A 1,153,433-nucleotide genomic window follows, 5' to 3' on the forward strand; every position below is an offset into this window, starting at 1 on the left:
CAGTGTGAGCGACGCAGAACACGGGTGATTTCTGCATTTCCATCTGAGGTACTGGGTTCATCTCACTAGGGAGTGCCAGACAGTGGGCGCAGGACAGTGCATACAGCGCACCATGCGCAAGCCGAAGGAGGGCGAGGCATTGCCTCACTCAGGAAGCGCAAGAGGTCAGGGAGTTCCCTTTCCTAGTCAAAGAAAGGGGTGACAGATGGCACCTGGAAAATCGGGTCACTCCCACCCGAATACTGCGCTTTTCCAACGGGCTTAAAAAACGGAGCGCCAGGAGGTTATAGCCCGCACCTGGCTCAGAGGGTCCTACGCCCACAGAGTCTCGCTGATTGCTAGCACAGCAGTCTGAGATCAAACTGCAAGGCGGCAGTGAGGCTGGGGGAGGGGTGCCCGCCAATGCCCAGCCTTGCTTAGGTAAACAAAGCAGCTGGGAAGCTCAAACTGGGTGGAGCCCACCACAGCTCAAGGAGGCCTGCCTGCCTCTGTAGGCTCCACCTCTGGGGGCAGGGCACAGACAAACAAAAAGATAGCAGTAACCTCTGCAGACTTAAATTTCCCTGTCTGACAGCTTTGAAAAGAGCAGTGGTTCTCCCAGCACGCAGCTTGAGATCTGAGAATGGTCAGACTGCCTCCTCAAGTGGGTCCCTGACCCCTGACCCCCGAGCAGCCTAACTGGGAGGCACCACCCAGTAGGGGCAGACTGACACCTCACACGGCCGGGTACTCCTCTGAGACAAAACGTCCAGAGGAACGATCAGACAACAGCATTCGCGGTTCATGAATATCTGCTGTTCTGCAGCCACCGCTGCTGATACCCAGGCAAACAGGGTCTGGAGTGGACCTCTAGCAAACTCCAACAGACCTGCAGCTGAGGGTCCTGTCTGTTAGAAGGAAAACTAACAGACAGAAAGGACATCCACACCAAAAACCCATCTGTACATCACCATCATCAAAGACCAAAAGTAGGTAAAACCACAAAGGTGGGGAAAAAACAGAGCAGAAAAACTGGAAACTCTAAAAAGCGCCTCTCCTCCTCCAAAGGAACACAGTTCCTCACCAGCAACAGAACAAAGCTGGATGGAGAATGACTTTGACGAGTTGAGAGAAGAAGGCTTCAGATGATCAAACTACTCCGAGCTACAGGAGGAAATTCAAACCAAAGGCAAAGGAGTTAAAAACTTTGAAAAAAATTTAGACGAATGTATAACTAGAATAACCAATAGAGAGAAATGCTTAAAGGAGCTGATGGAGCTGAAAGCCAAGGCTCGAGAACTATATGAAGAATGCAGAAGCCTCAGGAGCCGATGGGATCAACTGGAAGACAGGGTATCAGTGATGGAAGATGAAATGAATGAAATGAAGTGAGAAGGGAAGTTTAGAGAAAAAAGAATAAAAAGAAACCAACAAAGCCTCCAAGAAATATGGGACTATGTGAAAAGACTAAATCTACATCTGATTGGTGTACCTGAAAGTGACGAGGAGAATGGAACCAAGTTGGAAAACACTGTGCAGGATATTATCCAGGAGAACTTCCCCAATCTAGCAAGGCAGGCCGACATTCAGATTCAGGAATTACAGAGAACGCCACAAAGATACTCCTCGAGAAGAGCAACTCCAAGACACATAATTGTCAGATTCACCAAAGTTGAAATGAAGGAAAAAATGTTAAGGGCAGCCAGAGAGAAAGGTCGGGTTACCCACAAAGGGAAGCCCATCAGACTAACAGCGGATCTCTCGGCAGAAACTCTACAAGCCAGAAGAGAGTGGGGACCAGTATTCAACATTCTTAAAGAAAAGAATTTTCAACCCAGAATTTCACATCCAGCCAAACTAAGCTCCATAAGTGAAGGAGAAATAAAATCCTTTACAGAGAAGCAAATGCTGAGAGATTTTGTCACCACTAGGCCTGCCCTAAAAGAGCTCCTGAAGGAAGCACTAAACATGGAAAGGAACAACTGGTACCAGCCGCTGCAAAATCATGCCAAATTGTAAAGACCATTGAGGCTAGGAAGAAACTGCATCAACTAATGAGCAAAATAACCAGCTAACATCATAATGACAGGTTCAAATTCACATATAACAATATTAACTTTAAATGTAAATGGACTAAATGCTCCAATTAAAAGACACAGACTGGCAAATTGCTTAAAGAGTCAAGACCCATCAGTGTGCTATATTCAGGAAACCCATCTCACATGCAGAGACACACATAGGCTCAAAATAAAAGGATGGAGGAAGATCTACTAAGCAAATGGAATACAAAAAAAGGCAGGGGTTGCAATCCTAGTCTCTGATAAAACAGACTTTAAACCAACAAAGATCAAAAGAGACAAAGAAGGCCATTACATAATGGTAAAGGGATCAATTCAACAAGAAGAGCTAACTATCCTAAATATATATGCACCCAATACAGGAGCACCCAGATTCATAAAGCAAGTCCTGAGTGACCTACAAAGAGACTTAGACTCCCACACAATAATCATGGGAGACTTTAACATCCCACTGTCAACATTAGACAGATCAATGAGACAGAAAGTTAACAAGGATACCAGGAATTGAACTCAGCTCTGCACCAAGCGGACCTAATAGACATCTACAGAACTCTCCATCCCAAATAACAGAATATACATTCTTTTCAGCACCACACCACACCTATTCCAAAATTGACCACATAGTTGGAAGTAAAGCTCTCCTCAGCAAATGTAAAACAACAGAAATTATAACAAACTGTCTCTCAGACCACAGTGCAATCAAACTAGAACTCAGGATTAAGAAACTCAATCAAAACTGCTTAACTACATGGAAACCGAACAACCTTCTCCTGAATGACTACTGGGTACATAATGAAATGAAGGCAGAAATAAAGATGTTCTTTGAAACCAACGAGAACAAAGACACAACATACCAGAATCTCTGGGACACATTCAAAGCAGTGTGTAGAGGGAAATTTATAGCACTAAATGCCCACAAGAGAAAGCAGGAAAGATCCAAAATTGACACCCTAACATCACAATTAAAAGAACTACAAAAGCAAGAGCAAACACTTTCAAAAGCTAGCAGAAGGCAAGAAATAACTAAAATCAGAGCAGAACTGAAGGAAATAGAGACACAAAAAACCCTTCAAAAAATTAATGAATCCAGGAGCTGGTTTTTTGAAAGGATCAACAAAATCGATAGACCACTAGCAAGACTAATAAAGAAGAAAAGAGAGAAGAATCAAATAGACACAATAAAAAATGATAAAGGGGATATCACCACCGATCCCACAGAAATACAAACTACCATCAGAGAATACTACAAACACCTCTACGCAAATAAACTAGAAAATCTAGAAGAAATGGATAAATTCCTCAACACATACACCCTCCCAAGACTAAACCAGGAAGAAGTTGAATCTCTGAATAGACCAATAACAGGCTCTGAAATTGTGGCAATAATCAATAGCTTACCAACCAAAAAGAGTCCAGGACCAGATGGATTCACAGCCGAATCCTACCAGAGGTACAAGGAGGAACTGGTACCATTCCTTCTGAAACTATTCCAATCAATAGAAAAAGAGGGAATCCTCCCTAACTCATTTTATGAGGCCAGCATCATCCTGATACCAAAGCCTGGAGGAGACACAACCAAAAAAGAGAATTTTAGACCAATATCCTTGATGAACATTGATGCAAAAATCCTCAATAAAATACTGGCAAACAGAAACCAGCAGCACATCAAAAAGCTTATCCACCATGATCAAGTGGGCTTCATCCCTGGGATGCAAGGCTGGTTCAATATACACAAATCAATAAATGTCATCCGGCATATAAACAGAACCAAAGACAAAAACCACATGATTATCTCAATAGATGCAGAAAAGGCCTTTGACAAAATTCAACAACCTTCATGCTAAAAACTCTCAATAAATTAGGTATTGATGGGATGCATCTCAAAATAATAAGAGCTATCTATGACAAACCCACAGCCAATATCATACTGAATGGGCAAAAACTGGAAGCATTCCCTTTGAAAATGGGCACAAGACAGGGATGCCCTCTCTCACCACTCCTATTCAACATAGTGTTGGAAGTTCTGGCCAGGGCAATTAGGCAGGAGAAGGAAATAAAGGGTATTCAATTAGGAAAAGAGGAAGTCAAATTGTCCCTGTTTGCAGATGACATGATTGTATATCTAGAAAACCCCATTGTCTCAGCCCCAAATCTCCTTAAGCTGATAAGCAACTTCAGCAAAGTCTCAGGATACAAAATCAATGTACAAAAATCACAAGCATTCTTATACACCAATAACAGACAAACAGAGAGCCAAATCATGAGTGAACTCCCATTCACAATTGCTTCAAAGCAAATAAAATACCTAGGAATCCAACTTACAAGGGATGTGAAGGACCTCTTCAAGGAGAACTACAAACCACTGCTCAAGGAAATAAAAGAGGATACAAACAAATGGAAGAACATTCCATGCTCATGGGTAGGAAGAATCAATATCATGAAAATGGCCATACTGCCCAAGGTAATTTATAGATTGAATGCCATCCCCATCAAGCTACCAATGACTTTCTTTACAGAATTGGAAAAAACTACTTTAAAGTTCATATGGAACCAAAAAAGAGCCCACATCGCCAAGTCAATCCTAAGCCAAAAGAACAAAGCTGGAGGCATCACGCTACCTGACTTCAAACTATACTACAAGGCTACAGTAACCAAAACAGCATGGTACTGGTACCAAAACAGAGATATAGATCAATGGAACAGAACAGAGCCCTCAGAAATAACGCCACATATCTACAACTATCTGATCTTTGACAAACCTGAGAAAAACAAACAATGGGGAAAGGATTCCCTATTTAATAAATGGTGCTGGGAAAACTGGCTAGCCATATGTAGAAAGCTGAAACTGGATCCCTTCCTTACACCTTATACAAAAATTAACTCAAGATGGATTAAAGACTTAAACATTAGACCTAAAACCATAAAAACCCTTTAAGAAAACCTAGGCATTACCATTCAGGACATAGGCATAGGCAAGGACTTCGTGTCTAAAACACCAAAAGCAATGGCAACAAAAGCCAAAATTGACAAATGGGATCTAATTAAACTAAAGAGCTTCTGCACAGCAAAAGAAACTACCATCAGAGTGAACAGGAAACCTACAGAATGGGAGAAAATTTTCACAACCTACTCATCTGACAAAGGGCTAATATCCAGAATCTACAATGAACTCAAACAAATTTACAAGAAAAAAACAACCCCATCAAAAAGTGGGCAAAGGATATGAACAGACACTTCTCAAAAGAAGACATTTATGCAGCCAAAAAACACATGAAAAAATGCTCACCACCACTGGCCATCAGAGAAATGCAAATCAAAACCACAACGAGATACCATCTCACACCAGTGAGAATGGCAATCATTAAAAAATCAGGAAACAACAGGTGCTGGAGAGGATGTGGAGAAATAGGAACACTTTTACACTGTTGGTGGGACTGTAAACTAGTTCAACCATTGTGGAAGTCAGTGTGGCGATTCCTCAGGGATCTAGAACTAGAAATACCATTTGACCCAGCCATCCCATTACTGGGTATATACCCAAAGGACTATAAATCATGCTGCTATAAAGACACATGCACACGTATGTTTATTGCGGCACTATTCACAATAGCAAAGACTTGGAACCAACCCAAATGTCCATCAATGATAGACTGGATTAAGAAAATGTGGCACATATACACCATGGAATACTATGCAGCCACATAAAAGGATGAGTTCGCGTCCTTTGTAGGGACATGGATGAAATTGGAAATCATCATTCTCAGCAAACTATCACAAGGACAAAAAAACCAAACACTGCATGTTCTCACTCATAGGTAGGAATTGAACATTGAGAACACATGGACACAGGAAGGGGAACATCACACTCTGGGGACTGTTGTGGTGTGGGGGGAGGGGGGAGGGATAGCATTAGGAGATATACCTAATGCTAAATGACTAGTTAATGGGTGCAGCACACCAGCATGGCACATGTATACATATGTAACTAACCTGCACATTGTGCACATGTAACCTAAAACTTAAAGTATAATAATAATAAAATAAAAAAAGAATTGTAAAAATAAATAAATAAAAATAAAAAGCAAAAACATAAACAAGGTACACAAGCAACAAATAGCATGATGAATGGAATGGTACCTCACATCTCAATACTAACACTGAATATAAATGGCCTAAATGCTCCGCTTAAAAGATACAGAACTGCAGGATGGATAAGAACTCACCAACCAACCATCTGGTGACTTCAGGAGACTCACCTAACACATAAGGACTTACATAAAGTAAAGGGGTGGAAAAAGGCATTTCATGCAAATGGACACCAAAAGTGAGCAGACGTAGCTGTTCTTATGTCAGACAAAACAAACTAAAGCAACAGCAGTTAAAAGAGACAAAGAGGGACATTATATAACAGTAAAAGGCCTTGTGCAATAAGAAAATATCACAATCCTAAACATATCTGCACCTAACACTGGAGCTCCCAAATTTACAAAACAATTACCAATAGACCTAAGAAATGAGATCGACAGCAACACAATAACAGTGAGGGACTTCAGTATTCCACTGAAAGCACTAGCCAGGTCATCAAGATAGAAAGTCAACAAAGAGCAATGGATTTAAACCATACCTTGGAACAAAGGGACTTAACAGATATATACAGAACATTTCATCCAATAAGCACAGAATACACATTCTATTCAACAGCTCATGGAACTTTTTCCAAGATAGAGGCCATAAAACGAGCCTCAATAAATTTAAGAAAATTGAAATGTTGTCAATCACTCTCTCAGACCACAGTGGAATAAAACTGGAAATCAAATCCAAAAGGAACCTTCAAAAACATGCAAATACATGGAAATTAAATAAACTGCTTCTGAATAATTATTGGGTCAAAAACGAAGTCAAGATGGAAATTTAAAAATTCTTCAAACCGAACGACAATAATGACACAACCTATCAAATCCTCTGGGATACAGCAAAGGCGGTGCTAAGAGGAAAGTCCATGGCCCTAAATGCCTACATCAAAAAGACTGAAAGAGCACAAACTGACATTCTAAGATCACACCTCAAGGAACTAGAGAAACAAGAACAAATCAAACCCAAACCCAGCAGAAGAAAGGAAATAACCAAGATCAGATCAGAGCTAAATGAAATTGAAACAAAAAACAATACAAAACATAACTGAAATAAAAAGCTGGTTCTTTGAAAAGATACATAAAATTGAAAGACTATTAGCAAGATTAACCAAGAAAACAAGAGAAAATCCTAATAACCTCATTAAGAAACAAATCAGGAGATATTACAACTGACACCATTGAAATACAGAAGATTATTCAAGGCTACTATGAACAGCTTTATGCACATAAACTAGAAAACCTAGAAGAGATGTATAAATTCCTGGAAAAATACAACCGTCCTAGCTTAAATCGGGAAGAATTAGATACCCTGAGCAGACCAATAACAAGCAGTGAGATTGAAATGGTAATTTTAAAATTACCAACTAAAAAAATCCAGGACCAGATGGATTCACAGCAAAATTCTATCAGACATTCAAATAATTGGTACCTATCCTTTTCTCACTATTCCACAAGATAGAGAAAGAGGGAATCCTCCCTAATTCACTCTGTGAAGCCAGTGTCACCCAAATACCAAAACCAGGAAAGGACATAACCAAAAAAGAAAACTACAGACAAATATCCCTGATGAACATAGATGCCAAAATTCTTAACAAAATACTAGCTAACTAGATCCAACAACATATCAAAAAGATAATCCACTCTGATCAAGTGAGTTTCATACCAAGGATGCAGGGATGGTTTAACATATTCAGGTCAATAAATGCAAAAATTTAAACATGTAAACAGAATTAAAAACAAAAATCACATGATCATCTCAATAGATGCAGAAAAACCATTAGACAGAATCCAGCATCCCTTTATGATTAAAACTCAGCAAAATCTGCATACAGGGGACATACCTCAATGTAATAGAAACCATTTGCGACAAACCCACAGCCAACATAATACTGCATAGGGAGAAGTTGAAAGCATTCCCTCCGAGAACTGGAACAAGACAAGGATGCCTAGTCTCACCACTCCTCTTCAATATAGTACTGGAAGTCCTAGCCAGAGCAGTCAGACAAGAGAAAAAAGAAAGGGCATCCAAATCAGTAAAGAGGAAGTCAAACTGTCACTGTTGCTGACAATATGATTGCTTACCTTGAAAACACTAAAGACTCCTCCAGAAAGCTCCTAGAACTGAGGAAAGAACTCAGCAAAGTTTCCAGATACAAGATTAATGTACACAAATTACTAGCTCTTCTGTACACCAACAGTGACGAAGCAGAGAATCAAATAAAGAACTGAACCCCTTTTGCAATAGCTGCAAAAAAAAAAAAAGCATACTTAGGAATATGCCTAACCAAGGAGGCAAAAGACCTCTACAAGGAAAACTACAAAACACTGTAGAAAGAAATCATAGATGACAGAAATAAATGGAAACACATCCCATGCTCATGGATGGGTAGAATCGATATTGTGAAAATGACCATACTGCCAAAAGCAATCTACAAATTCAATGCAATCCCCATCAAAATACCACAATCATTCTTCACAGAATTAGAAAAAACAATTCTAAAATTCATATGGAACCGAAAAAGAGCTTGCATACCCAAAGCAAGACTAAGCAAAAAGAACAAATCTGGAGGCATCACACTATCTGATTTCAAACTATGCTATAAGGCCATAGTCACCAAAATGGCATGGTATGGGTATAAAAACAGGCACATAGACCAATGGAACAGAATAGAAGACCCAGAAGTAAACCCAAATACTTATAGCCAACTGATCTTTGACAAAGTAAACAAAAACATAAAGTGGGGAAAGGACACCCTTTTCAACAAATGGTCCTGGGACAATTGGCTAGCCACATGTAGGTAAATTAAACTGGATCTTCATCTCTTACCTTATACAAAAATCAACTCAAGATGGAGTAAGGACTTTAAGACCTGAAACTATAAAAACTCTAGAAGATAACATTGGAAAAACCCTTCTAGACATTGGCTTAGGCAAGGATTTCATGACCAAGAACCTAAAAGCAAATGCAATAAAAACAAAGTAAATAGTTGGGACCTAATTAAACTAAAGAGCTTTTGGATGGCAAAAGGAACAGTCAGCAGAGTAAACAGACAACCCACAGACTGGGAGAAAACCTTCACAATCTCTACAACTGACAAAGGACTAGTATCCAGAATCTACAACTAACTCAAACAAATCAGTAAGAAAAAAAACAATCCCATCAAAAAGTGGGCTAAGGATATGAATAGGCAGTTCTCAAAAGAAGATATACAAATGGCCAACAAACATATGAAAAAATGCTCAACATCATTAGTGATCAGGAAAATGCAAATCAAAACCACAATGCGATACCACCTTACTCCTGCAAGAATGGCCATGATCAAAAAAGCAAAAAACGGTAGATGTTGTCATGGGTGCAGCGATCAGGAAACACTTCTACACTGCTAGTGGGAATGTAAACTAGTACAGCCACTATGGAAAACAGTGTGGAGATTGCTTAAAGAACTAAAAGTAGAACTACCATTTGATCCAGTAATCCCGCTACTGGGTGTCTACCCAGAGGAAAAGAAGTCCTTATACAAAAAAGATACTTGCACACACATGTTTATAACAGCACAATTTGCAATTGCAAAATTGTGGAACCAGCCCAAATGCCCATCAATCAATGAGTGGATAAAGAAACTGTAGTATATATACATGATGGGATACTACTCAGCCATAAAAAGGAATGAATTAACAGCATCCATAGCAACCTGGATGAGATTGGAGACTATTATTCTACATGAAGTAACTCAGGAATAGAAAGCCAAATGTCATATGTTCTCAGTGATATGTGGGAGCTAAGCTATGAGGACGCAAAGGCATAAGAATGATACAATGTCCTCTGGAAGAAAAAAAAGGTGAATGGATGAACAGTTTGCTACTATACAATAGAATACTTCTCAGCAATAAAATGGAATGGAGTTATTGATACAATAACATAAATGATTCTTAAAATAGTAATGCTGAATGAAAGAGGCAGACAGAAAAGAGTACAACTTGTATAATTCCATTTATATACAGTTCTAGAAAATGCAAACTTAACTACTTGACAAAGTAGATCAGTGGTTACCTGGAGACAGATGCTGGGAGAGAAAGGAAAGAGAAAACTTTTGAAAGTGATAGAAATGTTCACTAACTTGATTCTGGTAAGGTTTCACAGGTGTATACATAGGGGAAAGTTCACCAAATTGTAGACTTTAAATATGTGCAACTTATGCATCAGTTATACTTCAATAAATCTGTTAAAAAGTGATGTATTAATATATTGCTTTCTGATATTTGATTTAGTTAAACCTTTTTGAGTGCCTGAAATGTCACAATTTTCATATGTGGTTATTTTCAAATCCCTTTTTCAAAGCCTTTTTTAATTAAAAAATACCTTATTCAAACTAGATGAGCATCCTCTCGTTCTAGAGGAGCTGGTTTGAGTGACTTCTGACATTTGACTTCAGGTTGAAACTTGAAGTATAATCAATTAAGTTATTTGCTTTCTTTTCTTACTTTGCCACATCCTAGGAACAGCAAATTGTTTTCACATTTGAAACTTTTTAAATAATTGGGCTTAAAGTTTCCATAGAGTATAGTGATGCTAGAACTTGATTATAGACCACTTTTTAATCAGAAACTCTGATTTATATAACATTTAAACCCAATCTTCAGTTTAAAGTTTCTAAAAGTGCTCTATAAACCTTGTTAAACTCTAATTTTGGATGACCTATCTAAATATTGATGTGCCATACTTTCAGCTTATTAATGGAAAAATAGCCTACTTTTTTCTCCATGAATGTTAGGTTGCTAACAACAGATAACTTGGTTAATAGAAAAAGGATTTTTAATAGAAAATCATGTTCTTTAATTTTAAAAAAGACAAAAAGTGGCTGTGCATTTAAAGATTTTTTAAAACTACTTTCCTGATGTTTATTCTTTTTAATCTTTTATAGATATTTTAAGTTGCATAGTTGTAACTTTTTGTTTCAGCTCATTCGCACCCTATGACTTTGGTAATTTTTATACTGCAAATTAGTTTAGGCCTGTATGATAACATCAGTTATCTCTTAAAAATTAAACATATCAAGCAACTTTTATTCTTATTATTTAATTTGCAAAATAAGATAGGAACAATAAATTAGCTTCAACTATATCTATTTCAGCCATTTACAAAACATTTTGAAGAGTATGGGTGTTGCAGCTGTTGAACTGTTGTTTAAACATTATTTCTCACACTGTGCCTAATGGATTTAATTATGGTTCACACAGTTGTTTCTTCAGATGAAGAACTATACAGATACATTGTAAACCACCATGAGAACATGTTATTAGGCTGTCTCTGCTGATGAAGATATTTTCAAATTATATTGTAAAAGTCCCTTGCAAATCAATTCCGTTAAGCACTGGATTTCTCTTATAGTTCACTAAGCATTGTTACATACCTAGTTTAAGTACAACAGAAAGCCAACATATTCAAACTAAAAGGCTTTATTGTGACTCAACCCAAAGGTTTGCAATAGTGACTAGTCCAAAATACATTTATATTGAGAAGAACCAATCAAAACTATTTATTCAACTCTTAGCCAACCTATACTTGCCCCTAGGGAGCTCATACTTTAATTGAGGACACTCAACTATCACAAATAAAGTAAGTTTTAATAAGAGCCAGAATCCAACTTTTAGTATATTACTTGTTTTAAGGAAATGGATTGGAGAAATAAGATCTAGAATCAGGTGTGAAGAATAGATGGTTGAATATGTTAAAATAATATGAGCAAAGAAATGAGAGGATAGGAGTGGACTGAAATGATATACATGGGGAAACCAGTCTACCTAAGAGACACGGTTTCATATTTGAAAGTAACAGGTAATAGGATGGAAAAATAGGACTAATCAGACTGAATAGCATAAATAACATGAAGTGCAGTTTGACCTTGATACAATGGACAGTCATAAGATTTTTTAAAATGTTTTTTATTTATAATGCATACCTTTCAAACTTCCAGACAAAATTTAAAATGTACAGAAAGGGATTTCATGAAAAGTAATTCTCCCTTTTAATAGAGCCTAACAAACTGATTTAAACATTTATGTGATGAGCAAAGGTCCAAGAATAGCTGAGAAACTCCAGAAGGGGAAGGAGGGGGAGAGGGAGCATTCCCTATCAGGTAACAAAGACTTACTATAAACCTGTAATTATTAAGACAGTTTGATGTTGATACAGGAGAGTCCAGAAATGATCTATGCATATTTGAATACTTGACTTATGACAAAATGGGGATTGAAGATCCTGAGGAAACAGTGCCCAGATAGTTGGTTATCCAAGGGGGAAAAATGGAACCCTACTTCATGCCATACAAAAAAAAATCAATTTTTATGGCAAAATTATAAAATTTAGAAGAAAGTATAGGACTTGTCTGACTTTGGGAAGGAAGAATCTCAAGATACAAAAAGTGCTAATCATAAAAGGTTGATAAATTCGTCTACATTACAATTAATATCTCTTCAGTAAAATACATCATATAATCACGAACTGGGAGGACATTTGAAGTGCCTATAACCATCAAAGAGCTGGTCATTTGGAATAATTTGAGAACTCCTACAAATCAATAAAGAAAAAGGTATAATATAACTTAATTGAAAACTGAGCAATAGAAACAAACAGGCATTTCACAGAAGAGAAAACATGAATGGCCAATAAATGTAAGAAAAGAAGCCAATCCTAGTACTAATCAGGAAAATGCAAATCAAAAGCAACGAGGTACCATTTTACACTCACTAAATTGTAAAAATTATGAAGTCTGAAAACGTGTTAGAAGCAATGTGTTTTAGACATAGCTAAAAGGAGTAGTAAAGTGGCACAGTCATTTTGGGGAACACTTTGTTATAATATTCAAGTCACATAACTTACTGTATTTCTGGGTATTTCCTGGAAAATTTCTTGCACATGTGTCCCAGAAGACATATATAAGAATGTTCATAGTGATACTGTTCAGAGTAGCAAAAACCTGCAAATAACCCATTTGTCTGGTGCCATGGTTAGAATGTTTTTGTCCCCTTAAAATTCATATGCTGAAATCCTAACCCCCAAGGTGATAGTATCAGGAGGTGGGGACTTTTGAGAGGTGTTTAGGTCAAAATAACGGAGCTCTCATGATTGGTATCAGTGCCCTTATGAAAGGAACCCCAGAGAGCTAGCTAATCCCTCGTTTCTACCACGTGAAGTTATAGTGAAAGACAGCCATCTGTGAAGTGGCCCTCACCAGACACTGTAATCTTGGACTTCCCAGCCTCCAGAACTTTGAGAAATAAATTTCTGTTATTTATAAACTACCCAGTCTGTGGTATCTGTTCGGGTAGCAGCCGAACAGACTGAGACATCGGGTGACAGTAGAACGGATAAATTCATTGTAGTGTAGTCACACAGAATATTATACAGCCAGTGATAATGAACTACAGCTCTTTTTAAAAATTGATGAATCTTAGAAATATGATGCGTGAAAATTGCATGTTTCAGAAGACCATTTTATAAAGCTCAAAAATAAGAAAAGCCACCTAATATATGGGTTAGCCATGTATATGTGATAAAAAAATTTTTTTAAACCTATGGGAATGACAAATATTAAAATCAGATAACAGTTACTTCTAGGGCATGAGACAGGGGCATGGGCTGGAAAGGAACACAAGGGTAGATATGGTGTTGGTAAACTAGACTTTTTTTAAGTTGGGAGGGTAGGTGGGAGTCGTGGGTATTGTTTGTTTTTTAACTCACTTGTATGTATTCTTTTGTATGTATGAAATGTAACAAAAATATCATTTGGAGAAATATGTACACCCTCCTCATTCAACCACCCATTTCCCTTCTGCAGAGGCTTGTTATTTATTAATTATGGAGCATACATACAGTGGAGTATAATGCAGTTATTAAAAAACAATGAACAGCTTCCAACATTCTGAAATGGAATGATCACTGGGTTACATATTGTTAAGAGAAAAAAATGTGTGTGGAATGCTACCATTTACATTAAAACATGTACATACACATATATTTGTGTGTGCATACATCAGCTGTCTCTGTAAGGTTACCAAGAAACCGGCAGTCATAAGTTCTTGACTCTGAGTATGAATTATAGAAACCATATGTAGGAAATGAGGTGGTACCTGCAAGGTGGTGGGGTCGGGGTGGGCCAAAGGAGGATTGTTCAGTAACAAAACCAGGAAGAACCGCTAGTAAATCATCACAGGATTCAGCTCTGAGGGAACAAGGATCTGAGAAAGGGTGATGGCTGTGGGACTGCAAGGTAGAGCATACGGAAGTTAAATATATATTTTAATGCCTTAATACATAATTACATAATATAAAGCCACATATCTAATCTATTAAATGCAACTTTTTTTTATTAATGATCTGTTCAAGGTGTAGTCATAATGTCTTCAAAAGGGCTTGTGGAATCTCCGTTTGTATTAAAACCAGGAGAAATCTCTTCAAAATCTGAAATTCTTCCAGATTTACTCCACATAAACTACTTTTTGACCTTTCATCTTGAGAAAAGCATAATTTATGTCTTTGGTGGGATTATAAAAGTGTTTGCCTCCTAATGTTCCCGAAGTAGCAATGCCAAAAAATACCCTTCTAACTGGATATTTTAAGTAAAAGTACTTTTAAGGCAGAAAGTAGGTATTATAAGATTTATTCTCTTGTCATCTATAATTAAGTTTAATGAAAATACTATATTTTAGTTCATTCAGGCTGCTATAACAAAATACTATAGACTGGGTAATTTATAAACAACAGAAATTTCCTTCTCACAGTTCTGGAGGCTGAGAAGTCCAAGATCAGGGTGCCAGCAGATTTAGCGTCTGCTGAGGGTTTATTTTCTCTGCTTCAAGATGGTGTCTTCTTGCGGCATCCCTACATGGTAGAAGGCGAAGGGGGTGACCGAGCTTCCTCTGGCCTCTTTTATGAAGGCACTAATCTCATTTATGAGGGTGGAGCTCTCACGACCTAATCATCTCCCTAAGGCCCCTCCTCTTAATACCACATTGGAGTGTTAATCTTGGGAGGACACATTCAGACTGTTTCATGCTATAAACTTTTTCTTCTTCCCAGTTACATTATGCTGTGAATTTTTACATACGTATAGTATTGGATTGGCGACTTTCCTAAGCTGTGCCATCAATATTGACATGCCCATGTGGTTACTAATTTTCAGTAGAAACTGCTGGCACTCTAACATGAGTCCTATCCACCTTTTCTTCTTTCCCACCCCCATCCCTCCTTTCTTCAGCACTTTTTGCTGTCACTCTTCTTGCAGTTGTTCTTTTTGCCAAAATAAGGGCAGGAGCTAGTTGTATGGAGACATATTGATTGTAGCGTGTGTGGCTGTCTGCTGTCCTGTTTCCACGAGCCTAGGAGGGAGTCGTCACTCTCACCGGTACAAATTGATTACTTCTTGTTGGAGTACTGAGCCTTTGAACATCTGTTTTTCTTTACGTCATTTATGGGACTCAGAGATCCACTTGAAGTTTTTTTCTGTCATCCCACAGGGATTTTCTAAAACTTGTGTTATTTCCTGTGGCCCAGAGATTGTTTCATTTTCCTGCAAGAGAGGGGAAAAGGATCTAAATGCTTCCTGTGATTGCATAAAGTTTATTTTAGGAACTAAAATCTGCATTTTTTTTTTTCCTATTGTACACTGTTTTGCTTGCTGAAGAATTTCTGGGGAATATTGGGCGATGTTTACTTCTTGCACCAAGGCAGTGTTTCCCTTACTGACTAGAAAGTTTTACAGTCAATATTCTGTGGCCCTCGAGTTGGAAGTCCAGGTTTGATGTGTTTTGTGGAGGAGGGACAAAACATTTCTCTGAATTTCTCTCCTTTGTCGAGTTGCTAGCATTCAAGATTGTTGCCTGAAACAGCATTATTTAGTCTCCCTCTACACTAACCAGTTTTTATAAATACTGTATATAAAGTCACCAATAAACAAAAGTATGAAAACCTTATATTAGCTTATGTATCTTTTTATGGGGAGGAAAGCTTTTACTGTCTTGAATTAGCAAGTATAGTAATTGTATTCTGTTGAATCTGAAAGATTTCTTGTCTTTCGTGGTGAGGAATTTTCATAGAAACAATCTTTTTGTGTCTGTCTGAGGCTTCTGATTAATAACGGTTTACAGTGAATTATCAAAATGAAGATTCATAATAACCATTTATTATTAGAAAAGGGTTGGACACAGGAACTCTTTAGTCAAATTTCTTTTTATAAAGTGAGTATTGAAAGGATGGGAAAATATGCCATGTAAACATTTAGGCTGGAACCTGTATAATCCACTTTTGTTTCTGAATGACGGATTTATTGCCATGCTTTTTAGAATGCTTTAGTGTCTTCAGCTTTTAGAAAGAAGTGTGTATGTGACTTGGTTGTGCATTTTCTTTCTTCTTTTTTTTGAGACAAGGTCTCCCTGCAACCTCTGCCTCCCAGGCTCAAGCTATTCTCCCACCTCAGCCTCCCTAGTAGCTGGAACTATAGGCATGTACTACCATACTTGGCTAATTTTTGTATTTTTTGTAGAGACTGGGTTTCACCATGTTGCCCAGGCTGGTCTCGAACTCGTGAGTTCAAGCAATGGGCCCCCCCATAGCCTCCCAAAGTGCTGGGATTATAGATGTGAGCCACTGCCCCTTGCCGCTTGTGCATTTTCTAATAGCATCTTTTCCAAATGCAAAATAGATGCTGCCACTTCAGTTTTGGTTTCACTGAACAACTCTGTTAATAAAGATCCTTATTGCAAACCAATTTTACTTAACAGTTCATAGCCACTCTAGCATGCTGTTATTTAAGCAGTAAATGAAGGAGTTATCAGTCCCCATGTAAATAAGATTAGTCACCATCTCCAAAATTGGTTTGAGAAAGGGGAGGGGATTGATTTCCTGATGATATGAGAGAACAAATTGTGGGAATAATTTCCTCTTTGTGTAGTTAATTTATTTGTGCTTGGAAGTACTTTACCAACATGAACTTCTTTCCCCATATTTTTTAATATACTGGTAAGTCGAAAGGCCCCATTTTTTTCAGGTGGAACAAACAGGTTTGGAAACTTCAATACATTTCCCTAGGTAAGACCATCAAAGGAAAACACATTCAGGAAGTCAGGACAAGCCTTTATTAGCTGGAAGAGCCCACAGTATTAAGTGGATATCAATTGATGTGGGGAAGATTCTATACTCATTGCCCTACATTATCCATCAAAATTTCTTTGCTTTACTTTCTGGAGTACTAGATATGAATTTGAAAGGACATTTTAATTCACACAAGTATTCCAGATAAATTAGAATGAATTTGAGTAGCATTCTTGTTGAATTAAATAAACATTAATCAAGAATATAATTTTGACTTATTTTATTTATTTAGCATTTCTCTCATTTGGAAGATTTGTTTTATTTTATAGCTTTAAAGAACATTCACAATAGCAAAGACTTGGAACCGACCCAAATGTCCAACAATGATAGACTGGATTAAGAAAACGTGGCACATATACACCATGGAATACTATGCAGCCATAAAAAATGATGAGTTCATGTCCTTTGTAGGGACATGGATGAAATTGGAAATCATCATTCTCAGTAAACTATCACAAGAACAAAAAACCAGACACCGCATATTCTCACTCATAGGTGGGAAGTGAACAATGAGAACACATGGACACAGGAAGGGAACATCACACTCTGGGGACTGTTGTGGGGTGGGGGGAGGGGGGAGGGATAGCATTGGGAGATATACCTAATGCTAGATGACGAGTTAGTGGGTGCAGCGCACCAGCATGGCACATGTATACATATGTAACTAACCTGTACATTGTGCACATGTACCCTAAAACTTAAAGTATAATAATAATAAATAAATAAATAAATAAGAAATATTTAGGCCAGGCACAGTGGCTCACGCCTGTAATCTCAACCCTTTGGGAGGCCGAGGCAGGAGGATCACGAGGTCAGGAGATTGAGACCATCCTGGCTAACACGGTGAAACTCTGTCTCTACTAAAAATACAAAAAATTGGCCGGATGTGGTGGCACGCACCTGTAGTCCCAGCTACTCCAGAGGCTGAGGCAGGAGAATCGCTTGAACCCAGGAGGCAGAGCTTGCAGTGAGCTGAGATCGCTCCACTGCACTCCAGCCTGAGCGACAGAGCGAGAATCCGTCTCAAAAAAAAAAAAAAAAGAAATATTTTCTTTCTTCAACTTCATTGCTCATGTATATCTGGCTTTTATAATAGTGGTTGGGGGAAGTTCACAAGAGAGGTTGGCATCTGGAAGAAATGAGAAATTTGCTTCTTGATTTCCCCACCATGGATGGAGGGTGGTAGAGAGGAAGTGTGGAGTGCTTGAAGTGATTAAATTTGCTGGGCCATCTGGTCATCAGGAAAAGGCTGTGTTTTCAATTTCACAGTGAATGAGAAGTTTATTAAGGAAGGAAGAAGAAAGCCGAATTTAGTTTAAGGAAGAAAACAATTAGTTTAAGGAAGAAAATAATCATACTTTTCATAATCATAAAAGAAATCATATTTCTGCCATGAAGAACTTCAGCTTGCTTAATTGTAAAAAGAAAGGTCACCTGTTGAAGACTGTCCACAGGTGGAACTGTGTAATGATGCTCTCTGTATCACTAGGGAGAACTTGGAGACAGTGGTTTGGGAAGATGAACAAACATGTGAGGGTAGCCTCTTGCCGTGGAGTTGCTCCAGTCCCCTAATGTCTCTCCCCATCCCCATACAATTATTATGGGGGAAGAAAATGAGTCCAAGGGGTAAATTTTTCTCAGGCCAAGGAAAAAATGTATTTATGTAATGCCTCATTCCTTGAATTTTGTTGCCAAAGTCTCTGATCTTGTTATCAGTTGGAAAGCCATGAATCAATGTAATTGATGAGCATCTATCTCCTCATCTGTCTATTGAACTGCCTCATACTATAAACGTTAAAACCAGGCTCATATATTATTTACCAATTTTAAAATCACATACTAAGTTCAAGAAAGGCTATAGGAAGAAAATCAAGACTAGTACAAGAAGTCAGTGCAAAAAGCATATATTTGCACTAAACATTGAAACTGGAAATCTGGCAGAGAGATGGCAATGGACACAGGTATGCAAAAAATGAAGAGCTTGGAGGTGAGTCCACTCATTGTCACCTGCTACAGGTTTATCATCATCTCTGCAAGTAATTAATACAATTATCTTATGCTACCTGTATTGAATCCAGAATGCTCAAATACTGGGATGTGATTGAGATTGAGTAGCCTGAAACTTTTTAAAGAATTTGTAGAAACTACAATTCCAAGAAAAGTGAAGGTTGCTTTATTTAAGGAACAACTAATTACTAAGGATAGGATGAACTTTTCCTAACCTTTAGGAGACAATTACCCAGATGGCCTTTGGTATATTAGGAATGTTCATCAAATTGAGAATTATTTTTGGGTTTATTTGAAGCCTTCAGTATATAGAGGGTTGGGGCCAGGAGCAGAATGCCAGGCAAGAAGAATGGAATGTGCAGAAATTGAATGATGAGAGCTTCCAGACCACAGACAAGGTCAGCGTGGCTAATGACTGGGGGGTCTGGACTGAGAAAAGTTGAGCTGGAAGGTACAAAGGGCCAGGTTATGCAGAGCACTCATGCCATGCAAAGGAGTTAGACATTTGCTACAGATGATATCGAAGAATTTTACCAGGCAGCCCTCCCTGTCTGCTGACATCCTGGCTTGCAATCTTTTCTCTTCTCTCTCCGTTTCAAACTCATGCTCAAGCCTGATGCACTGCTTTCATGTGCATGTGGACAGCCCATCCAACGCCTGAGTCTCAAAGGCCTGTTCAGTTTCCAAGTTCTCTACCTCTACAACCTGGTTTTGTTCTCATTCAAATCCACTCTTCATCTGAAATCTGAAACTCTCCTAACAGTGAGTTTAGTAATTTTCGTCCTTCCCACATTCCATTACCTTCACTGAATGTGCCATTCAGGACTCTGGTGCCTTGATGTCCCTTCACCTTGTCCTTCTCCTCTCTCCGTAGTTACCTTCTGTTTTAGTCAGGGTTCTCTAGAGACACAGAATCAATAGGATGTGTATAGAAATAAAAGAGAAATTTATTTTCAGGAATTGGCTCACATGATTACCAAGGCTGAGAGGTCCAAAATATGCAAGATGAGCTGGCAGGATGGAGACTAAGGGAGGATCCAGTGTTGTGGTTCAAATATAAAGACTGTCTGTTGGCAGAATTCCTTCTTGTTTAGGGGAGTTCAATCTTTATTCAGGCCTTCAGCTGGTTGGATGAGGCCCACTCACATCATGGGGTACAGTTTGTTTTCCTAAAAGTCCACTGATTTAAATATTCATCTCATCTAAAAGCACTCTCACAAAAATATCCAGAATTGTTTCACCACATACCTAACACTGTGGCCCAGCTGAGTTGACACACAAAATTAACAATCATACCTTCCTTTCTTTTCCAACCTAGACGTACCCAGTGAATGATTTCATTTGCTTCTCCCTTACTCCCTTACCTTGTTGTGTAACCACTACATTTGCTTTGTTAATGCCAAAGCTTATATCACTCCTGCAATCTGCTGCTGATTCTAAAACTGCTCAACACAAGAAAACCACAAACTCAGGTGTAATGGTGCTACAACAAATGTGTGGTCTCCAGCTTCAAAGGGGCCCACAGGGTTGCTAGGAAGTGCTTGTGTGTCCTCGGTGAGCTCCCTCTCCACTCCCACAGAGGTTGTCTCAGACCTAAACAGTTCTATGAGTCCCTGACCCATACCTGTCCCTGTCTCTGTCTCTGCCTCTCTCTCTCTCTCTCACACACACTTGCTTTCTCTCTCAGCAGTTGAACTTACCTGTTACTCTGCAGTGAAAATTGTGATCTCAGGCATGAACCACCTTCAATTTGCTGCTTTTCATCCCTGTCCTAACCATTTGAATAATCTTGGCTTGCCCACATCAGAGAATGTTAGGAGCAGATAAAAAGCCCATAGACATTTATACTTAGTCTTCAGAATCCATCCAGAGCAACTCTGCCTCTTCTTGGTTTTGACTTTCCTGGTGCCTTGATTCCTTGCCCCATTTTCCCATTTTCTGCCTTCCATTTGCCACCTTGTTTCTTTAATTTGTGCCTCAATTTGAACTTAGCATGCTGGCTTTGACCTTCGTACTCCTCAAGGTCACATGTTCTGGTGGCTACTCTCCTCAGGGTGGAAGACGGTGGCAGTGGCTGGAGAGGCCTGCATTCAATTCCTGTATCTGTGGCTTGGGTGGATAACATGGCTTGTTCAGAACTGTAGAGTTCCTAAGGACTTTGGTGCCCTGTGTCTAACATGACACCTTGCAGTTCTCACTGCTAGCCTCTCAGCAGCCAGCCAATGCTCGTAGCAATTACAAATCTCCAAGAGGACTTCCTGATACCCTCTGGTGTACCAAGAAGCTGTACAAAATCATTTCAGTCAGCTGTCGTCTCTGTGGAGTGGGAGGCCAGCTTGGATCTCCTCCAGACATACATCGTCCACCCATATAGGCCAGAAATGCTTAGCTCACTACTGGAGTCTCTTTGAAGGGCAGAGTTCATTACCAGTTCCTGCCTCCTAACTCCACCTGCCCCCTCCATGGTAGGCTGTTCCATCTTTCAACTTGCCTCACCCGCTAAATATCCACTTTCAACTACTACATCTGACCCCAAAACTCAGGCTAGGAAACCTAAGTAGGATTTAGAAAAGGCAGGACATCTGGATGTGGTTGGGCAGATGGTACCAGTCATGGAGAGGTGGGAATAGGAAAAGTAGCAGGACGTTTGAAGAGGAAGATGATAAGTGACTGTGGCCGTGTTAAATCTCAGAATTAGAGAACTCAGTGAATGAATGAATGAGTCAGTAAATTCTCCTTGAGAGTGAGTTAAATTATTGGGAAGGTCCCTTATCTTCCTCAGCCTACCTACAAATTAATGGAGCAATGTGTAATCATTGTGACCTCCTGAGGGGCTTCTATTATGCATAGGTTGTACAGTCTGACTTACTTGCTGTATTCCCTCCCCTCCAGATCATGAGGGTTCCCTTCTCATCATATAAGTTGTTAAAACAAAAGGAGCAGTGCTAATCACCTTAATCCCAGTCATTTAAACAAAAGGGATTTGTTATATGTAACTGAAAAGTTCCCACTCAAATTGTCTTGTTATAGCAGGAATACCATACACACTCATCAGAGATAAGTCCTAACTCGTGGTAGCTTTAGCAGTCTGTCAGTCTCTTTGTACTATAATATCTTCCCATCTTTGCCTAACTGTTGATGGTCTGACGTGCATCACAAACAAGGAGACTCAGAAGCTGGTGAACTAAAAAGAGGAGAAAATACCTCTAAGGTCACCAACCAACCAGTTTTATTATTTAGGTCAAGTATATAGTTTCTACAGAACTGTTACCCAAGGTTCCTCAAAAAAACCTCTGTCTGTTTATTCATCAGTTAATCTAAATATGTAGCATCATTGCTCCTTTAAATGATAGTCAACAAGGAGAGAGAATAATGAGAACAGAACCTAACTGTTCTGCAGGCATCTAGGAGGGTCTGGAATTGTCAGTTGCCATTTGCAACATTGGTTAGCATCAGAAACAAGCATGGAAGAAAACATGTGCTGAGACACCTCCCAAGTATATCTCTGGACTGAGAACTTGGCTCACTTCTCACACAAAGGCCCACTCTTAAATGCCATTTTATGAATTAATGATGGCAAACGGCAAGCATGCGTGTGTGTGTGTGTGTGTGTACATGCACACACTTGAATGCTGAGCATTTGAAGCCTTGCAGACCTCTATACCATTAGAGTAACAGTGTGAGAAAACCAGCTCCTTATCCAGCCTGGAGCTCAGAACAGAGGCTGGGCTGCAGATAGAGCTCTGGGAGTCATTGGTATGCTGGTGGAATTTGAAGCGTCTTAGGTATCTTTTGTATGTTTCAGCTTCCAAATTTCTTAATTTCAAAGATTCAGCAGACAATGTTGACTCTTTAAGGCGTATTGCAATTTCTTCCATTATCACGTGGTTGTGAACACCACTGCTATAAAGTATAAATAACCTTTTTAATGGAAAAATAAAGAATGAAAACATTGTGAAATTTAAAAAGAGGAACTTTTTAAAGCTATTTTTAATAATTTTATGAAGGTTGGAGAGTGAACAGAGATCCTCTAAGTGTCTTACAAGAACGAAATCCTTGAAGAGTTTGCAGTCACTGAAAAAAAGTCAATAGAATACATAGAAAAGTGGATAAGTCAATTGTCCTGCTTTTGAAATACTAAAGTACATCTAAAGGTACACCTAACTACAAAATTAAAGAGAACTCAATGAATGAATATGTGAATGAATGCATGAGTCAGTGATTTCTCCTTGAGAGTGAGTTAAGCTCTTAGGAATGTCCTAAGAGCTACTTATAAATTAATGCCCTGGTACTTGATATGCTTTGGCTCTTTACCCCCATCAAAATTTCACCTTGAATTGTAATAATCCCCACGTGTCAAGGGCGGGGCCAGGTGGAGGTGCTTGAATCATGAGGGCGGCTTCCCCCATGTTTTTCTCCTGATAGTACGTTTTCACGAGATCTGATGGTTTTAGAAGCACCTGGCATTTCCCCTGCTGGCACTCATTCTCTCTCCTGTTGCCCTGTGAAGAGGAGCCTTCTGCCATGATTGTAAGTTTTCTGAGGCCTCCCCAGCTGTGCAGAACTGTGAGTCAATTAAACCTCTTTTTTTAAATAAATTATCCAGTCTTGGCTATTTCCTCATAGCAGCGTGAGAACAGACTAATACAGTGCTCCTTAAGCGCCTGAGGGTCTCTTGTTATTCCTAAGCCAAAAATAAAAAATGAAGGCTCTAACTTCCCTATTAATTCATTAATTAACTCTACATTATTTTATCAAGTGCCACCCTGGAACCACTGTCAGTCATTCAGTTTTCTTTTTTCTTTTTATCTAATGTATAGAGCTGTTCTAGATAACATGTTTTTCATTCATGCTGTGTGTCAGCTCTCTAAGAGAGGTGAAGTCCCCAGGCCAGGAGACCAGACGCTCAAGATCTATTGGTGGCAATAGATCTTATACTGATGAAACCAAATATGCTTTGCTGAGAATATTGATAAACCAGTTCAGTTTTACTGAGGGCTGTTTGCACCGATAGGTGGTCAAATACAAGAAGGAAGATAAATATGGATGATCCTGGCATCTGTGCCACTGACATTCTTTTTATTTCTTTAATATTTTTCTGTGCAGTGTATAAGTGAGGATGGGTGCCAGACTGTATTTAATTTTCCTAAGTCTCCTGGAATTGCAATTGTTAGCTTTATGTACTAATTCTTAAAAGAAAAGATACTTTTCTCTATGATGATGTGATGCTTCTACTTGGTAATTTGATTCCTGCTTTCTAAACATGTAACAGTTAAACTTTAATTAACGGGGATACATGTTTAATGAAATATATGGATTAACTGAAATATAGAATTATTGAAATCTTCCTTCCTAAAACAAAATTTTTATGTCTTCCTGCCTTAATAAATTATGTCCAGTATAGTCTATTTATCTTCGTTTGATTAATCTGGATTTTGTCATTCTTCAGGATAAAAGCAATAATTTATGCTTCTACTATAATATATATGTACACATGGAGAAAGTAATTTCACTCTTTATTTCCAACATCTAGCCTCAGAATTGGAGTTACAGCAATAACTACAATCCTTTATTCCCATTTGTTTTCTTTTGGTTGCCTCTTTAACCTCAGGGCTGACAATACTGGCCCAAATTCAATTTCACTGGGGATTTAGTTATTTGAGGTTTTAAAAATCACTGTTAATCTTTTTTTCTATTTCAATTGGAAGTCATACATTTTAATAAAATATATTTAAGTTGCTGACTAAACCAAAGAAATGAATGTCCTCTAAGTTCTAGAAAGCATGTATTTTTTAAACCAAATTCGGAATTAGATTCCCTTAGATGTGCATTTATCTGCTGGTTGAATGGTGTAATTGTCTCTAGCTTTCTACTAACTCTTCATTCATTGTTCAGTCAATGAATATTTATCAAGTGTCTACAATCTGTCAGACAGTGTATGAGATACTGGGGAACACATAGGCGGCAAACCACAATCTCTGCCCTCAGTTTACTTATAAGGCTAGTGGGGGTCATCAGGCAGGAATTCTGTCTTCAGCATCACTGGCTGAAAAATTAAGGCTAGATTTCAAGTTCATTATTTTTCAGTCAATAAAAAAGCAGAATTTTAGCAGCCTTCCTGGAAAACTCAAGGTTGCCTCTGGCTGCTGAAGTTTGCAAGAGGCTTCAACATATGATTTTTCTGTATCAGTGGTTCGTAAACTCTAATATGCCTAGAATGACTGGAGAGCTTGTTAAAACAGATTGTGGGGCCTTACCCCAGAGGTTCTGATTCAGTAGGTCTAGGGTTGGAAGGTGAGGAGGTAGATTTGCATTTCTAAGTCCACAGATGCTGCTGGTTTGGGGACCACACTTTGAGAACTGCTGGTTTAAATGATCATGTTCCTTAACAGACCCTCCTTCCAGTGACGACAATGATGTTAATAATGATGACAAGAATGGGTCACATGTAGTGGCTTCTTGTTGAGTGTCAGGTATTTTGCCCTTTACATATAAAGTACAGCCAATCTTCACAACAACCTGATGAAATAGGTGTGATGACTTTCCTTATTCTACACATGAATAAATGAACATTTGAAGAGGTTAATTAATTTGCCCACAGTCGCAGAGCTAGTAAGCAACAAAGGCCAGGATTTGAATTTAAATCTTTCCGATACATGTCTGCTCCAGCCACCATGCTCTCCTGCCTTCCTGTGATGGCCAGCACCCCTGGGCAGTGATGGAACAGGGCAATCATGATCTCCTTGGGAGACACCATAGGCATCTCTTTGACCTGTCGTCATGTGCACCTGCACCTTAGAGGATTCTGAATACATGATTCTTGGGGCTCTTGTGACAGAACTTCCTTTAGTAATCTATTCTAGAGGTTAATACTTTTTTTGATGGGAAGTTTTCTTTTTAATTAGATAAAATATTTCTGTTTTATAGATTTTTTAAAGCTATCAAATCATCAAGATTTAGCTAACTGTAGCACAGTACCCCGGTTAAATTGACCACAGCTCTAGATGAAACAAGATTTGAGAGTGAGGACTGGAACATGTCTGTGTTTTTTTGGAAGGTCATACACCCCCTTTCCATTCCTCATCCTTTTACAACTCTTTTCAAAAGGTGTCTGCAAAATTATCTTGAGTTTTCCTGACCTGTCTCAGTTAAAGTAGTTTTTGCACTATTTCCTGACATAAAAACAGTAATTACCCAGTATATTAATTAATACTTCCCTCAGGAGGGTTTGATAATCTTCCTTCCCCTCAGGGAAATCAAAGAATGTGCTGGCGGTCCATCAGCTTCCTGGGAAATTCATCTGGCTTTCTGGTTAGACATCACAGTCTTTGGTGGAGAATTGTTCCCATCTCCTGACCCTGCACCAGACTCTGCTTCTACCTAGAAAGATGAGAACGCCTCCCTTCCTTCCTTCTTTCTTTCCTTCTTTCTTTCTTTCTTCCCTTCCTTCTTTCCTTCCTTCTTTCCTTCCTTCTTTCTTTCCTTCCTTCTTTCTTTCCTTCCTTGCTTCCTCCCTCCCTTTCTCTCTCTCTCTTTCTCTTTCTCTCCTTCTTTCTTCTCTTTTTTTCTTTCTCTTTCTTTGCCTCTTTCTGTTTCTTTTTCTTTCTGTCTTTCTTCTTTTTATTTCTTTGTTTTTTTCTTTTTCTCTTTTTCTCTCCTTTCTCTTTTTCTTTCTTTCTCTTTTTCTCTTTCTTTTCCTTTCTTTCTTTTCTTTTCTCTTTCTTTTCTTTCTTTCATAAAGGAATAAAAGAGTGGCTACTGCATAGGCAGAGCAGCTGGTAAGCCCTTTCAGGTAGGAGCTCAGAGGTCCATCCTGTCACCAAATTTGATCTTTATTCTGTTCTTCTCTTTTTTCCTTCCTCTTTTTAATCCCCCTTTTTTATTTTCTCATAGAAGATCACTAACCCCTAACCCATTGAACAGGCAATTATGTTATTTCCTTTACTCAGTGATTGATGAGAAAATGGAATGTTCCATTGTATTCCTTGTCTCAGAATCTTGTTTATATGTCTCAGTTGTTTTTAATGGAAATTGACGGGCCTCAGCTTTTACTGTTTATTTGCCAGATGTCAAACTTTAAAAGTTAACTCTCAACCTAGAGGCCTTTTTGCCAGCTAGTGAGACCAATCTACTTTATTTAAGCTTTAGTGAGCTGTTCTTCTTCCTTCTTTCTTTTCTTCTTCCTTCTTCTTTTCTCCTCCTCCTTCATCATCATCGTAATCATCGTCATCAAATAAAGCACAGATACTTAAAATAACACAAAACAAGCATATGGCACAATAAATATTTTAAGGTAAACATTCTTGAAATCATAGCCCAGTCAAGAAGTAGAACTTTGTTATCCATTCAGAAGGCCCTTCCATGTACCTCATTCCAATCACAGGTCCCTCCTTCCCCACAAAAGTAACTATATACTGACTTTATCATAATCATTTGATGCATTTTTATAATGTTATCCTGCATTTGTGTGTCTTTAGCACTATTGTTTAGTCGTGATCATTTTTAACATCTGATATGCCTTTAAGTCTCTTTTAATTTACAGATATGCTCTTCATCCCTTTTGCTTTCTTAAAATTTATGTGGAAGAATCCAGGCTATTTGACCTTTAGAGTTTCCCAGAGTCTGGGTCTTGCTGCCTGCAGTCTCTTGGTGCAGTACAACATGTTCCCCTTTCCTCTGTATTTCCTGGAAATTGGCAACTGGATCCAGACACTGGATCAGATTCCTGTTTACCCCTTTGGCAAGATTCTAGGTAGTATTTGGCAAGATCATAGGAGGCACAGGATATCTGGTTGTCTCTCTTTTTGTGGTAGGAACAGTTGTTATGCTTCATGTCTACATCTATTAATTCATTTGGGTTGCAAAATGATGCCATTCTATTTCCATTATGTCTTTCCCATTTATTAGTTGGAATATATTTATACAGAGATAATTCCTTTACTATCAATACATCAATGGCATAGTTCACATAGGAAAAGAAGGCTGAATGCTTGATTCTTTCCCTTTATTTACTTATTCTCAATATAATGAATTACAGTTGGTCCTCCATATCTGTGGGTTCCACATCTCTGGATTCAACCAACCACAGACCAAAAAATATTTGGAAAAAAAATGGGACGGTTGCATATGTAATGAACATGTACAGACCTTTTTCTTGTCATTATTCCCTAAACAGTATAGTGTGACAACTATTTATATAGCATTTACATTGTATTAGGTATTACATATAATCTAGAGTTGGTTTAAAGTCTACGGGAGGATGTGTATAGATTTTATACAAATACTACATCATTTTATATAAGGGACTTGAACACTGTGGATTTTGGTATCCTTGGGCAGTCCTGGAACCAGTTTCCTGTGGATATTGAAGAGCTACTATGGTTCTGTCACATTTCAAAGGTAACCAATTCCTTTTTTAAAAAATCATTTAAGAACCCATGGATTTAAACCTATTTAATATGTCTTAATACATTGCATTTATTATCATTATGAAGCTCAATTTATCACATCTTGGGCCAGTGGAAGCCTCTTCAAAGTGTCTCCTAGGTCCTTATAATCAAGCAGTCTTTGATTGCTTCCTTGCTTTCTTTTTTATTTATTTTTATTTATTTATTTATTTATGTTTTTGAGACAGAGTCTCTCTCTGTCACCCAGGCTGGAGTGAAGTGGCATGATCTCGGCTCACTGCAACCTCCACCTCCCGGGTTCAAGTGATTCTCCTGCCTCAGCCTCCTGAGTAGCTGGGGGTACATGTGCATGCCACCATACCCGGGTAATTTTTTTTATTTTTAGTAGAGATGGGGTTTTGCCATGTTGGCCAGGCTGGTCTCGAACTCCTGACCTCAGGTGATCCGCCTGCCTTGGCCTCCCAAAGTGCTGGGATTACAGGTGTGAGCCACCATGCCTGGCCTTCCTTGCTTTCTTGTATGATGAAATGTTCTCGGCTTATCTTGGAAACTTCCTGTGTCACACCTGGAATCCACCATTTCTCTAATAAGCCCCAGGTTCTTTTAGTGAAAAGTTGTACTTTAAAGCCATATCTGGTGTAGGGATGCACTTTACTACTGGATCAGCCTTTGTTTCCTGGCCTTTTCAGTGGACAGAGCTAGGAAAGGTATACGTGCGTAGACACACACATACATACATACATACATACATACATACATACATACATGCATATAATTTGAATCTGCCCTTTCCACTGTTTTTCAATAGTTGAACTTTGTGTTGTTTTTAGCCTTCTCATAGTCATAGTTCCATAAAGTATAAAGCAATCCTTAGCCAATGTCAGCCATTTTCAATGTCAATGTCAGCCACTTTGGTTGTCTAGTCATTTGTCGTAGTCATTTTGGCTTATTCCTCAAGAAAGGTTCTTGGGGATGGTATTCCCTGAGCCCTTGCATGCAAATTGATAAGTTTGTACCATTTATACTTGAAAGTGAGTTTTGCTTGATATAAGATTATTGGCTCATTCTTTCTTTGAATATCTTAAATATATCATTCCATTTCCTTCTGGCAAGAAACATTGTTGTGGGAAAAACGAATGGCAATTTAATTTCTTCCCTTATAATTCATATGTTCTTTTCCTAGGTGCTCAGAGGATCTCTCCTCTCCTCCCCTCTGCCCCCTTTCCCTCTTTCTTCCTGTTTGTTGTTTTTTCTTAACAGTGTATTTTACTAGAATGTGGTTTGCTATTGGTCATTGTGGGATGATATTCTGAGGTACATGGTGTGTTTTCTTCAGTGTGTACTTTTAAGTCTTTTCTTTTTTAAATTTAGAAGAGTTTTCGTGAATTATAGTTTTCAGTATTTGTTCTGTTCCCTCACATTGGCTTTGCTTATGCTGCAAGGGACTCTTATTATCAGTACACTGGAGTTCCTTTGCATATCTTTAATTTTTCTCATTTTCTCTTGAATCCTTTTTTGTTTTTTGAAATTTCTTTTTGATTTTTAAAATGTTTCTCTTTTGCATATTTGTCTTTCTCAACGCATTATCTGTTGTGTATTTGTGCTATTGTGTTTCTTCTAGTTTATTCTTTATTTCTGAAATATTTTTAATTTTTGAGTTTTGTTGCCTCATTTCTGAGTCTTTCTAGTTTTGATTTTTCATTCAGGTTTTCTATCATTTTTAAAATGTCGTCCAACTCATTTTGAAGTGTGAGTTGACAATTTTGTTGTTCTGTGGGCGTGCCTTTCCAGCATGCTTTCTTTGCCTGTAGAATGCTATTCAGCTCATATTCTTTCCCCTTGTAATAACTTTGTGTAGTATCTTGTGTGATACTTTTCTATAGCTCATTTTTAGTAAGAGTAGTTTTTCTAAACTTCAGAATGAGAAGGGGTTCAGAACAGCTTTTCTTACTTCACTCAGCTCCTTTTGTTGTTTTTGTGTAGTGTCCAAATATGGCAGCTTGCTTTCTGAGCTTTCTTGGCTCTGCTCCTCTCCCTCACTTTGGTCTGAACTCTCCATTTCCTTTGTCTCTCTTGTCCTTATTCTGCTCCATTTTCATTGCACTCCAGCAGCTTCCCCGCAGCATGGCCCCTGTCCTAGAAGGGGGCCTGATCGGTTTGGAGAGTTCCTAGAGACCCCTTCTCACTGCAGGCCACTTGCATTCGCTTGTTACTGGAGAGGGCAGCACCTCCCAGTTTCAACTGCTCTTCTCACATTGGTCCTCTGTTTTCCAGTGAATACCTGTTGTGGTTTTTCTGTTCTCAGGTTCATAAGTCACAGTCCCCATTGCTTCCCTCTTTTTCCTCCTGCACTGATAGGCCCCATGCAGGTTTAGGGATTTCTGGTAGTTTGTTTCTACTCACTTATATTTGGGGGCTCAGAGGGATACCCCTTCATCTCATTTTGTTACAAGTGTTGTCCATGGGTTTTGGGTTTTGCTATCTTGTTTTCCTATTTTTATGTGGGGACTTGGAGAGATTGAAAAACTATGCTTGCCACTACTGCTGTCTTCCCAGAATCTTCCCCTAGCAGGGAGCTCTTGATAAATCTGCCCCCCACCACCCCACCCCACCAGTTTCCTTCTCGCTTAGAACAGGAAGAACTATTTTGGATTCCATGGTGGAAACCTTGAAAAGTGTTTCTGTTGGGGAACTCTCTGCTCCTTTTTTTCCCTCCCTTTATTTTGCCAGGTAGATTTGAGGATGGAGGGGTTAGCGGTGTGACAGGATGGTGTGTCCATTTTCTGTCTTGTTCTACGTAGGACTAAACCAAAAGAGGAGTGAGAGTGGAATGGTTCAGAGATAAAAGCTGTCTCTGCCTCACCTAAAGCTTGAGTTACTTATTCTTAAGTCAGAGGAAATATTTAAGATACAGGTTTTTTTGAGGCTTACATTACACTTCCAGGAGGAGGCAGGTGCCACAAGGGGAAACCAGCACTGTGACCTGAGAAACATTTTTAATGCTATGTTCACATGGGGAAAATTGGAGAGGTCTAGGATTTAACCCTGTCATAAAGATTAGTCGTGTGCATATAAAAACACAGCAGCCCTCACAAGGTGGGGTTTCCTCCTCACTCTTGCCTCTGGAGGAAGCCTGCCATATGACTGAAGTCAGCACTCCTTCCTCCCTGGCTAGCAGGCCCTGTGTCCTCCCCAGGTCAGGGACAGACTGTCAAATCACCAGACTCTGCACTTTTTCTGTGCAGGTGCCAGGCATCCTCAGAAATCTGAGTGCTCTCCTGCTTGCAGCTCTCACTGGCAGCCAGGGCTGCATTTCAGTTGGGAGCAGGCGGGAAGGCCCCCTTTGATTGGCATTTCCTTTATTAGCTGGGAGCCTACAAACAATCAACCCTTCCAGCATGCCAGCATTCAGTGTTTGGCCCGCGAGTGTCTCTTGGTGACCTTTATTTGCATTGGCCTGCAGATAATAGTTTCCTTAGTGAGGAGGAGGCGGGAGGAGGTAAACAGCATACATGAAGCCTAAGTATTAACTGTGAGGACTTAAGTATAGGATGTGTGGCTAGGTCTGGCAACCTCAGTTCCGCTGTCCTTTGTGAAGGGGACAGGGACTGTATCATTAGCCACCCTGGCCAAGCACCACTGCAGGGGCACTTACAGGTTCAAAGATTTTAGAGAGTAAATAGCCAGTGACCTTCAGAGGTCTCTAAACCAGGAGGCCACACCTGATAACTATGGAAGGAACCAAAGTCAGCAATCTAGGAGAGGTTGCCAACCGGTGGCCTGCAGATGAGTTTCATTCAACTTCAGAAAGTTTGAAAAAAAAAAAAGTAATTAGTTGTCAACATATCTCCTGCTAAATATCAGGAGACTTCGTGCTTAAAAACAAACAAACAAAACAAAACAAAACAAAAAAACACCAATTTCTGACTTCTCTTGAGAAACCAGAGGACTGTAAACCATTGGCTGGAGCTGAATGGCAGCTGCCCCCTAATTCAGGGAACTCTGTTCTTCTCCTTGCCATAGTCCTCCCTCTCCTCTACCGTTAGTTTTGCTCTTTTTCCTGGATTATTCCCGTCAGCATACAAACCTACTGTTAGTTCTCCTTTCTTAAAAAAGTCAACCTTTCCTTGACTTTACTTCCCCTACCAGCTGCTCCCCACTTTCTTTCTCTCCTTTGCAGCAAAAACTCTTTAAAAGAGTTGTTCACACTCAGTGTCTGTTTCTCTCTCCCATTCTCTTTGCAGTCAAGCTTTGGCCCCCATGGCTCCACCCAGTGCCGTGTGATGTATGTCACAGTGTGATAACATTTGTGATCAGCCTCGTGGCTTTAAAAAGCCTGTGAGTCCCAAATGCATCTCCAGCTCAGGCCTTCCTCTGGAACTGCAGTCATAGATCCAGCTGCCCACCTGATGCCTCTTCTTGGTGACTAATTGACCTCACGTATCTGGCACATCCAAACTGAACTCTTGGCCTTCCCATTTTTACCAGCCAGCTTCCATGTACCTCTCAGTATCCACTCTCCACCTTCCCCAACCTCCCTCACTTTCGGCCCTGGGAGAATGACTTGTATGTGCCCTTCTACTCTCTGGCTTCTGGTTGTCAGATCCGAAGGGAGAGGAGAGCAAGGTCAGAGTGTTGATTCCTCAGAGTAGTCCAGGGCTGACTGCATCCCTCCATCAAAGGCAAGTCAACACAGCCATCTCCGCAGGATCCTTTCCTTTCTGAGCAGTTAGGCCTGCAGCTGGTCACTGCCCGCTGTTTACCAGCCTTGGGGTATTGTGCTCTCACTTGTGGTTTCGCTAGCCCCTGCCCAAACCTTTGTAAATAGCCTCTTCATGAAACCCTCCATGAATTAACCTAATTTGAGTGTGCCATCTGTTTCCTGCTAGGACCTTGATTGTACCCCATATTGTCACCCTTTTTATTTGAAGAGGATATTTTGGAGAGTGACCACCCCTTTCATGAGGACGGTTAGAAAGGCGAACATGTGCCCATCATTTTAATGTTACACTTTGATGGAAGCTGGAGGGAAAGCAGAGCCACACAATCATTCCAATAAATACCTGTAACTAGACCTTCACCCAAGGGGACAGATAACAATTTGGAAGTAAATGCAAATGAGATGAAAGAGCATTTGCCTTAGATAATAACTCTTTTGTACAAGTCGCAGACTCATGTGATTCACTCCAGCTGTGGGAATGTAAAATTGTGATTCATAGAAACCTCCAAAGAAGGCTGTGAACTGCATTCCTATGCATTTGCAGCCATTTTTGCCAAGATACATGTAATAGGGGAATATTGCCTCTCCCTACTCTGAAGAGTTGACATTGTGTTAGCTGCCAGAGACAGAGAAAACCATTATTAATTTATCTGCAGACACTGACCCAAGCCACTCAGTAAACAGGATGATCAATGCAAGGATTATGTTTCATTGATGCCATTGTTTACTCTTGTTAATGCTATTTATATGCTCAGCAAAAACTCCCACAAGATCCCAGTGCTTCACAGTTTTTTAAAATCTGATTGATTATAAATGGAAGAAATATGGTAGCTCATCTACCGGGGATGGTTGGGACAGCAGAAGGGGAGACTTCCCCTCAGTGTGGAATTTTGAGGTATGCAGAGATTTTATTTCAATTTCACGTCCACTTTCTGTTCCTCTCCACTCCTCACTCCTCCAGAATTCCTTTTACTTCTGGTTTCTAGGATTTACATACAGCTTTGTTTTTCCTTTCTGCAAATCAAACAATCTGATAAATGCATTAACAGGAAGTCTTCAGAGAAAAGAGCTATAGACTTTTCCAAGAGCATTTTTGTTCTTAAAACAACAACAAAAGAAACAGTAAAGAAGCATATAAAACATACATCAAGATGAAATAATAATTAGTTATTGTATCATTTAGAGAAGTCAAAAATTCTTTTAAAAGTTCTGTTTTGAAGAAGCCCAGAAAAAGGAAAATGAAAGCAGAAAGGACAAATAATTAGAGGCAAAGATTTATGTACCAAGAGGTTTATTCTAGAATTATGCATTCTGGTAGAAGTAACAAAAATATCCTTCAATAAAGGAATAATTAAGTAAATTGTGATATATCCATATAATAGTTAAATAAGTTGTTTTACATCCACAAGCACTCATCAAATATCTTTTGTTTAATTTTATAGAAAAAATTACGTGCTCTATGTAAGTTAATGGGTCATCATCAAATATCTTTTTAAAGTATATTTGAACACATAGGAATCTGTTCAAGGCAAAATGTTAGGTGAAAAAAGTAATACATAATATGTATACTTAATGATAGCAGAAATAATAAAAAATTGGGATGACATATTTCAAAATGCTAGCAGTGATTATCTTTGGATGATACGATTATAGATGATCAATATTTGATTCTTTTTTTTTTTTTTAAGACAGAGTCTTGCCCTGTCACCCAGGATGGATGCAGTGGTGTGATCTTGGCTCACTGCAACCTCCACCTCCCGGGTTCAAGCGATTCTCCTGCCTCAGCCTCCTGAGTAGCTGGGATTATAGGTGCATGCCACCACACCTGGCTAATTTTTGTGTTTTCAGTAGAGACAGGGTTTCACCATGTTGGCCAGGCTGGTCTCGAACTCTTGACCTTGTGACCAGCCCACCTCAGCCTCCCACAGTGCTGGGATTACAGGTGTGAGCCACTGCACCCAGCCTGAGTCTAAGTTTTCTATTTTATAAATTTTTTGCAATAAACATATAAACACATGAATTTTATAATTAAATGTGGAAGTTACTCTTTAAAGGAAAAGGCATTGATTTACATAAAGGAATGGTGGAATTTCAGGCTGCAAGGAGTGGGCTTTTTTTTCTCTCTCTCTTTTTAGACAGGGTTGCACTCTGCTGTCCAGGTTGGAGTGTAGTGACACAATCATACTTATTGCAGCCTTCAACTCCTGGGCTCAAGCAATCTTCCTGCCTCAGCCTTCCAAACAGCCAGGACTACAGGCAAGCACCACTATGCCCAGCTAATTTTTTGTTTTTTAATAGTAGAGATGGGATCTCAATATGTTGCCCAGACTGGTCTTGAATTCCTCCTGCTTCAGCCTCCCAGAGTATTGGGATTACAGGCGTGAGCCACTGTGCCCAGCCAGTATGGGCATTTTAATGTATATGAGAGCCTTCTATTATATTGCACATAATAGGCAACGGTAATTAACAACAGGTTTCATAGAATAATAAGTAATGAACCTTTATTGTATACTTACCATTTGCTGGGCACAATGCATTAGCACACTTTATATTCATTGTTTCTCTTTCAGTCTTCTTAACAGCACTATGTACTAGAATTATCTGAAGAGGCAAGTGAAGTTTAGAGAAGTATGTTGATTAGGTTAAAACAAACTGTTCTAACACAAACCTGAAATCTCACAAAAGGGAAGATTATTTCTTCATCATGTAAAGGTTATTTTGTAATAGTGTAAAATTCTATTGGCAGCACCAGTGGGGGTGGGGGTTTTCCATTTCAGGCACTGATGGAGGCCCTGCTGTCTTTAACACATGGCTTCCAGGGTTGCCCTGGACATTCCTATCAAGCCAGCAGCCAGCACAATTGAGAGACTGGAGGCCTGTGCAGTTTCTACGGACCAGCCCTGGTACTGGTAAAATTTCCAGTCACATTTCAGTGGCAAGAGCACAATCATGTGGTCACTCCTCACTGCAAGAAGGCTAGGAAAGAGAGTCTAGTTGTATCCTCAGAAGAAAAGAGAAAAGGATTTGGTAAACAGCTCACTAATTTCTGCCGTGTGAGGTATCTTATTAGAGATCACACACCCAGCAAGTGACAGAGCCAGGATTTGAATACAATCAGTCCTGTTCTAAAGCTGACCATCTTAACCACAGGGCTATGCCTCCACATTGCAGAAGACCAAAAGTTTAAAAACTGACTCCCTTAGTTATTGGCTTATAGAGCAGCAGATTCCTTGTCTTTGGAAATGAGATATTCAATCTTTTGCTTTTACTTACTTTTAAAAAGGAAATTTTAACATTCTCCGCCAGATTGATAAATTCATTTTAATTGATAAGCCCTCACTGACATATCATATCCACCCAAAGTCCACAGTTTACATTAGAGTTTATTCTTGGGGTTGTTCATTATGAGTTTGGACAAATGTATAATGACATGTATCTATCATTATAGTAACTTCTGTGTTCCATCTATTCCTCTTCCCCCCAACTTGATAATGGGGAGGCTATGCATGTGTGGGGGCAGGAGGTACACAAGAAATCTCTATCTTCCTCCCAATTTTGCTATGAACCTAAAACTTCTCCAGAAATATAAAGTATTTCTTTAAAAATAATCCCAAGGAAATTTGTCATTCTCAAGACTTACAAAAACTAAAATTTTGATAGAAGTTATCTACTATTATATTTGCTGATTTCCTCCTGCTTCAGCCTCCCCAAGTATTGGGATTGCAGTATTTAGAATTTTCTATCCATTGTTCAATAACTTCAAGTTTGAAGAATACTGCTGATAGATCCTACTGATACATACTTATTTACATTTATTAAATACCATATGTGTAACTTTTTTAAAAAAGGTTTTACTTTATTTTTTTAAAGTCAGATTCAAAATGAAAGGAGAGGTTGAGGTATGGCCAAAGCTAAATACTCAAATGTGGGACAAACATTCAAGAATTATAGCTAGGATGAGCTATGAGGGAAAAAAATGCTTTCAATTGTAATATGATAGATTTTTAAATCGTGTATGCAAGATCAGTAGGCTATAAACTGATGACAAAGAAAAGTTAACACATGTTCTATCAAGAATAGTATTCAAATGAGAAATAGCAGAACAAACATAATTAAGAGGGAACTGGAAGTAAGTGAGATGCAAAACAACTGAGTGTCCAGTTCCTTGTTTGATAGAGTGAGTCACAGGACATCTGCTTCATGAAGATGGACTGGGTGCACACATTTATCTTCCATTACTCCCAAGATCCAACTGAAATAAAAAGTACCAGAAGAAATAAACCTATAACAGGGAAGAGAATGGAATTGGGGTTTACAAAAGAATGAGACATTTTAATAAGTATCTGGAAGAAGAAAAGTAGTTTAGAGTGAGTTGACAGATGAGAGGCAAGGAAAAACAATAGTCTAGCATGAGTTTCAGGGGATGAGGGAGCCACCTGCCCAGTGGAGGAAACTGAGTTGAGAGTCAACAGGTCCTATGGAAGGCAGATCTGAGTAGGAGAACCAAAAATGGGGACAGAGGAATGTGGGGAGGCAGGTACATATATTGAAAGTTCATCTGTTGACAAATTTATCAATGTTTAGCTGGGCATGGTGGCAGGTACCTATAGTCCCAGCTACTCAGGAGGCTGAGGCACGAGAATTATTTGAACTCGGGAGACAGAGGTTGCAGAGAGCTGATATCGCGCCACTGCACCCCAGCTTGGGAGACAGAGCGAGACTCTGCCTTTAAAAAAAAAAAAAAAAAAAAAAGGTCAATATTAAAGTCAAAATGGACCTGACACAAGGTGGGATATAGAAGGAAGGAGGAAAAATGGGGAGTCAAAACGGGATGTCAAATTTTGTGTAAAATGAAATAGAGATTTAAATGTTATTTAATGTTATAGTGGTTATCAATAAAAAAACTTAAAAAATTAAAACATTAAGAAGAGGAGAGAGGAATAAGGTAGTATAAACAAAATCCTTGTCTTTCATATTAGGGAGTCTATTAAAATTGCTTTCATTGATAAATTAAGAAACAGCAATGTTTCTTAATTTTATCCAACAAATTATCCAGAGGAGACAACTTCCAGAAGAATAAAAATAAAAATATTAAAAGAGTTTGCCATGGATATTCCATTTACCCTGATGTGATTATTATGCACTGTATATGTATATGTATGTATCACATAGATGTGTATTATAATATCTCAGGTATCCCATAAATATATATACCCTAAAAATAAAAACACCCAGTTACCTCTGCACAAATCGAAGTTGGGTTCAGTTCACACTGGACCCTCTTTCCTACTGCAATAGTTTAACCAGACATGAGTATTTTTGTTAAGCTTCGATTAAAATCTATTCTTACTACTTTAAAGGAATAAAAATAAGGAAGGTACAAGCTCTAAGCTATAATTGCCATTCTCTTAGCATGGAAGGGGGAAAAGGAGTTAAAAACAGAAACCCAAAAAGCAAAACACTGTGAAAGAAATTCAGTAATAAAAGCCTTTAATCTGGGGGAAAAAAAGAGTTCACCTTTGGGTAATGCCACTAGTACTGGTACTAGTAATGCCATCATGTATTATCTTGATTAGAAGTCAGTCAGTTCAACTCTCTAGATTCTCTTACTTCATAGTACATAATATTTTCTCAGTGAGCCTATAAGAATGTGGATTTCTGGCCCTATTTCCAGATATTATAATTTGGCATGGATTACATGTGGTCCATGGGCCATGCATTAGGAACCATGGTTCTAGGCTGTGAGAAATTACATCCATGTCACTGCCAACATCATAGATGTGAGAGCATCCTCTCCTCTCACTCTCACAGTTTTTTGAAATGTGGTTTTCAAGGCTGGCTACTCACTTCCTGGAGTTAGAAGGGTCTTCAGGGAAAGGTCTGATGACCTGTGTGCAGAGATGAGCCTGAGAAGATGACTCCACCTCAGGGCCTTCAGTTATAAGTCCAGAGACAGTCTTGTCTGTGCCCGTAGAGAGCTGCTCCACTGCACATGACCACAGTCACTTTCCTCATTTAGAATGAGAAGGTGACTGCCACTTGGAGTAGACATTTGGATTGCCCTGACACATACTCTCATCTTCTGACAAAACCATTTAGAGAACCAAAATAAATCTAGAAATGAGCTTTGTAGATGTAGAGTTAGAGTTTATTGGATGAAGAAAGTGTTTCCAAGAGTATCACTCTGCTGGCCCACCCATCTCCACGGCATAGATATGCCTAGTAGACCAGCACTGCCCAACTTGAGCTGCACGTCACATTCACAAAAGGAGCTTTTCAAAAGTACCAGCATGGGTTCCCCTTTAGCTTAATAGAATCAGAATCTCTAAAGATGGGGCCCAGGCATGGGCATTTTTGTGAAGCTTCCCAGGACAGCATAACATCCAGCCAGAGTGAGGATCGTGGTGTGTAGGAGTCATAGGGAATGCTCACTGGGTTGTCTAGGCCTCCTTTTCCCCTAAACCGCATGGGAGATAAACTAATATGTATTCCAGGGAAAGGCCTAAATGCCTGTGGCACCACTTTGGTGTTTAGTTCCTTAATATAACAGGTCCAAAAACTCAATGTTGTCTGTCATAGAAGTAAAACCTTGCTTCGTATACATAAATTCAGTTAATAATCATAGCAACCCTATGAGATAGGTACTATTATTATCTGTATTTCATAGATGTGGAGGCTGAGAAAACAGAGATGCTAAATAACGTGTCCAAGGTCACACAATTCTCAAGTAGGAGAGCTGTAATATGAATTCAGGTGGCCACAGTCTGGACTCTCAAACATTCTGTTCTATTTCTTTACAATCACTGACTCTGACAATTCCCTGCTTCTCATTTCGGCAGATGGCCTTTATTCTTACTTCTTGAGAAAACCAAGGCAATCATAAAGGAACTCCCTGATTCCACAACCACATATACCAGCCTACTGCATCCCTGACTCTATCTTCTATTTGTACACTAGATCTCATCTCCTCTTGCCAACTCAGGGATGCTGTTCAAGCACTTAAACCGCCTCTCCTCACATCAGTTATTTCCTCAATTGGCTCTTTCTCACTAGCTGTACACATATTAGCTATTACACATTTGTTGTAACATCTTTCATGGAGAGAAATCCCTCCCTTGATTGCACATCTCTCTCTAGCTGCCACCCCATTTTTCTTTTCTCCTATACAGCATAGTTCCTCCAAAAGAGTGGTCTGTACTTCACTTCTTCTCCCATTCTACTCCAATCAGACTTTAGAGTTGCCCTCCCCCACTGTACACAGGCTCATTAAAACAGTGCTTATCCAGTGTTCCCCTCTGAGTCATTCTCTCCACCTACCAGCAGCATGAGTCAGTGTTAATACCCTCACCTGGAAACTCTGGGGCTCTCTCTCAGTTGTCTCCTCCTACCTACCTGGCCATTTACTCTTCCTCAGTTTCATTGCCAGTTCCCTTCACCCCTTTGTTTTCTAAGCATTGGCATGCCCTGGACCTAAGTCCTAGATTTCTTCTTTTTCTATAGTCATTCCATAGGTTTTCTTATCCAGAAAGCTGACAATACTCAAATTTATATTTTTGCATATCTTCATGACCACAGGGTAGGAAAAGATTTCTTAAACAGAACATAAAATGTACTAACCTTAAAGGGAAAGAAAAAAAGAAAGTCAAACTGCATTAAAATTTAGACTATAAATCAAGAGACACTCTTCACAGTGAAAAGGTAAGCCACAGAGTAGGGGATATTTATAATGCATATATCTGACAAAAGACCTGTATCTATATAATATAAACAACTCCCACAGATAATAAGAAAAAGGTAAACAAAGCAATAGAAAAATGGACAAAGGGCTGGAACAGCCCAGATCTCCTCCCCAAACTCCAGACTTGAATGTACAACTGCATATTCGTGATCTCCATTGAGTAGTCATCTTATATTTAACCCACCCAAAACAATTCCTGCTTCCTCTTCTCCGTCTCAACCTGCTCCTTCTCCAGTAAATAGCAACTCCAGGTGCCAGTTACACAGGCCAAAACCTGTGGCGTCATCCTCAACTATTCTCTCTTATATCCAACCTGTATTAATTATCTATTGCAACAAATATCACACTTCAGTTTCTGTGGGTCAGGAATGTGGGCATGGCTTAGCTGGATCTCAGGCTCAGGGTCTCATTTAGACTATAAATCTACAATCCCGGCATTGGCCAGGGCTAGTCACCTCAAGGTTTGATTAGGGAGGATCACTTCCAAGCTGACACACGTGGCTGTTGGCAGACCTCCGGTCCTTGCTGGCTGTTAGCTGGAGACAACAGTTCCTTGCCACATGGGCCTCTCCAAATGCAGATCACAGTATGGCATCTGGTCTCCCCCAGAGAGTGTGTGAAGGAGGGCAGCTAGACGGAAGTCACATTTTGTAACCTAACTCACAATTGATATACTATCACTTTTGCCATATTCCTTTCATTGGAAGTGACTCACTAGGTCAAAGCTACATGCAGGGGGAGGTACAGATCACTGTGGGCCATCATAAAGGCTGCCAGTCACACAATCTAACAGCACATTGCGTCATTTCTACTTGCAAAATAATAAGCAGAATCTAAGTACTTCTCACCACTTCCATTTCTAAGCACCCTGATCTAAGCCTCTGTCTTCTTCCACTTGGATTCTTGCAATAGCTTCTTAAATGGCGTCCTTCCTCCCTAACTCCTACTTCACACACACTGTTTGCCATACAATAGTGAGAATAAGCCTTTTAAAATAAGAGTGAAATCATGCTAATGATTTGCAAAAAAAATTCTCCAGTGTTCTAGAAGGCCCTGCATGCTCTGCTTGTGTCCTGATCTTTACTCCTGCTGTTCTTCCCTTCACTCATTCTGCTCCAACATCTGGCCTTCCTGATGTTCCCTGAACACACCGAGCACTCACCTACCTTAAACCTTAGACCCTTTTCATGTTCATATCTTCTCTTCGATATCTGCAAGGCTGGGAAAATGTCACCCTTCAGTGAGGTCTTCCCAGAATGTCCCTTATAAAATAGCAATACGTACACCCTCCCCTCTCCTTTACTCCTTATTCCCTTAACTAGCTTTATTTTTACCTGTAACAATTACCACCTTCCTTGTTTTTCTTACTTGTTTATTTTCTGTTTCCCGAGTACCATTTATTGGCATATAATATGAGCTCAATCAATATTTATTAAATATAGAAACATCCTTGATTGGGTTATACAAAGTTTTTGTTCTTTCTGTGGCTGATATGGGAAGACATTGTGTATGTATGACACCTTTTGCACGTGATTGATCTCATCTGGATTGTGTTGAATTCATCATTTAACCCTAGATAAATTCATCATTTAACTCTATCATGAGTGAGGGAGTGGAGTTGTGAAAGAGGCGGCGGGGAAGGAATTGGCTGGTTTGTCCCCAGTCCCCCCACAGCCCCTTCTAAACCACTGGTTCTTCATCCTCTTGCAAAAACCCTTCCTCCTCTGAGCCTCATGGTACCTGTCAAGAAGCTGCCTTCTTGCTGTCATTTCTAGACCCCACATTCACCCAGGGTCTTACCCAAACACCCTTCAATTCAGACCCATCGTGTGGTACGTTGGTGGTATGGTGGTAAGCATAGCTGCCTTCAGACTCATGGCCCCTGCTCTAGCTCTGAAATCCTAAACTATGGAATACCACTCTTTGACCCCAACCTTCTATTCTTTCAGTTTATTCCCCTTCAAGGCAGGGCAAATACCTTGAAACACATCAAGACCTCCACCTGAGTCTCCTCCATTTTTCTAGCAGACAATCATCCCCTTTTGGCTTTATGTCCTCCTCTATCTGCCCTAAATACCTGATTCATTACCTCATTTTATATAGAAAAAATGTGCTGCAGTGATGGAAAGCAAAGGCTTTACAGACCCAAACACAGGTTCATAGTCTGGCTGTACCACTTGTTAAATCATGTGATCTTGGGCAAATTAATTAATCTGTCTGAACCCCACTTTCCTTGAGTATAAAATGAGAATAACAGCTTCATTATAGGGAGGTTGTGAGGACTGCATGTGATTTAGAAAAGCATGAAGTTCATAGACAGCAATAAATGTAAATGACTATTAATTATACAAATTTTTAAATAAATTTTATTGTATATATTTAAGGTATACAAATGATGTTATAAGATGCATATAGATAGTAAAAGGGTTACCATAGTGCAACAAATGGACATATCTGTCATCTCACATAATTACTCTTTTTTTTGTTTTTGTAGCAAGAGCAGCTAAAATTAACTCAGCATGAATTCTATATATAGTACAATTGTATTACATCTAGTCCTCATAGGGTACATTAGATCTCTAGACTTGTTCATCCTACACATCTGATGCTTTGTATCCTCTTGAACTATGTCTTCCCGTTTTCTCTCCCCAGTGCCCCATCCCTGACAACCACTGTTTTGTTCTCTCTGTATAGTTGAAATTTTTTATGTTCCACATATTAATGAGATAATGCAAAATTTTTCTTTATGTGTCTGGCTTATTTCATTTAGCATAATGTCCTCTAGGCTCACCCATGCTGTGGCATATGACAAGATCTCATTCTTTTTTAGGGATGAATAATATTCAGTGTTATTGTATCTACCACAATTTCTTTATCCTTTCATCTGTCAACAGACACTTAGGTTGTTCCATATCTTGGCTATTGTGAATAATGCTGCAATAAACATGAGAGTGCAGATATCTTTGTGAGGTGGTAATTTTATTTCCTTTTAGTATATGCCCAGAAGAGGGATTGCTAGGTCACATGGTACTTCTAATTTTGATTTCTTTAGAAGCCTCCATACTATTCTTTATAATGGCTCTGCCAATCGACATTTCCACCAGCAATGTACAAGAGTTCCCTTTTCTCCACGTCCTTGCCAACACTTGTTATCTTTGGCCTTTTTATTAATAACCATCCTAACAGGGTGAGGTGGTATCTTATAGCAGTTTTGATTTGCATTTCCCTGATGATTAATGATGAAGAACACCTGTTCCTATACCTGTTGGCCATTTTTATGTCTTTGGAGAAATGTCTGTTCAAGTCTTTTGCCTATTTTTTAATCGGTTTACAGATGCTCCTTGACTTAGGTTGTGTTTGAATAAGCCCATTGTAAATTGAAAATACGCTAAATCAAAAGTGCATTTTCCACTTACAGTATTGGAACACGATCATAAGTGGAGAAGCTTACTGAATGTGTATTATACTCCTACCAACCTAAAGTTGAAAAATTGTAAGTTAAACCACTGTATCTGTTTTTCTACTACTGAGTTGTATGAGCTTTTTATAAAATTTGGATATTATCACCTTATTAGATATATGGTTTGCAAATTTTTTTTCTAAATTCTTAGGATACCATTTTATTTTGTTCATTGCTTCCTTTGCTCTGCAGAAGCTTTTAAGTTTGATGTACAGCTGACCCTTGAACAACACAGGTTTGAATTTCATTTCTTCTTCTTCTGCCACCCCTGAGACAGTAAGCCCTCCTCTTCTTCCTCCTCCTAAGCCTACTCTATGTGAAGACAACGAGGATGAAGATCTTCATGATGGATCCACTCTCAATTAATGTTAAATATATTTTCTCTTCCTTATGATTTTCTTAATAATATTTTCTTTCCTCTAGCTTACTTTGTTGTAAGAATACAGTATATAATACATATAACATACAAAATATGTGTTAGTCAACTGTTTATGTTATCAATAAGGCTTCTGGTCAACAGTAGACTATTAATTTTTTTGAAAGTCAGAAGTTACATGTAGATTTTTGACTGTGCAGGGGTTAGCATTTCTAACATCCATGTTGTTCAAGGGTGAACTGTAGTTCCATTTATATATTTTTGCTTTTGTGGCCTGAGCTTTTTAGAAAAATATTTAAATTTTATTTTAGATTCAGGGAGTGTATGTGTAGGTTTGTTGCATGGGTATATTGCATGATGCTGAGGTTTGGGGTATGATTGATCCTGTCACCCAGATAGTGAGCATAGTTCCCAATAGGTAGTTTTTTAGCCCATGCCTCATTCCCTCCTCTAGTATTCCCCAGTGTCTGTAGTTCCCATATTTATGTCCATGTGTACTCAGTGTTTAGCTCTCACTTGTAAGAACCTGTGGTATTTGGTTTTCAGTTTCTGTGTTAATTTGCTTAGGATAATGGCCTGCAGCTGCATCCACGTTGCTGCAAAGGACATGATTTCATTCTTTTCATGATTTTCATTCTTTTTATGGCTGCATAGTATTCCATGGTATATATGTACTACATTTTCTTTATACAGTCCACAGTTGATGGGCACCTAGGTTGAATCCATGTCTTTACTATTGTGAATAGCACTGCAATGAACATACAAACATATCTACCAAAAAGATAGAATGATTTGTTTTCCTTTGGGTATGTAACAGTAATGGGATCACTGGGTCAAATGGTAGTTCTATTTTTAGTTCTTTGAGAAATCTCCAAACTGCTTTACAGTAGCTGAACAAATAATTTACCTTCCCACGAAAGTGTATAAGCATTCCCTTTTCTCTGCAGCCTCGCCAACATCTGTTATTTTTGATTTTTTGATAATAGCTATTCTGACTGATGTGAGATGTTTTCTCATTGTGGTTTTGATTTGCATTTCTCTTATAAAGAGTGAAGTTGAACATTTTTTCATATGTTTGTTGGCTGCTTGTATGTCTTTTGTGAAGTGTCTGTTAATATTCTTTGCCCACTTTTTAACAGGATTATTATTTTTTTGCTTGTTGAATTATTTAAGTTCTCTATAGATTCTGGGTATTAGATCTTTGTTGGATGCATAGTTTTGTGAATATATTCTCCCATTGTGTAGGTTGTCTGTTTACTCTGTTGATAGTTTACTCTGTTGATAGTTTATTTTGATGTGCAGAAGCTCTTTAGTTTAATTAAGTCCCACTGTCAATTTTTGTTTTTGTTACAATTGTTTTTGAGGACTTAGTCATAAATTCTTTGCCAAGGTCAGTGTTCAGAAGCATATTTCCTAGATTTTCTTCTAGGTTTTTTTTTTGTTTTTTGTTTTTTTGTTTTTCTGAGATGGAGTCTCACTCTGTCACCCAAGCTGGAGTGCAATGGCATGGTCTCGGCTCACTGCAACCTCTGCCTCTTGGGCTCAAGTGATTCTCATGCCTCACTTGAGAACATGGGGCAAATCTCCTGGACACTGGCCTTGGCATGGCTTTTTGGGTATTACACAAAAAGCTTAGGCCACAATACCATTCTGCCCAAAGCAATCTACAGATTTAATGTTATTCCTATCAAAACACCAATGTCATTTTTCACAGAATTAAAAAAACGATTACAAAATTCATACAGAACCAAAAAAGAGCCCAAACAGCCAAAACAATCTCTCCCGAGTAGCTGAGATTACAGGCTTCCGCCACCACACCTGGCTAATTTTCGTATTTTTAGTAGAAATGGAGTTTCACCATGTTGACCAGGCTGGTCTTGAATTCCTGACCTCAGGTGATCCGCCTGCCTTGGCCTCCCAAAGTGCTGGGATTACAGGTGTGAGCCACTGCACCTGGCCCTAGGTTTTTTTATAGTTAGAAGTCTTTAAGTCTTTAATGTATCTTGAGTTAATTTTTGTATATGGTGAAAGGTAGGGATCCAATTCCATTCCTCTGTATATGGATAGCCAGTTATCCTAGCACCATTTACTGAATAGGGAGTCCTTTCCCCATTGCATATTTTCATTGACTTTGTCAAAGCTCAGTTGGTTGTAGGTGTGTAGCTTCATTTCTGGATTCTCTATATTTTGTTCCATTGGTCTATGTGTCTGTTTTTGTGCCAGTACCATGATGTGGCCGTTTTGGTTACTGTAACCTTATAGTATAGCTTGAAGTCAGGTAATGTGAGGCTTCCAGCTTTGTTCTTTTTCCTTAGGATTGTTTGGGCTGTTTGGGCTCTTTTTTGGTTCTGTATGAATTTTAGAATAGTTTTTTTTAATTCTGTGAAAAATGACATTGGTGTTTTGATAGGAATAGCATTAAATCTGTAGATTGCTTTGGGCAGAATGGTATTGTGGCCTAAGCTTTTTGTGTAATACCCAAAAAGCCATTGCCCCATTTTGTCCTTTGGCACCATTAGTTGACCATATATGTTTTGATTTATTTCTGGGTTCTCCATTCTGTTCCACTGGTTTGTGTGTCTGTTTTTATGCCAGTGCCACACTGTTTTAGCTTTGTAGTATAATTTTAAATCAGGAAGTGTCATGTCTTTAACTTTGTTTTCCTTTCTCAGAATTGTTTTGGCTATTTAGTCTTTTATGTTTTCATGCAAATTTTAGGACTTTTTTCTATTTCTGTGAAGAATGTCATTGGGATTTTGATAGGGATTGTATTGAATCTGTATATTGCCTGGATAGTATGGACATTTTAACAATATTAATTATTTTAATCCATAAGCACAGGATATCTTCCCATTTATTTATTTGTCTTCTTCAACAATTTCCTTCATCCATGTTTTATAATATCCAGTGTACATATCTTTCACTTCCTTGGTTAAATTTACCCTAGGTATTTTATTTTGTTTGTTGCTTTGGTAATGGAATTTCTTTCTTTTTCAGTTAAGAATTAAAAAATTCTTATACATGTTATTCATGTATAAAAATGCTACTGATTTTTGTATGTTGATTTTGTGTCCTGTAAGTTTACTGAATTCGTAGTCAATTTTACTTTTTCCTTTCTGATTTGGGTGCTCAGTCTTTTTTCTTTTTTTTCTTTCTTTTCTTGGTCTGATATGCTTTATCAGATATAAAAATAATTATCCCTGCTCTCTTTTGGTTACCATTTGCATAGAATATCTTCTTTTATCCCTTCTCTTTCAGCCTGTGTGTGTCATTAAAGCTTAAGTGAGTCTCTTATTTTTTAGGCAGTATAGTTGGATCTTATTTTTTTTAATCCATTCATATACTGTTATGTATTTTGATTAGATAATTTAATCAATTTACCTTCAAGGTTATTATTGATGGGTAAGAACTTACTACTGACATTTTCTTATTTGTTTTCTGGTTGTTTTATAGCTCCTCAGTTCCTTTCTTCCTCTCTTGTTGTCTACCTTTGTGAATTGATAATTTTCTGTAGTACTAAGCTTTGATATCTTTCTTTTTATGGTTTATCTCCTGTAGTTTTTTTGTTGTTTGTTTTTTGGTTACTATGAAGCTTACAGAAAACATCTTATAATCTACCACTTTAAACTGATAATTTCTGTCACATACAAAAAATTCTAGACTTTTGCTCTCCATCATCATTTATGTTTTTGATGTGTCAAGAAAAAGAATCAGACTCTGTAAAGTATTTGAAGAGATTTATTCTAAGCCAAATATGCGTGACCAGTGGCTCATGACACAGCCCTCAGGAGATCCTGAAAACATGTGCCCAAGGTGGCTGGGATCCAGCTTGATTTATGCATTTTAGGGAGACATAAGACATCAATCAATATGTATAAGATGTACATTGGTTTGATCTGGAAAGGCAGGACAGCTCTAAGCAGGGGGCTTCCAGGTCATAGGTGGATTCAAAGATTTTCTGACTGGCAATTGCTTGAAAAAGTTATTATCTAAAGACATGGAATCAATAGAAAGGAATGTCTAGATTAAGAGAAGGGGTTGTGGAGACCAAAGTTTTATCATGCAAGTGAAACCTCCTGGTAGCAGGCTTCAGAGCTCTTATCAGACCTAAAAAAGGTGCCAGACTCAGTTAATTCTCTCCTGGATCAGGGAAAAGACATGGAAAGAAATGAGGATTGTCTACATAAAGTATATTTTCCTCACAAGAGACAGGTTTGCAAGACCATTTCAAAATATATCAAAGAAATATAATTTGGGGCAAAATCTTTTGATTTCTTTTAGGGTCTGCTATCTGTCATGTGATGCTATACTAGAGTCAGGCTGGAATTTGATGTCTTATTGCTATAAATAGTCTGCTTTGTCAGTCTTAACATCTGTTTTAATGTTAATGCTAGTCAGCTGTGCCCGAATTCCAAAAGGGAGAAGGGAATAATAAGGCATGGCCCACTCTGCTTCCTATCATGGCCTGAACTAGTTTTTCAGGTTAACTTTGGAATGCCTTTGGCCAAGAGGAGGGTCCTTCAGTTGGTTGGGGGCTTTGAATTTTATTTTTGGTTTACAAATGTCACAACTTACATCTTTTATATTGTGTATCCCTTAATGACTATCATAGTAATTTTTTACTGTTTCAACTTTTAACCTCCATACTAGAGGTATGTATGATTTAAACACTACCATTACAGCATTTGAATATTCTGAATATGACTATGTGTTTACCTCTACTAGTGAGTTGTATACTTTCATGTGTATTCATGATAGTAATTATCATCCTTTTAGTTCTGCTTAAAGAACTCTCTTGAGCATTTCTTATAAGGCAGGTATAATGGCAGTTAATTTCCCCAGCTTTTTCTCATCTGTGAAAGTCTTTATTTCTCCCTCATTTCTGAAATACAGCTTTGCTGGGTATAGTATTCTTGGCTAGCAAGTTTTTTTTTTCTTTTTATTTGATTTTTCTCTCAGAATTTTGAATATATCATCCATTCTCTACTGGATTGTAAACTTACCACTGTGAAATCCACTGATAGTCTGATGGGGAGTCACTTATATGTGACCTGACACTTTTTTCTTGCTGCTTTAAAAATTATCTCTTTGTTTTGACTTTGATAGTTTGATTATAATGTACCTCAGAAAGGACTTCTTTGAGTTGAATCTACTCGGGGACCTTTGAGCTTCATGAATCTGGATGTTCATATCTCTCCCAAGACTTGAGATGTCTTGAGATGTTTTCAGCAATTATTTCATTAAATAACCTGTCTGTCCCTTTCTCTGTCTCTTTTCCTTCTGAAACTCCCATAATGCAAAATTTATTTAATGGTATCCCATAAGTTCCACAGGCCATCTTCACTCTTTTTCATTCTCTGTTTTCTCCTGAGTCGTTTCAAAAAAATCTGTCTTTAAGTTTACAGATTCTTTCTCCTCTGCTTGATCTAGTTTGCTGCTGAAGCTCTCTATTGTATTTTTCATCTCACTGATTAAATTCTTCAGCTCTAAGATTTCTGTTTGGTTCTTTTGTATGATATTGGTATTGTTTGGATGTGTATCCCTGCCCAAATCTCTTAATATCCAATATTGGAGGTAGTTCCTGGTTGAAGGTGTTTGGATCATGAAGACGGATTTCTCATAAATGGTTTAGCACTATCCCCCTTGGTACTGTCTTCATGATAGTGAGTGAGTTCTCATGAGATTTGGTCATTTAACAGTGTGTAGCACCTCTCCCCTCATTCCCTTGCCTCTGCTTTCACCATATGATGTGTCTCTTCCCCCTTCATCTTCTGCAATGATTGTAAGCTTCCTGAGGTCTCCCCAGAAGCAGATGCTGCTGTGTTTCCTATACAGCCTGCAGAACCATGAACCAGTTAAGCCTCTTTTATTTGTAAGTTACCCAGTCTTGGGTATTTCTTTATAGCAATGCGAGAACAGATGAATACAGATATCTATCTCTTAGTTGAATTTTTCATTCAGATCATGTGTTGTTTTCCTGATTTAATTGAATTGTCTGTGTTCTCTTGTATCTCATTGAGTATCTTTAAGATTATTATTTTGAATTCCTTTTCAGGCGTTGTGTAAATTTCCTGGGGTCAGTTACTGGAGAATTATTGTGTTCTTTTGGTGGTGTCATGTTTCCTTGTTTCTTGTGTCCCTGCATTGATGTCTGCTCATCTAGTGGTGCAGTTACCTATTCCAGACTTAACAGAGTGGCTTTTGTAAGGAAAGACTTTTACCTCCAGAGGGCCTAAGGGTGTCACTTGGGCAGGGTGTGGTGGTTCTGGCTTTGTGTGGGTTAGTGGTGTAGTTTCTTTGTAGCTTCTTCAGTTGTTATTTATGTTAACAATGACTGTGAGTGCCTCAGATGGCCTAGGCTGCAGGAGTTTGTGGCAGTGATCATGGCTGAGTAGGTTATTAGGGAAAGGGCTTTAGGGGTCCTTTAGTCTAGTCTTCCTCGCAGTAGGAAATCTTAGCTGAGGGGATCTCTTGATATTGGGTCTGGAAGACTCATAGGAAGTCTTCATAGGATTGCAGCACTGCAATCCAGGGTATAGGTGCTCCGAGTGACTGTGGAGCTGGGTTCTTGGTGTCAAGGTCTTGTGAAGCTACTGTTTCACCTGGAACTTGCCATGCAGGTTCACTCTCCAAGGCACGAGCTGATGCTGTTCTTTCACTAAGCCAAGGTCTGTTGCTCTGAGCCACACCCCAGCAGCTTGGGCCCAGAAGCCTGAGATGTAGCTGTAGTTCTGACATGGGGAGCCAGGGCATAGCACTGACACAGCTCTGGGGAAGAAGGTACACTCTGGAGGCTTGGGCCCTGAAGAGCAGGGAACAGTTTCAGTTTGGAACCTGGAACCAACAAGGCACAGGGGCAGCTTGGGATCTGAGAAATGAAGTACTATGTAGTGGTGACTCTGAGCCCTGGGATGGTGGGACACAGCATTAGCCCAGGCTCTGTGAGACCAGGTACAGCAGCAGCAAGGACCCAAGAATGGCAAGATGTTGCTGTGTCTTGGGCCCCAGAGGGAGGTGAGCACTACAGCAATGACCACTCCCTGGAGAGGTGGGGTACCTCATTAGCTGGGACTGTGGTGGGGCTAATCTAGTTCCATACAGGTGGGGTACTTTGGCTGAAGCCTGTAGAGCAGGGTGGTATAGCCCAGCCAAGTCTCTGATTTCCTGAGATGTGAAACACTGCATCTTCTCAGTCCCAGAAAGCACAGCTATGTGGCTCAGCAGTACTTCCTTTTGTGCTGGGAAGTACAACTATTCCACTATGCAGGATGCCTGAAGTCCCTGAGGGTGGGGCACTGCTCCAACTGTAGCACCAGGTCGGAGGTGTGGCTGCTCCAGTAGTTCAATGTTCCAGGTCCCCAGGGATGGGGCAACACTGCAGCTTGGCTGTAAGGGGAGGATGTACCAATGACTGGGTTGGGTGGAATGGAGCAGGTCTGTAGTAGCTTGGCCCTAGCGGGTAGGAGATTGCACCAGCTCAACTTTGGGATGGTGAGCTATTGGTTGGGCATGGTTCAGTGGTAGTTGAGCCTCAGGGATGGAGGGGTGCAATGGCTGCTTGCCTCCAGAGCAGGACACACCATAGCAGTGGATCTGGTTCCAAGATGGCACAGAGCAGTGGCAGCATGGGCCACAGTGGGGCAGGACACAGTGTTGGCTCTTTCTCTGGAGGTAGCTAAGTGTGTGGACTCCAGGGAGGCCCCGCAGCTGGTCTCTGATCCTATGAGGACTACTGGAGTCTCCAGAAGTGAAGACTGCAGGTGTTCACAGTGGTGATGGGGGCTGCTGGGGTCCTCTTGCTTAACCTCTTCCCTGAAAGGAGTCCTTCCTACTTCTGAGCTGATTCCACGTGGGGAGATGGGGTGGCAGAGGCAAGGTGTTTCCTTCCCTTCTCTATGTGGCCATCCTGGGATTCCGTGCTTTACATTATTTCTCTGCTTCTTTGCTGTTCTCTGGAGCTCTCCTTTAGTTATTTTGGTCAAAATGTCGTTTTTTTATTGTTTTGGAGGGTTTTTGTTGAGTAGGGGAGAGAGATAAGAGTTTCTAGTTGGCCATCTCACTGACATCCCAATGATAATTTTTAAAGGAGTTAATATTTAGAAATGTTTAGAACAATGCCTGGCATATAGTAATTACCATTTAGTGTTTGTTAAATTAATATTATGATTTATTTCTGATATGTTGTTTTGTTTTTGTTTTTGTTTTTGTTTGAGACGGAGTTTTGCTCTTGTTGCCCAGGCTGGAGTGCAATGGCGCGATCTCAGCTCACCACAACCTCCGCCTCCCAGGTTCAAGCAATTCTCCCGCCTCAGCCTCCTGAGTAGCTGGGATTACAGGCATGTGCCATCACGCCTGGCTAATTTTTTTTGTATTTTTAGTAGAGACGGGGTTTCTCCATGTTGGTCAGGCTGGTCTGGAACTTCTGACCTCAGGTGATCCACCCACCTCGGCCTCCCAAAGTGCTGGGATTACAAGCGTGAGCCACCACGCCCAACCTTTTGTTTTTGTTTTGAGACGGAGTCTCACTCTGTCGCCCAGGCTGGAGTGCAGGGGTGCGATCTCGGCTCACTGCAACTTCCACCTCCTGGGTTCGAGTGATTCTCCTGCCTCAGCCTCTTGAGTAGCTGGGCTACAGATGCCCGCCACCATGCCCGGCTAACTTTTTGTATTTTTAGTAGAGATGGAGTTTCACCGTGTTAGCCAGGATGGTCTCGATTTCCTAACCTCGTGATCCACCTGCCTTGGCCTCCCAAAGTGCTGGGATTATAGGCGTGAGCCACCGCGCCCAGCCCCTCCAATATGTTAATTTTCTTAACTTTCCCTCACTTTGAAAAACTCCCAGTTTCTGTCGCCCCAAAAGTTCTGTTCAGTAAAATCACCCATCAGGCGAGTGAGGGCAGTGAAAACTCATGAGCTCCAGCCTCAGCTGAGACCCTATGCACATCATCAGTTCTTTAGTTGTCTCTCAGTAATGCCTGCTGTTGTCCTGTGCCCAGCAGTTACCTCAGCCCTTCACTGCTCATGTCAAGGGCTTTACTTCACCATGTCCTCTCTCACTGAGTAGATGTTCTTACCTCTTACTGGACAGAAAAAAAGGAGGTCTAGTGTATACAAATCTACTTTTAGACCCCTGCAGCTACAACTTTTTTCATTTGTATTCATTCTCACTATTTTCTTCCTCCTAAGGACTCTGTCTTATCTAGGCTCCTTGCAAATACCTCACTCTCCAGCATCTTCAACCTTTTCCTCTCTTCTGCTTTTTCTGCTCATCCTGTAGGTGTGAGAAGCAGTAAAGCCCAAGACTATGCAGGTACCCCCGTATCCTGATTTTTTGGGTATGGGCCTTGGCATTGCTGCTTCCTAACTCTGTGACCTTGGACAGATTACTTTGTTTAATAACTTCACTGTTGCTCACCTTCCTCTTCTGTAAAATGGGGAGAACAGTGTACCTATCTCATAGGGTGGTTGGGAGGATTGTATGAATTAATGTAAAACACATGGAACAGTGCCTGGCATGCAGCAAGTTCTCAATAATTGCACATTATTGTGAGACACTCCAATTAAAAAAAACTTTCATACATGTCTTCTCTTAGCAACTCCCTTATCTCTCTTCCCTTCACATTTAAGTTTCTTGAAAAAAATAAGCAGCCTTTGATATTTTTGCCTTGCTCTAGTACTTACTTTTTCCTCTTTGTCAAATGCATTTCTCAACTCTCCCATTAAGCTACTTTTGCTTATAGCTTATAAAAACCAATTTCTGTGTGTGTGTGTGCACGTGTGCATATGCTTATATTGACCATTCTGGGGTATCTGACATTAAACCACTTCTTCATTCCTCAAGTCTGTCCCATGGCCTTCCAAGATACCATTTTCTTTTCTCTCTCTTATCTTTCTGGCCCAATCTTCCTGTCTTTTTCTATGCTTCTCTGATATGGTTGTTATTCTCAGGGCTGTCATTAGCCCTGCCTTCTTTTTATTATTTTTTTTATTTGTGTAAATTTGTGGGGTACGTGTGTAATTTGGTACATGCATAGATTGTGTAGTGGTGAAGTCAGGGCTTTTAGGGTATCTATCACCCAAATAATGTCCAGTGTACCCATTAAGAAGTCTCTCACCATCCACCCGCCTCCTACTTCCTCACCCTTCTGAGCCTCACTGTCTTATCACTGGACACTACATCCATGTGAACCCTGCCTTCTTTTCAGGGTACCCATTGTCCTATAATCTTACCCACATCGTCATTGTCCACTTATATGAGAGGACTATCAAACTGAACTCTGAATTCCAAACTCATCTATTCCAAGGCCTACTTACAGTTTTACTTAGTTGTGTCCCAGGCTCCTTAAAATTTCTCATATCCAAACTTAAACTATTCATCTTCCCCACTGAACATACTCCCCCTTCTTTATTCCATATACAAATAAATAGCACCACCATCCACCTGTTGCCAAGCCAGAAAATGGAGTGCCATCCTCCACAATGCCTTACTCACACTACCTTGATACCTAGCTGGTCTTAAAGTCTTAAAGATTCTGCTTCCTTATTACTTCTAAAATCTGTTCCCACCACTCTACTTCTACTCTACACTCTAGTTCTCACAATATTCAATATTTCTTGCCAGGATTATTGCAGTTCCCTCCTGTTAAGTCTCCCCACTTAAACTCCAGCTGCAGCAATCTACACTTTACAATTCTGCAGAGATGTCTTTTTAACATGCAAATATGCTTATATTATTTCTTTGCTTACACATTCCAATAACTCCTCTAAATAAAACTCTTAAGTTGCTTAGACTGACACAAGGCTCTCATGAATATGTCCCTGCCTGCCCTTCTGCCTCTACCTTCTAGCATTCGCCTTTGTAAATCCTATGCACTTCTCTGAACACATCATTTTCTGTCTTTCCTTTTTTTCTTTTTCTTTGAGATGAGGTCTTTCAACATTGCCCAGGCTGGTCTCAAACTCCTGGGCTCAAGCAATCCTCTCGCCTCAGCCTCCTGAGTAGCTGGGACTACAGGCATGCACCACCATACCCTGTGATTCTCTCTCGTCTTACCTTCCTGGCTTTGCCTGGAATGTCTTTTTCTGGTTCTCCGATTGAATTTTACTCACCCCTAAGATTTATCCAAGCATTATCTTCTCCTGGTAGCCTTCCCTGGCCACCTCTAGCCTGTGTTAAATATCCCTTTGATTCAGTTAGAAATTAGTTGCAGCTAACAATCTATTTAGCTAGCCTAAAAAAAAAAAAAAAAAAAGGCAGGGAGTCGGGAGGGTTAGGTGCTTATAAAATTATTGGAAGGGTTAGAGGAGCAGACTATAGGCTGGGTTTCCAGGAGTGACTCTCAGATTAACACTGCAGAACTGGCTCACCAAGGGATCGCTGCCTCTGCCATGATCAGGAAGCCAGAAAAGAAGGAAGGTACCACCACTATTCTTAGCTCTAGGTCCATACTGCCTCTGCTGAGATCCATGTCAGCATAGCGTCTAGGAAGCCAGGGGCCAAACACTGGCACCACTGTCACTGAAAAATCAAAAACCTCCACAGCCATGCATGTCAGTCTAAACAATGGCAGCAGTAATAGATGGTCTCTCCCTCGTGGTAGCCACACACATGTTCCACGTCTTTCAGTCTTTGCTTCTGTTTGGCAGAGGCTAGGTCCATGAGGGGAAATGGAGCTGCAAGGAAACTATGAAGTGTAGTCTTTAGTTTTCCAGTCCCAAAGAAGCAGAAAGGCATGCTAGAAGGAGGTTGGAATAAAGTACAGGGAGCCAGTACATGTATCTGCCTCCCACTTCTTTATGCTCTCATACCATCATGTACACCTTCCACAATATTGCCTACCACTCATGTTCTACTACCTGCCTCGTTATCTGTCCCTCTCATTTAACTAGACTGTAGCCTGTTTGACAGCAAAAGCTATTCTTATTCATCTCTAAATTGTACCTGGCACATACTAGGTTCTCAGCAGATGCCCATTAAATGAATGAATGAATAAGAAATTTTGCCATTATCTTAGAATTCTACTTTAATCCAACAACCAGCAACTCTTATTAATTCCGTCCCCGAAACAGCCTGCCAACAAGCTTGCATCATCTCACCTATTGCAATAATCTCCTTATAAACTTCTATAATTTTGTTCCATTCTGTGGTATAAACTCTGTATCACCAAATGCCACCGATTTTAGGGAGGTTTTCTCTGTTACCTGCTTTTTATACCATTGCCCCCTCCCCATCACTTTACATCTGACCAGCTGTTACTTTCACCCTCCTCTCAAGTTTTAGAGCAGTGCTTGTTACACTGTGTTGCACGGGTCCCTGGGGTTCCATGGGATGTTTCTAGGGCCTCTAAATGGAATAGAGGGAGGCTGAGCAGGTGAGGTTCTGAGCCCCTTCATCCCCCTTCAACCAGAGCAGCTCTACTTCAGTCTGATTTGTGTATTGTGTTCCCATAAGATTGTGAAAAAGTTTACATTGCTATGGGAAAAAATTTAAAAACACTTTAAAAAGCAGTTTCTAATGGACTTTGTATGTGGATATAGCAGCAATCTTCTTGTATTAAGTTTAATTATGTATGTCTGCTACATAGGGGATTTTTGAACCCCCTATGTTTAACCTGATAGAGGTAGCCAATAAGCATTTGTTCTTTTGGATTGAAGAGCTAAGGCTTAAAGAAGACTTTATGGTAGGCATCAACTTCATGCAGAGCTCTAAGGGAGAAGCAGGCTAGACTTTTTCTATTTCCCAAGAAAAACGAAAAGTGAGACCCAAAGGGTGCGTTACGGGGATGAATGTTGTAGATCCATTTGAACAACTGTCAGTTTGACCCAAGCAGCCATGGACTGCCTTGCAAAAGCCTCCCTGACAGTGGAATCATTTGCCAGGAATAACATAGAAGTGATCTCTGTGGGGTTGGCTGTCCCCTCAGAAGACCCTTTTACTTGTGCACCTCCTGATCTGTTTTCATTGCAAGCAGTCCACACTGAGACTCCGGATGGCTCAGTATCTGAATTTTTTGAGACTGTAGTGTCAGCAGTATCTTTTTTAACCTGGAAAATGAATTGCTTTGATGCTTTTATTTTATTGAATTGGTTGTTGTGTGCTTCTAACTAAAGAAAGTCCCCTAAGACTATTTTAGAAAGGCAGTCCCAGAACTGGAGTGCTGTCAGATGGGGGAGCCAAGGCTGTTGCCAAAGCAGTGTTGGCGTCTTCTGGTCACAGATTTGCTAGGGCAGCACATTTATAGGAAAATTTATAGCTTCTACTCCTTAGGAATAAAAGGGAATTCACTTGACTGAGGTAATGAATTGTGGGGGCTTCTGTAATTGTCTCTGGCTGGTCAGCAGCTACTTGTCAGCAGCATTAGAAGTCAAGGGTTTACTTTGCTGCCTATTTTACCTTACGCTTTTACTGCCCTTTGATTGAGTTTTCCCACTTGGAGTTTGGGTAAAAGTACATTTTATTCCCAGAACAACTAACTTTTTAGTAGAAACCAAAAGATTGCTTATTTATTTCCCTGTCTTGGGATCTTTTGTATGGTGTGTTTTCGAATGTACTGGCAGGGGAAACTAACAATGACCCTGGAGTTGCCATGGTTCTCAGAGAATTTTGACACAATATACTTAGAAATGTTGAAAGAATTTACTCACTACTGAATCAAGTACCCATCTTTCCTGGAAATGTTTTATAAGATTGAAAAGTACCAGATGTAGCTTGATAATTCTGTTTCATTAATATTATTCTAAGTAATTCCAGAAGACCTGGCTAATGTCCTCGGGGAAGAATAGTTAGCACAATTAATTGTATTTCTGTTTACCTTTCTATTTCCAGAGGTGGTGGTTTAATTAAAGGCTTGTGGCATAATATTTTTCTTTATAGGGAAAACTGTTTGATTTTATGAATCTCATATATTACACTAAGGAAACATACTCAACAAATAAACTTTGAAGAACATATCTTCATATTAAGACAGGATATCCTCTTCATCCTCAATTAGCCTTGGAATAGAAACCTAAACAAAAGTACAATGTATGAATTATATTATAGATATTAGCTAACCTGCACATTCATAATAAATACATGACTTGTGTACAGCACCATATAATTTGTGATAGTCAGAATATTTTATGCTTTCGCTTAGTCTGTCCTGTATCGCTTAGCATCTCAGACGTATATGCACACATACTGTGTCTCCTGCCCAATCCTGTTATGTCACCCTGTTACTTATTTGCAACACCAGCTCCTGGAATGGGTATTCTTTCTGATTAAACCATTGTCATGTAGCTAAAGATCCACCGTTAAATTCTGGTAAAATCATTAGATGTCTCATTTTCTTAAATGTGATGCTTCATTAGCAAGATAGTTTAGTTATTCAGCATTTACAACACAATGAATAAGAAAGGAGTTTATTTAATTGTCCGTGGCTTAAGCTAACAGGATTAAAAACCCAGATAGTATGTGTTATAAGCATATGGCTCCTTTTCATGACTAATCACTTGAGATATGTAAATGGTGTCACCATAGAAGCAGCAGAAGGAAATATAAAAATATGTGATATAATTATATTTCAGAGGAGGAATAACCAATTATAGTATACAGGATCAGCTCTAAAAGAATCAAGAAATGTCTTGTATGTGGCTAAGGATCAAACAGTGCTTTATTTTGTATGGTCACACAAATAAGTTCCAAAACCAAAGTCCAGGATTAAAAGGACTGTCATGAGGGATACAAAATGCTTAGTACAGACACAATCTTTGATGCAAATGTCACAGTTCTAAAAATCACTTGGTAGCACTGGGCAGCCTTTGAAATTTGGTTCATATGTCGTGCTTGTCAGTACGCTACCCGTTCTGCCACAGGCTTAAAATTGGTCCTTTCTTGGTTCATTTGGGGTGTAGGGGGAGGGAATGAAAAATGTGTTGCTCATTCATTATATGTACATGGCAACATCTGTTCCCTGCTAATGTTTCGGCTGCGGTTCTGCCATTAGAGTATGTTAAGTAACCAAAGAAATGAACTTTCTGGTTGAAATTACTAAGGTAAAGGTGAAAATAGGTAGGCACATTACTTGGGCTAATGTTCAGCTGGGATGCACCAGCTGCTGAAACACTACACGTTTTCATGTTGTTCGGTAAATAGTTATGATCCTGACGCCTCCAAGTGCAATCTGCCCTGGCTGCCCCAGCTCCTCCCTTGGGACCCTCTAGATTTTACTATAATCCAGCCACTAAAGGGATGATGCCTGGTACAGCAAGGGCTCCAGAACCCTGCTGGAGCATTATGTTCAATATTTTGAATAGCACCCCTACATATTGCCAAACTTTCTGGAAAGGAGACTTCCAATAAAAAACTGGAATGTTTCTACCCCTCAATATTGAGCAGTATAGAATTATCCATTCAAGTTCCTAACAGGAAAGGGACGCACACTGAAATTAAGATAATTTGATCAGAGTCTATTTATAAGGGAACTATTTACAAGATGTTCATGAGCAGGTGGGTGTGTGGGTGGGGCAGGGGGAACCACAGGGGGTAGTGCAGTAACCCAGGGCTAAGAGCAGCAAAGCTGCCCTCACCCTGGGCCCCAGTGCATGGAGGAGGGGTGGCTATAATCTAGAGAAGGCTGCCTTGAGAGAAGTGACCTTAAATCAAGGACAGTCAACCTGAAGCAACTCTAAAGGCAGGGATAGCGATTAGCCGTGGACAATGCGGAGGCCTATTTCCTTTAAGATCCCCATTGGCAGAACCCAATGGGAAGCTAGGAAATATGATAGCCCATTGACATGGTCTATAGGTTGTGGCTCCTGGGGCAGTGCTCAGAGTGGAGAGGGTGGAGAATGGACCTGGATGGCCAAAGGGAAGACACTCAGCCCACCATCCATTCATTGCCCTTCTCCTGTGGAATTTTTAAAAATAGTTCATATCCCACATGAAGTGCTCTACATTTCACAAGGATGAAATATTAAAATTTAGCTCGTTTCTTTAGGTGTATCACATTGGACTAGGAAATGTGTATCTTTTTGTTTTGTTAACTAAGTTCATTCTCCATATTATATTTAATACCAAACCAAACGTATTTCTCTCAAATTGATTTTCACAATCAGATTTACACAAAGTTTCAATATTAACATGCTCAAGAACAAACAGGTATGCAATTGTTCAGCAGAGATTCCTGAAAATAAAGTCACAGAAACTGACAGATGTAATTACTCCTGAGGTAGGGCAGTGTAATTATTTATTCTCCATAAGATTGAGTCCTTGTGATGTCTGCAAGTGTGAAAATCCATCTCTGTGAGTAAAAACACACTATTTGTCTTGGAAAGCTCACAATTATTTCTGACCATACTAACTCACATTTCTTCCCCATACAAGAACAGATGCTTACTATTTACATATTGAAAGACCAAGAGATAGATTATAGGCCAAAGAGAAACTGTGCTTCTTTTTGCCTTTGTTCCTTTCTAGCCTCACCTTCAAAATGTTGAGCATCCAGCAGCCTTGGTCAGAGTAGATTTGTGCTGCCTGCTACTTGCCTCCAGGTTCCAATTATCTATTGCCATGTACACTCCTTTGGCACCTTCAGACTTTGAGGAAACGACAAGGTAGTGGAGCACATGTGTGGCTAGCCAGCAGCAGGAGAAATGGCTTTCAAGATGTGGGACAGAAAAAATCCTATTGCCACAGTGACATAGTTAATTTGGGAATATTGCCACTCCCTTAATCCATGAGGGACCCTTGGCCACAGTAGCGGGTTTGGACCAGTTATTCCCAGGGGTAACTTTTTTTTTTTTTTTTTTTGAGATAGAGTCTTGCTCTGTCAACCAGTCACCCAGGCTGGAGTGCAATGGCGCGATCTCAGCTCACTGCAATCTCTGCCTCCTGGGTTCAAGCAATTCCCCTGCCTCAGCCTCCCGAGTATCTGAGACTAGAGGGGTACACCACCACACCTGGCTAATTTTTGTATTTTTAGTAGAGGCGGGGTTTCACCATGTTGGCCAAGCTGGCCTTGAGCTCCTGACCTCATGATCCATCTGCCTCAACCTCCCAAAGTGCTGAGATTACAGGCATGAGCCACCACCCCCGGCCTCCCAGGAGTAACATTCTTATCCCCACTGTTGGTGACAGGGGAGAGCTGAGTTCTAGATTCCAGTTAGGCAAATCACGTAACTTCTTGCAAGATGGCTATCATATTTGACTTAAGAAGAGTTTTGTGAGGACTGCTCAGCACTCTGGTGGCCTGCCCTGGCCAGAGAGACACTTTCCTTTTAGCCAAGATCCTGGAATGCCATTTCTACTCCTTTGTCAACTACAGCTTTTTCACTCAGGGTGCTGTCAGCTCTCCTTGTACTGTACTAAGGAGATTATAATGTCCTCGCTCCTAGGATAAAACCTAGTGCAAATATATACAGCTTTGGATTTGGAGAAGTGTTTCATCCCAATGGAAGAGGAAAGGAAATGAGTTTTAAAATTCTCTGAACATTGAGTTGTTGTTTAACTCTATGCTTCAATTGGGTAGAAAGAAACTTGGATAATGAAAAAGTTACAGATAATTGTAAGTCACCAAACATTAGTTAAGGGCCTACTGAGTGCCCAGCACTATACCAGGTACTAAAACATGATAGAATGTGATGTCTACCTTGGCCTCAAGAAGCCTGTGGTCTGATAGGAGAGCACATTTAGACTTAGAAGTACCAGGAGTACAGAGTAGGGAGTGTTTACCTGTTAGAAGGAGAGTGAAAACAGGGAAGACACCGCTTTTTAGAAGAGGTGACACCTGAGCTGGACTTTGACGGATAAATTCTTAGCAGAGGAAACAACCTAGGCAAAGGTATGGAGTATGAAAAACAGCATGGTCGGTTCAGAGAAGGCATGATTGAGGCAGATGGGTCTGGAGAGGAGCAGAGATTGTCATGGAGAGCCTGGTGCTAGGAGTTTGGACTTTATCCATTATGGAATGGGGAGGTCATTGTAAGGTCTTAAACCAGACAGGGACATGGTCAGTTGGACATGAACCATCAGCCTCATGTGCAGGAGATTAACTAAATATTCCTATTCCAAACATTTGTATTGGACCTTAGCGTACACTAAACAGCTTTCCAATGTGCTTTAATTTAAATAACAGTGAAATTAATTATATGTCAGTCAACAGACAGAAACCACATCGATTATTTTAACAGAGAGAATTTAATATAAAGAATTGTTAACTAGGTGTGGAGGAACTGAAAAGACAAAGAGTACATTACAGTATTCGTGTTGGTAGTAACTGAAGGACAGCCCTAGAACTAGAGGGACATGGGAAGAGGTCAGAATTATTAAAACTTAAAAAGCTTTGGGGGATGGGCAGGATGGTGGTGGGGGTTGTACACTATGAGGTTTGTGAATATTGGAGAAACTGCAAACTAGAATCACCTGTTGCTGCCAAATGAACTGCCTCTGCCAAGGTGAAGAAGTAGACTGCAGAGGCAGTGACAAATAGGAAGCAACCAGAAAGCAAACAGAAAAAGGCAGGTTCCTTCTTCCTTTTCCAGCCTTACTGTCTCTGTCTAGCACTCCTTGACAGAGCCTACTCTGGAGCCAGCAGGCAAGAGAGTCCCATCCCAAAGCCACAAGTCAGAGCATAGAAGTTTAGAGCTGAGAGATTATAGTTTCGTAACTAGCACAATTGCCATTCCCAGAGTGGATATCAGTGGATTACAAAAAACAGGACAGGCATCCTAGGAACTAAAGATTTCCTAAAACATTAACAGGTAATCAATCACATTTTAGACTTATATTCATCATTATCTATGGATGCTACAGCTGTCTTTGTGACCTCTAATTCTCATTTTCTTTAATGTGTGAAGACTTACTGCATAGGACTTTTTCACATCTCACCCTGCAAGACTGTTGGCTTGTAGACGATGGAATTTTAGGTGTAAGAAATGAATGGGCCTAGCACGTCAAAAAGTGAGCAGTGTCATCTTGGGCCTACAACATTGCGCCTCTCTTCTCAGTCATCTTGGATTATCTGAGGCATATATGTCATTGATAGAAAAATCTTTACCTCCTTTCGTTCTTCTACTCCATTAATGTCCCTGCAAGTACTCTGCTTAAAGCCTAGCTTTTTGTAGGCCTTTGTACTTATTTGTAGAATTAAACCCAGGTTTCTTGGAGTCATGTGGATTAAACATTTGGTTACGTGCTGCTTGTGTTTTTCTCCAGTTGATTTCTATACCTAAGTCTTGTCATACCCACTAGGTGGCAGTCTTCTTGACGGCAGGTCTGTGTGGTGGGAAAGCACAGATTTAGAATCAACAGCACAAAGTTCAAATCCCAGTTCTGACACTTACTAAATTAGTAAGTGTTACTTAACTAAAGTTAGCAAGTGACATAATCTAAGTCTTAATCCCTCATCTGCAAAATGGTGGACAGTATCTATTTTCATTAGGTGTGCTGGTGAAGTGAAATGATATCATAACATAGATAGTGAAATGATATGATCACATTTAACCTGGTGGAAATGACAAGCTTACCTTTTCCTTTCTTTATTTTCTATCTCTGTAACATATCTTTTCATACCAGGAATGCAGTAATATTGGCAACCTGACTTACCAAATAGAGTAGCTGCGGAATCCTTTTAGGAGAGAAACTGAAATATCTTTATACAATGCCCCTTCTCCCCAGGCACCTAGAACACTGGGTACACCAATAACACTTTAAAATATATATATAATGATTGGAACTGTTTCTAAAGAGGAAGGTCATCTTCAGTGTATGTAGACATGAGCTGCCGGATATTCTGTCAGAACAATAGCTATTCATTGTGTTAGTTTCAAAGCTGGCTCCGACAAGCTAGTATTTCAGTGTTATTCCCACACAAACAAATCTTGAACAAAATTTCCATGACCCAATAGATTGATGTAAACAACTCACTGCAAGAACTTTTTACATGTAAACCCATGTCATTCATTCAAATGTTCAGTGCTTTCAGGGAGTTTTGTAAGTGCAGCCTAAGAATTAATGATTTTTAAAAAAACAAAAACAAAAAACAAATGCTCATCAACCCCTACCCTCAGGATTGTATTTTGTTGCAGAGTATATGTGGTAAATAGCTCAGTTCCTTCCACCATAGCTGTAGATGGGAGATACAGCCATCAGATAACATAGTCTGATGGGGAAGTCCTTTAAAGGCACTGAAACATTAACAGGCTGGCCGAGGCGTGCAGGCTGCCAGAGGTCCTGACTCCTGGGCCAAAGAATAATGACAGGCTTTCTATTTTTAAATAATAGTTAGCATTTGATAGCACTTAATATTTGCAGTGACCTTTACAGCTATTGTTATTAGTTATTCCTCCCAGCAGCTCTTTGAAAAAAATGGCACAACTATTTTTACTCAACTCCCCCAACTCCTTCTCCTTCCACTGCACTCAGAGGATCAGTGGGGTTCTCAGCACATCGTGATGACATTTGCTTAGATGTAAGCTACATTTCCTCATGAGCAGTGATCTCAGTGATAAAGAATCTTTTCAAGTCAAAACAATATTAAATACGGTGTGTTTTCATATATACCATGTGAGTCAGATCATGTCACTTCTCTGCTGAAAACCCTGCAATGCTTCCCCATCTCACTCAGTGTAAAGCAAGGGTCTTTACAGTGGCCTGGAAGACTTGTATAATCAACCCCTCCTTCACTGCTTGCACCGACCTCCCACTCCTCACCCCCTCCCCATTTCTGCCCTAGTCACATGGGCCTCCCTGTAGCAACTCCAGCCGCACAGGCTCTTGTCTTAGGCCTTTGCACTGGATATTTCTTCTGCCTGAAATGTTCTTCCTTCACACGTGGCTGCCTCTGACACCTTCAGCTTTTGCTTAGATGTCACCTTTTCAATGAGGTCTCCCCTGCCAACCTAATTTAAAACTGCAGCTGTGATCAAGTACTTATTGCCTCCTAATGTACTATATTATTTACTCAGTTACTATGTTTACTGTTTATTTTCTCTCCTCCACAAGACTGTAAAATCCACAAAAGCAGAAATCTTTGTCCATTTAGTTCACTGCTGTAAACCAAGCACCTAGAACAATACATGTGGAAGGCATGTAATAAATATTTGTTGGATAAACAAATGCTGTTTCTCTAAAGGTTGTTGTAATACGTTTGACCTGTAGACTTAGAATGCATCTCAATATGTGGTTTATCTTTATATTCCTTAGCAGTAGTTCCGAAGCTTGTTTTCCAACCATAGCAAACAGTTCATTTTGATAGTAATTCGTAGAGCTAAATGAAGCACACAAATTCTTCAGGTTGGAAGGAAGTGCTGCAGCAAAGAAATGGATTTTGTAGGTGTTATACTCCAACCACCCATCTATTCTAATCCCATCAACTGCATCCCCATGGGGCATTGCATCTCTCCATCTTTACAGAAAGGGAGAAGAGGACAGAGGTAAAAGAATAGGTTCTGTGATCAGGAGGCCCTATCATGTAATTCTTGTTCCACCCATGTCTACTGTGTGACCTTGAACAAGATACTTTAGCCTCTTTCTGCCTCAGTTTCCTCGTCTGTAAAATGGTGATAGAAACAACTGCTACCTCATAGCCGTTTTTTTCCCTAACATTTTTTTTTTAACTGTGGTAAAATACATATAAAATGTACCATCTTACTCAATTTTAAGAGAACAGTCTAGTAATATTAAATATATTCATAATGTTCTGCAATCATTACCACCATCCATTTCCATAACTCTTTTCATCTTGTAACATGGAAACTCTATACCTCTTAAACAATAACTCCCATTTCTACCTCCTCCCAGCCACTGGGAATCACCATTCTACTTTCTGTCTTTATGATTTTTTTATACTCTAAGTGCCTTATATACATGGAAAATATAGTCTTTTTGTGACTGGCTCATTTCACTTAGCATAATGTCTTCCAAGTTTATCTATTTTGTAGCCTATGTCAGAATTTCCCTCCTCTTTGAGGTTGAATAGTATTCCTTTACATATATATATATATGCCATATTTTGTTTATCCATTTATCCATCCATGTACCATTGTGTTGCTTTTACATTCATAGGGTTTTGTGATGATGAATGAGCTAAGGGAGGTAGAATTTGGCATATAGTAAGCACCAAATAAATACTAGCTGCTATTATTATTATTAATTCTGATTTTTAGAAAGTCCTTAACATTAAGCTTATTTCAGTTTTATTAAGTTATATACAACTGATATAACCCATGATATAACCCACTTTAATGACCTGGGGAGTGCAAATAATAGATATATCTTTTATTCTCCTATTAGTTGACAGAACATCTTCCTGATAATACTAATAGGAAGCCCAGTATCTCTCTCTTAAGGCCCTACCACCTCTCACCTCTTCTAAACATCCAAGATTGCCAAGAACACTCTGGTCTTAATTTATTCCAAAAGGACCAGTCCCAGTTCTAAAAGCAAGCAGAGAAAAAACTGAGGAGTCCAAGTGGTCTGCCAATATTTCTGCTTCTTCCTGTGGGGTAATATTGAAAACTGGCTCTACACAGGCCAGCAGCCACTTCCCCACTGCTGCAGGGATTCTCTCACTGACCTAGGTCTTCTTCATGGACCTAGGACTTGGACTTCAAGATTACAGCTCTTTTAGTTCATAGTGCTCAGTCATTGTTCTCAAATCACACCCACAACCAGAAGAGTTTCTAGTCTCAGCCACGGGATACATGGGACCAGCCTTCTCACACCTCTGTACCCTTAATCCTGCTGGTAACACTGGATCATCAGTCTGGACTGTCCCTTTTCTCATGGTGAGTTTCCCCTTTGGAGTTTTTGATGTCCTTTTCTCCTCCGGGCTTCTTGTGGGGTCTATCCTAACCCATCAGGAAGGTTCTAATAATGTCTCCCCCTAGGAGGCTCCTCGACCTCCCTGCAATAGTTCAACCTTTCATCAGAGACCAGCTCCGCATAACAGGGGTATTGGAGGGGCAGGCTTTGTCAGGCCACATATAACTTCTACTAGACTGTCCTCTCCAGGGCAACAGAATGTTAAATATCTCACAGCATCATAAGTAAGAGTGGCCACTTATGACTCTTTGCCAAATGGGGAAGATCGGTGTCCACTTAGACAGAAAAGTAACTGTCATTACCCTGCTATTTAATTTCAGGTTGCTTCCTACCAGATACCCTGTTACACTTCTGTTTACTGGGTCTGGTTCTACTTTTTTTTTTAGACTGGGGTCTTGCTGTGTTGCCCAGGCTAGAGTACAGTGGTGAGAGCATAGCTCACTGCAGCCTCTAATTCCTGGGCTCAGGTGATCCTCCTGCCTCTGCCTTCCAAGTAGCTAAGGCTTGGAAGGTGCATGCCATGATGTTGGAAGGTGCATGCCACGATGTCTGGCTAATTTAATTTTTTTTCTTTTTAAAAGAAGAGGTCTCTCTATGTTGCCCAGGCTGGTCTCAAACTCCTGGCCTCAAGTGATTCTCTCACCTTGACCTCCCAAATTGTTGGGATTGCAGGCATGAACCAACTCACCCAGCCTGGTTCTACTTCCTGATGTCAGTAGGAACTTCTTTCCTATGACAAAACTTCACCAAATGAATCCCCAGGGGCCTCAGCTTGTTTTGTTCTCCACTGGCTCCCCAGCTTACTCATTGGGTAATCTTAGTCACATTTTTAACAATCACAGTTGATGTTTATTGACCTTACTATTTGCCCAGTACTGTGCTAAGTGCTGTAATATATTAACAAATTTAGTCTTTAAACAACCCCATCTACAAAAAGGTCACCTTTTTGTAGATGAGGTAACTGAGACTTAGGAAGGCTTAGTAGTAAGGCTAAGGTCACATATCTGTTAGAATTTGAACACAGCCTCTTTGGCTCCAGAGCCCACAGCGATGCAATACCGTATCGCTAACTCAAATTTATAGAACAGAGATGCTTGTCTCAGAGTGTTGTGGTGAGGATTAGATGCAATAAAGTATGACAAGTGATTAGCACTGGCTCTGTAAGTGTTCAGAAAATGTTCATTTGCCACCCTTTTCCTTCCATTCAAATGAGCATCTCATATCTTAAATACTGCACATTTTTTAAGTGCCTGACACAGAGTGGGTGCTCAGTGGGTAGTAACTACCCCCATTATTACAGTGCGTGCTTTGAAGTCCCCTCCCAGCCCTGACTGTTCTCCTCTAGTTCAGTTGGATTCTTCCTTTCTTTCTTTCTTTCTTTTTTTTTTTTTTTTTTTGAGATGGAGTCTCGCTCTGTGGCCTAGGCTGGAGTGCTGTGGTGCGATCTCGGCTCACTGCAAGCTCCGCCTCCTGGGTTCATGCCATTCTCCTGCCTCAGCCTCCTGAGTAGCTGGGACTACAGGAGCCCGCCACTATGCCCGGCTAATTTTTTGTATTTTTTAGTAGAGACGGGGTTTCACCGTGTTAGCCAGGATGGTCTCGATCTCGTGGCCTCGTGATCCACCCGCCTCGGCCTCCCAAAGTGCTGGGATTACAGGCGTGAGCCACCGCGCCAGGCCTCTTTTCCTTCCCTCCCCTCCCCTCCCCCCTCCCTCCCCCCTCTCTCCTTCTCTCCTTCTCTCCTTCTCTCTCTCTCTCTCTTTCTCTCTTTCTTTCTTTCTGACAGGTTCTCACTCTGCCACCCAGGCTGGAGTGCAGTGGTGCATTGATGGCTCACTAAGGTCTCAAACTCCTGGGCTCAAAGAATCCTCCCACCTCAGCCTCTAAAGTAGCCACCATGCCCAGCTTTTTTTTTTTTTTTTTTTTTATTCTTTGTAGAAACAGGGTCTCACTATGTTGGCCAAGCTGGTCCTGAACTCCTGTGATCCTTCTGCCTCAAGTGATCCTTCTGCCTCAGCATCCCAAAATGCTGGGATCTAAGATCCAATCTAAGATCCAGCTGAGGCACGAGCCACCACACCCAGCCTCAATCGGATCTTAGATTTTGGTGCCAGAAGTGTACATGCTACACCAGGTGGGCTTGAACAAAGCAGAGTAGAAGGGGACAATCACCTCCCTCCCCAGAGTGCACGATATCCTATTACCTACTGTCTTAGGAGACATTACTATTTCTGCTAGTCATTTACACTGTCAGTATTGAAATTGTGGTCAGTCAGATCCTTGACATCTCTTTACTTAGGCTGTTGCTCATCCACACCTCACTTGGCCTGCCTTTAATTTTTCCTTTTAGAAAAAAAAAAGATACCTTTTCCAAAAATATCTTCTTTTTTTTCTGATTAAATACTACAAGTTTGTTGTGGAAACTTTGAAAATGCAGAAACGTACAAAGAAGGAAATCAAAGTTACCATGACCAGCATGATCCAGAGATAACCTCTGTTAATATCTGCATATATATATTTCCAATATGTGTATATGTTTCTTTTTTATAAAATTAGGATCATGCTGTTTGCCATTCAAAATATATCCTGAGTCTGACACTTTTCACCATTTTTTTCCCAACATAAGCCACCTCTATCTTTTTCTTAAACTATTGTAAAACTACTAAACTACTATCCCCTAAAATTGGTTTCCCTGCTTCCATTCTTACTCCCCTACACTCTATTCCCCCAAAAATAACCATTGTGATCCTTTAAAATCCTGACTCTCTCCTGCTCAGAGTCATCCAGTGGCTTCCCATATCACATAAAATGAAACCCCAATCGCTCCTTACTCTGGCCTGCAGGGGCCTGTGTGATGGGCCTTCTCCAGCTTCGTTCTTCGTTTCCTTCTGTTCTCCCCTTTGCTTACCTACTCCATCTCCAGGGCTTCTTTCCAGTTCAAGCCCTTTCCTGCTGAGAGCCTTTGCTTTTCCCAGCGCTACATGGCTCAGTCCATTTCAGCCCCTGATCCCATACCCTCTCTCAGGGACCACCTTGCCCAAACAGTACCTCTGCCTCCATCATTCTCTTTTCCCTTTCCCTGATTCATTTTCCTTATTAGAGTAATTAAATAGTCTTCTGTAACATGACTGTATTTTTATTTATGTACATATTTATTTGCTTGTTTATTTGTACCCTGTGATGTACATCTTCCTATTCTCCCACCCCTGGCCACTGGTAATGACTGTTCTACTCTCTGCTTCTATGTATTTGATTTTTCTTTTTTTTTTTTTGAGTCGGAGTCTCATTGTGTCACCTAGGCTGGAGTGCAGTGGCACGATCTCGGCTCACTGCAACCTCCGCCTCCTGGGTTCAAGCGATTCTCCTGCCTCAGCCTCCCAAGTAGGTGGGACTACAGACACCCACCACCAAGCCTGGCTAATTTTTGTATTTTTAGTAGAGACAGGGTTTCACCATATTGGCCAGGCTGGTCTTGAACTCCTGACCTTGTGATCTGCCCACCTTGGCCTCTCAAAGTGCTAGGATTACAGGCGTGAGCCAGCACGCCCGGTGTATTTGATTTTTTTAAGATTCCACATATAAGTGAGATAATATAATATTTTCTCTGTGTCTAGCTTATTTCACTTAGCATAATGTCCTTTTTATGTTGTCACAAATGGCCGGATCTCCTTTTTTAAGGGTGACTAATATCCCATTGTGTATATATATCTATAGATATATAGATATATATACAACACAATTTCTGTTTTCATTCATTTGTTGAAGGACAACTTTAGTTGTTCCATATCTTGGCTATTGTGAATAATGCAGTGAACATAAGAGCACAGTTATCTTTACGAGGCGGTGATTTCATTTCCTTTGGGTATATACCCAGAAGAGGATGCCAGGTCATATTACAGTTCTATTTTTAGTTTATTTAGGAACCTCCCTACTGTTTTCCACAATGGCTGCACCAATCTACATTCCCACCACATTGCAAAGGGGTTCCTTTTCTCCATCCCTTTGTCAACACTGATCTCTTTGCCTTTTTATGATAGCCAACCTAACAGGTGTGAGATGATATCTCATTGTGATTTTGATTTGCATTTCCCTGATGATTAGTGATGTTGAGTACCTTTTCATATACCTGTTGGCCATTTTTATACTTTCTTTGGAGAAATGTCTATTCAGGTCCTTTACCTATATTTCAATCTGGTTATTCATTTTTTTGCTTTTGAGTTGTGTGTTTTCCTTATATATTTTAGATATTAACACCTTATCAAATATATTGTTTGCAAATATTTTCTCCCAGCCTGTAGGTTGCCTTTTCATTTCGATTGTTTCCTTTGCTGTGCAGAAGCTTTTTAATTTGATATAGTCCCACTTGTTTATTTTTGCTTTTGTTGCCTGCTACACGATTTTAATGGCTGTAATATTCTATCATATGTATGTACTATAAGTCTCCTATTGTTAGACTTTTAGGTTGTTTTCCTTCTGGGGTAGTAGAAGTTATAGTCAATATCTTATTTTTATAGCTTTCATCTTGTGAGATTCCATCACTTCCTGACAGAAGTGATTGGGATCCTATTTATAATGATAATTTCTATAATCAGGTACTGTTCTAAATGCTTTACATACTAATTTAATCTACCTCATATAGTGAGGTATATACAATCATTATCTCCATTTTCCAGATAGGGAAATTGAGTCCGAGAGTGTAAGTAACTTCTTTAACATCACACAATTAGTAAGTGGTAGAGCTGGAATTCCAACAGGTCTCTACTTCCGCAGCCTGAGCTCTCAACCCCTCCTCCACCTTACCAGCTGCCTCCTGATCTTTCTCCCAGCAGATGTCAGCAAACTTCCTTTGTCTTGCAGGTCATTACTGTTTTTGTATAGAGAGGCACTGAAGACCGAGTCATGTGCCAATTCACATCTTTGTAGAGAATAATATTATCCTGTTCTCCAGTCCTTTTAGGGGATTATAGTTGAGCTCCTCTGAATGTTCCTTATTTTACTATCATGGAGCTTGTATTTCTCTACCTTGTCCACAAAGAAAGTGTGCTGACTTGTTTGTCACCATTTGCTAACTAGACATTTGAACAGTTACTACCTGAGGAACCCTGTCAGAGAGGAGATGAGGTTAGTCTGACCAGCACTGATCTTCCTGGGTCAACACAAGGTGTCTAAGCTACGTTAGAATTTTGCTAAAAGTCCCTGTTAATAAAACTGAGACATTTGCGCCTCTGCAAGCTTCTGTAAGTTCTACCATGCTTCATAAAGTCTCATATATTATAATATTTCCATTTTTTTCAGATGTCAGATATTGTAAATGAATTCCTGTTATTTTAGGGTCCTAGAGCTGCTTATTTTACTGTTCCTGTTGCCGTGAGTATTGGGGTGCCTGTATAGACGGTGCTGAGATGTAACTCATCTGAGCCTGGAGACTTAAATGCAGCAGCCAGGTGCTCTCCTCCTATCTCCTCACTATCACAGACTTTAATTTCCTCTTGGCCATGTTTTTGTTCTTCTTTCCGGTTCGAAGGTCATTCCTGATAAAGAAGATGGAAGCAAACTAGGAGTTGAGTAATTCTGTTTTCACTGTATCATCTCTAAATTAACTGTGTCGTCTGCCCCAAGCAGGAGGCCAACTCTTCTCTTGTTCTTTCTCTTGTTCTGAACCCACCCCAGTGGCTCTTATTGTATTTTATGTGTGCATTCTCCTGTGCCCCAGCCTTCTACTTCTGTGACTTGATTCTTTCTTTTTATGCCACTCCTTTGTATCTGCTGTTGGCTGCAAATTCCTCCTTCCTGCCTTTGTGAGTGTCCTTGTAAAATATAAGCTCATTGGAGACAGTAATTTTTTGGATAGTTCCCTCTCTTCCTCCTCTCCAGAGTAGAGTCAGAATTAAATTAGGAGGAGCCTCCAGTCTTTCTAGAACCAAGTTCTACATGATTAGAGTCTCTGACCATGGAATCAAAGAGCATTTAGCCTTGTGCCTTACATATAGGAAGTCTGCAATAATGGTAACAATAATAACAACAATAATAACCTTTATTGAGTGTTCCCCATAATAGTAAACCATACTAGGGGCTTTATATATGTGATCGCATTTAATTCTCACTGTTGACATATAAGGTAGGTCTTATTATTCACGATTACAGATGAGGATATTGAGATACAGAGAGGTGACATTTGCACAGCCAGCCATAAGGACAGCGCCAAGAGCCTGACTCAGGTCTGTCCAGATTCCTGAGCATGTACTTTAACCTCCACATTCTGCTGCCCTCTGAGATTTAATCCACTGAATCACCTTCTTTTCTCTGGACTTATAGAGTTCTTCATTCTTGCAGTATCAGGAACATAGACGGCTCGCATTCACTTCCTTGGCTCTTGAGAATCATATAGTGACAAGGTCCTTTTCTGTCTAAGTGCCAGTCACTTCCATTGTGTTATCCACCTAGTTCACCTTTAATGGCCAAAATTAGATCCAAGCAGTAGCTCTCTTACAACATCCTTGTCCCTCTGTGACATGAAGTTGTCAGTAGAGCAAGGCCTGAGTGAATTGGTCGCTCTGCTTCTGACAGAGTGGGGCTCCTAACAGACCTCTGGATTGTTCTTCCATCATCCCTCAGCCTGCAGAGAACAGAGCCTGATGGTGGGAGTGACAGGTACACCTAATGGGTGGACCCAAGGGCAACCAGCCTCTCCTTGCCCCCTCCTTACTGAACTTTCTGTGCTCTGGGAATATTATGCTGGCTTGAAGGTTTTTCTTCAACTATGATTTACATGCCACCTATTCTCAAAAAGAATGTGAAGTAATTTACAATAAAACATGTCTAAAACAAGACAATTAAAACATAGTTTTAAAAGAGAGGCAGATGGAGAGAGGTCAGAAATCACTTGGTTTGAATCCCTGACAAGAAGTTATAGCACATGAATGCATTTTGATCAATTCCCGATACAAATGTCTGGGTGTGTAGGAATGGGGAAAAAACTCTGCAGAGTGGGGAACCTCGAACCTCATGGGCCCCATCCTACACCTGGAGTCAAAATCAAGTGACATCATGCCTAGCAATGCCTGTGAAAATATTAATTCATACTATCTGTCTCAGGAAGCCTCGGGGAATGCAGCAGAGGAACCACCGCATGTGTTAACTCTAAGTTTAGTGTAGCCAGTTTGCCCAAGGATCAGAGCCAAGATAATTCATCATTGTCACAGACAAAAGGCCTCCATAAATTTGTCTTTAAATTTTAATACCTAAATCACATATTATACAGACAGAACTCACACAACCCATCTATTGCTGTGTTATAATTCTTAAGGACAAAAATGGTATAAATCATAACAGGACTTTTAAAATTATCACACTTGTTTCAAGAGATGCTATACTATAGCTTTTCTGTTAGACAAGATTCCAGTAGGAAATGGATGACTGAAGAATGAATGAATGAATGAATGAGTGAGTGCCCACATGGTCCCATGACACCAATGAATCAGTTTCATACTAGCTGTGACAAACAGTTCATTCAATAGAGCTGAGCATGACTTCTGGCAGCACTTCCTGTCATGATGTAGGCTGATACTATGGGAGCTCTGAGTCAGAACTGCAGCCAGCAACATGACTCAGGGCATTGAGGTTAGGGCAGGGGAGCTCAGGCACTCCTCTGACCCCTGTCTAGGTGTGCACCTACAACTCCCTTGATAGGTTTATGTATGACCAACTTCATTTGATAGACAGAAAAATAGAGAAGGAACGTTGGTGATGGAGGGTTGGCTTATGAATTTCTATATCGTTAGAGATGTAACAAACACTCACAGTGACCAGATGAATCAGAAGGAAGATTCCTTAAGGTCCCTGGTAGGGATATTTCCTCTTACCTTCAATTCTATGGGGCATTTCTGTAGTTTGTTGAATGGAATCAAAGTGTTAAGGCAACCTAGAAACTAAGTACTAGCCAGGTTCAGTTAAAGGCAAACGAAAACTATTCTCTTAATCCTTCTTTTTTTTTTTTTTTTTTTTGGGACAGTCTTGCTGTGTCACCCAGGCTGGAGTGCAGTGGTGTGATCTCAGCTCACTGTAACCTCCGCCTCCCGGGTTCAAGCAATTCTCCTACCTCAGCCTCCCGAGTAGCTGGGACTACAGGCTCCCACCACCATGCCCAGCTAATTTTTTGTATCTTTAGTAGAGACGGGGTTTCATCATGTTAGCCAGAATGGTCTCGATCTCCTGACCTAGTGATCACCCGCCTCAGCCTCCCAAAGTGCTGGGATTACAGGCGTGAGCCACTATGCCCGGCCTCCTTTCTGTTTTCTTAATGCGAAGGTTTTAAGTATGTAGGTATTCATGGGAGAAGTAGTAGTTATTTGTTGTAGGCAAATACTGATATTCTCTCAGCTATAGGAAGTCATTAAAGATGGGAATGATTAGGAGAGGGAAATGGCATTGGTGAGTCTGGGTGTGGCTATTTTTTTGTTAGCTTGATAGAATTTGATAGGCAATGATTTTTAAACTTTCTTGTAAGGCTGCATTAAAATATATAATTTAAAATCTTTGGAGTGATATTATAGTAAAACCCAGTCTCCACAAGTGATTGTGTAAATTTACTCAATGCATCAAGTATTTGTTGATCACCTGATTGTTAACCATCCATCCATCCATTCATCTATCCATCTATTCATCCATCCATCCATCCATCCACCATTTATGCATACACTACTTACTCAGCATATGTTATAGGCTGAATTGTCCCCCCATCACCCCAAATTCATATGTTGAAGTCCTAACCCTCAGTACCTCAGAATGTGACTATATTTGGAGATATGTCTATAAAGAGGTAATTAAAGTGAGGGTGGGCCCTAATCCAATTTTACTAGTATCCTTATAAGAAGGGGAAATTTGGACAGGTGTGTATAGAGAGGAGACTACGAGAAGACACAGACAGAAGATGGCCTTTTACAAGCCAAGGAGAGAGGCCTTAGAAGAAACTAACCCTGCTGACACCTTGATCTCAGGCTTCTAGCCTCCAAACTTGTAAGAAAATAAATCTCCGTTGTTTAAACCACTCAGTCTGCAGTATTTGGTTATGGTAGCCCTAGCAAACTAATGTACTTCCAATATACCAGTGCACTATGCTAGATATGATATGCTAGATAATACTATGCTATACCAGTGCACTATGCTAGATATGAATGAAGTATCATCTCTGCCTTCAAACAGCTTCCAGCCTGCTAGGTACAAAACACTGCTAAGTGTCAAGGAAACTATAAAGCTACAGTGATGAATCAAACCCTTAGTTTCATGAGCGCTTAACATTCTATAAAAGCAGCCCTTGCCCCCATTGGTTTGTATGGGGTTACAATTGGCATGTGCCCCTATTTTATTTTGAATTCTGACCCCAAAAAATGTTTTTGGGTATGTCAGTTGGGAGTTAAGTGAAATTTATATCAGCCACAAGAAACTAAAACCTGAAGAAGTATGAGAGGTTGTGTTTTACTTTTTAATTCATATAGCACGATTTAGGTATAAAACAGCCTTCAGAGTATTTTTGCTGCTTTAAACTCATCAGAAACCTCATTTTCGCAGTAAAATCCTATCTTCATGGCAGATCTATTTATTCTCGGATCACACAGCTTCAGCTGATCTCCAGAGTAAGCAGAAGATACAGTAGTGACAGCTGGCAGCCTCGCTCACTTAGATTCTGTTTGTGCAACTGCTGTTAACATGGAGCCGCTAACCTAGGAAACAAATCATGGCTTGAACCAAGGTGGAGGACATGGAGCAGGGCCCTGTGGCTTTTGGAGTAGAAGTGGTCACACACGTTAACAAACAGCATGAACCAAAACTATAAAAACATAGAATTTTGAGAGCTCTGAGGAAATTTGGATGTTATCTGGTCAAAGCCCTCATTTTGTAGATTTGGAGCCAGACACACAGGTTAAATGTTAAGTGGATTGCCTACGGTAAAAAGACTAGCTAGTAACAGAAATAGGATGAAGATGTGTCTCTTGCTCTGAGTACAGCTGTCTTTTCTGCCACTGTAGGTTTGGGTTTGGGAAATTAGTAGCCCAGAGCTGATTCCCACACAAACACCGTGTCTGTAATTCACGTGTGTTGCTGCTGAATAGAGAGTGTTGTCTATTCTTAGTGTTGGTCTGAACTGCTGGGCTTCCTATCTGTATTGGAAACTGAGTCAAGCAAGTATAGCCCTCTTTTTCCACCCAGAAATAGAGCTGTTTATCCCTCACCCCCTCCCACCCTCCTGCTCAGGTGATGGGTACACCAAAATCTCAGAAATCATTACTAAAGAACTTATTCTTGTAAGCAAACACCACCTGTTCCCCAGAAACCTATTTAAATTAAAAAAATAGAGCTGTTTAATATAACAAATGTAGAATGAATGCAAAGAGAAAATGAATGCCTCTTGGGTACCAGCTGTGTGGCAGGCACTGTGCTGGCCCTTCACAGCAACTATGAGGAAACTGAGGTTGAAGATATTGTATCTCTTGTTTAAGATCTCACAGTACCAATTGACAGTTCTAGGATTTGTTCTATTCCAGAGCCTACAAGTCTTCCACCAATCTATGTTCCCTCCCTCAGCATAATTAATAATTGTTATACTATAAGGCTAAACTAAACTTATATCAAGATGTCCCAGACAGTTATATCTTATTTGTTAACCATTAACTTTTCCCAATCAGAACTTAATGCAGCACTAGTTCCATCTTAAGGCTAGAACAGAACACCGTGGATGATGATTTTGAAGCTTTTTTGGCCAGAAATGTGCCCAGAGTTCTAAACCTTGGACAGCTTTGCATCAAGACCTTTGGAAGCAGCTTTCACTTCCCCATATACATGATTCACCATCTCCATGGGGCCCTCTTTTCTTGATTACCAGGTCTGACTTTATTTACAGCTGAAATGTGATTCCCTTTTATGAAGATCATTTTTTATTCCAGAAAAGACGTTGGGTATTATGTCCTGTTCTCATGGTCAGAAATCTGAATGCTTCGATATACTGCATTTTGCTTTTCTTTCATGGCCAAATAAAAGAGACCACAGTTCTACATAGTGTGTCAGTCTGGCTCACTCAGATTATGTTTGTGAAATTCCTTTTTCTATAGAGCTAATCTTTACTCAGCACTGATGTCCCAGGCACCATATGGTATCCCAGGGACCATACTAAGCCCTTTCTATGGATGGTCTCTCTTAAGACTCAGAATAACCTTTTGTTTATAAACTGTCACCTAGGAGGGTCAAACAACTCAGCCTGGTTCATACTGCCATCAAAAAGCAAAGCTGAGCTTCGAACCCAGGCTGTCTGTGCAAACCCCTGAGCTTTCAAACCACTGTGCATGCTGCCTCCCAACTCTTTGGTTTTTTGTGCCTTTCTCTAGCCAGGAGGTTTTTCTCCACCTGCCCATTTATCTTCCATAATTCTTGCTCTTGGGACAGATGATTTCCAAGGTCCCTTCAAGTATTGAAATTCCATGACTGATTAAAAATTGTAATGTATGCAGTTTGATTAATTTGCACTAATGCCCGAGTTCATTCACAATGTTAATTTCTTTACAAGGTTCCAACAGTGTTTTAACTTACAGAGCTCCTTCTGATGTTAAAGGAATCATGCTGCTTTTCCTATAATAATATTTAAGTCCCCATTTTAAAAACACAAGGTTTAAAAATATATCTGAAAGGATTTTACCATGCATGCAACACACCAATTTTCCATATGGACCAAAATAGTCTTTTTAAGACCCTGTTCTCTCAGTTGTCTTTCCCAAGTCTCACAGATGCAGTGCTAATTGCATGCGGCTTCAGGTCCTTTATAACATGAGGTAACAATTTCAGTGTCTTGGGCTTGAATGCTGCATTTGTTAGACATGCCAGGCCTGGAATTGGTGTCAGCTCATCAGGATGCTGAATCCACATGGAGAGCAACTCATCTTAACGTTGGGAAGCTTCCTGGAGAAACTCCTGTTGTGCTCCTCTCAGGCATGGCATGAGAGCCAGTGGTGTGACTGGTTCCTTAGCTAGGATGCCTCTTGGTCAGATTTGGCAGCACTGGGTGATGGCTCTTTGGGACCAGTGCAGGTATTTGAGTCTTTCTAGTCAAGCTGTACTTGTTGAAGAATGATTCCAGAAGTGACGTTTATTCACAGACCTACTACTTGGGCTACTTGGGCTAGCTCCAAGTGTCTGAGTGGCTCGGCAGCTGAAGGCAGACTGCACTTGGGACACATCTAAAATTCATTCTGACTGGATTGGGAAAACAAGGAGACCAAAAAGAAAAGAAGTGGCAGGATTCTGCAATCACATCTGTAACTGAGGAGCTACGGGATACAACTTTGGAGAATATCTTGACCTGATCTTGCTTTGCAGCTTGTCTGTAGTTCTAGTCTTCAGAGTCGCGGAAGCCTGAGTTCCCACCAAGCTCTGCTCTTAATGGCTGTGTGATAATGAAGATGTCACTTGATCTTCCTGAGCCTCAGTTTCTTCATCTGTAAATTGGGATGATATACCTCCCTCGTGGGTCTGTTGTGAGGACAACATGTGATGATCCTGCCAAAGCTCTCTAGGCACTCTGTGCTTAGCTGTGTGGCCAATGCACAGTCAGCAGCGACACAATGCTATTTTTACTGTCTTCTTTCCCGCCTTCCCCAACAGGACACACTCCTCTAGAAAAGTAAGGTTCATGCAAACCTGCACTTTAAGAGCACTTATACAGATGTGCACGATGCAGTGCATGTGTCTTGATGGGGCTTTGTTAAATTGAATTTTAAAATTGTGTTTTAAATATACTTAGGGAAGTACAGAAAGGTACCCCAGAACAGAATTATTGTTGTTTTATAAAGACAACAATAATTTCTGAATTATTTTCACTTCAGCTTTTTATATACTGTGCATTCACAAAATGAGAGACCCTCCCCCACTCACCGCACCCTCACAGCTCCCCAGAGGAACAAGAGCCATGAGCAAACAGTGCTTGCCTCCTGACCTTCGGGTGTTTCTCCTAAAGGCTAGCTCATTTAAGGGCGGCAGTCAGGGGCTTGCCACTCTTTGCAGCCCTGTTTCTTTTCTTGTGATGAGAAGAAACAAGCCCAGGCTGACAGCTGGCCAAGACTTGAACTAGAATGTTGAAGTTGAAAAGTCAAAATGGGTCTGTGTCAAAGGAATAGCAGAGGGGAAGGGACTGTCCTCCGGGGAGCTGAGGAGTGAGGGTGGTCCTCACCTCGCTCCAGCGATCAAATTCACCAAGTAAATCCATGTAAAGCATGAACTGTAGCCAGCACTTGTTAAGCAAGGAATGTTAAAAATCATTGTCATTACTGCTACTATTATTGTTACAGGCTTGTTCCAAGACTCTGGGTTTTGGCTCAGCTTGTCTAAATGGTCCTCCCTCTTATGGAATCAAGGGGTAGATTTTGGAACCACTAGTTCCATAGCCAAACAAGGAGCAATCCAGCAACATAGGCATTGATTCCGCAAGCCGTCCCAGAGCCTCTGTGTAGTCCTTACTTTCCCTAAATTGCCATGACTAGCTGGCTCAAGTTAGGCCTTTCTAATTTACCTGGACTGTTGCTGTCGCCTGTGCACGGCTGCGGGGATGAGCACCTTGTTGTGTGTTCCTCCGCTGGGCTGACGGAAATGGTTTGCAGCCAGACTGCTACGTCACACGGTCAGGCATTTAGTCCTCAGAAATCTGTTTTAGAGAACGTATACATTGCATCACAATCTAGATTTCAGAGGAAAGTTTTGGATAGAATAACCCAGACCCAAGTCTGGGTAATTTAAAGCCTGGGTGAAATGGAGCAGAAACAGCCCAGAATATACAGGTCTGAATCTTGGCTGGGGTGATGTGGAAGACTGGAGGCGCCAGACGGCTGGCCTCCCTCCAAGTGTTTACCATGCTGGTGCCATGGGGCTGGGGCTGGGCAGTCCATGTGCTCATTCTCTCCCTTCTCTCCTCCTCCTCCTCCCCCTCCATCTCTTCCCCTCCTCCTCATGTTTTCTATAGGCTAGAGAAACTCAGAACTACTGACCCACAGGGAAGGCAAGCGGGGATATGAGACAGAGGAATCAAACGCTGCCCTGGTGGAGGACGCTGTGGGTTTACAGTGGATGATTCCCTCTGCCTATGAGATAAAAGGGCTGGCTGTGTACTTTGAACCCCAGCCTCACCCACCTCTGCCTGGGTGTGGCCCTTACTCTCTGGAAGCCTTACTCGGGAGAGCACAGGACAGTGTGAGGCCTGAATCTCCAGGAAATAGAGTCTGTGGGCAGCCATTGACTCCAAGTCAATGAGAACAGGGTGTGCTATTTCCTCTGTGCTGTGTCTTCCCTGCCCCACTCCCCGCCCCTTTGTCCTATGGTGCCCAGGCTGCCTGCACTGCTCAGATGCCACAGGCCTTGCCAGGGGCCTCCTGAGAGGTTTCTGAGGCTTGCAGCTGGTGGTCCCGTTAGTCTGCACGTCTTCGAGTTCCCCTCCCAGAGGAGAAAGCATATGCTGCTGGGACCGACTGCAGCTCCTCATGGATGCACCTGCCACCAGGAAATTGTTGTTCAGTCTGGGATTGCTTTCTCTTCCCAAAGCACAATCTCACATGCAGTCATGAGCCCGGTCCAGCCTCTGGGACAGAAGATTTCGTGCTATTATAAACCAACAGCACTGCAGGTGCTGCACAAGGTAAGTGTCTCCCTTATTTCTTTCCCTCCCTGGAAGCCTGTGTATCAAACTAGGAGTTACCTCAATAGGGTAAAAGGAGGGTGTGGCTGTTTCACTTCCTGTTGTCAGCAACCAAGTGTGCCTGAGGACAGAGGGTGGTGGGCAGGCACCCATTGTGTGTAGGGAGGCAGGTATTGTACTGCCCTGGAACACACTGGTGTTGGGGGTGGGGGAGGTGCTCTGGCTTCCCTGAGACCTTCCTGGGCAGGCTGCCGCAAGGCACCCAGATGTCAGTCGTCTTCCCACAACCTAATCATTCACAGCTGCTCCAGGGCCACACTTAGGATCTCTTTCCAGCGGTCCTCTTAGTCTGCCCCAGGGGCATGGCAAAGGAAGGCCTTTCATCCAGGGATCTCACACTCACAGAGACTTCACATTTGGATTTTTAAAAATTTATCTCTGAAGATATGCTAGTAAGACTGAAAAGATGGAAATGATCATCAGCTTTAAACTTATGCCTGATTTTGGTACCAGGCCCATGAATTTTTAAAATTAATCCTGCCATTATCCTGTGAACAGGATGGTTATATTACCCTGTGCTTTTTTTTTTTTAAGCTTACACGTGTTAAAGCTTTAATTTATTAAATGTAAACTTCTAAAATATAGCATATCACAATTTTTGAAACCCTATTTGGGCATTTCTTCATTTTAATATACCTGAAGCCTCAGATAATGGGCGTGTCCCTGGTCTTTGTCCTCCAAGCGGCCCATTGGCCACTCCCCTCTTGATGGATTGTGGAGAGAAGCTGTCCCCTTTCCACGCTGTCATTCCAACTTCAGAAAAATCTCAGGTGCAATTGCCTGTTTCATTACAGCAGCTAGCCTATAATGAAAGAGGCCTTCCAAGCTTAGGCATGCCCAGTTCGGCCCCTTTCTTCATTTTACACACTGTTTTCTCCTCCCACAGGAAGGCTTCTCTCTGCTGGGCCCAAAGCTACAGGCTCTCCACCATAGGGGAAATGGCCGACTAATATTCTTGAGTTGTTTACCCTTAGGCAATGGGGCTCAACTGTGACTGCACATTGGAATCAGGGGAGAGTTTTCCAAAAATCCGATGCCTGGGTTCTACCCCCACAGAACCTGATTTACTTGACCTGGGGTGTGGCCTGGGCATTGGAATTTTTTAAAGCACCCCACATGATTTTAATACGCTACAAAGTTTCAGAAACAGTGCCCTAAGACCCTGGTTCTCAAACATTAGAATTCATCAGAATAATCTCCTTGTCGGGAGGGGCTTGTTAAAGCGTAGATTGCTGGGCACAGTTTCTGATTCAGAGTTTCTGGATGGTACCTGGTAATCTGCATTTCTAATGAGTTCCCAGGTGATGTGATGCTGCTGTTCTGGGGATCATGTATTTAGAACAGTTGTGCTAAAAGAAAGACAGAGAGGTGGGCTGGGAGGAGAAATGTGAGTGAATGCATGAAAATGTAGTTATTTCTTATTCTCAACCTCTGCAGTTGGCTTCAGAGTCAGGGACACCCCTAAATTACAGCAGTTACAGAGTATATTGGTCACCAAAGCTGCCACTGTGCAGAGACCCAAGCTAGGATAGAGCTGAGCTCCAGCAGCTGGACCCTGGTTGGTGGGGTAAGGCATGGTCTGAAACAGTCTGGGGCTACACATCAGCTCTGTCCAGTGAGAATATAATACAGGGCACAAGTGTGAGTCACTTATGTAACTTCATATATTATAACCACATTGAAAAAACTAGAAACAGGTGAGATTAATTTTAATAATCTATATTATTTATCTTAACCACCCAAAATCTTATTTTAACAGTCATCAACATAAACAATGATTAAGGAGATATTTGGCACTCCTTTTTCATGCTAAGTCTTTGGAATCATACATGTGTTTTACACTTACAGCACATCTCAATTCACACCAGCCACATTTCAATGGCCGCACATGGACAGTGCCAGCCTGGATAGCCCTAAGTACTGGGGCCGTCTGCCCCTGAAGTAGGATTGATCACAAAGGTCCTCACTTCTCCCAGCAGCACACGGCCCCTCCTTCCACACCTCTCAGAGCTCCTGTAATCTGTTCTCAGCATCTGAGAATCCCTCTGGTGTTCTTTACTATGGGTGCTTTGGACAGCACAAAAGGTTAACTGGGTTTAATCAGGTCTGCAGGGCTTGTTCCCTCATGTCGGTGCATCTGAGGTCAGAATCTGAGAGGTTTTCATAGCCACTCCCACTCTCTTTCCTGACTTCACCATGTGTAGAGATGAGTTGGGTGCCGGGTTTTTGTTGGAGAGAAATGGGTGTCTGGAATGGATTGCGGAAGACAGTGAGGGGAAGCTGTAGTTGGGCCGAACAGTAGAACCAGGATGGAGTTTCTTTCGAATGCTGCAAGCAAGAATGACGCTGGTACTTCTGGTGCCTACCCCTGCCAAAGGACTCCAGAGCACTGTGAGGTTTGTGACAGGACCAGGGCGACAGTCATTGTGCTCTTCCAGCAGCATGCTGACCTCTCTCCAATTAAACTCATTAAACATACAAGTATTGAATGCCTACTGTGTTCTCAAGTATTGAATGCCTACTATGTTCTCAAGTATACTGATAAGGCAGTGGGCTATAATTATTGGAACTACACATTTTGCAATCAGTCAAGCCTGAGTTGAAATCCCCACTTTTGCAATATGATCTTAAGCAAGTTACTTAATCTCTAAGCTGTGGTTTCTTCATTTGCAAAATGTGGGTAATACCTGAATAGTAAACTCCTGTGAAGATATATGAAGTGATATATGTCCTTTCTTAGCACAGTGCCTGACGCACTCAGTGAAGGCATTCAATGAATGGTAGCAGGCTGGGTCTAGGTGAGGTGAGCAAAGTGCCTAGGGTGCAAAATTTAGGGAGGTACCCACTCTCATGGTTGTGCAGGTGACGCTGCGTGGTGCTGTCAGCACCATCATCATTGTTGCAGTTGTGTAATTACACTGTAGTGTCACGGGCATTCCTGAGCTACATAAGGCATGGCCTTTTCTCTCAAGGAACACAGGGTCCCTGAGGGGAGAGAAGACATGTATGTATACAAGCAAGCCAGGACTGGGAGATGTGATGATTGCCTTGAGAGAGGGAGGAGACGTCGCTTCCACCAAGGGATTCAGAGACTACATCCTTGAAGAATGGACAAGATATCTGCAGGCATAGATTGGAAGGAATGACAATTTATAGAGGGAATGGCTTAAAGCTGTGCAGGCAAAAAACTGCTCAGGGAACATGGAATGGTTGCTATACTGGTGCATAGAGGCAGCTAAAAGGGAATGCTAACAGTCTGGTTGCAACCCAGTTGTATATGGCTTTAAATACCAGGCTAAGGAGTTTAGACTATATTTGGTTTAAAAAAAATGCTGGGGGGAGTCATAGATAGCATCCCCAGAAAGAGGGACCAGAAAATGAGGAATACCTTTTCCTTTTGAGACAGAGAGGTTTTTGAGAGTCAGAATTTATTGCCATTGTCCTATCAAACACAAAGTTTCATGTCTTGAGGTACATGAAACTTGTAAATTGTGTCATCCATTACCACCTCTTCTTGATCCTACTCCCCTAGAGTAACCCCTATTACTGTTGTCATATATATTATTTCAGACTTCCCTCTATACGTAGACAATATATAGATTCAAAATTTTTAACCAAAATTGAATCATGCTATATTTACTCTTCTGTCATTTACTTTTTTAAGTGTCATAAAATATAGATAACATAAAATTTAGCATTTTAACCATCTTTAAGAGTATAGTTCAGTGGCATTAAGTACATTTCCAATGTTGTGCAACCATCACCACCATCCATCTCCACAACTTTTTTCATCTTCCCAAACTGAAACCCTGTACCCATTAAAACACCAATTCCACATTCTCCTCTCCCTCTAGACCATGGCAATCACCATTCACTTTCTGTTTCTATGGATTTCACGACTTTAAGTACCTCATATATGGAATCACAAAGTATTTGTATGTAACTGGCTTACTTAGCATAACGTCTTCAAGGTTCATCCATGCTGTAGGATGTGTCAGAATTTCCTTTCTTTTCATGGTTGAGTAATATTCCATTGTATGTATATATCACATTTAGTTTACCTATGTATCCATCATCAGAGTTGCTTCTGCCTTTTGGCAATTGTCTGCTATTTACTTTCAAATAGTATATCATGGACATCTTTCCATGTGAGTTCCTGTAGATCACCTCATTCTTCTTAATGGCTGACTAATAGTTTGCTGTATGACAGTGACTAGTGTAGAAACACAACACCAGCTAGTGGGGCAGCAGGGATTTGAATCCAGTTTTTTTCTGGCTCCAAAAGTTGAGTGTTTTTCACCGTTCCAGGGGACATGAGGGATGTGTACATTTTGAACCATCACATGGCTGGCATGGTGTTATGCAAGTATAAAATAATGTGCTACAATTTGATTAGGTTTTGAGAGGCTTCTGATAAATGAAGTGATGAGTGTGTGTGAGACCAGGTCTAGCTTTGATTTTGGAGTCCCTACTCTGTGTACTCCCACAACACAGTGATCACCAGCTTTTAGTTACTGCTGACCTGGCCACCTCTCAGGGTAGCTCTGAAAGAGTATTGAATAGTAGCATCTTTAGGAAAGAAAGGACCACAAAGTTCATCTGGCTCAACCCTTTGTTTTAGGGAAGGAGGAAACTGGAGCCTCAGAGATGAGCCCCAAGGCTACCTGTGAGTTTCCCTCTGCCTCCACTGAGAGGGTGTGGCTGCTAAGTCCTATCAGAAGATGCCCCACACTGTTTTCATTCCAGTTTTACTGACTCATAGTACTCTGTTTATGCTGGAAACTCATTTCCCCAAGTGCATTGTTTTTATTGTTTATTTCTCTTGTATACATGTATTCTTCCAGCAGCCTGCCTGGGTTTATTAAAAGATATTTATGTTTTCTGATCACTTCTACTTCCTTCTCTTCCTCCCAGGAATGGAAAATCAATCTGAGTGTCATTAAGAGCATATTCCCTGAAGAAGATTGCTGATGACAGTGGATTTGTCACCCAACTCAGTATCTTTTCCTGAGCAATAGGAATTTCTTCCATGGGGAATGAAACCTAGTGTTGTTTCCCTGCGTGAATCCAGGCCTTTCACTGACCTGCCAAGTTTTCATTCCATTGTCTCACCGTCATTGGCTGATCTGATCTCTACGTTGATTAATTAGTTTCAAGCCCCTTCATACTGATCTAATAAAATTGGCTTGTTTAATTTGTGTCAGGAAATTTCTGAGAATGTTTCATTTAGACTCTGATAAGGTACATTTTTTTTTAATGTCCTGCCGGAGACATCCCTTAGGAGGGAGAGCTTGTCCTTCCTGCCATCTCTTGAATTACGCAGAGCAAACACCGAAAGGATGGCGGGATTTCCTGCTGCCAGGGTCAAATGCTTCCACAACAAGCAGATCTGCCTTTCAGGGGGCAGTTTTTTATGTCCTCTCACCAGAAACACATGAGAATGCCATCTGTCCACCTCTAGAGGTTGTCTGAGCTGCTGGTAAGCGTCAAAACATAGCCATCGAGAGCCAGGACAGAGCCACGGCCGCTTCACCAGCTCCAGTCTCATGCCACTTGATTTATAAATGCCTTTTTTTAATGGGCTGTCATCCCCTCAGGAGAAGTTGGAGTAAAAGTCTCAAAGTTGAGTGTTTGCTCTTCTGTCACAAAGAGAAATGGTTGGGAAGAACAATACAAATGGCCTACAGGCGAGCAGGGGACTCCACAGAGCCAAGCCCCATCCCAGCCTGATTCAGGCGCTCAGTAAGCCTGAATGGGGCGCGGTTACCCACTGGCTGGGATGAGAATTCTCATAACTACTTTCCCAGTCGGCAACTGCCAGGATGCAGGGAGCTTGTTTAGTTAACACTATGAGACCACTGGATCCAACTAATCTCTATTTGCATGTGTCCCCTAAGATAACTTTCATAAAAATGTGTAAACATGCTCTGAGAGTCTTCTGAAAATTCCCTCAAAGCCCCCTGACCGCCTGCCCCCTAGCTGGGGCTGTGGAGGCGGTGGCTGAGGGGCCCCCCTCCGTGGGAGGCTCCTCATACATCTCTGTCAGGAAAGGCAAGAGCCGCAGCCAGAAACGAGCTCCCCCCGCAAAGCAGCCTCCCTGCGTGCTGCTGTGCAAGCTGCAGCATTTGGCTGATTCATTTGTCTTCATTAATGTTGCTTATAGCGGAGGCCTTTGTCACATATATGATTATGTGAGATTCGATTCTCTCGAATGTGTAAACACAGAGCTCTAGTGCGAGGCTCCAAGCAGGCAGCAGCCTGAAGCAGCTTTTCTGGCTGTTGGGGGGCCGGCTTATGTGATCAGCCCCTAGGGATGGGGCCATACTGTTAGGGACTGGTTCTTGCAGTGACAAGGGAAGAGCTTCCTGGCTCTTCCGCCCCAGGCCTCAGGGCTTGCCTCTCCCTCCAGTCCCCTCATAGAGTATATCCTCCCCCACGCCTCCTTCCCCTCCACACCACATGCCCCAGGCTCCCTGAACATTACCACCTTAATGTCTCCTAGCTTCGTTTCTTCCTGCCTCCCCTTCCAGGTCCCACCTTCATCTCAGGATGTCATCATCCCACGGCTGGATTCCTGCAACAGCTTCTTAATCATACTCCCTCCCTCCGGTCTTGTTTCCTTCTAACCTGTTCGACACCCTGCTGATATCTTAATCTCTAAAATGTATATCAGTTTGGGTTGTTCCCCTTCTCTAGGAAAAGGTCAAACTGTTTAATAGAATGGTCTAGGAGGCTCTTTAGGACTAGGCTCCCAAAACCATTTCAAGCATCAGCCCACCAATGTGCTCATTCTCCTACCCCTCTCTTCCTCCCTGTTTTGGAGTTATACTTTGTCATAGGGTTCCAGAACAATTCTAATTCGTGCCTGATATCTTAGGGCTTTTAGATAAAGCCATTTTTAAGATTTTGAATTTACCCACTCCACTATTTCTCAGATTAAAATGAGAACTTGGGAGGCCGGACCAAGTGAAATGTCCATGTCACTGCTTTACTAGGCATCATTCTGCAGGTTTCTTTTTGAGCTGTCATACTCAGGCCACTTTAGTGCAAGAAAAAGAAGTCATTACCAGAGGAAAGAAAGAAGGAGCACTTCTTAAAGGATGTGCACGTGTGGAACCTAGAGAAGTCTGGCTTCAGGAAGGGCGAAACCAGGGCAATACTAGAGCCCGGCTTCACCCCGTGGCCTCTTTGCCTCTTTCTGTCCTCTTTGCTTTCTCATGACCGGCATCCTCTGTTTGCTCATCTTGTACACAACCCAGAATAGCAGCCACACGCCAGGGTCTACATGAACTTCTAAATTAGCACCTACCACCCACTACAGCTTCCTATTGTCTAAGAATGTAATGGTGCCGAGTCATCTCTCTGTGGATTGGTTGTCGTTGGCTCAGAACTCCTTCCCACTCTCTTCCCCCATAGCTTGGACCCAAGCTGGGGGCCACAAGGGTCTCCTGCCTTCTTATTAGGCTGGGAGTGGGGCAGCTTCTCAGTGAGAGGCTACAGTGGTTTGCCAGGGCTGATGTAACAAAGTACCACACACTAGGTGGCTTGAACAGCAGAAATGTATTGTCTCAGTTCTGGAGGTTAGAAGTCCAGCAGGAATGCAGTCTTTCTGTTTTGTAAGACTTGTAGGGAAAGATCATTTATACCAAGGATTGGTCTATAACCCTGAAAGCAAATGTGAATGTGGTCAATGATAACTACACTGGGCAGATCATACTGTACACCACTGTCGTGCATCGTCAAAACATTTTCACATACATTATTTTATTTGATCCTAGCAATAACTGTGTGAAATAGGAAAAGTAGATTTTTGCTGTATTCTCTATGCCTCCATTTCTTCATCTGTGAAAAGAGGATAGTAATGATACCCACTCAGAGGATTGTTGCATGAGTCAAATACATTAATACTGTAAAGCACTGGCACCCAGACCCACCGCAGAGCTGGGACTGGCCCTCACAGCTCAGGGGCAGGCAGACCAAATGTGAAGCCAGAAAGGAGGTACCTCTCCATTCCTGTCCCCTAGTCCTGTCTTAATATCCTAAAGTTACTTGGCTAAAGGCTCATATAATGCTATTTCTTTAAACTGTGTTTTCACTTATTTTATTTCCTGTCAAAGCTACAGGCATACCTTGTCTTAACTGCCCTTTAATTCATTGCCCTACGCAGATATTGCTCGCTTTCTCTCTCTCTCTCTTTCCTTCCTTCTTTCTTTCTCTTTCTCTTTTTCTCTCTCTTCTTTCTTTCTCTTCTTTCTTTTCTTTCTTTGTCTTCTTTCTTTATCTCTCTCTTCTTTCTTTCCTTTCTTTTTTTTTCTTTCTTTCTCTTCTCTCTCTCTGTCTCTCTCTCTCTCTGTTTCTAACAAATCGAAGGTTTGTGGCAACCCTGCATTGAGCAAGTCTATTTGTGCCGTTTTTCCAACAGCATGTGCTTACCTGGTGTCTCTGTGTTACATTTTGGTAATTCTTGCAGTATTTTGAACTTTTTCATTATTATTATATATATTAGAGTGATGAGTGGTCTTTGATGCTACTATTGTCATTGTTTTGTGGCACCATGAATTGCATCCATATAAGATGGTGAATTATTTGAGAAATGTGCGTGTTCTGACTGTTCTACCCATCAGCCATTCCCCCAACTCTCTGCTTCTCCTCAGGCCTCCCTATTCCCTGAGACACAACAATATTGAAATTAGGCCAATGAATAACCCTACAGTGGCCTCTAAATGTTCAAGTGAAAGGAAGAGTTGCAAGTTCTCACTTTAAATCAAAAGCTAGAAATAATTAAGCTTAGTGAGGAAGGCATGTCAAAAGCCCAGAAAGACCAAAAGCTAGGCCTCTTGTGCCAACCAGCTAGCCAAGTTGTAAATATAAAGGAAAAGCTCTTGAAGGAAATTAAACGTGAATGCATGAATGATAAGAAAGAAAAACAGCCTTATTGCTGATATGGAGAGAGTTTTAGTTGTCTAGATAGAAGATTAAACCAGCCACAACATTCTCTTAACCCAAAGCCTAATCCAGAGCAAGACCCTAACTCTCTTCAATTCTATGAAGACTGAGAGAGAGGAGAAAGCTGTGGAAAAGTTGGAAACTAACAAAGGTTGGCTTATGAGGTTTAAGGAAAGAAGCCATCTTCATAACATGAAAGTGCAAGGTGAAGCAGCAAGTGCTGATATAGAAGCTGCAGCAAGTTATCCAGAAGATCTAGGTAAAATGACTGATGAAGGTGGCTACACGAAACAAGAGATTTTCAATGTAGATGAAACAGCCATCTATTGAAATCAGAAGATGGCATCTAGGATATTCATAGCTAGAGGAAGTAACTGCAGATGTGGAGCCTGAAGATGGGACTGAATTGCTACAAACTTGAACGGATAAGAGTGGATTCTTCTTCTTTTTTTTTTTTTTTTTAGATGGAGTCTCACTGTGTCCACCCAGGCTGGAATGCAGTGGCACAATCTCTGCTCACTAACTTCTGCCCCCTGGGTTCAAGCAATTCCCCTGCCTCAGGCTCCTGAGTAGCTGGGACTGCAGGCGTGCACCACCACCCTGACTAATTTTTGTATTTTTAGTAGAAACAGGGTTTCACCATGTTGGCCAGGCTGGCCACAAACTCCTGACCTCAGGTGATCTGCCTGCCTCGGCCTCCTAAAGTGCTGGGATTATAGGTGTGAGCTACAACGCCTAGCCAAGAGTGGCTTCTTATGGATGAGCAAAGAAAGCGGTTTCTTGAGATGAAAACTACTCCTGGTGAAGATGCTGTGATCATTGTTGAAATGACAACAAAGTATTTAGAATATTACATAAACCTAGTTGATAAAGCAGTGACAAGGTTTGAGAGGATTTACTCCAATTTTGAAAGAAGTTCTATTGTGAGTAAATGCTATCAAACAGCATCACATACTACAGAGAAATCTTTCCTGAAAGGAAGAGTCAGTTGATGTGGCAAACTTCATCATTGTCTTATTTTAAGAAATTTCCACAGCCATCCCATCCTTTAGTAACCACCACCCTGATGAGTCAGCAGCCGTCAACATAGAGGCAAGACTCTCCACCAGCAAAAAGATTATGGTTCACTGAAGGCTCAGATGATTGTTAACATGTTTTAGCAATAAGGTATTTTTAAATTTAAGGTATGTACATTTTTTAGATATAATGCTATTACATTGAATAGACTACATTATAGTGTAAAGATAACTTTTATATGCACTGGGAAACCAGAAAATTTGCTTTTTAGCAATATTTGCTTTACTGTGGTTACTGGAAGCAAACCCACAATGTCTCTGAGGTATGCCTGTATTTGTTTTTTACCAAAATTAGGAAAGTATAAAGAATATATGTTTTAGAATAAAATAATATGCAACTCTTCAGTTATGCCTGTATCTGAAGGGCATGCAATGCAGTCCTTTACCAGAGAGAGGGAAAAACATATACCCACATGTGAGTGTATGCACACACAGCTTCTTCTTAGAAGACACAAGGGATCTGGAAGATGGTACAAAATGTTTCTTTAGTTGTCCATCAAGGCTTCTTTCAGTCCATATGTCAAGCCCTTCGCTCTCATTTTCCTCCTACATCTCCTGTCCTACCACCTCTTGGAGATTCTTCTCTTTTCCGTCCCTGCAACCTCTTAGCTCCGTTCTAGAGTGTCTTGTTCTTCAGAGGCTGCCTCTGAGAAAAGGAATCACGTGAAAGTGATTTATTAGGAAGCATTTCCAGGAAAATTTGGTGGTGGAGTGGGATCAGGAGGGGAAGTATAGAGAGGTATCAAGCAAAGTCCCACAGAGGCACTCTTGGAGACAGAGAAGATCACACATCAGAGTCATCATCATTGGGAAGGGGTGAACAAAGAGCTGAAGTCATTCACACCCCTGCAACCAACAGTCATTTGTTGTTTAGGCATGACTCCTATCTTCCTCCCCCAGATGGCAATTCCCAGACACTTCAGCTCTCTGTGCAGGCCTGAAGGTGGTCCTTTAACAGGAGAACACGAGCTGCCTGTTGGGAGAGAAAGCACAGCCAAAGCTGGTGTGTGAGGGGAAGGAGATCTGCTCCACTGGGTGTGTGATGAATCCCAAAGATTCTGGTTCTTAAAAAAAAAAAAAAAAAAAAAAAAAAAAAAGATTCTGGTTCTTGATGCCGCCCAGTAAGGGATGGCATAAAGTCTCTCCTGGGCAAGGCTGAGGGAGTATTTAGATTCTTAGACTGGAGAATCTACAAAACAAACATGCCTTTCTACTACTCATGTGTGTGTCCTGTTTCTCCTGGCAAATCTTTGATGTGTTTTGGCTAAAGAGGGTCTGTTTTTAAATTTGTTTTAGAAAACTCAGAGGAGGGAAAGAAATGACAAAAGTGAAGATGAGAGAAAGCCCCACCAGTCCACAAACATGAGCATATTTTAGTTCCACCTTCTCGATTGTTACATAAAATCAAGGATTGATGAGCCTAATTTTCATGCCAATTAGAAACATGTCTCTAGTCCATGAGCTGATAGTCTCTGCCCTGCTTGGAACAGTTCCTGATTCAGCATGCAGTGCCCACCCCCTCACCGTGTCCTAAGATTCTCACCCCACGTCTTGGTTTTTCTTTTACTCTTTCATTGTTTCCTCTCTGTCCACAATTGTTCTTAATTTATTTATTTCCTTGTTTTTTCTTCTTTGAAAGACATGGGTTGAATAATCAGGAAGAGATGCTGAGAGAGGAAGCTCAAACACTAAGTCTGGATCATTTTGGAAACCAGGGTTTTATGTGAGGCAACAAGAGACATAGTGAGGTAACATTCAATGGCAGGAATTTTAAAATATGCAAGTGAATGAAAGCAGGGGTCCTCAAGCCCAAGGCCATGGTACCAGTTCCATGGCCTGTCTGGAACTGGGCTGCACAGCAGGAGGTGAGTGGCAGATGAGTGAGCATTCCTGCCTGGGCTTTGCCTCCTGTCAGATCAGCGGTGGTATTAGACTCTCATAGGAGCACGAACCCTATTGTGAGCTGAGCATATGAGGGAGCTGGGTTTTATTCTTCTTATGAGAATCTAATGCCTGATGATCTGAGGTGAAACAGTTTCATCCCCAAACCATTCCCCACTCCCCACTGCCCCCACTCCCTGTCTGTGGAAAATCTGTCTTACAGTCCCTGGTGCCAAATGGTTGGGGCTCACTGAATGAAAGGGAATGGGGAGGTACGGAAAGAGTCTGCTCTTTAGGCCCAGCATGTCAGGGTGATTTCTGAAGAAAAGACATATTCTCCCTAAAGAGGAAGATGGGGTTTTGGCCTCTAGAAGACAGAGTGGTGGAGAGGGAAGTGATTAGCAGGGAGGAGGCTGCTGGCAGCCAGCACCTGTGGTAGGGAATTGGGCCACTCATCTTCGGTGCCCCTTGGCAGAAAGGCAAGGTACTTCCTCATGGAGACTGATGAAGCCGGAACTCAGAGAGATAATGAACTGAAACAGGATTCCTCTCTGAACTGAAAGTCAGGGCTGGCGATAATGAATGCAGTTGTCTCTACTGAGCCCAGAAGCTCCACTATGCATGGGACTTTGTGAAACGAGGCCTTCCTTGTAGAACAACAGATTGTAAGGAGAGGAATCTATGTTTAAATTGCTGTTAAACTGAGCTAAGAAAAGTCAAGCAATAGCCTTCCAACTCAACAGATTAATCCTGCAAGCTAGGTGCTTGGAAAACTCTAAGAGGCTTGAAGGCTTCTCAAATCTTCTGGCAACCTCTGAAAGGGAACAGGTGCAAAATTCCTTCTGTCACGAAGGAGATTAAGCATCTCAAGGGCAACTGACAACTCCAAGGTTGTTTTTCTGAATGGAGGGACATCCTTAAATTGGAAGCTTGTGAGATTATGGGGCAAACAAAAGGAGGCAGAATTTCAGGCATAAGCACTTCGGTGAGAATCTAGAGAGATGTTTTCTGGTCTGGGGTAGTATCAACAAAATATCCCAGACTTTGAGGCACATTAAAAAAGGGACTGAACGAATGTTTATCTTTTTTTTTTTTTTTTTTTTTTGAGATGGTGTCTTGTTCTGTTGCCCAGAATGGAACACAGTGGCAGAATCTCGGCTCACTGTAGCCTCCCCCTCCCAGGTTCAAGCGATTCTTCCACCTCAGCCTCCTGAGTAGCTGGGATTACAGTTATTCACCACCATGCCCAGCCAATTTTTGTATTTTTAATAGAGATGGGGTTTTGCCATGTTGGCCAGGCTGGTCTTGAACTCCTGACCTCAGGTGATCCACCCACCTTGGCCTCCCAAAGTGCTGGGATTATAGGTGTGAGCCACCACGCCCGGCCAGGGATGTTTATCTTCTGACAAGGTCAGATAACAAATCTATGATCCTGGACTCCCAGTATAACTCCCAACATCACTAACATTTCTACTCTGCAAAACAAGAGAAGTGTGGTCTGGACTGGAGAGATTTGCTTTACAGAAAGGATATTTCATTGATTTTTTTTTTTTTTTTTGAGACGGAGTCTCACCCTGTCACCCAGGCTGGAGTGCAGTGGCGCGATCTCGGCTCACTGCAAGCTCTGCCTCCCAGGTTCACGCCATTCTCCTGCCTCTGCCTCCTGAGTAGCTTGGACTACAGGCGTCTGCCACCATACCTGGCTAATTTTTTTGTATTTTTAGTAGAGATGGGGTTTCACCGTGTTATCCAGGATGGTCTCGATCTCCTGACCTCGTGATCCGCCTGCCTCGGCCTCCCAAAGTGCTGAGATGATAGGCGTAAGCCACTGTGCCCAGCCTCATTGATTTTTAAAATTGATATTTGTCTGTATATCTTTTTTTTTTTTTTTTTTTGAGATAGTCTTGCTCTGTCACCCAGGCTGGAGTGCCATGGTGCAATCTTGGCTCACTGCAACCTCCTTCTCCCAGGTTCAAGTGATTCTCTGTCTCAGCCTCCCTAGTAGCTGGGACTGTAGGCATGCGCCATCATGCCTGGCTAATTTTTGTCTTTTTTTTTTTTTGTAGAAACAGGGTTTTGCCATGCTGGCCAGGCTGGTCACGAACTCCTGGCTTAGAGTGGCCTCCCAGAGTGCTGGGATTACAGGTGTGAGCCACTGCTCCCAGCCTGTGTAGCATTTGATATTTGCATTGTCATTCACTAAATTTCTAACTCCTGCCTTGCATGAATGCCAGTAATATGTATAGTTTGTGCTTTAGAAAATTTTGTGTACACTGAACTTTTGTAAGTCAATCATAATTTTAATGACTAAAGGGTAGTAGTAATACCATACATTTATAAATTACTTCCAAAATTTACGAAACATTGTAGTATATAGGATCTCAGTTTTCATAGTGTCTTTGTGAAGAGGTATTGTCATCTCTATTTACCAAACAAGGAAACTAAGACTCACAAGGATTGAGTAATGTGCTCAACCAGCTGCTGCTTCCTGGCTTGTGGAAATCAGTTCTCCTGACTGTAAATCTTATTTTTTTGTTTATTCTGTACTCAGTTAAATTAATTCCTTCATAGAGTAAATGGTCATTCTGCCAAGTTAATTTTTCTATTGTATGTGTGTGTATGTAATGTCAACAGTTATTTATTTTTATTTACCAAGTTGTTGTAAGGTGGCATACACCCATAATGTATCGCATAATGGGTCAATATTCAATGTCAACTAAGACTAAAATAAGGATTATCATCCTCATATTGTGGGTAAAAAAAAAAGAAAAAAGTGAAAGAATCGTGAGGTTAAGTGGATTTCCTAAATGCCTGGTAAAATGTTGGTATCAGCACTGGGTATTTTAAGCCTCCTGTTTAGCCCATAAAGTACCCCTAGATTTTCATGTCTTGCTTTGATAGGCTGGTTATCATAATGCCCATAAGAACTGCTCCTGTAGAGTTCAGTGTTTGAACTTACACAAGAGTCAGGGACAGATCCAGGTTACACAGTTTGGCAGACCAATTTTAAGAAAAATAATACAAAACTCATGAAGATTCTGAAGGTTAAACTTCCTTAGCTTCACGGTAAATCCACTTCTGCCAAAACCTGGCAGGACTCTCCAGCAGCCCTCTTTCTAGCAATCACCACATACCACATCCCAGAATCACAGTGTCTCAATGGGCAGGAATGAATTGACTTTTGTTTCCCTTCATCAGTGGGGACACACCCTGAAGAGGTGGAGTGAAGCCCCAATTGAGGGCAAAGATATAGGGAGCAGCTAGCCATTTGAAATGCATTCAAGTCTCTAAGATCAGATAAATTTACTTTCCAGAGAACCAAAACAATTTAAAGATATGAGTGAGGAACTGCTTTTAACAGTCTTTGAACAAGTTGCCAAAGAATCAATATCCACAGATCAGAGGGAAATTGTTACCTCACATTTCAAAGGTAGATTCTGGAAATTACAGGCTGATAATCTTCACATTAGCTACCAGCAAATTTCTAGAATGGATTATCAAACAAATAGTTTATTAAAATATGTGAAAAGGGGAGACATGATTATTACGTTCTAATATGCATTCACCAAAAATAAATGATCACAAATTAACTTCATTTTTACTTTTCATTGAAATTTTGTGTTAGTTTGTTTGCATTGCTATAAAGGAATACCTGAGGTTGGGTAATTTATAAAGAAAAGAGGTCTATTTTGGCTCACGCTTCTGCAAACTGTACAAGAAGTGTGATGCTGACATATGCTTCTGGTGAGGCCTCAGGAAGCTTCCAGTCATGGCAGAAGATGAAGAGCATGTCACATGGTGAGAGAGGGAGCAAGGAGTGGGGGAAGGCGCCATACTCCTTTTTTGAGATGGAGTCTCACTTTGTCACCCAGGCTGGAGTGCAGTGGCATGATGTCGACTCACTGCACCCTCCGCCTTTTGGGTTCAAGCGATTCTCCTGCCTCAGCCTCCTGAGTAGCTGGGACTACAGGCGTGTGCCACCATGCCGCCATGCTCAGCTAATTTTTGTATTTTTAGTAGAGAGGGGGTTTCACCATGTTGGCCAGGCTGGTCTTGAACTCCTGACCTCAAGTGATCTGCCCACCTCGGCCTCCCAAAGTGCTGGGATTACAGGCGTGAGCCACTGCGCCCAGCCACTTACTCTTTTTTTTTTTTTTTTTTTTGAGACAGAGTCTCGCTCTGTTGCCCAGGCTGAAGTGCAGTGGCGCAATCTCGGCTCACTGCAACCTCTGCCTCCCTGGTTCAAGCGATTCTTCTGCCTCAGCCTCCCAAGTAGCTGAGACTACAGGCACATGCCACCATGCCTGACTAATTTTTTGTATTTTTAGCTTACTCTTTTAAACAACCGGATGGCATGTGAAGTTGTAGAGCGAGACAAACTGTTTACTGTGTGGAGGGCACCAAGCCATTCATGAGGGATCTGCCCCCATGACCGAAACACCTCCCACTAGGCCCCACCTCCAACACTGAGGTCACATTTCAACATGAGATTTGGAGGGGACACACGTCCAAACCATATTAGATATTAAACCCAAAGATCAGGGGGATACATTTGGGTTAAAGGAGGCTATCAGACAGAATCTTTTATGATGTGTTTACAGACAAGTCGGAGAAATGTATATTGAATTATGGAATGGGTAAGTAGATTGATTTGGCCGACTGATAGAGTGAGGTGGATTAGTGCTGAAGTAGAAAGAAGAATTGCTCGTTGCTTTTCAGCATTTGTCAGGGACAATGGAGATAGCAAAGATGAATAAGACAGGGCTCCTGCCTTCAGGAGTTCAGCAGAGAAAAAATACGTATAAACAACTAGTTATGATGATCATGGAGAGAGCTGCACCAGGGATATGTGAGGAATATGAGATGACAGAAAGGAGAGCCACTGGGTGAGGGATGGGAGACCTGTATGGTAATTAGTGATGTCCAACTGTTGCAGACTCGCTTATCAAACAGTGAGGATTTCAAGTAGAGATGAGATTACTGTCTGTCAGGGAAGAATATTGAACCAGATGGACCTTTCAAATGCTTAGGCCTGAATTTGCTCATGGTTAAGCCACAACAGCTGGTCTCGGCATACCCATGCCTGCTCAGAGCTCTGAGCATAGGAATCCACAGCCGGATTGGCGGAACTGAATGGTAGATAATGGAGTCTGCTTTTGAAGATCACAACCACATCAAGATTAGAGAGGGACTGAAAGCTTGTTAGCTTGTTCAGATTATTGGGATCCTCATAAAAGGGAATATATTTGGCTATTGAAAAAATTACAAGCTAAAGGGTCCCAGGAATTAAGGGAGCTTCCGGTCTGGCAAATGAAAGCTGACAAAATGGGCGGGAGGCTCCCCATTCAGAGGGATTATATTTATGTCTGAAGAGTGCTAAAATTCTCCATACTCTCCTCAATTCAAGGCTTTTTCTAGCCATTGAAAAGATTGATTCTGCCTTTCTAAAGAACAATGTGAGTTATTTAGCATTTATAAGAAATATTTCTTTAATGCCACCTCAGGGTTTGAAAATAACCTGGATGAGGCACATATTAAATCTGAAAATCCTAATAATGTCAACCTTGCTTCCTGTGCAGAGCATGGTTTAAAATGAAATATTAAGTCGTTGAGTCATTTAAGTACCTGGAAACAATTCACGTTGGACTGGGAAGAATTTATTAGAAAAACACATCTCAATCCCTCAACATAGGAGCCTGTATCTCACTGTGCACGGTGGTCACCAGCAGAATTCTATGAGTCTATCACCTGCAAGCGGCATGGCCTAAATTCTGACTAGGAATCTTTTCCCCGCCCCAAATTCACTGTAACAAAATAGTCACACATCTTCAAAATTCTTTATAAATGGATATCCCTAGGGGCTCACCCTTTCTCAGATTGGCACCCTCCTCTGAGGACAAAAACTGGGCATGTGGTGTGAGCAAAGCCCTTTTCATGAGGCCAGCTCCTAATTACGCACAGCCTTTCTCCAGTGTTCTCAGCCTCAAAGCCCGGCAAGCACAATTAACTCATGTTGCAGGGCTCTGGATAATGCTGGTCATTTAATGTGGTTGAATATCACAGCCAGGGCCTTCCTGTTTCCAAACCAGTCAATAGAGTTGTGGGCCCTTGAGTGTGTTTCACAGCCTTTTGCCATCCCCATGGAAAACAAAGACGAGTTTGATGTGTGTGCCCTGAATAAAGATGCTGAAGTCTAGCCGTTTACTCTGCACGGGAATGGAAGGTTGTGGTTTTTAGACAAATTAGGGTATAGCTCAGTTTGCTAGGCAGCACCATGCCTCTGTATTCACAGGTCTCAACGTGACTAGAAGGATCTTTAGTCACAAAATATTATCTGTTCTCCTGCATAAACACACAGGCATCATACTTCAGTTCCTTCAGAAACTTAAAAATATTTTTTGAAATTAACCATCCATTTTTGTACCTTGGCGTTTCATGTTTTATTTGTAAAACCACTTGTGTTCTCTAAAATTTAATGGAACAATATTAAATAAATAATCCAGAAGCAGCATAATAAAACACTAGTTATCCAGACTGTGTCTCCATGCTCTGAGGAATGGGTGATGTATAAAAACCCAGCTGGGATAGGCCTTAGCCCCTTGGCTCTCAGTAACAGAAGGGAATACTGATTTGTACATAGGGAGCCTCTTCATTTTATCCGCAATAGCTTGGCAGTCAGATTATTCCTACGTTTTGGTTGAAAAAGAAATACTATGAATAGCAGTAGAGCATGTGGAACCAGTGGACGGGAGTGTACTGTGAGTGAGCATCCAATCCATTCCTCTCTCCTCCCTCTTCCTCCCCACCCTCCATTTGTAAGCAACATGATCTCAAACATCATAGGCAGGCAGGAATCAAAACTTACAGAGATCTTACAAAAGATGCCTCCTCACACACTTACCCAGGTTACGCCTAGCAAGTACACGGCATTTCGTGGCATACACTTAGCTAATTCACCTCCCTCTGTCTCCATTCCACACTCCAACCCTTATTCCATCTAACACATTTTCTCTACTGGCTTCTAGTTAAGCATCTTTAAGTCAGCTTATATCCCTTTTGGAACAAGGTACAGAATAGATGAATGGATGGATAGATAAATCGTTAGAGACAGATAATTACATTATCATTTACTAACTATTTATGGCATAGAGGTATTTTAAATAAATAGAAACCAAGGTGACATTCCTACCAAATGATCAAGCCACACTAAATCTTTCAGTTCTTTTAAGCTACTCTTCTCTCATTCTCCCTAGACTCCCTAACCAGCTAACTCATCAAAGTCTTATTTTAAGAAACACCAACTCTGGGAAACCTTTCATTGTCTCCCAGGACTATGTTAGTTGCCCTCATTATGTGCTCCCATGGCATGCTGTCCCCCACCACAGCATCCTCATACCAGTCTGTACTGGAAGTGCTTGTGTACATACTGGTGCTCAAAAGAGGGATGCTTCAAGAAGAAAGAGATGCTGCAGATGGCTGTGCCCAGTGTCGTGGCAACTTCTGTATTCAGCACAGACATCCTCTGGACCACAGCTGCAGACATGGGAGCCGCCCCACCATCAAAGCTGGCTGAGAAGAGACTCTCAGCTGTGATGACGCTGGCTTAGAACAGGCAGTAACATAAGTAGAACCTGAAGTCCAGGTGCTTAGCAGGGTACAGCAGACTGTACCAGTGGTTGCTGAGGAAGAATTATTTTTTTTAAATATACTAGCCTTTGACCGCCTACTCTAAGGTTTCATGGTCCTGTTTTCACACTTTCTTCCCGTGGTGTTTCACTGTGGTCTTAACAACCTTGACATCGACACCTTACTTTAAAAGAGAAGGAGCCACTCTTCAAGTATGTGCTGAGGGAGACTAACCATTTCCTGGGCACCATCACTCCCAGCTAAGCTTTTGGTCTGGAGAACTTGGGGCCTCCTTGCCGTGATTTATCATTCTGGTGTCATTCCCGGACAGCCTGCCTGCTCCCCCCGTTCAGCTTTTCATCCTCATTTTGAGGCTGTTTGCAGCCTTTGCTATAGCTGTTGCAATTGTGTTTTGGATCTTACCTCCTGGCATGCTGTAGGACTTGGCTGAGGAAGCTGCCAGAGGCTGAGCCCAGCAGAGGGGCGCTCCCAGAGCTCATGAGGAAGGGGAGGAAGTTGGGAAGGGACTCTGAAACACACTTGTGCTTTCTGAGCCAGGAAGAGGATTCATGAAGCAAACAGCTTAGAATGTCTTTTGGAGCAGTCCCAGTGACGAGGGTCACCAACGTGGTATGGCTTCCTGCCAGGCTCTCCTTAATTCTTCCTGCTCCCTCAGACTCTCATGGTGTTGTCACCTCCCAACAAAATGATTGTAATTCTCTCCAAATTGTGCATCATTTGAAGTGACCCCCAAAGCGGCCCTGAAGGCAGGGCGCAGCTGGTGGCTGGGCCTTCCGATTCTCAAGGCTCTGGCTTCGTTTAGGGCCTTGGGAGTCGGAAGGCCCATCAGCCTGCTGAGTTCTGCCTCCACCTGCTTCCCCTACCCCCGTCCTGAGCCTGCGGGAAGCTGAGACAGCAGAGACATCAAGAAGAGGAAAGGGCTTTGGCTTGGACATCTAGAAACCCAGGAGTCCAGAATTGGCTCTTACACTGACTTCTCCTGTGTTGCCTACTTCATAGGAACAGAGCCACCAGCCTCCATCTTTGCCTAGGATGGATAGATTTAGCATTATTGATTATGTTTGATATGTTAAGCTATTTACATATACTGTTAATTCTTAGGACAACACTTAAGTAATAGTATCCCAAATTTACAGTTGCCCAGAAACTGTATTTTAAGTGATTTACAGTTGCTCAGAAAGTGAAAGTAAGCACCTAAGGCTGCACAGCTAGTAAGTGCTAAAGCTGGAATTGAGGTCTTCTTATCTTCAAACCCAGACTTTTTTTCTTCTGACTGGATCTCAGATCCAGCCCTAGGGCTCTTCCTTGAGTGCAGCTGAAATTGCCCTGAACATACCCAACAACCTGCATAGAAAGCTGGAGCCAACCTGATGATCTCAGTCAGCCCAGCAGGCTCCTCCCAGGTCCCCTCCTCATCGTGCCTAGATGAGCTGTCACTGGCCTTGTCCTTCCTACACCCCGGCTCAGCCACAGCTAACACTAGGTTACACTGTGTGTATCAACACCAACTACCCAGTAGTGACCACATGAAATACAGCATTGACAAGGAGTCCAAGTTTAGCCTCAGTTTGGCGGGAGAGAGTAGCCTAGACTTGATTAGCAGTGTCCTCACAGCCTTGGGAGGGAGACAGCCTACATGCACGAAGGGAATTTGCTGTCTCTGCACTAGCAGTAAGCTTGTTTCCTTGGCCTTATGTCAAGCTTTCAGTGTTTTTTTTTTGTTTTGTTTTTAATCTTTATTCAGCTCACATACTTTCCCTTTGGATGTGCAGTATCATTTTTCCCCTGATAAGAGTAGCGTATTTGAAAGTACACATTTACATTTTATCATAATTATCCTCCTCAATATAGCAATTTTTGGAAGAAGGGTACTCTTTTTGCCACGGAGTTCTGTGGAAATCTTGGAAACAGGGCCCAGGAACATATTCACTCACTAAGTCTTTATTGAGTGGTTATTATGTGCCAGGCACTTTTAGGCACTGGGGATACAAAAATGAAAATGACATTGACTCTCCTCGCAAGAAGTCCATGTTCTAGTCTGGAAAAACCACATTTAACCACCAACTATAGACATGACATGAAGCTTCGCCACTTTCTCTAAGGGAAGCCTCCATGATGTTCGTGGAACTGGAGAATGCTTCTTACCAACTTTCATTTTCTGAAGAGGCTAAGCTGTTGAAGGAAGAACTGCTTCCTCCAGATTATTATCCTGTCAGTGATTTTTAGTTCCTAGTGTCAAAGATCCCATAGTGCCTTTAAAATGCTCTCAGGCAAAAACTGCCAAACTGGGCTAATAAATCTGACTGGGGTAGCAATAGGCTATTTGGCAACAATTCTCAGAACAATCCTGTTCACCCTGTTCAGCCTCCACAGATTCTAGTGCTCAGTACTTGGCTGCCACCATGGATCCTGGACCACCTCTGCCCTGGGCTTGAGACCTTCAGGCTATGCCCCCTATTCCGAGGGCAACCTCACCCCCCGGGCTTCAGATTGGGAACTTCCTCCCAAAACAGTGCTTGGGGCTTTTTCATGTGAATTCCACAGTTAATGCTGCTGCCACCACCTCAATGCTGCCCTCTGAGGCCAAGCTTGACATGCTGTTATTGACCTGGCATGCCCAAATTTCATTTCTGGTAAGAGCCATTGCACCAGAATGGGTCACCCATGCAGTTGCTAAATAGTGCCAGAGCGTGGGGAAATGCCTGAATTACTTTGGCGATGTCCAGGTATTTCACATTTGCTTTCATTGTGATTCTGGGCTGAATTTCAGTGCTCATCAACATGTTTGGCAATACAGAGACACAGCCTTGGCCTAGAGAAGGCTTAAGCCATCTGTTCTCTTAAGTGATAGAAAGGATGAGACAGAATTAGCTAGAACCAGGAAAATACAAGCAATGCTTTCTGAAGAGCATGACCCTGGTAGAAATTTTGCATTGTGTGCTCATACAGAGATCCATAAAACTGTTGAATGTAACGGTCAGAAATCTGTGGTCAGAGACACAATGTAGGTTAGTGTTTACCAAAGTCTGGGGGAAGGGGAGGATGAGTACAGAGTTTTTTAGAGGAGGTGAGGAAACTGTTCTAAAATTAGATAGTGGTAATGGCTGTACAACTCTGTGAATATACTAAAAACCACTGAATTGAACACTTTAAAAGGGTAAATTTTATGATATGTGAAGTATATCTCAATAAAGTCATTATTTTCAAAAAGAAATCTATGATCTATAGCAAAAAAGAAAAAAAAATCCCTAATTCACATTTAACAAATACTTGTTCAGCATCTACTATGCACCAGGCTTTGTCTGAGGCATGAGAGGCATTCAGAAATAAAGCAAACAAGAAGTTTCTAGCTCAGAGATGCACCAAAATTCCTCCTTGCCCACATCTAAGGCTTATCTGGAATTGTGTCAGTTTAGAGCCAGATGTGGGCACAGTTACTGCCTTTGGACTTCCTAGCAGAGAGATACTGCCTGTCTTTGGCAACCCTGAAGCCCTTGCATCTCCAGGGAGTGTTTCACTGATGAGCTGGCTAATCTCAGTGGTTACTTGATAATCACAGAAACAGAGCTGGCTGCAATGAATCTTCTTGTGGGAACTATCCAAGCTTTTCTCTGGAGCTCCATAATGCAGAAATTCAGTAGAGAGAGCTCTAAAATGAGACGTCCTCCTGAGTGGATAGCACTCCTGCGAGGTGGAATTGCCTGGCAGTTTCAAGCTCCTTAGTCATTGGACCTAATTTTCATCCTCACCTTGAGGGGTTAAGTCCACTTGAGTAGCAGTCATGACCTGGACACAATGAGGCCCTACTTTCACTTCCTCTCTGGGAGACAGGATCTGCCTTTGCAGGCGCAATGTGTTATTTGCATGAAATTGTTTCAGCCACAGGACCTGAGCACACCTCCATCATGACCAAAATTAAAAGAGCTTGGAAGAATCCTGCCCTCCACAGGTTAATACTTTCTAGCTTCCAGAAATGTCCAACATCTGTTCTTCAACCTTCCCTCCAACCAGAGCAAGGCCAGGCCCTGAATGACCCCACTAAATATAACCCAGTTGTTCAACACCCACCTCTCTCCTGAGGAAAAAAATCAATTGCAACCAGATGAGAATTTCCATGTGCCAAATTGAGCCCCCAGGCAGGAGAACAAAGAGACAGTGTTGAAAAGATGTCACCCAGTAGGGAGACAGGCAGGAGCCCACATCCTGGGGGCCCACTAGTGTAAACCGTTCTGAGATGTGTGTGTGTTCTCCAGGGAAGAAAAAGCTGTACAGGCAAGCGCAGTCCTAGTGTTGTATTTGGGAACTCCAGGAGAAGTGAGGACGGGCCAGAGGAAGGATAGGAGTACGTAGGGCATCTAGAAACCAGACACTTCCAATTTGAAAGCTATCTGAGGAGCTGGATGGGGACTTGTGATGCCTTCTATAAAGACTTGGGCTAAGTGGAGAAGTTTGCTTGGCTGAAGCAATACAAAAAGGATAGTTCATTTTTATTTTGGATAAAGTGAAACTTCAGCTTTAAAAAAAAGCTGTTGTAACCAGAGCCCATCTCACAGATAAACACAGAAAAGCACTGTTGGCTGTAGCCATCCACCCTCAGGAATTGTGCCTTGGAAGTCACAATAAGTGGCAGTTTGAAGGTCATGAACAGGTTCTGTCCAGCTGTCTAACAGGAGGAGAAAACAGGTGAGCAGAAGGGGAAGCGTTTAAAATAACAAGGGGACTCTTTAAATAGAGCTATAAAACTGGGTGGCAAACCTAGTCCAAGGGTTAAAAACAAGCTTTTCTTCCAAAGTTTCTATGGCAACTAGATAACATCTACAGCAAGAGTGTAGTTAATGAAATATTTCTTCTAGACCAACATGTAGCAGTAAGTAATGAAAGCTGACTTTGTGCAAGCTCCAGTACAGGTTACATTTTTAGCTGCTGCTTTTTTTTTTTTTTTTTTCCTTGGCCAGAACTGGGAATGGAGTTTGGTGAGACTCCATTTACTATAGGCCCTGATTTCTCTTTCTCATAGCATAGAGTCTTTAAGGCTGGGGCAGAAAGTCTGGTCTTGATCCAAATCACTTGGGATGGAGAGAAACCTTCTCCCTCCCTCTTCCCCCGCCCCCAGCAACAGTTTGGATTCATTTGACATAACTTGCAGTGTTAATTTGGACATTTAGAATAAATGCTCAGGACTAACTAATTTTATCTGTACACAAAGAATAAACACAATCTGGTGAGGTTAGTGGGAGCTATTCATGTTGTACATGACTAAGAAGCAATGGGAATGCTTGATGTAGAGGCCTTAGAGATATTTAACTCAGCCAGTTACAAGCAATGGGACTTGGGGCAAATTATTTAAGCTTTCTGTGTCTCAGATTCCCATAAAATGAGCCTGCAGGTGGAACTCAACTAAAATTTATTTAAGGATTAAAAGAGATTAAAATTTTAAAGGAGAATAAAATGTGCCTAGCTCTGTCTGGTATAGAGTAGGTATTCAATAAATATGTACTGAATCTGATTAAATTTCTTTGGCTACAAACTACTTTAGGATTCTAGAGAAGTTTCACTATATTTCTCACCAAGAAGATTGAACCCCAAGTCTTTTCTATTAGAGTGGCTTATCAGAGAACAATTTCAAAATATTAGATCATTCTACATGTGGAACATAAAATTAGAGAAATAATAAAAGTAGCAGTGCTTTTTGGCACTTATTTTGTATCAGACAATGTTCTAAGCACTTTATATGCATATGCTTATAATCCTCATAAAACCCTCTGAGGCAAGCAATATTATTGTCACTGTTTAACACATAAGGAAATTAAGACATAGAGAGGTGAAAACTCTGGATAAAGTCCTGGATTGTTTAAGTTACCACCACCACTACCACCGTCATTATCGGCACTAACATTTCATGAGCCTGTCATGGTGGCTAAGCACGTTATGTGGGTTATTTCATTTCATGCTCATAATTTGGTATCACCATTTTACAGTTGAGGACAAGAAAGCTTGTTACACCAAGTAATTAGCCCAAGATCAAAAAGCTAGTAAATGGTAGAGTCATGATTCAACATAAACAATTATGCCACAAATTCATAATATGAAATAAAGACAGTTTTACTTTTTTTTTCAGATCCTTATGCCTTTTATTTCTTTTCTTGCATTATTGCACTGGTTACAATCTCTATGTTCAATGATGCCTAGAAATGATAAGAATGGACATTCTTGCCTGGTTCCTGTTCTCTAGGGGAAAGCAGCCAGTATTTCACTACTCAGTATAATGTTTGTTACAGTAGGTTTTTACAATGTTCTTTATCGCACTCAGCAAAGTTTCCTTCTAGTTCTCATTTGCTGAAAATTTTTGCCACATAAGGATGCAAAATTTGTCAAGTGCTTTTGCTGTTTTATTGAGACAATGATATGGCTTTTCTCTTTTATTCTGTTAAAGTGATGAATTTCAGTGATTGATTTTCATATATTGCACCAATTTTAATTCTGGAATCAACCTACTTGACCTTGATGTATTACCTTTTCTATATTGCCGCATTTGGTGTGCTAACACTTTATTATGAATTTTTATGTTTATATTCATGAGAGATGTTGGTCTGAAATTTTCTTTTCCTCTATATTTTTGTTGCATATTGGTTTCATGGTTTTCTGGTCTCATAAGAGGAGCTGGGAGTGTCAATCAGAGTTCCACCAGAGAAAGAACCATAGGACATATGTATGTATGTATAATATATGTATATCCAAGTATGTATGTGTGTGTGTGTGTGTGTGTGTGTGTGTGTGTAGCTAGGCAGGTGGACAGACAGAAAGATAGGTAGACTATAAGGAATTGGTTTATCCAATTGTGAATGTTGGCTAGTCAAGTCAAAAATTTGTAGGGGAGCCCATCAGGAAGGGCAGGCTGGAAACTCTCAGGCAGGAGCTAAAGCTTCAGTCCACTGGCAGAGTTTTTTTGTCCTCAGAGGAACCTCAGTTCTGCTTTTAGGGTCTTTTGACTGATTAGGTTAGGTCCACTCAGATTATTGAGAATAATCTCCTTAAAGGCAGTTGGCTGTAGATGTTAAATCTACAAAATATCTTCAGAGCAACACTTAGATTAGTGTTTGATTGAATAATTGGGAACTATTATTTAGTAGAGTTGACACATAAAACACCATCACAGTCTACCCCTTGTCAGCTTAGCTCCCATAACGACTTAAACCATACTCAGTTTCCAAATAAAGAAAACAGCAAAGCCATACTTCCATCTAACATTATACAACTATCCTGTATATATATATCCGATAATGCACAGATCTTTCCTCCAGTGAAGATGTGAAGGCATTGGGTGATGTTCACTCTTCTCTATGATATCCAATAACTTAAATACTGTGGTGTAATGTTAACTATTACTAATACATGTTATGTTAGATGATCTAGGGCTAAGACAAGGAAGAAAACAAAAATATTTAAAATGTATATTAAATTAGATATATACATGCACATTTATTATGACAAAATAAGAGATATAACTATTACAATCCTTGTTTCTACAACTTGTCATATAGTCATAGCTGTTATTTATAACTACCTTCTTCCATGACCATTTCCATATTACTTTTACCTGTAGCAAGCACTTCAGCTGGTTGTAGTCTTTGCCTGGTGAAGTGACCCAAACTCTCATTCCTGAAGGAACTGGGGCATTAGCAGTCCTGCTTGAGTTGGGTTGTTGTGGTTTCCCACTGACTTCAGTCTTAGGAAATGGTAGTTGTCTTAGCTGAGGCTGCTAAATCAAAATACCATAAACTGGATAGCTTAAAGAATAGAAATTTATTTCTCACATTTCTGGAGGCTGAGAAGTCCAAGATCAAGGGATTGGCTGATTTGGTTCCTGTTGAGGATCTTGCCCTGGTTTGCAGATAGATACCTTGCTGTACCTTCACATGGCAGAGAGAGATCGATCATCTCTCTTGTGTCTCTTCTTATAAAGGCTCTAATCCCATTTATGAGGGCTCCACCTTCATGACCTAATTGCCTACCAAAAATGTCCACCTCCAAATACCACCACCTTGGGGATTATGGACATTTGAATTTTAGGGGGATACAAACATTTAGTCTATAGCAGTAGTACTAAGAGGCATCCTAAAGGATCTCCTTTATTCTAGACATGCTGTTCTTTACCTCAATAGTGTAGTATCAGTCCAATTTTTCCTTGATAGTCCGGACCAGTAACCCCAGTCAGTACAGTAATCTTCTTCTTTGCCTGTTGACTCAGAGTTATGAGGTGCCCAAAGTGGCCAGATGACAGTCATAACTTCCAGTTCCATTAAATCACTCTTGTGTTTCCTGGTAGAAACATTTCTACCTTTGAAAACAAGATTTCTAGACAAGCAGACCACAGGGTCACAAGAATGGGAAGCAAAAGTCTTGCAAGTAGAGCTGTAGAGGTAATAGTGACTGGTGCTTTTTCCTCCCATTGATCCCTGGACCTATGACTTTTTACTGTGGGAGAAGAAACACCACACATTGCGTGCTGATTAAAAGCATATACAGCCTCCTGGAGGACATTACCACAGTCCTGCAAGGTATTGCCACCTGGCTGGCACCATAACTGAGTTTTCAACTGGCAATTCTGCCATTCTATCCAGCCAGGTGCTTCAGAATGGTGGAGAACATAGTAATACCCCTGAATTCCATAAGCATAGGCCCATTGCTGTCACAGGATATATAGGGTGTCACTCTGCCAGCCGGAAACCTCTGTGGCCAGTGGCGTCTCTACTTGGGTTTTGCTCATCCCCCCTGGGCTCGTTCTGCCCACTTGGCTTGGCAGGCTGCAGTGGCTTGCACTACTGGCCCAGATCCCATGCCTGCCAAGGGTGAGCCAGGCATGGAACGACGAGAGGTGTGTAAGCGAGCAAGCACGGGATCCAGCCACTGTGCACAGCCAGGCATGATGGCTGAGGGAGGGTGGACAGCTCCAGGCACCAGCACAGGTGCCCATCTCTGAGCAAGGCTGTGGCTAGACCAGGCATACCGCAAGCGGCTTCTGCTACAGGCACCTGGGAATGTGGTGGCACCTAAAAGCTCAGAGATGCCAGGAACCTCAGAACCCCAAAGAGGGTGTTACAGTATGTCACATCCCAGACTCAGGGACCCCTGAGATCTGAGCCCCCAGAAAGGGCTGCAGCTCTTCTCTCCTTCTTGCTGTCTGCAGCATGGCGAGCAGTGCAGGGGTGTGTTTGTGGGGGGGCATGTTTCAGCCCGTTTTTGTTACAGCTCCTTCAGTCCTGCTGCCCCGCTCCAGCCTGCAGCTCCTGGACTGGCCTGGCCCCACCACTGCTCCCTGTCATGTGGGGTGGCCACCCAGCACTGGCCGAGGGCAGGAGGGCTATAGTGTTACAGCAGCTCTGGCTTGGGGAACCCTGAGGTCTGGGCCCCGGAAGGGTTGCCACTCTTCACTCCTGTAGTCTGGGAGGATGTCACTGCCTGCAGCTCAGCAAGCCAGCCAGGAATGTGTCACAGCCACTTTTGCTCCTGCCATTCAGTGGGTCCCAAGCTCTTGTCCCATGTCCAGGAAGAATAAGGTTATGCAGACAACTGGAGGGTGAGCAAGGTGGAAAGGAGCTTTATTGAGCGACAGAACAGCTCTCAGGAGACCCGAAGTGGGTAGCACCTTCCCAAAGGCAGGTCATCCCTAGGAGTGTCTGAGTCTGGCTGAGATTTAATATGCTCAGAATGGAGTAAGGGCGTGCTGATCGGTCCATGGGCAGCCATAGGAAGGCCTGGAAAAAGCACTATTCAATTGGCCTAAAGGAATCGATTAAATTCTCACCTGGGTGGTGGACTCCAGCAGGAACTGGCAGCCTGGCCCCCATGCTTTAGGCAGTCCCTAGCTTGAAGGTGGGGTTTTACCAGGGACCTGCCCCTTCCCACCTAAGAATCTGTCTCTGCCTCCCACCGCCAATAACATGCCATCTGCAGTGCCCAGGCTGTCTGTGCTGAGGGGCACTTGCAGTCCCTTGACGAGCTGCCCTCAGCACCCCCCACCTCCCTCGCTGAGCTCGTCAGTGCCCAAAGTTTCAGAAGGAGCTAAGGCAGTGGGTGGGGGTGCTGGCGTGTCAGTGCCACCCAAGTGTACGCACACCCAGCTGGGTCATGATAGTGCCCGGGCTCAGCTACAACCATGCTCTGCACCAGAAAAGGCGCCCAGAGTGGGGAGAGGCCAGGGAGCAGGAGCAGGCACTTTTGGACCTGCAGGGGGAGGGAGCTTCCTGGGCCTCCAAGAGCTCATGGATGCCTGGGTCATGAGCTGCAGCTGGGCAGGGGCAGCTGCAGCTGCACCCAGGAGCATGAGCTCCTGCTCCACCAACTCGGTAGGGTGTGGGGCTCCTGGTGGGACCATCTGTTCCTGGACCCTGCTGGCTCCACAGAGTTACAGCCCTGGCCCGCGCCTCTCCCACTGTAGCTGGCATCTCCACAGCAGCCCCTCTAGATGAGCCACCACACTTTATTTGTTGTGAAGTGAGTTTCTTGGTCAGAAGCAATGCTGTGTAGAATACCATGATGGTGGATATGTCGTTTTTGTAAGACCATGGATGATAGTTTTGGCAGAATCACTGTACACAAGGAAAGCAAATCCATATCCAGATTATTTATTCTGGTAAGAAGAAATCACTGCTCCTTCCATGGTGGAAGTGGTCCAATGTAGTCAACTTGTCACCAAGTAGCTGGTTGCTCACCCCAGGGAATGGTGCCATATCAAGGACTCTGCTGCTGGCCAGTTGAGTACTCAGCAGTAACTGTATCCAGATTAGCCTTGGTGAATAGAAATGCATGTTGCTGATTCCATACATAACCTCTTTCTATGCTACCATGGCCACTTTGTTCATGAACCCTTTGAGCAATGGCATGAGTGGCTGGGAAAAGAGACCGACTTGCATCCACAGAAAGGGTCATTCTATGTTGTTAATTATTAAAATCTTCCTCTGCTGAGGTCATCCTTCAGTGAGCATTCATATGGGACACACATGTCTTCACCTTCTCTGCCCATTCAGAGAAGACTACTCCCATACCTCTTCCTCAGACTTTTCTCGTCACCAATTTTCCATTCATGTTACTTGTAAGTCCCTTCCCATCCAGCCAGATCATTTGCCATAGCTCATGAATCAGTATAGACTCATATCTCTGGCCATTTCTTCTTCTAAGCAAAATGAACAACCAGGTGCAGTGTTCAAAGTTCTTCCCACTGGGAGAATTTCTCTTCACCACTGTTTTTCAGGAATGTCACAGAGGGGGCCTATAGTGCTGCAGCTGTCCACTCTCAGGTGGTGGCTGCATTTCATGCAGAACAATCTGTAAACCAGTCCTGAGGTTTCCCTTCCTCAGTCAACTTATTGTAGGGAACTCCCCATGAGGTCATAGAGGTGGGATGGGAGAGACAAGGTAGTATAGCAGGAGTTGGGGCCATAGGCATTTGCACCACTTCTTCACATAACTTACTTGTGCCTTACTCAAGCCTGATCTCATATATACCACTTCCATTTGATGACGGAGTGCTGCTGAGGATACCCAACTTCATGGCTTGGTGGGTCAGATAACTCCTAGTTCATATTGGGAAGCTCAGGCTTTGCACAGATAGTAACTTGGTGGCCCATGGTTAAGCATTCAGTCTCTACTAAGGCCCAGTAGTAGGCCAAAAACTGTTTCTCAAAGAGAGAATAATTATCTACAGGAGATGGCAAGACTTTCCCAAAGTTTTAAGAGTCTGTTGTGATTCACCTATACAGGCCTGTCAGAGGCTCCAAACAGCACCTCTATCAGCCATTGACACTTCAAGCGTCATCGGATCTGCTAGATCATAAGGCCTAAGTGGCAGAGCAGCTTTCACAGTGACCTGGACTACTACAGAGCCTTCTTTTGTTCTGGTCCCACTCAAAACTAGCTGCTCTTCAGTTTCTGTTGGTAAATGGGTCAAAGTAGTGCACTGAAGTGAGGAATATATTGCCTGCATGATCCAAAGAGACCCACTAGGTATTAGCCTTTGTTGCCGTTGTGGGAGGGGCTAGATGCAACAAATTATCCTTCACCTTACATGGCGAAGGATACCCCACACCATTGGACCCGTAGACATTTCAGTGAGGTGGAAGGTCCCTGAATTTTTGTCAGATTTATTTCCACCTTCTGGCACTCGAATGTCTTACCAATAAGTCTAGAGTAGTTGCTACTTCTTGCTCAATAGATCCAGTGAGCATAATATCATCAGTGTAATGAACTAGTGTGATATGTTTTGGAAGGGAAAGATAATCACATTACCCATGTACTAAATTATGACATAGAGCTGGAGAATTGATATATCCCTGAGGTAGGACAGTGAAGGTATATTGTTTACCATGCCAGCTGAGAGCAAGCTGCTTCTAGTTGTCCTTATTGACAGGAATAGAGGAAAAGGCATTTGCCAGCTCAATAGCTGCATACCAGGTACCAGTGGATGTATTAATTTGCTCAAACAATGAAACTACAACTGGAACAGCAGCTGCAATTAGAATCACCGTCTGGTTAAGATTACGGTAATCGAGTGTCATTATCCAAGATCCATCTGATGTCTGTACAGTCAAATAGGAAAGTTGAGTGGGGATGTGGTAGGAATCACTACTCTGCATCTTTAAAGTCCTTGATGGTTGTAAGATTGTTTTCTTAAATGTTTAAGAGAAATTTTTGTAAAAAATTTCAGGCCCTACCTGGGCCTGAAGTTACCTTTGTGGAAGTTTTAAATTACAAATTCAATTTCTTTAATAGGCACAGGACTAGTAAAATTTTTCTCTTTATTTTTGTTTTTCTTTTGGCAATTGGAGTTTTTTAAAGAAATTTTTCCAGTACTTCTAAATTGCCAAATTTATTAGCATGAAAATTTTGTCATACTGCCTTATTCTCTTTAAATGTCTGTAAAATCCACAGTGCCATCCTCTCTTTCATTCTTTTGTTGTTGTTACTTTTTTTTTTTTAGACAGGGTCTTGCTCTGTCTCCCAGACTGGAGTACAGTGGTGTGATCTCGGCTCACTGCAACCTCCGCCTCCTGGGTTCAAGAGATTCTCCTGCCTCAGCCTCCCGAGTAGCTGGGATTAAGGGTGCCCACCACCACACCCGGATAATTTTTTTGTATTTTCAGTAGAGATGGAGTTTCCCCATGTTGGCCAGGCTGCTTTCAAACTCCTGACCTCAAGTGATCTGCCCATCTCAGCCTCCCAAAGTGCTAGGATTACAGGTGTGAGCCACCTTGCCTGGCTGTTGTTGTTACTTCTTTTTGTTTCTTTTTTTCTCTCTCTTTCATTCCTAATATGAATTATTTTGTATTTTCTCATTTTTTTCTTGATCAATCATATTGGGTATTATCGTATTAGGGTATTATCACTTTTACTAATCTTTTCTAAGAACCAATTTTGGCTATGTTAATTTTATTGTTTCTTTGCTTTCTATTTCATTGATAGGTTATTTCTTGTTTCTTTGTTTCAAATTACTTTAGTTTAGTTTGCTCCTTTTTTCTATCTTTAAACGGTAAAAACAGATTTTTGAATTTAAATCATTCTTATTTTCTAGTATAAGCTAAATTTAAGGCTATAATTTCCTTCTATGCACTCTTTTAGCTGCATCACACAAATTTTGATGTGCTGTATACCATAATCATTCACTTTGGAACATTTTTAAATGTTCCTTGTGACTTTTCCTTTGACTCTATGAGTTATTTTAAAATGCATTGTTTCATTTCAAAATATTTAGGCATTTTTCCAGATAACAGTCTTCTAAAAGCATCTAATTGAATTCCATTATAGTTCCAGAACATGCTCTGTAAGATAGATTTCAATCTTTTGTATTTATTGAGACTTATTTTATGGCCCATCATATGGTCTTTCAAAGTGAACATTATGTGTGCTCTTGAGAAAATATGTATTTTCAGTTGTTGAGTGGACTGTTTTCTCGATTGCAATTGGGTTAAGTTAGTTTTGTTCAAATTATTTTTATCCACTCTGATTTCTGTATCTCGTTGCTCTACAATTACTGAGAGAAGGGTGTTAAAATCTCCAACCATGATCGCTTATTTCTATCTTTAGTTCTGCTTATTGTTGCTTCAAGTATTTTGAAGCTCTGTAATTAGATAAATACACATTTAGAATTGTTATGTCTTTCTGATCAGAACAACACTTTTATCATGAAGAAATGTCCCGGGCTGAGCACGGTGGCTCACGCCTATAATCCCAGCACTTTGGGAGGCCAAGGTGGGCAGATCATGAGGTCAGGAGTTTGAGACCAGCCTAGCCAACATGGTGAAAACCCATCTCTGCTAAAGATACAAAAAATTAGCCAGGCATGGTGGCGAGCACCTGTAGTCCCAGCTACTTGTGAGGCTGAGGCAGGAGAATCACTTGAACCCGGGAGCCGGAGGTTGCAGTGAGCTGAGATTGTGCCATTGCACTCCAGCCTGGGCAACAGGGTGAGACTCTGTCTCAAAAAAAAAAAAAAAAAAAAAAAAAAGAAATGTCCTTTTTTATCTCCTTGCCTTTCCTGATGTTAATAAACCACAATTGTTTTCTTGTGCTTACTGTTTACATATCTATCTTCTCTATCCTTTCACTTTTAGCCTATCTCTGTCTTTATATTTCAGGTTGATCTCTTATGGATAGTATATAGCTGGGTCTCACTTTTTTTTTCAACTTTTATTTCGGATTCAAAGGATACATGTGTAGGTGTGTTACATAGGTATATCACATGATGCTGAGGTTTGGGGTGCAGATGATCCCATCGCCCAGGTAGTGAGTATAGTATCCAGTAGCTAGTTTTCAGCCCGTACCCAACTCCTTCCCCTCTCTAGTGTCCCTAGTGTCTATTGTTCCCATCTTTACATCTATGTGTACTCAATGTTTAGCTCCTACTTATAAGTAAGAACATGCAGTATTTGGTTTTCTGCTCCTACATTATTTCACTTAGGATAATGGCCTCCAGCTGCATCTATGTTGCTGCAAAGGACATGACTTCATTTTTTATTTTTATTTTTATTTTTATTTTTTTATTTATCTTTTTTTTTTTTTTTGAGACGGAGTCTTGCTCTGTCACCCAGGCTGGAGTGCAGTGGCTCCATCTCGGCTCACTGCAAGCTCTACCTCCTGGGTTCACACCATTCTCCTGCCTCCTGAGTAGCTGGGACTACAGGTGCCCGCCACCATACCTGGCTAATTTTTTGTATTTTTAGTAGAGACAGAGTTTCACCGTGTTAGCCAGGATGGCCTCGATCTCCTGACCTCGTGATCTGCCCACCTCGGCCTCCCAAAGTGCTAGGATTACAGGCATGAGCCACCGCGCCCGGCCGATTTCATTGTTTTTTATGTCTGTGTAGTATTCCATGATGTGTATGTGCCACATTTTCTTTATCCAATTCACCATTGATGGGTACTGAGGTTGATACCATGTTTTTGCTATTGTGAATAGCACTGCAATGAACGTATGAGTGCATGTGTCTTTTTGGTAGAATGATTTGTTTTCCTTTGTGTATATACCCAGTAATGTGCTGGGTCAAATGGTAGCTCTGTTTTAAGTTCTCCGAGAAATCTCCAAACACGGTGGAATGTTGGCCTGTAGTTTTCTTTTTTTGTTGTGCCTCTGCCAGATTTTGGTATCAGGATGATGCTGGCTTCATAGAATGAGCTAGAGAGGAGCCTCTTCTCCATTTTTTGGTATAGTTTCGGTAGGATTGGTACGAGTGCTTGTTTGTACATCTGGTAGAATTTGGCTGTGAACCCATCTGGTCCAGTGCTTTTTTTGGTTGGTAGGTTTTTTAAATTACGGATTCAGTTTTGAAATTTGTTATTGCTCTGTTCAGGTTTTCACTTTCTTCCTGGTTCAATCTTGGAAGGTTGTGTGTTTCCAGGAATGTATCCATTTCCTCTACATTTTCTTTTTTTTTTTTTTTGAGACGGAGTCTTGCCCTGTCGCCCATGCTGGAGTGCAGTGGCGCGATCTCGGCTCACTGCAAGCTCCGCCCGCTGGGTTCACACCATTCTCCTGCCTCAGCCTCTAAGGCTGGGCAGTAGCTGGGAATACAAGCGCCCACCACTAAGCCCGGCTACATTTTTGTATATTTAGTAGAGACGGAGTTTCACCGTGTTAGCTAGGATGGTCTGGATCTCCTGACCTCGTGATCCACCCGCCTCGGCCTCCCAAAGTGCTGGGATTACAGGCATGAGCCACCGCGCCCGGCCTCCTCTACATTTTCTAATTTGTGTGTATAGAGGTGTTCATAATAGTCTCTGGGGATCTTTTGTATTTCTGTGGGATCAGTTGTAATGTCATCATTGTTCTATCTTATTGCACTTATTTGGGTCTTCTCTTTTTCTTTTTTTGTTAATCTAGCTAGTGGTCTAAATCTTGTTTATTCTTTCAAGAACAAATTTTTGGTTTCATTGATCTTTTATATGGATATTTGCGTCTCAATTTCATTCAGTTCTTATCTGATTTTAGTTATTTATTTTCTTCTGGTAGCTTTAGAGTTGTTTTTTTTCTAGTTCTTCTAGGTGCAATGTTAGATTATTAATTTGAGATCTTTCTAACTTCTTGATGATGGCATTTAGCACCATAAACTTTCCTCTTAACACTGCTTCAGCTGCATCCCAAAGATTTTGGTAAGTTGTGACTCTATTTTCATTAATATCAAAGAATTTTTTTATTTCTGCCTAAATTTAAATTTTCACCCATGAGTTATTCAGGAGCAAGTTGTTTAATTTCCATGTTTTTGTGTAGTTTTGAGAGATCTTCTTGGTATTGATTCTTGGTATTTATTACACTGTGATTTGAGAGTATGCTTGGTATGATTTCAGTATTTTTTAATTTATTGAGACTTGCTTTATGACTGAGCACGTGGTCAATCTTCGAATATGTTCTGCATGCAGATGAGAAGAATGTATGTTTTGTGGTTGTTGGGTAGTATTCTGTAGATATCTATTAGGTCTGATATGGTTTGGCTGTGTCCCTACCCAAATCTCATCATTAATTATAGTTCCGATAATCGCCGCATGTCATGGGAGGGACCAGGTGGAGACAATTGAATTATGGGGGTAGTTTGCCCCATACTGTGCTCATGATAGTTACTCAGTTCTTAGGAGATCTGATGGTTTTATAAGGAGCTTCCCCCTTCACTCAGCTCTCTTCTCTCTCCTGCTGCCCTGTGAAGAGGTGCCTTCTGCCATGATTGTTTCCTGAGGCCTCCCCAGGTTGTGGAACTGTGAGTCATTTAAACTTCTTTTCTTTATAAATTACTCAGTCTCAGGTGTGTCTTCATAGCAGCATGAGAACAGACTAATACAGTAAATTGGTACTGCAGAGAATGGGGTGCTGCTATAAAGATGCCCAAAAATGTGAAAGCAACTTTGGAACTGGGTAACAGGCAGAGGTTGGAACAGTTTGGAGGACTCAGAAGAAGACAGGAAAATATGGGAAAGTTTGGAACATTTCTAGAGACTTGTTGAATGGTTTTGACCAAAAGGCTGATAGTGATATGGACAATGAAGTCCAGGCTAAGGTGGTCTTATATGGAGATGAGGAACTTGTTGAGAACTGGAGTAAAGGTGACTCTTGCTATGATTTAGCAAAGAGACTGGTGGCATTTTGCCCCTGCTCTAGAGATCTGTGGAACTGAACTTTAGAGAGATGATTTAGGGTAACTGGCAGAAGAAATTTCTAAGCAGCAAAGCATTCACAAGGAAGCAGAGCACGAAAGTTTAAAAAATTTGCAACCTGATGATGCAATAGAAAAGAAAAATCCATTTTCTGGGGAGAAATTCAAGCCTGCTGCAGAAATTTGCATAAGAAACAAGATATGTGAGATGTGTGATATGTGAGATTTGATCCTGTCATCATGTTGTCAACTGGTTGTTTTGTAGATTTTATTGTATATTGCTTTATATTGTCTGTAGGCTATGTGCTTAAGTGTGTTTTTGTTGTAGCAGGTATCAATCTTTCACTTACATGTTTAATACTCTCTTAAGGACAGCTTGTAAGACTGGTCTGCTGATAATGAATTCCCATTGTGTTTGCTTGTCTGAGAAGGATCGTATTTCTCCTTCTCTTATGAAGCTTAATTTGGTGGAATATGAAATTCTTGGTTGAAATTGCTTTTCTTTGAAGATGCTGAAAACAGGTCCCCAATCTCTTCTGCGTGTAAGGTTTCTGCTGAGAGATCTGCTGCTAGCCTGATGGGGTTCTCTAGGTAAGTAATCTGACCTTTTCCTCAGGCTGCCTTTAAGGTTTTTTTCTTTTGTGTTCACCTGGTGAATCTCATGACCTATGCCTTAGTGATGGTTGTTTTGTATATTATCTCACAGGGGTTCTCTGCATTTCTTGAATTTGCATATCAACCTCTCTAGCAAGATTGGTAAATTTTTCATGGACTTTATCTTCAAAAATGTTTTCCAAATTGCCTACTCTCTCTCTTCTTCCTCTCAAGAATGTCGGTGTGTCATAGATTTGTGCACTTTACATAATCTCATATTTCTCAGAGGTTTTGTTCATTTTTTAAAAATTCTTTTTTCTTTATTTTTGTCTGACTGAGTTGATTCAAAGACCCAGTCTTCAATCTCTGAGATTCCTTCCTTAGCTTAGTCGATTCTATTGTTAATGCTTCTGACTGTATTATGAAATTCTTATAGTGAATTTTTCATTTCCAAAAGTTTAGTTTAGTTCTTTCTTAAAATGGCTACTTCACCTTTCGTTTCTTGGATTGTTTTTACTGTATTCTTTGGATTCTATGTATTGGGTCTCAACTTTCTTCTGGATCTCAGTGAGCTTCCTTGCCATTTAGATTCTGAATTCTATATCTGACACGTCATTTCTTTTTTTTTTTTTTTTTTTTTTTTGAGACGTAGTCTAGCTCTGTCACCCAGGCTGGAGTGCAATGGCATGGTCTCAGCTCACTGCAACCTCCACCTCCCAGGTTCAAGCAATTCTTCTGCCTCAGCCTCCCAAGTAGCTGGGACTACAGGCGTGTGCCACCACACCTGGCTAATTTTTGTGTTTTTAGTAGAAACAGGGTTTCACTATGTTGGCCAGACTGATCTCAAACTCCTGACCTCAGGTGATCTGCCCATCTTGGCCTCTCAAAGTGCTGGGATTACAGGCGTGAGCCACTGGTCATTTCAATCTGGTTAAGAACAATTGCTGGGGTGCTGGGGTGCTGGGGTGCTAGGATGCTCATTTGGTGATAAGGGGACAGCCTGGCTTTTTTAATTACCAGAGTTCTTGTACTGGTTCTTTCTCATCTGAGAGGGCTCTTGTTCCTTTAACTGTGGTGTAAGTTGAGTATAGTTAGTTGGCTTCATTTCTGGTTGCTTTCAGAGGGCCAAGGCTCTGTATAGGATCTTTATTTGTGGCTGGATTCTTGTCTTAGGTTCACAGGTGCTGTATACTGGCAAAATATTTTTGATGTTTTAATTAGGGCTGTGATCCAGTACAGTAAATGGCACTTAAGAGTGATGGCTAGCAGATAGGCCCTTAGCCATGTGGCTCTTTTGTATTTTAGCACATTTGCTGTAGTGCTCTGTGGTGGAGCAGAGGAGAGAGATGACTCCCTCACTGGGTTCACTCTTGGGTCTTGGATTAGCCCCCTCCAATCACTGGAGCCACCCCTGTGTTTCCTTTGTTAGATTTTCTGGGCCACAGGGCTCCCTTGGGGAAAGGCCATGGCTGACAGACAGCCTACCTGCTTCCTGGGCTGGCCCTGCCGAGGAAGGCATGCCCTGCTCCTGCACCAGCCCACGAACACAAGCATCTAACCTCTCTCAGTGTTCTGAAAGTGGGGGCTCTTTCCTGACTTGGGTACCACCAAGCCAGTGGGTCTTCCCTGGCTAGGAGTAGTGGGGGACAGGATGCACAGTCTGCCATCCAGGCAGCTCCCTGGGGAACACAGAGCTATGCCCATCCATAGGATTGAGGTTGGGGTGGAACTCCCTGAACCCACACTGGAAGCCCAAGCCAGCAAGACTTGCCTGACTAGGCACAGTGGGGGCAGGGGGAGTCACAAGATCTGCCACCAGTGTGTTTCCCAAGGGAGCACAGAGCTGTGCCCACCCACAGAATTCAAGCAGGGGGCACAGTTGCTGTGCTGGAAGCTGAAGGGAGCCTTCTCTGGCAAGGAGGAGTGGGGCAGTCAGACTGCCTCCCAGCACCATGACTGTAGCCTCTATTGGCATTATGGCAGCTGGTACTGGGCTGCTCAGGGATTCAGGGACTGTGGGGCTCCCTGTGGTCTTGAGGGGTGCCTCTGCAAAAACTCCAGGTGGCTGGCTGTGTCAGTCAAGAGACTGAGAGGAGGGTGTCAAAGGGCTTCTCTCATTCCTAGGATTGCAAAGGTTCCAATGGGAAGTGTGGATCCCTCAGGAACTCTTATTGTATCACTCTTTCCATGTGTTAGGGAGCTTCTCCTGGCTCCCCACTAGTCCCAGGTGGGTGGCTGCTCAGAATATTTAGTTCATTTACACGTAACATAATTACTGGTTTTAAGTATACTGTCTCATTATTTTTTTGTTTAGTTGTAGCATCTGTTTTCTGTTCCTGTTTCTCCTTTTCTGACTTCTTTTAAGTTAATGGAATGCTTTTTAGTATTCCATTTCAATTCTCCTACTAATTTTTTTAAAGCTATACGTGTGTGTGTGTGTGTGTGTGTGTGTGTTGTTGTTGTTGTTGTTTGGTTTAGTGATTGCTCCGGGAATTACAATATGAATTCCTAATTTTCACAGTCTCTTTGGAGTAATATTGTACAACTTAATGTAAAATGTGAGAATCTTATCACAGTAAAGTTCCACTTTTCATGCCCTTATCCTTTGTACTATTCTTGTCATATATTTTGTATCTATCTAGGATACAAACTCTATGATAAAGTTATATAATTTTTGCTTTAAACAGTCTGCGGCCTTTCAAAGAAGTTAAAGGAAAGTGTTAAAAGATGATGTTTTTTATTTATCCACATATTTATGGCTACTAGTGCTCTTGATTCCTTCCTGCAGATTTGAATTTCCATTTGGTGTCATTTCTCTTTAGCCTGAAAAACTTTCTTTAGCCTTTTTTATTAGTGCATATTTGCTGGTGTTCATTTCTTTCCATTTTTATTTATAAAAGTTATTTCAGTCTTATTTATGGGGGATATTTTTGCTTGGTATAAAATTCTGAGTTGATAGTGTTTCTTTTATTAAGTACTCTAAGGATGCCATTCAATTGTCTGCCAGCCTCTAATATTTTTTATGAGAAATTGGTAATCAATGTGTAATTTACCCCCATATGTAATTGTCTTAGCCAGTTTAGGCTGCTATAACAAATTCCCATAGACTGGATGGCTTAAACAACAGACATTTATTTCACATAGTTCTGGAGGCTAGGAAGTCTAAGATCAAGGCTCTGGCAAATCTGGTATCTAGTGAGGGCTCACTTCTTGGTTGCAGGTGCTAACTTCTCATTGTATCCTCACATGGCAGAAAGAGAGCAAGCTAGCTCTCTGGCTTCTTCTTATAAAGACACTAATCCTCTCCATCAGGGCTCCACCCTCATGTCCAATGATCTCCCAAAACCCCATGTCCAAATACCATCAAGTTGGAGATTAGATTTTAACCTATGAATTTTGGAGGAGACACAAACATCCCATCTCTACTAGTAATGTATCTCTTTTTTTCTTGGCTGCTTTTAATATTGTCTCTTTATCTTTGGATTTTAGATTTTGATTGTGATGTTCCCAGATGTAGTTCTCTTTGTATTCATCCTTCTTGGAGTTTACTGAGTTTCTTGGATCTGTAGTTTGATGCTTTTCATCAGATTTGGAGAAATTTTGACTATTATTTCTTCAAATGTTTTTCCTCCTCCATTATTTCTATCATTTTTCCATGGAACTCCAGTTGTATGTATATTAGATGAGATTGTCCCATAGACCACTGAGGTCTGTTCATTTTTTAAGCCTATCCTTTATCTTCAGAGTGGATGATTTCTATTTATCTCTCTTCAAGTGTATTTGTCATTTAATCTGAAGTCTCTAATCTGCTGCTAAACTCATCTGGTAAAATTTTCATTTCATATATGTACTTTCAGTTTTTGAATTTCCATTTACTTATTTTCTGTTTTTCCTGTTTCCCTGCTCAGATTCCACATCTGTATACTCATTTTGACTATCTTTTACTTTAAGTCTTTGATCCTATTTGTAGTAGCTGCTTTAAAGTCATAGTCTAATAATTCCAACATCTGGATAATCTTGGATTCTTTTCTTATTTTTTTCTTTATTTCTTTAGTTTGGGTACAGTTTTCTGTTTCTTTGTGTGTCTAGTAAAATTTTATTGTAGCCTGAACATTACAGATGATACATTATAGGAATGCTAGGCTATGTGTTGAATATTGAGTTTTATTGTGGCTTGTTAAATCACTGGTAGATCTTTTTTGGTTCTGTCTGGCTCACTTTTGTTCTATGTTAGGGAAGGTCTATTTTGGTTTTGATTTAGTCCTAGGTATGCTCTTTCTCTGTGATACAGTCCTTATTCCTAAGGTTCCTATTTCTAAGTAGAGACTTTGTTCCTAAGTCACCGTTTTTCTGCAATGTTGACTGAATTCTAGACTGGGAAACTCCAGTATCTCCCAGCACCACACAACCTCTAGTATTACCATTCACCTTTCAACCTTGCGGCAATCGATCTGTGCTAGGCCTCATGAAGATTTGACCTGTGCAAGGATCCATGGTGCCTTCTCACTCAGACTTTTGAGACTTACCCTCTGCACAGTTACTTCTCTAGCACCCAGGATCACAAATTCCAACTGTTTTAGCAGCCTGGAATCTCTGCCTCACCTTGTCACTCTGCTTTCATTTCATTTCCCAATGCTGTGGCAAGAATATGTCCCAGGCAGAGAGCGGGGGAAATTGTGGGGCTTACCTCATGTTTCCTTTCTGTCAGGAATTACGGTCCTATGATGCTGATATGGTTTAGACCTGTGTCCTCAGCAAATCTCATGTGAAATGTAATCCCCAGTGTTGGAGGTGGGGCCTGGTGGGAGGTATTTGGATCATGGGGGCAGATCCCTCATGAATGGCTTAGCTTCATTCCTTTGGTGATGAATGAGTTCACATGAGATCTGGTTGTTTAAAAGTGTGTGGCATCTTCCACTCTCTCTTTCTCTTACTCCCACTCAAACCATGTGAGCTGCCTGCTCCCCCTTCACCTTCTGTCATGATTGTAAGCTTCCTGAGGCCTCCCCAGAAGCAAATGCTGGTGCTGTGCTTCCTGTACAGCCTACAAAACTGTGAGTCAGTTAAACCTCTTTTTTTTAAATAAATTATCCAGTCTCAGGTATTTCTTTATAGCAACACAAGAGTGGTCTACACAGAAAAGTGGTACTAAGGAATGGAGTGTTGCTATGAAGATACCTAAAAATGTGGAAGCAGCTTTAGAACTGGGTAATGAGCAGAGATTAGAAGAGTTTGGAGGGCTCAGCAGAAGAAGGGAAAATAAGGGAGAGTTTGCAACTTCTTAGTGACTGGTTAAATGATTGTGACCAAAATGCTGGCCTTCATGGACAATGAAGGCCAGACGGATGAGGTCCCAGATGGAAATGAGGAACTTATTTGTGAACTAGAGCAAAGGTCATGTGTGTTAGGCCTCAGCAAAGTGCTTGGCTGCATTCTATTCATGCTCCAGGGATCTGTGGGAGTTTGAACTTAAGAGTGATGATTTAGGGTATCCAGCAGTGGAAATTTTTAAGCAGCCTGCAGAACTGTGAGCCAATTAAACCTCTTTTCTTATAAATTATTCAGTCTCTGTATTTCTTTATAGCAATGCAAGAACAGCCTAATACAGATGCCTATTTTTCTTTTTCCAAAAACAATGGCCTCATATATTTTGTTCATTGTTATAGTTTATTTTAGTGGGAAGGAAAGTCAGGTATCAGTTATTCTGACATTGTGGGACGCTAAAGTCTTTGAACACATTATCTTAAAACCATTTTTGAAATATGGTTAAACACACACACACACACACACACACACACACACACACATACTTGCTTGTATGTGATGTTTGCCAATGAGAAGACAAAACTTCTATAAAGAAAAATATGGTTATCTGTGATCTTCTTTAATAAATATTTTTAAAATATTGCAATTGAAAATGTAACACCATTAATTCACTCATCAAATAGCTAAGTAGAGTCTACATTTTGCATTTGTTAAAGATAAAATCAGTTCCACAAATATTCTTGATAACCCATTTTTAAGGCTCTGAAAGTGGCATAAAGAAAATAAGGCAGGGCCTGAGATCAAGAGGCTTTTGTTGTATCAGGAAAGACAGGTCACACATACAAAATGAGTTAAATATGAAGGCAAAGCAGAATATGATTATGTGCTAAGCCTGGTTGGAACAAATAGATGAGGCAAGCCTGGCTTAACTTCCCCTTCTAGCTGGAGGGGCATCTCTGCATCAAACACGATTCCCCATACACACCCAAGTCACAGGAGCTGGACTAAAATCGGATGCCTAACCCAAAGGGTACCAACCTGTAGATAGGGTTTAACCAGTGAGATTTCCCACTAAGGATTTGAATTAACAGGCTCAGAGATTGCAGTCAGTTGGTAGTAGATGTTTGGCCAGTAAGATCATGTCGAGTTGGCAATGGAATGGGCACTAGGTCAAGCCAAAGTCATGGCCAAGTTGTGGCTATGAAGGAGTAAGAACCATAGGTGAGCAGTCTTCAGAGAGACTAGGGTAGATACACCAAGAGAAATAGCAATATTCCAGAGGCAGAGGGAAAACTATAGAATTCTACCTGAGAATTTTCCAGTTCAGTCTTCTTTGTGCTTCTAATATTAAATTCCTATAATAGTCTACAGTATCCTTTCATTAACTCTCTTTTTACTTGAGATGGTTTTAGTGTTTGGTTTTCCTCCCATATAGTGAAATACACTCTAACTAGAATCACAGTTTAGGTGAAAAGCACTGTAGGAATTAAGCCAAGATAGAAATTACTGCAGGCTATAGAAGTCAAAGAAGGCTTCATGGAGGAGATCAAACCGAAGGTTCGTCTAAAAAAAAAAAGCTAGTTCGAAGGAACTAGTGTGTGGGTGACCTTTGCATTCCTCAAAAATGCCCTTTGTAGTCCATATTATACAAGCTTTAAAAATAAACCACTGACTTAAATTTTGTACTATGTTCCCATCAGTCATTGACGGTTTCTCCTTTATTTGCTTCCTATGTAAAAGGGTGAACCATCTAGTTCTTTGAGAGGTGTCAAGGTTTCAGTATGCTCTGTTTTACTCTCTTTTGGTTTTGTATGTTACACTTCAGGCAAAGAGCTGCAGTCAAAAGTTACAGAAAAGCTATTAAAACTCCGTGGAATTATTTTTATTTTCACTTCATCCTGGCTGATCCTGCTTATATTTATTTATTTATTACCTGCTTATAAAATGTAGAATCATTTTGGGTAGCACTAGCACTAAATGAGCATTAGAACGCTAGGCTTTAATTCCAGCTTGGATAATTGCTTTGCTGCTTCCCAGAATTTTGACTCACTTTCCCCATCTGTAAAGAGAGTGAGTATTGAAGTTCTTAGACCTTGCTTCATGTCAGAATAATGTGTCATTATGGGAAATAATGAGATCATGTTCATAAGAGGATTTGTTTTCTTCATTGTGGTGAAACATCAGAGATGGAAATCCACCCAGCAATTGTTGTCATAATAATTACAGTAAGCAATTAAAAAACGTACAACAGTGGTGGTTTTCTACTTTTTCTCTAATTATAAAGAAGATTAGGAAGGGAGAAGGAAAGGGTTGAGAAATGAAAACCAGACTTGCTTTGAATGAGATAGCATCTGACTTTTCCCTGGAGGTAGAAGCAGATAAACAGTCTCCGAAGGAATAATTTCCTAATCCTTTACTCTGCATCACCACAACCTTCTCACTGTCTCCGTTGAGAGGGGACCAATGAAAACAGCTCTGTCCTTCACGAATGCTTTCCTATTTGTTGGGATAAATGGTGACATTTGGTGTAATGGTATTGCAGGTCAGTTTGAACAATTGCTTGCTGTGAAGAGATCCTGAAGCAGAAGACAGAAACTGTAAGCAACACCAGATAGGAACAGTATGAAATTTGTAATGCCCAAAGAAATAAGGGCTTCATTTTGCAGGTTTTGGATGGTCTGTGTTTATTATGTACAGAGAGCATTCTGATATGTGTTGGGAGAAATACCAGGCAAGGCTGCATGAGTGATAATGTTCCCGGAAGAGAAAAACGAGGAACTAGAAGGCAACCAACTATCATAAAAGTAATTAATTGTTTTACTTTGTAATGGTCTGGCAAGATTGCCTTTTTAAAAAAATGAATCATACAAATGGGACCGTGATGTCAGACAGACTGTCCATTGAGACTTAAGAGACTAGTTCCTGCTATAAATTACTATAATGAGTTCATTTCTAAAATGTTTTATGAGGTTGAGAAGTGTGGTGTCAAATTATTTTTCTTAAATCTCTCATTGCTTTAAATGGCTTTCACAGTACGTTTCAGGGTAACATTTCCTTTCAGAAATTCCTTCCAAGTTTAGTGGCTGTTGTTTCACCAATCAGGTCTTTCTCCAAGGATGGTTTTAGTGCACGATTTTTCATGACTCAGCTTAAAATGAACAAGACCTCATTGTTGGCTTTCTTGTTTTCGCACCAGCATTATTGACAAGATCTGCATAACTCTTGGAAAAAGGTCTGTTGTCTAACCAAGCTACTATGGAAACCTGATCCAGGCCATTTAGAAGCCTGATGCCTTTTCCTCTTGAATTTGTGAAGAAGTTTGAGACTGGTCAAAGTTCCCTTAGAAAATATTCATCAAGGCAGAGGAACACAGCTTGTTCACTGCATTTCACTTTTCATCTTAAATAAGCTTTGCAAATAGACTCACTGGCCCAGGGTGAAGTGGGCACTGCCGAGAGGGCATTATAAAGCATGAAGATTTCACTTATTTTGTTCCTTATGTTCTGACTAGGAAGGAGCAGAGAGGAGCAACAGCTTGGCTTCTTTTTTTCTTTTTCTTTTTTTTTTTTTAAGCACGCTCACAAAAGTGATGGTTGGAAAAATATTGTAGATGCCTGCTCTACATCAGTAAATAATTCTATATTCATTAGAAGCATTCAAGCTTTACCTCAAACCTGCAGGTTCTAAAGAGAAGCCCAGAAATGCAGTCTACACTCTGCTCTCCCTTAAGAATCTCCCTTCCCCCGCCCCTTTCCTTAAATACCAAATTGAAAAAGAACAGAACACTTGGGGAAGATGAAGAAGGAGTCCATGCATCACCTTGGGAGCCTACTCTGCCTTATATAGAGAGAAGCACTAGGAATGCCCTAAGCTGTGTCTAGTCAAGGGCTTTGCTCAATAAATTCTTCAGGCCACTTCCTTTCTTTGTTTATTGCCAAGTATTCTGAGGTCTTAAAAGGGTAGAGGGAGACTTCACTTCCAGTATCTTTAGGCATAAATCTTATCCCAGTAAAACAAGGCTTGCACAATTTATAATGTGGCTATTCATCACTATTTATGATTCATATGTACTTAACACTTTATGATGACTCTGACCACAGCCGTCTTTCATGGAATATATGCCAGAGGAGTAGAGCCTTGGGGATGTCTCCTGTTAACATTGACAGGATTCCTTACTGCATGACAACTGGGAACTGAGTGTCTGTGAGTGAGCGATGGCCTCCTTCTTGAGATTGATGTGCATGATGTGCCTGTGGTGTGCTTGGTAGGGTACAGAACCTGAGGAGATCACAGTTTTCTTTCATCCTTCCTAGAGGTGATGATAATATGACCCCACCATTATCTGGGGTAAATGGGATAACTCACAGACTCTACCCCTAATTCTTGTCAATATTTCAAACTCTTTTTCCTGCCAGATCTTTTATGCAAGATGGAAAATCACTGCTATTGAGGTTTGTCTTTCTCCAGTCCTTTGCTCAAGTTATGCAGATCTTGTCAATAATACTGGCGCAAAAACAAAGCAAGTGAAAGAGTTTGAATAGTCTGATGCTGGATTATCCTCCTTCAGTGAGCAGGAACCGCGGTCATTTCTGTACCAGAGGGTACAGCTGTCGCTGGGGTGCAGTTTGGGCTTTCTCAGATTTCTCTGAGGAGGAGGAAGTTTTCCCCACAGTTTCCTTTATAGACTCTAAGCCATTGGTTCAAAGGTTTCGAGAAGGTGGTCAGATTCCTGGCAGACTCAATGAGAGGCAGATTCTGGGTCTGGGGGAAAAACTATTGTATTATAAAATATTAGATCATTAACTATCAATCACCAAATTTTATTGGGTACCTACCAGGCACTGTTTTAGATGCTTGGGATACATCACTGAACATAAGAGTCAAAAATTCCTGCCCTCATGGCACTTTCATTTGAATGGGAACAAACAATAAAAACAAAATAAATAAGTAAGTAATAAGGCAAGGGATATTGGAATGTTGGAAGGGTACAGTTCTGATTGTAAGCAGCGCTGATTAACCAGGGTGGCCAAGATAGATCTCATCAAAGAGTGAAATTTGAGGAAAGAGTTGAAGGAGGTGAGAGAGTTAGCCTCAGAGATATCTGGAGGGAGAGCATCCAGATGGAAGGCACAGACAAGACAAAGGCCTTAGACAAGAGACTGCTGGTCCATTTGAGGACAGCAAAGAGGCCCTGTAGCTGGAGCACAGTGAGTAATGGGGAGAGTAACAGAGGAGGTCAAAGGCAGTGGGGTGGGACACAGCAGGTAGAGAGTTGTGAGCCGTCATAAGAACCTCAGCTTTTACTCTGCATGAGATGGTCAGCCGCTGGACAGTTTGAGCAGAGGAGTGACACGACCTGACCTTTTTAAAGGGTCATTCTAGCTGCTGTACTAAGAATAGGCTCTGGGAGAATGAGGGCAGAAGCAGAGAGACCAGTTAGAAGGGTGAGGCAATAATCAAGGTGAGAGATGATAGGGTGCCTCAGAGCAGAGTGGTAGGAATGGCAGAGGAGAGAGAAAGGGAGGACTCTGGATATGTTTTTAAAGGTAAATCCAAAAGAATTTCCTGATGGGTGGGTGGGTGGGTGAGTGAGTGAGTGAGTGAGTAAATGTCCTCTAGTTCCAGACAGTACTATGACAAGCCTGAGCGGGAGAAAAAAATTTCAGTGTCCAGTGATAGCCACCCCCATGCCTCAGTTGGCTCTGGGGAGCAAGAGTAGAAACAGCAACAGATCCATGACTGGTCTGGCTCTGCTTGGTCCTGACCTGTCCTGCACCTCTGGCTTGTCTCGCTGACTATTCGGCCCCAGACACCTTCAGAATGATACGTCAAAATAATACTAACTTTACAATGTACTGTTTATTTATCATATATATATATATATATATATATATATATATATATATATATGGCACCTGTTTTGTGCCAGCTGCCGATCTGGAAGCTGAGGATAATAGACGTGGAATCACGCATTGGTTTATTCAGCCATGCTGGCATCTCTGCTTAGTGCTTCATGATGATCTCATTCAATTTCTCCCGACAACTCTTTGAGATGCGGACTGTTTTCATCCATTTTACAGGTGAGGAAACTGGGGCTTAGAAAAGTTAAATAGTTTTCCAAGGTCACACAGGTAGGAAGGGGTATATGATTTGAATCTAGGTGTGGGTGACCCAGGCTGCATGCTCAAAAACAGAAGTTGGCAACCTCTTTCTGTAAAGTGACAGAAAATGTGTTTAGGCTTTGTGGCCCATGTAGTCTCTGTCCCAGCTACTCTGTCATTGTGCTAAAGCAGGCATAGGCAATATATAACCACCAATAAGAATGGCCGTATTCCAGTAAAACACTTAATTTACAGACACTGAAATTAAAATTTCATATAATTTTTGTGTCATGAAATATTATTATTCTTTTGATTCGTTCCAACTATTTAAAAGTGTAAACACCCTTCTTAGATTGTAGCTCATGAAAAAACAGGCAGTGAGCTGGACTTGGCCCTGGACCATAGTTGTCAATCCCTGCTCTAAAAGATAAAGTCCCTTACCTGATAAGCTTAAAACCTGGAATTTTCCACACACCATGTGTCACCTAGATTTTGATCCTGATAACACTGAGATTTAGAGATAAGGAAGCTGAGGCGCAAAGCGGCTATCATTTGTGAAAGCCACAGAGTAGGAGTGACTGGCTGATCTGCTGAATGCACCTGTGGGCTTCCCGGGGCCATCGCCACATTTCTCGTTGTTGCTTGCTTTCTGCAGAGCACTGAGGGCAACAGCCAGGAACATCATCAGGGTCCATGCTGGCCTTCAATGTGCTTAGCTCAGGATCCCCCACTATACACTCTTGAGACCAGAAAGGAAAACAAAGCCTGGGCTTGAGAGGAAACTTAAAGAGGACATGTAAGGGATTAATCACACACCTTTCAAGAGACTTAGATCCCAGCTTCTGAGCCGCACAAAATAATTGTCTGCTGCCAGGCTCTTTGCTTTAAATATAGCTATCTCCGTGTATTCCTTCTCCCAAGCTCAGACAGTCCTCCTAACTGGGAAGACAAGCATGCCTCCTACATATGGCATTTTTGGCCAATTGTGTCTGTGACAGTCTCTCAGCCCAGGAGTGGTGCAGGACCTGCCACATCAACTGTACTTGTCAGATTCCTTCGAGAATCTGCCTGTGAAGCCACAGACAAAAAGAGCGCTCATGTGATATTTGGTTCCACGTTAACTGTAAGTCTTTAAACTAACACATATTATAATTTTTAAAGCACTTTTGAGCAAAACTGATTTAAAACATCAGTCAAACAAATGTAAAAAGTGCAGCAAGACTCCTACAGCCTTTAAAGGGGAATGTAGGAGTTAAAAGAGCATCCCAGAGAAGGAGGAGGATGGTGTGTGGGAGGTCAATGGCCTGCTCCTTTTAGAAGTTGTCCCTCGAGTGACCTCTGAATGAGGAGCAGACCACATGCTGCCTGCGCCACAGCACAGGCGAGTGGACCCAGGGAGGGTAGCTGCCCATCAGGTGAGAAGTTAGAGACTAGGAGCCGCCGGCCTGCAGAGATGATCTGAGACCATTGGTTCCTCTTTTGATAAACCGAGACTGAGAGAGCCAATAGAGAGGTGATGAGGCAAACTCAGAGCTGGGGCTGTCATGTGGCATGGTACAAGCCGAAGTTCAAGGAAACAGGGAGCCGACGAGAGGAGAAGGTGTGCAATGTGGTAATGGCACAGTGCTGGAAGCGAGACCTTCCCTGCCCTGGCAGCTCTCTCTAGTTTGCCTCCAGGATGCCTGGCCCTACCAAGGAGGCTGTCAACATTCCCTTTGTTTTGCTTTGTTTTTGTTTTTGTTTTGTTTCTGTGTGTGTGTGTGTGTGTTTGTTTGTTTCTTTTGAGATGGAGTCTTACTCTGTGGCCCAGGTAGGAGTGCAGTGGCACCCTCTCAGCTCACTGCAACCTCTGCCTCCTGGGTTCAAGCGATTCTGCCTCAGCCTCAGCAGCTGGGATTACAGGTGCGCATCACCATGCCCAGCTAATTTTTGTATTTTTAGTAGAGACAGGGTTTCACCATGTTGGCCGGGGTGGTCTTGAACTTCTAACTTCAAGTAATCCGCCCGCCTCCGCCTCCCAAAGTGCTGGGATTACAGGCATCAGCCACCGCGCCCGGCCTCTTTGTGGTTTTTTTTTTCAGACAGAGTCTGGCTCTATCACCCAGCCTGGAGTACAGTGGCACAATCTCAGCGCACTGCAACCTCTGCTTCCGGGTTCAAACGATTCTCCTGCCTCAGCTTCCTGAGTAACTGGGATTACAGGTGCCTGCCACCATGCCCGGCTAATTTTTTTATATTAAAGACCATGTTGGCCAGGCTGGTCTTGAATTCGTGACCTCAAGTGACCCACCTACTTTGGTCTCCCAAAGTGTTGGGATTACAGGCGTGAGCCACCATGCCCAGCTGATATTCCTATTCTTAGATTTCTGTAAGATTCTTCCTATTAAGTTGAATCCCCTTTACCTGAGCTTGCTTGAGTGAGTGTTGCTATCGACCAGACAAATCATGACTAAAACATCCATTCAATCATTTTTTCACTCACTCAGTCAATATTTGTTTCTAAGCTCTGGGAATCCAGCAATGAACAAGACAAAGTCGCTGCTCCTATGGAGCTCACATTCTAGTGGGAAGATGAAGATATTAAATAAACAGGTGAATATATACTATATCAGTCGCTGGTGAGTATGATGAAAGAATGTGGAGAATCAGGGAGGAGTGAAGGAAATGACCAAGTTCTCACTGATGAGGTGAGATTTCAACAGAGACCTTAGGAAGTAGAGGAGCCAATCCCACAAATACATGGGGGAAACATTCCAGGCCCAAAGCACGGTGAATGCAAAAGGAGACACATGCTTTCATGTGTGTGAGGATCAGCCAGGGCACCCATGTGGCTGGGATGGGCTGACTGAGTGAGGGTAAAAGCAGTGGAAGATACATCAGAGAGGCTGTAGAAGGTTTTAGATTATTATTATTCATTCAACAACCTTTACTGAACCCTACTATGTGCCAGGTATCCTGACAGTTCCTGGAGTTGGGAATTAGGCTACAAGTACCTTCTGTCTTCAAAGGCTCTAAATAAATTTCATTCCAGCCATGTGACACTAAAATAATCTGCAGCTTGTACCTTGGTACTTGGAAAAGGAAACAAGTGCATTAGGAGAGAGAAAGCAATTGAGTGATTCACTTACTTACTGGGGCCAGTATGTCACATGGAAAAAAAAATACAGAATTGCAGAATTGAAATGGGATGTTAAAGTTTGTTTTGTTTTGTTTTGTTTTGTTTTTTGAGATGGAGTCTTACTCTGTCACCCTGGCTGGAGTGCAGTGGCACGATCTCGGCTCACTGTAAGCTCCGCCTCCCGGGTTCACGCCATTCTGCCTCAGCCTCCCAAGTAGCTGGGACTACAGGCGCCTGCCACCGCGCCCGGCTGATTTTTTGTATTTTTAGTAGAGACAGGGTTTCACCGTGTTAGCCAGGATGGTCTCCATCTCCTGACCTCGTGATCCACCCACCTCGGCCTCCCAAAGTGCTGGGATTACAGGCATGAGCCACCGTGCCCCGCCTAAAGTTTTCTTTATCTACTTCAGCCCCTGCCTCTGTGAAGGAGTGTCCTCAAGTTGCCCCAGAAGTGCGGCCCTCTCTCCTTTGCTTTGAGAAGATCCAAATGAGGAATTTCCTTAGCTTTCTCTGGAAGTGCCTTGCATAAACCCAACACATTGAACGTGTGCAATTCTGCGTGAAAACATAAAGGCTTTCTCCCACAATGCTCTGCTACTACCAAAAATGTCACCAGGTGACCCAGTTCCTTCATTCAGATGTTATTTTTAGTGAATGTCAGATACAGGAAGAGTATCATTATGAAGCCGAGAACAAATCCCCTGCGTGTGCCTCCTCTTTTCATCGGCACCATCCGTGGCAGAAAAGACTGACACTTGGCCAGTCTCGCACAAGAAGATGATATCCGACTAGAACCCAAAATACTTGTGCTTCAGCCAAAGGATGACTCTGTCTTTTCTCTTCCAAAGAAAATCAAAACTGTCCCCAAATTAAGTTCCTAAATGCATAACAACTCTGCTAAGTAATGGACTTGAATGTAATTTATCTTTCCCCAGAGACAGAAATACCACTAATAACTATAATCTGGATACAACTGCTTCTCAGATTTACAATCAGTCTAACAGATTGTATTTGTTTCTGTGTCTTCTATGAAAAGTCTAAACTTTGACCTGTGATCCTATAAAGAAAATGCATGAAAATGGAATTTTACCAAATCTCCCACTGTGTTCTTGTGATAGACAAATCACTGGTCACTCTTGTCTGCTGTTCTGCTACTGGGGGCTGTGTGTGTGTGTGTGTGTGTGTGTGCACGCGCGCGCATATCAAGGCATGTGAGTGTATTTGTGTGGTGCATGTGCCTGTGTGTTTGTGTGTGTGAGACAGACTCTGTGTATATGTAGGATTTGAAGCATCTACGTTAGAAATCTGCCTTCTACTCATCCTAGTGAATTTCCATTTTCTATTCCTTTGCTCTTGCAAGCTAAGAAAGGCAAAAAGAAAGTTTGCTCAATTGTCAGAAACACGGATTTTTGCCATCTGTTTGCCAGGGTACAAAAAATGAAACTGCTCAAGTTAACACTTAGGATTTGACGAAGGCAATTCATTCCTTTGGATAAAGTACATGGTTAATTCGATCAGAGCACAGGTTCAATCCTTTATGTGCCACCTAAAGTCAGAGATGAAACCAGCTTAACAGTCAGTATTTTTACCACCTGAACTTCAACTAGCTGTCCTCGAAGTGTTTGTTGTTGGCCACATTTAGGAAGCCACATTGAGTTTGGCTCCATGAAAATTATGAGGAAATCAATCCAAGGTCTGGCCTTGCCAATGTGAAATGTTGTCTATATGACATACCAATTAAGTGACATAAGAATGCCAACACCAGTGTTTATGTAAATATAAGGAACTCCACATCTGTACCCAAATGTCTAATTTTCAGTATGATTATTTTTATACCCAGCAGAGCCTAGTGGTTAAGATCTTGAGCTTCAGAGTCAGATAATTTTTAATTCAGAATCCTTCCTCACTTTTTACTGGCTGTGGTCACCTTGGACAAATTAATAAGCCTCTCTAAGCCTCAACTTTCTATCTGTTAAATAGAGGTTTCGTAAGACTCAGTGCATTATTATATGGATTATATGAAATGATGCATTTAAAGCTCTTGCCATAATACCCCCTCACGATAAGCATTCAATAAATATTGGCTGTTGTCCTCCAGTATTATTGGCATCTGTGGATAGTAATATGCCCACTGCATCAGGTTGTTGTGAGCTTTAAATGAGATAATCCTAGCAAAGTGCCTAACTCATAGAAAGAGCTCATTAGTTGCTGGCCATGATGGAAGTGATGATGATGACAGTGACCAGAGAGGCAAAGTAACTATCCCAAATTCACACAGCTGGCTAGTGGATGAGCAGGAAATAGAATCTGAGTATAATGTCACTTCTGCTATAGTATCCCTCTGTGTTAAAGTTTCAGCTAAGGACCGAAAGTGAAAATGATTCTACCTGAATCTTAATTTTTTAAGCTCAGAACCAGCAGACAACTTCTTTTTTGTTATTTTTATTTTTAATTTTTATGGGTACATAATAGTGGTACATATTTATGGAATATGTGATGTTTTGAGAAAAGCATATGATGTATAATGTTTAAATCAGGGTAATTGGGATATCCATCATCTCAAGCGTTTATCATTTCTTTGTGTTAGGAACATTCCAGTTCTAATGGGAATGTTAGAAATACTCCATTTATTCTAGGTATTTTGAAATACACCATAAATTACTGTTATCTATAGTCACCCTATTGTGCTACTAGTTATTATTCCTTCTACCTAACTGTGTTTTTGTACCCATTAACCAACTTATCTTTATCCACCCTCTTCTCCACTTCCCTTCCCAGCCTCTGATAGCCACCATTCTATTCACCATCTCCATGAGATCAATTTTTTTTAGCTTTCACATATGAGGAAGAACATGCAACATTGTCTTTTTGTGCCTGGCTTATTTTATTTAACATCATGTCCTCCAGTCCCATCTATGCTGTTGCAAATGACAAGACTTCTTTTTTTGTTGTTGTTTAGTTTTGTTTTTTTTTTCTTTTTTTTAATTGTACTTTAGGTTTTAGGGTACGTGTGTGCAATGTGCAGGTTAGTTACATATGTATACATGTGCCATGCTGGTGTGCTGCACCCACTAACTTGTCATCTAGCATTAGGTATATCTCCCAGTGCTATCCCTCCCCCCTCCCCCCACCCCACAACAGTCCCCAGAGTGTGATGTTCCCCTTCCTGTGTCCATGTGTTCTCATTGTTCAATTCCCACCTATGAGTGAGAATATGCGGTGTTTGGTTTTTTGTTCTTGTGATAGTTTACTGAGAATGATGATTTCCAATTTCATCCATGTCCCTACAAAGGACGTGAACTCATCATTTTTTATGGCTGCATAGTATTCCATGGTGTATATGTGCCACGTTTTCTTAATCCAGTCTATCATTGTTGGACATTTGGGTTGGTTCCAAGTCTTTGCTGTTGTGAATAATGCCGCAATAAACATACGTGTGTATGTGTCTTTATAGCAGCATGATTTATAGTCCTTTGGGTATATACCCAGTAATGGGATGGCTGGGTCAAATGGTATTTCTAGTTCTGGATCCCTGAGGAATCGCCACACTGACTTCCACAGTGGTTGAACTAGTTTACAGTCCCACCAACAGTGTAAAAGTGTTCCTATTTCTCCACATCCTCTCCAGCACCTGTTGTTTCCTGACTTTTTAATGATTGCCATTCTGACTGGTGTGAGATGGTATCTCATTGTGGTTTTGATTTGCATTTCTCTGATGGCCAGTGATGGTGAGCATTTTTTCATGTGTTTTTTGGCTGCGTAAATGTCTTCTTTTGAGAAGTGTCTGTTCATGTCCTTTGCCCACTTTTTGATGGGGTTGTTTGTTTTTTTCTTGTAAATTTGTTTGTGTTCATTGTAGATTCTGGATATTAGCCCTTTGTCAGATGAGTAGGTTGTGAAAATTTTCTCCCATTTTGTAGGTTGCCTGTTCACTCTGATGGTAGTTTCTTTTGTTGTGCAGAAGCTCTTGAGTTTAATTAGATCCCATTTGTCAATTTTGGCTTTTGTTGCCATTGCTTTTGGTGTTTTAGACATGAAGTCCTTGCCCATGCCTATGTCCTGAATGGTAATGCCTAGGTTTTCTTCTAGGGTTTTTATGGTTTTAGGTCTAATGTTTAAGTCTTTAATCCATCTTGAATTGATTTTTGTATAAGGTGTAAGGAAGGGATCCAGTTTCAGCTTTCTACATATGGCTGCTAGCCAGTTTTCCCAGCACCATTTATTAAATAGGGAATCCTTTCCCCATTTCTTGTTTTTGTCAGGTTTGTCAAAGATCAGATAGCTGTAGATATGCGGCGTTATTTCTGAGGGCTCTGTTCTGTTCCATTGATCTGTATCTCTGTTTTGGTCCCAGTACCATGCTGTTTTGGTTACTATAGCCTTATAGTATAGTTTGAAGTCAGGTAGTGTGATGCCTCCAGCTTTGTTCTTTTGGCTTAGGATTGACTTGGCGATGCGGGCTCTTTTTTGGTTCCATATGAACTTGAAAGTAGTTTTTTCCAATTCTGTGAAGAAAGTCATTGGTAGCTTGATGGGGATGGCATTGAATCTGTAAATTGCCTTGGGCAATATGGCCATTTTCATGATATTGATTCTTCCTACCCATGAGCATGGAATGTTCTTCCATTTGTTTGTATCCTCTTTTATTTCCTTGAGCAGTGGTTTGTAGTTCTCCTTGAAGAGGTCCTTCACATCCCTTGTAAGTTGGATTCCTAGGTATTTTATTCTCTTTGAAGCAATTGTGAATGGGAGTTCACTCATGATTTGGCTCTCTGTTTGTCTGTTGTTGGTGTACAAGAATGCTTGTGATTTGTGTACATTGATTTTGTATCCTGAGACTTTGCTGAAGTTGCTTATCAGCTTAAGGAGATTTTGGGCTGAGACAATGGGGTTTTCTAGATATACAATCATATGACAAGACTTCTTTCTTTTTGTGGTGGAATAACATTCCATCGTGTATGTATACCACATTTTCTTTATCCATTCATCCATTGATGGATGTATAGGTTCTTGGCTATTGTGAATAGTGCTGCAATAAACGTGGGAGTGCAGATATCTCTTCAGTAGACTGATTTTCTTTCTTTGGGATGTGCACCTAGCATTGGGATTGCTAGATCATGTAGTAGTTCTATTTTTAGTTTTTTGAGGGACCTTCATGCTGTTTTCCATAGTGGCTGTACTAATTTACAGTCCCATCAACATCATACCAAAAATGTTTTCCTTCACATCGTCGGTAGCATTTGTTATTTTCTGTCTTTTTGATAATAGTCATTTTAACTGGAGTGAGATGATATCACGCTGTGGTTTTGATTTGCATTTCCCAGATGATTCATGATGTTGAGCATTTTTTCATATACCTGTTGGCCATTTGTCTGTCCTCTTTTGAGAAATGCAGACAACTTCTTAATATTTGAAGTGATTGTTTCTCTTTACTTTGGGGAATCCAGGTTTTTCTAGAACCACATTTCCAATGATAGTCTGTTTCTTGTACCTTCCTTCACACCATGACTTAACCACCTTTTCAATTTTCAAGAAAGTTTATCATTTCTAGAAAGTTATTGAGTAGCAGAGCAGTAGAGAACAACAGAGCCACATTAAGATGAGGTTCAAAATGACAAATTTGTCTCTATCGTAGAACTCACAAGTAGCAGAAATTGTAAAGTATGCCACTGTTAAATCCTCAAATGCCAGAGGTCTCCTCTCCCTGTTTATTTTCCATAATATTGTCCTGAGAAAAACCTTTGGAGAATTTGGAGAAAAGCCTGAAATAATTTTTAACAACATTATCTTTAAACTGTCTCTTGGTATTCAAGTTTCCCATAAGTTCAAATTTAATCAAATTCATTTTTAAAGGTTTCAATAAAGAGATATGATAAAGGACACCTATTATCATAGTCAATGGTGGAGAGAGAGTTACTGTTTTAATCACAGTAATCCATGATAGTGGTTGAGGTGACTGGAGATGGAAAAGCATGTTTCCTCAGTGATCTGAAAGATTTTTTTTTATTGAACAAAACTCATTTGAAGTTTTAGATATTGTCATAACTTCTTATCATATTTGTTTACACCAATTAATTATTACTTTGGATTCAAGATAAGCCCTTTTCAAAAGCCATTCTAACCTATATTAAACTGGGTCTTACAAAAGACAATAATAGATTTCATAAGTGACAATCCTGGGCCTAACTGTCTCAGAGATTTTGGGAATAATTACACAGATTTCTCATCTTGTTGTTTTTCTCTTCCTAGTGCAACCTTTCGTTTTTCATAATAGTGAAAATTATTGAAGACATTGTAAACAATGGGAGAGGAGGATAGTGAGAAGGGTTGAAAGAAAAAAAAACAAGTTTCTCTCTTTTTTTTTTTTTTGAATTTTAAGTTCCAGGATACATGTGCAGGATGTGCAGGTTTGTTACATAGTTAAACGTGTGCCATGGTGGTTTGCTGCACAGATCAACCTGTCACCTAGTATTAAGCCCAGCATACATTAGCTTAGCTATTTTTTCCTGATGCTGTCCCTCCCTCTGACCACCCCTCAAATAAAAAACAAGTCTTGAGCAATATCAGACACCAATGAAGTAGGTCGTTCCTTACCATGATTAGATGCCAGTGGGATCAAATGAAACCCATCCCTCATGTGCAGGGTGTAATCCATGCTAACCAAACGTTCCTGGAACTGGGGAAAAGGGAAAGGAGGAGGTGGTATCTCTCGCTCTTGTTTCCTGCTTCAAGCAAAACAGTTTATGGATCATCTAACCATCATGTGTACAGCCCTTTCTCATTGGGTGTTTCCCACAATGAAACTCAGCACCTCTCACTGCTTGCCACTAAGCAAATAAAGCAACGGAGAGCCCTCACTTGAGACCTTTGCGTGTATGGCAGACTTTATATAAATATGGGAAAATGGAGGTATTTTATGCCCCCTGAAACATAAACAACTTAAAACTGATTTCAGTGCGTACCTGAGTTTAAATATCCATTCCTGCCTCCTTAAGTGTTGTTTAGCCTTCTCACTCTTCCTTTTATCTTCTCTCATAAGGACCAGTTTCCTTCCATTTTCTTTTTTCTTTTTTTTTTTTTTTTGAGATGGAGTCTCACTCTGTCACCCAGACTGCAGTGCAGTGGCACAATCTCAACTCACTGCAACCTCCTCCTCCTGGGTTCAAGCGACTCCCCTGCCTCAGCCTCCCAAGTACCTGGGACTACAGGCACCCACTATCACACCCGGCTAATTTTTGTATTTTTATTAGAGATGGAGTTTCACCATGTTGGCCAGGCTGATCTTGAACTCCTGACCTCAAGTGAGGCCTCCCAAAATGCTGGGATTACAGGCGTGAGCCACCGCATCCAGACCCTTCCATTTTCTTATGCGTAACCATTTAGCTTTTCCTTTGTTCTGCTGTCTCCTTCCAGATGCTGCATTTGGTCTATCCAAATGGACCATTGATATGTTTTTTATGCATTCATTTCTTTCAACAAGTATTTATTGAGCACCTACTATGCGCCAATGCTGAGCTAGGCACTGGGTATTGAAAGAGGTCCCTACCTTTATGGAACTTAGCAGTTAGTTCTCTTCACCAAAGGAGTTCTAGTAGCAAGAGTTATTATAGTAATTCTTCTTAAAGCTCACTACATTATAAATTGGCATCTGAACTTCCTAATTCATCATGGCATCTAATATTCTGTTATAGTCACAATTTTTAAATGTGTTAAGCCCTCATGGGAATATGGCAGTGGGCTATTCGTGTCCCAAGTAAGTTTCTTTACTTTAAAACCAACAATGGGAGAACCAGATCCAGAATAGATATTTAAGATGCTAAACCCAGAGATTATTGCAAACCCTCATTGAAGACCTGGTCGCAGGCATAGCTGACCTCAAGGCCATCATGATGAAGGAGAAGGTGAAAGAGCCCAGTCATCACTACTTAGCCTCCTTCTTTGGAAAAAAAAAATATAAGGGAAGTACCCACCATGTTCCTAGGAGTATAGGTCAGAATAAACAGTGCATTGTGGAGGCATGAAAACAGCATTCTTTAAACATGTTTAGGCTTTAAATTAGAGATTCCCGAGACACACAAGAGTGGAACAAGTGTGAGGGCCAGAAGTTTGAATTAGCTCAATGGGAGCCCTTTCTCTTCTCTTGCAAGTACCATGCAGGTGCAACTGAAAGGGATTCAATTGGGGACAGCTAGCGACATGCAAAATTAGAGTCTAAGCCAGGAGACTCTGGTACTTGGGACTGGAAAAGAAGGTCAGCAGTCAATGGGCAGATTGTGCTGGCTTCTTATCAGGGCTCACAAGCTAAATAGTGCAGGACTTGTCCAATATGCAGATGGGGTAAGAGCAGATTCTTGTTTTCTACTAATGGCCTCATAACTACTGTCAAGTGAGAAGCAATAGCAACAGACAGACAGTGGGCATCTATTTAGAGCAGGAAGAGTGGAATGGCTCATTTTGGCCCAATGTCGTGCGACTAGCTCTTCAGTCGCATGCATGGGTCAGGCCTGTCCACCAGAAGGCCAGCTGCTGAGCAGCCTCAGAACACTTACATGTGAGGTACTCTTTGTTACGTGGAGCAGGATATGCTTCTCAGGTGTTTCTGCCCAAGTACCCCACCTGAAAGAGCAAGGAAATGCAACTCCCTGGAAGCCTGGCACTTAGCAGAAGAGTTACTTCAGTGGGAAAATCTGGGTACACTCTCCCCCTCCGCCATTTTTTTTTTTGAGACAGAGTCTTGCCCTGTCACCCAGGCTGGAGTACAGTGGTACGATCTCAGCTCACTGCAACGTCCGCCTCCCAGGTTCAAGCAATTCTCCTGTCTCAGCTTCCTGAGTAGCTGGGACTACAGGTGTGCCCCACCATGCTCAGATAATTTTTATATTTTTAGTAGAGATGGAGTTTCACCATATTGGTCAGGTTGGTCTGGAACTCCTGACCTCAGGTGATCCACCTGCCTCAGCCTCCCAAAGTGCTGGGATTACAGGCGTGAGTCACCACGCCTGGCCCACTCTCCCCTTTTGTGTTAAAAATACATTAGCATGCTATACTTTACTCCATAATATATTATTTTTAAATAGAAAATTATTTAAATCAGCAATTAAGTCACTTTATATATCTCAACCCCCATATCTTTGAGGAAAAAGTTGTATTGCAGGAAAATGGGCTTGTTTGTCCCTTGGCTACCAGTACCTGACACATAACTATGCATTGTCAAGGGGGCAGTGCTGTGCTTTGGTTTGAGAAACAGAATATCATGGAAATGAGTAGTGATTCCAACAGAAATGTGGTCTTGTGTCTGTGGGGAGAAGGATGCAATCGTCTAATGAGTCATCACTTTATTGCTGCCACCACCACTGCTCCTCCTTTCCATCCTGTGCGCTCATATTGGTATCATTTGAATGGCAGTACCTGCCAGTTCTCAGTCATTTAGGTATGATAAACAACCACGTCTACCCCCTTAATAGATTGAAAAGCTGCGCATTATTGAAACCCACTTGTCTCAGTTTTTCCCAGACAGAATTGACACAGCCTCTGTCCTCTCTGGATAGAACTATGCAGAATGTTCTGAGACAGAGAAGGTCAAAAGCATTTGGTCGCCAACTTCTTCCTTTTTCATTTTGGAGTGGAAATAATGAGCATAAAAGAAGACGGGGAGTTTCCATCTTTCCTTAAGTAGGATAAAAACTGAGAAAAAAGTAAAGTAATTCAAGCAAGAAGCTAATCCCTTCTCAACTTCGTAATATGACCAGCTTGGTTCAGGTAATCCATGTGAGATAGACCTGGAAGACTCCACTTGTTTCTAAAAAGCCATGTCTTCAAAGTAAAACAGAATCTAGAGACAGGTATCAGGTGAAATTCTAGTCTGTTTCCTAAATTAACCTAGATGACTCAGACACAGGTGAGATTTTGCCCAAATGGCCCAGATTACCCAATTTCCCATGTCAACTGAGATGACCAAAGAGAGCTTGCCCCAAATGAAGAATGTGAATGCAACTGTTTGAAACATACCATGGCCAGAAGAATAATTGGCCAGTTCCTTGAAAAACTTAATTATGAATGTGCTTCTCATTCCATTACTTTTCTCCTCTCTAGTTGGAAATGTCACTTGAACCACCTAGCAAATTCTAGGAGGCATTCCACCACAAGGCTGAGGATACATTTTCTTGCGGGAATGTCCCAGGAAAGGGAGGACACTTGAGAGGAAATCATAACACCCCCCAAAGCTGAAGACAAATGGCTATGATTTAACCTAGAGGTTCGCCTGCAGGCTGATTCCTGGAAGACTTGCTCTTTTAAATGAAGCAAGAGACATCATGGCTCAGAAGGGGATTGCCTCCGTCTGAAATGCTCACCAGCAGGGGTAAGGGCTAGCAGGTGAAAACACTGTCAGGCACGCTGGCTTGCCAAAATCCATAGAAAATGAAAACTCAGCAATCAAACTTGAAATCAGTTCTGAAATTCCAGCCTTAAAATCAAGAAGAGAGTTCACATGCCATGTTTTGGAAGTTGTCAATTGGACACTATATTATCAGGAATATGAAGCATAAAGGAGGCTTCCAGCCCATGCAGCCTGTTCAGACTAAGTGGGCAGGGCTAACACTTCACTGGGCAAGTAGATCCTACTCACCCAAGCTGGGCAGGTATCAATTTTCCTTTTTTTTTTTTTTTCTCTTTAATCTTTTTCCTTTTGCAAAGCTAAGCCTCAAAGGGTAAATCTCAGAGAGAATTGCCAAGGTATCAAAGTTGATTCTATCGACCTAACTTGACATCGTACCCAGGGAAAGCCCATACTGAAAACCTAGGGCCACAGATCAAGATTGTGAGGGGTGCATTCTGAGAGCAGAACTATTCTGAGTGTGTGTATAAATGATGTGCCAGTCTAACAGGCCAGTGAGGAGAAACTAGTCACGGAGTCTTAGAAACCATTGACTGCCTGGACCAAGGAGAGAGACCTGGATGCCTTCTCCCACTTCTTCCATAGCTCCAGTTTATATCCTCTTACTTGGGGCTTGGGCAACACTGCTGATGGAAAAGCCCACCTTTATGCCCCCCCACCTTTCTTTCCCCATGTCCAGCAGCCTGGGCACCTGGGAGCACCTCCTCCCTCTGCCCACCCCCTTCCAGAGGGAGTGATCTGATCAGCAAATTCCCATTGGCTTGTTAATGATTCACTGTGTGGTTTGTTCCAGAAGATGAAAGGCAAAGAATCTCTAATGATGGCATTTCACAGGTGCTGCTGAGCCTGGGAAGCGGTGTTGGTTGGGGATAGGGCCTTTTCATCTCCCCGCAGTCTCTACCACCTTCTCTGACTAGGAGACGATCTGCTCACACTCCCACACTCAGCTTCACACTTTCTGTTCTGACGTGGGTTTGGACATCTGCTTCCCTGACCCAGAGGAAGCCAGTCTTGCCTGGTGGGTTTCTGTCTAGTATGAGGGAGGAGGAATGGAGTGCCTTTTCTGTAGGCACCTGCACATCTTGGGAGCTTAGAGAGTCTGTGCAAAGGTAAACAGCTACATAAGGAAAAAAAGACTTACTTTAGTCCTGGGTCTTGTGTGGGGCCTGCGGTAGCACGTGGAATATTAAAAAATAATGTGGGGATTACCGCCATCTCTTCCCTATTTGTTCTTCTGAGTCATGCTCTAGTTTAAGCAGCAAGAAAGACGATGACCTTTCTCTTCAGTTTACCTTAAAGAGCAGCTGGTGCTTAATGGAAAATTTTGAGAAAGTTGTCCTTATGAACCAGTTCAGTGGCTGGAGCATTTCCTGCAAAGGCTCTTTTCTGGAGAAAGAGGATTTCAGGGTGAGAAAGCTGGTATGACAGGAGGATGAGTCGGGAGGTGGAGAGAAGAGTTAGAATGGCCAAGAGAGCGGGAACAAGCTGCCTGTTGTGGCTGTGGCTCTCAGATTTTCCTTGAGATTTTTTTCTGGACTTTTAACTTGAAGACATGCCCATTTTGAAAGAGATTTTTTCTTTCTGAAGGATATTTTGGGCTGTAGGCAGGGCAAGAAAGTTCAAGCCCAGACACTGGGAGTTTCTCCTGGCTGTGCTGATAACCTGCTAGGGAAAGGAACAGTTCTATTTTCTTCCCTCTTGTGGAGGTGATAATTCCTGCCTGGATCAGTCTTATAAAAATGTTTGGAAGATTATGTGGTTAATGTTTGGGTGATAATCTATACCAAATGCTTAAGAAATATGCAGTTAATTCTTAATCAGAAAATTTCTTTGTTGTGATTCTCTTCTCCATGGCAGATCTGTAATACTGAGTATTAGGATGTGTTCGAAAAAGGCAGCAGGAACAGGTCTCATTATCTATTTAGTTATTTTTCAAAGCTTTCCTTGGGGGAGAAGGCTAATGAATGAGTAAAGACTGTGAAGGAATATACTGTACAGAAGATAGACACTAATTAATCTCCTCTGATGAGGCTGGAGAGGAAAAAAAGAAACTTGTATTAAAGCAAGAGAGATATAGGTTAGACATAATGAAGAACTTGCCTATTGTGAGCATTTTAAGTTGCTGAGCAGGGCAGGCAAAACCATAATTCTGGTGGTGGCCAGTATACAAAGCAATGATACCAGCCAAATTTCATGGAAGGAAAGAGTCTATATTATCTGAATAAGTTAGGTCTGCTTTCTGGCATAAGCAAACTTTATTTCCCCACAACCAGCGCTCTAACCTGTGGGTGTGGCAATTATTTTAGAGTCTCTCTCTAGAAAAGTCCCTTTTGGAAACTAGGGCCTTTCTCATCACTGTGTAAGTGAACTCCCTGACAGTTCTAGGAAGACTATAGATTTTTTAAGCTGAGACAGTTTTTTTTCTCTCTCTCTTTCTTTCTTTTAACCTTTTTATTTAGTCTGTTAAACCACCAGAGACACAGATTCCTCCCAAGGGGCTATTTCTGCTTTTCATTTATTGAGACTACCAGGTCATATCACTTGTTTTTGATGAACTCAGAGCTATTTAAAGCTGCTCTTAGGCCTTTAACTGCTTTACTAGATGCCTGCTCTCCCAAGTCACCCTCCTCTTTTCAGCCTGCCCGCCCCACTGCTCTTCTTTCCTCTTATATTCTCCCCGTCCCTCCTGACTGTCTGCAACCCCTTTTATTTTTTCCTGTCCCTTATCTTCTCCTAATAGCTCTCTTTTCTTTCTCTCTCTCTCTCTCTCTTTTTTGAGACAGGATCTCGCTTTGTCACCCAGGCTGGAATACAGTGGCATGATCATGGCTCACTGCAGCCTCCAACTCCTGGGCTCAAGTGATCCTCCTACCTCAGTCTCCTGAGTAGCTAGGACTATAAGCACACACCACCACACCAGCTAATTTTTTAATTCATTTTTATTTTTATAGAGACACGGTTTCGCTATGTTGCCCAGGCTGGTCTCGAACTCATGGCCTCAAGCAGTCCTCGTGCCTCAGCCTCCCAAAGTGCTGGGATTACAAGCATGAGCCAATATGCCAAGTCTCTCTCTCTCTCTTTCTTTTCTTTTCTTTCCTTCCTTCCTCCCTCCCTCCCTCCTTCCCTCCCTCTCTCTCTCTCTTTCTCTCTTCCTTCCTTTCTCTCTTTCTCTCTTCCTTCCTTCCTCCCTTCCCCTTCCTTTCTTCTTCTCTTCCCTTCCCTTCCATTCCATTCCCTTCCCTTCCTCCCTACCTCCTTCCCTCTCTCCCTCCATCCCTTTCTCCCTCCATTCCTTTTTTCCTTTCTTTCTCTCTGTCTCATTCTCTCTCCCTTTCTTTCTTTCTTTTTCCCTTATAAACCATGTTCTCTGCACCTTCCAGAGCCATGGTTGGAAAAATTAGGTTGCTTCTTGGAATCTACAGTAGAATGTCTGGTTGAAAATCACTTCTGGGAAAGCCGGGATAGCCAGAACAGGCCTTCAGATTTGTTTATTCATTCAACATATGTTTATTGAGCAGCTATTTATGTGCAGACCCCTGAGATTAAAGTTATTGGCAACCTATAAGCCAGAAGAGAGATAGTTTTACCCATGTGACATATAGGCTTAATTGAAGATTAAGGGTTGTCCTAAACAACCTTGTTTTATTCCCTGGTCCTATGTTCATAATCACTAATTATTGCTACAAAACAAAGTGCCCCCAGAGAACTTTTACAAATATTATAAACATCCTAATGGTCATACTGGTTTGCCTTGGATGTCACTAGATTGTGAATGGTAATTAGTTTTCTTTTTCCAGCTGAGGGCCCCTTAGGCATTGCCATGTCTGGCCCTTTCAAATTCTTTCTGAGCAATTGGTTTCTAGATAATTGTAATCAATCGTTTCCTATGGGCAAACCCTTCTCAATAATGAGCTCATCATCCCATCGGGTGAAAATGCAGCAGCACAATTAATATTTTGGGGATGAAAACAAATTACTGTTTGCTGAATAATGAGCCCTGAGTCCTGTTTTAGAGCTGAATATGCAGTGCAAGACCAAAATTTAATTCTTTTCATGAGAACTGACAGACTTTACTTCAAACCAACTACACTTCATTAAAACTGTGATAACAGTCTGCAAAGCAGCATAGAAATATTGCAGCTGTGGGCTCTCAGAGAGAAGGAAAGAATCCTTATATTGTTCAAGTATGATACAATGCGTTTGTAATGGAGTCACTCTATCCCAGATATATTCGGATTCAATGCATTGATTCTCCTCCCCTGCCACTCGGGTTCACTTAATGGTGAAAGGGAGGCGGCAGCCAAAGCAGCCAATTCTTTTACTTGCTTTAGACTGTACAGAAATTGAGCCACCCAAGTTGGGGGTGCAAGGGTGCAGAAGGATAAGAAGGGTAAATCCCACTGAAGAAGAATCTGGTACCAGGACCAACAGCGATTTGGGCAGGTCATGTCCAGCCAAGATGTGGAAGAGGAAAATGTGGGTGGAGACTCAGTGGTCTTCGTGGAGGTAGAGGTGATGACCACCCTTTGTGACTGCATGAGTCACTCTGCCTTTGGATTAGGGATTGGGGCCTGAGGCCACTCAGAGAACATCTCCTCCAGGAAGCCTTTTCTAACTCCCCGGACTGTGAGATGGCCTCTCTGTGCTCCCAAGGTGCCTTGAACACACTCCTCTACGGTTCTTACCACCTGCTGAAATTGTCTGCTTTTTCACAGTGGTTGGCACCATGGTCTTTGGAGAAAGGTAGTATGGCTTTGTCACTAATTAGCTGTGTGACCTTAGGCAAGTCACATAACCTCTCTGAGCCTCAGCTTCCTTACAAATAATATTTAATAGGGTGGATGTGGGAATTAAAATGAGTTAGTAAAAGGCCTGGCCATATACTAATCATTATTACCATCATCATTAATGATATCATCTTTTCTACTTCATCATAAGTTTCTCAGATACAGGGTTCACATTATTTATCTTCATCTACTAAGAGTTCAGCACACAGATGCTCTCAATAAAGGTCTATTCAATAGATTTCACATCAGCAGCTGCTAGATCATAGTAAGAGGACAGATGTGCCTTTCTTGGGGAGATGATTGCCCTGGAGGAAGCTAACAGCCCACAGTGACTCAGAGATAGTCACCTCCTCCCCTGCGTGTTCACAGTGGTCAGTGAGAAGTGATAGCAATGACCTTTCCTGTGAGAGGTTAGAATAGGAAAGATTTCTTGATAAGAAGATGGTATGACAAATTCGAAGAATCTTTCACCAGAAACAAGCTCTGAGCCAGTGTGACTGTTCAGGCATGTCTCCCAGGAAAAGCTTCCTGATAGAGCCCGGCATTATGTGTGTAGAAAACGTAGCTGTGGGTTAACTTTTTACCCCTCTCCATCTGCACAGCCTTTAGTGGGCTTCCAGTGGTGGGGGTTGGGGGCGTTCTCTGGTTGCCCACACTGTGCCTGTGTGTGCTGTGCACTCACACGGGCCTCACTCCTAGTGAGAGTTATTAGAAGCCAAAGGCGCTTCTGAGGGAGGATTTCTCTGTGCAAACAGCCAAATTTGCTCGTATCTGAGATGTACAGGTGTGGTCAGGTCTAAGGGGAACAACATGGATAATTTTCCAGGCTCCTTTTTACACCTTTGAAGGCAGGAAATAATTGGGGTTTGTGTGTTTGTATGTGTGTGATGAGAGAGAGAGAGAAAAAAATAAGAAGGTAAGAAGAAGAGAAGGAAAACTCATGGCATTTCTAACCAAATTGTTTCCACAATAATGTTGCCCCTCTTAAAATTAGCATAGTTCGTGAAATGAAGAGCTGTGTTGTGACTCAGAAATATTTCAGACAGCAGTGTTTCCACCAGTTCATCAGAGATGTTATTAAGCCGGAGAATGACTAAAATCTGGTGATATAAGGTGAAATAAAAACTGCTTTCAGCAGCCTTTCTGAAGGAGTGAGACTGGCTCGCCTCTGGCACAGTGGACTTCGAAATTAAAGGGGGAGACATTTGTGTGACATGGTAGCAAAAATACAGCTAAGGAGAAAGCCTCATTATGAGCAAGCAATAGAGGGGAAAATGCCAGTAGGCATTGAGACGTCTGAACTGTGGTCCAGAATCTGCTACTAACTAATGTGTGACCTTGGGCAAGTCACTTCATTTCTTTACACCTCAGTTTTTGCATCTGGCAAATCTCCTCCAGCTCTGATATTGTAACTTATTAAAGCATAGAAGTACATCCAAATGAAATGATAAATAAGACATAGCTATATTATTTCACTGTCTTTGTATATTGGAATTGTGACTGTGTGTTAGTCCATGTTTATCAATGTCTAGACAATATTGAAATGGGCTCTATATCAATTCTCTTTCCAATGTTTCCTACAATGAAAATTTCTGTATCATTAAAAAAATGAAAAGATCCCCAAATCGTGGCATCTAATTTAAGAGATGATTTCTATCACTACTTCTTTCATCCAGTTCTTTAATAAGCATGTTTAATACCAACTGTGTTTCCAGTGCTGTTGAAAGGAAGATGGCAATAAGACTGCATTTAAGAAACCACCACATAAGCATGGCCTAATAAAACAATATTAGCAGCATCTTGGCATCTGTCCCAGGATCTGACCTGCACATACATTTTGAAGTGAGCATTTACATGAGTATTTTAGCTGAAGGCAGCTAAAATTCCAGGGCACACCTACCTGCAGCATCATATAAAACGCTTTCTTCAATAGTGTGTCAGCCAGGTCTGTATTGACTAAATTTGAATCATGGCTGACATAAAATTCCATTTCCTTTGTCCAGGGGACAACAGAAATGCAAAGGGGAAGTTCCCACCCAAAGTCTAAAAAGATAGGGCCTGAGATCCATGATAACTTTGCAGGGGATAATAAGCATCTCCTTTGTGTTGGGACCATCCATTGGGTTCCATCTCCTAAGAGGTGGTGACGGATGATGACTGGCACCTGGGCATGGAGGATATCCATTGCACATTTTCCTGTAGACCTTTCTCTGCTTTCCTGGTCTCTGTGTATCACAAAGACCCAAATATTTTAACTTGAGTGGTACCAAAAACCAATGAGGGAGTGATTATCAAAGTGGGAACAGTGGGAAAGGATGCCGTGCAAATACAAAAGTTTTGTAAACATTTAATAGGAGTTCTTAAAACATGGCTTCCAATTTAAACCTTTAAGTCACTAACCTGCTAGTGAGAGAGTGTGTGTGTGTAAGAGATATTTTCTCTGTTCTCCTTTCCTAAGAATTAGGAAGCTCTAGGGTGGGGCCAGAACCGAGGGTCAGATATGATTGGTGGGAGGAATTAAGGCAGTAGTGTGTCCATAAAAGAGTCATTGACTGGTGTACATGGCAAGTCAATACTCAGAGACACCCAGTTGCAGCAGAGAAAGAGGTTTAACTGTAGGGTCACTGAATGAAGAGATGGTAGAAAGCCTCAAGTCCATCTCCCCAAGGAATTTGGGGTTCGAGTTTTTAGGAGTTTGGGAGTAGGCTGAAATGTGGAGATCATTGACTGGTCGAAGAGTGCAGAGTGGCATCATGGAACGGAGATGAAGAAGCCATGTTCCCATGCTGATCCCATTCCTGGCGGTTCCTGAGGACTCAAACCAGGACTACTAAGGGCCAGGTGCTGCTGATACTGCCCCCACAGGGTTGACAAGAATTGCATGCTTACAGAAATATAGTAAGACCCTGTGGGGGTCTTCAAACTGGTTGCTGGAATTCAGGTCTAAAAAAACTCTTAAGTGATCCTTCAACAAAAACCTTACGAGTCTAATGTTAGAGATCCTGTCTGTGGGAACAATGGGGATGCAAATCAATTTTTAAACAGTCTTATGACCGTAATGTCAGAAATCCTATCTATAGAAACAATGGGAATGCAAATGGTCAGTATCTAGTGACTTTTACTGGAAGTGGCCACAGTACAGCCTGATTGATGTTTAATTATAACTATATTTCTGTCCAGAACCTAGCATGCAATTCTTGTCAACCCTATGGGGGCAGTTTCAGTGGCACCCCATCCCTCAGTAGTTCTGGTTTATAAGAGTCCTCAGGAACCTCTTGGATAAAGAATTTGTATGTCTGGGCATGGTGGCTCATGCCTGTAATCCCAGCACTTTGGGAGGCTGAGGTGGGTGGATTACCTGAGGTCAGGAGTTCGAGACCAGCCTGGCCAACATGGTGAAACCTCATCTCTACTAAAAATACGAAAATTAGCTGGGCGTGCTGGCACATGCCTATCATCCCAGCTACTTGGGAGGCTGAGGCAGGAGAATTGTTTGAGCCCAGGAGACGGGGGTTGCAGTGAGTTGAGATTGTGCCACTGCACTCCAGCCTGGCCGACAGAACAAGAAAAAAGAAAACTGTACAAAGTCATCTAGCAAACTGGAGGAGATCGGAGGGAGAAAGATGCATCAAATACTACATTGTAAGAGCTGTGCAATTCCTAGGAGAAAATTTATCCTGGGGGAAGAAAAATTCTGGCACAGCAAGCTGGGCTTAGCAATAGGACTTAAGGATCAAAAGGAGTAATGACCCTTGGTTCAGCACAAAAGCTGTTATTTGAATCCACCCTGGCCCAATTATCTTTGTGTTGTATGCTAGCCCTGGAGAGAAGAAAAAAAATAAAACTGGCAATGCTGTGTCACCAAAGTCTGTAACACCATGGAGCCCAAAGGATTCCACTGCAGGAGTAGGCCTCTCCCCTGACATAGCATGATGCAAGAGAGAACACCATTTTCTTTCTTTGTAGATGTAAGCTACGTGGCCAAGGCACTTAACAAGGCTGGCCTCTAGAACAGAGCACCGGCAGTAGCAGGGGATCATGCTGGAGGGGCCAAGGCTGGCAGTGTAGGAAACAGGATGCATACAGAGGCATTGTCACTGTAAGCACAGGCCCAGAAGGAATCTCAAACACTTTTGAGACATCCTCTGAGGCTCCCAAGATTGCCTACGGAGTGAGGGGCTGTGGAGGGGGAGTCATGCAGATGGAGTCCGTATTAAGAATGGACTCCATATTAAGAATGAAATTGCTTCATTGATTTCTATATCCTGGAGACAGCTGGGTCACACTTCTTTGGAAGTGTGCTTTTGAGAGGTATATCCAACACTTATGTTTCACTTCAGATATTCTCAGCCTCACTTGTCTTGTTCCAGCTGCTACACCAATGACCAGCTCTGCATAGTTTAACACTGTCTAGCCTCATAACTGCACTGTAAACCCTTTACCTTCTTCCTGCAGCTTCCCTGTTGACACAAAGACATAGGACCCCACTTGGTGTCCATGTATGGACAAGAGAATTAACAATCTTGTGGGTTAAACTTTTGACCAGTGGGAAACAAGAGCTGGTGGAGCAATTTTTCCTCTTTTTTTCCCCCCCATTCCAAGACACCAGACCGTCCTTGAGATGTAATTTATATTGTTGTTAGACGCTGGTCCCCCAGATGGAGCAAGAAGATATGGAGAAGAGACATATTGCTTGGCCTATAGGACTGGAGGCAAATTGTGCAGATCTTTGTGTGTAATATTAAAGATTACTAAAGAGTATCCACCACAGAGGAGGATTTCAACAATCGGGGGCACAGATGACTGATCCGGTGAAGATAAGCAAGGGTCTGTCCTCAACCACCCCAGCATTTGTGCAGCAACCTCATAAACAGAGTGACCAAGATAGCAAGGTTGGAGCCTATCCATGAGCCCAAAAGTATGGGCTGCTTCTTATCAAGGCTGCTGATACTGTCCCCATTGTCACTGCCAGAAGTAGAGACTGACATTGATTCCTTGATATGATGCCATTCTTCAGTGAGACCAGCCAGCCATTTCATGGCCAGACGGCTATGTTTTACTCCTTCTATCCTAATGGGGCAGCAATTCATCTTTACTGGAATTGCTGCCTATTTTACATATTGGTTGTTTGTTTTTCCTTCCCATCATGTCTCCACCAGCATAATCATCTAAGGCCTTTCACAATGCCTGATAAATATAGCTATGGTAGCCTTCAACAGCATTACCTATGAACAGGGGACCCATTTTACAGCAACAGCAAAAGAGTGGTGACAATAGGCACATAACTACAGCATCTACCATGGACCTCACCATCCAGAAGCAGCCAGTCTGCTAGAATGGTGGAATGGGCTATTGAAAGCTCAGCTAAGACTCCATCCAGCTCAAGGAAAATAGGCCACAAAGTTGGAGCACTCTCCTTTGGGCATGCAATATATGTGTAGAACTAACAGCTAATATATGGGCCCCAGTAGTTAGAATACATGGGTCTGGGAAAAAGGCATGGCTTTGGCCATCATTACTCCCAGTGACCTTCTTATGGAATTTGTGTTTTCCATTTGTACAAACTTAGAATTTTCCAGATTTAGAAGCGCATGTTCCCAGAGATCAATAAGGTTTATGCTGCACTTAAAACTGCAACTGCCACAGGGTTACTTTGAACTCATACTGGTGGATCAGCAAGCAAAGAGAGTTCCTGTCCTGAGCACCACGAGGAGCCATGGTTACTCTGCACAATGTGAGCAGGGGAGACTATGTCTGGAATCCACCTGATTCACAAGGATGTGTTTTGTTGTATCCATAAAAAATAGGTAATTGTTGCAATTACAGACCAAGGACAAAGCAATACAGACCTCAGGCCTCTTGCTGATGTAGGTCTTGATCGTATTACTGGGCAAGCAGTGCAGATCAATGGCAAAGTGCTGACCAAGGGTGATAGAAATCTAAAATGGGAGGTAAAGGTGGGGGATGGCAGATGTCAATTATGGCCTTAGGATCAGCTATAATGGAGGGACTGCATCTTGCTTCACTAGTCTTCTTGCCTTGGACCTTTTTGGAAATGCAACTACCACCATCTTGAAGGAGACTCTGTGACAGATTATACTCATACCTCCTTCATCAGGGAAAAAAGGCTATTTTGTTCTCAGAATAATAGAGGCTCCAGAGTGTATCAAGTGAAATAGATAATGGAGGGCACCAGCAGGCTGCGTGGTGTGAGGGGTGGGCTCATTAGACTGTTCTCACTCAACACTTTAGACCTCTCAGCTTCACTCGTCTCTTGTTCCAACTGTCACCTCAGCAAGCAGCTTCCTGAAGGCACAACCAGATGGCACTTTGCCCACGCCCACCCCATGCACTCTCACCTGTTACTCTGAGGTTTCTCTGTTTGATAACAAGGCATAGAAATTCACAGCAACCCTCACACCTGTACAATCTGGGAGTGCAGGAGAATGGACCCATTAGAATGAGCCTTTGACCAATAAGATATGGGAGCAGGGGATAAATTCTTCCCCTTTTCTCACCCAAAGAGACATTCCTGAGACATTTTTTACATGGCTTCATTGAAGATAACTCTGTGATATCAAACAATCCGTTATCCTTAGTGGTAGCCAGTTGAATACACTTCCTCGTACCTGTATTGGTTTTATCTCCTTTTCTGTCTCACGTTATTTATCCTTCTCTCCTGGTCCTTAATGTATGCTCCCTAATAAAATCGTGGCACATAAACCCTTGCCTCAGACTCTACTTTCTGAAGAAACCAGCTAAGGAGAAAGTGTCTCTAAAGAAAGAAAAATAGAGTAATGTAAAAAACGAAAATATGGGCCAGGCGCAGTGGCTAACACCTGTAATCCCAGCACTTTGGGAGGCCAAGACAGGAGGATTGCTGGAGCCTAGGAGATCGAGACCAGCCTAGGCAATATAGTGAGACCCCACCTCTACAGTAAATTAAAAAATCAACCAGGTGTACTGGCACATGCCTGTAGTCCCAGCTACTCAGGAGGCTGAAGCTGCAGGTTTGCTTAAGCCAGGGAAATCAAGGCTACAGGGAGCTGTGCTCACAGCATTGCTCTCCAGCCTGGGCAACAGGGCAAGACTCTGTCTCAAAAAAAAAAAAAAAAACCAGAGAGAGAAAAGAAAAGAAAATATTCCCCTCCATAGAGGGAAAGTAAGTCAAAGTTTAAACCTAACCATAGATGAACAGCCCATGGTCCACAGCATCCCCTGTGGAGTAAGATTTGGGCTTGAGTCCTTAGTATCAAGCAGCAAGAACTACCAAAAGGCAGTTCAACAGCCTTCTTAAAGTGCCATAGGACACCTTCATTGGAGCTTCAGAAATTCTAAATATAGAATTCAAGAACAGCAAACACTAATATCAGGATTTAGTTTGGCCCAGAGTAACCCTGTAAAGAAGGTGAAGTTGATCTTTAATGCCTCTACAGATCATCTTTCAGAATCTCCCTTTCCTCCCCTAAGACATTTGGTGCTTATGTTCTCTTTTTCCCTCTCCTTTATTCCAGACCTTTTAGCTCTGTATTACTTTGAAGTGATCACTTAAATTGATTTGCAGTTGAGTATTAATGACTAATTGAATTTAATCTGGTAGTTCTCCAAGAATTCCAAGAGGTTTTTACAGAATAAGCCCTTAGCTCAAAAGACTGTTTCTAATAGTGGAATACCTAGCATCAACAGTTGGCTAGTAGAGATAGATTTGAGGATTCTTTAAACAAATAACACACACAATTATTACTTTTCATTTATGTCTAGGACTTAGTCCAAGCTGTTTTATTTATGTGTCCTTTCAGATAATGATTTTTAACTATTACAAGAAAGAGCAACACAAAGAAAACCCTGATTCAGTTTTTTCCCACCATAGTATTATGACATTTTTTGTAGTAAATTTGGAAATTAAAATAATTTTACATGCATAGCCTTATATGTATCATTAATATGTTACTATACTTGCTTTGTCACATATCTACATATCTATCCATCCCTTTACCCAATAATCCATCTTTTTATCGATTTCAAAGCAAATTGCAGGTATCAGCATTTTTCTCTAAATACTTCCCTGACTTGATTTTCCTCTTAGATTGTCTGCATGTCAGGACAAAGCAAAGAAGAATTCAGCAACTGCTGCTTAAAAACTCATTCACTACACTTTAGAAATCAAGACAAAGTGAAAGACATGGATGGAATGAATTCAGCCCCTCCTCCTATTGTTTCTCTAGCAATCAGGTGACCAAAGCTATAAATGTTTGTTTCCTGAAAACTAAAGTCCTGACTTGTCGTCTTCATAGTGAAAAGAACCTCAAACGTATTAGTTCTTATGAACCCACATGCCTCAAACGTATTAGTTCTTATGAACCCACATGCTATAGTTAAACCAGCTCTCAATTGTTTATTTTAAATACTCAAATTGTTTTGTTGGTGTCTTTGTGTTTGTAGGTAAGTGTTTGAAGCTATAAATCATATCTTGAACTAAGTACAAAGTTTGAGTCAAACCAACGCAAGTTGTCTGATTGCATTCCTGACCCACATGGATATCCTTTGTGTATAAAACAAGTTGCCCCATCTTGATCCTTTCTAATTAGTGATCTCCCTGACAGGACACCAGCCATGGGGGTTGTGACTTCTCCACAAACCATCTCTTGACAAGTTCAGTCCCAGTGGTCTCTCATGGCCACCTGGCATAACTCTACTTACAGCCACACAGTCAAACATTTAATTGTTTAATTATTTTGCACAGAATGATCCTGTCTGTCTCCCAGAATCTAAGCTCTAGGAGAGAGTGAGGAGGGTAGGAAGCATGTCTTCTGAGTTTTCTTCTACATTCAGTGCTCGAGGGCTGGGCACAGTACGAGGCACACACCTAAGACTTTACAGGTCTTAAAGTCTTTTTACAGAAATGTTCTCACTTAAACTTGATGTATAGTAGACTGCTTGGCCTACTTGCTTCCAAAAAGCTGGCTCTGGGTTCTTTGAAAGTGTTTCTCCCGGGATACGTGATTGTGGCAGTTAATATCAGCCAGAATACTTTTCTGACAAGTCCCCAGGCAATCATCACGAGCAGGGACTTAGAGACAGGGCTTTTCTGTGTCAGAGCCAGAATTCAGAAATGCTCTGCTTTTCTTGGTTAAAAGAGAGCCAGGATTTTTTTCTTTTCAGCACCCGTTTGCGCTGACCTCTTTTTCTGGCTTCTCAGTAAAAGGAATAAGGACTCAGGAAGCACTGGGGGAAGACGAGTTGTTTAGCTGGAGAGAGGGCTTAGGCAAGGCTAACACCGTGGGCTGGAAAAGCCACCAACGAGCTTCCATTTTTCTTTCTTATTGTTCTAAAAACCCAGGTTACTGTCCAGCCCTGAGTCATCTCATAGTACATGCAAATATATCTATTAAATACATTGAGTTAAACTGTTCTCTCAAGGAAGCCCTGCCAGGGAGTTAGCAGGGACATAGGGTGCCAAAACATTGGGACAATTCATTAACCAGCACCCTAATAACCTCAATTATTCATGTCAGCTTGGACCCCAGAAGGGTCCATTCTCTTCTGAGAATGGGGCCCATGGCAATGTGCTGATCCTTATATGTGACATCATGTGGGTGTTTAGCTAAATAATAAATACATTGATATGCTTAAAAAATAAAAACTGTTTCAGGCAATAGATGAATATATCTTTCTTTCTTCTAAATTTCTCTAGATAAACTTCCATGTCATTCTGAATTTTATATGATAGAAAACCATCTACAGGTCTACATTGGAAATACTGAAAATAATTTTATTGAAGTCTGATAATGGGTGAAAACTACTGGATCTCATGGCTCATTCCTGACCTGAGCTGGATTTAATTCCAGAACCGAGGAAGGCTATGAAGTGATCCTCTTTTCATTATCCTTATTTTTTACTGTAATTTTATAGTGGTTTCAGTGAGGAACAGAACGACAGAAATCCTTAGGGGCTTATCATCTAAGTTGGATATAGAAACAGAAAAGTAAGGCACCCAACAAGAAGCCAATTGTCTAAAGAAAAGGGAGTCCCAGAGTTTCTACTTTTATAATTCTTCCTTCCTCTGTCATTCCACAAGATCATTGTCTTCAACATTTTTCAGAACAGTCTGCCCAGGTATGATCTGGAAAACAAAGAAGTGTGGAGAACAGACTTTGCCAGAAGAAACAGAAGTGCACTGGGGGGCACAAGTGGAGCAGCTTTGCTGTGATCTTGGCAAGAAAGCACTTGGGGTCCTTAGGGGCCACTCAATCCTCCCCTCCATACCCTCACATGGGGGCCTTGGATTCCCAGCAAAGCCTCTGTGCTATGGCACCTGGAGGTTGAAGATGTTATAGTCTCGCCAATGCACAACAATGTAGCAGTCTCTCATTGTGAGGTATCACCCGGAGTTCTTTGTCTCACAACCAAGAGAATTAAGGAGCTTGGACACAAAGGGTGAGGTTGGAGTGAGAGTTTCCTAAGTGAAAGAAGAAAGCTCTCCGCCACAGAGATAGAGCCCGGAAGAAGGTTGCTGCTTTTACAGTTGAATGTAAAGGCTTTTACAAGAAACTGTTGAGGGCTGGGTGTCTCATTTGCATAAGGCACGGATTTCTGGTAGCTCCACCCTGTCATTCTAGTGTGCATGTGGGCCCTTAGCTTGAGTTACTCCATACTGCTTTGTTCCCTTTACTGAGCATGTGCTAGGGGACAGGATTTTCCATTGTGGGCATGTCTGGGCAAGTCACCTGTGTAGCCTTTCTTATCTGTGCAGCTGTGGGTATGTCTTAGGTAAGCCCCCCGCCCTGTGCAAGTTCCCTTATCTGTGCCTGCAGCTTGAGTTTTCAGGCTGTTCTTTTGTTTGAAAGAATTCAACTGAGGACTCACCCTAACTCCCTTCTTGACCAGTTTCTTTCTTTCTCCTCTCTCAAAGAGATCCCAGTAGCAGCCAGATTGGGACCCCTGCCTCCCATAAGATGTTTACATACTGCAGCCAGCCCTATGGGAGCCAGGAAGGCCTGCAGAACTAGATCCTGCTCAGTTGAAGTAGGACGAGGGCTTAATTACACACCCTCCCCCCATTAAGTCCTGATTTCCACACATGAGGCTGCTATTAGGCCTACAGTCTATTTAAGAATGCTCCCAGGGCAGATTAAAGAAAATCAGTCTAAGCCTCTTAGGAGGGAGCATCTCATCTCTACTAGTGGAGGAAGCAGTACATGGTGAACAAAGCCAACAGAGCAGCTAGAACCAGAGAAGGCAGGGCTTAAACCCTGGCTTAATAATGACAAGATGGCTGAGTGCAGTGGCTCACGCCTATTACCCCAGCACTTTAGGAGGCTGAGGCAGAAGGCTCACATGAGTCCAGGAGTTTGAGACTAGCCTGGGCAACATAGTGAGACCTCATCTCTACAAAAAGTAAAAATTAGCTGGGCATGGTGGCTCACACTGTAGTCCCAGCTACTTGGGAGGCTGAGGTGGAGGATCACCTGAGCCCAGGAGGTGGAGACTGCAGTGAGCTGTGAGCATGCTGCCATACCCTATCTTGGGTGACAGAATGAGACCTTGTCTCACAAAAAAATATATATATATTTTTTTCATACATATGTATATATATGTGTATATATACATATATATGTGTATATGTACATATATATGTATACATATGTGTATATGTACATATATATGTGTATATGTACATATATATGTGTATATGTGTATATACACATATATATGTATACACATATACACATATATATGTATACACATATACACATATACACATATATGTATACAAATATACACATATACACATATATGTATACACATATACACATATATATGTATACACATATACACATATATATGTATACACATATACACATATATACGTATACACATATACACATATATACGTATACACATATATATGAAAGAAGGCATGTGATGAGCATTCTGCTTCCTGCTTCTATATAATTTTTTTATGTGTGTGTGTGTATATATATATATATATATATATATATATATATATATATATAAAAGATGGGATTGTTCTGCAGCTAGTAACAGAAAATCCACTATATCTGTAGTTAGTTTACTTAAGAAAATCTTGAGTTAGGCAGTCCCAGGGCTGGGCCGGCCTCTCTGCCAATGCAAGGACACTGAGAGTCGTTGCGATTCTCTTGCTTTTCCCCTTTTGGTCACAAAATGGTTGCCATAACTCCAGGCATCCTAGCCTCACAAAGCCATTTCCAAAAGCAGGAAGCAGAATGCTCATCACATGCCTTCTTTTTTTTTTTATTAATTATAATAGTAACTAACATTTTCTCAGCATTTACTGTATGTCAGGTGCTATCCTGAGCACTTTGTAGGTTTTAATTCTACAGCCGATTAAAAAAAACAAAGCACAAAAAGCAGAATTAACCTTCTCAGTATGACACAGGCAAGAAGTGATAGAACTGGGACTTAAACTCTGGCAGTTCAGCTCCAGAGCCCTTACGGTGTCAAACCACCTCTCCATTAGGGAAGAAGAGGTTTCCCAGAAGCACCTCAATACACCTTACCTTATATGTCATTGTTTAGACCTGGGTCACATGACTGCCTGGCAGCAAGGGAGGCTGAGAGAATACAAGTAACTGCCTATTTCAACCTTAAGGAAGATGGGGGCTGTGAAGGTCAGTTGAATAGCCAACCAATAGCATCCACCACGGTTACAAAAGTAGCAATGGGCTTTGTTACAGGGGAAAGGTCTGGTGCACTAAGGACCCTTAGGTGAAAGGCCAAGGTCACTGGGCTATTTGGCTCACTGCCATTGAGAGAAAAGCCAAGATTCCACTGACAACCAGCTAGAAGTGGTGAAAATGCCAGCAGCCTCACAGTCTTATCTTCCATGCAGTCACTGGAGTATCTGTGCATAAGCAGTTTTTACTAAATTATTCATCCTGATTTAATGGGGAAGAAAGCAGATGCAACAGGTATGGTTCTTTGTGCTTGTTGAACGGCTTTAAAACAAGCTTTCAGATACTGGTTGCCACAGGGGAAGGCAGCAGGAGGACAAATCAGCTGTATTTTAAGCTAATTACCAAAATGTTGCAATACCTGTCAAATAGGGACATTTTGTTTCAGTGTCAGTGTTTGTGGAATAAAACACTGGGAAGGAAGGAGGAGTATTACATAGGCAATTTGTCCTACATACGCTCAAAAAAAGCCTCTCAGATACCTGACACAGTTACATTCCAAGTGTTATTGTACCTGCTTATAAACTTGGTTAGAATCTCATTTTATAAGCTTGAAGAGACTTCCAAATTGCTACATTTAGACCCAAAGCTCATTAAACTTGAAGCCTATTGCTATAATATACTAAAACATACTGTATTGTTTCCTGGGTTTAAAATTCCTTGCACGAAGCAAATGTTAGGTGTACAATTCATTTGCAAATGACATGTTGGGGGTTGGAGGAAGAGGTGGGCACCAAGGGATGTGCTTGGCTTGTTCCAACATATTAAAGCCAGAGAAAGTAAATGATGCTGCATCCTTTTGCAATGACTGTATTTCACTGCAACACGATATTTTAATAAAATATGACACATTTTTCAAATGTTAGGTGGTTATGTCAGAGGCATGTGAACCAGAGCAACTCCATCTTAAACAGGAAGTGGGTAAAATGAGGCTGAAATCTACTGGGCTGCATTCCCAGATGGTTGAGGCATTCTAAGTCACAGGATGAGATAGGAAGTCAGCACAAAATACAGGTCATAAAGACCTTGTTGATAAAATAGGTTGCAATAAAGGAGCCAGCCAAAACCCACCAAAACACAAATGGCAACGAGGATGACCTCTGGTCATCCTCACTGCTACACTCCCACCAGTGCCACGACAGTTTACAAATGCCATGGCAACATCAAGAAGTTACCCTATATGGTCCAAAAAGGGGAGGCATGAATAACCCTCCCCTTGCTTAGCAGATCTTCAAGAAATAGTCGTAAAAATGGGCAACCAGCAGCCCTCAGGGCTGCTCTGTCTAGGAGTAGCCATTCTTTCATTCCTTTACTTTCTTAATAAACTTGCCTTCACTTTGCACTGTGGACTTACCCTGAATTCCTTCTTGTGCAAGATCCAAGAACCCTCTCTTGGGGTCTGGACTGGGACCCCTTTCCTGTAACAGTTATGTTTTGCAGTTTTATAAATCGCAAAGTTGTTCATTTTTGCCCCAATTTTTCTTTCTCTTTTTTGGTCATTATAATAGTACTAACAGCTAAGGAATGCTATAAAATGAGCAGGGTTTTGAACTGCCATTGTCTATTCAGAAAATAATTAAAGGTACACTGAAGACAGTTTGTAACGAGAAGACACTGAGAACTCACAAAGCAAACCTATCCAGCTCTGTTTTCTCTCCTGGGCCCTAGTGAGCTATCACCTCCACTGTCACTAATTTCCCTGAGCCTCAGTTTTCTCATCTACAAAATAGGAATCCATGATCCTATGGACTCCATGATCTCTGAAGCTTGTGATCTCCAGGACCTTTGAAGTTCTGAAGTTCTAATGTTCAATGATGCTACACACTCTGAGTCAGGATTTACCAAAATTTCCAAATTTTACTGACATGCTTTTCTGTATGCTGCTAAGAATGTTTAACAAAGAGATAAAACACTATATAATAAGAAAAATATCTTCATTCAAAAAATAGACTATGAAAAGGATAAACGCTTTGTGTGACCAGGACCTTTTTTCTTCATGCTGTTTCCTGTATCCTCACTGACAAATAATGCTAATATGTGAAACCCTCTCAAGGCATGGAAACAGCCTTGTTCAGTTGGATGTTAAAATGGCATTTTCCGTACATTATGCATTATCAATGGAAGGTTAATGAAATTGTGCATGTCTCAGTTTTCACTCTGCAGGTTATTTTGTAATAGGGATGAGACTGTCCTACCTTTCATTTCGTGTTTTATTAAATTAAATGCATTTCAAAGAAAGGGCCATTTTATTCCACTGTTCTGTCTTTTTTCACTAGCAAGATGGCATGCTAAATGCTTTTTCCTGTTGATTCTTTTAAAAATCTCTGGTTTCCAGTGGATTTGATATAAGCACACACTTTTGACATAGAAGAAATAACTATGAATTTATTTGAGTCAGAAGTCCTTAAACTGAGACAGGAGCTTCCATTTGGACTTTAAACATATCCCTTAACTCAATAGTTCTCACCTAGAGGGCTGTTCCCACTGGGTGGGACAACATTTGGTCTGTATGATGGTCCCATGCATTGTATGATGTGAGCATCCCTGGCTCCCACCCACTAAATAATTACGACAACCATCATTGTGACAACCATCCCAGTTCCGCACACATTTCCAAATGCCAGCTTCTCTGAAAGAGTCCAAATTGGGAGAGTCCCTCTGGAGAAAAGAGGCCCAAGAATAAGAATTTGGTTTTCAAAAGCCTGAAGAGACTCTGTGTGTATGTGGAGAAATGTGGCTTCAAACATTCCAGCCCATGTCTCCAATTAATGCATCTTCACGACGTCATTGCTCCCTGGATGATGACACTTACATGAAGAGAAAAATCATAAGAGAGGACATTTGAGAATCACCTGGTTTATAGCAAATCAAACGCTTCTTCTAGACCTAGGAATGGGACCTCTTGTCATGTTACTTTATGGAAAATGTAGACTAGTTTCTCTTTCGTAGTCTGTACAATAGATTAAGTGTGGTTGACTATAAAATGATTCTTTGGAAGTAAAGATCCTGCATAGGAAACACACAGGAGAATGAGTGGATTTTGTTTTCATATTCCAGATCCCTCTGTGGCAGCAGGGTTTTGAATTCCAATAAAATTAACATCCAGGTATTGGGGGCTAAAGAAGACAGATGTGCTCTTGGGCCCTGGCAGTGTAAAGGATGAATAAGTCATGTTCTCTGCCTTTGAGGCTCACAGTTGTGCCTGAGATGGACACTTGGATAACCAGGATATAAAATAATCAACACCACAAATGGGGTCTGTTTATGGGGTATGGGGATCTGGTGAAGGGACATGTGATTTCACCCAGCCATAGGGGTGTGTTGGGGGAGGGAGAGGCGGAGACTGGCAGATCCAGGGAAAGCTTCTGAGAGAAGATATCCATTGAGTTGGGTGTTAAAGGATAGATGGGCATTTACCAAGGGGTGATGGAGTAGGGAATAGCATTCCAACCAGAGAACAGCATATGTGTGATCACAAAAGTGTGAAAGAGAATGGAGAAAATTCAGTGCGGTGGGACATTGGTGGAAGGGTAGTGCAGAGAAGGGTAGAAAATGAGTAAGGGCAGCAGGCTCAGAAGTCAGGGCTTTATATTATACCTAGAAGGGAACCAATTCAGAGTTTTAAGCAAGAAAGTAAAATAACCAGATTTACATGGGGATAAGAACTCTGGTAGAAGTGTGGAAGTTGGGTAGATGCAAACAAACTTTTTTTTTTTTTTTTTTTTTTTTTGAGACAGAGTATCACTCTGTAGCCCAGGCTGGAGTGCAGTGGCGCGATCTTGGCTCACTGCAACCTCCACCTCCCGGGTTCAAGTGATTCTCCTGCCTCAGCCTCCCAAGTAGCTGGGATTACAGGCACATGCCATCTTGCCCAGCTAATTTTTTTATTTTTAGTAGAGATGGAGTTTCACCATATTGGTCAGGCTGGTCTCGAACTCCTGACCTCATGATCTGCCCGCCTCAGCCTCTCAAAGTGCTGGGATTACAGGCATGAGCCACCGTGCCCAGCCCGATGCAGACAAACTTTAGCCAGGGATACCAGTTAAGTGACAGTGACTTGCATACTTCACTTTTTTTCTTTTTTCAGATGGGGTAAGAAGGTATATACTTCACTTTTAAGCACTCATCCTAAGAAGATTTAGGAAACCAAGCAAATCCATGGCAAATTGAAGGCAGATAATAAATTTGAAGATTTTCACCAGTGAAATGTTTAATGATTTACTTTGTTATTCATATTGTGAATGTTGGCTCTAAGCACTGTTCCTTTCTCAACAAGGAGGCACTGAAGCATTTTCTTACACCACGTCACGATGTTTGTATGCTATATCCCCACTATGGTAGTCACAGCTTGTTGAGTCAGATTTACACCCGGAAGAAAAGTAACTATTGATATCCTGGGTGGACTGGCTCTGGGTTCTGACCAACGACAGGTGCCCTTTATTGTATAAGGTCTGTCTAACAAATCCTTTCACAGTGTCTGAGCATAAGACAGCAACAGAGACTCGCAGAAAACACAATGGCAAAGAAGCCAAGATGCACAAAGAGAAAAGCTCATAGAAGCTGTGAATGAGAAGAAACCTGGAGATGCTGAGAAAAGCAGAGACGCCAGTCAGAAGCAGCAGGAAAGAAAGATGCTGAGCCAGAGAAGAGCTGAGTCCTGTGGGTGGGGCAGCCAATGTCCTCTGGACAGGTGCTCCTGAGCTTCCAGGACTATTGTCCCACAATTAGAGCTCTTCATGTCACCTATGCAGTGTTCTGATGCCAATAAGCTGGCTGTTTGGCTGCTTAGATTTTTTTTTCCTGCTTTTATTTTCTGTGTCTCTAAAAATTCAAATTAACTGAGATAACTTGTGTAGTCTCTTGCAAACCGAAGGAAACTGACACATCTCACCGAGTGAGAGAGCAGCATTGCTTCATAGTTAATAATGAAAACAGACCAAGCACATTATCTCATGCCTATAATCCTAGCACTTTGGGAGGCCAAGGCGGGAGGATCACTTGAGGCCAGGAGTTCAAGACCAGTCTGGGCAACATAGCAAGACCCCCTTCTCTACAAAAAAATTTTTTAAAAAATTAGCCAGATGTGGTGGTGTGTGTCTATAGTCCCAGTTTCTTAGGTGGTGAGGCAGGAGGATCACTTGAGCCCAGGAGTTCATGGATGCAGTGAGCTATGATTACCCCATTGCACTCCAGCCTGGGTGACAGAGTGAGACCTCATCTCTAATAATAATAATAAACAGCTACCATTTACTGAGTGCTCATTATGTGCCAGGTACTGTGACAAGAGTCGTATGTACACGATCTCATTTAAACCCCATGACAACATTGTGAGACAGATTCTTCCATTATCATCATTTTACATATGAGGAGAGGGGGTCAGAGAAGTGAAATAATGTGCCCACATTCACAGGGCTAGTCAATGGCATACTGGGGTCTGAATCCAGGTCCACCGGGCTCTAGAACTGGCATTCCTGACAAATGTACCTGGCAGAGATGGCTAGATGCTCCCCTGCAGTGGTGCTTCACCTTCCACATAACACAGTTGTTGCTGGGAAGTCTCTGCCTAGCTGGTCACTACATTTCCCAACTCTCCTTGCTTCCAGGGGGAGCCATGTGACTAGTTTTTGCCAGTGGGATATGCGTTTTGGTTTTGAGTGTCACCTGTGGGCTGAAAATGCTTGCTCCACAATTTCCTCTTTTGCCAGCTCAATGCCGAGACCACAAGGCTCCAGGGAACAACAGAAGCACATTGTGGAAAAGCCCAGGTCTCTGAGTCACAACAGAAGAAAACTGCTAAACAAGAGCACCTGATTGTATTATCACACGAGCTAGAAATAAACTGGAATTTGGGGGTCTATTTGTTTCCGCAGCTTAACTAATACAGCTACACTGCCTCCCTTTCTTGCCTTGGGGGCTGAGAGCAGTAAAACAGGCTTACAGCTCAAAGCTCTGGGGCTCTGGTAGGTTACTCAATGAGTTGCTGAAACATTGTGGAAACTACCTCAGCTTGCACTGTTTTCCCAAACCAAGAGTAGCTCCCTGTTTTTATTCAGCATAACACAAAAACCAGGCGTCATAAACGCAGAGTATGTTTGTAAACACATTTATACTCATGCCTTCCCCAAATCCTTGAAAACTCAGGAGAAAAAAATCAACAGAGCACTGAGCCTCGTAGCACCTCTCATCTGTTAGAAGCCTCCTCCATTCTAGTCCGATTTATATTTAGATGTTATTTCCCATTTTACACCCCCGCCTGCCGAATCGCAGCCACCTTTGGTGTGAAACGTGGCACCTGTTTAATGGGCGCACAAGAGATGACACAGCTGTTTTCAATAGTAAGCGAAAGAGTAACACACCTGGGAAAAGGCAGAATGACTGGAAAGCAGAAAAGCTGGGAATTTGGAAAGTTTGCCTATACTGCCATGTTGCTCAGTTGTGGCCTGTGTCAATGATGTGGGCAACTGGGATTGATCCTACCAGGACTCTCAAAGGACACAGAATGCATCTCAGAGTTATCTGCCTGCAGAAGAAGAGAAAGCATTTACCCATTAACTTTCATCCTCTTTTGGCCAAGGGTTGCCCCATAGGGTGTTAAGACCCTTCTGCTTCCAGATTGCACATTCCTGAAGGCCGGCCAGTAGGTATATTATGCTCAGGTGTCAAAGAGGCCCCCATTAACCAAAAAAAGGATATGAGGTGGGTCAGCAGTAGTGTCTGATACAGGCCTCAATGCTGGAAAATGCAGGTGAGATTTAAATTACCTTCTAATGCTGACATACAATGTCACTGCCCACACACCACTCCTCACCTGGCTGGGTAAAGACACAGGCTCGGGAAATGGGAGCTTTGCCTCTGGTTTTGGAATTTCTGCTGCTGGTTACTTGACTTAAGCAAACCATTTAATATCTAGGCCTCTTACTTCTAAAATAGGGACATTAGGCTAATTCATTATTTCCCAAAATGTGTTCAATGGTACACTAATGTTACAGAATGTTAATTAATTAACAGGTATACCTGGGAAGAAGGGGTTTTGTGGCCAAATAACATGGGTATATGGAGTTAAAATAAGTTTTACCAATTTCTTCCCTGAAGGATATCTCAGTCTTCTTAATGTATAACTGCGCAAAATCCTTTATTTGAGAAACATCTCACAGAAGTAGGTTGTTTTTTATGTTAATATTTATTGAGCACATACTATTTGCCAGGCATCATGCTAAGAACATTTCATATACTAGTTTTTTCATTTATGTATTTTAAAAATATTTGTTAAACTCTGCTATGTACACCGCATTGTTCCTGGCACTGGAGATACCTCCACGAAAAAGATAAAATTCCTGATTTTTACCTTGAGGGTGAGGTAGAGGGAAGACAGACAATAAACAAGTAAACAAATACTTAAACAAAAAATTGGCATACATTATCTTATTCTCACAACAACTAGCAAGACAGGGACTGTTTTATCATGCTTATTTATAAATAATGAAACTAAGGATTAGAGAGGGTACCTTATTTAAAAATCAGGGAGGTGGAAATGCCAGAGCTAGGACAATAGCTGCATTAAAGTCTACTTCACAAATGTTTTTGACATCATCTTCATGGAACTGGATTAATCGGTATCCTGAGTCCATTGCATACCTTGTCATTGATCCATCTAAATCTCATGCCCATAACCAATATGGTTTCAATCACTCTGATCTATGTCTCTTCCACCATCCTGAAGGCTAGTACTCTGCATAACACCAATTTGAGAAACAATGCCCCAGAGAGTCTGGAGAAAGGACCTCTGGCTCTAATAGGACAAGCAGTCGCAAAAGATTTCAATCATACACAGGGTGCACAATCGGAACTCAAATGATTGAGAGGTGATGGAGTTTCAAAGTACTGCATAATGTCTTGTAAATTATGCCTGTCAACAATTCTGAATAGTCTTACATTATTATTGTCTTCTTACCATAATAATTAAATTTTTTCTATAAACAGTAAATGATGTTTGTGGAAGTTCTTGCAACTTTAATAGTCTAAAGAGTGACTTGTCAGTGATAAGCTGATTTTAAAAGTGTATACTTTATCTTGATGTCTCCCTTTGAAGAATATAAAAAATCGAGGGCCCGATTTTGATGATCCTTTAGTCTGTGTTATCACTATCAGAAATAATAAAGTAGGGAAAGGAGGATTATACTTTCTGCATATGGCCTATTGAAATGGTCAGGATTGTTGAATGTTAGAAAGAACAAAATATCCTTTGAAGGTATAAACCATTTGTATGTAGATATGCTTTCATAAATGCTTTGTTATATTTTAGCATTGAAAGACTCCTCTTAAAACTTAATCTAGATCTAATTTGACTTTAAAACTTCCCAACCAGAAGGAACTTGGGAGTGTTATAGTTTATGTAATATTCCCACAGAAGAGAGAAACATTACACACACACACACACACACACATACACACACACACATCATTATTTTTCTTCCACTTCCACTGACTGACTTTCGGCTGGGTCATATTCTTTAGGCATGCATTAGAGAAACGAATGGGAAATGAAAAAAAAAAAGAGCAAGAGAGTCAATGTATTGATCATCCACCATAGACCATGTGTTTTTAAATATATCATCTTGTTTAATAGAGCTGAGGCAGGAATCACGTATCTATGATTTCTGACTGAGACACAGTGAAGCTGACTTAGAATGTGTTAGAGGCCTTGCTGAGAGAATGTCAAAAGTCAACATTTTTATGACTTGCTACTAGCCCCTAATGCAAGCCTCAAAAACTAGTTCCCTTCTTCCCTACAAGAAAATATTGAAATCTGTGTCCACTTATTTTTTAAAAACATAGGTTCCATCAAACACAGAGTAAGTATACAATATTCAAGTAGACGATCAATGGAAATGCATCCCCTGTTCTAAATAGAGCATAACAGAAAGCTAATTGCCGATTATTGCAAAAAGAAAATAGCAAGGTATATGGATAGTGAAACAGAAAAACACATTATAAAGCAAAGGCCATCTCATTTAGTCTTTGAAATTATTGATTCAGGATTTCCAGGCCCTGGTTAAGAGGGAGTAAGCATCAATATCTTAGTTCTCATCTGAAACAAGGAGAAGACCATTTGCTACCTCTACAAAAATTCTTTGGATACTCACCAAAGCCAGAAAGAAGGGGACAAACGCTTGCAAAGGAAACATTTATCCTACTAGAATAAAATCAGAATTAGTCCCAGCACATTGAGAGACCAAGACAGGAGGATCATTTGAGACCAAGAGTTTAATACTAGCCTGGGAAACAGAGCAAGACCCCACCTCTACAAAAAAAAAAAAAAAAAAAAAAATTAAAAATTAACCAGGTGTGGTGGCACATGCCCAGAGTCCTAGCTACTTGGAAGGCTGAGGCAGAAGGATCACTTGAGCCCAGGTTTGAGGCTGCAGTGAACTATGATCATGCCACTGCACGCTAGCCTGGGTGACATAGCGAGACCCTGTCTCTAAAACAACAGTGACAACAACAACAACAAACAAGCAAATAAATAATAAAATCAGAAGGAGAACCATTTTCCAGCCATGACTGGGATAATAGAGATCTGATATTCTGTTTTAAAGGAGATTTTGTCTAACTAGGCCTCCTAGGCTTTGATCCTTTCTACCTCATTGTCACTAAGCTTAGACCTCCCCAGGGTAAGACACCTACTTCTAGTCTGAAACAACCAACATTTTCATCAGGATAACACAAACATTACACTTCCCACTCTAAAAGTCTCCCTTGTTCATTAAAAGGAACTAAAGGAACTACCTGTGATAGTTACAGGTGGCTAATTTTTCCCTTCATTAATTCATCAAACATATATTGAGTAGCTGCCATGTCCCTGCTAGGCCTTCCTTGGGAATACCAAAGTGAATTAATCCTTATCCTCATAGAGTTTCAGTTTAGTGTGAGCAATAGATACAATCATAGGAAACCAGAGCCTGGTAGTTAATGGGGAGAAGTCTGGGAACCCAGAGGGGGAGATGCCTAAGAAGACCTTAGGAAGTCGGTGATAGCTACTGCAAGTTACCAAGCAACAATGAGTTGTGAAAAGACGATTCGGAATGGAGTAAAATTATCCCCTTTATGCATGTTGTTCCCTTGGTGTCCAAGTGCACAGAAACCCCTTTTAGAAGCCTACCAGATTTTTTTCCCTGAATACCACCACCCTGTCCTGTGGTGAGCTGGATGGCTCTAGCCCGAGGACCTGTTGGTGGCCCCTTGCTTACCTTCACTTAGTCTTACAGGTCACATTGGTGGCATGCTGCTCTGACTCCTTTTCCAGGCTTGTTACAAAGCAGTGCTGGGCACAGGTCCAGTTGAAAAGCATGGCCTTCATTGTTGTCTTTTAACCAAAACACATCAGCTTTGTCTCTTTTATTATGCCAGGAGCCTGCACTAATCAAATATAACATTTTTGTCCTTCCTTTCATTTTCCAGTGCTGTCATTCTTTTGCTATTTGGTTACCTACTTATTCAGAAGAAACAGTTTTTATCCATGATGGCAGGAGTGGTGGTATAAAATAAGCTGATTGCAAAAGATGTATCTAAGAGAGTCATATAAAAGCATTTAATATTAATGCAACAAAAATTGAGTCTATTATGTGCCAAGTATAGGCAATTTAAATTTGGGATACATAATTTAACATATATGCAAATAAATGAATGGATGGGTGGATGAAAGAACAGTCAGATAAGGTAAGTGCCTCAGCCCTCTAGAATCTCACCAAAAGGAAAATAATTCCCACCCCTCATGGGATATATGCCATGACTACAGTTGCCATGTTGTCTAAATCAAGACTGCCAAGTACTGGCATGCTTATGTGGATGAGCTGACAGGATATTTGAAACTGAAGTTGCCAGAGAGCTAGGTCTGAAGTTCATTCTATCTATAACACAAGACCAAACAAAATCTTAAAAGAACAAATTAATTCTGACCAGGAAAAGAGTGATGTCTTTACAAAGGAGTTGCTGCTATGTGGGTTGTCTCTGAAGAGTGAGCAGGATTATTCCATCGAACCAAGAAGGGCAGAGCATTGAGACAAACACTGAGCAAGGGCATGGAGCTCAAAACACCTGTTACGCAGTGGACTGGAGGTTGTGGGGGTGTGCCTGAGGCACTGGGAGCCAAAGCTCAAGAAAGGGATTAGGGCTGTTCTGAAGGAGTTTTTGCTCTGTGGAAAATGAGGAGCCATAGGTGAAATGGTGCTTTAGACCTAAATGGGAAGGACGGTGAGGAAGCTTAACAATGCATGTTGAGCTCCAGAAGGCCAAAAACCAGGTCTTCTAGTTCAATTGCGGAAGCGAACATTAGAGCTGCAAGGAAGCCTAGATGTGATCTAGTGTCGAGTCCAGTGCCCCTCATCTCCAAATGAGAAAACTTAATAATTTAAGTGACTCACCTAACTACTTAAATGACCTACATATTACTCAGTGATAAAACCATATTCCTGCCTTTGCCACTCACTATCTCTGTGGCTTTAGGCAAATCACTTAACCTCTCCAAGTCTTAGTTTTCTCATCCATGAGATGAAAGGCTATTTTGATAATTCTGTGATAATGTATGTAAAGTGCTTAGTCTGACAAATGTCTGACAGATATCTGCAAATGTCTGACAGAAAGAAAACTAATATTAACAAATACTATTAACAGCAAAAATAATAACTACAATATTATTGAAGTTCCTTGATTCTGTCCAATGGTCTTTTATGTATACTGGTAGTACCCAAACCTAGCTGAACGTCTGAGTCATGCGGAATGTTATACATTTCCTGGCCTATCCCAGACCAACTGAATCTGAATCTTGACATGGTTGGGGAATCTGAACTTTTAGAAAGCTCCCTAGATGGTCCTAACAGTAAGAACAATAATTAGAAACAACTTGTCCATAGTTACTACTGTTCAAACTTTATTTTCTTAGTCTTTGAATGAAAACATGAAATTGATCCAGTGGTTAGTCCTTTAAATGTAGATGTAGGTACAGCAGTGGAGGGTGGAGGGAGAGGTATTTTACATAATGCTGCCATCCCAGGAGGTTAGAAACACACATGTCTATGCTCAAAAGAAAGGGAGAATTGGATGGCAATATTGGGAAATGGGATATTTATCATTGGTAGAAGTGATTAATTATGCCCAATTATATGTAGTTTTCCACATAAATTTGCATGCTTCTTAATATAACATATGCAAATACATCTCTAATAGCATGACTTGTTTGCCAATGTTGAGTGCTAACTGTAAATAATTTCTATTTTCCGTAGTGTTTAGGAAACTTCAATATGGCACTTGCTGGCAGACAGTTCCTGTCTTCTGGATTTAGCAACATATTAAATAATCATTACAAAAATATTTTTCACTTACCACTAACAAAAGCAGTCTAGACAACAATCTGTGCTTGCCTATAGAAACAGAGGATAGGTAAGACAGAAAAAAATTTAAGTCTATGGAAATTTTTTAAAACATTGCCTTCGGTTTCCATCTTATTTTCCCCTATGAATTTTTGGCTAATGCAGAGTAAAACAGATCATTAGAAGTTTCACTCCTCACTTTTTTTTTTTTTTTTTTTTTTGAGACAGAGCCTTGCTCTGTCGCCCAGGCTGGAGTGCAGTGGTGTCATCTCAGCTCACTGCAATCTCCGCCTCCCAGGTTCAAATAATTCTCCTGACTCAGCCTCTTGAGTAGCTGGGATTACAGACACGCACCACCATGCTCGGCTAATTTTTGTATTTTTAGTAGAGACGGGGTTTCACCATGTTGGCCAGGCTGGTCTCGAACTCCTGACCTCAAGTGATCTACCTACCTCAGCCTCCCACAAGTGATCCATCCACTTCAACCTTCCAACATGCTGAGATTACAGGCATGAGCCACCGCGCCTGGCCTCACCCCTTCTTTTAAAATTCTCTTTACCTTTTCTGGTGATGTCATCAACAGCCAAAAAAAAAAAAAAAGACAGTAGAAGGTCTAAGACAGAGAAAATAACTAGGGACCCAAGTAGACAGTGCCTGGAAATACTGAGCTCTGAATATCCACCTGTTGATGTCATTTGTTCTCTCTCAATCTGTAAAAGAATGTAAAAAACTCTTCTTTGACATGCAGATTCCTAGGCTCCACTTAGGAACCTCTAGAGAGTTTCTGATACAGTATATCTAGGGGTGGACCAAGGAATCTGCACTAATAACGATCCCCTTCACTCCCCCAAACAACCATATGATTTTTTTATAAATGGCCTTCAGGATATACTTTGAGAAACACTCCCTGGTTAATGTAGAGCCTTGAAACTCAGTGTGGTTCCTGGGTCAGCAGCATCAATATCAACATCACCTGAGAGTTTTGTTAGGACTGTAGAATTTCAGCACCCAACCCAGGCCTGTCAATCAGAATCTGCATTCATAGGCACCTTCAACTTTAAAAAGTGCTGGTCTAGAGGAGGCATCTTCTTCCCTCTTTGCATCCTTGAACATATCAGTTTTCCCCACAGCATTCTCCTCTTAAATAGCCCAGGATTGCTTAGGTCAACGGTTCTCAAGGTGGTCCCCAGATCTACTGGGTCAGAAACTCTTGGGGGAGGACCCAGCAATGTATGTTCTAGCAAGCCCTCCAGTCCAGGTGATTCTGATGAATGCTCAAGTGTGAGAACCACGGACACAATAAATACTATTGGTCTGCATTTAAAAATGAAGTCCACCAGGATACTCAGTATATTCTGGTGTGAATAACAAATAGGCCAATGTCCCCAGATGTAAAACAAATCACACAAACTCTTGCTTCATATTGTCAACCCCCCAGAATCAGTTGATCCTACAATATCTCTATCTACTGCTTCACTGAAGAGGATGCCTTGTCAAATGAAAGCGTAAGAGGCAATCATCTCTTGTAGTAATTAATGAAATGCCAGGATCTGAGAGCAACCGGGCATATGTGCTACATAATTGTGTCAGGGATGAGTAGCTCAGGCTGTTGAGTTTTCAAATGAAAAATAACTTCCTGATCCAAATATCTGTGAGGTTATAAGTTAGTATTCTTCACTCACTGGAGACTGACCTGACTGGAACATCAAGAGTGAAAACTCCAAGGTTGGATGCTGCTGCTCAGAAGAGAGACCCTGAGCATGAACAGAAGGCACAATGAAATGTCGGGGAAAATATAACTGGACCTCTGAGCAAATCAATTTCAGCTGAGTACATCCATCTTCTTTTCACCGTTTCTTGGATTTCGCAATAGAATATTACACTCAACTCCCAACCTAACACTAACTAGCTCTACATTAGAAGTTTTAATTATCTCTCTGCACCTCTTTCCACATCATCTGTCTTGGGCTCTCTCTGCTTCTCTATCTCTCCCCCTTGTCTCTGTGTCTATTTCTCTCTCTATCTCTTCATCACAGTCTACATCCTCTGAATCGATTTCTTCCTCCCTCCCTATTCCAATCTCTTTAATGAAAAGATGCAACATACCTCCCAGGGGTTGGGGGTGGTCAGGAGGATTTCAAAAGGGACAAAAGCCAAGAGGCTGCCAGTAAGTTTTTGTTGGTACTGCTGATTGTTTTTTCTGATGCTGGAGAATTCTGTGTTATCCAGCTATTTGTCTCTTTTTTAAAATTTGCGCGTTTGCCGTAGATTATTATCATGCTATTTCTCGATGGAACTGGAGTACTAGTTTGTCAAAATGTCAGCATAAAGACCAAAAGTCAAGCAAATTTGCTGCAATAAAGAAAGACTATAAATTTGCTGTCAGTTAAGAAATCCCCTCTAATTCAAAGAGCAAGCCCAGCTGAAAGCATTTTTTAGTAATTGTGACGGAATGAGTGTGAAGTTAGCTCAGTGTGTGTGCACTTTGATCTTGGGCCTTGTTAAATTTCTCAGTTTTAATAATTGGGGCCATTATTTATGCCATGATTCCAGAAGCTATCAGGGAATACCTAAAATATTAAATCAGGTTCACATTGCTAATTTCATTTGTTGAAACTCACATCTATCCCCCTTTTATTCTTTTGGAATGTAAATAATGATGTACCCTGGAATAATTTTCTTCTTCAAGTCTTAATTATAGTTTGGTTGAAAAACTCAACCATTTAACATTGAAAATATTTGGCAAATAAGCTTAAGAAAAATTTTATGAAAATTCTCATCATAATGTCTTGGATATAAGCACAAAGAGATGACGCACATGGAGAAAGACCTCTACCTCCTTAGAATGTTAAGTCTTTTTGCAATACATACAACAATGGAATCACAGAAGAAAAAAAAAGATTTCCTCAAATCTAATTATCAAAAAGCAATTTATCTTGCTTAAGTATCTCAATCAACGTATCCCTGAAGCCACTTTCTCACTTCACCCTCCTGTCTGGTATATGGATTTTTTGTATGTGTTATCATTTGGTGAAACCTCTTTGCATATGGTGGGGGAAAAATGCTGTTTTGCTAATTTTATGTTTTATATTTTAATGACCTACTTATCTGCAGCAGCTTTAGTGGAGTGCTTTAAGCTTGGTCTGATTTTTTTTTTTTTTTTTTTTTTTGTGAGTCCTTTACTCGGTGGCAGTGACTCAGCTGGGATACAGCCAAGATGTTTACATGATGGGGTGGGGGGGTGGGGGGTATGCATCAGCCTCAGCTTTTGCTGCTTTTGCAGAGAGCTTACAAATTGTAGACACTCAGAATAAGTGGTATCATTAGTGGGCGTAAAATGCCCTAAGGGTATGGGAGTGATTTAGAACTCTGGGATTCAGCAAAGAGGGAAGCTAGGGGCTCAGGTGTCAGAGGGAACTGGATCCAGAAGTAGCACTGAAATGTGACCTTGGGTAAATCACTTGACCTTGATTCTTCACCTCTAAAATAAGGTGAATATATTTTATTGAAATGCTGCAAGTTATCAGGGCAGTATTTGCCAAGCACATGGAAATCTTTTCACTTTAAGAGAATTATTTTAGGTTAGGTTTTGCAAAAGATTATTTAACATAGGTAGCTTCCCATCTAAAATTCTGTATGCATTGTGTGTGTCATAGAGGACTTCAGCTCCTAACTGAAGGGGTCATTGACAGGATAATTATTGCATTATCCTAAAAAGGAAAGATGGGCTTGCCTTTTTGGAAATTTGATCCTTCAAGACCAAAGTTAAAATTGGGTGAATGATTTAATTAATCAGTAACTTGTAGCCTAGGTCAAAAGATCATGCCCACATTAGGTTTTCCATCAAATGTGAAACCCCTTGGTCAATCAATAAAACAAAACACAAGTACTCAACAAAGTTCCTCCTATGTAATCACTGGGTTGTGCACTGCTGGGTTTCCAGAGCTTTAGCTATAGTTCTTGCCCTTGTTTACATTTTAGACAAGCACTCAATAGAACTTTCTATAGTGAAGGAAATGCTTAATAGTGGTGCTATCCAATAGCTGACACCAGCCGTGGGAGCACTTGAACTGTGGCTAGCGTAACTGAGAAAGTGATTTGTTTGTTTGGTTTTGTTTTTTTTTAGATGGAGCCTTGCTCTGTCACCTAGGCTGGAGTGCAGTGGTGCCATGTCAGCTCACTGCAACCTCTGTCTCCCAAATTCAAGCGATTCTCCTGCCTCAGCCTCCTGAGTAGCTAGGATTACAGGTGCCCACCCCATGCCTGCCTAATTTTTGTATTTATAGTAGAGCCGGGGTTTCACCATGTTGGCCAGGCTGACCTCAGGTGATCTGCCCACCTCGGCCTCCCAAAGTACTGGGATGAGCCACCGTGCACAGCAAGAAAGTACATTTTTAATTTCATTTCATTTTAATCAATTTAAGTTTAAATAACTACATGAGGCTACAAACTACTTTATTGGATGACCATTTTAATCAAAGACGAAATTAATGCCGATGAAACTATTTGTGACCGCTTAGAAAGAAGTATATGAAGCAATGTTGTTTTGGATGGAGGAGAACTTGAACTGAGCCTTTTAGGCTAGGGTAAGACAGAAGGTGAAAAAGAGAAGGGAGGATGTTCTGGGCTGAGGGAATAATATACCAGTGATCCTGAAGCAAGAAGAGCCTGGTGCTGTTACTGAACAGTTAAGAAATCACCTTGATGGAAGCTGAAGGTTCTTGCTACACCCGAAGAAGAAGACTTGGGGCTGAGGTGTGGGATTAACGACAACACTTAGTATGTATCAGGCACTTCACATGTATAATATAATTTAATCCTCCTAACCAACTGATGAAGTGGTTACTACTATTATCCTTATCTTATTCTCAGGAAACAGACTCAGAGAAGTTAAGTAATTTCCCCAAGACCCCACAACTAAAGAGAGCCAAGCTTTAGAATCCAGGCAGCTTTCCTCCAGATGCTGTGCTCCTTAACCACCTCACTTCACTACAGCGGTTGAGAATTTAGACTCTGAAATTATCCAACTTCTGTCTCTATTAGCTTGTGACCATGGGCATCTATAAATTGAGGGTAGAAAAAGTACAACATTTAAGGTTGCTGTGTTAGAGATGCATAAGATATTGCACGTAGAACACCTAGCAGTGCCTAGCACATATAAGGGCTCAATAAATCTTTGCCTAATCTTATTACTATGTCAGAAATAGACTCAAATGGCAGCAAAGAAATTAGGGGTTGCTTGAAAAGGCATTTGGCAACAGTTGCAGCTTCTTGAACTGACGGACTGATATGTTGAAACCATTATAAAGGATAAAGGACAGGAGAGAAAAAGGGGAGGGAAACTGGTATCCAAGAGTCTCCAAGAGGCAGTTGCCATCTTCACTAGGTCTGGAGGCTCACATTCAATATATGAAAGGAATGCAACTTTCTTTTCCCCATAGAAACAAAAATAATACCTATTGATTGGGAATCATTTTAAAATTCCAGAAAAGGACAAGGAAGAAAATTAAAATCATGAGTAACACCATCTCTAAGAGATAATCACCATCAGTATTTTGATATATATCCTTTTATGTTTGTGTCTGTGTGTGCTAATTCACTTTTTAAGTTTACTGTATTTACTTACAGTAAAATTCACACTTTTGGGGTACCATTCTATGAGTTAGGCAAACACATATATGCTGTCATATAAGCACCAGCACAATCAAGATACAGAACAGTTCTGTCACCCTTAAAACATTCCTTTTGCTGCCTTTATAGTCAAGCCCTGCTGTTATTCCTACTTTCAGCACCCTGATGACCAACCAGTCTATTTTCTGTTCCTAAAACTTTGCCTTTTCTGGGATGTCACACAAGTGGAATTATACAGAATGTAGTCCTTTGAGTCTGGCTTATTTCACTTAGCATAAGGCATTTGAGATCCATCCATGTTATTGCACATATGAGTAGTTCATTTCTTTTTATTGCTGAGTAATATTTCATTGTATACATGTTCCACAGCTTGTTTCCATTTGCCAGTTGAAGAACATTTGCGTTGTCTCCAGTATTTAGCAATTGTGAATAAAGCCACTACAACAATCAAGTAAAGGTTTTGTGTGGAAATAAGTTTTCATTTCTCTTGAGTAATAGGAATGTGATTGCTGGATCATATGTTAAGTACATGTTTAATGTCAAACTGTTTTTCAGAGTAGCTGTACCATTTATATCCCACCAACAAGTATAGAGTTTCAGTTGTTCCACATGCTGACCAGCACTCAGTATGATCATTTTTTAAAAAACAATTCTAATAGGTATGAGGGAATATAATATGGTAGTTTTAATTGCATTTCCCCCAATAACTAATATCATTGAACATCTTTAGATGTGTTCATTTATCTTCAGAGAAAACTGTATTATTTCCAATCTATATGCATTTTTTTTCTTACCTTATTGAATTGGCTAGGACCTTCAGTATAATGTTGAATAGAAGTGGTGAGACTCTTTATCTGGTTTCTGTTCTTGGGGGAAAAGCATTTAGTCTTTTACCATTCAATATGATGTTAGCTGTAGGGTTTTTTGTAAACACCCTTTATTAACCAATAAAGGTTAAGTAATTTCCCTTTGTTTTCTAGTTTGCTGAGAGTATCATGAATGGATGTAGAATTTTCTCAAATGCTTTTGTATGAATATTGAGATGATCATGTGATTTTTCTTCTTTAGTCTGTTGATATGGCAAATTATATTAATTAATTTTTCAGTGTTAAACCAGGCTTGCATTCCCAGGATAAATCCTACTTAGCCACGATATATTATCCTTCTATATGTTACTGTGTTTGACTTGTATATACGTGTATTTTTTCAAACCAAAAACAGAATGGTACTATATATACTGATTTGTAATCTCTTTTTGAAAAATCATATTTTTTAATCTAAAAGAAATTCATAGTTGTAAGAAAAGTTCTTTCTGATTATGCCAGTAGATTTATTTCTTCCCTGTGCTTTCTTATAATAGGGGAGAAGATAGTTACTATGCATATTTTGGTTCAAGTTCATTAAATTCAAAAACTGGGATGAGAAATTTTCAACCCCCACACACCAACTCTTCTAATTAGCTGACAAACTCTGAAATAAATTATTTGTATCTTTGAAAAAATGTGAAGAGGAAACTGCTCTGAGTTTTGAAGGTCATTACAAATGCTAACAGGAAAGGGGTGAGCACCAATCTTCGAAATCCAGGCACTCACTCATCAGATGTCTAGTGAGTCCAAAATCTCTGTCTTATGATGATAACCTTAAGTAACAAACTTAAATATGCATCAGATAGCTCTGATATTTGTAAAGAAAGTTTTCTTTCTTCCATTAAAAAATACTGTATAGATAGATATAAATGTGTGTGTATACACACACACTCACACACACACACATATGGAGAGACAGCGTTAACAATCTTTTGAAAACTTTTATTTTGAAACATTTTTTGTTGTGAGGTGTTTCTTCCCTGGACAAGTACTTCTTTTCTTTTCTTTTCTTTTTATATAGATACATGAGTTTTCCCTACTCCAGAAACACGCATTCAAGATTGATTCTCTCTAGGTACCCACTTAAGGCTTATTTTTAGAATTCCAGTAATCTAATTTTTTTTTACCTCCAACTTTTATTTTAGAAAAGGCAATCTACTTACTCTTCACATCCTCATAAGGAAATGGACATTGCTTTATTTTATATGTGAGCCAGAGCTCGAGATAATGATAAACTTGCCAGAGGCCTCAAGGATACTAAGCACGAACTCTGGGAAAAAATTTTTTGTTTGTTTTGTTTTTAGAGGGTGTCCCTCATTCCCAGCCTTGGGTTAAGATGATTCTGGGTTTCTCAAAATGTTTGTACGAGAGGATGAACTTCAACGTTTGCATCATTTCCCCTGTTTTATACTCTCCTCGCATAGACCACAGCTGAGAGTTTTAGAGAAAAGGCGCTTTCGGCAAGTGCAAAGTGGTATTGTCATGTTGCTACTGGAGCTGTCTGTGAGAGCCAAGAAAATAGGACAGAATCAAAAGGAAGTAAAATAAGTCATAGTGAAACCTTCTCCCTTAGAGGAAGGAAAGCAAACATTGAAATATTGCTTTTTTTTCCTGGCTACTTATTAAAGGGGAAATTTGCCTACTGTGCTGGAAGAGTCTTTTATTCATCGTTTTGTTGATGGGAGGTATCCAACTTGAGGTTTGTTTTTGTCTGTGTAATCCATTCTGTTTTTAAAGGTGAACTCTACTGAGATATGTTGATTTGCTATGATCATTCAATAATTTATACTAGACCCAATTTCCCGAAACAGTTCAATTTAAGTGTTTGCTGCAAATCAATTCACATTTCTGAAATATCTGAAGTTATTATTTATATGAGAGTCTTATTTTACTTCTAATATGGCTCAGTTTGTTTGCAACAAGATGCTATTTGGATCTTTTGTGGAACTTACATTGTTTGGTCACTTTCAGAAATGTTTAGGTTCAGGGTATTGTAAATTAATCAACAAATATACAAACCTAGAGTTTATAGGTATAGAATTATAGTGCAACATTGTGCAGTTAAATACCCCACATCCTATTTTCATAAGTCCAAGGTCATTGGTCTAAATTACAATTATATGATTTCTGTTATGATTGTTAGTGATTGCTATAATTTGACTAATTATTGCCTAAACAGTGAAAGTTGGCTGGGACCCAAATTGCAACAAATGCTTTTTTATGTGAGGAGAACAAGGAAACTAAATGCTTTTTTCTTTCGTCATTCATTCATAGGGGCTGCAATTAATCGTAAATATTGCACGGGACCAGGGCATGGAGAGTAGAAAGCTTCCTTTATTTTCCAGGATTATCTTTCTTGAATGGGATGGAAGGCAACCCTCCAGAGAAAAATAAATGATCTTGTTTAGAGAAACATCATTTTGACTAATTGGAAGGATAGTGGAAAAATCCCACAGGAAATGGTCCGGAGCCTGTGACTTTTATAGTCAATACTCTTCTTAGGCAGAGCAAACATTGTATTTAAATTGAAGGTACCATCTGCCCAACCTTCTAATCTGACCACAGGTTCAAGAAAAATCATTGCCAGATAAGGAAATAATAACATGTTTCATGAAATATAGGCTGAACTTGTGTCTAGACAATAAGAACGTGATTACAAACAAGGATGCTATCTTTTGAAAAGGCACATGCACTTTTAGGCAATTTAATATATTACATAATTTCTAAAACCTTCTTAAGCTTTCCAGCTTTTTTCAGTAATTTCTTTGTCTGTTTGACCACAAGCTTTAAATGAATGGATCATAAGAGAAATTGGTCATTGTCACTTTTCGAAGCTTGAGATCTGTGTGATTGCAGATAACACAAAACCCCAAAATTCAGAATAGAAAGGTTATGGAAGAAAATAGTGTGCACTGTTTAGCTGTGCCCCTAAGATGTTAGGAATTGCACAGGGTTCCTGGGATTCCTTAGCATCTCTGCTCGGGCTGAGAAACACTGGTCCTTAAAGGTGAGAGGTGGACTGTAAGGGTCCCACTGCTGAAGGAGTGCTGTTGGGATATCCCAAGCTCCCTAGTCAGAGTTGGCAAGAAATTTCTTCTAGGCACCTCCAGGCAGTGAGATTTTCCCAGTCAGAGTCATATGAATGAGAATTCTATTTGTCTTATGGCCAATTCCCCCACATTTTAGATAGAGAGTTGCCCTGTCTTCCCCACCCCTTCACAAGGAGCTTTACAACTTGAAATGTGTTCACAGAGGCTGTAATTCCATGCCCCAAAATTTTGAACCTCAGTGCTAGAGAAATATCTATCAAAAAGAGTAACAGATTGAATAGGGCAAGTAAGGAATCCCAGGATTCCTTAGCTAATTTCACATTCCAAAATTAATAGTATGGCTTCTGAAGTACTGAATGAAATAAATTGCTTTTAGTAAAGCACAATGTAGCATAAACTAAAAATATAAGTTTCTTATTTAAATTTCATTTGAACATTTTATGATGCTTACCTTGGAGATTGTCTCATTACTTTGGCAACTAATGATGTGTAGGCAGAGATAAGCTAACTGTTGTAGAGCTGGGCTTATGGAAACAGAAGAGGAATTTCCTTTCTATTCTTCACTTCTGGAAGGTAGTATGTCATACTTTTTAAACATATCAGATCTGGAACCCAGCTGCCTGGGTTAAATTCTGATTCTGGGCTGAGTGCGGTGGCTCATGCCTATAATCCCAGCACTTTGGGAGGCTAAGAAGGAAGGATCGCTTGAGCTCAGGAGTTTGAGACCAGCCTGGGTAACATAGGGAGATCCCTGTCTCTACAAAAAAAATTAAAAATTAGCTGGGTGTGGTGGCAAGCACCTGTAGTCCCAGCTACTTGTGCGGCTGAGGCAGGAGGTTCACTTGAACCCAGAGAGTTGAGGCTGCAGTGAGCCAAGATCATGCCTCTGCATTTCAGCCTGGGTGGCAGAGCAGGACCTTTTCTCAAAAAAAAAAAAAAAAAAAAAAATAGCTGATTCTGCTATTACCCGATGTGAATCCTTAGACAAGCTGCTTAACTTCTTTGAGCCTCAGTTTCCTTCTCTGTAAAACAGAATATATACTTATCCTTAGCTCAAAGGATTACCATTAGGATTAACCAAGATCATTAATGTCAAACATTTGATAAATTTTAGCTGCCATTATAATTAATACATTTTGTCTACTTTGATAGTCCTTCTTCCTTCTTCTGGCCTTTCAGACACCAGAGTTATTCAGAATTATTCTTCAGAATTACTTCATCTACCAATTTACAAAATAGACACATTACCAACTGAGGCCTGTCTCTCTGTTTCCCTCAACATTGATAGGATATCCTTAGACCATAATTATATCCAAAATTGTTTAAGTGGACCAGAGTCTCTAAGAAATTAGGTAATTAAATGCAAATTTTGCAGGCCAAGTTGTATTCCAATGATTTCTGAAAGTCATAATTATAGAAGTCCTTGGTCCACTGGGGGCATACTCATCTAATTTGTCTTGGTAAAGAGAGCTCTGCAGTTCCACCAGCCCCTTTCAGGCTCACAGAACTGTTTTCTCACTTTAGAAGATGCAGAAAAATGTGAAGGAGGAAGGTGCTTAAGCATCTACAGAGCCTGGTGCCTCGCTGGCCTTTGATGGCTTGTCAGTGGTTTGGTTCTGATGTTTCGTATTTTAGGTTGTGTGTGAATTAGAGGTTATTGGCTGAAATTTTTTTAAGTCAGAAAAACACCCAGTTCCTTTGGATTTTTAAGGCATAGAATTCATGGATGTTATTAAAGATTAGTATACATATTTTAAAAATTGTTTTCTTAGAATTTTTGACCTAAAACAGTAACGTTTTCATTTTAACTTCTGAGCTTACCTTTCAAGCAAATAGACTGTAGCAATATTATCCTCCTTAGCTGCAGCAGAAAACATTTTATCTTTCTTGGATGCTGCAAAATCATAAACTGAAGAAGTCAAAGTCAATTTATGAACTCTCCAAGATCTTGCTAAAGAAATAGCTAGAAAATACATTAAAAAAGTATATTTATCCCTGTGATACATGCAAAATAATCTCAGTACACTTCCCTAAATGACTCTACTATGCTATACAGGCTATGTAAGATTATGAATGCATTGAGTTTACTTAATAGAATGCTTTTGGGAATGTGGTATAATTGAAAGCTTTGGAGATAAAACTGGCATTGATTGAGTTGAGAAGTTCCTTTTTAAATAAGAGCTGTTAAATTATACTGCAAAATGTTGGAGGAAATATTATACACTATCTAAATGCGAAATTAATGTTTTTCTCAACATTGCTGTAAGTAACGCATCTTAACTTAGTTCATAATTGAGTGAATTTTTTCTTTTGTTTCTAGTGATTCAGATTTCCTATGTAGTAATACATTTTTTTATTGTCTCTTTCTGCAACCAAATTCTGCTGTCAAATTAGTGTGTTTGAAGAAGCAAATTAGTGGCTCCTGGGAAGGTATTAATAAGTCACAGAGCAAAGAGGAATATTTCAAGGGAGGTAAATATATAAACAATTTTCCGATGGTACAACAAGTTCACTTTGTGGTTTTCCTCATTGATTTAGAACTACGTATTTTTTGCATCAGTGGCCTTCCTTCGCGTTTATAACTTGTGACTTCATTTGTGTGACTCATTTCATTAAGTTTGTCTCCATGAACACTAACCACCCAATATGCCATACTGTGAGCATTTTTCTCTAAGATATAAATCAGCAATTCTTAACCTGTGCTTTTAACATCCAGTGGTGTATTAATATAAATCAAGGGGTATCTTTAGTTTTTTAAAAACAAGCTCAAAATAGCTTTAAACTTCAAGATACTATTGAAAATTAGAATGAATGATTATGCAAAAACTTGATTTATTTTTGCCTTTTAAATTTTTTTTTATTTCATGCAGGATTTTATTTTTTGTTTCTTAAGATGAACAAAAACTTGATTTTTAAGACTGGAAATACCATATACTTGAAACATTCTTAATTACAGGTGCAACTACCCGATTGAGGAAATCCATTGCTAAGCAAACAACGGAATTGCCTTAATGATATAATTTAAGTTATATCTGCTTCCATCTTTGAATTCCCATTTCCTTCTCCCAAATCCATGATATTTGGAAGCACTTTGTTGATATTACAAATTTATAAATAAAGTAGACTTTGCTTCTTACATGTCACCATTGAGATGTTTAGGCTTTGTTATTTAAAAATTTGGCTTACTTCAGCCATAGGTGTATGAAATGCTTAATTTTACATGTGAGGAAATTATTTGCAAGAAATTCAAATAAATTCAAAGAAATTATTTGAGTTTTCCCAACTTGTTAGCAACAGAGTTTTACCTAGAACCCTAGGCTTCTTTATGCCAGTGTTGTATTTTTTTCAGCTACACTAGACTATCTCATTGACAAAGCTTCATATACATTAGAATGAAGTGGTTGAGGCAAAGGAATGGTAAATTGAGAATTCACAATTTGGGGTAAGGTCAAAGTATGATCTGAGGATCGCCTCTGTTAATCACATGGATGCTTTCTGAAAATGTAGATTCCTAGACTCTTCCTAGGTTCCCAGACAGATTGAATCTCAATGGGTGGGACCCATGAATATGCCATTTAAACAAGCTCTCTAGATAACTTTTATGTACACTAAGGTTTACATTCCATAGGCTAATGATATCCTATATATTCCTCTAGAATGTTATTTAATATGTTTTAAACTGATGTGTTAACATTTTCCCATTTGGGGAATTTGTACGGTTTTGCACTAGATTCTAAGGACTGGTACAGAGGAGACCTATGGTGAAAGTGAAGGGCATTGAATCTGGGTTCCAATCCAGGCTAACCTTGCTATGTGGACCTGGGCAACTTACTTACTGAGCACTCTAAGTCTTCAATTTTTCTTCTTCAAGATAACTATAATGCCAACCTTGCACAACTGCTGAGAGATCATAGAAATAAAATACTGTGCAGGCACTGGGCCTGGCCTATTAAAAGCATGCAACTACTAATTACTGTCATTACCTAAGCTAATATAACTATTATTTTCCTCTTCCCTTACCTTGTAAAGTGGAAATACAGAGAATTCCTCATTGTTTCAGACCTAGCAACTATTTGTGGATTATTCCTATCGTTCGCTCCTCCTCCTCACCTCTGTGGCTTCCTGCCTACCTCTTCGCCATTTCATTGTTCATTAGTCACCTCCACCAGAAGGAGGAAAGAGGAAATAAGAAATGCAACTCAAAACATCCATTTTCTTCATATGTTATTACTCTTAGTAAAAGATTTGATTTGAAGTGATGAAGCTGAATCACTGTGTTTTCTAAGAGTTTAATTTACCTATTTTTTAGTCAGTTTCCATTCTGGCTCTTATAATGAAATATCCTTGCTTAAAAACAGTGATTTTAATCAACACTGCATAAGAAAAGGATATACTAAGTGAATCATTTTGAATCTCGTTTCCTTCCTTAATTTTTAGGGGAACTGAGAAGATTTGTTGAACAAAGCTCATTAAGATCCTACAGAGATGGAATCTGAGTATGAAGTAGGTCAAATTCAGTCTCCCTGGTAGTGCCCTTCAGGCATTGCTGACGTGGGCTTCTCACTCAGCAGAGGTGGGTTGTGTGTGGAAGGATTCCTAGACTGCAGCATGGGCTCTAACCTAATGAGAAGGTGCCTGCACAGGGCCTGCAGCCAGAAGTCCTGATTTTCATGAAAAACGCCCTCAGTTCCTTCAAATCTTCAGATTTTTCCTCAGGTAAAGCTTTGTATCCTAGGTACTTGGTATTAGGCATCTGCTGGTTGGAAAGTAAGAGAGCCACATCCGCAACTGCAAGAGTTGGGAGACTCCAGCGGCAGTAACAACCCAGGGCATCACACAAAGGTGAGTGTGACAAGAGGGGAAATTTTTTACCCCTCTGGCAACCTGGTGCGGCAGGAGGGTGCAGGTAGGGACTGGGGGCTGTCTAGAGGCCTGGTCTTTTCTCCTCCCCACTCTTTACCTGTTGCCAGTCCTAGGTCCTGGAAGAATGTCTGACACGCACCCTCAGGTTGACTGACAATCTGATGTGTGGCATGACCAATGCAATAGAATAGCAGCTTCCTGAGGGCAGGTGTTTTTGTCTGCTTTATTCACTGCATTTGGAACTGGGTCTGGCCTGGAGTAGGTACCCAGTAAATATTTACTGAATAAATAGATGAAGTAAACATCAGGGTTAAAAGATACTCATTGAAAGAAAGAAAGAAGAGGGGAAAAATTGAAAGAGGGAAATCAAATCATGGAATGATAATTGGCTTGATTGAGCCAATCTGATTATCTGAAGAAAATGCTCTTTTCAGATAAAAGAAGATACTTCTTTGGGCAAAGGCGTATGAGATTCCTGCTATGGCTACACCCTCCAAACAAGGTGTTAGGGTCTACCCCTGGTAGTATTAATGCTGGTCTATTTGAAAAGTAATGATAACGATAATGATGGTGAGTAACAAAAATAGCAACAGGAGCAACTAACAGTTACATGGCACTTACACCATGTGGATTATCTTCCCCAATCCATTTGTGAAACTTAATGAATGATAATAGAAGTGTAATGGCACTTTGCCGCAGCAATGTGAAACTTGATATACTGTGGTATCAAGGGCATTCAGTCACAGGAATATGTTCTTGCAAACAGATCTTAAGGGCAGTGGGCTAGTATGGTTTCCCTAAACAGACACTGTGTGTATGTGCACATGCAAATGCTTTTGTGTGTGTGTATATACATATACAGATAAATGCAAAAGCCTATTCAAAATCATTTTGGTAATAACTTTGATTCTGGGAGCTGGGTGCTAGGTAAAGCTAAGTGTAATTTTTGCCCCAATGCCACATCCTTTTATTCAAATCATAGTTTTCTGGGAAGTTTCCAAAACTGCTAATGCAAATGACATATTCATCTGTAGAAATTTCCCTTTTAGGAGGATGGCAATATGCCAACAAAGGTGAAATATAAAGCATATTTTTAAAAAGAGCTTTAACTAGTCCTGAATTTTATAGATCTGCTTTGTGACCCTTATTTTATCATGTCCATTTGCTGCTTTAGTACTTTGACTCTTGAAGGCAATTTATTTAAATTCAGTGAAGGCAAACTGGAATGAATGGAACCATTAAATTGTAGTGTCCTTGAACATGTTCTCTGTGGGAAGGCCATGGACTTTGGAGGAAGACAGACTTGGGTGGTTTAGATTTCAGCTCAGCTAGTGATCACATATATGACCACAGATCACTTTCTTAACAATCAGATTTCTCCTCTTCAAAATAGAGAAATAAATAACTTCTTGGGGTTGTTGTGAGGATCAACTGAAATGATATATGTATAAATGCTTAGCACAATAACATGGCATGATAAGCTGTGAACATAAACAAAACTTCCCTTATTACCTAGTTTTATTTGCCCTCTTAGCATCTAGTTCTAGTCCCCAGAACTAGAATCTCAGGTAGGCTATGGGTAAACTTTGTAGGCTAGCCGGCATTCTACATTGCTGTAACCATTATTTACACGTGTGTGCACACTCACACACACACACACACACAAATATACACATACACACTTTTAAAAAATTAATTTAATTTAATTTTAAATTCCAGGATACATGTATGTGCAGGACATGCAGGTTTGTTACATAAGTAAACAAACGTGTGCCATGGTGGTTTGCTACACCTATCAACCCATCACCTACGTATTAAGCCCCACGCGCATTAGTTGTTTATTCTGATGCTCTCCTTCCCCCACCACACCAACAGGCCCCAGTGTGTGTTGTTCCTTTCCCTATGTTCATGTGTTCTCATTATTCAGCTCCCACTTATAAGCACACACACACACACACACTTTTTATTCTACCTGCTTAGTTTTTTGCAGCCTAGAAGATAAAGGCCAAGCTCCTTGTTGAAGCATGCAAATCTTCCACATCCAGCTTTTGGTGTATTGATTTCTTACAGATCCTGAACTGTTTCTTCAACCTTGCCATGCCCTTCTACACCTCTGTGCCTTAGCATATCTTTTTTTGACAGCCTGGAATGCTCTTCCACTCTTCTCCACCCAGTGAATATCCTCTATTTCTTCTTTCAAGGTAGAGCTCAAATGTGGTCTCCTCTGTAAAGCATCTCTGGACTGCCTGGAAGCCAAGTCCCCTTTAGCCCTTTCTGGCTCCCACAGCTGTTTGTCTATATCGCTATTACAGCAGCATCCTGTAGTAATTAAAATACAAACACACTTAGCAATGCCACTCTCTGGATGTGTGATCTTGGGCAAGTACCTAACCTCTGTTGGCTTTATTGTCCTCATTCGTAAGATGGAGACAATGTTAGTATCTACCTAAACAGAGTTGTTTTATGTATTAAGTAAAATAATCCATGTAAAGCACGTAGTACAGTGTCTAGAACATGGTAACTGTGCTGACTGCTCAATAGTACCTCTACTATCATATAATAATCTCTTTGTAGGCCTATCTTTGTTAGACTCTGAGCTATTTCATTTTTGTACACACAGTATCTAGCACAAAGCCCGGAACACAATAGGTGTTTAATATATGTTTGTTGTAAGGAAAGAAGGAAGCAGACAAAGTACCTTTCATCTATATTTAAAAAGAAGAGAAAATGTTAAACTATATTATAGTTAGGAGGAAGGTTCATTAACTGTCCTTTCTTTCACCTTTTAGTTAATACTCTTAGCTCTTCACTTTTACCAGCTATAAAATGCCAGCCCCAACTCCCAAAAAAGCTTATAAGATATAATATGCAAAAAATTACAGGGCCTTAAGGCCTCTGGATACTTCTTGGCTATAGAAACTATACCAATACTGCTCCCCAAAAAGGAAGAAAAATTATCTCCCATTATAAGGATGCATATAAACTGTGAAGTTAAAGAATGTTGGTAAAATGGAGATCAGATAAGCCATTTGTGTTAGTCTGTTTTGCATTGCTATAAAGGAATACCTGAGACCGCATAATTTATAAAGAAAGGTTTATTTGGCTCATGATTCTGCAGCCTGTACAGGAAGCATGGCACTAGCATCTGCTCAGCTTCTAGTGAGGCTCCAGGAAGCTTTTACTCATGATGGAAGGCAAGGAAGGCTAGCATGTCATACAGTGAGAAAGGGAGCAAGAGAGAGGAAAGAGGGAGGTCTCAGAATCTTTAACAATCAGATCTTACATTAACTAATAGAACGAGAACTCACTTATTACAGCAGTGAGAGCACTATGCCATTCAGGAGGGATCCTCCCCCATGACCAAAACACCTCCCACTCAGCCCCACCTCCAACACTGGGGATCACATTACAACATGAGATCTGGAGAGGACAAATACCCAAACTATATCGTCATTCAATAGCATTTCTAGAGTCCTCTATTTTCCATATAGAGTACAGTGCTTTTGTTTTCAGGAAAATTTAGTTACCCAATTATCAATACATTCCTATTCTGAATTAATTGTTGATAAAATGATACTATTGTCTTCTTATACTTGAAGTACAAAATAAAATGATTAAAACAAATACTGTATTTCCTTGTAATGAACTATAGCAGCCTCTTTCTGTCTGTCTAAAAGTGAGCTTTGACAATGTGTTCTAGTTCAGGAGCAAGTGTTGACAAGCCAATTAATCCAGCCAAGTTTATAGTTTACCATCCTAATAGTACTGCTGATTATTTCTTAGATGCTTTGAAATTTTGTTCACACAATTTAATATTTTTGCAATTCAAGTTCCTCTTTTGCAAAAAGAAGGTAAAAATACTTATGTGAAGGTATGAAAGTTAAGTGTGAGGTTAAGTGAATAATGTACATAAAACATCTTAGGTTTAGAGCGACTGGTGCTATTAACAATAAAAAAACTAACATGGTGTGTGGCATGCCCGATTAATATTATTCTCTTTCTCATCAAGATTTTGTTTATGACACCATGTTTTATTCAGATTCACCTGTTTACATATGTGGCTACCCCACTGCAATGTAAACTCATCCAAGGAAGGGATTATGTCATATTTATCTGCGGATTCCCAGTATCCAGCATACTACTTGCTGCATAATAGGTATTTAATACATATTTATGGAAAGCAGGAAGGCAGGAAGAAAGGATAGGATGTGATATGGTTTGGCTGTGTCCCCACCCAAATCTCATCTTGAATTGTTAACTCCCACAATTCCCATGTGTCATGGGAGGAACCTAGTGGGAGGTGATTGAATGATGGGGGCAGGTCTTTCCTGCTGTTCTCGTGATAGTGAATGAGCCTCATGAGATCTGATGGTTTTAAAAACAGGAGTTTCCTTGGACATTCTCTCCCTCTGCCTGCTGCCATCCATGTAAGATGTGACTTGCTCCTCCTTGCCTTCCACTATCATTGTGAGGCCTCTCCAGCCATGTGGAACTGCAAATTCTCCATTAAACCTCTTTCTTTTTCTTCCTAGTCGCAAGTATGTTTTTACCAGCAGAGTGAAAACAGACTAATACAGGAGGGGAAAAAAAAGAAAAAAAGGGAGGAAATGAGGGAATTAAGTACTAGGTACAACTGAGTACGATGGAACAAAAATCCCTACATAAAATGTTATTATAGTTTAGTTATTTATGTATTATCATATTAATTCCATTAGTTCTAAGAAATGACCAGCATTATACAATATATAGTTGAATACTCCTTTACAATTATGTATAAAAAAACTGTTATATGTCTCCTTTTGTTTTATGCAAGTATACATGAACAAGCATTACTGAATGAAAATTGCTTGTCAAAAATGTAACAAATGTGAGATGGGGCCATGATTTTGATGGTATGTGTCATTTATGTCAGCAAAATAAGAGAAGTGTCACTAAGTTTCAGGGCTCTTACATGGCGCTTAGAAAACTCTGCAGTATGCAATCTACTTCTTCTGTGACCTAGTCAAGGTGATTTATCACAGGTAAAATGCATGTGTTTTATGACTTTTCAGTGACATACTTGACACATAGTACAAAATGATGCAATCTGTATAGTATAAAGTTGCAATGCATACCAAATCAGAGATGTTATGCTTTTGGGTTACCTAATTCAGCGTTTGAAAGTACCTTATCTGATAGCAAGAAAAGAACAAGAAGCTGCTACAACGATAGTTTTCAACTTTTTCCAATAGACTTCTAGTACACCTGCCCTAATGTATGCTATGGACCCTAACTTTCTTTATTTTAGGCTTTTTGTTACTGTTGTTCTGTTTTGTTTTATTATTATTTTTTTTAAATAGAGACAGTGTCTCACAATGTTGTCCAGGCTGGTGTTGAACTCTTGGCTTCAAGTGATCCTCCCACCTTGGCCTCCCAAAGTGCTGGGGCCAGTTTGGTTTTTTTTGAACAGATTTTAGGGCAGAGCTCTGGTCTATACCCTGATGTGTCATTGAGTCTAAGCTAGACTCTATTCATTCATTTCCATTTATCAGTTGGCTATTGATTTTTTTTTTTTTTTTTGAGATGGAATCTTGCTCTGTCACCCAGGCTGGAGTGCAGTGGCACAATCTCAGCTAACTGCATCCTCTGCCTCCCAAGTTCAAGCAATTCTCCTGCTTTAGCCTCCTGAGTAGCTGGGACTATAGGTGACAGGTGCCTGCCATCACACCCGGCTACTTTCTGTATTTTTATTAGAGATGGGGTTTCACCATGTTGGCCAGGCTGGTCTTGAACTCCTGACCTCAGATGATCCGCCTGCCTTGGCCTCCCAAAGTGCTGGGATTACAGGCGTGAGCCACCTCACCCAGCCTGATTTTTTTTTGAGACAGGGTCTCACTCTGTCACCCAAGCTGGAGTGCAGTGGTAGCCTCTACCTCCCAGGCTCGAGTAATCCTCCTGTCTCAGTCTCCAGAGTAGCTGGGACTACAGACGCAAGCCACCATATCCGCTAATGTTCTTCTTTTCTCTTGATTAATAATTGATGCATACTGGTTTGGTATGTTTTGTTTTTTCTTTCTTTCTTTTTTTTTTTTGAGATAGGGTCTTGCTATGTTGCTGAGGCTGGAGTGCAGTGGTGCAATCATGACTCCCAGCCTTGGTTGTTTTTGTTTTATGTTTTTAAATTTTAAACAAGCTTTAATAATAAAAATTTAAACAGCATAAAAGCCTAAGTTACAAATTCCTCTTTGCCATCTCCTTACCCCTTTTCCTTGCACTCTATCCACTTTTCTCTGCAAGTGTGCATCTATCCAAACCTTTTCCCGTATATTAAATTTATAGATATATGTACATATACATATACTTACTCACATAAATGGTTAAAGGACATACCAATTTTTTGAGTGCCACTTTGAACTGTCTATTGCAACACTTAATAATAATAGCCCTTTGTTTTGTTATTCTTCCCTGTTTAATAGGAGGTTGGAATTCTACCGTGGTTTAACTGATCCCTCAGATACGTTCAGATGTCATCTTAAAGAAGCTTTAGCTTCATAAAGAAGGAAGACAAAGGAAAAATTGTGCCACTTCTGTTAATTTAATCAGAAAGTTTTAATGATGTCTTATTACTTGGGTTTTTATCATAATGATTTGTTTTAATGCTGAGTTCAGTTTCAGTTTTATATTTGTTCTATCTTGTGCAACATCCAAGGATAATTTAACTATTCAAATGAAGTAGTCCCTTAAAAAATTATCCCATAGCATGGATTTGAAGAGGCAGGCAAAAATGGAATAAAGTACTTTTCAGTATATTAGACAATTGCAGTGCAGTTCTACTGAAGCCCCACGACATGATTGCTGCTAAATTTAATTTCTGTTTTTTTGTTTGTTTGGTTGGTTGGTTGGTTTTTGTTTTTGAGACAGTCTTGCTCTCTTGCCCAGGCTGGAGTGCGATGGCGCAATCTCAGCTCACTGCAACCTCCACCTCCCAGGTTCAAGCGATCCTCCTGCCTCAGCCTCCTGAGTAACTGGGATTACCAGCGCATGTCATCATGCCAGGCTAGTCTTTTGTATTTTATTAAAGATGAGCTGGTCTCAAACTCCCAAAATTAGGCAATCCACCTGCCTTGGCCTCCCAAAGTGCTGGGATTACAGGTGTGAGCCGCCGTGCCCAGCTTGGGGTTTAAAAAAAAAATGCTTCCATGATTTCACTTCTAATGGATAAAGAGAGACATCTAAGAAGTCTGAAGTTTAAAGTGTTGAAAAAATGAGACATTCAGGCTACAACTGTAGTGGTCATGTTTTGAATTGTGTTTTTAAATGGGCATGGAGTTTTCTAAGAATGAGGATGTATTGCAACCTCTCACATGGAAAGTTATAAATAATGTTCAAGGGGGATTGAGGAACCAGGGCCATAGAGTTTTGGAAAAATATTGGAAGATGACTTAACTGTGGGCCATTTGACCATGCTTCCCGGACTTCCTCCTGTATTATCCCTGCACCCTCTCCTACCTAACCTGTCTGCTATCGTCACAAATGCAAGTTAATCTTCTTTATCACTTTTATCGTTAGGCCTGTTCTACAGCTTCAAAAATCAGAAAATTTTAAAGTGGAGAAGGGGTCTTTGGAGACTACTGACTCCTTTCCCTGGCCTGAAGCAATAAAACTATGAGCTGAAGTTCAGTGCAGTCACAGTTCATCTTTCCAAATGCTTCCTACTAAGTTTATTTCTTTTAATTTTTTTTTTCATTAAAAAGGATGGTAATGAGAACAGAATGAAATTAAATCAAAACTAAATACTGCCCCCTCCCTATACCCTCTGGACAAGTGCCTGTCCCTTGGCTCTTCCCTACTCTGTTCACCGTGATGGCTCTTTCTCCTCCTTCAGACTCTGGCTAGTCTTCATCTCCTCAGGGAAGCCTTCCTCAGTGCATCTTCACACCCAGTGAAAAGTGTTCTAGCATGATTAACACTATAGTTTGATGTTCTTCTGTTTGCCTCTCACATTAAACAACGAGGATAGGGGATTTGTCTCTATCTTAATATCTTCAGCACCAAGCACAATATCCAACACTCAGTAAATATTGGTTAAATGAATGGATGAATGAACAATTGATTGAGTAAACTAATTGGACAAATAGTTCTTTCTCAGATGTCATACGTGTGTTTCAACCTAGAGGAAGAAGAATGGTTTAGAGGTCCCTGTCTGAATCCATATTAAAGCTATAGTCATTTTATTTATACCTTTTTAAGACTTTGTGTAGAGGGAAATAACCATTACTTTGGAAAATGACTTCTGCATGATCTAGTGATTGCTGATGGGCCAAAAGGCACCATGACAGCAATTGTCCATCCATCATTTGGTTATTTGTCGGATTCCCCCTCAGCCCATAGAAGTGATTCCAGAGGCTTATTGCAGGGTCCTCTGATCAATTGGACTGGGCCAAACTGAGGTATAAAATTTTTCTGGGGCATCTGTGCCAAGAAGCATTTCAAAATTTGTGTGCAATTGCGTTTAGGTTTGATTGCCCTTTTTATTTGTTAGGATGATTATAAGAATGATAAGATCTGTATCAGAACTAAATATGTTGTGAAAACTGCTAAACAGTGACATTTGGAAAACATGGTTAAGTGTGTGTGCTTTTGTAAAAGTGATTAAAGTAAAACAGGATTAGCAAAAATTTGGGGTTCAATATTAGCATAGAAATTAATTTCTGAACAAGCAAGTTGTCTTGTTTCATTTAATTGCTTCCTGTGTGATTATATAAAGCTGAAGTTAAATTCTGAACTTTCTTTCTTTTAGTCTTTAAAACTATAGTAGTGTTTCTCAACTAAAGAATTGAGAAGTTTTATTTGTGTCTATGTCTAGAATCCTGTTTGGCTCCTCTTCATCGTGCAGTGGCCAATCAACACCTATTTATACCCTTGTGAGTTTCTAATGAGTTGCTTCTGACCCTAATCATCTCATGCAGCACTTTCCAGTTTGTATCTCAACCATTCCTTACTCAGTGTATTTCTGAAGAAAATCCTCTTCTGCTGATTCCGCCAAGTAATCCTGGGAAAGCTTCTCGAAGAGACTGCTCAGCAGCTTTAAATCTGCAAGTGCTTAATCAGTATGCAAAGCTTGCTCCTCTGGTTTGAAGAGTCAAGTTTCCATAAATGCATCTATCTCCACATAGCAGGGTGACTGTGAAGGGGGCTGACCCCTTATAGGGCCTACAATGTGGTCCAGTCTTTCTACTTCATTCAGAAATGAGACAAGGTAAAAAGAAGGGCAGGCTGAGGTGACGGATGTCTCAGTGCCATACTCGCTGGCTTTGTGGAATTGTTCTAGGTTTAAGTTCCTCATTTCTTAGGCTCTATTTTTCTCCTTGCCATGGCCAGCTAAACCCCTGGACCTTTGTCATGCTTATCTTAGCTTGACATGACTTCTTAGCTTCGTAATGCAATGTTTTATACCTGGGTGAAATATAAACACACTAAGCCCTTGTTAAACTGGTACTGGTTTATTCTGGACAGTAGTTCCATTGCTCCAAATTGAAAGTTACTCTTCTCCCTGGTACAGTGAGTGCTCAGGTGCTTTTAAAACACTGTCTCTCCCAAATTTCTGAGTAGAAATCTCTTCATTTCTAGACTCCCAGTATTTTAAGACAAACATGTTTTCCTGTAATTAGGTTTTACAATGATACAGTAAATTTATTCCTATAGCTACCTGAATATCTACTGAGAGTACAAAATGATCAAGAAAAAGAAGAAATCTGTACATGGCATTTAGATATTAAATATGTGTGTTTGTGTATAAAGTCATGTTGGTTTTGTATACAAACACACTTTAGGAAAAACATGGTCAAACGGATAAAATAAATGCTAATGATAACTCTGGAATCATATTACTGAAGGAAAGTAAACATATCAAATAGCTCTATAAACATTAGAATTAAATGCGACTTGATATTTTTAAATTAAAAAGTATAATAATTTGTTGAAATTTACTGAGAAAGCACTTATTAGAATTTTATGAACTCATTTACTCCCAAAATTTTCTTGCAAATGCTATTTACATAAGTAATAATAATATTAAATCAATATTTTAAGGTATAGTTCAACCTCAATGTTTAAAAAACATAGACAAACCTTGATATAGCAATTATAATATTTCAATCAATTATAATCAAATAGCATAAACTAGGAAAACACTGCATTAATAGTAATCAGTAATTATGAAAGTGTTAATTTTAGAGAAGAAAATTACCAATTATTATTTCAATAATTTATTACTATGAAGAGAGCATAAACAGATTATTTTAGCATTCTTTGCAGAAATTACTTCCTAATGGGAGCACTGTTATGATTTCTGTCACTGACTTCCTGTGTAATCTTTTGGACCGACTTCAATGTTTCCGTATAAAATATAATGATAAAAATGTTGAAACCTAATTTAAAGATGTACTGACTGCTCTGGTCTGATGTTTGTGTCCCCTCAAAATTCACATGTAGAATTAAGTAGTGGGTCGTTTTGGAGGTGACTAGTTCATGAGGGTGGAATCCTTATGAATGGGATTAATCCCCTTATAAAAGAGGCCCAAGGGAGCTTGTTTGCCCCTTCTGCCATGTAAGGACACAGTGAGAAGGCGCCATCTATGAGGAATGAGCCCTTATCAGACACCAAATCTGCTGGCATCCTGATCTTGGACTCCCCAGCCTCTAGAATTGTAAAAAATAATCTGTTAATAATTATCCAGTCAGTGGTATTTTTGTTATATTAGCCCAAATAGACTAAGACGCTGCCTAAATGAAATATAAAATATAAAACATTGTTTAGGAATAGTCATTCTTGGCCAGGCAAGGTGGCTCACGTGTGTAATCCCAGCACTTTCAGAGGCCAAAGCAGGCAGATCACTTGAGGTCAGGAGTTCAAGACAAGCCTGGCCAACGTGGTGAAACCCCATCTCTACTAAAAATACAAAAATTAGCTAGGCATGGTGGTGCACACCTGTCATCCCACCTACTCGGGAGGCTGAGGCAGGAGAATCTCCTGAACGTTGGAGGCAGAAGTTGCAGTAACATGAGATAGTGCCACTGCACTCCAGCCTGGGCGACAGAGCAGACTCCATTTCAAAAAAACAAAATAGAACAAAACAGCAACAAAAAAGGATAGTCATGCTTAATATTTATAATGGGTTCACTAAACATTAATGTATAGGAATATTGATAGATTTTTAATAAGAACAATTTCCCTAGCATGAAAAACATTAATATTGACACATATTGACATTTACATCCACTTATGACATTTAAATTCACTGTGTGTGGTTGCCAAATAAAGAGCTTGATATAATCAAAGAAATTTTAGAACTCAAAGGATTCTGAAAGAGCAGCTAGTCCATTCAATCTCCTTATTTTATGGATGAGAAAATTAAGATTCAGAGAGAAGATACGTTCATATGTGTTCAGGGAGTTACTGCAGATCCAGGTCTCCTCAGCTCTGGGTGTTATTTTGAACCTGTTAATCCAGATCCCTGAGACTTTTGCTAAGAATCCTTATATATGCATACCGAGCATTGTCTGGAGACCTCACATACAGTGTCCCACAGGCACTATTTTTCAAATGTGCCTAAATGCCACTAGAATGAACAAAATCTGCTCATTTTAAAATGATAAGAAATTTGTGGGGTTTTTTTTGTCATTTTGTATTTGTCCCATATTTTGTCAAAACACGAAATACCACAAGGAAACTACTGAAATTTCTGGAAGTGAATATGAAGTTTCATAGGCATGGCACAGCATCCCTTCTCCTGCCTATTTATTAAACTTTGGATGATTCAAAATGTCACAAATATATTGTTACCTGAGCAGGTGTAGGTTTTTTAAAAAAGTTACAAATACAGAATGGAATGATGACTTAATCCTTCATTTATTATTATTATTTATCATTATTATTATTAACTATGGGAATAGAGGACCTGTAGTACTGTTGCAAAGATTAGTCTGAGACCAAAGACTCAGACAAATAACCCAATGAAATGTTATAATATGACAAGTACTTTGATATCGGTATGTACAATGTGCCACTAGAGCACTATTTACCATGAGCTCATACCAAGTGAAACGTAATCTCCTTGTTTTATAGGCATGTTAAGATACATTGAACATTTGGTTTTAATGGCATTTTTCACTTAAGTATCTATCATAGGAACATATACCGTCTTTTATCCTGACTTACCAGCAGCACACCTGACTTTCTCTGATTTTTTTTAAACACCTCTAGAGAAGCCTACAAAACCCTATGGAGTCTAATTTTTATACTTAGCACTGTCAGGACATTCTTTTTTTCTTTTTAACTTTATGGAAGTGTAAGCCCATTTTCTTTTGTTCATCACAGCATCCTTTATATGCTTAAAAATAGTCTTCTTTTTCTCAAGCAAAAGAATTCAAGTTACTCCAGTTCTTACAGAGCATACTTCCCATAATTTAGTGTACTCAGAAGTATTTGTACTAAATTGTGTTCAAGTCTGGGTGCGATGGCTCACATCTGTAATCTCAGCACTTGGGAGACCGAGGGTCAAGGATCACTTGAACTCAGGAGTTCAAGGGCAGCCTCAACAACATAGTGAGACCCTCATCTCTACAAAAAAATTAAAAATTAGTTGTGGTGGTATGCACCTGTGGTCCCAACTATTTGGAAGGCTGACGTGGGAGAACCACTTGAGCCCAGGAGATCCAGACTGCAGTGAGCTATAATTGTGCCACTGCACTCCAGACTGGGCAACAGAGCAAGACTGTGTCTCAAAAATAATAAAAATAGTGTTCAGTGAAGAGACAGTGAGCAGCAGCATATCACCACAACAAAACATCCTGCCATGAGCCTGCACAAACACAGAACTGGAAAAAACATGCCAAGGCTTTTTCCCAGATGAAACAAGGACCAGAATAAAACACTTATTACCATTCAGCAAACCAACTAGACAGTCACAATCAGAATGTTCTCAGTGTCTCCTCTGCTATTATATTCTGTGGATTCTATGCTCGCCTTGATGTATGTGCCTCATAACCATTAATTTTCATGAGTTTAACTAGCACATCAGAAGAGACTGGCTCCCGTATGGGGAGCTGCCATTAGCGAAATTTCTCAGGAAACAAGATGCCGCGGGAGTAATGTTACATTGAAATATAGCCAGAGTTTTCTTTTTTCTTAATTAAAAAATATTTTTTTAAGTGACAAGGTCTCACTCTATTGCCCAGGCTGAAGCTCAGTGGTGTAATCATAGCTCACTGCAGCCTTGAAACATGTGGGGTCAAGAGATCCTCCTACCTCAGCCTCCTGAGTAGCTGGGGCTACAGGCATACACCACAGCACCCAGATAACTTTATTTATTTATTTTATAGAGATGAGGGGGTCTCACTTTGTTGCCCAGGTTGGTCTCAAACTCCTGGCCTCAAGCGATCCTCCCACTTTGGTCTCCCAAAGTGCCAGAATTATAGGTATGACCCACCACACCAAGCCAAGGCCTTCTTTAAGGCTTTCTCTCCATAGCAGAATTTGTCCCTCAGTTTCTCTTTGCGTTGATTGAGACAGAGTCTCACTCAGTCACCCAGGTGGGAATGCAGTGGCACTATCACGGCTCACTGCAGCCTCGACCTCCCTGGGCTCAGGTGATTCTCCTGCTTCAGCCTGCCAAGTAGCTAGGACTACAGGTGTGCACCACCACACCTGACTAATTTTTGAATGTTTTGTACAGACAGGGTTTCACCATGTTGCTCAGGCTGGTCTTGAACTCCTGGGGTCAAAAGATTCTCCCACCTAGGCCTCCCAAAGTGCTGGAATTATAGGTGTGAGCCACTGCACCTGGCCTCTCCTTGCATTTAAAATGTTTAGAGTGCAGATAAATTTTTGCACTTAAAAGAAAAACAGGCCGGGTGCTGTGGCTCACACCTGTAATCCCAGCACTTTGGGAGGCCGAGATGGGCAGATCACCTGAGGTCAGGAGTTCGAGACCAGCCTGGCCAACATGGTGAAGCCCTGTCTCTACTAAAAATACAAAAATTAGCTGGGCGTGGTGGTGTGCGCCTGTAATCCCAACTACTCGGGAGGCTGAGGCAGGAAAATCGCTTGAACCCGGGAGGTGGAGGTTGCAGTGAGCTGAGATCACATCACTGCACTCTAGCCTGGGCAACAGAGTGAGACTGTCACACACACACACATACACACACACACAAAGAAAAGGAAAGAAAAACAGATTTTTTAGGCTAAAAATTGGGGAACATAGAAGAAGAGTTTTTCTTTAAACTGTTTGAGAAATAGCACATATTACTGAAGAATTATGACTATTACTTGTATTAAATCAACCAATACATGTACAAGTGTTGATATTTTTAATTCTGGAATTTCCTAAAGTCATTTAAAAGGGTTGATGTTTTAAATGTTTGACTATATTATGATTTTTATTTTCTATACTACTATTACCACTGATTCTGCTGCTACTGTTAATACTGTTAATACCACTAGGAGGACTTGTGGACGAATTCTGTGTTTTGCTTGTCTTAAAACACCTCCCTTCATAACTTTTCTTGGAATGTCCTGCTAAAAATTTAGTTACATTGAAAGAAATGGAAACAGTATATGAAGGAGGGATGGCTGTTAGGAAATGGAATTTGTGGAATGCTCTCATTTTGGATGAGTTGCAGACTTTCAAATTCCACAGAAACCCAAATAAAAACAGTTATATGCCAGTTAAAACAATATTTCGCTCAGTCTCAGAATAGCCTGTATGTCATTTGGTGGCATGGCACTAACCTTAACAACTACAAAAAACAAAACCATGAGTCTACAAATCTGACAGTAGAAAAGAAAAACAACAGAGTTGATTCAAAGTGCTTCTAACATTCAGAATGTGAGTTTTGAAAACACACTAATCACATAAGTAATTTGAGCAAGTTAGTTGGTCAGTTTGATAAAGTATTATTTTCTGTTCAAATTTGTCACTCTCCAAGACTCTATTATCTATCTATCTATCTATCTATCTAATCTATCATCTCTTTTTATCTTGCTTGTCATGTTTAAAATGAGAAATTGTAAATGATGAAGCTATTATACTGTAACAGAAATGTAATCTATGGGCCAATTTCTCAGTTAAGATCCAATCCTAGAACATGAAAATGAGCTTGTTGCGGGCAGGCATCATGCCTTTCACCTTTATGTATCTGGCTGGAGCATTGTCTTTGGCACACAGTGGGTGCAAATTGATGGTTGTTGAATGAGAGAATGTCTCAAAGTAGTACTCTAAAGAGAAAGTCTACGTAGGATTCCTAACTCATGTTGATTGTATTCTACCAATCATTGTAATTGTAAGGAATGTTTTAAATGAGAAGACATGATTAACATGTGCAGCATTAAAAAAATCCTCTTTTTTAAATTCTAAAAAAGTATAAAGATGTATAAGAACATATATATAAGAAGGTAAAATGAATATATAAGACAATATATAAGGTGAATATATTTTAAAGAAAATTACCCAGAGATAGCCACTGTTAATATTTTGATATATTTCTTTCCAGGCTATTTAATTTTTTTTTTTTTTTTTTTTTTTTTGAGACAGGGTCTCACTCCCATAATCCAGGCTGGAATGCAGTGGTGTGATCTCGGCTCACTGTAGCCTCAACCTCCTGGCTCAAGTGATCCTCTTACCTCAGCTTCCTGAGTAGCTGGGAGTACAGGCATGCACCACCACTCCTGACTAATTTTTATATTTTTTTGTGGAGATGGGATTTCGCCATGTTGCCCAGGCCATACTTGTTTTTAATATTTGTATAAATTTGGGACCATATGGAATTTCCAGAATATATAAAACCACATGTAGATCTCATATATAAAATAACGCAGAATAAACTAAAATGAATCACCCTGTTACCAGCTTATACTTAACACATACCACTTTAAAACAAGAGCTCTCAACAAAATTAAAGTAAAAACTAAAACTAAGTAAGATCTGGATCAATGTAATAGGACTAAGGGGACTGAGGAGTGTTCCTGGAGCTCTAGATTGTCAGTATTCCCAAAGTGTTGCTACTTTGTAGGAAGACTCCACTTTCAAATGAGGACATTTCCTCTTAGTAACTTACGGAGTATTTATTCTCTGAGTTTTAGGAGAGTTTGATAGACAAGAGTTTTTAGTAAGTTGCAGGTGTACATAATGGCAGCCGACCAAAAAATACCTTTGCAAATATCTATTGCGATGATTTAGCTAAAAATCTGAATGGTGGATTGCAACAGTTGATTATACTGAGTTAACTGATGAGGTGACTAGTGGAGAAGTGGGGTATGGTGAGGAGTTTTACCCTCAGGTAAATTCAAAGAATTGTCAGCAGCCTGTTCCATTACAAAGCAAACATACAGAATACTGTCAACACCAGAGCTCTTTTATTAGAAGTAGGATGACACTTGGGATGCTAACCACAATAATATGAACCTGCGGGCCACACTGCAGATGCACACACAGTAAATCAGAAGTGAGTATCCAAACTGCAGTAACCTCTTTTCTTTCTAATTCCTAAATCACTGTGGCATATGATTTCTTTGGGGCCAAGAAGTTGCCTTGCACCGCAAAATATTAAAAGGCATGGCGTTATTTTGAGTCAAATGAAAAGATCACTTTGAACTACTACTAAATTTGTATTCTGTTGGCTTAAAAGAGTTAACTCACTTTCAGAGACATTTACTAACTGAAAATGAATTAGGCACCAAGGAAAAGAAGGTTATTGGTAGTCACTCAGTTTTGATTGATATGTCTAAAAAGTCCTGCTCAAGGCTCATGTTATTGAGATGGAGAATCCAATTGTAAGTGGATCAGGTAGCATATTGCTCACTGTTTAATAGTTCTTCACCTAGATTTTCTGATAGAATGAATACACTGCTTCTACAACAAAATCAAATAGGATAACTGGCATGAAGCTATCCTGTTTGAGGACGGAAGAATAAGGGAAGGTCTAAACAACCACATGTTACCAGTGAAGTAGAATGACTGTAAGAATGCCCTCAAAGAGAGTATTTTACTCAATGGCATTGTATCTTTAATAACTTTTTGCAGTTTGGGAAAAAGAAGTACTGCTAATGCAAGAAAATGATTCTTGGGAAGTGGTATAGGGAAAATATTAAAACAAAGTCATCTGCCGGGCGCAGCGGCTCACGCCTGTAATCCCAGCACTTTTGGAGGCTGAGGCGGGCAGATCACTTAGGGTCAGGAGTTTCAGACCAGTCTGGTCAACATGGTGAAACCCCGTCTCTACTAAAAATACAAAAATTAGCCAGGCATGGTGGTGTGAGCCTGTAGTCCCAGCTACTCCGGAGGCTGAGGCAGGAAAATCGCTTGAACCTGGGAGATGGAGGTTGCAGTGAGCCAAGATCACGCCACTGCACTCCAGCCTGGGCAACAGAGCGAGACTCCATCTCAAAAAATTAAAAAAAAAATTTTTTTTAAAAGTCATCACTGCATTAAGAAAAACATTTTAAGGATTTGTTTTAAAAATTCAATCAAAGAATTTGCAATTCAAGGAAGCCCAGCTCAATTATAAGACTGACTTCCCAATTTTAAAATGGGCAAAAGATTTGAATGGATAACTTATCAAAAAAGAGATACCAATGGCTAATAGTCACATAAAAAGATGCCAAACCTCATTTGTCATATAGGGAAATATGAATTAAAACTACAATGAGAGGCTGGATGCTGTGGCTCACACCTGTCGTCCTGGTACTTCAAAAGGCTGAGGTGGGAGGATCACTTGAGGCCAAGAGGTGGAGACCAGCTTGGGCAACATAAGCGAGACCCTGTCTCTACAAAAAAAAAATTTTTTTTAATTAGCCAGTTGTGGCAGCACATGCTTGTAGTCCTAGCTAATTGAGAGGCCAAGGTGGGAAGATCACCTGAGCCCAGGAGTTTGAGGCTGCAGTGAGCTATGATCATGCCACTGCACTCCAGCCTGGGCAACAGAGGGAGACCCTGTCTCTAGATAGAGAGACAGATAGATAGATAGATAGATAGATAGATAGATAGATAGATAGATAAAACTACAATGAGATACCACTTCATATCCACTAGAATGGCTATCATAAAAAAGATAGACAAGTGTTGGCCATACTATATCATAGATTACAGAGAAACTAGACCCCTTATACATTGCTGATGGTAATATAAAATGATACAGCAGTTTTGAAAAAATGTTTGGTATTTTCTTATAGGGTTAAACATAAATTGACTATAGGATCCATCAATTCTACCTGTAAGTATCTACTCAAGAGAAATTAAAACATATGTACACAAATATTTGGTTGCTCAGAGCAACATTATCCATAATTGCCAAAAAGTGGAAACAAGCTAAACATCAGTTAAGTGGTGAATGGATAAACAAATTCTACATATCCATGCAATGGAATACTACTCAGCAATGAAAAGGAAGGAACCACTGAAGCATCCTAAAACATTTATGAACCTCAAACACATTATGCTAAGTAAAATAAGCCAGATCCATAAGATCACATATTGTATGATTCAGTTGATACAAAATGTCCAGAATAGGTACATTTCTCAAGACAGAAAGTAGAGTAGTGGTTGCCTGGGGCTAAGGATGAAAATGGGACTAGCTATAAACGTGCATAAGGGACAAAAAGTACGGCCTGAATAGATTACTAAACAGGGTTATATAGGGGGCCCAGGATGGGCTGTTGGATGCTCTGGATTGTACTGCTGGGGCGGGGTGAGGGGGCAAAGTGATGAATAAATTTAGAAAATTTAAGGAACCATGGGCTTAGACAGTACAAGGCAACCTTTTGGCAAGCAGGGTCCAGAATCACTGGCTTTATAACACGAATGGGACAGGTTTATTGTGGGAAATCTGGAGATCCAAATCAAATGAAATAGACTTTAGGTATGGGATTTGGATGAATATCAATTTACTTGGTTTCATGCATATGGCGATAAAAAATTATCTTTGTGGAGGGGGATGGGGTAAGGGCCACGGACAAAACCAAAGGTGGAGCAAAAGGTAACAGCTTTGTTCCAGGTGTGGTGGTGGGTATAGGTGGGTGTTAAATTTAGGGTAAACCAGGAAGAAGGGAAGCCTGGTCTTTGGGCAAAATCACTTCAAACTAAATAATGTTAGAACAGCAAAGGGACCATTTTGTGGATGAGGAAACCAGCTCAGGGAGATTCAGTGACTTCTGAAGATCACACAGTATTTGCATTTGAAGAAAATGCAGAAATGTGAATTGGCAAAACAAGTTATTTACCATCTATTGTAGCTTAAAATAATAGGGAAAACGAACAGAGACTTAACTGTGAAGTGATTAGCCACCTAGCCACCACTATCTCAGGTTTCAGAACCTGAGATAAAATTCAGGTTTCTTGACTCCCCAGTTCAGTGGTCTTTCTACTACAGACTACTGTGTACATAATAATTCCTTTGCACGGTAGTCAGACAGTTTTACCTTTTCTTTAAGCTGGTAATTGATTGTTCTCTGCTAAGGAGAATGTAGTAGCTAGAGGAGGAGCCCTACTAAAGAAATGCCGCAACTTGAAAAAGCAACCATTAGTTACTGATGTGGTGGAATTCGAAGGTAACTCAAGTGTCAACAAATCCAGATGGGACACATTTTATTACAAACCTTGTGGTCCAAAAAGGAAAGACTAAAGCAGGTGGAAAGATCAGCTCAGCTTTATCAGTACTGGAGAAAACTACCTATTGTCTATATCTGAAAACTTTTCAACACAGTTGCAGTGAGACCACCTACAATATAGGCAATGCTACTGATTGGCACATTTACATAATTAAAAATAAAAGGATAATAAAATGTATGTTCTTTGCTTGGTATGTTTTGCTCTAAAAGAACTTTTTAAAGGGTCATTAAAGTCAATACAATCCAGTGGCAGCAAGAAGATGTTTGCATAGACCATTTCATTCCAGGCAATATCACAGATTGCCACAAACGGAACCAGGCAATACCTAATGTGGCCTGTAAGAGGCCCAAGAGATAATTAAGAGAGAAGGAAAAGAAGACAGAGAATTAAAAAATAAAAGGAAAGGAAAAAGGAAAAACACCTAAAGTAAGAGTAGGAGGGGGTAAAAAAAGAGAGAAGAAAAGAGACGGGTAAAAGAGAAAACAGAGACATATATGGTAGGCAGCCAGTTGCTTCAAGACAATTTACCTTATCCTGCCTTATACAGTGTCTCTTTGTCTTTCTCAATTTTCAACCCCACTATAATTCGAATTTTTATTGTACAAGAAATACTATGTTCATTGTAGAAAATTAGAAAACACAGAAAAAAATAAACATTAGCTATAATCTCACCATCTAGTTAAAATCTCTAATAACATGTTGGTCAATAATATTGTCATCTTATTTTCAGACATTTTCTTTTTATAAGAATCATACAGCTTTTAAGGCCATGCGCGGTGGCTCACGCCTGTAATCCCAGCACATTGGGAGGCCGAGGCAGCCGGATCACGAGGCCAGGAGATCAAGACCATCCTGGCTAAAATGGTGAAACCCTGTCTCTACTAAAAATACAAAATTAGCCGGGCGTGGTGGCAGGCGCCTGTAGTCCCAGCTACTTGGGAGGCTAAGGCAGGAGAATGGCGTGAACCCATTGGGAGGCAGAGCTTGCAGTGAGCTGAGATCAAGATTGAGTCACTGCACTCCAGCCTGGGCAACAGAGTGAGACTCCATCTCAAACAACAACAACAACAACAACAACAACAACAAAAACATACAGCTTTTATTGCTTTGTACCATTTTTTTCCACATAAAGTATTATGACTATTTTTCTACCTCAATAAATACATGCTTCTAAAATATCATTTTAAATAATTGCTTCCTTTTAAATTTAATTCTGTAAGAATTTAATTTATAGGATACATATAGCTCTTTATATGCTTTTGCTACATCACTTTTACATTATTGTCATGTTTGTAAAATCTCAGAATAACTAATATAAATATTTTGTGGCATAGCATAAAAACTGTTATTTAATGTCTATTCCTATAAGAATTAGAATCAGAAACAAATGATGTATGTGATATAGGCCTGTCCTGGGCTGTGCTGAAGAGGAGTAAGAAGCCTAGTTGGAGAAAGAAGGTGAGTATTCTTATTCCTCACTGTATAACAGATGTATATGAAAGAAGCTATGTGTTCATCAAAAGAATCACATTGTAATTTCAGACATACAGAAGTACAGATGTACCTCAACTTATGATGGGGTTACTTCCCAATAAACACATCATAAATTGTAAATACTGTAAAGTCAAAAATGCATTTAATACACCTAACCTACCAAACATCATAACTTAGCCTAGCCTAACTTAAACATGCTCAGAACACTTACATTAGCCTACAGTCGGGCAAAATCATCTAACACAAAGCCTATTTTATAATAAAATGTTGAATATTTCATGTAATGTATGGAATACTGTTCTGAAAGTGAAAAAAAAAAATGGTTGTATGGGTGCTTAAAGTATAGTTTGTACCGAATGCTGTCACTATTGCTTTCGTACCATCATAAAGACAAAAAACCTTAAGTTGGACCATCGTAAGTCAGGGGCCTTCTGTATTTAGAAGTATGTATATATTTATTGAACTAGAAAAACAGTTGTATTTTTGCCTTTTTGAAGAAAATGCAACATGTGAATTGGCAAAATAAGTATTTACCATCTATTTTAGTTTAAAATAATAGGGAAAACTGACAGAGACTTAATTGAGAAGTGATTAGCCACTTTATTGTTGGTTTCAGAAACTATACTGCACCAGTTCTTTAGAATGTTTCCAGATGTTTCAGACCTATAGTTATTTGTTGTTAGTAACTCACATTTACCTACTAGAGAGATGTTATGTGGAGATATGTCGATTGTACTTGAGGAAGGACATCTAACTGAACTTTCACAGGTGAATTCAGCGATTCTTTAAATGATTTGTATTTTCCAAAGTGATTATCTCAGCTGGCACTTCAAAATATAATCTAAAGCCTTCTGTTAGCCACAAATCCACAGAAATCCATAAAACCTAGAGTGTTTCATGTTATTATTATCATCAAACACTTATTCAACTTTCTGCTAATGATCTTCTAGTTATTATATAGAGCCAAACATTCATTTTGTTATTCCTACGTAGAGAGACTCACAATCTAAATTTGGTCTAAAGAGAGTGGGAAATTCACAAAAATTATGTTCATGAGGTTAAATAGTCAAGCAATACAAGTTCCTGTTTCCCATTGTAATGATTTACAAATGACAGTGGTAACAATGTCAAACAGAGAATTCAAATCCTTCAGTTAGCAACCCTTGCAATTATTTTTTAGCTTTATGGGGTTAACTTTATTGGGGTTGATTAAATTCAAGCTGTGATCTTTCATAAAAACTCAATAGAGAGTCCAGATGGCCCAACAATACCTCCTTTTGTGAGAGGAAATAACTTGAAGATTTTTGTCTAATTAAAGTATTTGTGCTGGTGGGATCTGAATGAATTGTTTTTCCTTTAAAAGGAGTCTGCATTACAAATAATCTTTACAAAATACTAATTATTTAAAAATAGTGTGCTGCTTTCAGTATTTCAGTTATGTCCTAGGACTAGAGTTGCATGAGCATGACATTTTGAAGCTAGACTCTGATGCCATCTTTGGGATTTCAGTCTGAAAATACAGTTCTGGAATATCAACAGAACAAAGCTCTGTGGAACAAAATGCCAAGAAGGTCAATGCACTACTTTCCTCCTGTTCCAGTCCCATGCTCACAATTACCTTAACTCTTGTCAAAATATTTTCTACAGTAACAGCCAAGACATAATTAGCACCTTTTCTTCATGTTGAAAATATCATTGGTACCCATAAAACAAATTTCGGGAAAGCCCTTAAGCACCTTAATGCAGCAAATGGCTACTGTGGATTGATACACCATTATTTGCCTAGCTGAAGGATTAACATCCCATCTTATCCTGCCTTCTTCCTCCCCTCAAGTAGGCCTAATTGTATGAGATAGAGAGAAAAAGAGAAGTCTAGGCAGGAGATGGGGATAAGGTAAAGAGTGGAAATACAGTTGGAAATTAAGCAAATATCTTATAAGTGTTTTGGCTATTTAGTTATTTACATCATTATTCTCCATCCTCTTTGTGTATTTTGTCTGTAATCAAGGTGATATTCTGAGATAGGTTGTTCTCCAAAAGCCTGTCTTGTATCAGACAGGCTAAAGTATTGGTCAATTCTGTCATGAGTGGTAAGGCCCTTTATTTGGCTTTTCATATGTTCTTGATTGAGACTACAGAAGCCAAAGTTGTTATGATCAAAGATTTCCAGCAGGGGGTGTAGCTGCCTCTATAGGGTAAGTTCTTTTGAAGGCACAACATATGAAACATTTGAATATTGCAGTATTACCACTAATGGTAGAAGCTGGAATTATGATAACTTTTTTTTATGACTGTCGTGTCTTTTGATCTCAAAAAGACCATGCATATTAATACTTTATTAGGATGTGATGAAGAACTAGAGATTTATGAAGAAAATTTAAATTAAAAACCGAAAATGCCTGACAAATCTTATTCTAATTTTTTCAAAGTAAATGAGGAACAAAGAGTCCAGTTATTTTAATTATCCAGTACAGCAGAAGAGAGGCTTAACTTTTTTATTCTAGATAAGAAGAGTAGTTGATTTGAGAGGGCTTGTTAATATTTATTCCATTTCCATTTCTCTCCCATATTTGTGCACGCGCGTGTGTGTGTGTAAATAAGTTACTTATTTTCTTAAAAACTCTCCTTTTGAGTAGGGAGGGTGGGTGTTTTAAAGCTTTTTCTCTGAAGTCTTGGCTCCTGATCAATTTTTAAAGATGCCATCTTACATATTTTTCCTCTTGCTCTTTAATGCCTTTTATTTATGGATATATAAGCATTATTAGCCACAGAATTGTGGCCCCCATTTCAGATTTTTATTGATACAGAAAACTCTATTTTTTGAGAAGAGCAAATTACATACAATAACTTATTTGTACTGGTAAACACCTTTAGACTATTAGTATTAATAAGAAACAAAGTCCTAAATTTCCAGGCTCCCTAAATCAAGATAAAGAACTAAAAATAATGTTGACTATGAAAATCATTGTTTGAACATCGTGATTTTTTTTTTTAACGTCTTCTGGTGTCTTCATTATAAGAAAATAAATGAGATTTCAAGTCTTCCCTGCCTCCAGTATCATGTCCTATAACTGAACATTACACCTTTTTAATGTTTTCTTTAGAAGCCCTGATTTATTTGGCTTTGGTTTATGTTGATACATGTCCATGCTTATTAAAATTTCTGATTATTTAGGACATAATTTTTAAGGTATCTTTAGGGTGTACACTCTATAGTACTTAACATCTTATTCAGGTTATGACTTTGAACTGCATCATTATAACACTAAAAAGCAACCTTGGCTAACTTTAGTACCTTACATAAGAAATAAAGAATAACTTGAACTTAAAATACTTTTTATATGTTTACTTCAGGTATTTTTAAGGGCTTTTAGTACAAAGATAAAAACATGCGTTGGAATGCATTAACATTCCAACTTACATAAGTGGTGTAGATACCTATGGCATTAGTACCACATTTTGATGGTTGGACCACCCACCAAATTCCCTTCTCTCCTTTTTTACTTCTTTTTCTTTCTGTTTACTTTCATTGCAAGTTTCCTTCCGCATCCTTCTTTCCCACCTACAATTTGTAACTGAAAGAAAGAAGTAGCTACAGACCTTACCTAACCTACTCTTAACCTACTTGGTAGGTAGCATTCAGATGCAAGGGAGTGGCTCGAATAAAGGATTTTAGTTATGCCTGTTAGAAATTAGGGAGCAAGAGATATATAGAAAAATTAGAAATGTCTCTTCTACCTTTATCTATTAAGTTTACCTTTGAGAAATATGAAGAAGGGCAGGAAGACGGAAAAACGAACAGAACTTCTGCTGGAATATTGTGACAGATTTACTGACAAATATTTTCTAACAGATTTTTACCAACAGGCAGTTTTTGTTTTCTTTACTGACAGACCGTAAATGTACTTCTGGTTGGCAGCAGCTGCATCATTATAACACTAAAAAGCAACCTTGGCTAACTTCAGTACCTTATGCAACATAAGAAATAAAGAATAACTTGAATTTAAAATACTTTTTATATGTTTACTAACAATAAACTATTTTCAATGCAGGAAATAAATATTTCCCCAAAGAGGAATCCCCCCTCAATTACTTTCTTTCAGACTTAATAAATTGGAGTAGATGTGGTTTTGCTCATTCTTTTATCTGCTGGCAACTATTTTAAGTCTCCTGTGCAAGGCAGATTCCGATGACCTCAGGAAAGTCACAGGACCTCAGTTTCTTCAATGGTAAAAGCAAAGGCAGTGGTTTCTACCGTCCTTTCTCACTGCACCATTCAGCGTCAGTGCCCTCATGAGAAACACACCCAAAGCCCAGTGTGCTCTACCCCAAAACTTGTGAAATTTATAGAGTCTCAAAAAAGTGAATATGTTTAAGGCAGTATAATAAAAGCCAGGTGGCCGACAGTTCCTAAAGTTAGGCTGGTAGTGGCGTGAACAGGGGTCTTTTGGACCACCCTGAGACCCGCCCCACGGGACTTCTCGATCCACGTCTTGGCTTCTCGCTCCACTTCCACAGAACGTACTGAATCAGGGGCCTGCATCCCCGTGCCGTGCCGAGCCGACGGAGAAAGGGACTCCTCTTCTCGCTCCTGTGGAGTTTCGTCTTCTGGGTGAGTGTGGCACCGGGTCCTGGGCGGGTGATATCTGTAGTTGGCGAGCGATCCTCAGCCAGAAAACTGGCTGCGCACACAGGCGCAGACACGCGAACATGTTCCTGCGAACGAGCTTGGGCGCATGTTTTCCTCCCTTGCTTTCTTTAATGCTCAGAGACCATAAGGGGATTTATCGAGAAGCATTCGGTGCCCATGCCCGGTTTGGAACCGCGAGCACAATATCTGGTTCCTTTGCAGTACGGTGGTTTGCTCTTGAGTTACGACCAGAAACCGGAACAGAAGGAAAGGGAGAAAGCAGGGGAGGTTCGGGGACGACGGCGCTCCGGGCAGCAAGGCAGCAGCTTCCAAAGCGTGGAGGATGGGACTGAGAAGGAGCAGAATACGGAGAAAGAGGGAAGCTGAGGAAAAATACTCACGCCAATGGGTAAAAGGGAAAAGGTGAGAAGGAATGGAGTAGGGGAGGGAACCAATGGTGGGAGAGGCGGAGGAAGAAGGGGGAGGGGTAGAAGCCAATGGGGGAGTGGAGGAGAGGGAGAAGCAGAGGGGAGGAGGGAGCGGGGACGCGAGCGAGGACGCGGCCCCGCGTGCTCATCCCCCTCCCTCCGACTGGATCGCTCGCGCCTTCCCAGGCTCCCGGGAGACGAGGGCAGGGGCGGGGCCGTGCCGGGCGCGCGGCGCGGGAGGCGTCGCGAGGTGAGGGGGCGGGGGCGGGGGATTGTGGGGAGGGCAGCGCGGGTGCGCGCGCGCGCGCGTCCCGTCCAGTCTGCGCCGCCGCTCCGCCCCCGGTCGGGTGTGTGGCTGCGCGCGCCGGGAGAGATGCTGAGGTAAAGTTCGGGAGAGAGGGAGAGAAATCCGTCAGCGCGAGGGAGCCCGAGTGGCCGCCATTACTGAGCCCGGCGCGGCGGCGGGCGCTGGGGAAGGGGGGAGGGACGGGCCGCTGCTGGTGGCGGGGAGGGAGGGAGGGTGGGTGAGCTGGCTGCGGGAGCCGTGGGGCTCAGGGTTTCGGGGCGTGTGTGTCGGGGAGGGCGGGGGGAGGTGGCTGAAGGGACGCGCCGCTCGGTGAGCGCGCCGGGGAAGAGAGGCGAGCAGAGAGTGGAGGAGGAGGCGGCGGCGGCGGGAGCGCTCCCCAGGAATGTCGCTGCCGCCGCCACCGCCACCGCCGGGGCCGCTGCCGTTGAGGAGGAGACGGAGGAGACCGACGTTGTTAGGTAGGACCTTGCGGCCCCCGCTCCTCCAAGCCTGCCTGCCCCCTCCCGGACGGGGACCCTCCTGCGGCTAGCTGCCCCGCTCGGTCGCCGCTGCCGGTTGTAACCAGTTGAAGGGGCTGGGGCCCCGCGGCCGCCGAGGGGAGCCTGGCGCTGCGCTCGGTTTTCGCAGGCCGGGCGGGCAGCAGCTGCAGCGTTAGGGATACGGTCGGCGTGAAGGGCAGAGAGGCCGGGGGAGGGGGTGCTTTCTCCACAGGTGACGGGGCCAGGGTCGGCGGAGGCCTGGTGCTGGCTGGGGATCGCCGGCCCCGCCAGGCGTCCGCTCTCGCCCGCCGCCTCACTTGCTCGAGTCTCGAGTGGTCCGTCTAGAGGGGAGGTGGCGGTGTCCGTTGGCCGGGTTGCTGCTGTTAACGAGTTCCACCTGGAGAGGGTACACGGGGCGGGTGCAGATTCGCGGAAACACAGTCTCGGTTGCAAACTTAAACGCCTTGTAGGGGGATCGGCCCTTTCACTTTCCCTCATCTCCCCGACTCCTCCCTGGGTTCTCTTCACCAATTTTCCATCTGCTTTGAAGCTTGGAGTAAGATATGAGAAGTTGCACTGCGCATCCAGAGCCCAGAGTCCTATGGGCTGACTGCGACTGGGTTGAGGCTTTGATACTGAGTTTTCGCTAGAATAACCTACAGATTCTTCCTCTCTTTCCACTAAAGAAAAGTATCGGGGTGGGGGTGGGGAGCCGCGCGGGAGCGCGCGCGCACTTATCCACATAGAAATACTCCGTCTCACCCTCCCTCTACAGCGTTATTAGAAATGCAAGAGAGCTGGAGGCTCGGGGTGTAGCTGAGGTTGAAAGGTGCACGGAAGTAAGGGCAAACTGATATTAGGACGTTTAGTAAAATCCCGAAAAAGTTGTAGGGGAGACGCTTACACTTCTACCATGTGATAGAAATTCGGATTTGGCCATCGCTTAATAAATGGGAATTCAAATATTTTGAGATAGAGCAAGATAGGCATATAGATGGGTTTGTGCTCACGTTTTAAGTTTAAATTCTCATCGATCATTTACTTTTTCCTTTGTGATAGGTAGGAAACTGAATTTTTTTTAAATGTTCAGGTGTAAAACAGCAAAATGCTTCGCTGTATTTACTAGTACTTGCTTATGTTGCTTTCTACAGGTGGGGGCGGGGGGCGAGTTTGTCAATTCCACTTAAATCCAGAACCAGTATTCAGTTAGAACAGAATGTTAGGTGGTGTTTATCCGCATGAAGGATCTCGTTCACTTCATGGGAGCTTGCTCTACATTTCCACTTAAAATGGTTGTCCTAACAAAAATTTCATCTAGATGCAGCGATTAGACATTTGGAATAATGTTTGGTTTAAAAATACGTTAATGAAACCTTTTGCTGTCAATTTTAGTTTATTTGTACTGTAATACGATAAAACGGTATTCTTATTCAGTGTTTGTAGATAAGTATACTAACCGTCTAGGTAACCTACTAGATAGTTTCTTGAGTAAGATTTTGCTTTCATTTTAAATTCCTTTCTCATTTTTTGCTTTCATCTATCCTTTGTATACTAATTGACCTCCATTACCTTTGTCTATAGTACAAAGAGCGGTAAGTATGTGTCACCAAAAACTTGCAAAGACACTGGAGCAATTTATGACTAAACGCACTGGAGTGAAAGGCTGTGCATACCTATGCTTGTAACTTTCAAGAAATAGCACTATTGATCTAATTGACTTAAAGCAGAATCAGACGGTACAGATGATTAAATAACTATTGATTTGGTTGTCTTGTGTAGGCTGTGTTTTTAAACCCAGATCAACATGTCTTATTTTGCCATTCTTTGTACATTAATTATTAAGAGTACTGGGGAGTGAGGTGGGTTACACTTTGATGTAAGAATTGCGGCAGAATTCTGTTATCTTTATGAGTTTTGTAGTGTCCCTCCCCATTTAAACGACCTTAGCAATTTTTAAAATGTGTTGCAAAATTATTACCTTAATTCTGTCACAAGATACTTATCCTAAATGTTTTGAAAACCGTCTCCCCTTCTTATTTGTGTTTGAAGAGCATATTAGCACAGTCATTTTTTTGGAGAGTTATTTTGACCTTGAAAGTTAAGATTATTTAAGGAATGAATATTATATTTGCATTCCTTTTTTGGATTTGAAGTAGCGATAATAAGTTTTCTAACTCACTTTTTTTAATTGAAGAAAAAGTTAGGTCTGGTAAAGACTTCACTAAACTTTTCCAACATTAGCAGGATGTAAGATGAGTGTTGGCCTTTAGTGGTCACTTCTTAAATATGAAGTGGCATAATAGAGATTTTCTTGGTAGCTACAGAATAAGTTTTGTCACAACTGTAGTTTCCATAGATACGATTTTAAGAACTATTTATTTGGGTTGTATGGTCCACAGTTTTCTTTGCGTACCAAGAAGGTGTGCGGTAATATAATTGGCTGAAGAAGCATTGTTGTACAGTGTTCTGTTTTAGTGATATCTGTGTTCCTAAAAGATACTTGTATTATATATTTAAAGTACACCAAGGGAATTTAAAAGAACTGTGAAGAAACATCAGTAGATTCATCATTCAGTAATTTGAGTAATCAGGCTCTTGTTTTAAGTGCAGGCTTTTGTCGATCATTTTATTGAAGTAGAAAAAACCATATTAGAAATTAAGAAAAATGCTTCAATGCTAAGAATTTTAAGTATGAACTTTAATTGGTTTTCAAACTCTGTTCCTTGGATTCCTGTGGGTTTTTTCCTAGATGCCTTGAGACTTCCTATGACAACCCACTCTCCCAAACCAGGACAGCTTCTATTTTTATGTATTAAATGTATTGTATTTAAATATAAGAATATTCAACTTAATTAAATATAAGAAAAATATTTATTATTTAAATATAAGAAAAATAACTAATGGGTACTAGGCTTAATACCTGGGTAACAACAAACGCCCTTGACATGAGTTTACCTTTAAAACAAACCTGCACATCTACCCCTGAACTTAAAAGTTAAAAAAAAAAATGCCCCTCAAAAAAAAACTCATCTGCATTAATTTTTTTTTAAGTCTCTGATTTGTTATTCATTTGTTCAGATTACTTTTATTTAGCACTTACTATGTGCCTAGCCCTGGAAATACCAAGATAAATTAGATATAGGTATAATAGCTCAAGCTGTATAAAGGAGTAAATAGTTAAAAGTATTAAGAGGTGCAGAAAAGAGAATGCCTGTTTTCCTCAGGACCTCTGGGAATCCTTCACAGAAGAAGAAACATTTTGAGTTTTAATTGCAAGTAGGAGTTTAGATGTAAGAGAGACCAAAAAGGATAATCTTTTTTTTTTTTTTTCTCCCACTGTGTTTTGGAAGCTGTCTACCGTACTTTAGATTTGCAGGGAAATGAAACAGATTGTTGATGTTTGGTCATATCTGTGTTTTACTTCATAGAATTATTACTTGGGAAAAAGAGCATAACCTTGTAATTTCGTGGTTAAAATATGACTAGTGTGTCACTTGCTTAGAGTCTCAAGCTTTTCATCATGAAGAGTTAATGGTAAAAATGGATTATTCGTTTTTTCTAGTGTTAGATTGGATTTAGCCTATTTTATTATCCCTGACCAATATTTTATTGAGCAGGTAGGCACTGAGTGATACAAAAAGTATAAAATATTGCTCCCTTCAAAGATCTTTTAACTTTTGTGGAGAGACAGCAAGCATGACACTTTTAAGAATTTGAGGTATATTTAGGGAAGTACATACTGATTTAAAAGTTAGTAGAAAGGAATTTAGCTACAGGAAGTGTTACTTGGATTACATACTGATAGTAGAAAGTTATTTAGCTAAAGGAAGTATTACTTGGAAGTAGCATACAATTGGGATAATGAAGGGGGAAAAAGACATTTAGGGAAGTTAATGACAGTGTGGACTGAAAGCACAGGTAAGTAGAGGACGGATTAGCAGATGGGAAGAAAATATAAAAATGTGTAGACCCAGCTACTCGGGAGGCTGAGGCAGGAGAATGGCGTCAACCCAGGAGGGGGAGCTTGCAGTGAGCCGAGATCGCGCCACTGCACTCCAGCCTGGGCGACAGAGCGAGACCCCTTCTCAAAAAAAAAAAAAAAAAAAGATAAAAATGTAAGAGCATCAGTTTTGTACCTTATGAGCCAGAGTGAAAGATTTGGAGAAGGTATTAATGCAAGAGTGATAGAAGGGGTGATGTAGAAATAAACACGTAACGTTGGCATAACTGTTTGTCTAGTTACTATATTTGGCTTGTCAAGCAGCCTTGGAAAAACTCTCACCTTGGCTTCTGATATGGCATAACTTGTTCATTTTCTTTCTGTTGATTATGTTCTTTTACTGATTCAAAATTGTTTCTTTTTATACTTACCTTTTCAGAGCCAAGGTAATACCTCTTTTAGAGAATTAGTAAAAAATTAACATTACTATAATCTAGAACAGCGATCCTTTTTGGTACCAGGGACTGGTTTTGTGGAAGACAGTTTTTTCACGGAACTGGGGGCATGGTTTTGGGATGAAACTGTTCCCCCTCAGATCATCAGGCATTAATTAGTTAGATTCACAAAGGGAGCAAGCAACCTACAGTTCTTGCTCCTCTGAGAATCTATTGCTGCTGTGGAGGCGGAGCTCAGGTGGTAATGCCCACTTTCCAGGCCACCCCTCACCTCCTGCTGTGCAGCCCAGTTCCTAGTAAGCCACAAATGGTTACCAGACAGGGGTTGGGGACCCCTGATCTAGAGAATTTAAGATCTAGATTTCTACTCTTCTGTATTAACCAAGTATCTAATTCTTCATATGTTTTCTTTAGAAAATAAGAGTATTACACCAAATGGTCTCATAGGTAATTTTCTGAAGTTTATGATGCTGAAATTTATGTTAATAATCCTGAACTTACCTTGTTTCATTACCGAAGTTTCATTTGTCTTTGGAAATAACACCTGAAAGTGAAATGAACCACCATCTATTACTGAAACTGATTAGTTTTTCATTAAGAAACACTGGCTTAGTGTGTTGCCTTGTATTTCTTATGTCTAGTAGCCAGTTACCAAGCTCTCTTTGTCTTGCATTGCTCTTTTATTGATTAATTAATTTTTTTTTTTTGAGATGAGGTCTTGCTCTGTCACCCAGGCTGGAGTGCAGTGGCGCTCAGCTCACTGCAGTCCGCCTCCTGGGTTCAAGCTATTCTCCTGCCTCATCTTACTGAGTAGCTGGGATTACAGGCACACGCCATCACGCCTGGCTAATTTTTGTATTTTTAGTAGAGATGGGGTTTCACCATGTTGGCCGGGCTAGTCTCGACCTCCTGACCTCAAGTGATCTGCTGGCCTCGGCCTCCCCAAGTATTGAGATTACAGGCATGAGCCAGCGCACCCGGCTGGATTGCTCTTTTAAATTCTGTGATAGTTCAGGTGCATTTAGCCTGTAGTATTTGTCTATGTCTTGGGCTCTGTGCCCAATCTTGTATTCCTCCTGTAGACTAATCTGTAGTGGCTTCTCTATTGCTTATGACAAAGTCTAACTCTTGTTTTCCCTTGAGACCTAGGGTCATAACTTATATGTTCAAAACAGTATTTCTTTCCATCATGGGTACTGTGCTCAGCCATTCTACCCTAATTGTACACCTGGAGAGATGACTTGACAATCCAAATCTCGTCTATTTTTTAAGGTTCACTCAAATCCTTCCTCTTCTTTGAAACCATTCATCTGTTTCAGGGGTCTGCAAACTATGGCCTCTGGGCCAAATCTTGCCTACTCTCTATTTTTGTAAAATGGCTTTCTACATTTTGAAATGGTTGGGGGGCAAATTAAAAGAATATTTTGTGATATGTGAAAATTATATGAAATTCAAATTTTCCTAAGTAAAGTTTACTGTAACATAACCATAATCATTCATTTAAGTACAGTCTATGACTGCTTTTGCAGTATGACAGCAGAGTTGAGTAGCGTGACAGACACTGTGCAGCATGCAAAGCCTAAAATATTTACTGCCTGGCCCTTTACAGAAAAAGTTGTCCAAACCCTGAGTTATTTCAGCTTGCACTTTCATTTCTTTGAATTCCTGTTGCATTTATTAGTACCATGGTATAGCACATTGCCTTTATCTCCTCAGCTATGGTACTGTTTATTACTATGCTTTTTAATATAGTGTGGAAAGTGCTTTTCAGTCTTTTTTTTTTTCTTAATCCATACTTCCTTTAAAGCTTACACCTCTTGTTGATACTCTTATTCAATCAGTTGCTCTCATTTTGAAAATTGTTAAGCCTTACCTAAAGTTGTTTGTATGATAAAAATGACGGTTCCTCTACTATATGGCATTGTAATATTACGTATCAAATTATGCCCTTCTCCCCACTTCTTGGTTCTCCAAGGTGGAGAGAAAAGGACTCAGACACTAGAAGGGAGGTGAACTACCAAGCCATAGTTACTGGCTTGGTAGACTTTCCTATATGTACCTTTATACATTCAAAATCTCTGACAAAGTTAAACTGATAGTAGCTAAGCACAGTAAATAAATACTTTACACTTGTTCACCTAGGTTGGTGAACATGGGATGACCTTTGGTCCTTCTGTTTCCCATACAGAAATGAAAGAATTTAGAATGACTTGCACACCAAGGCCTCAGGGAAATAACATGTTATCAGAGTAGGGTGTACATTAAATAATAGGGTGGAAGTTAATATGTTTGGGAATAGTTTTGGTCATTGGTTTTTCACATATTTTCAGCAGTGAAGTTTTTTTCAAACAAATTGAAATATCAAAAGATAAAAATGCTTAAAAGCAGAATTACCTTTGCTGCGTGGGTTTGTGGAGCTCCCAGAGTACTGGCTACTTGGACCCTCCTTGAAGTACTACACACCTTTAGACTTACTGTTTGTATACCCCATTGTGTATTAAAGATCACATTATAGTCCTGGGGGAAAAAACTGAATTTTTTATGTTAGTATATTTTGCTGTACTAGATGTAATGGGCCCAAAGCAGTACGTAATTTTTGTTAATTGTGTTTGCAAGTGTGACTTCAGGATTATCCAGTGGTTTGGAAGCTGATTATTCTTAGTCTGGAGATTGAGTCATTTATTCATCAAATATTTACTGAACCCTCACTGTGTATCAGGCACTGTTGCTGGAGATATGATTCCAAAACAAAATCCCAATGCTTCTAGGTTATTTAGTCACCACATAAATTGTTCAAATTTTTAATAGGTTGATTCTCTCTTCATTTGCCTGATTATATTCTTGTTTCAAGACTAATTTACAGGAATAATGACTTTTTAGGGCTCATTTCAACATACAAATTGTATGCTTTCTGGTATAAACTGTGGTTCAAAGATGAAGTATTATTTCGAGTCCAGGACTTTGAGACCACAACATAGTGAGACTCTCTACAAAAAAGTTTAAAAATTACCTATGTGTGGTGGAGCACATCTGTAGTCGCAGCTGCTTAGAAGGCTGAGGAAGGAGGATCATTTGAGCCCAGGCGTTTGAGGCTGCAGTAAGCTATGATCCTGCCACTGTACTCCAGACTGGGTGACAGTGACACCCTATTTAAAAAAAGAGAGAGATTATGGGATATGAGTTACTCTCCTACAGGTATTACATTGTTGAATTACTTAGCTATTTTATATGTGTTAGAATGACTTTTTGATTTCTTCTCACTTTTCACAGCATTGATAAATTTACCAGAAATAGCAACATTAAGAAAAGGCAGGCTGGGAGGTGGCTCACGTCTGTAATCCCCATACCTTGGGAGGCTGATGGAAGAGGATTGCTTGAGCCCAGGACTTTGAGACCAGCCTGGGGAACATAAGGAGAACCCCTCTCTACAAAAATAATTTTTAAATATTAGCTGGGTGTGGTGGTGCATGCCTAATTAGAGTCCCAACTAGACAGGAGGCTGAGATGAGAGGATCACCTGAGTGCAGGAGTTCAAGGCTGCAGTGAGCTATGATCATGCCACTGCATTCCAGCCTAGATGACAGATTAAGAGACCTATCTCAAAAACAAACAAAAAACAGAAAAGTAATGCATCAGTACTACACTCTGTTCATCTTTTTGTTGTTGTTTTCTATTGCTGCTGAACAAATATCTTTTAGTGTGCAGTTGTTTTTTTATTCTTCAGCTGCTTGCGAAAAGTTTGCTTAAGATTGTAGAATATATGATAATCTTTGGGCTTTGTTCTTGTTTCTTTTGAATATTTGTTTACATAAGGGATAGTTATTTGATTTAAAGAAGATACAGCATGTAATTACAAAGTTCCCTTTGTGTAATTAGGTCTTGGAATGTAATTTCTTATCATAAATTTTGTGATTTTACTAAAGTCTTTTAAACAGCCAAAAATTTTGAGTTAACTATATTTGGGGTTGTACTCAACTTCACTTTTGAAAAAAAATTTTTTTAAGATGTCATAAATTAAAATTAGATTGTTATGCTGGCTAAGTACATTATTATAGATTATAGTTAGCTTTCATTCTCATGGTTTCATTTTTGACTAAATATTTGAATTTAAATTAGGATTTATGCATTTAATTAGTAGCTGTTATATGGGAGGCATTGTTGTAGGCTTTTGATATACTGGTGAAATAAAGATTTGTGCCTTGTGACTCTTTTATTAAGAGTGGGATGCGGAGAGGGATAGAGTTAATGACATAAATAAGATGTATAGTAAATTAGGAAGGTAAAGAGTTAGCAGTGGGGATCTTTGGGGATATTGTGAAAAGTTAAGTGCAAAGAACATGCCTTAGCATGTTGTCTACCTCTAGTGTGATTGAAGCAGAATGAGAAGGGTAGAATAGTATTAGGGGAGGCCAGAGAGGTGAGAGAGGGTTGGAGAAGATCTTGTAGTAGTAAGCCATTGAAAGGACTTGCTTTTTATTTTTAGCAGTACTTGAGAGTTTTAAACAAAAGAATGGGAAGCTCTGATTTATGTTTTAAAAGGAGCACTCTGGCTGCTCTGATGTGAATAGACTGGGAAAAGGGAGCAGGAGTGAAGCAGAGGAGTTAGTTTAGAAGACTTTGGAGTAACCTTAGGCCAGAGATATTGATGGGTGAGAGCAGTAAAAGTAGAAAAAACTGAAAAGTTAAGGATATATTTTAAAGATAGGACCATTAGGAATTTCCTGACATGGTATAATAATTTAAAAGCATAAAATATTTTTAAATATGTACCTTTTATTAATGAGTGCATCAGTTTTGTGAAAAGGTACATGTTTTAGTTTGTTCTGATTTATTGAGATTTTATTTTTTTACATTCCTTGTAGAACTTTTTTCTTGATTTGCAAAGGAGGATGCAGTGTTTGAATGGTCTAGTAAAATATCTTAGAAAACTTAGTTGTGAAGATAGTTTTGTTTTGACACAATTTTAATTTCTATAAGGATATAGATAATTTCTATAAGATTATCCTAAAGATAATCTTAAAGGCAGAATGAGAGACTGCATTGCAAGCTATTAAAAGCAGCACTATTGCTTAAAAAACTAAAAGATTGGGAATGAAGAGATTTTCCTTCTAACCTTATAATTTCTAGTAGGTTATTGCTACTTTTGTCTTGGTTTCTTCATCACTAAAAATAAACATGATGCTAGATATCATAAGAACAAGTTGCATGAAAGTAAGCCTACGTCAAAAATAGATGTGCATGATTGACATAGATATTAAGACTGAAAGGAATTTTTAAGTTAACTCAAACAGCCTTCATATCATTGAAGACACTGGGCATTAGTTTATTAGTGGGAGCATGAAAAAAAACAATAAATTTTTTTTTGTTCTTAGCACTGAAAAAAAATTGCTTGGCTAATAGAGGACAGTTTTGATCTAGTTGTAAGGGGCCAATGGATAATTTGTATATATATATGAACTATCTCAGTGTTTGAAATGAAATTCCCTTAAAACCTGTTACAGCCAACTTCATGAGATCTTTTGTCCGTTGAGGTGGTAATACCATACTCATCCAAACAAATAGCCAAACCCTTTTGAGGGCAAGGTGACACAATTTTTTTTTTTTTCTATTTTGGGGTTTCTCAAACTATTCCCCCGCCCCCCCCCCTTTTTTTTTTTTTCAAACCAAAGCCTCTTGAATTAAGTAAACCTATAAATCAGATAAGGAAGGCACTCTGGTGAGAGTTGGAAGGATTCTTCCAACACCCTTCCCACATCTAGGTGGAAGAATTTTTCTGTCACAGTTTGAAAATCACTATATGGTGACTCATGACATAAGCTCTGGAGTTGATTTCAAAATACCAGCAAGTGGTCTGCCTAATAGCCTTGTTAGAAGGATAAGGATGTTCCTCCCTGTATCTAATGAGCATTTTACTGTGAATTGTTATGGAAACCATAGAAGTCATGTGAAATTACCTTATTTTTAATTTAAACTTGAACATTTAAGATTCATATTGCCACTGTCAAATTAATTAGGATGTGTTGAAGCCTTAGTATTAAATTTTAGCCTCATTATAGTTTTATTTCTGTCAAATAAAAAGCTTTCCAGTTTTCAGTGACCAATGAAAGAGTCATGACTTAATGCCTCCACTCTTCATTTAAGACCCTTTTGTTTCTGAAACCTTAAAAATACATTTTATGATAGAGTGTTTTCATTCCTACTTTACCTTTCTATCTTAACATATAGAGTATATCTCAGTATTTTGGGGTTTATGCTATTGGAGAGCAGAAGTGAGTCTTAATGAGTAATAGTATTCAGAATTATATTAATTGGGTAAGCATATATGACTGGAAGACAAGGGACGGTTTTACTTTCATACGTCTTTGAATTACTGTTGGTTTTCAGAATAGATGTTTGTTTAATAAAGAGTTACATTTCATTATGTAACTGTAGTGTTTTTACTGTACTGTAAAAATTCCCCAAAGTAATCACCAGATAAGTCTTCTTATGATGTACATTTTAAAGTATATCATCTGCAGGTTTTGCTTTTCTAATAAAAAAGAATAGATCTTGTATTCTCTTGTGTTTTCAATATTTTCCTTAATTGTTAGATATGGAATCATTGTGCTGTTTTCCATACTAAGTTCCATTTCTATCACTGTATATATAACTTTGTTGTCCAGAATATACTATGTTTTCTTCTCTGTAAATATCCATAAATAAAGTGTTCACTTGTTCTTTTACACAGTTCAGGTAAAGAACGTTAAAGCTGATGCTAGGTACAAATTTTCAATTTGGCCAGATTAAGATTTGTAAACATTTTACTTAATGAAAAAAGTTAATAGCATTGAATGGGACTGCCCTAGTTTCCTTTATTACATGTATACACTGCTGCCACATAAATATTTGTAAGTCACAAGTCTCATCACATTATTTTTCATAAATCTTAAGCAGCTTCCCATGGTTCCAAGAATCAAAGAACTGGAACTAATATTTATTAAGCCCCTTCGCTAGGCACTTCACATTTTAAAAAATGATTTATAGATACAGCCCTGTTTTATAGATGAAGGAACTATGTCTTAAGAGGTGTAGGGCTTTACTGTTGTCATCAACTAGTAAATGATAGGAGTCGGATTTTGAAATTAGTTGTATTTACACGTGGTTTCTACTTCCTTGTATTGCCACTTCAATATAGTAATATTTATTACAAAAGTGAACCTAATATATATTTTGTTTGTCAGATGGCTGACTATTAAAGTTAATATTTAGTTGAGGTTGATGGAATAAACTTCTAATATATGAGAATAAATCTGAAATTTTATTTTTAAAAATTATAATTTTATCAGAAATATTAGTCAAGATTTTAAATTATGAACACAGTTTATCTTCACCATTAGTGTAACATATGTTCAGTGTAATTGAAATAGATGTTTACTTGCAACAGAGGTCAGTGGACAAGCAGGTATTTGTGGGAGAGGGGAGGAAGTGGTCTTTTCTTACTTTTCTTACTTTTTTTGTTCTTTATTTTGTCTGGATTGAGGATACTTTTCATATGTGCTGATGTACATTGCTAGTGATTTTTTCCTATCTTATGAAATTTGGAGGTGGTGGAAATGATGTAGTTCTTTTAATTTGGCCTCAAAAGAATGTGAAAAATCTTTAAAAACTTTTTTAAAAGACCAATTTATTACCTACATGAAAACAAGTAATCAAAATTAAATTTTACACAATTCTTAAAAGTTATCTTGTGTTGTTAGTATATCAAATAATTCTAAAAGATTGTCTGAGATATATCATTTTAAAATTATTTAGCAGGGTGCTACTCAAAATGTGTTCTTTGTGCCCTTTGTAACTATTATGAGAGGAAATATATCCAGAAATTAAGAGCATTTAGGAACAGTTTGGCAGTTTTAAGTTTCTTGAATCTAATAAAAAATCAAGGCTTCGATGTAAAAATAAATTTTGTTATATTTTGCAGTTGATCTTATAGGTTTGAAATAAAATTTGGTCCCTAGTTTAAGAAGCAGTGATCTATGTAAATGCTATCATTATTCGTATTAAGTGTTCACTTATTTCTATTTTGTCTGTTTAAGTATTTAAATATTCTTAATTTTTGGGGGGCATAACATTTGGTAGATTTTTTAAAAAAGACTTGAAATTTATTGCAAAAATTTGTATATTCTAAAATCTTACCAAATTCTTATGAAATTCTGTTTTAAGGAATGAGTTTTAAGGAACCCTATAATGTAAAAAGCAGGTTGTTTTGTATTTTTAAGTTGTGAGGGAGTTGCAAGGCAACTAGTACATTTTAGTTATCACCAGCATTGCCTCCAGTGACAGAAGGCAGGAAAATTAAGGGAGTGGAAAGGACTAGCTGTTTCTTCAAACTCATAGGAAGGGGTAATTACAGGCAAAATGCACATTTGGTTTAATAGAGGTTTATTTTAAAGTTTGTGAGACATTACGTTAGATTTTGTATTTTGTTAGGTTTGCCTTAAATTTTGAGGTCATCTTGTATTTATAACAGTAAATCATAAACTGTTTATGTAGTTACCTCTTAAAATACATGTATCATTATTATTAACTTGTATGGTGCTTTGTTGTAAACATCTTTATTGTAATTCAGTGTATGTAATTAGTGATTAAGATTTGTTCTTTTTCTCCCCTCTCTATAGGAAGATGATCCCTATGATCTTGAAGATGTTTCTGCACAGAAATGAGGGAGATACAAAGAACCAAATACAGTTCTGAAATTTGGGATCTGTATTTTGAGATGATTTTATTTTCAGAATGAGAAGCATATCTTGTTACCTTTATGAATGTAGAGACATGAGAAGAGAGATATGATGGCAAAAAACAAAGAGCCTCGTCCCCCATCCTATACCATCAGTGTAGTTGGACTCTCTGGGACTGAAAAAGATAAAGGTAACTGTGGAGTTGGAAAGTCTTGTTTGTGCAATAGATTTGTACGCTCAAAAGCAGATGAATATTATCCAGAGCATACTTCTGTGCTTAGCACCATTGACTTTGGAGGGCGAGTAGTAAACAATGATCACTTTTTGTACTGGGGTGACATAATACAAAATGGTGAAGATGGAGTAGAATGTAAAATTCATGTCATTGAACAAACGGAGTTCATTGATGACCAGACTTTCTTGCCTCATCGGAGTACGAATTTGCAACCATATATAAAACGTGCAGCTGCATCTAAATTGCAGTCAGCAGAAAAACTAATGTACATTTGCACTGATCAACTAGGCTTAGAACAAGACTTTGAACAGAAGCAAATGCCTGAAGGGAAGCTCAACGTAGATGGATTTTTATTATGCATTGATGTAAGTCAGGGATGCAATAGGAAGTTTGATGATCAACTTAAATTTGTGAATAACCTTTTTGTCCAGTTATCAAAATCAAAAAAACCTGTAATAATAGCAGCAACTAAATGTGATGAATGCGTGGATCATTATCTTAGAGAAGTTCAGGCATTTGCTTCAAACAAAAAGAACCTTCTTGTAGTGGAAACATCAGCACGATTTAATGTCAACATTGAAACATGTTTCACTGCACTGGTACAAATGTTGGATAAAACTCGTAGCAAGCCTAAAATTATTCCCTATTTGGATGCTTATAAAACACAGAGACAACTTGTTGTCACAGCAACAGATAAGTTTGAAAAACTTGTGCAGACTGTGAGAGATTATCATGCAACTTGGAAAACTGTTAGTAATAAATTAAAAAATCATCCTGATTATGAAGAATACATCAACTTAGAGGGAACAAGAAAGGCCAGAAATACATTCTCAAAACATATAGAACAACTTAAACAGGAACATATAAGAAAAAGGAGAGAAGAGTATATAAATACTTTACCAAGAGCTTTTAACACTCTTTTGCCAAATCTAGAAGAGATTGAACATTTGAATTGGTCAGAAGCTTTGAAGTTAATGGAAAAGAGAGCAGATTTCCAGTTATGTTTTGTGGTGCTAGAAAAAACTCCTTGGGATGAAACTGACCATATAGACAAAATTAATGATAGGCGGATTCCATTTGACCTCCTGAGCACTTTAGAAGCTGAAAAAGTCTATCAGAACCATGTACAGCATCTAATATCCGAGAAGAGGAGGGTGGAAATGAAGGAAAAATTCAAAAAGACTTTGGAAAAAATTCAATTCATTTCACCGGGGCAGCCGTGGGAGGAAGTTATGTGCTTTGTTATGGAGGATGAAGCCTTCAAATATATCACTGAGACTGATAGCAAAGAGGTATATGGTAGGCATCAGCGAGAAATAGTTGAAAAAGCCAAAGAAGAGTTTCAAGAAATGCTTTTTGAGCATTCTGAACTTTTTTATGATTTAGATCTTAATGCAACACCTAGTTCAGATAAAATGAGTGAAATTCATACAGTTCTGAGTGAAGAACCTAGATATAAAGCTTTACAGAAACTTGCACCTGATAGGGAATCTCTTCTACTTAAGCATATAGGATTTGTTTATCATCCCACTAAAGAAACATGTCTTAGTGGCCAAAATTGTACAGACATTAAAGTGGAGCAGTTACTTGCTAGTAGTCTTTTACAGTTGGATCATGGCCGCTTAAGATTATATCATGATAGTACCAATATAGATAAAGTTAACCTTTTTATTTTAGGGAAAGATGGCCTTGCCCAAGAACTAGCAAATGAGATAAGGACACAATCCACTGATGATGAGTATGCCTTAGATGGAAAAATTTATGAACTTGATCTTCGGCCGGTTGATGCCAAATCGCCTTACTTTTTGAGTCAGTTATGGACTGCCGCCTTTAAACCACATGGGTGCTTCTGTGTATTTAATTCCATTGAGTCATTGAGTTTTATTGGGGAATTTATTGGGAAAATAAGAACTGAAGCTTCTCAGATCAGAAAAGATAAATACATGGCTAATCTTCCATTTACATTAATTCTGGCTAATCAGAGAGATTCCATTAGTAAGAATCTACCAATTCTCAGGCACCAAGGGCAGCAGTTGGCAAACAAGTTACAATGTCCTTTTGTAGATGTACCTTCTGGTACATATCCTCGTAAATTTAATGAAACCCAAATAAAGCAAGCTCTCAGAGGAGTATTGGAATCAGTTAAACACAATTTGGATGTGGTGAGCCCAGTTCCTGCCAATAAGGACATATCAGAAGCTGACTTGAGAATTGTCATGTGCGCCATGTGTGGAGATCCATTTAGTGTGGATCTTATTCTTTCACCCTTCCTTGATTCTCATTCTTGCAGTGCTGCTCAAGCTGGACAGAATAATTCCCTAATGCTTGATAAAATCATTGGTGAAAAAAGGAGGCGAATACAGATCACAATATTATCATACCACTCTTCAATTGGAGTAAGAAAAGATGAACTAGTTCATGGGTATATATTAGTTTACTCTGCAAAACGGAAAGCTTCAATGGGAATGCTTCGAGCATTTCTATCAGAAGTTCAAGACACCATTCCTGTACAGCTGGTGGCAGTTACTGACAGCCAAGCAGATTTTTTTGAAAATGAGGCTATCAAAGAGTTAATGACTGAAGGAGAACACATTGCAACTGAGATCACTGCTAAATTTACAGCACTGTATTCTTTATCTCAGTATCATCGGCAAACTGAGGTCTTTACTCTGTTTTTTAGTGATGTTCTAGAGAAAAAAAATATGATAGAAAATTCTTATTTGTCTGATAATACAAGGGAATCAACCCATCAAAGTGAAGATGTTTTTCTACCATCTCCCAGAGACTGTTTTCCCTATAATAACTACCCTGATTCAGATGATGACACAGAAGCACCACCTCCTTATAGTCCAATTGGGGATGATGTACAGTTGCTTCCAACACCTAGTGACCGTTCCAGATATAGATTAGATTTGGAAGGAAATGAGTATCCTATTCATAGTACCCCAAACTGTCATGACCATGAACGCAACCATAAAGTGCCTCCACCTATTAAACCTAAACCAGTTGTACCTAAGACAAATGTGAAAAAACTGGATCCAAACCTTTTAAAAACAATTGAAGCTGGTATTGGTAAAAATCCAAGAAAGCAGACTTCCCGGGTGCCTTTGGCACATCCTGAAGATATGGATCCTTCAGATAACTATGCGGAACCCATTGATACAATTTTCAAACAGAAGGGCTATTCTGATGAGATTTATGTTGTCCCAGATGATAGTCAAAATCGCATTAAAATTCGAAACTCATTTGTAAATAATACCCAAGGAGATGAAGAAAATGGATTTTCTGATAGAACCTCCAAAAGTCATGGGGAACGGAGGCCTTCAAAATACAAATATAAATCTAAAACCTTGTTTAGTAAAGCCAAGTCATACTATAGAAGAACACATTCAGATGCCAGTGATGATGAGGCTTTCACCACTTCTAAAACAAAAAGAAAAGGAAGACATCGTGGAAGTGAAGAAGATCCACTTCTTTCTCCTGTTGAAACTTGGAAAGGTGGTATTGATAATCCTGCAATCACTTCTGACCAGGAGTTAGATGATAAGAAGATGAAGAAGAAAACCCACAAAGTGAAAGAAGATAAAAAGGTAAGGTTAACTTAAGGTCAGTGATGTTTATAAAAATGCTTGTTGTTGCTTTTTTAAAATACTGACATCAGTCTTAGAATTTAGTCTCATTCATTCCATACATATAATTAATAGCCCTTTTTAATTTTCTGAGTATTTTGTGGGGATAAGTGATTTTTTGTTATTTTTGTGCTTTATTGGGGTAGAGTTTGATTTCATATTCTTCAGCATAAAAATTCTGGGTGAATGTGTTTTTTCTTTTTACAGAAACCCAGATATGAAGTGATTTTGTTCTTAATTTTTCCATTTGTAATCATCCTATTTTTCTGTTTTTCCCTTCCGCCCTACCAGTTTTGCAGTATTAATTTGACATACCTGTCTCACTCAAGGATATTAATAATACAATAAAATTGTAACAGTTTATAGTCTTGGATATTTATTAACTTTTCCAGGAAGCTTCTTTGCAGATGGTGGTATACTACCTGAAGGTATACAGAAAGGTTTCTGAAATTTGAATTGCAGAATTCTAAACAAATAGCAAGCATTCTTTCATCTTTTACATTTTCAGTAGGTATTAATCCATCTAATGGTATTAGGCATTTGAAACCTAAATATGAATGCTGTTAAAGTTGTATTTAATAATTTTGACTTTTATTAGATATTTTTCACAGTGGTATGTTAGCAACTTCACTTCTAATACTGTTTGACACTTAATTGCAAACAAACTTTTATTTAAGGATTTTATGGTCTTAAGATAGCATTCAGTAGGCTTTTATGCTAATGTGTTGGTAATTTCTTCATAGGTTAAGTCCATGATCTTGTAAATTATCAGTACTTATTTTCTACAGCTGACTGCTGTTTAGCAGACCCAATTAAAGGTGTCGATATTTTGAGTAAGCTTATTCTAGGTAATTTTCCTAAATATAGTAACTGCCCATTATAGTTGAATAGACTCTGCTTTATTTTCTAAGTTTAAGTTAAAGTATTACCATTTTTTGTCATTAGCAAATTTTCTGGAGAAGGCATATAAACTTTGTTTTTGTTTTTGTTTTTGTTTTGAGAGGGAGTTTCGCTCTTGTTTCCCAGGCTGGAGCGCAGTGGTGCAATCTTGGCTTACCGCAGCCTCTGCCTCCCGGGTTCAAGCGATTCTTCTGCCTCAGCCTTCCTGAGTAGCTGGGATTACAAGCATGTGCCACCACGCCTGGCTAATTTTGTATTTTTAGTAGAGACGGGGTTTCTCCATGTTTTGTCAGACTGGTCTTGAACTCCTGACCTCAGATGATCCGAGGCCCGCCTTGGCCTCACAAAGTGCTGGGATTACAGGCGTGAGCCACCGCGCCCAGCTGTAAACTTTTAAAATAATACTGATCTAGACTTACAGTACATACTCAACTCATAACATGCTACTCTCTGGCATCTCTTCACACTTAACCTATTATCACTAGTACCATTTTATCACTGACAAAAACTTTAATATTTTTCTCTTTATTGGTTTATATTACTAAAACTACTTAATGTTTATTAAGAAAAGTAAAACACAGCCTTTCCATTTTTAAATTGCTTTTATTTTTGTGGGTTTTTTTCCATTTTTGTTCACAAGCCTAATTGCTTTGGTAACCTTTTATTTTGATGTAATTTCAATGAAAGTTGGAGGAATAGTAAAAGGGGAATCCATATACCTTTACCCATATTTGCCAATTATCTACATTTTGCCCCACTTGATGGAGCTGTGTGTGTGCACGCGCACGTGTGTGTGTGTGTTTTCGTGTCTATTGGTTTTATTTTTTTAAGCCCTTTGAGATTAAGTTGGAGATAGTGGACTCTTTTTGCTGTTAAATATTTCATTGTGTATTTCCTAAGAACAGAAACATTCTCTTTAATAGCAGTAGTACAGTCATGTTTTTCCATACTGCTGCATAGTCTTTCTAATTACAGTATTAGTATAATTTTGTATACTTTTAGTCAGGAGGCAGATGTAGGCATTCAGTTGTAAAGTGGTAGAGTTACAGAGACCATATGAAAAATAAAGGCTAAAAGCTGATTATTTGAAAAGACTAAACAGAATAGACAAACCTCTGGTAATAGTGATGTGAGAAAAAAGGAGAAGGCATAAATAAGCACTGAATAAAAAGGAGAACATAATTACAGATAGATCAGATTAAAAGATAATAGAGAATACTATCAACAATTCCATGCCACAAGTTTGAAAGTTTAAACAAAATGAACAAAGTCCTGGAAAAAATGTAATTTACCTAAATAAATATGCTTCAAATAATCCTGTAAGTATTAAATAAATTGTGAAGTAGTAGTTAAATTTCCTACCGAGGAAATACTAGTCCCAGACAATTTTGCAGATTTTTCAAAAACAGATCATTCCAATGTTACATAAATTGTTTCCGAGAATAGAAGACAAGGGAATACATTCTTAGGTTTATTCTCTAAGTCATCTATCTTTAATTCTAAAACCAGACAAGAATGGCTTAAAAAAGGAAAATTATAGTTCCATTTTGCTTATGAGTATACATGCCAAAGTCTTAAATACAGGTCTACAGACCCTTAACCTCAATTTTGAAATCGACTAACCTCTGAAAACCAAAGATTTAAGAACTTAGCAGCACAACCTGATTTGGCCTATTCTCATTGATGACAAAACCTGACTTGAATGGATGTAAGTCTGCTTACGATCATTGTTTAGAGTGAGTATCTGTACAGTTCACTGTGAAAACATGAATGTGTTTGAATACTGGATACTGACACTCAGTTTGCTAAGGTTGTTAAAAAATATACAGTTTTTGCACCATGCATTATTACTAGTGACCAGAAATGTTTGATTTCTGAAACATAGCTTATTCCAAGGGTTTTAAATAAGGGATTTTGGGGGATTTAATAGCAGAAAAACCTTGAACAGTGTGTAAAAGGAAAATCATATCCATGTTGGATTTATATCAGATGTACAAAGGGTGGCTTTTAATAGAAAAATCTGTACATGTAGTTTACCTCATCAACAAACTAAATGAGAAAAAATACTATAATGACAATAGATGCAGAAGAAGCACTTGATAAAATTGAACAATTCTTGGGAAAACTGCTAAATTAGGAACAGGTAAGAACTTTCTTGAAAACGTGTACACAGACAAGCAAAATTTATAATAAACATCATCTGTCATCCTAAATGGGGAAATACATTCCCTTTTTAATCAAAAAGAAGACAAAAACGTCACTTCTATTCAGTGTTATATGGAGATCCTACTCAGAGCAAAAGATAAGAAAAACAAAAGCATGAGTGTTGGAAAAGAAGAAACAAAATTGTCATTATTAGCTCGTAATAATGATTATCAATGTAAAAGCCAAAAAGGATTAGTATTACTAAAGTAGTATTTACTGATAAATTATTAGAGTTAACAAAAGAGTTTAAGATCAGTAATCAAAAATAAGTTGCATTTCTATACATTACCAACAGAAAAATAGAGAAAGTAATTACAGAAGACACCATTTATAAAAACATGGCAGATTATCAAGTCCCCAGGAATAATTAATGTGTAACCTCTGTATTGGAAAAGTACAAAATGTTATTGAAAGACATTAAAAAGACCTAAATAAATGACAGAGCTATTGCCTTCCTGTCCATGAATATGGCATATCATAGAGAAGTCACTGTTCTTCAGACTGAGCTCTAGATTCACTGTTGTTTCATTGGAAGTTTCAAAAGTTTTTAAGAAATTTCACATGCTGATTTGATAAATGGAAGAGTAAAGGGCTTATTAATAGAATAGCATGGACACTTCTGAAGAAGAAAGGCAGGGTGGAATGGTGGTAGTGTGTATGCTCATTCTATCATGTAAGACTTCAAGACGGTGTGTTACTGGCACAGAGATAGGCATATCGACCAATATAATAGAGTCTGGAAACAAACAGACCTCTAGTTTACTGCTGTCTTTCAAACATGTTAGCCACATGGGGCTATTGGACACTTGAAATGTGGCTAGTTTGGATTAGGATGCGCTAATCTAAATGGTGAGGAAAGGCCGTCTTGAAAAGTCATTTCTAGTCAGATCTGATAGCTAAATTGTTAACTGGGGGTTGGTGACATAGAATGGAGAGTATTTAATGCTGAATACATAGGATGTACATGTGGTGGGAGAGGAACATAGTATGTTCTTAAAGGAGGTCAGTGTGTTCAGTCATTGATCTAGGGCAGACATTGATAAACTTTCTGTAAAGGGCCTGATAGTAAATGTTTTAGGCTTTGAGGGTCATATAGTCTTTTGTACCTGGTCATATCTGTTATATTGTGAAAGCAGCCATAGACCGATGTAAACCGATGTAAAACCGATGTAAACCGATGTAAAACTATGTTCATGTAAACCGATGAACATAGCCGTGTTCTAATAAACCATTTTCAAAAAAGGTGGCAGGCTGGATTTGGCCCCCAGGCCGTATAATTTGCTGACTCTCTAGGGGAGAGAGTAGTATAAGGAGAGACGAGAATGCAAACCAGACTGTGAGACTTGTTACCAATGTTAGAGATTTTTGTTATTTAGCCTAAGAGTAATTTGAACATAGAGAGTGAGTAGATTTGTTTCTTGTGATCACTCGGTTACAGTGTGATGAATGGGTTGAGTGAGGGCTAGAGAGGCTGTGGAAGACCGTTTAGAATATTACAGTAATCTGAGCGAACCATGATGAAAACTTGGAGCAGTTGGAGTTGGGAGGGAGAGTGTTGGCGATGGAGAATGGAATGGATACGAGAGATACCCAAAATGCATAGGATGTGTTGCATATGGGGAGGTGAGGATAATGAATGAGATGGGAAAAATATCTCCTAGGTTTCTAGCTTGTTCAGCTTCATCAGTAATGGTGCTGTTCTTGAGACAGAACATTAGAAATTTGCCAAGTTTGGAGTTGAGGAGTGGAAATTATAACAATTATAACTTCGGTTTTATAGTTCAAGTGGAGATGTCAATCAGGTAGGAAGTTATGGGTCTTCAGCAGAAGTCTGAGTTGTAGATACATAGGAGACAGTGAACTAGAAATGGTAATAGATGAAATCTCCTAGGGAGTGAATACAGACGATTGCTTAACACAGACCTTTGAGGATCTGTCAATGTGGAACGGCCAAATATCAGAGATGGTCCTTAAAAACAGTAGACAGAAAGAATAAACCACTTACCTTTCTTAGCTGGTTCCCTCACCTATAAATTAGGAATTATAATACTTCCCTTGGAGTTGTGTAGAAATTAGAAATAAGTGTTTCAAGTGTCTGACAGAGCAGTGCTCAATAAATAGTATAATGTGCCTGAAATACCTCAATATACTCAGTCTGTATCTCAGAACAGTCCTTTGCCCTGTTTGCTGGATTAGTTTTCTTGACTCATTTTTAAGTTAAATACTCCTATAATTTTTCATTTTAAGTTTATGTGCTTTGCTTGAGCCATAGTGTAGGAATGTTTTCTCAGATTCCTTGATACCTGGAAAACCATAGCTTTTGGGCATTAATGGCATCTAAGAAAGATTCAGATATGTTTTTCTTAAACTGAGCTTCGTTGTCATTCTTACCAATCAGAAGCCTTTAGGTTTCGTTATCTTTTGTTTTATACCCAAATGAAGTTAGTGTTAGTTATGGTAACAAAACCTCTAAGATGTTTTTGATTGTAACTGGCAATGAGAATTATTTTTTAAAATCATGACCCATTATATACACAAATATTTCTACATAATTGAAATGCAGTTTCACAAAACAATACTTAACTTTATTGTACATTGTGCCCTCTGTATCCATGAGTTTCACATCCACAGATTCCACAAACTGCAGATTGAAAATATTCAGGAAAAAAACTACCAAAAATAACAATACAATAACAAAAATGGATATTTATTTATGAGATGTAATCTTGCTGTGTTGCCCAGGCTGGAGTGCAGTGGTACCATCAGAGCTCACTGCAGTCTCAGACCCCTGGGCTCAAGTGATCTTCCCGCCTCAGCCTCCTGAGTAGCCAGGACTACAGGTATTAGCTACCATGCCTAGCTAATTTTTTGTTGTCGTAGAGATGGGGGTCTCACTATGTTGCCCAGGCTGATCTCAAACTCCTGGCCTCAAGCCATCCTTGGCCTCCTAAAGTAGTAGGACTACGTGTGTGTGCCACCATGCCTGGCTTGATAATACAAATTTAAAAAACAGTGTAGCAACTGTTTACACAGCATTTACACTGTTTTAGGTTATTATAAGTAATGTAGAGATGATTTAGGTATATGGAAGGATATGCATAGATTATATGCAAATACTATACCATTTTATATAAGGGACTTGAGTGTCCTCGGATTTTAGCGTCCACAGAGGTCTTGAAAGCAATCCCCTTCAGATGCTGTGGGACAACTGTATATGTTATTTTGATTTTCTAGTCTATTACAGTGAAAAAAGAAGTACTTTTTTACTTCTTAAAATCTGAATTAATTTAGTAACCTACTAGTGTTTGAAAAGCAGCCCTTTAAGAGAACTGCTTGAAATTTCCTGAGAAAATTTGAGTTGTATTATTATTAATAAAATTGCCAGTTTTGAACACATTCAAGGAATATGTTAAACACCTGTGTTTAAGTTGGTTTGATTTTTCTTCAGTATCAATTTTGTCTATTTTATTTTTAGCTTGATTCAGATAAATAGTAAAATACTTGGTGAATTTTATGGTGTATTAGTATAAGCTGGTATTCAGATGATTTTTTATTTTTAACCTCTTTTTAAATTGTTTTCCTGTCTTATTCCAGGCCCTGAATATTTTCCTCCTCTTTATATTAGCAATTACCAACTTGTATTCCTTCTAATCAGTGTTTTTTCTTTGTATTTTACTGCTCCCGTCTTATCTAAATCCACCATCAATTAGTGTCTTAAAAGATTTTGCTGCTTTAGGCACTGTAATGGGGTTTGGAGACTGGCAGAAGAATAAAACCAAAATAAGTATGTTTTAGGTAAATGTTAATATGTATATATTGAGTCACAAGGTATTAATCTGATATTAAGAAATCATGACTTCATACCATGCCATTATATTAATATAGTAAATCTTAGGTTTAGCATTAACTTCTGATTTCTAGAACCTCACTCTATCTGTAAATTGTTCATTCCAGATATAAAAGTAATGAAGTATATGAAAATGTTTCTGTTGTCATTTGTCTATATCAGAATGCATAAGTTATGAGAAAAGCATGCTTTTTGTTTTTTAGTGTGTATCATTTAACTTCTTGACAGTCATTAGGTTGACAGTTAGTGTTCACATCTGAGAGAACCTGATTTAGGTTCTTGAAAGAATTTTGTGAAGGCCGAAAAAAAACTGGATGTAAAAAGCTTACTATATAGAAAGAGCAAGCAGGATGTAGTGGCTCACACCTGTAATTCCAGCACTTTGGGAGGGCAAGGCAGGCAGATCACTTGAGGTCAGGAGTTCAAGACCAGCCTGGCCAACATGGTGAAAACCCATCTGTACTGAAAATATAAAAATTAGCCAGGCTGGTGGTGTGTACCTGTAATCCCAGCTACTCAGGAGGCTGAGGCAGGAGAATCGCCTGAACCCAGAAGGTGGAGGTTGCAGTGAGCCAGGATCGTGCCACTGCACTCCAGCCTGGGCGACAGAGCGAGATTCCAAAAAAAAAAAGCTTACTATAGGAAGGCAGTACTTACAGATCTGATGGGATAGGCTTACACTTTGTTGAATGAGCAAAGATTCTTTATTCAACAAAGTCTTGAAGTGCTTGAAAGTTTCAAATTTTCTTTTTTTGTACCTATTTTCTCTACCTTGCTTAATTTCTTCAGAGTTGATATGGAATATTCATTATATCCATTGTTACCTTGAAAACATCCCCTTAGGGGAGAAAGTGAAAATCACCTTTGTACAGGAAGTGTGTTTAAAAGAATGAGAAAGGTTCTTTTCTAGACCCTTCAACCAGCATCTTTTCTAGCCTGCCTTGAGTTAGGTCCTGCACCTGTTCCTAACCAATACAGTCTGTCCAGGGGAGTAGAATCATCCAACTGAATTTAGGTCTGACCAGCCTGGGCAACATAGTGAGATACCATCCCTACAAAAATGTACAATCTCAGCTGGGCATAGTGATGAGCCCCGAAGGATCACTTGAACCCAAGAGTTTGAGATTGCAGTGAACTGTGACTGCACCACTGCATTCTAGCCTGTGCAACAGAGCGAGACGCTGTCTCGAAAAAAAAGAAAAACGAGTTTAGGTTTTAGTCTTTATCCTGAGAGCTCTGAGTGAAATTGGCTTTCTGTGAAATTAAGGTAATTTCTAAGATATGAAAACCACAACGTCTACTGCAGGCAAGATTTGTATCTTGTTTATAGTTGATCTCCATGGCCTAGCACAGTACTCCGTGTCATAGTGTGATCAGTTGAAGTCAGCATAAATGTATGGCCTTTGTTTTTGTAAAAGAACTGTTCATGTGTTTAATTACCATTTATTTTGTCTCAGGAAAACTCATTTTATTCAACAAGCATTTTGGTAAATGCCTACTGTGCCTGAACACTGTTAGAAACTAATATGGGCATGACTTGGTCATTCATTGGATCTGCTTTCAAGAAATTCAGTCTAATAAAATTGATTTTGCTGAAAATTAAATATGTTTTATATTTTCAACAAATTTAGCCAGACTTCTGGTTCTTTCTCATATTTTATCTCATCTGGAAATAATTTACTTAGGCTTTCTTCAGTACCATTTCTGTTGCTTTCTTCCTGGGTAACTGGCTAAATTGGTCTACCTGGTTAACTAGATGTATGGTGTTTGTATAATTTCTCATAAAGTTAAAATTTGTTTCTTCAGCATTTTTGGTGCTGGCTACACCAATTTATGATAACATAAGTGTGGATATGTAGTGCAAGTATTTCTGGCAGTATTTTACTATTTGCCATTTCTTTGAATTCTGTGTTGTCCATTTGATCATGATTTATTGCTTTTCAAATTCAGATTGAAATGTAATTAGATGGTTAATTTTTAAAGTATATTTCTGATTTATATATTTTGTTGAGACTTAATTTGAAAGATTATGTCAGTGGCATACATTTTCGCTAATTTAAATTTGGCTTTCTATACAAACTTTTTCTTAGTGTTTATAGCAGCATACTGAATATTTTGTAAAAGCATAGTACAGATTATTGAAGTTACTCATTTCTTCAGCAGATTAATAGTAAATGTTAAGTATGTGTCAAGGAGGCACTTCTATAACATAGGTAATTGTGTTCTTACGTTAATGGACAGTTGTTAGTATTGCAAGACTATAGGTAAATTTATAGGTTTGCCAATTTATGTACACCACAATTTTGTATACAAAAAATTGTGTCAATCCTAGGAGAGATTTTTTACAGTAGATGCAGTGTTATGATTTCTTGCTCTGTAATGTTTTCCTGTCATCTCAGCTAACGTGTGGATGGAGTACTCAAGTAAATAGGGCTTAATCTGTGACTTTTAAAAAAGAGAAACCCCAGAGCATAGGAGGGTTGCTTTTTAAAAATCGTAGTAATTTTTGATGTTTAGAATCCTTACAACAAAATATAAGGATATGACAAAAGAGATCTTATGATTGTATCTTAGTCAAAACAAAGGGTACAACTTGCATACATTGTATAACATAATTATTTTGAACTTTTTGAAAATTGTCCTTAGCCTTTGAAAATCTGAGTAAAGGTTTGGGTATTTTCCCTAGAAAAATGCACATGCACAAAATTTTACTGGAGTTTTAACGGTTTCAAATACTTTCTAAAGGCCTGTGGATCCCAGTTTAAGAAACTCCTTTTATAAGATGAGAGGGAGGAGGAAGACACTGAAATTTGGGGAAGCTGGGTAGAAATCCACTCATTCACTTGAATAGTTAGTTGCTTTGCTAGAACTTTCTCCAAGTGACTCCAGGTTTATTTTTTGTTAAGTTGTTAATGGCATTAATAAAATATCTGCCACATATATAATATATGTTGAAGTGCTTTTTAGGAAGATGTTATCTTAGAGAGTAAAGGTTCCTGAGTCAAGGTTAAAATTAGTTTGCCTGATAAGTATGTACAAAAACCTAGACCACATTTATTTATTTACTCTCTGTTGTTTTTTATTTCCTCTTTTCACCTAGTGTTAGCATAAAGGGTGTGAGAGAGTCTTCACAGTGTAAGTTTTCTGAAGTGTGTTTGGACTTTCGGCCAGCAGTTACAGCTTTTATAGGCTTCAAAAGGGGATTAAATAAACCTTCAGAGTGCTGGGTCCCCTGAAGGCTTCTTTCTTACACCAGTGTGTGAAACTATAATGTAATGCTGCTTCTCACTGCCTGATCACTTTATATTGTAGTTTAATTTTGTTTTTCTATGTTATATTATAACCTTTCTGAGGGCAGTTATGGTTATCATTCAACTTTGTATAACCTGAAGTATTGTTTCTCAGTCTTGAGTCATGTGTGGACCTTTTTTAAAGTTAATATTCTCAGGCTTTTCAGAAATATATCTGTAGCTATTTCCCAAACTTGAGTTATTGGTCTTTGTTTTTACTAGTCTAGCACAGTGGCTATCAACCAGGGTCAGTTTGGCCCTCCAGGAACCATATGGCAATGTCTAGAGACATTTTTGGGTGTCACAACTGGAAGTAGGAGGTTGCTACTGGCATCTAGTGGGTAGAAGCCAGGGTTACTGCTAAACATTGCAGAATTCACAGGCCATCTTCCACAACAAAGGATTATACAGCCCAAAGTGCCAATAATCTTGAAGTTGAGAAACCCTGGTGTAGGAGACTATGTCTTGAAGAAAATGTCTATGAAGTTCTAGAAGTCAGTCATACAAGGCATGTTTGTATCTGTTCAATAAGAAAGGTAGGGTTTTCCATATAGGTCATAGCTTTTTCTTCCCCAGCCTCACCGTGATTGGGTAAGAATATATTTTCAGGATTATGTTAACTGTGGGCCAGAGCTACATGCTGTTGTCATTTATCATACTTGACTGTTTATCATTCATTATTCTGCTATAAAATGTGTTGCTTCCATTCCATTTTCATACTAGTTGAGGTTGTCATTATTTCTTACCTGCATTATCACAAATGCCTTTTTTAAAGAAATAAAGATTCTATTTTGAGCTAATCGTTGATTCACATGCTATTGTTTAAAAAAAAAAAAAGAAAAAGACCCCATGTGCTCTTTGCCCATTTTCCCACAATGGTAATATCCTGCAAAACTGTAGTACAATATCACAGCCAGGGTGTTGACATTAATATGATCTACAGATCTTATTCAGATTTCCCCAGTTTTACTTGTACTAATTTGTACATGTGTATATTTTTTCTTAGCAGTTTTTCATGTGTATAGGTTTGTGTGTCCCTCCCATAGTCAAGATGTAAAACAGTTCCATCCACTAGCAAATTACTTGTTTTGTCTTTTTATAACTACATGCTTTTCCTTCTCCTCACCCATCCCTAACCACTGACAGCCACTACTTTGTTTTTCATTTCTGTAATTTTGTCATTTCAAGAATGTAATATAAATGGAATCACAGGGCATATAACTTTCTGGGATTGACTTTCATTTAGCATAATGCCCTTGAGATTCAGCCAAGTTGTTGCATGCATCAACAGTTTGTTCTTTTTATTGCTGAATAATATTCCATAATATGGGTACATCAGTGTTTTAACCTGTTGAAGGACATCAGGTCGTTCCAGTTTTTGTCCATCTTGAATAAAGTTGTCATGAACATTCGAATACAGGATAAGAAACTGCCAAACTGTTTTCCAGAGTGGGTATACTATTTTATTTATTTATTTATTTATTGAGATGGAGTCTCACTCTGTTGCCCAGGCTATAGTGCAGTGGCGCGATCTCAGCTCACTGCAGCCTCTGCCTCCCAGGTTCAAATAATTCTCTGCCTCAGCCTCCTGAATATGTGGGATTACAGGTGCCCACCCCCACACCCGACTAATTTTTGTATTTTTAGTAGAGACAGGGTTTCACCATCTTGGCCAGGCTGGTCTTGAACTCCTGACCTCGTGATCCATCCGCCTCAGCCTCCCAAAGTGCTGGGATTACAGGCATGGGCCGCTGCACTCGGCCTGGGTATACTATTTTAAATCCCTACTGGCAATGTATGATGGATCCAGTTTCTCCACATCCTCACCAATATTTGTGGTGCAGCAACTTTTTAAATTAGGTTTCCGTGTTCTATTCATCATTTTTTTCAAACTGTTATTTATGTTGCTTTCTGGGGGGCAGTGCTAAAATAGAAGTTCCTGATCCCTGTCCGTACAAAGTGTATTTGTAACCTCTGTATAAAGTTCCAAATACCTGAGTTAGGCATCTAAAGCCATTTGCAGTATGGCCCTTGCTGACCTTTTAACCTTATTCATTCCCACACATACTCTTAAGCTCCAGGTACATCAAAATAGATGGAAAATAGTAGCTGGCTCAGAGCTGTTGTGAAGATTAAGATTATGCACATAGTACTAACAAGTGCCTAACAGATAGTAAGCAGTAAATAAATGGCAGTTTCTGGTGATTTCATAGTCTTCATCCCGACATATAGTAGGCACCCAAATGTTTAGATGAGTAAATGACTTACGCACTAGATCCTTTCTAACTTCCAAAAATCTCCCTGGCCTCATCCATTCCTATATAAGTTCTACCCTTTGAATCCAGATTTCAGTCTTACATTTAGTTATTTTGACATTTAATCACATATTATTTTGTATGTGCTATTAATGACTGGTAGCGAGGTGTTTTTTCATTATAACAGATTATATGTTTCTCAAGGGCATTAAATTCCACTGATTTTTAATATCCTTTACAGCAAACTAACATGCTATGCACATAGTATAGTAATTTCTTCAGTTCTTACAGACTGTTGAAAGTACACCACCTTTTTTTCCAAGTGAATTCACATACAGTTGGCTATTCTTCCTGTAACTTGATGATGTGAGTAATCATTATTTCATATGAATCCTGATTAGGTTAGGATGCTTAAGCTTAGACATACCTGTCTAGTAACTCCTATAGGAATAAAGAATTAGGTAAATGAAACTGTTACCATAAATGGTATATAAGCCAATAGTACTTTGTATATTAACAGAAATCTTACGTGGTGAAGGCTTTCATCTGGTGCCTGTTTTTAGTTGTTTGCTTCTGTCAATGTTTACTGAGTACCTACCATGTGCTATATATATTGTGCCAGTTACAGGAACCAAAAGGAAATGTGACCAGATTTTAAATAGTATTTTGGAAGTTGTACCAAATAGGGCTTGTGATATGTTTGCTGTGGAGAGTAAAGGAAAAGAGAAAACCAAGATTGACTCCTAGGTTTATGGTTTGAGCAGTTGGGTAGATTTACTAAGATAGCAAAGACTAAGGGTGAAAGGATTCAGACTAGAAAGAATAAAGACAACTGCTTTTTATGTTTAAAATATCTGTGTTGACAAATGAGTAGAAGTGTCAAAGTCTAAAAATTAGATGTATGAGTCTGGTACTCCAAGGAAGTGTTATCAGGATGTATAAAGGATTTAAAGTTTTGGGATTAGATAAATTCACATAAGGGCAGAGTACAGCTAGAGAAGAAGGGAGAACTCACAACTGAGTTTGAGTAGAAGAGTTTTTGGTAGATTAAACTGAAAGGAAATCCTTAGTGGGAAAAGAGAAAAGCTAGTGAAGAGGATGATATGGGAGCCAACAGATCAAGTGTTTAAGGAGGAAGTTCAGGAAAGAATGTTGCTGAGAGATCAAGGATGAAGAAAAAAGTTTCTTATTCATTTGATAGTATCTGGTCTTGACAAGCGGTTTAAGGGAATGGTAGGGAAAGCCAGATGGAAGTGGGTTGAAGACTTACTGGAATGGAAAAAGTAGAGACAATGGATGTAGATGACATATTCAAGAAGTTTTGCTGTGAAAGGGAGGAAGAATTGGGGCAGTAACTAGAAGGCAATGTGGGATCAAAGGAGGGTTTTTGTGTTAAAAGATGAGAGAGATTGGAGAGTATTTATATGTTCATAAGAATGACCCAGGAGAGGGACAAATTGATGCTATAGGAGAAAAGTAATGGGGAATGGGAGTGATGCTGAAGGAGAAGAAAGAGGAAGGAGAATCAGGATTTAGGTACTGCAGTTATTATAGAGGGAAAAGATGAAATAGAGTAGGGTTATAGTTAGATTGGTCCTGGCGGTAATAAGAGGGAGTTCCTATTTTTTCTGCTTTCTCAATTAAATGTGATTTCAGGCCATTAGGAAGGGAGAGGAAGATAGGTAGTGCCTGTATTACTTGGGTTTTTTAAATTTCAGAATATGCTGTGATATGTGGAGAGTCTCAAGTATGAGACAGTATATAGGGACCAGAGGAAACTCAGATTGAAAGTCATTGGAGTAAATTATGATTTCAGATCTTTTTCCTTTTTGGAAAGAGAAGTATTAAAATTTATATAATTTTTGCTATGCTTACATGAATATAAATGATGTTATAGAAATGGGATTATACTGTTTATAAGACTTAAAATTTATCTGGTATATGTGTGAATCTATTAAAATCAACGTTCAGTGCTTATTCTTAATTTGGGCGTACTTGACCTGACAAAGTAAAGGAGATCCCTTAAAATTGCTGACTCTTTGTTTCCATAGACGTTTAATTATTTCTGCTATAATTTGTTGCTGCTTGATAGATTGAATTCTAGATCATTGTCAAGTGAGTTTGCTTGTATGGTTAAAGGCTTTTTGCCTTAACAACTCCAGTATTAATACTGCTCTTTTAAAATATACGTATATATTACTTAACTCTTTGGAGTCCTTTCTTTAAATGGCATGTGGTTGATTGGGTTTACTTTTACACTAAGCCCGAGAATCTTTTTGTTATAGTTGATCCTGTTGCATTTATATTTATTTTATAAGTTTTGGCTTCCTTTTTTCTTGTTTTCTAGTTTTTATTCTTCATTAGCAAAGAAAAAAGAGAAAAAGGAAGGAGCTATTAATTTATGTACTTCATATTTTTATCTTTAAATATATTGAACTCCTATTACAGTTTACCATCTTTATTCCACCTCCCAAATAGTATATTATTGTACCTGTTGTGCACTGGTGGAATTATATTATCTCTCATATCTCATCCCTCATCTCCCTTTATATAGGGTAGGTTGAGGCTTTTAGTTCTGGCCTGTTATCAGGTTATTTTTACATTTTATAGCTTTACCTACAAAATTATAAATTATATTTATAGCCATACCACTGTTAATTAGAATTAGTTTTACAATATTCAGTGTTCACTCTTACATTTTTCATATCATAAATTCTCCAGTGTAAGTTTTTTTTAGTTGATTTTGTATCATGTTGTTAAGATTTTTCAGGAGTTTGAAACTATTATAATTTAAATATAATTATTACATATTTGCAAACTTTTTAAAAAAATGTATAAGTTGCGAGTTATACATGCCTAAATGACATATTGGCTAAGAATTCTTGACACATGTTTCCCATGAACATTCCTGTAGATGAGTCTTCAGGCTTCCAGTTTTCCGGAGAACTCTGAGGCTGTCCTGCTTTTTTTTTCCCCCACTGTTGGTCATTTGTTTCTTCTGCCTGGATGCTTTTAAGATTCTTTGTAGCTTACCAAGTTCAGCATGATATGCCCTTAACTTGTTGATTCACTCTTATTTGTTGTTTATTTTTCCTGGTACATAGTAAGGTCGTTTAATCTACAAATTAAGCTCATTATTTTAGAAGAGACCTCAAGTATCTCTTTCTGGACCATTTGTACTAATTTATTTCATAGTGTTCCAGATGTTTGAGGTATGTTTATGAACAAAGCAGATGAAAATTCCTGCCCTTGTATAGAGCTTAAATTGTAGCGGAGGAGACCAAAAAAAAAAAAAAAAAGATACATGAGTAGTTACATAGTGTTGTGGAGAGAAAAGGCAGGGTAAGAGGAACAGAGTACTGGGGGGAAGGGGCTGGGAAAGACAGCAGTAGGATTGCTTTTGCTTTTTTTTTTAAGAGATGGGATCTTGCTGTGTTGCCCAGGCTGGAATTTAAACTCCTAAGCTCAAGCTATCCTTCCATCTCAGCCTCCCAAGTAGCTGGGATTGGATTACAATTTTTAATAGGTTGGTCAGTGTAGGCCTCATTGAGAAGGTAAAGGGAACGGCCACTACAAAAGTGCTAAGGCAGGAGCATTCCTGGCATATTAAAATAGCAAGGAAACCATGTGACTTGAGGAAGGCATAAATGATGAGGGAAATTAGGTCAAAATGTAAAGGAGCGGAGTCCAAGGCATGCAGATTGTACATGTCTATTCAAGGAGCCAACATTCTAGCTCTCTAGAGAATGGCCTGTAGGGAATTATGGTAGAAGCAGGGGATATTAAGCAGGTGATGCAGTAATCCATATATGTGAAATGATGATAGCTTTATGGGCCAGGGAGTTAACAATGAAGATGGTAAAAAGTAAGTAGATTCTGTATCTATCCATTTGCTTAACAGTTGGAAGTAGGGTATGAGAGAAAAAGGAGATCGAGGATGACTCCAAGATTTGTATTCCAAGCAACTGAAAGGATAGAATTCTCAAAAACTGAGATGGAGAAGGCTGCAGATAGATTACATTTTAAGGAAAGCATGAGAGGTTTTTCTTAGACTTTAAACTGATGTTGTTAGGGTGTTTTACATTAGTTTAGGCTTCAGGAGAAAGAGCTACGCTGGAAGTAATAATTTAGCTTATCAGCATATAGATGATGTTACCAAGAGGGTGAGTATAGATGGAAAAAAGAAGACAATCAGAGCCTGGGGCTGTGGCTCAACCTGTAATTCCAGCACTTTGGGGGACCAAGGCAGGAGAATTAAGGCCAAGGTGTTCAGGGCTACAGTGAGCTATAATTGTGCCACTGCACTACAGCTTGAGTACAGAGCAAGATGCTGTCTCAAATAACAGCAGCAAAAGACAGTCAGAGACTGATTAGGATATTCACAACATTACAGTGTTGATGAGGAGGGACCAGAAAAGGAGACTAAAATGGGGAGAGCGAGTAAGATAACAGGGGTGGTCCCTTTAGAAGTCCAGTGAAGAGACTGACTGCTGAAAAGTCAAGATGAGAACTGAGAACTAATTATGGAAGACAGTCTTTGGTGACCTTAATAAGAGCAGATTGATTTAGTGGAGTTTTGAGGGTGATAACTAATTTGAGTGCATTTAGGAATGAATGGAAGGAGAGGAATTGGCGACATCTTGTATAGATTACTTGTATATAGTTTGTCTGCAAAAGGGAGTAGAAGATTGAGACTTCTTTTTTAAATGAGAGCAAAACCCAGTGTTTTGTGGTGTGTATAATAAGAATGATATAGCAGGAAAAGGAACTCTCTGATGGTCTTTTCCATTTTATTTTGATCTTTTCAATTATATTGAATCTTTTATTTGCTACTTCTAAGCAGGTTTTTGTTTCTGTGATGAGTTTTTTCTTTTAGTTTCTTTACATTTCATCTCCTGTTGTCATGACGGAGTCTCACTCTATCACTAGGCTGGAGTGCAGTGGCACGATCTCAGCTCACTGTAACCTCCCGGGTTCAAGCGATTCTCCTGCCTCAGACTACAGGCTCACGCCACCATGCCCAGCTGATTTTTGTATTTTTAGTAGAGGTGGTGTTTCACCATGTTGGCCAGGATGGTCTCGATCTCCCGACATTGTGATCCACCCGTTTTGGCCTCCCAAAGTTCTGGGATTACAGGCGTGAGCCACCACGCCTGGCCTCTTTGATTTTTTTAATTTCAAGAATCACATGTAAGAAAATAGACATCCAGTTTTCTTGTTTCCACAACTGGTTCTTTGAGAGCCTAGTCAACTGCATTTCGCTGCTCAAGTTTTGTTCAATTTTTGGTTACTGGTGAAGCATTTGAGGTGTTTGGTTTTTTAAAAATGTTACTGTAGTATTTATTTGAAGATGTTGCTTAGGTGACCCCTTGTGTTGCTGATATTACTAAAGTAGAAAGAGCAGTTTCTGGAAAGGGCTGTTTTCTTCTTCCTAGTCATGTTTACGTATACAAATGAGAGTTTTTAATATGTTGGACACTTAAAGAGATGTAATTGCTGAATGGAATGTTTGTTTTACTATGATGTGCTTTTGCAGATAAGAAATTCGCTTAAGTGGCTAGAAAAAAGACTGGGCATTTGCATTTAAGTAGAAGTTCAGATATGAATGAATGTAGTAATGAATCAAAAACTGGATTTTCAGTCGGGCGTGGTGGCTCACGCCTATAATCCCAGCACTTTGGGAGGCTGAGGCGGGCAGATTACAAGGTCAGGAGATCAAGACCATCCTGGCTAACGTGGTGAAACCCTGTCTCTACTAAGAATACAAAAAATTAGCCGGGCATGGTGGTGGGCGCTTGTAGTCCCAGCTACTCAGGAGGCTGAGGCAGGAGAGTGGTGTGAACCCGGGAGGCGGAGCTTGCAGTGAGCTGAGATGGCGCCACTGCACTCCAGCCTGGGCAATAGAACCTCAAAAAAAAAAAAAATTGGGTTTTCATACTTCAGAATTTGTTTTCCACCGGCCCAATTATTTTATTGGCGGTACCATTTCTAACTAAAGGTTTATCAAAAACTAGATATAAACAATACCATGCTACTAATTTTTCTCTTACATTTCAGAACTTCGATGGCATTTTATAGCAATTGTAATCATCTAGTCTTAGTTTATGAAATAGGTTTCTAGTTACATATATCATTTTGAGTTACAAGTTTATAGCTACAGATCAGGAACTCTTCAACCAAAGGGTGCTTATCAGAATTTTGTGGAGAATTTTTCAAAAGTCACATGTTTTAAAAGAGCACCTTGAAGTGTAAATGATTAAGAACTATCACTTACAGAAAAAAGGAATCGTATACATTTTTGTTCATCACAAAAGCTACCATAGGAGTGTCTAATCCAAAACTGTATTTTTCTGCATAGAATTTTCCTTCGTAGCTGTGTCATTAATTAGTGGAAAAATTAGAAGTCACATAGGCTCCCCTCCCCTTGTTATATGTATGGATTATAATTTGACTGTCAGAGCAGTTCTTTATTTCTAAAGTATCCCTTTTGAGTTGGCCAGAAATTCCTTGCTGTAAGCTACTTAGCCTTTCATTACATTAGATTGCTAGCTCTGAATCTTGGTGTAACTGCAGATTTAAATAATTTGCCCTTATAACTTTATGGACCTTGGGACGTATTTACTGGCATAAGCCAGAGAATCTATAATTTTGCTTTCCTGTCACAACCCCCCAATTTTTAATTAAGTATTCAGGGCTGTCTGGATAAGGTTGAGACTTCACTTTTTCCTCTTTCCTGTGACCCCACAGATAGGGACAGAATTATTTCAGAATCATCGGAAAGTTTAAATTGACTCCTAAATGCTAGTACTAAGAAAAGGAGTTAAGAGGTGATTGGAACATTTAGAGTTGGCTAGCTAGTTTGTTTTTCTTAAAACTTTATATTCCTCAGATGGTATTACAGACTGTTAAGATCCCTTCCTTCCTGCTGTTCCCACCATAGTCTAGGCATTGCCATTTTCATTAATCTACCTAAGTGTAGGCCAGGCGCAGTGGCTCACGCCTGTAATCCCAGTACTTTGGGAGGCCGAGGCGGGCAGATCACGAGGTCAGGAGATTGAGACCATCCTGGCTAACACGGTGAAACCCTCATGTCTAGTAAAAATACAAAAAATTAGCCAGGCGTGGTGGCACACGCCTGTAGTCCCAGCTACTCGGGAGGCTGAGGCAGGAGAATGGCGTGAACCCAGGAGGCAGAGCTTGCAGTGAGCTGAGATCACGCCACTGCACTCCAGCCTGGGCCACAGAGCTAGACTCCGTCTCAAAAAAAAAAAAAAATCTACCTAAGTGTAAGCTCTTTTACCACTGCATTTATCTCCAAACAGAAAACATCTGCTTCAGTTTTCATTTTTCTAATCAAATGATAATATAGCTAATAGTTGGTAGGCTGCAATGCACCTTTGTGTTCCTGAGAAAGAAAAGAACTCAGCCACCGTACTCCTGCCTCAACTTTGAGGTTATAGTCTCTTCATTTCCACTTCCTTGCACATTGTTCTGTATTGGTGGTGGTTGAAGTGGAGGGATCATTTAAGGAATAAGGATCCACACCACTTCACTTGCACTTGTCTTGCTGAGTTAGGTCTTGAGCCAGAAACAAACACTCCAATGCCCCCTTGATAACATTCCAGACACCTAGTTGTGTTTGGTTTAATCTGCACTTAACAGAGTTGCATATAATCTGCATCACCAGAGAATGATGGTATAAGAGGATTTAGAAGTTAGATTTCATGAGCTCTGAGAATTTGCTGGATGGAGTGACCTGAAATTGAAAGGATTTAATTAAGTATTTAAGATATTTAAGATATTCAGAGACTCAGAAGAATACGTTGAAGTATGCATTCAAAAGACAGACTTCCAGAAATAATGAGAAACTAAGATGAAGACCATTGTTTTCAGGCATTGAAAGCCCTGCCTGTGCGCCTTCCCCTGCCCACACATATACATTTTTCTGATTAAAAATGATACATTTTTGTCCAACTTGAAAACCAGTACGACAAATATGACAAATATTAATAGATTTGTGATTTATGCCAGAGAAAATAAAAATTTGCAGATTAAACTGAAAAACAAGGGCTGTCAATAAAAGTGGCCTAATATCCTCTGAATTTCTGAAAACTTGCCCATCTTTGTATACTTCAGAAACTCTCAGTGGGATGTGCACAGTAGAGTCATCTGTAGGAATCCTTGCTATACTCTACTCTAGAGAGTGAATCAGAATCTCTTCAGTAGTTTGATTCCCAAAAATACTTCCTTAAGTTTTTGAGATGTTCATTCTTTGGTTAAGAATCATTTTCCCTCTAATGCTACATTGAAGTTAAACTGAAAATTCTTACTTAATTTTGCCTTTTTACTATACTGAAAATGTTTTGTACATTACTTATGAATGTTACCCTAACATTTAAGAAAGTATCGGAGCGGGAGCGGTGGCTCACGCCTGTAATACCAGCACTTTGGGAGGCCAAGGCGGGTGGATCACGAGGTCAGGAGATCCAGACTATCCTGGCCAACACGGTGAAACCGCGTCTCTACTAAAAAAAATACAAAAAAATTTGCCGGGCTTGGTGGCGGGCACCCGTAGTCCCAGCTACTCAGGAGGCTGAGGCAGGAGAGTGGTGTGAACCCGGGAGGCGGAGCTTGCAGTGAGCCGAGATTGCGCCACTGCACTCCAGCCTGGGTGGCAGCCAGACTCCGTCTCAAAAAAAAAAAAAAAAAGCATCGGCTGGGTGCTGTGGCTCATGCATGTAGTCCCAGCACTTGGCGAGGCTGAGGCAGGTGAATCATGAGGTCAGGAGTTCGAAACCAGCCTGGTCAACATGGTGAAACCCCATCTCTACTAAAAATACAAAAAAAAAAAAAATTAGCTGGGCTTGGTGGTGCGTGCCTGTAATCCCAGCTACTCGGAAGGCTGAGGCAGGAGACTTGCTTGAACCCGGGAGGCGGAGGTTGCAGTGAGCTGAGGTTGCACCACTGCTCTCCAAGCTGGGTGACAGAGCGAGACTCCGTCTAAAAAAAATAAAAATAAGCTACTGGGCGCGGTAGCTCACGCCTGTAATCCCAGCACTTTGGGAGGCCGAGGTGGGTGGACCACAAGGTCAGAAGATTGAGACCATCCTGGCTGATACGGTGAAACCCCCGTCTCTACTAAAAATACAAAAATTATCTGGGCGTGGTGGCGGGCGCCTGTAGTCCCAGCTACTCTGGAGGCTGAGGCAGGAGAATGACATGAACCCGGGAGGCGGAGCTTGCAGTGAGCCTAGACCCTGCGCCACTGCACTCCAGCCTGGGTGACAGAGCAAGACTCCGTCTCAAAAAATAAATAAATAAAAAAAATAAGGCTGGGGTCAGTGGCTCACACCTGTAATCCCACCACTTTGGGAGGCCGAGGCGGGCGGATCACGAGGTCAGGAGATGGAGACCATCCTGGTTAACACGGTGAAACCCGTCTCTACTAAAAATACAAAAAAAAATTAGCCGGGCGTAGTGGTGGGCACCTGTAGTCCCAGCTACTTGGGAGGCTGAGGCAGGAGAATGGCGTGAACCCAGGAAGAGGAGCTTGCAGTGAGCCGAGATCGCGTCACTGCACTCCAGTCTGGGCGACAGAGCGAGACTCCATCTCAAAAAAAAATAAAAATAAAAAGCGTCAGTAGGTAGGAAGAAAATGGAAAAATAAGGGACAAATGATGGAACTAACGGTTCATGGAGTTATATAGCATCATTATACAATCAATAATTAGAGCTCTTACGTTCTTACAAATATAGATAGACACAGAAAACTCACTCGGACTTGCCTCAAGAGACCAAATGAAATTAATATATCACACCTAAACTGAATCAGGTATTGCTTGCCCCTAGTTTGTCCCTTGTGTTGGCATTGAAAAGTGATATTTTCTGTTCTCTCCTGACCTATCAAGTCTGTTATTTTCCAAAGAGAACATTTTCTTCCAATAAGCCATTTTTTTCTGTTCACTTATGTCTCCAATCAAGTTGCTACTTCTGGCAAAATTTATTTAGCGAGTCATATTGGTGGACATTTAGGTTGGATGTGGCTATAAAATTTTTCTTTTGATCCGAACTGTGTATTTACATTGCTTATTACTCTTATTCTGAAATTAATTTTAATAGTGTTAACTTAAATATGTTTTCTTATAGCAGAAAAAGAAAACTAAGAACTTCAATCCACCAACACGTAGAAATTGGGAAAGTAATTACTTTGGGATGCCCCTCCAGGATCTGGTTACAGCTGAGAAGTCCATACCACTATTTGTTGAGAAATGTGTGGAATTTATTGAAGATACAGGTAGGATAGAAGAATCATTGCAAGAGATTTGATTTTAAATTTCACTTTTGATACACCAACAGTTTGTCAAATGTTTGTGATTTGTTAATATAGTTCTCATTATTAGGACTGTTTTGTATTAACTCCATCTGATCAGGTAACCATCTGATATTTGAAAGAAGTTTTTGTTGTTGACCAATAATGCTTTTATTGGACTTCTCTTAAAGTAATAAATGGCTAAGTTGAATACTAAAATGTTAAACTTACCTTATTCTGGAATTTAGAATAACTTTAGTTACGCTATTTAATGAAGAGATATAGTTATGGTTTGAATAGTGTGGTGGAAGTTTTTCATACTTTTAAGTCCAATACTGTTTACTTGCATTACCCATTTTACACATGGATTTTTCTTTTAAAACTTACAGCAATAGTTGTAAATGCGTAAAAGGCAGCTTGTTCTATTTGTGATGCTACTATTTATTCAGTTCTAGCTTGACATGATTTATATGATTTGAGTTGTATTTTTAAAGAATGCATAGATATCCTCATTTTAAAAACAAGCCTGCTCTTATGTTTACTTTGCCTAATGTAATCTCAAAACTAAACAAAATAGGCAAGTTAAAGGTGGAAAATAGGGACAGAAGATTGTTGTTTTTGAGTGTATTTAAAATGAACACGAGTTAACCATGAAACCTTAGTGACTGAATGTACTACACATTTTAATGGCTTGAAAACATGAGCTAAGTCAGTTTTAGCTTTGTTACTAATGAACCCTTGATAGATAAGCATTGTTTAAAAAAAAAAGTAGGATACTCTTGTTCTCGCTAAAAAATCATGCTCATTTTTACTCACATGTACACCTTGCCCGTCGGTTTATCAGCTTAAGTTGTATATATATTGAGTTATCTATTTGGTAAGGAATGTTGACACTTTCAGTTTTAATGAGAGGGTAGAATGTGCAGTGGCTTATGACTGTAATCCCAGCACTTTGGGAGGCCGAGGCAGGCGGATCACAAGGTCAGGAGATCGAGACCATCCTGGCCAACATGGTGAAACCCTATCTCTACTAAAAACACAAAAATTATCTGGGCATTGTGGTTTGTGCCTGTAGTCCCAGCTACTTGGGAGGCTGAGGCAGAAGAATTGCTCGAACCCAGGAGGTGAAGGTTGCAGTGAGCCGAGATCATGCCACTGCACTCCAGCCTGGTGACAGAGTGAGACTCCATCTCAAAAAAAAAAAAAAAAAGAAGAAATTCCATTATCCACTAGTTTTGTAGTTGAAATGGCATGTGTCTTCTGCCTTCAGTTAATAAGTATTAATTTATAGAGGCTACATTTGAATATGCTCTTTATCATTTATTTTTCCCTTCAGCAAATACTTGAGAAGTGTTATTAGACAAATTTCTTGTCTATATTTCTGTCCACCTTTAATGTAGCAGAAATGCAAAGGTTCTTAAAATATTAGCTTCCTGCTTTGGATTTAAAGAATTCTCATTTTCTCTAGTATTATAATTAAGCTTATGGATACAACTGAACAATTAGAAAATACTTTCCTTTAGTGATTGAAAAGCAATAATAAAATTATAGATTAGCGTTTTGTACATTTATTATTTAAAATTTCTATTTCTTGAATATTTCATAGTAGTTGAGTGATTCGGTTTGAGGAAAATAAATGAATTCCAAATATAGGATAAAATGCGGGTCTAGTCCAATTCTTAAAACAACTTGAATTAGTTTAGGTCAACTCTCAGGCAATTTATATATTTAAGTGCTTTGGTAGAAAGATAACATAGACCGTAGAATAGGATAAAAGATTAAACTAGTTCTTTTGTTGTCGTTGTAGTATATTGTTTGATTTTATTACCGATTTTAAAACTACTAAGCGGTTTTAGCAGAAATTCCTAATTGCCTATGAGATTGTGTCTTTTGAGAAATTCGTTCATTTCATCTAAATTTCATCAATTTACAGCTCTCAAAATGGACTGTAGCATAACCTTCTTATATTTAAGGTTCAACTTGTAAATATATTGCAGATACCCATTACTTAAAAATTGTGATATTTTGCTGTTTATAGATCCTTAGATGTAGTGATATAAATGATCAGTAATTGTGTTGTTATAATCAGTCCTCTTCTTTAAAAGACTAACCTTTCTTGAACAACCCTGAAGAAAATATTGACAGTTTTAAGAATCAGCTTTATTGATATAATTTACATACAACAAAATTTGCTAGTTTGAATCGTACAGTATGAATTTTTATAATCTGTAGTCATATAACTGCCACCACAATCAAGATTTATTTTCATCACCCCCAAAAGCGTCTGGTGTTTTATTATTTTATTAAGTATAATGTTAGCTGTTGGATTTTTGTAGATGAACTTTATCTGGTTGAAAAAGTACTCTAACATTCCTAGTTTGCTGAGTTTTTATACAAAATAGGTGTTGATTTTGTCACGTGGTTTTCTGCATCTGTTGAGGTTATCTTATGATTGTTTTTTTGCTGTGGATGGTGAATTATATTGATTTTTCACATGTTAAACTAACCTTACATCCCTGGGATAAATACCACTTGGTCATGTTTTATCCTTTTTATGTATTGCTGGATTCATTTTCTAAAATGTTAAGGATTTTTGCATCCTGAAGGATTTTAGTCTGTAGTTTTCTTTTCTTGCAATGTCTTTGTCTGGTTGGTATCAGAGTGAAAAGCTGGCACCATAGATTAAGTTTATTTTCTGGAAGAGTTTATGTAGAATTGGTAATATTTCTTTCTTTAATTTTAGTAGAATTCATCAGTGAAATGATTTTGACCTGGAATTTGTTTGTGAGGAGGTTTTTAATTTAAGTTTCTTTAGTAGGTATAGGGCTATTCAGATTTTTTATTTCTTCTGGAGTAAGCATTGGTTGTTTGTGTGTTTTGAGGAATTCATTCATTTCATCTAAATTGACAAGGTTTTTATTAAAATTCCTTATTATCCTTTTAGTGCCTTCTAGCATCTGTAGTGACGCCTTTCTTCCCTGATATTACTAAATTGTGTCTTTTTTGTTGTGGTTGAGGTTTATCAATTTTATTGATCACTTCAAAGGACCAGCTTTTGCTTTTACTAATTTTCCTTTTTTTTTTCCCATTTTTTAATTTATTGAATTCTACTTGTTTCTTTCTTCTTTGGTTTCTCTGAAGTTTCTTAAAATAGAAATCTAAATTACTGTGTTAGACCAGTTTTCTTTTCTACTGTAAATATCTAATGGTCCAGATTTTCCTCTAAGCATTGTTTTAGCTGTATTCCATATAGATATGTTGTGTTCCATTTTTGTTTAATTCAAAATACTTTGTAATTTCCATTTTTTTTTTAAAAATTAACTCATCGGTTATTAGATTTCTAAATATTTGGTGGTTTTCCACATCTTTTTTGTTCATTTCTAGTTTAATTATTTTGCATTTGAAAAACAAGGAGTTTGATTCCAGGATAAGTTTATTGAAGAGTTTAATGAGACCTTGAACTGAATGTTTATTATAGTGTGAAGGGTTCTATAAATGTCGGATCAAATTCTTTGAGTGTGTTGGTCAAGTCCTGTATGTCCTATTTTATATCCTATTTTTCTTGTTTAACTTTTGTAAAATTAAAGAATACTGTTGAAATCTGCAATCATGATTGTAGATTGTGTGTTTCTCCTTTCAGTTCTATTAGATTTTACATCATGTATTTTGAAGATCTTTTAATTTCACACACATTTAGGATTATGTCTTTTTTTTTTTTTTTTTTTGAGACAGGGTTCTCTCTCTAACACCCAGGCTGAAGTGCGGAGGTGTAACCTCGGCTAGTTGCAACCTCCGCCTCCCCGGCTCAGGCAATCCTCCCACCTCAGCCTCCCGAATAGCTGGGACTGTCACCACACCCAGCCACCTTTTTTGGTTTTAGTAGAAACAGAGTTTTGCCATTTTCCCCAGCCTGGTCTCAAACTCCTGAGCTCAAGCAGTCTTCCCACCTAAGTCCCCCAAAGTGCTGGGATTATAGGTGTGAGCCACCGTGCTTGGCCAGGATTGTCTTACGAACTGACGTATTATCATTATAAAGCATTTCTTTTTATGCTTTGTCATATTCTTTGTTCTGAAGTCTACTTTGCCTACTATTAATATAGCCAATGTTTTTTCCTTTGAGTAGTGTTTGTGATATATCTTTTTCTTTACTTATGCTTTTATGTATCTTCATTTCTAATGTGGTATACATCTTTATAGTTTACCTTCGAGTGATATACCACTTTAATGTGTTTTATAAGAATCTTAGAACAGTATACTTCCCTCATGCCTTGTTCTGTTGTTATATATTTTAAATCTATAATGTTTTAAAATCACCATACATGTTTATAATTTTTGCTTTAAACAGATTGTTGTCCTTGTTTTTGAAAGATACTTTCTTAGATTAGAATTCTCTTTAATGTAATAGCTTTATTGAAATATAATTCACTTTATACAGTACACCCATTTAAAGCGTACAGTTTATTCACAGAGTTGTACCAGCATCAGCACAATCAATTTTAGAACATTTTCATCATCCCAAGAAGAAGTACTATACTGATTAAGCAATCACTTTCTATTCCCTACTCTCACCTCCCCCCATCAACTTTCTGCCTTTACAGGCTTGCCTATTCCTGGATATTTCATATAAATTGAATAATATATAATGTGGTCTTTTGTGATTGGCTTCTTTCATTTAACAGTTTTCAAGTTATTCATGTTGTATCATCTATCAGTACTTAATTTCTTTTTATTGCTGAATAATTTTACATTGATGGACACTTGGTTTGTTTCTACTTTTTAACTCTTGTGAAGAGTGCTGCTGTGAACATTACTGTCAGAGTTTGTGTGTGGACATATGTTTTCACCTCTTGGGTATATACTTAGAGTGGAATTGTTGGATCTGTGTTTAGCCTTTTAAGGAACTACCAGACTCTTTCAAAGAGGTGGCACCACTTGACATTCCCATCAGCAATGTGAGTTCCAATTTCTCCACATTTTGCCAATGTTTATTTTTCTTTTTGATTATAGTCATATAAGTGGTAATGTGAAATGTATCTCATATGATTTTGATTTGCATTTCCCTGATGACTAATGATGCAGAACATCTTTTTAAGTGCTTTATTGGCTTTTTGTACACATCTTTGAAGAAATATCTATTCAGATCCTTTGCCCACTTTTTAGTTGGATTGTTTGTCTTACTGTTGAGTTTAAGGGCGCTTTGTGTATTTTGGATACAAATTGTTTTCAAATATGATTTGCTAAAATATTCCCCATTCTGTGGATCATTTTTTAGAACTTCTTGATGATATGCTTTCAAGCATAAAGTTTTCAATTTTGATGACGTGCATTTTGTCTGTTTCTAAAATTTTGTCACTGTGTGCATGGTGTCATGTCTAAGAAGGTTTTTGCCTAATCCAAGGTCACAAAGATTTATTCTATTTATCTTCCAAGAGTTTTACGGTTTTAGCACATACATTTAGGTCTGTGATCCATTTTGACTTAATTTTTGTGTGTGGTTTAAGGAAAGGTTCCAGCTTGATTCTTTTGCATGTGGATATCCATTATATAAGCACTATTTACTAAAAAGACTATTCTACTGAATTGCCTTGGCACAGTTGTTCAAAATCAGTTGACCATAAATGTGAAGGTTTATTTCTGGACTCACTTATATTCTATTGATCTGTATGTCTGTCCATACATGATATTATCTGTCTGTTTTCATTATTGTTTTGTTGTAAGTTTTGAAATCAAGAAGTGTGACTGTTTCAACTTTGTTCTTCTGGGTATAGAGTTTTAGGCTGATGGGTTTTTTTCCTTTTCATTCATCTCTTTAAAGACTGCTTGTTATGACATCTCATACCTAATGAGATTTCTGCTGTCATTCTTATCTGTGTTCTTCTGAATGGGATGTATTCTCTTTTCTCCCTCAACCCCCAACTACTGATGAGTCGTATCTCAAAATAATAAGAGCTATTTATGACAAACCTACAGCCAATATCATACTGAATGGGCAAAAACTGGAAGCATTCCCTTTGAAAACTGGCACAAGACAGGGATGCCCTCTCTCACCACTTCTATTCAACATAGTGTTGGAAGTTCTGGCCAGGGCAATTAGGCAAGAGAAGGAAATCAAGGGTATTCAATTAGGAAAAGAGGAAGTCAAATTGTCCCTGTTTGCAGATGACATGATAGTATATCTAGAAAACCCCATTGTCTCAGCCCAAAATCTCCTTAAGCTGATAAGCAACTTCAGCAAAGTCTCAGGATACAAAATCAATGTACAAAAATCACAAGCATTCTTATACATCAATAACAGACAAACAGAGAGCCAAATCATGAGTGAACTCCCATTCACAATTGCTTCAAAGAGAATAAAATACCTAGGAATCCAACTTACAAGGGATGTGAAGGACCTCTTCAAGGAGAACTACAAACCACTGCTCAAGGAAATAAAAGAGGATACAAACAAATGGAAGAACATTCCATGCTCATGGGTAGGATGAATCAATATCATGAAAATGGCCATCCTTCCCAAGGTAATTTACAGATTCAATGCCATCCCCATCAAGTTACCAATGACTTTCTTCACAGAATTGGAAAAAACTACTTTAAAGTTCATATGGAACCAAAAAAGAGCCCGCATCACCAAGTTAATCCTAAGCCAAAAGAACAAAGCTGGAGGCATCACACTACCTGACTTCAAACTATACTACAAGCCTACAGTAACCAAAACAGCATGGTACTGGTACCAAAACAGAGATATAGATCAATGGAACAGAACAGAGCCGTCAGAAATAATGCCACATATCTACAACCATCTGATCTTTGACAAACCTGACAAAAACAAGAAATGGGGAAAGGATTCCCTATTTAATAAATGGTGCTGGGAAAACTGGCTAGCCGTATGTAGAAAGCTGAAACTGGATCCCTTCCTTACACCTTATACAAAAATCAGTTCAAGATGGATTAAAGACTTAAATGTTAGACCTAAAACCATAAAAACCCTAGAAGAAAACCTAGGCATTACCATTCAGGACATAGGCATGGGCAAGGACTTCATGTCTAAAACACCAAAAGCAATGGCAACAAAAGCCAAAATTGAGAAATGGGATCTAATTAAACTCAAGAGCTTCTGCACAGCAAAAGAAACTACCATCAGAGTGAACAGGCAACCTACAAAATGGGAGAAAATTTTCGCAACCTACTCATCTGACAAAGGGCTAATATCCAGAATCTACAATGAACTCCAACAAATTTACAAGAAAAAAACAAACAACCCCATCAAAAAGTGGGCGAAGGACATGAACAGACACTTCTCAAAAGAAGACATTTATGCAGCCAAAAAACACATGAAAAAATGCTCACCATCACTGGCCATCAGAGAAATGCAAATCAAAACCACAATGAGATACCATCTCACACCAGTTAGAATGGCAGTCATTAAAAAGTCAGGAAACAACAGGTGCTGGAGAGGATGTGGAGAAATAGGAACACTTTTACACTGTTGGTGGGACGGTAAACTAGTTCAACCCTTGTGGAAGTCAGTGTGGCGATTCCTCAGGGATCTAGAACTAGAAATTCCATTTGACCCAGCCATCCCATTACTGGGTATATACCCAAAGGACTATAAATCGTGCTGCTATAAAGACACATGCACACGTATGTTTATTGCGGCATTATTCACAATAGCAAAGACTTGGAACCAACCCAAATGTCCAACAATGATAGACTGGATTAAGAAAATGTGGCCCATATACACCATGGAATACTATGCAGCCATAAAAAATGATGAGTTCACATCCTTTGTAGGGACATGGATGAAATTGGAAATCATCATTCTCAGTAAACTATCGCAAGAATAAAAAACCAAACACCGCATATTCTCACTCATAGGTGGCAATAGAACAATGAGAACACATGGACACAGGAAGGGGAACATCACACTTCGGGGACTGTTGTGGGGTAGGGGGAGGGGGGAGGGATAGCATTGGGAGATATACCTAATGCTAGATGACGAGTTGGTGGGTGCAGCGCACCAGCATGGCACATGTATACATATGTAACTAACCTGCACGTTGCGCCCATGTACCATAGAGTCTAAAGTATAATAATAATAATATAATAATAATAATAATAAATAATAAATAAAATAAATAAAAAGATTATTCTCTCTAGTTTTCAGAAATTTTATTAAAAATAATAAAATTATCACATAATTTTAATAATCTTAGTATGTGTGTTTTAAAAACGACATCTGCTTGAGGTTTCTGGAGCGTCTTAGCTCTCTTAGTTTATAATTTTCGAATTTGGAAAATTTGGGGCCATTATTTCTTGAAGTATTTTTGTCTCTTCTTCCATTTCCCACTCCTTATTCGTGTGTTAGACCTCTAGGAATTGTTTAAAACTTTTTTTTTCTGTATGGCCAAATGTAGAAATGCCATTTAAGTCTTTCTTTTTATGTATTCATTTCTATACCCATTATATTGATGTTTTCCTGTGTATATATGTCTTTGGGCATATAAAATTTATAATAGCTATTTTAAGATTTTTGGTTTACTAATTCTGTTCTATATCATTTCTGGGCCTCTTTCTGTTGTTTTTGTTGTTTTCTGGGTTATATTTTTCTGCTTCTTGTTTTGATAGTTTTGATGTCAGAATTCTGAATTTTACATTATTTAGTCTTCTGAATTTTTATTGGATGATGTTATTAGTGTTTCTTTAAAGAATGTTAGATTTGCTCGGTGCTTCTCCTTGGCTGGTGGAGAAAAAGAAAAAAAAAAAGAAAGTTTGATTTGTTTTTTCATGTGTTAAGTACCTTGTGAAATCAGTTTGGTCCTTTCTAAGATGGATTGTAAGTTTGTATGGCAGATCTAGAGCAGCCTTTATTCTGATACTTGTTTATACCTACAGTAAAATGAGATTTGACCCTGTGCCCCATTTATTAAAAGGTCTTCTGAGAATAAAACTTGAACCATTCTCAGCTCTTGGCCTCAAGAAATTTTCTCTCATATGTGTGCAGTGTTCAACCAAAGAACCCAGAGACTCTTCTGCATATCCAATACTCTTTCTCTGTGTATTTCTTCATCTTTTTGGTATTCTATCCCACAAATTCTAGCCTTCTCAGTCTTTCTGAACTCTCATCTCTCTTCAGCTCTCATAGACCATTGTGATTCCACCTCCCATCACTACCTACCACGTCAAGACTCTCCAGACACTACGTTGAGGCATTCAGACAGCTTGCCTCATTTGCTGCTTTTTCCCTCATGGATCATGGTTTTGAACTGTGATTAATGTTCATGTTCAGTGATCAGCGTTCAGTGTCTGAAAACTGGTGTTTCATATAATTTTTCGAGTCTTTAGTTTTTTACTGTGGGAGGGCAATTTCCACAGCAGTTAATCAGGGCATCATGGTGGAAGCAGATGTCCCTATTTTTATAATAGTACTATCTTAATAAGTTGTGCTAGGTTCCAGTTGGGAAGTGACCCTTGAAATATTAATATAAGTTTACAGTAGACAAAAAGGGATAGTGCAGAAGAGAGTAACTGAAGAGAAAGGGAATAATAGGTCTTTTCGAGGAGTTAATAAGGATGATAAACCTGATAGATATTGGGTTGAAGGAGGGCTCAGAAGTACCTCTCAGATTGCTCTGTTAGGGTGACTGTAGATGGCATTCTATTAATGAAAATAGAAGTTGTAATAAGAAATGGCAGTTTCATAGTACATTCGTGTTTGGACATGTTAAATCTTCCGAGGTGCCTGTGGGACATATAAAAGCCTGAGACACAGTGGTATGTATGGCTATGGATCTCTGGAAAGTGGTTTGGTCTTTAGATATGATTTTGGTAATTGTCAGTGTCTAGATATTAATGTAAACTATATGTTGATATAATTCAGGGTAGACATCTAGGGTGGTAGGAAGAAAAGTTCACAGTGCAAACAGGCTATACAAGAGTGGAGCCCTAAAACACTAGGGAGAAGAAAAATTTTACTAAGAGAGAAGCATGATTATCGACATTTGAATGAGAATGATTTTTTTACATTGCTTTTTCTGAGGTGCAATTCATAAATAACATAAAACTAACCATTTTGAAATGTACAATTCAGTGGCAGGTAGTATATTCACAGTGTTGGATAACCACCACCTCATCTAGTTCCAGAACATTTTCATTTACCCCGAAGAAAACCCTGTACACATTAGGCAGTTACTTCTTATTTCCCCCCTACTCCAGTCCCTGGCAGTAACCAATCTGCTTTATGTCTCTCTGAATTTACTAATTCTGGATATTTCGTATCAGTAGAATCACACAATGTATGACCTTTTCTTCTGCTTCTTAGCATTATTGTTTTGAGGCTCATCTGTGTTGTAACATGTATCATTGTGTGTATATACATACATACATGCACACACATTTTGCTTATTCAATCGTTGTTTGGTGGACATTTGGGTTGTTTTCACCTTTTGGCTATTGTGAACAGTCTGCTGTGAACATTCATGTGTACAACTATTCGTTCAAGTACCTGTTTTCAATTATTTTGGGTACCTAGGAGTAGAATACTAGATCATATGGTAATTCTGTGTTTAACTTTTTGAGGAACTGTCAAATTGTTTCCACAGTGGATGCACCGTTTTACTTCCCACCAACAATGTGTAAGGGTTCAAATTTCTCCATGTTGTTGCCAACACTTATATGTGTTCTGTATGTGTATTAATTCTAGCTGTCTTATCCCTTTTGATAAGGATTCCATTTAGTCACTAAGTAGGTTACTTTGTCAGTATTGTGATTTTAGCAATATTAAGTCTTCGAATCCATGAATGTTTGATGTCTTTTTTATTTGTCTTTAATTTCTTTCAGTACTGTTTTGTAGTTTTCGGTGTTCAAGTCTTGCCTTGGTTAAATTTATTCCTAGGTATTTTATTGGAATGTTATTGTAAATGGAATTTAATTTAATTTTCATGTTTATGGTGGTGTGTAGAACTGATTTTTGTGTGTTGATCTTGTATCCTGAAATTTTGCCGAATTATTAGCTCTATTTTTTGTGTGCATTTGGGGGTTTTTATATATGTTTGTCTTCTGTGAATAGGGATACCTTTACTTTCAAATCTGAATGCTATTTCTTTGTCTTGCCGAATTGCTGTGGCTTGAACTTCCAGTGCAATGTTGAATAGCAGTTGTGAAAGGAGCACACCCTTGTCTTGTTCATTATCTCAGGGGAAGCTTTTATTCTTTCATCATGGAGTATATCAGCCGTGGGTGTGTGTGTGTTTGTTTGTTTGTTTGTTTTGAGACAGAGTCTCACAGTTCTGAAAGTTAGAAGTCTGAAAGCAAGGTGTCAGCAGGGCCATGTTCCCTCTGAGACTCTAGGTAAACCTTCCTTGCCTCTTTCTTGCTTCTGGTGGTGGCTTTCAATCCCTGGTGTTCCATGGTTGGCAGCTGTATTACTACAATCTCTGCCTTTGGCATTCTCCATGTGCGCGCGTGGGTGTGTTTTCTCTTCTTTTCATAAGGACATCAGTCGTATTGGGTTAAGGACCTCACCCTACTCCAATAGTGACCACATCTTACCTTAACTAACTACATCTGCAATGATCCTATTCCCAATAAGGTCACCTTCTAAGGTATTGGGGGTTAAGACTTCAGCATATCTTTTTGGGATACAAAATTCAACTCATAATACCTTTCATTCCCAGTTTGTTGAGTGATGACAATGATTATTATTATGAAAGGGCATTGGATTTTATTGGATTATTTTTCTGTGTCAGTTGAGATAATCATGTTATTTTTCTTTTCTTTCATTTATTGATGTATTACATGGATTGATTTTTCTTATATTAAACCCCCTTGCATTCCTGGAATAAATGCTTTTGGGATTATGGTATATAATCCCTTTAATATGCTGTTAGATTCTATTTGCTAGTATTTTGTTGAAGACTTTTGCATCTATATTCATAAAAGATACTGGTCTGTTTTGTTTTCTTGTGGTGTTTTTGTCTGGCTTTAATGTCAGGATGCTACTGACCTCATAGAAGTTAGGAAGTGTTTCTACTTTTAGAATGGTATATTTAAGGACTGTGTTCCCTGGTTTTAAAAGTGCACTGTCTTCAGAATCTATTGAGGCATTCCTGTGTTAGAGACTTATGCTTTCTAAATTTTTTTCTGCATTTTTAGTTTTTCAGCCTCCTGCTTTATTGTCAGTATACCTCCTGCTGCTGTGTATCTCATTTTTGCTTTTCCAGTTTGCAACTTCTAATCTCCTGTGAGTCAGGAAAACATATGGCAGAGTTAAATTGTGCTTTTGGTTAGGTTAGATAGAATCTGTGGAAAAACCCAAGGTGTTTCTCTTATAAGTGAAATAATATATTTTAGTGGAAAGGCTTTGTGACATTCTTATTGGCTGTTCGTAGTCCTTTTTGTTCCCATTTTTTTTTTTCACTTATGCTAGAGTAGGTGATCAGGTGACCAAATTCCAGATAGGTGAGGTATTACTCTATTTGCCAGAATTTTTATTTGCATGTGGTTGCAGTTAATCTGGAACGCCCCACTATGACAAATGAATTATAAAGAAATAGAGACTATCTTTAAAGCATAGCAGTTATATTTTTTGTAAAAATTGATTAGAAGGATAAACATTAATAGCATTCTCTGTATATTGGTCTAAAACTTGTGTGTTGTTTCACCACCCCAATATGGGATGAAAATGGATGAATGAATCTTTGTGTTATTGCTAAAGTAAATACAACTTCCTTAAGTAAAACCTTCTTGTTTAAACTTCAGCTTTCCCACTTGATGCTTTCAAGAACTCCCACTTTTTTTTTTTTTAATCACTACAACACTTTTTCACTAAATATCAATCCCTTGTTTCTCCTGCCCTACCTTGTCTGGATATTTCTCAATCCATTTTTATGTTCACTCCCTTGCATACTTCCTCAAAACTTCCACCATTTTATTCACTTGGCAAAACCTCAACTTTGGTTAAACCTCTGGTTACTCTGTGTTTGAACCAGAACAGGGGATCGTGGCTATAGAAAAACAAACCATGCAGTTCACTTTGACTGTATGACCACACTTCCAGGCACAGTGGCTCACACCTGTAATACCAATACTTTTGGGAAGCCAAGAAAGGATTGCGTGATCCCGGGAATTCGAGGTTGCAGTGAGCCATGATCACAGTACTGCATTCCAGCCTGGGTAACAGAGTGAGACTCTGCCTCTGAAGTGAATACATATATATGTAATAAAATATATATGACCACATATCTTAAGCAGCTTAAGTGATCATCTTATATTTCCAATTTACCTAGTAAATTTGTTTGTTGAATCCCTTGCATTCATAAGGAATTTTTTTTTTTTTTTTTTGAGATGGAGTCTCACTGTGTCCCCCAGGCTGGAGTGTAGTGGCATGATCTCGGCTCACTGCAACCTCTACCTCCCAGGTTCAAGTGATTCTCGTGCCTCAGCCTCCTGAGTAGCTGGGATTACAGGTGCCTGCTATCACACCAGGCTAATTTTTTGGGTTTTTTTTTTTTTTTTTTAATAGAGAAGGGGTTTCATCATGTTGCCAGGCTGGTCTCGAACTCCTGACCTCAAGTCATCCTTCCACCTCGGCCTCCTAAGGTGCTGGGATTACAGGTGTGAGCCACCACGCGCAGCCTGGGATTGATTTATTTATTTATTTTGAGATGGAGTCTCACTCTGTCGCCCAGTCTGGAGTGCAGTGGCGTGATCTCAGCTCACTGCAACCTCCGCCTCCTGGGTTCAAACGATTCTCCTGCCTCAGCCTCCCGAGTAGCTGAGACTACAGGCACGTGCCACCACACCCCGCTAATTTTTGTATTTTTAGTAGAGATGGGATTTCACCATATTGGCCAGGCTGGTCTCAAACTCCTGGCCTTCTGATCCACCTGTCTCGGCCTCCCAAAGTGCTGGGATTATAGGCATGAGTCACCGCACCCAGCCTGTTTTCATTTTCTCACATTTTTCAAAATTTTGGGACCTTTAGAAATGTTACAAGAATAGTATTATTGAGCATTTGTTTACCCTTATCTAGATTCACTGAGTAAACTTTTTACCACAGTTCTCCAGCTTTTTGGGAGGCTGGTGGGAGGTGCTGAACAATGTGAAATTCAGTTAAAAATGGCATGACACTTCAGCTCCAAGTCATTTAGCATAGATTTCCCCACTAACAAGAACATTCTCTTCACATAACTGCAAAATAAATACTATGTTTAAGAAATTTAATATTGATACAATTCTATTGTCTAATATAATGTCTGTATTCAAATTCTCCCAATTGTCTCAACGGTGTCCTCTTAGAGCTTTTTTGTTGTATCAATCCAAGGTCCCAGCAAGGATCATGTATTACTTTTCTTGTCATACTTCTTTTTTTTTTTTTAGGTTTATTTTTATTTTATTTTATTTTTGCATTTCTAAGATTTGTTTTAATTGTGTTCATTTTGTTAAAATCAATTTATACTTGTATTAAAAGATACGTAACATAAAATATATCATGTTACTGTTTTGTGTTTTTTTTTCACATTTTATTTTTTATTTTTTACTTTTATTTTTTACTTTTTTAAATTTTATTATTATTATATTTTAAGTTTTAGGGTACACGTGCACAATGTGCAGGTTAGTTATATATGTATACATGTGCCATGCTAGTGTGCTGCACTCATTAACTCGTCATTTAGCATTAGGTGTATCTCCTAATGCTATCCCTCCGCACTCTCCCTACCCCACAACAGTCCCCAGACTGTGATGTTCCCCTTCCTGTGTCCATGTGTTCTCATTGTTCAATTCCCATCTATGAGTGACAACATGCGGTGTTTGGTTTTTTGTCTTTGCGATAGTTTACTGAGAATGATGATTTCCAATTTCATCCATGTCCCTACAAAGGACGTGAACTCATCATTTTTTATGGCTGCATATTATTCCGTGGTGTATATATGCCACATTTTCTTAATCCGGTCTATCATTGTTGGACATTTGGGTTGGTTCCAAGTCTTTGCTATTGTGAATAGTGCCACAATAAACATATGTGTGCATGTGTCTTTATAGCGGCATGATTTACAGTCCTTTGGGTATATACCCAGTAATGGGATGGCTGGGTCAAATGGTATTTCTAGTTCTAGATCCCTGAGGAATCGCCACACTGACTTCCACAATGGTTGAACCAGTTTACAATCCCACCAACACTGTAAAAGTGTTCCTATTTCTCCACATCCTCTCCAGCACCTGTTTTTTCCTGACTTTTTAATGATTGCCATTCTAACTGGTGTGAGATGGTATCTCATTGTGGTTTTGATTTGCATTTCTCTGATGGCCAGTGATGGTGAGCATTTTTTCATGTGTTTTTTGGCTGCATAAATGTCTTCTTTTGAGAAGTGTCTGTTCATGTCCTTCGCCCACTTTTTGATGGGGTTGTTTGTTTTTTTCTTGTAAATTTGTTTGAGTTCATTGTAGATTCTGGATATTAGCCCTTTGTCAGATGAGTAGGTTGCGAAAATTTTCTCCCATTTTGTTGCCTGTTCACTCTGGTGGTAGTTTCTTTTGCTGTGCAGAAGCTCTTGAGTTTAATTAGATCCCATTTCTCAATTTTGGCTTTTGTTGCCATTGCTTTCGGTGTTTTAGACATGAAGTCCTTGCCCATGCCTGTGTCCTGAATGGTAATGCCTAGGTTTTCTTCTAGGGTTTTTATGGTTTTAGGTCTAACGTTTAAGTCTTTAATCCATCTTGAATTAATTTTTGTATAAGCTGTAAGGAAGGGATCCAGTTTCAGCTTTCTACATACGGCTAGCCAGTTTTCCCAGCACCATTTATTAAATAGGGAATCCTTTCCCCATTTCTTGTTTTTGTCAGGTTTGTCAAAGATCAGATAGTTGTAGATAAGTAGCGTTATTTCTGAGGGCTGTGTTCTGTTCCATTGATCTATATCTCTGTTTTGGTATCAGTACCATGCTGTTTTGGTTACTGTAGCCTTGTAGTATAGTTTGAAGTCAGGTAGCGTGATGCCTCCAGCTTTGTTCTTTTGGCTTAGGATTGACTTGGCGATGCGGGCTCTATTTGGTTCCATATGAACTTTAAAGTAGTTTTTTCCAATTCTGTGAAGAAAGTCATTGGTAGCTTGATGGGGATGGCATTGAATCTATAAATTACCTTGGGCAGTATGACCATTTTCACGATATTGATTCTTCCTACCCATGAGCATGGAATGTTCTTCCATTTGTTTGTATCCTCTTTTATTTCCTTGAGCAGTGGTTTGTAGTTCTCCTTGAAGAGGTCCTTCACATCCCTTGTAAGTTGGATTCCTAGGTATTTTATTCTCTTTGAAGCAATTGTGAATGGGAGTTCACTCACGATTTGGCTCTCTGTTTGTCTGTTATTGGTGTATAAGAATGCTTGTGATTTTTGTACATTGATTTTGTATCCTGAGACTTTGAAGTTGCTTATCAGCTTGAGGAGATTTTGGGCTGAGACAATGGGGTTTTCTAGATATACTATCATGTCATCTGCAAACAGGGACAATTTGACTTCCTCTTTTCCTAATTGAATACCCTTTATTTCCTTCTCCTGCCTGATTGCCCTGGCCAGAACTTCCAACACTATGTTGAATAGGAGTGGTGAGAGAGGGCATCCCTGTCTTGTGCCAGTTTTCAAAGGGAATGCTTCCAGTTTTTGCCCATTCAGTATGATATTGGCTGTGGGTTTGTCATAGATAGCTCTTATTATTTTGAGATACGTCCCATCAATACCTAACTTATTGAGAGTTTTTAGCATGAAGGTTGTTGAATTTTGTCAAAGGCCTTTTCTGCATCTATCGAGATAATCATGTGGTTTTTGTCTTTGGTTCTGTTTATGTGTTGGATTACATTTATTGATTTGCGTATATTGAACCAGCCTTGCATCCCAGAGATGAAGCCCACTTGATCATGGTGGATAAGCTTTTCGATGTGTTGCTGGATTCTGTTTGCCAGTATTTTATTGAGGATTTTTGCATCAATGTTCATCAGGGATATTGGTCTAAAATTCTCTTTTTTGGTTGTGTCTCTGCCCGGCTTTGGTATCAGGATGATGCTGGCCTCATAAAATGAGTTAGGGAGGATTCCCTCTTTTTCTATTGATTGGAATAGTTTCAGAAGGAATGGTACCAGCTCCTCTTTGTATCTCTGGTAGAATTCGGCTGTGAATCCATCTGGTCCTGGACTCTTTTTGGTTGGTAAGCTATTGATTATTGCCACAATTTCAGAGCCTATTATTGGTCTATTCAGAGATTCAACTTCTTCCTGGTTTAGTCTTGGGAGGGTGTATGTGTCCAGGAATTTATCCATTTCTTCTAGATTTTCTAGTTTATTTGTGTAGAGTTGTTTGTAGTATTCTCTGATGGTAGTTTGTATTTCTGTGGGATCGGTGGTGATATCCCCTTTATCATTTTTTATTGTATCTATTTGATTCTTCTCTCTTTTCTTCTTTATTAGTCTTGCTAGCGGTCTATCAATTTTGTTGATCCTTTCAAAAAACCAGCTCCTGGATTCATTAATTTTTTGAAGGGTTTTTTGTGTCTCTATTTCCTTCAGTTCTGCTCTGATTTTAGTTATTTCTTGCCTTCTGCTAGCTTTTGATGTGTTTGCTCTTGCTTCTGTAGTTCTTTTAATTGTGATGTTAGGGTGTCAATTTTGGATCTTTCCTGCTTTCTCTTGTGGGCATTTAGTGCTATAAATTTCCCTCTACACACTGCTTTGAATGTGTCCCAGAGATTCTGGTATGTTGTCTTTGTTCTTGTTGGTCTCAAAGAACATCTTTATTTCTGCCTTCATTTTGTTATGTACCCAGTAGTCATTCAGGAGCAGGTTGTTCAGTTGCCATGTAGTTGAGTGGTTTTGAGTGAGTTTCTTAATCCTGAGTTCTAGTTTGTTTGCACTGTGGTCTGAGAGACACTTTGTTATAATTTCTGATCTTTTACATTTGCTGAGGAGAGCTTTACTTCCAAGTATGTGGTCAATTTTGGAATAGGTGTGGTGTGGTGCTGAAAAAAATGTATATTCTGTTGATTTGGGGTGGAGAGTTCTGTAGATGTCTATTAGGTCCACTTGGTGCAGAGCTGAGTTCAATTCCTGGGTATCCTTGTTAACTTTCTGTCTCGCTGATCTGTCTAATGTTGACAGTGGGGTGTTAAAGTCTCCCATGATTATTGTGTGGGAGTCTAAGTCTCTTTGTAGGTCTCTAAGGACTTGCTTTATGAATCTGGGTGCTCCTGTTTTGGGTGCATATATATTTAGGACAGTTAGCTCTTCTTGTTGAATTGATCCCTTTACCATTCTATAATGGCCTTCTTTGTCTCTTTTGATCTTTGTTGGTTTAAAGTCTGTTTTATCAGAGACTAGGATTGCAACCCCTGCCTTTTTTTGTTTTCCATTTGCTTGGTAGATCTTCCTCCATCCTTTTATTTTGAGCCTATGTGTGTCTCTGCACGTGAGATGGGTTTCCTGAATACAGCACACTGATGGTTGCGAAAATTTTCTCCCATTTTGTAGGTTGCCTGTTCACTCTGATGGTAGTTTCTTTTGCTGTGCAGAAGCTCTTGAGTTTAATTAGATCCCATTTGTCAATTTTGGCTTTTGTTGCCATTGCTTTTGGTGTTTTAGACATGAAGTCCTTGCCCATGCCTGTGTCCTGAATGGTAATGCCTAGGTTTTCTTCTAGGGTTTTTGTGGTTTTAGGTCTAACGTTTAAGTCTTTAATCCATCTTGAATTGATTTTTGTATAAGCTGTAAGGAAGGGATCCAGTTTCAGCTTTCTACATACGGCTAGCCAGTTTTCCCAGCACCATTTATTAAATAGGGAATCCTTTCCCCATTTCTTGTTTTTGTCAGGTTTGTCAAAGATCAGATAGGTGTAGATAAGTAGTGTTATTTCTGAGGGCTCTGTTCTGTTCCATTGATCTATATCTCTGTTTTGGTACCAGTACCATGCTGTTTTGGTTACTGTAGCCTTGTAGTAGAGTTTGAAGTCAGGTAGTGTGATGCCTCCAGCTTTGTTCTTTTGGCATAGGATTGACTTGGCGATGCGGGCTCTTTTTTGGTTCCGTATGAACTTTAAAGTAGTTTTTTCCAATTCTGTGAAGAAAGTCATTGGTAGCTTGATGGGGATGGCATTGAATCTATAAATTACCTTGGGCAGTATGGCCATTTTCACGATATTGATTCTTCCTACCCATGAGCATGGAATGTTCTTCCATTTGTTTGTATCCTCTTTTATTTCCTTGAGCAGTGGTTTGTAGTTCTCCTTGAAGAGGTCCTTCACATCCCTTGTAAGTTGGATTCCTAGGTATTTTATTCTCTTTGAAGCAATTGTGAATGGGAGTTCACTCATGATTTGGCTCTCTGTTTGTCTGTTATTGGTGTATAAGAATGCTTGTGATTTTTGTACATTGATTTTGTATCCTGAGACTTTACTGAAGTTGCTTATCAGCTTGAGGAGATTTTGGGCTGAGATGATGGGGTTTTCTAGATATGCAATCATGTCATCTGCAAACAGGGACAATTTGACTTCCTCTTTTTCCTAATTGAATACCCTTTATTTCCTTCTCCTGCCTGATTGCCCTGGCCAGAACTTCCAACACTATGTTGAATAGGAGTGGTGAGAGAGGGCATCCCTGTCTTGTGCCCGTTTTCAAAGGGAATGCTTCCAGTTTTTGCCCATTCAGTATGATATTGGCTGTGGGTTTGTCATAGACAGCTGTTATTATTTTGAGATACGTCCCATCAATACCTAATTTATTGAGAGTTTTTAGCATGAAGGGTTGTTGAATTTTGTCAAAGGCCTTTTCTGCATCTATTGAGATAATCACGTGGTTTTTGTCTTTGGTTCTGTTTATGTGTTGGATTACATTTATTGATTTGCGTATGTTGAACCAGCCTTGCATCCCAGGGATGTCCAATCAATAGAAAAAGAGGGGATCCTCCCTAACTCATTTTATGAGGCCAGCATCATCCTGATACCAAAGCCGGGCAGAGACATAACCAAAAAAGACAATTTTAGACCAATATGCTTAATGCACATTGATGCAAAAATCCTCAGTAAAATACTGGCAAACCAAATTCAGCAGCACATGAAAAAGCTTATCCGCCATGATCAAGTGGACTTGTCATACTTCTTCAGTCTTCTTTAATCTGGAATAGTTTTCTAATCTTGTGCATATGTTTTCAGGTCATGAATTTTTTCATGAAAAAATTCAAAGCCTTTTTTTGCAGAATATTCCTAAATTTTATTTGGCTAGAAAGTAGTGACACATTTTAGTTCAGTAAACTGAACTTATAATAATATATTTATCCCCCTCCCCACATGGGATTTTAAGAAACTCGTTTTTGAGAAATTGAGAAAAGAAAATACTGCCTTTTGTCTTATTCCTGTGATGGCATTGTGCCTGAAATGTCAAGTATCACTGCAAAAAACTCTTGCTCTATTGATGTTACTTCATCCCTATCAGCTTTTTAGCATGTGAAAAATCTCTCTTCACTTAGCTTAAGTGAAGCCCCATTAGTAATGCATCATTAAAAACAGCATGAACACATTTACTTCAGCTGTTGTTTCAAAACTCAAAATAGCGGGCCTATTGAACTTTACAATATCAGGGACAGTATATTTTATGTCTTGTATCACATATATGTACTTTAAACACAGCACATAGTGGGCATTTAAGGAACATTAAATGTTGTTTGAAATCAAAATGTCATCACAATGTCTCATCATAGTATGTCTTCATGTGTTTATCTTTTGCTTCTCCTAAGTGCATCTTTAAGTAGTTTGAGTAATTTATAGCCATTCCATTTACTGTTGATGTCATTTATGCATATCTGATTTACATTTGTTATTGGGCCTGAGCCATCACATTTACAAGAATGACTCCCAGATCTTTATCTCTCACATTCCAGAGTGTTCTTATATTTCATTCTTATATTTAATTCTCCCAGTTGTCCAGGCCTCAGGTATCTCATTAATCTGTGTTTTTCACCCATTGTGCCCACATACCATTAATTGCCCATGCTTGTCCATTCCCAGCAATATTTGTCTTAACATCTGTTTTACAGGGAAGACTCAGTATATAGCATTTATTTTGTTCCTTCCAATCCAGTTGTCTCATCACTCCCAAATATTTTTCCTATTAAAAAGTATTGAGTGCCTAGAAAGAAAAAAGACCAAACTTTCATTGCCGAGGAATTGAGGCTTTTTTGGTTTAAATTATTTTAGTTGCTAGTCAGCAAACACTAATGCAAAAAATACATTTAACTGGAATGAGGGTAACTTAGAGAAGCTGAAAGCAACTCATCTGTTGGGCCAGAACCAGGCAGTGTTCTCTTTTCATTTCTCTTCTTTTTTATGTCTAGACTCACCTGGTCTGTTCACAGATCCTAGAATTTTAGGTCTTAGTTGTTTTTTTGTTTGTTTGAGGTGTAGTCTTGCTCTGTTGCCCAGGCTGGAGCACAGTGGCGTGATATAGCCTCACTGCAACCTCTGCCTCCCAGGTTCAAGCAGTTCTCCTTCCTCAGCCTCCTGAGTAGCTGGGATTACAGGCACATGCCACCACACCCAGCTAATTTTTGTATTTTTAGTAGAGACGGGGTTTCACCATGTTGGCCAGGCTGGTCTCAAACTCCTGGCCTCAGATGATCCACCCACCTTGGCCTCCCAAAGTGCTGGGATTACAGGTGCAAGCCACCACTCCTGGCCGATTTTTAGGTCTAAGTTTTAACCACATGCTAAGCCTAACCACATATCTTTGAATTCGAATTCCAAATTTCCAGAAGAGATAATCTGATGAGTACAGTATAGTGAGCATAGTGCCTAGTTAATTTTTAATTTTACATTACCAAATGATCAAATAATTATTTAATTTTTTGATAACTGATGAATGTAGGATATGTTTTACTGTGTTAAAATGCATATTGCATTGTGCAGTTTTCTTGAAATAATGATTTTTACCATTTACTCATGGACCTCCTTCTGTAGTTTTTATACTTAATCAAACATAAGAATGTACTTTTAACTCAGTGGGAGCTAGGTTCAATAAGTTTATATACTACTACTAGTTTTTGTTTTGTTTTTTTTCTTCCCAGCATGGGCTTTTAGAATTTTTTTGAGGTAAAATTTATATAACATAAGGTTAACCGTTTTAAAGTATATAATTCAAAGGCATTTAGTATATTCACAATGTTGTGCAACCATCACCTCTGGTTGTAAAATATTTTAATTGCTCCAAAAGGAGATCCTGTGCCCATTAAAGTCATTCCTCAATTCACTCCTCTCACAGCGCTTACAACCAGTCTGCTTTCTCTATAAGTTGCCCATTCTAGGAATTTCATGTACTGAAATCAAAAAATGAGACCTTTTGTGTATGGCTCTTTCATTTAGCATATTATTTAGACTTATCCTCGTTATAGCATGTATCAGTACATTATTTCTTTTTATGATTTATAAATTCCATTATATAGCTATACCACATGTATCCGTTTATTCTTTGACAAGTATTTGGATTGTTTTCATTCTTTTGGCTATTGTGAATAGTGCTGCTGTGAACGTTTGTGTGTAAGTATTTGTTTTAGTACCTGTTTTGAGTTCTTGAGGGTATGCCTAGGAGTGGAATTGCTGGATCATACGGTAATTCTATGTTTAACTTAGTAGAGAAGCACCACATTATTTTCTACAGCAGCTACACTATTTTACATTCTCATCAGCAGTGTACAGGTGTTTCAGTTTCTCCACATCCTCACTAATACTTGCTGTTTTCCATTTTTAAATTATATGAAGTAATACCTCATTGTGATTTTGATTTCCATTTCCTGTTGACTAGTGATGTTGAGCATCTTTTCATGTGCTTCTTGGCCATTTGTATACCTTCTTTGGAGAAATTTTTTTTTTTTTTTAAGTCTTTGGCCTTTTTAAATTGGGTTATCTTTTGTTAAGTTGTTAAGTTGATTCCTAGTACTGGACTTTTATCAGGTAAGTGATTTGCAAGTATTTTCTCCCATTCTGTAGGTTGTCTTTCTTGATGATATCTGTTAATGTATAAAAGTTAAATGTTAATGAAATCCAATTTATTTTTAAATAAATTGGATGTATATTGTTGCTCATGCTGTTGGTATCATAAATAAGAATTTACTGGCAAAATCAAGGTCATGAAGATTTATCACTTTTTCCTTTATCCCTAGGTTTTATAGGGTTTGCTCTTACATTTAGGTCTTTAATATATTTTTATATATAGTATGAGGTAGAGATCTAAATTCATTCTTAAGCATGTGGATATTCGCCTGTCTCTGCACTATTTATTGCAAAGAGTATCCTTTTCTCATTAAATGGTCTTGACACCCTTGTTGAAATCAGTTGGCCATAGATATATGGGTTTATTTCTGGACTCTCAGTTCTATTCCATTGATCTGTATATTATACTTTTGCTAGTACCACACTGTTTTGGTTACTGTAATTTTGTAGTAAGTTTTGAAATCAGAAAGCATAGAGTTCTTCAGTTTTTTCTCCTTTTTCAAGATTCCTTTAGCTACGGAGTTTCCTGCAATTGAATGTGAATTTGAGGATTTTCCTTTCCATTTCTGCAAAAACAACTAATTAGATTTTGATAAAAATTACATTGAATCTGTAGATCAATTTGGGTAGAAGTTGCCATTTTAAAAATATTTAGCCTTCCAGGCCAGACGGGGTGGCTCACACCTGTAATCCCAGCAATCTGGGAGGCCGAGGTGGGCAGATCACCTGCGGTCAGGAGTTCGAGACCAGCCTGGCCAACATGATGAAACCCCGTCTCTACTAAAAATACAAAAATTAGCCAGACGTGGTGGCAGGCACCTGTAATCCCAGCTACTCAGGAGGCTGAGGCAGGAGAGTCCCTTGAACCCAGGAGGGGGAGGTTGCAGTGAGCCAAGATCATGCCATTGCACTCCAGCCTGGGGACAAGAGTGAGACTTTGTCTCAAAAAAAAAAAAAATTTCGCCTTCCAATCCACAAACACAGGATATCTTTTATTTAGATCTTGATCTTTAGTTTCTGTTAACACTATTTTGTCATTTTCATTGTACAAGTGTTGTACCTTCTTGGTCAAATTTATTCCTAGGTATTTTATTCTTTAGGATGCTGTTGTAAATAGAATTGTTTTCTTGATTTCATTTTCAGATTGCTCATTGCTAGAGTATAAAAATACAACTAACTTTTATGGGTTGATCTTGTAACCTGCAACTTTGCTGAATTTTGTATTAACTTCTACTAGTTTTTATTTGTTTGTGGTTTGTTTTGTTTTTAGAGGCGGAGTCTCACTGTGTTGCCCAGGCTGGAGTGCAGCAGTGCAATCTCTGCTCCCTGCAACCTCCACTCCTGGGTTCAAGCGATTCTCCTGCCTCAGCTTCCCGAGTAGCTGGGATTACAGGTGGATGCCACTGCACCTAGCTAGTTTTTATATTTTTAGTAGTGATGAGGTTTCACCATGTTGGCCAGACAGGTCTCGGACTCCTGAGCTCAAGTGATCTGTCCACCTCAGCCTCCCAAAGTGCTGGGATTACAGGCGTGAGCCACTGCGCCTGGCCAACTCTTACTAGTTTTTTTTTTGCGGATTCTTTAGGATTTTCTGCATGTAAGTCATGTCATCTCTAAATAGGGATAATTTTACTTCATTTTTTTCCAACGTGGATATTATTTATTTATTTTTCCTTGCCTAAAACTCCAGTGTAATGTTAAACGAAAGTGGCAAAAACACACATATTCGTTTTGTTCTTGATCTTAGGGGAAAACTGATTATTTCACCATATTTCATCACAGCTAATAAGTATATTAGCTGTGGATTTTTCATAAATGTCCTTGATCATGTTGAAGAAGATACCTTCTATTCCTAGTTGAAGTGACTTTATCATGAAAGGGTGATGAATTTTGTCAAATGCTTTTTCTACATCAATTGAGATGATCATATGGTTCCCCCCACCCCCTGCTGATTTATTCTATTAATGTGGCCCATCAGACTAATTGTTTTCCATATTTCATACTACCCTTGCTTTCTTTGGATAAATCCTACTTGGTCATGATGTATAATCTTAATATTCTATTCTTAATATTCAATTAATATTGATTTGGTTTGGTAGTATTTTGTTGAAGATTTTAAAAATCTGTATATGTAGGGGATGTTGGCCTATAGTTTTCACTTTGTATTTTTAATTTGGCTATGGGGCATTAGGGTAATCACAGCTTCATAGGAAGTGTTTCTCTTCATTTTTTAGAAGAGTTTGAGATCAATTATTGTTAATACTTTTTTAAGGGTTTGGCATATTTCATCAGTGAAAACATCTTGTATTGGGCTTTTTGGTTTTTGTGAGCTTTTGATTACTAGATCAAGCTTATGTGTTTATAGAGCTGTTGAGATTTTCTGTTTCTTCTTGAATCAGTTTTGGTAGTTGGTGTATTTCTAAAAAAGTTTATTTCATTTAACTTACCTAATTTGATGGCATACAGTTGTTCATAGTATTCTCTTGTAACCCTTTTTATCTGTATATTTCAGTAGTGATGTGTCTACTTTCATTTCTGATTTTAGTAATTGGAGTCTTCTCTTTTGTTTCCTTGGTAAATCTAGCTAAAGGTTTGTCAATTTAATCAATCTTTTCAGAGAACCAACTTTTGGTTTTGTTTGATTCTCCCTATTGTTTTTCTACTTTCTATTTTGTCTCTATATTAATTTTTATTATTTCTTTCATTCTGCTAGCTTTAGGTTTAGCTTTGTCTTCTTTTTCTAGTTCCTTAAAGTTGGAACTTTTTAAATCAAGGTTTTTACAGATGCAGGTTTCCGTCTGAAAATCTTTTGGCTGCATCCCATAGGTTTTGGTATATTGTTCTTTTTGTTCATGTCAAAGTATTTTCTAATTTTATTTGTAATTTCTTCTTTGTTCCATTGGCTGTTGAAGAATGTGTTGTTTGGCCAAGCGCAGTGGCCCACGCCTGTAATCCCAGCACTTTGGGAGGCCAAGGCGGGCGGATCACAAGGTCAGGAGATCAAGACCATCCTGGCTAACACGGTGAAACCCCGTCTCGACTAAAAATACAAAAAAAAAAAAAAAATTAGGCGGGTGTGTTGGCGGGCGCCTACTGTAGTCCTAACTACTCGGGAGGCTGAGGCAGGAGAATGGTGTGAACCCAGGAGGCGGAGCTTGCAGTGAGCCGAGATCACACCACTGCCTGGGCGACAGAGTGAGACTTCGTCTCAAAAAAAAAAACAATGTTGTTTAATTTTCACATATTTATTTATTTTTCTTTTGTTACTTACATCTGTTTTCATTCCCTTGTGATCAGAGAACATACTCTCTATTATTTCAGGCCTTTAAAATTTATTTAAACTTGTTTTGTGGCCTAATATATGGTGTTTCCTCCAGAATGTTACATGTGCATTTAAAGAGAATGTATATTGTGCTGTTGTTAGATAGAGTGTTCTGTATGTCTCTTTGGTCTAGTCGGTTTATAGTGTTCAAAGTCTCTGTTTTCCTTGGTTATCTGTCTAGTTCTGTTCATTATTATAGTGGACTATTATCGTCTCCAAGTTTTATAGTTGAAATGTTTATTTCTCCCTTCAATTCTGTCAGTTTTTGCTTCATATATTTTGGACTCTTGTTAGGTGCATTTATGTTTATAATTATATCTTACTGATGGAGTCTCCCTGTTACTGATGTATAATGTCCTTCTATGCTCTTGTAACAGTTTTTGTCTTGAAGTCTATTTTTTTTGATACTAGGATAGTTACTCCCACTGTCTTATTAATTACTATTTATATGGAATGTACTTTTCTATCCTTTTACATTCAACATATTGTGTCTTTGGTACTGTAGTGACTGTCTTATAGACTGTGTATAGTTGGATGCTGTTTTTCTCTTTTATCCATTCTACCAATCTCTGTCTTAATAGGAGATTTCAAATTATTTTCTTAGTCATTACCCTGCAGATTACAATTAACATATTTATAACAGTCATGTTTTAATTGAAAGCACCTTAGTTTCAAAGTGTACAAAAACCACTCCTTTACAGCTTCGTTTCCCATCCTTGTTATTGTCAGAAATTACATCTTTATACATTTTATGCCCATTAACATAGACTTGCAATTATTGTTTTATGTACTTTTAAAATCATACCAGGACAAAAAGGAGTTATAAATCAAAAATGAAATACTGCTGGCTTATATGCTTGCCTATCTAGCTGCCATAACCTTCGTTATTTATTTTTTTGTATGGCTTCAAGTTACTGTCTAGTGCCCTTTCATTTCAGCTTAGAGAACTTCTTAACTCTCTTTACCATATCTTGTAGGACATGTATACTAGTGATAAACTTTCTCAACTTTCGTTTATCTGAGAGTGTCTTAGTTTCTCCTTCATTTTTGAAACATAGTTTTACCAGACACAGAATTTTTGGTTTGCAGGGTTTTTTTTTTTTTCTTTAAGCACTTTAAATATATCATTCTACTGTCTTCTAACCTCCATGGTTTCTGAAGATCAAATAGGCTGTTAATGTTATTGAATATACCTTATATGTGACAGTTGCTTCTTTCTTGTTTTTTCATTCATTCCTCTTTTCTCCTCAGACTGGATAATCTCAACCAGTCTTTAAAAATTCACTGATTACTCCTTCTGACTGCTCATGTCTGCTGTTAACCTCTCAACCCCTCTGGTGAAGTTTTCTTTTCATTTATTGTACTTTTCAATTGCAGAATTTCTTCTTAGGGTCTTTTTATAATTTCTGTGTATGTATTGATATTCAGTTCGTTGAGTCATCATTCTCCTGGTTTCCTTTAGTTCTTTGTTCATGGTTTCCTTTAGATCTTTGTGATTTTTTAAAAGAACTTTTGATTTTAGGTCTTTGTCTAGTAAATGCAATGACGGCTTCATTGTGGACAGTTTCTCTAAATTTCTTTTTTTCCAGTAATAAACTCTACTTTCTTGTTTCTTTGTATGCCTCTTTTGTTGAAAATAAAGACATTTAAAAGATTATAATATGGCAACCTTGGAAATGAAATTCTTTCCCCTCACCAGGATTTGCTTTTGCTGTGTGTTGTTTATGTTGTTTGCTTGTTTAGAGACTTCTGTAAACTATTTTTGTGAAGTCTGTATTTTTTGCCATTTGCTGCCACTGAAGTCTGTTCTATTCACTTTGCGGTGATTTGTTAGTTTCTTTAAATATCTGGAGCCAAGGGAAAAACAACACTTTCCAAGTCTTGTGGGTGAAACAAAGGCAAGCCCTTGTGCCTTCCCTTCAGAGAGCCAACAGACAGGTTGAAATCCATGACCAGTTCTTTCAGAATAAGGTTGGTATTGCTCTCCGGCACTTGTGTAACCTACACCCACAGTGCAGGCTACTGTCCTCATGATTGTCACTAATCTGGGGTATAGGGGATGGCAGGTAATTTAAAGCTTTCTTCACCAAGACAACTACTGGTTGTTGTAATTTTTTAATAGATTACAGAGTTCTGCAAACGTTGATTCTGACCCTTCTGGCAGCTCATTAGTCGCTTTTGTTGGGGGACTGAGCCCTGGAATTCTCTTCTCCACCACTTTTGGTGACATCACTCCCCATGGACACATTTATCAAATTTATGGATTATTTATACACCTTGCATCTCTGTTACCCTTTGTAATCTATTTTATGACTTAAATAATTATGTCACCCTGAAGGTGTAGGGGAACAGGCAGTGAAACCCTAGTTTTGTATCTGTTAGCAACTCAAATAAAACTTAGGCCATTCTAAAACTTCAGATATCAGTAATAACCTGGGTTACTTAAGGGGTAGTGACCTTTTCTAATGAAAAGGAAAAAAGGTACTCAATTAAAAGGCAACATTATTTTATTTATTATTATTATTATTATTATTATTATTATCAGAGACAAAGACTTGCTCTTTTGCCCAGGCTGGAGTGCAGTGGCGTGATCTCGGCTCACTGCAACCTCCACCTCCCGGTTCAAGCAATTCTCCTGCCTCAGCTTCCAAAGTAGCTGGGACTACAGGCGCCCACCACCACGCCCGGCTAATTTTTTTTGTATTTTTAGTAGAGACGGGGTTTCACCCTGTTAGCCAGGATGGTCTCAATCTCCTGACCTCGTGATCCACCCGCCTCGGCCTCCCAAAGTGCTGGGATTACAGGCATGAGCCACCGTGCCCAGCCAAAAGGCAATATTATTTTAAATTACTAAAATTTTACATTTAGTTTGGGAATGTTGGGATAGGTTTCTAATCCCTTTATTGCTTGGAGGTCCAGGATGGATACTTTGGGTGATTTAAGGCCACATAAAACTTGGATAATTCACAGCTGGATAATTTAGTCTATGTTTTTGTTTTTTGAAATCACTGTTAATAGTGAGTAAAGGGCAAGATTTTAGTGTGGATAGTTAAGAGCCTTATAATATCCATTTAACAAATAATAATAAATGTTTATCACTGTGGAAGGGGTTTCCCAACTTCAGCATTATTGACATTTGAGGCTATTTAATTCTTTGTTGTTAGAGGCTGTCCTGTGCATTCTAGGATGTTTAACAGCATTCCTGGCCTCTGCCTGTTAGATAGCCTTCCTCCAGTTTTGACAACCAGAAATATCTCTAGGCATTACCAAGTGTTCCTTGAGGTGCATTATGCCCCCAGCTGAGAACCACTGCACTGTGTGAAGAACCCTGGGGATGGAAAGGTACTGCTATGACTTTTACTGAGTAGTAATAGAGCTATAGATAAAGTACTACAGGAGTTCAAAGGAAGAAAAAATTGCGTCTAATTGGAGATAGCAGGGAACATGTCAATGAGGAAGAAATGTTTCAACTGGGATATATAGATATACGTGGAATAATAAGAATTCTGTAAAAGAATACATTCACAAAGTCAGGATAAATGTTATCTAGAGAACAATGAAGTATAGTTATTTTGAGGTAAGATTACAGGTGTGAGAGCTACTATGCCTGGCTTTAAATTGGGTAATTTTTATTGATTTATCTTCAAGTTCAGTTATTATTATTATTATTATTTTGGTCATCTTTATCTTGCTATTGAGCCCACTTGGTGAGTTGTTTCTGTCACTGTATTTCTTCATTATAAAATTTCTATTCATTTATTTATATTTATATTTATTTATTTATTTTTGAGGAGGAGTCTCGCTCTGTCGCCTAGGCTGGAGTGCAATGGTGTGATCTTGGCTCACTGCAACCTCTGCCTCCTGGGTTCAAGTGATTCTCCTGCCTTAGCCTCCCAAGTAACTGAGATTACAAGCGCCCACCACCATGCCTAGCTAATTTTTGTATTTTTCGTAGAGGTGGGTTTTCAACATGTTGGCCAGGCTTGTCTCAAACTCCTGACCTCAAGTGATCCACCCACCTCAGCTTCCCAAAGTGCTGGGATTACAGGCGGGAGCCACCACTCCTGGCCTAAAATTTCCATTTAGTTATTCCTTGTATATTCTGTTTCTTTGCTGAAACTTCCTATTTTTCATGTTTCAAGTGTGTTTGTAATTGCACATTGTATAATAACTGCTTTAAAGTCCTGTTCAATAATTCCATAACTGCCACCATTGTGTTGGTGTCTGTTAAATGTCATTTATCATTCAAGTTGACATTTTTCTTGGTTTTTGATATGAGGGACTTTTGTTTTATTATTGTATCATAGACACTTTGGATATCATGTTCAGAGACTTTGGAATATTACTCAAATCTATTTTAGCAGGCCTCCTCTGACGTTGCACCAGCAGGGGAGGAGGGCTGCAAGGTGGGAGTGGAAGTTCAGACTCCCTGTTGGCTTCCATTGGCTTTCACTGATAATAGCATGGTGGGGTAGGTAGGGCATCTCTTACCTAGGATTGGTGGTGGAAGTTTAGGCTCTCGACTCAGCCTCTGCTGACACTCCAGAAAGGGTAAAGAACTCCTTGTTACTGATTGGCAGCGGTAGAAGTCTAGGCTTCCAAGTTGGCCTCCACTGACAAGAGTGAGGAGGGATTCCATGCTCTGTGGCTTGAGTAGGGCAATTATAGTCAAAAAGGTTTTGTTTTGCTAGGCTGTACCTCTTCTAATCCTTTCTCTAGGGAAAGCAGACTTCTTGTTGCTGTTGTTGTTGGGTTTTATCTTTTGTTTTTGTTAGTTTTGGGTGTGGTGGTGGTGGTGTTTTTGCCTTTGCTCATTAGTATTTCTGGGTTGCAGGCCTCTCCAACGCCAGGTCACGATATGAGCCTCTCCCTGCCCCCTCAAAAATCAGGGAACTTATGGTCATGTCGTCCTTCAAGTTTCTAAGTCATTACCCAGTTCGCCTTCTTCTCTCCACCATTCAGAGACTACTTATGTTTGGTTTTTTTACATGTTAGGTTCAGGTTTTTTAGCTGTATTTAGTTGGAGAGTAGGGAGAAATAAGTCTATTCATTTTGTCAGGAGCTGAATGTCCTAAATCGTTTAAAATAGAAAGTAGTCCACTAAGAACTTACTTTTTTAAAATGCTCAAAAAATATTTTATTCTTACAAATATTTTACCACTATAAATTTGTAACTAAATTGTACATAAGATTAAGTACATTTATTGTTATAGATATATATTGGTTTTTTGTTTGGTTGGTTGAGGTTTTTTTTGGGAGACAGGGTCTTGCTCTTGCTCTGTTGCCTTGACCTCCCAGGCTCAGGTGGGGAGCCTGAGCCTCAGCCTCCTGAGTAGCTGGGGCTACAGGTGCATGCCACCATGCCCAGCTAAGTTTTTCTTTATTATTTGTAGAGACAGAGTCTCCCTGTGTTGCCCAGGCTGGGCTCAAACTCCTGGGCCAAGCAGTTCTCCCACCTTGGCCTCCCAGAGTGCTGGGATTACAAACATGAGCCACTGTGCCCAGCCTTGTGGATATATATGTGTTTATTAAAGTATGTATATTTCTTTATTCTCTTAGGGTTATGTACCGAAGGACTTTACCGTGTCAGCGGAAACAAAACTGACCAAGACAATATTCAAAAGCAGTTTGATCAAGGTAAGAAGATAATTATGTGAAATAAAAATTGTTGTTTTATGTTTTCCTTGTTAGAATTCATGGTGAGAAGATTGATTTTCATTTGAAAACTTCCTAAGGATATGGATGTTGAGGAGAGAGGGTTTCAAAGTGAGATTAGAAGCACTAAATAGAATAGATACCATGGTAAAGGTACAAAACAGCTAGGGAAAGTCTATTTTCTTTACATTAGCAAGGAAGTCACTGATTACTTCTAGAGCCTTTGAATTAAGGGGCCTTGGTACTAGGGATTTATAAGAGGAAATAGATGATAAGAAACTTTTAAAATACAATTGCAATAGAAGAAAAGATTGAAAACGAGGCAGTTGAGTCAAGAAAATACAGTATTGTATAAATTTTTAATGTAAGTATGAAGACAGAAGAGGATTTGGTAAATAAGAGTAAATAAGAAAGGAGGTACTAGAAAAGCAGGCATTCAGTATTGAAGCAAAGTCCATCAGGCCTGGAAGGAATGGAATGCAGTAGAATAAATTTTGTTTTTGAAATAACCAGAAACTATCTCTTACCCTAAGACTGAAGGGAATACTATACAATATTTTGATGTCAGATTAGATATTTTATGGCGCATATACTCTGAGTTTCTTCCCAAATTTCATATTCCTAATACATTAAACTATCTCACAAATAAAAGACTTGACTGAACCTATATAAATCCATCACCAGATTTAGAAAAGCAATAATTTGACTTATGATTGATCGACATCTTAGCCATTAGGAGTAAAAAAAGCCGAATTTTCTACTCATATTCAGTAAATTCTATATGCGATTAAAGATTTAAACATAAAAAATGAAAACCATAAGTACTAGGGAGAAAAATGAGTGAATATTTTTATAGTCTTAAAGAAAAGCCTAAACTTGATATGAAACCTAGAAAGCATGAACACAAGTTGATAGACTGGACTATGTACATGCTAAAATTTTACAAAAATGTAAAAATTCTGTATGACATGTGGCTAAAACAGGGTGTGACATACCTAGCTTAAGTAATTCGCATCAGAAGAGAGCAACCAATAAATACATGAAAATATGCTTAGCCTCTGTTAACGATAAAAATTAAAGGATTATATTTGTTTTATTTGAATGAAAAGAATTGTTAGTAGAGCGTAAGTAAACATGTATCTTGTACACTGTTGGTTGGTTGTACGTGCCTTTTGAGAGGCAGTTTGTGAATATCAGGATTCAGATAGCTTTGCTAGAGAAATTCCACTTCTAGGAATTTGTTACAGAAGTCTTTGCAATAAGCATGCCAAGATATACTTACAAGGCTCTTCCTTGCAGTATTGTAAGTTTTTTTCAAAAGGAGTGTTGGGGGGATACCACTCGGGTCTAATAAGTAGAATGAATACTAAGAAGCCATGTAAAATAAAGATTTTATGCCTGTTGAAATGGCAAAACATCAGTTGAGTGGTGTGTGTGTGTGTGTGACTGTGTGTATACAAAAACACACCTTGTTGCCAAAGAGTATCGTATAGTCTAGTATCCCATTTTTAAAAAATATTGGCCAATCACAGTGGCTCATGCCTGTAATCCTAGCACTTTGGGAGGCCAAGGTGGGCGAATTGCCTGAGCTCAGGAGTTCGAGCCCAGCCTGGGCAACACAGTGAAACCCCATCTGTACTAAAATGCAAAAAATTAGCCGGACATGGTGGTGCACACCTGTAATCCCAGCTACTTGGGAGGCTGAGACGGGAGCATCACTTGGACCCAGGAGCGGGAGGTTGCAGTGAGCTGAGATTGTACCACCGCACTCCAGCCTGGGTGACAGAGCGAGACTGCATCTCAAAAAAAAGAAAGAAATCTATGTATGTGTGTGTGTGTATATATATATATATATATATAGTGTTTAAAAAACTGTTTAGACAATGATATTAAATTGGTAGAATTTCATTTCCAGTAATGAATGCATGGTTATAGTTAATACCAAGGCTCTTGAGTTTGACTTTCTTGTTTTGTTTTCTCGTCCTGCCACCACTGCCACTATTTTTGTGCCTCTGGCAAGTTAATCTTTCTAAATCTTAATTTCTTCATGTCTAGTATGGGAGTGATGAGAGTAACTATAAGGATAATGGGATAATGCATATGAAGAGTTTTCTGTCCGAGCACCATATTAAATGTTCATTGGGTAGCTATTACTACAAAGAACGTAGCCTAAGGAAATAAGCTTCTATGTATTAAAGCATAGCATCATATCATTTTCATGTTATTGTAATATATTTAAATGAAATCTAAATGTTCAATAATAGAATATTATGTAAATTGTATAATCTAAGGAAATATTTCACAGCCATTAAAATTGTTTATGTAGGGCAAAATGTTAGCAATTGATTTGGCAGTTTTTTTAATGAGCAGAGAAAAGCTGAAAGGAAACATGCTAAACTGTAAACAATGCTTCTCTCTAGGTGATGGGGAAATTTTTTTCTTTTTGCTGGCCTATTTTTTATATTAAAGTGATTTACTGATAGCAGATTAACCTTATGATACACCTTTAGTATGTTCCATTCTTGATTTTTTTAGTCAGAACTTCACCAACTACTTAAATTTAAACCATTTTACATAAAATTTTGAACTGTAAGCTTAAAAGGTCCAAATTAGAATTTATACAAATTGAGTATCCCTTATTCAAAATTCTTGGGGCCCAGAAGTATTTTGGATTTCAGATTTTTTTCAAATTTTGGAGTATGTGGATTTTACTTAGCAGTTATCCCAGATAGGAAATGTTCCAGTGAACAAGTTTCAGATCAACCTGTATGCATATTTATTTTTTCTTTCTAGTTACTTATGGCCTCTTTTTTTTTTTTTTTCCTCCTCCAAAGAAACAGGGTCTATGTTGCCCAGGCTGGACTTAAACTCCTGGGCTCAAGTGATCCTCTCACCTTAGTTTCCTGAGTAGCTGGGACTACAGGTACGCACCACCTCACCTGCCTCTTGTGGCCTCTTTTAAATAGCTGTATAAACAAAAAAAAAAAGATAGGTATTAGTAAAGTTCCTCAATATACTAATAAGCCTAACAGCATTTTTTTATTATAATAGAAAAGGCTTATTGCTTGGTTGTCTTTTCCCTGATCTATGTAGTTTGTAAGCCTAAAAAGAAAAGTGGGGCTGGGCGCCGTGGCTCACACCTGTAATTTCAGTACTTTGGGAGGCTGAGGCAGGTGGATCACCTGAGGTCAGGAGTTCGAGACCAGCCTGGCCAACAGGGTGAAACCCCATGTCTACTAAAAATACAAAAAATTAGCCGGGCGTGGTGACAGTCGCCTGTAATCCCAGCTACTCGGGAGGCTGAGGCAGGAGAATTGCTTGAACCCGGGAGGTGGAGGTTGCAGTGAGGTGAGATTGTGCCACTGTACTCTAGCTGGGGCAACAAAAGTGAAACTCAGTCTCAAAAAAAAAAAGAAAAAGAAAAGTGGCCCAAGACTTAAAGTTATCATTTGATCTAAAAGTAACTATTTAGCTTGCTTCTATAATAAAGTTTTATTATATAATTTAAAATGTTAATTTTTGTCTTGTAGATCATAATATCAATCTAGTGTCAATGGAAGTAACAGTAAATGCTGTAGCTGGAGCCCTTAAAGCTTTCTTTGCAGATCTGCCAGATCCTTTAATTCCATATTCTCTTCATCCAGAACTATTGGAAGCAGCAAGTAAGTATAAACCTCCTTTTTATGAGAGGGATGATAATGGCAGTTTTTGGATATCGATTGCTAAGTGTTAAAATCATCATGTACTAGAGTATGTAGCTAATAAAAATTAACTAGAATTCTATTTCTTAAAGGTATTTTCCTCCAAATTAAAATCAGAATCCCTGGAGATGGCCTCCAGGAATATTCTGTTTTAGCTAGCCCCATAGGTGACTTAAATGCTCCTAGAAATTAGAAGATCATTGTACTAGAAGTTTGAGGTTTGTGTTTTTAATTCAAACTTAAGGGCATTGTAAGAAAATTAAATAAATTCTTCAAATTGTAGGTCAAAGAAATTTACTTTGGCCTTGTCTTACCTGTTTTATGTTGCTATAACAGAATACTACAGACTGCATAATTTATAAAGTAATTTATTTCTTACAGTTCTAGAGGCTGGTAAGTTCAGGGTCAAGGAGGCCTCATTGGGTGAGGGCCTTTTTGCAAAGTCATTCCATGCCCGAAGGTGGAAGGGCAAGAGAGCACACTCAGAGAGTAAGAGACAGGAAGGGGGCTGAACTTACTCTTTTATCAGGAACTCATTCCCAAAATAGCTAACTCACTTCAGAGATAACAGCATTAATCTGTTCATGAGGACAAAACCCTCATGATATAGTCACCTCTTAAAGATTCCACCTCTCAACACTGTTGCCTTGGGGATTAAGTTTCCCACACAAGAACTTTGGGGGAAACATTCAAACCATAGCAGACCATGTGTTGTAAGTCATTTTGGGAAAGAACATGATATTTATTTAGTATTTATTCCTACTTTGGCATCTTTCATTCAGATGTTTCCACTAAACAGATATTCATTTATCTGGAAAATGAGAACTAAAGTCTGTTTGGGCATCAGTTTCATCCACATGATTTCTCAGTGACAAAAATTTAGCATAGTTGCTAAATACTTCTCTCTACTGTTTCCTTTTGGTTGCAAGTCTTCAAGTTATTTTAGGTGAGACTACTTTGTATTGTTCTAAGTTCTCAGTGATTTTTTTTTTTAATTCAGTATATTGTCACAAGGTATAGTTGCCTTATACATACTCTCAGGTAAAGTGGGAAAATGGTTTAATTGATAGCTTAGATGTTCTTATCTATTGACCATTAATAGGAACCTCAGAACTTTCCTACTTAGGAAATTTTTGAGGACTGATTTAGAAGTAATGTGTAACAAATGAAATTTTGTTAGTAATTGGTTGTGGTACCATAATGATGTGGTGTGCACACTGGTCTCCAAAATAAGGAAGAGGTGGAAAGCACCCTTTATCTCATTTATTTCAGGGCCACATTTTAGTTACTCTGTTTCATAATTGCATAGATTTGGAGAGTAAGTTAAATACTTAAACTGCCTGTGAAGGAAAATCTTTGATAAGCAAAATGGATTACAAGTAATTGTAGTATAGGCGAAGCTATAGCCTGAGGGCCGTATTTAGGCTATCGCCAGTTTTTGGCAGACTTTTAAGCTGAGAGTCGTTTTTACATCAAGAGAAAAGAAAATTTCATGACACATTAAAATTACATGAAATTCAAATATCAGAAGTTTTATCGGAGTATAGCCACTCCCGTTTGTTACATGTTGTCTGTTACTGCTTTTGTGCTACAACACAGGGTTGAGTAAGTGTGCCCACAAAGCCTAAAATAGTTACTCTGTAGCATAAATGTTAAGAGCCTAACACATTTATAAGTAATTAGTTAATTATAAATCAGTATCTAGTTACATAAATTGCTAATGTACCATTTCCCATTTTGTCAATGCTGGGTCACTTTGGTCTTCAGTGATTAGCTTTCCTTATAAAAAGGCTATAGTAATAAATGATAACATTAATAGAAATAGATAATGTTAGTTGAAGTGATTTCTTAATTTACATAATTCAGCAGGTTCTTTTGAACAGGGCTCTCCAACCCCTAGGCCACACAGCCTGGCTTGTTAGGAACCAGGCTGCACAGCAGAAGGTGAGCAGTTGGATAAGGGATGCTGAGATCCACCTTCTGTCAGATCAGGTGCGGCATTAGATTCTCCTAGGAGTGGGAACCCTATTGTGAACTGCGCATGCGGCGGATCTAGGTTGTGCATGTCTTAGGAGAATCTAATGATAAATGTAATGCACTTGAATCATCCTGAAACCTTCCCCCACCCGTCTGTGGAAAAACTATCTTCCGCAAAACTGGTCCCTGGTGCCAAAAAGGCTAGGGACTGCTGCTTTAGAACATTTTCTTTGATTTTGTTTACCTATCCTAATATGCTTTAAACACATTCTTGATTGTTATAGTAAATATAGCAGGAAGCTTTATCAAATATTTTTGAATGTGTAAGTTTTACGCAAATTCTTCACTGTTTTAATTTTACAGAAATCCCGGATAAAACAGAACGTCTTCATGCCTTGAAAGAAATTGTTAAGAAATTTCATCCTGTAAACTATGATGTATTCAGATACGTGATAACACATCTAAACAGGTATTTTTATTTTTTTAGGGTTTTTTGGCAAATAAAATGCACTACACATTTCAAACATGTAAATTTTATAAATTGGATAATTATCAGATAGAAAAGGGGACTCAGACTAAACATACAGTTGAATTTTGGTTTTCTAATTTATATCTAAAAAGATATGTGATTAGTTTTGTAATGTAATTATTATATAAATAGTAAGTGTGGTAAGTATATTTTCTTTTTTACCACATTCTCTGTAAAATCTTAGAATTTTAGCTATGAAATGACACTCAGATAACTAACCAGATTGACGTATTTGGAGTTGGAACAGGGTTTGGTTTGAAAAATTACTAGTTCTGTGACCTTGGGTAAATAACTTATTCTTGCTAAGTCTTGATTGTCTCAACTATAAACATGAAAATAACAACACTTCACAAAGTTCTGAGGACTGAATGGAACTATTAGTGTATGTGTACTAGTTTTTTGAAAAGTCTCCTTGTAATATTTTCTACTGGCATTTTAATGAACTGTATGTTTTTTTTTTTGTTTTTTTTTTTAAACTAATAGTATCAACACCCAAACCAAGTACATTTCAGCTGGTACCTCCTAAAAGAGGATTAACTGACGTTTAAAGCTTACTTTCTACTAGCAACGTGGTATAAAATTGTATTAACATTTCTTATAACCTTTCCCTGAGGAAATACCATGGAAACATGGTGAAACCCCATCTCCACTAAAAATACAAAAATTAGCTGGGCGTGGTGTGAGCATCTGTAATCCTAGCTACTCAGGAGACTCGGGGCGGGAGAATTGCTTGAGCCCAGGAGGCGGAGGTTGCAATGAGCCGAGATCATGCCATTGCACTCCAGCCTGGCCAACAGAGCAAGACTCTGTCTCAAAAAAAAAAAAGATTGTTTTATGGAATGCTAGCAGCCAGGTTTTTTGTTTTTTTTTTTTGTTTTTTGTTTTTTGTTTTTGAGATAGAGTCTCGCTCTGTCACCAGGCTGGAGTTCAGTGGCACGATCTCAGCTCACTGCAACCTCCACCTCCTGGGTTCAAGCAATTCTCTTGCCTCAGCCTCCCGCGTAGCTGGGATTACAGATGCACACCACCACACCCAGCTAAATTTAGTATTTTTAGTAGAGACAGGGTTTCACCGTGTTGGCCAGGATAGTCTTGATCTCTTGACCTTGTGATCCACCCACCTCGGCCTCCCAAACTGCTGGGGTTACAGGCGTGAGCTACCGCACCTGCTACAACCAGGTTTTTTGAAAGTTAAAAATTCTCAGCCAGATGTGGTGGCTCAACACTTTGGGAGGCTGGAGGATCACTTGAGGCCAGGAGTTTGAGACCAGTCTGAGCAACATAGTGAGACTTGATTCTCAAAAAAAAAAGAAAGAAAGGAGAGAGAAAAAAGAGAGGAACGGAGGAAGGAAGGGAAAATTAGCCTGATATTAGTGTCAAACGCCTATGGTAGTAATTTTTCCAAAGCTAGTTGAGAGAGAGAGCATACTCTGGTTTATCTTTTCATCTCTCACAGTAGTCAAAGAAGTTACATATACAATTAGAATTTGTTGTTTCTGTTGCCAGAAACTCAATACAATTTGTCACATCAGGAAAGGTTTTTTGTTGTTATTGTTGTTGTTTTTGAGACGGAGTTTCACTTCACTCTTGTTGCCCAGGCTGGAGTGCAATGGCACGATCTCAGCTCACCACAACCCCCGCCTCCCAGGTTCAAGCGATTCTCCTGCCTCAGCCTCCCAAGTAGCTGGAATTACAGGCTTTGTCACTACGCCTGGCTAATTTTGTATTTTTAGTAGAGATGAGGTTTCTCCATGTTGGTCCTGCTGGTCTCGAACTCCCGACCTCAGGTGATCCGCCTGCCTCAGCCTCCCAAAGTGCTGAGGTTACAGGCGTGAGCCACTGCACCTGGCCCAGGAAAAGTTTTTTACATACGAATTAAAGACGCTTCTTTATGCAAATTTTTAAACCCCAGGTTTGAAGTAGGATAAAAGGTAACATTAAATCTGAGATCATTTCTAGCTCTGGAATTCTGTGATTGTAATGAGTTTTGATTTCTAAATGTTTTTTCCTTTCATAATTTCAGGGTTAGTCAGCAACATAAAATCAACCTAATGACAGCAGACAACTTATCCATCTGTTTTTGGCCAACCTTGATGAGACCTGATTTTGAAAATCGAGAGTTTCTGTCTACTACTAAGATTCATCAATCTGTTGTTGAAACATTCATTCAGCAGTGTCAGTTTTTCTTTTACAATGGAGAAATTGTAGAAACGACAAACATTGTGGCTCCTCCACCACCTTCAAACCCAGGACAGCTGGTGGAACCAATGGTACCACTTCAGTTGCCACCACCATTGCAACCTCAGCTGATACAACCACAATTACAAACGGATCCTCTTGGTATTATATGAGTAGGAAGTGATTGCAAACAGGCTGGATTTGTACAAAAAGCAAATCTAGACATGCATGTTTCAGGGTTCAGTAGTATACTTCATGTTTCATACAGATAATTCACATTCAAAATTACATTTTCTCTTTGAACTAGATGGTATTCCTTATTCACTTACATTACAAATCTAAGACCATGTGATAAGCATGACTGGAGAGGTTTAATTTTTATAAACAAAAATAGCTATAAAGTACAAAGCTGCTGCTGCATGCAACCTTATTGCAATCAGTATATCATTCCTGTGGCAATTTCTGTCACATTATATTGTGAATAAAATTTTTCTATAGAAATTAAATGATTTAAAAACTCACCTATATGAAACATTTAATGCTTTTCAGCCTGCTTTCTGGCTGATTTTGTTATTTGATGTGCTAATTTGGGCAACTTAATTTACATTCTGGCAGTCGGTGTAGATAACTAAAAGCCCAGTTAAGTATTTTATAATTTCAGGCTACTGAGGCCATGCTTGGGATGTTGTTTGAAAGAAAGAAAAAATACACTTGACATATTTCACATTTCTGTACCTTCATCTTTACTTCCAAGTAAACCGTGGATGATTTGATGAGGGATAAATGAACCTATTTCTTTTACACACATACCAAGGACATGCTTGTGGCTACAGTGAGTTGATAATGTTGTGCAAAGGATAGTTGTCACCAACTCATTTCTTTATGGTCCATAATGAAATAAAAACTTTGTATACTGTTAATTCTGTAAACAGATGCATGTTCAAAAGATCTATGATGGTCTTGTAATCTTAATCTAATATATTTTAGATATTTTAATTTTTCCCTCTTGGGGAACACATTTAGTATAGTGTAGAAAATACTTCATGACATTTTCATATAAGGTTATATAACTTTTCATACATAAACATGAAATTTGTTGAAGAAAATTCTTTAAACCAAACATTTAAATCTAGGACTTCAATTTAATTTGTTCCTTGAATCTATTTTTATGTGGCCCTTAAAAAATATCCAAAAAACCCATTGCTAATATAGCAATAAAAATACTTTGGGTACTGACAGACTCTTTGGAGTGTTTATATTACAAATTTGTATTCATATTCTTTTCTGTGATGTGTTGTACTAAAATCCAAAATGGCTTTTGCACCATTTTTAAGCCAATTTTTTCCTTTGATGTTGGTACCAGAATTACTATAAGTGACTGCTGCTTTTGGGGGTAAACATTTTGTTCGTGAAGATAAAACCAGAACACTAAATTATGGATAAAATTTTCAGAATAGGTGGCACAGGTAAATTTCACTAGGTTATATTTTGTGTAGTAAAGAAATTCTTTGGTCAATGTTATCTTAATTCATACTACAATTTTAAGATTATCTTATGTGTATTATAGTAAATAGATGATTTTCAGATTCAAGGCTCCTAAGAGTTTGATTTGCTCCGTTTTTTCCTAAAATAAATATTATCTCTCCCAACTGTTAAGTTCTAGGTATTGTACTTCCAATTTTAACTTCAGAACCAAGATGTTGGCATGAACCAGGCTGCTGTTGAAGTACATGTATATTATAAATTATCTTATTTGTGTTATACTCCTACATGTTATCTTTTCTAAGAAAACAAAGTCCCTATTATTCCTATTGCAAAGCACACAGGAATTAAGAAAGTACAGTAATTTTTAAAAAAAAATCCGGTAAATGTAGTATTCTTAACCTGTTCTATATTACTTATACCTATTGTCTATATAGCTTTAATTTATAGTTGTCAGTTTAACTATTGGCATGTCTGGCAAAGAAAATTAAACTTTAAGAGTTTTATAAACTGTTTCTAGGTTGCTAAAGAATTTATTTTTCTACTATATATGGTATAGACAAAGCATCAAACTATGTACAGGAAAAAAGCCTGACTATTTCTATTGGAAGTAGGCTGAAAAGAGAATTTTCAAAACTGTTCGTGTCTTCAGTTCATTCTGTCATAACTTTGCTATTGTAATATGTGAATACCAGTTTATTTAAGCTGTTCTCTTTTATACTGTATTAATTTAATGTTCATCTGCGTTTAGTACCATTTTTGTTATTAAAACTGGCATTTACCGTTTTTCACATTAACCCACCTTGCACCTTCCCCCAAACTTATCTCCACTTTTCTATGCATTCTATCATTGATTTGACACACTTCATAGTGAGTCATTTAAATACTCTACATTTGGTTCAATTAACCAGTAGGTTACAGTTATTGAAAATTAAAGTACAGTTTAAAGCTCAGTCTGTTACACTGAATTGATTGTGTTTGTTTTTGCCAAGGGTTTAGATATGTTTTTAAATATTAGAAACATCTAAGAACAGAATAACATAATTAAACTTTTTTCTGGTAAGTTACTGGAAGGTTTCACTGTTGAGGGACCTATCATATGAGACTTCTTAAAGGAGTAAAAGAATAGGATAGTCTCATAATTGTGAGTAAACATCAAGGCATTATATTTTACAATACTAAATAAAATTTCATCTACACACATGTTGCCATTGTTTCATTTAAGGTTCAGTGCTTATAGTTAACTACAATATTGGACCTAACAGGATCTAGATTAGCAATATAAAGAAGCATAGTGGTACTCTGTTTCACACTTTCAGTAGATTTATTAGAAGTGAAATTCTATTCAACAGACACTTATTAGGATATACAACTAATTTAAGAATAAAATTCCAGGCACAATATATTTTTTTTTAAATGGTATTTGTTAGTAGTGCTTCTTCCCCTTAAGATTTACAGTGTAAATACTGCAGGTAACCGCAATCTAAGTTAGGCAAAAAGCAGCTTTTTTCCCCATACTGTATGTAAATAATGTAGACCTGGGTTTTTTTGTTTGTTTGGGTTTTTTTTTTTTTTTTTTTTTTTTGAGGTACTGGAATCTAATTAATATCTCTTAGGTATCAACAAAAGGGAACAATTGGAATGAGAATTTAGGCCTTAGCTTCCATGGTGATTTTTAGTTTTTTATACAGTAATAATTGTGATGCTATTTGTCAACTGGATATAAATATACATATAATTTTAAAAAGTCAAAAGTGCTTTTGTTTCTTTGTTTAATGTAATTTTTGTGCTTCACCCACAGGATGCTGCAGTAAATTAAATATCAGTGAAGCTTCTGATGTATAAAGAATGCTATGAATAAAACATTAAGAAGCTGTGTAATTTTAAGTTATAGTTGCCTCTATTTTTACCATTTCATTGGTAAAAATTAGCTGATTTTTTTCAAGTGAAATATGAAAAATAAAAATATAAATTTATCAATATGATGGAAATTTTATTAAGGAGATGTATTATTGAGTTTTCACTGTACCTGGAAAGGAGATTCAAAATTTTTTCTGGGGATGTATATAGATGAAAATTTGATTTTTTAAATTATCAGGAAAACAAGATAATGCACAGATTTCTAAGACTTAAGATCTTACCTGGATGTGATTTTTGAGCTGTGGCTAGACAGTCTTTAGAGCCACTGGAAATATTTTGAAAACTATTCTAGTTATAGCAGAGCTGCTAATATTAACGAATATATTTATGTCTTCATGGTTTGTGACTATTAGGCCAAATTTTGTGGTATATGTTGTCAGTCTGGATCTGGTGAGGTTTGTTCGACATGAATCTTTGTGTTATCTTGAATTTAGTAGTTTCAACATACTTAAATCCTTAGGCTTAACAGTTTCTAATTTGTCTCAATACATATGGGACATGGTTGTTTTTTACTGTATTAGAACTCTTGGAAGTTCTTAGCCTTTTCAGATTATCAAATACCTGAAAGTAAAATTTTCTAAGATTTAATAAGGGAAGATACTATTCAAATCATTTTCTTAGGATAGCATCTTTACATACAATGAGAGGATTGTACAAGCATTAATCTCATATTCCAACATCCAGTTACTTGATGTGATCCAAGTACCCTGGTCTTTTTAAAGCAGTTAAAATCTAATTAATTAACTTTGGGAGTCTTCACTATTCATTTGATCCTCATCATTGTCCTATTTGCATGACTCCATTTTTTCCTCCACTATATGAGTTTTCTTTGTCAGGGGGAGAGGAGTGGGGAGAGTCACAGAATCTCATATTCACATCTTAATTGTGTGAAATTAGTCTTTTGTGGAAATTCTGTAGGCAGTGAGAATGATTTTGAAAAGCTAACCAATGATAATTAGCATTTTAGTTAATACTAAATGCATAAAATTATAACCCTTGAAATTAATTTGGTGCTGGCAGTTCTGGTTTAGTCATTTTTACCAGTAGTTAGTAGTATTAAGACCTGCAGTATATGCACTTTTTGAGTAGCTGTCAAAGAATTGTAGTTGAGAAACAACTTGTTTATTCTCACAGTTCAGATTTTCTATTCAGTTTTGTCTCAAATAGTAAAAGCTATTGTGAACAATTTAATAATGGCCCTCCTGTTCTAGTTTGCCTAATATTTTAGTTAAGATTTAGTGTTTTAACCTTTTTTCAAGTTTATTTTTTGTATTAGATTTTATTTGAACAAGTTATGTGGGTTTAGTAATTGAATTATTTATTCATTGCTTCACTAATTCATCCAGATTAGTTTTAAGTGTGTATATGTATTTGCTCACCAGATCATTTTCTTGGGACCTTGAACTGTGAATGTTTTGTCCTAACCATTTAATATTTTCTAGGTACTTGCTGCAAGTTCTTGAACTATTTTACCAGCTTTAACTTTGGGGCTCTTAGTTTCTTTTCTCCAGATTCTTGTTATTTTGTTTTATCCAAATAAATATTTAGGTGTTCTAAGAAGTAGACTTCTGTTTAATTCCCTAAAATAAGTAAAATCAGAAGCTGTACACACTATCATATTGTTATTATTTGGGATTATTTATAAATGTAGGTGAAAGGATAAAAAAAAAACCTATCTGAGAGAATACAGTCTTTAGATACCCTTCTTGGAAATTTGACTTCGAGATTTTTCATTTGTTGGCAGTCACAGGCATAGCTGCTGAATGTCTTTTGGTCTGTAATATTTGAAGTGAGAGAAACATTACCAGCAATGTACTTTTAAAATATAAACTAAAGCCAGGCATGGTGGCTCATGCCTGTAGTCCCAGCACTTTGGAAGGCTGAGGCAGGCACATCGCTTGAGGTCAGGAGTTCGAGACCAGTCTGCCAATATGGCCAAACCATATCTACTAAAAATACAAAATTTAGCCTGGCATGGTGGTAGGCGCCTGTAGCCCCAGCTACTCAGGAGGCTGAGGCATGAGAATTGCTTGAACCTCGGGGGGCGGAGGTTGCAGTGAACCACAGTCAAGCCACTGCATTCCAGCCTGGGAGACAAAGGGAGACCCTGCTCTAAAAACGTAAATACAAACTAAAATGTTATATCTAGTACTTTAATTTAAAAATGACTGTTGTGTACCTTAGAATCCACTTAGATTATTTTTCTGGAGTTAGCAAACTTTTTGGGGAAAGGACAGTTAGTGTCTTTGGCTTTGCAGGCCATATGGTCTCTGTGGCACTTCTCTGCTATAGTGCACAAATAGCCATAATGCAGAAATGAAAGGAATATAACTGTGTTCCAATAAAATTGTGTCTGTAAAAAACTAGCAGCAGACCAGATTTGGCCCACAGGTATTATTGGCTGGTCCCTGGCATAGATTGTTAATAAAATTAGCTCCTCCAACTTTATGTGGAATATTTTATGATAGATAATTCAAAATAATATCGATTGGAGTACAATTTTACACAGGATAATTACCCTCTGTTTCTGTTGCCATTGTTTCCAAAGGAAATTCTCTATTTTCATTTACTTAGTAATAAGTAAATAAGGAGAGCTATGTGAAACGGTTATTTTAAAAGCTCTTAGTAACATTAAAAACTGCATCTGGAAGGTAGGACTGGTGATACAGTTGTACACATCAGAACTGATTGTTTTCAACAGCCTTATTAAGGATAACAAAGATTTTTCAGGGCAGTAATTACATCTCCACATTCTGTACATTAATCATGACCACATAATATTTCAATAAATTGTGGCATAGATTAATGAAGTTATTAACACTTAACAAAATCATGTCCATAATCGATTTAAAAGTATGTGATTATTATTTAATTGGTGGTCTCTCCAAGGTGTAGGCATCACTAACCAGTCTACTTAGGTGCCTTTGGAGAATGCATATAGAAGGGAAACTATATGTGTACCGATTGTTGGCAGGCCTTTATTCAGAGGATAAATTTGATTGAAGGTCACAGAATTCATAATGTAGAGAAACATAAATGTAGTAATTGTGGGAAGTTCTTCCAAGTAACACCTCAATCGATGTCGGCAAACATCCCGGAGAGAAATTTTATAATGGTCCCGACTTCGACTGGTTTGACTCAAGATTTTTCAACTTTACAGTGGTGCGAAAACCATACACATTCAGCGCACTCCTTGACTTACAATTGGTTTATCAGAACTTGGTCCCATTGTAGAGCAAGGAATACATATGTGTTAAGTATTGCGGGGGGAAAGGTCAACAGAAGATTACATATCTCTATGCCATAATGCTCAGGCTGGAAAGACCTATGAATGTATTGAAAGGGCCTTCACCTAAAAATTGGTCTGACTGCATATCAGAGCATTCACTCTGGCCAGAAGTCACAACTCAGTGTACACCATAATGTCATACTGAAGGCAGACTTAACACATACTGAGTGTGGAAAAGCTGTCAACCACAAACTAAACTTGCTTATTGAATGGTAGCCAGCCTCCATGATGGCCCCCAATGATCCTAGCTCCTGGTTAACTTCTTGCATAGTCCCCTAACTTCAGTGTACCAAAATTGGTCTGTGTGACCTCAAACATTTTTTGTGAATACTCAAATGGAATTTAAAAGAAGCCAAATTTGTTTATACATTTTTTTAACCACAGCTTCCAGATATTTACAGCTGTCTCATACCACCTTTACTTGGAGAAAGCCAAATTCCCATATAGTTAGAATATAAGTGACTTACAGCAACAAGAAGGAATTTCCACTTATAGTAATGTAAGATGATTTGGACCAACCCTCCAACTGAGGGCATCTAGACAAAATGGAGAAAACTTTAAAAAAAAAAAAATCAATTTGAAGGCCATTAGAAAGCCAGTAAGCACAAAATTACAACCAGAAGTTGGGAGAGAAAATAACACCCAAGTAGGTGAGCCTGTTTTGGGGGCCACTTTCTCCTTGAGTTTTTTGGCGAATTCTGGAGGAGGTGTCCAAGAGGATGACAATATATGTGATGGTGTCCTACAGGCATAGGTGAACAGGAATTGGAATTAAAGACCTTTTAAAGCTTTAAAGTATTTCTGTAGTTTTGCAAACTTGGTGTTTACCACAAAATAACAAGGCATGTGTGGAGACGACAATATGAATCAAAGACAGCACAGATTTTAAAATATGCTTACTCAGTCCAAGGAGATAAAAGTCAAGATGAAGAATTTAGCAGATATCTGGAAAATTACAGAAAAATTTCCAATGTTATATAGCCAAACATAATATTAGCTGCAATCAAGAACTCAGTGTTCTTGTGGCAGGTTACTCACAGCTGAAGATAGAATTCGTGAACTGAAAGACTGGTGAGAAGAAAATAGAATAAAACAAGAACAGAAAATATAGAAGATAAGAAATGTTTGTCAAATTTAACACCCCAGGAAAACAGCAGAGAGATGCAAAAGCAATATATTAATAGATAATTACTGAGATCTTTCCATAGCTGTCAAGATAAGCAACTGATTTGGGGAAGCTCCTGAATCAATCTCAAGCAAGAAAGAAAAATTCATACCTAAGCGTATTATAATAAAACTGAAAACCAAAGAGAAAAAAATCTTAAAAGCAACCAGAGAGAAAAAAATTACCTTCAAAATTCTACCACTTCACTAAAAGCTACTTAATCAAAACAGAAACCAAAATATAGTGAAGTGGTATCTTTACCTAGAATTTAATGTCTAACAAAAATAACCTTTAAAAATGTCAAAGTTGTTTTCAGGCCGGGCGCGGTGGCTCACGCCTGTAATCCCAGCACTTTGGGAGGCCGAGGCGGGTGGATCATGAGGTCAGGAGATCGAGACCATCCTGGCTAACATGGGGAAACCCCGTCTCTACTAAAAGTACAAAAAATTAGCCGGGCGCAGTGGCGGGCGCCTGCAGTCCCAGCTACTGGGGAGGCTGAGGCAGGAGAATGGCGCGAACCCGGGAGGCGGAGCTTGCAGTGAGCCGAGATTGCGCCACTGCACTCCAGCCTGGGCGACAGAGTGAGACTCCAACTCAAAAAAAAAAAAAAAAAAAAAAAAGTCAAAGTTGTTTTCAAGAAAAGTAGAAAATTCTCCTACAATGAAATACTGAATTATACTTTTATAAATCCAAGGGTTTATTAGGAATAATACTGAAAAGAGATTTTCAGGCAAGAGAACTATCCCCAGGTGGAATGTTGATATATAAGAATGAATAAAAAGCAACAGAAATGGCAAATATGTGGTTAAATCTAAGTGCTAATATGAAAACAAAACAAAAATGTATTATGGATTTAAATACATAATGAACTAAAATAAGGTATCTAAACTGGAAGAGATGCGACTAGAGTTCATGTTGGAAATTCCTTGCTTCTCCCAGAGGAGGGTAATACCAATTAATGTTAGATTTTGATATGTCAGGGATGCATGTAATTTCTGTTGTAACCACTAAAATAACAGTAAAAAGAATATAACATTCAAACCAGTAAGAATGAAAAAATGGAATACCAGAAAATGTTTAAAGGGGAGAAAATAAAAGAAAACAGAACAGACAAATAGAACAAAAATATAATACTGTACATTTAAACCCAAACATTGCATCAAATTAAAAAATAAATGTTTGAATGGGACATTAGATGAGTCAAAAAAAAAAAAAAACACAACAAAAGTACAGGCTATTCACAAAGGCCATACCAAAATTATAAGGATACAGAGAGGTTAAGAGGAAAAAGATGGTATTATAAACAATGCTAATATATTTGAATTGTTACTACCCTCTTGGACAAGCAAGAACTTTCCAATGTGAACTCTGAGGGAAATAGGAAAATTCCCCCAAAAGCACAACCTATCAAAACTTACATAAAAAGAGTAGAATACACAAATAATCTGATACCTATTAAACTGAATTTGTAATTTCATAGTTCGCTTACACAGGCCCACATGACTTTGCAAGTGGATTTTACTAATTAAGGAATAACACAAATCCTTTATAAAGGTTTCAGTAGAACAACAACAAAAAAAGAAAAAATACTCTAATTCATTTTATGAGGCCAACATAATCTTGATAATCACATTTCTTTCCTAATTGAAATGTATTCTCTTACCTGAAAAACAGCTCCTGGTATGTTCCTGGACCCTAGTAGAGAAAAGAACATTGGCCATGTGTCTGGAGTGGCCCATAATGAGTGGGTTTTGTTAGACCCATCAATTCATAAAGATGGGCAGGCCCAGCAGCAATCCATTGTAAGACGGAAATCGGACTACCCAGCATGAGTAAGCTATTTAGGTTGGTGCAAAAGTAATTGCAGTTTTCGCCATTCCTTTTTTTTTTTTTTTTTTTTGAGGCAGTCTTGCTCTGTTGCCCAGGCTGGACTGCAGTGGCATGATCTTGGCTCATTGCAACCTCCGCCTCCCGAATTTAAGCAATTCTCCTGCCTCAGCCTCCAGAGTAACTGGGATTACAGGCGCACACCACCACGCCTGGCTAATTTATTTTCGTATTTTTAGTAGAGACAGGGTTTCACCATGTTGGCCAGGCTAGTCTTGAACTCCTGACCTCGTGATCCACCTGCCTTGGCCTCCCAAAGTGCTGGGATTACAGGTGTGAGCCACTGTGCCTGGCCTTCGCCATTAGTTTTAATGGTGAAAATTGCAATTACTTTTGCCTCAACCTAATACATAAGCAGGCAGATCGCCCACCACCACTACTCATGTTTACCTCCCTCAGTTCACCCCTATGGTTGTATGAGGGACCTCCTATGATGAGATAAAGGAGGAGAAAAAACCCAATCTTGATTTACAAGATGGGAACATATCTTTGACACACAAACTAACCAATCCAGAGCCATACCTCCTCTATCCTGCCCATACTCCCCAGGAAACAATATTCCCCGTCTTAATCATTCAAGAGCCAGGTACCGGACACCTAGGGACCACTCCAATAGCTTAGAGTCCACCCAAATTATTGAAACTAGCCAGTGCTCAACTGTACACCCTGCCCTGCCTTGCCATTCGTGCAGAAACCCCAATAAAGCTTCTGACCTAATGCTTTCCCCTCGCGTCTGTTTTTTGCCTTCTGGCTATACTGGCATCTTTCCCATGTGGCCCTGCATAGCATGCCATGCCTCCTGTCTCTAGGACCTGTGAGTACAATGAACTTTATTTTCCTGAGCCTCTCCTGTGTTTCCTCTTGCAGCCACACCTGACTGACCATTACATAAAAGAAAAGGAAATAGACACTGTTAGGAGTGGCTTTGAATGACGATGGTGACGGAAAATGTTCTCAATGGGCAGAGCTATGAGTGGTACTCCTGGCCATCCATCTTGTGTAGAGGAGAAGTAGCCTGAGGTGAGAACATCTATGGATTTATAGGCAGTAGCAAATAGCCTAACTGGCTGGTCAGGGCCTGGAAGAGAAAGGGCTTGAAGATCCGTGACGAGGAGGTCTGGGGTATAGGAATATAGATGGCCATATGGGAATGAGCATGAAGTATAAATTTTGGAGGGTATATTACATAGTAATGCTTACCAGAAAGCATAAACTATGGTCAAGACACTGACTAACCAAATAGACAACATGACTCAGCCAGTTGACATTAGCCAGCTTTTGTCATTAGTTACCCCTGTGGCACAATGTGCTCATGAGCAGAGTGGCCACTGAGGCAGTGGCGGAGGCTATATATGGGCCTAATAGCGTAACTTTCACTGAACAAGCCTGTCCTAGTTACTGAATCAGGCTGGTTCAGCTTTTCTGGATATCCAATCTACCAGCAAGAGAGACCAAAGGTGAGTCTCCAATATGGAACTGTTCTTGAGGAGACCAACCAGCCACTTACTGACATTTTGATTACATTTGGTCTCTTCTGTCCTGGAAGGGTCAGGATTCATTTGCCCAAGAATAAACATTAATTCCAGGTATAAATTTGTCTTTTCCTATCCCCTGAACCTCAGCAGCGCCACTATCTGAGGACTTAATGGAATGCTAGGTCAATAAACATGCAATCCCACATAACATAGCATCCAGTGAAAGAAGTGCAGGAATGCACCCATGACCACGGGACCCTCTGGTTGTATCAGTTATCACATCATCCAGAAGCTACCGGCCTAACAGGCTTTCCCTGCCTACCCTTGCCCCCACTTCTCTTTATCTTTCACGAGAGTTACCCTCAGTAAATACCTTGCATTTCCAACTCTGTCTTGGTGTCCACTTCCCAGAGACCTCACACTAACATAGGCTGCTTAGGGAGGACCCACATAACCAGATGATGGAAGAGAAAAAAAAACCTAGGCTCATTTCATAAGTGGATTGTCTTTGTACATAGGTACAAACCAAAAGTGAACTGAAACTTCCTTTCAGCTTTGCTTAGGAGTGGTATTAATAGGTAGCAGTGAGAGGAAATCCTCTTGGTGGGCAGAGGTTCAGGTGGTTTACCTGGTTATCCATTTTCATAAAAAAAGAAGTGGCTCAAGTTCAGCATATATACAGACCCATGGGCAATGACAAATGATCAAGGATTGAAATATTAGGAACACAGATGCCTAGGGCAGAGACATGTGGATGGACTTATTGAAGTGGATGCAAAATGTAAAGATCTTTGTATTGGGTGCTGATATCCATCAGAGTGCATGTGCCATGGAAGAGCCACTAAACAACCAATTACACAGAATGACTTGACTGGTTAACATCAGCCAGGCTCTGACATTGGCCACTCCAGTGCTGGCACAATGGATACACAAATTGCCATGATGGCAGGGCTGGAGGCTATTCATGGGCCTAACCACACACGATCCCAATTGCCAAGTTTGATCTAACTACCACTGCTTCCAAATCTCCAACCTGTCCAGTCTTCTAGCAACAGAGTCCACAGTCCCATTTTTCAAGGAGATAATCTTTCAAAAAGACCAATCAACTACTTGGTAGCATATTGATTATTTTGTACCACTCTGAAAGGGGTAGTGACTCATTTTGATTGGAAAAGACACATGTTCTCAGTATGGATTCACTGAGTGATACAGAGTGTTTGATTCACCAATAATAGGTAGAATGCATGAGTTCAGAAACCTCAGGGTTGCTCCTAGTGATCATCTTGGGGAGTTTGTGCTTCCTGTTCCTATAACTTTGGGCTCCATGAATTTAGAGGTTGTGTTTCCCAAAGGGGGAATGCTTACACTGTTGAAATGTAAGCTACAGCTACCACCAGTGACTTAAGGCTTCAATGCCAAGTGATCCAGCACACAAGAAGAATAATCACCATCCTGACAGGGGTAATTAATCTTAATCATCAGGGGGAAGCAGAACTGCTGTTATACAGTGGGGCCAGGAAGGAATATGTTTGGCACTCAAGTGATCTACCTGAGTGTCTCTTGGTACTCCTTTTTTAGTACCACCTGAATACTAGTACTACCTGAGGTGCTAGCTCAGGGTGAGGGCAATCTGCAATGGAATGTAGAGGAGAAAGACTATGACGATCATTTGTGGCTTCAAGAATGGCTGTGGTTTCTATAGACACTAGAGTCCCACTGCTAATCTTCTTATAAGTTTTCCCCCAGAAAAAGAAGCCCACTACAAAGGAAGAATAGATGCTCCTAGAACTTATAAGGAAATGTGATCTGAGCTGTGAAAGGGTGGGCTGTGGAGGATGCCATGCCACACTGCCCACATTCCCACTGTAGCAATGAAAAAACTCAGTTCTCTAACCTCTGAGAGTGATGCCTGGTAACAAGACTTCACCTTCACCCCAACTTGGGATAATACTGAAGGGCCATATTGGTTTCAGACCTCCTGGTGCAGTTGGCTGAGGCCTGTGTTGTGATTGCCTCATAGCCCACCTTCTCCCTCTGTTCAATCCTGCTTTCTTCTTTTTCATCATTGGCAAGGGTATGCTGGAGCTGGTTTGTACTGCATTATGGGAGCCAATTGTTAAATTTGCAGGGATTTTGCAAGCTGATTGATGTCAAGTTGGCAGCTTAAAATCAGTCATGGTATTTATACCACAGACATCAGCAAGCCCCGCAAATCAGCAAAACCAATGTGCCACTGCCCACAGGTGTTATCACAAGAGCACTCCATAATAAAATTCCTATATGCTAATCTGTGTCTGAGTCAGCTTCCCAGGGAACCTGATTTCTGACACATGTATTCAGGCGGTAATAGATCTTTGTATCAACAACCTCCTACACAGCAATGAGGCACAAGAAGAGGTCCTTGAATGAAGGCACAAATTCAAATCAGAACTTAGTAAGAAGACAAACTGGCTTGCTGAATCAGCATGACAAACTCATTCTGGTTTGCCCAAGACTTTCTTGGATTTAGCATGGGAAGTCCCACATTCCAGGAAAGTCCTACATCCTTGCAGTCCCAGGTAAACTGGGACTGTTGGTCACCTTAGTATGCAAGTAGGAACCTGGAGCAAGGAAAGCAAAGCCTCAGGTGTGGGACTGCCTGCTGATTAGGGCAGGTGTTTTGAGGTGGCACTGGAAAGATGCATTTGGAGAGACTAGGGATGGCTGTAAGTAGTAGTCTGATCAAGCTGGCCTAGACCTCTAAGAAGAATGCATGCTGCCATGGGGCTCGGTTCAAGGTCAGGGCTCTAGTACCCCAGAGTATTAGCAAGGGTAAGATGAGGGCCAAGTGATGGAATAGTAGAGCAGGAAACAAAAAAATAATGACACAAGGTGGCCTTTTAGATACTGGAACTAGAATTCAGGCAACGGCTTAATCACAAGGAACTACATGTGAGTCTAATGTCTACAAGCTATGGATAGTTTGAGGTAGGACCATTTCCTAGACTGGGTTGATTCAGGGCTGCTATATGTTAGTTCAGGGATTCCTTAATTAATTCACCCATCCTTGAATGTGAGGCAAAGCTGAGCCTGTAGGAGAAAGCTAAGTGACCCTGGCTTTAGATTTTAGATAGCTTCGGTGACTGCAAATAATGAGTATTAAAGTTCCTTTCTTTTCTTTTTTTTTTTTTTTGAGATGGAATTTTTGCTCTTGTCACCCGGGCTGGAGTGTAGTGGCACGATCTCGGCTTACTGCAACCTCCACCTCCCAGGTTCAAGTGAGTCTCCTGCCTCAGCCTCCTGAGTAGCTGGGATTACAGGTGCCCACCACCATACCCGGCTACATTTTTTTTGTATTTTTAGTAGAGACAGGGTTTCACCATGTTGGCCAGGCTGGTCTTGATCTTCTGATCTCAGATGATCCACCCACCTCGGCCTCCCAAAGTGCTGAGATTACAGGCTGTGAGCCACCGCGCTTGGTCTTGAAGTTCTTTTTCACAATGTCCAGAGATCTAATTGTACCTATTCTATGAGAGTGGAAACTGAGACCCTGTCTTAGGTAATAAATTCCAGAGTCTGGGACTCAAGTTTGTACAGAGCACAATTCATGTCAAAAATCCAAATGCATCATCTATCACAGTGAGGCCATGGCCAAATCAGAATGAATTCTCAATCTTGTAATCAACCACAAAGAGTACTATCTCTTTACGACCATCTGCTCTCCAACAGGAAATACCAGCCAGGCTGGAGGCTTGGCAGACATTTCCTTCATCTTCTTTGTTCTTATTCTCCCTTTTTAAGCTTTCTCAACTCCTTGCTAACAGAACATTTCAAATTTTGATACCTGGCGTTTTAATTTTCATTTTCCCAGTCTAGAATGTTAACTCTAGTCAAATGCAAGTATCAATATTCAAAAGCATTTTATAATATTATGGCTAAATTGATGATTCTCTATATTGGACAATAGTCTCTTGAGTCAGAAATGTATTTTATCTTTGTAGTAAGAAAACTCAGGATTGTTCTGGGATAGCAAAGAGTGAAGAGAACCAACCAATGAGAGTAGATGTAGAAAGTGGCTCATAACTAATGCATTAACTTTGTGTTCTTCCCTCCACCCACACACCCGACTCCACTGTGGAGAGGAAGGCTGCACAGTAAGATGTTGGACTCTCATATTATATAGAGAGAAGAAACACTAAAAATCTCCAACATTTCACCCCAAGACAGCTGAGTTCAGAGACAGAACTGCTTTAGGCAGTTGTCAATAGCTTAGTGAGTCTCTCACTTCCTAAATTGAAAATGATTGCATTGTCCCTATGGAACACTGTCGCACACAGTTCTTGGGGTGTTTAGTACTATTGTGGCAGCACATTTTAATTTAAAGAGGCTTTTGTGGGCTGGTTCGATAAGACTTTCTGTTTCATAATGTATTCTGAGCACCCCCAAACTCCCCTACAAACCAGTTTGAACACTGGGAACTGCCTACTGTATGTGTGGGTATGTGTGTGAGGTATGTGTTGCGGGCTCTCAGCCACAGGAGAAAATCTTACCCCCTGGCCCATATACTGGGCAAGAAATCCAAATCTTTCTATCAGTTCACACGAAGCTGCAGCTTTCATTTCAAATGATCAAGATCCAAAAGTTCAAAAAGTAATACCTTTGACATTATGACCCAGTATGCATATGTGCGCACACACCTATACACTCACACATATAACGCAGATGTGAAAGTTTTCCTAAACAATACCTTCCCTTACTATATATTTTGCTCTCTAATATTTTTTCTGTATGTTTTTAGTATTGATATAACGAACTAATTGTCGTTGCAATCCTCTTCAGCAGATTGTCACTTCACAACCCAGTAACAGGTTAGGTTCCACAGTTAAAAAAAAACACCAACGTTGAGAGTTACAGGTCTAGAAATTCTAGACTCTAAGTATAACTTGATATCAATATGTACTCAAAGATTAGCTTGTCAGATATGAACTATTTCTTGAAAGTCAGTTGTTTAGACTGGGAATACATTTCCCATAAGGGGGGAATATATTTTTAAAGATATAAAGCAGACCAGTCCCACAAAAGTGTCTTTCCATATATATTTATTGACATAAAAAGAATACCACAGGGGCAGCTTTGGCAGGGCGCGGTGGCTCGCGCCTGTAATCCCAGCACTTTGGGAGGCCGAGGCGGATGGATCATCTGAGGTCAGGAGTTCAAGACTAGCCTGACTGACATGGTAAAACCCTGTCTCTACTAAAAATACAAAAAAATTAGCTGGGCATGGTGGTGGGCGCCTGTAATCCCAGCTACTCGGGAAGCTGAGGCAGGAGAGTCGCTTGAACCCGGGAGGCAGAGGTTGCAGTGAGCCGAGATTACGCCATTGCACTCCAGCCTGGGCGACAAGAGCAAAGCTCTGTCTCAAAACAAACAAACAAACACACACATGCACACACACACACACGCACACACACACACGCACACACACAAAACCATAGGGGCAGCCTCTTGGTCATAAGCAGCCAGCCACTTCACTGATGCTCCTGTGTCTTCTTCCACAGCCACTTAGCACGATATTCTCTTTTATACTAACCAGACTAAAATGTTAACCAGCCTCCTGGGAAGCGTGATAAACTAAAAATGCAAAATTTCTGGAAACTGAACCTTGTGTCCAAACAATAGGATTACTAAATATGTGATGCATAGAATTTCCTAGGCAAGATCCTATGGGAAGCATCCATTTAGAAACATGTTCTAAATATGCACCAACACTGAGAAGGGGCAGGGACAAGAACTTATTATAGAGCATCTACAGGCTAAACACTTTCTGTACTGGGTCTAGTAATCCTATTAACAATGCTATATTCACACAACCATGCAAAATATATGGTGGGTTTGAACCCTGGTTCTTCTGACTTCAAAACCCATGTCTTGCACAGCCTCATCCACTTCTCCAATCATTTGATTTGTTAATTGGGTAGAGCTGTTTCTCCCGAAACAGTCATGTGATAACGTCCACAATGCTATGAATTCTTACCGCATCAGGAAGTGACAGGTAAGACTGCCAGGCTGATATTGCTTCAGTTTTGATGAAATTGGAAAAATCCAACTCTAAAATTAAGGCTGAAACTTTTGAATTTCTGAGGTTGCACAAAATAATGAAAAGAAGATGAGCAGTGGGGTATTCTTTCACTAAGAACACCAATAGAATTCTTGTGTTGCTTTTCATGGTTGACGGGGTGGGTGCTGATGTTTAGTCCTTTCCCACCTCACTCCTACCCTCAGATAGTAAATTTGTCTTTCCACACACTAAGAGAGGCTTAGCATGAAACCTGAGAATTCTGTCAATCCTTCTTTTTCTGGTCAGGAAGTATTCAAACAATCTTGGAGGATCATCTAAATGATAACTGAAGGTGATCCCTTCTTTGGTGTGAGCCTGAATATTCCTAGTGAATTTCCAATTTACACCATTCTGTAATCATATCAATCTGATAGGATTAAGAATATTTTTCCTGAATTTATGTCCTTCATCTAAGTTTACAAATTTATTCGCACAAAGTTTTTCATAATTTCTATTATTGCTAAATCTATAATGTCCCCCCTTATATTATAAACATAATTATTTGTGGCCGGGCATGGTGGCTCACTTCTGTAATCCCAGCACTTTGGGAGGCAACGAGGGTGCATCACCTGAGGTCAGGAGATCGAGACCAGCTTTGCCAACATGGTGAAACTCCATCTCTACTAAATATACAAAAATTAGCCGGGCATGGTGGTGGGCGCCTGTAATCCCAACTACTCGGGAGGCTGAGGCAGGAGAATTGCTTGAATCCGAGAGGCGGAGGTTGCAGTGAGCTGAGATCGCGCCACTGCACTCCAGCCTGGGGTGGCAGAGTGAGACTCCGTCTCAAAAAAAGAAAAAATAATAATTATTTGTACGCATTCTCTTTTGTCTCACCAAAAGTGTGCTGATGTTATTAACGTTTCTATTTATTCATTTTTAGAGATGGGGTCATTTTCTGATGCTCAGGCTGGAGTACAGAGACTCAAACTCCTGACTTCAAGTGATACTCCCACCTAGGCCTCCCAAAGTTCTTGGATTATAGGTGTGAGCCACCTTGCCCGGCCTACTGGTGTTTTTAAAAACTTACCCCTTCACTTTGTTGGTTCTTCCTACTGTGTCTTTGTTTTCATTTAATTATTTTCTGCTTTTATCTTTATCATTTCCCTCCTACTTTCTTTGGGGTTGTCATGTTATTTTTCTAATTCCTCAAGTTGTTTGCTGAGACAATTTTTAGTTCTTCTATTCTCTTTAATATGCACTTACAGTAAGTTTTCCTGTGGGTAGCACATTAGCTGTATCTCATAAATGTTGATATGTTTTTAATCATTGTTTATTTTGAAATATTTTCTAATTTTTTATGTTCGTTGGAAGCATTTTAATATTTTATGTACAGAAGATTTGTAGTTACATTTTTTATGGTTTCTAGTTTAATTTTTTAGAGATCATAGTCTTTCTAATATCAGTTCTTTGAAATTAGTTGAGATATATTTTACATATGTGGTCACCTTTCTTTCCACAGGCACTTGGAAAGATATGAGGTGTCTAATTCTTGGATGCAGTGGCCTATACATGTTCATTATACTAAGTTCATTCAATTGTGGTATCCTTCAACCTTTGATACTTTTATAGAATTTTTTTGTCTATTGTTATCAATTACTAAGATAAGTTTGCTAAATTTTTCCATGTGATTACAGAACTGGAGTTTGCCAGTTGCTCCTTAAGTTTTGTCGTTCTTTACATAATTTGACATCCTTTTATTAGGTACATAAAAACTCATAATTGTTAAAACTTCTTGGTAGATAATATTATTATCCTATAATACCTCTCCATAGCCCTGTTTCTCCCTTTTGACATAAAATCTGTTTTGTTCATTATTAAGTTCTGCTGCTTTCTTTTGGTTAACATTTGCTGGGTATGTCTTTTTTTACCCTTCAGTTTCAACCATAGTGTGTCCTCAAATTTTAGATGCTGCTTGTGTAAATGGCATTGAGATGAAGTTTTGTTTAACCCAGGGTAACAGTTTCTTTGTATTTGGATTAAAGAGTCCTGTTTATATGTCTTGTAATCATTTATCTGCTTGAATTCATATTTACCATTTCGTTTTATGCTTTCCACTTGTTCCATGTTCTCTCCCTCCCTCTGTCTTTCTTCTTTTCTTGCCTTCTTTTGGCTTTGACTGAATTTTTTTTCTCCTCTACTAATTGTAAATTTGTATACTCTGTGTCTATTTTTTTGTGTTATTCTTGAAATTTTAACATTTTCTTAACAAATTCCAAAGTTAGTCAATACATGTATCTTTATCTTGATCATTATAAGAGCTTAAAATAATCTATAACTGTGATCAACCCCATCCCCACATATATGTTATTGTTTTCCAGTATTTTAGCTTTAAGTTATAATCTTATAAGGTAATCAACATTATTATTGTAACATTTGTTTTTATTTACTCACATATTTATCTTCTTGGCTCACCATTCTTTTTTTCACCTCAGATCTTCCTTCTGGATTCATTTTTATTCTTCCTGGAATATATTCTTTTGAATTTCTCTTAGAAGTAATTTTTAAGTTTTAGTTTGTCATATCTCATTTTGATCTTAATTTGCATTTCTCTGATGATTAGTGATGTTGAACATTTTTTCATATGCTTGTTGGCAATTTTTATGTCTTCTTTTGAAAAATGTCTGTTCATGTCCTTTGCCCACTTTTTAATGGGGTTATTTTGTTGTTGGGCTGCTTGAATTCCTTGTGGATTCTGGATATCAGTTCTTTGTTTGATGAACAGTTTGCAAATATTTGCTACCATTCTTAAGATTTTCTGTTCACTCCATTGATTATTTCTTTTTCTGCGCAGAAGCTTTTTAATTTAATTAAGTCCCATTCATCTACTTTTGTTTTTGTTGCATTTGCCTTTGAGGTCTCACTCGTGATTTCTTTGCCTTAGGCCAGTGTCCAGAAGAGTTTTTCCTAGGTTTTCTTCAAATATTTTTATAGTTTCAGGTCTTAAGTTAATTTTTGTATAAGGTGAGAGATAGGGGTCCAGTTTCATTCTTCTATATATGGCAGTTCAGTTTTCCCAGCACCACTTATTGAATAGGGTGTCCTTTTCCCAGTGCATGTTTTTGTCTACTATGTCAAAGACCAGTTGGCTGTAGGCATGTGGCTTTATTTCTGGGTTCTCTGTTCTGTTCTGTTAATCTGTATGTCTATTTTTATATCAGCACCATGCTGTTTTGGTTACTATGGCCCTGTAGTATAATTTGAAGTCAGGTAATGTGAGGCCTCCAGCTTTGTTCTTTTTGCTTAGGATTGTTTTGGGTATTTGGGCTCTTTTTTGGTTCCATATGAATTGTAGGATTGTTTTTCTAATTCTGTAAAAAATGACATTGGTATTTTGATAGGAATTGCATTGAATTTGTAGATTGCTTTGGGCAGTATGGTCATTTTAACAAAATTGACTCTTGTTATTCATAAGCATGAAATGTTTTTCCATTTGTTTGTGTCTCTTTAGTGTTTTGTAATTTTCCTTGTAGAGATCGTTCACCTCCTTGGTTAAATATATTCCTAGGTGGGATTTTAATTTTTTTTGGTAGCTATTATAAATGGGATTGACCTCTTGATTTGGTTCTCAGCTTGTTTGTTATTGGTGTATAGATATGCTACTGATTTTTGTGCCTTGACTATGTATCCTGAAACTGTACTGAATTCATTTATCAAATCTAGGAGTCTTTTGGAGGACTCTTTAGGGGTTTCTAGGTATAAGATTACATAATGAGCAAACAGATAATTTGACTTCCTCTTTTCCAATTTGCATGCCTTTTATTTCTTTATCTTGCCTGATTGCTCTGGCTAAAACTTCCAATAATATATTGAATAGGAGTGGTGAAAGTGGGCATTCTTATCTTGTTTTGGCTCTTAGGGGGAATGCTTCCAAGCTGTGCCCGTTCCGTATGATGCTGGCTGTGAGTCTGTCATAGATGGCTTTTATTATTTTTGAGGTATATTCCTTCTATACCTTATTTGTTGAGGGCTTTTTATCATGAAGAGATACTGAACTTTTTCCGATGCTTTTTTATGCATCAATTGGGATAGATTTTGTTTTTAATTACGTTTAGGTGGTGAATCACATTTATTGATTTGCAAATGTTGAACCATCCTTTAATCCCTAGAATAAGACCCACTTGATTGTGGTGGATTATCTTTTTGATGTGCTGTTGGATTCAGTTTGCTAGTATTTTGTTCAGGACTTTTGCATCTTTCTTCATAAGGGATATTAGTCTCTAGTTTTCTTTTTTTGTTGTGTCCTTGTCTGGCTTTGGCATTGGGGTGATGCTGGCTTTGTAGAATTAGTTAGGGAGAATTTCTTCCTCCTCAAGTTTTTGGAAGAGTTTCAGGAGGACTGGTACCGGGACTTTTTTTATAGGATAGAATTCAGCTGTGAGTCCATTTCATCCTGGGATTTTTGTTGTTGTTGGGAGATTTTTTATTACTGATTCAGTCTCACTACTCATTATTAGTCTGTTCAGGATTTCTATTTGTTCCTGGTTCAATCTTGGGAGGTTGTATGTTTGCAAGAATTTATCAATTTACCCTATGTTTTCTAGTTTGTTGGTGTATAGTTGTTCTTAGCAGTCTCTGAAGCTCTTTTATATTTCTGTGGTATCAATCGTAATGTCTCCTTTTTCATTGCTGATTATGTTTATTTAGATCTTCTCTCTTCTGGTTAGTTTAGCTAGCCTATCAATTCTATCACTTCAAAGAACCAACTTTTTGTTTCATTGATCTTTTGTATTCTTTTGTTCTCAATTTCATTTAGTTCTGCTCTGATCTTTGTTAGTTCTTGTCTTCTGCTAGCTTTGGGTTTGGTTTGTTCTTGTTTTTCTAGCTCCTTGAGGTGAGATGTTAGGTTGTTAATCTGTGAACTTTCTATTCTTTTGGTTTAGGCATTTAACACTATAAACTTCCCTCTTAGCACTGCTTTTGCTGTATCCCAGAGGTTTTGGTATGTTGTGTCTCCGTTTTCACTTGTTGCAAGAAAAATATTTAAATTTTCATCTTAATTTTGTCATTTGTCCAAAAATCATTCAGGAATAGTTTGCTTAATTTCCACGTATTTATATAATTTTGATTTTGAGAGCTCCTCTTGGAATTGACTTCTAGTTTTATTCCACTGTGGTCTCAGAAAATATTCGGTATGATTTTGATGTTTTGAAAATTTGCTGAGACTTGTTTTTTGACCTAATATACAGTCTATCTTGGAGACTGTTCCATGTGCTGATGAGAACTATGCATATTCTGCTGTTGTTGGATAGAATGTTTTGTAAATGTCTGTTAGGTCCTAAAATTTAGGCCCGGTGTTTCTTTGTTGATTTTCTGGCTCAGTGATCTGTCCAGTGCTGTCAGTGGAATGTTGAGGCTCTCCCACCACTGTGATTGTATTGCTGTCTATGTCTTTATTTAGGTCAAGTAATGTTTGTTTTGTGAATCTGGGTGCACCAGTGAGTGGTTGGGTACATACTTGCTTAGAATTGACAAATCTTCTTGTTGAATTGATCCCTTTCTCATTATATAATGACTTTACCTTTTTTTTTTTTTTTTTACTGCTATTGGTTTAGAGTATGTTTTATCTGATATAACTACTCCTGCTCAATTTTGCTTTCTGTTTGTGTGCAGTATCTTTTTCCGCCCCTTTACCTTCAGTCTGTGTCTTCACCAATAAGATGAGTTCTTGTAAGCAGCATATAGTTGATTCATTTTTTAAAAAGTTTTTTGTGGGCACATAGTAGGTATACATATTTATGGGTTCATGAGATGTTTTGATACAGGCATGCAATGTGTAACAATCACATCAGAGTAAATGGAGTATCAATCACCTCAAGCATTTATCCTTTGTGTTACAAATAATCCAATTATACTCTTTAAGTTATTTTTAAACATACAATAAAATTATTTTTGTCTATAGTCAGTCATCCTGTTGTGCTAACAAATACTAGGTCTTATTCATTCTTTCTAATTATTTTGTGTACCCATTAACCCCACTTCTTATTCACCCTTCCCAGCATTACCCTTCTCAGCCTTTGGTAACCATCCTTCTATACTCTATTTCCATGAGTTCAATTGTTTTAAATGTTAGCTCCCCCAAAGAGTGAAAACATGTAGTTTGTCTTTCTGTGCAAGTATTATTTCACTTAACATAATGACCTCTGGTTCCATCCATGTTGTTGCAAATGACAAGATCTCATTTTTTATGGCTGAATAGTACTCCATTTTGTATATGTACCATATTTTGTTTATCTATTTATCTTTTGATGGACACTTAGCCTACTGAATAGTACTCCATTGTGTATATGTACCATATTTTGTTTATCCATTCATCTGTTGATGGACATTTAGCCTACTTCCAAATCTTGGCTATAATGAAGTGCTGCAATAAACATGGGAGTGCAGATATCTCTTTGATATACTGATTTCCTTTCTTTTGGGTATGTATACTAGGAGTGGGATTGCTGGGTTGTATGGTAGCTCTATTTTTAGTTTTTTTGGGAACCTTCAAACTGTTCTCCATAGTGGCTGTATGAATTTACATTCCCACCAACAGGGTACAAGAGTTCCCTTTTCTCCACATCCTCACCAGCATGTATTATTGCCTGTCTTTCGGATATAAGCCATTTTAACTGGGGTAAAATGATATCTCATTGTAGTTTTCATTTGCATTTCCCTGATGATCAATGATGTTGAGCACTTTTTTATATATCTGTTTGCCATTTGTATATCTTCTTTTGAGAAATGTCTATTCAGGTCTTTTGCTCATTTTTAGTTGGATTATTAGATGTTTTTTCCTGTAAAGTTCTTTGAGCTCCTTATATATTCTGGTTATTAATTCCTTGTCACATGGATAGTTTGCAATTATCTTTTCTCATTCTGTGGATTGTCTCTTCACATTGTTGATTGCTTCCTTTGCTGTGAAGAAGCTTTTTAACTTGATGTGATCCCATTTGTCAATTTTTTCTTTAGCTGCCTGTGCTTGTGGGGCACAAGCCCCATTCAAGAAACCTTTGTCTAGTTCAATGTCCTGGGGAGTGTTCCTGATGTTTTTTTGTAGTCGTTTCATAGTTTGAGGTCTTAGATTTAAGCCTTCAATACATTTGGGTGTGATTTTTGTATATGGTGAGAAATAGGGGTAAGTTTTATTCATTTACATGTGGATATCCAGTTTTCCCAGCACCATTTATTGAAGAGACTGTCCTTTCCCCAATGTATGTTTTTGGCACCTTTGTCAAAAATAAATTCACTGTAGATGTATGAATTTTTCTCTGGTTCTCTATTCTGTTCCACTGATCTGTCTGTTTTTATGCCAGTTCCATGATGTTTTGGTGATGATAGCTCTGTAGTATAATTTAAAGTCAGGTAATATGAATTCTCCAGGTTTATTGTTTTTGCTTTAGCTATTCTGAGTTTTTTTTTTTTTTGAGTGGTTTCGTATACATTTTAGGATTCTTTTTCTATTTCTGCAAAGAATGTCATTGGCATTTTGATACAGACTGCATTAGATCTGTAGATTGCTTTTGGTAGTGTGACCATTTTAACAATATTGATTTTTTCAATTCATGAACATGGAATATCTTTCCAATTTTGTGTTTCCTTGTTCAATTTCTTGCATCTGTGTTTTATAGTTTTCATTGTAGAGCTCTTTCACTTTTTTTCGTTAATTTAATTCTTAGCTCTTCTGTTTTATTTATAGCTATTGTAAATGAGATTACTTTCTTGATTTCTTTTTCAGATTATTTGCTGTCGGCATATAGAAATGCTACTGATTTTGCATGTTGATTTTGTGTCCTGCAACTTTACTGAATTTATTGATCAGTTCTAATAGTTTTTTTTTGGTGGAGTCTTTAGGTTTTTCCAAATATAAGATCATCTCATCCACAAAGAAGGATAATTTGACTTCTTCCTTCCCAATTTTGATCCCCTTTATTTCTTTCTCTTGTCTGATTACTCTAGCTAGGACTTTTAGTATTATGTTGAATTATAGTGGTGAAAATGGGCATATTTGTCAGTTCTAGATCTTTGAGGAAAGGATTTTAATTTCTCCCCATTCAGTATGATACTAACTGTGGGTCTGTCATATATGGCTCTTTTTGCTGGGGCATATTTCTTCTATATCCAGGGGTTTTTTAGGGTTTTCATCATAAAGGGATGTTGAATTTTATCAAATGCTTTTGCAGTATCAATTGAAATGATCACATGGTTTTTGTCCTTCATTCTGTTGTTATGAAGTATCACATTAATTGATTTGCATATGTTGAAGCATCCTTGCATCACAGGGATAAATCCCACTTGGTCATGATGAATGATCTTTGTAATGTGTTGTTGAATTCAGTTTGCTAGTGTTTTGTTGAGAATTTTTGCATCAATATTTATCATTGATATTGGCTACAGTTTTCTTTTTTTGATGTGTCTTTGTCTGGTTTTGGTATCAGTGTAATACTGGCTTTGGAGATTCAAATTTTGAAGTTCTTTTAGTCCATTCTGCCGATCTATATCTTTGAAGTGGAGCATTTAATCAACTTATGTTCAAGGTTAATATTTATATGTAAACTTTTGTTCCTGTCATAATGTTATTATCTAGTTGCTTCCAAGAATCTTTGTTTCTCCCTTTTTTTTTTTCTGTTTGTCTTTGTGGTTTGATGGAGTCCTCTTCTGTTGGCATATGATTTGTTTCTCATCCTTCTTTGTGAAATTGTTTTATAAGACCTGTGAGTTTTATACTTTAATGTTTTTTTTTTATTAGAGTCAAGAGTTTAACTCTGTCACCCAGGCTGGAGTGCAACTGCGAGATCCTAATTCACTGCAGCCTTGAAATCCTGGGCTTAAGGGATCCTCCTACTTTAGCCTCAGGACTAACTAAGACCACAGGCACAAACTATCATGCTCAGCTAAATTTTTTCTTTTTTCTTTCTTTTTTTTTTTTTTCTTTTTGGAGAGATGGAGTCTCACTGTGTTGCCCAGGCTGGTCTTGAACTCCTGGGTTTAAGCAATCCTTCCACCTCGGACTCCCAAAGTGTTGGTATTTCAGGCATGAGCCACGACAACCAAGCTTCACTTTTTTTTTTTTTTTTATGGCAGTGAATTTTGAAGATACTATCCCATTATCTTTTACTTCCATTGAAACTGATGAGAAGTTGGCTGTAGTAATAATGCTTCCTTTGTCGATAATCTGTCTTCATTATTTGTCCTTAATCTTATTTTCGTCTTTGGTATTCTATTGTTTCAGTATGATGTGTCAAAGCAAGTATTTCTTTTCATTTATACTACTTTAGGTTTTTTATGTTTGTTGAACATCAGTTTTAAAAGTTTTCAATTATGTCTTTAAATATTGTCTTTTTTCCTGTTCTATCTAGTTTTGCCTATTGTTATGGACTGAATTTCATCCCATCGAAATTCATATGTTAAAGCCCTAACCCCCGGTGTGACTGTATTTGGTAACACGGCTTTTAGGGAGGTATAATAACTAAGGTTAAATGAAGTTGTAAGAGTGGGACCTCATCCAATAGCACGGGTGTCCTTATAAGACGAAGAAGAGAGACCAAAGTATGCTTGTGCTCACTCTCCCCGCAATCCCTCCACACGAACAGAGGAAAGGCTATGTGAGGGCACAATGAAAAGGCAGCTGTCTACACTCTAGAGAGGCCTCGCCAGAAACCAACCTCCTTGACAGCACCTTGATCTTGGACTTCTAGCCTCTGGAACTGGGAGAACATTTCTGTTGTTTAAGTCGCCCAGTCTGTGGTATTTTGTTATAGCAGTCCTAGCAAACTAATATACCTATATTCTAAAAATGTATTTTGAACTTCTCACTTTATTCTCCAGGTTGTGTAACTTCTCCTTTATATAAGTTTTAATATCTTTATGCTACATTCTGTGTACTTTTTTTCATTCTAATTTCTATTTCAGTAACTCTCTTTTTAATTATGGACAATTTGATATTTTAATCTAATCATTGAGTTTCTGATCTTAGTTTCACATCTCATTTCTAGATGTTGTCTTTAATTTTTTTCACTAGATCTATCTACTTGATAATTTTTTATTGTCTGTTGTTCCTTGGGTATACCCTCGATACCCTCTTTTTTTTTAAACATAGTCACTGTCAACCTGGCAGCCCTTTACACTAAAATTTCGGTTTACCTAATATGAATTCAGTCCTGGAACCCATACTCAGGAGAACATTTTTTCCCATTCTATTTATAAATAAGGCTGAGATTGGCATGTTCCCTAATTATCATCTTCTATATGGTGAGAGTTTCCCTCAAGTTCATCCTTCCACTAAAATGATGCCTTTCAGAGTCTCAGCTTATGTCGAGGTCTTATTTTGACTTCCTACATTCTACAAACCTTCAGTTTTGTCTCCTGACTCTTGCATGCAGTTAGTTAAAACCAAAATCTTCATGCCACCAGAGACTGTCAGATGCTTCAGGCATATATCATCTCCAATGTTCGTTATTTATCTGGGGGTAGCTTTCTTGCCAGATCAGCTCTGCATTCATAGACATTTTAAAATAATACTTATGTATTATTTAAAATCTTTTCCCCCTGCTGTTCTGTTCCAAGAGAATTCCTCAGGGTATCTGGCTCTCATATGCCAGAAACAGAAGTCTAATTTTATGTGATTAGCAGTCAATACCCTTTCATGTTCTGCTTCCAAGATGTTCAGTTTAATTCTACTATTAAACACCTCACTACAAATTCAGAATTGTGAGTTAATAGTTAGTCTCCAGGCATGGCTAAATATTAACAATGGAGCCTTGTTTAAGTTCGGAATGTGACAGATGAAGTCTGCAGTTAATACTTTCATTCAAATATGTAATTCTAGTAAATGCCAACTTTGTTCCAAATATGATGCTAGAAATTAGAGATATATTTTTTTAAAAGACGTGATCTCCAAGGTCCTCATAATCTAGAGGGGGAGATGGGCCAATAAAGAGAAAATTACAGTTCAGTGTTATTGCCCTGGGGGGTGTGAGAGCTCAGAAAAGGTCACCTAATCCAGACTCCAGTAAAAGTGGGAGGACTCTCTTAGAAAGCAAGGTTGCACAAAAAAGTTGCTGTCAGCAATATAGTTAACAAAACCTGATTTGGTCAATTGATTAGGATATGATTTGAGGCCAACTTCATATATTCCTTTCTACAGAAGCTTCTTATTTTACTTTTTTTTTTTTTTTGGTTTTGTTTTGTGTATCCCTAAGCAACATGTTACAGAAGCTTCTTATCTTAGCCATGGTCTGTGGTCACAAATGGTATACTTAACTTACATCAGACTTCCTGCAAACACATGCAACATATGATAACCATGGGCCTTGAAAAGAGAGAGATGGATGGATCCATCACATTTTCACTCTTACTAGAAGAAATAGCTTAGAGCAGATGGCCTTGTGGTGCAGTGTGGATAGGAGCATTTTTTAAATGAAGAATAAAAGATATTTATTCTAGTGAACAGACAGCTTGGCTTCTCAGTAGAGCTTTTAGATACATATTTAATATTCTGACAATTAAAAATTATTTTGCTGCTGTCCCTGACTTCTGTATATGGACAAATTATACCCATAGATCATATACCCACCAGTCCAGGACCCAGAAAAAAATTTGCAACACTTAGAGAAACTTTTTCAAAATAGTTATGTTCCAAAGCAACAGTAATAGATTGTTTAGTGTTTGTGGATGTTCATCTTATGTTAGGACATTATAAAGGAGAGGATCAGTTGGTGAAGAAGGATGAATCAGTAGTAATTGTTTGATGACATGTTTGCTGAAAACTTCCCAGAGAGAGTTCTAATATATCGTTTAAAGTTTCAATTCAGTAAATATTTATTAAACACCTACTGTGTGCAAAGACCCTCAGAAAACCAAAAGACAAGTAGCACTCAGCCTCTAATCTCATACTTCCAATTAGAAGAACAAGATTAATAGAGAAATGACTAGATATGTACATAAGGTAAGTAGAAAAGTACAAAATGTTTATGTGGATGACACTGTTTATGACAGAATAATAGCTTTAATTTTTCACAATGAACATTTTAATCAAAGTTTAACACATATATAGAAAAGTGCACAAATTAGAATTATATACCTTGATGAATTATTGAAGAATAAACACACCAGTATAACTACCACACAGTTAAATAGATTGAATATCACAATTCCAGAAGCCCACCATATGCCTAGTCATTTTCTATACTCCTTATTAAAAGATAATGGCTATTCTGATTCCAACACAGTAGACTAGTTTTGCCTAGTTTTGCACAGTAGACTAGTTTTGGAACTTCATAAAAATGAAGCAGAGTAGATTGTTTTGTGTTTGGCTTCTTTCACTCAACGTTATGTTTGTGTGATTCATCTATGTTGTTGTGGCACTGAATACATATTTCTTAATTTATTATCTTGTTGAAGACAAGACATTTGGGTTTTTAGGAACAATGCTTCTATGCATAATCATGTGTAGATACACATGTGGGTTGCTGGATCACAGAGTATGTGTACGTTCAGCTTTAACAGATACTGACAAATAGTTTTCAAAATGGTTGCATGAATTTATACTCTCACTGGAATTGTATGAAAATTAGAATACTCCACATGTCTGCCAACCCTTGGTGCCAGTCTTTTAAGATAGTTTTAATATGCATTTCACTGATGACCAATAACAATGAGACTTTTTCATATATGTATTGGCCATTTGGATATCTTCTTCTGTAAAGTGCCTGTTCAGGTGTTTTGCCCATTTTTCAGTTGTCTTTTTCTTATTGATTTGCTGGAATTCTTTCTATATGAGCCCTTTGTTGGTTACATGTATTGCAAATATCTTCTACTCATGAGCTTATCTTTTCATTTTCTTAATGGTGATTTTTTTGGGATGAACATAAATCCCCAATTTTAGTGTAGCTAATCTTTTCCTTATCAATAGTTAATACTTTTTGCTTCCAGTCTAAGAAAACCTTCTTTACTTCAAAGTCACTAACATACTTTCTTATGTTATTATTCTCTAGAAGCTTTATTATCTTACCTTTTATATTAGATACACATTCTATCTGGAAATAATTTTCAAGTATGGCATGAGGTAGAAATTAAGATTTCTGCAAACAGATTCAGTTGAGTCAATATTGTTTATTGTTTGTTTGGTTGTTTGTTTTGAGATGGAGTCTTGCTCTGTCATGCAGGCTGGAGTGCAGTGGCCCAATCTTGGCTCACTGCAACCTCTGCCTCCTGGGTTCAAGTGATTCTCCTGCCTCAGCCTCCCGAGTAGCTAGGATTACAGTGGTTTTTGTATTTTTAGTAGAAACGGGGTTTCACCATGTTGGCCGGGCTGGTCTTGAACTCCTGACCTCAGGCAATCTGTCTGCCTTGTCCTCCCATAGTGCTGGGATTATAGGCATGAGCCACCATGTCCGGCTGCCAATATTGTTTACTGAAGAGATTGCCCTTTCCCCATTGCCCTTCAGTGCTACCTTGTCATAAATCAGGTGCCCTTTTGGTTCTATTAATCTATTTGTCTATCTTTTGTGCCAATACCAGATAGTCTTAATAAATAATGTATAGCTTTTTGACAGGCTAAGGAAAGAGGGAGAGGTAGCCCAGGGAGGTGTAACTACAGCAAGAGAAAGAGTAGATTTCCCCTGCCATCCAATCTCCATCCCACCTCCTTGGCCTCCTCAGGAACCTGCCTCCATCAGTGATCTCCCCTCATCTCTGAATCTTCACTCTCTGCTCTACTCTTTGCCATCAGCATATAAACATGCTCAAGTTTCTCTAATAAAAAAACAAAAAAAGTCTCTTTTACTTTATATCTGCTTCTGCAGCTTTCATTTCCTTTATGGCCAAGCTTATTGAAAGAATGATTTCATTTTCACTTCCTGTCTCCCATTAACTTAACATCTCACCTCTATGATTTGCACCTGCAGCTTATACTTCCACCCACTCCCCCAATCAAGGTCATCAGTATATATTTTTTTTAGTTATTATCTTGTTTTCTCACTCTTGCAATACTGGCTCCTTTGCTGGCTAGAATTACTCCATGCTCTGGTGGCACAGGTAGGAGTTGAAGTTAGTAACTGTCCTCTATTCATCTTGACCTAGGTAGTTAGATAAGTGCTTGTTATCACTTCACAAATGTTTTAGAAGAAAACATAAAGGATTATCTTTATGGCATTAGAATACAACAATACAATTTTTCTTTGAATTTTATAGAGGCGAGGCTTCACCATGTTGGCCAGGCTGGTCTAAAACTCCTGACCTCAGGTGATCCTACTTCCCAAAGTGCTGGGATTACAGGCATGAATCACCGTGCCTGGCCTTTTTTTTTTTTTTTTTTTTTTTTTTTGAGAGGGAGTCTCGTTCTGATGCTCAGGCTGGAGTGCAGCAGCACAATCCCGGTTCACTGCAAGCTCCGCAGCTTCAACCTCCTGAGTAGCTGACTACAGGCATGTGCACCAGGCCTGGCTAATTTTTTGTATCATTACTAGAGACAGGGTTTCACCATGTTGGCCAGGCTGGTTTCCCGACCTCAAGCAATCCACCTTCCTTGACCTCCTATAGTGCTGCATTACAGGTGTGAGCCACCGTGCCTGGCCAGGAATAATGTTTAGATAAGAAAAAATATTGGCCGGATGCGGTGGCTCACCCCTGTAATCCCAGCACTTTGGGAGGCCAAGGTGAGTGTATTACTTGAGCTCAGGAGTTCGAGACCAGCCTGGCCTATATGGTGAAACCTCGTCTCTACTAAAAATACAAAAATTGGCTGGGTGTGGTGGAGCATGCCCGTAATCTCAGCCACTTGGGAGGCTGAAGTGGGAGAATCACTTGAACCCGAGAAGTGGAGGTTGCAGTGAGCCGAGATCATACCACTGCCCTCCAGCCTGGGTGACAGAGTGAGACTCCATCTCAAAAAATAAAAAGAAAAAAAAAAAGAAGAAAAGAAAAAGAAAAAAATGCTATACAATCCATAAAGAAAACTAACAAATTTGACTATATTCAAATATATATTTGTACACAAGATACCACAAACAAGGTTAAAAGATGAGACTCAAAAACATAGGGAGAAGATATTAGTAACCAACATAACCTAGAAAGAATTAGTATTACAGAATACATAAATAATTCTTGAAAATCAATAAGAAAATGATAATCAAAACGGAAAATTACAAAAGTTTATGAAAAGGCAATTAACAGTAAATCTGTGGAAAAAATGGTTGTTCTCCTAAGTAATCATGGAAATGCAAATAAAAATCATAATGTAATACTGTTTCATACCAATCAGACTGGCACAAACTTAAGAATATGATAACATTAAGGATTACCAAGTAAATCAACAGGCATTCTCATATATTGCTTGTGGTCGTGTGAACTGGAATAATTATCTGGAAACCAATTAGACTGCATCAGGTAAGGCTGAAGATTCTAGTACCTGAAGACCCAATAATTCAGCTTCTGGAAATGTATCCTAGAGAAGCTCTCACATATATACATTAAGAGACCTCTATAATAGGGGTCAGTAAACTTCTTCTGTAAAGGGCTGGGTGGCAAATATTTTAGGCTTTATGGACTGCATGATCTCTAGCACAACTACTCAGCTCTGCTGTGAATGTTTTAGATAATATGTAAATAAATAGGCATTGCCGTGTTCCAAGTAAAGTTTATCAGCACTGGGATTTGATTTTCATATAACTTTCATGTGTTACAAAATGTTATTCTTCTTTTGAATTTTTTCAACCATTTAAAAATGTGAAAACCAGTCAGGTGCAGTGGCTCACAGCTCTAATCCCAGCACATTGGGAGGCCGAGGCAGGTGGATCACTTGACCTCAGGAGTTCAAGAACAGCCTGGGCAACACGGTGAGACCCCACCTTTACAAAAACACAAAAAATTAGCCAGGCATGGTGGCACAAACCTGTAGTCCCAGCTACTCGGGTGGCTAAGGTGGGAGGATGGCTTGAACCCAGGAGGTCGAGACTGCAGTGAGCCGAGATTTGGCCACTGTACTCCAGCCTGGGTGACAGGGCAATACCGTGTCTCAAAAAAAAGTGGAAACCATTCTTAGCTCATGGACCACAGCACACAAAAATAGGTGGCAGGCTAGATTTGGTCCACTGGTTGTAATTTTCCAACCCCTCTTCTATAAGAATGTTTTCATCAGTCTTGTTTGGTAGCAAAATAATAGATACAACCTAAATCTTCTTTCTGTGAGTGAATAAATTTTTTTATTTTTTTGAGACAGAGTCTTGCTCTGTTGCCAGGCTAGAGTGCAGTGGCATGATCTCAGCTTACTGCAACCTCTGCCTCCCATGTTCAAGCGATTCCCCTACCTCAGCCTCCCGAATAGCTGGGACAACAGGTGCGTGCCACCACGCCCGGCTAATTTTTTGCGTTTTAGTAGAGATGGGGGTTTCACCATGTTGGCCAGGCTGGTCTTGAACTCCTGACCTCGTGATCCGCCCATCTCGGCCTCCCAAACTGCTGGGATTACAGGCATGAGTCACCACGCCTGGCCGAGTGAATAAATTTTAAAATGATGCTATAGGCTGGGCGCGGTGGCTCATGCCTGTAATCCCAGCACTTTGGGAGGCCGAGGCAGGCGGATCATGAGGTCAGGAGATCGAGACCATCCTGGCTAACAAGGTGAAACCCCGTCTCTACTAAAAATACAAAAAATTAGCAGGGCATGGTGGCGGGCACCTGTAGTCCCAACTCCTCGGGAGGCTGAGGCAGGAGAATGACGTGAACCTGGGAGGCGGAGCTTGCAGTGAGCAGAGATCATGTCACTGCACTCTAACCTGGGCGACAGCAAGACTCCATCTCAAAAAAAAAGAAATGATGTTATATTCAGGCAGGGAATACTATCTAGCAGTTACATGAATTAGCATGGTAAATAGAAAAAATATAATTTTGAGTCAAAACTAACAAAAACCATAAAGTTGCAGGAGAATATTATAATTGTAATATGACACAATTTAAATAAAATTTTAAACCCTGGGAAAGAATATTGTGCATTGTTTATGGATATATACGTATGTGGAAAATTATTTTTTAAACTCACAGAAACTGAAATTTGTGGAGAAAGGAAGCCAGGAGAGGTACACAGAGTCTAAGATATGTGTACAATGTTATTATTTTTTCAAAGTTTGAGGCAAATTGGGTAAGTAAATAAGATTATGTGGTTTTCCTTATAGTCTCTATACTTGCTTATATGTTTGAAATATTTCATAATTTTAAAATTATTTAAGATATTAGTTTGCATAATATTAACATGGTACAAAGTGCACATCTTGGTTTGGAAGAAAGTTTGGAGAAGTAAACAGAACTCTAAACTTAGGACATCTTTGTCCTAAACCCCAGGCTCTATCAGGAACTAGCAGAATGTAACCTCAGATACTTCTTTTAACATCTTTATATCAAATAGAGGAAGTCCTATTTGATTCACAGTGTATCACCTGTTTGAAAGCCTTCTGAGAAGCATAAAACACTCTAAAAATCCAAGAAGGTATTCTTTTTTTTCAAAACACACACACACACACACACACACACACACACACACCCCTCATTTTAAATCTTTTTCATTGTGAAATATGGCCCACATACAGCAAAGTACATAAAACATTGACATTATCACAAAGTGAAACCATGTGGCCACAACCCAGATCTAGAATACTGCCAGCTCCTAGAAATCCCGAGTGCCCCCACCAAACTTGGCAATCACTTCCTTGCTTTTTTCCCCCAAGGTGGTATCTTTTTTTTTTTTTTTAATTAAGATGGAGTCTTAACCTGTCACCCAGGGTGGAGTGCAATGGCACAATCTCGGCTCATGGCAACCTCCGCCTCCCAGGTTCAAGCGATTCTCCTGCCTCAGCCTCCTGAGTAGCTGCGATTACAGGTGCGCGTCACCACACCTGGCTAATTTTTGTATTTTTAGTAGAGACAGGGTTTCACTATGTTGGTTAGGCTGGCCTCAAACTCCTGACTTCAATTGATTCGCCCTCCTTGGCCTCCCAAAGTGCTGGGATTACAGGCATGAGCCACCGCGCCCGGCAAAGGTGGTGTTTTTGTTTGTAGCCCTTAGAAATTCCCTGAGTGCCCTCACCAACCTTGGCAATCCCTTCTTTGCTTTTCTCCCCTCAAGACGGTATCTTTGTTTGTTTGTTTGTTTCAAGGTAATATTCTTGCTAACTTTTGCTGGGACCAGAATTCTTACACTATGTCAACACAAAGATATTTGGAATGTCTGTGGGCTCAGGGAGAAGGGATTGGGAAGTTCCTGGCTTGATTTTTGCTGAGCACTTCCTTTTTGGTTTTTTTTCACTAAAAGGAAGTCCCAGGCTTATGGTGCGCCATAAATAGCAGTACAGCCTGCCACACACTTGAGTTTGTAATGTGTAGTAGGCACTGTGTTGGGGATTGTGTAAACTTATCTCATTTAATCCCTAAAACAGCCCTGTGAGATAAGAAAATGGAGGTTTTCTAAGGTCAAAGAGCCAAAGGGAAAGGTAAAGGAAAGAAAAGTTGTACTTAATTCATAAATATTCAAGTCTAATGTATTTAAATTTTTTCAAGGTAAAATGCACAAAGCATAGCTCAGTGTGACTGATTTTTTCATTTCATTTTGCCTCTTTGAAGTATTTATAGAATTGCCATTTATTTTACCTCTGTAGAACTTAAACGTTTTTTTCTTGGATCAAAGAATTTTGGACACATTTATGTTTCCCTAAAATATATTTTATATATAAAAGACTATACAAATTCTATGTATATGTTTTATTTGCATACATATAGTCATATGTAGAGTCATGTATATAGTCAGCCATGCTAGAAATCTGCCAGTGTAGGTAATGAATGTTCAGTTGACAAAAGGTGGGATAATTCGGCTGCTTTACCCTTTGGGCTCATCTAAACATGCATGTCACAAACTCAGGATAAAAGCAAAGCCTCATCTGAATTGTGAAAATAGATAGTCCAATCTAACCTGAGAAGATTGCTTGCCTGCAGTAAATGGCCATCAGTCTAAGTGAATGCTCAGAAAGACCCTTCTAAAAATAAAAGCAGCTGACCTAATGGAGAAAAGAGACATCACTGGACATTTTGGCTATGGTTTTATTTCACTAAATTGCTGAGAATATGCTGAGTTAGAAAAAATAACATTCACTATATAGTTTCCAAGTGCCCACTCTGTCTAAGGCACTATGTGGTGGAGGTCCAGGGGACACAAAAATGAGTGAGCTGTCATCCCAACCATTAGGGAGGTTATAGTCTAGTGAGGGGTAAAGATAAAACATAACACAGATAACTACTTATATGAGGCAATGTGTGATAAGAATTACGAGAAAGAAGCAGATTGGAAATGAGCCAATAGTTATTTGAGTACTTTTCATGAGCCAGGTATGTTTCAAATGTCATCTTATTTCAATCTTACAATAATGTGAGGAGGTAGGTCTTACATCCAATTCAAGGAACTGGGGAAGCACAAAGAACTTACCCAGGACCACATTAGTAAATGGCACACTGAGATTCAAATCCAGATATGTCCTGCCCAAAAGCATTGTTTCTAACAACTCCAAAGGTTTAAGGGCCATATGATTTAGCAAAAGGGGGTATCTTTACTGACCATGTATCTCAGAATGATGAGAAAGGACCAAAGAGGATAAAACATTCTACGATGAGTTCAGACATCATCATGTGTGCCAGCCAAGGAAGGCGACCTGGAGTTATTTTCTCAGTCTAGAATACGACACATTTCTGCTGGAAAACGTGAAGCAAGATCTGATAAACAGGCATTTTCCTGCATCTGCCATCAGCTTCAAACTCTGCTTTAAAAGGACACGAGTGATTGTTTTTCATGTGATTACGAACACGCTGAATATGTTTTCATAAAATAGAATGGAAAAACCCAACTCAGCCTTCCTGTATAAATTGTAGGGGTCCATTTTCATTTTCATTCTTATGTAAGTGGTCATTTTTATTATTAATTTTCTTTTTGTTCAGGTGATTGTGCGGCCTGAGTGTCCTTCTCTGTTTAATTGCTTGCCTCCACTTGAATACCTGTTCTAGGTTTATTGAGAGCTACCAACACTGTCATCATTATTTTGCAAGGCAAATGAACATAAATATAGATTTTCATCATGTATAGAATCAACTAACAATCAGCAAAAGTTATATGAGTTGTGTGGTATAGAAGGGATGCCAGAAGATTAGCCCAGAAAGGACAACTCAGCACTCTGGTGTAACTTCAGTTCTGCCAGTAAGCCACTAGGCTGACTGTGTTGCCTCCTGGAAGCGTCTCTGTTTCCAAGCAGGCAATGACTAATGATGCTTGTCACCTGTTGTCTTCCATGAAGTGCTAATAGAGCTTAATGAAAGATAACACCATTTCTCAAAATGGTATAAACCATAGTAGAAATTAAAATAATAGGAAATAATCTCACCCATGTTTTGCCTTGCACAGATTTGCTTGGCTTTGAGAAAGCTGGCTTTATGACAAGATTCGAGATTTTAGTCAAGATTACTACAATTTGAGCTTTCAATGATGTTAAACATAGCTAAAATTCTAATGTCTGGTATCTCTGTTTCTATTTTGATGAGAAGCAATATAAACATTAAAAGATCAAAAGCAACAATACTGTTGAGTGGTAACAGATGCATAGGCTGGTGAAATAGTGTGGGACAGCTGTATGTCTCTCAAACAATTCCAATGTACTAGGTGCTAATAAGACTTCCACAGTCTGAAACCTTTACTCTCTATACTATGCATGATATAATGGATGAGGGGTTGGTATGTAGTCTGATTTTCATGAGTTATCTCAAGCCAGTAGGTTTTAAAAATCTCTAGTCACTTACAAGTATAACTCTCTAAATACTTGAGCCCTGAGGAAAAAGTGAGAGTTCCCAGTGAAACTGAGGGACCATAGTGGATTTTAACAGTGTGGTGTGCTTTGGTTAAACACACGGTCTATATGCTCTTAATTTGTGTGTAATGATCTGGTGAATTGTCAATCTGTCCTTTTTAAAGGAGCATGTAAGAAAATAAGATGTACATAAATGTGCACTGGTAAAATATGGCCTCGTTCTCATTTTGAAACTGTTTTCACTGCACAGTGAGAATAAAAGTATGTGAGAGTTGATCTTTGAAGTCAATGGCAGTAAGTATAATATGACAAGCAAATATGTGATTCACACACCCTTCCTCAGAAATGAGTAAAATGTGATCAAATGTTTCATTTTCTAAATATTTCATTTTCTTCAATGTATTTTTCACCATCTGAAATTACCTCATTTATTTATTTGTATCCTTTTTTTTTTTTTTTTTTTTTTTTTTTTTAGATGGAGTCTGACTCTATTGCCCAGGCTGGAGTGCAGTGGTGCGATCTTGGCTTGCTGTAGCCTCCGCCTCCCGGGTTCAAGCTATTCTTGTGCCTCAGCCTCCCGAGTTCAAGCTATTCTTGTGCCTCAGCTGGGATTACAGGTGCGCGCCACCACGTCCACCTAATTTTTGTATTTTTAACAGAGATGGGGTTTCACCATGTTGGCCAGGCTGGTCTCGAACTCCTGACCTCAGGTGATCCGCTCTCCTCGGCCTCCCAAAGTGTTGGGATTATAGGCGTGAGCCACCGCACGGGGCCTATTTGTATACTTTTAAATTATCTATCTCTTCCATAGTCAAATGAAACTCCCATGAGGCAAGGGGTGCAGTGTCATGGTCACTGCTGAACCTCTGGTGCCTAGAACATTGCCTGGCATATAAATAAGGGCTCAGTAAATACTTATTAAATAAAGGAATTAATATAAGTTAAAAGCATTCAGTGAACTACTTTAGAAGTATATTTATATGTTTCTTGACTCAACTTGACTGACGCCTCCACAGACACAATGTCTTCCAGCTTAGCTTAATACCTTGTAATGATGGGATCAATACATGTTTAGTGACGGGGTACAGGTAGGGTACAAAGTTCCAAAAACCATGGTACACTGGTTAGAAACAGTAAATCCTTTGGCATTAGACTTCAGCAACAGATTTGTCTTTTGTTTTTGATGTTCTCTTCTTTTTATTTAAGCATGCTTTTTTTATTGTGATATAATTCATAATGGTGAGATGCACAGATCTCAAGTATATACTTGATGTGCTTTGACAAATGAATATACCCAACACCCACATGTTACTTACATGCTGATCAAGATATAGAGCTTTAAATCATTTCAGAAAGTTCCTCTGTACCATTTTCTAGTCAATTCACATTCCCCCTTGCCTTTAAGCAATTGCTGTTCTGTTTTCCATCACTACTAAAGTAGCTTTGCTTGTTCTTAAACTTTATATTAATAGAAGCACACAATATATATTCTTTCATTTTTGGCTTCTTTTGTGAAATATGTCTGTGAAATTCATCCATGTGGTGCATACCACTACTGTGTTTCTTCTTATTGCTGAGTAATATTCCCTTCTATCAATATATCACAATTTATTCATTCTCCTGTTGATGGACATTTTGATTGTTTCCAGATTGAGACTGTTACAAATAAAGCAATTGTAAATGTTCATATATGAATCTTTGTGGACATATGTCTTAATTTCTGCTGGACAAATGTATAGGAGCAGGATTGCTGGGTCACAGTTTAAGTAAGTGTATGTTTATCTTTTCTTCGTTTTTTTTTGAGACAGAGTCTCGCTCTGTTGCCCAGGCTGCAGTGCAGTGGTGTGATCTCGGCTCACTGCAAGCTCTGCCTCCTGGGTTCACACCATTCTCCTGCCTCAGCCTCCCGAGTAGCTGTGACTACAGGCGCCCGCCACCACACCCGGCTAATTTTTTTGTATTTTTAGTAGAGACGGGGTTTCACTGTGTTAGCCAGGATGGTCTCGAGCTCCTGAACTTGTGGTCTGCCCGCCTCGTCCTCCCAAAGTTCTGGGATTATAGGCGTGAGCCACTGCACCCAGTCGTGTACGTTTATCTTTATAAAAATGTGCCAAATAGTTCTTCAAAAGAAGTACTATTTTACACTCCAACCAACAATGTATGAGAGTTCTAGTTATTCCATATAATTGCCAGTATTTGGTATTATCAGTCTTTTAAATTTTAGCCATTCTAATAGGTGTTGTATTCATTGCACTAACAGTTTCCTGATGATTAATGACGTTATCTTTTCATTTTCTTACTAACTATTTGTATATTTTTTGATGAAGTGTCTGTTTAAGACTTTTGCCCATATTTTCTTCGGGTTCTTCTTTTTATTGTTGAGTTATGAGAGTTTCTGATTTATTCTTGATACAGTTCCTTTTTCTGATATTTGATTATGATTGTTTTCTCCAAGTCTCTGCCTTGCCTTTTTTTTTTTTTTTTTTTTTTTTTTTTTAATGAGCAGAGTTTGAAATTTTGGTGAAGTCCAATTTATTAACTTTTTAATGGTTTCTGCCTTCTGTGTCTTGTCTTAGAAATCTTTGCTAAGCCCAAGGTTGCAAAATTATTTTCCTATGTTTTCTTTTAGAATTTCCATCCCAAATTAATTTTTGTGTACTTACAAAAAAGATAACTGCTTTATCTACCTTTGTAGAAGCTCTCAGAAATGCTGGGACTCTATGTAACTCTCCTGGGATCCTGTAATGAAAACTATTTTATTAAAACAAAAGTTTATTGCCTAAAATAAAGGTGATTTTGATTGATGAAACATGCATTTAAATAATTAAATTATTATTTAGTCACTTTATTCGAAAACTGAACACTAAGACAATTCTGAATCATTTCTATTAATGGAGACTAACATGGGCACAGATGATGTGTCTTGGATAATTTCATTATTGTTGTTTATAGTTGCAGGCTTTTTCCTTTGTTTTTATTTCTATGACAATTATATTACCTTTCATTTCATGTGTAAGCATCAGTAGTTTAAAGAACGTAGCCCGGAAACATTTTGGAAGGTGGTCTGATATTGAATTATTTTCCTTCATAATCTAGAACACATAGACCTGACTGAAGATTTTCCTTTTATTATGTCCTATGTATTGATTGAATTTCAAATCAGTCCATAAAAATTTTCCTTGTTAAAGCTATACAGTATTTGGTTATCTTTAATGTTAAATTAAATGACAGAATAATAGAAAAAGGTTGAGATTAGGATTCTGAGGATCCTTAGTTTGAATGTTGTCTTTCCCCTAACCTGCTTTTATTAACAGTATGCATTTAAGCAAGGTACATAATTCTTCTTTTTTTTTTTTGACACGGAGTCTCGCTCTGTCGCGCAGGCTTGAATGCAGTGGCACAATCTTGGCTCACTGCAAGCTCTGCCTCCCGGGTTCTGGCCATTCTCCTGCCTCAGCCTCCCGAGTAGCTGGGACTACAAGTGCCCGCCACCACACCCAGCTAATTGTTTTGTATTTTTAGTAGAGATGGGGTTTCACCGTGTTAGCCAGGATGTTCTCCATCTCCTGACCTCGTGATCCGCCCGCCTCGTCCCCCCAAAGTGCTGGGATTACAGGAATGAGCCACCAGGCCCGGCCGCAAGGTACATAATTCTTTTGAGCATCAGTTTCCTCAGCTGTAGAATGGGTAATAGCTATGTCGGAATTATTGCAAATACTAAATGCAATCTTGTATGTAAAAAAATACCTGTCAAGTATTTGTTGATTAATAAATATTACACCCTTCCACCACATTTTCTAACTCTTGAGTTGTTACCTCTAGGAAAGAATAAATATAATGATACACAAATTCCAGGAATTGAATTTTTCTGTATCAGCCTATACAGTGTTCCTGAGACTAGGATCTAGAACCTCTTGGAGTCTTCAGACAGATTCTTAAGGGTTAGAAGATTCTCTAGAGGATTTTTAGAAATAAATTGTTTTTTATTGGGATGATCATCTTAAAATATTAAAATAGGCAGGGTCTAAAACATCTGAATATTCACCTTATAACTAAATATTGTCATGAGATTTCAATATGAATCTTCATTGTTTGCCATGCCATCTAACTTAGCTAACGGACTGTCAGTGTGACAGTATTTGTAACTGGCTGCTATTAGGCGGGCATGTCCTGCTATCTAAATGACAGCAATGGCTAGTGTCTGCCACCATGCTTATGTTGAATTACTTGTTAATGAAGTCAAAATTTCTTTTTCTCAGTGATAATACATACAAGAATAACATTTCTGATTACCAAGACTTTAGTTTCTTATGGTTTTAATAAATCAATACTTTGATTTCACATAATGAAAATAACACGATTGACTAATGTACTACTTTGTAGGGGCTAATAAGAAATGAACAGGGACAGATTGAATAATATAAGTGATATATTTGTACCAGGCAAAAGCCAAATGCTTTCAGACATGTTGTACCAATAAAAGTTAACAGTAATTTGAATATTCTAAAAAGAAAACAGGATGGAAAAATAATAAAATTCAACTTATGATTAACTTTGAAATGGTGTAAATGAGTGACTTTTGGTATCTACTAATCACCTTCTGAAATTCTGCCTCTCAAGCCTCATTCATATGGCAGACATGGTGCTAAGCCTGTTTGAAAAACCACAAGCTGTGTGATGCCTGTGTCAGAATTGTTTCACTACAGAAACCTGTCTGCCCTGTTTTGAGAGTGAGAGAGAATTTTTGAGGACACAGACTATCTCCATTAATCTTTTTCTTTTTTGCCAACAATTGTTGCAATATTTGCCAAATAGAGTCCCACACAGATATAAATAAAAACACAGTGAGAAGCCTTGTTTCTTCTTTATCTTCAGTGGTCTAACTACAAATTCAAGACTGAAACTTTAAAAATAGCTTTAAAATAGTCTTAATAATTAAAACTAACTTCAGGTAATCTTTCCTATTCCAAATTTCAGCAAAATCTGATTGGATGTATATTTAGTGGTGATTTAAATTATACTGTTATACTAACTCCATGCTGCATTAAATGATACAGCTTTAGGCCGGGCGTGGTGGCTCACACCTGTAATCCCAATGATACAGCTTTAGGCAGGGCGCGGTGGCTCACACCTGTAATCCCAATGATACAGCTTTAGGCCGGGCGCGGTGGCTCACACCTGTAATCCCAATGATACAGCTTTAGGCCGGGCGCGGTGGCTCACACCTGTAATCCCAATGATACAGCTTTAGGCAGGGCGCGGTGGCTCACACCTGTAATCCCAATGATACAGCTTTAGGCCGGGCGCGGTGGCTCACACCTGTAATCCCAATGATACAGCTTTAGGCCGGGCGCGGTGGCTCACACCTGTAATCCCAATGATACAGCTTTAGGCCGGGCGCGGTGGCTCACACCTGTAATCCCAATGATACAGCTTTAGGCCGGGCGCGGTGGCTCACACCTGTAATCCCAATGATACAGCTTTAGGCCGGGCGCGGTGGCTCACACCTGTAATCCCAATGATACAGCTTTAGGCCGGGCGCGGTGGCTCACACCTGTAATCCCAATGATACAGCTTTAGGCAGGGCGCGGTGGCTCACACCTGTAATCCCAATGATACAGCTTTAGGCCGGGCGCGGTGGCTCACACCTGTAATCCCAATGATACAGCTTTAGGCCGGGCGCGGTGGCTCACACCTGTAATCCCAATGATACAGCTTTAGGCAGGGCGCGGTGGCTCACACCTGTAATCCCAATGATACAGCTTTAGGCCGGGCGCGGTGGCTCACACCTGTAATCCCAGCACTTTGGGAAGCCAAGGCAGGCAGATCACTTGAGACCAGGAGTTTGAGATCAGTGTGGCCAACATGGTGAAACCCCGTCTCTACTAAAAGTACAAAAATCAGCTGGGTGTGGAGGTGCATGCCTGTAATCCTGGCTACCCAGGAGGGTGAGGCATGAGAATTGCTGGAGGCTGGGAGGCGGAGGTTGTGGTGAGCCTGGGCGACACAGCAAGACTCTGTCTCAAAAAAAAAAAAAGATATGGCTAATATGTTGGCAAACTCAAACTGCATTATGTTCTGCAATACATTAATACATTAATGCTGTTAATTTGAATTTTATTGATTTGTACCTTCATGTCGAATTTGCAAATCTGCTTTTGTTTTAGAGCTGTGTAACAGCTATAGGAGAAAGGAGTTTATGCTGTTTTGTGTCTATATTTATTTAAAGAACAATAGAGGAAATTTAAGTAACAATGGTGATCTTGGGAGAATTTTGTGCTTTAAAAGAGGACATACATAAATCACCTGTGAGAAATTCTGTTTTAGCTCTTTTAACATTACATTGTTCAGTAACGCCATAACTCTAAAATTAAGTTTTCTTAGTATTTCTGTACACATCTGAGCATTTAAAACAACTTACTTTATTTTTATTTTTATTTTTATTGGCAGGGTTCTCACTCTGTCACCCAGGCTGGAGTGTAGCAGTTTGATCATAGTTCACTGCAGTGTTTAATTCCTGGGCTAAAGCTATCCTCAGCCTCACAAATAGCTAGGACTATGGGAGCATGCCACTGGGCCGAGTGTGTATGTGTATATATATATATATACATATACACGCAGTATACAGAGTCCCACACAGATATAAATAAAACATAATGAGAAGCCTTGTTTCTTCTTTATCTCCAATGGTCTAACTATAAATTCAAGACTGAAAGTTTAAAAATAGCTTAAAAATCATCTTAATAATTAAACTAACTTCAGGTAATGTTCAGGTATATATACCCAGTATATACCTCTATATAAATATGTAGATATACTGGGTGTATATTTATATATATAGAGAGAGATATATACTGGGTGTATATACCTGAAGATATATATATCTAGATATAAATATAGATATATCTAGATATATATTTTATAGATATATCTAGATATATATTTTATAGATATATCTATATTTATATCTAGATATATATAATATATATTTTATATATCTGAATATAATATATATCTAGCTATAAATATATAATATATATCTAGCTATAAATATATAATCTAGATATATCTATATAATATATAGATTATGTATATAATATATAATCTATATATCTATATAATATATATCTAGATTATATATATATAAATATATCTATGTAAATATATAATATATATTTAAATTTCTATCTATCTATATATAGATAGATATAGATATAGCTATATATAGAGGGAGATAGGGAGGCTGGGGTCTCACTAAGTTTCCCAGTTGGTTTTGAACACTTGGTCTCAAGGGATCCTCCCACCTTGGCCTCACAAAACTCTGGGACCTCACCAGGCCTACAACCGTTTATAAAGATTTTTTTCCCCTAATGGATTTATCTCCTGCCAACCTTCAAACATTTCTTTTTCTTGTATGTGCTAAGTCTTCTCCCTCTTTTCAGAATGGAAAGAGTTTATAAGTCGTCATCTGGGAATGCAGCCTAACTCTGAAGGCGCATATAGCTTGCAGACATCAAGTTCATGACCCTGTAACTCTGATCGTCCTTCTATAGATTCTTCTAACCATGTATCCTTTAATAAACTGATTAGTTGTAAGGTTTTTAAGAGAGAACATGAAAGAATTTTGATATACTTCTTCAATCATAAAATTGAACATCAATTTACTGCTTCCTAGCTTTGAAGTCACAAAGCAGAAATAGCTTATTGGAAAGACAGGGCGTTAGAAGAAATATATCAAAGCACATTTTATTTGTAATTGGACAATTTAACTCAACAGGAAAGTCATTTTTGCCTAATTTCTTTGAGGGGAGAAAGAACATAATGTTTCTATTACTTTTCAAAAGCTGTGAAAGAAAAGAATTATAACCACAAACACAGAAAAGGATAGGTTTAGTAATAATTCCTGTGGGCTTAACTTTCTGTTCCTTTTTCTGTTTTTGGCTCAGCAATACCAGAAACTCGTATATGATTTCACACTATTTTCTTTTGGTACGTCAGAAAATTGGATACCAATTAAAATTGTTCTCAATTACTGATTTTTAGTAGGTTTTTACTTCAAAATATTGTTATAGGAAGGGGTAAAACGACCACAGGAAGGAAAAAAAGCATAACCCCAGTTATTGGTAAATGTGCCATATTCCTCATTCAACGTGCCGTTTTAACGCAACACAGGCAAACATTTGCCCTTTACTTACTTCAATGTATGAAATACTGTAACCAAATAAATAACAAAGGCTTTGATCTTTGGCTCTCATCTCACAACGCTCAGAGATATGACTTGAACAGTACGATTTTCGCTGTAGTTAAAAATCAGAATATTTAACTCTTAACAGTATTTCTTGCGGGTAGGTCTGTCCTGTACGTTTGTATCCTAACACGGTTAGGATGAGAGTGCAGGGAGGTATAAGGACGTACAAGAATGCTTCTCCAGTTCAACTCTAAGTGAACGATGTAATTCCTCAAATCCACCTCTCAGCCTGTTTTTTAGCGTTCCTGTGTTTGTCTGCCAGGGGCGAAAGTAGCGGTCGAGGGAAGACACCTGTGAAGGGGCGTGGCTACTCGCCCGGGCTCCTCCGTCCGTGACCCCAGAAGCGCCTGCGCAGAATGCACAGAGGAGCTGCTGTATGAGAGGGGTATGGCCGCCCTGTCCAAGGTCCTCACTCCCCGACCCGACGGGGGCCTATTCACACCGGCCGGAGATAGTCACGCAGATGCCAGTGGAGTCCACGGCAACTTAGAATGTGGTGCCCACCGCTCCAGAACTGAGTGATCGAATCGTTGCAGTGACTCTCCCGGAAAGTTGAACTCTGGGTTCACTTCAGCAAAGTCTGTTGGCACAAGGCCCCCATGTCACCGGCGAAATAGCGGTAAAAACTTCCATGTTTTGGGGAAGATCCCTACTCGACCTAGTGACTTAGCGGGCCCACCGCCTCCCCAGCTCTGAGAGAGGCTTCGGAGAGACGCCAAACGCTCCAGGTCAGCCCTATCCTCCGCGCTCCACTGCTGCCGCACGGACTGCCAGACTCCCGGCATGCTCCGCGGGCTGAAGTCCGCGGCACGAGAACTCAAAGCCCCGGGCCTGGGTCCCACGCGGGGCCCCTTACCCAGGGTGCCCCGGGCACTCATTTGCATGTCCCACCCAACAGGTAAACCTGACAGGTCAGTCGCGGTCAGGTACGGCCTGGCGGTCAGAGCACCAAAAGTACGAGCCTTGTGATGAGTTCCATTGCATGAAGTTCTCCTAAAGGCTCCAAGATGGACAGGAAAGCGCGCAGTTCGGTCACCGTAACTAAAACAGGTGAAAGACTCCCGTGCCTTATAAGGCTTGTGGACAGAGCTAGTTTCGTGCTTGCTTCGGCAGCACATATACTAAAATTGGAACGATACAGAGAAGATTAGCATGGCCCCTGCGCAAGGATGACACGCAAATTCGTGAAGCGTTCCATATTTTGCGCAGTCTGTCAAGATTATTTCAGTATCTGCTAATTAGCACTAAGGAAATAGTGTGAATCTAAGCCAAAACAGGTAGTACCCAATGACGAAATTGTGGTTTTCATTAAAAAAAAATGTGTGAAATTTATGAAGTGGGAACGGAGCAGAGTCACCCGTAGAATGTTGTGTGCGAATAGATCGTTAATACGCATTTTGGAAATGGAGAAAGGTCACCTTGTGCCTTCTTCATTGATTCTGTGATGGGAAATTTGATTGGGAGGAATGTTCATTGCCCAGCCTGAAAGCATATTTTAATCAATGAAAACAAGTATTTGGACGCAGATACAAGGATCACCTAGGTAACTTAATAGTAACGTGACTAGGCGCCTTGAAGATGGAGGCTGTCGAGAAAGTGAGCCCACTGGGCGACAGGACTGGTGGGAAGGCCCAAACAGCATCGTAGGTGTCCAGTGGGCCAAGTTCGCCAGCAGGAAAACAGACCCAGAGAGATCCTGACCAACCTCTACGAGCACCACCATATCCTGTCCAACAACCTTCGTTGAACCGCGCAAGATATGGAACGCTTCACGAATTTGCGTGTCATCCTTGCGCAGGGGCCATGCTAATCTTCTCTGTATCGTTCCAATTTTAGTATATGTGCTGCCGAAGCAAGCACAAAACAAACTCTGTCCACAAGCCTTATAAAGCACGGGAGTCTTTCACCTGTTTTAGTTACGGTGACCGAACTGCGCGCTTTCCTGTCCATCTTGGAGCCTTTAGGAGAATTTCATGCAACGGAACTCATCACAAGGCTCGTACTTTTGGTGCTCTGACCGCCAGGCCTTACCTGGCCGCGACGACCTGTCAGGTTTACCTGTTGGGTGGGACATGCAAATGAGCGCCCGGGGCACCTTGGGTAAGGAGCCCCGCGTGGGACCCAGGCCCGGGGCTTTGAGTTCTCGTGCCGCGGAGCTCAGCCCGCGGAGCATGCTGGGAGCCACCAATGCTGCGGCAGCTTCTGAGCGCGCGGCGGGGTCCAGCGCCCAGGCGAGCTGGAGACACCCTGATAACGAGGCTGCTGCGGCACCGAGAGGGCCGGCCCGGGGTCGGCGCGACACCTTTAGAACAGGTCGTTTCACCGTTAACTTCCTCTGATGAGTAATTTTTTAAAAAAAGTAATTAACCGACCATTATCACACCTAGAAAAGTTAAGGTAATTCCTTCATAGCACCTAATATTCAGTCTACTTCAAATTTCCTTATTTCAGAAATTCCTTATTACAGTCGAATTGTAGAGATCCAAACAAGGTCCCACGTCGTATTCGGTTGTTACGACCCTGGGTCTCTGTTGTCCTCTAATTGCCCTCGCCTCGTTTTTCTTCATGTCATTCATATACTGAGGGATATTTGCCGTGTGGAATTTCGCAGATCTTGGGATTTGGCCCATTACTTACTGATGGTGTCGTTTGTTTCTCTAGCCTCCGTGTTTCTTGAAAATTTATAGTTAGGGGTAATGGACTCATTAACTCTGGTTCAGTTGTGTTGTGTTTTGTTTTGAAGCCCGCACGGCTTCAAACACAGTGGTAGGGTGCGTGCTTACTGCACCTCAGCAAGAGTCGTGTATCCGCTCGCTGTCCCGGTGTGAGTGATGCCTACCCCTGACCTGTGGGTGCAGGTGGGGTCAGCCGTCTGACCCCTCACACTATAAAGTCTCCCAGAAATCTTTCCTTTAATGATTTTAGGATACACCCATGAACAATCCAAATAGAATGTCTGGTCTGGTGGTTTGCTTGCTTTTTGTTTTGTTTTGAGGACACGTTGTAATTGTACATATTTATGGGGTGCAGTTTGATGTTTTGATACATATCTATGTTGTATAATGATCCAATCAAGGTAGTGTATCCACCATCTCATGCATTTATCCTTTCTTTGTGGTGAGAACATTCAGTAACCTCTCTTCTAGTTATTTTGTGGTATACAAAATTTTACTGTTAACCATTTTCACCCTACCGTGCAATAGAGAATCAGAATTTTTTCCCTCTTCAATTGTACCTTTGTACCCATTAACCAGTGTTTATAAACAAACATTGTGAGTTTGTGAGTTATAAGTTTACTTGTGAGTTATAAGGATGTAACCCCTGGCCTATGGTGGCCAAGTTCTGTATCCCATGGAAGAGAATTGAGAGAATAATAAGATCAGGGAAAGAAATTAGGAAAGAGTGTTGATGTCATTTGAGTCTCTGGATCATTTGATCCCATGACCAGGTGCTTTCCATAGTTGTTTGGTTACTTGTTCTAACAAATTACTTTTATTAGGCTAGATTAAAGTTGTTTTTGCCAAATGCAAGTATGAGATCTTAAACATTTTTGAGTTTAGCATGTCTTCACACTGCACACGTGCAACATTAAAACATTATTGGCTTCCGCTAAACTCAAAAATATTTAAGATCCCGTATTTGCATTTTGACAAAAACAATTCTAGTGTTAGTACCCGTTGTTAAGCATATATGAATTTCCAATCAAGTTTTTTTTTTTAGGAGGAAATGGTGTTCTTTATCACATCCTTATAGGAAAGTTATGAGGTAGGTGGCTATTTAATTAAATAATATTTTGTATGATTTGACTCATTTGAGAACGATGAGTCTTTTTTTTTTTTTTGAGACGGAGTCTCACTCTGGCAACCAGGGTGGAGTGCAGCGGTGTGATCTTGGCTCACTTCAACCTCCGCTTCCCAGGTTCAAGTGATTCTCCTGCCTCAGCTTCCCAAGTAGCTGGGACTACAGGCATGCGCCACCACGCCCCGGCTGTGTATTTTTAGTAGAGACGGGGTTTCACCGTGTTGGCCAGGCTGGTCTCAAACTCCTGACCTCAGGTGATCCACCTGCCTCAGCTTCCCAAAGTGCTGGGATTACAGGCGTGGCCACCGCGTTCCTCCCACCATGAGTCTTACTTAATAGGAATTATTAACAAATTGGCTTTAAGAAATGTATTTAAAGGATTTTTTCAGTGAGACAAATGTTTTATTTTTATATTCTGGAACATTTGAACTCATCAATAAACATAATAATTTTAACTATTTACATTAACTGAAATAAAACAACTACCTTTCCTTTGTGACATGTAAAACTATGGTGCATTTCGCAATCAATGACATTTTAGATCCAAAGAGATGTATCTTATTTTTTGGAAGAGGAAACTGAGGCTGATATAAGTGTAGTGACCTCCCTGGTCAAGATTGGCCACTGGTCCTACCATCTTCTGATGCCGAATTCATTGCTGTTTTCACCGCGCCACTTGTAGTATTACTAGGTCATACTATTTGCAGTAAACTACAAAGAAAAAGATAAAGACCTCAAGCCTGCCATTTTACAATTATATTTCTGAGTTCTGCTCATTTGACTGCAAAACAAGACAGCACACACTAAGTAGAAAGCTGACCTTGTTCTTTTTCTTTTTACTCACAGAAAGGCCACATTTGGTGATGTGACACAATTGAAAGTCAAAAACCACAGGTCATTTCCTCTTCAGGAATTTTGCTCTAATTAAAAAGAAGAAGAAAGTCATCCTAAATCCTCACATCCTCTTTAGCAAGGAACAGATGAGTCATTTAGAACCACAGCAACAACCAGCGTCACCTGGTGTGAAATTGGTGAACTCCAGGTGGGGAACAAAGGTTATCAACCCGGGCTGCAGGTCGCAATCACAAGAGCTTTTAAAGATACGAGTGACTGAGTCCTCCCCTGGAGATTCTGACTTTGTTATTTTTGTTGTTTTTAGACAGGGTCTTCACTAGGTTGCTTAGGCTGATCTGGAACTCCTGGGTTCAAATGATCCTCCTGCCTCAGCCTCTCAAGTAGCTAGGTTTACAGGTGCACACCATGTGCCTGGAAAGAGATTCTGATTTAATTGTCCTGAGTACGGCCGGGGTGTCTGTGAGATATCTTTTTGCATTCTCTGCCTCTCTCTTTCTCTCCACGCCTCCTGTGAGCTCTCAGCCTTTATAAGATCTTCTTTGGGCTTGTCAGCACCCTTCTTTCTTTCCTCTCTTCTCCTTTCTTTTCCATCAGACACACTGCATCAGGTGAAGCTTGTTTCGAGTTCCCCACCAGGCCCCTTTCTTTGCTACTGGCTTCCTTTTATGGCCATGCTTCCTTCCCTCATAATGCACCTACTGGCTCCCCAAGACTCCTCCTAAATGTCCCACTTACAATTGCAAGGATATTTAAAGACTCACAAGTCTGGGTTTTACTTCTTCAGGGCTCTGCTAACTAACTCCACAAACTAAAATATACTAGAACAGTATTTCTCAAGCTTTCTTAGTGTTAGATTCCCAGACCTAACTTCTTACAGTTTCCAGAGGATTGACTTATGCCAGTGTATTCAGAGGATCACTGGCATATCACCCATATGACCTGTGTTTTAATGGCTACTTTTAATGAAATGAGAAAGTCACTCTGGTAAAGCTGATGTGAGATATTTTGGTGCTTGGAGCCCTTTCACGGCAACCAGTTCCCTAATGTGTAGAAGATGTGTAAACCTCATGTTCTGTTTTATGGTAGGGAAAAAACCATGTCAGAGAGGAACTTCTTAATTTCTTGTAATTACTACAAATTTAACTCTATATACACTCATCCACTTTTCTGAAATGTTATTTCAGAAAAATGTTATTTACAAATAGATGTTATTTGTATGGAAAAAACACTTGTGCCCAGGTAGAAAACTGGATTGTCTGGAAAATACAAAATCTGATTCACATTCTATGGAAGCTATTTTACAACTCTGTAGATTGTAGATAAGTGATGGCAGTTAATAATTTCTGTTTATAGCTGTGCAAATTCTCTCCTGACTGGAAGTTCAATTGACTTCTCTTCACCACTGTGGAAGAACCCAGTTTTGCTTCCATTTGCACATTCAACCTTCCTTTATTCCACATAATTTTTTTATTTCTCTTTTGAACTGGTTGTAACATCTCCTGTGTTTCTGCATTGATTCATGATAAATAAAATCTTTAACGTGTTCATTTTTTATCTGTATGAGAGGCATGATTTTATCCACTTTTTAAAAAAATTGTCTTTTTAAAAGTTTGGAGGTCTTCCAATGTCTATTGGATTCATCTAGCAAAACCAGATATACATTTCACCAGACTAGCTTGTGGGCTGCTTAAAGCCCAAACACATTTTTTTCTTGGCTGCCAAATGACAATGGAACTTTGGTGACTCTGTTTTTCTAATTTTAATATTTTTTTCTATTAAGTTTGTGGTTTGTCTTTGTTTTGCTTCCAGCCAGTGTGTCTGCTGTACTGGGTGGAAACAATGATTGGGAATTTGGTGTCATGGTCTAATCATTTGGTAAGCTCTGTGAATGGATTAATATTTATAGAGATCTAGTCTCTGTTGGGTGACAGACTACAGAGAAATTAGTTTATTAGTCTTGTTTATAAGCCTTTTGTCCATTTTGGGCTCGAATCAATTAAGAATATTGTGCCCATCAAGAAGGGGAACAGCTCTTTGATATCTGAATTGGTAATTTTTTTTTGTGCTTCTGTGTTTATTCTTGACCCATGAGTGAAATTTTAGAATTAAAGCTATAAACTCTATGTCTGCATGTTTGTAATTCAGAAAAGTCTTTATCTCATTATATGAATGTGTAATGCTTTCCTAAATCCAGAGGGTGTTAACAACTTAGATTATGAAATCTCCTACATTAAAGGAGTCCGGTTCTGATTGATTTAAGACAAAGGTCCCCAACCCCCAGGCAATGGACTGGTACCCGTCTGTGACCTGTTCAGAACCCGGCCACACAGCAGGAGGTGAGCGGAGGGTATGCGAGCATTGCAACCTGCGCTCTGCCTCCTGGCAGATTAGCAGCAGCATTAGATTCTCATAGGTGTACAAACCCTATTGTGAACTGTGATTGTGAGGGATCTAGGTTGCACCTTCCTTATGGGAATCTAATGCCTGATGATCTGAGGTGGAACAGTTTCATCCCCAAACCGTCTATCCCGCCAACCCCAGGGAAAATTTGTCTTCCAGGAAACCAGTCCCTGGTGCCAAAAAAGTTGGAGACTGCTGGTTTAAGAGATGAATAAATGCTTACATAAGCATAGTATGCCAATAATTCCCAGAAAACAAGAAATGGAATTTCTAAAAATTTCAATGTGCTATATTTAAAAAGTATTCCAAAAGCAACCAGCTTAGGAACATTTTAAGAATTCAAATTCACATAATTTAGGCAAATCTTTGGTAAACTAGACTGTTGTATTAATTTGGTTTAGTAAAAACAGCTGTGTCTTCTTTGACTTATCAGTGTTATATATAATACAAGTGTAGATTTTTATTGTGCCTGGGTGTGTTTTTCTAAGTGTATGCAGGTTTACTGATCAAATAAGCTTGCATTACTTCTACTTAATACTTGCTTATGAAAAATGTAAATTTGTGTTTGACCAAGTTGCATACTTGTTTTGGTGAACTTTTCGTTAGTCATTGGTCTGTAGCACGTCAGATTGAAGATAAGTTTCCGAGATCTAGGTAAATTAAAGTCTTGGATTGGGCTAAATTAATGGAAAAATCAGTGCATATCTAGATAATTTCTAAGTAACGATTAAAATATTAGTTATTAAGCATAATTATAGCTTTACTTGGCTTTTTATTTTTAAATGCTATAGACAGGCTATCTCTTTGGGTCATATTAAGGAACGTGTTTATTTTTGCCACTTTGAGAAGTTGTATTAGGGATATTAGCCACTGTAGAAAGTTGTGTTATGCATATTGACGACCTCTGCTAATCTGATAAAATGCTGGGTTGTGACAGTTCACAATTATCCAGCCCCCCACTTTTCTCTGCAAAATAGAAGTTACTGTGGTTAAAAGTGATAGTTACATGGTTGACTACACTTAGAAACAGCTATTTCAAAGAAATATAACTCTGTATATGCTTCTGTTTTTTTCAAGGAAAAGAGTAGTTTTGTCCTAAAGTAGCAGCATGAAATTTTTCATATTACCTTATTTTCTTTTAATCTTTGTAGTATATGTAGTGTGGTCTCTTTCATTGCTGATGTTGGTATTTTGTATTTTCTCTCTTATTTTCTTGATCCATCTGGCCAGAAATTTATCAGTTTTATTACATTTTTTGAAAAACCAGTTTTTGGGTTTTTTGGAAACCCAAAATAGAATTGTTCATTTTCTGTTGATTTCTGCTCTTTATTATTTCCTCCCTTTTGTTTACTCTTGGTTTAATTGCCTCTTCTTTCTCTAGTTTCTTATGGTAGAAGTTTAGATTGTTAATTTTAGACCTTTTTTCTTTCCTAATACAAACATTTAAAGCCATACATTTCTTTCTAGGCACTACTTTAGCTGAATCCTACAAATTTTATTGTACTGTGTTTATATTTTTAAATATTTTTCTTTGTCACATGGGTTATTTAGCCAACTTAGTTGATAATGTTCAAATCATGCATATCCTTACTTACTTTCTGTATATCTTTCATCAGTTATTCAGAGAGGACTGTTTAAATTTCTAGCTGTAATTCCAGAGTTCTCAATCTGACCTTTCAGTTCTGACATTTTTTTCTTCATGTATTTTGAAGTTCTCCTGTTACATACATATTTAGGATTGCTGTGTCTTCTTGATGAGTTGATTCTGTTATCATTATGAAATGATCCTCAACATTCACAACTACTAAGATTATTCAAATGGATTTTCAATGATTTATAAAAACAGATTTAAAGCAGAAACACAACTTGTATTTTGCCAAGTCACATTCCCTTTATTGCTTTACTTTTTTCATGGCAGCTTCTTTCATCACACACGTATTTCTTTGCTTGCTTTCTGTCTTCCCCAACTAGAATAACATTTCCAAAGAGCAAGACTTCATCTGTTCTATTTATTGCTGTATTCCAACTGTCTACAGCAATGCCTGTCACAAAGTCTGACCTCAATACTTTCTGAATGAATTAATGCATAATAAAGTCACACAACTGTAACAACATCTTTCCATGACGCTACCTCACTTACTTCATGGTAAGACAGGCTCTGCTCACAATGGGGGTGATTTCAGAAATAACTTCTACACCGTGGTGTCTTCTCATGCTGCTCTTCAGCGCAATCAGTATCACAAAACAATGTTGTCTTGGGTTCTCAGGGTCTTAGGAAGCTATTAATGAGATTGTTCTTTGAAATTAACTTTTTTTTTTTGAGACGGAGTCTTGCTCTGTCACCCAGGCTGGAGTGCAGTGGTGTGATCTCAGCTAACTGCAAGCTCCGCCTCCTGGGTTCATGCCATTCTCCTGCCTCAGCCTCCCGAGTAGCTGGGACTACAGGCGCCCGCCATCATAGCGCCCGCCCGGCTAATTTTTTTGTATTTTTAGTAGAGACAGGGTTTCCCCGTGTTAGCCAGGATGGTCTTGATCTCCTGACCTCATGATCCGCCCGCCTCGGCCTCCCAAAGTGCTGGGATTACAGGCATGAGCCACCACGCCCGGCCTGTAATTAACTTTTTAATTTTAGCCACTTCTACTCTAGCTAGGTTTAACCTGAATCATTCTAGAATAGTGGGTCTGAGTGACAAACACCCCTGGACTCCTATTGTGTCCGGAATTGGTGGGTTCTTGGTCTCGCTGACTTCAAGAATGAAGCCGCAGACCCTCGCGGTGTTACAGCTCTTAAGGCAGCGCGTCTGGAGTTGTTCATTCCTCCTGGTGGGCTTGTGGTCTTGCTGGCTTCAGGAGTGAAGCTGCAGAACTTCACCGTGAGTGTTACAGCTCATAAAAGCTGTGTAGACCCAAAGAGTGAGCAGTAGCAAGATTTATTGCAAGGAGTGAAAGAACAAAGCTTCCACAGTGTGGAAGGGGATCGGAGCGGATTGCCACTGCTGGCTGGGGCAGCCTGCTTTTATTCTCTTATCTGGCCCCACCCACGTCCTGCTGATTGGTAGAGCCAAGTGGTCTGTTTTGACAGGGCGCTGATTGGTGCGTTTACAATCCCTGAGCTAGACACAAAGGTTTTCCACCTCCCCACCAGATTAGTTAGATACAGAGTATGGACACAAAGGTTCTCCAAGGCCCCATCAGAGTAGCTAGATACAGAGTGTGGATTGGTGCACTCACAAACCCTGAGCTAGAGACAGGGTGCTGATTGGTGTGTTTACAAACCTTGAGCTAGATACAGAGTGCTGATTGGTGTATTTATAATCCCTGAGCTAAACATAAAGGTTTTCCAAGGCCCCACCAGACTCAGGAGCCCAGCTGGCCTCACCCAGTGGATCCCCCACTGGGGCTGCAGGTGGAGCTGCCTGCCAGTCCCTCACCATGCGCTCCCACTCCTCAGTCCTTGGGTGGTCGTTGGGACTGGGCGCGGTGGAGCAGGGGGTGGCGCTCGTTGGTGAGGCTCAGGCTGCACAGGAGCCCACGAAGGCGTGGGAAGGCTCAGGAATGGCGGGCTGCAGTCCCAAGGCCTGCCCCGCGGGAAGGCAGCTAAGGCCCAGCGAGAAATCGAGCGCAGCACAGGTGGGCTGGCACTGCTGGGGGACCCAGTACACCCTCCGCAGCCGCTGTCCCGGGTGCTAAGTCCCTCATTGCCCGGGGCCTGCAGGGCCAGCCGGCTGCTCTGAGTGCCGGGCCCGCCAAGCCCACGCCCACCCGCAGCTACAGCTGGCCCGCAAGCTCCGCGCACAGCCCCGGTTCCCGATCGCGCCTCTCCCTCCACACCTCACTGCAAGCTGAGGGAGTGGGCTCTGGCCTTGGCCAGCCCTGAAAGGGGCTCCCACAATGCAGCGGTGGGCTGAAGGGCTCCTCAAGTGCCGCCAAAGTGGGAGCCCAGGCAGAGGAGGTGCCGAGAGCGAGCGAGGGCTGTGAGGACTGCCAGCACGCTGTCACCTCTCACTATTATGAGCCTCCACTCACTTCTTCCCCTGGAGGCTGTTTAGGCCCTCCCACACGATCGCCTCTAGGGACCAGACTCACTGCTTCTAGGAATGGCTCTGTATATTTCTGGGTTGTAAAGGTGGGTAGGAGTTAATTTCTCATGCTAGGACCCAAGGTGCAATAAAGCCTTTGCATTTCACATCTCTTTATTGACGCTGTGATTTCACTCCCCCCATCAACTCTGTTCATTCACACAGCTCATGAAGGTTTTTGTTTCCCAGGAAGTCTAAGTTTCAATCTACCAAAAAAACTGAGGCTGCACCTGTTGTCGTATTTGATAGTGTTAACTGCAAGGAAAACATTTATTAATGAAATCTTCCTGTCCAATTATTTTTACAGAGTGAAAAAAAATCTCTTTTTAATTAATTGTGTGTTTTGGGTGTCATGGAACGATATTTTGGTCTGATGGTCAGAGTTCAAACCGCAGTCCCAGCCCTTGAACAACCCACATTCTCTTGTGAAATGGGGATAATAACTACCCTGCTTGCCTTTTAGGGTTGACAGAAAGATCTGTGAGAAACGCTTGTGCCTTATACATTGCAAAGCATAGCAGGTGTGTAAATTGCTGTTGTTGCGGTGGGAAACTTTTCAATTTTAAGGTTTGCGGTGATTGGAATTTTTTAAATTTATTTTTTATTTCAATTTTTTTTTTTTTTTTTTTGAGACAGAGTCTCGCTCTGCCTCCAGGTTGGAGTGCAGTGGCACGATCTCGGCTCACTGCAACCTCCGCCTACTGGTTTCAAACGATTCTCCTGCCTCATCCTTTTGAGTAGCTGGGACTACAGGCACACGCCACCACACCCAGCTAATTTTTGTATTTTTAGTAAAGATGGGGTTTTACCATGTTGGCCAGGATGGTCTCAATCTCTGGACCTCGTGATCTGCCCACCTCGGCCTCCCAAAGTGCTGGGATGACAGGTGTAAGCCACCATTTCCGGCCGGATTTTTATAATTCATTAATTCAAAAACATTTGGGCATTTGCATCAGAGACCTTCACTACATCCTGAAGAGCACTTGCCTACAGTTCTTAAGCTGAGGAATACAACCAGTAGTCAGCTGTTATCTTGTAAATTATGACCAGTTAAAAACAACATTGGAAAGGAAACGGTGTAACTTTAAGGAAAAGCAAACTTAGGGCCAGTCACCTTCCCCGCCACCCAAAGCTTAGAATATTAGGTATTATCTGTTTAACATGTTTCTTCATTTTTTTTAACACAAACGTTTTGTACATTTGGGTCCTGTTTATTAAATACATGATGAAAATGAGAGAGGTAGGATCTGCTGTCTCTTTGAGGAAATTAAGACTTAAATGTTTTACTACTTGTACCTACTATTAGCCAATTGATCTTTGTTATTGTCTAGAGTGAGTATCAGCAGGCTCAAACTGTATTCTTAGTCAGCTGTTAAAGTTCCAGTATAATCACCTAGTACTTCAGAGTGGGGGGGGGGTGGGGCAAAACCCAACATTCAACTATCCAATGATGCTTCCACTAGAAACGTCCTCATTCTTGTGATAATGTATAATCCTGGTTCATGCTAAGTTTATAAACTTCTTGTTTTCTGTATCCTTCATTGGCTGCTCTATCCATAACCCATAACCCATAACCACTGAGACCCCCAGCCTTAGTGCTTGGATCCTGCTTCCACTTCAATAACCTTGGGTAAGCTTAGCCTCTTGGGATTTGGTATACAGAGTGTGCATATGTGCATCCGTGGTTCAATAGGGGATACACTCCAGTGTGCTCAGTATGTCCCTTCTGTGAACTCATATGATCCAGATTCCTGGGTCCCAACACTGGGAACTGTGATTTAGTAGGTCTGGAGAGGAGCCCTGGAATCTGTATTTGAACAGGCACCCAGGGGATTCTGATGCAGGGCTCTGTGGGCTAGCTACCCTTTGTAAATCACTGTGTTCTCCAATTGTTGGCCTGGTTTTTAATCTTTGCTTTTTTTTTTTTTTTCTTTTATCTTACATTCGAGGAGCCTAAAACTAACTAACCTTCCACAAGTCAATACAGGTTTCTTTTCCCTGTCACCTTGCCTGGACCAAAGTTTTGAAAATGTAGTCATCTTCTTCTCCTCCATTCTGCCTTCCTCCTTTCTTCTCCGGCCTCCTCCTCCTCTTTCATGGAGTTATTCACAAAGTCCAGTTGGTTCCTCCTCTCCAGGCTTCATTCACATTACATCTCATTCTCTTGGAGCTCTAAGCCCCCACCCACACCACCTCATACCTGAACTATCCAAAAGTCTTCTAGCTTTAAGGCTGGGCATGGTGGCTCATGCCTGTGGATTCTAGCACTTTGGGAGGCCAAGGTGGGCAGATTGCTTGAGCTCAGGAGTTGGAGACCAGCCTGGGCAACATGGTGAAATCCCATCTTTACTAAAATACAAAAAATTAGCCAGCTTGATGACGCACACCTGTATAATCCCACCTACTCAGGAGGCTGAGGCATAAGAATTGCTTGAACCTGGGAGGTGGGGGTTGCAGTGAATTGAGAACGCGCCACTGCACTCCAGCCTGGGTGACAGAGTGAGACTGTGTCTCAAAAAAAAAAAAAAGAACCACCACCAAAAACAGAAGTCTTCTAGCTTCTCTCTTCTTCCTGTAATCCCTTTTGTGCATAATTGTCTGTCATTTGTACAAACACCATTTTCACCATGTCACTCATCTATTTAAGAAACAGTAGTGATTCTCTGCCTTCCACATTAGAATTTTCTTTTCTATCAACTGCACTCCTCATTACTCCAAAATATTGCCTACAGTCCATTATTTACACAAAATTTATTTACTCTTGCCTTTGATGATATATTCTCAAAATATATTCATTAGAAATTTCAATGGTCACAGAACTTACTTTGGTAAAAGAGATTTTGCTACATTGACTACATTATTATAAATCCCTTCCCATAAGCAATGGCTAGAGTTGTTTATGGCAAGGGAAATCAAATGGACTGATGCTGATTAGAGGAGGACCTTCCATTCTTCTATTTTGTCACAGAGTTAAACTACTCTTTGGTGGTTTCCTTAGACTAAATTAGATTTATTTTGCTCAATGAACTTTGACCTTGAGCTTTTTTTTTTTTTTTTTTTTTTTTTTGGAGACAGAGTCTCTCTCTCGTTACCCAGGCGGGAGTGCAATGGCACGATCTCGGCTCACTGCAACCTTCACCTCCCGGGTTTAAGCGATTCTTCTGCCTCAGCCTCCTGAGTACTGGGATTACAGGCAACCGCCTGCACACTCAGCTAATTTTTGTATTTTTAGTAGAGACAGGGTTTCACCATATTGGCCAGGCTGAGACCTTGAATTTTTTTTCCTCTCTCTGTCGCCCAGGCTGGAGTGCAGTGGCACCATCTCGGCTCACTGCAAGCTCCGCCTCCCGGGTTCACGCCATTCTCCTGCCTCAGCCTCCCTAGTAGCTGGGACTACAGGCGCCCGCCACCACGCCCGGCTAATTTTTTATATTTTTAGTAGAGACGGGGTTTCACCGTGTTAGCCAGGATGGTCTCGATTTCCTGACCTCGTGATCCACCGCCTCGGCCTCCCAAAGTGCTGGGATTACAGGCGTGAGCCACCGCGCCCGTTCTGGACCTTGAACTTTTAAAGGGAATGGAGTACCTTTTAATACATTGTTTATTGATAAAATTTCCCTAAGGCTGGATGGCCAACATTTTAGGTCAATATATAGATTGTTTTGAACAACTTAAAAAATGTTACCTGTTCTGAGCCGTTCTTAATTAGTTAAACTGAATCTGTAATAATAAGACAAAGCTTTGACCCATTTTGAATTTTAGGAACAATTATCCAGAAATTCAGGAGAGATACCTGATCACTGTTATAACAGATGTTTTGTTCTTCTTATTCCAGTCCTTTTATATCCCTGGTAGCTATGGAGAAGCTTGTGTTGGAAACGATTTAAATACTTGGTAAATCAACATATGTTTCTTTTGAGAGCACTTATCATTGAGATTGACTGCTGTTCCCCACCTGGAAGAAGACAGTTCTTAACCTTTTTTTTTTTTTATTTTTCAATCATAGCTGCTATGGTTTGAATGTGTCCCTTCCACTTCCAAAATTCAAATGTTGAAACTTAATGGCTAATGTGATGCTGTTAAGAGGTGAGACATTTAAGAGGTGATTAGGTCAGGAGGGCTCCATCCCTTGTGAATGGGATTAGTGCCTTTATAAAAAGCCTTCAAGGAGGGCTTAATGTTGTGCCATGTGAGGACACAACATTCAAGGTGCCATCTTGGAAGCAGAGACCAGACCATACCAGATAACTGAACCTGCTGATGCCTTGATCTTAGACTTTCCAGCCCCCAGAACGGTGACAGAATAAATTTCTCTTCTTTATAGATTACTCAGTCTTAGGTATTTTGTTATAGTAGCACAAATCACACTAAGACAATAGTATAACACCCTTAAGGTATACTCCTCTTCCACAATCAAAGAGATATACTGAGTCAGTTGTTCTCAAAAGATCTCTCCCTTTTCTTCTCTCTGGGTAAGGTGGGCAGTGTATGTGTTATTTGAACAAGCCCCTCAGGTGGTTCTGAAACCTTCACCTGTTCTCTCACAGCTTTCAAATCTCGTAATTGCTGCTTTAACCAAAGTTTATTGGTTTATCAATTTCTGAAAGATTTGTGGTAAAATTTGCCTCTTTATTAATAGTTCTGAAAAAAATTTCATTGTAACTCTTATTTTTGCTTTATGTAATGAGGCACTTATAAGTTCAAGATTGTTATATTTTGTGGGTATATCTTTTTAATTTTATTTTTATGTAGTTTACTTTTTTAATGTAGTTTACTTATTTATCCATATTAATGCAGTTGTGGTTAACTTTTATATTGTATTAATATTGCTAAGTATGTTTCCTTTTGGTTAATATTTGCTTGGAATATCTTTATCCTTCTGTTTATTTTCCAGTCTTTGGTGTGATTTTCAAAATTATGTTTGTCATAAATAGCATTGTTTGGATCTTAAAAATTAAACCAATCTCATTCCATTTTAAAATATGTAGATTTCATCTGGGGGTTAGCAACTTTTTTCTGTCAGCCAGTAAATATTTTAGGTTCTGTGGGTCATATAGTATCTGTTACAGCTACTCAAAAGCAGCTTCAGGCCACATGAATAAATGGGCATGGGTAGATTTGTTCTGCCAGCTATAGTTTGCCAACCCCTGCCTTAATCTATTTACATTTTTATGATTGTTGATATATTTGGCTTATTTTGTGTTTTCTGTTTACCATTTATATTACTTAAGGCAGTGTTGGCTGAGGTTACAGATTAATCCAGAGACCTCAGTGGCTCAGCACATTGAAGATTAGATTTTACATGATAAAATAATTATATTTAATGTTTGTATATATTGTAATACTTATATAGTTTATAAAATAATTATACTTTATGTATATTATAAAATATAAGAGTTATATTTTATCTAAAATATAAAAGTTATATTTTATCTAAAATATAAAAGTTATATTTTATCTAAAATATAAAACAGTTATATTTTATCTAAAATATAAAACAGTTATATTTTATCTAAAATATAAAACAGTTATATTTTATCATGTGAAATCCAGTAAGTGGCACAGATGGGATAGATGGTCTGCCCCTTGCAGTCATTCAGGAACCCAGGCTCCTTCCTTCAATCTAGTGGCTCTGTCACTCCCAATGTGTGGGTTGCATAATCACCATAGAAAGGGAAAGAGGCAGTGGAGTTGACACACCTGCTGCTTTAACCACATTAGCCTGGAAGTAATTTATGTCACCTCTCACGTTTCATAGATGAGAACTAGTCACATGGTCCCACCTAGATGCAAGAGGGACCTAGGAAATAAAGTTACTGTGGCAGCCACTTCCAACGACACTCCCTCATGTGGTAGAGGAGCACAGACCTTTGGCAGACATCTGGGCACTTCTGCCACAATCATCCTTTCTCCTTGCTGCCTTTTTTTTCTTTTCTACCTTCTGTGGGATTTTTTTTCTCTATTCCCCTTTATTCCCTTTGTTGACTTGGAATATATATGATGTATTTTTCTTGTTTTATTAGTTGTCCTTACAGTTTTAACACATACTTCATTTTTGAAATGTCTATAACGCCTGTGTTTATTCAGTATATCTCTTCTCCTATGGATAAGAAAATAATCTATTGATTCCTCCCCTCCCCCTGTACAGATACTCCACATATCTTTCTTCTTGTTGTTGTCTAGAGTTTTATTTTACCTTTAAATAAAAACCCCCAAAACCCCACAAAATAGTTATTTTTATGGTTAATAATTAAATATACCACTATTATATTTTTGTCAATTTCTCTCCTCATTGTTCTCTGGATTGTTTCTTCCTGAAGTGCATTCTTCAGTTTTTAAATGTTTTTTTCAGTGGGAGTCTGTGAGTGGTAAACTCTCTTTGTCTATTATGCCTAAATAGCTACATGTAGAATTCAAGGTAGGTAATTAATTTCTCTCAGTATGTGGGAACTGTACTCCATTTTCTTTTGGCATTGATTGTGGCTGATAAAAAATCCATTGTCAGTCTAATTGTCATTCCTTCATAGGAATTTGTCTTTTCTCTAGTAGTTTTTACAATGTTTTGTAGTTTGACAACACACTATGGTTGTGGATTTATTTTTATTGATTCACCTTGCTTTACAGAATGCATTTCGAAATGTGGTTTCTTATATTTCTTCAGTTCTTGCAAATTATTAGCCACTAATCCTTTGAATACTGCTGCTCTTCCAATTCCAACTCTCTGTTTTTCTGCACTTGATTATATTTTGAAGGGTATCTGTATATTCTCCATGTCTTTTAACTGCCCATTCATAATTTTTTCTCCTTCTCAGTAGTGTACTCTCAGCATAGTTTTTCAGTTTCTTAATCTTTTTTTGAGAGTGTACAGACTAGAGGTGATCTAATTCATTAAGCTTTTCGGTTTCTGTATTTTTCATTTATCATATTTTTCATTTACCTCTTCTAATTTCATCTGTGCATATTTTCATTTCATCTTTTAAATGAATGTTATTCCTTCCACTATCTCTGTGAAGATCCTGAAAATATATATACCCTTTTTGGATTATTTTTTCCATTGCATTTGCTGTGTTGGCTGACATTTGTTGGTTTTCTTCATTTAGAGAGTGTCCCTCTTTCCCTCTTTCTTCACTCATTCCTTCCTGAATGGTTGTCTCTCCCTTAGTCCCCCTGGAATGTCAGCTCAGAACCAGGTATTTTATGGGTAGTGGGGACTGAATAGGTCACAAGTCCAGTCCCTGCGTTTGTGGCAGCTTGCTCAGGATAAGTTACTTTAATTTCAGGACTGTGACAGTTTCCTTCTGTCTCCCTTTGTTTGCAGCTTCACAGGAGGCTTAAACATCAGGCAGCAGCTGTAGTAGCTCTTATGTCACTGGTGGGATGGATGGGAGACACTGGTCTAGTCCTGATTTCTCATAGTGAGCTTGGCTCAGGGTACCCACCATGTGTGGAATTCCCATGAATCCTGAAGTGCTGAAATCAGTTGGGTCCAAAGAGATCATTATCTTGCTTTAGAGCATCCCTTTTAAATATCTTTTTATGTTTTATCTGTTCTTTGTGTTTGGAGTAGTGATGGGATGGGTATAGTCCCATTCCTCTTCTTTTAGAATTCATTAGATCCTGATTTGCATGCCTTTCCCTATTTGTTTTTAATTGGTGACCATGCCATTCAGCCTGATTTTTCATATATCATTGTTGGATCCCCAAATGTATCCCAGAGTAAGCAAGCATGAGTTGTTCCATAATTTTCCTCAGGGACAGATGGTGGTGACTGAGCTGATGATGGGTGTGTATTGGGCCTCAGTGGCTGTGTCAAAGTATGGTTAGGACATGGCTGGCTTGCGTGTGAGTCCTGGCAGGGCCACCATGTCCCCTTCACTCTTGCTCCTCCTAACACCCTCTTCTCTTAGCTCACATGGCACAGACCGATGCCCCAGAGGAGTCTGCAGAAGAATGTGAGAAGGCTGCTTTTGGGTTGGGCTGACCCAGACATGAGACCTACTGTCTTTTTCAACACTGCCTTGTACCTAATTTATTTCTAGTTCTGAACTATGGAATGGGGCAGCACTGTGTGGCTGTGTGTTGTGCACTGTTCCCGAGTATAGAAAGCCATGGGGGCTAAAATCCAGTTAGTATTCCATCCAAGCTGGGCACACATGGTGCTATGTCCATCCAGAGTGAGGGTTTTTTTTTTTTTTTTTTTTTTTTTTGAGACGGAGTCTTGCTCGTTGCCCAGGCTGGAGTGCAGTGGTGTGATCTTGGCTCATTGCAACCTCCGCCTGCCTCAGCCTCTCGAGTAGCTGGGACTATAGGTGCGTGCTGCCATGCCTGGCTAAGTTTTCGTATTTTGGTAGAGATGGGGTTTCATCGTGTTGCCCAGGCTGGTCTTGAACTCCTGAGCTCAGGCAATCTGCCTGCCTTGGCCTCCCAAAGTGCTAGGATTACAGGTGTGAGCCATCACGCCTCGCCCAGAATGAGAACCTTATAATTCACACAAAGACATCAATTAGACAAGTGTGGCCATCCAAGGACACATCTGCTGCCTCTTTCCAGGTCTCCCTTCACCTCAGTTAAAATAGCTTGTAAACCTCTTGTTTGTCACTCTTAGAGACAGAGTGTTGTTGAACCCTGTACTAGGGATACTTTCCCACTGGGGTATGGTGAAGGGATGATTAGGGTCTGGCGCCGGTTGTCAAGCCATCCTACTGACTGCTGGAAGAAGCGTCAGAAGCTGGGCTTCCTTTCTTATTTCAGTGTAGAGCTGGAAGATGAGGTGCCAGCTACCCCTTTTGAACGGGTTAGACTTCAGCCTTTTTTTTTTTTGAGACGGAGTCTTGCTCTTGTTGCCCAGGCTGGAGTGCAGTGGTGCGATCTTGGCTCACCACAACCTCCACCTCCTGGGTTCAAGCGATTCTCCTGCCTCAGCCTCCCAAGTAGCTGGGATTTCAGGCATCCGCCACCACGCCCAGCTAATTTTTGTATTTTTAGTAGAGACAGGGTTTCTCCATGTTGGTCAGGCTGGTCTCGAACTCCTGACCTCAGGTGATCCGCCCGCCTCGACCTCCCAAAGTGCTGGGATTACAGGCGTGAGCCACCACGCCTGGCCAGACTTTCAGACATTTTATCCAACTAATGACATCCTCAAACTGCCAAGTGGTCAGATCAGCTTTGACCTTTATTCCCTCTAGGAGTCAGTTTTTTGTGTGCAATGCCACTGACACTTTGGACCTGGATCTAATTCCTGCCTTCATCTCCTCTGACTGGTTACATAACTTCTTTTGACCATAAAAGTATTAGACTTTGGCCCCAGGGAAGGAGTTGCTAGAAATCCAGCCCTTGGTACAAGGTAAGTCATGGTAAATATCACCTTGCAGTCCTGCCTTGATACTAAGTATTAAGTAATATTATAGCCTGATTCCTTGTCAAGGGACCCTTCTCTGTTAGTGACTAAGATAGCATAAAAGCATGTGGTTTCCAGAATCAAATGTACACTTACTTTCATTTTTTTAAAACTGGTCTTTAGCATCCTTGCTACTTTGTTTTTTGAGACAGAGTCTAGCTCTGTCGCCAGGCTGGAGTGCAGTGGCGTGATTTTGGCTCACTGCAACCTCTGCCTCCTAAGTTCAAGCAATTCTACTGCCTCAGCCTCCCAAGTAGCTGGGATTACAGGCATGTGCCACCATGCCCAGCTAATTTTTGTATTTTTGGTAGAGATGAGGTTTCACCCTGTTGGCCAGGATGGTCTCAATCTCTTGACCTCCTGATCCACCAGCCTCGGCCTCCCAAAGTGCAGGAATTACAGGCGTGAGCCACTGCGCCTGGCTCCTTGCTACTTTTTATAGTTGCCAGAACTCACAAGAGAATTCCTTTAGGGAGGTTTAGGAGATGACATAAGGAAGGAAAGACTCATTTGCAATCGAGGAAAAACAGTAATTATGAGGATAGAGGAAGCTAGGGAAAGAAAATCAAGGAAAAGACACTGGGAACAAATTTATTCAATCCAAGGGTTTCAGGTAGTGGTTGGTAGATTTGAGTTGGGAGTGTCAGTTTAAGAATATCTTGTACCAGCCACTATCCTTGAAACCAGCTAGTAGGGACAAGGGTATGAGATTGAGAGACCACAAGGAATCTACCTCATATAACTGGGATGGGGGAAGGGTGAGTCAACCTAGCAAGACTAATGTTTAGAGTTGTGAAGGCTTTTGATGAACTTATCTTTTGGGAAGCATTTTATTTGGCTAAAAAGATTTTACCAGCAGGGTGAAGGATGAGGGAAAACACTGATGTTTGGAGTAGGACAATTTTTGAGTGGGAAGCTGTTTTCAGCTAGTCACAGAGCAAATGCTATAGTCTATATATGCCTCCCATGATTACCATAAAGAAAATATCAAGCATGGGCTGTCGAATACAGGAGAGCAGTGGTGGATACAATTCCTGGAGAATTAGATGGGCATGGGTCCTGACATTATGGAATTTACCAAATTACCTGTAAAATAGAATCTCAGGTATCTGTTTCCACTTAGACTACAGAAATCAAATGTATAGATGTGAATGCTATTGGTACTGTGGGGGAGATGGAGAAATTATGCATAAGAACTAGGGAACAAAGAGTGTGTTCTTATGACCGCCACATTTAGAGAGCAGAAAGGGGAAGTTTGTAAGTAGATTACAGATTCTGTAATGAGGATGGAATTCGAGTCCCACCAGAAAGTAAGGTCTTCGTGAATGTGCCATTTGAGATGTTGAAAACCTAGAGTCTGGAAGAACTTTCCCACATTGTGTTCATGTTTTATTCTATATCTGTTCCCATTCGTTTCTACTTTTCTATCTACATAGGCCTCAATTCCTTCTTTCCTACCCCTACCATTTTACCACCTACTCACAGTAATCCTTCCCCATCATCATCAAAAGAGCTTCCGCAATCTGCCTCTTCTAAGGTAACTTTCCCATCCACTGGAAAAAAAAATGAGTTCTTGTAATGCAGGCTTTGTGCGCTTTAAATACATCATCTTATTTCACAGTCCCCACAATTCCAAGAAGTAGTACTATGAAAGATCTTTCAGAAAATCTCCAAGTGATGTTTAAAATCAGGTGTTTACAGTCAGGCCCCCCTGGGGGGCCTGACTATATAAAAGTGTTTCCACCTCACAGGAACAGAGGCTACTAGCAAATCATGACCACCATTTTAAACCAGGTTGACAAGGGTCACTGCAGAAGGTCCTGGAAGATCCACTCTCACTAATGGAAAATGAATAACTTTTAGGCTTTGCTTAGGGTCTTTTAAATAAACACATCTAAGAGTCAGGTTTGAATCAATGGGTGTAAGTAGTAAGTCAGGGAATGTTGGCACCTTTCTAGGTAAGTGGAATGAAGTAATATTCTTTGCTGAGGAGGAGAGGGGTTGAAATTGCTGTATTGTTGAATCCACTGAACATACATTGGAAGACATGGAAGACTGAGCAATTTATTTCTCAGTAGTGGACCTGAGCTGGCTAATTTGTAGTAAACTTTGTTATTCAGACTCTATTTTCTAGCTCAGGACAGATGGAATCTTTGATCTGAAATATTTTGCTGTGCTCAGAGAGCCCATAGCCAAGGTATAGCCAGGCATGGTGAGTTTTCGTTTACTAGAAGTCACTCTGATGGAATTGTGTAATCCAAAGCATCAGATTCAGGGAAAGATGGGGGCATTGAGAGAGCATAGAGATCCCAGGGGCTATTTTTATTTTTATTTTATTTTATTTTTTCCCCAGGGGCTATTTTTATATGTCTTTGGAGACAGAGTCTCACTTTGTTGCCCAGGCTGGAGTGCAGTGGTGTGATCTTGGCTCACTACAACCTCTGACTCCCAGGCTCAGGGAATCCTCCCACCTCAGCCTCCCGAGTACCTGGGACTACAGACACATACCACCATAGCTGGCTGATTTTTGTATTTTTTGTAGAGCCAGGGTTTTGCCATGTTGCCCAGGCTGGTCTCAAACTCCTGGGCTTAAGCCATCTGCCTGCCTCAGCCTCCCAAAGTGCTGGGATTACAGTCATGAGCCTCCATGCCCCTCCATGGGCTATTTTTCAGAGTGTTAGAAGATGACTAGTAGCATGTGGGCATAGGGAATGGGAGCGAACCATCTTCTCTAAAAGGCTGATGGGAGAAATTAATTCTTACTGACCAAATGATCAAGTCATAGACTCATAGAGCTTCAGTGATGGATGGAGCTTTAGCAAATAATTCCCTAATTGTGCAGATGAGAAACTGAGGCTCCAAGAGATTTGTCCAAGGCCACTTGGGAATAGACAGAGTAGAATTCCAAACCATATCTTCAGAGTCTAACTTTATGCCATACTATGTGAAATTGAATTTATTTTTTCAAGGTTTCTAATTCAGTCCTGCATCTGATATGGCCAAATGAGTCTTGTGCTTTGTTTTCTTAAGAAAGAAAATATTATTTTCTTGTTAACAGTCATACCAGAAGCTCATAAGTGGTTTACACACCAGATAATAAACTCCTATTCGTGGTCTGAGAGAAAGATTGAAAAAAATTTATGTAAAATATAAAAGGTAAAAAATATAAATATCCCAACCCATTAGTGGATCCAGTTCTTATTAACATTCCTTTTTCCTGCTACGTCTCTTTATTTTTGTGATGTCTTTGGGCTTCCCAGAGTGAATGATGATTTGTCTTGAACAAAATAGAATTGTTCTTGAATCCTGCTGCTGTAAACTGTAATCTAAATAAATGGAAATAGATATAAGTCCCAGGAATGAATCAGACTGCTTGCTTAAAAAAGCGAGCACATAAGTCAATATTTTTTTCTGATAGTAAGAAAAATTAACAGAGCTGAAACTCTATCTTCTTACCCATATGTAGACCTTACTCAAGCTATTTTTTCATTTATCCATTTGTAGAAAGATAGGTTTTCTCTTTTCTTCCTTCTCTTTATTATCACTAATTTTTGGGAGAGGTCTTTGGTAAGTTGAAAACTGACACACTTTTGCACATGAAAGGGGGCATTACTGATTGTGCTGATACAAAGTTATGGGACTGTCAGATCCGAACATTTAGTCACAGGCTATACCTATACATCCTCCCAGACCTCATGGACATAACTGAGAGGTTAGGCCTTTGCTCATTCAAAAACAGTTATTCAAGCACAGATGCATCTGGCACTGCATTAGGCACTGAGAATGTAAAGCTGACAGCTTCTGTGTTAGTACCATATGAGCTATTCTTTCTTCAGCCTAGACTTTCATAACATGGAAAAGTAAGGCAAAACCTTCAGAGCTGAGTCCACCAATTATGATTCTGCTTAGCAGGGCTTGTGCATATATGGCTTCCACCTGGTCTTGCCCCCGGTGGTGGCTGCACACGCTGAAGCGTGATGAGTCAGAGCCGTGTGATTTTGTTCTGCCTCTGCCCTGCATAGGCTGGTTTTAATCAAACGAAAGCCTAATCCTGTAGTGAATCTTATTAAGCCCTTTGCCCTTCCCCATTCCATCTGTTACATGTCTCAATTTCTATCCCCCAAATGGAATAAGCTGTGTTTTTTTTTCTCAGACTTTTTTTTTCTTTTTGTGTTTGATGTCTTTCAGAGATAGGCCTGGAGTCAACAGTTACAATCAAGCTGAATTGAGTCTGGCAGAGGATTTTCAGTATCCCAAGTTACTTTCAATGCTCCACTTGTCTTATCAGCAAAGCCTCTTATTTTCAAATCTAGTGGACTGGGAAGCTCTGCAGTTGGTTTCACAGGCTTTCCTGCCAGGACCACAATTACTGTCTCGCCAGGGTGTAAAATACTGGCAGAGCCTTGGGGCACACAGTTACAGTGCCATCTTCTTGGATCAATAGGTATATGTCCTTCCTAGCCCTGCTGTAGAACTCAGGTAACTGCTGGCAGATGGATCACAATCTTGCCTTAGTGGGTCTTTCTTATCTTTTTGATCTATTGCCTAGTTTGTTTTACTAACCATATCATTCACACACATCATAACCAACTTAATTTGAAAATAGGCCTCCGGGTCTCTGTCCAGGGAATAGCAAAAGAGTACAGACAAATCTTCCCCAAGGCACATATTTCTGTTTATTGTAGTTTCTCTTCTTGGCAGGTAAGGAGAGATAAGGTTTTACTCTAGAGGAATGAAAAATATGTAAAAGGTGTTGATGATATGGCAAGTTCCAAATTTGGTTCTCTTTCAGCAATCACAGCCCCTGACATCTGGACTCTCTTCCTCGCTTGTTTTCTGTTGGTGTTAATGCCTGTTTCTTTCCTTTGTAACGTTCCTTGAGGGGAGTGTTCTTGTGTCTCTGTCATCTTTAAAGCTCTTCCTCATGCTAGTGCTAAGTACATTGTTTTCCACAGATAAGATAATTGAATGTTTCTAAACTCAGTACATATCTTTGGTCTGTAAATCAGTAGTTCCTTTATTTGATGCTTCCTCATACTGAAAGACTCACTGAAAGGTTCTTAGATGGAATGCAGTGTAACCACTTGAGTGTTAACCACTCAAATGTCCTTTGAGCAATAAGGCCTTGCCAGAAAGTCTGGAAAATATGAAAGTCACTCCATGTGCAGTTCTATGGGGTTTTTTTGTTACCCTCGGTACAGAATCTTCAGTCCTCTAAAGATGCAGGTAAAACATGGAATTGGTGCCACGTCTAATCTTTTCACTGTCGTGCTTACAGCTGTTGCTAATATATACACACAACCCCACTTTGCAATGGATGGTAGGAAAGGTATCTTAGACCCAGGAACACTCAGCCAAACTGGGGCCTGGGACCTGCCTTAACAGAGCATCTGACAACCTGGGTTGTTGGCTCCCAAATCAAATTAGGCTAGTATGTGTCCCATCCTGAACTGGTTGGGGATCAATCAGGACTAACAACAAAGAAAAAAAGACGTAGGACAATTTGCCACTTGATTCTACATTCTATTCCTAATAAGTTAGTGTTTCAACCCAGCTGTAGCTTGCTTTCTACCCTATTTGACACTTTCATATTGTTTCTCTCTATTAATAGTCATTGGGCTTCTTGTCATCTGGGGATTATTATGTTTCATTACTGTTTCTAGATAAAACTCTGGTTGCTGGGAATTCTATTTGTGTTGTGTTTGCGAGCAATACAAATTTCTGCTTCACTGATGGAGATGGTGAGAGATTGGCCATTATGAACGAATGAAGATAGTGCAGGATTAGGGAACTTCAAATGAGTTTCCAAGTACATAAGATATATGCAAAAATGTATTATAGCCACTTTCTCTATTTGGAAAGTCGACTCCCTCTTTTTTAGGTCTGGGTGTTAAGAAACTTGAGATAGTATTTCATGTATTTATGTAGTGAAAGCCATGAATTTGGTGGGCAAAGAGGTGTCGTAAAGGACCAAGTCTGCATGGACATGCAGCGTCCCTGCACAAAGCCCATCTCTAGTCACCCAAGTATGTGCCCCTTCCCTCAGTCAGTCAGGAGGAAGGGGAGACTTTCTGTTATTTGCCCAGAGTGGTTGCCTTTTTTCAATGGTAGTAATATTAAGCCTACCAAGAAGAAGGAAAACTACCACCAAGATCTGTGTCTCCATTATCAAGGCACATTCCCGAATCAGCAAAGACACAGAATATAGCCCTTTGATTCCAGATAGGTGGTCTTTGCCTAGCTCCATCATTTTGTTCTGTCATGAGGAGCAATTCAGGAATGCTGGCTATTAAATTTCTTCTGGATGGCTCTTGCCTCCATGCCCTTTTCTGGGCCTCATAATTTTACACTTAAAAATCCTGGCTAGGCGCGGTGGCTCACACCTGTAATCCCAGAACTTTGGGAGGCCAAGGCGGGCAGATCACGAGGTCAGGAGTTCGAGACCAGCCTGACCAACATGCTGAAACCTCGTCACTATTGAAAAAAAAAAATTAGCCAGCCATGGTGGCATGTGCCTGTAATCCCAGCTACTCAGGAGGCTGAGGCAGGAGAATCGCTTGAACCCAGGAGGCGGAGGTTGCAGTGAGCAGAGATGGAGCCACTGCACTCCAGCCTGGGTGACAGAGGGAGACCCCGTCTCAAAAAAAAAAAATTCCTATTCAGCCCTGACTGATACCAAACCACATATACCTACTAAATGCAGAGTTTCTAGTTCCCGAGAATCCCTGGTGATTGATGCCAATTGTGCTTTCAGCAACAGCTGAGAAAGCCAACAGAAACCTAGAGAGTTTTTAATGTAAGCATAAACAGCCAGGTGAGGCTATGTTGGAAGGCTTTCTTGAAGTATACAGATTGGGAGGAGATATGTGGGCTCTGGATTGACAGGGAAGTTTTATTCTGGTAAAACTGTATATAGGCTCAAGCCAGTTTAGTCAAGGACAGGTCGTTTCCTAGTGTAACTTGAACTTAGGTTTGAGGAAGGGAGCTAAATTTCAGGAACTTGAACTTTTAAACTCAAGTTTAAGAAAAGCAATGAGATTGCATACTCTTTAGACATGGACCTACTCATTAAGTTTCTTTGCAGCTACTAAGATAGTGTTTTACCCTTGGTGGACACTCAATAAATAATAAATTGGATTGCATTTTCTGAAGGTAAGAAGCAAGTTGGTGGAGAGTTCTGATTTTGGTATCTTTCAGTCCTTTTGCTCTCTACAATTCTGTGATTCTAGCAAGGCCAGGAGGCAAGAGAGAAAGCAGCAGGTTTGAGAATAGGAAAGAGATTCACTGTGGCTGAAACATGGAATGTGAAGGAATTCTGGTGAGAGATGAGGCTGGAGAGGTATATGAAAGCCAACTTATTATTATTATTATTATTATCATTTGAGATGGAATCTCACTCTTGCCCAGGCTGGAGTGCAGTGGCACAATCATGGCTCACTGCATCCTCTGCCTCCTTAGTTCAAGCGATTCTACTGCTTCAGCTTCCTGAGTAGAGTAGCTGGGACCACAGGCGTGCACCACCATGCCCAGCTAATTTTTTTTTTTTTTTTTTTTTGAGATGGAGTCTCACTTTGTTGCCCAGGCTGGAGTGCAGTGGCGTGATCTCGGCTCAGGGCAACCTCCGCCTCCCGGGTTCAAGCAATTCTCCTGCCTCAGCCTCCTGAGTAGCTGGGATTACAGACATGCGCCACCACGCCTGGCTAATTTTTTTGTATTTTTAATAGAGATGGGGTTTCACCATGTTGGTCAGGCTGATCTCGAACTCCTGACCTTGTGATCTGCCTCTCTTGGCCTCCCAAAGTGCTGGGATTACAGGCATGAGCCACCGTGCCTGTCAGCTAATTTTTTTAAATTTTTAGTAGAGATGGGGTTTCACCATGATGGCCAGGCTGGTCTGGAACTCCTGACCTCAAGCCATCCGCCCACCTCGGCCTCCCAAAGTGTTGGGATTACAGGCGTGAGCCACCACACCTAGCCTGAAAGCCAACTTGTACAGGTCTCTTCAGTTGGTGAAGGCATTTGGGCTTCACCCTAAAAACAGAGTGGAGTAACAGAAGGGTTTTTAGCAAGGGGTGTGACATGCTAAGATATATGCATTATAAAGATTACTGAGATTAATGTAAAGAATGGATTGGAAGACAGGTGAGGGTGCTGTTATTGCAATTTGGGGAAATGAGGATTTTGGCCTGAACTAGGCTAGTGAGTGGAGAAAAGTAGATAGATTCAAGAGAGGGAATTGGCAGGATGTGAGGAGGTTTGGGTGAGGAGGAGCAAAGGGTGAAGCATGATTCCCAGGTCTTTGATTTGGGCAGTGATGGAGTGTGGTGCCATCAATAAGACAGGGACCATAGAAAGAAATGGGTGAGGAAAGGTGATAGAGAAAACAGTGGGTTCAGTTTTCTACAGTTGGAGTTTGAGGAGCTTGTGGGACATCCTAGAGATGTGTAGGTGGCAGTTGGATGAATGGACCTGAAGTTCTGAAGAGAGCTATCAATTGAAGTACAAATTTGGGAGTTTATGATGTAGATATGGGAATAGATATGGGAGTAGATGCAATTTTTCAAGGAAATACCAACATTTATTGTCTTGGCAGAGAGGAAGGTACAAAATAAACCGAACTATGAGTAGCCAGAGAGCTAGGAGGCAAACACAGAGAGGCATACTTGGGGAACAGAGAATTTAAAGACAGAGGGAATGGTCCACCTTCCTCACCTTTGGGTCATCCAGTCTCTAGGTTCCTAAATATTTCAGTTTACTTTTGGTCAGTAAGTCCTAGATTAGGGGGAGAAAAAAAGCATATCAAACCACTGCTGTGTGAATGTTATAGCCCTAGGTCATTGGTCTGTTTTATTTAAACATATCTAGGTTCTGCTCCCTCTGAGGATTTTACCTAATGTTAAAGAGAATGAGAAGAAATACTCTTTATACGTTATAAAACTATGCTAATAGTAGCCAGCAGGGAAATTGACCTATAAATACTCTGAGCACATTAAGGTAAGTACATTTTTTTAAAGTTCTGTCTTTTGGCTATGGTCTAATGTGATGATTAGTGAAAATGGAATTGAAGAGTGACAGGAAATATTAATGGCAGGCAGTACACAGTCTTTTGGCCTTAGAAAGAACAACAGACTTTATCTGTTCCCAGAGGGAAAATTTGATGAGTAATGACCTTGATACACATTTTAAACACTCTGACAATGAAGTAATAGGTGCTTCTTTTGCTCTTTGACCAGCAGTCTCCTTTGCTGCAGTTAGGTCTACTACTTAAAGCTTGTTTAGAGGGCCACCTAAGGGTACAAGCAAAAGCATCACAACATCTATATTTCTGTTATAGGCAGTGATGAGTACTATGAGCCTCTTATAAGAGGCTGCAAGTGGTTGCTGTACCATCAGGCTTACTTTCCCTGCAGAGGGAAGAAAGCAAGTCCAAGGTGCTCAAGAAGGTACACTTTCCCAAAACATCCCACTCCCCACGTTGCTGATTAAGAGCTAATGATTCACATTTAGATGCCCTTCCACCCCCATCCCCATCCTGACAACACAAAATTTGAGTCAAGCCTCAACCTTGCTAAGTAAACAGATTTGTACTTGTTACTCTTAGCAGCACTGGAGTCTAAAGACAGACTATGTGGGAAGGTAGATTCTTAGTTACCTCCTCCCCAAGCTGTTGCAGGAATTTCAGATCCCTGCTTGCCAAAGCACTTTTATGGGGTTAAGAATTTTTTTGTGTGTGTTGGAGGTGGGGGAATGTATATCCTTGAGTGACTCATGCCTTTCTCTGGGCCTCAGTTTTTCCCTGTTAGGAGGGAAAGGAGCTGGATTAGGGGATCCTCGAGTTTCCCTAAGCCTGGCCTGTATCCCCTCACCAGCTGGATCCACCAGCCAGAGCCTGCTTCAGCCAGGCCCATTCTCTGATTGGCTTGGCTGGCTTTAGAGGGCAGCAAATAGGCAAGTCACTATTTGTCAGTGTGTAGAGAGGGAGCTTGTTTGCAGTGGGAACACCGTAGGAGGAGATTTCTAAGTTGAAAATGCAGGTACTCCTCCTCTGGGGAATGGAAGAAGGACAAAGAGCCCACTAAGGATACTAGAAATCAGAATGGTTAGATTCTTCCTGGCCCTGTCGACGTTTGCCTGTTACCCTGGCCTCATCTGTTGGTATTTACTTGTGTGAAGAGGTTCCAGGTTTAGAGAAAGAGTGTTGGAAGCAGACAAACCTAGCTCTGTCACTTGGTTGTTGTGTGATCACGTATGAATTGTTGGAATTTCTGCACCTCGTTTTCTTTTTTAAGGATGTTTCATAGGCCTGCAGGAGGATTAAATGAGATACATAATACATGTGAAACAGGAATGCAGAGCCTGGCATGGGAAGGAGTTACCTCCTTCCTCCTGCAGTCCTCTTCACTTTCATCTTTGCTCACATGTTATTCTCCCTACCGGAAACTCACCTTCAGTGCTCAGTGAGGCCCTCCTGTCTGTGCCAGTGCTCAAGTCCTCCTGGTACCCTAGCATGCATTGCCTCACCTCACATTTTAGTAACAGCCTTCTTGTATTCTTTCACTGGTTTTGCCCATCTAGATTACTGCTCTCTGAGGGAGATATCCTGTCAAATACTAGTAATCTTTGTTCAATTCCTGGTAAGGTGTTAGGTACATAGTAGAGGCCTAAGCAATATTTGAATGAATGATTATAGAAAGAACCAAGTTACAGAGAGAAAGAGGGGGCAGTATGGGCAGTGGGTAAGGCCTGTATGGATACTGAAACCAGCCTGCCTGGGTTTGAATTCTGGTGCTGCCAATTTTTAGCTTTGCAACCTTAAAAGAGTTGCTGAACTTTACCCCTCAGTTTTCTCATCTGTATAGTGGCAGTGGTAAAAATAGTACCTTTCTCCTACGGTTATTGTGAAGATTGAGTAAGTTAGTATTTAGAGTGTTTAGACCAGTGCCTGGCACTTAATGCTATATAAGAACCCACCATTATTATTTTAAAGATCAGACAAGCTTGAGTTGAAAGCCTGCTCTACTGCTTACTAATGATGTGACCATAGGCAGAAATTATTCAATTTCTCTGTGCTTCAACTTCCTTCTCTATAAAATAGGGATAACCTATCAACATAAACAGGGATAAATAGAGATAAACTATCAACATAACATGTACTTGATAACTGGTGGCTATTAGAAGCCTGCTTCAGTCTCCTAGAAATAAGAGTTCAATCATGACTGCATGAAGAATCATTGCAGTAGCCCAGGCCCTGTTTAGGAAACTGAAAACCTGGAGGTTACCCTGACTGGGAAAGAGTGAGAAGACCTGAATGAGGAGTTGTGGGTGTATTGAAGGAAGGGATAGGGAAGTTACTTTGTGCTGGTTGCTAAGCTGTATCACCAAAATCCTGACCAAATTAAGTCATTAAAAATATATTTGGAAGGAGCTGGAGACTTTTGTCCATGTGAAATTCCAACACAGGTCCATACCTGCCACCTTTCTGCATCTCTCTGATTGTGTGAGGTGTTTCTCGTGTTTTGTCCTTATGTAGCCAGCTGTGTTACTGTCATGGTGATGCTCCTGGTGTGTGAGAGTGGAAGTATGCCGTCTTCTGCAGGCCAAGTGGGTCTGTTACTCTCATTCTCAGAGAAGGTGAGATTTGCCAGTGCAGAGCTTACACATCTGGAGGTGCCACTTGCCCTCTTCTTCTGAAGCTGCATTGAGACTCAGAGAATCCTGATTCTAGGGTTCAGTCTATTGATTCTCACTTCTGAAATCTGATTTGATATTAAGTGATGTTTTAGATTCTAGGGGGATCTAACTTCTGCCAGCAGTGAGGGGCTGACTTCCCTCCACTGTTGAGGACAGAGGCAATCTGAGGGTTATGATCTCAGTAAGGAACCCCACTTAGTCCATTGGCTTTTCAGGGAGATGTGGGAAGGGAAGAGTAAGCAAGGGAGAGGCAGGCAAGCCTTGGTACTAATAGCTTCTTTCTCAGGCGCTTTGCTATCATCTGGATCTGTGCTTACACTTCTCATGGTCCAAGCTTCTCATATCCCTTTCTTCTCTCTGTCCCTCTACTACTCCTTTGTTTGTCTGTCCCTCTGCTGCTTCTTTGTTTGAATTTAATGGTAAATTCGGCAATGCAATAAATTCTTTGGTAAGGTGATGTAATATATTTCTATCTCAAAATTACAGATTTGCTTCATGCTTGCTGTATAATCTCACCATCATCAAAATCTTGTGGCTTCATTGTCAGCAATGCCAACAATTGGTTTCAATTATCAAGATAACAGTAACCACTTCCTTGTTTCCATTACTTCAGAGTTCTTTATGATTATAGTTTTATCTTAACTATATTCAGTCAGGAGAATTGACCTTTGATTAACGTCATTTTGCAGAATAAAATTCAGATATGGGAAAGTGAAGAGAAGGCAGTTAATTATGTTCAGATCATGGGTCTAAATTCAGTTCTCATTCTGTATCAGTTTGGTGGTACTGAACCTGGCTGTACACGTGAGGAGTTTGAAAAAAATGCCAATACCTGTGTCCTGCGTCAAGCCAATTAAAAATCATGATCTATTGGGGTGGTGTCAGGGACAGGGTATTTTAATCTTTTCATTTGAGTCTGATGGGCAAAAAGGGTTAAGAATCACTGCTGAATTTACCAAGAAGGCAGGACTTTTAATTTTCACTGTTTGAATGAGGAAATTATATGAATAAATACCAATTTTTAAAATGTAGCTGATAATGGTAAAACTTGTTTTCTGACATTATTTTTCAAACCAATCAGCATTTTGCAAATGAAGGTTTCTAGACAGCATTAGTTACAAGGCTTTGTGTTTTTCTTTTCCTTTTTTTTTTTTTTTTTTTTTTTTGAGACAGAGTCTTGCTCTGTCACCCAGGCAGGAGTGCAGTGGTGCGATCTCGGCTCACTACAACCTCCGCCTCCCGGGGTCACGCCATTCTCCTGCCTCAGCCTCCTGAGTAGCTAGGACTACAGGTGCCTGCCACCATGCCCGGCTAATTTTTTTGTATTTTTAGTGGAGAGGGGGTTTCACCATGTTAGCCAGGATGGTCTCGATCTCCTGACCTCATGATCTGCCTGCCTTGGCCTCCCAAAGTGCTGGGATTACAGAGCTACCGCGCCCGGCCTGTGTTTTTAAAGAGTAAAACTTCAGGGTACTAATGTTAGCAGTGGCGAATATGTACAGGTCTGCATTAACTGGATTCTTGCCTCCTTGGAAGAAAGAATTTGTCCAAGTGGCATAAGGCAGAGTGAGAAACCAAGGCAAGTTTTTGAGCAGGAGTGAGAGTTTATTAAAAAGTTTTAGAGTAGGAATGAAAGGAAGTAAAGTATACTTGGAAGAGGGCCAAGTGGGCAACTTGAAAGATCCAAGTGCCCAGTTTGACCTTTTTTTTTTTTTTTTTTTATTATTATTATTATACTTTAAGTTTTAGGGTACATGTGCACAACGTGAAGGTTTGTTACATATGTATACATGTGCCATGTTGGTGTGCTGCACCCATTAACTCGTCATTTAGCATTAGGTATATCTCCTAATGCTATCCCTCCCCCCTCCCCCCACCCCACAATAGTCCCCGGTGTGTGATGTTCCCCTTCCTGTGTCCATGTGTTCTCATTGTTCAATTCCCACCTATGAGTGAGAACATGCAGTGTTTGGCTTTTTGTCCTTGTGATAGTTTGCTGAGAATGATGGTTTCCAGTTTCATCCATGTCCCTACAAAGGACATGAACTCATCATTTTTTATGGCTGCATAGTATTCCATGGTGTATATGTGCCACATTTTCTTAATCCAGTCTATCGTTGTTGGACATTTAGGTTGGTTCCAAGTCTTTGCTATTGTGAGTAGTGCCGCTATAAACATACGTGTACATGTGTCTTTATAGCAGCATGATTTATAATCCTTTGGGTATATACCCAGTAACGGGATGGCTGGGTCAAATGGTATTTGTAGTTCTAGATCCCTGAGGAATCGCCACACTGACTTCCACAATGGTTGAACCAGTTTACAGTCCCACCAACAGTGTAAAGGTGTTCGTATTTCTCCACATCCTCTCCAGCACCTGTTGTTTCCTGACTTTTTAGTGATTGCCATTCTAACTGGTGTGAAACGGTATCTCATTGTGGTTTTGATTTGCATTTCTCTGATGGCCAGTGATGGTGAGCATTTTTTCATGTGTTTTTTGGCTGCATAAATGTCTTCTTTTGAGAAGTGTCTGTTCATATCCTTCGCCCACTTTTTGATGGGGTTGTTTGTTTTTTTCTTGTAAATTTGTTTGAGTTCATTGTAGATTCTGGATATTAGCCCTTTGTCAGATGAGTAGGTTGCAAAAATTATCTCCCATTCTGTAGGTTGCCTGTTCACTCTGATGGTAGTTTCTTTTGCTGTGCAGAAGCTCTTTAGTTTAATTAAATCCCATTTGTCAATTTTGGCTTTTGTTGCCATTGCTTTTGGTGTTTTAGACATGAAGTCCTTGCCCATGCCTGTATCCTGAATGGTATTGCCTAGGTTGTCTTCTAGGGTTTTTATGGTTTTAGGTGTAACATTTAAGTCTTTAATCCATCTTGAATTAATTTTTGTATAAGGCGTAAGGAAGGGATCCAGTTTCAGCTTTCTCCATATGGCTAGCCAGTTTTCCCAGCACCATTAATTAAGTAGGGAATCCTTTCCCCATTTCCTGTTTTTGTCAGGTTTGTCAAAGATCAGATAGTTGTAGATATGCAGCATTATTTCTGAGGGCTCCGTTCTGTTCCATTGGTCTATATCTCTGTTTTGGTACCAGTACCATGCTGTTTTGGTTACCATAGCCTTGTAGTATAGTTTGAAGTCAGGTAGCGTGATGCCTCCAGCTTTGTTCTTTTGGCTTAGGATTGACTTGGCGATGCGGGCTCTTTTTTGGTTCCATATGAACTTTAAAGTAGTTTTTTCCAATTCTGTGAAGAAAGTCATTGGTAGCTTGATGGGGATGGCATTGAATCTATAAATTACCTTGGGCAGTATGGCCATTTTCACGATATTGATTCTTCCTACCCATGAGCATGGAATGTTCTTCCATTTGTTTGTATCCTCTTTTATTTCATTGAGCAGTGGTTTGTAGTTCTCCTTGAAGAGGTCCTTCACATCCCTTGTAAGTTGGATTCCTAGGTATTTTATTCTCTTTGAAGCAATTGTGAATGGGAGTTCACTCATGATTTCGCTCTCTGTTTGTCTGTTGTTGGTGTATAAGAATGCTTGAGGTTTTTGTACATTGATTTTGTATCCTGAGACTTTGCTGAAGTTGCTTATCAGCTTTAGGAGATTTTGGGTTGAGACGATGGGGTTTTCTAGATATACTATCATGTCATCTGCAAACAGGGACAATTTGACTTCCTCTTTTCCTAACTGAATACCCTTTATTTCCTTCTCCTGCCTGATTGCCCTGGCCAGTACTTCCAACACTATGTTGAATAGGAGTGGTGAGAGAGGGCATCCCTGTCTTGTGCCCATTTTCAAAGGGAATGCTTCCAGTTTTTGCCCATTCAGTATGATATTGGCTGTGGGTTTGTCATAGATAGCTCTTATTATTTTGAGATACGTCCCATCAATACCTAATTTATTGAGAGTTTTTAGCATGAAGGGTTGTTGAATTTTGTCAAAGGCCTTTTCTGCATCTATTGAGATAATCATGTGGTTTTTGTCTTTGGTTCTGTTTATATGCTGGATTACATTTATTGACTTGTGTATATTGAACCAGCCTTGCATCCCAGGGATGAAGCCCACTTGATCATGGTGGATAAGCTTTTTGATATGCTGCTGGATTCTGTTTGCCAGTATTTTATTGAGGATTTTTGCATCAATGTTCATCAAGGATATTGGTCTAAAATTCTCTTTTTTTGTTGTGTCTCTGCCCGGCTTTGGTATCAGGATGATGCTGGCCTCATAAAATGAGTTAGGGAGGATTCCCTCTTTTTCTATTGATTGGAATAGTTTCAGAAGGAATGGTACCAGCTCCTCTTTGTATCTCTGATAGAATTCGGCTGTGAATCCATCTGGTCCTGTACTTTTTTTAGTTGGTAAGCTATTGATTATTGCCTCAATTTCAGAGCCTGTTATTGGTCTATTCAGAGATTCAACTTCTTCCTGGTTTAGTCTTGGGAGGTTGTATGTGTCGAGGAATTTATCCATTTCTTCTAGATTTTCTAGTTTATTTGCGTAGAGGTGTTTATAGTATTCTCTGATGGTAGTTTGTATTTCTGTGGGATTGGTGGTGATATCCCCTTTATCATTTTTTATCGTGTCTATTTGATTCTTCTCTCTTTTCTTCTTTATTAGTCTTGCTAGTGATCTATCAATTTTGTTGATCTTTTCAAAAAACCAGCTCCTGGATTCATTAATTTTTTGAAGGGTTTTTTGTGTCTCTATTTCCTTCAGTTCTGCTCTGATCTTAGTTATTTCTTGCCTTCTGCTAGCTTTTGAATGTGTTTGCTCTTGCTTTTCTAGTTCTTTTAATTGTGATGTTAGGGTATCAATTTTGGATCTTTCCTGCTTTCTCTTGTGGGCATTTAGTGGTATAAATTTCCCTCTACACACTGCTTTGAATGTGTCACAGAGATTCTGGTATGTTGTGTCTTTGTTCTCGTTGGTTTCAAAGAACATCTTTATTTCTGCCTTCATTTCATTATTTACCCAGTAGTTACTCAGGAGCAGGTTGTTCAGTTTCCATGTAGTTGAGCGGTTTTGAGTGAGTTTCTTAATCCTGAGTTCTAGTTTGATTGCACTGTGGTCTGAGACACAGTTTGTTGTAATTTCTGTTCTTTTACATTTGCTGAGGTGTGCTTTACTTCCAACTATGTGGTCAATTTTGGAATAGGTGTGGTGTGGTGCTGAAAAGAATGTATATTCTGTTGATTTGGGGTGGAGAGTTCTGTAGATGTCTATTAGGTCCGCTTGGTGCAGAGCTGAGTTAAATTCCTGGGTATCCTTGTTAACTTTCTGTCTCGTTGATCTGTCTAATGTTGACAGTGGGATGTTGAAGTCTCCCATTATTATTGTGTGGGAGTCTAAGTCTCTTTGTAGGTCTCTAAGGACTTGCTTTATGAATCTGGGTGCTCCTGTTTTGGGTGCATATATATTTAGGACAGTTAGCTCTTCTTGTTGAATTGATCCCTTTCCCGTTCTATAATGGCCTTCTTTGTCTCTTTTGATCTTTGTTGGTTTAAAGTCTGTTTTATCAGAGACTAGGATTGCAACCCCTGCCTTTTTTTGTTTTCCATTTCCTTGGTAGATCTTCCTATATCCCTTTATTTTGAGCTTATGTGTGTCTCTGCATGTGAGATGGGTTTCCTGAATACAGCACACTGATGGGTCTTGACTCTTTATCCAATTTGCCAGTCAGTGTCTTTTAATTGGAGCATTTAGTCCATTTACATTTAAAGTTAATATTGTTATGTGTGAATTTGATCCTGTCATTATGATGTTAGCTGGTTATTTTGCTCGTTAGTTGATGCAGTTTCTTCCTAGCCTTGATGGTCTTTACAATTTGGCATGTTTTTGCATTGGCTGGTACTGGTTGTTCCTTTCCATGTTTAGTGCTTCCTTCAGGAGCTCTTTTAGGGCAGGCCTGGTGGTGACAAAATCTCTCAGCATTTGCTTGTCTGTAAAAGATTTTATTTCTCCTTCACTTATGAAGCTTAGTTTGGCTGGATATGAGATTCTGGGTTGAAAATTCTTTTCTTTAAGAATGTTGAATATTGGTCCCCACTCTCTTCTGGCTTGTAGAGTTTCTGCCAAGAGATCCGCTGTTAGTCTGATGGGCGTCCCTTTGTGGGTAACCTGACCTTTCTCTCTGGCTGCCCTTAACATTTTTTCCTTCATTTCAACTTTGGTGAATCTGACAATTATGTGTCTTGGAGTTGATCTTCTCAAGGAGTATCTTTGTGGCGTTCTCTGTATTTCCTGAATCTGAATGTTGGCCTGCCTTGCTAGATTGGGGAAGTTCTCCTGGATAATATCCTGCAGAGTGTTTTCCAACTTGGTTCCATTCTCCCCGTCACTTTCAGGTACACCAATCAGACGTAGATTTGGTCTTTTCACATAGTCCCATATTTCTTGGAGGCTTTGTTCTTTTCTTTTTATTCTTTTTTCTCTAAACTTCTCTTCTCACTTCATTTCATTCATTTTGTCTTCCATCACTGATACCCTTTCTTCCAGTTGATCGCATCAGCTACTGAGGCTTCTGTATTCGTCACGTAGCTCTCGTGCCTTGGTTTCCAGCTCCATCAGGTCCTTTAAGGACTTCTCTGCATTGGTTATTCTAGTTATCCATTTGTCTAATTTTTTTTTTCAAAGCTTTTAACTTTTTTGCCATTGTTTCGAATTTCCTCCTATAGCTCGGAGTAGTTTGATTGTCGGAAGCCTTCTTCTCTCAACTCGTCAAAGTCATTTTCCATCCAGCTTTGTTCCGTTGCTGGTGAGGAGCTGCGTTCCTTTGGAGGAGTAGAGGTGCTCTGATTTTTAGAGTTTCTAGTTTTTCTGCTGTGTTTTTTTCCCATCTTTGTGGTTTTATCTACCTTTGGTCTTTGATGATGGTCATGTACAGATGGGTTTTTGGTGTGGATGTCCTTTCTGTTTGTTAGTTTTCCTTCTAACAGACAAGACCCTCAGCTGCAGGTCTTCTGGAGTTTGCTAGAGGTCCACTCCAGACCCTGTTGGCCTGGGTATCAGCAGTGGTGGCTGCAGAACAGCAGATATTTTTGAACCGCAGATGCTGCTGCCTGATCATTCCTCTGGAAGTTTTGTCTCAGAGTAGTACCTGGCTGTGTGAGGTGTCAGTCCGCCCCTACTGGGGGGTGCCTCCCAGTTAGGCTACTCAGGGGTCAGGGACACACTTGAGGAGGCAGTCTGCCCATTCTCAGATCTCAAGCTGCGTGCTGAGAGAACCACTACTCTCTTCAAAGCTGTCAGAGAGGGACATTTAAGTCTGCAGAGGTTACTGCTGTCTTTTTGTTTGTCCGTGCCCTGCCCCCAGAGGTGGAGCCTACAGAGGCAGGCAGGCCTCCTTGAGCTGTGGTGGGCTCCACGCAGTTTGAGCTTCCCGGCCGCTTTGTTTACCTAATGAAACAACTAACTCAGCAATGGCGGGCGCTCCTCCCCCAGCCTTGCTGCCACCTTGCAGTTTGATCTCAGACTGCTGTGCTAGCAATGAGTGAGACTCCATGGGCGTAGGACCCTCTGAGCCAGGTGCGGGATATAATCTCCTGGTGTGCTGTTTTTTAAGCCCATTGGAAAAGCACAGTATTAGGGTGGGAGTGACCCAATTTTCCAGGTGCCGTCTGTCACCCCTTTCTTTGACTAGGAAAGGGAATTTCCTGACCCCTTGCGCTTCCCGGGTGAGGCAATGCCTCGCCCTGCTTCGGCTCACGCACGGTGTGCTGCACCCACTGTCCTGCACCTACTGTCTGGCACTCCCCGGTGAGATGAACCTGGTACTTCAGTTGGAAATGCAGAAATCACCCATCTTCTGCGTCGCTCACGCTGGGAGCTGTAGACCAGAGCTGTTTCTATTTGGCTGTCTTGGCTCCTCCCCCGCAGTTTGACCTTTAACTTGGGGTTTTATATGTTGGCATGCTCTGGGGTGTTGCGTTTCTCCTCCCTTGAGTTTTCCTTGGGGTGGGCTGTCCACATTTGCAGTGGCCTGGCAGCACTTGGGAGTGGCTGCATGCACAGTGTGTTTATTGAAGTTGTGCACATGCTCATTTGAGGTGGTTTTTCCTTGTCAGTTGAGTGTTCCTAGAGGAAGGTCGTATACCAGTTAAATTCTGCCATTTTACCTCTTTGTGTTCATGCGTAAGTCCACTCACCCAACTCCTGACATCGTATCAGGAAGCCGCTGATCACCAGCTTCAGGTGTTATCTATCTGTTTGGAGGCTACCTTTCCCTGGCATTGGCTGTGACCCATTATAATTTTATTATTTTAGAGAGACAGTTTAACAACTGCCTATTACCTGATGGTTGCCTGATATTCCTTGGTGTGTGTTTGTGGGGATGCAAGGATTGTCCTGCCCTGCTCATGTCTGTCTAGCTATCTACTTTAACATTTCCTCCCTAAAGAGTTGAAGACCCAATTCTTTGGGAGAATGGATAAAGGTCAGTCTTCTGTAACTGCTTTCTGCTGACAGAGGGGCAGTGATGGTTGTTCTGTGGGTCTTGGTCTCTTGTTAGTTGTCAGGGCAGGGTAGCTCTATGGGTTGGTAAAAGTGGTATACAGCCAGGTCTAAGGGATATAGGCAGGATTTTGCCTCTGTCATGCCACTGATGGGCAGTCTGGGGCTCTTCTGTAGAAAGATGACTTGAATATTGAGAGGATGGTATCCCTCACTGAGAATCATCTGGAGCTTGATGGCCTGAACATGAGAGGAGACAAATGGGTTTATTAGATTTAAAAGACATGGACCAAAAAGGAGCAAAAGTAGGAGACTAACAAGTAGGCCTAAAAAGGGAAGAACCCAGTTGAACCATTTCTAGTTTCCTTCCCAATTTAACGAACCCTGAGAGGCTTGTTCCTGTAAACTGGAGGTTGGATTTGGGAGTTGTGTGATGTTGCCTTGTATGTTTCTTGATTGTTTTACCTAAAAGCAACATTTTTCTTCTAAGGCTAAACAAATTCCTCTCTGTGCTGCCATTAACCTATCTAGCCCTTGATGATTTTTGGAGGACTATAGCTGCTAAATAGTTTATTTGTTCTTACATGGTTGTTAAGGTCTGAGCCATGGCATCAATGTTGTTGGCTATTTCCTTTGAGAGTTGGCTATAGATTAAAGAGGACTTTATAATTCTAGCAATTTCAGTTCTTGTACCAGCTATAATGCCGAGTCCCATGAGAAGGAGAATTAATTGGATAGCCCTCCTCATCCTGGGCAAGATGAAATGCCCATGGATTGCTACTGGAAGAGACAGATTGCCAGGGACTCTGAGGACGTCTGGGCATACTTCAGTTCAGTTAGTGTGGAGGCATTGGTGAATAGATTGGCCACAAAGACAGAAGGCTCTTTGGGTTTTAAGACAAGTAGATATGGACAAACAAAGTAAGGGGGTGAGGACAGCTCCAAAAAATCCCAAGGCTGCCGACACACCCAGGTAGCTGGTGGCCATACTTATGCCTGCTAAGAATGGGATGCAGGTTTGGCTCTGGTTAATTCCCTTGGTTTTATTTTCCCAAAAAAGAGAATTTTGAGTTTGGTCCAGTAGAACCCATTTTGCTGTAGAGCTGAGATTGGCAATTTGCAGACATTAGTTATAATCACCAGGCCAAAACCAGAAATTTTGAGCACTGCATGAGCTTGGGCATCCCTGGCAAAACTGGGTGGACTTATCTAGCAAAGTTCGCTGAGGAAAGGTAATAGTTGGAGGTTTGGGAATCTTGGCTGATGGCAAAATTCGTTGCAGATGTATGTTCGGTAAATTTGTTGATGAGGATCTACAGTGAGAGTAACATTACAAACTGTACTGGGAGAGCACCTATATCCATTCCATTTTTCCATGTACCTGTAACACAGATAGGGGCTATTCCCATTAAAGTGATATTAGAAAAGATGGCTCTGAAAATGGGAGATTCCTTGTGGATGTCAGGGAAATCTTGCCTTACTTTTGCAAGAAGGCTTGCAGGCTTGAACATCCCTTTCAGATTAGGATCCCACTGATAGAAAATATGTGATTCTGCCTCTGTGCTTGTACAGTCTCTGGGCGAGGCTGCATAAGCTCTTCCTGGTGTTTTGGCGGAAGAACTAGTACGTAATCAGCAGTTGGTGGAGTAAGGGGATTCTGTGCTTTGGAGCAATTGTTGAGCTTTTGCCAATAACAGGAAATGAGGATGGTAATACACTGCTAGTAAAGGAGTGAGAATGAGAACCCGCAGGAGTGGGCCCATGGTGACCTAAGGTGATTGTAAAAAAGAGAAATTGGTCACAAAGCAAGCTGCCACTGGAACTCCTGGCGGTGTACAAGTTAGGTTGAAAATAGTGATAACAATCAGAGCTATTGTGAGTAAAATTCCTAATATTAAGATCACCTTACTTTGAGGTGAAAGGATGGTTGAGGGCATTACTTATCTTTTTGCTTAAAGAGGAATTTCAGATCTTCCAGTGCCTCTCGAGTATATTCTATAACTGAGGGTGTTGGTTCCAATTCTGATGTTTCAGGGCTTTTCCACAGCTTCACTTGGGTACGATGTATCCAGCTGGCAATCTTTGGTACTTTAATGACTGCAGGGGTAGATAATAGCACAGTGAAGGGGCCCTTCCAGATTCGAGTTAGTTGGGAATTCGAGGTTCCATCCTTCCAAGCTTTAATGAGAACTAGTGAACCTGGAGGATATAGCGGTGGAGATTTTTTCCCTTCTGATTTTCGGTTTGTTTGTAATCCATATTCCCAGAGAGCCTTTTGGAAGCCTGCTAAAGAGACATACTGGGTGATTTTGGCAGTTTCTTCATTTAGTAATAAGTCTAAATATAAGAATACCATAGAAGGCTTTGAAGAGGCTTAATTGAAGGGAGACTTAGGGGCAATATGAATCTGAAGGAGGGCTAAAGTTAGGAGGTCCACCCATGGCTGTTTTGTTTCCTGACAGAGTATATTGAGGATGCATTTGAGGGTTTGATTAGTTTTTCTACTTTTCCTGAAGATTGTGGTCTTCAGGCAGAGTGAAAGTACCACTTTATGCCTAGGGCACTACTAACTGTTGAGTTACTTGGGAAATGAAGGATGGACCATTGTCCTTTGCAATGACCTGGGGAGCCTGAATTGGGGAATGAGTCCCTTTAGAGGTAATTTAACTACCTCCTGTGATTTTTAGTCCTTGTGGGGCAGGCTTCTACCCCTCCTTGAAGGTGTCTACACAGACCGAGAGATACTTACACCCGGCATGCAGGGAGCTGAGTGAAATTCATCTGCCGGTCCTCCCCAGGGTATGTTGGATTGGATCTATTAATGGAGGGGGCTTCTGTCTTTGGGGATTATTTATGGTGCACAAGGTGCAGGCTTGACAAGCCTATTGAATAGTTTTGTTTAGTCTCTTCCCACTGAGCACCTGTTTACAAATTTGCTATAGACTGTCCTATCTAAGGTGGCAGGAGTTGTGTAAACTCTTGCTGACTTTCCATTTGGAGTCTTTAGGTAGATAGAGAAGTTCTCCCAACGTGTACCATCCACTGGTTTCTTTTTTATACCCATGTTGGATGGCCCAATCTATTCCTTATTGGAGAGGGGGCAGTTCACTGGGGAGACAGGGGAGCAAGGGTCCCATGAAGTTATCTTTTGAGATGGCTGCCTCTTTAGCTTTTTGGTCAGTTAACCTATTTCCCCATACAGTTTCACTGGAGCCTCTCTGGTGTCCTTTACAGCACACTACTGCCACTTCCTGGGGCAAATGAGCAGTCTCTAGTAAGTCTGAGATTTGAGGCCTGTACTTAATAGGAGTATCCCAAGTTGTTAGGTACCCGCTTTCCTTCCAGACAGGCAGGTGGGTGTGAAGCACCAGAAAGGCATATTTGGAATCTGTGTAGATGGTTATTCTTTTCCTTTCACTTAATTTTAGGGCTCTGGTCAGTGTGATGAGTTTGGCTAGTTGCACTGAGGTCATCAGGGACAGAGCGTTAGCCTCTGTAATTTGGTGAAGAGACACTATAGCATACCCTGCATATCTAATTCTATTTCTGACAAAGCTACTCCCATCTGAAAACCATCCAGATTATCTAGGGGCTGATCTCTTAAGTCTTCCAAGCTGACATACGTGTGACTAAGTATCTCACAACATGAATGTGTTGAGTTATCCTCTTCTGGTAGTGGCAGTAAGGAGCTTGGGTTAAGGGTGGGGCACCACTCAACTGTGGGTTTTCTAACAACAAGACTTGGGACTTTAGCAGTCTGTTGTCAGTGAGCCATCGTGGTCCTTTTATGTCCAATAAGGGACCTATTTGGTGGGACGTCAGGAGCAGGATTGGCTGTCACATGGTGATTTTGAGGGCCTCCTGGAGTAGGATGGCTGCTGCAACCACTACCTTGAGTCAGTGTGACCATCCTTGTGCTACTGGGTCTAGGTTCTTTGAAAAGTTAACTTATAGGATGTTTGATTGGCCCAATGGTTTGAGTTAGAAATCCTAGGGCTACACCTTGCCTTTCAGTGATGAAAAGCTGAAATGGTTTGGTTAGTATGAGTAGCCCAAGGGCTGGGGCTTGTGAGAGGGCAGTTTTTAGCTGTCTAAAGGCTTGCTCTTGATCCCTTCCCCAGAGAAATGGATCCCTATCAGTCCCTTCTTTTAGTGCCTGATATAAAGACTTAACAATTCCACCATATCCCAGTACCCAAAGTCTGCAATATCCTGTGATCCCCAGAAAAGTGCAAAGTTACTATCAGGTGGTTGGGGTAAGTATTCTAAGGAAGGCCTGTATCTGTTCTGAGGAGAGCTTATGTTCTCTGGGGGTCAGGATTATTCCCAGGTATTGGACCTCTTAACTTGGTAGCTGTGCCTTGGCCTTGGATACCTTGTCCTTGGATACCCTCTGTCTGTGAGGAAATTTAGTGTCTGGACTAGATGTTGGACTCCTAACTGTTGTAGGGGAGCAGATTGATAGGTCATCCATGTGCTGTAGGAGATGCCTCCCCACCCCACCTCAAGAATTAGGTCCTGCAAATCTCTAGCTAAGACTTGCCCAAACAAATGGGGACTATCTCTGAAGCCTTGTAGAAGGACTGTCCAGGTGAGCTGTTGACTCCTTCCTTTTTCATTTTCCCACTCAAATGCAAATAGAAAATGGGAAGGTGGGTCTTGGAGGGTACAAAAGAAAGTGTGTTTGAGATCTAAGACTGAAAACCACTGAGCATCTGAAGGACTTCTGCTAGAATTACATATGGGTTGGGGACTATTGGGTATATAGGGACTACTGCCTCTTTTTTGATTTGCAGGCCCTGGACCATCCTGTATTCTCCATTGCTCTTTTTAACAGGTAAGATAGGCATGTTACAGGGTGAATTACAGGGTAGTAATAATTCATGTTTTAGAAATTTTTCAATCAGCAGCCAAAGTCCCTCTTTGGCCTCCTGCCAAAGAGGAAACTGACTTCTACAAGGATAGCTAGAAGGATCTTTGAGCTGAATTACTACAGGCATTGCCGTTATGGCATTTCCTGGTATTCCTGGGGCCCGGACTTCTGGATTATTGGGAAGGTCTGTGGGCAGCTCATCCTTGTGAATGGTTTCCTTGAGGCATAAGATTGCATTTGGAAAAGGGAGTGTTGGCCCTGGAGGAAAGATTAACTGAGCCCTGAGTCTATGCAAAATATCTCTACCCAAAAGGGGCAGAGGACATTCTGGCAACACTAAAAATGAATGAGCAAAGACAGTTTTCGCCCATAGGCAACACGGAGGAAGAGTAAACCTGTGGGTTATGGATACTCTCCATTTACCCCCGTCACCTGGCGGATTTGGAGGATTTGGAGGATAATTGCCCAGGAAAAGAGATAAGCACTGAGCAGGCCACTTCCATGTCCAAAAGAAAACTTATAGTACTACCTGCCACATCCAAAGCAGCCCTTGGCACTGTCCCTTCAGTAGTGATGTTCAATCCAGGAGCAGACCAGAGCATAGGGCCCCTTTAGCTCAAGGCCATCAGGGTTGGGATTCTGTCCCTGGGACCCTTCAGCCCTCAGGGCAGTTCTGTTTCCAGTGGCAGAGCTTGTGGCAGAGGGGGCAAGCCGTGCAGGGCTTCTTCCCTCTGTCCCACTGGGGCAGTTTGCCTTCCAGTGGCCTGGCTTCCCACACTGATGGCAGTTACCTGGGAGAGTATTCTGAGTGCAACCTGGAGAGAGCTGGCAGACTTGTAGGACAGCCAGTAGAGCTTTTCCTTTTGCCTCTCATTTTGCTGAGCCCTTTCCTTTTCCTCCTGGTCCTGGTTGTAAAAGACCAAGGAAACTATTTTAAGGATGTCAGGCATAGGGGTGTTGGGGCCTAGTGCTAGTTTTTGGAGTTTCTTCTGAATATCTTGGGCTGCTTGAGTTAGGAAATGGCCCTTTAGGACCAGTTACCCTACTTGTGTCTCTAGGTCTAGGTTAGTATGTTTCACTAGGGCCTCTTATAGCCTCTCTAGGAAAGTGGTGGGGTTTTCAAGAGGGCCTTGATTTATTAAGGCAAATTTAGTGTAGTTCACAGGCTTTGCTCTGCTAATTTTCAATCTTCTACCAGACAGAAGAACATGTGGTTCCTTGCCCATATACCCCACTGGTTATTGTATTCCCAATTGAGGTTGACCTGGGGAACTGTGGTGACCCCGCAGGGTATCCACCAGAGTCAGTCATGTACATTGTGTTTACAAATTGTTGGGCTGTCTCCATAATGGAGTCGTGTTCTCCCTTAGACAGTGTTTGTCCTAGTATGACTGAGAGGTCCCTCCAGGTGAGTTCAAATGTTAAGCCCAGTTTACGGAACCCTTTGATGTATTTGTCAGGGTCCTCCAGAAACTTCCCTAGTTCCATTTTAATTTGGCTCAGGTCTTGCAGTCAGTCTGGACTCTGGTGGGTACACTAGGGTCATTAACCTCCTGAAGGGAGCATACTTAAGAGGGTGGAGTCCAGAGGATGGCCCTGGGTAGGGAGGGGAGAGCACCAGGGCTGGGAGACTTGGATATAATAGGGTAGAAGGGGCAGTGGGGTTTGTGCTAAGCTCCGCCCTTGGTTCCTCTGGGGCTTGAGCCCTGCGTAAACCTTATAAAGGGTCTCCCAAACCAACCAGAGGGGGCTGCCTGACTATGGCTGCTATCATCGCTGGATCCATTTTATAAGCCCAACAAAGGTCAGGATTGTTTCCTAGAGTCATGAAGGCCTGTACATAGGGGATTTTTGTCCGTTTTCCCTGTTAGTGGCAAAACAAATCTAGTTGATAGATTGTACTCAAATGTATGCTTCCATTTTCTAGCCAAGTTTCCTAGTCCTGGAGCTTGTATTCAACCCAGGCTGTGTTACAGGAAAATATTAACCTTTTCTGTGTTACAGAAAAATATAAATCCAAACCTTTAGCGTTTGGGAGTCAAACTTTTCCCTGTTCTTGAAGATGCTTCTGAGGGGTGTGTCCTGTGGTATGGAGACATGATTATCCATCTGTGAAGAGAGAACAGAGGAGACAAAAAGGAAAAAGAAGGTATATCCTCTTATTTCCCTATCATCCTTTCCTGAACAGGGCATCCCCCATTCATCCTTAGGATTCTGAAATGAACCAGTCTTACCAGGTACCCTTAACCTTGATCCTGTCTTATCACAATTACCCACTTGAGAACAGAAGAGATAACAGAGTAAATAGGGACCCCCTATTCATCTTTGGGGTTCTGGAATGAACTATTCTTACCAGGTACTACTAACCTTGACTTCACCTCTGTTCTAATGGTAATTTGTTCTGTGCCTATAGCCTAGGACCAGCCTTTATCTCTGTCCTATGGGTACTTTTGTCTCTTGTACCTATGACCTTGAGCTGGCCTATATCCTTGTCTCCATGACCTTACAGTGACTCTCACTTGGAGCATTCTAGCACAAAATGATTATCTCTTTTCTTATAATCCCATTTCCCATGTTTTTTTAGTAGATGAGAAGCCTGTTTTTCAGCTAACTGCTATAAGGGACTGAATTCCCCTTTCTTTGAATATGACCTTGAAGGTCTTGATGTATATTGAGAGCGTGGAAGTGATTAGAGAAATGGAGGAAAATTTGTATTTGGGGTTTTTCATCCTCCCAGGGTAATCTGCAGAACAAATGCTTAAGTAGATAGGTCAATCTCTCTGCTCCAGGAGGAAGCAGAAGGAAGCAAGGGGGATACTCACGGAAAGCCTCATATGCTCACAAAAACAGCAGCCCTTGAATTTGAGAGGGCAATATTTATGTACCTTCTTGATGTAAAGGAGGAACCTCCGGAGGATTGGGGGTTGGGATAAGGGCTCACAGATGGCAAAGGAAGAATTTTCCCTCATTCCAAAGGGTTGCTAACTCAAAAAAAAGCAAGTAGGTGGAGTCCTTAAAGTGCCACAGAATGAGATCCTATGCAGAACTGCTTGAAAAGCCACCAAAAACTTGGCCCTGGAGCATAATAGGAATGACAAGCGTATGGCAAATCATAAGGAGCTGGCAGAGCTGGGGTTCCAATTGGTGTCTGTCCCATCAGTGAGCCAACAGACATCTGCAAGGGAGCCCATTTCTTCGCTGCTGTGCAAGCACAGCAAGAGCTATGGCTGCACAAATAATAGGGAATGTGTGTTTAAGGCAGAGAAGGAAGTCATGTGTCATGTGAAGTGAAAACAGAAAAGAGACAGACTTGCCCCTAAGGCGGACAGTCCTGTAGGTGTACAAGGCCATTTCAGAATATACACAGAGAAAACAGGAGAGTAAGTGGTGCGGGCGTTTGGAAAAGAGCCAGTTTTCATTGAAAAAGCAGAGGAAACCCCAGACATTGCACAGTCTTAGGGTTTAGCCCTATGACTCTTGCAAGCCTCCTGTTCAGGAAGGCCTTTAGTGTCTCAGGTCTACTTGGTGCAGACTCCAAGGTCCTTCCCACCCCCATGAGCCACCCGTCAGGGTGAGCTGAGAGATCAGCCCAGTGAGGAGCCGAGCCTCTGTGGCTGAGAGGACTCATTCTGGTGGTTGCTTAGTAAGAAGGAGAGAGAAACTGAGGAGAGGGAAACCATGTATGGGAGTTGAACACCTTCAGCCAAAGAAGGCGAGGCGTAGAGGTGTCTTACCACTACGGAACATATCTGAGTCACACATCAAAGTATGTTAGCAGTGGCAAATCCATACAGGTCTGCACTGACTTGATTCTTGCCTCCTCAAAGGAAAGAATTCATCCAAGGAGCATAGGCAGAGTGAGAGACCGAGGCAAGTTTTTGAGCAGGAGTGAAAATTTATTAAAAAGTTTCAGGGCAGGAACGAAAGGAAGTGAAGTACACTTGGAAGAGGGCCAAGTGAGCAACTTGAGAGATCCAGTTGTGCCCTGTGTGACCTTTGACTTGGACTTTTATACAGTGGCATGCTTCTGGGGTGCATCTCTCCTCCCTTGAGTTTTCCTTGGGGTGAGCTGTCCACATGCAAAATGGCCTGCCAGCACTTGGGAGGGGCCACATGCAGTGTGTACCGAAGTTGTGCACGTGCTCATTTGAGGCCTTACCAGTTGAGTGTTCCTAGAGGAAGGTCATATATCAGTTAAACTCTGCCATTTGCCTCTTAGAGTAGATGCTTGAGCCCACTTGCCCAGCTCCTGAGATCTTATCAGGAAGCTGCTGATCATCAGCTTCAGGTGTTTTTTATCTATTGGGAGACTGCCTTTCCCTGTCACTGGTTGTGACCAATTATTATTTTATTATTTTAGAGAGACAGTTTAACAATTGCCTGACATTGGGGGTGGTGGGGGGACCTCTCCTGCCCTGCTCATGTGTGCCTAGCTACATACTCTAGCACTAAGACTGGAAATAACTACCTGCCATTTATCAGGACCTTGGATCGTGGATATATTGGTGTTAACCATCTGTGTGCTCTCTTTGGTATATGATTATGTTAACCTTAATGATTCCCAATGAAGTTGAGCAGAGTGCCCCTAAAGGACTTTTCTGAGTAGCTATTTCAGAGTTAAGATTTTTTCAAACTATACATTCCAGCACACCAACCAACCTCCCCCATTGTAATCTGCTCTCTAGGTTAGTGTGGGCCTGGGTTATGTAACTGAAGTAATCAGCCCTGGAGTGTATCTTTTGGGTATTTGAAGGTAGAAATTATGTTGAGAGCCCTTGACTCTTTATTAAATGTGACATATTAATCCTTGTTTGTAGAGCTTTATGTGGAAATGTCAATCTAGTCGTTGTGGAAAAACCTGGGCTCAGAAATTCCTTGCATTTCATTTGAAAGTATGATGCAGCTACAGCTTGGATTCGGTCTCTTTTAGGGATGGGATTCAGGGCAAAAGGGAAACCATTCTGTGAAGATTTGCCCTAGAATGGCACCTTTGTCTTAGTTCCTCTTGATTTACTTTGGGATCCTTCAAGTTTCTAGCTTGGCTGGGTTGCTTTTGGAGCCAAAGATAGTTCCAATTCAATTGTTAGTATTAATGAGTTCTTACTAGCATTTTGTGAGGAGTACTGCAAATCACACCACAAAGGGTGTGAAACCCTAGCTTGTGGGGCAGGGAGGGTGAGCTAGATTGTTTCTTCTTGGATTAATACCAGACATATTTCCCTTGGTGCAGATCCATTCTTCTCTGTGTGGGAATGTTTAACGTTCACACTGTTAGGTGAGGGTCTCGTTCAGATAATTTTTTAAAAATACACATTTTAAAACTTATCTTAAATCCACAAACCCAACAAAATATTTCTTTTTTCATGATGACTTATTCAGAAATTTGAAAAGCCTTTTTGATGTATATGAGAGCTTTCTCTGTCATATGGGATCTACCAGTCATTTCAGCAAAGAGTTAAGTGAGGCCAAGGAGGCTTCCCTGGCAGCTTGGAAGCTTTGTGCAGTAGCCAAGCCGTGGGCTGAGAGAGGTTGATACTCATTTGTTTGTATATAAAACTTTCATTCCCAAAGTCTTAGATATCACATACCAGGAAAGATGATTGTGAAAAGCAGGGATAAACTCAAGTATTTCTTTCCTGTTATGATTGCATTTGATGTATCCGATTCTGCCTGACAGTATTTGCCACTTGATTGTCTAAACAGAGTTTTAACTGGTAGCAGGGTGAGTATTAATTATTCACATCTAGCAGCTGGCATAAATATGATTGTGTAGGCCCATGTATGTTAATGAGTCCTACAATAAAGCCTTTCGCTTGGAGATCTTCAGCCCTCCCTTCTTTTTGTACCATTTGTGAACTTCATTCTGGAATTGTGTGGCTTGGTAAGGTATAATGTTCTTTGCTTCGAGGAACTGTGCTGAGGGCTTGTGCAGAGAGTGGCCCATCTAGAAATGTCTCTCAGGACCCTGATGGCTCCCTTGTTTCCTTTTCCTGTTTCCAATCGGGCTACAGCAACTGGGTCTGGATATAGCAACAGCACCCCCTAGTGTATTATAGGGTGAGGATGGGTTCCTGATTAACTCAGTAAGGTGAGGTGTTCTGGCTTCACAGAGTGGAGTGTGAGAAACTGGCAACTTGGCATTTATTAAACAATATAGTTGAGGCTAAATATGCAACAGCAGCATGTCTTCCAGGTTTTGACAGCTGAGAAAGGAAGATAAAGACAGCAGGAAGACAGGGTTTTAGATTACTTTACAAGGATATGAAGGCTAAGGAGAGCCACAGGAGGGAATCAAGAGGTCACTGGGGAAGGGAGCTGTTCCAGTGAATAGTTTGCTATTCTTCCAAAGAATCCAAAGCTTGGCCATATGCACAGAAAGGCCTGACCACAAAGGCCTTCCATTGTTGGCTGAGACTGGAGACCTGCGATGGGGGTTCAAAGCCTTTTGTTGGATGTGAAACTGAAATTCCAGACACTCCAAGCAGTGACTTAAAGGCTACGAAAGTATAAATGACAGGTAGATATTTACCTCAGAACAGAGTTTTGATTAAGGAACCTAGGCCTTAAGAGAACAAAATGGGAATGGAGATGGACTATAGAGAGAAGAAAAGAGGGATGTTTTCGTCATTTTGTTCATTTAACAAATATTTGCTGTTGAGCTGCAATTCAGTGCCAGCTTCTAGTCTACATGCTGGAAATACAGATGTGAATAAAACAGAGTTTCTGTCCTCATGGAGCTTACATTCTTTACAGTTGCCAATAAGCGGGTCACTACAGATCAGTTCTTATGTTTGTATTTTTGAAGTGTGATTTATTTACAGGCAGAATGTGATTTGAGGACATGGAAAGTACCCATTGTTCAAAATTGTTCCCCTCCAACCAACCAGTTTTTTTCTGAAATTTCTCAACCAAAACCACTTGTTAGTTGTTTTCTGAGAGGAGTAATAATGAATCCAGTTGCTTTGACCTACACTTACTTCTAGTGAAAATGAATGACCTGATGAGACCTAGAGGGATGGGACACTAGCGGGTGGAATTACAACATTGGGACTAGCAAGCTGTAGCCTTGGTGAGTTTGTTTCTGGACCAAGTTTTTCTTATCTATAGAAGTAGCTGTATTCCTGTCAGGTCCCTTCTAGCTCTTATTCTATTTTGTGTGGCAGATAGCATCCAAGAAGATGTAGGGCCGGGTACGGTGGCTCACACCTGTAATCCCAGCACTTTGCGAGGCCGAGGCGGGCGGATCACCTGGAGTCAGGAGTTTGAGACCAGCCTGACCAACTTGGAGAAACCCCGTCTCTACTACAAATACAAAATTAGCCGGGCGTGATGGTGCATGCTTGTAATCCCAGCTACTTGGGAGGCTGAGACAGGGGAATTGCTTGAACCCGGGAGGTGGAAGTTGCAGTGAGCCAAGATCGTGCCATTGCACTCCAGCCTGGGTAACAAGAGCGAAACTCCATCTCAAAAAAAAAAAAAAAAAAAAAAAAAAAAGAAGGTGCAGAGCATGGGGCACCTCTGGGACCCCTAGAAAATTATTTGGGGGTAGGAGTAGGACCAGATTAGACACTGAAAAAAAACATGGAGAAGGAACATGATTTGACAGTCAAATTTAGGCTATTTAAAAAAATATTTCTAGGGCATTTATTCTTGGGTTCAGTTTCTGACTATAAATTATCTGGAAGGGAGGGTGATACTATGAATATGGTTTTTGCAGATTTTTTGGGAAAGCCCAGTTGGTTTTACTTTTGTGGGTCAAATTAGTTTTGAAGATTATCTATAAAGCTTGCAGTGATAGACCTGACCCCCAAGCCACAGCTGCTTAAATAGCTGTGTGCTGTGGATTTTCTTGTTGTGCAGTGTTTCCTTTTAACTTTCCTGTTCAGGGCAGAAACAGAGTAATGCAGCCCCATATTCTTTGAATCCTAGAGAGCAAGTGACCTACTTACTATTGTACCTGAAATATTCAACTAGAGTATATTTTAGGAAATACTTTTTCAGCTTTAAACATGACTTTGCTTTTGTGAATAAACACTTCAATCGAGAGACACTGACGGGTATTCTGGGCTGTTCTCCTGACCCGTTGTGTAACTTTGGATACTGTATGACTTTTCTCCTTGGAAAGAGGCAATGTAAAATCCATGGGTTTCTTTAGAAAAGACAATTTGTTACTACACCCTTATAGGTGCATGTGATGAAGATTAGTGAAAGTTTTCACTGGGTTTAGAAATTTTAGAAATGCAGGAGGCCAGGTGCGATGGCTCAAGCCTGTAATGCCAGCACTTTGAGAGGCTGAGACAGGAGGATTGTTTGAGCCCAGGAATTTGAGACCAGCTTAGGCAACATAGTGAGACCTCATCACTACAAAAATTATACAAAATTAATCGAGAGTGGTAGCACACACTTGTAGTCCCAGCTACACAGGAGGCTGAGGTGGGAGGATCTCTTGAGTCCGGGAGGTTGAGGCTGCAGTGAGCTGCGGTCATGCCACTGCACTCCAGTGTGGGCAACAAAGTGAAATGCAGGAGTTATTTGCTGGGTTCTTTAACAGCTGGAAGATGTGGGTTCTGGTATTAGTTTATTGGCCAGGATTTTCTTTATTTGGTGGTCCTCCTCTTTGCAGGGTTTCAGCCTCTCTGTGAAGACCAAAGTACCTGTGTAAACAGGATTCCAGGGTGGAATATGAGTAGGTTTTTTGTTTGCAAAATTTCTTACTATACATGGCTAACTTTTAAAGAAGTAACACAATGGACCAACTGAAAGACAGAAACCTTGGGTAGCTTTGTAATTTTCTATGTGTGTGTTCTGCCACCTGCTGGAAAAGGATCACCACGCTTGGGAAGCTGGCTGGCAAAGCAGAGGAAGTTGTGTAATCTGGCTCCTTCAGCCCTCTTCTAGGACTGGGCAGAGTACAGGAAAACTCACAAAATGCTGTGATGTGCTTGGTTTTCTGTTGGATCTCCCTAATTGGCAACTAGAGTTATCCCACAGGGATTTCCCCTTCAGCCTGCTGAGCTCACGGCCAGCCACCTCAGGCCCAGGCTACTTTGTGAGCCCCGCTCACATCATGCTCTGGCCTCATTCCTCTGAGTATCCAGTATGCTGACTGGGATCGCCTTGAAATACTTTTCACTGGTAGAAAGTGGAAACAAAACAAAACAAAACAAAACATTAAATCCAAAGTAAGAGGCAGGGTGGCCACCTTTGTTGTGACATCTAGAAGAGGGCCAACTGACCTATTCAGGAAAGGAATGGCCTTTTTTTCCTGAGATTATAGTCTCCCTCCTTTTTAGTGTTAAAATGCATTTTTACAAAATGATGCTGAGAGATGAGGGTTATCACTGTAAACATATATTTGCTTGGCAAAAGAAAAAGCAAACGTAAATCAGTTCCCTAATTCTTTTAAAATATTTTCCTATCTGTAAAATACCAAAGTCTGGCCAAATGCAGTTTGCTACTCCCTGTGGTCAGCCTTACCTTTCCTTTTATTTGACAACTTAAGCAGAAAAGTGGGGTCAACAATCCTCAGTTGTAACTTCCTTATTTTCCCTGTCAAATTCTCCATGGATTTTTCTGTGCTGTGACCCACATAGAAACACAAAAATAATAGTGTGGTGGAATGAGGATAATGTTTCTTCCCTAACTGGGTCACTGGTTTATAGATAAATTTTGGTCTAGAGTAAATGGTTGGCCTGATTTTGCACCCCTTTGGATCATTTTCTTCCTCTGGAGTTCTGGATGGAATGTGACCTTCCTGGATGGATGTGTATGTGGGACTCCCATGGGCAAGACTTAGATTTTTGGCAGCCAGACCCTCAAGGCAACTGGGACAGGATGTGGAGGCTCAGCCTCCCTGTTATTTGAAATTTCTCAGAGGCACACAATACTTTTGAAAGATTTTTAAATGGGAATAAGACATTTTAATATCTATGATTAATTTAAAAAATTTTATCAACCGAAGTAATGAAACAGACTTTCTTCTGTATTAAGGGATATAATTACAGAAGAATATTATTTTTAAAAAATGTTTTACAGCCTCAATTTAAATAAATTGTAAAGTTTAAAGAAAAAATGTGGATCTACTCTGATTGAGACAGGTTTTGTGTTTGGCTTTATGGAGTCTAAATTGAAAATTGCTAGTGTAGAAAACCTGAATTGAGATTTATTTTTGAGAAGATATTTAAAGAGAGCAGATAGTTGAGATCTAAGTAGGTAGAGGCTGGGAAAATGAGTTTGTACTGAAGCCAGAACACATGGTGTCTTCACTGGAAATGAATGTTCCCAAAGAATAAACTTTTGTTTGTGTGTATTTATTTATCAGTAGTAACAACTGCTTTTGAATGAGCTAGGAAATTTATGATTACAGGGTGTGGGTTTCTTATGGGCGCACACAGAGATTGTGAGCTCAAGGCCATGTGAAGAAGATGGAAATATCTTCCCCAGTTAATTTTCATGGGCCAGATTGTTAGAAATATATCCAAGAAGTGACTTCATAAAACTTTGAAACTTGGCTGAAAACCCTGGCAGATCTGCATCATCTGGTAAATATTTAAGACCTTGTGTATATTATTTTCAAGCAAAGGCAATAAACTGTAGAATTTTTGTTTCAACAAAAGCGAAACACTGTGGTGTTGTTAGCTTTTGCATCAGAACTTTGGTAAGAAAATGTGTTTGTTTTGGTTTTAGGTTTTTAAAATTATTTATTTATTTATTTGAGACAGAGTCTTGCTCTGTCAGCCAGGCTGGAGTGCAGTGGCACGATCTCGGCTTACTGCAACCTCCCTCTCCTGGGCTCAAGCAATTATCCTGCCTTAGCCTCCCGAGTAGCTGGGTTTACAGGCGTGTGCCACCACGCCCGGCTAATTTTTATGTATTTTTTTAGTAGAGATGGAGTTTCACCATGTTGGCCAGGCTGGTCTTGGACTCCTGACCTAAGGTTATCTGCCCGCCTCGGCCTCTCAAAGTGCTGGGATTACAGGCGTGAGCCACCGCGCCTGGCCCGTTTTGGTGTTTGTTTGTTTGTTTTGTTTTTTCCCCAGAGGGGGAGAAAAGAGATCTCATTTCTGATAGATTTAGGTCAGTTTAAATTCTTTTTCACTGAGGTTGACCTGATCAAAGTTTGCCTAGTGACTCAGCAAAGTCTTGTCATGTGGAGGCTTCATTTTTCATCGCCTGTTGGTTTTTCCTTTTCTTAAAAATTTATTTCTTTTTAGAGACATTTTGATATCATTTTAAAATCTCAGCATGTGACAAATACAAACTGAAAATGTGAATTCTCATGTAGTAGGAAAATTAGAAAGCAGACAAATATCAAGGCCATCTTTCCTTAGGTGATAGCCTTTCGTTAATGATATTATCTTGGTTTCCTCAGGTGATAGCCTAATTAATGACATCATCTTGTATTTCTGTCCTAATGAAGTTCACTTCTGTCATCTCAGGTAAATGGTAAAGAACTCATGGGTAAAGGTAAATGGGTAGAGTACTCATGTTCCTATTTTAAAACTTGAGAAATAGAGTCACAGATCAAGAATGACTTTCCTGTCTCCCTTTTTCTCAATTCATTGTTCTACTAGTAATAAGGATAACACAAATGTTAACAACTTACTTAATGCCAAAACACTTTACATGTATTATTTTATTTTATTATTTCTTGTGAGATAGGTATATTCCCTTTTTTTTCAGAGGAGAGAGTGACTTTCAGAGATTTTTTTTTTTTTTTTGAGACGGAGTCTCGCTGTGTCGCCAGGCTGTAGTGCAGTGGCGTGATATTGGCTCGCTGCAACCTCCATCTCCCCGGTTCAAGCAATTCTCCTACCTCAGCCTCCCAAGTAGCTGGGACTACAGGTGCATGCCACCACGCCCAGCTAATTTTTGTATTTTTAGTAGAGACGAGATTTCACCATGTTGGCCAGGATGGTCATCTCTTGACCTCATGATCTGCCCACTTCGGCCTCCCAAAGTGCTGGGATTACAGGTGTGGGCCACTGTGGCCAGCCAACTTACAGAGATTTTAAAAATTACTGAAATTTACAAAGCTGGAAAGGGGCAGAACTGGGAACTGACCCATCTCTGACTTCATGGCCTGTGCTTTAAACTGTTACACCATATGTCTGTCCAGTTATATGCTACAGAGAAAGCAACTTCCACAGGCCGGTTGAAGCCAGCTGCCTTTTACTGGGCTCCCAGCCTGGTTACCGTCCTCCTATTTCTGACATTAAGCGAAGCAGAAGGTTGATTTAGACCTCCCAGGAAAGGGTTCTGGAAAAGCGACAGGACCCTGTTCTTGAGCTCAGGGTCATCTGTCACTGGTAAGACTCCTCTCTAAGATGTTTTAAAACAGCATGTCAGAGACACAGTAAATGAATACATCCTCTATGTAAAGGCTTAGTAAACAGCAGCTCAGTAATTGTCCAAAGTGTAAGCAGGCAAGCCAGAGGCCTCAAACTGGACAAGCCTTCCCAGTGTGTCGGCAGGCATCATCTCTTAAGATTTACGCCCACCCTGGCCTCTTCCCTTTTCTGTTGACTTGGGCAGAGTCTCAGCTTTTCGTTACAAAAGATCAAAACTAAGACTTCTTGGCTGTCCAAATCAGATCGTCACTAGAGTTTGTCCAGCTGTCAGTAAAGACAAGCTGGGTTGCCCTGAACTTTCCTCCCTTGGCATTCCAGGAAATTGAACCTCTGCTGAAGGACCTGAAAACAACAACTGTCTGTCTTATAGCATAGACATAGCTTTGACTCAGAAACTGAACGTTCCTGATGCCAAGTAAATGGTATCTCAGGGGATGCCATCCAGACTCCCCAGCTTTTAACCCATTTATCTTTAGAAACTTAGCTTTTCTCTTTCAGACCCTTGGCCTGTAAACATGAAATTCTATTTGGGTACAAAGCTAATTCCAAAAAGGGGGTCCTTTCTGGACTGCTTCTGTTTTTGCATCGTAGTAGCCATCTATTGTTACTTTGTTGATTATGAATTTTCTAAAAGGAATAATTTTGTAGGACACATACTCTAGACCCTGTTTGTGCAAAATTTACCATAATGGAAGGTGCCTTAAATGCCTGACTCTGCACTATTTGTTTTAGAAGGAGAAAAGACATTTAAACTCTGCATTTATCTTTCTGCTTGGTTCTGTGAGCTAGTGAGATTTAACTCTTCAATTTCCTCATGACTCGAAAATTCAATATCTCAGCCACCCACCACAACAAAATATCACAAATGTTCTTAGATCTTTAGGAGGAGGAAGAGTGTGGTCAGAATGCTGCCTTCTTTCTAATACCACAGTCAAAAAACATCTCACTTACTGATTCAATACAGAAAAACTGACCTTTCATTTTAGCTTTTGCATGTTAAGCACATGATTTCTAACATTCCATTCATTACAGCAAAAGCTCATTATTTTAAATGTCTCAGATGTTCATTATCATGCCATGTTTCCTCTTCTGCTTCCTAAGAGAGGAGGTAGTGTCACTCACATCTGGCAAATGGGAAAGAGTTAAATAGATAAGCTATGACTCATCAACCAACTCAGCTCTGGCCCCAGGCAGCAGGTGGTTCTTTTGATCTTTCACTAAACTGGGACTTTTACAGGAAACAGTCCTTGAGGAAGGCAGTTAAGTAACTTAGCAGTTTTGTAAGCAGCATGCATGTAAACTAGAAGATAATCTTTTCATGCCCAAACATATTATAAATTAGTGATGGAACCAGATGCAAAAGGGACCCCAAACGTGAGATTTCTGTATTGCACACATTATTCAGTCATGAGCCATGGAAACGTAATTGGTAATGTCTTGCCTGTGTCTTGAATCCCAAATTGAAGACAGGGAATGAGGGGCTCTATATTTAGAAGGTTATGTATGATACCAAAGAAAATGACCAACGTGGGATCAAGGAGTGAACAAATCAGTTTGAAACTGAGCAAGAAGATGGATGCATCACCAGGAGGATGAAAGAGAGGATCAAGACTTGTAACATTTGGCTGGGGAATATGCAACTATTTCTGTGAGGTGGGGGTGGGTAGTTAACACTAGAACTATACTACAGTTACAACCAGGTGTCCAATATATGGACATTTATATTAAAGATCACAAAAATTTTAGTTTTTCTTTTTCTTTTCTTTTCTTTTTTTTAAGACGGAGTCTCACTCTGTTGCCCAGGCTGGAGTGCAGTGGCATGATCTTGGCTCACTGCAACCTCCACCTCCTAGGTTCAAGCAATTCTCCTGCCTCAGCCTCCTGAGTAGCTGGGACTACAGGCATGTGCCACCATGCCCAGCTTTTTTTTTGTATTTTTAGTAGAGATGAGGTTTCACTGTGTTAGCCAGGATGGTCTTGATCTCCTGACCTTGTGATCCACCTGTCTCGGCCTCCCAAAGTGCTGGGATTACAGGTATGAGCCACTGCATCTGGCCTATTTTAGTTTTTCTTAACTCCCTTTATTATCCCTTGAAAGAAGGCTTGTGACTTTAAGTACCTTCATGGGCCATGCAGTTAATATCCTAGTAAACCACGCCAGATGTAAGATGGCAGGGAATGGTAGGCCCTATAGCAACTGGACATTGATATTAACACACACACACACAGAGACACACACACACACACACATACGCCCTATAGCAACTGGGCATTGATATAAATACAGACACACACATTCTCATGCATATACATATCTACCTTCAAGAATTCTTAAGGTCATATTTCAGCTATTATTATTGTCACTACCCTGGTTCCCTGAGAGTGTTTCACAATGCCAGGGAAGGGCAAGAAAAGAGGGGCTTCAGGACCTACATTTATAGGGGAGCAGTCATGTTTAAGTCTTCTAGTAAGCTCTCATCCAGCAGCATTGAGATAAACTAAATCAAATGGGTTCTAATGTTGGTTGTGGTAGATTCCATGGTATGGTGCCTCAGATGGTATTATTTGGATAATCTAGTCCCACTGAATGTTCATTTTCACGTGCGTCCGTGTGAAGAGACCACCAAACAGGCTTTGTGTGAGCAACATGGCTGTTTATTTCACCTGGGTGCAGGTGGGCTGAGTCCGAAAAGAGAGTCAGCGAAGGGAGATGGATTATCATTAGTTCTTATAGGTTTTGGGTTAGGCGGTGAAGTTAAGAGCAATGTTTTGCGGGCAGGGTGGATCTCACAAAGTACATTCTCGAGGGTGGGGAGAGTTACAAAGAACCTTCTTAAGGGTGGGGGAGATTACAAAGTACCTTCTTAAGGGTGGGGGAGATTACAAAGTACATTGATCAGTTAGGGTGGGGCAGGAACAAATCACAGTGGTGGAATGTCATCAGTTAAGGCTGTTTTTACTTCTTTTGTGGATCTTCAGTTACTTCAGGCCATCTGGATGTATACGTGCAAGTCACAGGGGATGCGATGGCCTGGCCTGGGCTCAGAGGCCTGACATTTATAAAAAATAGAAAGTTCCTCACAGGTAAGAGAGTTTAAGGAGATACACAAAGTAAGCTAAGAATACTTTGGATATTGTCTATTATACATTTTATGTATTGTCAATAAAACAACCATTTGCATCTTCTCTTCAAACTACTAACTTTCCCTTCCTCATCCTTGCTTTCAGTTCGTGACATTGCTTCCTATTTCACTGAGAACACTGAAGCTGTCAGGAGGGATGCCCATAGACCCATGCTTTCAATCATGTACTTACCAACATCTGTACCCCTGCATTCTGTTTTCACTCTCTTATTATATATGAACTGTTCATTCTCCTGTCAAAAGTCAGTTCCTCCTCTTCTGCATTGGATTCCACCACCTCTCACCTAGTCAAGAACATGGCTCCGGAGATTCTCCTCTCTTCATACATCATCAGTTTCTTCCTCTCTAGTAGGACACTTCCATCAGCACACAAACTTGTCTCTCATCTTAAAAAATCATTTTTTGAGTCACTTTCCACTCCAGAAATTAACCCTTTTCTTGCCTCCCCATTTGCAGCAAAGTTCCTTGGAAAAGTTGTCTACTTTTGGTGGTCTCTGATTCCCCTTCCTCTATTCTTTAAAAACTGCATTCAAGTTTTTCACTCTCCCCACGGCCCACACCATTGAAACTGCTCTTGCCAAGATCACTGGCAGTTTCCAGTTTGTTAAATCCAATGGTCAGTTTCTTGTTGCCAACTAATTTTATGTATCAGTTGCGTTTTATATGATTAATTCCTCCCTTCTCCTTGATGTAGTTTCTTTGCTTGGCTTTCAGGATTTCACATTCTTGGATTTCTCCTACCTCACTGGTCACTGTTTTTGGACACCTTTGTTGATTACTCTTCTCATTGGACTCTTAAATTGTTGTGCTCAGGACTCAGTCCTAAGGCTTCTTTATCTATATTCACTCCCATTGTGATCTCTTGTGGCTTCAAATACTACCTATATGTTGATGGATCCTAAATTTATATGACTCAACCAAACATTACTCCTTAAGTCAACTTGTATATCTAACTTGACATCTCCACTTGTATGTCTAGTAGGTATCTCAAAATTACCATCTCTAAAACTGAATTTTTAAATCTCCCTTCCTGTGCCAGTTCAGATTCTTGGGAATATATGTCAAGATGGAATTAGAATTTCAAGAGATTTACTGGGGGAGAGTGGAGAGTCATGTCAGCAAGATGGCAGAGTCCTTCCACCACACAACAATTAGACAGCTAACCATGAATGAAAATAGCTTTAGGAGAGCCCAGGAGTCCAATAAAGAAGCTGCAGTGAGCTTGCAGCGAGCTGAGATTGCACCACTGCACTCTAGCCTGGGAGACGACAGAGCGAGGCTCCATCTCAAAAAAAAAAAGAAGCTGCAGCAACATAGTGGAGAATTTTTTTTAAAAAACGGGTGGCATGAGAATAACTGCACTGCACAGAAAGGCTAGGAAGAATAGTTTCATTTTGCCTGCATTATTTCATTCCCCAGGCCAGCATAGCTCAGCACCAAGAGAGCACTCCCAGGCCTGTGAGTTCCCCTCATAGAGCAAAGTAGAGCAGGGTGAGCAACCTGCTTCCCAGCCTTTTTGAGGGACTGCCTAAAGGACCTTCTTTGGTTTCACTCCACTAATACTGCTGAGGAGATCAGCATAACTGAGACATTTAGAAACAGATAAGAACAAAAGAGAAGGGTGGGGGCTATCAGTATCACTATCAGCCATGGAGTGGGTGCTGCCATGGTTCCCAGTGGACTGCTCTGCAAAGGACCTCAGCAGTCATCACAGCTGCTATTAGCCCCCTGGAGAAGGAGACACTACTGCAGGCCTGCCCTCCTGCCCCCTGAGAAGGAGTTGCTGCTGCACCACTCAGGCTGGAGACACCACTTCACCCCCTTGGCAACTGCATGCATGCCTGTACCCTGGTCTTTCTGCATACACCTGTGCTCCAGACCCTGACTCTCAATTGCTTCATGAGTGCCTATGTATCGCACACCAGCGTCACTGGCGCCATGGACGTGCCTGCACCTTGGACACAGGTACCACTGCTACAGCAGATGTGCCTGCACTCCTCAGCTTCATAGTTGTTCTAAGAACACCTGTGTTTCACACACTGGTGACACCACCATAGTGGGTACACCTGGGCCCTGGATTCCAGAGCCACAATCACTCCATGCATGCCTCTGCTCCAGACCCTGGATGTGTCTCCAAGAAAGATTCCCCTGGCCATGGGGGATAAAGAGAACAGGAGGACTCCAGCAGCCTTCACCACTGAAGATCTCAATAGCCTTTGCTGCCATTGAAGACACCTGCAATCTTAGCTGACACTGACCTCAGGTGATGGAGCTGCAAGAAACTACAGTGCTATGACCTCATCAGTGCCGGAACTGCCATGCTCCACCCAGACAATACCCTCACACTCATCCATGGGTGAAGGTCCTTCTCCACTGAAACTATCCAAAGCCTGGAAGAGGTGATGTCTCCCTGAAATGTATAAACATCAACGCAAAGCTATGAGAAACAGAAAATCAAGGAAACGTATCACTAACAAGGGAACACAATAATTTTCCAGTAACTGACCCCAAAGAAATGGTTATCTACAAATTACCTAACAAAGAATTCAGAGTCATCTTAAACTCTGAGCTACAAGAGAATACAGATAGACAACTAAACAAAAATTGGGAAAATAATACATGAAGAAAATGAGAAGTTTAACAAAGAGATAGATACCATAAAAGAGAACCAAATGAATTCTGGAGCTGAAGAATACAGTGATTGAAGTGAAAAATTCAATAGAGAGCTTCAACAGCATACTCTATCAAATAGAAGAAAGAATCAGTAAACTTAACAGATCATTTGAAATGACCAAGTCAGAGGAACAAAACAAAACAAAAAAAGAATTAATAAATCTGAAGTGACTTTTAGGGCCACTTTAAGCAAAACAATATGCATATTATGGGAGTTCCAGAAGGAGCAGAGAAAGAGGCATAAGGCTTAATTAAGGAAGTAATGGCAGAAAATTTCTCAAGTCTGATTAGAGAAATGAACATCTAGATCCATGATGCCTAAAACACCCCAAATAGCATGAACATTGAGAAATTTTTCACCAGGACACATTATACTTAAATTGTTTAAAGTCAAGAAAAAATAATTCTTAAAGCAAAAAGAGAAAAGCAACTCATCATAAATAAGGAAATCCCCATAAAATTTTATGGCAGCTGATTTCTAAATAGAAACTTTGTGAGCTGAGAGAGAGTGGGATGATATACTCAAAGTACTGAAAGAAGAAAAAACTGCCATCCAAGAATACTATACCTGGGAAAATTGTTCTTTAAAAAAGAAGAGATTAATGTCTTTCTCAGAAAAACAAAAATGGAGTTTTTCACCACTAGATGTACCTTACAAGAAATCCCAAAGTGAGTTTTAAAAATAGAAATGAAAACATGCCAATCAGCTGCACAGCAGCATATGAAAGCATAGATCTCACTGTAAATATAAATATATAGACATACAAATATTTATGTAACAGTGTAATGGTGGTGCATAATTTAACTTTAACCCTAATATTAAAGTTAAAAGATAAACATTTGTTAATGGAATCACAATACAAAAAGAAACAAACTCTCACTACAAAACACAAAGTGTGTGTGGGAGGAGGGGAGTAAACATGTAGTGTTTTTGTATGCAATTGAAATTAAGTTATCAACTTAAGTTAGAAAAGTATAACTACAAGATTGTTTTATGCAATCTTCAAGCTAACCATAAAGAAAAAACCTACCATAGGTAAACAAAAAATAAGGATAAAAAGAACTAAAGAAAAGGAAGAAAGCAAAAGAGGAAAAGAGGGAAAATAAAAGCAAAAAAGAAAACAATTAACAAAATGGTAATAGTGAGTCCTCACTTATCAATAATTACCTTAAATGTAAATCCATTAGACTCACCACTCAAAAGGCATAGAGTGGCTGAATGGATTAAAAAACAATATATACTGTCCACAAGAAACTCACTTGAGATTGAAAGACACCTTGACTGAAATTATAGGGATGGAAAAATGTAGTTCATGCAAATGGTAACCAAAATAAAGCAGAAGTGGCTATATTTATATCAGACAAAATAGATTTTAGGTTGGAAACTGTAGAGAAAAAGATGGTCATTATTAAATGATATAAGGGTCAATTTAACACGAATATATAACAATTTTAATTATATACACACCAAACATCACAGCACCTGATTATGTCCACAGATGTTGATAGATCTGAAGACCAAAATTGCCATCAATACAATTGTTGTAGGGAACTTCACTACCCCACTTATGCTAATGGATAGAACATCCAGACAGAAAATCAGTAAAGAAACAGCTGACTTGAACAATGCTGTAGACCAAATGGAGCTAACAGGCATACCCAGAACTTTCCATTTAACAGCAGAAGAATAAACTTCTCAAGCACACATGGAACATTCTCAAGGATATATCACATGTTAGGATATAACACGTGCCATTTGTTTTGAAACAAATCTTAACAAATAGAAGATTGAAATCTTTTGAGGCATCTTTTCTGACCACTGTGGAACGAAAAGACATCAAGAAAACCAGAAAATTCACAAATACATGGAAACTATGCAACATGCTTTTGAACTACCATTAAGTCAAAGAGGAAATAAAAAAAGAATTTCAAAACTATCTCAAGACAAGTGAAAACAAAATCACCGCATACTAAATCCTATGAGATGCAGCAAAAGCAATACTGAGAGGGAAGTTTATAGCAATCAATGCCTACATTAAAAGAAAGAGAAAGATGCCAAATAAACAACCTAACTTTACATCTCAAGGAACTGGAAAAAGAAGAATAAGCCAAACCCAAAGCTAGCAGAAAGAAGGAAATAATAAAGATTAGAGCAGAAATAAATTGAGAATAGAAAAACAAAACTAAGAGCTGTTTTTTTGAAAAGATAAACAAAACTGATAAACCCTTAGCTAGACTAAGAAAAAAAGACTCAAGAAGAAAGAGCATTATTACAATGGATACCCCAGAAATAAAAAGAGTCATAAGATACTATTATGCCAACAAACTGAATAAACTAGAAGAAATGGAAAAATTTCTAGAAACATACAACTTACCAAACTGATTCAAGAAGAAATAGAAATTTTGAAAAGACCAATAACAAATGAGATTGAATCAGTAGTAAAAAAAATCTCCCTAGAAAGATCTAATTAAACTAAAGAGCTTCTGCACAGCAAAAGAAACTACCATCAGAGTGAACAGGCAACCTACAAAATGGGAGAAAATTTTCGCAACCTACTCATCTGACAAAGGGCTAATATCCAGAATCTACAATGAACTCAAACAAATTTACAAGAAAAAAACAAACAACCCCATCAAAAAGTGGGTGAAGGACATGAACAGACACTTCTCAAAAGAAGACATTTATGCAGCCAAAAAACACATGAAAAAATGCTCACCATCACTGGCCATCAGAGAAATGCAAATCAAAACCACAATGAGATACCATCTCACACCAGTTAGAATGGCAATCATTAAAAAGTCAGAAAACAACAGGTGCTGGAGAGGATGTGGAGAAATAGGAACACTTTTACACTGTTGGTGGGACTGTAAACTAGTTCAACCATTGTGGAAGTCAGTGTGGCGATTCCTCAGGGATCTAGAACTAGAAATACCATTTGACCCAGCCATCCCATTACTGGGTATATACCCAAAGGACTATAAATCATGCTGCTATAAAGACACATGCACACGTATGTTTGTAGCGGCACTATTCACAATAGCAAAGACTTGGAACCAACCCAAATGTCCAACAATGATAGACTGGATTAAGAAAATGTGGCACATATACACCATGGAATACTATTCAGCCATAAAAAATGATGGGTTCATGTCCTTTGTAGGGACATGGATGAAACTGGAAATCATCATTCTCAGTAAACTATCGCAAGGACAAAAAACCAAACACCGCATATTCTTACTCATTGGTGGGAATTGAACAATGAGAACACATGGACACAGGTAGGGGAACATCACAGTCTGGGGACTGTTGTGGTGTGGGGGGAGGGGGGAGGGATAGCATTAGGAGATATACCCAATGCTAAATGACGAGTTAATGGGTGCAGCACACCAGCATGGCAAATGTATACATATGTAACTAACCTGCACATTGTGCACATGTACCCTAAAACTTAAAGTATAATAATAATAAAAAAGAAAAAAAGGTGCAGAATCAGATAGCTTCACCGATGAATTCTACCAAACATTCAAAGCAGAATTAATACAAATCCTTCTTAAACTCTTCCAAAAAATAGAAGAAGGAACACTTTCAGACTCATTCTATGAGGCCAGCATCACCCTGATACCAAAACCAAACAAAGACATTATAAGAAAAGCAAATTACAGGCCAATATCTCTGATGAACATAGATGTAAAAATCCTCAGGCACATACTAGCAAACTGAATTCAACAGCATATTAAAAGGATCATACACCATGACCAAGTGGGATTTATCTCTGAGATGAAAGGATGGTTCAACATATACAAATCAATGTGATACAACATGTTAATAAAATCAAAGAAAAATATTATCATCTAAATAGACAGAAAAATGCCTTTGACAAAGGCAGAAAAAACCTTTGACAAAGTTCAACATCCACTTATGATTAATACTCTCAACAAAATAGATATGGAAGGAACTAACCTCAACACAATGAAGGTGATATATCTAAAGCCTGCAGCTAACATTATCATCAATGGGGGAAAACAAAGCTTCCCTTCTAGAATCCAGTACAAGGTAGAGATACCCACTCTCACCACTTATTTTTTGATGTAATACTGGAAGCCTTAGTCAGAGCAGGAAGACGTAAATAAATAAATAAAAAATAAAAGCATCCATATAAGAAAGGAAGAAGTAAAATTATCTCTATTTGCAGGTGACATAATCTTATATGTAGAAAACTTTAAAGACTTAACAAATAAACTGTTACAACCAATAAATGAATACAAAATCAACATACACATGAAGCATCCAAAAATGAAATCAAGAAAACAATAACAGAAAAAAAGTCTGCAAGGAGATGGCCGAATAGGAACAGCTGCAGTTTGCAGCTCCCAGGGAGACCAATGCAGAAGGCAGGTGATTTCTGCATTTCCAACTGAGGTACCCAGTTCATCTCACTGGTTAGTCAGTGGGTCCAACCCATGGAGGGCAAACAGAAATGGTGGGGCATCGCTTCACCCGGGAAGTGCAAGGAGCCAGGGGAACCTCTCTGCCCCAGCCAAGGGAAGCCATGAGGGACTGTGCTACCTGGCCGGTTACTATGCTTTTCCCACAGTTTTTGCAATCTGCAGATCAGGAGATTTCCTTGTGTGCCTACACCACCAGGGCCCTGGGTTTCAAGCAGAAAATTGGGCAGCTGTTTGGGCAGACACTGAGCTAGCTGCAGGAGTTTTTATACCCCAGTGGTGCCTGGAACCCCAGTGAGACAGAACCGTTCACTCCTCTGGCAAGAAGGGGCTGAAGCCAGGGAGCCAAGTGGTTTCACTCAGTGGGGCCCACTCCCACAGAGCCCAGCAAGCTAAAAACCACTGGCTTGAAATTCTCACTGTCAGCACAGCAGTCTGAAGTTGACCTGGGGCGATCGAGCTTGAGGGAGGGGCTTCTGCCGTTACTGAGGCGTTAGTAGGTGGTTTTCCCCTGACAGTGCTAAAGAGGGTGGGAGGTCTGGCCTAGTGGGATCTACCACAGCACAGCAAAGTCACTATGGCTAGACTGCTTCTTTAGATCCTTCCTCACTGGGCAGGACATCTCTGAAGGAAACGCAGCAGCCCCAGTCAGGGGCTTATAGATATAACTCCCATCTCCCTGGGAAAGAGCACCTCGGGGAAGGGGCGGCTATGGGAGCAGCTTCAGCGGCTCTGAAGAGAACAGCTGGTCCTGACAAGGGATTCTCCCAGTACAGCACACCAGCTCTGCTAAGGGACAGACTGCCTCCTCACATGGGTCCCTGACTCCCATGCCTCCTGACTGGGAGAGACCTCCCAACAGGGGTCAACAGGCACCTCATACAGGAGAGCTCCGGCTGGCATCAGGCTGGTGCCCCTCTGGGAGGAAGCTTCCAGGGGAAGGAGCGGGCAGCAATATTTGCTGTTCTGCAGCCTCCACTGGTGATACCCAGGCAAACGGGCTGGAGTGGACCTCCAGCAAGCTACAGCAGACCTGCAGAAGAGGGGCCTGTTAGAAGAAAAACTAACAAACAGAAAGCAACAACATCAACATCAACATAAAGGACCCCCACACAAAAACCCCATCTAAAGGTCATCAGCCTCAAAGATGCAAGGTAGATAAATCCACGATGATGAGGAAAAACCAGCGCAAAAACACTGAAGATTCCAAAAAACTAGAATCCTCTTCTCCTCCAAATGATTGCAACTCCTCTCCAGCAAGGACACAAAACTGGACGGAGAATGAGATTGACAAATTCACAGAAGTAAGCTTCAGAAGCTGGGTAATAACAAACTCTTCTGAGCTAAAGGAGCATGTTGTAATGCAATGCAAGGAAGCTAAGAACAGTGATAAAAGGTTACAGGAACTGCTAACTGGAATAACCAGTTTAGAGAGGAACATAAATGACCTGATGGAGCTGAAAAACACAGCATGAGAACTTCGTGAAGCATACACAAGTATCAAGAGCTGAATTGATCAAGAGGAAGAAAAGATATCAGAGACTGAAGATCAACTACTGAAAGAAGGCATGAAGACAAGATTAGAGAAAAAAGAATAAAAAGGAAGGAGCAAAGCCTCCAAGAAACACAGGACTATGTGAAAAGACCAAACCTACAATTGATTGGTGTACCTGAAAGTGACGAGGAGAATGGAACCAAGTTGGAAAACACACTTCAGGATATTATCCAGGAGTACTTCCCCAACCTAGCAAGACAGGCCCACATTCAAATTCAGGAAATACAGAGAATACCACTAAGATACTCCTTGAGAAGAGCAACCCCAAGACACAATAATCATCAGATTCTCGAAGATTCAAATGAAGGAAAAAATGTTAAGGGAAGCCAGAGAGAAATGTCAGGTTACCTACAAAGGGAAGCCCATCAGACTAACAGCAGATCTCGCTGCAGAAACCCTACAAGCCAGAAGACAGTGGGGGCCAATATTCAACATTCTTAAAGAAGAGAATTTTCAACCCAGTATTTCATATCCAGCCAAACTAAGCTTCATAAGTGAAGAAGACATAAAATTCTTTATAGACAAGCAAATGCTGAGGGATTTTGTCACCACCAAGACTGCCTTACAAGAGCTCCTGAAGGAAGCAATAAATATGGAAAGGAAAAACCAGTACCAGCCACTGCAAAAACACACCAAAATATAAAGGTCAATGACACTATGAAGAAACTGCATCAACTAATACACAGAATAACCAGCTAGCATCATGATGACAGGATCAAATTCACACATAACAATATTAGCCTTAAATGTAAATGGGCCTACATGCCCCAATTAAAAGACACAGACTGGCAAATTTGATAAAGAGTCAAGACCCATCAATGTGCTGTATTCAGGAGACCCATCTCACGTGCAAAGACACACATAGACTCAAAGGGATGGAGGAATATTTAGGAAGCAAATGGAAAGCAAAAAAAAGCAAGGGTTGTGATCCTAGTCTCTGATAAAACAGACTTTAAACCAACAAAGTTCAAAAAAGACAAAGAAGGGTATTACATAATGGTAAAGGAATCAATGCAACAAAAAGAGCTAACTATCCTAAATATATATGCACCCAATACAGGAGCACCCAGATTCATAAAACAAGTTCTTAGAGACCTACAAAGAGACTTACACTCCAGCACAATAATAGTGGGAGACTTTAACACCCCACTGTCAATATTAGACAGATCAATGAGACAGATAATTAACAAGGATATTCAGGACTTGAACTCAGCTCTGGACCAAGTGGACCTAACAGACATCTACAGTACTCTCTACCCCAAATCAGCAGAATATACATTCTTCTCAGCACCGCATCACACTTATTCTAAAATTGACCACATAACTGTAAGTAAAACACTCCTCAGCAAATGCAAAAGAACGGAAATCCAACAAACAGTCTCTCAGACCACAGTGCAATTAAATTAGAACTCAGGGTTCAGAAACTCACTCAAAACCGTAAAACTATATGGAAATTGAACAACCTGCTTCTGAATGACTACTGGGTAAATAATGAAAATAAGGAGAAATAAAGAAGTGCTTTGAAACCAGTGAGAACAAAGAGACAACGTACCAGAATCTCTGGGACACAGCTAAAGCAGTGTTAAGAGGGAAATTTATAGCACTAAGTACCCACATCAGAAAGCTGGAAAGATCTAAAATTGAGACCCTAACATCACAATTAAAAGAACTAGAGAAGCAAGAGCAAACAAATTAAAAAACTAGCAGAAGACAAGAAATAACTAAGATCAGAGCAGAACTGAAAGAGATAGAGACACGAAAAACCCTTCAAAAAATCAGTGAATCCAGGAGCTGGTTTTTTGAAAAGATTAACAAAATAGATAGACCACTAGCCATACTAATAAAGAAGAAAAGAGAGAAGAATCAAATAGACATGATAAAAAAATGACAAAGAGGATATCACCACTGATCCCACAGAAATACAAACTACCATCAGAGAAGACTATAAACACCTCTATGCAAATAAACTAGAAAATCTAGAAGAAATGGATAAATTCCTGGACATATACACCCTCCCAAGACTAAACCAGGAAGAAGTGTAATCCCTGAATAGACCAATAACAAGTTCTGAAATTGAGGCAGTAATTAATAGCCTACCAACCAAAAAAATCCCGGGACCAGATGGATTCATAGCCGAATTCACCAGAGGTACAAAGAGGAGCTGGTACTATTCCTTCTGAAACTATTCCAAACAATAGAAAAAGAGGGACTCATCTCTAATTCATTTTATGAGACCGGCATCATCCTAATACCAAAACCTGGCAGAGACAACAACAAAAAAAGAAAATTTCAGGCCAATATCCCTGATGAACATGATGCGAAAACCCTCAATAAAATACTGGCAAACCGAATCCAGCAGCACATCAAAAAGCTTATCCACCATGATCAAGTCAGCTTCATCTCTGGGATGCGAGGCTGGTTCAACATATGCAAATCAATTAACGTAATCTATCACATAAACAGAACCAATGACAAAAACCACATGATTATCTCAATAGATGCAGAAAAGGCCTTTGATAAAATTCAACATCTCTTCATGCTAAAAAGTCTCAACAAACTAGATGTTGATGGAACATATCTCAAAATAATGAGCTATTTATGACAACCCCATAGCCAATATCATACTGAATGGGCAAAAGCTGCAAGCATTGTCTTTGAAAACCAGCACAGGACAAGGATGCCGTTTCTCACCACTCCTATTCAACATAGTATTGCAAGTTCTGGCCAGGGCAATCAGGCAAGAGAAAGAAAGAATATTCAAATAGGAAGAGAAGAAGTCAAATTGTCTCTGTTTGCATATGACAGGACTGTATATTTAGGAAACCCCATCATCTCAGCCTGAAAATTCCTTAAGCTGATAAGCAACTTCATTCAGGATACAAAGTCTCAGGATACAAAATCAATGTGCAAAAATCACAAGCATTCCTTTACACCAATAACAGACAAGTAGAGAGCCAAATCATGAGTGAACTCCCATTCACAATTGCTGCAAAGAGAATAAAATACTTAGGAATACAACTTACAACAACATGAAAGACCTCCTCAAGGAAAACTGCAGATTACTGCTCAAGGGAATAAGAGAGGATACAAACAAATGGAAAAACATTCCATGCCCTTGGATTGGAAGACTCTGTCTTGTGAAAAGGGCCATACTGCCCAAAGTAATTTATAGATTCAATGCTATTCCCATCAAGCTATCATTGACTTTCTTTGCAAAATTAGTAAAAACTACTTTAAATTTCATATGGAACCAAAAAAGAGCTCATAGAGCCAAGGCAATCCTAAGCAAAAAGAACAAAGCTGGAGGCATCATGCTACCTGACTTCAAACTATATTACAAGGCTACAGTAACCAAAACAGCATGGTACTGGTAGCAAAACAGATATACAGATGAATGGAGCAGAAGCAGACCTCAGAAATAACACCACACATCTACAACCATCTGATCTTTGACAAACCTGATAAAAACAAGCAATGGGGAAAGGATTCCCTATTAATAAGTGGTGTTGGGAAAACTGGCTAGCCATATGCAGAAAACAGAAACTGTTTCCTCTTGCTGCCTTTCCCAAAATATTCTCATGGCTCATTCTCTCACTTTTTCTGTGTCTTTGTTCAAATGTGACCTTCTTAAGGAAGCCTACTCTGACCAACCTATTTAAAATCACAGTCATTCTCCTCTGCATTCCTGATCCCCTTTAACCTGCTTTATTCTGTTCTTTTTCCATAGCACTTATTACCTAACATAGGATATAAGTTATTCTACTTAATTTTTATTATCTGTCTTCCTCCGATAGAATGTAGGCTATCGGGGAAAGGAATTTTACTATCTTATGTATCTGAAGCAATGTAACAGTGCCTGGTTCTAGAAGATGCTTAATGCTTGATGGGTGAAAGGACAGGCTTTCCAGGTTAGGAAACTAAATAGAATATTAAATCCTATTGCCTGGGACCACAACAAATGTCCTCACAGTTTACTGTCTGGTTTGAATCTTGTATTCAAAACTGACCTATCTTCTTTCACCCAAGCTAAATCAAAAGCATCCTTTTGTTAGGGCCTTTTGTGAGGGCCAAGATCAAAGAGAATCATGTTTGGTTTGTGCCTTCAAGGACTCAGAGTCTAGTGGCTGGAGGCAGGCAAATATATGCCATAGATTATCTTTTTCTGTCACCCCCCTTTTTTGTATGGTAGAGGTAAGGCAAGGGATGGACGCTCGTGAATGATGACAGGGCCGGTTAGATTTATCTTGCTTCATTTAGTACAAGAAGAGATTTTTGATGTCATGTGGAAGCCTATTTCAGGTGTCATACTTAGAATTAAAATCTTCCTTCCGCCACGTTGTAGCTAACCAAACAGAGTAGATATCAGATAAAAAAAGATGTCGTTATCTGGAATATAATTATTAACCTATTTAAAAGTACAGAGAGATTTCTGTTGATAAAAAATTATGGTCGTTGTGCAAGCTTCTGACTAGACCTAACTGTCTCCAGGTCAATTTACAACACTTGTAATAAAAAGCGCTCCTGGCAGCATTGTTCAAAAAGGAGCCTCTAAACAGGATTTAACTAAGGCTGGTGAATGCAGTGAAAGATAAAAATGAATTAGGTGGTATCTTATTTCTAATCTTAGGTAACAAAATGGTTATTTGTATTCCTATTCAGTAATAGCCAGGATTTTAATTCTGAAATTTCTTTTCATGATCTGTCAAAAGATAATATTTTAAAAAATCGATCCATGTCTGAGAAGCTTTGCATTTTGTTTAATTGAATTATATTTTCCTTTAGTTGAATTTAAAAATAGTTCTTGCTATTCTTTGATGTGACAGAAATCTTGAGTGATATCTCAAAGAAAAGGTAGCATTTTAGGTGCATGTCTATTTTTCTATTCATTTGATTTCTTATTCATTGTTTGTTGAGTGCCTATCACGTACTTGCCTGGATTATAAAGATGAGTATCTCTCAGTTTATGGAGATCATAGTTCTCAGATCTCTCCTAAACAGGGCAGACAGAAGGAATTGCCTACCTTGTATTAATTGTGGTAACTTTGAGGGAAATAGTTTTTATACCTCTTTTGGCTGAAAATTATTATTATTATTATTGTTGTGGTAAGAACACTTAACATGAGATGTACCCTCTTAACAAATTTTTAACTGTACAGTACGATATTAACTATGGGCATAATGTTGTACAGCAGATCAAACTTACTCATCTTGTGTGACTGAAATTCTGTACCCATTGAACAGCAACTACCCATTTCCTCCTCCTCTCAAGTTCTGGCAACAACCATTTTTTTCTGTTTCTATGAGTTTGACTATTTTAGATATCTCACATAAGTGGAATCATCCAGTATTTCTTTCTACAAGTAAGATTACAGACAAAAAAGCTTCTGCACAGCAAAGGAAACAATCAACAGAATGAATTGGTTGAAGATTTTTGGCTGGAAAGGAAAAAAAGCCTTGTATGTAATTGAAGGAAAGAATAAACATTGTCAACCTGCATAATTTGTGGTAGTAAGGAATTGTATTTACAATTTTCCCTGATTTTTTTGCTGAAAGAAAAATAAGTTTTTAAAAAATTGTCAGAATTCAGGGTTTGAGAAAAACATCTATATTTTTACGTCTAAGTGACAATTATTATTTGCTTTAAACTATCAATTTCTCTATTTTTATTCATTTTTCTTTTCCTTTTTTTTTTGAGACAGAGTCTCACTTGTTGCCCAGGCTGGAGTGCAGTGGCACAGTCTCTGCTCACTGCAACCTCTGCCTCCCAAGTTCAAGTGATTCTCCTGCCTCAGCCTCCTGAGTAGCTGGGACTAGAGGTGCGTGCTACCACTCTGGGCTAATTTTTCTACTTTTTAATAGAGACAGGGTTTCACCGTGATGGCCAGGCTGGTCTTGAACTCCTGCTCCTGTCCTCAAGTGATCCAACTGCCTCGGCCTCCCAAAGTGCTGGGGTTACAGGCATGAGCCACCATGCCGAGCCTGTATTTTTATTCATTTCTATTTTCCTCCAAAAGATAGGCTACCTTTTTTCTTAATGATTATTTTCATTGATGTTCTTTCCCTTTCTTCTTCAAGATGATAATTTCTCAAAACATTTTCTTCACCTATATTTTCTTATCATTTTGTGACATTTGTACATTTATTGTCTATATTCTCACTTTTAAAAAGCTGTAGAAGCTCATGTCAACCTTTCCTTGAGTAAATCAAGTGATTCTCAAATTACTCCCCTACACCCCTGCTTTTTTTCTTCCCATCTTTTGTTCTTTGGCTCCTCTCTCCAAAGACATCATCCTATTTTCACTTTCCTTTTTTCCTTCTGATATGTAGTTAACCTACCTCTTGCTGAAATATTTTTAGTCCCATTGATTTTCTATATTTGGAAAATCTTTCAATAGATTTCAAAGAGTTGTCTAGTCTATTATATTCCTAAGAAAGATATTCTTTACTGAAACTTTATTTTTTCATCTTTCTGGATGTCTCCTTTAATTCTGTCTTATTCTCTTTTTACCTTTTTGTCTTCTTCATGGAGTATACAAAACTTTCCTCTTTCTGAATTATCTTTGATTTATCAAAAGAGTGATTCTAACACAAAATGCCAGAGATTTCTCCTCTTATTCTAGGAAGATGACCCTAACATAACTTCTTCTCTGGGCCTCTGGTAGGTCCCCTTTCTTAAATTCCATTTTCTAGTTTTCCTTAAAGAGTACATAAACAGGCAGGGTGTAGTGGCTCATGCCTGTAATCCCAGCACTTTGGGAGGCTGAGGCAGGTGGATCACCTGAGGTTAGGAGTTTGAGACCAGCCTGGCCAACATGTTGAAACCCCATCTCTACTAAAAATACAAAAATTAGCCATGCTCTTAATCCCAGCTACTCAGGAGGCTGAGGTACGAGAATCGCTTGAACCTCGGAGGCGGAGGTGCAGTGGGTCAAGATGGCGCCATCGCACTCCAGTCTGGGTGACCAGAGTGAAACTCTGTCTCAAAAAACAAACAAACAAAAAACAGAGAGAGAGAGTATATAAACAGTCACTTGTGAAGACTGATTTTTCAAAGTTTGCCTCCTCTTTTGGTGAGACCAGATGGCTTACTCCATATTCTCATGTTAGAGAGGCTCACCTAGTTAAGCACTACATCAAGAATGTCAAAATATGGTGGTCTTGGGATGTTTGAGTTTGTTCTGTCAATTTATCTGAATTAGACAATTTATGTTATAGTTAATCTCTTAGATTTCCCTAAATATTGATTTAAAATTTTCTCCAAGTCCTTTTCCAACTTTTTAGCATACCAAGACATTACAGTGACACTTTTGGAATTCTCTTCTCTAGTCAACTTGAGAGTTTTGATGGTATCTCCTTTCTGTTAATCCAGTTTCAGACTCCTCAGTTGTAACTTTAATAAGAAATGTTTCAAAACACAAATGTTACCTACTACACCTATCCACCTACCCACCAATTCCTTCCATCCCTTGTTTCTGTCAGTTAAATTTAGGAGTTTTCTGCTCATTCTGACACTATTTGATTGAAAAATCAGTTCTTGGGAGTAAAAGTTTTTATTCATTGTAATTCTTTGGTGTCAAGTTATGATCAAAAGACATACCTACCCTATTTTCTCATGCTCTTCACCTTTTTTTCCTTACAGGATAGATTCTTAAATAAGTTCTTGTTCCTGAAAACCATCTTGACTGTCCCTCACACACAAAAAATTTCACCTTATTTTTTTGAAGTGTGAAACAATTCGTTCTCACTTCAAAAGTATCTTCTCTCCTCACCTTCAGTAATAAAGGCTCAAGAAAAATGATTTCTCTGCACACTTAAGAGTCATCATTAGAAATGCAAATCATAACCACAATGAGATACCACTTCACATCCACTGGGGTGGCTAGAATAAAAAAGACAGATAATAGCAAGGGTTGGTGAGGATGTAGAGAAATTGGATCTCTTTACACTGTTGGTGGGAATGTAAATTGGTGCAAACATTTGGAAAAACAGTCTGGTAGTTTCTCAAAAGTGTAAACGTAGAATTACTATATGACCTAGGATTCCACACCTAGGTATATAAACAAGAGAAGTAAAAATATATATCTACCCAAAAACTTACACACAGATGTTTATAGCAGCACTATTTATAATAGCCAAAAGGTAGAAACAACCTAAATGCCTATCAACTGATGAATAGGTAAATAAAATGTCATGTGTCTATACAGTGGAATATTATCCTGTCCTAAAAAGGAATGATGTACTGATAATGCAACATAGATGAACCTTGAAAATATGTTAGGGGAAAGAAGCCAGATGCCACAAAAAACCACATATTGTATGATTCTATTTGTATAAAGTGTTCAGGATAGGTAAATCCAGAATACAGAGAGTGGATTAGTGGTTGCCTAGGGCTGGGGTGGCAATGAGGGAGTGATGATAATGACCACTAATGGGTATTGGGCTTCTTTTAGACGTAATTGCATTTCTTACATTTATTTTAATCTATGGTCCCACCCACCTCCATGTCTTTTTTTCCCTTTGCAAATTTTTTGTTGCTGAAGTAATCAGGCCTGGAGAGTTCCCATGGTCTGTATTTTCTGATTGCATCTCCATGGTGTTGCTGGCATGTACCCCTCTGTGCCCTGTTTTTACTATAAATTGGTAGTTAAGGCTGGGTGTGATGACTCACATCTGTAATCCCGGCACTTTGGGAAACCGAGGCAGGTGGATCACTTGGAGTCAGGAGTTTGAGACCAGTTTGACCAACAGGGTGAAACCTTGTCTTTACTAAAAATACAAAAGTTAGCCAGGCATGGTGGTGCATGCCTGTAATCCCAGCTACTCGGGAGTCTGAGGCACAAGAATCTCTTGAACCCAGGAGGTGGAGGTTGCAGTGAGCTGAGAATGTGCCACTGCACTCCAGCCTGCGTGACAGGGTGAGACTGTCTCAAAAAGAAAAAATTGGTAGTTAAATTTAGTGGTTGATCAGATTCAGATACTTCATAGATTATTGTATTAGGTACTCTACCAGGAGGTATATAACGTTTGATATTGACCCTTTTAAGAGGATGTTAGCAACTGCTGATGATTATTTTCTACTTTCATAAGGCATATTCCCCACATTCTAAAGGGTGATATTCTGTTTTTACTTCTTCCTTTATTAGTTGGAATACTTACAGCTAAAGAAAAACTTGCCTTCAACTCCTACTACTAGCATTCTCTGAGCTACAATTCACAAAGGCAGGAGAGATGCTTGATTCTTTCCCTCTATTGACCAGCTTTAAAAATGTGAAGTGGTTCCCTAGCATGCAGCAGTAATCACCAGAGCTTTTGAAAGTATCCTTATGAACTTACAGATTTAAACATATGTATTTTGTTCTAATCTATTGCTGGTATAATCCTTATTGGTGCCTAAACTTCCCATATTTTGCCAGTGGGAACATTCAAGTTGGCTCCTGGGTCCTTTAACTACAACTCCAGTAGTGTTTGATGACTTGCTTATTTTCTGGTGTAACAAATTGTTGCCAGGCTCATCTTTTACATTTCCTGCTCTAGACCTGAATCTTCTATTTCTCCAGGGAGTCCTGAAGTATTTCAGAGACCATTACCTGGGTACAGTGGTTACCTGTGGCCTCTGTCTAGTTTGGTCATTATTTCTAGGTCTTTTCAGTGGGCAGGTAGAGGAAACATTTTTTTAAGATAAAATGCATTGATGCTTCTAATAAAAAAAAGTGTTTTTGCTTAATTTTGTTGATCCATATTTCCTTTCTTCTATATTGAAATCTGTTCTTAACACCAATGTAAGTACGTATTTTCCTTATCCCATACTAAACACGCAGGTGTCTGAGAGTAATGTTACAAATGCTACTCCCAATAATATGATTGGTTTAAAACTTTTAAAATTGTTTGCAGTTATTTTTATAATTTGAGTATGTCACCAAAAAAATGACCAGATGCATTACTGTGTTTTAAAGTTACTTGAAATGCTTTGTTTCTGATGGTAATGCCACCAACTGTACATATGTTTAGGTTCTTTTTTTTACTTTTTATTATTAAGGATTGCTTTTTTATACTTCTTTAATTAAGATATAATTTACATGCCATAAAACTAATCCTTTTTAATGTATAGTTCTATAAGTTTTGACAAATGCATAAATATAACTTCCACCAAAAATCAAAGTATAGAACAGTTTATCACTCCCTAAAACTGCCCTGAGCCTCTTTGTAATCACTCCTCTCCCTAACCTCAAATCTCTGGCAACCACATATCTGTTTTCTTTCCCTGTAGTTTTGCTTTGTTCCAGAATGTCATATAAATGGAATCATACAGTATATAGTTTTTAAGTATAGACTGTTAACATAAAAGGACTGCTTTTACAAATTTATATTTTTCTTATAATGATATAAAATGTTTACATGATTCCACAGTCAAATCAACAAAACAAAGTGTATGCAAAGAAGTCTAGCTTTTATTCTTGTCTCCTCCACTTTATTCCTTTCTTCCCTCTATAGATAGCCATTTTTTTTCTTTGAGACAGGGTTTCACTCTGATGCCCAGGCTGGAATGCAGTGGCATGATCTCAGCTCACTGCAGCCTCAATCTCCAGGGCTCAAGTGATTCTTCCACCTCACCTGAATAGCTGGGATTAGAGGCACATGCCACCACATCCAGCTAATTTTTTGTATTTTTTTTTTTTTTTTATAGAGACGGGTTTTTGCCATGTTCCCCAGGCTGGTCTTTAACTCCTGAGCTTAAGTGATCTGCACACCTTGGCCTCCCAAAGTGCTGGAGTTACAGGCATGAGCCACTAATCCTGGCCCACTTTGTATTTTTTGATCTCTATATATGTATCTTACTATCTACATATCTTATATCTCCCTGTCCCTTCTTAGATAAACAGTTAACATACTACACTCATTTTTCTTAAGTGGTATATTTTAATTTAAATTAATTTCAAGGACCAATTAAAAGGGCCTAAGGATAACAATTTATTTGACTAGCCTCTAGTTTTAAGTTGGAATTTTGTGCTTCATAAGGAGTAAATCATCTTTCCTTTCTTCTCTCCCTTTCTTACTCCCAAATGTTATGAGTCAGTGCTGGAAATGTGTCTGTTGCTGTGGACTCGGAGTGTGGTGTCTGTACTGCAGTTTTTCAGGATTGGCTAAAATTTTCGGAGTCCTTCATGTCAAAATGGGTTTTGTGCAAGCTTATGTGAGCAAAAAACAGCAAACATTACTGAGTACCTTTTGGTGCAAGGTATATGCAAGATGTGGGGGATAAGGCTGGGAACAAATCAGATCCTTTCCCTGACTTCATTATCCTACAGTTCTGAGCAAGGAAAATAAAAGGGTCAGGAGTGTTCACCATGTTAAGAGATAAGAGAAGCTGGGGCTTCTCATTTTCTGGTGTGGTGGCCAAAGCTTACCACAAGAGTAGTCACAATAGATGGACATTTACCTTGATGCCTTCTTTTGCCATAAAGCCTGATCTGGTGACTGAAATTTCCATTTCTGCAGAAGTCATTACTTTGAGCTGTTATTATCTTCAGAAACACTGGTTTAAATGAATAGGAAGGGGCAGTACATTAATATATTAGATCTCATTTCATTATTGCCCAATGCCTTTAATAGATTGCTAGAAGATGGAAGGCCTCCAGAAGTATTAATAAGAAGAGTATGAGGAAGACAGCAAGGAGTCAGATTATAGGTATAACAAAGCTTAGGTAGCTAATGTACACAATGACAGATAATCAAAATGATTTTGATAGGTTGGGGCATGGGCCTAGTATCAACAGGATAAAATAGTGTACGGATAAAAGTAACATTTGGAATTCTTTGTTACACAGATAAACATATACACCTGGCCCAGGAACTGGAGCAGCTGAAGGAAGATCCATGGGAAAGTAGAGCAAGCTGTAGGCCCAGCTGCTGCTTCACACCAATGAAGTGCAACAGCAGAGATAAGCAGCAACCTGTGTGAGCAAAAAATGGCTGCTACATCATTTCTGTACACTAAATTGCCCACAGGAATCATTCTGTCTCTGATGCTCATCAGAAATACACAGGACAGGGAATTCTGGGAAATGTAGTTCAGCATAGCCAATTTGATACATTACAAAGCCCACTAAAGATGTGTACTACTGTGATTGTTTTGGTGTCAGGAAACAGACTCGAAAACTAGTTAAGGAAAAAATAATTTTCAAGATACAAGGGCAACTCAAGTAATCCAGAGCAAGAATGCATCCAGGCCTATGGAGAGCCTGGAATCACACCAATGCTGCCTCTTGGCATAGCTTCTTCTTTCTCTTTGTAAGCCTGTTTCCTCTGCCTTTTTGATCTACATAGCAAGTGCAAGATGGCCAGCCCACAGGTCCCAAGGTTATATTTATGGGAACTAGAGGAGGCATCCCAAGAGACTAAGCCAGTCTGTCTCTGTCTTTCTCTTCTTGACTATTTTAGTTCAAATATTGGTACATGGATTCTGATTGGTCCAGCTTAGACATTGTGCTTATTCTTGTCCAGTTAGGGGATGGAGTCACATTATACAAAATGCTTCCGGGAGCAGTATCCACCATTGTGAGAGAAACAGACCATTAATGAGAGTACACTCAAGGAGTTTCTAGAATTGGTTTATCAGCTAAATTTGTTCTAAAATTTATTCCTCAGCAAGCTGTGATACAAGTGAAGCCTAGATAACCCTGTGGTTTTGAGTAGTGCAGTGTATTTTTGTTTTCTTACTTGTCACTCTTTTCCCTTTTGCAGTACTCAGCTTTGATGCCCCAGTCCCTCCAGGACTAGGAAAGCAATCAATATGTTACCTTCTGACTCCCACTTTGAACAAGAGTTATCTGCATTTTTAGAGAGAAATAACAAAAGGCAATTATAGGGTTTGGCTCTGTGTCTCCACCCAAATATTATCGTGAATTGTAATAATCCCCACACATCAAGGGCAGGACCAGATGGAGATAAATGAATCATGGGGGGTCGTTTCCCTCATGCTATTCTCATGATAGTGAGTGAGTTCTCACAAGAGCTGATGGTTTTATAAGGGGCTTCCCCCCTTCACTTGGCTCTCATTCTCTCTCCTGCCACTCAGTGAAGAAGTGCTTTCCACCATCATTGTTTAAGTTTCCTGAGGCCTCCCTAGCCATGTGGAACTGTCAATTAAACCTCTTTTCTTTAAAAATTACCCAGTCTCAATTACCCAGTCTCTTTATAGCAGCATGAGAATGGACTAATATAGTAAATTGGTACCATAGAGGGTGGGGTGCTGCTATAAAGATACCCGAAAATGTGGAAGCGACTTTGGAACTGGGTTACAGGCAGAGGTTTGAAGAGCTTGGAGGGCTCAGAAGAAGACAGGAAGATGGGGAAAAGTTTGGAACTTCCTAGAGAACTGTCACATGGTTTTGACCAAAATGATGAGAGTGAAATGGACAATGAAGTCCAGGCTGAGGTGGTCTCAGGTGGTGATGAGGAACTTCTTGGGAACTGGAATAAAGTGACTCTTGCTGTGCCTTAGCAAAGAGGTAGGCAGCATTTTGCCCCTGCCCTAGAGATCTGTGGAACTTTGAACTTGAGAGGGATAACTTAGGGTGTCTGGCAGAAGAAGTTTATTTTTTTAACTTTTTAAATTATTTATTTAGTTTACTTTAAGTTCCAGAATACAAGTGCAGAACGTGTAGGTTTGTTACATAGGTATACATGTGCCATGGTGGTTTGCTGCACCTGTCAACCCGTCATTTAGGTTTTAAGCCCACATGCATTACCAATTTGTCCTAATGCTCTCCCTCTCCTCAGCACCCCCTTCCCCCTACTGGGTGTGTGTTGTTCCCCTCCCTGTGTCCATGTGTTCTCATTGTTTGACTCCCACTTATGAGTGAGAACATGCAGTGTTTGGTTTTCTGTTCCTGTGTTAATTAGTTGAGAATGATGGCTTTCACCTTCATCCATGTCCCTGCAAAGGACATGATCTCATTCCTTTTTATGGCTGCACAGTATTTCATGGTGTATATGTGCCACATTTTCTTTATCCAGTCTATCATTGATGGTCATTTGGGTTGGTTCTGTGTCTTTGCTATTGTAAATAGTGCTGCAATAAACATGTTTGCATGTGTCTTTATAGTAGAATGATTTATAATCCTTTGGGTATATACCCAGTAATGGGATTGCTGGGTCAAATGGTATTTCTAGTTCTAGATCCTTGAGGAATTGCCACACTGTCTTCCACAATGGTTGAACTAATTTACATTCCCACCAACAGTGTAAAAGCATTCCTATTTCTCCACAGCCTTGCCAGCATCTATCATTTCTTGACTTTTTAATAATCACCATTCTAACTGGCATAAGATGGTATCTCATTGTGGTTTTGATTTGTATTTCTCTAATGATCAGTGATGTTGAGATTTTTTTCATGTTTGTTGACTGCATGAATGTCATCTTTTGAGAAATGTCTGTTCATATCCTTTGCCCACTTTTTGATTTTTTTTTCTTGTAAATTTGCTTAAGTTCCTTGTAGATTCTGGATATTAGACCTTTGTCAGATGGGTAGATTGCAGAAATTTTCTGTCATTCTGTAGGTTGCCTGTTCACTCGGGTGATAGTGTCTTTTGTTGTGCAGAAGCTCTTTAGTTTAATTAGATCTCATTTGTCCATTTTGCCTTTTGTTGCAATTGCTTTTGACATTTTTGTCATGAAGTCTTAGCCCATGCCAATGTCCTGAATGGTATTGCCTAGGTTTTCTTCTAGGGTTTTTTATGGTTTTGGGTTTTAAATTTAAATCTTTAATCCATCTCGAGTTAATTTTTGTATAAGATGTAAAGAAGGGTCCAGTTTCAGCTTTCTGCATATGGCTAGCTGGTTTTCCCAGCACCATTTATTGAATAGGGAATCCTTTCCCCATTGTTTGTTTTTGTCAGGTTTGTTGAAGATCAGATGGTTGTAGATGTGTGGTGTTATTTCTGGGGTCTCTGTTCTGTTCCATTGGTTTATATGTCTGTTTTGGTACCAGTAGCCTTGTAGTATAGTTTTAAGTCAGGTTGCATGATGCCTCCAGCTTTGTTCTTTTGCTTAGGATTGTTTTGGCTGTACAGGCTCTGTTTTGGTTACATATGAAATTTAAAGAAGTTTTTCAAATTCTATGAAGAATATCAATAGTAGTTTGATGGGAATAGCATTGAATCTATAAATTACTTTGGGTAGTATGGCCATTTTCATGATATTGATTCTTCCTATCCATGAGCATGGAATATTTTTCCATTTGTATGTGTCCTCTCTGATTTCCTTGAGTGGTGGTTTGTAGTTCTCCTCAAGAGGTCCTTCACATCTCTTGTTAGCTGTATTCCTAGGTATTTCATTCTCTTTGTAGCAATTGTGAATGGGGAGTTCATTCATGATTTGGTTCTCTGCTTGTCTATTGTTCGTCTATAGGAATGCTTGTGATTTTTACACATTGATTTTGTATCCAGAGACTGCTAAAGTTGCTTATTAGCTTAAGGAGTTTGGGGGCTGAGATGATGGTGTTTTCTAAAGATAGAATCATGTCATCAGCAAAAAGAGGCAATTTGACTTCCTTTCTTCCTGTTTGAATATGCTTTATTTATTTCTCTTGCCTGATTGCCCTGGCCTGAACTTGCAATAGTGTGTTGAATAGGAGTGGTGAGAGAGGGCATCCTTGTCTTGTACCAGTTTTCAAAGGTAATGCTTCCAGCTTTTGCCCATTCAGTATGATGTTGGCTATGGATTTGTCATAAATAACTCTTATTATTTTGAGATATGTTTCATCAATACCTAGTTTATTGGGAGTTTTTAACATGAAAGGATCTTGAATGTTATTGAAGGTCTTTTCTGCATCTGTTGAGATAATCATGTGATTTTGTCATTGGTTCTGTTTATGTGATGGATTAAGTTTGTTGATTTGCATATATTGAACATTCTTTGCATTCCAGGGATGAAGCCTACTTGATCATAGTGGATAAGCTTTTTGATGTGCTGCTGGATTCGGTTTGCCAATAGTTTACTGAGGATTTTCACATTGATGTTCATCAGAGACATTGGCCTGATGTTTTCTTTTTTTGTTGTGTCTAGGGCAGAATAAATTTCTAAGCAGCAAACCATTTAAGAGGTGACTTGAGTGCTCTTAAAAACATTCAGTTTTGGCTGGGTGCAGTGGCTCATGCCTGTAATCCCAGCGCTTTGGGAGGCTGAGGCAGGCAGATCACCTGAGGTCAGGATTTCGAGACCAGACTGGCCAACATGGTGAAACCCTGTTTCTATTAAAAAACAAAAATTAGCCAGGTTAGGTGGTGGGTGCCTGTAATTCCAGCTACTAGAATGGCTTGAACCCAGAAGCAGAGGTTGCAATGAGCCAAGGTTGTGCCATTGCCCTCCAGCCTTGGCAACAGAGTGAGACCTGGTCTCAAAAAAAAAAAAAAAAATTCAGTTTTATGCATTCACAAAGATTGATTTGGAATTGGAACTTACGTTTAAAAGGGAAGCAGAACATAAAAGTTCGGAAAATTTGCAGCCTGACAGTGTGTTAGAAAAGAAATACCCATTTTCTGAGGAGAAATTCAAGCCAGCTGCAGAAATTTGCATAAGTAGTGAGGAGCCAAATGTTAATCACCAAGACAATGGAGAAAATGTCTCCAGGGCATGTCAGAGGCCCAGAGGCATAGGAGGAAAAAGTGGTTTCATGGGCCAGGCTCAGAGCCTTTCTACTTTGTGCAGTCTCTGGACTTGGTGCCGTGTATCCCAGCCATGGCTAAAAGGGGCCAAGGTACAGCTCAGGCCATTGCTTCAGAAGATGGAAGGCCCAAGCCCTGGCAGTTTGCATGTGGTTTTGGGCTTGCCAGTTCACAGACATCAATAATTCAGGTTTGGGAACCTCCACCTAGATTTCAGAGGATGTATGGAAAAACATAGGTGTCTAGGCAGAAGTTTGCTGCAGGGGTTGAGGCTTCATGGAGAACCTCTGCTAGGGCAGTGTAGACGGGAAATGTGTTGGTGTTGGAGCCACCACACAAGAGTCCCCACTGGGGCACTGCCTAGTGGAGCTGTCAGAAGAGGTCCACCATCCTCCAGACGCCAGAATGGTAGATTCACCAACAGCTTGCACCTTGTGCCTGGAGAAACCGCAGGCCCTCCTCAATGCCAGCCTGTGAAAGCAGCCAGAAGGGCAGCTGTACCCTGAAAAGCCACAGAGGTGGAGCTGCCCAAGGCTGTGGGAGCCCACCTCTTTCATTAGCGTGACCTGAATGTGAGACGTGGAGTCAAAGGAGATCATTTTGGAACTTTAAGGTTTAGTGACTGCCCTATTGGATTTCAGACTTTCATGGGGCCTGTAGCCCATTTGTTTTGGTGAATTTCTCCTATTTGGAATGGGTGTGTTTACCCAACACCTATACCCCCATTGTATCTAGGAAGTAGCTAACTTGCTTTTGATTTTACAGGGTCATAGGTGGAATAGACTTGCTTTGTCTCAGACGAGACTTTGGACTTGGACTTTTGGGTTAATGCTGAAATGAGCTAAGATTTTGGGGGACTGTTGGAAGGGCATGATTGTATTTTGAAATGTGACGACATGAGATTTGGGAAGGGCTAGGGGCAGAATGATACAGTTTGGCTCTGTGTCCCCATCCAAATCTCACCTTGAATTGTAACAATCCCCTCATGTGAAGGGTGGGACCAGGTGGAGATAATTGAACCATGGGGGTGGTTTCCCCCATGTTGTTCTTGTAGTAGTGAGTTCTCTTGAGATCTTTTGGTTTTATAAGATGCTTTCCCCCTTTGCTTGGCACTCATTCTCTCTCCTGCTACCCTGTGAAAAGAGGTGCCTTCTGTCATGATTGATTGTAAGTTTCCTGAGATCTCCCCAGCCATGCAAAACTGTGAGTCAATTAAACCTCTTTCCTTTTCTTTTTTTTTTTTTTTGAGATGGAGCCCCGCTCTGTCACCCAGGCTGGATGGAGTACAGTGGCATGATCTCGGCTCACTGCAATCTCTGCTTCCCGGGTTCAAGCAATTCTCCTGTCTCAGTCTCCCAAGCAGTTGGGACTATAGGCATGCGCACCATGCCTGGATAATTTTTGTATTTTTAGTAGAGATGGGGTTTCACCATGTTGGCCAGGCTGGTCTTAAACTGACCTCAGGTGATCTGCCTGCCTCGGCCTCCCAGAGTGCTGGGATTACAGGCATGAGCCACCATGCCCAGCCTAAACCTCCTATTGTTATAAATTACCCATTCATGGGTATTTCTTCATAGCAGCATGAGAATGGACTAATATAGGCAATTTAATATTTAATCTGAGGGAATTAAGGGTAATGTCTGGGCCCAAAACAAAATTGAAAATAACAAAAACCCTCTGAATCAGAGGAGCCTTGGATTTGGGAGAACCAAAAGGGAAAAACAAGGCATGGAACCTGGACAGGCCAACAAATCAGCATTGTCATTTGGTTTAGTCCTCAATGGAAGTTTTGAAAAGCGTCCTAACATTGGGATAAATATAAAGATACAGTTCAACCTTATCACTACCAAATATTACTTGTTAAGCAATTCATTGTTTTGTCTTTACTGGAGGATTGCACAGAATGATGAATAGCTAGGTTTGATTGACGTGTGACTGCTGGTTTAAGACCATCTGAGATGTAATAAAATAAATTTTATGGCTCCCTGTGGGCTCTGGAAAGCCTGGAGTGAGAAAAAACAATTGGAATGCCTGGACACTATGTGCCTTGTTAATGATAATTGGGCTGCTAGTGTTTTCAGACCCGTTTCTAAAGGCCAAAAGTGCCCATCAAAGAACCACTAACATAGGCAAACTGTAAAGGAGATGAATTTTGCATTCTATGACTTACGCCTCCAAGTCTATCGTCTTAGTCCATTTGGGCTAATAATAACAAAATACCATAAACTGGGTAGCTTATAAACAACAGAAATTTGTTTCCTACAGTTCTGGAGGCTGGGAAGTCTCCAGAATATCAAGGCACCAGAATATTGAGGCACCAGCAGATTTGGTGTCTGGTGATGGCACACTTTCTGGTTCACAGATGGCGTTTTCTAGCTGTGTCCTCAAGTGGAAAGAGAAGGTAAGCTTGGGCCTATTTTATGAGGGCACTAATTTTGTTCATGAGCACTTTTCCCTCATGACTTACCTCCCCAAAGGCCTCACATTGTAATACCATCACTTTGGGGGGCTGTGGGGGGATACATTCAGACCACAGTACCTACTTCGCTCAATTATTCAACATAATTATGTAGTACTTACTACATGTTAGGCACTGTGCTACTCTCTAAAACTCTTATTAAAATATACATCAATAAAGCCTTAGATTTAGAAGGGATTTTAGAAGAGGTAATTGAGACCCATTGTATCTACGAGTCTCTTCCAGTGACACTGAGTACTCGACATTCAAAGGCAGCACTCTCCAACAGTGCTCATCTCTTACTGATAAAAAGCTTTTCCATATATTGTGATTTCCACCTATGAGTTATATTCTGTCCCAGGGAGAACACGGTCTCAGTTCCATTTTCACATGATAGCCTCATAAGGATTATAGATATTATTGCCTTCCTTCAAGTCTCCTCCAAGGCAAGCATCCTGAGGGCTGTCATGTTCCTGTGATGTCACATGAGCACTTTAGTTTGTAAGTGTTCCTCTTCAATATGGTGCTCAGAACTGGACATAGCAATCCGTAAGTGCAGAATTTAGTAGGAATGTTACACTGGGCTAGTAATGCGGTCTGTGTTTACTTTAGTAATTATTTTGAACGTACTGAATTTGGGTCAACTAGGACCCCAAGGATAAGTCAGATCTCTTTTACCTTATCTTACTCCTGCCAATGATTTCTTGAATTCGACTGGATCAGCATTGTAGTCAAAGAATACTCTTATTACTTTTCTATTGCTGTTGAAACAAATTAGCACAAATTTAGTGTCTTAAAACAGTACAAATTTATTCTATTTCTGTAGGTCATATGTTTGACATGGGTCTCATTTGGCCAAAATCAAGGTCCCCATGTCTGCATTATTTTTTGGAGGCTCTAAGAATCCATTTCATTGCTTTTCTAGCTCCTAGAAGCTGTCCACATCCCTTGGCTTGTGGCCTGTTTCCTCCATTTTCAAGACCATCAATGTTGCATTTTTCTGTGCCCTTCTTTCATAGTCACATCTCCCTGTGACTTTCCTCTTCTGCCTTCCTCTTTCATTTTTAAGGATCCTTGTGATTACAGTGGGACCACCTGGATAAACCAGGCTACTCTATTTTAAGGTCAGCTGACTGGCAACCTTAACTCCATTTGCATCCTTAATTTTCCTTTTCCATGTAACCTAATTATTCACAGGTCCTGATGATTAGGATGAGGACATCTGTGGGGGTCATTTGCCTACCATAAGAGCTACAATAGATCCAGATACCATCTCCTCACACAATAACATCTGAAGACTGAATAGGGGCCGATTCTTCTTTTAAGAAGGAGTGGGGGAAAATTTCCTAAAGCTTTACCATCATTTTACTCTCCAGAATTATGTCATGTGCTTATTTCTCACCTAATCCCTGGCAAAGAAAATAAATTATCAATGCTTGGACTAGATCTATCTCCAGCTGGGCGTGGTGGCTTACGCCTGTAATCCCAGCACTTTCAGAGGCCGAGGCGGGTGGATCACGAGGTCAGGAGTTTGAGACCAGCCTGACCAACATGGTGAAACCTCGTCTCTACTAAAAATACAAAAATTAGTTGGGCGTGTTGGTGGTGCACGCCTGTAATCCCAGCTACTCAGGAGGCTGAGGCTGGATAATCTCTTGAACCCGGGAGGCAGAGATTGCAGTGAGCTGAGATAGTGAGTCACTCCAGTGTGAGTGACAGAGTGAGACTCCGTCTCAAAAAAAAAAAAAAAAAAAAAAAAAAACTATCTCCTGGGGCTGAGGAGGGCCCAGGCTTTTGTGAGGAAAGTGGGCCTCTGACACCTGAATCATATTGGGTTTCTGGTAACAAGAAAGGTAGAAAATGGCTTTGGGTATACTTTATTCTATAATGTCACCATGATAATGGCCACTAATTATCCACTAATTGACGGAAAAAAACTGAAGGACAGAGAGGAGAGAGAGGTGTTTTTTTTTGTTTAATTATTTAGCCCTCACCTCATGTTGAAGAGGGCAAAAAGATTTGAGATATCTAGAGAAAAGAAAGGAAAGAAAAATAATATATTTTAAATGTATGGGTGTTATTATCAGTCAGGGTTCTATCAGATAAATATATATATATTTTGATCCCCAGCTTCCACAATTATATAAGGCCACATCCCTGTAATAAGTCCCTTCATATATATATATATATACACACACACACACACACACACTATGCATATATACGTACAGATGCATACACGTACATACATATATACACATACGCATACGTAAATGAGGGACTTGTTATAGGGATGTGACTTTATGTAATTGTGGTAGCTGGTCAAGCGGTATCTGGAAGGCTGTCATCTTCAAGTCTGGTACTGAAGCTTGTGGATACAGTGTAGGCGGGGAAGGAAAGATGGCTACAAAGTACAAAATGCAAGAGAGCAAGAATAAGCTGGAATCATCAGCCTGAGTGGGATCCAGATCCATCAAGGAGGAACAGAACCTGTGCAAATGCTTGTTGCTTCTGATCTTTCTTTAAAGTCTGTTCAGTATTACTCAGATTCCAGTATTTGAGGTACTCAGTATCTATGCCTATTCCTGGCTTTTTTCCCCCTGCATTTGAACTTTTTTAACATTTAAAACACTGGCAGATTTAAACATTAGAATTGGTAATGTGCATTGATTAGGGGCCTCTACTAAAACTTCAAGGGCTTGGTTTTCTGGAAGCATACTGGGGAAAGGGAAAGTATTAGTTAAAAAACCATACATTTCATGTGTTTCATTAGGCGGTTTCCTTTGTTTACCTTTGCTTTGCTAAGGCATATGAGTGATTTAAAAATCAGCTCTCTGAGTCATTTGTTTCTCTTCAGTGAACAGGAATGATACATAATACTTTAACAATCCTGGTTACAGTCCATTTTACATTTGATATTACTTTTTGGTCACTGGATTGAAAGACCATAGTTAGGATAAACTCCCTCTCTCTGAATTATTTTGGTTGGTAAATGCAACACAGTATAGTGCTTAAGGTTAAGTGGCTATATATTTAACTCAGAGTAATGATCTCACAAGACAAATATTGCAAAAAAATTCAAATTGTGTTTATCAGCAATATTAACTATAGTCACTTATTAATAAATGTAGGAAGCATTTTTGCAAAAATCATGTTTGAATTAAAGGGAAGAGAAAAATTTTATTGAATGCCTAGGATTTGTCTGGCTCATGGTAGGTGTCCTCATCTCACTAATTCACATCACAAGCTTGTGGGGAGTAGGTCTCCAATGTACAACAGAGAAAACCATGCCTTAGAGTTTCCCTTTACACCCCAAATGCACTCATTTGTCTTGAGTCCTGAAGAGTAAATGGTGAGGCTGGGTGCAGTGGCTCACACCTGTAATCCCAGCACTTTGGGAGGCCAAGGTGGGTGGATCACCTGAGGTCAGGAGTTCGAGACCAGCCTGGCCAACATGGTGAAACCCCATCTCTACTAAAAATACAAAAATTAGCCAGGCATGGTGGCGCACACCTGTAGTCCCAGCTACTTTGGAGGCTGAGGTACAAGAATTGCTTGAACCCAGGAGGCAGAGGTTGCAGTGAACCAATATTATGCCACTGCCCTCCAGCCTAGGTGAGCGTTAAGACTCCATCTGGTGGCTCACGCCTGTAATCCCAGCACTTTGGGAGGCCAAGGTGAGTGGATCATGAGGTCAGGAGATCGAGACTATCCTGGCTAACGGTGAAACCCCATCTCTACTAAAAATACAAAAATTAGCTGGGCGTGGTGGCAGGCACCTGTAGTCCCAGCTACTTGAGAGGCTGAGGCAGGAGAATGGCATGAACCCAGGAGGTGGAGCTTGCGGTGAGCCGAGATCGCACCACTGCACTCTAGCCTGGGCGACAGAGTGAGACTCCATCTCAAAAAAAAAAAAAAAAAAAAAAGAGTAAATTGTGGAACTGGGATTTGAACATGGTTCTGTATGATTCCAAAACCCTTTTTTTTTTAGTTTAATTAAAAAAAATTAGGACTGATTCTAGTAAGCTTGGGTTTCCTTAGTAAAGTTCATTATAGGTATATTACAAGATAATACATTTAAATACACTGATTTGAAATAAAACAGTAGGGTGTGTATACATACACATTCACACACTCACATATTTTCTGTTAGGGAGAGGGATTATCCAATTTGTCTCTACATTAAACAAAATAAGCCTACATTAAACAAAATATTAAGAGGGCATGGTGGTAAAACAGTACTTTTTCTTTCCTTTTTTTTTTTTTTGAAGGGAGTTATTTGTAAGGTGTGTGTTTATATACATAAACTGTTATGTAAGCATTTGTGTGCTAACATTGATGTCTGCTCATGGCATTCAGCATACTGTTCTCTTTTAAATTCTCTATATTAAATTTAACTTAAACTGTGATTATCAGCATTCTCACCAAATTATTATATGAACTCCAATAAATTACTTAATTATTTGTATCATATTTCTGATTTGAAAATAATGAAAGGTACTGACTCCCCAAATTACCTTATTCAAAACCTAAGTCTATCCACTCTTAGAAGTTTCCTTTCCGTCTCCTTCTTTTTGGCTTTTTGTTGTATTATCTTCAGTTTACACAGAGCTTCAGTATAATCAGTAGTCATTACTTTTTCACCACACTTTAAAATGTTTAAGTTGTGAGTAGTAGAAAAAGTAAATATATAAGGTTAAATAAATTTATATTGCTGTTTCCCAAACACATCCATACAGCACATTATTTTGTTTTCCTGTTATTACGATACTACAATTTTTATAGTCTATAAAGACTGAAACATGCTTGGATGAGAATAGATGCACCAATTGTTTCTTCCATGGTGTTACTTGGCTCCTGTAATGTCAAAAGCTGCCATTCCGACCTCTACTAGTCACACACACCAATTGGGATTGGATCCAGGCTACTGTGTATTGGGGAAGGTAGCTCAGCAGTGACTTAGGAAAGTGAGGATACAGACCTGCCCCATTGTTTATGGAGTGAGGGAAGTTAGGGAGGCAAACAAGAGCTGAATTTTGGGTGAGTTGCAGATTTGTGGTCCCAAGAAGCAGCAGTTTGGGGCTGGTTCTCTTGGTTTCTTGTCTCCATCTGTTCTAATGTAAAGACAGAGATATCACTGATACCCTGATCCCATGCCCAGGAAAGGAACATCTAGCATCTACCTAAGTGAACTGTTTGTCAGGTAGAGGACCCTTCTCATTTCATATTTATTTTATTTCAGACCACTCTTTTTTTCATGCCATGAGTGGGGAACATTATCTTTTTTTCCTTATAGATCCTGTTTTATTTCTGGTTTCCAAACTACCTGGAACTGAATTTTTTATAGAAACACAGAGGGGCAGGATTTGTATTTTAAAAGGAGTTAACATTGTACAATTGTGAATATTTTCCAGGATCAGAAATTGAATATAAAATTATAAAAGTGATTTGTCTGTTCACATAGACATTTATATCTCTGTCTATTTTGAGTGGATTCTCTGCTTATGGTCATGCTGACTGTTTCCATAGCCACATGCCTAGATGTTGAAAACAATTATTTAGGCAGGAACTTTTTATTTTATTATCATTTTTATTTCAATAGGTTTTTGGGGAAACAGGTGGTGTTTGGTTACATGAATAAGCTCTTTAGTGGTGATTTCTGAGATTTTCATACACCCTTCACCTCATCAGTGAGCACCGTACCCAATGTATAGTTTTTTATCCCTCAACCCCTTCCTGCTCTTCCTCCCAAGTCCCCTAAGTCCATTGTATCATTCTTATTAGGCAGGAACTTTTCTGGTGATTTTATTTCATAACCATATCATTCAAATAACTTGCCCTAGAGTTGATTTGGAAACATAGTGAGCAAAATATTAAAATATTACAATTTCGCAATGTCTATTAAAATAGAAAAAAATACACATACACACACAGAAATATATAATCCCTTGACCTAGCAATTCCTCTATCAAGAATTTGTTCTACTAAAACCATCTGAAAAGTGTTCAATGTTACTAGTTGGTAAAAGATTGGTCAAATAAAGGCATAAACTTGGAATCAGATGCTATTCGGCTATTAAAGTGAGTGAGATAGAGCTATAAGTAACTATAATAACTGCAAAAAAGTAAGTTGCAAAAGAGTATATTATATGGTCAATTTTGTCTTGAATATCTAACATATACAGAATAACACACACAGGTATCTTTGTATATCTATTTAGAAAAGCTAAATAAATGTAATTGTTATCCTCTGGGGAGGTAGGTTTATGGGGCACATTTTCTTTCTCTGTTATATATTTTTAAAGTGTTTTTTGATTTCTAATATCATGTATTCCTTTTGAAATAAAAAAATACTTAAAAATACCCTATTTATTTATTTTTTGGCTCCATCAAAGCAAGTCAGGAGGTCTAACCAGGGGGAATATTGGGTCTGAGATCCTGGGGGATCTGATGAATTAGGCCTTGGACATCCCTGCTCCCTATGACAGTTTATCTAAAAAGTCTTATTCTGACTAGACCATCAAGCCTAATTAAAAATGGAAAATTCATTGGAGGATAGGCCTCTCTGTATGCCCCAGGGGACCCATTCTTCCTTGGCTCCCTTTGGATCCTTCCAGTTCATTAGCTAAGAAGGAATTAGGGGAGCTGGCTCTAGCCACAGCTGCTGCCTTCTTGAGTGTTGCTCCGATCTGGTCAGCAAAACCCCTGGTGGAAAGCAGCAGGCTCTGAGTGGCTGCCAGCCCAGCCTGCTGGCTGCCTCCAAAGCAGGCCTGCTGGCCTGGACCACCATACCTTGGTCTTTCCCATTCTTTCTAAGTCATTGTGCTGCAGATCATCAATTGAAAATACAGGGAATTGGGGGGCTTTATTCTTTAGGGTGTGGTGTGCCAGGAGGGAGGCATTCAGACCCTGGGTCATTACTAGGGATAATCCCAGACCTGAGATCTTAGAGATGACCACAGCCAAAGATCTTATTCGAGTGAGCAACATCACGTACTCTAATAACTGGACGCGATACTCCTGGGGTGTTAAGATTATAAAAGAGAACTGATCTTCTTTGGTACTCTTCCCTGTGGACCCAAGGCCCCCATTATGGGATGCTGTCACATTCACCACAGCCCATGAGAAGCCCAAGGAAGAACACAAGACAGAGAACAACGATCTTACTAATTTGAAGGTGGCAGAGCAGAATGAGTTACATAGCAATTAATCACATAAGGAACACCTGAATCTGGTTTAGTATAGTGACTACCCACATGACAATGGAAATGGAAGAGGAAGATTCAGAGGGTCTATTAGAAGACAAGAAGTTCTGCTCAAAAGGTTCCTCTCTGCTCCTGAACTCCAGAACTGTGCTCCCTTAAACCACGTTACATCACAGTTGGAAAATTGTAGCTTACTCTAGTCATTTTCTGACTACACCAGAGTTTCTATAATCTTGATTCTCTGCCCCCCCACCCCTTTTATTGGTAATTATTATTTTGAAATCAAAAGAGATGGGGTAAGCAAAACCAAACTGGCTCTGTGAAAATAGCCTCTTTCTTCACTTGAGGCCTAATCATTCAACTTTCCCTAGATTTTAGTAGGTTTTTGCTTTCATTGTTTAATAAGAAAAAAAACTTGCATTTTTTTTTTCTTTCCAACTCTTAGGTTCAAGGGTGCATGTTCAGGTTTGTTACACAGGTGAATTGCATATTGTGGGAGTTTGGTGTACAGATAATTTTGTCACACAGCTAATCAGCATAATACCTGATAGGTAGTTTTTCAATCCTCACCCTGGTCTCACCCTGCACCCTCAAGTAGGTCCTGGTGTCTGTTGTTCCCTTCTTTGTGTCCATGTGTACTCAACAAAACTTGTATATCTTGATTGCTGAGATTGCTTTTCTTGTGTCATTGTAGAAATCAAGTATTTTAAAAACAATATTTGTGTGTAGCTAATTCAAGTAGGGAAATCTGCATTTCGGTAGGGATAAATTACACTAAAATTGATCTCAGATAGCTTCCCCCTCATCTTCTTTTTCAAGCCAAGAAATTTTCTGCTTATGGCGAAGCCCACTGGAACTCAGTAATACCTGTGTTCTTTCCTTCCTAGGCATACAGTTAGACCTTCAGGGACTGTTTACACAAGAGTGCGGTTAGCCTCAAGGTCAAAATATTGACTTTCCATATATCAAGACTAAAAACAATTAAAATGATTTTCTTTAATTACAACATAATGTTTAGAAGTAAGATACGTTAAGTCAATTCTAAGATGCCTTCCAAATATGATGTTCTGATCCTCTAAGTTTGCTTGTAACTGAAATTGACTAACTTTAAAAAATAAAGTTATTAAATAGATTTGTGTAGCTCACATAGTTACAAAAAACAGAATCTCACAAGTATAGAAGCCATGGTAGCTCCAGGTAGTTCCTTTGGTGGAACTCACAGAAAGAATCACAGAAAGTGATTGCTGTTGTCAGAATGGATGACTTCCACTAACCTTCCATCTGTTCCTTCGTTGGCCCAATATTCCAATTCCTGGGGGAAAGGATCAGATCTTGATTGTCTATATACCTACCCCTTGGCCAGGATAGGATGTCAAGGCTGAGAGTAACATACGGAAGATGGAAGGGCAACATCCCCCAAAGAAAGACAGGATTGTAAAATATCCCTTTAGAAATGTAAAAAGTGGTAGCAGGAAAAGTAGCAGCAAAGTTAGATGGCTGTTACTCTGTTTCACCTGGTTGTGTCCTCTGAAGGATCTGTGTCTTCTTTTCTTGTCTAATATCTTAAAAGATTATGTTAACTCAACACATAAAACTTTAATAGGGTAGAACCCACATGACTTACCACCTAAAGGTGCCATCCTTTAATGCTATCACATTGGGTCTTAGGTTCCAACATACGAATTTTGGGGAGACATGTTCCAACCATAGCATCACTCCAAAAGCTTAAATGGGGCACATTTTCTTTCTCTGTTTTATATAATATATATTCTGTTATAATAGAATATATATTCTGTATATATTATATATTTAAGACAAAATTGACCATATACTCTTTTGCAACTTACTTTTTTACAATATTTAGTTGCTTATCATATGAATGAGATTCCTGGGCATATCTCTGTCTCTCTCTCTTTTTTTTCTTGTGATGTCTCTCTTTGTTGTCCACGCTGGAATGCAGTGGCATGATCTTGGCTTACTGGAGCCTCTGCCTCTTGGGTTCAAGCGATTCTCCTGCCTCAGCTTCCTGAGTAGCTGGGACTATAGGCGCGCACCACTGTGCCTGGCTAATTTTTGCAGTTTTTAGTAGAGACAGGGTTTCACCATGTTGGCCAGGCTGGTCTCGAACTCCTGACCTCAGGTGATCCACCCGCCTCAGCCTCCCAAATTGCTGGGATTACAGGCATGAGCCACTGTACCTGGCCCCTGGGCATATATCTCAAAGCAGTGAGGTATAATCATTATATGCATGTGGCATTGTAAATCATTGCAGCTTTTCATACTATGCTTAAATTAGCAACATTAACAGATTTAGTTGGGAAGTATCTTAAGATTGAGAGCAGTTTTTAAAGCATTTATTTTAAATCTTAGTGAGAAGAAACATTTGGGCTTATTAGAATCTGAGGTCAAAAGGACAGTAAGTAAATTATATAATGTCTGTTTATTGATCCTTGAGTCACTGGACTTTCAATCCACAATATCACCAGCTCCTTGTGTGGGCTACATGTGCTCTGTGAAGTGCAGTTACTTCATTAAAAGAAAAACTATTTATTTTGAAATAATTTTAGATTTACAGAAGATTTGCAAAGCTAGTACAGAGAGTTTCAAAAAACCCGTCACTCAGCTTCCTCTAAATGTTAACATGTTATGTATCCATAGTTATATTCATTTTTTCAGTGGCTTAGGATGAACAATCATTTAGACTTAGAAAGTGATTCATTTAAAAGAGTGAGATTTTATATAGACCACACTTGAATTTAGGTCCTGTATCATATTTGTTAGCAAAATTAATTCCAGGCAAGTTACTTTTCTGTAAAAATGGGGTGCCATCTTTCTTACGAGGTCCTGGTAGGGATTAAACATACATGGAATCATCTTGTAAGGTTTTGTGTACTATGAGGTACACAGTAGATGCTTAGTAAATGTTCATTTCTTCTTCCCTCTCCCTCTCTCACCATTCTTTTTTTTTTTTTTTTTTTTTGAGCAAACATGACAATGGACATTCTTTTTGCTCCCTTCTATCCCTTCTCTCCTTTCTTTCTTCATATCATTGGACAATGTTACTTTTTTCTAGGCTTTTGGTCTCTGCTTTTGTATCTGACCCAACCATACTGCTTTGTCAGTCCTCCAGTTCCAGCACTTTCTGATGCTGAGTGAAGAGATGACCTTTTTGACCTATTTCTCAGCCTCTTGCCGATTTAGCCAGAAAGCTTCAATGTTCATCAACCTGAGTTTGAAGTACAAAATGTTTCCACATCAGTAACAAAGACACAGAGAAGTTGTAAGGAAGAAAATGAAACCAACTGTAGGTTGCAAAATATGTGAGTGTAGGGGCACCCAGACAAGAATATAAACTTTGAAAGACAACTCAAGCCCCCCTACACTTTAACACTGGAAGGGATCCCTAGTACATGAAGTTTAAGATCCTTTATATAAATAATCAAAATTTTAGCCGGTGGGACTCAGATCCTTAATGGGCTAATCTACTCTTGTCATTTACTCTGACAAATGTCCACAGGGAAGGGAAACAGTACAATACTGGCACCATTTCACCTCTCAACAAAAATCTGCTTAAAACCAGATGCCTAGTGGCCATATGACAGACGTTCCACCCTGAGGAGGAGGCTCCCCTCAGGGATCCAGGAGAGGCAGGGGTGATTATGCTGCACGCCTGCTTCCAAGCATAATAGGCAGGCGGGGAGGGAGAGATGGAGCCCTGAACATCTTGGAGGTGACACCCTCTGGGCCACAAGTACTCCATACAGGATTTAGCACAGCTCAGCAGCTGTCCCATGGTGGCAGCCCTTTCTGCCATATGGGGGGAGCAAGATTGGGCATGGAATTGGCATCCTCAGGCTGGTACAAACACCATTGTGTATGTGAAAATGTGGGTCAGAGGCCTCATTTGAGAGTGAGGGAGGAAAAGTGGGGAGAATAGGTACTGTCAATAATTCCCAGTGGTTCTTTAAAAATTTTTTTTTAATTCAAGGACTAGTTATTCTGGTCCCTAAGTCACAATAGAAGAGAGGGGTGAGTGTTACTTTGCCATCATCAAGGACTACAATAAGGAAAAACAATAATCAGTGTCAGGTTGGCAAGGAGTTTCACTAAGAGGAAATGTTTGCCCATGGTGGGTTTGTTCAGAAGTCTACCAGGAATCATTGGAAAGATCACCAAATGAAAACTCCACCATTTAGTAAAGAAAATGGAAGCTGGATGTGAGGAAAGTAGGATTTCTGTAACAGCCACATGTTCAAATGTGTACCAGGGCAGGAAGTAGGGTACTGAGGCCTGAAAGTATCCTTGACTGTGGAAGCTGTGGCTGGGCCAGGAGGACCAGAAGGCTCCTTCTTTTACTGAGTGATGCTGGAGGGATGGGGAGAAAAGGGGCAATCAGGGACCTATTTTTTTATGGTTAGAGATTAAGTTATTAGCATTAAAACATATTGGATATTTGAACTTTGTAGGGTGGTAGAAATATAATCATTTTGACTAAGGGCTCAGTGTTAGGAATATTCGAGTTTGTGGAAATATAATTTGTTGTCTTTTATTTTAGAAGAAAAACACTAACATGTTATATCAGTACAGCCATATGACCTAGTGGAAAAATGGCTGAGAAACAACAAACTTGATTTGTGGTCTAGATTCTTCACTGATTTATCTTAGTTTCTTTATCCATCACTGAGATGACAATAACAGCTACTTAGCCATGTGCCAGGTACTTGCTATGTATTAGCTCATTTAATCCTCCAGAAATCCTTTGATACAGGTGCTCTTATCCTCTTTATTTTATAGTGAAGGAGGTGAGCCCTGAGTTACGTAACTTACCCAGTGTCATATAGCTAATGAATGATAGAGCTGCCTTTGGATCCTAGGTTGCCTGGCTCCAGAGCCTACATGTTCAACTTTCATATGATACTGTCCACTCTATTTACCTAAGAGAGTGTGGCAAAGATAAAATTAGATAATAGAAAGGAACAGGCTACTTTTGAGATGGCTACTAGACTTGAAAGAGCCCACCCCTTGGAGCCTGAAAAAGCTTACCATCTTCCTGTAACTAGCTGCAAATTATTTAATTTTATAATTTTTTTTAATCTTAGATGGGAATGGTAATACTTATTTTGTTGGTTGCTCAAAAAACACTATAGTGTTCAGTTTGTAATAGGAACTCAAAAATTGGTGGCTATCATTGTTTGCTCCTGTTTTCATATATCAGTCTTGAGAACCAGGGCCACATGTATATTTTGGTATCCAATTTTAGTTATAATGGGACTGAGCACAAAGTTGTCATTCAACTATTAATAATAATGGCTAATGGCTAATGCTTACTGGGGGCTTACCGTGGGCCAGGTGCTTGGTTCCTGGAAGGTTCTTTATATACATTAACTCATTTTACCACCATAAGATGAAGAAGATACTCTTGATGCCACAGTTTTACATACAAGGAAACTGATGAAGAGGTGTTAAGTAACTTGCTCGTAGTTACACAGCTTGTAAATGACAGAGCTGGAATTTGAAACCAGTAGTCTGGTTCTTGATTATTAATTAGTGATAGAATCATAATGTTGGAAGATGAAATAAAGATTTTATAGTTCAACCTTATGCCCCACAGTGGGAGTTAATTAATATTAAGTAACTTAATATTTTTGAGAGTTCCTTATTCACCTTCTGCTTGTCTGTCTTCAGTAATAAAGTGCTCACTGGCCCAATGAGAAACCCTGTTAATTTTTGGGCAGTTCTTTGTGTCAGCTTTCCAATGTTAACCTAAAACCAGCTTTACCCTTTCTTTTTTCATTGATCTAGTTTTTGAGGTACCCAGAAGAAGGTTAGCTCCCTATTCATGACATCGCTTTGCTACTTGAAAACAACTACCTCCTCTTTTCCGAGCCAGCAACTCCAATTTTCATCAATGGTGACTCATCACCCTGGCTGGGCTACTGACTGTCTTTTTTTATGGCTGGTACAGTAAAATATGATTATTATTGTCCATCAGTACTACTTTATTCCTTTCTCAATGCAGGTTGAGATTGCATTAGCTTTTTGGAAAACGTGTTCTCACAATTTGCTCCCATTGGCTTTAGGTAACTACAGTAGTCCCCCCTTATCTGAGGGGTATATGATCCACTACCCCCAGTGCATGCCTGAAATTGTGCCCTATACAGTATATGCTATATGCTATGTTTTTTTCCTATACATACATACCTATGATAAAGTTTAATTTATAAATCAGGCACAGAAGATATTAACAATAACTAATAAAATAGAACAATTATAACAATATACTGTAATAAAAGTTATGTAAATGTGGTCTCTCTTTCTCTCAAAATATAGTATTTTTGGACTGAGCTTGACTGCAAGTAACTGAAACTGCAGAAAACAAAACTGCAGATAAAGGGGCTACTGTGTAACCTCCTATGTATTAATTGGCTCGAGCTGCCATAACAAAATATCATACATAGATTGGATGCTTAAACAACAGAAATTTATTTTGTCACAGTTCTAGAGGCTAGAAGTCCAAGATGAAGATTCCAGCTGATTTGGTTTTTGGTGAGGACTCTATTCCTGACTTGTGGACAGTTGCTTTCTTGCTACACCCTCACATGGCCATTTCCAGGGTGTTTCTCCCTCTTCTATAAGGATGCCAGTCCCATTGGATTAGGTCCCCACCCTGATGACTGTACTTAAATTTATTATCTCTGTTTAGGCCTTATCTCCAAATACAGGTATATTGGGGGTAGGGCTTCAACATATGATCTTGGGGGGACACAGTTCAGCCCGTAGCATCTTCTGATCATAGACTGTGCTACCAATCTGTGATGGAGAACTGAAGAAAAAAGGGCCATTGTTGTTTAATCTTGGGCTACGGTGCAGTGTAAGAGGAGTTGAAACTGCCCCTCTGCCTTTAGGGGCTGTGCCCCTTGTTTCTGTAATCCTACTGGGTCCCTAATATTCTTCTTTCTTGATTTTGAGTAGTTGTGATACTGACAGAGTGGGGACAGAAAAAGCTGAAATCTGTTATTGCAACAGTAACAGAGCTTCAAGTCTAGGAATTTCCCCAGTTATCTCATATGGGGCATTTGCCTTCCTGCCATAGGAAGCAGATGCAGGGAGGGCAAGTTGTAACCTGGGGCCCTTAATCATAAAGGCATAGGGAGCCCTACCCAGAACATTCACTCATGGCAGGATGACTGGTGATCTGCCAGAGAAATCCCAGCAGCCCTTGCTGAAAGGCATAAGGCAGGGAGATCCACAGCTCCTGTGACCCAACTTGTTTCAGCCTGGAAGATAATGGAGGACAGAGCAAGCAAGGCATGTATGTGTTCATTAGTATTCTTTAGAATGCAAGTGCTAGAAAAACCCACCCAAAGAGCTTTAAGCAAAATGGGAATTTATTGGTTCACATAAATTTATTGCTGCCAGTGTACTTTGTCCAGTACTCAAATATTATCACCAGGATCTCTCTCTATGTTTGCTTTGTCTAGCTGTCAGCTTTACTGGCTCACTTGGTGATTTAATCCTCACATTACGAATTCCAGAAGAAAAGTAAATATGTTTTCTTGGCTGTGACTGGGTTATGTGCCATACTGGAACTAATCAGTGTAGCCACAGGGATGGCTATGGTATTATTATAAACCAGTCCAGGACCCCCCTGTTGCTAGGGACGGAATCAGTTCCATGGAAACCATATGACTGGAGAATGGTGGAGGGTGGTTTCCCAAAGGAAATTTTAGATCCTCTTTTACAAAGGAATCTTTGGATCCCTTGGAAACTTTGGAAATGCTTGTTAGACAGAAATAATAGGTGTTTATTACGGACATTTTTTCACATGGCCCCACGAACAAATCACGGTGTAATGTTACCGGAATGTCCCTGGAAATTACAATAAGGTGTCACTTTCTCTTCATATTTTTATTACAGCCACTTTGTGTTTTTATATGCTGAAGTATAGGACTATAGTCACCTCAGATTATCTTCCACTTATTTCTGAGGTTTCCCCTCTGGTCTTGTCACTTGTGCCCATCCATCCATCCATCCATCCGTCCATCAAACAAGTACGTATTGAGTGTCCCCTTAGATGTAGCAGTGAACAAGAGATTGTTGTGCCTTCATGGGGCTTTTAGTTTAGTGTTCCAGTCTCCTCATCAAGCTGCCATCTGGCTCTTGCTGTCATGCCCCATAACCCAGAAATCTCTGATCTCCTACATGATGTGGGTGCCCCCACCACCACACTGGCCTTGCCCCATTCTTTACTGGGCCACAAAGGGAGCAGCATCTTCCCTTCATTCTGCACAGCATGGCAGAGATTACAGTATGCTCTCAATGTGCAGGAAACATTTCTCTTTCATAGCACTTGTCACAATTGTCATGACTTACTTGTATATGTATTTGTTTAATATCTTTCACTCTAGACTTCTCATAAGGTTAGGAACTGTGATTATCTTATTTATCATTATTTTCCCTTATATAGTGCAGTGCCTGGAGCATACTAGCCATTCAAATACTTGAATGGTCTGCTATACTGTCGGATTTAACAGGACCCCTTAAGGTGAAGGAGTAATAAAACCAATACAATACAAAAAGCATCCTGAAACAGTTACTAGATGTATGTCTTAGTCTGCTCAAGCTATTACAAAATATCATAAACTGGGTGGCTTACACAACAGAAATTAATTTTCTCACAGTTCTAGAGGCTGGGAAGTCCAAGATCAAGGTGCTGGCCAACTCAGTTTTGGTGAGGGTCCTCCTTTTGACTTGCACACAGCTGCTTTCTCCTTGTGTCCTCAAGTGGTGAAGAAAGAGTGAACTCTCTGGTGACGAAAGGACACTAATACTATTGGATCAGGGCCCCAATCTTAAAATATCATTTGACCTTAATTATCTTCTTATCGGTCCTATCTCCAAATATAGTCACATTGGAGATTAAGGCTTCAACCTATTAACTGGCAGCAGTGGGGAACAGTTCAGTCCATAGTACTGTGGCTACCTTCAGCATCCATAGCTAGGGTACCTTCAGAAACCTTTCTAGTGCCTGCCTGCTTAGTTTTCTGCATGTTTCTATGTGGCAGAGGCCAGCTGATGATACACATATTCAGTGCTCTGAGAATATCTACTCGTAAGAATCTAAGCATACCTGCTCCAAGGTCCAGAAAGAGAAGGAAGTTCTCCTCCAAGTCCAAGGTTGACTTTCTGAGTCCCTATGTTTTGTCCAAGTCTTTGTCTCATCCCAGGATTGTGAACTTACTTTAGGGGAACTTTAGTCTCAATCCATAACTCCCCTCCAAGAAAATGACAAAAATGTCTCTAAAAAACATGCAAGCTCAACCCAAAATGAAAATATTCTCTACCAAACAAAATACTTGTATTTTTAGTTTGAAACAACTGCATTTAGGTTATTTCACTTTTTTTTTTTTTTTTTTTTTTTTTGGTGTGGAGTCTCACTCTGTCACCCAGGCTGAAGTGCAGTGGCATGATCTCAGCTCACTGCAAGCTCTGCCTCCTGGGTTCAAGCCGTTCTCCTGCCTCAGCCTCCCGAGTAGCTGGGACTACAGGTGTCCGCCACCATGCCTGGCTAATTTTTTGTATTTTTAGTGGAGACGGGGTTTCACTGTGTTAGTCAGGATGGTCTCAATCTCCTGACCTTGTGATCCACCCGCCTTGGCCTCCCAAAGTGCTGGGATTATAGGTGTGAGCCACTGCACTCGGTCTATTTCACATTTTTCTTCAAGAAAAATTGGTAGATGTAACCTAGGGTTCTTTTTCTTTTCCTTTTTTTTTTTTTTTAAAAAAACAACGGCTCTGCCTGTTCCAAAGAGAATTCAAGTCCCTGTATCTGAGCAGATAGAATTGCCTCCAGAACTCACATGCTAGCCTCCCTTTCATCATCCCCTCCACTCAGATTTTACGCCTCAAATATTGGATAATCTTAGGAGTGGTCAGAACTCACATTATGCTTTACGTTGCCTGAGTCTGGTACTGAATTACATAGTGCAATATTTTAGTCTCTGAAGCCGGATCTCTGCATCTCTGAAATGGCTAGAATGAAGGACAAAACTCCTATACTAAAGCTTCCAGAACTGTGTTTTCTGTGTATGTAATGGGTGGAAGCAGGAATAATATTCAGAGCACAGTTGTTTTGTAAGCCCTCTAGGTCATAGAGCTGTAATAAAAGAACTGACTCCTTGTTGCTTGGAATAGCCTTGAATATTGGTAAAGTCATCCACATATAAATATTTCAGGCTGTGTGGTAAGTGTTCTGTTTAGTAATGGAAATTCAATGTCTTTTAGAGGGAAAGACACATTTTTAAAAGTGTTTTCCCCCTTCATTGATTGATTGATTGCTCTAGAATTTCTGTAGAGAATATTTGACATGACTAATAAATGCTCCAAAGTTCAATGAAGACACCACCTAGACCATTAATAGCTTAAAAACAAAAATGAGTAAAATATAATTTCCAAATGGTTGAGTCTGGATATTGCCTCTTTGGTAACAGTAGTAAAGATAACAAGTACATTTATATAGTGCTTTAGAGTTTACAAAATGTTCTGTGGGTTGCCACCAGGTCTATTTTAGGGATGAGTACTTTGCTTCAGCCCAAGCTGGTAACTCCGGATCTTATCATTCAAATAACTAGTGGATATTTGTTGTGGAGGTGGGCATAGTTTGCCTCATCCTATGCCCCAGTGTTCCCTCAGCTTCTACTAGGTTACTTTATTCTCTCTGCCCTGCCACTACTTGCCTTTGGGACCAACAAGGGATGAGGGGGTCTTTGCCAACATTGTCTGTGAGACAACCATGTTACTAGACTGAACTTGAAACTGTTAATCCAGATCCTTGTACTTAGGTATTCATCCTGGCTCACTGTCAGCCATTTGATGGCTATTTGCCAGTACGTATGCATTCGATGCCACCACTTTCTGTATTTTTCCATTACCCAGCTGAGGCCCACTGTTGGCAAATACTGAGCTTGGGAAAATTAGGAATCTAGAATCAGGAAGTCCATTCCTGTGGTGGCCACAGGAAGTTTCAAGATCTGTGAGCCCTTACTGACCTCGGGGACATGATGATGGGATAGAGATGGTAGGTAGGTTTTGCTCTGTGAACACTTTCTTTCTGTGTCACTCCCAGGATCACTACTCATGTGTATCCACTGCAGAACTGGAGAGAACTTGAGCTTTCTATCCCTTGTTCTGACTGCTCAGAGAGTTCTGATCAAAACTGCTCCTCCCTTTGGGGTTCAGCCAAATGGAATCTTCTTTGTGACCTCAGTTTCCTATTGCTGAGGGAAGAGGAAGATGCAGGGTAATGGAGAACTCATCGGCCTGTACAGAAAACAGGGCTTCTGACTTGTTTGTTCTCAAAAGGCAAATTGTTGTTTCTCACCTGCATGTTAATAAAAATACTATCCAGTAGTGGTGAGAGTTTTCCTGATATATTTTGTTTGAATTAATTTATTTCATTAGGATATTTATTTCATGGTGTGTTTTCATTTTTCATGTGCTATATTTACTGTGCTATATTTACTTGTATACATGTACCGGGATGGGCATACTAGTGTCTTTATATACACATTTGCTAAGCAGAAAATGTGTTTTTCCCTTTGGAATTGCCCTTATGGGAAGGATTTTAAAAAATATGTGGTTCATGATCAAGCTTTGCTCACATTTGGCTCTTTGTAGTTGTTTTCTTTTTAAACATATAGCCATGTATATATTGTTAAATAAACTTCCTCCCCTCCCCCATTTTCCCTAAGGGAAGCCATATATAAAAGGAATGCAAGAAAAAGAGGAAATTCCATTGCATAGGTGCATCTATGCTCTTGGTTACTTTCTCAAGCAATGATTAAAATCTTCCCCATAGAAAGAAAACTTTGCATGGGAGGATGGATGGAGGAATGATCCAGTATTTTATTTTCTTGTCTGCACTCTGGTCACTCTCCCAACCTCTTTGTCATTTTCCCCAAGGTACCCTGGACCAACTTGGGCCTCTCATTCAGCTGGTGATCTGGGTCTTTCTGTTCCTTTTATGATACTTGAAAAAATGACTTCGAGCCTGCAGGAGTATAGCCTCTTAAAATTTGGGAGTTTTGAAAGTCAGAAAAGAAAGATCCGATCTAGGTTGAAGTTTGAGAGCACAAGTGCCAGGATTCTTTTCTCCTCACATATTAAATGAATCAGGTTTGCCATTCCGTTCAAAATTCTACCAGCTTCTTTCATTAGTGTCTTCTACATTTAATAATGGCATAAACATGCTGCATTTGATACTAGTGGGAATGACAACTTACTAGACTAGTATGGAGAAACCTGTATTTAACATCCATTAGCATTTGAGCTTCCTCAACTTGTAGAGTTTGCTCGATTTCTTATTGATCAAAGTGCCTATAGATCAATGCTTATCTGCATGGAAGACTTTATCTTCTTGGTGTAGGGATAGATAATCCATAGCATAACAAGGAATAAGCTGTGACAGCATTGCGATTATTGCAACTATTATTATTGCTGCCCTACTAGTATTGCTACTGCTATTATTGTTGCTGCTGTCTGCTGCACTAATGATTGTTGCTGATGCTGCTGCAGCTGATTCTGTTGCAGCTAATACTGTTCCTTTTGCTACTGCTGCTACCAGTCACCATTCACATTTTTAGTTCTATGCTAGATGCTGTAGGGATTTAAAACAATTCATTGTCTAAGTCTTCAAGATGTTTAGTCTACATAAAATTAAACTAATGACTGGCAAGCAATAATTATCATTTATGTAGCACCACTGTGTGCCAGATGCTTTGTACAATTAGCTCATTTAGTTATCTTGACAATCCTAGGAGATAGGCTTTGCTATCCCTTTTCAATAGATGAAGAAACTAGGTTCAGAGAGGGCAAACAACTTGCTCATGTTCACACAACAAGTGAATGGCAGAGCTTGGATTTAAGCCTAGGTCTGTTGGGCTCTAAAACCTATGCCATTTTCATTAGACTGTCTTTAAACTCAGAAAGCACATTTCTGTTTACAATACTCCCCAGAAATGGCAGGGCATGTATCATGAAAAATAAACAAACAAACACAAGGAGAGAATATTGATGAACCTCAGAGCTAGTTACAGGAGTGAGACTCAGGGCTCCCAATTCCTTGCCCTGTGCTCTACTTCTCTACGGAGCAACAGTTGTTTTACTGACTCTGTCTTTATACATTAATCCTGCAAATTAGCATAGGCCTGGAGCCTGAAAATTATGCTAGGGCAACATAGCAAATATTGAGATTGTACTTCCTTGTCTGCTTGCCATGTTGCGTACTTTGTGCAGCCATCCTGACTTTGATTAACAGCGTTGTCTTTACAGCATCTTCGTCCTTTGAGCAGTAATTGGTACTATTGTGTGGAAATAAATACCCAGTGGGAATTGGTCTGGTGGCTGAATAGTCTGGAAATCTGCCGATTGCTTTGATCAACAAGACTTTACTGAAAACTTAGTAGGCATCCACCAGTGTCTGTTTGTACCAACAAAGTTTTCTTAAGCAAGGTTTGTTTCAGTTGGTGACCTCTAAAATGTGAGGATTCATTGGAAGATGTTTAAGACACAGTATTCTCTCCATGTATGTAGCTAACATATTGTGGATTACTGGAGTGAGTGCTGCCTCTTCTTTCCACTACTAGCTAAATTCTGTGCTGCTGCTGGGGAACAGAGGTGGTGAGGGCAAGATGCCTGGACAGGTGTTAATGAAGGTGGGCAATGAGGGTGTTAATGAGGGTGAGTTCCAGAGGTAAATACGGTTTGGGGATTATATGTGGTGTCTTGAAGGTTAAGAATACAGACTCTATAGTTAGCACATCTGGGTTCAGATTCTGACTCTGCTACTTATAGCAGCAAGATCTTGGGCAGCTCTGGGGGCCCCTGTTCCTTGTGTATAAAATGAGGTTCAATACTTCTTTCACAAGATTACTTAATGATTAAATAAGCTAATACATATTCTGACCATGCCTGTTATATAGGTAGCTATAATAATAGTTAATAATAATAATAATTTTTAAAATCTCATTTATGATTCCTTTCTTAAAAGATACTTCACCCTGTGGTCTAGTGGCTAGGATTCTGTACTTTCACTACCACAGTCTGGGTTTGATTCCTGGTCAAAAAGTAACTCATATTTGATTAAAATATTTGAATGCCTTACTCTTCTACCTCTTCTGTGCATATGCTTCCTTAGTAGTTTAAGCTGAGAGTTTGTCTTTAAAAGATAGCTTTTATTTTAATTTTTATTATTTATTTTTAATTTTTATACTAGGTACATAGTAGGTATATATATTTATGGGTTACATGAGATATTTTGGTATAGGCATGCAATGTGTAATAATCACATCAGGGTAAATGGGGTATCCATCCCCTCAAGCATTTATCTTTTCTGTTACAATCCAACTATACTTTTTTAGTTATTTAAAAATGTACAATGAAATCATTTCCAACTATAGTTACCCTGTTGTACTAGCACATGCTAGGTTTTATTCATTCTTTGCAATTGTTTTTTTTATCCATTAACCATTCCCACTTCCCCTCAACCCGCTGCTATCCTTCTCAGCCTCTGGTAACCATCATTTTACTCTTCATCTCCAGGAGTTCAGTTGTTTTAATTTTTAGCTCCCACAAATAAGTGAGAACATGTGAAATTTGTCTTTCTGTGCCTGACTTATTTCACTTAACACAACAACCTCCAGTTCCATGCATGTTGCTGCAGATGACAGGATCTCATTCTTTTTTTATGGCTGAATAGTACTCCATTGTGTATTTATGTATATAGTGCATTTTCTTTAACCATTCCTCTGTTGGTGGGCACTTAGGTCACTTCCAAATCTTGGCTATTTGGAATGGTGCTGCAATAAATATAGGAATGCAGATGTCTCTTTGATATACTGATTTCCTTTCTTTTGAGTATATACCTAGGAATGGGATGTGTGAATTGTATGGTAGCACTATTTTTAGTTTTTTGAGGAACCCTAAAACTGTTCTCACAGTGGTTATACTAATTTACATTTCCACCAACAGTGTATGAGGGCTCCCTTTTTTCCACATCCTCACCAGCATTTGTTATTGCCTGTCTTTTGGATAAAAGCCATTTTTACTGGTGTGAGATGCTATCTCATTGTAGTTTTCATTTGCATTTCTCTGATGATCAATAATGTTGAGCATATTTTCATATACTTGTTTGCCATTTGTATGTCTTTGTTTGAGAAATACCTATTCAAGTCTTTTGCCCATTTTGAAATCAGATAATTAGATCTTTTTTCCTACAGAGTTGAGTTCCTTATATATTCTGGTTATTAATCCCTTGTCAGATGGGTAGTTTACAAATATTTTCTCTCATTCTGTGGGTTGTCTCTTCACTTTGTTGATTGTTTCCTTTGCTGTGAAGAAGCTTTTTAACTTGATGTGATCCCATTTGTCCATTTTTTCTTTGGTTGCCTGTGTTTGTGGGATATTACTCAAGAAAACTTTGCCCACTCCAATTAAAAGATAGCTTCTAGATAAAATTAAAAATGAGAGAAACATACCAATTTAGAGATTAATAGAAGAGCCTGGCCAGGCGTGGTGGCTCACGCCTGTAATCCCAGCACTTTGGGAGGCTGAGGCGGGTGGATCACCTGAGGTCAGGAGTTTGAGACCAGCTTGGCCAACATGGTGAAAAACGCTGTCTCTACTAAAAATACAAAAATTAGTCAGGCATGGTGGTGCACGCCTGTAATCCCAGCTACTTGGGAGGCTGGGACAAGAGAATCACTTGAACCTGGGAGGTGGAGGTTTCAGTGAGTCAAGATCATGCCACTGTACTCCAGCCTGGGCAACAGAGTGAGACTCTGTCTCAAACAAAGAAACAAACAAACAACAACAACAAAAAGAAGAGCCCATTTATAGGAAGCCCAAATGAGAAATAAATATTTGGAAACTCTATTAGAAGAATAGTATTCAGATTACACCTTTTCCTGGTGTAAATGCTAAATGGCTCCCCTTAGAATGAGCCCTCTGTGAGGCACATTTAAGATCCGTTCTGCCCCGCTGTCTAGCCTTATCTTGCACACTCCCCCTCACCTTCTGTAAGTCAAGTGAACAAAGTATGTCAATGCAAATATGTCATGCTTAGTAGAAAACCTCAAAAGTTCCTGTTCTAGCCAAACAAAGTTTGTGGTGATTCTTCATGTACACTAATTATCTACTTATGCTTCACATAGTGTGACAAAGTATCTCAATTATTCACACATTAATTATTTAGTTCAGTGTTTCTTAGTCCTGATTGATCTTTAGAATAACCTGGGGGTCTAGGAAAATAAATACAGCAGCTCAAATACAGCTGGTCTCCTACTTAACAATGGTTTCACTAATGACTTTTCAACTTTGGGATGGTGTAAAAGTGGTATGTATTCAGTAGAAACTGTACTTTGAGTATCCATACAACCATTCTGTTTCGCACTTTCAGTGCCAAATTTGATAAATTACATGAGACAGTCAACACTTTATTATAAAATAGGCTTTGTGTTGGGTGATTTTGCCTAACTGTATGCTGATGTAAGTGCTCTGAGCATGTTTAAGGTAAGCTAGGCTAAGCTATGTTGTTTGGTAGTTGGGTGTATTAAATGCATTTTCTATTTATAATATTTTCAATTTACAATGGATTTATTGGGGTGTAACCTTTTTGTAAGCCAGGGAGCATCTGTATTATGGTAGTTTATTTCTCTTCATTTAATTGTCCACAGTGGATGTTTCTGGTCAAAGAGCAGTTTCCTCCTACTGATGATGCAGGGCTGTCCTTCCTGGGGATACACAGGGCTCTACCTCAGTCTCTCCCAGGCACCATCTGGTTTGCCAGACCTTTCTTCCCCTACACATCAAAGTTTACCTCTTCTCAGTTTCATTTCTCCATAGGAATGCAATCTGGCTAATCTGATTAATTTGGGCTAATAATAATATTTTACATTTCATAATACCTTGTACGTTATTAGTCTTGATGAAAATATTAACCAATATCTATTGCATGTCTGATATATGCCAGGAACCATGCTGGATACTTTAACTTGTACTAGAATATGAGCTCCCCAAGGACAGGGACCATGGCCTGTTTTGTTCACTGATGTATCCCAAGCACCTGGAACAGTGATTGGTACATAGTAGATGCCCAATAAAGATTTGTTGACTGGAGATATGATTGCTAATCTTTATAATAATTTTGTAAGGCAGGTATTATCCCCATTTCCCAGAGGGGAAAAAACATAAAGCACAGATAAATTCTTTGTCCAAGGGCAGATTTTAGGTGGGAGTAACGTCCAGAAAGAAATTCAGATTTTAAAGCCTACCTTCTTTGATTCCTCCCCCAACCTTTACCTCTTTCCCTTCTCTTTGCTTGTCTCCTTCCATTTTCCCCTGTTGATCCCCTTTTCTTCCCCTCTCCTTTCCTTCCTCCCTTTTCCCTGTCCTTTTTTCCAACTTTTTTCACCTAATCTCTTTCAGTTCCCTTTCTCCCCCTTTTTTTCCCTCTTTTTTCTTTGCTTTTCTATGCCCCTTTACTGGTTTCCCTTTTCCCTTAAAACACAAATACAGCCTTTTACTTCTTAGTGGATGATAGCAATGTTAGGTAAGCAGAGCAGTTATTTTGATTTCCCGTGGCTAGTTAGTGCTGGGGCTCCAACCTAATTACCTTCCCACTAGTCTAGTTAGTATCTTTCCCACAGCATGTGCTGCTTTGCAGATATCAGTGGTTGTGGATGGCCGATGGTGATACCTCTCCTTTAGAAGGTTCCTTAGCTTCCAGCTGAGTGGACTGAATTTTGAGGTAATTTAGGAACCAAAGCAGGTTTGTGAGGGAGACTGTAGGGCAAACTACACTCAGATTCTCCTCAGATCCCACCATCTGAGTGACAGTTACTCATAAGGCTGGTGCCTGCAGAGGAAGAGGACTCCAAAGCTGATTTCCAAGGCTGCAGTGCATGGGAGCCTTACAGAGCATCAGAAACAGCGCTTCCTCAGGAGCTCAGAGTGGCCCCTCTTTGGGTGGGGGTGGGGATTTAGTATTTACCTGCTCTAAGATCAACACTTGAAATATCACATATGTAAATAGTGCTGGCCCATTTTCACCTTGGGACATCATCTTTTTCTTCAGTCTAACTCATCTGGTGTAGTATATTAGTGTTATTCTACAGCATCCCATTAACAATTCAAATCCTAAACCACACATTATTCTAGTGCTGGTCAACCACAGTGGGTATGCTTCAGTTATGCCACACTTCTTAGGTGGTTTAAGACACTAAGCCAAGGCCGGGTACGGTGGCTCATGCCTGTAATCCCATCACTTTGGGAAGCCGAGGCTGGCAGATCGCTTGAGGTCAGGAGTTTGAGACTAGCCTCGCCAACATGGTGAAACCTGGTCTCTACTAAAAATACAAAAATGAGCCAGCGTGGTGGTGAATGCCTATAGTCCTAGCTACTTGGGAGGCTGAGGCAGGAGAATCTTGCTTGAACCCGGGAGGCGGAGGCTGCAGTGAGCTGAGATCAGGCCACTGCACTCCAGCCTGGGTGACAAAGTGAGGCTCTGTCTCAAAAAAAAAAAAAAAAAAAGACATTAAGCCAAGTCAACATGCCAGTAAAACAGGTCCTGAATTGTTTTAGTCTTATAGTGTTGGGAAAAAGGTTGATCTCTTTGGCCAACTTCCAAATAAGAGCTGGGTAAGTAAGCACTATAAATATAGAACTGAGTAAAGCAATGTTTTTATTACTTGATTTTGTTCTTTTTATATCTCAATGTATGTATTATTGTATATGTCCTTTTTGTGACATGTATTATATATTTACTTTTATGTTTGTGTCTGTGTAATCCTTTTCAGAAGAATTCTATGAACAATAATATTTTGTATTATTGTGAAATGTTTTCATAATAAGTACATTGACAGAATGTTTATTTCAGTAGTAAATTAGTAAACAAATGTAAAATGATGTCATTGACTAATATGAGAAGGATTGATATTATGTGCAAAAATTCATTCTCACATATATTTTTAAATCTATATGTGTATGTGTGTGTATTTATATACACACATGTTTGTGTTTGACTGTTGACTTTGGATTTTTTTTTTTTTTTTTGAGACAGAGTCTTGCACTGTCACCCAGGCTGGAGTGCAGTGGCACAATCACAGCTCACTACAACCTCTGCCTCTTGGGTTCAAGTGATTCTCCTGCCTTAGCCTCCCAAGTAGCTGGGATTACAGGCATGTGCCACAACACCCAGCTAATTTTTGTATTTTTAGTAGAGACGGGGTTTCACCATGTTGGCCAGGCTGGTCTCGAACTCCTGACCTCAGGTGATCCACCCATCTCAGCCTCCCAAAGTGCTGGGATTACAGGCATGAGCCACTGCACCTGGCTGGTTTTGGAATTTTTTGGAATTTTTGATTGCATGTCTTTAACTGGCCAGGGGTGGAGAATAGGAGGGAGGATTAAGTTGCTGAGTTTGGCAAACTCAGATAAAAAGCATTTACTAGGTGAGGTGCCCAACAAGTGCTTGCTACACAACCTATGCTACTCTGGAAGACAGTCCTTGACCCAAAGGAGGTTGAAGTTGTTTCTGTGACAGACAAACATCTGTTTAGTGGAATACAAGGCAGGCTGATGTAAAGTCTCAGCTAGAGGTAAAAGGAAGTTGATACTTATAATAGGATGTAGGATTTCAGCTCTTGTTTATTTCATAGAACCCTAGCAAATGGAAAGACTTGTGAATAGTGTACAACCCTACACTTCATAGAGCTGATTTTTAAGAGTGTATTTGTCAAACTGGATTATTCACTAAAGAAAATGTTTCTACCCCATAAATAAATCTTTTTTGTTAGAGCTGCTGTGATTTTGTTGTAGTGTACCCTTTAATATATTATTTACTGAAGGATTTTTACCTTGTAAGCATGATATAATTATTTTCCTTAGAAAAAGGTACACCTTTAAAATTATCTTGGAAATTTCCATTTTTCTATAATGTATTGTGTTTATGCTGGGAGAATATTTGTAAATGAGGATTGATTATCAATATTTTTTCTCGGGTAAGGGGCAGAGACTAAATTAAAAGAACTTGTGGGGTGAAATTGCTGTGTTACAAGACAGTTGTGAATAACTTGAAAACAGGTATCATGAGCACAACTTTATTTCCTGCAAATAAGAACTCTGATGACACATAGTAGGTGTTTTCTTGCTAATTTGCTTTGTCATTTTAGGTCTAATCTTTTCAGTAGCAAATTATATTTTGGTATTTTAGGCAGTAAAGGAAGGGATAAAGATTTACACGTATAAACCTTAGTAGAATCTTACAACATTTCAAACACTGGGGTGAAAAAGAGAAAGCTTGCAGGAAGCTTATCATTGCCTGGAATAGAAATAATGCTATTTTTCTCAAATAATTAAGAATTAAGAAGGACTTATTAAGAAATTGCTTATGCCTAGGAGTGTGACCAAAATAGCATTACCATAAAGAGCTGCGTACTTGAGGAGGCAAGATTAAGACCTATGAAAACATCGAATGCTAAAACAGGAAAGCCCCAGTTCAAAAAGCTTGTAAACTCCTATCTAATATGTTCATCCTCAGTGTTTTCCTTTGCCTGTATAAATTAGCAGCACAATTGTGCTTCCATTAACACATTAAAGCCACTTGGTTCCATGTCAAATGTTTGTGTTTGTAGTTAAAATCAAAATGAAACAGCAAAACACTGGTCGGCCAGGTGTGGTGGCTCCTGCCTGTAATCCCAGCACTTTGGGAGGCTGAGGTAGGCAAATTGCTTAAGCCCAAGAGTTCAAGACCAGCCTGGGCAACATGGTGAAACCCTGTTCTCCAAAAAAACACAAAAATTAGCTGGGCATGTTGGCACACCTATAGTCCCAGCTACTCAGGAAGCTGAGGTGGGAGGATCACCTGAGCCTGGGAGGTTGAGGCTGCAGTGAAGTGTGATTGCACTACTGCACTGCAGCCTAGGCAACAGAGTGAGATCCTGTCTCAAAACAACAAAAGAAAAACAAAAACAAATAAAAACACTATAAAGTTCCATAAAGTCAGACAAGAGAAAATCTTGAATTCAGAAGGACGTCAGAGAAATCTCTGAACCGGTTAGGGCAAGTTTCTGTGGGCAAAATCACCGCAAGGTCCATTTCAGATTCCAAATCTAATGTTCATTCAAGATCTCATCTACCCTCCCTGGGCTTGTTAAGGTTTTCGTCTTTGCCAATGGGAATTTTGCCTAGGAAAGGAGAGGAATGGAACTCAAGCTCATTGAGATGGTGGTCATTATCATAAATTTGGGAATGTTCAGGAGTAAAGGAGGATAATATCTTGCATCTACCTTGTGAGTAGGTCTTAACCAGTTCTGGCCCCGAACCTAACTCTTTGAAGGGGTCTCAGCTCTGAGGCTGTGAACCCCTCTGGGACCTAATAGCTTTTCTTTTCCCTTCCTAGGAAGCTGCATGCTACTGGTGCCTACTTATACATTACACAATTTCTCAGATGACTTTGTGAATCAGTTAGGCCTCTGTGTACTGTGACTGAAACCAAGCCATACACTGCCTTAAGCAGAAACAGGCACTTTTGGACTCATAACCAACAGAACCAGAGTAAGGCTGATTTCTGGCATAAGTGGTGAGAGAAAAGTGTTCCTTTCTCTCAACTCAGCTCTCCTCTTCTCCTTGTGTTGGCTTTATTCTTAGACAGGTTCTTCATTCATGAATACAAAATGGATGAGCAACTTTAGACTTGACATCCTTTCCTATTCAAAATCAGGAGCCAATAGTGATTTTCAGTAAAATGTTTCATTGCTTCTCGGTGGCTTCAATGGTATCCCATGTACACCTCTGAACTAATTTCCGTGGCTCATGAGAATAGTAATAAACTGATTAGCTTAAGATTGATTGGGTCACATACTCCATTCCTTTGGTTAGATTCCCACCCAAAGCATGTAAGTTTGAATGTAGAAAAGGTGATATCTAAGAGGAAATAATAAATGCAAAAATTAGGTAACAAAATAACTGAATTTGTATACCATTATTGCTGCTGCAAGTTCTGCTCTAATTGTCAATGATTAATAATCATCAGGTAATAATTTCTTCTTTACATGGCTACCTACATAAAGCAGAGGGATGATGAGCATTCGACAACAATAGCAGCCACACATATGCACTGTGCCTAAATATCTGATGTCCAAATATTTTTGGCCTCCAAATACTCTCAGAAAGTACAGAAAGTGTACTGATTGAAGCAGCATCCACAGTCAGCATGGGCTTATGATCATATAGGCATGTGGTTAGAGTGTTTGAATACTTTTCTATTTTGTGAATGAACGTCTTTTTCAAAGCCAAAATTGGGTGCTGTTGGTAGAGGATTCACTACACCCTTTCTCCTTCTGCATAAGATTTTGACCTTTGGTTAACTCTGTAACTCTGTTCCCTTGAAAACAGTAAAATGTCAACCATGTTGTTGGGTAACATTGGTTAGGGTAAAAATGACCCTTGGTTAGTGAAAATGACTGCCTTGGAGAAGGGGAATTTACCTGGTCTGGCCCTGACTCTGCTCTCCAAGACGGGCTGTTTGTTTACTCTGTCATAGCCCTGTTCCATTCATTATATTCCCTGGCTACATCTGAAATGGGAGATGAGGAGTAAGCCCTTCTTAGTAGCTAGTTTGAGATAACTATAAATTCTAAGAGGAAGCTGTAGTTTTGGGCTTCTCTGAGTGCAATGACTCTTGTAACCAGGTGTGTCTCTTGGAGGGATCTGGAAGTTATGCCTATGAAGTTGTTACAAAGATATTGGTTCCTGTGAGGAATGAGGTTTTCAAGGCTGGGCACTCTTGAACTTGCCTAATGTGTTCTTACCTCAGTTCTTAAACTGTCACCAGGGGGCCAGATAGAATAGCTTTGGACACTGTATAGATTGTTCCATGGATTACCACAAGACTCCAGAGAAGAGGAATGCCTGATGCTGCTCTGTTGGCAAACTCTCTGAGTAGGCTGGTGCCAAATGTTGGCTGTGATAGTCTTATACACCTGAATGTTCAGTTGAGCTTCAGAAGGCTCAGTGAAGGTATTGCAGACACATATGTAAAATGCAGCCTGAAGCAAGGATCATATTCCTGATCTCATGATGTGGCAGAACTGGATAACTATGCATTTTAGCTGTTTCCTTTTCTCTCATGGGACAAAGCTAAATCCTATTTTCCAGCTTATCTTGCAATAGATATGGCCATTTGACCAAGTTCTACCCAGTGGAATGTGGGGTGGAAGTGAAGAAGGGTACTTTCAGAGCTAGCCCATGAAAACCTCCCCTGTACCATCTCCTATCTTTCCTCAGTTGGTCAACTGATGCCCAGGAATCTAAGGCATTAGAGGAAGGTGAAACCTCAAGAGAGAGGTCTTGAATGACCACACAGAAGGTCATCTGCAGTCAGGAATATTCAGTTAGAGTTCAAATGAATAAGACATACACAATTATATTTAGCCAGAGTAATTTAGTGGCTTAGCTGTGAAATCCATTAGTACTTCCTTAACTAACAGACACATTCCTCAGATCTACAAATTTTCTCATTGTATACCAAGAGATGCAGGCCTGCTGCATTTTCAGAAATGGCTTTAAGATTTTTTAAAACCCTAGCATGCAAACACAAGATGTATGTTTACATCATGAGCTGATGATTTGGAAATAATACTAATTTGCTTTTGAAATAATAAGAATTTGGAATACAACTTTGTCTTAGTTCATATTTTGCTGCTATAACAATATCTAACACTGAGTAATCTATATACAATGGAAGTTTACTTGTTCTGGAGGCTGGAAGTCCAAGATCAAGGGGTCGCATCTGCTGATGACCTTCTTGCTGAATCATAACATTGTGGAACAGATCACATGGTGAGAGGGTGAGAATGCAGAGAAGGAAAAAGGGAGCTGAACTCCTGCAGTCACTAAATTACTCCTATGATAGTGGTATTAGTCTATTCACGATGGCTCCACCTCTTAAGTATCATCACAATGGCAATTAAGTTTCAACATGAGCCTGTAGTTCCAGCTACTTGGGAAGCTGAGGAAGGAGGATTCATTGTGCTCAGGAGTTTGAATCCAGTCTGGGCAGCATATTGAGATGCCTCCTCTTAAAACAAACAAACAAACAAACCAAACCCAGAAAACCAAACCCATGAATTTTGGAGGGAACACTCAAACTATAGCCAAGGCCTACTTACAAGTAGGAAAAAATGGCCAGGAGGAAACATTTCTATAAATGTTGCTGTCTGCAAATGATACTACCAGATTTCTGTCTTGTCAGTTCAGGATGGCAGAGAAAGACTGGAGGCAGACTGAGTTGCGCTGAAGGTGGGAGAAGTTTTATTTTTTCCTTCTTCTGCAGCCCCAGGCTGAATTGGAGGTTTAGTGGTGTTCTAGCTCATTGCTGTTTACAGTCATATTTGCTATGTTGTAGATGGACACCCAATGGAACATTAGTCTATGAAAAAAGGATTCTGTGATTAAATATAAATTAGGAAAATACTGCATACTGTATTTCTACAGGAGAGTCTCAATGCATATTAGCAGATTGAAAACTCTTAGAAAATCTGCAATCTATTTAATAAGTGCTGATGGGAAAACTGGCTAGCTATATGCAGAAAACAGAAACTGGACCCCTTCCTTATACCATATATAAAAATTAATTCAAGATGAATTAAAGACTTAAATGTAAAATCCAAAACCATAAAAACCCTAGAAGGAAACCTAGGCAATACCGTTCAGGACACAGGCATGGGCAAAGACTTGCTGACTAAAGCACCAAAAGCAATTGCAACAAAAGCCAAAATTGATAAATGGGATCTAATCAAACTAAAGAGCTTCTACACAGCAAAAGAAACTATCATCAGAGTGAACAGGCAACCTACAGAATGGGAGAAAATTTTTGCAATCTACCCATCTGACAAAGGTCTAATATCCAGAATCTATAAGGGACTTAAACAAATTTGCAAGAATAAAAATACCTGATCAAAAAGTGGGCAAAGGAGATGAACAGACACTTCTCAGAAGAAGACATTTATGTGGCCAAAAAACATATGAAAAAAAAGCTCATCATTACTGGTCATTAGAGAAGTGCAAATCAAAACCACAATGAGATACCACCTCATGCCAGTTAGAATGGCAATTATGAAGAAGTCAGGAATCAACAGATGCTGGAGAGGCTGTGGAGAAATAGGAATGCTTTTACATTGTTTTGGGGAGTGTAAATTAGTTCAACCATTGTGGAAGACAGTGTGGTGATTCCTCAAGGATCTAGAACCAGAAATACTATTTGACCTAGCAATCCCATTACTGGGCATATACCCAAAGGATTATAAATCATTCTATAAAGACACATGCACATGTATGTTTATTGCAGCACTATTTACAATAGCAAAGACTTGGAACCAACCCAAATGCCCATCGATGATAGTCTGGATAAAGAAAATGTGGCACATATACACCATGGAATACTATGCAGCCATAAAAAAGAATGAAGCTGGAAGCCATCATTCTCATCAGACTAACACAGGCGCAGGAAATCAAACACTGCATGTTATCACTCATAAATGGGATTTGAACAATGAGACCACATGGACACAGCGAGGGGAACATCATACACTGGGGCCCGTCGAGGGGTTGTGGGCAAGGTGAGGGAGAGCATTAGGACAAATAGCTAATTCATGCAGGGCTTGCAGCCTAGATTACGGGTTGATAGGTGCAGCAAACCACCATGGCACATATGTACCTATGTAACAAACCTGCATGTTCTGCACATGTATCCCAGAACTTAAAGTAATATAAAAAAAGAAAGTCTGCAATAAAGGAACATGTTTTTAACACTGTCACTTTATCATAAATAATGATATATAATATAATCTTGTTAGAAAATTTATTATATTTTATTAAATTATTATAATTTTATCTATAAATAGATAGATAATTTATTCAGAATAAACTACCCCAAAATCTTGGTGGTGTTTGTTTCTCACTCATTGCAGCCCAAGATAGGTCAATAGGTAGTTGGGAGAGGATGGTTGAGCTCCATGCAGTCATTCAGGGCCCCAGGCTCCAACCACAATGTGTGGCCATTATCTTTCTGGGCTTCAGAGTTCCACTGGATTCTTTGCATCCAGCTAGCAGGACAGGAAAATATGAAGAAGAGACACTTGGTCTTAGCCACCTTTGGAGGTGATGGTTTCCACTTCCACTTCCGTTTCATTGGTGAGTGCCATTTTGTGGGCGAGCAATTTAGCTAGTTCAGGTTGTTAAAAGTTTGACCTGGCCTCAGGTTTGATGAGCCATCCATTTCTTCCCATCAAACAATTGACTTGCTTCTGGCAAAACAGATTAACAAGATTCTTACCATCTTGAGAAGCCATATTCAAATCTGAAACACCTGCTCCCACCCTGTCCTCTCGTCTTTATAGCATGTGGATTTCAGCTCTGGAAAGACTAATCTTGTTCTGTAATAGATCCATGTCTCTATCTTCTCCAGAGACTGAAGGGTTCTTCAGAGATATCTTAAAGAGTCAGCTTATAGCAAATGAGGTTGGAGGCAGTGGTTGAGAATGGCTCATCAGTCTGGGCTCTGGGCTTCTTATCTTGCCTCAACCAAGGCAGTCCAGCTTTGATCTGTATGATTAAAAGAAAGGTTATATTACTAATGAAAAACCTGAAAACTATGGTTGTTAGCTAAATCAATCATTTCTGCACATGAAATACTTGAGGCCCCAAGAAGTTAATCAATTGGCCTGATATCACACAGATGCTCTAGGAGGACCTGACATTTACAGTTGGGTTTCTTGACTCGCAGATCTGTACTCTTTGCACTGGGGTAGCTGCCTGCTACTTCTCTCCTTGTGTGTGGCATGTGGTCTGAGGTCTAAGATAAAGGGAGGGAGTCAGGCTCTGCTGATGCCACTAAGGACCTACGCAGGCAGATTCACCTCCTGCTTTTGGTCTCTTAATTCCTCTCTAGATGAAGCAAGAACAAGTCTGTCTTCCCATCTAAGGCAGGGTTGCTCTGTGCGAGGCTGATGGTGCACCCTGCTGGGATATTGGCACTTCTCAGGCATTTTGTTAGCCCCTATTTACAGAGACACTGCCTGAATTCCTTCTGCCACTCATCCCACACCCCCTATGCTGGTGGTTAACAGTGCCACTTTAAAATCTCAAGCAGGAGGAGACAACATAATTGTCTCATATTTTAAGCTTTTGGAATGTTGTTCTTTTTCAGAGTTGTGAAGACGGAGTGGATACAGGTCAGCTTGATTCTGTTTTTCTCTGTCAATGGCCTGCAAATATTAAATATGCAAAACATAGCCTGCTCTGTCCATATCTCCTTCCCCCCAGTTCTCACCACATGACGTTTGTTTCTGCTCAGGACTGGAAAGAAGTGATTGCTTTAGATTTGCTTTTCTTTTACCAACTGGAGAAATACCTTACTGTGTCTTGTTTAAATGTGGCTTTTCACACAGTTCCAGCTTTTGGGGTTGGGGAGGGGCACAAATAATCTGTGTGGTAGGCAGTTTTATTGTTCAGAAAAGAAGAAAACAGACCCCAATGTTTGGAATGCCAATGATTTAGGAAGTTTCTAGCAGGTCTGCTACTTGTTCCAACCACTAGGTTTGATCCCAGAAAAGACTCACATGCGTTTTGGCCATGAGAGGGAGGGGTTCCCTGCAGGCCAAAGGAAGGGTCACTAGAAGTTGAGGGTGGTGTGTTATGCCCCTCTAGATTCCAAACTTCCCTTTGCTGCCTATCTGATGACCATGTGAAAGCTGGGTTTACTCTGCATGAGAAGGTTCTGTGGGTTGGTGTTCAGGGAAAATAACCAGGACAGACTTCATTGGCCAAGGGTTTGCCATGTTTTGAGAATTAAAACTTGTTTACTTGAGAGTTAGAGTCATTCGGTCAGCTGTTTATATTCCATTTTTAATTATTTTTGTGTTCGCTGTTTTGTTCTTTTGGTCTTTGACAGATGAGCAAAAATTCTTTTTAATAACTTTTAAAAAGCTATCCCAGTGCTGATCAGGGAGGAAAAAGTGATCAAATTGTCTAATAAGGAAACATTGTACATTTCAGTTTTTATTTGCTTAGTACTAATTCTATTTTCTCCTCCCACCTTTTTTTCTAAATGTATAACAACAAAGGGGGAGATAATTTTTATTTTTTCCAAAATGCTTTCAGGGAAATCCCTTTTAAACCTATGGATTTTAGTCCAATGAGGAATCCTCTTCCTTTGGTCTAAATTTTGCATATCGTCTGTTTCTTACAGGGCTTCCGTATTGTCTCAGGCTCCACTGGAAATGCAGCAAGGATTCCTAGCACATCCCAGTTGCCATAGCAACAGCAGTCTTTCCCATAATGAGCTGCATCATCTGAACTGATGTCACAGCATCATGCAGCAGGTCAAACAAGGCATCTCCTAGTATTGCATCCTACAGATGTGCTGTAAACATCAAAAGAAGACGGTGGGATCAGGAGATGGTGAGTGTTAAATGTCTGGGCCTTAATTGCACGGCTGTTTTGTTGGTTAGTCGGTGTCTGCTAAGGCGGAGATTGGGGGATGTTGTCTCTGCTTAAAATGGACTGGGGAAAGAAGGGCTGTTTTACCTAAATCTGTTTTTCAGGCTGCCGGGTTAAGACAAAGGCCTGTAAGAGTCATATAGGAATTAAAATATGTAGAATTATTCTTGCTCCAGCTCTGTCTGTTATTTTTAAGTGTTCTTACAGAATTTTTCATAAACATAAGATGATTTTTCAATTGCAAAACCCCAAATAAGCTTTAAAATGAGTAGTTAACAGTATTTAAGCATTGTAAAAATATAGATTTCTTTTTGGGAGGCAGAGCTAATTGGCCCCCTCTTTGCTCTTGTGAATTATGAAATATTCAGTGATTTGCAGTATGAAATTCATTATTTACCTCGGTTGGATTTCAGTTTCTTCATGGCAAGGAACAAATGCTGAATAAGCATTTGACATAACCCTGATGTGAAAGGGGATCTCTTGCATATTCAAGACAGAATTTATTAAAAGCAGAAAAACCTAAACCAAATGAAATTATTTGAGCCTTTTGATCTATATGGTAGTTCTTCAACCCAGGTCCTTCAGAGTTAGTTGAAAGACTGCCACATATTTTTCCATCTCTAGCTAGTCTCTGAAATAGCTGGAGTTGTTTGCAGGCTGACTTGTAACTGAGAAAGGAACAAGTCTCCTCTCTGCGGCAGTTGCAGTGAAGGGTAACCCTGGGAGAGCCTCTGAAGTGGCAGTGGTGTTGCCATCCCTTGCTTAACTTTAACAAAAATCTGGGTATGATGAATAAATATCAGTGTCCTCAGTGGTTGTAGGGAATACAGATCTCTGGACTCAGTCATAACCTCAACTCAATTCCAAAACTCTAAACATGTATCATTTTCATTTCAACTCCTAGCTCTGTTTTTAGGCGTCTTTATTATTATTATCATTTTCTAAAAAATTAGTCTGACAGTGTCAGATAAGGAGCAGAATGTTGCCTTTTGTTTTGGGAAATGAAATGGATTCTCTGGTGCAGCTGATTGCTACTAGGGGAGAGAAAGGAGGAGGCACATGTCAGTTCAATTGATCAATATGTCCACTTAGAATCAGGGAGTGGTCTTGTGGCTTAATGCTGCCAAATTGATAGTTTTTACTCAAAAAGTCTTACACGAAAGAATGGCAACCATTGAATTCCTCTTCTTTTAGTCTGTTTATTGGGGCTAAAGAGATACATCGTGGAAAGCAGGAAAAGCAATACCTTTAGCTAGCTTGGAGTGATTTTTTTTTTTTTCTTTTTTTTTTTTTTTTTTTTGGCACAGAGTTGAGCATGCTAGTCCCATTAGGCACCAGCCAGAGGAAAGGCCTCAGATTTTAATTTGTTTATACCACATCACGCACATGCTTGCTACTCTCAGTCCTTTAAGCTTATGTTTCTGACACGCAGCTGTATAGGATGGGAGAGGTCAGCTCAGCCTGGCTTTATCGCAAGCACTTAGGAGCATGAATTGTTCATTGCCTGCTTTTTTATGTCATATAATGTGAGCAGAAAGCTCTGCTGGGACTGCTGGGTGTGAACACATCTAAGTCAAAAGCTCTAAGGTGACAGGGAAGAGTGCTAGATGGTGATGGGGGAAGGGAAAGTATGTCTTGTAGCTAGATTATAAATCTGGAGAAAATCACTTAGTGCCTTTTAGAATTTTCTTAAAGTATTATTTCTGAAGAAGAGCAATGAAGAAAGACTTGTTTGATAACATGAATTTCTAGGAGTAAAAAAAAGCAAAAGGCAGCATTGTAATGAGTTTTCTATTTGCTTAATTCTTGTCTCTTTTGTCTAAAGTGCTCTTCAGCTGCTTCATCATGGTTGATTTGTTCAATTACTGGAAGTCACAAAAGCTAGATTCCTTAAGGGCAGTGTTAGAAAAAGTGGAGTCATGCTTTGAGGGTGGGGAAGGGCGCTGGTGGGTGTGGACTGACGCAGTTATCTAGTGGAACATCCTCCCGGTTCAGACAAGCCTGTAATTTTTCCCCCCGCAAATGTTCAAAATGCAATTACAGTTCTCCAACTTTATGCTTTTGTGCTCTTTTTGCTCCAGGAGAACAAAGCCCTGGTAATGGGAGCTGTCATCCTAATGTTTCGTTTCTTCGTTTCTTTGCAGAGGGCCACAGCCTGCGCTGCTCTCTGATTAGCTGCATGTCTTAATTACTGGCTAAGGCTATTTCAGTTGTCTTAGTTTTAATATATCCCCAAGGGGTAGATGGTGTGTGTGTGTGTGTATAGGGGAAGGGAGAGATTTCTCTATGGCTGTATTTATTGGTGCCTCACTGAAACTTTCTACAATTTAAGGAATTTTGTTTCACAGTAATGATAGATCATCAAGACCATGTTTATTCAACAAAGTTTAGGCCATGGAAGCCTCACAAGAAGTTAATGTCCTCTATACTTTTGGTTATGGCTTTCACGAACAAATTACAAAGTTACGAAGAAGTTAATTCTTTGCTGATAACTAGGCCACATAGGGACGATAAAAATAATAATCATAATAACAATCATAGCTATCATTTATTCAGTTCTTACTGTGTATCAGCACTGAATTAAGTTTTGTGTATATCTTATTTAGCCCTTATAATTATCATTATTATGAAGTAGAGAGTAATAATCTCACTTTATAGGAGTAGGTGTTATTATTCACATTTTGCAAAAACCAGTCCTTAGCCAGGCGAATAAACTTGGCTAAGGTTATGTAGTTAATAAGTGATTGGGCCAGGATTCCAAACCATTGCGATCTGGCCATGCAGCACACATGCTTACCCATGGTCATCTCAGTTTTATGACATCTTTACTGTGTATACCATACAGATCAGTCATCTATACTCTATCACACGTACCCCACCCCTCCTCATTCTAATTGGAAAATCAGATTTCACATGTAGAATGAAATGTCATTTGCAACACTAAGACTGATTTCACTGTAAGGATGAGCATGAATCTTGATCAGATGTGAATATTTACTTCGTACCCAGAGATTTAAGTAATGAAGAGTTGATGCTTAGACCTTTGCCACTGCCCTTGCTTGACATAACTTTCTAGCAGGATCTCTGTATGGAAAATGTTACATCAATAATTGTGGGCATGATGGAGTTGCACTCAAAGCAGGTCTTACCTGAGTCAGTAATGATTCAACTTTGTTATAAACCTGTCTTATCAGCTATATTTGTGGTGCTTTGTTAACTTTAAGACGTTTGTATTCCCTGGTGTTGCCAGGGAATACAAACAGAACAGAAGCAGAAACTTCTCTCACAGTCTGGAAAGTGTAATCTGAATCTATCTCTTAGGTTAAGAAGATAGAGAATTTATTTTGCTGAATGTATCAGTGGCTGAAACCAAACTCTGTCTATCTCTGACAAAGTACAAGAATGACAGTCTTGTGTAATATCCTGGAAGCCTTGTGTTTGAGGAGAGCTGATATAGTCATTTCTGTAACATCTTGCTCATCCCCAGCTATCCACGCCCAGCGTCATTATTGGGCTCTAAGGGCTGTTCTTTGTTTGAGTGTGGGTCTAATGCACACACTGACAGCATGTTGATATTGATTCCAGTATGGTGAATACTTAGAAATATTATTCCACAGGGCTCATTAGCCTTTTCTAGGTTCCAGGAAGAAGTTAACCTTTGTCCTAACCTGCTCCAAAGAGGCCCAAGCTTGTGTCTGCATGAGGTACAGGAATGAGAGGCTGATCAGAAAGCATCAAAGCTGCTAGGTGCAATGACTACAGGAGTTAGGTTCCAATTAGGAAATAAAATAGCCAGTGGAATTTAGGGAAGTTGGTGGTCTTGCTACATGTCTCTGATTTTTTTCTATTTATAATCCTAGAACCCGTGAAAGGCAGTTTGTTTTGATCCCATGGATTCAATTCAATTCAATAAATATTTATCGAGTATCTCCTGTATGCCAGGCATTGTCAGGGAATCTATAGAAATGAGCAAGACAGATGCAAATCTCTTCCCCAACTACATTCTAGAGGGGAAGGGAAAAACGGTTAAATTGGTAAAATAATTTGTTCCCTCTAATACTGCAATACTATTTCTATTTACTTTTTATCCCATGTGCTATTAGAGAAGCCCATTATCTGTGCACATTTGTATAGGTACGTGTACCTATATGGTTTATTTGTGGAGGTAAACTTACTGCATTAAATAATAACTTTTTTTTTTTCTTTCATGGGTTTGGATTAGAATCTTTCTGGATGTGGACAATACCAATAAGGCAATTAGCATTTTTTTGGTATAAGCTATTTTGAGAAATAAAATTATAATCAGTCAAATAGTGCATGTCTATCTCAGTTGACAAACTTGACATATGGAAATATGAAATGTGTATGGCAGATCAGTTAAGGAGACATATTTTCGTTTTTGTAAAAGATATTCATCACCCTTAAAAACTGTCCAGAGAGCCCTCTAAATTGAGCATTCCAGCCAGCCTGCTGATGGAGGTATGTATCATACAAGGTACCAACTACACACTTAGTTGTACAAGGACAGGTATACCAGTTACCTTCAGTCTCATCTAATCACCCTAGTGTGCCTTACAGTATTGCTTTAAATGGGAAGCATTTCTCGAAACAATCATATTGACTGAACTCTGTAGATGGGCCCTGAGTGTGGTTTTTCAGAGGAATAGCAATCCATATAGGACTTTGGCCATGGCAACAGAGTTTTAGGTACAGTAGCCCCTCCCGCGCCCTTATTTGTGATTTAGCCTTTTGTAGTTATGGTTATCCATGGTCTGAAAACATTCAATGGAAGATTGCAGAAATAAACAATAAGTTTTAAATTATGTGCCATTCTGCATAGTGCAATGAAATCTCACACCATTCTGTTCTGTCCTGCCTGGGATATGTATCATTCCTTTGTCCAGCATATCCATGCTGCATATGCTACCAGCTTGTTAAGTCACTTAATAGCTGTCTTGGTTTGCAGATAAACTATCTCGCAATCGTAATGCTTATGTTCAAATAACCTTTATTTTACTTAATAATGACTCCAAAGCTCAAGATTAGTGATGCTGGCATATTGTTACAATTGTTCCATTTTATTATTAGTTATTTTTAATCTCTTATTGTGTCTAATCTATAAATTAAACTTTGTCACAGGTATGTATGTATAGGAAAAAACATAATATATATAGGGTTTGGTGCTATCCATGGTTTCAGGCGGTCTTGGAATGTATTCACTGTGGGTCTTGGAATGTATCCCCTGATAGTGAGGAGGACTATTGCAGTTTGAATTAATAAGGCATACAGTTTGTTCTCCACAAGCACATAGCGGTCAGTAATTGAATTCCTGAGTTGGCTTTAAGACTTGGTGAAGATAAAGGACAGACTTTGTTTTCCTCATAAGCCACCAGCCATATTTTTCTCTGTTCTTCAGCCATGGGGCATGCTCCAAACTCTTCCAGCCATCTTGCAGTGGTGTGCTTTGAGTCACAAGGGGAAGTAGGGAGAAAATTTGGAACCTTTATTTTATTTTCAGATTTTTTTTTGGAGACAGGATTTTACTCTGTTGCTCAGGCTAGATTGCAGTAGTGCAATCATTACTCCCTGCAGCCTTGAAATTCTAGGCTCAAACGATCCTCCCACTTCAGCCTCCCAAGTGGTTAGGACTGCAGGTGCACATCACCCCACCTGGCTAGTAGAGCCTTTAGAATGGGGTCTCAAACTGGCTAATGCATGAGCTGAACCTAGCCTGCAGCTTGTTTTGTATGGCTGCTGGGCAGGCTTTATGGGTGTGCAACCTGTGTAGTTGCATAGGGCCCTGCATTGAGAAGGGTCCACACTTAGTTTAATACTCTGCTGTAACCATCTTGGAATTCTTAATAATTTTTTAATAAGAGGCTCCACATTTTTATTTTAGAGTGGACCTTATGTAGCCAGTCCCATATGGCCCTTTTGGTGCCCCCACTGATACTGCCTGAGCCCTGTAGATGTTTGAGTTTCAGACTCCCCACTTCCTCCTACTCTGGAACAATTCAAATAGAAATTGTAGTGCTTAGAAAAACTAAGGGACCATTGTCAAAACAACCCAGAGCAAGGCCCCTGTAGATGGTAATTCAGTGGCGTGCACAGGAACTCAGTGACATTTCTTTTATAGGCAATGGGGGATATATTACATTATACTTGAAGATATTTGGTAGGTGAGGTTTATTTGTCACCACCATTGCTTTCAGGGGAGAAATCAAATCTTCTTTGCAAAGCAAGCTAATTAACCATCCTGTTGGTTCAATATTTATATTAATTCTCTTGCCCTTTGTTTACTACTTGATTACTTTTATCACCTGCTTTGTTTAACTCTCATTTAAATTACAGAATATATTTATGCTGTCTGGGTATTTTTTTTTCCTTTTTTTTTTTTTTTAAATTCTCTCTCTCCAGGAGGCCAGAGGGCCTATAATTTGAAGTTATATTACTACAGGAAAAGTTCATTTTTTTTTTCAATTTACAAGGGAATTATAGTCAATATTTATAATGAACCCTTCTCCAGCAAGGTAGTTCCAGCCATGCTAAAGTTCAGAAGTCCAGATCTGCCATTACTGTTTATAATAATGAGATGCTGGTGACCAACTCCTGGACCTTATGGTAGGTGAAACATTCCCACCCATCATGTCACAGTGAGAAGTGGCTGTGTTAATCTATTAATCTACAGATTTGCAGACAGTTGTTAGAAAATGAGTATGAATGATGGCACTTGCTGCACAGGAAAAAGGTAAGTTTTTTTTTTTTTTACTGTATGAGTAAACAGGATCCTGACAAATCCAGAAAGGGCTCTTGCCACCTCTTAGAAGCCTAAGAATAGAGTCTTCTTCAAGGATCAAGCCCCAGGAACATAAGACCTTGTACCCCTGAACAATTCTGATACTCACTATGTCCATCACTGTACAAGCTGTAAAACTATCTGTTTCAGATAATTTCACCAGTAGTCAACAATTGACAAATGCATCAAATGTCTACCATGTACAATATCATATGCTAAGAGAACAAACATTTTACAAATAACGATGACTATAGGCACACACACATGTATACTACTTGGAGAACTTGACATACATTTAACATGGTGTTGCCTGGGCTGTGCATATAGATGGTCACGATTAGTTCTTCCGTTTTTCTGAACATACCTTGACATGGAGCTCCAAGCATATCTGTGGAGGCTCTCTCATCTTCTGTTCTCATCCAATTTCTTGATTTAAGTGTTTGTCTGGTAACTCATTACTTTTGCTGGCCCACTCAAAATTCTTGTTTCTCAGCCCTTTCTCAGCTTTCTCAATCTTGAGTGCTCATAGTTTGTTACTACCCCACCTCGTCTCTTATCAGTGTTACCTTCTGGGGCAGTTCTGAACTCATCACAGTCCTCCCCACCAGCAGCCCCTGAGGCCCTCATCTCCCTGCCACTGTTTATTCCTATTACATTAGCATAAAAGTAGCCCATGGAAAACCAAATGACCCTGCAGTATCTCTGATATGTCCCTTGGAAGAAATCTGCTTGCTTTTAGCTTTTAATAGTTAATTCAAATAATTCCTTGTATTTAATCTGTTTTTGTCTTTGTGTGAATTAAAAGGGAATGACCTTTTAAAACTCCTATTAGTCAGTCTTGCAGGCAGCCTATATGGAGAATCAACTAGAAATAACTGAAACAGCAGGGGAGGTGGTATATGATGTGGTAGAAGACTGTATTCAACAATGAAAACAGGTGTGCAAGTACAGTTTTAAAAATTTGTCCTTTAGGGTTATTGGTACATTTCATTTTAAATTAAAAGTAAATAAAAATAAGGGGGTGGTGATGAGAAGATGGGCAGCAAAAGAAGAAACTGAAGAATTCACATTTCTTCAGGCTTGGCTAGTAGGAGCACACAGCTTCTAGAACACTGTAGAGGAACACCTGCCTCAGAAGGGCAGCTTCTCCAAGAAAAAAGGACAGATCTGAAAACAAAGGTAACAATAAAAACTACCACAAAAAGAGATATGATTCCTCTGAGAACAAATAAAGAATCAGATTGGTGAATTAAGATGTATGGTTTATATTCATTTAGTAATAAATAATTGATAACAGGATTTTTAAACATTTGAATTTTGACTAAACTGAAAATAGGCTGAAAGGCAGAGGATGGAGAAAAAGATAACATAACCAGCATAAGAAGAGAAACAGGCCTAGCATGGTGGCTCATGCCTGTAGTCTCAGCACCTCAGGAGGCTGAGTGGGGAGGATTGCTTGAGCCTAGAAGGTCCAAGCTACAGTAAGCCATGATTGTACCACTGCACTCCAGCCTAGGCATCTGAGCAAGACCCTGGCTCAAACAAAACAAAATAAAACAAGACATGTTTTACTCTGTCTTTTTGTTTGTTTGGTTGGTTTTTTGTTGTTGTTTACTTAGAGAGTTTTTCCTTTTGTTTTTTGCTTTAGTTAATATCATTTGGTTGATTTGTTGTAAAGGTGAATATACCCATATATTTTGTTTTTCTTTAAAAAAATTCTTTAAGAAAACAACATAAATTATTATCTTTGGTATGATGTTTTTCTCTGGTTCTTAGACCTTAACACCATCCTGCCTAAATACCATATATGCTCAGATACCCAAACAAGAAGTAGTAAATTGAGTGCTATCAGCCAGCTTGAGGAGAAAACAAGCTTTCAAAAAAAGTCTACTCTAGAACCTTAAATGGTGATGGAAATGTTACATACCCAAATCTAAAGTGATTTTTTTGCAATAGCTTGCATCAAATAGGAGGTTTCCATTTTGGGTTTGGAATCCTAACATCCAGCAATTTACACATATGTTTATAGACTGAAATTCTCTGAGCAAGAGATTAGTGGTGGGGGAGGTGAGCAGGGAATAGGCAGTACCATGAGAATAATCGTCATGTTTCCCTTCTTGACTTACTCCATCTCCTGACACCCTATACCTAAACACTGAACAAAAACAGAGCCTGGCAGGGTGGGTTTTGGAGCCAGGTATATTTACCTTTGAATCTTAGCTCTACTATAAAATTATTAGAGTTATGATCTTAAGGTTCTTAGAGCCTCATTTTTCCCCGTATGTAAGGAGAATATCCATTTTACAGGATGAAATGAAGTATTTTATGTAAAGTTTTTGGCACAAAGTGAGAATTTGATAAATGAAAGTTATTGTTTCATATATTTAGAAGTAGTGGGGTAAGATTATTACTCTCTCAAGAAGAAAATGCAATTTCTCCTCAACTCCAGCCCTGAAACCAAGAAAATCATTTTTAGAGCTTTTAAGAGAAGAACTCTTTAATATATTTTAAATGTTTTTACTGTGTCAAGCATATATATTATTTCATTTAATTTCCTTTCTCTGCTTAAATTTTGTTCATAACACTTATCACCTTCTGCAAGCTAAACATTTTACCTGTTGTTTGTTTGTTTCTCCCTGGTATAATATAACTTGTATAAGGGCAGAGATTTTTGTCTATTTTGTTCATTGATGTTTCTTTAGCTCCCAGAATAGTGCCTGGCATATGGTAGGTGCTCAATAAACATTTGTTACAAGAGTAAATGAATCCACATAACCCTGTGAGAGGAGGCAACATGATTGTATTCAGTAATAAAAAATTAATTCTCTTTTGCTGTGGTCCTTTTCAAGGTACTAAACACCCTTGAGTTATTCTTGCTATTCCAGATAATGTGACAAGAAGTTCTTGTGGCTGATGGTTAGGGTATCATGTACCATCCAATTATTCTAAATTCTTCTATTGGAAGCAGGGATATTGCCTGGGAAGCTCTGATGCCCTCCTCTCTAAAGGGTTTCTATGAGGAAGCTGGGGTTTCACAGGTCATTCGATAGATCATTGATTCTTTTACTGGTGGTTGTCTCTTCCTTTCTCTCTTTAGTGAATTTGGGTCCCCTTCAGGAACAGGGTTATTTATTCTCCTTTAAATCATGAATTCCCAGCTGTAAATCTCAGATTGATGGATTGGTGGAATTTGAAAGACTCTTTGATGAAAGTTTCAGATAGGGAGAGTGATAAGCCATGATAGTCAGCCCTTCTCTGTTGCTATTAAAAATGCTCTAATGAGAAATGGAGCAAAGCACAGGAACACAATGATACAGTTGTTTCGTGAAGAACATACAGCTTCATAAATGAAGGAATAATTAAGATAGCCTAATTCTATACTTATTTTGAATTAGATTCAAAGCAATCTTCGAAGTGGATATCTGCAGCTGAATTTTGTACCAAAGGCATATTCTAAATGTCATGCTTTCGAACTGAGTATTTATTTCTCAGGGAGCAGGTGTTAGGGTTTTTTTTTTCCTTGAAATTCAAACCATTTTGACAGTATCCTATTTTTAGAATGGCTTTTTCTTTAAAAAGACAAGCAATATCCAAAAGCGGTAGAAAGACATCTTGGGAGAAGGCAGTGTTCTGGTTATACCGTAATCATAACAAGCTGAATAAGAAAAAGTAATGCTGTTAAAATTTAAAACTCAGTGTTTTTATTTTATGATAATAAAACATATTTGTTTTTATTAAATGTTATTTAATGTATTAAATAAAACATATTTAATATACTTTCAGCAACCTTATGCTACAAAATAAAAATTATACCTCATGAAAATTTTCTTACATCTGCAATATATGGCATGGTCAGTTGCAATGTACACATTATTGTGTTCAAATAGCATGTTATTCTAATCTATTTCAGAGAGCACTGGACTGGGAGTAAGGCACCTGAATTTTTAGTCCCTGCTGACGTACTCTTCCTGAATCTTGGTTTCTTCCACAGTAAAACAAAAGGGTAAAATTTAAATGATTTTTGTTTCCTGATAGCCCTAGTATTTTATGCCTCATTTACAGGGTTCTCCATATTTCTCCATTGTTTGTTTAGTCTTACGATTTTCCAAAAATCTGTTCCATAGAATATTTTAAATTTCCTTAGTGTGCTCATGTAGCTGAAAACATATTTTAATTTATTATCTTAGTTCATTTGGAGTGCTATAACAAAATACCATAAACTGGGTAGCTTGCAAACAACAGAAATTTATTTCTCACAGTTCCAGAAGCTGGGAAGTCCAAGGTCAAGGTACCAAAGATTTGGTGTCAGGTGAGTCCACTTTCTGGTTCACAGCTGGCACCTTCTAGCTGTGTGCTCACATAATGGAAGGAATGAAGAGTCTCTCTTGGGCCTCTTTTATTAGGGCACTAACGCCATTCATGAGGGTTCCACCCTATGATCTAATCACTTCCCAAAGGCCCTGCCTCCTAATATCATCACCTTGGGGGTTAGGATTTTAACATATAAATTTTGGGAACACAAAACATTCAGACAATAGTATTTATATACCATTTATATTTCACACTTGTGTGTTTTATTAGCTTATATTTCATACTACTTTTGGTGGTCAACCTAAAGTCAACACATAAAGTTTCACTTAAACTAACAAGCTATTGTCTTTCACAAGAAAATTTTTTTAGAGTTTCCTTATCTTGCAAATTTGTGTTTCTATTTGTTTTTTCTCTTTTTAGCCAGAACATATTTTTGCTGTTAATGAGTTGGGTGAAGTATTTGGTTCCCCTCTACCCTTCCTATTGGGTATAGAATTTCTTTAGAAATTTACACTGCTGCTGTAGACGTTCACATAAAATACAAGTGAAAGTGCCGTTGTTAGGTCAAACTGTATGGAATTTCCATTGTTGTTGTCAAAAAATGGCCAAATATTAACAGTTTCATGATACTTTGATAACAGTTTCCAATAATTTGTTCATTATCATAACAATGTTACTATTTTTATAACTCAGTGGTGAGAGCCAGTCCCTAAATGAACTAGTGAAGTAGTACAAAGAGCACACAGGGTCCTTGGTGAAAGATAGATTTGGGATTGAATTCTGCTTCTCTACTGCCAACATTGTGACCATGGGCAAGTTGCTGAGTTTTGTTGAGCTTCAGTGTCCTTGTTTGTAAAATAAAAATGATAATGCCTGCCTCTCAAGCTTGCTGAGAGGCATGCCCCTGGCTCCCAGAATAATGTTTTATTTTGTCTAAAATGACTCTCAGGCTGGATATAGTGGCTCAGGCCTGGCCATCATTTTAGGGAAGCTCAGGAGGGAGGATTGTTTGAGTACAGGAGTTCGAGACCAGCCTGAGCAACATAGCAAGACCCTGTCCCTAAAAAAAAAAGTAAAAAATTAGATGGGTGTAGTGGTGTACAACTGTAATTCCAGCTACTAGGGAGGCTGAGGCAAGAGGATTGCTTGAGCCCAGGTGTCTGAGGCTACAATGAGCTGTGATCATGTCACTGCACTCTATCCTGGGTGACGGAGCAAGTCCCTGACTCTGAAAATAAATACATAAATAAAATAACTATCTTGAGTCCGTGAGTCTGGTACCAGACTGGAAGGGACAAATCTTTGAGTCTCTACCTTTTCTCTGGATGATCTGTGCTTGTTGATGGCTTCTCCTATTTCCATGTGCTGATGACTCATGAATTCAGATTTCTAGCCTCTGGTTATTTTCTCCCAGATTCAGACTTGTATCGCTCCTGCTTTCTGTATGTCTTTTCCTGAATCTTCCACAGGTACTTTTCACTTAGCACACCTGAAATGATCTCATCCTTTCTGAACTTCCTGTCTGGAATTAAGCATTGTCTTCAGTCCCTGCCCTTAGGGTGGAGACTGGGAGTCATCCTAAGCCCTCTCTTCCATGTCTACCTCACCTAAGTCCTGTTGAGTCACCAAGTTCTGTTTTGTTTCTAAGTGACTGGGATTTGGTAAAAATGAGCTGAAGATCACCTCATATAATTTTTGATTGTGTGATAGATCTAGGTCATGCTCTTCTACTTCCTGCCTTCTCTTTCTCTAAACCATACAACTGATATTATTAGACATTTTCTCATGAAGGCCCTCCTATCTCCATGATCTTTCTGCTGCTCTTTGAACCTTTTCCAGCTTTGTTAAAGCCCATGTCTAGGACAGCCTCAAGTATCCAGTGTGGCTATGCACTGTGGTGAAGAGAGGAAGAAAATGCAGTGTCAGCGCTGGATGGGGACTCTACTGAACAAGAGATGTGTTATCCTAGATAGAAAGGGTTTGTTATTTTTTTTTAATTTTGAAATAAAAGTCTGTCTCATCAGAGAATTCTCCAAGTTGATATGTAAAGTTACTACATAAGTTACTACATCCTAATTCAAGGGGATTACATAGTGCTGACTTCAGTACCAGAGTGTATTTCTTTTTTGCACAATTATCGTTTGTCTTTGGAATTAATTCCAGTAGGCAGGAGCCAGTGTTAACTCCATGGCCTACAACCCTGGCATTGTTATTCACACTAATGTTCACAATAGAACAAAACAGCAACCTTTTTTCCCCTTGAGAATTTAAAAAACCTTTTTTCCTCTTCAGGATTTTCCCATGAGGAAGGCAGATAGCATGTTGGTAAGCTTGGGCTTGGGGCCAGTTAGATCTTCTGGGTTCAAATCTCAGTCCCACCCCCACTAGCTCTGTGCCCAGGGAAACTTGCCTAACCTTTCTGGGTCCTATTTTCTTCACGGTACCTTCCTTGTCAAGTATAGTGAGACTTAGAAACAATGTGTGTAAAGCACCTAGCAGAGTGCCTAGGATACAGGAGGTGCTCTGGAGTGGTTAGTGGAGACCTAGATTATTCAGAATGTAAGCAGAGGGCTAACTGGTGGTCAGCCTGCCTGGCCCTGGTTTTAGGAGAGTTTCTGTTCCAATTCCAGACCTGTGGGATATCGGTGGTCAAGTGAGTCTTGTACTATAATCTACTCCAGCTGCCCTGTTTCCTCCTTAAATGAGACAGGAACCCCAGCACTTTGGGAGGCCGAGGTGGGTGGATCACGAGGTCAGGAGATCGAGAGCATCCTGGCTAACACTGTGAAACCCCATCTCTACTAAAAATACAAAAAATTAGCCAGGCGTGGTGGCAGGCACCTGTAGTCCCAGCGACTCGGGAGGCTGAGGCAGGAGAATGGCGTGAACCCGGGAGGAGGAGCTTGCAGTGAGCCGAGATTGTGCCATGCACTCCAGCCTGAGCAACAGAGCGAGACTCCGTCTCAAAAAAAAAAGAGGAACAAGTGTATCAACTGTAAAGAACTGGGGAGACTAGCAGTATCTCTGCTTGTCTTGGCCCATGCTTCACACACCATTAAAATCCCAGTTTCTTCTTACAACCTTTGCCTTTTCTCTAGCTCTCTGTGGTCATAACCTTCTCTGAATTCCTAAAGCAATAATGCTTTTTATCATGATTTACTACTTGTTCATATACTCTGAGGTTGTTTCACATGTGTAAGTCTGTCTCCTCAAGCAACTGGAAGCACCTCTGGCAAAAGCTCTGGCTGTTGTATTCCCCAAGGAGCTGGCCCCTGTGTGAAACTGGGGACAGGTGCAGTTTGACCTACTCTCCCTGTGTTCCCAGTCCCTTTTGCTACTCATGGATGTCTGGAAGCTCTTTCTGGAGGCTGCCATCAGGCGTTGCCCAAGGCCATGTCCCATGATCCATCCATACAGTGTTGTCATCATTCTAGCTGTGATGTTCTGGGAGCTGTCCAGACAAGTAGTGATTATAAGACCAAGAGATTCTTGCAGTGTCCTGAATATAACACCAATCCAACATGCATTGATCTAATGCCTACACAGTGGCATGATTGTGCCATGATTGTGCAGGACATACGTAGCTGAGCAAGATAATGGGGAGTCAGAGAAATTATAAAACCACCTAGTTAGTCCCAGCAAGTACAAAGAGCTATGGGAAGGTAGATGAGGGTGCAGTTAATTCAGTCAGGGTTCAGGGTCTAAACAGGAAGTAAAATCTGACCTGAGCCTTAAAGAGTGACTGAGGATTTCAGCTGGGTATAGATAAGGGCATTCCTGAGTATGGGTGCCCACTGTGTTAAGCAAGTGGAGTATGAGAGTATATATATATAAGGAGGCCTGGACGCAGTGGCTCACACCTGTAATCCCAGCACTTTGGGAGGCCGAGGCAGGCAGATCACTTGAGGTCAGGAGTTTGAGAACAGCCTTGCCAACATGGCGAAACCCCGTCTCTATTAAAAATACAAAAATTAGCTGGGTGTGGTGGCATACCCCTGTAATCCCAGCTACTCAGGAGGCTGAGGCATGGGAATCTCTTGAACCTGGGAGGCAGAGGTTGCAGTGAGCTGAGATAGCACCACTACACTCCAGCCTGGGCAACACAGTGAGACTCTGTCTTAAAAAAAAAAAAAAAGAGAGTATATATAAGGAGAATGATGGTATAGAGATTATGTGTTTAGGATGAGGCTCAGAGAGGAGGCTTGGATGTGATTTGGAAGGGCATGTCAAAAAATGGCTGTGTAAAATGACTATATATCAAATTTTGTTTTTCCTATGCTTCCTTTCTAATTTGGGGAAATGTTTTCATAGAAGGGATTTTAAGGCCAATGAATATTACAATTCATAGTTAAAACACAATGTTGTCAAGGGAAATTCCATATTTTAAAATGTGCATTTACTTCTCTAATACCAATTCAGTTCACACAGTCTGTCGCATACACAGGTGTTAAAATGCTGTATCTAGTTAACTTCACATTTTTCCCACAGATATTGAATATGTAAGCAGACACAGGGATAACTCTCAAGGAACAAAATTGCCTGAAGGCTGTTCCCCAGGTACAGGTAAAAATTGCCTTGGAAATGATTACATGACTTAGCAATGAGGGGTTAGTATTTCTTTAGGCTGTCAGCTGTGATGTAGCCAGTAGCATCTGAGCTTGAATTGTCTCCATCACTGAGCTTCAGACATGTTTGGGCATGTCTGCTGAATGTCTGCCCTGTATCTGTGATGAGTTGGTGGTCTGTCCCATCAGTATATTGATACTAGAGTCAAAAGCGGTTCCTAGAGAGAAAGTATCCTAAGAAAGGTGGAGTCAGCCACAGTAAGCTCTGATCACCAGAGGGTGGAGTGATTCTGATGTCAGTTTCTATGTGGGTCATGAGGAAGTGTCCTGTCTCAGCCATTCCCTGGACTCTGTCTGGCCTGAGTCCTAGAAAAGCTGGGGAGGGGTGAGTGGGCTGAATATAAGAGCTCTTCCACTAAAGAATCTATCTGTATGTCATTTGAGCACAAGACCACTGCTGCAATAGCCCTCAGGAGAGTATATTGTATAAGAGAGAGAAAGGCATATTTCCCTCTATCCACAGATGCTTGAAACCAGCAGTTTCCAAACTGTTTTGATTGACATACTTATCTGTTAAAAAACGTCTGAGTTTTCTCATGTATTAATGTCTTACATATTTTACAAAACATATAGAAGTAAAAATCTTAAAGGTTAAAATAAAAATTAAACAGAAGTTCTAATATTTTCATCACACCCCAAAGGTTTGCCTTGCATCCCCCTTTATGATGAGTCTCCCATCATGAAGACCACTACTCTAGAGCATTAGTGGGAGGGGCCTGGCAGTGCCCAGAAATAGCAGCTCTTCCTGGTAAAGGTGCCCATGATGCAGTGAGTGTGCATACATGTGAAATTCATGCTGGAGCTTCATGAAATTCTACTTAGGGCCCTGTTTTCAGGGAGCTAAGACTCTGATAAGGGGGTTAAAATAAAGATGCAGAGAAATGTAGCACATTACCAAAAATGTTACTCCATTTGAACTTCCAGGCTGGTGAGCCATGGAGGAACTTGAATTGTACAAATTAAAAATCTTTCTGAGACAGTATGTTTGTATTGCATTTTAGAATTTACCAAGCACTTTCACTTGTAACTTCCCAAAAACTCTGTGGGATATGAAGGATAGAAATTGAGAATGTCTTATTTTATTTTATTTATTTATTTTTGAGACGAAGTCTCGGTCTTTCGCCCAGGCCGGACTGCAGTGGTGCTATCTTGGCTCACTGCAAGCTCCGCCTCCTGGGTTCACGCCATTCTCCTGCCTCAGCCTCCCGAGTAGCTGGGACTACAGGCGCCCGCCACCGCGCCTGGCTAATTTTTTGTATTTTTAGTAGAGACGGGGTTTCACCATGTTAGCCAGGATGGTCTCGATCTCCTGACCTCGTGATCCACCCACCTCGGCCCACCTCAGATCCCAGGTGTAATCACGCCTGGGATTACAGGCGTGAGCCACCGCGCCCGGCCGGAAATTGAGAATTTCTTTAAGCCAATTTGGTTACACTCAGATTTCAGCTTCATTTTGGAAATCACAGTAACCACCCAAAAAGTTTGGGGTGGTGATAGTTACTTCTTCTATAGGCTTGATACCAAGTTGTAGTGAATTCAAGCCTTAGACCAAAATATCATATAGAGATATTTATTAGGCTAGCATTAATTAGCAAAGCAGGCACAAAATATTTCTTACAGTCTGTTTGATAGATTGATGAACTCTCAGCTCTATTTTGTTTTAGGTGCTCTAACTATAAAGTAAAAAAAATAAAATAAAAGCTTTGCTCTATTTAGGATTCTGCATCCTTTGTATGTCAATCAGAAATCCTTTTAAATCAATGGTTGGAGACAAGGACAGATTAGGGATTAAGTCTCAGGCAACATCACTCAAGGGTACAAAGTTGCATCAGAGAAGTCTTACCCTTTTTTCTTACACATGTTTCTAAATTATTTTAGCTAACCCATACGTCTTGAATACCTTTAATTTCACCAGGTAAAACCCATTTCTAAACTTTCAGCTTGCTAAATGGTAATGGTTATTGACTGAAGTAGGAGTCCATCCCCTTTCTGATGTATTGTTGCCTGACACACACACCCACTTTCGGACTGTACATTTCAGGCATTGCTTTAGCTGACTTTGCCTAGAAATGAAACTTAAATTAATTGTCACATATATCAAACCAATTATAATGAAGTATTTAAAAATAAATTATAGAGCTTGTAACATTGGATTATCATTTTACAGACACTGAAGCTTATGATCTATGATTTGCCTAAAGTTTTTCAACTTGTGAGTGGGGATAAGACACTGAACCCGGATGTAAATGACTCTCAATTCCATGCTGTCTTTGTAATACCAATGCCCCTGACTATATGGTCACTTCCAATGCTGACCTTTTGGGATTGAGGCACTCTGGCCCTTGGCCACTTTTTAAAAAGTCTAAAGTTTAATTAGTAGTAATACTCCAATGTTAAAAAGTAAGGAATCTGTGTCTTCTGTTGACTTGGTTCCTCCTTTAATTCTTCCTGAGGGGAGGAAAGACAATACGTATCAGATTTATGAGGCTTTGATTAGATTTTCCAAAGGTAACTTCAGTTGCTTTAGTTCTCATGACTCTTTTCCTCAAGGAAATCGGGATACATTTTCTAGGCCCTGAGGGATGTTTGTGTGTAGCCACATGGACCCTGAAGGCCATGACCCAAGGGCAGGGGCTGCTGTGGATAATAAGACACAGATGAAGTGCTGGGCAGGTCAAGAACCTGGAAGACACAGCTGGGTGGGACCATGCCAGGAGCAAAAGTGAGAAGTTCAAGGTGGGCTAGACCAGAAATATGCTGGACAGGTGCCATGGGATTTTAGAGGTTCCAGCCTATGGCAGGGATCACCTGGCCTTGCCCAGAAGAATGTAGGTTTTAGGATAGAGCAAGAATAACCAGTGTAAAATTAGCACATTTTAAGATACTGGGCGCAAAAAGCAGGAATCCCAAACTGAGAATGTTTAGTAAGAAGAACGTGGATACTGAAAAACTCAAAAGTCTTTTGTCTGAATGGGGTTCTTTTCTTTTTTTCTTTTTTTTTTTTTTTTCAGAGTTTTGCTCTTGTTGCCCAGGCTAAAGTGCAATGGCACAATCCCAGCCCACTGCAACCTCTGCCTCCTGAGTTCAAGTGATTCTCCTGCCTCAGCCTCCTGAGTAGCTGGGATTATAGGGGTGCTCCACCACGCATGCTAATTTTGTATTTTTAGTAGAGACGGAGTTTCACTATGTTGGTCAGGCTGGTCTCGAACTCCTGATCTCAAATGATCCACCCGCGTTGGCCTCCCAAAGTGCTGGGATTATAGGCATGAGCCACCGCGCCGAGCCCCATTGTGTTTCTTTTGCAGTGCTTTTGCCCTGGACCCTCTAGGCTTCTGATACATGCTAAACCAGGGTGCTTTTTCCACATTGCTCCCCACCCAGCACTCTGCAGGGCCCAGATAACTCCCTGAGAGGTGCCAAGTGGCCCTAAATTTTTTACTTATTCCTATTCTTGTGTCCTGAGGCCAGCCTGTGAGTCCTAGGGTCCTTTTCACAGATCTCTCAGTACTCCATCTGGTTCCTATGCCATGGGATTCCCGGCAGCCACTCTGACCAGACAGAGTGCTTGAGGTAGAGGCACCATTTAAATCACCCTCTTAGGACCTTTGTTACTGGTTTATAATTCATAAAAGAGATTCTCTAGTAGTTATTACTCAATAAGAACAATGACATTGATGTTTGATGTACAGGATTTGTTTAAAGGGGCATTTTATAGATCTGTAGGGCAATGGCCATTTCCAAAGCAATGACATTGCAGTATTTAAAAACAAAGCTATTTTGGACAGGAATTCAAAACTGAACTCTATAGATCCAAAGAGAGTTTGACTTGTGTATAGGATATTTTTTCTTTTCTTTTTAGTGCCTTTCAAAACATTTCATTTAAACTTAAAAACTAAAAGATCACAAGAGATGTTTTCCACCAAGCTCTTTTGATTTCATTGTTCTGCATAGATGCTTGGAAAGGAGGGAAAATGTTTTATGGTGAAAGAATGCAGACTTCTGGTCCAGAGGATGGAGAGTGTCTGTTTCTTGGCCTTCTGTGGTCCTTAGCCTCAGAAATATAGAAAGAAATATAGAAAGATCTGTGGACATGTTAGGGCTTGATGCAATGAGTAATGGGATACAATTTTGGATTAGCAGCTGGAAATTCCAAATTTATTACAAATGTGCATAAAAATAATAATGATGGATTCTTTCATTTATTGAGTGATTACTATGTGTCAGGCTCTGTGTTAGGAAGTGCTTGATATACACTAACTGGAAGCTTCAACAAACTTTGAGGGCAGTTGAAGGAACACACTAATGCCCAGATCTTGGTGCTATACACCATTCATCAATAAAAGGAATCAAGGCTCCTTGAAGTAATGGCTAATACTAGGGGCAGGGAAAAATTTTAGATGTGCGTTAGTGAGTATCATGTAGTTCAAGAATGTAAGGAAATGTTCAAAAAACAAAAGGATGGAGCTGTTGAAGAGACATAGGAACCAAGCTGAAAGAGCTTCTACTGGCCACACCTAATAAATAATGTAGTATTGAGTTAAAATAGAAAATAAATATACATGAGTGTATACTAATATAAATGAATAATTGAATAAATAGATAAACAGGAGAAGAGATAGATCTTTCTTACAGAAACTTCCAAATAATATATGTAAATACTCCCATTTCTAGGAGGAAGAGTTTAACCCACTCCTGAGGGTGGGCTAGACTTAGTGACTTGCTCTCAGAAAACAGGATATGAAAGTGAACAATAGTAGCTTTACAGTAGTGAAACCTGATAAGTATAACCTTAACCAAGTGAGGAAGGTTGCTGTCACCATTGATGTTATGCGGATATTGTATACCCCTAATGTGATGTGGTGAGAAGAGTACTACTTCACCTCCATGGTATTCTTCTCAAATATCCATAATCCATTTTAATTATCAGAAAATTATCAGATAAACCGAGACTGGGGACATTCTAGGGATACTTGGCCTGTATTCCTCCAGACTATCAAGGTCATGAGAAACAAGGGAAGCCTAAAAGGCTATTATAGACCAGAGGAGACTAAGGACATATGACAACTAAATGCAGTGTGGTACTCAAGATTAGGTCCTGGGACTGCAAGAGAACATTAATGAAAAAACTGGTGAAATACAAATAAAGTCTGGAGTTTAATTAATAGTTTTGTACTAAGATCTGTTTTATACTTTTTATGTATGTACCTTGATAACATGAGATGTTAACAATGGAGGAAACAGGGTGAGAGGTATGGGAACTCTCTGTACTATCTTTGCAGCTTTTCTCTAAATATAAAATTATAACAAAATAAAAAATGTATTAAATGAATAAGTAAATAAACAAATAAATATATATATGTATAAATAGTTGAAGATTTAACAGGGTAAAACAGATTTATTTTTTAAAAATCAGAGGATGGTAGGATGAAAAGTAGAACTTCTCTGAGTAGGAACTCCAAGCCTACCCCATTCTAATAGCACAGGTAAATAGCTTAACAATTTGGCATATGTTTTCCCAGATATTTTCTGTGATGTGTAGGTACGTATTTTAAATCTGGAACCCTGCTTTTCATTCTGTCCTATGGCTTATTTTTTTGTCTACTAAACCCTGAATCTCGAACTTGGTTTTCAGACAGAATATAGTGATTTTCCAGATGATTTTTAAATGTTTGTGAGAGAATATTGCTTCCACAAAGGTATCAAACTGTCGAGTCTACATCTTACTTTATTTTTAAGCATTTTAGATATATATCTTATAGACATTAAATAGTTTTTCATTTCTTCTAACCTAGAGGTCTAAAAGAATCATTTAGGTGTTCCTAAATTTTTGTTATATTAGTCAAAATTATTACCTGGGCCAAGCATGGTGGCTCATGCCTGTAATCCCAGCACTTTGGGAGGCTGAGGCAGGTGGATCACCCGAGGTCGGGAGTTCGAGACCAGCCTGGCCAACACGGTGAAAGCCCATCTCTATGACAAATACAAAATTAGCCAGGTGTGGTGGCACACACCTGTAGTCCCAGCTATTTGGGAGGCTGAGGCAGGAGAATCGCTTGAACCCTGGAGGCAGAGGCTATAGTGAGTCGAGATTGCACCACTGCACAGCCTGGATGAGACAGAGCAAGACTTCATCTCAAAAAAAAAAAAAAAAATTATTACCTGCTGTGCTCTAAACATTTGGAATGGTAGATTTTTAGTAAAGAGTAAGAAGAGAAATGTATTAATCTTTAAATACATAGAATTATGAAAGATGTTGCTGGTTGATCTTAACTTTGTTGATGAATGCTAGCTAGCCGAAGTTGTTAGTGATAGAAATTGAATATATATGTGTGTGTATGTGTATGTGTATATATACATACACAATTATAGCTATAAAATTTAAAAGCATTCCTTTGCTCTGGCTCAGACAGGATAAGAATGGTAACCACTGATTATCTGATCTCAGATCCAAATAAATTACTAATCTAATTTATTTGGATTAATAGGTTTTCTTTATTTTTTCATTTCTCCTTGTAACAGGCAGAGCTGTGATTTGAGCTTGGGTTTGTCTCCAGTACTCCCATGCCTGCTGGATAGCCCTGATGTAGAAGCTATAGAGAGTTCCACAGCTGTGGGCACTGCTTTTGTGTAGTCTTGGGAGACCCTGTGTGTGTGTGTGTGTGAAGGGGGTGGGTATCTAGGCCCTTTCTCCTATCATAGCCAGTTCTCTCTCATTCCTAGCCCAGATTATAACAGCCTTTCATTGGTTAGCTTCACTGTGCCTTTCCCAACCTCCCATTCCTTTTTTTTAGTTTTATTTTATTTTTAATTGATACAATAATTATACATATTTGTGGGGTACAGTGTGATGTTTCCGTACAAGTATGTATTTTGTACTGTTCGAATCAGGGTATTTAACGCATCCATCATCTCAAACATTTATCATTTCCTTGTGGTGAGAACATTCAAAATCCTTTCTTCTAGTTATTATGAAATATACAAGATTGTTAACTATAGTCACTGTACTGTGCAATAGAATACCAGAACTTATTCCTTTTATGTAACTGTAATTTTATACCCCTTGACCAATCTCCCTCCATCTCTCCCTCCCTCTCTCTGTCTTCAGCCTTCGGTAATCACCATTCTATGCTGTACTTCTACGAGACCAGCTTTCTTAGATTCCACAAATGAGTGCGATCATGTTGTATTTGTCTTTATGAGTTTGGCTTACTTCACTTAACAGTGCCCTCCAGGTTTATCTATGTTGCTGCAAATGACAAGATTTCATTTTTTAATGGCTGAATAATATTCCATTGCATATGTGTACCACATTCATTATTCATCCATTGATGGACACTTAGGTTGATTCCATATCTTGGCTATTGTGAATAGTGACACAATAAATGTGGGAATGCAGATGTCTCTTTGACATAGTGATTTCATTTCCTTTGGATGAATACCCAGTAGTGGAATTGCTGGAATGGTAGTTCTATTTTTAAGTTTTTGAGGAACTTCCATACTGTTTTCCATAATAGCTGTACTAATTTACTTTTCTACCAAGAGTGTATCAGGGTTTCCTTTCTCCACATTCATACCAGCATTTTTTTTTGTCTTTTTGATAATAGCCATTCTAGTTGGGGTGCCAACCTCCCATTTCTCCACCAGTGGCTGGCACTTCCCTATAGAGAACAGTGAAGCTAAGTGATAGGAATACCTTCCATGTCCTACCTACCTCCTTGGTACAAACCTACAAATTGGTACACCCTTCTTTACCTCCTTTCTCTGGGTTTTATAGAAAGAGGAAAAATATTGTTGAAAGTATGGCTTTTTGGCCAGGCGCAGTGGCTCAAGCCTGTAATCCCAGCACTTTGGGAGGCCAGGGTGGGCAGACATGAGGTCAGGAGATTGAGACCATCCTGGCTAACACGGTGAAACCCTGTCTCTACTAAAAATACAAAAAATTAGCTGGGCGTGGTGGTGGGCACCTGTAGTCCCAGCTACTTGAGAGGCTGAGGCAGGAGAATGGCGTGAACCTGGGAGGTGGAGGTTGCAGTGAGCCGAGATCATGCCACTGCACTCTAGCCTGGTGGACAGAGCAAGACACAGGGATGCCCTCTCTCACCACTCCTATTCAACATAGTGTTGGAAGTTCTGGCCAGGGCAGTCAGGCAGAAGAAAGAAAGAAAGGGGATTAAATTAGGAAAAGAGGTAGTCAAATTGTCCCTGTTTGCAGATGACATGATTATATATCTAGAAAACCCCATCGTCTCAGCCCAAAATCTCCTCAAGCTGATAAGCAACTTCAGCAAAGTCTCAGGATACAAAATCAATGTGCAAAAATCACAAGCATTCTTATACACCAATAACAGACAAACAGAGAGCCAAATCATGAGTGAACTCCCATTCACAATTGCTTCAAAGAGAATAAAATACCTAGGAATCCAACTTACAAGGGATGTGAAGGACCTCTTCGAGGAGAACTACAAACCACTGCTCACCGAAATAAAAAAGGATACAAACAAATGGAAGAACATTCCATGCTCATGGTTAGGAAGAATCAATATCGTGAAAATGGCCATACTGCCCAAGGTAATTTATAGATTCAATGCCATCCCCATCAAGCTACCAATGACTTTCTTCACAGAATTGGAAAAAACTACTTTAAAGTTCATATGGAACCAAAAAAGAGCCCACATTGCCAAGTCAATCCTAAGCCAAAAGAACAAAGCTGGAGGCATCACACTACCTGACTTCAAACTCTACTACAAGGCTACAGTAACCAAAACAGCATGGTACTGGTACCAAAACAGAGATGTAGATCAATGGAACAGAACAGAGCCCTGTCTCAAAAAAAAAAGTAACAATTTTTGCAGGGAAAGCTACCTGTTCCGTGCTCTGCCACTATAGCTGTGTGACCTTGGACAATTTACTTAAATCTTGCTACCCCATTCTGTGAAATGGGGATAATTATACTACCTAACTGGCAGTATTAAAAGATAATGCTGTTGAATTCTGTTTAGCATGGTGTCTGGCACAATAAATGCCTGGCATGGTAAGCGACAATGATAATTTCTTTCTGTGCAAATTCAACCCATCTTCCAGGGCTTATCCAGATCTTAAACTTATCCTATTGCTCTGGCTCTTTCCTCTACCTGTAAGTATGCTCAAATCTTTCTTTCAACCCTCCCTTGATCTTGCATTCCTTTCTTATTGTTATTCTATTTTTCTTTCTCATAATCAAGCTTTTTGACAGAGTGGGATTCTCTGCCTCACTTTAAGTCAGCTTGTAAACTAAAGCAATCCAGATTTCATGCCCCCTTACACTGAAACTGCTGTCATAAGGTTGCCAGTAGGACCTCCTGAAGTGGACATGTGCTTCTGTTTGCCTAGTGTCCTTTCGCCTTCTGGCAGCATGCCATCCCGGGGAGCTGCCCTCCTCTGTGGATCCTGGTGTAACTAACTGTCAGTTCAGTTCAGCTGCCCTGCTTTCTCCCAGCCCAGGGGTGGACATGTGACCCTGAGTCAGGCCAAGCCAACAAGTCAGGGGAATGACAGATGGTGACATTTCCTGCTAGCTACCCTAGTTCTCCTGGACATCCTCATTTCCTGTCCTTTCTATGGACTAATTCTTTGATTTTTCCCTGGAGTCTGTGATCTACCTCATATTCCTTCAATACATTTCTTTTTACGTACCTTAGACGGCCGTGTTGCTTACAGAAGAAGGATTCTAACTGATACAAAGTATAATTGGTAAATTAAAGGGAAACATTTCAATACTTATATAATTTATTTTCTTATAGTATAGACCATGTCATCCTTGAAATTTTCTGTTGTTGTGTGTAAATCCTGCAATGTTGCAGTGTTTTGGTTCTTCTCTTCCCTCTCTACCTCATTATTCTTAGTCCCCCCACCGGCTCCAAGCCCCACTACATAAATGTTTGTTCCCTAAGTTTTCTCTCTTGGTCTTGTTCTCATGCTATCCCAGGTGTTCTTGAATTGTGCCACAGACCGTCTGGCAGGAGGGGGAGGCCTCTAAATCCCTCCAGTGTTTCTAAATGTTTTGAATAAAATGCATAGAATTACAAAAAAATCAAAATATGCTGAAATGTAATTACAAAAATATTTCTAAAAATTGTGATATAGTAATATTTGTGCTTTTTTATTAACACAATAGACAAGATCTAGTGGTGGGCCTAACAACTACCATAATTTTGAACCAATAATGAGTATAAATGCTATTTCAAGATAGCTTTAATAACTTCAATGTGATATGAAAATATCTGAGATTTCTGTTGGTGATCACAGGTATTGTGATTTCTTTTCTTTTTTTTTTTTTGAGACAAGTTGTTGTTCTGTCACCTAGGCTGGAGTCCAGTCATGTGATCACAGCTCACTGCAGCCTTGAACTCCTGGACTCAAGTGATCCTCCCACCTCAACCTCCCAGGTAGCTGAGATTACAGGCGCCTGCCACCACACCCGGCTAATTTTTATATATTTTTTTCGTAAAGACAGGGTTTCACCATGTTGCCCAGGCTGGTCTCAAACTCTGGGCTCAAGTGATCCTCTTGCCTCAGCCTCCAAAGTGCTGGGATTACAGGTGGGAGCCACCATACCTGGCAGGTATTGTGATTTAATCACAAGTACTGCTAATACTTCTTTGACTTGTTTCCTATATTAATAATTGAGAGAAATTTTAGTTCATGAAAACAAGAACATATTTTTTTCCCCTTCACATTCTCAGACTTCCTGAATTCTATCCACAGAATCCTCAGCAGTCCTGGGACTCTAGGTGAAGAATCTCTGCCTAAGTCCTCTCCTTATGGTTTCTCATCCATACCAGGGCTTGCTCCTACTATCCATGTCTTGCGGACTCACAGGTTTATATCCTCAGCCTGGACATCTATATACAGAGACCTTCCTCTGTTTGTCTCACAGGCATCTCCCCCTCTACATGTCTACACCTGCATTTGCTTCTTATACCTCCTCTTCCTGGGGGTTTCTCATCTCTCATCTGCTCTGTGGTTAACTTCCAGTACTGTTCCCTTCAGTACTCCCTTAATACTGCTGCCAGAATAATTCTAAAAAGCTGGTATGTTCTAAAATCTGAGTGTATCATTTCCTTACATAAGAATCTTCAATGACTCTCCTTTGCCTACAGATTGCAATTCATAGTTCATTGTATGTCATAAAAAGCCCTCCACAGGCAACGTGATGGGTTCCATCTCTTGCCTCTTTGCTCTCTCCATATTCCCTTTACTTTATGCCTTCTGCTTGCACAACTTGCTTTAACCATTTAAACATACTTGGACTTTATGCATGTCGCTTGATTTTTCATGCCCTAAATCTTTGCACAGGCTATTGTATCCCCTAGCCTTGCTCACTTGCTAATTTGTACTCATCTATCAAGATGGGCCCAAGTGCTGTCTCCTAGGGAAACTTCTTTGACGCCTCACATGTAGTTGACACTCCTTCTTCATTCCCATGCTTGCACCGAACATATGCCTCTAGTAAAGTTCATATTACAGTGAGTTATAATCATGTCTTCATATATTTCTCTTTGCCACTAAAGTATAAAATTCTTGAGGAAAAGGACCATATTCTCTTTATGTGTTTCTAGTTTTTAGCATAATAGGAACTCTTACCATGTATAGTCATTTTTGCCAACAAATATTTTTTGACATATTTAGTGTTACAAAAAAATCACTATCATATAGTTCACACAGAGAGTGTCTTTGTTTTAAGGATAGGAGCAAATTAATGAGTCTCTTCCATTCTAAATTTAGGACAAAATTTTAGTCTTACCGTGTAACATAATTGGACCTCTTTAGTGGAGAAACTAGGTCGAGGAACTGTTGCTGTGCAGGGAAAATGAAAACGTAGATGTCTTAAAAGCTGGTATGAGTTCTATATATAAAAGCTCAGCCAACCGTGTCTGTTTGAAGGTTATCATTTAGTTAGATACATTATTATTTTGTATGATGTTCTTTTCTCCCATATCACATCTATAAATGTTTATCGAGTTGAAGTTAGATTTACTGCAAGTGGAAACTCTTAGAGAAATAGCCAAAAAAGTCAGGAATATGTGCAAGTCTTTACTGTGGACTGATGTTTAAAAATTTAGAGACAGAATTACTGAACAGAAGACAATCTTACAGCATGCAATCAAATCTTGGCTGCTACTAACCCGTGTGGCCCCTTTATGAAAATTAGAAAAAGACGTTCCTTTCTCGAAACACCTTACATCCACCTTTAGGAAATTGTCATAATAGATTGACTTAATTGGAATAGGGTACTTCCAACTGCCATCTTCTGGAAAGTCACACTAATATGCAAATCTGTGGTATCTGTGATGTGAAGGACATCTGTTAGTAGTGGCACCTGTATGTAATGCACAATCTGCATTGTAGCATATATGGCTGCCTTTGCCAGGGGATGATCATTCTCTCCTTGTATGTGGTTTTGCTACCAGTTGTTTATTGTTCAAATGATAGTGAAAGTTTTCAGATGAAAAAGAAAAAATATCAGCTGCACTTTACTGAGAGGAAGAAGAAGCTAACTTTCAGCACATCCAAGTGACTCTGAAACCACATCTAGACCATTGCGTCCTACAGAATTGAAAGAGGGCATCAAAGAGCACCATCTTTAGGTTGTTGCTTACCTGGCTTGAAAAGTATTAAAGCCTCAAGGGTTCTGAAATGTCATGTGCATTAACTATGGCTCCACAGAGGGTATACCTTCAGCTCTCAACTTCCTATTCTGGAACTCTGTGATATATTTCCAATTATAAATGTTAGGACTGTGGTAAAGCACCAAAAGTTGTGGCTAGAATTTGGTCTTTGCCACTTCTTACACTTGCTTAGTTCAGAACTTGGAATCCTGTTCTTGTGCAAATCCTGTGGTTGATGCTTAACACACGAAACCAAAAAACTGCTTGTTCTCGGCATAAAAATGAAATGAACTCTTGCTTATTTTCTTATAAAGAATGAAGTTTTAGATCTAAAGGAATTTGGGTATACTTTATTTCCCTTGTTTTTTTCCCAGTTGGGTTTCTGACCTGTGTTGGGTTGGGGCGGGGGGGGGGGGTTAGGTATGCAGTGAGCCAGAGCAGTTGACTGTGGGTGTATTCTGATTTTTAGCCTCTCAAGAGGACTGTCATAACAGGATAGCCATGGTTCCAGTAACACTGGGAGGTGGATGAAACATTCTGAGGATACGTGCAGGTTGTAGGTGGGCTTGCTTACTTTGGAGCTAGGGTGGTGGGTGGGTTTCCTCAGTGGTTGGTGAGAAGGGAGGAAAAATGATGAGATGTAAGTCAGATTAAAAGATACCTGCATCAGCATGAGAAGCCTACTGCTAAGGGTCAGTCATCATACAGGATGTATTTTAAATATTGAGCAGATATGGTAGAGATTTCAATCATTGTTGGACTGATTGGCCTTAGAGCTCTGGTAAAACGCTGCATCAGAGCAGAGCAGACACCTGCTGAGGTCCCAGGTGCAGAGGAGGTCTGGAGAAATGAGCATCTGGCAGGCTGGTCCCAAAGCCAGGGCTGGCTCAGGGACTGGCCTTTATTAGGTTTCCTTCCATGACAAAAACTCAGCTAACACTCATTGGATTCTAAGTGCTGCGTGGGATTAAAAGGGCCCTTGCCTCTGTAGAGTTGCCAAAAAGAGAGACGCATAACAACTCTAAAATAAAGTAGGATGAACTGAGTGTTACAGTAGAGTTTTAGTACAAAAAAAATTTTGGGGAAGTACAGGATGAAGAGCAATTTATCCTTCTGAGAGAAGCCTTCTCCAAAAAGTTGGTCCTTAAAAATGAACATTTTCCTGTTCGTTTCTGATTTTTGAAGAAAAACATGCTCAATTTAAAAACAATTTTTAAATAGAAGCATAAAATACATACAAAAAGCAGAAAAAAGAAAAGTCATACTTTAAAAAAGTTTTATTTTAAAATAATTTTATTTATGAAAAAATTATAAAACTAATAAAGAATGCTCTCATATGTACCCTTCACTCATCTTCCTTTAATGTTGACATCAGACATAATTATGGTATATTTATCAAAACTAAGAAATTAATATTAATACGTTACTATTGACTAAACTACTGCATAGACTTTTTTTTTTTTTTTTCCATTAATACCCTCTTTTCTGTTCCAGTATCCAATCCAGGGTCCTACATTGCATTTAGTCATCCTGTGTCCTTAGTTTCTTCAAGTTTATGGTAATTTGTCTGTCTTTCCTTGTCTTTTATGACCTTCACACTTTTGAAGACTAATGGTCAGGTATTTTGTAAAATGTCCTTCAATTTGAGTCTGTCTTGTGTTTCCTCCTGAATAGGTTGAGGTTATCAGTTTTCAGGAGAGTAACACAAAAGTGATGTACCTTTCTCATCACATCAGATTAGAGGGCTTGTAATAGCCATACAACAGATTACTGGTGATTTTAACCTTGATCACACAGTTAATATGGTATTTGTCATTAAAATTCGTATTTTTCGCTTTCTATGATCTGTCCCTTAGAAGCAAGTCACTGAGTTCAGTCACGCTCAAGGGGAGAGAAATTGAGTTCTACCTCTTGGAGGGAGGTCTATCAAAGAATCTGTGGATTCCTGTTAAAAGCACCATAGTCATTAGTAAATCTGGTGGGAGATATTTTGAGGATATGCAGTTATCCTCTTTTTCTTTTTTCTTTTTTTTTTTTTTTTTGAGCCAGGGGCTTGCTCTGTCACCCAGGCCGGAGTGCAGTGGTGCAATCTTGGCTCATTGCAACCTCCGCCTTGTGGGTTCAAGCAATTCTCCTGCCTCAGCCTCCTGAGTAGCTGGGATTACAGGTGCCCGCAACCACATCCAGCTAATTTTTGTATTTTTAGTAGAGATGGGGTTTCACTATGCTGGCCAGGCTGGTCTTAAACTTCTTACCTCAGGGATCCGTCCGCCTTGGCCTCTCAAAGTGCTGGGATTACAGGCGTGAGCCACTGCGCCTGGCCTATCCTCTTTTTCCTAAAAATTTTACCCATTGATTGTAGCATTCATCAATAGATCTTGCCTGTAGCAATCAACGGTTATATTGGTGATTTTCTATTTCTCTCATTCCCCTACATTTATTAATTGAAATTTTTCTGTAAGGAATTTTTTCACTCCTGCATTTATTTATTCAATCATTTATATCAGTATAGGCTCATGGATATTAATTTTATTCTTGAATTATAATCCAATACTATGGTTATTTATTATTTAATACATTGCCCAGATTGTTCCAGTTTTGGCCATTGAGTGTGTGTGTGTGTGTGTGTGTGTGTGTATGTGCATGCATTTTTTGAGACATGGTTTTGCCCTCTTGCCCAGGCTGGAGTGCAGTGGCATGATCACAACTCACTGTAGCCTCAAGCTCCTGGGCCCAAGTGTTCCTCCCACCTCAGCCTCCTGAGTAGCTGGGACCATAAGCACGTGCCACCATGCCCAACTAATTAAAAAGTTTGTTTTTGTAGAGATGGGGGTCTCACTATATTGCCCTGGCTACTCTTGAACTCCTGGGCTCAAGTGATCCTTCTGCTTCAACCTCCCAAAGTGCTGGGATTATAGGTGTGAGCCACTGCACAAGGCCTGAACATATATATATATTTGAGAAGCTTTGGAAGGTCATAAGGTCATCTTAGATTGGACAGGTGGAACCTAGGGAGATCAAGGAATCAATGTCAGGCTCTGCTATAAATGGCATAGGATGAGGGGAATGCGGAGGATGAGGGGAATATGGCAAATGAACTCTGTCAGACTCAGGAAAAGCTTCAGAGAGAAGGCAACATTTGAGCTGGACTCTTATCCCAAATAGTAGTTTTCCAGGAAAAGGTGTGTGTGTGCATGCATGTGCTTATGCTTGTGTGCATGTTTGAGGAGGAGAGGGAATAGACTATTGGTAGTGGGGTTCCAGGTAGGATGAAGAGCACATGCAAAGGCATGGAAGCATTCCATGGAAGCATAGAAGCATCAGTCAGTGAAAAACAGAGTTCAGGAGGCCAGTGCTGGAAAGGAGGTGGCAAACAGGGAAGTTGGTAGCTGTTACAAAGCACAGTAAGTAGTGAATCAGGGGACCATTAAAGGGAGGCCATCTAGTTTTTTGGTTTGGATTTTGCTAAGTATGATATGAGAGAGTAATTAGCTTTATTCATTGCCTCTGAAATCTTTCTCCTTCCTGTAGGGGATATTTCTACCTGCAGTTATGATTAGGATTGAATTTTTATTGGTTTTTATTAAAGTTGCTTTGCACATTATAAGGCTCAATCCCAACAGAGACCAGAGCTCACTTGGGCTACAGGAAAAATAATTTGATTTCTGTTTGTTCATTTATTATCAGTTGATTGCTCTTTCCCATTCATTGAGAATCAGTGGGGTGTTGCTATCCTTCAGTGCTTAAAAAGGGCTCCCCTCCTGTTGTGCAGGCTTATTGTTGAATTGTATGCCGGTTGCGGGGGCTCTGCTGCTGAGTGAGTGCAGGAACTTGGGCAAGTCTTTTCTGAGTTTTTTTTTTCTTCAGCATTGAAATGGAAATAATTTGCCTACCTCTTGGGTTTGTTGTAAGAAATGAATAAAATGATTGGTTTTAAACAATTACCTAGCACAGTGCTTGGCCTATTGTAGGTATTCAGTAAATGCTGTGAGAATCAGACTAGAACTGAGAGGGTCCTTGAAGGATTGTCTAGTCTTTCCCTCTACCTGTAGACCAGTGAGTGGCCCCAGCCTTCAGGTTAAATGTTTTATGTTTTCTTTTTGCGTAGTTCCAGGCATGAAGACCCCACAACCATCTTCAGCAGTGGTAAAAACATTTATTAAGAACCTCCTATATGTCAATACTACATGACTTGTGTGCATTACAAAGATAAATAAAGTATGTCATGGGTACCAGTAAGTTTACAGTACTGTTAAGGGACACAGGTGCATAGACAGAATTAAAATGCAGCACATTAATACAAAGTAATGTGGGTAAAATGTGGCAAATGAACTCTGTCAGACTCAGGAAAAGCTTCAGAGAGAGGGCAACATTTGAGCTGGACTCTTATCCCAAATAGTAGTTTTCCAGGAAAAGGTGTGTGTGTGCATGCTTGTATGTATGTTTGAGGAGGAGAGGGAATAGACTAGTGGTAGTGGAGTTTCAGGTAGGATGAAGAGCACATGCAAAGGTGTGGAAGCATGGGCAAACATGGCCTGTACCAGGTGATGTAACTGAGATATTAGGTAAATAAATAGCTGGTGGGGGCAGGCAAGTTACAGAGGGGAGGTAGGACATGGGACTGGAGAGATGAGTTGGAACCATCCTAAGGAGTTAAGACTTTATCCTATTGAATAGGGAAGTTGCACAATCAGATCTATGTTTTAGAAAATCAGTTTTTTGACAACTTGAAAGATCAGTCAGTGGGGGGAGGGCTGGAAGTGGGGAATGTTATAGGTCAGGTGAGACAAGACAAGGGCTGGCATGAGGTTGTGACTTTGGGGCTGGAGAGCAGTAGAGAGAGCCAGTACTTCTGAGGTATATGTCAAGACTTTGATCAAAGTAGGACTTTGATGAAAGAGAGAAAAGGATAAGCCAAAGATGACTTTGGGGTTTGTAGCTTTTGCTCTTCTGGGCACTGGAGCTACAGAGGGAAAACACATGTTCCCCTCACAGAATTTACCGCCCTAATGATTAAACAGATGCGCGAAAACAAACTAACAAATAAAACCCCTACCAATAACTGACCATATAATGTGTGCTTTGGGTGGTCAGTTAACCCTCTTGACTACTGATCCCATGTTGACTATGTACTAAGTGCTGTGGGAACATGGGAAAACAAGAATTTAAGTCTACCAGAGGGAGTAGAGGAAGGTTTCACAGAGGAGGTGTGTATTAGTCAGGGTTCTCTAGGGGGATAGGATGAATAGGACAGATGTACATATGAAAGGGAGTTTACTAAGGAGTATTGACTCACATGATCACAAGGTGAAGTCCCACAATAGGCTGTCTGCAAGCTGAGAGCAAGGAAGCCAGTCTGAGTCCCAAAACCTCAAGGGTCGGAAAGCCAATAGTGCAGCCTTCAGTCTGTGGCTGAAAGCCCAAAAGCCACTGGCAAATCACTGGTGTAAATCCAAGAGTCCAAAAGCTGAAGAACTTGGAGTCCTATGTTCAAGGACAGGGAGCATCCAGCATGGGAGAAAGATGAAGGCCAGAAGACTCAGCAAGTCTGCTCTTTCCACTTTTTTTTCTGCCTGCTTTATTCTAGCTATGCTGGCAGCTGATTAGATGGTGCCCACCCAAACTGAGGGTGGGTCTACCTCTCCTAGTCCACTGACTCAAATGTTAATCTCCTTTGGCAGCACCCTCACAGACACACCCAGGAAGATACTTTGCATCCTTCAATCTAATCAAGTTGACAGTATTAACCATCACAAGGTGCCATCTGAGCTTCAACTAAAAAGGCAAATAGGTGGTTGCTAGGGAGAGAAGAGAGCAGTGGGCGTTCATTCCATGGTGAGGGAGTAACATTTGCCTAGGCAAGAAAGTAATGGAAGCAGATGCATTGTAAAGGAATTAGCTGGTTTCCCCCAGAAGACTGTAAGAAGGATGAAGTCAGGGGGCTGTGTCTGTCACTCAGTATCATATCTCATCTGAGTGGTAGGAGAGAGAACAGGAGAAGCAAGCGTGGAGTGGTAAGCTGCTTTACACTGGGGAGAGGATGTAGAGACAATGAATCTGGATTGCTTTTTGTAAAAGCTGAGCAGGAAAAGGAAGGAAGGAAGGAGAAAGAAGGCAGGTTTTGGGGGAAAATAAATTGATGTAAAAAATGAAATGGATTTGGAACAGTTCATTATAGTACTTTCTGGGATTGTTCTAGCTATTGATACAGAGAAGTTTCCATTGTAACCTCATATTACATTTTACCACAACCAGGACCCTTGGAAAATTTGATTGGCTTGTAGACTGTGGTTGCTGCTGATGGGCAGGGGCAGAGTAGTCTATCTGACTGTAGACTGGCAGCTGTAACCTCAGTGCTCCTCCTCAGTTCCCTACCCAATCTGTTGAAAGGGGGGTAGTGGTAGGAGGCAGTGGGATTATTTTGGTGAATATCTAAGTAATTTATCCCTTTGTCTAAGGTAAATTATAATTTTTTTGATCTTTCACACTGGAGGTATTTTTCAACCTTTTATTTATTTAGACTATATCCTCCCTCTTCACTCCAATACTACCCATTTCCTATCTTGGCGCTGCCCCCTGCCCCTACTGAAGTGTAGATATTTCAAGGAAAGGAGATATGATTTTTACTCCAAAGAAAAATCTTGAGAAGGATTTTTTAATTATTTCCCACAATTTATATTCTAGAAGTCCCAGTTAGGAAGACTACTTTTTTAGATGACAATTGACAACATAAACAGCAAATCATGACAGCCACATTGGGGTCCCTTTTCTAACTGGTAGATTTAGGTTGCCAGAGATGCTTTGATTCTGGAATCAGGCATGTAATTTATAAGAAAAGAGTTAATGATGAAATTATAGATAATAATAGAATCAGGGAATGGCTTAGAAATTAGCTAGAACCTAGACCAACCCCCTTACTTTACATAGAGGAAGCTGACACTCAAAGAGTCTAAGCTGTGTGCCCAAGTTAGCATATTGAAACAAGGTAGGTTCTCACTGAGTCCCCACCTGGACTCCCTCACTGTTCAACAGATGCTACAGATGACAGGACACAGTGCCATATTCTCTAATTGCTTCCAGGGTTTTCTGGAATCTCTCTAATCTCTCCAGTGATTTTCTGAGCTCCAGGATGGCAGTAACTGTGTCAAATGAGTCATGTCTGGACAATAAAGTTACTTTAATGATTAAGTCACAGGAGAAAAGGGAGAGAGATTCTCCAATTAGGAGTCTTCTGTAGCCTAGACTGCATTTCCACACTGTCTTTATGCTGGGTCTCTCCCTTTTGTACAGCATTGACAGGAACACTTGCCATCCAAGGTGTCTGATGTCTCGCCAGGACTTATTGACACCCCCAGGACCTGTCAAGCTTTCCTTTGGAACTGACCATATAATGTGTGCTTTGGGTGGTCATTTAATCCTCTTGATTACTGATCCCAATTCTTTCCTATCTGTAGAACCTCCTCTGAACAGCTTCTCCCTGCAGCCCTGGCCCCCAGGGACCCCATTCTCTCCTGTACCATAATCTCCCATGGGTGCCACTCCTGGGCCACTTGTACCTAAGTCGACTGTCAGAACGGCCTCTGGGCCACCAGGCCATCCTCCTGGTCAGTCTTTCTCCTGTTATCTCAGCAGCCAGTCCAAACTTTGCCTCAAACCCCTCCCCATTATCTCACCTCCCCACTTCTCCTGGAGGAAGACCATGCCCCCTACTTCACTGAGCAGCTTTTGATCATCGAGTGAGAACATCTCAGCTTCCTGGCTGGCCCAGACTTGCTAACCACCATTTTTACCTACTATTTCCTTCTGCCTTAGGGGACGGTGTCCCTGTCCTGTTTGCAGTTAGTCCACCTCTCTCCCACTTCCTGGGTTCCTTGCCCACTGGTCAAACCCTTCTCTACTCCCTGTATCTTCAAACCTCTTTTTCTCTTTATTAGTCCTGCCCCTGAGGAGGTAAACCCTCTCGTGGTCTCTCCCACTAAAATAAACATATAAGCAAAACCGCACACATTAAACAGCAATCCATTGTTCCTACCCTCCCCCCGCTACCATTTCCTTTCTTTCCTACCCTTCGTTGTTTGCACCCCCTCCATGAAGAGAGCCACCTGTGCTCAGGCACCATGCCATCATTCCCCTGTTCATCCTGTCGCTGCCCATTTGCAGTGACCTGATGCCTGATAGCCAGACTCCATTATTTTATTAGCTAACAAGTCCTCCTTCACTTAGAACACTACATTTGAACTGAGCTTCATGCTGAGGATTCCTGGGAGTTAATTCTTTGTGGGGCAGTCCCTCATGGGGTAAAAGTCTCATCCAGATGGGTTCCCAGAGTGTGTGCTGATAGCCTGTCTCCTGCACCACCCAGTGGCTGGTAGTGACTGTGGGTGGGATGGGTTGTAGGGGAAGTCTGTGATCCTTGGCAGATACTCTCTGACTTCAGTCCAAGGTCTTTAGAATACCATTGTGAGAGTAAGACAATCTATCCTGAGAACCAAGCCCTCTAAGTTTTAGAATGTTGACTTTAACTGGCATTGCATATTTTATCGCTTGCTGTGCTTCTTTTCTAACTAGAGAGTGAAATCTTTCTCTCTTTATATGTGGATTTGAAAGTGCTCTGTGTGTGTGTGTCTGTGTCTGTGTGTGTATTGGGGAGTAGTGGTGGAAAGTGGTATGGTCATCAAAGCTGTAAAAAGCATTTTCATTTATTTTTAGTATGTTTAGCCCAAAATATTAATTATGAAAATTGAGGTGTTCAAATCTCAGACTTGTCCCCCTCAGAGAAAGACAGACTTATGCAAGGTCATAGCACAGCTCAGAGGAGGCTGGGGGGAAATAAGTTCCAGGTCATACTCCAGCGTGTTTTATAAATCAGCCGATATCCCTCTTCATGAAGCTCTGGAATAGGTTCTTGAAAAGGGCCTGCATGGTAGTCAAACATGAGGGCATTATAAAATTCCTTGCTGCGGGCTGCTCCAATTCAGAGCATGAATTATTCAGAAGTTGTTTTGGAAGCCCTCCTGGGAACAGTGGTCTACTCCCCTGGACTGGCTCCCATGAATGAGAGAGTCCCATCTACTTCTTCAGACTTGGCAGCTGGGAATTTCTTTCTTGCTCCACTAAGTCAACAAAACAACAAAAAGCCTCCAAAACATAGATCAGTGTCGTCAGTTTGCCTCCTGGAGTCTTAACGCAGGGCTCAATAATTCATGCACTTCTACACCAGTGACTGAAAGCATGAGTTAAGAATATGAAGTGGTTAGAAGTGTGTGTGCTCATAGAATTAAGTGGATGTCAACTCCATCTCTTTGCTTTTTAAAAATTATTAATTGTTCAGGAGCTAAGTTTGTGAACATAAGCATTATCAAATATTATTTATTTTGAAAAAGATCAGATATTTCTTTTCACCTAGAATTAAAGTGAATAGATTTTTCTTTTTCTTTGTTATTGTCAAAAGTTGACTACTGATTTCAATATCTATTTGTACATTTTTATTATATTTTAAACAGGAATGGATTGCCATCAACTGCATTTTTATAATTCATATTTTCTCTTCAGTGACTACATCACCATTAGTATCCTGCTTACTAAGCCTTCCCTTTTGTTCTACTTAATCCAGCCTATTTTCCTTCATAGACATGTGGAATGGGGACAGGGATTAATTCCCAGCTAGCTCACTGAGGTACGCACTGGGGCCTTTTTTGGATTTTCTTTCCAATCTGACTTTCCAAGCTGCTTAGCTACTTCAATCGTTACTACTTTTCTTCTCTGCTATTTACTACTAAAAATAGTCCAGCTTTAAATCTCTACCAACTCACAGTTTGGCCTATTATGAATGCCTCTGGAGACAGGAAACTCAGTGCCTCACAGACAACACATTTATCTTCAGGTAGTTTTGACTGCTAAAAAGCCCAAACTTCTTGTTTTCTAATTTTCTTCTATTGGTCCTGCCAGGGTCATACAAAACATGTTTAATCTTTTTTCTAGAAATTTGGAGGCCCTTCATCCTTCATTTCTTCCCTCCCTCTGTCTCTCTCTCTCTCTCTCATCTCCATTTCTGGTTAGCACTCTATTAATCCTCCTGATTGCTTTTCTCTGAGGAGGCAGGAGCTTAACACATGGTACCTAGAACTGAACATAATCCATTGCAGGTAAGGGAGGACTGTCATCCCGTTTCATCTTTATATGGCACCTTTAAGATCATATCAGCCTATTTCATTAATTCAGCAGTTATTTATTAATTGCATCTCAGGTGGTAGACATTGTACTGGGTGCTGGAAGTATGTATAAGTGTGATCACAGAACAAACAGATTACCAGAGTGAGAGACCAAAAATTGTTAACTGTAAAGTATGATGAGTATTAGTCTAGGAGAAGTGCAGAGTGATGTGGGCATACACAGTGCGAGGACATTTCCTAACTAGAGGGTTGGGGAAGGCCTCCCAAAGGAAGTGACTTTAAAGGAATTAGGCAGGAGATTAGGGGGATACTAGAGGTAGAGGTGGCGGAAGGAGGAACAGGTACCACCATACACAAAGGCCTAGAGGTGAGAAAGGAACTGAATATAGTACAATCTGACTGAAGATTAGACTGTGAATAGAGGGCAGAGATGAAGTTGGATAGGTAGGCAGTGCCCAAACCGTGGACCCCTTACAAGCTAATTATTCAACATGTGTTTGAGCACCTACTATGTACTAGGTGCTGTTATGGGCCCTGGAGTTTTGCTAGTTATCAAATAAGACCAAAATAAGACTAAATAATCCCTGCCCTCTTGGAACTTATAGTTTAGTGGATATTAAGAAGTAAAAAAAAAAAAAAAAAAACCAAAAAACAAAAACATGCTGAATAAATGTGGACTTTAAGGACAGGGATAAGCCACTGAAAGTGTTAAGTGGGGGAGTGATGTAGTTAGAATCATACTCTTTAAAGTTAGGCATATAATTTCACCCAATGGAGGCACTTTTGAGAATGAACGGGCTTTATTAATAATTATTCTGGGACAACAGGCATAAACTGGGCAAATCAGGAAAGATGGGCACTCTTCAAATGTGGTTAAAAACCAGAGGGAAGCAAGACTGGAGGCAGAGATTGGCCATTGCAGGGACCCAGATGAAAGATAGCCAGGACTGCTACCAAGATATGCAGTGAGGTGGAGGGAAGTGAATGGATCTGAGAAGCACTTAAAGGAAAGATCTGTTCACAGTAGGCAAGGGACAATTAATACAGTGTGGCACCAAAAAACCTCCTTCCAGACTGATAAAGACCCAGAAACCAGTAACTGTTAGACAAGGTCATTAGATCTGTTACAGGTTTCCTGTTGTCCATTATCTTGTCCACATCTCAATCAACTTAGTTAAAATCTTTGATGAAATTTAGATAGGTATACATATGGATTACATTTTCTAAACTGTTAATTTGGCAAACTTGTTAAAAACAAAGAAATAGGAGGAAGTTAGCCTGACACAACTTATTCACAGTGATCATCCTTTTGATCCTGGGTCACTGTTTTCTTCCAAGTGCTGGCTTGTGGTTAGTGCACAGTACATTTATTAAATTCATTTAAAGAATCTTTTCCTCAACAGGTGAGGGAGAAAACAATCCATTTTAAGCACTGAGTTTATTCCTTTAGCGGTTGGCTTGCTTCAAATATAAATAACAATTCTTTTCATTGTTCTCCATGATTTAAACAAAACAAAATGTGTAAGTTCCCTTTAAATCATAACCTCCTTGGGAGGCCGAGGTGGGTGGATCACCTGAGGTCAGGAGTTTGAGACCAGCCTGGCCAGCATGGTGAAACCACATCTCTACTAAAAATACAAAAATTAGCCGGGCATGTTGGCGGAAGCCTGTAATCCCAGCTACTCAGGAGGCTGAGGCAGGAGAATCGCTTGACCCCAGGAGGTGGAGGTTGCAGTGAGCTGAGACTGCACCATTGCACTCCAGCCTGGGCGAAAAGAGCAAAACTCCATCTCAAAAACAAAAATTATAACCTCCTAGAGCAGCTTAACATGGGGTCATTACATGACCATTATTTCTAAGTCAGTATGTTGTGTTCCACTTTGGCCATATGATGCTTGGCATTTGCAGGACAGGGTCAAAGGTTCTGAAACACCTGCCATCTGTGAAGAGGAGACTTGGTAAAAGACAGAAAGACTGTCGACAAATTAGCACAAACCAGAAACTGCTGTTGGAAAAGAAGCTTAGTGGTTTCCCTAACGGGAGTAGCATCACCTTCACACAAAAGGGAGAAGCTTTCTTGGTCCTTAGCCACCATCAGTTTGTGCCTTACAAAGACGGTGCTATTGAACTGATGGTGTTCTAGGTTCTTAAGAGGAATGCTTATAAAAATGGTTGCTGAATGTCAAGTGCTATTTAAATGCTTAATTACCAGAAGTGAACACAAATAATGAGGGAGTTTGATTCCCTACAAACCAGAACTGTTGTTCCTGATATGTGACCATTAGCAGAGCTCTGCAGTGTCTTTTATTGCACAGTTCTGAGGCTTAGCCGTTAACAACTTATTAATTGATCAGAGAAGAAACCAGTGGCTGTATTAGTGCTGGTGAAATGGAAGAAAGACTGAGCAACTTGCATAAGATAAATCTTTTACTACACTGTAAACAATGGAGTGGTGGTAAGTTCTCTTAAAGCTGAAAACATTACTGTTATGAAGGCTCTGAAAATGGAAAAAAATGAGAAAGTGATTAAAGATCTTTTTGGGGTTAGAATTTTTTAGTTTTGCTGGCATGAAAAGACTTGGGCAGATTTTAGTACTGGAGGGACCTGCCTTATTCGTTGTGTATTCCGTTCATGATTGGTCTTTCCTTGTGTAAGAGGAAGAGGAGTGACTCATTATGACTCTTGGTTTTAATTTCAGTAGATTCCTGAAGGTGCAGAACTGAGTCAACAGATCATCCTTTTTAAACTCACTCTGGTTGATTTCTTTTGAGGGATGTTATTTGTTAGTTTAAATGGTAATACTGAGAAGTAGAGGAGTATATATTAAACTGTGGCAAGAGAACTTCAGAAACATGAAAATTAACTAAGTCTTAAAAATAAATTCTTGACTTGTTTTCTATGACTGATAAAACATCATAAGTAAGACATATGCACCACAACCCCAACCCCTAATGAATATACATGCATTTTATAGAGCTAGAACACACATATGTAAAAAGTCACCTTAAAATCTTTCTGAGAAAAGGATAGGTAAATACATAAAATGTACACATGAAGACTACTATTTGTTTTTATTTAAGTTTTAACATGTTTGTATGTTTGGGAGGCCAAGGTAGGAGGATCACTTGAGGCCAAGAGTTCAAGACTAGCCTGGGCAACATAGTGAGACCTCCATCTCTACAAAACAAAAACAAAACAAAACAAAAAACCAAAAGAATTAGCTGGGCTTGGGGGTGCCCACCTGTAGTCCTAGCTACTCAGCAGGCTGAAGCTGGGGGATTGCTTGAGCCCAGAAGTTTGAGGCTGCAGAGTTATGATCATTGCACTCCAGCCTGGGTGACAGAGCAAGACGCTGTTTCTAAATAAAATAAAGTGATTCTATAAAAATTGGTGACATTGGTCTGCAGTAGAGGGAAAAATCACGGGGAGTTGAAATAAGTGAGGAAAGCTTCATGAAAAGGTGGGATTAACTGTTGTTTTTTGAAGAATGATCTAATAAGAGGAAGTTAGAAAGAGGCAGGGTACTTCAAATCCGTGGAGACTAGGAGGAACTAAGGTGTAGCTTGGAGTCAAAGATTCCGGGTGTAGTCGGGTGGTGTGGAAGCTCCTTAGGGAAGTCACTTACCTGATTTGAAGGGTGGTTTCCTCATCTGCAAGATATGCAGATTATTACTCTTTCACTCCTATTTCTCTTTCTCTCTCTACTTCTCTTTTCTTTCTTCTCTCCTTCTCCCTCTTCCTCCCTTCTCTCCTTCCTTCCTTTTCTTTTTTTTCCCTACACATATTTATAAGTACCTACTTTATTCCTTCATTGTACTGTGCCCTGGGGATATAGGATGCTCCTCCAAGGGTCAGGGCCTCACAGAGGAGATGAACAAATAAACTGCTGTACAGAAGGATGCACATGGTCCTGAGGAGGCTAGCTTGAGGAAGGAGTGGCTAACAGGTTGGGAACTGGGGAAGACTTGTTATGCAAATCAAAATTGTAACCACTTTGTAAATACTAAGTATTTATTAATGTAACATTTTTTTCTTTTACTTTTGATGCATTTTTTTTTTTTTTTGTGGGCTTCTGTGACTCTTTGTAAAGGAGTTCTGAGTCACTAGTTAAGATTTTTTATAAAGAAATACACCATTAGCAGGCCGAGGAGGGGATGTTTTAGTTTAGTGAAACTTGGACCAGTGTCAATTTAATGGGTCAGGTGTACTGTTTGTAATGGGTAAGAAGTACTAGTCATCGAAATCAAATGGCCATAACAATGAACTCTGAAAATAGTTATATATTTTTTAACAGAGTAAAGCTTCTTTATAGTAATATAATTCTTTAAGATCACTTTTTTTTTTATTTTTGGAAGCTAGAGACAAAGTAGAGGCACTGGCAAGATTTAGATTTTTGGAATCAAGCATTGAATTATTAATTGGCAAGAATTTTTCTGAAAGCATTAGGAGGAGGAATTAGGAACCCCACAGGCAAAATAACATTACCTTGGAAGAATGAATGGTGTATTCAGTTTTACCTCTACATCTTTTTGTTGCTCTGTGTGTGTGTGTGTGTGTGTGTGTGTGTGTGTGTGTGTATTCACATGTGCTTGTGTGTCTGAGAGAGAGAGGAGAGAGAAAAAGAGAGAGAGCAAGCATTACGGGATTTGGGTAGTTTTGGAAACTTTCTTTTGAGAATACTGAGAATGATTGGGGGAAATTGAGTGAGTGGTTGAAGTGCTGTTGCTAATTGTTGCTTGTTTTAGGAAAAGATGATGTTAGACACAATCCTTGGTAGAAATTTTGAGAGAATTTTCAATGTTTCAGAGTCTCATGGTTCTAGCTCTTTATAATATAAATTTCATTTCAAAATGTATGGCTTTTTGTGGGGGGGGTATAAGTGTAACTGCCTAAGGGATTCACCTTGCCTGCTGCCTACACAGAGCCGATTCATCAGGACAGGGGAACTGTAATAGAAAAAGAGTAATTCACACAGAGCCAGCTGTGCGGGAGACCAGAGTTTTATTATTACTCAAATCAGTCTCCCCGAGCATTTGGGGAGCAGAGTTTTTAAGGATAACTTGGTGGGTGGGGGAAGCCAGTGTTCCAGGAGAGCTGATTGGTCAGAGATGAAATCATAGGGAGTCAGAGCTGTCTTCTTGTGCTGAATCATTTCCTGGGTGGGGGTCCAGAAGATCAGATGAGCCAGTTTATTGATCTGGGTGGTGCCAGCTGATCCATCAAGTGCAGGGTCTGCAAAATATCTCAAGCACTGATCTTAGGAGCAGTTTAGGGAGGGTTGGAATCTTGTAGCCTCCAGCTGCATGACTCCTAAACCATAATTTTTAATCTTCTGGCTAATGTTAGTCCTACAAAGGCAATCTAGTCCCCAGGCAAGAAGGAGGTCTGCTTTGGGAAAGGGCTGTTACTGTCTTTGTTTAAACTGTAAACTAAGTTTCTCCCAAAGTTAGTTCAGCCTATGCCCAGGAATCAGCAAGGACAGCTTGGAGATTAGAAGCAAGATGCAGTCAGTTAAGTTAGATCTCTTTCACTGTCTGTTATAATTTTGCAAAGGCAGTTTCATAAGGTCATTTTTAGCACTTCTAGAAATAGACCAAGCATTAGCTAATTGTCAGTGAACTTCTCCTCACATGTAAAAATCTTTATAGGAAGAAAAACCCTTACTCCATAATTATAGAAGACAGATTTGAAATGTATGTAACCCATTTGGATTAAATACAACAGCTGATATACTTATCCCTGGTTAAAGATGAGCGATAGTGAAAACCCCTGGCATATGGAACAGAGGACAGACAGACTGCCATTGAGCAAAGTAAAAAGGCCCAGAGACAGCAACCTAAAACTTTGCATAAGGAATAGCATACTGCTTAGTCTGGTGTTCAGTTTAATTCAGAGACATATATTGAGGACCTAAAATGTGTTGGGACTATGCTGGGTATTGTGTATACAAAGACTGGGAGATAGTCATCAAGGAGCAGCTGGTGCAGTTGGGAAAAAACACATACGTAAGTATTAATCACAGCTCAACACGGTAAGTGCTACAATGCAATTGAGAGAGAGAGAGAGAGACAGAGAGACAGAGAATGAATATCAATCAGTTAACTTTGTCCAGGGAGTCATCCCAGAGGAGATGCTGCTGCTGTTAAAAATGATTAGACATTTGCCAGACAGAAAAATAATGAAAGACTCTTCCAGGCAAAGATAGAAGGATGACAAAGCCTTAGCCACAAAAAAGTCTATAAGGCATTAAGGGGATGTTGATTCATTCCATTTGGTTAGAACATAGGGTCAAATCAGTAGGAAAATGGAAGGCTGGAGTGGTAGATTGGAGCCAAGTTGTGAAGGGCGTACTTAAGGTATTTGGATGCTACCCTGTAGACAACCCGGAGCCTTCATAGTTTTATTCCTCCTTCCCCAACATTTTATCATGAACAGTTTTAAAGTACAGATTTTATTTTTAAATAAAATGGAATGAATTCTACAATCAGTACTAGTATAACTACCATTAGATTGTACTATTAAGATTTTGCTAAACTTGTTTAATCACCTATCTATCCCTTTATAATCCATCAATTCATTTTATTTTTTATACATTTCAAAACAGATTATACATTTCAGTTCATTCCTCTCTAAATACTTCAGCATGACTCTCATTAACTAGTGTTCATTGTTTGTTTAAGGTATTTGATATAAAAATTATAATCTTTGTAGGTTTTAAGATATGAAAATAAGATAATTTTGTATTTAAGAAACATCATAGTGTAGAGGATCAATTGGAAGAGTGAAACAAATTAGAAACCTATTTCATAAATCTAAATGAGAGGTGATAATAATGTGATGAAAGCCTATAATAGGAATGAAACAGTACTAATCAATTCAAGAAATAATCTGGAAATGGAATCGGTGGATCAGTTATCACCCAAATGTGGGGAGGGAAGTAGTGGAGGCAAAGGCAGGGTTGAGAGAATAGAAAAAGTAAAAAATGAATTCAAGGTTTTCTAGGTTTGACGACTGGGTGTTTGATAATGGGACATATAATACAGAAGGGAAAAGAAGTATAGAAGTACACTACAACAGAAGATACTGTGTGCAGTTTTGAACATGATAAGCTCAAAGTACCTGTAGGACATTTCAGGTACACATGTTCAGGTGTTGTTTGGAAGTACTCTCTGGAATTTTAGAGAAATATCAGGGCTGGGTTTGTAGATATGGAGTGTATCAGGCTAGGGAATTGAAGCTATCACTAAAGGAGAACATTTGGAGTAAGCAAAAAAAAAAAAAAAAAAAAAGTGGCTAAAGGAATTCTAAGGAAAGCCTATATTTAAGGAACCTGAAGAAAATGCTGTGTCAATTAGGGAGGCAGAGGGGATTATTCAAAAGGCAGGAAAGGGAATCGCCCCAGATGGAAAGATAGATAACATTTATTATTTGTCAGGTATGATAAGTAGTTTATATTCATGGGCTCATCGAATCCTTCCTCTTAACAACCCTATTTTATAGGTATGCAAATAAGGAAACTCAGGGAAAGAAAAATAATTTGCTGAAGGTCTTAAGATTAGTAAGTGAGTGGCAGAGCAGATTTTGAGCCAAAGTCATTCAGGCTTGCCTTAACATAGTGGCTAAGGAAAGGGAGTTTCCAGGAGAGAGTGGTCAGCAGGTCACAGTCATCCGTGATATGACTCTAACTTACCTTTCCAACTTTGTCTTCTTCACTTACTTAAGACTGGTCAATTTGAAATGCTCCATATTTTGTGCACAAGCTCAAACTGTACTAGGACTTCCAAAGTATTTTGTAGATCAGTAGTTCCATGAGATGCTCTGAAAAAAAGTGTCCTGTAGTCAAATGAGTTTGAGAAATGTTGCCAACTCTACTATCCTCTTGGAAATTTGCAAGTTAAATTAGCTCATCAAAGGTATTGGGAAGTCCTACAGTAAAAAACCTATTCTAACTTGTCTACCAAGTGTTTCCCAAAATTATTTGAACTTATTTGACCTTGGGGCACCCCCTACTCCCTTAGAAAATCTATAAACTTCCCCTCAGAACTAGGGTTCTGAAACACTTCAACGAAAATTAGTTTTTACTTTTCCTTAGTTGCTTTTAAGTGAGATATAATAAGCTTTATCTGTGTCTTATTCGTGATGGCCATAGAACACATTCTCCCCTGCAATATCATTATTTGTGCCCTGTAGTAGCCCTCCTGTGGCCCCAGGAAAATGGAGTCTACATCTGTTTCATTTTGGGTTCTTACATAGGACCTATTGCAGTGCCTTTCATATAATAAATGTTTGGTCAGTGTCTATTGAATAAATAAGCAAAATGGATAAAACAGAGAAAATTAGTACTTATTCTTTTAAATAAAACTAAGTTCTCTATTAAAACCAGATAAAAGAACTATCTGTTTCAAAATGTGGATGTAAAGTTATACTCAAACCAGGCTTTCATTTGAGAATAAGAAGGGTATATGTTTGCAGTTTTTTTCTTTTTTTGACAGAGTATCACTCTGTTGCCCAGGCTGGAGTGCAGTGGCGCGATCTCGGCTCACTACAACCTCCGCCTCCTGCGTTCAAGTGATTCTCCTGCCTCAGCCTCCTGAGTAGCTGGGGATTACAGGCGCCCACCATCATGCCTGGCAAATTTTTGTGTTTTTAGTAGAGATGGGGTTTCGCCATGTTGGCCAGGCTGGTCTTATTCCTGACCACATGTGATCCATCCACCTCGGCCTCCCAAAGTACTGGGATTACAGGTGTGAGCCACTGCGCCCAGCCTGCAGGTTTTGTTTTCGTTTGAACTGTTTGCTTTTGGGTTTAGGTGAGGAGTAAATTGAGGAAGGCAACATTTTGGCTATTTCTGTCATGACTGCATATGGAATATACCAGTAGGTCCTGGAAACATCACTTTTCCTAAATGGTTCTGGTCTTGTCTTATAATTTAAAGTCAGACTTGGATTTCCTAACTAAATCAGTGCCTTTCTACGCGTATCCTTTGAACCTTTCTTACTGGTTTGGTGCAATTATTTATCTCGCTCATTGTAGCTTACTATTGGCAGCAGTTCCACTAGTTTCATTATTTCCAATGTGAGGCCTTATATGGAATTTAATCAAATGTGATGTTGTGTCTGATCTTTCTCTCCTTTGAATTGTATAACACATTCAGCCATGTCCTCTTTTGTTTTTCCTGTGAGAATAGAAGAGAGCCTTTTCTGACACCCTCCCACATTTTTTTTTGTTTGTTTGCATCATGTGGCTCATCACTCCCATGTGGAAATGTGCATATATGCACGTGCATGAGAGAGAGAGAGAAGCCAGGGTGTCATGCTGAGAGAAAGGCCAGCTATGAGTACAGTCACAGGAGTATGGAGATTCCTAGAAAAGGGCTGCCCATTTGGGTAAAAATCACTGCTTTCCTCCTACACAGACATCAGCCACACCTGTGTTCAAATGAGCACACCTGTGTTCATTTGACTATTTGTTAGCTGGGTGCCCTACTTCTGGAGAACACCAGAATCCTTGTGAGTTCAGAGGGCTCTGTAGGAGTTTTATTAACTTACAATACTTGTTTAAGAGCCCCTGAGTAATCATAATTATTATATTAGAATGAGTCTGAGATTTTTTATGGAGAATATAAACTGTACTTGGAGTATATTTTCTTGTTTTCACAGTCTCTTCAATGCCATGAAGAGTAAGTTATTTGAATTTGCATATGTTAAGGTGGTGGTGGTGGTATATTGACAATTATGCAGAGAGGCAGTAGACATGGTGAACACTTACACTGAAAATTCTAAACTTATTAAATTATTTGCATTTGGGGAGAGAAAGAGAGTCTTGAGAATCAGATCTGGCTGTGTATACTAAAAGAACATTATGCTCTAAAGAGTAACTCAAAATTTTTCATAGTGACATTATGGTATGTAATTAAAATGGCAATATTTTGCATGGTATGACAAAACCTAATTGTCATGGCTGCCATATTATATAGGGAAAAAACTAACATTTAGCATCACTATAATAATACTGAAATATTTAGAGCAAGTATTAGATTTTGTTCTAAAATAAACAACTATTATGATGTCATCAAAATGGAAAGTGTTGCAAAGGGAAGAAATACACTTTGGCTGAATACATGGAAAATGCTGGTGGTATTCATTAAGCATGGAATAATAAGAGGAACAAAATTTCCATCTCCATCCCTTCCTGCATGAAATATCTTGTGTGTGTTCAGAGCTCCCTTTGAAGTCCGTATATGATCTTTGCTTTAATCCATTTTTAAAGCTTCCTTTGAAGTCAGTGGGAGCTCATTCCTGGAAGAGAGGAAAGTGGCTGAGGATTGGGTACCTGCTGGGGAAGAGGGACCAGCCTAATCATAACAGGAAATAATATTTATTGATTGTCCTCATGTGCATGATCTATTAGGCTGCACACCAAAGTGACTTTCAGACTGGTTTGATTTATTTTCTAGTGTTATAAAGCTATTAAGATGACCAAAACCAGTAACTTCTTTTTAGGATAGTGTTTTTTGTTTCAAATAGCTGGGGAAAAATAATACTTATAAATGGAAATCATTCTTTTATTTTGACACTGTCACAGACATTTCATCTATGTGAATTTTCCGGATAACTGAAACTAATACTTATCTAATAGAGCAATGAGCAGTTTCTTTAAAGACAATTGAAGAGTGTAGGATTCTTTTCTTTCTTTCTTTCTTTTTTCTTTTTTTTGAGACAGAGTTTCACTCTTGTTACCCAGGCTAGAGTGCAGTGGTGCGGTCTCAGTTCACTGCAGCCTCTGCCTCCTGGGTTCAAGCGATTCTCCTGCCTCAGCCTCCGGAGTTGCTGGGATTACGGGCATGCACCACCATGCCCAGCTACTTTTTTTTGTATTTTTAGTAGAGACAGGGTTTCACCATGTTGGCCAGGCTGGTCTCAAACTCCTGACCTCAGGTGATTCCACCTCCTTGGCCTCCCAAAGTGCTGGGATTACAGGCGTGAGCCACCGTGCCCAGCCATGAGTGTAAGATTATTTTCTGCAGTATGAAATTACTTCAGACTACTTAGCTTTTTAAAGAAAATCTCATTAAATTCTTTGGAGCAAGGTAGAAAGTTATTTTCATTTTTCCTGTGTCTTCTTTGCTGCTGTCAACTGTCCTCTGTAATATAGGTTCTCTGTTTCTATTCTGCTGTCTTATTTTACACAGAGTTGCCTGAGGAAGAGCCAGGAAACCTGAGATAGATTTATACCTTTCCATCAGAGTAAAGTATAAAGACTGTTTCTTCCCTCATTTCCTTTTTCTCTCTCCACATCTCATTCTGCTCCTCACTTCCTGTCCCTCCTCTCCTTGGGCTTCCTGTTTCTTTTCCTTTCCCCTTTGATCCTCTTTAATGATGTCCGCCCCTCCTATGAGAGGGTGTCTCCATCATTGTTTGGTCTGTAGACTTTGGTCATAGGCTTGAGCTCTGTATCTCTGACTGGATCTTGACCTGGATGCCTCTCAGAACCTCAAACTCAACACTTTAGAACTGAGCTCAGCAACTCCTGCCAAGAACATTATTTTTAGTCTCTATGTATGACATCACCTTCCATCTAGCTTCCATCTAGCCTGATAATCTGTGAATTGCCATTGACAATGTCTCCTCCCTATCACTCCACCTCTAAACGTGTATCAAATCCTGTCACATCTGCCTTAGAAATTCACAATCAGCCCATCTTTTCTACTCCTCTCTGTCTCTGTCTCATCTAGTCACTTATCACGTCTTGGAGATGACCACAGCTGCCTTCTCTCTGGCTACTTCCTTATATAAATTTGTCTTTACATGTTGCAAGTTTTCTTCTTCAAATTTGAAGCTCTCCATGTCATTCTCAGACTTAAGAAACCCGTTTGTCTCTGCTGAGCATATAAAGACTTTTACTATCTGATTTGAATCTCTAGCTCCTTTTCTATTCTGTGAGCCTATTGCTCCTGGCATTGAAAATGCACTTGGCAAATGTCTGTGTATCCTTCAAGACTAGAAGGATTATCCTTTCTATGAAGGCTTCCTCAGTGTCTTCAGGCAGTAACTTCTCCTTTTCTGAGTTCCCCCCAGCCCCCTCTTCTTTCCTTACTTGTAGTACATGATCGAGCGACCTGTGATAAATTGTTTTTATGTGTCTCTTGCACCAGAATGAAAGCTCCTAGAGACAACATTTTATAGTTTATTTATCTCTCAATCTCCATCCTAGTGCCTACCTCGGATCAGGTACAAACTAGCAAATGTTTGGTGAGTGACTGAATAAACGAATGAAGATTTTGAAAGGTCTTTTTTACTTACATTTGGGCTTGAAGTTGTGTTTTATGTTATCAAAGTCGGTGGTTCAGACATTAGTAAAATATTTTAAAGCAGATTCTTCCTTCAAGAGGCATATAGATAGAAAAGCTATAAAATTTCTGCCTCTCATAAGGGAAAGCAATGCCAACACACAGAAGGATAGAAAGTGCTGGTCCTTATTGATTTCCCCAAGCCTCTGTACCACCTCCAGAATTATTTGCTGCTAGAGTCCTGTCACATGAGAAAAGCAACTTGCTACCATTAAAACCACTTGTAGTCAGTTATAGAGAGCAACCATCTGCTTTAGAACTTCTACTTCTCAAGATTTCTCAGATTTCAGTGAAGATTTCACTTAACACCCTCTTACAAAAGAGTTTTTTTTCCCTTAGTGTTTTTAGCAGGGCTTATACGTAAAACAAATCTCCAAAGTCTTATTTTTAAAAATGACAATTCAGTGGAAGAAACATGCCCTCAGAGCACCTAGTCTATGGTAGGAATAAGACAAATTTAAAGATACGTATTAATAGAAAATATCGGCTGGGCATGGTAGCTCACGTCTGTAATCCTAGCACTTTGTGAGGCTGATGGGGGTAAATCACTTGAGGCCAAGAGTTCGAGACCAGCCTGGGCAACATGGTGAAACCCTGTCTCTACTAAAAATACAAAAAAAATTTAGCTGGGCCTGGTGGCACATGCCTGTAATCCCAGCTACTCTGGAGGCTGAGGCAGGAGAACTGCTTGAACCCGGGAGGCAGAGGTTGCAGTGAGCCAAGATTGCACCTCCACACTCCAGCCTGGGTGACAGAGTGAGACCCCATCTCCAAAAAAAAAAAAAATCAGTAAGGTCTCCTTATGATATTTATGGAGATATTCATATTTACTTATGAAGAGAGACTTAGTTCTAGTTTTAGTGAAGTTTCTGGGTAGTGGTAGAGATAGAAAACTATCTTTTGAGTTAATTTAAAAACTAACTGAGAGCATATGACTTTACTCAATCGACATATAAAGTAAAAGTATACTTTGGTTCCATTGTTTGGGCCATTAAAGGAAAGGAAAAGAAATATAAGACTAAGATCTGGAGGTAGAGCAGTGGGGGAACTAGGAGACAGAGTGAAGTTTACATTAGAGAGAAAGGCTGGGAGGAAGAGAAGAGGAGGAAGAGACCAACATCTGCTGCTTTTTTGGCCATTCCTTTAATTACCCCTATTCCTCCATAAACCTTCTATTTTAGTTCTCTGCTTCATTGTCCCTCCTTTTCTTCTAACTTACCTCATCTGGCCCTAAACCCTCCTCTAATGACTTGTGTACCCAAGGCTCCTCAGGTTCTTCCTTTGGTTTTTAACCAGTGTCTCTCCTCACCTCCATCCTCAAACCCTCACCTGCCTCAGGTCCAGAGTACTACTCACTGTATGATCTTGTCCCTTCCCTCTCTTTTCCTAGATGAATGAAAATTTCTGCCTGTTCGTTTCCAGTTTGGTGGAGTCCTGATTTACCTTACCTTTGGTGTGTTATTTAACTTTCTGGGCCTCAGTAATCTTATCTGTGAAAAGGGGATTAGTAATACCTTACAAGATTGTGAGTCACCTAGCAGGTCCTTAGCAAACGTTGGTTTCCCTTTCTGTCTTTTCTTTTTGCTGCTGTTTCCATTCCTTCACTTCTCTGCTGATACTAGTGCTTTTCAGTCCTCTCACCAGTTAAGCCATCTGCTGGGAATTTGTCTCTGGAATTCTGCTTGGAGCCTACCCCTCTGTCTGAGAGTAAGATTTCAGAGGGAGGCTCTGAATTGAGGACATTTCTGTACCAGCATCAGAGTGGGACATCACAGGTTCAAGTCCTGGTCCCACCATGTTCTCACTGTGTGAGCGCTGGGCAGGTTGCACACTGTGTTTGAGGCTTAGTTTCCTTGTCTATCATTTGAAGATAATAATGATTTCTACTGCATAGGGTTATAGTAAGGATTAAGTGAGCTACTTCATGAAAATGTTTAGTAGAATGCCCAGCACATTGTAAGTGCTCAATAAATGTTAGCTATCATTGGTAGATACTTCAATTTAGAAAATTTGTTGAGTGCTTTGTGCCCAATGACATGATGTCCTTATGCTGCAGCTTCATCTTTTCATCTCAGAAGGAAAAATTGGCAGGATTCAAATGCCAGTTACAGTGGCATATCCAGAGAAAATCCTTGAGAAATGCTTGCTGGGTTTTACTGCGTGTGGTAGAGGGGGAGTGTGGAAGTGTATACCAGCTTTGTTTTTCATGGGAAAGAAACTGTACCAATAGGAGCAAACTGTGGTACAGGGGAAGGATGCAGTGATTTGGATGTGGCTACCTGGAACAGGAGAGATGTGGTAGCAGCTGGGCTGAGGAGGGTGGGCCCGCAAAGGGTGCTGCTGCCACCACCTGCACACTGTTGGTATCTCCACCAGCCTTACCCTCTGGACACTAGCTTCAAAATTCCTGTATCACCAGAGCCCTACAACCCCTGGTTAAAAAAAATTACTGCTTTAGAAAGATTATGCTTCATTCTAGAATTAGAGTTAGAATTTTGAGGTTCTAATCGGGGGGCAGATTTTATGTGTGTGTGTGTGTGTGTGTGTTTTCTGTCCCGGTGAAAAGTAATGAGAGAGGCTGAAGATGAAACTACTTCAGAATATCAGCAAAATGTTTAGTTGTGTAAAAGAAGAATTGTGTTAAAACAACTTTAAAAGAATATCTTTTATTTAACTGTTTGTCAAAAATAGTATATCATATACTTGCCACAGTAATAGATGAAGGCTTTTTAATAGAAAACAAGACAGGACTGTACCTGTTATGACTGTACCATGTCATTTCCTAATCTAGTCTGAAAAAGTGGGTGAATTATCTTTCAAGGAACTGTATTATTTTCTAGAATGACTGCAGTCTCTGAAACCTATAATGTATCACATACTTTGAGGCTGAGACAAAATATGTGAATTTGGCCCATCCCAGAAAATTCAGTATGCTTGCCTTAGTGACATTACAGTGGAGTTACATCATGTGATGTAACATATATAAATTCAACTGGGAGCATTTGGAAAGAAATTTAAATATCGTGAGTAATTCTGCATATCAATTTACTCAATGAGCCCAGGCCTGCTCTGGGAGCTCCCTGGGGATGGGAGGCATACGTTTGCTTTTCCTTGGTTGATCTCAGCTTTCTTGGGCCTCTCCTTGTGGGATCATCTCCCTGAACTCAAGGTAATTCTGGTGTTTAAACATGGCTCCTGAGTGCAAGCCAACTTTTTTTGCTTAACTCAAGAAAGGGTCATCATCTGTTTCAATCCTAGAGGAAAACAGCATTATTGAGAGGCCAAGTATCTCATGTGGCACTTTGCTAATGGATTTCAAAGTGAGCATCTTTGACCATATCTGCTGCCTTGAGAACTTAAAGTTGTGATGAACACTCCAGTGTTATCTGCTTTTGCCATTGGGCATGTAAGTGACCAAGGGTAGACTGTTGGTGGACTGGTTCATGACGCACAAACGGCCACCAGTAATGTGGTGTACAGTGCGGGAATTAGGAGCACCTGATTAAGAGTTAGCACACTGCTAACTAAAGGCTTACATTTGGTAAATGCTATGATTGAGCAAAATCCCTTAACTGTTGAAATGAGGCTATAGGCCCAAGAGGAATGAATCTTTCGTCAGTGTGTTCCCTTCTTGCTAGAATAATGGGAGGAGGGCTTTCTTTCTTTACTAGGTTAATTTTCATGATACCGGAGCAATAGGTAAAGTCTCTAGGGTAAAGATTCTGTGTCTTACATTGCCCCAATCTGCAGAGTATTCAGGATGATCTTAATACCACTAGAAAAATTCTCATGAGGGAATGGGGGCTAAAATGTGGGAAATTCTAAAGTTGTCACCTCATGTTTTGTTGTTGTTGCTTAGTCATCTGAGGAGGAGAGAAGCAAAGGATAGCTGATAATGGCTACCTACAAGAAGTCGTAGAATCATAGAATTTTGGTAACAGAGGGGACCTCAATGCTATATCTTGAGTTTTAGAGGAGAAATGATTTGTTTAATATGTGGCAGAGCTAAGACCAGAACTTTAGTTTCCTAGCCTCAGGCTGGTGTTTACTTGTGCTGTTTCAGTGTCTCTGATGCATTGGTTTAATAGGAACTGGTTTATCCTGCTTCGTGGGGGTTCAGCTCCACCCTTCAATGAGCTCCCTGAAAAGAACAAAGTCCACATTATTATTACTTGTTTTGATTTTAGGGGGCATGATTGTCACTGGCAAGGTGTCAAGTGTACGTAAATTCTGAAAACATTTTGTGTTTGTATATGCAGGGGTGGGGAGAGATTAAAATGGGGTCTGTTAGGGTGGGTGAAGGGATATGGATGATGCCTATAATGAAAGCTCCAGTTCCAAAAATTGATTCAACTTATGGTAATGGGTGCTGATGGAATTAATGGGGTTTTATGAATACTCCATGCTTTGATCTGCTTGGCATTAGGGAGATCTGCAAGGAGCAAATTTGAAATGATAAAAAGCTCTGGACTACTTTTTTGGTGCTTCACCTGTCACGATGCTGTTGCTGGTCTTGCTTGGACTTCACCTTCAATAAGAAACTCCATCTTGCCTCATGACACTCTGAAAAAAAAAAGGGTGGGTGTAAGAGACCTTTTTTTGAGAGAGAAAAGCAGCATCCAGTATGCAGATTGGAAGCATTTACTTAAATGTTTACTCTGATTCAAGCTTTGAAGCCCCAGAATTCAGGTCCCATGGCCATAAAAGGAGAGGAATTCTTCCCCTTTATCTTTTGATGGCATTGGTTTGAACAGAAGTTCTGTTTTTACTAAGATTGTTATTTTTTATTTGCAACTAAATGTCTCTGTTTTTTATTTTTATTTCTTTTTTTTTTTTTTAATTTCCATAGGTTATTGGGGAACAGGTAGTGTTTGGATACATGAGTAAGTTCTTTAGTGGTGATTTGTGAGATTTTGTTGCCCCCATCACCCTAGCAGTATACACTGCACCCTATTTGTAGTCTTTTATCCCTCACCCCCTTCCCACCCTTTCCCTCAAGTCCCCAAAGTCCATTGTGTCATTCTTATGCCTTTGCATCGTCATAGCTTTGCACCCACTTATGAGTGAGAACATACAATGTTTTGTTTTCCATTCCTGACTTACTTCCCTTAGAATTATAGCCTCCAATCTCATCCAGGTCGCTGTGAATGCCATTAATTCATTCCTTTTTATGGCTGAGTAGTATTCATCGTATATATATGAGATATATGTATATCATATATGATGATATATCATATTCCTATATATGATATATATAGTATTCATCATATATATGATATATATCTTATATATATTCATCATATATATCATTATATATATTCATCATATATATCAGAGTTCATATATATTATACATATATTCATATATTATAGTTCATATATTATATATTATACATATATTCATATATACAGTTCATATATTATATATATCATACATATATTCATCATATATCTCTATATCTATATCTGTCTAGCTATCTACATCTCACAGTTTCTTTATTTGGGTTGGTTTCACGTTTCTGCAAAGTATCTTTTTCGTATAATGACTTCTTTTCCTCTGGGTAGATCCAGGGATTGCTGGATCAAATGGTAGTTCTACTTTTGGTTCTTTAAGGAGTCTCCACACTGTTTTTCAGAGTGGTTGTACCAGTTTACATTCCCACCAGCAGCGTAGAAGTGTTCCCTGTTCACCGCATCCATGCCAACATCTATTATTTTTTGATTTTTAAATTATGGCCATTCTAGCAGGAGTAAAGTGGTATCGCATTGTGGTTTTGATTTGCATTTCCCTGATCGTTAGTGATGTTGAGCACTTTTTCATGTTTGTTGGCCATTTGTATGTCTGCTTTTGATAATTGTCTCTTCGTATCCTTAGCCCACTTTTTAATAGGATTGTTTCTTTTTTCTTACTGATTTGTTAGAGTTCATTGTAGATTCTGGATATTAGTCCATGGTCAGATGTATAGATTGTGAAGATTTTTTTTCCCATTCTTGGGTTGTCCGTTTACTCTGCTGACTGTTTCTTTTGCCATGCAAAAGCTCTTTAGTTTAATTAAGTCCCAGCTATTTATCTTTGTTTTTATTGCATTTGCTTTTGGGTTCTTGGTCATGAAATCCTTGCCTAAGCCAGTGTCTAGAAGGGTTTTTCTAATGTTATCTTCTAGAATTTTTATAGTTTCAGGTCTTAGATTGAAGTCCTTAATCCATCTTTAGTTGATTTTTGTATAAGGGAAGAGATGAGGATCCAGTTTCATTCCCCTACTCGTGGCTGGCCAATTATCCCAGCACCATTTGTTGAAAAAGGTGTCCTTTCCCCACTTTATGTTTTTGTTTGATTTGTGGAAGATCAGTTGGCTGTAAGCATTTGGGTTTATTTATGGATTCTCTATTCTGTTCCATTAGTGTATGTGCTGATTTTTATACCAGTACCATGCTGTTTTGGTGACTATGGCCTTACAATGTAGTTTGAAATCAGGTAATGTAATGCCTCCAGCTATTGTAAAAGGAGTTGAGTTCTTGAGTTTATTCTCAGCTTGGTTGCTGTTGGTGTATAGAAGAGCTACTAATTTGTGTACATTAATTTTGTATCTGAAAACTGTGCTGAATTATTTTATCAGTTCTAGGAACTTTCTGGAGGAGTCTTTAGGATTTTCTAGATAAACGATCATATCATCAGCAAACAGTGACAGTTTGACTTCCTCTTTACCAATTTGGATGCTATTTATTTCTTTGTTTTGTCTGATGGCTCTGGCTAGGACTTCCAGTACTATGTTGAAGAGAAGTGGTGAGAGTAGGCATTCTTGTCTTGTTCCAGTTCTCAGAGGGAATGCTTTCAACTTTTCCCCATTCAGTATTATGTTTGCTGTGGGTTTGTCATCGATGGCTTTTATTATATTTATCATTTTTTATTTTTATTATTTTATATATATTATATTTATATGTATTATGTTTATTATTTATTGTATTTATTATATTTTTTAATCATAAAGGGATGCTGGATCTTGTTGAATGCATTTCCTGCATCTATTGAGATGATCATGTGATTTTTGTTTTTAATTCTGTTTATGTGGTGTATCACATTTATTGACTTGCATGTGTTAAACCATCCCTGCATCCCTGGCATGAAACCCACTTGATCATGTTGGATTTTCTTTTTGAGATGTTATTGGATTCAGTTAGCTAGTATTTTGTCAAGGATTGTAGCGTCTATGTTCATCAGGGCTATTGGTCTGTAGTTTTTTTTTTTTTTTTTTTTGTTATGTCTTTTCCTGGTTTTGGTATTAGGATGATACTGACTTCATAGAATGATTTAGGGAGGGTTCCCTCTTTTTCTGTCTTGTGGAATAGTGTCAATAGGATTGGTACCAGTTCTTCTTTGAATGTCTGGTAGAATTCTGCTGTGAATCCATCTGGTCCTGGACTTTTTTTGTTGGTAATTTTTAAATTACCATTTCAATCTCACTGCTTGTTATTGGTCTGTTTAGGGTATCTAATTCTTCCTGATTTAAGCTAGGAGGGTTGTAGCTTTCCAGGAATTTGTCCATCTCTTCTAGGTTTTATAGTTTATGTGCATAAAGGTGTTCATAGTAGCCTTGAATGATCTTTTGTATTTCTGTAGTGTCAGTTGTAATATCTCCCATTTTGTTTCTTATTGAGTTTATTTGGATTTTCTCTCTTCTTTTCTTGGTTAAGCTTGCTAATGGTCTATTAATTTTGTGTTTTCAAAGAACCAGCTTTTCATTTCATTTATCTTTTGTATTTTTTTTTGGTTGTTGTTGTTTGTTTGTTTCAATTTCATTTAGTTCTGCTCTGATCTTGGTTATTTCCTTTCTTCTGCTGGGTTTGGGTTTAGTTTGTTCTTGTTTCTCTAGTTCTTTGAGGTCTAGATTGTCTGTGCTCTTACAGACTTTTTGATGTAGGTGTTTAGGGCTATGAACTTTCCTCTTAACACTGCTTTTGCTATGCCCCAGAGGTTTGGTAGGTTGTGTCACTATTGTCGTTCAGTTCGAAGAATTTTTAAATTTTCATGTTGATTTCATTTTTGACCCAATGATCATTCAGGAGCAGGTTATTTAACTTCCATGTATTTGCATGGTTTTGAAGGTTCCTTTTGGAGTTGATTTCCAGTTTTATTCCACTGTGGTCTGAGAGAGAGTGCTTGGTATAATTTCAATTTTATTAAATTTATTGAGGCTCATTTTGTGACCTATCATATGGTCTATCTTGGAGAAAGTTCCATGCACTGTTGAATAGAATGTATATTCTGTGGTTGTTGGATGGAATGTTCTGTATGTATCTGTTAAGTCCGTTTGTTCCAGGGTATAGTTTAAATCAATTGTTTCTTTGTTGACTTTCTGTCTTGATGACTGCCTAGTGCTGTTAGTGGAGTACTGAGGTCCCCCACTATTACTGTGTTGCTGTCTATCTCATTTCTTAGGTCTGTTAGTAATTGTTTTATAAATTTGGGAGCTCCAGTGTTAGGTGTGTATGTGTTTAGAATTGTGATATCAAGGCCTTTTATCATCATATAATGTCCCTCTTTGTCTTTTTTAACTGCTGTTGCTTTAAAGTTTGTTTTGTCTGATACAAGAATAGCTACTCCTACTTGCTTTTGGTGTCCATTTGCCTGAAATGTCTTTTTCCATCCCTTTACCTTAAGTTTGTGCGAGTCCTTATGTGTTAGGTGAGTCTCTTGAAGGGAGCAGAGTGTTTGTTGGTGAATTCTTATCCAATCTGCAATTCTGTATCTTTTAAGTGGAGCATTTAGGCCATTTACATTCAATGTTAGTATTGAGATGTGAGGTACCATTCTATTCATCCTGCTATTTGTTGGTTGTATACCTTGTTTTTTTTTTTTAATTGTATTTTTGTTTTATAGGTCCTGTGAGATTTATGCTTTAAAGAGGTTCTTTTTTGCTGTGTTTCCAGGATTTGTTTCAAGATTTGGAGCTCCTTTTAGCAGTTCTTGTAGTGGTGGTTGGTATTGGTGAATTCTTTCAGCATTTGTTTGTCTGAAAACGACTGTATCTTTCCTTCATATATGAGGCTTAGTTTCACTGGATATAAAATTTTTGGCTGATAATTGTTTTGTTTGAGGAGGCTGAAGATAGGGTCCCCATCCCTTCTAGCTTGTAGGGTTTCTGCTGATAAGTCTGCTGTTAATCTGACAGGTTTTCCTTTATAGGTTACCTGTTGCTTTTGTCTCACAGCTCTTAAGATTCTTTCCTTTGTCTTAACTTTAGATAACCTGAAGACAATGTACCTAGGCAATAATCTTTTGGTGATGAATTTCCCATGTGTTCTTGGTGCTTCTTGTATTTGGATGTATGGGTCTCTAGCAAGGCCAGGGAAGTTTTCCTTGATTACTCCCCCAGTTATGTTTTCCAAACTTTAAGATTTCTCTTCTTTCTCAGGAACATCAATTATTCTTAGGTTTGGTCATTTAACATAATCCCAGACTTCTTGGAGGCTTTGTTCATATTTTCTTATCTTTGGATTGGGTTAGTTTGAATACCTTGTCTTTGAGCTCTGAATTTCTTTCTTCCACTTGTTCAATTATGTTGCTGAGACTTTCCAGAGCATTTTGCATTTCTAGAAGTGTGTCCATTGTTTCCTGAAGTTTTTATTGTTTCTTATTTATGGTATCTATTTTCTTGAATATTTCTCCCTTCACTTCTTGCAGCATTTTTTGGATTTCCTTACGCTGGGCTTCACCTTTCTCTGGCACCCCCCTGATTAGCTTAATAACTAACCTCCTGAATTCTTTTTCAGGTAAATCAGGGATTTCTTTTTGATTTGGCTCTATTGCTGGTGAGCTAGTGTGATTTTTTGGAGGTGTTAAAGAACTTTGTTTAGTCATATTACTAGAGTTGGTTTTCTGGTTCATTCTCATTTGGGTAGGCTCTGTCAGAGGGAAGGTCTAGGGCTGAAGGCTGTTGTTTAGATTCTTTTGTCCCACAGTGTGTTCCCTTGATATAGTACTCTCCCCCTTTTCCTATGGATATGGCTTCCTGAGGGCTGAGTTGTAGTGAGTGTTATCTCTCTTCTGGATCTAGCCAGCCAGCAAGTCTACCAGGTTCTGGGCTGGTACTGGGGGTTGTCTGCACAGAGTCCTGTGATGTGAACCATCTGTGGGTCTCTCAGCTGTGGAAACCAGCACAGTATTTGAGGTGTCTCCTGGGTCCTGCAGAAGCAATCTGTTTCCTTCAGGGGGTATGTGGGTCCTCTCAGGTTTCCTGATTTATTCCTGAAGTTGTTCTGGAGCAAAAATTCACGATGCAAGCCTCCATATGCTGCTCTGTCCATCCAAGTCAGAGCTGCAATCTAGTCCTGCCTCCTGTCCTCCATGATCTCCCAAGAATCTAGGTGTCTCTGTTTTTTGAATGTTGCATTTGCTACTAATGTAGCGTTTGCCTCACCCAGAAGGAAAATACCTTATTTAGGTACCAGTGCAGGCTGCTTCTCTGTAATATGGGTACAGGACCTACAGTTGTTCCCTGAGACCCAGATGTCACTCCTCAATGACACAAGACCAGGTGCTTTAATAGGAACTTTGTTAAAAGCAGTTGAGGGATTAAGTGCAAAGAACCTCAGATTGCTCAATGTCAGCTTAAAGCAAATAGCAGATAACATGCAACAGCATTCTCATATTCAATCTCCAGTGCCTCCTGATTTGGAAGTTGCAAAATTCCTTGGCTGGAGTGTCTCTGCTCTTGTCTTATTTAGATGTTTTTCTCTGATGTCTTGGTCTTGAGTCTTCAGCTTTTTCCCCTCCCAGGCTTTTATGACCAACTGGGAAATCTTGCAGTGTCTTCAACAGCAGTAGCTGGAAGTTCATATCCTTTTTGGCTCTAGTTATCTCTGTTCCTACATGTTTCTAAACAAGTATGTGAAAATCCAGCACATTAAGAGGTTTGCTGTCCTTCAAAGCATATTCTTTGGACTCAGCTCTTCCCTGACCATTGGGCAATTGAGAGAGCAGCTCTATGGTCCACCTGGACTCTGGTTGGGCGGTTTCTCATGGTTAACACCATCTCCCTTGGTGCTGTTGTGGTGGTAGTGAGTTCTCTTGAGATCTGGTTGTTTGATGAAAGTGTGTGGAACCTCTAACCCCACTGCCTTGCTTCTGTTCTGGCCATGTAAGACGTGACTGCTACCCCTTCGCATCTTCTGCCGTGATTGTAAGTTTACTGATGCTCCCCAGAAGCAGAAGCCACTATGTTTCTTGTACAGCCTGTAGAACTATGAACCAATTAAAGCTCTTTTCTTTATATATTACCCAGTCTCAGGTATTTCTTTATAGCAGTGTGAGAATGGACTAATATGGGAGGGAAAAAGTGGAGGGGAATGGAAATGGAGAAGAGATGAAGTGGGAGTGAGTCTTATCTTGATATATCTTTTTATATACTTCTGACTTTCAGAACCATGTTAATATTTCACTTACTTAAAAAAAAATCATCCAGGATGTGGGGAAACCCAAAGTGGAAAACAACTAGTAATAAATGAACCTAACTATCACACATGAATAATATAACAACAGTGAATGGGATAGTGAAGGACATAATTAAGCAACTTTGGAAAACAGTTTTTGATTATATATTACAAGGTGAAAGAATTGCACACAGTGTTCTTTAGCTAATAGCTTGTTTTTCACAGGGTTAGCAATTTTGAAATTATGTGTCCTTTAGAGCAATTAAGTAAATATATTGCAGTAAATAATATAATGAAAACTAAGTACTTTGTCAGAGGAAGAAAGTACAAATAAGGGAAGAAGGAAGGCTGGAATGACCTCTGTGATGGATTAGAATTGGAGGTGTGAATATGAACTCATGGTTTCTAATATATACACACAAATATAAAGAAATATATACAAATGCTTGTGTATGCATGGCTTCAGTATACATACATATATTTTCCAGTTCTGTCCACTGAGAGTCCTAGAAACAGTGAAAGCCCAGTAGCCATGAGCACTCCTAGCTCAGATCTTGGTTTCTAAATACCTTTTCCAAATAAGGGGAACTTCAGCTCCTCAGAGAAATGGCTGATTCCAGGACTGCGGCTGAGAAAGTATAAGATGACCCTAGAGCATCTTATTACACCAGAAACTATGGCTGTGCTCAAGAAATGATTGGGATATGTCAAGTGGATATAGGGGCCCAGTTAAAAGGGCAACCACTGGCCAAATTGAAAACAAATTTGAGCCACAAAATAAGTTAAGATAGTAATGAATTGTAATTCATAGACTGAAAAAAATATCCATGAGTTCGTAGGGTTAAAATTAATAAATAAACTGGGAGAATGGAGATCTCTTCTTACAATAGAACTCTAACAAATGTAGAAGAAATTATAGAAATAGAAAAATCACCATTTATTATTTTTTAATTTTTTTCTTCTGCACATTACCCTCAAAACTGCCAACCATTTATTAAATACTATAATAATAATAGTTATAGGCAAGAATCATCACTGGATGCTAAAACAATTGGACGAAAGTATTTGCATAATCTCAAAATATAGCTCTACAAAATGCCTAGTAATTTCAAAGAGAAATATAGTAACTTTATGTTGGATAAGCCTGGCAGACACCCCATAACCAAGTGACCAAAGTTAACATTATCAATATTAAGACATATTGACATGTTTGCCTTGATAAACTGAAAAGGGTATTTAATATCATTAAATGATAGTCTTGCCAAAAATGCATAACCTGATTTTAATCATGAGCAAAGATCAAACCAACCCAAATAGAGGAACATTCTATAAAATAACAGGCTGGTACGCTTCAAAACTGTCATGGTCATAAAAGACAAAGACTGAAGAACTGTCTTGGATTGGGGCAGACTAAGGAGGCGTGACAAATAAATGCAGGGAATGACCCTGAATAGATCCTAGACCAGAAAAAGCATATTAGTGGGACAAATGGCAAACTCTGAATAAGATTTGTAGATGAGTTCATAATATTTCATCAGTGTTTATTTTCTGGTTTTGACAAGTACTGTGGTTGTATAAGATGTTGCATTCAGGGAAGCTAGGTGAAGAGTTTACTGGACTTTCTTGTACTATTTTGCAACTCTTTTGTAACTCAAAATGAAAAGTTAAAATTTAAAAAAATTAAGAAGAAAAATTATAATGGGGAGAGATTTAAGGGCAAATACAGGCTCTAGTTATCTTCTTGGTTATTATTATTTTTGGACACGACCAATAATAATAAAAAGAGAAGAAAGTACTCTTTTTCTAAAGCGATACATGCATTTGTAAACACTACAGGTTTGTCATGTATTTAAAGTTATTTGTTTTAATTCTAACTGGCAAATTTGAATATAAGTAAATAATAGAATTAGGGGTAGAAATTAAATGGAAAGAAATGAAAAGAAATCACACAGCAAATTTTGACCTTCAACTTGGTTCCCCTGACTTTAATTATGGCATATTTAAAATCAATAATAATCATCAAATGCTCTCACCTACAGAGTCATGTTAAATGATTATATATAATATAGTGCATGAATTCTGCCTTTTTGAGTATGAAATTGACAACTGGCGTTATACATTCATTAAAGTGAGATCTGAGTAGAGTATTAAATTGAAAGCTATTTGGTAGTTCTCTTTCAGGAGGAGTTTTTCTGATGCTCTTCTTCCAAGGGACATTTTCTGCTACCATCATCAAAAAAATTGATTGAACATTCATGATGTGTTGAGTGTCACTCACAAGAGATATGTTCTCTGATTGCTTGAGGCAAATGCTTTATGCTTTCAAAGATTTAAGATTTCAAAGGAGCCTGGCAAGTATGATTATAACTTTAGGGAGATAAAGGTCCAAAACTGGAGCCATAGGGTGGAGTAGAGTATGACCTGTGGTCTTGTACTTCTACAAGGTGAGATGGAACAGAATAAAATAAAAAATGTGGGGATGCTGATGCACATGACAAATAGACCAAAGAACAATCAAGGTTACCTACTCTGAGAGAAATTTGTATTCACATCAGATGGTAGTTCTCTTTCCATTTCTCTTCTCTATACCTAAATGTACACACACATGTATAGACACTCATACAGTTACTTCTGAACTTGGCTGTGCTGCATTTGTTTGTTGCATGTGTCTGTTTCTACTGGGGTGACCTTTAGTTCCTTTCCTAGTCAGCAAAAACATGTAGTTTTACCTTGATTTTTGGTTATATCATTAAGATGGAGAAGTAGTTCCTGACCTATAGCTATGAGTTTATTTTTATATTAAGGGCTATATATTTGCCATTCTTAGAAACTAAAGGAAAAGGAGGAAAATATCTCTGCAAAATTATGGGGCAAAACAAATTATGCGTGTAAATAATTATGTCTGCTAAATAGCATCACTGAGTGGATTCTGAAACATTTCAGGGCCACCTTGGTTTCCTTCTCAGGGGCCTTGGTTACCACAATTTAGGAGTTGACTTCACAATTAAGTAGTAATATGGCATTATCCCAAAGCTGCCCTCCTAGCCTTTTCCCACCGGGCCTTTAGACCCTGCTCATCCCATGTATACAGTAATGGGAAACCCAGGAATATGTTCAGTTCCAAGCAGGCTAAATATAACTCCATCTTCTTTCTCTTTCACCTCTGAAAGCACATGAGAATGCAAAGGACAATAACAAGATTATAGTGATAATCTTGAACCTGCTCTAAGTTATTAATAACTTAAGAGAACCTGCTCTGAATTATTTGTATAATATATTCTAGTACTTTATCATTAGTAGCAAGTTACTTTCAACACATCTCATAACAGATAGATATAGCCCTTGAGCCCCCACAAGAAAGTGGGGCACAGTGCCCCATTTTCCCATTGTCATCTCACTGGGAGCCTGAGGGTGAAGTTAACCCTCAGAAGAGGGCAGAATTAATGGAATTTGGGGGAAATCAAGCCAGGGCTGGTAGATTAGGTCAACCATAGAACTCACCCTTATGCTAGTTTTCCAGTTACATGAGTCAATAAATGTTCTCACTTTTTAAGCTAGAAAGAACATCCTGCTCTGGGACAGTTACCTGCTTTGTTATCCAGAAGTAATCTTATGTTGTTTATGCCTTGTTTTCTATGTTGATGTCTAAGGATTATCTAAAAACTTACGCTTATTTTTCCCCCTATTTATCCCTCAAAACTTTCCTGGGTTATCACCTCCATCCCTTATACCTCAGACGGAGTTCATTACTTTGGCATTTGTAACATATATATAGTGTGGGCATACTTCTATTATTGCCCACTGCATATTGCATTATGTCCATTTGTTCATGTGTCTGTCCCTGATACTCTGTGAGTCCTAGAGATGAGGACCCACTGTTATTTATCATTATATATCCTTTGCTTAACACTGTGCCTGGCTTAGAATTGCTGCTATACTTAATGTCTGGCAATCTATGGAAATAGTTCTAGGATACATTATTTGCGAGAGAAATATGTCATTAATGATCTATAATGTGTATATATATCAGTGAAGAAATGATCAAAAGACTGCTACTATTTAATTTAAAATTAAATTGTTTCATGGTAGGAGAAGAGGGAGAATGATGGGCGGAGAAAGAAAAAGGAAATAATTTTTCCTTTTCACTTACCTGAGTTTGCTTGTGAAATATGATAAATTTCACTCCAGACTGATTGCAATTCAATGCTGAGGGGTTTGTGGTCATGGCTTGCCAGCCTCATGGTGTTTAGCTTTCACTGCCATGTCAAGAGCAGATGACTTCCTTTCCTAAAAGCATGTTCTTGGAAACTCATTAAGAAACTCATTAACTTTGGGGTTTTCTACCTATCAGTCATTCCTCCTTTCTCCTTCCTAAATGAACCCTGACTTTCTTTTGCCATCTACCCCATTTCTACATGGAGCAGGTGCCTCTGAGGGTGGACTCCACCCCTAGATGCAGGTATGGACCTGATTGATCAATCCCATCCTTCCTGCCAGTGATCAGTTCAGGAATGTGTATGTGCTGCAGTTTGGGCTAGTGATAAAACAGGAAAGGAAAGGTGTGTTGGGGAGTTCTAGGAAAGTTTTCCCTTAAAGTTTCCAGAAGTAAGCTCTCTCTCTCTCTTTCTCTGGAGGCTTTTGTATGCAGATGTGAGACTGAGCTGCCATTGCCATCTCACTGGGAGCCTGAGGGTGAAGTTAACCCTCAGAAGAGGGCAGAATTAATGGAATTTGGGGGAAATCAAACCAGGGCTGGTAGATTAGGTCAACCATAGAACTCACCCTTATGCTAGTTTTCCAGTTACATGAGTCAATAAATGTTCTCACTTTTTAAGCTAGTTTGATAAGTGTCTGCTATGACTTGAAGCCTAAAGTGTTCTAACTTGTTAACAAACAAACAGTCAAACAAAAACACTTCTCTAATGTTGAATAGATGGAAAGTGGAAACTAGGGCCAGTGAAAGACAATTTGGCAGGTAGGAGAACAAAAAAGTAGTTTCCTTAGACCAGTGCTTATTGAAACACAAATTTCTGGGACGCAGTCCCAGAGCTTCCAATTCAGTAGCTCTGGAGAAGGCCTGAGAATTTGCATGTTTAAAAAGTTCCACAATGGTGCTGTTGCTACTGGTCCAAGGACCACACTTTGAAAACCACTACCTTAGACTTCCAAGCATGCTGCCTTTTATGCCAGGATAGCCAAGGGTGGTGGGCAGGGCCATGGTGCCAAGAAGTGAGCTCTAGCTATTCATTGGAACAGCCATTGGGCCCCTCAAAGCAGGTTGAGCAGGTAAACCCACATAATGGTACAGAAGTTATCAAAACACTTTTTTTGTCTTTTTTTTTTGAGATGGGGTCTCACTTTGTCACCCAGGCTGGAGTGCAGTAGCATGATCTCGGCTCACTGCAGTCTCTGCCTCCCAGGTTCAAGTGATTTTCCCACCTCAGCCTCCTGAGTAGCTGGGACTACAGGTGCTTGCCACTGTTCCTGGCTAAACTTTTTATTGTCTTCTTAAACCGTAAATTCCATGAGGAGCAAGCATATGAATTGAATATCTTTATTCCCCAGTTGGATTTAACACACACTTCTAAGCACACTGTAGGCACTCAGTAATACAGAATTAACTCACTGGAAATAATTCTTGGTTAACTCACTGGAAAGAAAGCACTATTTGCCAAATTCTGTAGCTGGATGTTTTAAGGCAGGGATAGGTACAATATAAGGAAGGCCAAAACTAGCCCAGGATGATGAGTATGTAAATAAGAGCTAACCTCCTTGCTAAGAAGCTCCAGCAACTTTTTCCTTTAGGGAAAATGCAACACTGAGGTCTCCTCTTTGAAGCCTTTGGCTTTTGCTCTGAAAACCTGTCATCACCTGTCTCTTTTTACTTTTCATACTAGCCACAAAATAAATCTCTGATAGTGCTGTACTAGTCTGGCAATGTTGCTTTTTCCTTCAAGTATTTACTCCCTCTGTGGACACATCAACTCTAAGATTACAATCAGGGGAGCCTCCTGTGTTTCAGATAAATAACAAACTATCACTCTGTAAGAGAAGAGAACTCCCTCTGCCCTTTAGGTAGTTTGCATTCAGACAAATAACTGTTTCTTAAATGAGAAACATAATTGGTATTGTGCAAGGGCTGGGAGTGTTCCCATGCTTTCTTCCAAGCAGCAAATAGTGGCCCCAAATGCAGTGAGGCTGTGCCTCTGATTTGTGATGGAAAGAAATTGGCAGGTGTGGGGCCTTCTCCTTGGCTGGAAGGATCTGCTTCCTCCAAGCCTCTGTTTAAACCAGGTGTTTGTTTACCTTGAGGCAGGGTCAGACAAGGGCTTCTTGGCTTTACCACTCTTTGCCTTTCTTTTAACATCAGGTTTTGCCAAGTGATTCATACATGCTGGAAATGCAGAGAGGAATCTAAAGGAGTGGCATTTCCCTTAGCCAGGAATGGATTAAGACAGAAACATCAAATGTGATGGATGTGGTTTGATACATCCCTGCCCTTTCCAGCTATCCACACCGTGTACTGAGGCCTCTCCCATGGTTCCAGGCTTCTCCTGGGTCTAGCCAGCAGAAGGGAAGGGGACAGTCTCTGTGAATATGTAAATACATGATAATTGTCAAACTGTACGCCTTTATAGTGGCATTTCTCCAATAATATAATTGAGTTTTGATTTGGAGCAAATTGATGGTACTCTTTACACACTATATGTTTGCCCTCTTCTTTCTGTCTTTTCTTTTCCTTTCTCTCTCTCTCTCTCTTTCTTTCTTCCTGGTTTTTTTTTTTTTTTTGATGGAGTCTTTCTGTGTCGCCCAGGCTGGAGTGCAGTGATGCTATCTCGGCTCCCTGTAACCTCCGCCTCCCGGGTTCAAGCAATGCTCCTGCCTGCCTCAGCCTCCCAAGTAGTTGGGACTACAAGTGCACGCCACCATACCTGGCTAATTTCTTTTGTATTTTAGTAGAGACGGGGTTTCACTGTGTTGCCCAGGCTGGTCTTGAACTCCTGAGCTTAGGCAATTCACCCACCTTGGCCTCCCAAAGTGCTAGGATTACAGGCGTGAGCCACTGTGCCTGGCCTGCCCTTATATTTCTACAAGTTACTAGAAATAAATTTTAAATGAAACACTTCTTATTTAGGGAGTCAGAGTGAAAACTACAATAAGTTTGATTAAGAAGAGTCATTCAAATATACAGAGGTATGAGTTTAATATGGTACTTCTGAAAGATTGGACTTTGTTGTGAAGTATCGTAACATATAACTATTAAGCTGAGAGGTTAAAACATGATAAAGAGGTTCTGCAGATCAAGAGGTTTCACGAAGCTTTTTCTCAAATGCTCTCCCCATACTCTCAAAAATATGATCAGCAGTAATTTAGCTGTCTTGTCACATTACAGGAAAGAATGGGGATAAATCTTTTCATGTCTTTGTAGGAGTACGCATTGGATACCACCTCAAGCAGGGCCTTCTGGGGACTCCCCACCTAGATACCCAAATTATAGAACACTTTACAAAGTGTTGAGAATAACCTCAAGCTTCCTCAGGTTCTCTGACAACTTCTTCTTTTCCAGCCCAGGCTGATTTCTTGTTGAGGTCCTACATTTCTTGTTGAGGATGATAGAAGCTGGATATTTCCCTTTTGTATCTCTTTTAAATCTACTTGGTTCTTTTTTAAAAAATAGTATCTTATTCCTTTCTTCTGTTTTTAATTCCCTTTTAGACTTATAAAAATAGTTTAAAACCAGCTTGTTTTATAACTGTTCCTGATAATTCTGTTATGTGAAGTTCATATTTTGCTGTTTTCTGCTGAGCCTTGATTATTGTGCTGTGTTTCCCCAGGTGTTTTGTGAGTTAGGGTTGCAAGCTTTTGTTATCTGTGAGAATCCTGTGTGACCTTATTTGAGGATGTGTTCTTACCAAGAGGCTTCTTCTTTTCTTCCACCAGGACCTCAGCAATGACATCTGGGAATCCATTTTCATGTTAATTTATCTGCTTGGGGTTTACCTGCCCTTGTAGTAGTGTAAATCTGTATCTCAAACCCACATAAGGGCAGGTCTGTGGTTATAAATTCTCAGGGGAAATTTTTTTCCCTTCACCCAGAGCTCAGCCTGAGATAGAGGAGGTTCCTTGTTGCTTACTTCTGTGGGTGGATTTTTTTTTTTTCCAGTCCACCTGTTTTCAGAGGATATAGACCTCTAGGGTCCTGGTTCATCATAAGAATCTCAGTTTTATCAGCCTACCTTGTGGCCACTCCATGTGTCATTTACACACAAGACCCTTTGTTACTTAGGTTGGCAATGACATTTAGAGTTACAAAAGTTTGGGTCCTTGTTTTCCAGGTTTCTCTTTGTGTTGGGACTTTGAGGGTTTCACTTTTCATTCCTGAGAGTTTATACAGTTAAAAAATTGTTGATTATATTTTATGCAGCATTTCCAGGTGCTTGCTGGCAGGAGTATTTCAAGATATTTAGTCCACTTTTAGCAAAAAAAAAAAAAAAAAAGGAAGAGAGTAAGCATTCATAAATGTTATAAATGCTAGTCAAAAGTGACTCTGGTTATTTTAATATTTTAATAGTTGTGGTCTTCCTAATTGCTGACTCCTTGACCAGTGTCTTCACTGTGGTTGAGAATCTAACATCCATTCCACTCTGCTCCAAACCAATGGTTCACAAACTTAAGTGCATCTGAATCTCCTGGAATTCTTATTAAAACACAGATTGCTGTGCTGCTGTGCTTCAACTCTAGAGATTCTGATCCAGTAAGTCTGGAGTGGGTCCTAATAGTTTGCATTTTTCTCAAGTGCTGCTGGTGGCCTGGGGACCACAATATAAGAATCAGTCATGATAATCCTATTCTTTTCACTTGAGACTAGATTAGGAATGGGCATATGATCTAAATCTACCAGAAGAGATGAGGGGAAGTCTGCTGGGGGCTTCCAGGAAAGGTTACCTCAATCCTGAGAAAAAGGCATAGGAAAAAGTGGTTCTGTTTTCCTCTGGACATTGTCATGTAAGGACATGATGCCTAGAACTGTCACAGGTCTCTTACCTTCCTCGTGAGAATGAAGCTAACCTAGGGTAGAGGGGCAGAGCCAGGAGAATCTCAGGGCAGCAGAGAAAGAATCCTGATAGCTCTTCCTTGGCTAGGTCCTGCCCTACTTCTATTATTTCATTATGTGAGATACTCCATAAATAGAAAAAAAATTAAAAATTGAAATGTGTCAGGGTTTTCTGGTTACTTTCAGCCCCAAAGATTCTAAGTGGTACAGCTATCATATGGGTATGTTGACTCTTATTACCTGCCACCCCCAGCTACAGAGTGCCAAAGCAAGTTCATTTCAAATTATGTTTTTTTATTTCTTTTTTTTGAACTACTAATTTTCTGTGACACTTTTTTCTCCACTTTACCCCACCGCACACACAGTCGCACTCAGCCCTCTGGGAATATGCTGTAACACTTAAAATTGTGAATCTCTTGAAAGGAGGCAGCTACTCCAAACTTTCATCTCATTTCCACATGTGGGACTGCAGGATCCATTTCTAGTTGAATGCATGATGACAGTTTTACAGGAAGTCTTCCTTATATTATCTTTTTATATATTGCTGTTTTCTGGCAACCGTAGCTAATTAACAACTTAATATGTCTCTCCTTAGACTTTAATTCTAATTTTTAGAATTTCCCAATCAAGTCAACATTGATTTTATCGGAATTTCAAATATACCGTGTCCTACTATGCTGTATTGTTGCTGGAAAGAATTGTAGCAGGAATCAAGCCTCATGATAAAAATGCCTGAATCCTGAATTGTGACCAGGATTGCAAAGAAAATAAAAAGGTAGCTCTCTAGGGAGTTGAACTAGCTTAGCATCTCCACATGGAATCTCAGAATGAGAACAGTGATTTTTTCCCTCCTCTTCTGTTTAATCCTAGTTTGGACAGCTCTTTATTCAGAACATCAAGGACTGTTGACAGCTGAATAAAAAGGGTGGCGGCTTATGGGATTGCTAATGAAATACAAAGCCACCTTGGAATAAAAATAAATTTCTCTCTGTTGGCTCCGCTGGCCATGGAGAGGTGAATTAAGAACCTCAAACCAATTTCTACTGACAGGTATTCTTATCATGGTAAACAGTGCAATGCACATTTTAGTTGGCTTCTGAGAAGGAAGGCCAGGGGCTTCCAGTTGTGTGATATCTTCCCAGCAGATAGCTGGGCTAAGGTGAACAAATTGTACTGATGTGGCGTGAGGCACAGCATCTGGTCAGAAAATAAAGTTCTTAGTTATAGTTAACATACAGCATTTTTCATAAAATTAAATTTTTCAGCCCACAAATTCAGGTAAGTGTTAAAATGAAGAATTTTATTATTTCCTGATATCAAATGCCTTTTCTTACTTTCTCTCCAATCCTAATAATTTATCTAGACCAATTCGTAGTTCATGACCTCTTTTGAAGCCTTGCCTGACAACCCAAGCTAGAAAGGATATTTCTTTTGAGTGCCTGGAGAACTAATGTCCCTACTTTTGTCTTATTTCGCAAACTTGACTATACAGCTCATTGAAGGCAGGGATTATATAATATCTTTTCTTGTATTATCCACACAAGATCCACTACAGTGTTTTGCACATAGTAGTTGCTCAATAAATGTTGGTTGGTGGTTGATTTTTTTTTTTTTTCTTTGAGACAGAGCTTCGCTCCATTGCCTAGGCTGGAATACAGTGGCGTGATCTCGGCTCACTGCAACCTCTGCTTCCCGGGCTCAAGCGATTCTCTTGCCTCAGCCTCCTGAGTAGCTGGGACTACAGGCACATGCCACCACACCTGGCTAGATTTTTTGTGTTTTTAGTAGAGATGGGTTTTCACCATGTTGACCAGGCTGGTCTAGAACTCCTGACCTCAAGTGATCTGCCCACCTTGGCCTCCCAAAGTGCTGGGATTATAGGTGTGAGCCACTGCGCTCGGCTGGTTGGTTGATTTTTTATTCCCGTGAAGTATACAACACTGTAGACTTAGAAATCATCTAAGAAGAGAGTTTTCTCACATAGAACCTGTGGATGCATATCAAGGCTTCTGGAAATTTATTGAAATTGAATGCAAAGTAGACATTTTCTTGGGAGAGGGACCATAGCTGTCAACAGAATCACAAAGGGGTTCTTGATTCCTTTCCAAATGAGGAGAATTACTGAACTAGGCTATTCATTTTCTTTTCTTCTTGACAAAACTATTAATAGGTCCCGAGATGTTGATAATACTGTCATGACCTCACAAATACTATAGCAGTAAGAGTTCTCTTGGGATACCTCAGTTCCCATTTTTAACTGTTGTTCCTGAAAGAGAAATGGAGATTAAATTGAATTCATGTGCTGTGATTAGACTGATTGTATTTTTTAAATTGCACACCATTAAAAGGACTGTGTTCTCAAGTTTTGGTAGAGACAGTATATCGTGGTAGTTAGATGTATGAGCTCAGAGCCAAGCCTGTGCTTGTATCTCAGCTCTGTTACTTACTAGCTGTGTGACCTTGGGCAAATAACTTAAACCTTCCCAGTCTCAGTTTCTTCGTCTGTAAGATGGGAATAGTTATAGTGATCTACCTCTCAGGGTTGCTCTGAGGATTAAATGAATCAATGCATGAAAAACATTTAAAGCAGTGCTTTGCACACATATTAACAGTAAACATAATCTAAGTGTTAGCTATTAATATTGCTGATGCTTTTGTTGTTGTTCAACTGTAGCTCTCATTTTCACAAATACAGATTAGCCATGGTAAATGTATCTTCTGCAGCCCTTCTCACCACCAAATTCACTTCTGAGTCATCACATTGAGGTCAGATCAGATTGTTGAATTATTTTGCAGAAATTATGTGGTTTTATTGTCTGCTAGGTATAATTCTAAGTTTTCTTGCTTGTGTTTGCTTGGCACTTTGAAATCAAGTTCTCACGTTCTGAGGGTATTTAAGTCATTTAAAGATTACCAGGCTAGAGAATCAAGATCCTTTGAATTTCAGTGAATGCACTTTTTTATCCCATGAAATATTTTTTTTGAAAAATATTAACAAAAATATTCTAAGAAAAACTTTTAGTAGAGTCGTTTAGTCATCTTTATAGTTGTAGTTAACTTGGAAAAGGATAAAATGAAATGCAAGGGATTCTGACAGATTGAAGTCACTACTGCCTAGAATTAATTCTTTCCATTAGCTTTAAGATTAACCCCTTTAAAATGATGAAAGGTTTTGATTAATCCTAGAATTCTTAATCCCCACCTTTGGGAGAGGCAGAAAAAAATACTGAAGTGATTTTTGTTGGGGAAGTGCTTATGCTAAATGAGGCAGTTTGTCAGATTTTACTTTTATGAGTTGACTGGCAAGCATTTGAGAAGGGAGGGTGTTTTTTAGAAGGCTGTGCTGCAGCAGATTCCTCAGCTAAGTGCACATCCTGTGATATTTCCCCCACTCTTCCCTGATCAGTGAAATTGCAATTAAATAACTAATATCAACTGCTCCATTTCCATGATCCTCAGAGCCTATGGAATTAGAATATACATATTTAAGGAGGAGAAAATTTTCCACTTGATGTCTAGGATAATGAAGAGTGATGGAGATTGGGGTTATGAGGAGTCAGGAGATATATATATATATATATATATATTAGTCAGAATGTCAGCAGGAAATAGTTGATACATGAAAATTGGGTAATTTTCAGAGTTAAAATAAAACTAAATTTATAAAGGTGTGGGCTGGGTATAGGAAAAGTACAAAGGGTAGTGCAATATTCTTAGGCTAGTAAGGTGAAGGCAGTGTCTTTCCATCCCTGGGTCTGAACTGGCAAGACAGATGGGCAAGCAATAGCTGTATTCCAGGAGGGAGGGAGGGAGGGTGGAAGAGAGAAGAGAGAGAGAGAATGTTGAGAACTAGCTGTGTAGGGAGGGCCTCTGATGACAGCTGTGACCTCTGGTCTAAGTCAAAGTATGTTGGCAAACTAGAGCAAGGCTGCAGGGAGGGGAAGGGATAAATGCCCTAACCTCACTCTTCTCTTTTCCTGATCTCAAGCCAATGGTCCTGTATGAACCCAATCAGAAGCCAGAAGGCAGAGGGCAGAGCTTGCAGCAAATGCCATTCTGGGATCATTTTGTACCATACTTTATTCATATTCTCCTTCCCCGGATGCCTCCAACTCTCACCCAAGTGCTTCCATTTATGTGCCTTCCTCTTCTTCCTGCTTCCACATGCTCCATACTGGCTGACACCTAGAGCAGATCATTTTAAATACCCCTCCCCTTGCTTGTACAGGACAAAATTATTTTCAATAAGGATGTCATAATGATTTTTTTTGACTCATTCTTAAATTTCACAACAAATATAATTGACAATTTTAAAAGACTAAATTACAATGTTGACATTATTCAAATTTGGTAAAATATTTCATGTATAATCTCAAATTTTCATTCACCAAACAAAAATATTTCAGTTTGTGGTTCATTCTCTGTTTCACTGTGATATGGTTTGATTGTGTCCCCACCCAAAATCTCATCTTGAATTATAATCCCCAAATCCCCATGTGTCAATGGTGGGACCAGGTGGATGTAATTGAATCATGGGGGCAGTTTACCCCATACTGTTCTTGTGATAGTGAGTGAGTTCTCACAAGATCTGATGGTTTTATAACCATCTGGAATTTCTCCTGCTAGCACCCATTCTCTCTCCTGCCACCCTGTGAAGAGGTGCCTTCTGCCATGATTGTAATATTTCCTGAGGCCTCCCCAGTCATGCAGAACTGTGATGAGATTACCCAGTCTCCTGTATTTCTTCATAGCAGTGGGAGAATTGACTAATACACACTGTTTGAAATTTTAAACATAAATTAAAAATTCCACGTGTCCATGAAGAACGACAGAATTGATGTAACTCAAGGTTCAATTCTTCCTTTTGAAAATCAGTTTCTAATCTACTGTTTAAACAAGGAATAGGTAGCACTCTGGAGGCCAGAGGCAGGAGCTGCTCCTGCAGCAAACTTGAATGGTTCTAGACCCTTAGAATGTATCCTGGGAAGGATTGTAGCTGACTTTAAGTGTGTCAGGACTGATAGTGTAACGAAAGCTCTCTGAATTAGCTTCCATGTAGAATACAATTTTTTGTTTGTTTGTTTTGAGATGGAGTCTTGCTTTGTTGCCCAGGCAGGAGTGCAGTGGTGTGATCTTGGCTCACCGTAACCTCTGCCTCCTGGGTTCAAGCGATTCTCCTGCCTCAGCCTCCCAAGTAGCTGGGATTATAGGCATGTGCCACTATGCCCAGCTAATTTTTGTATTTTTAGTAGAGACGGGGTTTCACTGTGTTGGCCAGGCTGGTCTTGGGCTCCTGACCTCATGATCTGCCCGCCTTGGCCTCTCAAAGTGCTGGGATTACAGACATGAGCCACTAGGCCTGGCAAATACAATGTTTTTATAAAGAAAATTTTAAAAAGAGAGAGAATTGGAGGCTTACATATATATTGTTAAAATTGCAGTAATTCTTACTTTAAGAATGTTAGCCCTGGTGTTAATAAAAAGCAAGTTGACTTTTGGTCAGTTTATTATTGTTTTAAAATTCTCCACAAACAATTCACTCCCTTACTGTCTATACCCTGGGCACAGCAAAGTAAGGTAGAAAAGAAAGAGAGTGAATCTAGGGGCTGCAGGAAGGCAGCTTACCCAGGACATTAAGTTATAAATTGAGAACTTTCCAAGTCATTCCTTATCTGTTTTCATGAAATTGTCAAGCCCATTAGTGTCTATCCTTACAGATTTTTGTGACAGCCATGTACTTGTGGTGAGTGCTTGAGTGGGGATGATTATAACAAAATGGAAGAAAGATCTATAATTCTACATAACAAATGAAAACCTTGGAAGTTCTCTTTTTGCCGTAAGACTGCTTCCTAGAGCTTGTGGCAAATGCCATTCTAGATCATTTTATACCATACTTTATTCATATTCTCCTTCCCTAGATGCCTCCAACTCTCACTCAAGTGCCTCCATTTATGTGCCTTCCTCATCTTCCTGCGTCCACATGTCACAGGACAAGCTGGTTCCTTTTTCCATCTTGGCTTTCCTTTCCCATCTCCTTCTTGGCTACCCCTGTTTCCTTCTTCTTTCTTCACTGCACCAGACATGAATTTGTTCTGGGAACTTTTACTAATCTATGGAAAAGGTTGTTAATAGGCTTCATGTCAGATGTTCAGTTGCTTAGTAACTCAAAGAACCTCCTGCCAAGTTTATGTTCAGAGAAATTAGACAAACCATCCAGTCCCCACTGTTCTCAGGCCTGGGCTGCATCAGCTCTCCAGCTCAGTTATGTGTGAGGAGATCCCCACACAGGCTCAGAAAGGAGCCTCAGCCTCCACAGAGCAATGAGTGTGACGGCAGAGTCTGAGCCTACCTAGCCCAGTCTGAAGAGGAACCTGGGGAGGCTGACCTGAGCAGAGGTGCAGGCATGTTTTCAGAGCTCCTAACACTGATATTTACGGCATGTTAGTGAGGTGGTTTGAATTTTTTCGGTTTCTCTGCTTCTTCCTTTGTTCCACTTCCTGATCTATCTCTCCTTCTCATTTCAGTTCGTAGTGTTTTTCAGGAAACTCATAGTTTTAGACTTACAGGCTCTCTATCAAATAGTACCATGTAAACTTAGAGCAGTGGAGTAGTATTCATCTCTTGTTGCCAACCTCCACAAACACACAGAAACCATACAAAATCCCCAAAGATTCTGGATTAGGATATATCAATGTGGAGGAGAAGGGTTTCTACACTGGTAGGAGGAATGAATCTGGGTAAAATAATTGCTTTTAATGACCACTAGGAGTTTAGAAACATCCTACAGCACAGCAAAGAGTTTCCTTGCTGAACTGCAGATGGTGTTTATTGCCAAATGATGTGCAGAAAGGTACCAGATGATTAGGCTCTTTCTAGGGGATGTCAGAATCTTCTGTAACCCATGCAAATAATTGGCCTTCTAACACCCCCAAACTGTAACACAAGGGAGGTAGGAAAACTTCTAAGAAGGTAGTTATCATGGCATGAGTGGCATGAGCAAAAATTTCCGTTTGGCACACCATGGCTAGCAACGGGGAGTGGGTGGTTGAAGAACTCCTCCAAGACTCTGGCTGGCTGGGAGCCAGGATTCTTCAACTGGAAATGAACAGAGAAGGAGGGGAAAAGAACAAAAATCTGCTGAGGGATAATAAACATTTTAATGATTCTTCAAATGTTGCATTGTCTTGTAAACGTAGTTGTAAACTGAACTTTAAAATGACTTTTACTCAATTGGGTCAGAGACTTAAAAATGATTAAAAGAAAGGAATAGGTTTCAGATTAGCAATAATATTTGTACAAAAAGGTTTTCAGTGTTCAGAGTAATTGATGGACTGGTTTTGGGTGATGGTTTTAATTACTGGGAGCTTATATATAATTATATAATTTATAATATATAATTTATAAAATTATATAATTTTCAGTGAGCAACCACTCTTAACATAAGGATGAGAACTCAGGTATCAGCTGTGGAGTTTTTCTTAAGAATACAAGTAAATTGAGTGTGACCTGACCTTAGTCTGTTATTATAACCAGAGTTACTATTCTTTGCTCTAGTCTAGAAATATCTCCAGGTAGGTATATGTAGGGAAGGTAGATGATCTTTGTGCCTTCACTCTAATGGTCTTGGAGTAGGAATGTAGAGCATGGTTTGGTGGAGGGATATTGGTGAAGGGTGGGGCTTTCTTATCCATGGTAAGCAAAAATGCTGGTGGAAGTCTTCATGTGTGGGATGATTAGTTGATATAACCCAATAAGATTAGTTTATATAGGCCGGGCGTGGTGGCTTACCCCATATAGCCTGTAATCCCAGCACTTTGGGAGGCCGATGCAGGTGGATCAGCTGAGGTCAGGAGTTTGATACCAGCCTGGCCAACATGGCGAAACCCAGTCTCTACTAAAAATACAAAAATTAACCAGGCGTGGTGGCATACGCTTGTAATCCCAGCCACTCAGGAGGCTGAGGCAGGAGAATCACTTGAACCTGGCAGGCGGAGGTTGCAGTGAGCCAAGATTGCACCATTGCACTCCAGCCTGGGCCACAGAGCAAGACTCCGTCTCAAAAAACAAAACAAAACAAAAAAGATTAGCATATGAACTAATTCATACAAGATGCCCTTCACTTTGAAAATGCCAGCTACCTAGATGACTAGGATGTGTTTGAAGGGAGTTAGATACAGGCTTAGACATATCTTAGGGACTACAGAACTACACAGATGACAAAGGAGCCCAGAATTCTTGAACTGAAATGGATGAATTAGAGAGAAAAACACTTTTTTCCCCTTTAAAGGGTAGACTAGTGTATAAAAGTTATAAAAGCAGACTTGGGCACCTTTCTAGGTGATTCACAACTGAACCATCTTCTTCAAAAAACAGTAGCCCCTTATCCTTGAACATGTTCCAGGAATCTTGAAGTGGTGATTCCCTCCTTGGGCAGGAGGTTGATAGATGGCTTCTGAGGTTTGTTTCTATCTGAAATTGTGTAGTTCTCATTAAAAAGTTTTTCCTTACATTCAAAATGTATTTCACATAGTGATATGGCCTAATAACAAAGGTTTTCTTCCTCTTCTAATTTGAAACTGACAATAAAACTTGTAAACAATGTGAAAGGTAATAAAATTCTACATGTTCCAACTAATGTCAGATGCTCATCTCTTAAAGACCAGAACCTCAGAGGCATTCCAGGAGAGTCCACTTGGTTTTACTTACTTCTCTTGATTATGTATGAGGACTCAACTCTGACCTTTTTTTTCTTATTTTGCCCAAATCCTACCTAAGGAACCTAGGGAGTCATGCCCTGCAAACCATAAAGTCTCATCAGAGGGGTTTTATTTAACCCTGTGTAACGTGGCCTGCTTTCCAACTTGACTCTGGCATAACATCACATAACAAATAAGGAAATCAAAATATTTTCACCCCAAATATATTTCCTTGTCATATCTTGAAACTGCCATGCAAAGTCACCTCTTCTGGGAAAAATCTACATTCTGTAGAGAATCCCCTTCCCCTCCTCCTTTTTTTTCTTTCCAGATCCAGGAGATAATCAACTAAGAGTCAGGCACCCTTTTAAGTCCAATAAGAAATATTTTATAACCTATTCTCTCTGAAGTCTGCTATCTGAAGGTTTCCTCTGCACAATAAAACTTGGTCTCCATATCCCTTTATCTTAACCCAAACATTTCCTTTCTGTTGATCCCAGGTCTTTAGATAAACTTAACCCATTGTCAATCAGAAAAAATTTAAATTTACCTATATCCTGGAAGCTCCCCACTTTGAGTTGTCCTGCCTTTCCAAACCAATGTACATCTTAAATGTATTTGATTGATGTCTCATGTCTCCCCAAAATGTATAAAACCAGGCTGTGCTGTAACCACCTCAGGCACATGTTCTCAGGTCCTCCTGAGGGCTGTGTCACAGGCCATGGTCACTCACATTTGGTTCAAAATAAATCTCTTCAAATATTTTATAGGGTTTGATTCTTTTCATTGACATGTATAATGAGACTTTTTTTAAAGATTATTATTAAGATAACAAATATTCCTTGAGTGAGAAAGAGCAAACTATTTAGATATTTATGGGGTAAAGTAAATCCCGATTTATTGCCCATAGGTAGACCATATTAATAGGTTTTTTGTTTTTGTTTTTTACTTTTTAATTATTTTGGGATACTCTAGATGATGTTTGTTGGAAAGATTGTTTAAAAATTTAGATTTCATAAAATAATCTTAGTTGAAAACAACTAAATCACACTATGCTTTTTAAATGGTTAATTCAAGCATAAATTGTAAGTGCATCTGCGCTCAACCATGCATAACTTCAACTAGTATCCATTAATATCTAAGAAGCTGATTTGAAACTCTGAGTATATGAGAGGGAGTTGTCAGCTATGAGCCTCACTATAAAGCAGTGATTTTCAACCAGGAGTGATTTTGCTCCTTATAGGACATTTGGCAATATTTAGAGACATTTCTGTTTGTCATGACTGGAGAGGTCGTGGCATCTAGTGGGTAGAGGCCACAGGTACTGCTACTAGACATTCTACAATGCACAGGACAGCTCTCCACAACAAAGAATTTTCTGGTCCCAAATGTCAAAAGTGCCAAGATTGAGAAATCCTGCTATATAGGTTGATATGGGCTGTTTATTGATGGAACATCCTTCTCCATCAATATCTTTAGATATTTCCTTTAGATTTGATGAGATTCCCACCAGCTGATTGCACTCTGGGAATTGCATGGAGGAAGAAGACAGAATTTAAACATTTAATAAGCATATGTTGACCTAATTTCCTAGTTTAGAGTAAGGTGTCCCTGCCTTCAACATTGGTATCCTTTAATCTGGAGACCCTCTATTTTATTCTCTGCATAGAGAGGCAGACTCCCAAGAGAGGGAATCGGGTTTTAGCTGGTTCTTAAACTGGCTTCCAGGTGATTATCTTAGGTTTAGGCCCACTTTCGCCCTTCTTCCAGGGGAACAAGATGTCGTCAGTTTTTGGGCATTTGGGGGCTCTACTTATAAATTTGATTGACTCTCAGTTTCCCCACTGCCAGTTTAGGATTTAGCTTTCTTACATCTGCTAAATCAATTACTTCTTGCCCATTTATTTTCTGGTTTCCCAAATCCTCTTGTTGTTACCATCTCTCTTACTCTTTTTTTTTTTTTAATTCTTTAGTGATATTTTTATGGGTTTTGGAAGGGAGTAGAGGCTAATGAGAACATTTGATCTTCTGTCTTTACCAGAAGTATAAAATTAGTTTTTCTTCTCTAATATGTTTTCTGTAATGCTAGCTGCTTCATTTACAAGCTAATACCAGGAAATGGCTTTAAAAAAACACATTGGTAAGTAGAATGGATTTGTCAGGATCTTGGTTTTTGTGAGACAGGGTCCAGATTGAATGCTACCTCAAAAGTTTCCTTTATTACTTAAAACAAGCAAACAAAAAAACATTTTCCAGTAGTTACTTTCAGCTTTTCTGGATTTTCTTTTCTCTTTATTTCACACCCTCTTATTTAGTAGATAGCATACAATTGTCTACCAGCTTATTTATATAAAGACTTTATTGAATTTTTATTTCTTCACTAAGTGAGTCATTCATGCGTTCAGTGTCTCACTCCTTGACTCATTTACATATTACAAGTATATCACATGCCTGCTATGCAGAAGAGTCTGAGTGAGACACCATGTAGGATGCAAAATTGTGTCACACAATCCTTGCTTTTAAGGAGTTATAATCTTTTTTGTATCTTTTGGAAATAAATTACATGACATGTTTCCATGATAATTGGACATACGTCATAATTTTGGTACATAATATTGACACAATACTTACTACTCTCCTCTTTTGTAGCATTGACTTTGAAGAGCATCTTTTGGCAAGGCTATGTATACAAAAATAATACAGGCATTATGCATTCTATGAAGGGACTCTATTTTATCAGATGCCATAGCCAAAAGAAATTTACTATTCACTTTCGTTGGGGCTCTGTTGAGTTCTTAGGAAGTGAAGCTAAAATTTCATTGCTGTGTACTTCAAAGGAGCTTCTAATAGTTACACTCTTCAAGTCTCCAGGAAATGATTCCCCTAAAACAAATCAGCGTATGCAATGTGCCCATATGCATAGTAGATCAATAACACACACCATGGATGATGTTATCAGCAACATGCCTTGGTCTAGACCTATATTTCTTAACAAATACAAATGCCTTTGGTTAAAGAAAAAAGATGGTATGGTGGGCTGAGAGTAGGTATAGACATTGCACTTTTTTCTCAATCTTGAAATTGGGGATTTTCACTGTAAACAAGATAATCTCACCATGTGCCATTTTATATACAGTGTCTCCTAGATTTCTACTCTAGAGGCTATCCAGAGGTCCTTAAGAGTAGAGATACTGTTTTAAAAATGCCTTTCTTTTTAACAGTATGTTATCTTTATCACCAAAAGATGTTATGTAAGAATAGCATCAGAAAGGTCAGGGATGGTCTTAGGGACAAAAAGAAAGTATTTATTGAAATTTTTTTTTTTTTTTTTTTTTTTTTTTTAGACAGGGTCTTGCTTTGTTGCCCAGGCTGGAGTGCAGTGGTGGGATCATGATTCACTGCAGCCTTGACCTCTCAAGGTCCAAATGATCCTCCCATCTCAGCCTCCTGAGTAGCTGGGACCACAAGCATGTGCCACCACACCTGGCTATTTTTTAAAATTGTTTGTATCAACGGGTCTCACTCTGTTGCCCAGACTGCTCTCAAACTCCTGGGCTCAAATGATCTCCTTCCTTGGTCTTCCAAAGCACTGGGGTTATAGGCATGAGCCGCTGTGCCTTGCCAAAAACCATTCTTAAATCCTTGTAATATACAGCCATAGAAGGAGGAACCTCACAGTTACTGAATCACAGATTTCTCCCTTGCTTCCTGGGCCAGTTCCTCCCCAAAACATAACTCACAACGAAGTGCCCTGCCATTGCGATTTCTGCTAAATTCTCCATAGCTCTTAGCATAATGTCTTGAGGACAGAAGGAGCTCTTTGAGCATTTCTTCAGTGATTGATGGATGAATCCAAGCTGCAAGAAACATCATTGGATGTCTCTGTCTCTATGGAGCATATCCTCCTTGTCACAGTTTGAAGTTTGCCTTTATTAATTTTATCACAGGCAGGAGGGAGGATGAGCCCAAAGCAGAGACAGACTTAAATTGTCAGGCTTCTGTACAGGATCAAAGGTAAAAGCTATACACTGAGTACAAAAGAGTCCAGTGTCAGAAGGTAGTCAGGAATTTGGCTAGCCAGAATCTAGAATGCCAGAAATAGAATCCCAGCCTGAAACTTAGAGAATGTTGAAAGAGACATAAGCTTATTAAAAACAAAATGGGAGATTGAGTTGAAATTAGATGGTAAGTAAAATGAGAAACCAGCACAACCTTCAGTATTTTCTCCTTTACATACTGGTAGCTTGAGGTTGAGTAAGCCTGGCCGTGAAGTGGGGACTGCTGAGGTCAAAGGTTTCAGAGACAGTATAAGAAAGGCCTCTTGCTTTTGATTTCATAAGGTCTAGAATCACACTGGATTTGAGTACAATGAATACTTGAAGTTCTTTAGAGCAGTGTTCCCCAAAGTGTATACCAAGGAGTGCTGGTTCTGTTAATAAAGAAATATATGTTTGGAAAAGACTGAATTACAGAAAAATGACAAGTTTCTGAAGACTTATTGGAACTAATGTGAGCTGCATATATCTCATAAGGGGTGTGTAGGCAGGATTTCCCAGAAGTATCAACCTCCAAACATTTTCTTGAAGTACTTTGCAGAACCGGTATTACATGAACCATGTTTCAGGAAATGATGCTCTGAATATTATTTATATTTATGTCGGAATTGTGTTAGGATATACTGTTCCCGCTGGTCATCGGAGCTCACCTTATGAAATTTTACAGCTGGATGAATTGGTCTTTTTGTTTGCATTTGAATGGGAAACCGCTGACTTGAAGTAGCTCTACTCGAGTGGATATTTTCATTTTGAATATATGTGTATATAATTAACATTTTTTGTCCTTATGTAGGCAGTGTTTATTAAGATGACACAAAGCACTGAGGAAAAATTTGAAGGCCTTTCACTTTATAGCCAAGTTTAAAAGAGAATGATCAAACCTAAACTTTTGGGCAATTCAGCCCTCTATTTAGTTTTGCCCTGGCCGGTGAATGACCTTGAATAACTCACCAGGCTAATGCACTCACTGAATTTAGCTTGCCTTTGTTCCAGTAACTAAATTTGGATGCCTGTTTCGCTTTAAGCACAAGTAATTACATTATGTATTTTTAACCCACCAATTAGTTTTGCATAGAGCTAATGGATCTGATTATAACCTAAGAATGAGATTTTGGCTATTTTTCTCCTTAAATATTTCATGGACAGAGACATAACTGGCAATACTGATGGAAAAGAAGTAGAAGACAAGAAAAGTGGGCTAAATCAGCACGATTTACAAATTCTTTGGGAGATATTGCATTACACTGGTACATAAGTCTCTCTTTAAGCCAATGGATGATGTCATCCTACAATGCTATTGTAAGCAGTCACACGTGTCTCTTAAGGTTTGTATATGTGTGCCTACACCAGTGCCTTAACTGAGCAGATACTCAATCAGTATTTGGGAATTATCTTTGTTATCTTAAGACTTTCATTACTTTTATTTTTAGGTTGTATCCGGAATTGTTTTTTAATTAAAATTAATTCATGTATTAACTTGAGACTTTATGTTAACTTAGTTTATATGTTTTAGATCTACAGATATTTTTATCTATCCATACTTACATTGCTAACAACATTTCTTTTCTATTTCTCAGTGCTTTTCTTTCCTACTTTAAAAAAATTGTGGTAAAATGCATATAACATAAAATTTATTACCTTAGCCATGTTGAAGTGTACAGTTCAAAGGTATTAACTACATTCATCGTATCGTGCAGCCATCACCATTTATCTTCATAGCTTGTTTCATCTTATAAAACTGAAAGTCTATACCATTAAACAATAACTCCCCATTTCATTCTTCCCTTAGCCCCTGGAAACCACAATTTTACTGTCTGTCTCTATGATTTTGACTACTCTAAGTACCTCATATCAGTGGAATCATATAGTATTTATCTTTTTGTGACCATCTTATTTAATTTAGCCTAATGTCCTCAAGGTTCATCCATGTTATAGACTATATCAGATTTTCCTTCCTTTTTAAGGCTGAATAATATTCTGTCGTATGTATATACTAGATTTTGCTTATCTGTTTTGCCATTCATCTGTTGATGGATATTTGGGTTGCTTTCATTTTTTAGCTATTGTGAATAATGCTGCTTATGAACATGGGGGTACAAATATCTCTTTAAGACCCTGTTGTCAATCAATTTGGGTATATACCCAAAGGAGAATTGCTAGCCCATATGGTAATTGTATTTTTAATTGTTTGAGGAACTGCCATACTGTTTTCTACAGTAGCTGTACCATTTTATATTCCCACCAACAATGCACAAAGGTTCCAATTTCTCTACATTCTTATCAACACTAATTATTTTCTGTTTGTTTGTATGTTTTTGATAGTACCCATACCAGTCAGTATGAGGCAATACCTTGTAGTTTTGATTTTCATTCTTCCCTAATAAGTGATGTTGAACATCTTTTTATGTGCTTATTGGGCATTTGTACATCTTCTTTGAAGAAATGTTTATTTGCCCATTTTTGAATTGGGTCTTTTGTTGTTATTGAGTGTTGGGAGTTTTTGATATATTCTTGATATTCATCTCTTATCAGATATATGCAAATATTCTTTCGCATTCTACAGGCTGTCTTTTTATTTTGTTGATATGGTCTTTTGATGCACAAAATTTTAAAACTTTCATGAAGTCCAATTTGTCTTTTTATTCTTTTTCCTTTTTTTGAGATGGAATCTCTTTCTGTCACCCAGGCTGGAGTGCAGTGATGCAATCTCGGCTCACTTCAACTTCTGCCTCCCGGGTTCAAGCAATTCTCCTGCCTCAGCCTCTCGAGTTGCTGGGATTACAGGTGCCCACCACCATGCCTGGCTAATTTTTGTATTTTTAGTAGAGATGGGGTTTCACCATGTTGGCCAGGCTGGACTCCAACTCCTGACCTCAAGTGATCCGCCCGCCTCAGTCTCACAAAGTGTATTTTTTCTTGATTACTTCTTTTTGTTTTGTTTTAAGACAGAGTCTTGCCGTCACCCAGGCTGGTGTTCTGGACTGTGGTGTGATCTCAGCTCACTGCAACTTCCGCCTCCTGGGTTCAACTGACTCTCATGCCTCAGCATCTCGAGTAACTGGGATTACAGGCATGTGCCACTGCAACCAGATAATTTTTTGTATTTTTAGTAGAGGTGGAGTTTGACTGTGTTTGCTAGGCTGGTCTCGAGCTCCTGTTTTCAAATGATCTGCCTACCTCACCTCCCAAAGTGCTGGGATTACCTTGATTACTTTTTGAATAATAAAAAACAGTATTATTTAGTTCAAGTGACTGCTTCACAGTCTGAATCCAAGATGCTATTTTTAAAAGTTCTGTCCTCATAAAGAGAAATATTCTAAATTTTGTAGTAACCTTGCCTGAACACAGAGATCCTGTTATAAGCCTTGTTATATTTACATATATATTAATCTTGTCATATTTTAACAAGGTTAAATATAAACCTTGTTATGTGATCCCTATGAAGCGATAGGCAGATACTTTTTTAAAAAAAATATGTAGACTGAGAAACTCAGTTTAAAAGTACAGAGACTTCTTTGGGTTCAAGATCAGTTTTTCTCCACGTATTTCTCTGTAAAATTCAGTTGAGAAGTAAATACACAAGGAAGCTGCCAGTTCTTTCTTTTCTGGACTTGAAATTTCTGGAGGGTGGAGGGACAAAAAATGTTGACTCGCTTGTTAGCCAGAGCTCAGCAAGGGAGTGCTAAACAAAGTGAGATGCTCAATAAATACCTTTTATTCTGCTTAACTGTAGTGTAAAAACTGTCAGGCCAATATACTCCTCTGCCTTCTTATAAATCTAAGTTTTTCTTTTAAATTTTTATGTTATTTTGCACATTTGACACAGAGAAAAATCATATTCTTCAAGCTTTTTTTGTATTTTAAAAAATTAAATGAATAAATAAAACTCTTACCTTATAGACTCCAGTTTAATTGAATGCAATCCCAAATGCTCTTATTTAAAACTGGTCAGCTGAATGTTAATGAAATATTCTAGATTATTCATTTTCAGGCATATGAAGTATCATTTCTTGTTTAGGAAACTCAGTCAAAGGACCTTGAGTATCCAAATCAGTGTCTGAATCATACGGAACTATTAACAATGATAAGATTAGGCCAAAGAGCACAATGAATAGAGTTATGACAAGCAGAATTTGTCTGAGATTCATTTGCGTTTGGCTGCAAATGACTAAGTAGGACCAACAGTAGCAATGTCATGTGATGATTGTGAAGCATTAACTGGAAAATTATAAATAGATGATTTCTAGAGCCTATTGAAAAGGACCAATTGTTTCTGAGTGTCATGTCAATTATGAGAAACTATTGCTAACAAAGAGAAAGAATGAAAAATTAAAAAGCATAGGGTACAATTACCTTCCAAACATCTGAATCACTCTTGGATGGCAGCCAGCTGCTCAAGTGCTGGGATGTTAAAGTTTTATCCAAGAGGGCAAAGGAGGGCAAAAAGTGAAAGGCTCAGAAATCATGACCCTGCTTAGAAACTGCTGCTTCCTTCCTAACACATCACAGCTAGACTTTGGTTAGTGGTAAGTAATAAAAGCAAATTGCCGATGGGTCTTTGCTTTAACTTAGGCCTTAGCACTCTCATGGCAGAGGGGAGAGAATATGGGTTGACCTATTATAATGTTCAGCATTCTGTCCCTTGTATTCCCGTGACTTAGAGACACCCCTAAATTTAAAAAAAATCTTGTTTCTGTCTTTGCTGAATGGAAGCGTTGGCAAAGTATATGGTAATATTTAATCTATAACTAATTTTCTAGGGTTGATGAAGGACCTACTGGATTCTTTTTAGAGGCATTTAAGTCATTAGCTCTTACTCAGCAGTTCTCATTGTTGCTATTTATTTCATTGAGCAAGATAATAAATAATTATTTAAAAAGAGACAAATTGAATGAAGGTGGATTTGTATTGAGCTGGTTCGTGTCCCATGCTTTTATTATCTACCAGCTTAAACAGAACAAAAATATTTATAAGCTTGTACTATCTAGTTTCCACTAGAAAATATGCATTTTGTGTAACTTAAATTATTTATCCATGATATGTAACTTAAATTACTTGTTCTAGGGATTATTTTTCAAAATACCAATTCATCTTGAAACAATTCATACTTTATCAAACATTCACCTTCAATTTAGATGGCTAATTAGGCTGAAATGCTTGACTGTAATGAAATTGATGCATTTTAAGCAAAACCATTGTAAAATATTTGAAATAATAGGTTCTACCTTGCTGAAATTGTTTCTTTGAAAAGCCGACATAGTAGAAGACCTTTATTATTCTTTCTGTAATAAAGAATATTCAGAGGGAGGATCTCTGATCACATCAAATCTCTGGATATTGACAGCCCTTGCTATCTCTTGTTAGTATTTTAAAATCTGACATCAGAGTCTTCTAAGGCAAACTCTTTTTACATGTCTGGGAGTCTATAGTGAGTAGGAAATAATAGTGAATAGGAATAATGCTTTTGAAAATCGTGCTCTTTATGGAAGTTCATCACCCATAAAATGTCTTCTGTTTATGAAAGAACAGCAGTGTGAGTAGTTATTTGATGTGTTCTCATGTTGCAGTATGAACAGCAAAAACAAATGTAATATTAGATGACAGATGTGGCTTAATGTATTATTTGATATCTCAGCCTGATTCAATTGTCTTAAAAAATAAAAGTTATTCACTCCACAATATATCTACTCATGGGGCAGATACTGAAATAACCTTACTTTCAATTTGATCACTTAATCACCTGTGGTTTTCGTCCTGCGATCAGGCTTATTTCACAGGAAGCAGTTCTTTCTTAAAGGGATTGAATGAAGCAAATGCAACCTCATTATTGATTTGAGTCACAGTGAGCATTTTGTATTTAAAAAAAATACAATGTTTTAGGAGTGGATAGACACAATTTTCAACTTTTAGCAGTTTAAATTTAATATCAACCAAGTTGTACCCCACCCAGTCTTATGACATTCTCTACAAAAAAACAAAAAAACAAAAAAACAAAAAATAATAATTTTCATAGTAAAGTAGATTTTGGAACTAATGCACTCTATCTCCCTATCCTCCATTTGGAAATGCTCAATGTACCTGAGAGTGTTAAAACCCTGTCCTGTAATAAAGAAGTTCTTTCATTTTTTAATCTAGGTATTTTTTAAGCCTTATGTTTGCATACAAATAGTTGAATCAAATAATTCTGGGGTTTCTTAACATACACAACAGTCTCCAGCTTCTCTTCCTTTCCATTTCCCATTCTCCAGAGGCAACCACTTTTCATCTTTTAGCTGATTCTTTTGGTAACTACCTCTATCTTGAAACAATAGGATGGTATGGCTACTCCCTGAGTATTTTTTTTCCTTAGCTTTATCTATTTACCTCTCACTGTAAAAGATGAGAATTTATGTAGTTCATTCCCCTACCCTGTCTCTCTCTTTCTCTCACTTTCTCATAGGTATGCACTTACACATGCACCCAATTCCTATCCCTCCTTTCCTTCCATAAAATTATGTCATGATTTTGGGTTATTGCAGCATTTAGTGTTTATATTATTAAGACTATTTAAGTGCAGTTGGTAGCTATACCACAGAGAGGAATATGATTTTTGTTCTATTTTTCAACAACATTTTGTTTTGTTCTGGAATTTATAATTATTATTGTTTGCTTAGTTTTCTATGTGTTTATCTGCAGTTCAACCCCCAATTCTCTACTCGTTGGGTAAATCTCTTCTGGGTATGTTCATTTACATCAGATTTTCTCTCAACATCATCTGTTTGAAGCATTCTTGACAGGAGCCTTCTGACCTGTTGTAGTCTGGACTGGAAGCCCTTCTTGCCTAGTATACAGCCGCCATTTTGGGATTTCCCTTCCTCTTCACCCTGGGGAGGTGGGCCTCCTGTTGCTTCATCCTGTGACTACTTCTTTCTTGCTTTACTCCTTTGTTTTGGTAGAGCATAGCCTCTGGTATCTTTTAAGAAAAGTGTGCATGAGATTGATTTTTGTGTGTGTGTGTGTGTGTTTGTGTGTCTGAAAATACCTTATTCTACCCTCTCATTGGTTATTAGTCTATGTTATTCTTGGTATAAAATTCTAGGTTAGGATTATTTTTCTTTCTTATGTAAAACAAATTGTCTTCTGGCTTTTAATGTTGCTGTTGAGAAATCCAAATCAATCTGATTTATCATCCTTTGTATATGCCTCTACTTCCACCCCAAGCTTACTTCCCTGCATATTCTGAGGTTTCAAATAATGTGACTTTGGTGTGTGTCTATTTTTAGTGCACTAGGCAGGTCTTTTAAATTTGGCAACTCATGTCCTTCATTTTCTTGAAAGATTTCATTGACGATTCCTCCTTTCTCTTTCCTCTTGCCTTCAAGAACTCCTTTCCTCTAGATGTTGGACCTCCTGCAGTGGTCACTAATTATCTTACCTTTTCTCTCCTAATTTATATCTATTTACCTTTTTACTTTACATTCTGTGATATTTGCCCAACTTTATTTTTAGCTATTACATTGTGATTTTCATTTTTGCTATTATACATAGTTTTATTTTCCCAGAGTCCTTTTTTTGTTCTACAAATATTTCTTTTGAAATATGGCATCTTTTTCTTATTTTATGGATATAATATCTTATCTCTGATAATCTTTCTTTTTTACCCAAATCATATTTTCCATGGATAGTGTGTTTCCTCCAGGTTGAGATTTTTGTTGCTTGCTGTGACTCTGTTATACAAATTGGAGCTTTCCCTAAATCTCTGCTAATCCTTGACTACCTGCTCATATTTAGGAGTAAAAGACTAGAAAGCTGATTGGATGCTCTGAATGTGTAGGTGGGCCTGTTGACTGAATGTCATTGTAGGGTAATCTGGATGTGCCAGTTTCAGTATCTTGTCTTCTTGGACTGATCAGATCTCCTAGAGAGGGAACCTCTAGTCTCTTGACTGGAGGGTTAAGGAATTGCTCCCAGTGTATGAGGAGCCAAGTCAGGGAAGAGGGCTGGGGATCTCAACATTCAGAATGTCTGCATTAATTGAATCCTCCTATTTTCAGAACACTCCTCAACTATGCATGGCATCTGCCAGTCCAGAGACCCTGTGATTCATTCTTTCTAGGTAATAAACCTCCAGTCTTCTGTCTGAACTGGGGGTGGAAGCAACTGCCCAGCAACACAGAGTAAGGAGAGACCTAGTTCTAACTGATTTTTAAACATTTTTAAAAATCAAGATTACTCTTCTTAACATATGATTTTCTCTTTATCTGGAGTTAGGCCAAGCTTGAGGTTAAGGGCACAGACCTCCAAGACTAACAGTTCTGCCCAAGATTTCTGATGCCAGTTGCAAATTTGGGGGTCCCCAGGGCCATCCTCACTTCAGACCAATTGGCTATAAATTTGAGAGTTCACACAGACTCTCTCAGGTTTGATAATACACTAGAACAACTCATAGAACTCAGGAAAGTGCTATTACTTATCATTACAGTTTTATTGTAGCAGAAGGATACAAATAAGAGCCAGCCACAGGAAGAAACATGTAGGGAAGAATCGGGGGCTAGGACAAATCTTCCAGGTCCTCAGGGATGTATTACCCTTCTGTTGTTGATGTGTGACAATGCACATGGAATACCGCCAATTTGGGAAGCTTGTCTAAGCTTCAATGTCCATAGTTTTTGTTGGGGCTTCATTACATAGGCATGATTGATTGAATCACCACCCACATGGTTGCCCAAAGCCTCAACCCTTTGACCACATGGTTGGTCCTTCTGTCTGGCCAGCCCTCATTCTGAGTCACCTTATTAGCATGCACTTATCAGGTATAGTCTAAGGGGCCCATCATAATTAACTCAGATATTCCTAACACTTGGGAAATTCCAAGGGTTTAGAGGTTACTTCCTGGGAGCTGGGGCAAAGGCCCGACTTTTCTTTAGATAAAGGTAATTCTTCCCTACACACCCCTCCACCTCTACTTCCAGAGGTACCTGGTTCCATCAGTTTCAAAATACTTTAAGGATTCTGAAGTAAAAATCAGGTTGGTTCTTTGTTCTCTGTACTGCTGTCTTAAGATTTAGTTTTTGTGAGTTGGTTAAGTCATTTATCATTTATTCATCTAATTTCTGGCTTCCAAAATACTGTTTTTTTTCCTATTCTTGAGTGGTTATATTTAACAAAAAACTTTTTTCAGTAGTGTTAGTAGGGTTTCTGGAAGGAGAAAAATTAGGTCTGTGTATTCAGTTGGCCATCTTTACTCAGAAATTGCCCAGGCCTCTCCCAGTTAATTTTTTGTTCATTTGTTTTTTGAGATAGGGTCTCACTTTGTCACCCAGGCTGGAATACAGTGGTGAGATCACAGTTCACTGCAGCCTTGACCTCTTGGGATCAGATGATCCTCCCACCTCAGCCTCCCTGGTATCTGGGACTACAGGTGCATGCCACCACGCCTGGCTAAGTTTTTGTATTTTTGTGTGTGTGTGTGGAGATGGGGTTTTATTATGTTTTCCAGGCTGGTCTTGAACTCCTGGGCTTAATTGATCCTTCACCTTCATCTCCTGAAGTGCTGGGATTACAGGCATGAGCCACCATGCCCAGCCCTAACTTATTTTTATTAACAACTTTTTTGTAGAATACTTATTAACACCTGGTAAATGCTAAATTAGCAAATACTTCTATATTGCTGAATTAATACAGATAACTAATTCAGACTTCAGAATCTTTCAGGATGACCCTTCCCTCAGGGCTGATTTTCTTCCTACTTTACATATTGAGGTCACAACATATAAATAGCTTCTTATCGCTTATTGACTGTGGGGAATGTGGGGCTAAAGAGGGATCTTTTATCTTCAATCTTGCCTATTTTTGCAACGTTTTAACTAATATTTATATATTACTCTTTAATTAATTTAAAAATAATTTTAGAACAAGAAAAAAAGTAGAAACATTGCATGAAATCATCCTTAAAATTTTTCCACTTCAAATCTATAATGCCAAGATTGTGAGTAGGGTTAGTGGAGAACTAAAAATGGAGAATTCTTTTTATATTTAATGGAGTAGGTAGGACAGAGCGCAGAACTCTTTTAATCATTTTGATCCAAAAGTCAAACTTGTATTCATTCTCTTTCTCTATCTTTTCTTTCTGGACTAGAAAGAGGTTTTTAAGGTTACACTTTGTGTTAATAAAGTCTTTGCTTGGAAAAGTGGATGTTGATCCTCTCATAATGCTGATTTCTTATTTCATTTTCTTGGTAAATAAAAGTGCATGTATTGACTTTCCTGTACCATTCTAGGATACAACTGTAATTGAATTATTCTTTTTTGACAATCTTTTTAGAATTCTTGCTCCCTGAAAGATTTATTCCAAACTCCATAACATGGCATTCTCATCCCTCTTATAATATGGCAGCAACTTACCTTGTAGCTTAATCTGTTTCTTGGCCCCATCAAGCTTCCTGTTCCCTTCAACACTCAATTATTTGCTGATTCTCCCAGCTTCTTGGTGTTGAGGTATCTTTATCCATGCAGTTTCCCCAGCCTAGAATTCCTTCATCTCCCTTCCATCTCTGCTTATTTAAATGAGACGCTTTTTCTCTTTAAAAAAAAAAAATTGTTTTGTTTATTTTTAACTTTTATTTTAAGTTCAGGGGTACAAGTGCAGGTCTGTTATATAGGAAAATTTGTGTCATTGGGGTTTGTTGTACAGATTATTTCATCACCCATGTATTAAGCCTAGTATCCATTAGTTATTTTTCCTGATACTATCCCTCCCCCTACCCTCTACCCTCTGAAAGGCCCCAGTGTGTATTGTTCGCCTCAGCGTGTCCATGTGTCCTCATCATTTAGCTCCTACTTATAAGTGAGAACATGCAGTATTTGATTTTCTGTTCATGTGTTAATTTGTTAAGGATAATGACCTCCAGCTCCATCCATGTCCCTGCAAAGGACATGATCTTATTCTTTTCTATGGCTGCATAGTATTCCATGGTGTATATGTACCTCATTTTCTTTATCCAGTCTACCATTGATGGGCATTTAGGTTGATTCCATGTCTTTGCTATTGTGAATAGTGCTGCAGTGAACATGTGCATGTGTCTTTATAATAGAATGAATTATATTCTTTTGGGTATAGGATTGCTGGGTCAAATAGTATTTCTGTCATTAGGTCTTTGAGGAATCACCACACTGACTTCCTCAATGGCTGAACTAATTTACACTCCCACCAACAGTGTATAAGCATTCCTTTTTCTCCACAACCTCACCAGCATCTGTTATTTTTTTTGACGTTTTAATAATAGCCATTCTGACTGGTGTCAGATGGTGTCTCGTTTTGTTTTTGATTTGCATTTCTCTAATGATCAGTGATGTTGAGCTTTTTTTCATATGCTTGTTGGCCACATGTATACCTTCTTTTGAAAAGTGTCTGTTCATTGGCTGACTGCGGTGGCTTGTGCCTATAATTCCAGCACTTTGGGAAGTCAAGGTGGGCCAATAGCTAGGAGTTTGAGACCAGCCTGGGCAACATGGTAACACCTTGTCTCTCCAAAAATCAAAAAAGTTAGACAGGTGTGGTGGTGTGCGTCTGTGGTTATAGCTACTTGGGAGGCTGAGGTGGGAGGATCATGTGAACCCAGGAGGAAGAGGTGCAGTGAGCTGAGATTGTGCCACCGCACAATTGTGCACTGCCCAGCCAGGGCAACAAAGGAAAGAGAGAAAGAGAGAAAGAGAAAGGAGGGAAGGAAGGAAGGAGAGGAAGGAAGGAAGGAAGCTGTTCATGTCCTTTGCCCATTTTTAATGAGGTTGTTTTTCTCTTGTAAGTTTAAGTTTCTTATAGATGCTGGATAGTAGACCTTTGTTAGATGCATAGTTTGCAAAAATTTTCTCCCATTCAGTAGGCTGTCCATTTACTCTGTTAATAGTTTCTTTTGCTGTGCAGATGTTCTTCAGTTTAATTGGATCCCATTTGTCAATTTTTGCTTTTGTTGCAATTGCTTTTGGTGTCTTCATCATGAAATCTTTGCCCGTGCCTATGTCCTGAATAGTATTGCCTAGGTTGTCCCCAGATTTTTTATAGTTTTAGGTTTTACGTTTAAATCTTTAATTCATCTTGAGTTAATTTTTGAATATGGTGTTAGGAAGGGTCCAGTTTTGATCTTCTGCATATGGCTAGCCAGTTATCCCAGCACCATTTATTTAGTAGGGAATCCCAGACCCATTTTTATAAGCCATCTGAAATGTTACCTTCTCTAGTAAAGGTTCACACTTATCTTTCCTTTACTTAGGATTAATGACACTCCTGGGGCCTTACTGGGCTTTTGTTTGTTTTTGTCCTTCATGTATTTGACCATAGGCTGTTGGTGCAGTAGGTATGAGTATGTGTTTGGGTCAGGGAGAGAGGGGGAGAGGAGAGACAGAGGTGTGAGAGAGAGATTGTTTCTGTAAAGTTATAATTTCCTTGAGAGTGAATATGATGAGTCACATATACATAGAATACCTTTTATATAGTTGATTTTCAGTAATGTCTGTTGATTTAAATTCTAACCACTAAATGTCAGTTGATTTGAAATGAATCTTGTTTCATTTCCTTTACCTTAATAGCATTGACAAAGGCAACAATTGTACAAATTATGTATTAAAGTTTTACAAGTCCAGTCTCTGTCATGACAATTTCTTGAACAATAGAAAGGTGACTGCCTAATGCTTAAAGGTGATTGATTTTTAGCAACTTGGGATGAGGTTGAGAAGTATGAATGCTCATTAGTGTTCACTGAGTCCAGGTCCACATACTGATGACCATGGGTGCCACTGCGGCTGCCTGCCTGAAGCAGCCAAATGAATCTCTGTGTGACAGGAAATGACTGCTGTAGTGGAGGAAAGAAAATACAGGAGGCCTGATGAATATCTGAGTCAATCTGGATATCCCTGCCACAGGAAGATCTGAATAATTGGGGAGAGGGGTAGGAGGAAGGTTTGAGGGGAGAAGATGATAGATTAAGTGTGTTATGGTTGACAGCAGATTGTGCTCTGGGCAAGGGAGTTAGCGGGTATTTGAGGAAAGACCCAGGAGATGGTGCGTGGTCTCTAAGTGATTAGCAGAATGTAATCACCCATCTGCCGAGTGGCACAGCTGTACAAAAGGAAATATTCAAGAGGGAAAAGGAGAGAGAGAAACACCAGTGATAACACCGAGATCTTTTAAATTATGGAAATCGTTTGGGCTCCCCTATTGACGTGCTGTTTCCCCCCTGGGGCACTTGCAGTCCTTCTCCTCACTGACATCCACTTGTAGGCTGGCCTGTTATTGCAAGAGGATTAGAAAGTGAGATTAATCTGGGGCTACTGCAGTGATCTCACTAAACAGTGTTACTCTGCATGAGTGCTGCAGGGCATTGGGGTGAGCAGGGAAAGAGAGCAAAGGAGAAGAAGGCATCAGGCAGCAATTATGGACATTTCCTTAGGAGCATCTTACAGAAGCCACTTTAACTTTTTCCCTAAGTACAGATTTAACGTAATGCTTGGCAGCAACTCTTTGCCTCTTGTATTTAAGAGCTTAAAGTCATTTAAAGTTTCCCGGTTCTTGACCCAACAAAAGGCCTGGGAGGTAGGCAGGCAGTAAGATTTGAAACTAAGTGACGAACTAGATCCTCATTCATCTGGCTAGGCAGTGGCATTTAATTAACCAATTTATTAAATTTGTTTTTGTGTTTTCTTTGCAGAACCCAATCTGGTATCCTGGAATCATATACAGGGTACACCTCTGGAGTTTCTGTCATTCTCCTTAATGCAATCAAATCATGAGAGCTAACCTTAGACAAAAATTGAAACAGACCAGAGGATTTTTTTATTTCTAAATTCAATGTCTATATGAATAGGTTCTGTGGAGAGTGGTTATAAAAATGTAAGAGAAGAAATGAAGGGGGAGAAAAAGGAAACTTATGTGATGCTTAATATAATTTTTTCTACCTCTGTTCTGTAATAAGTGCTATGTAGCAAGCACATCTGTTAATTTGACTAGAATTACACTTTAATCACTTGCTTATGTTTTCAGGATAAGCAGGGCACAGAAAGACTGAGAATAAGAATTTAGGCTTAGAGTTGATGTACATGATGAAAAGACTGCCTCTCAAACTGTACTCATGATAATGCTCTTACATGGAAAGAACAGTTTCTTGCTGAGACAGAGCAGGAATCTATTTGGCTGAAGTTGGCTTTGTCAGCTAGTCATGTTAACACAGTACTATTAATTTATCCTGCTTTAAGATTGCTGGGGTTTTTGAGAGTAAAGTCTTGATTCTTCTGAACCATGACTGGAAGTACTCTGTCCACCCAAAGACTCTTTTCCATAGTGATCCTTGTTTTGGCAACTGTCTCCTTTTTCTCAGTCCACTCATCACTGCTTGTTTGCAAAAGGTCTGCCTATGACTGCACAATCCTGAAGCTTATACATTAGCTTCCAAATAGGGACTGCATAGCAGCCCTCTCTGCACAAGAGATTTAGGCCACCAAGAGAGTATGAAGCTGGTACTCTATACTGGCACCAGTGTCCTGCCAGCATGGTGCAGCCCCGACACTGGCCTTCATATTGTTTGGCCACAAGAAGAGAAACACCGGGGAGAGGAGGAGCCAGATGATTAATCCTGAAGGGCCATTAGGGACAAAACCATTTACAGTGAGTACAGTTGGCAAGATACCCGGCTTTTCTGTTCTTTTATTTAAGAGAGAAAATTGTAAAAGAAAGGAGAGAGAGGTGGGAAGCTTTGATGGCGATGTAGCTGAATTTTTTTGTCTCCTGATTTGGTCGAATGAACTTTTCTGATTTAAATGTGTTTGTTTATTCAAGTCGAATGCATTCTGCTAGCGTCAAGCTCCAACCCAAAACTTGTGGACATGAGATCGCAGAAACAGTCCTTGTTAGTAAGCCATCCATGGCATGTTTCTATAGGATGATAAATAGAATAAGGTGGAAAAACCCTTTTATAATTAAAAAAAAGCCTTAAAATCATTACTGCTTTCAGCTATTGCACTTTAATTATTGCCTCTTCTTTGGATTTGTGTAAAGGAAAGGATTTGATGGATGTTATTTTTAACAGCAGCTAGGATAAAGGTGGTATTATCGCTAATGCTGGAAAGGTGGCCGCAGACAAGCATTTGATTAGGGGGAGGGAGATGAGAGGTCACTGGGTTCCAAAAAGCTGTCTGATCACTCCTTTCACACCGTCTTGGAGCCAGAGTTGTAACTCGGTGGGTACCTGTGTGCACTTGATCAAATTTTTTTATTTTCACCATCAGAAGTTGTAGTCTAAGCTTTTAAAAAAATGTCTCTGTGACTAGAAAGGAATCTTATTGCAAGATGACTTGTAAAAAAGAATTCAAAACTTATATTATTTACAAATATAGACATGCTCAATTTCCTGCTTTCTGTTTGCATTCAAATGGAGTAATTAGTTTGATGGGAAAGAAACTTGAATAGTCCTGATAAGAGCAAGAAAAATATTCACAAAGACTGTTACTATAGGTTTCTACAATTTGAAGCATTTTAAAAAAATTATAATATATCTTTAAAATCAGATGTGATTATCTTAAAATCAGAAATAGAGTATGACCATCCATATATGCTACATTTAAATGTGAACTACTAAAAATTGAAAAATGTTTGTAGTAATTGCTTTTCATGAAAATGGGCAATTAATCCATTTTATGCTACTACCCAGGCTTGCTGTGCTTAATGACACATATACCATTCTTTTCCTAGTGGCAAAGGTATATGTGAAGGAAAGTAAATAGAAGTTGAAATGAAACTTGAGTAAAGCACGCTTTGTTTTATCTCTATGGGTTATAGAAATTCTCTTGTGTGTAGTCTGATCAGTTAAATGTGGAAACATCGCATCTAGTTAGAAGTTTTATAGTTACAGGAAAATTTTGCTTTGGCAGCTTGAATGTAAGATTTCTTTGTACTTGACTCATATAGGATGCACATCTTCTCCTCTCCAGCTATGCTTTTGTTTCATATTTTTATTTTATTCTGGTTTGTCTTCTACATATATAACCACATCTGTTTTGTCAGTCTTAAGTGGCAAACTTCTAGAGGGGAGAATCTCCCATGTTTGTTCCTCTGGGAAGAATTAACAACACAAAATGTGTAAATAATGACTTACAAAACGCTGTTTTCATGATAGTAATTTATTCCTTTTCATTAAGTGGGACACATCTATCAATAATACTTTTAGGCTTTGAAAAAATGGAGAACCATCATTTAGTAGCTACACAGCTCTCAGGATAGGCAGGAAACTTCCAACAGCTTTGAAATCTCTGGATAAATAACCCTAAGCAATCACAGATTCTTAGGGCAAATGGGATCCTATTGACTATCTAGTTCAATTTTGTCATTTTACAGATGAAGAAACTGAGGCCAAGAAATGTATGGAGCATTTTGCCCCAAATCATATAAAACTGCGGTGTGCTTAGTGCACAGACTAATGGTATATATGGAAATGTTGCAGGTTGGGGCATAAATTGCAGTGAGCTAATTCTTTAGTGTGTTTTTAAGTTTACAGTAGGATGTGTATTCCCAAGAAGGCCCTGCCTTGACTTAGGAGTTTCAGAGAAAACACAGTGACTAAGCACTGTTTTTCAGTTGTGCAGGGCTTTGAGGCAGGGTTTTGCGGTGAGTGTGTATGTGTCAGTGTAGCTTAAACAGTTCATTGTATGCTGCCCTGGCTCAGCATTCAGTTTTCTAGTTTCAATGACTGGCTTCTTAGAAGAGGGAACCACTGTGACACCAGTGTCTTAATTTATAACCAGTTCTACGTCCTTGACCTAGAAACCTTATTAACCTTTATGTATCAGATTCCTTCTCTAAGATTGTGATTCTAAACTTGCCCCCAGAGGGCAGTGGGTCGATTAATAATTTTTTTTAAATATTAAAAATTTGGGGCTGGGTGCGGTGGCTCACACCTGTAATCCCAGCACTTTGGGAGGCTGAGGTGGGCAGATCACGAGGTCAGGAGATGGAGACCATCTTGGATAACACAGTGAAACCCCGTCTCTACTAAAAAAAAGTACAAACAATTAGCCAGGCGTGGTGGCGGGCGCCTGTAGACCCAGCTACTTGGGAGGTTGAGGCAGGAGAATGGCATGAATCCGGGAGGCAGAGCTTGCAGTGAGCCAAGATGGCACCACTGCACTCCAGCCTGGGCAACAGAGTGAGACTCCATCTCAAAAAAAAAAAAAAAAAAAAAAAAAATTGGAGAAATTGGAATCAGCCTGAGGCTGGGATATGGTTTATGAAGAAGTGGTATGGTAGCTCACTCTTCCTGGAGTTTTATCCCTCTCAGTGAAATTTTGTTATCTTCTAATTGTTTTTTGTTTTAGTAGCCGGGTCTAGTATTATTATTACTTTTAAAACTGAATGCAAGCATGGTTAAAATGTGGCGTATCTGCCTTATATTCATGGGAAAGAAAAAAAGTATGGGGTCTGGATTTCTGCCTTTTGCAATCAGGTGGAGAAGGCTGTTGAATTGAAGCCCGAAGCCATTCTCTAAGGCAGGTATCAAAGTGATAAACCTACTTTATAACATATATTTTGCTTTTTGCAAATAACTTTGTTTTAAAAATTTATCTGTAATTCTCTTTTTTATTTTTTATTTTTTGAGACGTAGTTTCACTCTTGTTGCCCAGGCTAGAGTGCAATGATGCAATCTCGGCTCAGCTCACTGCAACCTCCGCCTCCCGGGTTCAAGCAATTCTTCTGTTTCAGCCTCCTGAGTAGCTGGGATTACAGGTGCCTGCCACTACACCTGGCTAATTTTTGGTATTTTTAGTAGAGATGGGGTTTCACCATGTTGGCCAGGCAGGTCTCGAACTCCTGACCTCAGGTGATCTGCCCACCTCGGCCTCCCAAAGTGTTGGGATTACAGGCGTGAGCCACCACGTCTGGCCTTCTCCTCATCATTGAATTCAAAAGTTAGATGCCTGAGAAATTAGAGAAAGGGATTATGCTGCAGTATTGGAAAGATTCTAAAAAAATATGTCATAGGAGTAACTTAGTCTTAAGGCTTTTGTCAACTCAACAAGTATTTTTTATTTCCATTCCTCATTCCCGTATGGAAAGATACATGTTTCTAGTCAAATTGGAAGCATTTTTAAAAGTTTCCCCTCTATTTTGGTATGTAAAAATAATTTTGCTTTTCTTTTTTTTGCTGAATATTTGTTACTATACAAATATGAACTACTTTTTGACAATCACATTTAATTTCTGATCTTTAGGTCAGTCACCTTTCATCTTTGGGGGAATAACGGTATAAACTAACTTGAGTATGCAGGACCCGAAAAAAAATTATAAAAGAAAAAGAAATTCACTGCCTTGAGTAGAAGAAGCTGCTCTTGAGACTAAAAATAGTGCTTATTTATTTTAAAGTACAAGAGCCTAAAAGTTGATATTTTATACTAGACTGATTCCAGAAGAAAGATAAATTTAATAGCTGGATAATTAAACTAATTAAATTTACCTTAAAATGCAACCTTACTTTATGATGAATTACACTTATGTTATTTTAACTTATTTGATTAATATTTTACTGTTTATGTATTTCAGACCAATTTATTATCCTTAAAATTCCAGAAGCCTCTAAAAATTCCATATAACCAAATATTAATGTGATTTAAATTGAGAGTTAATTAGATCTATTCAGTACAATCCATGATTTATACTTTCTAGGAAAGTAAAGATTTGGGATTGTCACAGGTTATTATTTTACTAACAAATCATAGAAAGGAGCAACATCTCCTGAATTCAGCTCAGTGTTTTTTGTGATTAGAACATCTTCCCACGTAGCTGTCCCATGTATTGAATATGTTGATTTTATAGTCAAAATGATGTTTGAATATTTCTAGTAGAAAAGCCCAAAATAATCCTGGCTTGAACAAGATAGAAGTTTGTTTTTTTCTCACATAAAAGAAGTACCGGGCAGCAATCAGACCTGGTACGGTAGCTCCTCCATTATCAAGTGGAACCCATGTTCCACCGTCCTCCACCTGTCATACTCAAAGGCCTCTCTGGGTCTGAGTTGCCAGCTGCTCTAGCCATCAAGTCCACATTACAGGCTGGAAGAAGGGGAGGAAAGTAGAAGGGCATAAAGGGAGCCCCTCCTAATTGAGTCAGCTCCCTGTAAGCAGCTCTCCCAGAATTTCAACACAACAATTCCACTCATTGGCCAGAACATGGCCACACCTAGCTGCAAGGGAGATAGGGAATGTAGTTTTAAATTCTGGGCAGGAATATGAACAGCTAAAAACCAGGACTTTGTTACTAAGAAATGAGGGTAAGAATAGATGGGGGCGGTGGGGGGAGAGTAGGCAATATCACAGTGGTTTTATGTTCATATTATTTGCTGGCTCTTGGGGCTACCATGTAGAAAATCAAAACACCTCTTTCTGTTTTTGTTATGAGCTATGGTTTCTTAATTTAGAAATCTGGCTTAATTTAGAAATCTTGTTTCTTCTGTGAAGTATCATTTCTTTATTTGGCAATCTTGACTGACTCTTGCTTTCTTCTTTCCTCTTGCCTTTCAGCTGTTTTGGAAAGAAGTGAGGTTTAGACTTCTCCATGTTAACCATGAGCGTGACACTTTCCCCCCTGAGGTCACAGGACCTGGATCCCATGGCTACTGATGCTTCACCCATGGCCATCAACATGACACCTACTGTGGAGCAGGGTGAGGGAGAAGAGGCAATGAAGGACATGGACTCTGACCAGCAGTATGAAAAGCCACCCCCACTACACACAGGGGCTGACTGGAAGATTGTCCTCCACTTACCTGAAATTGAGACCTGGCTCCGGATGACCTCAGAGAGGGTCCGAGACCTAACCTATTCAGTCCAGCAGGATTCGGACAGCAAGCATGTGGATGTACATCTAGTTCAACTAAAGGTAAGGCAAGGTCTGTGATCCTCTCAGGATAGGAGTTTTCAAAAGGCTGTGGCACCTAGAGCCTGTGTTCTGTAATTTCCAGTGAGGAATTGTCCAGGAAGAAAAGCACAGTAACAGGTTTCAAACCATTCTCTTTAGAGGTAAACATGGAAATAATTAATTCTTCTCTGATTTTACTACATGTGCTGATTATCTAGAATACAACTGGCCTTTGGTGATAGTGCAGAGAAATGGGGAAAGGGAGGAGTATTTTTGTGCAGTGTTATCAAAATAAGTTATACAGAATAAAAGTATTTAAATACTCTTACAAAGGGTTTAATAAGAGACTCTTATAGGTAAAATATCAAACTCAGCTGTGATTGTGAGTATTTGTATGTGACTATTATCTTCAGTTGAAGCTGATGCTGCCTTTGTGGCAAACAATGAATTCTGACATAGTAGGGAAGGGCAATGTTCTTTTACAATGAGTTGTTTCATCCAGGCACAGTGCTTCATGTAGAACAAAGGTGATTTTATGACAACTCATCTAAAGTTCAGACATTTTAAAAAAAAGTCTGTGGACTCAGAAGCCCTTTAAAAGCCTGACTGTTGGCAACAATGAAATGGAGTTGCTAGTAAAGAGTACTACTAATAGCGTTTTTGGCCTAGGGACTTCAAGATAAGGTGAACCTCGCCCTGCCATAGTCACTCCTCTCTCCCAGGTCCTTGAAGGAAATACACACTCAGGTCAGTGACCTGCAGAGCAAGACAGGTTTATAACCAATCAGGGCACTGGCCACAAACCCCATGGTAAATTTCTAGTCAATTAGAAGTAATACTAAGGAAACTTCCTTTACCTAAACTGGTTCATCCTAAATAATCTGAAATGAAAGGTCAAACATTCTTGGATCTTAACACTTAAATGGTTTACAGGATGCAGCCATCAGCCTGAGTGGGAAAGATGAGCACTTAAAATGAAGCATAGAGCCTAGAGCAGAGCGGGTTCAGCCTTCTCAGGCTGGTTCAGCAGATCCTGAGCCCAGCTGCCCCATTACAGAAAGTGTTCAAATGAGTGTGATCAGGGGAGAGAACAAAAGAGCCAGAATCTTAAAGGTGACTGGGCTTCTCCCAGGTTGAGCAGGTCTAGTGTCTGTTTTCTACAGGTTATTGGGGAAAAAAGTACAAAAACGTAACAGAGAGATGGCTAGGAATTAGCTTCAACAGAATGCAAACCCCAGCCATCGTTCTGCTGTTGCAGCAGGGAGTGATTTGACTCAGTCTGTGAAACATGGTTTGTATAATCAGAATAGCAGGTCTCCAACTCCTTGAGGTTAAAGTGAAATAGAAATTTGGAGGCTCTGCTTTGCCCCCTTCCCGTCTCTGTCCCCTCCAAGGCTACCTTACATGTGGCTCCCATAAGTAGATAGGGAGTTAGGTTTATAAGGAAAGTCAACTACTGCTTTCCGGAATCTTTCAGACTTACACAGAAAAGGTGGGGACAATAAAGGGAAATATCTTTAGAAGTCTCAGTAAAAAAAAATGTGTTGTTAAGGGCTATTAAAAACATTAATGAGTCAATTAACTTTATTGAATTAGATTAACAACTTGGAAGTGAAAATTTTAGTTCCAAACAAGAATGTAAAGTTTTTGTACAATTAACATAGGGTTATATTTAGTGTTTGAGAAACCAACTCTAGGGTTATATGTCTTTTTCTCATTGGAACTGCCTATCACCTTCTTACCTTGGTCAAAAGGTATTTCACACCCACCTCCATCAGCTCTATCCCTTAGTATGGTCTGTCTCCCCTGCTGAGAAAGGAGCCCCAGGAGGGCAGGAAGTCAACACAGTAATTACATAGTAGTTACTCAATCAATAACTATTAAGGGGATAAATATAAATTGTCCTATGTTCATTTTATTCTAGGATGTCTATCATGACTTTTCGGAGTACTAGTTTCATTAGGTTACTTAACCAGTAGAGCCTTTCCACATTGAGTTCAAAGTCAAGGAGCTCTGGTTAGTACATGTGGCCTCAAAAAAGGTCTACACAAGTGTTTGGTTATGTCGCTTAATCTACTTAGTTAAGTTTCTCTTTTATTTGTATAATATTTCTTTATTCCACCAAATAAGCACTGTCATGCATTTTTACAAAAATATTTTAAATAAATATCACTTTTTCTGATTTCCACGTTGATCCACAAGAATAAAGGGGAACTTGGGCACAGAGTTTTATATGTGGAAACACAACAAAACAACCTTGTAGAAGCAGCTCTCAACTGAGGCCTTTGGCAAAGCAGATGGGCAGGCCCAGACTGGGGATGGCCAGCTGTGATGGGGCATCTTAGCTTGGCTCCTACTACCTTAATAAGTTACCCAATTTATTAATTTACAGTGAAAAATAACCATCTCAAGGCTGGGAATGCCCATGGCTTTAAAGATCATCTAGGCACAGATAATTGCCTAATTCATATGTTCATCCCAGTGTTTTCCCAGGAGCCCCAGCTGCCTAACTTAATCTCCACTTGTGTCTCTAGTGGACATCTCAAGCCCATCAAAGAGCTGTTAATCCTCTCCTAGTCTTACCAGTTTCAGTAAACGTCACTACTCTGCTAAGCCAAAGTATGACTCTCCACTCCACATACATGTCTATCAACAAGTCCTGGGAATCCATCTCCAAAATATGCCCTAAAGTTACTCTCTTCTCTCCAACACTACTGCTGCCATCCTAGTCAAGCCACATCACTGCTTGCCTAGGCTACTTTTAGAACTTTCTAACTAATCTTGCTGCTTCTTTTACCTTTAGCCTTGCAGTTTATTCTCCACCCAGTAGCCAATGGGATCTTTTAAATATGTAAACAAGCATGGTGACTCAAGACTATGATCCTAGCACTTTGGGAGGCAGAGATGGGCAGATTGCTTGAGCCTAGGAGTTTGAGACCAGACTGGGCAGCATGGTGAAACCCTGTCTCTACTGAAAATACAAAAATTAGTGGGCATGGTGGTATGCACCTGTAATCCCAGCTTCTCTGGAGGCTGAGATGAGAGAATCACCTGAGCCTGGGAAATTGAGGCTGCTCATGCTCCACTGCACTACATCCTGGGTGACAAAGTGAGACTCTGTCTCAAAAAAATAAAATAAAAATAAATATGTAAATGAGGTCATATCACTTCCTTGCTTCCTATTGGACTTACAATAAAACTAAAGCTTTTTCCTGTGACTCTGCTCTTGGCTGTTCCTCTGATCCTGGCTCCTGTACTTTTCCCCTAGTTCGTGAAGCTCCAGATTCACTGTAAGTTCCAAAGAAGCGTTGGGTTTGTTCTTGTCTGACAGCTTTTCCTGTTCCTTCTGTGGAGAAGCTCTCTTTCCCCATTGTTACATGGCAGATTCTGGATCCTCACCAAGCTATCAGCCAGAGGCACAGTTATGTTTAACATCTGGAGGTGCAAGCCTGGGAGAGGGTTGGGCAGGGATTGGCAGTGAGGAAGTAGGGTCTGTGCTGTGTTTGATGAAGGGCAAGCACAAAAAAAGAAGCTACTCATTACCTAACTTGTCTACACACTTCATACTCCCTTTCACATTGCTGGTTCTAAGTCTTTTCATCATGCTCTGCTCTACCATCATGTCAATACATAACTTTTTAAAAAACATAGTTGGAAAACGCTTTTGAAAAATGCTCAGGGTAGGCTCTGTCTCAGCTCTTAAATTAAATGTTCTTTTTTCAAATAAGCCATTCCTGATCCCTCTTCTTAAAACCCCTACCACCCAGCCATTATCTAGTCCATCACCTAGCTTTATTATTATCATTATTTGAGACAGGGTCTCACTCTGTCACCCAGACTGGAGTGCAGTGGCGCAATCTGGGCTCACTGCAACCTTTGACTCTCAGGCTCAAGAGATGCTCCTGCCTCAGCCTCCCAAGTAGCTGAGACTACAAGTACATGCCACTATGCCCAGCTAATGTTTGTGTTTTGTGTAGTAGAGATATTCACCATGTTGCCCAGGCTGGTCTTGAACTCTTGGGCTCAAGCGATCTTCTAGCCTCTGCTTTCCAAAGTGCTGGGATTACAGGTGTGGCCTTTATTATTTTTTTTAATGGTTCTTATCACTAGCTGCAGTTATTTATTTATTTGCTTGTTTGTGTTTTCCGTAAGGACCTGAACTGTCAAGTTTTCTATTGTATGTCTGTTGTCTAGGACAGGGCCAGGCGCTTAGGAATCAATTCATACCTGTGGTTGTATAGGTGAGTCCAAGCCTATGTGGTCAGTGCCTTCTTTCCCCATAGACAGGCTTGCACAGCAAGTCACATAAGGAAGGCTGCTCAATGACAATTGAATTAGGACAAAGGCATTGGATGAATCAAGGCCCAATATGTTTGGAGCATTGCTCTCCCATTAGGAAGGGTCTGTGAGTGGTTCAGAAATCTGGGGGATCTTGCCTGGGCAGTCTGCCCAGGAAAGTCTATTCTCCTTCTGTAAATGGTTGTGCCTGACCCCTCTCACATCCCCCTTTTTGTTGTACTCCTTCTTTGGTAATGATTTCGGTTAATAAGCATACTCTCAGGTCTTCTAAACCCAGAGCCACTCTTTTTCTTTAAAAGTGATTTTATCTTCTGGTCATTGTGTTGATCCTAAAGTCTGTTTCCTAGAGACCACTCTTATCTCCCTTATGTCCAAGTTCTTAGGGGAAATTTTACCTCCAGAATGAACTACAGACAACTGTTATAAAGTTCCCATGGGGGAGTGATTATTCTTGAGAGTGAATAAAAACAGAGATTGAAAATTGGAAACAATGAAATATATTATACTGAGTACTTTTTTCCATTATTTTTAAAACTGTAAATGAAACCTACATATTTTGCTTCTTAGCTTCCAGATATTCTTCAGTAAGAAGTATGAGAAACCAGCTGAACCAAATTTAGAATCTCTCCCCCTTCTTTGGATTCAGAAGCTGTGCTGTACAGGAAAACCAGATCAAGAACCTTAAAAGGTTTTGCTTTCAACTGAGACCTCTGGTTTGGGTGAATGTATTTGGGTGCTAAAAAGGCAAAGTAGGTATCTCTGCTTCCTGATTAACAGTCTTCTCAGGGAGAATATTATTTGTTTTCCTGGAAACGTGATAGCAGGAAAGAGGCAAGGTGTAGGCTAGCTAGCATAGGCTAAATGATACGGCTGGATAACAGACAGAAGTCTTGAAGTGACTTTCTGGAATCAGCTCCCCCAAAACCACATTAGATAGATTCTGTCCTAAGCCACCTCCACATGAGATTTGGGTCTGTATCTTTGATTGTGACATGACTCTCAAAGTTAGAGTAGTCAACAGAGACTCTGTTTACAAGATGTTCTGACTGGGCTGTACCCAGACTGAGATGTCTCGGACATCTGAAGTTAATGCACATACCCAGTGATCACATGGGGTCTGGAGGGCCTACTGGGAAAAAGGATTGAATCCTCTCCACAGCTGGGATTTGGCACCATCAGATGGACCTGATGGACTGAAGATGATGGAAGTCCAAGGATGATGGGGCTCCTGGGAAAGGATTCTCTGTCACCATGGGACAAGGAGTCTGCCCCAGTGTGGGGGGAGGAAAGGGGATGGTGAGTTGTGGTACAGTATGTTCCCAGGCCTGGAACCTGGGCTGGCACCAGGGCAGTGTGGATAACTAATGAGGGGAAAGGGCTATGGTTGTGACTTGGAGTACCTCCCAGTGGCTGAAGCCAACTTTCCCCTTGTTCAGCAGGTGCAAAAGGGAAAGATTATTCTCTTTCTCCCACTGCTGGAGCATAACTAGTAAGTGCTGCCTCAGATGGCAGTGGTGCCACCAAGGTGACAACTGTGGAGTCTAGGGTCCATAGTCGTGACAGTGAGCAACAGCCAGGGTTGATTCATGGGCACATCTAAAACATGCCCTTGGATTCTCATACATTCTTGATAAGGGGAAGGAACTCTGAGTGGAACTAAACCTCTGACATTAAAAGTTACTGGCTTGGTGGATTCTGATCTTAATGTTAACTTGACTGTGTGTTAAAGCCTGAAGCATTCAATTTATACCATCTTTGAGTGGTTTCCAGCACATCTTAAATATAATAAGCCCTGGTTTAAGATTGAAGACAAAATATCTTTCTTTTCTGGGAAGAGTAGTTATTTTCATTTTCGCCCTTTAGATCACTATTTTTCAACAAATAGATCTTAACCCATTTAGCAGGTTGTGAAATCAGCTTAGTGAATTAAAGAGCTAAACAATGAATTAGAAAAGGATTTCATGAATAATGATAAGTGCTATGTTGTAAAATTTGGTTTTCTGTCCTTGCGATAGTTTGCTGAGAATGACAGTTTCCAGCTTCATCCATGTCGCTGCAAAGGACATGAATTCATCCTTTTTTTATGAGTAGGACATGAATTCATCCTTTTTTATGGCTGCATAGTATTCCATGGTGTATATGTGCCACATTTTCTTAATCCAGCCTATTATTGATGGACTCATAGGTGGGAATTGAACAATGAGAACACTTGGACACAGGGTGGGGAACATCACACACTGGGGCCTGTCATGGGGTGGGGGGAGGGGGGAGGGATAGCATTAGGAGATACACCTAATGTAAATGACCAGTTAACGGGTGCAGCACACCAACATGGCGAACGTATACATATGTAACAAACCTGCACATTGTGCACATGTACCCTAGAACTTAAAGTATTTGAAAAAAAAACTTGATTTAATTAAAACCAAGTTCTTGGTTATGGTGTAAAAATGTATTTCTTTGAATCAACACCGTAACTGTTTGATAGTGACTGCTTTAGGCCATTCCCAACTTTCCTCAAGATCTTTGATATATACTTTAATTTTGGAACATATTATGCAAAGAAATGTAATCTGGTGCTGTTTGTGTAACATTATTGTTTTAATTCTTATATGGGATTAAAATTTACACGAAATACCCATCAAATCAGCAACCCCAAAAGCATATCCCAAATCTCTGACAATTGGAAGATGAGGTTGATGTATTTGTTGATGGGTATGAGGATATTACCATTTATTATTTTCCCAAAGCCCAGATTTATGGCTGTAATCCTTTTTTTGGTGGATGGGTGCTATGATCTCAAAATTCATATGTTGAAACTTAATTGCCAATGTGATAGTATTAAGAGGTAGGGTCTTTAGGAGCTGATTAAATAATAAGGGCTCTACCCTCATGACTGAAATTAGCGACCTCATAAAGAAAGGTTACAGGGAGCTAAGGCAGTAACAAGGTGCCATATTGGAAGTAGAGAGTAAACCCTCACCAGACACAGAATCTGCTGGTGCTTTGATCCTAGACTTTCCAGCCTCCAAACCATGAGAAATAAATTTCTAGTGTTTATAAATTACCCAGTCTAAGGTGTTTTGTTATGGTAGTCTGAATGACTGACTGTACGTTTTCCTTAGGGTGTCTTCTTAGGGAAGTTGGATACTAGTGGTCAAGTGTATAGGGAGTGTGGTTTCATTATGGTGCTTATTAGTGGAAATGCTTTTTCTACAATTAGTGCTAAGATTGTGTAAGACTATTTGGTATCATCAACTAATAAAAATGGTTGAAATTAAAAAGGATGTCTGATGTTTGAATGGCTAATTTTAGATATTTAGAAGACCCAATTATGTGGGAAAAAATCTATCTCAATTAATTGTTGAATAATTCTCTCTCTCTTCCCCATCCAATGCTGGAAAACAGGCTAAGTGCTAAATAAATCCTTTTTTGATTGTTGAATGATTGATGTATTTTCATCATGATTTGGGGAGATGATATAAGCCTCAGACCTAGTACCTGTTTTGGACTACTTATGAACACTCTTGATTAAGATATAGAAAAATTAATGTTGGTGGTTCCTGGCACATTATTGCGGAAGGTCTTTGGCTATACATGAACCTTAGCCATATGCACTAATGTATTTAGAGCTCAGAATGGGAGCATTATTTGTCAAGGTGGCTCAGTCTAACAGATTGTATAGCTGTGTAATTTTTCATTAGCAAAAGTAGCATGGAAACTGAAGATTAATACAGATTTTACAATTTGAAAGAAATAATGAAAACAGTTTAGAGAAAAGTAATACATTTCATAAAAAGATTTTGAGAAAAATCTAAAGAAACTGGCATTACTTTGATTAGAGAAGTGTTATTGGGGTTTTTTAAAGATATTTGTTTAATGATGTCGCTACGAGCTCTCAGTGAACAACAATAGCTATCTGTTTTTGTGGTCCTACAGGATTAGATATTTTTAGGGGCATCCACCAGAGGTAGGATATGAGTTAACTCTTTCCTTGCCTTGAGAGTTTTCACTTCAATTGCATTCATAGAGTATCTAATATATACTAGGAGTTTTACTTATAGTATCTTATTTAATCCTCACAATAACCCTCTGTTAGAAATGAGGAGACTGAGTCTCAAAGGTTAAGTGATCAACTTGGGAGTCAAACCATGTATTTTGAGCCTCAAGTCTAATATTCTTTCTATTTTGGTGCACTGGCTTCATACCCTTTTAAAGATGTGAGAAATTTGAGTGTCTATAAAGTATAATAGTTCTGGCTAGGTACAGAGGCATGTGCCTGTAGTACCAGCTACTGGGGAGGCTGAGGCAGGAGGATTGCTTGAGTCCAGGAATCCTGGGCAGTAGTGCTCTATGCCAATCAGATGTCCACACCAAGTTGAGCATCAATATGGTGACCTCCTGGAAGCAGAAGACCATCTGATTGCCTAAGAAGGGGTGAACTGAACCAGGCTGGAAATGGAGCAGGTCAAAACTCCCACACTGATCAGTAGTGGGATCACACCTGTGAATAGCTAATGCACTCCAGCCTGAACAACATAGCAAGATCCCGTTTCTTAAAAAAAAATAATAATAATTCTGGTTTTCTTACATTAGACTGTTAAGAGGAACGGATATGAGGGTGGAGGACTTATTAAGAAGATCCAACCTATATGTATTTTAATTCATCATAAGCAGGAATGTGAGCGATTTGAAATGGGGACATAGATGAAGTCCTGGGGTCCCTTTGAGTAGGGACGTCATAGCTACCTTGAATAAGGTACCTATGCTGCTCCCTTGCCCACTCTGCTGTCTTCAAAATTTTACATCTCAAAAGAGGGGAAACATAATATAATTAAAGTGAAAACGAAGTAAAATGTGAATGACTAGTATCCTAACATGGAGGTGAGTGGAACAAGAAATGAACATCTTTAATGACAAATGTTAACAAATCAATTGATTTCAAGCTATGGCATGTGTAGAGACCATGGTTCTCACCCTTGGCTGCACAGTAGCATCTCCTGGGAAGCTTTAAAAAACCCATTGTCCGGCCAGGCACGGTGTCTCACGCCTGTAATCCCAGCACTTTGGGAGGCCGAGGCAGGTGGATCACAAGGTCAGGAGTTCAAGACCAGCCTGGCCAAGATGGTGAAATCCCGTTTCTACTAAAAATACAGAAGTTTGCTGGGCATGGTCGTGGGCGCCTATAATCCCAGCTACTCAGGAGGCTGAGGCAGAGAATTGCTTGAACTTGGGAGGTGGAGGTTGCAGTGAGCTGAGATCACACCACTGCACTCCAGCCTGGGCAACAGAGTAAGACTCCATCTCAAAACAAAAAGAAAAAAAACAAAAACCACACAACTCATTGCCCAGGCCATGTTCCAGAGAAGTCATGTCAGAATCTGGGTTTGGACCCAGGCATCAGTCTTTTAAAGACTTCCCCAGTTGATTCCATTGCATAGCCAAAGCTGACAGCACCCAGGAGGAGATGCTTCAGAGCAGAGGGCTTTTGGATACATCTTGCTTGTTCCATTCATTCTCCCTTTCCTTCCGAACAGACAGCCAAGGATATAAATACACTTTTTTCCCCTCAGGAGCGAGGGCTTCCACGTGACTTGTTTGAACTTCTTCAGTTTTTCAAGTAACTTCATAAAGTCAGTATACGCAAAGGGAAGGAAGGGAATAAGTACATGCCAGACACTTGCCTATATACTTTAAATGTACTATCTTATGCTGCCCATCTATGGTTTTGCAGGTTACATATGAAAGGCACCTGTTGAAGTTGTGCAGTGTACCACCTGCAGGGCCTCATGTGGCTATTTTACACAGTCATGAGAGACAAAAACATCTTTGTATAGGCAAAGGTGTTTTGGATATGAAAGACAGAATGGTTCTTTTCTTGTCTGGAGCCAAGGCATGATGGGAGGTATATACATATTATTGAGCCTGGCAGAAACACATTATGAAAGACCACAAAAATTTAAAATGGCTCAGAGAAGTCTGGGCTTGATTAAGGTAGTCATAAAGACACCCACAAATAAAGCAATAATGTGGTAAAAAAGAAACAAAACTGTGTCTTAGGATGATTTTGCAAGTGTGTTCAGGTTAGTCTGGAAACGGGAGAGATGTGAGACAGTTATGAGGCTGTTGAGTAAGTGATGCAGAGTAGCTGGGCTTGGGTGGTGGAAGTGGGAAGCAAGAAAAAGTTCATCAGACCAGAGAGCAAGCAGAGGAGTTAGAGGCAATTAGTTTTCTCAGTTTAATTTGCCCTCATCACGCTCAAACTGAACTTATATGTCTCTTGTCACTTGGTATTAGGGCTGAGGGTTGTTTTTTCTTTGTATAAATGTGAATAGAATAAAAAGGAACCAAATAGAGATCCCTTCTCTGTCCACTTTAACAATGTGGCTGTTATCAGTGGGCTTTCTGGTGTAAGCTGCTTCTATTGTTCTGTGATACTTTAATGCACCATTTTTCTTCATTATTTGAATAAGGAAGATTTGCCAAATATATCATTAAATGGAGAAGGAATATGTGAAATTCAATATGGGAAGTGATCTGCTGTTGTCTCAAGAAAGAGGGAATAATTATAAGGTCTACTGGAGAATGAGTTCAGAAGTCTGACAAACTGGCCTTTGGCAAATTATGAAGAAGGTCTTCAGTGCTTCTTGCATTTTTTCCTCTTTTCCAAAAATGTAATTTCTATTAAAAGCCTCTATAAAGTAATTCAAGCAGTAGTATTAACAACGGCTGCATCTTCAACATTTACCTCTGCAAAGGGAAAATGGAATCTATTTCTGTAATAGTGAGAGTCAGGCATGATGAAGAGAGAGACTGTCACTAAGGGTGATTCTTGAGTCCTTCAAATAATACCACATAGGAGACTACCTCTTATGTATGTATCTATGCTCCTATCTTGGAAGTAACTAGGAATAAAATGCTGTTTCATAATACATTTAAGTGCAGTGTTTACTTCTGTTAGCTTCTATCTGTCCTCCCACAGTCCAAATGCTTGGGCATGGCCTCTAAGTTCCTTGAAAATCTAGACCAGCTGGCCTGTTGTTCCTTCTCTCGACATTTTCCTTCCTGCATCTGTAACAAGCTGTGCTCTTTCAGAAATTCATACCTTGGAATATGGTTTCTTCTCTGTCTGGGAAATTACCTTATTCTTTACCCCAAACTTCTCTGCCTGGAAAAATTTCTGTACATACTCTGAATCATAGCTAAAATGTCATCTGCTTGGTTAAACCATCTTGCCAGTCAAGCTGGTTAATCCTTTTGTGGGTTTTCCGGTTCTTTTCTCTTTTTTTGAGATGGAGTCTCACTCTGTTGCCCAGGCTGGAGTGCAATGACGCAATCTTGGCTCACTGCAACCTCTGCCTCCCTGGTTCTACCGATTCTCCTGTCTCAGCCTCCTGAGTAGCTGGGACTACAGGCATGTGACACCATGCCCAGCTAATTTTTTTTTGTATTTTTAGTAGAGATGGGGTTTTGCCATGTTGGCCAGGCTGGTCTTGAACCCCTGACCTCAAGTGATCTGCCTGCTTTGGCCTCCCAAAACGCTAGGATTACAGGCATGAGCCACTGTGCCCTGCCGGTTCTCCCCTTATTTTCATATGGTGTCTGTCATAACGTAATCATAGACACAGCATTCAATTTGAGATATTACTACTCCAGCTGTTTTTTTTTTCTATTCCATAAGTACCTATTTTTGTTGATACATTTGTATGACTTTGAAATCCAGAGACAATTAGCATAAAACTTGTTTCCTTTATTTTGTTGATTAAATACATACAAACTAATAGACTTATAAATAATTGGCAGATCTTCCTTAGGGAAAGCTAGCTCTCATACCTATACTGGAAATCTGAGGGTGTGAATCAGATTCCTGGATGTGCTGGACATTTTGTATTTAGAGATGATTCGAGGGAGAAAGCCTCACCTCAAAAGTCCTATTTGCAATTTTATATATAATGCATCAAAGAATATTTAAAGGTAAATTATGTTGGTCTTGATGTCATTACCATAAGAAGAGATTCAAAGATGGTGTATTTTAGCTTATTTGAATTTTCTGTGCAATATTTTGTATAGATAAATGTAGGATCTGTGTAAGTGGGTACACAGTTACCTCATTATAATGGCAAAAACTATTTGCTAAATACCATATGGACTTGATGTGCTCAATTCTATATAAATGTGTTAATTCTGGTAGTTATCCCATAATCTGTTGGATTATGCTCTTTTATAGTGAGTAACGAGCTAGGTAAATAAAAATGAATCTAAACTTTGTATGGATTAATACAGAAGATGTTATTTTGTATATGTAGGATACAAGGTTTCCTTTTCATTTTTCTCCTTTCTGTTTCTTGTGATCTACATGTATCTCTTCTTAGTAGTTATAAACCTGAGATATTTGTATTTCAAAAAAAAATTTATTTTTACTATCATAGATTAAGTTATAGACATGTAAGAATAGATTGTTAGAAAATGATGTTTTCTTAGAGCTAGTAGACATCTGTTTTTTTTTTAATTTTCAAGATTGTTGGGCTTAGATTTCCTATAGAACTACAAGCAACTATTTTTTTTGTCTGCTACAGGATCAAAAGTATAAATATTTTATAACTGTTTAATGTAGTTATTTTAAAATTCAGTACACCTTTAAAAATGCAATTCCATGAATGTGTTGCAGGTTTCCAGAACAAGTTTATTGACACTTAAAGCACAAGGCTTTATAAAGACAATGTATTTATTTGATAGAATTTTATGGTTTCTACTTTTATTTTAAAAAGCAAATGTGGTTTTTTTTACTCATCACACTTAAATTATTTGTTTGTGGTCTTTTATTGATTTTTTATAGATTTGTTAGCCAAAGATAGCAAAAAATTCTTATTCTGAAATGAAACTATTTAAGATAATTATGTTTTCCTCTCCTCATGTTATGACCCCAGCTAGACATCACAGCATGAATTCCACATTTACAACTATTCTCAGCCATATTTGACTTAAAACCAGTGATTCAAGGCCTAGCAAACAACTCGTCTCTCTACTTAAAAAGCTTCATGCACACTCAGCCTGCACTGCTCTGAGAGCACCTTGTCTCTTGATACATAATTTAGCACCAGTGTTTACTACCTTGCATTCTTATTTGCTTTTTTCATATGTTGTTTTCCAGTTTCCTCAAACAAAGCTAAGAGCTTTTTAAGGGCAGTTTCTCCTACTTTTTTGTATAAAATTGCAAATTCTATTTTGGTCAACTAATTGACTGAATCCTCGTGTCATGATTTTAAATTTTCCTTCTGTTCTTTCTAAGTGGCATTGGTGTACTAAAAAAACCCATAACTTCCCAAGGACATTTCATTCACAAGTATTTAAAAATTAGTGTAATTGTTCATGGAAGCTTTGGGGTTAAGACTTGGCCAAAAAAGCAGAATTTTCCTGGAATTAACCCAGAGCAAAATTTGACATTTTTAAACAATAAGAATGAGATGTTGGGTAACCTTAATTAAGTTTCTTCAAAGATAGCAGACTCCAGTTAATACAACCTAAAGTTTGGGTCAAGTTAAATTTTGAAACCCTTTGAAAGTCTTTTATTAATTCAACTCTTCAAAATTATCAGTGTATCACATAATCATGTTTGAGAGAAAGTAGAATTATGCATCTCCCTCCATCTTGGACTAGTTGGCAACTTAATAATTCATTTACATCCATTCTCTGTCCAAGTGAGAGGATGTGCTCACTCATGGCCTTCTCTCTAACAGCTCCTACAGTGAGAGTCTTGGTTTCAAAGGTTAAAACAAGTACACTGACATATTTAAGTCAGTTACAAATCTACCCATGCACACTGCTTTTTCTGTAGTAAGGACAGCAAATGGGAAGAACTAGAAATGAAATCCACTGGACATTTTGATTAATGATGCCCCGGACCAAACGTCCTTTTTCAGGGAAGGAAAAACATCTATAAATGAGGTAAAGTTGAGTGATTTTCATTTGTAGTTGGACAACAATACCTCAGTGGCAGCTTCTCTTTGTTCTCAATTGCCTGGACTAGAACCAAAATCTGGCATCCACATCTTATTACTAACTTTGTAACTTGGCAATGCCTCCCTTTTCTGGGTCTCAGCTTCATCACTGTAAGCGGAGGGAACTACAGAGTACCTTCTAACCCTAATATTTCACGACAATAACCAAGTACACCCTAAGCAAACTGTAAATTTTTTGCCAAGTTTGTGGCCTTGATCCCCAATCTGTTCTTTCTGCATCTGGGTGAGGACCCTTTCTTCCTCTTAAAGTTTCTCAAGTCCTTTACTCTTCTAGTAATAATTGGAGTGAGCTACCTGTCCTTTATGCTTTGTTTTCCTCAAAGCACATGAATTATCTCAGTTAATCTTTAAAATAATACCTGGCCCTCTAGTGTGGGACCTGAGGTACAAAGAGGGTAATTTACTTGCCTAAAATCACACAACTACAAAGTGGTAGAGCTAGGAATAAAAACTAGGTCTTTCTAATCCTAAAGTCTGTGTTAACCTTTTTAGATTGGTAATTTTTTGAGAATATGATGAAAACTATAAACTATCTTCTCAAGACATTGCACACATGTGCCAGTAATATTTTGCATACTATATCAAGAGACCCTTTGAAACCCATTCATGGGGAACTCCAAGTTAATACCTGTAGTATACTATATCATATTGCTTTTTCAGTTTACTTTTTTCCTGATTTCAAAATGGAGAGATTCTGAGAGAGAAAGGGAGATATTAGCAATGCATACTTGATTCTACAATCTTGATTCTACAAGGGAGATATTATTCTAAAGGGAGATATTAGCAATGCATACTTGATTCTACAATCTTGATTCTACAATGTTTAATAAAAGACAGATACCTGGATTCTTGTTTGCATTAGGTTTCCTCACATACGTGAGCATCAGGAACTTTGGGGAAGCTCTCATTCCCAGGTAGAAGATGAGATTGCAGAAGAGATCATCACCCTGACAAATTAACTCTCCAGTCTGCTCTCTAATGTCTGAATTTCCTTTACCCTCTACAAAGGCTTTCTATAATTAGAAGTTAGGCATTAAAAATCAATGTCATTGGGAGAAGTAATGCATTCACTTCCATTTACATCAAGAATAAATACCAGCTTGGTGCAGTGACTCATGCCTGTAATCCCAGCACTTTGGGAGGCCGAGATGGGTGTATCACTTGGGATCAGGAGTTTGAGACCAGCCTTGTCAACGTGGTAAAACCCTGTCTCTTCTAAAAATACAAAACAAACAAACAAAAAATTAGCCAGGCATGGTGGTGCACGCCTGTAATCCCAGCCACTCAGGAGGCTGAGGCAGGAGAATCGCTTGAACCCAGGAGGCAGAGGTTGCAGTGAGCCAAGATAGCGCCACTGCACTCCAGCCTGGGCAATGGAGCTAGGCTCCATCTCAAAAAAAAAAAAAAAAAAAAAAAGGAAAAGAATAAATACTTTCTTAGAAAAGATTTTTTGATGGAGAAGACAGCTCTGGTCCCATAAAGAGGGAAGGGAAATGCTTCAGAAAGAGGCCCTGCCAATCAACTGCCAGTTTTTACCTTGAGTCATATGGCCTGAGGACTGATAATCTAATTTAAGTAGAACAAATTAGATTCCAAGCAAGTAGGTAGTAACTGCTAAAATAGTTGAAAGTATTCTTGAAACTAGATTGGGGCTGTCTTCCAGAATTTATAGGGCATATTGAGATGTCATGGCCCCTTTTCTTGATAGTGGTTAATTTAGTTCAAACTGCCTCAGAGATTTCAGAAGCACACTGAGAGCAATAAAAGCTTGATGCCTCTTTAATATCAGCCAGCTTTTAATGGCTGGAATGGGAGTTCTTCAAATTAGTGATAGTCAGTTGTCATGCCTACCGTCGTGCCTCCTTCTTGCCTGCTGGCTGGTTCCAGGAGTGAGGCAGAGTGGAAAGCCCCCAGGATTTGGAGATGGCAGGCCTAGTTCTGCTCCTGTTTCTGCTACTTACTAGAAGTTGGACACCAGGCAATTTAGTAATTTCTATGAACCTGAATTTCCTTAGCTGTAAATATTCACCTCTGAAGGTTGTTGTAAAAATCAAGATCATTCTTTAGAAGAATTTTGAAATTTCTCTGATGCTACATGAAATGTTAGTAGTTCTGATTATGATTCTATCCCAATCCAAATACTGCTTGCTGATTTTGTGACTGTGGTAGGGTGAGCTGGGATGTGTGTGTGTGTGTGTGTGTGTGTGTGTCTGTGTGTGTGTGTGTGAGAGAGAGAGAGAAGGAGAGGGAGAGAGATTGATTTGTGGCAACTTATATATACTACCAATCAAAATACACTCTTCTATAATTTGGTTTTGGTCATTAAAACACAATGAAATATAGGAAATATAGCCTCAATTAACAAGGCCTGCAAGGGGCAGGGCATATTTTGTTTGAAATTTTTAGTTAACACAAGGAGATAAAAATAAATTTGACTCCCCATTGTACTATTTTTTTTAATTGTATATTAGTACACTTTCTCTTTCAAAAATCAAGTGCATAGTACTGAACATACCTAAAGCTTTCTCAGGATTAAGGATACTGAAGTTTTTGAAGTCATCAGTTATAATATCATTTTCACGTAAGAGTAACAGATTTGGATGTATTAAGAGATTTATACTGCAAGTTTGCTCCTTGCTTCAGTATCTTTTCTTGAGGTTTCTTTTTTTCCTTCTAAAAAGTAGAAGGAGGGAGGAATCCAATTAATTGAGGGCCTTGGTTAATTATAGTTTTACTGTTAAGAATATTACAATTTGGGCCAATTTGGTCTTTAAGAAAGCTTCTTTAAATCCCAATATAGAAAAAATCCCTTCTATATGAATATGTTTACTATATCTTGTTTATAACAGTAAAATGTTGAAAATAACATAAATGAGGAAAGTGGCTTTATTATTATATTTTATCTATCTAATATCTGGTAGTGGAAAAAATTAGTTTACTCTATTGCTTTATATTTTCAAGTGGATTGGAATTTGGAAATACTTATGAACAAACAAACATGCCTCCTACTTTGTGCAGGTCTGAAAGTCAGATTAGCCTTTAGCTAGTTTGCATGATTCGTCAAGACTAAATTTTATATTGGCTGGTATACAAGAAAATAAGATATTTTGTTGCTTCAGTAATTTTGATATAATCAAAACTCATAAGAAGAAAACATGAGCTTCCTAATTACTACATATCCATTTAGTGAGTTGAATAATTTATTATCCTTTTTTAAAAAACCTGATCCTACTTTCAATGTTCCAGTTCCCATTTTCTGCTTCCTTCCATTTATTTTTCTTTCTGGCCTGTTCTGCAGAGTTTGCACAAAAGATATAGCTTTATTTGTATACAGCTATTTATTTGCTAGTATGTGGACTAGTATCTAGAAAGCTTGCCAAATTAGCATAGTTATGCCAAAGTATAGAAACTATGTGTATAAAATGTGCACTTGGGCCTAATATTGCAGGCATTGCAGCTTTTTAGGTAAAGCTGTCATTGACTAATTTATTTCTGTATCTTCTAGTTGTCTCCTAGACACAAGTTGGTTGTTTTTTTTGTTGTTGTTGTTTAAACAAAACATTTAATATTTTTTATTATAAAATAACACATAAAATATCTATGTTGACTGCATTGCCCAATATGGTATCCACTAGTTACATGTGGCTATTTAAATTTAAATAAATTATAATGAAATAAAACTGAAAAAAATGCAATTTCTTAGTCACACTAGCCACCTTTTAATAGTAGTTAGTGGCAACTGTACTGGAGAGCAAAGATTTCCAAATTGTATAGAATTCTATTGGATAGTGCTGATTGTTGTCTTAACCCTACTTCCTTCACCCCTTTTCTCCAAATCAAAGGTAAGTTGTGGCCATATTTCTACTTTATCAACTATAACTCTATGCTATCATTTTTCTTTTTCTTTTCTTTCCTTTTTTTTTTTTTTTTTTGAGACATGGTATTGCTCTGTTGCCCAGGCTGGAGTCCAGTGGTGCAATCATGGCTCACTGCAGCCTTCACCTCTGGGGCTCCAGCAATCCTCCCACCTCAGCTTCCCAGCTGGGACTACAAGCATGCATCACCACGCCCAGGTCACCATGCTTGGCTAATTTTTCTATATTTTTTGTAGAGATGGGGTTTTGCCTTGTTGCCCAGGCTGGTCTCAAACTCCTGAACTTAAGCAATCTGCCGACCTTGGCCTCGTAAAGTGCTGGGATTACAGGTGTGGGCTACCATGCCTAGCCTATGCTATAATTTTTAATGCTGCATATTAATCGGCTGCCTGGCTGTGTTTTAATATATTTTCCTAGTCTCCTGTTCATAGATATATAGGTTGCTTCTGTTTTTTCCCTATTATAAAAAGTGTTGTGATTATTTTCTTTGAGAATACATCTTTGTATACTTGTCTAAAATATTTAAAATTGGAATTGCTTGGTCAGACTGGGCACAGAGGCTTATACCTGTAATTCCAGCACTTGGGGAGGCTGGTGAGGGAAAATTGCTTGAGGCCAGGAGTTTGTGACCAGCCTGGGCAAAAACTCCTGTTTCTACAGAAAAAAAAGAAAGAAAAGGAATTGCTTGGTCAAAGGCTATGCATGTTTTTACATTTTAGTACGTGTTGTTGAACTGTGCTCCAGAGACCGTATTAATAAACAATTCCTTGGTTGATTGTGAATATTCTTATATACCAGGGCAAGTCACTGAAATTCTCTAAGTCTCATTTAATTTTTCTGTTCAAAATAGGAATAATAGTATCTACCATTTACCTTACTAGGTAGCTATGAGATACGAATGAAATAATACATGTAAATACTTTTAAAAAATGAAAGTTCTACTGTCATGTATAGTATTCATACTATTAAGCCATCTGTTGTCGGAGGGATGAAAATCAGAGACCCTGAATCCTCTGTGATCTTAGTTTAACACTCAAAATACGGAATGGTGATGATGATGGTAACATGAGCTTTAAAGACTTCCTTATGGGAAAGAGAATCCTAGCTTCAGAAACATAATTTATTATTGTAGACATAAGCACACCAATATGAATGTAGGATTTTCCATTCAAGGACATTTAGAGAAGTGGGATAATTTTTGTTTTAATCTTAGAATTGGGTGACATATCATCCAGCTCTGCTCCTCATTCTACAGATGAGAAAGCAGAGGCCCTGAGAAGTTGAATTCTCATGTTCAAACTGCTGACATGTGGCAGAATCTAGGTTAGACCTCAGCCCTCTGACCCTCTATCCAGTGTCCTTTTCTCTATACCCCACAGCTCTAATGATATAGTCAGGAGATGGCGGGATTTTTTTTCTATCCCTCAGATGAAAATTAAGCCAGTGTTGTAATCTAGTTTGATAACTATTAGTTATCTAGAAGTGTATTCTTAAAATCAATGCCTGTATAGGCTTACTGGGCTATTTGAAAGTCAGGCTACTAAATTCTTATTGGCCCCTTGAAATTCCTGTAGAGATAATAGAATTTTTCAAACTGACTCTTTAAGCCAAATTAGAAATAAAATCTTTTTCTCATGAATGGCATCCAAGTTAGACAGCATTCCTTAGAAGTGAATTATTTGGTAAAGCTCTCAGAGTCTGTCTGTCTTTGGCTCATCTCTGAACTTTAATTCATTTCATTTTATGACTTTACATGAAGAAACCATGAGTACGGATGGCCTCAAGTTAGGCAGGAGATTTCAGTCAGCCTGCAAAACAAACCAGATGGCCAAGTCCTCCCAGAACTGTCTGAACATGTCTCAAAGTCCATTCCCTGAATCTATCCCCAGGTACCTTCCTCAGGATCTCTCTTTTCACTGGCATTTAAAAAAAATATCGATAGAAGCTAGCAATAAATAACTAAGAGAAATTGAGATTGATGGCCCTTCTATTTCTTTGCATCTAGGTCTTGTATGAAGCAGCAGAGCTTTTATATTTAGAAAAGGAACACCACCTTCAGCGAGTCATGTGCTAGAACACAACCGATGAGAATGCTTGTCCTTCTATAGCAAGGCTTGCAAGGTTTCTGGGCAGAGCTCAGCTTCTCATGTGGCCATGCCTGACTCCTGTGCCACAAGGCTTTACATGCAAAGCAATAGTTGGTCTTGCACTTGCTAATATTTTTAACTATGAAACAGTAGAAAATGAGGTCACATGAGGCAAGGACTAATGCTGGAGCAGACCAGCAGGAAGATAAATTACAGTGAAAACTTGACCTTCCTTCCTTCTTTCCCTCCCTCCCTCCTTCCCTCTCTCCTTCCATCTCTCCTTCCCTCCTTCCCTCCTTCCCTCCCTCCTTCCCTCTCTCCTTCCCTCCCTCCCTGCTTTCCTCCCTCCCTCCCTCCTTCCTTCCTTCCCTCCCTCCTTCCCTCTCTCCTTCCCTCCCCCCCTCCCTCCTTCCCTCCTTCCTTCCTTCCCTCCTTCTCTCCTTACCTGCTTTCTCTCTTCCTCCCTTTCTCCCTTTCTTCCTTTCTTTCTGGGTCTTGCTTTTTCACCCAGACCAGAATGTGGTAGCATGACCATGGCTTGTTGCAGCTTCAACCTCCTGGGCTCAAGCTGTCCTCCCACCTCAGCCTCCTGAGTAGCTGGGACTACAGGTGTGGGCCACCACACCCAGCTATTTTTGTTTCAATTCAAAAAAAAATTTTTTTTTAGAGATGGGCCTCACTGTGTTGCCCAGGCTGGTCTCAAGCAATGCTTCCACCTTGGCCTCCCAAAGTGCTGTGATTACAGGCATGAGCCACCATGCCTGGCCAAAAACTTGATTTGTACGTGATATGAAAATACGCAGATAATACACATATTTAGGTCTTTAAAGTGTTTTGCTTTTTAAATTTCAGATTTCTCTTTTGCTATATATAAATAGGCATATAATTTTAGATTTGAAATGGGTAAGATTATTTTCCCCAATGTAAGTGCTTCTTTATGTTAAATTGTTTTCTTTCTTTTATTCATTTAAAAATTGGGTTGTCTATTTTTCTTGAACATGCAGCAATTAGATAGTGTGATGATTTGGATGTGAGAATTATCCATTGGAATACTGTCTCAGCGTATTTGCCAAATTGTCATCAAGCATAATTTACTCAAAATCCTGAGATTCTTCCTTGAAAATTAATTTGAAAAGAAATTTGCTTGCCCTCTCCTCTTTTGAAGCAAAATTGGTTCACTTTAAAATTTTCTTTTGTGATGTTGTTGCTAGGGGAACAATATGGTAAACCTTGTAATCTCTGTCCTCTTTATTTTCTTTAGATCTACTCTGATCTGTTTTTATCAGTTCTGTCCTATTTTAAAATTATATAACACTTGTAACCTGCCCCCAACCTACTTTGGAAGTACTGAAGTATAAATCCTAAACAAATGACTGAATTTACTGACTATGCATCTGCCTAGATAAAATGGGTTGGGGGTAAAGGTGATTCACCAAAGAAGGACATTCTGGAGTGGCTGCTTTGATTAGAAGAAGGGATTTTATTGTAATCTTAACCTGGTGATTTTTTTAAGAGCTGAAGATTTTATTTGTTTCTGTTTTTTTCGGTGGTAGAGGAGCATATGTAGTAAAGGACAGATATATATGCATTTCAAAAATTTAGAAATGGCTAGACTTAATAAATACATGAGTATAGTTGATTATAAAGCAGATACAGTAATAGTGCTAATGCCGATGGGATCCATGGAAATTGGCCTAAATGTTATCACGGTGTCTTGTATGAAAAGCAACATTCACCATGGTTTAATTTTAATGCTGAGCAGTCTTACAGTACTTTCAATGTCATTAGTGCCATCTTACTTAATTTGTCAAATCTTTCAAAATGAAGAAAAAATAGAAATATTGTCTTTAGGTCACAGAAATATAGTTAAATTTTGACTTCAAAAAAAACCAAAGAAATCAAAATCTTTTTACAAAAACCAAAATACAAAGCACAAAGCTATAATTCTATTTAAACAAATCACCAAATACAACTGTTTTCAGAAGTAAACATGCAAAATTTTTTGTTTTATTATCAAATAACAAAAATATTTAGCTGATGACAAGTCTTTTAAAGTGAATTATGCTATCAAATTGAAATTTTTGTGGATGTGAAATCTAAGTCAATCAAGTATATATTATCATTCAGTAATGGTTTGTCAAATGGCTGGGTCAAAATATCTGTCTCAAAATAGGTACCTTAAATTATCATGTATCTGTGGTTGGCAGGTAGGACTGGTTGTGACCAGAGTCAGAGAAGAGGATCTTGTCCAAGGACCCCAAATATAACTCTTAATGGACTTGCTGTTTCTTTTGTGCTAATAATTTTATGCATTTTTAATCAAAGAAAGATACTAACTTACCCAAGAGGAGGGAATTACATGCATTAGGAGAAATAATTTATATGAAAAAATCAATGATCTTCAACTTATGATGTTCAAATAAATGATAGTCTTCAAAGTACTTTTAAAACTTCAAAATATGGGATGGAAATTATAAATTTAGCCAAGATATAACTTCATAGACTGACTTTTTTTATTGCCCTCTGTCTGAAATTATATCAAATCCACAAGGTAACTAACACCTCTTACATCATATTAGTCAGGGAACTCTGAGCAGCAGTTAAATGTGTCACTGATCAAATGGAAAAAAATAAATCATTTCTGAATAAATTTAATTGGTTGAACAGGCACAATAGATGTTTCTTGGTGAAGAGAAGGTTGGACTACTACTGAATTGTATCTACTGAGTAGGGCCTGAGGAAATCCAATATAGAAAAGGTAGATATTGATCAAGTGGGAGAGGGGGAAAGGCTGAAGCTCCCTTAGCAATGGACATTTTTAGCAGTATCAGGTAAGGTCTTGAGGATTCTGAACCCTATTACATCTTCTTCACTGTCTGGCTTCAAATGGCCCTGGTGTAGAATAGAGGTAACTCAGAATTAGAAACTTGCCTTGGGTAACTGAGAGTTCTTAATGTAACAAATATGGTGAGAGTATTCCCTCTCCCATCATACCCAGCAATGTGCTAGGGGAGGCTGAACTAAAAAAAAAAAATCTTAACCTTCTTGTTAATTAAAGGGTCAACTTTAGAACTTCAACACAGTACTAGATGAGAGAGCAAAACCAAACAGAATGATGACCACGCTGGAAATTCCTCCCTGTGTGCTGCTGGCGCTGACATCCTGATAGAGTTCAGGCGCCTAGTGAAGCTACACAGACAGTGCCTGGTCTCCAGACCACATGCTTTTCATCTACGTCATAAACATGAAATTTCTGAATTGTTCCATTGGCATTTTCATCTCTGTTTAGATAGAGATGTTATAAACTTTAGTTATATAATTGGAACCCATATCATGCCAAAGTAAAAAATTTAAACATTTCCATTCACTTGCCTGAGACCTCCTTCTCCTAATTTTGCAAAGCTGACTTGGTCATTTCAGTAACTCACAATTATTTACTCTGCCATTTTGGGATTACATCAGACGTTCTATGGTACAGTTATTTTCCAATAACCAAAGTCATATCTTATTCTATCTGCCTACTTGATAGCAAGTTAGTGTGAGTGAAAAGCCTTGGCAAATACATATAAGTATATAAAAGAAAGTTAATTTGTTTAGGATGGAAATTCTTTTACCATCCTAGAACTGCATTAGCATCATAAATATTTCAAATTTGCTTTCATTTTTAAGAAGGGTGCCCAAAGTAAAGAAAAGTCTACTTAGAAAAAACAATTTTTTAGATTAAGATAATGATCTTTTTTCTAATTATGTACATCTTTAACATATGCTCCAATAATTATGAGCTGAGAGTTGTAATGTTGTCTCCCTATAAACTTGAAGAAACTTTTAACTTCTGGTATGTTGATTTTTTCTTCAGTAAAGTAAGGATAAATACTGACTTTAAAAAATTCATGAGCGGTAATGATGTTACCTAATTTCTGCAGATGACAGAAGCTGTAAAATTATATATGTTGCCGATGCTATACTTGGTTTTATATATTCTTAGGAAGTTTTCCTATATTATTTGTAATTGTAAATGTCGCTGAAAGTATTATAAGTAGTCACAATAGGAATGAAGAAAATGAACAACATAAAGAGTTGATTACCATACAAAGTTATTGTTTTTTTTACAAAAGACGTTAAGGAGCAGAATAACATCTTTGCAGACAATAAAAGCATGCCAGAAATAAATGCCCACAAAATAAATGAAAATGATACCTAATATTTCCAACTGAGCCAAAAACAATTGAGAAAATGATAGAAGCTATGAAATAAAAACATGAATCAGAATTTTAAAAACTCAGAAATATGATAATTGAAGAGAAGGAAGATTTTAACAGAGAGGTGAAGTCAGGAAAGAATTAGAAATAAAAGGAAAAAAGAATTTCAGGAATGAAGACTATGCTAGAAGGAAGGAATGCAAGGACAAATAAATGCAACAGATATTAGTTTAAGAAAAACAAAGTATGGGTGGGAGGAAAGACATTCATAATAGCCCCAAACTAGAAACAACCCAGATATCCATCGATTGGTGGAAAGATAGAGAAAATGTTATTAATAAAGGAACACTACTTGGCAATAAAAATAATTGAACAACTTATACATACAACAATATGAATCTCAAAAGCATTATGCTACATGAAATGTCGGATATAAGAAAGACTATGTGCTGTGGAGTTCAATTAGATGACATTCTAAAAGATGGCAAAACATAGGAACAAAATACAGATCAGTGGTTGCTAGAGATGGAATTATGTATATGTGGGTAAGGGGGAGGCAATTGACTGCAAAGGGGCATGAGATAACTTTTCGGGGCAATGAAAATGTTCTAGAGTTTGGTCATACAGCTGTTTATATTTATGAATATTTGCCAAATTGTATACCTATAAATGATGAACTCTATTGTATGTTTACTACACTTCAGTAAAAAAAAAATAATAAAGGGATAAGGTTTTGAGACAAAGTTATAGATACAGACAGATTGCTAAGAATATTCAACACATGCATAATAGAAATCTCAAAGAAAGAAAACAAAAACAGTGGAATAGAACCAATATTAACATCTTCACTTCCCTGAAATAAAATTTAAATGATTTAAAATTTCTTATTGGAAAGGCATACATATAAGAAAAAAATCTACCCAGAAAAGTAAAAATCACTGGATTACAAAAAGGAAAAAAAAAAGAAGAAAAAATTCAGTGGTCATCCAGTCTTAACAGCCAAGTCATTAATAAGAAAAATGAATATCAAATTGTCACCGAAATTTGTCAACTGATTTTTTTTTTTTTTTTCCAGAAGACAGTGGAGTAACGTATTTAGGATACTCAGGGATGGAAAATGGGAGCTAAGGGTTTAGCCACATAGAACTTCAGGTATAAAGGCCACAAACTTGCAAGAAGTAAGGACATATTTTTCCCATAAATAGTTACTGTGGAATCTCCTGGAGAATATATGTTAGGTAATCAGAATGATGGGAGAAATATCCATGTAAGGACTGCTGGCAGTGATTGGCTGATCAAAAAACACAAAAATAAAGACAACCATACAACTCTTGACAAAACCATACAACACCATCAATAAATTAGTCTTGCCAAAAAAGAAAGGAAAAATACAACTTAATATAATCAAGCCTTTAGATCTAACTGTCAATTTCCAGGAGAATTGGACAGAGAGAGAGGGGAATGGGAATTAGTGAATTGGATAAATAATATCATGGGGCTGCAATCAGAAAACCCCAGGCTGTGTGAAACTCTACAGGACAAACAACCCTATTTCTTCAACAAAATTTCCAGGATAGAGAGGGAGATGGAGAGAGAGGAAAGGTACAGATTAAAAGAGATATAAGAGATATATTAACCGGCCAAGATGGCTGAATAGCAACAGAAAGCAGGTGATTTCTGCATTTCCAACTGAGTTACCCAGTTGATCTCACTGGGGGCTGGTTAGGTAGTGGGTCCAACCCACAGAGGGTGAGCAGAAGCAGGGTGGGGCGTTGCTTCACCCGGGAAGTGCAAGGAGATGTGGGGACCTCCCTTCCCCAGCCAAGAGAAGCCTTGAGGGACTGTGCTACCTGGCCAGTTACTACGCTTTTCCCATGGTGTTTGTAATCTGCAGATCAGAAGATTCCCTCGAGTGCCCACACCACCAGGGCCCTGGGTTTCAAGCTCAAAACTGGGCGGCTCTTTGGGCAGACACCAAGCTAGCTGCAGTTTTTTTCATACCCCATGGGTGCCTGCAATGCCTGAGAGACAGAACAGCTCACTCCCCTGGAAAGGGGGTTGAAGCCAAGGAGCCAAGTGGTCTTGCTCAGCAGTTCCCACTCCCATGGAGCCCAGCAAGCTAAGAACCACTGGCTTGAAATTCTTGCTGCCAGCACAGCAGTCTGAGGTCAGTCTGGGACTATCAAGCTTAGTGTGGGGAGGGGCATCCACCATTACTGAGGCTTTAGTAGGCAGTTTTCCCCTGACAGTGCTAAGGAGGCTGGGAGGTCTGGACTGGGTGGAACTCACCACAGTGCAGCAAAGTAGCTGTGGCCAGACCTTTTCTCTAAATTCCTCCTCACTGGGCAGGACATCTCTGAAGGTAATAGCCCCAGTCACAGGCTTACAGACAAAACCTCCATGTCCCTGGGACAGAGCACCTGGGGGAAGGGGCAGCTGTGGGTGCTGCTTCAGCAGGTTTAGTTGTTCCTGCCTGTTCTCTGAAATGAGCAACTGATCCTGACAAGAGGGATTCTCCCAGCACAGCCCACGATCTCTGCTAAGGGACAGACTGCCTCCTCATGTTGATCCCTGACCCCTGTGCCTCCTGATGGGGAGACACCTCCCAACAGGGGTCAACAGACACCTCATTCAGGAGAGCTCTGCTAGCATCAGGCCAGTGCCCCTCTGGGACGAAGCTTCCAGAGGAAGGAGCAGGCAGCAATCTTTGCTGTTCTCCAGTCTCCACTGTGATACACAGGTAAACAGGGTCTGGAGTGGACCTCTAGCAAACTGTAGCAGACGTGCAGAAGAGGGGCCTGACTGTTAGAAGAAAAACTAACAAACAGAAAGCAACAACATCAACATCAACATAAAGGACCCCCACACAAAAACTCCATCTAAAGGCCATCAGCCTCAAAGATCAAAGGTAGATAAATCCACAGAGATCAGGAAAAACCAGTGCAAAAACCCTGAAAATTCCAAAAACCAGAATGCCTCTTCTCCTCCAAATGATTGCAACTCCTCTTGAGCAAGGGCACAAAACTAGATGGAGAATGAGATTGACAAATTGACAGAAGTAGGCTTCAGAAGGTGGGTAATAATGAACTCCTCTGAGCTAAAGGAGGTTGTTATAATGCAATGCAAGGAAGCTAAGAACCCTGAATAGAGGTTACATAAACTGCTAACTAGAATAACTACTTTAGAGAGGAACATAAATGACTTGATGGAGCTGAAAACACAGCATGAGAACTTCATGAAGCATACACAAGTATCAATAGCCGAATCAATCAAGCAGAAGAAAGGATATCAGAGATTGAAGATCAACTTACTGAAATAAGGTGTGAAGACAAGATTAGAGGAAAAAGAATGAAAAGGAATGAACAAAGCCTCCAAGAAATATGGGACTATGTGAAAAGACCAAACCTATGATTGATTGGTGTACCTGAAAGTGGCAGGGAGAATGGAACCAAGTTGGAAAACACACTTCAGGATATTATCCAGGAGAACTTCCCCACCCTAGCAAGACAGGCCCACATTCAAATTCAGGAAATACAGAGAATACCACTAAGATACTCCTTGAGAAGAGCAACCCCAAGACACATAATCGTCAGATTTTCCAAGGTTGTAATGAAGGAAAAAATATTAAGTGTAGCCAGAGAGAAAGGTCAGGTTACCTACAAAGGGAAGCTCATCAGACTAACAGCGGATTCCTCTGCAGGAACCCTGTGAGCCAGAAGAGAGTGGGGGCCAATATTCAACATTCATAAAGAAAATTTTCAACCCAGAATTTCATATCCAGCCAAATTAAGCTTCATAAGCAAAGGAGAAATAAAATTCTTTATAGACAAGCAAATGCGGAGGGATTTTGTCACCACAAGTCCTGCCTTATAAGAGCTCCTCAAGGAAGCACTGAATATGGAAAGGAAAAACCGGTACCAGCCACTGCAAAAACACACCAAAATATAAAGACCAATTACACTACGAAGAAACTGCATCAACTAATGTGCAAAATAACCAGCTAGCGTCATGATGACAGGATCAAATTCACACATAACAATATTTACCTTAAATGTAAATGGGCTAAATGCCCCAATTAAAAGACACAGACTAACCAATTGGATAGAGTCAAGACCTATCAGTGTGCTGCATTCAAGAGACCCATCCCACATGCAAAAACACACATAGGCTCAAAATAAAGGTATGGAGGAATATTTATCAAGCAAATGGAAAGCAAAAAACAAACAAACAAATAAAAAAAACAGGGGTTGCAATCCTAATCTCTGATAAAACAGACTTTAAGCCAACAAAGATTAAAAAAAAAAAAAGACAAAGAAAGGCATTACATAATGGTAAAGGGATCAATGCAAGAAGAAGAGGTAACTATACTAAATATATATGCACCCAATACAGCAGCACCCAGATTTATAAAACAAGTTTTTAGAGACTGACAAAGAGACTTAGACTACCACACAATAATAGTGGGAGAGTTTAACACCTCACTGTCAATATTAAATGATCACCGAGACAGAAAATTAACAAGGATACTCAGGGCTTGAACTCAGCTCTGTACTAAGCAGACCTAACAGACATCCACAGGACTCTCCACCCCAAATCAACAGAATATACATTCTTCTCAGTGCCACATAGCACTTATTCTAAAGTCAACCACATAACTGGAAGTGAAACACTCCTCACCAAATGTGAAAGAATGGAAATCATAACAAACAGTCTCTCGGACCACAGTGAAATCAAATTAGAGCTCAGCATTAAGACTCTCACTCAAAACTGCACAACTACATGGAAACTGAACAACCTGCTCCTGAATGACTAGGGGTAAAGAATGAAATTAAGGCAGAAATAAATGAGTTCTTTGAAATCAATGAGAACAAAGAGACAGTGTACCAGAATCTCTGGGCCACATCTAAAGCAGTGTTTAGAGGGAAATTTATAGCACTAAATGCCAACAGGATAAGGCAGGAAAGATCTAAAATCGACACCCTGATATCACAATAAAAGAACTAGAGAAGCAAGAACGAACAAATTCCAAAGCTAGCAGAAGACAAGAAATAACTAAATCAGAGAAGAACTGAAGGAGATAGAGACACAAAAACCCTTCAAAAAATCGATGAACCCAGGAGCTGGTTTTTTGAAAACATTAACAAAATACATAGACTGCTAGCAAGACTAATAAAGAAGGAAAGAGAGAAGAATCAAATAGACACAATAAAAAATGATAAAGGGGATATAACCACTGATCCCACAGAAATACAAACTACCATCAGAGAATACTATAAACACCTCAGCACAAATAAACTAGAAAATCTAGAAGAAATGGATAAATTCCTGTACACATTCATCCTCCCAAGACTAAACGAGGAAGAAGTCAAATCCCCAAATAGACCAATAACAAGTTCTGAAATTGAAGCAGTAATTAATAGCCTACCAACCAAAAAAAGCCCAGGACCAGATGGATACACAGCCAAATTCTACCAGCAGTACAAGGAGGAGCTGGTATCATTCCTTCTGAAACTATTCCAAACAATAGAAAAAGAGGGAATCCCCGCTAACTCATTTTATGAGGCCAGCATCGTCCTGACACTAACGCCTGGCAGGGACACAATAAAAAAAGAGAATTTCAGGCCAATAACCCTGATGAACATTGACGTGAAAATCCTCAATAAAAATACTGGCAAACTGAATCCAGTAGCACATCAAAAAGCTTATCCACCACAATCAAGTTGGCTTCATCCCTGGGATGCAAGGCTGGTTCAACATATGCAAATCAATAAATGTAATCCATCACATAAACAGATCCAATGACAAAAACCACATGATTATCTCAATAGATGCAGAAAAGGCCTTCGATAAAATTCAACATCCCTTCATGCTAAAAATTCTCAATAAACTAGGTATTGATGGAACATATCTCAAAATAATAAGAGCTATTTATGACAAACCCATAACCAACATCATACTGAATGGGCAAAAGCTGGAAACATTCCCTTTGAAAACCGGCACAAGACAAGGATGCCCTTTCTCACCACTCCTATTCAACATAGCATTGGAAGTTCTGGTCAGGGCAGTCAGGCAAGAGAAAGAAATAAAGGGTATTCAATTAGGAAATGAGGAAGTCAAATTGTCTCTATTTGCAAATGACATGATTGTATATTTAGAAAACCCCATTTTCTCAGCGCAGAAACTCCTTAAGCTGTTAAGTAACTTCAGCAGTCTCAGGATACAAAATCAATGTGCGAAATCACAAGCATTCGTATACAACAACAATAGACAAACAGCCAAATCATGAGTGAACTCCCATTCACAACTGCTAGAAAGAGAATAAAATACCTAGAAGTAAAACTTACAAGGGATGTGAAGGACCTCTTCAAGGAGAACTACAAACCACTGCTCAAGGAAACAAGATAGGACACAAACAAATGGAAAAATTTTCCATGCTCATGGATAGGAAGAATCAATATCATGAAAATGGCCATACTGCTCAAAGTAATTTAAATATTCAGTGCTATTCCCATCAAGCTACCATTGTCTTTGCAGAATTAGAAAAAACTACTTTAAATTTCATATGGAACCAAAAAAGAGCCCGCACAGCCAAGACAATTCCAAGCAAAAAGAACAAAGCTGGAGGCATGATGGTACCTGACTTCAAACTATACTACAAGGGTACAGTAACCAAAACAGCATGGTACTGGTACCAAAACAGATATATAGACCAATGGAACAGAACAGAGACCTCAGAAATAACACCACACATCTACAACCAACTGATCTTTGACAAACCTGACAAAAACAAGCAATGGGGCAAGGATTCCCTATTTAATAAATAATGTTGGGAAAACTGGCTAGCCATATGTAGAAAACTGAAACTGGACCCCTTCCTTATACCTCATAAAAAATTAACTCAAGATGGATTAAAGATACAAGTGTAAGACCTAAAATCATAAAAACCCTAGAAGAAAACCTAGGCAGTAGCATTCAGGACATAGGCTTGGGCAAAGACTTCATGACTAAAACACCAAAAGCAATTGCAACAAAAGCCAAAATTGACAAACGGGATCTAATCAAACTAAAGAGCTTCTGCACAGCAAAATAAATTATCATCAGTGTGAACAGGCGACCTAAGAATGGGAGAGAATTTTTACAATCTATCCATCTGACAAAGGGTTAATATCCAGAATCTACAGGGAACTTAAACAAATTTACAGGAAAAAAACAAACAACCTCATCAAAATGTGGGAGAAGGATATGAACAGACACTTCTCAAAAGAAGACATTTACGCAGCCAACAAACATGAAAAAAGCTCATCATCATTGGTCATTAGAGAAATGCAAATCAAAACCCCAATGAGATACCACCTCACACCGGTTAAAATGGTGATCGTTAAAAAGTCAGGAAACAACAGATGCTAGCGAAGCTGTGGAGAAATAGGAATGCTTTTACCCTGTTGATGGGAGTGTAAATTATTTCAGCCATTGTGGAAGACAGTGTGGTGATTCCTCAAGGATCTAGAACCAGAAATACTATTTGACCCAACAGTCCCATTACTGGGTAAATACCCAAAGGATTATAAATCATTCTAGTATAAAGATGCATGCACATGTATGTTTACTGCAGCACTATTTACAATAGCAAAGACTTGGAACCAACCCAAATGCTCATCAGTGATAGGCTGGATAAAGAATATGTGGCACATGTACACCATGGAATACTATGCAGCCATAAAAAAGAATGAGTTCATGTCCTTTGCAGGGACATGGATGAAGCTGGAAGCCATCATTCTCAGCAAACTAATGCAGGAACAGAAAACCAAACACTGCATGTTCTCACACGTAAGTGGGAGTTGAACAGTGAGAAACATGGACACAGGGAGGGAAACATCACACACCGGAGCCTGTTGGGGGGTGGGGGACAAGGGGAGGGAGAGCATTAGGACCAATACCTAATGCATGCAGGGCTTAAAACCTAGATGATGGGTTGATACATGCAGCAAACCACCATGGCCCATGTATACCTATGTAACAAACCTGCACGTTCTGCACATGTATCCTAGAACTTAAAGTTCAAAAAAAAAAAGAGATATATTAACCATTCGATGTGTAGACCCTTTTTGGATCCTGATTCAAAATATAAGCTGTAAAAACAAGATATATATATATATTTTCTTAGCAAGACTAATTCATTAATATATATGTATATATATATAAAAACAATTGAGGAAATATATACATATATTGGTCATTTGATAATATAAAGGTATTAATTTTTATGGAAGTATAATAATGGTATTGTGGTTGTATTTGAAAAGAGTATACATGGACACAGATGAAAACAATAGACACCAGAGCCTACTTGAGGTGAATAGTGGGAGGAGGGTATGGATGGAAAAACTACCTGTTGGTTACTGTGATCATTACCTCGGTGATGAGACAATTTGTACACCAAACCCCTGTGACACCCAATTTACCCATGTAACAAACCTGCACATGAACCCCCGAACCTAAAATAAAAGTTGGAAGGAAAAAAACAAAAACAAAAAAGAAGAGTTCTTATCTTTTAGCAATATGTACTGAAATATTATTTAGACAGAATATTAGGATGCTTAGGATTTGCTTCAAATTAATTTGAGGTTGGGGAAGTATGTAGGAACAAACAAGATTGGACAAGAGTTAATACCTGTTATCGCTGGGTGTTGGGTACATGGGAGTTCATTATCCTCTTCTTTCTGTTTTGTATGTTTTCAAATTTCCATAATAAAAAGTTTTAAAAATGGAATGACTACCATTTATATAAAGATTTTCACAAACCTCTAGTAAAGCATTATTACTCTCTTGGACAAGAAACAGAATCTTAGAGAGGTGATGATTTGCCCCAGGACATGTAACTAAATTGTCAGAATCAGGAATCCAGTCCGGATCCTCAGACACTATCTTGTCTCTGCTTGTCTATAAACCATGCTGTCTTAAAAAGCAGGATGGTTCTTTTCTTTGGTTGTTTGGATAACTCCCTCCCTGTCCTCTGATCTTCAGTGTGGAAGAGGTCAGAATCCCAAGAAGTTGGTCTGTAATTCCTGCAATATCACACACTTTACTTTTCAATGAGACCCCCAATGTTTCCCTCAGCTTCCATTCAGGATTCACCTCTCTGTTTCTTTTCTTTTGCCATTACATGTTAAATTTTCTTGGTTTTATTTGCTTTTAGTTTCTATTTTCTTCTTTTTTTCACCTTTCATCCCCTTCTTCTATATTCCCTTTTCTCCCTAGTCTTTGTCATCACGGGACTTTTCAATGCTGGTTACAGCCCTTCTGTTCTTGTATGTGTTACAGATATTGTTGCTTCTCTCTCATTTTCACCCTAATTGTCATCTCCCTTTCAAAGAGTCTGATAAACTAAACCAGCAAAGGGAGCTGTCACAAGGCAGTCCTAGGATAGGAGCTCAGACAGCAGCATTCAGAATCTAGAAAAACTTGTGATTTTTCTACTGAAAAATGATTAAGAGAAACACTGGCACCTTGAACACAGTAGGTACTCTGTTAATATTTACTGATGACATTAATGAAGCGAAAATTAAATGACATATTCAGAAGAGCTAGTTCTTGCCAAAAATATTTCCTCCTCTGTGCCTTTTGAGTTGTGGGACTTAGTTTTCATCCCTGGATGACTTGCTTTTTTTTTTTTTCTTTTTATTATCATTATTATTATTATTATTATTATACTTTAGGCTCTATGGTACAGGTACGCAACGTGCAGGTAAGTTACATATGTATACATGTGCCATGCTGGTGCGCTGCACCCACCAACTCGTCATCTAGCATTAGGTATATCTCCCAATGCTATCCCTCCCCCCTCCCCCCACCCCACAACAGTCCCCGAAGTGTGATGTTCCCCTTCCTGTGTCCATGTGTTCTCATTGTTCAATTCCCACCTATGAGTGAGAATATGCGGTGTTTGGTTTTTTGTTCTTGCGATAGTTTACTGAGAATGATGATTTCCAATTTCACCTGGATGACTGGCTTTCTATATCTATGAAGTGAATAGACCAAAGTCCTGTGAGACAATGCCTTGCTCTTTCATGTAGTAAAAGTTAGCCCACCTCTGTCAGTATAGCAGAGAAATACTAGATTGGGAGCTTCTTGAGGGCAGGGACTTTGTTGATTCAAGTTTAGATCTCTGTCCTTAGACATCCTGTAATCACAGGATGTTGTAGGATGTTAACTTTCTTGCATAGATCAAGTGTTACAAAGAGCCTGGTAATTTACACATCTGTGCTACCATGACTTAAGACAAAAGTACAAATCAGGACTTTTGTTTTTGTTATGTTTTATTGTCCTCCCTCCTCCCATCTTTGTCCCTCCATTCTTTCTCTCAGGTACTCCACATCCTTATGTTGTTTTCTTCTCATCAAAGCCCTGACAGAAACACAACCACTTCCAAAGACTTGCCATTCCTCAAATGTCCTGTGTTCTAATTGGACTTGCCCCGCTTTGCTCTAACAATCTTATTCCACCTTCATCAAAATTATTATTTCTAGGATACTGATTTTAGAGCATCTGTTTTAAGTGATTATTAATAATATATGACTAATAGGTAGGTTTAGTCCCAATTAATCTCTGCCTAGTGGAATGTGTGAAAAACTGTCCTAAACTCTACAGTAATGAATGCTATTGGAAGAGGTATTAACTAGGCATTCCACTAGAAAATTTGCTGATCTCTCGTCTGTTTTGTCATACCTCCCTGACTCATGGGGTGTACTGTGAGAACTGTTGCAACTCTGGGGAAGTGTTTTCCTGTCCTGCCACTAGACTTTGTGCCAGGAAATAATTTCTAGGCATTGCCTGGTAAAGTTCATCAACTTGCTTTGAAGAAGTCCTGTGAAAGCAATAGAGGGTTTTGTGTTGCTTTTCAACAACCTCCAACGGAGGAGATTTTCACAACCTCTTTGGTATGCCAGTGTATAACAAACTATGATCATTAGCATTCCCCCAAGTAATTTAAGAAGAATTAAAAACAAGATAGGCACACAAAAGTTTATACATTTGAAAAATGTTAGATTATGTGACATATTAAACTACCAGTAGATTCCTAGCGTTTCTTGGTAGTAGAAAACTTTTGAAAACATGTCCAGTAATCTGTATAATAAAGTCAAGACAGTTTTGATCTTGATCTGTAAGAAAGTGTAATAATAACTAAATCATTATTTGAATGCTGACAAGTACTTGCTGTACATTTACTGTTTACTTGTATTGTAGCACCACCTACTGTTGATAAAGAAAACAAGCTTTTACAGCTTTCCCATTTTTCTTTGCCTTGCTAGTTAAAAGAATGTCTTGGCTCGTCAGCCAGACATGCTGCTCAGAGATGTTTCTAAAGTTATGATACAGAGATTGCATTATGTCTGTTTCCAAAATGAAAGATTATGCCTTCAGTTACCTAAAGATAAGAACTGATGCTTGACATGCATATATGACATATTTTATCACTTTTCAAATCAGATGTTTATCTTTTTGTTTTCTAATAAAATAGGCTGTAGATGTTGGGAAATTACTGATTTGCTTTAAGTTCAGTTGCTCTTCCAATGAACAAATACTTAAGTGGTAAAACATCAAGTCCTCTGAATATAATTACTAATATAAAATGATGTCATATTAGATCCAGGGTTAGCACTTACATACCATCACTCCCTTTCCTCCACCCTCAACAGAATCGTCATCACTAAAAAACCCACAAAACATCAACTAGGCTATTTGATATTTAGAGCTTTACTACTCAAAGTGTGGTCTGTGGACTGGACGCTTGGGCCACACCTGGGAACTGTTAGAAATGCAGGATTCTTGTATCCCTGCGGTTTAACAAGATCCCCAGGTGATTCAGATGCACATTAAAATTTGAGAAGCAACGTTTCAGGCATTTCTTGTATCCCACCCTACCCATCCCTGCCAGAAGACTGAACAGCAGTCAAACCAAGAGTAAGGTCTTTCATTACAAGTTTGAATTTACGGTATCTTAGTCTCATAAAAAGTTAGATGATATTCTCTGACTCATGGCTTATTGAATGTAAATTGTATCACTGCTGTCGTTAGGGCTCACATCAGCAACTGAACAAAGAAGGCACAGTCCTTTCCCATTGGATCTGTCAGCTTCATCTCTGGGGAAAGTAATCAGGGAGCCATTTAAAACAGCTGAGAGGAAAACTGCCAACTCTGAAATTTTAGGGCATGCAAATGCCAACAAAATATTTAAGTTTGGTATGATAGAATCGTAGTTTGAACAGACAATAGAGGTAGGCTTAAATAATTCCTGACAATTGAAGTAGAAAGCAATACTTAGAGCTAGAATTATGAATAAATTGGAAAATTTAAAGCTCGATTTTTCTTAAGTCTAAATTTTCTTTTACCCATCTCTTTCTTCTATTTAAAAATCTAGTTAGTTTACTACAAGAGCAGTACACAGCCATTTGATTTTTGATTAATGTTGAATTAGTTCATAAGTTTAACAAATGAATGTCATTCACAAATTTAATTTTCCTAAGACATTTAATCCATCTAATAATCTCAAATACTTTAGATACATGAGGATAGACTTAGAAACCTAACTAGGCCAAATCTTTCAGTGAACTTAGGCCAGTTTTGAAAATGTAATAAACCAAATTCGTAACTGATAAACTAGGTTCTTTCATATTACAAAATTAATCAAATTCTTACCTTTATTAAAATCATGACCGATATCCATTCAACATTTCAAATTAAAACTCCAAGGCAATTTTGTATTTTGGATTCTTTGAAAACATTTCAATAATTTTAAATAATAAACACCAAGATTATCTCCATAATCATAAAATGTACTACCAAAGTTAGCACAAAGTACCATGGGTTAGGCTTATGTCATTATCTCTGTTATTTCTACATTCTCCTAGTGTTTCATAGTCACACAACTAAAGAAAGTAGAAGTCATCTGATCCATGACCAGTTCTGTAATGCGTTTACGGACAGTTGTAGTAATAAGAAACTGTGGACCAAAAGCAAGATCATGGTGCTACTTCCTAAACTGTGAATTAGCAGGCTGAACCTTTTTATAGTTTAAGTCTTTCTTGTCAGTGGGGGAATCCAAGTCCATTGGCGAGAGCTGAGACTTAGTTTCATAGGCCATTGTCTTGTCTCCTAAGTGTATTATACATTTACTCAATTTTCATTGTAAACCCTTTCAACATTCTCTCACCCAATTTGGGTAGATGGAATCCTGTACCCCGCTCCCCCCCCTCCCCAGGGCTATAGCTAATGTCTTCATTGCACAGTTGTTGTTAATTGAGACCTGTACCTCCATCCATGGTATAAACTGTTTTCATTATCTGTCTCACCTCCATTTTAACAGTAATTCTGTTGACATTGCTTCTACACTGGAGTTTGGCTAATAAGACACTGGACACTGTGTTACTGTGCTAAGGAGGCACAGATAATGCAGTGTATTAAGCAAGCATTCTGGGTCATGATTTTTGTGCTGGCACAATTGTGAGTAAACCAAGAAAAATAGTCCCTATGAGATTTCTTTCAGACTTCAGCACACAGAAACCTAGTGGATTGTTCCTTAAGATAAATGAGAGGTTTGAGAATTTACTTTTTGTCATAGTTTGGGTTCCCAGGAATCAGATTCCGAGGCTCTGAGATCTGCATGCTGGAGGTTTATTGGGGTGAGTTCTTGGGAAAAGCACTGAGAGGTGACAGCGTGCTGGCAGTCCTCACAGCCCTCGCTCGCTCTCGGCGCCTCCTCTGCCTGGGCTTCCATTTGGGCGGCACTTGAGGAGGCCTTCAGCCCACCGCTGCACTGTGGGAGCCCCTTTCTGGGCTGGCCAAGGCCGGAGCCCACTCCCTCAGCTTGCAGGGAGGTGTGGAGGGAGAGGCGTGAGCAGGAACTGGGGTTCTGTGCGGAGCTTGCGGGCCAGCTGGAGTTCCGGGTGGGCGTGAGCTTGGCGGCCCCGCACTTGGAGCAGCCGGCCAGCCCTGCCGGCCCGGGGCAATGAGGGACTTAGCACCCAGGCCAGCAGCTGTGGAGGGTGTACTGGGTCCCCCAGCAGTGCCAGCCCACCGGCGCTGCGCTCGATTTCTCGCCGGGCCTTAGCTGCTTTCCCACGGGGCAGGCCTCGGGACTGCAGCCTGCCATGCCTGAGCCTTCCCCCGCCTCCGTGGGTTCCTGTGCAGCCCGAGCCTCCCCGACGAGCCCCGCCCCCTGCTCCATGGCGCCCAGTCCCATCGACCACCCAAGGGCTGAGGAGTGCCAGCACACGGCGCAGGACTGGCAGGCAGCTCCACCTGCAGCCCTGGTGCGGAATCCACTAGGTGAAGCCAGCTGGGCTCCTGAGTCTGGTGAGGACGTGGAGAGTCTTTATATCTAGCTCAGGGATTGTAAACACACCAATCAGCACCCTGTGTTTAGCTCAAGGTCTGTGAGTGCACCAATCAACACTCTGTATCTAGCTGCTCTGGTGGGGCCTTGGAGAACCTTTATGTCTAGCTCAGGGATTGTAAACACACCAATCGGCACTCTGTATTTAGCTCAAGGTCTGTGAGTGCACCAATCGACACTCTGTAGTTAGCTGCCCTGGTGGGGCCTTGGCGAACCTTTATGTCTAGCTCAGGGATTGTAAACACACCAATCGGCACTCTGTATCTAGCTCAAGGTTTGTAAACACACTAATCAGCACCCTGTGTTTAGCTCAAGGTTTGTGAGTGCACCAGTCGATACTCTGTATCTAGCTGCTCTGGTGGAGCCTTGGAGAACCTGTGTGTCGAAACTGTATCTAGCTAATCTGATGGGGACATGGAGAACCTTTGTATCTAGCTCAGGGATTGTAAACGCACCAATCAGCACCCTGTCAAATCAGGCCACTCAGCTCTACGAATCAGCAGGATGTGGGTGGGGCCAGATAAGAGAATAAAAGCAGGCTGCCCCAGCCAGCATTGGCAACCCGCTCAGGTCCCCTTCCACACTGTGGCAGCTTTGTTCTTTCGCTCTTCACGATGAATCTTGCTACTGCTCACTCTTTGGGTCCACGCTACTTTTATGAGCTGTAACACTCCCCGCGAAAATCTACAGCTTCACTTCTGAAGCCAGCGAGACCAGGAGCCCACCAGGAAGAACGAAAAACTCTAGACGCGTGCTGCCTTAAGAGCTGTAACACTCACCGCGAAGGACTGCAGCATCACTCCTGAACCAGCGAGACCACGAACCCGCCAGAAGGAAGAAACTCCGAACACATCCGAACATCAGAAGGAACACACTGCAGACGCGCCACCTTAAGAGCTGTAACACTCACCGCGAGGGTCTGCGGCTTCATTCTTGAAGTCGGTGAGACCAAGAACCCACCAGTTCCAGACACAGCACCTCTGAGAGGTGAGGGAAGTAAAATCAACTAGAGAGAGGAGTTGAACTGCAGCTGTGACAGAGATGGCAGTCATTCCTACCCAGAACTCTAAAGTGGCTCCCCTTTTCCCCCAGGCTTTATACCTCCTCCCATTTAGCAGATACTGGATGTGGAAAGCTCCCAGGGAAGGGCATGACCTTGGGTGAGGCAGCTGAAAGCAAGGCTCAGGGAGGGTCTCAGCTGAGAATAATAAACAGTCAACACTGCTTAGCAGGTGGGGGTAAATAAGTGTCTTGATCATAAGGTGGGGTAGGAGGAGGGCAAGTATAAATGCTGTCCACCGCATTCAATAGAAGTGTTTTCTCTATTATTACCAAAGAATGGCTTGACCCAGAAAAGATCATGGTCTTTAGCCACAGAACTTAATTCTAGGAGAGGCAATATGACAGCAGACTGATCCCTGTAATGCAAATGGCAGTGCTCCTCTTTGCTGAGAGGCATTGTGGAGAATGCATGAAAACATGGCAGTGATGTTGGCAGGGAGATGGCAACGAGGTTCTCTGCACCAACTGTTTCCTGCAGCTGTGAAAAGACACAGCCTGGCTGCCAACTGTTGGGCTCATTGTGCTCTGGCTGAATTTAGTTCCCTCTTATGTCAGCTTGCAATTCTATGTTGAAGAAAATCGGTCTGGTCTGCCACCATCTCCATCTCTTAGCAACTAAGAGAGATTGAAACAACAGCTGGGTAATTTGATATTGGGAACTTAAAGGTCGTGAAAATAGAATATAATGGCTGTTTGTATTAAAGGAAAAAAAAAGAGAAAATGATGTAATCCTAATGCTTAGAAATGTTTGGAATGCCACATGGGTTACAAAGAGTGAAAATCTAGTTTAAACTGGTTGGATTCTTTCTCTCTCAGAATGATTAAAGTTGAGCCCAGAAGCTCACCCAAACACACATATTTGCCTAAATATAAATCCCTGTGGAATGTTGGAACTATAATGTGAAAAACAGTTTCTGTGTTTTTGTATTTTCTCTGACTGACCTACAGCTTTCTTATCACAAGCCTTGAAGCAATACTTAGATGATAATTTAGAGTTATTTTTTACTTTGCTTTTTGTGGGCAATGGGGATGGGGACTGCAGTGAAGATGGGAGAAAATGAGGTGTGGCCCTCAGACATAGTGCTGTGCAGGAAGCCTACTACTTCAGAGCCTGCCCACAGCCTCACATACAGCAGGTAATAATAGAATTACATGTTTGAAAACTAGAAAATGAGAAGTAGAAGCCAGATGAAATTGTTAAGTTTTTCTTTTTTCCCTAGGGCCAGTGAGGAGAGACCATCTGTTTTTCAAATTAGAAAAGCCAGAAAATGTAATGTTTGCTCTTAGGATGAGTCAAATATCATACTCTAATGAAAATTCCAAAGCGAAAGAGAGAAAGGAAGAAGAGCTTGAAATGCCAAATTAGTGGGGTGAGGTGCTTGCTCCCTGCATTCCTGCAGATCCAAGCATTTTGCAACTCTAGTAAACCTGCCAGGACAAGGTTCATTTGAAGGGGTGTGGATTACCGGGAGGTGTGGGGGGACTGACAGTCTAGTGCTTTAGATGGTAGGTAACTGCCTGGTCTTGTTTCTCAGAATAACTTGTTCATCCACCACATATGTGGCTTTCATCCCAGCACAGTGGGCAGGACGCCATTGTTTTCTTCGTTTGGTTAATAGTATACTTCCTTGACACCTCATATGGCTGGGTCATGGATCTGCTGCTGTTCTCAATGTGAGCATCACTGTCTTTTTTTCTTTTCTTTTTTTTTTTTTTTTTTTTGAGACAGGATCTCTGTCACCCAGGCTGGAGTGCAGTGGCATGATCTCAGCTCACTGCAGCCTCTACCTCCTCGGTTCAAGCGATTCTCCTGCCTCAGCCTCTCGAGTAGCTGGGATTACAGGTATGCACCACCGTGCCTGGCTAATTTTTGTATTTTTGGTAGAAATGGGGTTTCACTATGTTGGCCAGGCTGGTCTCAAACTCCTGACCTCAGGTGATCCACCCGCCTCGGCCTCCCAAAGTGCTGGGATTACAGGTGTGAGCCACGGTGCCCAGCCCACTGTCTTTTTTCATCAATGCTAAATTTAATTCTTTCCACATGAAGTGATTCTACTTCTTCAACACGTGTTTTGTTTTGTGACACAACAACTTGGAGGAGGTGAAATTCATTAACAAGGAATAAATATCTTCTCTTTATCAACCCACTTCCTTAACCCCTCAACTCTTCCTAGACCAGTTCCATCCAACGTAGAATAAGTGAACCATATGAAATTGCTGTTTTTCTGGGTCAAAGGCAATCGAATGGTAGTCTCACATGGTTCAACATCTGTATACAAGCAAGTTCTCTGATGAAAAAGCTGAGTGACTGCGAGTACCATTCTTAGAATTCTTTAGGAGAGAAGAAAGATTTCAAGGTAAACCATCTGACAAACTTATTTGTAATCAAACTAAATTCTAGGTGGAGCTGGCTTATAGTTCACACACATAAAAGAAATAGGGATTGAATCTTGCAGGAAACTAGCACTTTTCCCCAAGGGGGATGAGGATTTAAGTTTCCTTCATGGAATATGTTTCCAGTTCATTTGGTCCTGCATTTATTTTAGAAATTGATATTTGCATTTCACTCATTTTCCAAAATTTGTTCTGATTCCAGATTTCTCTGTTAAATTTCTATAAATTTATTTATTTGCTATTTGCTTTGGAGAATAGGAAGTATATCAATTTCTTGGCAAAACGGATGAAAATTCTAACCTACCATTCATTTGGGAGAGGTGTACATATGTTCACTTCCACAGCTCTAGCACATTTGTTCTCAATTTTGTACTTTTGAGACAGGAAGTATATTTATTTAAATGTTCTCTCTGGAAATACGTACATAGAGCTACAGCCTGATGAACATTCCTTATACAAAGGAATGTACATCTCAGTGTAGTACTCGTCTATAATTTACTTTCAATGGTTTATGGATGTATAATCACAGTGAACCTTTGTTCAGCGCTTACTATATGTCAGATACTTTGCATGCACTATCATGTTTTATCCTTATCCTGTGATGTGGGTCTTAGTCCTGACACACAACACAGGAAACTGAGGCACAGAGGTTAAGCTTCTCTTCCAAAGACCCACAGTTGTTATTATAATAATAATGCTAAGGCTGATCTTCAGGGCATCTCTAAAGCCTTCTGCTCTCTTATTTACAACACCATTCTACCTTCACATTGGCTACAGCTGATTCAGGCATCCCCTCCATTAATCCTTTTTAGTGAGTGTTAGTTTATTTTAAAGTTATTTTGATAGTTATTTTAAAGGTGATATTTTGGGCAAGATGTCTTGAAGGACTGATGGCAGGTGCATATTGACAATTCTATGCAGAGCAAAGCTTCCAAAAAAAGCATCCTATGAATTCTATCAATGTGGAAGATTGAGCAAAACCAGCTTCTCTTTGCAGCACTGGCATGCAACCAACCTGCTCACCTGCATCCTTACAGCTTAATCTGATGAGCAGAGTCTGCAGACAGAAATCATTTTCAGCTCCTTTTTTTTTTTTTTGAGACAGAATCTCGCTCAGTCGCCCAGGCTGCAGTGCAGTGGCGCATCTCTGCTCACTGCAAGCTCCGCCTCCTGGGTTCACGCCATTCTCCTGCCTCAGCCTCCCAAGTAGCTGGGACTACAGGCGCCTGCCACCATGCCCGGCTAATTTTTTTTGTATTTTTTTTTTTTTAGTAGAGAAGGGGTTTCACCGTGTTAGCCAGGATGGTCTTGATCTCCTGCCCTCGTGATCCGCCCACCTCGGCCTCCCAAAGTGCTGGGATTACAGGTGTGAGCCACTGGGCCTGGCCTTCAGCTCCAGCTCTTTGAACTACTCATAAAAATGTTTTAAGTACATTTTTAACTAGCAGTACTTGTATAATATAATTATTTGGTAACTTGAAATTTTCATGTTTATATGCAGAAATAAACATTTAATATATTGTTCTTAAACATATTTTTGTGATATATTTTCTAGGACCTTATATTAATTCAACAAATATTTAATGCCTACCATATGTCAAACTATTCTTGGCATAGCAGTAAACACAAGTGACAAAAATTCTGACCTCATGCTCTTAAAGTTTTTATAATGATTAGTTTTAAAAATCTTTGTCCATAGAAGGCTAGGCAGGGAGGGTGGATCTATATAGAAGCACTTCCTTACTGAGTTGAGAGGCTTGGGGGGAAATGCATAGTGCCTCCTTATTTGGAAGCCCCCAAAGTCATCTCAGACCCTACTTGGACATAAGTAAACAGCAAAGTAGGATCTGGGAGAGGTTTAAGTTGAACTTTCCTTGTGTGCATTATCCTCAAAGATATATTGCAATAAGATTTTTGTATAGAATGCAAGTCTCCTACTGGATTTTAGCCCTATTTCCCATCGAATTTTATCTAGTCATATTTGACTTGTGTCAGATGAAGATTAAAACCTTCAGACACTGGGCCGCAAGTTGAAGATCTTTCTGAATCACAGTGCTAAAATAATAGGAAATTTCCATAAGTGTTACCAAACTAAACTGGGATCCCCTTGCCTGGTGTAGCAAAGCCAAACACTGACATAGGGATTGCTGCAAGAGAAAGTGAAGCATTTATAGCAGGATGCCAAGTGAGGAGAATCAGCAGCTCACACTTAAGACCTAACCTCCGCAGTGGCTTTCAAGTAAGACCTTTTAAAGGTGAGAAGGCAGAGGTTATAGACAAAGTCATAAATCAATACATAGAGATTATACATTGGTTTGGCCTAAAGAGGTGGGATATCTTAAAGCGGGGGCTTACAAGTCACAGATAGAGTCAAAGGTTTCCTGATTTGCAATTGGTTAAGGAGATGAGGCTTTATCTAAAAATTTGTGATCAGCAGAAAAGAAAGTTAGCTCTGGCTCATGGGTATGACCTCTTCCAGGCTCTTGAGGAAGAAATTTAGAACAAAGAACAGCAGTCAGAGTTCAGTCCTCAGTTCCCTTTTATCTGAGGTCAACATGCCAGTGGATCCATTTGGAAGGGGTCTGGGTTTCCGAAAAACAGCTCACGTTAAGGTGTTATCTTTAATTTCTATAGGGAACATCTCATGATCCTAACTTCCTTGGCTATTGTTTTAAGCTGCTGTTACCTTCTTGCTTATCAAGTTGCTCATTTACTTCTCAGGGCTAGCTAGGTGCCTGTAATTTCCATTGAAGGAGCTCAAGATCTTCCTTTATTTCCATGCCTGGCGGTGTTGAAGGGGGTGTGGGAGGGAGGATAGCAGGCCCTTAAGAGGGGTCCTGGGTCCATCTTATACATAGAAGCAACTGAAGAGGAAAGCTGAGGTTGGGGTTCACAGTTCTCCCAAGCAGTGGCTGAGGCTGGCAGGTTGGAGCTCAACTCTTAGGCAACTTGGCTGTTATATGTACGTGAATGTCTGTCCTAACAAATGAATTTAGTGCTGCAATTTCAAGACGGTGTTGTGTCACCGACTTGCAAAAATGCCTTCTGGCATATTTATTACTTTGGTTCCAAAAATCATATTTAGCCAGATCTTTTCAGTAATGAAGCATTTTTCTTTATTGCAATCTTGCTACAGCTGAGAGGCAATTTAGAATGGAGGTTAAGAGAGTTGATTCTTGGCGCCCAACTGTCTGGGTTCAGATTCCAGCTCCACTTCTTACAGGGCTACATAAGGCAGCTCACTATGCCTCATTTTCTTCTTTCTGTAAAATGATGGTCATGATAAGAGTATCCACCTCATGGAGCTGCAATGAGCCTTAAGTTAGATAGTATTTGTGAAATGCTTAAAATGATGCCTGGCCATAGTGAGCACTTTATAAATATAGCTAGAATGATGAGAGAATCTTAGTTTCTCCTGTCAACAGGCATTGCATGGCTGGGATTTAGCCTCCCTAGTGAATCTTTCACATGGCTTGACAGACATAGTGGGCATCAGCACTAAATGCCAAAAGCAAACTCGAAGATTCAAAGCAAAGGCATGTGCTGAGCATTTGCCTTGTATGGAGTTTTAGGTGTTCTTATTCAGTGATTAAGAGCCAACATTAGTGAATGTTGTTGCCAAGAAGTCACACACACACACATACATGTATGTGTGCCCACAAGCCAAGTCCCTGTGTGATTGCCATCAGATGTGTCAGGAAGACATCATGCCCAGATCTGTGAAACTATGGAATAGATGTCAGGGAAATGCGGGTCTGTCTGCTAAACAGATGACTGAATGATCAAGTGAATAGTGAGAAGGAGAATTCCAAGCTCCAACTGGAGTCAAGATGTGAAGGAGCAGCAGTAACACTAACAGCCCATGGGTGACAAGGATAAAAGATGGGCTAAATATCTTCCGAGGGAAAACCAAATGTGGTAAAAGACACATCAGAGGAGACCTCTACCATAAAAAAACACAAAAATGTAATTCGATGCCAGAAAGAGATCATCAGCAAGTAGAAAACTAGATTTAGCCTGAAATATAGGTCTGCGCAAGGCTGGTCGGGGAAAGAAGGTGAACATTCAGGTTGATTTTATAGAGAGCTCCTAGAACACATAAACTACATTGTGATGACTAAATATAAAGAAAGATGATTATAGCTTTTTTAGGCAGGAAATGGGGATGGATAGAGACTGGCTGTGCAGATAGAGGAAGAGAAAATGGTTAGTGTAAGATAGGAAATGGAAGAGAAGCATAAACAGGATCCCTTGGTATAATGGCCAAGAATTCCTAATTCCTACTATGTCCCCTCTTTGGCTCAGAATAAAATTAGTATCCACAAAGAAAGAGATAGTCTTAAATTAGAGGGAGCTGAAGAAAATATATTGGGAGGAGAGGAGATGAGAATTTGACATGTTAAAGGACTCCTAGGAATATGGGGAGAATGCTTTCTGAAAAGGAATTCCATTGACTCAGGCTTTAGACTTAGGAACATGTGACTTATACCAAGTAAATATCGACTCCTCACTTTGATATTTTCATATTATATACAATCGCTTTTAAAAATTCTATTGTTTTTCTTGATTATATGACTGATACATATTCTTATAAAAATGAGGAGAAAATAAAAATAATCAGTGGACCACATATGACTTACACCAAGTAAACATTGACTCCTCACTTTGATTGATTTTCAGTGTTGTATACAATTGCTTTTAAAAATTACTTCTATTGTTTTCTTCATTATGTGATTAATACATATTCTTATAAAAATGAGAAGAAAATAAAAATAACCCGTGGACCACTAGAGATATCCACTATTACCATTTTTGATATATTTACTTTTTCTAGTTATTTACATTTAATAAAAAATTGGACTCAGATTCTATAACAATTTTATACATTGTTTCTTTAACTTAGTATTATTTCCTGAATAGTTTTTTGTGTGTCATATAGATGGGCCTATATATTTATTTTTCTCACAACTCTTATGCTCAGAAAATCTCTGCTAAATTAATTACTAAGGGGTTTTGCTATGGTATGAATATTTGTGTCCCCCTACAAATTTGTATGTTGAAATCCTAACCTCCAAGGAGATATATTAGAAGGTGGGGCCTTTGGGAGGTAGTCACATCATGAGGGTGGAGCCTTCATAAATGGGATTAGTGCCCTTATAAGGCCTGAGAGAGACCCCTTGCCTTTCTGTCACATGAGGACACAACAAGAAGACACTATCTGTGAGTCAGAAAGAGGACCCTTGCCAGACACTGAATCTACTGGCACCTTGATCTGGGACTTCCCAGCCTCCAGAACTGTGACAAATACATTTGTATTGTTTATAATCCACCCAATTTATGGTATTTTATTATAGTTGTCCCGATGGGCTAAGACAGATTACAAATCTTTACCTTCCTCATACTGGTGTGTGATGGTTTAGGCCCTGTGGGGCCGATTTAGGATTTCCTGGGTGCCTTGAGTTGTGAGAGGAGAAAACAGTATCTCTGCAAATGTAGGGGAATTGGACCCTGGAGTTGGGGTTTGTGTCTCTTACTAGTCTGTCTTTGAGGTATTTTACTAAACGTCTATTTCCTAATTCAAACAAGTGATAGAGAGCTGGTTGATTGAGAGAAAAATATTAACTCCTATATCAGATATTTAGAACAAGCAGTTGAACAATTCTTTAGAGTTGGGTGAAAAAAAATCATAGCCCCAACTAAAAATGCTGGGGTCACAATTGAAGAGGAAAAAAATTCACAATTGACCTGAATAGTAAATTCTCTAATGTGGGATCTTGCATTAATGAAAGATCTGGGTTAAGCCCTCACGTCTGATGATTGAAACAATAGTACAGTATGCAGGATCCAAAGGACTTTCTTCTTAAAAAGTTGTGCCCTAGTCATAATGAAGGTGTCCATTCGTGGTCAGTTATGTGCTCTGATGTTGAATTTCTTACTGTAATTTGTAGATATTTGTGTAAAGTGACTCATGCAACTATTCTGAGGGAAGGAAGCAGTTTGGTGATTTAGTATAAACCAGAATGGAGCCAGAATGTTTTTAGAACCCAAAGTTGTTTAAAAATCTATTTTCATTTATCATTTATTTGAATTTAGGTGTCACTATGGTAGGTGAGATTTGGTATGTAAAGTGATGCAACACAAACTCTCAGGAGCCAGACTTCAATATACTTTTATGCCCAGGTCTGATTCTTCTTATTCTCCTTGGGCCTTCATTTCTGCCCACTCAAGCCTGAAGATCCTACTGGTCCAGGAAAATGTCTAGCTGGTTTCCTTGTTGCTTCAACACACAATTAATTCATATTTATGGATTAATATATGGTAAAGATACTTTAAAAATATGAAATACATATTTCTTTCTGATGTATAAGATTGTTACAAAAAACATCAAGCAACAGATAAGTGAGAATTCTCTTTTCATGTTCTGTAGAGTTAACTCCTATTGACAACTTGGTCTGTATTCTTCTAGACTTTTAGTCCATATTTCATATTTATATAATTTTTAAAACACTTATTACTATTATGTAGCCAACTCTCTTACTTTGTATATTTTAGGATCTATTTCTGTATCCATATATAAAGATCTACTTTATCTGTTCAGTATTGATTGATCTATAACCCCTGATTAGATAATCCGTGCAAAGAAATAAAATTCCAAGATGGTAAACACTGAAAGGACACTTCTCCCTACCGCTATTCTCCTGCCTCACAGTTCCCAGATCCAATGATCCAGAGGCAATCATTGCTATCAGTTTCATATACATCCTTCCAGAGCAAATACAAATGGCATCATTCCTGTATTCCTGTATTAGTTTGTTCTTATGCTGCTAATAAAGACATACCCGAGACTGGGTAATTTATAAAGAAAAAGAGGTTTAATGGACTCACAGTTCTACATGGCTGGGGAGGCCTCACATTCGTGACAGAAGGCAAAGGAGAAGCAAAGGCATACCTTACTTGGCGGCAGGCAGGAAAACATGTGCAGGAGAATTGCCCTTTTATAAAACCGTCAGATCTTGTGAGACTTATTCATTATCACAGAAACAGCAGGGGAAAAACTGCCCCCATGATTCAATTACCTCCCACCGGGTCCCTCTCATGACCTGTGGAGATTATGGGAGCTACAATTCAACATGAGATTTCGGTGGGGACACAGCAAAACCATATACATTTCCTTCTGTATACAAGCAAGCTGTAACATCTCCCAGCCTGAAACAGGAGGAACTTTCTTGGACTTGTATATTCCTTTCCAGCTACTACCCAATGTCTTTGCTCCTCTTAGAGCAGTAATCCTTGAAAAATTATCTCCAATTACTGTTTCCACTTCCTCTTTTCTCACTGTGATCTCAGTTTTCATCCCATACTTAAGGACTCGTTGTTATGGGAGCTATACAATTCTGGCTCCTTTGTTCCATCTTGGAACAAATTGAAGGGCCTTCTCAGTTTCAAAGTTCCATATGTGGGTGGACTGGCCCGTTAGTTGAGACTGCATTACAGCCCAACTTTCCTCAGCCCTACTTCCTTCCTTCCCCTTGCTTAGGGGGTCATCCCAAGATAACTCCTTAATAAACTTCCTGCACACTAATCTCCATATTTGAATCTCCTTCTCAGGAAAACAACCTGTGACATTATCTGGTGGTGTCCTATCTGAGAATAAAAGCCTGAAGTTCTTACAGTGGCTCTGTGTGAACTGCCCCTCTCTTCCCACTGCCAACATTTCTGGCTACATCTCCTATACTCTCCCTTTCGTTCAGTTTTGTTTAGCCATTCTCTATATTAAGACTAGTCATACTTTTGAGCTTTTGCACTTGCTCTTCTGACTTCCTGGGATATACTTCCCCCAGATACCCTCCTGTCTCAACCTTCATTTCCTTTAGGTCTCAATTCAAATATCACTTGTCAGAGATTCTTTCCTGACCACTGTCTATAAAGCATCATCCTCACTACTGTACTGCTTTTCTTTTCCTTTAGAGCAATCAACACTATTGGACACATACTATATTTTATTTACTTACTGTCTTTTCCTGTTTTGTTCTCTGCTGTATTCCAAGGGCCTAGAAAAGTGCTTGGCACAGAAAATATGTTCAAGGAATATTTATGAGTGAATGCGTTATCTTGTTTTTTCATTTGTATAAAAGTATTACAGACTTTTAATATAACAATACAACTCAGAAAATGTCCCAAATAAGAATACTACGAGCTGTAAACAACTGCATAGTTTTCTACCATATGTAAAAACACAATTTAATTAGTCCTCTATTAATGGAGGTTTTATGTTATTTCCAGTAATGTGGTGAATAACTTTGTAATGTCTTCTTCTGTAATGTGACTATATCTGTGAGAAAAAAAATTCTAGAATTGTGTTTTGCTGGGTCAAATGGTGTGTGTGTGTGTCTGTGTATATATATATGTATATATCTTGCATTGGTAATTTTGTTAGATATAGCCAAATTGTCTTCTGTAATCTTACACTAATTTATATTCTTTTCAACAAGATATCAACATGCTTCTTTCAACACATCCTCACCAATATTTTAATGTTGCTAATCTGATAGGTAAAACATGGTATTTCAGTGTGATTTAATTTTTAATTCTGTTATTGAAAGTGAGGTTGAAAATCTTTTCATATATTTAAAAGGCATTTGTATTCTCTTTTGTATAATCTTTATTATAATACTTTTTCTTTATGAAGGTTTTGTGAACTTTGTCGAGTCTTGTTGATTTGTAGAAAATAGTGTGCATATTTGCAAATACTTTTCTTGGTTTGCCGTTTATCTTTTAACTTTGTTTATACCATTTTCTATTTCAAATAGGAATGTAAAACAGTTTTATAGTGAAGTTTATTGATTTTTTTTCTCTTATAGGTTTTGTGTCTGTTTTAAAAAAATTATTTATTTATTTTTTATGAGATGGAGTTTCGCTCTTGTTGCCCAGGCTGGAGCACAATGGCACGATCTCGGCTCACTGTAACCTCCGCCTCCCAGGTTCAAGCAATTCTCCTGCCTCAGCCTCCCGAGTAGCTGGGATTACAGGCATATGCCACCACTCCCAGCTAATTTTGTATTTTTAGTAGAGATGGGGTTTCTCCACGTTGGTCAGGCTGGACTTGAACTCCCAACCTCAGGTGATCTGCATGCCTCAGCCTCCCAAAGTTCTGGGATTACAGGTGTGAGCCACTGTGCCCCCTAAATTTATTTATTGTACTTTAAATTCTGGGATACATATGCAGAACGTGCAGGTTTGTTACATAGTATACATGGGCTATGGTGGTGGCTGCACCCATCAACCTGTCATCTACATTAGGTGTTTCTCCTAATGCTATCCCTCACCTTGCCCTGCATCCCCTGACAGGCCCTGGTGTGTGAGGTTCCCCTCCCTGTGTCCATATGTTCTCATTGTTCAACTCCCACCTATGAGTGAGAACATGTGGTGTTTGGTTTTCTGTTCCTGTGTTAGTTTGCTGAGAATGATGGTTTCCAGCATCATCCATGTCCCTACAAGGGACATGAACTCATTCTTTTTTATGGCTGCATAATATTCCATGGTGTATATGTGCCACATATGCTTTATCCAGTCTATCATTGATGGGCATTTGGGTTGGTTCCAAGTCTTTGCTATTGTGAATAGTGCTGCAATAAACATACGTGTGCATGTGTCTTTATAGTAGAATGATTTATAATCCTTTGAGTATACACCCAGTAATGGCATTGCTGGGTCAAATGGTATTTCTGGTTCTAGATCCTTGAGGAATCGCCACACTGTCTTCCACAATGCTTGAAATAATTTACACTCCCACCAACAGTGTAAAAGCATTCCTATTTCTCCATAGCCTCACCAGCATCTGTTGTTTCCTGACTTTTTAATGATTGCCATTCTAACTGGTGTGAGATGGTATCTCATTTTGGTTTTGATTTGCATTTCTCTAATGACCAGTGATGATGAGCTTTTTTTCATATGTGTGTTGGCTGCATAAATGTCTTCTTTTGAGAAGTGTCTGTTCATACCCTTCGCCCACCTTTTGATGAGGTTGTTTGTTTTTTTCTTGTAAATTTGTTTAAGTTCCTTGTAGATTCTAGATGTTAGCCCTTTGTCAGATGGATAGATTGCAAAATTTTTCTCCCATTCTGTAGGTTGCCTGTTCACTCTGATGATAATTCCTTTTGCTGTGCAGAAGCTCTTTAGTTTGATTAGATCCCGTTTGTCAATTTTGGCTTTTGTTGCAATAGCTTTTGGTGTTTTAGTCATGAAGTCTTTGCCCATGCCTATGTCCTGAATGGTATTGCCTAGGTTTTCTTCTAGAGTTTTTATGGTTTTAGGCCTTATGTTTAAATCTTCAATCCATCTTGAGTTAATTTTTGTATAAGGCGTAAGGAAGGGGTCTAGTTTCAGTTTTCTGCATATGGCTAGCCAGTTTTCCCAACACTGTTTATTAAATAGGGAATCCTTTTCCCATTGCTTGTTTGTGTCAGGTTTGTCAAGGGTCAGATGGTCGTAGATGTGTGGTGTTATTTCTGAGGCCTCTGCTCTGTTCCATTGGTCTATATATCTGTTTTGGTACCAGTACCATACTATTTTGGTTACTGTACCCTTGCAGTATAGTTTGAAGTCAGGTAGTATGATGCCTCCAGCTTTGTTCTTTTTGCTTAGGATTGTCTTGGCTATATGGGCTCTTTTTTGGTTCCATATGAAATTTAAAGTAGTTTTTTCTAATTCTGCAAAGAAAGACAATGGTAGCTTGATGGGAATAGCATTGAATCTTTAAATTAATTTGGGCATTATGGCTATTTTCACAATATTGATTCTTCCTATCCATGAGCATGGAATGTTTTTCCATTTGTTTTTGTCCTATCTTATTTCCTTGAGCAGTGGTTTGTAGTTCTCCTTGAAGAGGTTTTTCACATCCCTTGTAAGTTTTATTTCTAGGTATTTTACTCTCTTTGTAGTAATTGTGAATGGGAGTTCACTCATGATTTGACTCTCTGTCTGTTGTTGTTGTATAGGAATGCTTGTGATTTTTGCACATTGATTTTGTATCCTGAGACTTTGCTGAAGTTACTTATCAGCTTAAGGAAGTTTTGGGCTGAGACAATGGGGTTTTCTAAATATACAATCATGTCATCTGTAAACAGAGATAATTTGACTTACTCTCTTCCTATGTGAATACTCTTTATTTCTTTCTCTTGCCCGATTGCCCTGGCCAGAACTTCCAATGCTATGTTGGATAGGAGTGATGAGACAGGGCATCCTTGTCTTGTGCTGGTTTTCAAAGGGAATGCTTCCAGCTTTTGCCCATTCAGTATGATATTGGCTGTGGGTTCGTCATAAATAGCTCTTATTATGTGAGAAATGTTCCATCAATACCTAGTTTATTGAGTGTTTTTAGCATGAAGTGGTGTTGAATTTTATCCCAGGCCTTTTCTGCATCTATTGAGATAATCATGTGGTTTTTATCTTTGGTTCTGTTTATGCGATGGATGACGTTTATTGATTTGTGTATGTTGAACCAACCTTGCATCCCAGCGATGAAGCCAACTTGATCATGGTGGATAAGTGTTTTAATGTACTGCTGGATTTGGTTTTTCAGTATTTTATTGAAGATTTTCGCATCAATGTTCATCAAAGATATTGGCCTGAAATTTTCTTTTTTTGTTGTTGTCTCTGCCAGGTTTTGGTATCAGGATGATGCTGGCCTCATAAAATGAGTTATGGAAGAGTCCTTCTTTTTCTATTGTTTGGAATAGTTTCAGCTCCATCAGGTCATTTATGTTTTTCTGTAAATTGGTTATTCTAGTTAGCACTTCCTGTAAGCTTTTATCAAAGTTCTTAGCTTTCTTGCATCGGGTTAGAACATGCTCCTTTAGCTCAGAGGAGTTTGTCATTACCCACCTTCTGAAGCCTACTTCTGTCAATTTGTCAATCTCATCCTCCGTCCAGTTTTTTGCCTTTGCTGGCGAGGAGTTGTGATCCTTTGGAGGAGAGAGGCATTCTGGTTTTTGGAATTTTCAGCCTTTTTGCGCTGGTTTTTCCTCATCTTCGTGGATTTATCTACCTTTGGTCTTTGATGTTAGTAAACTTCGGATGGGGTTTCTGTGTGGTCATCCTTTTTGTTGATGTTGATGCTATTGCTTTCTGTTTGTTTGTTTTCCTTCTAATAGTCAGGCCCCTCTTCTGCAGGTCTGCTGGAGTTTGCTGGAGGTCCACTCCAGACCCTGTTTGCCTGAGTATCACCAGCGGAGGCTGAGGAACAGCAAAGATTGCTGCTTGCTCCTTCCTCTGGAAGCTTTGTCCCAGAGGGGCACCCGCCAGGTGCCAGCTGGAGCTCTCCTGTATGAGGTGCCTCTCGACCCCTGCTGGGAGGTATCTCCCTGGGGTCAGGGACCCACTTGAGGAGGCAGTCTGTCCCTTATCAGAGCTTGAGTGCTGTGTTGGGAGATCCGCTGCTCTCTTCATAGCTGACAGGCAGGCAAGTTTAAGTCTGCTAAAGCTGTGCCCACAGCTACCCCTTCCCGCAGGTGCTCTGTCCCAGGGAGGTGGGGCTGCTGCTTTTCTTTTAGAGATGCCCTGCCCAGAGAGGAGGAATCTAGAGAGGCAGTCTGGCCACAGCAGCTTTTGAGAGCTGTGGTGGGCTCCACCCAGTCCAAACTTCCTGGTGGCTTTGCTTATACTTGAGGGGAAAACTGCCTACTCAAGCCTCAGTAATGGTGGACGCCCCTCCCCCCACCAAGCTGGAGCATTGTCCAGGTGGATTTCAGACTGCTGTGCTGGCAGAGAGAATTTTCAAGCCAGTGGATCTTAGTTTGCTGGGCTGCATGGGGGTGGGATTTGCTGAGCAAGATCACTTGGCTCCCTGGCTTCAGCCCCCTTTCTGGGGGACTGAACAGTTCTGTCTCACTGGGGTTCCAGGCACCACTGGGATATGAAAAGAAATTCCTGCAGCTAGCTAGGTGTCTGCTCAAATGGCTGCCCAGTTTTCTGCTTGAAACTCAGGGCCCTGGTGGTGTAGGCACTGGAGGGAATCTCCTGGTCTGCAGGTTGCAAAGACAGTGGGAAAAGCATAGTATCTGGACCAGATAGCACCGTCCCTCACTCATGGCCCTAGGGGAGGGAGTTTCCTGACCCCTTGTGCTTTCCAGGTGAGGTGACACCCCACCTGGCTTCTGCTCCCCTTGGTGGGCTACACCCACTGTCTAACCAGTCCCAATGAAATGAGGTAGGTATCTCAGTTGGAAATGCAGAAATCACCCACTTTCTGCATTGGTCTTGCTGGGCACCACAGACTGGAGCTATTCCTATTTGGCCATTTTTCCCGGTAAACCCCCGGTTTTACGTCTTTATAGCTTATTTTTCCATTAAAATTTTATAATCCGCTTGTCTAGTATCAAATAAAATATTTTTGGTGTTTTCATTAGGATAATGTTACATTTAGAGATGACTTTAGGTAGACTTGACATTTCCATAACCTTGAGTCTTTATATTTAGAACACAGTATATTCTCCTATTCAAGTCTTCCTTTATTCCCAACAATATGTATTCCCTTTTTCATGATTGCTTGATTGACTGATTAATTTTTAGAGCTGCAATCTCACTCTGTCACCCAGGCTGTGTACCGTAGTGTGATCATAGCTCACTACAGTCTCAAACTCCTGGGCTCAAGCAATCTTCCTGCCTCAGCGTCCCAAGTAGTTAGGACTCCAGGCAGATGCCACCACGTCTCGCTAATTTTTAAAATTTTTTATAGAGATGATGTCTCTCTATGTTGCCTAGGCTGGTCTTGAACTCCTGGCCTCAAGCAATTCTTCCAATCAGTCTCTCAAAGTGCTGGGATTACAGGCATGCACCACCATGCTCAGCCCCTTTCTCATGTTTTTAAATTGCTATATATGTGTATATGCAATGTTTTTAATTAAAAAAACTTTACAGAAAGCACCTGACCTGTAACAACCTAGATTAAAAAACAAAAATAGAACTTTGCCAGAGAAAGGAAAATAGAAACTCTTGATCAGAGAAGAGTACGTGGAATACCCTGTGGCCCTTCGTAAGTAATGTACTTTTTGACTTTGATCATCATTTCCTTGCTTTACAGTCTTACTGCCCATGTAGGCATCTCTAAATAATATAGTTTGCCTGATCTGGTCCTTCAAGTAAATACAGTCATGCCACATATATTCTTTTGTGTCTCTTGTGTCCCTGTGAAGAGACCACCAAACAGGCTTTGTGTGAACAACATGGCTGTTTATTTCACGTGGGTGCAGGCGGGCTAAGTCCGAAAAGAGAGTCAGCAAAAGGGTGATGGGATTATCATTAGTTCTTATAGGTTTTGGGATAGGCGGTGGAGTTAGGAGCAATGTTTTGCAGGCAGTGTGTGGATCTCACAAAGTACATTCTCAAGAGTGGAGAGAGTTACAAAGAACCTTCTTAAGGGTGGGGGAGATTACAAAGTACATTGATCAGTTAGGATAGGGCAGAAACAAATCACAATGGTGGAATGTCATCAGTTAAGGCTATTTTCACTTCTTTTGTGGATCTTCAGTTGCTTCAGGCCATCTGGATGAATATGTGCAGGTCACAGGGGATATGATGGCTTAGCTTGGGCTCAGAGGCCTGACATTGCTGTCTTTTGCTCAACATGTTTATGAGGTTTATCTGTGAATGTTGCCTTTTTATAAAACACTTTTTAAAAATTAATATATTCAGATCACCATATAATTTTTAAAAATTTCTTTCAAACATGAAACAGACCTTACTTTCCTGGAATGAATCAATCCAAAGTGGATGTATAACTTTTATGTTATATTCATAGTTTATAGCCGAATTCATCTTACGAGGACTGGAATATTTCTAGTTTACCTTTACCTTTACTCCTCTGAAGTGGTCCTTTAGAGGTCCTTCTGAAAGCCTAAATTTTTACCAGGGCCTCTCCTCCTTGGTGGGTTCTGAGCTCCAGCACTGAAAATGGCTAGAAGTTCAGTTTAGCTTCTTAACCTCTAGATTTGGCTTATACATCTGCAAAGACCTTGAGGGGGAAAATGGTGCCAAATGTCTTACTTCTCTAAATTTGCATTCTCTATGAGAATATTTATACTATATCTTCAGAACTGATTCTTATTTGTCTAGCTTGTTTGGTTGTTCTCAGTGAGGCAGTTGGTCTACATAGGCTAGTCTGCTATAATCAGAAGGAAATATCAAGAAATAATATAATTTGGCAATTTAAGATTCAGTCAAAGTGCAATAGTATTATCAGTGAAAAGTGATGATAATTTTATGTCGATGCCTCTGGGAGGAGCAAAGGTAGCACAAGCTACCTCAAATACTAGGCAAGACATTTAATATCCTAAGGGTTGCTAAGGTGATCTGGCTGTGGCATCTGTCATCCCACCAATCTCAGATTAATTCTGATCATCTCAAAAGCTGGGCAGAATCTCCCTTCTCCCTAATTGCTTCATGTGTATCCCACCAGATGCTTCCTCCTGGTTTAATCAATTACCCATGCCAAGAAATGAAGAGTTATTTCTCCTAACTTCTATGCATCTTCTCCCACAATGTCCAACTGGTTACCAAATTACATCTATTTTATCTCCCAATATTTATATAATTTGTTCACTCCTTTCCATCTCCACTGCCTTTGCTTAGGTCTAACTGTTCTGAGTTAATGAAAAGACCTCTACTCTCACTCCTCTATCAAAACAAGGAAAGATCCCTCTAAATACAGATCTCACTCAGACTTTTGGTACTGTGCTTAAAATCCAAAAGTGGCTCTCTATAACCCATAGGATAAAATTACATATGTTATGTGGCTCTCCTCCCTGCGGCAGATACTGAAGGCAGGCAGTGTGTGATGTGGGATACTCAGAAACTTCTGTCCTTGTTCAGGGGCTGCCCCTTTCCAGCATATGACTGGAGCACATGACAGCCTCTCTGGACCTTGATTTCCTCCTTTACAAGAAGAGGAAATTGAACTAGAATATTTCCAACTCCAGTGACTTTGTGATTCTGAATCATTGCCTTAAAATATATTGTTTGCTTTTAAAAATTAATCTTATGTTTATACCAACACCCATATTAGGTTGTACAAATTTTATGTAGAATAATCTCAGACATCAACTATGTAATTTCTATGTAGCAACAATTGATTTTATCTGCAATGATTCATAACTCAAGTGGGAAACTAAATCCTGATTTAACTAAATCGTTTTAATTGACATTCTCCACCATTAAAAGGCCTGTAGAAGTCCCTCAAGATTAAGATACATGCAACCTGTGATCCTAGAAATCCCTTCCTCTGGACTAGCCTGAAGTGTGAGGGTTATCTTATTATCCAGTTACATCTCTTGACTCTCCGCTCATTCCCACCCTTGCAAACTAAGCTCTTCTCATACTGTGGTATTTTCAGCCCCCTCAACAAAAGTACCTCATACTGTCCTTCTACATCTCATGTGATGCCCCTTCTTCCTTGCATGCTTTCTCCCATTGCCCATGTCTGGCTCTCTCTTACTTGGCCTTTAGAACTCAGCTTTGCCTCGCCTCCTCTAATTACCTTCTCTCTCTTTTTCTGGGTTAGGTGTCCCTCCTCTTTTTCCTGTTCTCTTGACACATTCTGTAGATATCACTGTGCTTCTCAAACTACGTTGTAATTATTTACCTATCTATCTCTTTCTCTAGATTCTTAAGTTCCTGGAGGACAGGGACCATGTTCTTTTCATTTATTAAATTCTGAGAGCTGAGCACAGAGTCTAATATATAATGTATATCAAATAAACAAATTATATTTAAATGAATGAATATATTTCACAGTGAGAGCTATTAAAGAAATAGATTTTCCTTACAGGAATCTTAGAAAAAACCTCCTTATAATTAACTTTGCCATATGCCTCTATTTATATATATATATATATATAGAGAGAGAGAGAGAGAGAGAGAGAGAGGCATTTGGATACATGCATATATATATCTCTCTCACATAACTTTCAGTGTGTGGCAGATTTATGGAAAATTATGTTTGTATTTTTCTTAAGTTCTCTTAGGAATATGTTTCAAATAAGCATAGCTTTCCAGACTGATGTTAATACTTGGTTCTAGTCACAAAATCTTGTCTTCATTTTGTCATCTTTCTTCTTTTGTGCTGGCAAGAGCTGACAGCTATTTAAATGAGAATTAAAAATAGATCCCTGTGAAGTACATGTTCCTTTTTTTTCCCTGCCAGGATATAACTGACCACAGAACTGGGATTATCTTTCTCTCTCTTAAAAAAAATTCTCCATGGACTGTGCTATCTAATATAGATAAAATCTAGTGATGAAAAAAATAACTCCTAAGAGATATTCCAGTGGTCCAAATACTTTTGCCACTCCTATTAAAAAATATGCCTTTTTCTTATTCTTAAAGGATATCCAAATAATTTAAAGGTTAAAGTGCCACCAGTTTATGTCAAACTGGTGTTTATGAAACACATAAAAATGAAATGCCACCATTATAATCTGTGATTAATCTACATTGTGAATTTGCTTTGACTATGGGATGTGTCTTGCCTTTCTGTATTATTATCACAAATGGAAGAACCTCAGCTTGTGGAAAGTCAGAACTGGGGTGCTGGAGAAAAACGATAACTGTTTGTCAGAGAAGGAACTATGATTAAAAGCCTTTTGGCCTGAGGAAGGTAGATTCTAATTTATCATCAGAAATGACTGGAGCAAACCTAGCTTAAGACTGGTGCTGAGAATGGGCTCTAAGGCACACTCTTTTTTGTTTGTTTGTTTGTTTGTTTTTTGAGACAGGGTCTCTCTCTGTCACCCAGGCTGGAGTACACTGGTATGATCACGGTGCACTGCGGTCTTGACTTCCAGGGCTTGGGCAGTCCTCCCACCTCAGCCTCCCAAGTAGCTGGGAACAGGCTTGCACCACTACACCTGGCTAATTTTTTATTTTAATTTTTTTGTAGAGATGGGGTTTCACTATACTGCTTAGGGTGGTTTTGTACTCCAGGGCTCAAGTGATCCTCCTGCTTCAGCCTCCCAAAGTGCTTGGATTGGATTACAGGTGTGAGCTACCGCACCCGGCCTAAGGCACACTAAAAAGATTTGATATGCGATTGGATCATTTGTTTGTTCTTTCATCAAATATTCATTTAGTTTTATAATGTATTTTATAATGAAGCCTACGTGATATCCATTATGTCACCTCAGGACTGCTGGTCACTCTGAACTAACAATATCTCAGGAGACTGGGAGTTGGTTGGGGGTAGCTTGCTGAACCCAGAAGCAAGCTATGTGTGCTCCATTGATTCTATAATATTCCAGAATTCATTCATTTAGCAAACATTCATTGTCATTTGTTAAGGGCCCAGTGCTGTTTTAAACCAGCTCTGCAGAGATGACCCTGACATAGCAACTGCCAACTATGGTTTTCTTAGTTGGGGAGTGAGGGAGGTAAACAGAACATGAAGATGTCAGGCAGAGGCAAAGCCTGGGAGCGCCGAGGAGGGTCATTAAGCCAGGCAAGGAGAGTCATGAGGCTTCCAGAGGAGGTGGCCGTTGAACTGACTGTCAGGAAGTTTGAGAGAGTGGTAGCCGAGGAAAGAGAAGGGACTTTCAGACTTTATCCACTTTGGTGTTCTCTCTTTTGGGAGACCATGGCTATCCATTCGCAACAGATTTATTTACCCTTTTATTTAAACTTCTCTCATAATGAGGTTTGAGTCATTTTTTCTACAAGTAGTTCTCGGCAAATCTCCAACCCAGGAAATTCTTCCTTATATCTAGCTATGCCCACCCCTTTCTGGAAATCCAGAGTCTCTCCTGGAGTTCTGACTTTTGTGGAAACCATGAGTAGGGTGTTGATGATGAAGTTGGAAGATTTGTGAATTTATCCTGTGTTACTTCTGGGATTCAGAATGCTCAGTGCTGGCATGGAGGAACTCACATCGTAAGGAGGCACTATGCGTTTTCCTTCCACTGTTTATTTTTTTGCTAATTTCTTTTCTTTTCTGCAAAACAGTCATATTAGCCAGTAGGTGGAGTACTTTATTAGAGGTAGCGTGCTTTAGTAGCTATGTGTCAAATTGTAAAGGAGAACTGTTTCATAATTATGAAAAATGCTTAGAGTATTCTTGTATTTATAGTTTTCTCTATGAAGGGAATAAGTATTCTTTATAGGATTCTGGGCAGTTAGTTTACTTTTACTGGGACTTCCTGGGGAATGATGCACTATGTGCCTGGATACTGCAGTCAGAATCTGAAATTGCTCCGTAAAACAGCTGTCCAAGTCACTTGCATGCCTCTGTTGAATTCTATACTCCCTAACAATCCACATTTCTAACAAAGCTGTAATAGTTCTATGTTTATTAGTGACGGGTCTAAGCTCTGTGGGTATTTAAAGATAGGTGTATAACTTCAGTGTTTCTCGTCAGCTAAAGTAAACTACACCCCATGTTGTGGGGTGTTGAGGAAGCACTGCACACAGATTGTAAGCTTTACATGTGAGCTTTCTATTTTAACCAAGCAACTGACACATTAGACAACCCTTTGCCATTAGCTTACATTCTCTGAGAACTTAGGTCAGTGCCTAAAATAACCCTGTTAATTGTGGGGGCACATGTGGAATGAAATTCCACTTAGCAGTCTGGGAGCTGAGTGACTGAGGATTTGAAACCTTGCTATAGTTACAGTTCATAACAAGCCTCTAGGCAGTTAGACCTAAAGCCCTTAAGTGTTCAGGTATGGAAAGAAAGTCATATGTTATGTTTTAGATTCTCTGTTTGTAAAGCTGGTTAACTAGTGACAGCTGATGAAAAACCAAAGCGACTTGAGTTACAAGATCTGGGCTTTCTCTGCTCTGCTTTCAACCTGTTGGTTGGTGGTGGAGTAGCTGTCAGAAGCAAATGGCTTGGCTGAGGGACATGAAGTGACAGCAGCCTGTTTAGGACCACACCACATTTTGGACCTCTTGCTGTGCAGTTCAGGTAGGCTGTTGTTTATCTGGCATTCTTTGTAAGACTGACAGAAGTCATTAAACTGTTCAGTTTCAGAGTTGGGCATGAGAATCTCAAGCCTCTTTCCTGCACATAGCACATTTATGTTAGTGGACACTGCTTCACTCCCTAGGTAGACAGTATGCCAAATGAACGTCTTCATATTGTTGTTACCCAAGTTCACTTAAATTCTAGGACATAAGGGAGACTGAGGGCATTCACACAAAGTGCGACTTATCTGGCATGTGGTAAAATGCATCCTTAAAATTTACCTTCCTCTTTTCTGTTTTATTTTCCTTATTCTTGTTCCAAAAGGCAGGCTTTTGTATTGTGGGAAACAGTGGGAGAAAATGTTAAGCCTGTTAGTATATTCCAGAACATATGGTTTTCTTATATTTTTAAACTGCTTAATAGGGTCTGGGTTTTATTTGACAAGTAAGATGAAAATCAACACTACTCTTTTCCAAATAAACTCAGTTAAACTACTGTTTGTGCCCATATCAGTGTAAGTAACATAAATTGCTGCAATATTGTTGTTCTTCTTACCCCAATGTTGACCTGTATTATAAAGTATCAAATTTAGTTTTGGCTTCAAGTGTCTGGCACATAAAATAAGTATACAAATGCTGTATAAGTATGTGAATACTGTAAATGATGCTTTGGGACTTCTACCTGATTAGGTTATTTAGTCCAGCATTTATTCAAACTTATACCTCATGTCACATGACAGACATATTCCTAAAACATGTAAATGAGGTTTTGTAATTAGAATGACTTAACACATACTTGGAAAGCTTATCACTTTTAAGGAATCTATGTATAAAATGAATAGAGAGTTACAACTAAATTTATGCTTTGATGGTTCTTTTTTGCATGTCAGGTTCTTAAATTGAGATTCGCTGATGGTGCATAACTTTGGATAAGTTTCTCAGGAACAAAAACTGCATTTTTATGATCTTGAAGTATACACACAGATGTACATGTATATGTACATGTGTATATATATGTATATTATATGATCACATTAAGCCCTTGGGGGTCCTTAGAAGGATGTCTAAGGGGATTTGGGAGTGGCCTATTAGATATATTGAATGTTAAATTGTGCCTTTGGTGGGGAAAGATTTTCTGGAGAGAAGGGTCATGGTCTGAGACTTGAGATTAAAAAAATAAAAGTTGAAAAGAATGTTATCCTACTGTTTGTATATTAATGTCACTAATATACTTGAAAAGCTGCAGTATTATTGCCCATCTAACATATTGTTAACATATTGCAGCCTCAGGAATTATTAGCTTGAACCATATGAAATTGCCAATATTTGACAATTTTAGACCTATAAAAATGGCAATTTTGTATGGCTCAACCTAGTTATTTAATGAGCATTAACTCATATTAATGAAAGGTTAGCCTTAAGTCCCCAACAGTAGTCGTATGAACCAAATATATTCTTATAATTAAAGTATGAGAGCTGTCTAGTTAAAAAGTAGATCATCCAGAGTTACTTCCTGTGAATAAATCCAGTATGCATGTGTTATGTCCTTCTTTCAATTCTTAACTTCTTTGTTTGGTCTCTTAAAAAGAACTTATGTTTCTGCCAAGTGCTGCCTACGGTGTTTATGAGATCCGGAGACTGTGGGCATACATCCTCAATGGCTGAGAGTTGATATTTAGCAGGATTTGGGTTATTTTTGAGAAAGTTCATCCTCTGGATAGCTTGCCAGTAATCGAATGTGAGTCACAGTGTTAGGGTCTCTCTATGCATAGTATCTTAGTGTTCTTTTTCCTTTTCTAGAGTGAAATCTGAAGTCATTGATTTGAAACATTTCCTCATTTTTATATAGGTGTTTGGTGCCATAAATTATCTCCTGAGTCCTGCTTTTAGTGAGAATCTCATGTTGTATGTTTGTTTTCATTCATTTAAAATGCTTTCTCATTTACATTTTGTCTTTTTTGACCCATGGATTATTTAGAAGTGCATTATTTCTTTTCTAAGTATTTGGGGATTTTCTAAAAGTCTTTCTATGATTCAGTTGTGGTCAGAGAACATACTTTTTATAAGTTGAATCTTTTAAAATTTATTGAGACTCGTTTTATGATCATAATCTATCTTGGTAAATGTTCCATGGACACTTGAAAAGAATGTATTCTACTGTTTTGGTAGAAAAGAAAGTATTCTACTGTTTTGGTTGACTCTCCTAATTTACCTAAAATGGCACTAGGTCAAGTTGGTTGCTAGTGTTGTTCACATCTTCTCTCTATGCCCTTAGTGATTATATATATATATATATTTTTTTCCAATCAATTTTTTGAAAGAGGGGCATTAAAATCTCCAATTAAAATTGTGAATTTGTCTGTTTCTCCTTGAAGTTCTTTCAGTTTTTGCTATATGTATTTTGAAGCTGTCTCATTAGGTGAATTAATGTTTAGGATTGTTATGCTCCTTGATGAACTCATCCCTTTATCATTATAAAATGATCCTTTTTATCCTTGGTAATAGTCTTTGCTCTGAAATTTACTTTTTCTCATGTCAATATAGCCATTTCAGCTTTCTTTGAAAGGCTTTTCTTTTTTAGGGAGTTTCAATCTAAGGTATTTATGTAAAAACTGTGAAACTAATTTATTAAAATACTTATTTGATTAATCAAGGTATAAGTAGAATTCACTGATAGTTTTCAGTCGTCCTTCTACAATTCCATTTCTATAATGTTATGGCTTTTATAGTCCTTCCTCCTCCATTGTCATGTGATTGTCATTTTACAGCCCACATAATGCAAGATTTTCATATACTTAACATTTAGCATGAAATGAGCACTGGCCAATTAGAGTGAGTGCCAGATATAAAAGGTATGGCTTCACTGGTGCATGCTGGCTCAATATCAGTCCTGAATATGTAACAGTTAACGTCTCCTGAGTTAGGTACAGGAGCCATTTTTTCCAGTCATTCATATGAAACTCTAGCTTCTATAGATACCTTAAAAATTAAAATAATCTTTAACACTTAGAATTCTAAGCACTATTTAGTAATCAAATATATCAATATGTGTATCAACATCTTAAGGCATGACTTCTTTATATTAAGGGAAAATTCCACAACAGAACTTATTTTAGATATTGGCTTTAAAACTTTTATTTTAGATATTGACTATTTTATGTAGCAAATATTTGTTCATTAATCCACCAGTTTGTTTGCTTTTTTAAATTGAGGCTTTCCTATAGGTCAGCCATTGGGAATTCGAGGGTGAGCAACGCTACTTGGTCTTTCCCTTAAGAAACTACTGTAGTCAGGGAGCGAGAACTATTCCCAGTTCTGGTGCACTCAAGATATCATGTGAGCGGGAGGGTGTAAGAGGACATCCCCTGGCCTCACAAGATCTCTCAAGGTGTAAGAGCCAAAAACAATTTAAATTCATTTACCTATGTCCAAAAAGGTAGCAATTAATTTGTAATCTATACTTTGTTCCATTCATTGAGAAATTTCACGTACCTTGTAATCAGCATACCTTCAATAATTTTTTTTTTTTGGTCCATGTCTGGGGTTTTACTGGAACCCTTCCTTTGCTTTCCATACTCTATGTAGCATATACTACCTAGTGGAGTACTCACACATTGTTGGCACTCAGTAAATATTTGTTGAACAAATAAATGAATGAATATTTGCCCTTGGTACCATGGAGGATATAGGAAAAAATTGGAGCTGTTGTTCAGCCCTGTCATGAACTGGGTATTACCTGAAGAAAGTGAAGCATCTTGGCTGTTAGCAATGTTCAATTTCTTTATTAGAGTAATGGTTACACATGTGTTCACCTTATGATTATTTGTTATGATTTATCAACTTTTATCAAGCTATATTTCACAACACAAAAACTTAAAACACATGATAAAAAAATGTAACAGCAAAAAAAAAAAAAAAAAAAAAGAAGAGAGAGAGAGAGAAAGAGTGGAAGAAGGAATTTTAATTTTTAAGCCTCCTAAATTTCTGGGATAATAGGCATGAGCCACTGTGCCCAGCCTGGGCTGTCATTTTTTATACAATTAGGCAAGTTGTTCTGCTCCCTCCTTCAGTTTTGGATGATGTTTGATTTTAGTCTTATGTAGACAGATCTTTCTGTATTATAATTTACACTGTTTAGAAGATAAATATGGTAGATAATACAAAGCAGTGTTATTGTTGCTCAGAATAGAACTTGGATAACATTTTTGACACTGTAATAATAATATTAAATATCGCTATTAATATATTACGTGATGGTTGAGATATTACATAATATTAATCTTATCATTGGTATGTATTATAAAACTAAAAATGATACTGAATATTATTAATATATATTTTACATGTTTAATTTTTCAATCATTAATCACTTAAAAAGAGAGTGAATTACACACAATGTTAATTTGTTACATGGTTTTTAACCTAAAACTCTGACAATTTTAGTTGATGAATACTCATTCATACCAAAGACCTATTATTAGGAGTAGAACTTGTTAAGTATATAGATATGTACCTGATTAAAAAAACTAAAGCTTTGCAGTAAGAATTTGTATTTGTATGTACCAAAACAATATATCTATATTTAGCTCTTATCTATAAAAATCTAATTGTAATTGATATATCTAAGAAACACTCAAAACTCAGATTTTGATTCTTTTTTTCAGGATCTTTGTGCTTGATCCAGTTAGACTAGGTCTTTACTTTCAAGAAAAGAGAGACGAGAAGAGGGAAGGAAAACTCACTTAACATGTTTCATCAGCATGATCCGTGAAGTTATCAGCAGGAAATATAAACAGATTATTTATCTGTATATATTATTTATCTGTATAAATAATTAAATATAATTATTTAAACAGATATATTATTTATCTGTATTATATTTTATCTGTTTATATCCGGCTTAGTGGACAGAATATTATGCTTTGTTGTTTGGATATATGAAGTGTAGGAATTGCTGCTAGGATGAGGATAGATAGGAGGGCTAGGACGCCTCCTAGTTTATTGGGGATAGATCGTAGAATTGGGTAGGCGAACAGGAAGTATCATTCGGGTTTAATGTGGGGTGGGGTGTTTAAGCAATGATCTTGCTAACAAAATACTTGAATGTGCTTTGTAGAGAAGTAGTTACCCACACATAACCCATGACCTGTTCATTTGGCAGATTGCCATGGAATATTTACTTGATAAGATTATTTATTGACATCTAGCTTGAAATGAATATTGCAATATGTCTGAATGTGATTCTTATTACAAGGACAGAGGGATAATATAATAGTGAACCAATGATCGTTTCCTACACTTCTGTCACTCTGTGACACTGAGCATACTTCCCCAAGAGTCCCTGGTTGGAAGGAGGGCACGCTTACTATATGGGATGCTTAGATGCCAATGGTTGAAGTTGTGTTCATGCAGCATATCTACCCAGAATTGGTATGGTGTTGCCAGTGTAGTGCTAGTACTACTTAGAATGGTGAAGATTTGAGTACAGAAGCTTCCCTGAGAAGTTCTGTACTTCAGTCTTAATTACCATGTATGGGGAAAGTCTGTATCAAAAGGGCTCTGTATTCTTGACTGATCTTTGTGTCTCCCAACCTTTTCTGTTTTTCTTTGCTAGTTATGCCAGATGTATCTAGTGTCTAAAGGTATGATGGTCATAGTCACCACCATATCATAAGATACCTTCCCCTATTCCCTTTATCCTGACTTGGTATAAACAAATTCCTTTTTGCTTTACCTTAACTGGGGCAGGTATGTATACAGGGAACCTTCAAATGGACTCTTAAAGAACAAAGGTCAAGCCCTGAAGTTTCCCGTTGCAAGTGCATTCTAGCCTGTGGCACAGCAAAGTATTTGGAAAGCTCTGCTCTATCAGTTATTCAAGGACTAAGGTTCCTTCCCTCCTAAGCAACCCTGTCCAATAAAAATACAGTAGAAGCCACAAATGAATCATACTTGTGATTTTTAAATTTTCTAAATCAAGAAAGTAAAAATAAACACAATAAATTTTAGTATCTCTTATTTAACCCAATTTGTCCAAAATATTGTTTTAACATGTAATTAATATAAAATTATTAATAGACAATGTCAAATTCTTTTTTGCACACAAAGTTTTTGAAATCCAGTGTGTATCTTATACTTAGAATACATCTCAATTTGGACTAGCAAAAACATTTCGAGTGCTACCACATTGGATAGTACAGATCTAGAGGTTCATTTTTCTAGGACCTCAGAATCCTCGACCTTCAGAATCCAGTCAGCAGACAAGGAAAAGAGAGTGCATAAAATATCTCAAAGGAAGTTTTAAGGATTCAACCTGGCACCAAAGTATATCACTTCTACCCACGTTCCATTGGCCGGTATTTAGTCCATATGACCCGATCTAACTAACTGCCCAGGGCACTTGGAAAATGTCATTTAGCTGTGTGCCCAGGAGGAAAAAAAAAATAGGTTTGGCGAGTACATAGTAGAGTCTTTACCACAGCATAAGGTATTATTATTACCATATTTTACAGATCAGGAAATTGATGCCCAGGCAGATTAACTGACACTCTTGTTAATGAGAAAATGTAAGTAGATTCCAGGTCTTCACTCTCTGGAGTGATCTTTCTTCCGTCAGACTGCCCTTCTTTCTTTCCTTTATTTGTCCTTCAACCTCCCCTTTAACTCTGTCCATGTAGATGCAGCCCTTGCAGTAAACCTATGTCTTCAATATTTTATCACATTGGCTCTCCTAGGCTGTTCTCTGACTTAATTACAGTATCCTATTACTTCTGTTTTAGAAAATGACAAGCGCCCAGTGTAATGAAGCAAATATGCCTTATTATTGGATCGTTTAACTAATAGTACTATTTTCAGCATTGCATTATCATTTTTAGTGGGCCTTTTCCTTCCTCATACTGAAGCTCCTCATTCAAAGCAAAAGATTATTAAGGTCCTCATCAAACCATTTCAATCAATGTATAAATCGTATTTTATGTTATAATGAACAGTCTGTTCAATTGAAGTTTTTAGCTTTTTAAAAGTGCTTAGAAGAATAGTAACAGAAGTGCTCTTAATGGTGAAATTATTGAACCGAAGTGCTTGGATAAGCTGTTTTATTTCTTAAATGGAAGGGGATATTTTAGATAGAGAAATGAGATAAATATTCCTCAAAGGAGACTAGTGGTAAAGAGTGACTGCTCTCCATGGATTACTGATTATAACACAAGTGTCCATCAAGAGCAGCTTTTATTGAAGACAGTTTAATTCGAACACTGCCCTTTAGCTTTAAATTACCCACAGCAAACTGGTTTAGAGTTTTTGTTGCTGTCTGTCTTATATTTGTGAATATGAAATACATTTACAGAGCCAAAAATTTAAAAATATGAAAAGATATACAGTGAAAACGCCACCTTTTATCCTCCAATGCAGAGAGCTGGCCTTTCTAACAGTTTCTCCCTTTTGTAACCCAACTTGGTAGGTACTCATTCTTCTCTTCTTGCATATTCTTCTAGAGTTTGTATATGCATTTATAAGCAAATGTGAATATATATTCTTAGTTTTCCTCCTGTTTTATCCTATACATACTGTTCTGCACCTTGCTTTTTAAGCTTTTTACACCGTGAAGATCTTTCTGCGTCAGAATATAGAGTCTTCTTATTATCCTCACTCTTATAGTTGTGTAGTGCTCTACTGAAAAAATGTACCATACTGATGAATATTTAGTCCATTTCCAATCTTTGGATATTACAAACTGTATTGCAATAAATAAGCTTGAACATAAATCATTTCACAAAAAATGTAAACATACTGCAGACATAAATTCTCAGAAGTAGAATTGCTAGTCAATATATATAGTATATGCATTTGGAATTTAATAGAAATGGCCAAACTGCTTTCCACAGTGGTTGCACTAATTTACCCTCCAACCAGGAATACTTAATAGTGCCTATTTCATGTGCCTTTCCCCATAGATTGTGTTATGAAATTTTTTGTTTTTTTGCTCTGTCTGAAAATGATATTTTAGTGTAGCTTAACATTATATTTCTTTTACTGTGAGAAAAGTGAGCATCTTTTCATATGTTTAATGATCATTTGTATTACTTTTTCTGTGAACTGTGCTCATATCCTTTCCCTATTTTTCAGTTGTGTTGTTGGTCTTTTCTTTTTTTGACTTATAGGAGCTCTATATTTATTATGGGGATAAGCTGTGTGGTATAAGCTGCAATATTTTCTCCACCAGTTTTTCATTTGTCTTTTGACTTTACTTATGGCATCTTTTTTCATTACTATGCAGAAGTTTTCTTTTATTTCCTTTTCTTTTTCTACTGTAGTCAAATTTTCTTTTAATGGCTCTGGATTTTGAATTCAGAAGGCTTTCTTCACTATAGGGTTATATGTAACTTACAGGGTTTTTTTTTTCTAGTAATTTTTACATTTTGATCCCCTTTTGAATCTTTGATACATTTGGGATTTATCAAGATGTATAATGGATCCAACTTCCTTTTTGTCAGATATTTATCTAGTTGTTACTCTTCACTGATTTAAGATGCCCCCTTTATCACATGCCCAAATACTCATGTATATATATTTGGGTTTATTTCTTGACTTATTCTTCCCAATTATCTGTCTGCATTCTTGTGTCAATCACATAGTTTTAATTACTGAGACTTTACAATATATTTTAATATTTGCTAGACTAGGTTGCCCTTATTGCCCTTTTTTTAGTTTTGTCTGACTATTCCTATTGTCCATTTTTTTGTTAGAATCCGACTCTTTCCCATCCTACCTTTCAACCGTTCCCCCCATAAAAAGGCAAGTTTGTTATTATTTATATTAATGCATATTAATGCATTATATTAATATATTAATTATTTTATAAATATACACAGTACATTGATAAAATAGCTTAGTGAGGTTGCTATTTTGATGATGTGGAGTTTTCCTATCCAATAATATATTTTATTATTCAATTTTTCTTCTTAAAAAATTATTCTATAGTACTTTAAAGTTTTCTTCATTTAGGTCTTCCACATTTCTCTTAAGTTTATTCTGAGGTATTTGATCTTTGTTGTTGCTATATTGTTAATGGAACCTTCAGTTATAGCTAAAAAGAGCTTATTATTTATATATTTTATTACTATTGATTTTCAGGTATTAATTTTGTTGTTGTTTTGTTTGATTTTTGAGATAGGGTCTTGCCTTGTCGTCCAGGCTTGAGTGCAGTGGCATGATCTTGGGTCACGGCAACCTTTGCCTCCCAGGCTCAAGCAATTCTCCTGCCCCAGCCACTGAGGTAGCTGGGACTACAGGTGTGTGCCACCACACCTGGCTAATTTTTGTATTTTTAGTAGAGACAGGTTTCGCCATATTGGCCAGGCTGGTCTCGAACTCCTGAGCTCAAGTAATCTGCCCACCTCGTCCTCCCAGGGTGCTAGGATTACAGGCGTGAGCCACCATGCCTGGCCATTTGGAGATATTAATTTTTTATTCCATTATCTGATTGAATGTTTTTGCTTTTTGGAATTTTTAGTCAATTATTGAGTTCTCCCAAACATACAATCATATCATCTTTGAATAATGGTAGGCTTACCTTTTTCTTCCCAATAGTTACTCCTCTGGTCTCATTAGCTTTCATTAAGTTATTTTGTCACAATAAACAACTCTCAGATCTTCATGGTTGACAACAATAAGGTACAGTCGTGCTCATGTTACATACCCATTAGGGTAGGCCTCAGCTCTGCTTCATGTCTTTGTCATCTGGGACCACACTGAAGGAGTGGCTCCATCTGGGATATACTAGTCTTCTGAAATCAGACAGGAAAGCATGACGACAGAACCAATTGATGGCTTTTAGAATTCTGGCTACCTTATTTTGGCTCACATTTCATTGTGTAAAGCAAGTCATATGGCCAAGCCTGATATCAATGGTGCAAGGAAGTACAGTCCTTTCATAGGGAGGAGCACTGGATATTAGAAATGAAGAGTACAATCTACTATAATCTCTAATTAATTTTTCCAGATAGGCACAGCAAACTTCGAATAACATGATCATAACTCTTAGAGCCCACTAGCTCCAAGTATTTAATTTGTATAGACCTATAATTGTTAGTGTTAATTATCAGTTGGTTCTTTCTGTATGACAAACCACTGCAGTTGGCTCAAGGTGGCTGATGTTGGCCAGGCTTAGCAGGCAATTTCCTTTTCACATATCTCGTATCTGCCTTGAATCAGTGAGTTGGCCAAGGTAGGGCTGCATCTATGGTGAGGCAAATGAGGGACTTCTCAGGCACACAATTTAAGAGGATGACAAAAAAAACTTGGTAATCAAGATATATGATATTTTAATACAGTATTTTTGAAAACCAAAATTAATGCAACCAAATCCATGATGAACAAAATATCAAAATTTTAAACAAAGACAGAAATAAGAACAATGCTGTGCCAAGCCATATTGGAGCCTAAACCAAAAGGGAAAATTAGTAATACTTATTCTGTCTTTATGAAAAATTATTGAAAAAGTATCACTTGAGTGTTATGTGTAAAGTATTATGTTACTTGCAAAATGTATATTTTTATGAGGTATATATAAATAGAGATGATTCTATTTAGTTAAGAAGTCATAAGGTATTTATATCAAATAATTGTAGCTCTTTTCACAATTACAGTCTGATAATATGCACAGTAGTTTGAGAATTCATTTTTTGAAATCTCCTTTAGAGATTTTTGCATTCTTCTTTGAAAGTCTTACATGGTGGCTAATTTTCACGCTTTTTATGGTAGATTTTTTTAAAAAACAGGCAAAAATTATTAAGGGTCAAGTGTTGGGTAAGTAAGCAGGGTTAAGCTGGGTATTAATCTTGATCAAAAATAAGAAATGGGCTAAGCGTCGTGGCATGGACCTGTAGTTCAAGCTACTCGGGAGGCTGAGGCAGGAGAATCACTTGAACCCGGGAAGCAGAGGTTGCAGTGAGGTAAGATCATGCCACTGCACTCCAGCTTGGGTGACAGAGTGAGACTCCATCTCAAATAATAATAATAATAATAATGATAATAATTATAAAATGAGATATACACACAAAAAAGTTAATAAACTGCAAATGCCAAAAAGTTGTTATTTATTATTGATATAGCTAAACAGGTTTGGGTTTATGTGTTTCTGAATCAGGGGCTGGATAACTGATCCATTCACAGATTTATTGATTAATGAATGGACTGCCCTCACCTAATGGCAGATAAGTCTAGGTGTGTCTAGATACTCACATATGCATACATAATCAAGGCCAGATCTTACAACCAAGCATGACTGAAATTCTGGAGTAAGGGACAGGGAACAGTTGATATAGATGTGGTAGGGACTGGTCACCCCCTAGTAGAGCATTTGCTACTCTGTGTAGTCTTTTATTTTCAGTTTCTACATCTTGACAGAACAAATACTCAATCTTGCCAGCCAACAAACAAAAACTGTGACTTTTGGGTTGCGTGTGATGGCTCACACCTGTAATCCCAATATTTTGGGAAGTCGAGGCAGGAGGATTGCCTGAAGCCAGGATTTCAAGAACTATGACTTTTGTCATAGTTGGGATTACAGGCATCTGCTACCATACCCGGCTAATTTTTACGTTTTTAGTAGAGACGGGGTTTCACCATGTTGGCCAGGCTGGTCTTGAACTCTTGACCTCAAGTGATCTGCCCACTTTGGCCTCCCAGAGTGTTGGGATTACAGGTGTGAGCCACCATACCCAGCCCCTCATTTTAATTCTTTTACCTCAAAAAAATTGCGCGTCTCTTTTTCTCTGTGTGCATGTATAATTATACACATTCATACACACATATACACACACACTTCTTAGGAAAACCTTAAGAAAAAAAGTCTAGGTAAATGCTTAAAAATCTTTTTTTTTTTTCCTGAGTTATACAAAGGAAGGAGACACTGGTGACTAGCATAAGATAAATATATTAGAGGGTTTTTGTTTGTTGGCTGGCAAGATCGAGTAAAATTTTTGACCATCTTCTTTCCAGCTTAGTCAGTTATACACATATTGTCTGTATCTATCCAACAATTGCTTGTTATTTGTCAGTGATATTAGTCGGGTAATTATAGCATAGCAAACCTCAATTGGGCATTTATAGAATTACTTATAGAAAAGTAATCAGACCTGTTCCAAAATTTGTAGTCTAATGTTTGCACAAGGCACAGTAGTAAACACTAGGATAAGTAAGGTATAATTCTTCCCCTCAAAGACTTTACCATCCAGTATCTCACAATGTAAGAAATAATCTTAGTTTTAAGGTGGAAGGCTTTACAATTAGAAAAACAGAAACACAGGCCTCAAATTAACTTCTACATTTAAAATAAGGGTGTTGGAAACATCAAAATGCAATGGCTGGGTAGTTGTGCTTATTAAGTGGTGTGTTTGAGCATCAGAATGTACTTGGCTGATTCAGCACATTGTGGTGGTTTTTTTTTTTTTTCTATTTCCATCCTTTTTTTCCTTCCTACACACGCAGCAAGCTATTTCACTCAGCTGTGAAATATTTACCATTGCAAGGCAACATATAATTAAGTGCCGGAATGAGTGATGCAGTCAAGTGCTACTGGAGATCATCAGACAAAGAATTCAGTGTGGCCTGGGACAGGCATTGTAGAGGAGACAGGGCTTAAATTGGACCTTGAAAAATATTTGATTGAGCACAGAGGAGGGGATAGGATGATGATGCAAGCAACAGCAATGCCATGAGCAAAAGGCAAGAACCAGAATGAGTCAGGCTTATTTCAAGGATAGTATGAAACCCATGTTCTCTGAAATGAGGATCTGGGTAGGAGGTGAAGGTGGCAAGGTAGACTGGGAAGCAGCTGATAATGGTAGAAAGGAACAAGCCATGCCCTGCAAGCCCAGAGACCTGAGTTCTGTTACTAACCAGTCTGTGTCTTTGGCAATCATTGAATCTTCTACTTCAATTATCTGAGATGTGAAATGATGCTTTCAGACTAAAAAAATCTCTAAGGTGGCTTCCTGTTTTAAAGCATTTTGTGATTCTTTTATGGTGATCCTTGATAAACTGGAATTAGGACTTTTGAATCTATCCTAACAGTCCTTAAGGTTGTTCTTAACAAGAAAATCACATAATGAAAGAGGGAATTCATCACATAGTGAAAGAGGTAATTATTGGTATTAAATTCAGTGAAGAATGATTGCCTTGGGAAAAGGGATTAGACATACTGGAGGAAGGAAACCAGCTTGAAGGCTATGCTGATAGTTCATATGGGAACAGGGTAGTTGAAATAGAAATCAAAAGAAGGAGAGACACTAGAACCATTGTTTATTCATTCTATGTTGATCATCAAAACTATGCTAGGTTCTGAAGATCCGGTTGTAGGAAAGACAGAAGAGGCCCCTATTCTTGTGGAACTTACATTCTAACAAAAGGAAAAACTCAGCAGGATTTGGTGATTGACCAATAGGATATTTGTGCCTTTAAGAGAATGACACTTACTGCAAGGCCAGATGTCTAGCTACAAAGGATTGACCACATAAATGTACATTCATAAAATGAAATACTAGGCAGCCATAGGGAATTTTGAAACATACTTATTTACATGGGAGCCTATTCATATGTTATTGAGTTAGAAAAACACAAATATAGAATATGATCTAGAAAATTATATACCATTTTATATGAATAATAGGATTATTAGTGATTTATCTGATTACTCTTCATTCAGTGGTTGTTTATTGAGTACCTATTTTTTTTTTTTTGATACGTAGTCTTGCTCTGTCGCCAGGCTGGAGTGCAGTGGCGCAATCTCGGCTCACTGCAACAGCTGCCTCCTGGGTTCAAGCGATTCTCCTGCCTCAGCCTCCCAGGTAGCTGGGACTATAGGCGTGCACCACCATGCCCGGCTAATTTTTGTATTTTTAGTAGAGACGGAGTTTCACCATGTTGGCGAGGATGGTCTCGATCTCTTGACCTCGTGATCCTGCCTTGGCCTCCCAAAGTGCTGAGGTTACAGGCGTAAGCCACCATGCCCTGCCTCTTTTTTTTTTTTTTTTTTTTTTGACAGAGTCTTGCTCTGTCTCCAAGGCTGGAGTGCAGTGGCGCGATCTCGGCTCACTGCAACCTCTGGCTCCTGGGTTCAAGCGATTCTCGTGCCTCAGCCTCCTGAGTAGCTGGGACTACATGTGTACGCCACCACACCTGGCTAATTTTTTTGTATTTTTAGTAGAGACGGGGTTTCGCCATGTTGTCCAGGCTGGTCTTAAACTCCTGAGCTCAGGCAATCTGCCCACCTTGGCTTGTTTATTGAGTACCTACTTTGTACCAAGCATTGTTTGGGGCTCTTAAGGGTAAGTGGTAAACGAGATGGACACAGTCTGTTATTAGTTTTTTGTCTTATCTTTTCTAACTTTTTTTTGTAAGGAACTCACATTATTTCTGTGGTAAAATAATTTCTTTAAAAAGTTTTAAAAAATCCTTCCATTGGCCATTTGTGTGGTATGTGTGTTTTATGAATTCTCCTTGACCACACATTTGGAGTAGAGGGTGCACTCTTTTAAATTACACTGTTCTGTCCTGTGTCTTGTCCAGGTCTTGCACAAGATAGGAGGTGGCTCCAGGACACCAGTCTCCTGCTTAGGGTAGATTAGGGCACTGTGTCTGCCCTTTGGTGAAGCCAGCGTGGTCAGAACTCCCAGATTTGGTTTGGCTCCAAGGCAAATAGAGTCCTGCTGGGAATCTGCTGGCTGTTTATAGTCCTTTCAAGGGTCCGGTCATTCCAACCTTCGTGTCTATTTACATTTGCCGTATGTTACTTGACGCTCCTTCATTCCCGTTGAAGCTGCCTCTCCCGGAAATCTCTGTCATTCCATAAGCCCTAGCTGCTGCCCCACCGTGCAGCTGACCTCACGCAGATTGAAAAACAAAATGTATTCTGGCTACATTTAAAGGAAGTTTTGAGGCCAGTTGATGGGCAAGGACTTGGCTGTAATACTTTGTGGGCGGAGCGCTTAAAGGGGGATCTAGCACTAGCTAGCACCAGATTCCAGGGCTCTTACACAAAAGCCTTTGTGTTATTTTTTCCTCCCTCTGCCCAGCTCTTCTCCCATGACTACTAATAGTGTCTCTCTGCTATAATGCACTCATCATTGCCTTCTATTTTTAAAATGCTAGATCTTGTATATGCCAAAGAACAAACAGGCAAGCAAAGAGCCACCAAATTATTAAAAAGTATTCCATGTTCCTATAATAAATTATATAAATAAACATATGGATACATATATATATATGAAGAATTACCTACAATCTTATTCCCTGGAGATATTTTGATACATTTTCTCTGTATACTTGTTTTTACTTTCTGCTCACATGGTTTTTCTAAGCTTTTGTTCTACCACTTATATAGCCTCTTTATAGACCTTAAGCTGTGTCTGCACCAATGTTTTCCACCTAAGATAGACCTATTCTTTCTATAGAGAACAAATGCTATTATAATTTGGTACTTAACTACTTTTTCTAACTTCAAGATAACCTCTTGGCCCTCATCATATAATCACAGAATATTTGTTCATTTCAAGGAAGCATTCATTTAGTTTCTCGTGTTAGTTCTAGTTATGTGAAATCTCTGGAGTCAAGCTGGCCAGTCTAATCCTTACTCTTTGGATTCTGTGATAACACCGAGGGCTCCTCAGGGTCACTGATGATCTTGAGCTTTGCACTGACCTGAAGGAAGAAGGAGGAGAAGATGTTCCTCCGACCAAAATCATCCCACACTTACCCTCTATCATCTGTTTAGAGTGTGAGAACATTGTTGACATCTGTGTGAGCAGTCCTGGAGCACAAATCCTTGATATAGTGTAAGTGAATGGACAAGCAACACGGACAAAATTTAATTGCAGAGTCCGTTTTTTGCTAGTTTCAGAAATAAATTTTCCTTAGGAATTTCCTTGTTGTCAGTGTTTTCTCTCTGATTATTGAGTTCAGCTCTTTTCAGGCCAGACCTCTGTACATCTAGCTTTCTCTGTTGAATCTTGTCTCTGCCTTCCAGAGTCTGATTAGTGTCACAAAGATGCCATGCAATTCCAAAGAGGCAAGATCTTTCTTGTTTCGGTGTTTCAGGTCTTTCTTTAATTCATTCTGTTTACAGAAATCATCTACTGCTACCTTCTTGGGTTTTTTTTTGAGATGGAGTCTCACTCTGGTCCAGGCTGGCTGGAGTACAGTGGTGGATCTCAGCTCACTGCAACCTCCACCTCCTGGGTTCAAGCAATTCTCCTGCCTCAGCCTCCAAAGTAGCTGGGACTACAGGTATGTGCCACCACGACTGGCTAATTTTTGTATTTTTTAATAGAGATGGGGTTTCACCATGTTGGCCAGGCTGGTCTAGAACTCCTGACCTCAGGTGACCCACCCACCTCGGCCTCCCAAAGTGCTGGGATTACAGGTTGTATTAACTATTGATAACCCCTTTATATATTTAGTTCCCCATACCAGTTCTTTTTGTTCGGCTGTCTACTTTTGGCCACACATTTTTTCCTCTTTTCACCGAGCTAAACTGAGTGCTGAATTGCAGTAACAATCTCATTTTAAATGTCTCGTTCATCTTTCTCTTTCCTGTGTTTTAAAATTTTAACTTTAATAGTATACCTTACTATTTGTAAGTCACCTGCCATCTCCCCTCTGTTTTGGAAGCAGGTAAGGTATAAATCATAGAGGGATCATATAAGTTGTCACATCCTTGTAAATCTCTCACATAGTCTTACGCATATTTTCTGTATCTCCAGCTCAGTTGTCCCTTTTGTTTTGTTTCCTTAATTTTATTACTTACTTTACTTGTTAATTTACTTGTAGACATTTGGATTTTCACTAGACATTCACAAGATGGTTTCTGTCTGTAGTTAAATAGTGGTGGGATGGGCATAAGATTTAGGGTACTGTGGAGAGGTGCTTTTTAATCATGTTGATTAATGTTGAAAGAAATGACTTGAGGTTTGGTTGATATTTATATTTACTCAGAGCTAATTTTTTGATTCTGTTTTTCCTTTTGTTTACCTTCTGAAACTCCACTCGTTGTTTGATATGAATAGAATTCTGTGTGTATAATCAGAGAGAAGAAAGTTCTTTCTCACTAAGTTTATGGTCAATCTAAGTAAGCAATGAGTTTAAAAATTACTTTATAGATGAAAGTTATCTGGAGGTTTAGAAAGTGCATTGAAATTGAATTTGTTTCTTAGCTGGCAACTGATTTCAAAACTGAAGCACAGTGTCCTTTGAGAAATCTTAGCCAATGTTATAGGATTATTTGAATGGACCCTTCATCCTCCATTTTGGTGTGACATTGGGACATTAATAATGAATGATTACTGTACTTGGTGGTCAGATATGTTATTTTGATCCATGTTTATTTCCCAGAGGGGCCTCTGGAAAAGGGCAATGAGGGTAGATTTAAAACCACAGTATTGGAATTCGATAACTTTAGTCTTGTTTTGTATGTCTAGGGCTTGCTGAGGAGTAGTTATAATATGGACAGTCAGTCAAGCAAGGAGCAGGCAAAATACCAAAATAGATTTTCATAACTCAGACATAAGCTGGATTCTGTGTTTTAATTTAGGCTCTAATGCTCAGCAATAAATTTTCCAGAAAATGTTCTAGATTGAAAATCTATCAGTACAAATTATTTGGGTTAGTGAAAGTAAACATAAGTTTATATAAACTAATTAGCAAAAATTGTGTGTTGCAATAAACCCTAAGGAATTTTGAAGGAATGAAATTTTAGTCATGCAAAGTTTATCCCCAAGAGAGCGCTAAGTTCTCAGATGTCTTTACTCCCCCAGTAATTACTCAAAGGCTTGAAAGTGGAAGATTCTGCATCTTAGGGTGTTGGGGTCACTCCAGGAGGTAAACAAGATCTTGCTTTGTCAAGTGATGGAATCTGTCCATAGAACTATCTCCTCCCTTGTGGGTTTATATGAAAATGTAGAAGAGGATTGATAATCTATTCAGCTATACTCTAGGGCAAAGCAATCAATCAAATTAAAAAGGAGATGGAATGAGTAAGGTTCACATTCCCACTCTTATTTCATATTAATAAGTGTATTTTCCTTACCTATGTCTTTATTTCAATCCTGCTAAACTTAAGGAAAAAACAGTCAGAGCAAACACAGTTAATAATCCTAGTAACCAGAATTAATGATACGTTATTTATCTGTATACCTGGCTAATGTTACCTGGCCACCTGACATAGAGCCCTAAAAGAATGAGGGTGACTGTGGAGTGAGAGGTCCCTGCTTACACAAAAAGAATGCTGGGAATCTGAGGATCCTGCTGCTTTGGTATAATTCAGTTGCCTGCTTTGATACTATACTTTGTATCCTTCTTGTGCATAGTTTGACATGCACTCCCTGACAGCTGTTTTGCCATGGAACTGACTTAACTTCTTGGTTGTTTAACTTTGTATTTTCTTTTTTTACTTCTTACAAAAGAAATACATCTCTAGTGGAGAAAAATTTTAAACATACAGATAAACAGTACAATAAAAATCATTTGTAATGCTGCCACCTAGAGAAAATACTATGAATAGCTTTGACGTATTTTTTACTTTAGTATACATAGCTATACTTTTTTTCTATATAGAACTCTTTTATAACTTACTTCTTTTCTGGTAACAATGTGCCTTGAACATCTTCTGATGTCATTAAATGTATTTTACAATGTTTTTAGCATCTGTGCATTTTTTTTCATTATGTGGAATACCACATCATGTTAAACTCATCTCTCTTTTTATAATTTTTCACCATTATAAACAAGTATTTGACAGCATTTCAGTAGGTAAATTCATTATTGCCTTAGAAAAGAATCCTGTGAATAAAATTGTTGGGTCAATGGGAGGTAATGGAGCTTTCCAAAGATTAATCGACAGCTTGCCTTCCCATCTACTCGATATGAAAGAATGATACTGGCTTCAGAATCTGGATTTATTGTTATCTAATTTTCAGAATCCTAACCAAAGGACTTTGATCCTATGAGGCTTCATTTCCTGTTCTGGACTCTCAGATGTGAGACCTAAAAACTTGTGTCTATAATATTAGCTCTCAACAGACATATTGTAGTTGTTTAAATACAAATCAACAGTCAAGCCAGTTGCTGTGGATATTTATTTATGTGGGGGAGGAAGGCATAGAAACACATCCTTAGAAGCTGTGCCATGGTCTTACTGATCTAAATAGATAAAAAGTACATCTAAGAAAGAGCTGCCCAAGGTCATACAATGAGTCAGCAATGAAATCCCAAATAGAACTTTGATTTCCTTAACTTCTTTCTCCCAGTATAAAAAGGACTAATGAATAGGTCAAGAGAAAGCATTTGTAAATTAACCTGTAAGATCCTTTATACCTTGAAACACTCCAAAATTTCAAGAGAGTTACTAGAAATTTACATCAGATAAAACAAATCAAAATTGCTAATGGATATTGATAGAGTACAAGATAAAATCTTAAATGACTGTAATGAAGAAAGAGCAACAGGTGGTATAGGAAGATGAAAATGAGACTCAAAGGAATCTGTGTATACCTCTTGCCTGGGAAAGGATAAGTAGGAGAGTGGAGGAGTAATGGCCTGAACCCAGCATAGCAACTAAGGAAAACACAACCAAAAGGGCCTCTCAGGACATTAATCCTGGAGTGAAGGTGGGGGTCTTAACTTTCATTCTGAATGAACCATAGACCTTTCCTCCTCAGCTTGGTGGTATGGATCTGCACTGTTATTTCAGGGCCTGTGGCAGGGTGACCCGCAGGAGTCCTAGAATGTATTAGTCTGTTCTCATGCTACTAAAAAAAGACATACCTGAGACTGGGTAATTTATAAAGGAAAGAGGTTTAATGGACTCAGTTCCACATGGCTGGGAGGCCTCACAATCATGGCAGAAGGCAAAGGAGAAACAAAGGCAAGTCTTGCATGGCGGCAGGCAAGAAAGCTTGTGCAGGGGAACTTCCATTTAAAAAACCATCAGATCTCATAAGACTTATTCACTACCAAGAGAACAGTATGGGGGAAACTGCCCCCATGATTCAGTGATCTCCACCTGGCCCTGCCTTTGACACATGGGGATTATTACAATTCAAGGTGAGTTTTGGTTGGGGACACAGCCAAACCATATCAGAGAGATACATTTCAATGTCCCTAGGACTGGAACTCAAGTCTTCTGATTCTCACTTAGTACTCATTCTACTACTTGGAAGAAATAACCGCAATTTTACAAGGTTTTTCAGAGATATGTAAAAACTTCTGGGTAACTAAAGCTTGGGCTGTCTTATGGGTGGAGTACACAAAATAAAAGAGAAAGAAAACAAAAGAAAATCTTTGAGCTTGAGAGTACAGCTCACCCATCTAGCACTGTCTTTATAGATGAGGAAACTGAGGCTCAGCAATCTATGGGGATACAGATAACCAAAACACACAGGGGCCAAGAATTCAGCCTCTCTGATGCCTAGCATGATGCAAAGTGTTCTAGATATATTTTTTGTTTCATTTATTCTTTTCATGATCATCTTGAAGCTTTCATTTCATGGTTTGTGAATTCAATATCGGTAACATCAGTATGTATGTATTAAGACTTCATTTACATGTGGTACTAAACTCTGTGAAGCAAAATAGACAAAGTGCTTGCCCCACAAGAATTTCCTAAGGCAAAGAGACATAGGCAGAAATGACCTATAGACCACTGAACAAACAAAGCAAATATATAAATTGCATAATTTTTGCCATGTGAGATGGTGAATGAAGAGATGCTCACAGTCTGTTGCTTGAAGAGAAGACCCATCTTCATAACCCTGTGACCTATAGTAGTTATATTGGAAAGAAAAAAAAAAAGAGTGCTTCACCTGGCATACCTAGCATTAGAGTGGAGTTTCTTTGGTATATCATTGATGACTATCGTCAGTGATTTTTGTCCTTTTTGCATATTCTGTGATGATCTGCAAAGACTAGAAGGGTTTGCTGAGGCAGAAAGCCTCTCAGGGTATGCCTTCTAAAACCAAAGGGCTTTTCCCCCTTTGGAGAACTAATGATCACGTGTTTTTGTCATATTTTTATTGAGCCTTTTTTTCCTTCTAGATGGACCTTGAAGATGGTTAAAGAACTTATAAAATTCCCAATTTTTTAAACTGTATAATATGAACTGTGGTGAACAGTGAGACTAGGATATAAGTTGTTTGCTCTCAAAGACCAGGTAAAGACAAATCAGAGGTGAACCCCTTCTCTTCTGTGCTGAAAAAAGGCACCTTGATCAGGTATCTTATAAATACCTGTCCTAGTCTTTTGCTTCAGGACCAGTACTAGTAGTAATATTAAGATAGTATTGCTATTCTGAAACTATCGTATATGTAATGTGTAATAAAATGAAAAGTAAGTATGGGATCTTCTAATTCTGTCACCACAAATTTTTGGGGTGGAAGAAAGAAAATATGAATGTACTATAGAAGATATTAGGTAAAAACCCTGTATTCCTGAATTTGAATTGGATATATCAGTTATGAACTCATAGGTGTTTTATTTTTCAATACATGTTTTTCCTAGCTCTATTAATGAAAAAAAGCCTCGAAACAGTGACCAATTCAGTAGTAATGAACAGCCCTATTGCCTTGATGGTGGTCTGAAGAAACTTTTCCCATTAAAGGAAACCAAGCCTTCTTAGAAAAATATCTGATTTTACATCACATACAAGATGAGCAAAGAAGCTATCAAAGACTACTATTACAGAATAGTCAACTTGAAGCTAGATTGAAGGAGATCCCACTGGCTAAAGATGGGCAACTGAGCCTCAATAAGGTTAGAACTGCAGTGAATCAGAAGTGGATCGTATATGTTTAAATCCATGAGTATGCAATGATATCAAGTAAGACAACCAGTTTACCTTCTGAATATGACAGAATCAATTCATTTCCTCAAAAACTAGCTAAAGAAAATTAAAGAATCAAATATTTATCTTAACTTTCCTTTATGAATTTTACCTCTGTGATCAAATAGTTGATAAAGGGAAGCATCTTCTATTGAAGTTATTCTAGCTAATAAATGAAAACAAAATGATAGGATATCATCATGCTGGAGGCAGTTCAAAGATGGCAGAATAGGAACAGCTGCAGTCTACAGCTCCCAGTGTAAGTGACGCAGAAGACGGGTGATTTCTGCATTTCCAACTGAGGTACTGGGTTCATCTCACTGAGGATTGTTGGACAGTGGGTGCAGCCCATGGAGTGTGAGCCGGAAGCAGGGTGGGGCATCACCTCACCCTGATAGCTGCGCTTTTCCAATGGTCTTACCAAATGGCACACCAGGAGATTATATCCCGCGCCTGGCTCAGAGGGTCCTACACCCACGGAGCCTCGCTCAGTGCTAGCACAGCAGTATGAGAGCAAACTGCAAGGTGGCAGCAAGGCTGGGGGAGGGGCGTCCGCCATTGCTGAGGCTTGAGTAGGTAAACAAAGCGGCCTGGAAGCTCGAACTGGGTGGAACCCACCGCACCTCAAGGAGGCCTGCCTACCTCTGTAGACTCCACCTCTGGGGGCAGGGCATAGCTGAACAAAAGGCAGCAGAAACTTCTGCACACTTAAACCTCCCTGTCTGACAGCTTTGAGGTGAGCAGTGGTTCTCCCAGCACGGAGTTTGAGATCCGAGAAGGGACAGACCGCCTCCTCAAGTGGGTCCCTGACGCCCAACTAGCCTAACTGGGAGACACTTCCCAGAAGGGGCCGACTGACACCTCATACAGCTGGGTGCCCCTCTGAGACGAAGCTTCCAGAGGAAGGATCAGGCAGCAACATTTACCGTTCTGCAATATTTGCTCTTCTGCAGCCTCTGCTGGTGATACCCAGGCAAACACGTTCTGGAGTGGACCTCCAGCAAACTCCAAAAGACTTGCAGCTGAGGGTCGTGACTGTTAAAAGGAAAACTAACAAACAGAAAGGACATCCACACCAAAACCCCATCTGTCCATCACCATCATCAAAGACCAAAGGTAGATAAAACCACAAAGATAGGGAGGAACCAGAGCAGAAAAGCTGAAAATTCTAAAAATCAGAGCACCTCTTTTCCTCCAAAGGAAAGCAGTTCCTCATCAGCGACGGAACAAAGCTGGACAGAGAGTGACTTCGATGAGTTGAGAGAAGAGGGCTTCAGAGGATCCGTAATAACAGACTTCTCTGAGCTAAAGGAGGATGTTCGAACCCATCGCAAAGAAGCTAAAAACCTTGAAAAAAGATTAGACGAATGGCTAACTAGAATAAACAGCATAGAAAAGACCTCAAATGAACTGATGGAGCTGAAAACCATGGCACAAGAACTATGTGACACATGCACAAGCTTCAGTAGCCGATTCGATCAAGTGGAAGAAAGGGTATCAGTGATTGAAGATCAAATGTATGAAATGAAGCGAGAAGAGAAGTTTAGAGAAAAAAAGAGTAAAAAGAAATCAACAAAGCCTCCAAGAAATATGGGACTATGTGAAAAGACCAAATCTACGTCTGATTGGTGTACCTGAAAGTGACGGGGAGAATGGAACCAAGTTGGAAAACACTATTCAGGATATTACCCAGGAGAACTTCCCCAACCTAGCAAGGCAGACCAACATTCAAATTCAGGAAATACAGAGAATGCCACAAAGATACTCCTTGAGAAGAGAAACTCCAAGACACATAATTGTCAGATTCACCAAAGTTGAAATGAAGAAAAACATGTTAAGGGCAGCCAGAGAGAAAGGTCGGGTTACCCACAAAGGGAAGCCCATCAGACTAACAGCGGATCTCTCGGCAGAAACTCTACAAGCCAGAAGAGAGTGGGGGCCAATATTCAACATCTTAAAGAAAAGAATTTTCAACCCAGAATTTCATATCCAGCCAAACTAAGCTTCAGAAGTGAAGGAGAAATAAAATCCTTTACAGACAAGCAAATGCTGAGAGATTTTGTTACCACCCGGCCTGCCTTACAAGAACTCCTGAAGGAAGCACTGAACATGGAAAGGAACAACCACTACCAGCCACTGCAAAAACATGCCAAATTGTAAAGACCATCGAGGCTAGGAAGAAACTGCATCAACTAATGAGCAAAATAACCAGCTAACATCATAATGACAGGATCGAATTCACACATAACAATATTAACCTTAAGTGTAAATGGACTAAATACTCCAATTAAAAGACACAGACTGGCAAATTGGATAAAGAGTCAAGAGCCATCAGTGTGCTGTATTCAGGAGACCCATCTCACATGCAGAGACGCACATAAGCTCAAAATAAAGGGATGGAGGAAGATCTACCAAGCAAATGGAAAACAAAAAAAAAGCAGGGGTTGCAATCCTAGTCTCTGATAAAACAGACTTTAAACCAACAAAGATCAAAAGAGACAAAGGCCATTACAGAATGGTAAAGGGATCAATTCAACAGGAAGAGCTAACTATCCTAAATATATATGCACCCAATACAAGAGTACCCAGATTCATAAAGCAAGTCCTTAGAGACCTACAAAGAGACTTAGACTCCCACACAATAATAATGGGAGACTTTAACACCCCACTGTCAACATTAGACAGATCAACGAGACAGAAAGTTAACAAGGATATCCAGGACTTGAACTTAGCTCTGCACCAAGTGGACCTAATAGACATCTACAGAACTCTCCACCCCAAATCAACAGAATATACATTCTTCTCAGCACCACATCACACTTATTCCAAAATTGACCACATATTTGGAAGTAAAGCACCCCTCAGCAAATGTAAAAGAACAGAAATTATAACAAACTGTCTCTCAGACCACAATGCAATCAAATTAGAACTCAGGATTAAGAAACTCACTCAAAACTGCTCAACTACATGGAAACTGAATATACCTGCTCCTGAATGACTACTGGGTACATAACAAAATGAAGGCAGAAATAAAGATGTTCTTTGAAACCAATGAAAACAAAGACACAACATACCAGAATCTCTGGGACACATTTAAAGCAGTGTGTTGAGGGAAATTTATAGCACTAAATGCCCACAAGAGAAAGCAGGAAAGATCTAAAATTGATACCCTAACATCACAATTAAAAGAACTAGAGAAGCAAGAGCAAACACATTCAAAAGCTAGCAGAAGGCAAGAATTAACTAAGATCAGAGCAGAACTGAAGGAGATAGAGACACAAAAAACCCTTCAAAAAATCATTGAATCCAGGAGCTGGTTTTTTGAAAAGACCAACAAAGTTGATAGATCACTAGCAAGACTAATAAACAAGAAAAGAGAGAAGAATCAAATAGGCACAATAAAAAATGATAAAGGGGATATCACCACCAATCCCACAGAAATACAAACTACCATCAGGGAATACTATAAACACCTCTACGCAAATAAACTAGAAAATCTAGAATAAATGGATAAATTCCTGGACACATAAACCTCCCAAGACTAAACCAGGAAGAAGTTGAATCTCTGAATAGACCAATAACAGGCTCTGAAATTGAGGCAGTAATTAATAGCCTACCAACCAAAAAAAGTCTAGGACCAGATGGATTCACAGCTGAATTCCACCAGAGGTACAAAGAGGAGCTGGTACCATTCCTTCTGAAACTATTCCAATCAATAGAAAAAGAGGGAATCCTCCCTAACTCATTTTATGAGACTAGCATCATCCTGATACCAAAGTCTGGCAGAGACACAACAAAAAAATAATTTTAGACCAATATCCCTGATGAACATCAGTGCAAAAATCCTCAATAAAATACTGGCAAACCAAATCCAGCAGCAATGAAAACACTTATCCACCAAGATCAAGTTGGCTTCATCCCTGGGATGCAAGGCTGGTTCACCATACACAAATCAATAAACATAATCCATCATATAAACAGAACCAAAGACAGAAACCACATGATTATCTCAATAGATGCAGAAAAGGCCTTTGACAAAATTCAACAGCCCTTCATGCTAAAAACTCTCAATAAATTAGGTATTGATGGGACATAGCTCAAAATAATAAGAGCTATTTATGACAAACTCACAGCCAATATCATACTGGATGGGCAAATACTGGAAGCATTCCCTTTGAAAACTGGCACCAGACAGGGATGCCCTCTCTCACCAGTCCTATTCAACATAGTGTTGGAAGTTCTGGCCAGGGCAGTCAGGTAGGAGAAAGAAATAAAAGGTATTCAATTAGGAAAAGAGGAAGTGAAATTGTCCCTGTTTGCAGATGACATGATTCTATATTTAGAAAACCCCATCATCTCAGCCCAAAATCTCCTTAAGCTGATAAGCAACTTCAGCAAAGTCTGAGGATACAAAATCAATGTGCAAAAATCACAAGCATTCCTATACACCAATAACAGACAAACAGAGAACCAAATCATGAGTGAACTCCCATTCACAATTGCTTCAAAGAGAATAAAATACCTAGGAATCCAACTTACAAGGGATGTGAAGGACCTCTTCAAGGAGAACTACAAACCACTGCTCAATGGAATAAAAGAGGACACAAACAAATGGAAGAACATTCCATGCTCATGGTTAGGAAGAATCAATATCCTGAAAATGGCCATACTGCCCAAGGTAATTTATAGATTCAATGCCATCCCCATCAAGCTACTGGTGACTTTCTTCACAGAATTGGAAAAAAACTACTTTAAAGTTCATATGGAACCAAAAAAGAGCCTGCATTGCCAAGACAATCCTAAGGCAAAAGGACAAAGCTGGAGACATCATGCTACTTGACTTCAAACTATACTACAAGGCTACAATAACCAAAACAGCATGGTACTGGTACCAAAACAGAGATATAGACCAATGGAACAGAACAGAGCCTTCAGAAATAATACCACACATCTACAACCATCTGATCTTTGACAAACCTGACAAAAACAAGAAATGGGGAAAGGATTCCCTATTTAATAAATGGTGCTGGGAAAACTGGCTAGCCATATGTAGAAATCTGAAACTGGATCCTTCCTTACATCTTATACAAAAATTAATTCAAGATGGATTAAAGACTTAAACATTAGACCTAAAACCATAAAAACCCTAGAAGAAAACCTAGGCAAATACCATTCAAAACATAGGCATGGGCAAGGACTTCATGACTAAAACACAAAAAGCAATGGCAACAAAAGCCAAAATTGACAAATGGGATCTAATTAAACTAAAGAGCTTCTGCACAGCAAAAGAAACTACCATCAGAGTGAACAGGCAACCTACAGAATGGGAGAAAATTTTTACAATCTACCCATCTGGCAAAGGGCTAATATCCAGAATCTACAAAGAACTTACAAACTTACAAGAAAACATCAAACAACCCTATCAAAAAGTGGGCAAAGGATATGAACAGACACTTTTCAAAAGAAGACATTTATGCAGCTAACAGACACATGAAAAAAATGCTCATCATCACTGGCCATCAGAGAAATGCGAATCAAAATCACAATGAGATACCATCTTACACCAGTTAGAATGGTGATCATTAAAAAGTCAGGAAACAACAGGCACTGGAGAGGATGTGGAGAAATAGGAACATTTTTACACTGTTGGTGGGAGTGTAAACTAGTTCAACCATTGTGGAAGACAGTGTGGCGATTCCTCAAGGATCTAGAACTAGAAATAGCATTTTACCCAGCCATCCCATTACTGGGTGTATACCCAAAGGACTATAAATCATGCTGCTATAAAGACACATGCACATGTATGTTTATTGTGGCACTATTCACAATAGCAAACACTTGGAACTAACCCAAATGTCCATCAATGATATACTAGATTAAGAAAATGTGGCACATATACACCATGGAATACTATGCAGCCACAAAAAAGGATGAGTTCATGTCCTTTGTAGGGACATAGATGAAGCTGGAAACCATCATTCTGAGCAAACTATCACAAGACAGAAAACCAAACACCGCATGTTCTCACTCATAGGTGGGAATTGAACAATGAGAACACTTGGACACAGGGTGGGGAACATCACACACCAGGGCCTGTCATGGGGTGGGGAAAGGGGGGAGGGATAACATTAGGAGATATACCTAATGTAAATGATGAGTTAATGGGTGCAGCACACCAACATGGCACATGTATACATATGTAACAAACCTGCATGTTGTGCACATGTTCCCTAGAACTTAAAGTAGAATTTTTAAAAAAAAGAATATCATCATGCTACAACCCCCAATACATTAACAGATCTAGGCACCACTGACCAGCAATTACTAAAATAGTTGATATCACCAACTATCGAAAAAAGGACAAAAATCAAAGTTGAATACCTCTCTCTCTCTCTCTCTCTTTTTTTTTTTTTTTTTTTTTGAGACGGGGTCTAATTCTGTCACCCAGGCTAGAGTGCAGTGATGTGATCTCAGCTCACTGCAACCTCCGCCTCCCAGGGTCAAGCCATCCTCCCACCTCAGCTTCCTGAATAGCTGAGACCACAGGCACACATCACTATGTCTGGCTAATTTTTGTATTTTTTGTAGAGATGGGGTCTCACTTTGTTGCCCAGAATGGTCTCGAACTCCTGAGCCAGGCGATCCGCTGGCCTCAGCCTCTCAAAGTGCCAGGATTACAGGTGTGAGCCACCATGCCTGGCCATGAAGTTAAATACTCCTCCTGATTAAAAAAAAAAAAAAATACTGTGGTACTTACTGTTTTGTCAAAGAAATTGAAGCTGAGATGAATCAGGTCTCGGGATCCAGATGCCAGTTTGTAGAAAGTAAAGAGGACAGAATAACTGGTAGGCTGGACTGCTTCATGTGGCTTCCATCAACAAATCCAAATTGTGGAAAACTCTACAGGTCTAATGCCCCAAGTTCTTTAACAGATAAATTGTATGAAAAAGAAATAGAAAAACAGATTAAAAGAGACTTAAGCTGGGTGTGGTAACACGTGCCTATAATCCAACTACTCCAAAGGCTAAGGTGGGCACATCATTTGAGACTAGCCTAGGCCAAACAGCAAGAAACTGTTTCAAAAAAAAAAAAAAAATGGAGAAGAGACTTAAAAGACATATCAAGATAAAAACTGGGCAAAAGTAAATTATTATATGCAGGTGCTCTTGTGCGGGAATGATTGCTATGCAAATCAGGATAGTGGTCCCTTTTGGAGGGATGAAGCCTCTGTGATGGAAAGGGGACAGATGGAAGCAGTTCTGGGGTGGGGGTGGCTGGTAAAGTTCTAAATTTTGACCTGAGTGGTTGTTACAAGAGTGTTTTCCTTATAATAATTTACTAAGCCATATATATAAACATATAGTATACATGTAAATAGCATATTTACATATATACACATATATTACATACATATATTAAATATATTTGTGTGTGTGAGACAGTCTTCTGTTTCATTTTATAATACAGTGTACAAAAAAGCAAAAGAGAAGGCATGTTAGAAAAATCCACAAACCTGATGCTGCCCTAGAGATTATTACAACACTATCAGTACTGGGTAAATAAAGTTATGGAATGTTGTTTTCTGGTGCACAAAGAATGTAAATTCTACTGTAGATGTATCTGTGTAATAGCAGTAGTGGGCTACCTTTCAAGTGCTGGGAGGTTTTGTTTTTACAGTGCGTAGCAGCAGGCTTGCACGTAGTTCCCACTTCAGCATCAGTCAGCCTAGACAGATGACCCATTTCTGGCTCCGTGTTTTTCAGTGTGTGGTGCATAGAACACCAGCATGATGGCCACCACATGCTTAAGAAAATGCAGTTTCTAATGAGAACACATGGACACAGGAAGGGGAACATCACACTCTGGGGACTGTTGTGGGGTGGGGGGAGGGGGGAGGGATAGCATTAGGAGATATACCTAATGCTAAATGACAAGTTAGTGGGTGCAGCACACCAGCATGGCACATGTATACATATGTAACTAACCTGCACATTGTGCACATGTACCCTAAAACTTAAAGTATAATAATAATTAAATTAAATTAAAAAATTAAAAAAAGAAAAGGAAGGGTATTCTGCAGCAGTTAGGTAAAATGTTCCATACATGTTAAATGTGTTGTTCAAATATTTCACATACGTATGACTCTTATATCTGCTTGATCTATCAATTACTGAGTAAAGCATGTAAAAAGTATTTTTCACTAGGGAAAAAAAAAAAAAGAAAATGCAGGTTCTTTGGCCCTATAGCCCAGGAATATGCATGGTTAACAAGCACACTGCAAGGTAAGAACCACCACTGTCTTCTCTATTAATTTCTACCTGAAACACTGCTAAAAAAATCAGTTCTATGAAGATGTCTTGGGGAAGGTATAGACATTCTGAACAATTTCCAGAAGAGCTATTGAGAGTCAAGACCATAGCCATGATTTTTTTTAGTGAATGAACTCAGATTTTGAACCTGTATTGTGTCATGTAGAATACTGAATGCAAGAATGACTAAGCAGTAGCTTGCTTAGAAAAACAATTTCTCCAGTGTGCAATAACAATGGTCAGTTTTCCTCCAAACTTTTAGTTTAGGGTTTATTCCCGGTCAAATAAGTCAGAGCCTGGTATTAGGTATTTAAAGTGATAGCTCAATAAATGAATCCTCTGAAGCTTTTTAATAACAATTTTATGCAAAAAATTTCCAAATCATGGAAAGCAAAGCAATCTACATTTGTATATGGCCAGGTATATCCTGACAGAACTTCTAATTGGTCCTTTCCCAGTTGAAGGCAGAGGAGACTTTCAGAGACGTGAAGGCAGAAGTGTGAATGCTTCCAAGACTGTATTCTGCATCTTCATCCTTCTCTTTCTATCATCTCTTCCACGCTTCCAAATCTGCTCGCTTTTTCAGACCCTCTCCTAATCAAAGCAGGAGGTGACCCAGTGTCAGCGACTGCTGACATTACTTGCTGAGTAAGTGCCAATTAGTGTAAATATACTTCAGAAAGAAAGTTAAGCTGCTATTTGCTTTTTAGGGGTTTACCTCTAATTTGTAAAATACAATATTTTATCCAATTGAATTCAATTTCACAAACGTCCTTTGCATCTGTGTGGCAGTGTCCTAACAGTGTGGCATTATAGATAACCAAGACAAATAAGACACATTTCCTGCTTCTAGAAAGATACAGTCTAGTTAGGGAGATGGATGAATAACAGCCAATAATAATAGCAAATCATTTCCACATAAATTAGCTTGTTTTAGTCATCACACTCTCATAATTTTAGCACTAAAAAGAATAACTACTGTTTATAGAGTTCTTCAAACTTTGGAGAGAAGTTCTATGATTATCATAAAAAGTCAGGATTATTCCCACTGCGCTCCATTATAGTCATTCTTTTTTTATTATTTTTAAATTTGATACAGGGTCTCACTCTATTGCCCAGGCTAGAGTACAGTGGTGTGATCATGGCTCACTGTAGCCTTGACCTCCTGGGCTCAAGTGATCCTCCAACCTCATCTTCCCAAGTAGCTAGGACTACAGGTGCATGCCACCAGGTCTGGATAATTTTTTTTTTTTTATTTTTTTGAGACAGCCTTGCTCTGTCGCCCAGGCTGGAGTGCAGTGGCGAAATCTCAGCTCACTGCAACCTCTGCCTCTCGGGGTCAAGTGATCCTCCTGCTTCAGCCTCCGGAGTAGCTGGAATGACAGGCACCTGCCACCATGCCCCACTAATTTTTGTATTTTTAGTAGAGATGCAGTTTCACCACATTGCCTAGGCTGGTCTCAAACTCATGAATTCAAGTGATCTGCCTACCTCAGCCTCCCAAAGTGCTGGGATTACAGGTGTGAGCCACAGCGCCTGGCCCAGGCTTGGATACTTTTTGTATCTTTTGTAGAGATGGGGTTTTGCCACGTTGCCCAGGGTGGTCTCAAACTCCTGGGCTCAAGGGATCCTTTGACCTTGGCCTCCCAAAGTGATGGGATTGCAGGTGTGAACCACCATGTTCAGCCCATTATAGTTATTCTTAATATGACAGAAGAAACTAGGCTTATTAGAAAAGTGTATTTGCTAGAGGAAAAACAAGAGGTAGTCTAGTTTGTGTTTTTTAAAATAGTATTTTTGTAACCAGTTTAGATTCACAGCAAAATTAAGAGGCAGGCACAGAGGTAGCCCTTATATCGCCTTGCATTAAACTTTCCATACATGCATAGCTTTCCACATTGTCAGCACCTCCCACTAGGGTGGTACATTTGTTACAATTGATGAACCTACTTTGGCACCTCATCATCACCCCAATTCCATAGTGTACATTGGGTTCACTCTGTATTGTGCATTCTACAGATTTTGAGGAATATTAAATTATGTGTATCCATCTTTATACTATATAGAACAGTTTCACTGCCATAAACATCCTCTTCTCTACTTAGTCTTCCCTCCTTGCCCCAAACGGTCTGGGAGCCACTGCTTTGCCTTTTCCAGAATGTCATATAAATGAAATAGTACGGTTTGTAGCCTTCTCAGATTGACTTATTTGACTTAGTAATGTACATTTAAGGTTCCTCATGTCTTTTCATAGCTTGATAGCTTACTTCTTTTTAGCACTGACTAATACTCTATTGTCTAGATATACCAAAGTTTATCTATTCCCTACCGAACTCCTTGGTTGCTTCCAAGTTTTGGCAATCCTTGGTTGCTTCCAAGTTTTGGCAATTAAGAATAAAGCTGCTATAAACATCCGTGTGCAGGTTTTTCTGTGGATATGAGTTTTCAACTCCTTTGGGTAAAAACCAAGGAGTGCGATTGCTGGATTTTATGGTGAGAATATGTTTAGCTTTGTAAGAAACCACCAAACTGCATTCCCACTGCAATGAATGAGAGTTCCTGTTACTCCACATCCTCACCAGCATTTGGTGTTGTCAGTATTCTGAATTTTGGCCATTCTAATGATTATGCAATGGTATCTCATTGTTTTAATGGCATCTCATTGTTTTAATTTGCATTTCCCTGATGACTTATGATATGGAATCATCTTTTCATATTCTTATTTGTCATCTGTCTATTTTCTTTGGTGAGGCATCTGTTAAGGTCTTTGGACTGGTTTTTAATTGGGTTGTTTGTTTTCTTTTTGTTGAGCTTTAAGACTTCTTTATATATTTTGAATAATGATCGTTCATAAGTCTTTTGCAAATATTTTCTCCCAGTCTGTGGCTTGTCTTTTCATTCTTTTAATGATGTCTTTCACAGAGCATAAATATTTAATTTTAATGAAGTCAGCTTATTAATTCTTTCATAGATTGTGCCTTTGGCATTGTATCTATTAACAAAAAGTCATTGCCAAACCCAAGGTGATCTAGATTTTCTTCTATGATATCTTATAGGATTTTATAGTTTTGCATTTTACCGTTAGGTCTGTGATGTATTTTGAGTTAATTTTTGTTAAGGGTGTAAGGTCTATGTCTAGGATTATCATTATTATTATTACTTGCTAGTAGATGTCCAATTCCAGCACCATTTGTTGAAAAGACTGTCTTTTCTCTATTGTGTTGCCTTTGCTCCTGTTGAAGATCAGTTAACTATTACTTATGTGGGTCTACCTCTAGGCTGTCTAGTAGGTCTACCCTTAAGTCTGTGATATATTTCGAGTTAATTTGTGTTAAGGGTGTAAGGTCAATGTCTAGGATTATCATTATTATTATTATTTGCTTGTAGATGTCCACTTCCAGCACCATTTGTTGAAAAGACTGTCTTTTCTCTATTGTGTTGCCTTTGCTCCTTTGTCAAAGATCAGTTAACTGTTACTTATGTGGGTCTACCTCTAGGCTGTCTATTCTGTTCATTGATCTGTTTGTCTGTTCTTTTGCCAATATAACATTGTCTTGATTAATGTAGCTTTGTAGTAAATCTTGAAGTTGGGTAATGTCAGTCCCCCTGTTGAGTTCTTTTTAAATATTGTTTTGGATATTCTGGGTCTTTTGCCTCTTCACATAAACTTTATTATTATTATTATTATTTTTTAGACCGAGTCTTGCTCTGTCCCCCAGGCTGGAGCGCAATGGCGTGATCTCGGCTCACTGCAACCTCTACCTCTTTGGTTCAAGCTATTCTCCTGCCTCAGCTTCCCAAGTAGCTGGGATTACAGGCATGCAACACCGCTCCCAGCTAATTTTTGTATTCTTAGTAGAGATGGGGTTTCACCATGTTGGCCAGGCTGGTCTTAAACTCCTGACTTCAGGTGATCCACCTGCCTCGGCCTCCCAGAGTGCTAGGATTACAGGTGTGAGCCACCGTGCCCAGCCTCTTCACATAAACTTTAGAATCAGTTTGTTATCTATAAAATAACTTGCTGGGTTTTTTACTGAGTTGAGGCTGTACATCAAGTGGGGAAGAACTAACATCTTGATAATATTGAGTCTTCCTATCCAGGAACATGGAATACCACTGCATGTATTTACTTCCTTGATTTCTTTCATCAGAGTTTGCAGTTTTCATATAGATCTTGTACATATGTTTTTAGATTTATACCTAAGATTTCATTTGGGGGGATGCTAGTATAAATGGTATTGTGTTTTTTATTTCAAATTCCAATTGTTCATTGGTGGTATATAGGAAAGCAATTGACTTTTGTATATTAACCTCATATTCTGCAACCTTGCTATGATTGCTTATTAGTTCCAGGAGTCTACTTTTTTTTTCCATCCTGTCAGATTTTCTACGTAGACGATCATGTCATCTTTGAACAAGACAGTTTCATTTTTTCCTTCCAAATCTCTGCCTTTTCTTTCCTCTTTTTATCTTATTGCAATAGCTAGGACTTCTAGTATGATGTTGTAAAGGAGTGCTGAGAGGAGACATCCTTGCCTTGCTGTCAATCTTTGTGGGAAAGCTTCTAGTTTCTCACTGTTAAGTTTGCTGTTAGCTATAGGTTTTTTGTAGATATTCTTTATCAAGTTGAGAAAGTTCCCCTGTACTTCTCCTTTACTGAGAGGGATAGTTCACTTTTGGGGAAATAAAAATATTTTGCCATAGGGAAATCTATCACTCTGTTTTTGGAGAAAGTACAGTTTTGATAGTCAACTGAAGATTATTTTATACTCTGCAATAGGAAGGTTTTTTGTATAAAGTTGCAATTTCAATTTCAAAGGTTTACTTGGGAGTTTTATTGCAACTAACTGTGATTTTCTTTAATCTGTATTTTAAAATATAAAGTACATGTATTAGGTCAGAATCTCTTTTTAGCTTTGTGTAATAAACACATACACATATGGTGAGCATATGGGTAAAGAAACTTTTTTTTTTGAGACAGGTTCTTGCTTTAAGACAGGTTATTTTCTTGCTTTGGTCAGGCTGGAGTACCGCAATACGATCATGGCTCACTGCAGCCTACACCTTGTGGGCTGAAGGCATTTTCCCACTTCAGCTTCCCAAGTAGCTGGGACTACAGATGTGTGCCACCACACTTGACTAATTTTTAAAATTTTTTATAGTGATGGGGTCTCCTGTGTTGCCCAGGCTGGTCTCAAACTCCTGAGTCCAAGCAATTCTCGTGCCTCAGTCTCCCAAAGTGCTGGGATTACAGGCATGAGCCACCTCACCCAACCATTAGGGGAATTTGCCTTTCTTTCCTTTCTTTTCTTTTCTTTTTTTTTTTTTTTTTTTTGGTTTTTTGAGGGTTGTATTTGTACGACTTTGTGAAACTGAGGGGCCAAGTGTTGCTTCAGTACCTGGGTGAAGATGTTGCTTGGAGGGCAGACTTCCTTCCAGATGCACATGGAGCCCTGGAGATTGGCAATTTGAGGCACCTTGGCAGAATGTTGATCCATGTACATTTGTAATTTCACAGGGAAACCTTTAAGATGTTTTGAGAATGGTTGAGAAAGGGTGTGATGGCCTCATGATGAGGCAGCAAAGAGATCGCCTCCCAGGGACAATTAGCAGGAGCTGAGAAGTCACACTCAAGAGTTATTACAGTAAGCAATCAGAGCAATCACAAGAAGGGTGCCTCATTTCTGTCTCTAGCTGGTGAAAACTGGACATACTGGTTAAATATATACGAGTTACCTTAGCATCCCTGCATTTGTTTAGAAGAAATAAGATACAATGAAAAAGTATACAATAATGTTTTACAAAAGGAAAAGGTACCCCTCTCACATAAGCATACAACCCAATTTTAAAAAACAAAAAAAAAACAAAAAAACCAACTGACTCAGCCAACTAGAGTTTATTTGTAAACAGTCTCAGGTCACCTCAGTGTTTGTATCAGCTGCTTCAGTAACCACAGAAGATTCCTGTCTCATTGACAGGAGACAGCAGCTTCAATTTTGAGACAGCAAGATATCTGGAAGGTTGAGTGAAGTGAGCAATTGGTAACATAATGTATTCAATGCAATTTGTTCTGTGAGTACTGAATGCCACGGTGCTATTATGCTATATGTGAATTAAACAAAGCAATGTAGAGTGTCACTTTCCCACATTAGCACAGTAATATCTGTGGAAAAAAATCTTATGCAACTTTGAAGATATTGTTAACCATTGTCATTTGCATTACTTCACTTTGAGATGGGCTCCTGATTAGCTTCATTTTCCTTTATACTTGCTAGAAAATAATATGGAAGTTACCCAGAATTACTATATAAAATTAGTGCTGATGATCACAGTACCGTCATGACTTTAAAGAGTTGTGCTTTTTGTAATTTTCAAGAATACGAAGGCAGTGTGTGATCCAAAATGAATTTTATGTGTATTTTACTGAGACTATCAACTGCTTTTCCTGTATTAGTTTAAAAATTATCATACAGCAGAGGTGACTTTATTTTTGGTGTACAGCTTAACCCATGTGTAGATTTGCATAACACCTCCACAATCTATACCAAACAGTTCCATCAGTCTGCAAAACTCCCTTGTGCTATCAGTTTAGAATCATGCCCTCCCCATCCCCAGTCTCTAGTAGTCACTCATCTATTGTCTATCATTATAGTTTTGTCTTATGAGAATATTATTTATATAAATAGAATTATACAGTGTGTAACATTTTGAGACTGGCTTCTTTCACTTAGTGTAATGCCTTTGAGATTTATCCAAATTGTTACATGTATAGTGGTTTACTTTTTAAAAAACTGCTGTATATTGTATAGGCATACTGTAGTTCGTTTATCTATTTACACATTGAAGGACCACTTACCCATGATCAGTTTACCTATTGAAGGTTTTAGCGATTGTGGATGGAGCTTCTTTTCATTTTTGTGTGCATGTAAGTTTTCATTTATCTTGGATAAACACCCAGGAGTGGGATTGCTGGGTCATATGGTAATTGTATGCTTAATTTTATAAGAAACTGCTAACCTGTTTTCCAGAGTGATTGTTCTGAATTCCCATAAGCAGCATAGGAGAGTTCCGGTTGTTCTAGAAGTCCTTAGCAGTTGGTGCTGTCAGTAATTTTTTTATTCTAGGCATTTGAACGGGTGTAAACTGGTATCTCGTTGTGGTTTTAATTTACATTTCCATCTTGGCTTATGTAGTTGAAGATTTTGTAATGTGCTTATTTGCCATCATTATATCTACTTTGGTAGGTCAGCACTTGTGGGAAGGGTATTTTTTTCCCCTTAGGGGTCCATCTGCTTCTGTGGGAATGGGGCTAATTTACCTTGCCCAGGTATGTAGGGAGTAAGATGTGAAAACCTAAGTTAACTGGCACCAATGATACCTTAGTGCCCTTTACATGTTGTTTTCCCTGGATAGTTTCCTGGCAATCTTGACCCATGACCTGGTTCTGACTACGTTCCTACATCTATTACAAAGGAGCCAAATCATGTATAAGAGGAAGAGATGGCATGTGCTTTGACATGATGCTTTCTTGGTGCCAAGGCTCTATGTAACATTTTGTATTGCAGGATGGTGTGGAGTAGATGAGAAATGTATATATGGCTATTCTGAGCTGGTAGCATAAAGGTTACCCAAGTCTTTTTCTCTCCTAGGTATGTAAGATATTCTGCATCTTTAGCATCAAAGTGAGATGCCAGAGACAGAGGCTAACAAATCTGAATTATGAATCAAGAGTATGAGGAAGTGGAGACTACTGCCAAGATAGTAGTTGAACAGTGATAACTATAGATGCTCCCCATAGCATAGGCATACCTCATAGATGCTAGGAGAAGGGTAGTATTTGAGGAAAGCGTCACTAGAGAAGCTGGTGGCCTGGATGAGGTTGAAGAGCACCTGTAGTGGGAGACAGGAGTGAAAAAGTTGAACAAATAGAGGTTGGTGGCATAGGGGACTTTCTGATATTGTTACACAGGTGAAGTGACGGTGAAGTCCACAGTAGAGCTAGGGTAGAGACTTGTCCCAGTGGAATGAGTATGAAGGTCCTGGGAGCTGTAGAGTAAAGGAAATTTGAGGCTACCGTGTTGGTTGGTTCATCAGTGTGAATACTGACATTACCAAAGATTACCCCATGTGTGGTACAGAGAGAGTAAAATGTGAAACAGTTGCATTCTTCAATGTAATGTAGAGGAGTAAAAGTGAAGAATGTAGGTAACAGCAATAAGGGAGGAAGATGGTAAGGTTTATCAGACTAGGCACCTACTGGGAAAAAAGGGTGTTAGTATGAGAGTGAAAGAGTAATGATCAGAAAGTGCCAAAGTGGCAAAGAGGCGTTGAGGCCAGCCTTTCCCCCATCATCCCTACTATAGTCTCTCAGGTGAGGACTGAGAGAATGAGCAGCCTTCCCTGGGAGGACAACAGGGGAAGTGGGATTCTTGGGCAGAATCAGGTTTGGGTGAGTCCGGGAAGTAGATGGATTCTGTGAAGAAGTTAAGGAGTGTTTTTTTACAACAGAATAGGGGGAAGTATACAGAATTTGGAAGAACTCAGCCGTGGGAGGGAGGGAGTTTCTCAAAGTGGCACAGAACAACACAGAAATGAACATCCTAAGAGGACAAAAGATACAGGCATTTATTTTGGGGTAGTGGTCAAGAGGTGTGGGGAATACATGAAGTAGATGCTCCAACCAGAAATCCCAGGCAATGTGGAATATCTGATGATAGCAATGAGAGCCCTGCTCTTTTGTGATGAGGCCAGGAGAGACAAGCTAATCTGGCTGTGATTGGTTCCCATGTACTGGCTAATAGATTTTTTGCCCTAAATTTCTTTTGGACTGCATTACCTTGTGGGTCACATTTGGGAGAACCTTACCTAATTAGCGCTTCAAAGTTCATCTAGTTTAAACTTTTGCTCTGTTTCAAGTTATGATCACCAGTTTGCACCACTGTCACCAGTTACTTCTTGGGTTTCAAGAACTAATATTGGAGCACTCATTGGAATTGTACAACAATTAATGTTCATAATTTAGCACAATTTATCATTCTTCAATAGATTTTTTCCCTTGTACATTTTTAAATACAGATTATATATTTTCATTTTTCTCTTCAAAAAAGTGACTGAATTACATGAAATCAGAAGGTTATGTTTCCAGCATAGAATGACTGTTTTGACACTGATGGTAGGGCTCAGAACTCAAATGCTATCTTCAAATTTTGGCCTTAACAAAAATCATAAATAAAAGCTCAGTTTTAAAAAATCACTAATGTACAACTAAAAACGAGTAACTGAGCCCTTTTAGCTGACACCATCATCTTGATGCTTAATGGTTTCTTAAATTGCCCAAGTAAATACTACCATTGATGCCACTCATTTCACGCTGCTGGCCTCTGACAGCACAATGGAAATTTGGGAACTTGTAAGAACAAGTGACATGTCAGATACCAAATCTTCCTACTAATAGGATGTGTCAAGGAGATTGAGACTGAGTTAGTAATGTTTTTGTTTAAAATGTCTGCATGAAACAAAACAAAATTGTATTTTGTCTTTTTTCATCTTTGGAATTTTTCTGGCTTTGTTTCATAAGAGTGATTCTGCTTGCAAAGTGTGGGTTAAAAATTTCGATATCCACTGTGAATTTAGGCTGGGTGCAGTGGCTCAGGCCTGTAATCTCAGCACTTTGGGAGGCTGAGGTGGGTGGATCACCTCAGGTCAGGAGTTCAAGACCAGCCTGGCCAACCTGGTGACACCCCGTCTGTACTAAAACTACAAAAATTAGCTGGGCTTGGTGGCAGCCGCCTGTAATCTCAGCTGCTCAGGAAGCTGAGGCAGGAGAATTGCTTGAACCCGATAGGTGGAGGTTGCAGTGAGCCGAGATTGCGCCATTGCATTCCAGCCTGTGTGACAAGAGTGAAACTCTATCTAAAAAAAAACAAAAACAAAAACAAACAAACAAAAAAACACTGAATTTGAATATTAAGTTGTATACTTGTGGGAGAGTGACAATTGCCCCTTACATCAATACCCCATAGTTCATTGAGAATGGCTGAGAGTGCCTCTGAAGCACACATTCTAGGTTATCTTTCTTCAAAGGTGTCTAGGTGATGCTTCTAACCTGAAATATTGTGTGCCCAGTGTAGCTTAGTGCTAGCAAATAAAACAGCCATTGGTTCCCTTCCAGAATACTCAACAAACAATAAAAAAGAGAACAGACAGTGAATTGGAGAGATGCACCTCTGACCTTGGCTGACTTTCAATTTGGGCATCTGATGGAATAGTAGGATTTGTGTGGTTTAGAAAAAGATTAATTTACCTAAATGACCGAAGGGCCCAGTGCACGGGAATATGGCCTGCAACTGGGTATCTGAACTAAAACAAAGGCCCCAGGTATCCAACGTGCTACTGTTGGCCCTGATAATTGGCGTTAGGTAAGAGTGAACTTTTCTACCACCCTCACCTCCCTCCAGGATAAGGCAAAGTAGTCCTCATGTATTTTGCTTTTCTTTACTGCAGGACATTTGTGAAGATATTTCTGATCATGTTGAGCAAATCCATGCCCTCCTTGAAACAGAGTTCTCCCTAAAGCTGCTGTCTTACTCTGTCAACGTGATAGTGGACATCCACGCAGTGCAGCTCCTCTGGCACCAGCTTCGAGTCTCAGTGCTGGTTCTGCGGGAGCGCATTCTGCAAGGTCTGCAGGACGCCAATGGCAACTACACTAGGCAGACGGACATTCTGCAAGCTTTCTCTGAAGAGACAAAAGAGGTGAGTGTTTTCCTTGAAGTTAAGCAATGCATTGCCAGGTATGACCAATTGAGAATGTTTTCAGTTTGGAGATGTAGGATAGGAATTCTTTGTAGGTAAATAAGCAGGCCCTGATGGGCTTTGAATCTAGGCATAGTGACTAGAAGCTAGGGCACTTCCAATATGAATGGGGCTTTAGACCAGAGTTAGCTCATACCTGGTAATTTGCACATATGCCATTCATTGTTATTGATGCTAACCTGGCTTCCTTTTCCTCTTCAAAGATTTAATAAATATATGTATTGAGTACTTACTATGTGTCAGACACTCAGTGCCAAGAATATAATAATGATCAAAACAGGGTTTCTGTCTTCAAGTAGCTTTGAGTCTAGAGGAGAATGGAGCCAAGTGAATAGACATTCAAACCAAACTGTGATAAGTCTAAAAGATGCCATTGGCGGACAGAGAAAGAGTCACCTAATTCAGACAGGGGAGGCTTTCCAGAAGAAATGACTCTACCTGAGACGTAAAGGAGAGACAGGAATAGACTGGTGAACAGAGACAGAACATGTTCTAGGCAGAGGACATGGCATGATCAAATACCCAGAGATAAGAAAGAGAATGGCAGGCCCAGAGAGCTACCAGTAGGACTGGAGCAAAAAGCCCAAGGAACCAGGAGGCCAGATTTGGGCTAATAGGTAAGCTGAGGTCAGATCATGAAGATAAAGAGCTTTCTAAATCCATATTAAGAGATTTCGACTTTATTTTGAGGACAAAAGAAGTGTTTGTTCAGCAAACTCCCATGATTCATGTTTTAGAAGAATCATTCTAAATACAGTGAATCAAATGGACATTAGAATATTATACAAAATGTTTGATTTTTATTATTTATATTCAGTACCTGAAAGATTTTATTGTTATTCTTGATGAATAACTTAAGAATGGACCCTGTACATCTGAATTCAAGTGAACTCTCTCATTCTTAAATAAAATGGACATATATTTATAGAAAAAAAAGTGTTTTTGCTTGCTAAGCAGCGGCTGTACATATACACATACGTATGGATACCATATATGGATACATTGCCTGTGGGGAGTGGTGGGTGTGTGTGCGCGGGCATGTGTGTTTAGTCCTTTGGCTCTTAATACTCAGTTTAGTGTTCTGCTATTAGTTTGTGGAAAACATATATATTCTACAGGTTTATAAGGCACTTACATTAATGTATGAGATTAAAAGGCCTTATAATGAGTGTTGCATAATTCATTAATTTATTGACTTATTAATGTTTCAGTGGCTCCAACATTATCAACAACACCAAACAAATCTGTACCTATTCTCATAAATCATTTATTCTTGTTGATTTTTGTTTATTCAAAATAAAGTTTCTTGCTGTGGCAAACTCTCCGCAGCGCCTAGAAGTCTATAGGAATCAAAATCGACTAGGCTTACCTCTAACTTTAAGTCACAGTCTTTGTTTTCAGTTAGCTGTCCCTGTTACTGTGGCAGCGGGGAAGTGATGTAGACTTCAGTAGAGTAACCATGGGATGAATATGTGAGTTGTGTGTTAGTTCCCAGATGCCATCCCTCCCAAGTTAGATCCCTAGAGGGTTCTCAGCTGGGACTGTTATGGTTATGGGAGACTACAAAGAATCTCAAGCTGACCAACTTTGCCCTAAATCTGATATCCTTGATAGAATGTGCTAATGGAGATCAGAGATGAGGAAGGTTTGTGTAACCTCTAGAGAGCTCTTTCTTTAGATATCTACCTGGCATCTTCAAGTCTATTTATTCTTTTCTTCCCCCTTCCCCATTTGTTGTCCAACACCCAATGCTCTGTCCAACATCCAATGCTCGTCAGTGATCAAATCTGCCTGCTTTCTACTACTAGAAGGAGATTAAAAATCATTGATTCAAATCATATATTTATTAAATCAATAAACATTTATTGATAATCAGCTCTGTTGTAGGAGCTGGAGATATAGCAGTGCTCTAGGGTTTATTGTTATTATTGTTCTGTGGAATACATTCATCATACACTTAATTGAACTTGTATCATTCATGAAGTAGTAGCTCAATAAATGATGAAGAGCCATGGAGGGTAACTGTTGCTGGCCACTGTTTTTACAACTGTGTTGTGAATTTACAATAAGTAGCGTCTATTCTCACAACACGAACTCAGCAATTATGAATGGATTTGATTGGAAGCAGTTTAGTGCATTCTTATGTTTGAAGTCAGTCTTTAGTCCTGTTGTAGAGATTGCAGAAAATTTTTGTGTGAGTGGTAAAGGAACAGTAGATTTTCAGTTATCCACTTTGTGGATATATTTCTATGAATTAAAGTTCTGCCTCTATAAGCATACTTCCTGAAACTGGATTTCTGATCCTTTATTTCTGTGTGTCTAGTGTGACTCTATGAGGATGTTTAAAAGACTGCTTAGTTTTATTTATTTCTGCTAGCACAATGGAATTGTAAAAAACAGGAAGATAATTAGGATAAAATTATCAGCTTTCTCAGAATAAATTCAACTATGAAAGATTTATAGAATGATGAGGGAAATGGCAAAATAAAAAAACACCCAAATTTAAAAATCACTGGTAAATTAGAATAGTGGATGTCTTTCCAGTGAAGGAAGATTCATTTTTCTCTTTCTGGAAGTTAGTTAAATTTCAGAGCCACATTAAAGAGTAAGTTTGAAACTCTGGAGAGTGGCAAGTTCCATCTTCTTCTCTTCTTGAAAAAACAATATATGAACTTTATTTAAATATGGAGCAGACCATATCTAGTAAAAAAAAAATTGGCTAATACCTTACTAAAATAAAACCAGTCAATAACTAAACAAACAAATAAAAAACACTTGAAGGCAAAGCTCAAAACTGTTTAAAAAATATGTTGTTCTGCGATTTTCTGTATTCCAGACATTGTGATAAGCACTTTAAATTTGTTTCATTTAGGAAGGAAGGTAAGAGATACTAAAAGTAGTTCCCTTTTATAGATGGAAAAACTGAATTTAAGAATAGGTTAAGTGAATACTTCTATGTAACAAACCTGCACATCCTGCACGTGTACCCCAGAACTAAAAATTAAAATTAAATTTAAATTTAAAAAAAGAAGAAGTTAAGTGAATACTTAAGGATATAAATCTAGGTGTACTTAAATAAAACAAAACCGTTTTTAACTGATTTCTATTTTAATTATTGTTTCTCCCCTGCCTTTCTTCTTCTCTCTATCTTCTCTATTTATTGATTTCTTACTATGTATAAGACTCTGTGCATTCAAAGATGAACAACACATGTTAGAAATGACCTTCATAATTTTTTTGGTCCTCACGTAGTTCTGACAGGTAGGCTGAGCAAGTGCTGTTATCCTCAATTTACAGGTATTATGATTTTATTCATCTTGTAGATGAGAGAATTGGGGTCGAGAGAGGTAATGTCACACAGGTGATAAGAGAGTGATAACTCTTAATAATATCAACACAATAGGAAACATTGATTGAGAACTTACCATGTGCTAGATGGTGTGGTAAGCACCTGCCTAAATGATACCTTCTCCATGGGGATGCATTGGTCCTTCCAGAGTGCTCACAACATAGCACTTTGTGGGTTCCTCCACTGGCACTTATAATGGGCCAAATTGTATCAGGCCAAAGTATGTGCTATATTTTGAACTACATGAGGGTTAGTTCCAGATTATATTAATCTGTGTGTCTCCCACAGCACATAGTTCATATTGCTGTAAAAATGTCTGATTAGTTGAATTGAATTAAATAATACAGATAATCCCTGCTTTAGATGTGGAAGATGGAAATATAATTTCAGTTTGATAAACTGGGAATTAATCATGAAGATTAATTATTTGATTCATAATTTCAGCATGTAGAAAATGGAAGTTCTCTTAAGAACTATTAATATTGTGTAAATAAAAATATTGAAAGATTTTTGTATATGTTTTCCCCTTGCCTATGAGAAACAAACCTTTGTTGTACTTCACAGTTGCTTGTCATTACTTGCTCTTCTCTTCCACTGCTGTTCTCTGGGATGCATTCGGAATCATAGAATCCCAACGTGGTAGGGCTGAAAGGAATCTGACAAAGTCTAGTCCATGTAGACTAACATGTAAATTGATGGGCCTCTTACTAGAATGCCACAGCCCCCACAGGTCAGAGGACTCAGGATCTCCCCGTCTAAGTTACGAATGTTAGATTTCATGTTCAGTTGGTGGTGAAACATAGTGTTAACAAAAAGAAAGTTCTAAGAAAGCATTTGGAACTAGGCTTCAGTTAATTATGGAAAAGGAACAAAGCAAAATGTCTTGCTTTGAATTAGAAAAAAAAGGAGGGGTGTTCTTTGCTCACGCGTGCTCTTTCTTTGTCTCTCTCTCTCTCTCTCTCTCTCTCTCTATATATATATATATATATATATTTTTTTTTTTTTTTTTTTTTTTTTTTTTTTTTTTTTTTTTTTTTGAGAACAAGTCTCGCTCTGTTTCCCAGGCTGCAGTGCAGTGGCATGATCTTGGCTCACCGCAACTTCTGCCTCCCGGGTTCAAGCGATTCTCATGCCTCAGCCTCCCCAGTAGCTGGGATTACAGGCACATGCCACCACGCCCAGCTAATTTTTGTATTTTTAGTAGAGACAGGGTTTTGCCATGTTGCCCAGGTTAGTCTTGAACTCCTAGGCTCAAGCAAACCACCTGCCTTGTCCTCTCAAAGTGCTAGGATTACAGGTGTAAGCCACTGCGCCTGGCCTGCTTCATAACATGTTCAATGGAGGTATATTTAAGTGGAGTGGGTACTTGGCTAGGCAGCTCTCACCCAGCTACACGTACTACACAATTACATGTGATATTTCTGAAATAAGGGCAGTAAAACCAACAGGCAACACCCCTAACTCCATATCTTCCTGGGACTTTATTATGTACACACATTAGAAAACTATCCGGGAAGATGATGTGGAAGGAAGCGATGGAACTAAAAACATTAGTATTACTAAGCAATATTTTCAGAGATAAAACTCATTCATCTGCTCTGAGAAACTTCAGAGAACTTTCTTTTCTTACAGTTGCCTCTGCACAGTGAAATACTATATACTGTTTTTGGTTTTGCTTTGTTTTTTTCAGGGAGGGATATTTTTTCGCATTAAAAAATACAGTTTGAATAAAAAATAGTTACACCCGGAAGGATAAAAGACTACAAATAGGGTGCAATTTATACTGCTTGGGTGATGGGTGCACCAAAATCTCACAAATCACCACTAAAGAACTTATTCATGTAACCAAACACCACCTGTTCCCCAATAACCTATGGAAATAAAATAAATAAAAATAAAAAATAGTTATTACCCGCCAAGTGATAATCACTCAACTGTCTCACCAGTTAAGATGGTATTTACTCACTAGTTGAGATGGTTGGCCGGACTGATATGGTGGGACAGGATGGGAGAGAGCTTCCTCTGAAGCATTAAGTGTTTTTGAGTATGGTGTTTTCTTTTCTAAACCAGGAACTGGCTAGAGATTTAAGAAAAGGCAGCCATACTTTATTCTCTGAGATGTATTCATTAAACAATATATTCATTATATATATATATATATATATATATATATTCAATATGTTCATGTAACATCACTGATTGAGCATCTGTTTTTCTCAAGCAAGACAATACCCTGGTCTTTATGTGCTATAACCACCAGAATGGGGACCAAATATATTTGCAAGACTATCATGTTCCCTGCTTGTCCAAAGGCAGGTGGCTGACACTTCAGTTTGGAGTCTAGTTTTTACCTGGACTCTCACATTTCTTTTTTTTAAATCTATGATGTAAACACTTTTCTTTAACCTCATATAAGCACTGCAGTGCAGTAACCATGATAAATGTAATAGAAAATCATGTTGCAAATTTCAGCTACATATTAATTTAAAAAGGTTTTATGAGATAGTTTTGGAATTTAACCATCGTTTTGTAATACTATTTCTGTAAAAGAATAAGTTCTGAGTAATGAACAATGAAAAGATTAAAGAAAATACAACCTGCTTTTGAATTGGGAATCTCACTATTATTCTTGCAAAAATTGCATAAAGTATAACTTTTGTTTGGCTGACTGATTTCTAGTTCAGTTATGAAGCACAAAAGTTATACAATTCCATTTAGGTAATTTTTGTTGAGCTTGGCAGTTAATATTGATTTCTTATTTTGTGCAGTATAATTTAGTGTTAGCAATAACTCTCATCTTGAAAGTTTCCTCCTCAATATACTTCATTATTAAAAATAATAACGTAATAAGAGTGAACATTCATTGAGGACTCATCCATGTACTAGACTTACATATATTACATATCTTACATATATTACCTCCTTTAAGCCTCTCAACACCCCTATGGCATGGCTTATCATTTCCTTTTTATAGATGAAGGAAATAAAGCTTAGCAACATCTAGCTACTGGCTCATGGTCACGTAGCTAATTAGTGCTACAGCCAGAATTCGAAACTTGGGCTTTTAATTATTGGAGTTAACTAAAACTACCTAATCAGAGAAAGAAATTATAGGAAGGCATAGAGAGACATTCTAAAATGTCGTCATTCATTCATTCATTCATTCAACATATGTGCATACTGTGTGCAGATCACTATGCTATGTGCTACAAGTACCCTGGTAAGACAACCATTTTCTGTGTGATTTATACTCTCATAGTACTTACAAACTAGTGGAAAAAACAAATTGATCAGATAATCACAATAGTATTTATTTATAAATTGAGATCAATGCTTAAAGAGAAAGCAGGGCTTACAGTAAAATATTCTGACTTACATGTGGATCTGGAATCTTGAAAAAGTGAAACTTAAGCTGAAATCTGAGTGATAAGGAAGAGTCAACTAGTTAAGGGGTATAGGTTGGAAGCTTTCCAGGCAGGGCAAGCAGCATGTGCCAAGGCCCTGAGGAAGGAGGGAACACGGTATTTTCAGAAAGTGAAAGGAGGACACTGTGGCTGCGTGTGGCCAGTGAGGGGAGAATAGCATAACAAAGGCCTCTTTGGGCCTGGCCTCGAAAGGGTTTTGGTTGTATTTTAAAAATACTTATCTATGACATCGTTTATTTCTGTTTTCAGTCATATACTTGGAAGATCTTCAAATATTGAAGCAATATATCTTTCCATTTAAGTGTGTCATTTTTTGCTTTTATTATTTTTAATTGACACATAACTGTACATATTTATAGGGTACAGTGTAATATTTTGATACATGCACACAATGCAATGATCAAATCAGGGAAATTAACATACCTGTCACTTCAAACATTTATTGTGTCTTCATGTTGGGAACATTCAAAATCCACTCTTCTAGCTATTTGAAAATGTAGAATAAATTGCTTTTAATTATAGTCATCTGATCCTGCTATAGAAACCAGAACTTATTCCTCCTATCTAGCTGTAATTTTGTGTCCATTAACCAGCCTCTAGCTATTCCCACCCGCTACCTTTCCCAACCTCTAGTAACTGCTGTTCTGCTTTTGGCTTCTCTGAGTTCAACTTTTTTAGCTTCCACATATGAGTGAGAACATGTGGTATTTGGCTTTCTGTGCCTTGCTTATTTCACTTAACATAATGTCCTTCAAGCTCATACATGTTGTCACAAATGACAGGATTTCCTTCTTTTTGAAGGCAAAATATAGTATTCCATTGTGGATATATGCCACATTTTCTTTATACATTCACCTGTTGATGGACGCTGAGGTTGATTCCGTATCTTGGCTATCATGAATAGTGCTGTAATAAACATGGGAGTTCAGATATCTCTTTGACATGCTGATTTCCTTTTCTTTGGATATATACCTATTAGTGGGATTGGTAGTTCAATATTTAGGTTTTTTGAGGAAAAATTTGGGTTTTTAACTTAACAACAACAGGATGCTTCTAAAGGACTTTAAACAAAGAAGTAACAGATTTGCAATTTGTGTAGGTTACTCTGGTGGCAGTGTGGAAAACAAATTGGAGATGGGGGCATGCCAGTTTAAAGTAATATCTAATGGCCAGAATACAGACTTTGGGGACAGCCTCTATCCAGGGCCGGTGTCATCTTTTGGTCCAAGCTACTCTTATGTCAGACAGGGACAATAGTACAGACTGCAGAAGAAAATTTTAAGAATTAAATGAAAAAGTAATTGTAGTAATCGACCATCATCATTTATAGATGAGGACTCTGAGGCTTAGAAAAGTTAAATAAGGCTTTTCGTCTGTTTATCTAGATGTTATGGAATGAGAGTGAGTGGAGTAGGAGATAAAGGCAGGGTAAAGGTCTGAAGGGAGAGAACATTCCAAAAACAAAAACGAACAAATGAGCAGTAAAACCAGATATAAGATCCTGGAGAAGCCAGATCTTGGGAAAACCTGGTTGAAAGGATCACAGGGTCCAGCAGCCACATGGGATCCAGCTTCAGTTGGCTCACCACAGTTCTTCCTCCAGAAAAAAAGGAGATCTGGGGATGTAACAACCCTCCACTTTTCAGTTTTCTTTTTTCATTTCCTAAGGGGGCTAGGTTAGATCAGGCTGTTATTTAGCCAGTAGGCATAATGGGATAGTTCCCAGGGCTCTTCTACCCCAAACAAAGCATCAGTGAAAATCTTCCCATTTGTTGTATGAAATCAGAAACTGCATTAGTAATGAGACAAAAGCCTTAATTACAGAATTAAAGATGTAACAAATTAAAAATAGTTAATTGTAATGCTGTTTTTTTAGTGTGAGGGAGTTTTAAATCAAATCAGCCTATCCAGAATTATGAATAGTAAGAAAGATGGGCACTTAACAGCTCACAAACACCAGTGGGGGCAGGACTTGGGGAGAAAAACATGCAGAGGGAGGAGCTGATGCTATCTCTAATGATAAAGTTTGGACATTCATTAATTTTCTCCTTCAAAAGGGTGGGGCCAAACAGAAACTGGTCTTGAACTGTTATGTATTTGCAAATTCAGTAGTTTACCTTCCTTTGATTCATCAATATATATTTAACACAACTGGCTTATTATAATTAATTATTCTACTTAAAAATATTTATTGAGCATCTACCATGAGTTAGCCACTGTGGTAGGTACTGGAATGATAGCAAAAAGCAAAACAGACATTCGTGGAGATTTTACTTTTACATTATTTTGATCCCAGAAATTGTATTACTTAAGGCTTTGTTTACGAAATTCTTATTAAATGAATAATATATTATTTTTCAGTTGAAAATTAAGTCAAGAATGGATTTTTTTGGCTTGATCTTGACATTTCTATTAAGGCTGTATACTCCAGATTAGTGAAAAATCTTCAGGTGTTTAAGAACAAGATACTATATAAAGCAATGTAGTAATTGATTAATATCCCTTTGTGTATGTCAAACCACAAGCAATAGGGACAAATACATTTGACCTTTATAGTGCCCTGTACTGAGATTTCATTTAAACAGCAGCCGATGTTGTAATTGATGTTGCATTTACTGAAACCATTGCCATTGTCTGTTTCAGGGCCGGCTTGATTCTCTAACAGAAGTGGATGACTCAGGACAATTAACTATCAAATGTTCTCAAAATTACTTGTCTCTGGATTGTGGCATTACTGCATTCGAACTGTCTGACTACAGTCCAAGTGAGGATTTGCTCAGTGGGCTAGGTGACATGACCTCTAGCCAAGTCAAAACCAAACCCTTTGACTCTTGGAGCTACAGTGAGATGGAAAAGGAGTTCCCTGAGCTTATCCGAAGTGTTGGGTTACTTACAGTAGCTGCTGACTCTATCTCTACCAATGGCAGTGAAGCAGTTATTGAGGAGGTATCTCAAGTTTCTCTCTCAGTAGACGACAAAGGTGGATGTGAGGAAGACAATGCTTCTGCAGTTGAAGAGCAACCAGGCTTAACACCGGGGGTGTCATCATCTTCAGGAGAAGCTCTGACAAATGCTGTTCAACCCTCCTCTGAGACTGTGAAGCAAGAATCCAGTTCCTCCTCCCATCTTGATGTAAAGAATCAGCAGCCTGTTCCTTGTGAAAATGCAACCCCCAAGCGAACCATCAGAGATTGCTTTAATTATAACGAGGACTCTCCCACACAGCCTACATTGCCAAAAAGAGGACTTTTTCTTAAAGAGGAAACTTTTAAGAATGATCTGAAAGGCAATGGTGGAAAGAAGCAAATGGTTGATCTAAAGCCTGAGATGAGCAGAAGCACCCCTTCGCTAGTAGATCCTCCTGACAGATCCAAACTTTGCCTGGTGTTGCAGTCTTCCTACCCCAACAGCCCTTCTGCTGCCAGCCAGTCTTACGAGTGTTTACACAAGGTGGGGGATGGGAATCTTGAAAACACAGTCAAATTTCACATTAAAGAAATTTCTTCCAGCCTGGGAAGGCTTAACAACTGCTATAAAGAGAAATCTCGACTTAAAAAGCCACACAAGACCTCAGAAGAGGTGCCTCCATGCCAAACACCTAAACGGGGAACTGGTTCAGGCAAACAAGCTAAAAATACAAAGAGCTCAGCAGTGCCAAATGGAGAGCTTTCTTGTACTTCCAAGGCCATAGAGGGGCCACAAACAAATTCTGCTTCCACATCCTCACTTGAGCCTTGTAATCAGAGAAGTTGGAATGCCAAATTGCAATTGCAGTCAGAAACATCCAGTTCACCACCTTTTACTCAGAGCAGTGAATCCTCTGTTGGCTCAGACAACATCATGTCTCCGGTGCCACTTCTTTCAAAACACAAAAGCAAAGAAGGTCATGCCTCCTCTCCAAGTCACGTCACTAGGAATGGTCAGGTTGTGGAGGCCTGGTATGGCTCTGATGAATACCTAGCACTGCCCTCTCACCTTAAGCAGACAGAAGTGTTGGCTTTGAAGTTGGAAAACCTAACAAAGCTTCTGCCTCAGAAACCCAGAGGAGAAACCATCCAGAATATTGATGACTGGGAACTGTCTGAAATGAATTCAGATTCTGAGATCTATCCAACCTATCATGTCAAAAAGAAGCATACAACGCTAGGCAGGGTGTCTCCAAGCTCATCTAGTGACATAGCCTCTTCACTAGGGGAGAGCATTGAATCTGGGCCCCTGAGTGACATTCTTTCTGATGAGGAGTCCAGTATGCCTCTCACTGGCATGAAAAAGTATGCTGATGAGAAGTCAGAAAGAGCTTCATCCTCTGAGAAAAATGAGAGCCATTCTGCCACTAAATCAGCTTTAATTCAGAAACTGATGCAAGATATTCAGCACCAAGACAACTATGAAGCCATATGGGAAAAAATAGAGGTAAGGTGGTTTTCTTAACATGAATGATTTCTCACTTGAGTTTTGGAAGTAATGCTGGGAGAAGGTCACACTCGCTACACTCTATTATAAAATGTATGGCTATTTTTGATAAATCTGATTCTCCACAGAAAGAAAAAAAAAGCACAATGATCAATGCATATGACAAAGAGTATGAATCACTAGGAATTGCCCTTGTCAGTGCATTAGCTTGATGTGCTCCTGCCCAGTATAGAATTCTTTGTTGACATTGTTCAAATCTATCATGACTACTGATGAATGCTGGAACCGCTTGGATCTAATACAAAATTAAATAGAATGATAGCTATGCACACACAAGTAGCTCAGGAATATATGCATAGACTATTCCAGTTACCCCAGAGTGTTTTTATTCATTTCTTCTGACTCCACAATATGTTCCACATCTCCAATGTTAACTTCTTTTAGAAATAGACCAGACATTTCTAATTTATTAGCGATCTTTTTTTCTTTACTCTTCCTCCTCTTTGAGAACTCTGGCTAATAACCATATTACCTATACATGTACCACCCGTGGACTCTGGGATGTGAAGTTGACATTTTGGCTAAATCTGTACTTTTGAACAAATTACTAGATATGATGAAATGTTTGAGGACAGACTTATCAAAATTCTCAGGACCGACGGCTTGGGCAATGTAGGGAGACCCCATCTCTATATTAGCCAGGAGTGGTGGCACACACCTGTAGTCCCAGCTACTCAGGAGGCTGAGGCAGGAGGATTGCTTGAGCCGAGGAGGTTGAGGCTGCAGTGAGTTGTGGTCATGCCACTGCACTCCAACCTGGGCAACAGAGTGAGACCCTGTCTCAAAAAAAAAAAAAAACAAAACTCAGGACTGAGCTCCATAGTATAAGTAATTATTTGATCTTTTAAGAGGCATCTGGGCAAAGAGATTCACCGTGATTACTGTGGTAGTGGCCCTTTCCTCAGGAGACCATTGGAAGTAGATCCAGCTGACTTGATAATTGTTAATGGTTTCTTGTTTGATGACATATAAATGGCCACGCCTGGCTACATATAATTTGTATATGACTTTATGGTATGCAAACCTCTCCCACATGCTTTTTTTTTTTTTTTTTTTTCCTCTGAGCAGAGTTTTGCTCCTGTTGCCCAGACTGGAGTTGAATGGCACCATCTCAGCTCACTTCAACCTCCACCTCCCAGGTTCAAGAGATTACCCTGCCTCAGCCTCTTGTGTAGCTGGGATTATAGGCCCCCACGACCATGCCCAGCTAATTTTTGTATTTTTAGTAGAGACGGGATTTCGCCATGCTGGCCAGGCTAGTGTCTAACTCCTGACCTCAGGTGATCCGCCTGCCTTGGCCTCCCAAAGTGCTGGGATTACAGGCGTGAGCCACTGCGCATGGCCCATACATTTTTTTTTTTACTTGGTCTTCGCAGCTGTCCTGTGAAGGAAGCAGGTCATGCCAGATTATTCTCCCTTTACAGAGATGGAAACAGGCTTCATGAGCTTAAGTGATTTTTCTCAAGCTAAAATAGATAGATAGATAGATAGATAGATAGATACCCTGATACACTACTCTGAGACCAGCATTGTGCTAGACACTGGATAAAGGTATAGTGCATATGGATAGAATAACCTGGAGGAAGAAAATGCGGGTTTATAAACAAAGAGGAAAAAGTTATCAAATATATAGCAGTAATAACATATGAATCATCATTAACATATATCAAATATTCATGTATCTAATCCTCACAACAACCCCGATATTAACCTTATCTTATGGCTGAGGAGACAGGCTGAGAGAGACCATGCAGTCTGCTCCAGAGCCCATACTATTAACTAAATGCCCCCATTCCTGTCCATGAGGAAGTGATCAATAAGTACTGAATATAAAAACCGCGGTGTTGTAGAGTAGTAATAATATCAGTGGAGCTAGAATTTGCCTGGCCAGTTCTTGCGAAGTACTAAACCTTAAGTGGAGCTTTGAAGGATGTACAGGATTCAGACAGATAAAGGAAAAGGAAGGTGGCGTTTCAGGTAGGAGGAGCATAAACTAAAACACAGAGGTAGAAATGGGAATGAGCATGGATGTGGGGTATAAAGAGAGCTGTCTTGATTGGAAGGTTTGTCATCAGAGATCAGTGAAAGTTTGCATACCTGTAGTAGGTATGGAAAGGCCCTGAAGGCCACACCAAGGCAATTAGAATTTGTTCACCAGGCACCCACAGCAAATTCTCTGAAAGGGACTGACAGTAATAACTAATACCTCTTCTTTTTTTTTTTTTTTTTTTTTTTTCGAGATGGAGTCTCGCTCTGTCGCCCAGGCTGCAGTGCAGTGGCATGATCTCGGCACATTGCAAGCTCCGCCTCCGGGGTTCACACCATTATCTTGCCTCAGCCTCCCGAGTAGCTGGGACTACAGGCGCTCGCCACCACGCCCAGTTAATTTTTTGTATTTTTAGTAGAGACAGGGTTTCACCGTGTTAGCCAGGATGGTCTCAATCTTCTGACCTCATGATCCGCCTGCCTCGGCCTCCTTCTTAAGCTCTTATTTTGTGTTTTGCTCTGTACTAAGTATTGTACATGCCTTACTCTACTTAAGTCCTGGAAGGGAGGATTTTTTCAGATGAAGAAACTAAGGCAGAATGTGATTAGGAAACTTGCTCAAGTCCTCACAGCTAGTAAGTACAAAGCCAGGATATGAACCCATAGCCAGCATTCTTAAAGCAGTGTAGGCCCTGGTCTCTAGTAGTCTTTCCAGAAGGGTTAATTGGCAATAACAGAAAGATGGTCCTGGCAGACATGGCAGCGACCAGGGCAGAGGTGTGGCCTCTGGCAGCCAACCTGAGGAGCTGCTGTGACGTGGATCAGGCAAGAGGAAGGGAGGGGAGTGTTGAAAAAGTGAATGAGTCCAGAAATCTGGTTCTAGACCTTGCTAAAAAGAATTCAGGAGCCATTCAGTGATTAAAGCCTGGAGTGGTCCACAGCTTGGCATGTTCCATTCTGAGCCTTGTTTCATCTTTTGTAAAAAAGAGATGTTTTAACCAGATGATGACTATGATACCAACTTCCAATTTGATTCCACAGTTCTACAAAAATGCAGCCAGGTTTTCAGCATCTGGAGACTGGTGTGTCTTTAATAGAAGGAAACATGTGGATGAGTAGCTGGTTTGAAGTAGAGGTGGTGCAGGTAATTTTTTAAAAACTGTGCATAGATAGTATATGATGCAACTTTTAAGAATAAATGGTTTATAGGCAATTGAAAAATCCCATACTGGAGTTGGGATATGAGGGAAGAGGCTAAAAGAAGATCAAGTTCCTTCCTCAGGCCAGCCGCCCTTACTACATCAGATGAGGGCAGCTGCCAACCTCCAGGTCAACTGGCCTTGGCTATCACACTCTAGCTTTGGTCTGCTCCTTATAGCGACCCAGAGAACCCATTCTGCCTGGAAAATATAATGACAGAGGATATTACTTAACATCTTCTTTATAGAAGGCATCTGCTAGGCATTTTACCTATAATAACTCTCCCATAAAATTCTTATAACAACCCTCTAAGGTAGGTTTTTAATCCTAAATTAACCACTAACCACTTCTCTCCTGTTCCATTCTGGTCCTAGCCCCCATCACCTCCTTCCTGGATTACTGCAGTAGCCTCCTAACTGGTCTCTCTGCTTCTATTCTTCTCTCACTACAGTCTATTTCCAATAGAGTAGCCAGAGTGATCCTTTTAAAAGATAAATCAGATTATGTCATCCCTCTGCTCAAAACTCCACAATAGAGGGTTGCCATTGTATTCAGAGGTCCTACATGGACTGTTCCCTGATTTCCTCTCTGACATCCTTTCCAACGACTTTTCTCCATGCTTACTACACTCCCTTTCCTAGAACATACTTGGCATGCTTCTTGCCTTTAGGACCATTGTCAGCTGCTTTTGTCTACATCCTCTCCAGCAGATGCCCTCATTTATAATTCCTTCACCTGTTCCAAGTCTCTGCTAAAATATTATCTTCTCAGAGAGGACTACTCTGACCATCTTTTAAAAGATGTAACCCAGCTGGGCGCTGTGGCTCATGCCTGTAATCCCAGCACTTTGGGAGGCCGAGGTGGGCAGATCACTTGAGGTCAGGAGTTTGAGACCAGCCTGGCCGACATGGTGAAACCCCATCTCTATTAAATAAACAAAAATTAGCCAGGTGTGATGGTGTGCACCTGTAATCCCAGCTATTCGGGAGGCTGAGGCAGGAGAATCGCTTGAACCTGGGAAGTGGAGGTTCAGTGAGCTGGGATCCCGCGTGCCATGGCACTCCAGCCTGGGCGACGGATCAAGACTTGGTCTCACACACACAAAAAAAAGGTGTAACCTGACCTTTTCTTTCTTTTACGGATCTCACCACATTCTGTAACTTTTGTTTGTTTGTTTGTTTGTTTGTTTTTTGAGATGGAGTCTTGCTCTGTCACCCAGGCTGGAGTGCAGTGGCACGATCTTGGCTCACTGCAAGCTCTGCCTCCCAGGTTCACGCCATTCTCCTGCCTCAGCCTCCTGAGGCAGCTGGGACTACAGGTGCCCACCACCACACCCGGCTAATTTTTTGTATTTTTTTTTTAGTAGAGATGGGGTTTCACCGTGAGAGCCAGGATGGTCTCTATCTCCTGACCTTGTGATCCGCCAGCCTCGGCCTCCCAAAGTGCTAGGATTATAGGCATGAGCCATCATGCCCGGCCTACATTCTGTAATTTTATATAATTTTCTAATGTAGTATATTTATTATTTTTGGTCTGTCTCCCTCTGTTAGAATGGGAACTCTGTGAGGGCAGGAATATTTATCTGTTTAGTTTGTTAATGAATCTCATGTACCTAGAAAAATGCCTGGTGTATAATAAGTGCTCGATAAAGACTACTGAATGACTGAATCCCCATTTTAGAGCAGAGGAAACTGAGTTTAGAAAGATGAATGAACAGTTTTTCCTATGCAGCACAGCTAATAAGTTACAGAGCCAGGCTTCAGGCCACCATCTGCTTTGTTCCTCCCACAAGATAAAGACTTGGGAATAGATGAATTCCCTAAAAGAAGGAGGCTAGGTGGAGAAAAGCAGAGGGACTGATGTCTGAGATTCAAGTTGTAGCCCAGTTATGAGACAGGAACAAGGAAGAGATCCAGTTGTGGGGATCAGAAGGGACAGAAAGAATTCTTGGGTATTAAATACACAGAGAGAGAGAAAGAGATACTAAATAAAATGGACATTAGCTTTGTTCTTTGCAAAAGATAGATCAAGAATAATAAAGACTAAGGGGAAAAAACCCAACAACCTTTAGATTTGTCTGAAATAATTAATGAAGACCTTAGGAAAGAAACAGACGTAATGAAGGAGTGAAAGTAGATATAGGTGATTAAGAAGTAAAAAAACAATCATTCCTAATATTTCCAGGAATTGGATTGAAAACACAATATGAGGCAAAGGGCAATAGTTGAAAGTAAAGTCAAAAGTTTTTTTTTTTTTTTAAATTGAAGCTTATTTGAAGGCAGAAGTAGCAAAAGAGATTGAAGTAGCTAGAAAGACTATGTAAATATGGACACACTGAGAAAGAAGGGAGGGTATGTGGAACTCATGGGGAGAATTATGGCTTGATATCAAGAATGATAAAATAGTGAAAAATATATCCTGCTTCTAATTCCACTTCTGTCAAATGGAAAGTGGAGTCCATTAACTCATCGTGGCAGAGTGCCCCTCTCTGTCTTCTCTGAGTCACACAGAGCAGAAGGCAGGAGGCCCATAGAAGCCCAGTAACTGCAAGAGAGTGTGGGGCTGTGATAGAATCTCCAATAGGTTCCTGTCAATCCCCACCCCTCACATTTGTATCTTTCTTGTAATAGGCTAATTTTGTAAAACAAAAGATTCTTTTCTTCTTTTCTTTTTTGAGACGGAGTCTTGCTCTGTCACCCAGGCTGGAGTGCAGTGGCACGGTCTCGGCTCACTGCACCTCCGCCTCCTGCATCTCCTGGGTTCAAGCCATTCTCCTGCCTCAGCCTCCCCAGTAGCTGGGATTACAGGCACCCACCACCATGCCCAGCTAATTTTTGTATTTTTTTTAGTAGAGACGGGGTTTTACCACGTTGCCCAGACTGGTCTCGAACTTCTGCTCTTCTGATCCACTTGCCTCGGCCTCCCAAAGTGCTGGGATTACAGGCGTGAGCCACCGCGCCTGGCCAAGATTTCTTTATTCTTTGGGAAAATTGATTTTTGGATAATATATTCACATGGTTTTAAATCATAGAATTTAAAAATACTCAGTAAATCTCCCCTCATCCTTATCACTCCATCTTGAATTCTCACTTCACCATATGTGATCACTATCGTTTTTAGTACTTGTATATTTTTTAAGAAGGCCTTTACATATATAAGCCAATGAAAACAAAGATTTTAAGGCAATATTTTTAAAACTGGGGAATCAGTTGTAACCATTCCCTCTCCACAAATAAAAACTCCTAGTAAACTCTGAGTTCCCAAGGGATGGTCTGTTCTCAATCTTTTTCTGAGGGTTGAGGGGATTTTGCCTAACTCTGGCTGATTTACCCAGAACCCATTGTGTGAATAAATTACTAGATCATCTTAGGTCTGAGTGCTCAACACCTACGGGAACTTCTCAAGGCCTAAAATTCAAAGCCAGAAGCGAAGTCAAGTAATGGAAACAGACAGATTTGTTCCGATACATTCAAGAAATAGAATAAAAGCAATAAGGAGATAAAAGGGAAGAATATATCTGGAACAGATGAAATCAAACAGAATGGTGAAAAATTAACTTAGCATGATACCTGGACATATGTGGTATAAGTAATAGGGATTGGCAAACTATGGCCTGTAAGCCAAATGTGGCCCAATACCTGCTTTTTAAAATAATATTTTATTGGAACTCAGCCATGGTGTTTGTCTGTGGCTGCTTTTGTGTTACAGTGACAGAGTTGAATAGTTGTGACAGAGACCATATGGCCTAAAAAGGTTAAAGATTTACTCTCTTGCCTTTTACAGAACAAATTTGCTGACCCCTGCTCTTGAGTAAGGAAGAAGAGAGGGAGATAATTTCTGATCAGCATCTACTGTGTGCCAGGATCTGAAGTAGATTCTTTCATCTAATTTATATAACAAGCATATTGAAGAGCTGTTATTGGTCTCATTTTACAGATGAGGACTCCAGGCTTAAATGCAAATGACTTGCTCAGGGTCATAATGCTGCAAAGTGTGAGAGCTGGTATTCTAGCTGGGATGCCAGAGCTAACTTGGTTTTCTCCATGAGATATGGTCAAATGCCAGGGAATTTAGACAATAATCACATATGCAAATAAAATCTATTTATGAAGCCCACAAACCACTACTAGATTAGTAAATAAACAGTGTGACTTCTTCCTCATGACCTGAAGAGAAATGAACTGGTTGGTAAGTAGCCACTTGTGTAAGGTGGGTAATTATTGATGCTGGGTTAACAGCTGTATAATTCCTATGGGAACTGACAGAAGGCAGCACAGGGTATGCCATCTCAGTGAAGCATTTCAGGAGATCTGTCGTTTGGGATATAGCGCATGGTCCATCTCTCACATTTTGGGCTTTCTGCTGCCATTAAATTCTCAAAACTTGTCCTGGAAGATACGACTTTGTCAAGTTGGACTCAGTGATACAGAATTGATGGATGCATGACATAGCTGGGCCTGTTTGTCCACAAGAGATGTAAATGTCTTCATATGCCAAATTAGAGCATCTTGATTATAGTTCAATGACTTAGCTGTTGTATTTTGTCCTAGAGACGTCTATAACCTAATTTAACAAACTTCTTTAGTGCCAGCTAAGGATGTCCTTGCACATAAGTTATCTTGGACTCATGGCAGCAAATATTTAGCTGAGTTCTTCCTCTTTGTAACTAGACTGTAAAATTGCAATCAAGTATGCTCCCAATTTTTTTGGTAGCAGCACAAAGGTGGCTACCATTGCTCTTGCTAGAGATGGAGCTGGGAAGTGGTGGTTAGTACCTGTGTAATATGAAGGTAGAGAAGGTTTTCCCTGAGATTAACTTGGACTCATTTTTACATTTCTTTTCCAAGAGGTAGAATGGGTCCAGAGGAACCCATCCTAGCGTCCCTACTGATGATAGCAGCTGTTAAGAAGTATCATGTCCTTCTGAGTTTTCTTTATTGTGGTAAAAATATAATATAACAAAATGTGCTATCTTAACCATTTTTTAAGTGCACAGTTTAAGAATATTTGCATGGTTGTAAAACAGATCTCCAGAACGTTTTCATCTTGCAAACCTGAAACTCTACACCCATTAAATAACAACTCCCCTTTCCCTCTCCCTACTGTCCTCGGGTAACCACCATTCTACTTTCTATCTCCATAATTTTGACTATTCTAAGTATCTCCTCTAAGTGAAATCACATAGTATTTGTCTTTTTGTGACTGACTTGTTTCATTTAGCATGTCCTCAAGGTTCATCCATGTTGTAGCATGTGACAAGATTTCTTTCCTTTTTAGGGCTGAATAACATTCTATTATATGTTTATTCAACATTTTGTTTATCCATTCATCTTTCAGTGGACAATCTGGGTTGCTTCCACCTCTTGGCTATTGTGAATAATGCTGCTATGAACGTGGGTGTACAATTATCTCTTCAAGACCCTGCTTTCAGTTCTTTTGGGTATATACCCAAAAATTGGATTGCTGGATCATTTTTTTTTTGAGGATCATATATATTTTTTGAGGAATCTCTGTGCTATTTTTCAAAGTAGTTACACCATTTTACAATCCCACCAACAGAGTACAGAGTTCCACTTTCCCCACATCCTTGCCAATACTTGTTACTTTCTAGGTTTTTTTAAACAAAAATCGTAGCCATCGTAATGGGTGTAAAGTGATAGATCATTGTGGTTTTGATTTCCACTTCTCTGATGAATAATGATGTTCAGCATCTTTCCATGTGCTTGTTGGCTATTTGTATATCATCTTTGGGGAAATGTCAAGTCCATTACCCATATTTTAATAGCGTTATTTGAGTTTTGTTGTTCAGTTGTAGGAGTTTGTTATATATTCTTTTTTTGTTTTTTTAATTGAGACAGGGTCTTGCTCTGTCACCTAGCCTGGAGTGCAGTGGTGTGATCACAGCTCACTGTGGCCTTGACCTCCCAGGCTCAATCGATCCACCTGCCTCAGCCTTCTGAGTAGCTGGGACTACAGGCATGCGCCACCACACCTGGTTAATTTTTGCATTTTTTGTAGAGACAGGGTTTTATTCTGTTGCCCAGGCTGGTCTCAAACTCCTGGGCTCAAGCAATCCACCTGCCTCAACCTCCCAAAGTGCTGGGATTACAGGCATGAGCCCCCACACCTAGCCCATTCTGACTATTAACACCTTATTATGTGTATGATTTGCAAATTATTTTCTCCCATTCTGTAGCCTTTTTACTCTGTTGGTGGTGTCCTTTGATGCATCAAGTTTTTAAGTTTGATGTGGTTTCATTTATCTATTTTTGCTTTTGTTGCCTGTGCTTTTGGTGCCGAGAAATCACTGCCAAGCCCAACATCATCAAGTTTTTCCTCAGTGTTTTCTTCTAGGAGTTTTATCATTTTGGGTCTTATGTTTAGGTCTTTGAGTTCTCTCTCTCTCTCTTTTTTTTAATTTCAATGTGGTTACCACCCATATTTTAACGGTCTCACTCTGGGCTTTCTTTTAGGATAGGACACAGCTACAAGGCTAAGACCAAGTCATCTTCTGGAATTTGTCTTGAAAAAAAAAATACTTTGAGAGTCTTTTTTTTGTTCTTTTTGGTTTGTTTTTGTTTTTTGAGACAGGGTCCCACTCTGTCATCCAGGGTGGAGTGTGGTGGCGTGATGATAGCTCACGTCAAGTCTCGACCTCCTGGAGCTCAGTTGATCTTCCCACCTCAGCCTACCCAGTAGCTGGGACTACAGGTACACACCATCATGCCTGGATAATTTTCATATTAATTTTTGTATTTTTTGTAGAGACAGCATTTCACCATGTGCCCAGGCTGGTGTCGAACTCCTTGGCTCAAGCCATCCTCCATCTTGGCCTCCTAAAGTGCTAGGATTATGGACAGGAGCCACTGCATGGCCCATTATAGCCTACTCTTTTAAAAAAAGTCCTGTCTAGCCATTATTTACTTGATTTGAGATTCAAATAAGTCCCGTTTGAAACACAGCTGTACCCTTTTTTATTCACCCGCAGAGTAACTCGCAATCACGATTCTGCTATAAATTCAATTCTCACTTGCCTTTGATGTTTCTTTTATACCCACCATGCACCAGTGTTCCTAGTGTTGATGGAGTGGTAGCGTGCTCTACACTACTTGGATGTTGATAATGATCTGTTATGAGTATCCTTATCAGGAAGCATCTTGAGGTTATGGAATTCCACTTTTCTTCACTGGCATTCCATTTTGCATGTGCCTTTCCCTTATGCTAACTTTTTCATTCGCAGTTGCTAGTCCTCCTCTTGTCTCTGTATTCTCTCTTCCTTATGTCTTCTTTCCCATTGCTTTTCTTTACTTTTCTTCTGGATCTAGTTTTCACTCTCTGTCGCCCATTTTTTTTTTAAATTTCCTTCCTTGAGAGTATCTTCTACTTTCTTCCTCTAGTGTTGTCCTAGAGATTTTCAGATTCCAAATATGATGGCACTATGAGTTGTCTCTTCATTACCATTCACACTTGAGCCCTTGATCTTTTCAGTGCATTTCTGAGTCTTTGAAATATGTATCCAAAAAGTCAAGGAATTGTTTAGATACAAGAATAAAGAGAACTAGGATTTAGTTAAATATCAAGGAAAAAGCCAGATTCTTAAAGAATTGGGTAGGTTCAGTTTTGTAACTAAAATGAGAAGATTCAAGAATCCTAAAGGATCACAGATTGAACATGAGTTGACAGTGCACATAATTATTAAACAAAAAGTATAGAAGTTTAATACTGTAGAAACTCTGAATACTTTTTAATTTTTATGATGCACAATCTAAAATTTTGCTTTAGGTCCTGGACTTAGCACTTGAGGTAGATATGGCAACATAATTCAAGGCTCTGTGTCTATTACATAAGACAATATTTGGTAAGTGCCAAGTGAAAATTCATGCAGCGGGAGAACAGAGAAAAAGAAGATAATACAAGTGTAGCTTGATGAAGCATCACAGGAAAGGGAATACTTGATCTGGGCCTTGAATGATGAGTAGAATTTATATAGCAGAGATGAGGAGGCATAATGTTAGTGACAGGAACTTTTGCATATGCCAGGGTGGAGGGCAAGAATATTCAAGGTATGTCTGGGTAATAGTAAAGAGAAATCGTTGGTGTTTTGGAGTATAGGCTAAGCTACTATAAACAAAGAGACCCCAAAATACAATAAGATAGAAGTCTCTTTCTCTTTTACCTAGAGGCAGACAGTCGAGGGAAGATAGAGATCGTCCTGAGGTCCAGGTTGCTTCTCCCTGTTGCTCTTCTATGGCTCACCACCAATACCGTGTCTGCATTCCAGCTCACAAGAAGGGGAAAATGGAGGGCAGCCACCTTTCTTCTTCTGGATGTGACTTAGAAGTTACACGTGCCACTTTTGCTCACATCCCACTGGCCCACTTTGTCACATAGCATTACCTGACCTCAAAGGCGTTTTGGAAATTAGCCTCTAAGCTATGAATATTGGGAGGAAGATGTCTCTTAAACTAACTACTAGTTAGAAATAAGTTTGTTAGAGGAAGGTGAATGTGAAGTTAGAAAGAATAGGGCCAAGATATGAGGGACTTTGAATTCCAAGTGTTTGCATAGCATAGACACAAAATCAATACTCATGAATGCATGAATAAATGAGTAGTTAAGGGAATGAGTAAGTGAATGTATCGTTGAGCTTGAACTTTATTCTCTAGATCAGGCCTACAAACTAAAATTAAGAGGTCAAGAAGATAGTATAAATGAATCACAAAGCTAGCTGTAAATGGGGAGTGATGGGACCGAATCAACTGGAAGATAGGTGACATGTCTTAAGAGCAGCCCCTACTCAGCTCCAGCTGATAGTTGCATGGGAATGTGGGCCATTTGTGCCAAGATTTTGGAGTTTTTAAAAAGAAGGAAGAAATCTAGGTTTTATGTGACATCTCCCAATTTTTAGATGTTGGGTCTGAACAATTTTTAAATAGGTCAAATAAAAACACATCTTTGGGATAGTTTGGCCTTTAAGTCACTAATTCGCAATCTTTGCGAAGATGGGAAACTACTTAAAATGTTTGGCCCAGAGAGTTGGTAGTTTAAGAAGGTTAATCTGATTGTGGTATGCTGGGCACACCTCTAGCAGTAGTTTTCAACTGTGACTGCAAATTGCAATCACTAGGAAGCTTTAAAAAAATAAAAAAACCTCTGTATCCACCCCAGACCAAATAAATCAGAATCCCTGGGGTTGGGTATTTTTTAAGTTCTTCAAGCAATTGTAATGTACAGTTGTGGTTGGGAGGTAGTCCTCTAAGCCTAATCTTTTTTTTTTTGTTTGTTTGTTTAAAGACAGAATCTTGCTCTGTTGCCAGGCTGGAGTGCAGTGGCGCGATCTCCTCTAAGCCTAATCTTAAGAGTTATTGAAATAGCTTAGACATGTGGTAAAAGGGTCTGAACTGTGGGTTTGGAAGCTGACTGAAGAAAGAAATAGATAGGTGGGAGATATTATAAAGGGCAAATTGATAAAATTTTTTGGCTGTTTTAAATAGGAGAGTAGAAGAGGAAAGGAGTCAAAAGAGTTGAAATTTCAAGCTGAAATTTGGGGGTTGGGAGATATAAGGAATTTAACAAATGTCTCCAAGGCATACATAAAATTAAGATACACAGTAGATGAATGGCGCCCAAATCCAGTTTGGGAATTCTAAGTCAACATAACATTTTAAAAGGTAAGGCTGCACAATTCTTTTTAAGGATAATAAAAATCTTTTGTGCGCATTTTATTTGCTGCAATGCCAGGACAAAAACTGTATATTAACATTGCTAATGGATTTGTTGAGGCAACATGTCAGGATCATTGCGCAAGGTTGGTCCAGAAGAACCGTAGGGATCCAAAGCAAATTCCTTGCTGGTTAACATTAGGAATGTTTCAGTCCTGCCTCAGTTTGGTTTCTGTAGAGCCTTCAATGGGTCTTGAGTTGTTATCAGTGATGATTTAGCACCACCGTGAGGCTGTATCCAGTCACTGCATATGGCTGTTGGCCTCTGAAATATATGGGGAAGATGATCTGCCCTTTTGTTTGCAGCTTTAAACATCAAGGTGAAAATAGTTCTTTGTAATTTTCTTGGTATGGAAAGGTTATGATGCAATAATATCTTGTATTAAGATGATAACAGTGCCTAACTGCATTTTATGGCAAATATTACTATCGTGATGAAACTCAAAACATGGATAAACTCAACATTGCGTTTTTATTATTTATTTATTTATTTAGCATTGCATTTTTAAATTCAACTAAAATGATTCTTGGAACATTAGTGGATTATTCTTTATCTTTAATCCTGAAGTCATAACTTTGTGTTGCTGGTAGGATGTTTCAGAAAAATAACAATTTAAATACAAAACAAAACTTTGTTATTTCTTGTCCCCTTGCAAACTGTCAGGCAGAATGCTAAGGGGTTTATTCACTTAGTACATCACTTCATTTAATTCTCAAGAAAAAAATTCTTCCTTGATGAGGACACTGTTACATTATATTTTCATTTTATAAATTAGAAGAGACAGAAGTTAGTAATTTACTCAAGTATATAGAACTTAAACTTTGGGCTCAGTTCACAATCCCTCATTTTAATTATGAAAATTTGAATAAGTCACTTAAAGCTTACTGTATAAGTCTTCTAGTCTTCAAAATGAGATGTTAATTATGTTTGTCATGCCTTTGCTCAGATTATTGTATGAAACTACAAAGAGCAAAGGGGTCATTGTAAATCTAAAGGCTACATAAATATTAGTTTTATTATTATTGTGACTTTTCCTATGAATCTAGGGAATTAGCACCATATATATTAGAAATAACTAGGGTAAGAACCTTAATTCTGCCCCTTAGTAGCATCGTGACCTTGGAAATGTAACCTCGCAAGCCTCAGTTTTAAAAAATAAATATTAATAAAGGAATAGAATTGAATGACCTATAAATACTTTTCTGTTCTGAAATTTTATGAGAGACTAACTGTGAGGAATAACTAAGAGAAGCACTCATTTCTTTGTACAATATTCCTTGGCATATATCACTTCAACATGGCTGACTTTGTGTTCCTTGGAACTTTGGGTGAACTCAAGTTTCCCTTAGAAGATTCTAATGGTAAGTGAATGTGAGGCTGTGACATTAACGAGCCTGGAGGAATGAGCCATCCATGCTGCATTCCTAGCCCTGTAATATGACAAGAGCCAGACATCCTTGAGGAATTTGGGGCCTGGCTAGAGTTTATAAGATGCCAAGAGACCAGGGCCAGTGGTGACAGTAAACAAGTGAGTTACCCAGTAAGAATTAGATATGGATTAGCCTGAATTTATGGCAAATAAGGTCAGCTAAGTGAAGCAGTTAAAAACATTTGCCTTGGCCCACTTGTCATTGTGATGCCTTAAAATTACCCATCAGCACTGAGGCTTGTGCTCTGTTCAGACAGTATGGGGGGAAATCATTTCAAGAGTGTGGGTTCTGTTTCAAGGTCACTCATGATGTCAGGCCCTGTCTGAGGTTATAGAATTTTCTATCTAAGAATGATAGGCTTGAATTTTGCATGGTGATTAAGCAACTTTATCCAGGAAAGGTGCGCCTGTAATATCTGCTTCATACGCTTTCCATTCTCAGGTTGATGAGGCTCAATGCATTGCTTTTTAGGAAGCCCAGTGGCTTTACTATTTACCTTCATGTTTTGTCTAGGAATAAAGGAAGTTGTATTTTCTTTTTTTAATGCTTTAAGAAAAACTGGAAAGGTGTCATTTATAGATGATACTCATATTTTTGGATTTGTCTGGAGACTAGTACTACTTGCTTGAGAAAGGCGTATGTGTGTGTGGGTGGGGAGGGAGTCATAATTGGAGATCTAATACTCTTTTTTCTTCCTACCCGAGCCCCAAAATAAAACTGACAAGTTGAACTAACAGAAATACTTTTGCTTTTGATTTATTTTCTATAGCATAGAGAAGACTATTGGTACTCTTTTAAAGTAAAGTTTCAGGCCAGGCCTGGTGGCTCACACCTGTAATCTCAGCACTTTGGGAAGCTGAGGCAGGTGGATCACTTGAGGTCAGGAGTTCAATACCAGCCTGGCCAACATGGTGAAACCCTGTCTCTACTAAACATATAAAAATTAGCTGCGTGTGGTGACAGGTGCCTGTAGTCCAAGCTACTCGGGAGGCAGAGGCAGGAGAATTGCTTGAACCTGGGAGGCGGAGTTTGCAGTGAGCCGAGATTGCACCACTGTACTCCAGCCCGGGTGACAGAGTGAGACTCCATATAAATAAATAAATAGATAGGTAGATAGATAAATAAATAAAGTTTCAGGCTGGATTCTGTAGTGTAGTAATCACATTCACCTCACAAAGTTTCATTAAAGCTATTTTCCTTATCCTATCCTTATTACATCTAAAGTTTTATATTGTTTGGTGCATGCCATTGTATTTATTCCTATTAAGAAGACTATTGACCAGAGTCTTCTTAATAGGATGCAGGGTCCATGAAAAATCATATCTGTGCCCATTTCACTATCTAGACACACTTTTACACAAGGGAAACATGGCTGGGAAGAACTTCAAAAACAACGTTGCTCATGGTACCAAAAGCTTGAATATTCAGAAAAGTAGTAGATGGAACTCCACAGTAAAGGAAAAGATACATTCATAGTAAGAGATTTCTGGAGGAATGCATATTAGTGGGTGAGGGCGTTCTTTGGTGCTGGATGGTTGTGAAGCATGGTGACTATGAATGTGGGCTCTGGAGCCATATTGTGTAAACTGTGTCTCAGCTTGTCACCTGTGTTACAATACCTGTGCTATTGTAAGCAGGTGACTTGACCTCTCCGTGCTCCAGTTTCCTCTTGCAAAGGAGAATTAAAAATCATATCTGCCACAGAGAGTCATGATTAAATGTCTTGAAATGTGTAAAGAGCTCAAAATAGTTCCTGGCATGTAGTAAGCACTCAATAAATGTTAGCTCTTGTGGTTGTTGTTGTTGTTCTTATTATTAGTACTGTGGGGGGGAAGGGTCAGGTCTTAGCAGCTCCTTGTATAGAGATGACTGGTCTTTTGACATCAAATGCCACCATCTTGTTTTTTCCTTCCACCTTCAGCCACCTTGGTTATTATGAAGCTTCAGCCTCCTGTACAACTCTCACCTACAATGGTTAAGGGTACCCTTCCCCCTTCATGGGACCTGTGATGGCCACCCCAGGTTCCTGCACCCTCTTCTCTGTAAGACTCTGCCTTGTCTTCCTGCCTTGTCAGATGATTCTTGAATTGTATTAGAGATAATTCTCCTCTAAGTGGCCCAATAATTTTAGTTAATGTACTTCTTTGACATCTTAGGAAGTTTATATAGGGAAATTTATGCTATGAATGTGCATTCAGACAAATACAAACAACATTCTAATTTATAATATTGTCACACAACAACCTTATGAATAATATATACTTATTAATTTATAATTGGTATTTATACATACAGTCGTTCCTCAGTATCCGTGGGGGATTTGTTCCAAGACCCCCTGTGGATACCAAAATCAATGATGCTCAAGTCCCTTATGTAAAATGTATAGTATTTGCATATAACCTACACAGCTTGTGTATGCTTTAAATTATCTCTAGATTACTTGTAATATTTAATATAATGTAAATGCTATGTAGATAGTTGTTATACTGTATTGTTTAGAGAATAATGACAAGAAGAAAAAGTCTATACATGTTTAGTACAGATGTCACCATCCATTTTAAATAAAATATTTTCAATCCAAGCTTCGTTGAATTTATGGATGTAGAACCCACAGATATGGAGGGCCGACTGTATTTATAATACATATTTATAATTATATGCTTATAAATAATAATTCTTACAGAACTCTTTAACTAGAGGTAGATTCATTACAGTATATTAAGGGATGAAAAAGGAAGGGCCTGTAATAGGTTTTGAACTGTCCCTCAAACCCGTGACTGCTAAATATACAAAGATGGAGAAAATGTACTGGAAAGGCAGCAATAGATTGGGATGATTTGTTGGGAGAGGAGCATTTGAGCGTGATCTTGAAGGACAGATATAGTGAATGGAGTAGAAGGCATTGGGAGGGTATGTGGAAGACTCTAAAGATCAGTTCCCTAATTGGAAGAGAGGCAAGTTGTCTGAATGTCTCAGGCTTTGAAGGAAGCTCTATATGCAAGAACCTCAGATGTTAACAGTCAGAAGGCATGAAAAATCATTCAGCTCAATGCCCTCATTTTACAAGTAGAATCTGTCTCTCCCAAGCCACAGTACTTCCTGTTAGAACATCCTGTCTCCTGGTTATTACCAGATCTTGCAAGCTTGTCACAAAGTGGCAGCAAATACTTTCTTTCCCAAGATCAACACTAAATGTTTCCAGTGCTCTACAGCTGTTGGCTCTTTATCTTTTTATCCTTGAGAGACTTTGAGGAGATCCCTCTTCTCTGAATTCTTTTTATGTTTATAGAGTTTCACAGTTGATTTTGAGGCACAGCCATTGTCAGAATCATTGAGACAGGAAACAGAATGAAGGATAGAGTAAAGAAAGTTGAGTGCATTGCACTCTTGGGCCTCATAATGTAGATGACACAAGTGGATCTTCCCTTTACGTTCTGTTCCTAGGCTATCTCATCTATGCCCATGGTCTTTAGTACACCCTGTATGTTGCTTTCTCTTACTAGATCTTGCTGTAGAGTTCCAGTCTTATACAACTAGCTGTCTTATTAGATGCTTCAACTGATTAAGTTGAGAAACCAAATTTATGATACATAATATCATATTCATGATCTTCCTGCAAAACAATTTCCCCTTCTGAATTTTGTATTTCCTCTTTCAGGGAATGGTACCTCCAACCAAAATAGAAAGTTGGCCGTCATCCCAGATTCTAACGTCTTTCTCATCATCCATCAAATCCAATTAGTCCTGTCCATTCTACCTTTGAGTACTCTCTATAACCTAGCAGGTTCTGCCCATGTCCACTGAGCTGCTTTAGTTTAGCCTCATCAACTTCTTCAGAGTGCTATAGCAGCCTGTTAACTAGCTTCTCTGCTCTCAGCCTTTCAACTGGCAATCATTTTCCACACTGCAGCCAGAGTGAGTCTTCTAAGAAGCGAATCAGAGTCTCTCACTCTTTGCATCAAAACTTTAATGACCATTCCATTGTCTTCAGGATAAAGTAAAAACTACAGAGCATGTTGTATGTGGCCTAGCTCCAGGCCAGACTCTGCAACCTCATTTCTAAGTGTTACGTATTTGTCTCTTGAGTGTTAGCCAGGCTCAGCTGCTTAAGAGTTCTCAGACAAAGCTGTTCTCTCTTGGGCTTCATTTAGGAATGCCATTCTCTGCTCCTCTTAGTCCCCTCTATTCTTTTTCTGCATCAGTTACACTTATCTGTCAGGGCTCAATTTCCTGTGATTTCCTCCAGGAAGTCCCCCTTAATGCCCAAAGAGTGAGTTAGATGTCTTTTCAATGGTTCCTGAGCACTTGGGATGATTTACAGCAAGGGGTTTTCACAGTATGGTCTTGCACCTCTAGGGGCTCTCAAGACCCTTTCAGGGGGTCCACAAGGTCAAAGTTATTTTCATATCAATACTAAATGTTATTTGCCTTTTTCACTCTCATTCTATGTATAGCAGAGTTTTCCAAAAGCTCCGTAACATGTGATATTGTAATAGATTAAATGCAGAAGTAGAAATAGAAATCCAGCCATATTCTATTAAGCCAGACATTCATAAGATTTGCATACAGCTAAAATAATGCCATTCTTTTCACGGTTTTTGAAAACGTTCTTTTTAATAATATATTTATGTTTATATATTATTATTTTTAGTTAATATATATTTTTAAATTGCTAAAATGAATATTGATAAAGCTCAAAGAAGGAAAAGCTTTCTGGCGATCTCAATAATTCTGAATAGGAGACTCGAGATTAAAAGTTCGAGAACCATGAGTCTGCATTATCATACATCTCATACTTTACGGTGCTCTGAACTCTTTAAGAGAAGAATCTGGGTTATGAATATGTGAGTCCCAAGGGCCTAATACAATTTCTGATACATAGTAAACTCTCAATAAATTTTTTTGAATAAACAACTTAATACACTCATGTATGTGTACTCATACACATGGAGTTTGAACAAAAAAAGGCAATTTAATCCTTACTTCAGCTGGCCTAATGCTATCCAATAGTGTACTCAATTTGCTAAGCCAATAGTACTTTGAAATTTTACATTATTCTTAAAAACTCTAGTTCTATACTTTTTTTTGACTTCTAGAAATCTTTTCTAAAAGATGTCTATGAAAATGTTAAAAATGAACAATTAGGTCTCTATACTTGATTACACAACGCCTAAGTTCTTCTGGCTCAGCTACCTACTGGTGAGTGAACGTTACCCGTCAAGTACTTAACTTTTTTTTTTTTTTTTCTTAGAGACAGAGTCTTGCTCTGTCACCCAGGCTAGAGTGCAGTAGTGAATCAGAGCTCCTGCAGCCTGGAACTCCTGGGCTCAAGCAATCCTCCCACCTCAGCTTCCGGAGTAGCTGGACTACAGGTGCACACCACCCCGCCCAGCAAATGTTTTATTTTTTGTAGAAATAGAGTCTCACTGTATTGCCCAGGCTGGTCTCAAGATCCTGGACTCAAATGATCCTCCTGCTTTGGCCTCCCAAAGTGCTGAGATGACAGGCATGAGCCACCGTGCCCAGCCTACTTATCTTTTCTGAGCGTCAGATTCTTTATCTGTAAAATGGACGGAGCTTTGAACTAGATGAATTCTAAGAGCCTTTTGAAAATTGGGTCTGTGCTTCTAATCTCTATGGGAACTCTTCTTTCTCCTTTACCCCTTTCCAAGCAGATGTGTTTAGATAATACTGTTTTCTGTCTTCTTGGCTCTCATGACAATACATTGGTTGAGTTGTTAGCATTTACTGACTTGCCGCCCTGAAGCTCTCTGGTAGAAAGTTGGCCATAGCATTTTCTTGCTCATTCAGTATGATAAACTCTTCACATGGAATTCCAATTTTTTTTTCCAAAAATAATAACTTTATTATTACTGAATAATAATTTTGTTATATATTCCCTGGAGGAAATTTAGAATACTTAGATAAACAACAACTCAACAATCACATGTAATCTTTTGAGTAATCTTAGTAATCTACAAATACTCCCATCAAGCCACACTCACTCTTGTTCCAGATATTTGATGTGCAAGGAGTTCTTACTAATCAGGAAAGTATTTAGAGCTAATCTAAACAAGGAATAAAACAACATTTTCAGGTCTGTACTTCAGTGTCGAGGAGTCAGCCATTTTCACTAAAACTTTATAGACATGTCCAGAAATGTTTATTTAAAGTGATTGATTAGCCCTAACAAGGCTGGAGGAGACTTTGAACTGTAGAAAAAAGAAAGAAACAATGAGCAAGTGGAAAAAAGAGGAGAAGTGGGGGAAGAGAGGAGAGGAGTGGGGAACAAAGGAGGGGAGGAGCTGGAGAAGAAGGAAGAGAATAAACAGGCAAAACAGAAACAATAGTCAAGGAAGAAACAAAAGAAAGGCTGAAAAGAGAGAGCACAGAGTATAGGAAGAATGATCTAAAATAGAGCTCTGATAGGAATGATTGAACTATGTGACAAGAACTGGGGTTCTCAGAGAAGCTTGGAAAATAGGAGTGAACAACAGAGAATGTGACTGTCCTTTGTTTTCTCTCTATGGACTTTGTGGGAACAAATCTAGTTAGAGAGAGAATATAGCACAGTAGTACAGAGCTTAGGCCCTGGAACAAAACTATTTAATAACCACTTAATAGCTATATGACCTTAAATAAATTACATAACTTCTCTATGCCTTAGCCTCTTCATCTGTACAATGGGGAAATTTGACTATTCAATAACTTCACAAGTTATTAGAAGAATAGCTGGTAGATAGTACCTAAATGTTAAATATTGTTAATTATAATACTAGATATGAAAAACCTACAATTAAACCGTTAAACTATCATAATCCTAAATTCTGAGTATCTCAGGTGCTCATTTGAGACTTAAAGGCAGATAAAGATGATCTGATCTGCTTATCCAGTGTCTCTGGAGGATTGGGGGTGCTTGAAGCAAGGTCTCACCTGCGGGAAGTCTGCCAAGCTTTGGGGCAGTCATACTACCTGAATGAGAGGTCCCCAGTTTCATACCTGACAATGTTGGGAGCTTGTAAAGTGTTTGATCTTGTCTGTGCTTCAGTTTCCTCCCTATAAAATGCAGAGTGCAGTAATATTGTATCATAGGGTTGTTGTAAGGATTATGTAAGTGCCTGGTGTGTAGTAAGTGCTCAATTAATAATAACCTATTGTTTGTTCCAGTTTATTCCCAATTTTTTATTCATACCTATTTTTATTAGACTTTGATTATATGCATTCCAATCTTGTTTTGCCCTTAGAATGATTGATAATTTCTTTTTATAAACCCATAGGGAGCAACTGAATTCAAAATCTCTAGATTTGTTAGATGAATCTCTTTCCCATCATAAGAGTTAGGAATCTTTCTGGGTTCTTCTTTTCCCAGTTGAAACCACTATAAATAGTATTTGAAGAAATTGCAGATTCAGTGTAATATTCCTTCTACATAATGCCGAGTTCAGAATAGAACTTCCCACCTGGGTAGCTTTAGATAATACCATTCCATGCCATTTTGCTCTTTCTTTCCCACTGACAGTTTTTACCTTTATTCTGGAACAATTTTATCAGGAATATTTTTATATTCTAAAGCCTTCTCATTCAACCTTTAGAAAAGAATCTAAATATTTCATTAGGCGTTTCAGTATTTGAGTTTTTTTGGTGGCATCAGAGTCAACACTGACTGAAACCATTTTATTTTCTCTTCAATCTTTGTTCTAAAAGCATACACTATCTCTCCTCTTCTGTCAATTACTCGTACTGTGTTGGATTTTCTAGGTAGGAGTGTGGGTATATAAGTGAGGTAGTAGAGTCTGAAGCACAGCTTTTAACTCTCTAGCACTTTGTCTTGAGCCCGTAGGCCTTAGTGGCACATTAAGTATATAGTTAGTTGGTTGGGAAAGGTAAATTGCATTTGAGTGCTGTTATGCAAAAATCTAAATCTAGTCATTTTATGTAGAAACTATGTGTATAAAGAATTATGCTCAAAAATGGAAGATTATATATGTTTGTAAATATATATGTAAAAGTCTCAATGCATAATTTTGCTTCTAAATAAAGTTCTAATTTTACTTTTTAAAATAAGGTTCTAATTTTACTTAACCTTATTTAGAGCCTAAACAAACCTTTACTGTGGATAAGACGATCATGATGTCCTTTAGCTGTTATTTTTTGGTAGCCCCATTGCTGATGTAAAGATCGGCTCCAAAGAATGTAGCCTGTTTTGAAAAATTAAGTCAGATTATTCTGAAACTTGTGACAATTAGTAGAGAAACATAATCCCCTCCAGATCCACTGGTCGGGTAGCTGAGTGGTGAAATTCTTGCTAACCTGTGGATTCAGATGCTGCCCCCGTCATGCTGTCTCATTAACCATGTGAGGTGAAAGCCATGACTCCCTCTTCTAAATGCCCAGAGCATTTGCTGCCACCCCCTATATTGTGACTGTATGGGGACTTTTTTTTTTTTTTTTTTTTTTTTTGAGACAGAGTCTGGCTCTGTCACCAAACTGGAGTGCAGTGGAGCAATCTCGGCTCACTGCAACCTCCACCTCCTGGGTTCAAGTGATTCTCGTGCCTCAGCCTCCTATGTAGCTGGGATTATAGGCATATGCCACCACACCCAGCTGATTTTTGTATTTTTTCTTTTTTTTTAGTAGAGACAAGGTTTTACCATATTGGCCAGGATGGTCTCTATCTCCCGACCTTGTGATCTGCCCACCTCGGCCTCTCAAAGTGCTGGGATTACAGGTGTGAGCCACTGCGCCCGGCCTGTGTGGGGACTTTTAAAATCCATCTCATTGCCAGCACCTAGTACAGTGCTGTAGACTTAGTGAATAATAAAAAAATTTTGAGATAAAGATCAAATTGGAACTTTTATTAATTAGGAATGATTTTTTAAAGAATTATTTATCAAGCCCTTGTTTTACATCAGGCTTTAAAGTATATTTTTCCTATTGTCCTCATGTAATCCCACGATGAATGTTACTGTCCCTATCTTACAGATGAAGAAACTAAGGTCCAGAGACATTAAGTCATTAGGTATAAACTAAATGAATCAAATTCAGTTTTGTCTGGCTGTAGCAACTGTTTTCTTAACATTATCCACACCGGCTTATGATAAGCACTTTTTCCCCTCTTTTAATATACCTTCCCATATCCCCCCAAATTAATCCTCATTTAGTTCTTCTCTTCTGATTCCTGCAAGGGACATAGTCAAGCTGTTAAATCAGCTGACTGTTCCTGATTTCATATGGTGCCAGCGAGGCTTTCTGGATTCAGGTACTGAGTTTGCCACCTTCTAGCTGTAGGGTATTGGGCAGACTTCCTTACCTCTTGAGCCTCACTCTTCTCATCTGTAAAATGGGGATAACTATAGTACCTACCTCACAGGGCCATTATGAGACTTAAATGATCTACTTGTACAAAATACTTAAAATAGGTTCTGGCACGTAGTGAGTACCATCTGAGGGTTATTTGTTTCAGCTAGAATTGTCCAGATGAGAGCATAATAGTTTAAAAGGTTCAACAGCAGATGCTGACTTTTTTTTTTTAATATAGTGAAATAGGCCAGGTGCAGTGGCTCATGCCTGTGATACCTTTGCCTTGGGAGGCCGAGGTAGAAGGAACACTTGAGGCCAGGAATTTGAGATTGGCCTGTGCAACATAGTGAGACCCCATCTCTACAAAAAAAATAATAAAAAAATTATCTGGGTGGGATGGCATGCACCTGTAGTCCATCTACTACAGGTACTACTCAGTGGCTGAGGCAGGAGAATTCCTTGAGCTCAGGAGTTGGAGGCTGCAGTCATCTATGATCATGCCCCTGCACTCTAGCCTTATCGCTAAAGAGACCCTGTCTCTAAAAAATAAATGAATAAATAAACAAATACATAAAATGTAATGAAAACAGTTCACTTTTTTGATACTCTTCAGCATGTTTCTGTGTGGAGGCAGCTAACTTGATCTAGACTGAATCAGACATCATGCCTAATTTCTCTGTCCACTAATAAATATGAATTACTCTGAGGATGAATACACACACATTCACATACACTTCCAAACAGCAAATACCAAAAGGAATTAGCAGTTCAGGAGGGTGGCTCAACTGCCTTCTGAGAACTAAGGGCCATCTCCTCTGTGGTGAAACTGAGTCAAGCCCATCTGTAATTGAGCACTGGTAGAATGGGCTCATTCAAGCATGTAACTCCCTTAAATTTTTCATTTAAATTTTCTGTGCCTTAGAAATGAACTTTACAGTAATCTTTGCTTTCTAAAAATAAATGTGTTTCTTGTTAAGCATTTAGTCTCATCACAAATTCCGTTTTAGAAAAAAACAACAGAAAATAGTGAATGAGAAGGGTAAGAGACTTAGGACTCAGTGAATTCTCTCTCAGTGCCAGGACTTTAAAACTGGGAATAAATGCTACTTCGGCATGACCTGGGTCTGATAATTTGTCTGCAGGAACACTGTTTCTAGAGGGTGATGTGGTACTGTGGGAGGAACAGACTTTGGAGTGAGATCCATGTTCAAATCTCAAGTCACTTACCTTCTCTGATCCTCAGTTTCCTTATCTGTAAAACGACCATAGTCAACACCATCTTGAAGATTTGTGATGACAACACAGCATTTACTTCCTGCTGTATAGTTCCCATTTCCTCCTGTAGAGACAGAATTTTCCACTTTATTTTAGTCTATAATTATGTAATCCCATTTAAAAATCACCCCTCGACTTTCAGTTCCACAAGGCAGGGGCCATATCTTGTTTTCCACTATGTGGCTGTTTCCTGGCACCATATATGGCACAAGGAAGGCCCTTCTTTTTATTCTAGCTCCATATGACAGCCTTGCCAGAGGGCAAAGGTAACCACCCAGACAGTTTATATTTAACCAAACAAGGCTTGTTGTAGAGGAGAAAGAGTTAGGAAAAGAAATAATGAGTGTTCTTAACTTGTTGGGAGAGTGTAGCACTTTGCAAGATTTGACTGTAAGTGTTCACTGTGAAAATAATCTTCAAGTGTATTTTAGCCAGCCAAAGCCTCTAACAAATTATTTTTCACAAACCAGTAAGTATACATTTGCATGTACTTTCACTGTGCTTCTTAGTCTTTAAAGAAATTGATGTTTTAGAAAGTTTAAAAGTAAGTTTTTACCCTCACGAAGGAACTTTCAAAATGCAAATGATTTGAAAGTAGGAGGTATGCTGACAACCAGTGGTACGAGGGCCAACCACGGTTCCATTTTCTTCCAAGTTTGATGACCAGGATTTCTTCTGGGGGTTGAATCCTGGCTTGCTGCCAAACAAGGGTCTACAGACTCTCAAAGCCTGTATAAAATAGGAATATGACAAAGATTCACTCAGACGGAAACAATTAATCCATGAGAGTGGGTAGGAGGACAGGATCTTGTGGACTAGGTCACCCTCCATGTGCTCCTGGACAACTTGTCAGGGAGGCAAAGAAAAGTAATGGAAGAAGAAGCAGAAAGGGACAATAAGGACACTGGTAGAAAATAACAGGAAAGACACTGAACAGATACAGCAGCAGGAGTTTGAGCAATGAAGGCTAAAATGTAGCCTTTCAAAGGTTTGTAATTCAGCCTGTGGCAGAGAGTAGAATATGCATAAAATGTACTTTTCCTGCAGTGCAGTGGTGGCATTGGGTTATGTCATGAAGAAAATCTGATTTTTATAGTCTTCTGACTTTCCAGAGAAGTAAATTTGAATTCAGAATATTAGAAACACACACAGGTAGGCCAGTACTAAGAATGAGAACAAACTTGGATACAGACAGAATTCCGATACAGATATAATAATTTCACAACATCCAGGAAAGTGTCCCAACTCTTTATTTATTGTAAAATTCTTTTTTGACTATTAAAATTACTTGAATTTAGGGCTTAGACACGCTATATGTTCTGCTGAAATTTTTGCCACAATGATATTTATCTTTGTATTCTCAGCAATGTCTAGTAGTGTGCTTTTTCACACATAGAAGGCACTTAATAAATATTTGTTAAATGAATAAATAAATGATCAATATTTGTTGCATTAGGATTTGATCTGTGTTTCAAAAAAATTTTTAAAAATTTTTTTCCATTTTCCTATGTCATCCTTATTTTCTTTCATTCACACCACAAAGATGCCAGCAGAACTTCTGAAAATGGGCATCAAATATTTGTTGTGTGTGTCCAAATGTGAATACACCTGCACATCCACGTGGTCTGTGTATGGAGGGGCACTTTCTTGGTCTTTCTAAGCACATCTCATGATAGGGGGAGAGTACCTAGTACACTGTCCACTATACACAGAAACCTGGTGATAGTACACAGATAGAGGGGGCTGAGTGAAGTGGAAAAATAGCATGTGATAAAGGTATCAAGAATTGAATGGACCCCAATTTTGCTTTCTTTCATGATTTCTGTTTATATTCTTGAGGCTACACATAGAAGCAGGAAGGGAGATGGAAAGCTAGATCTCCCTAAAGGGAAGGGGTGCTTAGCTTTTATTGTAAGTTAGGAACACTGGGATATCTCAGGTTTCTATTGTGAGTGATGAAACTTTTTAGTATTGGCAAGAAAAGAGGTAGGAAATGTACAACAAATAAAAAGTTGTGAGGGTGGGATATAATTCAGAAGAAACCCAGAGAGAATCCTTGAGAGGACTCCTGTTTCTCCTATATCAGACAGCCTTGTTTTGCTGGGATACACAGGTGTATCTGAGATACACCTAATTCCACACATAATTAGGAATGGGTCGAGATGCCATTTCCCTATTAAACTTAACCCATTCTTCACATTTGCCTTTCAAATAATCTTGATTAATATTTTTAATGCTTAACTGAGGATGTCCTGAAACTGAAGTGGAAAGAGGTAAAAGTAAATATTTTTTATAATGCTTCTCACAAGCTAGGTTTTGCCATTAGGGTTTTTCCTAGATAATATTTTAAGATTCATAAACCTTTAATTCAAGCAATTAGATTACCTCAAAAAAAATCATGAGAAAAAGAGAAAATGGAATTGTGGAGAGTGGTAAGTAAAAAGACAAATAACACTCAGGAACACAAATTGTTTATTAGAGGGGGACAAAGCAGAGATGTGGGCACAAAGTCCCATAGAGTCAGATCATACCATACTACCATGCTCTGGTGTGTTGCCAATCTGTTTAGATAGAGCTCAGTCTATCATCCCACACAGTGGTATATCATATGGTTTCCCATATTCATACATACAGAGATATCTGGCTGGGATACACAGAGATGCCATCCAGAAATGTTCACCCAGGACCAATGGGTTTTGTCTAATCTGCATCTCAGAGATTTCAGCTAACTATGTAACCATGGTTCTGTTAGGAAACCTGACACATTGTTTAGTGCTCTTTGGCTAAGACTAACCTTTTATGATGAAGAAACCATGCACTGACATACACACACAGGTTATTTTTGTTTGTTTTTGAAGGGGAGAGGATAATGAATGGTTTTTAACTAGTTACATTTCAAATAATGTCTTTCACTATTTATCTTCTTGGATTTAACCACTTGTTCCCTAAATAATATACTTTCTGACTTAATTTTCTCCCCAAACCAATTTATATGTACAGATATAACAACACAATTCTAAATACAATAGTAAAAACTGTTTAATGCTATAGGAAGTATAAAGTGCTATTTTCATCTCCCATTTATAAACCATCTAAATTCTACTTTTCTGACTAGCATCCACAGATGACAGACAATACTTCTGTAAGTCCATCTGGTCAGCAAAGGGTCTCTTAAGTTTTCACCAAAATTTTAATTATGAGAGTATTGAGAATTAGGACTGGAGTTCTAACAGACTCTGCCCTTATTTCTGCTCACAGATTTACTGTACACATCTGAAGGGATCTATGGTAAACACCAAGTCAGATATGAACCTGTGAAATATTCTGAGCCCTAGGTAGTCTACCAGATAAAGGAGTTTAGGGAATAACATTTTGAACAGATGGGACACTCTACGGAGAAGATTGAGCTTGAATAAGTGTAACTTCTATATTAAAAGAGTCAAGTATTTGGGAGGAAATGAAAAGCAAAGCAACTCTCAAATTTATGCAAATGCAGGAAAGGTGAAAGAACAGACAAACTGATACCCTAAAGATAGGAGAAGGGGCAAAATGAATGATCTTGCGTGGATTGGAATTTGGAAAGAGTTGCAATATGAGAAAATTAGAAAAAAAGGCTGAGTTTGGTAGATCACCAGAAAATTCACTTAGTAAGGGAATACATTATATGAAATTTATGAAACCTTCTCTGTTGGACATATTTTCACCTCACCTGGAAGAAAATCTTCTGAGCGATGACCAACAGAAACCTCAATGATATTATCAATCAGTTTAGGGTTGGAGTCTAGGACTGGAGGAATGTTAAACTACCATATAGTTCCCAGCTCAGCCAATTGCAATTGTATAGGTCTCAGTTTGTGATTATGATGTCTCTAAGATGATATTTCTCATTAGTTTTATCAAATCTAACCAATTGGGATAGATTTTTGAAAGAATATAAATGAGAAATCTTGCATTTGTAAAATCTGGTTGTGATATGTATCCCTGGGTGTGACTGTCCTTGGAGACTTGGTACAATAGAGAGATTTTCAATAGGAAAAGCTTTTGGAAGCATGTATGAATATGGGAAACCATATGATATACCACTATGTGGGATGATAGACTGAGCTCTATCTAAACAGATTGGCAACACACCAGAGCATGGTAGTATGGTATGATCTGACTCTATGGGACTTTGTGCCCACATCTCTGCTTTGTCCCCCTCTAATAAACAATTTGTGTTCCTGAGTGTTATTTGTCTTTTACTTACCACTCTCCACAATTCCATTTTCTCTTTTTCTCATGATTTTTTTTGAGGTAATCTAATTGCTTGAATTAAAGGTTTATGAATCTTAAAATATTATCTGGGAAAAACCCTAATGGCAAAACCTAGCTTGTGAGAAGCATTATAAAAAATATTTACTTTTACCTCTTTCCACTTCAGTTTCAGGACATGCTCAGTTAAGCATTAAAAATATTAATCAAGATTATTTGAAAGACAAATCTGAAGAATGGGTTAAGTTTAATAGGGAAATGGCATCTCAACCCATTCCTAATTATGTGTGGAAGCCTGCCCTTGCTCCTTATGACCTCCAGGTGGTGCTATTTACCCAGACATGGAAAGCAGGAGCCCAGCCCCATTTCTTTCACTTAGGTTTGCAGTTGGGCTTTCATATTTTCAAAATATTTTCTGTTTCTACAGATGTATTCTTATAAATGGCCAATAAAATTTTATAACCACTATTTGAAAAATTGCAAGATTATTGTGATTTGTGCTTCCTAGCCAAGAATATATCTTTATGTCTGTACATACCCGAAGTCAAGTATTTATGTTTGTTCATTGGTCCCACTTTCTACGCTTCCTTCCTTTGTAGCACACAGGCTCAGACACAGACATCTGGGCTGTGGACAGAACTCGTCCAAGGACCTGTAAATACTTATGTAATTTTGAAATATATTTCTAGTTCAGCTATGGAAACTAAACTCCACAGGCTTCTGGGTGAAGAACACCATCTTTACAGGAATGCCAATCCCTGCAAAGGATTTGGCAATCCCCCAAAGCCAATGAGTGTTCCTAGCAGACCTGACCTGATTTTTTGGCAGGGGGATGCTTGTCAGACACCAGAAATGTTTTGATGTCTTGAGGTCACCCATACAGTGACACCCCACAATCCAATCCAAATTCCTCAGAAAAGTGATGCTAGAGAAAAACTGAGAGGGAAGCATTGACAATTTCTTTCCCATTTTGATAAGACTTCAGGTCTGGGAATAGTGGAAATTCCATTACAGCAAAGATGAAACTAGGATGGGAGTGCGGTGGGATCGATTTGATCATGGATAAAATTTGGAACTTTTAATATTGGCTTTTTACAGAACAACCAACTAACATGCCTTTCTTGCCCCTTTTTTCCCCCTTTTCTTTCCTCTCACAAGGGGTTTGTAAACAAACTGGATGAATTCATTCAATGGTTAAATGAAGCCATGGAAACTACGGAGAATTGGACTCCCCCTAAAGCAGAGATGGATGGCCTTAAACTGTATCTGGAGACACACTTGGTAGGCAAGATTGTGTTGTTCTTGCTGTCAATAATCAAAGGATTTTAATGTACTGCTTGTTTGTTTATGAGAAATATCAATTTTATTTATCAAAGGTTACTATATGTCAATGAAACCAAGTTTTAATGGGTCACAGAAGATGAAAATTTACAGGCATTTCAGGTAATACTATGAAACCTAAATCATCTCTGTTTCAAGCTACCTTTTCAAAGCTTTTCCTGGAAGGATAAGTAATTATTTTAAAAATACCTTAGAAAATTTTGTTAGACCCTTGTTCTCTAAAGCAACAACTGAAGGTTTTCCCTTTCTTAAAAACAAATAAATGAAAGAGATGATTTTGATGATCATTCTAAGCTTTCTAGAATTCTTGTAAAATTAATGAACCTCTCATTATCAAGAGGGTCTACATTATCTGTTCTACACTGGGTTATTTTAATAAAATATTTAAAATGATGATCTCCATCATTTTTGCTGCTATGTGGGTTTTTCAGCATATAATTAATACAACTGTCATTACACTCATCCCTGTGCATAGAGAAAACCATGGAGGGGAAGTGGAAAACACTCAGATGAATTTGCTTCTGAATATGTTAAAAGCAAGAATTATAGACTGGGGGACATTCGATGAACCTCGTGAGGTTTTTACTGAATGCTTCAAATGGCCGATATCAATTATGAAGGGGTGGAAACTAAGTAGTGGAGTGTGATAAAGCATGAAGAAAAAGCACGTGTCATAGGAAATGAAAATTCAAGCTGTAAGGATCTCATCTTTATTCCTTTCACTGATAGCATAAAATTGACAAAGGCAATGAACATGAATCCTTGGGTACCCAACTGTGGGGTTGATTTTCTGCCCCTCTTACACACTCAGAATTTGGATTGAATAAACATTATGTGGGAGTCCTACCTGTATGCGAGTTCACAGGGTTCCAGAACTGTTGTTCTCTATGATGTTAAGTGAGAGAGAGAAGGGAGAGATGGAGAGGGAGAAAAGAGGGGAAAGAGATAATGTTCAGGTTTTGGTGTTTGTTTTTTGCAGCATGTTTATATAACAGAAAAACAGCTTTAAAATCCTATTGCTGCATGCAAATAGCCTTGCAGATGATAAAAAATGACAAAACTGTGTGGTAGAGGATGAGTGTATTGCTTCCCTTTTTAGAGACCTGAGTTGATGGTGTGAAAAACACCAGTGACCCTAACCACCTCTCTTGTACATGGGTTTTTATATACTGTCCTTAGTACTCATTCCCCTGTTGAGTAGAGTTTCAATTTTTTTTAAAGAGGGCGTTTCATAACAGCAAGATAAAGATATTCAGTGCTTTATAATGTAAATTGTATTAATTAGAATGTCAACTTTTCACTGGCATTGTTCTGACAGAAATTCTAATCTGTGTTTAAACAGGAGTATATGAACTCTATTTCACATTAAGTGTGCTGTCTTACTTTCTCTTGACTTAATATTTTATGGAAAACACACATTTAGTTTTTGAGGTCCCAGAGGGCACAAGGGCATTAAGAGCGCTTTAACTCTAGACTATTTATTGAAAGCCAGGCTAGTAGAGTATGGACCCAAGGTCCCTTTTTCCCCTTTGGAGGTTGAATGATATGGCCCCTTTGTAACCAATGAACACTCTCTTTCTCAAATACAGTATTACAGGGTTTCTTACTTGGCATCCTTATGTTAGCCTCTACTTCCTTCTAGCCCAATGCAGTTCACTAGAGCTTTTGGTGATGATGGAATATTCTATATTGCCCTCTCTTATATGGGGGCCACTAACTGCATGTGTCTATTGTGCATTTGAAATGTGGCTAATGCAACTGAAGAAATGAATTTTTAATTTTACTTGACTTATATTTAAATTTAAATTGCCACATGTGGCTAGTGACTTCTGTATTCTGTCTAGCCTTACAAATTGCAGAGCTTTTTATAGGTGACCATAACTAACTGCAATATCTGTACCTGCCTCGTAATGACATTTTCATCCCAAAATGTGGAAGTTATTCTCCAGTTTGCTATGGGTCACCAGTATGAAGATCCACAGCAAAGAGTCCTTCTTAAGATATTTATTTCTTAAAGAGTAGTTTTGTTTCTGCCTGATGATCAACATTTTCTTAGATGAGTTTTCTCTAGTATCCCATGTCTGATTATATTGATTGGAATAGAGATATCATAGAACATCTTCTTTATTTCTACTTTGCAAATAGTGAGGGACTTTGATCTCCAGACCTGTCGACTGGATGTTAAATTACAGTCTCAAATTTCACTTCCAAAATCATGAGTAATAATGTCTAACAGTTACTGAAGACCTAGTGTGTGTGTATTGCCACTGAATGATATTCTTAAAGCGCAATCAAGAGTCACTGTTACACTGAATGCTGTGTCTGTTACTTTACATACAGCCTGTGGCTCAAACATCTTTCAATCAAATTCTTAGTTTTTCTGTTTCCATATGAGACTATATTGTCCTCCTGATCAATATTGTCATTTTTTATTGTATTTCTTTACTGTCACGCTGAGTTAATGTTAAGTTATTCTTCTCAACCTTCCCATAAAAGAAAATATATGAGTAAGCCTAGAGATTTGTATTCTTTAGTTAACCCTCCATAAATCATTATTGTTCTTTAATGAGGAGGCAAGTGGTATTTGCAAGATTATCTGGTAGTAGAGGGAGCTACACAAGTTTCTTTAAACATCTCTCTAGATACTATATTTGACATTAAATCAACAGATATGCAAGCCTCTAGGCTCTGAGTCTTCCCTGGTTTATTAATGTGTTAGACTAGCTGGCACCCTCCAATATTTATTATAAAGAAAAATATAAAAATCATACTCAAAGTTGTATGTTCATACTTTGATACTTAATTCAATTATTTTACATGATAGTACCAAGGGTTTTCACCAACACAAATCAATTAAAGCTTTATAATACCTTTATAAGAGATATGGAGGAGCTTTATTTTAACTGTAAGAAACACTGTGAAATTGCAATGATACATCAATGATTTTCCATGATAATTAATCATCTCCTTGCAACCTGGCTGCTCCTTTCAAAAATGCAATTCCTACCTTCCTAGAAAATGACATTTTCAGGAAAATGTCATTCTGGAAAGGTATTTTGCAAGTGTTGAACATTCCCTCTTCTCTGAAATCCACTTTCAGATAGAATTGTATAGGTATGTTCTTGGACAGACTTCTTTCTCTCTCTCCCTTCTCTCACCTCTGTCTTCTTCCTACACTTAAGAAAAAAACAGCTTTATTGAGGTATATTTGACACATAATAAATTGCACATTTTAAAGTATAGTGGTCCCTCTTATTCGAGGTGGATATATTCCAAGCCCCACAGTGGGTGCCTAAAACCTCAGATAGCACCACACCTCATGTATCCCATGTCTTTGATCTGATAACCTGGATGATTACTAAGTGACTAATGAGCAGGTAGCATATACAGCATAGAGATGCTGGACAGAGGGATGATTCACGCCCCAGGTGGGACACAGCAGGATGGTGCAAGACTTCACCACACAACTCAGAATGGCGTGCAATTTAAAACTTATGAATAGTTTATGTCTGGAGCTTTGCATTTATGTTTTCAGACTGTGGTTAACCACAGGTAACTGAAACTGAAGAAAGCAAAACCATGCATAAAGGGGACTACTGTATACAATTTTCTGAGTTTTGACAATCTGACAAATATATACACCCATGAAACAATGACTGCAATTAAGATAGTGAACATACTTATCACCTAAAAGGTTCTTCATGACACTTTGTAATTCTTCCCTCCTACCCCTCCCTAGCCTCTACTCCATCCCTGAGCAGTCGTTGATCTGCTTTATGACACTATTAGATCAGTTTGCATTTCCTAGGATTTTATAGAAATTGAATAAAACAATATGTATTTTTTCGGTCTGTCTTCTTTCATTCAGCGTACTTATTTTGGGGTATGTTGTGTTGTCTCATGTATCAATTATTAATTCCCTTGTATTGCTGAGAAGTAGTCTATTGTATGGATATACCACAATTTGTTCTATCCATTCACCTGTTGATGGACATTTAAGCCATTTTCCCCACCACCTTTTTTTATTGCCTCAAGAAACAGAGTTACTAAAAGCTGTATTTGAGTAGAAGCATAATAAATAGAAGCATAGTGAATAACTGTCATAAATAGTTCTTGGGTAACTAGTTTTTTTTTTCCCCTTTAAGAGATTTTCTAATATCTTTAGAATTAAGAGTAAAGCAGCAGAGCAGGTCAGCACTTTCCCCCTCTAGAGATTTTATTTCATATCCATTTGCACCTGAAATGGTAACTCTGATTTCCCAAGTTGTTATGCATACCTAATTCATCAGATGTAATCATTCACAAGGAGACAGACCAGCGCTTCTTTTATCTACAGCCAATCAGTATATTCAGTAAGAATAAGTGAAGTCAAACCAATACCAGACAGCTGTGCAAGATGTAGGAAAAACAATCAAACACAAGAGCCTGGCTTAAACTTAGGAGGTATAGTTGCATAGATAGCACCATGTTATTTTGGACACACATTAACCAACCACATAGAAATAGCCTTGGAGAAACAAGGTTCTTAATTCAATTTGATAAATGAGGAATGTGGGAGAAAATGGTGACTATGAACTATATGTGTGTGTGTGTGTGTGTATAACACAACTGTAAGTGTGAGTGCCAGGCAGTTATTTAGGTGCTAGGAATACATGATGAATGAGCTTGGTTTCTTTCTTTAAGGGATTTTCAGTCTAAGAGAGGTAACGATAGATTATATGTAGTCATCTGTAGACCCATAAATGACTAACAATTTTAATCAGTAAACTTCTTGTAGGATAAGCAAAGTATTCTGAGGAGTACAGAGAAAAATTTTATTGGTTCTTTCTGGAGGTAGGGAACCTTCCAAGAGGTAATTTGACATAGACCTCAAAGGCCATATGTAATTTTGTTAGGGAAGAGAGGATGGGAGATGGGAGGAAACTTTATAAGCATGATAAGAGAGGTGTGGTGAGCCATGTGGTGTAGCTGAGACTAGGTTAGAGTCTCACAGGTTGGGGCTGGGTGGTAAAGGAGTTTGAATGTCTTTTTAACGGATTAAACTTTTCTCTGGGGGCAATGGGGACTTACTGAAGGTCCAGGTTTGTTTTAAAACAGGAGAACGACATGAAATCAACCATAAATTTGATGGGGTAGGGTCAGCCTGCATAGATTAACTGGATGAGGTTTGTGGCTTAGGTGAAAGAATAACTCTGTGCATGAAAGAAAATGGATCTGGGTATAGTATTTGAAGGATATGCTGGTACAGGCAAGCTTTTATCAGTTTTATGAATTGTGTTTAAATTAAAAAATTAAAGAAAGGGAGTAAAAGGTTAAAGTCAACAGTAAGTCCCCTTTTTTTTTTTTTTTTTTTTTATTTTAATGTTTTTTTTTTTTTCTTGTTTGTTTTTTTCTTTTATTATTATTATTATTATTATCATTATTATACTTTAGGTTTTATGGTACATGTGCGCAATGTGCAGGTAAGTTACATATGTATACATGTGCCATGCTGGTGCGCTGCACCCCCCAACTCGTCATCTAGCATTAGGTATATCTCCCAATGCTATCCCTCCCCCCTCCCCCCACCCCACAACAGTAAGTCCCCTTTTTACTCATGTTCCCATTGATTCTCCTCCCTCGAGGCAACTAATGTTCCTTGTTTCGTTATATCATTTCCGATTTATTTCAGGTATTTAGAAACAGGCCAGCTGCGGTGGCTAATGCCTGTAATCCTAGGAATTTGGGAGGCCGAGGCGGGGAGATCACTTGAGGCCAGGAGTTTGAGACCAACCTGGCCAATATGGTGAAACCTCATCTCTACAAAAACACAAAAATTAGCTGGGTGTGGTGGCGCATGTCTGTAGTCCCTGCTACTCAGGAGGCTGAGGCATGAGAATTTCTTGAAGCTGGAAGGCAGAGAGGTTGCAGAGGTTGAGCTGAGATTGCGTCACTGCACTCCAGCCTGGGCAACTGAGGGAGACTGTCTCAAAAAACACAAACAAATATATCTATGTACTTAACTTTGTTCCTGTAGTTTCTATTAGTAATAATTCAAAGTCAATAAATACAGAATGACTTCATCCTTTTGGATGGCTGCATAGTATTCTACTTACAAATATGCCATAATTTACATAACCAGTTCTTTGTGATGGAAATTTAGGTTGTTTACAGTCTTTTTCTATTACAAATGATGCTTTAGTGAATATCCTTGGAAATTCATCATGTTGGATACTATAAGTATATCCTTAGAATAAATACCTTTCATATGAAATTTCTAGGTCAAAGTTAAGCATATTTAAATTTTTAATGTATTACCAAACTGTCCTTGATAGAGATTTTACCAATTTATACTCAACAATGCATGAGAGTGCCTATTTCTGCATATTCTTGCTATCAGAGTATGTTATTACATTTGTTGAACTTTGTCCCTCTGATAGTTACAGATGGCATCTTACTGTAGTTTAGTTTGTATTTCTTGTCTTTTAAGTGGCATTGAATATCTCTCCATGTTTTTAGGAGTCATCTGTATTTCCTTTTTGAGAACTATTTTTAAAATTCTTAGCCTGTTTTTCTGTTGGTCATTGTTTTTTTGCTTCAGGATTTATAGGGGCTTTCTATAGATTAAGGAAATTAGTCTCTTCTCTGTGAACAGGAAATTTTTAAAAAGTATTCTGGGGTTCTGTTCTAAAAGCATATGGATATCTCAACAGTTTGAGGAATCAAAGGTTAGGCAGACATGGAGGGCCAGGCTAATAAGCATGTAACAGGTTTCTACTGGGGGGCAAAAGCACGTTTGGATTCCAATTCTGGAAAGACCAGTGTGTTCTAGGGAGTTTGCTTACTTAGACTAGGAAGGAACAAGCTTAAGATCAGGGTAGTTATAATCGAATGAGTGGGTTAAAGAATGTTGGAGTAATGAGAGAAATGGTGGATAAGGGCTAGGTGGGGGTAGTTAAGAATAGAGAAGAGGGAATAGATTCAAGAAAGAGGAACAGATTAGAGAGACATTTCAGCAGTTCTCTTTTTGAGGCTCACTCTTTTCTAGTCAGAAATCTCATGACCAACATGTTTTGTCTGTCCTAGTTTCCCCTAAGGCTATAGCACAGGACGGCCCACTGCTCTACAGCTGGGCAAGACTTGAGTGTAGTGAAAGATGCAGGAATTGTTGAGAGCTTCTCTATCTGTATATGGAGCAGGACCAAGACCCTAGGACCATTCCAGGGGTGTGTGAAACCAGGTAACGTGACATTATAAGTAGTATTTACATGGAAAAGAGAGGGCAAATGTCGTACAAGTACAATGAGTATCAGGGGTACATGCTAAAGGTGGAGCAAGCTGTCTTTTATACAACTTCTATAATTATGGAACTTTGCTTAAAGAAGAACATTAAATTATACTTACTGGGAAAAAATCAAATTGTGTTAAACAGCATAAAATTAAAAGTAAAATGTCTTACCCTCCCTTGGGTAACCAATGTAAATAGTTCTATACATTTTTGAACCTTTTTATGGAAAAATGCATACACTTTAAGGATTATTTAGTTCATATTATACATGCTGTTCAACAACTTGCTTTTTGTGTCTAAATATGTCACAGATATACTTCTATCAGTATATGAAGATCTATTGCACATTTTAGCAGCTCCTTAATATTTTATTGTGTGGATATGCCACAGTTTATTTAATCATTTCCATGATGATGGGCATTCAAACTGCCTTCTTATTTATGCTTTTGCAAATAATACTCAACGAACTTTATTTTAACACCAATTGAGAGTTTCCTCCTTGTCCCATTAGTGTCTGCCTACAGCAACAATTCAGAGACTCTGTGTAATAAATCTGTCACACTTCAGGGACAGCTTTTTCTCTAAGTCCTGAAAAATGAGGGGGGTTTGTGTGTATGAGTTTTGAGGCCATGTTTATAGTAGTGGACTTTTAAAACACACCTTCCTGAACTTTGTTGTTCCTTTTAAGATTGATGCCTGCAATTTTAGGTGACTGCCACATGGTGGCACAGAAGCGCCAGATTCCTACAGACAGTGCTTAACAGTCTCGGTATCCATGAAGGGTTTGAAAATGTTTCCTTATTGTGTCATTATACTAAATACTTATAAAAACAGATTCAATTTAACTATGAAGTGTCTAACAAAATTCTCAAAGATATATGCATGCATTTATCATCTGTATTTCTTTAGATCTTCATGTTATATCATATTTCTGATTAAACAGCTTTCATTTGTGTCATAAGAAAAACCAGTATACTTCCTACAGAGTTTTTAGCCATACAAGAAAATTTCCCCAAATACTTTCAGCTGTTTTTCTCTTGCTTGCCTTCCTGTCTCTACCTCTGCTCCATTTTTCATTGCTTGAAGTTAAGAGATGACAGGGTTTTCTTTTTCCCACTTCCTGGTGCCCATCTCTCCCAGCATCTCCATAGGCAGCCAAGGCCCCAGCAAGTTAAGCTTCACAAGACCAGCAGCTGTCATTTGGCTGTGCTGCTCAGCTAACGGGAGCACTGGATCAAACTTCCAAAGCATGAGCTATGAGAGTTTCGCTGGACTGCCCCCACCTCCCTCAGCCTTGATGAGCAGGCTGGTGGCCTTACGGGGGTTTGAAGTCCCATTTGCTTGTCCTCCTGGATTCCCACCAGTTTAAGGGTAGTCGCAGAGAGTTTAGTGGAAAGTGGCAACATTACTTCTCTTTGGGGGACTTGGAATACCACTCAACTCCTGACCTTGAGTTTCTTCCTTTGGTGGCACAGGGATGGAAGGGTCTTTCAGAAATTTATAGCATGTAGGCATTTTGAGGTTGGTATGTGGGAATGGTAGTGTAGGAGGCTCATTTTGGACATATGAAAGTCTTGGACTACATTCCTTTACTCATGTAACTCTAATTTTGTGCATCTAGGAGACAAATAGTATTACCTTCCCTTTTCAGTTAAATAGGATTCCTGCACGGTTTAAAGCACCTGGGAATGTACTTTTGCCTGTCTCCATTTAAGGACTCTTGGGCCATAATACCCAGTAGTTATTGTTTTGAAAATTGTTAGTGCCCAGATATTTTACTAATTTATTACTTTATTTTTCTCTTTAGGAAATAATGATTGTTTTTTAATTAGAATGCCAGGGAAACACTGCATTTATTAAGCACTTCCTATTTAGGGCGGTATTATACAAAGCATTGAAGAAGAAGTTTACAGACAAGCCTCACACTGTGAGGGTCCACAGGCTGAAGGACACTGTGCATGGATGAGAGACTCACATGAGCCAGGGTGTGGTCACCTACAATCTCTCTCCATGTGTAGATTCATGAGCTTATCCTACTTCTCTATTGCATTACGTGGAATTTTGGAATCTTGAAATAATTCACCTGATATAAATAATATTAAGTTAAAATTCCAGATCTTTACATTAGCCAGAAAAATGCCTGTTCTATATCTATAGGGTTGTTGTGAAGGCGAAATAAACATGTTTTATGTGAGGATGAGGATGCTTTTATCATTTGGGGGAATCTTCCTGGGAGACCCAAGAACATTTGGTGTGAGAAGCTTGGGTGTTCTTAGACAAGTTGAGATTCTCCCTCCCCACCCTCCCCTCAGCTGTTCACTTGATGCTGTCACCTACTTGAGGGATGGCTTTTGTCTCTTTGGTGTCTCCCCCAACTCCTAGCCTTGCACATGCATGATAGATATTAAAAATATCTGCTAAGGCCGGGCACAGTGGCTCACAGTGGTTGCAGTGAGCCAAGATTGCACCACTGCACTCCAGCCTGAGCGGCTGAGCAAGACTCCGTCTCAGAAACAAAACAAACAAACAAAAAAACAAAACAAACAAACAAAATCTGCTAAATGAATGGATGAACATTTATAAAAGCAGTGTTAGAATCACTGTGGGCAACAGATTCTAACGAATGTTATAAATCATCAAACGATAACTGAGCTTGTCTACAAGTTATTTCCTCTACCATTTACAAATCAAAATGGACTTGTCACAGGGCTTTCTAGGTATTGTTTGGTATATTTGTGACAAGAAAAACATCTCTAGAGGGAAAAATAGGAATGTTTTCTTCTGTTTTCAGGATGCAATTTATCGCCTTTGACAAAAAACACCAGGAATGTCTTCTCAGATAAAATGTTAACTCAGATATTTGAATGTTTTTTAATTTCAGAGGTAAATGTAACTGTTTCAAAATATGAAGACGGTATGACTAGGCAGGATGTTAATGACTTGACATTACAAAATTTATTAAATTTATTTTTAAAGTGGTTTGGTTCCCCCTCTCAAATGCATGAAACATGTGGGAGTTGGAATAGATCTGCCCCAGGCTGCCAAACAAATTTTTAATGGAACTGGAGTCCTTCAGGGATTGTCCTAAATCCACATAATATTCTTAAGTCCTGGTGTTTGCACTGGGACCTGTATATTAGCAGCTATATGTGTGAATAATATACTTATATCAATCCATCACTCTTGTGAATCCACATCTGTAGGGGCTGCTGCACATCAATTATTCCACCTCAGGGGGTAGAAAAATATTTGGGCCAGCATTGACCTCCTTTTCAATCAGGGCCTCCAAGCAGTGTGTTCTGGAAGTCAAATGGTCCCTTTAGACAGAACCTCTGTTTGGGAATCCATTTGGCCTAATGTGGCCATGCTGCAAAGTGAATGTGATTACCTGTGTCAGGTGTGGAGATGGCATCCAGAGAAGCAAATGAAAATTCTGTCATTAGGAGCCACCGTCAACATTCAGGATCTCTCCCTTCTATCTAATTCTTGCATAACATATTAGTCAGTCTATCAGAAAAGAATGTCAGCTTCAGTAAGATGCATCTACTTTGCACCAAAAAAAGCAACTGTTTGTTTGAAATAAATTGTAACTTGTTTGAAGAGCTAAATTCACTTTCAAATTCTTGGAAATGTTTTTATTGTCTGAGGTTTCAGGAAGAAAGTCTCCTCAGGAAGAAGGAGGATTTTTTTGTCTTCATATCTCTGTCTTCTCTTTTTTTTTTTTTTCAAAAGGAAAACAAAGATTTTATAATGATTATCTTTTTGATCAAAAACTTGGAACATCTTTCTCAAGAGCACAGAGTCCTTTTTTTTTTTTAAAGCTTCTGCTTTTATACCTAGAGGTGTGTTACAGATTGTCATAACTGATAAATCAATGACAAATGTAGCCACTTCATTTTGTTGGGGAAATAGACAATTGTGGTAGCGGCTGACCATTTATTTAATTATGTGGTAAGTACCACATGATGAGAGGGCAAAGTTAATTGATGATTTGGGCTATCTCAGCCAGGGTACAGTTTACATGGCAATTACGCTGGGATCATCTAACTGTAATTGGCAAGTAATTTTGTAAGTGAAGGAACATGACAGCTCATTTACATGGTGTTCACTGAGTAAAATTTGGGGACATTTATCAACTACTTCCAAGTGAAGAGTGATTCTACCAGTGTCTCCCAAAATGCCACAAGCTGTTTAAAAGCTACATGGGAGATTTTTAGTACAAAGCTCCATGCATTCATTTCCCTGAACATTTGTTAGTTATGTGCTGTGTGCCAGGCACTGTCCTAGACACTGAGGATACAAAAATGAGTAAGATAAAGAGTTCTACTCTCAAGGAACTCATGTATGCGAAGCAGACACATCAATAATTTTAACACAATGTAGTAAGTGAAGGTTTGAGCTCTGTACAAGTACTATGGGTGCCAAGGGCGGGGAAACCAGTTGGGTGGAAGATGGTCAGGGAGAGCTTGCTAGAAAAGGTCACACCTGAGATTAATCTTAAAGGATGCACAGGGCTTTTCAAGGGGAAGAGCTTGCCAGGCAGAAGTGCCAGCCAGAGTAGAATCAGAGGAGCAAGACAGCTGGTGTGAGCTGGAAACTTTAAGCAATCCAGGTACATTCGAAGGCAGGTATGTGGCCTGTGAAGTTGAGTTGGCTGGGATCTCAGAGGGCCCTGTAGGTCATGTTCAGGGCCTGGATCTTATTCTCCACCCTGGCAAGCCATTGGAGAGTCTTAATGTCAGAGTTGTTTTGTAGGAAGGTCATTTTGTATAATAAAACCACTTGCATTATTGCAATACGCCAGGCTCCATTCTGCATGTATCAAGGCATTTCATCCTCACAACAAACCCCATGAAGTAGGCATTAACATTTCCCATCATCTATAGATGAAGAAACTGAGTACACAGAGGTTGGCCAAAGCTACACAGTGAGTGATGGAGGAGCCAGGGTTTGAACACAGGCTGTCCTGCTCCAGAGCCCTTGCTTGTCAACAGCCCCATTCTACACCATGTCATAACTCCCTTGACACAGCTGACTGCAATTCCTTGTTTACACAGTGTCCCCCACCCCCACCCCAACACACACACACACACACACACACACAGCTGTGAGCTCTGTGAGGGCAGGGACCATGTCTATCTTGTTTATAGCCATATCCTTCAAGCTTAAGACACTACCTGCACCTTCATAGGCATGCAACAAATAAGAAATAAGTCTAGTTTTGAGGAGGGCTGTGATTCGAGTTAACCTGGCAAGGGATGATGATGAAAGCCTGAATCTAAGGCAGTGTCAGTCAATAAGGAGAGATGAAGAAGGGGAAATAAATGGTCAGGGCTTGTTGATTGATTGGATGTGTGGATTTTGTTGGAATATTCTCACAGTGCTTCTGATTTCCAACCCATGCACTGGAGGGATGACTTGGCAAAAGAATGTGAAGCAGTGGGAAGCTTACACTGCTCTTCACAGAGCTCTTAAATTCCTTAGAAGAAATGTTGCGGACTCAGGAGACATTAGAAGAGACTTCCCTTGAGGTGGTTAAAAATAGAAGGGACACATCTGCCTGGGATGGTTGAGAGACAGAGCTGCCCCTGGGTAGATGAGTGGTTAGATAGCCTTTGGGATTCTTCCCCTTTGGAAAATGCTCTGATTTAAAATAAATCAAAATTCTCCCAAGCTGCCTATGCTTAACTGCCTGACTTAGAGAAGATAAAACCAAAGTGTTCAAGGGCTGGAAAATATTGAGTCCAAATGCCTGGATGATAAATAAGGAAACAGAAGTCCTGATGGGTTAAATGACTCATCCAAGGGCACACACTTGAGGCAACAGGAATACCCAATCATTGGATTATCAGTCTGGGCTTGCTCTTCCCCATGTCTCATACAGCAGCATTTATGTTTTGGGGGGTCCTCTGTGGGCAGGCCTGTGCTGGGTAGAAGCACACAGCAAAGGAAACCTGGTATCTGCCCTTGAGGAATTCAGAGAACCTCAACAATAAAGAACCCTTATCACCTGAAAATGTCACAAAGTACCATCTATTATGTAGACTACTTGGAAAATGGAGAAAATGAATTTTAAAATTCACAATGTTTTTTTAGCCTCACTCATTGCCTGGCACTGCTTTAATGCTTTATATTTATTATCTCCAATTCTCAGTGTTTCAATGCTTTACATTCATTATCTCTAATTCTTACAGCCACCTACAAGTTAGATAGTATTATTTCCATTTTATATTTCAGAAAACTAAAGCACCCAGAACTTGTTCCATAAGATCAGACCATGGTAACTCCAAGTTCAACCCTGCACAAATTATGTTAACATTTTGTCGTATTTTTTGCAGTCTTTTTCTAAGTACTAAGACTATTTACTTACATATATGTAATTTTATCATAGATGTAATTTGGAATCTTCATTTTTTGTGGCATGTTCTGTGTATTTTCCACATGATTGTTTAGTCTTCATTTTGATGGCTATCTAATGTCTTATCAAGTTTTCAGGAGGTTCTTAAATGTTTACTCATAGAAATCTTCCAGTTCTTGGTATATGTGGCATTTTAAAAATATATTTTGAGGACTGGTACCTCTGCCCATCCTCTTTGGATGGCATTGTGGAGAGGAGAAGAGAAACTACACAGAGGATCATGGCTTTCTTCTCCCCCAGGAGCCCCTCTGAGAATGGAGAGTGGTTCTGGGCACAGCTCAGAGTGGAGCCTGGGCAGAGATGGCCTGAGGCAGATAGCAGGTGACTTTTCAAGCCTTGGCTTTTCTGACTGAACACACATTCTTCCTCCTGCCCTTGTAAAAAGGCAAGTTTTCATTTTCTTAGGGTAGTAAAAATCTTTTGTGTGAAGAATAAGTGTCGTCAAGTGTCTTATTCATCAGCATATATACCATCTCTTTAAAATGACAGTGGGAGTAAAAGTTCATCAGTTCAATATGTCTTTCACATTTGGAGACTCCTGACTAATAACCTCTGGTATTTATCATCAGAACAGCCAAAGAACTAAATTCTGGCACATGCTTCTCTCACGCACTGAGAAAAACTTAAAAAGACAGAAGATTTTCCCCATTTTTTCTTCTATTCACTTAGAAGGAAAAGCATACCTTTTTTAATTAAAAAAAATATGAGCACGCAGAAACATCTGGCCTGTATTACCACAGCAGCTTCCTAAATGGCTTCCTTGTCTCCAGTCTGCCCTTTAAAAATCAACACTATATGCAACAGCTAGAAAGATTTCTAGATCACAGATTTGCACCAGGCACTCTCCCATGTCACTGGCATATTCTTCCATGACTCTTTCATGGTTCTTGGGGTCAAGTCCTGTGTAGCCATAGCTGCTGTCTCTGCTGCTTGCACCCTGCCCCAGCCACACTGAGCTGCTTGTGGCTCCCTGCTTCATGCTATAATGTAGGAGTATCTTCAGGCCCATGTACAAATCAGTTCTTTCTCCACAAGCTCCCTGCTAGGCTCTGCTGAACCTGGATCCCAGCATGGGCTCCCACAAACCCTATCCAGCTATTACACAGAATATAAACTTCCATCTTGTTTGTGTTTTATTTTATTTTAGAGACAGAGTCTTGCTCTATTGCCCAGGCTGGAGTGCAGTGGTATGATCATAGCTCACTGTAACCTTGAACTCCTGGGCTCAAGCAGTCTTCCCACCTCAGCTTCCTGAGCAGCCAGGACTATATGTGCATGCCACCACACCCAGCTAATTTAGCCTTGTTTTTGCTTGGCCAGAATAATTCCTAAATAATTTTTTTTAAAAAAACCTTGAATCCCATTGGGCAAGGCATGTCACTGTTTAGTTTGCTTAAGGCCTGACCACTCTGTGTTATACACTAAACCCTAATCACACATTTATTCTATGCTGGGTCTTATAAAGCTACTTGTTTTCTTATCTCCTTTACACAATAGAATATAAGCTGTTTGAGGATAAGGATTGTGTATTGTTAACTTTCATATCTATAGGCTTGACAAAGACTACTCAATAAATATTATATGAATTTATATCTTATAAAAAAACAAAACTTAGGCCAGAAAAGACTCTCTTTTTGGCTTTTCTGCTTGTTCATGAACATCACAAGACTAATGGAACTCAGTGGACCTGGCAAAAACTAACAGTATTTCCATCAGGTGATCGAAAGTCTGTGTTCATGATTTGATACTGCTAAGATTGAACCACTCTGGACATTTAAGCTTTTGAATGTGCTTATGATCTTTCCCGCTTTTCTTGTACCAGGATATCTGTTTCCATCAAGGCATATATTTCCTTGGTTTTATGTCCACATGACTATCAAACTGGGCTATTCAGAAATATGAGTGGAAAGGATTAGATGTATTATTTTATCTGCTTTGCAAATCTGATCATGACCAAAGTACAATCAGTGGGAATTCTCAAAGTTTGGTCCTGCCAATAAGTAGTACATCCAGATATATGCAAGCTGGTGATGCTAGAGGTTATAGTAATAGAAATGCCCATTGGTGAACGTTTGATAATCCTGTGCTTTTTTCAGTCATTGTGTTTTTCCATTTCCTTAGTTATCCTCTTCTAGTCATTCATCTACGCGCTGCTTTAAAGATGCTAAAAAAGACCTGGTGTCATCCAGGAACCAGATTACTCATATTTATGGAATTTCATATAATCAGTGCCATAGGACCATGGTACCTGCCTATGGCAATATTCTTGCCATAAATTTGTTCTTCAGAGAATGCTCTGCATTTTCAGGGAGTGCTATGGATATTGCAGAGGGACTGTACACCATAGGGCATTGCTGAAGAATGGAAATGTGTTCAAGTATCAAGTTTAAGGAAAGAACAGCGACAAAAAAATAAAACCCTTTCATCCAAGCTTCCTTCCCTTGGGAAAAGTTGGGGACAAAATGGAGAGAGCTTATTATAGAATCCTTTAGCAGCCAGAAATTTCATTGACAATTTTGTTAATGTGCCTGCTCGTCTGCCTTCTCAGAGGCTCATTGTGAATTCCTTAGTTGATATTATTAATGGTAATGGGTGCACCTGAAAATCAAGCAATATTGTACCATTTGGGTAATAGTTATGTTAAATGGTTCTTTTCTACAGCATCGAGTTTATCAGATTATCTTTTTCCTAATAATAAATACCTCATCTTTTCCAATTTCCTAATCAAATGCTTCCATGTCATCTTGAAGCAGAGCCAGTTCCAGCTGCATCTATTCTATACTCTTGGCTTCAATTATATCAAATTATTCAACCTACTTACAGTTCCTTAGATTCCCATTTGCTCTGAGACATAGACCTCATGCACCTCTTTGGAAGCTCATGATTGCCAACTATTCAACACAGGTCTATTGTAAGTAAACAGTGAATCAAAGAGAGCCCTAGGCTAAATTTACAGTTATGAGAAAATTTCTACAATGAGTTTCTTCCTAAATTTTGGTGCTTTTGGGTGATCTTAAGTGTTCTCTTTACCCTGTCCCTGCTCCCTAAAACACACATGTATCTCATTCTGCATAGCATTGCTTTAGAGTTGAGGATGTCTGTGGCAGTGGCAAAAAGTAAGTGCAGCCATGTTTTGACTGTAAAATAACAAACATTTAATTTTTCATAGGTAATATATAGTTTGGATTGATCAGAAGTATGAGGCTTCCCATACATTGCCATATTGTATTTTATTTTATTCAACCAGATACCTGTAACTAAAAGAGGACAGTACAAGAAATGGTGAACAGCCTTGGGGAAACCTGATATTGTCACTTTCTGTTATATTGGCTGCTGAAACTTTATTGTATCTTATGCCTCTAGTCAGATGAAATGATTCATCATTCTGGACTCATCTTTTAATAATGACTTACAATTATAATAACTTATAATTCTTATCTTTATACTTCAAGGCTTGATCTGCATATCTCTATCTCCTTCATTTCTAGGTTCTTTTGATCATTGTTTCAGTATTCTGAACTTTAAAAAGATCCATTTTCTCTGCTAAGAAAAGGAGAGTTCAGACTCACCACTGACCACCCAGGATGACTCAGACTACACTTCATTCTCTAGTAACATGTTCAGTTGCCCTTTGGGGCCAGAGGCCATGCTTTATATTCCCTAAATCTCTATTGCCCAGCACAGTGTATAGAGTGGGCACAGTGAGTGAATGAATGAATACATGATTTCACAATTTATGATTGATTTACTTCTTTAATCCAAAATTATATTCTACCTGGAACTGTATCATTTCAAACTTCTATCAAATATTCTTAATACCAAGTACAGTGCTGTGCAGACCTTCTCAATAAATGTTTAGTGAGAGCAAAACATATATATTTTGGAGACTTATCATGGAGACACCAAAATTTGGTCACACAATATTTCAAAATCCATGCTTGCTCCAATTAGTCAAGAAATGAATTTTTGCCCCCCAAATTAACCATTGATTCAATAGATTGGTTACTGTGATTACTCTCCACTGGACCTCCTATGGTTGGAATGCCTTATGAGATTCCAGAGATGGAAAAATCTTTGGAAAGCCATCTGTGTTTCTTGAAATATTTAAATGGAAACCTTCCCCTTCAGAGTGTTATCATTCAATAGATATCCACAATTCCTGCAAACATCTATTGAACAACTTGTATGTGACATGAATTGGAGATAAATGTAAAACTGGCAATTTTTCAAATTACTTATAATTTGGTAGCCAAGGATAGAAATAAAGCGGCATATAGTAAGATAAATTTTACAATAGAAGCAGATATATGGAGCGGAGAGGGGGGAGTAATTAATTCCACATAAAGCATTAGGGAAGGCACCCTGAAAGAAATGGCTCTGAGTTAGATTTCAACTATGACAGCAGTTTTTGTCTTTTGGATAACTATCATGAGTGAAAAATGCCTGATTGTGCTTGATGTATTTGTTTATAAGCCAGTGTCCTATTATAGGGAATAAACTTTTAAAAAGCAAAGATCTGAAAGACATTTAACTCCTCATTGCAGCACCTGAATCTCCCACTATGTTCTTTGTTGTGCGATATCTGAGAAACAGAGCTGAATCAAACCCTACTATATTAATGGATTTATATATGTGCACATAAGGCTAATATATTTTATGCTGCCAATTTTTTATGGTTTCATAAATAGTGCTATCACTAACATTTCTAAGAAATGAAGTAAAGAGCTTATATGTGCTAGCAGAAATTCAGTATATTTTATAGAACACTGCTACTCTTGCTATAGCCTACAGGATGTGACTTTTCATAAAAACCTAATGAATTTCTAGATTTGTCAGCTGTTTCCAAACAGATGCACTCAGCTAATCTAATGGAAACATTTTGAGCCCAGATCCCAAATATCAATAGCTTTTAGTGTTGCAAATTAGTTTGTCTATTGGGTAAATTGGGCTGTGTGGTTCTTGATAAAAAGTAGCAAGTAATTTTATATGGATGTTTTATGTGTAAGTGCCTTGCCAGGGTTTGATGTTCATATTTTTCCTTGCAGAGTTTTAAGTTGAATGTAGACAGTCATTGTGCTCTCAAGGAAGCTGTGGAGGAGGAAGGACACCAACTTCTTGAGCTTATTGCATCTCACAAAGCAGGTAAATCCTCCTGAAATATTGCAAGTCTTTACGTCTCCAGACTATTAAGAATGAAGAAGCATTGTTGTAAATTACTGCATACATTCACTTCCTTATGTATTATTAATATTTACATTATCAGATTGACCTTCAAGATTTATAAATGTTTCATATACTGCATACAATGCTGTGATACTTATAAGATGAAATGCTGCCTCCAAATGGTCTGTTCATTTTATTTTGGGCTTGCTGTTCGCCTGAGTTTCAATTGAAATTATATTCTTGAAAACTTCACATTGACATGCTTTTTGATGTAGGTGCTCTGGAAATAACATTAAGATAATGAATGAGAACTGTATATATAGTTATAATGCATACACATTAGGGTACTTATAGATATCATTACAGATATAAGGCAAGCAGTCTAAATTATTTCCCTGCCGCTTCACACACATGAACATTTTGCATGTTCTTTGCTGGTCTTTGCATTAGCAGAGTTTTTGGACTTCAACCAATTCTTACCCCAGTATTAATATATTTATAAGGAACAGATTATAAATAAAAAATAGTCTTGTCATTTGGTTATACTTATCCTGATAATAGAAGACTGTAAGACAGGATACTTACAATTTGGCTCTAGGTTTGAGCTTAGCACAGCTAAATAGGAAAAAGATAGTATTAATTGGATTTGCTAATGTTAAAGACTGCCGTCTTAATTCTGGCCTATTTACTGTATTTCTCATTGAATTAACTTTACCTATTTCCATAGATATTTTTTATCATTATAAAGTCTCTACACAGATACACACAGAACCTTTTATTTGGAATGTGAAACTGTAATGTTATTAATTTTTATACATTGTGATTTTTGTTCCTCGTGTATTTTTTTAAGTCAATATACTGAGTCTAAATCAGTTTCCAAGCCAGTCATCTATGTGGTTATCACATTTTTGTGTCCTTATACCTCATGTTAAGAATTGCCTGTCTCTATTCTGAGTGACAAATGCTGATATGGCAGGTGATGGTAATGGTCATTTAAAAATATTTATATTGTTTAAAATAGCCATCTAATTTACTAAATAAAAATAATGAGTAAAGATTCATTCAGGCCCACAACTTCTGCTTTCCCTTCCTTTTGGAGAAGGACTGAAGGACATGCTGCGGATGATTGCAAGTCAATGGAAGGAGCTGCAGAGGCAAATCAAACGGCAGCACAGCTGGATTCTCAGGGCTCTGGATACCATCAAAGCCGAGATACTGGCTACTGATGTGTCTGTGGAGGATGAGGAAGGGACTGGAAGCCCCAAGGTAAGTGGCTTGAAGTTTGCCTTATTTCCTCTTATTTCTGTCTTCTTTTGAACTAGGCACCACTGAAGTTTTCTTTCCAACCCTAAGGCTTTTTGTTTCTACTGGGTAAACTTTATATATCTCTCTCTATATATAAACAAAATGAAATAGCTTAGTTTAAAACAATAAAGCCTTCAACTTCCAAGTTTTCCAGGAAGAGGTCTTTTTTTGAAAAGTGACAGGGTAGGTGGGGGACAGTACTTTAGGGGTGAGAGAAAGGGGGACATAAAACATTTAGTAAACAAAACATAAAGCATCTTTAACATGAATAATCAGAATGGTTTTAAATTGTTTTGTTGCAACTATAAATCACTATAATCAGTGCAATCACTCAGCTCTGACATCCATTAGCCGCTTGGTTACAGCAAATTAACAAAGAAGAGAGAAAGTGATTCATTATCTCATTCCTGTTAATGACTATCAGATGCATTGCCTAATTAGGGGATGGCCATTGTAGTGGGAAGAAGGTCATATGCTTTGCTACAAATCTTTTTGCTCCGAGTGTAAGTTCTCCATAATGGTACATGCACCGAATACAACAAGTACTTTAAAAATGAGTATTGACGTGTTTTGGTTATTCATTTTAGATGTCCAAAACAACCCATAAAACATATGCAATTGAACTTTAAATGAGGCACCTTTTAATACAGACTGGCACTGTTCTAAAGGTATCTTTGGACTCATAATGTGGAAAATAATGTTATTAATTTGATATTTTCATGTAATCACTCCTTTCTTTTGCATCTGCTCCTTTGTGGAAGTAAACACAGAAAACTAGCCTCATAATAAATCCAGAATAAAACTTATTGTAACATGGGGGAAACATATTTAAGAGTTCATGGTTTTTATTCCTGGCTTGGACAAAGTAAGTAAATCATCATCAATTCACATTTATTCAGCATCCATGTAGATTGGCGTTGTGCTAAATGTATACACAGCAAGTTAAACAAACACTTTGCCCTCTTAGACTCACATTTTTAAATGCAGGCAGAGGAGAAACCCATCCAGCTCTGCAATGTTGAGACCCATGCAGCCAGTGAAAAGCTCAGACAATTTACGGCTTTTGAATCTCAAACAACGCCTTTAACTTATTTGTTGGAAACAGGATAGAATGATGAGCTCAGTTTCACTTAAAGAAGGCTCCATGAAGAAGGTCGCATTTCAGGAAATACTTGAAGGAAGGAGGAGAGGTGGCTTGGCACATGAGCACATATTTTAGGAAGTGATGTGATGAAAGGATCAAAGCTGAAACTAATAATATGGAATGGAGAGTGTATTCAGCACATTTCCCAGGGCAGACTTGGAGCTATTTTAAGGAGTAGGCTGTAGGGAGTAGTTCACTGGGCTAATGCTTTGGCTGTGTGTGGAAGTGGGGAGAGGAAAGATGATAAGAAATGACACAGTTAAAAACTTGTTGTAGGAGGCTGAGGCAGGAGGATCACTTGAGGTCAGGAGTTTGAGACCAGCCTGGGCAACATAGCAAGACCTTATCTCTGCAAAAAGTAAAAGATGAGCCAGGCATGGTGGCATGCACCTACAGTCCTAGTTACCCAGGAGGCTGAGGCAGGAGGATTGCTTGAGCCCAGGAGTTTGAGGCTGCAGGGAGCTAGGATCACACCACTGCACTCCAACCTGGGCAACAGAGAGAGATCCTGTCTCTAAAAAACAAGTCAAAAATCTTAATTTTAGCTGGGTATGGTGACAAGTGCCTATAATCTGAGCTACTCAGGAGGCTGAGTTGGGAAAATCACTTTAAAAAAGCTTCATTGTATTTTGTTTATTTAAGAAGAATACACTGAGTGCCTACTTTTTAAAAGCTATCCTGTATTGGCTACATTTTACATGCCAGATGCTATTCTATAGCACTTCTGTATTATGTCATTTAATTATCATGACAAATTTTTAAGTGGTTCTATTTTAATCCCCGATGGAGAAAAGGGGGGCAAAGAGAGGTTAGGTAACTTCCTTAAGGTCACACAGCTGCTAAGTAGCAGAGCTGGGAGCCCTTTGATCGCAGAGCCCATGTTCATCACCACCTAGCCTACTGCCTTTCACTGGCACTGCTCAGGGCCACGTGTGGGACCAGGCATTAGAGATGAACCACTGGCTTCCATGCCTGTCTCATGAAGCTTGTGGTGAAGTGTGAGAAACAGATTTTAATAACCCATGCCTTTACAGATTGTGATGTGCCGTGAAAGGAAAGAAAAGGGAGTCACAAGAGGTTGGGCCAGGAGAAGTGACTTAGATTAGGGCATCAGGGAGGGGTTGTCATTCTGTGAACAGGCCAGTGTTGTTAGAAAGGGAGAAGTGTGCAAGGGAAGCTGGGTGCCCTGTTGTTGGACAAGGGGAGGCTTTTGGAGTAAGAAGATAAATGACATCATTGCATTGCACTATAAAAACCTCTTACTGGCTGTGGTATGGGACATGAGTGGGTAGGGTGGGATGAGTGGGGCTAGGGTGGGAGTATGCCAAAGTGGACTGCAGAGATGGCACAATGGCCTAAATTAATGAAAGAGCTATGTTGAAAATGAGTACATTCACCAGGGCCAGTTTGAAGTGGACACTTTGAAATCACCTTATTGTTTAGGGAGGCACTGAGATAGAATGAAGTTGATAACCCAGTGAGAAGGAGAAAGTATTATCAAAGGAGAAACATCATCAGCATTTCTCAAAAAGAGGACCTACCTACCCAGGCTCTTCCTCAGACCATACCAGAACCTCATGGGTGGGGCCCCAGAATCTGCATTCCAATAAGCTCTTGGAGAACCTCTGTAATAGGCACCAAGAAGACCCTTTTCCTGCAGGGACTACATGATCCTCACCCAACATGAGTAAGAGAATGTCTGTTGCATTGTTACTTATAATAGCAAACAATTGGCATCAACTGAAATGTTTAAAATAAGAATGGTTTGATTAAATTATGCTAAATTTCATTCTAATGAAATGTTATGGTTATATAACCATAAAAATAATGTTTTAGAAGAGAATTGGAAATATTGGAGGATACCTATGATATACAATTATATATTTTTGAATATCTTTGAATTTTCCAAACCTCTCAACGAGCAAGAATTATTATACATAAAAAAATAAGAAGACTTTTAAAAATATAAGAATTAAAAAGTGATAAGAGGTAAAAGAGGTGACAGTGAGCTAAGGGACTTGAGATATGCATTTAAATATCAAGAAGAAAAATAAATATATCTGGTTCTTGATGATTAAGGTGCCTTACTTCTTAAGAGAAAACCAAACAAAAACCCTCCACTTACATTATTCCAAAAGTGAAAATACCTTGAGTCACATCAGCTTACCAAGAATAACATTCGTGTTTTCCTTTTTAATAGTATTTCTATTCTAGAGCATTTTCATGTCACATTGTATGCACAGCATAGTGCATCTAAAAGCAGCTACAAGGAGAGGCTTTTGTAGTTATCTGCAGATGCAGAAGTTGAAGGAGGCTCTGAGAGTTTGAGATCTTGACATGATTGAGCCAGCAAAACCCCAGGCCTCTACCTCCCAACTACTTCTCTCTCCACAATCTTGGCTGAATTTTCTCTGGAAAAATGAACTCATCCATACTCAAGGATGAATGTGAAATCAATTTAAGACAAAGAAAATATATTTCTTAATTTAAGCTTAAGAAACTATGAAAAAATCAGAATGCTCATGCTTTCTATTTGTTTAACGTTTATAAACTGCTTCTTTTACTCCCTTGGACAAACACATATAATAATAATAGAAAGGCTCAGATTCTGAAGTCAGACTGCTTGAGTTCAGTGATTGGCACTTACTAGCTGTGTGTTCCTGGGAAAATTATTTAACTTCCCTGTGCCTCCGTTTTCTCATTTATAAAATAGAGGTAATGATAATATCCACCTCAAAGGGTTGTGATACAGATTTAAAAGAGTTGACATACCTAAAGTGCTTTAGAACAGCGCCCAGCACGTAGTAAATCCTAAGTAGGAGTAAATATACAAGACTTCATTTTCTTATTTTATTTTATTTACAGTTCTGGGTACATGTGCGGGACGTGCAAGTTTGTTACATAGGTAAACATGTGCCATAGTGATTTGCTGCACCTATCAACCCATCACCTAGGTATTAAGCCCAGCATGCATTAGCCTTTTTTCCTGATGCTCTCCCTTCACCTGTCCCCTCGCTGACAGGCCCCAGTGTGTGTTGTTTCCCTCCCTGGATCTATGTGTTCACATTGTTCAGCTCCCACTTATAAGTAAGAACATGCGGTGTTTGGTTTTCTGTTCCTGTGTTAGTTTGCTGAGGATAATGGACAAGCCTTCATTTTCTAGAGACAAATAAATAATTTTAATAAATTATAAATAATAAACAAATATTATAATGGATCTGATAAATTCTCTGATAGAGATAGGAACAAAGTGCTACGAATACACTGAGAAGGAAATAACTAACCCTACCTTGGGCTATCAAAGAACAATTTACAGGGAGGCAATCTTGTTTTAAATGAAGGGTAGACAGGATTTTTGCCAACGTGAAAATAATGGGCAGAGAAAATAGCATATACAAAGATAGAGAGGTGTAAAAACTGTGGTGTGGCTGGAACCTAGGACCTTGTTGCAGATGATGAGTAGGCCAGCCTGCCACAGACTGCACCAAGACATAACAATGTGACAAAAAATGATCCTTAATGATCAGTGATTTGACAATAATTCCTCCTATGTCTCTATTAATATAATCCAAGCCAGAGTGAGTTCTCTATACAGAATAAACCTAAACATACTAAGCCGAAAGTTTTATTGTCATATTGCAATAAATCGAGCAAGCTTAAATAGGTTACCCTGAAGTTCTCCATGACTAAAAGCTGGATTTGGCTTCTTAGCCATTATGTCAGTCCTCTTTCCATGACGTGACCTCGCACAGGACATGTACAAATTGTGCCATGAAATGCATCTCCAAGCACAGCAGTTATGATCATCTATTTCATCTTAGACCTAAAGAGGAACTAAAATTAAAACATGATAAAAAATAACTCCAGAATTCATCTTAGGTTTACTTCAGAAGCTACTGGGAGCTTGAGAAGCATAATAGAAAATCTAAGGAATATATCTAGGGGGTATTTTTCTTTTTTACCTTGTTTGAGAGACTGCAGAAAGGACTTGGTTTTAGAAATCTTGTAAAGAAGGAGGATAGGAGGAAATTCAAAGACTCTGGGAAACTTCTCCCCTAGGACTCGGCAGCATACCTTATTTGTTGTATTTCATTTTTTAAAAAAGTGTTTTCCCAGGACTGTGAGATCTTTTATACATGGAAATAGAGAATAGAATTCACCAGTTCTAGAAACAGAGCTTCAGCACTCACATCTAAGAATTGAAAATATGCTTATAATTATATATTTTTACTTTAAGATAGATTGGTGAAAGTTTATCGCCTTAGATTAGGCTTTCAGTATGTTCAATTTTTTAATGGTCTACAGCTGGAGAGATTTCAAAACATAGTGAATAACACCTAACAAAAGCTACATTTTTTTGACCTTTCAAGGCAAAAAACAAAAATTCTGAAAGCAAGAAAGCATCTTTAAATTTTATACATTGCCCCCTTTAAAATGTTCTTATCTTCTCTTTACTTTTCACTTATAAAGCATGCATTATTACAGGTGTCTTATAATGGAGACCAGGATTTCCCCATATGACTTATCCAACTTTACATCACTGAAAGCATGCAACAACAGTTCCTTCACCCTTTTTAAAGAAACAGATAAGTTTCCAGAACAAAGAATATTTGAAGATTTTATTGTAAATTCAGAAAACTTTACAGCTACTATGAGGATGACCTAGCCTGAGTCCCAACTAACGTCTTCATTTCTTTAGTGAAAGGAGACAGAGAGTTAGCTGCTTTGAACTCTAGGATTGTGCTCATTTTATCTGTCTTCTTTGAGGCTCTTAGATTGAAGTCATCTTCCTTTGGAAATGGATATCAGACTATGAAGGTCATCAATGTTATCTGTTCAACAATAACAGAACAGTAAGCTTAAGGATATTCCTGATATATGTTTTCTCAGCCCTATGAATGAAAGTGTTAGATATTGGCTGAGAATTTACATCTATGTGGCCTTTGACTTGGGTATGTTGCTTACAATGTACCCAATTGACCTTTATTTAGATGTCAAGAGAGGGCAAGTCTAGTGTTAGCATGTGTTTTTGTTTGTTTATTTACCAGATGCCCAAGTCTTAACCCAGTATCTATGCTAATGAATTATGGGTAACTTTCTTTAACTGAAGGGGTATAAAGGAGTGGATCTGGGGAGCTTCTTGGCAAGATGTTTTCTCTATATTTTACGGTATGTCTTGGGTAAGAGTGCAACTGGCTAATATTTTCTTAGAATAGAACTTGATCCTGCTTCTTCCACAGCATTGGTGAGACAAAGTATTGGCCTTTTTTTCCTTTCTTTTCTGGCTCAGAAGCTTATGTAGTTAAGCATGTTCCTTAATATAAGATCTTCTGAAACAGCACTAATGCAATCAATGGGAATTGCATTTATGTGTCTTCAGTCCCGCATATACTGATGCACACATTTATAAGGAACTGCTTGAGACACTTTTCTGTCTTCCTCATGCAAACAAGAGCACAGGTATATGTTATCGAAAGAAACCAGAAATGATCTAGTAAGATTAAATTGTGCCTAAAGTAATGGAAAGAAAAACAACAGGCCAAGGCCTGGCCATTATTTATTGAGTGCTGACAGAGAACTCTGCACTCTGCCCAGTGCCAGGCCAGACATGAGAGAAGACATGCTTTTCTGCTTAGTGGTCTTATCATTTCAGTGTAAGCACATAGTGTAACATCTTGTCTAATGTATTTTGGGCTATCTTAGATCTAGAATAATAGATTACCTAAGATTCAGATCATCTTAATTAGGATGTTAGCAGATTGAAATGGAATGGGGTTCTTGATGCAAGCAAATGGGTAGTAAATACATTACCAATTCCACGTCTTCTGTGCAGAAATCTTTCTAAAAGCCAGTATCCGATCTGGTTCCTTTCCTGCTGAACTATATAAACATAAGTCCTGATTTGCAGTACCTAGGGAGAACTCTTTTTTCTACTGTGGATTTTTCAATAGCCCCTTTTTTTCGTTATCAGAAGGGCAACTTTTCTTCAAAAGTATTTTTTGAAAGACAGAAACAAAAGTGAGTTACTTTTTTGAATATCAGTGTGGTTACTAAGTTTGTGATAGAATCCAATAAAAAATAGTTTCTCTAATCTCCTTGAGGCACTTAAATTTGCATATTATAAGATGTATGGGTGGATCTAAGATGAGGAATTTTTTAATGGTCTGCCACTCTCTTGAGATGACTGAAAAAAATGGTTGGGAAAATAAAAATATACACTAGGTCAAAGGACAGCTAATGGTCATGGTCTGTATAGTGTATAAGAGCATAGCAGACCGAGAGCGGTGGCTCATGCCTGTATTCCCAGCACTTTGGGAGGCTGAGGCGGGTGGATCATGAGGTCAGGAGTTCAAGACAAGCCTGGCCAATATGGTGAAATCCCCTCTCTACTAAAAATATAAAAAATTAGCCAGGTGTCATGGCGTGTGCCTGTAGTCCCAGCTACTCAGGAGGCTGAGGCAGGAGAATCGCTTGAACCCGGGAGATGGAGGTTGCAGTGAGCTGAGATTGGGCCACTGCACTCCAGCCTGAGTGACAGAGCAAGAGTCTGTCTCAAAAAAAAAAAAAAAAAAAAAAAAGCATAGCTTATTTTGTTTTTCACACTATACTTCCATTGCTGGTGGCCTTGAGAATAGAAACATTTGGAATAGAAACATTTGGCTCAGCAAGAATCTGGGAGTAAAATTCTTTGGTGTCTCTAATCAACACAGGGAAAAGTTATTGACAGGAATAGGTAGCTTACTTTTCTCCTATTTAGTCCAAGAATGCCTAATCTCTGAATCTGCAATACCTAAGTTGAAAAGATGCTTGGTATTGTTTACAAACTTACAGTCTGTGGAAAGCAGCCATTTTTATTGGCAGATCTCACATTTTATACCTCAGTCTGATCAATTTTAAATATAATATAGAGTAAACACATTAGAAGCATTTTGTGCTATGTAGTGGAGGTGAAACATTTTAAAAATCTATTAATGTAAGTATTTAAGCACAAAAAAAGAAGGCAAAATACAGAATTGCTTCTAAAACACACCTTAAAACTAATAAGTGAATTCTCTGAAAGTGTGAAACAATTACCTCAGTGTATGACTTACACTTTTTCCTGGAATGTGTTGTTTCTGGCAGGGGAGCAGGCTGAGCTGGGGAGAGCCCTGCCTGCTAAAGGGATTACTCCGCTCTGGCTTTTGTGTTTATTGAGTTGCCTAGGCCTTCTTATTAAATGGAAGCTTTCAAATGTACACACACCTGCACTCAGCACCCTAAATACTCCAAATGCTTGTTTAACTTTTCTCACACCCAGAGTACCTCTCCCATCTAATGTAGTCAAATGGCATTGAGTTGTCCACATTTTGCTTGTTCTTTCTCTTTGGAATTCAGTTGGAATATAGCCATTTATGTGGTTGTGATGCTACCAGAGACAGAGTGTTTTTTAAGGTACTGTACTGCTCTTTGCCACCAGTACTCAGAGAACATTCCCAGTCTTAGCTCACACTGTGCCTAAATGAAGGTTTATGTTTCTCAGGAAACATTAACTAGATTGGAGGTCCTGCCGGGCAGAGCTCAGGGACCATCTCACTGCAGGTTCCAGGCCATTTTGCATTGGATTGGGGCAGTGGCTTCTCATTTTTATACTCATTTGGCCTGCAGAGGCCAACATTTGTTTAGCATTGCCTCCTGCAGAGCTCAGCAAGGTTGTGGACCTCCCTGAGTGAGAAGAGGGAGAGGGAAAAAAGGAAGCCTAAATCAAGACACTAAGACAAAAGAAAAGAGAGACTAGAAAGAAGAGAGAGAAGGAACAGAGGAGACAGATTAAAGAAGGAAGCATGTGTCCAGTGAAACGTGGTAGAAGCTAAAAAACATTGCCTCAGCTGTCTTTAGAGGCATTGGTTCCACAGGCTGCCGAAGTCTGTTTCATGGACCTTAGTGTATTCATGAGGTCTCTCTCTCTGACACACACACACACACACACACACACACACACACACACACACACACATTCATTCCTTTCTCAGTCTCTGGAAATCAAAAGCAGAAAAACTTTCTTTACTTTTGACATCTTAGATATTATTGTGTAACCATTGTGTGTGGGTGTGTTTATATAACATATTCTATTAATGGGGTTAGCACTCACAACTGGCTTACTATAGTTTAGGTTCATGTAAAGCCTTTTACCTGGGTGTGCTTATTCATTCTTCTCAAGAATGCCAGGAGTCCTAACTCCTATTATTACTTTCCCTTTACTGACAAAAATACTTAGGTTCCAAATGGATTAGATAATCATTGAGAGAGTCTTCTTAGACACCTTCCATAACAAGGGAAAGGACAAACTTCTTAGCCCATCATTTGATTCTAGCTGCTTAGTTAAGATTTGTGTCAATGTTTTATTTCTTAATTCTTCTAGTTTACCCACTCTTTTCCAAATGTATTTTTCCTTTTCTTTGTTCTTTGCTCTTGCTCATGGCTTTTCTCATTCTCTCCATCTACACTGCTTTTATTCATCCTTAGAATAGATAAATATTTAAAATGTAACTACAACATGATGATGTAGCTCTGGACAGGATACCGTACCTCTCCTTGCTCACTGCCTAGCATTGGAGACAGATGTGCACAAATGTAGTTCTAAATTAAGGCAGACTGTGTGATAAATACAAGAGATATAGAAACTGGGAGAGGGAACATTATTTCAATCTGATGGGCTCTGGGAAGGCCTAAGAGAAGATAGATTTTGTGGAGGTCTCTAATATTCAGCTAAATTGGTAATAGAAAGATGTTGGAAGGAGAGCATTCCTGACATAGGAAATAGCATGGTCAAAAGTATGGAAAAGGGAAAATATGAGGGACATCGAAAGTGAACAGTGAATAGTTTGGCTTTTTGAGCATACAGTATCCATGTGTTTATGAGCAAGAGATGAGGACTTAGTGAAAGATATATCCTGAAAAAGTTTGACCTATATACTGGACAGCTTTGGATATCAGGCTGAAGAGTTGTGTTTTACTGGTGTGCCCTGTGTGTTTTTAATGATTGAATTTGGTCATAGAAAGCAGATGGCAAAAGCAGGATGAAAGAGGAAGAACTGGAAGTCAAGACAATGAATTAGGAAACTACTACAATAACGAAAGGCAGGCCAAGGCAAAGCAGTGGCTGTGATAATATAAGGAAAAAAGTAAGAGTGATAGTCTGGAAGAAGAAATAATAGGATTTGGTATCTAGGGGATGGAGCCTGAGGGAAGGGTTAACGATGACTTAAAGGAATTGAGCATGAGCAGTTAGGATAATGGTATTACCATTAACTGAGGTTGGAGACATTACGATAAGGAACAGCTTTGAAAGGGAAGATAATTAACTCTGTTTAGTACAGTGACCTTGATGCACAATTAATAAGAATATCTAGGTGTGTAACCTGGGTATAGATATTTTTGTAACCTCCCCAGGTGATTCTAAAGTACAGGAAAGTTTGAGAACAAAGATTTAGTAAGGAGGAGAAACCTGAAAATCAACTCTGTGTTCTTGTGTAACAGTTGAAAATGCAAGCCTGAAGCTCGGAGTAGAGGTCAATGTTAAGGATGTAGGTTTGGTAGTCCAAATAGAAATAATAGCTGTAACCTTGGAAGCTGATTTTAACAAGAGACTATTGTGTGAGAATAAAGTAGATGTGCAACAGAACTTTAAGGAAAGCCTAGGGTAATTGAGAGCCAGGATACCATACTAAAACTGGGGATTAAGTGAGAATCTACAACCTGAGGAGTGAAACTTTCAGGCCCTGCTGACCAGAATGCTGGCAGCCGGGGAATAGTATTATAGCAGGTCAAAGGAACTTTTCATGGAGCAAGAGTGAACTTAGCATGTTTATAGACTGAAGAATAGGACTAGTGAAAAAGGGACACTTGAAGAAGATAGTTTCACGGACAAGAAAGATGAATAGTCATTGCTACAATGATTCAGATGAGGAAAGGAAGTGAATCAGCGGAGCTGTGATTTTCAGGAAAGGAGGATACATCTTCTGAGTTAGGACAGAAAGAGGGAAGGAAGCCAAAGAATTTAGAATGAAGACAAACTCAATGAGATTAGTCAGTGGAGCAATTATTTGAACAGAGGGAGGGTTGAAGCTGAGGAGGGACTAGAGAACAGAGTAGGAGTCAAATCCTATCCTCTCAGAAGAGATTTCCTAAAATTTTCCAGTCCTGTGTGATCACTGTGCCCTCTAAACTTCTCATTTACTGTTTGTACCTTACATTTGGTGATTAATCTCACACAGCCTTGTAAAACACCATTTTCATTGTGGTTTTGAACTTCCATTTATGTCTTTCATAATTAACTTTTCAGGTGATTACCATCCATCTGACCGCAAACTCCTTGGGGCAGCAACTACATCCCAAGCTTTGTTTTACTCACTTCACACGTTATTTGAGCTTTAAAATGTATTTTAGTTAATTTTGTTTGATTATAATAATATCATGTTTAGTTATAATATCCTTTTTAAAGCTAAAGACAGAACCCTACTTTATCGTCTCATCTTTCATGATACTTTCTTTATCTTAGCTGTGTAAATCATGGCACAATCCCATCTTAACATCTGTTCTTCCTTTCTACACTTCTCTCCCATTTTCTTTGCCGCTTGTTTTTTTTTTTTGTAAATAATCTTTAAATCAACTTTTAGAAGAGCCATTTCACCTATTTTTTCCCAAATAACTAGGCATTTATACCTTAAAAATGTGATTTTATTATAGTGTGAATTTATTATTATATTCATACTTCCTTGAGGCAGGTCAAGTTGGTTAGTTATGTTAATAGATTGTTAGATTTTTAAAAATCTTTGTTTAAACAGCCTTGCTGAAAGGATATACTCTGAGTTGCTTCTTTGAAATACACTAAAACCATCTAATATGACTTGGTAGCTGACCAGCACACTGGTTGATGAAATTTGTAGTCTTTGCTCCAAAGCTCTCTAACAAGATTAGGTGAGATTGAACTTGAGAAGGTAAAGGTCTCTAAATTGACATAAATTCAAAGGGCAGAACTAGATCATACCACTATTTGAATCGCTATCAAAGTCTAATTTCTGACATATTATATTTGGTCCATTGCAACTTGTGTACATACACATCCTTCTAGTAAATGATGAATGAGGTTTAGCTAACATAATGTAGTTTATACACTTCTAGACATTTGTAGGAACTATATGATTGGGGAGCTGTCTTCTTTGTAAAATGACCTGGATCGCTTTTCTGGAACACAATCTCTCTGTTTTATACTAGACACAAACACAAACACTCAGGCATTTATTTCCCTGCTGTCTTTCACTTGATACCTCTTGTATATACTCAAGCTATCATTAGATAGATGGATTAGATAATATGGAATTTCACTGGATAGTTTCATCTGGCTAAAACCATTCCTTTTTAAGGGAATTAGACTATTTCTAATGGGAATTTTTGGTCCAGTTTTGAGACTAGAAAATGATTAGTTAAGCTTCATCAACATATTTGAACTTCCAGTGTTTGAACCTTCTGAAGTTTATTCATAACTTGAAGGGCTATGCATTTTGAATTATGAGGAATTTTGGAAAACTCCTCTGTCTCATTTCTTTTCTTCTTTTCTGCTGCTCATCCCCAAAGCTTTCATTTCTTTTCTAGCTGAAAGTAAGGTAATAATAGTATGATATAAACTTGTGATTCTGATGCTAAGCGGGCTCAATAGCATCAGTGATAATGACTGTTGTAGGGTAATGCCAACCTGCTTACTGTGTTGGAATTTTCCTCCTTAAGACTTTGGAGGTTCTCTTACCTGGCCTGTTGTACACCCAGCAAGCACCTTCACACTGACCACCTTTTTTGATCACACATTGTTCCTCTTCTTAACGAACTCTTCTGAGAGGTGTATACACATGTTTAAAATGGCAGCTTTCTGGGCACCACTACTCATTTTTGTTAATGAAGTTCTTGGGACACAATGTTTTTTTCTCTCAAGTCAATTAGACTAAATATGACTGAACAGAAAACAAAATGTATTTTTCGAAATTATCATCAAATAGTGCTGCTACTAATTTTGGTTGCATTTTAGAGTGAAATCATCTCATTTTCTAGTGAGAACTTTTTAACTATTACTATTAATCAGTAATTGAAAATTTCCCCTCATTTTTGGTGAAGGCTAAGAATTATTAACTGTATAATGCAGGACAAAGAGAACAGTAATGTGAACAAAGATATCGCTGAATAAAAATAAATTTGATACTCTAAGTGTTGTTCTTCCTTGTTATTATTTTTGTATTTTTTCCAGTTGTGTGGTGGTTTTCAGTTGAAGTCCTGCTTCAGACCTTTGGCAAATAGCATCTTTTATCATTATCTACAGATACTTTTTGTCTCAGTTGTACACAAAAAGCTTAATGACTATGCTCCATTGGCTAACACACAAAAGGGAAATCAGGTAAAAGAGTTTGAAGATGAAATCTCTGGAAAGCCTGCATTTTAAGCAGACTTTCTCTCCTAACAGTCTTGTGTCAATGAATGCCTTGAAATAGAAGCTCTTGTTTTGTGTAATTTTCCAAGGCAATCAATAGTTCTTTCTTCTCATAAGTGGTAAAATTTGGTATTAGCAAGTACAGATATACTTCTCCTCATAAAAGGGAGTGTGTTGGGGATGTTGCACTAATGATACAATCAGCAACAGCAGTATCAAATAATATTTATTAAGCTTAATTTGGCAGGCATTGTGGACTGCCTAACCAATAGCCATTTTCCTCCTTTGTCCTAACAGCATCACCTGTTTTGTCCACATACTACTTTCTTTCATGGTGTGTGGTTCAGGTGAAGTGGACCCTATTCCCCAGCCCAGCCAGTGAATCACAGTTAGTCTATGAGGCAACCATAATGGCTCCCTTTGCACAGCTAATTGATATACTTCTGACCAGTGAGATATGAAGAGAGTCTATGGGGCTTTGGGAAAGGTTTTCTTTCTCAAAAAGAGATAAACAAGGCTGGGCACGGTGGCTCACACCTGTTATCCCAGCACTTTGGGAGGCCAAGGCGGGCGGATCCTGAGGTCAAGAGATCGAGACCATCCTGGCCAACATGGTAAAACCCCGTCTCTACTAAAAATACAAAAATTAGCTGGGCGTGGCGGTGCGCACCTGTAGTCCTAGCTACTTGGGAGGCTGAGGCAAGAGAATCACTTGAATCCAGGCAGCAGAGGTTGCAGTGAGCCGAGATGGTGCCACTGCACTCCAGCCTGGCAACAGAGCAAGACTCCATCTCAAAAAAAAAAAAAAAAAAAAGATAAACAAGAAGAAAAGGTTCCCTTTCAAGCTCTGGGTGCTTTCACAAGGACAACAAGCTGAGGTGCTATAGCCATTTTGTCACTATAAATGGAGCTAGGTCGAGGATAAAGCTTAATATGCCAAGGATGGCAGAGGGGAAACATGGGTTCTTTATATCATTGAACAGCTGAATGAACCAACTCTTGAGGTGTTTGACCTTCAGCACTTCTTATAAGTTCCTTCTTTTTTTTTTAACCTTCCTCTAGTTGGAGCTGAAATTTTCTGTTATTAGGGACAAAACCAAATTCTGTCTTAATGAAATATTGTAATCTGTTGAGTATTATATAATTTGAATATTTCTGTACCTATTGAATCTCACAATACTTCCTTTTACATGTTTTCCCCCAATGCTAAACCATTACTTTTTTTTTTTTGAGACAAAGTCTTGCTCTGTCACCCAGGCTGGAGTGCAGTGGGGCGATATCTGCTCACTGCAAGCTCCGCCTCTTGGGTTCACGCCATTCTCCTGCCTCAGCCTCCCGAATAGCTGGGACTACAGGCACCCGCCACCACGCCCAGCTAATTTTTTGTATTTTTAGTAGAGACGGAGTTTCACTATGTTAGCCAGGATGGTCTTGATCTCCTGACCTCATGATCCGCCCACCTCGGCCTCCCAAAGTGCTGGGATTACAGGCGTGAGCCACCGTGCCCGGCCTAAACCATTACTTTTTAACCTCTTCTCAACTTATTGCTACATGGTGACTTTGTTCACATTAACACTATTAAAATTATTCTCATCAATGTTCCCTCATGACTTCTTGGTTACCAAATCAGTCCCTGAGCCTCAAATTCCTTTCTATAAATCATTTATAGGTGGCTTTTAATTAGGAATTATTAGCCAATTATTAAAAAGACAAAAAATAACAGATGTTAGCAAGATTGCAGATAAAAAGGAATACTTAATACACTCTTGGTGGGAGTGTAAGTTAGCTTGATCACTGTGGAAAGCAGTGTAGGGATTCCTCAAAGAGATAAAAATGGAACTACCATTCAACCCAGCAATCCCATTACTGGGTATATATCCAAAGGAATATTAATCATTCTATCATAAAGACACATGCATGTGTATGTTCACTGCAGCACTACTCACAATGGCAAAGACATGGAATCAGTCTAAACGCCCATCAGTGGTAGACTGGGTAAAGAAAATGTGGCACACAAACACCATGGAATACTGTGCAGCCATATAAAAGAAAGAGATCATGTACTTTGCAGGAACATAGACGGATCTGGAGGCCATTATCCTTAGCAAACTAACACAGGAACAGAAAACTAAATATGTTCTCACTTATAAGTGGGAGCTAAAGGATGAGAGCACATGGACACATAGAGGGGAGCAAAAGACATTGGAGCCTTTTGGAGCGTGGAGGGTGGGAGGAGGGACAGCATTAGGAAAAATAACTAATGGGTACAAGGTTTAACATCTGGATGACAAAATAATCTGTACAACAAACCCCAGTAACAGGTTTACCTGTATAACAAACCTGCACATGTACCCCTGAACTTAAATAAAACTAAAAAAAAAAATTAGCCTCTTTTTTCAAACTAAATCTTCCTTATAACCCCAACATATATGTATATATTTATAAACAGAGTGGAATTTTTCAGTTGACTCAGAACCTGGGGGCTTTGCCCTTTGCTCACTGTCCCCTGCGACTTCTCTAGCCCTCCCTGTCCCTGACCTCTGCAAAGCTCACAGGTACCATGAGACATAGTACTAAAACTAGCCTCTGAATTTAACCTTCCTGTCAGTGCCTCTCCTGCCTCTTCTCCATTTGCACTGTATGTGCCTCTCCTATCCAGAATCCTTCAGTGGCTTTCCATTGCCTATCTATAAAGTTCCTTTCTAGCCTTGTTCCTTTGACGCTCCCTTTTCTTCCTTTGCTATAGCCACATGAGGGTACCTCTAGTCTCCAAAACGTCCCAGTTTATCTTTTCTTGCTATGCTCTTCTCGTTCAGCTCCCTATCTTTGCTCATCTCCACCTGTTTAATCCTCCCCATTATCATGGTTTATCTCGGTGGTCTGTCTGCCACCCAGTAGCCAACTATACCAAAATGACTGTCAATTTTATCAATTCCCATAGCATTTGTACCTCATTTATAGCACTTATCACATTCTGTCTTTGAATTTTGTATTAAAGATATTCCTCAAGCTGCATTCTTCTTAAGGTGGGGAACCATTTCCTATTCATTGTTCTGCACACTGCAATGCTCAGCATAATATATCCCTCAAAGACTATTCTTGAACAAAATGCTTGTTGAGTGACAAAAAATTTATAAGACAAATCAAAACCCTTAAATTATGTGTGTCCTTTAGGTTGTTTTGTTTTGTTTTGAGACAGGGTCTTGCTCTGTCACAAAGGCTGTAGTGCAGTGGCACAATTTCAACTCACTGTAACCTCTGCCTCCCAGGTTTGAGTGATTCTTGTGCCTTGGCCTCCCAAGTAGCTGGGACTACAGGTGTGTGCCACCACGCCCGGCTAATTTTTATGTATTTTTAGTAGAGACAGGGTTTCGCCGTGTTGGCAGGCTGGCCTCAAACTCCTGGCCTCAAGTGATCTGCCTGCCTCAGCCTCCCGAAATGTCAGGATTACAGGTGTGAGCCACCACACCCAGCCCTTCCGGTCATTTTTTTTTTTAGTTCTTTAAGTGTTTGTTCCTTTTTTGTGAGCTGATTCATACTCTTTGAGATTATGTAGGATTAAATTGATTTAATTAAATTTCATTATATGATGGAATCTAGAGCAATTAAACAAAGGGAAAGCTACTTTTTAATGCAAAATATTTTATATCTTTGCATTTCACAGCCTAAAAAAGAAAGAAAAACAAAGCAATCTACGATGTCTGTACTTGGAAATTTTATTTTTACCTTTTTCTACCATTAAAAAATTTTTTCAATAGCTTTAGGGATACCAGTGGTTTTTGTTTACATGGATGAATTGTATAGTGGTGAAACCTGAGATTTTAGTGTACCCTTCACCAGAGTAGTATACATTGTACCCAATATGTAGTTCTTTTATCCTTCTCCTTCGTCCTACCCTCCCTGCTTCAGAGTCACCAATGTCCATTATGCTACTCTGTATGCCTTTGCATACCCATAGCTTAGCTCCCACTTATAAGTGGGGACAGAGGTATTTGGTTTTCCATTCCTGAGTTACTTCACTTGGAATAATAACCCCCAGGTCCATCCAAGTTGGTACAAAAGACATTATTTTGTTCTTTTTTATGACTGAGTAGTATTCCATGGTGTATATATGTCACATTTTCTTTATCTACTCATTGGTTGATGGATACTTAGGTTGGTTCCATATCTTTGCAATTGTGAATTGTGCTGTGATAAACATATTCATGCGGCTGTCTTTTTGATATAATGACTTTGTTTCATTTGAGTAGATACCCAGTAGTGGGATTGCTGGATCGAATGATAGATCTACTTTTAGTTCTTTGAGAAATCTCCATGCTGTTTTCCACAGGGATTGTACTAAATTACATTCCCACCAGTAGTGTACAAGTGTTCCCTTTTCATCACGTCCACGCCAACATTTATTGTTTTTTGACTTTTTAATAATGGCCATTCTGGCTGGGGTAAAGTGATTTTAATTTGTATTTCCCTGATGATCAGTGATTTTAAGCATTTTTTCATGTTTCTTGGCCATTTGTACATCTTCTTTTGAGAAATAACAATTCATATCATTTGCCTACTTTTTAATGGGATTATTTGTTGTTTTTTCTTGCTTATTTGTGTTTCTCTTAGATCTTGACATTAGTCCTTTGTCAGATGCATAGTTTGCAAACATTTTCTCCCATTCTGTGGATTGTCTGTTTACTCTGACGATTATTTCTTTTGCTCTGCAGGAGCTTTTTAGTTTAATTAGGTTCCATTTATTTATTTTTATTTTGGTTGCGTTTGCTTTTGGGGTCTTAGTCATACATTCTTTGCCTAAGCCAACATCCAGGAGAGTTTTTCTTAGGTTTTCTTCTAGAATTTTTATGGCTTCAGGTCTTAAATTTAAGTCATTAATCAATCTTCAGTTGAGTTTTGTATATAGTGAGAGATAAGGATCCAGTTTCATTCTTCTACTTTGGCTATCCAGTTTTCCCAGAACCAATAGTGTGTTCTTTCTCCAATTTATGTTTTTGAATGCTTTGTTGAAGATCAGTTGGTTGTAAGTATTTGCCTTTATTTCTTGATTCTCTATTCTGTTCCATTGGTCTATGTATATACTTTTATACCATGCTATTTTGTTTACTATAGCCTTGTAGTATAATTTGAAGTCACATAATATGATGCCTCCAGATTTGTTCTTTTTGCTTAGGATTGTTTTGGCTATCTGAGCTCTTCTTTGGTTCCCTATGAATTTTAGGATATTTTCTTCTAATTCTGTGAAAAACGATGTTGATACTTGATAGGAATTGCATTGAATCTGTAGATTGCTTTGAGCGATATGGTCATTTTCACAATATTGATTCTTCCAATGTATGAGCATGGAATGTATTTTCATTTGTTTGTGTCATCTATGATTTCTTTCAGTAGTGTTTTGTAGTTCTCCTTGTAGAGATTTTTCACCTCCTTGGTTAAGTATATTCCTGGATATTTTGTTTTATTTTATTTTATTTTATTTCATTTGCAGCTATTATAAAAGGGATTGAGTTCTTGATTTGATTCTCAGCTTGGCCATTGTTGGTGTATAGTGGTGCTACTCATTTGGATGCATTGATTTTGTAACCTGAGACTTTACTGAATTCATTTATCAAATCTAAGAGTCTTTTGGAAGATTCTTTATTATCAAAACATTGGCAAACTGAGATAGTTTAACTTCATATTTTCCAATTTGGATGCCCTTTATTTCTTTCTCTTACCTTATTTCTCTGGGTAGGACTTCTAGTACTATGTCGAATAGAAGTGGTGAAAGTGGGCATCTTTGTCTTGCTCCACTTCCCAGGGGGAAAGCTTTCAACTTTTCCCCATTCAGTATGACATTGGCTATAGGTTTGTCATATATGGCTTTTGTTATTCTGCGACATGTTCCTTTTATGCCTAGTTTGTTGAGGGTTTTTACATAAAGGGATGCTGGATTTTATTGAATGTTTTTTCTGCATCTACTGAGATGATCATATGGTTTTTGTTTTTAATTCTGTTTATATGATGAATCACATTTATCGACTTGTGTACGTTGAATCATCCTGTGTCCTCGGGATGAAACCCACTTGATCATGATGAATTATCTTTTTGATGTGCTGTTGGGTTCAGTTTGCTAGAATTTTGTTGAGGATTTTTGCATCTATGTTCATCAGAGATATTGGTCTGTAGTTTTCTTTTTTTGTTAAGTCCTTTTCTGGCTTTGGTATTAGGGTAATACTGGCTTCATAGAATGAGTTAGAGAGGATTCCTTCGTTCTCAATCTTTTAGAATAGTTTCATAGGATTGTGATCACTTCTTTGAATATCTGGTAGAATTTGGCTGTGAATCCATTTGACCCAGGGCTTTTTTTCATTGGCAGTTTTTTTTTTTTAATTACTGATTCATTCTCACTGCTTGTTATTGGTCTGTTCAGGATTTCTATTTATTCTTGATTCAAGCTAGGAGGGTCATAAGTTCCCAGGAATTTATCCATTTCCTCTAGATTTTTTGGTTTTGTGCATAGAGTTATTCATAGTAGTCTGGAATGATCATTTGTATTTCTGCAGTATTGGTCATAATGTCTCCATTTTCATTTCTAATTGAGCTTATTCTTCTTTTGACTTTTGAGCTTATGGCTTCTTTTCTTGGTTAATCTAGCTAATGGTCTATCAATTTTAGTTTTCTTTTCAAAGAACTAACTTTTCATTTCATTAGTGTTTTGTGTTTTTTCTTGTTTTAATTTTATTTAGCTCTGATCTGGTCTTTTTTATTTCTTTTCTTCTGCTAGGTTTGGGTTTGGTTTGTTCTTATTTCTCTACTCTCTTGAGGTGTGGCATTAAACTGTCAATTTGTGATCTTTTAGACTTTTTGATGTAGGCATTTAGCGCTATGAGCTTTCCTCTTACCATTGCTTTTGCTGTATCCCAGAGGTTTCTATAATTTGTGTTACTGTTATCATTCATTTCAAATAATTTAAATTTCCATCTTGGTTTTATTGTTAACCCAAAAATCATTCAAGAGAAGATTATTTAACTTCTATGTGTTTGTATAGTTTTAAGGGTTTTTTTTTTTGGATTGATTTCTAGTTTTTTCTGCTGTAGTCTGATAAGTTACAGAAGATAGTATTTTGATTTTTTAAAAATTGAGGCTTGTTTTGTGGCCTATCATATAGTCTATCTTGGAGAATGTTCCATGTGCTGACAAGAATAATGTATATTATACAGTTCTTAGGTAGAATGTTCTGTAAATATCTGTTAGGTCGATTTGTTCTGGTGCAGTTTAACTCTAGTGTCTTTCTGTTGACTTTCTCCCTTAATGATTTGTCTAGTGCTGTCAGTAGAGTTGAAGTCGCCCGCTATTATTGTGTTGCAGCATACTTGGACATTTTAAGCAGGGTTATTTATGAGTTTGTTAGCTCACTGGTATCCTAGGCATACCAATTATGAATTAATGATAAGTGTGACAGATGTACTAATACTCTAATTTTTAAACACTTAATTTTCATTTAAGTATTATAATTGTTATTGAGCTCCCAGAGGGGACAGTCAAATATATAGTCTCAATAAAGCATATATCCTTTTTAATTTATTTTCCTATTTCCTATAACCTTTGTAAGATTATCATTCCTTAATAGAATGTACCTGAGAATTTCATTAATTTTAATAAAAATACCAAAAGTTGATGAAAGAAGGAATGTACCACTGTACTACTATCTAGTTAGTTCCTACTATTTCATTTTAGTTACTTACTGCTTCATAATTTTAATGTATGTCACCAATATTTTTAAATAATTCTGATGACAAGGAAAGGGAATGTTGATTTGATGAGCTTTCAAATAAACTGGAATAAGAATATATCACATGATATAGTAGTGATAATATAGTGATTGAAATGCTTTGAAAGAAAACTTTGATGTTTTTTTCAAGACCAATATTATCTGTTATTTTCACTGGGGAAGATTTGACTAGACTAGATATAATGATAGAGACAAATAGACATAATTCCAGAACTATATAATTGAGAGCTTCATATAAGCCCATATAAACCATAAGCCATAAGAAAAATATAAGGTGCTGACCCTAGGGACCAAGAAGTTAAAGAATTCCTTCTTTGCGTCTGTTTCATCATCTGCAAATGAATGATAATCCTCTCTCCCTCCCTCAAAGGGTTATTGAATAGATTACATGAAATATATGAAATTATCAGAGTTGGTTGCTAAGAAGACAAATAATTTTCTATACAACATTTCTAAACTCGTATAGTTGCTGTCAGGGTGGGAGTCTGACTTCTTGTTCTCATGCAAAGGCAGGTGGGGAGCTGTGGCCATGAGCTGGGCTACAGTGAGGAGCTTTGAGTGGGACATGGAACAGGAGGATCACAGCACCCAAGGTGAAGGTGGGCATGAGAACTAATGGTTCAGTCTAAAGTAAATACTGAGTTTACAACAGGAAGCAGAGAGAATGAATCTGAAAAGAAAAACAGGAAGTAGAACCTGAAGAGAACCACTTTGAGGCACCAATAATCAGAGCCAGATGCCTCACAATAGGACCATGAGTGCTACCAGTGGTGGTGGTAGTGGTAGGGTATGTGAAAAATCAGTCCCCACACAGGCCATGCCTTCCACACACTATCCTGTGATTCCTGGGCTTCCTCTTCAGTGCTAAAATACTGGTCCTATAGATGCCACAGGTTCAGTTTGTGACTTCCTACTTTTAAGCTTCAGCATTAAACCCTAAGATGATGAGATCTTGAGGCTTAAAAGATATAGGATCTGAAATCTTGAAATATGTTTTCAATGTTTGTTGTTGTTGTTAGTGGGAAATTATTATTATGATACTTTGTCAAGAGCCTTTGCTGCTAAGACCTAATTAACATGTATTTAGAGATCTAGAATAAATTGCTTCCGTGATTGTGTGCTTATGATTTACTGTTGTTAGTTCTAGTATCCATAGGTTGATATTTGAAACGTGACAATTGGCTGGTGACTTAACGATGACTTAACCTGCTTATCCCTTTTCACTTCCCACATCCCCCTACTTCTTACCCATTAATTCTGTAGGACTCACTTTAAATCAGGAAAGGAAAATGAGTCACCTAAAATGAGTATAGTCAGAGAAAGTCTCTGGACCTTATGGCATTGCCCATAAGAGCCTCACTAAATTCTGTTCTGCAAAATATTTGACACTTGCTGCTTAAAAACCAGTGATGCCTCTGTGGGGTCAAGCCTGGAGACAGAGAACCATGGCATAATTTGCAGTTAGAGAAGACTCAGAAGAGAGTGAGAGAAGGAAATTTTTCTAGGTAGCTTCACCTGTTTCAGCATATATGGCCAGGTTTTTAAACTTCCAGTTCATAAAGCTGCTTTCCTTGTCCTAATAATTTTCATATCTTTGTCTCCTAATAAGCACTGAGCAGTAAGTGGGCTCCACTGTCTGTCTGCATCTGACTGTCCTGACTGTGTTAGTCATCATCTGCTCATAGAAGCATGGAAACCCTGGGAGAATAAGTGTTTGGCAGAGTCAGCAAATTGGTTGGTTTGTGCAAAGTTTTGGGAGAAGAGAGTAGAGTGGCAAAGTGAATTAACAGTGATAACATGAGTAAAAGTGGTGCTGAAAATGCAGCGGGATGGCCTCCTATCTAACTGTATTATGATTTTGAATAAAAAAGAGATCTTGGTAAGTAAAAACTCATTTTTAGTATTAGATATTCACATAGTGCATAATGAAAAGCAAGTCTTTGGGTTTTTGAGTCAAGGACCTATAGAATTGCCGAGAGTATTAGAAGATACTTGTTGTATTAGGTGGTCATAAATGACAACAAAGCACAGGACTAATAGGACAGAGGAAAATGTGCTGTTCAAGAAAAATAGTCTTCTTTTCTTAAAACATGACATTTCTGCATCCTGCATTTGCCATGATATAATGACCCATTAACAGAAAAGAAATGAAAAATAAGGAGTCAGCATGGTTGATGGTTGTTACCTAAGCCCATAATAACATTTTAAATTGCTTAAAGTTGCAGTCTCCTAAAAAGAAAATACAGTTGTTGAGTGGCCCTTTTGGCTACCTGGCAAGATGTATAATTCAAAAGATTCAAGATTTAATTCTTCTGGAATCTTATTTCATATTTCCTATGTAAAAGAGTCAGAGCATTTTATATATTACAGAAGAGTATGAGACAATTAAGGCCAGAAAAAATAGGCAGAGAAAAATAAGAAAACATACTTCTTTCCCTGTTTCACAATACTTTGGTAGAGTGCTAAGTAAGACAAACAACCCTATAATTAGAAAGAAAATTATGAGAAGTTATTTTTATTCTAAAAATCACATTAATGGCTTTGTCTACAGCTCAGTTATTACCAATTGCTATTAACTTGTTGGCACAAACAAGCTTAAAATTTATTTTATATTCTGTAGTCCTAATAATTTTTTTGAAAAAGTGTGACACTCAAATGGTGTAATTAAAACAAGTAGAATAATAAACATATATTTATGAAGGGTTTGTGTGTGTATTTGTTTTAAGTTGAACAGATAATTCCTAGTGATTTTGTGAGTCATACAGTGAATAATTAAAATAAATTTAAATTCAAATATTAACATTTCAATTTCCAGTTTGGTGAACATAAGCAAATTATTATAAGTTTGTTTTCAATTCCTGCAAAGCATATTAAAATTAACTTTTCCTCAATTTAAGTAATGTGTATAACTAAACTTCCTTCCCACTGTGAAAAGGTTTCATTTATTGCTATTTGTAAACTGCCTAGGATAGATTCAGAGTGGATTGGGCTAGAAACTCCTTGAACAGTTTCTTTTGAAATAACACTACATACGTTAAGCTCAATTACACATCCAAACAGCCACAGCTCACTTTTGGTAATTTATTCATTGATTTAACATAGTACCCAGAAGAGCCATGCCTGCTGTCATTTTTGTAATATATTATGTTTTAAATATACTCATGCTCACCCATGCACACCATTAAGGTGTGCATAAACCTGTGTTTTTCTCTCTTGACAGCTATAAATGTTTGTTATTATTACACAAAACATATGTTCATGTTGTTTTTGTCTAAATTATTCTATCTGGGGCTATAAAGTTTTAATGTTATTAGTTGCCCTTAGAATTTTAATGTTTCACTGCTGTAACCTTCTTAGGATTTCTGTGCAATTAAATAGAAACTATTTCACTGCAGCCTGGAAGAACAATATATTTTATCCAAATAAAAAAAAAACCCCCCTTCTTACTCCATTTTCTTTCAGTGTAGTAAAAATATTTGCCTGACAGTTTTTCTTTTTGGTCTATGGAAACCTCACCTGTGGTCATACCTGTGCACCAGCTGTGTGTAGAACATTTCTCTTTCTGCTCCTGGCATTTGTTTGAAAGATATGGGTTAAGCACCCTTTAAACCAAAGGGACAATATTTCACCAGCCTTTCAGAGGTCATTCCAGGTGCTATTTAGGTGACTGTATTTCAGCCTGGCTTTAGTTTAACGTATACAGAGGCCACAAGGGACTAAATAAGAAGCCCATTATAATAGCAAAATATGTGTCTAACTTGGGTTCTTACCAGCATGGTTCAAAGGTGGTTTTATTTACAAATAAGTGGAAGCACTAGCATTTGGTGGAGCCACAGAGAGGTTTTTCCCTTATGTCTTCTCTCATTTTCATACCCGCTGGTTGGTTATACCTGGTCCAGGCCTCATCATCAAGTCAGATAGGACTGCAGACTTATTTAGAAACCTAGTTTCTCACATATAGAATCATTGCATCGCAAATAATTTTTATTTTACAGAACAGCTTCTAAGAGTATTCTGACTTGTTTACTGTAATCTTAATGTTGGCAGTGTCTACCCCAAACCCAGTGGTCTTTCATATGTACAGTGCTAGGGCTGAGTTATGTCACTGGCTTTTAATTGGCTCTCAGCTTCAATTTTCCTTTTTTTAAAATATACTAATCACTCTACCTCCGTTGTCATCTTCCTAAAATACATGTTGGATCACTCAAACTCCAGCTCAGAAGCCTTGCCAATGAATAAACTCAAAATCCTTAAAAAGATGTTGACAATTTTCCTTGATCCAGCACCAAATCACTTCTCCAGGCTCATTGGCCCTTAGTTCTATTGCATGGCCTATACCTCAGTCCACTGGACCTGCTCACAGCTTCTCCAACACTACTCAGCCACAGGTACAAGTCAGCACATGTGATGTTTCCTCAGGGTGGGTGCTCTTCTTTACTTTCTGTTCATCCAACCTCTATTTCTTCAAAATTCAGCTCAAATACTGCTTCACCCATTAAGCTCTTCCTAATTCTCCCTCAGTCAAAATTAATCGCATTTGATGCATCCCCTCAGCACATTGCTTCGGTGTGGTTTCTCACATATTTCATCCTATGATGTTCACTAGATTATAAGCTCCTTGAAGGCAGGAACTATACCTTTCATCTTTATTTTCTTACCAATGCCTCACACAACATGTAATAGGTGCTGCTTTATTGGCAAATGGATGAACAATATTTCTTTCTACTTTATTAATCTTGAAATAATTGGGAATCACTGAATTGTTAGACTATCAACTTAATTTCCCTACATTTGTGGCTTTATGAACATGGTTATAGATCTAAACATACCTGACACACTTATAGAAGAAGAGATTATATATTTCCTCAGAGCAACACAGCATGCTAGTGGAAAAATCTTTGTTAATGAGTTATTTTGCTTACATCTGAATGCACCATCAAATGCTCAGTTCATTCATCTTGTATCTGTCCTTAGAGGAATCAAAGATTATTTTGCCTTTATTCTTTGAATAATCTCCTAGTAAAGTAAATAATCAGCATGAAAATCAGAAAAACAAAATAAATGAACTTTGAATTGGGGTATCTCATATATCAGCATTGCTTCACTTCAATTTGTAGCCCAGTTTGACTTGTAAGAAAATTAGTGGAAATTAATCAGTATATGGTATTATTTTGTTTTTCCAAGATTGTGGGTTTGAGTTGCCACAAAAATTAGAATTATTTGCTACCAACTTAGCCCACTCTTCATTAAGATATAAAATTTCAGAGCATCATGAGGAGTTTGTTCTTTTTCCTTAAACAGTACCCCTAAAATAATATATATTATGGAATGAGAATTTCTCAGTCTTCTCAGGAGCCTTCTAAGACATTGTTTAGCAAAACATTGGGTTACTGTCTCTCCTCTTTTTTCTAGCACAACCCTCAGTTCATGGCAGTTTCCAGGAAAGGAAAACAGGAAATTAAGTTCTTAAAGGATTCATGGAAGTCTCTCTTGTTAAAATCACCTGTTTGGACTTTTCTTTGTGTCTCTCACACTTCTAAGTTTAACACCACATGCAAAGCCCAGTTAGAAAGAGATCTAGAAAGCCACATTTAACTTCCTTTTTAAGCTTTCATTTTTTATTCTTTTTTAGAGTGGTCTCAAATGGTGGGGATTAAGGTCTTTAACAGGCAGCAGTCACTGCCCACAAATAGCAGACCTCTCTAATTTACACCATTTTAATTACATCTAAAATTTCTGCCAATTATATGGCAAAGGATTATATGGCAGGGCAAAGGAAGAGGGGTGGATGTGGAGCCGGAGCAGCTTTCTCTTTTAGAAACAGAAAAACCTATAATGGAAAAATGCAACAGTTGTTGAAGAATGGAGATAACAGAAGTGGTAAGTCAAGGTACTTGATTACACAATAATCTTCCATAGAGTGCTCATTACTGCGAAATAATTGACTGTATTGCCAGGTTTCTCAGTGAGGAAAGGGTCAAGGAGGTCAGTTATCTGGTGGTAATGATCGTAGCAGTCATTAGAGGGTATTAAAGCTATTAAGAATAGAAGTTTAACTTTTTATTGAAGTTTTTATTTAAATGATATTAACTTCAATTCAACTTTTAATTGAGGTGCAACCATCCAGATTCTACAGTCGGGCACCAAGAAGTAATGAACATAAAATTACATGTTCTTTTGATAGGTTGATGGGTCTTTATTAGAATTTCAAGGGCCTCCACAGAGCTGTTATTAGACACAAACTACTCTGAAGTCTTCTATTAGAATTAGGGCTGGGTGAAAGATTCTAGGAAATGATTTTAACCTGGACCACTGAAAGGTTTAGGGAAAAAAAGAAAGGAAGGAAGTTGTGTCTTTTGTTTTTGGCTTTAATTTTTTTTTTTAAGGTGAAAAGGCCTGTTTATATGGCTAGATTTGCATGCATTTGTCAGGCCTTTAAACATAATATATATCTCCTTTCCTCCCTTTCTCTCTTCCTTCCTTTTTTCCTTTCTCTGCAACCCAATGGAAATAGAAAAAAAGTCCAAAACACCAGATTTTTTTTTTTCTCTAAATTTTAAGGAATGTTATCTTTCCTAAAAATTCAACACATCTGTGTGTTGCTGTTTCTATTAAGGTAGCAGTATCTGTGAAAAGTCAGAATACAATGAACACTTTGTTAAAATATTTAAGTTAAGCCAAATAAAAATGAAAGTTAATGCCAGAACTTTACCATTCATGATTTATAAATAAGCTGTTTTCTAAATAAAAATAAGCACCCACCTGCAGTCAGATCTCTTAGAGAAATGGGAGGGATGTGCAGTTTGAGGAGGGAATCTTCTATTACTACTCCTCCAGGAACCAAAGAAAGATCATTTCGAGGTTCATAATTTTACCTCTGTGAGCCAGCAAGGAAGGAGCTGTGGGTAGTGAACAATTTCATAAACAAAATCGTCCATACCTAAAACCCTTTGTTTCTTTGTAATCATAAACTTTATGAAGATTTGCTGTTAAGGTGGTTGGCTGCCATTTACAGCAAAGATATTTGCTAGAAGAATTGATAGTGGCCTTTTTTCCTTTGGAAAAGAATTTAAGCTATTTTACATTTTTTGGTAGATAGCCAGCATTTTGTCGTTTAAGCGTGTCACATTACTATGAAAACATCATGCATCATAACACAGTATAACAATGTGTTTTGCTGAAGTGCGAGTTTCTCGGAAAAAAAAAGGAAAGAAAAAGAAAGAAAGAAGCCAGTCATGTTTTTTTTTTCACAGTGTGAAATCCATTCGAGTATATTTTTCCCCCAAGATCCTGTAGAACTAGGTGCTTGAACTAGCCCCATATCTCTGCATGCTCAGCTGTAAGTGGGTCTCTTTTATAAATGTGAGGGGCCAACCCTAAGCTTTGTTGCTAGTAAGAGAATGTACAAGTAAGATTATGACAAGTTCAAGTGAAGCTAATTGCATATAAGCATTTTTTTTTGTCAGGAAGCCGGAAGAACTAGAACCTGGATTTTTAAATGTAACTCCATACTTCAGTGTGACTTGAAATTATGTCTTTTATAAGAATGTGAATACTTTGGCCGGGCACAGTGGCTCACTCCTGTAATCTGAACACTTTGAGAGGCTGAGGCAGGAGGATCTCTTGAGGCCAGGACAGTCTGGGCAACAAGCAAGAGCCTACAGAAAATTAAATTTTTTAAAAAAAGAATGATAATACTCTGCCATAATTCATTGACTTACTAAAGTGTTAGTTTGGAATGACCTCATTATGAGAGGAAAAGAAAACTGCTTCCCAATAGCTAGGTTTAAATGACCATTTCTGTGTGGTATCTGGAAATGTATTCTGGTATGTGAATTTTTCTTCTCCAGTGTACAGGCCAAAGTACCAGCTCTCAACTGCCTCTTCTTGTTCCCATTAAATAAGTTGTCACAATTTAACATGTAGATGTTTTAATGAAGATCTCATTTCATCTTAAACTTGGGCTTTGAGAAGATCTTATTTCACAGGCCCACTTAATTTACTTCAAACCATCTTTAAATTGGAATTAGAAATAAAGTCCCAGTTAGAATATAAGCAGCTTATTTGATTGTTCAACATTTAGAGAATGCAAGATTTTTTTTTCAACTATAAAAACGGTATGATGGAAATTACCACATGTTGCTATTGTAAGGAAAAAAAGGCAATATAATGCATTACTTGTAGAATTTGATGAAAAACTTTTTAATGCAATGGAATTGGGTATCAGCATTGATTTCATTTTCCAAGACATTTTGCAATAATTTTTACAATAGTTCAGGGAAAAAAAGGAGATACTTTTTGACCAGAGAGAAAAAATTCCTATCAAGGCTGTCACCTGCTAGGACTTAGAAGCAAGCAATGATCCCAATAGAAGTGAAATTATAACGTGATATGTGAGCCTCTAATATTCTTTGAAATTTGAGGTAAAGGGTAAGTAAGCCCTTCCACATGGCATGTGTAAAGTCTACGTAACAATGTAACCCTTTCCTGATACAAAGGGGTTAGTTCTTTTAATGTTTTAAATAATTTATTGTTCTTTATGATATTAATAGTAATAGATGCTCATTGAAGAAAACCTGGAAAGTACAGAAAATAATACAAAAGAAATAAAATCACAACTATCTTACCACCAAATGACAAGATTGGCTAACATTCTGACATTCTGGCTTCTGATATAGCCATTACAACATTCTGATGTAGCATTCTGAAGATCCTTCTGGTCTTTATTTCTACTGCTAATAGTTTTGTTGAATTTTTAAAAATTCACAGATTACATGGAGAGATTTAAATTAGATCAAGATATTTTATTCTTCATAGTTTTATTAAGAAATGTACTCTCCATGTCTCATTTTCCACAAATAACATTTCATTTTGTTTGAGAGATTTGTTCTCATATTTATTTTACTAAAATTTCATATGGCATATGAAATACCTCATCTATTGTTTACCATGTTATTTTTAGAAAATTATTCTTTGAGCACCCCGTATATAAGATTAAGATTAGCACCCTGTGTGTAAGATTAAGATTAGCACCCTGTGTGTAAGATTAAGATTAGCACCACTTCTGTGCTTATGCAAACAAACTCATGATGTTATAATGACAGGTTTTATATTTATCGATTTTCCACTTTCCAGAATGCCTTCTTGGAAAGTTGATGATTTCCTGATTGGATTTCATGATTGAATAGTTTATGATTTTTTAAGACTGAGATTGGTTATATTTTAAATAGGTTTTACAAATATAGCAAGACAGTTAGTAAACACTGGATATTACAGTTGTGTAGTTGTACAAAACTAGGAGAAATACATTTATTGATCTCCTGAGAGCAGTAATTACCGCATACAGAGATTGGATTCTATTTATATTCTTCCAGTGCTTCAAATTTCTTTACTATGATTGAACCCAGCACTATAGCATTTTACCAGTAAGATGTAGCTCATGACACTAGTTGAGTTACTCTGCAGAAAGTAGCCTTAGAATAAGCTGTTGAAGTTGCCACATAAATGAGATGTTTAAAATGATTTTAAAATTTACAACAACATTTTGATTGTCAATTTAGGTAAAGGTCTTTAGAAAGCAAATATAGTACACTCTGGATGTGGTTAGGCTGTGAGTTGTTAATGATCTTTCATAAGCATGGTGACATGTAGTAGATCATTGTAATACCAAAGAAGCCTTTTTGGACCTTGATGACATTGTAATAGCATTCTACAGAGTTTTAGGAAAAGGCATTTTAGAAGATGGACGTGAGACAACTTTCTCTTCTCAGTGTTAGGATTTTCAGCAGTATATTCATTCTTTTCCCTCAAGGCTTATAAACATTTTTTGGTGTTTTGTTTGCCTGTTTGTTTATTTTTTGTTTTTAATGAGGGAGGTTAGGAAGTGATGTTGTAACTGGGATGTCTGTTTTGCTATGAACCATTTACTATACTTTTCCCTTCTTGTCCAGGTAAACAGTAACAAATATCTAGTGAGCATCTTATGTGAAAAACATATATTGAATTATTTTTAATTGCCTTTATATCAAAGTTTAGGAGCTCTTGCTGTATAGGGGGATCTTAACTGCTGGAATGATCAGTCAATTCATTTAGCCTTTGTCTATTCATTTATTCTATGAATGTTTATTAAGTATTTAATGCCTCATACATCCCAATATGTTGTCTTCCGTAGACTTTCAAGTTTTGTGTCATGGGAAAACCTGGGCTTCTCCTATAAGATATTTTGTAGGATTGCAATAAAGGAGAGAGACAGACCATTTTCTAATTAAATGTCAGGCAAAATTAATCTTTAAAGAGAATGTTCTGGTATCAGCAAACTTTATGCTCAGAGGAAGTGGTAAATTTGCAGAGATATGCATCTATATCCAAGAATCCAAACAGGAGAGCTTGATGGGGAACTGAAAAGGGGATCAAAAAACCGGGCTTTGGACCACAGAAACACTGACCTTTTGGAAAGGACTTGAAAGCTATAAATGACGAGCAGGGGCAAGAGACTTGGACAGGAAAAATCAATCAGAGAGCATAAAGCTAAGATTCAGACTCTAGCTTTATATGTTTTAAAAAATTCCAAAGAAAGGCTTGGAAATGACTCTTTCTAAGAACATCATTTTTATTTGATTTAATCATTTGCATATTTGGGGGTAACTTGTTTGTACCAAAATGTATTTAGATTAGTTGACTCTTAACTATCACTCATTTGTATCACATATATTTTGTATGAGACTGGAATAATTTATTGGATCAGCAGCCACAAAGAATGAGCAAGTAAAATCATTCTAAATGTAATGCTATCTAGGATAGAAAAATCAAGAAAGTATGGACACATGTTAACTGGGTCCTTTCTCTGTTTACTTTTTTCTAATTTAATTTCATTTTAATTGTAATGAAACAGTATAAAGGATTCATATCCACCTCATCAATTCATATAAACTGTCTTTGATTCACATTTCAGTCTTTGACAGATTTTTAAGCACAAAATGATAAAATCATACAGCATAAGGCTTTTACGTCAGAAAATATGGAAATAGAACAGTAGTTGTTCTCTTTAGGACAGAGCCCTCTATCCAGGGAAAGCAAGAGATTTCATCCCCTTCTACGAAGTTTACTCATTTCGGTCTGTTGCTTTAATGTATAGTGACAGCATCTGCAAACAGCACAGGCTTACTCTGGTAGATTGCATTATTGTTCCCACGATTCACTCCCCTTTTCTGTAAGAGGATTATACACCCCTGTCTATTACCATGTGACTTGCAGGCCTCCTGTGGAGGAGGATGCACCCCTGCCCCATCAACTTTGAGCTTGGCTGGTATGAGCTTTGGACAATGGTAAGTGAGCAGATGCTTTAGGAGCCATTGCATGTCTCTGCTAGCTCTCTGGCTCTTTTCCTTCTGACACAAGAATAGCACATCCAAATAGGGGCTGCATCCAGGAATGAAGAATGAAGACAGATAGAGAAAACCCGCAACCCACTCACAGCCATCCTAAGCAGGCATGTAATGTAAGTGAGAAGTAAACATTTGCTTTCTTATGCCTCTAACATTGGAGGGTTGTTACTGCAGCAAAGCTTACCAAATACAATTACCAAAGGCTTGACCATGTATTTCCCCAACCTCAGCAAACCAGTCTGCACTTCTTCATGTCTCCCATCTCTAAGTCTTCCTCCAATATTGTTCGTGTCACAAATAAGGAAGCTCACAAATCTTCCATGGCTCCTTATTTTAAATGTGAAACTTGTCTATTTCCAAGGCAAGCCTATAGTCTAATTTCTATGTCAAACTTATTTTCTGTTTTTACTCTGCACAGCCTCCATCACTAGTTGAGCCAGTTTCCTCATTGTCTCACAATCTCTACACATCTGCTTAGAGCAGTAGAATACAGTGGTTAAAACTAGCTTCTGGATTCAGCCTGGGACTGAACCCAGGTCCCAATGCCAACTAGCTGGGTAACCTTGAACAAGTTACTCAACCTATCTAAGCTTCAATTTCCTTAAAATTGGATAATTCAAGAAGGATAATAAGAGTACCCAACTCACAGGGCTATAATATTAACTGATGTTAGGCATATAAAATGCTTAGTGTGGTACCTGTCTCATAGTAAATGCTCAAGAAGTGATAACTGTTTGTTGCTTTTATCTGGAATGCTTTTTTGCCTTCTGACTTATCTCAATCCTAACCAAACTTCAAGTCTGAGTTCAAAGTTTATTTCTCTATGAAGTCTTCCCTTACAATTTTTTTGATAGTGTCTTTTACTTTCTCATTGTTGTTTCCTGTGAATTAGGCTATCCCTGGTTCTAATCTTCTTGAAGGCAAACAGTGAGTTAAACCTACTCTGTATCCTATAGGCTGAGGACATCATGGCTATCCAGTCTGATTAATTGATAATATTTACCCTGTTGAGGTTATTCATTTTGAGAGCCAGTTATTTTTTTGGAGGGGGTGGTGATAGGGAGTAGGGGTGGAGTCAGTGCAGAAATGGCCATAGTTTTAATAGAATATTACTTTTAAGCAGCTCTGAAAATTGTTGACATCTGTCATGTCATGCAATTCTTTTCCTAAATAGACCTAAAATTTGAAAGAATCCTGTAGCTATAACAAGAGGTTTGGTGTTAAGAGAGTGCCAAATCCTAACCACCAGACCACCAGGGAAGCTAAGGTTTGGTGTTAAGATAAAAACATATTAAGTGAGGCCTGTACTGGGATTAGTTTTCTTTTCTTTTTTTTTTTAATTTTTAATTTTTTTATTTCAATACGTTTTTGGGGAACGGGTGGTGATTAGTTACATGAGTAAGTTCTTTAGTGGTGCCTTCTGAGATTTTGGTGTACCCATCATGGGGTTAGTTTTCAGTGTAAACTCAAGAGTGACCCTCAGTATTGCTGAGTTTAATCAGGGGAATTTTGAAAGAGAAGATCATTCCTAGCTAAATAAAGTGTATGTTCTGCCAAGGTCAAGTTGTATTATTTGAGACACACTGCTGAGTACTTTATTAATTGTTTTCAGATTGGAAAATAAAATTACAGCTTTTCCAGGAAACTCTGGGAATCAATTTATTTTAGTAGGGGAATAGGAGCAAGGAAAAGCAGCTTGCCAATTCTGTGCAACTGTGAAGAACAGGGAATTATGAAAAACTTGCTGTATGAGTCACAGTTAGAGTAAAAATCCTTGCTTCAGGGATTAACATGTACATAAGTTATGGACAAAATAAGTAACTGGGGCTCCATATGGATATTTTATTGTCCATTTTAATTTGTATCAATCACTAAAAAGAAAGGATCACATGATACAAGCATATCACTGATCCATCTGTAATTATGAAATCGAAAGTAATTTTAGAAAGTACTACCCTCAACAGAGAACTCATTTATTTATTTAGCTGTGGCTAGGAAGCTGTCCTAGAGCTGGGAGCTACTGTTGTAGCTAGATTAGATTAATGAATTACAACAAAATCTGACTGAAATAACACTGGTAAAAATAGACAGTGGATATGTTCAAGGTAATTGATAATTATAGTGGGAGAAAAGAATGTCAAACATTTTTATGAGAAAATTATGTGTTCAATGGACATATTTTAATAAACACATAAAGAATGTTGAAAATGAGTGATTAATTGTAACTTATTTTTTAAAAGTAAGTTTATGTGTGTGAAGGTTGTAGGAATATATAGGTTAAACCAAATAATGGTAGAAGAGAAGATTACTTCAAAGAATAGGATATTATAAAGCCATGTTTATTAGCTTTTGTGAGAGCAGTGCAGCACCATTCAATTTATTCGTTGCTTTATGTTAGATAGTTCTCAAGAGACTGAAATCCACTATTAAGCTTACTGATTTACATGCAAATAGTGGTCTCTTCTCCCAGTTGTATATAGACTAGTATTTGTAAGGACTTTGTATTTTGCCCAGAAATGTTTTGCACTTATTTTTAAAATTAGTTAAAATAAACGTGCTCCCTATTATACATTTTAAACCAAAAATCTATACCTTTAAAAATAACAGATTTTGAAATGCGGCAAATGGTACATGTGCAGAAACATCTATACATATACAACATAATTGCTGGCAATCAAATTACTTGCCCATCAAAACAAGCAAATGATGTCTGTTTTACTCCAGATTCATGGGTGCTGTCTTCATTAGGAATGTTAACTTATCAAAACATAATTTGTTGTACTGGAAAATTACTTTTTAAATTTCCTTAGGTGTATGATAGATTTTGAAAAACACTATTTTGATGTGTGAGTTTGAATCAAGGCAGCTAAATTAGAAGAGATTGAGAAGTAAATATTCGAGTTCTTCTATATGGATAGGTGCTGAGAGTGGCATTCGTGGTTCAAAGTTGAGAAAGTTCCTGCTAGCCCTACAGGTACTCATAGCTGAGTGTGAGAGAGTGACATGTAGCTCCATGCTGTGAGTACAGTGTGTTAAGTCATAATGATAGAAAAGGATATCTACACTGGGAATCACATAGCTTTCTGAAAGGGTGTGCTGGAATCAAATTTTAAAGAATGAATAAAAATCAGTCAGCTGAAAATGCCTTCAGAAAGTGTTCAGCACGACACTAGCAGGAAAACAATAAGTAATTCCACTGGGCTGTGGGAGTAGGAGTAAGTGGCATAAGATGAGGCCAGGAGGCAAGAGAGGAGCAGACTATGAACGGACTTGTGTGACACCACTGATAGTTAAGAGGCACTTGTGAAGGTACTTAAGAAGGGGGTGGCATGATCAGCTGTGCAATTTAGAGGGGTCTCTAACAGCAGTGCAGGGGATGGATGGGGGACACAAAATGGAGTCAGGGAAGGCAGTGAGAAGGTGGAGCCTCAAAGCAGTAACGCTGGCAATATAGAGAAAACAGGATGGATCCAAGAGATGTTAGGGAGGTAAAAAGTCCTTGGCCTAGCCTATCATCTCTATTTATAATTTCCATATCTGTAAAATGGGAATGCTATTCCTACTGTGTACTCCATAGTTTGTTTTGAAGGGATTAAATGTAAAGCACCACTTAACATAGGGCCTAGTACGTAGAATACATTTCATAAATATTAGCTTATGATATGTCATAATATGTCAGCAGAATGGGGTAGCTGATGGGAAGAAAGCAAGAATGTAGTCAGCACCGGCTGTTGAAGAAGTAATGAGTGAATAGCATTATATTCTGAGATAGGTAATTTTAGAGGAAGGATTGATTCTGAAGGCCAGAAGCCAGATTGTAGCAGGTTCAAGAATAAAATTTAGAGTGAAGATTATAGAAAAGATAGATTACTCTAACAAGATATTTAACTGTGAAGGGAAGGAGGAAAATAATATCATAGCCAAAGGGCGAAGTTTGATAAGATTTTTCTGTTATTTTATTTTTGTTTTTGTTTTGGGGTATTTGTAACATATAAGACTATGTGCAATCAAGTCAAGAGTCCAGAAGTAGTGACAAGGGGTTGATTGGTATAATGAACCATGAGATCTAAGTTGAAAAAACAGAAAGGCAGAAGAGAGCTGATATAGAGGCAGGAATTAGAATTACTTAGGACCTGTCTGGAAGGAATAAGTGCATGAGGGTGGAGAGTGGGAGTTAGGAGAATCAGTTTGTAGTTAGAGTGTGGGACATGGGAGTTTATATTCTAGATATGGCAAAAATATGATAATGGGAGTTGGTTACAGAATGGTGTAGGTCACTGGAATTGAGGAAGCCAAGAAACTGGGATGTGGGAAGAATTAGTATTACTTACATTGGAATTGTTGAAAGCAGAATGGGAGTGAATGGAGGAGGGAGAAACAAAGATCCCAGGGCAAGTGCCATAATCTTCAACCAATGAATCCAGTAGTGAGTCACACAGAGAGACTCAGGATGAGTTTCAAAGGATGTATTTTTAAATTAGGGTAAAGAAACAGTGGCTTGGAAAAGGCTATAAGAACACAAAGACTAACTTCTGCATATTATGGTGAGTAGAGAGAGGAAGACCCAGCAACCTCTACATCTAAGGAAAGGGCTAGTGGGGATGTCAAGGGGAATATGAGCTGGGAGCATTACTGGGGTGAGAGTAAGTGAAAAGACATAAGAAGATCTCTCTCTTTGAGTACTGATAAAGACTGGCAAGGATGAGAGGCATAGTAGAGTTAACTGGTCCCAAACTTCCATTCTGATAAAGGCAGAGGCACTGGAGAATGTCAGCAGCCTGTGGCCTAACAGACAATATATTCAACTCTATTTTGTATGCCAATGTTTTGTTTCTTTTTCTCTTCTGCTTCCAGTGTTTTTCCTATTTCACCGTGTATTAGCATTTCAGCCAGATAATGGAGGGAGAGAAACAGTGAGAAGAAATGAGCATACAATCAGGAGATGATTGCATATTGTCATGAAACCTTAAAAAATTGTTTTTTTGTTAAATAACTGCTCTAAAAGTTGATATTGTCTAATAGCCTGATCCAAGCAAAATGGTATTATAAGTAGGAAGACCGCTTTTCTTTCTTTTTTTCTTTCTCTTTCCCTCTCTTTTTCTCCTCCTTTCCATATAAGACACATTTATTGAGTTTTAACTACCAAAGCACTGTTCTTGGTTGTTGGTAGGGTAGAGGATAAAGTGTGGTATAGAATGAACAGAACCTGGTTCCTACTCCTAAGATTGTTATAGATAAGAAAACAGACTTGTTAATATTCATAATATATATAACTATAATATACAACATAATATAACTATAGTGCCAGAAAAACATGGACTAAAATGAGGGAATGAATGATATCTTATGGAAGTATAGAGGAAAAACAAAGAATGTGAAATGCTTTATGAATTAGTGTGTTTTAGTGGGAATTTTGGTTCTGAGATAGCAATAACACTTTCTAAATTTCAAAATCTAGGTGACTTCATATATATATATATGGAATTTACTTTGGTTTTCTTTCAACAGCATGGATAATTGACATACAAACAATATATGATATTTAAATGCTGTTGCTATTGAGTGGTTCACACTAATGTTATGACCCATTAACACTTAGGAATAAGCCCCGAAGATGATTAAAGGAGTTATAGGTGATTCAGAAGTATCTGCGTTGTTTTTGCATGAATGTAAGTGAACTTATGGTTTGTGGCTAATCATTGATATGTGCTTAAAGAATAGAGATATTTGTTCTCAGAGAATAGAAGGTTTCAAGTATATGTCAAATTTTTAGAGAAAGGATGCTATAGCCATCTTCATCTATCTCAAGACAAGACCTAATGATTAATTGTCTATATAGCACTATTGGGGTGACAGTAAGTGAAATGTGTCTATATAGCACAACAATCCCAATAAAAAGTGAGAATCATTCATATGTGTATTTATTCATTCAGTTGTCAAGTGTTCATTGAGCATCTTCTATGTGCTGGAAATCACAACAAGCTTTTGTAGAAACAATAGTGAGCAAAACCAGACAGGATTTGTCCCCTCATGAGGCTTGAGGAAGATAGAGTGTAATCACATTTTTACACATAAACAGAAAATTGCACCTGTGAAAAATACCACAAGGGAGAAGTCCAAAGTGTTAGAAGAACTAGTAGTTAATTTGATCCACTCAGGGAGGTTAGGCAAGTGTTCACCAAGGAAGCAAAATGGAAGATCTAAACAATGATTAGACATTAAACAGGGAAAGGGGCTGCGGCCTGAAAATGTCTTCAGGTTGAAAGAGTATTGGTGATTATGAAACTGGAGAAAGACCACGGCACTGGAAGAGAGTGCAAGTAGGACTGGGTGTGGGGTGAGATTTGGGATGGAAGGAGCAGCCAGATTGCTTGGGGCCTTGTAGTTCTTTGCTCTGAAGGCAAAATACACAGCAAGTAAATTCCATTTTTGTTAATATATTTTACCTTAATATAGATATATCTCAAGGCAAATACCTTCCCAGAAATAAAGTGGAAAAGACATTATCATGGTAGAGTATTTTAACAGAATATAAAAAAAAAATATTCTTTATTTTTTTATTTTCAATAAAGGCAAGATAGCACACCTCTTCTTCACTCATAAAATAAATAAGAGGAAAAATAAGATCTGTAGCTCCTATCTTGTTTATCCTAATCAGGATTAGCTTTATCCTAATCAACAATCTTATATTCAACCTTAATGATATTTCATTAGCTTCTCAGAACCACCTTTCCTGTCTAGGTCTAATTATATCTAATGTAATGTATCTCAACTCACTATATTAAATCATTTTTAAAAAGCATTTTAAAAACATTTTAAAATCACTCCAGAGCTTTGATTTAGGCCCTAGAGAGGAATGAGTTCTGTTATTTCTTTTTGGGGTCCATGATCTGCCAATTTTCTTCTCAATGTGTCTTTTATTCTCATATTTTAAGGAAATGAAAGTAAACAATTTTCTTTTGTAACAATTGATAAATGTCTATGTAAATAAAATGCAAATATAAACACCTGTTCTAATCAATTCTTAAAATAAGCCAGTTATTCAACATGCCTCATGTTGTAAATAGAGACCAACGTGCTCTTGCCTGTGCTCACATTAGCCCTCACAGATAACCCTCGATTGACTGAGAATCTTAGGTACCTCCAGTAGTATATTCTAATATCCTTTTATACTCCAAAGAGATCAAGGTTCTAAATCTTATGAATGCTAAGCTTCAAAGAATGTGATTCAGAAATGACGCAGAAATACTACTGAGAATCTGTGTAATAGTAGCATAGGACTCTGTTACAGAAATATGCAAACAAAAGTGTACAAACAAAGAAATATACAAACAAAAGTCTGAAGATGTAAAATACATAAATGAGGAATCATTAGCTGCTGCCATTTCCCTTTGATGACCTTTTGGTGATGTGTTTTCATAAACTACTGCAATTGGATGTACCACCTAGAGAATCCTCAGATTTCTTTCAAGGCACATCATGGATACCATATTTAATGAGGCTGCAGGAGAAATAGATTACTGCTCTTCTACTCTCTGGAAGGTCGTTGTGAATTTTTTTTCACTGAAAATGTTTTGGGACTGATGAAAACATGCCCATTCTCCATCTATGATGGTAATGAGTAATCAGGTGTGCATTTGATTAAATCTGGTATGCTTAGTGTTCAGAGGGTAGATCTGAAAGCAAAAGAAGAATGCAAATTGTATAAATGGAAGAAGTGGAATATACTATAATATACAATACAAGAAAGGAAATCAGAAAACTAGGACCTTCTAGCCAAAGAAAAAGAAAATTTTGAATGGGTGTGGTGGCTCACACCTGTAATCCCAGCACTTTGAGAGACCAAGATGGGAGGATTGCCAGAGCTCAGGAGTTCAAGACCAGCCTGGGCAAAATAGTGAAACCCTGCTTTTTAAAAAAAAAAAAAAAAAAAAAGGAAAGAAAAAGAAGAAAAAAAAGAAATTTTCTTGCTGTGTTTTAAGTAAAAGCTGAAGGACTTACGTTAACTAAGTCTATTGGACTTAAGATTTGGGCTTGTTTCTAAGAGCAGTGAACAGAAACAATGGCTTCCAGAGGACAATCCTTGAAGACTGACGATGGAGACTGGTTGAATTTCATCGGGTCCCTAAATTTTACCCTGAGAGAAATAACAAGAGCTACAATTGGAACTTAAGGAAATACCAGTTTATTTGAGGAAACTAAAAATGGTGTAATTTTTAGGTATTTCCTTGATAAAATTGTAAAGAATGGGTACAAAAATTCCATCTAAGGAAAATGGGGAGGGGAACACGCTTTTAGGGGATTGCATTTTAATGTGGAAAGAAAAAAAATGAATATTCTTATTCTAGAAGTTGTTTTTGAAAATGTTCTCAGTGGCTAGAAATTTGGAAATGGCAAATCAGCAAATACATGAAGGTATCTTTAAGGAAAAAGACTGTTAACATTATTTTTCCAAAAGTATAATATCATTTACTTGGAGGAACAGAAATGATTAATATAGTCTTTTTGTTCAGGGAAGCTATTCCACAAGATAAAAGGCTAGTAATCTAATAACTAGCATATCAGTATTATTTTATTTGCTTTTTCCTGTTTGCAAAATAACTTCAATGCTATCTTGTTATTGTTGTTATACTTGGCTGGTTATACATCTATGATAAGAGAACATAATTAATGTGAAAAATTATACCAAAATGGTTGTGTTTATTTTGTGTCACTTTAGCAATGCCCCTTCAGGAGTGTTCTTCCTATTTTCCACTTGCATTCAATAATAGACTTGCAGCCAGTGGCATTGTATTTACACAGTTTTTGTCAAAACAATTTTATCTCTAATAGATTTTGATCTACATTGGCTGAAAACTTCTGTTTCTGTTTAAAACTTTAATGTAATTTCATGTGTCTCTATTTCAGGCAATATAAAAACTTTTGAACTTACATATACTTGGCAGCTGTATAGTTTTTTCTTTCACTAAGTTGATTTATTTTTTACACAGAGGGAAAATGTCCTTAAAATTAGGCATCTCATTTTTAAATGGGCTCAGAGGAGAGCAACAAATTTGAGCATAGTCTGTTTCGTTCATTCACTGCAGAAAGGAACATTTAAAAAATCCTCCACATGCTGTGACCTTCAGGTGATTAGAATTGGTTACAAATATAAATGAATTCCCCATAAACATTAAATGATCCCTCAAGAAACCTTATTTGAGAATATGTAGAGATATATTTTCATTTCGATGCACAAGGATTTACATGTGTGACTCCCTATTAACATTATTCAGGTAAATCCCATTAAAACATGCATATGCCTTTGTGTGTATAAATTTATACATGTAGCACAGTTAAAGTGTATCAGTATTAATACTGTACCATGGGAATACCATATGACAAGGAAATTGGCAATACAATTAGAGTTTCACATAGTATTAGAATGTTTTCGTTACAATAAAAAAAGTTTTCATGACAGCATAAAAGGATAAATTGAGACTTACTAGGACAACTAGAACAAATCTGTACATTTCAATATAACTCTTATGAAACAAATGTAATAAGTAAGATTAATGCTCTGAATCTCTTAAAAGGGACTCTATTATCATTGTGTTGTCCTAATGGATGATTGAAATCTTCTAGCCCTGAAAGTAGACAGCAGGAATCAATGGTAAAACCCGTCTACCAAGATGGATATTATCTTGAGAAAGGTATTCTGTTTGCCACCTTCTCTTCTTTTTGTTTTGCCTCTCCTTCTTCATTTTCTTCATACATTTCTTTTTTTTTTTTGGACGGAGTCTCACTCTGTCACCCAGGCTGGAATGCAGTGGCATGATCTCGGCTCACTGCAACCTCTGCCTCCCGGGTTCAAATGATTCTCCCGCCTCAGCCTCCTGAGTAGCTGGGATTACAGGCACCCGCCACCATGCCCAGCTAATTTTTGTATCTTTAGTAGAGACAGGGTTTCACCATGTTGGTCAGGCTGGTCTTGAACTGACCTTGTGATCTGCCCGCCTCGGCCTCCCAAAGTGTTGGGATTACAGGCATGAGCCACCACACCTGGCCCATACATTCTTTTATCTCCTGCTTTTCACCTTTTCCCTTTTCCTTTTCTCCCTCCTGATTTATGAGCATGTTTTCTTTGTTGCTGTTTTTAAATATTTGAGCTATTTAACAAGAGTTACAGGTTTTCCTTATGCCAACTGTATGTCATCAGGAATACATAAAGACAGAGACGTGTCCTTTATGAAAATGGACATGTGAACTGTACTGAACTTGATACTTAGTCTTGATTCTCTGCTCAGACTAAGCCATCTGAGATAGAAATTAAAAATGCATAGTTCTTCATCTTCTGTTAGGATTCAGTCTGTAGGCTTAAATAAACTCATAATGCTGACTGCAGTTATTTGCCTTTTCCCCCTATTTCTTATAGATATATTCACCTGACACACTGAAATATTAATGAGTCCTGTGATGCTCATGTGTGTACATTTAGAGAGCACATAATTTTGACTTATGAAAGTTACTCAGTTGCAGACCCTTGAGGATGAGACGTTTGCTGGAGTAGACCATTTCTAACAGATCATTTGATGTTAAATGGTCTGATTTTGTTTGGTGATCTTCTATTTGCCACAGAGTGATACAAAAGCACTGTAAGTCCAATGTCCACACAGAGCTTAGTCCAAATGGAGTTGGAGTTATTCTTCAGGAATTTGAAGGGGTGTTAGGAATAAGAAATTGCTACTCCAAATGCTGTCAGATAATATCCAGAGAAGTGACATTTTCTGTGAAGGTCATTGCTCTCTCTCTCTATCAAGTGTATCTAGGCTAGCATCAGAGAGGAAAGCTGTCAGTAATTTCTAACCTAGCTAAGTTATATCTGGCAATGCTGGAGCAAAGAATTAACATGGTGCTGGTTTCTTGAGACATCCATTTGATCTCTGTAAATACTGCCCAGGGGGGTTTGTTTCTAGGATGTTCCTGAGAGTTCTGCTGACCTAGGAAGTAAAAAAGGTTTTAAGTACTCAAAATCTTTTTTCCTAGTTTGCTATAAAGTTGCACAAAGTCTGTATAACAAGGCTGTGGATGGCTTTATTTCTCTATTGCATTTTGGGGACCAACATTTTTTTTAATCCCTTAGCCTCTGCTTCTCTCTGCCTCTGTTTCCTTTTCTCTATTCTCTCTCCTCACCAACCATCACAAACTGAAATGTCTGCATTTCTCTAAATATATAATTTATTTTTGTCCTTCTCAATTAATGTCCCTGATTGCGTTCACAAAGAGCTCAATAGTTCTCCATATGATTACCCAATAAAATTCCCTTCAGTCTTTGTAAGGATAGACCTCTGCTTTTCTAAAAAGCCAGCATGATATTTCTGGTCTTTGACAGACTAACGGGTATATATACCATAATCAATGGATCATTCAAACACTGAAGTTACAAGCCAGTCCTCTCTCATTTATGGATTTATTTCTGTGACCAGCCTAAATCTTCTATCATCTTTGCTATAAAACATGCATTAGTACACAGCTAAAGGTGGTGCTATTATCTAACTAAAGAAAAAGAATGTTTATTTTTTATAGGGACCTGATCTTAAAAGGTTAGATTCTATTTAAATTTTGACTCTGTATATAGGAAAATTAGGTTGTTAAATAAAAACCCAATTTTTTTTGTATATATAGTATTAGGCAAAGCTATTTCATCCTAGAAGGAATACACTTAAAAGAGCAATGTAGCACCGAGGACATTTTCAACCTCAAATATTTTATGTAAATCCCATTAAGCTATCAGTAATGTTTGTTGCATTTATTTTCCCATCATTGCTGATTGTCAATATATTTGTGGGTAAACAGACAATCTATTTCATAACTGGGCTCCTCTTATCATTTATGTTTCTATTTTTTAAATTTATTTATTAATTTTTTACAGACGGGGTCTCACTTGTTGCCCAAACTGGACTTGAACTCCTGGGCTCACGTGATCCTCCTTCCTCAGCCTGCTGGGTAGCTGGGACTACAGGCTTGTGTCACCACACCTACCTACATTGTATATTCCTTGATGGCACTGCCTAGAATGAGTGACAGGGGAACTTACTCCTGTATTGATGAGCTCACATGCCTCAAACCAGGGCTGTGTTGAATTCAAGTAAGTCTGGCAAGAGGAGCAGGTGGGTGATAAAGGAGGCAGACACTGTTTATACACAATTCTTGGGAACCTGGCAGGAGGATCAGAGCCTGGCAGGGAAAAGGAGTCTTTGAGAAAAATATCACACAAGGCTGAATAGCACTTTTTAATGGAAAATTCTTGTTTTGACTCTAATTTTATGCTTAGATGCTTTTAATTTGATCCACATTTAATTTGCCATTCCTTGGAGAAAGCATTGATTATATGAAAAACTATCTGCTCTATTGCTAACGAAACAAGATTGGTTTCAAGGGCTACCATGATGGCATTATATTTTAATGGTGCCCACCTGGAAACATTGAAGCATGCACCACTGGAATCATCTTATCGTCTCCAGGCCAACTCTTCTGGTTGTGATTGCCTGATAGCTTTGTTAAAGTCATAGTTTTGAAGAAAAGTGAGTCAATATTGAGTATTGAAAAAGTGGGTAAAAAGCTAAGTTTGGACATTGGAGCTATAAGACATTATAAAGGACCATTTAAAAAACTAAATGTCAGTTGTGTATCTGAGAACACCTATAATAATATATAATACATAATAATATATAATAGATCTACAATAGTATATAACAGATATATAGATTCTCACAAACCCAATCACTTTGACACTGTGATGAAAAAATAATGGTATTCAACACTAATATGACAAGTTTCAGAGAGACATAAATAGAGATTCTGAGTTTAGGCTAAGCAACTGTGTAGTAACAATTATTTTAGTTAGAAATCTGAAGCTGCACGCAAGATCTACCATAAGCGTTATATCAGAAAATTCAAATCTTTTATGTTTTAAAAATTAGGCTGCCATTATTCCTGAAATTCTAATGGCTGAACTAGCAACAGTAAAGATGTCCAGGTTTCAATGAAATATATTTCATAAATTAGCTTATCATTGCACTGATTTAGCATGCCTAGCAGGTGAGAGACAAAAAACATGTGTTATCTTCCCTAGGGAACCTTCAGTGAATGTCATTCTGGCTTCATATGTCTTTCTTTTCTCCCCTTCTTGAACTGATATAAAATTCTAACGTGTGCCCTCTAGTTCTATCTTCATTGAAATCTAGCAAAACTGCTGAAGGTAAGATAGTGGCAATGGTGCGTGAAAAAAGGGAAAAGGAATACAGTGATTCATGGCATACTTGAGGAAAGTTGCAATTGTTAACAGCTCTACTTTTGTATATAGACAAATTAAAATATGTCATATATCAGTGTTAAAAATAAAGTTACTAATCTTGCTAGTTTCTTAAAGTTCATAGAAAGGCACTACAACTATTTTGATATCTTGAAAGTATTTCCATATGTATTTGAGGGCATACCATGTCACTATATCCCAAAACAATAGTCAAGAAAGTAAATTTATGGTAGAACCATTAGTAATCTTGACAAGTGGATGCTGTTTAAATACCAGGAATAGTAGGTATTATGAAAAACCATGCTTCATATCTTATTATAAAAATGAAATGTGACAATTTCCAAGTATATATTAGCTCAGACCAACATCCCTTATCTCTGAGTCTTTGTTCTTCTGTGCAAATTTGAACCTCTGATGCAATTATAATTTCAGAAATGGTATTCATTGGTCTTCAGATCTGCAGATGCCAGTGCTTTCAGAGCTGGAAGATTGTTCTCCTTAGGCATTGTTTCCATTTGGTAGATGAGAAAACTGAGGTACATGACCATTTCTGTTTCCTTTAACTGGTAAGAAAAATAAGAGCTGAGAATCCTTCTCACTTTCACTTTTTGCAGCCTTCTATTTGCCAATGAATACATCCTACCCTTTTCCCTTATCTTTTAATAGGAAGACTGAGCAGAATTTAAGTGGCATCTTCAGCTTTTAAGTGCAGCTGTCTGGCAAAAGCTTTGACCAAAGTTTTCTTCTGATAATTAATAAGACAGGATAAAGATGCACCAATGATTTCTAAGTCTTTAAAAAAATCCACAGTGTTGAAATCAGACTGCTAAAATCTAGGCAACAGATATTGGCACCACATGAGTGCTAAGTTACTATTCTTTGGAGCAATTGAAACACAGGACTTCATGCCTGTGGGACATTAGGCCAACATAATTCTGGTCTGCCCAACTCTATGAACTATGCCTTGTTATTCAGAGCACAAACATAATCAGTAGCCCTCCTGAAATTAATCAAACAATTCAAAGTATCACATGATCAGCATGACTGTACGGGCTTTTCTCCATCACAAGAGTATACCCTAAAAAGGTATACCATTAAGCAATATAAAAAAATGCAAATTGTGCGAAAAGAAGTGTACCAAAATAGGGCTTTATCAAGAGTTTTTAGATCAGTATAATTCCCTTAATTGTCTTTTCATTTAAAGTGATGCAAAAGGAGGCTGTTAGTTCTTGTGGCCTCAGTAGTCATAAGCATGAGAATTGTATGTGTTCCCATTTCTGTGACTTCAGCAATTTACAACTATGCATTAAGTCTCACACTTAGCGGGAGGAGAATTTAGAAGGAATTGTTTTAAAAACAGACATTTTAGAAGAATGTTTATTTGAGCTGGATTTGCTTAAAAATTACAATAAAAATATCTCATTCTTGAGTAATATTCTGTTTCTGTTGGTTGTCTCTCAGGTTGTGGCTTTCTTGTGAATTATGATTTGCCTATATAGAAATTAGTATTTTAGCACTATTTTGCTAATAATAGCGGTGATCATTTTCAGAATTGCCTTTTTGGTGAGCACATAGGAGGGTATTCCTCTTGGTAAGCACCTTAAGCAAGAAGGATTGGGTCTTCCTTTCTTGTTTATTACACTTCTCACTCTGTCATTATCAGCTCTGATGTTTAGTGAAAATGGTTTCCAATTGCCTAGATGTGCTTTGACAGAACTGTCAGTAGAAACTGTATCTTAGCTTACTTGAATCAGTGCTGTAGAAAAGCACCCAGGCATGCTGAAGACAGCTTTTATGAGGTACATTTTGTCAGTGTAAACACTATGAAATCCAACACATTTGGAAAAGCATACTCTGTGTTTGTTAGGATGAATGAATCACTAATAGATTAAAGAGCACAGCCAAATAAACTTAGACTAGTCACAAGCATATGTGGCCTAATATTCAAATGTACGAAATCCAATTAAGCTCTGGCTCTCCTTAGTTTTTCATTCATGAGGCGGTACCTCTACTGAAAAAGCAAATAACTAAAAAGTTTCTTTTACCAAAAAAAAGGCATTGCATTTTTAAAATATAAGTTTGAAGTTAGTCTTCCACAGATAGCCAATTTAATTATGCTAAAAATGACATTTTTAATTAAACACCAAGGTAAGCATAAATGGATTTCAAAATAATTAATCAAACATCAAAAAATTGAAACCTTTTTCTGCTTGAGCAGCAGAAATGAAAGAACCAGTCTTCGGGTCTCATAGAGATTCAATCTAATTTAATTCTCTGTCTTCTCTAAATAAACATTCCTAAAACCTTTTTTTCATCTGGGGGAATAAGGATGAGAGGGGTAATCAATATTTCTAGCATTTTAATTAAAACCGTTAGTGGAATAAATCCATTTAATTATCAGTTAATGAAATACAAGGTCATTTACCTGACAGGAACTTTGAGGGCGGATTACTAGCTGGAATAAAGCAGAAGAACCCAATGTCACAGCCATTTAACTTCTGTCAAATTTAAGGTTAAAATCCTTTTAGACTGTTTAACCTATTCTCTACCATTTTTCTATTATGTATGCCGAATGGCAGGAGAAATGCATGTTAAAACTTATTTTACATTTAATTGTGCTACAAAGTTTTCATTAAATTTCTAGAAATTTCTTTATATTTCTAAGGCATAAAGTGAAAAATTACAATAAACTCCAATGTAATTTTGTTGTTATTTTGTGTTTATTATTTATAAAGTTAAATTGACATTTTTCTTTACTGCAAATCTTATGAATTGTTTCTTTTTTTATAAATATGAATTAATAAAATATAAGTTTTAGTCTGTAAATTCAGGTTGCAAACATAGAAAAAATGTACAATAATAAATCACTTTACATAATGTATGGTTAATTTTATATATAGCCCCTTTTTTGAAGTAACCTCCATTTCATAAGAATAATATAAAAAAGTAAGAGCTGGTTGGTCACTAAGCTAGATTTGCAAATTGGTTTGGTAAGTTTAAGTCAGTTTAACAAACGACGAGAAGGCACAAGATTGTGTTGTAGAGGAAAGTTCCTTGTCTTTGATGGTGACACTGGATTTCTCTAGGCAGCACACACTGCTCATATTTTATATAGATCAGTTTTAGAAACAGGCTGAAAAGGGCTCTTGTTTTTCCTTTCCCCAATAAAGATGTTGAATTAATTATCTAGGGTTTGGATTTTTATTTTAATTTTGTATATTTGAGTTTGTCTCACAGCTGTAAATTTCAGAGATAAAAAGGATAACTTGTTTTGGGTTCTAGTTCTTCCTTTCTAAAATGAAACTCCCTAAACACTAAAGTAGTGGATAATGCAAATGAGGATATCCAGTTTTAACCCGTGCTACTTCCCCCTAATTCACCTTAGCTGTGTACCGTGCAAGAAGCGCAACATACTGCATAGTGGTTTGTCTTTCAGACATACCAGTGTGGCATTCTGACTTCTAGATGCTAAATACAGCCGGGCGCAGTATCTCACACCTGTAATCCCAGTATTTTGGGAGGCTGGGGCGGGTGGATTGCTTGAGGCCAGGAGTTCAATACCAGCCTGACCAACACGGTGAAACTCCGTTTCTACTAAAAGTACAAAAATTAGTCGGGTGTGGTGGCGTGCCTGTAATCCCAGCTACTTGGGAGGCTGAGGCAGGAGAACTGCTTGAACTTGGGAGGTGGAGATTGCAGTGAGCCAAGATCATGCCACTGTACTCCAGCGTGGGCAACAGAGTGAGACTCTGTTTAAAAATACATAAATAAAAATAAAAATAAATGCTAAATACCATTAATTTACCAAAATTCATGTCACCTAAAAAAGAAAAGTAAATCAATGACCAGTTCAAATGTGTTTTAATTGGACCAGGGTTCCCCAAGAGGTCGAATAATAATGAAAGCAGCATTGTTCACCCTGTTTTGCATTCAACTAGACTATGCATAGATTTTTAATACTTCGAGAAAGTAACAAAACCTATTTAAAAGACTTGTTTAGGCTGGGTAGTTCTGATAACTCTATTTACTCTATTTTATATTTTTATAAATGTAGATTTTTATAAATGTAGTCCTTGTGACTCACCAAAGAGGATTGTAAGGTTTGCTTCTTTTAAGCCGTAAGGTAAGACATATGAAGGAAAAAAGTATTCATGATACCCAATTATTCCATCTTTGATTGAAATACAGAGAGACAACTAGAGATGGTGTTGCTAGAACCAGAGGGCCTTGGGACTTGTATAGGTTATTTGGTACTCTTCATACTGACTGGTCATAGGAATCTGTGCAGGCCTCTTTGCCTTTTAACATATATTTTAATGGCTCCCACCTTGGGTACCCACTGACACAATTATAAACTATGCAATGTCTGCCTTGCTCACTCCTCCACATTCCCACTACTTTCTAGTTTTTAAGCAAGGTGTTCATGATTATTGTAGTGTCACAGCAGCCAAGAATCATGGGTTTAATGGGTTCATCACTCTTCTAAATTGTTTGACCCGCTCTTTGTCACTGTGGTGGTAATGGAGTATCTAATTGTTGCAGATAGTCTAGGCTATGCTGTGTGGGGTTGTATTCATTGTTTGTTTTACTATAATAATGTACCTGAGACTGAGTAATTTATAAAGAACAGAAGTTTATTTGCTCACAGTCTGGAAGCTGGGAAGTGAAGTCCAAGGTCAAGGCACTGGCAGGTTTGTTGTCTGATGAGGATCCAGTCTTCACTTCCAAGATGGTGCCTGGTGGCCACATTCTCCAGAGAGGGTGAACTCTGTGTCCTCACATGGCAGAAGGAATGGATAAGCAAGAGCACACTCCCTTTGACCCTGAATCTTTTTATAAGAATGCTAAGCCCTCATGACTTAATTACCTCCCTAAGGCCACACTTCTTAATACTGTTGCATTGGGGAGTAAGTTTCAGCATAAATTTTGAAGGGGACACCTTCGTTCAAACCATAGCATGGATTACTTGTACCTCTATGTATTGTAGAACATCCACTTAACTGTTGAGATTATTAACAATAAATCATTGCAATTTCCTTTTGGTCCCCTTACATCTTAGGCCCATTTTTTATTGAGTACTCTTTTTCCTGCCACCCTTTGGCTGTGGATTCTAGATCATCTGTTCTTCCTTATATAGTATGCATATTCCCTTAGGAATCTTATCATTTGGGATGATTTTAGCCACCACTATAGGCAGTGGTGTCCAGATCTACATCTTCGGTTTAGTGTCCACCCACTTTGCATGCTATGGTTCCATCCTCAATTGAGTCTAGAAGACTGCTAGTTTTATATACTGTTGTCACCTAAAAATTTCCATAATAATTAAGTTTACCACTTTCTTTTGTCCCACCTTTTCCATCATTATATCCTTCCAACATGCCAGGCTCCTTAGCAATAGAAGCTGAAAATAATCTTCACTGTTCTTCTCCCCTTTTGTTCCCAAATGGGAGCCACCAGCCACCAAGAACTGCTGCATCTTCCGGAACTAGGCCTCTTGGAATCATGTTTTTCTATTTCCCCATCTGGCCTAGGAGCCCAGGCCTTTATCTATTTATGTCTAGATTACTCCACCTGCCTCTTACCCAATTTTCCTTCACTTTCTTAGAAATCCAGAATATCAGGGAGCTGCATTATTTTTAAGCATTCTTTTGCCTTCTGATCTTTATAAAATCACAAAATTTCTTACAAGGAAATTCCATCCATTATAATCATATCAGATTAAATCAAATATATTTTGCATTTTCTTTAAAGATACTGCCAGCCATCACACCAAATTAATTTTTCATTTCCAGCCAAGAAGACTTTACTCTCCATTCAAGCTACAGCTCTACTGCTATCCCCTAGGCTTGCTCACCTTTCTCCTGAGTTGCTATTTTCTTTCCATTCCTCTTTCTGAATGCACATCTCTAAAATGTCCATCACTAGAGTGGTGCAGTGGCTCATGCGTATAATCCCAACACTTTGGGAGGCCAAGGCGGGAGGAATACTTGAACCCAGGAGTTTGAAACCAGCCTAGGCAACATAGGGAGACCCCATCTCTACAAAAAAAATTAAAAATTAGCTGGCCATGGTGGCACATTCCTGTAGTCCCAGCTACTCAGGAGGCTGAGGTGGGAGGGTCACTTGAGGCCAAGAGGTCGAGGCTGCAGTGAACTGTGATTGTGCCACTACACTCCAACCTGGGTGACAGAGCGAGACCCTGTCTCAAATAAAATAAAGTAAAAATAAATAAATCCATCACTTATTTACAGCCAGGGACAACTTTGCATTTCATAACATTTAAAGTGTGGAAGAGTCACTCAATTAGTTGGCATATATGTTTGGCCTCAGTTTAGGTATTCTATCATTAAATGTTTAGCTACCATGTTTGGCCATTTTTCTCTCCTTTCCCTTTTATTTATTAGTAAGTGTTGTGATATAGTTTGGATTTATATGTTTGTCAGATTTGAACTCCACCCAAATATCATGTTGAATTGTAATCCCCAACGCTGGAGGCAGGGCCTGGTGGGAGGTGTTTAGATTATGAGGGCTCACTCATGGCTTGGTGCTGTCTTTCTGATAGTGAGTTCTCATGAGATCTGGTCATTTAAAAGTGTTTGGCACCTCCCCTCCCCTCACTCTCACTTGCTCCTGCATTCTCCATGTGACACACCTGCTCCCTCTTCATCTTCCACCATGATTGTAAGTTTCCTGAGGCCTCCTTAGAAGCTGAGCACCATGGTTCCTGTAAAGCCTGCAGAACCATGAGCCAATTAATCCTCTTTTCTTTATTAATTACCCAGTCTTAAGTATTTATAGCAATTCAAGAATTGCCTAATACAGTTTGTAATCAATTTTCTTATCTATAAAAAGGGAATAACAATAATTATCTTGAAGAATATAATGAAATTGAGAAGTATTAAGTAATAAGTTTGTATTCATTCATTTGCTTTCTCTGGTCTTTGTGTTAGTAAAACTAGGGCAAATAAAATATTGCCTCATTTTTATTTAGTCATGATTTGAGTTCAACAGAAAAACACAGTAATTGATTTCCATCATTTCACATTTGTGTAAGTTGAATGAGTGGCACTTTTTGAGTTTCTGCCTATTAAAAACCTATACAGACTCATAGTAGCAAATCAGATGGCCCATGTCTTGGGCCATGGGTTCTTCTGCCATGCGCACAAGTCTAATTTGAAACCATTGTACCTTAAACTCTTAACTAATTGCTCAAACTTAAAGTCATTATTTCAGATCTTTATTAAAAATCAGACTTTGCCCTATAAAATGCCCATAATTTTTAGCAGCAATATATCTGCTGTGTAATTTTCTCTTTCAAAAAATGTCATACTCAATTTAATATTGGTATGTTGTTTACAACTGGCTGGGGGAGCTATGTGAAGCCATTACAAACTCTAGTTTCACAAGAATTGGACTCTGAAGCCTGCACCACTGACACTCTGGGTCTGTTTTTCTGACACAGTCCCACAGCATATTTCTCATACCCTGAGGGCTACCCTAGGGGATGTTCTGTCATGGAATGAAATGGCATTGACTAAAATGAAAATTTCCTTCTCTGTGAGAAAACGTATTGAAAAGAAACCAATCACAAATGCAACAAACCAATTAAATCAAAACAAAACACACAATTCTGTGAATTAATTAGGTAGGGTGAAATATACCAGACTGATAGTCTTTTTAAAAGATACCTTGTACACAATTAGAAATATTATGGGCTGAGCCAGCTGGCTCAGGCCTGCAATCCCAGCACTTTCAGAGGCCGAGGCAGGGGATTGCTTGAACTCAGGAGTTCAAGACCAGCCTGGCAACATGGCAAGACCTTGTCTCTACTGAAAAAAAAAAAAAAACATTAGCTGGGCCTGGTGGCACACGCTTGTGGTCCCAGCTACTCAGGAGGCTGAGGCGGCAGGATAGCTTGAGCCTGGAATATTGAGGCTATAGTGATCTGTGTTTGTACCACTGCACTCCTCTCTGGGTGACAGAGCGAGACCCTGTCTCAGGAAAAAAAAAAAAAGTATTATGAAGGAGCTATTTTTACACAATATATAAAGGATACCAAAAAATCATGCTTTAAGGACTTCTATAAATTCAAAAAATAATGTTTGCAGAATTTGCAACCACAATCTTGTTTGTTACATAATTTTTGGGTGGCAAAATATTTTCATGAGGAAATCCCAACTGAGAAGTTGATTTCAGAAAAATTCGTCAAATAGGAATAAGATATTAATGAGTAAAATTGATTAATGAAGTAAAAATATTGACTATCAGGAGAAGAGTGAATATGCAGCAGATTAGGAAACAATTGACTGTGCCAAAGAATGACTGTATCACCGCAGAAGTGAATTTTATTTCAGTTAAGGTATAAAGGCCCTACTTACCTAGTCATTAACATCCTTTTATTTTCCTTATACCTTGATGTCTCCAGTAAACTGTGTGAAACTGGATGTGATTTCTCCACTAGAGCATAGACACAAGATGTTAACTGTAACTGATACTAAGTGTTAAACCATATGGTATATTTGAACAATTTATTATTGAATCTCTTAGTAAATCTTTTTAAATGTTGAGGTCAAGTTTTCAAGTAACTGATGTGTCAGGCAGGGTCCTAAATATATTGGGAAGTCCTTAACTTTAAGAAGCTCGTAATTGAGTTAGGAAGCTAAGACTAGCAGATAGATCTCTGCCAATGCAAGGTGGTCAGTGATACATAGTGGATGAATAGAGACATAGAATTGGGGAAATGAAAGAGTTGTTTGTGTTGGCCCTTAGAGGACTTTTTGGTTTCATCGAAGTAAGAGAGCAGATTAGAGAAAGTGTTTCATGCAGAAGAAATATTTGCAAAGACTCAGGGGTAGGAAGCCTTTCTATTTGGGAGCTGGTGATAAATAGACAAATTGCCTGGGGAAGATGGTTATGTAGAAAGTAATGAGAGATAAAATTTTAAAAGGAGATTAGGGTCAGACTGGGGAAAGTGTTTTTCACCAATCTAACTTCTTTGTCTAGGTAGGTTGCATGGACCATGTTGTCCCAGATTTATGGTGATCATGTTATGGAATATAATCAGAAATCTAAAGAAAGTCAATATATGTTAGATCTGTCTCTCTTAAGATAAATCTGTCTGTTTTTCTCAAGATAAATATCTCTCATCTAGATATTTCAGTAAAAGTCAGAGTTGGTTGACATGAAACATAATAAAAATCTAGCCATCTAGTGATGAAGTAAGTATTAAAAGTAGAATACCAACAGAACTAATTTGGATTTTTTTAAATAAATGTGTTTGGAAAAATCTCATGCTTAAAATGCACTCATGAAGCAATATTTATAGCATGTATGACTATAAAAATATATTAAACATAAACATAAATCTTTCTCTTTTATGTGACTTTTATGATCTGTGCATCAAATTTAGTTAATTATCAAAGGTGACTCTATTTAATGAAAACTGTGTCCCAACAAAACCTATTTTCTTCTCCCACAATGATCTATAAAGAAGTTATGAGATTAGGTACAGAATATTTTCCTCACTTTCATGACCACTGCCTGTAGTATGAGAAATAGAAGACAGTGGTTTCTCTCCTTCTTAGCAGTTCTCCAGATTTACTCTGAGTAAGCATCACCTGGGAGTGCCAGTCAAAACTGATTCACCCGGGAAGCTAAAATTTATTCAGGCCTCACTGGGCCTAAGAATCTGCATTTTAGTGAACCCACCAGCTGATTCTGAAGCTGGTAATCTGAGGACTACTTTCTGAGACCTAGGATGAAGGGAAATACGTACGTTTAGTGTAGAGCAATCTTTCACTCATAGGCAATTGTCTTAAATATTATTGACAGTTAAGTAAATGCCTGTGTTTATACCCAGTTAAGTAAATGGCTCAGTGGTTGATGCTATTGTTCCACTCCTACATCTTTGAAGGACTTCCCTAAGGAAGGCCCTATGAACTTAAAACCTACAACAAGGAAGTTTGTGAGGGTTTGTCACACGTTTATAAAGCAGGGTTCTATGCTTCTTAAAGCCCTGGCTGTAAATATGCTTCTCTCTGTTTATCCTGCTTATATTATACCTTTCCTGAGTGAAAGCCCAATTGAATTTAATTAGCAGAGCATAGATAGTACTGACATATGGCAATCCAATATATGGAATTTTGTCATAATACAGTTTATAGAATAGGGGCAGAATTTGATAAAGACTCCTCAAATTCACTTAAACAGAACTGAGAGGTGTCCTTGTACCTATTTACAGGGTACTGCCCTCAGCGCAGATCCAGAAGAATGGCCAGATCCTGCATGATCTCCTGGGAGCCCCGGCTCTGATTTAACATAGGGAAAAAGGCCAAGAAAATCACTGTAACTTGGGGAATGGCTTTGCAAACCCAAGAAACATTCATTTCCCCATTTGTTAGTTGAAAAGGAGTACAGAAAAGATGCTGACTCATGCTGACCCTGTAGTGGCTGTGATGAAATAGCCAGTGGCAGGAACAAGAAGAGAGAAGCCCAACCCTCGGTAGAGTCAGTGGAAGCAATTCCAGTGTTAGTAACAGCTTAAAGCAGCAAATGAGCCTTCAAATCTGTGAGTGCTGCTCCTAGCTCTTTTTCTCTCATCACACCAACATTTACCACAATGGACCTAATTTTTGAGATTTTCAGTTTAGATTTAAACGAAAGCTCATGAGATCCAGGACACTTTTTGTCATGGTCTTTCAGATTTCTCTGTGTCTAAATATTGCCTTATATCCAGTACGGGCTTACTACAGACTTCGTTGTCTTTAATTTTGATCTATCTGCAGTATTATGATTGTTTTTCTTAATGCTTAATCAGGAAGGATATGATTACTTTTTCTGTGAGTATACATGTTTTTAAAAGCTCACCATTTTTTACCATAATTTTATCATGTCTTGGGATAAAAGAATACAATGATCTGCTACAAGGATACCATTTCTACGGTACTTCTATTCCATATAATGATGATGCTGTTTTCATTAAAGTAATAAAAAAATCCATACAGCATATGAGCAGGATTTGAAAGTTGGCACATCTAATTATCATAGTAAGGAAAGAACATGAATGCCAATTTTATATTTAACAAAAGGCATCCTTAATTGTTGGCGGTCACACACATGGTAGATTGACAATAAAGAACTAGTCTAACACATTTGGATCTTAAAACATAAAACAAGGCAATGTAGATTGTTTTGAAAATGAAGTTTGTGCTCATCTGAGACCTCAGGTATTAAATGTCTTCAGAAACTGGTGCTTTCTTTGATCCCTGAGAAGGATAAGAAGAGGTTAGGAGGTAAATGGTCACATAGATAATGCTACTCTATATAGTCATTGATTTATTACATATGAGGAAGACAACAGTCTATGGGGATTTTTCAAGCCAAAAGTCTCCTGCCTTGCAAATGATCATTGAGAGATTACAATGTAACTCCTGTTTAAAATGTGAAAGCTGTTGGCTGTATAATTTCTAAAGAGCATCCTTTTTTATTTTAATGATGTTTTCACTCATATTGTACATATCTCCCTGTTTAATATTTTAAGTTTGATGTGTACTTCAGAAGTGATCACTGTTTTGTGATTTACAACCTTGGAGAAAAATAACATAGTAGTCACAACTTTGCAGTTTTTTGTGATGCATGAAGATCAGATTTTTTAATGTTGGTTAATGCTTTGCTAATTAAAGTATGCATGTTAATTAAAGCAGAGGCTAATGTTAATTACCTATATTAATGGAATCTCATGTAGCACCTGCCTGAAGCAATGGGTTCAATTTTCAAAATATCTCAATTAAGGCTGAAACTTTTGATTTGCATCTAGTAGGGTTTCAATTAACTGCATTGAAAACTTAAATAACACTCTTAGGGGTGCAAAATATCAGTGATTATATGAAGCACAGTGGAGTCTGGTAGGTTCATTTATAAAGTCTTCTTTTTTTTAAAAAAAAAAAAAAAGCCTAACTATATTTCTTTCTTGTTTACTGGCCAAAATTCTGTTTACTCACCAAGATCCAGTGAAAACACCACCTCTTGCATTAAGTATTTTCCAATTCTCAACCAACTACCAGAGCTTCAGTTTGTTGTTCTTACTTATTTTATATTATTCTGTTTTGTATTATAGTTAGTTGTTAGAATTTGTGTCCTTCCTTAACTAGAAGCACCTTGTCTTTATGACTTACAAAGACAAGCACATTTGACAAGACACTAGCATGTTTTGTAAGCTGAAGACACTCTTTAAGTGTGTGTAAAACCAGTAAGTACATTTATTGACTAAAGTGGATATGAATGAACTTTTAGCACATGATGATTCCGCTGTTGCTACATTCATGGCTGCTCCAAGGAAAACATGAAGTTGCTGTTTGAGATCTTATTGCTTTTCAAATAAAAGATTGACGTTTTCATTAATTTCTGTTAAATATAAGCTGAAATGGGGAAGAAGTTACCTGTTCAAGTAAAAATAGTGTTATGAAACCAAAGAACATGTGTTTGTGCTGTCAGCGATGATGTTAACATCCTCTTTTGGTCCTAGATTTGTATTCTGACTGTACTGCAAGCAGATCTGGCTTGTGACCATAAGCACAAATACTTTAAACAAGCGGTCCATTTAAGAGAGCCATCAAGGGTTGGTGTTATTTTGGAAGATAAGACATGGAGCTATCACATGGTGACAGCTCAAATCTTAAAATAATTAATTAAAATTATAGATTACTGGAGACAAGTACATTGTAATTAGTATGGATATCAGTTTTCCTGAACTTATTTTTATGTTTGCCAAAGTCTCAATAACAACCATTCCCACTGGGCCTTTGGAAGGGATTATGAGCTAATGGTACTAACCTTTTTGACATCTAGTATAATGATGGTTTCAGAAAAATAGTTTCCATAATTGAAGGGAGCAATAATCTCCTCAATAAGTATATACAAATAGATTACACACTGATTTACAGTCCCTGGAAATCTGCATTGATAACTGCTGTGCCTTGGCAGACTTTGACTTTGATAACTTACCATCAGTCTCAGAGGGCTAAGATTTGTCTTCATTCAGCTGTAGAGAATAACAAACAAACATAAGATTTCCATGTATAAGGTGTAACCGACAAGGTGACACAAGAGACACATAACTGCTTACTGTACTGATGTGCTATTGGCATGCTGGTTAAAAAAAAATAAAAAGAAAGGTAAAAGTGAATTGTATTGATTGGGCAAGAAGCTGTTAGCTGTTGTCTTAATGGCAGGACCTATGATAGCTGGAAATAAGATGTGAATGTGTCCATTAATGAAGAGTGATGCAGGTTTAGATTTGATAGTGAGAGCTCACATATTTCATGTCACACCGATTTAACATTGGCTAGTTAGTAGATGGAATAAATGCAACAACTAGTTGGAGGAATGTGACAGATGTGCATATCAGACTTTCCAGGATGAGGCAATGGGCCAGGTCTTTATAACTTGAAGAGCAAAGTCACCAAAGCAGCCATTCCCCATTGTGGCACCATTAAGGTAGCAGATGGCGGAGCATTAGCAAAAAGACATTGAGAACAGCTGGAAAACATCTGGTAGGAAGTGACAACCTAATGGGTATGCTGGGTTGTTCCTAATTGTGGGCAATCACTCAAAAAGCCTGGAAAGAAACTTCAATGTGTTGGATGGTGGGAGGAAGAAGTTGATCAGAGCAATAAATTCTAGTTCAGGAATTTGAGGGAATTCTGAAAAGTGACTTTAGAGCCTGGCCAAATGGATTATGGAACATTCATTTGTTTTTCCCCAGGTTCTAAATAAGAACAAACTTTTTAAAGGAGTTTGTGAGGCCTATCTGGACCTGGAATCTACTTTAGGAAGATATTTGATTCATGAATACTATTTAAAACGTGAGATTCTGAGAGTATGTGGAAAGGTTAGATGTTCATAGAGAATATGGAAATGCTAATTGAACTGGGGTGAGGGAAGTGGAGTATTTAACAACTCAATTCACCATTCCTGTTTCTTAATTTACTATCTTATGACTTTTCTGGGACCTAGATAAAATTTAAAAAGCTTTTTGGCTATTTCTAGCTCTATATATTTTCTTCCCCCGCCCCCCTCAATTCCAGCCATTTGTCCTTGTCTGTCTATATCTCATTGCTTGCTCTCCTGCTTTCTCACAAGGATCACCTAACTTTTCATAACCTCTCTATCTTTCAAGACTCACCGCTGGGAGAGTAACATTTCATTTTGGGAAATGTAGAGAAATAGTGACAAATGGGTAGAAAGGAGGTCAGAAGGAACAGGGATAGTTTCTCCAGAAAGGAATAGTAGGAAGTCAAAATGCAGAGAAGCCAAGGGCTCAACATGTGCTGCAACTCCAGCCCTAAATTTCTAAATTACTACAGGACCTCCTATAAACCCTACATATCAATAAATTGTGATAATTACATAATAATAAATCCTGCTACTGATTGGGAACTAGCAATCAGAATTGGAAAGGAAAAATTCTCACAAAGAGGCTTCAGTGCTTACCACACCCTGGACATTCAAAGGGAAGGAGTGACAAAGCGGTTGCATGGTAAGCTATAACATGGCAAGGCAATCAGAGTGTGCAGACAAGGAATGCACAGTCATGCACACTGCCAAAGGTGCAGAATCAGTGTCATTCCTGGAGGCAGTGGGAGCAGAGAGTTTTGATTAAGTCCAAGACTCGTAAGACAAGTACACTGGGCCTTGCAGAAAGTGACCCAAGTACATACCTTACTCAGTAGGCTTGATGTCATACCCCAGCTCTTTTAGTTGTCCATGTCTGTACTGGCAGCCTCAGTCAGGGACTAGCTAGAGACTGGAAATCATGGTTTCAGGACTACTGGTTAGAGGCAATACCTAGGATGGTTAGTAGAAAAGCACTGGAGTTGGAGCCAGAAACCCCTGGTTCTTCTTCTCATTATCTATGTGACTTTGGACAAACTAATTTATTTGGCCTCTGGCTTCTGCATCTGCTAAATGGGGATAATGACACCTGATCTACCTGTGCATAGCACAAGGTTGTTAGGATTATCAAATGAGATAATATATATGAAATCACAAGCCACAAAAGTATAAATGTAATTTATTGTCAAAGTATCAATATCCTATTACCAAGTGATTCCTGATCAAGCAGAATATTACCCTCAATGATGATTTAAGCATTTATCTAGGTACCTAGTGAACAGTGAACTGAAGTAGGTGAACCCAGGATTACCACAGCCAATGAATCTGTTAATTTGCATACTCTTGCAAATAAGAGGACAAAATCAATACTTCTTTCATAGTATAATAGATTATTTGGAATGAAACTATAAAATATAAATATCTAATTATGTAAAATATAAAATTTTATAGTTCTCTTTAAATGTCCTGTAAAATGGCAGAGAGGTTCATTTTGGGCATGGGATTCTGACTAATAGTAGAATGTTTGTCATTTTAAAAAAATACACTTCTCTCTTAGGACTGATTCTCAAGCTGTGAAGTAGCAGATTGCCAATATAAAATATAACTTCATTTCTCACTGTTGTCTTTTATTCTGACACATTTCATTCTATCTCAGAACCTCACTCAGACTGAGGTCCTAGCAGTTGTTAAATACCAGTCTGAAGAAACGAGATGAATCATCGGAATGTTTCATGTTCTAGATTTGTCTGATTGTCTCCTTGTGGTGTCTCTTAACTTTTTCCTTTACTCACTATTCCCTACAAACTAGAAATTTGGTCCAGAGGCTTGTTTGGATTCAGATTAAACATTTTTGGCATGTGTACTTCAAATGGCATCCCATCATGCCAGGCTATCCACTGTTTGTGATGCTAATGTGGTGATGGCCAGACACAGTACCTCTTTCTATAGACGAGATTTTCTTTATAATTAGCAGGTAATCTGTAGGATAATGCTTGGGCATTCTGTGAATGTTCAGTTTTCCGTCAAATATTTGCTTAAGAGTTTTAGAATACATTGATGATTCTTGCTAGAATCAATTCTTTCTTTAGAGGTTGTAAAATGATGATACCCTAATTCTATTATTTCTCCCACATATTTACTTGGCATTTTTTCCTGTAGACTTTCTCTTACCAATATCAGATGAGCTATAGTTCCTCTTTTTTTTTTTTTTTCTTTTATTATTATTATTATTATTATTATTATTATACTTTAGGTTTTATGGTACATGTGCGCAATGTGCAGGTAAGTTACATATGTATACATGTGCCATGCTGGTGCGCTGCACCCACCAACTCGTCATCTAGCATTAGGTATATCTCCCAATGCTATCCCTCCCCCCTCCCCCCACCCCACAACAGTCCCCAGAGTGTGATGTTCCCCTTCCTGTGTCCATGTGTTCTCATTGTTCAATTCCCACCTATGAGTGAGAATATGCGGTGTTTGGTTTTTTGTTCTTGCGATAGTTTACTGAGAATGATGATTTCCAATTTCATCCATGTCCCTACAAAGGACGTGAACTCATCATTTTTTATGGCTGCATAGTATTCCATGGTGTATATATGCCACATTTTCTTAATCCAGTCTATCATTGTTGGACATTTGGGTTGGTTCCAAGTCTTTGCTATTGTGAATAATGCCGCAATAAACATACGTGTGCATGTGTCTTTATAGCAGCATGATTTATAGTCCTTTGGGTATATACCCAGTAATGGGATGGCTGGGTCGAATGGAATTTCTAGTTCTAGATCCCTGAGGAATCGCCACACTGACTTCCACAAGGGTTGAACAAGTTTACAGTCCCACCAACAGTGTAAAAGTGTTCCTATTTCTCCACATCCTCTCCAGCACCTGTTGTTTCCTGACTTTTTAATGATTGCCATTCTAACTGGTGTGAGATGGTATCTCATTGTGGTTTTGATTTGCATTTCTCTGATGGCCAGTGATGGTGAGCATTTTTTCATGTGTTTTTTGGCTGCATAAATGTCTTCTTTTGAGAAGTGTCTGTTCATGTCCTTCGCCCACTTTTTGATGGGGTTGTTTGTTTTTTTCTTGTAAATTTGTTGGAGTTCATTGTAGATTCTGGATATTAGCCCTTTGTCAGATGAGTAGGTTGCGAAAATTTTCTCCCATTTTGTAGGTTGCCTGTTCACTCTGATGGTAGTTTCTTTTGCTGTGCAGAAGCTCTTTAGTTTAATGAGATCCCATTTGTCAATTTTGGCTTTTGTTGCCATTGCTTTTGGTGTTTTAGACATGAAGTCCTTGCCCATGCCTATGTCCTGAATGGTAATGCCTAGGTTTTCTTCTAGGGTTTTTATGGTTTTAGGTCTAACATTTAAGTCTTTAATCCATCTTGAATTGATTTTTGTATAAGGTGTAAGGAAGGGATCCAGTTTCAGCTTTCTACATATGGCTAGCCAGTTTTCCCAGCACCATTTATTAAATAGGGAATCCTTTCCCCATTTCTTGTTTTTGTCAGGTTTGTCAAAGATCAGATACTTGTAGATATGTGGCATTATTTCTGACGGCTCTGTTCTGTTCCATTGATCTATATCTCTGTTTTGGTACCAGTACCATGCTGTTTTGGTTACTGTAGCCTTGTAGTATAGTTTGAAGTCAGGTAGTGTGATGCCTCCAGCTTTGTTCTTTTGGCTTAGGATTGACTTGGCGATGCGGGCTCTTTTTTGGTTCCATATGAACTTTAAAGTAGTTTTTTCCAATTCTGTGAAGAAAGTCATTGGTAGCTTGATGGGGATGGCATTGAATCTGTAAATTACCTTGGGAAGGATGGCCATTTTCATGATATTGATTCTTCCTACCCATGAGCATGGAATATTCTTCCATTTGTTTGTATCCTCTTTTATTTCCTTGAGCAGTGGTTTGTAGTTCTCCTTGAAGAGGTCTTTCACATCCCTTGTAAGTTGGATTCCTAGGTATTTTATTCTCTTTGAAGCAATTGTGAATGGGAGTTCACTCATGATTTGGCTCTCTGTTTGTCTGTTATTGATGTATAAGAATGCTTGTGATTTTTGCACATTGATTTTGTATCCTGAGACTTTGCTGAAGTTGCTTATCAGCTTAAGGAGATTTTGGGCTGAGACAATGGGGTTTTCTAGATATACTATCATGTCATCTGCAAACAGGGACAATTTGACTTCCTCTTTTCCTAATTGAATACCCTTGATTTCCTTCTCCTGCCTAATTGCCCTGGCCAGAACTTCCAACACTATGTTGAACAGAAGTGGTGAGAGAGGGCATCCCTGTCTTGTGCCAGTTTTCAAAGGGAATGCTTCCAGTTTTTGCCCATTCAGTATGATATTGGCTGTGGGTTTGTCATAAATAGCTCTTATTATTTTGAGATACGTCCCATCAATTCCTAATTTATTGAGAGTTTTTAGCATGAAGGGTTGTTGAATTTTGTCAAAGGCCTTTTCTGCATCTATTGAGATAATCATGTGGTTTTTGTCTTTGGTTCTGTTTATATGCTGGATTACATTTATTGATTTGCGTATATTGAACCAGCCTTGCATCCCAGGGATGAAGCCCACTTGATCATGGTGGATAAGCTTTTTGATGTGCTGCTGGATTCTGTTTGCCAGTATTTTATTGAGGATTTTTGCATCAATGTTCATCAAGGATATTGGTCTAAAATTCTCTTTTTTTGTTGTGTCTCTGCCAGGCTTTGGTATCAGGATGATGCTGGCCTCATAAAATGAGTTAGGGAGGATTCCCTCTTTTTCTATTGATTGGAATAGTTTCAGAAGGAATGGTACCAGCTCCTCCTTGTACCTCTGGTAGAATTCGGCTGTGAATCCATCTGGACCTGGACTTTTTTTGGTTGGTAAGCTATTGATTATTGCCACAATTTCAGCTCCTGTTATTGGTCTATTCAGAGATTCAACTTCTTCCTGGTTTAGTCTTGGGAGGGTGTATGTGTTGAGGAATTTATCCATTTCTTCTAGATTTTCTAGTTTATTTGCATAGAGGTGTTTGTAATATTCTCTGATGGTAGTTTGTATTTCTGTGGGATCGGTGGTGATATCCCCTTTATCATTTTTTATTGCATCTATTTGATTCTTCTCTCTTTTTTTCTTTATTAATCTTGCTAGCGGTCTATCAATTTTGTTGATCCTTTCAAAAAACCAGCTCCTCTCTTTTAAAAAGCAAGTGAAATGCTTTTCTCGTTATTTACCAATTTTGGTGGTGAAAAGTTAGTGTAATTGTCACCCTCAATGGCGGCATGTTTTTTTCTCTCTTGAGTATAATTATAGGCTAATTGATTTTTATTTATTTAATATACAACAATCAATTACAATAATTCTTCTTTTTTAGTGCTTATATTTCCCACATTTGCCAAAAGGGAGCCTCTTCATATGACACTTGTGTCCTTTTGACAGATCCCTATTAGTCAAGGAGTGCTTCTTTGTTTTCTAGTACAAGAAGATATCCCAGGCTCACCTTATACTTTCCCTGCCTTCCCTTTTAAAAGGATTTTAAAAATAGTATCTTCAGCTCTTCCTAGATGGAAATAAGCCATATCAGACCCTCTCCTTGCCTCACTCATTCTTTCAGTACATACTTATTGAGTGTCTGCTGTGGGTCAGGAACCTGTGGGTGATGTCAAAAGAAATCTGGTTCATATCATACTCTTGGGGAGCCTAAAATCTAATAGGACAGAGGAGTCCTGAGTACTATAAAGTGGAGAGACATATGTTTTATATTAGAGGGACAGATCACTATGGGAAGTGACACTTAAACTGAAACTTAAAGCATATATAGGTGCTAGCCATGTGAAGAAGATAGGAGGAGAATTCCAGGCAGAAGAAACAACGTGACCAAGGTGGGAAGGAGCTAGGTTCATTCAAGGAATTAAAATGGAAAGAACCTGAGAATCTGTGTGTGGGCAAAGGCAAGAGCAGCTAGAGAGGAAGCTGGAGTGATGGACAGCAAAGGCCAAAGAAGGCAAGTCCTGGAAGACTCAGATACCCAAGGAGAGGTATGTCTGCAACACACTGGTTGAGGTTGAGGTCAGATCTTTCCTTTAAATAGATTTTGAGCATAGCATCTAATACCTACCATTGTGTTGTCTTCATACATAAGGGGGGGAATAGTATAATAACTGGAGCAATTTTTGTTGAAATGTGTCTGCTTTGGACAATATCAATGTTACAGAACCTTTTTATAATTAGTCTTTTGGCTTGGAAGAGTTTTCACTCTAGCCCAAAAATAAAGAAGGCACAGAAAAAAAAATAATAATAACTGAGATAAGCAAAAGTGAGATAAAGCAGGAGGATATCATTTTGCTTAACCTGTCTCTTACTTAGAATATCAATATGCCTAGTGGATAGGAACCAAGCCGTTGAAGAGGAAAGAAATGTATATTTGTATTTTTTAAGTCTCCTCTGAATATAATAGCAAAGAGGTAGTGAGAATTTTCAGGAGCAGCTAAGCAACAAGTCAAGCTTTACAAGGTCTAAGCAGCAGTGATGATCAATCTATACAGTGATAAAGAGGATACAAATTCATGGGAATCATTGTAGAGTTGTGTGTATGTGTGTGCATGCTTGTGTGTGTACTTGTGTGTGGCTTTGTCACAGATCTACCAGAAAATACTGTAGCTTCCTTTAACATGTGATGAACTTGTAGAGAAAAGTAAAGAATATTGGTTATGTTTTTTGCGTTTTAATTTAGGTTCTAGAGTTTTACTTTTGAAAATATTACTGCAATGTCTCAGCGTACAAAGAATTTTAAGTCGTGATTTTGTTTAAGAACATTCCTTTTTGGGTTCTATGGGTATATTTGTGATAATTGTTATTCACATTCATCATACACACATGCTCTTTTCACCTTCCTCTTCCGTTCTGCCTTTATTCCGTTCAAGCTGTGTTCCTTTATTGGATCTTCTCTCCAGCTGACATGCATACACCAGCTTCTGAAGCTCTGTGATCTTCTCTGACTGTGCAAATTAGGGCCCCATGGGAAGTCTCAGCTTCACATGGTCTCCTCCTGTCTGAGATCCAGACCCCTAGGAACTGGACCAGGATGAGTCTCAGGCATAGATAAGAGAGGTAAACACTCAAGACTTGGAGGTACTTTTTCATGCTCTCCTCACCCCTGCTGTGCAAATAGATTTCCACCCATAGCTTTTCTTAAAAGTGTCTTGTAGATTAATGCATTTCAATCTTTAAGTGAAGAATATTGAAATTCATGTACTTGGAGATGTTCTATGTTAACATATGTGTAGAGAAAACTTGAACTGTGATTTTCCTCTACTCTCACACCACAATAATCATCAATACAGAAGACTTCTGTGACCATATTTGGGGGTGGGGAGAGTTCTCCCCATACACCAAGCAGTGGACACCAACTGAGTGCCCTCTAATTCAGTTCCAACATTATCTACCCAGAGATAGTGTCATATTCCACAGATTGATGGCTCAGTCCCCAAGACTTCCCCCAACCCCCAACATACCAGTCGAAAGTTCGGCCCTCCAGAAATTCTGATCAAAGTGCTGAACTTTTGGCTTCAAGTTGGGGTTCCCATGACCCCCTCTTTGGGTTGGATTAATATGCTGGAGCAGCACACAGAGCTCAGGGACACACTTATTTACATTTACTGGTTTATTATAAAGGATATTGTAAAGGATACAGATGAAGAGATGCATAGGACGAGAAATAGGGTAAGGGGCACGGGGCTCCCATGCCCTTCCTGGGCGTGTCATCCTCCAGTAACCTCCACGTGTTCAGCTATCTGGAAATTCACTGAACTCTGTCCTCTTGGGGTTTTATGGAAACTTCATGATGTCAGCATTCATTCCCCCACAGTATAGGGTGGGACCCTCTCATGGGAGAGTCTTAAGACTCACAATCAGAAAGGCAGGCGAACATTAGAGTCCTGCTTTAGGGCAGGCGAAAGCGGAGCAGAAAGTCAGAGGCTGCCCCTGAGGCCTAACACACCCAGCATTATAACCAAGGAAGGGCTACGGGAGTTAGAAGCCAGGAGCTCTGGATGAAAACCAGTATATATCATAACACTACAAGATATTAATGCCTGTGTATATTTGGTATGAATTAGTATATCAGATATCTTTCCAATTCAACAGCTAACAAGAATGGGGATAGGTGGAGATGAACACATGTAGTGGGGAGCCTTTGTGTGGAGGCTGTTACATATGACTTTGAGAATTACTAGAATATTCTTATCTAACATTTAAGGCCCTTAACTTACTCGTAGTACGCATCTTCTGCTTCCATTAGAATTTTAAGTAAACACAATTATTTGCCCTTACATTATTATTATGACTTCAGTAAATTGATTAATAACCAATATATTAAAAAGCAAAGGGTTTTTCTAAGAAAAATATTTTTGATATTTTCTACAAATATAGTTTTAAATAAAATATCTATTATAAGTTTTAAAATGGCTAATCTGATTTTTCTCTTTTCTTCATCTTTATATATTTGTCATTTATCAGTGGCTCACATCTCAGTATAATATCTAGATAAAATGTATTTTCTCCTTTTTAAATACTTTTATATTCTCATCTGTTTTTATGGCATGTTACTGCATGTCTCCAGAGGCACACAGCATTTTTATTTTCAAGTAAATTTATATTAGTTACAGTCTCCAGCTGTTTTAGATATAGGATCATTTCCTGTTGGTACTGTTTCCAGGACAATTCTTTTTTTCCCTCTCACAAAAATGAAAAATGTAATTTAACAAAGACATCCTATAATTGCCTTCATATCTAGCAATCTAAATACTTTATTTTATTTAAAACATCTGTCTACATAATATCTAGTGATTGTCCAGGGGTATATCATTCTTGAGAAAGGCAGCTGCTGTCATTTTTATTTAATTTATAAGGAACCATCAAAAATGCATCCTTAATATAGAATCTTATGCCACTATGTCATATATAAGATTTTTTTGTGAGGCTATCTTACATTTTTGGTGCTTGCAATTAATTTAGGTTTTTTTTCAAATTGGAAAAGACCATCATTTTAAAAATCACTATGGAATTATTTTGTAAGAATAGTAATCTTTTGCTACAGATATCAAATTATAATGAAAATGGTGGTATGCTCCTCTACTCATGTAACTAGCCTTACACAGGAATCATATTTTAATTGCTAAGCTTTTTTAATGTCATTTATCTGTAGTGCATTTTCTTTTCATTTATAATAAAAAGTGAAGTCTTTTTATTGTGATGTCTTTCTGCTATATGAGCAGTCAGTTGATATTTTCTTGTTATTTTTCAGAAAATGCATGGAGAAATATAGCAGCTTCTATAAAAGCTCTTTGTTTTGTGGGTAATACTGAAATTTGCTTGTAAAGGAACCCATTTGTAAATTCTGTTTATTGTACATGACCCTCGGAGCCTAAAATGGAGTGTTTAACTTTTAATAGGTTGTATCAATTTAGGCTCAGCTAAATGCCAAAAACAACAGACACCCAGGTTTACAATAGTGTGTCTAAATGAGAAAGTTTACCTTTTCCAAGGAAGTAATCAAAATATTCCTTTTTGGAACACTAAGAGTATGACAGGGAAATGATTATGGTTCCCTACTGACACACTGTTATGATTGACAGGAAAAACTAACATGCATGCCACCTGAGACATCTTGTTCAGGAACTTTCTGGAGGGTAGTAAATTGGTGTTGGCACAAACACAAAAAAATAAAATGACTTGATTCAGCACTTTTCAATTCTAAATCCCCAAACACTAAAGAAAGAAGTAAATATTCATCAAATGATCAAAATTTATATTGATTTTTATTCTACATTAGCAGCTCAAAGTCGAGATTCTTGACAGGGTGGGTGTCGGTTTGAATGATTCTCTTTGAAATGAGGATATAGGCACTGAGCTGAGTGCTACTGTGCATTCCTGAACCATAGGTCCTGATTATTAGAACCCTAGGAGGCTAAATTTTTAAAAGAACAGTATAAAGGCACACTTGTTTGGTTCTGTTTTGATAACTAAATTGTTATTACTAGTATGTAAAGTAATTCTTGTTGTTCCTGCTTCATTCTTTTCTCTCTATCACCATTTAAGGACAAATATTTTATAGAATTTCAAAGGAATTAGTGTGCACGTCTTGCAGTCATAGAGTTAACAGCAGCATTTGCCAGCGTAATTGTACTTAGGAAGGAAGTGCCAGTTCTGCAGGGCAAGAGAAACTAAGATTGTATCTTCCTATTATACATCTTTGATGTTTAGTTTCTACCAGAAAGTAAATAAGGATTTGCTGTAGAGGAATTTAGAAGATGGGAGTAAGGATGCTGCCATAAAATATAAACAGAGTTTGCCTATGTCATTGTGCAGAGATTTGCTAAGGAAACAGTAATGGAGTGACATCAAAAATTCTAATCATCGTCTTCAGTCCACACAGTATAATTGCACTCCCTTCCCACCCTAGCTCATGACATAAAATGCTGAATTTTTAATGATTTTAACTACATGCATTACAAAAAGGAGAGGGTGGTAGTAGATAAAAGCTCTTCACAAATGCAATAGTTTGATATGTTTGTTTGATAAATTTGTTCTTCATGTTTGTTAGGTGGAGGTGTTTTGTTGCTGTTATTTTTAATAAACATCTCATCTGTCATTAAAATGGAGGAAAGGATGTTTTTCTTTATGCACAAAAAGAAGAAATAATGGAAATGGTGTTAATGTTAATTTCTCAACTTTGTGTTTAAATGTTTACCATTTAACAAATATCATTAAGGACACAGCTTTAAAATTGAATTTCCTAAACATTATAGTGAATGTTTCTAATAATTTGCAAACAACAGGTCAATAGAAATAAAAATGAATTTTTAAAGTAATGTATTATTTTTTACTTAAATCACTTATCTTTTGCAGTTATCCTGACTTTATTAGACATGAGATTTATAAATAAACCTTGAGAACCTAAGGCTAGGTTTTTTTGGAACTGCCAATATGATCAGTTTTATGATTAGTTTTGTGATTATGATTAGTCTTGTGATAATAGTTTTATGATCAGTTTTATGATTAGTTTTATATCCTAATGTACAAAGATTAGTATATGCAGTGGTCTTTGCTGAATAATAATATTGAAATAGCTTTGATATTATTAAATTTTTGGTATATACTTAATTTTTGACAAGGGAAGATATTTACATTTTTTAATACTTTTAGAACTCTCTTATACAATAATTAAAATAACATTCCAACAAACTTAGTAAGTGTTTCTTTGGCAATATCTTTGAAGTATAATATTGGTCTTACCCTTGAATGAATATTTGAGCTACTATTATATAGTATAGTTTTTCTGTGATTCTAGATTATACATTCCCTGAGGGTTGATACTGTGTCTGATCTGGATTTTTTTGTATCATGCACAATGTCTTACCCCTAAGAGACACTCAAGATGTATTTGTTGAATAAATAAATGAAGGGCCTGAATCAACTTTACTCCAAATAAATACATTGCTCCTTTAGTCCTATGACTCCCTGCTCTGATTCTGTAGAAGAAAGCTTTGGCATCCATGCAGGACTAGAAGAACAACATGAGATTCTCATTCATTGTAATACCAAATGTTATTTGTATTTAGCCAGAATGTAGCTAATCATGGTATGTGAATAAATGCCTGTAGACAGTTTGTTTCTGGACAAAGGAAGTGCACTTAGAATAAGGTGAGTTTTTTTGGGAAATTATGAACTACCAACAATGACAACAAAAGCAAAAACACACAAAATAAACATGATCTTAGAAAAAAGCAGTGGAAAGGTAATAATTCTAAATCCTGGAATGAGTATGGGCACTCTGCCAAACAAAAGAGTAGATACTTCCAAGTGTATTCATCCATTCTCACGCTGCTAATAGACATACCCAAGACTGAATAATTTATGAAGGAAAGAGGTTTAATTGACTCACAGTTCTGCATGGCTGGGGAGGCCTCAGGAAACTTACAATCATGGCAGAAAGGAAAGTAAACACATCCTTCTTCACAAGGTGGCAGCAAGAAGAAGTGCCGAGCAAAAGGGGGAAACGTAGGTGGGCATGGTGGCTCACCCCTGTAATCCCAGCAATTTGGGAGGCTGAGGTGGGCAGATCATCACTTGAGGTCAGGAGTTTGAGACCAGCCTGGCCAACATGGTGAAATCCTGTCTCTATTAAAAATACAAAACTTAGCTGGGTGTGGTGGTGGGTGCCTGTAATCCCAGCTACTAGGGAGGCTGAGGCAGGAGAATTGCTTGATCCCAGGAGGCGGAGGTTGCAGTGAGCCAAGATCTTGCCACTGTACAGTGGTCTGAGTGACAGAGTGAGACTCTGTCTCAAAAAAAAAAAAAAGCCGCTTATAAAACCATGAGATCTCATGAAAACTATCACAAGAATAGCAGGAGGGTAACTGTCCCCAGGATTAAATTACTTCCCACTGGGTCCTTCCCATGACACATGGGGATTATGGGAACTACAATTCAAGATGAGATTTGGGTGGGGACACAGCCAAACCATATCACCAAGTATAGATTCTAATCAACCCTGGAAGTCCTTGGCAGGGTCCATGAGGGTCTTGAGACCTGAAGGTCTTTCCAGAAGAAGGAAGCATTCTGGACTAGTTGCTAAAGGGGATACTATTAGGAGGAAAGAAGGGAAACATAGTAAGTATTTTTGTAAGGAAGCAAAGGAAAAGGCAGGTGCTTAGATATACTGCATTGAAGGTAAAAAAGACTGTGTAGTAAAAGAAGGAAAATGTCCCCAAGTAACAAAATGATTACCAAAAAAGTAGGGTTTCCTCCCATTATATTGAAGGATCCCTGTGATCTTGAGCTAGTGTGGACTCTTCCAAACACAAACTCTGCCATTGTTGGTGTCTCCTCCAAAAGCCCAAATGGCTCATGAATTAAAGAAGCTTTTTTTTCTTCTTTTTTTTTTCCTAGGAAGAGTAGTAAGCAAGTTCTATATTTCAATTATTTTATTTTCTGTCAAAGAAAAAAGTCTCCTTCTTAAGGGAGAATAAAGCCAACAATTTTTAAAATGAAGCTGAGGCTTCAGCCTTCAAACTATCTGTTTTATTTCTTTGTACATTTGAAATCATTTTAGATGTTCAAACTCAGTAAAATTTATTCAATTTGTATTGAGTGTCTTATCACATATGCTGTGCTGGGTGCTAGGGATAAAGCAGTAAACACATAAACAAAACCTCCTGCCCTCATGGAGCTTTCAATTCACTGAGGGAAGATGGACAATATAAAAAAAGTAACGTGTTCAGCTACATGTGATAAGTATGTAGGAAGGAGGATAGGGATTTCTAGGGTGGTGGTGAGTTGTAGTTTTAAGTAGCAGGTCAGGGAAGACTTGGATGCAAGAGGATATTTCAGCAAAGACTTGAGAGAAGTGAGGGACTGAACTGTCATGCAAATACAGGCAAATGCCCCGAGAGCATACCCACCAGCCCCGCTGAAGCAGGCTAGACTAGGTTGAGGACCAAGGACTGACCACTGCATGAGGAATGTGGACCAAAATCTGATTAGAGTGTGTTCAAGAGAGAAAGAGGAGGTATGTTGTAAACAGCAAGTATAAACAATTCAAGTAAAAATGGTTTTGCTATAATGGAGAACAGAGAAATGGAAAAATGACTAGAAGATAGATTGGTGGCAATGGATTATTTTTCTTTTTCTCTCTGTATTTTTTTTTTTACCATTGGAAAAACGACAGCATTTTTGGGGCTAATGTGCAATAGGAATAATACAGTAGAGAAGAAAAAACTTGATGCAGGAAAGAAAGGCAATTTTGGGGGGTGATCATCTTTGTGTAGGTCAGGGAAGTCTGGTACCAAAATGCAAGGGATTAGCCTTAGAAATATGGACAGCTTCTATAGAAACAAGGAATAGCAGAGGACATGGACCCGGATGCAGATATGCAGTAGTAGATGTGGTGAGAACTACGAAGTCTAGTGTGAGTGAACAGGGAGATCTACAATGGTATGAGTTAAGAAAAAGTCAAATTGATTTTAATATTTTTAGGATGCTTAACCCAACAAAGAATTCTGGGAAATGAAGTGATAAATCAGTCAAATTAGCAAAAAGCAAACTAAAAATTGCTTTTTAGGACAAAGATAAAGCATTAGGTCTATATGTATTATAAAAGTGCTTATGTGTTTAATCCTTCGAGATGATTAGATTGACTGAAATTTCCTCCCCCAAATGTGTTATACCCTATTTTATTATTAGTTACACACACAAGATCAGAGGGAAGTATATGACTGAGTAATGATCCAGGCATTGAATTTGGGTCACTGCATACCAAGCCAAATTTCCATAAAATATTTTAGCAAACTGCATTTTGTGTCCTTATTAAATTATTAATTATTAATTTGTAGTCTGAATTTGAAAAGGAGTGTCTCTAGTGATTTAGGTGCTAAATGCATACAAAATAAAGGGGGGAAACATGCTATTATTGATAAGTAGCAAAGCAATTGTGTTAAATCTCAGATGAGAAGGCAGCATTTCTAACATGATTAGGCTGCCATAACAAAATGCCACAGACTGGGTGGCTAAACAGCAGAAATGATTTCTCACAGTTCTGGAGGCTGGAAGTCCAAGATCAAGGTGTCTGCAGGTTTGATTTCAGGTGAAGCCTCTCTCCTTGGCTCACAGATGGCTGCCTTCTTGTTGTGTTCTCATATGGCTGTTCCTCTGTGCAGGCACACTTCTGGTATCTCTTCCTCTTCTTATAAGGACACCAATCCTATTGGATTGTGACCCTTGTGACCGCATTTAACCTTTATTGCCTTCTTAAAGATTCTATCTCCAAATATAGTCACATTGGGGGTTAGGGCTTCAACATAGGAATTTGGGGGTGAGGGGACATAATTCGGTCCATAATATTATGTTAAAAGTTTACCAGAGGTACTAGTTACTAGAATCTCTTAGGCATTCCCACTATTTGGTATGGTGGGCATCCAGCCTGATAGGAACTGCTGATTCAGCTTCTCATGCAACTTTCTCCAAGTACACCAGCCAGTAGGAGCTATACTCGCATATTTGGACTAATCCATTAGGCGACTATCTTGTCATGACAGAAAAAGAGAGATAGGGGAAGATTAAGGCCATCACAGAGATGACAATAGCTTCCGCTGGCACTTCATTGTGGCCAAGATAGCGTACAGATTTTCTAACCTGACATCCTCCATCATCTATCCACTTTAGCCTCTATATCCAAATGCCCCAAAGCTCCAGCCACCATTCTCTGAACATGCCACATCCTTTCACAACTCTGCGCCCCTGAACAAATGAGTTACTCTGTCTATGAAGATACCTGTCTGTTTCTTCACCTGACAAGGTCAGACCCATTATCTCAGTTTGGGCTCCAATGCCACTTCTATCAAGCCTTTGCTCCCTATCCCCAACCCCCACCTTCAAACAATAAATTATTTTTGTTTCTCATCCTTCCCTACAATAATTTCACTTGGACACTTGTAGTTATCTGTTGGCATGGCTCTCTCTTCTACCACACTGCGGTGCCTCAGGAGAAGTAACTAAGTTTTCTTCTTCCTTGTTCCCACAGTTCTTAGTACAGTTCTTGAGATATGAGAAAGTCTCAGTAAACATATGAGTAATAAATGGATGAATGTGGCCAGGTGTGGTGGCTCATGCCTGTAATCCCAGCACTTTGGGAGGCTGAGGCAGGTGGATCATCTGAGCCCAGGAGTTCAAGACCAGCCTGGTCAACATGGTGAAACCCCATCTCTACTAAAAATACAAAAACTAGTTGGGCGTGGCAGCAGGCACCTGTAATCCCAGCTACTTGGGAGGCTGGGGTAGGAGATTCGCTTGAACCTGGGAGGTGGAAGTTACAGTGAGCCAAGATTGTGCCACTGCACTCCAGCTTGGGCAATAGAGTGAAACTCCATCTCAAAATAATAATAATAATAAATGGATGAATGCAAGAATGTACAACTCATCCACTGAGCTATTATTTACTGAGCCCCTGTCATATTCCAGGTATTGCCAGGGTACTGGGAATGCAAAATGGCAAAGGAGACAGAAACAATCCTTTATGGAGTTTGGGGTCTAGAAAAAGAGACAGAAAAAAATGTAAACCAACAAATGCAAGAATTTTAAATTTTGATATGTGTTATGAAGGAAATTAATCTGGATCTGAAATAGAGGAAAAATAGGGTGGATCTACTTTTGATAAGTTAGGCAAGGCCTCTCTGAGAAGTAGCATGTCAGCTGAGAGCTGGAAAGATGAGAAGACATTAGCAAGACAATGTTCCAGTGAAAGGGAACAATACGTGCAAAGGTCCTGAGGCAAGAAAGGGCTGTTTATAGAACTAGAATGTTTAAAGTGTTGAAATAAGGCAAGGATGACAGGGGCATGGTGATCAAGAGGGAGACTGGTAGGAAACGTGGTCTAAGGTCAGCAGGAACCAAATGTCCTAGGCTATGGGGAGAATTTTGTTTTTTAGGTCTGAATGCGGTCTAAAACCAACTCATGTTTTATAAAGACTACTTTGGCCACTATAAGAGAAGAGATTAGAGGTCTAGGAATGAGCGAAGGGAGATACATGTTAGAAGATATTTGCTGTACTGCAGGTGAAAGATTATGAAAGCTTGGACTAGGCTGGAAGCAGTGCAGATTGGAGAAGGAGACTGGAGAGACATTTTAGAAGAGGAGTCAACAACTGAGGGAATAACCTGCTAAAGGAAATGAAGAAGAGGAAGAGTCAAGAGTGACTCTCAGGTTTCTGACATGAGCAATAGACAGTACCACTTATTTAAAAGGAAAGGTTTTATTTTATTTAAAGGCCTAAGTACAGAAAGGTTTGGGGGATGTGGTAAGGATGAGAATGAAGGGTTCCATTTTAAATAGTAAAGTCTAAAGAAACCCAAGTAGCGATGCCAGGTGATTGGTTGGATATATAAGTATGCAGCTTGGAGAAGAGGATTGGAAGGCATTACTACTTAGTTGGCATTTAAAGCCATGGAACAGAGTATAGATAGAGAAAAGTGGCCCAGAATCGAGCCCACAAACAACAACACACCAGTGATCTCAACTGTCATTCAAAAAGATCATTGAACAATAAATAAAATTAATTTTGGGAGGGAGAATGACTGATAATCCATTACACTGGGTGAGCCAGTGGTAATGAAGGCCTAGACTACAGTAAGTGAAAACTGATCTTTTTTCTCTTCTCACTGTCAGCTCTCTCCCATGGCAGTCACACTTCATCTCCTAATGGCAACCGTTGCCTGTAGGTTTGTATTTCAATACTAATATTTCCACCGGCTTGCTGAATATCTTATTCTGAGCATTCCACCAGTACCTTAAATTAATACACTCGTATAAATCCAGCCAATTTCTCCCATCCACTTGAATTGCTCTTCCTATATTCCTACTCCTATTGATGGCATCATGGGTCTTTTAGTGACCTAGAAGGGAAGAGGGGATTCCATCACCGAGTCTTCTTCCCCAACCCCCTATTTAATGAGTAAGTTGCCAAAGTATTTTGATTGTGCATCTTAAATATTATTTAATCATGCTAAGTTTCCATTTGTAAAATATAGTCACTTTTTAAAGTATCCATTGTTATAGATGCTAATAATTTTTTTTAACCAGAGATTGTTACTGTTTTTAAAGAACTAAATTTTCTCCAACTCTTTCTCTTAAAAATTTATCTTTGGACTGAAATATAGTATGAGAAAAAGTTAAGATAGTCTGCAGAGAGATTTAGCCTGGCAAAGCCATTCAACCTTAGTAGGAGGAACTACTTTTGTTCTATTTTTATCATCTCATTTGGGAATGAATCACTGAAAACAGAAATAGAAATAGAGGTAGATAAGAAAGACCTGGGCCATCTAATTCATCTCCTTGTTAGTGCAGGGAAGTTTCCTTTGACAAATGCTTGTGAGATATTATGCAGTAAAAGTCATAGATTATAACGTTTCAATCATTTTGTAAGGTGACTAATTATTTTTCGAGTTACTCTCAGCTTTGTTCTCTGAATTTCTTTTCACATATCCCTGTCATATGTGAAGTATATCTCTTTGTACACAGAAATGGCTGAGAATCACAGAGATGAATGCAGATTATTTTTTTGTAATGGTGTTGAGTCTAGATGAAGTTGACTTCTCTCGTTAGGATTGTTTTTGTGACCAGTGGCACACATTTGTGAGGTCATTACCCAGAATGAATCATGGTCCAGCTTGTGACTTAGGATGGCTAAAAACTAACAGGAACCTTTAGATATCAGACATGTCCCTTGGTACCTAATGGCATAAATGCATTATTCTAATTGGGTCAGTGGAATACTTAGTGTAGGTATAATACTCGTTAAACTTTGTGGCTTTGCAGTGGAAGTAAAGGGGTGGTATTTGAGAGGAGTATTGTTCTTAAGTTCTTTGATTATTGCTCAATATCTTTGTAATCTCAATTTTCTCATAAAAATTTGTATGTTCTTTTAAAAGATTTTTTCTGTGGTGTTTCTGATTGTTGACTCTTTACATTTAGTTTTATCCTTTTAAAAATAAAATATTATTACATCAGTAGTTATTATTCTTTCAGGTTCCATGATGTTTGCAAACCTCTTAGTTGGCAGTCTTCTATATGTGCTGTTAACATTCTGCATACCTCCTCTTCCACATCATCAATAAAGATACTAACATCACTAGATCTAGCATTTTCTTTGTGCCTTTCCACCAGCCATATCCCCTACTCCCAACTGAATGTACTCCATATAACATTATCCTTTGTTTATAGTGTTTGACATAGTTCTTAATCCAATTGAGTGTCTTCTTATTCAAGTCAATTAGTTTGGACAAGAACAGTTCACATGAACCAACAAATAGATTGCAGTTTTGATCTGATTTCTGAAACTTCAATTATATAACTATAGTTATTTTAACAGCGTTTAAGTTCTTTCTCAGCAAACCAGAGCATTCATAATTAAGTACTTATAAAAAGCAACAACATAGGAATTCTAGAATGGTTTGAGACCTCATTTTTCTTTTTTTCTTTTCTTTTTTTAAATTGAGAAAGTGTCTCATTTTGTTGCCCAGACTGAAGTGCAGTCGTGCAATCTTGGCTCACTGCAACTTCCGTCTCCCAGGTACAAGTGATTCTGCTGCCTCAGCCTCCCAAGTAGCTGGGACTACAGGCAGGTGCCCGGGTAATTTTTGTATTTTTAGTAGAGACAGGGTTTCGCCATGTTGGCCAGGCTGGTCTCGAACTCCTGACCTCAAGTGATCCACCCACCTCAGTCTCCTAAAGTGCTGGGATTGCAAGCATGCGTCACCGCACCCGGCCTGCAAGACCTCATTTTTCATAGGCTACCCATTTCCTTTATAGAGTCCTAATTTGGAATTTAAGCAGCTGCCACTTTATAATATTCACTTTTTCTCCATAGTTGAGGCTGTAAAACTAGAGATCAGGCAAAAGGCCTTGGTCAGCTGTGGATACTAAGAGTAGAAGGTCACATCTGACCCAACTTTTCTTCTTACATGTTATAGAATTCTGGTGACTACTCAACAGCTGACCCAGAAATGTTCTTCCTAGAATATATAATAAAATTGTAAAGTAGAGATTTCAAGGTTTATCAGAAATGTTAATGGACATGCTTGGATTTAGTGAAGCACACTAAAAGAAGAGTCCTTTGGTCTACAATGTACATGAACTCAGCATTGCTCCTTTCCCTTTACTATGGACAAGCATGTCCCTGAGAAGCTATCATTCTCAGTCTCATCTGGTGTTCTAGGGAACCTGAAAGCCACAGGAATCACAACAGCTGCAATAAATAAAGCATCTACTCAATACAGTTTCATGCCAAATATTATTCAGCATTCTTTTGGCCTTGGTTTGATAGAAAACAGCATGGTGAACTTACTACCTCTCCTTTACTACAGTGAGCCCTAAGTATGAAAGATTTAACAATTCGAACCTGCATGTAAACAAAATCACTATTTGCATTACTTTAAAATTATTAAGACAGTAACACAGACAACCAAAAATGTAATAAAGTCTATTGTGATTATTGAAGAGGTACTGGAATTAACACTAGGCTTTTTTATTCTCCATAGGGAAAATAGTAGAAAAGTATTTAGAATGTGTGTCCATGCAAATGTGTGGGTTGGAGGGGGATTTTTAAAAAATAAGTGCTACATATGTGACAACATAAGAATATTATTAAGGAATTTCACAGAATTTTTATGTAAAGTCTTATCATACAGTATTATGATCTCAGGGATATTTTGTGATATTTACAGAGTCTTCTGAGGGTTCAGTTATTCAGGTCATATTTTAAGGAGGAACTTATAAGATTCAGATCTAAAATATAATTCTGTAATATGCCCAACTGATCCCATTAAATCCAACTCGAAAAGGAGCAGTATAATGATGTGAAGAATTCCCATTTTTTGGGTTGTTACACCTCACTTGAAATGCATTCCTTCTGGATTAAAACAGCAATTTCTCTTTGTTTTTCTTTCCAGGCTGAGGTTCAACTATGCTACCTGGAAGCACAAAGAGATGCTGTTGAGCAGATGTCCCTCAAGCTGTACAGCGAGCAGTATACCAGCAGCAGCAAGCGAAAGGAAGAGTTTGCTGATATGTCAAAAGTTCATTCAGTGGGAAGCAATGGGTAGGGAACTATTCTTTTTGTTGTTTTATTCTTACTAATCTATTTTTTCAATGATTTTCCACTGGTAGGTGTTAGGAAGGTATTTCCTCTTTAGCAAACAGACAAGGAGAAGCTCAGTAGACTAGGCATTTACGTTCTTTTCCATTTGTGCCAGAATTGAAGACTGTGGATTTTATCAGTCTCTGCCATCTAACCCAGAACTTTCTGACTCGTTATTAATTTTTAAAATACAGCGTTGTGATTTTATAAGTGTTTTTGTGACTACAATGTGCCTTTAGTATTGATCTGTCTTCTTTATAAGTTTTTTGCTTGTATTTGCTCTTTTTTAGGTTTCACAATTTATTTTAAAGCCTATTTAAGGACTTTTAAACACCAGAACCACGTTGGAAACTTAGAAGAACATGATTTTCCTGAATAGTGTAGAAATTTAATAATTGTTTAGAGACCATGGGCTAGCCACTTAGCTTCACATGAAGTCAATTGGAATAGACTAGCTCTTGCATTATCTATGGTATGTGAAAGGACCCAACACCTTCAGTGACCCATCAACAATTTCATTCAGCCTGAGACATACGGCTGTATTTATATTATACTAACTATTCATACTATTGAACAGTCAAGTCACATATTTAGATAATTCCAAATGACTTTTAAAATTATGTGAACGTTGTCTAAATATATGTGTATTTATATCATTGGAGCAGATAATTTTACAAAGCTAAATATATATGTATATATATGTATATTTAAAAAAAGTATATATATTTTTCCTTTTTTTCTTTTTTCCAGCCCAATTGTAATATTTAATAGGTGATTTTAGAGAGTAAAAGTGTAGTGATAAAATTGAATTATTTCAGAGTATTAATAATTTGATAATAGTTATGCTCATAAAAATGGAAACAGTAACCTATTTTACTTTTAGACTTGTACCAGACAACACAAAGGAGAAACTATTCCCCAAAGTTATATTACATGTTAATAACATTATATAAACCTATGGGATGTAACTGTAGCCAAAATATTTCTTAAAGTGACAAGAGGAAAGAGGCCTTTTCATGCACTTGTTTGCATTTATTTTTTTAAAGTGCTTATAGTTCTGACTGGAACTACAATCCTCATATAAAGTTTTGGGATAAATTAAGTACACTGATGAAAAATTCTTTCTTATTATAAAAACCCAGTGTCTAAGAATATAGGAAATAACTCCTGTATTCTTAGTCATTCAGAGTCATAATTGAGAGTCATAATTCTGTTTAGGAAATGAAAAGGGAGTTTTCAAGTTTTCACATTTACCTATTTCTATAACTTGTTGCTCTATCAGTATATTTTAATACATGAGACATATTATATATGTAGTCAATTCATCTTACTTGATTCAGTAGTCATTTATTCACCGGAGGAAAAACATAGCAGCAAATAAGAAAGAAAAGGTTAAATCTTGAAGCATGAACAATAAACTGCTTTGAGGCCTTAATGTGCTTTAATTTCTCTAAATGCCTAAATAGCCTCTGGTGTACATGCAAGCACAAACTTTAGGTCACATTTTCATGTTTTGTAAAAGCCCTGGGGTTTGAGCAGTACCACGTGCTTCTGACCCCAGATTCCAGGGACCCAACCTGAGCACTCACTCTGGGCTCCACAAATCATAAATCTGCCCTGGGAATTGCTTAGTTAACAACAAGCATTGTTCTGTGAAGTGGGAGTAGGTGAACTTGCCTGATATCCTTTGTTTATGCTCCTTGGGGTGCTGAAGGCTGTGCATTGTGCAGAAATTTAAGAGTGCACTGAAAGAAAGCCAGCTATTTAATACTAAGGACAAAAACCATATACTCCTTTCTATTTTCTGTTTACATACAGAAAAGCATTGTTTGAGAAATGCATGTGGGTGAGGTTATCTGGGGTGTCCTGCCCTTAAAAATCTCTGTTCCCACAGTCAAATCCTTAATTCTAAAGCCTTAAGAACGTAGCTTTGTAAAATTATCTGCTCCAATGATACATAAACTTCATTAATCATTCTTTTTGTTACATAGAACGAACATTGTTTCCAATACGTAATTGTGGGAATGCTGTGGGCTTTCAAGGATCTTCATTCCACTTGCAGATATCCAATACGCTAAAGAGAAAATTAAGTTGGTGATACAATTCGTACCATTTTATTTCCTTCTCATGCCTACAAGCATGCTAAAAAGATTATATGTACTAATGTAGTTGAAAAATGAATAAGACTACTCCAGGGAAGACTGAGCTGCTACACTGAATGGTGATCTTAAGTTTCTGAGAATTTTATGTAACCAAAATAACTTTTAGAAATGAATATATAACCTCTTTAGCCTGACAAAAAGATATGTATCAAGGTGATCTATCACAGCTTATATCTTATACAGCTATGAATTGTGTGGTTAGCAGTTATGAATATATGTGGTAGGAAGATTTCCCTGAACATATGTGAGGCTGTATGAGTTCTCAGAGTTTGTTCACCTGTGGGGAACACTTGGCACTGGCTCCAGCATCCCAAAGTGGAACCATAGCTCCTGGAGGGACCTGCAATGTGTGAGTCTCTGGTGATTATCAACAGTAGCAAAAGTCAGTGCTTTTCAATTTAGGTGAAAGCACTTATCAGTTGCCTTTTTTTCATCCAATAAATATTCATTGAGGGCCTACTATGTGCATGGCATGATGCTCTGAGCATAGTTGATCAAGAACACTTACTTTCTGTATATTTTGTAAAGTATAACCATCTCTTTTTCAGATACCTTTTCCTATTGAGAGGTTATCTGATTTTATTTTTCTAATGAATTTCAAAAATTCAGTTTAATTTGCTAAGTAGTATCATTCTTGATGTCAGAACTGAGTGTAGATTAAAAACCATGTCTTTTCTTCAGTCTATATAAAGGAGAGAATTGAGAGGCAAGGATAGAAAGTTTAAAGTGGAGCTAAGACCTTGACTCAGCACTCTGGGTCAAGAATGCAGAAGATAATCTATAAAGTCACTCTTTGCCCTCTCCGTAAGGATTTATCTGGACTCTTAATAAGCTTTTCCCCCAAATCTGGTGTTGTGCATATTCCATACTGAGTGAAATTTGAACTAAGGTATCTTTCTACTATGGAGAAATGGAAGTCTTAAGTAGAGTTTGTTAAAACCGCATGGAAGTTTGGGCAAAACATTGCAGAGCAGGTTTAAATCAAAACAAAATTAACTCATTCATTAATTTGACAATCTTTTTTTTTTTTTTTTTGAGATAGGGTCTCATTCCCATTGCCCAGGCTGGACTGCAGTGGCGTGATCTTGGCTCACTGCAGCCACAACTTCTTGGCTCAGGTGATTCTCCCGCCTCAGCCTCCTGAGTCACTGGGACTACTGGGGTGGGGCACCATGCCCAGCTAATTTTTTGTATTTTTAGTGGAGACAGGGTTTCACCATGTTGCCCAGGCTGAATTTGACAAACATTTTAAAGTACCTTCTATATGTCAGGCTCTATGAAGTGCAGAGATTGAAGTGGTGGAAATGAAATGGTTCCTACATTTCAGAAGCTCACAGTTTGGTAGGAGGAACCAGATCTCTGTAAACAATGTGGAATCAAGGATTTTAAGTGTGAAGTTAGAAATCTGTGTAGGGAAGAGGGGAGAGCTCATTGAAGGCAGAGCTCAATTCTGACTGTGTCAAGTAGAATTAGAGCAGGTCAGGAAAGACAGCAGAGAGAGAGGGCTCTGGAGATGGTTTTTGAAAGAGGGCTAGGTCAGCAGAAGTGCTTTTCAGTTTAACCTGAAAAACACATATTGAGCACCTACAAAGACATACCACAGTCTCTGCCTTCATTGAATTTACAGTCTAGCAAGAGAGTGTGGCATGAAGCCGATATTGATCTGTGCAGTGAGAGAGAAGGGGAAATAGAGAATGCTAGGGAGCTTAGAGCAAATAGGATGAGCTCTCGAAGGCAGGGCTGCATCTCTCATGTTCACTGCACTCTCCTGCATCTGGTGCAGTGCCTGGCAAGTGCTAGGTACCCAATGAATGAATGGATGCATGAATGAATAAATAAAACTGATCTGGGGTTAAAAGGAAGGAAAGGTCTGGAATCATCAGACTGCTTGCTGTTTCATAGGACTGAAGAGGAGTATTGAAGTTAGAGGAGGTGTGAAAAATAAGGCTTTGGAAGAAGGTGAAGTCCAGAGCCAGAAGTTAATCATTGAATTCATGGTTCTTAACCAAGATAGTGCATCAGGATAACCTGTGGAGCTTTTAAGCAGAAAAAAGCCAGCCTGCCTGACCCTACTGAAAATTTTGATTCAGTAGGCAGAAGAAGATGATAATGATTAGGTTCTAATGCTCACCACCAGTTGAGAACCATTGCTTCAGTGGTTTTCAAGTTATGGTCTCTGGACCACCAGCAGCAGTGTCTCCTATGAATTTGTTAGAAATGTCATTTCTAGGTCCCACTTCAGACCTATTGAACTAGAAAGTCTAGGGGTGGAGACCAGCAATCTTTGTTTAACAAGCATCCCAGGCGATTCTTTTTTTTTTCTTTGTTCTTTCTTTCTTTCTTTTTGTTTTGTTTTGTTTTGTTTTTGAGACAAAGTCTTGCTCTGTCGCCCAGGCTGGAGTGCAGTGGCATGATCTTGGCTCACTGCAACCTCCGCCTCTTGGGTTCAAGCGATTCTTGTCCCTCAGTCTCTCAAGTATCTGGGATTACAGGTGCACACCACCATGCCCGGCTAATTTTTGTATTTTTAGTACAGACGGGGTTTTGTCATGTTGCCCAGGTTAGTCTCGAACTCCTAACCTCAAGTGATTCGCCCACCTCAGCTTTCCAAAGTGCTGAGATTTCAGGAGTGAGCCACCGCACCCAGCCTCTCCCAGGTGAATCTAATGCTGAAGTTTGAGAAGCACCGCTTTGGGCATTAAAGACTTTTAGGTTGACAATTAATGGAGCATGTGGAGACTAGATGGAGACTGAAGCCAGAAAGTATCAGTAAACCTCAGTGGTCCACGGGATGAAGAGAGTGAGGGAGAAGGAACCATTCTGATGCCCCAGTTATTGGCTCAAAGAGAAAGAAAACAGGAATACTTGGATTCAAATGACTTTGGTGTCATCCAACATGTAATATTTATTTAGCACCTATTAAGTGCAGGCTGTGTTAGGCACTGGGGACATAGAGGCAGTGGGACACAAAAGGTGATAGGTATATGGAAATCAGGAAAACCTTCCAGAAGAAGTGTCATGGAGGATGGCCCAGGGTCAGAAATGACAACAAGAGTGTTTCTCACAGAGGAGGCAGTGTGTGCAAACAGCCAGAATCACTAAAGGATGCCCAGCATGACTAGACTGGTAGTTTGCAACAATTATCTGCTAACTGTGTGGAGAATAGATTGGTTAGGCCTAGGCTAGACAGTGCTCAGATAAGAGGCTATTCCAGTCATTCAAATAAGAAATAGTCCCTGAGCTAAGACAACAGCAATAGAAACTGAAAGAAGGAAGCTGCACTGACAAAGCTTGGTCACTGGGTAGATGGGGTTGTTGAGGGAGGGGCTATTTGAGAATGGACCTCTGTATTTCAGACTTGTGCACTCTAGGAGACAGATGTGGCATTCACTCAGGAGGGGAATGCAGAGGAAGAATAACAGGGAGGAAAAGCAGAGTATTTGAGACATAGTTCTTTCCATGGTCTCAGAAGCATCCAAGTAGAAAAACCCAGGAAGCAGAACTGGAGCTCAGAAATGTTTTGGCCTCCTCAGCCAACATTAAGGACAGTGTGGTAACTATGGGGTAGCAGAGGCTGAGAGAGCCAAGAATTTACCTTGTGGTAAACTATGCCCTCCCTGCCGTGTGAACATAACATTGTCTTTAAGGAATGCTTATTTTAAAACTATAGGTAAGCAGAACGTTTTTATTTCGGTTAGAGTTTTTCCTGCCGTAATATGCAAGAATTACAAAATAAAGACTACACCATTGAGAATTCCAGGTAGTATCTTGATTGACAGAATTGAGGAGTACAGTTGACTGTTATTTTCTCTCTTAAAGCTATAGGTAAAAAGCTCCTGATCCTAGATATAAGATTGCATTGAGTCTGCTCAGATTGCTTCCAACTACACAAATAATGTTTATTTTTAGGGATAAGTCATGCATTTACTGTAGTCTAATTTCCTAAGAGGAGAGAGAGCAACTAGATTCAAAATTAAGAATAGAATTCAAGTTAGCTCTCTGCTACTTTTTAGCTACGGAACCTTGATTGGGACATTTAAGCTCACCAAGATATGATATCTGAGTCTATAAAATGAGAATCATTATCCTAGTGTACTTCATGTTTTTTTTTTGAGAAAGGAAATGCAATAATAGGAAAATATCTAAAATACCTAGAATGCAATAAATAATATGAAAATCATTAACGAAATATTTATTTTCCAGCTACTGTGTTGCAGACAGTAGTATGAGATGCTAGCAATGAAAAAGATACATAAGACTTAATCTCCATGGTATTCAGTGTAGTGAGAGAGAGAGACATTTAGATACATCCTTATAAAACAATGGGCAGGGCTGGGCACAGTGGCTCACACCTGTAATCCCAGCACTTTGGGAGGCCAAAGCAAGAGGATCATTTGAGCCCAGGAGTTCAAGACCAGCCTTGGTAACATAGTAAGACCCCTCGCACCAAACCTACCAAAAATTTTTTTAGGTATCTGGGCATGGTGGTTTGCACCTATGGTCCCAGCTACCTAGGAGGTTGAGGCAGGAGGATTGCTTGAGCCCAGGAGGTTGAGGCTGCAGTGAGCTTTGATAATGTCACTGCACTCCAACCTGGGAGACAGAGTGAAACCACGTCTCAAAAAATAAATTACTTAATTAAGAAAGGGGAAAATTTAAGATAGAGAGTGTTATAGGAGTACTGAGAAGGGCTACCTAATCCAGCCTAGCTGAAAGGGTTCAAGAAGGCTTAGCGGAGGAGGGAACATCTGAGCTGTCTTAAAGGATGCATAGATTTTAGCCATTAGAAGAGGTCTGGCCGGGTGCGGTGGGATTACATGCCTGTAATCCCAGGACTTTGGGAGGCCAAGGCGGGCGGATCACAGGGTCAGGAGATCGAGACCATCCTGGCCAACATGGTGAAACCCCATCTCTACTAAACATACAAAAATTAGCCAGGCGTGGTGGTGGGTGTCTGTAGTCCCAGCTACTTGGGAGGCTGAGGCAGGAGAATGGCATAAACCCTGGAGGCGGAGCTTGTAGTGAGCCGATATCCATGCCATTGCACTCCAGCCTGGGCGACAGCGAGACTCTGTCTCAAAAAAAAAAAAAAAAAAAAAAGAAGAGGTCTGTGCAGTTCAAATGGCTTTTATTCAAGTCAGGCAATAACAAATGCTGGCGAGGATGTAAAGAAAAGGGAACCCTCATACACTTGGTGGGAATCTAAATTTGTACAACCACTATGGAGAACAGTTTGGAGGTTCCTCAAAAAGCTAAAAATAGGGCTACCATACAATCCAGCAATCCCACTGCTGGGCATATACTCCAAAGACAGGAAATCAGTATATGGAAGAAGTATCTTTACTTTCATGTTTGTTGCAGCACTGTTCACAATAGCCAAGCTTTGGAAGCAACTTAAGTGTCCATCAACAGATGAATGTATAAAGAAAATATAGCACTTATACATGATGGAGTACTATTCAGCCATAAAAAGAATGAACTTCTGTCATTTGCAACAACATGATGGAACTGGAGGTCATTATGTTAAGTGAAATTCGCCAGGCACAAACAGTGAAACATTGCATGGTCTCACTTTGTTTTTGGGACCTAAAATTCAGAACAGTTGAAATCATGGAGACAGAGAAGGATAGTTACTAGGGACTGGGAAGGGTAGTAGGGCATCAGAGTTGGGGAGGTGTAGATGGTTAATGGGTTAAAATAAAACACAAAGAATGAATAAGATCTAGTACTTGATAGCACAACAGGGGGGCTATAGTCAATAATAACTTTATTGTACATTTTAAAATAAATAAAAGAGTATAATTGGATTGTTTGTAAGACAAAGGCTCAATATTGAGAGGATGGATGCCCAATTTTCCATGATGTCATTATTACTTATTGCACTCCTGTACCATAATAGCTCATGTACTCCATAAATATATATACGTACTATGTGCACACAAAAATTAAAAATAAAAATTTTAAAATAAATTAAAAAAGTAGAAGAGGGATATGTAGAGGGAGGGAGAGGATTTCAGCCATAAGACAGGAACTAGCTAGGGGGAGTATCTGAATGTGTTGAAGTTTACTACAAATAGTTTGATGCTGTTGAAGCAGAAGATCATGGAGGTGATTTCTGACTCTGCTTCCTGGAATTAGAAGGATTCCAAGAGAGTTTTTAGGGACTTCCACTCCTGTGGTGAAGTTCCAGAAGATACCTCAGTCTCATCAGCTGTATGCCTGACTTCCTCTGGCTGTGGATGAAATTGGGCAATGTCTACAGATAGAGATATAGTTGAGGTTTATGCCTTGTATCTGAGAAGACAGGAATAGTTCACCCCTCATCACACAAGGGTTTAGTATAAATTTTCTTCCCAAATAGAAACAGTATATATAGGTTAATCCCAAGCACAACAGGCTGAATAAAATGAACTTTAAATTAAAGTAGGATTATAGGCTAAAAGTTTGGCAGGAAAGAGGAGTTCATTTTCTTTTAGGAAAAGAAGTGCCTCTCGATGGGCGTGAAAGTATATACAAATATAACATCCCCAAAGAGAAGTGATATTGACAAGTGAAAACAAATGAATCATGATTTAAAATATCACTTGATTAAAGACCAAATTTGTTTATCTAAATTAATTAAGCAATAAGATATGTCAAATGACTTTAACCAAATGAGAAGGGATATAATCACCCTGGATTTCCTGCCATGGGGTGATCTTTCTGGTTTTCTGTTGAGCAGCATGCCAAAATATTCATGCTCTGTCATACTAACTATCTCTCTCTCTCTCTCTCTCTCTCTCTCTTTTTTTTCTCTCTCTCTCTTACAAACACACACACTGTGACCATTTTGAATTTCTGCCCGGTGGGTATTTTTAGAACACTGCTACATAAAGTGTTTTCTTTTTGGTACACACCAGCCATAAAATGATGTGCTATTCTTATGTGTGCCAATGTTGATAACAGTCTCACATATGGATTAAATCACTAGACAACCCAAAGAAATCTTATTTCCATCCTGCATTTCTACTTCCTTCCCTTGACTCTTGCCTTACCTCAGTCTAATAGAAGATCAGTGTTCAATTCAGGCCCTTTTTGCCCCTTCCCTTGTGCTCTGGAACTGTTAAATAGTAAGGTAACAATGTAGGCTACAGTCAAAAGGAGTAAAATGTGCCTGGCTACTTCCTGGACAAATGATATTCTGACCACTATGTAAGTATTGAAATGGGTCTTTCTGGACTAAAACAAACAAAAAAATCTTACCAGTAGAAATGTATTCACTTGGGCCATGATATTACACCGCTTTAATGTGAAATAATGTTAAATCGATTGTAGACCTAGACTTCACTAATTTGATGACATCCATGCCAAGAGCCAACAAAAGGCAAACCAGAGAGAGAAGCATGCTTTTGGGAGAAGTATGACTTCAAAGTTAACAGTGTAGTCAACTAATGAAGATAGTATATATATAATAGTATATATATATAAAATATAGTGTGTATATATATATATATATACACACACACACATACACCACACACACACACACATCTTTCATGATAACAATGATCAATTTTTGTACTGTTTTGGATAGTTGATTGGGCCCGTTGAAAAAAGGAGAAAGTTGCCAACACGGACAATGAGAAGGCACCTAAAACAAATCTAATTTATTTCATTTTAGTATACTGAGGTTAGCTCTTTTCTTTAAAATGTATTCCTTTATTCATTTCCCTATCTCCTTCACAAAGGATCTGAGTCAACTTACAAAAATATTGACAGTAAAATAGAATAAATGTTTGACTGAAATAATTTTGGAAAAAGTAAAGTAAGAAAATAAACAAATGTATATCTTATGTATGTCCTCTAGAAGGGCTATGATTTGGCTCTGGGCTATCCATACCCAAAGAATAAAATGAAATTTTATCTATCAGAGAATTCATAGTGTCCTATGATTAAAAATAATCTATATCAGATGACACACAACTTCTTATGCTGTTGAGACCTGAGAGGAATTTATCCTGTAGTTCTTTAAGGCAGAGACAGGTGTCTGTGATACTACACCTGTACAAGAGAAGTCAAATCCCCAAAGCAGTTTTTTGATGTAGGCTGCAGAAGTGATGTCAAAGCACAATTCAGAAAGAACAGTTCTATAAGTAACTAAAATCTTGTAGTCCAAGCATAGCACTCTCTGGGTAGGGTCAGCCTCAATAAAGGATAACTTTTCATATTAATTGTGCTACCAGGCTTTTGTTAGGATTGGGCAACAGACAATTATTTACAGCTTGTTGATATATTGCCTATTACATCTTGGAAAACTAGTGAGGCCTAGAGTAGGGTAATCCTTTTATGAAATGGTGAACTGCCCAACTCACACCAGTGTGCCATTAGGTTTGGATCCATTCCCCTCTTAACACACAAATGATAACATAGGACGGTTTATCTTTTAAAAAAATCATCTCTTTGTCTTTTGAAGTACACTTTTCCATTTGTTCTTCCAACTACCAATTTAAAAATTCTTCAGAATGTTTTCTGTTTCCCTGGATAGAACTTAGTCCAGCGTATTATCTAAAAATTTGGACGAGACTTTGACTTCCTGATAGTGTAACAGAATCCTCTAAATACACCCAGAAATCTACACTAATGTTTCTAATGTTATAGATTATCTCATTAGTTAGAATTTTTAATGGATTATCTTGGTGCTTTATGCTTTTTATTTCAATAGTACGTGTTGGTGGACAGATGGTCCACGAGAAAGTGGGGCCAGTTATTAACAAGTTTGTAGGCTTGATTTTATTTTTCTTAGACATGTTCACATGTACGTGGGTATATATAAAAATTGAGGAAATTACTGCTAGAAAGAACTCCATATTCCTTTTTATTTATTAATGGCAAAGGCAGGCTGCTTTTCTCATGAGGAAGTCACTCATGAATTTTCATTCAAAATAGTAAATTAGTGTCCATACTTTAATATGTTTAGAGTGGAAAGGGATTGTACATGCAACTGTGCATATCAGATTCCATGTCTGGAAAGCTACATTTTATTCTTTGATGATATTATGATTGGAGATATAACAGGCACCACTATTATATCTCCCTTCTGTGCTTATATGACACATGGAGTAGAGGATGATGGGAAATTCTGATCTATTATTAGTATTTTACTTCAGTAAAATACTTAAACTATATTTTTGCAAGATTTTGTTACCACTCCTTTACGTCTCTTTTTTGAAAGCCAGAGGCAAACTTTCCTAGGCAAATAATGTGAACAGCAAACACTTAGTGAATATTTGGGGAAGGAATCAATATGCTAAAGAAGCTAGGAAAATTGGATCATTTAATAGAACTCCCAATATAGACAGGTGGTATTTCAGGAACCAGTCTGGTGTTTTTAGATGTCCTAGTGTGAATTAACATTAAGCATACAAAAGATGTATTCTTAAGTGCCCCAAAATACACACACACACACACACACACACACGATTATTCAGCCTTAAGTAGAAAACCTGTGAGGACTTTTAGTATTATATATTTTTTTCAACCAATAATTGCTCTATTTTGATTATTTCTTAATTTGGTTGTCTGTTTTCATCAAAATTCCTTAGTGAGCCCAGTTGAAACCTCATATATTCACACACACCTCCCATTGATTTCACTTGGGTGAGACTTTATCGTTTAAGCAAAGTTTAAGTTGAAATGTTGAGTTAATGATGCTTGCTTTAAATACCAAAGGCTGAATGCATTTATGTATTCAAACACTTAGCTAGTCAAATATAACTCCCATCAGGGTTTAGAGGAAAGATTATTTCTTAAACTATGCTGGCCTCACAAGTAATATATTACCATCAAATCTGCAGAAAAATGATACTAAATAAGGTTGTTAGTATTTTTTTATTTATAAAAGCCCTGGAATCTTTTTTAATCTTAAATAAGGCAAAGTAAAATGGTGGGCAAGATGTTGTGAAATACTTAGAGCGATTACCCATAGTACTTAAACCCAAACTTAAAACACTAAAGAAAAATTTTGCACATCTATTTCTCTATAGCCTTGTCTGTTTAGATGCTTAAACTATAAAACAAATACATTTATAATTCTATATTTGTCTAAGAAAAACTGACTTCAAGTTAGAAGACTTTTTCTCCCCATAACATGATTAAGCTACCTGCATCAGAATGTCCAACTCCTTTATTGTGAACCCATTTAAGATCAAGTGTATGGCAATTTAAATAAAAAGTATCAAAAAGAATACATTTTGGTTAAATGTTTGCTTTATAACACTTTCATAGAGTATATATGAATTTGCTTTATCACACTTTCATAAAAAATGTAACATATTCATAGAGTATTAAAATGGTATCCTAACAGGTCTTTTAACATCTAGGAGATTACAAATGAGAGTGAATGCATTGACATAAACCCAAGCATAATTAAAAGAAAATTTTATGAGGAAAGTCCCTCCAAAAGGGACTCATAGTTCTTATATTTGTATTCCTATAAGATGATAAGCTACTCGCCACAATTTTAATCACCTCTCTCCCTTCAAAAGAGAGAGATGTGAGCAGTTGTCACGAGAAATTCAAGAGAAGATCCTGGTTCTGAATTCAGCTGATAGAATCAGCATATTCTCCAAGGGAATATAGAACTGTTAACTAGTTCCGTCCTACCCTTGATAAATTCACTTCTTCATGATCTTTTCTGTTTTCCTGTAGAGTAGCTGGAACTTTTCCTGGAGCACATTGTCTTTTATAAAATCACTCAAAAAACACACCTTCGCAGGTAATATAAACTTTGCAGGTAATATAAACCTTTGCAGGTAATAGAAAGGAAAGAAAGTGAACTCTTTCCTTACTTAAGACGTTTCCTGTAATAATGGGGACATTAAATTGTGGTCATTTCAGAATCTTTCAAAAGCACCTACAAAGAAATTCAATAATTTATTTCTGATTTGCCACTTTTTTTTTGAGACAGAGTCTTGCTCTGTCACCCAGGCTGGAGTACAATGGCATGATCTCAGCTCACTGCAACCTCTGCCTCCTGGGTTCAAGCAATTCGTCTGCCTTAGCCTTCCAAGTAGCTGGGTCTACAAGCATGTGCCACCATGCCTGGCTAATTTTTGTATTTTTAATAGAGACGGGGTTTCGCCATGTTGGCCAGGCTAGTCTCAAACTCCTGACCTCAGGTGATCTATCTGCCTGGGCCTCCCAAAGTGCTGGGATTACAGGTGTGAGCCACTGTGCCTGGCTTTGATTTGCCACTGTTATATGTTTGATTTCACTAAATGTAGAAAAATCTCAGGTCTTTTCCAACTTGTGGATTAACACATGGCCAAGAATCTGAAATCAGGCACAAATACTTTCAAGAAAAAAGTTTTTGTCTTCTGTTTTGAGACTTTGTGAGAATTTGTTGTTTAGCACATTGGTGCTCATTGGGTACCAGTGAAACAAAATGTGGTACCAAGGCATTTACTGTATCTAACAAATCAAATATCAAGTCTAAATATTCTCAGCTAGGATGAAAACAAACTAGACTGGATAAAAGGTGAGTATCTGTATTAGGTTCATTTGCTACTTGCAGGTCTCCAGTGTAGACTGTTTGAGAAAAAGTCTTAAGTGACTTTTGTTCCAAGGCCCATGATAAGGAGAATAATAGAAGGAAACAGTTCAATAGATATAAGTGCATGCTAAAAAGCCAGTGAAAAAATTTCCATGCTTCAGAGCATTTTATTATTTTATATATTTTTTAATTTATTTGAAAACCATTAATAATTTTCATGTTCATAAACCTCCTTTATTTATCTTTCACTATAAAAAGAGGAGGAGGTGAAAGGAAGGGGAAGGCAATTAACATTGATTTAACATCTACTACATATAATCATTTTAAGTAAGTGAATTTACCATTTTAATATAGTAAAAACAAAATCTCACGTAAAGAATGAATAAAGCAGCCTGTTCATGTTGCACTGGTTGTGCTGGTATTGGTCTTTGGCGATGAGATACTATTATGTCTGCTGACACATGCTGCTTTTCTGAAGTCATTCTTGCCCCACTGAAGGTTTTTGGTTTCTTTATCTAGATTCATTTATCATCATTCACCAGGGACTACGCTGGACACTGAGGATGCAAAGATAATAAATTCATCTCTTGCCCTTGAATTTCTTAGTCATAATCAAAATTTCTTTTTCGGTGGTACACATGTATGAAAAAGAAACAAGCTTCTTTCTTTTCTCTTGCCAATTGATCATTTTTATGAGGCACCCTACACTCACACTTTCCTAGAAAAGCAAGAAAAATACTGGCTTTAAGATCAGAGTTCAGGCTCTTAGACACATTATAGCCTCTCTAATAAATTAACATTCTTTTTAGGAAATACTCTCTTGGGATCAATGCTCTGTTTTTCAGATTTTCTATTCGTCTCCATTCTTTTTTCCAAGATGACATCTGAGCATATAGGGGTTTACATGATCTTGTAATTCTGGGGTGCAGTGGAGTCCCCTGGCTTAACACAGTGCTTAGGTACAGGCTGGCTGGGCTTATTGAAATGGGTCTTGTCAAGGATATTATGAGGCTTCCTCCCGCAGAGGGCTGTAGCTGGTCTAGCTTATGTTGTTACCTCTTGGCTTGGTCAGGGCCCGATGGTATTTCTTGCTGACTAAGCCTCAACTCAGCCCTCACTGACCCTGCCAACTCTCCGTATCTGGATTCAGAGGCCCACCTGGCTCTCCTTTTGTTGGGGAGAGGCCGTCATTGTGCCTTTGTTGTCATGGCAATGCCTCTGTCAAGTTCACCAGCTGACCTTTCAAGAACCTTGGAGTCTCTTCTTGGGAGAATGAGGGAACAACAGAGCAAAGAGAATTCTAACTGAAGATCTCTCTCTGTCTACAACATCCCCACTCCAGGTTATTGTGGGGACAATATATGAGGCAATTTCCTCACAGAGTTCTGACCAGGAAATGAAGTTGACATCCTTATGCTTTGGACCTTTTTCTCAACCTGTCTCACATGCCTCCTTTCTAGGTCTTAGGCCAGGAGAGAGGAGAACACACATCTGGGCACCTGCTCCTCCTGCCTTATTCTTTTTTATTCTCCAAATCCTCTGACGTGGAAAGGGTGAGCTTTCTCTTCCTTTCCCCTTTGCTTTAATAATCCCTTGAATCATATACTCTTCTAATTTTGTGGGTGGCATTCCACCTTTTCTGTCTTTATGATTAAAATATAGGAGGGTGCAAGGAGAGAGAAATAGCGACTGTAATTCAAGAAGTATTTCTAAATGGTTATACCTCTCAAGGAAATGTTTATTAGTTATTCCTTATTAGTCACAGAGTCAATAAAGAAAACCAGATGGTTTATTTTTTATTTGTCTCTTTTATAGTGGTCGGGTTTTGTTTTGTTTTAGTATTTCGAAATGGGATGCTAGTTCAGATTTCACATATATGCTGGAGGTCTTTGCTACTCAAAGTGTGGTTCATGGGGCCGGGCGTGGTGGCTCATGCCTGTAATCCCAGCACTTTGGGAGGATGAGGCGGGCGGATCACGAGGTCAGGAGATCGACATCATCCTGGCTAACAAGGTGAAACCCCGTCTCCACCAAAAATACAAAAAATTAGCCATGCGTGGTGGTGGGCGCCTGTAGTCCCAGCTACTCGGGAGGCTGAGGCAGGAGAATGGCGTGAACCCAGGAGGCGGAGCTTGCAGTAGGTGGAGATTGTGCCACCGCACTTCAGCCTGGATGACAGAGTGAGACTCCGTCTCAAAAAAAAAAAAAAAAAAAAAAGTGGTGCATGGACCAGCAGTGTTGCCAACACTTGTTAGAAATGAAGAATCTCAAGCCCCACCCTAGAACAGTTACTGAATCAATATCTTCATAACAAGATGATCAGTTGCACTGTATGTGCATTTTAGTTTCAGAAACACTGCTCTAGGCCACCATAGCCTTACTAAAGGTTTTAAGTACATCACCTATAACCATCATTGGCATCCAGTAAACATTTATTAATAAACTCCACATGTTAGCCAATGTTGATCCTTGCCCTTGGGTGCTTATAGTTCTAATCAAGGATCTTTATAATTATGATAAAGTAATTAAAATAAAATAGACAATCCTAGATCTATTCCCTCCCACCCCATCATCAGGCACACCTTAAATTTTTTGACAGATCTATTAAGATTAAATTATAAGTTATTAAAAGTGGATTTTCACTTTCATGGAAAGCAGTCATTTAATGTACAGAGACAAGAACAGGTAGTAATAAAATACTCAATTGAAAAATTCAGATTCATACCTGAGGCTGCTGCCTCATTAGTACTGATAGGGTTTTGCTCAGTTACAATTTGACAAGACTGTAGGATTTCTTTTAGTGGGGTGATTTTGGGGGGTAAAGGACAAAGTCATAGTTTTTCATTCTGTACTTTCATTTTCAGATCACAGTGTTTTAGAAGAATCTGGGCTTTACTTATTCACCAGGCTTTCAATAGAGAATCACATTAATCCTTTTAAGCTCCTTATTCTAATGATTTATTTTGTTGAAAACTATAGTGATCCTCCTTTGAATTTTAATGATTGCTGGCTATTCAAAGATTCATTGTTTTGACTTCCTGTCCTTACCTTTGTTTCCTACATGTCTGTGGGGAACACCTGTCTAATACTGGATCTGCCACTGGTTCTCACTGGCTTACCAGAGTCACTCAAGCCTATCTCTGAGTGTTAAGCTGAAATGCTGACTACTCATCCATAACAATAAATGTAGGATATATGTTTGCAGAGATAGGCAGATAGACAGCAGAGGGACAGATAAATGATTGAGTGATGTCCCAGTGAAAACAGTATTTTGGATCTGATGGTATATATCAATATATTTGGATCTGATAGTGATCATTATGGAGAAATTAGTTAAATTGTTATTCTTAATCATAAATCTATTAGGATGTAATATCTATAGAAAATCTAGTAGAGGGGAAAGGGGTTCAAATTTTGAGGGTGCTGTTGTTACCCAAAATTCGGGACCATGTAACCTTCTACAAGTCACTGACTCTCTATTTCTCAGTCTATTAAATGGCAGTGCTCTTTTTTAAGGATGCAGTGGTGATCTTTTTGTTCAAGTGCTGCAAATCCTCAGAAAGGGTTAGAAAATGGAAATAGCCATAACATGTCTCAGGTATGAGCACTGGAATTGCATATTATGTTTTCACATTCTAAGAGGTGGCTGTGTCGCAGGTTTGAGTTTCTGTTTTGCCCACTGTGTAACAACATAAAAATTTTCTCTTCTCTTTTTGTAGATATCACTAGGAACATCATGGGTTTTCAAGAATATATTATTCTAATATGAGATTTTAACAACTACACTGTATTTATGCATACTACATTTTGTGCCTTATCTTCAGGCTTCTGGACTTTGATTCAGAATATCAGGAGCTCTGGGATTGGCTGATTGACATGGAGTCCCTTGTGATGGACAGCCACGACCTGATGATGTCAGAGGAGCAGCAGCAGCATCTTTACAAGGTTAGAGCTACCCTTCCTGCCTTTACCTTGTTGTGGAAGATCTGATTAGCCTGACAAGTCTGTCTCTCTCTCAGGATATCTTTTCGTTCATTGTATGTATCATGGTGTCTATTAGAATTCCCTTCCCTGTCCCCAAACTCATTTCCATCCCTTGTGTGCTGACAGGCTGCACCGACATCATAATTGCAAGAAAGTTCCCTTTATCACATTCTATTTGCTGTAATTCTATAGAAGGACAAAGATTTATCTTCAAGATGAATAGCAATAAATGAAACTGCATTCATAAATAGACTGAAACAAAATGAAGGATAAATGGACTAGTAACATTTAACAAAACGTGGTACGATTGGAGCACTCAGGTGGATTCTATCTACCCCTCAGATTTTCCCAGGGAAAAAAGAAATTTGCCTTTGGTTTGGCTTGCTGCTGCCAAAGTACAGGGCTCATCCAATTTAATGTTTATTAGTGATACATAGAGCAGACGTTGTCATATTAAGTCAATACATTTCCATGTGATTTAAGAAAACTGGCTTGAAACTCATGTATTGATTGCAGGCAATCCATCTAATAACTATATTGTTTTCCATGTCTGCTAATTCACCCTTAACCTACTGTATTTTACCAATTCTACTTAAATAGTCTTAGCAGTTCTTATAAAGCAATCATGTGATTTTGCCTAAAAAAAAAATTGTTGCAGGATTCACAGTGCCTGAAAATGCTGTCAAGGGGAGGGAAGAGGGACTTTCCACTGAAATATCAGACTGCAGTAAATCTTCCTCATTTAGGCAATTTTTATTGGAGTAATTCTGACAGTTGTCATCCTTGAATTGCTTTGAGCATATGGCATATTTCAAAGAGCAGATTGTGAATCATAAAAAATAAAATTAATAACTAACCACAGAATCAGCAACAGTATAATGACAAGAAACAACTACCTTCTAGTTTGTAAAAATTTCTTATAGAATAAGAAGTACATTCAAGGTCAAATAAAAGTTGCCTTCTTTCTTCTTCAATGTTATCATTTTAAATTACCGTTCTTTAATAAATTATTTTAACTTTTACCTCCTCTAAAGAGAGATATTTGTACTTTTCAAGGGTCTGGTTGACTTTAATTAGTGTCCCCTAGGAATCATCTCAGTTAAGAGAAGATATAAGCTCCCCAGGGACCCAGCAAATGGGGACATTTTATTCTCTAAAGAATGCAGTCCAACCTTAATTGAGTTTGTTGACTGTCAGCTGTTTCCTGTATGGATAGCTGTCCACATTAACAACACAGCTATCTAATATATCTTCTGGCATAACGTATTGTTACAGTAACAGTCTCAACCTAATTTAACAAAAACTAGATGACTTCACATTTCACATCAGGATCAGGAATTACATATGAAAACATGCATATAAATCTATATTAATTTAGTGATAGAAAAATATTTTATCCCTAAGACTTAAGTATTAAAAATTGAGCCAAATGGGAAAAATATAAAAGGTTACGTAACCATAAGCCATTATCTCGGACTTTATTGCACTCACGATGCCAAATAAGATTTCTTTTCTTCTTGGTCCATTTTTTATTTTGCACATAAGACACTATTTTTTCAGAAACAGTGCTATTCTTTGTCAAAATCACATTCATATAATTTACATCACAATTAATAGGAAATCATTGAACAAAAATGCAGTCTTCTTTTTTCTTGTGGTTTCCTTATAAGTACTTTGCCTGAAAATTCCCATTCTGGCATATCGAAGGCCATTATTCCACCCACTCAGAACTTCTGGGTTATAGTATTTTTCCAAACATTTTCTGTACTGTGATTTTTCATTTGTGACTCACGTCCTGTCACCATTCTTCTGCTTTTAGGTGCTTAACATAGTTCTGCTCATTAGACCGGCACTAACTTTGCATTTGGCTTATAAGCAAAATTAAAGATTGAGTTAGAAACCAGTAGAAAATGCTGCAAGTCTGTAGGGTCTTTCTTTATGTGCACTCCCAAATTATTCCAGAGGCTTGGAAGCCTCCAGAATAACCCTGAGGATATTGACTGAGGAGTCATGTAGAACTTAAGGTGGCTCCTAAATTAGAAAAACTGATGAGAAGAATTAATTTCATGTCTTCCCAAGAATCCTCAGGGATTTCCAGGTTAAGTTAACATTTTCAATATCCTATTCCTCTGTTCTAATCTGCTTTTCCGGGAATCAACTGAACTGATGCCTTGAGAAAGGGGTATTTATGATCTGTTGATTATAGAGACCCCTGAAGGAATAAAGCTTTTCAATTGGTGCCCAGGCCTTGCTAGGTTTTAAATACAATTTGAGACTACCTTATTTATCTCTAATCTTTGTATTTGTTGACCCCAAAAGATACCAGTGCTTTATTAACCTTTTTTATTAAGGGCACCATTGACATTTAGGGCAAAACAATTTTTTTTTTTTTTAGTTTGTGGACCTGTCTTTTACACTACAGAACATTTACTCTTCATGTTCCCCACTCATTGTGACAACTCAACAAGACCTCCCAACCCATTTTACAGCATTTCCCAGTCCATCTCAACATGTCTATACCATCTTTGTTTCTTAAAATACTTATATAACACCAAGGAAAATGCCTTAAACTTGTACTGTAAACATTATTGAACAAACACCTTATATAGCTGATATTGAAGCAACAGTTGTGAGTTTAAAAATCAAGGATGAAAATGAAGCTCATCATCCCTAGTATTAATGAAAAGGATGAGGTGAAACTTTTAAGGGAGATCTTCAGCTGAGTGATGGCAAAAATCCTAGGAAACTATAGAGCAGGACTGAATCTTTATTCCTTCTATTAGGGCATTTAAAACCTTTGTTCTTTTATCACTGGGTGTCTCTCTGTATTTCATCACTCAACCCCTTTCCTGGAGTATTTGTGCCCAAACCCTGACTCATGCACTTATGAAGTCCTAGGTTGATCCCCAAGGTATGCGTTTAGAAATGTCAGGTTAGATAAAATCTAGTAAGATGCTAGTCAGTGAGAGTGAAGCTTATTTAGCTTTTTCAACATTAGGCATTACCTTCCTGACTTTACCTATATATTTTTATATCCTGATCTGCACTAGAAAATCAGCTAGCCTTACCTCCTAAATATGAAACTACAAATTGTATGAAATACAGAAACTCTAGACTATCTACTCAGCAGATATCCTGAGTAGAGCATCTCTTATGATATTTAGGCTATCCAAAGCCAGCAAAATACACAAGGAACTTATAAAGACAAATAATTGGATTTAATGGGCAAAGACTACATTAGTACAACTTGTCATAATTCAGAAACCTTAATACTGCAATGGGCTATAAAGTGGACTTTCTATTTAAACTATTTCTTGTTATTTTTATATTGTTAGAAATTTAAGATCATTTTTTGAGTTAATTTTAAACTGCAGTCTCAAGAGCAACCTAATTCCTATTAAAAACTAACCATTCCCTTAAATATACTTTCTTCTTTGTTTTGAGACAGCGAGTTATACTGCCAATGACTTCCCTTCTCTCTTATCTGTCTTGCTCTACCTCTGAATAGGAGCCTCCTATATCTATTTTCTAATGAACATTGGCAATATCATCAGCCTAGAAAACACAAACGTAGTCTTTTCTCATTTTTTCTTCCTCAACCTGAGAATTACCTCGAAGGAGAATTTGCACCCACTCTCTCACTTTCTTTCTCTTCATTCCTCCTATCTTCCTAAGTAGGACAATTTAATTTGTCAAAAGTAACCACTATGATTTTGAAAGTTCAGCTCCTATTTGGACTAGAGTTACGACGCCAGAATTCATAATCACAGGGAGCTGTCACTCTGCTGGTCTGCATGTGCATTAACTATTAATGGAGAAATATTTAAAACCCACTTGTGAAGGAAAAGCTCCATTTTTTCATTTCTACAGATCAAAGGTGGCATTATTCTTGGGCTTGGGGAAGCTCATGACACCTCCTCCCCCATCCTCTAAGTGTTATAGACTGAGTGACCTAGAAGCATTTCAACGATTGGAGAGTTATAGCTCAGACTGCTGCTGTTGCTGCTGCACTGTCCTCCCCAGCAGGTACAGCTGACTTTGTTGTATGGTGAGGGTGTGCCCTATCAGAGGCTCCTTACCTATGTACAAAGGACTGCCAGTTTGCTGCTACCTACAGAGCACAGATGACAGATCTCCTAGTGATCCTAAGTTGGTCTGGAGTTCCAGACTCCAAGGGTTAATTTCAAGGGCCAAATTCGAAGTTGCAGCCTGGTGATTATTGTTATAATTGAACAAGAGTTTTCAGATAGTATGAAGCTCACTGAAACACCCCACTTATATATTTGTTCCTTGAACGATAGCTTACCTGCTCCTCATCAGTAAAATATTAGATTATAGTCATGGGCCGCATAACAAGATTTTTGGCCTTTGGTGGACTACATATGCAATGGTTGTCCCATAAGGTTATAATACTATATTTTTACTGTACCTTTTCTATATTTACGTACACAAATACTTACCATTGTGTTACAGTTGCCTACAGTATTCAGTATAGTAACATGCTGTACAGGTTTGTAGCCTAGGAGCAATAGGCTCTACCATATAGCCAAGATGTGTGATAGTCTCTACCATCTGCTCTTTCATCTAGGTTTATCTAAGTACACTCTAGGATGTTCACACAGTGACAAAATCATGAAACACTGCTTGGATGGAGAGCAGAAAGTGAGGTGGGGAGAAAGGGAGAGATTATAGCAGGGATATACATTTCTCAGAACATACCCCGTTGTTAAGCAACATGATTTGTACATGATTTATAAAGGGTTAAAAATAACTCTTCCAGCTTAAAAATACTACTAAATAAGTATCCAGTTCAACTGAGATCTTTGTACTTTCAGAGAATTTGTACTAAAGATTTTGTACTTAATTTTGAAGGTTAGTTACTCATATGGCTTCATTCATATAAGTCCAAACATGTCCTCTGTGTAAAAGGAAAAGGACCATTCATTTATATAATACAATGGCTACTAAACAGATCAATTATATTTTTACCCTGCTATGAATTTGAGGTTATTTATAAGAATCAACATGAAAATAATATAAATATTTTAAAAACATAAATACAAATCAGACTGGAGAAAATATACATAGACTAGAAGTTGCATCTGTAAGAAGAGTTAATATGCCTATATATAAACTGTAAAGCCCTATACAGTTACTAAAACATGATCCCAGTGTTGTATTTTGAGTTTCCTGGTAGTGAAAGCAAAGAGGGAAATATGTTCAATTGCAAAATGTATACTTTCTATAAGAAAAAGAGGTAATACTCCCTTTGAAGAAATTTTGTTTTGATACTTAGATGTGAAAACATTTTCTTTTAGGATTTTCTTTAAATACAAGGGCTTAGAATGGTATGGTAAATAAATTTCTAACCATAACAAATATTAAATACAAATATGTGTGGAATAGAATTAGAAATTCTGAAGAATAGGAAATATAGAGTACAAGAAGAAATATGGAACATAGTTGACTTGCTATTTTATAACTATTGATATCAAAATGATGTTGTCATAGATATGAACTGATCTCAGAAAACAGATTAATCACACTATTCCTGTATTTTATAAATTCACACATTTCAGCTTTCTAGAGTAGCTCTCTTTTATTTTGTTCTGGACCAAATTGATCTAACTAATTTCAGATGTGATTTGATATTCTTATGACTAAACTTGAGCCCCTAAAAGTATGTTAGGTTGGTTCATGGTCCAGGTCACAGTAGCTAAACTTGAAATAGAAGAAAATTCATTAACTTTTTTTTAAAAAATTCACATGGTGGTGTATAGAATAGAAGGATGTGTCAAAAAATTAATTCTGTTAATTAGGCCTTATATTGGAATTTCAGTGTTGAGTGTTACATCTCTACCCTGATGTTCAAAATGAAACAAATTACAGTTATTGAAGCAGTCAAGGTAAAAATGTACTAGATATATCAGGCACAAGAATTTAATGGTAATTTTTTACCTCTTTTCCTGGTAGATTAATTGTATAGCTTAATTGTATGTTAGATTAAAACTCCATTAAGATAAGAATATGCTTAAATTCATTATAATATTTCAAATAACATTATCTAGTCATTTAAAAAGTGATCAGAATGGAAAGATCTAGACTGTCTCCACTGCTTATCTAGAAATGAATTTGTTGTTTCATTTTTATTAAAGTTTGAAAAGTCCTTAGATTAACTGTCATATTAATTTGAGCTTTGATGAATCAGTGTTTGCTATGAATACTTGAATATATTTTTTTTCCTTTTTTTTTTTCTTTTTTTGAGAGGGGGAAAAACTTATCCTGAAAATGTTCAGGGGAAGAAAAAGTAGATGAATGTGGTTTCTCAACAATGTTTGAAACACTGTTCATGCTGGAGCCTGTAATTCCTATTTGAATCACTTCTTTAAAAAGAAAAAAAAAAAGATGTTAAGAGAATAGGATGCCAAGAAATAGTTGGCTGTGTGTGTGGAGGGGCAAGGAAGGGAAGCCCCGCCAGCAGTTTTTGTCTCTAGCGGGTGAGCTACTGTCCGGAAGGTGCGTTGGCTCTCTGGGCTGGCCTCTGAGGCATTGTGCTGCTCCCTCTCTCCCTGGCCTGGCTGGCTCTGGCCTAGAGTGGATCAAACAAGCCGTGGGGAAAGTTCCCCTCATTTGCATCACTTCTAGACAGCCCTGTCGTACTCTTTGCTGACAGGAAATCACTGTCTTTGTCACCTTTTCTCAGGGCCCTCCTTTTGGCAGAGATGGGCCATGTGACCACGCTTAATCACAACAACAGGGCTGGCTCAGGACTCAATGACATGTTTTCCTCAGCACTTCAATAAATGGGGTAGAGGAGTCAGTAGGAAATGAGTACATTAATTTTAGACTGAAAAGATAATTAACACTTGAAGGACTAATGCTACAACCTATGGAATTATTATTCAAATTAAAGTTAATTTATCAAAAACTTGTGAAAACTATCTGCCCTAATGCAACTGTTTAAAAAAATAAAACTTGAATAGTAAGAGTTGGGCATGTTGGAGGCAGAGTGGGAAGAAGGCGGGGAGAGGGGGGCTTGGATGGAGAGTAGAGAGTGAGGGGAGAGAAAGGGAGAGAGGGAAATCATAGCAGGCATTAGCTATGTTTGAAAAAGCAACTTAAATGGGCTAAAACTTCAACATTTGGGACTGAAGGCTGGAGCACGTAAAACGCTTACTTAGATGATATGAATAGGACACTGGCAAACAAAAGCAGCAGTGTGCTCCTAGAAAACTGTGCTTAAAGGAGTTTCCTTGGCAACAGAAATGCAGTTCCAAAAGTAGACAGAACTTTCCTCAGAAAACATACTATTAATAACAACCTTCCGGAACAACTTGGAACAATTTGACGACTTGGCAATAATAATGCCAAGTTTTCTGCAAATTAATCTAACACATAACAGTTATGTTTCTCTTGCCTGTAATTCTGCTGGACCCTACCTAGAACTCATTGCTTTTAGCAGCACAAATGTGAAAAATATTTCTAAATGCTGTCACGGAAAAAGAAAACCAAAAGAAATGCTAGTGGTCAACAGTGGCCAATGATTGTATTCAGCCTTTTGGAATCTACTAAGAACTCTTGAGTTCAATGAGATAAGTTTATTCCAATAAATGCTCCTATATTTACTATCTCATTTCAGTAAAGAGGCTTCCACAAACAAAACTTGGTAAAGGGTTAACAGTATGAGACTTGCTGTGATGTGAAGCACATCTGAGGCCGTTAGTTATATAAATGTAATGCTCACTAAATATGTGCTGAGTGTTATTTTTTAAAGTATCATCATTTCTTGTTAGTCTATAGAATAAACTAATCTTGGATGTACTTGGCCAACGGGAATCATTTGAATTCTCCTGAAGGCTATCTGTTTGTCAGCCAAGAGAGGTAGAGTATTCCCCTCCTCTGACCTTTCTTGAATCCTTGGAGATCTAAAGGTTAAAAGTAATCAATATCTCATTGTGCTGCTTGGTTTCAGGGTAATAAGTAATAACCATCATGTTAAAATCCAAATGCTTACGGATAGCACTTAAATTAGTTGACCTGTTTGGGAGATTTTATTACTTCCAATCAGGATAATAATTAGAGTTTGCTGATAAAATTTTGGATTAAGTTGCAAAAAATTTCAGCCTTTAATTTTTTGAAAAATGACTTTTACTTAATTAGATGGGAATGTGTAGTATTCCCTCTTTTGTTAAGCTGATAGCTTTTGCTTTAGCCCCAGATATTTGTAGATTTCTTTCTAGTTTCTAGAAAAGAAAGTAGAGGAACATTTAAATTTCTAATAAGAAAAAGTTTTTGGATCACTGCCATCTTTGGCTCCCGAACTACTCAAAACTATGTATATGTTTCAGGTTAGTGACTTCAGAGCAATGGCCCTCACCTACTTTTTAGCATGTCCTGTTTTTAAATTACTTATCTTTAGTGGTTATATTCATATTGGGGCTAATCTGGTTTGAGGCTGGCAAAAAATTATATGATGTATGATTAAACTTTACAGACAGCTATGGTATGAATGGGGTTATTTATTTTGTTTAAAAAAAGAGTATCAAAGTTTAAAGATGAAAACAAAGTATTATCATTGACAAAGGGGTATTAATATAAAAAAGATAAATGATAGGCTTAATGTTCCATGTAATTACATCAGGAAGGCATTGGTTATCATAATTATAACCACAAGGAAGTGTATAAGGTACATATGCTATTTAGTCTAAATAATTTGTCTTTTATCATCATTCTAGTTTTTATAGTTTATTAGAACTTCTTGAACGTATTCCTAAAGCAGGAATGTGGGGCTAAAAGTTACCTAGGTAACGTTTCAGTTATTTCAAAAGAAGTCCTGGTAACCTGTTCAGAATAGATGGTAAGGCCCAAGGGAAAAGCTTTCTCATAGTGCTTTCACACATAAACTCATTAACTTCCTTTATGTCCTTATCTCATAACATTGTCTAACTTTGGAAAGAAGCAGATTTGTGGTTGTCCTAGGGATATCAATTTGGAGTATTAGGGAATTCTGCAACCCGGCTAGCTCCATTACCAACTGACCATACTGCCTTTAATCCCATTCTTAAGATTCATTTCTTTGGGTAAAGAAGAATGTACTCTACTGAATGCAGATATTCTGTGGGGAAGACACAGGAGAATGATATTGAATTAAATATCAATTTTAATATCTAGCTAAAATAGAAAGGCATTGGGAAGGGAAGAGAGTGGGTAGAGAGAAGAAATCCAGAAAAGGGAACAAAAACAGATGTTATCTTCTTCAACATTTGATAAAAAGAGAAGTGTGTTTATGTGTATGTATATGTGAGTATGTTTGTCTGGTATTGAGATGGGCGTAGGATACGGGGAGAAAGAAACTTATCAAATAGTAAGATTTTACTAATAAATTTGATTGTGTCAGTGCCCTATTCACGTTATCTTATTTGATGCTCACAGGGATCTTGATTATTTTCCTTAATTCATAGACCCTGAGCCAAAAACATAAAGAGGTTAGGAGGCTAGCCTAAAAGTCACAGAACTTGTCCCTTAGTCAGGCTAGGCTAGGGTATGCCAAGATAACAAATATGCCCCAAATCTCAAAGGCTTAAATCTGCAAAGATTTGTTTCTCCTGCATACTAGATGTCTATCACATGTTGGCTATTGGCTCTGCTTGGCATTGTCCTCGCTCTAAGACTTAGGCTAATTGAGCGGCCACCATCTTAAATATTCCCTTACTATGGTAGAGAGAAAAGAGAGCTCTGGCGGGTCTTACTCTGGCCATTAAGCCTTCTACCTGGAAGAAACACATGTCAGTTCCACTCAAAATTTTTAGCCAGAACTAATTGCATGGCCACAACCAACTTCAAAGTAGATGGGGGAAATGCAGCCCTACCATGTGCCTGAAATGCAGAAAGCTAGAAATATTTGTTGAGCTGTACTAATAACTACCACAAGAACTAAGTAAGTTGGGGTTTGAACCCAATCTGGGTGGCACCAATGCTCATGGTCTTTTGCTGGCCTGCTCATTGTTGCCCCATATCATCTTCTCTACAACAGGTAGATTCTTGCAAGAACATTATTTCCTCCCTCTATATGAGCTTTTTGTGCTAAGATAGAAGAAAGAAATGTTAGATGGTATATCTGCAAAGAAAAGATGATGGACTTGGGTTGGCTCTTTAGCTAATCATCAGGCTGTTCTGTGAAAGCCCCCAAACTTTCTTAAGCACCTCAATACCCTGGGGAAGTATTGCCGTGCAGAGCCTCACTGGGGCCTCCTGCATTTTGTTAGATTCAGGAAAGCTAAGGATGAAAATATTTATGCTTTTTGGGAGATGCACTAAAGGCAGCATTACCCCTCAGAGGATTCAACCTCCTGGATCCCGTTATGCCAAAGGAAGTTACTAAAGGAGGGTCCCCATGGAGAGATGCTCTATAGGAATATCATTTGCAGAAAAACCATTTTCCAATGGTTTTTGTCCTGTCGAGGAAGCAATTTCAGTTCTCAGAAACAAGAGCCTTCCTAAGCATATTTTTAATAATGTGGGCTTTTGTGAAACTCATACATTCTTAAACTAAGCACTTCTGTGACACTCTATCCCTAATGAGGCACACTGGGGTAAGCAAAGAAGGAAGGAGTGGTCTTCCTGCTGAACCTTGATTCATTTACATAAGACACAAAACACACAGACACACATACACACACATGCAAGCTAGGAAAGAAACAACCAGGCTAATGCTCTTATGGCCTTTGGGTTGATTTCAATTTCACTTCTAAAGTTTCTCAAACCACAGAGCTCTAGCCTTTCTCCAGAAGGATAGCTATACCTTACTGAAACTCATCTAAACTTACTATTTCAGCTGCTTTCCTAAGTAGTCGATTCCATATGCTTATAGACATTTACATAAAGAAAATGTGTGAATTTTAATATCCCCCTTGTCATCTCATTTTAGCCTTAAAAACTGGGAAGTTTGTGGAGGAAGTACAAGTACACAAAATGTGTTTATTCACATACATTTGTGTGTGTATACTTATATACACGTATACAAAGTATTAACTTATTTAATTTAAAAAAATCTTTCACCAAGATTGAATCTGAATGAAGCCAGATTCCTTGAATCAGATATGCTATAGTCCCAAGACATTTAAATCATGCATATATAAATAACTGTACAAAATTCCTTCATATATGCCAAGTTTCAGTCTGGAGCACATTTCCATGTTACAAATCTTGGCATATTGGATTTTACGACCTTCATTACAACAGTATTATCCCTTTTAGTACTCAAAAGTGCCTCCCTGAGAAAGTTCTTCTTGGGGATTATTTAGCTGTGAATACTTGTTTATTAATTAAATGCATATTTTAAAATAATGATCATAAATACAGACTTAGTAGGCCAAATTTAAGAATGATTGATTATATTTTTTGTTAGACTTCACACTCCAGGTGGAGGGTTCGTGTTATTTATTGATTATTTATTAATGTACCTCCAGTGCCAAGCACAGTGCCTGGCACATAATAGAAACTCAATAAATATATGTTGAAACACATATTTTCAACAAGGCTTATTCAATAGTTAATTAAACTCTATTAATCAGAACTATGCTATCAATTCATTACTTTTTCAACAAAACAATCTATTTTTATGCTGTGATAATTGAATGTAAAACTTTATGTTCTTTTATATATAAAACAAATATTTCTCTCCTTGCAAAACCAAAGTGCAGTAAAGACAGTTCCTAATACCAAGAGTACTCAGGCTTGGCCAGGTTGATATCAGGGAGAGAGAGAAAGTGGTAGGGAAAGAATAAGGCAGAGAGGAAGGGAAGGACAAAGACACCCATGTCTGAGACATAAATGGTACAGAAATCCACAACTGATCACCATAATTCTATGGCTAGTCTCCAGCCTCTCAAACCTTAGTATTCTCTGGTGTATTCTTGAATATTTAGATACATACGGGTATGATTATTTATACATGTGAAGGTAACATGTGTTGTGCAAATGTGAAACCTAAAAATCAGACAATAGATGTAGGTGAATATGAACAGTAATTAGAAATGGTAGGTATAGAAGCACAATTTGTACTTGTACCATAGTTGGCAGGAGAGTTTACTGACATATTCATTGCAGAAAATTAGATATGACTTCAGATGAGTGTGTGCTTCCGAAAATGTCGTCAGGAAGGGAGTGAGGAAAACAAGAAGGGACTTGGACTTGGGCTGGCTCTTTAGTCCAAGTTTATGATGAAAGGGAGAGACACGTGCACATGAGAGAGAAAGAGAGGGAGAGAGTGAGCAAGAGAGAGAAAGAGAGAGAGTAAAAGAGTGACTTATCTTCCCAAAGCCGTAGCTAGCTAATTCAGAATATGGAAATTTAAAAATTAAATGTCACTGCTCTAATATCAGGAGAGGGCTGAAACACTTTTGAAACTTTCTCCCACATTTTCATTTTTAAAAAGTTTTACACTATTCATAATTTTAAGAAATATATATGGCCATTTGTCATTTTTTTACTTAGTGATTAATTGTGAACTTTAATGATTTTAAACAATTAAGAAAATGCTACAAGATGCATCATTTCAAATTAGCATCTGACAAAGATTTGTAATCACTTCACTTCTTGGCCCTCTTTGTGTCCACCTTGGCATCCTTTTGGGTTTACTGTTTTCCCCCTGGACTTTGTCCTTCTTCCTTAGCTTTCCTCAGCTGACATGCTGCAATTTGAAAATATGCATGATGAACATTCCTGTCTGTATGATTTTTCTCTCCTCTTCCTCACTCTCATCTGCCTGGTGGTACTAAAGGCCCATTCTGTGAAGTAATGTCCTATAAACCAGGAGCCAAAATCCTCATATAAACTTAAGTATAAATGAGTCTCTAGGGTTGAGCTAATTGAAATCTTTTCGGTAACATGGAAGTATCGCAAAAGAATTCAAATTTGGCTAGCATCTTATAATCCAAGTTTTGATGATAGTTTCACTAGGCTCCATCCGTCCAAGTTTGGGTTAGAAAAAGAAATAAAGTATGGAAACACTGTCAGAAGCCTTTTCTGTTTACAAAAAGATCCAGGGATACCATGAGTAATGCCAGAAATCTCATGTGACAGCCAGCTCTTGTGGGAGTTTTGAGCTCACCAAGTTCAGGAAATAGTTCCAGAAAGCTGATTGGAGCATTGGAGCACAACGATTTTTTTTTTTTTTTTAATCTGAAGTGAATAATTGTGTTCCCTGTCTGCTGTCCACACTGCTGCTCAGAACTGTACCCTGCTGGGGTGGACATCTCCCCAGCGCTAGGTAATATTTGGCACTCAGTAAATACTTTCTGATTTGAATCACCTACTTAATGATTCTTCTCCTGAATATTCCAAAGTTGAGCTGTAAGAGATTTTGTACAGTTATTTAGTTCCATGGAAAGTGAGAATTTCAGTGGTGTTCCAGGACTGCAAGTACCTTGAAAGGACCTTCATTTCATTCCTTCTCTTTCAAGGATTGTTTTTATCCATTCCATATAGGAGAGAATTTGTCCTCCATTAAAGATCTTTCCAGAGGGAATTCCACAGCCTTCCATTAAAATGTTTAACTCTCCCTTTCCTGAAAGTCTTCTTATATCTAGTGTAAATCGTCTCTGTTGGTGGTATTAACTGTCAAATCAGCCAGAATCTATGCTCTGTAACTAGCTCTTCTGCTTTCTGTAGAGTCACATTTCTCAAGCTTTTGCAGTTTCAAGTTAGAAAATTTTTTGGTGCTCAAAGCTGGTTGGTGAAAAAAAATTTTTTAAGTCATTTATTTCAGTTTTGTCTACAGTCCATCTAACTGAAACCACTTCCATCCTCTTTTGTAGCAGAAAATATGCTAATATTGAAAGACTCCTGGTAAATCCATATATTTGAGAGGCTTTAACAAGCTCCATGGATTTCTCCATCAGGTTTTTCAACTATCTCTTATTAACAGTTAATAAAATAGTTCATGGATGGTTTGGAAGAGGAATGTAGCCTGTCTGAGATGGTATGACTTACAGTATATGCCTTTAAAAAAATTTAAAAAGAAAAAGAACATGACATAAAAAATGGACCAAAAAAAAAAAAACCTCTTCCATTTAGGGACAGAGCTACTTCTTCTCCCAGTGGATGCGTAATATATTATTTATGTAAGAGTGAGCATTGTGTTTTTGGCTCACATTCCATTTGGAGCATACACAATATGACAGTTTCCTTGGCTTATTGTTGTATATGTGGCTATCTATTTTTAATACATTGCTTTTGTCTCTTTTTCATGCTTGCTTACATCTGTTGTTATGAAAACTGACATAAAGTTTTTAAACATGAAAGAAGTGATGGAGAAAAAGATGTTAAGAGACAAACAACATTTCAAGAGAACATGAGGTGGAGAAACAGGAGCAGAGTCACCACTGAGGGAAACCGAAAGCAGCCTCTGCAAGATAAATGGGAGGGAGGGTCAGAACAAGGGTGTGCAATCACAGAGGAAAAAAATGGCCATGGCGCTACACAAAGCATTTCTAATGAATGAGGCTTAGTGCCTTTTCCTCCAGATTATTGAAACATTTTAGGCTTCCGTTTTTAAACGTAGGAAGTAGGGATAATAACACCTACCTTGAAAGGTTGTTGTTAGGATTCTATGAAGTAATGTATATAGGGGCTTCACCTGGTCCTTGGTAAATAGTATGTCCTCAATAGATAAAACAGAATTGGGGCTGACAACTGTGACCTGCAGTTCACATGCAGCCTACCACTGATTTTTAAAATAAAGTTTTATTGGAACACTGCCAGGCACATTCATTTATGAAATATCTATATCTGCTTTTACACAGTGGTAGAGTTGAGTAGCATGAACAGTGACCATGTGGCCAGCATGCCTAAACTATTTACTATCTGCCTCCTTACAGAAAATGTTTGCTAATCCCTGGTATAAATAATAACTGTTATGGCAACACTTTAGGAATATCCATTATTTTACAGACTTGAATGGTTTCCCAATTCAATTTTCTATCTGCTATATTGCAGTAATATCTGTTGATTATTATCCTCTTGCCCCACGTTCTAGTTTTCCTTTTGTAACAACCCAAACTCTGTTTTGCTTGCTTTTCAGTGTAACATTAAATGGTTAATTGGTTCATTTCACCACCAGGTGGCCTCCTATACTCTATTGTGCTTGTGGTAACCAAAGAAAATCAGAAAGTGGATCCTATACATTTCTTTCAACTTTGGCTGTCACTGTGCTCACAGGCACTTCTCTGGTGGCTTGACTGCTCTGAAATTGTTCATTGAACCCTACACTTCATGTTTGGCCTTGAAACATAAATAAATTCACACGGACCTTTTTATAAAATGAATTAATGCTTTTAAATGCATACACACACATATACCAAAATGGATTTTTAATAAAGAAGCTTGGTTGTCACTAATAGCTTTGCCATGATTCAGTCCCACTCTCACAGGTATACAGAGTTAACTGATCTTGAAGCTTCCTCAGGAAAAGACAAAGGCCAAAGAGGCTCAGATCTCTATATGTTAATTTATCTCGAAGGGAATGGGTGGACCTCATCTCAGTGCCCCAGTTTATGTTATTTTATTCTATAGATCCCCTTTTGAGCTTTCTTTGATCTTATTTTTAAGCTTCACTAAAGACCAGTGTTAGCAAAGGAAGATTGAGAAGCCATGTGATAAAGCCCTGGAGAAGGAGGCCAGATTCCCCTCGGGCAATTATTCTTATCCTCTCAGGCCTCATTTTCTTCATCTGTAAAGTGAGGGGGGTGGACTCAGTGTCTCTCAGGTCCATTCCAACTTCAATATTTTCTCTTTGGTGAAAAAAATCAAAGATTACTTCAATTAGTAATTGACTTTGCCTATAAGCAATTGGACAAAATCAGAATTTTAAGACTTAATTTCACAGGCTAAAAGAACAAACTCATGGGTAAATATAATACAGGCATACCTAAGAGATATTGCAAGTTCAGGTCCATACCACCATAATAAAGTGAATATCATAATGAAGCAAGTCACATGAATCTTTTGGTTTTGCAGTGCATATAAAAGTTGTGTTTACACTATACTGTAGTCTGTTAAGTGTGCAATAGCATTATGTCTAAAAATGTACTTAATTAAAAAAAATTTTATGGCAAAAAGATCCTAAGGATCACCTGAGCCTTCAGCAAGTCATAATCTTTTTGCTGGTGAAGGTCTTGCCTCAGTGTTGATGGCTACTGACTAATCTGGGTGGTGGTTGCTGAAAGTTGGGGTGGCTGTGGCAATTTCTTTAAATAAGGCAATGAAGTTTGCCACATTGATTGGCTCTTTCAGAAAAGATTTCTCTGTACCATACAATGCTGTTTGATAGCATTTTACCCACAGTAGAACTTCTTTCAAAATTGGAGTCAATCCTCTCAAATCCTGCCACTGCTTTATCAGCTAAGTTTATGTAATATTCTAAATCCTTTGTTGTCATTTCAATAGTGTTCACAGCATTCTCAACAGCAGTAAATTCCATCTCAAGAAACTACTATCTTTGCTTATTCTTAAGAAGGAACACCTCATTTGTTCAAGTTTTATCTTGCGATTGCAGCAACTCTGTCACATCTTCAGGCTCTACCTCCAATTCTAGTTCTCTTGCTATTTCCACCACATCTGCTATTACTTCCTCCACTGAAGTGTTGAACCCCTCAGTCATCCATAAGGGTTGGAATCAACTTCTTCCAAACTCCTGTTAATGTTGATATTTTGATCTCCTCCTATGAATTTCAAATGTTGTTAATGGCATCTAGAATGGTGAATCCTTTTCAGAAGGTTTTCAGTGGACTTTGTCCAGATCCATCAGAGGAATCACTATCTATGGCAGCTATAGCCTTACAAAATGTATTTCTTAAATAAGACAACTTGAAAGTCAAGATTACACCTTGATCCATGGGCCACAGAATGAATGTTGTGTTAACAGGCATGAAAACAATATTAATCTCCTTGTACATCTCCATTAGAGCTCTTGGGTGACCTAGTGCATTGTCAATGAGCAGTAATATTTTGAAGGGAATCTTTTATTCTGAGCCATAGGTCCCCACAATGGGCTTAAAATATATAGTAAACTATGCTGTAAACAGATAAACTGTCATCCAGGCTTTGTTGTTCCATTGATAGAGCACAGGCAGAGTAGAGTTAGCATAATTCTTAAGGGCCCTAGGATTTTCAGGATAGGAAATGAGCACTGGCTTCAACTTAATGTCATCAACAGCTTTAGCCTCTCACAAGAGGGTCAGCCATTCCTTTGAAGCTTTGAAGCTAGGCATTGACTTCTCTCTAGCCATGAAAGTCCTAGATGGCATTTTTTTTTTCCAATAGAGGGCTGTTTTGTCTACATTGAAAAATCTGTTATTTCATGTGGCCACCTTTATCAATGATCTTAGCTAGATCTTCTGGAGAACTTGCTGCAGCTTCTCCATCAGCACTTGCTGCTTCACCTTACACTTTTATGTTATGGAGATGGTGTCTTTCCTTAAACCTCATGAACCAACCTCTGTTAGTGTCCAAGATTTCTTCTGCAGCTTCCTCACCTCTCTTAGCCTTCATAGAATTAAAATGAGTTAGGGCCTTCCTCTGAATTAGGTTTGGCTTGAGGGAATGTTGTGGCTGGTTTGATCTTCTAGACCACTAAAACTTTTTCCCTATCAGCAATAAGGCTGTTTCACTTTCTTTTCATTTATGTGCTCACTGGAGTAGCACTTTTAATCTCCTTCAAGAACTTTTCCTTTGCATTCATAACTTGGCTAACTGGCACAAGAGGCCTCGTTTCCAGACTATCTCAGCTTTTTACCTGAATTGCTCACAAAGCTTAGCTATTTCTAGCTTTTCATTTAGAGTGACTCTTTCTTTCACTTGAATACTTAGAGGCCATTGTAGGATTATTACTTGGCCGAATTTCAATATTGTTGTGTCTCAAGGAATAGGAAGGTCTGAGGAACAGAGAGAACTGCTGGTGGGTGGAGCAATGAGAACATACACAACACTTATGGATTAAGTTCACAGTCTTATATGGGTATGGTTTGTGGTGCCTCGAAACAATTACAATAGTAACATCAAAGATCACTGGTCACAGATCATCATAACAGATAAAATAATAATGAAAAATTGAAATATTGACCAAATTACTAAAATGTAACGCAGAGATACAAAATGAGCACATGCTATGGAAAAATTGTGCCAATAGCCTTGCTTGACACAGGGTTGTCACAAACCTTCCATTTGTAAACATTGTAGTATCTCTAAGGCATAATAAAACCAAGTATGCCTGTATTTTTTTAAAGTACCATAAAAAGTGTATAATTCCTAATACCACACTACTTTTGGTTCATTTCAGACAATAAAAATATAAATATATATTTTATGAAACTTCTTAGACACTTTCCTTTCCATTTTACTTTTTTTCAGTGGCAGATAACTTCCATTGGATTCTATGCAGTGTCTTTTGCTGTCTGTAATGGAAATTCAGCTTTCTCTTTGCCGTCTTATTTTCCACACATTTTAATTTTTCTACCTTCTTCTTTAGGCAGAATTACCAAATGCCCCTCAGTTGTTTTCACAGCACGGAACAGATATGTTCGCTTACACTTCCACTGAAACTAAGTCATTTCATAATATATGAGCAACCTTTTCTTACCTTCTGCTTGTATTGTGGTACACACATTGGTAGTTTATACAGTATTTGAATTGTCACATTGGATGTCATGGCAAATATGACTAAAGACATTTAGCTGTCTATGAGGAAAGGACCTGAATAATCCCTAAGGCATTTTGGTAAAGAACAGACTCACGTTTGAATTCGAAGTCTACACCCTGGGAGACCTAGTGACAGGCAATCACTCTAATTTCAAATTCCCTACTGGGGATGCTTCTCTGGAGAGCTATATGGTCGAAGGCAGATTCATATTTGCTTGAGGAAAAATTGATTACAAATTTTTCTACCTTGCAAACTGTACTAATTGGTATCAAATTCAACTAACAATTTATGAAGTTTGCATCACTTTCTGTGTGTCTAAGCACAAAGACATTTTTCACTTGAATTCCTTATTTTATCACATATATTTTGAAAATTACATATGTCCATATGTCCTAACACATATATCAGGAATTAATGGTCTAATTATTTTACTTTTACTTAAAAGGAATAAGGAATGATGTTACCTCATTTTAGTGACTGTGAGGATGAGACAATAAGGATTCGTTAGGATACTGTGGTGTGCTGTGGAGAACCAAATAAAGGGAGATTATCCTTTTCCTTAAGTAATGTATAATCTACTTAGAAAAGCAAAATGAAAAAACATGAAATAATAGCAAAGATAGCAAATTTATGTGGTATGAAAAATAAGTGCTAGTCTTCTTAGAAAGTCCTCATGGAAGAAATGATATTTGAACTGAACCTTAGTGGATAGAATTTAAGTAATTGGAATAGAGATAGATGCATTGCAAAATAATGCAATTTAGGGGGAAAAAACCTCAGATCTAGGAAATAGCTTGGCATGCTCCTAGGATTTTACCAAAAACAGGAAGACAAACTGGAGAAGAGGAAAATCAGTGACAAACCATATAGCTTTTATCCCATGTGTTCAGTGAAAGTCAATAAAAGGAAAGTTTTTTTAAAATTCTAGTGAATTCCTAGATTCAATGTTTCATATAATGAAGAGAAGTTGTATACACAAATAAGGAATTAGTGGCATAAAAGAGATGAGAAAAGTTATGCCAGAGGTCATATTTTCTTAGCATGCAACTCTGCATGCTAAGAAAATTTTGAACAAACATTTGTATATGGTGTTTATTATGTAACAGAAATTGTTCTAGGATCTTTGCAGATACTGGCTCATCCAATCCTCACAGCAACCTAATGAAGTATTAACAGTATCCTCAAATGAGAACTAAGGCACAGGGAAGTACACAGCTAGTAAGCAATGCAAGCAAAGTTTAAATGTGGGCAGTCTGGTTCCAGGCATATATTTAATTTTTTTAAATTTTCTTAATCAATATCCTTTTATCTCATTGATTTACAAATTAAAATGTTTGGCATGGTTTCTGTCACCATGTTTATGTTAAATCACTCATGTGTGATTAAATGGTTACATATGTATAGGTTTTAAGAAGTAGTATTAATAGGTAATATCAACAAGCTCCCTCCTCCCTTCATTAAGAGTCAAGAAAAATAGTAAAACTTTGTCACTGTATATATATATATGCACTGTATGTATTATGTACTGTATCCTATTAGGCTGGTGCAAAAGTAATTGGGATTTTGCCATTGCTTTTAATGGCAAAAACCACAATTACATTTAGTATATACTATAGTATACACTATATATTTAGGATATACTATAGTATACACTATATATTTAGTATGTACTATAGTATACACTATATATTTAGTATGTACTATAGTATACACTATATATTTAGTATGTACTATAGTATACACTATATATTTAGTATATACTATAGTATACACTATATATTTAGTATGTACTATAGTATACACTATATATTTAGTATGTACTGTAGTATACACTATATATTTAGTATGTACTGTAGTATACACTATATATTTAGTATATATATTTAGTATATACTATAGTATATACTACAGTATACACTATATATTTAGTATATACTACAGTATATACTATAGTATACACTATGTATTTAGTATATAGTATGTAGTATTTAGTATATAGTATATTGTGTATTGTATACAATATACAATTGTATACAATATACAATATACTATATTGTATATTGTATATTGTATACAATATAGTATATTGTATATTGTATATACTATATATTTAGTGTATACTACATATATACTATATACTATGTACTCTCTCTAAATATGTATATATTCCTGTCTTTTAGAAAATACATAATATATATAATTATATATTATCTACATTATGTAATGTATATTAATTATATATTATATGGTATACATTATCTATCTATCTGTCTATCTATCTATCTGTATTTACCTTTCTAATGACTTTACCCTGACGTGTGATTTCTTTTACTCTCTAATATGGCCCAACAATAGTTACAATACATTATTTCTAAGACAAAAAATAAAAACCATGGGAAATTTGCAGTCTTGCTTTCACATGGGCAGCAAACCAAAAAATCTTATTACAAAACTCATGAGTGTTAAAATCAAAGACTTCTTATTAATGGTGTATTTTATATCGAGATCTAAAATTTCTTACAAATATGATCTATTTACCTCTTAAAATATCTGTGTTAGACAAGTGGAAAAGATAGCTTTGTCCCTGTTTTGCAGATGGGATGACCATGGAAATATGAAATGACTTTCCCTGGATCAGGTGGCAAGCCACCAAGAGAACAAAGGCAGAAGTAACAGTTGCAGGATTGATGGTGCCCACTGAAGGTGCCTAGAAAATTCTCAAAAATCACATGTTTTAGTACTCACATCTTCTTGAAAATTTATCCCTTGTTGTGGCTATAAGCTGTGCTGAATGGCCACATCCTTGTACTTCTGCTTCTTTTGGTTCTAATATCCTCTTAATGAATTTTTTTCAGCCTTTATGCAAAATGTTTAAGTCATCAACATCATATTCTCTCATCTGTTTATTTCAGGGAAGCCATTCACTAAGACCTTTTCTCTAGCTATAATTTGCTTCCTTTCCTGCAATGCTGTTTATTTTTATGTAGTTTTTAGGATTTATTCCCTGTAGACTAGGAATTTCTTTTCCTATCTGGCAAAACCTTTGTAACTTCCCCTATTTACTTATTAACTTTCTCTCCATGCATCTATGCATCTTCATCATTACATTCTCCAAATTTTCACTTCTTCCTCCTCTTTACTTTTATCACTCTTGTCTCTTATCACAAACACACACACACATACACACACACACATTCTGTTTCTCTTCGATGGAGCTATTCTAAGAAAATTCCTTGAATATTTATAGCAGACTCCTTTACATAGCTGAAAAAGTGCTCAAAAGCAGTTATAACCAAGGTTTGTTCTTTATGGTCTTAGTTTATACCAACAAATTTCCACTTGTACCCTAGAGCTTCTTTAAACTGTGAACTGTCATTCTTCTGAGTGACAGGCATGACTATCAGTGAGAACTCTCCTATCTGCCCTTTTAGCCTCAACCTCAGGCTATTAAAAATCTGTTGGTTTTTTGAGGATGAGCCTACGCCAAATGAATCTGGCTAAAGAGGCTTCAAGAGTAGGGTTCTTAAGTATGTGTTGGCCACTCCATTGTCACTTTGAATGGCATTCTTGACTTTATTTACATTATACTCTTAGGGCCCACCAATTTCTTCAGAATTCCGGACTGAGATCTAAAGATGTATTTTCAAGAGCAGTAGTATGGCTTACCAAGCTAAGCTGAAATTCCTCCTGAAATTCTATTTGTGGATTTTAGTACAATATTACTGACCTTGGGCAAGTCACTTAGCTTCTATGTATCAATTTTTAATCTGTAAGACAGAAGTAATATTACTAACTTTCCCCATGGGCTTGCCATAGGAGAACAAAAAAAAAAAGAACAATCCATTGAAATGACAGTCAAGCTTTCTGAGGCTGCAGCAGCAGTGTTTAAGCCTTAAAGCCTAAAATCTCTAAAATTTATTTTGTCAAAATATTTTTCTGACAAATATGGGTAGGTACCCAAAAGAAACAAAAAGGCCCAAGGGGTCAGGGGATGGGTAGAACAGAAAGGTTTTTAAGTCTGTAGCATACTGGTATCGGAACTAAAAATTAGACTTAGCCTTTCGCATTCTGATCAAATGTTCTTGCTGTGAGAAAACACTGCCTCATAAAAGGTGCCCTTAAAATATTCAAAGAACTACTACCACCTTCCTCTTTTCTTTGATAGGTTTTCACAGAAGCTTTTCTTGTGTTAACCATTCATGGCCATGATAAACAATTAACTTTGTTCATGGTTTCTGTCTGAAAATTGAGAATAATATTTCTGTATTGGATGTTTCACCAAATAAGTTTTTCACAGCAAATGAAGCTCAAAGATAAAGCAATCACACTGTACTCATTTCTGTGTACTAACACGGTATCTGGCATATATTTCAACAGCTCTCTATATCTGCCTGGACTTTCTTTTGGGAGAAATTCGAATGAATAAATATTTTCCAACAACCTCCTACATTTAAACCATAATGCTAAGAATTACAGTGGGTAAAGAGTGAATAACACGTGGTCTCTGACCTCCTACAGTCCCTTGTAGAAGCTTATAATCTAATTCTGAAACCATACTTATCCTCATCTGAAGTGAAAGCACCAGAGATATTCTTAAAAAGTAGCATAAGAAATCAGATATTTTCACTATATAGGGATTTGAGCAGTCACCAAGAAAAACTCCATAGCATTATGGATCTGTTAAGATTATAGATGTGAAAACCCTTTGAAAGTTAAAAATACTCTGCAAAAAAAAAAAAGTCACAATGTGAATACATAAAGGTATAATGGCACTTGCATTGTGTTTTGGGAACAGGCAACCCTGGAAATGCTTTATCAGCTCTGTCTTAACACCTACCATCACATGGTAAATTCTGGGTGCAGCTTCTCAGTGCTGGAGTCCTTAGTCCCTGGGGAATGCCCATTTGCACGAAACTTGAAAAGATAGTTTTTTGATGATGACAATAAGGGCGATAATACATTCAGCCTTTATTTAGGCAACTGATTCTCATAGATTTCAAAAGCCACCATGTTCTGCAGCAACACCTTTTTGATAAACTACAACGGTTACAGTGTTCTACTTCTCATTTTTCTTCTTATCCTCAAAGAGAAAGCAAGATATCTCTTTGAGGAAATATCAACAGAGTTAACATAAGAAATATATAGTTTCTTCCTTACGAAATTAATTTGGCATTATTTTTGAGGTGTGGAGCATCTTGGCAACTGCTTTGGTTTAAAACTCTATGTGATTTGGGAAAAGCACGTTTCAGAATGTTTAATTCAGTGATACAAAAGGCACTAATGAAATATGCATGTATGAATTTTATATCATATTAGTTCCCTCTTTCTTGAAATCTGAATAAAAGCCAAACATCTGGATTATGTTTGAAAAGACTGAATTTCCAATTTTCAGAGAGATCCAGTCTATTTTGACATTGCACACTTAGCCTTCACATTTACGGTGTGCTATTAACATTACTTGCAATTGTAGAAAAAAAAAAGTCCAGATTTAAACAAACTTTGTGCCTCCTAATGCTAAAAATAAATCTATATTTGAAATGGCTGCTGCTGCTGCACAACCATACACATCCATAGTTCAGGCTTCTTCATCATTTTCATTATAAATACTTGCACTGAACAGGCCTGTAATTCAGCTATAAAGATATGTGGTAACCTATGATATATAAATTCTCATTTGATTGTATATTGAAACAACAAACAGCAGTTCATACATCACTTAGTTTGAGAAACTATTCACTGACTCAAGGCTTTCTGAGGGTCTCAAATATTCAAGACACTCTGTGGTCAACTAAAGAAGACATAGCCACCATCTTTTAAAGTTTATTCTTCAAATTTACAAGGCAAATAACATTTATGTTTTTATAGATATTTGGGTATATTTTAGCAGCTAGACTAAAAAAGGCAAGTGAATATTTATGGTTTTAGTAGCTTAGGGATGTAAATATGCATATCATTGCTTTATCTCATTTCATTATCATAGTTAATTTAGGAGATAGATGGTCAATCAAGCTTTAGGGGGTAAGGCAAATAGTGGTATGTCCACACAAGAGGTCATGGAAGATAGAAGAATGTGACTGTTGTGTTTGAAGTTTGCGTAATGGTAATTCTTCAGTGGACTTTAATTTACTACACTTAACTTGTTATTGGATTTCTTATAGCACATATTAGGTAAATGTTTTCTTTTGTTATGTTTGGAGAACAGCTAGAATCAAAGATTTTTCTTTTCCTTTTCTTCTTATTTTGTGTTATTAGAAAATTCTAAATTAAGTAGTTGTGCTGAGTGCAGTGGCATGCACCTGTAGTCCCAGCTATGTAGGAGGCTGAGGCAAGTGGATTACTTGAGCCCAGGAGTTCAAGGCTGTAGAGTGTGCTCATCATGCCCATGAATAGCCAACTGCACTCCAGCCTGGGCAACACAGCAAGAACCTGTCTCAAAAAAAACTTAAAAAAATTACGTAGTAGTGCCAAATTCAACAGAAATAGCTGTGTTTAGAGGTGTTTGTTTATGTTGGGAAATGGAAAACAAAATAAATGAAACTTTTACATTGGAAACCTTTTTTAAAGGAGAAAACTGAGTTTCATTACATTAATTGCTGCGCCTCAAGTCTTTTTTCCTTCCTACATTGCATACTCTAACAGATATTACATAATTGCATAACTATTTTTACTATGTGCTGACATGACATTACAACAGCCCTGATATGGTGCATCATAATGAAACCATAATTAGAGTAGTCATGATGTATTATGGCAATGATCCACATCGTCACTAAAGTGCATTGGAACGCACAGAAAACCCTTTGAGGTGTAGATTTTCAATGTAATATAGCACAACTCTGAAGTTTCATAGCATGGGGGAGAAATTGCAATTATGCCCATGCTGCTGGTAGCAAGGGTTATAATGTACATCTTCAATATCTACTGAAGAAAGTCTGTATTGATGAAGGAAATTTTTGAAGGTGATATTTATCTTGAAGTTTATGTCTTTTAAAAAAATTTACAGGAAGGACGTTGTTGAAATATGAACCTAACCACATAATTCTGTAGTAGAAGTCTCCTATATTTATCAGATAAAAAGTCTTGAAAGGTTTCATTTTGTACCTCAAATTCAATGAAATGCCTCTCTAAAGTAGGATGGATTGAAGACAGTTTTAGAATTTTCAGTTAGCCCTGCCCTTTCTTTTGGTTCTGTATAGCCCATCTTAGCTTAGATTATAGAGCTTACATTTTATGTGGTTATGTCTTTGCTTCATTGTTGTTCTCTCAGGTTTTTCTGCATGAGAATCTTTTTCTGAATCTTGTTCCAGCAAGTGACAGCTTCTTCTTAACTTGGTGATTTTCAGTCTTGGCATTTCTTTTACCTGGGATAATGTAATTGTTATGGCTGATCTTATGAATGTGGATCCAAAGAAGCTCAACTTTCTAAAACAGAGAGGAACTTTAGGCTCTATCTTCCAGGCCAATCCTCATTCAATGCTTCATTTGCCCATAATATATCCTAGCCAGGTAGACTTCTCATCTCTGCCTGAACACCTCTGATGAATGGGAACTCACTCTCTCTCATGCTGTGTTCCTACTCAAGCTTCAGCCTTTGACCCCCAGTCTGACCTCTGAGGTCAGATGGAACAAATTAATATTTTTTATGCAAAAGTCCTCTAAATATTCAAAGTCTTCTAACATGTCCTTCCTCTCTTCTTTCACCTCTAACTTTTATTTGCCCTCTTAGCTGAATACCTTTAGCTCATTCAACAGCTTGACCCTTGGGGAAGTATTGAATCTTCTCCCTTACTGAAGTGCTTTTTTTGGAACATTTAATACATTGTCTAGGTCCCTTTTGGAAAATGGAATGCAAGCAGTACAAGGTTGAGGCCTAGCAAATCACAGTCAAAATAATGTATCCATTACCTTTCTCTTTTTAACCCTGTGTTTGTCTTAATTCAATCCCAAATCATGTTTCCTTTCAATATGGACAGGAAGCAGGGAAATATTGGGTAGAAGAGGGCAGGGTCCCTGGCAAGGGCTTCACCCTCAAGCCTGGAACCGCAGCCCTAAATGAGAACATGCATTCCTGTTTTCCTGCCCGAATGTTGCCTTTTCCAAAACCACCCTGGCCCACCATGCCCCGTACCCTGTACCCATAAAAACCCCAAGTTCCACTGGCAGAGCAGAGCAGTGCAGCAGAGAAAGAGAGAAGAGAAGCGTCTGAATGTCAAGAGGAGTTCGGCTGGCTGGGGACAGTCAGAGAGGAGTTCAGCCAGGGATGGCCAAACTCTAGGGAAAGATTATCTTCCCACTCCATCCCCTTCCCAGCTCCCCATCCCAATGAGAGCCACTTCCATCACTCAGTAAAATCTTCCGCATACATCACCTTTCAATCCATTTGTGTGACCTAATTCTTCCTGGATGCTGGACAAGAATTCAGGATGCACTGGGTGCGGGAACTGAAAAAGGCTATCACGCTGACTCTTTGCTAAGCTGTTTAACACCACCCATGGATGGCAAATGCTAAAAGAGCATTGTTTGTAACATGTGCCCTCTGAGGCTCCAGAGGTTATGGGCAACCCCTAGATGCTGCTGCGGGCCAGTGCAGTGTTTTTTCCTGCTGGCACCCAAAGTCGCTTGCCCTGGCTCCTGCACCCGCTCACCTGTGTGCTCTCCCTCCTGCAAGGGGTTTAAGTGCAGGTGGCTGAATAAACGAGCCACACCTCTATCACAAGTCTTGTGAAGGGGTCAAGGGAACTCTCCTGTCTCACTTTTTTAAAAATTTACATCTACCTTCCATTGTCTGTTGACTCACATTGAACCTAAAGGCAAGTGAAGCCTTGTCACTTCCATTCTTTATGCAGTTTAAAACTTTTTATCGTTTTGGAGTGGGGGTAGTGGGGTGAAATGGGGTGGTTATTAACTCTGCCTGACTTTACATTTGTCATTTCTCCTTCTTAGGTTTAACTCATTATGGCAGCATGTTTTATTCCTTTTAGAGTCTGTTATCATCTGAAATAGACATTACAAAGTAGTTGCCTGCAGATTCATATCCAGAGACATAGTTTGGTCTGTGTAGTGTTAAAAAGTTTTAATGCAACATATAACAATTTTGAGACTTCACATAATATATATGTGTGTGTGTGTGTGTGTGTGTGTGTGTGTGTGTGTATAGGCTTTAAAATGTATATGTCTTGCCATACTGATCCCATGTTGAAGCCATATTTCCACAGGGTAACAGTTGGCAGAGCTGAGTTAAGGGTTGCCCCTTTTAGATGAGGCATGTGCTCTCCCATCCTGCATGGTTCACACTATGCCCGCTTATCTCTTACTGATATTAGATATTAGTAATAGTCACATTTATGCATTGTCTTTATTTTATTAAAAAAAAAGTTCTCTTTTTTACGACAGTAGCAATAGTTAGAATATGAAAGAGAGAAGAGGATTTATCCTTGCCCTACTCAATTCCTTGATATCATCTGCCTGGTGGTGAGGTATTAGAGCTGGCTAATGCTGACTTATGAGAGCATATTGTTAAATATTCAGGAATTTTACCAGCAGCAACCACCATTGGTAGATTGGAATCAGCCACAGTGGGAGTATTTACACCAGGGAAATCAACGAACACTACAAATCAGGTCTTCTTCTCCTTCTTCTTCTTCTTCTTCTTCTTCTTCTTCTTCTTCTTTCCTTAGAGAACCAGTTTACTAGCATATTGCTACATTTAGGTATTTGAGTTTATGATCTCTGAGCTAAAATATATATTATACTTTATTGATCAGTGACATTAGTATAATCTGCCAATCTGATCAATATGCCATATTCATATTTTCTTTATCTATGTCATTAATAAAATATTTAATAAGAATGGACCAAAGAAGAGACCTATGGCATAACATCCATTAAACAATGATCTTTACATATGGTTGTTCAACAGGTCCTCAGTAAAACTCTCTGTGCTTCTAAATGATTGCATCCATCTGCTCAGTTTATGCTTATGAAAATCTAATGGAAACGCATACACCTGATCCAGGAATTCACATCCTTGGTGAAGGGATTTAAGTCATTAGATTTTGGGTGTAGGTTCTCAGCAATTTAATTATGTTTAAAATCTGGTTAGTAGTGTAGTAAATAACTGGTATTGCTACAAAATTGCATTGAGAAGGTAATAGGATTGAATTTCTACACAAGTTGACACTCAATTAAAATTTCCATATATCCAGTGAGTTAGCCAGTTCTTGGCTAAGGAGTTAGAGCAAATGCCTTCCTACTAAGCTGATCACTTCAAAACAGGCAAAATTTATAATAGAGTCAAATCAGGACTGAATGCATCAACTAAAACTGGAGTTCAGCTTATCAAATACAGATCAAAAGCAAGAAATAGAGAGCACATGGGATATTTCTTCCTTAAATTTCTCTATTTTTTATTGACACTGGAGGAAAAAATAGCACATTAAAACCTCCTTACTGAATTACTGTCCTAAACCAATAGATCCATGGGGCTTGTTCAGCTAAAAGCCACAACAGACTTTGTAATGCAATGATGTAATCTTGGCTTTGTGTCATTTATATTCAACCTAAAAAAAAAAAAAACAATTTTCCTGAATAGACAGGCTGACAACAATATTGCTCGGTGTGGGTTTTTATTTGGATTCTTTCCAAATGGTTCACATGCCTTCACAGTAACACATGCCTGCTTACGTTTTTTGCCTGAATTCTAAACTTTTCCCCTTTTACTAGCTTTCTATTTTTCTTTTAAGGTCTCAGTTATGTTTGTAAAACTAACCAGCTCTACCACAAAATTAGGATGTATCTTGCAGAGAGCATTCATTTTACTTTTTGCATATTTTTCCCGAGGTCATGTCAAGGTTAGTTTGAATTCCATCCTACATTAAGACTTCTTTCACAGCTATTTAGCTCGGCAGCCTACTCCCCGCTGGGGTCTGCCCCTTGGGCACGTCAAAGCTTCAGACCTGACAAATCACACACAGATGAAGCTGTACAGTTTTTTAAACAGTTTCATCAGTAACTTTTTTTTCTTTTTCACTATCCTCCTTCATGTTGAGATATTTTTTTCTCTGAATTACGATTTCAGGAATGTTGATTTCCGTTTGAGACAATTTGTTTTTACATCAGGGTTGCAGACTAGCAATATCATTTATTTTATAGTAAAGGATATTAATAGCCTTCTGTCACCAAGATTGCAGACCTACAGACCATTCCTGACTATTATAACTGTAATTGCTTTATTAAAATCTATTTGTAACAGGAAGTGTAGTGTTGGAAATGTAGCTATATCATAGAGTCTACCAGACTCTGAAAAAAATATCAACCATAAAAATGCAGTTTATAAGGTATTATGAGTTGAGCCTGGAAATGTTTCCTGAATGGTTAATAATATGCTCTTATCAGTATTTTAGTATTATGAAACTAAATGATGCAAATCCATTTCCTGTTTAATTGATGAAGTTAAAGTGCTTGGCTGCTAATGAGTGTATTAGCAAACAATGTCCCCTTTACAGGCTTAAGTAGATCAGGATTTTTAAAAAGCAGCTTACTATCCTTATTTTTGTGGGATGAAAAATATTGACTGCCACAAAATTGCTAGACCAACTGAAGTCATGCTGTAATTATTTCTGTGCAGTCATTTTGGCAATTTCCAATGACCAGATTAAGGTTTTCTAGTTCCCACACTAGAAAATAGTTATTTTCTTTTACACACCATAGGCTTTTCATTACATTTTCATTCAGGACAAACAACACCTGAAGATCTTTACTGCAGACTAAGCAGAAAACTTAGAAGTGAGGGGAAAAAATAAGATTTGAGTGATTCTTCTCTCCTCAGTCTTCTCTTACAGTTTGCTCAACATGAAAGTACCCAAATGAAGGGTTCTGTAAAAGGTTGCTTGGTTGAAACTAATTAAAGACAGGTCTAAATAGAAAAAGAAAAGAAAAAGGGATCAAAGGAATTACATTAGGTGTCAGGACATCATTTGGGAGCATTTTGTTTAATTTTTGTAATTCGATTCCAGGAAAACACTAAATTCTAAAAATGTCCATTTTTTGCCATAATTTTATATTTGTGTTATTTTTGCAATAAGATACATGTCAACAGGCAAACATCTTGAAGAGATCATTTTGGTATTGGCACATTAACACATTATGGTGAAAAGAGAGGCTTGTGCTTTTCACGCAGTGCATTTCAGTCTTCAATTAATGTGAAAGCACTACAATGCCTATGCAACTTCTCTTGCCTAGTGGTGCACCATTTATCATTGCAGTTTTACATTGACCTTGACACCCACTTCATTAGAATAAAGATTGTCTACCATTTAGGTTACATTGTTCCTCTGCACAGAGACCCCATGCAAATTTCTGTTCAGATAGAAGAGCTGCGAGGCTGTCAGAGGTCATCTGCATTAAATGATTGCAGCTATTTTCCAACTGCTTCTTTTCATTCTACTCAATTCAGGCTAGGAGGATCAATCAAGTCCTCTGCCTGAAACAGTGGGACTGCTGGGAATATGACTGTTTTTGGTAGTAGTGGATATGCCCTAAACAGTATTAAATATTTAATATAAACTCATTAAAGGCCATACAAAGGCTTCAGAAAGATATCAAATTTATGGAAATATCTAAGGGGATAGGCAACTGTTTTAAAAAGTAAATAGAAAAATAATAATCAATATTATAATTTTACAGTTTATGATTAAGATAGTTCTTAAACTTACCAAATTTTACCTATAGGAGACTTTTTTCTCACCCTTGACATGGGTAGGAAAGAAAGGAGACAGGTAGACTTGGCGTCCTTATGCAGTATTTTATATGAAATTGACATGAAAGTTTTCAGTTATTGGTGTTTTTATTTTTGTTCTATAACAGTGACTTCTAGTCTAGCTATATATTTTTTTAAAGGCTTAGATATTTGTTATTTAAAAGAAATGATTGGAGAAATAAGTTGCCAGGTCTCCTACTTAAGTTTTCTGAGTGGTATGATTGGAATTAAATTATTAATGGGAGATGCTTTAAAAAAGATTGTTTTATGATCTTCTATTAGGGAATTTGCAATTCATTTTAATATTTGTAGTTTGATTTATATTAAAGATAATGCAATCTATGTCCAATTAACAGTACATGGCCAGTGTAATGTGATTTCCAGATCATGCAAATGGAATAAGCTAGAAGAGGGGGAAAACTCAATTCTTAACCTCAGGTGTAATTTGCTGTGCGAGTTCTGGCAATTTTAAATGACATTGCACTTTTTAATTTTTCCAAAGGCTCAGCAGCAAATTTATCCCAATCAGGAAAACCTATTATTAATTTACAAGGACAACTGTAGGAGTCTTTATAATTTCTCTATGCAATTACTCACCATAAATTCTAATGGTCAAATACAAGGAGTTTGCAAGAAATAACGACCATTATTTGTCTTGGGCTTGAACCCTTTTCTTCAATTTTGAACATCTTCTTGAAGTGTTGGTGATACTGACTCCATGTGCAGCATCATATGCATTGTGAGATGCTACACACAAGTCTTCTGAAAAGGGAGGCAGCACAAGAGCTGCTGCAAAGGCAACACTGGCCTCTAGCAGATTCCTGCACTCTGCATGTACAGCTGAGCTTGGACCCTGGACTTTTATATAAAAAGACTCTTTGTTCACCACTGAATGGCATTAGGCATGGACTTGCTGAGGGGCCACCATGAAGCCTCGAATGAGGAGGGCAAACACTAGCCAGAAAACACGTGAGAGTTGTAAATAGACACATCCCTGGATTTTTTTTTTTTTTGCAAAAATGCATATTCTCACACATTATTTTGCCAATAGTTTGGTGTTTTGGTATGTTCCTAGCATTTGCTTTCTTACTGATAGACCAAGTAAGATATATTTTATTTTCTCAGTGTATTCTTTCTATCTATCTATCTATCTATCTATCTATCTATCAATCATATCTATCAGTCAATCATGCATTTATAGGAAAGGGGATCTTGCTGGATAAACAGGTGTTTGTGGTATTATGTTTGTACCAGGAGAGACATTCAATCCTGTCATTCTAATAACTAGATCATTTTCCTTGTTTTAACTTTTCCTAATATAAAGTCAACTGAAGCTCAGTTAAAAGTAATATGGTGTAAGATGTAAATGCTCAAACCCTGATGACACAGAATACAACAGCCCTATTCTAATAATCAAGAAATGTCTTTAGTTTAATTTGTGTGTTTCTCGCAGCCAAAGCTTCACTCTCTGTTCAGCAATGTCTGGTCTCTTTTCAGCATAACCAACAGAAGCACCATACAAAAGTCTTACAATGGATGTCTTAATCTCTCTGTGTGCTTTTAGAGCATTATTTTGAATTCCATCATGCTGCCTTTTTTCTTTCCTCTTCTGAAGTTTTATTACAACAGCAGAATTCCCAGGGAGCTTTGGGGGCAAGGTTCACATAATATAGCCCTCAAGTTTTGCTTAGGTGGAAGCCATCCCCCAATCCTGGCCATCTTTTGATGATCCTTCTATTTCAAAAAGATTCACTCGGTAGAGTCTTATAGCATTAGCTGTATATAGTTTATTTTTTATTTTTTTTATTTACCAGACAGTGAGCATCTACAACCCTTTCATGATGTTTTCTTTCTCTGACCTCACAGTGACAAGGCATCTTGTTCCTTAACATTGAGGGAGGCAGAAAAATGCTTGAGTTGCTCAATGTGTGCCTTCTATACCAGTTTCAAAATGGCTTATTCTTCTGGTTTCCATGGTGACAATTAACACTGTTTCAAGGCATTGTTCCAGTCTCCATTTGGGCAGAATTTTCGGTGTGATTTCTAACAAAAAAAAAGGAGGGGGACTTCGGTGTGGCGGGGAAGCCTTTAGCATAACTGTCAAAAAAGTTATCTCAATCAAGTCTTCATGCATTTCTAAGTATATTTATTTCAGAAATTCCTGTTTTTGCTGGCTCTGTTTTATAATTCAGTTTTAGCATTTGTGCTAAAAGTAAGTACTCAATAAGAATTTTCTACAACTTCTTTAGTTCTTAGTTAAAATGGTGGGCTAGAGTTTGTAGTTATTTTTAACTCCTTTTTTTTAAAGTTTTTCTTTATATTTATATACACAGGGATGGCATTTAGAATAGTACTGTCCTGCGTCTTTAATTTAGATCATTCACATATCTATTAGGAGGCTTCATTAGTCAAAATTGAATTGGCCAAGCAAATACACTTAATAATGTAAATATGGCCTTTCAAGAGAGTATATTTTATTTTTGACTAGACAGAGAGGCCCACAGCAGGTGCTGTGGGGAAATTAAATACTGGATGCTTATTTACCTTAGCACTCAAGAAAAGCTTTCTGACTTTAACTTTGCTAATCTCATTTTTGCCTATTGAAGAGTAGTCTATATCATAACATCCCCAGACTACAGGACACAATGGGGCAGCCTCTGCTCACTTACTGCTGTGGGTGGAATGAATATGAAGATTAAATTATCTTCTCACCACAGGATAAAGTAGCCACATTTGATAGGATGACCGAAAACTGATAGAGCTGGCAGTAGATTTTCTGAGTCTAATGCTTCTGAAAAGATGTTAAGAGACAGAAGAGCAAAAACATACTAGCATCAACAAAAATATAAGCTCCTGACATTATTACACATACAGCTTGAGCCCCTAAACATAAGAGATTTAACCTTCAATATGCTTCAAAAATTAAAATAAATATTTTCACGTTAAATTATATAACATTTTAGTACCTTTCATTCATATATCAATACATCTAACAATTAACTAGATACTCTTAGCTTTTATATTATAGTTTGAAGGCATTGTCCATCAATCACATCTTTCATCAAGCTGTTTAGACAGTCGGCTATATGGTGACAAAGACCGAGAGCATGCATAAAGACAAGTTTCTTTTAAATGTAATAACCTTTTATAATAGCTATTGCAGTGACTACTTATACACATTTAACAGAGAAGATTGGTTTATTACATCTAAAATTAAATTAATTGCTTTTTATATTTTTATTTGTGTAAGACTATCATTTTTATGGGACACATCTAAGCTGTTTCCTTTCTTGACTGATCTGCTGTGTGAGAGCTGTTTAAAGTTGGGGTGAAGAGGGGGGATGAGCTTGTCACAAGTTAAAGGGATAACTGGTAGAGGCCATTCCCAAGTGGCACAGCCAGAGGACTCTCTCTGTCAATGAGTAATAGCATGTGGCATAAGTAAAATATTTGAATAAGATTTTTCTGCCTGCCTGAAATACTGGTTCCCCCAATATTATGTGGAAATCTTACCAAATTAATTATGTAAATCTTTGTCAGCTATATTATTTTAGATGGGAACCTGATTACATAAAGCAGATTGTCCTCTCCTCCAATCATCACTCTGACAAATAAAACACTATCTAGGTTTCTAGAATACTTCTGAATATTGAATCCAGAAAATTCAAGTGGACAGTGTGTTTCCTAAGTGCTGGAGTAACATGGTCCTGGTAATTGCCTTCCATTAGAAAACGCAATCAGAATTTCTCCTGTATCACAGGCCAAATTCTAAAAGCGCTCTAAAGCAACCCTTGATTTTCCCCACTATGCATATTCATGTAATTTTGGATACTCTGACACCCTGATCAACATTCATTAATAATATGAAATGCTTTAAATCACCTGATTTAAAACATTTTGTTCTGTGATCCACAAATGACTAACATTTGGAGAAGTTTACATAATACAAGTGATGTGCGTGTTTAGTGTAAATGAAAGATTAAAATATGAAACTAAAAGTATGCAAACATATGCATGCAAATGCTGAAGATCTATTAACCGAAACAGTGATTTCATACCTTGTTTTCCTTTAATCTACTTCCAATTGTATTTTTGTTCGGGATCTATATAATATCATGTTTTCAAGGTGAGTGAAATCACCCAAGTGCTTGGGGACATTTGAACTTACTGATTTATTTATTTGCCCAGAGAAAAGTTTTCCTCATTAACTCTGATAAAGGTGCTTATCTTAGGGCACCCTTGGTCATTTAGGGCAAAGGAACAAAATACTACCATGGAACTCAGTGACCTAAATTTGGTGCCTGAAAGAAAAAAGTTTTAAAATTGCTATTATATCTTGGAAATGTGCTGAAAATGTAAAATATGTTTAATATTTTAACCAGAATCTAGATTTTCTACTCAGAGGTGTTTTTACATGTACATTTATAAAGTACAGTCATAGTCATTTATGGCTATCCATAATATAGGACTAACTATGGAGTTATCCAAATAGAGTTATTTGAAGAGAATCACCATAGTAACTGTCATATTAAATAGCACTTACATTATCTCCAGCAAAACATCTTTTAGGAGAGACTCTCTTGGCAGTTTGTTAGAATATAATACATACTGGAGGAGAGGGTTCTGTAGTCAACTATGATTTGGGGGATATTTTACAGTAATCAATAAGGAAGCATAGATTTGTAACTATTCCTAAAATGTTGGCTTTCCTTTTTCTCTCTATATGTACCTTTTCTCCAAGCCCACATAGAGTTTTTAAGGAAAAGAAAATGAAAACAAAATGTTAACTGAGAATTTCAGATAACTTACATAATCTTTATGAATAATTTTTTTCTTTCACTTTGAGACTGGTCCTTTAGGGGCAGAGATGAGAGGTGGACAGCACTCTGAAGCCAAATAATGGCCAAAATTAACTGTAATATTAAACCCCCCTAGACCAGTTACTGTCCTATTTGGAATATTTTAAAGATCAAATATGTGTATAAACTTGAGTTTAAGAAATAAATATTAGTCAACTAAATGTAATAACTGTGTGTGTGTGTGTGTGTGTGTATATAATATATTCAGCAATATTCTTCATCTACTCAAAGTACTTAGATTTAGCCTCCCCATAAATTTTATTGGGAACAAAAACTTTTAATGCTCATAAGCATCACAAATTCTGCGTTCAATGATTTTCTAAGAACACCTCTCTCCCTAATGATATCTCTTTTTCTCCTTTCATTTTAGCGATACAGTGTGGAAATGTCCATCAGACACCTGAAAAAGACGGAGCTGCTTAGTAAGGTTGAAGCTTTGAAGAAAGGTGGCGTTTTACTACCAAATGATCTCCTTGAAAAAGTGGATTCAATTAATGAAAAATGGGAACTGCTTGGGGTATTTGCATTTTTATTACTGTTTGTAGGTTATGTGTACATTTTTTGCGTAGTGAAGTACTCTATCTGTCTGATTTCTAATTTGAGGTGCAAATATCTCTCTCTTTCAATTCACTACCTACATTTCAAACAAGCTATTCATGCTATTATGGGAAAGACACTGCTTTTCCTCTTCTGTTGATTTTTTTTTTCTGAGCTTGTCTGCTCTCAGATTTTAATAATTTTGGTTCTTTAATACATGAAAAAGTAAGTAAAATATGCCATGTATTATGGGTATGCACCAAGTCAACTATAATACAGTATATCTGATATATACTGACTGTCATGCTTGAATGAATGTTAATAGAATTTATTCTGAAGGTACATGTAAGAGACATCTACTGTTTAACTATTTACTGTACCCTTAAGATGAAAAGTGGAGTTGTCACTACAGCTTTCAAGTCACACTAAAGCCACCAAAACAAAGATGCAAATTTGACCCAAATCTGAATTGCAGAATTGAATCAGCCTGTGTTTTGTGCCTCAATTTCCAGCTCACTTTTAACAAAAGCCAAAAAAAAAAAAGTTTCATGTAATTCATTTCACGCAATGATGGGCTGGGTCTCAGCCAAAGACTGAGATGCAAGAATCTGGCAAAAAGGCAATATAGAGATTCTGTTACCCAGAGACCAGGATGGCACTGTGCAGGAGACAGTACTGTCCTTTTGTTGGAAGACAGCTGAGAGAAAAGTTAAACTGTATTTTTTCATCAGCTTCTCTCCTAAATTGCCTTCACTTCAAATCAAGGGTAAGCTATATTTGTCAATTACCTAAATAATTAATTATAACAGCCAAGTATGGGCGATGTCAATTATGGAGCATAATTTTGCATGCCTTCCATTTTTCTACCTTTTAAAAAAATTTTTAGATAAATAATACTCTAAAAATATTTTGAATAAAAAGCTTTTCATGTACCTTGATGATCTGGAGGAATGCCAGTATTCTGTTTATGCCATGCCTAATCTAGGAGATTAAAAAACTGCAGGTTTAAGTCCTTGTTTCTCATTTAAATTCATTACACTCTGCAGTTGTGCAAAGTAACTTAAAATGTTAAAAGTTTTTCATCTAACTTATTGTTGCCTTTTAATAATAATTAATGGCTTTCACTTTATAATACGGTGACTTAAATCAAAATCTGCCCAATTCTACAGCATTCATTGATCTCAGACAGGATAAATGTGGTTAGTGTATCACATTTTAAAAGGTTGTTTACTACATGGATAAGAATGGCAACCTTATATGCTTGATAAAGTAGCAATAAGTCTGTTTACATTGCATTTTAATATATCCATTGGTAATTTGATAAATAACAATAATATTTTTAGAAAATTGTTTAAGTTATGTCACGTGTATTGCTTCCTCAATAGAATTTTAAGTCAACATTATATTGAAAAAAGAAATAATATTTAGCTATCCTTTATGAATCAGAGGCTTTAAAAATAGTTGCCATTTTGACAAAAATATCATTCAAATACAACATGCAGGTTTGCAGTGAGAGAGTAGGATGGGGGAAGATTTTTTTAAATCCTGTACCACACTAACACCACCAGGCATACTGTTTTAATTGGCATGATTACATTTTAATTGGCATGAAAAAAATTAAAGACAAGGATTTTAACTTCTAACAATAGTAAAATAGAGGGATATGGTTTTTAATATTACTTTCATCTAAGGTGAACAGTGTGGAATGGAAATACATTAGAATGAAATGTCAGTGGTGCGTACAGTTTAATCTGTGAAATTTTGTCCCCTGTGCTGCATATTACTCTGTCTCAATTGCATATTAAACAACCCTATCAAGGCAGGCATTGGCATCTGCTGTGCTGACACAAATTGTGAATTAAATGAAATTGATGTCCTCTGTCGTATATTTATGAAGACAGACCATTCTCTGAAGTATTCTGTTTATGAAGAATTTATGATTGCAAACTGTTCCAGAACAAAAAAGTGGCAATAAATTCTTTTTTGTGACCCTACCCTCCAAGGGCATTGATTTTCACCTCCTGCTGCTACTTTTGTTACAGCGTAAAAACAATAGCTAAATCTGGATTCCACTGAGAGTCTTCAAATTATCAATATTTTCACCATGAAAATACAAGGGTGTTGCCAAGAAAGGCTATTTTTCTGCTACAATCTCCTAAAGATACTATTTACAGAACACTACACACCAGATGAATGTTTGTTGACTTAATTTTATTTGTGTTTTAAAGCTTATTTTTGTAGGTTTAATTCATCATTATAGATTTAAATCCTATTGATTGGGACTGCTTTCCACCAAAAAGCAAAAAAGAAAAGAGCCCTCCCCAACAACACTCTCCTGCCGTGGTGGTTAATTTAAGTAGGCTTCTAGTGTAGTGAATTGGGGATTATTTTAACACATACTCGGTATTAGAAAGTCCAGCATGCAGAAATGCAAAATTGAAAGAATTGTGGGATTGAACAATTTCCAAGTCAGGTAAAATCAACAACATCACCAAGGAGGCTTCCTTTTCTTAAAACCCTTTAGTTATATGGTTTCGGGAATATGTCACAAAACAAAAAATGGAATTTAATTCTCCATGCTTGATCTATTCTTGGCCTCTTTAGTACATTTATTAAACTTATATCTCCTGGACATTTTATGTGGAGGCTTTTTTACTATAAACTCCTATCATGATAATTCAAATGAATTTTCTCTGTGACCAAAAAATTCAAATGAATTTTTATCTTGCGAACTATGGGCCAAATCTCCTTTCTATTAAAGAAAAGTAAGTGAATGAGGTCTTCTTAAGTATCCGCTGGTACTCAGAACAACTTGCACTGAGAATTCGAATACTAAATGGAACAACGACCTAATCTGGACTGAATGTCGGTAGTGAGGTGGCAGGTATAGATGGACACTTCCAGGTGGCTCTTGTTACCAACAAAACTATGATGTGTTTTTGGTACCTAAGCTAATCTATGTTTTTGTTTTTTTGTTGTTCGTGGGGTGTTTTTTGTTCGTTTGTTTTATTTTTTGTTTTTTAATCTGATGCATTAGAAAACCCTAGGAGAGAAGATCCAGGACACAATGGCAGGGCACAGTGGGTCGAGTCCACGTGACCTGCTCTCTCCTGAAAGCGGAAGCCTGGTAAGGCAGCTGGAGGTCAGGATCAAAGAACTGAAAGGGTGGCTAAGAGATACAGAGCTTTTCATCTTCAATTCCTGTCTGAGACAAGAAAAGGAAGGAACAATGAATACTGAGAAACAACTGCAATACTTTAAGGTAATAAAAAAACAATCAAAGTTGATAAAAAGCTCTTTTTATGGTAGGGATGAAATATTTATCAAGTACATAAAGTATTATACCCATGTATCTGTGTATCACTGTGCACCTAAATGTTTCCTTGAATTTATAGACAACTTTAACATTTCTTATATGTCTCTGTGTGTATAAAGATGAACATTAAGCATATCAAATATACATTGTAGAGGGGAAGTCTCTGCTGCATGTGTGTTTTTTGCAATGCTTGTTGAGGGAGGACTTTGATGAATTAAAAGCAGACCAGCAAACACTAAAGATTACTATAAGGCCTTTGAAGGACAGACCTAAATGTTCTGTAAATAACTTGGATAAAAATACTTACACAAATTGATACAATAAAAACATGATTTAATCGAAGTCCATTACTGCTAACAAAAGGAAACATAATTTTTACACATGAAAGAGTCAACTATTCATGGAGGGAAGAAATAAAGTAAAACAAGTTCCCACATTACAGGCATATTCTATTATAGAATACACCAACCTCAGCAATACAATATTCATTTTCACTGTATGTCCATGGAGAGGCATTTCCCCTGGTTTGTTTCTATTGTTTACACAATATCTATTTAAAAGCAATTTAACATTAGAACGTTTTCCCCTATTGCCCAACCTAGCCCATACTGCTTGAATCTTTCCATAAATGCAGTCATTATTTGGGTTCTGGCTAGTGTCGGCCTGAGGCTTTGGGGTTGCAGAATTTGAATTTGGTGGCAATAAATCTTCATCATGAGAAATCTTAAAGAGGAGAAAAAGGAAAACCAAGAAGGAAATAACTTTTTGGAACCAAGCAACCATTTCTTCTCAAAGCATTGTAGGACCAGGTTTTATTCATCCCACCCTGCGTGCAATCATCTAGTAATCTGTCAGAAAATTTAGTCACGTGTGATTCACCTTCTCTCTGCCAAACAGGCAGAGTCATCTTGCTCACCTCTATAACCCTAGAGGAGGCACCCTCAAAGACAAGACCACAATACTTCCCAATAAACTATCTGCATTGCACACCTGTAAATTAGCTTTCATTGAAAACCTCCTCTTCCGCCACTTAATTGACAGACCAAACTGGAAGTTAAAGTGTCTTGCCTAAGCAAATGGGTTTGTGGTCTAAAATCTAATACCCAGATGATTTGCTGTTTTATCTCTACTTGATCCATCCTAACCTCTACTGCAGGGAGGTGGAATCTTCAGATCTTTTAATGAAACTTTTCAAGCTTTTTGAGATTATGGAGCCCTGATGATTTTTCTTTGACTTGCAACTAGTTCCTTTCTAAAGTTGACCTTGAGGAGTTTGATCAGATAAGTTAGGGGGATCTAGCATAATGGCACTTTTTTATTGTTTTTAAAGAAAATTTTATTCATGACTGTTGGAATAAATCTCTTTCCTAGCCAGAATTTTAAATAATTCTGAGCTATTTACTCGTAGTGTTTGGTGTGTGATTAATCCAGTGTTCTGGGTATTACCACATTCACTGGAAGAATGGAAGCAAATGTTTGCAATATAATAATAACGTAATATAATGTTTGTAACCTGTCAAAACTATAATTGGTAATAAGCATGTACAGAGTAAAACTTGTTTACTTACCACAAACCCAAAGAACAGGTACACTCTGCCTTTCTAAGTGATAAAACAGCTCAGACAGGAGAGTGACTGAAGAACCTTTTTACATATGGGAGACCCTCTGCCATGCTCTGCCTCTCATGGGTTCCTAAAGGTCTCCTGCCATGACTGGTCACACAGAAGAGGACAGGCTTTATCTACAGGGTTTAGCTTTATGATTCTTTATCCTATAAATCCTCAGCCTTTTAACAGAACTGAAGTCCTTTATATGACACTAAGAGTAATGATAGATAAACTACAATGTACTCTCCAGGAGAATGGAAGGGAAGGTGCTGCATATGAAAAGGAAAACCCATAGCTTTGTAGACAGAACTGTGTTTCCTTCTAATAGATTAGTCTGGGATGAGACAAGGGATCAGGATCTTCAGTTTTCAGAAAAAAGGACAAACCAATTGTGGAACATTTTCCTTTTCTTTAAGCAATAAGTATGAGAAATATGAGATTAGACACAGGAGAAAATTCTACCCAACAAAGAAAGAGGAGTCCAAACTCAGCAAAAGGGAAGAAACATGAAGGTGTGGTCCTAAGAGCCCTGGGATAGGAATGCAGAATTATCAAGGAATGAACACACTCTGACAACAAAATGCAGGAGAGCATGTCAGGGATTTAATGAGGCCAGCTGGCACAGGGCCCCTTTGAGCTGTGTGTGTACAGCTTCAATGCCATTGGCTGGAAAGCACTACTTTTTAATGACGACCCTTCAGAGAGAAAAGAAAATAATTACTTAATCATATGTTCCTTGTATCCCATAACAAAATTCATTATTCTAAAGACTCAAAATGGGAAGATATTATTCATTGCCAGCTAAAGAAGACCACAGCGCTGGCCTGGTCCCAAAACCAGTTGAGGAAGAGCAAGTTTAGGCCTGTTACAAGACTTTGTCATCAAGAAGGTGAATGAGTGGATTAGATTTAATAACCTTGTTGATGATTAATGACCCAAATCTGCTTTAATAATTTAAATTTGACCAAGCACTTTTATGCATATTGTTATACTTAAAACATATACTAATTATATAAGTCAGAAAATTATGATTACCTTCTTATATGTGTGGGTATTTATTTTTATGAATGAAGAATTCGAGTTGTGGAAAGGTAATGTGACTCGTTTGAACCCCCATAGCAACCAGCAGCAGAGACAGAGGAAAAACGATTGTCTTTGAGTACAGATTCCCATCCAGTCATTCACTGACTTTTCAAATAAACTTTGAAACTTTGTTTTACTCTAAATCGGGGGTTGACAAACATTTTCTGTAAAAGCCAGATAATAATATAATCTCTGTACGAATTACTCAGCTCTGCCATCATAGTGTAAAAGCAGCCACAGACAATATGTAAATGAATAAGTATGGCTGTGTTCAATAAAACTAATTTACAAAACTACTTACAAAAGTAGGGCAGTGGGCTTGATTTGACCTAGAGGCCGTAGTTTCCTGACCCTGCTCTAGATTACAAAAATTATTATAAGCATGGGAATAGATACAGTCTGTGTCGTCTTTAAAGAAAGGAGACCATGCTACAATTGCATTAGGGGGACAAAAAGTTATTTTAATAATTGTAACAACCACAACTAATATGTATGAGGCACACTTTCTAAATGTTTTACCTGTATTCACTTACTTATTCCTCATCACCATCCTGAGACATATTATAGTATGATCTCCTATTTATATTTTATTTTTATTTTTAAAATTTTTAAAATTTGTGGGTCCATAGTAGATGTATATGTTTATGGAGCACATGAGATTTTTTTGTTACAGACATGCAATGAGTACTAATCACATCATGGAGAATGGGGTATCCATCCCCTCAAGTATTTACCCTTTATATTACAAACAATCCAGTTATACTTTTTTAGTTATTTAAAAATGTACAATTAAGTTACTATTGACTGTAGTCCCCCTGTTGTGCTATCAAACACTAGATCTTATTCATTCATTCTATTTTTTTCTTTGTACCCATTAACCATCCCGTTTGCCCCTACTACCCTTTCCAGCCTCTGGTAACCATCCCCCCTACTCTCTATATGCGTGAGTTCAATTGTTTTAATTTTTAGAGGCCACAAATAAGTGAGAACATGCAATGTTTGTCTTTCTGTTCCTGGCTCATTTCACTTAACAAAATGATCTCTGGTTCGATCCGTGTTGTTGTAAATGACACTATCTCGTTCTTTTTTATAGCTGAATAGTATTCCATTACTTTTATGTACCACATTTTCTTTATCCATTCATCTGTTGGTAAATACTTAGGTTGGGGCTTCCAAATCTTGGCTATTGTGAATAGTGCTGCAACAAATATGAGAGTGCAGAAATTTCTTCAATATGCTGATTTCCTTTCTTTTGGATATATACCTAGCAGTGGGATTGTTGGATCATATGGTAGCTCTATTTTTAGTTTTTTGGAGAACCTCCAAACTGTTCCCCATAGTGGTTGTCCTAATTTACATTCCCACCAACAGTGAACAAAAGTTCCCTTTTCTCCACATCCTTGCCAGCATTTGTTATTGCCTGTCTTTTGGATAAAAGCCATTTTAACTGGAGTGAGATGCTATCTCATTGTAGATTTAATTTTCATTTCTCTGATGCTCAATGATGTTGAGTCCCTTTTCATATGCCTGTTTGCCATTCGTATGTCTTCTTTTGAGAAATGGCTATTCAAACCTTTTGCCCATTTTTTGATCATATTATTAGATTTTTTCCCTATACAGTTGTTTGAGCTCCTTGTATATTCTGGTTATTAATCCCTTGTCAGATGGGTAGTTTGCAAATATTTTCTCGCATTCTGTGTGTTGTGTCTTCATCTTGTTGTTTATCTCCTTTGCTGTGCAGTAGCTTTTTATCTTGATGTGATCTCATTTGTCCATTTTTGCTGAGGTTGCTTGTGCTTATGAGGTATTACCCCAGAAATGTTTGCCCAGATCAATGCCCTAGAGATTTCCCCCAATGTTTTCTTGTATTAGTTTCATAGTTTGAGGTCTTAGATTTAAGTCCTTAATCCATTTTTATTTGATTTTTGTGTATGGTGAGAGGTAGGGATCTAGTTTCATCTTCTGCATATAGAGATCCAGTTTTCCCAGCACCATTTATTGAAGAGACTGTCTCTTCCACAGTGTATGTTCTTGGCAAGTTTGTTGAAAATGAGTTCCCTGTAGGTGTGTGAGTTCATTTTTGGGTTCTCTATTCTGTTCCATTCATCTATGTGTCTATTTTTAGGCTGGTACTATGCTATTTGGTTAACTACTAATTCTGTAGTGTAATTTGAAGTCAGGTATACAGTTTTATTCTTTTTGCTCAGGATAGCTTTAGCTATTCTGGGTCTTTTGTGGTTCCGTATACGTTTTAGAATTGTTTTTTCCATTTCTGTGAAGAATGTCATTGGTATTTTGATAGAGATTGTATTGAATTTGTAGATTGCTTTGGATAGTATGGATGTTTTAATAATATTGATTCTTCCAATCCATGAAAATGGAGTATCTTTCCTTTTTTCTTTTTTTTTTTGTGTGTGTGTGTTCTCTTCAATTTCTTTCATCAGTGTTTTCTTATTTTAATTATAGAGATTTTTCAGTTCTTTGGTTAATTCCTGGTATTTAATTTTATTTGAGGCTATTGTAAATGGTATCACTTTTATTAATCTCTTTTTCAGATTGTTCACTGTTGACATATAGAAATGCTACTGATTTTGTTACGTTGATTTTGTATCCTGCAACTTTACTGAATTTATCAGTTTGAATAGATTATTTAGGAAGTCTAGGTTTTTTCAAATGTAAGGTAATATCTGCAAATGCAGATAATTTGACCTCTTCTTTTCTAATTTGGATGCCTTTATTTCTTTCTCTTGTCTGATCGCTTTAGCTAGGACTTCCAGAACTATGTTGGTGACAGTGAAAGTGGACATTCTTGTCATGTTCCAAATCTTGGAGGAAAGGTTTTGAGTTTTCTCCCATTCAATGTGATACTATCTGTGGCTCTGTCGTGTATAGCTTTTATTATGTTGAGATATGTTCCATCTATCCCCGTTTTTTTTTTAGGGTTTTTACCATGTAGGGATGTTGAATTCTATCCAGTGCTTTTTCAGCATCAATTTAAAGGATCATATGGTTTTTATCTTTCATTCTGTTAATATGATGGATCACATTGATTGATTTGCATATGTTGAACCATTCTTGCATCCTTCAGATAAATTCCCCTTGGTTGTGATGAATGATCTTTTTAATGTATTATTGAATTTGGTTTGCTAGTATTTTGTTGGGGATTTTTGCATCAGTATTCATCAGAGATATTACCCTGTAGGGTTTTTTTTTAAATGTGTCTCTGTCTGGTTTCAGTATCAGGGTAATACTGGTCTCATAGAATGAGTTTGGAAGTATGCCCTCCTCTGTTTTTTGGGATAATTTGAGTAGGACTGGTATTAGTTTTTCTTTAAATGTTTGGTAGCATTCAGCGGTGAAGCCATCAGGTCCCTGGCTTCTTTACTGAGGGACTTTTTATTATGGCTTCAATCTCATTACTTGTTATTGGTCTCTTCAGGTGTTGGATTTCTTCCTGGTTCAATCTTGGTAGGTTGTATGTGTCTAGGAATTTGTTCATTTCTTCTAGGTTCTCCAATTTATTGGCATATAGTTGCTCATAGTAGCCATTAATGATCCTTTGAATTTCTGAAGTATCACTTATAATGTTTCCTTTTTCATTTATGATTTTATTTATTTGGATCTTCCCTCTTTTTCTTAGTCTGCCTAAAGGTTTTTCAATTTTGTTGAACTTAAAAAAATGACTTTTTATTTCCTTGATCTTTTGTATTTTTTTCTTCATTTCAATTTCTTTTATTTCTGCTCTGATCTTCATTATTACTTTTCTTCTACTAATTTTGGGTTTGGTTTGCTCATACTTTTCTAGTTCTTTAAGATGCTTTGTTATATTGTTTATTTGAAGTTTTTCCTCTTGTTTTTGACATAGGCACTTATAACTATAAAATTCCCTCTTAGTACTGCTTTTACTGTATCCCGTAAGTTTTGGTATGTTGTATTTCCATTATCATTTGTTTCAAGAAACTTTTCAATTTCCTTAATTTCTTTATTGACCCATTGGTCATTCAGGAACATATTGTTTAATTTCCTTGTGTTTGTATAGTTTCCAAAATTCTTCTTGTTATTGATTTCTAGTTTTATTCCATTATGGTCAGAGAAGATGCTTGATATTATTTACTTTTTTTGGAATGTTTTAAGACCTGTTTTGTGATCTAACATACGGTCTATCCTTGAGAATGATCCATGTGTTGGGGAAAAAAAATGTGTATTTTGCAGCTCTTGGATGAAATGTTCTGAAAATATCTATTAGATCCATTTGGTCTATAGTGCAGGCTAAATCCGATGTTTTTTTCTTGATTTTATGTCTAGAAGATCTGTCTGATGCTGAAAGTGGGTGCGTTGAAGTCTCCAGCTATTACTGTATTGAGGCCTATGTCTCTCTTTAGCTCTAATAATATTTGCTTTATTGATCTGGGTACTCTAGTATTGAGTGCATGCATCTTTTAAATTGTATCATCTTGCTGAATTGACCCCTTTATCACTATATAGTGACCTTCTTCATCTCTTCTTATAGTTTTTGCCTTGAAATCTATTTTGTCTGATATACAGATAGCTGCTCCTCCTCTTTTTTGGTTTCCATTTGCATAGAATATCTTTTTCTATCCCTATACTTTCAGTCTATGTGTGTCTTTATAGTCAAAGTGTATTTCTTGTAGGCAACAGATCAGTGGGTTTAATTTTTTCATCCCTTCAGCCATTCTGTGTCTTTTTATTGGATAATTTAGTCTGTTACATTCAGCATTATTATTGATAAGTTAGGACTTACTCCTGCTATTTTGTTGTTTCCTCATTGTTTTGCGGTCTTCTCTTTCTCATTCTTTCCTTCCTGTCTTCCTTTAGTAAAGGTGTTTTTCTCTGATGATATGATTTAGTTTCTTGCTTTTCATTGTTTATCCATTTGTGTGTTTTTTGGTTTGAGGTTATCATGAGGCTTAGAAATACTATCTTATAACCCATTATTTTAAGCTGATAACAACAATACTGTTTGCATAAACCAACAAACAAGCAAAAAGAAAACTAATAAAAACTTTACACCTTAACTTCTTCCCCCTGCTTTTTAGCTCTTTGTTGTTTCTGTTTATATTTTATTGTACTGTCTGTGTCTTGAAAAGTTGTTGTAGTTATTATTTTTTATTGCTTCATCATTTAGTCTTTCTATTAGGATAAGAGTAGTTTACATACCACAGTTGCATTGTTAAAATATTCTGTTTTTCTGTGTAATTACTGTAACCAGTGAGTTTTATACCTTCAGGTGATTACTTGTTGCTCACTAACGTCCTTTTCTTTCTAACTGAAGTATTCCCCTTAGGATTTCTTGTAGGACAGGTCTGGTGTTGATGAAATCCCTCAGCTTTTGTTTGTTTGGGAAAGTCTCTATTTCTACCTCATGTTTGAAAGATATTTTTGCCAGATATACTATTCTAGGGTAAAAAGTTTTTTTCCTTCAGCACTTTAAATATGTCATGTCACTTTCTCCTGGCCTGTAAGGTTTCCACTGAAAAGTCTGCTGCCCACCATGTTGGAGCTCCATTGTATGTTATTTGCTTCTTTTCTCTTGCCACTTTTAGGATCCTTTCTTTATCCTTGACCTTTGGGAGTTTATTAAATGCCTTGAGGTAGCCTTCTTTGGGTTAAATCTGCTTGGTGTTATATTCTTTTTTTTTTAAATTATTTTATTTTATTTTATTTTTGAGAAGGAGTCTCGCTCTGTCGCCCAGGCTAGAGTGCAGTGGCACAATCTCGGCTCACTGCAAACTCCACCTCCTGGGTTCACACCATTGTCCTGCCTCAGCCTCATGAGTAGCTGGGACTACAGGCGGCCGCCACCACACCCGGCCAATTCTTTGTATCTTTGGTAGAGACAGGGTTTCACTGTGCTAGCCAGGATGGTCTCGATCTCCTGACCTCGTGATCCGCCCGCCTTGGCCTCCCAAAGTACTGGGATTACAGGCGTGAGCCACTGCGCCTGGTCCTTGGTGTGATATTCTTGTACTTATTGATATCTTTCTTTGGGTTTGGGAAGTTCTCTGTTTTTATTATCCCTTTGAATGAACTTTCTATTCCTATCTCTCTACCTCCTCTTTAAGGCCAGTAACTCTTAGATTGGCCCTTTTGAGGCAATTTTCTGGATCTTGTAGGCCTACTTCATTGTTTTTATTCTTTTTTCTGTTGTCTCCTCTGACTGTATATTTTCAAATAGTCTGTCTTCAAGCTCACTAATTCTTCTGCTTGATAAATTCTGCTATTAAAAGACTGATGCATTCTTCAGTATGCCAATTGCATTTGTTCAGATCCAGAATTTCTGCTTGATTCTTTTTAATTATTTTAATCTTTATCTGGTAGAATTCTGAATTCCTTCTCTGTGTTATCTTGAATTCTTTGAGTTTTTGCAACACAACAATTTTGAATTATTTGTCTGAAAGGTCACATATCTCTGTTTCTCCTGGACTGGTCCCTTGTGCCTTATTTAGTTCATTTGGTGAAGTCATATTTTCCTGGATGGTGTTGATTCTAGTAGATGTTCTTTGGTATCTGGGAATTGAAGAGTTAGGTATTTATTGTAATCTTTACTGTCTGGGCTTGTTTGTACCTGTTCTTCTTGGGAAGGCTTTCCAGATATTTGAAATGACTAGGGTGTTGTGATCTATGCTGTATCTGCTTTAGGGAGCACCCTAAACCCAGTAATGCTGTAGCTCTTGCAGACTCAAAGAGGTACTGGCTTGATGGTCTTGGACAATGTCTAGGATAATTATCTGGATTGCCAGGCAGAGACTCTTGTTGTTTTCCCTTACTTTCTGCCAAATAAATATTCATTCATTTTTTTTTTCTCTCTCTCTCTGTCTGTCTCTGTCTCTCTCTGTCTCTCTCTATCTCTCTCTCTCTGTCTCTCTCTCTCTCTCTGTCTCTCTCTCTGTTATGAGCCACCTAAAGCTGGGGGTGGAGTGACACAAGCATCTGTATGGCCACCACCGCTATGACTGTGCTGGTTCAGACCTGAAGCCAGCACAGCACTGGGTCCCACCCAAGGCCTGCTGCAAACACTCCCTGGCTACTGCCTGTATTCGCTCAAGGCCCTGGGGCTCTACAGGTGGCAAAGCCAGCTCTACCTGTGTGCTTCCCTTCAGGGCGGCAAGTTCTCCCAGGCCCCGGTTGGGTCCAAGAGGTGCCTTCCAGGAGTCAGGGACTAGAGTCGAAAACCTTAGAAGTCTACCAGGTGTTCTGTTTTACTGTGGCTGCACTGGCACTCAAATCACAAGATGCAGTTCTTCCCACTCTTCCATCCCCTTTCCAAAACCGGGGGAGCCTCACCCCATGGCCACCACCACAGACCATGGAGAGTACTGCCAGACTACCACCGATGTTCCCTTAAGATTCAAGGGCTCTTATGTCAGCTTATGGTGAATGCTGCCTGGCCTGGGACTCACCTTTCAGGGAAGTGGGCTTCCCTCTGGCCCAGAGCAAGTCCGGAAATGCCATCTAAGAGTCAAGTCCTGGAATTGGGGACCCCAAGAGCCCACTTGGTACTCTACCCCTCTGTAGCCAAGCTGGTATCTAAGATGAGAGACTAAGTCCTCTTACTTTTCCCTCCACTTTCCTCAAGCAGAAGGAGTTTTGCCCTGTAGCCACCACACCGGGAAATCTGCTAAGTCTCACCTGAATCCGCAAGTCTCAGAGACTCATCCAAGCCCCCTGCACAGTACCTGGGTATTACTGCTGGTTTTTTAGGGCTCAAAGGGTCTACAGTTAGCAGGTGATTAATGCTGCCGGGACTGGGACCTTCCTTTCAAGGTAGTGGGTTTCCTTCTGGCCTAGAGTTATGTCTAGAGATATCATCTGGGAGCTAGGGCCTGGAACGGGGGCCTTACAATTTTGACTGCTGCCCTATCCTGCTGTGGTTGAGCTGGTGTCTAAGATGCAAGACGGTCAGAGTGGATCATCATTAAATTGGTGTACTTGTCAAGAGGTGCAAGGGGAACGATTAGGGAGCCTTCTATTCTGGTATCTTGCTCTGCCGCATCTGCTATTATGGATGAGAAAACTGAGGTGGGGAAAATCGAAGTAACTTACTCAAGGTCATAAAGTTAGTAAGCGATAGAGCCAATAGTCACACCTAGAAACTGTTTCAGAATCTGCCCTTATGTAGACTCAAAAGTCCCTAGGTCAAAGATCTATTACTTGAAAGAGAAAAGCACATAGTTTACTCTTTTGTTCCTTATTCCATTCTGAATACTTGACAGCCAGCTGGAGGAAGTCAGGGAGTCAATATTTTAAATCTTGGAAATTAAAATTTATAGAACAGGGCCTTTAAAAGGATTTCAAATTAACAATAAAATGTGCACCATTGACAAATAATTACTCTGAAAAGAAGTATCACTAATGTACTTTTACAGAATAAAGGAAGAAAAGAGCTAAGCAGTTCATATGCTTTAAGAAATGTTTCCTAAAACCTCAGTGCATAATTTTCAGAAATAAAAATAAGACCAATTTCATCAAGTCTTTTAGGGGGAATTTCTCATGTCCACTATAACCAATTTCAAATGGTACCATAAGTAATCTCACTTCCTCTGACCCCAAAACCACATTTAAAGGAGATGAGGTTGAAAGACAGGATATAATGTTTTAGCAGTTTTGATGTATAAGAAAAGTAGCCATGATTCCTACAGGTGCCTGGATCATCCCTGCTGCTCTAACTTGGAGCCATTACAAACTTAGTAATGATGCTGTTGGCAAAGTTGCAAATAAAGAATTACAGTAACTCAGTCTAACCATAACAAAAGCATACAAAACACTTTCAAATTCAACAGACATCAAACAGGACTTAATCCTTTCTACATATCATAGATAATTTTTTTAAAAAAACTATTATATTAACCATGTGTATCCATCAAAAGAAAACCATGTATATTCATCAACAGTCTTTTATTAGGTTTTTTTCCCACCACATATTAAAAACCTGTCACCTAACACTTCTTTGGAAATAATTTTAAATAACTGGATACAGTTCAGAACTGCCTTATAAGAAAAATTGTCTGGGTTAAGGTTGAAATTGAAAGATAGATTTATTATAAATAAATGTTATTCACACTACTGTCTGAGGGTGGTGGGAAGACCCACAGAACATTTTTACAGGCAGTCCCAGTGCAGTTTTGTAGAGTAAAAGAAAATGGAATAGCAGCCCAATTCTTTCTGATTACATATTTTGCTAGAAGAAGATGCTGAATGATTCCTATGAAGTAGAGAGTTCTGCCCTTGATTTGAGAAGGCAGAGATACAGCTATGTACTCATTTTATATGTGGTGTTTGTACTGCTGCTGTCAGACAGACCAGATTCATGGAAGTCAAGGGCTGTCATGCTAATCTAGAAAAAGGAAAGAGAGATCTCACCCATCTTTACTTATTGTCTTGAAAATCAGACAGAACAGCATTTGGCCTCTGAAACCAGAGAATGAATGTTTCTACTCTTAACTGATCTCTTAAATTACTTAAATGTAACTTTCTTTGTTAGTAAACTCAAATAAGGAAAATAACTGGAAGAACATAATTGCAAAGGTATCTCAATGCTCTCCACTCAAGTAAGTATAGGATGGGAACAGTGAATCTGATCCATCATAGTTTAGAGGCTCAAGTGTGGATTCAAGTTGCCTGGGTTTGTCCTAGCTCTACCTCTTTCTAATTGATGATCTTCCTGAAAGCTCCAGGTTTCTTATCTTACAAACAGGGATAATGATATTACTTACCTTAAGAAGTGGTTGTGAGTGTCAAATGAGATAATATATAAATGAAGACTGCTTAAAATAGGGCCTGCCTACTAAGAGCTCAATATATTTTAGCAGTCAGCATTAGAATTCTAAAGCATGAAACTGTACTTTCAAAAAAGCATTTATATTTAATAAAGCAGGGTTATAGTAAATAGATAAAGCAAATTCCTTGGGGTTTCACCTACTTTGGTGAGTTTTATGATCTCTAGGAACTGAATTATCTATTAATTGGATCATTGACCTACTTACTATCTAGATAAAACCATAAGAGAACTTTTTTCCCTCCCAAGACTAGGAAAAAAGGAGATAGTCAGTATACCTCCCAAGTTTGCCCTTTGACCTGGGAAGGAAGAGCTCTTTTGGGGTGGTAAAAACCAAGTCCCAGATTATTAAGGGTGGGTCTTCACATTCAAGCTACTTTTCCTCTTTTGAGTAAGGTGGCACACCGGTTACTTAGAGTCCATTTTCTACTCCGGCTTCTGTCTCCATGACCTTCTTTTGTAAACCCTCCTTTTACCTCTTGTTTCTCCAAAATTATTGCATTATGTGTGCACACATGAGTGTACACACACACACAATTAGACCTTCATTTAAGGAGAGAAACAAAATTTATATTTTAATGTCCATATTGAATTGCCAGTCATCTTCTGTAACTTTTACTACAACATGATTCTTTTATAATTGACCAATTAATAGTATTTATTGAGTATCATCCCTAGTTTCTGTTAGTTGGCAACCCTATGACCTAGGACTTTCAGCTGTGTAATCTCAGGAAGTAATTTTCCTTTGCCTGAGATTATTTATAAATTTAGGTTTTTTTGATTGAAAAGATTCCCTTCAACTCTAGCGTTCTTGTGATTCTGTAAGAGCTATCTTTTTCCATTGGTAAATTTTTCAATTATAGATGTCATTTAATTTCTTTAAACAACACTTTCAGCTTGGCACAAAATTTTAAGTAGATCAGCCAATAGCCAATTCTGTATACCAGGATTTATATTTCCCTCATCGAAAATGATATTGCAAAAGGAAAGAAGCATCTTTTGAACTAAAATTGCAATGTTATTGCCTTTAGCACCACAGTAGCAATCTTTCTCTTTGTACCCATTTTCTTTCCAGCATTATAATATTCAATACAGACAACTGGCCTAAAGAGGGAAGTAAAAAGTCTTCCCAGTTATGAATTTCAGCCTGGATAGCCGTACTGATAACATGAATATGTTTTTACTGGCTTATAAATTAACAGAGACTTGTTTGATTGAGTCATTTTTAAAGTGAAAAGAAATACACTAATAAATTGCTAGTGCGGTGATGGCAAGCAAATGTACAGATCTATAAGATACGTAAGACAGAAAATTCTCAGTTAAAATTAATGACCAAGTTGAAGAGATGGAGGATTTGAATCTGGAAGGACTAACCAGAAACCCTACAATCATAGGCCTAGCCTCTTCCTTTCTCATCTCTTAGGTAACTTGAAGTCCTTCACAGTATATGTAGAGGCTTAGTATATCCTTGCTTGTCCTTTTGGTATCAGTTTTCCACATGGTATTATTTTAGGCAAGTTTCTTACAAATTGCATTCTACCCAAATCTGACAGTTTCTATCTTCTAATAAGAATATTAATCCCATTCATATTTATTCCCTTGATTAAGATTACTGATCTTTTTTCATCTTATGACATTCCTTCGTTTAGGCACTGGGCTGGGTTTAGCAATACCACGAAGCTTATGTTATGGGCTAGTTTAAATATTTTGCTACGTGGAATGTTGTTTTCTTTATTTCCACTGCAGTGAATTGGAAGGATTTTTTAAATTACATATTTTCTTTATTTACAGTGCCAAGATTGAATCAGATGCTACTTTTAAAATTTAAAAATGAGCTTGTTTTTTTCCTGTGTCCTCCAGCCTATTTCCCTATTTTTGTTGATATTATATAATCTTAGATTTAATTTTTAGGTGTTATGATTATTTTACTAATATAATTATGTCTTTTTTCATACCTTCAAGTATTTCTTTTGACATTTGCATTATATTAAAAGTAATTCAGGCCTAGCTTGGAGGCTCATTCTTGTAATCATAGCACTTTCAGAGACCAAAACAGGAGGATCACTTGATGTCAGGAGTTTGAGACCAGCCTGGGCAACATAGTAAGACCCCATCTCTACAAAAAAAAAAGATTGTGCTCAATTATCTGAGTGTGGTGGTGGGTGCCTGTAGTCTTAGATACTTAGGAGGCTGAGATGAGAAGATTGCTTCACCCCAGGGGTTCAAGGGTACAGTGAGCTACAATTATGCACTGTAGCCTGGACAAGAGAGCAGGACTGGGTCACTAAATTAATTTTGTTAATTTTTTTTCTTTTTTCAGACAGAGTCTCACTCTGTCGCCCAGGCTGGAGTACAGTGGTGCAATCTCGGCTCACTGCAAGCCCGGGTTCACGCCATTCTCCTGCCTCAGCCTCCCGAGTAGCTGGGACTACAGGCGCCTGCCACCACGCCTGGCTAATTTTTTTGTATTTTTAGTAGAGATGGGGTTAGCCAGGATGGTCTCCATCTCCTGACCTCGTGATCCACCCGCCTTGGCCTCTCAAAGTTCTGGGATTACAGGCGTGAGCCACCACCCCAAGCCTGTTCATCCTTTATACTGCACTCTAGCCTGGGCAAGATAGCGGGACTGGGTTACTAAATAATTTTTTTTTAATGAATAAAAATAAAAGTAATTCAGAATTAATTATTTATATTATTTTCATTGCTGAACTTCAGTTTTTTTCATATCACAACTTTCCATTAAAAATGTATTTTTTGTACTGGCTATTGGATCATCTTCTAATAATTTTCACAGGAAAAGTCCATTCCTAGTATTTTTGCCATACCCTTGTGTGTCAGAAAATGTATTTTACTTTTACCTCACATATAAACAATAGCTTGGCTGAATACAAAATTTTTCTAAGGGCAGTGTGATCTTTTGTCATCAAAATTCCTAATGATTCTTTTGGAATTTATAGTCATTAAAGAGAAGATATGCTTCTCTTTTATGTGTGAGTTGTAGCTTTTGTTTTAATTTCATTTATATAGGACTAGGTATTTGTCTCTTTTCACTTTTTTTTTTTTTTTTGCTGGGAACATGGTGAGTCCTAATTGATTTTGAAAATCCTGCTTTAGATCAGGAAAGTTTTACCCGCTATTTGATTATCGTAATTTCTCTATATGTTTAGTTTCGTCTTTTTGGAAGTCCTGCTCTGTGCATATTGAATCTCCCAGATCTTGCCTTCACTTAAAAAAATCTATTTTTATTTTTATTTCTTCATCTAGGGACTTCTGGTAGAATTCTCAAGCTTGTTTTCTGTTTCTGCAGAACCTAATTTTGTAATTCATTGTTTTCATTGCAATTTTTCATTCAACAGAAGTTCTTTTCATTTTTATACAATCTTTACTGATCTTAAATTTTTCTGTCTTCAAAAGTGCCTACTTACCTCAGTGCCATGAATGCAATATCCTTGTGCATATTTTCAAGACATGAATTGTTTTCTCTTTTTTGGTATTAACTTATTTCGGTATTGTTCTGAGTCTTCAAATTGGGCCCTCATTTGAACTACAGTGTCTGTTGATGTGTGTTGATTTTTCTGTCCATTTTTAAGGAGTTTTTGTTTTCTAACACTGGGTGTTGAGATAGATCCTCTTTGAAATATTATATAAATGGCTCCCTGTACAGATATTTCAGTCTGAGACAAAAACCAAAGGGAAATTGTAGATTTTCTTCAATTTTATTAAAATTCGGGATGAGAAAGACCATATGTGCGGAATAGCAAATTGTTTATTGATACTGAAGCATAGGGTAAACTGTCTGATGTCAAGTGGGGCTGCAAGCAAAGCAAGTAGCCTACTCTTTGTTAATTTACCACGGATGTCCTCAGTGTTCCAGAGCAGGAGGGTGGTCTTGCACAGCATGTTTCAACCAGCCTGGAAGGAGAAAGTCCTATTAGGAGGTTGCTATTCTGTAACTTAGATGATATGCCCTGAGGGTTTGATATGGGACAATTACAGTGAGAGGGAAGAGATTGGATTTCCACCCCCCACCTCCCAGCTTTATTAAGATATAACAGACAAATAAGAATTGAACATATTTACAGTGTACATTGTGATGTTTTTATATATGTATATGTTGTAACATGATTAAATCAAGCTAATTAGCATATCCATCACCTTATATACTTGTCATTTTTCTTGCTTTCTAACTGAAACTTTGTCACCCTTTGACTAAAATCTCTTCACCCCTGTCACCCCCCATCCCCTAGCCCAGTCTCTGGCAACTGCCATTCTAATCTCTTCTCTGAGTTCAATTTATTAAAATTTTACATATAAATGAGATCATGCAGTATTTGTCTTTCTGTGCCTGGCTTATTTCACTTAATATAATGTCTTCCAGGTTCATCCATGTTGTCACAAACGACAGGATTTCTTTCTTTTTTAAGACTGAATAGCATTTCATTATGTGTGTGTGTGTAAGTGTGTGTATGTGTATGAATATGTTTATCCCACATTTTCTATATCCATTGATCGGTTTGGTTTTTTTCATATCTTGATTATTATGAATAATGCAATGAAAATGGTAGTACAGACATCTTTTTGACATACTGATTTTACTTCCTTAGGATATATATCCAGAAGTGGTATTGCTGGATCATTTGGTAGTTCTGCTTTTAATTTTTTTAGGAAATTCATATTGTTTTCCATAATATTTATATTAATTTACATTCCCAACAACAGTGTACAAGGGTTCCCTTTTCTCCATATCCTTGCTAACACTTGCTATCTTTTGTCTTTTTGATAATAGCCATTCTAACAGGTGTGAGGTGATGTCTCCTTATGGCTTTAATTTGTATTTCTCTGATGGTTAGTGATGTTGAGCATTTTTTCATAAACCTGTCTTCTGTTGAGAAATATCTGTTCAGGGACTTTGCCTATTTGAATTATTTGTGTTCTTGCTGTTTGGTTAAGTTCCTTGTCTATTTGGGATATTAACCCCTTATCAGATGTATGGTTTGTAAATATTTTCTTCCATTCAGTAGGTTGTCTTTTCACTCTGTTGATTGTTTCCTTTCTGTGCAGAGCTTTTTAGTTTGATGTAATTCTATCAATCTGTTTTTGTTTCTTGTGTTTTTGAGGTCATATCCCAAAACTCGTTCAGACCAATGTCAAGAAACTTTTCCCCTATGTTTTCTAGGGGAAAAGTTTATAGCAATTTTGGTTTTATGTTTTACTTTTAAGTCTTTAATCCATTTTGAGTTGATTCTTGTATATGGTGTGAGATAAAGGTCCAGTTTCTTTCTTCTGCATGTGTATATTCAATTTTCCTAACAATTTATTCAAGAGACTGTTATTTTCCCATGGCATGTTCTTGCTACCTTTGTTGAAAATAAATTGATCATGAATGTGTGGATTTATTTTGGGGCTCTCTCTTCTGTTCAGTTGGACTACATGTGTTTGTTTTTAACGTGAGTACCATGCTGTTTTGATTACTATAGCTTTGTGGTATATTTTGATATCAGGGAGTGTGATCTCCCCAGCTTTTTACTTTTTGCTTAATATTATTTTGGCTATATAGGGTCTTTTGTAGTTCTACATAAATTTTAGAATTATTTTTTCTATTTCTATAAAAAAAGTCATTGGAATTTTGATCTGTCCATTATTGAAAGCAGGTTATTGAAGGCCCCTACTATGATTGTATTATTTCTCTCTTCATTTCTGTCAACATTTGCTTTAGACATAAAGGTGCTCTGGTGTTGGGTGCATATATATTTATAATTGTTATGTCCTTTAGATGAATTTACCCCTTTATCATTATAAAATGACCATCTTTGTCTCTTGTGAAAGTTTTTGTCTGATAAAAGTATAGCCACCTTGCTCTCTTTTGGTTACCATTTGCATGGAGTATGCAACTGATGTTAACAGCTTAACTGTGACCACATAAAAAACTACATTTTAACTTCTCCTTCTCCCCCATTTTTTTGATGTCACAATTCACATATCTTACATATGTAATGTAAAATGTATTCATTACCAAACTATTTTAGCTATAATTATTTTTATTACTTTTGTCTTTTACCTTTTATACTAGAGTTACAAATGATTTATGCACCACCACTTTATTGAAGTATTCTGAATTTGACTTTATCTTTACCTTTACACTAAGTTTTATACTTTCATGTGTTTTCATGTTTTTAGCATCCTTTTGTTTCAACTTGAACTTCCTTTAGCATTTCTTGTAAGGCAGGTTTAGTGGTGATAAACTTCCACAACTTTTGTTTCTCTAGGAAAATCCTTATCTCTCCTTTATTTCTGAAGGACATCATTGCCAAATATGGTATTCTTGGTTGCCAAGAATACTTTCTTTTCCTTTAGCACTTTGAATATATCTTCCCACTCTTTCCTGCCCTGCAAAGTTTCTGCTGAAAAATCTGCTGATAGTGTTAAAGCTACCCTTGTAAATAATAAGTTGCTTTTCTCATGCTGCTTTCAATATACTCTCATTGTCTTTTTCTTTTGAGAATTTGATTATAATTTGTCCTGGTGAAGATAGCTGTATTTAATTGATTTGGGGTTCTTTGAGATTCTTGAATCTGAATGTTCATGTCCCTCTTCAGATTTTGGAAATTTTCTCTCGTTGTTTCTTTAAATAAGCTTTTGCCCTCTTCTCTGGCTTTGCTTATTCTGAGACTTTCATATGCATGCATTGGTTCACTTGGTGGGGCTCAATAAGTACTGTTGGCTTTCTTCACTCATTTTCATTATTTTTTTCTTTTTGTTCCACTAACTAGGTAATCTCAAACAATGTATTCAAGCTCTCTGGTTTTTTTTCTTCTTCTTGAGTCTGCTGTTGAAGCTCTTTATGGAATTTTTTGGTTCAGTCATTGTGTTATTTAGCTCCAAAATTTCTCTTTGGTTCATTTTTATTGTTTCTTTCTGTTGAACTGTAGTTTTGTTTGTGTATTGCTTACCAGATTTTGTTTAGTTGTTTAATTTTGTTGTTGTTTGTTAGTTTTGTTAGTTGTTTGTTTTGTTTAGTTGTTTGTTTATTTGTGTTCTCTTGTAGCCCACTGAGATTCTTTAAGACAATTATTATTATTATTATTATTATTATTATTATTATTATTAATTTTTGAGACAGGATCTCACTTTCTCTCCCAGGCTGTAGTGTAGCAGCATGATCTTGGGTCACTGCAGCCTCGACCTCTTGGGCTCAAGGGTTCCCTCCACCTTAGCCTCCTGAGTAGCTGGGACTACAGGTGAATACCACCATACCCAGCAACTTTTTGAGTTTTTTGTACAGACAAGGTTTCACCATGTTGCCCAGCTGGTCTCAAACTCCTGAGCTCGAGTGATTCTCCCAAAGTGCTGGGATTACAGGCATGAGCCCAGCCAAGACAATTATTTTTAATTATTTGCCAAGAAGACATTTAGGGCCACTAACTCATGCTTTATTTTGTTTGTTTGGTACTGTCATGTTTCTCTGATTATTTGTGATCCTTGTGGCTAGGCATTTGTGCCCGCACATTTCAAGAAGTAGCCACCTATTCCAGTCTTTACAGACTCACTTCATCAGGGAAAACTCTTCACCAGTCAATTGGTCTAGAGATTCTGAGTGTGACATCTGGTGGGGTCCATGGCCAGGCTGGCCTGCTACCTGGGTCAGCAGGTGGGTGGGCTTGGCACCTGGATTCATAGGGACTTGCCTTGAGCCTGGGTCTATAGGATCATGCCTGGAGCTAGGTCCACTGGGATGAGCCTAGAGCTAGAATCTACCAGGACAGGCCTGAAGCTTGTGTCTGTGGCGGCTGGGTGCAGCCTGGGTTCTCTAGTGTCAACCTGGTACTCTGTGGTCCTTGAGCTTGAGTCTGTGGGGGCTGGCCTAACACTGGGATAGGCCAGTGCTTGTGTCTTTGGGGATAGGCCTGGAGTCTGAGTCATGGAGGTGGACCTGGCTTCTGGAGCTCTACTAGGGTCAGCCTGGATCCTGGGCTCACAGGGGTAATCCTGGAGCCTGAGTGTGTGGGTGTCAGCCCAGTGCTGGAGTATATTAGGGCACACTGGAGCCTAAGGCAACAGTGACTGGCCTGGGGCCTGGGTCCATGAGGCGTTGGTCTGGAACCTCTATCATGGGCTTCAGCCCATGGGTTCTAGCCTGGTACCTGGGGCTATGGATGCTGACCTGAAGCCTTGCTCTGCAGGGTAGGGCCTGGAGGCTGGGTTTGTGCATACTGGCCTGGAGGCTATCTGCAGGAGCTGGCTTAGAGCCTAAGGCCACAGGGGCCAGCCTGATGCTGGAATAGGCCTCCAAGGCTGGTTCCCCAGTAGCCGTCCTGGTGCTAGCGTCTCCTGGGATGGGTTTTGATCCTGAGTCCATTGCAGTGTGATGCTGCAGGGGCTGGCCTGGAGACTGGGGCCATGGATACCAGCCTGCTGCCTAGAATCATGAGTGCCATCCTGGTGTCTGAAGTTGCACGTGCTGACCTGGAGCTGGGGTGTGCATGTGCCAGCCTGACAGTGGGGGAGGCCTGGAGACTGGGTCCTTGAGTGCCAAGCTATAGTCTGGGGCTGCAGAGGCCAGAGTGGTTCCTGGGGTTGTAGGGGCTAGCCTGGTGCTAGAGTCCCAGATAAAGTCAGGTACTCAATTCATTCTCCTTGCTTCAAATGGTGGGTGTCTTTCCATGTTGTGCTGCCCAGGCTTGGGGAAGGAGAGACAGCTATAATGTAAAAGTGTCCTTCCTACCCTTTTCAATTCATCTTTTCTTGTCTCTGTGCTACCCCCAAGTGCTGTAATCTCTCATCTGGTTTCCTTAGCTCTTGTGAAAGTATGTTTGTATATGAATAGTTGTTCAAACTGATGTGTCTGTTTAGGGGATGAGCACTGGAAAGTCCTATTTTGCCATCTTGCTGACATCCTCCTAGGAGGCTAGGTTAGAGATGATAGAATTTCTGAACTGGTTGGTTGGTAGGGGTGGGGAAGAGGGAGGAGGTCTTCTGAGAAAGCCTCACTCCCATGAAAAGTCCATCTGTCCCTGGAATGCTAACTGTTGGATCAGCCCAGGCTACCCTTTAAATAAGGAAGAGAATGTTTAATGAAAGGCATTGTAAGTAATAGAATGTATGTAAGAATGGAGAGGTTCTAGTAGTTAGAAATGAGAACGAGTTCAAGATGATTTGGGGAGTATAGGTAGAGATATTTTTAATTTATTCAACACCCTTCTCTTCAGCAAACATCTGTGTCAAGTGCTGGGCACGGTGGATACTGTGGTGAGCCATATATAGTCCTCTTCCAAGGAACACACAGGCTAAAGGGAGATACAGTGAAACATGCAAGTAGAGTAGGATGTGGCATGTGGTTGGATGGGAGTTAACATGGTGTGCTATGGAAGTGCACAAGACATTCCTGGGGAGGCTTGGGTGTTTTCTCGTGAAGAGAAGTGAGGAAATTCCTGGAATAAGTGACTCTAAAATGAGATCTGAAGTGGAGGGGAGGAAACAGAACAATATATGCATGTGTGGAGGCCTGGAGATAAGCAACTGAAGAAATTCCTGTGTTGTTTTGTGTGCTTATTTGACTATTATTCAGATATGTGTACTTATGAGTCTGTGTTTCTTGTCAACAGACTAAAGTATAAACTTTTAGAAACTATCTTGAAGTTTTATTTGTTTTGCATGCCCTTTATAGTATTATAGACCATGCCTTGGAGTCACTAGATACTCAAGAAGTGCTTAGAAGATGGTAGAATATCCTCACCAATTGATACCTGAGCTCATTTAGCTAACTTAGCCTCCTTATTCCAAAGAGAAGAAAACCAAATCTCTGATAAATTAAATGACTCACCCAGTATCACACAATCAGAACCAGATGGCAGCCTACATCGGAATACCAATCCAGGCCATAGTCCAATAACGTTGAACCATTGGTTTCTTGTGGGTTATCCTTGATGGCTTTGTAACTTTCACATCCCAATTTTTACTCTGTAAAATGTAGGTAATAAACCTATATCATTTGATGCATAGAAACGAAAAAATGAGGCTGGGTGCGATGGCTCATGCCTGTAATCCCAGCACTTTGGGAGGCCGAGGCGGGCGGATCACCTGAGGTCAGGAGTTTGAGATCAGCCTGACCAACATGGAGAAACTCCATCTCTACTAAAAATACAAAATTATCCAGGCGTGGTGGCACATGCCTGTAATCCCAGCTGCTTGGGAGGCTGAGGCAGGAGAATCGCTTGAACCCAGGAGGGGAAGGATGCCATGAGCCGAGATCGCACCATTGCACTCCACCCTGGGCAACAAGAGTGAAACTCCATCTCAAAAAAACAAACAAAAAATGATGATCACAGGGGCTACTATGATTAACAGGAAATATAGAAATGCTTATTAATACTACTAAGTACTATTTTAAACAGAATTAAAAACACATATGACAACAAACCAAGGCTCCTCTGGCATTGGAACTCAGAGATTTACCATCTCAACTTGCAAGTTTCTCATTCCCAGGGGCTTTACTTTTGGGAGCTCAACTCAGCATAGAGTTTGCTATCGTTTTTCACCTTGTGTTTATGTTGCACCCCCATACAAGGAGCTTAAAGAGCTTTACAGACATTAGCTCATTAATCCTCCCAAAACCTCTCAGAGAGGGTGGAGACATAAATCATTATTTCCATCTGGGAAAAAAAATAGCCTAACTTATCTGTTTTAATTTTACTGGTGCTCTAAATGGCTGATTAAATCCCAGGTTATACCCTCTACATTTAGAATATCACATTCTTTTTTCTCAAGGATATTTTTCTTTCTTTTTTGAATTTAATATTGTGATGATAAGTGTAATAATAGATTGAAAGGTCTGATGTTGAATGTTCTTTTGAGAAGCATAGACTAGGCAGTAACCTAGGTTCCTCTTTTCCCTCGTGCCCTCTGCCTTTTCTCAAAATATCCTTCTTTATTTTTCTTTAGTCATGATTGGGAGAAATGACTTTTAGGAAATGGAAGGATGTTTCAAGACCCATTTATTCCTTATCTATTAGCCAAGACCACCAGCAAGAGAGCTAATGAGTGTCTGTTTAGTCATGCTGTATTAAGCCATTCTTGCATTGCTATAAAGAAATACCTGAGACTGGGTAATTTATAAAAAGAAAAAAGAGGTTTAATTGGCTCACAGTTCTGCAGGCTTCACAGGAAGCATGGTGCTGTCATCTGCTCAGCTTCTAGGGAGGACTCAGGAAGTTACAATCATAGTGGAAGGCAAAGGGGGAGCAGGTACAACACAAGGCAAAAGCAAGAGCAAGCAAGGGGGATGGGGAGGTGCCACACACTTTTAAATGACCATATCTTGCAATAATTCACTGTCATGAAGACAGCACCAAATCGTGAGGGATCTTCCCCCATGACCCAAACACCTCCCACCAGGCGCCACCTCCAGCATTGGGGATTACACTTCAGCCTGAGATTTGGGCAGGGACAGCTATCTGAACTATATCACATGCCATTCTAACTCTTAATAAAATACTGGTGCAACAAATTTCAAAACTTTATCAAAGCAACAATGGAAGTTACATTTTCAATCTTGTTTGCTTTGCTTACACATGTGGTTCTCACTATAATGTTATGTGGAGTTAGACTTTGAAGGTGAAGGTGTTAAAACATGACCAAGACATGAACAGAATCTGAGCCCAAACAAGGTTGTTTCATGCAAATTATTGCAACAACACACTTATCCAGTTAAAGCCAGCAATAAAGGCATATTGAAATTAATATTCTATCACCCCTATAAGTTAATCAGAGAAGATGAGAACCACCTTATATCTTATTTGAGAGATATTCAAAGTTGTATTTTATAATTATTTTTTTAAAGTCCACCTTAGATCACCATGGGACATTTATCCTGTCTCAGAATAAGGTTATATAATATTTGATCCCAGAAGATGTTAGAGCCTAAAGGATCAATGCATTTTAGAGAAAGAGTATGGAGAGCACATAGAAGTTACATGTTTTACCTGAGATTGCACAAGTAGTTAATATCAAACTAGGAGAAAACTCTAAGTTGTGGTTTGTTTTTCAATCCACGTTGCTTCTCAGATGTTCAACTAAAACGCCTTTATGATTAGTGACTTGTGTTCTGTCTTGCTGCCAAAATGTTAGATGGCATAAATGAAAGTACTACCCTCCCATGTATTCAATCTTCTTTGAGAGAGCGGGCGGAGAGAGGTGTGGTGTCTTTTCCCAGAAGAAAATAACATTTATTCCTCTAAAGGAAAATTAACATTATTCAAGAAAATGGTCTTGAAAAATTCTCCTAGATCTTCACTTTGTTTTAGCTATGAGAGTGTTTGATGAATGAAGTTCTTATATTTCCTTTTCACAGGGTTCTGTAATATTGCTTTAAGCTAAATAATCATTATAACAATTTACCAGTTGACTAATATTTAGTCAATATCTCTCTACTACCTAATATAATATTTGAAGAGTATTTTGCTGTTATATATTGGTTAAACTTCTAAATGACCCTGAGAGTATTACCACACATCTGGGAATACTGAAAACTGGTGAAAAGGAGTCAAGTTGCCTTGAGCTTCTACCACAAATGGAAAGGAAAGAGCTAAGAAGCAAATTCCCAGTGGTCCAAACTCATAGGAAAATGTACTATTTATTTTAGATGCTATGAAAATGAAAACAGAAATATGAAGTTTTTAAAGCCATCTATACCTTTGCCTCTTCCGAGTCACAGAGTAAATGAATAAACAGTGTATCTTTTCTAATGTTGACTTTTTCTCTCTAGTATCATTTTTCCTTCTTTTTAAAGGTGTTATTCCCCATGCTTGACTCTCTTCCTGCATTCTTGTTATGTCCCTAGAGTTCTTGAATCCATTTATTTCCCTTCTGTAGCATTCTAGAATAATAGGAACACTTTCCTAAAATACCTTTTCCTAGCTTTTATACTTCAAGTAACACTCTGAACTTTGTGATGAATTCTAGGAGTGGCTTCTTAGAAAATTAAGAATATATTAGCTAAAGATAAGTCTGGAAAAACAGGGCTTGCTAGAGGAGAGGGGTGGAGAATAGCCAACTATGTATGGATGAGAGAGCAAGAGAAATACTATGCAGCAGGGTTGAGCAAGTCATGAAACTAATTAGTAAATAATCTGTCCTCTCCCATGAGTCAGGTTGCCTGTGTGTTCTACATTATCCCTAGGAATTTCTCTTGGGTCATCATCCTAGCTCCTGTGTTCTCTTGCTTTCTTTCTTAATGTTATTTCATACCCTTTTGTGGCCTTTTATTATGATTCTTTTTTCATAGAGTTTACTGACTGGGTGTATGGCACCGTACCCTGTCATACTGAATCATTTCCTTCCTTTCTTCAAGACCGTCCTGGATATCCTTTGACCTAGCCAGTGAATACCCAAGATCTATTAAAAGCAAAGATGATTTCAGGTAGCTAGAATCAACAAATAATCTAGAGAAGAAAAACGCCTTCATCCATTCCCCAGAATTACTTTGAAGTAATTCCCACAGAATCAATAAAAGATAAAAAGCACAGTGGGTGTTGTAAATAGATTTCAAAATATAATAATATAAAAATAAATGGCAATTAATGCTTATCTGCTTAGGAAAAGTATGATTGTGGGGTTTTAAGAAAAAGTATTTTGTAGTATAATGGCTAAGTTGTGTTTATATCCAGCACCCTTTTCCCCTTACTACTAAAAGTTACCTTTCTATAATTGCAGTCTAGTTGAGCATTTTAACAATAATGGACATGTTTTTAACAGATTATTGCTAAAATTGCATACTTTATTCAGGGAGACTCTGTAATGGATACCAGCATTTTAGTAATGATACAAGCAATCTGTAAGCTATTGCAGTTTTCTTTAGCGTAACCTAATCTTCGTATTGTTTTATATGTCTGGAATTTTAATAGTGTTTTTAATTTAGAAAAGGAACTATATAACATATTATTAATTACATGTGAAGATGAACTAAACACTGAGCTTGACTGGCAACTGAGCTTGACTCTTAAAAACAAACATATTTAAAAATACGTAACTTAGTTTAGGGAAAGTAACAAAGAAATTAAAGAATGCCACACAGAGATGACCACAGCATTCATGGGATAACTCACTGAGGGTCTACATTTTTAGAATGGTTATTATATTTTGGCCCTCAGCTAAACAAAAGCCAAGAGGAATAGAAATGCTCCTTTCCAAGTAAAATTAATACATATTTTTTTCAACAGAAAAAAATACAAACTATTAAAACATAATTGTGAATGTTTGTAAAAGAATGATTCTTTTCCCTTGATGCCTCTATTCATCCAAGGATCTTCAAGAATTTACAGTATTAATTAATAATCCTGGTTGCCCTTAATGATTCAACTTGATTGGTGAGTATACCAGATGGCAAGAAAAATTAAGATCTTTAGGTCAAAAGGGCAGGTCAATAAGGCCATGGAGGTAGAGGTGATTGCAGTAACTTTAGACCTCACTTATTTGTGGACTGGGTAAACAAACAGAAGGGAGATAATTTTTCCTAAAAATGAAAAGATTTACTGAAAATATTTTTATTTTAAACGGTTATAAGAAATAATTTAGTGCTTGAATCTAAACTTATAATATCATGTACAATGTCAAAATTATTTTGGCACACTACCCAGCTCCTCTTCAAGAGCCAATAGAAATATGCTTGGTGAACCAACTCAGGAAGCTTTAATGCTATTTTTAAAATCTAGCTTTTATATTAAATAAACCAGTTTGCTATTTTGAAAGAAGTTATAATCTACTTAAAACTGTCATTCTCTGTTTCTGACTTGCAATTAGATGATATTTCCAAAATGTCAGACTTAGATTCTGCTTCTACCATCACCATAATAAAATGTGACAGCCAAGATATTATATCAATACCTTTTCCATAATTAGCAATAAGGATCCTGCCAAGGGTTAACTAGAAAAGTTTCATAAACGTTTTTCTACAAATGGTCCTGAAGACAGTGTTATGCTTTTAAAATCTGCTAATGTGGCAAAGACTCATGACAACCAGGAGACAAATCTATGAGCAAAACTATTTGGAGAGAATAGTTTTGTAGTATATGATGTATGTTATGTAAATGAGCTTATTAGGACTCTCATCTATTTTATTATTGGTGACCAATTTAATAGAGGCATTTAAAAAACAATATTTCTGCCTGACTCCTAGAAATGAAGAAGATACATTGATATAATTGAGAGCAAATGATTGCATGTCGTGCCATTTAATCATGTCATTTTTCAATTGCTATTTTTTGCACTTCACTGCATGCTTATAGAATATTTAGCTTCAATACAGATTAAGTTCCAGGGTTTGCAACTGAGCTGAATCTCTATATTGGCTGACGTTATGTTTTAAGTTTGTAATCAGTTAAAACACCCAGATGTCATTTGCCTATATTTTCTTTAAAATATGCAAGTCATTATTCATACTTCATTTGAGGTATTTTAATGTTTTGAAGAATTACTTTTTACAATTCCAAGATACAAATTCTTATTTGCAACATTTATATACAAGGTATAGTTAAACACATAATTGGCTAGAGAATAGAGCTATCAGGACCAAAAGAGCTTCTGACCCCTTGCTGGAAATGTTGATAATCACTTGCCTAAATGAATGTTTCCTACCTTTTTAATCTCTCCTTTATTATTTGTATAATTTACATCTTTCTCAGGAAAGAGATTAGTCCCACTGTCCCCAAGAATATGAGGTCTTTGAGAAAAGGTTTTGTCTGTTTTGTTCACTGAAATATCTGAAGTACTTACAACACTGTCCGTTATGAAAAGTGTTCCATAAATATTTGTTCAATGAATGAATCAGTATTTTTTCCATCCCTGTTATTATAACCACCCTGAGCTTAAATTTTGTATAGATTTACTAACTGTTACATATTTGCAGGCCTGTGAAGATTGGACCTCTAAAAAGGTTCAATCTCCTTCCCTTTGCAGAAAGAGGTTGTTGGCTGTCTGAACAATAACTTTATGGCTGTGGCCACTTCTGGTTAGAAGTCAGGGACAAGATTGTCTGAAAATGTAGAAATCGTACAAGCTTCTTCAGCTTTCTTATGAAAAGCAATGTAGCATATTGTTTTTGTGAATCAGCTTTGGATTCAGGCTGCCTGGGTTAAAATCCTGCCTTTGCTGCTTATTAGCTGTGTACCTATGGTCAGCTATTTAACATCTCTGTGTCTCCATTTCCTCATTTGTCAAATAGGTAGATGACAATAATACACACACACACGCACACACACACACATATCGTAGTGTTGCTGTGAGGATTAAATTTTCAATACATATAAAGTACCTTTTAAAATGTGTGGCACGCATAAATATACAAAAAATGTTGGTCATTACTACTGGAGATTAGTGAAAATAGCTGAGAAAATATTATTAAAAATAGTGCTCCAGCAATTGATAAGTCCCAATTATTATAGGCTATTATTTTGTATTCAAGTGAATCTTTTTTTTTTTTTTTTGAGACGGAATCTCTCTCTGTCGCCAGGGCTGGAATGCAGTGGTGCGATCTCGGCTCACTGCAACCTCTGCCTCCCGGGTTCAAGCAATTCTCCTGCCTCAACCTCCTGAGTAGCTGGGGTTACGGGTACATGCCACCACGCCCAGCTAATTTTTGTATTTATGGTTGAGACGGGGTTTCACCATGTTGGTCAGGCTGGTCTCGAACTCTTGACCTCGTGATCCGCCTGCCTCAGCCTCCTAAAGTGCTGGGATTACAGGTGTGAGCCACCGCGCCCGGCTTCAAGTGAATCTTGATGAAATATTTGAAGAGAATATAATGTTATTTTTATTTTGTATTGGTTCAGATGCATATAGTCAACTCAGAATGATCTTTGGTAAAGTACATGAAGTACATCTGATATGTCAGGTCTCTCATTTTTGTACTGATACTAACACCACAATAGATTACAGTTTCATAAGATGTATATGATTATATATGAAATTCATCGCTGCAATAATTAGATTTAGTTAACATTCTTCATTTCCCACATTTGCTTTAACTCCTCTTTCAGATTCATAGTCTTCTATGTTTACTTTTCTGTTTATGTTTTATGCTATTTCTAGGAGCAGGACAGCTATATTAAAAATGGCACTGCATTATTTTTATCATACAGCAGAATGTCTGATCTGTTGGCAGAAATGCATAGATGTATATGGCAGAATGTATGTATAGTGTAGTAATGACTCTATCCGAGGACATTTTATAGCCATAACTTTAAAAAAAAAAACCCTACAAGTTTGCATTGGTAAATTAATCCTTGTATCCACCCATGGTTGCAGAACCATAGTGATTGTATGGTATTAGTTATATCATTAGCATCTGTTGTATGACACACCCTAGCAGAATGGCAAATTCTCTGATCGTATAATCGTTTATGGGGTTGATAATATATTTCTGGCCTTACCAAGAGGTTTTCTTAAAATAATATTTTCATTGAGATATAATTTACATACCAGAAAATCTTATTTCAGAATGTTTTCACCACTCTTAAAAGAAACCCCTTCCCCATTAGCTCACTTTTTCCCCCTCACTGGAGGCCATGGCAACCACTATTCCACTTTCTGTTTCTATGTATTTGCGTATTCTGGACATTTCATATAAAAGGAATCATAAAATATGTGACCTTTTGTATCTGTCTTCTTTCACTTAATATGATGTTCTCAAGGTTCATCCATGTTATGATATGTATAAGTACTTCATTTTTAAATGCCAAATAATATTACATTATATGTATTTACTGCATTTTTTTAATCCACTCACAGTTGATGGGTGTTTGACATGTTTCCACTTTTTGGCTTTATGAATAATGCTGTTATGAATATTTGTGTGTAGGTTTTTATGTGGTCATATGTTTTCAGTTCTCTTGGGTATATATTCAAAAGGAAATTGCTGGATCATATAGTAATTCTATGTTTAACTTTTTGCGGAAATGTCATAATGTTTTTTCATGTGGCTACACCATTTTGCAATCCCATTAACGGATGAGGGTTCCAATTTCTCCACATCCTTGTTAACACTTGTTATTTCCTTTTTAGCCATCCTACTAGGGGGTGAAGTAATATCTAATCATGGCTTACATTTGCATTTTTCTGATGACTGATTATGTTGAGCCTTTTTTCATATTTTTTTGCCATTTGTATGTGTTTGCAGAAATGTCTATTCAAATACTTTGTCCATTTAAAAAATTGAGTTACTGGTCTTGATATTTTCTCCCATTCTGTGGTTTTTCTTTTCACTTTTCTATGGTATCATCTGAAGTGCAAAAGCTTTAAATTTTGATGAAGCCCAAAAGTTGCTTATACTTTTGTGTCATAAAGAAGAAGCCATTGCCTATGAAGTCAAAAGCTGTTTCTGCTTTTGATGTAGTATCTACAAAACCATTGTCTAACCCAACATGATGACTATTTACCTCTATATTTTCTTCTAAGATTTTTATAGTTTTAGCTCTTACATTTAAGAGTATGATCCATTTTGTGTTGGTTTTGTAGATGGTGTGGGATAGGGGTTCAATTCATTCTTTTGCATGTGGATATCCAGTTGTCTCAGCACCATTTGTTGAAAAAACTATTCTTTCCTGACTTAATTATACCAGAGCTTTTTAATTTTACTTATTTTATTGAAAGGTATCCTGTATTTAATCTTTAATATGCCATAATTAACTGTAAAAGAAGTCTTTTATGGCATAAATTAGTCTTGATTATATGAACATTTTCTTGTCTACACTATTACAGCATCAGAACACTAGGTGATATTTTGTTTCTACATTGAACTTGTTATTATGTGAAGTCACCTTCTCAGAGAAGCTTTATTGAAAACCCAAACTAAAATAACTCCCCAGCCACTTTCTGTCATATCACTGTTTTATTTGATAGCTTTTAGCACTATCTGATATTTTCTTGTATATTTCATGTTTTGTTTCCAGCCTCTCATCACTCACATGCATACAAATGTGAGTGTAAATTCTATGAAAGTAGACATTTTGTGTATCTTGCTCACTGCTATATCCCCACCACTGAGAGCACTGCTTGGCAAATAAAAGCCACTCAATAAGTACATTTGGATGGATAGATCAATACTTGAATAATGATTATTACCACACCCCACTTGAACTTCCATCTTGTTTTAAAATGTTACAAAAATTATGGCTTCTTGGCCTTTTAAAATGTGTGCTCCCCAACCTGTAATGCCTATCCTCTCTTCTCTCCACCTTTCTTACCTTCAGCAACTTTCACAGCCTGGTTCTAGTCCCATGAATCCTAATCTGTCTACTCCAGTTAATAATGATCTTTTTTATTCTCAAACTCAGTGCCCATAGTTTAGCATATGTATCAATCACACCTTACGTTTGGGTCATGGCCTCACTATTCTCAAAGCACATTCACCTCCCTTACCTTATTTAGAACCTACTACAACCTGATGGTCTTACCGAAAACCTTTGCCTCGTATTTATTTCTCTCACTTTGAGGAATCAGTGTCTTCTCTTTGCCACCAGCTGTTAAGAACAGATACATTTTATTACATGCCTCTTATCCACCAACGCTAATTCTGTAATGAAAAGTATAAAGTTTGGCACATAAATGATGCCCAATAAATGCTTATTTGCTATGAAAATTATCATTTGCCAACCTTCCCCTGCAAAACAATGATCCCAAAGCAGCCAGACAAATGCATCTTCCAAAGAAGCATAGAGGTACCTGAATAGCCTCTTATTTTCCCCACTTGCTCTATTTCTTGTTAGAGTATAGCTTCAGGCATTAACATTATCTGTACCTGAATACCTTGTACCTTCCAAGTAATTATCATTGTTTTGCTTTATTATGTGTACTTTCTGGGAGCAGAGTTTCTTTTTAGCTTAACGCAATGCCATATGTATTAGAGTCATTAGTTAGCAAATGACTTATTTGATAAAAATGACAAAAAAGAGTAAAATCACCAAATACTGGATCCAAATGACCTAATACATAATTGCACTGGAAATTCTGGAGGTCATCAAGAAAATACTGGTAAGATAAAGATATCACTGGATGAAAAGATCTATTCATTGATTCACTCATTTCTTTTCAGTCATTTGATAAAAATAAGAAAGGAATTGATCATCAACAATTGTGGTCCCTAGGCTCTTGGCTACCAGTTTCATCCCAGAATTAAAAACGTAAAATTTCTATTAATATTTTTATACTTTAAAAGTCTACTCAGCTAGATTAATCCTCTTACCTAAAAACTAAGTTTCTTTATTTCCTGTAGACTAGTGTTCTCAAACTTTAGCATGTATTGGAAGCACTTACAGGGCTTGCTTGTTAAAGCATGGTTCACTGGGCATCACCCCAGTATTCCTGATTCAGAAGATGTATAGTAGCATCAGAGAATTTGCAGTTCTAACAAGTTTCTGGGTGATGTGAATACTGATTGGCCTGGGCACCGTACTCTGAGGACCCTTGTTGTAGAAAATCTGGTCATAGGTAGCAGACAAAGAGGAGACAGCAAAACACATGGAAAATTTTAGGAAACTCTTACAACTAGGGGATGGAGCTGCTCTCTTGACATTTTTTTTGTTTGTTTTTGAGACAGAGTGTCACTCTTGTAGCCCAGGCTGGAGTACAATGGCATGATCTTGGCCAACTGCAACCTCCACCTCCTGGGCTCAAGCGATTCTCCTGCTTCAGCCTCCTGAGTAGCTGGGATTACAGGCATCCACCACCACACCCAGCTAATTTTTATATTTTTAATAGAGATGGGGTTTCACTGTGTTGGATAGGCTGGTCTCAAACTCCTGACCTCAGGTAATCCACCTGCCTCCTCCTCCCACAGTGCTGGGATTACAGATGTGAGCCACTGCGCCTGGCCCCTCTTGATAATATTTAAACTAGAAGTCGCCTGTGTTTGTTCACATTTCCCTTCTCTCTCCAACTAGATTGAAGGCAGGTACATTATCATATATGCAGATTATACCTTCTTTATTGTGCTTGCCACATGGAAGACATGCTCAACTGATGTTAAACAGTTGATCGGTTTAGAAGGTGAAGTCTAAAAGTGGGAATTGCTTCATGGGTTTTTTTTTTTGTTTTTTGTTTTTTGTGTTTTTTTTTTTTTATTTAACAGATCAGCTAAAGTCCTACCACTTTGTTCATATTGGCCTATCTAATGATGTTTAATAAACCTACAAAGTTAAATTATGTAATAAATATTGGAGACAAATTGCTTTGGAGTTTCTCAGCTAAATTTGTTTCTCTCTGTTTTTAATATATACTTAGTTTTGGTGTTTTTAAAGTATTATTTTCCTTCTCATCTCTGTTTTTTTCTGATCTGGTTCTTACATCTCATTTGCTGTAACAGTTCTTGGTGTAAATAAAGTTGTTCTTTTCTTATAAGCTTATTTATATCCTTTTATAAGCTATATGACATTCAATGTCAAGTATGTGTATACAAGTAAATATAAGTAAATATCTAATATGTTTGCATATATGCACATATTTGATATATAATGAAGACTAAATACCAGTATTGAAAGTCTTAACTTCAATGGTGTTAAACTGAAGCCAATGTGAAGAATAATATTGCACATTTGCTCAATAATACGATTGGTTTAAACAGTTGAAAAGAGTGACAGAGAAAGTCAGTAGAGGAATAAAACCCAGGTAAACCAAAAAACACCCCTGCGCATTGCCACTGGTAAATTGAAAATCAAATTGGCAGTTTACAAATGTGAAACAAAAGCCTTAAGCCTATTGGTAACTACCTTATAATGTGGATTGGAGATCATTATAAAGGGGGAAAAAAGACAGATAATGACCTCCATTCTAACAGATTTAACCTTGCAAGACGAAATTGCCTAAAGATTATCAAATTATAGGTAAATATAAAAGCACTTGGAATCCCTTTCTTAGGCATATTGATAGTTGTGTTTTTCTTTCTTTTTAAATTTTGTTTCCCTCTTCTTTATAGTTTTCTGGGAAGGCGATATGACTATGCGTGGGAACCAACATGATCTCATTAGATATCAAGGAAAATGCTTAAAAATGGCAATAATGAAAAGCATTTCAAACTTTTCTGTTTCTTACTTCCTTTTCCAGCTGCTTCACTCTCTCTCCCCAACACACCAGGCACTCCCACTGCCAGAGGCTGCTTACTTGTTTTCCACTTTAACATACCTCTCAGCCTTCTACCCATATAACCACCACCACCCATCTTGGTCCATCTGGTTCACACCATTCCCCTGAAGATTTCATTGACTCTTCAATAGCAACTTGCACATACTTCTGTTAGCACCTTCCTCTCTGAAGTATATTTCATATTATACTTACTTGTATAGTTTACTTCCAGTAGACTCTCAACTCCTTGAGGGAGAAAGGGAACTTGCTCCTTTCTGAAGCCTTCATTCCTGAAATGGTGCCTAGCATATGGAAAGTGCAGTACACATTTGAGGGGATCAGGGGGGTAGGGATGTGTTTGTCTTATTTCTGTGTGTTACTTAGGTTACTTACCTTGAGTTTCTGTTTCAAAGCACATTTTCTCTGAAATGAAGCCAAAAATAGTTATAATAATTGTTTCTATCTATGCATATTTTATTATGGAAATAATATAAACTACTGATTCTAAGAAACATTGCCAGAAAATCCACTGATTTTATTATGCATTTGTGGTTATAAATGCATATGTATATTTTAATGGCTGTCATGGAAGCCCATTTATGTAGAAGAATGTTATTTTATTAATTATATCTTCTAGGTATAAAAAAGTACTGAAAAATATGTTGGCCATTTAAATTTCCAATTTTCCCCTCCTTTTTAAAAGTAGCATTATTTTCCAAGTGCACATGTAGGATAAATTTTTAATTCAGAATGTAGACTAAGCCCTGTGTTCATTTAAAGTAAAAAAACAAAAACAAACAAAAAAAAAACCCTGCAGAATTGTGAATATCCAAAACTCAGATATTGAATATCAACAGTAATTGCCTTCTCAGTTTTTAAACCACTGTATTCATCTTGATTATTCATATTAAGATAGGAGTGGGGATCATCTAGATACTTAAAATACTGGATACATTCTAGATACTTACAAAAAAATTTGTGGCCAATGATCTTTATGAAAAATTTCTCCTAGCAACCTCAGATGTCCTGTTTCAGAACTTTGAAAATGCCTTTAAGGTGAATGAAGTCTATCTGGGGTGCTTTGCAAATGTTGCCTGATGTAGCCTTTGCTAACTCTGCACATACCTTTAGTGCCATCCATTGCAAATTTTCATTCGGCTAAGAACTTTGGGACTTTTTGTTGGCTTAAGAAATACAGTTATTATGCTAGTTAACTTTATTTTAAAGAGAGTTTTGCAAAATTCAGTTCTGTGGCACAGAAACATCTCTTTTGATTTTTCTAGGCCTTTGCGCTTAACAAGTTAACAAAACAGAAACAAAACCCCAAATCCTTAATATTAATATTTATAGGACTCACTTGGGCCAATTTCATTTGGCCATAATGTTATCTTGAAGTGTTTAATATTGGGCCCCAAATTGGCAGGTATCAGGTGGCCTTCATAGTTTGACTTGCCCAACAGTCGTTCTAGAGCAAGAGATAAATTGAAGGGTGTGTGTGGATGTGTGTGTGTGTTTGTGCGTGTGAGTGAGAAGAAGAGACAGAGAGGGAGAGAGAGAAAGAGAACATACATGTGAGGTTGAGGGGAGACATTGGACAGGGTTGTAGGAAGAGATGGTAACAATGCCGGTTGCCTTAGTAGGCTTAGGTTTTATCTTTGAATGTCTTAGGGATTTCTCCTCATTCAGCACTGAACCAATTAATAGCAACAGTAAAGAAATTTGTCAGACATGGAGGTTATATCAGGACTTATATAGGAAAATAGTAATGAACTCTAGGAAAATAAATAAGGATAAGTTCAAGAAACATAACTGAAACTGCTGTGCTGGTATAAATTGAATAATAAAATTTCTAGTCATATTTTGCCATAAATAGAGGTTTGGGAATTTGTCATTCACCTTATTTAAAATTCAGAAATATTAAAGGTACAGAGTTCTCTCATTACAGAAATAATAGAATTCCAGCCATTACTGAGTCAGGGTCATTTAAATGGCTCTAGCATGCATTATATCAATAAGTGGGACATCTGTATGAAATGTCCACCTGCTGATCTAATACCCCCACTCCACGCACATTTCAGTGCACCACACTTAATCATTTTAAGATTTCTTCTAATGAAGCCTTATCTAGATTAACATTGTAAGCACAAATACTTTCAGGCATTAAAACTCTCACACTAAATGAAATTGCATGGTCTTGTTTACCCTTGTTGATTAATAAGCAATCTGTTAACTGTTAGAACAGTCCAATTGTGGCAGTAGAAGGAGATTAGTAATTCAGTGATGTTTGTGGATATAATCATCATTTCTCCTGAAGGCTCCGAATTAGAATATCACTTACACACTATCCGTAGGCAAAGAAAGGATATAATATTTTTAGACATGTGTACCCACTATTTTGCTTGAATCATTCAGTTTAGGGTCACTGCAGCAATATAAATGCTTCTGGGGGCAAAATGCGATTTTGGTGCCTGCATGTCCTTCTTAAATAGTGTGAATGTCTATTAAAAGAAACACAGCAACCAACAAATAGTGCAGTAATAATCCAGTGTCTTAATTTTCGCTTTCAGAACATTATTGCTTTGTTAATCAAGCTTCAGGAGAGGAGTATTGCTTATCTTTTTTTTTCAGATAATAGATTTCATATATAAAAATTCTTTGCAATCTTGTTTAACTTGTTCTCAGCCAGTAGAAAACTGAACTTTTTGCCTCCAAAGAATGTAGGAGTAAATTTGGAAAAATTCTATTTCTTTTCGGAGGATTTTTCTATCTTTTGTGTTTCCTTTGACCTTATGTCAAAGCATGTCAATCTGTTTGGCATTCATCTGACCTAAATGATTTATTTCATTAGGCTAGAAATTGTTAATTATCCAGGTGTCAAGGGAGGACCCTACATTTCAGAGGGATAAATCAGTGAAAAAGTGTGGAGGAATGGGATGCAGCTAAATTCTTTAGCATATGGGACTTCTGTAGGAGGCCTCCATCCTAAAAGAGACATCAGAGCTCTTCTTCTTGTCCTATTGTTTGTAGCTGAGTGTATCACTACAATTTGAAATTATGACGGAAGAAGGTGTTTCATGTTTTAGGGAACTCTGCCCTATAAACACTCATAGATTGGTTTCTCTCTGTGTTGCAGTCCCTCTGTCGTGAAATCAAGCAACGACGTCGAGGAGTTGCCTCCATTCTGCGACTATGCCAGCATCTTTTGGATGACCGGGAGACTTGCAATCTGAATGCAGACCACCAGCCCATGCAGCTGATCATTGTAAATCTTGAAAGAAGGTGGGAAGCCATTGTCATGCAAGCCGTCCAGTGGCAAACACGTCTACAAAAGAAGATGGGAAAGGAATCTGTGAGTGATGTTTTTTTAAGCGTAATGGTCTGTCATTTTCTCAGACAAAAAATAATTCTTTCAGGCTTGGAAACTGTGTTCATCTTATAAATGGTTTTACTAACTAACTTAAAGTGGTTTTGCCATCTTACAAGTGGTTTTAACTAACTAAAGCTCGTAGTTTTACTACAAATTAGCTGTCCACTAAATGAAACTCCATTTGTCGTAACACTGACATTTATTTGCCTTACTAAAATGCCTTTAGTGTATCTCATTGTCTTTTGAAAAAAATCACGTGGAGATTTTGCTTAACCTTACCAACCTAAGCCATTAATTCTTTCAATCATTCCTTCACTAACAATATTCATTAATCATAAAATAACCCATGAATATTTTGCTAGAAAGTAGCTTAGTACTGTCAGAGCATATGGAGCAATGTGTATGCTCTGCAGATAATACAACAAAATAAAGTACATTGTTTACCTTTCCCTGACATGACGTGAGTTAACATCATCTATTTGTACACTAATCTCCTAGTGTTCCTGCTTAGAGCTTCTTCTGATAGTTACATTGCTGAGAATTGGCAAGTTTCCTCTTAGAGTTTTAATGCAGTGCTCAAGGTGGTGAGTAGAGATTCCTTTTAAGGATTTTCCAAATTGAGTACAGGTTTAAGCTGTTGCTAGATGAAGGAAACAGATATAACTAGAAGTTGTTTCATTGTAATATACAATGCATATTTGTCCAGAGAGCCTTCATATCCTTTAGGAAAGAATTTATCGATAAAAAGATTGCATACTCCAAATGACCTTGAGGTCAATGTCTATTAGTTGAAGGCCCAACTCCCATGTTTGAGTTATATAAATGGAATACATACATACATACATACATACATACATACACACATACATAGAATGGAAAGTTTTCCTTATATGTTTATATTTTTCAGTTCTATAACTTTGGAAAGTTCAGGATCCAAAATTGAAAAATCAAATGTAAAAACAATGCCGCTGAAAAATTCTTTCCTCCTATGAATTCTGATTTTAACGAAATCTTAATATCTGCTCTCTGACGTGTTAGGCACTTGGGACTGGGAACAGAAGGGACAATGAATCAGCAAGCCATCTAATTCTTTTTGCATCTGTAGATATATTGAGTCTAGGGGGTGATTTTATCCTCAATAGTTCTGTTTAATTGTTTTAAGCTGAAGTTGTTAAATTTCTTAAGACTTCCAAGTTATTACTAGTAATCAGAGTCAATATAATTAGATGTCTTTTCTTGAAATGACCTGTTTTTTGTAAAGCTATTTAGCTGGCATGGTTTTTGTTTGTTTTGAGAGTGTTTGGAAGGGCAGATGAGATTATTATTATTACTTTCTATACTTTTAAGCCTGTAATCATAGTAGTGGCCATAAGATATATGCAAAAATCAACTGCAGCAGGCAAAGTTGTGAAATTTTTGAAGCATTCAGACTGCTTTGGAGGAGACAAAGTTGTGTTTCTTTGAGGATTTATTTGAAATCGTGTAATCAGGGGTTTTAGAGCAGTTCTCTGCAGACTAGATGCAGACATTTTTATCCTTTTTTTTTTTTTCCCAAGGATGGAGTCTTTCTCTATCTCCCAGACTGGGGTACAGTGGCCTGATCATAGCTCACTGCAGCCTCAAACTCCTGGGCTCAAGTGATCCCCCCACCTCAACCTCTCAAGTAGCTAGGACTACAGGCATGTGCCAGCATGCCTGTCTAATTTTTATTTTACTTTTTGTAGAGATGTGGTCTCACTGTGTTGCCCAGGCTGGTCTCAAATTCTTGGCACTCCTTCCACCTCGGCCTCCCAATGTGCTGGGGTTGCAGGTGTAAGCCACTGCACTCAGCCTTTTATCTTACTTCTATGGTAAAAGCAAGCTTTAGCTTTGAGGAAACCCTGGCTGCTTCTTAGGGGTTCAAGCTACTACATACAGGTAGATACAAATTCCAAACAGAGAAAGGTGTTTCCTTTTGTTTAAGGTGACTGCTGAATGTGTAGACTGGAAAAATGAAGGTAACAGATAAGGTCCTTTGTGCTGAAAAAAGTTGAAAATCACTGTTGGAAAAGGAATGAAGAGAGTGGTCTAATGCCAACAAATACGGTGAGCACAGGGTACATCATTCAGTGGGAGATATTTCTCTGCTTCTTATCTCTGTTGGTTGAGTGAAGAGTCCAAGTTGCTTTGAAGTTGCCAATGTGGGAGGCTGCCTTTGCAGAGAATCAGAATCCTCTAAGTTGGCTCTTCAGTTATCATATGTCCCCATTCCCATTTCATCCTTGCTTGTGCATTGGGACTTTCACTTCTTGATATGGTTTGTCTGTGTCCCCAACCAGATCTCCTCTTGAATTGTAGCTCCCATAATTCCTAGATGTTGTGGGAGGGACCTAGTAGGAGATAATTGAATCATGGGGGTGGTTTCCCCCATACTGTTCTCATGGTAGTGAATAAGTCTCACTAGAGCTGATGGTTTTATAAGGGGAAACCCCTTTGACCTGGTCGTCATTCTCTCTTGTCTGCTGCCATGTAAGATGTGCCTTTTGCCTTCCACCATGATTGTGAGGCCTCCCCAGCCACATGGAACTGTGAGTTCATTAAACCTCTTTTTCTTTATAAATTACTCAGTCTTGGGTATGTCTTTATCAGCAGTGTGAAAACAGACTAATACACTGCTATATCCCCCAGGGCCTGGGAAATCCTTGCACATAGTAGGTCTACAAATAAGTATTTGCTGAATGAATGAGTACATGTGTTCATTTAATAAATTTTGTTTCATTCTGGCGTTTGATTTGGAGTTACTGTATCTATATTCTAAATTTTTACATTTTTTCACAAAGTAGCTGAGTGTTATGTTTCTATAAGAATACCAAGAAGATGATCTTTAATCTTTGTTGCTTAATAAGGCCTCCCCAGACTCTCAGACCTGTTTCCTAAACTCAAGGAGACTGTCAGTGTCTAAGTGGAGTCTAAGGAGGCTAAAGTGGCTAACATTGCTACAGGGCAGAGTGCCAAAGAGGAAAGGGCTACACAGACAGGGTGCACCGGAGATATACAGAGGGATGCTCTCAAGTACTCAGCAGAAGGAACCACCTGAAAGGATTAGAGGGAACAGTCCCTGGAGCTTGCACAGAGCTAGAAATAGTTCCCTTTTCCCTCACTCGTAGTAGAAACCTTCATCATTCACAAGGCATGTGATAGGGTACCAAGAAATGTTTTTGCCTTAGTAATGGGGCAAACTTAGACTAAATGCTGCTCTGGTCTTGCCCAAAAAAACTTAAAAGCAAGACCTGAAAGGATCAAACTATTTCAAAGTAATTTAACTATACTCCCAGGACAAAGCTCAAGAATATTTATAGGAATACAAATACCCAGCATACAACAAGATAAAATTTATAAAATTTATAGTGTCTGACATCCAATCTAAGCCTACCAGGAATGGAAAGAAGCAGGAATAGTCAGCTGATGAGGATAAGAATATTAATCAATATAAACTGATCCAGAAATGTCACAGAGTATAGAATTGGTAGACAAAAACATTAAAAGTTATTATACCCGCATTCCATATGTCCAAGCAGCTGGAAAAAATATTGATCATATTAAGTAGAGACATTAAAAATATCTACCTGAAATCACATTATAAAGAGGAAAACTATCATTACTGAGATGAAAAATACACTGGATGAGATTAACAGCCAATTAGACATCACAGAAGAAATAATTTGTAAACCTGAAAACATAGCAATAAAAATTGTGCAAAATGAAGCAGAAAGAAAAAAAGACAAAACAAAATAAAAACAGAGCATCAGTGAGCTCTGAGGTATCTTCAAGCAGCCTAATTGAAGATCAGAATTAGAATCCAATAATAAAAGGAAGGTGGAAGCTGAGTGCTGTTGCTCGCATATGTAATTCCAGCACTTTGGTAGGCTGAGGTGGGAGGACTGCTTGAGGCCAGGAGTTCAAGACCAACCTGGGCAACATAGCGAGACCTCATTTCTACAAAACAATACAAAAATTAGGCAGGCATGAAGACACATGCTTGCAGTCCCAGCTACTTGGGAGGCTGAGGCAGGAGGATCACTTGAGCCTGGGAGGTTGTAGCTGCAGTGAGCTGTGTTTGTGCCACTGCACTCTAGCCTGGATGACAGTCAGACCCTGTCTCAGAAAAATAAAAATAAAAAGATAGTGGAATAAAATAACCTAGAATTATATATACAGAGAAAATATCATTCAAAAATGAAGATAAAATAGTTTTCATTCATTAAAACCTGAAAATATTCATTACCCATCGACCTGTACCACAAGAAATGTTAAAGGCAGTCCTTCAACCAAATGGAAAATTATGTCAGATGGAAACCTGGATAGGCACAAGGGAATGAAGAAGACTGAAAATAGTAACTATGTGGGTGACTATGAAATATTTTTTTGTATTATTTAAATCTCTTTAAGTGGTAATGGGCTGCTTAAATCAAGTTAATAACAGCTTATTGTCTATTTATAACATATGTAGAAGTCAAACGTATGACAACAATATTGCAATGGCCAGGAACTATGTGGTTTTTATTCTATGTGAGGTAGTATAATATCATTTAAAGTTTTTTTTTTTGAAAGGGGATTAAAGAAAAAATTAGACGTGATAAAATAAAATATATGCTTTTGGGTTTTTGTTTATTTGTTTGTATTTTTAGATACAAGGTCTTACTCTGTTGCTCAGGCTACAATGCTAAGGCACGATCATGGCTCACTGTAGCCTTGACCTTCTGGGTGCAAGCAGGTCTCCTGCCTCAGTCTCCAAGTAGCTGAGAGTAAAGGAGCATGCCAGCATACCCAGCAATTTTTTTCGCAGGCTAGCCTCAAACTCCTGGCCTCAAGCAGTCCTCCCACTTTGGCCTCCCAAAGTGCTGGGATTACAGGCATGAGTCGCCATGCCTAGCTTATAACTCTTTAAAAACATAACAAAAAGCTATAATGAGTAGGCCAACAGAGGAAATGAATAGAATCATTTAAAAAAAAAACGATAAAAGAAAAAGAGAATAAAAAATAGATGCAAAAAAAAGAAGAATAGCAAGATGGAAGACTTAAAATAACTGCATAAATAATCCTGTTAAATGGGAATGGACTAAAAGCCCCAATTAAAAAGCAACAATTATCAGATTAGGTTTATGAAGTTCTACTGAGTTACATGTTGCCTATGAGAAACCCAATTTAGGCCAGATGTGGTGGCTAACACCTGTAATTTCAGCACTTTGGGAGGCTGAGGCAGCAGGATTACTTAACCCCAGGAGTTTGAGACCAGCCTGGGCAACATGGTGAAACCCCTTCATTACAAAAAAATAAAAATAAAAAATTAGCCAGGCGTGGTGGCAGTGCATCTGTGGTCTCAGCTACCCACTACTCAGGAGGCTCAGGTGGGAGGATCATTTGAGCCCAGGAGGTTGAGGCTACCATGAACAGTGTTTGTGCCCCTTGTACCCCAGCCTGGGCAACAGAGTGAGACTCTGTCTCAGGACCAAAAAAAAAACAAAGGAAATCCACTTTAAACATAAAGATATAATAAAGCAAAGAGATGGAAATATATATATTAAGCCAGCACAAACAAAGTTGGAGTGGCTGTATTAATAGTAAACAGTGTAGATTTCAGAGCAAAGAAGATTACAAATTATAAAGAAGCACATTCTTAATGATAAAGATGCCAATTAATCAAGAAGACATAACATTACTAAATGTTTATGCTCTAAAACAGAGCTTTAAAATACATAAAGCAAAAATTGATACAACTGTGAGGAGACAACAAAAACAGACCATTTTGGGCAGAGATTCCAATACTTTTTCTCAATAGCTGATAGACCAGAAAAATCAGTAAAGATATAAAAGACTTGGAATGATACTATAAAGTAATTTAATTGGCACTTAAAACACTCTATCCAAGGCTTTTATCAAAAGGACAATGAATAACAATTGTTGGTGAGAGTGTAGAAAAAAGGGAACCCTTGTCTACTGTTGGTGGGAATGTAGATTGGTGTAGCCTCTGTGGGAAGCAGTATGGAGGTTCCTAAAGAAAGTGAAAATAGAACCACCATATGACCCAGAAATCTCTCTAGTAGGTCTATACCCAAAGGAAATGAAATCACTGCCTCATACGGATGTCTTTAGTCACATGCTCATTGCATCATTATTTATCATAGCCAAGATATGGGAACAACTGAAGTGTCCATTAGATGAATGGAAAAAGAAATTGAAAAAAAATATATATATATGTGCATGCTTATACACATACATACACACAATGTAATATTTGGCCTTAAAAAAAAAGGAGATCCTGCTATTGGTGAAAACATGGATGAAACTGGAGGACATTATGCTAAGTGAAATAAACCAGACACAGAAAGAAAAATATTACATGATCTCACTTATATATGGAATCTAAAAAGAAAAAAAGAAAGAAACAAAGAATCTAAAGGTACCAGAAATCAGGCACAAGGGAAATGGAAAGATGTAGGTCAAAAGATATGAAATTGGAGTTATGGTCCTATTAAAAAAATCTAGAGATCTAATGTACAATCTGAGATGATGGATATGTAAATTTGCTTGAATATAGAAGTCACTTCACTACATGTATCAAAACATCATGTTGTACACAATATATACATTTAAAAATCAGTCATGCCATCCAGCAGCAGCAGAATATACATTCAAGTGCACACATAACATCTACTAAAACTCTCTTCTGAGCCACAAAACAAGTCTTAAATTTAAAAGAATTCAGCCAAGTGCAGTGGCTCATGCCTGTAAGCCTAGCACTTTGGGAGGCTGAAGCAGGAGGATGGCTTCAGCCTGAGACTAGCCTGAGCAATATATCGAGACTCCATTATCTATTTTTTTAAGTTAAAATAAGTCATATCGTACAAAGTATGTTATTTGACTATAATAGAATTAGCTTAGAAATAAGTAATAGCAATATATTTGGAAAATCCTCAAATACATGGAAGCTAAATAACACACTTATATACAACACATGGACCAAAGAAGAAATGAAAAGGGAAATTAGAAAGTATTTTTAACTGAATAGTAACAAAATATTAAAATCTGTGGGATGCCACCAAAACAAAGATCTTAGTTTTCACCTTATGAAACTAGAAAAAGGAGACCAAATTAAACCCAAAGTAAATAGGAGAAAGAAAATAATAAAATCAGAACAGAAATCAGTGAAATAGAAGACAGAAAAAATAATAAAGAAAAAAATCAATGAAATGAAAAGCTGGGGTTATTTTTGAGAAGACCAATGAAATTGATAAACCTCTAGCTAGACTGATTAGGGAAAAAAAGAAAAATAAATGATCAGTATCAGGAATAAGAGAGAGACATCACTACAGCTTCTACCAATATTAAAAGAAGACTATCAGCCAAGATCGCGCCATTGCTCTCCAGCCTGGGCAACAAGAGTGAAACTTACTCTCAAAAAAAAAAAAAAAAGAGAATATGAAGATAATTTTATGAATAATCTTTTGTCTACTAAATACATTGAGTCATTAGTTTAAAACCTCCCCAGAAAGAAAATTTCAGACCTAGTTGGCTTTTTAGGTGAATTCTACCAAACATTTAAAGAATAAATAATATTAATTTTATGCAAAGTTGTCCAGAAATTGAAAAGGAAAGAATATTTTTCATTCTCATTGCTTGGGCAAGCATTACCCAGATGTCAAAAAGGCAATACAAGAAAACTGCTGGATGATATCCCTTATGAATGTCAATAAAAAGATTCTTAACAAAATTTTATCAAATCAAATAAAAAGTATATAAAATAGAAACTACATCATGATATTGTGAGGTTTAGCCTAGAAATACATAGTTTCATACTTGAAAAAAATCAATGTAATTCATCGTATTTGCACACTCAGAGAGGAAAACCATTTGATTATCTCAATGCTGAAAAAGCATTTGCCAAAATCCAATATCCTTCCTGATAAAAACTCTCAGAAACCTAAGGAAAAAATGTCCAGATGCGGTGGCTCACACCTGTAATCCCAACACTTTGGGAGGCCGAGGTGGGTGGATAACTTGAGGCCAGGAGTTTGAGACCAGCCTGGCCAACATGGCGAAACCCCATCTCCACTAAAAATACAAAATCTTAGCTGGGCATGGTGGTGCACGCCTGTAATCCCAGCTACTCTGGAGGCTGAGGCAGGAGAATTGCTTCAACCTGGGAGGTGGAGGTTGCAGTGAGCCGAGATCACACCACTGTATTCCAGCCTGGGTGACAGAGAGCAACTCTGTCTCAAAAAAAACGAAGGGAAGGAAGGGAATGAGGGAGGGAGGGAGGAAGGGAAAGAAAAAGAAAGGAAGAAAAGAACTAAGGAAAAACTTAATAAAGGGGATCCACAGCTAATCAACAGTTAACATCATACTCAATAGTAAAAAACAGAATACTTCTCCTCTAAAATCAGGAATAAGGCAAAGATGTGCAATTTCACTGTTTCTATTCAAAATTGTATTGGAAGTTTTAGCCAGATCAATAAAGCAAGAAAAGGAATTTCAGACATGCCATTTGGCAATTAAGAAGCAAAATTATTTTTACTCAGAGATTCCATCACCATCTATGTAGAAACTGCTACAGAATCTACAAAAAAGATACTAGAACAAATAAGGGAAGTTAACAAGGTTATAGGATACAAGATCAATATATAAATGTCAATTATATTCTAGATATTATTGATAAATAGTCATAAATTGAAATGTTTAAACATTCAATTTATAATATTAATAGTATATGAAATGCTTAGGGATGTATCTAATAATAGATATGGAAGAAGCGTATGCAAACAGCTACAAAATATTGCTGAGAGAAATTATTAACAAATAATAACTAAATTAATAATGGACTATACTGAATTCATGGATCAGAGGACACAATATTAAGATATCAAATCTCCCCAAATTTATCTATAGAGTTAATGTAATCCCAATGAAAATTTCAGTGATTTTTTTTTTCATAAAAATTTGTAAGCTGATTCTAAAATTCATTTGGAAATGCAAAGGACATAGGAATACCCAAAGCAACTTTGAGAAAGATGAGTTAAATGGAGGGTTTATACCTCCTGATATCAAGAGTTATAATAAAGCTACAGTAGTCAAAAAAGTACGGCATTGCTGTCAAGGTCAACAAATACATCAATGGAACAGAATAAGTATTTCAGAAATAGAGCTACACATAAATGGTCAATTAATTTTTAACAAAAGTATAAAGGCAATTCAATGAAGAAAGGATAGTCTTTTCAACAAATGATCCTGGAACAATTGAATTTCCATATGCACAGACATAGATTGATCTGTATAGTGTGCCATATAAAAATTAAGCAAAATAAATAATTGACCTAAATGTAAAATGTAGAAAATTTTAGAAAAAAATCACAGGGTAAAATATTTGTGATCACTGGAGCAATAACAAAGGGTAATAAGAAATCTTTTGGGAGTGATAGAAATATTCATGATCTTGTTTGTAGTGATCATTTTGTATGTGTATTCTTATATCAAAACATAACATTTTACATTGTAATATGTATAATTTACTTTATTTAAATTATACCTCAATAAAGCTGTTTAAAAAAAACACATATTCAGAATTTTGATTACAAAGGAGTTGATAGATTACCCTGAAGCCCAGCAGTGAGTATCCTTGTCTTTGAATAAGTAAATGAAAATGGGCATTCCTTTTCTGAAGAACCAGACAATGCTAATAACAGCTAACACATTGCACTTGATATATATCAGGCAATGTTAAGTCCTTTAAGACTCTTAATAACCATATAATTTACATGCCATTATCCTCTATTTTACAGAAGAAAAAAATTAAGGCAAAGAAAATTTCAGCAACTTTTCCAGAGTTACCACCTGGTTTGTAACTCATCTGAGATTTGAACCTGGGAGCTCTGGCTTCAGAGTCAGTGTCCTGAATCAACATCCTAAACTGCCTCTCTAAGACAAAGCCTTCTTTAATGATAAGAATGGTACATATGCAGCCACCTTTAAATCAAGTAAATGAACAAGACTTTCATCAAATTAAGTGACTTAGATTTGGAAATTAGGTGATTCTATTTTCAATATATTTTGGGAAATTATGGATCAAATTTTCGTATCACATGTGACATGGAGAAGTTTTAATTGTCAAAAATTATATCTAAATGGGCTATGAAAAGCAATAATTTCTTATGAGAACTTTAAGAAAAAGGCGTAAGCAAGCACTTTCCGTTTTAAAGTGCTAGAGAAACTAGAGAAGAGGATTTGGGCTGCTGTGTGAATTGGTTGACCACTGGTAGTTCACTGGCACTTATTTAAGCATTTCCTATAAGTCCATGGGAATTCTTATTAAATTCACACATGCTTCACAGAAACTCATGACATTTATGGAATTTGTAGTAAGAAGGACACTTTTCCAGCAGTGATTTGTATATATCACAAATCAAATTTCTCTTCTCAAATGCCATCTTAACAAACCTCTCTACTGAACAGGTTCAGTCTAGTATACACAGTTTCCTCAGGGGAATCTGCAAAATTGCTAACACAAGAGGGTGTTATACATTGTGAGGAGACATGTTTCTCAGTTTTTAACTTTTTTCCGTATTAGTTTTGTTTGTCTAATTTACTGCTGGAGATCCCTCTAAAAAGCCATGTGGCATATCTTAAGTGTCACTCACCAAGAGAGTGGGGCTGTTGTATTACTTGCTAACAGCATTGAGCATGTACTGTTTCTCAGTTGCTGTGTTACCACTTTTAATATGTTGTGTTATTTAATCTTCATAACAACTGAAGATGAAGAAACTAAATTTTTGATAGATTAAATAAATTACACAAGGTTATGCAGCCAGTAGGTGGAGAAAGGTGTGGACGCAGGCGTATCTGACTCCAAGATGTAAAGTTCTTTTAGTTCTTAAAGGGTTTATTGATAACAATTTCTTGCCTTTCTTCCCCTTAAGACTACTTTGGTTGTTTAGTATATCTTGTGTTAATGATTTATGTTGTTATTCCTTTTATTGGAGACTGCCTGGAATTCCTTTTTGAATTGAATACAAGAAGAATCATATAAATGATTGATAGCACAGTAATTTTTGTTAATATACTATTTTCCATTCATTAGTCAGTTCTAAGGACTTTGGCATGACATATTAAAGATCTGCAGACTCAAGTTAGACTTGATTGAATTAGAGAACACCATTTGGAAATAAATCCAGCCCTTCCCTCCATTCTTGTTCATTGGCTCTTTTTTCTCTATTGCATGTCCTTCCAATGAAAATTGGCTCTTACATAAAGAGTTGGATTCATCAGAAGAAATACATGAATGGAATTAACTATTGGTATTATTTGGAAAAATTTCAAACCAAAGAATGAGAAATAACAGAATAAAGAAAGTAAATCTTGAGAGGGAAAACGTTTCTTTTGAATAATTGAAGTTAAAAATTAAATTTTGAATTGAGAAAGTTTGAATAATTAATAAGTTACAGTTTAGATTTTTAATATGTATTTTTATTAATGAAATACTTTGGATAACATCATCATATATGATCATTCAATGTTTTTTACTTTTAAAATATTACCAAAAATAATAGAATGAATTCTATGTAAAACTCTCTTGAGTTTCCTGTTGGCAGTTTTCTTGAATCCAAAGACAAAAATGAAGGGAAAAATGATCTGACAGTTAATATATGTGTGAAGCTTAGTTGGGAAAGTACTTGCAAAGTGTTGTAAATATAAGGCTCTTTGAGTGTTGGTTGGAAATAGTATGGGATTTTGCCATCAATATCCTTGCTTTGCCAGTCTTTGAAAGATCTTTGTACAGGACAACTTCTTTCTCTCACAACTTTCCAGTTCAGATTCTTACATCATCTGCACCATATAAACGAATGCTATACTTATTTGGACACAGTCAAACCAACAAGATATAAACTAATAAGTAAAAGGACACAAATTTCTCTTTAGTTTTCAGAAATATGAGAATGTGATTTAAAAAATAACTGGTGAAGACACAAGTATCATTCTCAGAAAATGAAAATGATTTCACAAAGTGTCGTATTACATTTATTGATGATGTCCCCAAGTAATGTCCAATTCACTCCCAGATTTTTTAGGAAAATGTTCTGGGGTCATTTTTAACAACTGAGGACACCACTGCCATTGAGTGGGTGCATCTGGGGAGATAGTAACAATGCATGAAACAACCTTGTATGCTGACAGATTTTTCCACAAATGCCAGCAGCATCCCCATTGGAAAACACTTTGTTCTGTAACCATTTTGGTGCACTCTTACTTTCATGTTCACTCTGAGGACAGATCTCTGATAATATACATCTGTAAAATACTCAGTTCAGCTCTACTTAGCCCTCTGAAAGACCTAAACCTTTATCTTTTTTTTCTTTTTGAGATGGAATCTTGCTCTGTCGCCGAGGCTGGAGTGTAGTGGCGCCATCTCGGCTCACTGCAAGCTCCACCTCCCAGGTTCATGCCATTCTCCTGCCTCAGCCTCCTGAGTAGCTGGAACTACAGGCACCCGCAACCACACCTGGCTAATTTTTTTTTTTTTTTTTTTTTTTTGTATTTTTAGTAGAGACGGGGTTTTACTGTGTTAGCCAGGATGGTTTCGATCTCCTGACCTCGAGATCTGCCCGCCTCGGCCTCCCAAAGTGCCGATTACAGGCGTGAGCCACCGCACCCGGCCTAAACGTTTATCTTAAAAGCAAGAAAAATTTGCCTTTCCTGTCTGTTTCCTTACCTCTCTAACTCTCATAGAAGGCCTCTGAATAGTCCTATCACTGTTTTCTGAGTTCAGACAAGTAGTTTTCAGTAGCAAGTAAATTATTCTTGCTTTTCAATGAAATGTTTTAAACAGAAATAATATGGATTCCTTTGAAATATTTTTATTTCAATGAGTGTGCTTTTGAATCCTTTGTGAATTTAGGGTTTTAAATTTTTATTCTTTGTACAAATATATTTTTTTCTTTTGCTCTGGGACTCCAGAACTCTAGCATTGAAAACAGAACGTCATGTCCAGAGAAACCTTACACATTTATTGGCCCCAAAAATACATAACACATCTAGCCACATAATTGAAAATAATAAGGCCACGATAAATGGGATGGCTCCAGGGTAAAACACCCAAAGGATTCAATTGGTGTCACTTTGCATCAATGTCCATGCATCATGGTAATTGAGGTAACATAACCAATTACCACATTTTAATTAGAGTTCTAAGAACTCGAGGAAATTTGCAATGATCAGATAGCTCACTTTACAAAAGAAAGGAAAGAATGAAAGAAAGGGGGGGAACCCCACACTTTTTCTGCCTCTCAATCTTATTATTTGGTGATGCATATATTAAGATAAATAGCATTCTTATCCTAATCTGACTAATGATTTCAGAAATGTATGACCAAAGAAATTCTCTAGATTGTGACCTTAGCTTATAATTTCATTTCCCATCTAGGTGTACCTTGCCATTGTAACTTGGGGATTCATTCTAAGTTTTTAAGTCAGTGTCTGAACACAGTGACACATTATTAAATACATATTTATCTGGGTTTGGTTGCTGAACAAAAATAGATCTAGATTTCACCCCCAAAAAACATTAAAAGCAAAAAGAATTACTACATTTAGAAAATAATTTTGACTTGTGGCAATTATTTTTATAAGGCTAGAGTTTAAGTGAAAAACCTCCTGTAAAATTTTAGTGCTGCTACATAATCAAGTAATTATGTAATTACTTGTACTTAATTACTTACAAGAGAGATCGCTGTTAAAAAAAGTCTTTATACATGTCAAAAACAGCTCTCTTCTTTAGAGTATTTCTAGGTAAGCTTCAAATACCAAAAAGCTCTTTTAAAGTAATCTCCAATAAATTTATTTTTCTTTTATAAATCTCTTACCATTTTTTTCAAATATATGAAAGTACATTACATAGAGATCTATACGCCCTCCCTCCTGTTTCCACTTATTACAGCCAAAAACAAATGTGTCATTCCAAATCCTTGGGAGGCTGAAACAGGAGAACTGCTTGAGCCCAGGAGTTCAAGGATGCAATGAGCTGTAATTATACCACTTCATTCTAGCCTGGGCAACAGAGTGAGACCCCATCTCAAAAAAAAAAAAAAAAAAAAGAGGTGGGAAGGAAGAAATGATTTTTAAATTACACATGAAGGGCTTGGTATTAAATATAAGAATATAAGACATGTATCCTTAATGTGACAGTTTCCAGTAGATGGAGTAGATTTTCAAGAAAGCTGGGAATTTTCTTGAGTATTATAATACAATATGGTGATTAAGAGCTAGGGCCAGACTCTCTCACTTAGTAGCTGTGTGATCATGGCAAATTATTTAACTTTTGTGCCTCAGTTTCTTCATCTGTAAGATAGAGATAACAATGATAAACTATAAAAACCCTAGAAGGGAGGTTCAAGATGGCCAATGAGAAGCAGCTGTGGTCTGTGGCCTGCGGAACTCACGGAAGGGAATGAAAAGGGGCAAGGGAATTCAGCACCTTCAACTTATATATCCAGGATCTCACATTGGAACTAACTAAGCAAACAACACAACCCACGCAGAATGAAGAAAAGCAGGGGGTGGGGGCAACAGCCCATGTGGGAGTGGCACGGAGCGAAAGGAACCCCCACCCTCAGCCAAGGGAAGCAGTGAGTGATTGTGCAACCCCACCCAGGAAACCATGCTTCTCCCATGAATCTTTGCAACCGGCAAATCAGGAGATCCTCTTGTGAGCCCACACTACCAGGTCTTTGGGTCCAAGACACAGAGCTGTGTGGAGTCTCAGCAAAGCAGCCACTCAGGCACAAACAGAGACCCAGGAGTTTTACGATTCTGGCCCTGGCATCCCTGGCAAGGCGGGAAATCCATCCATACATATCCCTAGGAAGGGTGCTGAACTCAGGGAGCCAAGCAGCGTCATTCTGCGGGCCCCACTTCCACGGCACCTCACAAGACCTACTGGCTTGGAATTCTAGCCAGCCAACAACAGGCTGGAGTCTGCCTGAGACAGGACTGAGTTCCTGGGGAGAGGGTCGGCCACCATCTATGTGGTTCAGTAGACTCAGCCATTCCAGCCTGCCACCTTTGGAGAATACAAATCATATGAACAAGGAAGAGTCCTCCACAGTGCAGCACAGCTGCCTTGCCAGATCATGGCCAGACTGCTTCTTTAAGCGGAACCTAGATCCGTTCCTCCTAACTGGATGAGATCTCCCTGTGGAGGCTTTAGCTACTCCAGCAAGGGTTCTACAGACCTCTGATCTCTCCCTGGGACAGAGGTCCTGTGGGGAGGGGCAGCCGCCATCTCTGCAGTTCAGTTGACTCAGCCATTCCAGCCTGCCAACTTTGGAGAATACAAACTGTCTGGACGAGGAAGGATCTCTCCCAATGCAACACACCTGCTCTATCAAAAAGCAGCCAGACTGCTTCTTTAAGTAGATCCCTGATCCCATTACTCCTGACTGGGTGAGACCTCCCAACAGGGATCTCCAGCCACCTTCTACAGGTGTGGTTGGGCCGGCAACAGGTCAGTACCCTACTGGAACGGAGCTTCCAGAGGAAGGAGCTGGCTGCCATCTTTGCTGTTTCACAGCCTTCACTGGTGAAACCTCCAGGTACAGGAAAAAACGAGCCAACTAGGGCCTGGAGTGGACCCCCAGCAAACTGCAGCAGCCCTATGCTAGAGGGGCCTGACAGTTAGAAGAAAAACAAACAGAAAACAACAATATCAACAAAAAAGACCCCACGAAAACCCTGTTCAAAAGTTAGTATCCTCAAAGATCAAAGGTAGATAAGCCCACAAAATGAGAAAGAATCGATGCAAGAATACTGAAAACTCATAAAGCCAGAGTGCCTCTTCTCCATATGACTGCAACACCTCTCCAGCAAGGGCACAGAACTGGGCTGGGGCTGAGATGGCTGAATTGACAGAAGTAGGCTTCAGGAGGTGGGTAATAATGAATGTCACTGAGCTACAGGAGCATGTTGTAACCCAATGTAAAGAAGCTAAGAATCATGACAAAACAGTACAGGAGCTGAAAGCCAGAATAGCCAGTTTAGAGAGGAACATAACCGACCTAATGGAGCTGAAAAACACAACATGATAACTTCACAATGCAATCACAAGTATCAATAGCAGAATAGACCAAGTGGAGGAAAGAATCCAGAGTTTGAAGACTATCTTTCTAAAATAATACAGGCAGACAAGAATAGAGAAAAAGAATGAAAAGGAATGAACAAAACCTCTGAGAAATATGAGATTATGTAAAGAGCTGAATCTACAACTGATTGGGGTACCTGAAAGAGACAGGGAGAATGGAACCAAGTTGGAAAACATACTACAGGCTTTCATCCAGGAGAACTTCCCCAACCTACCAAGACAGGTCAATGTTCAAATTCAGGAAATGCAGAGAACCCCAGTAAGATATTCCATGAGAAGATCAACCCCAAGACACATAATCCTCAGATTCTCCAAGGTCAAAATGAAAGAAAAAATGTTAAGGGCAGCCAGAGATAAAGGCCAGGTCACTTACAAAGGGAAGCCCACCAGACTAACAGTGGGCCTCTCAACAGAAACCCTATAAGTCAGAAGAGATTGGAGGCTAATATTCAACATTCTTAAAGAAAATAATTTTCTTAATTAATTTATTTATTATACTTTAAGTTCTGGGATACATGTGCAGAACGTGCAGGTTTGTTACATAGGTATACATGTGCCATGGTGGTTTGCTGCACCCATCAACCTGTCATCTAGGTTTTAAGCCCCTCATGCATTAGGTATTTGTCCTAATGCTCTCTATCCCCTTGCCCCCCACTCCCTGACAGACCCTAGTGTGTGATGTTCCCCTCCCTGTGTCCATGTGTTCTCATTGTTCAGCTTCCACTTGTGAGTGAGAACATGTGGTTTTTGGTTTCCTGTTCCTGTGTTAGTCTGCTGAGAATGATGATTCCACCTTCTTCCATGTCCCTGCAAAGGACATGAACTCATTCTTTTTTATGGCTGCATAGTATTCCATGGTATATATGTGCCACACTTTCTTTATCCAGTCTATCATTGATGGGCATTTGGGTTGGTTCCAAGTCTTTGCTATTGCGAATAGTGCTGCAATAAACATATGTGTGCTTATGTCTTTATAGTAGAATGATTTATAATCCTCTGGGTATATACTGAGTAATGGGATTGCTGGGTCAAATGGTATTTCTGGTTCTAGATCCTTGAAGAATCACTACACTGTCTTCCACAATGGTTGAACTAATTTACACTCCCACCAACAGTATAAAAGTGTTCCTATTTCTCCAGAGCCTCTCCAGCATCATTGTTTCCTGACTTTTTAATGATCACCATTCTAACAGTCATGAGATGGTATCTCATTGTGGTTTTGATGTGCATTTCTCTAATGACCAATGATGATGAGCTTTTTTTCATATGTTTGTTGGCTGCATAAATGTCTCCTTTTGAGAAGTGTCTGTTCATATCTTTTGTCCACTTTTTGATGGTGTAGGTTGTTTTTTTCTTGTAAACTTGTTTAAGTTCCTTGTAGATTCTGGGTATTAGCCCTATTAGTCAGATGGATAGATTGCAAAAATTTTCCCGCATTCTGTAGGTTGCCTGTTCACTCTGGTGATAGTTTCTTTTGCTGTGCAGAAGCTCTTTAGTTTAATTAGACCCCATTTGTCAATTTTGGCTTTTGTTGCAATTGCTTTTGGTGTTTTAGTCATGAAGTCTTTGCCCCTGCCTATGTCCTGAATGGTATTGCCTAGGTTTTCTACTAGGGTTTTTATTGTTTTTGGTTTTATGTTTAAGTCTTTAATCCTTCTTGGGTTAATTTTTGTATAAAATGTAAGGAATGGGTCCAGTTTCAGTTTTCTGCTTATGGCTAGCCAGTTTTCCCAGCACCATTTATTAAATAGGGAATCCTTTCCCCATTGCTTCGTTTTGTCAGGTTTGTCCAAGATCAGATGGTTTTAGATGTGTGGTGTTATTTCTCAGGCCTCTGTTCTGTTCTATTGGTCTATATATCTGTTTTGGTACCAGTACCATGCTGTTTTGGTTACTGTAGCCTTGTAGTATAGTTTGAAGTCAGGTAGCATGATGCCTCTAGCTTAGTTCTTTTTGCTTAGGATTGTCTGGACTCTGTGGGCTCTTTTTTGGTTCCATATGAAATTTAAAGTAGTTTTTTCTAGTTCTGTGAAGAAATTCAATGGTAGCTTCATGGGAATAGCATTGAATCTGTAAATTACTTTGGGCAGTATGGCCATTTTCATGATATTGATTCTTCCTATCCATGAGCATGGAATGTTTTTCCATTTGTTTGTGTCCTCTCTTATTTCCTTGAGCAGCGGTTTGTAGTTCTCCTTGAAGAGGTCCTTCACGTCCCTTGTAAGTTATATTCCTAGGTATTTATTTTCTTTGTAGGAATTGTGAATGGGATCACTCATGATTTGGCTCTCTCTTTGTCTATTATTGGTGTATAGGAATGCTTGTGATTTTTGCACATTGATTTTATATCCTGAGACTTTGCTGAAGCTGCTTATCAGCTTACGCAGTTTTTGGGCTGAGACGATGGGGTTTTCTAAATATATAATCATGCCATCTGCAAACAGAGGTAATTTGACTTCCTTTCTTACTATTTGAATATCCTTTATTTCTTTCTCTTGCCTGATTGCCCTGGCCAGAACTTCCAATACTATGTTGAATAGGAGTGGCGAGAGAAGGCATCCTTGTCTTATGCTGGTTTTCAAAGGGAATACTTCTAGCTTTTGCCCATTCAATATGATATTGGCTATGGGTTTGTCATAAATAGTTATTATTTTGAGATATGTTTCATCGATACCTAGTTTATTGAGTGTTTTTAGCGTGAAGTAGTGTTGAGTTTTATCGAAGGCCTTTTCTGCATCTATTGAGATAATCATGTGGCTTAATAAAAGAATTTTCAACCCAGAATTTAATATCTGGCCAAACTAAGCTTCATCAGCAAAGAAGAAATAAGATTATTTTCAGACAAGCAAATGCTGAGGGAATTCATCACCACCAGGCCTGCCTTACAAAAGATCTTGAAGGAAGCACTAAATATGGAAAAGAAAAAATGTTACCAGCCATTACAAAAACACACTGAAGTACACAGACCAGTGACATTATGAAGCAACCACATAAACATGTCCACAAAATAACCAGCTATCATCATGATGAAAGGATCAAATTAACACATAACAATACTAACCTTAAATGTATATGGACTAAATGCCCCAATTAAAAGACAGAATGCAAGCTGGATAAAGAGCCAAGACCCTTCAGTATGCTGTCTTCAAGAGACCCATCTCACATGCAGAGACACACATAGGCTCAAAATAAAGGGATAGAGGAAAATTTACCAAGCAAATGGAAAACAGAAAAAATCAGGGGTTGCAATCCCAGTTTCTGACAAAACAGAGTTTAAACCAACAAAGATTAAAAAAGATAAAGAAGGGCATTATATAATGGTAAAGGGCTCAGTTCAATTAAAAAAAGCAAACTATCCTAAATATATATGCACCCAATACAGAAGCACCCAAACTCATAAAGAAAGTTCTTGGAGACCTACAAAGAGACTCAAACTCCCACACAATAATAGTAGGAGACTGTAACACCCCACTGACAGTACTTGAGAGATCACTGAGACAGAAAATTAGCAAAGATATTAAGGACCCAAACTCAGTTTTGGATCAAGTGGACCTGATAGATATCTACAGAACTTTCCACCCCAAAACAACAGAATATACAGTCTTTAAACCATCAAAGATTAAAAAAGGCAAAGAAGGGCATTAAATAATGGTAAAGGGTTCAATTCAATAAAATTGACTATCCTAAATATATATGCACCCTATACGGAAGCACCCAAATTCATAAAGCAAGTTCTTGGAGATCTACAAAGAGACTCAAACTCCCACACAATAATAGTGGGAAACTGTAGCACCCCACTGACAGTAGTAGACAGATCATTGAGATAGAAAATTAGCAAAGATATTCAGGGCCTGAACTCAGCTCTGGATCAAGTGGACCTGATACATATCTACAGAACTTTCCACCCCAAAACAACAGAATATACATTCTTCTCAGTGCTACATGGCACTTACTCTAAAATTGATCACATAATCAGAGGTAAAATACTCCTCAGCAAATGCAAAAAACTGAAATCATAACAGTCTGTCAGACCCACAGCACTGTCAAATTAAGAAATTCACTCAAAATCACATAGCTACATGGAAATTGAACAACATGCTCCTGAATGACTCTTGGGTAAATAATTAAGGCAGAAATCAGGAAGTTATTTGCTAGCCAGATGCAGTGGCTCACACCTGTAATCCCAGCATTTTGGGAGGCTGAGGTGGAAGGATCACTTGAGGCCAGGAGTTCAGACCAGCCTGGCCAACATGGTGAAAACTCATCTCTACTAAAGATATAAAAATTAGCAATGCATGGTGGTGCCCATCTGTAATCCCAACTATTTGGTAGGCTGAGGCACGAGAATCTCTTGAACCCAGGAGGCAGATGTTGCGGTGAGCTGAGATCACATCACTGCATTCCAGCCTGGGCAAAAGAATGAGACTGTATCTCAAACAAACAAACAAACAAATAGTTCTTCAAAACTAATGAGAACAAAGTGACAACTTACCAGAATCTCTGGGATACTAAAGCAGTGTTAAGAGGGAGATTTCCAGCACTAAATGCCCATATCAAAAAGCTAGAAAGATCTCAGGTTAACAACCTAGCATCTCAACTAAAAGAACTAGAGAAAGAAGAACAAGCAAACTGCAAAGCTAGCAGAAGACAAGAAATAACAAAATTCAGAGCTGAACTGAAGGAGATAGAGACTTGAAAACCTCTTCAAAAATTCAGTGAACCCAGGAGCTATTTTTTTTAAGTAACAAAATAGGCCACTAGCTAGACTAATAAAGAAGAAAAGAGAAAACAATCAAATACACACAATCAGAAATGATAAGGGGGCATATTACCATTGACCCCACAGAAATACAACCATTAGAAAATACTATAAACATCTCTATGTACATAAACTAGAAATCTAGAAGAAATGGATAAATTCTTCCAGAGGATAAATGCACCCTCACAAGACTGAACCAGGAAGAAATTGAATCCCTGAATAGACCAATAATGAGTTCTGAAATTGAGGCAGTAATAAATAGCCCACCAACCAAAAAAAACCCAGGACCATTTGGATTCACAGCTGAATTCTATCAGAGGTACAAAGAAGAGCTGGTATCATTTCTACTGAAAATATTCCAAAAAATTGAAAAAGAGGGACTTCTCCCTAACTCATTCTGTGAGGCCAGCATCATCCTAATACCAAAACCTGGCAGAGATGCAACAAAAAAAGAAAATTTCAGGCTAATGTCCTTGATGAACATAGATGCAAAAATCCTCAATAAACTACTGGCAAACTGAATCCAGCCAGCAGCACATCAAAAAGCTTATCCACCACAATCCAGTCACCTTTATCCCCAAGATGCAAGGTTGGTTCAACATATGTGAGTCAATAAATGTGATTCATCACATAAACAGAACTAAAGACAAAAATCTACATGATTATCTCAATAGATAGAGAAAAAGCCTTTGATAAAATCCAGTATCCCTTCATGTTAAAAACTGTCAATAAACTAGGTATTAAAGGAACATAGCTTAAAATAATAAGAGCCATTTATGACAAATCAATAGCATGCTGAATGGGCAAGAGCTGGAAGCATTCTTGTTGAAAACTGGCACAAGATAAGGATGCCCTCTAACACCACTCCTATTCAACATGGTACTGGAAGTTCTGCCCAGCACAGTCAGGCAGGAGAAAGAAATAAAGGGCATTCAAATAGGAAGAGAGGAAGTCAAATCATCTTTGTTTGCAGATGACGTGATTCTATACCTAGAAAACCCCATCATCTCAGCTCAAAAGCTCCATAAACTGATAAGCAACTTCAGCAAAGTCTTAGGATACAAAATCAATTTGAAAAAATTGCTAGCATTTCTATACATCAACAACAGGTAAGCAGATAGACAAATCATGGATGAACTTCCAATCACAATTGCTACAAAAAGTATAAAATATCTAGGTATATAGCTAACAAGGGAAGTGAAAGACCTCCTCAAGGAGATCTATAAACCACTGCTCAAATCAGAGAGGACATAAACAAATGGAGAAACATTCCATGCTCATGGATAGGAAGAATCAGTATTATGAAAATGGCCATACTGCCCAAAGTAATTTGTAGATTTAATGCTATTCTCATTAAACTACTATTTACATTCTTCACAGAATTAGAAAAAAACTTTAAAAATTCATATGGAACCAACAAAGAGGCTGAATAACCAAGAGAATCCTAAGCAAAGGGAACAAAGCTGGGGGCATCATGCTACCTGACTTCAAACTATACTACAAGGCTACAGTAACCAAAACAGCATGCATGGTACTGGTACAAGAACAGACACATAGATCAATGGAACAGAATAGAGAACTCAGGATTAAGACCTCACACCTGCAATCATCTGATCTTGGACAAACCTGACAAAAAGCAGCAATGGGGAAAGGACTCCCTATTTAATAAATGGTGCTGGGACAGCTGGCTAGCCATATGCAGAAAACTGAAACTGGACCCCTTTTTTACACAATCTACGAAAGTTAACTCAAGTTGGATTAACACTCAAATGTAAAACCCAAAACTATAAAAACACTAGAAGAAAATCTAGGCAATACCATTCAGGACATAGCCATGGGTAATGATTTCATGATGAAAACACTGAAAGCAATTGCAACTAAAGCAAAAATTCACACATGGGATCTAATTAAACAAAGAGAGCTTCTGCATAGCACAAGAAACTATCATCAGAGTGAACAGACAACCTACAGAATGGGAGAAAGTTTTTGCAATCTATCCGTCTGACAAAGGTCTAATACCCAGAGTCTACAAGGAACTTAGAGTTACAAGAAAAATCAAACAATCCCATTAAAAAGTGAGCAAAGGACTCTTCTCAAAAGACATACATGCAGTGAACTAACATGAGAAAAGCTCAACATCACTGATCATTAGAGAAACGCAAATCAAAACCACAATGAGATACCATCTCATGCCAGTCAGAATGACTATTGTTAAAAATCAAAAAACAACAGATGCTGGTGAGGTTGCAGAGAAAAAGGAACACTTTTACACTGTTGGTGAGAGTGTAAATTAGCTCAAATATTGTGGAAGACAGTGTGGCAATTCCTCAAAGACCTAGAGGCAGAAATACCATTTGACCCAGCAATCCCATTACTGGGTATATACCCAAAGGAATATAAAAGATACATTCATGTGTATATTCATTGCAGCACTATTCACAGTAGCAAAGACATGGAATCAACCTAAACCCTATCAGTGATAGACTAGATAAAGAATATGTGGTAGATATGTACCATGGAATACTATGCAGCCATAAAAAGGAATGAGACCATGTCCTTTGCAGGGATATGGATGGAGTTGAAAGCTGTTATCCTCGGCAATCTAATGCAGGAACAGAAAACCAAACATTGCATGTTCTTACTTATAAGTGGGAGCTGAAAGGCTAAATGATGAGAACACATGGACATATGTGGGCGAAACAACACATGCTGGGGCCTTTCAGAGGGCAGTGAGAGGAGAGGGAGAGCATCAGGATGAATAGCTAATGATGCTGGGCTTAATACCTAGGTGATGGGATGATCTGTGCAGCAGACCACCATGGCACATGTTTACCTATGTAGCAAACCTGCACATCCTGTACATGTACCCATAAACTTAAAAGTTGAAGGAAAAAAAACAACCCTAGAAGAAAGCACAGTAAATGCCTTTCTGGACATAGGCCCTTGCAAAGATATCATAACTAAGATGCTAAAAGCAAAAATTGACCAATGGAACCTAATTAAATTAAAATGCTTCTGCACAGCAAAAAAACAAAAACAAACAAACAAAAAAAAACTATTAACAGAGCAAACAACCTACAGAATTGGAGAAAAGATCTGCAAACTATGCTTGTGACAAAGGTCTAATATCCAGAATCTAGAAGGAACTTAAATCAACAAGAAAATAACAAACAACCCCCTTTTAAAAAATGAGCAAAGGACACGAACAGACACTTCTCAAAAGAAAACATGTATGCAGCCAACAAACATATGAAAAAATGTTCAATATCATTAATCATTAGAGAAATGCAAATCAAAACCACAATGAGATGCCATCTCACACCAGTTAGAATGGCTATTATTAAAAAGTCAAAAAATAACAGATGCTGGCAAGGTTGCAGAGAAAAGGGAAAGCTTATACACTGCTGGTGGGAATGTAAGTTAGTTTACCCAGTTTGGAGAGTTCTCAAAGAACTTAAAACCATTTGACCCAGCAATCCCATTACTGGGTATATTCCCAAATCATACTACTGTAAAGATACTGCATATGTTCACCACAGAAGTATTCACAATAGCAAAGACATGGAATCAACCTGAATGCCCATCAACAAATAGACTGGATAAAGAAAATGTGGTACATATATACCATATATACCATGGAATACTATGCAGCCATAAAAAAAAACGAGATATGTCTTTTGCAGCAATATGAATGGAGCTGGAGACCATTACCCTAAGTGAATTAATACAGGAACAGAAAACCACATACCACGACGTTCTTACTTATAAGTGGGAGCTAAACATTGAGTACACATGGACACAAAAAGGAAACAATGGACACTGGGGACTACCTGAGAATGGAGGGTGGGAAGAGGGTAGAATAAAAAAACTACCTATCAGGTACTGTACTTATTACCTGGGTGATAAAATAATCTGTACACCAAAATCCTGCAACATGCAATTTACCCACATAACAAAACCACGTGTACTTTCTGAACCTAAAATAAAAGTTGGAAAAAAAAAATGATACCTACTTCATAGGTAATGGGAGGTTTAAATGAATTAATATGTAAAAACTGTTTTGAACAGCTGCTGCCACATAATCAATGAATGTTAATTGCTATTTTAGTTTAGTTATGCTATTGTAGCAACTAAATCTTATTTATATTTGTAATTATCTAGAAATAATACATTGTCTGGCATAGTAGACAATATATTTTTGCTTAGTAAACATATGAACAAATGACAGAGAAGTGAATAGAGGAGGAAATCCTGTCTTAAGTGATGGATTTCCTGGTAGACTTCGTTTATTCTTGCTTTCCTCCTTTTTAGCAAGAGTGGGCCAAAGCTAAACCAGTTGAATTAATTCTGGATGTATCCCTTTCAGTACTGGCTGATACAGTTGATTTTCTCTGCTGTTTCCTTGTTTTCCATTTCATTGACTTTTATGCTCTTATTTTTAATATTTTTTTCTTCTGCTTCATTTAGGCTTAAGTTGTTTTTCTTTCTCAGTTTCCTAAGGTGGGAGATTAGGTTATTGATTTTAAATTTATCTTCAAATATATGCACTTAATGCTGTAAGTTTCCCTCTAAGCACTACTGTTGTTGCATCCCGTCAATCTTGATAAGTTGTATTTTTGTTTTTATTTAGTTCAAAATATTTTAAATTTTTTATTGAAACTTCTTTAACCCATGTTTTATTTAGTAATGTGTTGTTTATTTCTCAATATTTGGGAAATTTTCAGCTACTTTTCTGCTAATGATTTCTAGTTTAATTTCATTATGGTCTGAGAGCATTCATTGTATGATTTCTATTCTTTTAAATTTGTTAAGGTGTGTTTTGTGGCCCACATTGTAGTATGTCTTGGTGAATGTTCAATATGAGCTTGAGAAAAATGTTTGTATTCTGCTGTTGTTGGATGAAGTATTCTATAAATGTCAGTTAGATCAAGTCAAGCGATAATGCTGTTCAGTTCAACTGTGTACCTATTGATTTTCTGCCTGCTGGATCTATCACTTACCAAAAGAGAGGTGTAGAAATATCCAACAATAGGCTGAGTGTGGTGGCTCATGCCTGTAATCCCAGCACTTTGGGAGGCCGAGGTGGGCAGATTGCTTGAGCCCAGGAGTTCAAGACCAGCCTGAGCAACATGGCAAAACCCTGTCTCTACCAAAAATATATATATACAAAAATTAGCCAGGCATGGTGGTACACACCTGTAGTTCCAGCTACTCAGAAGGCTGAGGTGGGAGGATTGCTCAAGCCTGGGAGGCAGAGGTTGCAGTGAGCTGAGATCCCACCATTGCAGTCCAGCCTGGGCAGCAGAGTGAGACCTTGTCTCAAAAAGAAAAAGAAAAAAGAAATATTGAGCAATAATAATGGATGTTCTGTTTCTCCTTGCAGTTCTTTCAATTTTTGCTTCACATATTTTAATATGTTCCATTGTTATGTGCATACATGTTTAGAATTGTATGTCTTCTTAGAGAATTGATTCATATATTATTGTGTAATATCCTTCATTATCCCTGATAATTTTCCTTGTTTTGAATCTGCTTTTTCTGAAATTAATATAAATACTCTAGCTTCCTTTTGATTAGTGTTAGCATGGTATCTTTTTCTTCATCTCCTTACTTTTAACATAGCAGAGTCTTTGTATTTAAAGTGGGTTTGTGGGCCAGGTGCTGTGGCTCATGCCTGTAATCCCAGCATTTTGGGAGGCCAAAGTGTCCAGATTGCTTGAGCTCAGAAATTCGAGACCAACCTGGGCAACATAGCAAAAACCCATCTATGCAAAAAAAATACAAAAATTAGCTGGGCATAGTGGTGCACACCTGTGGTCTCAGCTACTCAAGAGGCAGAGGTGAGAGGATCACTTGAGACCAGGAAGTCCAGGCTGCAGTGAGCCATGATTGTACCACTACATGCCAGCCTGGGCAACAGAGTGACACTCTGTCTCAAAAAGAAATAAATAAATAAAAAGTGAGTTTGTGTAGACAGCATATAGTTGGGTCTTGTTCTTTTGTCTATTCTAGCAATCTCTATATTTTAATTGCATTATTTAGACCCTTCATATTTGAAGTGATTATTAATATAGTTGGATTAATATCTATCATATTAGTAACTATGTTTATTCATTGCATTTGTTCTTTGTTTCTTTTTTCATTCTTTTTCTGCTTTTTTATTTTAAATGAACATTTTATTTCATTTCATTTTGTTTCCTCTTTTAATGTATCAATTATATTTCTTTTAAAAAAAATTTAGAGGTTATCCTAGAACTTGCCATAAACATTTTAAACAAATCCAAGTTTACCTTCAAGCAATACTATACTGCTTCACATGTATAGTGCGGTTAACTTATAACAGAGTATACTCAATTCCTCCCTCCCATTTCTTACAACATTGCTGTCATTCACTTTATTTATATATATGGCCTAATCACCCAGTACATTGTTACTACTGTTAATTTAAACAGTTTTCTTTTAGATCAGTTAAAAATAAGAGAACTGAAAGATTTGATTTTACCTTCATTTATTTCTTCTCTGAGGATTCTTTCTTTATGTCAATCCAGGTTTCTTACCTATGTTATTTACTTCTCCCTAAATAACTATTTTTAATATTTTTTGTAAGGCAGTTCTGTTGGCAATGAAACCACCCAGGTTTTGTCTGAGAAAGTCTTTATTTATCCTTCATTTTTGAAGGAAAATTTGTGGATTTGGAATTATAGGTTGGTGGTTTTTTTCTTATAACACTTTAAATATTTCACTTCACTCTCTTCTTGCTTGAATGATTTCTGATGAGAAGTCCACTGTAGTTCTTATCCTTATTCCTCTATATATACAGTTTTTTATCCTCTGGCATCTTTTAAGATTTTCTCTTTGTCTTTCATTTTCTACAATTTGTGTATGATTTGCCTAAGCATAGATTTTTTGGTATTTATCCTGCTTCCTGGCTCTATGATTTGTCTGTCATTAGTTTTGAAATACACTCAACCATTTCACTTCAAATATTCTACTCCATTCTTTCTTTGCTTTCTGGTATCCCAATTATATGTATGTTATACCTTTAGAAATTTTCCCACAGTTCTTAGGATATTTTATTCTTTTTACTTTTTTCTCTGCATTTCAATTTGGGAATTTTTTATTTATTGTAATTATGTTATCTCACTCAGCAAGGATATGTTTTGGTTTCATTTTGCTTGTAAATCAAAGTTCATAATCTTCCAAGCCTCCACAGTCTGGTGCCACTGTGACTATATAAATATTTTGCCCCAAGAATAGCCTACCTATCCAGTTGGTTCTAAATATCCCAGAAATGGGCAGAAGATATGACCAAGTGATTCACAAAGTAATAAATACAAAAGGTTACTAAACCTATGAATAAATGTCCAATCCAAATAGTAGTGAAAGAAATGCAAAGAAAGGCAGTTTGTCATTAGCTATTTGTTTACTCATCAAAAAGAGGGAAAATTAAAGACAAATTTCAGTGTTAGAGAGGTAGCAATCGATTGCAAATTCACATAATCTTTAACTATTTATCAATATCCTGAAAAGTGTTCACACCCTTTGGCCTAGTATTTATCTTTATCAAATTTACCCTCAGAAAATAACCTGAGCTATGCATATAAAGATATTCATCATGCTTTATTTACAAAACCGAAAAAAATTGGAAATATGAATTTCTAACAATATGAGTTTTAAGTAAGCCTTTAATAGTATTTAACATCCTTAAAAATCGTGTTTCTTAAAAATATTTTATGAAGGCTGGGCACAGTGGCTCACACCTGTAATTACAGCACTTTGGGAGGCCAAGATGGGCAGATCACTTGAGGTCAGGAGTTCAAGACCAGCCTGGCCAATATGGTGAAACACCGTTTCTACTAAAAATATAAAAATTAGCCAGGTGTGGTGGTGTATGCCTGTAATCCTAGCTACTGAGGAGGCTGAGGCAGTTGAATTGCTTGAACCTGGGAGGCAGAGGCTGCAGTGAGCCAAGATTGCACCACTGCACTCCAGCCTGGGCAGCAGAGTGAGTCTCTGTCTTAAAAGATTTTTTAAAAGGAAATATTTTATGAATTAAGAAATATTTGTGGCCAGGCACAGTGGCTCACGCCTGTAGTCCCAGCACTTTGGGAGGCCAAGGCAGGCATATCACCTGAGGTCAGGAGTTCAAGACCAGCCTGGCCAACATGGTGAAACCCCGTCTCTATAAAGAAAAAAAAAACCAGAAATATTTGTGATGCACAAAGAATGAAAAGCAGGTATGCATATAATGCTGATCATGTCATGTATACATAACGAGCCATCAAATATTTACAGGTGTTATCTCTGGGTTATTAAGAATAATTTTTATTTTCTTCTTTATATTTTGCTGAGTTAAAAAAATTCCTACAGAATTGTAAAATGCATCATTTTATAGAAGAAAAGTTCTTCTAAAAATCCTATGTAACTCCCAGAGTTGAGCTCAAATACCTCCTCTTCCCAAATTTCTCTCTGACTACTCTTATTTTTTTTCGGAGATACTTCTTAGAAGTCTGATTACTTTTGTTTACATTGATCTTCCATTTTCTCTGTTTATCTTTCTCTACCCAGCTTTTGAGTCTAGATGCTCTTTTCATTCTCTTCTTTCTATCTAGGCAATCTCACTCATGCCCATAACTTCAAGAACTACTCATCTGAGCTCTAAACACATACATACAGCTCCACAGCTCTACTGAGATTTCCTAAAAGCATTTCAAACTCAGTTTGTCAAAAATAAAGCTGCTGATCTTCCTTGACAAACTGATTCTTCTCCATTATTCCAGCTCTCAAGGAGAGATAGCACAATCTCTTCAATCTTTCCCAAGATCGTGGGTCATCCTTGGTACCTCACTCATTATCAGTCCATCTAGTCCGTTAATGGATCTGATTGGTTTTACTTTCTAAAGAGCTCATAAATTCATCTACTTTTTTCTAACTGCAGTATCACCACCTTAGCCCAACCTACCAGAATCACTCATAAATGAGTTAATACCTATAAAGTGCTTAGGATATTGCTTGGCACAAAGGAAGTATCAAATAAATGTTAGTTGTTATTCTTCCTATTCTTATCAGTACCACTTATCTGTGCCACTTACCTATAGCCTGTAATATTGCCTTCCTCACATCAACTTTTACCCACTTCCAGCTGTTCTCTACGCTGAAGCCTATGTAATCTTTTAAAAATACAATCTGATTATCCCATCTTCCCTGCTTCTCCAGGCACATAACCTTTCTCATTGCAGGCCAGACCCTCCAAAGAGAGGAATTTTACAGCTGGGCTGCTGGGGGTGACATCACATATTGGTAGGACCATGATGCCCACCTGAGTCTCAGACCAGCAAGTTTTTATTAAGGGTTTCAAAAGGAGAGGGTGTGTAAAACAGGAAGTAGGTACAAAGATCACATGCTTCAAAGGGCAAAAAGCAGAACAAAGATCACATGCTTCTGAGGGAACAGGACAAAAGGCAAAACAGAACTACTGATAAGGGTCTATGTTCAGCTGTGCACATATTGTCTTGATAAACATCTTAAACAATAGAAAACAGAGTTCGAGAGCAGAGAACCCGTCTGACCACAAATTTACCAGGGTGGAGATTTCCCCACCCTAATAAGCCTGTGAGTACTGTAGGAGACCAGGGCATATATCTCAGTCCTTATCTCAACCCTGTAAGACAGACACTCCCAGAGCGGCCGTTTATAGACCTCCCCCCAGGAATGCATTCCTTTCCCAGGGTATTAATATTAATATTCCTTGCTAGGAAAAGAATTTAAAGATATCTTCCCTACTTGCACGTCTGTTTATAAGCTCTCTGCAAGAAGAAAAATATGGCTCTTTTTGCCCGACCCCGCAGGCAGTCAGACCTTATGGTTGTCTTCTCTTGTTCCCTAAAAATCGCTGTTATTCTATTCTTTTTCAAGGTGCACTGATTTCATATTTTTCAAACACATGTTTTACAATCAATTTGTACAGTTAACACAACTATCACCTTGGTCCTGAGGTGTACATCCTCAGCTTATGAAGATAACAGGATTAAGAGATTAAGACAGGCGTAAGAAATTATAAGAGTATTATTTGGGAACTGATAAATGTCCATGAAATCTTCCCAATTTATGTTCCTCTGCCACGGCTCCTGCCTGGTGCCTCTGTTCGAGGTCCCTGACTTCCCGCAACATTGAACTACTTGAACTATTCCTTCATCTTCTCATATATTCATGGTTTTGCCAACCAAAGAAACCTCTAGTTATACTTATCTTATGCAGAGTTGCCCAGCCATGTACCATGATTCATTTAGATGTGGACTAAGATATTGAAATTGTCATCCTGTGTGTAGGAGGAGAGATGGGTGGGGAAGGGGAGACCTGGGAGAACTATAGGCTATTTGCCTTCTGCAGTGAGCAACTTCCTTCCCAGTATGCAAATCTATGATAACATTTTCTGTGTGTTATGACTTGAAAAAGGTTGAGAAGCATTGGTCTAGAAATAATAGATATTAAGCCTCAGTATCAACCCCCGATCATGAAGCAGCAGTCACATTTAAATTTTGACTGAAGAGAAAACATTTAAGTGGAAATGCCACTGGGGTCAAATAATTTTCTTATCCCTCTATAGAAGATCAGATTTACTCTAATTTTCTTTTTCATTTAGTTCTAATATTTTAGGTCTGTTGTTTCCCTTGAATTGTGTTTATGAATTTTTAACATATAAATGGGTAAGTTTGCAGAATATCAAACAAAAGATGCTATGTTTAGTCATCCCAGGGGGTTAACATTGAATTACCAATATTGAAAAAGCTAATTATTGCATAGAGAAGAGTAGCAGTGCAATACAGTACAAGCAAACTCATAAGGCCGTGGTATGAAGGCTATTTTAGTATTGATTAACTATTCTTCCTATAACCTTAGTACTATTAATGCATCACTGCTGATTATGCAAATATTGGATACTGAATATTTAATCTATTTGCAAGGATGGTTCGTTGTATGTTTCCATGGATTGAAAGGAACTGAACCTGTGGGCAGATAATCAAGAAGTACCATTTGAGTACCTGCCATATGCTCAGCATTGTTCTGGGATTTGCCTACACAGAAATAGAACAGGACATGAGCTTCACACTCAAAGAATTTGCAAGATAATATTGACATAGATGAGACAGTAGTTATTCCAAACTATGTCTGGGATGGAAATGACAGCACCAATTACAAAACTAAATACAAAACTGTAAGATACTTGAGAGGTGAGTCTGCTTGATTCACCTTTTTATCTGCTCAGTGCTTCAGGTACTATGTAATAAATATTCAGTGAGGCCTGGGGCAGTGGCTCACGCCTCTAATTCCAATACTTTGGGAGGCTGAGGCAGGTGGATTGCTTGAGGCCAGGAATTAGAGACCAGCCTGAGCAACATGGCAAAACCCCTTCTCTACTAAAAATACAAAAATTAACCAGGGGCACTGGTGTGTGTCTGTGGTCCCAGCTACTCAGAAGGCTGAGGTGGGAGGATTGCTTGAGTCCAGGAGGCAGAGATTGCAGTGAGCCAAGATTGCACCACTACACTCCAGCCCAGGCAGCAGAGCAAAACCCTGTCCCCCTACACACACACAAAAAACTCAGTGAACATTTGTTGAATGCATAAATGAATGCAAGTGCTAAACTATGTGATTCTATCTCTAATGTAAGAATCAAATAAGCTGGAAATCACTGAGATCTGGGTTACAGAGAAATCTTTAAAGGAGTTTAAGATTGAATTTTGAGAGATTGGGGTAAGGGTAGTATAAACCACATTTATGTATTCATTCATTATTCAAAAAATATTTGTTGGCTGGGCATGGTGGCTCACACTTGTAGTCCCAGCTACTTGGGAGGCTGAGGTGGGAGACTCGTTTGAACCTAGGAGGCAGAGGTTGCCGTGAGCCATGATGGCACCACTGCACTCCAGCCTGGGTGACAGAGCGAGACTCCATCTCAAAGAAAGCGGGGGAAAAATATATATATGTGTATACATATATAAAATCCCACATCTTTGGGAGGCCAAGGCAGGAGGATCACTTGAGGCTAGGAGTTCCAGACCAACCTGGGCAACGTAGTGAGACCCCACCTCTACATACAAATTTAAAAAATTAGCCAGGCATGGTGGCACAAGAGGCTGATGGCGGAAGATTGCTTGAGTGCAGGAGCTCAAGGCTGTAGTGAACTATGACTGCACCACTGCACTCCATCCTGGATGACAGAGCAAGACCATGTCTCCAAAAAAAAAAAAAAAAGATTTAAATTTCACTCATTTTATGTGACAAAATTATGGAATACCTTAAAGTCAGAGTAATTTAGAAGAGAAAATATCCACTGAAAGTTCTGGGTTTGGGTTCTGTTTTTGTTCTCTAGTGAGGGAAGAAAACCAAAGAATTTGTTTTAGGAAGCTTGGTTTGAAAGTGGTTCATGTGATTATCCTAAATACATTGTTGTCTCTTCTGTTCTGAAAAAAGTCTAGTGATGAGTTTTTCACAAATTTTCATGAGACTCTGTGAGAATATTAAATTGCCTTTTTAATAACGGTTTCTTCTTGTGTGTCTCACCTATTTTTTCTTGTGGCAATATCATTCCATTTTTCTAGTTTTAGAGTTGTGGAAATAAAGAACTTTTCCTGTCCAATAACTTTTCAAATACTTTAGAAAAGAAGTAGACTTTCACTCACCTGGTGAAATATCACCAACTCCCTTGAACCTTCTCACATTGTTTGTTTCCTAAATTTTAAAGATCATTCCTTAACTATTAAACTTTAATGATACATAACTAGATTCACCTATGTGGGCCTGACTTGTCCCTTTGTTTTTACACTTGAGAAAGAGTGGTCATAATAACACTGTACCTGTAAAGATTAAAGGAGTAGGAGCTCCCAAAATAACTGCATTTCAAGAGCAGTTTTGCATATATAGAAAAGTCAACTTTGTCCAATGCAGGTTAAAGAATTTTTAATTTGGTGTGGACTAAAACATTTCACATTCTCTTTATTCCTCACCCTATCACCATCATTATTATTTGTGTTACTTTCTTAACTCTTGTCATCCCCAATAATTAGAAAAGGAGTTACAGCAATAATTATCCAGAGAGCTGTCCCTTCTTTCCTAGAACACCTATACATCTAGCTGAGGTCAGAAAGGGTCAATTGATTTGCATAAATCTGCACATACAGGGATGAAGAGAGAAGACACATTAGCTGAGCACTCTAAGACAGCTCCTGTCCACGAGATGCTATTTCCTGAAGGAACTTTTATGGGCCCATTTTGCCTACTCCACCTCCTAAGCAAGGACCTCATTCTGAGTTAAAAAGCTCAGTGTTCAGCTGAAATTATCAAGGGTGGAGAAAGGGCTGGGTATAAATTCAGGTGTTTTTGTATTTTAAAGGTTATTCCTGTAAGATTACTAACTCACCTCGTCTAAATTGATGCACATTAAAATTGTTTTAACTCACAAAGCAAAAGTAGAGAATATTAAGAGATCCAGAATAATCCATGCTTTTTGCTCCTTTCTTTTCTTGTTTTACGGTCTGAAAGAACCCACTTCAAATATGGAAGGGAGTCCAATTTTCAAAAAGCAATTCTTCCTTTTTTTTTCTTTCTGAGCAGCACTCATACAGTAGCAGTGGTAAAATAAACAACGATGTGTTGAATTTTGTTTCTCTTTATCTATATGACATTTGTGTCATCACCATAGCTCTAATCCATATTCAGGTCTTCATGTTTGGTGTGCAGTAATATGTAAATTATCTCGCCAGCTGCATGGAGCAGTGTTTGTTTATTCTATTTCTTTTGGCACTGCACAGAACTGAATTTCTGCCAAAATGGGGCTGCTTCAGGGAGCACTAATGCTCTAGGAGGAAGTTTTGAAAGGAAACGCACATCATAAGTCTTCACTCTGTGAAGCAGCAAAATCAAAACAAACTTTTTGTTTACTAAAATATCAGTATTATGAATGTAAAATAATGTGTTTGTTAAAATATAATGAGCATGCTGCCCATCTCTAAGATACTCAGTGTACGTGGGCTTTGGAAATGAGGACATAAAGCTGAGAAAGCTGGCGCATTTTTATTCTTAGAAAGAAAGTAGGTGAAATAAAACAGACAGAGACAACAGCTAGAAGTTTAAGGGGAAAGAAATATTTTAACATGCATATTAATCTCTGGAAACACATGGCATTTACATGCATTTAAATGTGGACAGCTGTGGCGTTTAAGTGTTAAAAAATTTCATTAATGATGCATAGAGCTATCTACTTCTGTTGGCAGGCCTTTCAGTCTTCAATCTGACACTTCCTTTTTTATCCAGCAAGCTAATTTCCCCTCTTTTGTGAGGAGTAACTGTTTTCACACTACTGCTTACCCAGCAAGCCTCCTTATTGTTTCATGGTTAATTATCTTCTCCAGCTTCACCTTCCCCAGCAAAGGGAGCAGGACTGTTCCTCCCCAGCACTAATGAAAGCTGGGTTTTATGGGTACACTGTGTAAATAAATGCAAGGTCTGATCAGGCAACATAATAAATGAGTTCCTAAAGTTTATGGAGTCACACACAGCTCATCTAGTGGCTTTACTAAATAATGAAGGAAAATGATTCATTTGGTGGGGTTGGGAGCAGGGGGCTTCAATTTTAGAGAAAAAAAATAAAGCCTTTGTCAGCTTAGGATGGAAACTATCTGCAGGTAAACATAAGGGATCTCCGTTTATCCAAGTGTTCCTTGTGCTCAGTAATCGCAGCCATGACATTTGCCAGGAGAATATCTTGGAGAATAGGCCTTTGAGAAATATTGTTGATTTGGTAAAAGGCGGAGGTCATCTGGTATTTTATTTCCCTGATTGCTTGCTATTTATTAAGAGAAAAAAGCAACCAAGCTTTATGTGGTGCAAAGTACCCTACACTCTGCGCTGGATGCAAGCAAAGCAGAGAGATTCACAAATGCTACCATTGCCCAGTGCCTGGAGAAATAAATTCAGCAGGCATGGCCCAGGTAATTAACTCCACTAGCAGGTCAGTGTCTTACATCTCTGTGCTATCAACTCAGTCATAGTCTCTTAGTTGCTAGCTCAAGGCCCCATGTCCTAGAGTTTGGGACTTGTAGTTATTTTGGTTATTTTTTGCAAAGAATTTTAGGAGATTAAAATGACCCCAACCCTCTAATGCTCCTTTTTTTTTTTAATTTACAAAATGAATTCACATTTTGAAATCCTTTTTCTCTATATTGAAATGTACATTTCTTTGATTTGGGAATCTTTGATTTAGGCTACAGTTTGAATTAAGGTCCTGACATTTAAAACTCTCAAGAGCCTGTGTAAGAGCCCAGGACAAGAACTTCTATTCCAGTCAAGATTTAGTTCTTACATTTAATTGGATCACAGGATCCTAAGTGTGTTTCCTTTGAGGTTGCAAAAAGAAACCCCCGCCAGGGGAGTCTATGTTTTTAACGTGCTTAGGGACTCTAGCATAGGAATCAGAGTATAAAATCTCTTGGAAACTTACTTCAAAAATGTGTATTGCCTTCTAGGAAAATTCATCCTGAAATTTCAAGCAACCTTTCTAGCATCAGTGTAATTTGTGAACTTCCCAGCCATTTTTATGGAGGGGACTCAACAGAGGTGTTCTAGCAATTCTGAGACTTTTTAATCTCCCCCAAGTCTAAAAGCAGTTATCTTTATGAGAGGCTATTAAAGCAAAGATATGTTAAATGAAATAAAATCAGATGTAGAACAAGGGTTAGACCATCTTAAGAAAATGACTCATAGCTGACCCGCCTATTAATTAGCTTAAACCCTGGGCCAATCAAATGATAGGCATGAGGAAAGCAAGACAAGTTTCCTTGACTGGCTTAGTTAAGATGAAAAAGAGACTAAGATAATATGTGCCATTTTTGGTCATTCTTAATTTGCTAATCCAAACTGACCAACATTTTATTTTTTTTCTCTGAATGAGTTGTAATCATTGTCTCATTATTAAAAAACAACAAAAATCATACTCTATTTATTTGAGAGGAGCAAACAAGAACAGTAATGATATAATGTTGGCTCCCAGTGTGTCCTCATTAAGAATGAAGACACAAGAGGCTCTCAATAAATAAAATATGTTCCCATGGCTAGGTTACAACTGTATCTATGGGTCAGAAGGGTGGGGACTTGCGTGATTGGCATCTGAAGTGAAGGCAGTCTTGTGGGACTGAGCCCTCTCACGTATGGGATCTGTTACTAACTCCAGATAGATAGTGTCAACGTTGGATTAAATAGTGAGACACCCAGCTCATGTCTGCAGAGTGGACAGTTGCTTTTTTACTTGAAAAGCCTTATATCAGAACTGTAAAGGGCACAGTTCCTAAACGTGAGTGAACTCTATTATCGATATAAGGCTTTTCAGGTAAACCCACATGTTGGCAAAGCTCTCCTTGTACATTTGACTACCTCAGGATCATGCCAAGAATCTTGTGTTCTTGAAACTGAGTTTGAAAGTTGGGACCTTACATCTGTCTCACAGGACAATTAGTATGTTAGAAAACTTCACTTGTTTACATGACTATTCACCTCCTCTTTTCTACCAATATGCATTGTAGGTTTTAAAAAATGTAAGTTTTTATTAACACAAGATCGTTATCATAAAGGAGGGAGAAGGGTATACTTTTCCCTAAGGCAAAGGTGAGGCAAAAATTACATCCAGGGGTACAAAACTCACATGTTATGTCAATTCCTGAGCAATGTCAGGAAAAAAGATGGGGCCAGATATTATCATTGAGAGAAAAGAATGCATGCAACTCTGCATGTGGTTCTGTCATTGTCATTCAAACAGATTTACCATGTGGTAGAATGAAGAAAATGCCACCATTTCATTGCAGTTGGGATTTTTACAACTTCATTGATGTTATTTTTCTTTCGAACTTTCTTTTATTTGTTTCAGTTCTAAGTAATACTAAAGAGGTAAGAAAGAGAAATTCTTTTAATTGAAAAACTCTTCCTAAATTTTTTAAAAATTCATTTTTAAATAGTCCTAAATTTAGGTACTTTCTTGAAACTCTGGGGGGAAATTCCAGGGAAACACCAAATATAGTGACTGAGAAACAAAAAATAAACCAGTTTTCCTATTCAGGCTCTTCTCAGTGTAATAAAAATTTCAGTGTGTTGACATATAAAGCAACAGTCAAGATAATTTATTTGCCAGTGAAAAGTAGATTATTTTTCAAGTTACTTCCGGTGAGACATTCAGAGTTGGGTGGGAAAGTAGCTTTTTTCTACAGTAGATGCTTAACAACTGTGAATAATGATTTGCACAAGAATTAACTTGTTTAAGAAAAACATAGCTTGATGCAAGGGATTCATCTGTTGCCACCTACCTATAATACTATCAACACTGAAGTTATTGCACCTGAGAATTCTTTAGAAATTATGACCGTATCTAATTCTTTGATTTATTGGCACAAATATATTGCTTCTCTATAAAAAGTTTCTCTACACACACTTAAAAGTTTCTCTACACACACTCAGACAGCAAATGTGTGGGGTTTTTTTACACCAAGCCACTGTCTGCTCTCTAGACATGAGCTGGGTGTCCTACTCTTTAATCCAACTTTGACACTGTCTATCTGGAGTTAGCATCAGATCCCATATGTGAAAGGGCTCAGTCCCACAAGACTGCCTTCACTTCAGATGCCAATCACACAATTTCCCATCCTTCTGACCCACAGGCTGTAAATTCCCACAACCCTTCCTTAGGTTATTCTAGCCATAACTTGCTAGAATTGCTAGAAGAGCTCAAGGAAACACTTTACTACATTTACCAGTTTATTTGAAGATACAACTCAGGAAAAGCCAGACGTAAAAGAAATGCACAGCGTAACGGGGTGGGCAAAGCTTCCACATTTCTCCAGGTACCTTACCCACCTAGCATCTCCAGGTGTTCTGCAACCTAGAAGCTCAGCTCATCAAATCTCTTTGTTCAAGAGTAGCTACAGTTTTCATCTCTAGCCCTACCCGCAGCGCCCAACCCCTTTCCCAGAGGTCCTTAGGTGGAGCTGAAAGTTCCAGCCCTCTAATCACTTGGTCCTTCTGGTGATCACCCCCAACCTGAGGCTATCTCAGGACCCTGCCCTAAATTTTCTCATTAGCATAAACTCAGTTGTGATCAAAAGGGGCCATTATGAATAACAAAAGGTATTCTATCACTTAGGAAATTCCAAGGGCTTTAGGGGCTCTGTGCCAGAGAACTGGGACAAGGACCAAATATATTTCCTATTATACCACAGCTTCTTAATCAAAATAGCACTTATGTGGGCAGCCCCTCCAGTGAAACTGAAGTTACGGTAAGAAAGGGAAGAAAAGAAATCCTTATTTTTTTTGTATTGCTCTTTCTTCTCGGAATTCCTTCCTACAACTTTACAATCACCCTGTTTATAGAACATTCAAGGTCTTTGCAACTTATTCTTCACACACAAAATCAAATTCAAAAGGGATAGGAATTTTTTTTTTTTTTTTTTTTTTTTTGCGGGGGGCGGTTGTTATGTAGAGTTGAGATGGGCTACTGTGCTTTGAGGGTAGAGGTATTAGAACAATTGAAGAGTTTCCTGTACATTCTATGACCTCTGTAGTTTCTCCACTTCTGTTCTCCTTCCAAGACTGGTGCTAGGACAAACAAGGTGTTGAACGGTACCTGATAGGGCCACACTCCTAATTTCAACTCAAATTTTGCCAGAGAACCTGGACTTTTTCAGGCTACCTTCTAGCACATCCTGTACTTGTTTCCTCATGCGCTGGCCTCTAGTACCTGCCCTCTCTAAGGTTACAAATGATTTTCTTTTTGTTTATTCAGTGGCTTTCCCTTAATTCACATAAAGTTAATCACTTTAAAGTGAGCAGTTCTGTGGCATTCACCATGTTGTGCAACCACCACTTCTACCTCCAAACATTATCATCACTCCAAAAGGAAACCCCAAGCCTGTAAAGCAATTGCATCCCATTCCTCCCTCCCCGCCCGCAGGCCCTGGAAAGTACCAGTCTCATCCATCTCTGCAGATTTACCTATGCTGGATATTTTATATAAATGGAATCATACAATATATGACTTTATTATGTCTGGCTTCTTTCATGAAACATGTTTTTGAGGCTATTAGCTTTTATAACTGAGAGTTTGTACCAGTTGAAAGTCAGGGATTTTCCAGGTGATTTTGCCACAGCACAGTTTACCCGCAGAACCTTTCTCCAGATCCCTTCAACAGTTCTTGAGACAACAAGCAAGTCTTTTTACTTTTTTCCTTCAGATCACTCAGTAAATTTTTCCTTTTTTTCTTTTTTATTTTTTAGGGACAGGGTCTCACTGTGTCATCCAGGCTGGAATGCGGTGGTACAATCATAGCTCACTGCAGCCTTGAACTCCTGTGCTCAAGCAGTCCTCCTGCCTCAGCCTGACGAGTAGCTGGGACTACAGGCATGTGCCACCATGCCTGGGCAATCAGTAATCATTTTTTAAGAACCTGCTTTATGCCAGGCACTATTTTAAGTACTGGGGCTCTAGTGGAGACAGGATAGTCAGAGCCCCTGTCCTCATGAAGTTTATTTATGGGAAGAAAACCCCTGCTTCCCATTACTGGACTCCCTTTTGTCCCTGATCGCTTTTGAGAACAAAGGCAATTTTTACTGTTATAAAACTTAAATTAAAACAACGTCTAATGGATTTTTCGTTTTCAACTATTTCAGAATTATCTGTGTAGTCAAGACTAGGAAATGTGTCCGTGTCAGTACTCATTTTAGTGAGATTTGTGAGATGACTTTGGATTTTACTTGTCTGTTTTGAGTTTCTGATCAGCTTTGTTGTTGAAAAAGAGCATTCACTAGAACAGTTTTTGATCATTAGTGTGAGATAGACTTTCAAAGCATTTTCTGAGCTGAGACAAGTTACTTTAACATTATTGTCAATCTGATAGATAGTGAGCAGGATTTGATTGCTCTAATGTGTCAGTTGTGACAGAATTTCACAGACAATGGACTTGCCTTTTTTAAAAAAAGGTTATTTTCAGGGAATAAAAAGTTCTTGAGCTATGGGCCTTGCTGAGGACTGGGCAAGTGTCTTTTCTCATTTGGTTATCTTTGTGGGATAAATCTAGCTAGGATATGAAAAGACAAATGTATCGCCCCATTTACAGTGCAGTAGAGGTGAGTAAGGGGCCTAATCGATGTTTCTTTCATTGACTCTTTGGTTGTACCAAAGAGATTAGTCAACCAACCTCCAGTCTTAAACACTGTTATGGTTATTTAGGATCCAGCCATACTATCCTCTCCTCACTTCACCAGGGGGAATATATGCTGATAGCTGCCAGTCATTGCACCCCTACTGTGTACCAGGCTCTCCCCTAGGACTTTACATGCATTTTAGTAATTTAAACCTCCCAACAATCTATAAGGCAGATACAATGTACTGGAATTGTCCCAGATAAACAAATGATGAAACTGAGGCATATAGAAGTTAAATAACTTGTCCAGGATCACACAGCTAACATATGGGAAGGCCGATCCAGGATTCAAACCCAAACCTGTATGTGTACCTCCTCCAGTTGCAAAATGGCTGATAAACATTGAACATTATTCTTTTTATCCTAATTTCTATTTTCTTCTATATTTTTTCTTGCTGACTCTGAATCCATTCTCTGCTCAATAAGAGGCAGAGTACTAGAAACTCAGAGTTCTCTTAAAAGTTGTCTTTCCATTTTCAGAGATGGAAGCAGCTGTTTGTCATTGTTCTTATATGGTTTGTTTGTTTGTTTAGAGACAGGGTGTTGCTCTATTGTCAGGCTGGTGTGCAGTGGCATGATCATGGCTCACTGCAGTGTTGAACTCGTGGCCTCAAGCAATCCTTCCACCTCAGCCTCCAGAGTAGCTAGGACAACAGGCACATGCCACCATGCCTGGCTAATTTTTAAAAATTTTTACATTGAGACAGTGTCTCACTATGTTTCCCAGGCTGATCTCAAACTCCTGGGCTCAAGCGATCCTCCTGCCTCAGCCTCTCAAAATGCTGGAATTACAAGCACAAGCCACTGTACCTGTCCTGCTTCTGTTTTTGTTTTTATAAAATTTCTACCTCAGTCTAATTTAGGAAAATAATTATGTAACTAATGCTCAGACACTTTGGTTTAGGTTCAGGGTTAGAAGGTACCAAGAAAAGCAGAGTAAGTATATGAATGTTGGCATTTCCCCTAGTTTAAATGGATTCATCTATCCTGAGCTATATGTTATTTTCTCCCACCTCTCCATCACCCCCTCAAACCTATGTGTTCTGCTTTTCACCCTGGGGTAAATATATACACCTTTATTCAATTACAGTTATTGCTGCTTATGTTTTTGTCACTTTTATTTATTTGTATGTTATTGTTGTTTTCTACTTTTCTCCAGATAAATCTCTCCTGCCTGGTTTTTGCATGTGGTACTGCCCAATAAACTCCTGGATTTAGAATAAACAGGGGGAACACATATTACAAAACCTTCTTAAAGGTTCTGCACATTCTGAGTACCAGAAGTTTGACTGTAACATTCAGTTCATCCTAGTCTTTTTGAGATTTTTTAGAAAAAAATCTTTCAAAAGATGCAACTTTTGAAAGGAAATTAAAGGTATCTAGAGGCAGCTATATCAGTTCTCTATTGTTTTGTAGACTGTCAAGTTCCTTTAGCTTTACTCTTTAGCTAATAAAGTATTTCTCATCTCTTATACACACCCACCATTTAAGCTAAAATTGTAAGAAAATCCTGGAAATGCAATCGTGGGAGACCTAACTCAATTAAAGCCATACACATGCAGAGGATATTAATTGAGATGTGTATTACCTGCCACAGTTGGAATCTTGGTTCTTTCTTCTTTTTTTGTCATCATCATAATCATTTCTCCGCCACTTTTATTACTTTCTCTGTATATGTTGTGCTAATATAAATAAAATGCTTCCAAGTATAAAGATAATAAAATAAACTAACATTATTTAATTCCATTTGTTTCTTGAGCAGATCTATATAGCTCTGTGTGTGTGTGTGTATGTGTGTCTGTGTTTGTGTGTGTGTGTGTGTGTAATTATTTATATAATACCTTGGTTTGGGCCAAAATTCTGTACCCATGCAGCAAGTTTATGAATAGAAGACCCTTGCATGAATAATTCAGAATTATTTCTAGAATTGCAGGCTCTCTTTTGGAACCTCATTTACTACTCCCTATCCATTTGGTCCCATTCAAATACTCTTAGATTTTGTCTAAATTCTTTTAGATTTATCACTATATCAAAGACAGGAACATTGTGCCTTTTTAAAAAAGTGCCAAATAGTTCCTCTGGGAAAACAACAACAACAAAAACAAACGTTTGATTAGCTTGAGCATTATTGGTTATGTTGGGCTATCATCAAAGAGAGCATTCAACCAAATAATTTTCCCATCAGTTACATCTTTGTATATGCAAATCTTTTTTTTCCCAAAGAGAACTTGTTTAGTTATATAAATACTCTAATGTCTTTCTTGGAAACTTTTCCCACTTTCTTGCCCCAGGGGTATATTTTATGGTTGAAGTTAAATCCTGAGGAAATGGAGATTTTATTGAAAATATTGACAGAATCTAATCCACAACAGGAAGGGAGTGAGCGAGGGCAGAGTGAGTAGCACTTCTTTAATATGAAAAAATTTAAAGTCTAAGGTGAATGATTTTCTAATGAATCCTGTCAGATATTTCCTGGAATTGACATACAAAAAATTTTCAGAAATCACAATAAATATAAGAGGTTTATAAGAGCAGAGAGTTAATAAAAGAACAATATTACATCCAAAAGTTTAATCTTTCCTATGGAAATTTTCTACTCCAACAACAGCTATTTGTCAGTGTTCCTTCCCCACCACACACACACAGATACCAAAATCCTCAGATGCCCAAGTCTCTGATATAAAATGCTTTATTATTTGCATATAACCTACAGTCATCCTCTCTCTTTACTTTAAATCATCTCTAGATTACTTACAGTAGTTCATACAATGCCTATACATCACTTGACACAGGGAAACTTTAAGTTTGTTTTTTTTTTTTTGTAACTGTGAAATTTTTTTTTACAAATATATTTGATCTGCAGTTGGTTGAATTCATAAATTTGGAACCCATGGATATGGAGGGCCAGCTATATTTTATTGAGCAAAGGAATTTTTTCCTTTAGGTGCTGCTATAAGTTTTATAGTTTCTTAGGCTTGAATTTGTAAAGCCATAAAGGCAGCATTTGGTCAGAAAACGACTGTGTCGTGGAAGATGAGTCTGAGTTGCAGGTGCCACTTGGGCTTAGCTCCCAGCCCATCCAGATGACACAATTCCCGCTTCTCCATGTGAGCCCCTAGGTTTGGGATCCTTGTGGAAAATCTGTGCTGCTAAATGTTAAAGGCAACCAGAGAGTTACAAAAAGAGCTCCTTTGAAAGACTAATTCAATTATTTATTAGCACTCTCAGAGTACAGTGTCAGCCAAGATAGTATTTGAAATTAATATACTATTTGATTAGACTGATTGATTGTTCCTACAGCTGAAGATTTTAACATTCATTAGCCATACTAACTGGTCATTAGTACTTCCTTTATCAGCAAGCAAAGAATAAACAGAAATTCTAATAAAAATTCATCACAGTGAATGTACTCCATACCTAAGCCACTGTGATGATTGCTGGGTACTAGATTAACTGCTGTAACATTGGCAGTGGGAAAGATCTCTCTTAGAAAATTTAAAAATTTCCCTTAATTAATGTTTAACTTGTAACTGGACTCTTAAACTGAAGTAGGCTATACAGATAATCTCTTACATACCCAGTATAATAAAGTGCTAATGGGTATTTTATACTTAATGTGTTTATGTGGTACCCTTTATTAGTTTCAGGAAGGATTGAGGGCTTCTTAGGAAAGTTTTGCTAATGTGCTGCAGGTGAAGCTCTTTCTCCACTACTGAGGAATAAAAGCATCATGGGCTGTTTTTCAACCAGACAGTTAAAATAATTCGGGCATTAATACAAATATGCTAGCCTGTTATGCTGTGTGATACCTCTCTCTTTCTACCATATCGTGAATCCCTTGTGGTTTTAATAGCAAATTGGAAGGTATGATGTGAAGAAAAGAATGAAGCAGGCAGAGGAAACCCTTTATGAATTGACTCAAGACCACACTAGAGCGATTCTGCATGTATTAAGAATTGCAGCTACTGGCTGGATGTGGTAGCTCACACCTGCAATCCCAGCACTTTGGGAGGCCAAAGTGGGAGGATCACTTGAATCTAGGAGTTCAAGATCAGCCTGGGCAACATAGTGACACCCTGTCTCTACAAAAAATAAAAATTAGCCAGGTGTAGTGGCACGCACCTGTAGTCCCAGCTACTTGGGAGGCTAAGGTGGAAGGATTGTTTGAGCCTGGGAGGTTGAGACTGCAGTGAGCCGTGATTACACTACTGCACTCCAGCCTGAGTGACAGAGCAAGACTGTTTCAAAAAAAGAAATATATATATATATATATTTATATATGGCCACCTAATACTGCCTGCCTCCTCAGCACTTCACAAGCACTAGCTTATTTAATACTCAGAATGATCTTCAAAAATTGATAGTGCTATCCCCATTTTACAGGCAATGAGACTTTTGCTCAGAAAGATTATTAAGCAACTTGCCCAAGGTTATGCATATGGTAAGCAGCAGAGTCAGCCCTTCAACCAGTCTGCAAGTTCTAGTGCCATAATCATCTGCTTGGCTACCCTGCATAAGCATAAGCTGAACTTAGAAGTTCTGTTTGTGTTTCTGTCTGTAGGTGAGCCCATCAAGGCCTGCACTATGTATATATATATATAATCTTTCTTGGCTCTAGCATGAATTCAGACAGCTGGAGAGCAAGTAAGGACAGTGAAGGAATTTGAACAGAGTCCAGGAGCCTAGCCAGCTACTGTGTCCCAAAATATGTCAAGCTCTATCTAAACAGAGGCAGAGCCAAGAAGTCCAAGGAAACATCAAGGGTCCCAAGTGGGCAGGCAGAGAGCAGCATAAGGGAATCTGGGCTACTTCATCCTGGGGTGGTCAGGAAAGTCTTCAAATAATTATTCTGGGGCTGGTGTGGGCTGGAGTGAGAGGTTCCTGTCTATAAGAAATGGGGGAAGGACTAACAGTAGTGAGCCAAGTTAACAAGGACCAAAGTGAAGTCTCTGTCACAGAGAGAGGCTGGAAAAGAAAGGGGCTGAGAGAACTTTGACTAAGAAATTGCCCTGGAGCATTCAGGGTCTAGGAAGACACAGGTAAGGAAAACAGTGAAGTGTTGCTAATCTTATGTCTGATTGGGAGCAGGGCCACAATCTGAAAAGACAGATCCCTGAATAGGAACACAGAGGAAGGGGTACACAGTCATGTGCCTCTGGCCCATGAAATGCTCTACATGGTGGCTACAACTGTATTTTAAGTCCCCAGGCAAAAGCTGCTTAAAATGGAGAACCCAGGAATAGAGGCAAGAAGGAGTTTGCCATGTGTGGCTGCAGATAGTATTCTACTATGGACTCCAGAACTAAAATAGTATCAGTGTGAATGTACCTTAGGAGATGTCATAGGCTGTACTCTTTTTACCTCCATTCACCTGATAGTTTTCACTCTATCCAAGATTCAAAATGTAAATGAATCAATAGGAAATGGCTAATTCCATAAATTACAATTTGACAATAATAATCTTACATTTTAGTCTATGTTATTGCCTTCAGTAACAAATTACTATTGACAGAAAAGCCTCTTTCAGTAATTTTTGGGTGTTATTTCAGAGAGGAATAGAGTTGATAATTAGGCTATCTTTCAAGTCCATGCTTGGGGCAGTTTTCTTTCCTGAGTCTTCGGAGAGATTTTCAATGGATAAAATTTTCATGCTTGTGTTCCCTAATTCTTCTCCTTTTTTTTTTTTTCTTTCTCTCACACAGGAGACTTTGAATGTGATTGATCCTGGCTTGATGGACCTAAATGGAATGAGTGAGGATGCCCTGGAATGGGATGAAATGGACATAAGTAACAAGTTAATTAGTTTGAATGAGGAATCAAGTGACCTTGATCAAGAACCCCAACCTGTTATCCCTTCCTTGAAGCTTGGAGAGACAAATAATGAGGACCCTGGTTATGACGAGGAGGCTGATAACCATGGGGGATCTCAGTATGCCTCAAATATTACTGCCCCGTCTAGTCCACACATTTACCAGGTGTACAGCCTCCACAATGTTGAACTCTATGAGGACAACCACATGCCATTTCTGAAAAACAACCCAAAGGTCACTGGCATGACACAGCCTAATGTTTTAACTAAGAGTCTCAGTAAAGACTCTTCATTTTCATCTACCAAATCTTTGCCAGATCTTCTAGGCGGTTCCAATTTGGTAAAGCCCTGCGCATGTCATGGAGGAGACATGAGCCAGAATTCAGGCAGTGAGAGTGGAATTGTCAGTGAAGGAGACACAGAAACCACTACCAACTCTGAAATGTGCTTGCTCAATGCAGTGGATGGGTCCCCAAGTAACCTTGAAACTGAACATCTGGACCCACAAATGGGAGATGCAGTTAACGTGTTAAAGCAAAAATTTAAAGATGAGGGGGAATGCATTAAGCTTCCAAATAGCTCTCAGTCGTCCATTTCACCAGTGGGTTGTGTAAATGGAAAAGTTGGAGATTTAAACAGTGTTACCAAACATACCCCTGATTGTTTGGGAGAAGAATTACAAGGAAAACATGATGTGTTTACATTTTATGATTACTCATACCTCCAAGGCTCAAAACTCAAATTACCAATGATAATAAAACAGTCACAAAGCGAAAAAGCACATGTGGAGGATCCCCTGCTTCGTGGTTTTTATTTTGATAAAAAATCATGCAAATCTAAACATCAGACTACAGAGTTACAACCAGATGTACCTCCCCATGAAAGGATTTTGGCAAGTGCATCTCATGAAATGGATCGCATTTCATATAAAAGTGGCAATATAGAAAAGACATTCACTGGCATGCAGAATGCCAAACAGCTCTCCCTTTTATCTCATAGTTCATCTATTGAGTCCCTTTCTCCAGGGGGTGATTTATTTGGATTGGGCATCTTTAAAAATGGCAGTGACAGCCTCCAGCGAAGCACTTCTTTAGAAAGTTGGTTGACGTCCTATAAAAGCAATGAAGATCTTTTTAGCTGTCACAGCTCTGGGGATATAAGCGTGAGCAGTGGCTCAGTTGGTGAACTAAGTAAAAGAACATTAGATCTCCTGAATCGTTTGGAGAATATCCAGAGCCCCTCAGAGCAAAAGATAAAGCGAAGTGTTTCTGATGTCACTCTTCAAAGCAGTTCCCAAAAGATGTCTTTTACTGGCCAGATGTCATTGGACATAGCATCTTCTATCAATGAAGACTCAGCGGCATCTCTAACCGAACTTAGCAGCAGTGACGAGCTCTCTCTTTGCTCAGAGGATATTGTGTTACACAAGAACAAGATCCCGGAATCGAATGCATCGTTCAGGAAGCGTCTGACTCATTCAGTGGCTGATGAAAGCGATGTCAACGTCAGCATGATTGTTAATGTCTCTTGCACCTCTGCTTGCACTGATGATGAAGATGACAGCGACCTGCTCTCCAGCTCTACCCTTACCTTGACTGAAGAAGAGCTGTGCATCAAAGACGAGGATGATGACTCCAGTATTGCAACAGATGATGAAATTTATGAAGACTGCAACTTGATGTCAGGGCTAGACTACATAAAGAATGAATTACAGACCTGGATTAGGCCAAAATTGTCTTTGACAAGAGATAAGAAAAGGTGCAATGTCAGTGATGAGGTGAAGGGCAGTAAAGATGTAAGTAGCAGTGAGATGACCAATCCCTCTGATACTCTGAATATTGAGACCCTTCTAAATGGCTCTGTAAAATGTGTCTCTGAAAATAATGGAAATGGTAAGAATTCATCTCATACCCATGAGTTAGGGACAAAGGGTGAAAATAAGAAAACTATTTTCAAAGTTAATAAAGATCCATATGTCGCTGACATGGAAAATGGCAATATTGAAGGTATTCCAGAAAGGCAAAAGGACAAACTGAATGGGACTTCAAAGGTATCAGAAAATCTTGGTTCAAATGGGAAAGAGATTTCAGAGAGTGAGCATTGTAAGTGTAAAGCACTTATGGATAGTTTAGATGATTCAAATACTGCTGGCAAGGAATTTGTTTCCCAAGATGTTAGACATCTTCCAAAGAAATGTCCAAATCACCACCATTTTGAAAATCAAAGCACTGCCTCTACTCCCACTGAGAAGTCTTTCTCAGAACTGGCTTTAGAAACCAGGTTTAACAACAGACAAGACTCTGATGCGCTGAAATCATCTGATGATGCACCAAGTATGGCTGGAAAATCTGCTGGTTGTTGCCTAGCACTTGAACAAAACGGAACAGAGGAAAATGCTTCTATCAGCGATATTTCCTGTTGCAACTGTGAGCCAGATGTTTTCCATCAAAAAGATGCCGAAGATTGTTCAGTACACAACTTTGTTAAGGAAATCATTGACATGGCTTCGACAGCCCTAAAAAGTAAATCTCAACCTGAAAACGAGGTGGCTGCTCCTACTTCATTAACTCAAATCAAGGAGAAAGTGTTGGAGCATTCTCACCGGCCCATCCAGCTGAGAAAAGGGGACTTTTATTCATACTTATCTCTCTCATCTCATGACAGTGATTGTGGGGAGGTCACCAATTACATAGAAGAGAAAAGCAGCACTCCATTGCCGCTAGACACCACTGACTCGGGCTTAGATGACAAGGAAGATATTGAATGCTTTTTTGAGGCCTGTGTTGAGGGTGACTCTGATGGAGAGGAGCCTTGTTTCTCTAGTGCTCCTCCAAATGAATCTGCAGTTCCCAGCGAAGCTGCAATGCCACTACAAGCAACAGCATGTTCTTCTGAGTTCAGTGATAGTTCTCTTTTAGCTGATGATGCAGATACAGTGGCTGTTTCAAGTCCTTCCTCTCAGGAAAGAGCTGAGGTTGGAAAGGAAGTGAATGGTTTGCCCCAAACTTCCAATGGCTGTGCAGAAAACTTAGAGTTTACTCCTTCAAAGCTTGACAGTGAAAAGGAAAGTTCCGGAAAACCAGGTGAATCTGGAATGCCAGAAGAACATAACGCTGCTTCAGCCAAATCTAAAGTTCAAGACCTCTCCTTGAAGGCAAATCAGCCAACAGACAAGGCTGCATTGCATCCCAGCCCCAAAACTTTAACCTGTGAAGAAAATCTTCTAACCCTTCATGAAGAACGACATAGAAACATGCATAGGTAGAATGTACCCCCTCCCCAAGCATGAAAATCATCTCACTGAAAGGTACGTATAGTCCTCATGCCATGTATGTATTTAAAATATTGAGTTCAGGTCAGCAAAACCATGGTAGGAGAAAAGGCTAGTCAGAATGACCAATTACGGCAGACAGTTACCTGAATAAGACATTTAGGTAGAAGAAATGCTCCCAACAATGAAAGTAACTGTGAAGCAAAAGAAAAAAAAAAAAACAGGGAAAATTGACATTCTTAGTGACATTATCTTTATTACATCATTCTGGCAAGAATACAAAATTTGAGGAAGTAGTTGAACAACTTAAGGCCTCAAATTCTTCCATTGAGGGAGAATAAAAAGGTTATCCAAATCGCAATTATACTCCATGATCAAAATGCATGCACAGTAACAATGCTCTCCACTTCAGTTTCCTGCACAGAGAGCTGTCTGTTCTCTTCATTGCCTGCAGATGACCAATGATTAGGGTAAAGGCTGCATCTCCTGATTTGGCCCTTCCTTTTATGCTTCTGTCTAATGTAACTATTGTCACATTTGCTTCCCCAGTGGAAGACTGTGCTGTCACAACTCCTAATCATGGCCATGTCTGAGGATTCAAACAGGAGGGGAAAGTTGGTGTTAAAGAAGAGGCTCTTATTTATCCACATACAGATTGAGAACAGGCGCAGAAAGCAAATGCAGAGAGAATACATGACAAGTTAATGGCGTTTTGATAAAAACAGAATTTTTGAATTTTCCCTGAAGGTGACAGGCTGATTTCCATCAAATTTTTTAAGAAAGTCATTCCACTCTTCATATTTAATAAGACAGCTATTGATCGATAATTCCAAGATGATGATGTGTCTCTAAAAGTGACACAAAGATTCTGTTATTTCCCATTTCTAAGCCCCAGTGATGAATATGCTTTCTCAATCAAGTTTAAAGAAAATTTGAGCTTTCAAATGTGAGAGTCATATTTCACCCAAGTATGAGATGCCTAATGCCACCTCCACCCCCACTCCAGAAGCTTAATGCCGTCACCTAAACTCGTGCTATAGGAAATGAATTACAGAAGCAATCTACCCTAATTTGTTAACTTATTCAAATAACAGTTATTATACTTAACTATGCTAAAGATTATCTTTTTTGTGGCAGATTGTTTATTTTTTGATGAGCCTAATTACTGATTTTCTAAAAGTAATTTACATTTATTACAAATACATCTTTTAAAATGTGACAGATAAATGTTGTTCCCATAATGTATTATGAAAAAAGTTACTATTTAAAAACACATTATTTAATTTGAAAGATGAATGGCAAACATCATTATTTTTTTTTCCTGCAACACCTGTGCCCTAAGCTTATTAAAATGTGTGATTCTGTGTAGAGCTGCTAGAAATGGGGACTAAGGGGGGCATCTATACCATATATACCCTAAAAATAAACTCAGTATGCAAAATTGAAGAAAGGCATCCCACTTACTAATATAGCTCAACTAATTTTCTGTGTTTCAGACTCTATTTACAATTGGCTGCAAATGAGAACAAAAGTAAGAGAGAGAGAGAAATGTATTTTCTGTGAAACATGTCCACCCTATAATCACATTCTCCATCAGTATGCAGTAAAACTGACCATTAAGGGAGAGTAACTGCAATTCCATAAGCTGCTTCAAAACAAGTTCTATTAGAACCGATTGTACTGCTGGCTCTGCCAACCTCCGCAGAAGGGCTGGTAGAGCCTGGCTGATTTTGTTTTCTGAAAGGGGATAAAGGCTTGAAAGCAACACCACTCTGAGCATGACATCATGTGACTGTGACCCTCAAGTCACCAGTCATGCTGAGATCTGGAGCTCCAGAAGCTCTGGCACTGGAGAAGCCTTTGCGATGCACTCTCCCTTTTTTGATCCTCTGGGAATTTCTTCTCTCTCTTACATAGACGTAGAATTGAAATGAAATGTAAATGATGAGCAGCTCCATCTTTAGACTTGGAGGAAGTGAATGTGCTGGTGGATCTGTGTAACCCTCACATTTTACAAGCAGGGACAGTGTCAAACTAGCAGCCAGCCCGTCTGCCAGTCAGCAATATTTTTTGTTAAGCCCCGGTGATGCCTGGCCTTATCTCGGGCAAAGGGAGAAACAGCCAGATTTTACTTCTGCAGAACTCACATCGCCCCCAAGTGACTTGTTATAGGCCTAGAGCCATTTAAATAGCCATATTTACTGGTCCTATTCAGGATTTTTTTCAGTATCATGTGGACAAAACATCTGGATGCCTGAAATTTTTACCAGACGTTAGCATTGGATAACTGGGTATAAATAGTCACATATTGTTAAAATACTATCAACCAGGACAAGTTATTTAATCTCAAAATGTTGACATGCCTTCAGTATTAATGTCAAGAATACATAGTAAAATTGTTTGATAAATATGAGGTTTCAGGTCTACAAGAGCTTAATTGTTGTCATTGTTCTTTCTACAAGTTCAGAAAAAGAAAAAGAAAAAGCTGTGCTTTTTAAAGTCATTTGGAAACCATCAGTTGGGATGCTCTTTTTATCAGGACAGTAAAATTCACCAAATTCCATTTGCTCGGTTTTTTTTTTCCAGAACTAAGTTTTCAGATGATGAAATGATTATAATGCCATCCAGAAGAGATATAACTTAGAATAGCAGATAGAGTCTGCAACAGTAACAAAAATGTTTTTCAGATTTTCAAAGGTTTTTTATTTACTGTGTTCTAATGAAAAACCCACTGAAACTGCTTGAGAAGTTTTAACATGATCTGACAGTATGCATTTGCACTGATTTCCAGGCATACTGCTGTGCTTTTCACTATTTTCATTTATGTGTCATGTTTCTATAAAAATAGAGAGGTCAGTTACAGCAAATCACATCAAAGGAAAGGTAACTGGATAGATCCAGATCTTTCTGCCTAATTTGGAGGAAGCACATAATGTATGTCTGGAGTGCCTCCTAGGACCTGCCTAAGAGATGTACTTTGCGCTAATCTTTTTGCTGTATTCTGACAGTTATTTCTTCATAATCCTCATCATAAGCCTCTGATCTCTGATGAATGGTTTAACCCTAAACTTCAGGCTGGATAAATCCCATGGTATAAAAATTTAACTCATCATATGCAGCCAGTGTGTGCTTTTTCTTTTCCTTTTGGTCTGCTCTAGTGATTTGGGGTTTTGTTTTACTATGTGTATGTGTATGAGTGTGGTGTTTTGGGGGGTGGGGTGAGGAGCTGTATTTACTTACAGTGCATATATTTCCTTTAGAATTTTTTAGCGTTATTGCCTTTTCTACTTTATTGGTCTGTAAATGTGATAGTTGGTGACCAGTAGATTTTAGATTTTAGGCAATTACTTGTATTTGTGCATGCTCAAGTACACACATAAAGAGTTTTAAATGCTGATGCTCAGATTTTACAAACTGAGAAAGCTGTAAGAGCAAACATTTCTCATGTACGCAGCACAATTCCCATTCTGTTAATTGGATTGACATTAGGTGCTTAATATTTTCCAAAGCTGGTCAACCGGGTTTAAGAAACTGCCTTTGGTGATTGTGTATGAATTTTTCACTAGACAATACAGGTATAATCTTATCAAACTTACCTTTAAAATCACTGTAATAAACCAATGTTTTGCTGGATGTGAAGTGTCTTTAAATTATCTGGCACTTCTGAATAACTAGCCCTGCTATGCTAAATAACAAGGATGTTATTGGGCATCACCTATCATCTATCTCACACACACACACACACACACACACACAGTCACACCCCAGATCTGTGCCTCAGCCAATTTGGCCTGCCCATTTCCAAGTGGGCCAAGATGAAAGAATTGATTACCTAGAGAGAATTTAAATGCCAGCATTTAGTAAGACCAGATTTGCCTCACCTAAGGAATCCGTATTCTGTGGCCAGATTTCAAATGAGTCATGTCCTCAGCATTTGAACAATGCACCAGGCTTTCTTGTGTTACTGCATTATTTTACTCTACCAAATTTCGTCCCATCTGTTTCTGTCTGTCTCCCCCTGTTCTTTATCTAATTTTTCTTCTTTCTCCAACTCCCCATGGCTCCAGCCAAACCACTTTTTGTTAAGGTTTTTCTGGCTCTTAAGTTGAAAGATTGTAGAAAAACAGAGAGCAAGACAAAGAATATTTGTTCTTGAAGGACAGTAAAACAACCTGATGTGAGACATCAGAACTCACTTTAAGCCCAGACAAGCAAAAGCCTGCTTTCTTTGAGAGCTGGTTGGGGGACTTACAATAATTGCATCCTGCATTGCCTAAACTTGGTATTTAGGTGTTCCTCACATTTGACCAGTTGCTTCTAGCCATTTAGAAATAGGCAGAATGGATTGAGTTTGGAACAAATTTATATTATAGCCATGAGATGTACAAATATAATTGAATCCGTCTTGTTTCCACAATGCTGTATGTACCTTAAATGAAATGCATTACTATTTGAGCTAGAAGCCCCAGTTGTATCTTTTTATAGGCTGAAACACTTAGGATAATCACAATGTTATGAATATTTCACCACTATACAATAGTGGAATTGTTCGATATCATACGTAAAATCACTGCAGGAAGGATTAAGCCTGAGAGCCTATCAGTTCCCAGTCTGTGGAATCATTCTACATTGTGAATACTTTGCCGCATCACTTGGCATCAGCGGCCTAACATTTTCATATTGGTTTGAAGCTATTTTGATGTTCCAAACTGAGTTCACAGGCAAAAGAGTGGTTGAGATCCAGAGAAAAGGTCAAACTTGATGATTTTTCTTGTTTTCTTTGAAACCACATCTTTTTTTAAAAAAAAAAATCAATGTATTTTTCACATGTACACTGAGACTTTTTTTGTCAGTAATGTGAAGCTTGGGCTATTAAAATTATTTATATTTTATGTATCTTTTTATTTCAGAACATTAGCAAGTAGTCCCACAATTGCAGCCTTCAATGGTTCCTCAAAGGGCTTGGTTTTGCTAATGAAAAATACATTTCTGAAACCTTTTCTTGTCACTTTTTTGTTTCTTGTAGATACGCCTGGCTGCAACTCAGGGGTGGCCTCATCCTCCCGCCCTGGGCTGGTCTCTGGTTCCATCACGTTTGTCACTGCCGTTTATTACATTGACTTCTCCCAAGATGAATCTTCCTTCCAAATGTGTTTTCTCCACATGAGCCTTGTGATCTGAATGTGTGCGCTGGTTCTCTTTAGGTGATCGTCTTTGAAGTTCGGCAAAGCTGCTTGTTCTCCCATGGATTCCTGTCCCAAGCTACCTCTACCAACCCTCTCTCTCCAGCTAGACTTTTCTCTTTGCCTCCTCCCCTCCCTTCCACTCTTTAAAGTTCTGCAGTTCACCAACTGGTGGTCCATTAAATTCTCCTGTCTAGAATGACCCCCCACCAGTACTTGACCAATTTCATGTTTCAATCTGGATTTTTTTTTAATGGTATAATGACTGTGTTTATTGAAGGAGTTTTACCTAAAAAGCCAACATTTGAATTGATTGCAGCATAGAGAAGAAACACTGGTCCTTCTTTCAAAATTAAGCAACTATTAAAAGCGCCATTTTATTTATTTCATTTAAAAAATAATCTATGCAGCATTTCAAGAAACAACCATATGGTGTTGTATATTATAAACTGATGACGTTCTACTATTGAATTATGTACAACATTTTCATTTTTTATGCTTCTTGAGGTGGTAATGAGAAAAAAGTTTTTTAAAAAAGTGTGCCTTGCTGTATTTCTTATACCATTTATTAAAAAGCTGCTTTCACGGTAAAATTATGTTGGTTTGAAAGGAGGAAATAGCAAGGTTAAGATGTGTGAATAATTTCTGTATATATGTATAACCAAGTACAAACATTGATGTATAATGACAGTATAAAATGCTTTCATGTTTGTGATGTCTAGTGGTGTGGAAAATATAAGCCTTAAATCCATTAGATTGCATGGTAATTAAAATTGGCATAATAAACACAGATTATTGGGGGAAAAGGAAAATTAGTGATCTCTTCTACTATGTTCTTTACCAAATTGTTGCATCTGGCTCTGAAAAAGTATAGCATGTAGCAGCTTCCAAACATATTCATATTGCTTAAGAGGCTTAACGTTACCTAAACTAGAGACTAGACATAAAGCCTTCAGTTTTCAAAATCTTTCTGGTCACTATAAAGATCTTGGAACAGCAAATGATTAAATGTCAGTTCCCCTAAACCAATAAACATTTATACTAGATTTTTTATTTCTACTTATCATTAATGATTTGATGTTGGATTTCAGGATACCTTGTATGTCTTAATTTATTTTAAATATTTATTTTGAATGAGTTTGATAGAAAACTAGTAGAAAAGTATAGAAAATTTGACTATTATTTATAGATTTCAGGTATATTTATATGTGTAAAAGAAATTGACAAAGAAATATTTCATCTGGCCTTTACTGACTCCTGTTAAATGCAGTTTTAAATTTATATCGTGACACCTACTTAAGTGCCTGACACAGTAGGTATTCAATAAAAATTTACTGAATTAAAGGATTAAATTAGGTGACATGGTGACATCTATCCCTTTATTTTGACGCTAAAACGTGGGCACAACTAGAAAAAGGTACAATGCAACATAAAATCACAATAGATAATATATATCAAATTTCTAAAAGGTAAAGAATGTTATGGGTTCATGTAGTCACAGGAATGACAATCATTCATTTAACAGATAGTTCAGAAACACTTTTTATCTGCAAGGCACTATTCTAGATCCAGAAGATGCAATGTTGAACAAACAGACAAAGCCCTGCCCTCAGAAGGCTCTCCTGCATTAGGAACAAGTGAGCACACAAATGACATGAAGTATTTGTTGCAGAGCTGAGGAACAGAGCAAATGCAGTGATAGAGGCGCAATGAGAGAAGCAGCAGTGGGTACAAAGAGGAAGAAAAAGGGCTTGCAGAGAGTGGAAAGTTAGTGGAATATTCATGAAACTTCATTGCAGGGGTAATAGAAGAAAAAGTAAATTGGGAGGACTTAATGAAAGGTCTTTTAAAAAGTTAACTTGGAGCTTTTGTATGTAAAATGCTAGGTAATAAGAACACTTTGTACAGGCTGCTTTGCACCTGATTTTATTTATTATTAGTACCAAACCAAATCACTTAGACGATGCTTATCTGTAATTCTACCACTTTAATAATTATTTGTATTTTTATGCCCCTTCTATTCTTTTCTATACATATTTCTAAATGGATAAATTATTCTAGGCTTCTTAATAGGTAGTAATTTGTTCAAAAGCGGTTTTAGCCAGACATCTAGTTGCAGTGTTCAAGAGGATTATAGAGGAAAGAGATTAGAGATAATTGTCTAGTTAGGGGGCAGCTGGAGAAAATAAGCTAAGTTTGCAATAACAGAGTACACAAGTATAGTGGCCCAGGATGTAGAGAAAGAACAAATCCTAGAGTCTTTGAAATTTCTAAGGGCATTCTAGACCTCTGTTGGGATATGGTATTATTTTATATACTGACACAACCTAAATTTTCTTTGGGTGGTAACTAACGTCAAGTCTACATCTACTGGTAAAACATTCAAAGAACAAACTGACAATGATGTTCTACCTACTTGTTACATGCTCATGGAAGACCGTGCAGTATTGAGAGTATTTGTCAATTATCTGCTTAGTATTAACACTAAATTTGTAGAATGACTTTCAGGTTTGTTGAACAATGCCTTTTCAGGTTGGAAGAAGAAAAATAGCCTCAATCTCCCACCCCATGTAGGCACTACCTCCCCAATTACCCTTAGAAAATGATCACACCACCTCTGCCTACACAATTCCAGTGATAGTGGTTCATTGTCTGTTAAGGCAAACTGTTCCACTGTTGGGCATATCTCTTTGTTAGAAAGTTCTTTCTGAGGTTGCTAAAATCTGCCTAGTACCCTGCTACCCTGTTCTGTCTTATGGAGCAGCCCAGATTACCTTTACTCCCTCTTTCTCCTGGCAACCCTGAAGATAATTGAGGCCAGTTACTCATCATCTCCCAACCACTGTTTCCTCAACTGCCCTTCATATGTCATGGTTTTCAGATCCATTCCAACCTGACTGAATGTTAACAGACAGAATTCTTGAAATTAAGGAACTGTCTTCATCATCATACATGTAGAAAAGAATCTGAACATTTGAGTGCGAAGTTTTCTCGAAATATATTCAAGATATGTTTATTCTATTATTGTAAATTTCAAACAATAAATAAATAAGAATCCATGACTTCCTTCAGTGGCCCAGTCCAGTGCCTAAGTCATCTTGAATCTTCTCCTTACATCAAATACAAACCTAACCTGTTGCCAAGTAGGGCACTCCTTGCGCTTATTTATTCATTTATTCAGCCATTCAGCAAACATTTATTAAATGGCTACCTATGTGAGGCACTATATTTGGCATTAGGTATATAAAGGCAACTAACACATGGTATCTGTCTCCAAGGGTTTACCGTTTTTCTTCTGAAAGTGCCTTTTGTGTCCTTGAATAGAGTGATTATGACTTTTGTCTAAATTAAATGATGACCTCATTTAGTTTCTGATGACATTTCTCTATATTTAAGAACATCTAGTGAGCAAAACAGTATATAAAATCATCTGGGTCTGACTACCAGAAAAAGTAAAGTGGTTTTAATTACAGAAAGAAAAACATTTGTTAGATTTCTGGTCACTGAATAAATATGCATCTTATACAACAACAGAACAACCTAAATGTAGGGCTTCTGGAAACCTGAGTTTGATGATTTTGTTGTGTTTGGTTCATCCGGACTAGGTTTCACCCATTCTATAATTCCTAGAAACAAACTAGATGAAAATATCAATGAAATGATCCAGGTCTTTCTTACAAGTCAATTTTCTTTAGCTTCCAAAAGAAGTTGAAATTTTTTAGAATTTCAAAGAAAAACTAACTTTTCAAATGTCATATAATTCTTACATTTTAAATATAAATTGAACCAACTAAATTTACTGCTGTATTTTTTTCTACATATTCTTTTTTCAATTTTCATTTTGAAAAAAATCAGACCTATGTAAAAGTTGAGAGTAGAACAAAGATACTTGGTACTCATCCCTCAGGTTCATTTATTGTTAATATTTCACCATATTTACTTCATCTCTCTGTATACACACACACTTTTTTGTATGATTAAATCATTTGAAATTAAATTGTAGAGTATGATACTTCATCTGCAAACACTTCAGCATCTATTAACTGAGAACATGGGCATTCTTCTACAAGTCTACAATACCATCTTCATACTCAAGAAATGTAACATTGGCTGGGCGTGGTGGCTCATGCCTGTAATCCCAGCACTTTGGGAGGCCGAGGTGTGTGGATCACCTAAGGTCAGGAGTTTGAGATCAGCCTGGCCAACATGGTGAAACCCCGTCTCTACTAAAAATACAAAAATTAGCCAGGCGTGGTAGCTGTAATCCCAGCTACTTGGGAGGCTGAGGCAGGAGAATCGCTTGAAGCCAGGAGGCAGAGGTTGCAGTGAGCCAAGATTGCACCACTGCACTCCAGCCTGGTCAAGAAGAGTGATATTTTGTCTCAAAAAAAATGTAATATTAATACAATAATACCTGATAGTTTATATTCAAGTTTCTCTAAATACCCAAATTATGTCCTCTTATAGTTGTTTTTGTTTTAATACAGGATTCAAACAAAGATCACATACTGCTTTTAGTTTCCAAGTCTTTTTTTTTTTTTTTAAATCTTGAATAGTTTCCCTGTGCTTTTGTTCTGTTTTTCTTTGGGCTTTTATAACATCGACAGTTCTGAAGAGTCCAGGCCAGTTTTGCAGAATGATCCACAATCTTGATGGGTCTAGTTGTTTTCTCATTGTTAAACTCAGGGTAAACTCTTTTTGTCAAGTAAATACATAGGTGACTTTGCATTCACAGCCACTCTTTAATGAAGATTGACTGAATAACTGACATTCCTGATATGTTTTAAAGTTCACAGCTTACTCTTTCAGCCCATGTTTCATCCATCTAAGGCAAGGGTCAGCAAACTGTGGTGCGTGGGCCAAATTCAGCTCATTGCCTGTTCTGGTTTGACCTGTTTGAACAATTGACGAGCTTCAAACAATTTTTACATTTTTAAGTGGTTAAACAAAAGAATACTTCATGACATGTGAAAATCATTTGAAATTTAAATTTTGGTGTCCATGTATAAAGTTTTATTAGAACACATCCACACACATTTGTTTCCATAGTCTGTGGATGCTTTGACACTATACAAAGTTATGTACTTGCAACAGAAGCCATATGGCCTGCAAAACCTAAAACATTTACTATCTGGATCATTACAGAAAGTTGTCTGATCCCTGGTCTATGATATTCTGTATTCCGACACATTTTCTTAGGATAGGTTTCCATTTGCAAATTCAATGTAATACATAAACACCTGCAACAGTTGTGTGTTTTTTTCTTTTTACTTCCTAGATTTTATTGCATTCTCAACTTGTTTCATATTACCTAAAAAAATAAAGAGCACTTAAAGATTGTTTCACATCCACAGTTTGTTTAAGAATTTAAATTTAGTTCACTATTACTGCCTGGCTTTGATTGATTTAGAGGGTTAGTCAATTACAGACTAAATAATTAGTTCAATCAAAACCATCAGAAAAATTGACACAACTTAAACTCACTTCCATGCACCAATAAACTGGAATCCTTTCTTTAAATGTTTTTCTAAAGCAATCCAAGGAATTAAATTCAGGCCATTTCACAGTCAGTTTTTTTCAAATTTCCTTTCTCAACTCAAAGGCAAAACCATGATCAAAATATTGTATACAGTACACCTTCAGTTCCCAACTGCTGAATTCATCAAGGAATTAAGTATTCACCACAAACCCTGGTGTGGTCATAGGTGGACACTCTAATTAAAAAGAAGATGTTCAAAAAGAATAGTCCTTCTTTTCTTTCTTAAATTCACCTTTGATAGCACTGCCACACGTCTGGGAAGGGAACATTCAAAGAAACCGTTTAGCCACTTCTTTTTTACAAGCAACCACATACCTTCTATATAACAATGGCCCTTTACTTTGAGAGTTGCCACATGTTTGCATTTCCAGAGTAAAATAATAGAATGACGTGGGCGGGTCAGGCCCACAATAGTATGGTTTCTTTGGCAAAGGCATTTTGGCCAATGCCGTAAGACCATTCTGGCCCTTGATTAATGGGTTCTCACCAAAGCAGAAATTATGCAGAGCTTATTTGTCCTTGCATTTTGAAGTAAATCATTGCCTGCATAAAGCAACTTTTTTGTCTCTTTTCCATTGCAACACACAGGACTTGGAATGTGTTCATATGTGTAAGACTGTCTTAGTCTGCCCAGACTGCTTGGACTGTGTTGTTTATAAACAACAGAATTTATTGCTCAAAGTTCTGGAGACTGGGAAGTTCAAGATCAAGGCGCCAGCAGATTCACTGTCTGAGGAGGGCTCACTTTCTGTTTCACTGATGCACCTTACTGCATCCTCATCTGGTGGAAGGGGCAGTGAACAAGCTCCCTTGGGCCCCTTTTATAAAAGCACTAATCCCATCCATGAAGACTTCACAACTTAACCACTTCCCAAAGGCTCCATCTCTTAATACGATCACATTGGGGATTAGGTTTCAACATATCAATTTTGGGGGTACACAAATATTGAGGTGATAGTGAGACACTTCCAGGCTTTTGCCAAACATTAGTAAACAGTTTCCAGTGAATACTCTGCCCCATTCTCTCCTACTCAAGCAGAGTATCTTAAGGCAGCAGATGGGAGTGACATTACTCTAAGGGTAACTGTGAAGCCAATCTAATTCATACTCAAAAAAGTATTCCAAAATTTTGGTACTCTATTATTGGTTACAAAGCCCTTGTGACACCATATTTAAGAGCCACTGCTATTGAGGCTTGCACTCTCTTGCTTGAAATGAAGTGCCCCCAAACCTGGGAGAGGGCTCCCAAAGAACAAGAGAATCAACCCCATTGTGCATTTATGTGCTGCCCCAGATAATCCACAGGCACAAAGAACTTGAGCTTCCTGGTGTGTTCTTCAGAAAAAAAGGAATTCAAAAAGCAAATGTAAAATGCAACAGAACTTGGCCTCAAAGTGATGTTGGAAAAATAGCCAGTCCTGATGACTTGGTCGAGGTAACTTGCTTTGCCCGCTGTTAACTACAGAGCCATATGATAATGGAATATCAAAGTTTTCCAGATATACCCAAAGCCTTTTGTGTCTATACCTTGTAACCTGTCATGTTCATCAACGTTTTAGAATATACCATTGCTCTTCCTCCCTTCTTTATTCATTTTGTATGGGGAAGTTTGACTAGGATCCCCAGATGTAAATTTGGTAATTTTTCCATACCATTAAGATGTATGATAATGGATTTTATTAATTTAACACAAATGCATAAAAATATGATGTAATAAGAAACAATCCTGAAATTATGAAAATGTTTCTTTGTCCTTACTTAAACCTAACCTGCCATTTTAAAAGACACCTAACTCTATAAACAAATGGGCCATTACAGATGTAAAACAAATAGTATTCAGTGAAATTTATTCAAGGACTTAAAATGATTGAAGGCATTAGGAACATAAAAATGCATAAGATCCTCTTTTAAATCCCAATATTCCCTAACCACTGGTTTATAAAAAATACTCTCAGGTTTATAGAATTAGTTTGGTTCTGTTAGTTGATCAAGTTACTTACACTAAGTCAGCAATTCAAAACAAATAATTCCCTCTGTGTGTGTTTGTTTGCTTGCAAATATGTTTCATTTATTTTAAAGTGTCTTTTTATATAGAAAGCCAAGTTGGTGGAATTTATCGTGTCATTAAAATGATGTGAAAATCAAATCATTCTTCATATTTGTGCTCTTATCCCTGCCGATCTCAAATAACTAATGATGCTTACGGCAAGGTTTTATAAAGTGAAAACTCCTTAACTTTTCAGGAAACAATTCTATTTTTACATATGTACCATTTGCCTCGTTCCTAAACACTTCATTAAGTGTTCTAAGTTCCATATATTCTTTTCTAATTTACCAGTGACATCTTCCCATGCAAACTATATTTAAAAATATTTTTTAGTAAGTTAAATTACTAATCATTTACAGGTTGAGGCATTTTCTATAGGAATGAAATAATGCTCTAGTGGGTAAAACTTTTTTTAAATAGACAAAACAGATTCTGTTTAATTCAGAATGATTGAACAACAGACTATTCTTATCAACCTTAGGGTGTGATTATTTAACTCATTTGTGACTTACTGGCAACTCAAACAGTTTTAAACAAAATTTAATCCTTGATGGTTCAGCTTCACCATATGATTACCAATTATTGTTTAGTGTTGTAGATGAGTAAATTATAGGAAATCAGGCTAAATAAGTAAACACACTCTGGATATTATTTTTTAAATCAATCTAATAAATCATTATCCCTTGAGTGCTTGCTATATGCCAGGCACTGTGCTAAGCACTTTACATACTCAATTTAATCTTCACAATACTCTATGATTGGTGCTATCCATTCTATATAAGGAAATTATCTCATTTGCGATCGAGATAAATAAGGATTTACAGTAGTCCTCCCTTATCCAGTCTCTTTTTGCATGCGGTTTCAGTTACCTGCAGTCCCAAAATATTAAATGGGAAATTCCAGAAATAAACAATTTATACATTTTAAATTGCATACAGTTCTGAGTTGCTTAATGACATCTCCTGCAGTCCCTCCTTGTCCCATCTGGAGGCGAATCCTCTCTCTGTCCAGTGTCTTCACACTATAGGTGCTGCCCATCATTAGTCACCCAGTAGCATCTTGGTTATCAGAGCGACTGTCTTGATATCACAGTGCTTGAGTTGAAGCAACCCTTGAACCTAAGGTGCAAGAGTAGTGATGCTGGCAATTCGGATATGCCAAAGAGAAGCTGTCAAGTGCTTCCTTTAAATGAAAAGATGAAAGTTCTCAGAAAGGAAAGATAACAAATAGTATGCCTAGGCTGCTACAATCTATGGTAAGAGCAAATCTTCTATCCATGAAATTGTGAAGGAAGAAAAAGAAATCCATGCTAGTTTTGCTGTTACAAACTGTAAAGTTACAGCCACAGTGTATAGTAACTTTTGTTGCAGTATAGTGTTGTAATTGTTCTATTTAATTGTTGTTGTTAATCTCTGTGCCTAATTTACAAATTAAACCTTATCATAGGTATGTATGTGTAGGGAAAAACACGGTTTAGCTATAGGATTTCATACTACCCCAGATTTCAGGCATCCATTAGGGGTGTTGGAACGTATCCTTTGAAGATAAGGGAGGACTTACTATAGTGAACGGTGCTCATTTAATATCCGTATATACCTTGCTAAATTTCCTGCCTATATTAAATGCTTATTAAATATATAATTCATGCCAAAACTGAAGACAGGACTTTCATTTTAAAAAGTATTTCTTATAAAAATTCTATAGGAAGAAGTGATAGCTAAATTAGTGCTGGAAAAAGGCCAAAGAAAATTGTATACTGTATATAATTATGCCTCATTATGACCTCTGCACATTTTCCAGAAAAGTTAGGCATTAAAAACACACACAACAGGAACACCTTAAAGGTCAGAGCCTGATGAAAGAAAAATGCAATAGTTAATTATGAAGAATGAGATAAATGTTCTAGTATGAACATACTTTTTTATCATTACATTTTGCTCAAGAAATACTTTAAAACATGCAACTTCTCATTGTGTATTTTGTTTAATATCTGAGGTGGTGGAGAGAGAGAATTCTATAAAGTATAAATTTCAATTTAGTGAAATAAAAATGTGGGTTTTGCTATATTCCTAGCACCCTTTATGTGACTCTTCTTTACATGAGACTTCACCCCTCTCCTCCCAAAGACATTCTGGCTTTAAGAGTAAATACTAAAGTCTCAGTGCCCAAAAAGTTTGATTCAAAATTTCTCATTATTTTCAAGAGCTGCTTTCCTAAGACAGCACAGTTTGTGCATCATGTTTGCTAGATTCACCACTGGCAGGACACCTGCTATAAACATTTAAAATAACAAATGACAACTGTTTTTTTACTTTTTAAAAATTATTTTAGATGTATAAAATATTGCAAAACCAAAAATTGTACACTTTAACCACATTCACCTTTTGTTAATATTTCACCCCATTTGCTTTATCATTTATGAACTCTATCTATCTACCTGTCTGTCTATGTATCTGTCTCTCTATCAATCTATGTATTTATCTGTTTTTTACTTTCTGAACCATCTGAAGGTAAGTTGCAGACATCATGGCCTTTTATCCCTGAATGTTTCATTGTGTATTTCCTAATGTGTCTATAGTTATATTCTCTTATATAACCATAGTACAGTTATCAACTTTATAAATTTCCATTGATGCATTATTTCTATCGAATCTTTTCACATTCCAGTTTTGTGAGTTTTCTTAATAATATCTTTTATAGCATTTCCCCCCCTTCAGTACATGATTTCGGTATTAAATTTAGGTGTCATATCTCTTTAGCCTCCTTTAATCTGGAACCATTATTCCAGCTTTTCTTTGTCTTGTTATGACATTGACAATTTTGAAGAATAGACCCCCCCCAACACACACACACACTTTTTGACTAGATTTTTCTTCAGTTTTTGTTTGCCCTTTCCTCGGGATGAGATTGAATTTATGCATTCTCAGCAGAAATGTTGCATGGGTGGTGGTCTCTCCTCAGAGTATCATATCTGGAGAAATGCAATGTCCATCTGTCCCCCATATGTTATGTTAATTTTGATCATTTTGTGGAGAGATGCTTTAAAACCATGCAAATATCCTGCCCTCTTCAAGTTTTCTCCTATATTTAGCATCAATGGGTAATTCTTGTCTAATCAATCTTTACCAAGATGCTTGTGAAATTGTTTTTCCAACTCTAGTACTCTGTCCACATTTATCACTTGGCCCTTTGTATTCCCCAGTAAAATCTCTTCCTTCACTCCTACTTATTTACCTCTTTATCATAGACAGAAACTTATGAATTCCTTTTCCCCAATTATTTATAATTTATTACTTAAATTATTTGGGGCTCAAATTGTCCCAGGTTTGGCCAGTGGGAGCCTCTTCAATCTGGGTCTTGTATCCTTGTGACCTCTTTTCAACAATTTCTTAATTTCTTACAAAGTGCTCTGGTCTTGTACCTAAGCGTCCCAACTCTTGAATCAGCCATGTCCCTGAGGATCCCTGGTTCTTTTTAATAGGGGTTGGCATTAGAGGCCAAGATTTTAGTGTTAGGTGTGTTTATTGCTACTAGGGTATCTTTGCTTCTTGATGCTTTCAGCCAACAAGGTTAGGAAATAAGTGAATGTCTATACACATTAATGTAAACATATATATAATTTTATATGCACAAAGGCATATTCATACACACATATAAATGTGTATACACACATATTTTAGAAATCAAGAGCTCACATCAATGTCTCCAATTTTAGTCCATTCTCACAGGATTCTTTCTTTACTTCCCTGATTCCATATTTGTATTTCCCTTCTTTCACTATAAGAACCATGGATAACAACATCAATATATATACCCATTTGCTAAATAGCATAATACATTTAAAATAGTGTCAGAATTGCTTAAAAACCATTATAATCAACCTACTTAAAAGAGTTCAGGATTCATTTACAATTATCCCATCTCCTACCCTCCCCTTCCCAAATAGCCAGTGCTATTCAATACTAAGGGTATGTGGTTAAATACTGTGTTCCAAAGTTCATAAGCTACATGGATTGGTTTCTTTCTCCCCTCCCCTCCCCTCCCCCTTCCCCTCCCCTCCCCTCCCCTCCCCTCCCCCTTCCCCTCCCCTCCCCCTTCCCCTCCCCTCCCCCTTCCCCTCCCCTCTCCTCCCCCTTCCCCTCCCCTCCCCTTCCCCTTCCCCTCCCCTCCCCTTCCCCTTCCCTTCCCCTCCCCCTTCCCCTCCCCTCCCCTCTCCTCCCTTCCCTTCCCTTCCCTTCCTTCTCTTTTCCTTTCTTCCCTCGTTTCTTTATTTATTCCCTTCAATTTAATTATGGCATTCATTTAAAATAATTAAAGTTAAGTCCATTTGTTCCAGTTTCCTTTCAGTTTAGGTTATTTTTTTCTTCCCTCCCATTCTTGTTGACCTAATTTTATTTTTTGAACCTGTAGAATGCTGATATGAATTGAATATATGTCCCCTCCAAATATTATGTTGAAATGTGACCTCCAACATTGGAGGTGGGCCGGGGTAGATCCCTCATGAATGGCTTGGTGCTCTCCCAGCAGTAATCCCACTCTGATAGTTCACATGATATCTAGTTGTTAAAAAGAGCAGTGGTTCATGCTTGTAATCCTGGCACTTTCGGAGGCCAAAGTGGGAGGATTGCTGGAGCCCAGGAGTTCAAGACCAGCATGGGTAATGCAGTGAGACCTTGTCTCTACAAAAAATTTAAAAATAAAAAATTAGACACTGGGTGTGGTGGCACACGCCTGTGGTCCTAGCTATTTGGGAGGCTGAAGGGGGAGGATTGCTATAGCCTAGGAGGTCAAGGCTGCAGTGATCACACTACTGTATTCCAGCCTGGGCAACAGATTGAGATCCTGTGGAAAGAAAGAAAGAAAGAAAGAAAAGAAAGAAAAGAAAGAAAGAAAGAAAAAGAAAGAAAGAAAGAAAGAAGGAAGGAAGGAAGGAAGGAAGGAAGGAAGGAAGGAAGGAGGGGAAGGAAGGAAGGAAAGAAAAGAAAGAAAGAGAAAGAAAGAAAAGGAAGGAAGGAAGGAAGGGGAAGGGAAGGAAGGAAAGAAGGAGAAAACGAGAGAGAGAGAGAGGGAGGGAGGGAAGAAGGAAGGAAGGAAAAAAGGAAGGAAGGAAGGAAGACAGCCTGGCATCTCCCTTGCTTCCTCTTTCGCCATGGGACACACCTGCTTCTGCTTTGCCTACTGCCATGAGTGAAAGCTTCCTGAAGCCTCCCTGGAAGTGGATGCTGGAGTCATGCTTCTTGTGCAGCCAGCAGAATGGTGAGTCAAATAAACCTCTTTTCTTTATAAATTACCCAGCCTCAGGGTAATTCCTTCATAGAAACACAAATGGACTAACACATGTGCTTTCCAACTTAAAACTATAAAAAAGCTGCACTCAAACAACCGTCACTACCTTCCCTATCTCTTCCATCCCATTTCCTCCCAGCCCCTGTAAATACACAAATTCATTGTCTTCTGGCTGATTCTTCTTCTGTTTCTTTCTGTAATAATAAGGAGATATATGTATATTTTTGTATTTTCCTTCTTTCTAGCCTCAAAAATATCATACTAAATGTATTTTTTGTCTTTGAGTTTAAAATTTAATATCCTCTGGAAATCACTCCACATTAGTTCATAGATATCTTTCTCAGTCTTTCTTTTATAATTATATGACACACACTGATATCACAACCTTTTTGAGGCCCTTAAAAAAATATGAAAGGAGATTGGATTTCATTCCATGCCTGTATTATGTGAAAGGATTAATGACATGAGAAAAACTTTTCAAGAAAGGTGTTGGCATAAATGACCATATCTGCTGTGTTCATTGTCTAAGAGCAACTGTGCTTTAAGTCCATCTTTTCATGCTTCTCTTTGACTTTCCTCTGGCAGTTACCCCTATTCTCCTGTCCCTTAACTAAATTTGATGCCCCCCTCACCTCTACCAACAACTGGCTACTTTCCCTAGGCCAGTGCAGTGTGCACGCACTGTTGAGAGAAAGTTTTGGATGGCAGCAGATATTTAAGCATGGGCTTGCACACTGCATAAAGACTCCTAGCTGGAGAGGCCAGTCGGGATGAAATCCATCCAATATTCATCTGGCCAAGTCATGTTGGCTCACATGTTGAAAAATGTCTACCAAGAGGAAGGGATGCATTTTCTTAATTTTCAAAAAGACACTATAAACTCTAGTAGCAGCCCTGTCCTCAACCCTCCTTCCCTGTAGAGTTACCATCACATCTCTCCACCCTACACAATCAGACTTCTCAGAGTTTCATCTTAGCTGTATCCCTCCCATTCATTCTTCCTCTGCAGTCTTATTTCTGCCCCATTCCCTCTACTGTAACTGCTCAACCACAATGCCTCAGGAAATCTTAATCCTACCTAACACAAAGAAGCTTTTAGTGCTTGAAACCTTTCTTGAGAGTCCTTTTTCTTGTTTTCTGAATCCTAAAATTCTCTTTTCCCTCCTTCATTTTGACACGTGTCTCCTTCCTTATCTACTAAATGTCTTCCTCCCGGTTTCCTTCTTAGCCTTCCGCTCTTTCCACTCTGTAGTTCCTATCTGAGTTATTTCTGTATTCCTATACTATCTGCTCACCTTGAGGTGTAAAATTCTAGCATTTCATCTCTAAACTTGACTTTTCTCAGGTCTAGGTCCATCTTTCCACTTGGTGGTTTCCTTAGGACTTCATACTTTAAATCAAACATGATTTTCTACTTTTATATATAACATTTCCTATCTCAGATAATGGCATTCACATTTTCCTAATTGTTCAAGATTCAAACTCTGGGATATCTCTGATCTTTTTCTCTCCTTCTCCTTCTCCTTCTTCTCTCTCTCTCTCTCCGCGCCCCCCCCCTTTCTCTCACTCTAAATCCCCTAATGTGTCTAGAAAGGTCCTGGTTGAAGCTCTTCCCCACATTTTGAAACCCTTTTAAATACTTTTCATTTCCATTCCCTCTCTGATGACAAGACTCCTATGATTTTTACATGGTGGCTATGACTTCCTGATTCTGGCTGGGTGTGGTGGCTCATGACTGTAATCTTAGCACTTTGGGAGGCCAAGGTGGAAGGATTACTTGAGCCCAGGAGTTTGAGACCAGCTTGAGTGACACAATGAGACCCTGTCTCTGAGAAAGAGAGAGAGAGAGAAGGAAAGAAAGAGAAAGAAAGAAAGAAGAAGCAGCAGCAAGAAAGAAAGGAAAGAAAGAGAGAGAGAAAGAAAGAAAGAAAGAAAGAAAGAAAGAAAGAAAGAAAGAAAGAAAGAAAAAAGAAAGAAAGAAAGATTTCCTAATTCCTTTTTCATTTGTGGGTCACTGACAGTGAATATCTAAATTTGTCCCCTGCTAGATCTGCAAACAATGCTGGTGAAACATGAGGTATATCCTAGTCTTAAAGGCAATTTTCCAACTTGGGGAGACACAATTAACTTGTGGATCAATTGGAGAATGATTCTAGGCCAGTGGTTCTCAGTCTTTAGTGTGTAGAAGACTCATCTGAGTTGCTTGCAAAAAGGCAGATTCCCAGTCTACCTTGATTCTAATTCAATAGACCTAGTATGGAGCCTAGGAATCTACAGAACAAATATCCCAAGTTATTCTTTTCTAGGTATTACACTGACCACACTTTTAGACAGTCCTCCAGGGAGTGCCTGCTCTAGTATCCAGTCTAGGTTGAAGAAATATTTTTCATATGCATCTAGACACTGCCTTCTTCCAAAGGTGATGTGTGATGTGAGGCAGCTTACAATAAAAATCATGGTTAAGTGGGAAACCATTAATATAATGAAAGACACAAGCCAAGAAATAAAAGTAGTGAAGGAATAATTATATGAAAATCCAGACAGAGAACAAATACTGAAACTGAGCATATAAATTTACTCTGAGCTTCTTACCCATTAAAGTAAAGAAAAAAATGACCAATAGGAGTACTCTTTGTCTAATAAAAGGAGTAACTTTCTCTTGCACCTGAACTTTGGGAGGAATGCACCCTTTATGTCTTGCTTTAAGGGTCATTGAATGACATGATGAATACTATAATTTAAATCCTTTTTATAAGAAGTCTACATAGAGCTACTTTGTAGCATAAGCTTATGTGAGAACTTAAGGCATAATATGGTTGCATTTTGGAGAATCTTGAAGATGAGTGATTGGTGGCCCCCTTAGCTTCAGCTACACTTTTGACAAGAGATTAATAATAGACAATTTAAAATTGAGATTACTATCCATTTCTACTCAGAGATAGCCCACATTGCTGACTGAAAAAAGATCCCAAGTGAAGATGACAAGGGTGTTGTTTCCTTGTGAAAATAAACAGACTTATCTGATATTTTTATTTTAATGGAAGGTCACTTCACCTTTGGCTCAACAGTGAGCCAAATGAGCACTTTCAAAGGGATCAAGTGCAATGCTCACAAAACACTTTGGGGTCTGTGCAAATTGTTGATGCAAATGCCATAACTCTGTACCATAAGGCACAAAAGAGTTAGCCTGTCTTGAAAGCTTTTGAGGATAAGCAGTACTAAAGGTCTGTCTTGACTAGAGAAGATCCTTAACATGCCTCCTGTAAAATGCAACTGCATCACAAGGGTTAACCAGGTAAATCACCAGTTGGGGTCCTTAGGAACTAACTATGGCTATCAGTTGAGCAGAATAATTTGATATTATCCACCTGGACATCAAAGTGTGTCTGCCAAAATTAATTATTTCAGTTTTAGAAAAAATAATATTTAGCAGCTTTTCCTGATATACTTTGGCCAATGGGTTGAACTGCTTGTCAGAGCCACTTCTGTGATCATATAGGAAGGCATGTCATCAACACATGAGAGGTACTTGTCACACTGTGGCTAGGTCATCTAAAGACAACCAACTTATTCAGTTATAAAATTAAAAGGAGGGCACTTGGGATCCAGCCCTGTTTTATGCCATTTAAGATAGACATTTCATCTCTCAAAAAGAAGGCCTTTCCTATCCATGTTAATTTGTGCCATATTGCCAGCAGTAATGGCTCTGAGAGAGAATTATAAGTCTGGAATCTATGTTGAGATTATACACTTAGGCCTCTTTATAGATTCAATGACCAACGATGGATCAATAATTCCATGAAAAGTCTTAAAGTGCTCCTAACTGATTGAGAGACTGCATTTTATCCACAGACATGTATGCTGCATGCTGATTTCTTACCTCTCTCCCAACTGTCCACAACCTGTTTCCTAATCTGTCCTCAGGCCTCTTCTTTATATGCTCTTATATTATAGTTAGGTTTGCATACATCTGATGGCTTGAATTAGCTTCCTATTTTCTTAGATTCTTCAACGCTTTCACAGTCATTCTATAAATATATGCCTTCTCTAAATGTTTGCTTGATGAAAGAATGAATGACTGGTAGATGGATGAATACATGGATAAATATTTCCTCCTTTTAGTCATGATTAAATATAAAGTTTCTAACCAAACAATTTGGAAGCACAGAAGAAAGAGACAAAAATTCAAAGAACATGATGAATGTGATCTGTGTCCTTCAGCTCAAGAAGTTGTTTTGGCTTTCTGTCAAGGAAATTTGGAATCGTATCACTTGAGACTTTCAAGGTATGGATTGTTGAAAATGGTTCGGGTCTGTCAGCACTTGCCATGGAGATACAGGCCTTGTCACTTTGGCCAAGCCATTGCAATATCCCAGTTGGATTCCTCTAATGTCCTTTTCCTGAGAAAAATACAAAGAACACCTAGACAGTCTGAATAATGAAAGCTATAAATTCATTAATTTTCTCATTTCTGTTCTGGCTCCCATATATATACAAAAGGATTGTATTTGGCCTCCAAAAACCTTTCAGTTGATTGATAATATATTTGAATTTAGATACCAGCTATTTTTCAGTACATTATGCATCCAAGTCTACGATTCCCTATGTTTTTTGCCTCAAGGCATACGTAAGAGATGGTATCATACTCTGGGGTAAATGGAGGAGGCTGCTTGTGGTGACTGGCCCTGTGGTCCCTCCTGGGGGCCCAACACGGGCCTAAGAAGGTCCAACCTCAGCACAACAGTAACGCTGCATTCTGGTGTTCCACCTAACTAAGTTTGGGAGGCTTTGGTCTGTGATATACAAAATCAAAGTTTTGGAGTAGAAAGTGGTTATCAGTTCCAGTTTTTCATGTCCAGAAATTAGATTTAATTACTAAACATTCAGAACAGTGATTGTTAATGTTTAAAGATTTCTAGAGGCCGTTATTATACTATCTCTGTTGAGAGACTGTCCTGCTGTGGGAACATCATTTGTGTCTAAAAGTCCTTATGTTACCCAACTTGATCTCCACTATCTCCAGTCAGCACTTTTATCTTCTCATAAATGAAAGTCAACATTCTCAGAAAAACTGTCCTTTGAAACTTTGAGCCGGTCACTTCTCAGTCTCTTTTCACGTAAATGAGGCCGATTCTTTCTATCGTTTATTTCAGGGCTGGTTTCTTATTTACTAAATATTTCATTTTATTTTATCTACTCTTCTTTTATTTTTTGGTTCTATAAATTCACTGTGATTTATTCACATATTTTAAAAAATACTGAAATCAAAGTTTGACAAATTATGTTATAAAACTCTATCACTGTGTATGTATATATGGGCTTCTTCAATTCTTACTGTGGTCCACAGTAAGTCTTGTGTATTTTCCCATTGTAAGCTGAGTCAATTGATGCTAGTTACAATTATTCTTAACAGACATATGAGAAAAGCATGTGAAAAAGGGCCTGAAATAATAAAACTATCAATACTAATATTGATCACAGCTGTTATTAAATTAATAGTGCTTAACAAATATTATTTCATGTGATTCTCATAGCAACCTAACAGGTAGATACATTACATTTCCATCTTATAGATGAGGAAACTGGGACTCAGGAACATTTAGGAACTTGTCTAAGGTCAGTCTTGGATTTAAGCAGATTAATTCTCTGACCACTGCCCCTTACTGTTTTCAAGAACTGTAGTTCAGAATAACGATGGTCATACTGACTTGCATTGTGTAGCTTACTCTGGTTCTTTCTGTAGTTACCCTACTGTGGATGTCAGTTTATTTTACTTTTTTTATTTTTTATTTTTATGGGTACATAGTAGGTGTATAGATTTATGGGGTACATGAAATATTTTGATACAGGCATGTAATGCATAATAATAACATCAGGGTAAATGGGGTGTCCACCACCTCAAGCATTTATCCTGTCTTTGTGTTACGAACAATCCAATTATATTCTTTTTGTAATTTTTAAATATACGATAAATTATGGTTGCCTGTAGTCACCCTGTTGTGCTATCAAATACTAGACCACATTCATTCTAACTATATTTTTGTAACTATTATATATTATATATAATATAATATAAACAATATGTAATATACAATATATACAAATAGGTATATATTTGTACGTATTAGCCATCACCCCTTACCTGCCCCCTACTACACTTCCCAGCCTCTGATAACGATTATTCTACTCTCTATCTCCATGAGTTCAATTGTTTTAATTTTTAGCTCCCGCCCATGAGTGAGAACGTGCAAAGTTTGTCTTTCTGTGCCTGACTTATTTCACTTAATGTAATAACCTCCAATTTTATCCATGTTGTTGCAAATGACAAGATGTGATTCTTTTTTATGGCCAAATAGTACTCCATTGTGTATATGTACCACATTTTCTTTATCCATTTGTCTGTTGATGGACACTTAGGTTGCTTCCAAATCTTGGCTATTGTAAATAGTGCTTCAATAAACGTAGGAGTGTAGACATCTCTTTGATACACTGATTTCCTTTTAGGGGGTGTTATATACATAACAGTGGTGTTGCTGGGTCATATGGCAGTTCTATTTTTAGTTCTTTGAGGAACCTCCAAATTATTCTCCATAGTAGTTGTACTGATTTACATTCCAGCCGACGGTGGACGAGAGCTCCCTTTTCTCCCCATCCTCACCAGCATTTGTTATTGCCTGTCTTTGGGATAAAAGCCATTTTAACTGGGGTGAGATGACATCTCATTGTAGTTTCAATTTGCATTTCTCTGATGATCAATGATGTTTAGCCACTTTTCATAAACCTGTTTGCCATTTGTATGTCTTCTTTTGATAAATATCTATTCAGATCTTTTGCCCATTTTTAAATCAGATTATATATTTTTTCCTATGGAGTTGTTTGAGCTCCTTATATATTCTGGTTATTAACCCCTTGTCAGATGGGTCGTTTGCAAATATTTTCTCTCATTCTGTGTGTTGTCTCTTTACTTTGTTGCTTGTTTCCATTGCTGTGCAGAAGTCTTTTAACTTGATGTGATCCCATTTGTCCATTTTTGCTTTGGTCGCTAGTCTTTGCCCAGTCCAACGCCCTGGAGAGTTTCCCCAGTGTTTTCCTGTAGTAGTTTCATAGTTTGAGGTCTTCGATTTAAGTCTTTAACCCATTTTGATTTTATTTTTGTATATGGCAAGAGAGAGAGGTCTAGTTTTATTCTTCTACATATAGATATCCAGTTTCCCCAGCACCATTGATTAAAGAAATTGTCCTTTTCCCAGTGTATGTCTTGGTAACTTTGTCAAAAATGAGTTTACTGTAGATGTATGGATTTGTTTCTTGGTTCTCTATTCTGTTGCATTGGTCTATGTGTCTGTTTATATGACTGTACCATGATGTTTGGGTTAACTACTATTTCTGTAGTATATTTTGAGGTCAGGTAATGTGATTCCTCTGGTTTTGTTATTTTTGCTTAGGATAGCTTTGGCTATTCTGTGTCTTTTGTGATTCCATATAAATTTGAGAATTGTTTTTTCCTATTTCTGTAAAGAATATCATTGGTGTTTTGATAGAGATTGCGTTGACTCTGTAGATTGTTTTGGGTAGCATGAACATTTAAACAATATTGATTTTTTCAATCCATGAACATGGAATGTATTGCCATCTTTTGGTGTCCTTTTCAATTTCTTTCATCAATCTTTTATAGGTTTCATTTCAGAGATATTTCACTTCTTTAGTAAGTTAACTCCTAGGTATTTTATTCTATGTGTAGCTATTGTAAATGAGATTACCTTCTTGATTTCTTTTGTTAACTGTTGGCACATAGAAATGCTACTGATCTTGGTATGTTGATTTTGTGTCCTGCAACTTTCCTGAATTTGTTTACCAGTTCTAATAGTTTTTTGACGGAATCTTTGGGTTTTTACAAATATAAGTTCATGTCACCTGAAAACAAGGGTTATTTGACTTCTTCTTTTCCAAGTTGACGGCCTTTTATTTTTTTTTCTTGTCTAATTTCTCTAGCTAGGACTTCCAGTACTATGTTAAATAACAGTGGTGAAAGTGGGCATCGTTGTTGTGTTCTGGATGTCAATTCCCTTTATTTTTTTATTTTTTATTTTATTATTATTATACTTTAAGTTTTAGGGTACATGTGCACAACGTGCAGGTTTGTTACATATGTATACATGTGCCATGTTGGTGTGCTGCACCCATTGACTAGTCATTTAGCATTAGGTATATCTCCTAATGCTATCCCTCCCACCCCCCCACCCCACAACAGTCCCCAGTGTGTGATGTTCCCCTTCCTGTGTCCATGTGTTCTCATTGTTCAATTCCCACCAATGAGTGAGAACATGCGGTGTTTGGTTTTTTGTCCTTGCAGTAGTTTGCTGAGAATGATGGTTTCCAGCTTCATCCATGTCCCTACAAAGGACATGAACTCATCCTTTTTTATGGCTGCATAGTATTCCATGGTGTATATGTGCCACATTTTCTTAATCCAGTTTATCATTGTTGGACATTTGGGTTGGTTCCAAGTCTTTGCTATTGTGAATAGTGCCGCAATAAACATACGTGTGCATGTGTCTTTATAGCAGCATGATTTATAATCCTTTGGGTATATACCCAGTAATGGGATGGCTGGGTCAAATGGTATTTCTAGTTCTAGATCCCTGAGGAATCGCCACACTGACTTCCACAATGGTTGAACTAGTTTACAGTCCCACCAACGGTGTAAAAGTGTTCCTATTTCTCCACATCCTCTCCAGCACCTGTTGTTCCCTGACTTTTTAATGATCGCCATTCTAACTGGTGTGAGATGGTGTCTCATTGTGGTTTTGATTTGCATTTCTCTGATGGCCAGTGATGATGAGCATTTTTTCATGTGTCTGTTGGCTGCATAAATGTCTTCTTTTGAGAAGTGCCTGTTCATATCCTTTGCCCACTTTTTGATAGGGTTGTTTGTTTTTTTCTTGTAAATTTGTTTGAGTTCATTGTAGATTCTGGATATTAGCGCTTTGTCAGATGAGTAGATTGCAAAAATTTTCTCCCATTCTGTAGGTTGCCTGTTCACTCTACTGATAGTTTCTTTTGCTGTGCAGAAGCTCTTTAGTTTAATTAGATCCTATTTGTCAATTTTGGCTTTTGTTGCCATTGCTTTTGGTGTTTTAGACATGAAGTCCTTGCTCATGCCTGTGTCCTGAATGGTATTGCCGAGGTTTTCTTCTAGGGCTTTTATGGTTTTAGGTCTAATATTTAAGTCTTTAATCCATCTTGAATTAATTTTTGTATAAGGTGTAAGGAAGGGATCCAGTTTCAGCTTTCTACATATGGCTAGCCAGTTATCCCAGCACCATTTATTAAATAGGCAATCCTTCCCCATTGCTTGTTTTTCTCAGGTTTGTCAAAGATCAGATAGTTGTAGATATGCGGCATTATTTCTGAGGGCTCTGTTCTGTTCCATTGATCTATATCTCTGTTTTGGTGCCAGTATCATGCTGTTTTGGTTACTGTAGCCTTGTAGTATAGTTTGAAGTCAGGTAGCATGATGCCTCCAGCTTTGTTCTTTTGGCTTAGGATTGACTTGGCAATAGGGGCTCTTTTTTGGTTCCACATGAACTTTAAAGTAGTTTTTTCCAATTCTGTGAAGAAAGTCATTGGTAGCTTAATGGGGATGGCATTGAATCTATAAATTACCTTGGACAGTGTGGCCATTTTCACGATATTGATTCTTCCTATCCATGAGCATGGAATGTTCTTCCATTTGTTTGTATCCTCTTTTATTTCCTTGAGCAGTGGTTTGTAGTTCTCCTTAAAGAGGGCCTTCACATCCCTTGTAAGTTGGATTCCTAGGTATTTTATTCTCTTTGAAGCAATTGTGAATGGGAGTTCACTCATGATTTGGCTCTCTGTTTGTCTCTTATTGGTGTATAAGAATGCTTGTGATTTTTGCACATTGATTTTGTATCCTGAGACTTTGCTGAAGTTGCTTATCAGCTTAAGGAGATTTTGGGCTGAGATGATGGGGTTTTCTAGATATACAATCATGTCATCTGCAAACAGGGACAATTTGACTTCATCTTTTCCTAACTGAATACCCTTTATTTCCTTCTCCTGCCTGATTGCCCTGGCCAGAACTTCCAACACTATGTTGAATAGGAGTGGTGAGAGAGGGCATCCCTGTCTTGTGCCCGTTTTCGAAGGGAATGCTTCCAGTTTTTGTCCGTTCAGTATGATATTGGCTGTGGGTTTGTCATAGATAGCTCTTATTATTTTGAGCTACGTCCCATCAATACCTAATTTATTGAGAGTTTTAAGCATGAAGGACTGTTGAATTTTGTCAAAGGCCTTTTCTGCATCTATTGAGATAATCATGTGGTTTTTGTCTTTGGTTCTGTTTATATGCTGGATTACGTTTATTGATTTTCGTATGTTGAACCAGCCTTGCATCCCAGGGATGAAGCCCACTTGATCATGGTGGACAAGCTTTTTGATGTGTTGCTGGATTTAGTTTGCCAGTATTTTATTGAGGATTTTTGCATCGATGCTCATCAAGGATATTGGTCTAAAATTCTCTTTTATTGTTGTGTCTCTGCCAGGCTTTGGTATGAGGATGATGCTGGCCTCATAAAATGAGTTAGGGAGGATTCCCTCTTTTTCTATTGATTGGAATAGTTTCAGAAGGAATGGTACCAGCTCCTCCTTGTACCTCTGGTAGAATTCAGCTGTGAATCCATCTGGTCCTGGACTTTTTTTGGTTGGTAAGCTATTAATTATTGCCTCAATTTCAGAGCCTGTTATTGGTTTATTCAGAGATTCAACTTCTTCCTGGTTTAGTCTTGGGAGGGTGTATGTGTCAAGGAATTTATCCATGTCTTCTAGATTTTCTGGTTTAGTTGCGTAGAGGTGTTTATAGTATTCTCTGATGGTAGTTTGTATTTCTGTGGGATCAGTGGTGATATCCCCTTTATCATTTTTTATTGCGTCTATTTGATTCTTCTCTCTTTTCTTGTTTGTTAGTCTTGCTAGCGGTCAATCAATTTTGTTGATCTTTTCAAAAAACCAGCTCCTGGATTCATTGAGTTTTTTATGGATTTTTTGTGTCTCTATTTCCTTCAGTTCTGCTCTGATCTTAGTTATTTCTTGCCTTCTGCTAGCTTTTGAATGTGTTTGCTCTTGCTTTTCTAGTTCTTTTAATTGTGACGTTAGGGTGTCAATTTTAGATCTTTCCTGCTTTCTCTTGTGGGCATTTAGTGCTATAAATTTCCCTCTACACACTGCTTTGAATGTGTCCCAGAGATTCTGGTATGTTGTGTCTTTGTTCTCATTGGTTTCAAAGAACATCTTTATTTCTGCCTTTATTTTGTTATGTACCCAGTAGTCATTCAGGAGAAGGTTGTTCAGTTTCCATGTAGTTGAGCGGTTTTGAGTGAGTTTCTTAATCCTGAGTGCTAGTTTGATTGCACTGTGGTCTGAGAGACAGTTTGTTATAATTTCTGTTCTTTTACATTTGCCGACGAGTGCTTTACTTCCAACTATGTGGTCAATTTTGGAATAGGTGTGGTGTGGTGCTGAAAAGAATGTGTATTCTGTTGACTTGGGGTGGAGAGTTCTGTAGATGTCTATTAGGTCCGCTTGGTGCAGAGCTGAGTTCAATTCCTGGGTATCCTTGTTAGCTTTCTGTCTCGTTGATCTGTCTAATGTTGACAGTGGGGTGTTAAAGTCTCCCATTATTATTGTGTGGGAGTCTAAGTCTCTTTGTAGGTCACTAAGGACTTGCTTTATGAATCTGGGTGCTCCTGTATTGGGTGCATATATATTTAGGATAGTTAGTTCTTCTTGTTGAATTGATCCCTTTACCATTCTGTAATGGCCTTCTTTGTCTCTTTTGATCTTTGTTGGTTTAAAGTCTGTTTTATCAGAGACTAGGATTGCAATCCCTGCCTTTTTTGTTTTCCATTTGCTTGGTAGGTCTTCCTCCATCCCTTTATTTTGAGCCTATGTGTGTCTCTGCATGTGAGATGGGTTTCCTGAATACAGCACACTGGTGGGTCTTGAATCTTTATCCTATTTGCCAGTCTGTGCCTTTTAATTGGAGCATTTAGCCCATTTACATTTAAGGTTAAGATTGTTATGTGTGAATTTGATCCTGTCATTATGATGTTAGCTGGTTATTTTGCTCGTTAGTTGATGCAGTTTCTTCCTAGCCTTGATGGTCTTCACAATTTGGCATGTTTTTGCAGTGGCTGGTACCGGTTGTTCTTTTCCATGTTTAGTGCTTCCTTCAGGAGCTCTTTTTGAGCAGGCCTGGTGGTGACAAAATCTCTCAGCATTTGCTTGTCTGTAAAGTATTTTATTTCTCCTTCACTTCTGAAGCTTAGTTTGGCTGGATATGAAATTCTGGGTTGAAAATTCTTTTCTTTAAGAATGTTGAATATTGGCCCCCACTCTCTTCTGGCTTGTAGAGTTTCTGCCGAGAGATCCGCTGTTAGTCTGATGGGCTTCCCTTTGTGGGTAACCCGACCTTTCTCTCTGGCTGTCCTTAACATTTTTTCCTTCATTTCAACTTTGGTGAACCTGACAATTATGTGTCTTGGAGTTGCTCTTCTCGAGGAGTATCTTTGTGGCATTCTCTGTATTTCCTGAATCTGAATGTTGGCCTGCCTTGCTAGATTGGGGAAGTTCTCCTGGATAATATCCTGCAGAGTGTTTTCCAACTTGGTTCCATTCTCCCCACCACTTTCAGGTACACCAATCAGACGTAGATTTGGTCTTCTCACATAGTTCCATATTTCTTGGTGGCTTTGTTCATTTCTTTTTATTCTTTTTTCTCTAAACTTCTCTTCACACTTTGTTTCATTCATTTCATCTTCCATCGCTGATACCATTTCTTCCAGTTGATCGCATCGGTTACTGAGGCTTGTGCATTCGTCACATATTTCTCATGCCATGGTTTTCAGCTCTATCAGGTCCTTTAAGGACTTCTCTGCATTGTTTATTCTAGTTATCCATTCATCTAATTTTTTTTCAAAGTTTTTAACTTCTTTGCCATTGGTTCGAACTTCCTCCTTTAGCTCGGAGTAGTTTGATCTTCTGAAGCCTTCTTCTCTCAACTCATCAAAGTCATTCTCCATCCAGCTTTGTTCAGTTGCTGGTGAGGAGCTGCATTCCTTTGGAGGAGGAGAGGTGCTGTGATTTTTAGAGTTTCTTGTTTTTCTGCTCTGTTTTTTCCCCATCTTTGTGGTTTTATCTACCTTTGGTCTTTGATGATGATGACATATAGACGGGTTCTTGGTGTGGATGTCCTTTCTGTTTGTTAGTTTTCCTTCTAACAGTCAGGACCCTAAGCTGCAGGTCTGTTGGAGTTTGCTGGAGGTCCACTCCAGACCTTGTTTGCCTGGGTATTAGCAGCGGTGGCTGCAGAACAGAGGATATTGGTGAACCACAAATGCTGCTGCCTGATCGTTCCTCTGGAAGTTTTGTCTCAGAGGAGTACCCAGCCGTGTGAGGTGTCAGTCTGCCCCTACTGGGGGGTGCCTCCCAGTTAAGCTACTCAGGGGTCAGGGACCCACTTGAGGAGGCAGTCTGCCCGTTCTCAGATCTCAAGCTGCGTGCTGGGAGAACCACTACTCCCTTCAATGCTGTCAGACAGGGACATTTAAGTCTGCAGAGGTTATTGATGTCTTTTGTTTGTCTGTGCCCTGCCCCCAAAGGTGGAGCCTACAGAGGTAGGCAGGCCTCCTTGAGCTGTGGTGGGCTCCACCCAGTTCGAGCTTCCCAGCTGCTTTGTTTACCTACTCAAGCTTGGGCAATGGCGGGCACCCCTCCCCCAGCCTCGCTGCTGCCTTGCAGTTTGATCTCAGGCTGCTGTGCTAGCAATGAGTGAGGCTCTGTGGGCATAGGACCCTCCAAGCCAGGTGCGGGATATAATCTCCTGGTGTGCCATTTGTTAAGCCCGTTGGAAAAGCGCAGTATTAGGGTGGGAGTGACCCGATTTTCCAAGTGCTGTCTGTCACCCCTTTCTTTGACTAGGAAAGGGAATTCCCTAACCCCTTGCGCTTCCCAGGTGAGGTGATGCCTTGCCCTGCTTCGGCTCACACACGGTGCACTGCACCCACTGTCATGCCCCCACTGTCCAGCACTCCCCAGTGAGATGAACCCGGTACCTCAGCTGGAAATGCAGAAATCACCCGTCTTCTGTGTCGCTCACGCTGGGAGCTGTAGACTGGAGCTGTTCCTATTCGGCCATCTTGGCTCCATCTGTCAATTCGCTTTTAAAGGTGATGTGTATCTTCACATTTGATCAATTATCTCCCCAAGAGAACCAAGCAAAAACTTCAAAAAAGTTGATGCTTCTCAAAATATGCTTTTAAACATATTATCCTAATCCATTATACCTATAGTGCTTCTAACAAAATTTCATTTTTTAAGCACCTAGTTACACAGCACTACTATATGTCCAAATATTCTTCAAGGTACTTTATAAATGTAAACTCAGGGTGGGGTGTGGTGGCTCATGCCTGTAATCCCTCACTTGGGAAGCTGAGGTGGGCGGATGTCCTGAGGTCAGGAGTTTGAGACAAAACTGGCCAATGTGGTGAAACCCCATCTCTACTAAAAGTACAAAACTTAGCTGGGAGTGGTGGCAGGTGCCTGTAGTCCCAGCTACTCAGGAGGCTGAGGTGGGAGAATCGCTTGAACCCAGGAGGTGGAGGTTGCAGTGAGCCAAGATCGTGCCACTGCACTCCAGCCTGGGTGACAAGAGCAAAACTCTGTCTCAAAAAACAGAAAACAAAACAAAACATATAAATTCATATAGGCCTGTGAATTAGATAACACTTTAAAAATGGAGCAACTGACTGATGTACAGAGAAGTTGGGAGTTTGCCCAAGTTCCCAGAAATAGTGTGGAGTGAGAACTGGGATCTGAGCTTGCACCAGAAACCAAGTGTGTAACCACTATCCAGTCCTCTACTGCTTGCTGAGCAAAGTGTTATTTAAAGAAGGTATATGACCATTTTAATTCTATGAGGAGTTTAAAACCATAAAGTGTACATTTGTTGATATGTAGGGGTAGATAGATGCATACAGATACACATTTTAAAATTTTAAATAAAACGAAAACAATTCCTGATATCAAGAGATGGCTTTATAGAAATGTAAGCCAAGAAACCTATGATCAAACACACATACAAACCTCAAATTTCAAAGCTTCCAGAGCAGTAACATAAATAGAAATGTCACACTTCCCCTAGTGTGGTATACATGTTTTCAAATGGATCTGAAATTTGGTGTCTTGACCTTAACTCCAAGCAGTAGAGCTACATCAGGACAGAGCGTCCTGCAAATATCCTGGACTTTCTACACTCAAGGAAAACTGAGGGGCCTTGAAAATATTTCAGCCCTGAGCCCATGGAAGTATCAGTGCTGCCTCTTTTTCATCATTGAAGAGGATATTATTCAGCTATGACATATCTGTCATTTTTTAATTGCAACTGCATAAATACATCACTATTATTTTATATTCTCAAAATGTTGGTCATTGCATCTCTCATAAAAAGGCTGTTCAATTCAATTTAAACGAGAAATTTTTATCACGTGACACCCTCCACCTAGGTAATTTTAAATAATGTAATTTGGAAGATATTTGGGAGTTTGTTTACATCTAATTTTCCTTTAAAGAAGCCTGGGACATTTTGACCTTTGTTGAAATCAGCATAGATTTCAACTGGGGAAAGGAAAGAAAGAATGTTGCTTCTTACAGTTTACATGTATTGTGTGCTGTTGCACCTAAAATAAGACACTAAGAGTCAGGTATCAAGAGGAATTTTAAAAGATACCACATATACATATAGGCATTGCTTAGGCAAACAGTAAAACCCATAGGCCACACTGCTAAAAGGAGGGTAAACTTGGTGCATTTTGGACACACACAGCAACCACAATGAAGAAAAGAGCTCTGGGCATTGGAGTCACAGAGGCTTGGTTGGAATCCCAGCTCTGCCACTTGCTGTCTGCATGTCTTTAGGCAAATTACTTACTCCTTCAGAGCCTCAGATCCCTCAATTATATAATGAAGATGCAAATAATTTACAAGATCAATTTGTATATGAGAGGTAAGTCCTTAAGTAGCCCAGTTCCTGGCATTTCGCAGGTATAGATATAAAAATGGTGTTCTTCTTTATTACGAAGATGTATGTTCTTATTTACAATTTTGACATGGGACATTAAAAAAGAGAAAAAGGAAATGCTGTGGCATCATCAGAATGGCAAAAAGAAGGCTCTGGCTCCCTTCTAGTGCTCAAAACCTGAATGCTTTGTTGTGAAGTGTCTCATATTAGGCGACAAACACATGATAGCCCAATACATGCTACGCAATAATGCGGGTCCAAATAGTTTACTCTATCACTCTGGTTCACTGTGAGATATTTTACTTAAAAAAACACACAGTTGCAATTATGAGATAGGTTTCCATGATAGAGACAAACTTACCCAAGATAGGATTATCTTGCCCAGGCTTAGAGCCATACAAAGTATTATACTATAGACAGCATGTAGAGTCTATGTACACTTTCCCAGTTATTGCAAACTGTGATAAATTATATCTCAACAAATAAACCACTCTTATTCAAAGCAAGTTTGGAAACAATATTTCAGGAGTCTAACCCTTCTTTAATCATATACTTTGATGGAAGAATATTCTTATGCACATCGCTCAGCGCAATTCCTTCCAGAAGGACTGACATCTTAAACTGCACTAAACAATGAATCACCTTGTCAAATAAAGTGCAAAATGGAAAACCTGTTACCAAACTCATCTGATATAATGACATTTACAACAACATGTTTGAGGTGATAAACCGACAATAATAATTATATTTCCTTTAGACTTTGATTGTACTTTGAAAGTTTGATGCAGTCATACTTTCTTCCTTCAAGAGAATTTTACACCCCGACATTTAATTTCTGAAACTTCAAACCTTCTATGAACATGCAAATCACAGTTGGCATTAAAAGAAGCACTCTCTGCTCCCTTTCAGGAGTCTGCAATAATGATGATGATGATGATGAAAACAATAGCTAAGTATAGGAGACTTTTCCTGTAATTCAAGGTTGATGGAAGCATTTCAGTTCAGAAATGACAAATAAAGCGCTTTTCTCCCCCTAACAACAAGATTTTGCTGGTAGACTCTCTTGAGGAGAATAAAAGTAGACTCAAGGTCACATGAAATGCTAGGTTACAGGTACAGGCCAGAGCTGTTGCACATAGTAGGCACTTAATTATTGCTAAATGAATAGGCATTTTCTATATAATATTGTGAGCATTCAGAAGATTGGGTCCCTCCTCCTAGAGGGGTTTTAATTATCTTCACAGAGCGTGCTGGGAATTCTCCCTCAGGTTATAAAGCTGAGTTACTGGACCTCACAGACAGTCCTGGCTCCCTCTGTGGCTCTGTCATCCTGCTTGAAGACCAGGCCCCCGCTACAGGGTCCTGGGCAAATGCCTCGCTTCCCTCTGGGGTGGCCAAGCCTTGGATCCTCTCTGTGATGGTTAATATTAGGTGTCAACTTGATTGGATTGAAGGATCCCTAGATGGCTGGTAAAATATTGTTTCTGGGTGTGTCTGTAAAGGTGTTGCCAGAAGAGAGTAACATTTGAGTTAGTGGACTGGGAGAGGAAGACCTACCCTCAATCTGGGTGGGCACCATCCAATCAGCTGCCAGCATGGCTAGAACAAAGGAAGACCTACCCTCAATCTGGGTGGGCACCATCCAATCAGCTGCCAGTGTGGCTAGAACAAAGGAAGACCTACCCTCAATCTGGGTGGGCACCATCCAATCGGCTGCCAGTGTGGCTAGAACAAAGGAAGACCTACCCTAAATCTGGGTGGGCACCATCCAATCGGCTGCCAGCGTGGCTAGAACAAAGCAGGCAGAAGAAGGTGGAATAAGCTGGCTTGCCGAGTCTTCCGGCTTTCATTTTTCTCCCGTGCTGGATGTTTTTTGCTTTTCAACATCAGATTCCAGGTTCTTTGGCCTTTGGGCTCTTGGACTTATGCCAGTGGCTTGCCAGGGGCTCTTGGGCCTCGGCCACAGACTGAAGGCTGCACTGTCAGCTTCCACTTTTGAGGCTTTTGGACTCGGACTGAGCCACTACTGGCTTCCTTGCTCCTCAGGTTGCAGATGGCGTATCATGGGACTTCACCTTGTGATTGAGTCAATTCTCCTTAGTAAACTCCCTTTCATGTATACATAAGTCCTATTAGTTCTTTCCCTCTGGAGAACCCTGACTGATACACTCTGCTACAGTCCTAAACTCTCACTGCTACAGCAGCTGTGTTCAAACACCTGTGGGTTCAGGATCACTAGCATTCTCCATCTATTTTGCTATTTGTCAGTAGCTCTGGCAGAAAGTTCACTAGGGGTAAACATTAAAACTTTCAATTAAAATGGGCTTGGAGATACTATTTGCAGGTACCAATTATCCACGCTTTATCTGTCCAAGAACTACCCAGAGAATCAAGCATGGGGCTACAGTCTCTTCCCAGAATATTTATAATTATGAAAATCTATTTATGACCCAAAAGTTCAGAGATTAAGGCACAACATAAAAACTGAGTAACATGTAGAACTAGGACTTTTATTTCTAGATATAACTGAAGATCCAACTGTTTCAGGTGCTCTACTGAACATAAAAAATTGTGTATTTTGTATTGTTTAGGAAATTGTCATCTTACATAAAGTGGAAGACGTGCTGTATACACATTTCTTTTTTAATTTACTTTTAAGATTTTAGGTTCAGGGGTACATGTCCAGGTTGTTACATAGGTAAATTGCATGTCATGGGGGTTTGGTGTACAGATTATTTTGTCACTCAGATAATAAGCATAGTACCTGATAGGTGGTTTTTCGGTTCTCAGCCTCCTCTCACCCTCCACCCTCAAGTAGGCCCTGGTGTCTGTTGTTCTCTTCTTTGTGTCCTTGTACTCAGTGTTTAGCTCCCACTTATCAGTGAAAACATGCAGTATTTGGTTTTCTGTTCTTGTGTTAGTCTGCTTAGGATAATGGCCTCCAGTTTCATCCATGTTGCTGCAAAGGACATGATTTTGGGCCGGGCACTCATGCCTGTAATCCCAGCATTTTGGGAGGCCAAGGCAGGTGGATCATGAGGTCAGGAGTTCATAACCAGCCTGGCCAACATGGTGAAACCCCATCTGTACTAAAAATACAAAAATTAGCTGGGCGTGGTGGCGGGCACCTGTAATCCCAGCTACTTAGGAACCTGAGGCTGGAGAATCGCTTTAACCCAGAGGGCAGAGATTTCAGTGAACTGAGATCACGCCACTGCACTTCCAGGCTGGGCAACAGAGCGAGAGACTCCATCTCAAAAAAAAAAAAAAGATTTTGTTCGTTTTTATGGCTGTGTAGTATTCTGTGGTGTGTATGTACCACATTTTAAAAATCCAGTCTACTGTTGAAGGGCATTTAGGGTGATTCCATGTCTTTGCTATTGGGAATAGTGCTGCAATGAATATAAACATGCATGTGTCTTTATGGTAGAACCCTTTATCTCCGGGCATATACTCAATAATGGGATTGCTGGGTTGAATGGTAATTTAAATTCTTTGACAAATGTCCAAACTGCTTTCCACAATGGCTGAACTAATTTACATTCTCACCAGCAGTGTATCAGCATTCCCTTTTCTCTACAAGTTCACCAGCATCTGTTATTTTTTTTTTTACTGTTTATTTATTTATTTATTTATTTTTGAGACAGAGTCTTGCTCTGTTGCCTAGGCTGGAGCACAGTGATCTTGGCTCACTGCAACCTCCGCATCCCAGGTTCAAGCTATTCTTCTGCCTCAGCCTCCTGAGGAGCTGAGATTACAGGCGCCCACCACTACGCCTGGCTAATTTTTTGTATTTTTAGTAGAGACGAGGTTTCACCATGTTGGCCAGGCTGGTCTCAAACTCCTGACCTTGTGATTCGCCTGCCTCAGCCTCCCAAAGTGCTGGGATTACAGGCGTGAGCCACTGCGCCCAGCTTCTTGACTTTTTAATAGTAGCCATTCTGACTGGTGTGCGATGGCATCTCTTTGTGGTTTTGGGTTGTGTTTCTCTAATGATTAGTGATATTGAGCATTTTTTCATATGCTTGTTGGCTATGTGTATGTTTTTTTTTTTTTTTTTTTTTCTGAAAGGTGTCTGTTCATGTCCTTTGCCCACTTTCTAATGGGGTTGTTTGGGATTTGTTTGTAAGTTTAAGTTCCTTCTAGATTTGGGGTATTAGACGTTTGTCAAATGCATAGTTTGCAAATATTTTCTCCCATACTTTAGGCTGTCTGTTTACTTTGTTGATAGTTTCTTTTGCTGTACAGGAGCTTCTTAGTTTAATTAGGTCCCATTGTCCAATTTTTATTTTTGTTGCAATTGTTTTTGGTGTTTTCATAATGAAATCTTTGTCAAGTCCTATGTCCAGAATGGCATTTCTTAGATCATCTTCCAGGGTTTTTAGTTTTAGGTATTACATGTAAATCTTCAGTTCATCTTGAATTGATTTTTGTATATTGTGAAAGGAAGGGGTCCAGTTTCAAACTTCTGTGTATGGCTAGCCAGTTATCCCAACACCATTTACTGAATAGGAAATCCTTTCTCCATTGCTTGTTTTTGTCAATTTTGTTGAAGATCAGATGGTTGTAGGTGTGAGGTATTGTTTCTGGGCTCTCTATTATGTTCCCTTGTTCTACGTGTCTGTTTTTGTACCAGTACCATACTGTTTTGGTTACTGCCTGTAGTATAGTTTGAAGTCAGGTAATGTGATGTCTCCAGCATTGTTCTTTTTTCTTAGGATAGCCTTGGCTATTCAGGCTCTTTTTTTATTCCATATGAATTTTAAAATAGTTTTTTCTACTTCTGTGAAGAATGTCATTTGTAGTTTGATAGGAATAGCATTGAATCTGTAAACTTCTTTGGGCAGGATGGCCATTTTAACAATATTGATTCTTCCTATACATGAGCATGGAATGTTTTTCTATTTCTGTCATCTCTGATTTCTTTGAGCAGTGTTTTGTAATTCTCATTGTAGAGTTCTTTCACCTCCTTTGTTAGCTGTATTCCTAGGATTTTGTATTCTGAAACCTTGCTGAATTTGTTTACCAGATCAAGGAGCCAGAAACGATTGGGTTTTCTAGGTATAGAATCATATCAACTGCAAATAGGGATAACTACACTTCCTCTCTTCCTATTTAGATGTGTTTTATTTCTTTTTCTTACCTGATTTCTCTGGCTAGGAATTCCAGTACTATGTTGAATAGGACTGGTGAGAGAGAGCATCCTTGTCTTGTTCTGGTTTTCAAGGGGGATGCTTCCAGCTTTTGCCTATTCAGTATGATGTTGGCTGTGGAATTTTCATAGATAGCTTTTATTATTTTGAGATATGTTCCTTCAGTGCCTAGTTTGTTGAGGGTTTTTTACAAGTGGATTGAATAGATGTTTAATTTTATCGTAAACCTTTTCTGCATCTCTTGAGACAATCATGTGTTTTTTGTTTTTAGTTCTGTTTATGTGGTGAATTACATTTATTGATTTGTGAATGCTGAACCAAACTTGCATACTAGGAATAAAGCCTACTAGATTGTAGTGGTTTAAGTTTTTGATGTGCTGCTGGATTTGGTTTGCTAGTATTTTGTCAAGTATTTCTGCATCTGTGTTCATTAAGGATATTGGCCTGACATTTTCTTTTTCTTTTGTTGTGTCTCTGGGAGGTTTTGGTATTAGGATGATGATGGCCTCAAAGAATGACTTAGGAAAAAATACCCCACTCCTCCATTTTTTGGTGTAGTTTCAGTAGAAATGGTACCATTTCTTTAAATATCTGGTAGAATTCAGCTGTGAATCCATCTGATCCTGGGCTTTTTCTGGTTTTTATTACTGATTCAGTTTTGGAACTTGTTAATGGTCTGTTCAGGGATTCAATCTCTTCCTGGTTCAATCATAGGAGCTTGTATGTTTTTAATCCATTTCTTCTAGGTTTTCTAGCTTATATACATAGGAGTGTTCATAATAGGCTCTTAGAGTTTTTTTGTATTTCTGTGGGATCGGTGGTAATGGCCCCTTTGTCATTTCTGATTGTGTTTATTTGAATCTTCCTCTCTTTTTTCTTTATTAGTCTAGCTAGTGGTCGACCTATTTTATTAATTCTTTCAAAGAACCAGCTCCTGGACTCATTGGTCTTCTGTATGGTTTTCCACATTTTAATTTCCTTCAGCTCAGCTCTGATTTGGGTCATTTCTTGCCTTCTGCTAGCCTTGGGGTTGATTTGCCTTGTTTCTCTAGTTCCTCTAATTGTAATGTTTGGCTGTTAATTTGAGATCTTTCTAATTTTTTGATGTGGGCGTTTAGTGCTGTAAACTTCCTGCTTAACATTGCTTTGGCTGTGTCCCAGAGATTCTAGTACGTTGTATCTTTTTTCTCATTAGTATCAAAGAATTTCTTGACTTCTGACTTAATATCATTATTTACCCAGAAGTTATTCAGGGACAGGTTGTTTAATTTCTGTTAAATTGTATGGTTTTGAGTGATTTTCTTAGCCTTGATTTCTATTTTTATTGCACTGTGATTTGAGAGGATGGTTCGTACGATTTTGTTTGTTTTTTAATTTGCTGAGAATTGTTTTAGGCCTCAAAGTTCTTGAGCTGGTTCTTTCTCATTTATGTGGGTATGATCTTCCTTCAGTCTTTTAGTCTGCTATCTTGGAAGAGGCTCCTCCAGTTACTGTCTGTGTGTGCGTGTTTCTTTTGTTGGGTATTCCAGTCCACAGAGCTCCCTTAGGCAGGGGCCACCGTTGGCAGAGAAGTTGTATCCTTGCCAGGTTGGCCCTAATCTGCTCTCCCTGTGCTTCCTGGAAAAACACAAGGTTGTGCTTGCCCCCAGAATTCAAGCAGCAGTGGAACTGCTGGGTTGGAAGCTCTAGTGGGTGTGGCTTGTCTGACTACAAGAAGCAGGGGTAGGTGGAGTTGTCCGCCCTGCTCTCTGGGTGTTTCCAGGGCAAGAGGAGGCTGTCCCCCTCAGCAAATTCAGGCAGAAGTAGGACTGCTGGGACAAAAGCTCTAGCAGGCGTGGCTCACCTGCCTACCAGCAGAGAGGGTGGGTGGGGACACCTGCCCTGCCGTCTGGGTGTTTCCCAGGACAACAGGAGGCTGTACCCTCTAGCTGAGTTCCCATAGAAGCAGGGCCACTGGGCCAGAAGCTCTAGCAGGCATTGCTCACCCGCTATCAGGAGCAGGGATGGGTGGGGTCATCTGCCCTGGCATGTGGGTGCTTTCTGGGACAACAGAAGGTTGTGTCCACTGTCCACTGCCTGAATTCACACAGAAGTGGGACTGCTGGGCCAGAAGCTCTAGCAGGTGTTGTCCACCAGGTTCCCTGTGGCAGAGTTGGATGAAGGGTCATGCACCCTGCCATCCAGGTGTTTTCTGGGACAACAGGAGGCTGTGTCCTCTAGCCGAGTTCACACCGAAGTGGGGCCACTAGGCCAGAAGCTCTAGCAGGCATGGACTGCCTGGCTACCAGTAGCAGGGGTGGGTGGAGTAGCTGGCCATGTTCAGGTGACATGGGACTGCTGGGTCAGAATCTCACATCAAGCCCCATCCAGCAAGGGGCAGGGTGGAGCAATCTTACTGCTTCCAGGCACCAGGACTGTGGCCTCTATTGGTGCTATGGAACGGGCGCTGGTCTACTCTGGAGCCCAAGGCTAGTAGAGGTCCTCTTAGCTGACCCTGAAAAACAGCTGGGTGGCTCTCTGCTTCAGTCTAGAAGTGCAGTGCGTGGTGGAGGGCGTTCAGAGGGATTCTCCCATTCCCCATGTTGCACATGTCCTCATGGGGACCATGAATTCTCCTGACGGCTCTCACTCACTGACTCTCTCCCGTGTTGGAGAGGTTTTCTTGGCTCTGCACTGAGCCCAGACGAGCTGGTGCCCAGCTTTGCTTCTCTCTGCTGTCTGTGTCCCCTTGCTGCCTTGACGGATCCCCAGGTGTTTCTCAGATGATCGGCCTGCAGGGTCAGTGCTCACTAGCGCTTTGTTTCCTCTCCCTGAGAGCTGCGCACAGGAGCTGCTTCTAGTCTGCCATCTTGGCTCTGCCCCTCCACATTTTGTTCTCTGATTCCTTAGATCTTACATGGCCTCCTGCAATAGAGATAATAAACTATAATATTCCAGACCTAAATTATGGACATGTTTACTAAGTTACTTGTTTGAAATACTTTGCCCACAGCTGCATCAACTGTTAGAATACAAATTCCTAGTGGTCTGTATCTCAGTCTTCTGATGCCTTCCAAAGTAGCAGCATCCAATAAATAAATTGGTGCTAACATTGAAATACATGTAAATATTTAAATAAAAATACTGTGGCTTTTTAAAAATATAAAAACGTCTTTTGACACAGTTTTTCAAAAGGCAAGGAGATTTCCAGAGCAGTTTGACTGATGTCAGACTTAGACATCATAATTCCACAGTTTATATTTGTTAAACGAATAAATGAGGAAAGACAGGGAGATGTTCAATATATGGAAGGGAAGAGACAGTTTCACAATACAGAACTGTAGGGAAGATGGTGGTATTGATAAACGAGCAAATCAGAGTGCAACGAGAATTTAGGCCATGGTACAGGCAGGCACAATGACAGCTGTGATCACTTAGTACGTCGCAGGAACTTCATGTGTACTGTATCTCTAATACATGTACAATCTCTAATGCTTACCTTACAAGATGTTTATTTAATACATGTACAATCTCTAACACTCACCTTTCAAGATGTTTATTAAACCCACTCCACAGATTAGGACAAGCAACTTTCCTGAGGTCAAACAGCAATGATGGGGATAAGCCAATATTTGAAGTCAGGCCCATCTCTTCTAAAGCCTGTTACTTTCCATCTACTCTGCACTGCCCTGCTTGCCACCTGAAGTGGGTAGAAGCAATGAGAGTAGGGAGCATCGAGGAGTGGGAAGAGGATATCAGGTTTACAGCTTTTCAGGATCATTGCAGGCAATGAAGATTTGATGTAGTGAGGCCATTTGGGAGAAGATACTGTGATTTTGTTGATTCGAAGAATGAAACTTTTCTACTTATGTGTGCATATGACTCTAGCAAATTTTTTAAAATTTCTTTTGACCCAAAGTGTAGAATAACACTTGCCCATTCTTTGTAAATAATAAGAGATGATTGGTGGTTACATCCTGGAATGGTTATCTTCCCTCTGCACTACACATCATTATTTGTAAAATCATTGAAAGGGGAAAAATGATAAAGACTCCATATTGTGTAAGATACTGCTGCATTCAAATAGCTTTGTCCCTTTCTTCAGAAATCAGGCAAGAAAACATGGCTAATTGGAGGGCCAGCAGGCCCATGAAGCCCACATAATGAATTTCAGGGACAAGGACACATCAGGTTTCACATTCTAGTAAATGGCTTGAGTAGCAGTGAGCCCAGGATGTTGTCTCCCTATGTGTGGTGTCCACAGGAACAAGAGCTGTGTGGAGCCTGCCAACATCACACACACGGAGTCTGGGATAATGTCTGTATTAATTTAACGTTTTGCTGGAATTGCTGTTTAATTTTTTTCCTTTAAATGAGTCACTGCTTTACAAAATGGAAAATCCATAAAATGTAACAAGGACTTTATGACAATTAGTGCCGTATGCCCTTTTTTAATCCTTCTCTGGAAACGGAATTTTTCATGGTTCAGATACTGTTCCAATAATTAATTTGAAAATTTGCCATATTTTTCTGAATTGCTGTTCTTCATTTTTCTCCAGGGAACAAGGTGAGGAACTGCAAACCACTTACCTTTATAGCAACCTGGTGAAAACCACAAGTTAGGATAGCAATGGCAATGTACTACTTCTGCTCTCTCTCTCTCTAGGCCAGTGAGGCTCAACAAGCTGCCACTCAGCAACCTCTGCCTTCATAGTTCTGTCACTGAGAAGAGAATGTGAGCCTCAAACGTCAGTAGTGTGGGCAGATTTAGGAAAATCATATCCAGAATTCTCACAGATACTTCTCAATTACACAGCTACTAATTTAATCTATCAAAGTTGAAGCTCAGCTCAATTCACTAATTTGACAAGAATTTGGGGGGCACCTATGTGTAAGGCTGGATGCTACTTAATACTATTGTATCTTAGTGAAGATACAGAAGTTTCTCAAGCCAGAACTTAATACTATTGTATCTTAGTGAAGATACAGAAGTTTCTCAAGCCAGAACCCTGGAAGTCACCCTGATTAATAATATTCCGTCATCTTCAAATAGGACTTCCTTTAGCTAGTCCTGTTGATTCTATAGGCAAACAAAATCTGTTACTTTCTCCATTTCTTTTGCAAAAGTCCAAGTCACCATCATTTCTTGCCTGTACTACAGTTGTATTTATCTGTTGATCCATCTGCCCATCTACTCAGCAAACATCAATAGGACATCCATAGTGTGCCAGATACTTTTCTGGACTTGAGAGTCATGCTATTGAACAAGACAGACAGAGTCCTTATTCCCATGGAACAACATTCTAAACAAAGAACACAAAACATTTTAAAAACATGGAAAACCCAGTTAGTGGTGAGTATAGTAATGAAAATAAAGTGGCAGTAGGTAGAGAGGCATCGCATTTTTGTCTGGGTCTTCACATTTTGTTGTCTTTGACCTCAGCCTTTGGAAAGGCCAAATAGCTGAAGATCTACTCTGAGGTCATTTTTGGCATCCCCAAACTTGTCAGTAGTTACTGATTGGGTGATCATGCAGATTTTCAGCATTGCTAACCTCAGTGACAACATCAGTGAGAGAATAAGGTCTATCATTAGAACATTTTTAGTATTTGAATATTCATTTTATTTGTATTTATTTTTATTTGTACAAATGTATGGGGTACATGGGAAATGTTACATGTCTACAATGGGCAGTGGTCAAGTCAGGGTATTTTGGGAGTCCAACACCCAACTGCAATACATTTTTGTTAAGTATAGTCACTCTGCTAACAAATATTGCATTTATCCTTCCTATCATACTGTATGTTTGTACCCTTTAACCCACTTATCTTCATCCTCCTCTCTGACCCCACTCACTCTTCCCAGTTTCTGTTATCTATCTTTCCACTCTCTATTTCCATGTGATCAAATTTTATACCTCCAACATATAAGTTAGAACATGAGATATTTGTCTTTTTGTGCCTGGCATATATACTACATTTTCTTTCTCTATTCATCTGTTAGTGAATACTTAGGTTGATTCCATATCTTTGCTATTGTGGATAGAGCTGCAATAAATATGCAAGTTCAGGTATCCCTTTTATAAATTTACTTTCCTGTGCGTAAATACCCAGTAGTGGGACTCCTGGCCTGAATGGTAATTCTATTTTTACTTTTTATCTTTTTAGAGACAGGGTGTTGCTCTGTCACCAGGCTGGAATACAATGGTGTAATCATAACTCACTGTAACCTCAACCTCCTGGACTCAAGCTATCCTCCTGCCTCCCATGTAGTTAGGACTACAGGCATGAGCCACCATCCTTGGCTAATTTTTTATAGAGATGGAGTATTGCCATGTTGCCCAGGCTGGTCTTCAATTCCTGGCCTCATGTGATCCTCCTGCCTTGGCTTCCCAAAGCACTGGGATTACAGGTGTGAGCCACTGCACCTGGCCTATTTTTAGTTTTGTTGTGGAATCTTTTGCAGTTTTTATAGATATAAGATCATAGCATCAGCAGAGAGGGACAATTTGACTTCCTCTCTTCCAATTTGGATGCCTTTTATTTTTTCTTTTGCCCAATTGCTCTGGCTAGGACTCCTGGTACTATGTTGAATAGGAGTGGTGAAAGTAGTCATCCTTGTTTTGTTTCAGTTCTTAGAGGAAAAGCTTTCAACTATTCCACATCAGTGTTATATTAGCTGTGGGTTTGTCATATATGGCCTTTATTATTCTGAGATATGTTCCTTCTATGCCTACTTTTTTGAGAGTTTTTATGTTGAAGGAATGTTGAATTTTGTCAAATGTTTTTCTGCATCCATTGAGATTATTCTATACATGGTTTTTGTCCTTCATTCTGTTGATGTGGTGTGTCCTGTTTATTGATTTGTGTATGTTGAACCATCCTTGCATCTCTGGAATAAAACTCACTTGATTGTGTTGTGTTATGTTTCTGATGTGCTGTTGGATTTGATTTGCTAGTATTTTGTTAAAGATTTTTGTGTCTATGTTCATCAAGTATACTGGCCTGTAGTTTTCTTTTTGTTGTTGTTGTTGTGTCCTTGTATGACTTTGGTATCAGGGTGATGCTGGCTTCATTTGTTATTAGTTATTTCTTGTACCTTCGGTAGAATTTAGCTGTGAATCCATCTGGTCCTGGGCTTTTCTTTGTTGGAAAACTTTGTATTACTGGTTCAATCTTGCTACTTGTTATAGGTCTGTTCAGGTTTTCTATTTCTTTCTGATTCAACCTTAGCAAGCTGTACAAACATAGTAGTCTGTATGTTTCCAGGAATTTATCCATTTCCTCTAGGTTTTTCCAGTTTCTCAGCATATAGTTGTTCATAATGTCTGTGACGATCTTTTGTATTTAAAATTTATTTATTTTTTATTTCAATAGGTTTTTGGGGAACAGGTGGTGTTTGGTTACATGAATAAGTTCTTTAGTGGTGATTTCTGAGATTTTGATGCACCCATCACCCAAGCAGTGTACACTGTACCCAATGTGTAGTTTTTCAATCCCTCACCACCCCTCACCCTTTCCCGAGTGCCCAAAGTCCAATGTTTCATTCTTATGCCTTTGCGTCCTCATAGCTTAGCTCCTACATATGAGTGAGAACATACGATGTTTGGTTTTCCATTCCTGAGTTACTTCACTTAGAATAATCATCTCCAGTTCCATCCAGGTTGCTGTGAATGCCATTATTTTGTTCCTTTTTATGGCTGAATAGTATTCCATGATATATATATATCATATATGACATATATATACCATATATGACATATATATATCATATATGACATATATACATATATACATATATACACATATATACATATATACACATACATATATACACATATATATACACATATATACACATATATATACACACATATATACACATATATACATATATACACATATATACATATATACACATATATATCATATATACATATATACACATATATATACATTATATGATATATATATGTCATATATGATATATATATATACACACCACATTTTCGTTATCCACTCATTGATTGATGGGCATTTGGGCTGGTTCTATATTTTTGCAATTGAAAATTGTGCTGCTATAAACATGTGTGTGTAAGTATCTTTTTTGTATAATGACTTATTGCCTCAGCGTAGATACCTAGTAGTGAGATTGCTGGATCAAATGGTAGATCTACTTTTAGTTCTTTAAGGAATCTCCACACTGTTTTCCATAGTGGTTGTACTAGTTTATGTTCCCACTAACAGTGTAAAAGTGTTCCCTTTTTACCACATCCATGCCAACATCTATGATTTTTTTTATTATGACCATTCTTGCAGGAGTGAAGTGGTATTGCATCGTGACCTTGATTTGCATTTCCCTGATAATTAGTGATGTTGAGCATTTTTCCATATGCTTGTTGGCTATTTGTGTATCTTCTTTTGAGAATTGCCTATTCATGTTTTTAGCCCACTTTTTGATGAGATTGTTTTTTTTCTTGCTGTTTTTTTAGTTCTTTTAATATTCTGGATGTCAATCCTTTGTCTGATGTATAGATTGTGAAGATTTTCTCCCACTCTGTGGGTTGTCTGTTAACTCTGCTGATTATTTATTTTGCTGCGCAGAAGTTTTTAGTTTAATGGAGTCCCATCCATTTTCTTTGTTTTTGTTGCATTTGCTTTTGGGTTCTTGGTCATGAAGTCTTTGCCTAAGCCAATGTCTAGAAGGATTTTTCTGATGTTATCTTCTAGAATCTTTATGGTTTCAGGTCTTAGATTTAAGTCATTAATCCATCTTGAATTGATTTTTGTATATGGTGAGAGAGAAGGATCCAGTTTCATTCTTCTACATGTGGCTTGCCAATTATCCCAGCACAATTTGTTGAATAAGGTATCCTTTCCCCACTTTATGTTTTTGTTTACTTTGTTGAAGACCAGTTGGCTGTAAGTATTCGGCTTTATTTCTGGGTTCTCTATTCTGTTCCGTTGGTCTATGTGCCTATTTTTGTATCAGTACCATGCTGTTTTGATGACTATGGCCTTATAGTATAGTTTGAAGTCAGGTAATGTGATCCCTCCAGATTTGTTCTTTTTGCTTAGTCTTACTTTGGCTATGTGGGCTCTTTTTTGGTTCCATATGATTTTTTTCATAAAAGCATTGACTTTTTTTTAGTTCTGTGATGAACGATGGTAGTATTTTGATGGGAATTGCATTGAATTTGTAGACTGCTTTTGGCAGCATGGTCATTTTTACAATATTGATTCTACCCATCCATGAACATGGGATGTGCTTCCATTTGTTTGTGTTGTCTGTGATTTCTTTCAGCAATGTTTTGTAGCTTTCCTTGTGTTGGTCTTTCACATCCTTGGTTAGGTATATTCCTAAGTCTTTTATTTTATTTTTTGCAACTATTTGAAAGGGGTTGAATTCTTGATTTGATTCTCAGCATGGTTGCTAGCAAGCTGATTCTCAACTTGGTGTGTAGCAGAGCTACGGATTTGTGTACATTAATTTTGTATCCTGAAACTTTGCTAAATTCATTTACCAGTTCTAGGAGCTTTTTAGATGAGTCTTTAGGGTTTTCTAGGTATACAATCATATCATCAGCACAGTGACAGTTTGACTTCCTCTTTACTGATTGGGATGCCCTTTATTTCTTTCTCTTGTCTGATTGCTCTGGTTAGGACTTTCAGTACTACGTTGAATAGAAGTGGTGAAAGTGGGCATTCTTGTCTTATTCTAGTTCTCAGGGGGAATGATTTCAACTTTTACTCATTCAGTATAGTATTGGCTGTGGGTTTGTCATAGATGGCTTTTATTACCTTAAGGTATATCTCTTCTATGCTGATTTTGCTGAGGGTTTTAATCACAAAGGGATGCTGGATTTTGTCAAATGCTTTTCTGCATATATTGAGATGATCATTTGATTTTTGTTTTTAATTCTGTTTAGGTGGTGTATCACATTTATTGACTTACATATATTAAACCATCCCTGCATCCCTGGTATGAAACCTACTTGATCATGGTGGATTATCTGTTTGATATGCTGTTGGATATGGTTAGCTAGTATTTTGTTGAGGATTTTTGCATCTATGTTCCTCAGGGATATTGGTCCCAAGTTTTCTTTTTTTGTTATGTCTTTCCCTGATTTTGGTATTAGGGTGATACTGGCTTCATAGAATGATTTAGGGGGGATTCTTTCTTTCTTTTAGTTTGGAATGGTGTCAGTAGGATTGGTACCAATTCTTCTTTGAATGTCTGATAGAATTCAGCTGTGAATCCATCTGGTCCTGGACTTTTTTTTGTTGGCAATTTTTTTTATTACCATTTCAATCTTGCTGCTTGTTATTAGTCTGTTCAGGGATTCTATATCTTCCTGGTTTAATCTGGGAGGGTTGTATATTTCCAGGTATTTATCCATCTTCTTCATGTTTTCTAGTTTATGTGCATAAAGGTGTTCATAGTAGCCTTGAATAATCTTTTGTATTTCTGTGGTATCGGTTCTAATATCTCCCATTTTGTTTCTAATTGAGCTTATTTGGAACTTCTGTGTGCTTTTCTTGGTTAATTGCACTAATAGCCTATCAATTTCATTTATCTTTTCAAAGAACCAGCTTTTTGTTTCATTTACATTTTGTATTTTTTGTCTTTTTTTAATTTCATTTAGTTCTGCACTGATCTTCATTATTTCTTTTCTTCTGCTGGGTTTGGGTTTGGATTGTTCTTGTTTCTCCAGTTTCATGATGTGTGACCTTAGATTGTCTATTTGTGCTCTTTCATACTTTTTGATGTAGGCATTTAATGCTATGAAATTTCTTCTTAACACCACTTTTGCTGTATTTCAGAGGTTTTGATATGTTGGGTCACCATTATAGTTCAGTTCAAATAATTTTTAAATTTCCATCTTGATTTCATTGTTGATCCAACAATCATTCAGGAGCAAGTTATTTAACTTCCATGCATTTGCATGGTTTTGAGGGTTCCTTTTGGAGTTGATTTCCAATTTTGTTCCACTGTGGTCTGAAAGAGTATTTGATATACTTGATATAATTTCAATTTTCTTAAATTTACTGAGACTTGTTTTGTGGCTGATCATATGGTCTATATTGGAGAATATTCCATGTGCTGATGAATAGAATGTATATTCTGCAGGTGTTGGGTGGAATGTTCTGTAAATATCTAATAAGTCCATTTGTTCTAGGGTATCGTTTCAGTCCAGTGTTTCTTTGTTGACTTTCTGTCTTGATGACATATCTAGTACTGTCAGTGTAGTATTAAAGTCCCTCACTATTATTGTGTTGCCATCTATCTCATTTCTTAGGTCTACTAGTAATTGTTTTATAAATTTGGGAGCACCAGTGTTAGGTGCATATATATTTAGAACTGTGATATTTTCCTAGCGGACTAGTCCTTTTATCATTATATAATGTCCTTCTTTGTCTTTTTTAACTGCTATTGTTCTAAAGTTTGTTTTGTCTTATATAAGAACAGCTACTCCTGCTCATTTTTGGTGTCCATTTGCATGCAATATCTTTTTCTACCTCTTTACCTTAAGTTTATGTGAGTCCCTGTGTGTTAAGTAAGTCTCCTGAAGACAGAAGAAACTTGGTTGGTGAATTCTTATACATTCAGCCATTCTGTATCTTTAAGTAGAGCATTTAGGCCATTTACATTCAATGTTAGTATTGAGATGTGAGGTACTATTCTACTCATTGTGCTATTTGTTGCCCAAATATGTTTTTTTATTCTTTGTGTTATTTTATATAGGTTCTGTAAGATTTATGCTTTAAGGAAGTTCTATTTGGATGTATTTTGTGGATGTGTTTCAAGATTTAGAGCTCTTTTTAGCAGTTCTTGTAGTGCTGGCTTGGTAGTGGTGAATTCTCTCAGCATTTGTTTGTTTGGAAATAACTGTATCTTTCCTTCATTTATAAAGCTTAGTTTCACTGGATACAAAATTCTTGGCTGATAATTGTTTTGTTTAAGGAGGCTAAAAATAGAACCCCAATCCCTTCTATCTTGTAGAGTTTCTGCCAAGTAATCTGCTGTTAATCTGATAGGCTCTCCTTTAAAAGTTACCTGATGCTTTTGCCTCACAGCTCTCAAGATTCTTTCCTTTGTCTTGACTTTAGATAACTTGATGACTATGTGCCTAGGTGATGATCATTTTGCAATGAATTTCCCAGATGTTCTATGAGCTTCTTGTATTTGGATGTCTAGATCTCTAGCAAGGCTGGGGAAGTTTTCCTTGATTATTCCCTCAAATATGTTTTCTAAACTTTTAGATTTCTCTTCTTCCTCGGGGACACCAATTATTCTTAGGTTTGGATGTTTAACATCATCCCAAACTTCTTGGAGGTTTTGTTCATTTTTTAAAATTCTTTTTTCTTTGTCTTTGATGGATTGGGTTAATTCAAAAGCCTGTCTTCAAGCTCTGAAGTTCTTTTGTCTGCTTGTTAAATTCTATTGCTAAGAATTTCCAGTGCATTTTGCATTTCTCTAAGTGTGTCCTTGATTTCCAGTTGTGATTGTTTTTTATTTATGCTATCTACTACACTGAAGAATTTTCCTTTCATATCCTCTATCATGTATTTGACTTATTTAAGTTGGACTTCACCTTTCTCTGGTGCCTCCTTGATTAGCTCAATAATCAATCTTCTGAATTCTTTTTCTGGCAATTCAGAGATTTTGTCTTGGTTTGGATATTGCTGATGAGCTGTTATGATCTTTCAGGTGTGTTAAAGAATCTTGTTTTGTCATATTACCAGCGTTGTTTTTCTGGTTCCTTCTCATTTTGGTAGACTATGTCAGAGGGAAGACCTGGGACTCAAGAGCTGCTGTTCAGAGTTTTTTGCCCCAAAGCGTGCTCCCTTGGTGTGGTATTCTCCCACTTCCTCTAGGAATGGGCTTCCTGAGAGCTGAACTGTAGTGATTATTTTTGCTTTTCTGGGTCTAGCCATCCAGTGGAGCTACCAGTTCCAGGCTGGTACTAGGGAGTGTCTACAAAGAGTCCTGTGATATGATCCATCTTCAGGTCTTGAAGCCATGGATACCAGCACCTGCTCCAGTGGAGGTAGCAGGGGAGTGAAGTGGACTCTGTGAGGGTCCTTGGTTGTGTTTTCGTTTAGTGCACTGGTTTTGTGTTGGTTGGCCTCCAGCCAGGAGGTGGTGCTTTCAAGAGCGCATCAGCTGTGGTCCTATGCGGAAGATGCAAACTTGCCCTTGGGACACCTGGTTAAGTATTCAGGTTTCTCAGGCAGTGGGCCGGGCCATAGAGCTCCCAAGAGATTATGACCTTTGTCTTCCACTACCAGGGCAGATAGAGAAAGACCACCAGGAGGGGGCAGGGATATGATGCCTGAGCTCAGCCTCTCCTTGGGCAGGGCTTGCTGTGGCTGCTGTGGGGGATGGGGTGTGGTTCCCAGTCCAATGGAGTTATATTCCCAGGGGGACCATGGCTACCTTTGCTGAGGCATACAGGTCACCAGGGAAGTGGGGGAAAGCTGGCAGTCACATGCCTCACTCTGCTCCCACACAGCCCACAGTCCTAAAGTCTGGACTCAGTCCCATCGTGCCCCCTCCAACAGCACAGAGTCTATTTCCAGGTAGCTGGTGACCAGGGCTGAGAACTTGGCCCAGATCACAAGCCTCCCCATTGAGAAAACAAGCAGACTCACTTTCAGCATCTCAGGGAGCAGGCAGCGGTGATTCATTTCCTTCAAAGGGTCTATGGATTCTCTTGGCTTTCCTGGTATATTCCTGTAGTGGTTGTGGGAACAAAAGTTTACGATGTGAGTCTCCACCTGGTGCTCTGTCCGTCCAAGCAGGAGCAGCAAGCTAATCCTGCCTCCTATCCACCATCTTCCTCAGTCACCTGATCTTTTGTATTTCTGTGGTATCACTTGTAACGTCCCCTTTTTCATTTCTGATTTTGCTTATTTGGGTCTTCTCTCTTCTTGGTTAGTCTAGCGAGCAGATTATCAATTTTGTTTATCTTTTCAAAAAAACAACTTTTCATTTAGTTGATCTTTTGTATTATTTATTATTTAGTCTCTATTTCATTCAGTTCTACTCTGATCTTTATTATTTCTTTTCATCTGCTAATTTGGGGTTTGGTTTGTTCTTGGTTTTCTTGTTCCTTAAGGTGCGTTGTAGATCATTAATTTGTAATTCTTTTATTAATTTGTAATTCTTTTTTTTTTTTTTCTGAGATGGAATCTCACTCTGCTGCCCAGGCTAGAGTGCAGTGGCGCTATCTTGGCTCACTGCAACCTCTGCCTCCCAGGTTCAAGCGATTCTCCTGCCTCAGATTCCCAAGTAGCTGGGATTACAGGTGCCCGCCACCACACATGGCTAGTTTTTGTATTTTTAGTAGAGATGGGGCTTCACCATGTCGGCCAGGCTGGTCTTGAATTCCTGACCTCAGGTGACCCACCCAGCCTCAGCCTCCTAAAGTGCTGGGATTACAGGCATGACCCATCGTGCCTGGCCGTGTAATCTTTCTTTTTGATGTAGGCATTTATTGCTATAAACTTTCCTCTTAGCACGGCTTTTGCTGTATCCCACAGGTTTTGGTATATTTTGTTTCCATTTTTATTTGTTTTTCAAGGAATTTTTAAATTTCTTTCTTAATTTTTTTGTTGACCCAGTGGTCAATTAGGAGTATGTTGTTCAATTTCCATGTATTTATATAGTTTTCAGAGTTTTTCTTTATATTGATTTCTAGTTTTATTCCATTGTGGTCTGAGACGGTACTTGATATAATTTCAATTTTTAAAAATTGGTTGAGAATTGTTTTGTGGCCTAACGTATGGTCTATCCTGAAGAATGTTTTATGTGCTAATGGAAAGAATGTATATTCTGCAGTTATTGGATAGAATGTTCTGTAAATGTTTCTTGGGTTCATTTGGTCTAAAGTCCAATTTAAATCTAATGTTTCTTTGTTGATTTTCTGCCTAGATAATCTGTCTAATGTTGAAAGTAGAGTGTTGAATATGTGCTTCCTCACTATTATTGTATTGCAATCTAGCTCTCTCTTTAGATCTAGTAACATTTGCTTTATGAATCTGAGTGCTCCAGAGTTGGCCCTACCCAACATATTCTATAGTCACACCTCCGAGAGAGGCAGGTGAAAAGACTCCTCTTCCCCTTTTGTCCTCCTGCACCACCTTCCTGACTCCCAGGCCCCATTCATTTGGTGTTTAGCGTTCCACAGAATGTTCTTTTTCCTTTGTCAATTGCAAGCTGCCACTCCTCTGCTTAGCATCCTTCCAGGGTTTCCCACAGCATTCAGAATAGTGCTCAAACTCGTAGCCAAGCTTCCAAGACAATGAAGACCTGGTCCCTGCAGATTTCTCTAGGCAAATCTCAGGACTGTATCCCCTTTGCTCATTAATTTCCAGCCCCTCCTCTCTGCACATTCACACGCCATGCTCTTAGTTCAACCTGCCCTATGGCCCATAGCATTCCTTTTACTGGGATGCACTTCCCTTCTGCTCTTTGCATGTTGTCCAAATCCTCATTTCTCAGGCCTCAGCCTTACCTTTTAGAGCCCTTCTCTAACAACAACTACAAAATGGTGCTTCTATCCCTTAACCTTATGCTAATATCCCCTTCAGCTATTTTGCCCTTTGAATTTCTTTTCTTGTTTGTTGACTGTCTTCCCCACTGGACTGAAAGCTACTTAAAGTCTGGAGCCATGTTGGTTTTCTTTATTGTTGTCACTTCAGCACCCGGAATGATGCCTGGCAATGGAAGGCATTCAATAAATATCCATTGAATAGACAAGACAAAAAGAAAAAGAAAAACAACAGCAGTCCTTCAAGCTACAACCCAGTAGGGAAAATAATAAATAAATAAATAAATAAACCCAGTAACACATTAAATGAATAGTTTCCATGGACTGACTAGTTAGTATATACCACACACATAGTGTGCTCAACATTTTATTTTATTGCCCACAATTCTATAAGCAAGATATTACTCTCCCTGTATATTTTTCTTTCTCTTTCTCCCTCCCTTTTCTTTCTTTCTTCCTTCCTTTTCTTTCTCTTTCTTTCTTTTTTCCTTCCTTCCCTTCCTTCCTTCTCTTCTCTTCTTCTTTCTTTCCTTTCTTTCCTTTTCTTTTCTTCTTTCTTTCTTTTCTTTCTCCTTTCTTTCTTCCTTCCTTCCTCCCTTTCTTTCTTTCTTCCTTCCTTCCTTTCTTTCTCTTTCTTTCTTTCTTTCTTTCTTCTTCTTTCTTTCTTCTTTCTCTCTCTCTCTGTCTCTCTTTCTTTCTTTCTTCTTCTTTCTTCTCTCTCTCTGTCTCTCTCTCTCTCTCTTCTTTTCACAAGATTTCACTCTGTCACCCAGGCTGGAGTCCAGTGACACAATTATGATCATGGCTCACTGTAGCCATGACTTCCCAAGCTCAAGCAATCCCCCGACTTCAGCCTCCAGAGTAGCTAGGACTATAGGCATACACCCCCATGCCCAGCTAATTTAAAAAAAAAAAGTTTCCCAGAGTGCTAGGATTACAAGCATGAGCCACAGTGTCTGGCCAATATTTTTTGAACCAACTAAGATAAAGAAAACATGGTAGTTATATACAATGGAGTACTATTCAGCCATAAAAAAGAATGAGATTCTGTCCTTTGCAACATGGATGGAACTGGTGATCATTATATTAAGTGAAATACGCCAGGCACAGAAGGAAAAACATCATATTTTCTCACTTATTTGTGGGTTCTAAAAATCAAAAACAATTGAACTCATGGAGATATAAAATAGAACGATGGTTACCAGAGGCTGTGAAAAATAGTGGGGGAGTGGAGGGAAGGTAGGAATGATTAATGGGTACAAAACGTACATAGTTAGAAGAATGAATAAGAGCTAGTATTTGCTAGCACAACAGAGGGACTATAGGCAATAATAACTTAATTGTACATTTACAGTAACTGAAAGAGTATAATTAGTATAATTGTTTGAAACACAAAGGATAAACGATTGAGGGGATAACACAATTTTCCATGCTGATTATTACATATTACATGCCTGTATCCAAATATCTCAGGTACCCCATAAATATATATACCTACTATGTACTCACAAAAACTTTAAAAAACAACTATGAAATGATAAATGATAAACGATAAATGATTGAGGGGATAGATACACAATTTTCCATGCTGATGATTATATATTGCATGCCTGTATCCAAATATCTCAGGTACCCCATAAATATATATACCTACTATGTACCCACAAAAACTTAAAAAACAAACAACTAAGAAACCAGAAGCTCAGACAAAAAAAAGTACCTTGGCCAAAGTCATAGTCGGTAAGTGGTAGAACCAGATGTTGGTTGTAGAAGGGTTTGAATACCATACTGAGAATGAAGACTTTATTTAATTGACATCTAGGAGGCACTGAGGGTGTTTTGAGCAAAGTAAAATAATTCTTAAAATATTTGATTAGTAGGAGTATTCATGCCCTGAATTATAATAGCCAATTGGTAGTTTCACCTCTGAAACCTAAATGGAGCTGATATTCAATTTCTCTCTCAGGCTTTGCCCAAGGACTCAATTTCTGATTCTACTCCCTCAATTAAAGAGAATTGGGTTAACTTTTTGAATGTAAAATTCTCCTCTGATACGCAAATAATCACAAGGACAATTAAAATGATAAAATGTCAGGTGAAATGGGAAAGAAAGTCAAACATAATTTCTTCTGAGTGTTTATAATTATTTTGTGGCATAAAATTGTGTTCTGTGCAAAAATTCAGAAACTTTAATTTTCAAGAGAGAAAAATAGCATAATCACTATACTCCCTTCCTAAATGTGTTTTTAACATAACACATTATAATTTATGCCACATTTTTAATATGAAATAATTTTAATGTGTCTGGCCTGGTTCAATCCTGTTAAACAACAAAAAAGACTGCAAAATGTATTTCCCCATGTGGCTACATGCATTCTAAGGTTGTGAAGAAACACATTATGTATATATGTTTTTCTATATTCTCAATTATAGATAGAAATCCAGGCACAAAGAGATGTATCTTTGGGCAACACGATAATTTGTGAAAAGGCTACACAGTTAAACAAGCATTTTCCAAGATTTGAAAAACTAATAAGGGAGTGTGAAAGCACAAAGAAATTAAATTGCAAGCTGTAAGGACTGACTTGAAAATATTAAAGAGCGGTATAATTCACATATAGTTGTGTGACTCTTTCCTTAAAAATCCATTTTGATCATTTTCTTATGTCATTAAATATTATTCATGCTGTACAATAAATGTATAATACTTCAACAGGGGGCTATGCCATTATTGCTTTAACAAAGCTTTCTTTTATATAGCAAAACTCCTTTTCAACTTTTATTTTTTGCTTTTTCAGTTTCAATAATGTAAAAAAAAATTCCACTGGGATGAAAAATATTTTTTATTAATCAGCTTTATTTAGCTATAACTTGCTTATGACATAATACACTCTTTTTAAGTTTTATTTCAAGGAGTTTGAATTATATATATACCCATGCAACCATGATTATAGTTAGAACTCAGAGTATTCCAATCAGACAAGTGTCCCTTAGTGTCCCCCACTTCCCTGGCCTAGAGAACCATTGATCTGTCACTATATAACCTATGCCTATTCTAGAGTTTCCTGTCAGTGAAATCACACAGTGTATATGCTTTTGGGTTTGGCTTTTCTCATTCAGCGTAATGACTTTGCTATCCATCCCTGTTGTTATTTGTGACAAGTTCATTGTTGCTGAGTGGCAGATTCACAATTTGTTTATTCTTTCTCCCTTTGGAATATTTGTGTTGCTTTAGGTTTGGGCTGTTTTGAATAAAGCCATTATGAACATTTACTTACAGGTTTTCATGTGAGACTTTCATTTCTCCAGGGCAAACATCTAGGAGCAGGATTGCCTAGTGATATGGTAAGTGGATGCTTGATATTATCAGAAACTACCACACTGTTTTTCCAAAGTTGTAACCCACTGAACGTGCCAACCAACAGTGTATGAGAGTTCCACTTGCTTCAAATCCTTGACAACACTTAGTATGGCCAATCTTTTTTTTTTTTTTATGACAGAGTCTCGTTCTGTTGCCCAGGCTGAAGTGCAGTGGCATGATCTCACTGCAACCTCCATCTTCCAGGTTCAAGCAATCCTCCTGCCTCAGCCTCCTGAGTAGTTGGGATTACAGGCAGGTGCCACCACACCCGGCTAATTTTTGCATTTTTAGTAGAGGCGGGGTTTCGCCATGTTGGTCAGGCTGGTCTCAAACTCCTGACCTGAAATGATCCACCCACCTCAGCCTCCCAAAGTGCTGGGATTACAGGCATGAGCCACTGCACCCAGCCTGGTATGGCCAATCTTTTGAATATTAGCCATATTAATGGGTTTGCAGTGGGATCTCACTGTGGTTTTAATTTGCATTTCCTGAATGGCGGCTGACGCAGAGCCCTCTCAGATGCTTTCTTGCCATTTCTATATCTTTGGGGGAAGTGTCGCCTCCAATCTTTTGCCTGTTTTTTAAATGGATTGTTTGTCTTCTTGAGTTTTGGGACTTTTTTATATATTCTGGATATAAGTACTTTTGTTAGATATATGTAATGCAAATACTTTTTCCCATTTTGTGGCTTGTCCTTTTGTCCTGTGCTTTTTGTGTTCTACCCAAGAAATTGTCTTACCACCAGAATTTCAATAAACTTTGCTAATTTACCAAGTGAAAATGAATAATATATATTGCAAATATTAAAATATATTCAGCCTCTGTTACTTTCTGGAGCTGTTGTGAGAATTGAATCGAATATACAAATCGAATATATTTACAGCATACAGCATGATGTTTTGACATAGGTGTGCGATAGTCCCTTCTTATCCATAGTTTTGCTTTCCATGATTTCAGTTACCTGTGGTCAACTGGGTCAAAAAATATTATGCAGAAAATTCCAGAAATAATTCATAACTTTTAAATTGCTTTGTTCTGATGAGCGTGAAGAATCTCAAGCTATCCTGACCCATACTGTCCAGGACATGAATCATTTTCTTGTCAAGTGTCTCCACACTGTATACCTAGGTCAGAACACCCATTAGTCAACTGCATCGTCTGCTCCTGACATACAGCCTCGGCATCATCATGGCTTGATGATCCAGGATCACCTGAAGCAGCTGACTATCCTGGCGTATTGTCAGAGGTCTGTAGTAGCCCTAACACTACATCCTAGGCCTATGTCATTCACCTCATTTCATCTCATCACGTAGGCATTTTATCATCTCACATCATCACAAGAAAGGTGAGTACAGTACAATAAAATATTTTGAGAGAGACCACATTCATATAACTTTACAGTATTTTTGCAAATTAAAAAATTGTTCTTGGTGGTGCATGCCTATAGTCTTAGTTACTTGGGAGGCTGACGCGGGCTAATCACTTGAACTCAGGGGTTCAAGCTTACAGTGATCACACCACTGTACTTCAGCCTGTGCCACACAGCAAGACCCTGTCTCAAAAAAAATTGTTCTTTGGGAAGACTGCTGTACACTGTGAAATGATTAAATCAAGCTAATTCATATGTCAATGACCTCACATACTTATCATTTTTTTGTGCTGAGAACATGTAAGATGTATTCTCTTAGCAATTTTCAAGTATACAATCTATTATTATTAACTATAGCCATCACACACTGTAAAACAGATCTCCGGAACCTGATCAAGCTGTCTAACTGAAATTTTGTATCCTTTGATCATTTCCCCAGTCCCCTTTCCCTCACTCTTCTCACTTGCAACTTCCATTCTAATCTCTGCTTCTATGGGTTCAATGCTTCTATATATAAGCAGCATAATGCAGTAGTTGTCTTTCTGTGGCTGACTTATTTCACTTAGCGTAACGTCCTCTAGGTTCATCTATGTTGTTGCATGACAGGACTTCCTTCTTTTTAAAGGCTGAATAGTTTTCCACTGTATGCATATATATCACACATTCTTTCTTCATTCGTCCCTCAGTGCACACTTCGGTTTAATCTATATCTTGGCTATTATGAATAAAACTGCACTGAGCATTGGTGTGCAGATATCTCTTTGACATACTGATTTTATTTCCTTTGGATATATACTCAGTAGTGAAATTGTTGGATCATATAGTAGTTTTATTTTTAACTTTTCAAGGAATTTCCATACTATTTTCCATAATGGCTGTACCGATTTACAGTCACATTAACAATGTGCAAGGGTTCCCTTTTCTCGACGTCTTTGACGCTTGTTAGCTTTTGGCTTTTTTATAGTATCTATTCTAATAGGTATGAGGTAATATCTTTCTGTGCCCTTACCAGATGTATGGTTTGCAAATATTTTCTCTCATTCCATAGGTTGCCTCTTCATTCTGTTGTTTCCTTTGCTGTGCAAGAGCTTTTTAGTTTGATGTAATCCCATTTGCCTGTTACTGCTTTTGTTGTCTGTGCTTTTTGGGACATCCAAAAAATCATTAACCAAACCAATGTCAAGTAGCTTTTTCCGTATGTTTTCTTCTTGCAGTTTTACAGTTTCAAATCTTATGTTTACATCTTTAATATATTTTGCCTTGATTTTTGTACATAGTTTAAGGTAATAGTCTAGTTTTACTCTTCTGTATGTGGATATCCAGATTTTCCAGCAACATTTATTGAAGAGACTGTCCTTTCCCTATTGTGTGTTCTTGGCACCCTTATTGGAGATCAATTACACTGAATGTGTAGAGATTTATTTGTGAGCTCTCAGTTCTGTTCCACTGGTCTATATGTGTGTTTTTATGCCAGCACCATGCTGTTTTGATTACTAGAGCTTTGCAGTATATTTTGAAATATGGTAGTGTGATGCTTCCAGCTTTGTTCTTTTTTTGCTCAAGATTGCTTTGGCTATTCCGGTCTTTTGTGATTTCATATGAATGTTATTATAGTATTTTTTTTCCTATTACCATAAAAAATGCCATTGGAATTTTGGTAGGGATTGCATTGAATCTGTAGATTAATTTGGGTAGTATGGGCAATGCTACTCCCCAAATTAACATTAACATTTGACAATTTAATTCTTCCAACTCATGAACACAGAATATCTTTCCATTTATTTGTGTCTTTTTCAATTTCTTTTTTGTAAATTTCTTTATACAGAATATTTTCAGAACTTTATAATCAGAAAACAAACCTTTATTTTCCCCTTTTTTTTGCCAAATTGTTGTCCCACTAATTGCTTCTTTTTTTTTTTTTTTCACCCCTGTCACCTAGACTGAAGTGGAATGACACGATCTTGGCTCACTGCAACCTCTGCCTCCTGGGCTCAAGTAATTGCTTTTTATCTTTTCATTTTTTAATTATATTTTCTCATGATTCCAGCCCCAACTCTAGGAACTGGTTTTCATGTTTAAAAGTCCTGCCTCATCCAGAATCTGTTCTAAATATAAACATTTAATATACAATAAAACAGACACCACAGAATGATGAGGAAATGAAATCAATAAATTATTTTGGGACCACTTATTAGCTATTTTAAAATTTAGAACCTCATTTTCAAATCCCAATTCAAAATAAATTTTAGGTGAACTGAAAACCCAAATCTAACAGTGAGGAAAAATAAAATAAATAGGAGCATGGTGTCCCTTATTTGCCACATTCTATTGGTTAAAAGCAAGTCATGGGTCCCACCCACACTCAAGGTGATGGGTTTGTAAGAGGATGTGGCTCATGAGAGTCACCTTAGTGTGTGTCCAGCAGGTTGATTGATGCCTGCAACAACACAGATGATGCTCAAAATCATTATACTGAGCAGAAAAAAAAAAAAAAACCAGATAAAAGAGAGCATTTACTTTTATTCTATTTACATATACACACAACTGTAAATAGTGTTATCCCATTGGCAGGTGTGGTCTATCCCCTTCCCTCAAATCTGAGTGGGCTTATAAAAAAGTGAAAAGGTCAGAAGTGAGGCTATGTGACTTTGGAGGCTAGGTCATCAAAGGGCATACAGTTTCTTCCTTGGTCTCTGGAAAACATGCACTTGGAGCCCTGAGTAGCCATTTAAATAATCCAACACTAATGAGGCTGTCATGCTGTGAGGATACCCAAACCACATGGAGAGGTGATATGTAGGTGATCTAGTAAACAGCCCCAGCCAAGCCAGCCATTGAGTCAGCTGAAATCAGGCACCAGATATGTGAATAAAGAAAGTTCCAGATAACTTCAGCCCTCAGCCACTGCACTCACCCCAGCCATCTGAGTCTATCCAAATGAGGCCCTAGACACTGTGGAGCAGAAACAAGACATTCTTCATTGTGCCCCTGTTCAAAGTCCTGACTTGAATCTGTGAACAAAATAAAATGGTTGTCTTTTGTCACTAAGTTTGGGGAAGTTTGTTAGGCAGTAAAAAAATAACTAGAATACCACCCTACTTCAAACCATCATCAGCTCTAACTTGGACTACAGCAATAGCCTTCTTTCTGACGTCCTACCTTCCTCTGTTGATCTGTCTCTTCTCCCTTCTGATAATCCTCCATACAAGAATAAAATTGGAGCACTTCCTACTATGATACTATTGTAATAACACTTTACAGTTTATCATAAGCTATAAATCTATAGTTGTAAAAATATTAAACTATACAAAATTTAAATATAGCAATAAACATTGAGTGACATAGCCAATGTAATCAATCAATCAATATCTTAACTGGCCAACTACAGGAAAAAAAAAAAAAAGCCCACAAAGTGGAATTAAAACTGTGAGCTCCAGAGGTCTAAGGCATGTTAACAGGCAGAAAGATACTAGGAGATGAGATGAGACAAATAGAAAATAAATAGCAAAATGATAAATCTAAAACAAATAATGTCAATTATCACATCAATAATCACATTAAATGTAAATGGTCTAAACAACCAATTAGAGGGCAGCAAATTTTAGATTGGATGAAAAAGCAAGACCAAACTAGTTGATGTCTATAAGAAACTCACTGTAAATATTGAAAAAAAAGATGGACCAAAACTAAAAAGATGGAAAAAAACAAATACTATGAAAAGGCTAAACAAATCTATAATTTATTAATATTGAATAAGTGGATTTCAGAATAATAAATATTATCAGGAATAAGTGGGGGTATTTTATAATGATAAATATTTGAGTTGCTAATAAATGAGTTTCAAGCACATGAAGCAAAAAAAAAAAATTATGGACTGAAAAGTAAAATAAAAAAGTCCACAATTAGAGCTGGAGATTTTAAACATTCTCTTAAAATATTTGATAAAATAAGCAGACAAAAATCAAAAGGATACAGAAGATTTGAACAATACTATCACCAACTTGATATAATAAATTGATAGAACGTTTTGTCCAATAATAGCAGAATGCACAATCTTTTCAAGTACATATGAAACATTCACCAAAATAGAATATATTCTGGGCCATAAACCAGTTTTAATAATTTAAGATATTTTAAATAATAAAAACTATGCCTTATGACGGCAATAGAATTAAAGTTAACAAAAAGACATATAGAGAGTTCCCAAATATTTGTAACTGAACAAGTCTACATAGCCCATGAGTTGAATTACAAAGCTGAAGGGAAATTAGAAAATACTTTTAATTGAATGAAAAGGAAAAGACAACATATCAAAATTTGTCAGATGCCATTAAATCAATGAGGGGAGGAACATTTATAAATTTAAATACTAATATTAGGAAAGAAGAAGGGATTCACAAGGATAATTTAAATTTCCCCCTTAAGAAACTAAGAAAGGAAGAACAAATTAACCTAAAGTAAGCAGAAGAAAAGATACAATAGAAAACAATACTCCATATAATAGAAAACAAAATAATAAAAATATTAATTGAATCATAAGTTGGTCCTTTGGAAAAAAATTCACGTGATAAACTTCTAGTAAAAATATCAAGAAAAAAGAAACATAAAAGAATGAAAATGGAAATATTGGCTGGGCATGGTGGCTCAGGCTTGTAATCCCAGCACTTTAGGAGGCTCATATTGGTGGATCGCTTGAGCCTGAGTTTGAGATCAGCCTGGACAACATGGCAAAACCCTGTCTCTACAAGAAAACCCAAAAATTAGCTGGGCCCACCTGTAGTCCCAGCTACTGAGGAGGCTGAGGTTGGAGAATCACCTCAGCCTGGGAGGTCGAGGCTGCAGTGAGCTGTGATCATCCCACTGCACTCCAGCCTAGGTGACAGAGTGAGACCTTATGAGGTTAAAAAAAAAAAAAGAAAGAAAGAAAAGAAAAAAGAAAATAAAATATCACTACACATACTACTTTAAAATATAATAAAGGAATAGTATAAGTAGCTTTATGCCAATAAAGCTCAGATGAAAACATAGATGAAATAGATACATTGCTTGAAAGACACAAATGCTCACAACTCACTCAAGAAGAAATAGATGACCTGTATATAAGAAAGAAATAATACCAATATACACCTATTCTTTCAGAAGATATAAGAGTAAGAAAACTTTCCCACACATCTTATGAGGTCATCATTACACTCATATCAAAACCACACAAAGATATTATAATAAAGTTCTTGGTCAATATTCCTCATGAATATAAATGAAAAAATTGTTAACAAAATTGTAGCAGTCAAATTCAGCAATATATGAAAAGGATAATATAAAATGACTAAGTGAAGTATCTCGGGAATTCAAGGTTAGTTTAATATTTGAAAATAAATTAAGATGATTCAAAAAATTAGTAGAATAAATTGTATGACCATTCTAATAGACACAGAGAAAGCATGTGACAACATTCAACTTCCATTTGTGTTAAAAACTCTCGGCAAGCTATGAATATAAGGGAACTTCCTTAATCTGACAAAGGGCAAAGACCTACAATTCTAGTCACTTCTTTTCGCTATGGTACTGGAGGTCTTGGCCAGTGCAATAAGGTGAGAAATAAAATGGCACACGGATTAGAAAAGAAATATAAAACTGTCAACAAATCTGCAAACAGGCTACTTGAACAAATTTAGCAAGGCTGTAGGATAAATATATAAAAATCAATTGCATTTCTACATACCAGCAACAAATGATTAGAAATTAAAACTGAAAAATACCACTTACAATAGCATCATAAAATAAAATATTTAGGTATAAATTGGACAAATGTGAGTACAAGAATTGTACATTTAAAACATTAAAAAATTGCTGAATTTTTAAAACGACCTAAATAAACGGAGATATTTACTATGTTAATGGATCAGAAGATTCAACATTGGCAAGGCATACATTCCCCACAAGTTTACTTTATAATATATTCCCAATAAAACATAATTTTAATAAAAATACCATTGGGATTTTCTTTCAGAAATTGACAAACTGATTCTATACAGATTTGATAAAAACCTAGAACAAGTAAAACAATATTGATAAAGAACAAAGTTGAATTTTTACCGACTTCAAGACTTATTATTAAGCTACAGTAATCAAGATAGTGTCACACTGTTGTAAAGATAGAAAAATAGATCAGTGGAATAGAGTTCCATAGACTCTCCTTGCACATTTACCATCCCTGCAAATTTATTTCCTAGTATTTTTATTTACAGAACAATTATTTTATTTCCAGTCTGTCTTTCTCACTGTGCTATAAGCTGTAACCAGGGTCTATCTTGCACACTGGTCTGTTCCCAGCCTCTAGCATGATGACTGTCATGTAGTTGGTGCTTACGATATATGGCTCAATGTGATATAAAGGTTGTGAATCTACAACCATAACTTTAGTATATAAGGCATGTCACATATCTTCATTTTCTTTAAATCAAGTTAAACTGAACCTTAAATCCACACCCTCACTATCTCACTATCACTGTATTTCTCACATGGATAGTGAGAAACAGAATGTTAATCAACATTGGTTGTTCATGGTGGGTGAGGCGGTGGATTCTGGGAAGGTATCCTTACCAACTCTTAACCATCTCTTAAATTCTTCAGCTGTGGGACCCCCAAAACACCCACTGTAACATCATTTTACTCTCCCATGAGGTGTTCTACCTGCTCTGACCCCAGCTGACCCTAATCTTTGCAGGCACTGCCGTCTCCTCCTTTACTCTCTAGGATAAAATAATGAAATAATTTCTTTAAAAAAAAAACATAAGGAGCAGTTTTTGTTTGTTTGTTTGTTATTGAGACAGGGGAGACAGAGTCCTGCTCTGTCACCCCAGCTAGAGCGCAGTGGCACGATCATGGCTCACTGTAGCCTTTTGCCCCTGGGCTCAAGAAATCCTTCTGCCTCACCCTCCCAAGTAGCTGGGACCACAGGTGCCGCCACCACAACCAGTTAATGATTTTGTATTTTTTTGTAGAAACAAGGTCTTAATATGTTGCCCAGGCTGGTCTTGAACTCCTGGGCTCAAGAGATTCTCCTGCCTCGGCCTCCCAAAGTGTTGGGATTACAGGCATGAGCCACTGAGCCTGACCAGAAGAGCATTTACTTCAAGCAACTTTGACACAAGAGGTTATCTGCTAGTGGAGGTTAGGAATTTAAAAATACAGGAGGGAAAGGCCAGGCGCGGTGGCTCATGCCTGTAATCCCAGCACTTTGGGAGGCCGAGGCAGGAGGAACACCTGAGGCCAGGAGTTCTACTAAAAATATAAAAACAAAATTATCCAGGCGTGGTGGCGGGCGCCTGTAATCCCAGCTACTCAAGAGGCTGAGGCAGGAGAATCACTTGAACCCGGGAGGTGGAGGTTACAGTGAATCGAGATCCCACCATCGCACTCCAGCCTGGGCAACAAGAGTGAAACTCCATCTCAAGAGAAAAAAAAATACAGGAGGAAAAAACACAAAATAATAACTCAATAAACTGTTCTTCCATAGGGAAAAAAGAAATGACCACATGAATGAATGAGTGTATGTATCCAGGTCACTAAAGCTAGTGATTTTCTCATTATTATAGCCATTTGCTGTCTCAGCCACCATCATATTTGCATATTCATTTTTTACATTCTCTTTCAAAGGCTTCTCCTTGCTCTTAGCATAAAGACCAAAAACTTTGACGAGGCGCTCAAGATTTTACACGGTCTAACCCCAAGCTTTTTGTTTGCCACTCTCCCTCTAACTCTAAGGCAGCAGTTCTGAATTTTGGCTATGCATTGGATTCAGCTGGGAACTTTTAAAACAATACCAGAGTCATGCCTCATCCCCTGATGATTATACCTAAATCTCAGGGGATGGGGCCCAGGTGTCTGCATTTTTTAAAAAACTCCCAAGTGCAGCCAGGGTTGGGAATTACTGCTTCAAAGTCTCTAGCTACACTGGTCTTGTTTCTACTTACTTCAAAGTAGAATGATTCTTCCCAATTTTTGAAACTAGGTCAGTCAACTGCATTCTTTTCCAGCTTTTTCCATCATTAATGACTGATCAGTAATCTTCATACCTCAACCCAACTCTCCTTCTCAGGGAAGTCTTCCTGTAATCACCAAACCAGGTCAGATCCCCTGTTCTTTGCTCTCATCACACCTAATGCATTTTCCCCAGAGCATGTGTACCATGGTGTGTAATTACTTATCTTCTGTGATTTTTTATTAACATCTCTCTCCCATGTTAGATTGTCAACCCCACGAAGGCAGTGAGTATTGGGGTATTTGTTCATAATTATATCCAGAGCTTAGTGCATAATAGAACAACAAAATTTTGCACAATGAACACAAATGAAAAAATCAAGGTGTGAATATGAATTCATACATTCAGAGGAATGTATGAACATACTGGGAGTATGTGATCAAGTATATACTACATAATAAAGATGAGAAATGATATTCTGTTTTTTTGGATGAAGTTTGAAAGACCTTGAAAATACTTTCACAGATGGTAAATTGACAAGCTTAGTTGTCAAATATTTTCTTGCTTCTAACATCTATACCCAACAACTTTAGTGAATAATTTCAGAATTTATGAGAAATATTTAATATTTTAATTATTTTAGTTTAATTTTCCAACTTGAATGAAGAAAACTTAGTCTTGTGAAAACAGAGAAAGAAAACCTTGGCATGTGACTGAATGAAGAAACAAATAACTTTCAAAGCCTTACAAACTACAGTATTTGTACCTGGGTGCAAAAGTCCTCCCCACAAGCACCAAAAACACGTCGAAACGAAATTAGAGTTTCCTCTTCAGGAATTTCTTAGGGGATAGAAACAGAAATTCTGGCATGTATAACATGGCGTTTTGATCATTTATTTACTGAAAAAAAATATCAGTTCAGATGTGCTGTGGGTTTTCAGTGAGGTCTGACTTAATCTGAAGTATTTCTTTCAGAATTTAATAGACTTCTCAAAAAATCCTTTATTAAGAAAGATAAAATTTTCCTTCAATATGTTTTCTTCTTTCTTTAAGATGTGTTGGTATTAAAGGACTATAGTTCATAATTCAAACTGAGTATGAAAAATATTTAGCACTATTTCTCAACAACTTGCAGTATAAGAAACTGCCCAGATGATAAAATTATAATTTAGAGATTGAGTCATTATTTAGTTCTTAGGGTGTTTTTTCAATAATTAATCATTTAATTGCCTTCATATGTGACTTTCCTAATTGTAATACCTGTGGTAGTTATATTAGAATATGTAAGATACCATTTGGTTTCTTTTAAAGATCATGGCTGGGTGTCTCTGCTCTGTTCTTTGCAGGGACTAGTATATACGTATTTCACCATGGCACATTTAAGGATAAGCGATATTTATGAAATCCTTAAACAGCTGTTTCTAATGTTCTGCCCTGCGCATTGTGTTGATTAGTGGCACGTGGCATGGCGATCACATGTGGTTCGGAAGAGAGGCCTTCAGAGGCCCTCACCAAGTTCCCCAACACTCGCCTCGATCACAGATGCTCACCGACGTTTCTTCCGCTGTTCTGATATCTTCTTTCCCCCTCAGTTGACCATTGAAATGGCTGATCTGTTTGCATTGATACGGGTCATTTAAAGCAACAGTTATGAGACAAACGTTATTGAGTAGCTGTTGTGTGTCCGACACTGCATGGAGCCCTGGAAAAGCAAAGGTAATGCATTCAATGTTTTCAGCAAGGAAAAATAATTCTTTGATCACTTAATTGTTGGGGGTTTTGTTGTCAAGGAGTTCATCTTTACCCACATGGCACCTTTGTAGTAAAAGAAAGATAACATTCGTTGGCCATTTATTAAGTGCCAGGTTTTTTTTTCCTTAACAAATCCAATTCTATGCCTCAAAGCACTGCTCTGGGATGAGAATTTTTTTAGCTTCATTTTGCAGATGGGAAAACTGGGGCTCTGAAAGGTTAAGTCACTTGCCTGTGAGCGAGTGGCAGAACTTCACCAAGCTACCTAGGAAAAAGTCCCTGGATACTAAGAACTCAGAACAAATGGCAGAAAATGAGTCCACATATCCCTTGCTGAAGAATTGCTCCCTTAGAGGGTCAAGCAAAATATCACAAATATTAGAGCAAGCAAATTTTGTGACATCAGAGCATAGGGAGAAATAGATGCTTGTGCAAATAGGAGAGGGGTAAAAAAAATCCCTTATTAAAAACCTCGAAAACGCAATCACCCTTTCCAAGTGCCAGGCATTAGTAATTTGCTCACCACCCTTCCCTGCAGGCCTGTATGTTTTAACACAACCAATTCTTTTGTATTACAGGCATGACACCCATTTTTCTGCTACTTGGACAGAGTCACTTAACAATGATACGATGCAAATATTTTTCCCCGGGTGCTAGGCACCCTGTATTTCAATCTGAGATCCGTGAGGAGCAGCTTATGAGCCACTTCTAATGGCACTGAGTATCTTCCTCCAATCTACATTCACATCAGTTCCATTTTCAAATGAGTCAAATGGGAAGCTGAAGTTAGCCAGTCAGAGCTTAACACCTCTGATTTATGGTCAGAAGTATCTTAATAGGATCATTCATTTTCCTTTGCTCGTTCAGAACATCTGATGTTACAAGTTTCTAGAAATGTTCGTGTATCCTGTGGTTCTGCAAAAATATAATCTTTATCTCCAAAAGTGACCTTCAAATGAGCAGGAAATGAAAGCCGGCCGCTCTTTCTCAGTCACCTTGCCTTGCTTTATTGATGTGTCATAATGGAAATCTTGAGAGCCAGGAATCTCAGAATTATTATGATATTTTAATCTTTTTAGGTTAAGTGTAAATGTGAAGGTGTAGGGCAAAAAGCATTAGTTTAGGCTTGGCTTTATGAAGTATTTCTTTCTTGCCCTTTTTCTCCTTGTTCAGTTGCTTTAGAGAGTATGTCTCACACACAAATCCTCAATTTCTGGGCTTTCATGAACTTGGTCTTCACTTCTTATACCTTCCTCAGTGGCTTGATTTATGAAATTGGTTGGAACAACTCTAAGTACCCCCTTACCTCTCACCCTTTATTCCCCCTCTCCTTTCCTCACCTCAGCACTAGATCCTTTGTTTCTACTACGTATTTAAAAAATATTGCCAAACAAACAAATCTAACTGCACTCTGGTTATTTGTCTTCATTCTTACAGGAAATTTGTGTATTTAAACACCTGTTTTGTTCAGTGTGAGACTGCACATGTCAGGATACAGAGGGCTCTAGGCCCCAAATACTCCAGCTTTCTAAGTAGCTTAGTGTTGATCATGATCTTGCACAAAAGCTATGGTCTTGCTGTTATTCTGCTTCTTGATCGTGAGCTTCCAATCTCAAACCATCAGAGTGTATCTTTTTACAACATGCATCTCTAGAATTGGTACTCTAACATGTTCTTTGGTTGAGATGAACCCTTAGTAATGGTTCTGACTTGCTTTACCTAGGGTAATAATTTATCCTCCTGAGGCAGAAATAATTGCTCACTACTCGAATCTAAATGAATCTCAAAGACAATAAAAATTAGGACAAATTAGTGAATTTATAGAGATGTTCTAGTAAATATAAAAATAATCTTTCTCACATCATGATTTCTTAGCCACAAGATCACCCCAAAATAATTAGTTTTAACTGTGCACTGAACTTGTCTGAGACAATCAGTTTTTTTTTTTTTTTTGGTCTCTTATTACCTAATATGTTCTTTAGGAAAAAAAAAAACTGTCTTGACTTTTTTTAATTGCTAAATTAATAAATTCTCACTGTAAAGAAAAATGAATACAGTAATATACAAAATAAAAAGTAAAGACTGCTTACCAATCTCACACTCCATAGATAACCACTTAAAAATTTAATTTCTATCTTTCCAGGTCCTATATAGAAAAGTAGATATATAGGTATAATATTCAGGTACATTTAATAAATATATAATGAACATATATTTCTATCCTAATATTGGTAATATTTCATTGGCTTTATAGTTTGCATCCTTTTTCTGAAGGCTGTATACTGTGGCAATAACACCAGAAGGACTACCCTGGAATTGGGGGGGGGCTGACAGCTGTCCATTTGGCCTGTACCGAATGGATTGAGCATCCGACACATTACATTTGAAGGCCTCAAGGAGATATTTTATTATCAGATTTAACAGACCACATACTCTTTCCTTTAGGGAGGTCATAAAATTCCCAGATTATGGGAGCAGATCTTGTGCTTAATTTTCAGTTCTCTGTCTTAAGCTTGAATTCTTTTTTACTGTACTAAGATCTGTCAATGGAACTTTGGTTAAGTTCCCTCCTGTGGCCAAAGACTTCTTTCCTACATATTTGTTTTTATAACAATGTGGTTGTTTTTAAGAAGATGGACTTCCCACCTAAAATAATACAATAAGGGTCATTTTTTTGTTGCTGAAAATATCTATCTGAGCTAATGAGATTGTTAATATAAACTGACGAAGCCAAAATGTTTGTGATAGTTCAATAATAATCATAAACCCAATGGAAAGTTTCCTCGGGGTAGAGAAGTACCTCTTGTAATAGATAATGAACTGCAAAAAGGAGAAGAGCCTGGTTCAGTCTCCTTTTTATTGATAAAAAAGGGAGGGAGATGACATCCTTATATGTTAATTTGGCATAAAAGTCAAGTCCAGGTAGTGAAGGCAAATCCTAGGTCTTCTGTTTCAAAAACATTTTACAAACTAAAAGACACGTCAGCATGAAAGACTGTTTGGGGTTTTATCTTCTACTGGTAGCCACTTTTGGTCAGGTGTTCCGTTCCAAAGTAGGATTTCAAAATCTCTGTTCCTCTGGGCGTACAACTGTCCTAGTCTAGCTACTTTTGGTCAGCTCCTTTCTGTGGTTAGAAACTTCCAGTTCAAAACAGTCACACCACAGCTTTTTTTTATTGTCCTCTTTTTCCGTTTTATTTCTACTGACTATAATCTTAAGGCATTAGACTCTGTTGCTTGCCTTCCCGTTGTTAATGTCCACTAGAATCGGTCAAGTTTCTCACTTTCCCATAAATAGGGACATAACAGGAATCTGGTTTAGTTTCGCTTTCTCTTTTCTCCTCTCTTCAAAATCAGATTCAATAGTCAGCAGTTTGCACTAACATAAATCTTGTTGTTTATACCAACTCACCCTTTCTAATGCTATTAGAACCACGGTGGACATAGACCCCAGAGATTTGCTCATCTTAAAGCTCTAAAACTGCACCACTTTTATGACAACAGTAAAACCTTGAGCTGTCACTTCACCCCTACAACTGTTATTCACCGTGATTACTGGCATTTCTTTCTTGCTCATTCCCTCCTGCTCCCATCCCGCATTTGACTGTCTGAAAAAAAAATGTTTGGAACAAATAAGGTAACAGAGGAATGACTAGCAATTCTTAGTCGAGCTATGTAAAACTCCAGGGCTTCCTGTATGGAATCTCTATTCTGTTTGTGATATATCCATGTACACTTCCCCCTTCCGGAAAACTCATCCCATTATTCTGTTGGGTTTTAATGTGGCTCTGGAAGTGAGAGGGATAAAGAAAACAAGGCTGCCTTCTCCCTAATGAGGAAATGGCTGTGTCCAGCCAGGAGACTGCACAAACTGCATGACAATTTGACCTCACAGGCTTAGGTTCAAGGGTGACCGCCACTGCCGCCAGGTTATAAGGTTCAGTCAAGATAGTAGCTTCTCTGTCCTTCAATTCTTCACTGAAAAAAAAATCAGGTCTACCTCACAGAGCTCTGTTGAGGAGCAAATGAAATAATGGATGTAGAAGTGCATCATAGACTTGTGAGAACAGAGTAAATCTCCAAAATTAATAGGCTTATTGATTAAAAGAAAGGAGGGAAAATGCTTTGGATATTCAAAAGAACTAGAACTCACCTGCTCAGGCATTTAAAAGTTACAGTCAAATGGTCCTGTGGTCTTTGAATTTAAAGACTGATCTTTTAGAGCCTACCTCTAAAAAATTGGAACTACTCATTATTTATTTTTAATTTTCAGTTTTCACTGTGTTGTAGAGTACGAAGGTGGTGTTATCCTCATTTTAGAAATGAGAAAAATGGTATAAAATATGTAATTTGCCTCGGGACCCATATCAAAAGCTTTCTGATTTGATATTTGTCAAGATATTTGTCGCACAGCCTCCGGAGGAAGGGGAGGATTTATGTGGGAAGTCCATCCTGAGAAAGGTTACATTTTCTCTAATGTATGTTCATTTTGCATTAACGCTTTGCTCTATCCTGGAAGTGTATTAATGGCATCTTAAATTTTTTCTGTTGTTTCTCTATTAAAATAAATCTGTTTTTAAAATGTTCAGTGTAAAAATACATTGAGAAGCAGCATTCATAAATAGAGAAAATAGAGCAGAGAAACTTCCTAAGTGCCAAAGTCAGCCATACACCTTCAGATTGAAGCTCTCCTTTCCATTTCCTTTTTCTTCTCTACAAGTACAAAATGTGCAAAACATGAAGTTTAAAATGATGTTTATTTGAACACTGGGATGGTGACGGTAGTGTTAGAACTGATTCTTTCCATTGAGTCATAGAAGAACTCCGTTAAAATCTACTGTTCTGCCTACCCAAAAGGATTTTTTTTAATGTTCACATTTAAAATTTCACTTGGAGCAATGCTTTGGCTCATTTTTTTAAACAAGTAAGTCTATATATAAACAAAATAACAATTTGCAGGATGAATGAGGTGAATAATCTGTAGACTAGACATGTCTCCGAATTTCTCCTCATTTTGGTCTCTGAAACTGTTGCAGAAATTACTCAGCCTAACTTCAGTTTCAGCCTAACTTCAGTTTCTCAACCAAACTGAAAAATGATTGACCTCAGAAGAATAATTCTGGATACTTCTGATTTACAAGTGGGTCACTTCCGAGAGTCAGTATATATGTAAGCTGTCTGAAATGTAGTGTTTACTCTTTCCCTGACAGTGTTTTTAGGAATGCCGCTCAGTTCCCCAACTAGTCTGCAAAAACTTCACTGACAGTGAATCAGGAGGTCTAATTTTTTTTATTTAAAAATTTTTGTGGGTACGTAGTTGATGTACACCTTTAGGAGCTCTAGTAATATTCCAAGAGCCACAAGCACTCCAGCATCTCACACATCTCTCTGCTTCAGTGGCATCAGCTTTAAAGGGAACAGACTCAGAGGACAACAACTCCTTCCCAGAGCAGGTGGATCAATATTTTTGAGGTCCAGTGACTCTGTTGTTATGTTTGTTAGATAAAGTATTCCTCTGAATGGGTCACTTTCCATTATGACTAAGAAATGAAGAAATGGTGCCCAGGAACTAGGAGTTTGGGGTTTGCTTCCTCTGATAACTTTTTCTGCATGTAAATTGTTAAGTATTTATTTCTTGGAGAATCACTGTTGGGATGCCTAATCACCATGATCACAGGGCACGGGATGCATGTGAATATGCTGGAAGATGGATTTGCACAAAAGAAGAGTTTCTGAGATTTAGTCTCTCATGAGCAGTTCTGATTTTCAAAACAGAAATAATGTCCTGGGACTTTAAAATGGCCTTTATTGAGCTGTTTGTAAGCCAAATCACCTAAAAATCCCTCAAGTTTGACTTGGGAAACAAACTTTAATCTTTTATTTTGGATCGAGAAAAAATATATCATTTAGTGTCTTATAGAAACTTCTTTGCATTTAAATAAAGGAAAACATATTCACAATTTAACTTAGATGTTATGAAGATTTACTTTCAGCAGATGGTTCCTAAAAGAGGATGAATTAAAATTTACTGGTCTCCAAATGGATATGTAAAGTTAAACACTGGTTTTACATAACCTTTTAGTTAAAAAGTAAAACTTGAAGGTTTAGTCCAAATATCTGAATGGAAATAAAGCCTTACACTCAAACCCAACACCCTCTCTTTATCAAGGACCACGGATATGGTGTAAAGTCCTTAAACCAAAAAGGAAATTGATTCCTATGGCAATAACAGCAGAATAAGTGAATCCTATTATTAGATGATTATCCTATGCAAGATTTGGAATATATGCCATTATATTTACATTATCGTTCCTTTTAGCCTGCCAGTATGCCTGAGCTGGCTTCCTGTCAGCCTCTGGGATGACTTCCTAGGGGCTGGGGGAGGTGGGGCACATGGCCACGTATGAAGTAGTCTTATCCCAACATTCGCATCTTTGTGTTTCAGAGTATTAACCAGATTACAGGTCATAATCTGTAAAAGCTCCCCTGCTAGTGCCCTGCTTGACTTCTTTCCAGATGAAATCTCTTCAAACAAATCCCGGATCACAATGATACCCTGTTTTGTGCTTGAAGCCAAAGAGAAAAAAAATATATGCATATAGAAAGACAAGTATCCGCCAAGGGTAAAGAGCTAGATTGATGAGGTTCTGCATCATCTCTGGAAAAAAAATTGTTCCTGTTAAAGAAGCCAATTGCAACATTTAGGATGAAGTAATTCATCTGGTGATTCTTCTTCCATTTGAACTTTTCATTTCCTTGGGCTTTTTTAATGGATGCCCAGTTTGAATGTGTCTAGATAAGGACATGACTTATTTATTGGCACTAAGAGCTTTTTATAAATTGAATATGATTTATGGATTTTTAATATTCCCTCTAATTGTTTCTTTACATGAGTTACCACTTTTTTTAAGAGCCAAATTTCATTTGCTTTATGACAGCACATGAGTGAATAAGAAAATTAGAGTTTAAATAAAAAGTTATCCCACTTGGCAACCCAAATCTATTGTCTAACTCATAAAACACTACTGATGGGGACACCCCATTATTTTTAAGGGGTTCATGAAATGGAGAGAATTCAACTGTTCTCATTCTCTGCATGCAGACAGGATATTTATGGGAAAGTGTCTAAAAAAAATAGCTTCCATTCTCATTGGAGAGGTCTGGGGTAAAGCTGCTGTAATCAAGCTTGCTTGTTAAATGCCCTCAATTTTTCAGAAGCAATTTTCTGTATCTTTTACAAAGTTTTCTTTTTTTCCCAGAGATATACTTTCTAACTCAATCAATGTTTACTAGCATTCTTTCACGGATTGGAACTTGCTTCTAGCATCATTTAGTAGCTTGTAACTTGCTTCTAGATCAAATAATCTGTTAACATCATTAGAATAATTCCAAGGAGACTAGCCTGCAAAAGAGGCCATTGGTCTCTAGACGAATGTCCTTTAGACTGGAAAGTATTGTCTTCCTTCCCAGTACATCCCTTAGCTGAACACCACACATGCCCACACCGGGATGCCACTCTGCATGTTGTCGTCTACTTCAACCCTTCCTGGTCCATACCTCCTATGTTACTATGTTGCTATCAGTAAGCAAATTCCAAATATCTTAATCACCTTCAGGTAGAGCTTTGGGCTTCCTCTAGCTCTGATCAGTGTGGCACTGAAGCCAACAAGCAACATAAGACAAAGCAAAATGAAGAAGCTGCCACCCCAGGAGAAGAGTTTCCCCTTCTTCTCCATTAAGTTGCCAAGGTGTTTCCTTTGCTGGGACCTGCCCAAATCTCCAGGCCCTAGACCTTTTCCCCAAACTACAACCCATGCCTCTGCAGACTGTTCCTTGTGTCCTACTCTGTTTTCTGGCCAGGTACGGTGGGAGGCCAAGGCGGGTAAATCATGAGGTCAGGAGTTTAAGACCAGCCTGATGAAACCCCGTCTCTACTAAAAACTACAAAAATTTGCCAGGCATGGTGGCAGGCTCCTGTAATCCCAGCTACTCTGGAGGCTGAGGTGGGAGAATCGCTTGAACCCAGGTGGCGGAGGCTGCAGTGAGCCACGAGAATCGCTTGAACCAGGGTGGTGGAGGTTGCAGCGAGCCGAGATCACACTACTGCACTCCAGCCTGGGTGACAGAGTGAGACTCTGTACCCCCCACAAAAAAAAAAAAAAGTCTGTTCTCACTCCATCTAAGTTTTACTTTTTAATAATACTTTTTATGAAGTATGATTTACACATATAATACAATTCACTCACTCGAGGTATATAATTTAATACATTTTCATAATTATACACAGTCATGAAACCACCTCCCCAATCAAGAGATGGAACAATCCCATTCCTTTAAAATGTTCCCTTGTGCCTCTTTATGGTGGATGCCTTCTCCTGACTCCCAGATCCAAGTAACCAGTGACCTGCTTTCTCTCATTGTACTTTTGACCTTCCCAGAATTTCATATAGGACTCATACTTTGTGTACTCTATTGTGCTTGGATTATTTCACTTAGCCTGATTTTTTTAGATTCATCAGTATAGTTGTTTCTCTTGTTTTTTGCTCAGTATATATCACAATATATTTATCTATTGACTCGCTGACAAGAGTCATGTTGATTTTGCTCTACATGTTCCATTTCCTCTGACACTGATTTGAAAGTGAATTCCTTGAGTTTCAAAATGTCTGGTCCCAAAACTGAGCTAATTAAACACATCTGTATTGAAACGTAACAGAAAAGATCCAGAGAAGCAGAGGATCCATGGGGTCCTCAAAAAGGAAGAATATTTTCTTGTACTGATGTTGTTTGGGAGATTATTCACGTGTGGGAAATTCATGCCTCATCGGAGAGGTGTAGTTTATTCAACATTGTAAAGAACAAAGGCACAGCATAGTCGTTTGTCTCCTCTGCGGTCTCCCTTGATTCTGGTATCTTTTAAAGGTAAACTTAAGTTTTCCCTCCTACCTTATCTGCCAGTGTTCCTGAGCCTTGTATCTAGTAGAAGTCTGTTTCTCCTAATGGCCACTTAGATTACAGGTAAAATGTAATCAGGAACTTCTGCAGTTATTTAAACATGTAAGTCCTACTACAGTTTCTTCACATATGCCCTTGAGTATTTAGTTTGTTTTCTATCTACATCAATGCTGACATTTAAAAATCTGATGATCAATTATTTGAAAAGAATTCTTGTTTGAACTTACAGGTCACTTTGTTTAAAAAAAAACTACTTGATCTGAGTAATATTTTTATAGTCATGACTCATAAAATATAACCATCTGCTAGCTTTTGGAGGATGTCATCAAGTCTTGATTTCTCTGTCCATCTTCTGGATTTGTTTTCCTCTATGTTGCTTCTTTTAGGCAGACTCCAAGAGGTGGCAAGACAGCCACCAGTGGTTCTATGTTTTTATGACATCTTCTCAGGACTTCATTGGAAAGACAACACTCCTACTACTGAGTTCTCATTGGACTAAATTGTATCACACCCCAATCCCAAAGACAATTTCCACGGCCAGTGGGTAGAATGCTCTGAATGGCCAAGCCAGAGAAAAACTCCTCCTCCTCCTCCAGCCCCCAGATGAGTGAGTATGTATGTAAGTGCGTGTGAGCATATGTTTGTGTTGTTTGGGAGATGTGGGGAATGGACGCTTCCAATGACATCCCATGAATTGACTATGGAGTAGGGGTGATTCCACCCTCCTAACAAAAAAGTCAATATGTTGGCCATGGAAAACAGCCCAAGTCTACTACATTACACATTTCACATAAATAAATGTTAGTAAATTACTGTTTCCCTCCAACTAGCTATTCATGGACAATCTTAGATTTCTACCTCCTAGTGACAGAGCACTAAACTAACTTGTTCTATATATGGCTTAGGCATACATGCTTAATAAATACATTTTAATCTTGATAATTAGCATTGTTATGACCGAGTAGCTTTTGGAGAGCTTAGCTATTCAAGAATGGATAGAGGACCCCTAACAAAACTGTTTCTGAGAATTAGAGCCTGTTGGATGGTTAGGATTACATTTTGTTGACTTGCGCTTTGAAATTCATGACTTAAACTGACACCACTAGCTGTGATGATGGAGTGATGAATTATCTTTAAGAAAAAAAATCTGCTAAAACCTCATCAATGAGAGGTGAAAGATAAAGGAGGAGGAATTAAAAAATGAATAGAAGAAATAATTGATAGAACCCAGGTAAAGGAGATGACTTCTAAAAGCTGTGTGTACTAATTAAGCCATGACTATGAAAGTGAGATGATTCTATGTACATAAATGTGGGCAGGTAAGAGAAGGGGGTGATGGAAATGAGAAATGAAATCAAAACCTTGCTTTCCATTAGAAAGACCAGACCTAGTATTACTGTGGGCACGAGACCTACAAATGTAAATCGGTTTTATCAGTAACATTACTGTGTGGAATAATTTCATAAAGTCTCATCTAGGAAGACGTTTAACCAATTTATGCTGCAAGTTGCGAAAATTTGTGTGAAAAATCAGACCTTGGCTGTGACCTTGAAGAGTAGGATATGAATAACTCCCAATAGCTTAGCGTTCCAATAATGGAACACTAAACATAAATGGCTTAAGGCTAGGGTGAGCAGTACAGGAGAAAAAAACCTAAACAGTTGTGTTAAAGACTGGCAGGAGATAGAGAGCTAATGACTCTTGATCTCAGTTTTCTATTATTCCAAACCAAATGTGTCTCGTTTGTGAATTATTTCTAAGCAATAACAGTTCAAGGTTCGGTTGAATATTGAACATGTGGGGCCCTTTTCCAGGCCTGCAGGCTGATGATATAGGTTTCACAGGACCAGTGTATATACATGGCTTGTGACTCAGCAGATTCAGGAAGTAGTAACAGACAGTTTTTTGCTTGTAACTCATTACCAATGCCTCTGATGACCTAAAATTTAAACCAAAATGTCTGAAAGTGATCATCTTCAGCTCAGAATAAATAGGACTCAAAATAACTTGATTTCTTGGTTCAAAATTTGAAAGTTCAAGAAATATGGTAAAATTTGGTGGTGATATTCAAAAAATTTTTCCCAGGGGAATGTATCATTCTGTCAGGATTGCATGTGTTTAAAAAATACACAGTATTTTTAAAAATTATATAATTATATATAAATGTATATTTAAAAAATTTCCCCAGGGGATACTACATGGTATTATTGTGGATACTTATGTTTTCTTTCTTGATACTTTTTCTTAGATGAATTGACCATGTATCCCATTTGGAGAAAAGCAAGTTCAGTAAAACCATAGTAAATTAGACACCAAGAAAAAGACAAAAGACATGTGACTCTAAGTGATGTTAAGGTCTAGATACAGGATGACATCAGCATGTTGGCAAGAAAGGGAGATACGCAGCAAGGCGAGACTGTCTAATGTCCTGCCTGGGGTGGAACAAATGAAGGCAAATACAAAGCTACAGCAATAAATACAACTGTCTAAAACGTGCCCATCATGGTTATTAGTACATTTATTTTCTGATGCAGAGGGGCCTATTTAATATATACAATTCATATTTAACCTTTCTCTTTTTCCTCTTATGCTTTCATCTGTGTCAGCCCTGCTCTTGCTCTGACCTTCCACCCATTCCAGGAGGATTTGTCTGACACTTGTGTTCTGTAAAAACCTCCTCTCTTTCAGGGCTCCTTTCTCCTCTACTTAACTGAAAGTTAGCTTTTACTTGACCATGAAACCTTCCTTATTACTCGCTCAATGGCTTCATTTACGGATAAGGGGTTTTGGGTTTCTCCAAGATAGCAGGTCTGCAACAAGGGCTTGCATTCTGATAGGATATTTTAGGAAGTGGTCCAGAGCACAGGGTGGGGAATTGGAAGAGTGACTCAGGTAGGAGGGAAAGCCAATACAAAGATGTGTTATCAAACTGATCACTGTGATGGACAGCTGAAGTGCAATCCATCCGGGATGCTCTGAGGAAACTTAAAGAAAGCATCTCCATTGTTTGCCTAAGGGATGGAAAAGGGGAGTGCTTATCCACCAGCTAAGTGTTGGTCAAGTGTTGTTCCAATCAGTCTTAACTCCTGGTTTTTAGATCACGCATAAGTGAGTGCCACATCAGTGCATCAACAGAAAAGCTCTGAAAGAGAAGACAGGAGCTGAGTGGTGCAGTTGAGCTGAGATGCTGTCTGCTTACACTTATTTGAAGCTGGTTGCTGCAGCAAATTCCTGCAGTAAGCAGTGGCTCAAGAGGATATGAAGAGAGGCACATGAAGTGTCCTATATAAAAGGCAACTGATCCCCTGTAACAATTGTTACCCAGTCAACAATCGTCTTCTGGAATCCATGACATCTCCCTAAACCACTCTTTCCCTCACCTCAGCTTCCAAGATGCTGCTCCAACTTCCTCAATGATGGTGGCACTAAAGCCTCCACCTTCCTCTATAACCTGGGCTCTGTCACTGTTTTCTATGGCTTCAGTACACACAGTGACGACCGTGTAACTCCCTGGCATCACAATTTCTCATCTTAGTCGTCTACCAACTTCAGTGACTCTTGGCACAGCCATACCTGTGGTAACAGAATCACCCAGGGCTTCTGTACTTATGAAGCTTGAACACAGGAATTTATTCTTTTTTTTTTTTTTTTTTTTTTTTGAGACGGAGTCTTGCCCTGTTGCCCAGGCTGTAGTGCAGTGGCGTGATCTTGGCTCACTGCAAGCTCCACCTCCCAGGTTCACGCCATTCTCCTACCTCAACCTCCTGAGTAGCTGGGACTACAGGCACCCGCCACCACGCCTGGCTAATTTTTTGTATTTTTAATAGAGACGGGGTTTCACCACGTTAGCCAGGATGGTCTTGATCTCCTGACCTCATGATCTGCCCGCCTTGGCCTCCCAAAGTGCTGGGATTACAGGCGTGAGCCACCACACCCAGCCCCGAACACAGGAATTTATAATGATTATTTTGGTACACAACATTTTCCTTCCTTGTCCCCTCTGCTCTTCTCCTTGTTCTGCTGTGCCCTCTGGTGCTTCCCTTCTTCCCAGCCCACGTCCTAGCAACTCTGTTTTGATTTGCTTTCATACCTAGCTTGGACTTCTTGAAATGAACAACAATGTGAATAATATATAGATATTACCTTAAAATCCTACACCACTTTTTCCTACTGTCTATACTCTTAGTTCTGTGTCCTTGGTTATTATCAAGATGCTGGGGAAAATTCTCAAAACCATGATACCACACTCAGCTACAAATTCATACTCTTTCATCTCTGCTTAAACACCAATCTTATTTATGTGTTTTTGAATCCCTGTACTAGTGGATTCCTTGCTTGCCTTTTCTGCATTCCCTAAACTTCAACTCATCATCTTATGTACTCATTCTCAGTAGAAGCCCTTTATTTCTACTTCACTGAAAAAAAAAGCGACATTGTGACATAAGTCACCTCAACTTCTTTTATTTTCATCTCAAACTTTGTAGCCTTACCCAAACTCTCTTTGCGTCTGTCTCCGAGGGAAAATGAGCTTATTTCTCATGGGGCAAATTCTACCCTTTAAGGCTATGATATCAAATGAAATGCAATAGGTCTAATACGAGCTTGTTATTCAACTATCTCTGTCAGCACGTTCACAGTCCCTTACACTTTAAATGGCATTTCTCTTGGATGTGTCACCATCACGCTACACCAATCCATGGCCCGCCACAACACATCCACGTATAGAAACAAATCATATTTTCCCTTCTGTGCCCTCCTGGAGGAGTCCTTTCATGCCCACCTGAATCAGAGCCCTGGCCTCCTTGCTGGTCTTCGAGACGCCGTCACATTCATTACCTCATATCATCTCTTTCATCAATCACTATGGCAGTGCTCAAGGATGCAACCTTGTATGGTGTTCAGGACCTCTGTAATCCAGCTCCCCACACACCACATGCGCCTTGCACGTCTCCATCAAGTAGGAGGAGTATGTTTCTTAGCACATGCTGTATCCATTACTTGGAACATTTCTGCCCTTCCTTTGGATCATCCACATTCTACTCATTCTCCACAAATTACATCAGTTTGTGTTCATCCTTCCCTTCTCCAAATGTCGATCATATATGTAGTCTGGAGTATATTAGACTATGCACTATTTTTATGTTTCATTAATTCTTTGTTTTTGTGGCTTCTCTTTAATGAGGGAGTCTGCTCCTTAGGAGCAGAGACTTATCTTATGTATCTTTTATAGTCCCTACAATGGTGGCCACTTATTAAGCACTTACTATGAATATCCCTTGACTCCATTTCAATGAGTCAGAGTTTTCTGTTTGAAAGAGGAACCTACACATGTGCAGCTGAATCTCAAATAGTATAAACCAGCACTCTGGAATTCATAATTGGAAAGAATTGGCATGATGAAGATTATCTTCTTATTTTTCACTGAATGTTGGTTGTGAATGACCAAGCTTTGTGTGAGTCTTGGACCGTGGGGCTCATTCCTAAATTTACAGTCCCAGCTAAGCACAGTGCCTAAGTGTTCATTCAAAACTATGTTGATGATAAAATATCACAAATATAGCCTATGTCTACACATCATAAATGCTCGAATTAAAACATGACAATATAAGTATCTAAAAACATAAGATCTGACTTTTTAAAAAGCTTATAGAGCTGTTTGACAGCAATAATTTTGAAATTTGATTTAAATATTTGGATTTTTTATTAAAAAGATAAAAAGAATTTTGCGGGTTGTATGCTTATGGATGTTCAAGAGTCATAAAAGCAGAAATAATTTAAGCAAACAACACTGCAAGTCTCTTTTCTTTTAAAAAGAAATTTGAGAGCCAGGTGTAGTGGCTTGCGCCTGTAATCCCATCTACCCCAGAGGATAAGGTAGGAGGGCTACCTGGGTCCAGGACTTCAAGGCTGCAGTGAGCTATGATCAGGCCACTGAACTCCAGCCTCAGTGACAGAGAAAGACCCCATCTCAAAAAATAAAATGAAACAAATACAATGGAATTTGATAAACATTGATCTAGTCTAACCTCTAGCCCCATGCAGAACTCTTCTCTAACATCCATATCGTATTCCTCAACAATACTGCCCTCCATGACAGGAAGCTCAGCTCCTCTTAAAGGCACCAACTGTGTTTGGAGTCTGATTCCATTTTTTCGGGGAAATTGAATTTTACAGGAATCACACAAATTTAAATGCCTAGAGACCAGGCACATACAAATTTAAATGCCTAGAGAAATGATGAAAGCAGGCCAGTATAACACAGTAGGGAGTGGTGGGGGCTGTGGGGACCCATGGGTGCAGGCCTGGCCTCGGGAGAGTGGGTGCTATGCTACATCAGAGGCATGCTCCCAGGGGAATCAGAGACCCATGTCACCAGCACTTCTGTGACTCAAGAGAAGCTGAAAATCCAATGTTTGTGTGAAATCATGGGATTTTTCAATGTGAGCAACTGATTAAAAAGGTTAAATAAGATACTACGTGGAGGGTGGTAAATGAAACCCATCTATGGACTAAATCTGGCATGCAGCCCTTTAGTTTTTATAACTAAGGATTTTAAATCCTGCCTTACAACCTCACCTCTGGAAAAAAATATACTAAACTCAATAAAAAATGTTAAATATCTAGGGCTATTTTTCTCTATACTTACCCCAGTCTTTTAATATTCCTTGAGTCTTTTGAAGCCTAAATACAGTTAAGTTAAAAAATCAGTTACACATATCAATATTGAGAGAGCCATGATTTAACAGGTTCTTTAGTGCAAAGGATCAATTTCTTTTATGAGGCCGGCCGCGGTGGCTCACGCCTGTAATTCTAGCACTTGGGAGGCTGAGGCAGGCAGATTGCTTGAGCTCAGGAATTCGAGACCAGCCTGGCCAACATGGGGAAACCCCGTCTCTACTAAAAATAGAGAAAATTAGCCAGGCATGCGGTGCGTGCCTGTAGTCACAGCTACTTGGGAGGCTAAGGCAGGAGAATCGCTTGAACCCGGGAGGTGGAAGTTGCAGTGAACTGAGATATCACCAGAGACATAGCAAGACTCTGTCTCAAAAAAAAAAAAAATTCTGTTATGATTGTTTTGCTTACTTTTGGTCCTTTGTTAAAATTTTCATGTGGCAACCATACCTAGAATTCTCTAGGCCTCCCAGTTTTACATCATAAGCAAATTTGATAATCATGGTGTCTATGCCCTCATTTAGATCATGGATTAAAACTTAGCTACGCTTTCCTAGACCAAGATATTCGTTTTATGGTAGGCCACTTGTCCTACCATCCTGACCCCCAACCAGTTGGCATCCATCCCTGAGTCCATGATCTTTAAATCTTTGGAAAAATATTCTTCAATCTGCTGAAATCATTATATTAACATCCAACCTATATTTCTCTTTCTTGATAAGAAGATATCAAGGCTGAGTTTGTTACTCTGCTAAAATAAAAATACATTGTCTAAATTATTGTCCTCATTTACCAAGTTGTTACCATTTAAAATGGAGCTGAGGTCAGTGCTACTGGGTTGCAGAATTCGAGGGCTTGGTTCATCTTGTCTTTTGCTCAAAAGGCAATCGCTAAGCATAACTCATATATGTGGAATACAATATGGCTGGTTCCCCTGGAGCTGTGTAGCCCTGCAGCCTGAATGAGGTTAATTTGACAATAATATTCTTGAAGCTTCTCTGCGTCTCTGCTAGCTCCTGGTGATTATGTTCATAGGCCAGACTTCAACACAAAACAAAAAAATCACTGACTAACAATTTGTTGACGTCAGATGTCAGACATACCTCAGAATGATTTCCTTTGATAAATACTTTGGTAACATTTGAAGTTATAGAAGTAACTGTAATCTGGTTATAGAATCAATTTTTAATCTTAGTAAATGCTATGTAACCCTAGAGAAAATCTAAATATTGGTAGTTTTCCATATATATTATTCACTTACATTTAATCAACATATCTACTGTAGTCAAGATGATCTTTTAGAGCAGGGGTTGGTAAACACTCTTGTAAAGGGCCAGACAGTAAATAGTTTAGGCTTTGCAGGCCTCTTATGGCCTGAAACACCTTCTTTTTAATCTTTCTAGCAGTTACAAATGTTTTGATAGCTTGTAGTCTTATAAACAGTAAGTATCATCTCACTGTCTTATGTTTTTTTCTCGACTTTTGACACTATGGGTATACGCTGTCCTAAGTAGTTTTTAGGTATCAACTCATCAAATCCTCACAATAACTCAAGGAATAGGTACCCCTATTGTCTCCATTTTTTAGACTGGAAAACTAAAGCATAGTATGGTTTTGGGGAGAGGGGTTAAGTAACTTGCCCAAGTTTAAGTGATGATTTTGCTCTTGCAAAGAATTTCTTCATATTGTATCTTACATACATTAGAGGGTGCAAATAAATGCAAAATAGTTACAAAGAATTGTTATTTGTTTCTATAAAAGGTAAAGTAGCCACTGCCTTTGACTTTTTTTCTTTATACCACAGAATACAACTGCGGAAGTGTGTTTTCACTATATTTTGGAAGGATAAACTGGTATGAAAATATTTTAAATAGCATGCCAAAAATGTCTTCACTGTGCACAAAATGGACGAAGTCCAAATGTTAGTTTAAATTTCATATTATCTACCAATCTTCCCAGAAGAATGTGAAAGATGTTATTGTTTAAGTCACGTAGTCTTTCTGAATAATCTTTTCTTTGTAAACAGTTGGCAATCCCAACTCTGGATTTTTCCATTTAATGTTCAAGGGAAGCTCATTTTTAAGATCGTTTTTAATCAGCATATCTGTCATCTTCTTTTTTAACCTTGATTTTGCCATTATTTTCTGGTACTGGTGGTTATTTGACTTGAAACTTTAAACTGCTGATCACTTTCCTCTTTAACACTGCCATTTCCTATTTAGTAAGACTTGCATTTCCTCCACATTTTCTCTAACACTGAAAATGAATGGTTGTTTCTAAAAGTTGTGATTTTTACATTAACATTTTTTCTTCTCTGAATTAGTGTTCTTCCATCAGACAATCCTAGGGAGCTGATGAAGGGTGTTATTTATGTGGGGAAATCCAAAAATTAAAAAAAGAGAAAATAACATAGTAAGTTTTGTTGTGAAACAAAGGCTTGAAACAAAAATACTTCATAAGGACTCTAACCATGGGGTGAATAAAGAGAAGGAGAAGGGGAAGAAGAAACTGTATGGAAAGAAGCAGGGATAACACTAGAGATGTCCTCACCAAGTCAGAAGTTAGAGGACAGTCAGAAGCAAGAGACCAAAGGGTTTCTTCAAATTTAAATAGAAAGCCATATCCAGGTACCTGTAAATCCCAGTTGCTAAAAATGCCTCCAGGCCAGTCCACTGACCCATGAACATGAGGACAGCTTGATAACAGAATGTTTCATACAGAATGCGTGTATGATACGCATTCGAGAGGAAGACCCGCGGCCAGCAGGAGATGACCATATTAAAACTTCTTTTAAGCAAACAGGTATTCACATTTCTTAATCTTTCTTGTGTTAGTTTTCCTTTCTGTGGGCTATTGTGCAACTACCTCTGTCACCACTAATTGTCCACTTTTTTTTTGATATATTGCATTTAAATTATTTGTCTCCTACAAGAAACTTAAAATTATTCTTTTTCAAGAGGGTTCCCCTTACCTAGAGATGATTTTTAAATATAAAGCAGCATAATGAAAGAAATCATGTGGGATTTCAAACCTAGAATCCTTTTTTATTTTAATTTGGACAAAGAAAATGGGCTAAAGAATTAGAAGATTTAGGTACTATTAAATTCAATCCATGAATCTTAATTCACCTAACAAATATTAAGCATTCTTTCAAGTTTGACAAATAAGTTTCCAATCTTGGTTGGTTAATTTTACACAAACTAAAATTAAAATAAAACATGTTAAATACCTCAAGAAAATTCAGTTAAAAACCTGGAGTTTTTTTTTTATATCATCACAGAAATGCAATATATGAAATAAAAAAAAAAAAACTTCTGTCCCTAGTTTTCATGGCTTTAAACCTCTGACAGTGTTAAACTTTTAAAAACTACCTAATTTTAAGTATTGGTTTTCCTGACTTGATATTTTAATTTGTAAAACTGCATGTTATTTTTAGCATGGTAATCTAATCAATAGGACAACTTTTGCCAGGTTACAATAATTAGAAAGCATCATTTACAGTAGAATCAACATTAATTTTCTATAATGTAAATTGAATGTATGAAAATAAAATGTAGTGTACAAGGAGGATCAGAGCATGGGGTGTATTTATTTATAAGGTGCTTTCAAATCAACTCTTAAGAATGATTTAATTGCCGATGCATTCAAGAACCTAGTTGGTTATGGTTTTAATGTTTTGATGTTCAGGGACAAATTTTTCCTAGCCCCTGAGCTGGTATATATTAAGCAAGTTTCACATGGAAAGGCTCTAAGCAGAGCGTTTTCACATGGTTCACTGCAAACATTGTACGGTGTCCAGTTCAGCACTTGTCCACTAGGAAGCATTGCCAGTCACAACCAGTGAGAAAAAACCTGCATGCTTTTCCACATTGCAACAAACCATTGATTGTACAGAAAGGACTGTCCTAATCAGAAAGGCATGCTGACCTAATCTGAAAGGTAGATGGATGCCTGGAAGCTAAATACATAGATATATCTAAAAACAATGACTCATACAGAATGTTACTCATGTGTTAGACACTGGGAAGATTTTTTAAAACCTTTTATTGAAATATCATGTGCACGCAAAAAAACTAGGTATAGAGCTCCATGAATTTTTACAAATCATACTTGTAAAATCAGCACCCAAATCAAGAAACAGAATATTATCAGTACCCCTGAAGCTATTCATTCTTCCACCTTGAAAGTAACCCATTCCTGTCCCCTAACAGCATAATGTAATCTTGCCTGTTTTGAAACTATTTCTGTAAATTGAAACGTTACATATGTACTATTTTGTGCAACTTCTTTCATTGTTGAGATTTAGCCATATTGTATGGAGTTGTGTTCCTTTTCTTTCTCATTCTATCATGAATATACTCTGATTGATTTATCCATTCTACTGTTTTTTTTATGACTATGTAATGGGTTTATGTATTTATTATGCTATACTTTTTTTTTCTTTTTTTTCTTATTATTATACTTGGGCTTTTGGGAAATTTCCAGTTGGGGGCTTGCATAGTGTGGCCATGAACATTCTTGTGCATGACTTTCAGTTAACAGATGTATGTGAGATAAAATCCACATTCCGTGATCTGGCATTCAAGTCTTTAAAATATGACTCCTGCTAAGCTTGCAAACCTGAGTCTAATTTCCTGTTGCTCGCTTTGCTCTGTTACTTCACTTCTGCAGCCCACCACAACCCCATCTGCTCTCATGGTGCTCCATTCCCTGCGTGAGACAGACACGCGTGCTCCCACTCACCTACTAGAAACTACTGATCTAGAATGCCCTTTGCTTCCACGCCTGTGAAATTGAGACTGATTTTCTCCTCCATGAAGGCTGCTTCTGTCCTCCCTTCCATTTGCCCAAGTCACATTCACCTTCTCATCTGTTTTCACATCAATCATCACTAAGTTCTGGGGCCACCTGGCTACATGGTCCCCTAGATGTTAGTTTATGTGTCTAGCCTCCCTGCTTCTTCAAGGTCCTCAGGGGTGAGTGAGGATGGAGTCCATTCATATCTTCAGTGTTGAACATAGAAGCCCAGTGAATATTTACTGAATGTATAAAAGAATTTATTGTAGCCGAGGAGGCAAAAACAGGCTTTCTTCATAGTGGAATGTGAAGATACTACTTTTCTCATTTCTTATTAATATGATCAAGTTTTGTTTTTTGCTTATCAATATTTTTAACTAGGTGTTTGCAATGATAGTACTTCTGTATATAATTTAAACTGCCATCTCTTTGCAATTATGATGTCCATGAATATGAAGATTTGCTGGGATACAGTGAGACTGAACAATAGGCTTTGAATAAAAGATTATAGACAAAATTCCTGAAATCAAATTTATTTTAAAACATAGAAGCACAGAGAGTTCCAAATGGAGTGTGCATCAAGGTGTGCACTCTCTTCATTGCCACTCTTCAGCCTTTGCCTGCTCCTTATTTCCATTCTGCAGTGTGTAAAACTGATGCACTAAGCTAATTATGCAGGAGTGAGGTGTGATTGATCATAATGTTGCTTTTGGAGAAGTCTGGAAAATACCCCCAAAATCTGGTAATTAAAAAAAATTCATGTACATTTTAAAATTAGAAATAACGTTAAAAATACAAAGCCTGGGCCGGGTGTGGTGGCTCACACCTGTAATCTCAGCACTTAGGGAGGCTGAGGCAGGCAGATCACAAGGTCAGGAGTTCGAGACCAGCCTGACCAATATGGTGAAACCCTGTCTCTGCTAACAATACAAAACTTTGCCAGGTGTGGTGGCATGCGCCTGTAATCCCAGCTACTTGGGAGGCTGAGGCAGGAGAATCACTTGAACCTGGGAGGCGGAGGTTGCAGTGAGCCAAGATCTCACCACCAACCGCACTCCAGCCTGAGCAACAGAGGGAGACTCCAACTCAAAAAAAAAATTATATATATGTATATGTATATGTGTATATATATATAATACACATATATAACACATACATACATATACATATATGTATATATGTATATGTATGTATATATATGTATATACACACACACACACACACACACACACATATATAAAGCCTAGGTAAAACAAATGAAAACCTACAAATAAATCTTCTCTGAAATATAAAGCCCCAAATGATTCATAAGCCCTTTTATAGAAAATTAAAAAAATTGTAAAGGTATCAATTACTCATAAATGTATAAATTCTTCACCTTTTCCTTAAGGTATTTTACGTGGACACAGTCATCATTCAAAAATTTAGCTTTTAATTTAACCTTTAAAATCTAGGAAGGCTGATTTTTTTTAAATGCTGTTATAAGAATACATTATAAGAAACAAGATAGTGGCACTATTAAGACAGGAAAGCCTCCCTGAAGTGCTTTGCAATAATTAAGAAAATAACAATGCACTAAAAAAAGTTAATTTTAATTTTCCAAACAGTTTTACTCTTGCAACATTCCAGATTTTATCAGTAAGTTCTAAAGAATAGAAATGTGCTGAACAAAGGGAAGAAACACTTTCAGACAAGTTGCAAAAAGAAAATAAGGATTAAACATTTTTCACACTTTGTTCAAAAGTGTGTATTTTGATTTTGTTCTTACTTAAATAATGCTAAATTATAGTATGAAGCCTACATTAGTAACTATTCTTCAATAGCCGCATTACCCAGGATTACTGGCATTAATACTAAATTAGCATTAGCTGGCTGCTATTGTTTATAATTTTTTTTCCACTTTTTGAGTTCCGTGAATCTAAACATTGTGTAATCTCCTTCTTTCTCTCAAGGGACATAATGTTTTACAGTGAAAATAACTGCAACCCAGAAACCTGTAGACTTAAAATCAAAATGTGATTTGCTACCAAGTGGCTTTGTGACCTTAGACAAGTCACTCAGTTTTCATTGACTCTTGTTTAAAGGGATTGGGCTGGACCTAGGGCTGTGTGAGGTCTTTTCCAACTCTAATATGAAATGACTCTTCTCTGGACCCATATTAAAGAGGATTATGCCTTATACCACTGTTCCAGACTCAGCCCTTTCTCTACCAGTTTTGACTTAAGAATCTTCTAGTTGAAAGTAAACCCATCTCAAACAGCCTTAGGCCAAAGAAACACTTTATTGGCTCACATAACTGAAAAGTCCTGGAGTAGATCTAGATTTTTAAAGTCTGGAGGGATCAAAGGGCTCCAAATGTGTCCTGAAAATCCAGGTCCTCAAGTTCTTCTCCTCCATGCTGCTTTCCTTTCACTTGGCTTCATTCTCAGGCAGGTCCTCTCCATGTGGTGTTCTCTTGTAACTCTAGGCTTGCCTCATCTTTTTTTTTTTTTGAGATGGAGTCTTGCGCTGTCACCCAGACTGGACTGCAGTGAAACAGTCTCAGTTCACTGCTACCTCCACCTCCCAGCTTCAGGTGATTCTCCTGCCTCAGTCTCCCTAGTAACTGGGACTACAGGCACCCACCATCACGCATGGATAATTTTTGTATTTTTAGTAGAGATGGGCTTTCACCATGTTGGCCAGGCTGGTCTCGAACTCCTGACCTTTAGTGATCCACCACCTCAGCCTCCCAAAGTGCTGGGATTATAGGCGTGAGCCACCAAGCCCAACCCCATCACTGTTTTCTGAAGTGAGAAATAAACATTTGTTCATTAAATAACTGTGGCAGCTATGGAAGTGTGACACTCAGATTACAATCGGCTGATCTCCATCTGCAGTGACTTCAGGATCCACCACAGCACCCTAGCTCAAACTACACTCTTCCTGCACAGCCCCATCCTCATGACTGAGCATGGCGGGGTTCTAGGGCCTGATATTTCTGCCCAATGCTGTGCTCCTCTATGGGCACTCTTTGATTGGAAGCTTCCCATTGGGTTGGCTAAGAATTGGTTAGGTCTGCACGGCAGTCTGAGGCTCTCCAATTTGCTTCCTCCCATTTTCTTACACACTTTCAGAGTACATCTAAAAGTCTGAAAGCTTTCCCTGTCTAATCCCACTTTCTTGCCCTGTATCTTTCACAAGTGTTACCTCCCAGTAAACGTTGTGCATTCCTGGCTCTGTCTCAGCATTTACCACCTGGGCAACCTACACTGGTGGTAAGATGGGCTTTCAGGCTGGGTCATTTGGCACTCATCTAGCAATGAGGACCCCATTGTGGGTGGTAAACAGAGCACACGTAGTTCCTGGCACAAGGTGCTGACCCCACTGCTCAAACCTTCACAGTCTGTGACCTAGGACAATGTTGCAGTGGAAGGGAACATCGTGCTTGCTATAATGATTCAGGACTTTGAAAAAGGCTGAGTAGGAGATGAGAGGGGAATAATGCATACAAGGACAATAAAGTTGGTTTGCTCTTATTAGATTGAATTGAAACCCTGCAGAAGAATAATGAAAAGCTAAGGGCAGTTAACAAACAGAAAACTCAGTGAGAGGTCCAGGGGGCCTCTTTGGCAGCTTAAAAAGCAGACTTTACCTTCAGAAAAACCTGAAAACCAACCTCAGGGCTTGGAATCCCTGAGCTTCAGAGATGATGAGATGCTTAGTAGAGGCAGGATTAATAATCGAGCACGAGTTGGGAATATGAGGAAGCTTGAATATTGGATAGGAGGAAGCTTGAATATTGGATAGGGACATCTGAGTTGATATCCTTAAAGAGTTTGGTTTCCCAGATTCCTCAGAGCCTGTGTGGGGAACCCATTCATCCCTGTTAAGAGCTAGAGCTCTCTGCATGTGAGGAGACACTGGGAGGGCTTTCTTCCCAGCAAGGCATCGGGGGTGTCCACTCGGGGTTTATCTGTACTTCTGGCTGCATGTTGATACCTAGGATTAAGTTCAGCATAAGCCACATCTGCACTGGCCTGATCACAGAGACAGCAACTGTGTCCAAAAGTTGCTACAAAAATTAGTCAGCATCTACCAGCAGAAGCTGGGAAAGTACTCCTGGGATTGGATTTTGAGGTTGCTTGACAAAGGAGACCAGAACATAAGATTGGATGAAGGAGAGTTTATCGACTTAGGGGCACTCTCTTGGAATATAGGATTTCACCCTGGCAAGGACCTCAGGTACATGATATGTAGCCTTTGATTTAGCAAATATGCTGCTTTTGATTCCCATCAAGAAAGGCGAACAGAAAAAGTCCACATCTATATGGTATGGAGAGCAGATTGCATTCACAGTTTTGCCCCAGGGCTATGTTAACTCTGCCATAACATAGTCTTAAGTGATATGAATCATCTGAAGAGCCCTCAGAATATCATGTTTATCCATTGCATTGATGATATTATGCTGATCAGACAGACAGATTGAGTAAGGCACATGTACTACAGAGTGAAGGAAATAAACCCTTTGAGGATTCAGGGGCCTGTCACATGGATAAAGTTTTTAGGGGCCCAGCAGTCAGAGACATGCCGAGACATTCCCTCTAAAGTAAAAAACAAATAAACAAACAAAAAACAGATTGTGGCATCTTGTATACCCTACAGGAAAGAAAGGAACACAGTGCCTGGTAAGCTGCTTTGGGTTCTGTAGACAACACATTCTATACCTAGAAATACTCCCTCAGCGGAAATATCAGGCGACAGGTATCAGATGCACACTTCATGTTCAAGTAGCCCCGCTGCTCAGACCACACGATCAGGCAGACCCTATGATTTTGTGTAGTAGTGGGAAAGGATACATTGGCATTTAGGGAAAAGCCCAGTTGGAGAATCTCAATGCAGACCCCTGGGATTTTGAAACAAATCCAAGTCATCTGCAAAAGAGAAATACACACTTTTTCAAAAACCATCAAAACCAATAGAGATGATAAGGGAGGAGGAGGAGAAGGGAAGTGAATATCAGTTTCAACGACTGCCTTCGGAAGAACAACCCTTGGGAAGCCTGCAGGGCTGCCCCCTGAATATTTATGGAGAAGTAGATCCAAATGGCACAGGAATGGCCTGTGGCCGCCAGGGAGGTGTACTAGAGGCCATCTCTTCTTAAGAAAGAACCTGCTACTCACCTGTGAGGAGTACAGAGGGTTGACAGCTTTCTGAAGCAGTATCTTTGGAGTATGTTACAACTTTTGAACCAAGTCCACACTCTTCCCTGATGGTCCTCAAACAATGACTGTACATGATGGGGGTGCCAGGGCCAGCCACTTCTGCCAGGCATGGGGGAGTTCCTTTAATACACTATATAACTCCCTACTTTTCCAGCGTCTGAGTCTCTTTGCTCAATTCTGTATCCTCCCCACTTGCCTTTCATAAATCTCAGCTCTATGTCTGGTCTAAAAAACCTTCTCCCCAAATCCTCTTGCACTCCTGTCTCCTGAACGGACTGGGGTGATAAGTTAACCTCCAGGAGCCCTTTCTTTACTATTTTTCACATTTGTAAGAAAATAAAATGTAATCATTGTTGCTGTCTTCCAGTTACATCATGCAACAGGTCTCTTTCAGGACAGTTTCTGATTCCATGGTGAGAAGGGCGTCCACACCATGGAAGGGCAAGTATTCATGTGAGAATTATGGCTTCTTTTAATGGTAAGCATATTTTCGCATCCTTAACTCCTGTTTCCTACATCATTCTGGAGTTAAAGTCTCAAAATATTACTTGAATTATTTGTTAGTCTCTTCCCCTGTCTCAACAGTACCTTTGTAAGAACTTTAAAGTTGTTTTCTTTCACTGGTATTTAACGAATGCTGATTTTAAGGGGGATCTAGTTTCTTTTTTTTCCTCATCCTCTTATTTTTTCTTCCACTGCTATTAGTCTTTTCCATTGCTTTTATTAAGCTATCTTTGAGTTCAGAAGGCTGAGAGATTTTTTTTTTTAAAAGAAAGCTTGCCTACCAGCCAGTTTTATATTTTTCCCCAAGCACTCAACAGTCTAATCTTTTTCCCATTTAAAATGAGAATGAGTTTAGCAAGAAATTGACTTGATGTTAGGACAGGAGCTCCGGGAAGCTCTAATCTCAGTGACAGCCTTAACAAACCAATCCCGCTCTCTGGCCTCCTACATATTGAACAGGACCTGTTCTTTCTGGCCCTCCAGGTAGGAAAGTAAGCCTCTAAAGTACACTGGTGAGGGCTCTCTATTCACTCTTTTGGTTTGTTCTTCTGTACTTTCAGGATCTTGGGTCTTTGCAATATATTCCCTACCCTTTTAGAAGCAGAAGAATATAAAACAGGAAGTGGACTTTGGTTGCTTTTGAAATGTTTGCTCTAGTTTTACTATCAGGGCAGCTCTCAAACCAGTGACATTTAGAAATTTCTTGAAATTTAAGTCTTTAAAGAAATATTTTGTTTTTTGTTTTCTCTTTCCACAGGAAAAAAAACTAATGATGTACATTTTGTGGGCTAGGGAGAGGGAGTCTTGCCTCAGAGAAAATAGTATTATAATGATCTGTAACATTGCTTATTGGTTATATCAGTAAGTATCTAAGCCAGTGACCCTCAAACTTTGGAGTACATCATAATCACCTGGAGAACATTTTAAAATACAGATTTCTGACCCCACTCTCAGCATGTTTTATTCAATAGGGGAAGGCTGAGGATTTGCATTTCTAACAAGTTCCCAGGTGATGATAATGCTGGTCCCGGGACCACTCTTTGAGAACCACTGATCTATGCCTTTGCTGTCAGAACCCAGTAGGAGAAAAAAAAAAAAAAAAAAAAAGCTCAAATTTCTATGAACATTGTTCATTGAACTAGGGGGTTATGACTGTTTTATATCATAACTGAATTAATAGGGAAAGTTACAAACCCTGATTTATTTTAGAATAAATAATTATTGAGATAAAACCGTCATTTATCTTCTCAGTCTGATGGGTGATATTGCACTCCTTTGTTTCTTACAAAAATGTATATGTGGTCAATTATTTGTAAAACAAAAACTGGAAACTAAAAAGTATAAGCTATGTTGAACACTCTTTAGTTGTCTCAAATACTTATTGGACTCAATAGTAGATTATGAAGTTTTTTTCTGTAAAAGTAAGGCTTAATTAGATGTACTTTATAGGATTGTTATGAAGGTTACAACAAAGAGTATGTACAGAATGCCTAACAGTGTCTGACAGTATCAGATAATCAAGAAATATTAATGTTTTATTTTCATTCCTTTAACCATTTCAACACCACTAATTCTTTTTTTTTTTTTTTTTTTTTTAACACAGAGTCTCACTCTGTTGCCCAGGCTGGAGTGCAGTGGCCTGAGCTTGGCTCACTGCAACTTCCGTCTTCCGGGTTCAAGCCATTCTCTTGCCTCCGCCTCCTGGGTAGCTGGAATTATAGGCACGTGCCACCATGCCTAGCTAATTTTGTGTTTTATTTTATTTTATTTATTTATTTTCTTGAGACAGAGTTTCGTTCTTATTGCCCAGGCTGGAGTGCAATGGCACCATCTTGGCTCACTGCAACCTCTGCCTCCCAGTTCAAGTGATTCTCCTGCCTCAGCTTCCTGACTAGCTGGGATTGCAGGCACATGCAACCACGCCCAGTTAATTTTTACATTTTTAGTAGAGACGGGGTTTCACCATGTTGGTCAGGCTGGTCTTGAACTCCTGACCTCAGGTGATCCATCCACCTCGGCCTCCCAAAGTGCTGGGATTACAGGTGTGAGCTACTGTGCCCGGCCCCATTAAATTCTTTATGATGATATTTAAAAAAATATATTTGGTACTGAAAAGTGAGAGAAATAGGAGAGGAGAAGTTACAAATTTGATTAAATGTTAGATTATGTTTCATTATACATTGCAATAATTGGAATTGGGGATTTTTTTTAAAAATTATTTTTTACAAAAAAAATTAGATAATAGGAACAATGCCTTCAATACAGACTAGGCATGCCAGTTTAGACTATTATTAAAAATTCAAATTTTTTAATTGATTCTATAGCCAAATCCATGTAATACTACCAATAATAACTTTTCCATGAAAGTACGTTTGCATGTCAGAGACTGTGCTAAACACTTCATACACTTCATATTGCTTACCTTGTTTCATCCTTAAAATAACCCTGTGAGGTATCTTTTCTGACTTTTACACATATTTGTTCATTGAGATCTCCTCTTACCTCTAGTGAAAGCTTTGATGAACTGGGGCTTCGTTTTATACCCTACTGTAGCCCTGCTGCTTAAAAGAATACTTGGTGGCCAGGTGCGGTGGCTCAAGCCTGTAATCCCAACACTTTGGGAGGCGGAGGCGGGCGGATCATAAGGTCAAGAGATCGAGACGACCATCCTGGCCAACATGGTGAAACCCTGTCTCTACTAAAAATACAAAGATTAGCCAGGCATGGTGGTGCACACCTGTAATCCCAGCTACTCTGGAGACTGAGGCAGGAGAATCACCTGAACCAGGGAGGCTGAGGTTGCAGTGAGCTGAGATCGCACACTGCACTCCAGCCTGGGCAATAGAGCGAGACTCCATCTCAAAACAAAACCAAACAAAACAACAACAACAAAAAACTTGGCATATGGTAGGTGCTTAATGAGAGTTTGTCAAGATAAATTCATGCATCAATGAAAGGAAGTATTGAAGTTAAGCAATTTGCCCCAAGACCCTGGCCAATATTAAAATCCGGGAACTCTCACTCAAGTTTTCCCTGTCCTGACCCTTCACATGCCCTGCAGAAGATGAACTTTTCTCAACTATTTAAAAAATATCTGAGGAATTTGTATTACTTTCTTTGCAGCTTTCAAATGCTAAGAGTAGTGTATGTAATATCAAAATGTGCTTTGAAAGAAACCTGTAGTTTAGGTAAAAGTTCAAAATAAACTCAGGGTGAAGGTAAGAGCATCTTTTATAGAGAAGACTGGAGGAAACAAGTTACTCTGAGGCCTGTCTTTGTGTAAAACTGGACTGAAAATGGCATGACATCTGGTATCACCAACAGGGGGTTCTCTCTTTCCCAAACTGTGAAGTGCCTGCAGTCTCTCCTTCAATGAAGGGTGTGGTTGAGGCTTGGTTGAAGCCATTTCTCTAAATCCCACAAAGTATAAAGTATAAAGTTTATTCCATGAACTTGATCCTTGTTATCCCTCCCTCATATTATGAATATAGGCTAAAGGAACAATAGATGACCACAGTATTATTGATGTGCACATTTGCCTGAATTTAAGTTCTAAATCATAAATCAAATGAAAATCATACCTCATAATACAAAATTTCTTATTATACTAGAATTCTTAGAAATTTGTCATCTTCTTCCTTTTAAAAAAGGAAAAATGTCACCACAGTTTACTCCTATATCCCTTCTCCTTTGGCTTCATTGAAAATCAGAAGCATCTTTATCTGCTTCACTGGTGAATACTTTCAAATTTGGTTATTTCAAATAAACACTGTTGAACTTAATCCTCATAAGCTTCAGTGAAGAGTTACTTCTAATATTTTCATTTCCTATTAAGTGGATTTCTATTTGTCTCTTAATTTTAAGTGGATTTTTGAATTGAACTGTCTCATTCTACAATAATAGAACTCTTGATTTTTATCTGGCCACATCACTCTTTATACAGACTTCATTTCCCAGCTTATTCCAGCCATTTGTGGCCATGTGACTAGATTTTGCCCAATGAGATAAGAGAGCAGTACATGTCATGCCCAAAACGTGTTCTAAAGGGCAGTGTACATGCCCTTCTCTCCCTCCCTCCTGGTACTTCTGTCCTGCAATATGGATGTGGTAGCTGGTCATCTTGGACTGTGTGGATTAGCCAAACACCCCTGACGTGGTGGAACAATAAGAGAGAAGAAACCCGGGCTCCTGAACCATCTACTTTTAAATTTTAACATGAGAGAGGAACAAACTTCTGTCTTATATAAGCAACTATTAATTTGGGTTTGTGTTACACAAAGCTAAGGTAGCTTCATCTAGGGTATATTTTCCTTCTATATTGTTTAATATATCTTTTTAGAAAAAAGTAAAAAAATAAGGAAATTATAATAAGCCAAGATCTTTAGCAACAGTGAAATCTCCAAGTGAAGATACTTTATATCACTTTTCAAGATCAAACAAAATAAGATTGCTGGGCATGGTGGCTCATGCCTGTAATCCCAGCACTTTGGGAGGCTGAGGCGGGTGGATCACCTGAGGTTAGGAGTTCGATAACAGCCTGGCCAACATGGTGAAACCCTGTCTCTACCAAAAATACAAAAACTAGCTGGGCGTTTTTGCATGTGCCTGCAATCCCAGCTACTTGGGAGGCTGAGGTGGGAAAATCGCTTGAACCTGGGATCGGAGGTTGCAGTGAGCCAAGATCACGATACTGCACTGTGGCCTGAGTGACAGAGCAAGACTCCCATCTCAAAAAAAAAAAAAAAAATTGACAAAACTTTGGTTTAGATGTTTTCCCTCGTATATAGTAAGTTGTAATTCTCAGTGAATCCTCTTCAATTTTATAGTTTTTGTTGGCCATAACCACACAAGTAACTTTGTAGGAGGGATCATTCAGTCAAAATAAATAGAATTAAAATTTTGTTAGTGTATTAGCTTTGTGCAAAGGTACACAGATAAAATTTCTATCATATCCTTTCTTGATCCCTCCAGGCACAGAGACTGAAAAGCTGTCTCTATAAATAAACAAAGAAGCATATTCTTCTAGAACTTTCCATTATGTATATATCTGACAAGGTATAATTTTGGGGCAAGATTATATTCATTTCTATGTTAGCTGATTAATTCTTCAGTTGTTTATCACCTGTTTGAAATATATCCTTGATTTGATTATGAGTCACTGATAATAGATAGTGACCTAACTTCAAAAGGTTGTCTTACCCTATTTGGTCTGTACCCTGAGCAGCTGTCCAGGGTACTTAAATAAAATTAATTATTGGAAATACTTACGTTACAGATCTTTTTCCTTATACTTTTGAGTAAGTGAAGATGCTTTGCACAATAATTCAGTTTGTTTTTCCATTTTGAACAAGAACCTGAGATCCTCCTGCCTTAGAATAGTGATAAACATAAAGAAATTATTTGTGGTTGCCTGTGGAAACCATGTTAGAAAGATCACACGCTTTGAAAATAGTGTTATGATGTGTTGTTTATGATATAGAGATGATTTGGTTAAAGATTATGTCTATATAAGTTATAAATTTAGAGGAAATTGACTCCCTCTGACCCCCAGCGCAAAAATTTCTCTTCTAAATACCTAGAAGGTAGTCTTCTTGTCTGCTAAAATATGTGCCAGGTAAGGGATGCTCAGCTCTTTCAGAGGTGGCCCTATTCACATTCTGAATGATGGAAAACTTCTTTCTGATATGTGACTTAATCTAGATCCTTATATATTTCATCTTTCCAGCCTTCTGAAATATCATTCTCACTTACGCATTCTCATACCTTTCTCAGAGAATAGAGAAAAAATGAACTTCCTGACCTGAGATCTTCAACATCAAGTAATTGAGTTCCTTTGATCAAAACAGTTTCCACTTCCTGGATGATAATAGTATAAGGGAACAAAGTACCTATTTCGGGTTCTAGATAAAATTGAAATTAAAGAAAATGTGGTATATATACACAATGGAGTGCTATTCATCCACAGAAAGGAATGAGAGCCTGTCATTTGCAATAACATGGATGGAACTGGAGGTCATTATGTTAAGTGAAATAAGTCAGGCACAGAAAGACAAAGTTGGCATATTCTCATTTATTTGTGGGAGCTGAAAAAATTAAAACAATTGAACTCATGGAGATAGAGAGTAGAATGATGCTTACCAGAGGCTGGGAAGGGCAGTGGGGTGAGGGGGAAGTGGGAATGGTTAGTGAGTACAAATATACAGTTAGATAGAATGAATAAGACCTAGTTTTTGATAGTACAACAGAGTGATTATAGTCAACAATAATTTATTGGACATTTTAAAATAACTAAAAGAGTATGACTGGATTGTTTGTAACACAAAGAAAGAATAAATGCTTGAGGTGATGGATACCCCATTTACCCTGATGTGATTATTATGCATTGTATGCCTGTATGAAAATATCTCACGTAACCCATAAATAGATACACCAACTATACCCACGGAAATAAAAACTAGGAGAGGAAAAGAAATTCTAAGTACAACATTGGTAATAACCCATTCATAATTTGATAGTAAAGTAATATAGAATTTTAAAGTACATTTTAACTCTTTTAAAAAATACAGCAAAGAGAATTTTAATTTTTTAATTTATTAGTAATAACAACTTGAGAATTTCATAGTATTAAGGCATCAGTTCTTGGAGTGTGGGCTGAGGACCCTTTTGGGGTGCCTATGAGGACAAAACTATTTTACAGTAAAACTAAGACGTTATTTTCCCTTTTCACCATAGACAAAAATTTAGCCAGCTGTGGTGGTGAATGCCTGTAGTCCCAGCTAATCAGGAGGCTGAGACAAGAGGATTGCTTGAGCCCAGGAGTTCCAGGCTACAGTGAGCTATGATTTTGCCACTGCACTCCAGCCTGGGTGGCAGAGTGAGACCCTCTCTCAAAAAAAAAATTATGCATGAACAAAAGAATCTATAGGTCAATGGATTTTAATGGCTACAGTTATGAATATCTTATTACTATTATTTCAGATCCCACATTATGACTAACTTTTAAGAAATTACTACTTGTTGAGTTTTGGTGTAATAGCAAAGAATACCCAAAATTGTATGAAAAAGCGATCATATTTGAACTTAACTCTTTTCTAACTCCATATATGTGTGAGGCTGGATTTTCTTCATGCACAATCAAAACAACATAGCATTATAAGAGACTGAATACAGAAGAGATATCTGTCTTCTACAAAGCCAGATATTAAAGAGAACCAATAATATAAAACAGTATCACAGTTCTATTTTTTGTTTGGGGATAAAATAATTAATTTTTTATAAAAAATGTTATGCTGTGTAATGATTTTATCATTGTTATTTTTAAATGAAATAATAAGTTTATAGGTTTTAAATTTGAATACAGTAAATATTCATACATGTGATATATATAATCCAAATCTCTTTCAGTGGCTCAAAAATATTAAAGGGGACTTGAGACAAAAATGTTTGTGAATCATTGCATTATGTAATACTTTAGTGAAAGATTTCAATTATCCATACCCTCATTGATTCAAAAAGATTTGGAATAAAATCCAAATATTCTTATTTCCAATAATAACCAATATAGAATCTGATATCCAAATTGTATTTACACTTTGTGAAGCTATTTTATTTTATGCCTCTACACTTCTTGTATATTATTGATGCCAGAAGATTACTAACTTTTGTGTAAAGCAAAACTTAAAGCCTCTAGAAAAGTGCTCCTGACTTCATGGAACACTTGCAAGACTTTTACATGGCATCCTTCTTGACTTTGATGAAAAAGTTAGTCACTCATAATTTCAGTTATATTGTTGTAAGTTTAGAAGAAATAACTGTTTAGACTTGTCAACCTTCATAAACAGAACACGTAAATATTTTATAACTTGTCTGAGTAATCACCAAGACCTTTTCCATGACCATGAAAAAAAACTTGGAAGAGAATTGACATTGGTCTTCTGGGAATGATTACCTTACACTGAGTAATTAACATGCGTTAGGCACTGTACTAAGTACTTTACATATACTTTATATCAATTAATGCCTACAATAATCCTTTAAGATCTATATTATTAGTTTTTTCTTTCTTTCTTTTTCTTTTCTTTTTTTTTTTTTTTTTCGAGAGAGGGCCTCACTCTGTTACCCAGCCTAGAGTGCAGTGGTGTGGTCTTGGCTCACTGCAACCTCTGCCTCCCTGGTTCAAGGGATTCTCCTGCCTCAGTCTCCTGAGTAGTGGGATTACAGGCACCTGCCACCACACCCAGCTAATTTTTTTTAGTAAAGATGGGGTTTCACCATGTTGGCGAGGCTGGTCTCGAACTCCTGACCTCAGATGATCCACGTGCCTCAGCTTCCCAAAGTGCTGGGATTACAGGCGTGAGCCACCGTGCCCGGCCTATACTAGTTTTACAAATAAAGGAACTGAGGCTTGGAGAAAGTAAACAAATTGGTTGAAGTCACTTAGCTTGTAAATGGTAGAATCACCTTCAACTCAGAGAACATAATTCACACCCTGTGTCTTGACCATGTTTGATTACTCTTCTCATCTGGCTTGTCTCCCAACCCCCAGGCCAGTTTTGTGTATTTTACATAAATCTATTGTTGCCCTTATGATATTTTGTTGCAATTTATTTATTTACTATCTACCTCTTCTAATAAACTATTGACTCACTAAAGGAGGAAAGTGTGTCTGGATTCCCATCACACAGGACAAATATATTCTTGCTGGATCGAATTAATACCAGGTTGCGGATGCAAAGAGAGCTTAAATAATATGCCTTTGACTGCTCAGTCAGTGAGTGTAGCAAAGTTGGGATCTTCTGTCATAAACACTCTAGGTCAGTGGTTCTCAAATGTGGCGCCTGGGCCAACTGCATCAGCATCACCTAGGAACTTGTTAGAAATGCAAATTATTGGTCTCACTCCAGATTTACAGAATAAGATTTTGTAGAGGTAAGCCCCAGAAGTTTGTGTTTTAAAAAACCCTTCTTGTAATTCTGATGCACCCTAAAGTCTGAGAATCATCTCTCTAGGGTGAAGGAACATAACAGTTTAATAAAAACGGAAAGGTTTACTCAGCATGAAGCTTAATAAATCCATTTGTTTGATTTTCTGTATTATTAGGCTTATGCAATATTCTATCTTACTGAAAATGAAAAATTCATCTCAGAACTCTAATGCTTTTATTTTGAAAAAAATTCAATCCAAAGCAATTAGCTATTCTGTTAGTCAATCAGGCATTGAATTAATAATTTTATAATCAATAAGAAAATTCAGTGAAGAGTCCAATGGCTACATGGGTATGCCTACCAGGAAGAACCAAGTCAAGTAGAAACTCAAGTTCCAGTTAGCACTGTGTATAATTTCCAGTGAAACAAAAACTAGCCATGATCTGCAGATCTGTGCTGCAGGTACCAAGTTATGTCTCAGTAGTTCCATCAAAGTTCTAATTATGCTGACAGTAATAGAAGCAGCAAACTACTAGAACCAACATTTAGGACTCTTATATTCACAGGAAAACACCAAATCAGTTCTCTAGAAATTAGAAATATTTCAATCCCAACATCAAATCCACTATCATGAGAAAATAAGCAAAAGAAACTTAAAAGATTGTTGTTTAAAGACAAATCTGTCTTTTAAATATGTTAAGAGTAGTTATTTTGCATTTAAATCAAAGCTCATTTATAGTTATATTGATTTGCACATGCTTTAGAATTATGTGTACCACAACGTGTAAATATTTTAAGTAAAATCCTCATATGGATTTCTGAAACCCTTCCCCACTAATTTTTCTAAACAATGTCTCCTCCCCTACTGCCTGCTACTGAGTTTAAAAGCTAAAAGACTCTTCTAACTATACCTCTTCTTTTTCTAGCTATACATTTATAAAGTCCTCTGAGAATTAGTTTAGCATAATAGCTTGAGATATTTCAGTTTGATATATGTAGTACTAATATGAAAAAATCCTCAGAACTCTTTTCATATATTATATATGGATATACATATATAATACAAATTTATTAGCCATTATCTCTTAATTCCTCAGTTTCTCTTCTGGAATACCAAGAATGATTATATTGCTAAGTTTATGGTTGTTTCCCCCCCTGACATTATTGTTTTGCTTTTGAATGTACTAAGGACATTTTAATAGCATGGCAAATTTAGCAGTAAGAGCTAGAATTCCATTTGGATTGAGGAGCAAAGATGGAAAATTGGTTAAATTAAAGATTTAAGCCCTCTACAGAATGTAAAAATCTTCTTCCCAAGATACGATGGAGGGACTGTGTAATACTAGTTCATGGCTTCTCCCATAATAAAGACTCAACTGTCAGGTTGTTGGAAATTATGAGAGTTTCTTTATAGAAAAAAACAAAAAAACAAAAAAACCAAAACACTTTTTGCAGCATAATCACTTCAGTAAAAACATCTAACATTTCAGAGAAAAGCATTTTTTACTTTATTCATTACCTATAGTATTTTTATTCTACTTAGGTTGTTTTGCTTTACCTTTTCCTGATCTCTGTATATATATTTTTCTTCTTAAATATCTGACCAAATTGAAGCAAAAATTAGATATATTCAGGCTTTGTAGCCTTCTCTCTCCTACCTGTCATTGGCACCTTCTGACAGGAAATAGTGAAAATTCAAAGTCAAACAATTTAAGTATATGGAAATGAATTTTTCAGAGAATAGATATTAGTATTGTATGAGTAAAAGGCACAGTTGTACACTGACAAGGATAAAGATGTAAATATGTAACTGTGTATCTATATATCATATGCATGTATTTGGGGTTAAAACATCAAATAATCCTTTTCCAAGTCTCTACATGCACTGAAATTTATATGTTGCAGGGGTATAAAATGAGAGAGTATACAGTTTAGTGCTAACTGGAGTCCTTTTGGTTGGGTGAATGCCAAAGCAACTTTCAAAATATTTCAAAACAGCTGCCAGCATGTAAGGATTTTAACTGAAGGAGCAGAGTAATGAAATCTGAATTACTAATGAGAATAAACTTATATTTTGCTTAAGGTCCTTAATGAACATGGAGATAAGCAGATCCAATAAGGAATTTGTCTCTTATGCATGCAAACCGACCTTCTGAAACTATACATGTAAGGATAAAATACTGAAACAGACTTAACATGTGCATTGTAAGGTAACCTATTGTGCAAATCTTCTTTGAGTATTTTGTGTATTCCTGTTTTAGAAAACAAAGTTTCTGGAGGGCAGGAGCCATATTAATTCTCATAAAGATGGGTTATTGAAAGCTTGGAACTTTGAAGTTGAATGTGCTCATTAAACTATTTTAATAACAAAGTATAATTGAAAAGGCTTCAGCTTATGTAGTTTTAAATGTCCAACAACAAATCTCACATTTTCTTTCCATTGGGGCAATTTTGCCCTTTGGGCTTCCAAGAAAAAATTGCCCTCCAAAAGTGACGGGAAACAACAGGCTGATACATTTTCAAGCCAACGATTTTGTAAAATAAGTAGTGAATAAAATGTAATTGCTGGCCTCTTCTAGTCATAGAATTGGTACTGAAACAAAGAAGAGCAATAATATTCTTTGTAAATATAACTCATTGTTGACTGTGCAGAAAGACTTCAAAAGGGAAACTAATCTTCTAAAAGTTCTGCACTTTTGGCCACAGACGGCTTTTCCCTCCTTTAACTCACTTGGCACATTGAGGCTGCCTATGGATGCACAGGATCGAGGGTGGAATATTGCATTACATTCCTGGAGTACACATGGATCCAGGAGCCACTTGCTGGAAACCTCCATCAACTGGTTGGCCTAGACATCTGTGGCAGGCACAGCACCACCCCACAATGGGGCAACAATTAAAACAAAACTATTTTATAGAAAAAGTCACCGCCTGCATCGGGGTTCATTTTTAGCCTCATTCATGAGTCATTTACATACTAGACTTCCTTTGGCCTACAATACCGCCGGCCTTGACCAGTGCAGTCAGAGAAAGAAACTTTTCCCAACCCCTAAAACATTCCTGACCTCTCTCGAATTGACATAAACTCCCATTTCTCGCCCTGAGAAAGCCTGCGCAGAGCCAAGGAGTGATATTTGTGATCTTTTCAGAGCAAGAGAAGTAGGGAGGAGAGCGCGCTGAGATCCAAGTCAACCTGCGACGCCCAGCGCTGTGTGCTCCGCGTGGGATGAGGACCCACTTCTGTGATCAAATCTTTTCCACCAGCCCGGCCTCCGCCCCCACGCCCACAGTCCCGGCCCAAAGACCTTGCGTTTGGCCTCTGCACAATAAGTATCCCCGAAATGAATGCCGTTAAGCTAGAAAATGATCTCTTCTCGGGAAGGAGGGAGTCAGGACCTCGGTTAGGTCTTCAACAAACTCGTGGGATCCCTCACACAAGGCACAGATGCTCATTACGATTCTTTTTACGTGCAACACGTGGGGGACGAAGCAGTTTCATATCTCCTGGTATTATCTGCCGTCCAAAGCATTTTCTTTGAAAGGAAAATGGAAACGCAGCTGCGCCGTGGGCCCGGCCAGCGAGAGCTGGGGCTCCCTCCCTCTGTTTCCCAGCGGCTGCCGGGTGCAGGAGGCGCCTCCGGAAACTGACTTGGGTTAGGGGAGTTCAGAGGTTGCCCCAGCAGGCGCGGGACGCCGCCAGGGCGAAGGCTTGCCTTTGTGCGGGTTGGCTGTTTCCCGAGAGTCATCAGGGTGGGAGGGGACGCCCGGGTCTGCGGCAAGGGCAGGCGTCTGGCCCCTACACCGTGTGCGGGGACGCTAGGCTGGGCGGCCTGTGTCACTCTCGGCCTTGGCAACTTCTGGCCAATCCGCCCTGCCCCTCTGGGTCCCGGCGGGCCGGCTGCGCCCTAGGCTCAAAGGGTTAAGCAGGTGCCTCTCCGGGCGAGGCGCTATTGGCCGAGGGCTGGGGCGGCGCGGCCGCGGTCACCACGCTTCGCCGATCCCAACTTGGGTTCCTGCGGAAGGCAAGGCGGCCACTCGTCCCCTGGCTGCGGCTGCGGCTGCGGCTGCGGCTGCGGCTGCGGGGCCCAGGCCTTGGCGCGCAGGGAGTGGGAAGGAGAAAAGGACGAGAAGGGGCAAGCACCAGCCGCGCCAGCAAAGGGGGCGAGGGTGGCGCGCGCAAGATGAGGGGAGCTGGAGCCCTGCATCCCGAAGGAGGCTGCGCCCACCGCCCGCAACTCCACTCCAGGCTCGCGAGCCGGAAGAAAGAGGAGGAAGTGGGACAACGGGGGTCCTGGGCAGGGGGTAGGGGAAACGATCAACTCCCACCGCCCCCACCCACTAGCCGAGTTGGAATGCAAGTCGTCACTTAAAAAGGCTCACCCAAACCCGCAGGCATCCCTCCTCACCCCTTAAAGAAACATTGATGTAATAGTGTGGAGAAGTAACTGAGAGACGTGAGGAAATAAATGCACGTGTTTTCTCTTTTTGTTTCCCTGGTGGTTGGAATTTGCAGAGTGCGTTTCAGTGGTGGCTGCTAATTTATTCGTTTCATCGGTCGAAAGGGGCGTATAGAGGTGGGTCATCGGGGCACAACCGGATCCCTCTAGCCGGACCTCACCTCACAAGTTTGTCCAGGACCAACCCGCCCACCCACCAGCAGCGGGAAGAGCCCATTCTTATAAGGAGAACAAACTCTCCATTGCACAAAAGCGGCTTCTTTTTTTCTCTCCGTCTTTGCACACCATCCCTCCTCGATAAGTATCAAGTTCTCGAGGAGCCCAACTTCAGCTTGGCAGCCCTCGCGCTGCCTGATGTGCATAAGACGGGCAGAGAGGGGTTCCGGCCAGGAAGGGAGGCTCTACGCCCCCATTCCTGCACACGCGGGCTGGCTTCCAGGTTGCTGGAAGCCGCGGGAGGCGCGAGCTTGCCTGGATGGTGGTTATTTCTCTAGAGAAAGGAGAGAGAGAGCGCGCCTGAGTCTTGCACTTTGGGTCGGAAGTGCGCGGCGTGTGTGTGTGTGTGCGTGTGTGTGTGTGTGTGTGGAGGGGGGCGGGAAAGAAACGCACCCTCCGCTGCTGGTCATTCCCTTGCACCGGCCAAGTCCTCGCCAAGCCTCCCGGTGCATCCTTCCTCCGCCACCCCCTCCCCTTCTTCCCTCAGCTGGGCTCGCGCGGCGCAGCCGGAGCAGCCAGTGAGAGCAACATCCTGGAAAGAGGGGGGAGCACCGCCGCCCCCCAAAAGGGAAAAAAGGCCCCACCCTGACACGTTTTGCTGTTTGCAAGTCCCTCGCACGCCCCCCGCACCTCCTCCTCGCGCTTGCGGCCCCCCCCACCCCAGCCCGCTGCGCGCACATCAAAGCGCCTCTCCGCCGCGCACAGTGGCCGCGGCTCACTAATGGGATTGCAGGCTGGTGCCTGGCTCCGCTGCTGCCGCCGCCGCTGCTCGCGCTGCTGCTGCTGCCGCCGCCCGAGCCCGAGCCCGAGCCCCCGCCAGCCCGAGCCCAGAGCCGCCGCGCCCGGGGGCCGAAGCCGCGGCGATGATCCGAATCTTTCCGGATTTCAGCGTGCAGGTGACGGCCGCGGCGGCCGGCGGGGCGGCCGCGGGGGTGCCGGCCGGCGCGGGCATGGGGAGGGCCGGCGCCGCGGCCAACGGCACCCCGCAGAACGTCCAGGGCATCACCTCCTACCAGCAGCGGTGAGTAGTCCCGCCTGGGCTGGGATAGTGCCCCCGCCCCGGGGTGCTGGGGTGGGACTCACTTTGCCTCCTGTTTTGTGTCTTACAACACACATGCACATTGCCAGGGCTCACTTTGCCTGCCCCTCGTTCTACAGATGAGGAAGAAAAACACACTTCACTTTGGTGGATTGAAAAGCACTCCAGTGCGCTGGCGAAGTGAAATCATCCTTTGCCCTTTGCCTGGCCCCAAATCCAGAGCCTCAGCCCCGAGTAGCGGAGGAGTTGCAGCGAAGTCTGAGACGCCGCACAAGGTGCTTTTGCAAAGTTTAGGATCCTCATCCCTTTCCAGTGGAATTTTCTCAATGCCTCAGCGGGATGCGGACCCGCGCAGACGGACAGCTAGGGGGGCAATTGATCACTGGAGGCTGATTGATCATTTGTTTCCAAACAGCATAGGAACGATTTTCACGTGTAGCTGTAGACTTGCAATTCTACATAATAGTGTTATCATGTCACCTGTTACTACAGGGAAATACAGCATGAAATCCGAGTCTCTTCGGCGCTGTTAAGTATTCATCTTAAACGCATTATAATGCAAATGCCTAAGATTCAGGGATACAAGTTAGGAAGCAAATTTTACAAAGTCAGGCTAGGTGGTGAGAAGGAAGTTTTAGAGTATTATTTGTAGTTCTCTTAAACGTATTTATAGATTTTTCTTAAAAATTATGTATTTGACATTGAAATAGTAATTTGATTCAATTAGGAAAGAAAGGGAAAGCAATTTACCACCACCAACAGCTTTAGAACCCTGAAGTTTTTCCTGAAGGACAACTTTTGATGTTCCAAGATTTTACTGAAAATGTAATCCACGAAAATGCGCTGAGAAAAACTAACAATGTACTATGAAAGGTAAACTCCCCATTTGTGGGGCTTGGTTTTATAAAAGATGGAAGAAAAAAGAACACATGAAAGTGTGAAATTAAATATTTGTGTTTCCCAGATTGCACATGATTAAACATCTGAGAGATTTGCCAATGGCATTTAACTTAAAATATACACAATGCATAATTCAAACAACAGTTCCTATTTTTACCTTGTATTTCAAACTTCATTGATTTGAGAACCTTTGATTTGAACCAACAGTATTTAAACTGAAAAGGTTAAGATAATCTATCACTGCCATATTTTGTGCCTTCCAACCAATGGCCCAGTGACCAGAGCAGATTTTGCATAACACACTGTTTTCCAAGTTGATGCCCAGTATTCCAGATATTCTGTAGAAGACTTCATTATATGCTGTGTACTGTCTGAAGTTTTTTTTTTTTTAAAGAGTTTGGAAAATAACTCAAAAAGGGGCTATTCCTTGTCAAAGAGATTTTTGATTTAAATTATTTTAGTCTTGTTTTACTTCAGTGATTACAAGAACCTTTAATACAAAAGATCTGGGACTCTTTCAAACATAAAAGACTAGCAAAGAATTAGATTTTTCCTTTTCATGGTTCAGGTATGTTTTTTTTGGTCACTTATACAACATTTAAATGACAATAGAATCTGGCAGTCACTTTAACTAGGAAGTGCAGGCAATGGTCACAATAGTATGGTCTGTGAAGTAGGGAGTCAAGGGTCAGAAATGTCAGATGGCCTTTGGAAGATTGCAGGGACCTCCGGGAACTTGAGCTAACCTATACCATATAAATTGGGCATAAAGGGGTGGGGGATTAGGAATTTTCTGCCATCAGGTTTGCTCTGAGTGTTGTTATCCTTTACCATAAAGATCACCTCAGAGACAATTTTCCCTCAAGGCAGAAGCACCAGGGGCAGTCCCCTAGTCTGCCACCTCAACACTGAGAGCTGCACTGGTGCTTTCCACTTTCAACTTTGAATTTGGGCCCCTTATGAAGTCTCTGAATCCCACTGCAGTTGTAAAGACTAAGGCTTTTTTTTTTTTTTCTAGCATCTCTAAACTTTAGACTTTGGGGTGTTTTATTCCCTCCTTCGATTTTTACGTTATATTGGCAGAAGAGAAGATGATAGCTGTGAAAAATGTAGCCTTCTTTGATTTTGTTACTAAGACATGATGACACCTGTTACTGTCTTTTAGTTAAAATAGGGGGAGGGGAGCAGAGAGTGAGCCGTGTAGGGCAAGGTCATTGGCAGGTGTTGGAGGTAGGGTCTGAGTCAGGAGTCCCCTGTCCTCTGGCACCTCAACAGGATTGTGGGGTTCTGAAGGACAGACTTAGTTTCCGCTTGGATTTGTTTCCATCTTGATTTGTTTGTTAAGTGAATAGTGACATATCATTTTACCAAAAAATTATTTTTAAGTACTTTTGAGGAGTCCGCCGCGGGAGTGACAGGAGTGGGGGGTTTTTCAAGCAAAGAATGGCCTCTTGGGAGACTACAAGCTTCTCTCAGTTGTCATCTTCGGGCAGAAACCCCCTAGACTGGGTGTCCTGGAGCCAAAACTTTGAACTGGCAACTTTTTCCCTTCTCTGCCAGCCCATGTATATCTTGTCCATAACACTCTCCACTCCAGTTCATTTCTCATTCTCTCCTACCTGTAGAGTGTACTCCAAAGAGAACTTAAACACCATCATGCAGATTAAACACCTCTACCACGAAAAACATTTATGTGTTCCGTTGGAAGTTTCCAACTCCAACTTTACTGGAGTCGTAGAGACCGAATGGAGGACCCCTTTTCAGGTCTTTATTTTTTTCTTAAGTTTAAAGTCAAATGCAGAACCTCACACAGGACTGATGTTTTCCATCAGGCGCTTTCATTCATTCAAAGTGGAAATACTTTGGGAGTCCTTTCTACTTGCCTAGTTGACACATGACTGACCCAAGTCTCTGCGTAAAAAGCTGTCCACACGCTTCTGATTGGTTTAGTGGAGATAACGCTCTGACCAGGGTCTACCCAGGTAACAGGATTCTAGCCCGGGCCCCGCACTGAGTAGCCAGCCTTTCTCTAGGCCTTGCTGAACTGTCAAACCGGGGTGCGGCTGGGCTAGATCCCAGAGGGTGGCAGTCCGGTCCTAAGTCCCGGGACCCAAGTAGGGAGGTGCTTCCGTATGTGAGTTTAAACGCGCGGGGATTCACCTGTGAACCCTGGGGTCTGCACTCCTGTACGTCCGTGACTGATGCAGATGCTCCGGCTTTGGGAACGCTGCTGAGAGCGCCAGAGCCACAAGGTGCTTGTGCTGCTGCTGCACCGCCCACGGGGCTCTTGGGCCCGCCTGCTTGGGCCAGCGCACCCCCCACCCGTATTGGTTTCCGCTGCCCCCAAGGAGTTCCCGGGACTGTGTCCTGCCCCAGCTTGCTCCTGTGGCCTCCCAGTTCCTTTTTGTTTCTTTCTTTCCTCCTGGCTGCAATACTCCAGAGAAGGGAAGTGTTTGAAACTGCAACTGAGTGGCGTTGTTGCGCCGGCAGCCGAGCCTCCCAGCCCCCCAACGAGAGAGAGAGAGAGAGAGATTCAGAGAGAGAGAGAGAGAAGCGGGGGGAGGTGTGTGTCTGCGTACGAGAGAGCGCTCTGGAGCAAAGCAGCTGGAAAATGCCCAGAAATACTTTCACAGCGGTCAAGCTGGAACCCCCCGCGTGTCCTCCCCCTCCCCGCTCCTCCAGGCCTAGACCCCGCGCCCCCCGCCGGGAGGGTGTGCGCCCCACCTGCCACCGGGCGGCTCCGGGTGGTAGAGAGGGGTGACGGGGGGCGGGGGCGGGTGGCGGCGCGGGGGTGAGAACCCGGAGGCGGCGGGGCCCTGGGCCGGGCTGCCCGCGGGACCGCGCGGCCGCCTCCCCCCGCCGCCGCCGCCGCCTCCCCCTCCTCCTCCTTCGCCGCCGCCGCCGGTCGCCTGTCTCCGCGCCGGGCATGCCTCGGGAGCCGGGGCGGCCCGGGCCGCGGGCGCTCTGCGGCGCATGGACGGCGGCGGCGCCGGGCGAGCAGCGGGAGGAGAAGGCGCAGGCGGCGGCGGAAGCGGCGACCCACGGCTGGGAGCACCGGCTGCGCGAGGGGACGGCCGGCCGCCCGCGAGGCTCCGGCCCCACTACTTTTCCGTAGCCTCCCCACCTCAGCAGCACGGCCGCCGCCGCCGCCGCCGCCACGGCCACGGCCACGTCCACGGCCCCGGCCGCCGGCCGCCGCCCGCCGGGCAGCCCAGAGCGCCGCGCACGGCCGCACTCTCCCGCCACCCCACGCACACGCACACCCCCGCCCGCCCACGCCCCCCACCCGGGAGGGGGGAGAGAGGCAAAAAGTAAGAGAGGAAAAAAAATAGCAGGAAGATGGCGCCCACCAAGCCCAGCTTTCAGCAGGATCCTTCCAGGCGAGAACGGTAACACTTTTCTGTTTATTGAACCTGCCGCCGGGCCGCTGCTCCCGCCGCCGCCGCCGCCGCCGCCGCCGCCTCCGCCGCCGAGGGCCCCGCTCCGCCGCCCGCCCGCCTCCTGGGCCGCGAGCCCGCGGGGACCTCGTCTGGGCGCAGCGCTCGCCCGGGGCCCCGCGCATTGTCCCCGCGGCGGCTGCGGCAGCGAGAGGCTCTGGCGGCGGCCGGGCTCTCTTGAGCAGTCGCACCTCCTCGGCTCGGCGAATAGAGTGACTCGCTGACAAAAAAAAAAAAAAAAAAAAAGAAGAAAGAAACAGAAAAGAGAAAAAGAAAAAGAGAAACAGAGATGCAAAGGCGCTGCCGTGTGACGGGAGCAGCAGCGAGGGTGGGGGGCCGGGGATCCCCGGGGCCGCCGCAGGTCCCCTGGCAGCCGCTCTCGAGGAAGGGAATGAGGCTGGGGAGGGGGAGGGAAGGCGGCGAGCAGGGGGAGGAGGCGAGGAGCAGGAGGAGGAGGCCGGGGGCGGGGAGCGCAGAGCTCGCGCCAGGCCCGGAATGTGTCGCGGAGGGGCCGGCCCCGGCTCCGTCTCCGCGCGAGCAGCTAGGCCGGGCCGAGCCCAGAGGAGCGCGGCCGCCGCCTCCCTGCCTCCCGGGCTGCGCCCTCCGCTCGGCAACTTGTGGGTCTCCCGCTCTGCCCTCCGCTCTCATCTTTCCCTCCTCTCCATACCCCTCCCAAAGGAAAAAGAAAAATAAAGAAAACCCTCAAATCCAAATAAGCAAACAAACAGCGAGATCCAAAATGTGTCAGCTGTGAGCATCTATGCCCCGTTAGTTACTGTTTGGGGATCTGTGTTTTAAAAAGTTCCTGGTGAGAATTGCATATCCAGGCAAGGGGCTCAGTCGAGCATGTCTGTTTGAAGTTAGTTAAACTAGTACAGCCACAGGGAAAGGGAGTTTGTGTTCAAAATACCCGTAACTGTCCTACGTGAGTAGCATTGATAGATTTTCAGAGTAACTCAGCACCCCCTCCCCATCACCACCAACGTGGTTTTCCCTCCTGCTGTCCACCCAGCCTACTTTCTTTGGAATCCTATTTACTATTAATTGGCAACGTTAATGACATTAATTGCATATAGCATATTGGTTTGAGCAAAGTGGATATCTCTTTCTGTCTCCGAAGAGGAAAGGCGCAGTAGGAAGTATAAAACGTTACCCATTGATTCATGAGGAAAACAAATACAGTAAGATATATGCACCCCCACCCGCAGCAGGCGCGTTGATTTTCCTCACAGGCTTAAGTGAACTTGAAAAGAAGACAAGGGATGTGCTTAGTTGCAAGATTTAATTATTATAACATAGTTTTATTTTTGATTCAACATAATATTTAACCTATAGCTTACATCAGAAGACGATAAGGAGATATTCAGACATCCATTCATTTAAAAAGCTTCTATTGTACTGTTGCTTATTTCTTTCATACAATAGGGAAGGCAGAATTGTCAGGATTAAGGAAATACTTTTGTTAAGTAGATACATAATTGACTAATTCTGAACTCTAGATGATTCTGTAAACATCATATATCAGAGAGTAAATCATACATAATCCAGTTTTTAAAGATGTTAAATGTGTATAGCATTAACTATTGCTCCCAAACTGTAGAAAATCTGACAACTCATACAGCTAAAATGAGCATTTACTTCTTAAGAAGTATCAGTGTTTCATGAAGAATTCACTTTACTCTTGTAGTAGAAAAAATAATTTCTCAGAGCATTGTGCAAGGATTTTAAAAATTATTTTTTATCTAACATGAAGATGAATACTTTTTGAAATCAGAGGTTTATAATTGGTTTTCTTCCCCCTCCCCTCCCCTCCCCTCCCCTTCCCTTCCCTTCTCCCTCCCTCCCTCCCCTCCTCCCTCCTTCTCCTCCCCTCCTCCCTCCCCCCTCCCTCCCCCCTCCCTCCCTCCCTCCCTTTCTTCCTTCCTTCCTTCCTTCCTTCCTTCCTTCCTTCCTTCTTCCCAGTTCTGTTGTTAATAAATATGTTTACTGGGATGGTCCCAGTAATCTCTCTAGCAGAGGCCTATTCGCGTGCCATTTTAGGAATTTCTCTGAGATAAGAATCTCGGAGATAGAATTAATTTCTAGGGGAAACTTCATAGCCTGTGCATGAGTGCGTTCTTTATCACCTGTCTCCATTTGGCATTCGAAGAAGGTAAATCAAAGTGTGCGATTTGTTATTCTGCTCCACTTGAGAGCTGAACTAAATAACACTTGGTCTGAAATTCTGATTGAAGTTGTACGAGGATATACTGTATTTAATTTAATGCCCTTTAATAGCATCTTCTTGTTCAGCTTGGATGCTGTCATTTTAAAGGTTGGATCTGAGAAGGTTTAACCTGTATGGAGAAGGAGGAGTAGTAACAGCGGGGTGGGAGGCAGGAGCACCTTAGAAGATAAGAAGGAAGGAGTTATAAACTAAGCCTTTCAAAAGGCAACAACCACAAACTTGGTCCCTTATCCAAACAGTTGTTTTATGCCCCAAGGGTTCACTTTGGGTTTTATGCCCCAAGGGTTTTAAATGCTCTTAACACTTTAAGTGTAAACATTACACATGTAAGTTGATTTGGTTTTGTAATGAGAAATGGGAAATCAGATGATTTGTTTAGGAGGGGGCTGTTTTTCATACTTGCTTCAAGTAAGTGAGTAATTCCACCTTTATTTGCACATTGTGCCTAGAACTTGTTGGTTAATAGTAGTATTTCCTTGTAGCAGTTGAACACAAATATGTTTATAAAAGATGACTTTCTGAGGATATGTTTTAAATAGTATCCTCCTATTTATTTAAAAAAATGTTTTCCAAATCATTGATTTCACAGAGGCATTTATGGACAGTCTATTCTTTACTGCTTTTTAAATATATTAGTAAGCTGAAACTTACAGAGAAAAATATATCTTTTGAATTGTCTCATTTATTTATGAAATGTCTAACCTGTGTATAGTAATACAGTACCAAAGTCATTTCCTTATAGTAATGTTTATAATGTGAATTTCAGAAAAATAAGCTCGTTCTTGATAATGTCTTTGGTTACTATTTAGTGCTCCTTACATTTCTCCGAATTATATATACAGAAAGTGTCTCTTTAGAGCCTGAAAGAACAAGTTGAAAACCTTGTGTACATAAACTTGTTTGATTTTCTTTAAACTCCAATAGACTGCAAATTATATAGCACTACCACAAAGTTTTTCTACTATGTGGATGTATAACCGAGAAAATTAGAGAGAAGTGTCAAGCATGTGATTTGCCCATGCTGATTTGCAAAGCATATCCCAATAGCACAAGGCTTTTAGTTTAAAAAGTAAAGGTGGTGGAGACTGTTTTTTGGGGGTATTTCTGTCTACAGTATAAGCTTAAATAGGGGTGATAAATGATTATATGCATTGTCTAACATTTCCTTATATATATAAATAGCTCCACAAGATTGCTTAAATGATAATCGAAAATATGAAATAGGATGGCCTTCATATCACAAGGCCAAGGGTCTACAAATGGAAAAACTGAAATAATGAAATATTTCCAAGGCAACAGACTGTCAACAAGAACTGTAATGCATGGGCATATCATGATCCACCAGAGAGGATATTAGATCATATAGCTCCAGAGCCAGGAGTTATAATGACCTTTATTATGTAAGACCCTCCCACATTACAACATATTTTCAGATTTCCAATTTCTGATTTATGAATTGAAAGGCATATAACTACTCCACATGTGCAATATGCCAATCACTAGATTTGATTCCTTACAGTGAGCAAATGAGCAAACTTCAATTCAACATTATTTGATACTTTTTTTTTTAAAGTTACATGAGGTATTTTCACCTAGTAGTATTATTAGTAAGGTTTTGGTTTCTGTGCCTTTATATAGTCTTAAAAAAGTGATGTGTAATTAATATCTCAGTAATCAATTGGTAAGACTTATACTGTACTTCAAATATAATCCAGAAATTGGAGCAGTTTGATAATTTTAGTCATATGAATTTTGATTTTCCCCTGTAATTCTTCTACCCAATGGCTGCCCCTATACTATAATATAGCTATTTTATGAGAATGCCAGAATACTTATGAACCACCTTACTCCTTTTCCCTGCCCCAGATCCTGGTGTGGGATTCAGTGGTATGTTACAATTGTGTCTGTTTGAAGTGGGACCTGATACTAGGATCCCATGCTCTCTGGTGAGGTTTTCTATGGTTTCTGTAAAGCAACACTTTTGGGAAAGCATTATTTATTTTCTTAAGCTGTAGGTCTTCATATTTGGGGATTTCTTTTTTTTTTTTTTTTTTTTAGACAGAGTCTTGCTCTGTTGCCCAGGCATGCTGGAGTGCAGTGGCATAATCTCAGCTCACTGCAACCTCTGCCTTCAAGTGATTCTTCTGTCTCAGCCTCCCAAATAGCTGGGATTACAGGCACATGCCAATACGCCCAGCTAATTTTTTTTATTTTTAGTAGAGATAGGGGTTTCACCATGTTGGCCAGGCTGGTCTCAAACTCCTGACCTCAGGTGATCTGCCTGCCTCAGCCTCCCAAAGTGCTGGGATTACAGGCATTAGCCACTGTGCCTGGCCTTTATTTGGAGATATTTAAGGAGAATATATTACAAAAGTTTCAAAATCCTTTTAATGCTTTACTAACTTCCTTAAGTGCTTTACTATTAATAATGACCCTAATGTAACCTTAATCTGTTTTTGTTTTTCTACAATTCTAGTAAACCTATGTCTTATGCAGAATGTCACTAAATTTAAAGAAAATTAAGACACATGAAAGCAGAACTAGCTGCTGCCACCTCAATGCTATGTTTACACAGTCACTTTTTCTGCTTATAACATTTAATCATTCTAATTGATTTTTTAAAGTTCTGCATTGTATTTGGGCTACAGTCTAACTTCAGGTGTTTTATAGACATGTCTTTAATTGCTTAGGATGAATAAGGCTGAAACTTAGTAAATAAGTTAGTATGTTAAATTTTAGTTGATTAAATATTATTCTTTAAATTTTAAATGCTATCAAAATTGCACATAATGGAATATGTGAAACTTTAAATATATACATCTATGATTAGTAAGAACTAGAATTTATCAGAAAATCCAATTGTTTGCATTCGATGATGTTAGTATTTTCCCAGTAAATAGTGGCCTTTTTTCCCCCCTCATTGGTCAGTATAATAAACCAACTGTAACTGAATGGTATTTTTACTGCGCTGAGCCTCATTAGTGTGAATAGGATGTTTGCACTATTAAGTTTGATAGAATAGTTAGAAGAATGTGTAGTAATATTAGTAATACTACAATGCATAAACAGGACGTGGCTTAGTAAGAATAAAGTAACTGCTACTGTATCTGAAATGACTAGGGCAGTGACAACATTAAACAGTAGTTGAAGTTTTCTGTATACATTTGTAAAACATAATGTCCTGGTGAATTAATTGGAATACTGTGGTCTTGTATATGAAATCAGGAGAAGCAAGATGAAGATCTTATGTTACTATGGCCCACAGTTCTCCTGGCCCTAGACTGTAATGATTGACTGGTTCTTTCATTTAGCTTCATTTATTGAACCTCTACCATGGACCATGGCGATGCGCGCCAGGTACAGTACTAAATATATACCTTGTAAGAGCAGTTGCTTTGGTTATAGGCTTGCCCTTCTATTGGATATACGAAATATTATAGAGAGCCAGAAGATACCCTTTTCTAAAAGAGTAAGAAGTAATAAATTCATAGAAATATAAGGCTTTATTTTTTCACTTCTGTTAGCTTAGTGTTCTGTGAGGATAATTATTCAACTTGTAAAATATTGTAATTAGTGACTATAAAGTGATTAGAGGCTCCTGGAGGACAGAGAGAGAAAAGATACTATATAAATTGAAGTGAAATTATAGTAAATCTTATGAAAGTTATTTTGATGGGATTTAAAAATAAAAATAGGTTATATATGATGATGATGATTATATAATAATATAAACATTGGACACTGCCGTGTCTCAGTCACTATATTACATGCTTCACAATAATTTTCTCTTTAGTTTCCTCACTGACCTATGAGGGAAGTGCTAATATCCCCATTTATGCATGAGAAAATAGAGGTTTAGCATTCCCAAGGAAGGTGATGGAGTTAGAGACTGAATTCAGGTTTGTCTCTCAGGTGAATTTAGGCAGTACAGTCTTTGTAGAAGTGTACCTTAACACCAGTGTGGAAGGGCCTGCGTTTTCAGACTTTCCAAACTCAGAGATTTCCGAGCCAATATCAGAGAGTTCCAATGGCAGAAAGACCAGTTCACTGTGGGTAGTGAACGATAGCCCTCTGTTTTGGTCCTTCATCAGATGTTTGGAGAAATACAGTGTTTATGAAATTAGAGAAAGAATCAATATTGAAAGCATTGTTACCTCACCCTTTACTATCCCAGTAGTTTTGTGGGCAAGCTCCATAACTATACATACTTTAGGGCAGATTTGTAGCTGAGTGGTGTCAGAAGAATCAGTTTGCCATGTACATCTGCCTCTTTGGTCACAGCATATGAAGTTCTCAAGGCCCTCTTCTGCTCATATAATTCGTGGCTCAGAGTGTGCCACAAGTTTCTCTAAAGATTATAATTGAAGCATTTTTATTTTGTAATAGTTTTGCCACTGGTTGTGTAGAAACTGTCTCATAAGGCTTTCTGAATAACTCATTTTAGTACCTAACTGTATTTCTGGACATTGTCTTTTGAAATTTATAAGGATTTGTACAAGTTGGCCTCCTGCCAAATTATCTGGCATTATAATAATGGCAGTAAGCATTTATATAGCACCGTGTGCTAATAAACAGGTACTCTTCTAAGAGCTTTACATGCATTCACTCATTTAATTAAAAACACGACATGTTAAAATGGGCCACAATAAACACATAAATGGTAAGTTATTTACTCCCCCATCCCCCCACCACACACACACACACACGCACGCACGCACGCACACACACACATGCATGCACACACACAGAGTCATCTTCAAGAAGGGAAAGTTAGCGTTTGGTAACTTGTTTTCCTCTATGCTAGGAACCCTAGGGTTGGTCTGATACATAACAGTTCTTTAACAAAAGCTGTACTTTAGGAAACTTCGTAGCGTGTGATGTGGGTGTTCATTGCAGAATATATGCAAGATTGCAGTAGCAGACAAACATGCCACATTTATCTTTACGTTTTTGGATGTAATATTGTCAACTAAATAGCTTCTTCAAAAATAACAGGTATAATAGAAATTTTGGGCTTAAAAGGACTAGATAAGAAGTGCTTGAGTATTTGTGGTTGCAAGGTAATTTGCTTGTGTATTGGATTCATTTTTTACATTCAGCAAATATCTTGTTTATGAAAGGATAAGTTGCCTTATAAAATGTTGCAAAGGACTTAAAATTTAAAGGGATATTTTACTGAAATGTTGAAGATAAAAAACAAAAGTCAATAGGAAGTATAAGTGAAAAATAGACTACAAAATTTTAAACCGCCATCAGATCATCTTAAAAGAGATTACATCTGATTACAGTATTATATTATCATCAGTATGCTAATGCAGAATTAAAGGGCTGTGAGTTGGGTACCTAGTATAAAACATTAAACTTACAAATCTTAATTGCATATTTTGGAAAGTAGTGTCCCACAGCATTTTAAGACCACTTGATAAACTTATAGGTCATTTCAATAATATTTCATTATATCTGATGAACTAGGGCGTTTTCATTTGTAAGATTTATAAAAATAATTTTCTTATAAAGAAAAATTTAATATTGGATTAAGGGTCATCTGTGTGTGAATATAGCTATAATTAACACTCTCTTCCCTAAATCTCTGAATTTTCCTTTCTGCTAAAGTAACACTGCGGAAAAGGATGCTAGCTCTAAACTTCATTCCGAAGCACTTTAGCTCAGAAAGATGGCAGTATTTCAATGGTGGCAAGTGGAATGATTGAAATTGTTTGCAGAACTTCTCTCTCTGGTCCTAGAAAATGGAGACATTAATGAATATGGATATTTTATTAACTAGTATGTATTGTGCTGATGGAAGGGGCATTTTCCCTTTACAAATATAATTTATTCATCAGAATCCACTTCTAAAAACATATATATTCTATTCATGTACGTGAATTTTTTTAATTATACAAGATTTTTGTATATAGTGTGCACAGCATATATATGTCACGTGATACACATATATATACACTGTTTACAACATAAATTATATATAAAATATATATGAGATATACCATGTTTGTGTATGTCTATCTAAAATGGAAAAATGTTACAAAGATATCTTGAACATTATAAATGTCTTACTTTAGATTGAGTTAAATTTAAATGTATGCAGTGGATTGGTGACTTTTTGTTTTCCTAATGCTGTAAGGCAAAGTAGGCTCATCATTTTTTTTTGCACATTTTTATTGTTCTGTGTAAATGTAATTTGTTAATCCTGTGAAATTTGTCATAGATAAATTTGCTTGGATTATCTTGTCACCACCGTATCTGCATTCTTTTGTTCATTGCTTATTCATAATTTAACAGTCTGGCAGTGAGCCTTTTTGGGATGCTCACAAAAGATATATGACCTCTACCAGCTGCTACTATAACCTGCAGAATGCACAGCAAGACATTAGAAACGTGAGGATTCCTCTACTGATTAAAGTGCTCTTCATTTAAACAGTCTGTTCATAAGAATCTCAGGAATCTCTTGCTACCAGCAGTTTTTATTTTTTTCTTCCTAACCAAATTAGTTTTAACAATTGAATCTTCATTTGCTATGAATTTTTCAGATTATCCAGAGGAAGTTAATTTCTTGAATGCTGTTTCTTCTTTATAAATAAATACTTAAAACATTTATATTTTGGGGATGTCAAAGTTGTCCAAAAATGGTTTTATTGGGCAGCGAAGAATGTAGAGTAGATATATTGCATCTTAATCTTAGAAGAAATGGTTGGTTTAATCCTGTTTGAATCTAAGAACTTTACAGTTTATATTCAAAACACTCCATATTATGTAGTATGTAGCAGACATTAAAAATAAAATGTTACGTGAAGTATAACCCCATCTTTAGGTTTTCATTATTCTGAATTAGTTTAGCATATGAATTTATTCTTTTCTCTCTGTTTGCTTCTCTCTTTCTGTCTCTGGAAATCAGCAGATCAGTTTATGAGCAATGGTTAGTTTTTGCCTCTCTCCTGTGCAGGCATATGATTACGGTTCAAAATAATTCATCGCTAATCCATGCAGTATTGGTTCATCTCCATCACTCTGTTCTGTGATTAGAGCCTCAGGCCTGCTGCCTTGCTTTCTGCCCTGATTTTCTTTAACTGCAACCCTTGTTTTAATATAGTTCTGCAGTCACCACTCTCCTACCAGCCCCTCTCCATTCCTCATATATATCGATTGCAGTAGATTAATATTTATTTGAAGCCATTTTTCCAGACTTTGTGAAAAATGTATTCATTTCTTACTGTGACTCTTCATCTAAAGGGAGCAGGGAGAGGGAAAATGTAGGGCTCAGGTATGCAACTCTTAGAAAATAAAACTATTGTGTTTCCAGTTTTAATTCTTTGCTATGGTCAGTGTATTTTACTTTTTACAGAAATCAGGAACTTTAGTTTCTTTGAAAAAATTTTATACAGGATAAGGCACAATGTTAACAGTTTAACTCTGTGTGTTTGTAACAGTTCTAGAATGGCTTTCTGTATTTTCTAAGTACATGCTACAGCCAATGCAATCACCATAATATGCATTGATCAGCTTGCATTGAATATTTCCAGACAGGGACACTAAGCTATCATTTTCCTTAGCATCAAAATGTGCCAATTTTACCAGAAGGTCATCTAACAGATTTTTAAAAGACTTTGTTTCAGATCTCGGTAGTCCTGTGTTCCTTTTAATAATTACTTTAGTCTCATTGTAGCTGTGTGTTTGAAAGTGTAGGTCAATGAGGATGATTGCATTCAGAATTTCATGATCTGTGTAGTGGAACAAATTGAAAGCAAAGCCTGTATCAATCACTGTGAAGGGAGGGTTAATTGTTACCGCTTCTCAAGCCTCTGGACAGATAAACCAGTAATGAAATACTTATTGCTCTGATATGTGAATGCTAAAGGATGAAACAATGGAAACAGAAGCAGTCTTAAGAGATAACCAAACAAGCAGAGAGAAAAGAATAAACTAGATGAAAGTATGGAACTGTGTACTGCATTAACTCTCTTAAAGTCATATTATTTTTAGTCTCCTACCCATCTTTTACCGGCAGGTTAGGGCAGTATCATATATCAGGTTGATAAAGCCAAATAAGAATATAAATGGAAACCATTTTCTCTGTTAAAAAGAAAAAAGGAAAAAGTCCAGCCCTTTGCTTTATATGAACTCTGTATATTTTATAAAAATAATTTATATTACTAATTATATCACTGTTTAAGGTATTCTTTTTAAAAAAATTAATTATGCTACATGTATTCAATTTTTATATGCATAGATGTCTTACATTCCAGAATGTTTTAAAGGATTGTTGTCTTTGAAGGGATTTTGGAATTTTTGGTTTGTTATACACCAAAGTATAGAGGAAATAGTGTAATACATAAAGAAATAGTAAAATAAGAATTAGTGTGGCAAAGAAATCATGAGATTAAATACATTTAACTATTTCTTCCATATGAACTTAACATTTAAACATCTGTTAGTTACTTATATGTTGAAATATATGCAAAAATATTTAGCCAAATTGAAGTCTTAGGTCCATGACAATCATCTCAACACAGTGGGTAGTTCTGAAAATTAATGAGAATGATAATACTGTAAAGACTGTTCCAGAGTTTGCCCAAATTCATTATCTAAGACTCTTGTTAAGAACATCTCAAAGAATTTTAACCAGGAAAATATATTAATGGTTCAAAAGCATTTTCAAAGCCCTGAATTACAAAAGTATAATGGAATTATATATGCAAGAGTTATAGTTAGCAGCACAGATAACAGAAGCATTATAAAGGCATATTTTTCCATAACCTATACTGCTCTTGCATGTGGTTTCATCCATAGGGTTTAATTTCATACAGTACATATATTATTGCTTTTAGGACGAGAAAGATCAGGATCATTTAAAAAATAAAACATAGGGAAGCTTATAACTATAAAAAGTTAGGTATATCTACATTTCAGCATCCATTTCAGATGTGATACAACTACTAGCAAGGTACAACAGTCTTAACAAAAAGAAATAATCTTCCCACATCTTTATATTTACCTCAGAATGTTAAGAATTTCCTGAGGCCTTAATCTGTGCCGTATTGATGCGGCTGCATAGCAACTGAAACAAATGATTGGGACATAGCCCTTTTTACGATAGTGACACCATCCTCTAGCTAATGTGGTTTTGTATATTTTAAAAGATAGCTGTAATAGTATTGACATAACATTGCTGAATCAGGATTTTTAAACTGCCAGTGAAATACACTAGGACAGAAGTTAGTAGAGAGCTCTGAAAGTCAAGATGCACCAAAGGGTGTCAATCTTTGTGTACAACAATGGGCAGGCAAAAAGCAAGAGTTCCATTGCTCAGTAATAAATGTGTACTTAAGACAGAAGCCCATGGATATCGAGGTTGTCAGGGCAATACATTATGAATTACCACTGGTTACTTGCTGCTTGGGAACTGGTGCAGCAGCATGGGATGGCATAAATCCTGGTCACCAGTGTCAGTCTTCCATTATCTTTGTAGGAAGTTGTATTCTACCTAGGTTCTTTAACCTTTCACAGCCTCAGTTTCTTTATTTGCATATTCAGTTGCTAATACCTACTTCCAGCTGCAAAAATCTATGATTATGTGATTTGAATTATGTGGATATATAATATAAAATAATGAGATGAGGTGCTATAACTGGCAGATTGTTTTTCCAATGTCATTAACATTTACAAATATTCCATATTTATAAAATGATTAAATAAATTTTTTTATGTCAAATATGGTGCTTGTTATACAGATTTCAGTCCATAAAATATAGGATGTTTAAATATTTTTCTTCATGAAAACATCTTTGAAAGGAAACATCTTATTTCAAGGTGTCCAGAGGACTTTGCAATGGAAGCTATAGGATGCCTTAAGTTAAATTTTAAAGTGACATATGATGCCATGACTCAATGTAACACTAAAGAAAAATACTAAAATGTTTGGAGATAAATACATTTGTTTGTTAAATTCAATTGAGACAGTAGAAGAACTCTGGAAATATTGGAAAACTAGATGATATACCATGAAGAAGGAAGTTAACAATGTAATATTTGATGGACAGGCAACTGCTTAAGGGAATAACTAATCTCTGAAGATTTTGTGTGTTCCTAAAACATTTATAGAGGAATAAATTTCTGTGGTGAGATAGTTACCCAAACTACAACAGTTACTTATTTCTTTTTAACCTTGTTTTTAAAAAGCACTTTCTCCTAATTCTTCTCCTTTACTTGTAAAGGTTAACTGATTTGGGGTTTGTAGTGCAGACAGATTTGAAGATTTACAAGTGGATGAGATTTCTTTCATCTAGTAAATTAATGACTTTTAAAATAGAGGTATCACTTATTTATGGTTTCTTGAAAATTCCCAATTAATGATACTTAATAGGTATTGCTTGTATATTTTTGTATGATTAACTTTTTTGCTTAATTTCTATATGTGTGTGTAGATTATACATATATTCTATGTATCATATGTAGATTAAGAGTATTTCATCCCTCTAAGTATGTAGTTATAGCTCTTGTCAGTAATAATTGAATATACCACTGATAAAATATTGTTCCCCAAAGAAATACAGTTCTACAAAAGGTAATTTTCTATTTTTCCATTATGAAGACACTTAGGAAAATGTTTTAAAATGTTATAATGTGTACTAGACTTCCATAACTCCTTTTTCCCCCTCATCACTCATCAAAACTCTGTTTTCCTGAAGCTAATTTTGGCTAGGTATTAGAAGATGATCTGATTAGAACAATTCAGAGTCAGGGGTGAACTTTATTTGAATTTTTAAAAGGAGCCTATCAAAACAAACATGTTTTCAATTAATAGAACATGAAAAACCTTTAGTGTGCCCTTGCTTGTCTCCCATACCACACATATATAGATACATTAGTCAACACTTTGAAGTACCTCCCCTGGAAACAATGTCTCATAGTGACATTGTTTTAGAAAAAAAATTTTAATTTTATCACAACATTGAGTATAAAAATGGGTAAATGTCATGAGTTGGGTTAAATACCTGTGTTGTACATATTTTCATTGCTAACCATATTTTTCTATCTAGTTAAAAGTCACTAACTGTGGTAAAAATCTACCACCAATGAAGAAATTTAGAATTGAGTGATATGTAGTGTCAACCAAAATTGGAAATACCTATGGCTCATGCTTATAATCCCAGCACTGTAATCACAGCCTAGGCAGGAGAATGACTTGAGCCCAGGATTTCGGGACCAGCCTGGGCAACATGGTGAGACCACGTTTCTACAAAAAAATAACATTAGCCAGGCTTAATAGTGCACACCTGTAGTCCCAGCTACCTGGGAGGCTGAGGGAGGAGGATTGCTTGAGCTCAGGAATTTGAGGCTGAAGTGAGCTATGTTCATGCCATTGCACTCCAGCCTGGGCAACAGAGTGATACCCTGTCTCAAAACAAAACAAAACATCAAACAAATAACAATAACAACAAAAAACCCCAAAACAACAACCAAAAAAAAAAAACAGAATTGGAAATATCTACTCAATGCTGAAATAGAATTTAAACTTGGGATTTATAGATGGCTATAGTGTATTTTTGTAGAAAGGCCTCCACAGCAAGTGTTTAGACTTGGGTTGAACCAAACCACGTTAGACTTCACAAGATCTGGACCCTTTCCCCCTCCTGCAACTGTTTTCATTTACTAAGTGTTGTTTCAAGGATAAACACCAAGCTGTATTCTGCTGCTATTCACTTGTAAGCAGCATCTATTTCATACGTGGTCACAAAGACTTTCAGTAGGCCTTGACTGAGTGAGGCATCTTCTGTCCTGTGGTCTATCAGTGTTATAGCAGTCAGTGAATGGGCTTCAGGAAATCCAATAATCTACTGAAACAGCATCTTCATACCATTTTATCAGTTATTCGAGGGCGTCTGTTTTCCCTAAAGATCGATGTCAAGAATTGTGAAGGATCTTAGATTTTACTCTGCTTTCAAGCCATGGCCTGCCACACTTTAATGAATGCTGGGTCGGAGATGAAGGACAGTTTATTACTCACAGCATTAACAATATTAGTGTGTAAGTTAATTATCTGAGCCCCATTTCCCACAGGGTGATAAAAAGAGGGTCAAATGATACCTGTACACACAGTATTGCAGTAGGTTGTGTTACAAGAGGACCCTTGAGTTTAGGGAACCTGAATCTTTTAAAACAGGCAGTAAACATGTCTTCCTTTTACTCTGGAGGAAGACACTGTGTCTTCCAAGACTGTTCTCTGTACAACCTTAATTAGTCCTTAACAAAGGACAGTTAATAGTACTTTGTCTGCAAGATGTGCAGAAATGTGAGAGACATAGAGACTTGTCTCTCAACAATCTGAACCACTAAAATGGAGATTATTATAGAGGGATGAGAGGACCTAGTGGTGGCGTAGTCCTGTAGTTGAGAGCTGCCTTGAGCTTAATGCAACACAAAGTCAACAATTTGGAGAGAAAATGATGAAGGTTCTAAATATGTAATCTTCCCCAAATTTCTTAAGCATTAATCGTGTGATGGAGTACACCAGGTTTGTTTCGGTTTAGCTGATTCAGTAGTGGATGGGTCCTAATGATGTTAATGTATTCCTGTTCTCATGTCTTCTATTTTATCACAGTTGGTGTTTGTCCTTTTTGTAAGCATGCTCGCTTTCTGGTTTGTTCTATTTACCCATAAACTTTACCTTGTTTAAAGTTCACTTTTTCATGTTTACATTAGATCACTTAAATTTCTCCATAACCCAATAAGATAGGTTCTGTAATATTTCTCCTTTGTAGATGAGGTCATAGCTAGTAAAGTTTTGAAATTGGATTTAAGCCTCAGTCTGGATTGATGGGATGACATTCTTTTACCATGTTAGCTACCTTCTGACTCTTGTAAAGTTGTTTTCTAGTTCATTCTTTCTTCTGGGGCCCCTCCATTTCCCCACATAACTGTTGTGCATCACACTGTTTTTCTCTTCCCCATACCCTTCTCCTAATCCCAGTATGAGTCTAGCTGACCCTATAGCTCTCCTCTTCTATCTTGCCTTTTAATACCTCCCATAGACATTGTTGGTATTAAGCATTTTTGCACTCTCAAATTGTACTAAATCATCACCTTACTTATCTTCTGGTTTCATAGTAACTGTCCTGTAAAGCTAATGATTGCAATTATAACATAAATAGATTGACCAAAAGTTTGATCCTGCCTAGCATAATGGTGAGGTATTACATTAAAAGATGGTTATGAGGAGATTACAATCTTGCTTAGCAAGTTGTAATCTGTAGTTCTATTTCCTGCATAGTTTATACCATCTTTTCAATTGTGAATAGACATGCATTTTGTAAATTATGGTGGCATGGGCATTCTTATGGTCATAATATATTCCTACCTTTTGCATGGAGTCACACTTTTGTATGCACCGTAATTTGTTATTGTAGCTCACTTAAAAGGCTTGGTCAAAAGAACCTGTGGCTTCTGGTCAACTCAGATTCAATTTTAAAATTAAGCATTCACCTGCAATCAATGTCCAATGATTTTGGCATTTTGCTTTTTCCCTTTCTAGTCTTCTAGCTCAATGTCTATCTCAATAGGATATAACAATATATATTAATATAATTTAATGCAAATTAATTATCAAAGTGTACTCGAATAAGTAGTGAGATCACACAGACCAAAATATGCTTTGTTGGATACATTGCAGTCTTTCTCTGCAATGGGACTACTTACGTAACTTACATAAACTTTGGAGATCACGCTAAGACATCAAGGTGTAAGATGCTCATGAAGAGGTGACAACATAACATGGAAATTACCTGTCTTTTGAGAAGCTGATCATAGTTCACTATCAGAATCTATTGCGAAAACTCAAGATATCCATAACCAATATCGAGGACCATTAACCAAAATGATGGATGATGAAGAAATAAAGTATAGTCTTCTTCTGTACTTGTCTTTTTACATAAATTGTGACCTTTCTAGAAGGGAACAAATTGGTCTCCATTTTGCACCCCCAGTGTTGAAACACCTTCCTGGAACAGAGTTAGAAAATGAAGGAATAAATGAATTCCAGTTCTAATTCTGCCTGTTGATATTTACATTTCATCCCAGGAATTTCCCATGTCTGTCAAAAATCTACAACCACACATAACATACCCCATGATCTCAGATGTAAAAAAGAAATTAATAGAGAAATATAAGCATTTTTCAATATATATTTTTAACTAATGCTTAGTAATTCCTAGTGTATTTTGGGTTTCAAAGTTGAATTGTTTATATCCTATGTTGTGGGGTCCCTGAAGATTATACCCCTGTAACTCTACAGATAATAGTTTTAGATTCAAGATGTGTCACAGCTCTCTATTAAGCAAGGAGTGAAGAAAATCAGTTACAACCAAATATACCATTGATTTTTTTTTTAACTTTCAAATGATACCACCAAATAGATGAATTCTGGAACAATGAATGATTTCAAATTAGAATCATATTAAACCCATTTTATAGTCAGTTATAATTCCATAAAATTTGAATTGCATTAATTCTATATTTCACAAAATTGTACCAATAATAATTTAAGTTGATTAGGCCAAAATTGAAAAATTCAATCATGTAAAATAGAACAGGTTACAAAGAGGGCTGACAGTTTTTCTAGGGATTTCTCCTCTGTTGGCACAATTCAGTCATCACATGGCCTTGGGTATGTAGTACCTATAACACGAATCTTTGCACTGAAAATATCATGCAAGGTTACATGAAATAACCACAATTAATTTAGCTCCTCACCATGATTGATTGATAGTGATGAACATTGTTATTTCATACAAACCAGTAGTGAGCTAAACCTTGATAAACTTGCTTGAACTTAATATGTTAAAAGAAATGAAATCATTAATAGCTCCAGGGAAAGAGTGGATCAGTAGTTCAAATATACTTATTCCTTTCTGTCTTTACTCTGGACATAGCTTACTTTCTCCAAAGTTTATAATCTGTTGACACTGAATTTTGTCTTTAATGCATATTAGCCTTATTCAGACATATTGACATATATCTTGAATACATGTTGGAATAAAATTTAAATACCAGTTTATTAATGCACAGGTAAGGAAACACATCCACTTTTCCGAAACCCAAATTACTTTTGATATGTTTATGTATACACCTAAGTATGTCTGAAAACACATCTAAAATATGCCCCCTGTACACACCATGAAAATTTAGACAGAGATCTACTCTATAACACAGTTAGAGATTCTATTCAGTGTTAATATTGAAAACTCAATCTATTGGCCAAAACCTTTCTATTTTTCCAGTGAGAGCACTGAGTTCCACAAACCAGTATAACCATGAATGGCTGTTTGGTGTGGTGCCTTAGCATGACGATGATTTTAGTTAATTTGTCCAAATTAATTCTGGCTTCCCAGTTCCAGATGAAACTGGTCTTCGATGTTCAGTGTCTGCGTGGGAAGACTGATCTTTTTTCTGAAAAACATATGCCATCTCTATGCTATGCTCTTCTTCCCGGAAAAAGCTGTGTAAATATATATGTTTTACAGTTTTAAAAATAAGATTTTAATAATTACTGGTTATTTCACTGTTATTATATATCAAACATAGTGATAAGCTCTTTATTAACTTTCTAAACATTTGAATTTGTTAATTTGTAACTTATCTTTGATATCTTTTAAGTGTGGGTTATTATAAGTATTCATTTTCTTTCTTTCTTTTTTTTTTTTTGGAGATGGAGTCTTGCTCTGTGGTGCAGGCTGGAGTGCAGTGGTGCGATCTTGGCTCACTGCAAGCTCCGCCTCCCGGGTTCACGCCATTCTCCTGCCTCAGCCTCCCGAGTAGCTGGGTCTACAGGTGCCCGCCACCACGCCCGGCTAATTTTTTGTATTTTTAGTAGAGGTGGGGTTTCACCTTGTTAGCCAGGATGGTCTCGATCTCCTGACCTGGTGATCCGCCCGCCTCGGCCTCCCAAAGTGCTGGGATTACAGGCGTGAGCCACTGCGCCTGGCCTAAGTATTCATTTTCTATTCCAGCATTTTATTTTGCATTTGCCTATTCTCTTAACAACTTTGAAAGCTAAAAATTTTCAGTTTTGTTTAACAGAGTTACTCCCTTATCCTTTGGGCTGACTTCTGTCTCTTAGTGTGGGGACTGTGCACTTCTTAATCCTGAATTTGGTGGTAAAATCACAGTAAGCATTATGGGCTTACAGAAGTTCTCGTTATCTCTGAGATTTTTAGGATAGGACATTTTCTAGCATAAATGTAGAAAAACTAGCTTTGGAATTATTGCAGTTACATTCACTGTCCACCACTCCAACTCAGTACAGAAAAGCTCCAGTTTAGCTTTTACATTATAACCACTCTTTGCTGTACTCCGTTAACTCAGACTCACCCAGTGTTTCCTTAAATATACTTCATCAGTTCCCCTCAAAGTTGGGCCTTTCCATTTTTAATTGCCACCTAAAGATTTATTTCTCTTTTTAAAAAAGCCTGTGACCCCTATGGTCTACCTTGGTTTTTTCATCTTATATATTATTTAAAATGAAAGTTCTCTTCCCCCAAATAACTGAATGCTTCCAGAAGGGTTAATAACCCCCGCCCACCAACGCCATGAACCTACCATTATCTTCAGTCTTTCCTTAACCAACTACATTCAGCTTCCTTGTATACCTCCAAACCTGAGGTCATCTACTGCCAATAGACACTTTGAGTTGTTATCTTCCATAATCTCTTGGCAGCATTTGACACTATTGATCACTCCTTTCTTTTTGAGCTACTTTGATCCCTGGACTTCCGTGATGTCATGCTTTTCTGGTATTCCTCCCAGTTATCAGTTTGATTTCCAGAGTTCTGTCTAGGTTTTCTACTCATCTCATTCTGCACTCCCTCCAGGACCCTGGCATTCATTCTCATGGCTTCATAAAAAAGACTGAAGATGCTGACAACACCAGTTTCTCATTTTCCATCAAGATCTCTCTCCTCGTCTCTAAACCTGTATACACAGCTGTATATTATCCATGGCCATTCATACTTCCCATGGATACCTCAAACTCAATGGGACCCAAAACTGAATTATACAATATTTAGCACATAGTACGTGCTCAGTATATTATACATGAAATGAGTGAGTGGGTAAATAAATACATGGGCAGGAAAACACACTAAACTTTAGAAAATGAAGTGGCCCCAGAACAGGCTCATAACAAAATGGTGATGGTGGTTGTATTGTCTTGCTCTGCCAAACTGTAACATGTAAGTTAGGGGTGTCCAATCTTTTGGCTTCCCTGGGCCACATTGAAAGAAGAATTGTCTTGGGCCACACATAAAATACACTAATAATAACGATAGCTGATGAGCTAATAAACATGGCAAAAAAAATCTCATAAAGCTTTAAGAAAGTTTAAGAATTTGTGTTGGGCCCTGGGTTGGACAAGCTTGATGTAAGTCTTGTTTGCTTTGACCAGTGAAATTTGTCCTTTTTAATCTGTCTTTGACCTCCTGGTTTTTAGACACACTATTTGCTTATTTTGACTGATTTTTGAACTTCTTTATTTCTGCCTCAGTGTTCTTGCTCTGAAACCTTTGCTTTGCTTCTTATGCCCCAGAAACCACACTTGGCTTGATTGTTACTAGGGGCTGCCTGGTATTTAATACATTTGTGAGGGGGTGTGTGTGCACATGTGTGCATCTGTGTTCACACTTTAACTGTAGTTCAAGTAAAGATTCCAAACATAAGTAATGACCTTGAGTCTAATAATATTAAAGTTAGAAAACTGAAATAAGCTAAGCCTTCAGAAAACTATGTTTACATTTACGTGAGTAAATATTTCATATACTTTGATTTTATTTTAATTTTGCCAGTTTAAAACTTCTTTTCTTTCATGAAACCTTCTGCAGCCTGCATGAATTGTGTTCCAGTTTCTCGTAGACAGAGACTTAATTACGACTATGATGTAAAGGAGTGAGCACTTTCATGTAGCTGCATGAATATACACATAGTGCTAGTTTTAGAAGCGTCGGGCATACTTCATTTCCTCAGTAACAGCATCACTACTTTGTGTCGAGATTCCTGAGTATTTTTGGGTTTATTGAGGGGAAAACTATATTTGCTGAATTTATCAAGTAGCAAACATTCATGTAGTGATGATATCTATGTTCTTTCTATGCCCACCTATACCCAAAAAGAGGGGATATGCTGACTGAAGTCAGGTAGCTTATGTCAACTGGCATAAACATTCTATGAATGCTACATAAGAGACATGTGATATCTAATGATGTTTTATGTGAGTTTCGATTTTTTTTTTTTTTTTTTTTTGGTGAGTAATGAGTACTTAATTGTTGAATTAGGCAGATCTGTAGTTCTTCCTGTCCTTCCAAGTATATGTTAGGGAACTTTGGAAAAGAAGTGTAATATATTGGTTATATGATAGTAATCAAACATGTGGAACAACTTTAAAAGAGAGATCACCCAAGAGGATTTACTTACTTTTATGTTTTCTTTGTATTTATGTAGTTTTTTTCCATTGACTTAAATATTCTTTACATATTCCTTACAGTGATTACCAAAGTTATGTAATGAGTTCTGGAGAGAAGCAGGAAAAATAATATTTATTAGAGTAGCCATGGAGAAGCCATGTCTTATGTTTGTATCCTTGAATATTTCTTGGAACAGCAGGAGAAAAGTAAAAATAAAATCAGATTTTAATATAAAAAGAGTCATTTTTGAATACAAATGGAAGCTAAAAAGACATACCTCTTCCAGTGCTTAATGGTGGTTGGCTGAGAGAGCGTCTCTGACAAATCACCAAGAACACCACAGTGGAATGTCAAATTGTAGACCATTTTTTAAAGGGAAGGGTGAGCAGCTATTTCATGCACTATTACAGCTTTCATTAATTCAGAAGTAATAAAAATGGATTTTCTTCATTATTCCACCAATTAGTCAAACGCAGTCGTACATTTATTTGTTTTTTAAAACATTATTTGGATTTCTTACTATAGAATGAAATCATTTCATGTCCATGAATTTTATTCATAGTGCATATATACTTATATGCTTGATGTGGAATTAGAAAAAAGGAAAGAACTTACATAAAACCTAGCAGTGATCATTTAAGAAATAGTAGCAGGTGAAAACCTGCAATAAGACAGCTTTATTCAATCATAAGAACCCTGACAGCAGCGTTTTGTGTTTGGGTTAGTTTTGTTTTCCTCAGCACATGTGTTTAAACATGTTTACTAACCTCTGGAAGTATTTAGAGAAATGTTTGTGCTGCTTAATTCTCCATGTAAGTGATAATTTCATGGCGGTTCTTGAAATAAACATTTTTGTTTTTGAAAATATTTTGTGACTATTTCTATTACAGAAACAAATACTTAAAACTCAAAGTAATATTTGACCAGTAATTTGAAGCCTAAATACAATTCTCTGAAAAAAAATGTGAATTCGGCTGGGTGTGGTGACTCACGCCTGTAATCTCAGCACTTTGGGAGGCCAAGGTGGGCGGATCACGAGGTCAAGAGGTCGAGACCATCCTGGCCAACATGGTGAAACCTTGTCTCCACTAAAATACAAAAAATTAGCTGGGTGTGGTGGCACGTGCCTGTAGTCCCAGCTGTTCGAAAGGCTGAGGCAGGGAATTGCTCGAACCAGAGAGGCGGAGGTTGCAGTGAGCCGAGATCGCGCCACGGCACTCCAGCCTGGTGACAGAGCAAGAGTTTGTCTCAAAAAAAAAAAAAAAAAAAAAAAAAAAAATTGAATTCGTATCGGATTGTAGTAGTGCCACCTTATATTGGTCCTGCTGTTTTCACACTGAATCTCAGTAACGTGTTGTGATAAATTGCTCCATATCTCCAATTGAGGATGCCTCTTCGTCATCAATAGTGTGCATATCATGTGATATCCTACCCGGACACACCCTCCATCATCATCATGATGATTGTCATCATCCTCATTCTCATCATCCTTGTCACCATAAATGCAACATTTCTTGAACTTTGTCTCAGTCACCATGCTAAGAGCTTTACATACATTATCTCATTTAATTCCTCCAGTAACCCTCTGAGGAAGATATATCCCCATTTTATAGATGAGGAACTAAGTCTTTTAGAAGCTATGACCTTTGCTACTCAGTCACCGTCTCATTTAGATTCTTTTTAGGAAGCTAAATTTTAGGGGTAAATAAAACATAAAAGAGTGAATACAGTGGCTTGGAAGTTCAAATACAGAATAGAATATTGATATTCTGTTGCCTAAGTGTAATACAAATGAACACAAGTTAATTATTTACTCTAAGTAAATAATTAAACACAAATATAAAACTCCTCAAATAATGTTCATTTGCAGCTTTGGGGTCAAAACAGGTGATTAGAAAAAAAAGGAAGCTGAATTAACAAATATTTTGGTACAGTGTTGTGTTGCTTTTTGATGTTAGTAAGAAACTGTTTCTATGTGGATTTAGGGTCTTTCTGTAATAAAGGGAAGGAGAGGACATGTGGGTGATATTTTGAAGAATTTCTGCCTGTAGAGGAGGATGCCAAAAAGTGAGTTGGTTTATTAATATTGGTTTAAATTGAAAAACATAAGACTAGATTTTTTGTTATTAAAATGAATTTTGAAACTATTAACTGCTACTGATTTATTTCAAACTGCAAGTAATAACATTGGCATAAAGCTGGAACAAGACAAACCACTTAATAAGCCATTAATAAATGATTAAAATGTCTTAATAAGAAGATACTATGTTTATAAATGGCAGCGTATTAAGTGCAAGTATTAACAAGAGATAGATTACTAACAACTGTGAAATCTAAGAAAATGCTAAAATTTCAGAGTTTATACCACAAACCTTTGGGGGGTAGCTTTTCTTTCTTTCTTTCTTTTTTTTTTTTTGAGACTGGGTCTCGCTCTGTCACCCAGGCTGGAGTGCAGTGGTGCGATCTTGGCTCACTGCAACCACCATCTCCTGGGTTCAAGCAATTTTCCTGCCTTAGCTTCCCGAGTAGCTGGGATTACGGGCATGCACCATCACGCCTGGCTAATTTTTGTATTTTTAGTAGAGACAGGGTTTCACCATGTTGGTCAGGCTGGTCTTGAACTCCTGATCTCAAGTGATCTGCTCGCCTTGGCCTCCCAAAGTGCTGAGATTACAGGCGTGAGCTACCTGTAATCTCACTACCTGGCCAGGGGTAGTTTTTCTTTTTTTTTTTTTTTTAAAGAGGTGGGGTCTCACTATATTGCCCAGGCTGGTCTTGGGCTCCTGGGTTCAAGTGATCCTTTTGCCTCAGCTGCCTAACCACAATTTTAAAGTGCACATTTCCTTCTAATTCAAGATCCCTTCATCTCCTTTCTTTTGGAAAGTCATCTATCATTTAAATGGCTGCTATCCAGTGGCTTTTCTCATAGTGGTAATAGCTGACGATTCCGAAGAAAGTGTAAAAGAATTTAATGATAAAAACTATATCTTCTGAGGCTAAAGAACTTGCTCCAAAAAGGAAGGCAGTTCTGAATGCAAATAAATAATGGCAAAATAAGGTTTTTTTCTGTGTTTGCTGTAATAGGCCCCATATTAGCTATCTTTCAGATTTTAAATACAGAGTAACATTTGATAAGAGGAGCTTTGCCAAGTGGAAAGAAACAGCAGATAAGGACATTAAATTGAAATAATGAGCTGCTAAAAAAGATAATGGATCAGGCTGTTCCAAAGCAAATCATGGGGGAAAAAAGAAGAGAAAAACTTTGAAACTGGGTTCTCTAGCTTTTTCAAAGACAGGTTTTCCTTTTACCTCAGCAAAGAGCTGGCTGTGAGGGGAGGGAATGGAGTGGGTATTCCCTGTATAATTGATGCTGAGGAGGGTAGATCGCGATCCCTGCACATATTTACTGACATGGTGGTCCACAGCTTCCACCCAGTTTGTCCCCTTCTTCCCCTGGACGAATAATCCAAGAGACAGAGGCAGTCATTAGTGCCATGATTGACTTTGAAGTTAGACAGAATTGGACTCCCCATTTTAATGTTTAAATTAATTTTACATTTAAAATTAATTTTTAGTATTCAACTAGAACTTAGTAGATGATTCAATTAGGTAATGCATTGGAAAATGCTTTATAGATTCTAAAGTTCTCTGTAAGTAGCAAGTAATATGATAATTGCATGGCATGAATGATCCTGATCCTCAGTATTAGGACTTTTATTATTGTTACAGGATAAAGAAAAATACACTGAGAAGCCATGATTTGGGAGGTCTGAGACACCATTAATTAATGGAAGATTCAGTTTTTTGCTATTCTTCCTTGGTATACCTTAAAATAATATTCAAAGAATAATTATTTTGTCCTGACTAAAATGCAAAATCCAAAGTGATCACATTTATAAAAAATGCTGATCAGAATATAGACAAAATGACTGATAATATCCAAAACAATATTATCCCCAACTGGGAAATTTTCTTCAGCTCTTTTGTTGTACATTTTGCTACACTGAAAAAAAAAAAAAAGAACATTAATTGATTTAGTATTTGCTATATGCATGCTATACTCTGTACTAAGAGTGTTTTTTGTATTCTTCATTTCTTATTCAACTCTATGGGGTAGGTGTTATTGCCACTTTATAAATGAGGATGTGAGGAACAGAGAGGTTAAGTAAATTACCAAGGTCATATAACTAGCAAATTTGATAGCCAGGATTGCAGTCTATGTCTCCTGAATTCAGATCCCACATTCCCATCCAGTATACCATATTTATGCAAACAGGGCATAACTCTCAACCTCCTGATTACTTAAGTTAAAAAAGTCCAATGGTTACATATATGCATACAATGTGATATAAATAGAGAAAGAAATATATTAATGAAGATGTTTAAAATTCTATATGAGTAGAAAAAATTCTGAAGATTTAATAGATACATCTGTTGTAAATAGGCAGCCCATATATTCTGCCAGAGAAAGGTTATACATTTTAAAATGTGTAATTAGAGAAGCCTAAAACAATGGCAGTTTGAGGCCAGGTGCAGTGGCTCACGCCTGTAATCCTAGCACTTTGGGAGGCCAAGGCAGGAGGATTGCTTGAAGCTGGGTTCAAGACCAGCTTGGGCAACATAGCAAGACCCCTATCTCTACAAAAAAAAATAAAAAGATTAGCTCGGTGTGGTGGTGCTAAGCAACTAGGGAGGCTGAGGTGGGAGGATCTCTTGAGCGCAGGAGTTGGAGGCTGCAATAAACTATGATCACACCACTGCACTCTAGCCTGGGTGACAGAGCAAGACCCTGTCTCTAAAACACAAAAAGAAAGAAATGATAGCAAAACAGAGTATTGAACTATGAAAAATAGAAAACCTGAGCAGACCAATAACAAGTAACAAGATTGAATCAGTACTAAAAGTCTCCCAGCACAGAAAAGCTCAGGACTTGATGGATTCACTGCTGAATTCTACCAAACATTTAAAGAAGAACTAATACCAATTCTTATCAAACTATTCAAAAAAATTGAAGTAGAGGAAATTGATCCAAATTCATTCTAAAAGGCTAACATTACCCTGATACCAAAACCAAAGACACAACAAAAAGCAAAAAGGCCAGTGTCACAAAGAAACATACATGCAAAAATCTTTTAACAAAATACTAGCAAACTAAATTCAACAGCACATCTAGAAGCTCATTGATAGTGATCAAGTGGGATTCATCCTTGAGATGCAAGAATGGTTCCACGTATACAATTCAATAAATTTGACACATAACATTAACAGAATGAAGGCCAAAAACCATCTGATCATCTCAATAAATGAAGAAAAATCATGTGACAAAATTCAATGTTTCTTTATTATAAAAACCCTAAACAAATCAGGTATAAAAAGAATGTATCTCAACACAATAAGGACCAGAAATGACATACCCACAGCTAACATTGTACTGAATGGGGAAAAGTTGAAACCCTTTTCTGTAAAAATCTGGAACAAGACAAGGATGCCCACTTTCACCACTTCTATTTGACATAGTACTGAAATCCTAGCCAGAGCAATTAGAGAAGAGAAAGAAATACAGGGCATCCAAATTGGAAAGAATTAAGTCAAATTGTTCTTGTTTGCAGATGACATGATCTTGTATATAGAAAACTCTACAGACGCCATTTAAAAATAGCTGGTGGGACTAAAAAACAAATTTAGCAAAATTGCAGGATACAAAATCAATATACAAAAAATTAGTAGTGGTTCTATAGACCAAGTGCAAACTATCTGAAAAAGAAAGAATCAATCACATTTATAATAGATTAAAAAAAATCTAGGAATAAATATAACTAAGGAAGTGAAAGACTTCTACAATGAAAACTATAAAACATTGATGAAATAAATTGAAGAGGACACTAACAAATGGAAAAATATCTCATGTTAATGGATTGGAAGAATTAATATTGTTAAAATGGCCATACTACTCAATGCAATCTACAGAATCAGTGCAATACCTATAGAAATACCAATGAGATTCTTTATAGAAATAGAAAAAGCAATCCTAAAATTTGCAAGGAACCACATAAAGTCCCTGAATAGCTAAAGAATCTTGAGAAAAAAGAACAAAGCTGTAGGCATTATACTACCTAACTTTATAATATACTACAAAATAGTAGTAACCAAACACCATGGTAATGTCATAAAAACAGACACATAGACCAATGAAAGAGAATAGCGAAGCTAGAAATAAATCCATGCTTTTATAACCAACTGATTTTTGACAAAGATGTCAAGAATACACATTAGGAAAAGGACAATCTCTTCAAGAAATGGTACTAGGAAAACTGGATATCTACATGTGGAAGAATAAAACTAGACAGTTCTCTCTCACTAGTTACAAAAATTAACTCAAAATGGATTAAAGACTTACATGTAAGAACCCAAACTATGAAACTGCTATGAGAAAGCATAGGGGAAACACTTCATGACATTGGCCTGAGCAAGGATTTTTTGAATAAGACCTCAAAAAGCACAGGCAACAAAAGCAAAAATAGACAAATGGAATTACATCAAACTAGAAAGCTTCTGCACAGTGAAGGAAACAATCGACAGAGTGAAGAGACAACCTACAAAATGGGAGAAGATATTCACTACTATGCATCTGACAAGGGGCTAATATCCAGAAGATACAGCTGAACCTTGAAAAACTTGGGTTTGAACTGCACAGGCCCACTTACATGAGGATTTACTGCCACCTCTGAGACAGCAAGACCAACCCTTCCTCTTTCTCTTCCTCCTCAGCCTACTCAATGAAAAGATGATGATGACCTTTTTCATGATCCACTTCCATTTAATGAATAGTAAATATATTTTCTTGTTCTTAGGATATTCTTAATAATGTTTTCTCTTGCTTACTTTATTATAAGAATATATAATGCAACATATAATTTACAAAGTATGTGGAAATCAACTGTTTATGTTATTGGCAAGGCTTCTTATCAACATAGGCTATTAGTTGTTAAGTTTTTGGAGAGTCAGAAGTTATACACAGATTTTCAACTTTGTCGGGGGTTGGTGCCCCCAACCCCAGCATTGTTCAAGGTTCAACTGTATAAAGAACTCAACTCAATAGAAAAAAAATCTGATTAAAGAATGGGCAAGACATCTGAATAGCTATTTCCTAAAAGAAGACATACAAATGGCTAACAGGTACATGAATAAATGTTCGATGTCACTAATCACCAGGGAAATGCACATCAAAACCATAATGAGTCATCATCTTAGCCTGGTTTGAATGGCTATTATCAAAAAGACAAAAAATAACAAATACTGGCAAGGATGTAGAGAAAGGGGAGCTCTTGTACACTGTTGGTGGGAACAGTACAGCCATTATGGACAACAGCATGGGGGGGTCCTAAAAAATAAAAAACAGTAGTACCATATGATCCAACAATCCCAGTACTGGATAGGTATCAAAAATAAATGAAATTAATATGTTGAGGAGATATCATTGTGTATCATGGCAATAGTATTACATTGTGAGAGTGTGTGTGTCATTTGTGACAACATGGATGAACCTAAAGGACGTTATATTATGCAAAGTAAGCTAAGCACAGAGAGACAAATACTGCATTTCTCACTAGTGTGGAATCTAAGAAAGTTGACCTCATAAAAGTAGAGAGTAGAATAGTGGTTACCAGAGACTGGGAGACTAGAGGGGCAGGGGATGGGGAGAGGTTGGTCAGGGGGTGCAGAGTGAGAATTAGGAGGAATAAGTTCTGGTGTTCTATTGCACAGTAGGATGACTACAGTCAATAATAATGTATTTTGTTCTTCAAAATAGCTAGAAGAGAGGATTTTGGATGTTCTCACCACAAAGAAATAACAAGTGTTTGAGATCATGGATATGCTAATTACCCTGACTTTATCATTAACTAATTTGTGTATATATTGGAAATCACACTATACCTTATAAATATGTATTATTATGTGTCAATTAAAAATAAAACATTAAAAAACTTCTTAATGTACCTGTCATATAATGTAAATGTATATAAAATGTTTTGATTTGAACTATTAGTATTAAAATTCTGAAGGTGATATAGGTTGGTGTCTTATGTAGAAATTTAACTATATCAATGAATTCATCAGTTTTGTACTTGGAATATAATTATGAATTACTTGTTTTCTAAATCCAGTAATAAAGTTTAATAATAGTACATTTCCACACTTTAAATCATATTACTTTGCATAACTAATATGCTTGTGCAACAACATTTATTATCTAACACAATCTGTGAGGGGCAGGAATCTCGGAGTGCTTGCCTGGGTGGTTCTGGTTCCAAGTCTGTCATGAGGTTGGAGTCAAATGCTAGGGCCAGGGAAGCCACTACTTTCTTTCTTTTTTTAAACTTTTATTTTGAGCTCTGGGGTACCTGTGCAGGGTGTGCAGTTTTGTTACATAGGTAAACGTGTGCCATGGTGATTTGCTGCACAGATCAACCCATCACCTAGGTATTAAGCCCAGCATCCACTAGCTATTCTTCCTGATGCTGTCCCTCTTGACAGGCCCCAGTGTGTGTTGTACCCTCCACGTGTCTATGTGTTCTCAGTGTTCAGCTTCCACTTAAAAGTGAGAACATGCAGTGTTTGTTTTTTTGTTCCTGCATTAGTTTGCTGAGGATAACAAAAGCCACTGCTTTCTAAAATGGCTCAACACCTGTGGTTGTGGACAGGCCTTAGTTCCTTGTGGCTGTCCTGGTAGTCTCAGTCCCTCACCTCCTAGGCCACACCAGAGGCTGCCTGAGTGTCCTCAGAATGGCAATTTACTCACATCAGAGTACAGTGGTGAGAGAGAGAAAACCCAAAACAGAAGCTGTAGTCTCTTAGAACCTAATCTTAAAAATCTCAGTCCACATTCTGTTGGACTTAGAGACCAACCCTGTGGTCTCTAAGTGTGGATGGGGAGTGGGGAGTACATGAGGGTGCCAAGTACTAGGAGGTGTGGATTATTGCGAACTGTCCTAGGGACTGATTGTCACAACAAGTATTTCATTAGGAAAAAAATGTACTAATAATGTGCCAAAGTTTTCATGAGGAAATACTGCCCATATTGTGACTTAAATATTGCATTTTATATGGAAAGGTCTGGACCAAATCCTCTTTCTGCATTGCACATGGATAGGATTGGTGATTTTGTTAGATTGAGTTTGTAGGTTTAGATGGCATTTAGTATATCAGACTGAAAAGCAGTTCTTAGGATAGAAGAACTAGAAGTACTAGATTAGAATGTCCACTGTGCCACTTCTGAATCTCAGCTTTCTTATCTGTAAAATAAGACTAACATCAGCCTTGTAGACTTTGTAAAAATCCTGGCCTGCTAATGAAAAGTAAGTGGTAGGTCGTGGAATTAGTTGATGAATAGTAGACAAATAAATGTTTACCTCTCAGAAACAGTTTTTAAACAAGGTGCACTAAAAATAATTTTTAGTACTCTGCTATAATTCAGAAAAGAATGTCACATAGGATTGCCTTTTCTAACTTAATAAGTGAAAAGAAAACCACATTACTAATTACTGAAAACAATATGAAGCTAATGAGAAGAGCAAAGAGTCACTAGCTTCCAGGTTGAATATGGAACTAAAAACTTTTTAAAGGGCATTTGCAACAGTAGGGGCTAAAATTCTAAAACACATTGAGATATCTGGATATTAAGGAAAATGATTTTATAAACCTCTGGAACAATTTCAAAACATAGGATAAAAGGAATCAAATGTGTTAATGGAAAAGCAACTGAACTTGATTTTGATTCTTTTATATCATTTTTTCCTAGGCTAGAGATAGACTAAATTCATATCTGAAAATTCTCAATTTTTGAGAAAAGACAAAATGTTTGTCGTTACAGTTTTGTTGTTGCTGCCCTTAGTTGCTTTCATTACCCTCAAATTCTGTAACTTGATTAATTTTCCAACTCAGAGACCTAACATAATATGTCCCTTTTGATTCTTGCACAGTTCCATGGTTTTCTCTTACCTTTCTCAAAGAAGTGGCTGTCCTTCTACTTTTTATTGCTAATTAAAAAATACATTCAGAAAAATTCACACAACACACATATATAGTTTAAAAGTAATTATTAAAAATAATTACCCTACTGTATTCATTTCTTGGGGATGTTGTAATGAAGTGCTGCAAACTGGGTGGTTTAAACAGTGCAGCCTTATGTCTTTTCATTCTGGAGGCTAGAATTCTGAGATCAAGGTGTTGGGAGCGTTAATCCCTTCTGAATGCTGTAAGGGTTGGAAACTGTTCCATGCCTCCCTCTTATCTTCTTCTGGAGGTTTGCTGGCAATCTCTGGCACTCCTTGGCTTCTTGATGCCTCATCCCAGTCTCTGCCTTCATCTTCACGTGGTGTTTTTCCTGTGTGTGTGTGTGTCTGTAACACATTTTTCGTTTGTGTAAGAACACTGGCCATACTGGATTAGAATCCACCTTAATGACCTCGTTTTAATGGCATTTGCAAAACCCCTATTTCTAAGTAGGTACTGGGGGTTGGAACTTCAACATACCTTTTTTGAGAGAGCACAGTCCAACCCATGACACCTACCTAGGATGTTATTACCATTTCAGAAATGACCACCTGGAAGTATGGCACTCTCTCTTCTCTGTGGCAGTTAAGATTGGACTTTAGTGAAAATGATTTCTGTGTCTTTCTTTTTTCTTTTTTTTTTTTGAGACAGATTCTTGCTCTGTCGCCCATGCTGGAGGGCAATGGCATAATCTCGGCTCATTGCAACCTCTGCCTCCCAGGTTCAGGCAATTCTTCTGCCTCAGCCTCTGGAGTAGCTGGGATTACAGGCATGCCCCACCATGCCTGGCTAATTTTCGTATTTTTAGTAGGGACAGGGTTTCACCATGTTGGCCCGGCTGGTCTTGAATTCCTGACCTCAAGTGATCCACCTGCCTTGGCCTCCCAAAGTGCTGGGATTACAGGTGTGAGCCACCACGCCCGGCCTGTGTTTTTCTTTATAGTCTTACTACCTGTGCATCATCTCTAAAATAAAGATAGCTTTTAAGGCATCTTTTAATGAAATGGATAAGCTTTGAAAAGCAGGACTGTAAATTATAAGTCATTTATAATGTTATCTTCAATTCCCTGAGACAATCTTTATTAAAAATGCCTACTTTCATAAGTGAAGATAAATAACTTTAAAATAATACTGATAGCTTTCAGCAGGCATAATAGTAGAAGTGATGTTTTGTAAGCTCCATTTTGGATCACATTTTAATTTTTTTATGCTTAGATACTACTCCTTAGTTGAGGACTAATATCCATATATACTATACTTTTCCAGAATATGTTTTATTTCTGCAATGTATTCATATTGTAACAAAATTCATTATCATGGTCTCCAAACGGTTTATTACTAAGAACTCAAATTACCATGTTCCTTCTAGATCCATTTCAAAATATTTTAATCTGGTAAACAGCATTTATTAAGATAGGTTAAAGTCGTCATTCTTTATGAGTTAGTGACAGATATCTATTAAATCAGTGGGACTCTTTTTTTTTTTTTTTTTTTTTTTTTGAGACAGAGTCTCACTCTTCGACCAGGCAGGAGCGCAGTGGCGCGATCTTGGCTCACTGCAAGCTCCACCTCCCGAGTTCACGCCATTCTCCTGCTTCAGCCTCCCGAGTAGCTGGGACTACAGGCGCCCGCCACCACGCCCAGCTAATTCTTTGTATTTTTAGTGGAGATGGGGTTTCACCGTGTTAGCCAGGATGGTCTCAATCTCCTGACCTCATGATCTGCCCCGCTCAGCCTCCCAAAATGCTGAGATTACAGGCATGAGCCACCGTGCCTGGCCATCGGTGGGACTCTTGATCAGCCTGAGTTATCCTGTGTAGTAAGACACTGCCCATACAATACTAGTTAAAAGCAAAGAAACTTGATGTTTTAGTGACCCTGTTAAGCCTTATTAAGGAATGAATGTAGGATTTAGTTTAAAAAATATTGAAAATAATTCATGTCTGTTCTATCTTTGAAGATTCTTAAAATCAAGTTTGCTCAATGTAAAATACACACACATGCACATGCACACAAAACTTTTGCTAAATTCTGCAGCATAAAAGAATAGTTAAACTAAATTCCTTGAAATCACATTTTTGTTTTAATTAGTCTTCAACGCTGTAAGTACAGATGGTTGCCAAATTTCAAGTGACCCACGCTGAATCCAGCAGTTTGCCCCTGCTCACCCATTGCTCTCCCCCTTATTAAAATCTTTGCTTTGTCTGCTGTGGAACCTACTGTAGGAGGGGGGAAAAGAGAAACACTTTGTCACAGAGTAGATCCTTCATATTTCTTTGTTGAACAAAATACATTTTGTTAGAAGAGTCATCAAGAACTGGGAGTTCAGGAATTGGAAATGGATAGAAGTGATAGAAGGATTGGAATAGGATAGTTTGCCCTCAGATTCCATTCATTTCAGGATTACTCACAAAAAAGCACCCTCTCTCACACACAGTGGACAACCGCTACCTTACCTGAAGTACTCAGCTCATTTTAATGGTTAGCACATATTCTGTTTTTACAAGGTGGATACTGCTGGAAGGCATTCTTGCAGATTAGTTTGGTCACATTGCCTTCTTTCTTATATCTGAGGTAAAGAGAGTTTTTCATTGACTGTTAGGGCGGGGAAAATGATTTTGGTGGTGGTGGGGCTTTGTCATCTAGAGAATGGGAATGGTGATTAAGATTTGAATAAAGGCACTTTCAGCTTAGAATCTAAGAAAAAGAAGACTCTACATAAAAGAGACATTCTGAGGACACATTCATCTGTTTGGAGATTTTGCCTTGAGCTAACACCAAGCCCAAACCAGGAGTGGGGTAGTACGGGGTTTTTGTCTCTTATTAATTTTTTTTAAATTTCCTTTTCACTGACTTAGTCTTTATTCTGAGAATACATGGTCCATTATTCTGCCATGTTAAGGTTAAACAGGCATCTGGGGCTGATCAGACACCTAACTACAATCTAAAAAGTCATTTGTTTGAAAAAAGTGTTCCAAGTTTCATCTAAAAATGTACTTTCAGAATTTTGTTTGTAAGTTTGGAATTGCTTGTAAATGCAATTCTGTTTATAGTTCTATGAGTATATTTTGATTTTTTTTTTTTTTTTTTTAAGACAGAGTTTTGCCCTGTTGCCCAGGGTGGAATGCAGTGATGCTATCTTGGCTCACTGCAACCTCCCCCTCCCGAGTTCAAACATTTCTCCAGCCTCAGCCTCCTGAGTAGCTGGGATTACAGGTGCATGCTACCATACCCGGATAATTTTTTGTATTTTTAGTAGAGATGGGGTTTAGCCATGTTGGCCAGACTGGTCTCAAACTCCTGACCGCAAGTGATCTGCCTGCCACGGCCTCCCAAAGTGCTGGAATTACAGGTGTAAGCCACCATGCCTGGCCACATTTTGAATTTTGAATATCATTTCTATCACAAGGAATCCTAGCTTGAGTAACTATTTCAAGTGCTGACATCTGAAATAGGCCATAAGGCATAACTTTAGTGAATATATTTTCATTTTCTATATAAAACTATACTTTCTAGAAACGATTTGAAGTCAAGAACTGTATTAAATGGATTTCTATTCCTTTGATACATAGGATATTGCCTTGCACACAGTAAGTGGTCAGTTAATAATGAGGAATTAGTACATGAATGGCTCTACAGAGTGTAGAGAGAGAACCTTCCCAGAGGTCATTTACATGAGCAGAACTGTGAGTTTGATTATTGTCATCTAAGTGACAAAAGAAGTTATTCTTTATTATCAATTCATTCATAAATATTTAGTTGAACACTTAAGATTACTAGTCACTGTGCTGAGTGCTCTGTGGGGAAGGAAGATGAATGAAACAGAAATCCCATCCTCAAGGAGTTTGCTTTCCATTGGAAAAATGGTGATAATAATAACACACAAAAACATGAAGATGGCCACAGCTAAGTTACAGATAATGCTTTTGTAGTTCAGCAGAGTGTTAGGATAGTTGAGGTGTTTGGTGATATCTGAATTTGAATTTGGAAATGTGATGAAGGAAAAGAAGGTATGTACCAGCAAGGGGTGCTTTCCACTGCAGATAATCAGAAAAATTGGCCAGTAGTAGCTTAAACAAAGATTAGTTATTTTTTTTTTCCAAATAATTAGAAGTATAGAGGTGGGTGACTGTTGGCATTGGTTTAACAACCAAACAAAGACAGAGCTAATGTCTCTGTTGGTTCTCTTAGTCTCTTCAACATGGATACCTCAGCTCTATCATGTCTGCTCTCAAGGCAGAAAGGGTGAGGGTACCTGGAGGTCCATCCACTTTCATACTTTTTATCAGAAAAGCAAAGTCTTTCTCAGAAGCCCCAAGCTGACTTCTCTTTACATCTCATTGGTCAGAACAGAGCCACATGCCTATCTTTAATTATCATGGTAGCATCCAGACTATACTAGAAAGGTCTAAAAATATCAGTATCAAACAAAAACAAATCACAAGCAGAAAAAAACTAAAGAAGTTTTTCTTTATTGTTACTACTGAGAATAAATATAGAGTATCTGACTAATAAAGTAGTCTGTCAGAATTTAGTGGGTAATCAATGATGATCTTTAGATTTGTCTGTATTAGTGGATGCTATTTGTTGAATCGTTTTACAGAGTACCATACTAGTGAAAGTGTGACATAAAAGTCTACAACAAGCACTTGAATGATTAAAGACTCCTTTAATCATAGAGATGGATATCTGAATAGAGAACCTGTCACTTACAGATCAAGTCTTTTAATACTACCAGTGCAGAGAACTTGCATTAACAGTTGGCTGATTTCTTGTCTCCATTTGAGAAAGTATGGCTGTTTTTTTTTTTTATGTCTGCCCTTCCATTCCTTCCCTCCCTCCCTCCCTCCTGTCCTCCTTTCCTCCCTCACTCCCTGCCTCCTTCCCTTTTTAGACTGAGTCTCACTCTATTGCCCAGGCTGGAGTGCACTGGCACCATTATAGCTCACTGCAGCCTTGAACTTCTGGGCTCAAGCAGTCCTCCTGCCTCAGCCTCCTAAATAGCATGAGCCACCACAGATGTGAACTACTGTGCCTGACTCCTTTCAGTTTCTAGAAGGAACTTGTTTCTGTTATTCCTTTCAAATGGTCATTGTCACCTTTGTTGATGTTGCCAACAAAGGAGTTTTATAAGGAAACATCTTTGCTATCTTTAAATCATGAGACCAGTGTGATTGAGCAAAAGTTGCTCACAGTTTTTTTTTATTAATCTTACATCAGTTTTAAAAACATGTTTTAGTAGAGGAATATGAAGTGCTTTATAGTCCAACAGATATGAAGGATTGATAGCTCTGGTAGTTAATAAAACAAAACAAAACAACAGCAACAAACAGCTCTGCATGTTTTACAGCATTTCTACCTCTTAAAGGTAATTTTCTTCCTTGGTAATTTGTGATTGTTGGTGGTGAGGGGTGTGTGTGTGTGTGTGAGAGAGAGAGAGAGAGTTTGCAGACACGCGTGCTTTTTACCTGAACCACCCTAACCTTAGACTTTTTCTTCCTCTGGCCTCCTTGGGGACCACAACTATGAAGGAGCAAAGACAATCAGCTCCTGGTGATTGTTATACATCAGTGGCTTATAAACATTAGTGTGTGTGAAAATCCTTCAGGGAGCTTGATAAACATGAAGGCTTACAGGCCTGCTGATTTATTAAGTCGGGCAAGAGTGGAGATTGGGAATCTAAAGGTACTCCACACAATTCTGTTGCAGGTGGCCCCTGGACTCCGCTTTAAGAAGCACTCCTGCAGCCAGTGAGCGAGGTGGTAGGGACAGTTAGGAAGACGGCTCTCGCACTGGGCCTCAGTGTGTCTCTCCTGCTCTGGTCTCTGAAATCTGAGGTCTCTGAAGTGCGATGTGAGCACTCCAGGTGGTTTGTAGGGAGACTCATTTTGATTCAGAAAGGAAATAATGAAACTTCTATTTGTATTTATTTTTGACTTTGCCATGTAAAATTTATTTTTTATTTGTGTTTTGTAACACACATGCTGTATCAGTACAGTTTTATATATTCGTACTTTAGAAATAGAGTGGTACACATGTATTAGAGGCCTGTTCTAGAAAATGTCTTACTGATAGTGGTGCATGATCAAAGAAGTTTGGAGGGCACTGCTTTAAACGATTTACAAGGCCAAAATCCATATCTCTTTCCAGCTGTCTGCAAGAGTTTATTGTTCCTTAGTTGTTTTTCATTTAGGTATCAACATTAGCCAATGCTTCTTTTACTACTATATGCATACACACAGAGCACAGCAAAAGATTGTGAGGACAAAAAGGTTTTGCAATTAAAGGCAAGTAGAAGTATCTGTGTGCTAAGGTTCGTTATCTGACTTAACACCTTTATTTGAACAAACTCCTACTGAGAAATCAGAAGAATCAAGGTAACTTCAGTCTCTCAGGTTCTGGCCCTCGCTTCAGCCGTGAATAGACTTACCTTCTAGTAATGGTGACTCAGTGGCCCAAAAGTGGATATAAATAAATGTGGATTTTCTAGAGAGTTTACTCATTCTTTGTCTTTAAAACTTGATTTAATAAACCCTTCTGTTCACACAGGACCCTTTCCTATAAAGTATTTTCTAGTCAAGGTAACACACACACACACACACACACACACATACGCACACACACACTTTTTTAACTGCATAACGTTATTTTTAAAAGATACTTTTAGATTGCAACAACTAAAAACACTGATTTGTCACTATAATTATGAATATAGTCCCATAGGTAAACTTTCATTTCCCTTATTTTGGAGCTGGCATCAAGACTTTGTTTACTAATATTTTTTATTCTTTAAAATAGTCTATAGGATCCAAAGATGCCATGTCTTTTTATCTAGGTTCTTCTAGTCAGTATTTCTAGACATAAGGCCATTATTACCTTTCTACGAGTTTTATCTCTGACACACACACACACGCACACACACACACACACACACCCCCCAACCTATTTATTTAATGGAATTGTAAATAAAGGAGAAAAAGCACATGTGCAATTTCTGGTTTAAGGCTGGGCATAGTGGCTCACCCTTATAATCCCAGAACTTTGAGGGGCTGAGGTGGGTGGATTTCTTGAGCCCAGGAGTTTGAGATCAATCTGGGCAACATAGAAAGACTGTGTCTCTACTACTCTACTAAAAAAAAAAAAAAATTAACTGGGCATGGTGGTGTGCATCTATAGTCCCAGCTGTTCAGGAGGCGGAGGCGGGAGGATCGCTTGAGCCCAGGAGGTTGAGGCTGCAGTGAACCGTGATTGCACCACTGCACTCCAGCCTGGGTGACAGCAAGACGCTGTCTCTAAGTAAATAAATAAATTTCTCATTTGAAAAACTTCAGCAGTTTCTCTCAATATTGTTAATATTTTAGTAGCCACATAGCACAGGCAGTGTCTGAAGATCTGAAGTCTATTTTCGTTTCTTATTTGAAAAATTATCTTTTATTTTAATGCTATTTATTACTGATATTTATCAGCATTATTGTTGCATGGGTCTGGGTAATTTGAAGAGGACTGGCAAAGTTGGACTTAAAATGATAATAAATATAGCTACTACTAATAATATTTATTGAGCCTACATGTGCGTGACACTGTGCAAGCCACTTTATTATCTCATTTAATCCTTGCAATAACCCCTTGAGGCAAGTGCTTTCATTATTATTCCACTTTACAAATGAGGAAGTGAAGATGTGGGGAGGTGAGAAAACTTGCCTTCAGTCACTCAGCTAGTAAGCTGGAGAAGAGGCAGGACTCCAAATATCAAGGGTCTATTTTTTAGCTATGTGTATATATTCTGCTTCTTAGTATCTGCCTTTCTACTGTGACTGGAGGGTTGGCTCTTTTGTAAGACTGGGAGTTGGGATGGGGACGGACCTCTTTGGGGAAAACAAACACAGCCTACCCTACCCCAAAGGAGAAGCCCAAACACACAATTGGGAGAAGGGCCATCCACATACAACTCAGAGAGCATCATTTCACTTGTATTTTGCGTGAATAGAGTCCTCCAGAGTTCTGCAAAATGGTAGTACTGGCTGGGAACTTCTGTCTTGAGCACAACAAGCTAGAAGGGGTTATAGAGTTTGTGTATTTATAAATATTGGCAGTTTTTTGTGGATTGGGGAGCTAGGAAGCTAGGTGGAGGGAGAGGGAGGGCCATCTAGACTCTTTGGAGGAAACTGGGTCTCTGTCACTTGTGGGGCTCACTAGGTGTCTAGGTTCCATTCTCTCCGAAACGTTTTATTTTCACTGATGAAACTGTTTTCAGTCCTTTGATCCAAGATTATTAGTATTTCTGCATCTCAGTTTACTCCTTTCTGAAATGGGAATGATCATTGCTTTGTGTATTAGAGAAGCATTGAATGGATTGGCGAGAAAGGTCTTCAAGTGGTCGGTTGCTCTCTCCCTTATGACAGTGTCAGATAATGACTACTTGCAGTTTCAGGCTGATATTTTCCTTCGTCTCTAAGATGACACCCTTTGAAGATGTCTTAGGTGTGATGTTTTTAGAGTCGAGAGGTCAGGAATCTCATCTGTCTGCTTGTGTTTGTATCTCCCATATCTGGGACATCATAAGGGCTCAAAAAATAACTGTTGAGTAATTTAAAGTTGCTCAACCATTGTGAGCCTCAGTTTTCCTTATCTATAAAATGGGGATAATAGTGTGACTCTCATAGTATTCTTAAGAGGATTAAATTAGATAACATATTAAAGAGCTTAGTGCAGTACCTGCCACGCTGGAGGTATACAAGAAATGCTTTCTTTTAATAGTTATTATTCTGATTAGTGGTTTATCTTTAAAAGATAACTCTTGACTCTGCTGCTTAAAACCTCTATGCCTTCAAACAAATTGAACTCTCTGGGTCTTATTATATAAAATAGGGATACTACTACTACCTACTTCACTGATTGCTGTAAAGTTTAAATAGGATTTAGAATTTACAGTTACTTAGTGTGTATTATATGCACCACTGAATTAGACACACTATCTCATTTGATCATTGGAAAAAATCCTTTGTGGTAGGTAGCAGTGTTCTCGTTTTACAATTTCAAACACCATGTCTCGGGGAATGAGGGTATCAGTGTAAGGTCACATCGGTAGTAATAGCAAGTGTCTGTCTGAAGCCACTGTTCTGTACTTTACAAACTCTAAGTCCATTTAAAAGGGCCATACACATATGTGGGCCATGATTGTAGCATCTCTTTCTTTGGGCCTGAGGGCTGCAATATAGTAGAGTCCTTATTTGCCCTGTTGAGGGATTTAAATGCATCATAGTACAATACATATTTAAAGAAATAACATTTTCCTAAACTTCTCTTTGGTTTTGAAATTTTCACTTCTTTTTCTTGTAATGATCAGTCTAAAAATACTGAATTCTGTATTTCCAAGATCACAAAGGAATAAAACCACTTGGCCAAAGTTTGAAATTAGGTTATTTTTGTTTTACATTGCCCATTTTGTGGGTCTTGAAGTGGTTATTAAGTAAAATCAGCTACTAAACTGGGAAGTCACTTAGTTTTAGGATTATGTCAATTGACTTGTCAAAAAATTTTGTTGTAAAGAAAAGAAATGACATTATTATGAATTCTAAAGCAGCTAGATAGACTTCCTATGACTGTTAAAATTTTGCCAGAGAATCATGATTTTGAACATATCACATATCCAGACCGGGGAGCTAAAACTAACTAGTACATTTCCTCTTGTGTGTCTTAATTAAAAACTAATGTAAGAAACAAGAAAAATTGGTTCCTACCTTAAAATATTGTTTCCCAGACAGATCTTTCCTTCCTGGAAGTCATTCCAAAGTTGTTTGGAGTGTCAGGTTCAGAGGTAATTGAATTTTTCTGTCTAGTGAAAAGAGGTGGCTCTCTTATTTTGGTCGGTTGTTCCCAGGGTTTTGAGCTTTGAAAAGGTTTGACTTAGAAACCATGAGGTACTAACGCACTACATTTTTGAATTACTATTGATTGACATGTCTCTCTTCAATGTAAACAGCTTAAACGGAGAGTGCAGTTATAGAAATGGAATTTGCATGAGTACCTTCTCCTGTATGATGTAATGATTGTTTCATATTAATCAAAATAACAAAGGGGGATATTAAATTTTTTGTAATAAGCTGTAAATTAGAATATTGAATTTGGAATAATTAAATTATATTTTGCTTATGTTTTTCTTCTTGGACGCCACCATTTTAAAAAACATACAGATCATGTGAAAGTCTGAATAAAATTCACGGAGTAGCATCAAGGACCTCTGAGTCCAGGAAACTGAGTTTGGCAGTACTAATTTGTATTAAAGTTGTTGTTGCATGACAGCCGGAAAAAGATTTAATGCTTGCCACCTGAATCAAGGCACGGAACATTGGTTTCTATAACTGCCATGAATTTGAATCGAGGCCAGTATCTCTAAATTTGAAATAAACTGATACTCTGTCTTGAAAGATGATATAGGCCACTTATGTTGCGTAAGGTATTTAGAAAAGAGTATTTCAGTTTAATTTTTTAGCTATATATACACCCACACACGCATACACACACACATGCACACACACACATATATCTTTCAAATTGTTAGACTCCTCAGCACTGTGACCTCCAGTGGTTCTTGCTGTTAGAGGCTCACACAGAAGGACTCGGAAATGCCTGCAGCCATTTATTATCCACTTTCAGCCAGGAGTTAGCAGTGAGTTTGCACCAGGTTCCAGGTTTGGCATTTCTCCTCATACCACGGAGGAGCTGCTCACTTCATCAGAAAGTCATTATCCCTCTTGGATGTCACTATGGTTCAAAGTATTACAGTATTGCTTTAGGAATTTAGATTTTAACCCAGCCACCAGATGCAAAATCCATTCACATGCCTAGCACAATAAAAATGATGATGATGACAATAATTCATATTTTGCATTTGCAAAAACATCTTTCATCTGAAGGGCTTTTGTAAATGGAACATGCATCTTGAGACTACTTTATAGAAAGTGATCTTTGAGTCCAATATGGAAATGAAATGAATCTACCTCTGGAGTAAAATGTGGTAGCCATTTAATTATTTTTTAACAAGCTACGTATTAAGCACAGTTGTATCTTTATGCAATAAATGTTTTGCTGAGGAACTTTGTCAATTATATTTCACATTAAAATGTTCAGACTTTATTTTTATTCTTACTAAAAAATAACATGTTCTTTTGATTAGAAAAATACTCAGAAAGTTGACTATTTAAAAATAAATCTCTGTTGAGTCTTTTTGTCAAGCCAAAAAAGATTCTTTAATGTATCACATAGTTGTGTCTCGGGTTTTCTTACGGCAGCACAAGTCCTACTTCATCTTGGGGTGGTGGCGAGCGGGGGGTGAGAAGAACTCCAACAGCATACTATCTTGATGGACAGAACCAATGCACTCTCAACTCTTAATTGCACAAATGGAAATAATCCAGGCCATTTTCTTTTCCCTTTAGGCTTCCGTGCTAGATGATCTCATCCACTCTTAGGGTGTCAAATAGCAGCTCTGCTGATGGCCCATTCCTTTTCATCTCTTCTTCCCATCTCTTGCCTTATTTTCTGCTTAATCTTTCAAACTGTCTGATGAACTCCTCTCTCAAGATATCTCACCAGGAACTCTGTCTTAGTTTTAGTTTTATGTTGCTATAGCAGAATACCACAGACTGGGTAATCTATAAAGAAGAGAAATTTAATTCTCATACTCCTGGAGTCTGGAAAGTCCAGTATCAAGGTGCTGGCATCTCATGAGGGACTTCTTTATGGAGTGATTTCGTGATAGAAGATGAAAGGGCAAGAGAGCTTGAGAGAGGAAGAGATTAAACTTGCAGTTTCATATCCTTTAATAATCAGCATTAATCCATTCTTGAAGACGGAGCCCTGATGGCCTAAACACCTCCTATTAGGCCCCACCTCCCAACACTGTTGTACTGGAGATTAAGTTTCCAACACATGCATTTTGGGAAACATGTTCAAACCATAGTACTTTCAAATTCCAAAATAAGATATCCCCTACAATAGTATCTTACCAAACACAGTGGCTCATGCCTGTAATCCCAGCACTTAGGAAGGCAGAGGCAGGACGATTGCTTGAGCCCAGGAGTTTGAGACCAACCTGGGCAACATAGTGAGATCTCATCTCTACCAAAAGAAAAAAAAAATCTCTATCTGCAGTACTTAAGTGACTGACCTCTTAGTCCATGCTCTTACTTCTGTTATAAATGTTCAAGACTTGAGACAACTTCTTCCTTCTCAAATCCAATTAGTTCCTAAATTTGATACACTTATCTTCAGCATGGTCCCTTGCATCTGTCCACTGCATTATATGAACCAGTCAATAGGCATTTTATTGCTAACTGTAGGATAAAGGAACAGAAAGAAGATAAAACCCGTATCACTCAATTTCCCTGGTTGCTAATATCACTCAGATGGTGCAGGTGGAGTTAAAACTATTGGCCAAAATAAAGCTGTAGGTAACTTGCAGTTTTGCTTATTGTTCTGTAATGATAGGAATAATTTAAAAGTTTGAGGCTACAGCAGAAATGAAGTGTGTCTGATTTGGCCAGTTGTAAGTTTATAGCATGGCATACAATTATAAGTTATCTTAAGTGAAGATGAAAGGAAAAAAATTTGTTAGGTATAATTAGAGAAGAAAAACCTATTTCAACACTAAAAACTGTAGATGTTTGAGTAGCATATTGCCATCATACAAAGGTATCAAGGGGTATTTTCACCGCCTTCAACTAGTAACAATAGTGAATATATTCCCCATCAAAGACTATTTTAAAAAAATCTTCAAGTTCTGTCTTTATTAGAGTATTTTGTAGGGTTTACATCCCTGAAAAATATGTCCTTGTGAAATTTTGTATTTTTCTTTAGACTATAAAAATTGTCCCACTTCTTACTTCACCAAATTGTGTATGTGTGCATGCATATGTACATGCATGCTTTATATTGATGGAATGATTTAGTACATTAAATAACCTGTTTACATTCCCACTATTCAGGGCAGGACACTCACTTGTATTAAATTATTTATTTTTGAGATAAACACTTTCATCCGTCATTGTAGGTTTCCACTCATTTTTGTTCCTCTAACAATAATATTAAGTGCAAAATTTCCCTTTTTAGCTGAAAAAATAATATACACCAGTATTCATTCTAAAAGCTTTTGCCAAACAGTATAAATTTAAATCTTTGGCTGAAACTGTGTGATATGTGTGGTTTCCCTTCTGTTTCAATAATGGCTATATATTAGTGATGCTGTGCTATATTCATGCAATTTATAACACATATTGAATGAAATAGAATTATTATTATTATTATATATTTTTTAAATGGAGTCTTGCTCTTTCACCCACGCTGGAGTGCAGTGGCATGATCTTGGCTCATTGCAACTTCCACCTTCCAGATTCAAGCAATTCTCCTGCCTCAACCTCCTGAGTAGCTGGGACTACAGGCATGTGCCACCAAGCCTGGCTAATTTTTGTATGTTTAGTAGAGATGGGGTTTTGCCATGTTGGCCAGGCTGGTCTCAAACTCCTGACCTCGAGTGATCCACCTGCCTCAGCCTCCCAAAGTGCTGGGATTACAGGTGTGAGCCACTGCACCCAGCCAAATAGAATTATTAAGTATTGTACAGAAAAACTCATTTAGAAGAGAAGTCGTTTAATACAGTGTGGTAAAGTGAAGTTTAACTGACTAGATTCAGTATATGTAACACATTATATGTTTTCCCATGTTGTGAAAGAGAGTTGCCAATCTTTAGATGCAACCCTGACCTGTTACAATGCCTCAATCTTATTTTGTTTGGTTTTAATCCCTGCCGTATCTTAGAATTTTGTATGGAGTTAGAAGCAGAGTGAGGGTTTTTTCTCCAGCTGTTCTTCAAGGATCTTCTGCTTAGATTAGAGCAATGTGCTTATATAAATCTTGCCACATTTTTAGTGCTTCTGTAAGGTGAAAATGCTCAAATAGGGTTATGTAAATACAAACTTACTTTGGGAAAAAAAGTAAGAGGGAAAGAGATGAACTGTAACAGAGATCTGGTTTTTCATGAACATTTTGTTTCATGAGTCTTTGGAGATGTGGCTAAGTTGAGTAAATACTTATGCTTCAGTTCTCTATAAGCCTTTCTTGTGCTGTATTTTGAATGGAAATAATTTTAACACAGTTTTTTCTTCGGTATTCACAAAATTCTTTCCAACAACATTATCAGTGAATTGGATGACATTGAGATAGCAGGAATACTATTGTGTTTGCATGTGTTTTTTAGAGATGGAAACTCCTTAAAAAAACACAGTGGAACCGAAATAATGTCTTTATTGTTCATTCTTAACAGAAGCTCCATTTTCTTTTGTAGGGTGGAAATGGTTGACTTTAATTATCCTTAGTCATGTGAATATTCTGTATGTTTTTACACTGTCTTCTAAAAGAGTTTGTGGGGGAATGGCCACCAGGTCTACAGCTCCAGTGCAGTCATTCCTGTGTTCTAAAAGCTCAGTATTTGATTTAATTGCTAAGGACAATTGCATCAGTGGGGATTTTTCTGACTTGATATCTATGTTGCAAACTAATTAAGTCATGGGTATAATGTGCATAAAAATGTACATAATTTGACAGCCAAATTATATGTATTCTTTCATACTTGGAGTTCTTTAAATTGTGGTAATGATTATTTGTTGATATTCATGGGGGCCATATGATATGAGACATCAGAACATTGTCTCAGCTTGATGTGCTTATAGTCAGATAACAAGGAATTCATATATATTGATACAGAAAATGGTAAACAAAGAAAGTAATCCTACCGATGGGCTTGGTGACTGTGGTCTTTATGTATGCTGGTGTCTCATTTTTAACTTAATTTAGGTAGGGCTTGTGTGTGTTGAAGGAGAGAGGTGCAGCTACACAATTTAGAGGCTATGGAACATTTTTGAAAAGTCAGAAATCTATAGTACACAAAAATTTTAATTATCCAAATAACACAGAGAGGGGACCTTTGGTTATTAAAATACTCAGCCTTGTTGTTAGGCTATTCTCTTGCAAATGGGAACTTTTAGTGTTTCAAGAATTAATATTTGTGCTTGTTTTCTGTAAAGAATTTATCTAATGCCAAAAATACATGTCTAGTAAAGAAATTTAGCTCCTTTTGGAATTTTCAGTGCAGACTTACTAGGGAAGATTTTTCTTAATGTATGCCAGCTAGGGATTATGTTTTAAAAACAAAACAAAACACAAAAATCAACACACTCATAAGAAAAGATACACCATGGAAGGGAAAACAAAGCAGAAAAAAAGATTTCGGGCCTGTAGGAGTGCAAAGAGTTGATTTCTGTATTTAACAAGGATGTTTAGGATTCAGATTCTGAACATGGATGGCAGCAGCCTGATTCTCCATAATGCAAGGAAATAGCTTAGAAGAAGCTATAAAGTTCTGTCATGTCATGGCTTGGTGAGCGAGGATGGATTTACACGATCAAGGATATAAATGGCTTTGAGTGAGTCGTTAGTCATAAGGTCCACGATTCTTCCTAATTGACGTGGCTTCCCCTTGTCATTCAGACAAACAGCAGTAAGGACATGGGGCTGCAGCCATTGTCACTACAGCCCTAAGAGTCTACATGGGTGCTGCTGTGAGGATTCTGAACTCTCCGTGCAGTGCAGGAGAACACTGTGTGCCTCTTGAACCGTCTGTGTGCAGCTGTGGTTTTGGATGTGTTGCATCATTTTAGAAATCATGGCTGGAGCTCTAGCTTTAAGTTTCTCACTTTGATTTGTATGATTTAGAGTAGAGAATATGAAAACTGGTTCCATTTCCCTCCAAGTGTGACCTGTGTTCACACTTTAGCTTGTGTTTTGAGAAAAGGGTGGGAATGTTCCCATGTCATTCATTATGATTCAGCATATTTTAATGAGGAGAAAGGGAAGTATAGTCTCTTTAATTTAAAATATTTTGGATAGACTACTGGGTGCCTTCCTTCCAAGGAACCATGGACATTTTGACACATTCTGAAAGAGTTGGACACAGCTGATTTCCTTTGACTATCAGGAAAACTATGGAGAAGGAGAAAGGGAAACCTCTGTGTGCATGGGTTTTTGTGTGTTGATGTCAGTGGGGAGGGTGAGGTTTTGATTCCATTACTATATGTCAAGTATATTTTAAAATGTGACCTAAATCTAAAGGCAATGCTAGCTCCAATCAAAGACTTTTCTATTGAAATTTAAAGTTATTTTTGGTGTCTCATTCTACATTTTTAATAGTGGCATAATTGTAAAAATTATTTTGAAGGTTAATGGTAGTGGTTAAAAAAGTTAGCAGTTCCACTGCATAACATTTAGTTAACAGCAGCGTTGTAGCTTTGATTGAGCTGGGCTGTGGGAATGCAGGTCTTTAGCTAAGGATGGATATGATTTTACTTTATTTTTTTTAAGGTGGGGAAATGAATGAGGCATGCATTCATGTTTTTCACCTAGGCCAAATGGAAGACTTTTCAGTGACGTAACCCATTAGGCTGGAGAAGCTTTTCTGTGGCGCTGCCCCGCGGTGCTGAGAATAAGTTATGAATGCTGCACTGTTTTCAGTGCAGAGGGCTTTGCCGGGAAGAGAGCGGTGTGCCTGGGCCCCAGCTATTGAGAAGATGCCAGTCAGGGATGAAAACGTCTTTCATGAAACTATAGCTAACTTCCCTGTGACACATTACCATAGAGCAGAGAGTATTTTTAAACCAATAGTGTGAAAATAAGCACAATACCTTATAAAAGTCGGAAGGCTTTATTTTAAAGTATGCACGTTGAGTGACTAAAAATACACAAGTTTGTGTCAGAATTTTTTTTTTTTTTAGTGAATTGGTCTAAGCAATTTCCCTTCTCTCCCTCTCTCTCCCTGTTCACAGCTCTGATTTCTTTTGCCTTTTGGTTACAACTACAAAAGATGTCTTCTGAGACAAATGCTGGTCCATGACATCAGGATGAAGGAATGCTCAGCCCAGTCCTGCATGTTTGAAAGCATCAGCTGCTTGAAAAAAATGTTACATTTTCCAGGATGGATTAAAAAATTAAGGATGATCCCTGAGAGCAGTTAGTTTCAGACTTTTACACAAGTTTTCTTATTTTTTATTCCCAGTGATTAGAAACATACCAACATTGGAATTGGATTTTGAAAATTAGTAATATAGCATTTTTCTTGAAATAGGAAATGTGCTGTGGTCTTTATAAAACAAATGATAATAATTGATGTCAGTAACAACAATTGGACAGCATACAATTACATATTCTACAAAAATTACAAACTTAAAATTGTAAATTTTAAAGACCAAATCTTTGCTTTTATTTTAGACAGCATAATTTAATGAATTTATAAGACTTACATTAAATTATTGTATGTAAAAAATACTTTAAATTTCTTTTTACTCTTCTTAGCTATTACCATGACTTGATTTGGAGCATTTTCATGAAATTTCTTATACTTGGATAAAGTACATACTAATTAAAATAACAACTAAACATTCTGTCATGTTTCAACATATGAAAGAAGCATGCTGCTTTTATTTCCTTTTTAACTATTGGTATCCTTATAGATAAAGTTAATTATTGTTATTAATTTCCACTCCTGATTCTACATCAATAGGAGAAAATGGAAGTTCTAGAAAACATTTTAACAAAAACAATTTCAGTAAAATATATCAAAATGCCAATATGTAAAATATTCAAATAAGATTTAAGAAAACATTGATGTGGTGATTTGTTGCCTATATATTTGAGACTCGTAATGTCTGAATATGGCAATTCTCCATTAAATTATGGTTTGAAGTATTAATCATTATATAATAGATGGTAAAGCTGTTTACACTAAGAAGAGTATTAATGAATCAAAGAATTTCTGCCTCCATGGAAAGGAAGAACATTAAACATGAAGAAGGAAAAACAGAGAAAACAAGTGGCTGGATCATGTGGGCTGAACACAGGCAAGGGCAGGGCGTGCCTCCTCTCTATCCCATGGCCCTTCAAAGTGTGCCTGGTGAGTGGGAAGGAGGAGCCTGTGAGAAGGGCGCTTTCGTGCTTAACTAGACCTTGGAGTCTCAGTGGACAGAGGCTGGCAAAAGGCAACGTCTGTCTACTTTTTATATGTGATTTCTGGAAATTGAACCATGAGAAACAATAAAAAAAAATGATGGGACAGCACAGACCTCTCACTTATGCTGCATATCTTGGGTGCATGCCTACTAATGGCTCTTTCTTTGGGGCAAGCACGTAGCTGCTTTACTATTAGAACAAAATGAGGGAAGTTTATAGACACAGAAGGCAAAGCAGATAACTTTTATATACTTCTGAATATGGGTTCCACTTTAACTATGGATTCAAGCCATTTATTCCTCAATAGTTGTTGCCTTTTTGACTTTACTTTTTTAAACACATTTTTCTGGTAATTAGTTTCTTCATAAATATGTGCTTGCAGTTTTGTAGGTACAATATAAATAATTTAGGAATTTTATAGTTGTTTATTAACTATTTATTGTTTAAAGTTGTTTAGGATACTTTGGGAACAACAGATTGAAGCTTTCCTAGTTGAGCAGTTGGCATAGTTGATCTGGTCCTCATGTAACTTTGAAAAAATGATTATTTTTGCCCTCTAAGACTGCCTTTTCTGTATGTCCACAGCAGATCTATGTCAAAGGAAAAGGACAGTTTTCTTTAATCTTTTATCTTCTCAGTAAAACTAAATTATAAAAAGTAATTCCTTTGGTATACAATAGTAGTTTAGAAACAGACACATCCTATACATTAAAATGAAAACCTTTTCTCCATTAAAATGAAAATTTAAAAAAATGATTGATTAAAATGTAATAATGAATAAGAAACTGATTAATCCAAAAACACGTTTGGGATTTAAGCTTTCAACTGGTCTGTTGTTATATGAGAGAAAAGAGAAAATCTTGTATTTATACGATACCTTTTTTTATGAGGACCCTGGAGGTTGAATCTGGTTTTATATCACCAGTGGGGTGTGTCATCTTTGAATCTCACTAGCCACATGGCAACTAAGTAGACTGGACACATGTCCTTTTGTCCTCACAGTCATACACTGATGTCACTTGACTAATGTTCTCCAAAACTTCTCTAGGGCTTGCTTAATCTCTCCAATACTTAATTTGTACCCCTTAAGAAGACCTTCCAATTTATACTTTTCTCTAAATTTATTTATTCTATATCTCCAATTATGTAACCCATGGCACAACTCCCATGGAATCTTCCCTATCATCTAGTCACTCAGCACATATTTATTGAGTACCACTATGCCACAGCCACTAAGCAGGGTGGTGGAGACCACAGATGAGCTAGACATGGTATCTGCCATCTAGGATCTCCCCGTCTGAGTGTGGGGAGGAGCAGGAGTGGAAGCGGAAATATGTGCAAAGCAACAGTTGCAACTAGTGTGATGAATGCTGTGGAAGAGGTAGGTAGACGATATTCTGGTGGCGTAGAGCTGGGCTACCAGTTGCATTGTGGAGCCTCAGGAGTGGATGTCAAGAGCAAGGAACCCTTTGAGTCTTGAAGAATGAGGAAGAACTAAGCAGGTAGATAAAGTGGAGAAGGACATTCCAGGCACAGAGGCAGAAATACCATAGGGAAATCTATACAGGCTGTTGTGACTGGACAGATGTAGTCATATACAGGAAATGAGGTTGAAAAGCTATATTTTGAGAAGTTATTAAAACTTTGTGGCCGGGCACGGTGGCTCACGCCTGTAATCCCAGCACTTTGGGAGGCCGAGGCCGGCGGATCACGAGGTCAGGAGATCGAGACCATCCTGGCTAACACGGTGAAACCCTGTCTCTACTAAAAATACAAAAAATTAGCCGGGCGAGGTGGCAGGCGCCTGGAGTCCCAGCTACGCGGGAGGCTGAGGTGGCAGAATGGCGTGAACCCCAGGGAGCGGAGCCTGCAGTGAGCCGAGATCGCGCCACTGCACTCCAGCCTGGGCGACAGCGAGACTCCATCTCAAAACAACAACAACAACAACAACAACAAAAACAAAACAAAACAAAACTTGTATTCTATGCAATGAATTTTGACCATTATTTTCTACTTCCTATCACAATACCTGTGGATTGAATTAAGCTGAAAGAAATACAAAGATCAGCTTGGGAGTGAGCTAGTTAGATTTGAATTTCAGAAAGATGACTCTGGCAGTGATGTGGAGGAGAGAGGAAGGAGGTGAGATTCACGGAAGGAGATATCAGTGTGAAGCTCTTGCAGTATTCCAGGCAAGACTTGGTGCCCCCATTGAAAGCAGTGTGAATAGAGATGGACTTGATAAATTATAGGAGGCAAATCTACACAAACTAATTAGTGAATGGATATGAGGGGTGAGGGTAAAGGAGGGAGTCACGATAAGCAAAGGTTGGGTTCTGACTCAGTACACTGTGTTTCTATTCCCTGAAACAGGGAATGTAGGAAAAGGAGCAAATATGTGCCAAAAGATCATGAATCCTATTTTGGATGCTTTGAGACCAATGTCTTCCATGAAAACGTGAAATGGCAGAAACCCAGATATTTGCAGACTAATCCAGAATATGAAAATAATGGAATGTATTTGATAAGCAAGTGCTTATTGAATGATTGAATGGATGTGATTAGCTTTCATTACAGTTTAAATGACTATTATTGACTTGCTATGATTATTTTAAAATCATACAGCACAACAGGAAGCATTCTAATTATTATAAAAGTGAAAAGATAAGTGGCACAAAGAACTCTTTTTGTGGCTTTAAATTTTCCAGATAGGTTGATGTGACTATACATAACTCTGTACTTAAAGTTGATTAATCTAGATGCTACCATTATTCCTCCTTCCCTCATTGCCCATTTTTTTGAATGTTTTAGTAATAACGGAAGGCTACCAGTGGTCAAATCCAGTAGGTAGAGGAATAACTGGAAGAGAAATGACCAATCAAAAACTTGAAAACTAGGAGTAAGTACAGATTTTAAAAAGTCAGGCCAGGTACGGTAGTTCACACATATAATCCAAGCACTTTCGGAGGCTAAGGCAGGAGCATTGCTTGAGTTCAGGAGTTTGAGACTAGCCTGGGCAACAGAGTGAGACTCTGTGTCTACAAAAAATTTTAAAAAATAATCAGGCATGGTAGTGCACACTGGTAGTCCCAGCTACTTGGGAGGCTGAAGTGGGAGGATCACTTGATCCCAGGAGGTCGAGGCTGCAGTAAGCTATGATCATGCCACTGCACTCCAGCTTGGGTAACAGAGTGAGATGCCATCTCAAAAACAAAAACAAAAACAAAAAAAAACAAGCCACTGATTGGAGGATTAATCCATTTGTCAAAGTTTGTTCTTGGTGAAGTGTATTACTGGAGGCTTATCAGGATCAATGAGATAGATACAGGATAGTTATATACAGTCCTGGGCTCAAGTGACCCTCCTGCTTCAGCCTCCCAAGTAGCTAGGACTACAGGCAAGTGTTACCATGCCTGATTAATTTTTTAATTTTTTTTTGTAGACACGGGGTCTCACTATGTTGCCCAGGCTAGTCTCAAACTCCTGCTTTATGTTCTTGATGGTTCCCCAGAAAGACTTTCTAGGTGTTGGGGCTATAATTTCAGCAGAATCAAGTCCCATGTAAAATGTAATCTGGACATGAAGGGTAATGTCCCCTAAGACTACCTTAGAAGTCTTCACTCTAGAGAATGAAGATTGTCAAGAGATACCTGGCCCTTTGGTAAAGCGCAGTATTGATGTCTTTAGCTTTCTGACCATCGGCCATAGTTTGCCCAATAACACTAGTGGCCTTTGTCATTGAAGCTGTACAAGGTAGTGGTGTCCTGGATCTCTCATTTATATCCTTGTAATGGCAGTGGAGATAAAAGGTAGGTAGAATTCTTCCCCCTGGCTCTCCAAAACAATACGAATAACACATGTAATTCATTTAATGACTAGATAACGCAGAATATCAATGACAGTTATTTTACTGACCATCTCTTAATTTGCATCATTTAGATCATAACCCATGATTAGTTTAAAGCAATTTGGATTATAAATGCTATCCCATACTTTCAACGTTTGAAAATATCATTCAGGGTTGGTTAAAAAAAATACGATTGCACCTCCCTTTGGGCCTCACAGTAAGGCATTCGTTGCCTTGGTAATTTGACTGTGTCTGGTGCAGGGTCTGTCACTCAGCTTTGCCAACTCAGAAGTCTGATGTTGTCAGCACTCAGAGGGCAGATCCGTTTCTCTCGGGTGAACTCACATTAACTACATTCATGAGGCTAATAAAACCAGAATGCCAAATTATTCGCTTACCATTAGAAATACAATCACACAGATGGAATGCTTGTCTTAGCAAGACTCAAACATTCTTTTTCAAAATGAAGAGCCCGATTACACTTAGAAGGGGCCCAGTGAGCCTGGAGTCAGAATGGGGGAGTTGGAGGAATCAAACTGTGATGGCCTGATGCTGCCATCTGCACATGGACTGGTCAGTAAACTGGACTCCTAAAAGTCTATTAACCAAAGCTGCTCCTCCATGGAGAATGGTAGGGAAGGGCACATCCCACATTTGTGTCTGTTGCTCTCATTTTCTAGGTAGTACCTGTGGTTAATGAATATGTTTTCTACCATATTATTTCTTTAGGTCATTAGGTGGTAAATTTTGATGGTTTGGAAGCCATTCTGTTTTCTTAAGATGACTTTGCCTATTTCTGTTCCGATATGTTCTAGTTATGGTAGAAATTTCATAGGTATTTAATTTCCAGATGTTTGGGGTGGGCACTGCCTAGCACCCAGGTACAGGTAGTGTCTAGACCTGAGGTAGTGGGGCATGAGCAACCAAGGCTGATTCTCTGCTTGTCCCTGGCCTAGAAACCACACTTGTCCTAGAGCCTGGCATAAGGCTGTCTGACAGGTAAGTTGCTGTAGTTATTGATGTTTTGGAAGTGTAGGAGAAAGTAAGTAATCAGGGAGTGTAGTGACCATATTTTCTGAGGTAAAAAGACACAAGCTAGCTTATATCTTCATGTGAAGATACTAAATATTACCCTTATTGAAAACATTGTATGAAACATACATAAACTCATGATTAAATTTAGAATGGAGAGAATTGAGTCAAAGATGACTCCAAAGTTTTATGTAACAAGAAGAATGGCACTATGAATAATCAAAATAGGAAGACCATGATATGGGGCTGGTTTGGCAAGGAAAATTATTGTCTCTCGGCAGGGTGTGGTGGCTCACATGTGTAATCCCAGCACTTTGGGAGGCCAACGCAGGTGAATCACCTGAGGTCAGAAGTTCAAGACCAGACTGGCCAACATGGTGAAACCCTGTCTCTACTAAAAATACAAAAAATTAGCTGGGTGTGGTCACAGATACCTGTTGCGGCTTGGGAGGCTGAGGCAGGAGAATATCTTGAACCCGGGCAGTGGAGGTTGCAGTGAGCCTAGATTGTACCATTGCACTCCACCTGGGCAACAAGAGTGAAACTTTGTCTCAAAAAAAAAAAAAGGGAAAATGATGGTCTCTTGAGACTATGCTGCATTTGATTGATGTTGCTATTAAACTAAAAATGTCCATGGGCCCTTAAAGCAAGAACGGGAGCTGTGTGAGGACAGGGATAAATATGTAGGTTTGGGACTGACCAGTTTTAGAGGTTTGAGAGTAGGAAGAACAGGAGACTCCAGGAAGGAAATATGAAATAAACTTTCAAGGAGGCAGTTGAAAGCAGGGGCAGGAAATCCAAAGAGGTGAGACATTCGAGAGGTAAATATAATCAAATACAATCAAATTCCTTCCTTTGTGTAGGGACAGAAGATCTAAGGTGGTGAGAAATTGAGGAGAAAATTATAAGCAAACGCACAAAGTGAAAAGAAGATTTTAGAGCTAGAAATGGCCACTGAATTTGATGACAGTGTCATATATGGCAAAAGAGTCATTTATTAATATTAACCGTTTTGTATTTTTATATTCAAATAACTAAGGGTTGTTTTCCATTTGTCAGGCAGAAGTGCTGGGCTTTACTGACAGATTATGGTTTTTATTTCCTACAGTAAATTAAGCATTCTTTCCAATGAATTTTTATGGAAATTGATTTTAATTTTGAATGAAAGTGAAGTTAGTTTAAGAAAATGGAAAAAAAGAAGATATTGTTACCTTTTAAAAGACCGATACATCTTCATGGTTCTGTAGATATAGTCAAATTTTGATCAACAAAATGGTAGCATGAAAATCTTTCCAGGTCTTTTTGGCACTCTCACATGCTCTGTTTAATAAAGCACTTTTGTTTACATAAACAGGATCTTAGCTTATCTAGCCTGGAAGGAATTTGAAGAGGAGGGTTTTTAAGTCAAATTAATTACCTTCTGCCCCAGGGAAAGGAAACCAGTAAATATGCAGAGATATCATCGTTTGAGTTTTTTAGATTAAAAGGTGATAGAGCGGCTGGTGTTTTCTGGGGGAGCTGGAGGAAGGGGGTATAGATGATGGACTGGGATAGGAAGTTATTTGTTACTTTGTTTGAAATACTATATTATAAATTCCATGAATATTTTAAACGTGCAAGTGTGCTTAATGTACACTATTGAGAACAAAATGTAAATGGTTTGGGCATTCTATGGTACTTCACTGTTCTGTTACAGTGAATACTTGCCAACTGACTTCCTGTATATTAAATTAATATCCTGTTAACAAAAATTATGACAAGTGAATACTACTTATACTTCCGTCATTTCAGCAAAAGACAAAAATAATATATCAAAATGAAAATAACATACTGAACTTTTGTAAATTTTAGATTAGAGCCCAAATTTTTTTTATGATAGATGTTAATTTAAATGAATAAAAATGATTTTATATAAAGAGAAGCTAATCTTTGATGCAGGTTGCAAGATAACTGCTTGCTACTGGGACCTTAAATTAAAAAAAAAAAATTGGATAGGCTCGCCATTCTACTATTTTTTTTTTTTTTTTTTTTGAGACAGAGTCTCACTCTATTGCTTAGGCTGGAGTGCAGTGTCATGATCTCAGCTCACTGTAACCTCCACCTCCCAGGTTCAAGCAATTCTCCTGCCTTGGCCTCCCAAGTAGCTGGGATTACAGGCATGCGCCACCATACTCAGCTAATTTTTGTATTTTCAGTAGAGACGGGGTTTCGCCATGTTGGCCAGGCTGGTCTCAAACTCCTGACCTCAGGTGATCCACCCGCCTTGGCCTTCCAAAGTGCTGGGATTACAGGCATGAGCCACTGCACCCAGCCCGTTCTAGTATTTCTATTTTAAATATTTAAGCACTTTGAGTTCCTTGAATCAAGATTCTGTCTTTGGAGCAATTGTTATTTCATTAAAGAAACAAGTGGCTCTTGGGAAATGTTATAAAGAAGACAGGAAAGAAAGAGGACTGTTTTAGTAGGAAACTGAAGCTGGGCAGCTCAGCACAGAAAAAGGAATATGGGCTCAAACCCTCATCCCTTGACCAGAATTCTTGATGACCCATTGGACATCTTTAGTGGATAATTCAGCTCTTCCAAATCAGCCCATCCAACTCCCTCCCTTCAGTAGGGATTTATCCTTCTTGTTCTGTAACCTAGTTAATGGTCGAACCATCCATCCAGTTACTTAAGCCAGAAGCCTGGGAATCATGTTTGGCTCTTCCTTACATGGTATTTCTGCCTCCTATTTGCCCCATCATTGTGCCTACTTCTCTGATTCCCACCATGGTGGTCCTGGCTGAGGCCCTCTCATCTTTCTTCCAGATAACCAGAACAGCTTCTTAACTGCCTTGTTCGTTCCATGGGATGGCCTCTTTAAAAGCTTCCACTGGTAGAAATGTGATATGGTTTGGTTCTGTGTCCCCACCCAAATCTCATCTTGTAAGTCTCACAATTCCCACGTATTGTGGGAGATGATTGAAACATGGGGGCAGGTCTTTGCCATGCTGTTCTTATGATAGCAGATGAGCCTCACAGGATCTGATGGTTTTAAAAGTGGGAGTTTCTCTGTACAAGCTTTCTCTTTTCCTGCTGCCATCCATGTAAGATGTGACTTGCTCCTCCTTGCCTTCTATCATGACTGTGAGGCTTCTCCAGCCGTGTGGAACTGTGAGTTCTCCGTTAAACCTCTTTCCTTTGTAAATTGTCCAGTCAGGTATATCTTTATCAGCAGTGTGAAAATGGACTAATACAGTAAATTGGTACCAGTAGAGTGGGGTGTTGCTGAAAAGATACCTGAAAATGTGGAAGTGACTTTGTAGCTGGGTAACAGGCAGAACAATTTGGAGGGCTCAGAAGAAGACAGGAAAATGTGGGAAAGTTTGGAACTTCCTGGAGACTTGTTAAATGGCTTTGACCAAAAGCCTGATAGCAATATGTACAATAAGGTCCAGGCTGAGGTGGTCTCAAATGGAGATGAGGAACTTTTTGGGAACTGGAGCAAAGGTGACTCTTGTTATGTTTTAGCAAAGAGACTGGTGGCGTTTTGCCCCTGCCCTAGAGGTTTGTAATTTGAACTTGAAGGAGATGATTTAGGGTATCTAGCAGAAGAAATTTCTAAGCAGAAAGCATTCAATAGGTGACTTGGGTGCTTTTAAAGGCATTCCGTTTTATAAGGAAAAAAGAGTATAAAAGTTCAGCAAATTTGCAACTGGATAATGTGATAGAAGAGAAAATCCCATTTTCTGAGGAGAAATTCAAGCTGGCTGCAGAAATTTGCATAAATAACGAGGAACAAAATGTTAATCCCAAGACAATGGGGAAAATGTATCTAGGGCATGTCAGAAGGCTTCACAGCAGCCCATCCCATCACAGGCCCAGAGGCCTAGGAGGAAAAACTGGTTTTGTGAGCCGGGCCCTGGGTCCCTGTGCTGTGTGCAGTCTAGGGATGTGGTGCCCTGTATCCCAGCCACTCCCACAGTGGCTGAAAGGGGCCAGTGTAGAGCTCAGGCCATGGCTTCAGAGGGTGCAAGCCTCAAGCCTTGGCAGCTTCCGTGTGGTGTTGAGCCTGCCAGTCCACAGAAGTCAAGAATTGAGGTTTAGGAATCTCCATCTAGATTTCAGAGGATGTATGGAAATGCCTTGAAGTCCAGGCAGAAGTTTGCTGCAGGGATGGAGTTCTCATGGAGAACCTCTGCTAGGGCAGTGGGTATGGGAAATGTGGGGTTGGGGCCCCCACACAGAGTTGATATTAGGGCACTGCCTAATGGAGCTGTGAGGAGAGGGCCACCATCCTTCAGACCCCAGAATGCTAGATCCACTGACAGCTTGCACCGTGTACCTGGAAAAGCCACAGACACTCAATGCCAGCCCATGAAAGCAGCTGGGAGGGAGGCTGTACCCTGCAAAGCAACAGGGGTGGAGTTGCCCAAGACCATGGGAACCCACCTCATGCATTAGCATGACCTGGATGTGAGACATGGAGTCAAAGGAGATCATTTTGGAGCTGTTAGATTTGACTGCCCTGATGGATTTCAAACGTGCATGGGGCCTGTAGCCCCTTTGTTTTGGCCAATTTCTCCCATTTGGAATGGCTGTATTTACCTAGTGCCTGTACCTCCATTGTTTCTAGGAAGTAACTAACTTGCTTTTGATTTTACAGGTTCATAGGCGGAAGGGGCTTGCCTTGTCTCAGATGAGACTTTGGACTGTGGACTTTTGAGTTAATGCTGAAATGAGTTGAGACTTTGGGGGACTACTGGGAAGGCATGATTGGTTTTGAAATGTGAAGATATGAGATTTGGGAGGGACCAGGGGTGAAACGATATGATTTCGTCCTGTGTCCCTCACCCAAATCTCATGTTGCAAGTCCCACAATTCCCACGTATTGTTAGAGGTGATTGAATAATGGGGGTGGGTCTTTCCTTTGCTGTTCTCGGGATAGTGAATGGGTCTCATGAGATCTGATGGTTTTAAAAATGGGAGCTTCTCTGCACAAGCTCTCTCTTTTCCTGCTGCCATCCATGTAAGATGTGACTTGCCCCTCCTTGCCTTCCACCATGATTGTGAGGCTTCCCTGGCCACGTGGAGCCGTGAGTTCTCCATTAAACCTCTTTCCTTTGTAAATTCCCCAGTCTCGGGTATGTCTTTATCAGCAGCATGAAAGCAAACTAGTTTAAAATGTAAAGTAGTTCAGCCACTATGGAAAACAGTTCTGTGGTTTGTCAAAAAGTTAAACACAGAATTACCTTCTCACCCAGCAATTCCACTTCTTGGTATATACCTGAAATATTTGAAAATGGGTACTCAAATAAGTACATGCTCATGCATGTTCATAGCAGCACTGTTTACAATAGCCACAAGGCAAAAACAGCCCAAATGCCCATCAATAGATGATTAGAAAAAGAAATTGTGTTATAAATGTACACTGGAATATTATTCAGCAATAAAAATGAATGAAGTACTGATACATGTACCAGGGTGGATGAACCTCAAAACCATGCTAAGTGAAAGAAGCCAGACACAAAAGGTCACATATGCTATGATTTCATTTATATGAAATATTCAGAATAGGTAAATCCATACAGACAGAACACAGATTGGTGGTTGCCAGGTGATGGGAGAAGCAGGAAATGGGAGCAAGTGCTTAATGGGTATGGGGTTTTCTTTTGGGGTGATGAAAATATTTTGGAATTAGATAGAGGTAGTGGTTTCACATCTCTTTCAGTAAATGCCACTGAATTGTTCACTTTAAAATGATTAATACTGTATCATGTGAATTTCACTTCAATTAAAACAATTCAACAAACTTTCACTGGCTCCCCCTTGTGTACAGAATGAGGCTCCAGTTTCCCCAGCTTCCTATAGGAGACCTTCACAATCCACCTGCAACCTAATTTCCCATTTCCTGTCCTGCTTTTCCTTCCCCTGTAGTCTCCTCTCACCCATAGGGGAATAATTGCTGTTGCCAAAACACTTTGTTATTGTTGTTGTTTAATCCTTCTCTACTTCGGCTGATGCTCTTCTTCCTGTCTCCTTTCTTGGTGAAGAACAGTAGTGCTGGCTCCTCTATGAAGTGCATGCCCCTGCCTTGCCCCTCCCCAGGCAGTAGCATTCTTTCTTGGCCTCCTGTCCTTGCTCACCCTTGCTCTGGAGGCCTCCTCAAAGCCCCTTCGTGCTGTGCTGAGGGTTGTGGTGGCCCTGCCTCTTCCCATCATCACACTGTGTGCTTCATCAGGGCTGGAACCACATCATATTCATGTTTCTATTCCTCATGCCCAGTACAGTGTAGGGAACATAGTGGGTACTCAAAATTTGCTTTTAAACAGTCGTTTAGTTTTTTAAACAGTAATTTTTGCTTCTTTAATTTCAGCTGTTGATTGTGGTAAAAAAATTCAGTTGAACTTCTTTTCTATATCTTGATTTACAGTAGGAGTACTGTGAGGAACCAGATGGGTATTATTATAAATGTTATATTCCGGCCGGGCACGGTGGCTCATGCCTGTAATCCCAGCACTTTGGGAGGCTGAGGTGGGCAGATCACAACGTCAGGAGATTGAGACCATCCTGGCTAACACAGTGAAACCTCGTCTCTACTAAAAATACAAAAAATTGGCCGGGCATGGTGGCAGGTGCCTGTAGTCCCAGCTACTCGGGAGGCTGAGGTAGGAGAATGGTGTGAACCCAGGAGGCGGAGCTTGCAGTGAGCAGAGATCATACCACTGCACTCCAGCCTGGGTGACAGTACGAGACTCCATCTCAAAAAAAAAAAAAAGTTATATTCCTTGTCTAACACAGTTGCATTTTCTAAATGATTACCCAGTCTGTATTCCCCCACTGAAGTGTTTTTATTTTTAGTAATTACATGTATATTTTTCTAGTTATTTCCTTTGATATTTTGGAGGAAAATAATTTCAACATAAGCTTCTTACCTTTAGTAAAGATGCTCCAAAAATTACATATAGCCCGGGGAAAATCTGTTAGTGATATATTTTCTTAGACCCAGTTATACTTACTCTTACATGTTTTTTTTCCCCTTCAGATTGTTTAACTTGGGTTTCTGTTGCTTGTAATAAAAAATATCCTGAATATTATAACTTAGGATGCTACAAGTGTTGCATAGACTCTGGAGATATGAAAAGGAAAAAGATTCAGTCCTTGTCTCCGAGGTATTTGTGGTGAGTTGTGATGAAGTGGACAGAAAGGCTCACAATTGCCACATAGTATGATGATGCTACAATTGACATTTATACAAAATGACCTAGTACACAAAGGAGAGAACCCTTCACTCTGCTGGGAGAATAGAGAATGGCAGCACCATGCCATATGCAGTTGAGTTTCTAAGAAGGAGTTGCTGGCAACAGGATTTAATGGTGTCTGGAGAGTGTCAACAGCCTCTTACATAAAATGTTTTATTTTTATTTTTATTTTTTGCCAGTTGTTGCCCAGGTCGCATAAGTGTAAACTAATTTTGATCAGTTTGAACTTGCTTGCTACCAAGTCTAGTAGAGACCTGTTTTAATGACTATTGCCAAAATGTGATTTACTAGAAAGTATTTCAGGCTCAAATGCCGACTAAGTGTGGCAGGTTGTTTAGCCACTGTGTTTCTCCATACTGCATTATATTTGATGGCCAAGATTAACTCTGTGGGTCAGCTCACTCCCTGATGTGCTGGATAAACCAGGATGCCACTGCAAGACTTTGCATGTATTTATGTTATAGACACAGATTTTGTGAGTTGTTATGTATCTGGTGCAAGTATATGAGTAGAAGTTTGAACTTCAATTAGTTGGGTTTATGAAGCACTGACAGTGTAGGGCAATATATGAGGCATGTAGGAAATTACAAAGGAAATAGGAAACACAATCTTTGTTCATATTGAGTTTATAATCTAATGGAACAAATATAAATGGAGATACATGATAACAGATAAAATAAACATAAAAACATAGTCATAACCAGTTACAGATGGTTAGAGATATTTGCACAAGTGCTGTGGAGTTGAGAAAATTATTGCAGTGACTATTGTCAGCTGGGGTAAGTCAGAAACTGTTTTAATACAGGATGTGAAAGTTATGCAAAAATATTAAGGCCAGGAAGGACAAGGATTAGTGTGGGGGAAATCATTCTAGGAAGTAAGAATGAAATGAAAATACAGAAGGAACAGGCAGGCTATTGTAGATGACAATAATGTTTGCTGGAAAAGCTGAGTATTTTTAGGACACACATTTCTTTTGGAAAAGCAGCTATACTAGAGTAGGCTAACTGCTGTAACAATCAGTGCCAAGTATCGGTGACTTAATAAAATCAAAGATTACTTTTTTACATCAGATCCAATGGGAATCTTTGTGTGTGTGTGTCTCTATTCCATGCAGTTATTCAGGGATGCAGGTTTGTAATAGCTACATTCTAGGTTCTAGGAGTCTTCCTGTAGGTTCTAAGAACCTCTTTCATTTAGCTGGTGAAATGGACAGAAAATGGAGGATAATCTGTGGGAGGTATATATGGGGCCAGCTTGGAAGTAACTCTACCCACATTCTACTGACCAGAACTCAGTCTTGTGTCCCCAGCTCCATGCAAGAGCCTGGGAAAGGTAATGTAGGTGGGCGCCTCTGAGGGAAAAGGCATGGGCTTTGGGGGACACATCATCTCTCGCCATCACTTTTTTGCTAGTATCTTGTGAATCTAGAGCACGTCCTTCTTTTTCACCTAAAATTTAGGTGATTTGAGTCTCCAATTTTCCTATGGAGCTTACGTGCCCTGCCATCACCTCACACTCACCACTCTCTCCCTTCCTGACTTCATTATTCATTATTTTTTATCAACAGTCTCTTCATTCTTGTATTACCCTAGCACGTACCTTGCAGTTATGGTTAGCAGTGTTCCTTCAGGATGCCTCTTCAGCCTGTTCTTTCTTTTCTTCTTCCATCTGCACACGCTCTTGATAGTGACCTTATCTCCTAATGATGGCATTGGTATAGTAAGTCCCTACCTAGAACTCCACCCCGAATATTCCTGCTACATAAATAATCATTTTCTTCTTGCTCCATTCTCATTTAGTAATCTCTTTTCCTCCCTTTTGTGTGAGAATGAATTCCAGATTCCTCAGCCTGTACCTAAACAATCACTGTTCCCTAGCTTCACCTCCTTCCTACCCTCATTTCTGACAGCTAATCACAGGAAGGCTCTACTCCAGGCAGACTGGTCACAGCAGTCTCTGAATTTAGAGGATGCTAATTCTGACCCTGGAGAATGTATTATTTTGTACACTTCTGGAGCAAGTCTCAGCTCATGTCATGTATAACTCATGAAACCTTACACACAAACACATTGTCTCCCAGTAATACTTCACTTGTGTGTTTCATTCACTTCTCTGGGTGCTCAGACTTATCTGGCCTCGTTTTGCTATAAAAATGTTTGTGTGCATGTTTTGTTTCTTTGCATTGATAGTTAAGATCCATAAGAGCAGGGACTATGTCATATATCTCATAATTTCCCACAGAGCCTAGCATGTAACTAGGTGCACAGTGATTACTCAACAAATACTTGCTGAATAAACGTATTGGATGGAGATGAACACACTTAGGTGTAGAGATTTGGATAGGTGTTTTCATTTGATTCAAGAGGCAATTGGGAGCCATTGATGGCTTTTGAGAACAGGAATCAAAAATTATTCAGGGAAGGGAATTCTTATGGTTGTTTGGAGGATCCTGTCAAGTTGCAAATAGACAAATACATGTTAGAGATGGAGTCAAAGCAAGGAGCCTGCTTTTTTCAGACAGCGAAGTGGCCCTGTGCCCTACAGAATTAGAGAAGGTAGAAGTCTGAGACCAGAGATTTCTGATAGGCTTTTGAGTTGTGAAACATAGGATATAAAAGTAAATGATAGGACTTACTGATACCTGGAGACTGAAAGAAATAGGTGGCTTCCACAAATTCTGATAAATGGAGTATTGATGGTAACAAATTGGGAATAAATGATGATTTGAATGACTGTAATGTGTTGATTTAATAGATGTTCAGGTTTAGGATGAAACAGGATTTCAGATGCAGATGTACTACAGACATTGGTAGGTTGGTATGTTTGTAAGAGCTCTGATTGCAGAGTTAGGAGACCAGTGATCTAATCCCAACTTTGTTGTTGTTGGGGTTTGTGACCTTGGGCAAGTCATTCACACTCTCTGTATATTATTGTGTGAGTTAGGCTAGAACATCTTCATGGGGCAGATCATTGAGAGTCTCCCTGTATAGGCGTGCATCATAGCAACTTGAGAATTTTAATACAAATGATGATTTCATTCATAATTTTTGTTTCTTTTTTCTTTTTGCAGAATTGAAGACAAACATTTCCTTACCTTTCTTGTTATAATTATATTTCAGTGTTAGCCCTTTTTAATCCCTTTCACCCTTTAACTGCATCCAAAAAATAAATACTTATCAGTTACCGAGAAAATGGAATGTAAGCCCAATTATGCTAAAAACTAATGGTTAACACTAACACATAGTAACAGCTTCTTTTGCAGTATTTATTCTCTTGTTGATAAAAAGAAATAAGCCCAACAACCCATTGCTGCAGAAAGAATTTAGCTACAAGTTTATCAATTTAAGCAGGCCAACTGCACAACTAAATGCATGTGAAACTTAACAAATCCCTTGGGAAAGCTGACTGTAAGAATTTTCTAGTCTGTGTTGAGTTACTGAGGTGCGACATGGTGGATTGGACTTAATGCCCTAGGCAAGCACAATCAAATAGAGACAGTTTAAGATTTTTTTCTGTGTCCATGAAGGGATCTCTGGTAGGTGTCTAAATGAAGCATTCAGAAAGGACTATAACACCATCATGAGTTATCTTCCCTGAATATTTTGGAAGGTTATTTTGGTTTAGAAGAAATCCAAGTAAGATTTTCACAGTGGAAGCTTTGCAACAGTTGAATGATTTAAGATTATTATGTGATTCATAGGAATAGGGGAAAATACAAAGCATTGTCCCTTATATTTTAATTTTAATTTTCAAGGGAGAAATTCAAGAATAGTGTGTGTGATTTCCTGGACTTACTTCGGGTTAAGGCAGTTTGATATTCTAGTCTTTTAAAGTTGAGCATCAAAACTGGTTTTAAGACCGCACTTACCCTGGAATTTCAGAAGAGTTTGACATAAGAAAGGTATTGTAGTAAAGTGGTTGAGGGGGTAGGGTCTGGAGTCTCATTACACTGATTTGAATCCTGGTTATAGCACCTATTAACATGTGACTTAGGGCAGATTAGTTAACCACAGTTTTCTAATCTGTAAAATGGGAGTTATGCCATCATTATTAGGGATGTGTGAAGATTAAATGAATTATTAATAGTGTGAAGCATTTAGAACAGACATGTAGAAAACACTCAAATATTAGCTATGCAACAACTCTAATAATAATTTTTAGTACAGTGTGTGTTGCTTAATCACGGGGATACATTTTAAGAAATACATCATTAGGCTCCTTTGTCATTGTGCAAACATCATAGAGTACATTTACACAAACCTAGATGATATAGCCTGCTACACACTAGGCTATATGGTATAGCCTATTTCTCAAAGCCTACAAAACTGTACAGCATGTTATTGTACTGAATATTGTAGGCAGTTGTAACACAATGATAAGTATTTGTGTATCTGAACATAGAAAAGGTCCAGTAAAAATACAGAAAAAAGATGAGAAATGGTACCGCAGTATAGGGCACTTGCTGTGAATGGAGCTTGCAGGACTAGAAGTTGCCCTGGGTGAGTCAGTGAGTGAGTGGTGAGTGAATGTGAAGGCCTAGGGCATTATTGTACACTACTCCAGACTTTATAAATACACTGTTCATTTAGGCTACACTAAATTTATTTTAAAAATATTTTTCTTCGATAATAACCTTAGCTTACTATACTATTTTACTTTATAAACTTTTGATTTTTAAAAACTTTTTGACTCTTTTGTAGTAACAGCTTAAAACATAAATACATTGTACAGGTATACAAAAATATATTTTTCTTTATCTGTATTCCATAAGCTTTTTTCTATTGTAAAAAGTTTTCCTTTTTTTTTCTTTTTGTATTTTTTTGTTTTAAAAGTCTTTTACTAAAAACTAAGACACAAACCTTCACATTAGCATAGGACTATACAGTATCAAGGTCACTAATACTACTGTCTTCCACCTTCACATCTTGTCCCACTGGAAGGTCTTCAGGGGTAATAACATGCTTGGAGCTGTCATCTCCTATGATAGCAATGTCTTCTTTTGGATACCTCCTGAAGGACCTGCCTGAGGCTGTTTTATAGTTAACTTTTTTTTGTAAGTAGATGGAGTATACTAAAATAATTATGAGAAATATAGTATAAGAAATGCCTAAACCAGTAACTTAGTCATTTATTATCATTCTCAAATATTATGTACTATGCATATATCAAATACTACGTGGGCCAAGGGTTGGACAAGGTTGGTTTACACCATCATCACCACAAACATGTGAGTAACATGTTACGATGATAGCTACAACGTCACTAGGTGATAGGAATTTTTTTCAGCTCCATTATAATCTTAGGGGACCACTTACATATATGTGTTCTGCCTTTGACTGAAAATGTCAGTGGCACATGACTATATTGTTATTCTGTGATCACTTAGTGAATCTATGTACTTTGTTGGGAGCACAAGTCCCATCATGTCACAGTCCTTCAGCTGCCCAGTACTCAGCTGGTAACAATTAATCTGAGAGGTGGGCTTGAGAGTTGGGTCCCCAGCCCCTGAGATAGCTGGAACCCCAAGCAGATGACATTTTCCACCTAGGGAAGGCATCCTTCTAGAGGAAACTCACTCTGAAATAATCTGTGCTGGGAAATAGAGGAAACCCTTTAGTTCAGAGTTAGACTGGGGTTGAAGGGGGGAGTTGTTCCAAATTTATAGGCAGTGGAAGTCTCAAAGTTGTTAAAGCTACTGCTCCTTGGTCGTTACTTGGTGGTTGGGTCCCAAGGATTCAGAAAGCTTTCCTCATTTTTTTAAATGTCGGCTTTCATGATAGCACTTGTGAGTCTTCAGTCTCACTTTAGACCTTTGAACAAGGATATTCTTTTCAGTTTTTCCTATAACCTGTCCTCATGATACTGACCTGTGTCCTTATGATTATGACAACAGTCCTTCCATGGAAACTCTGCCCCTAACACTTAACCCTCAACAGCCAAACTTGGAAGCATGTAACTCCCTCCCCATGAGCCAGCTGGCTGACCAGAAGGCAGGGAGCCATTGACATTGACCTCAGCCTCCTCCCCTGACTCGGCACATTGACCACTTCCTTCATCTCCTCTTGCTCTCTGGATCTCTGGAGTCTACTTGTCTCTGGCTCTGTTGATTTTTCCAACCCAGTGCTTCCCTGCTTCTCCCTTCAGAACGTTCCTAATCAGGACTTTCAAAGAAAAGATAAAGAGGAGGCACTAGAAGAGGCAAAGCTGAAGGGAGAAAGTCTGGGCCTAGAGAGAGTGATCACATCATTTGTGTTTCTGCCTGGGACATTTTGAGGGGAAAGTAGGGGCTGTTCATAATAACACTAGGACAACCTGGTGTAAAGCTGGCTGTCCTGGGCAAACTGGATCCTGCATCCACCCTGGACTTAAGACTTTGGTAGAGAAAAGCATTTATTTCTCCACCCCTCTTCCATATTCTTTCCACACAACAAAAGCACTACCAACAAATTATCGTGCTAATTTTTTGGTGAGTAATTGGCAGGGGGAGGGGTAACCATGGGTTACCACAGCCTGGTCTTCTAAGAGACTAAGCAATCTGGTCACTAAACACATCTAAAAAGTTTAGAAAGTCTGCCAACTGTCAATCAGCAAATAATTGATCAGTGATTATTATTACCATTATTTTTGGCCAAATGCAGTGGGTGGACTCATTTCTCTCATCTTTCTCTCACTAGGGGAGAACAAAATGGGATTTTATTGCTTTATATAACTGTTGGGACCCTCTTTATACCTTCCATAATGTTTCATAATGAGAAATGTTGAAAAAACATTTATGTCGGGCAACGGCTGGAAGCATTCTTCCTTTTTCCTACAAGCATAACACAACCTGGCAAGCCAAGTTTAAAATAATCAGAACATTTATAATTCTAATAGGAGCAAATTCATCTATGCATGTTTTAGGTCTCCTTGTGTTATTTTAAATAAGTGGTAGAATCTATTAGTAATTAATTTTGTAAACACTAGTTTATTGTACATGAGCATAGAGTAAGCTTGAATTATGACTTTTTTTGTTATCCATTAGCACCTATTTTCCAACTTTAACGTCGATGTCACAGTCAGTGGCAATATTTGATAATAGAGCTTGTCAGTGCATGTTGTTATAATTTTAAGTGTTAATTTAAATAAATGAGGTTCCTATTATAAGTACCCCCTTCTAAGTGTGGATTGTAGGAGCCACAGAATATGAGGACTGGGAGGGGTCTTAGTAGTGCCTGGCGCAAGCATCCTGGATGCCACAAGGTGCAGGGAAGCCTAGAAGCACGAGTCAGTTGGCTTAACTCACTCGTTGCCTAATTCTGTAATTTTGTTCCATATCTCAAATATTACGAAATACTACTAGGCTATAGGAGGTACATCGTTTTTTAAAAATTTGTATATATATGTTTTCAAAATGGTGACCTAAATCAGCAGTCAGGCTGAGGGATAACTTCCTGTTTTAAAGGGAAATCTCTAATTTAATTAAATTACTAAATATTTTGAAAAGTTATGAAGGATCCAAAGCAGATATGGCTTTATATTGCATAGTTTCAGTTGTGGAATTCAAAAGAGGTATTGTTTTGTTCTGCAGATGTGGAATTTTTGTTTGGTTTTTAGAAGCAAGTGCTACTACATGCTTTACACTTAAAATATAAAGATACTGACCCTTTAACTTATACTTTGTATAAACAAAAGAAAAATTTCAGAGGAAGAATGTTTCATGTTCTAGTATAGGGGTTGGTAAAGTATTAATATTTTGGAAAGGGGACAGATAGTAAATATTTCTGGCTTTGAGGGCCATATGGTCTCTGTCACGACCATTCAGCTCTGAGTAGTCAAAGACAATATGTAAAAGAATGAGTGTGGCTGTGTTCCAATAAAACTTTATTTCCAAAAACAGGCAATGGGTGAGATTAGCCTGTTGGCCAAGGTTGCCAACTCCTGTTCTAGTGTGAGGATAGAGCTCTAAATTCAATATTAACTTAGAGGAAAGCCATATTTTAAATTTATTCCAGTTAAAGAAGAAAGAAAAAAAAATCCTGTATCATATTGTTTACCAAGGAATTGTACGTAATTAGGATGTATGCTTAATTAAAATAATTCCTAATAAAATGCTAAGAATGATAGAGAAACACTAGCAGAGATTATTACTGCAACATTATTTATAAAAGCAAGAAAGAGAAACAGCCTAAATGTTCATTGATGGAGAACTGGTTAAACAAATTGTGGAAATCTGCATGGTTAAAAAAAATGAACTACATGTATTATTTTACTGACAAGGAAATTTATCCCCAGCACCATTTCTTGAGGGATAAAAAAGCAAGTTATAGAGTGACATATACAATACAACACTGTTTATGCTAAACAAAAAAGTCACAAAAGAATACAGTATATTTTCTGTAGGTAAAAATACATATTTGTGAATTTATATAAAGAAGCTATAGGGGAGTACATACCAACTTGATAACAGTGATTATCTCTGAGCAGAGACTGGTCGTAGGAGTGTTAGTCAAAGGTCAAAGAGAATGTGAAATCACGAAATTTAAAAAGACCCTAGAGAATGATGTACACAAAAGCTAGACAGACATTTACATTCTGAAAGAGTATAAAGAATGAGGATTTATAATTTTTAAGTTTAAAGTTGTAGCACATGAAAGTTATAGTCTTTGTAATTTTGAGGGTTTTATAGGAAATATAAGAAATGAACGTTAGGTAAGAATTCTACCTCCCATAGAATGAGCATGCGATTTATTTATTGCGTAGGCCTTGGATGTACAGAAAATCTTTGAACATTATGAAATTTGAGAAACTCAATGACTTAGCAACGGTAATAGACTGACCACTGTAGTCAGCAATTTATGAGCTGTATGTCAGTGTTATGGTCAGTCTGGCCTTAGGAATTTATACCTGTGCTTGTGTCACATTTTGATAGGGAAGCTTATTTTGCAACATGCTACCTTCTCAAGTAAAATCTGTGAGGATCTGATGCCAGTGTACCTTAATTTAGCATCACATTGTTTTAAAATGTGACTGTTATAGACTAGCATAGTATGTGAGTCCAGACCCAGACTGGATAACAACATAAAAAGAATCTTGTTTATAGGTTGAGAAGAGGCTCTATTTTCAATCTAGCAAGTATTTCTTGAGGGCCGACTATGAGCTCCTCACTGTGTTAGAAAAGTAAATGCTAATAAAAGAAATGTGAATGACAGCTTCTTTCCTGAAAGAGCAAGCCACCTCACTGGGGAATAAGAAGAAATTAAATAAAACCAAAAGACATCATAGTTTTAAACACCAATGCAAGCATCCAGTAATATGGAAACCAGATTAGGGGACCAGTGTGGGCTCTAACAGTTGAGGGTCAGCTTCTTGAGAGAATTGTGTCTTGATTTGGGCCTCAATGCAAAGTTTGGATTGATATGGGAAGATGGAAAGGCTCAGGAGGGAAAGTGATTGCAAGCAATGATGGTGAGGCAGAGAGCATCTTTAGGCATCTATTTGGAAGAAGAGCCTAATGTAGTAATGATGACAGTGGCAACAATAATGACATTAATGCTGGTGCTGGTGTAATGGAAGCATGAGAAGTAGCATAAATAGTGGTAGTAGTAATACTAGAGTCTTGTTTTTTCACCAAGAGTTTTATGCCAGGCAAGATGCTAAGTGTTTCACACCCTTATCTTTTCTGTCTAAGTCCAAGGCCATAGTACCACTTTTTCTTCATTATAAAGGTGAGGAACCTAGGTTTAGAGAGATCACATAACTGGCCAAGAACACGTGGCTGGTTGAGTGCCAAAGCAGGTATGTAAATACTTTCTGTCTAACTCCAGAGCCCCAAACCTCCAACACCAAGCAGGCGCAGACAAGTCCAACCATAGTCTAGTGCTGGTTCTGACACTAAGGAACCCCTTGCCTCATTTTCCTTCACCATAAAATAAAGGCACTGGACAGTGTAATCTTCAAGATTCATTGCATTCATTCTACGATTCAGTTACTTCCACAGAGAACAGGGCTAATAATTTTACTGTGTGGATTGGATGAGACAATGAGATAATGCATGGAACAGTGTCAGGCAAACAGTAGACATTCAATAAAATGTTAGAGTCCAGTAAACAAAATGTTATCATCTCATCATCAAACAGCCAGTTTAATTAATTGCCTCAACATTTATTCTACTGGCTACACCCTAAACTCTGGATGAAGGAGATGTTGCATAGTTAGCATGAACCTCTCTGTTTACATCCAGGGTGGAGAACGTCCCTACAGATGTGGGTCATAACCAGGGGGATACGTTGTGAGAGATCCTCTTTTTCATTGAAATGTAACTGCATACCTATTATATTTGGCAGTAGCATTCTAAAAGTACCAACAAATATAGTTTCAGTAGTCAAAGTGAGAAGTGGACAAGCCAATTCTCCTTCAGACTAACTTTGAGCCAATCTATGTAAGAAGGTACGTACTTACAAATACAATAAGCTGTCACTTAATGTCATTGATAAGTTCTTGGAAGCTGTAAGCAAAATGATATATAGTGATAACAATTTTACCATAGGCTAATTGATATAAAATTGGCATAAATAAGAATTAAGTTCCTATGAGATATTTCTGGTTGCAAAAACATCACCAAGCTTCTAAATAAAGACCTCAAACTCTTCTAATATTAAACATTGAAGTAGGCTGGGCATAGTGGCTCATGCCTGTAATTTCAGTGCTTTGGCAGGCCAAGGAGGGATAATCACTTGGGATCAGGAGTTTCAAGACCAGCCTGGGCAAAAAAAAAAAAAAAAAAAAAGAATAACTGGGAGTAGTGGCATGTACCTGTAGTCCCAGCTACTTGGGAGGCTGAAGTGGGGGGATCGCTTGTGTCCAGGAGTTTGAGGCTGCAGTGAGCTAGGATTATGCCACTGTACTCCAGCCTGGGTGAGTGACAGAGCCAGAACCTGTCTCAAAAAAAAAAAAAAAAAAAAAGAAAAAGAAAAACATTGACATAAATGTGAGCTCTAAATACATTTAAGAAAGACTAATTATTTATGAAATTTTTGTTGAATTTGTGAGTAATGGCAGTTACTGTGGTGGTGGGTTAAATGGAGGAATAGATGTTTGCAAAAGTGAAAATTGTAAGAAGCACTTTCAACCGTCATGCAGTTCAAAAACAATAACTGATGTGGTGGCACATTGAGCACTTTTGTACTGCATCATTTTTCGCCATGCATTTGTATGATTATTGTATACTTTTAAATTTTTGTTTGACAATAATTTGTATCCATTCATTTTTCCAACCTGCTTATTCAAATTCAGGGTTATAAGTAGCCAGAGCCTATCCTGGCAGCTCCACTCAGAGTGCAATGTGGGGACCAGCCCTGGAGAGGACATCATCCCATTACAGGGCACATTCACACATCCACACTTACTCAGACTGAGACAATGTAGACATGCCAGCAGGTCACTTAATGTGCACAGCCTTGGGATATGGGAGGAAATCAGAGAACCTGGAGAAAACCCACAGAGACTTGTGGAGAACATTGCAAACTCCACACAGACAGTGGCCCTGGCTAGAAATCAGTTTTTTTTTTTTTTTTCCCTCATCAATGTTATAAGGAAATAAGGTTGAACAGAATGACATTGTTGGAGGACCTGCTGTAATTCATAAGAAATCAGCAATTTCTAAAGCAGAGTCCTGCATTTCCTACTTGTTTTCTTGTTTTTCCATTGTCTTTAGTGTTTATGTCCTACTTATGCTTAGAAAATAATTTAATTATAAACCAGATATGCTTCTTCCTTCCCTTCCTTGTTTTTGCTTTTGGTGCCTTTTTCTCCACTTTGGTGTTGCTTCTAATTGCAAGCTGTGAGAATTGAGACGGCCTGCCCAAGGTGTACTCTTGGTTTGTGGCAGACATGAATAAAAAATTCAAGTTTCGAAAGGCCAGGATTCATGTGCTTTTTTTTTTTACCTCACAAAGGTTTTTTTCTTTTCTTTCTTTTTTCTTCTTCTTTCTTTCCCCCCTTAGCAATAGGCCTGTTTCTCCATATAAAATCATACGCAGGAGCCCAGCATGTACAACAGATAGAAGTGGGGCTGCTCAGGTTGAGTGAGGCCTGGGACTGTGCCTGCCTTTACTTCCCTTCCTCTCTCCAACCTGTGTCCTCCCTCCAGCATCCAGGCCTCTGCACAGAACAATTAAAAACAGCCTTGCCCTGTCCCTTATAATTTCACTAATGATATAGGAGCACTGTGAGTTTTATCACACTTGTTATAGGTTTTAACTTTTTTTTCTCTTCTCAAGTGGTAGGGGTGTAGAGTGGAAGAGAATTGAGACCCCTACTTGCACAAAACAACATTTTTAGTTGCTATCTACTTCAAATATTCAATTTCTAATATTGGCTGATTATTGCAATGAAAGCATGTATTGGTGGATGTAACCAAAGTTTAAAAGAACTAATAACTTGCTAAATAGCGGGAACCATGTTTTTTGTTTTCTGTCTTTTAACTTAGAGTTTCATTTTTCAGATTTAGACCCTATGAGAATCTTCAAATTAAATGGTATCGGAAAAGTATATAATGTTTTCAGCCTCAAAGTCATGTCTTTTTTTTTTTTTTAGATGGAGTCTCGCTGTCTCGCCCAGGCTGGAGTACAGTGGCGCGATCTCGGCTCACTGCAACCTCCGCCTCCCGGGTTCAAGCGATTCTCCTGCCTCAGCCTCCCAAGTAGCTGGGATTACAGGCGCCCACCACCACACATGGCTAATTTTTTGTATTTTTAGTAGAGACGGGGTTTCACTGTGTTCCCCAGGCTGGTCTCGAGCTACTGAGCTCAGGCAATCCACCCTCTTCTGCCTCCCAAAGTGCTAGGATTACAGGCGTGAGCCACAGCGCCTGGCCCAAAGTCATATCTTTTGATTAACATGTTTATATATAAACAGTGGCAAAGCATGAAAGAGAATTCACTGTCCAGATTTGTTGATTAGTATCATGAGCAGTGGAATCTGAGCGTTCTTGGGGACTGAGAAAGCAGTGGGAATAGATGGGTTTTCTGACTGAAAATGTTCCATACCCTTGTGTGAGAGCAAATCCGAACAGTCTACTTCACTGGACCTTTGTCTGCTTGCTAATAAGATATACTGATGAAATGAGTAAAATAAGTCAGAAAAAGTATTCTTCACTCAGTTTCTCCATACCCAAAGAATACATGCAGATCAGATTAGATGGTTTCATCATACAACAAATGAGAATGTTGGCTGTTATTTCATAAATACATGGATCTCTTTATCCGTAGAGGTTGTCTTGTCTATTTCTCCAGTTATTAAGAAGGTTTACGGCAGATTCTCTTATAAATGTTTTAAAATGATCCAGACTTAGCATTTCTATTAAAAGAAAAAGTCTTAAATGGAATTTGGAATCATGTGTTTTGGCTTATTTTAATTAGTTTAAGATAATGAGTTTAAAGGAAAATTTATATTTTGGATAGTTTTACTATCTCCCTTTTTTTATTTTAAATGTAATACATACTTATTGTATGCCACACAGTGTACAGAAATGTAAAGACAAAAACCTGTGATCCCACTTCACAGAAATATAACCATTTTAAAAAATTTGGTGATAATCTTGTAAACTTTTTATACGTCTATACATTTAAAATATATTTTACTCTACACATTGATCTTACTATGCTTTTAAAAAAATTAATAATGTATTTTAGAAATCTTTACATCAACATTTTCTATAGTTGCACATGATTTAACTGCACATTATTTTATGTAAGCAGTTGCTTATTAATGGATGTTTAATCTGATTTCAATATTTTGTTTTTATAAACAATGCTGTGGATATCTTTTTGCATTTGTGTATGTGTCAGTTACTAGATTTGTTAGGATAAATTTAGAGAGGTGGAATATGCATTTAAATTTGGATAAATATTGTCAAACTGCTCTCCAGAATTTTTGTCATTTTCTTTTCATGTCAGTAACAACATGGAAATGTCACAATAAAATAAGCTGAAAAAAGAAATAAAACTATTTCCACTTTTCTATATAGTCCAAGTGAACAACAAAAAAAATTTAATCTAAAACATCTTCAGTGCAGGATCAGTAGAGTTGACTCCTTACTTCCCATAAGGTATTACTCAAATCAGAAAAGATTATTTAAAAAATTATTCCCATAATCTCTTTAGAATAGGCAAAGAAAAAAATGTTGATTTTTAGCTAATATTAAAATGTTACACCGTCACATTATTTGGGGAGGATGCTAAGATGCATTTTTATGGCAGAGACACAGATGAGGAAGGGAATTGTTTATTTATTGAGAATATTTGTTCAAGGATTCTATTTCATAGTATGCTTTTAGTATGAAAAATATATAAATAATTGTAGAGAAATATAAATTTGTTTTTTGTTCCTGCTAAAGTTGTAGAGATACATTTCTAATTAGTATCCTCAGTATAAAATAAGCTACTCAAATATCACAATTGTAATAAAATATTATACCATTTGTTTGAACTAATTCTTCAGATAATGATCACATCCTTTTATGAAAATCATTATTAATATAGTCTTTGAAATGTGATATATGACATATCTTAAATGACTGACACGTAATGAAAACTTAGTATATTAAAATAAGAAGTCATATTTATTCTTTTTCGTAAATAAATG

The 1,153,433-nt window shown here is 38.7% G+C and overlaps 4 protein-coding genes, 1 long non-coding RNA gene and 2 other non-coding genes across 35 annotated transcripts in view; 5 read left to right on the forward strand and 2 right to left on the reverse strand.

Moving 5' to 3' along the window:
* The first annotated feature begins 81,547 nt into the window (after window positions 1–81,547).
* LOC129012557 (uncharacterized) lies at window positions 81,548–87,781 on the forward strand. Of its 2 annotated transcripts, XR_008493640.1 has the most exons (3): window positions 81,548–81,665; window positions 81,848–82,516; window positions 87,491–87,781. XR_008493640.1 is itself a non-coding variant. In XM_054448319.2 (2 exons), exons 1-2 carry the CDS (start codon window positions 82,199–82,201, stop codon window positions 87,545–87,547), a joined length of 375 nt encoding a protein of 124 aa, XP_054304294.1. In that variant the 5' UTR covers window positions 81,895–82,198; the 3' UTR covers window positions 87,548–87,781. The 2 variants fall into 2 exon arrangements, 1 of the variants encoding a protein (XP_054304294.1); XM_054448319.2 differs by lacking the exon at window positions 81,548–81,665 and having other exon boundaries at window positions 81,895–82,516.
* Window positions 87,782–214,834: 127,053 nt separating this feature from the next.
* ARHGAP5 (Rho GTPase activating protein 5) lies at window positions 214,835–299,327 on the forward strand. Of its 7 annotated transcripts, XM_054449561.2 has the most exons (8): window positions 214,835–215,260; window positions 215,501–215,701; window positions 229,542–233,426; window positions 256,109–256,256; window positions 288,166–288,243; window positions 291,792–291,923; window positions 294,303–294,408; window positions 296,492–299,327. In XM_054449561.2, the coding sequence occupies exons 3-8, from the start codon at window positions 229,710–229,712 to the stop codon at window positions 296,817–296,819; spliced, it is 4,509 nt and encodes a 1,502-aa protein (XP_054305536.2). In that variant the 5' UTR covers window positions 214,835–215,260; window positions 215,501–215,701; window positions 229,542–229,709; the 3' UTR covers window positions 296,820–299,327. The 7 variants fall into 7 exon arrangements, with proteins under 7 accessions (XP_054305536.2, XP_054305534.2, XP_054305537.2 ...); XM_054449559.2 differs by having other exon boundaries at window positions 214,873–215,701; XM_054449562.2 differs by lacking the exon at window positions 215,501–215,701 and having other exon boundaries at window positions 214,873–215,260.
* Window positions 299,328–343,383: 44,056 nt separating this feature from the next.
* On the forward strand, window positions 343,384–970,015 carry AKAP6 (A-kinase anchoring protein 6). Of its 9 annotated transcripts, XM_054449569.2 has the most exons (20): window positions 345,182–346,790; window positions 347,673–347,868; window positions 372,423–372,551; window positions 388,502–388,542; window positions 390,583–390,727; window positions 424,571–424,700; window positions 467,375–467,586; window positions 571,297–571,654; window positions 674,594–674,845; window positions 684,323–686,092; window positions 716,476–716,598; window positions 735,389–735,485; window positions 736,609–736,772; window positions 817,250–817,398; window positions 834,954–835,074; window positions 871,797–871,943; window positions 875,001–875,225; window positions 913,003–913,218; window positions 960,100–963,513; window positions 968,504–970,015. In XM_054449569.2, the coding sequence occupies exons 8-19, from the start codon at window positions 571,331–571,333 to the stop codon at window positions 963,469–963,471; spliced, it is 6,960 nt and encodes a 2,319-aa protein (XP_054305544.2). In that variant the 5' UTR covers window positions 345,182–346,790; window positions 347,673–347,868; window positions 372,423–372,551; window positions 388,502–388,542; window positions 390,583–390,727; window positions 424,571–424,700; window positions 467,375–467,586; window positions 571,297–571,330; the 3' UTR covers window positions 963,472–963,513; window positions 968,504–970,015. The 9 variants fall into 9 exon arrangements, with proteins under 9 accessions (XP_054305546.2, XP_054305540.2, XP_054305544.2 ...); XM_054449571.2 differs by lacking the exons at window positions 345,182–346,790; window positions 347,673–347,868; window positions 372,423–372,551; ... (1 more) ...; window positions 390,583–390,727; window positions 424,571–424,700 and adding an exon at window positions 343,384–343,753; XM_054449565.2 differs by lacking the exons at window positions 345,182–346,790; window positions 347,673–347,868; window positions 372,423–372,551; ... (1 more) ...; window positions 390,583–390,727; window positions 424,571–424,700 and adding an exon at window positions 343,389–343,753 and having other exon boundaries at window positions 736,606–736,772.
* On the forward strand, window positions 344,123–344,229 carry LOC129013497 (U6 spliceosomal RNA). The gene has a single exon (XR_008493957.1). It is a non-coding gene; the product is annotated as a U6 spliceosomal RNA (small nuclear RNA).
* On the reverse strand, window positions 344,779–344,885 carry LOC129013498 (U6 spliceosomal RNA). The gene has a single exon (XR_008493958.2). It is a non-coding gene; the product is annotated as a U6 spliceosomal RNA (small nuclear RNA).
* On the reverse strand, window positions 511,218–555,690 carry LOC129013115 (uncharacterized). Its single transcript, XR_008493773.2, has 4 exons — window positions 555,654–555,690; window positions 523,016–523,088; window positions 513,867–513,994; window positions 511,218–511,408 (listed from the first exon to the last, which is right to left on the reverse strand). It is a non-coding gene; the product is annotated as an uncharacterized LOC129013115 (long non-coding RNA).
* Window positions 970,016–1,073,248: 103,233 nt separating the features above from the next.
* NPAS3 (neuronal PAS domain protein 3) overlaps window positions 1,073,249–1,153,433 on the forward strand; it is an 871,353-nt gene continuing 791,168 nt past the window's right edge. For 9 of the 14 annotated variants that reach the window (XM_063651529.1, XM_063651527.1, XM_054449072.2 and 6 more), the window contains exon 1: window positions 1,077,353–1,077,842. Coding sequence is in view for 12 of the 14 variants with exons in the window: in XM_063651527.1 (XP_063507597.1) it covers window positions 1,077,793–1,077,842 (50 nt within the window). In the remaining 2 variants the exon portion in view is untranslated. Of the gene's footprint in view, window positions 1,073,536–1,077,352; window positions 1,077,843–1,153,433 lie in introns of those variants that run through there. The other 5 variants (XM_063651524.1, XM_063651525.1, XM_063651526.1 and 2 more) reach the window with 2 other exon arrangements.

The sequence above is a fragment of the Pongo pygmaeus genome, chromosome 15, assembly GCF_028885625.2.
Source record: "Pongo pygmaeus isolate AG05252 chromosome 15, NHGRI_mPonPyg2-v2.0_pri, whole genome shotgun sequence".
In the NCBI taxonomy this organism is placed as follows: Eukaryota; Metazoa; Chordata; class Mammalia; order Primates; family Hominidae; genus Pongo; species Pongo pygmaeus.

Bases quoted from the DNA above. Each gene is read 5' to 3' on its own strand.
- LOC129012557 (XM_054448319.2), top strand. From the start codon at position 82,199: ATGGTGCCCAGGCTGCCTGCACTGCTCAGATGCCACAGGCCTTGCCAG. The intron at 82,517-87,490 runs GTAAGTGTCTCC...TCTTCCTCCCAG, and splicing joins CACTGCAGGTGCTGCACAAG to GAATGGAAAATCAATCTGAG.
- ARHGAP5 (XM_054449561.2), top strand. From the start codon at position 229,710: ATGATGGCAAAAAACAAAGAGCCTCGTCCCCCATCCTATACCATCAGT. The intron at 233,427-256,108 runs GTAAGGTTAACT...GTTTTCTTATAG, and splicing joins AAGTGAAAGAAGATAAAAAG to CAGAAAAAGAAAACTAAGAA. The intron at 256,257-288,165 runs GTAGGATAGAAG...TTATTCTCTTAG, and splicing joins GGAATTTATTGAAGATACAG to GGTTATGTACCGAAGGACTT.
- AKAP6 (XM_054449565.2), top strand. From the start codon at position 571,331: ATGTTAACCATGAGCGTGACACTTTCCCCCCTGAGGTCACAGGACCTG. The intron at 716,599-735,388 runs GTAGGCAAGATT...TTTTCCTTGCAG, and splicing joins TGTATCTGGAGACACACTTG to AGTTTTAAGTTGAATGTAGA. The intron at 736,773-817,249 runs GTAAGTGGCTTG...TTTTCTTTCCAG, and splicing joins AAGGGACTGGAAGCCCCAAG to GCTGAGGTTCAACTATGCTA.